At 51.7% G+C, this 1,076,266-nt stretch overlaps 382 protein-coding genes and 1 non-coding gene across 383 annotated transcripts; 177 read left to right on the top strand and 206 right to left on the bottom strand.

Moving 5' to 3' along the window:
• Window positions 1–2,390: 2,390 nt before the first annotated feature.
• Window positions 2,391–4,252, top strand: J4E83_001508 (uncharacterized protein; the record flags this gene model as incomplete). Its single annotated transcript, XM_049328464.1, has 4 exons — window positions 2,391–2,708; window positions 2,767–3,116; window positions 3,170–3,897; window positions 3,945–4,252. 4 exons carry the CDS (start codon window positions 2,391–2,393, stop codon window positions 4,250–4,252), a joined length of 1,704 nt encoding a protein of 567 aa, XP_049192982.1.
• A 537-nt stretch (window positions 4,253–4,789) lies between these two features.
• J4E83_001507 (uncharacterized protein) lies at window positions 4,790–6,976 on the top strand (the record flags this gene model as incomplete). Its single annotated transcript, XM_049328463.1, has 1 exon — window positions 4,790–6,976. The coding sequence occupies one exon, from the start codon at window positions 4,790–4,792 to the stop codon at window positions 6,974–6,976; it is 2,187 nt and encodes a 728-aa protein (XP_049192981.1).
• Window positions 6,977–7,045: 69 nt separating this feature from the next.
• Window positions 7,046–8,105, bottom strand: J4E83_001506 (uncharacterized protein; the record flags this gene model as incomplete). Its single annotated transcript, XM_049328462.1, has 2 exons — window positions 7,046–7,988; window positions 8,044–8,105. 2 exons carry the CDS (start codon window positions 8,103–8,105, stop codon window positions 7,046–7,048), a joined length of 1,005 nt encoding a protein of 334 aa, XP_049192980.1.
• Window positions 8,106–8,683: 578 nt separating this feature from the next.
• On the top strand, window positions 8,684–10,628 carry J4E83_001505 (uncharacterized protein; the record flags this gene model as incomplete). The annotated part of the gene is made up of 3 exons (XM_049328461.1): window positions 8,684–8,815; window positions 8,877–9,625; window positions 9,674–10,628. 3 exons carry the CDS (start codon window positions 8,684–8,686, stop codon window positions 10,626–10,628), a joined length of 1,836 nt encoding a protein of 611 aa, XP_049192979.1.
• Window positions 10,629–11,975: 1,347 nt separating this feature from the next.
• J4E83_001504 (uncharacterized protein) lies at window positions 11,976–13,089 on the top strand (the record flags this gene model as incomplete). The annotated part of the gene is made up of 2 exons (XM_049328460.1): window positions 11,976–12,042; window positions 12,104–13,089. 2 exons carry the CDS (start codon window positions 11,976–11,978, stop codon window positions 13,087–13,089), a joined length of 1,053 nt encoding a protein of 350 aa, XP_049192978.1.
• Window positions 13,090–13,495: 406 nt separating this feature from the next.
• On the bottom strand, window positions 13,496–14,243 carry J4E83_001503 (uncharacterized protein; the record flags this gene model as incomplete). The annotated part of the gene is made up of 2 exons (XM_049328459.1): window positions 13,496–13,665; window positions 13,718–14,243. The coding sequence occupies 2 exons, from the start codon at window positions 14,241–14,243 to the stop codon at window positions 13,496–13,498; spliced, it is 696 nt and encodes a 231-aa protein (XP_049192977.1).
• A 213-nt stretch (window positions 14,244–14,456) lies between these two features.
• Window positions 14,457–15,631, top strand: J4E83_001502 (uncharacterized protein; the record flags this gene model as incomplete). Its single annotated transcript, XM_049328458.1, has 7 exons — window positions 14,457–14,467; window positions 14,613–14,690; window positions 14,767–14,851; window positions 14,905–14,988; window positions 15,053–15,114; window positions 15,287–15,452; window positions 15,503–15,631. The coding sequence occupies 7 exons, from the start codon at window positions 14,457–14,459 to the stop codon at window positions 15,629–15,631; spliced, it is 615 nt and encodes a 204-aa protein (XP_049192976.1).
• Window positions 15,632–16,370: 739 nt separating this feature from the next.
• Window positions 16,371–17,551, top strand: J4E83_001501 (uncharacterized protein; the record flags this gene model as incomplete). The annotated part of the gene is made up of 3 exons (XM_049328457.1): window positions 16,371–16,581; window positions 16,636–17,156; window positions 17,207–17,551. The coding sequence occupies 3 exons, from the start codon at window positions 16,371–16,373 to the stop codon at window positions 17,549–17,551; spliced, it is 1,077 nt and encodes a 358-aa protein (XP_049192975.1).
• Window positions 17,552–18,378: 827 nt separating this feature from the next.
• On the top strand, window positions 18,379–19,213 carry J4E83_001500 (uncharacterized protein; the record flags this gene model as incomplete). Its single annotated transcript, XM_049328456.1, has 4 exons — window positions 18,379–18,508; window positions 18,583–18,634; window positions 18,756–18,939; window positions 19,046–19,213. The coding sequence occupies 4 exons, from the start codon at window positions 18,379–18,381 to the stop codon at window positions 19,211–19,213; spliced, it is 534 nt and encodes a 177-aa protein (XP_049192974.1).
• A 920-nt stretch (window positions 19,214–20,133) lies between these two features.
• Window positions 20,134–21,939, top strand: J4E83_001499 (uncharacterized protein; the record flags this gene model as incomplete). The annotated part of the gene is made up of 1 exon (XM_049328455.1): window positions 20,134–21,939. One exon carries the CDS (start codon window positions 20,134–20,136, stop codon window positions 21,937–21,939), a length of 1,806 nt encoding a protein of 601 aa, XP_049192973.1.
• A 351-nt stretch (window positions 21,940–22,290) lies between these two features.
• On the top strand, window positions 22,291–23,010 carry J4E83_001498 (uncharacterized protein; the record flags this gene model as incomplete). Its single annotated transcript, XM_049328454.1, has 1 exon — window positions 22,291–23,010. One exon carries the CDS (start codon window positions 22,291–22,293, stop codon window positions 23,008–23,010), a length of 720 nt encoding a protein of 239 aa, XP_049192972.1.
• Window positions 23,011–23,511: 501 nt separating this feature from the next.
• CLP1 (Cleavage polyadenylation factor subunit clp1) lies at window positions 23,512–25,062 on the bottom strand (the record flags this gene model as incomplete). Its single annotated transcript, XM_049328453.1, has 2 exons — window positions 23,512–24,074; window positions 24,231–25,062. The coding sequence occupies 2 exons, from the start codon at window positions 25,060–25,062 to the stop codon at window positions 23,512–23,514; spliced, it is 1,395 nt and encodes a 464-aa protein (XP_049192971.1).
• Window positions 25,063–25,626: 564 nt separating this feature from the next.
• J4E83_001496 (uncharacterized protein) lies at window positions 25,627–27,322 on the top strand (the record flags this gene model as incomplete). Its single annotated transcript, XM_049328452.1, has 2 exons — window positions 25,627–25,793; window positions 25,843–27,322. The coding sequence occupies 2 exons, from the start codon at window positions 25,627–25,629 to the stop codon at window positions 27,320–27,322; spliced, it is 1,647 nt and encodes a 548-aa protein (XP_049192970.1).
• Window positions 27,323–27,798: 476 nt separating this feature from the next.
• On the bottom strand, window positions 27,799–31,193 carry J4E83_001495 (uncharacterized protein; the record flags this gene model as incomplete). The annotated part of the gene is made up of 2 exons (XM_049328451.1): window positions 27,799–28,748; window positions 28,799–31,193. 2 exons carry the CDS (start codon window positions 31,191–31,193, stop codon window positions 27,799–27,801), a joined length of 3,345 nt encoding a protein of 1,114 aa, XP_049192969.1.
• A 2,082-nt stretch (window positions 31,194–33,275) lies between these two features.
• J4E83_001494 (uncharacterized protein) lies at window positions 33,276–36,572 on the top strand (the record flags this gene model as incomplete). Its single annotated transcript, XM_049328450.1, has 1 exon — window positions 33,276–36,572. One exon carries the CDS (start codon window positions 33,276–33,278, stop codon window positions 36,570–36,572), a length of 3,297 nt encoding a protein of 1,098 aa, XP_049192968.1.
• A 110-nt stretch (window positions 36,573–36,682) lies between these two features.
• J4E83_001493 (uncharacterized protein) lies at window positions 36,683–38,333 on the bottom strand (the record flags this gene model as incomplete). Its single annotated transcript, XM_049328449.1, has 2 exons — window positions 36,683–37,760; window positions 37,813–38,333. The coding sequence occupies 2 exons, from the start codon at window positions 38,331–38,333 to the stop codon at window positions 36,683–36,685; spliced, it is 1,599 nt and encodes a 532-aa protein (XP_049192967.1).
• A 704-nt stretch (window positions 38,334–39,037) lies between these two features.
• On the top strand, window positions 39,038–39,854 carry J4E83_001492 (uncharacterized protein; the record flags this gene model as incomplete). The annotated part of the gene is made up of 2 exons (XM_049328448.1): window positions 39,038–39,354; window positions 39,410–39,854. The coding sequence occupies 2 exons, from the start codon at window positions 39,038–39,040 to the stop codon at window positions 39,852–39,854; spliced, it is 762 nt and encodes a 253-aa protein (XP_049192966.1).
• A 252-nt stretch (window positions 39,855–40,106) lies between these two features.
• Window positions 40,107–40,976, bottom strand: J4E83_001491 (uncharacterized protein; the record flags this gene model as incomplete). Its single annotated transcript, XM_049328447.1, has 1 exon — window positions 40,107–40,976. One exon carries the CDS (start codon window positions 40,974–40,976, stop codon window positions 40,107–40,109), a length of 870 nt encoding a protein of 289 aa, XP_049192965.1.
• Window positions 40,977–41,670: 694 nt separating this feature from the next.
• J4E83_001490 (uncharacterized protein) lies at window positions 41,671–43,028 on the bottom strand (the record flags this gene model as incomplete). Its single annotated transcript, XM_049328446.1, has 3 exons — window positions 41,671–41,909; window positions 41,961–42,727; window positions 42,775–43,028. 3 exons carry the CDS (start codon window positions 43,026–43,028, stop codon window positions 41,671–41,673), a joined length of 1,260 nt encoding a protein of 419 aa, XP_049192964.1.
• Window positions 43,029–45,510: 2,482 nt separating this feature from the next.
• J4E83_001489 (uncharacterized protein) lies at window positions 45,511–47,023 on the top strand (the record flags this gene model as incomplete). Its single annotated transcript, XM_049328445.1, has 6 exons — window positions 45,511–45,706; window positions 45,756–45,778; window positions 45,844–46,072; window positions 46,125–46,224; window positions 46,281–46,553; window positions 46,609–47,023. 6 exons carry the CDS (start codon window positions 45,511–45,513, stop codon window positions 47,021–47,023), a joined length of 1,236 nt encoding a protein of 411 aa, XP_049192963.1.
• A 390-nt stretch (window positions 47,024–47,413) lies between these two features.
• J4E83_001488 (uncharacterized protein) lies at window positions 47,414–48,288 on the bottom strand (the record flags this gene model as incomplete). Its single annotated transcript, XM_049328444.1, has 2 exons — window positions 47,414–48,184; window positions 48,232–48,288. 2 exons carry the CDS (start codon window positions 48,286–48,288, stop codon window positions 47,414–47,416), a joined length of 828 nt encoding a protein of 275 aa, XP_049192962.1.
• Window positions 48,289–48,839: 551 nt separating this feature from the next.
• J4E83_001487 (uncharacterized protein) lies at window positions 48,840–50,354 on the top strand (the record flags this gene model as incomplete). The annotated part of the gene is made up of 2 exons (XM_049328443.1): window positions 48,840–49,320; window positions 49,372–50,354. 2 exons carry the CDS (start codon window positions 48,840–48,842, stop codon window positions 50,352–50,354), a joined length of 1,464 nt encoding a protein of 487 aa, XP_049192961.1.
• Window positions 50,355–50,935: 581 nt separating this feature from the next.
• On the bottom strand, window positions 50,936–51,539 carry J4E83_001486 (uncharacterized protein; the record flags this gene model as incomplete). The annotated part of the gene is made up of 2 exons (XM_049328442.1): window positions 50,936–51,279; window positions 51,329–51,539. The coding sequence occupies 2 exons, from the start codon at window positions 51,537–51,539 to the stop codon at window positions 50,936–50,938; spliced, it is 555 nt and encodes a 184-aa protein (XP_049192960.1).
• Window positions 51,540–52,075: 536 nt separating this feature from the next.
• On the top strand, window positions 52,076–53,091 carry J4E83_001485 (uncharacterized protein; the record flags this gene model as incomplete). The annotated part of the gene is made up of 3 exons (XM_049328441.1): window positions 52,076–52,110; window positions 52,169–52,845; window positions 53,066–53,091. 3 exons carry the CDS (start codon window positions 52,076–52,078, stop codon window positions 53,089–53,091), a joined length of 738 nt encoding a protein of 245 aa, XP_049192959.1.
• Window positions 53,092–53,763: 672 nt separating this feature from the next.
• On the bottom strand, window positions 53,764–59,782 carry J4E83_001484 (uncharacterized protein; the record flags this gene model as incomplete). Its single annotated transcript, XM_049328440.1, has 6 exons — window positions 53,764–53,820; window positions 53,870–55,630; window positions 55,683–56,245; window positions 56,300–56,372; window positions 56,665–59,129; window positions 59,179–59,782. 6 exons carry the CDS (start codon window positions 59,780–59,782, stop codon window positions 53,764–53,766), a joined length of 5,523 nt encoding a protein of 1,840 aa, XP_049192958.1.
• A 1,449-nt stretch (window positions 59,783–61,231) lies between these two features.
• On the top strand, window positions 61,232–64,628 carry J4E83_001483 (uncharacterized protein; the record flags this gene model as incomplete). The annotated part of the gene is made up of 2 exons (XM_049328439.1): window positions 61,232–61,454; window positions 61,504–64,628. The coding sequence occupies 2 exons, from the start codon at window positions 61,232–61,234 to the stop codon at window positions 64,626–64,628; spliced, it is 3,348 nt and encodes a 1,115-aa protein (XP_049192957.1).
• Window positions 64,629–69,116: 4,488 nt separating this feature from the next.
• J4E83_001482 (uncharacterized protein) lies at window positions 69,117–69,781 on the top strand (the record flags this gene model as incomplete). The annotated part of the gene is made up of 2 exons (XM_049328438.1): window positions 69,117–69,150; window positions 69,231–69,781. The coding sequence occupies 2 exons, from the start codon at window positions 69,117–69,119 to the stop codon at window positions 69,779–69,781; spliced, it is 585 nt and encodes a 194-aa protein (XP_049192956.1).
• Window positions 69,782–70,361: 580 nt separating this feature from the next.
• Window positions 70,362–70,729, bottom strand: J4E83_001481 (uncharacterized protein; the record flags this gene model as incomplete). The annotated part of the gene is made up of 2 exons (XM_049328437.1): window positions 70,362–70,421; window positions 70,496–70,729. 2 exons carry the CDS (start codon window positions 70,727–70,729, stop codon window positions 70,362–70,364), a joined length of 294 nt encoding a protein of 97 aa, XP_049192955.1.
• A 1,785-nt stretch (window positions 70,730–72,514) lies between these two features.
• J4E83_001480 (uncharacterized protein) lies at window positions 72,515–75,786 on the top strand (the record flags this gene model as incomplete). The annotated part of the gene is made up of 4 exons (XM_049328436.1): window positions 72,515–72,562; window positions 72,640–74,866; window positions 74,918–75,257; window positions 75,312–75,786. The coding sequence occupies 4 exons, from the start codon at window positions 72,515–72,517 to the stop codon at window positions 75,784–75,786; spliced, it is 3,090 nt and encodes a 1,029-aa protein (XP_049192954.1).
• A 583-nt stretch (window positions 75,787–76,369) lies between these two features.
• J4E83_001479 (uncharacterized protein) lies at window positions 76,370–77,863 on the bottom strand (the record flags this gene model as incomplete). The annotated part of the gene is made up of 1 exon (XM_049328435.1): window positions 76,370–77,863. One exon carries the CDS (start codon window positions 77,861–77,863, stop codon window positions 76,370–76,372), a length of 1,494 nt encoding a protein of 497 aa, XP_049192953.1.
• A 1,384-nt stretch (window positions 77,864–79,247) lies between these two features.
• On the bottom strand, window positions 79,248–83,918 carry J4E83_001478 (uncharacterized protein; the record flags this gene model as incomplete). The annotated part of the gene is made up of 1 exon (XM_049328434.1): window positions 79,248–83,918. The coding sequence occupies one exon, from the start codon at window positions 83,916–83,918 to the stop codon at window positions 79,248–79,250; it is 4,671 nt and encodes a 1,556-aa protein (XP_049192952.1).
• Window positions 83,919–84,466: 548 nt separating this feature from the next.
• Window positions 84,467–85,557, top strand: J4E83_001477 (uncharacterized protein; the record flags this gene model as incomplete). The annotated part of the gene is made up of 2 exons (XM_049328433.1): window positions 84,467–84,588; window positions 84,645–85,557. The coding sequence occupies 2 exons, from the start codon at window positions 84,467–84,469 to the stop codon at window positions 85,555–85,557; spliced, it is 1,035 nt and encodes a 344-aa protein (XP_049192951.1).
• A 367-nt stretch (window positions 85,558–85,924) lies between these two features.
• On the top strand, window positions 85,925–86,568 carry J4E83_001476 (uncharacterized protein; the record flags this gene model as incomplete). The annotated part of the gene is made up of 2 exons (XM_049328432.1): window positions 85,925–86,198; window positions 86,252–86,568. 2 exons carry the CDS (start codon window positions 85,925–85,927, stop codon window positions 86,566–86,568), a joined length of 591 nt encoding a protein of 196 aa, XP_049192950.1.
• Window positions 86,569–87,358: 790 nt separating this feature from the next.
• On the bottom strand, window positions 87,359–89,054 carry J4E83_001475 (uncharacterized protein; the record flags this gene model as incomplete). Its single annotated transcript, XM_049328431.1, has 3 exons — window positions 87,359–88,710; window positions 88,759–88,945; window positions 89,022–89,054. 3 exons carry the CDS (start codon window positions 89,052–89,054, stop codon window positions 87,359–87,361), a joined length of 1,572 nt encoding a protein of 523 aa, XP_049192949.1.
• A 2,574-nt stretch (window positions 89,055–91,628) lies between these two features.
• Window positions 91,629–94,796, top strand: J4E83_001474 (uncharacterized protein; the record flags this gene model as incomplete). Its single annotated transcript, XM_049328430.1, has 12 exons — window positions 91,629–91,729; window positions 91,783–91,917; window positions 91,998–92,720; window positions 92,770–93,023; window positions 93,075–93,133; window positions 93,188–93,216; window positions 93,268–93,291; window positions 93,435–93,462; window positions 93,519–93,593; window positions 93,912–93,946; window positions 93,996–94,059; window positions 94,374–94,796. The coding sequence occupies 12 exons, from the start codon at window positions 91,629–91,631 to the stop codon at window positions 94,794–94,796; spliced, it is 1,950 nt and encodes a 649-aa protein (XP_049192948.1).
• A 22,516-nt stretch (window positions 94,797–117,312) lies between these two features.
• Window positions 117,313–118,527, bottom strand: J4E83_001473 (uncharacterized protein; the record flags this gene model as incomplete). The annotated part of the gene is made up of 2 exons (XM_049328429.1): window positions 117,313–118,280; window positions 118,338–118,527. 2 exons carry the CDS (start codon window positions 118,525–118,527, stop codon window positions 117,313–117,315), a joined length of 1,158 nt encoding a protein of 385 aa, XP_049192947.1.
• Window positions 118,528–119,100: 573 nt separating this feature from the next.
• Window positions 119,101–120,506, bottom strand: ATG18 (autophagy protein; the record flags this gene model as incomplete). Its single annotated transcript, XM_049328428.1, has 4 exons — window positions 119,101–120,002; window positions 120,047–120,206; window positions 120,255–120,409; window positions 120,461–120,506. The coding sequence occupies 4 exons, from the start codon at window positions 120,504–120,506 to the stop codon at window positions 119,101–119,103; spliced, it is 1,263 nt and encodes a 420-aa protein (XP_049192946.1).
• Window positions 120,507–120,866: 360 nt separating this feature from the next.
• J4E83_001471 (uncharacterized protein) lies at window positions 120,867–124,369 on the top strand (the record flags this gene model as incomplete). The annotated part of the gene is made up of 6 exons (XM_049328427.1): window positions 120,867–120,968; window positions 121,033–121,135; window positions 121,191–121,308; window positions 121,370–121,734; window positions 121,784–121,801; window positions 121,860–124,369. 6 exons carry the CDS (start codon window positions 120,867–120,869, stop codon window positions 124,367–124,369), a joined length of 3,216 nt encoding a protein of 1,071 aa, XP_049192945.1.
• A 41-nt stretch (window positions 124,370–124,410) lies between these two features.
• On the bottom strand, window positions 124,411–126,523 carry J4E83_001470 (uncharacterized protein; the record flags this gene model as incomplete). The annotated part of the gene is made up of 3 exons (XM_049328426.1): window positions 124,411–125,185; window positions 125,249–125,759; window positions 125,827–126,523. 3 exons carry the CDS (start codon window positions 126,521–126,523, stop codon window positions 124,411–124,413), a joined length of 1,983 nt encoding a protein of 660 aa, XP_049192944.1.
• A 1,021-nt stretch (window positions 126,524–127,544) lies between these two features.
• J4E83_001469 (uncharacterized protein) lies at window positions 127,545–129,381 on the bottom strand (the record flags this gene model as incomplete). Its single annotated transcript, XM_049328425.1, has 2 exons — window positions 127,545–128,071; window positions 128,124–129,381. The coding sequence occupies 2 exons, from the start codon at window positions 129,379–129,381 to the stop codon at window positions 127,545–127,547; spliced, it is 1,785 nt and encodes a 594-aa protein (XP_049192943.1).
• A 1,146-nt stretch (window positions 129,382–130,527) lies between these two features.
• On the top strand, window positions 130,528–132,792 carry J4E83_001468 (uncharacterized protein; the record flags this gene model as incomplete). The annotated part of the gene is made up of 1 exon (XM_049328424.1): window positions 130,528–132,792. The coding sequence occupies one exon, from the start codon at window positions 130,528–130,530 to the stop codon at window positions 132,790–132,792; it is 2,265 nt and encodes a 754-aa protein (XP_049192942.1).
• A 4,242-nt stretch (window positions 132,793–137,034) lies between these two features.
• On the top strand, window positions 137,035–137,609 carry J4E83_001467 (uncharacterized protein; the record flags this gene model as incomplete). Its single annotated transcript, XM_049328423.1, has 4 exons — window positions 137,035–137,149; window positions 137,207–137,244; window positions 137,311–137,368; window positions 137,428–137,609. The coding sequence occupies 4 exons, from the start codon at window positions 137,035–137,037 to the stop codon at window positions 137,607–137,609; spliced, it is 393 nt and encodes a 130-aa protein (XP_049192941.1).
• A 544-nt stretch (window positions 137,610–138,153) lies between these two features.
• Window positions 138,154–138,496, bottom strand: J4E83_001466 (uncharacterized protein; the record flags this gene model as incomplete). The annotated part of the gene is made up of 2 exons (XM_049328422.1): window positions 138,154–138,305; window positions 138,367–138,496. 2 exons carry the CDS (start codon window positions 138,494–138,496, stop codon window positions 138,154–138,156), a joined length of 282 nt encoding a protein of 93 aa, XP_049192940.1.
• A 3,100-nt stretch (window positions 138,497–141,596) lies between these two features.
• Window positions 141,597–142,790, top strand: J4E83_001465 (uncharacterized protein; the record flags this gene model as incomplete). The annotated part of the gene is made up of 2 exons (XM_049328421.1): window positions 141,597–142,417; window positions 142,466–142,790. The coding sequence occupies 2 exons, from the start codon at window positions 141,597–141,599 to the stop codon at window positions 142,788–142,790; spliced, it is 1,146 nt and encodes a 381-aa protein (XP_049192939.1).
• A 1,771-nt stretch (window positions 142,791–144,561) lies between these two features.
• On the bottom strand, window positions 144,562–146,289 carry J4E83_001464 (uncharacterized protein; the record flags this gene model as incomplete). Its single annotated transcript, XM_049328420.1, has 3 exons — window positions 144,562–145,771; window positions 145,817–145,937; window positions 146,043–146,289. 3 exons carry the CDS (start codon window positions 146,287–146,289, stop codon window positions 144,562–144,564), a joined length of 1,578 nt encoding a protein of 525 aa, XP_049192938.1.
• A 486-nt stretch (window positions 146,290–146,775) lies between these two features.
• On the bottom strand, window positions 146,776–147,645 carry J4E83_001463 (uncharacterized protein; the record flags this gene model as incomplete). The annotated part of the gene is made up of 2 exons (XM_049328419.1): window positions 146,776–147,584; window positions 147,633–147,645. The coding sequence occupies 2 exons, from the start codon at window positions 147,643–147,645 to the stop codon at window positions 146,776–146,778; spliced, it is 822 nt and encodes a 273-aa protein (XP_049192937.1).
• Window positions 147,646–148,204: 559 nt separating this feature from the next.
• Window positions 148,205–149,590, bottom strand: J4E83_001462 (uncharacterized protein; the record flags this gene model as incomplete). The annotated part of the gene is made up of 3 exons (XM_049328418.1): window positions 148,205–148,418; window positions 148,470–149,405; window positions 149,457–149,590. The coding sequence occupies 3 exons, from the start codon at window positions 149,588–149,590 to the stop codon at window positions 148,205–148,207; spliced, it is 1,284 nt and encodes a 427-aa protein (XP_049192936.1).
• Window positions 149,591–149,882: 292 nt separating this feature from the next.
• RAB6B (Ras- protein Rab-6B) lies at window positions 149,883–150,729 on the top strand (the record flags this gene model as incomplete). Its single annotated transcript, XM_049328417.1, has 5 exons — window positions 149,883–149,923; window positions 149,975–150,000; window positions 150,060–150,148; window positions 150,213–150,615; window positions 150,671–150,729. 5 exons carry the CDS (start codon window positions 149,883–149,885, stop codon window positions 150,727–150,729), a joined length of 618 nt encoding a protein of 205 aa, XP_049192935.1.
• A 422-nt stretch (window positions 150,730–151,151) lies between these two features.
• Window positions 151,152–151,781, bottom strand: J4E83_001460 (uncharacterized protein; the record flags this gene model as incomplete). Its single annotated transcript, XM_049328416.1, has 3 exons — window positions 151,152–151,256; window positions 151,310–151,410; window positions 151,463–151,781. 3 exons carry the CDS (start codon window positions 151,779–151,781, stop codon window positions 151,152–151,154), a joined length of 525 nt encoding a protein of 174 aa, XP_049192934.1.
• Window positions 151,782–152,239: 458 nt separating this feature from the next.
• J4E83_001459 (uncharacterized protein) lies at window positions 152,240–154,364 on the top strand (the record flags this gene model as incomplete). Its single annotated transcript, XM_049328415.1, has 3 exons — window positions 152,240–152,696; window positions 152,746–153,964; window positions 154,013–154,364. 3 exons carry the CDS (start codon window positions 152,240–152,242, stop codon window positions 154,362–154,364), a joined length of 2,028 nt encoding a protein of 675 aa, XP_049192933.1.
• A 432-nt stretch (window positions 154,365–154,796) lies between these two features.
• J4E83_001458 (uncharacterized protein) lies at window positions 154,797–155,800 on the top strand (the record flags this gene model as incomplete). Its single annotated transcript, XM_049328414.1, has 4 exons — window positions 154,797–154,862; window positions 154,930–155,088; window positions 155,156–155,705; window positions 155,766–155,800. 4 exons carry the CDS (start codon window positions 154,797–154,799, stop codon window positions 155,798–155,800), a joined length of 810 nt encoding a protein of 269 aa, XP_049192932.1.
• A 391-nt stretch (window positions 155,801–156,191) lies between these two features.
• Window positions 156,192–157,301, bottom strand: J4E83_001457 (uncharacterized protein; the record flags this gene model as incomplete). Its single annotated transcript, XM_049328413.1, has 3 exons — window positions 156,192–156,414; window positions 156,466–157,089; window positions 157,147–157,301. The coding sequence occupies 3 exons, from the start codon at window positions 157,299–157,301 to the stop codon at window positions 156,192–156,194; spliced, it is 1,002 nt and encodes a 333-aa protein (XP_049192931.1).
• Window positions 157,302–159,105: 1,804 nt separating this feature from the next.
• On the top strand, window positions 159,106–160,296 carry J4E83_001456 (uncharacterized protein; the record flags this gene model as incomplete). The annotated part of the gene is made up of 3 exons (XM_049328412.1): window positions 159,106–159,385; window positions 159,433–159,486; window positions 159,545–160,296. 3 exons carry the CDS (start codon window positions 159,106–159,108, stop codon window positions 160,294–160,296), a joined length of 1,086 nt encoding a protein of 361 aa, XP_049192930.1.
• Window positions 160,297–160,912: 616 nt separating this feature from the next.
• J4E83_001455 (uncharacterized protein) lies at window positions 160,913–162,012 on the top strand (the record flags this gene model as incomplete). The annotated part of the gene is made up of 2 exons (XM_049328411.1): window positions 160,913–161,361; window positions 161,640–162,012. 2 exons carry the CDS (start codon window positions 160,913–160,915, stop codon window positions 162,010–162,012), a joined length of 822 nt encoding a protein of 273 aa, XP_049192929.1.
• Window positions 162,013–162,550: 538 nt separating this feature from the next.
• J4E83_001454 (uncharacterized protein) lies at window positions 162,551–163,652 on the top strand (the record flags this gene model as incomplete). Its single annotated transcript, XM_049328410.1, has 2 exons — window positions 162,551–163,063; window positions 163,119–163,652. The coding sequence occupies 2 exons, from the start codon at window positions 162,551–162,553 to the stop codon at window positions 163,650–163,652; spliced, it is 1,047 nt and encodes a 348-aa protein (XP_049192928.1).
• Window positions 163,653–164,116: 464 nt separating this feature from the next.
• Window positions 164,117–164,930, bottom strand: J4E83_001453 (uncharacterized protein; the record flags this gene model as incomplete). The annotated part of the gene is made up of 3 exons (XM_049328409.1): window positions 164,117–164,269; window positions 164,321–164,656; window positions 164,802–164,930. 3 exons carry the CDS (start codon window positions 164,928–164,930, stop codon window positions 164,117–164,119), a joined length of 618 nt encoding a protein of 205 aa, XP_049192927.1.
• A 217-nt stretch (window positions 164,931–165,147) lies between these two features.
• J4E83_001452 (uncharacterized protein) lies at window positions 165,148–166,727 on the top strand (the record flags this gene model as incomplete). Its single annotated transcript, XM_049328408.1, has 4 exons — window positions 165,148–165,198; window positions 165,251–165,326; window positions 165,373–165,868; window positions 166,169–166,727. 4 exons carry the CDS (start codon window positions 165,148–165,150, stop codon window positions 166,725–166,727), a joined length of 1,182 nt encoding a protein of 393 aa, XP_049192926.1.
• A 1,590-nt stretch (window positions 166,728–168,317) lies between these two features.
• Window positions 168,318–170,163, bottom strand: J4E83_001451 (uncharacterized protein; the record flags this gene model as incomplete). Its single annotated transcript, XM_049328407.1, has 4 exons — window positions 168,318–168,951; window positions 169,000–169,483; window positions 169,533–169,980; window positions 170,041–170,163. The coding sequence occupies 4 exons, from the start codon at window positions 170,161–170,163 to the stop codon at window positions 168,318–168,320; spliced, it is 1,689 nt and encodes a 562-aa protein (XP_049192925.1).
• A 464-nt stretch (window positions 170,164–170,627) lies between these two features.
• CCT1 (T-complex protein 1 subunit alpha) lies at window positions 170,628–172,444 on the top strand (the record flags this gene model as incomplete). Its single annotated transcript, XM_049328406.1, has 3 exons — window positions 170,628–170,670; window positions 170,720–171,993; window positions 172,046–172,444. The coding sequence occupies 3 exons, from the start codon at window positions 170,628–170,630 to the stop codon at window positions 172,442–172,444; spliced, it is 1,716 nt and encodes a 571-aa protein (XP_049192924.1).
• Window positions 172,445–173,648: 1,204 nt separating this feature from the next.
• J4E83_001449 (uncharacterized protein) lies at window positions 173,649–174,795 on the top strand (the record flags this gene model as incomplete). Its single annotated transcript, XM_049328405.1, has 3 exons — window positions 173,649–173,657; window positions 173,852–173,858; window positions 174,197–174,795. The coding sequence occupies 3 exons, from the start codon at window positions 173,649–173,651 to the stop codon at window positions 174,793–174,795; spliced, it is 615 nt and encodes a 204-aa protein (XP_049192923.1).
• Window positions 174,796–175,056: 261 nt separating this feature from the next.
• Window positions 175,057–176,040, bottom strand: J4E83_001448 (uncharacterized protein; the record flags this gene model as incomplete). Its single annotated transcript, XM_049328404.1, has 1 exon — window positions 175,057–176,040. One exon carries the CDS (start codon window positions 176,038–176,040, stop codon window positions 175,057–175,059), a length of 984 nt encoding a protein of 327 aa, XP_049192922.1.
• A 1,026-nt stretch (window positions 176,041–177,066) lies between these two features.
• On the bottom strand, window positions 177,067–178,159 carry J4E83_001447 (uncharacterized protein; the record flags this gene model as incomplete). The annotated part of the gene is made up of 2 exons (XM_049328403.1): window positions 177,067–177,708; window positions 178,151–178,159. The coding sequence occupies 2 exons, from the start codon at window positions 178,157–178,159 to the stop codon at window positions 177,067–177,069; spliced, it is 651 nt and encodes a 216-aa protein (XP_049192921.1).
• Window positions 178,160–178,353: 194 nt separating this feature from the next.
• On the bottom strand, window positions 178,354–180,891 carry J4E83_001446 (uncharacterized protein; the record flags this gene model as incomplete). The annotated part of the gene is made up of 2 exons (XM_049328402.1): window positions 178,354–179,794; window positions 179,846–180,891. The coding sequence occupies 2 exons, from the start codon at window positions 180,889–180,891 to the stop codon at window positions 178,354–178,356; spliced, it is 2,487 nt and encodes an 828-aa protein (XP_049192920.1).
• A 438-nt stretch (window positions 180,892–181,329) lies between these two features.
• J4E83_001445 (uncharacterized protein) lies at window positions 181,330–182,256 on the bottom strand (the record flags this gene model as incomplete). Its single annotated transcript, XM_049328401.1, has 1 exon — window positions 181,330–182,256. One exon carries the CDS (start codon window positions 182,254–182,256, stop codon window positions 181,330–181,332), a length of 927 nt encoding a protein of 308 aa, XP_049192919.1.
• Window positions 182,257–184,309: 2,053 nt separating this feature from the next.
• On the top strand, window positions 184,310–186,425 carry J4E83_001444 (uncharacterized protein; the record flags this gene model as incomplete). Its single annotated transcript, XM_049328400.1, has 2 exons — window positions 184,310–184,838; window positions 184,882–186,425. 2 exons carry the CDS (start codon window positions 184,310–184,312, stop codon window positions 186,423–186,425), a joined length of 2,073 nt encoding a protein of 690 aa, XP_049192918.1.
• A 1,220-nt stretch (window positions 186,426–187,645) lies between these two features.
• On the top strand, window positions 187,646–189,130 carry J4E83_001443 (uncharacterized protein; the record flags this gene model as incomplete). Its single annotated transcript, XM_049328399.1, has 2 exons — window positions 187,646–187,652; window positions 187,827–189,130. 2 exons carry the CDS (start codon window positions 187,646–187,648, stop codon window positions 189,128–189,130), a joined length of 1,311 nt encoding a protein of 436 aa, XP_049192917.1.
• A 641-nt stretch (window positions 189,131–189,771) lies between these two features.
• ADH1 (alcohol dehydrogenase) lies at window positions 189,772–190,967 on the bottom strand (the record flags this gene model as incomplete). Its single annotated transcript, XM_049328398.1, has 3 exons — window positions 189,772–190,559; window positions 190,648–190,744; window positions 190,794–190,967. The coding sequence occupies 3 exons, from the start codon at window positions 190,965–190,967 to the stop codon at window positions 189,772–189,774; spliced, it is 1,059 nt and encodes a 352-aa protein (XP_049192916.1).
• Window positions 190,968–192,838: 1,871 nt separating this feature from the next.
• Window positions 192,839–193,963, bottom strand: J4E83_001441 (uncharacterized protein; the record flags this gene model as incomplete). The annotated part of the gene is made up of 3 exons (XM_049328397.1): window positions 192,839–193,318; window positions 193,490–193,685; window positions 193,872–193,963. The coding sequence occupies 3 exons, from the start codon at window positions 193,961–193,963 to the stop codon at window positions 192,839–192,841; spliced, it is 768 nt and encodes a 255-aa protein (XP_049192915.1).
• A 412-nt stretch (window positions 193,964–194,375) lies between these two features.
• J4E83_001440 (uncharacterized protein) lies at window positions 194,376–195,778 on the top strand (the record flags this gene model as incomplete). The annotated part of the gene is made up of 2 exons (XM_049328396.1): window positions 194,376–194,528; window positions 194,591–195,778. 2 exons carry the CDS (start codon window positions 194,376–194,378, stop codon window positions 195,776–195,778), a joined length of 1,341 nt encoding a protein of 446 aa, XP_049192914.1.
• Window positions 195,779–195,977: 199 nt separating this feature from the next.
• J4E83_001439 (uncharacterized protein) lies at window positions 195,978–197,054 on the bottom strand (the record flags this gene model as incomplete). Its single annotated transcript, XM_049328395.1, has 3 exons — window positions 195,978–196,681; window positions 196,747–196,980; window positions 197,039–197,054. The coding sequence occupies 3 exons, from the start codon at window positions 197,052–197,054 to the stop codon at window positions 195,978–195,980; spliced, it is 954 nt and encodes a 317-aa protein (XP_049192913.1).
• A 785-nt stretch (window positions 197,055–197,839) lies between these two features.
• Window positions 197,840–201,950, top strand: J4E83_001438 (uncharacterized protein; the record flags this gene model as incomplete). Its single annotated transcript, XM_049328394.1, has 4 exons — window positions 197,840–198,030; window positions 198,147–199,934; window positions 201,252–201,399; window positions 201,483–201,950. The coding sequence occupies 4 exons, from the start codon at window positions 197,840–197,842 to the stop codon at window positions 201,948–201,950; spliced, it is 2,595 nt and encodes an 864-aa protein (XP_049192912.1).
• A 1,782-nt stretch (window positions 201,951–203,732) lies between these two features.
• J4E83_001437 (uncharacterized protein) lies at window positions 203,733–205,700 on the top strand (the record flags this gene model as incomplete). Its single annotated transcript, XM_049328393.1, has 3 exons — window positions 203,733–203,736; window positions 203,843–205,555; window positions 205,609–205,700. The coding sequence occupies 3 exons, from the start codon at window positions 203,733–203,735 to the stop codon at window positions 205,698–205,700; spliced, it is 1,809 nt and encodes a 602-aa protein (XP_049192911.1).
• A 1,057-nt stretch (window positions 205,701–206,757) lies between these two features.
• On the top strand, window positions 206,758–210,864 carry J4E83_001436 (uncharacterized protein; the record flags this gene model as incomplete). Its single annotated transcript, XM_049328392.1, has 7 exons — window positions 206,758–208,207; window positions 208,254–209,061; window positions 209,110–210,051; window positions 210,103–210,154; window positions 210,282–210,384; window positions 210,435–210,666; window positions 210,720–210,864. 7 exons carry the CDS (start codon window positions 206,758–206,760, stop codon window positions 210,862–210,864), a joined length of 3,732 nt encoding a protein of 1,243 aa, XP_049192910.1.
• Window positions 210,865–211,480: 616 nt separating this feature from the next.
• On the top strand, window positions 211,481–214,363 carry NIT4 (Nitrogen assimilation transcription factor nit-4; the record flags this gene model as incomplete). Its single annotated transcript, XM_049328391.1, has 3 exons — window positions 211,481–211,633; window positions 211,761–213,160; window positions 213,211–214,363. The coding sequence occupies 3 exons, from the start codon at window positions 211,481–211,483 to the stop codon at window positions 214,361–214,363; spliced, it is 2,706 nt and encodes a 901-aa protein (XP_049192909.1).
• A 1,852-nt stretch (window positions 214,364–216,215) lies between these two features.
• Window positions 216,216–217,709, bottom strand: J4E83_001434 (uncharacterized protein; the record flags this gene model as incomplete). Its single annotated transcript, XM_049328390.1, has 2 exons — window positions 216,216–217,035; window positions 217,093–217,709. 2 exons carry the CDS (start codon window positions 217,707–217,709, stop codon window positions 216,216–216,218), a joined length of 1,437 nt encoding a protein of 478 aa, XP_049192908.1.
• Window positions 217,710–218,349: 640 nt separating this feature from the next.
• On the bottom strand, window positions 218,350–220,276 carry J4E83_001433 (uncharacterized protein; the record flags this gene model as incomplete). Its single annotated transcript, XM_049328389.1, has 5 exons — window positions 218,350–218,509; window positions 218,609–218,873; window positions 218,922–219,846; window positions 219,892–220,183; window positions 220,227–220,276. 5 exons carry the CDS (start codon window positions 220,274–220,276, stop codon window positions 218,350–218,352), a joined length of 1,692 nt encoding a protein of 563 aa, XP_049192907.1.
• A 505-nt stretch (window positions 220,277–220,781) lies between these two features.
• On the top strand, window positions 220,782–221,636 carry J4E83_001432 (uncharacterized protein; the record flags this gene model as incomplete). Its single annotated transcript, XM_049328388.1, has 1 exon — window positions 220,782–221,636. The coding sequence occupies one exon, from the start codon at window positions 220,782–220,784 to the stop codon at window positions 221,634–221,636; it is 855 nt and encodes a 284-aa protein (XP_049192906.1).
• A 169-nt stretch (window positions 221,637–221,805) lies between these two features.
• Window positions 221,806–223,310, bottom strand: J4E83_001431 (uncharacterized protein; the record flags this gene model as incomplete). The annotated part of the gene is made up of 2 exons (XM_049328387.1): window positions 221,806–223,164; window positions 223,212–223,310. The coding sequence occupies 2 exons, from the start codon at window positions 223,308–223,310 to the stop codon at window positions 221,806–221,808; spliced, it is 1,458 nt and encodes a 485-aa protein (XP_049192905.1).
• Window positions 223,311–227,997: 4,687 nt separating this feature from the next.
• DBP7 (ATP-dependent RNA helicase dbp7) lies at window positions 227,998–230,517 on the bottom strand (the record flags this gene model as incomplete). The annotated part of the gene is made up of 1 exon (XM_049328386.1): window positions 227,998–230,517. One exon carries the CDS (start codon window positions 230,515–230,517, stop codon window positions 227,998–228,000), a length of 2,520 nt encoding a protein of 839 aa, XP_049192904.1.
• Window positions 230,518–231,121: 604 nt separating this feature from the next.
• On the top strand, window positions 231,122–232,045 carry J4E83_001429 (uncharacterized protein; the record flags this gene model as incomplete). Its single annotated transcript, XM_049328385.1, has 1 exon — window positions 231,122–232,045. One exon carries the CDS (start codon window positions 231,122–231,124, stop codon window positions 232,043–232,045), a length of 924 nt encoding a protein of 307 aa, XP_049192903.1.
• Window positions 232,046–240,217: 8,172 nt separating this feature from the next.
• On the bottom strand, window positions 240,218–240,785 carry J4E83_001428 (uncharacterized protein; the record flags this gene model as incomplete). Its single annotated transcript, XM_049328384.1, has 2 exons — window positions 240,218–240,364; window positions 240,456–240,785. 2 exons carry the CDS (start codon window positions 240,783–240,785, stop codon window positions 240,218–240,220), a joined length of 477 nt encoding a protein of 158 aa, XP_049192902.1.
• A 609-nt stretch (window positions 240,786–241,394) lies between these two features.
• J4E83_001427 (uncharacterized protein) lies at window positions 241,395–243,000 on the bottom strand (the record flags this gene model as incomplete). The annotated part of the gene is made up of 2 exons (XM_049328383.1): window positions 241,395–241,711; window positions 241,773–243,000. 2 exons carry the CDS (start codon window positions 242,998–243,000, stop codon window positions 241,395–241,397), a joined length of 1,545 nt encoding a protein of 514 aa, XP_049192901.1.
• A 4,870-nt stretch (window positions 243,001–247,870) lies between these two features.
• J4E83_001426 (uncharacterized protein) lies at window positions 247,871–249,376 on the top strand (the record flags this gene model as incomplete). The annotated part of the gene is made up of 3 exons (XM_049328382.1): window positions 247,871–248,275; window positions 248,329–249,216; window positions 249,263–249,376. The coding sequence occupies 3 exons, from the start codon at window positions 247,871–247,873 to the stop codon at window positions 249,374–249,376; spliced, it is 1,407 nt and encodes a 468-aa protein (XP_049192900.1).
• Window positions 249,377–251,796: 2,420 nt separating this feature from the next.
• On the bottom strand, window positions 251,797–257,502 carry J4E83_001425 (uncharacterized protein; the record flags this gene model as incomplete). Its single annotated transcript, XM_049328381.1, has 5 exons — window positions 251,797–254,752; window positions 254,805–256,887; window positions 256,934–257,076; window positions 257,126–257,315; window positions 257,385–257,502. 5 exons carry the CDS (start codon window positions 257,500–257,502, stop codon window positions 251,797–251,799), a joined length of 5,490 nt encoding a protein of 1,829 aa, XP_049192899.1.
• A 359-nt stretch (window positions 257,503–257,861) lies between these two features.
• Window positions 257,862–258,336, top strand: J4E83_001424 (uncharacterized protein; the record flags this gene model as incomplete). Its single annotated transcript, XM_049328380.1, has 3 exons — window positions 257,862–257,976; window positions 258,031–258,262; window positions 258,318–258,336. 3 exons carry the CDS (start codon window positions 257,862–257,864, stop codon window positions 258,334–258,336), a joined length of 366 nt encoding a protein of 121 aa, XP_049192898.1.
• Window positions 258,337–258,414: 78 nt separating this feature from the next.
• On the bottom strand, window positions 258,415–259,451 carry LIA1 (deoxyhypusine hydroxylase; the record flags this gene model as incomplete). The annotated part of the gene is made up of 2 exons (XM_049328379.1): window positions 258,415–258,925; window positions 258,979–259,451. The coding sequence occupies 2 exons, from the start codon at window positions 259,449–259,451 to the stop codon at window positions 258,415–258,417; spliced, it is 984 nt and encodes a 327-aa protein (XP_049192897.1).
• A 534-nt stretch (window positions 259,452–259,985) lies between these two features.
• J4E83_001422 (uncharacterized protein) lies at window positions 259,986–261,253 on the top strand (the record flags this gene model as incomplete). Its single annotated transcript, XM_049328378.1, has 2 exons — window positions 259,986–260,634; window positions 260,685–261,253. The coding sequence occupies 2 exons, from the start codon at window positions 259,986–259,988 to the stop codon at window positions 261,251–261,253; spliced, it is 1,218 nt and encodes a 405-aa protein (XP_049192896.1).
• A 2,839-nt stretch (window positions 261,254–264,092) lies between these two features.
• On the top strand, window positions 264,093–264,749 carry XYL1_2 (NAD(P)H-dependent D-xylose reductase (XR); the record flags this gene model as incomplete). The annotated part of the gene is made up of 3 exons (XM_049328377.1): window positions 264,093–264,232; window positions 264,291–264,398; window positions 264,452–264,749. The coding sequence occupies 3 exons, from the start codon at window positions 264,093–264,095 to the stop codon at window positions 264,747–264,749; spliced, it is 546 nt and encodes a 181-aa protein (XP_049192895.1).
• A 2,387-nt stretch (window positions 264,750–267,136) lies between these two features.
• On the bottom strand, window positions 267,137–268,621 carry J4E83_001420 (uncharacterized protein; the record flags this gene model as incomplete). Its single annotated transcript, XM_049328376.1, has 3 exons — window positions 267,137–268,003; window positions 268,064–268,411; window positions 268,469–268,621. The coding sequence occupies 3 exons, from the start codon at window positions 268,619–268,621 to the stop codon at window positions 267,137–267,139; spliced, it is 1,368 nt and encodes a 455-aa protein (XP_049192894.1).
• A 1,145-nt stretch (window positions 268,622–269,766) lies between these two features.
• Window positions 269,767–270,055, bottom strand: J4E83_001419 (uncharacterized protein; the record flags this gene model as incomplete). The annotated part of the gene is made up of 2 exons (XM_049328375.1): window positions 269,767–269,985; window positions 270,050–270,055. 2 exons carry the CDS (start codon window positions 270,053–270,055, stop codon window positions 269,767–269,769), a joined length of 225 nt encoding a protein of 74 aa, XP_049192893.1.
• Window positions 270,056–272,420: 2,365 nt separating this feature from the next.
• Window positions 272,421–275,013, bottom strand: J4E83_001418 (uncharacterized protein; the record flags this gene model as incomplete). The annotated part of the gene is made up of 2 exons (XM_049328374.1): window positions 272,421–274,748; window positions 274,828–275,013. 2 exons carry the CDS (start codon window positions 275,011–275,013, stop codon window positions 272,421–272,423), a joined length of 2,514 nt encoding a protein of 837 aa, XP_049192892.1.
• Window positions 275,014–276,455: 1,442 nt separating this feature from the next.
• On the bottom strand, window positions 276,456–277,215 carry J4E83_001417 (uncharacterized protein; the record flags this gene model as incomplete). Its single annotated transcript, XM_049328373.1, has 4 exons — window positions 276,456–276,586; window positions 276,637–276,685; window positions 276,740–277,059; window positions 277,125–277,215. The coding sequence occupies 4 exons, from the start codon at window positions 277,213–277,215 to the stop codon at window positions 276,456–276,458; spliced, it is 591 nt and encodes a 196-aa protein (XP_049192891.1).
• Window positions 277,216–290,637: 13,422 nt separating this feature from the next.
• J4E83_001416 (uncharacterized protein) lies at window positions 290,638–292,096 on the top strand (the record flags this gene model as incomplete). Its single annotated transcript, XM_049328372.1, has 4 exons — window positions 290,638–290,704; window positions 290,762–290,970; window positions 291,034–291,196; window positions 291,255–292,096. 4 exons carry the CDS (start codon window positions 290,638–290,640, stop codon window positions 292,094–292,096), a joined length of 1,281 nt encoding a protein of 426 aa, XP_049192890.1.
• A 451-nt stretch (window positions 292,097–292,547) lies between these two features.
• On the bottom strand, window positions 292,548–294,773 carry J4E83_001415 (uncharacterized protein; the record flags this gene model as incomplete). The annotated part of the gene is made up of 2 exons (XM_049328371.1): window positions 292,548–293,690; window positions 293,742–294,773. 2 exons carry the CDS (start codon window positions 294,771–294,773, stop codon window positions 292,548–292,550), a joined length of 2,175 nt encoding a protein of 724 aa, XP_049192889.1.
• A 1,045-nt stretch (window positions 294,774–295,818) lies between these two features.
• Window positions 295,819–297,453, top strand: J4E83_001414 (uncharacterized protein; the record flags this gene model as incomplete). Its single annotated transcript, XM_049328370.1, has 2 exons — window positions 295,819–296,107; window positions 296,165–297,453. The coding sequence occupies 2 exons, from the start codon at window positions 295,819–295,821 to the stop codon at window positions 297,451–297,453; spliced, it is 1,578 nt and encodes a 525-aa protein (XP_049192888.1).
• Window positions 297,454–297,779: 326 nt separating this feature from the next.
• On the bottom strand, window positions 297,780–299,459 carry J4E83_001413 (uncharacterized protein; the record flags this gene model as incomplete). Its single annotated transcript, XM_049328369.1, has 4 exons — window positions 297,780–297,826; window positions 297,875–297,997; window positions 298,056–298,529; window positions 298,580–299,459. The coding sequence occupies 4 exons, from the start codon at window positions 299,457–299,459 to the stop codon at window positions 297,780–297,782; spliced, it is 1,524 nt and encodes a 507-aa protein (XP_049192887.1).
• Window positions 299,460–299,969: 510 nt separating this feature from the next.
• On the bottom strand, window positions 299,970–302,263 carry J4E83_001412 (uncharacterized protein; the record flags this gene model as incomplete). The annotated part of the gene is made up of 3 exons (XM_049328368.1): window positions 299,970–301,625; window positions 301,675–301,941; window positions 301,988–302,263. The coding sequence occupies 3 exons, from the start codon at window positions 302,261–302,263 to the stop codon at window positions 299,970–299,972; spliced, it is 2,199 nt and encodes a 732-aa protein (XP_049192886.1).
• A 1,711-nt stretch (window positions 302,264–303,974) lies between these two features.
• Window positions 303,975–304,688, bottom strand: J4E83_001411 (uncharacterized protein; the record flags this gene model as incomplete). The annotated part of the gene is made up of 5 exons (XM_049328367.1): window positions 303,975–304,025; window positions 304,075–304,158; window positions 304,209–304,296; window positions 304,395–304,442; window positions 304,492–304,688. 5 exons carry the CDS (start codon window positions 304,686–304,688, stop codon window positions 303,975–303,977), a joined length of 468 nt encoding a protein of 155 aa, XP_049192885.1.
• Window positions 304,689–305,077: 389 nt separating this feature from the next.
• Window positions 305,078–306,392, bottom strand: SVF1 (putative cell survival pathways protein; the record flags this gene model as incomplete). Its single annotated transcript, XM_049328366.1, has 4 exons — window positions 305,078–305,544; window positions 305,592–306,016; window positions 306,067–306,282; window positions 306,370–306,392. The coding sequence occupies 4 exons, from the start codon at window positions 306,390–306,392 to the stop codon at window positions 305,078–305,080; spliced, it is 1,131 nt and encodes a 376-aa protein (XP_049192884.1).
• Window positions 306,393–307,352: 960 nt separating this feature from the next.
• On the top strand, window positions 307,353–309,749 carry J4E83_001409 (uncharacterized protein; the record flags this gene model as incomplete). The annotated part of the gene is made up of 3 exons (XM_049328365.1): window positions 307,353–307,598; window positions 307,655–309,092; window positions 309,139–309,749. 3 exons carry the CDS (start codon window positions 307,353–307,355, stop codon window positions 309,747–309,749), a joined length of 2,295 nt encoding a protein of 764 aa, XP_049192883.1.
• Window positions 309,750–312,232: 2,483 nt separating this feature from the next.
• J4E83_001408 (uncharacterized protein) lies at window positions 312,233–313,511 on the top strand (the record flags this gene model as incomplete). Its single annotated transcript, XM_049328364.1, has 3 exons — window positions 312,233–312,401; window positions 312,539–313,318; window positions 313,369–313,511. 3 exons carry the CDS (start codon window positions 312,233–312,235, stop codon window positions 313,509–313,511), a joined length of 1,092 nt encoding a protein of 363 aa, XP_049192882.1.
• An 871-nt stretch (window positions 313,512–314,382) lies between these two features.
• On the bottom strand, window positions 314,383–314,802 carry J4E83_001407 (uncharacterized protein; the record flags this gene model as incomplete). The annotated part of the gene is made up of 3 exons (XM_049328363.1): window positions 314,383–314,463; window positions 314,583–314,660; window positions 314,713–314,802. 3 exons carry the CDS (start codon window positions 314,800–314,802, stop codon window positions 314,383–314,385), a joined length of 249 nt encoding a protein of 82 aa, XP_049192881.1.
• A 433-nt stretch (window positions 314,803–315,235) lies between these two features.
• J4E83_001406 (uncharacterized protein) lies at window positions 315,236–315,733 on the top strand (the record flags this gene model as incomplete). The annotated part of the gene is made up of 2 exons (XM_049328362.1): window positions 315,236–315,325; window positions 315,395–315,733. The coding sequence occupies 2 exons, from the start codon at window positions 315,236–315,238 to the stop codon at window positions 315,731–315,733; spliced, it is 429 nt and encodes a 142-aa protein (XP_049192880.1).
• A 272-nt stretch (window positions 315,734–316,005) lies between these two features.
• On the top strand, window positions 316,006–317,024 carry J4E83_001405 (uncharacterized protein; the record flags this gene model as incomplete). Its single annotated transcript, XM_049328361.1, has 4 exons — window positions 316,006–316,078; window positions 316,156–316,427; window positions 316,518–316,667; window positions 316,878–317,024. 4 exons carry the CDS (start codon window positions 316,006–316,008, stop codon window positions 317,022–317,024), a joined length of 642 nt encoding a protein of 213 aa, XP_049192879.1.
• Window positions 317,025–317,102: 78 nt separating this feature from the next.
• Window positions 317,103–317,565, bottom strand: J4E83_001404 (uncharacterized protein; the record flags this gene model as incomplete). The annotated part of the gene is made up of 2 exons (XM_049328360.1): window positions 317,103–317,223; window positions 317,276–317,565. The coding sequence occupies 2 exons, from the start codon at window positions 317,563–317,565 to the stop codon at window positions 317,103–317,105; spliced, it is 411 nt and encodes a 136-aa protein (XP_049192878.1).
• A 354-nt stretch (window positions 317,566–317,919) lies between these two features.
• On the top strand, window positions 317,920–319,159 carry J4E83_001403 (uncharacterized protein; the record flags this gene model as incomplete). The annotated part of the gene is made up of 3 exons (XM_049328359.1): window positions 317,920–318,066; window positions 318,120–318,239; window positions 318,293–319,159. 3 exons carry the CDS (start codon window positions 317,920–317,922, stop codon window positions 319,157–319,159), a joined length of 1,134 nt encoding a protein of 377 aa, XP_049192877.1.
• Window positions 319,160–320,625: 1,466 nt separating this feature from the next.
• Window positions 320,626–322,686, bottom strand: J4E83_001402 (uncharacterized protein; the record flags this gene model as incomplete). The annotated part of the gene is made up of 1 exon (XM_049328358.1): window positions 320,626–322,686. One exon carries the CDS (start codon window positions 322,684–322,686, stop codon window positions 320,626–320,628), a length of 2,061 nt encoding a protein of 686 aa, XP_049192876.1.
• A 3,418-nt stretch (window positions 322,687–326,104) lies between these two features.
• On the bottom strand, window positions 326,105–327,964 carry J4E83_001401 (uncharacterized protein; the record flags this gene model as incomplete). The annotated part of the gene is made up of 1 exon (XM_049328357.1): window positions 326,105–327,964. One exon carries the CDS (start codon window positions 327,962–327,964, stop codon window positions 326,105–326,107), a length of 1,860 nt encoding a protein of 619 aa, XP_049192875.1.
• A 1,142-nt stretch (window positions 327,965–329,106) lies between these two features.
• On the bottom strand, window positions 329,107–330,234 carry J4E83_001400 (uncharacterized protein; the record flags this gene model as incomplete). Its single annotated transcript, XM_049328356.1, has 3 exons — window positions 329,107–329,322; window positions 329,379–329,638; window positions 329,688–330,234. 3 exons carry the CDS (start codon window positions 330,232–330,234, stop codon window positions 329,107–329,109), a joined length of 1,023 nt encoding a protein of 340 aa, XP_049192874.1.
• A 289-nt stretch (window positions 330,235–330,523) lies between these two features.
• On the top strand, window positions 330,524–333,981 carry J4E83_001399 (uncharacterized protein; the record flags this gene model as incomplete). Its single annotated transcript, XM_049328355.1, has 3 exons — window positions 330,524–330,618; window positions 330,675–333,630; window positions 333,682–333,981. The coding sequence occupies 3 exons, from the start codon at window positions 330,524–330,526 to the stop codon at window positions 333,979–333,981; spliced, it is 3,351 nt and encodes a 1,116-aa protein (XP_049192873.1).
• Window positions 333,982–334,391: 410 nt separating this feature from the next.
• J4E83_001398 (uncharacterized protein) lies at window positions 334,392–335,060 on the bottom strand (the record flags this gene model as incomplete). Its single annotated transcript, XM_049328354.1, has 1 exon — window positions 334,392–335,060. One exon carries the CDS (start codon window positions 335,058–335,060, stop codon window positions 334,392–334,394), a length of 669 nt encoding a protein of 222 aa, XP_049192872.1.
• A 447-nt stretch (window positions 335,061–335,507) lies between these two features.
• J4E83_001397 (uncharacterized protein) lies at window positions 335,508–336,214 on the bottom strand (the record flags this gene model as incomplete). Its single annotated transcript, XM_049328353.1, has 3 exons — window positions 335,508–335,915; window positions 335,976–336,072; window positions 336,126–336,214. The coding sequence occupies 3 exons, from the start codon at window positions 336,212–336,214 to the stop codon at window positions 335,508–335,510; spliced, it is 594 nt and encodes a 197-aa protein (XP_049192871.1).
• Window positions 336,215–336,780: 566 nt separating this feature from the next.
• On the bottom strand, window positions 336,781–337,236 carry TOA2 (Transcription initiation factor IIA small chain (TFIIA 13.5 kDa subunit); the record flags this gene model as incomplete). Its single annotated transcript, XM_049328352.1, has 3 exons — window positions 336,781–336,927; window positions 336,987–337,134; window positions 337,190–337,236. 3 exons carry the CDS (start codon window positions 337,234–337,236, stop codon window positions 336,781–336,783), a joined length of 342 nt encoding a protein of 113 aa, XP_049192870.1.
• A 219-nt stretch (window positions 337,237–337,455) lies between these two features.
• On the top strand, window positions 337,456–338,255 carry VMA16 (H(+)-transporting V0 sector ATPase subunit c''; the record flags this gene model as incomplete). The annotated part of the gene is made up of 5 exons (XM_049328351.1): window positions 337,456–337,513; window positions 337,560–337,594; window positions 337,647–337,738; window positions 337,790–338,101; window positions 338,153–338,255. The coding sequence occupies 5 exons, from the start codon at window positions 337,456–337,458 to the stop codon at window positions 338,253–338,255; spliced, it is 600 nt and encodes a 199-aa protein (XP_049192869.1).
• A 375-nt stretch (window positions 338,256–338,630) lies between these two features.
• J4E83_001394 (uncharacterized protein) lies at window positions 338,631–340,911 on the top strand (the record flags this gene model as incomplete). Its single annotated transcript, XM_049328350.1, has 6 exons — window positions 338,631–338,906; window positions 338,960–339,000; window positions 339,048–339,085; window positions 339,134–339,355; window positions 339,405–340,275; window positions 340,329–340,911. 6 exons carry the CDS (start codon window positions 338,631–338,633, stop codon window positions 340,909–340,911), a joined length of 2,031 nt encoding a protein of 676 aa, XP_049192868.1.
• A 345-nt stretch (window positions 340,912–341,256) lies between these two features.
• J4E83_001393 (uncharacterized protein) lies at window positions 341,257–341,870 on the bottom strand (the record flags this gene model as incomplete). The annotated part of the gene is made up of 2 exons (XM_049328349.1): window positions 341,257–341,744; window positions 341,798–341,870. The coding sequence occupies 2 exons, from the start codon at window positions 341,868–341,870 to the stop codon at window positions 341,257–341,259; spliced, it is 561 nt and encodes a 186-aa protein (XP_049192867.1).
• A 1,867-nt stretch (window positions 341,871–343,737) lies between these two features.
• J4E83_001392 (uncharacterized protein) lies at window positions 343,738–344,976 on the bottom strand (the record flags this gene model as incomplete). The annotated part of the gene is made up of 2 exons (XM_049328348.1): window positions 343,738–344,762; window positions 344,970–344,976. 2 exons carry the CDS (start codon window positions 344,974–344,976, stop codon window positions 343,738–343,740), a joined length of 1,032 nt encoding a protein of 343 aa, XP_049192866.1.
• A 2,615-nt stretch (window positions 344,977–347,591) lies between these two features.
• On the bottom strand, window positions 347,592–350,111 carry SYF1 (pre-mRNA-splicing factor syf1; the record flags this gene model as incomplete). The annotated part of the gene is made up of 1 exon (XM_049328347.1): window positions 347,592–350,111. The coding sequence occupies one exon, from the start codon at window positions 350,109–350,111 to the stop codon at window positions 347,592–347,594; it is 2,520 nt and encodes an 839-aa protein (XP_049192865.1).
• Window positions 350,112–350,489: 378 nt separating this feature from the next.
• VMA8 (H(+)-transporting V1 sector ATPase subunit D) lies at window positions 350,490–351,481 on the top strand (the record flags this gene model as incomplete). The annotated part of the gene is made up of 5 exons (XM_049328346.1): window positions 350,490–350,504; window positions 350,562–350,674; window positions 350,728–350,738; window positions 350,796–351,180; window positions 351,229–351,481. 5 exons carry the CDS (start codon window positions 350,490–350,492, stop codon window positions 351,479–351,481), a joined length of 777 nt encoding a protein of 258 aa, XP_049192864.1.
• A 328-nt stretch (window positions 351,482–351,809) lies between these two features.
• J4E83_001389 (uncharacterized protein) lies at window positions 351,810–352,723 on the bottom strand (the record flags this gene model as incomplete). Its single annotated transcript, XM_049328345.1, has 4 exons — window positions 351,810–352,156; window positions 352,206–352,509; window positions 352,582–352,588; window positions 352,647–352,723. The coding sequence occupies 4 exons, from the start codon at window positions 352,721–352,723 to the stop codon at window positions 351,810–351,812; spliced, it is 735 nt and encodes a 244-aa protein (XP_049192863.1).
• A 545-nt stretch (window positions 352,724–353,268) lies between these two features.
• Window positions 353,269–354,696, top strand: J4E83_001388 (uncharacterized protein; the record flags this gene model as incomplete). The annotated part of the gene is made up of 1 exon (XM_049328344.1): window positions 353,269–354,696. The coding sequence occupies one exon, from the start codon at window positions 353,269–353,271 to the stop codon at window positions 354,694–354,696; it is 1,428 nt and encodes a 475-aa protein (XP_049192862.1).
• A 1,003-nt stretch (window positions 354,697–355,699) lies between these two features.
• J4E83_001387 (uncharacterized protein) lies at window positions 355,700–356,866 on the bottom strand (the record flags this gene model as incomplete). The annotated part of the gene is made up of 1 exon (XM_049328343.1): window positions 355,700–356,866. One exon carries the CDS (start codon window positions 356,864–356,866, stop codon window positions 355,700–355,702), a length of 1,167 nt encoding a protein of 388 aa, XP_049192861.1.
• A 219-nt stretch (window positions 356,867–357,085) lies between these two features.
• Window positions 357,086–359,051, bottom strand: J4E83_001386 (uncharacterized protein; the record flags this gene model as incomplete). Its single annotated transcript, XM_049328342.1, has 2 exons — window positions 357,086–358,719; window positions 359,045–359,051. The coding sequence occupies 2 exons, from the start codon at window positions 359,049–359,051 to the stop codon at window positions 357,086–357,088; spliced, it is 1,641 nt and encodes a 546-aa protein (XP_049192860.1).
• Window positions 359,052–359,277: 226 nt separating this feature from the next.
• Window positions 359,278–360,174, bottom strand: J4E83_001385 (uncharacterized protein; the record flags this gene model as incomplete). Its single annotated transcript, XM_049328341.1, has 3 exons — window positions 359,278–359,672; window positions 359,732–359,947; window positions 360,000–360,174. The coding sequence occupies 3 exons, from the start codon at window positions 360,172–360,174 to the stop codon at window positions 359,278–359,280; spliced, it is 786 nt and encodes a 261-aa protein (XP_049192859.1).
• A 717-nt stretch (window positions 360,175–360,891) lies between these two features.
• Window positions 360,892–361,298, bottom strand: J4E83_001384 (uncharacterized protein; the record flags this gene model as incomplete). The annotated part of the gene is made up of 1 exon (XM_049328340.1): window positions 360,892–361,298. A coding segment is annotated over one exon (407 nt), but the record flags the coding sequence as incomplete, so codon positions are not given.
• A 2,182-nt stretch (window positions 361,299–363,480) lies between these two features.
• J4E83_001383 (uncharacterized protein) lies at window positions 363,481–364,445 on the bottom strand (the record flags this gene model as incomplete). The annotated part of the gene is made up of 3 exons (XM_049328339.1): window positions 363,481–363,912; window positions 363,966–364,210; window positions 364,262–364,445. The coding sequence occupies 3 exons, from the start codon at window positions 364,443–364,445 to the stop codon at window positions 363,481–363,483; spliced, it is 861 nt and encodes a 286-aa protein (XP_049192857.1).
• Window positions 364,446–366,700: 2,255 nt separating this feature from the next.
• J4E83_001382 (uncharacterized protein) lies at window positions 366,701–367,639 on the bottom strand (the record flags this gene model as incomplete). Its single annotated transcript, XM_049328338.1, has 3 exons — window positions 366,701–366,922; window positions 366,970–367,390; window positions 367,446–367,639. 3 exons carry the CDS (start codon window positions 367,637–367,639, stop codon window positions 366,701–366,703), a joined length of 837 nt encoding a protein of 278 aa, XP_049192856.1.
• Window positions 367,640–368,233: 594 nt separating this feature from the next.
• On the top strand, window positions 368,234–373,038 carry J4E83_001381 (uncharacterized protein; the record flags this gene model as incomplete). The annotated part of the gene is made up of 4 exons (XM_049328337.1): window positions 368,234–368,264; window positions 368,373–368,512; window positions 368,566–372,954; window positions 373,009–373,038. The coding sequence occupies 4 exons, from the start codon at window positions 368,234–368,236 to the stop codon at window positions 373,036–373,038; spliced, it is 4,590 nt and encodes a 1,529-aa protein (XP_049192855.1).
• Window positions 373,039–373,340: 302 nt separating this feature from the next.
• On the bottom strand, window positions 373,341–374,069 carry J4E83_001380 (uncharacterized protein; the record flags this gene model as incomplete). Its single annotated transcript, XM_049328336.1, has 1 exon — window positions 373,341–374,069. One exon carries the CDS (start codon window positions 374,067–374,069, stop codon window positions 373,341–373,343), a length of 729 nt encoding a protein of 242 aa, XP_049192854.1.
• Window positions 374,070–374,568: 499 nt separating this feature from the next.
• Window positions 374,569–375,708, bottom strand: J4E83_001379 (uncharacterized protein; the record flags this gene model as incomplete). Its single annotated transcript, XM_049328335.1, has 2 exons — window positions 374,569–375,617; window positions 375,705–375,708. 2 exons carry the CDS (start codon window positions 375,706–375,708, stop codon window positions 374,569–374,571), a joined length of 1,053 nt encoding a protein of 350 aa, XP_049192853.1.
• Window positions 375,709–377,892: 2,184 nt separating this feature from the next.
• J4E83_001378 (uncharacterized protein) lies at window positions 377,893–379,733 on the top strand (the record flags this gene model as incomplete). The annotated part of the gene is made up of 4 exons (XM_049328334.1): window positions 377,893–378,084; window positions 378,140–378,669; window positions 378,725–379,243; window positions 379,307–379,733. The coding sequence occupies 4 exons, from the start codon at window positions 377,893–377,895 to the stop codon at window positions 379,731–379,733; spliced, it is 1,668 nt and encodes a 555-aa protein (XP_049192852.1).
• A 1,383-nt stretch (window positions 379,734–381,116) lies between these two features.
• On the top strand, window positions 381,117–382,516 carry J4E83_001377 (uncharacterized protein; the record flags this gene model as incomplete). The annotated part of the gene is made up of 5 exons (XM_049328333.1): window positions 381,117–381,164; window positions 381,216–381,434; window positions 381,488–381,588; window positions 381,653–381,937; window positions 381,988–382,516. 5 exons carry the CDS (start codon window positions 381,117–381,119, stop codon window positions 382,514–382,516), a joined length of 1,182 nt encoding a protein of 393 aa, XP_049192851.1.
• A 358-nt stretch (window positions 382,517–382,874) lies between these two features.
• Window positions 382,875–384,347, bottom strand: J4E83_001376 (uncharacterized protein; the record flags this gene model as incomplete). Its single annotated transcript, XM_049328332.1, has 1 exon — window positions 382,875–384,347. The coding sequence occupies one exon, from the start codon at window positions 384,345–384,347 to the stop codon at window positions 382,875–382,877; it is 1,473 nt and encodes a 490-aa protein (XP_049192850.1).
• Window positions 384,348–384,931: 584 nt separating this feature from the next.
• J4E83_001375 (uncharacterized protein) lies at window positions 384,932–386,094 on the bottom strand (the record flags this gene model as incomplete). The annotated part of the gene is made up of 2 exons (XM_049328331.1): window positions 384,932–385,465; window positions 385,519–386,094. 2 exons carry the CDS (start codon window positions 386,092–386,094, stop codon window positions 384,932–384,934), a joined length of 1,110 nt encoding a protein of 369 aa, XP_049192849.1.
• A 675-nt stretch (window positions 386,095–386,769) lies between these two features.
• Window positions 386,770–387,456, top strand: J4E83_001374 (uncharacterized protein; the record flags this gene model as incomplete). The annotated part of the gene is made up of 1 exon (XM_049328330.1): window positions 386,770–387,456. One exon carries the CDS (start codon window positions 386,770–386,772, stop codon window positions 387,454–387,456), a length of 687 nt encoding a protein of 228 aa, XP_049192848.1.
• Window positions 387,457–387,515: 59 nt separating this feature from the next.
• J4E83_001373 (uncharacterized protein) lies at window positions 387,516–388,181 on the bottom strand (the record flags this gene model as incomplete). The annotated part of the gene is made up of 1 exon (XM_049328329.1): window positions 387,516–388,181. The coding sequence occupies one exon, from the start codon at window positions 388,179–388,181 to the stop codon at window positions 387,516–387,518; it is 666 nt and encodes a 221-aa protein (XP_049192847.1).
• A 341-nt stretch (window positions 388,182–388,522) lies between these two features.
• On the bottom strand, window positions 388,523–391,400 carry J4E83_001372 (uncharacterized protein; the record flags this gene model as incomplete). The annotated part of the gene is made up of 2 exons (XM_049328328.1): window positions 388,523–390,739; window positions 390,783–391,400. The coding sequence occupies 2 exons, from the start codon at window positions 391,398–391,400 to the stop codon at window positions 388,523–388,525; spliced, it is 2,835 nt and encodes a 944-aa protein (XP_049192846.1).
• A 356-nt stretch (window positions 391,401–391,756) lies between these two features.
• J4E83_001371 (uncharacterized protein) lies at window positions 391,757–393,049 on the bottom strand (the record flags this gene model as incomplete). Its single annotated transcript, XM_049328327.1, has 1 exon — window positions 391,757–393,049. The coding sequence occupies one exon, from the start codon at window positions 393,047–393,049 to the stop codon at window positions 391,757–391,759; it is 1,293 nt and encodes a 430-aa protein (XP_049192845.1).
• A 1,893-nt stretch (window positions 393,050–394,942) lies between these two features.
• J4E83_001370 (uncharacterized protein) lies at window positions 394,943–397,657 on the bottom strand (the record flags this gene model as incomplete). Its single annotated transcript, XM_049328326.1, has 3 exons — window positions 394,943–395,648; window positions 395,696–397,486; window positions 397,536–397,657. 3 exons carry the CDS (start codon window positions 397,655–397,657, stop codon window positions 394,943–394,945), a joined length of 2,619 nt encoding a protein of 872 aa, XP_049192844.1.
• Window positions 397,658–398,331: 674 nt separating this feature from the next.
• On the top strand, window positions 398,332–399,651 carry J4E83_001369 (uncharacterized protein; the record flags this gene model as incomplete). Its single annotated transcript, XM_049328325.1, has 3 exons — window positions 398,332–398,379; window positions 398,433–399,537; window positions 399,587–399,651. 3 exons carry the CDS (start codon window positions 398,332–398,334, stop codon window positions 399,649–399,651), a joined length of 1,218 nt encoding a protein of 405 aa, XP_049192843.1.
• Window positions 399,652–403,661: 4,010 nt separating this feature from the next.
• Window positions 403,662–404,947, bottom strand: J4E83_001368 (uncharacterized protein; the record flags this gene model as incomplete). Its single annotated transcript, XM_049328324.1, has 3 exons — window positions 403,662–403,841; window positions 403,890–404,330; window positions 404,381–404,947. The coding sequence occupies 3 exons, from the start codon at window positions 404,945–404,947 to the stop codon at window positions 403,662–403,664; spliced, it is 1,188 nt and encodes a 395-aa protein (XP_049192842.1).
• A 2,056-nt stretch (window positions 404,948–407,003) lies between these two features.
• Window positions 407,004–410,698, top strand: J4E83_001367 (uncharacterized protein; the record flags this gene model as incomplete). The annotated part of the gene is made up of 2 exons (XM_049328323.1): window positions 407,004–409,170; window positions 409,224–410,698. The coding sequence occupies 2 exons, from the start codon at window positions 407,004–407,006 to the stop codon at window positions 410,696–410,698; spliced, it is 3,642 nt and encodes a 1,213-aa protein (XP_049192841.1).
• Window positions 410,699–410,970: 272 nt separating this feature from the next.
• J4E83_001366 (uncharacterized protein) lies at window positions 410,971–413,953 on the top strand (the record flags this gene model as incomplete). Its single annotated transcript, XM_049328322.1, has 3 exons — window positions 410,971–411,260; window positions 411,315–413,778; window positions 413,834–413,953. The coding sequence occupies 3 exons, from the start codon at window positions 410,971–410,973 to the stop codon at window positions 413,951–413,953; spliced, it is 2,874 nt and encodes a 957-aa protein (XP_049192840.1).
• A 1,182-nt stretch (window positions 413,954–415,135) lies between these two features.
• J4E83_001365 (uncharacterized protein) lies at window positions 415,136–416,388 on the bottom strand (the record flags this gene model as incomplete). The annotated part of the gene is made up of 3 exons (XM_049328321.1): window positions 415,136–415,999; window positions 416,052–416,286; window positions 416,360–416,388. 3 exons carry the CDS (start codon window positions 416,386–416,388, stop codon window positions 415,136–415,138), a joined length of 1,128 nt encoding a protein of 375 aa, XP_049192839.1.
• Window positions 416,389–417,934: 1,546 nt separating this feature from the next.
• On the top strand, window positions 417,935–420,616 carry J4E83_001364 (uncharacterized protein; the record flags this gene model as incomplete). The annotated part of the gene is made up of 1 exon (XM_049328320.1): window positions 417,935–420,616. One exon carries the CDS (start codon window positions 417,935–417,937, stop codon window positions 420,614–420,616), a length of 2,682 nt encoding a protein of 893 aa, XP_049192838.1.
• Window positions 420,617–420,996: 380 nt separating this feature from the next.
• J4E83_001363 (uncharacterized protein) lies at window positions 420,997–422,437 on the bottom strand (the record flags this gene model as incomplete). The annotated part of the gene is made up of 2 exons (XM_049328319.1): window positions 420,997–421,618; window positions 421,668–422,437. 2 exons carry the CDS (start codon window positions 422,435–422,437, stop codon window positions 420,997–420,999), a joined length of 1,392 nt encoding a protein of 463 aa, XP_049192837.1.
• Window positions 422,438–423,096: 659 nt separating this feature from the next.
• Window positions 423,097–423,956, top strand: J4E83_001362 (uncharacterized protein; the record flags this gene model as incomplete). The annotated part of the gene is made up of 3 exons (XM_049328318.1): window positions 423,097–423,154; window positions 423,204–423,521; window positions 423,577–423,956. 3 exons carry the CDS (start codon window positions 423,097–423,099, stop codon window positions 423,954–423,956), a joined length of 756 nt encoding a protein of 251 aa, XP_049192836.1.
• Window positions 423,957–424,105: 149 nt separating this feature from the next.
• On the bottom strand, window positions 424,106–425,143 carry J4E83_001361 (uncharacterized protein; the record flags this gene model as incomplete). The annotated part of the gene is made up of 2 exons (XM_049328317.1): window positions 424,106–424,365; window positions 424,417–425,143. 2 exons carry the CDS (start codon window positions 425,141–425,143, stop codon window positions 424,106–424,108), a joined length of 987 nt encoding a protein of 328 aa, XP_049192835.1.
• Window positions 425,144–425,588: 445 nt separating this feature from the next.
• On the top strand, window positions 425,589–426,261 carry J4E83_001360 (uncharacterized protein; the record flags this gene model as incomplete). Its single annotated transcript, XM_049328316.1, has 2 exons — window positions 425,589–425,999; window positions 426,079–426,261. The coding sequence occupies 2 exons, from the start codon at window positions 425,589–425,591 to the stop codon at window positions 426,259–426,261; spliced, it is 594 nt and encodes a 197-aa protein (XP_049192834.1).
• A 1,657-nt stretch (window positions 426,262–427,918) lies between these two features.
• Window positions 427,919–430,166, top strand: J4E83_001359 (uncharacterized protein; the record flags this gene model as incomplete). Its single annotated transcript, XM_049328315.1, has 5 exons — window positions 427,919–428,672; window positions 428,719–428,805; window positions 428,856–429,767; window positions 429,817–429,937; window positions 429,986–430,166. 5 exons carry the CDS (start codon window positions 427,919–427,921, stop codon window positions 430,164–430,166), a joined length of 2,055 nt encoding a protein of 684 aa, XP_049192833.1.
• A 794-nt stretch (window positions 430,167–430,960) lies between these two features.
• J4E83_001358 (uncharacterized protein) lies at window positions 430,961–432,098 on the bottom strand (the record flags this gene model as incomplete). The annotated part of the gene is made up of 3 exons (XM_049328314.1): window positions 430,961–431,698; window positions 431,889–432,043; window positions 432,095–432,098. The coding sequence occupies 3 exons, from the start codon at window positions 432,096–432,098 to the stop codon at window positions 430,961–430,963; spliced, it is 897 nt and encodes a 298-aa protein (XP_049192832.1).
• Window positions 432,099–436,728: 4,630 nt separating this feature from the next.
• Window positions 436,729–437,226, top strand: J4E83_001357 (uncharacterized protein; the record flags this gene model as incomplete). Its single annotated transcript, XM_049328313.1, has 1 exon — window positions 436,729–437,226. One exon carries the CDS (start codon window positions 436,729–436,731, stop codon window positions 437,224–437,226), a length of 498 nt encoding a protein of 165 aa, XP_049192831.1.
• A 776-nt stretch (window positions 437,227–438,002) lies between these two features.
• J4E83_001356 (uncharacterized protein) lies at window positions 438,003–443,018 on the bottom strand (the record flags this gene model as incomplete). The annotated part of the gene is made up of 5 exons (XM_049328312.1): window positions 438,003–438,769; window positions 438,821–439,316; window positions 439,362–439,997; window positions 440,044–442,589; window positions 442,640–443,018. 5 exons carry the CDS (start codon window positions 443,016–443,018, stop codon window positions 438,003–438,005), a joined length of 4,824 nt encoding a protein of 1,607 aa, XP_049192830.1.
• Window positions 443,019–443,763: 745 nt separating this feature from the next.
• On the bottom strand, window positions 443,764–445,394 carry ANP1 (Mannan polymerase II complex anp1 subunit; the record flags this gene model as incomplete). Its single annotated transcript, XM_049328311.1, has 4 exons — window positions 443,764–444,132; window positions 444,180–444,499; window positions 444,550–445,229; window positions 445,321–445,394. The coding sequence occupies 4 exons, from the start codon at window positions 445,392–445,394 to the stop codon at window positions 443,764–443,766; spliced, it is 1,443 nt and encodes a 480-aa protein (XP_049192829.1).
• A 1,808-nt stretch (window positions 445,395–447,202) lies between these two features.
• J4E83_001354 (uncharacterized protein) lies at window positions 447,203–448,325 on the top strand (the record flags this gene model as incomplete). Its single annotated transcript, XM_049328310.1, has 2 exons — window positions 447,203–447,344; window positions 447,490–448,325. The coding sequence occupies 2 exons, from the start codon at window positions 447,203–447,205 to the stop codon at window positions 448,323–448,325; spliced, it is 978 nt and encodes a 325-aa protein (XP_049192828.1).
• Window positions 448,326–449,597: 1,272 nt separating this feature from the next.
• Window positions 449,598–451,175, top strand: J4E83_001353 (uncharacterized protein; the record flags this gene model as incomplete). Its single annotated transcript, XM_049328309.1, has 3 exons — window positions 449,598–449,606; window positions 449,676–450,200; window positions 450,258–451,175. The coding sequence occupies 3 exons, from the start codon at window positions 449,598–449,600 to the stop codon at window positions 451,173–451,175; spliced, it is 1,452 nt and encodes a 483-aa protein (XP_049192827.1).
• A 598-nt stretch (window positions 451,176–451,773) lies between these two features.
• On the bottom strand, window positions 451,774–456,713 carry DCL1 (Dicer-like protein 1; the record flags this gene model as incomplete). The annotated part of the gene is made up of 5 exons (XM_049328308.1): window positions 451,774–452,549; window positions 452,612–453,060; window positions 453,110–453,334; window positions 453,381–453,595; window positions 453,645–456,713. The coding sequence occupies 5 exons, from the start codon at window positions 456,711–456,713 to the stop codon at window positions 451,774–451,776; spliced, it is 4,734 nt and encodes a 1,577-aa protein (XP_049192826.1).
• A 443-nt stretch (window positions 456,714–457,156) lies between these two features.
• J4E83_001351 (uncharacterized protein) lies at window positions 457,157–458,349 on the top strand (the record flags this gene model as incomplete). Its single annotated transcript, XM_049328307.1, has 3 exons — window positions 457,157–457,371; window positions 457,432–457,717; window positions 457,780–458,349. The coding sequence occupies 3 exons, from the start codon at window positions 457,157–457,159 to the stop codon at window positions 458,347–458,349; spliced, it is 1,071 nt and encodes a 356-aa protein (XP_049192825.1).
• Window positions 458,350–458,409: 60 nt separating this feature from the next.
• J4E83_001350 (uncharacterized protein) lies at window positions 458,410–459,128 on the bottom strand (the record flags this gene model as incomplete). Its single annotated transcript, XM_049328306.1, has 2 exons — window positions 458,410–459,049; window positions 459,100–459,128. 2 exons carry the CDS (start codon window positions 459,126–459,128, stop codon window positions 458,410–458,412), a joined length of 669 nt encoding a protein of 222 aa, XP_049192824.1.
• Window positions 459,129–460,047: 919 nt separating this feature from the next.
• J4E83_001349 (uncharacterized protein) lies at window positions 460,048–460,401 on the top strand (the record flags this gene model as incomplete). Its single annotated transcript, XM_049328305.1, has 1 exon — window positions 460,048–460,401. One exon carries the CDS (start codon window positions 460,048–460,050, stop codon window positions 460,399–460,401), a length of 354 nt encoding a protein of 117 aa, XP_049192823.1.
• A 1,466-nt stretch (window positions 460,402–461,867) lies between these two features.
• J4E83_001348 (uncharacterized protein) lies at window positions 461,868–463,167 on the top strand (the record flags this gene model as incomplete). Its single annotated transcript, XM_049328304.1, has 2 exons — window positions 461,868–461,955; window positions 462,011–463,167. The coding sequence occupies 2 exons, from the start codon at window positions 461,868–461,870 to the stop codon at window positions 463,165–463,167; spliced, it is 1,245 nt and encodes a 414-aa protein (XP_049192822.1).
• A 2,012-nt stretch (window positions 463,168–465,179) lies between these two features.
• Window positions 465,180–468,490, top strand: J4E83_001347 (uncharacterized protein; the record flags this gene model as incomplete). Its single annotated transcript, XM_049328303.1, has 4 exons — window positions 465,180–465,187; window positions 465,256–465,811; window positions 465,857–468,338; window positions 468,390–468,490. 4 exons carry the CDS (start codon window positions 465,180–465,182, stop codon window positions 468,488–468,490), a joined length of 3,147 nt encoding a protein of 1,048 aa, XP_049192821.1.
• A 3,035-nt stretch (window positions 468,491–471,525) lies between these two features.
• Window positions 471,526–472,336, bottom strand: J4E83_001346 (uncharacterized protein; the record flags this gene model as incomplete). The annotated part of the gene is made up of 2 exons (XM_049328302.1): window positions 471,526–471,767; window positions 471,826–472,336. The coding sequence occupies 2 exons, from the start codon at window positions 472,334–472,336 to the stop codon at window positions 471,526–471,528; spliced, it is 753 nt and encodes a 250-aa protein (XP_049192820.1).
• Window positions 472,337–474,670: 2,334 nt separating this feature from the next.
• Window positions 474,671–475,239, bottom strand: J4E83_001345 (uncharacterized protein; the record flags this gene model as incomplete). Its single annotated transcript, XM_049328301.1, has 2 exons — window positions 474,671–474,938; window positions 474,998–475,239. The coding sequence occupies 2 exons, from the start codon at window positions 475,237–475,239 to the stop codon at window positions 474,671–474,673; spliced, it is 510 nt and encodes a 169-aa protein (XP_049192819.1).
• Window positions 475,240–475,506: 267 nt separating this feature from the next.
• J4E83_001344 (uncharacterized protein) lies at window positions 475,507–478,544 on the bottom strand (the record flags this gene model as incomplete). Its single annotated transcript, XM_049328300.1, has 3 exons — window positions 475,507–476,524; window positions 476,570–477,182; window positions 477,260–478,544. The coding sequence occupies 3 exons, from the start codon at window positions 478,542–478,544 to the stop codon at window positions 475,507–475,509; spliced, it is 2,916 nt and encodes a 971-aa protein (XP_049192818.1).
• Window positions 478,545–478,886: 342 nt separating this feature from the next.
• On the top strand, window positions 478,887–479,709 carry KPR4 (Ribose-phosphate pyrophosphokinase; the record flags this gene model as incomplete). Its single annotated transcript, XM_049328299.1, has 2 exons — window positions 478,887–479,106; window positions 479,165–479,709. 2 exons carry the CDS (start codon window positions 478,887–478,889, stop codon window positions 479,707–479,709), a joined length of 765 nt encoding a protein of 254 aa, XP_049192817.1.
• Window positions 479,710–479,799: 90 nt separating this feature from the next.
• On the bottom strand, window positions 479,800–481,878 carry J4E83_001342 (uncharacterized protein; the record flags this gene model as incomplete). Its single annotated transcript, XM_049328298.1, has 2 exons — window positions 479,800–481,679; window positions 481,731–481,878. The coding sequence occupies 2 exons, from the start codon at window positions 481,876–481,878 to the stop codon at window positions 479,800–479,802; spliced, it is 2,028 nt and encodes a 675-aa protein (XP_049192816.1).
• Window positions 481,879–483,567: 1,689 nt separating this feature from the next.
• On the top strand, window positions 483,568–484,325 carry J4E83_001341 (uncharacterized protein; the record flags this gene model as incomplete). Its single annotated transcript, XM_049328297.1, has 3 exons — window positions 483,568–483,670; window positions 483,731–483,765; window positions 483,813–484,325. 3 exons carry the CDS (start codon window positions 483,568–483,570, stop codon window positions 484,323–484,325), a joined length of 651 nt encoding a protein of 216 aa, XP_049192815.1.
• A 456-nt stretch (window positions 484,326–484,781) lies between these two features.
• Window positions 484,782–486,045, top strand: J4E83_001340 (uncharacterized protein; the record flags this gene model as incomplete). Its single annotated transcript, XM_049328296.1, has 2 exons — window positions 484,782–485,235; window positions 485,306–486,045. 2 exons carry the CDS (start codon window positions 484,782–484,784, stop codon window positions 486,043–486,045), a joined length of 1,194 nt encoding a protein of 397 aa, XP_049192814.1.
• A 527-nt stretch (window positions 486,046–486,572) lies between these two features.
• Window positions 486,573–487,264, top strand: J4E83_001339 (uncharacterized protein; the record flags this gene model as incomplete). Its single annotated transcript, XM_049328295.1, has 2 exons — window positions 486,573–486,711; window positions 486,780–487,264. 2 exons carry the CDS (start codon window positions 486,573–486,575, stop codon window positions 487,262–487,264), a joined length of 624 nt encoding a protein of 207 aa, XP_049192813.1.
• Window positions 487,265–487,380: 116 nt separating this feature from the next.
• Window positions 487,381–488,238, bottom strand: J4E83_001338 (uncharacterized protein; the record flags this gene model as incomplete). Its single annotated transcript, XM_049328294.1, has 1 exon — window positions 487,381–488,238. One exon carries the CDS (start codon window positions 488,236–488,238, stop codon window positions 487,381–487,383), a length of 858 nt encoding a protein of 285 aa, XP_049192812.1.
• Window positions 488,239–490,810: 2,572 nt separating this feature from the next.
• Window positions 490,811–492,580, bottom strand: J4E83_001337 (uncharacterized protein; the record flags this gene model as incomplete). Its single annotated transcript, XM_049328293.1, has 4 exons — window positions 490,811–490,944; window positions 491,000–491,135; window positions 491,192–492,122; window positions 492,174–492,580. The coding sequence occupies 4 exons, from the start codon at window positions 492,578–492,580 to the stop codon at window positions 490,811–490,813; spliced, it is 1,608 nt and encodes a 535-aa protein (XP_049192811.1).
• Window positions 492,581–493,296: 716 nt separating this feature from the next.
• On the bottom strand, window positions 493,297–494,625 carry J4E83_001336 (uncharacterized protein; the record flags this gene model as incomplete). Its single annotated transcript, XM_049328292.1, has 2 exons — window positions 493,297–493,422; window positions 493,474–494,625. The coding sequence occupies 2 exons, from the start codon at window positions 494,623–494,625 to the stop codon at window positions 493,297–493,299; spliced, it is 1,278 nt and encodes a 425-aa protein (XP_049192810.1).
• A 1,070-nt stretch (window positions 494,626–495,695) lies between these two features.
• On the top strand, window positions 495,696–497,429 carry J4E83_001335 (uncharacterized protein; the record flags this gene model as incomplete). The annotated part of the gene is made up of 5 exons (XM_049328291.1): window positions 495,696–495,881; window positions 495,930–496,113; window positions 496,162–496,515; window positions 496,571–497,352; window positions 497,400–497,429. The coding sequence occupies 5 exons, from the start codon at window positions 495,696–495,698 to the stop codon at window positions 497,427–497,429; spliced, it is 1,536 nt and encodes a 511-aa protein (XP_049192809.1).
• Window positions 497,430–497,518: 89 nt separating this feature from the next.
• On the bottom strand, window positions 497,519–498,235 carry J4E83_001334 (uncharacterized protein; the record flags this gene model as incomplete). Its single annotated transcript, XM_049328290.1, has 1 exon — window positions 497,519–498,235. The coding sequence occupies one exon, from the start codon at window positions 498,233–498,235 to the stop codon at window positions 497,519–497,521; it is 717 nt and encodes a 238-aa protein (XP_049192808.1).
• Window positions 498,236–498,593: 358 nt separating this feature from the next.
• Window positions 498,594–499,175, top strand: J4E83_001333 (uncharacterized protein; the record flags this gene model as incomplete). The annotated part of the gene is made up of 2 exons (XM_049328289.1): window positions 498,594–498,887; window positions 498,945–499,175. 2 exons carry the CDS (start codon window positions 498,594–498,596, stop codon window positions 499,173–499,175), a joined length of 525 nt encoding a protein of 174 aa, XP_049192807.1.
• Window positions 499,176–499,273: 98 nt separating this feature from the next.
• On the bottom strand, window positions 499,274–500,827 carry J4E83_001332 (uncharacterized protein; the record flags this gene model as incomplete). Its single annotated transcript, XM_049328288.1, has 2 exons — window positions 499,274–500,237; window positions 500,442–500,827. 2 exons carry the CDS (start codon window positions 500,825–500,827, stop codon window positions 499,274–499,276), a joined length of 1,350 nt encoding a protein of 449 aa, XP_049192806.1.
• An 811-nt stretch (window positions 500,828–501,638) lies between these two features.
• On the bottom strand, window positions 501,639–503,360 carry J4E83_001331 (uncharacterized protein; the record flags this gene model as incomplete). Its single annotated transcript, XM_049328287.1, has 1 exon — window positions 501,639–503,360. The coding sequence occupies one exon, from the start codon at window positions 503,358–503,360 to the stop codon at window positions 501,639–501,641; it is 1,722 nt and encodes a 573-aa protein (XP_049192805.1).
• Window positions 503,361–504,024: 664 nt separating this feature from the next.
• J4E83_001330 (uncharacterized protein) lies at window positions 504,025–505,326 on the bottom strand (the record flags this gene model as incomplete). The annotated part of the gene is made up of 1 exon (XM_049328286.1): window positions 504,025–505,326. One exon carries the CDS (start codon window positions 505,324–505,326, stop codon window positions 504,025–504,027), a length of 1,302 nt encoding a protein of 433 aa, XP_049192804.1.
• Window positions 505,327–506,431: 1,105 nt separating this feature from the next.
• Window positions 506,432–508,152, top strand: J4E83_001329 (uncharacterized protein; the record flags this gene model as incomplete). Its single annotated transcript, XM_049328285.1, has 3 exons — window positions 506,432–506,651; window positions 506,710–507,155; window positions 507,217–508,152. The coding sequence occupies 3 exons, from the start codon at window positions 506,432–506,434 to the stop codon at window positions 508,150–508,152; spliced, it is 1,602 nt and encodes a 533-aa protein (XP_049192803.1).
• A 507-nt stretch (window positions 508,153–508,659) lies between these two features.
• On the top strand, window positions 508,660–510,323 carry J4E83_001328 (uncharacterized protein; the record flags this gene model as incomplete). The annotated part of the gene is made up of 2 exons (XM_049328284.1): window positions 508,660–509,666; window positions 509,723–510,323. 2 exons carry the CDS (start codon window positions 508,660–508,662, stop codon window positions 510,321–510,323), a joined length of 1,608 nt encoding a protein of 535 aa, XP_049192802.1.
• A 213-nt stretch (window positions 510,324–510,536) lies between these two features.
• J4E83_001327 (uncharacterized protein) lies at window positions 510,537–511,369 on the bottom strand (the record flags this gene model as incomplete). The annotated part of the gene is made up of 2 exons (XM_049328283.1): window positions 510,537–511,082; window positions 511,166–511,369. 2 exons carry the CDS (start codon window positions 511,367–511,369, stop codon window positions 510,537–510,539), a joined length of 750 nt encoding a protein of 249 aa, XP_049192801.1.
• An 861-nt stretch (window positions 511,370–512,230) lies between these two features.
• On the bottom strand, window positions 512,231–513,211 carry GCH1 (GTP cyclohydrolase 1; the record flags this gene model as incomplete). The annotated part of the gene is made up of 2 exons (XM_049328282.1): window positions 512,231–512,533; window positions 512,591–513,211. The coding sequence occupies 2 exons, from the start codon at window positions 513,209–513,211 to the stop codon at window positions 512,231–512,233; spliced, it is 924 nt and encodes a 307-aa protein (XP_049192800.1).
• A 3,001-nt stretch (window positions 513,212–516,212) lies between these two features.
• J4E83_001325 (uncharacterized protein) lies at window positions 516,213–518,581 on the top strand (the record flags this gene model as incomplete). Its single annotated transcript, XM_049328281.1, has 5 exons — window positions 516,213–516,261; window positions 516,372–516,926; window positions 516,988–517,323; window positions 517,416–517,555; window positions 517,604–518,581. The coding sequence occupies 5 exons, from the start codon at window positions 516,213–516,215 to the stop codon at window positions 518,579–518,581; spliced, it is 2,058 nt and encodes a 685-aa protein (XP_049192799.1).
• A 775-nt stretch (window positions 518,582–519,356) lies between these two features.
• J4E83_001324 (uncharacterized protein) lies at window positions 519,357–520,060 on the bottom strand (the record flags this gene model as incomplete). Its single annotated transcript, XM_049328280.1, has 2 exons — window positions 519,357–519,910; window positions 520,054–520,060. The coding sequence occupies 2 exons, from the start codon at window positions 520,058–520,060 to the stop codon at window positions 519,357–519,359; spliced, it is 561 nt and encodes a 186-aa protein (XP_049192798.1).
• Window positions 520,061–521,114: 1,054 nt separating this feature from the next.
• On the top strand, window positions 521,115–522,336 carry J4E83_001323 (uncharacterized protein; the record flags this gene model as incomplete). The annotated part of the gene is made up of 4 exons (XM_049328279.1): window positions 521,115–521,203; window positions 521,259–521,721; window positions 521,771–521,965; window positions 522,019–522,336. 4 exons carry the CDS (start codon window positions 521,115–521,117, stop codon window positions 522,334–522,336), a joined length of 1,065 nt encoding a protein of 354 aa, XP_049192797.1.
• Window positions 522,337–522,895: 559 nt separating this feature from the next.
• On the bottom strand, window positions 522,896–523,959 carry J4E83_001322 (uncharacterized protein; the record flags this gene model as incomplete). The annotated part of the gene is made up of 2 exons (XM_049328278.1): window positions 522,896–523,922; window positions 523,955–523,959. 2 exons carry the CDS (start codon window positions 523,957–523,959, stop codon window positions 522,896–522,898), a joined length of 1,032 nt encoding a protein of 343 aa, XP_049192796.1.
• Window positions 523,960–525,238: 1,279 nt separating this feature from the next.
• Window positions 525,239–526,027, bottom strand: J4E83_001321 (uncharacterized protein; the record flags this gene model as incomplete). The annotated part of the gene is made up of 1 exon (XM_049328277.1): window positions 525,239–526,027. The coding sequence occupies one exon, from the start codon at window positions 526,025–526,027 to the stop codon at window positions 525,239–525,241; it is 789 nt and encodes a 262-aa protein (XP_049192795.1).
• Window positions 526,028–529,912: 3,885 nt separating this feature from the next.
• On the top strand, window positions 529,913–531,883 carry J4E83_001320 (uncharacterized protein; the record flags this gene model as incomplete). Its single annotated transcript, XM_049328276.1, has 1 exon — window positions 529,913–531,883. The coding sequence occupies one exon, from the start codon at window positions 529,913–529,915 to the stop codon at window positions 531,881–531,883; it is 1,971 nt and encodes a 656-aa protein (XP_049192794.1).
• A 616-nt stretch (window positions 531,884–532,499) lies between these two features.
• On the bottom strand, window positions 532,500–533,780 carry J4E83_001319 (uncharacterized protein; the record flags this gene model as incomplete). The annotated part of the gene is made up of 1 exon (XM_049328275.1): window positions 532,500–533,780. The coding sequence occupies one exon, from the start codon at window positions 533,778–533,780 to the stop codon at window positions 532,500–532,502; it is 1,281 nt and encodes a 426-aa protein (XP_049192793.1).
• Window positions 533,781–534,348: 568 nt separating this feature from the next.
• Window positions 534,349–538,893, bottom strand: J4E83_001318 (uncharacterized protein; the record flags this gene model as incomplete). The annotated part of the gene is made up of 5 exons (XM_049328274.1): window positions 534,349–535,727; window positions 535,775–536,949; window positions 537,003–537,307; window positions 537,387–537,983; window positions 538,063–538,893. 5 exons carry the CDS (start codon window positions 538,891–538,893, stop codon window positions 534,349–534,351), a joined length of 4,287 nt encoding a protein of 1,428 aa, XP_049192792.1.
• A 1,850-nt stretch (window positions 538,894–540,743) lies between these two features.
• On the top strand, window positions 540,744–540,882 carry J4E83_001317. Its single transcript has one exon. It is a non-coding gene; the product is annotated as a tRNA-Gly (tRNA).
• Window positions 540,883–544,373: 3,491 nt separating this feature from the next.
• J4E83_001316 (uncharacterized protein) lies at window positions 544,374–545,788 on the top strand (the record flags this gene model as incomplete). The annotated part of the gene is made up of 7 exons (XM_049328273.1): window positions 544,374–544,497; window positions 544,562–544,624; window positions 544,682–544,853; window positions 544,903–545,094; window positions 545,143–545,208; window positions 545,259–545,388; window positions 545,447–545,788. 7 exons carry the CDS (start codon window positions 544,374–544,376, stop codon window positions 545,786–545,788), a joined length of 1,089 nt encoding a protein of 362 aa, XP_049192791.1.
• Window positions 545,789–546,390: 602 nt separating this feature from the next.
• On the top strand, window positions 546,391–547,702 carry J4E83_001315 (uncharacterized protein; the record flags this gene model as incomplete). The annotated part of the gene is made up of 3 exons (XM_049328272.1): window positions 546,391–546,688; window positions 546,742–546,871; window positions 546,931–547,702. 3 exons carry the CDS (start codon window positions 546,391–546,393, stop codon window positions 547,700–547,702), a joined length of 1,200 nt encoding a protein of 399 aa, XP_049192790.1.
• A 1,015-nt stretch (window positions 547,703–548,717) lies between these two features.
• J4E83_001314 (uncharacterized protein) lies at window positions 548,718–549,156 on the bottom strand (the record flags this gene model as incomplete). Its single annotated transcript, XM_049328271.1, has 2 exons — window positions 548,718–548,930; window positions 548,980–549,156. 2 exons carry the CDS (start codon window positions 549,154–549,156, stop codon window positions 548,718–548,720), a joined length of 390 nt encoding a protein of 129 aa, XP_049192789.1.
• Window positions 549,157–549,505: 349 nt separating this feature from the next.
• On the top strand, window positions 549,506–550,683 carry J4E83_001313 (uncharacterized protein; the record flags this gene model as incomplete). Its single annotated transcript, XM_049328270.1, has 2 exons — window positions 549,506–550,285; window positions 550,345–550,683. The coding sequence occupies 2 exons, from the start codon at window positions 549,506–549,508 to the stop codon at window positions 550,681–550,683; spliced, it is 1,119 nt and encodes a 372-aa protein (XP_049192788.1).
• A 506-nt stretch (window positions 550,684–551,189) lies between these two features.
• Window positions 551,190–552,615, top strand: J4E83_001312 (uncharacterized protein; the record flags this gene model as incomplete). The annotated part of the gene is made up of 3 exons (XM_049328269.1): window positions 551,190–551,198; window positions 551,293–551,357; window positions 551,526–552,615. The coding sequence occupies 3 exons, from the start codon at window positions 551,190–551,192 to the stop codon at window positions 552,613–552,615; spliced, it is 1,164 nt and encodes a 387-aa protein (XP_049192787.1).
• Window positions 552,616–552,889: 274 nt separating this feature from the next.
• On the bottom strand, window positions 552,890–553,494 carry UBC7 (Ubiquitin-conjugating enzyme E2 7; the record flags this gene model as incomplete). The annotated part of the gene is made up of 2 exons (XM_049328268.1): window positions 552,890–553,143; window positions 553,251–553,494. The coding sequence occupies 2 exons, from the start codon at window positions 553,492–553,494 to the stop codon at window positions 552,890–552,892; spliced, it is 498 nt and encodes a 165-aa protein (XP_049192786.1).
• A 470-nt stretch (window positions 553,495–553,964) lies between these two features.
• On the bottom strand, window positions 553,965–556,010 carry J4E83_001310 (uncharacterized protein; the record flags this gene model as incomplete). The annotated part of the gene is made up of 2 exons (XM_049328267.1): window positions 553,965–554,586; window positions 554,635–556,010. The coding sequence occupies 2 exons, from the start codon at window positions 556,008–556,010 to the stop codon at window positions 553,965–553,967; spliced, it is 1,998 nt and encodes a 665-aa protein (XP_049192785.1).
• A 1,122-nt stretch (window positions 556,011–557,132) lies between these two features.
• On the top strand, window positions 557,133–558,155 carry J4E83_001309 (uncharacterized protein; the record flags this gene model as incomplete). The annotated part of the gene is made up of 1 exon (XM_049328266.1): window positions 557,133–558,155. One exon carries the CDS (start codon window positions 557,133–557,135, stop codon window positions 558,153–558,155), a length of 1,023 nt encoding a protein of 340 aa, XP_049192784.1.
• A 467-nt stretch (window positions 558,156–558,622) lies between these two features.
• J4E83_001308 (uncharacterized protein) lies at window positions 558,623–559,522 on the bottom strand (the record flags this gene model as incomplete). The annotated part of the gene is made up of 2 exons (XM_049328265.1): window positions 558,623–558,915; window positions 558,970–559,522. 2 exons carry the CDS (start codon window positions 559,520–559,522, stop codon window positions 558,623–558,625), a joined length of 846 nt encoding a protein of 281 aa, XP_049192783.1.
• A 432-nt stretch (window positions 559,523–559,954) lies between these two features.
• On the bottom strand, window positions 559,955–561,398 carry J4E83_001307 (uncharacterized protein; the record flags this gene model as incomplete). Its single annotated transcript, XM_049328264.1, has 2 exons — window positions 559,955–560,127; window positions 560,552–561,398. 2 exons carry the CDS (start codon window positions 561,396–561,398, stop codon window positions 559,955–559,957), a joined length of 1,020 nt encoding a protein of 339 aa, XP_049192782.1.
• Window positions 561,399–563,240: 1,842 nt separating this feature from the next.
• On the top strand, window positions 563,241–565,438 carry J4E83_001306 (uncharacterized protein; the record flags this gene model as incomplete). The annotated part of the gene is made up of 2 exons (XM_049328263.1): window positions 563,241–563,614; window positions 563,665–565,438. The coding sequence occupies 2 exons, from the start codon at window positions 563,241–563,243 to the stop codon at window positions 565,436–565,438; spliced, it is 2,148 nt and encodes a 715-aa protein (XP_049192781.1).
• Window positions 565,439–568,238: 2,800 nt separating this feature from the next.
• J4E83_001305 (uncharacterized protein) lies at window positions 568,239–568,843 on the top strand (the record flags this gene model as incomplete). The annotated part of the gene is made up of 3 exons (XM_049328262.1): window positions 568,239–568,466; window positions 568,526–568,678; window positions 568,739–568,843. The coding sequence occupies 3 exons, from the start codon at window positions 568,239–568,241 to the stop codon at window positions 568,841–568,843; spliced, it is 486 nt and encodes a 161-aa protein (XP_049192780.1).
• Window positions 568,844–569,344: 501 nt separating this feature from the next.
• J4E83_001304 (uncharacterized protein) lies at window positions 569,345–570,322 on the bottom strand (the record flags this gene model as incomplete). Its single annotated transcript, XM_049328261.1, has 1 exon — window positions 569,345–570,322. The coding sequence occupies one exon, from the start codon at window positions 570,320–570,322 to the stop codon at window positions 569,345–569,347; it is 978 nt and encodes a 325-aa protein (XP_049192779.1).
• A 5,575-nt stretch (window positions 570,323–575,897) lies between these two features.
• Window positions 575,898–579,267, bottom strand: J4E83_001303 (uncharacterized protein; the record flags this gene model as incomplete). The annotated part of the gene is made up of 3 exons (XM_049328260.1): window positions 575,898–576,710; window positions 576,767–579,005; window positions 579,062–579,267. 3 exons carry the CDS (start codon window positions 579,265–579,267, stop codon window positions 575,898–575,900), a joined length of 3,258 nt encoding a protein of 1,085 aa, XP_049192778.1.
• A 4,393-nt stretch (window positions 579,268–583,660) lies between these two features.
• Window positions 583,661–584,998, bottom strand: J4E83_001302 (uncharacterized protein; the record flags this gene model as incomplete). Its single annotated transcript, XM_049328259.1, has 1 exon — window positions 583,661–584,998. One exon carries the CDS (start codon window positions 584,996–584,998, stop codon window positions 583,661–583,663), a length of 1,338 nt encoding a protein of 445 aa, XP_049192777.1.
• A 732-nt stretch (window positions 584,999–585,730) lies between these two features.
• J4E83_001301 (uncharacterized protein) lies at window positions 585,731–590,204 on the bottom strand (the record flags this gene model as incomplete). The annotated part of the gene is made up of 2 exons (XM_049328258.1): window positions 585,731–589,351; window positions 589,410–590,204. 2 exons carry the CDS (start codon window positions 590,202–590,204, stop codon window positions 585,731–585,733), a joined length of 4,416 nt encoding a protein of 1,471 aa, XP_049192776.1.
• A 558-nt stretch (window positions 590,205–590,762) lies between these two features.
• Window positions 590,763–592,716, bottom strand: J4E83_001300 (uncharacterized protein; the record flags this gene model as incomplete). The annotated part of the gene is made up of 2 exons (XM_049328257.1): window positions 590,763–592,472; window positions 592,534–592,716. The coding sequence occupies 2 exons, from the start codon at window positions 592,714–592,716 to the stop codon at window positions 590,763–590,765; spliced, it is 1,893 nt and encodes a 630-aa protein (XP_049192775.1).
• Window positions 592,717–592,878: 162 nt separating this feature from the next.
• Window positions 592,879–593,739, top strand: J4E83_001299 (uncharacterized protein; the record flags this gene model as incomplete). Its single annotated transcript, XM_049328256.1, has 1 exon — window positions 592,879–593,739. One exon carries the CDS (start codon window positions 592,879–592,881, stop codon window positions 593,737–593,739), a length of 861 nt encoding a protein of 286 aa, XP_049192774.1.
• A 1,749-nt stretch (window positions 593,740–595,488) lies between these two features.
• On the bottom strand, window positions 595,489–596,816 carry J4E83_001298 (uncharacterized protein; the record flags this gene model as incomplete). The annotated part of the gene is made up of 2 exons (XM_049328255.1): window positions 595,489–596,181; window positions 596,379–596,816. 2 exons carry the CDS (start codon window positions 596,814–596,816, stop codon window positions 595,489–595,491), a joined length of 1,131 nt encoding a protein of 376 aa, XP_049192773.1.
• Window positions 596,817–597,154: 338 nt separating this feature from the next.
• J4E83_001297 (uncharacterized protein) lies at window positions 597,155–598,677 on the bottom strand (the record flags this gene model as incomplete). The annotated part of the gene is made up of 2 exons (XM_049328254.1): window positions 597,155–597,939; window positions 597,990–598,677. 2 exons carry the CDS (start codon window positions 598,675–598,677, stop codon window positions 597,155–597,157), a joined length of 1,473 nt encoding a protein of 490 aa, XP_049192772.1.
• Window positions 598,678–601,195: 2,518 nt separating this feature from the next.
• J4E83_001296 (uncharacterized protein) lies at window positions 601,196–602,320 on the bottom strand (the record flags this gene model as incomplete). Its single annotated transcript, XM_049328253.1, has 2 exons — window positions 601,196–601,715; window positions 601,773–602,320. 2 exons carry the CDS (start codon window positions 602,318–602,320, stop codon window positions 601,196–601,198), a joined length of 1,068 nt encoding a protein of 355 aa, XP_049192771.1.
• Window positions 602,321–603,296: 976 nt separating this feature from the next.
• On the bottom strand, window positions 603,297–606,747 carry J4E83_001295 (uncharacterized protein; the record flags this gene model as incomplete). The annotated part of the gene is made up of 5 exons (XM_049328252.1): window positions 603,297–605,218; window positions 605,269–605,545; window positions 605,593–606,181; window positions 606,233–606,390; window positions 606,442–606,747. 5 exons carry the CDS (start codon window positions 606,745–606,747, stop codon window positions 603,297–603,299), a joined length of 3,252 nt encoding a protein of 1,083 aa, XP_049192770.1.
• Window positions 606,748–607,945: 1,198 nt separating this feature from the next.
• J4E83_001294 (uncharacterized protein) lies at window positions 607,946–609,177 on the bottom strand (the record flags this gene model as incomplete). The annotated part of the gene is made up of 4 exons (XM_049328251.1): window positions 607,946–608,351; window positions 608,447–608,930; window positions 608,982–609,115; window positions 609,164–609,177. The coding sequence occupies 4 exons, from the start codon at window positions 609,175–609,177 to the stop codon at window positions 607,946–607,948; spliced, it is 1,038 nt and encodes a 345-aa protein (XP_049192769.1).
• A 1,045-nt stretch (window positions 609,178–610,222) lies between these two features.
• On the top strand, window positions 610,223–610,954 carry J4E83_001293 (uncharacterized protein; the record flags this gene model as incomplete). The annotated part of the gene is made up of 2 exons (XM_049328250.1): window positions 610,223–610,672; window positions 610,736–610,954. 2 exons carry the CDS (start codon window positions 610,223–610,225, stop codon window positions 610,952–610,954), a joined length of 669 nt encoding a protein of 222 aa, XP_049192768.1.
• Window positions 610,955–611,297: 343 nt separating this feature from the next.
• On the top strand, window positions 611,298–612,065 carry J4E83_001292 (uncharacterized protein; the record flags this gene model as incomplete). Its single annotated transcript, XM_049328249.1, has 2 exons — window positions 611,298–611,805; window positions 611,866–612,065. The coding sequence occupies 2 exons, from the start codon at window positions 611,298–611,300 to the stop codon at window positions 612,063–612,065; spliced, it is 708 nt and encodes a 235-aa protein (XP_049192767.1).
• An 807-nt stretch (window positions 612,066–612,872) lies between these two features.
• On the top strand, window positions 612,873–613,817 carry J4E83_001291 (uncharacterized protein; the record flags this gene model as incomplete). The annotated part of the gene is made up of 1 exon (XM_049328248.1): window positions 612,873–613,817. One exon carries the CDS (start codon window positions 612,873–612,875, stop codon window positions 613,815–613,817), a length of 945 nt encoding a protein of 314 aa, XP_049192766.1.
• Window positions 613,818–614,451: 634 nt separating this feature from the next.
• J4E83_001290 (uncharacterized protein) lies at window positions 614,452–617,079 on the top strand (the record flags this gene model as incomplete). The annotated part of the gene is made up of 1 exon (XM_049328247.1): window positions 614,452–617,079. One exon carries the CDS (start codon window positions 614,452–614,454, stop codon window positions 617,077–617,079), a length of 2,628 nt encoding a protein of 875 aa, XP_049192765.1.
• A 629-nt stretch (window positions 617,080–617,708) lies between these two features.
• On the top strand, window positions 617,709–618,683 carry J4E83_001289 (uncharacterized protein; the record flags this gene model as incomplete). The annotated part of the gene is made up of 3 exons (XM_049328246.1): window positions 617,709–617,883; window positions 617,942–618,372; window positions 618,435–618,683. 3 exons carry the CDS (start codon window positions 617,709–617,711, stop codon window positions 618,681–618,683), a joined length of 855 nt encoding a protein of 284 aa, XP_049192764.1.
• Window positions 618,684–620,502: 1,819 nt separating this feature from the next.
• J4E83_001288 (uncharacterized protein) lies at window positions 620,503–621,687 on the bottom strand (the record flags this gene model as incomplete). Its single annotated transcript, XM_049328245.1, has 1 exon — window positions 620,503–621,687. One exon carries the CDS (start codon window positions 621,685–621,687, stop codon window positions 620,503–620,505), a length of 1,185 nt encoding a protein of 394 aa, XP_049192763.1.
• An 825-nt stretch (window positions 621,688–622,512) lies between these two features.
• Window positions 622,513–623,715, bottom strand: J4E83_001287 (uncharacterized protein; the record flags this gene model as incomplete). The annotated part of the gene is made up of 1 exon (XM_049328244.1): window positions 622,513–623,715. The coding sequence occupies one exon, from the start codon at window positions 623,713–623,715 to the stop codon at window positions 622,513–622,515; it is 1,203 nt and encodes a 400-aa protein (XP_049192762.1).
• A 941-nt stretch (window positions 623,716–624,656) lies between these two features.
• J4E83_001286 (uncharacterized protein) lies at window positions 624,657–627,574 on the bottom strand (the record flags this gene model as incomplete). The annotated part of the gene is made up of 3 exons (XM_049328243.1): window positions 624,657–624,731; window positions 624,783–625,106; window positions 625,154–627,574. The coding sequence occupies 3 exons, from the start codon at window positions 627,572–627,574 to the stop codon at window positions 624,657–624,659; spliced, it is 2,820 nt and encodes a 939-aa protein (XP_049192761.1).
• A 2,626-nt stretch (window positions 627,575–630,200) lies between these two features.
• J4E83_001285 (uncharacterized protein) lies at window positions 630,201–632,423 on the top strand (the record flags this gene model as incomplete). The annotated part of the gene is made up of 2 exons (XM_049328242.1): window positions 630,201–630,557; window positions 630,678–632,423. 2 exons carry the CDS (start codon window positions 630,201–630,203, stop codon window positions 632,421–632,423), a joined length of 2,103 nt encoding a protein of 700 aa, XP_049192760.1.
• Window positions 632,424–633,364: 941 nt separating this feature from the next.
• Window positions 633,365–636,197, top strand: J4E83_001284 (uncharacterized protein; the record flags this gene model as incomplete). The annotated part of the gene is made up of 3 exons (XM_049328241.1): window positions 633,365–633,910; window positions 633,959–634,666; window positions 634,716–636,197. 3 exons carry the CDS (start codon window positions 633,365–633,367, stop codon window positions 636,195–636,197), a joined length of 2,736 nt encoding a protein of 911 aa, XP_049192759.1.
• Window positions 636,198–637,095: 898 nt separating this feature from the next.
• Window positions 637,096–638,282, top strand: J4E83_001283 (uncharacterized protein; the record flags this gene model as incomplete). Its single annotated transcript, XM_049328240.1, has 2 exons — window positions 637,096–637,409; window positions 637,466–638,282. The coding sequence occupies 2 exons, from the start codon at window positions 637,096–637,098 to the stop codon at window positions 638,280–638,282; spliced, it is 1,131 nt and encodes a 376-aa protein (XP_049192758.1).
• A 3,753-nt stretch (window positions 638,283–642,035) lies between these two features.
• Window positions 642,036–649,597, bottom strand: PRPF8 (Pre-mRNA-processing-splicing factor 8; the record flags this gene model as incomplete). Its single annotated transcript, XM_049328239.1, has 3 exons — window positions 642,036–644,524; window positions 644,881–645,336; window positions 645,388–649,597. The coding sequence occupies 3 exons, from the start codon at window positions 649,595–649,597 to the stop codon at window positions 642,036–642,038; spliced, it is 7,155 nt and encodes a 2,384-aa protein (XP_049192757.1).
• A 704-nt stretch (window positions 649,598–650,301) lies between these two features.
• Window positions 650,302–650,778, top strand: RPL34B (60S ribosomal protein L34B; the record flags this gene model as incomplete). The annotated part of the gene is made up of 3 exons (XM_049328238.1): window positions 650,302–650,325; window positions 650,409–650,522; window positions 650,572–650,778. The coding sequence occupies 3 exons, from the start codon at window positions 650,302–650,304 to the stop codon at window positions 650,776–650,778; spliced, it is 345 nt and encodes a 114-aa protein (XP_049192756.1).
• A 7,515-nt stretch (window positions 650,779–658,293) lies between these two features.
• J4E83_001280 (uncharacterized protein) lies at window positions 658,294–660,813 on the top strand (the record flags this gene model as incomplete). The annotated part of the gene is made up of 4 exons (XM_049328237.1): window positions 658,294–658,512; window positions 658,716–659,551; window positions 659,599–659,876; window positions 659,924–660,813. 4 exons carry the CDS (start codon window positions 658,294–658,296, stop codon window positions 660,811–660,813), a joined length of 2,223 nt encoding a protein of 740 aa, XP_049192755.1.
• Window positions 660,814–663,054: 2,241 nt separating this feature from the next.
• On the bottom strand, window positions 663,055–664,903 carry J4E83_001279 (uncharacterized protein; the record flags this gene model as incomplete). Its single annotated transcript, XM_049328236.1, has 2 exons — window positions 663,055–663,665; window positions 663,715–664,903. 2 exons carry the CDS (start codon window positions 664,901–664,903, stop codon window positions 663,055–663,057), a joined length of 1,800 nt encoding a protein of 599 aa, XP_049192754.1.
• A 366-nt stretch (window positions 664,904–665,269) lies between these two features.
• On the bottom strand, window positions 665,270–666,186 carry J4E83_001278 (uncharacterized protein; the record flags this gene model as incomplete). The annotated part of the gene is made up of 2 exons (XM_049328235.1): window positions 665,270–665,608; window positions 665,869–666,186. 2 exons carry the CDS (start codon window positions 666,184–666,186, stop codon window positions 665,270–665,272), a joined length of 657 nt encoding a protein of 218 aa, XP_049192753.1.
• A 551-nt stretch (window positions 666,187–666,737) lies between these two features.
• J4E83_001277 (uncharacterized protein) lies at window positions 666,738–667,899 on the bottom strand (the record flags this gene model as incomplete). Its single annotated transcript, XM_049328234.1, has 2 exons — window positions 666,738–667,557; window positions 667,619–667,899. 2 exons carry the CDS (start codon window positions 667,897–667,899, stop codon window positions 666,738–666,740), a joined length of 1,101 nt encoding a protein of 366 aa, XP_049192752.1.
• Window positions 667,900–669,224: 1,325 nt separating this feature from the next.
• J4E83_001276 (uncharacterized protein) lies at window positions 669,225–671,213 on the top strand (the record flags this gene model as incomplete). Its single annotated transcript, XM_049328233.1, has 5 exons — window positions 669,225–669,433; window positions 669,483–669,720; window positions 669,767–670,033; window positions 670,081–670,467; window positions 670,557–671,213. 5 exons carry the CDS (start codon window positions 669,225–669,227, stop codon window positions 671,211–671,213), a joined length of 1,758 nt encoding a protein of 585 aa, XP_049192751.1.
• Window positions 671,214–671,532: 319 nt separating this feature from the next.
• Window positions 671,533–674,146, bottom strand: SPB1 (AdoMet-dependent rRNA methyltransferase spb1; the record flags this gene model as incomplete). The annotated part of the gene is made up of 3 exons (XM_049328232.1): window positions 671,533–673,857; window positions 673,906–674,079; window positions 674,129–674,146. 3 exons carry the CDS (start codon window positions 674,144–674,146, stop codon window positions 671,533–671,535), a joined length of 2,517 nt encoding a protein of 838 aa, XP_049192750.1.
• Window positions 674,147–674,331: 185 nt separating this feature from the next.
• J4E83_001274 (uncharacterized protein) lies at window positions 674,332–677,323 on the top strand (the record flags this gene model as incomplete). The annotated part of the gene is made up of 3 exons (XM_049328231.1): window positions 674,332–674,337; window positions 674,386–676,668; window positions 676,721–677,323. 3 exons carry the CDS (start codon window positions 674,332–674,334, stop codon window positions 677,321–677,323), a joined length of 2,892 nt encoding a protein of 963 aa, XP_049192749.1.
• A 274-nt stretch (window positions 677,324–677,597) lies between these two features.
• On the bottom strand, window positions 677,598–677,954 carry J4E83_001273 (uncharacterized protein; the record flags this gene model as incomplete). Its single annotated transcript, XM_049328230.1, has 3 exons — window positions 677,598–677,668; window positions 677,717–677,819; window positions 677,874–677,954. 3 exons carry the CDS (start codon window positions 677,952–677,954, stop codon window positions 677,598–677,600), a joined length of 255 nt encoding a protein of 84 aa, XP_049192748.1.
• A 1,484-nt stretch (window positions 677,955–679,438) lies between these two features.
• J4E83_001272 (uncharacterized protein) lies at window positions 679,439–682,848 on the top strand (the record flags this gene model as incomplete). The annotated part of the gene is made up of 5 exons (XM_049328229.1): window positions 679,439–680,863; window positions 680,911–681,825; window positions 681,875–681,981; window positions 682,045–682,372; window positions 682,426–682,848. The coding sequence occupies 5 exons, from the start codon at window positions 679,439–679,441 to the stop codon at window positions 682,846–682,848; spliced, it is 3,198 nt and encodes a 1,065-aa protein (XP_049192747.1).
• A 915-nt stretch (window positions 682,849–683,763) lies between these two features.
• Window positions 683,764–684,510, bottom strand: J4E83_001271 (uncharacterized protein; the record flags this gene model as incomplete). The annotated part of the gene is made up of 1 exon (XM_049328228.1): window positions 683,764–684,510. One exon carries the CDS (start codon window positions 684,508–684,510, stop codon window positions 683,764–683,766), a length of 747 nt encoding a protein of 248 aa, XP_049192746.1.
• A 285-nt stretch (window positions 684,511–684,795) lies between these two features.
• On the bottom strand, window positions 684,796–686,950 carry J4E83_001270 (uncharacterized protein; the record flags this gene model as incomplete). Its single annotated transcript, XM_049328227.1, has 6 exons — window positions 684,796–685,039; window positions 685,376–685,670; window positions 685,757–686,548; window positions 686,610–686,711; window positions 686,811–686,847; window positions 686,906–686,950. 6 exons carry the CDS (start codon window positions 686,948–686,950, stop codon window positions 684,796–684,798), a joined length of 1,515 nt encoding a protein of 504 aa, XP_049192745.1.
• Window positions 686,951–690,097: 3,147 nt separating this feature from the next.
• On the top strand, window positions 690,098–691,546 carry J4E83_001269 (uncharacterized protein; the record flags this gene model as incomplete). The annotated part of the gene is made up of 1 exon (XM_049328226.1): window positions 690,098–691,546. The coding sequence occupies one exon, from the start codon at window positions 690,098–690,100 to the stop codon at window positions 691,544–691,546; it is 1,449 nt and encodes a 482-aa protein (XP_049192744.1).
• A 370-nt stretch (window positions 691,547–691,916) lies between these two features.
• On the bottom strand, window positions 691,917–693,041 carry J4E83_001268 (uncharacterized protein; the record flags this gene model as incomplete). Its single annotated transcript, XM_049328225.1, has 1 exon — window positions 691,917–693,041. The coding sequence occupies one exon, from the start codon at window positions 693,039–693,041 to the stop codon at window positions 691,917–691,919; it is 1,125 nt and encodes a 374-aa protein (XP_049192743.1).
• Window positions 693,042–693,264: 223 nt separating this feature from the next.
• Window positions 693,265–693,787, bottom strand: J4E83_001267 (uncharacterized protein; the record flags this gene model as incomplete). Its single annotated transcript, XM_049328224.1, has 2 exons — window positions 693,265–693,582; window positions 693,638–693,787. 2 exons carry the CDS (start codon window positions 693,785–693,787, stop codon window positions 693,265–693,267), a joined length of 468 nt encoding a protein of 155 aa, XP_049192742.1.
• Window positions 693,788–697,910: 4,123 nt separating this feature from the next.
• On the top strand, window positions 697,911–699,971 carry J4E83_001266 (uncharacterized protein; the record flags this gene model as incomplete). The annotated part of the gene is made up of 6 exons (XM_049328223.1): window positions 697,911–697,997; window positions 698,049–698,270; window positions 698,324–698,656; window positions 698,703–699,103; window positions 699,155–699,522; window positions 699,571–699,971. 6 exons carry the CDS (start codon window positions 697,911–697,913, stop codon window positions 699,969–699,971), a joined length of 1,812 nt encoding a protein of 603 aa, XP_049192741.1.
• Window positions 699,972–700,046: 75 nt separating this feature from the next.
• Window positions 700,047–700,517, bottom strand: J4E83_001265 (uncharacterized protein; the record flags this gene model as incomplete). The annotated part of the gene is made up of 2 exons (XM_049328222.1): window positions 700,047–700,146; window positions 700,237–700,517. The coding sequence occupies 2 exons, from the start codon at window positions 700,515–700,517 to the stop codon at window positions 700,047–700,049; spliced, it is 381 nt and encodes a 126-aa protein (XP_049192740.1).
• A 1,014-nt stretch (window positions 700,518–701,531) lies between these two features.
• J4E83_001264 (uncharacterized protein) lies at window positions 701,532–703,840 on the bottom strand (the record flags this gene model as incomplete). The annotated part of the gene is made up of 2 exons (XM_049328221.1): window positions 701,532–702,269; window positions 703,046–703,840. The coding sequence occupies 2 exons, from the start codon at window positions 703,838–703,840 to the stop codon at window positions 701,532–701,534; spliced, it is 1,533 nt and encodes a 510-aa protein (XP_049192739.1).
• A 1,956-nt stretch (window positions 703,841–705,796) lies between these two features.
• Window positions 705,797–707,407, bottom strand: J4E83_001263 (uncharacterized protein; the record flags this gene model as incomplete). The annotated part of the gene is made up of 2 exons (XM_049328220.1): window positions 705,797–706,396; window positions 706,451–707,407. 2 exons carry the CDS (start codon window positions 707,405–707,407, stop codon window positions 705,797–705,799), a joined length of 1,557 nt encoding a protein of 518 aa, XP_049192738.1.
• Window positions 707,408–708,830: 1,423 nt separating this feature from the next.
• Window positions 708,831–710,009, top strand: J4E83_001262 (uncharacterized protein; the record flags this gene model as incomplete). Its single annotated transcript, XM_049328219.1, has 5 exons — window positions 708,831–708,918; window positions 708,966–709,025; window positions 709,085–709,531; window positions 709,583–709,824; window positions 709,878–710,009. The coding sequence occupies 5 exons, from the start codon at window positions 708,831–708,833 to the stop codon at window positions 710,007–710,009; spliced, it is 969 nt and encodes a 322-aa protein (XP_049192737.1).
• Window positions 710,010–710,552: 543 nt separating this feature from the next.
• Window positions 710,553–712,124, bottom strand: J4E83_001261 (uncharacterized protein; the record flags this gene model as incomplete). Its single annotated transcript, XM_049328218.1, has 1 exon — window positions 710,553–712,124. One exon carries the CDS (start codon window positions 712,122–712,124, stop codon window positions 710,553–710,555), a length of 1,572 nt encoding a protein of 523 aa, XP_049192736.1.
• Window positions 712,125–713,296: 1,172 nt separating this feature from the next.
• J4E83_001260 (uncharacterized protein) lies at window positions 713,297–715,034 on the top strand (the record flags this gene model as incomplete). The annotated part of the gene is made up of 3 exons (XM_049328217.1): window positions 713,297–713,896; window positions 713,968–714,567; window positions 714,636–715,034. 3 exons carry the CDS (start codon window positions 713,297–713,299, stop codon window positions 715,032–715,034), a joined length of 1,599 nt encoding a protein of 532 aa, XP_049192735.1.
• A 728-nt stretch (window positions 715,035–715,762) lies between these two features.
• On the top strand, window positions 715,763–717,669 carry J4E83_001259 (uncharacterized protein; the record flags this gene model as incomplete). The annotated part of the gene is made up of 3 exons (XM_049328216.1): window positions 715,763–715,861; window positions 716,067–717,576; window positions 717,632–717,669. 3 exons carry the CDS (start codon window positions 715,763–715,765, stop codon window positions 717,667–717,669), a joined length of 1,647 nt encoding a protein of 548 aa, XP_049192734.1.
• A 267-nt stretch (window positions 717,670–717,936) lies between these two features.
• Window positions 717,937–718,410, bottom strand: J4E83_001258 (uncharacterized protein; the record flags this gene model as incomplete). The annotated part of the gene is made up of 1 exon (XM_049328215.1): window positions 717,937–718,410. One exon carries the CDS (start codon window positions 718,408–718,410, stop codon window positions 717,937–717,939), a length of 474 nt encoding a protein of 157 aa, XP_049192733.1.
• A 718-nt stretch (window positions 718,411–719,128) lies between these two features.
• J4E83_001257 (uncharacterized protein) lies at window positions 719,129–720,846 on the bottom strand (the record flags this gene model as incomplete). Its single annotated transcript, XM_049328214.1, has 4 exons — window positions 719,129–720,001; window positions 720,054–720,568; window positions 720,620–720,782; window positions 720,829–720,846. The coding sequence occupies 4 exons, from the start codon at window positions 720,844–720,846 to the stop codon at window positions 719,129–719,131; spliced, it is 1,569 nt and encodes a 522-aa protein (XP_049192732.1).
• Window positions 720,847–721,389: 543 nt separating this feature from the next.
• RBM8A (RNA-binding protein 8A) lies at window positions 721,390–721,941 on the top strand (the record flags this gene model as incomplete). The annotated part of the gene is made up of 2 exons (XM_049328213.1): window positions 721,390–721,641; window positions 721,708–721,941. The coding sequence occupies 2 exons, from the start codon at window positions 721,390–721,392 to the stop codon at window positions 721,939–721,941; spliced, it is 486 nt and encodes a 161-aa protein (XP_049192731.1).
• A 767-nt stretch (window positions 721,942–722,708) lies between these two features.
• Window positions 722,709–723,743, bottom strand: J4E83_001255 (uncharacterized protein; the record flags this gene model as incomplete). Its single annotated transcript, XM_049328212.1, has 1 exon — window positions 722,709–723,743. The coding sequence occupies one exon, from the start codon at window positions 723,741–723,743 to the stop codon at window positions 722,709–722,711; it is 1,035 nt and encodes a 344-aa protein (XP_049192730.1).
• A 1,359-nt stretch (window positions 723,744–725,102) lies between these two features.
• J4E83_001254 (uncharacterized protein) lies at window positions 725,103–728,672 on the top strand (the record flags this gene model as incomplete). Its single annotated transcript, XM_049328211.1, has 1 exon — window positions 725,103–728,672. The coding sequence occupies one exon, from the start codon at window positions 725,103–725,105 to the stop codon at window positions 728,670–728,672; it is 3,570 nt and encodes a 1,189-aa protein (XP_049192729.1).
• A 795-nt stretch (window positions 728,673–729,467) lies between these two features.
• J4E83_001253 (uncharacterized protein) lies at window positions 729,468–733,605 on the bottom strand (the record flags this gene model as incomplete). The annotated part of the gene is made up of 4 exons (XM_049328210.1): window positions 729,468–729,541; window positions 729,595–729,992; window positions 730,046–730,295; window positions 730,344–733,605. 4 exons carry the CDS (start codon window positions 733,603–733,605, stop codon window positions 729,468–729,470), a joined length of 3,984 nt encoding a protein of 1,327 aa, XP_049192728.1.
• A 1,848-nt stretch (window positions 733,606–735,453) lies between these two features.
• J4E83_001252 (uncharacterized protein) lies at window positions 735,454–736,422 on the top strand (the record flags this gene model as incomplete). Its single annotated transcript, XM_049328209.1, has 1 exon — window positions 735,454–736,422. One exon carries the CDS (start codon window positions 735,454–735,456, stop codon window positions 736,420–736,422), a length of 969 nt encoding a protein of 322 aa, XP_049192727.1.
• A 1,816-nt stretch (window positions 736,423–738,238) lies between these two features.
• On the bottom strand, window positions 738,239–740,169 carry J4E83_001251 (uncharacterized protein; the record flags this gene model as incomplete). The annotated part of the gene is made up of 5 exons (XM_049328208.1): window positions 738,239–738,391; window positions 738,443–739,037; window positions 739,084–739,813; window positions 739,861–740,054; window positions 740,105–740,169. 5 exons carry the CDS (start codon window positions 740,167–740,169, stop codon window positions 738,239–738,241), a joined length of 1,737 nt encoding a protein of 578 aa, XP_049192726.1.
• A 508-nt stretch (window positions 740,170–740,677) lies between these two features.
• Window positions 740,678–741,521, top strand: J4E83_001250 (uncharacterized protein; the record flags this gene model as incomplete). The annotated part of the gene is made up of 2 exons (XM_049328207.1): window positions 740,678–741,283; window positions 741,330–741,521. The coding sequence occupies 2 exons, from the start codon at window positions 740,678–740,680 to the stop codon at window positions 741,519–741,521; spliced, it is 798 nt and encodes a 265-aa protein (XP_049192725.1).
• A 1,426-nt stretch (window positions 741,522–742,947) lies between these two features.
• FYU1 (putative UTP--glucose-1-phosphate uridylyltransferase) lies at window positions 742,948–745,073 on the top strand (the record flags this gene model as incomplete). The annotated part of the gene is made up of 3 exons (XM_049328206.1): window positions 742,948–743,052; window positions 743,455–743,550; window positions 743,706–745,073. 3 exons carry the CDS (start codon window positions 742,948–742,950, stop codon window positions 745,071–745,073), a joined length of 1,569 nt encoding a protein of 522 aa, XP_049192724.1.
• A 720-nt stretch (window positions 745,074–745,793) lies between these two features.
• J4E83_001248 (uncharacterized protein) lies at window positions 745,794–747,241 on the top strand (the record flags this gene model as incomplete). The annotated part of the gene is made up of 3 exons (XM_049328205.1): window positions 745,794–745,967; window positions 746,029–746,682; window positions 746,741–747,241. 3 exons carry the CDS (start codon window positions 745,794–745,796, stop codon window positions 747,239–747,241), a joined length of 1,329 nt encoding a protein of 442 aa, XP_049192723.1.
• A 1,973-nt stretch (window positions 747,242–749,214) lies between these two features.
• On the top strand, window positions 749,215–753,852 carry J4E83_001247 (uncharacterized protein; the record flags this gene model as incomplete). Its single annotated transcript, XM_049328204.1, has 3 exons — window positions 749,215–752,098; window positions 752,222–752,362; window positions 752,411–753,852. The coding sequence occupies 3 exons, from the start codon at window positions 749,215–749,217 to the stop codon at window positions 753,850–753,852; spliced, it is 4,467 nt and encodes a 1,488-aa protein (XP_049192722.1).
• A 953-nt stretch (window positions 753,853–754,805) lies between these two features.
• Window positions 754,806–756,073, top strand: J4E83_001246 (uncharacterized protein; the record flags this gene model as incomplete). The annotated part of the gene is made up of 3 exons (XM_049328203.1): window positions 754,806–754,979; window positions 755,134–755,767; window positions 755,790–756,073. 3 exons carry the CDS (start codon window positions 754,806–754,808, stop codon window positions 756,071–756,073), a joined length of 1,092 nt encoding a protein of 363 aa, XP_049192721.1.
• A 1,151-nt stretch (window positions 756,074–757,224) lies between these two features.
• On the top strand, window positions 757,225–759,165 carry J4E83_001245 (uncharacterized protein; the record flags this gene model as incomplete). Its single annotated transcript, XM_049328202.1, has 3 exons — window positions 757,225–757,480; window positions 757,531–758,054; window positions 758,104–759,165. The coding sequence occupies 3 exons, from the start codon at window positions 757,225–757,227 to the stop codon at window positions 759,163–759,165; spliced, it is 1,842 nt and encodes a 613-aa protein (XP_049192720.1).
• Window positions 759,166–759,555: 390 nt separating this feature from the next.
• Window positions 759,556–760,421, bottom strand: J4E83_001244 (uncharacterized protein; the record flags this gene model as incomplete). The annotated part of the gene is made up of 2 exons (XM_049328201.1): window positions 759,556–760,005; window positions 760,080–760,421. The coding sequence occupies 2 exons, from the start codon at window positions 760,419–760,421 to the stop codon at window positions 759,556–759,558; spliced, it is 792 nt and encodes a 263-aa protein (XP_049192719.1).
• Window positions 760,422–761,025: 604 nt separating this feature from the next.
• J4E83_001243 (uncharacterized protein) lies at window positions 761,026–762,404 on the top strand (the record flags this gene model as incomplete). The annotated part of the gene is made up of 3 exons (XM_049328200.1): window positions 761,026–761,553; window positions 761,616–762,124; window positions 762,173–762,404. The coding sequence occupies 3 exons, from the start codon at window positions 761,026–761,028 to the stop codon at window positions 762,402–762,404; spliced, it is 1,269 nt and encodes a 422-aa protein (XP_049192718.1).
• Window positions 762,405–764,723: 2,319 nt separating this feature from the next.
• Window positions 764,724–765,268, bottom strand: VMA3 (H(+)-transporting V0 sector ATPase subunit c; the record flags this gene model as incomplete). The annotated part of the gene is made up of 3 exons (XM_049328199.1): window positions 764,724–764,785; window positions 764,833–765,093; window positions 765,154–765,268. The coding sequence occupies 3 exons, from the start codon at window positions 765,266–765,268 to the stop codon at window positions 764,724–764,726; spliced, it is 438 nt and encodes a 145-aa protein (XP_049192717.1).
• A 764-nt stretch (window positions 765,269–766,032) lies between these two features.
• Window positions 766,033–766,472, top strand: SNU13 (RNA binding protein snu13; the record flags this gene model as incomplete). The annotated part of the gene is made up of 2 exons (XM_049328198.1): window positions 766,033–766,123; window positions 766,183–766,472. The coding sequence occupies 2 exons, from the start codon at window positions 766,033–766,035 to the stop codon at window positions 766,470–766,472; spliced, it is 381 nt and encodes a 126-aa protein (XP_049192716.1).
• A 630-nt stretch (window positions 766,473–767,102) lies between these two features.
• J4E83_001240 (uncharacterized protein) lies at window positions 767,103–768,538 on the bottom strand (the record flags this gene model as incomplete). The annotated part of the gene is made up of 2 exons (XM_049328197.1): window positions 767,103–767,494; window positions 767,557–768,538. 2 exons carry the CDS (start codon window positions 768,536–768,538, stop codon window positions 767,103–767,105), a joined length of 1,374 nt encoding a protein of 457 aa, XP_049192715.1.
• Window positions 768,539–770,288: 1,750 nt separating this feature from the next.
• Window positions 770,289–770,915, bottom strand: J4E83_001239 (uncharacterized protein; the record flags this gene model as incomplete). Its single annotated transcript, XM_049328196.1, has 3 exons — window positions 770,289–770,486; window positions 770,544–770,711; window positions 770,793–770,915. The coding sequence occupies 3 exons, from the start codon at window positions 770,913–770,915 to the stop codon at window positions 770,289–770,291; spliced, it is 489 nt and encodes a 162-aa protein (XP_049192714.1).
• Window positions 770,916–771,324: 409 nt separating this feature from the next.
• J4E83_001238 (uncharacterized protein) lies at window positions 771,325–771,937 on the bottom strand (the record flags this gene model as incomplete). The annotated part of the gene is made up of 3 exons (XM_049328195.1): window positions 771,325–771,513; window positions 771,569–771,790; window positions 771,842–771,937. The coding sequence occupies 3 exons, from the start codon at window positions 771,935–771,937 to the stop codon at window positions 771,325–771,327; spliced, it is 507 nt and encodes a 168-aa protein (XP_049192713.1).
• Window positions 771,938–775,657: 3,720 nt separating this feature from the next.
• J4E83_001237 (uncharacterized protein) lies at window positions 775,658–779,281 on the bottom strand (the record flags this gene model as incomplete). The annotated part of the gene is made up of 1 exon (XM_049328194.1): window positions 775,658–779,281. The coding sequence occupies one exon, from the start codon at window positions 779,279–779,281 to the stop codon at window positions 775,658–775,660; it is 3,624 nt and encodes a 1,207-aa protein (XP_049192712.1).
• Window positions 779,282–779,677: 396 nt separating this feature from the next.
• J4E83_001236 (uncharacterized protein) lies at window positions 779,678–781,388 on the top strand (the record flags this gene model as incomplete). Its single annotated transcript, XM_049328193.1, has 4 exons — window positions 779,678–779,767; window positions 779,887–780,372; window positions 780,424–781,129; window positions 781,180–781,388. 4 exons carry the CDS (start codon window positions 779,678–779,680, stop codon window positions 781,386–781,388), a joined length of 1,491 nt encoding a protein of 496 aa, XP_049192711.1.
• A 1,182-nt stretch (window positions 781,389–782,570) lies between these two features.
• J4E83_001235 (uncharacterized protein) lies at window positions 782,571–783,104 on the top strand (the record flags this gene model as incomplete). The annotated part of the gene is made up of 2 exons (XM_049328192.1): window positions 782,571–782,845; window positions 782,894–783,104. The coding sequence occupies 2 exons, from the start codon at window positions 782,571–782,573 to the stop codon at window positions 783,102–783,104; spliced, it is 486 nt and encodes a 161-aa protein (XP_049192710.1).
• A 478-nt stretch (window positions 783,105–783,582) lies between these two features.
• On the bottom strand, window positions 783,583–785,982 carry RAD15 (DNA-dependent ATPase of the nucleotide excision repair factor 4 complex; the record flags this gene model as incomplete). The annotated part of the gene is made up of 1 exon (XM_049328191.1): window positions 783,583–785,982. One exon carries the CDS (start codon window positions 785,980–785,982, stop codon window positions 783,583–783,585), a length of 2,400 nt encoding a protein of 799 aa, XP_049192709.1.
• Window positions 785,983–786,368: 386 nt separating this feature from the next.
• J4E83_001233 (uncharacterized protein) lies at window positions 786,369–791,225 on the top strand (the record flags this gene model as incomplete). Its single annotated transcript, XM_049328190.1, has 1 exon — window positions 786,369–791,225. One exon carries the CDS (start codon window positions 786,369–786,371, stop codon window positions 791,223–791,225), a length of 4,857 nt encoding a protein of 1,618 aa, XP_049192708.1.
• Window positions 791,226–791,520: 295 nt separating this feature from the next.
• On the top strand, window positions 791,521–793,052 carry J4E83_001232 (uncharacterized protein; the record flags this gene model as incomplete). The annotated part of the gene is made up of 2 exons (XM_049328189.1): window positions 791,521–792,628; window positions 792,697–793,052. 2 exons carry the CDS (start codon window positions 791,521–791,523, stop codon window positions 793,050–793,052), a joined length of 1,464 nt encoding a protein of 487 aa, XP_049192707.1.
• A 350-nt stretch (window positions 793,053–793,402) lies between these two features.
• On the bottom strand, window positions 793,403–793,804 carry J4E83_001231 (uncharacterized protein; the record flags this gene model as incomplete). Its single annotated transcript, XM_049328188.1, has 1 exon — window positions 793,403–793,804. One exon carries the CDS (start codon window positions 793,802–793,804, stop codon window positions 793,403–793,405), a length of 402 nt encoding a protein of 133 aa, XP_049192706.1.
• Window positions 793,805–795,767: 1,963 nt separating this feature from the next.
• On the top strand, window positions 795,768–796,913 carry J4E83_001230 (uncharacterized protein; the record flags this gene model as incomplete). The annotated part of the gene is made up of 1 exon (XM_049328187.1): window positions 795,768–796,913. A coding segment is annotated over one exon (1,146 nt), but the record flags the coding sequence as incomplete, so codon positions are not given.
• A 2,723-nt stretch (window positions 796,914–799,636) lies between these two features.
• Window positions 799,637–800,046, bottom strand: J4E83_001229 (uncharacterized protein; the record flags this gene model as incomplete). Its single annotated transcript, XM_049328186.1, is given in 2 exon segments — window positions 799,637–800,031; window positions 800,043–800,046. The coding sequence occupies 2 exon segments, from the start codon at window positions 800,044–800,046 to the stop codon at window positions 799,637–799,639; spliced, it is 399 nt and encodes a 132-aa protein (XP_049192704.1).
• A 1,068-nt stretch (window positions 800,047–801,114) lies between these two features.
• CEL1_1 (Esterase/lipase/thioesterase) lies at window positions 801,115–802,596 on the bottom strand (the record flags this gene model as incomplete). Its single annotated transcript, XM_049328185.1, has 5 exons — window positions 801,115–801,462; window positions 801,515–801,857; window positions 801,905–802,025; window positions 802,075–802,210; window positions 802,273–802,596. The coding sequence occupies 5 exons, from the start codon at window positions 802,594–802,596 to the stop codon at window positions 801,115–801,117; spliced, it is 1,272 nt and encodes a 423-aa protein (XP_049192703.1).
• A 2,376-nt stretch (window positions 802,597–804,972) lies between these two features.
• On the top strand, window positions 804,973–807,272 carry J4E83_001227 (uncharacterized protein; the record flags this gene model as incomplete). The annotated part of the gene is made up of 3 exons (XM_049328184.1): window positions 804,973–805,482; window positions 805,537–806,483; window positions 806,534–807,272. 3 exons carry the CDS (start codon window positions 804,973–804,975, stop codon window positions 807,270–807,272), a joined length of 2,196 nt encoding a protein of 731 aa, XP_049192702.1.
• A 185-nt stretch (window positions 807,273–807,457) lies between these two features.
• On the bottom strand, window positions 807,458–808,796 carry J4E83_001226 (uncharacterized protein; the record flags this gene model as incomplete). Its single annotated transcript, XM_049328183.1, has 2 exons — window positions 807,458–807,624; window positions 807,791–808,796. The coding sequence occupies 2 exons, from the start codon at window positions 808,794–808,796 to the stop codon at window positions 807,458–807,460; spliced, it is 1,173 nt and encodes a 390-aa protein (XP_049192701.1).
• Window positions 808,797–818,402: 9,606 nt separating this feature from the next.
• J4E83_001225 (uncharacterized protein) lies at window positions 818,403–819,943 on the top strand (the record flags this gene model as incomplete). The annotated part of the gene is made up of 2 exons (XM_049328182.1): window positions 818,403–818,646; window positions 818,697–819,943. The coding sequence occupies 2 exons, from the start codon at window positions 818,403–818,405 to the stop codon at window positions 819,941–819,943; spliced, it is 1,491 nt and encodes a 496-aa protein (XP_049192700.1).
• Window positions 819,944–824,240: 4,297 nt separating this feature from the next.
• Window positions 824,241–825,077, top strand: J4E83_001224 (uncharacterized protein; the record flags this gene model as incomplete). The annotated part of the gene is made up of 1 exon (XM_049328181.1): window positions 824,241–825,077. One exon carries the CDS (start codon window positions 824,241–824,243, stop codon window positions 825,075–825,077), a length of 837 nt encoding a protein of 278 aa, XP_049192699.1.
• A 676-nt stretch (window positions 825,078–825,753) lies between these two features.
• On the bottom strand, window positions 825,754–826,329 carry J4E83_001223 (uncharacterized protein; the record flags this gene model as incomplete). Its single annotated transcript, XM_049328180.1, has 2 exons — window positions 825,754–826,117; window positions 826,178–826,329. The coding sequence occupies 2 exons, from the start codon at window positions 826,327–826,329 to the stop codon at window positions 825,754–825,756; spliced, it is 516 nt and encodes a 171-aa protein (XP_049192698.1).
• Window positions 826,330–826,716: 387 nt separating this feature from the next.
• Window positions 826,717–828,813, bottom strand: J4E83_001222 (uncharacterized protein; the record flags this gene model as incomplete). Its single annotated transcript, XM_049328179.1, has 9 exons — window positions 826,717–827,342; window positions 827,394–827,561; window positions 827,611–827,746; window positions 827,801–827,864; window positions 827,911–828,009; window positions 828,061–828,137; window positions 828,188–828,571; window positions 828,621–828,649; window positions 828,702–828,813. The coding sequence occupies 9 exons, from the start codon at window positions 828,811–828,813 to the stop codon at window positions 826,717–826,719; spliced, it is 1,695 nt and encodes a 564-aa protein (XP_049192697.1).
• A 1,109-nt stretch (window positions 828,814–829,922) lies between these two features.
• J4E83_001221 (uncharacterized protein) lies at window positions 829,923–831,854 on the top strand (the record flags this gene model as incomplete). Its single annotated transcript, XM_049328178.1, has 7 exons — window positions 829,923–830,115; window positions 830,172–830,364; window positions 830,414–830,537; window positions 830,589–830,740; window positions 830,795–830,985; window positions 831,034–831,203; window positions 831,288–831,854. The coding sequence occupies 7 exons, from the start codon at window positions 829,923–829,925 to the stop codon at window positions 831,852–831,854; spliced, it is 1,590 nt and encodes a 529-aa protein (XP_049192696.1).
• Window positions 831,855–832,391: 537 nt separating this feature from the next.
• On the top strand, window positions 832,392–833,204 carry J4E83_001220 (uncharacterized protein; the record flags this gene model as incomplete). The annotated part of the gene is made up of 1 exon (XM_049328177.1): window positions 832,392–833,204. The coding sequence occupies one exon, from the start codon at window positions 832,392–832,394 to the stop codon at window positions 833,202–833,204; it is 813 nt and encodes a 270-aa protein (XP_049192695.1).
• Window positions 833,205–833,314: 110 nt separating this feature from the next.
• Window positions 833,315–834,930, bottom strand: J4E83_001219 (uncharacterized protein; the record flags this gene model as incomplete). The annotated part of the gene is made up of 2 exons (XM_049328176.1): window positions 833,315–833,998; window positions 834,073–834,930. The coding sequence occupies 2 exons, from the start codon at window positions 834,928–834,930 to the stop codon at window positions 833,315–833,317; spliced, it is 1,542 nt and encodes a 513-aa protein (XP_049192694.1).
• Window positions 834,931–835,583: 653 nt separating this feature from the next.
• Window positions 835,584–836,231, top strand: J4E83_001218 (uncharacterized protein; the record flags this gene model as incomplete). Its single annotated transcript, XM_049328175.1, has 1 exon — window positions 835,584–836,231. One exon carries the CDS (start codon window positions 835,584–835,586, stop codon window positions 836,229–836,231), a length of 648 nt encoding a protein of 215 aa, XP_049192693.1.
• Window positions 836,232–836,616: 385 nt separating this feature from the next.
• On the top strand, window positions 836,617–837,987 carry J4E83_001217 (uncharacterized protein; the record flags this gene model as incomplete). Its single annotated transcript, XM_049328174.1, has 1 exon — window positions 836,617–837,987. The coding sequence occupies one exon, from the start codon at window positions 836,617–836,619 to the stop codon at window positions 837,985–837,987; it is 1,371 nt and encodes a 456-aa protein (XP_049192692.1).
• Window positions 837,988–840,568: 2,581 nt separating this feature from the next.
• On the bottom strand, window positions 840,569–841,773 carry J4E83_001216 (uncharacterized protein; the record flags this gene model as incomplete). The annotated part of the gene is made up of 2 exons (XM_049328173.1): window positions 840,569–841,331; window positions 841,382–841,773. The coding sequence occupies 2 exons, from the start codon at window positions 841,771–841,773 to the stop codon at window positions 840,569–840,571; spliced, it is 1,155 nt and encodes a 384-aa protein (XP_049192691.1).
• Window positions 841,774–845,230: 3,457 nt separating this feature from the next.
• J4E83_001215 (uncharacterized protein) lies at window positions 845,231–848,233 on the top strand (the record flags this gene model as incomplete). The annotated part of the gene is made up of 1 exon (XM_049328172.1): window positions 845,231–848,233. One exon carries the CDS (start codon window positions 845,231–845,233, stop codon window positions 848,231–848,233), a length of 3,003 nt encoding a protein of 1,000 aa, XP_049192690.1.
• Window positions 848,234–848,477: 244 nt separating this feature from the next.
• On the bottom strand, window positions 848,478–848,986 carry LCL2 (Long chronological lifespan protein 2; the record flags this gene model as incomplete). Its single annotated transcript, XM_049328171.1, has 2 exons — window positions 848,478–848,671; window positions 848,818–848,986. 2 exons carry the CDS (start codon window positions 848,984–848,986, stop codon window positions 848,478–848,480), a joined length of 363 nt encoding a protein of 120 aa, XP_049192689.1.
• A 516-nt stretch (window positions 848,987–849,502) lies between these two features.
• NOP10 (snoRNP complex protein) lies at window positions 849,503–849,791 on the top strand (the record flags this gene model as incomplete). Its single annotated transcript, XM_049328170.1, has 2 exons — window positions 849,503–849,683; window positions 849,766–849,791. 2 exons carry the CDS (start codon window positions 849,503–849,505, stop codon window positions 849,789–849,791), a joined length of 207 nt encoding a protein of 68 aa, XP_049192688.1.
• A 582-nt stretch (window positions 849,792–850,373) lies between these two features.
• On the bottom strand, window positions 850,374–852,936 carry J4E83_001212 (uncharacterized protein; the record flags this gene model as incomplete). Its single annotated transcript, XM_049328169.1, has 4 exons — window positions 850,374–850,574; window positions 850,640–851,554; window positions 851,606–852,514; window positions 852,781–852,936. 4 exons carry the CDS (start codon window positions 852,934–852,936, stop codon window positions 850,374–850,376), a joined length of 2,181 nt encoding a protein of 726 aa, XP_049192687.1.
• A 4,199-nt stretch (window positions 852,937–857,135) lies between these two features.
• On the top strand, window positions 857,136–858,587 carry J4E83_001211 (uncharacterized protein; the record flags this gene model as incomplete). Its single annotated transcript, XM_049328168.1, has 1 exon — window positions 857,136–858,587. The coding sequence occupies one exon, from the start codon at window positions 857,136–857,138 to the stop codon at window positions 858,585–858,587; it is 1,452 nt and encodes a 483-aa protein (XP_049192686.1).
• A 3,007-nt stretch (window positions 858,588–861,594) lies between these two features.
• J4E83_001210 (uncharacterized protein) lies at window positions 861,595–863,347 on the bottom strand (the record flags this gene model as incomplete). Its single annotated transcript, XM_049328167.1, has 3 exons — window positions 861,595–862,936; window positions 862,983–863,013; window positions 863,158–863,347. The coding sequence occupies 3 exons, from the start codon at window positions 863,345–863,347 to the stop codon at window positions 861,595–861,597; spliced, it is 1,563 nt and encodes a 520-aa protein (XP_049192685.1).
• A 417-nt stretch (window positions 863,348–863,764) lies between these two features.
• On the top strand, window positions 863,765–865,666 carry J4E83_001209 (uncharacterized protein; the record flags this gene model as incomplete). Its single annotated transcript, XM_049328166.1, has 2 exons — window positions 863,765–863,842; window positions 863,897–865,666. The coding sequence occupies 2 exons, from the start codon at window positions 863,765–863,767 to the stop codon at window positions 865,664–865,666; spliced, it is 1,848 nt and encodes a 615-aa protein (XP_049192684.1).
• Window positions 865,667–865,810: 144 nt separating this feature from the next.
• Window positions 865,811–867,346, bottom strand: J4E83_001208 (uncharacterized protein; the record flags this gene model as incomplete). The annotated part of the gene is made up of 1 exon (XM_049328165.1): window positions 865,811–867,346. The coding sequence occupies one exon, from the start codon at window positions 867,344–867,346 to the stop codon at window positions 865,811–865,813; it is 1,536 nt and encodes a 511-aa protein (XP_049192683.1).
• Window positions 867,347–867,752: 406 nt separating this feature from the next.
• J4E83_001207 (uncharacterized protein) lies at window positions 867,753–870,195 on the top strand (the record flags this gene model as incomplete). The annotated part of the gene is made up of 2 exons (XM_049328164.1): window positions 867,753–869,326; window positions 869,376–870,195. 2 exons carry the CDS (start codon window positions 867,753–867,755, stop codon window positions 870,193–870,195), a joined length of 2,394 nt encoding a protein of 797 aa, XP_049192682.1.
• A 1,881-nt stretch (window positions 870,196–872,076) lies between these two features.
• J4E83_001206 (uncharacterized protein) lies at window positions 872,077–873,534 on the top strand (the record flags this gene model as incomplete). The annotated part of the gene is made up of 1 exon (XM_049328163.1): window positions 872,077–873,534. The coding sequence occupies one exon, from the start codon at window positions 872,077–872,079 to the stop codon at window positions 873,532–873,534; it is 1,458 nt and encodes a 485-aa protein (XP_049192681.1).
• Window positions 873,535–873,596: 62 nt separating this feature from the next.
• Window positions 873,597–874,502, bottom strand: J4E83_001205 (uncharacterized protein; the record flags this gene model as incomplete). The annotated part of the gene is made up of 2 exons (XM_049328162.1): window positions 873,597–874,471; window positions 874,499–874,502. 2 exons carry the CDS (start codon window positions 874,500–874,502, stop codon window positions 873,597–873,599), a joined length of 879 nt encoding a protein of 292 aa, XP_049192680.1.
• A 636-nt stretch (window positions 874,503–875,138) lies between these two features.
• On the bottom strand, window positions 875,139–877,679 carry J4E83_001204 (uncharacterized protein; the record flags this gene model as incomplete). Its single annotated transcript, XM_049328161.1, has 1 exon — window positions 875,139–877,679. The coding sequence occupies one exon, from the start codon at window positions 877,677–877,679 to the stop codon at window positions 875,139–875,141; it is 2,541 nt and encodes an 846-aa protein (XP_049192679.1).
• A 1,625-nt stretch (window positions 877,680–879,304) lies between these two features.
• Window positions 879,305–882,117, bottom strand: J4E83_001203 (uncharacterized protein; the record flags this gene model as incomplete). Its single annotated transcript, XM_049328160.1, has 4 exons — window positions 879,305–879,401; window positions 879,454–879,732; window positions 879,783–881,854; window positions 881,905–882,117. 4 exons carry the CDS (start codon window positions 882,115–882,117, stop codon window positions 879,305–879,307), a joined length of 2,661 nt encoding a protein of 886 aa, XP_049192678.1.
• Window positions 882,118–883,317: 1,200 nt separating this feature from the next.
• On the top strand, window positions 883,318–885,610 carry J4E83_001202 (uncharacterized protein; the record flags this gene model as incomplete). Its single annotated transcript, XM_049328159.1, has 9 exons — window positions 883,318–883,437; window positions 883,490–883,500; window positions 883,552–883,596; window positions 883,647–883,689; window positions 883,748–884,025; window positions 884,085–884,327; window positions 884,813–884,836; window positions 884,892–884,920; window positions 885,081–885,610. 9 exons carry the CDS (start codon window positions 883,318–883,320, stop codon window positions 885,608–885,610), a joined length of 1,323 nt encoding a protein of 440 aa, XP_049192677.1.
• A 296-nt stretch (window positions 885,611–885,906) lies between these two features.
• J4E83_001201 (uncharacterized protein) lies at window positions 885,907–887,302 on the bottom strand (the record flags this gene model as incomplete). The annotated part of the gene is made up of 6 exons (XM_049328158.1): window positions 885,907–886,485; window positions 886,534–886,844; window positions 886,892–887,054; window positions 887,104–887,146; window positions 887,195–887,208; window positions 887,267–887,302. The coding sequence occupies 6 exons, from the start codon at window positions 887,300–887,302 to the stop codon at window positions 885,907–885,909; spliced, it is 1,146 nt and encodes a 381-aa protein (XP_049192676.1).
• A 369-nt stretch (window positions 887,303–887,671) lies between these two features.
• On the top strand, window positions 887,672–890,439 carry J4E83_001200 (uncharacterized protein; the record flags this gene model as incomplete). The annotated part of the gene is made up of 3 exons (XM_049328157.1): window positions 887,672–887,689; window positions 887,736–887,848; window positions 887,901–890,439. 3 exons carry the CDS (start codon window positions 887,672–887,674, stop codon window positions 890,437–890,439), a joined length of 2,670 nt encoding a protein of 889 aa, XP_049192675.1.
• A 2,457-nt stretch (window positions 890,440–892,896) lies between these two features.
• Window positions 892,897–893,208, top strand: J4E83_001199 (uncharacterized protein; the record flags this gene model as incomplete). The annotated part of the gene is made up of 1 exon (XM_049328156.1): window positions 892,897–893,208. The coding sequence occupies one exon, from the start codon at window positions 892,897–892,899 to the stop codon at window positions 893,206–893,208; it is 312 nt and encodes a 103-aa protein (XP_049192674.1).
• Window positions 893,209–893,644: 436 nt separating this feature from the next.
• On the bottom strand, window positions 893,645–894,512 carry J4E83_001198 (uncharacterized protein; the record flags this gene model as incomplete). Its single annotated transcript, XM_049328155.1, has 2 exons — window positions 893,645–893,898; window positions 894,131–894,512. 2 exons carry the CDS (start codon window positions 894,510–894,512, stop codon window positions 893,645–893,647), a joined length of 636 nt encoding a protein of 211 aa, XP_049192673.1.
• Window positions 894,513–898,798: 4,286 nt separating this feature from the next.
• On the bottom strand, window positions 898,799–900,036 carry J4E83_001197 (uncharacterized protein; the record flags this gene model as incomplete). The annotated part of the gene is made up of 2 exons (XM_049328154.1): window positions 898,799–899,983; window positions 900,028–900,036. 2 exons carry the CDS (start codon window positions 900,034–900,036, stop codon window positions 898,799–898,801), a joined length of 1,194 nt encoding a protein of 397 aa, XP_049192672.1.
• Window positions 900,037–900,129: 93 nt separating this feature from the next.
• J4E83_001196 (uncharacterized protein) lies at window positions 900,130–901,025 on the bottom strand (the record flags this gene model as incomplete). The annotated part of the gene is made up of 3 exons (XM_049328153.1): window positions 900,130–900,671; window positions 900,767–900,931; window positions 900,983–901,025. 3 exons carry the CDS (start codon window positions 901,023–901,025, stop codon window positions 900,130–900,132), a joined length of 750 nt encoding a protein of 249 aa, XP_049192671.1.
• Window positions 901,026–901,501: 476 nt separating this feature from the next.
• On the bottom strand, window positions 901,502–903,326 carry J4E83_001195 (uncharacterized protein; the record flags this gene model as incomplete). The annotated part of the gene is made up of 6 exons (XM_049328152.1): window positions 901,502–901,629; window positions 901,679–902,378; window positions 902,427–902,709; window positions 902,761–902,880; window positions 902,933–902,972; window positions 903,275–903,326. 6 exons carry the CDS (start codon window positions 903,324–903,326, stop codon window positions 901,502–901,504), a joined length of 1,323 nt encoding a protein of 440 aa, XP_049192670.1.
• Window positions 903,327–903,785: 459 nt separating this feature from the next.
• Window positions 903,786–907,489, top strand: J4E83_001194 (uncharacterized protein; the record flags this gene model as incomplete). Its single annotated transcript, XM_049328151.1, has 7 exons — window positions 903,786–903,794; window positions 903,859–904,478; window positions 904,531–904,639; window positions 904,686–906,800; window positions 906,849–907,148; window positions 907,199–907,328; window positions 907,377–907,489. 7 exons carry the CDS (start codon window positions 903,786–903,788, stop codon window positions 907,487–907,489), a joined length of 3,396 nt encoding a protein of 1,131 aa, XP_049192669.1.
• Window positions 907,490–908,194: 705 nt separating this feature from the next.
• On the top strand, window positions 908,195–909,012 carry J4E83_001193 (uncharacterized protein; the record flags this gene model as incomplete). The annotated part of the gene is made up of 3 exons (XM_049328150.1): window positions 908,195–908,347; window positions 908,462–908,650; window positions 908,719–909,012. The coding sequence occupies 3 exons, from the start codon at window positions 908,195–908,197 to the stop codon at window positions 909,010–909,012; spliced, it is 636 nt and encodes a 211-aa protein (XP_049192668.1).
• Window positions 909,013–909,949: 937 nt separating this feature from the next.
• J4E83_001192 (uncharacterized protein) lies at window positions 909,950–911,278 on the top strand (the record flags this gene model as incomplete). Its single annotated transcript, XM_049328149.1, has 1 exon — window positions 909,950–911,278. One exon carries the CDS (start codon window positions 909,950–909,952, stop codon window positions 911,276–911,278), a length of 1,329 nt encoding a protein of 442 aa, XP_049192667.1.
• A 2,329-nt stretch (window positions 911,279–913,607) lies between these two features.
• On the bottom strand, window positions 913,608–915,371 carry J4E83_001191 (uncharacterized protein; the record flags this gene model as incomplete). Its single annotated transcript, XM_049328148.1, has 1 exon — window positions 913,608–915,371. One exon carries the CDS (start codon window positions 915,369–915,371, stop codon window positions 913,608–913,610), a length of 1,764 nt encoding a protein of 587 aa, XP_049192666.1.
• A 766-nt stretch (window positions 915,372–916,137) lies between these two features.
• Window positions 916,138–917,103, top strand: J4E83_001190 (uncharacterized protein; the record flags this gene model as incomplete). The annotated part of the gene is made up of 1 exon (XM_049328147.1): window positions 916,138–917,103. One exon carries the CDS (start codon window positions 916,138–916,140, stop codon window positions 917,101–917,103), a length of 966 nt encoding a protein of 321 aa, XP_049192665.1.
• Window positions 917,104–917,225: 122 nt separating this feature from the next.
• J4E83_001189 (uncharacterized protein) lies at window positions 917,226–918,670 on the bottom strand (the record flags this gene model as incomplete). Its single annotated transcript, XM_049328146.1, has 5 exons — window positions 917,226–917,693; window positions 917,741–918,336; window positions 918,395–918,421; window positions 918,498–918,550; window positions 918,603–918,670. 5 exons carry the CDS (start codon window positions 918,668–918,670, stop codon window positions 917,226–917,228), a joined length of 1,212 nt encoding a protein of 403 aa, XP_049192664.1.
• A 2,720-nt stretch (window positions 918,671–921,390) lies between these two features.
• J4E83_001188 (uncharacterized protein) lies at window positions 921,391–922,731 on the top strand (the record flags this gene model as incomplete). Its single annotated transcript, XM_049328145.1, has 4 exons — window positions 921,391–921,419; window positions 921,481–921,958; window positions 922,036–922,384; window positions 922,445–922,731. 4 exons carry the CDS (start codon window positions 921,391–921,393, stop codon window positions 922,729–922,731), a joined length of 1,143 nt encoding a protein of 380 aa, XP_049192663.1.
• Window positions 922,732–922,970: 239 nt separating this feature from the next.
• J4E83_001187 (uncharacterized protein) lies at window positions 922,971–924,237 on the bottom strand (the record flags this gene model as incomplete). The annotated part of the gene is made up of 2 exons (XM_049328144.1): window positions 922,971–923,293; window positions 923,355–924,237. The coding sequence occupies 2 exons, from the start codon at window positions 924,235–924,237 to the stop codon at window positions 922,971–922,973; spliced, it is 1,206 nt and encodes a 401-aa protein (XP_049192662.1).
• Window positions 924,238–925,191: 954 nt separating this feature from the next.
• J4E83_001186 (uncharacterized protein) lies at window positions 925,192–925,957 on the bottom strand (the record flags this gene model as incomplete). Its single annotated transcript, XM_049328143.1, has 2 exons — window positions 925,192–925,230; window positions 925,355–925,957. The coding sequence occupies 2 exons, from the start codon at window positions 925,955–925,957 to the stop codon at window positions 925,192–925,194; spliced, it is 642 nt and encodes a 213-aa protein (XP_049192661.1).
• A 345-nt stretch (window positions 925,958–926,302) lies between these two features.
• Window positions 926,303–927,429, bottom strand: J4E83_001185 (uncharacterized protein; the record flags this gene model as incomplete). Its single annotated transcript, XM_049328142.1, has 3 exons — window positions 926,303–926,607; window positions 926,659–927,028; window positions 927,091–927,429. 3 exons carry the CDS (start codon window positions 927,427–927,429, stop codon window positions 926,303–926,305), a joined length of 1,014 nt encoding a protein of 337 aa, XP_049192660.1.
• A 428-nt stretch (window positions 927,430–927,857) lies between these two features.
• On the bottom strand, window positions 927,858–928,886 carry J4E83_001184 (uncharacterized protein; the record flags this gene model as incomplete). Its single annotated transcript, XM_049328141.1, has 1 exon — window positions 927,858–928,886. The coding sequence occupies one exon, from the start codon at window positions 928,884–928,886 to the stop codon at window positions 927,858–927,860; it is 1,029 nt and encodes a 342-aa protein (XP_049192659.1).
• Window positions 928,887–929,593: 707 nt separating this feature from the next.
• J4E83_001183 (uncharacterized protein) lies at window positions 929,594–930,457 on the bottom strand (the record flags this gene model as incomplete). The annotated part of the gene is made up of 1 exon (XM_049328140.1): window positions 929,594–930,457. The coding sequence occupies one exon, from the start codon at window positions 930,455–930,457 to the stop codon at window positions 929,594–929,596; it is 864 nt and encodes a 287-aa protein (XP_049192658.1).
• A 379-nt stretch (window positions 930,458–930,836) lies between these two features.
• J4E83_001182 (uncharacterized protein) lies at window positions 930,837–932,793 on the top strand (the record flags this gene model as incomplete). The annotated part of the gene is made up of 2 exons (XM_049328139.1): window positions 930,837–930,933; window positions 930,983–932,793. 2 exons carry the CDS (start codon window positions 930,837–930,839, stop codon window positions 932,791–932,793), a joined length of 1,908 nt encoding a protein of 635 aa, XP_049192657.1.
• Window positions 932,794–933,078: 285 nt separating this feature from the next.
• Window positions 933,079–933,651, bottom strand: J4E83_001181 (uncharacterized protein; the record flags this gene model as incomplete). Its single annotated transcript, XM_049328138.1, has 1 exon — window positions 933,079–933,651. The coding sequence occupies one exon, from the start codon at window positions 933,649–933,651 to the stop codon at window positions 933,079–933,081; it is 573 nt and encodes a 190-aa protein (XP_049192656.1).
• A 3,099-nt stretch (window positions 933,652–936,750) lies between these two features.
• J4E83_001180 (uncharacterized protein) lies at window positions 936,751–937,914 on the bottom strand (the record flags this gene model as incomplete). Its single annotated transcript, XM_049328137.1, has 4 exons — window positions 936,751–937,135; window positions 937,189–937,316; window positions 937,372–937,624; window positions 937,682–937,914. 4 exons carry the CDS (start codon window positions 937,912–937,914, stop codon window positions 936,751–936,753), a joined length of 999 nt encoding a protein of 332 aa, XP_049192655.1.
• A 4,123-nt stretch (window positions 937,915–942,037) lies between these two features.
• On the top strand, window positions 942,038–943,654 carry J4E83_001179 (uncharacterized protein; the record flags this gene model as incomplete). The annotated part of the gene is made up of 1 exon (XM_049328136.1): window positions 942,038–943,654. The coding sequence occupies one exon, from the start codon at window positions 942,038–942,040 to the stop codon at window positions 943,652–943,654; it is 1,617 nt and encodes a 538-aa protein (XP_049192654.1).
• A 427-nt stretch (window positions 943,655–944,081) lies between these two features.
• J4E83_001178 (uncharacterized protein) lies at window positions 944,082–945,803 on the bottom strand (the record flags this gene model as incomplete). Its single annotated transcript, XM_049328135.1, has 3 exons — window positions 944,082–945,135; window positions 945,185–945,692; window positions 945,743–945,803. 3 exons carry the CDS (start codon window positions 945,801–945,803, stop codon window positions 944,082–944,084), a joined length of 1,623 nt encoding a protein of 540 aa, XP_049192653.1.
• Window positions 945,804–947,087: 1,284 nt separating this feature from the next.
• On the top strand, window positions 947,088–947,873 carry J4E83_001177 (uncharacterized protein; the record flags this gene model as incomplete). The annotated part of the gene is made up of 3 exons (XM_049328134.1): window positions 947,088–947,420; window positions 947,473–947,635; window positions 947,683–947,873. The coding sequence occupies 3 exons, from the start codon at window positions 947,088–947,090 to the stop codon at window positions 947,871–947,873; spliced, it is 687 nt and encodes a 228-aa protein (XP_049192652.1).
• A 1,702-nt stretch (window positions 947,874–949,575) lies between these two features.
• On the bottom strand, window positions 949,576–950,677 carry J4E83_001176 (uncharacterized protein; the record flags this gene model as incomplete). Its single annotated transcript, XM_049328133.1, has 3 exons — window positions 949,576–949,835; window positions 949,888–950,038; window positions 950,369–950,677. 3 exons carry the CDS (start codon window positions 950,675–950,677, stop codon window positions 949,576–949,578), a joined length of 720 nt encoding a protein of 239 aa, XP_049192651.1.
• An 873-nt stretch (window positions 950,678–951,550) lies between these two features.
• Window positions 951,551–953,225, top strand: J4E83_001175 (uncharacterized protein; the record flags this gene model as incomplete). Its single annotated transcript, XM_049328132.1, has 4 exons — window positions 951,551–951,727; window positions 951,778–952,229; window positions 952,282–952,859; window positions 953,017–953,225. The coding sequence occupies 4 exons, from the start codon at window positions 951,551–951,553 to the stop codon at window positions 953,223–953,225; spliced, it is 1,416 nt and encodes a 471-aa protein (XP_049192650.1).
• Window positions 953,226–957,096: 3,871 nt separating this feature from the next.
• J4E83_001174 (uncharacterized protein) lies at window positions 957,097–957,762 on the bottom strand (the record flags this gene model as incomplete). The annotated part of the gene is made up of 1 exon (XM_049328131.1): window positions 957,097–957,762. The coding sequence occupies one exon, from the start codon at window positions 957,760–957,762 to the stop codon at window positions 957,097–957,099; it is 666 nt and encodes a 221-aa protein (XP_049192649.1).
• Window positions 957,763–958,158: 396 nt separating this feature from the next.
• J4E83_001173 (uncharacterized protein) lies at window positions 958,159–959,265 on the top strand (the record flags this gene model as incomplete). Its single annotated transcript, XM_049328130.1, has 2 exons — window positions 958,159–958,562; window positions 958,821–959,265. The coding sequence occupies 2 exons, from the start codon at window positions 958,159–958,161 to the stop codon at window positions 959,263–959,265; spliced, it is 849 nt and encodes a 282-aa protein (XP_049192648.1).
• A 137-nt stretch (window positions 959,266–959,402) lies between these two features.
• J4E83_001172 (uncharacterized protein) lies at window positions 959,403–960,118 on the bottom strand (the record flags this gene model as incomplete). Its single annotated transcript, XM_049328129.1, has 2 exons — window positions 959,403–959,818; window positions 959,872–960,118. The coding sequence occupies 2 exons, from the start codon at window positions 960,116–960,118 to the stop codon at window positions 959,403–959,405; spliced, it is 663 nt and encodes a 220-aa protein (XP_049192647.1).
• Window positions 960,119–960,514: 396 nt separating this feature from the next.
• Window positions 960,515–962,776, bottom strand: J4E83_001171 (uncharacterized protein; the record flags this gene model as incomplete). The annotated part of the gene is made up of 3 exons (XM_049328128.1): window positions 960,515–960,990; window positions 961,054–962,601; window positions 962,722–962,776. 3 exons carry the CDS (start codon window positions 962,774–962,776, stop codon window positions 960,515–960,517), a joined length of 2,079 nt encoding a protein of 692 aa, XP_049192646.1.
• A 2,974-nt stretch (window positions 962,777–965,750) lies between these two features.
• On the top strand, window positions 965,751–966,590 carry J4E83_001170 (uncharacterized protein; the record flags this gene model as incomplete). The annotated part of the gene is made up of 1 exon (XM_049328127.1): window positions 965,751–966,590. One exon carries the CDS (start codon window positions 965,751–965,753, stop codon window positions 966,588–966,590), a length of 840 nt encoding a protein of 279 aa, XP_049192645.1.
• A 4,033-nt stretch (window positions 966,591–970,623) lies between these two features.
• On the bottom strand, window positions 970,624–971,918 carry FAL1 (RNA helicase; the record flags this gene model as incomplete). Its single annotated transcript, XM_049328126.1, has 3 exons — window positions 970,624–970,682; window positions 970,730–971,584; window positions 971,633–971,918. 3 exons carry the CDS (start codon window positions 971,916–971,918, stop codon window positions 970,624–970,626), a joined length of 1,200 nt encoding a protein of 399 aa, XP_049192644.1.
• Window positions 971,919–972,186: 268 nt separating this feature from the next.
• J4E83_001168 (uncharacterized protein) lies at window positions 972,187–973,737 on the top strand (the record flags this gene model as incomplete). The annotated part of the gene is made up of 2 exons (XM_049328125.1): window positions 972,187–972,276; window positions 972,328–973,737. The coding sequence occupies 2 exons, from the start codon at window positions 972,187–972,189 to the stop codon at window positions 973,735–973,737; spliced, it is 1,500 nt and encodes a 499-aa protein (XP_049192643.1).
• A 2,598-nt stretch (window positions 973,738–976,335) lies between these two features.
• J4E83_001167 (uncharacterized protein) lies at window positions 976,336–978,396 on the bottom strand (the record flags this gene model as incomplete). Its single annotated transcript, XM_049328124.1, has 2 exons — window positions 976,336–978,210; window positions 978,310–978,396. The coding sequence occupies 2 exons, from the start codon at window positions 978,394–978,396 to the stop codon at window positions 976,336–976,338; spliced, it is 1,962 nt and encodes a 653-aa protein (XP_049192642.1).
• Window positions 978,397–979,135: 739 nt separating this feature from the next.
• J4E83_001166 (uncharacterized protein) lies at window positions 979,136–980,176 on the top strand (the record flags this gene model as incomplete). Its single annotated transcript, XM_049328123.1, has 1 exon — window positions 979,136–980,176. One exon carries the CDS (start codon window positions 979,136–979,138, stop codon window positions 980,174–980,176), a length of 1,041 nt encoding a protein of 346 aa, XP_049192641.1.
• Window positions 980,177–980,231: 55 nt separating this feature from the next.
• On the bottom strand, window positions 980,232–982,120 carry J4E83_001165 (uncharacterized protein; the record flags this gene model as incomplete). Its single annotated transcript, XM_049328122.1, has 5 exons — window positions 980,232–980,264; window positions 980,317–980,811; window positions 980,859–981,792; window positions 981,842–981,905; window positions 981,955–982,120. The coding sequence occupies 5 exons, from the start codon at window positions 982,118–982,120 to the stop codon at window positions 980,232–980,234; spliced, it is 1,692 nt and encodes a 563-aa protein (XP_049192640.1).
• Window positions 982,121–982,322: 202 nt separating this feature from the next.
• On the top strand, window positions 982,323–983,291 carry PRE6 (Proteasome subunit alpha type-4; the record flags this gene model as incomplete). Its single annotated transcript, XM_049328121.1, has 4 exons — window positions 982,323–982,353; window positions 982,402–982,461; window positions 982,513–982,900; window positions 982,949–983,291. 4 exons carry the CDS (start codon window positions 982,323–982,325, stop codon window positions 983,289–983,291), a joined length of 822 nt encoding a protein of 273 aa, XP_049192639.1.
• Window positions 983,292–983,537: 246 nt separating this feature from the next.
• On the bottom strand, window positions 983,538–983,885 carry J4E83_001163 (uncharacterized protein; the record flags this gene model as incomplete). Its single annotated transcript, XM_049328120.1, has 3 exons — window positions 983,538–983,619; window positions 983,669–983,770; window positions 983,821–983,885. 3 exons carry the CDS (start codon window positions 983,883–983,885, stop codon window positions 983,538–983,540), a joined length of 249 nt encoding a protein of 82 aa, XP_049192638.1.
• Window positions 983,886–984,758: 873 nt separating this feature from the next.
• J4E83_001162 (uncharacterized protein) lies at window positions 984,759–988,482 on the top strand (the record flags this gene model as incomplete). The annotated part of the gene is made up of 4 exons (XM_049328119.1): window positions 984,759–984,800; window positions 984,849–987,162; window positions 987,211–988,360; window positions 988,413–988,482. The coding sequence occupies 4 exons, from the start codon at window positions 984,759–984,761 to the stop codon at window positions 988,480–988,482; spliced, it is 3,576 nt and encodes a 1,191-aa protein (XP_049192637.1).
• A 671-nt stretch (window positions 988,483–989,153) lies between these two features.
• Window positions 989,154–989,905, top strand: J4E83_001161 (uncharacterized protein; the record flags this gene model as incomplete). The annotated part of the gene is made up of 2 exons (XM_049328118.1): window positions 989,154–989,376; window positions 989,433–989,905. 2 exons carry the CDS (start codon window positions 989,154–989,156, stop codon window positions 989,903–989,905), a joined length of 696 nt encoding a protein of 231 aa, XP_049192636.1.
• A 448-nt stretch (window positions 989,906–990,353) lies between these two features.
• J4E83_001160 (uncharacterized protein) lies at window positions 990,354–991,060 on the bottom strand (the record flags this gene model as incomplete). The annotated part of the gene is made up of 2 exons (XM_049328117.1): window positions 990,354–990,928; window positions 990,976–991,060. 2 exons carry the CDS (start codon window positions 991,058–991,060, stop codon window positions 990,354–990,356), a joined length of 660 nt encoding a protein of 219 aa, XP_049192635.1.
• Window positions 991,061–991,558: 498 nt separating this feature from the next.
• J4E83_001159 (uncharacterized protein) lies at window positions 991,559–993,537 on the bottom strand (the record flags this gene model as incomplete). Its single annotated transcript, XM_049328116.1, has 2 exons — window positions 991,559–993,071; window positions 993,119–993,537. The coding sequence occupies 2 exons, from the start codon at window positions 993,535–993,537 to the stop codon at window positions 991,559–991,561; spliced, it is 1,932 nt and encodes a 643-aa protein (XP_049192634.1).
• A 485-nt stretch (window positions 993,538–994,022) lies between these two features.
• Window positions 994,023–998,189, bottom strand: J4E83_001158 (uncharacterized protein; the record flags this gene model as incomplete). Its single annotated transcript, XM_049328115.1, has 3 exons — window positions 994,023–994,595; window positions 994,646–998,062; window positions 998,118–998,189. 3 exons carry the CDS (start codon window positions 998,187–998,189, stop codon window positions 994,023–994,025), a joined length of 4,062 nt encoding a protein of 1,353 aa, XP_049192633.1.
• A 925-nt stretch (window positions 998,190–999,114) lies between these two features.
• Window positions 999,115–999,873, bottom strand: J4E83_001157 (uncharacterized protein; the record flags this gene model as incomplete). The annotated part of the gene is made up of 2 exons (XM_049328114.1): window positions 999,115–999,169; window positions 999,227–999,873. 2 exons carry the CDS (start codon window positions 999,871–999,873, stop codon window positions 999,115–999,117), a joined length of 702 nt encoding a protein of 233 aa, XP_049192632.1.
• Window positions 999,874–1,001,049: 1,176 nt separating this feature from the next.
• Window positions 1,001,050–1,002,213, bottom strand: J4E83_001156 (uncharacterized protein; the record flags this gene model as incomplete). The annotated part of the gene is made up of 1 exon (XM_049328113.1): window positions 1,001,050–1,002,213. One exon carries the CDS (start codon window positions 1,002,211–1,002,213, stop codon window positions 1,001,050–1,001,052), a length of 1,164 nt encoding a protein of 387 aa, XP_049192631.1.
• Window positions 1,002,214–1,002,686: 473 nt separating this feature from the next.
• Window positions 1,002,687–1,003,148, top strand: J4E83_001155 (uncharacterized protein; the record flags this gene model as incomplete). The annotated part of the gene is made up of 1 exon (XM_049328112.1): window positions 1,002,687–1,003,148. The coding sequence occupies one exon, from the start codon at window positions 1,002,687–1,002,689 to the stop codon at window positions 1,003,146–1,003,148; it is 462 nt and encodes a 153-aa protein (XP_049192630.1).
• A 1,685-nt stretch (window positions 1,003,149–1,004,833) lies between these two features.
• Window positions 1,004,834–1,006,033, top strand: J4E83_001154 (uncharacterized protein; the record flags this gene model as incomplete). Its single annotated transcript, XM_049328111.1, has 1 exon — window positions 1,004,834–1,006,033. The coding sequence occupies one exon, from the start codon at window positions 1,004,834–1,004,836 to the stop codon at window positions 1,006,031–1,006,033; it is 1,200 nt and encodes a 399-aa protein (XP_049192629.1).
• A 246-nt stretch (window positions 1,006,034–1,006,279) lies between these two features.
• Window positions 1,006,280–1,006,930, top strand: J4E83_001153 (uncharacterized protein; the record flags this gene model as incomplete). The annotated part of the gene is made up of 1 exon (XM_049328110.1): window positions 1,006,280–1,006,930. The coding sequence occupies one exon, from the start codon at window positions 1,006,280–1,006,282 to the stop codon at window positions 1,006,928–1,006,930; it is 651 nt and encodes a 216-aa protein (XP_049192628.1).
• A 112-nt stretch (window positions 1,006,931–1,007,042) lies between these two features.
• J4E83_001152 (uncharacterized protein) lies at window positions 1,007,043–1,007,388 on the bottom strand (the record flags this gene model as incomplete). Its single annotated transcript, XM_049328109.1, has 2 exons — window positions 1,007,043–1,007,200; window positions 1,007,247–1,007,388. 2 exons carry the CDS (start codon window positions 1,007,386–1,007,388, stop codon window positions 1,007,043–1,007,045), a joined length of 300 nt encoding a protein of 99 aa, XP_049192627.1.
• Window positions 1,007,389–1,007,910: 522 nt separating this feature from the next.
• J4E83_001151 (uncharacterized protein) lies at window positions 1,007,911–1,008,223 on the top strand (the record flags this gene model as incomplete). The annotated part of the gene is made up of 2 exons (XM_049328108.1): window positions 1,007,911–1,008,081; window positions 1,008,146–1,008,223. The coding sequence occupies 2 exons, from the start codon at window positions 1,007,911–1,007,913 to the stop codon at window positions 1,008,221–1,008,223; spliced, it is 249 nt and encodes an 82-aa protein (XP_049192626.1).
• Window positions 1,008,224–1,009,160: 937 nt separating this feature from the next.
• Window positions 1,009,161–1,011,113, bottom strand: J4E83_001150 (uncharacterized protein; the record flags this gene model as incomplete). Its single annotated transcript, XM_049328107.1, has 3 exons — window positions 1,009,161–1,010,647; window positions 1,010,773–1,010,955; window positions 1,011,026–1,011,113. The coding sequence occupies 3 exons, from the start codon at window positions 1,011,111–1,011,113 to the stop codon at window positions 1,009,161–1,009,163; spliced, it is 1,758 nt and encodes a 585-aa protein (XP_049192625.1).
• Window positions 1,011,114–1,013,570: 2,457 nt separating this feature from the next.
• MCM5 (minichromosome maintenance protein 5) lies at window positions 1,013,571–1,015,842 on the bottom strand (the record flags this gene model as incomplete). The annotated part of the gene is made up of 3 exons (XM_049328106.1): window positions 1,013,571–1,015,469; window positions 1,015,517–1,015,643; window positions 1,015,694–1,015,842. 3 exons carry the CDS (start codon window positions 1,015,840–1,015,842, stop codon window positions 1,013,571–1,013,573), a joined length of 2,175 nt encoding a protein of 724 aa, XP_049192624.1.
• Window positions 1,015,843–1,016,316: 474 nt separating this feature from the next.
• Window positions 1,016,317–1,018,614, bottom strand: J4E83_001148 (uncharacterized protein; the record flags this gene model as incomplete). The annotated part of the gene is made up of 1 exon (XM_049328105.1): window positions 1,016,317–1,018,614. The coding sequence occupies one exon, from the start codon at window positions 1,018,612–1,018,614 to the stop codon at window positions 1,016,317–1,016,319; it is 2,298 nt and encodes a 765-aa protein (XP_049192623.1).
• An 847-nt stretch (window positions 1,018,615–1,019,461) lies between these two features.
• J4E83_001147 (uncharacterized protein) lies at window positions 1,019,462–1,020,889 on the bottom strand (the record flags this gene model as incomplete). The annotated part of the gene is made up of 1 exon (XM_049328104.1): window positions 1,019,462–1,020,889. One exon carries the CDS (start codon window positions 1,020,887–1,020,889, stop codon window positions 1,019,462–1,019,464), a length of 1,428 nt encoding a protein of 475 aa, XP_049192622.1.
• A 549-nt stretch (window positions 1,020,890–1,021,438) lies between these two features.
• On the bottom strand, window positions 1,021,439–1,023,499 carry J4E83_001146 (uncharacterized protein; the record flags this gene model as incomplete). The annotated part of the gene is made up of 6 exons (XM_049328103.1): window positions 1,021,439–1,021,702; window positions 1,021,835–1,022,351; window positions 1,022,400–1,022,849; window positions 1,022,903–1,023,065; window positions 1,023,165–1,023,348; window positions 1,023,395–1,023,499. The coding sequence occupies 6 exons, from the start codon at window positions 1,023,497–1,023,499 to the stop codon at window positions 1,021,439–1,021,441; spliced, it is 1,683 nt and encodes a 560-aa protein (XP_049192621.1).
• Window positions 1,023,500–1,024,266: 767 nt separating this feature from the next.
• Window positions 1,024,267–1,025,455, bottom strand: J4E83_001145 (uncharacterized protein; the record flags this gene model as incomplete). Its single annotated transcript, XM_049328102.1, has 2 exons — window positions 1,024,267–1,024,833; window positions 1,024,895–1,025,455. 2 exons carry the CDS (start codon window positions 1,025,453–1,025,455, stop codon window positions 1,024,267–1,024,269), a joined length of 1,128 nt encoding a protein of 375 aa, XP_049192620.1.
• A 217-nt stretch (window positions 1,025,456–1,025,672) lies between these two features.
• Window positions 1,025,673–1,027,301, top strand: J4E83_001144 (uncharacterized protein; the record flags this gene model as incomplete). Its single annotated transcript, XM_049328101.1, has 1 exon — window positions 1,025,673–1,027,301. One exon carries the CDS (start codon window positions 1,025,673–1,025,675, stop codon window positions 1,027,299–1,027,301), a length of 1,629 nt encoding a protein of 542 aa, XP_049192619.1.
• Window positions 1,027,302–1,028,240: 939 nt separating this feature from the next.
• On the top strand, window positions 1,028,241–1,028,765 carry J4E83_001143 (uncharacterized protein; the record flags this gene model as incomplete). Its single annotated transcript, XM_049328100.1, has 1 exon — window positions 1,028,241–1,028,765. One exon carries the CDS (start codon window positions 1,028,241–1,028,243, stop codon window positions 1,028,763–1,028,765), a length of 525 nt encoding a protein of 174 aa, XP_049192618.1.
• Window positions 1,028,766–1,029,887: 1,122 nt separating this feature from the next.
• On the top strand, window positions 1,029,888–1,031,983 carry J4E83_001142 (uncharacterized protein; the record flags this gene model as incomplete). Its single annotated transcript, XM_049328099.1, has 2 exons — window positions 1,029,888–1,030,022; window positions 1,030,079–1,031,983. The coding sequence occupies 2 exons, from the start codon at window positions 1,029,888–1,029,890 to the stop codon at window positions 1,031,981–1,031,983; spliced, it is 2,040 nt and encodes a 679-aa protein (XP_049192617.1).
• Window positions 1,031,984–1,034,899: 2,916 nt separating this feature from the next.
• Window positions 1,034,900–1,036,645, top strand: J4E83_001141 (uncharacterized protein; the record flags this gene model as incomplete). The annotated part of the gene is made up of 4 exons (XM_049328098.1): window positions 1,034,900–1,035,112; window positions 1,035,162–1,035,589; window positions 1,035,639–1,036,506; window positions 1,036,562–1,036,645. The coding sequence occupies 4 exons, from the start codon at window positions 1,034,900–1,034,902 to the stop codon at window positions 1,036,643–1,036,645; spliced, it is 1,593 nt and encodes a 530-aa protein (XP_049192616.1).
• Window positions 1,036,646–1,036,680: 35 nt separating this feature from the next.
• On the bottom strand, window positions 1,036,681–1,039,857 carry J4E83_001140 (uncharacterized protein; the record flags this gene model as incomplete). The annotated part of the gene is made up of 4 exons (XM_049328097.1): window positions 1,036,681–1,038,377; window positions 1,038,437–1,038,658; window positions 1,038,708–1,039,321; window positions 1,039,373–1,039,857. The coding sequence occupies 4 exons, from the start codon at window positions 1,039,855–1,039,857 to the stop codon at window positions 1,036,681–1,036,683; spliced, it is 3,018 nt and encodes a 1,005-aa protein (XP_049192615.1).
• Window positions 1,039,858–1,040,834: 977 nt separating this feature from the next.
• On the bottom strand, window positions 1,040,835–1,041,893 carry J4E83_001139 (uncharacterized protein; the record flags this gene model as incomplete). Its single annotated transcript, XM_049328096.1, has 3 exons — window positions 1,040,835–1,041,325; window positions 1,041,384–1,041,644; window positions 1,041,710–1,041,893. 3 exons carry the CDS (start codon window positions 1,041,891–1,041,893, stop codon window positions 1,040,835–1,040,837), a joined length of 936 nt encoding a protein of 311 aa, XP_049192614.1.
• A 681-nt stretch (window positions 1,041,894–1,042,574) lies between these two features.
• Window positions 1,042,575–1,043,627, top strand: J4E83_001138 (uncharacterized protein; the record flags this gene model as incomplete). Its single annotated transcript, XM_049328095.1, has 1 exon — window positions 1,042,575–1,043,627. One exon carries the CDS (start codon window positions 1,042,575–1,042,577, stop codon window positions 1,043,625–1,043,627), a length of 1,053 nt encoding a protein of 350 aa, XP_049192613.1.
• A 664-nt stretch (window positions 1,043,628–1,044,291) lies between these two features.
• Window positions 1,044,292–1,046,956, top strand: J4E83_001137 (uncharacterized protein; the record flags this gene model as incomplete). The annotated part of the gene is made up of 2 exons (XM_049328094.1): window positions 1,044,292–1,044,316; window positions 1,044,609–1,046,956. The coding sequence occupies 2 exons, from the start codon at window positions 1,044,292–1,044,294 to the stop codon at window positions 1,046,954–1,046,956; spliced, it is 2,373 nt and encodes a 790-aa protein (XP_049192612.1).
• A 135-nt stretch (window positions 1,046,957–1,047,091) lies between these two features.
• J4E83_001136 (uncharacterized protein) lies at window positions 1,047,092–1,048,308 on the bottom strand (the record flags this gene model as incomplete). Its single annotated transcript, XM_049328093.1, has 2 exons — window positions 1,047,092–1,048,054; window positions 1,048,105–1,048,308. 2 exons carry the CDS (start codon window positions 1,048,306–1,048,308, stop codon window positions 1,047,092–1,047,094), a joined length of 1,167 nt encoding a protein of 388 aa, XP_049192611.1.
• An 846-nt stretch (window positions 1,048,309–1,049,154) lies between these two features.
• On the bottom strand, window positions 1,049,155–1,050,525 carry J4E83_001135 (uncharacterized protein; the record flags this gene model as incomplete). The annotated part of the gene is made up of 2 exons (XM_049328092.1): window positions 1,049,155–1,049,557; window positions 1,049,609–1,050,525. 2 exons carry the CDS (start codon window positions 1,050,523–1,050,525, stop codon window positions 1,049,155–1,049,157), a joined length of 1,320 nt encoding a protein of 439 aa, XP_049192610.1.
• A 756-nt stretch (window positions 1,050,526–1,051,281) lies between these two features.
• On the bottom strand, window positions 1,051,282–1,052,976 carry J4E83_001134 (uncharacterized protein; the record flags this gene model as incomplete). The annotated part of the gene is made up of 1 exon (XM_049328091.1): window positions 1,051,282–1,052,976. The coding sequence occupies one exon, from the start codon at window positions 1,052,974–1,052,976 to the stop codon at window positions 1,051,282–1,051,284; it is 1,695 nt and encodes a 564-aa protein (XP_049192609.1).
• A 498-nt stretch (window positions 1,052,977–1,053,474) lies between these two features.
• On the bottom strand, window positions 1,053,475–1,054,531 carry J4E83_001133 (uncharacterized protein; the record flags this gene model as incomplete). The annotated part of the gene is made up of 2 exons (XM_049328090.1): window positions 1,053,475–1,054,376; window positions 1,054,423–1,054,531. 2 exons carry the CDS (start codon window positions 1,054,529–1,054,531, stop codon window positions 1,053,475–1,053,477), a joined length of 1,011 nt encoding a protein of 336 aa, XP_049192608.1.
• A 392-nt stretch (window positions 1,054,532–1,054,923) lies between these two features.
• J4E83_001132 (uncharacterized protein) lies at window positions 1,054,924–1,056,480 on the top strand (the record flags this gene model as incomplete). Its single annotated transcript, XM_049328089.1, has 1 exon — window positions 1,054,924–1,056,480. One exon carries the CDS (start codon window positions 1,054,924–1,054,926, stop codon window positions 1,056,478–1,056,480), a length of 1,557 nt encoding a protein of 518 aa, XP_049192607.1.
• Window positions 1,056,481–1,057,771: 1,291 nt separating this feature from the next.
• On the bottom strand, window positions 1,057,772–1,059,442 carry J4E83_001131 (uncharacterized protein; the record flags this gene model as incomplete). Its single annotated transcript, XM_049328088.1, has 2 exons — window positions 1,057,772–1,059,316; window positions 1,059,365–1,059,442. 2 exons carry the CDS (start codon window positions 1,059,440–1,059,442, stop codon window positions 1,057,772–1,057,774), a joined length of 1,623 nt encoding a protein of 540 aa, XP_049192606.1.
• A 205-nt stretch (window positions 1,059,443–1,059,647) lies between these two features.
• On the top strand, window positions 1,059,648–1,060,697 carry J4E83_001130 (uncharacterized protein; the record flags this gene model as incomplete). Its single annotated transcript, XM_049328087.1, has 1 exon — window positions 1,059,648–1,060,697. One exon carries the CDS (start codon window positions 1,059,648–1,059,650, stop codon window positions 1,060,695–1,060,697), a length of 1,050 nt encoding a protein of 349 aa, XP_049192605.1.
• Window positions 1,060,698–1,060,936: 239 nt separating this feature from the next.
• On the bottom strand, window positions 1,060,937–1,061,500 carry YAH1 (mitochondrial matrix iron-sulfur protein; the record flags this gene model as incomplete). The annotated part of the gene is made up of 3 exons (XM_049328086.1): window positions 1,060,937–1,061,285; window positions 1,061,339–1,061,409; window positions 1,061,465–1,061,500. 3 exons carry the CDS (start codon window positions 1,061,498–1,061,500, stop codon window positions 1,060,937–1,060,939), a joined length of 456 nt encoding a protein of 151 aa, XP_049192604.1.
• A 369-nt stretch (window positions 1,061,501–1,061,869) lies between these two features.
• J4E83_001128 (uncharacterized protein) lies at window positions 1,061,870–1,063,528 on the top strand (the record flags this gene model as incomplete). Its single annotated transcript, XM_049328085.1, has 2 exons — window positions 1,061,870–1,062,280; window positions 1,062,338–1,063,528. 2 exons carry the CDS (start codon window positions 1,061,870–1,061,872, stop codon window positions 1,063,526–1,063,528), a joined length of 1,602 nt encoding a protein of 533 aa, XP_049192603.1.
• Window positions 1,063,529–1,066,475: 2,947 nt separating this feature from the next.
• Window positions 1,066,476–1,067,474, top strand: J4E83_001127 (uncharacterized protein; the record flags this gene model as incomplete). The annotated part of the gene is made up of 1 exon (XM_049328084.1): window positions 1,066,476–1,067,474. One exon carries the CDS (start codon window positions 1,066,476–1,066,478, stop codon window positions 1,067,472–1,067,474), a length of 999 nt encoding a protein of 332 aa, XP_049192602.1.
• A 421-nt stretch (window positions 1,067,475–1,067,895) lies between these two features.
• On the bottom strand, window positions 1,067,896–1,069,031 carry J4E83_001126 (uncharacterized protein; the record flags this gene model as incomplete). The annotated part of the gene is made up of 3 exons (XM_049328083.1): window positions 1,067,896–1,068,125; window positions 1,068,182–1,068,838; window positions 1,068,899–1,069,031. The coding sequence occupies 3 exons, from the start codon at window positions 1,069,029–1,069,031 to the stop codon at window positions 1,067,896–1,067,898; spliced, it is 1,020 nt and encodes a 339-aa protein (XP_049192601.1).
• Window positions 1,069,032–1,076,266: the final 7,235 nt, after the last annotated feature.

Below are 1,076,266 nucleotides of genomic sequence, written 5' to 3'. Positions count from 1 at the left end.
TCTTTGCTCTTCTTCATGCGATTATGGGCCTAGGAGCGCATTGGCTTTGAACAGACTCGAATGGTGGGGTGCGAAGTATGAAGTAGGCAACCCCAATATGTCCCTCAAGCTCGCCATTAATGGTTCACAGAAGTTCTACACTGATCCCATCGAAGTGGGAGATATCGCCTCCTTCGTACATGGAGTATTGCAGACTTCGCCGCTTCGTAGAGACGAACCAGAGTATACGCCGGAAGCGACGCGCGAACCCCAAAGATTGGAGCGCCTGCCGACGGAATTGTTGGACGTAGTGTGCGGCTACCTTCCAGTACAATCTGTCGTAGCACTGCATTGTGCATCCAAAGTGCTGGCTCTGCAGATACCACTCGATTCCGCTTTCTGGCGAGACAGCCTCCGGGACGGAAGTCTACATCCGCATGTCTGGGATCTGGACACCAAGTGGATCGAGCAGCATCTTACCACTCAACATGCAGCACTTCTGGACCCTACTGCTTGCTGGGACTGGAAGTTTGCCGCGAAGCTTCTTGCGAAGAAACGCTTTCGGGTCAGTGGATGTGACGAGCGTCTACTTGACGTGCCTGACGGACTTTGGAACAGGTGTAGGATATGGGCTACTATCGAGGAAGCGTTAGGAGAGCAAGAAAGAGAACGGTCGGAGAACTAGCGGACTAGATTCAAAGGCGTAGTCGTAAGACTGTCTGGAACCCAAGCAATCGCGACATCAAGCGGCTCTTGACCGTCAAACAGTCCCAAGGAAATGACGCCTGCTCGTGGAGAAAGGTTTGCATAGATGTGCACTTTCTGCGACTTCTTCCAACACAGTCACCGATTATCGCAACGAACGCTTAAGAGATTTGGCTGCCTTTGCGTTCAGGACTGCGCTAGCGAGGCGACAAATTTAGGCCAACTTTCGGCAAACTGCCCGTAGAAGTCGCAAGATGCACTGGTCACAAACAAGTACGCGGCCCGTTCACGCAGCGCTCTCGTCAACGATTCGACATCTTTTTGCGGAACTGAATGGATCATATACGCAGTACGAGACCGTTCGTACGACGAAGTAGCAAGCCAATCTTGGTACTCTTCGGTCACGAACTCCTTGTAGGCTGTTTCCACAACTACTGTAACCTCTGGTCCTGGAGTCGCAAGCTCAGTACTGACTGCTGTGCCAGGATTATGAATGATCTTGGCCTAGTCAGCTTGGGTAACTCTCACCCGTCCAGGATGGATAATTAAAGACTTGCCATTCTCTCCTCTACGACGCCGGCAAGGACATGCGCTCTGCGATCAACGGTGTCGAGGTAGCTCTTGACTTCCTCCGAGTACAGATTCACTGTTTCATCAAGGAAGATGCCGTCCACTCTATACCCGCTGTCCTCTCGCCCTCTTCTATCATACGACTCGATATCATCAAGGATGTCTTGAACAGGCCGTTTGCAATAGGTTGTGCGCACGTAGCCCAGGGTGGTGACGTTCGGCAATGCATTTAGCCGCGGTATCTCCCGGAGATAGTCCTCATTCGGCCACCACGGTGCAGCACCCGGTCCGCTGTTTGGATTGACGATTACCAGAAACTGAACGTCCGGCGCCGCGGCGATGCTGAGAGACGTCAGTGAGACTTCGTGTTAGCGGCGAAGGAAGCACTACGCTGTATAGAGAGGACTCCATGCACCCGGATGTGGGTAAATGTAAAGCGGAAGAAGTATCTTTGAACGGAGATCTTGCGACATTGCAACGTGGAAGGGGTAGATGTTTGAAGAGGAAGAGGTGGCATCCCGAATCTTAATGAAGCGCTGACTAACCACAAATAGCAAACCGCAATGCACTACCTCTCTTACAAAACATATGTCTGTTTACTTACTGCGATAACAATGCGGGCCACTCAGTTCCGCTGGTGAACGATTCCTGGACGTGCATCACGATTTCAGACCAAACCCTGGAAAACAACGCACATTGGACGTCGGAATCCGCTCATGGGAGGATCTTCTTTTCGCATGCCGCGTTGGGGGACCTCACAAGCTCCTGACGTCGGCATCCGACTAGCAGGGCCGTCAAACACAAGTACCTTGTACAAAAAGCAGAAAACAAAATAGGTCTAAGCCTACATTAACGTTAGCTTACCTACTTTGCATGTTTCTATGTTAATGTAGGCTGCAGATCGCTTCCGCCGAAACCTTCGGCGGAAGCATGTGCCAAGCGCTCGCCCTCCATTCGCCCTCCGACGAACATTTACTCAGCCAAAGAAATCGGAGCTTTGCTCGAAGAACCGAATCATGTATCCGTCCGTAAATCAGTATATGTGTGGCACTTTTCCCACTCTCCTTTACCGCTGCAAATTGTCCCCTTAACACTCCCGCCAACATCGTCCTTAGTACCGACTTCAAATGCACACGATGAACGAGCACAACTTCCACACCTCGATCGCATTCGACGCAACAGCACAATCGGCTGGTGGCGTCATGAAACCAGAAAACATCGCTGAGGAGAAGGTGCAGCAGCAGAACGACCAAGGCATCGAGGAAGATGTCAAATCTGAACAAGACGAGAAGCCCGATGATATCAAAGAAGAATATCCGAGTGGCATGCTGCTGGTGCCCATATTGATTGCCATACTCTGCGCAGTCTTTCTCACAGCCCTGGATATGACAATTCTTGGAACAGCCATTCCTAAGATCACAGACGAATTTGGAGGCCTCAACATGGTTTCATGGGTGAGCTTTTACACTCTTGCTCGGGCTACTCGAGTGCTTGAATACTGACATCTCTTAGTATGGCTCCGCGTACTTCATGACGTTCGGCGGTTTCCAGTCCATGTCTGGCAAGTTCTATCGCTACTTCCCACTCAAGTGGTCCTTCCTAGGTGCCATCTTCGTCTTTGAAATGGGAAGCTTGATCTGCGCCGTCGCTCCAAATTCTATAACTTTCGTCGTTGGCCGCGCAATCGCTGGTGTCGGCTCCGCCGGCGTAGTAACTGGGGCGTTCACTATGGCGGCGTTCGCGGCAGAGCCTAAACGGCGACCAGCTCTAATGGGGATTGTTGGTGCTGTATATGGCCTTTCTAGCGTCGTCGGTCCGCTTTTGGGAGGAGTCTTCGCAGACACAGTGAGCTGGCGATGGTGGTAGGTTCATGTTTCCTCATGACTGTTCCGCTCACTTGCTAATCATGAAACAGCTTCTACATCAACCTTCCTATCGGCGGCGCCTCTGCAGCACTGATCCTGTTCACTTACAAGACTCCACCACAAGCTATTATCACCCAAGCGACTTGGAAGGAAAAGTTCTTGCAAATGGATCCTCTCGGCATTGCTCTCGTCATGGGCGGCATCGTTACGTACATCTTAGCATTCGAAAATGGCGGCCAAAAGCGACCTTGGGACAGCAGCTACGTCATCGGCCTGTTGGTAGGCTTCGTCGTTATCGCAATTACCTTCATTACATGGGAGATCTTCAATGGCGAGCGTTCGATGCTTCCACCCCGGCTTCTCCGCGAGCGAACACTATGGCAGCCATCTGCCTTCATCTTCTTCTTCTCATCATCATATCTTGTCTTGCTGTACTACCTACCCCTCTATTTTCAGAGCGTCGACAACCGCAGCGCAATTAATTCGGGTGTGCTGAACCTTCCACTGGTCCTCGCGATGGTTTTGGGTAGCATCGTCAGTGGCGGCGTTGTCTCAAAGACAGGCTATGCTGCACCTTTCATGATCGGCGGTGCCTTTCTAGCGACTATCGCTACCGGTCTAATGTATACATTCGACATTGGTACTGGGCTGGGCAAATGGATTGGCTATCAGGCCTTTTACGGTATCGCAGTCGGGTTAGGCTTCCAGATGGCCATCAACACTGGTCAGGCCAATGCAAAGGCAGAGGACATGTCCTCAGCGACGGCAACGATTTTTTGTATGCAAACCAGCTCTTTTTATTTGGAGTTAACTAACACATCGCAGTTTTCCAAACCATCGGCGGTGCGTTCTCGTTGACTGCGGCTCAGTCTGGATTCGTCAATCGCATGATCAACACGCTTGCGAGCACAGCACCGAACGTGAACCCGCTGGCGGTAGTTGGATCTGGTGCGACCCAACTTCGGGACAATTTTGCTGCGGAAGACATAGCAGGCATAGTGGTCGCATACATGGCGGGCATCAAGGTCGCGCTCGCTATTGCGACAGCTTTGGCTGGCGCAGCTGCCGTGGCTACCGCGTTGGTACCTTTCAAGAAGCTGAACATGGAAAAGGTGCAGGCTGGAGCTGCGTAGATCACACGCGCTCTATTTTGGTAGTGCTACACGACAGATTGCCCGCACTTGCGACCAATGCGACGCTATTGCTAGAGTTGTGCTTGAGATACGTAGATTGTACCTAGAGGGAAGTTTCATTTTTGGCGACACTCGAACACCTGGGCATGCATCGGCTTGACACGCTTGAGGCATGTGTGTTGTCTAATCTTGTAATGGCAGAAGGAACCATAGAATTGTAATCCAAACGCGGCCGCTTTCTGGCGGAACCAAAGAGAGTCCGTTGCGCATCGACTCCATGATGTGGTGGCTGGCTGGTGGCCTTGCTGATGCCTGAAGGATGTGTTCGGCGGAGAACCTTCCGCCGAGGTCTCGGTGATTGCACTCACTCTTCCCCTTTCGCCCCTAAGTTACTAACTTCTCCCTATGTCACCATCATCGCATCTGTTTATGATACGATGCCAGCAACAAGTTCACTAGATCCAAGCGTGCCACACGTTTGGTCGCTTTGCTCGAGAGGAGGCACCGTGCCCTCAACTCAGGCTACTGTCACCAGCCATGGAAGGCTCACCGGGATCATCCGTCAATGACGCCGACACCACCAACTTCGAGCCTCACAGCAAGCGGCGCAAACTTCGGAAAGGAACAACAAGCTGCTGGCATTGCAAGAAGCGAAAGGTCAGATGCACATTCGATGCGACGTCTGACACCATATGTGTCGCATGTCGCCGTCGGAAGGTGCCATGCGTTCTCCAAAATGAGCCGGAAGAGGAATTCCTTGGACGCAACGATAGCAGTCAAGAAGTGTCACTGCTGCGTCCTAGTAGAGGCTCAAACAATATCGCCAATCCTCCTGATATTCCATATGAGCAGCTTCTCCAACGCTTGCAAAGGGCAGAAGCATTGCTTGCGCGATCGGAACATCCAGGAGACGACGCCACAATCAGCCATGTGCAACTTCCAACCCCTAGCTCAGCCGCACTGACACCGGAACAACCTCTTCTACAAACGGAAGACGGCGAGAGCATATCATCCGCCCTACGTCGAGCGTATCCACCGCAACAAGATCTGGAGCTCTTGTGCAAGACCGATCGCAACGCAACCTTGTACAGCTACCAATGTCTCACGACATCCATCGACCCCTCACAAAACGAATCATTGGACATTGCCGACGATCTGGCTACAATTCCTGGCAGTTCACGCACACCTCCGGTTCTGATCGCAAGGCATATGCTAATCCTCGCCCTTATGCTACAGTACTTTCGGTGTAACAAGGGCGATTGCATCTCGGGGGATCCAGGCGTCCTTGCTACTCGCTTGGTGGAAACAGTTGTTCGTTTGGTCGTCACCAAAGACCATCTGATAGGCTGTATCGAAGGACTAGAATGTATTGTTTACGAAGCCACCTTCCAATCCAACGCCGGCAACCTTCGGCGAGCTTGGATCGCCTTCAGAAGAGCCATGGTGTTTGCGCAGCTGATGAGACTGGATACGTCTGACCCTCCGCCTGTCAAGTATCTGGAGAGCAAGCACAGGGTGGATCCTAAGTTCCTTTGGTTTCGTATTGTTCATATGGACAGCTATCTTAGCCTGATGCTTGGTCTGCCTCATGGGGGCCAAAAGATGTGCGTGGAGAACTCCAGTCCTGGGGCCAGCGTAAGCTGCGGAATCGACCGAGCACACACTCTCATCGCTTGTGGTATTGTTGACCGCAATCGAGGAGACCCACGCCAGAATATCGAGGCTACCCGTAAGATAGACCGCGACCTCCAGAACGTCGCGGCATCCGTTCCAGACAAGTACTGGCTCGCGCCCAGTTTCACTGGTCTCCAACCAAATGCAAGAGAGACTTTTGAGGAACTAATGCGGCTTCGAAGTCAGATCTACCAGTACAATCTGCTTCATCTTCTCCATCTGCCTTTCCTCATACGCTGCGCCACAGGATCTGACTTCCACATGTACGCCAAGATCACCTGCATTAACGCGGCCAGAGAGATTCTTACAAGATTCGTCGCATTCCACAATTTCCGGCCCATCTCTACCCAATCGTGCCATACAGCCGACTTCTTCGCGCTAATGGCGGGCATGACAATACTGATCGCGCACATAGACAGCAGGCGCTGGAAGGATCAAAGTTTTCTAGTTCACCAGCGACCTGGTGATCGCGCGATGGTTGAGCAACTGGTCGAAAAGCTGGAACTCGTCGAGACACAGACGAACGATCCTCTCACGGGCAAGAGCGCTGAGCAACTTCGCAACTTGCTGCTGATTGAAAGTGATGCCGCGCGTGGATTCAGTCACAGCAGCGAGAGCACAGTGAATCGGCTTGAAGAGGGCTGCGGCGAACAGTTTCAGCTTTCAATTCCGTATTTTGGTATCATCAAGATTGGCGCGAACGGCATCACGAAGCAATGGCCAGGTTCCCAGACTTCTACTGCGGGAATGCTTGATGTGCCCTCTTCTTTGAACCCAGTGGGTGTCGATGACAACATCTCTCCCTTCGGTCAGGATATTAACGGCAATCCGTCATCCAACCTGCTGGTACCAGAGTCTGGCACGCAGCACTCTCAGTCGATGCAGCCGCCACTAGCACTTTCTGATGATACTTTCGACACGTCGCAATATTATCCAGGGTGGGCTGCCGGAACGGACGATTGGGCGCTTCAAGGTGTAGACGCAGCATTTTTTGAGTCACTGATGGGAGGAGTCGGAAATTGGGATGATACACTACTAGGGAATAGTTAGACTCGATCATAGTATTAAGCTGTGCTTCTGGGTATACATCGTCTAGATTCTGGGTTCCCAACAGATGAACTAGTCGTGTTGCGCCTTGTCCAACAACTCCTTCAATATTTTTGCCGTGCTCCTCATACCCTGCAACGCGTTCTCATCCGGCCCTTGCCCTGGTGTCCACGTCGCATGTGCAAAGTCAATCATCTTGACTTCGGCCAGCTTGGGCACAGTCTCCTCATCGTCCTCATCCTCGTCTTCGGGATGCGCGGAACGTAGCTTCTGCTTGGTGTTCGCATACTCGTCTACATCACCCTCATAGACCAATAGTATGCTTGCGCTGTACATCCTGCTCTCTTTGCTTTCGAAGACTTCTTGAATGTCCTTCACCTCACCCAAAAAGTAAGCGAGCACCTCCCTCGCCCGGTCAAGCTCTGCTTCTGACTTGGCGCCGGGAAAGATGTAGTCTGTGAAGCCCGCGCTGACATCATCGGCGCTAAATTTGCGTCCATACATCTTGTTGTACACCCAATAGCCGCCCTCCTTATCCGTCTCAACATACTCCTTGAGATCTTCCGGAACCTCAGGTACCTCAGCTCCCTTGTATGTGCGCATGCCTGCTATCCGGAAACCCAGGCTTCCGCTTGTAGTCTCTTTGCTCACAGCATCTAGCCGCGCTCTCTTTTCCGGCTTCGCAGCCTCGTCCCACAATTGCGCGCCAAGCTTCAGATCCAGAACATTCGGCTTCTTGAAGCTGTGTGTAATGTTCTCTAGTACGATGTGAAGATCGGTCGCGAGCTTCTTGCCATGTAGGCGCTCAATTGTGCCGTCGGCTGTTTGTATGGTGCCGCTTTCGACGGACTCGGTAGCGGCGGTCTGGTCGGCTGAGAGGGAGAGCTGGCCCATGAAGGTGGGGAGATGGCGCGCGAGGTCTGGGTGGTCGGCGAGGGATTCGTAGAAGTCAATTTCAGCGAGGGTGCATGGTTTTACTACTACGCCGCCGGATGGGTCGCTGAGCACGCCGTCGCTGTTGTTGTGTTAGTCTGGTACACGAGGCTGACAGGCAGCCGGTAGCGACTTACTGGCCAGCGGCAGCACTGCCATATGCCACGAGTTTCGACGCGTCGTATTGTTTCGAGGCCATGTTTCTTGGACTGTACGGAGCGTTTGGTCGGGATATCAATGTAATGGCACTCGTGGTTGGTGTTTAGGTGGAAGATACATGGTGGGCTGGCTGGCCCCACGGGCGTTTCAGGGTCCTCCGTCACGAGTCAGCCAATGCTGTCATCATGAAATCCATGATTCGTGTGTTTGATATCATCTAGTCACTCTATTGCCGGGCAGAATCTGAAATTATATGGCAGACATGGTCTCACTCAAATTTCGTAGCAGCATGCCCGGAGAAAGGTCGCATGCGTTGCAATGATTAACTCGACTTCTCACCGTGGTGCTGCATCCATCAAATCGCTGGTGATGCACTCACCGTATAAGGCGTTTGTATGAGCGGAATGTCCAGAATGCGAAGCTGCGACCACCAACACGAGGTAGTCGCGCTCTCTCACCCCCAGGGCCAACGCAATCACCCGCGAAGCATCGTTTGCCGCTGCCTCACTAGCGCGCCGACATCCCATGCCCAATCCTCTCTATATCACCCTCTACAACTTCAAGTCTCTTCCAGTTCGCTTCTGATATCCCCAATCCTCAATACACAGAGTAGCAGACATGGCAACCGCAATGACAACACTTTCTGCGCACGCAGGACCTCCCAACGGAGCCTCTACCAACATCACTGCCACTTCTCAAGTCACCGGCACTGTGCTGGACCACCCAGATGGGGCAGAGATCCGTCGTCAAGTACGTTTCCCAGTCCCCAGTCTCGCGGTAAGTTTTACAGAGGAACTAATTGTTCTTCAAGGTGGAGTTCTATTTTTCCGATGAAAATCTCCCTACCGACAAGCACATGTTACAGTGCTGTGGCGGGCGTGAGAACATCCCCGTCTCCGTCAGTCGCATCTGTGGTTTTCAAAAGATGCGAAAATACAAGCCCAAGTCCCTCGTTTCTGCAGCTCTTCGACTGAGCGCCTTCTTGGAAGTCTCTGCTGACGGAAAGACCATCAAGCGCAAGGTTCCTCTAACCGGGAAGTGCATTCTGGATCCAGATTACTTCGATGCCGACGACGATAACGACATCGCCTATGCCCCAGGATCACGGAAGGCCAAAGCTCAGCAGCCCGCCCAGTACCCAGTACCACTACTCCCTCAGGCCAAGATCAAGCACCCTGAAGGAGTGTCCAAGAACATGCTGAAGGCTACCGGATTTGAAAAGGCGTACATGGAGCCTACTCTCACTCCTGACGAAGCCGCCGAGGAAGAGGAAATGTACGCTCCAGACAAGTCGTTCGTTGAGCGCATCGAGATTGCCATCCAGCGCTTCAAGCAAAAGCGTCGCATGCATGAGATGTACGCACATGTCTTCAACAAGCTCATGCGCTTTGGTGGAGTAGAGTCCGGTCCTCGCCAGTACCAAGGAATCTCCAAGCACGACATGAAGGAGATGGGTGCTGAGGAGATTGCGAGGGCTCTCGCCATCCACAACGTACCCTGGGACCGGTCCGATGAGAAGCGGTGGGTTGTTGACTTTGTAGCTGTCTGCAAAGCTTTCCTGTAAGCCTACCACCCCGAGCTTGCCTGACGCGATGTTGACTATGACAGATCATCTTGGTACCCTGCCCACTACGGCTATGCTTCGCACGCCATCAAGAACGCTTGTCAAGTACCCCGCTCTTTCTTCAGATATCTTCGCTTTCACCGTGTCTGCCCCGAATTCGACGATCAGCTTGCCACTGCGCTCCGAATCTGTGACCAGGCCGAGCGGGAGCTTCCCAAGGTCAACTCCGTAGGTCTTGCCCTACCCGGAGACTTCAACAAGTCCGCTAGCGTTGTCTTCGGTGGCGCCCAGGCCGACATATATACTGGCGATAAGTCATGGGCTGAGGACCTCAAGAAGGAAGGCCTGACTGTTTCCGAGATCGGTATCCGGAAGGAAGAGGCCAGGGTCAAGTTCGGTACTGGCATCGCGGTTCTGGGCTCGGATGCGCAGTACGATATGTTCGAGTCAGGAGATCTGCAGATTCTCAGCAAAGAGAATGTCTATCTTGAGGTCACCGCCATTCAACTCCCTGACGACGACACGAGGTCCGCATATGCAGAGCAGAGCAATCTCTTCAAACATAAGCTTGGCCAGCTTGAACCTCTCGGCAAGCTCGTGTGCAAGACATGGTACACAGACGACTGTGACGAGTGGGACCTGCCCAAGGACAAGACCAAGTATCCCAACGGCAAGCCGCGCAAAGCTGGCGACGGCAAAGAGTACGAGTTCTGGATTGAGGAGGACATCATCAAGGACTGTTTCGTGGGCCTGAAGATGGATGCCAACGTCATGCATCTGTCCGGCGGCATGACCATTCTCGACGACATCAAGGAAACCATGTGCAGCTTCTATACCTGGATCCCGAACGAGCTCTGGATGGAACGGAAGCCCAAGGAAGTGCGCTGGTTGAAGAAGGGCATGGGTCTCGATGATGACGAGGATGAGGCTGAGATTGATGGCTCGAACAAGGAGAGTGCGGATAAGATCGCTTCCGACGACGAGTTTGACGATGAGTGAGCGGGTAGATGAAGGAAGGCAAGCCGGTATATTCTCGCGGGGACGTTGCGATGAAACGGTAGTTCGAGATACTTTGGTCGGGTCTTGTACCCAGCTGCTTAGGGCGATTCAAGGTTTGGCTCGAAAACTAAGATTTCAAAAGGGAAATTCACGATGTTTCTCTAGTTATGCCAAGGTTCTCTGGAAATACGTAATCTATCGTGAAATCGGTGACCAGACACGGTGCATCTCAATAAACTCACGCTAAACCCCTTGAACTTTCTCGATCTCTATTGAGTGGCGTTGATCGCGAAAGGTAGTGGATTCTGCGCTTGCGCAGGCCACAAGGACGCGCCTGTCCCATGTTTGGAGTACCTGCGCCACACCTGCCCGCCTCAGTTTCACACGAACGCACTCGCTGGCCTTTAGCCAGGATAACACCGCAACACCCAACTTAGGCACATAGCCCAAGGCCGAACGATCCGCAGAAAATACCGCGCAACGAAGAAATGCCACGGCCCCCGTTTGCATCGGGATACCACTTGGCCGCGACAACTAAACACCACAAAGACACTTGGACGACGCCTCAACACCACGCCGTGGGGTCTGGTAAGACGCGAAGTCCCGACGTGCGGCTACTTCGGCGAGCGGCCTCATTGCCAACACCTTGGCAGCGACACACGCCATGGCTTTCGTTGGTTTGCCAAGGCCACGCCGGCGGATCATGTGGTAATTCCTGACGCGTGTGCTTGCTCCTGGGCCTTTCGTTCGAGGGTGCAACCGTGAAGAGCGAGGTACGACTACGTGTGTGTACCGAATTAATATCAAAGGGAGAGCTGCCTGGGTCGGAGCAGTAGTGCGCGCGGCACTGCGTTGCATGGTGTGTATACCCGCATTATCCGTCTCCCGTCTCGCATTAAAGACGTAAGTGTCGCGGGTTACCCGGCCCTGCCTAGCCAGCACATGTGAGACGGACTGGGGACGTGGGAGCTGGAGGAAAGGAGACGCGCAGTGCGTGCGGAGTGGAAAGGGCCAGGGACCGCCAAGATCTTGAGTGCTCTTAGCAGGCGGAGAACGCAGGCGGGCGTGGCTTGGGTAAAACGTGCGTTACCGCCGCCTTTTGATATCTGGGTCGCTTCTCCGCTGGCTCTTTTCCCTGGTGTTCGAGCATGCCCTTTTGCGACGAGGTTGCTGTACCACGACGTTGTGGCGTTACCATCACTGCGACCGCGACTGGGACTTGAGCGACGCGCCATCGGCATTTGCGAAAGAGCGACCATTACGACTACTGGGGCTGCCGTGATCGACGAACGACTACGCTCGGGGATTAAAACAGGTGGACCTGCGGAGCGGGATATGTCTGCTAAGATGCACGTCGTGAGCGCCGTCTTAGACGCGCGATCGAGTATGGGGTTGCCAAATCGGGCTCAAGTTGGTATGTTCGTCCCCGTCTGCTACTACTCAGCAACGCAACATCGTCGCTGACCACATTGCAGCCCAAAGTTTCCTGAACCCTTACATCTACGACCCTTCTTACCCCCTGGCTATAACAGGCGCAATTGTCGTCCTGTTACTTTCCACATATTCCATTTACCAGTATGTCCGCCACAAGGCGTACTTCTTCTGGGCAGCCATCATCGCCATTATCATGCTTGATCTGGGCTTCATATGCCGCCTGGTATCTGCCTACGACGAGCACCGAGAGTCGCCCTTCCTCGCCTCATGGCTCATGATCTTACTCGCACCCAGCTTCCTGGCTGCAGCATGCTACACGGCATTCAGTCGCGTAGTATGGTTTTCCTGCCCAACCCACGCGCTCAACTTCAAGACGCTGTGGTGCTTCCCTAGGTGGATTACCGCCAACTTTGTGTGTTTCGACCTCCTCAGTTTCCTCGTCCAACTCGTCGGCGCGAGTCAGATTAGTCGGCAGTACGATGAAGACAAGCAAGGAAACCGGACTATTGCTGCTTCTGAACGGAAAGCGCTGCCTGGTCGCATCATCCTCATCATGGGTCTGGTGATGCAACTGCTCTGTTTCCTCAGCTTCTCCATCATCAGCATGCGGTACTTCTACATCAGCCGGCATTGGGCTGCACATGACCTTGGGGATTTGCACCTTTGGCGGAAACTGGGGTATACCATCAATCTCTCCTCGGTCCTTATCGCCTGCCGGGCATTCTATCGAACCATCGAGATACCACACGATCGCAACTACGGGCTAGCATATCTCCAGAGTCACGAATGGTGCTTCTGGGTCTTCGATGCCGCGCCCATACTTGCTGTGCTAGTCGTGTTCGCTGTGTGGCATCCGGGTCGATATCTGCCGAGAAGCTACACAGGGTGCAGACTGGACAAGGGCAGGGCTGTCAAAGAGAAGGATGAGATCAGTTCGATGAACGGTGGTAGTAGTGGACGGGAGACCGAGCTGAGAGATTTCAAGCCCGAGGACTTCCAGTCTGGAAGGGTCGCGACGAACGTGTAAGATTTTGAAACGCGGATGAAGAGTTGTTTGTTCATGATACCATTGCATTAAGCGGGAGGCGCTTTGAAGCGCCATCGGGATGATACCATACTCAATGACATAATTGCATGCCTACTTTGACTGTGTCTTTCGACTTGTGGCTCTTCGCCATATCTGTGTGGATTGACGTGTGCTTCCTTCTCAGTCCTCTTGCCGCCCAGCGTCTCCTTCGTTTCGGAGCACATCTCGCACAACGACATGCATTGCTATTGCAGGCCGCTTGTTGGCTATTCTCTTAGCCTCATACTGGAGTGGCTGCATGACCGGGAATGCTGCTGGTCGACTCATGAACTCCAAGGAGTCGTAGGTCCTCGAGCTCGTCTCTGGTTTAATATCGGAAAGTTCATCAGATGGTTATGTGCTCCCTTCATATGTCAGGCTGGTAGTGCATCCTGAACTTCTTGTTCGCGCGATCAGCCGCTCGTGTCTGAAATTGTTCGGCGTTGAGCTCAAAGACCAGTGGCTTCATGGGCTCCTTTCCTTCTTCGACAGGAAGCGGCAACTCAAAGCGGATGATGGTGTGTTCCTTGGGTATAGCTGAGAATGTCAGATACTTACCACTTACCTGGGTCTAGCCTACAGGACTTACATTTCACAGCGTTGTTCTTCGTGATGATCTCGAATGTGAACCTTGTATCACGGACGATGATGCCCTCCAAGCCTACGCGGCTCACGCACCGACTTCTTACCACACTCACGAGTGCACCGTGCATATCGGCGGTCGCAAGCAGTTGCCCACTTGCGTTTGGCGTGACAAGCACATTCCTCGCAGCGTCGTTCAGGCCTAGCACCTCCCGCATGTATCCCACCCACAAATTGTGTAATCCGTCGTAGATGGCATACTTCTGTTGCTCCTTGGGTATCTCGTTCAGGCACAGTGCACGCTTCTTCGCAGCGGACAGCGGACGAGGCTGGTTCTTGCTGCGCTTCCTGGCGACCTGTTGGCGCTCGTTGAGAGCGCGGCGGCGGACTGCGCGTGCAGACGGTGTAGGCGAGGTTGCGCGAACGTGGAGGGGACGCTTTATGACGCGCTCGTGGTAGTGTGATTCAGCAGTCGAGGGAGAAAATGCGCGATGCAGCAGCGTCTGCGCAATGTGTGGATTTGCGTCGGCCATTTCAAGTCCAGTATCGCAGTAGCAAAAGTCGCAACTCGTCGGGATGGAAGTTGGTGTTCTTCGACATGACGAGGAAGACGGCGGCACTAGTGCGCACAAAAGCGGGCTAGAGCGGTGGCTCGGCTATCGTTTTGTCCGCGCTGCCTCCCACACAATTTCGACAATTCGACCTCAGCTTCTCGACAACACCGCTAACCCGCAGCAACCGTCAAGATGAAGTACATGTACGTCTATCCCTCGATCACGACTCCCAACCCGCCGCATCGCACGTTTTTCCCTGCCTCCGAACGGTCAATGGACGCCTCTATACCGAACTTCTCCGCCAACAAACATCAAATTCCGGATCCAATGCTGACGTTTGCGCAACAGCCACTCTGAGGAAGAGCTCGAGATCCCCGAGGGCGTCAAGGTCCAAATCAAGAACAGAAATGTTCTCGTTGAGGGTGAGTGCGCATGGTAGAGGACCCCTAGAGAAACAACACTGACATATCCAACAGGCCCTCGCGTAAGCCGCCCACAATAGCCTCTACGATCCTCGAACCGATTCTTACACTCCACAGGGCAAGCTCACAAAGTCTCTCGGTCACTTGGCGGTCAGCTTCACGCACGTACGTTTGGAACATACACATCGCATCGGGGGCATATGCTAAGACTGGAACAGCCCAAGAAGAACCTCATCAAGATCGAGCTCCACCACGGTTCCCGCAAGAGCGTCGCCACCCTCCGCACTGTCCGCACCCTGATTGTACGTCGCGCGCACCCTCGAGTCTATACTGGCAAGGAAGGAAGGACTGGGCTGACTGGAGTAGAACAACTTGATCATCGGTGTCACCAAGGGTTACAAGTACAAGATGCGTTACGTATATGCCCAGTATGTCGCACCCATCGCACATCTCTTCCGAACCCGCCGCAGAGCATGATCCATCCGACACGACTTTCAGCGCTCTCCAAGAGGCTGGTGCCAGAGCGCTGGGCGCGCCAGATTGACTCATGCTCGTGGCGGGCCTTTGCACATCGTTGAACATGACTAACATCATGTCCAGTTTCCCCATCAACGTCAACCTGGACAAGAACAAGGAGACCGACTGCTGGGAGGTTGAGATCAGGAACTTCATCGGCGAGAAGCTCGTACGAAGGGTCGTCATGAGGCCCGGTGTTGAGGTTGAGGCATCAAAGAACCAGAAGGATCAGCTCGAGCTGTCCGGAAACGTAAGGACCGCCGCGCAACATGGATTGAAGCAATGCTAACCATCACACAGTCGCTCGAGGATGTCTCCCAAGGTGCCGCCGATATCCAGCAAATCTGCAAGGTCCGCAACAAGGATATCCGAAAGTTCTTGGACGGTCTTTACGTATCGGAGCGCGGCAACATCGTTGAGGACGCGTAAACGGTTCTGGGGAGTACGGGTTTCTTTACGGGCAATGAGCATCTATGAACTTCTCTGCATCATATGCGGTTGGCGCCTGGGGGTCTAAGATCAAAAACGATGTTCAAACAATACCACCATGACTTGATGGAATCGCGCCGGCACATTCACGATGAAGTGTGAGGTGATGAGAGGTCAATAAGATCAGTACTTGCCAAGAGACATGAACGATCTAAACTCACTTCAACACAACTGCGACTGCTTCTTGGCCTTTGGTGATGTTGCATGGTGTGAGCCCGTGCCTGAGGAGTCCAGCCTAGCACACTATGAATGAGATCACATTACGAGTAAGCATGAATCTGATGATCATTCGGTTCCATCTCTCTATCCATGCACGAAGAGACGCCTCCTGCCTCTTTTGGCGGCTGGACTGTCCGCGGATGTGGGATTTCCACATGACGTATCCATGGCGGCTCGTCGTGCCTGAACCCCGCATCGTTGTTCGTTGTAATATCTACCACCGGGACAATGATGAGGCTATCGCCGCAAAGCCCGACAATGACAGCTCATTGTAACCTCGATTGGAAAGCAGGTGGTGCAGGCACGGCGAAAGTGCCGTTATGGCGAGATATATGAGCAAGGTGTCGCCCATACAGCTGTTGGTTTATTCATACATCAGTTGCTTGCCCCACCACAGCCCTGCGAAACATCAAGCACCCCACTAAACACCAATCCGCAACCGATCCACCGATTTGCGACCATGGCGGACAAGCTCGACATTGAAGGGCTCCTCAAGGAGTCCAAGGCTGAATATAAGCGCTTGGGAAAGAGCGGTCTCAAGGTCTCGGTACCCATATTGGGTGCTATGAGCATTGGAAGCTCCAAATGGCAGCCCTGGGTCATCGAAGAGGAAGAGTCGTTGCCGTTGCTGAAGGCTGCATACGATCGCGGTCTGACGACTTGGGATACAGGTAAGACTGACAGAACAGTCACGTACTTGCAACAGTTACTGACAGCTTATAAAGCCAATGTTTACTCCAATGGTGTCTCTGAGGAACTGGTCGGCAAGGCCATCAAGAAGTACAACCTACCTCGCGATAAGCTAGTAATTCTCACCAAATGCTTTGGCTACGTCGGCGAGGACCCCGGTCTGCGAACCATCCAGTACGGCAAAGAGCTGCCTCAATTGAAAGACTATGTAAACCAAGGTGGTCTCTCACGACAGGCCATCTTCAACGCTGTCAATGCATCGCTCAAGCGTCTTGACATGGACTATATCGATCTTCTGCAGATTCACCGCTTCGATCCAAACACGCCTCTCGAGGAGACCATGGAGGCGCTGCACGATCTGGTCAAGAGTGGGAAAGTTCGATACATCGGCGCTAGCTCCATGTGGGCAGTGCAGTTTGCGCAAATGCAGTTCACTGCCGAAAAGAACGGCTGGACGAAGTTCATCAGCATGCAGAACCACTACAACCTGCTCTACCGCGAGGAAGAGCGCGAGATGAATCGGTTCTGCAATGACACTGGTGTTGGTCTGATCCCGGTAAGCTTCCGTGTTCAAGTACAATGTCAGTCTTTGCTAATAGCTTACAGTGGGCACCTCTTTGCCGTGGCCATCTCGCTCGCCCTCCCTCTGCGTTTGGCTCGACTACTCGTTCAGAAGGCGAACAGAAGGCCGGTAATCAAACCTCTGGTAGCACTGAACGTGACAAGAAGATCATTGCTCGCGTTGAAGAGATCGCGAAGAAGCACGACTGGAAAATGAGTCACGTTGCCCTCGCGTGGATCAACAAGCGTGTCGCAAGTCCGATCATCGGCTTCTCCAGCACAGACAGGATGGATGAAGCGCTTGCAGCGAGGGGCAAGGAGTTGACTGAGGAGGAGGAGAACTACCTCGAGGAGCTGTACGAGCCCGTGAGGATTGTTGGGCATTCATAGGCAAGCCATGCAGCAACATCGATGCTAGCGGTCGAAGCCAACAAGCGATACATCAATCAATATTGCGGTGTCAAATGCGAAGTTATCCTTCATCTATATTGCTTTTTCAAGTGAGTAATTACAGAGTTCAAATGGATACCTAGTTACCTAGGCAGCCCAGATCATCTTGCGAAAGTGGATAGTCCAGTAGAACGCTGACATGCATCTCCGCGTGGACCTTGAGCCCTTGCAGTAATCAAGTGGATCTCTGATTCACTCGGACCGCATTAGGGCCCGGAGCTGAGATGATACGCGTCGATGCGCGCTTTGTCCAGCGCCGAGCGGCCAATGACGTCGGTCACGCGATCTATCTCACCACCGTGCCTGATGCTCCGGAGCACCAACATAACGGCAATAGATGCTTGGGAAGGTCAAAATGCGAACAACGAGGCTCAATTGCTATCTTCTACACTATCTCGAGCTCTTTTGACCAACAATGTGAGATGGACACGCAGGCTTCCACCGTTGGTTTGCTCCTTCCCCGCATTCTGGGTGATGCTCCCCTTCCCCGCATTGGCCCGACCATTCACGTCTCACGCCGATTGGATTGGACCACAATGTGGTGATCGATCAAGTGACCGTCTCCTGTGCCTGCCGGCGAGAGACTGAGCCCCTCATAAGCTGCGCCCTCCCTCGTTTCCTCTCCTTCCTCACAGCCTCCACTGTGCTTTCGTATCTCACATCACATCCACAGCTCCAGGCAACCCCTCTACAGCTTCCCAAGCTCTTTCATCATCTACAACCCCTTCAATCTTCCAGTAGCTTGACTGCAACTGCATCCTACCACAATGGCCGCAGAGACAGAAAACACGCTCCAGAAGGTCGACTCTTTGACCGATCACCAAGATGGCGCCGCTAAGAAGGGCCACCGCAGAGTCAGCTCCATGGCTGCTGATGTCTACCGCATCGAGGATCTAGGTGAGTGCCTCTTATGATGATAGCCCAAATGAGGGGTCGTGCGTGAGCAGCGGGCGGGGCTGACAGAACCTCAGAGAAGGAAGGCAAGAAGATCGAGATCGCACTCGAAACCCAGAAGCTGAACTGGTAAGTGATTCCCTCCATCGCATTGTTGCGAGCCATCCGACCATGATGCAGACCAGCTCGTCGTCGTCCGGATAGCTCCGGCAGCCCCAATATCTTGACCGTGCTAATGCAGTACTTCCAGGAAGCTCAACAAGTCGCCGAGCACCGTCGAAGACCCGTCAGTCTTGAAGATGCCACTCACCGAGCCCAAGCTCAAGTCCATCGCCCTACACTTCCCGCTAGGACTAGAAGTCACCGCACGGAACATGAAGGGTGTGACCATCAAGGACGCACTAGATGCTATCCACAAGCAGTTCAAGAAGCGCGTAAGTATCCCTTGTCATTGGATCTTACCATCGAGCATCGTTGTCGCTGTTCCTATATACCGCGTACTTTGAGGTTGTTATCAAACCATAGCTAACCCTCTTATAGGCAGACGACGAGTTCGAGAAGCCATACCTTATGGGCTTTGAGTGGGACCCAGAAGAGTGCTACACCCGCTTCATCGTCCACCAGTCGGCCGTTCCTACAGTAAAGAACGACTTCGGCTCAAGCAAGAAGAAGAAGAAGAACAAGGCCGAAGGCGAGGAGGGTTCCTAGATGAACGACTCGCCCCCTTCCCTGACGTCGACTTCTACAGACAGCCTCAGTCATACTTCCGTGCTTCGGCGCTGGTATGTGCGGGGTACGGATAACTCGGGTGCTGGTCAATCTTCATATCGATATGGGAAGAGCGAGCGCGTCTGCCGCGATGGCGTGTCTGGTATACTGTAGGCCTGCGTAGGTAGGCAGTTTACTGGCTGCGGGTATCGAGCGGTGGATGCTTCGTGGAACCGTTCGTGGGGTACTTGCTGAAGGGCAGTACCCGCTTATGTATGCTCTCGGGCACTCTTTGAGGTTGCTGGAAAGCACTTCATACAATGAGAAGACCTGGTTACATGTCATGTCCTCGAAGCTGTCTGTGATGTCGTTTGTAAAGGTTTGACGTTGACTTGGGCGGACCCACCCTACTGCGGGCAGCTCTCCACCACGCTGTAAGCGAAGGCACGCGGGCACGTTGCGGCTTCCGCGATCACAATTGACTGTCCTTCCGTACCGTCTATGAACGCGTCTCATGTATGCGACTCATTGGGTGTTTATTTATCGCATCTAGTAGTGTCACATGTGCGACACGATATATGCCTATGATGGCCGCTCAGCTGTCCTCAAATGGTGTAGCAAGTAGCCTTGCATTGGTAGCGCTGCAAGCGCTGGCGTTTCAGCACCCTTAGCATGAACCTTTGTCCTTCGACACCGTATTTTGAACATCAACTAATCAGTTTCGCTACCTCATCTAAACATATTTGTTTCTTTACACACGATTCCAGACGCCTACATACGCAGCCTACGCTCAAACGTTGTACGTGCAACATAGCCTAGCAGGAGGCCTACATACCGCCACAACAAACCAGCTCCCGGCACCCGCCTGTGTTTACTATCTGGAAACCGCGTCCATCAAATCATATATACATACCAATGCGATGTTCACAAACCTCCAGATAAGGCCTGCCAAGACCCGACGCCGCAAGCCTAGCTTGTCTATTCGGGCTGGCGTCTCAAAGCGCAGGGTTTCCACTGTTTCGGCATTGAGTGCGAGCATTGTTCCGTCCGTGAGCTTCATGGAAGGCCTGTTTGGCGACGAATTCCCCGAGGCCTTCGGGAGCGGGGCCCAGAACAGGAAGACCATCACGGACTTGCCATCGGAACTTCTCGAAATTGTCTGCCAACACATCTCAAAGCTCGACATCAAGCGACTGCGGCTCACGAGCAAGCATTTGGCGGCCAGCGTGTATCTGCGTATAGATCGCGTCTATGTCTCGCCTAATCGAGCTAATCTGGACTATCTGCATCAAATCATGGCTCATCCGACGTACAAAAACCGTGTGCTCGAGATTGTCTGGGATGATGCCTTGCTCAATGAGTATTCGACTTTGGATGATTTCCGCCAAGCTGTTCTCGCCGACGAAAGAGAGGTTACCAGGGCGATTGAAAGCCGACTCGAGGAGGCCATGGAGCTCTATGGCGACGAAAACCCTGAGCATCGATCATTATCGGTGGCAGACCTAATCGAGGATGGTCGGCTGACCGAGATCGCAAAGGGCATCCTCTTGCGATATGATGACCACTTCTCAAGAGACGTTCTGGCTAGAAATGCCACAATGATGAGCATTGAAGACAGCTATGCGCTATACCAGGAGTTGTATCGTCAAGAACAAGAACTTGTGGAACAGCAGGTCGATGCAGCTGCATTACATGAAGCACTAGCCAGCTTTCCAAGCGTAAAAAGGATCACGACCACAATCGACGCGTGGCCTGCATGGGATGTATCGCCTCGGTACAACACGCCCTATCAGCGTTCACTGCCTATGGGCTTCCGCAAACCAATTATCTGGCCATGGCTCCGATCTCCTCAAGAGGCAGAGCGTATATACGATCAGTGGTCCTCACGAGCTGCCAAGCTCAAAGAGAACGGAGAAACTTTACCCAGACCTTATGGCGTCGTAGTTTCTGCAATCCTCGCCATGCCAACTCCGCGGATAGAAGAGTTCGTCATTGAATCGGAATATCAAGCCAACTACCACCACTGCTTTATCTCTAAAGCTGCTTCACACAACTACCAAAGCACCAAGCAGATGTTTCAGAGAACACCTCTGAAGCACGTCAAGTTAACAGTCACCCCCTCGAATGATTATCTGTACAACGAAGACAGCTTGACCAATCTCCAGTCGTTATTGGCGGAACTACGGTACCTCGAGCATATCGACCTGAGTCTCAACGATAAAAGATCAGGTCGGAGTTCGCGCCGGTTTCTGCAGTTCAATCCTATTCCAGAGGCGGTAAGACCGCAGTTGAAAACGCTCACCTTGCGGAACGTCAAGCTATCCCCACAGGACTTGCTCGATCTCCTCACGTCATCGGTAAATTTACAGCAGGTCACTTTGTATCATTGTTTCCAGCGCATACCACCACAGTATGGATTCCCTTGGCTCTTCCATAAGCTCAGGAATCATTACCGCGATACGAAGGATGTCAGTAAACCGAGCTTTAGGGTCGCAGCACCCCTGTCCGGTCAGTACTCACAGGTTGTGGATGACGAGGTTGATGCCTTTCTGTATGACGAAGACGAGCCCGAATGTCCTTTTTTGAAGCAGCCTGCGAACAGAGAACCTAACGAGATTAAACCACACATGGGATGGAAGGTCTGGGATAAAGATGAGAGTGTGAGGGAACGGATGGCTGAAGTGATTGAGAGAGAGGAGATGCAAGAGAGGGATGAGGAGATGTAGTAGTGTAAAAATCCCGGGTATTGAGAACTACAAGTAAACTTGGGAAGTTTGTGGTCCCTGTCAGTGTCGAGTATGCGCCTCGGGTGCGCCTCCCAGTATTCACGGCGTCCGTGCCCAATACGCCTACTTCTATAAATCCAGCCCTCGTACATTCGGAAGAGCACACGCACTCACGAACTCCACTCAGCTCACGCTCTACCCTGAACTCACTGCTGGCCTCACTTCGACACGAACACTACCGCATTCTTAACGCCAAATATGGCTTCCTCAAAGACAACGACTAGTTTCACGGATCTTCCAGTCGAACTTCGCCTCCGCATTTACTCCGAAACTATCACCTCCATCTCTACAATGGTTTGGCCTACACACAGACCCGACTCCGAATATCCTCTTTGGCTGCTTGAGCACATGAAAGAAATCTTCGTCGCCCAGCGCATTCCGTCTTCGCACGATCTCTACAGCTACTACGGTCTCCTGCTTTCATGCAAGACTGTCTATGGCGAATTCGAGCATGAGTGGCTCAAGGTCTACGTCCCATGGTTCAAGAAGGAGTTTGACATCCACAACTTTGATCTTCCAACTATCAGCAAGATAGGGGATACGGCACACGTGCGCATCGGCCTTCCAATGCCATCAGGTGGTTGGCTCCAGTCTCCGCTTGTTATTCTCTCCGGTGTTCGCAAGCTTGCCAACAACTTGCCTTCGTTCTGCATCTATCCCATTTCGTCGCTTGCGTCCGATCATACGCCGCTTACCCGGGAGCAGATCAAGCGCTTTGCGATTGGTGCGTCAGGCCAGGAAGATAGCCCTTTCCTGCACTCAATGCTATTAGTTGCAAGTGTTTTGGCAAAGTTAAGGACCCCCATTGACACATTTCAATATCGCCCCATATTAGGGGAAGACTTCCAGGATATTGCGATGAATTGGGCGTGGAAGAAAGTGGTAGCTAGGCGCGAGAAGATCGACGGGTGGAAAGAAGTGGAGTGGCGCGATGACGTTTTTCGACCTGACCGCCCCCTACAGCCGCCTAAGACGCGCAGGTCCTACCATCAGCCATCAAGTTCTGGTTAGAAATGTCATTTTCAAGATATGACCATGTCCCAATAGAACAAGCTGGAGCCGCGCCTGCGCAAGTAGAACAGTCGGTGTCTGATCTTCATCCGGGATTTCTGGCTTTCGAGCCACGTCCACCGTAGGATGGGAGTTGTATCTGTTGTCCAAATCGTCCCTTAGGAATGCATATAGTGAGTTACGTTGCAACTCCGCTAGAGTAGCTAGCATGTTCACTTTCAGGACGGGCGTAGTGTTTGGAAATAGAATTCATGGACAATAAGCTTCCTCACAATCAATGTCTGCTCAAGTAATTCCCTTCTCACCCTCCACTTCATTTGTCAGATATCATCGTGGAGGTCGGAACATCCAAGACAGTTATAAGCAATCGAAGATATCGAGCAAAACCATGTTAAGTCGCCAAAACTATTTGTAGTCTAGGAATGTGCTTTGAGCTACGTGTTTGCAGTATATCAGGCCTGTGCAATGTTTTTACCGCCCCATCATCCTGCCTCCTCGTTCCTAGTTAAGCAGTCCCTCTACAGGTTCCGGCCAACTACCCAAGATCATGGCATTGCCGGGCGTCTGTCCCGGTAGCGGACTAAGCAGCTTGACCTTCTTCTTCGCCTCGTCTACATCCGCGACATAGATATACCCCCTGATACTGCTGTCCCGAATCACGCTCTGCGGATCGTTGGGACTCGCTGTTGTGATAGCTAACAGCTGGTTCTGAAGCGCCTCAGACGGTGTGACTTTCTCGAAGATCTGCCGCTCGACCGTCATGCCGTACTCGTCTACTCCACCGTTTCCTTCTCCTTCGACGACACGGAAGATGTTTAGGTCGGCGGCGTCGGCCATCTGGCTGCTGGGAGCCAGTGTCTCGTCGCCTTTGCCGAAGAAGTACTCTTTGATTTGGGCGTGGCGGAGGGCCTTCATGTATTCTTCGCTTCGATCGACGCAGCCGCCGGACTTGTCAAGGCGGACTACGGATACGGTTTCGGAGGGGTCGCCGCCGGTGCGGGCTGAGAATTTGCGGGAGAGGTCGGAGTAGAGGCGTTCGGAGCCGAGGGTTATGACGACGTTGACTGTAATGGGCTGTCAGTATGATGATCTGATAGTGTGTACGTACATTCGATTGCCAATCCTCTCGGAAAATAGATATTGGACCTTGGGTGCATGAATGTACATGGGCGATGTTGGGAGGGGAAAGGCTGAAGTAGTATGCAAGACATCACACGCACCAGAGAACTCAGAAACAATATGTTCTATGTTGTCGTAGACGCCATTTCTCCCTTGGCTGATGGCGCCTGAGCTATCAATGATGAAGCCAGCCTGCTTGCTGAGCGTGTCCTCCTCCAATCTACTTGTGACAGCAAGTGCCATGCGCGTTACCAACGGCTTGAACACCCTGCCCTCCTCTGGGTCCTTGAGACCGTAGTGGTATACCAGCGGCATCTTCACTGGAATGGGGCTGGGCCCTGAGATGGGACTGCTGCCCCAGCCTTCTTCAATGTCCACAATGGACGAGTATACAGCTGCTGAAAAAGAGCCTGGCACACTGAGCATACCCTGGCGCGGGTCGAGGTTCACGACCATAGGCTGCCGGCTGGTCTTGACCGCGTAGGAGGTCAGAGTCTTGACGAGTGACGTCTTGCCTGAGTTTTCAGGTCCCACGACAAGTATTCTGGGTCCCATTTCGACGCTGCCACTGGCAATACTCCTGTCGCGCAGGTTCTCCAGCGCGAAGTGTAGGTTCGCACAACTCATCATGGGCGTCTCTTCCGCGATGTAGTCCGACTCAACCTCTCCGCCGATGTCGAGCTTGCAGCCATGCCATGTGAAGATAGCGCCCTTTGTGCCCTGAAACGTGTATACGGTAGATGGAGCCAGCTCGGTGCCGAAAAACTCTGCGGTGCCCGATTGCAGCTTCACCGTGAGTGTCCGCGAGAAGGCTACCTCGAAGCGGTATTCGGTGTTGGCAGCGAGGTCTTGGGTTCGTGTGGCTGTCGAGGTGGGGGCATTTTGCGCTTCGGTCGGCTGCGAGGACAGGTTCAGACCTGGTAGAGAGATCATCGTGGATATAGGATGTGGGGAGACGCTGAAGCTGTGCAAGGACTGAATGCGTTGAAGTGTAGATATTCCTATGAGCTGGGTGAGGAGATCAGTCTGCACATTCGAATCTAAGTGCGCAACACAATAGCGCCTGAGAAATCAGGTAATAGTCACGTAGTCGTTCAAGTTGCAGTGACCAGGCGATAGGCGGGAAGAATAGAGACGCGATCAGTTGAGCAACTGGGAAGCGCGACGCAGCGAAGCTTGGGCCCTGCGGACTTAACACGAGCTTATTGGCGGAGCTGGTGGGGTGCCTTCCCCATGAAAGCTCCCTGGTCAATCGGAAGCTCGTCAATCTATACCTCAATTGCAGCCCGTCATCTGTTCATTTCGCTTTTGATGATTCAGGTGCTTTGTCTTTCCTGTTTCACGTCATGTTCAACGTCTTCAGCTGAACGCCCTTGCCTCTCCGCCCCGTCCATCCTTGCATTCCTCGATTACCGATAGCCATTGCGCAATTGAATCTGGCTGTTCTCGCGAAAGCTTCGAGTCCCAAAGGTGTCGCTTGGACCGTCTCGACCTAATATGAAGCAGCTATTGGCTTCGCTGTCCTTAGGGGCTCTTCTTGCCGTCTCATCTGTGTCCGCTGGACTAAACAACGTTAAGGAGCAAGAACCTATGCGCCCTCCCATCGATCCGCTCAAGTATCGAGCAGCCTGTCCAGACTACAAGAACTATGCGATGCGACCACAGTATGCCAATATATACATCGAAAAGAGTTTGTACTAATCCGTCTGACAGTCCGCCGTATAGCACCGGCCCCATGGAACTACCCTTCCAACGACCGTCCAAATACTGCCGAACTTTCGAATCGCCTCTCGTCGAAAAGGTCATCGATGACATGAACGAGAAGATGGTCGACAAAGACCTCGCTCGTCTCTTTGAAAACGCGTTCCCCAACACACTAGACACTACCGTACGCTGGCATGTCGGTGATACTGTGAAGCATAAGACTTCAAAGCGAAGTTGGGATCCAGCAGCTTGGAAGGGAGCACAGAGTTTCATCGTTACGGGAGACATCAACGCTGAATGGCTACGCGACTCTACGAACCAGCTAGCACAATACCAGCTGCTAGCCAAGAAAGACAAGGAGATCCACCAACTCATTCTGGGAGCCATCAACACACAGGCCGAGTACGTCATCGGATCACCATACTGTAATGCCTTTCAACCGCCTCCACCGAGTGGCCTCAACCCAACCTTTCAAGGCGACGGCGACAAAGTACATCCAAACTATGAGGAGTCATTCGTCTTTGAATGCAAGTACGAACTCGACTCTCTCGCCCACTTTCTCTCCTTGTCGAACCAGTTCTACAACCATACCGACTCCACCGAGTTCATCAACGCTCGTTGGCTCCTCGCTCTCGACACACTTCTCGGTGTGCTCAAGGAGCAGTCAAAGCCTACCTTTAACGAGAAGACAGGCGCATACCAGGGCAACGAGTACACATGGCAGCGCCAGACCAACATCGGCACCGAAACGCTCAGCCTAAACGGTCTCGGTAACCCTCTCAACGGCGGCACAGGGCTCGTCCGCTCTGCCTTCCGCCCCAGCGACGATGCAACAATCCTCGGCTTCTTCATCCCCGCCAACGCCATGATGGCCGTCGAGCTCCTCCGCACAGCCGCCATTCTCAAGAAAGCGGGCAAGAAACACATAGCAACTGAAGTGGAGACCTGGGGCGAGACAATCCAAAAGGGCATCTGGGAACACGGTGTTGTGACACACAAGAAATACGGCGAGGTCTTTGCATTCGAAGTCGATGGCTATGGGTCTTCCATCTTGATGGATGACGCTAACCTGCCCTCTTTACTCGCTTTACCTCTGCTCGGCTTTACGGATACAAACAACAAGATCTACAAGAACACGCGCAAGATGATACTGGAGAAGCACGGCAATCCCTATTACCTCACCGGCTCCGACTTTGCGGGCATCGGCGGTCCCCACGTCGGCGTGCGAAACGCTTGGCCCATGGCTGTCCTCGTTCAAGCTATGAGTAGCGATGACGACGATGAGATTATGAAGTGTCTTGCTGCAGTCAAGAAAGTAAGTCCGTTGGGACTCATACACGAGAGTGTGAATGTGCAGTCTGGAAAATCATACACAAGGAGTTGGTTTGCGTGGGCAAATTCAGTCTTTGCGCAGACGGTGTTGGATTTGGCGCAGAGAAAGCCACATTTGCTGTTTGGTAAGGGTGCTGAGGCATATACTGTTGGTTGAAGGTAGAAGTATAGATCGACAGTTGTCAAGACTCACTCGTGTGTATGCATCGAGTGTAGTGAATAGCGAGACGCAAAACGGCCATGTGCAAAGATTTCATTGTAGCCACCTATATCACAAGAGTTCCTTGCCATCTAGTAATCCCCGCCCCCCTCCCTATCTACGTCATAGATCCAATCAAGGTATCCAGCCCATACAAAACGCTTCAAACCTAATGGGTATAGTGTATCCAAAGAAACGAAAGCAACAAGAAAGAAGAGAAAAACTAACTAGGCGATTAGAACAACGTACAAAACAACGGGTAATTAGTATGGGGGTATTTCAGGTCGTGTTCTCGCCAATTAACGTGAAGGGGAAAAAAGCACACGCTGGTTTCAAAAGATCGCGAAGAGATCCAGGCCGTCGCAAATCGTCGAATTACAATGTCGTCATCCAGGTAAGCAAAGCTCCAGCCCTTGTTTGTCTTATGTATACGCTCAGTTGGTGAAGCTCATTTGGCTTCTCAGCTTCTCGGTCGTTCTTCGTCTTGAAACAGCGCGGTGTCCGTCAGGGGACTTTCCTGAAACCATGTTTGTCCAGTCTTCCCAGTCAGATGCCATCTCTGTGAGTACGTTACCCATGACCTGTGCACTGGCCATGAGTCCGTGTTGCTCGCCCTCTAGAATCCGGACTTCGCACTTCCGCATCAACTTGCCAAGCCACCGGACGTTGTCAACTGGTACGCGCGAATCTTTGGATCCGTGGTGGATGACAACTGGCCTGTTGATGTCTTCGTAGCGGAACCCGATGGTCTGCTTGGTTTCAAGACAGACGATCAAATCGGTTGCGGGGTTTGCATTTGCAGTCGCGCGGTCCCAGATGGCAAAAGTAAGACGTTCGTCAAAAGCGCGTTGGCGTTCGAGCTCAGCCATGCTGAGCATCTCTTGCACGCGCTGTGCTTCTTCGTTATTGGCATCTGGGTTCGTGAGGGTCAGGGTGCTTGCGTTCGGCAGCACTTGGTCCATCATCATCATCGAATGCCGGTGGGTGTCCTTCAAGGATGGACGGGTTGTCGACTGCTGCGGTGGCACCGGTGAGGGGGCCATGCTTTTCCGCCTGGTCTTGGGCGACGTCTTAGGTCCAGTGCGCTGGAGGCTAGCACTTGTCGCGCTGAGGAAGGTTGAGTTTGCGACCTTGAGTAGAGATGGAGGTAGAGCGCGAAGGAAGCGCTGCGATCGCGGAAGTTGTTGGGTAGGTGGTGAGTCCTGACTGATGCCGATGGGCGCCATTTGCGATGGCGGTATCCAAGGCGCAAGGAGGTGCACTCTGCCACGGATATGTTGTGGCATTCGTAATGATGTCGCCAAAGCGTAGACAGCTCCTGCGGAGTGGGCTAGCATGGAGAATTTGTTAATCTTCAAAGACTGACAGATCACAAGTACGTCGTCTAGCAATTGTTAGCTCGTTTCTCTTGAGATAATGAGATAGGTTACATACCAGGCCAGCTAAGAGGTGTCCCGTTCGGATCAACTTGGCTACCTCCGATACCAGGGCGATCAGGTGTGATCAAACGCAGCTTCAAAGTGGCTGCCAGCTGATCGTAGAATGCCATGACGTATCTGGTCAGACCCATGCCTACACAAACGAAGACAGCAAAACCTTCGGGGTCACCGACTTCTGAGAAAGAAATGATCCTTCCTGTTTGCGGGTGCCGGATCTTTTGGGACAGCCGGGGTGATTCCAGGTATTGGTGTACATCCAAATCGATAGAATCTAAACTTGCAGGCCGCTCCTCAATGATCGGATGGGGCGGGCTCTGCACTGCAGCTGCTCTGGTCTTCTCTTCTTTCCGGTCGATTCTGTCATTATGCGCTTTCTCGGCCTTCGCTGGCAGATCGGGATGCGACCACCTCTTGCTGGTACTTGTACGTCTGCGCTGTAGCTGCATACTGTGCGACTCTAACGGAGGGGATACAACGTGCATGGAGCGATGTCGAGTAATAGGCTCTTCGCTGGCCGCACGAGAGGGTGGCGCCAGTCTGTTTGTCGAATCTTCGTTCACACTGGAGGAGTGTTTGTGCTTGGAAGACTTGCCTATGATGACGGAACTGGTCGCCGCTCGACGGCCGAGCGCAGATCGCCCGCCGACTGCCAAGAGTGAATTTGATCGCTGGGGTACGGAAGAGTCGCTGCTTGACTTGGTTGCTTTAGACATGATGCTTGCAGGCGCAGGCGATCTCGACTGGCGTGGATCTGCTAAGCTCGGCGTCGGCGCAGACTCGTCCAGACTTTGGAGCGCAAGCGTGTAATCGATCGGAAGTGGGGTAAGCTCATCGCCGTCGTTCAACGTCAGACTTCGGTGCCGCGAGTGGCGCAGGCTGCGTGGTTGCGATGGTACCGAGAGGTTATGGCGGTCACCTTCTGCTTTTTCGGCCGGTCTGTCCATCGGCCTTTCCGCTAGCTTCTCGGCAGCTAAGGCTGTTTCTTGTGATATTCCAAGCACTCGATGCGCCTTGGTCGAATTCTGCACTCTCCTTTCGTCCTCCGACAAGCTTGAAACTGTCGAGATGGGCGAGGACTCCGGACTGGGGATGGATGAAACGCGAGGCACCCTGGGTGTTGTCGCCCCTGCATGTACGTCCACAGGCATTTTTCCGGCTAATTTCTCTCTCCGCATTTTCTGATCTCTTAGTTCTCGGATCCTTTGAGCGACCTCATTCTCTTCCTGTTCTAGCTCGTCCAGGATCTTCTTCTTCCTTTGTGCTTCCGGATCCATCTTCTCTTCCTCTTCGGGGACCGTGTCGGCTTTCTGGGACTTTGGACGGCTCTTGTCCCCGGATCGGCGCTTCTTGCTCTTGCGGGCCGGGCTGCCAGTATGCCTCAGGGATGACCCGCGTTCGGGGATGAGTCCGCTGTCTGATGGACTTTCCAGATGAGGGGCATCGACCAGATTGAGACGCAGTCGTCGTGGGCTGTTGTTTCTGCTGGGATACCGCTGGGCAAATCTCGACGATTCAGGCACTGTCTCGTCGAATCGTGCGTCTTCCTTTGCGGAGGAGGGCTCTTCGCTGATCGTGTCTTCGTAGGGGAAGAGTTGATGCGCGGCTTTCTTAGAGGGGTCGCCGGTCGGTGTGTCGTTCAGATTGTGTACGGTCACGCGCTTCCGTTCCGTCTCTTTTTGTCGTAGTCGCTCGCGCGAGCTCATGTACATCAGGCTCTTGTGGCCCTTGAAGCTCCTCTTGCTTTCCAACGACGACCTCGCACTTTCACCCGATACCTGGCGCGGCACGCCTGCTTCGACGCTGATGTTGCCAAAACTACTCGCTGACCGGTTCGAATGGGTCGATTGTAGGGAGCACGAGCTACCACCGCTGCGTCCGATATAACTACTAAGCGAATGCGCTTTGTTCGGTTTCTTGGGCGCAGTCAAAGGCGACTTGCCGGATGGTGGCTTCGACGTCCGAATGACAGGGGGTTCGCATGCGTCGTCGGGGTAGAGGTCGTTCTGGTCTCTTATCGGGTTGTGGAAGCTGCTGCGGTCCACCGACGCTCCATCATGCCCGGCGATCGAGTTCTTCTCCGAGTGGGTGCGCACGCTGGGCGCGGCGGAGGGCGAGAGGCCGTTGCCGTAGCCGACGAGGAGATTCTCAAAGTGGTTGTGCGCGGGGATGGATATGGCAGACAGCTGGTCGATCAGCGACGAGATGACCTGGGGCGAGGCGGCCGTGGTGCGTATGTAGTTGGGCGTGCGCTTGGCCGGGCGCGCATCCGATGTTTTGACAGACGATGGCAGAGAGTCGCGCCGCCGCGACTTCAAAGTCTGGGTCGCCGGGGCGGTAGTGGCTGCATCGGCGGCGGCGGCGGGAGAGCGAACGGGTTGCTGGTAATCCATCTGCGCCGCGTGCTGCACGAGAGAGGCCCGTAATCCAAATCGGTAGGCCCTCTATGTTAGGTGTCTGGAATGCTGCAGTCTTGATGATCAGTGCATGGTTGGCATGCAGAGTCCGCGAGTCCGGTAATCATGCGCGTCGCGACCTGGCCGTGGTAAAAGATTGGTAGAGAGAACTCCAAAACTGCACAACGTCTACAAAGTCCAGAAAGATACCAGAAGAACAAAACATTCGCCGAAGAGATGGGACGCCTGTGTTTAATTGCATCGGGCGGCGGGTGCCCGAGGCGAATTGAACCTCCTCAGGGATAGTGATGGTCGTCGCTGCCATGGCAGGGGCCACCGCCTAGTCTCAGTTGAGCGACCCCGAGAACTCTAACCCTTACTATAGCACATTTCTTATACCACATGAACCGCCTCTTGGGGTCGTCCCACGTTTACTTCTTGTACCCATTCATCTGCCTTCGTGGACCCTTTGCCTATCATCTATTCTTTGCCGTTGCCATGCGCGGCTGTCTGCGCTTGAACTGCACGCCCGTTCAGCTGCCGGTCCTCATGCACAGTGCACATTACTCGCGCTTGCTCATGCAAAAGGACTGATCAGCATTAGTTCTGGCACCGTTTCGACGCGTCTCAATTATGTTTCTGCTGCTCGTTTCTCCTTTTTCCACTCGCTTTATGCTCGTGCGTAGCCTCATGGCCTCATGTTCATGCTATGAACCATCGCATCCCGCGCCCGTCTTTGATATCCTGTGAGCTGGGACTCTCGGAGAATAACGCACACACCACACAATTTATCTAAGACCCGGGAGCAGCCGGATATCTGCCAGGTTACCCTTCGTCATCTGCGGACCAGGACTTTGAAGCCGAGCACCCTTGCTCATCGTACGTTTAAGAAGATTGCTGTGCCGCCATAGACAATACTCAGGCCGTTTCATGGAAGCGGTGCGCGAGACAACGTAAAGACGCAAATTGAAGACTACATGGACGCAGTATCTATACAAACTGCTGCCACATTTCGCTATCCATCATAGCCCAGCCAGTCTGATACAGTTGCGGCATTCGAGACCTACGCCCTCATCCGTCTGGCATACATTCTTCCACAACCAGAACGCCAGATTGCTTTGCGCCAGCGAGTGAGGCCCGCGCCCTACCCAGCCCGCTGCAGCGGGTCTAGCCCTGCTGGCACTTCTCTGGGCTCAATGGATGCTGCGACGACTTCGCGACTCTGTACCCGCGAGGCTGCCCTCTTCTTTCTGGCCGACTTCCTCTTTTGCGCGATAATAACACAGACGATGCTGATAACTATAGCCGAGACTGATAACATGGCTCCGATGATAACGAAGATGTAGGATCTGTCGCTCGCCATGTCTTCGGTAATGAGCGCACTCGGGGGTAATTAGATTTTGGAGGGATAATAAAGTGCAGCCACGACCCGCAAGAGGCACATGGCTTCTGATAAGTATGCAACTGGTGCATGCCGTTTGGTGCTTACCATTTCGAACGGTACCGGGAGAATTATACGTTGTGTTACCAGATAGCCTCAACTGTTCGTTGTTCTGTTCGATGGTCGACTGCACCAGACTACCGCAAGCGCAATGCAAGTCCATCCGCATCTGTTGTCATGGAGACCAAGCAGGGCACATGACGAATGTTGCGCTCTATGTGACCGTTGCAGACATCCACGCTTCGCTCTCTGATCTATACGTATGTACGTTAGGATTGTTGTGCTCCAGGTCGTTCAGCACTCCTGGGTCGCGATAGGGCGATGACGTACGCCAAGCCTGATCATGCCCAAGCAAGCGTGGCCAGGTGCACGTGGACCCGCCGGGAAGCTACAGCGGCCTTACCCTTTCGGCTTACAACACGGTCCTTCCAGAACTACGCATCTTTCCGTGCATAGTCTTCCTTGCACCGTCAGAGCTTGAAGGGTGTGCAAAAGGAAGCACTTGGTTCGAGCCAGCTCCTGTCTCGTGCCGTCCGCATGCGCCACTGCACGACCGACAAACCACGCCGTGACCGCTTGACAAGTCTTGCCTTATCACACTCGTTGACAGCTTCTATCCCAGTCACTAATCGCGCATAATGGAGAAATCGAAGTCGAGACTAAGTTCCCCAGAACGATCCAGCTCCGTCGCGTCCAGGCCTACAGCATCGCGCACTAGCAGTCAGGAGCAGCTGGATGATATCGAGAAGGCGTCGACTGCAGTCGGTAGCCCGCAGACCTCTCCGCTTGAATTCAAACCCGAAGCCGATCTCGACAAATTACCTGGTCATGGAAAGCCACGAAGAGAGTCGGAGTCCACCAAGTTTGGCGGCGAAGAAGAAAATCCCAACGTCAATGTATCGTTCCACAGACCTTCCACTCCATCTACGGTGCATAAAGTCAAGGGCTCGACCTACCAGAATGTCGGAGAGAGCGGGATTAAGAGAATGCACAAATTCTCGCTCTACGAAACCAGTACACGCTTCTATCTCATTGGTGCCGACATTACCGACAGGCAGTTTCGCGTGCTGAAGATCGATCGGACCGCTGCACCTGGACATTTGAACATCTTTGAAGACGATATAGTGTATAATCGGCGAGAAATGCATCAGTTGCTCGATACGATAGCTGACGGCAACAAGGCTACAGGAGGGATGAAGTTAAAGTGCAGCACATGGGGCCTGTTGGGCTTCATCCGGTTCACGGAGGCGTACTACATGCTATTGATATCCAAAAGATCGCAAGTAGCCATGTTGGGCGGTCACTACATTTATCAGGTCGATGGCACGGACATGGTGCCATTGACGACTGGATCAACATCAAGGTACCAGAAAGACCGCAATCCGGAAGAAGCGAGATTCTTGTCCATCCTCAACAATATGGACCTCACACGATCCTTCTACTTTAGCTATTCTTACAACGTTACGAGGAGCCTGCAACAGAACATCATTCATCAACGGACTGCACTTAGTGAAGGCATGTCCAACCCTGAGCGCGATTTTCAAGATATGTTTGTCTGGAATCATCATCTCCTGAACCCTGCGCGAGACGCACTGAAGAACGTCTACGACTGGTGTCACCCAGTCATACATGGATACGTTGACCAATCTTCGCTGGATGTCTTTGGGCGACGAGTATACCTTACCATCGTTGCCCGACGATCAAGACATTTTGCCGGTGCTCGTTTCCTCAAGCGTGGAACAAACGACCTTGGATATGTCGCCAATGACGTCGAGACAGAGCAAATTGTGTCCGAGCAGACCACGACTTCCTTCCATGCTCCTGGACCACGCCTCTATGCGAATCCCTCTTACACATCCTACGTCCAGCACCGCGGTAGCATACCGTTATACTGGACGCAAGACAATACTGGTGTGACACCAAAGCCAGATATCGATTTGAATCTCGTGGATCCTTTCTACAGCGCAGCAGGACTGCATTTCGATAACTTGTTTGAGCGCTACGGTGCCCCAATCTACGTTCTCAACCTTATCAAGGCGCGTGAACGAACTCCGAGAGAGTCGAAACTGCTTTACGAATACAAGCACGCTATCGACTACCTCAACCAGTCGCTACCAACTGACAAGAGGATCATATATGAGGCTTTCGATATGTCAAGAGCAGCCAAAACCAGAGGACAAGATGTCATTGGCACGTTGGAGAACCTTGCTGAAAAGGTCTTGCGAAAGACAGGGTTCTTCCGGAACGGCGACAATGAGTATGATGCGCCTCAAGTACAGAATGGAGTGGCGCGAACGAATTGCATCGACTGCCTGGACAGAACAAACGCTGCTCAGTTCGTCATCGGGAAACGAGCACTAGGTCGACAATTGCAAGCGCTTGGTGTCATATCCGGTAATACTGTCGAGTACGATTCGGACTGCGTCGAGCTGTTTACGCAGATGTTCCACGGTCACGGTGATACTATTGCCATCCAGTATGGTGGCTCGCATCTCGTCAACACGATGGCTACCTACCGGAAGATCAACCAGTGGCAAAGTAGTTCTCGCGATATGGTTGAGAGCTTCAAGCGCTACTACCACAATTCCTTCCTCGATTCACAGCGTCAAGAGGCATACAATCTGTTTCTGGGTAACTACGTTTACCGCCAAGGCCAGCCGATGCTATGGGATCTATCAACAGACTACTTCCTTCACCACGAAAACCCACAAAACTTCCTCGAGCGCACAAGACGAGACTATATCCAGTGGTACACACATTCGCATCTTCAACAACGCACACTACCACCTTCAGTCATGCCAGCTCTACCAAGTGAGGAATCAGCATTCGACTTCATCAGCTTCCGTGATGATTACTGGCTTGAATACTATCGACCATTGGCTATCTCGTCATATCTCAAAATCTTTGCTTTCCGTCTAGCTAAGCCGCGACCAGGTCTTAGGGATGGAACGTATCCATCTCGTAAGGAGAACATGTCTCCGTTCGTCCCCCGTACGAAGCAACAGGATCACGACGCACAAGGAAGGGATGGAAAGAAGGCTCCTCGGAAAGGTGTGACCATCATTGACCCTTCGAGCGAGACTGAGTCCAAGCCCGATCATACCCCAGGCAACCGGAGGAGGGATTTGCACCTTAGCGCTACCTACGCAGAATCATCAGTCCGACATTCCATCCTTCGAGAATCGCACTTCGAAACCCATCCGCCAGCACCACCGCCGTCGGCATACCAATCGTTGGCCAATTCCATGTCCACGTCAACTGGACTCTCATCTACCCTCAAACCCGGTTTCAAGCCTGCCAACAAAGCGCTTGTTCACCAGTGGACATTGACCCAGTTCTACGAGAACAGCATGAACCCGTCGGTATCCTACAGCGAAGAAGAAGAATACGCTCGCTACATCGAGCACCCACTTAACCTGCCTCTAGTGGTCAGTAGCGAGATGCCCACCGCCGACGACCCCAGCGCGATGGAATTCTACGACTACCTTTCCATGACAGAAGGCAGCATTCCTGCGCCCAAGAACTTCGATGAAGATGGCGTTCAAATCACCCTCTCTGATCTACCTCGTCTGGACACCGAACTCGCAAACCAATCCTTCGCCCGCCCCATGACCTCACAATCTGTCAGCACGCCCTTCTCACACGCGCCTTCTTACTCATATCCGCACACGTACAATCTGCATCCACACGTCTACGCAGATGTTCAGGAGCCGCCTCCACAGCCACAATCTACTGGGAGCAAGTTCCAAACACCTGAAGAAGACATCGAAGAATTTGAAGAGTTTCTGCGCGTCAAGGAGAATCCGTTGGATGTCGAGGAGGAAGATACGGCGAAGAAGAGATACAAGGCTTACCGGCAGTGGTTGAGAGGTAAGAGCTTCTTCAAACAGAGTAAGGTTGATCCCGAGTGGCAGGCCCAGTTACCTGTGAGGTAGATGGGGAGGTTAGTCAGGTTAGCATATGGTTTGGTTTTGATTACTTGAAATGCATTTGAAGCCCATTGGGCCATGTTCTGTCTGGTCTACATGACTTTGCCCGTTTACTCTTACACTATCTCGTCTGTCATACCTGCAAGTACCCCTGCGCCAACGATTCCTCCGTCCTTGGCCTCCTTGAGCGTGACTTGCTTGTTCTTGTTTGATGATGAACCCTCCTCGACAAGGACGTCTATCCATTGCTGGCATGTCTGCAGCCACTTTGGATACTGTGATATAGTTCCTCCAGCGTATGCTATGACCAGTTCCTCGATTTCGCGTTTGCCCTTTGCACTTGTACCGTTGCTTGGAGATTGTTGCTTGTCTAGCGCGACGTCGCCCACACAGTTCAGCAGCCCAACACAAGCGGCAGCGATGAGAGCTGAAGAGCGCTGTTGGACGGCCTCAGCAATATCTCGTATCAGTTCCACCTTATCGACAGTCCAGAAGAAATCATCCGGGTTTGCGTCTGGGTATTTGCTTTCGAGCTCCCCTTGTACGATACGACCGCCCTTTCGCGCAATGACTTCGGAAAGGAAGCGTGTCGGCAGGGCATTCTTGAGCATCAGCGATGACGGTATTTGTACGTCCTCCTCCTTTGACACGACGTCGACAAACACCAAGCGTACAATCTCGCCGAGATACCGCCCAGAAGTCATGTACTCGAACGGTTGGAAGCCCGGTGCGTCGCTATTGGCGTCGAGTGTCATGTCCCATGGTGTCTTGATGTTCAGGTCGACTAGCGGCTTGTCTGTGCCACGGATGGTCCACTCTGTGTTGATGACCACTGTTTCCGTAGCATCGGGGTTTGGAAGTGCGCTTCTTTTGTCGGGATGCAGATTCTCGGGCTTCATTGGTACGGTCGCATTGGTGCCAGTGCCGACGATGAGGCCCATGGCTACGCGGCTGTTGGGCGCTGCTTTGGCTGCGTACGCAAGAGATGCGAAGGTCGCTACTGTGTCGTTAGTAATCGCTGCTACCCTGATCCTGGGCAGTTGTGACTTGGAATGATTGAGCTGATCCGATGAACTATCTGTACTGCAGTATCGCGCGTAGCCAGCCAAAAGCATCTTTCCCAAGTTCAGGTCCGATGTAATGGCGAATCCTTTGCCCATCGGTAGAAGAGTCGCTTCTGAAAGACGCGTTTGTCTATATGAGCTATTAGCGGATGTTACGCTTAGTTTAGGAGGAGCTCACTTACGCCATCGGGAAGCTGAAAGTGATACCGAGCAGGATTTCGTCACCTAGAGGAGACGAGACGTCTTCTGTAGTTTCCTGCTCCTTGAGAGCGTCCTTGACAACCTCAGCGATACAGTCACCAATCCAGGCAAATAGGTCCTCGGCTTGATCCATCTTCAAGTGATCCTCAATCGGCCAATTCTTGTCATGACTCCTCTTGATCTGTGAAAACACGTTCTCCCCGACGGTGCTGCTGCGTGTCCGCTCATCTTCTGGGCCGCCATCTGGCTCTCCGATTAGCTCAACGAAGCCGACTCTCAGATTCGTGCCACCAACATCGATGCTCAAGAATTTGCCCTTCTCTTTGCCCGTGGGGAGCGCCGTGACTGGCGTGACTAGGAAGTGCTCAGTGGAGGATTTGGCGAGGTGAGTATAGGTAGCCGAGAATTGGAGCGCCAGATCAAGCAAAGTGCTCGTATTGATAAAGCCGGTCAAAGCTTGAATCGCAGCCGGCGCAGCGTCCTGGTGATCATCCGACGCCATGTTTCGGGTCGGTACCTGGCTCAGGAACGGGTCTTGGGTGACGATGCAGGGCTGCTGTCACATGTATTATGGAGGCGAATCGGGGATTGGGTGTAGCCTTGCCGGTGGCAGAAGAAGACGATATGTCTAAAGGTGGGGTATTAGATTGTTAGAAAGAGTCATTCCATCATGAGCGAAAGAAGCGAAAGGAAAACGAGAGGCGTAAGATTGCAAGCGTTACGCGCGCAGCAGATCAGTCGTTCATGAGGTAGGATCCGTGTAGCCCCTCCGAAGCTCGGTGTTACATTCGTGTAGAACGCCACACGGCTACAGCATGACGGCTAATTGTTACGCCGTGCTCTGCTGCCTCCTCGGCTCTTTCCACGTGTTGGGAGCGAGGAGGCAGATTGTGGGTAAGGCGTCACGTCATTGAAGAACGCGTCTTGACAACTTCCTCGACGCTCACGAGATATAGAGTTTAGATTGTTTTGTTTTTGCCTGAGCCCTAGATCCGCCACTCACAGCCTTGACACGTTAGTCGACGCGCTATCAGCAGTAACCCGAACGCCTATCAGTCCATCTCTTGCCGCATTCGACTTCGTCCATCCCATTACAAGCGCATCGTGTCCAGCAAGCCAGTCCAGACCACCAACCACCTATCACGAAATTCCCCTATACGAGCCGCTACATAAGAGCCGCAGTCTACCCCGACGCCATCCCGCGCAATGGAAGAAAAGGCGCCCCTCCTGCCCAACTCGCACGTCGATGCAAACGTGCCGCCGCCCGACGAGACCATGGTATCGCGCAAGACGAGGAAGACAAGGCTGCAGATGGCGGCCGTCGTGCTGTTGTTCAGTCTGTTCTTGCTGGCGCGCCAGTTCACCTGTATGGACTTACATGATGAGGCCGATACCAAAGTGCCAGTAGACGTGCACATCATGTCCAAATGCCCGGATGCGCGGGACTGCCTGAAGAAGCTCGTCCTGCCCGCCATGGCCAACGTGTCGGATAAGGTCGACTTCCGGCTGAGCATGATCGGAAGGTACGTCTTACTACCCACGCGGAAGGTGCAGACCACGTAGCTGACAAACACGCAGCCTGACAGCAGACGACGGCGTCGAATGCAAGCACGGCCAAACCGAATGCCTGGGCGACATCGTCATGCTCTGCGCCGCATCCGAGTACCCCGACCCCAAACTCTACCTTGGCTTCACGAATTGCCTCACCACCGATTACGCCGAGATACCCGCTCGATCCCTCATCGAAGACTGTGCGCTGGAACATGGCCTAGACTTTGGCGTGCTGAACGATTGCATGAGCAAGGAGAACGGCGCATATGGCATGGGTCTGCTCAGGGACAGCGCCCAGCATAGCAGCGATGTAGGCGTCACCACGAGCTGTACGGTCAGACTGGACAACAAGGTGCGATGTGTGACGGACGGTGGCGAGTTCAAGGACTGCGAGGGTGGATCTAAGCCTGAGGATCTCATTCGCGATATTGAGAGACTATACGACGAGGCGCAGGGTTGGACATATTCTTGAACATATGATTAGGGCATTTCGGGCATATGGTTCTGGCGTTTGGTTTGAGCGGCTCCTACACGCATCGTAGATTGATAGATATACCCAACACATCTCTTTTTTCCGTCACAACACACTCTGCAATGCGAACATCTTCAAAGTCTTGATTTCATAATTTCAATACGCCTCCCATGCGCGGAAGACCTAACCAGTGCAGATGATAAACTCCAATGCTAAACATGCACAAAATGCCTCCCACTTTCTCACTCTACTCTATTGGAACTCGCCGAACTCGCCGTCATCAAAGCCCAAGTCCTCCGCCGTCTGTTTCGGCGGCGTGAAGTTCGCAGCGTCAAAGTTCTGCCTACTTCTCCTCCGCTCCTCCTTGACGCTCTTCGCGCTGGGCGGCGGAGGCAGGAACCCAGGTCCCCCACCCCCACTTCCCGGCGGCGGCTTTATGCTGAACAGCGCATCTTGCTCGCTCTTGCGGTCGCCCTCGTCGGTCTTCTCACCGCCCTCGTGTGATCTAGACCGCCTCCCCTTCAAGCCACCCAGATTTATCGATATTGTCTCGCCGGCCTTGAGACTGAAATCGCGTTTTGGTTCTTCGGCGACGGGCGTTTGTGCGGATTTGGAGGAGCGCGACGACGACGACGCTGCGGGGTTTTGCTCGAAGCCCAGTACGCGACGGGCGTCTTGCAGCGCAATGCTGAAGTCGAAGGCTTCGCTGCGTTCCTCGAAGCCCATACCCAGTATTGCTTTTCTCCCCTCGCCTACGACGGTGATGGCGAAGAAGCGGCTGCTGTCCAATGCTTGTTCCACTGTCCTCTCACTTGTGTAGGGCGCTGCGGCAAACAGATCCCCCGTCTTGGGGTCCTCTAGCAGGAGAGTTGTTGTAACCTTCTCCTCTGCATCCTCGTTGCTTTGTTGCTCCTCATTGGACGGTATTGAGGTTTCGACGACGCGTAATCGGGCGGTGAAGATCTGGAGCTTATTGTTGTCGGCTGTCCAGGTCGACGCCTGGTAGCCTTTGGTAGAGGTTGCGGGCGGGATTTGGTAGATGTGGACTTTGGGCGCGAGGTAGAGGATGCGTTGGATGGCGGTTGAAGGGAGGGGCTCGCCGGTTAGAGGATCGACGTTCATGATTGATGGACTATTGGGCTCTGCGGGGCCTTTGTGTTGTCTAGTTATGCTGTCTGGTAGGTGCGTAATGCTTTGCGACAGTGGTTGTGCTTTGGGCGTCCCCTGGATCTAGAAAGTTGGGGGAGCTATAATCTTAGCGGGGTAAAGCTTCCTTGAACTCTGCAAATCCCACGACTCTGGATCGCAAATGCCAATAACCTTCGAGGGCGCTCCGATTCAGGGTGGCTGTAATCTCAAACAGCGTTTGAAACGGGCGTGGTCGGAGGGATTGGAGGACATGATTGCCCTCGATTCTTCTCCAGTCGGTGATGCGTTGGCACTGCAGGGTCTCCGCGCTTTGGATGGAGAGACCCCGCCCATTCATATTCGTTGCGGGACATATGCAGCCCAGGTAAGGTGACCGCTTAGCGCTGCGGAACATGCGTTAGATCGCCTTAGTTTCCTCCATCTTTTGGGATGTGACGATACGCGATGCTTGTGCGGCATGTGGCAGGCTTAGGTATATCCGTCGTCACGCGCTCGGTTCCAAAGTAAGGCGACGAATCATCTCAGTAGAAGTCTATTTTATTGTCATGAGATACGCATGGTTGGTCTATTTTTGAGGTCAACAGCAAATCGACTCTGGCCCGCCGTCAAAAAATATCGTGTACGAGCCAAGTATATACAGGAACGAAATCAAAGACAAAAGCCGCGTCTAGATGTAGGTGTAGCAGAAAGGTCCACCCATGGTGCTCATCGCATCAGCAACAGTAATGTTTCCGGGGTAGGCGTGTCCGAGAGTCATAGTGTCGGTGAGCTTGGTCGCAGGAGCGGTGGGTCCACCGAGGGCGATGGTTCCGTAGATGGCGTTAGTCCTTTCCGCGGGGTTTACGTTCTGCCATGACCACCACACACGGTCGATCTGGGCGTGATGGAAGTAGAAGTAAGGGTCACCTGTTCATTGTTAGCCCAGAATACTCGTGAAATAGAGTACGGAAAACATACCAGGGGAGGTGAAGAAGTCAGAACCGGGGTCTCCACCCACGGTGAAGTGACCAGCAGTGTGCACACCCATGAAGTTGTTGGAAAATGCGTTCTCACCACCTTGCATGTCGTACCAGAAGGTCTTCATGTCAGGGCTGTTCAGCAGTTTGACTACCATCTCATCGTTGGTCCATTGGCTGGAGGACCAAGCAGAGATGTCACGCTTCAGGCAGCGGGGGTTGTATCCAAGACCACCATTGGCAGGATTAGCGGTGAAATTGATCGGGTTCGGGGGCGTGCAGAGCGAGTCCGAGAAGGCGGGACCAAGGTTGACAGACCAATCCTTAAATGGACCAGACGTCACGCAACCTCCGCCAGTGCCCTTGGGAATCTTGATGAGAGGCGCATCGTTGGTCGGGATACCGTAGAACGTCTGGTTGCTGCAGCCTGCATCACCATTACCGCCCATCGAGGTATCGGAGCCGTCTAGGACAGGGCTCTTCATTGGGTCGTCAGCCCATCGAGGCCAGTTGTAGTATGGTTGGTAGCCCTTGTAACCACACTCGTCACGGAGAGTTTTCTCGTAGGCATAGGTGAAGTAGCGGTGCCATGGAAGGAAGTTGCCAGTGTTGTGAATGGCAAATGTTTGCTTGATGTGAGTAGCAAGAAAGTCATCGTATCGGTTCCGGCAACCCGGGCACTCAGCCTCGGGTGTCTTAGGGGGTAGCTTAGAGATACACTGAACAGCGTTGATGTAGTCTTTCTTCTCCGATTTAGTAAAAGTCACCCTGGGGATGTTAGCTCACAGTAGATGCATGAAATACAACAGACTTACCATTCCTTGCGAACAATGATGTTCGTGGGGTTGCACTTCTTGAATTGGTCAGGCTTCTGCGTAGCCTGGAAGATCTGCTGATTGATGGCAGCAATACCAGCGTACACATCAGCCTGCAGGATCTTTGGTCCGGGGAGGTTTGGAGAGACATTCTGTCTCTTATCGAATGAGACAGCGGGAGAGGCCTCTTCCAACGATGGAATGGCACTGGCTAGTGCTGCAGGTGCAAGCCAGAAGAGTGCAGCGGTACGCATGATGGCGTTTCGAACCGGTTAAAAATGGATGATCGACTGTCTTGAGGGGCTTGAAGGATGAAGACGATGGAATGACTGAAACGGTCGAAGACGTTGAATAAGGTTCCGGGTGAGCGGCTTCCTGAGCTAGCGACTACTGTATTAATATTAGGAGATGGGGGAGGCGTAGTCAAAATGTGGCGATGCCCTGGCTAAAGTTTAGAGGCCGCATGCGTGTTCAAATACTCGCAGGAGGTACCTTACCACTCGCCCCATCTAGTCTAATAACAGTCCAACATAACTGTGCCGTAGCAGATCGTGCTGTCTACAGACCCATCAACTCGGTTTGTTGATCCCGGGTAGCAATTGAGTCAGTTGGGTGGCCCTTGGGCTTATGCCATACTGAAGTTTTATTCGCCCAGTATCCGGCAAGTGTTTGAAAGGGTTGGACAACCTCCTTTGTGCACGATCTATTACCGAATAGGCATCTGGAAAATGCCGAGGTCGCCTCGAAGGATCCGATGAGGCGTTTTCTAAACTCCGCTACACGTGGGTTCGCATGAGTCTCGCCCCTAAATGTGAGCGGAAAGAAGATGTACGACCGGAATTGACACCTGTAACTGAATGCAAGATGCGTTAGCGGCTCAATTTGATTGGATGCTGGATCGTTGGAGTTCTCGGCTACGGGTTTATGAAGGTAGTCGAAGGATGCTGTAGGCGGCCTGGTGTAAGCGGCTGAACGAGGAGCATCTCGAGCCGTGTGGGCCGGTGAATTCATCAAAGATGGCTGTAGCTTTCCACAGAGGGAAGCGCACCGGCACGCAGGCAAGTCCCGACAAGAGTGCCGACTGGATGTATCGACATCTTGTTGCTTTTCTTGAAGGGTTTTGCTTCTCGATCCGATGAAAGTGTTTTATCGCGGAAGAGAGCGAACACATCGCAGCGCGATCTTAGCAAGATCTTGATGCTTGACCATAGCCAAGTGCCACTTTATTTTACCCGGTCGCATCGTGCGAAGCCCGCTGTCCGGGTGCGGAACTCACGGGAAGAGCCCTAGGGTCATGGCGGATAACTGCTGTTTTTTGCTTGTGGTCCGATGGAGAGCGCCAGATCGACCAGTCAATGGCTGATATAGAAGCTCTGATCATCGCTCGTGCTTAGGCAGAACGCATTAAGGTGGCTAATAAAAGTCTTGCTCGGAGACCCTGTCGATTTTGAGGAGTCTGGAGTTCTGGTGCTCCAGCTCTGAACGGGAGGGGAATAAGGTCCACGGGCCGTGAGAAGACGCTATGGCCGGATAATTCCAGGGCATGCCGCGGAGGCGGCAGCGGCAGCGGCAGCGTGAAGTCTAGCGCCCGGTCAACCACCAATCTGTTTACTCATCCCACATGCTACCACCTACATCGCCTGCGGCAGGTCCGGACTTCGCTTACTTGACCTTGCTCGCGTGCCGCGATGTTCGCACTTTCATTACCAATAGCTTTGGCATGCGAAAAGCAAGCAGTACGCATTAATACGAGAATATCACACACCATTGTCCGACATACTCAAACTGCGTCCCATTCGTGGCCAATGGGCAGAAGACAGCAATCACGGTCAGTCGTACAGGAACGTTGGGCAATATGGAAGGAAGGAGTCTGAGACTTGCCGATGACTAGGATGTGTTCGTTTACACAATGTGCAGCAGTCTCCATCTCCGTGCGTAAAGCGACAATCGTCTTGACTAAAACCCATGACCAGGACGCCTGACAACTATACCGAAGAGGAAAGTCGCTACGAACTTCAATAATCCTTCAGTAAAACATCGCGTTCTCGTTCAGCCTGCGTTACTTCGATGCGCAGTAGGTGTACCTGCATAGCCTCCAACTCAGGCTGTCCTCCGAGCAATATCTGTCAGAGGGCGGGCTTCGAAGTCCGTCTTCCCATAGAAGCATTGATCGTCCCGAGTCTATGTTTTCCTTGTCAACGATCGTGGCTTTAACCATGAATGACTGAGTGGACGGTACGGACCGCCCGCGACGTTGAGTGGTGGACAGGAAGACTGTCGTCAAAACGTTCCGCGCAGAAGGCTTTTGTATGAGAAACCCTTCGCGCATGCTACCACATTTATCTTGAAGCCGAAGACGTAGCAGTTGCGCGGCATATCGAAGGATGAAGGATTAAACTTCGTACTCACAGAGCCGCTGGTCGCTACGAGAGTGGTCAGTTTGCCATGAGAAACGCCATTCCGGCTATTCGCAAGCTGCACAATCCTGCCGAGCCGCCATGTCGACATTGAAGTGGCGGCCCATGCATGTACGACGAGCTGTTACTGGCCTAAACCAGGACTGTTTGAGATGTATGGTCGCTTGTGTGCGGTTCGGGTTTACACAATGTGCATGTGCCTAAGTGCTACTCTGGAGAAGCCCGCAGGAAACGCTCCTGAGCAACACTCTAATAGTCTGGGGACCTACTTCCAAGACTTACGGTCTTGCCATCACTTTCAATCCGCGCAACCACCGACATGGAGTATCACGCTCTTGTTGCGAGACAGACTGAGGGCTGGCCCGTGATGCCAGCTCGATCACCAGAGTACATGGCCGAGAATCAAGCTGGACGCTTGATGGCGGTGGAAGGTTCGTTGTTCGCACTGTCGACGAGCGCTATACTCTTGCGATTCTATGTGCGGCTCTTCATGCTAAAGACATTTGGCTGGGATGGTATGTATGATCCATCTGCATTTGTATCAAACAGAACTGACTGAAACAGATGCTATGATGGCGATTGCATTGGTGAGTCGCCATACTCATGCATGAACTTGCTCGAAAGGAGCTGGTTGCTAATCGTCACTCCATAGGCTCTAAGCTCCACCACCCTGGGCTTATTCCTGAAGGTCATTGACCTGGGACTTGGACTACATGCCGAAGCCTTTCCACCCGAGAACGTGTTCCCCTTCTTCAAAGTCATGTACTTCTACTCAATCTTCATCATCGCTGCATACAGCTTCATCAAGCTTTCAATCGGATTCTTCTTGTTACGGCTGGCGGACCGAACAAAGTGGCGTCCATTTCTCATTGCCATGTTGAGTAAGTTGGAATGAGATATGTCGCAAGAAGCAAACAGCTAACATGCGATCAGTCTTCATCGGTGTCTTCACCATCGGTTCGACATTTGCCATCATCTTCCAGTGCATTCCGGTACAAGCGGGATGGGACTACAACATGCGTCCACCCACGGGGTAAGCTCTCCACTCATCTCGGATACTTCTTATGGACGATACTAACATGACTTCAGAACTGCGAAATGCTACGATGCTGGCATCTTCAAAAACGTCGGCGTCTTCAACTCTTCAGTCAACATCGCCACTGATCTGCTCTTCGCCCTCATCCCCATCCCGATGGTGTGGAAGCTACAAGTTACGATCCAAACGCGCATAGGTCTGGCAGTCATCTTAAGCTTGGGTCTCTTCGCCTCTGCAGTAGCCATATACAAGACGCCAATGCAGTACAACTTCTTCAAGATAACCGACTGGTCCGGCGATGGAGCATGGTACTACATCTGGCAACAGTATGCATCCTCCTCTGACAGCTCACTCTTCCACTTTGACTGACCCATCTTACAGAGTCGAGATGCACGTAGGCATCATCGCCGCCTGCCTCCCAACCATGAAACCCCTCTTCGCAAACTTCTTCGGCCAGATGCGTTCTCTCGCCACTAAAGGTCGCACCACTGGCAACAGTACACCTTTCCGCTCAAACGGGTACATGAGGCATAATGACATGCGTCCTGGTGACTCTTTTGCTATGCGAAACATGTCAGGAGGCGCAAGGGATCCGTACTCCGAGGATACCGTGCTGGGCAAGGATACGTACACTGTCGAGGCTTCACGAGGAAGAGCCTTGAGTAGGCCCAAGAGTCTCGCGGGTGAGAGTGACGATAGTATCTTGGAGCATGAGGTCAATACCGGAGAGAGGCGCAGTGTGCTTCCTAGGGGTATGACTATCGTGAGGACGACTGAGGTCAACATCTCCAGATAGTGTGAGTTTGTGAGTTGTAGGTATGCAGCTGAGGTTGTCGTTGCTACATGGAGTTATGAGAGATACCCTGGTAAAAGCACTGACGGTCGCGCAATGTTTGTATGAGTATGTAATAACGGTTATTTGGTATGTAGCACATCTGCTTGGATAAGCACTTTCATGAGATTCTAGTCTATCGTGTAGTCGTGTCTATGGTCTTTCTATGTCGTCCAACCTTTTCGTATATGATAATCCTGAGGGATCTGATCCATCTTCACATGGATTGGTCCGCGCCGCAGCCACTGCCGTGTGCACATCATCAGGAGGATTCGGTGTCTACTGCGCCGCAGCATAGACGGTCCCGACCCCCAGGCTGTTGGGTGGATCTCCGCGAAATTTCCGAGCTTCCACTTATTTCGCCGTCTGAACGTCGATTCCAGCAGCGCCGCTCTTGTACGCCTCGTAGCCTTCCTTGGCGGCCGCTTGGACAGTGGTCTTTCCCTCTACGATGCTCTTGCACTTGGCCAGGATGTTGGACCAATCCTCGAAGACTGTGAACGGCACATCCTCGCGCGCGCAGTAGCTGATCAGGTCGTGACCCTTCTTGGCGAAGAGCAAGTCGGTCTCGCGGGCTGCAGAGAGATCGGATACACCGTCACCGGCGTAGAACATGGTTGGTCGGAGGTTCTCGGGTAGGCTCGAGTACTTTCGCAGTTCAATAGACTTGTCGTGGCCGAAACCAGACTCAGGGTGCTTGAACAGGATCTGCCATCCACCCTCCTCGTTGATGTTCTTGCCTTCCCGTGGGCCGACGTGGTTGCCCAGGACTTGCATCTTGCTTGCATCTGGTCCAACCAACTTCTCCAAGAGCGCCTTGATGACTGGCTCCATGCCCGAGCTCAGCACTACGACTGGGATGTTGTTCTCTAGGGACCACTCGAAGAAGCCCTTGAAGCCAGGGTCGAGCTTGATGTTGTCGACGAGGTACTGGATACATTGGTCGTAGGGCTTTGTGACGCTGTCCATCATATCGCGGAAGGAGTCGCGGAAGGAGATCTCGTTGTTGAGGCAGGCGATGTTTCCCGCGCGGCGCTTGTCGCGGCCGTAGCCAATGTTGTCGGTCATGAAGTCATTGGAGTCTTGGAGGGTGATTGTGCCGTCGAAGTCAGTGAAGAAGATGAACTGTGCTTGTTAGTTGAGATGTACCAATCGGTTGAAAAGAGTTATACCTTGGGGTCACTCTTCATGGCAGGCAACTGTGCCAGGTCGATCTGTGCTGAACCCATGTTGTAGTACTAAACGAGCGACTATGGTGCTGGTTTACGGTGGATGTGTGAATGTAGGAGTGAGAAGCACCCCGCCAGATATCAACACCATCTAAAAGATTAGGCCAGAGGCGCTAGGAAACCCTTAATCGGAATGCCGGCTGTCTGCAAATAAGGGACGGGTTGCTAGAGCTGAGAGGGCCAGTCACCGTCATGCCGCAACCCCACGCGCCTTGGCACGTCAGCGCTCGCTGCGACGCCGCCCGCCCGCTTCGGGGGTCCGCATTTTGGCGCATTTTCGTCATTCGTCATCCAGCTCAGGCGCTCTCCATGTGAGGGCAGAGACAAGAATGAGGCCACTGCTTCAGCATGCTTCACGCTCGCTTATCGCCAGTACGGTAGCCCCTTCTTCGCGTTCTTTCAGCAATGTCGCTCGCAGCGCATCGTCGGTATGCTGGAGTTATCGGTATCGCACAGCTTCTGGTGCGCAGAGGTGGGACGGAAAGACACAGTTGAGCGCCAACGTATCCGCAAATCGGTCGCGGCGTACCTTTGCAAGCTCTACAAGATGGATGGAAGAAGGGAAACCGCCCAAGTCGTCGGATCCTATCGCAATGCCACCGCCCGCAGACGACGCCAATCCCATCCAGCAACCTCCAACCAGACTATCAGCATCCACACCATCACCAGAAGACCAGGAGCGGTTAGAGCGAAGACTGAACGCTTTATTAGAGGACCAAAAGGCGATCAAAAGAGCAGCCGAGACTTCGGTGGCTGCATTGACGGATACCCCCGCCCCCGAGGTCAAAGAACCACCTCCACAAGAGCCGGAACCACCCAAGAAGGACGAGTCCTTAGACAACATTGCTCGCGTGCCGGATGAACACCTGCCTTCGCACCAAGAGAAGCAGAGATGGAGTCTTTCCAAGCGCTTCTCCGAGGCCATGGATGAGCTGCTGCCGAAGCTTGCTGTCGTCACGCAAAAGGTCAACACATACACTGGCACCGACTACTCTGGGGTAGAGGCACTCAGGAGGGAGATCAAAGAGCAAGGTACACAGTCGAACTGTTTGTCTCACCGACGCGACAGCTAACACCACACAGAGAAACTCGTCAAAGCCCGCCGCTCAGCCATTGATTCCGCCAAACAAGCCCTCGATACCGCCCTCGCCCACCAAGCTACCTCGCAGAAAGAAGTCGTCGCTCTCCTCGAACGCAAGCATTCCTGGTCAAACGGCGATCTCGAACGCTACATGGCTCTCATCCGCTCCGAACACATCAACGATCAAGCCGTCCGCGAAGCCAAAGACGCTGTTGCAAACGCCGAGAACGCCTTAGAGGACGCGCGGGCACAGCTTGAGAAGAGAGAGCGTGCCCAATACCATGAAGAGCAAATATGGAGTGATACTATCCGAAGGAACAGTACATGGGTCACGTTTGGCCTCATGGGTGTCAACATCTTCCTGTTGTTGTTGAGTCTGGCCATCTTGGAGCCCTGGCGGAGGAGGAGGATGGTCAGGGAGATCAAGAATACGTTGGAGGCACACCAAAAGCTTGCTATGGATGCCGCCACACCATCAGTCGGTGCTACAGCAGTCGCACCCGCATCAACCTCTCGAGGTCTTACGGCGATTGAAGAGGAGATCGACCGGGTCGTGGATCATACCGAGGCACCTGCAAAAGCCGTGGCGCCTGTAGTATCTGAGGTCATTGAGGAGTCGCCAACAGCTGGTACAAATATTGGATCGCCGGTCGAAGCGGGCCTCATACCAGAGGTTGTCCCTGAGGCAGCTGTTGACCCATTGCCAGCCACTGTAGCTCCAGAAGTTGAGACCCTTACCTCGGAGGAAGAAGCTCTTACACCCGAGGAACGCATAGCTGTCGCTGAAGAAAGCGCACCGTCTCACGCCGCTCCTCGCTCCAAGCTGGAAAGCTTGCAGCAAAAGGCGAGCTTCATAGCACACGACATTGTGAGCGATCGCGTTATTTCGATGCGACGAATCGACTACACCAGCGCCATTCTTCAAGGTGCTGCGGCGGGAGCTGTTATCACGGCGAGTATAATCGCTATGCTGAGACCGAACTAAGGGTCTGCGTTTTGTACGACTAGACACATGTATCAAAAATGTATATAATTCATCTTGTGAGGTATTGCTACATGCTTAATCGCTTTACAGCCGTATCGTTCCATCCTTCCTGTCGAGATCCTTTCGAATATGGACCCATTTTGCTAGGAACTTGCCAAAGAAATGGAGAACGATGTATGCCTGTGAGCTCCGTTTTTGGGCTACAGGGCTACATACTTAGGTATGATATCGAGAGAAGAGATGGTTCTCTTACTGAGCCAGAGGCTCGCCCATTCAGTTACGTATAGAGCATACGTGGGCTGAGCCGAGATGCCTTCTACCAGAGGGATATGACCGACGATAGTGGGCATACGTTTCGCTCACACTGGAGCTGTTGGAAGCCATGTGTATTACCGCGATGTCGCGTCTTCCCTCCCTGACCGAGTACGCTTTCGTAAGGAGGGACGTAGGTGGGTACGTCCGGTGCGGAGGCATAGTCAAGGTGCGTCGCCGAACGTTCAGGGGCTTGCAATGATGTTACCCGCTGTCCAGTAGGCTCGGCATAGCAAATGAGAGAAGCATGACGAAGACGGGACTTGGGCCTACTCGCTCATGTCCTCACTCTCATCCCCACCATCGATTCTAGCAAGCACTTCGCTCTCACGCTGTCTCTCTTTATCCGCCGCCTTCTCTACACTTTGTAACATCGGCAGCTCCCCTGCTCCATCCCAAGCTCGTGCTCTCTTGATGATATGTTGGGACTGCCGAATAACCTCCTCTTCCGCTTTCTTGATCGTGCCGCTAACTCTTATGACCCTTATTACGACAGGTGTATCGAGGGGTTTGGGGAGGTGGGTAATGTATGTGAGGGCTGCCCAGACCATTTCGTAGTGGTCTCGTGGACATCGTATTATGGCCGTGCTGGTAGAGGGAGAGTAGTAGTTGACTGTGCTGTCCGTCAGTGAAGCGATTGTGAGGCACAGAGTATCACAAACCTTTCAGACCCGAGGATACCATACCCGAACCATAATCGCCAAACAAGTCTTCGACTCCATCTCGTATCATGCGTACAATGACGCCCTGTTTGAGAGCATCAGGCGTTGGCGAGTGGATCTGGATGACATCTGGGAGTTGCGTCTTGCTCTTGGCAGGAGGCTCTGGGTATAGGAAGTTGACCACCAGGTAGCGATTCTTGACGCGAACCATCTTGCGTGAAAGTTATATCCTAGCTGTCTGTGTAACCGTGCTGTATGCGCGCGCCGAGCAGTGTGGGGTGTCGAGGTGCAGTGCAAACGGAATCACCCAAATAAAATATGACAGGCAGATCCTTGACGTGACGCGATCGCGACCACCACAATTGAAAGGAGAGCAATCCTCGCAATTGGTACTCGCGACAATTCTCTCGCACGCGCAAGCAGACGCCGAATCACAAGCAACGCCCCATTCAGTCAATCTCCATCGCAAGCGCGATCCACGCATTAGCGCATCAGGCGTGAACCGGCTTGGCTATGACGCACATGGCTAGAGGCAGCATCCCCAGCTTTAGTGGCTCTCCTTCCGCAGCTGCACCCTCACAGCCAACGGCTACTATCACCACTCAAGATCCACTCCATCACAACGACCTAGTCTCTCGAGGCCTCATCGCCCTCTCGAAAGCCCCTTCCAACCCCAAGTCGCGCAAACGAGCAAGAGCACCCCCAGCTAAGCGCAGAAGCCCTGGTCTTCCTCCGCCAGCCGTCAACATGGCGTCTTCGTCTTCTTCTACGCCGTTGCTCTAGTACGACATACCTACTGCACAATAAATGTTGTGAATAACGTGACTAACAATACCACAGCGCATGCATAGCCCACAACACCACCGTCCTCACCGAACACACCGCCTCGGCCTCATCAAACGCCTCCTCGCTCGTCTCCCTTGTCCTCCCACGCATCGCCCACGACAAATCCGCCCATAAGACTATTGATCAGTCCAAGTTCTTCATCCACTGCCTCGTCAAATCGCCCTCAGACTTCCCCAACAACCAGTCGACAGCTGGCGGCCTTACCTTCCTCGTCATCGCTGAGCGCGACCTCGGCCAGCGCATACCCTTTGGCTTCCTGACAAACCTCGAGAAGAAGTTCTTCGCTGAATTTGACCCTGGCAGCACGAATTTCCACGACTTGCCGCCGTACGGATGCGCGAGTTTCAATGGCGCGTTGAAGAGGATGATGGTCGAGCAGGGTGGCACGCAAGCCGGTCAGCAGGATGCGCTAAGGACTGCTCAGCGCGAGATTGAGGGCGTCAGAGAGATCATGACGGAGAACATTGAGCGCGTGCTCGAGAGGGGCGAGCACATGAGTGTGTTGGTTGACAAGACGGGCAGGTTGGGCGAGAACGCGCGCGACTTTAGGGTCCGGTCGAGGACGCTTAAGAGGCGCATGTGGTGGAAGAACGTCAAGTTGATGGTGCTGCTGACGCTCGTCGTCATCTTTTTGATCTATCTCTTTGTTGGCTTCGGCTGTGGGCTTCCTGGTAAGTTCCTTATGCATGGCAGGAATCCATGCGCGCTTTCGTTACTTCACGCGACTGTGAGCTCGCACGGGTTCCCACCACTTCCCGTGCCCCTGGTGGACATCTCACGAAGGTGCTCGTTATCAGTGTGTACCTGCCTGCCTTGCGTAGACGGTGACACCCTCAAAGCGAACATTTTTGTAGCGCGCGATCTCTCGAACGAAACGCTAACGAATGACAGGTTGGGGACGATGCCTCGGTCACTAGAGTCACGCCGACAAAGGCACGAAACGACAGCTTTCGAATATGCGACAGGACCATCACGAAGAGCATGCGACGAGTTCAGAAGTTTAGATGCGATTACGCAAAGCCTGACGACTTCGCGCGTGAGGAATTTGTTTATTGTATACACCAAGGGCGAGGCGTCTGGCGTCTTCCCTATTACCAGTAGTAATTACTACCATATTTCTGTTCCCATGTCATGTTGTACCCAAATGCCACCGACTCCGTACCATGCAGATCCATTCCCATAATGCCCTTAGTTGGCTTTCCGATGATGCACCCCGATACCGATCCAAGTTCCCAACCTCGATGAGGGACCCACCCAACGCCAGAAGAGATCGAAGTAAAAATGAAATAAAGTTCCCCCTCTTGACCCATAGCAGAAGAATAACACCGAGACATGCTGCAGAAAAAATGAAATAGCTTCCCCCCATACTGATGTTGAAATTTTTACATCATACATGTGCCCTTTACCCATATCCAGAACTCCTGTGTAAATGCTTGAGTATCTATCTACAAGATATGTGGATGATGCTCGTCTATAATATGGTATAAACCCGAAAGGAAAGTAGGATGAAGCAGAACTTTTTGTTGCTTTGTTCGTTTCCGTGAAAACCGTCAAACGCCTGCCATGAAATCGTGCGCTGCATGGTCTGACTAAGGAGCCATGACCATGGCGAGAAGCGCCATACGCGTGTACAGGCCATATCTCATCTAGAAGGATATTAGTGGGAATGTTCCACTGGAGCGCGGTGAGACTTACCTGTCTGAAGTAGGCCGCCCTAGGGTCAAAGTCCACCTCCTCATTAATCTCGTTGTTTCTGGGCAGCGGGTGCATGACAATCATGTTCGCCTTAGCTCCCTTGAGCAGCTTGTTATCAATGACGAACGCATCCTTCACAGCCTCGTAGGTGGCGACATCCGGGAAGCGCTCCTTCTGCACGCGAGTGCAGTACATGACGTCCGATGAAGCGACGATGTCGTCTGTCAGCTCAGTAGTGACCTTGTTCAGCTGACCACGGGCCTTGAGGGCATCGGTGACTCCCGAAGGCATTGGCAGGGACGCAGGCGAAACAAGGTTGATGGTGACATCGTAGTGGGAGAGGAGTTCACAAAGGGAGTGAACTGTGCGGCCGTACTTGAGGTCACCGACGAAGGTGATGTTCAGGCCGTTCACCGTACCAAGTTCCTCTCGGATAGTGAAGATGTCGAGAAGAGCCTGAGTCGGGTGCTCGCGGCTGCCGTTACCAGCGTTGATGATTGGCACATCTGAGAACTTGGTGGCGATGTTGATAGACTCCTCAGATGGGTGACGCAGAACAATGGCATCGCCGTAGCAGCCCAGAGTGCGAATGGTGTCAGCGATAGACTCGCCCTTCTGTGTAGACGACACCAATTCGTTGATGACGACCACCTCGCCACCGAGACGCTTCATGGCCGCATCGAAAGAAGCAGATGTTCTAGTCGATGGTTCGCAGAACAGGGTGCAAAGGACGCGACCCTTGAGGATGTCAAGGCAGCCCTGACGCTGGGTGCCAAGACGCATCTCCTGAGCGATGGTGAAGAGCAGATGAAGGTCTGCGCGTGAGAATTGCTTGACCGAGGTGATGTGCTCCCTCTTGAATGGCGACCTTGCAAGGAGCTGCTGAAGGGATAGCGAGCCGCTGAGCTTGGACAGGGGTCCAGACGACGAGTCGTGCGCTCCAGGAGCTGCAGCGAACTCCTGGAAGTCCACCTTGCTAATCTCCATGTCGTAGTGACGAGCAATAGCCTCGATCAACAACTTCGCGTTCTTGACGTTAGTTACTAGAGGAGTCTGGTAGTCCACAGCCATACGACGGGTTTGGTATCCTCTGCTCATGTAGTTGGCGGGTCGACGGAAGCGGTTGCTTGATGGCAGGTTGATGTACAAGTCGATGAGGTTGTTGGACAAGTGCTGAGTGAGCGAGTACTCCTGCTTCTGCTCGTCGTGTTCACCACTGGACAACACTTCCAAGAACTTGACTGGAATACCGTGCTCTTGGATGTAATCGGCAGTTCCGGCAGTAGCGAAGAGGTTGTAGCCCATCTTGTGCAGACGCTCAATTGAAGGCAACATCTCCAGCTTGTCCTTGAATGAACCAATGGACAGCAGGATGTTCTTCTTCGGCAGCCTGAAGCCGGTGGCGATGAGGCCCTTGATGTAGGCCTCGTACTTGGTGCGACCGAAGCAAGCAACTTCACCAGTAGAAGCCATCTCCACACCGAGGACAGGGTCGGCTCCAGAGAGACGAGAGAAGGAGAACTGAGGAACCTTGACACCAACGTAATCCGCGGGAATGTTGGTGGGAGGGTACTCCGTAACATGCAAGCCTGACATGGCCTTGGTAGCCATCTCGATCAGGTCGACACCCATGACCTTGGAGACGAATGGGAAAGATCGGGACGCGCGGACATTACACTCAATGACCTTGATCTCGTTGTCCTTGGCAATGAACTGGATGTTGTAGGGTCCCGTGATATTCAAAGCCTGACCAATCTTGCGCTAGAAGCTTGTTAGTAGATGTCTATTATACGGTTTGATATTGGAAACTTACAGTAGCATCTTCGATCTGGCGTATGGTCTCTGGGTCCAAGTCTTGCGGTGGCAGTATCAGCGTAGCGTCACCAGAGTGGACACCAGCATTCTCGACGTGCTCAGAGATGAAGTGGCCAATCATGGTTCCGTTGCGGGCGACGGCATCCATCTCAATCTCCTTCGCATTCTCAATGTACTTGGTGATAACGACGGGGTGCTCCTTGGATACATCGGCGGCTTGGTTGAGATAGTTGGCCAGATCGTGCTTGGAGTAGACAGTGTTCATGGCAGCTCCAGAGAGGACGTATGAGGGACGAACCAAGACAGGGTAGGATACACGGTCGCAGAACTCCATCGCCTCGTCGATGCTGGTAAGCTCCTTCCAGGCGGGCTGATCGACGTTGATGCGATCCAACATACGAGAGAACTTGTATCGGTTCTCCGCGTTGTCGATCATCTCTGGAGAGGTACCAAGGATCTTGACGTTCATGCGGTGCAGGGGTAGAGCGATGTTGTTGGAGGTTTGGCCTCCCATAGAGACAATAACGCCGCTAGAGTTCTCCATGGTGTAGATGTCCATGACTGGGTACGAAGTCAATATTCGTCTCACATACACTTCATATAATCAAAACTTACCTGTCTCGACGCTAATGTTCTCGAAATAGAGGCGGTCTGCTTCATCGTAATCAGTCGACACGGTCTCTGGGTTCTATCGACTTGTTAGTATTTGAACCTAGCCTGGCGATGTACGATAATGTTTGGGAAAATAAGGAAATTGTTTGGTGGTGGCCAGGAGGTGTTCAGTGACGGAGAGAGGGAAGTACGAAATCTCTCGTAATAGCCTGGAGGTATTCGCAGATCTAAGTGGTTTGCGATCGAACCACGAGAATATTGCGAAGGCACCAGGCTACCTTGTCGTATGTCCGGTACAGCTGTTTGAGCGGACAAAGATGCGGGGTAACATGGCAAATGAATGCGTAATAGCAAAGGTCAGTACTTACGTAGTTCAACATGACGGTCTTGAAGCCCTGTTCTCTGAGAGTGCGGATAGCGCGAACAGAGCACCAGTCGAACTCGACCGAAGATCCGATACGGTACACACCAGAACCGAGCACCATGACACCCTTGTCGTTGAAGCTAATGTCATGCTCCTTGGCGTTGTACGTCAGGTAGAGGTAGTTGGTCACAGCGGGGAACTCAGCGGCGACTGTATCGATCTGCTTGACGACGGGGAAGATACCAGCATCAACGCGTACGCGACGCACGGCAAGCTCGTTGGAGGCCCAGAACTTCGCTAGTTGGCGATCGGAGAAACCCAACTGCTTAGCCTTCTTCAGCAATGGCATGGTGATGCTGACGGTGTTGTAGCTCGCCATCGACTTCTCAAAGTTACTAAGGGACTTGAGGCGGCTGAGGAACCACTTGTCGATCTGGGTCATCTCCCAGATCTTGTCGACGCTGTATCCGGCCTTCATGGCGTTGGCGATAGCGAACAGACGCTGGTCTGAAGGTGTCTGCAGTTCCTGGTCGATCTCCATCAGAGCCGGAGTCTCGTTGAAACCAAGGTTGCTGGGGTCGATCTCGCGAATGGCCTTCTGAATGGCTTCTTCGAACGTTCGACCAATACTCATGACCTCACCAACACTCTTCATGGAGGAGCCGAGGAGGGTGGATACACGAGTGAACTTCTTCAAGTCCCAACGAGGAATCTTCACAACAACGTAGTCGAGCGATGGCTCGAAGCAAGCACAGGTGGACCGTGTGACTGAGTTGGAGATCTCGTTGAGAGGGATGTTCAAACCAAGCTTGGCAGCGACGAAAGCAAGGGGATATCCGGTCGCTTTGGAAGCAAGAGCGGAAGAACGAGACAGACGAGCGTTCACCTCGATAATGCAGTACTCCTTCGAGAAGGGATTCAGCGCGTACTGGATGTTGCATTCACCGACAACACCGAGATGGCGGATAACGTTCACAGCGGTCGTTCGAAGCATGTTGTAGTCAGTGTCGGACAGGGTTTGAGAAGGCGCAACGACGATGGAATCTCCCGTGTGGATACCAAGGGGATCAAAGTTCTCCATGTTGCAGACTGTGATACAGTTGTCTCTGCAGTCTCGGACGACTTCGTATTCGATCTCCTTCCAGCCCTTCATACTGCGCTCGATGAGGATCTGGGGGCTGGCAGCGAAAGCCTTGTTGCAGAGGTCGAGCAGCTCCGGTTCATTGTTTGCGAAACCACTTCCGAGCCCACCAAGAGCGTAGGCAGCTCGGACAATGACGGGGAAGCCAATATCCTTAACAACACGCATAGCCTCTTCCACGTTGTTGGCAGATGCAGACTTGGCGCACTTCTCGCCAATCGACTCCATGCTGCGAGCAAAGAGCTCTCGGTCCTCTGTGGTGATGATGGTGTCAATGGGAGTACCGAGAACCTTGACGCCAAGGCCTTCAAATTCATCCTTGAGTTGGATACCAACCTGGAGGGCGGTCTGACCACCGAAGGTTACGTAGATACCGTCAGGTCGCTCCTTCTGGATGATCTTGCGGACGAAGTCTGCGTTGACCGGCAGGAAGTAAACTTTATCGGCAAGGCCCTTGGAAGTTTGGATGGTAGCGATGTTGGGGTTGATCAGGATGGTGTAGATTCCCTCTTCCTTCAAAGCTTTGATCGCCTGACTGCCAGAGTAATCGAACTCTCCAGCCTGGCCAATGCTCAAACCTCCACTGCCGAGAACGAGCACCTTCTTGACGTCGACCCTGGGTGTGAGCTTCTTGTTCTCCTCAAAGGTGCCACCGGGGAATTCGACAGGCTTTGACAAGACTTCAGAAGATGTCATGGCCTTCTGGATAGTGCTGATGAAGACATCGAAGAGGTACTCGGTGTCTCGGGGACCGGGGGTGTGCTCGGGGTGGAATTGCACACTGAAGTAGGGCCTGCGCTCGTGTCGGATGCCCTCGTTGCTACCATCGTTGGCGTTGACGAAGAGTTCCTCCCAGCCGTTGGGCAGTGTCTTGGAGTCTACGGCATAGCCGTGGTTTTGCGATGTAATGTGGCACTTGCCAGTAAGCAAGCTGGTGCAGGGGATGTTGGCACCGCGGTTTCCGAACTTCATCTTGACTGTGTCGGCGCCAGCAGCTCGTGCGAGCAATTGGTGACCAAGACAGATACCGAAGATGGGTGTGCGGGCTTCGTCCATGGCAGTCTTGATGTGCTTGACGGTGGACTCCATCATGGCTGGGTCACCGGGACCGTTGGAGATGAAAAGACCATCGTAGTCCTTGCCAGCAAGCTGAGGGAAGTCGTAGTCCCAGGGCACTTGCAGAACTTCGACTCCTCTCCGCACCAAACACCTGAGCTGGTTGTATTTGAGACCGACGTCAACGGTGACGACACGTACGGGGCGGCCGGAGGGATGCTTGAGGGCAGTGGCAGGGTCGGGCTTGTAGAGCTTGGGTTCCTTGATGGAGACTTTGCATGTGTTAGCGCGAATCTCTACGCGAGTTTGCTTACTGTTTACCTTCAGCGACCAAGTTCTTCTGGTTGGGGTCGAGCCATTCGATTTGCTCGAAGCTGCTCCTCCAGTCCACCTCATCGTCAGCGAGGGTTTGGGTGTTCACTGCGCCGTTGGTGAGGGTGGTGGAGGAGGGGGATGGTCCGGTCCTCTGCATGAGGCGTCCCAACATGCTTCCCTCCTCTCGGATGCGCTTGGTCAGCGCTCGCGTGTCGACGCCGGTGATGGCGGGCACGCCCTGCTCCTTGAGCCATGCACCCAGCGAAGAGGTGGCCAAGTGATGCGAGTATTCCTCGCCGGCGTATGTAGCGACTACCAAACCCGCAATGTGGATCTCGTTGGATTCAAAGTGGGCTGGGATGCCCTCGAGAAGGCTGTCCATCTCCTCCCGCGATGGCACACCATAGTTGCCGACTAGAGGGAATGTGATGACCAAGATCTGGCCGCGGTAGGAGGGGTCGGTGATGGACTCAGGGTAGCCCACCATGCCCGTCTGGAAGACAAGCTCTCCGGAAATGCTCTTGTCAGCACCGAAGCTGTTTCCGAAGCAGACATAGCCATCTTGAAGCTCGAGAGCCAAGTCGTGGCTTTGGTCGGGCTGTGGAGCCATAATTGAGGGTATAAGTGACAGCTCTAGGGCTATGGTACCCTTGAGAAGCGAGACTGCCAGGCAATTGTAGAGAAGAGAAGAAGTGAAGCCTCAGAAAAAAAAAGTTCGGAGCCTCACAGCAACGAAAAATCGTGAGTAGCCTAGCTGCCGCTGCATGGCGGGGTTGATTGGTCTGCCCCCACCTTAGCGAATGACGAGTTAGTCGGCCTTTCTGTGGCTCGCCGAGCATTCTGACCAAAACTCTGGTAGTGAAGAAAATATTTTACGTTGATCTCCATCGGAAGTTGATCTCTTCATCGTGCTGCTCAGAAGCGCTGAAATTGATGTCGTACCAAACCTCCGCCTGTGCCATGGATGGCCTTACAACAAAGTAAGCAGACTCCAAGGCTCGAACGGGCGAATGTCACATGCATTTGCATCGAGATCAGCGCGCATGCAAATCTTCAACAAAGATTTCGTGGGTAAGGACGCGCATGGCGGTGTGAAGACGAAGTGCATGTGTCGCCAAAGCTGCCAATCGTGCGTAGCGGGAACTCATTTAACGAGGTGGAGCGGCAAATGATCTGCACAGATCCAACGGCTCGCTCATGCGAGATGCCGTCACCGTCTGTCGTGCCTGTACGCGCAAAGGCATATGTGAGGATGCGTGCTGCTATCGCAGACTCTGGTGTTGGTGTTTCCCAGTCCGACAGCGGCTAGATGACAAATACGATCTAGCAATTATCGAAAAGACATGCAGGGCCACAAGCCTCGCCCTAGACGCGAGCGGCAGGGTAGCTGTCAGGGTATTTATCGATCGAGATTGTCTAGATGCCTTTAGATCGCGGGATTCTTGACCGCATCAGACCGCGTCGTGGGGGCTATGAGCGATGCATCCTGATCAGATGAGATGAGGGCGTGATGGTGGGTGTCTTCATCAGCTCGTCTCTGGTGTGGTGACAGAGGGCGAGGGCAGACTACCTGCATCAGGCATGTGGAGGAGGATCTGAGGTATTATATGTAGGCAGTCTGCACCCCAGAGTGCTAGCATACCCACTTCAGGGCAATCGTCGCGATGACGACTTTTAAAAGTCTCACATGGCATTCTAGACATGCTTTTGGCGGCGCCCCGCGTTGCAGGGCCTGTCGGCATGTGGTCGACGGGCGCGTCTATTGGCTGCAGACGCGTCTGGCAGAGGGACGACGCGCGATAAGGATCGAGCCTTTCCCTTCTGCATCTTCTGTCGACGGCGACGAGGGCGCATGACGGGCTAGAGTTCGCAGGCGGTGAGGTCGGCGTGGCACGAAAGTAGGCAAGAGCCCTTTTCACGATCCTCCTGCTTGTGCTTCATTTCCCGTCGGTGATGAAACCTAGCACACTCCCCACCCAACTCGCACCCCGTCCCTCTCCCCTACCTACGCCGACGCTGACGAGGAATCCCGTTTCCTTTAGAGGCTCGAGGTAGTGACATGTTCGCCTCATTCTTCCGCCAAAAGTCACGCCGGCCCTCTGAGACGACGCCTCTGCTTGCGGCAATCCACCGCTACCGCCGCCGCCAGAATGGACAGGACTCGGAAGACGACGAGGACGAGCAGGATGCCCTAGCGCAGTATGAGGGCGACGAGGACGACGAAGACGAAGACCGCCAGCGGGATGGACCCTTGCTGCCCGTCTTTTCTTCTGAAGTTTTGGGTAGGCGCGCAAATATGCTTGCTTCTGCATCGCACTGACAAGACCCCAGATCGCATACCCATCTACAACACCACGCATGCGATCCGCATAATCCTCGTCCAGCGATGCGAAACCACGCTGTCATGGGACCAGCTACGCTCCCCGCAGGTGTCGCAGTTCCTCGTCAAGCCCATCCAGCAGCAGATTCGCTCCGACCAGTTCTCGCGCGGTCTCCTGTACTGCCTGCTCGCCAACTGCCTACAGTTCAAGAAGGAGGGAGAGGAGAACCCAGGCAATGTGGGCGTCAGTAAGACGCGGGCGCTCATATGCGAGCTGCTGGCTATGCGCCTGCTCAAGGAGTTCTCCACGCGCGAGCTCATCGATGCCCTCTCCTACGACTTCGACCCGCTCCAGGGCATGATGGTGCAGGGACGCGGCAACAACACCCCCGGCGGCGCGAACTGGTCGCGACAGGCCTACCGATCGGCGCGCATTTCCACCCTAGAGATCGCCATTCGCGCTCAGGCCAAGAAGTTCCTCGCCCATCCTCTGGTAGTACGCCAGCTGGAAGCCATCTGGGCCGGCACCATCGTCTTCCACTCCGCAGCCGACAATCTACACAGGAAGCCAGACTCTCCTCAACAGCGCGGGTACAACACCCGCGATGATGCCTCCCCACGAACAGGCCCGTCCCGTCGCATGTCGCCCACCAAGCCCGCGCCTCCACTCCCTCCGCCCGCTGCGCTCCTCCGCCGTACAGTGACCCTCTACGATCCCCACGATGCCTCCCTCTTCAAGCTCTCCCGCCTTCGTGTTCCTCGCTACCGCAACCTGTTCTCGACGCTTTCCTTCGCCATCATGCTAGGTCTTTTCTTGGCGGTGCTGGCTGAGAAGTCAGAGGACATCACAGCCCTCGAGGTTCTCTTCTGGTTCTGGAGCGCTGGATACATGCTTGACGAAGTGGTCGGTTTTTCCGAGCAAGGCTTCGGTCTATACATTATGAGTGTGTGGAATGCCTTTGACTTGGGTATCCTCCTCATGTTCATGGCCTACTACGTCCTACGCCTTTACGGAATTCTCATGCCCGATGTCAGTCGCCATAGCGTTGCCGCCATGGCATACGATGTACTTGGATCTACCGCTGTCCTACTCTTTCCTCGACTCTTCTCGGCACTGGATCATTACCGATACTTTTCGCAGCTGCTCATCGCCTTCAAGATGATGGCCATGGACTTGGTTGCGATTCTCGTGCTCATTGTGATAAGCTGCAGTGGTTTCTTTGTCGCATTTAGCCTGGCCTTCAAGAGAGATCTTGGTGCGTCAGACGCCGCATACGCCATTTTCCAGCTGGTCATGGGTTTCACACCCGCCGCTTGGGATCTCTGGGGTGAGGTCAACTTCCTCGGCAAGACTATGCTTGCTCTGTTCCTCTTCATTTGTCATTTCCTTATCGTCACCATCCTGATCACGGTCTTGACAAACTCTTTCATGGCAGTCGTCAAGAATGCCGATGAAGAGCATCAGTTCTTATTTGCAGTCAACACCATTTCCATGGTCAAGTCGGATGCTCTCTTCTCCTACATCCCGCCTACCAACATCATTGGATGGCTATTGATCCCGCTCAAGTACACAATGTCCTTCAAGAAGTTCCTACGCATGAACCGGCTTGTCATCAAGCTGACCCATCTTCCTATTCTGTTCGTAATCTTCTTTTACGAGCGTGTTCTTCTGTCACATCTATCATACGGCCCAACTGATCTGGTTGAACAACGGGGTCGGGCTGAATCCAAAGCGCCGGTGCCTGCGTTCAGCATCCGAGGCCCTACTGAGCTGTTCAGTCCGCGCCTGCGCGAGCCATCCGTCACTACCTTCCAGAAGGACCAGGCACTCGAGGAGGTGTTCCGGCGACCTTTCCGCGACTCTAGCTTCCAACCGACTCCCCGCTACCCAACACCTAGGAGGAACTCGGGCAACGTCGTATCCGATTGGATGAGGAAAATGGGCGATGATGATGAGAACGAACCACCTCAGGACGACTCGCGATCAGTTTTGGACCGACTTGAAGGGCCCAATAGGCCACATCTTCGGCGAACGAAGACCGCCGGCCAGCCAAGGCGCAGGCACCCACTCGCTACCAGGACGGTGGTTTCTGACCCTGATGACGCTGGGACTCCGTTGACCCCAGCTATAGCAGAGGAAGAAGAACCAGATCTGAGTTTGGCTATGGTCATGGAGGAGGTGCCGCAGCAGACGGATGCTGATGGAGACGACGAGGATGACGACGCAAGTTCTGATCAGCAAGTTACTCCACGGATTGAGGCAAGCCAGAAAGACAGCAAGAGGCCTCAGACAGGATACCAATCTTCTGAAGACGAGTCCTTCCAAACGCCAATGACTGTCTTGCCCAAGTCGCAAAGCCGTACACCCGCCATCGTGGCGTCGCCCTCTGATTCCAGCTTCAAATCGAAAACGCCTTTGTCGCCTAGCAAGAGGCGATTCAAACCGGGACATGCCCGTAACACTTCCACAAGCACGATCCTCTTCAGCCCTGTCAAGGAGACTATGAACGTTTCCCGCGCTCCATCCCCCGAAAAGCGACCAAGGACAGGCGTTCGCAGTGGAACAGCCACTGGTACGGCCACTCCCGGACGTCTCGACGGTTCGAGTGGCACAGGTGCCAAAACTCCAAAGCGTACTAGTGTCCCACCTCTTGCGGCTCCTTCTCGTCCTCGTGCCATTATGCCACCACGCGGGATATCGTCCAACCTGCTGTCTAGAAGCCACGGAGCACGCGAGCCTTCGTTCAACGCTATTGCCCTGGATCTGGCGTCAGACCTTGGAGACAACAACCTCAATCCCAACTTTGGCAACCTCAACGGACTACCTGCATCGTTCACCACGCAGTTCGAGATGGCTGCTAGAATGAAAGCACATGAGATGCAGAAGGGCAGCGACAACGACTCGGAGTCCAACCGCATGAGCAGGATTATGCTTGCGCGAATGACTACACTCGAGGAAGGTTTCCGCGACATGCTTCAGGAAGTCAAGGGACTCAAGCAAGGCGAGAGTCAGATCGGCAGCCGCGGTACGCAATCGCCGCCGAATGAGTTGGCTGCCAAGAAGAAGGGCAAAGCGAAGAAAAAGATGAGTATCCGACGAAGTGACGAAGAGCCAAGAATGGGCTCCAGTCTATAAAGAAGTAATGATGCCGCATGTGGCGCACTGCATATCTCGGTGTTTTGATTATTATCTCGCATGGCTTGCGTTTGGTACTTTGGGTTTGGCATAACTGTTTCGACAAGATACCCCATGGGTATTTTTCATGTCTGATCAGCGGCGTTCTTATCCGGTTCAGCGAGCACTGTTCATGTCTTGCTTTTGTATCATTAGTTCTCATTATGCCTTCGTCAAAGTCTCATCGTAATTTCTAGTTCAAATACAGTGGTATTGTAACACTATGGCTTGTATATCCTGCGGTAGCTTCCCTCACATCAAATGTCACTCGCTCTCTCAGTGCACTCCAATGTCACAAGAACGGCCCCGTTGAGTTTCCTCCTGCTGTCTTTTCAAGGTGTCGCTGGATCTGGGACCGAGGTACGAAGTCAGCGTGAACTCTCCATGCAATTTCGAAAGGAAGCTCACCTTGTATTTCATGAATATGTGCCAGGCAGCCGCGATAGTGGAAATGATGATCATTGTGATGAGAGTGAGCAGCTCGAGAACCTCGCTTCGTGTCCAGGGTGTCGAAGACATGGTCATGTAGGCTTGTGGGAGTTGTGAATGGAGTACGTATAATTATCTGTGATCGTACGGGCCGCTGTTGTAGGAAGCGAGATGTCTGTTTACCCAAACTCAGAGGCCTGCTGTTATATATGTAGTTCTCTCGCATTGTGGCATGAGCTCAATTTAGTGACTATCTACCATATCGTTGACTACCCTGGATAACATATCGATGTGTAACGGTCTTGGAAGGCCGTGCTCTGGCTATACCTATTGCGAGTGTCGGAACGAGATGAGGGACATCGCGCAAATTCTTGCTAGACTACTTCGAGGCGTCGGAAGGAAGTTTGTGCTTGGACGCTGAAAGACATGCGGGTTCTGTGATGATGACAAGCGAGGGAGCGCTAGTGCGGATGCGGATGTCGGAGTGAAAGCTAGGCTGTTTTGAGCTGTCGGAGCCTCGAGCCAAGGAAACGACGTGTAGGTGGCTGAGAATGCTGCGCAATCACCTTCTTTCCATGCGCACTTTGGCAGGCAGCCTGGTCTTGGTCTGCTGTGGACGATTTCGCTCGCTTCCTATAACATGTTTCTATATCCGCACTTCAGGTTGGGTTTCTGCCGTCTATCTGCACCGCTTCTCTTTCGCATACACATTCTCTAGCTAGCCCCGTTAGTCATTCCATCGCACCTGCCTAGGCAATCAGTCTCGTCGATATGTTTCGACCCACAAACAACATCCGTATAGAAGATGGCGAATTAGCTACAAATGGCCAGTACTTTCTTGATTCGAACGGACTACATGCAGTCGATGCATTCGATGAACTCCTCATGACCGAGCTGGCTATGAACTCATACGAGCACTTGCCCGAGAGGCACGATGGCATGTTCTCTTCATCAAGCGCAAGCCTACAACTTCGTCCGGACCAGCCCTCAGCACTTGTACCACACACGCTGGAAAGCGATACCCTCTTCACGCCGACCTTAAGCGAGGATCACTATTCGACTTGGATGCATTATGATAACAGTATTCCAGCATTCAATAGTCGCCCGGAATTTCAAGAGCCTGTCAGTTCAAGCGTACATCAGATCATCGGACTTGAACACACTCTAATGCCATAGTCATCCAGATCACTGTAGATATAGCCGCTGTGGGCAATTTCTACTCGCAAACCGCCACCTTCCCAACTCTCCAAGACTGCCTTTATGACGATCTGAACCGCGATATTCTCCGCGCGAGTACTCCCGTAGACCTACCTGGCTACAACGGGTTCCCATCTGGTACGACATGTTATACCTCCGCATCCAACTTTCACCCCGCTTTCAATAACTGCCAGCCCAATAGCCACGCCTTCATACGTCAAGAGATATGCATGAGCGACTCCAACTTGCGCATGGCACTTGCACCTGACACTGAGCTGCGTATCCCCCCGATACCCTCGAGCCTCTTACCGAAGCAGTCCATATACTCTACGTCGTCGCTTTCAACCACATCGCCGACGGCCCGGCAATTCGCACGTTCCATTCCTGCGCAGCAGTCATTGCACCAGAAGAGCACTCCATTAATTAAACGCAAAAGGCATACCCCTGAACACGTTCCCCAGAACCTCATGATACGTGACCGGGAGCAGCGTGTGTCAAAACGAGCGAGAATACCACAATCTTCTGTCAATATCGTTTCATTTGAAGGTGAAGATGAGTTCCGTGCAACAAGAGAACCTCGTACAGAGTCAGAGAAGAAGAACATACAGGACCTCGCTCTTCTCGGTGGTTCTTGTTCTCGCTGTGAGTATACAAAGAAAAGAGTACGTTTGCTCATATCCCATAGCATCGCAAAAGTGGCGGCTGAACCATGACTAGTGCGACAAACAAACACCGTGCGCGGGGTGTGTCAAGTTCTGGACTCGGAAGTGGAATAGATCGCTTTCTGAGGCAAAGCGGGCCGGATCCGCATCTGTTCAGGAGCTTTCTGGTATGATTACATACACTAGCACGGTACAGTGGCACCACTAACTGTCCTATAGTCGTTGCAAAACAAGCCAAACATGTACTGGCTCACATGTACAACAAGATGAGCGCAGTCTGCAAAATCGCCCCCACCCTGCCAAAACTCCTGTCGATCTTGGACATCCTGACGCTAAACGAGAGGAGATTCCTGCAATCTGTCTTAGAAGATTTGCAACCGAAAGCGATAAAGGATCTTGGATGCTACTCCTACATTATCAGGATGATACTCGCCACAGTAACTGTTCCTGACGGGCTCTCCGCACACAGTCCTTCAAATCAACTCATCAGACAACGGCGTGAGTTTAAGCTCTCGTCATTGTGTTGCCAGGCGGCTCGCGAACCCTATTTCGCAAAACACACGACTCACGTTTCCAGCATAGTCGGTCTTGCTTTCGGCCGAAGTGCCGATATGGACTCGCTAGAAAGCGGACCACGGGATCTTGAGTTGAACAATATCGCTCATTTGTTTAAGAACATCCAGCAGTCTTTCGAGCTCAGTCTTCTCCACAGAGTTCGCCAGGGTGCTGCACAAAACCACCTCAATCTTCACCCATTATGCCCACACTTGTTCAAGCTTGTGGAGCTGATCAAGCATTCTGTGAAGGAGATCTATAGTTACGACACATGCTTGGGTTTTTACGAAGTTTCCGTGATATCTCGGCCCGCCATACCTGATGCTGCCATAGGCGTGGCGGTACCCTTTATTGTATCCAGACTCGAGTCTGCAAGAGGCAGAGTGAAAAGACTGCGAGCCGTAGGCTGGCTCATGTGCTCTCCCATTGGCGATACTGACTCGGTGACTTCATTGATTGAAGCGGGAGGTAGTGCTCTCTCTGTCCGGTCAACGAACGGCCATTGGCTCACCCGTCTGAATCTTGGCACGATGGTAAAGCTGGAGCTGAAGAGGTTAGAAACACAGTTGGAGCTGGAGATGAATAAGCTCGAGAGGGAACACGGAACTTGTCGATGCGAATCATGTATGCCTCTGTAGATGCATGCTGTTCTTCGGTATGCATCGTAGTTGGTACGCTAGGACGATGCTGTCACCTTATACTCGCCTTGACCCTCTTCTGCTTCTGTTCTTTGTTTCGCCCGTCTTCAGATCTCTCTTCGTTGACCCCCGAATACCATTCATTCGTGCTGGGTGTTTATATCGTGACAACGGAAGATAGAAGTTGCCGGCCCAGGATCTATTGTAGCTCGTCCGTGATGATGAGAATGACCAACACGTAGTACCTCCTAGAAGTCTACATTGCCTTGGAGATGTTATTAGCTTAGTTCCTAGTACCAATGTAGACGGCAGCGCACCTGTTCAGATTTTGTTTTCAATGTACAAGGTGGTGGTGTACAACTGTAGTAAGAGTCTGGAGCCCAAAGTCTAGGCTTTATCCCCTGAATATCACTCTGGACCTTTTTCAGGGTCCATCGGTCCAGAATGCAAGAACACGCACATACGTGTTGCGCAAACCACCTCACTCCTTGTAGACGAATTCATAGCCACATCTATATTTGTTCGAACGCCAGGCGTTCTAGAATCTAGAGAGTGGGTCGCGCACCTAAATGAAGCAATCGATCTGACGCCGAAAGCATGTCGTGCGTTGTGACGCGCGCCCTTCCCCACAGGCACCCTACCTAGTATTCTGCGGGCAATCGGCGCAGGGGAAAGCTAGCCAGTTCCACGGTTCGTACGATGGAGCGATCCGTGGACTTCCATAATTAGTTTCCAAGGCTCAGCTGAACCCTTACTCTTAAGCTCGCGTTTGCACCTTCAATTGCTTGACAGTTTGCTACTACCATTTTACTAGAGTCAGAAGCGTTAAACGATTGATCGTCCCCGCATCCGACATCTTGCTCAAAGAAACCGGAACATTTACCCCGCAAATCATCGCAAGCCTCACACGACCCTCCCAAGGTTACAGCACACACGGCACACGGCATACGCACAGCGGAATAAATAATATGGCGCCCATGCACAAGACTCCTAGCGAAGAAGGTACGCACCTCCCTCATCGAGCACTTTCGTGCGCCAAACGTCCAATTGGAGAAGCTCCGACTAACATGCCGTCACCCCAGAAATCGCAAACACCCTCGGCAACCTTGAGCTCTCAGCCTCGCATCCGCAGAAAACCGCGCAGAAGCCCAAATCCAAGCCCGTCGCAGATAGCTGGGAAGCCGAACTCAGCGGGTCGGATACTGAGACTGAGGATGTAGACCTCGGCAAGTCTGCACAGAAGGGCTCACCACACGATTCTCTACAACCCTTATCGACCACAACTTCGCGCGACAACCCGCCGAACCCGCCGCCGCCTACACCTGCCAGCCCCACGCAATTCGAGTACCCGGACAATGTTCCATACAACTTGAACTCCAGTTTGAGCGATAGCGGGAGTAGGAGCTCGAGCAGAGGAGGCCCAGATAAAAGGCCAGAGAAGACAACGTCTGTAGCTGGGAGGATGATTGCGGGTGCGTTGGGTGTTAGAGCGCCGAAGAGGACTGAGGAGGAGAGGGAGTATGACCGTGTCATGAGGGAGAAGGAGAGGAAGAGGAGGACCGAGGAAAAGGAAAGGGAGAAGAAGGAGGCTGAGGAGAGGGAAGCCAGGAAGAAGGCTGTTTGGGATGACTAGAGCCGTTGGACGCTCTTATGCTGAGACCATGCTCTGCATGTAGTTTTAGTATTGATGTACATATAGTCTACGAAGATGTGTAAATTAGATGTAAAAGGTTTACCTGATATTGACGAAACATGGAAATGGTAGCTAGTTATTTTTCACAGCAGATGGGATTATTGAGCACCAATTTTACTCGATGTTGAACCGAACCTCTTCTTCGCTGGAGATTCCATGAGCACCAAGCTTCATCTGCCGCACATTGCTGCTAGGTCCAAGACACGTGCATATAAGTCATGGAAAGTATGTAGTAAATTCAATCCCTCTCGCTTATGGCGCACCATCAGCTAATACGTGAAGACTCAAATCGCGCCGCAAGGCGGTCTTGGTAAATCCGTGACGCCCGAACCCATAGTATCATATGTGAAAGCAAAACCCATGCCTCTTTTCCGCCATCGCCGCCGCTGAAAGCAATCGTGTCCTCGTAGGTCTTCGGCAGGTCGCACTCGTGGGTATACAAGGTGACGGCCTAGCCACTAGGTGTCGAGATTCAGTGCAGCTGTAAGGACTTCTGCACACTGTCGCGGAGGGTCGCCGGTCAGCAGCCACCAATCTGCTCCTGGTGGACTTCAAGGGTGTCGCCATCCTGCATGTCGAGCTGTGTCGCGTTAGCAATTTTCCCAGAAGCGCAGCCTTGCGCTGTATGTAGGCGACTGCAATTCTCTCACGTACCGTGTCTGGGTTGTCCGCGGCTGTTACGCGCTGGCCGTCGAACAGGAATCGCACGCTTGAGATGTTCTTTCCCTGACGGTCACAGAAGGCGTTCATGAGCTTGCCAAGGGCAGTGGTGCGCTTGATCTTGAAGAAGACCTCGTTGTTGTTATCGGTGACCTTGATGTTGAGGTGCTCGCTCTGGCCACCGTCTTCAGGCTTCTGCTGCACGTTGGGCGAACCGTTGTCAGACATTTTGAGGCGTGGGAGGTGCGTGGGCGTCTAAGTGAGGTGTTGGGTCGCAGAGCGGTCGGGTAGGGCTGTTCGGCGAGGTCAGTTGGCTATCCAGCGGAAGCGGTGGAGAATGAGGAAGCGCCGTTTTGTCGTGGGGGAGGCTGCTTTATATAGTGCGGAGATAGCCGTACCTTAATACCGGCGCACTGGTGCTGATTACGTCGGGTGATAGAAGACTCTCGTGAGGCTGGGCAGACGCGTCGGGTGTATGTAGGAGCGGTGGCAACGCGTGAGGAGTTCTGTGCAGGAGGAAAGCGCAACGACGACGAGGTGGGAGCACTGAGAATTAGTGGGGTCTCGCTCTCAAAGCATTGGCCAGCCCTAACCAACCGGCTTCACCTTCATCACCTTTACCTGCACGACATAACTCGTCTCACCTGTTCTCTTACCAAGTCACTATCTTTTCTGCCTCTGGATTTTTGCTTTTACAACCCTTGCATATCGACTCTTGCATCGCTGCGGCCGTTGGCTATTTTCACAATGGTATGCTCATGATGTCACGCTTATGGAACCGGCGGCGAGTACCAAATTGACAAGACCCAAGGGAGAAATGGAAAAGGACTTGAGGACAGATCCTCCGTGTCATCCTAGAGCATGTGCAATTCAAAGTGTGTATCTAGTCAACTTGTATCATACTGAGCTAAGTGGTAGACTGCATACAGAAGAACAATTACAACGAGGAGAAGTGCAGAAAAGAGGTATGCATCCATGTCTCACAGAGGAGCCATTAAACACAGGACGACTTTGAATGTAGCCTGACCAAGACCAGGTTGATGCGCTATACGAGTGCTGCAACGCCTTCTACAAAGAGCAAGGAGAGAATGCAAGCACTGTGAGCTGTCCGAAATATACCCTCCTTAAGTGAGTCTCGAGATCCGTTCAACTCATCCGCAGTTCTAACGACACCTCAGACTCAAGATGGAGCAGCGTGCGAAAGGGATATCATAGCATCTAGCAGACTGTTGTCTTCATGTTCCGTGTAATTATAGCCGTGTAACATAACAAATCAAAACGCCTGGAGCTTCGTTCTGCAATTGACACTGGATCCTCGGCCTCTCCATGCAAAAGTTTCGCGACACTGCTAGTGACGCGACGGAGCACGGTTCTTCTGAAGTCGACAGTACGTAGCATCGCGTCCAGATGGTATCCGCTTTCGACTGGCTCATGCATGTTAGAATGCCAGCTACAGCGAACATCATGGGTATGCGTTTTCGCCAGAGTACATTCATGGGAAAGGAGCTCCCTCGCGAGGCTGGCGCATCGAGATGTACAAGACGAAATGGCCAGACGAAGAAGCACCAGGAGAAATTCGGGTGCCGTTCGAGAACACGCTCGTTAGCTCATGGGATGTATCACTTCCTATATCATCCGCACTGTCATCCCCCACTTGGGAGTCCAGCCAGGTTACCAGAAAGCGCATTGATCTAGGACAGCACGAGCGCGTCATGAGAAACTGAAGATTCCTGACGAGACTCTAAAGGCGCCATCCTGTGAAAACATTGTGCCGAGAGACTCTGGGTAAGGGCAGATTTTGAGTTTTATGTTCACTAGCGCGCCGAAGCTTGGCGACGCGCTAGCGGGCAGGGCCCGTCCGCGCGCGACTTGTGTTTTGTGATGGGCTTGGGGCAGTCAACCACGAGCATCGCAGCTCCCAACACGTCATTGGGGCGCGTCTGATCAAGCACCACTGAGACTGTCTCATCGCCTTCTTCCCGCCATTCCGGATTTATACTCTTCCCACCCGCCATGGCTTCACGATCATTATCGCGTCAGTCGCAGCCGACTGCAGCTCAGGTAAGTCATCAGAGAGATCCTGCTGCCTCCCGAGACACCTCCAACTCCGTGCCAATGGGGGCTGACATTTCATCCAGTCCAACAACAATAATGCGCCCCTTTTCGGAACATCCCGAGCCACGAACGGCGCCAAACCCAACGATCCGCTACAACCGCTGCGCGCAATGGCCGAACGTGTAGGGAAAGAGGTAGAGAAGTTCGCAGAGCGAGTGGACCACTGGCACGTCCATGGCAACGAATCGAAGAAAGCCAAATACCAGACCACGGTCAAGCTGGTCGGCAAGTTCCAAGACGTTGCGGAATCACACGTGAAGGAGTTGAAGCGAACGACCGAAGCAGAGAACAAGGGAAGCCTCAGCAAGACTGTTCGTCGACAAATACAGACTATGGCAGATGCGTCAGACAACCCAGGCCAGAGTCTGTTCGGCCAGTCGTCCCAATCAGTCATTTCGTCCATCGAACCGAACGCCGCCTCCGTCTCCGCGAATGTTCGAGAACTACGAGAATGGCAGGCCGAGCTTGCAACATGGAAACTGTTGAAGCTGGTCATCGAACATTACAACCCTGAGCCTGGCACCGACTCTGCTGCGGAGAAGCAAGCGCAACTGGAAGAGGTTGGGGGAACTGCAAGATACTGCAAGAATAGTGAGATCTGGGATCGTTTTCTGTTGGAGGATGACCAAGCGAAAGAGAAGGCGCTTGTCCTTCGCTGGTTGGAACAGACAGCGCGCGACAGTGACAGCGACGTCAAGGCGATTATCACAGGGCTCGAAGAACACTCCGGAAAGGGCGCGCACACATGGACCAGCGGATGGTTGGAGACGAAGACAAAGATCAAGCAGGCGAAGCGCATGGACGACATAGACCAACCTCTGAAGCCGATCAACTCAAATCTCAAGACCTCAGACAGGACCGCGAACCTCGTTACCCAACTGGACCCGGACGCTCCTTCTAGGCAAAAGCGCGCACTCGAACGGAGCGACGAGTACTACGAGCGCTCTCTCTGGATGGTCGCATATGAAATGATGCGACGGGGACTCCCTTGGAAGACAATCGTCGACTGGTGCTACGAGCGAAACGAGTCGTGGCGCGGTGTTAGCATCGGAGCTGCGTACGAGGGCCATCCTGAAGGTGGCCCGAATGTCGCAGGGCCGACAGTTGGCTATCTGTTCCGTCGTATGTGCTTCTACGCCGCAAGAGGTGCTCGGATACCATACGAAGGCGCTGTATACGGGCTGTTGAGTGGAGACTTGAAGCAAGTACAGACGGTCTGCAGGTCTTGGGACGACCATCTACATGCGCACTACAACGCACTTCTTCTCTCGCGATTCGACTCATATCTCCAGAAGAAGCACCCGAATCGAGTGACAGAGAACATGACTCAGAAGTTCCTGTTCCAAGACGCCGTCGCGAATATCGGAGAGTGGGAGAAATCACCGGAAAAGGTGATGAGCCTTCTGAAGCAGCAGAAGAGCACAGCAGCGCAAGCGGTCTCTCCGATCAAACTTATCCAGAGCGCGCTAATTGGCAGAGACGCTGATGAACTGATGCTGAAGGTCGGTGTGGCTATTGCAGACATGTTCGACAAGGACGAGCGACCTCACAGTCTCATCATACACCCAGACTCACCAGAAGAGGACCGAAGCCCAATACCCGCCGGAGACCATCGCACATACCACGCAGAGCCATATTACCAGGCCCTTGCGAAAGATCCACACGCTTTCCGCATTATTGTCCACATCTTCATTGTCCTTCGCAACGGATTACACACGCTTTTCGAGGATACACACCAGGATAAGAAATTCCTGGCTATGGACAATGTCATCGCAGCTTACATCGAATTTTTGCGCCTCACCAAACGGTTCGATACCATACCATTATACGCCGCGCAACTCATCGACGAACGAGCAGCCTACAGTCTCGCGCGCGTGCTTCCTGATATCAAGAACAGCTCTGAGCAACGGCACTCCGTTGCGCTGATGGAGTCATACCGGATCAATGTCGTCCAAGTCATTTCGCAGAGCTTCACGTTTGCTTCGCGGGATAGTGGATTTACGCACTTTACCAACGATGGCTATGGCGTTATCACTAACCCTATCAAGCGGTTTAACATTTTAGAGAAGATTATACTTCCGACCGAGCAGCTGCTATGGCCGGGCGTGCGCGTCAAGCGGACATTCGACGGTGCTGAGATAAGCCCACAAGACGAGGTTGTTATCGATTCGGTGCAATGGTACAGCTATGTCGCAAAGGATTACGAGAATACGTTTGTACACTTGCAGAGCGCGCTGATAATCTTCCTTCGTAAGTCACGTCTAACATGCACAAACAGAAACTTACTGACATATCATCCAGTTAACGGTCGACTTGCTGCTGCTGAGAAGGTCATCGGCGATCTCAGCGTCGAGACCCTGTCTTTGTCCAGGACAGAAGCCCTGCTCGGCTACCCCTTCGATTTCACAATGCCAGGAGCAGAGGAGCAGGATGAGCAGCGACTGCATGAACACCGTGACAGCCTGTCTACTGCTGACCGAGCCGCCGCTATTCCCATGGCTAAACTGCCCAGCGCAGACCGGCACAGGAGGACGGTGAACGCGCTGCGCCAGAGTAGCACTTCATACTACACACTTCAGCAGATTGTGCGCCTACTAGTGCTCTTCCGCGAATGGCGTGAAGAGGAGCAGACACTCATCCAGTCAGTCAATTCTCTCTTCCCTCTTCTAAGCACACCAACTAACACCCGCTACAGAATCCGTGCCGAACGCAAGAAAGACGGGGCCTCTGCGAAACACAAACCCGATACCCAACGCACGAAAGCGCTCCTAGACTCGATATCAAACGTCTTCGACACCCTCATCCCCGCCATCTCCGATGCCTCCGCCGCCGATCCTGAATACCTCACAAGTAAGACCTGGGAGTTGATGAAGGCCTACATACCAGACATGATTCTCGCATACCTCTCAGTCTTGCAAGCAGCGGCTTGGTTCCTGAACAAGGACCCCGCGATCAAGGCCATGGAGGTAGCTGTTGTAGTAGCGGATAGGAGTAACGAGTGGGTGCAGAGGTGCCTGTTAGAGACAGGCAGGATGAGCGAAGTACTGGAGTGCTTAGCGGCCGTATCGAAATGCATGTTGAAGTTGACCGAGGGCGGTAAGGAGAAGGGCAACAAGAAGAGGGGCGGAAAGGGCGAGACGCTCAGGTTGTGGGATCTGGGCGCCCGATAGATTATGTTTACGTGGAGTTGTAAGATATCGAATGGAACGGGGCATTATGTAGTATGCGTATGCGTTGTTTTTGGAGAGATGTTAGAAAGCAAAGCAAGCAAGCAGGGAACTACCTCAAGTCAGTACACAAAAGGTGTCGGGGACAATGAGGCCTGAGCGATGTATGCACCAATCGAAAACAAGTATTTGTGGTGTAAAATGAAGCTCTTCCTGGAGCTCACTCTCGAATAGTCATATATCTAATGCAGCGATATATACAAAACCCATACCATGAAGAAGCGAACAGGTGACGATGCCAGAAGCCAGCACCCAAGAAAATAACAAGAACGATGCCTGAATCCATCAGGACCCGCCCAAAACGCCATTTGGTGGAGGTCGTCAAAGTTCGTGTCTATCCAAAATGCGAGTATGCAATTTTCGCTTTGCGGAACAAAATCATCGCTGATAACAAAGGGAAAGAAAAACAGGTGAAGAAATCGGCTAGGCGATGCAATGCAATAAGATGCCAACGCTGAAGATGCGCGCGTGGAGAAGTGAAGCGTGTGTGTGGGTGGTGTGGGTGGTTATGACGGTCGAGATGCGCTCAAAAGTCGACACTCCATCTAAACCGAGGATCCCTCTCTGGTGGTCCGAAGTTGCGATCAAATGGAACGTTTACGATGCCCTCTTCCTCTTCGTCCCAATCTCGCGATAGGCTGAAGCCACTGTCGGACATATCCCGTCGCGCTCTTGCTGCCATGTCTTCTTCTGAAGGCGGTAGGCGGATCTTGGCTTCGACGAGTGGTGCAGAGACGAAGCGCGAATTGAGCAGTTCGCGTGGGGACACGAGGTCTTGGAGGCAGTTTAGGGAGGAAATGTCGGACGAGTTGAGAGGTTCGCGATGTTTGGTGTAGTAAGGGATGGAATCGGGGGTCGACGTGGTCGTATATCGGTGGTGGGCGGGAGTGGGCTTTTCGGGAAGCGGGAGTGCGTTTTCGTCGCTGCCATTCCTTCCCGAGTTGCTGGACAGAACAGTGGAGAGTGCGGGTCGGCTCTGACGGACGCGGATCACTTTGATGTCTGGGACGACTGCGGAACGAGGTGCGGAGTTGCCTCGGACGATTGTGTCGCTGGAGTCTCCAGATGAGTGCTGGGTGCTCACTGTCTCGGTCCGCGCCATGGCGAGGTCGACCTTGGTGTCTCTTCTCTGTCTTCGGCGTGAACTGCTCGTGGCAGAAGGCGGCCGAGCTTGTGGGGTCCTGCACCGTGATGGGTTGAAGTACGAACCGTTCGGCGATGCTGAGCGGGCCTCGGGTGTCTCGCCTCGCTCCAGCTTGTTCATCAAGTGCCTTGTGCTGACCTGGCGACCCAAGCTCAACTCGACGCGACTACTGGCGCCACTGCCACTTCGACTCCTGTTTCTTGCTCGTTCTTTACCAGCCATGACACTAGCTTTGGGTGGAGGTTGGAGCATCCATCGGTTGTCGAGGGGGTCGGGAGAGGGGAGACTGACGACAGGAGGGTGCAGATCGTTGACGGGTGGTGCGCGCGCGGTGTAGTAGCTGCCGGATCTTGAAGTGCCTGGTCTCCGTATCTGATAGCCGGCACCTCCTGTTGACGAGCCTGTCATGGTCTGCTCGAGGTTTATCGAGGGCTCGTCGTGGCCCCATAGATCCTCGTCTTCCCTCTGATAGCGCTTGTGGTTCCATGTCTCATCGTCGTCGAGGGTATCGTCGCTGAGGCGCACGTCACCTGCTTGGTCGACATCGATGCTGCTCCCGCCCTTGCTCATAGCCGAGCCCTGTGTTCCGCGAGTTGGCATGCCCCTTGTGCTGCCTGTAGTGCCCGTGTTGGTCCTCCGCGCCCTTCGTGGCGGCGGTCCTGGGCCCATGACGATCTCCTCATGCCAGTATATATTGGTCCCAGTGGGTTCGGGATGGTGGTAGGCGTCGGGCTGCTCGAGTTCCAGCTTCTCCCGCACTTTCCTCGCGGCCTTTGCTGCTTTCCGTCTCTTCCTGCCGTCCGAGTAGCCGGTGCAGGGGGCGCACGAGGCGTAGTGGAAGACGGCACTCTGGACGCCTCTCATGAACCAGGCCATGGTGGCGGTGATATATATTAGCCAACCGGTAGCGTGCGAGAGGGTGAGGGCGGCGGAGATGGGGACGCGCGTTGTGGTGTTGGTCGGCGGAGAAGGTCGCAGGCGCGGGAGCACTCGGTCCTGGATGGAGTATGGAGAGTCATTGCCGCTCTCCGTCGTGGAGGCTTCCAAAGGGTGGTAGAGAAAGGGTCAATCGCGGTGGAGCGCCGACGTTTCGTCGCTGGTTTGGGTGAGCGCGGTCCACGGATCCGGTTTCCGGCCGGGGTGGAGAAGCAGTGACGATGCAGGACAGACACGTCTGGGCAGGTTGGCGGCCGGCTCTGGGATGAGGTCTCTTAGCATGCGCGAATTGCCATGCACGCAAGCGATTGCCCTGCGCCTTTATCGAAGCCGCTGATGACGAAGACTAATCCCCAGCTCGACGAGCCCGGTCAGTGATCGTCGTCCGACACGTCCAGTTCCGCTTTAGCGGAAACCCTCCCGATCGAGCGCGAAACGTTGACTTTGTTTCTAGCGCACCCGGGCAGCACATCAATCTCCATTAATAGCTCTATTACACACGCCATGAAACACTCCCAGTTGTCCTTTCCGCCCTGAGCTACAGAGCACAACGGCATACCGACACCTTTGCACCTTCCCTTAGAGGCCAGACCAGGCCACCAAGCTGCATAACCGCGGCATAACTGCCCCGGCCGTGTAGCTGCAAAGCCCTGCCAACACATGCATAAACTAGCGGGGTTGAGGCTGCTATCCCACTTGGCGAGGCTGCGCGACTGGGGAACCCATTGGCCTTCTTCTGCCACCGTCACCACGTCTGCACCCTGAGACAGGTTGGACCCTTCACCAGAGGTAGCTCGAATTCGTGTCGCATTTCTAAGGTTTGCTGCATCCTTACTATCATAGTTTAATAAGTGAGCAGTTGCTGAGGCAATGTACACTTCTACCTTGAAAACACTCTCGAGCATACAACACTAAGTCTAGCCACCCCTGATGCTCGTCAAAATCACTTGAGGTCAGCATCGAGGAAAGCACGTTTAGCAAAAGAAAAAGCAGATGGTATATTGCTCTAAAGGTGGCTTCGCTAACGCCATGTCATGTTATCATAACGCAGTCCCTCGCGCCCACACTCCAACCTGAAAGCTCGAGGGCCATCAGCCCGAGTTCGACAACAAGAAGTACAGGGAATATGGTCAGAAAAGCGACCGCAACGCAAGCACGTATGGTTACGTACTGTACCCATGCCAGAACCGCCGTAGCAAAACTGTCCAGAAGCAGGGCGAACCTTACAGCCGCGATATTAATTACGCTGAGCAGACTACAGGTTCGTCAACATCGCGCCCCCATCTGACACACATCAGGGCGATTGAGCAGTCTTGACGACTACTCACTCTCTGATTTGCGCCTTCAACCCAGCATTCTCCCTCTTCAGTCTAGCGTTCTCTTTTCGCAGGCGGGTCAGCTCCTCTTCGCTCGTCTTCAACCGACGTTCCACCTCTTCGTTAGCCTTTCCCTTGCGAGCGCTGCTTGTCACCCTCTCCAGCTCTTCGTTGAATTTCACGTACAATGCCTCGTTCTCCGCGTTTGCGTTGCGGTACAACTGATCTAGGTGCTTGCATCGAGCCTCCGATACTTGTAGTGAAGTTGTTACGTCGTTTGAGATTCCCGAAGTACGTGCAGAGAGGGTTTCCAGTGTAGCTCTGAGCTTCTCTAGAGCAGCCACACGCGCTTCAGCCGTCCTTGCAGCTGTCCCATTCGTTATCAACGATGGAGCGGAGCTCTGGGTTGTCAGACGCGGCATGCTTCTAGCATTCAGCTCTTGACCGATGGCACTCAGTTCATTCTGCAAAGCTTGCGAAGCTGTGTCGATATCGTGTTGCTGAGTTTGCAGTCGCTCGCGCAGCTTTTGAGGTGATTGCATCCTCAGCTTCTTGGGAGGGCTCCCAGTCAAAGGAGTGCTGGCTTTGGTCGGAGATCGTGGAGTCGAGGGTGGCAGTTTGACAGCGTTGCCGGATCCCGTTCGTTCATGCAGACCAGCACTCGTAGTTGGTCGTAGATTGGGGATGGCTGAGCTGTTCGGGAGGTTTAGAGGATTGGGAATGCCTGAAACAGTCTCGCTTCGCTTCTTCGTAGGGCTGTTTGACTTGATGGTGACTTCATCATCGACGTCTGGCTTCATCGTGACCGACTTTCCCCTAATGTGTGCTGGACGATCCAAGCCGACTGCAGGAGAGTTCTCCTTTCTGTCTGTCCTTTCCACTCGCAGCGGTGAGCCTAGTCGGGTAGGCGTCGGTATCGACGAAGTGTGTTTGTGTAAAGCCATTGTAGCGGCTGAAGGGGCCAGTGGGGACTCGCTAATCTGACGTGTTTCGTGGCGCAATGCAGGATCGACCTTGCGAGGAGTCTGCGGGGACCACTCGGGTACATCGTCAGCATCCTGCAACGTCTTGAGATCGCTCAAAGAAGAGCGGCGCTTCTTGCGGGGAGGCCCAGTAGTGGGAGGTACCTCTCCAATTGTCCCAAGATTGCCTACGAACGACCGACTATTCGCGTTCGAGTTCGAGTTCGAGTTTGAATTCGCGTTCTCAAACGTAAACGCGCCGAGAACAGTCGGACGGTCGCGAGAGGACGGTCGCTTTGGCGATAGGCGAGCAGCAGCGTCTATCGAGTTGGAGCGACCAAGGTGCCCGGGACCGGCCTTCCCCATGCTGGGCGACTGGAGGTCTGTGCCATGGCTGTTCTTGCTCAATGAGCGCCAGAGTGAGCCTACCTTGGACTCATTCTCTGACTTGCTGTTCTCGCGTGTCAAAGTACCAAAGCCAAAACGTCTCCGCAGTGATGTGTTGGAGTTGAGCGAGCCGGCAGCAGCGTAGCGACTCTTTGAGTCCATAGAGCCATAGTTTGGAGTACTGAACCCAGGTGTCTCGGCTGGAAACAGGGCGTCGATATCTTGCACCAAGCGGTCCATAAGGGAGATGAAGTCGTTTGCGTTACCGGCAGGCACTAACATCTCGGCAAACGCTGCTGTGAGAATGCCTCGATCGCCATCGTTGCTGGTGCCATCGAGCAGTTCGGCTAGCAGATTGATGACAGCGCGGAACGCTCGTTGGTTTGGAGGGGCAAACTGGTCGAAAGTGTATTTGAAGAACTCCTCGAACTCATCAGGTGGCATGCTATCTGATCGCATCTGCAATGAGACCAATGTGGCGTGCGACAGCACAGGACCCATTCGCTCTTTCCAAGCGACACTCAAAAACTTCTCAAACACTGCGAAAAGTACATCCACAGACGATTGACCAGCGAGTTCAAGATTGGCAGGGTTCTCCAAAAGCGTATTGTAGAGTTCGTTGACAACGAGTTCATCGGCGACAGCTCTCGCCCTGACAGAGCGTCCGACTATGTTCCCTTTGCGTGCGTGCAGTGCCAGAGTCAGATTTGCCAAGGTATCTTCGAGCTTTGAGAAGGGATCGCTTGGGCCGTTGAAGGTGGCGCTCTTAGTCGTGCTGGAAGAGGTAGGGCGCGACATCTCCCCGTCTTGGCTGTACGTACGATTCGGCCCGAGTTGAACCGGAGGTGCCATGCGCGGTACCTCTCCCATGGTATGCGCATTGCGTTGGAGTCTACGAGAGCCTCCTCCTTCACGGCCAATACTGCTCACACTGCCACCAAAGAAACTAGACAGCATCTTCACTGGAGAGTGTGGACGGCTCTTACTACCCGTCTGTGGTTCTGCCTCGTACATCTCCAGAGCGAGCGACTTGAGTATCTGTTGGTTTCGCGTCAGATACGCCTCGGCCAGTGTGTGGTTCTTAACGCTGTTCCGCAATTGGAAGTAATTAGCCAGGCGCTTTGTGAGAACGGGCCGGAACTCTTGGTCGGTCAATTTGTCGCGTGCCGTGTATCCATGGGCCCCATTTGACTCCAGCAGAAAGAGTCCGTCACCGAGTATGGTGATGGTAACAGTAAGCTCGACGCCGCTGTCACCGACTTGAATGGGCTTGGTGAACTTAGACCCTTCGACAAGAATCTGTACTCTCGCAGGCTCGCGTCGACCTTCTACCTGCTGGCCAACTGCCTCTTCCGCTATCGATGAGAAAAAACTGAGATCGCCTGGCAAATTTCGAACGTCCCATTTGCCGCCCTCTCGCTCCGCCTCTGGAAATCTGCCTTCCACACGAGCTTTGGTGAGCTCCTCGGTAACCTTGTGGCCTTTACCCTCATAGGAGCCTTGCAGGTAGAACATGCGAATGCCAAGCTTCTGGCGTTCTCGACTTCTCGGTCGTCCGGGCTGGCTGGCGAGCGGTACTGGGGATATCATTTGCAGTATTGATCCTTCTGAGTGTTCACTCAGGAAGACATCACTGAGACTCAAGTATTGATGAAACATGAGTTCCGTAGATCCATCAAACGATTCGGCAAATTTGGGGTTGTCGAGCTCGGCGAGCAAGCCACGCGCATTGATGGAACCATCCTCCGACTTTTGAAGAAGCACCAAGAAGTCCGTGAAGAGTACCATGATACCGGACACTGTAGCAGGTCCAGATAACTCCCCGTGATATGGTGGGGACAGCTCTACGCAGTCAATGGCTGAGATCATTCGTCCTTTAGGGTTGAATCCCGAAGGCCACGAAGTCACCAATTTGCGCAAGCGATCGAACACTCTGATTTGCTGCGCCGTGGGACCTTCTCTTGTGCAGATATCCGAGATCATATCCCTTGCCTTGAGGAAGATCTTGATAGCCGGATGCCTGAGGGGCAGTTGCTTGATGATGTTGTCGATGTACAGGTTGTATCGTGGCAGGCGCTGAACAGGCTCGATGAGCATAGATGTGAGTCGCTGCTCGCCCGTCTCGTAGACTCGCTTGGAGAAACTGGATGCTGTGTCTTTTGTGAAATGCTTCAGCAGCTGTGAGAAGTCGCCGTGGGCCGCCATGTAGTCGGTGTAGCAATCTGCAAATTGTGGAAGCCACTCAACAAAAGCCCTGGCGACGGCGGCCGCTCCAGTGACATCTGGTGCGTCCTTCTGTCCACGCAAGGGCGCGATGTAGACATCGTCTGCTGCTGTCTCAATGTCCTCAATGGCTCCGTTCTCCGACTCTTCCAGAATTACACGTAGAGCGTCTAAGAACTGCGAATTAACCTCTAGAATCTTGTCCAGACTGGGAGGAAACAAGCCTCTCAGTGCATGTTCGGTAGGGCTGGAGCTCGAGCTCGACTTCTGCTTGGCCTTCTCACGGAACTCGACCGCTACTGTGTGTACCAGCTCGTCCAGTTTGTAGACATAGTTCTCTTCCGTGTCCAACAGCTCACACATCTCCCGTCGGAGAGTCTCTTTTTGTTTCCTCGAGAAGGATTGTGATCGGTTGAGGGCGGTCGGTTTGGAGGGTGCGCGGCGGAGTTTGGAGGTCGGGAGGAAGGCGCCGTCTCCGAACAGCCTGACGACGGGTGCGTACTGTCCGTATCGCTTTTCGATGAGGTCTTCTTCGAGGTCTTCGAACTGGCCGGACTCGCGCGATTCCAGCTTCGTGACACTGCCCTGGGGGAGGACTACATCCAGATCTATCCAGGAAAGCGTCTGCTCGCCCAAAGCATGGCGCACATCGATTATGACATCTGCGACGTTCTCGACCTTGATCATCCTGGCAGCGACAATGGCGGCATGCGCCTCGGAGAACAGCCTGGGGGCCATGGGCAGGTTGGCGGAGGAATCATACCGCCTCTCCCAGGCGCTCTTGATCTCCGCGGGCAGCTCGAGAAAGTACTTGTACAGGCTGAAGGCGAGACCGCGACATATCTCGTCGCCCTGCTCCTCGCGCGGCAGACATGTGACGGCATTGTAGTATGTGGCTGTGGGCGAGATAATCAGGCGGGCGAAGTTCTGGAAGCCGGCCGGGGTGAAGACGTGGGCCTGGATGCGCGAATGTGTCGCCTGGGTGGAAGTGGCCGTCGGACCGTAGAAGATGAGCACGGGGGAATTGGAGAGCAGCTCGTCGGTCGTGTAGAAGAGCGACAGGTCCTCAGCGGACAGGGCCGCGGGCTCGTGGTTGATGACGACCATGGTGCCAATTGCGCGGAAACGAGTGACGGCGACGGCGGGCAGCAGTCAGACAGTGAAGAGGCAATTAGGACGGTGGGTGCATGGCTGGGCGCAGCGGCAGAGGGGCAGGCGGTGTTGTTGTCGTCCGAGTCGGTGGTGCTAGGAAGCCATTGGGGTAGAGAAGGGACAGTGGAGGCGCGTCCCGGGACTAAACAACAACAAATCCCATGGATCTTGTTGAAGCCCGAACCAAGAAAGCGGTCATGCGGCTGCGACCAAGCGCGGGTGGGCAGCTGCAGCGCGAATAACCAAGGTGCCACAGGTGCGACACGCCCGAGCATGGGGTTCCCAGCAAGCGGCCGCAGTGACAAGTATTTTTGGCCTGCAAATGATGCCCTTGCAGCGTATCGTCCGATCCGTCTCTCTGCTAGCTGCACATCGCCGCACCCCGCAGTGTCCACAAACAAAAAAGCACCGTCGTCATAGCAGCTGCCGCGATGAGATGAGGTACAACAGACTTTGAGACTGTCAGCAGCCTGAGATTGCCGTCGTGCGTGTTGAGTCAGGACATGGCTACGCAGCAAGATGAAGGCGGTGTGCCCTTCTCCATTGCCCACCAGCAGCAGCACTTCCGCCTGCTCGAGCTGCCCCCCGAGATTGTTGAGCTGATAGACGCGCCCAACCCGCCGCTGTAGGTGCGCTGACTTGTCGTTTCCATGCGGATACCCTTCTCATCATACGCGCTAGGCTCTCCATCAAATCCCAAGTCCAGTCCTCCGCTTCTGGCGCGTCCAACGCGAAGCCTGCATATGCAGTACTTTGTACGCCGAACAAGACCTTCCAGCTGCGCCAGGTCCAAACCTCCAACTCGCTCTACATAGCCCAGCCCGCGCTCGAGGCCCATGGCAACGAGATACCCACCCCTGCCACGCGCGCCATTGCGCTGTGCACCGCGACGCTCGAAGCCCATGCATCCACCGCGTCTGCCACCGCCCTACTGAGAGAGGCACTGCCGGTATACGACATTGTTGCAGGGGACGTCGACGCGACTAGCAATGGCAGGAGCAAGGCGAGCATGTTCAGCGATACGCCCTTGTCGGATGGGGAATGCCAGGTCGGATGGAACGAGCTGATGGCCTTCGAGGCGGATGGAGGATCATACCAGCCTTCGCCGAACGCCCTCTCACAAGTATGGAGGTCGATCAATGCCGCTGCACTGGCCGAGGGTATCAAACTACAAGCGCAGTTCTTGGCCAACGACATCACCAAAGCCGCAGCTGAAGAAGGGCATCCGCCAGGCCTTGTAGAGGCCATACTGGCATACCTATCCACAGCAGACAACGACAAGAATGGACCGTGGTCGTGTCTGGATCGGGAAAAGACGGTCGCATTTACTGGCAGGACATTGCTGGAAGCCAAACGCGGCGCAGACTTCCTCATCGCCGACTTCACCGACACGTGGGAGGACCGCCTGCCCGAAGTATGGCGCAAAGACGCGCAACTCAGTGCCATCGAAGGCATCTACGACTTCCCATCCGATACCACGATAAGGGCGAAGAGCAAGGCCATCACCGCCACGAGCGGAGACAGTTCAGTGGCAGCCATGAAGCCGTCAGCGCGCAAGTGGCACGAGAAGTTTGCCAAAACGAGAAAGAAGTGAGCATGGTCGCGTTGGTGATAGCGCAGTCACGTGATCCGGCGCGTTATCAACGCGTCTTACCGGGATCGGGAAGTGCAACTGCCGGCCGCTTGCTAATGCAATTTTCACAAGCCGCCAGTGGCTAGATGGGTAATCACTCCCCAAGCATGCAAGGCTGTGCCACGCAAAACATAGATACCCCAAACTATATCTTTACATCGTCTTCGAGTGACATTGTTGTTTTTCTCTCCAGCGTATGAAGCGTGTTCAATCTATCGCAGCCATTCTCAGAGCCCCACCTCGACTTGCTCTGACATCGTTTGAAAGGCATTACTCTACAGTCAGCCCCAGACTGCAACAATCTATACGCCCCGCAAACCAACAAAACATGGCGACAATCTCAGGAGATGACGGTCCTACTGCGCCAGCCCCTCCTGTAGTCAATGACCCAAACTCCACCCCCGCGACCAATGAGGAAAAGCCTCTACCCAAACTCTCCGCATCCGAGTTTCGCCAGTATAACAGAATGGCGGAACACATGAACTATTTCCACGATAATTTCAGGGCGACGTGGAAAGTTCTATACGGAGCGTGTGAAGCACAGAAGAGGCCCAAGAACATGTCCATCCGCCAATTTATTAGCATGGGCCAGCAATTCTGCCGTTAGTTTCGACCCACCACATAAAAGTATCACCATCTAACCATGCCCATATAGATCACCTCACAGTGCATCACACAATAGAAGAGCAGCACATCTTCCCCGTCCTGGCCAAGAAGATGCCCGCCTTCAAGAAGGAACTCGAGCTCCTCACCCAGCACAAGCAGATCCACAAGGGTCTCGATAAGCTAGAAAAGTACCTTGAAGAGTGCGAAGGCGGAGAGCGAGAATTGCGTTTGGGAGAGTTGAAGGAGATTTTCGATTCGTTTGGCGAGGTTTTATGGCAGCATCTGGATGATGAGGTCAAGCAGTTGGAAGCAGAGAACATGAGGAAGTATTGGAGCTTGGATGAGATGAGACGGATTCCCATGTAGGCCACTATGTTGGACTGCGATGGGTGGCGAGCGAGCGAAGGCAAAGGCGAAGGCACAGGGCGTTCAGGTAATGACGGCTGGATGAGTACCTGCAATCTTATGACACTTTTCTCACTAGCCTTGCCAACCAGAACTGCGCGATGCATAAAGACCCCGAAGAACCCTTCAAATTTCTGCGTCCTCAGGCCTCCAGACCCCAAGACAAAACACACAATGATGCAAACGACGTTCAACAACCCATAAAACGATCCACATATCCGGGCTAACACACTAGCGCCTCCCCTAGTTCACGCCTCGAAACGGGTGACAGCAGACCAAACGTTCCCTGAGGCAACTTCATGTTCGTTTCGCACTATTGATTTGTTTTGGATTGGGGATTCAGGTACAGGGACCGGGTTGCTGGGAGGGGAGCCGTCACACTAAATTTATTTGTGAGTCTGGGTCAGGGTCCACCGCGTGGAATGCTGCTGTTGATGTAAGGATGAAGCGACGATGTACAGCGATGAGTCTGTCGGTAGGATGGATATGGACGTAATACGAACGATGTGGCGCACGGGAAGTGTTCATGTATCGAAAAGAAGAATGCAATGACTGCTATTGTACATGCTACGTGGGAAAAGCAAAAGGTCATAAAGCTTGTATAAACTTCCAATATATGCGCAAAAGCAGATGGGTATGATGAACACCAGAAAAAGCTTTTGCCGCCCAGCAGTGCATTAGTACCTTTCCCATCCCCACAAACGCCTTCGCTGTAAAAAATATCGCATCAATCCGCTTCAAGTCCTGGCGCTCACTTCGGAAGCTGCAAACCGATCATACTCCTCTTCTTCAAACTGAGGAAGCGTCTCGGGCTGCGGAATTCCCAGTCAATCCTCGGTGTCCAGCCGCCCTCCGCAACGACGTCGGGTATACTAGGCGCACCGCTGTCGCTTCGTTGGTGGTATGCTGGTTCAGGCGCCTCCGGTCCATCTCCTCCTGTCGTACGGCTGAAGACGCTCCTCGTCGGGCTCTTGCTCATGCTGAAAGTCGATTCAACCGGGCTAGGGAGTTGCTGCCACGGCCCTCCAAGTCTTCGGACGATTCTCGCTTCCTCACTCTCCCGCCATCGCTGCTTTTGCTCCGCGGTCGCAAAGGTAGCTAGTGTGCTGGTGGACTTGCTGATGAATGAGGATAGGCGTTGGGAGATGATGGAACTGCGCGCTGATCTATCTGCCGTCTTTGGTACTGCCAGAGAGCTGCGGGCCGAATTCCTGTTCAGGTCCATGTCTGGTGGTGCAAGAGAGCTGCGCGAAGAGTTTCCGAGATCTATCTCTATAATCCTGGGGGCAGGGAGCTCCTCGACCTTCTCGTTCTCTAGCTCTTTTTCTTCGTCTTCACTGAAAGATCTGGTCGACTTGTTGTCATCTTGTACGCTGTCCGAGGAAGTAGGTCGCGAGTCTTGCATTTCCACGTCACCCATTCGTGATCTAGCGTAGCTACCAGGCCCCTTTGCGCCATTGGGGATGTGCCAGCGGAGGTCTACGCGAAGTATGGCGTACATGAGTACTGTCTGAATCTCCACGAGGAAGTTGAAAATGTAGAATGGTGCCTTGCCGAGATAGCCTGGTAGAGGTTGTGATCTCGGGACTGGTGTCTGGAAAGCAACACCACAGCGATACCATGCGCCAATAGAGAGGAGTGTGGTGCTAATCATCAGGACTATGACTTTAGTACGAAGACGGCCCATACCGAAATGATCGAGCGGCGAATAGGGAACGAGAAGCGTGAGCATCGTCATCGGCAAAGGTAGTGTAGCGACGATGGCCAGGAAGGTTGCGCCGTACTGCTGGAAGCCGCGGTCGGTCGCTCGAGTTCCTGCGTTAAGAGTATAAAAGCTCTGAACTGTAGCTGTAATGACAGCGACAAGTGTCAAGCCGATCAACGCGTAAAGGGCTTTGAACATGATGCCAAACGCAGGATGCCAACCCACCGACGGATGCGTCGACCTTACTAGGCGCATCGCGAAAACGAGATTGATGACGAATAGTATAAGAACACCTGCTGCGATGAAGATCTGTGCAGCAATCGCAAGTGGAATGTTGGTTGGATTAGAGACCGATGCGAGTCGCAAGATTGATGTCAATATGCGTTCCATGCAGAAGACTTCGGAACAGTTAGCATCCATTTCATCTAGAATGTGGCTATACATACGGAAGATGAAGAGGTTTGGTAAGAACTTGTGACCTCGTGCTCTGTTCTTTTGGAATATCTTCATGTGTACTGCTGCTCCGACCATGAAGAAGAACATGAACACAGTTTGGGCAGGAATATCGATGCGTTTCACTGGAGGACCACCCAGAGGCCATACCATAGGAGCATATGGTGGCGCTTGTGATGCCTTTTCAACGTCAGCGACTTTATCTCTCTCCAAGTTCCAGGCCCATCAGACAAGCATATGGGTGGGGTGAACTTACCATAGAGGGTGGCATGCCGCCCTGTGATGCCATGGTATCGCTGATTGCGTTTGTTCGACTTTTCGGACCTGATTTACGCCGGCGACAGGCGATGCGTTGGAGATGAGAGTCGAGACTAGTCAATAGTCGGAGTACCAGGACGTCGAAGCGATACGGGGAGCTTCGCGCAGCGAGGCGCAAGCCCACCATATATGTTGCGCCGCACCATTTCAATCATCACTCCACTTGTGTCAACACGCCTGCAGAACACTTGTGCTATGTTTTGTCCATGCGTCCAAACAGTAGTGTGGTGTTTGATGTTAGTGTCTGAATCGCGAAACCGAGACACCGATCGCTATTTCGGGACCGCCGCTAGAACAACGTCAGGAACTAATACCACGTTCTGACCACGGGAGCCCTGTACATCGAATGTCAATGTTCGATGACCAACATCTTCAGTGCCAAAGTCATCGATCTCACACAGACGTCGTTAGCTGGCTTACATGCTCGAATAAAGCGACGCCACACCTCAACTGCAATACAGCTCGACCTGGCCAATGTTGCGATGGGCCAAACGGCTTGCGATTTAGAATATATTTCATTCATCCTGTCCGTCTCTTGCTCAGTTATTCACCGAGACTGCGAACGTATGCCGTGCATCATAGTCCGCATTCATGAACATTGCTACTACTAAGGAACCGAGGCGTTTCAAGAAGCCCCACGAATACCCGGACTGTATGCTATAGCTGACACTGCCTATGGTGGTATATTTCGCATCGTTCCCCGGCTCGCAATTTGAAGCCTGTGCAGGTTCGAAGGCCTGACGTCTGTCATCGAACGCTGTTAGGCATGCAAGAGCTGAGTCTACCGAATACCCAGGTGTTGGACGTCCCGAAACATATCACTCTATTCTCCCCCAGCCCTATTACTGACCTCCAGGGTCCCCTGCCGTCTTATCTGCGTAATATGAATCGTCAACGTCGTCAATAAGGGCTGGCAGTCTTGCCGTCACTCTCCGTCTCGCTTTGACCGTCCATGTGTGTTGGATATCAAAATCGGTTGATCTTGGCGCAAGATGTGGGTACTTGATTGAGTTGGTAGTGACCAGTCTCAGCAGCACAATCGTTGTCGTGAGCTTCTTCGTGAGCTTCCTCGTGTAGTGTCTCATCGCCCAGTTCAGGGGCATGTCTATCATCTGTGCCAGCCTGTAGAACGTCCCGGCATCTCGTCAATGTCAGTTGTCCGAGTCTTACGTGGGTTTGGGCGTTTTCAAGTCCTGACGAAGTGTTCCCACTAAGGATCATTGATGTTTTGCCCACAACTAGAGCATTTGCGGTAGTCAAAGCCCGACCCGCCGATAAAGGTGGTGACCCAGCTCGTAGAACTAGTTCGCGCTTGATACCAGGCTTCTGTCTCTTAGTCGGGTTGGCGATCCTTTGGCGGTTGACACTTTTCTTGGGAACGGGCTTTAGTTCGGAACCAACAAACCCGTCAAAAGCATCTCGAAGGTTTGGACAACATCGCTGCATGTTAGTAGGTAGTTGTGTGGGTCTCTCCAGGGGCTCTGTGCGCATTCGCATTGGTTCGGTCTTGGGACGGCCGACAGAGTCTGGCGGTTGTGTTGTCTTCGGTATCAGCCTACTCTTCGAGATGATGACGCCGCCTGAAGTCTGCGTGAAGGTCAGCAGTGTCAGCGTTGACTATTGTTGACATACGGAGATGTGCAACGTATTCGTAAGATGTATTTGGCTATCTTCGATAGGGTCCACGACCGCAATGGGAGCAGCGACTTCATGAGTAACATCCTAAAGTCAACAGCGTTAGCTACCTACGATGGAATCCGTGGAAGCTCCTTACACCCGGTAGGGGCAGTCCATCCAGTGTAGTAGTCCGCAGCAAAGCGAGCTCATGTACTGGTAGACACCGTTTCCGAGTGCTCGAAAGCCCGTTGCGAAGTCCTTGTCTGCTGCCGCTACCAGAGGCTAGACGGAGGTCTGGTGGTGGTGAACGTGGGATGTCGTATACAGATGGCGCATTCGTGAGACCATCCAAGACAGATCGATGTTCTTCGATATTGGTATCTAGCGGCTTGTCGGTAGTTGCATCTTTCTGACACAAGTTGGTTCCGACGACTTCTGTCTCCGCAGATGATTTTGGGGGCAAAATTGCTGGCTCCCTGCCCGGTTCCTTGACTGACACGTCGCGATGTAATCCGGAGAACGGGGCAGCGGAGTCTACCACGTCCAGATCTTGGATAGGCGGTCTGAAACGTAACGGACGGTCTGGCATGCCTCCCACACATGAAAGAAAGGCGCTCAGCCGTAAACGATTGCCGACGAAATTAGCATCGTGCGCCATGTTGCCTGAGACGGCGGTTCACATGTGGGTTAGTGCGAGCGAAAGGATATGTGATCAAAGTCGCATGTCGTGCATACGAAAGCTGCAGAGTATGCTGTATGCTGCAGCGAAGCCTAAGGTTGCAGTCGCGGAGACAGATGGTGGCTGCCAAGAGAGCCATGACGACGCGGGTCCCGAGGTCCATGCGCCTAACGCGTCGCGAATCTTTCAATGTTGCGAAGACTGGAGGAAGTGGCAGAGGGCAATCGCAAGCTATCATAAGAACCCACCATGTCGATACCGTCCACACCGAGATGGCCTGCAGACGAAACGGGCGTGCCAGAGATAGCCGGCGACGAGTGCTTCGGAGATCTGGTAGACAAACTGTGCCAGTCAGTCGATGCATGTGAATGCGCAATTGTCCAGTAGCCTAACGCGAGAGTAGGTTCTTTGAGCATAAGATCAAGCTGCCACATACCTTCGAAGACTTGCGTCGATCGCAGGAGGGCCGGGCAGTCCAGCCTCTCATCGCATACCTGTCCACCCAAGTCGACCACCCTGCCCTCGTATCCGCTCTACTGTACGTCGAGGCAGCCCAGGTCGCTTTCATCAATACCGGATGATTGCACGTATGAGTGGAGAGCGCTGACCATATTGAAGAGCCCTGAAGGGGCATTTCTCTGCCTTGGAGGAAACCAGCGACGAGCCTGGTGTGAACGAAGCGCGAGGCTACGCATGCGAGTTCGTAGCCTGGCAATTCTTGACGAACCTGAAAGAAGCCGACATCATCGAGTCTCTGCTAGTAGAACTCCCGCCGGCAACGACGCCGACCACCTCCAACCCACCGAACGGCTACCACTCGGGCGAGAACGAACGCGACACCACACATGCCGACGAGCGGTCGCCTTTGCTTCCCGTATCCAACACCGACTACTTCGGCCACGCCGACTCTTCCAGATCACGCTTCGGATCGCTGATGTCACAATGCGAGAATCTCAGTGCATTGGAGCTTGCGACTGTATCTGGTGCGAAGAAGTTCCTGTCTCAGAGACCAGTCCAGAAGATCATAAATGGCTTGTGGAAAGGCGACATCGTATTCTGGGAGACCCTCAGTCTACACTCGGAGAAGAAGCCCAAAAAGTACAACCGGAAGCAGGCCGATCCCTTCTCCCGGCTACGCGTTCCATTGTACTTGAAGATTTTCGAGACACTCTTTTTCGCGGCATTCTTGGGACTGTACTACGCAGTTCTAGTGCAGCGAAACAACGCCCGAGTAACCATTCCCGAGATACTGCTATACGTGTGGATTGCCAGCTTCGCGTACGATGAATTTTCGGATTGGTTAGACGCAGGGCAAAGCTCGTTCTATGCCTCGGACTTTTGGTAGGCATGCGTTTCTCATCGCCGTTTTGATGGAGGCTAACGTCTTTAGGTGGACCTGGGACATCAGTATCGTCGTTGTGGGCTTTGTCTTCTGCATTATGAGGATTGTTGGATTGACTACAGCCAACGCTACCACCATCGATCTTGCCTATGACGTACTCGGACTAGAGGCTCTCTTCCTCGTGCCGCGTATCTTCTCTCTCTTGAGTCTCAATCGATATTTTGGCACCCTGATTCCGTGTCTCAAAGAAATGACCAAGGACTTCATCAAATTCCTGTCACTGGTAGTCATCCTGTACCTGGGTAAGGCGTCCGACGCTTTAGTAGCTGCAGCCAATGCTCACCGATATAAAGGGTTTCTAACTACTTTCGTACTGCTGGCTAGAGATAGTAGGTTCAATGCGAAGCAGATGGCAAGTTGTCTATCGGGGTCACCGACGTGCCAACTGCTGACTCGTGCAACGTAGAGTTGGATCCTGATCAAGGTCTTCTTCGGGTAATGGTGAACATCACGCCACTGTCGCTATACCAGCTAATGCCTTCTCAGTTCTAGCTACCTAGGTTTCGGTGAGTCAAGCCTCAGGCAACGGCCAAGCGAAGGCATACACCGATTCTCGTCCACCAGTACTGACGACAGCTGCCTGCAGATGTCGCCGAAGAGATGTATGCACTCCTCCGATCAACAGTACCAATGGCTTGCTAATGCCTGCATAGCTCGCCGTTCTTCGGACCTCCTGTAATGGTACGAGTCTGACTATTTGGAATGCATCGCATCGCGGTCTGCTGATCACACACTAGCTTGTTTTCGTCACTTTGACAAACATCTTGTTGATTACAAGCCTCATATCGCTTTTGAGCAACTCGTTGAGTAAGGTAATGGGCTTTTCCATTGGTTCCCACTGCTTTGCAACCTCAAATCGCATGCATGTCCATGCATGCCAAGCGCAAAACAACGGTTAACGCCCGACTGGACCGCCTCATCTCCATTGCAGTTTCCCCAGAGTGCATTCGCATTGGGGTTAGCACTTGATTTCTTCCGGTTGGTCTTACGGGGGTGTGATACAGCCCCATTGGGATTGCAACAGGAGATTTCTCGCAGGCACTGACTGCCCTGACCCCATGAACAACCGGCTATAGCTTATCATCTCTGGCTATATTACTTTCCAAAGGATCGATATTGACGGTGAACAGGTTCTTGATCATGCGCGAGATGAATATTTGTTCATGTACGTCGGCATGATCCAAGGCAACTTTCTTCAGGCACTGACGATGCAGCTATTCCGTATACGTGCTCGAAGCATCAAGCTCGAATCGATTGACATACTTCCTGCCTCCACTGGTAAGTATGTTGTTCAGTGCTGTTATTATGGGGGAGGTTAAAAGCGGGCATTAAGCGCCGGGTCGTTCAACGCCCAATCGACACAGCCTCTATGGCCATCGTGGAAGACGAGCTCAGAACCAACCAGTCAAAGCTTCGTGGCCGGCTCGTGAGGGAAGCATCGTCGGCGGATGCTCTGCCGTTGTCACGTCACTGACAAGCCTTGTTCTGGCGCTCAGGCTTTCTCGACTCAAGGCCGCTGTGAATCCCTGCGAACCCACAACGCAGTGGTATCCACAGCCGTGCTCAACTTTGCAAGGCTGACCGGCTTCCAGAACCTCATTCCGCTAGTCATTCGACCGTTGCGGCTCGTCATCCCCTCCGAGCGACTCCGGAGCGTCCGGATCGTCTTGCTCAAGGCCACGCATCTACCTCTTGTATTTGCAATCTGGGCTTACGAGCAGATGACCGATACCCGTAATCTCGATGTGAAAGTGACATCTTTCAGCGGACCGCAGACACCAACCCCACCAAAAAAGGCTCTTCGGTTGCCGGTCAACTCTCCACGCCTATTGATGGCGGAAGCACCAAACTCATTTGCGAGGAAGCCCCAGAAGCCCCAGGCACGAGCAGGGTCTACAGAAACCGATGCTCCATTGAAGGCACTAGTCCTTAAGCTTTCAACGCAAGTTGAAGAACTTACTGCGATGGTGTCGCAGCTCCAGCAGCAGCGCGAAGCGAGCACATCGGTCGCTTGATGGCCGGCGCTTGCAGCCGCGGGAATATAGGTACATTTTGCTAAGGATGAGCACTGCAAATCCGGTTAAAATTCAAGTTGATCTTATCTGTCTATCCCAAGAGCTACTCAAACAAGCGTGTATGGAGTTGAGGTGTTGGTGTCTCACTTTGGCAACGGCATTGGGGTGACACATGAATGAACGATCAACGTCAGATACAGGCGGGACATCCTTTGCCAGACTGGCCAGTTTCATGGGGATGCACATCGAGCAAGGGTACAACCGCCCTCTCCTCTTGCGCCTCAAAGTCCGGTCGGCGCAAGGATGCCTGTGTTCGGCCCGCTAAGGCCTAGCTACCCGGCTGTCTGGTTCACTTGCACATACCCTGGTCTCGAGCTGCATCCATCGCCCCCCTGCCACTCTTTCATAGCCCCATGGAGCTAACAGGCGCCTGCCGCGTAGGCGGCTCGAGCTTTCTGTTCATGCTGCCCTGTCTAGCATAATTTCAGAATCTGCCTAACACTCAAAAGCCCACTGTTTAACGTAGGCTCCGAGAACGCACTGGCGCAGTATACAAATCAATTCCATCTTGGAGTTAGTCGCGCATTGCATCGTACAGATATAACTCGTCCCGGAACGCCCTGCAGTTGGCATCCTCATCCAGCTTCTACCACATCATTTCTATCTTTGCCTGTCTTCATTCCTCGCCAACATACTTGACCTCAAAGACTTGTGGACTACATTCATCCCTTTGAGATCCTTTCATCATGTACTCGTACGCGGACCAGCCCACGCCACCTTTCAACTCGCCTTACCAACAACACACATCGCGGGCAGGCTCCCTACTTGAGTCACCCTATCCTTCCCCAAGACAACAGGAGCCTCGGCCCTACACACATGGTCTTGGTTTATATCCAGTCCACCCTTCGTTGAACACTCTCCCCCCATCGCCCCAACAATCGGAAGGCTGGGTTGGCGCTCAGTATCCCAACGGCACCTCGGCAGAGGCCACTGCAGATCCCTATCTGTCAGGAGCTTTCGATCACCCAGTCCCTCATTCGCCAGTACCGTGGAGTTCCGCCCAGGACTCACCTCCTACATCCCCAGGCGTGTACAGTCAACGCGCGATGTCTGCTACTTACTCGCACGATGGCTCAGACTCTGAGCCTTACTCTGATATCAAGTTAGAGGGCCCGGCATGGAACTCAGCAGCTCGCATCCAGTTTGGCACAGAAGTGCCAGTCACTATGGGTGGTCCGTCCTTATCAGGACATCCACCACTCACAGTAGCTCCCGATCGGCTTAGCACACACATGTACTCCTACGAGAGTGCGTATCCATCACCAGCTATGCCTGGATACGGCTCGGGACCGGTATACAACTACAGCAACCGTAACCCCATACGGGCATCGCCAGTGATCAGGACTGCCAATGCACGAGCTCGGACTGCACGAGCTCCTCGAACTGCCGTCGCAAAACGAGCACGCAACCGCAGGCACACTGATCCCGCCAATGCTGCCTACCACTGCCTGATTTGCACCGACAGGGGTTTTGCCAGGAAATACAACCTCAACCAGCACATGCTTACACATGCGGCCGAGCGAAAGAAGCCGAATGTTTGCCCACACCCTCAGTGCGATAAACACTTTGTGCGGAAGACAGATCTGGCTCGCCACAACCAGAGCGTGCACACGAATGACAGACCTTGGAAGTGTGCAAGGTGCCCTGCAACCTTCCCTCGTAAAGACACGCTTAGCAGGTCAGTAGTAACCTGATTGTGTGTTCATTTCATCTTGCTAACAACTTCTCAGACACGAGGAAGATGGATGCAGTCGCCGCACCGAAGTGAATGCCGATGGCGTAGCTTTCACGCGTTCGAAACTCTGATCGACGGCATAGGTCAGACTCAGCCGCTACATGACTCTTCATCGATCAGCGAGGGCTGTCCTGCACCAGCACTTGATACATGGAGCACGGAGAGACACGTCAGAAGCAGTTCGTTCAGTGGGAGATCCCACTACGGGTCGTAGCAAATTGTATCACTGTCTTGTTTCAAGGTTTTCTTTACATTGCGTGGGTGGAAATTTGCAACAATGGCGTTTTAGTGCACTCCAAAGAATGTGAGAGCTATAGAGAATCCGTAGCTACGTGGTAAGGTTGCCCTTCTTCATCGCATAACGGCCCCTCTTGTTTACTAGGCGAATATGATCACGCTCGTTCACACTACACCATGAAACCTCTGCAATGTAGAAAACTCAAATCATGAACAGCTCGTCTAGCATGGTACCCTAGCAGTCTAGGGAGGCTGGAAGGACGCTACCTAGATCGATCCAAGGAGACTCGCTGCAATAAGCCGGCACTGTCCACAACGTCTTTTTGTACGACCCACCTTAGGCGGGGATACGCCGGGGACCACTACCGCAAGCCACGAAGCGCGACCCTTGTCAGATCAATCTTACATGGATGTGGGCTGTTTGTGAAGTGTTGCAGGTATGGTGCATGTTAAGCGCCCTCGATGTGAGCGAATTCACGCAGGCCGCATCTGACTGGCCAACGATACGCTGGGGAGGTGGCACGGTGAGATAGCTTGCGGACGGACCCACGATGCTACTAATTAGACGCAGCATGCTCTTTCGCGGGCTATATTACCTGTGATTTCAGTCCAAAATTAGTCTGGGGCAACTATAGCAACAAGGTCAGTCAGTGTGCGGATGTTGCTCATGCTAAGCTGGAGCGTTTCCACCACATCACGCATCGCTGCCGACCCACATCGCAAATCAATCCCGGACCTTGTCTCTGCTCCCTGTCCGTGTACTCCAGAGACTAGTCGCGTAGCGTTGTGATGGGCGCTTAATGTTTGGCCGTGTGGCCTTGTCTTATCTGGCTCGAGCCACGTCGGCTCGTTGGTTGCAGCCCTCGAGCACGCTAGTCCCCACACGTCACGGCCGCCAAGCTCTCTCCCACCATGATCCTCCAACGACCTCCCCAATCTGGCCGTGCTCGTTTCGACGCGTCTCTTTTCGCTTACCCTTCAACCCAGACCCGTCGCAATAACGGCGACCTTTGCTGCCTAACCCGGGATTCTGGGTCTGAGCCAGCCAGCAGCTGCACGTTGTTTTGGCCCCTAACATCCTTCCCCTCCTCCGCACTGATACAGGCGATGCGATCAGCGGCTTGCTCGACACGACGAACTGTGCATGACGACATCAAATCAAAGAGGAAAGGATCGTGCGACAGACGTTCTGTCCCAGGCGCCACTCAGGTGACGCTCGTCCTATGCGAGTGACAGCCCTCATATGCGACGGGACGGGACCTTCACACCCCATTATGGCTAGCCATCATCGCTCGGCCTCCACGCTCCATGCCGCGGAATCAAGGAACAAGTCACCTGTGCCGGGCCGGACAGGGCCATCTCGACTGAGACATTCTGCTGCAATGCACATCAGTCGGGTCGCAGTTTGGGCCATTGCAACATCGGCATATCTTTGCAATCACCTCCACATAGACTATACAGTCTGCATGTATTGCTGGGGATTGACGGCATACCTATACGAGCATCGCTTTATCTTCCATTGGTCAACTCATCAACCCAATAACATCATGAGAAAGGCCAAGCCTGTTTCCGCCCGGTCCAACAACGGGTTGGCACTGACGAGTACCAGCCTGTTGTACCACGACTTCGAGTCTCGCCCACCGCAGTGCTCGACCATGCTTAGCCCACACAGCAACGCGGGATGTATCGCTTGAACTCAATAATGAACGACCAATTGTGCCGCGCACCCGCCGTGTTCCTGCAGTGAGCTGACCGGAAGATCCACGTGTAATCTAAGCAGTCAGCAATCTACCATGCGACCAGCCGCACCAACTTTACGGGAAGGAAGGTGCATCGGTTGGCAAGTTTGTACACCATAAAGCGAGACCCAATATGCGTGGTTGACATGGGTCATACGGAGAAGGTCACGGGGACCAAGTTCTCGAAACAATCCTACGAAGGAACGTTTCATGGCCGAGCACTGACCGACCCATGTAGCTTATTGGACGTTCCGTTGTGACAATGCCAGAAGTCCAAGCAGTATATGGGTAAGAGGAACGTGGTTTGACATTGACGCTCATGACACACATTACCTGCTAGGCTGGCTGACAATCACGCCGGTGCAATCTCGCAGCCTAGTGGCAAGAAGAGATTCCGCCTCCGTGAAAGAAACCCCAGCGACGTCAAAATCCATAGTCATCTGTGTCCCTGCTTCTTGCGATGCCACATAGAAGACAGCCGAATGCTGTTCGTGCAATCTGACGTTCCAAACCTTGGTACAGGTTACTGGAAAACCACACACATGGCACTGGATACATACTGGACGCAACACCACGCGGTTGTCATGCACGCACATTTCCTGGCGCCATGTTGTGCGAATCGCGTTCCCCAAAGCGCTAGACGGCGCTTCTAGGTTCCGAGTCGATCGGTAAGGCGTTAAAAAAACCTGGAGTTGCCGCGATGCTTCCGCTGCCCGCGCGAGCCGCAAAACCCCTGCTAGCAATGTCTGGTGCCGCGTCCACAGTCCGCGATAGACGCCGCCTCGCTAGAGGTGTGCATTACAGCTAAAAACGACGTCGAATGGTGGCTGCTTTCAGCCCGCATGTGCGCTTCCTGTGAAGGTATGACATAGTTGGAAAATGAGAAGACGAACTCGGATATCTTTGCTCTCTTCCTCTACTCTTACTTTGCTTTACTGGCCCGTATCGTCATTCGGAAAGTGCGTGAGGTCACAGCTGGTTAGGCGCCCCCCTTCCACTTCGGTCTCAGCAAATTCTGTTCTCGCGTCGAGCAGGGGTATGGCGCTAACGGCTTCAATCGATCCGCCGGCTGCAGTGGAGCAGCTCAGGGCTTATGACAGTCTCCACCCACATACAGCGCCAGCCTGACTCTTGCAGTGGCCCTGAGTGCCGAAGCTACACAATACCCTGCAGAACCAGTGGAGCTATCAACGGGGAATCTGTCCTTACCTTGGAAGCATGGTATTTTGCATAGGTCAGAAAATTTGGACTGCACTCTTTGGTATTAACTTGTCCACTTAATACAGGGCCCACTTTGAACATGGGTAAATCACTCCTAGACCACACGATCTTTTTCGTTAGCTCGACGTACTGTCTTCATGCTCGGGAATTGAAACGGAGAATTATACCACATATTTCCGGTATCCACTAGAAGCTCATCAGGGTTCTTTCAAGTACATGTACCAACCGTACGAATTTCCCAAGACGGTTTACTACGTTCGGGTACGGTATGCTTCTTCCCCGGCCAATGGCATCGAAGAACGCACGGACAGCGTACCAAATCAAGATGCAAGCCGAACCTTGGAACTATATGTGGTACTGTATTGCGACACTAATGTTATGCAAAACCCAGACCGAATACCAGGAGCTAGGTACGCTTGTGATCCTACTGTAACTTTGGTGACTTGGCAGATGGCCATCCACGATCGAAGAGGAAGGCGGCGAGCTACATACTGTTCGTAGTTAGTCCGCACATCTTGGGCGCGTGAAACACAAACTGCTCAACACCGGACAGAATTCCTCAATGTGAGGCTGAACGCTTTTCTGAGGCTTACATGCCACTTACTAGACGCCATAGGAGTATGGAGATATGTGCAGTCTACCTAGGTAAGTAGAACTTGGTCCGCCGCGAAGCGGTGTTCGAAGGGTCCGTATCACTCCAAGCGCTTGGTTCAAGCATACCATCACCCTCACGATGCCGGACTAAATCCTCTAGGCATGTCCGCGAATAATGTTGGCGGCATCTCCGTTCATCTTCACAATCAGCCTCGCCGGGTTCGGGGTCCATCTTCAAACAGTTAGGACGCTTGGCATACCTACGGCCTTTCCCTTGCTTCGGCACTGTGGCAGGATGCCGTCCAATATTGTAGCCCCGTGGTTTGCGACGATTGCAGAAGCAGCCTTGTCGTTGAGCCTTAAATGCCAAACAAAAATGATGAGAGATGCATATCGTCCGCGTCCCCCGGCCCCCTTTCTGCAATCTTACAACGGTGAGGCACAGCCAGATCGGTGCGGCAACTGGAAACTCCCGCAAGCGTTTGCTGTCCACAAACGGCCGATTCTCCGAGATCGTCGACTTAGTGGGCGCGAAGCTGTGCCGCCCGATCATGGCAAACGATGAACGCAAACCGAGCGCAGACAAGAACCCTCCGCGGGGGATAAGCCTGGATCTCCTCATCTCGCTTGCGGGGAAGCACAACCCTGACTTCCTGCCTGAAAATCGTACGAGCATCGAAAACACAAATGACTAGACGGCGATGCACGGTAGAGCTCGGCTGTCCTCGAGATTTGACTGAGCTGTCCCTGAAAAAAGTGGGTGCAACATGAGCTGTCCTTCGCTTAATCTACGCTAGTAGCGCTAGTCTATTACTTCTATATTTGGCCTACAACTATTGTTTCTACTCTACTACACTACTACTACTACACTTACGCAGTAAATATTAGTAGTAAGAACCTACAAAGCCTATAGTAGTTAAGACTTAGTACTATCTATCGCTAACATAAGCGCTAGCGGCGGCAACAGCAACAGCGACAATGTTAAGATTAACCTTAAGCGCGGTAGGCGTACAGCTGTCTTAGAGAAGTAGGTAACTTTAGACAAATCTTAGATAAGTCTATACTTATAGCAATATAGCACTACTACTTAATCTACGTAGTAAGTAAGACCTGCTCTATTAGCCTTCTCTACGTCTTTCTTGTAAGTTGTCTTCTAGAAATACTAGACAAGTCTAAGTTAATACTGTATAGAATAAGGAGTTACATACCTACGCGATTGTTAAGGGTACCCTTTACTATCCCGCTAATCTTAACGTTAGCACAGGAAACCTAGAGAGAAGATGTTATAAGAAGGTAAAGCTGCTAGAGCAAACTTAGTCTAATTATAGCTAATACTTATATAAGTTTATCTTTATTACTCTAGAAGCAGTTGTGTTACATGTTAAGAAGGTCTACAGAGCTGCCGTAAGTTAGTCTAAACTTAGTGTAGTCTACCTATGCTAAGCAGTACTAGTACAAGGCTGCTAGCTATAAGCACCTTAACTAGGTTGTAGGCTAGATTAGAGAACTCTAGCTTTAACATATAGAGAGTAAGTACAATATAGATATATCTTAGACAAAACTAGTCTAACAGAGACAGAATTTTACAAGACTGTAAATAAGCGCACTAATATTATAACAAAGCGCTAGGCCGCAAAGAATGCGCTACAAGCTTAGAATAAATAGCAGAACGCTTCTAAGCCTTAACCCGCTAGGTACTGCTATTTTATAATACTAGAGTTTAACTAAGATCTACTGCTACTTTTCCCTAACAATAATTTCTAAAACAAGCGTCTTAGACAACAAGAGGTATGTATAAGATAACTCTTAGTTTTAACTTAGCTAAATCTCTACATAGACTGTCCGCCTAAGAGAAATAGTAGCTTATATTCCTAATAATACTCTAGACCTGCCTACGTTCCGCAATAGCGTAAGTGCACATTAGATAAATCCTAGTTAGGTCCCTTACTAATAATAATTAGAAGATTATTTGTCTCTAAGCCTAGAAAGACGCTAGTTTGCCTAAGTCGCGTTGCTAGTGTTCCGTCTATACTAATATTAAAGGCTGTAGTAAGTTAAGATTACTCTTAGTTTATACTCGCCTAACCGCTGTAGAATATTCTAACATTAAGATAGCTAATAACCTAGCGTGTATTGTTCTACTAAAATACACTGCAGTATTAGTCGCTACCTACTGTAAGAAGACTACTGCACTATAAGTGTAAACAGAGAGTAAACTAAGATATATCTTAACTAACAGATCTACAGCGCTGTAAAGGCCTAGGCTAAGTATAATCGCGAGGCTTAGGCTTATAGATTATAGGCAGAAGACAACAATGCTTAGTAGGTCTAGACTAAGTAGTATCTGCTAGCACTAAAGATAATAGTTATAGTAGCAGTGTATTAGGTAGCGAGTAATAACTAAGTTGTATCCTATAGTACAACTAGTACGCAAACCTATAGCTACTAGTAGAGAAGGTGTATGCAGTAGAGTGTATAAGTCTGCACAGGTTACATCTAAGTTTGTTCTGCAGTCTAATATAAATATTAGATAACACTAGTAGTCTATGCAAGATTACTAGCGTTAGCCTAGCCTTTAGGTTGTAATACAGTCTTATAAACTCTTACTTCTTCTCTTATAACTACTCGCACCTCTAATAGTTGTAGGCTACTATCTAATAGTAGCAACTAAGTGTTAACTATTATAGCGTTGTTCTTCTCTCTGTTCTCTACATTTAATAAGCTAGCGCACACTAATCTAAAGTCTGCACAACCTACGTTATACGCGAACAGTGCAGAAGAAGTAGACACTACTTAGTTAAATCTTAGTTTAAGCGCTAAGAATAACGTTGTAGCTGTATCTCTAGTCGCTAAAGAAGCAGCACTAATTGTATTGTCTCTAGCTACGCTAACTAGTAATTTGTCTAAGATTACACCTACTACAGCATATAGCTTTATAACCCTGTTCTAAGTTGCTGCAGAGGCGGAACTAAACGTATTATCTCTAGTTACGCTAGTTTAAGATCTATCTTAGACTACACTAGCTACAGCACAAACTGTAGAGATAGCCGACTAGTATATTTAAGAGAACAACCTAACTATGTTTAGCAACAAGGCTATGCAGAATATAGTCGCGCTCTAGGCAGCTACAGAAGAAGATAAGACTAAGGAGAGTCTAGAAGAGAGCTAGAATGCTAGCGGTTAGGTTATTAAAAATAAGAAGATTAAGAAACAGTTGTTAGAAGAAGATGCTAAGACAGAAGAACTGCTTTCTCTTACTAATAGCGTAAGTAGGTTTATACTTAGTTAAAACTATACAGCTAATAGAGTTTATAGCAGCACTACTTAACGTACCTAAAGCATCTCTTGCAGCCTAATCTAATACCCGCGTTACTAACAGTATATTGTAGAGATACTACTTAGTTTAGTTCTATGCTAACACTCTAAAAGAAGGATAGCTTATTCTATATTATCTGCGGCTTACGCCACTGCACGGCTATTACAAATATTAACAAGCCTAATTTAGAGCTGCGCATGTGCCCTGTTAAGGTAGAGACTTAGTTATATCTTACTTTAGTTTTATACTTATATTATAATAGACTACATTTAGCAGCGAAGACGTTGCTGCGTTGTACGTCTAAAAGTTTTATAGTGCAAACGTAAGCTTAGATTTATCTTAGTGTTCTCTTAACATTCTATTAATATAACATAGTACAAGAAAGCTAGATTTAGAGAGATTAAGCAGGGTTTAGAGCTCTTGCTACCCTCTGTTTATAACAAGGTCTTAGGTATAGTATATAAGCAGTTTAATCTAGGTTATATCTAACTATACGCTTAGCATACTACTGTCTCGTAAACAAGCGCTATACTGCTAGTATCTAGAGAATAACTGTACCGCTAGTCTAATACTCTATAGAGTAGAGTTAGAACAAGAAAGACCTAATAAATTAGGTAAAGACTTAGACACATCTTTGTAAGGGCCCTGCTAACGTTACTAGGCGTTACACTAGTAGACTAAGACCGCTAAGATGCGTACAGCGCTAATTAACAAGGCAGAGATAAGTACATCTAGAATATAACTTAGTTACATCTTATTAACTTAATTAGTCGTAGGGCGAAAACAACAACAGAGATCTTAACATTGCGGTTTAAGATAATAGTTATCTAAGAGCAGTAATCGCTCGCGCTTAATGCAACTTCTTTAAAGTAAGATGCAAGACTTATGCGCCTAATTAACAAGGTAGGTTAGAACTAGTCTTAGTGTAATCTTAGCTAACTGTATAGTCTACCTAGATATTACAGAGGTATTAGATTGCTGTATAATTAGATTGTTCTTAGACGCTTCTATTAAGGCGTGTTAGACAGCGTAAGTGTAAGATTTATCTTAGTTACATCTATTATACTAATTAGGTTGCTAGAACAGCGCAGCTAAAGCGCAGGCGTAAGACTAAGAAGACATTCTCTAAGACTGTAACTAAGCGCAAGAGCAAGACGTTAACTACACCTAAGGCTAAGAAGAAGAAGCTGTTAAGCGAGACTATACTAAGTTTAGACTCTAAGGATAGCTCTAGACAAGAGAAGAATAATTCGCCTACCTAGATTAGCTTAGATAATAAGCCTAGTAAAGCCTTAGAAGAGTCTAACAAGAACGTAGGTCTGTTTAATAATAAAATGCTAAACAATAAAGAGCTTAAGAAGCTTACTCGCTAAGAACTTGCACAATAGGCAGGAGTATTAGGTAGTTCTAACCTTACTAAGTTAGATCTAGCGGAAGGCTAGGTATATGCGTACACTTAATAGCAGCAACACAGGCTATCTTAGGTTCTTACTAAGATTTATCTTACATTATGCGTAGTCTATAGCTCTAGTATAAAGGTTATTTATAGAATAATAGCGCTAGGTCCTTGTATAAGTTAATTAGCTTATAGTACGTAGGCTTATAGTAATATAGAGAGTAGTTAGGATGTAACTAAGTCTTAACTACGCAACCTATTGTACTGCAAGTCTCTGTAGTTAGTCTGTGTGTTGTAACTAGCGTAGCTCTACTGTAACACGATTATATCTAATATTCTAACTTAATTATCTTGCCTCTACACCTGTATAGCTACTTAGCTACCTCTTTCTGCTAGTAGTAAATATAACTAAGATTTCTCTTAGTCGCTACCTGCTAACCTAACGCAAACCTCTATCGCCTCTAACAATACACGCGCAGTCCTGTAGTTATAGCAGACCTACTAGACAATACTTAGTTGCAACGCAAACTGCGCAGTAACAGCATAGGTTGTATACCTAGCAGAAATAATAGGTTTAATGTTACTTATTTTTATGTACGCTGGAATTCTGCGCCTGTGTAAGACTACACTTAGATATACCTATCTACACTCTTAGTTTTATTGCGCAGCAACTATACTACTCTTAGATTAAACCTAGTTGTAGACGCTGTTAAGGCTGATGCAGTTAAAGCAGACACAACTAAGAGTAATCTTAACTAAGTTTAGAATAGACCTATTATTAAGAAGGACAGTATTGTAGAAATACATCTAGCACTAAGGTTACTAGACATTGTACGTTAGTCTATACTTAGATACAACTAGACATCTAACATTCTTTTTGTGTAGACCTGCTTTAACGCCTACCTACAGAATGTGTTAAATCTAGAGATAATCTTTATAGTACGTAGCGCGGATAAATCTTAGTCTTATCTCTTATATTAATAATCTAGTAGTATAACAATAGGTTCTTCCTTCTCTAAAGCTCTGTTGCTATCTATAATTAAGCGCTTACTAACAAACTAGAAGATCGCTGTTGCAGGTGTACAAATCAGGTATAATCTAAGTTAACTCTTAGGTTTTGTATGCTTACTACTTAGAAGGCTACCTTTGCAAGTGCTATTTTAAACTAGTTACATTTCTAAAGTTGCTACAGTTCTAATATAGGCCTAGATTAGTCTTAATAAGGTCTTATAGCACTGCGCTAGCAAAAGATGTACTGTCTAGTTAGATATATAGAGGTTAACTCTACTAGAGAGACTAGTTACCTATAGTAAAGTCTAAGTCTCTTTTTAATACTAGCAGCCTATAACTTTAGCAGTAAAAGTAAAGGTAAAGGCAGCACGTAGCCCAAGCTTATAATAATTACTACACCTAGATTTTAACCTAAGCCTTAACTATACACTTACACCTAGCCGCTGTTTAGCACAATCTATTCGCAAGTAATTAATCTTAGATATATTATAGTATCTGCCTAGCTAATTACTATACAGTCTTGCGCTATTAAATAAATCTATAACAAGCAGAAACGCAAGAATAGTAGACGTTACTTAGACTAATTCTAATGTCTCTAGCTCTGCCTCTAACAGCAGAGAAGAGGGTATTCTTAACAGAATAGTTCTTAGTTATAACTCGCTTATGCCTACTACGCCTGTTAGACGCTAGAGAATTGCCTTCTCCTCTAACCTAGACGTCTACAGCGATCTGCAGATTACGCCTAAGACTAGAAGAACGTTTAGAGTCTCTATAAGTGTATATGTATAGATAAGTCTTAGTCTAGTCTTACTAAATGCTTACTAAATATAAGTGCAGTATTAGAACTACCTCGCTCTTTCTACTACTAGCAAGTCTCTGCCTAATTTGCTGTTTGCTTCTACTATATATACGCGCCTAGTAAAGACTTAGTTTAGTCTAGCTAACTAACCTAGGCAGAAGTTAACGGTGTTAAATACTAGTTTATGCCTAAGAAGATAATAGACTGCATAGCTAACTTAAACATTAGTGTTAGTAGCAACCTAGCCTTCTGTGTCGCTAAGGTTATATATATAAGGTTTTAACTAAGATAGAACTTAGCTTACTAGCTATTCTAGACGCGTTTTGCAAATGCTAGAGTAGCAGCCCGCTACGTAAAGAATAAGCACGCTAAGGCTGTAAGTTAGACTAATCTTAGTGTTGTCTTAGATACTAACGTCGCTAGTACCTAGAGGCTAGATATACTTAGGCTAAGCTAACTAAGAGTAAGACTACAGGGCTATACGCTAAAAGGCTGTAGAGTACGTTACTTGTATAAGACTTATCTAAGTATAAACTAGTCTAACAGCGCTAGATTACTACAGAGCTATTATTAAGCGCTTAGTAGGTAATCGCTTAACTAAACTAGATAAGTTCTTACTTAGTAAACTCCTGCTGTATAGAGGCACAACAAGAGATGTACAGGCGCCTGCTACCTCTACCTCCGCTGCCTGCAAACGTACACGCTAACTCTCTGCGCCTATAGCCGCTAACTAAGGTCTACTAGTTATGCCTAACATTAATAAGAAGAATAGTGTATATATACCTAGACAAGTCTTAGTTGTATCTTACTAATACACGAAACAACTATAAACGTAGGCAAGACTAGGACAAAGCTTAGCATTACAGAGACTAGGTGTAGTAGATGCGTAGTCGCCACTAGAGGTAAGGCCTAGTTAAAACTTAGTTACATCTTATTTAACTAACTATACATAGCCTGCTCTAACGTTATCGCGCCTATTACAGACTGCGTTGTAGTTACTCTTCTAGACTCTGCCGCTGTTGTTACCTATCGCTAAGCTTACATCGCACTTTAAAACAAACCTAAGCGCAAGACTAAGAGATAAAGTTATAACTTAGTTATAACTAGTAGTAGTCTGTAGACTTTAGCAATCTAACAAGTAGAATCTAGAGTATATAAGGGGCACTCTAAGCTAGTGTTAGCAGTAGAAGCAGGGTTAGCGTAGAGAACTAACTAAGTTTTAACTAATAGCACGCCTAGCATGCTGTCTTAATACAAAGGCCTTTCTTAACAAGGCTAATATTAGGTTTCTACTTAGTTAGATCTACTTTAAATTAAGATATAAGGTCTAACTTACTCTATTCTTGTCTACTAGAAAAGCTTTGCGGCTATCTAAGTCTACAATAGCTATAACTAGAAGTAGTCTAAGTTGTATCTCTAGGTTATACTCTTGTGTATCTACTAGGCTTGTATTGTAGGTGTTCGCACAATTATCGTTATAGCTAACTTAACTAGAACTACTCTTACCTACCTGCCCTGCACGTATAGTAAGCTCTACTAGTTTATTATTACTCTTGCCTGTTTTGTTAGGCTGTAGAATAAGACTAAGTGTAGTCTCTTTAATTAGCGACGCATCTATATTAACAAGTAGGTTAGATATAGTAGAGTCTTTCTAGTAGATCGCGTGTGTAGTTAGTAGAGCAGGTGTCGCATTAACGTGCTGTATATCTATAGGTTACTTAAGAGTTAACTAAGACTAGACTTAGTTAGCAACATACCTTATTGTCTACGCTATCGCTTAGATTATTATCTAGTTTATCTAGAGCGTATAGGTTCTGTACTAAAAGCTAGTCTTGTCTAAGACAGACTACACTATCCTGCAAGAATATAACAGGCATTAGGGTAAGAGGCAACTTACTCTAGCGAGCTGCCTTTAAAGCCTTCTTGTATTGCGCCTAGTAGCCTGTTAGAATTAGACTTAGACACGTTACTTATAGTAGCGACATACGCAGAACCTCTTAGGCTTTTATTGCTAATAGTTAACCTTTAGTCTGTTTTCTAAGTAGAATTCTCTGTACTAGTTAGCATAGAGCGGGTTAATACTAAGAGACAACTAATATACGCCTGTTGTATGTATTGTATATAAGTCGCCTCTGTAGAGAATAGTTACTAACTTTAGGTAAGATAACGCGACTGTGTATAAACTAAGTGTAGTTACCTAGTGTAGACATATCTTAGAAGCACTAGCATTGTTGCTAATATTTACATTATAGTAACGTTAACTCTTTACATGCTAGTAAAGACTAGTAATGCAATTCTTTCTTAGATTAGACTAAGATTAGTCTTAACCTAGAGAGTATATACCTAGTATAGAAAAGAGTAGAAGTCTAGACAAAGTCTCTCTACTATTAACTAGTAGAAACTCTACAAACGTTAATAAAAACAGGATGTTTCTAAGAGCAACCTACGTACATTATTATATAATAAAGGAATTATAGTTAGCGCTATAAGTGCGTCGTAGTAGTAGTTAAGTATACTAGTTGCGTCTAAGTTAAATTATAAGATAAGAATAGATAATAGCGCGCAACTAACGCAGAGAGAGAGTAGTAAGTTTTAATATTCTACTGCTAAGAATTAATAATACTTGCGAATAGAGCTGCTGCGTTACAGCCTAGCCTTTTTAAGTCGTAACTAAGTTGCGACTTAGCTAAGACTTAGTTGTAACTAAGTTGTAACTTAGTTGTAACTTAGTTGTAACTTAGTTATAACTTAGCTACGCTTTAATTATTAAATTCTATAATTACAGTATAATACAATAAATACTACAAAAGATCTGTAAATTAGGCTAGGTCTAGACCCTAACTCTAAATATTAGCTAAGAGATAGAGTTTCTTCTAAGCGTCTTCTAGCTTCTGTTGCCTTATAGCAGCGTCCTGCTCTTATAGCTGCATCTTCTACTCTTTTAGTTCTATAGCCGCAAGTGTTGTATTCTACTTAGCTAGTTAGTTTTAACTAAGAATATTCTTAGATACTACACAGTGCAAACTTAGTGTAGGCTTACGCTACAATAATATAATAGATAAGGCTCTTACTGCAAGTGTGTTAAAGGGACTACATTTGTTAGTAGGTTTAATCTTAGATAGGTCTAAACTAACCTATCTCTCTCTCTACGCAAGTATGCCTCTAATACCTCTACATTAAAGTCTAGTTATAAACTAAGTAAGCTAGGCTATGTTAGCTAATGTGTGCAGTAATAACTAAGACTAATTATACCTGCGCTTATAGCCTGTCGCTCTAGAGCCTTGCCCTTATCTCTGTTTATAACCTTAGGCCTGCAGACTCTGCGTTCACTGTAAACTTAACTAAGTTAAGTCTTAGAATGCACTGCGACTAGTTAACTGCTGCTCTGCACTATTTAAGGTCTAATAAGTTAATAGAGCCTAAGAACTATAGGACTAGCTTCTAGGCGCTCTTGTGTTCCTCTTATTGTCTAGAACAATACTAAGTCTATTCTAGTTGCTCTTCTCTCGCTTGCGCTTAAGCTTATTCTAGTTATCTATATAGGTTAGCATGTAGATAACACTAAGTTAAGACTAGACACTTGCGTATGTTTGTAATGCCCTTAAGTACCTAGTTATATATTCTAGTTCTACTATATATAGATATAATACTATAGTTGTTATAGGTACTATATGTTGCCCTGTTAGTATAATCCTAGCGTTCTACGCTATGCACCGCGTTAGTTAGATTGTAACTTAGCTAAATCTACATATCTCTACCTCTCTACAGCTTTTAGTAGCAATAGATAGATTCTATATAAGTTAGTTCTTAAATTATTCTGCTCGCTCGCGTTTATATTGCGTACTGTTGCTCTATTCTATATCTGCGGGTTTATTTAAGATTTGGCTAAGCAAAGACTAGGTGTATATAGAGATCTCTTATTTGCAATCTAACTGTAAACCTTGCTGTTAGCGAACTAGTCTTCTACTATTAGCGCGAGACCCTACTTAGTCTACTCTAGACGTACCTATTATAGCCTAGATAAAATTGTTATACGCACAAGCAGTTCTATAGCAAAGAAGCTTACACAAGAGCTTATTAAGACTGTAAGCATTCTAGTTACTCTAGCTAGTTGTCTCTTAGACTTCTCTTATTAGGTGTATACAACAGAATATAATAATATAAGATATATAGTGCTGCTAAGTGTAGCTATCTAGGTACACTAACTAGAGATACTTTCTAAACCCTACGTAAGTGTAAGTAGACTTAGATAAATCCTAGTTTATAACTATACCTAGAAGTTGCTTTGTGTACATATCTATAAGGACAAGTTTAATTCTAGTTTACTTCTTATAAACCTATCTAACTAGAAAGCTGTTTCTGCCTATTTGCTTAAAAGTATTCTTAAAAACTTAGGTATATGCGTAGGTACTCTCTGTGTTAACAAATACGCGATAAAACGTATGTACTGTATAGTACGTTAAACAGCACTAAGATACAACTTAAGATACGTACGCTTGTTAGCTCTGTCTACAAAACCTAAAAAGATTACCTCTTGTATAGATAGATCTTAGCAACGTTTAAAACTTATGTTAATAGAGATTATCTAATAAGTCTTGTTTATAAAAGGAATAAGTTAGAATAAGAAGAAGTAAACAGCGAGGAAATTAGTTCTATTGTAGTAGAAGTGTTTAATGTACTGTAACACGTTAAGCGGCAAATAAACAAGTCTAATCTAAGTGTATACTAACGTAATTATTAAGGTTAAGCTTGTTTAGATATTTAAGTTAGACTCCACTAATATGTTAATTTGTGCGTATTGTGTATAGCAAATCTCTGCAAATAATAGCGCGTATTTAATCGCGGTTAGCTAGAGATAAGTAGATTTTACTAAGTGTCTTCTTCTTATATTTCTTTAGATAACTCTATAGGCGCGGATTCTCTAGAAACGTTACTATACAGGTTTAGCCTAAGTCGTAACCCGCGCGCTATTAATTACTTACTTAGACAAAGCTAATTATCTCTAATATTGCGAATAATCTTAGCTAGATCTAAAGCAATCCGCTTAGGTAGCTTTATTAGGGGCAGTAGAGGGTAATTGTGTTTATTGTAAAAGACTATAGCTATGTAGAGATGCGTCTCTAAATTGTCTAGAACAAACACGTAAAAGTAATTATAGTATAGTCTAATCTCTAGATATAATTCTAGAAATAGTAGAAGTAGTTACTTGCCCGCAAAATGTAGATAACCTACACCTGTTTAGATTAAACTTAGTTGTATCTAGGTGTTACATACGACACTTCTTCCGCCTTAACCTAGTCTAGTCTACTATTGCACACGTTCCTTAATATAAAGTATTCTAACTATTAGTAAAGCAGTTGCGTAGAAAGAGTATTTCTAAGTGTAAACTCTCTAGTAACTTGCGTATACAGTGCTAACTGCGTTTACTTAGGTTGCTAAGGCAGTTTTAACATAGTAAATACTATGTTAGTGTATAGGCTAGCAACTACGTATGTAAGTATACACTTAGTAACCTCTACATAACGCACTAGGCACAGCTAGCAGGAAATGTCTTAGACAAGTCTAAACTTACATAATAATTCTACTTGCAATGCAAGATAGGCGTGCAGATGTTTAGATTATAATCCTCGCTACACATAATTTCTTTACAATAGGCCTTAATCTCGCCTATATAAGTTCTAGCACACTACTTAGTATAGACTTAGAAGAGACTTAATATACGACCTACAAAAAGGTATTATGCTAGACTGTTCTCTTATTGTTAAATTAACGCGCCTGCTGCATTGTGCTTTACACATGTTTATTGTAATAATAGTAAGATAAATCTTAAACCTTAGAACTAAGCTGTTTACAAGCCTTTATGCTTATATAGTTGTATCTATATTTATAGCATTCTATATTACTAAGTAAAGCTACCTTAGTTGTAAGTTTCTTCTTAGTATCTTTTGCCTTGTTTGCATTAGTCTTCTACCTCTGCTAATAACTATACTGCACTTTCTATAATAATGTTAAGCAACAAGAGTTAAGTCTAGGTTAGTTCTCTTACTACTACGCAAGCAAGTGCATCTTTGTTAGTTTTTACCTTAGAAATGTCAATAATATAAGCAACACTAGTTTTGCTTATTTGTAGGTATATTAGAATAGTCGCTGTCCGTAGCACTATAGTCGTAGTAAGAGGTTATATCTAAGTGTTACCTTGCGTCTGCCTAGGTAACTAGACTACAGTCTCCTCTTTATCTTTGTACAGAAGTACCTTGTTGTCTAAATTGTACCTATTCTTGCTGTATTCTAGCCTCTCTTTGCAAGAATGCACTAAACTCTAGATGTGTTAAGACTTAACTAAGTTATATCTAAGAATTGTATACTTATATTCTTATCGCTAGAGTTAGAGTTATTCTAGAAAGCTACAACTAAATTAGGCTTTAGTTAATTAAGAGCTAAGCTCTTAAACTTAGCGTTTAACTCTTGTTCTACGTTAGAGTAGGCACAAGATTAGGCTTAGTTAGATCCTGCAACACTAGTCTTACAAGACTATATTACATCTAGTGTGTTCTTAACGCAGCGTTGCTTAGACAAAGAAGACGTAACTAAGTGTAATCTATTACTTTAATAATTTTAGGCAGTAGACAACGCGCAAGAAGTTAGAGAATACACGCTACTCTGTACAGCTAACCTGCCTTAACTAGGCTAAGATAAGTCTCGTGCTTAGGCTAAAGCAGTAAGAGGCTGCGCAGGTGCTGCCTAGAAATAAGACTAATTAGAGAGAGGCTAGTTAGAGTTTAGTTAAAACTAAGCTTAATCCTAAGACACAGAGACAGATACAGGTAACAGAGGTAGTTCTATAACTTAACTAGTAGTAGTTAAGATAAGGGGGGCAGAGCTATAAACTAACTAATACAGCGCAGGCGTCTAGAATGTACTTAGTCTTAACTCTACAAACCTAGTATTATATTCTTAAGTAGAGGCAAAATTATAGTTTAGCAAATGCTGCTAGTTTCCTAATACTAGTAGTGCAGTCGCAACTAGGTTGCGACTAAGTTGTAACTAAGTCGCAACTAAGTTCTAACCTAGTTGCGACTAAGTTACGACTAAGTTATAACCTAGTTGCAACTTAGTTGCAACTAAACCTTAAGATAACACTAGTACGCCTGTCTGTGTATTAGAAAACACACTAGGCATGCGCACTAGATATGTATACTACTATGTAGACTGCTAAGGCTACTAGTTAAAACTTAGATAACTCTAGTACACGCTTTAAGAGGTGCCTGTCTCTAGCTATACAGATAGTAGCAGCTCTTAGGCTTACACTCTATTAGCTATAAAATATATACTTTACTGCGTGTACATACACATTGCAAGAGGCTTAGATACAGTCTAGACTAAGTTGTTCTACTATAGTATAGAGTTAGGTAGAGTAGGTAGGTTCTAAGATCTGTCTAAGACTAGTCTAGCGGAGCACAGACGCTAGTAGTAGAGCTGTCCTTAAAATTTTTAAGGACAGCTCTGCGAACCTCGCTTAGCTTTTGTCTGAGAACAGCCGACCCAAATGCGAAGGACAGCCGAGCCATAGCGTCACGGCGATGTTGAGCTTTGATGCTCGCAAGCTGCATTGCAGATGACAGCACATCCAGCAGACTGGTAGCGATCTCTCGGCGCTCAGACACGCTGTCACACCCATCGATACGAAAGTCCGGCCAACGACGCCGGCACGCGCTTGTCCACGACTCCCGGCAGGATGCTTCTTGCAGGACAAATCTTACCGAGCTATGCAAAGCGTTCCTTGTGGATAAGAGAAATGCAGCAAAACGAAGCCGAGAGGTACGTAAACCAACACGAAAACCCTGCAGTCCAACAATCCAACTCAGGCAAGAGCAAATATGCGACAGCGGTCACACCCGGATCGACTCCGTCTTTGCAATTTGAGAAATGGCATCCTCCATCCCCCATCCTGCATATGCCCGTTGCCACAACGTGTGATGAACTGTGCCTTCTCGTGGCCATTGATTACGCGCCAGCCGCCCGCCGATCGGCATCACACCAGTGTTATCAGCAACCGCCCTGCGTTTAGCCCTATTTTGGCCGCTGGGATGAGACAAAAAGATGGATATTTGCATAATTCGAGCGGGATGGGTGAACGCATATTGGCCTATCTAGGCAGGAGACATGCGAAACAGGCAAGTGACAAGTTGATTAGACTTGCTAACACTGGTCTCGAATGGCGGTAAATTTACCTGCTCAACGGTTCAGCCGTTCGCGCTTAGACGCCGCGACCTGCGACGGCCCACGGCAGACAGGCCTCAGCAAGAAGGATGCCGGCATCCGAATCTCCCATGTCTGTAGGCTGTCTGCTCCCGTGCTGGATTGTCACTGTGACCGGTTCATGTGGGTAAAGATCAATTGTGCATGGTACTCGCACTTTTCCTACTGATTGGCTCGGAGGGCGAGACAATGTGCCCTTGGCGCCCTTCGGAGTGTATTCAATCAGGGCCGAAAAAAGAGGGGGGATGGGTCGAGAAGACTTCGTAGGATCATGAGGATGTGAAGGTAAGCTTCTGTGCCTCACGGGTGAGGCTGCTTTCTGGAAGCAGGTAAGACGCATCAGCTCTCCGCAGTGGCTGACGCAAAGCGCGACAATCCTCCAGACACCACGCCGCCGATTATCGTTACGAGCTTTACCGCACATGTCTTCAGCCCGTAACATCAGGTCAATCGCTGAGGTCGTTCTTCGCGCTCCCCGAATGCCCGTGCACCGAAAGCGCGCTTTCAGACCCACGCTATTTGACATCAAACGTTGGGTCCCAGTATCACACCATATGACGCTTGATACTGGGGAAAACATGCTAGATACAGAAAAGTAGGTACTGCGACGCTGCCCAAGTCGACCATCAGCCACCATCGACGAGACATCAGCCGATGGTTGAGCCACCGGCAGTATACATTCGGTCGCCACCACAGTCAGGGTGATCCTTTGGTCTCAGCCGTATATGTGCGACCCAACGACGTGGTAAATAGGCCAAGGTGAGCCCATGGTTGATACTCCCACTGTATGTACAAAGCGAGTCAGTAAGCCACCATCCGCGTCGTGAGTCTGTGTCGGCGCAAAACTAAGGTGACTAGCGGACGGCTGGTAGTGCCATGACGTGAAGCTCGTCTCTTATTCCCTGATCAAGCTCTCAGACAGCATCGAAGAGCTCGCCCATGTGTATAGGACTTTGGGAGGAGCTAAGGAGTAGGCAGGTTGTAGCTCGATTCGCTTCTTCTTCCCCAAAAGAAGTAGATCGTGCAGTGAAACCACATAACCACCTACGTATCTCGTTCCTTGTACATGGGGTTTCCTGGCTTTACGCAGGAGCCTACTTCTGGTACGATATGCTTCTGTCATGCAGACAAGAACCTTGGAAGTATCCAGCTGGTCAGGCTACTGCACTGACTGCATAGCAAGACTAGAATGTAACACGCGAGTTCGTGACAAGCGAAAGGTCAGAGTGACCGAGACCAGCCATCACAGCGAGAGCATGCTTCACCGCCTGAATCTCAATCTTTGATGACGGTGAGGTAGCTTTTCGAACGACCAGGGCCTGCACAGTGGCGGCCCGGTACAAGCGAGACGTCTTGCTGCTTCCAATCACAACACCCCCAGGCTCCTTGCTGCTGTACAGTGAAGGACCATTCCGTGATGATACACTATATCTTTCATGCGTACCGTGTTACACCGCAGTCTAGACACGATTATAGCATGCCTTGCAGATACCAATAGATGTTTCGTTGGTCATGGAAACCTTGACTTCAGGTACTGGCAGGCATATCTCACGGCCAAGTGACTCTACCTCATCACATACACCTCCGCTTGGTATTGGGCAGAAGCTGAGTTATTGCCAGGCAGCAGGAGTCAGTGACGATGCTCACCGGAATAACTTGAGGCATTTGCGAAACTTCTGCTGGCGGCTGGGATCCTAAGGCCACAATATTGTCTGGGAGACGCCTGCCCACTCAAACTTTACTTCGACGAAGGGTGCATGACTCCAGGCATCGGTATTGTTAGAAGCGCTGGTCTTGCTCCGCCTGCATTCATCGTTGGTATCTTGAAGTGGGTGGGGACTCTAAGCCCCAGCACTGACGCTCGATGGGTTTCGCTCATCGCATGAACAATCAGAAAGACTTCGATATGGAACTGTCATGATGGGTATTGACGTCTTTCGTTCTAAATATAATACATGTTCATCTACATATCGTACCTGCGCAAGCACCGAGATGCAGTGTTGAGGCGGTGCAGCACTGCCCTGCCTGTGCCGCATGCACGTCAACTACTACGCCGTATCATACTGCCGTGTTAATCGTCATTCGTGAATTGTTCGTCCTCTCTTCTTCACCTATCGCTTCTGCCAGTCGCCAATCTTTTGTTGGGTGTTCAGATGAAGTCTCCATCACCAAAGCCACCGAATGGATTCGGCGGTCGTCCACCTGCTCCGCCGAAGCCACCAGGACCTCCAAAACCGCCCCCGCCTGGGAACATGGGACCTCTCCCTCTGTCCTCTCTAAGTGGATCGCCTGGTCCTAGAGGGTCGTAACGCGCCCCCGGAGGTGCTCTGGGATCATATCCACCCTGTCCGCCTTGACCGCGAAACAGCGGATCATCGAAGGTGGGATGCATCCCGCCGCTGCCAAAACCGCCAGGTCGTGGCAGCCCTCCTGCTAGGTGTGGCCGAAGGGGATCATTAGGTCCGAGACCCTGTGGATATAAATCGTCATGCCCAATGTTGATGGGGTTGTTACCGGGCATGCGACCGGGCTGTCTGTTGATGCCCAACTCGTCGTCAAAGCCGGGTATGGGTTCTGGTAGATGCCGCCCCGAGCCTGGCTGTGCAGCGAGAGGATCGTTGAAAGGGTACGGTCGTGCGGGCTCCGGCTCAGTGGGGGGCTGCCGTGGGTTTGCAGGTCCCCCTCGTTGTGGTTCTCGCCGATCCGCTGTAGGGGTGCGCTCGCGGTCGGTGTTACCTTCCTCGTAGCCTGGCTTGTTAAGCCCAGGTGCCAGCTTCTGTATGACAGATATCTTGAGGAGCGAGCCGAGGTCGTTCAGCCTGCCTGGCGAGATGAACAGTTCTTGCACCTTCTCCGATACGTGCTCCGTTGATGTATCTTCAGATACGCTGAACGGTAATTGTGATTCGGATATGTAGTCCTTGGTTGTGACTTCAAAATGTGTGGTCTTGTCGTCGCCGAGCGCGAGAGCGTATACGACAGCTTTGCCTCCCAGCCTATTGACCTTGACGAGGTACTCCATGGCTGATTGCGCGTGGGCGTATCTGAAAGCGTATGAGGATGACGCATTCCATTCTTTCGGTAACGACTCTGGGTTTTCGGCGTCTGCGTTCGCTTCTATGAGTTCCCGAGTTATGACGTGTAAAGGTGAGAGTGTATGAGATGGGTGCTTACCTATGCGCTCGTCTTCGCCCAGCCCGATCAGGCGGAAGCCAACAGCAAGCATGCCGGCGTGTACTGCTAGTGCGACGGCTTCGGTACCATTCTTAAGCTGTGAAGATTCGCCTTTTGGTAGCGACGTTGCCATGAACAGCGCGAGCGAACCCGAGCTTAGCGGGTTGCCCGTTGTATTCTGGTGCACCATCTTTACGGATCCCGGGTGCGTTGTGGTTGTCGAAGTTTCGCAGAGTGGATGAGGGAATTCGTGAAGATAGTAAGAGCTCGTGTATGCTTTATAGAAGCGTAGTGGTGTGAAGAAGTTCCAAGGTTGATGGAAATAAATGTCCTATGGTTGGAGTTCAGGCAGCGGCCAATGACGCGTGGGCGGGGCACGGAAGCGCGCTAGAGCAATGCACGATATCTGTTCATGCACGATGCAAGCGCCAGATTCGACAAACTCTCTACTGTACTACTTGCATGACATCACAATCGAAATCAAAGTTTCCGCAAAAAGCAAGTAATATTGCCGAGCCATGAGGATGCTCAGTATGCACCTATGCGTAAATCAAGACTGTCGTGCTACTCCAAAGGCATGTGCGCCAACCCGTGGGGAATAATGTGGGACCAAATACGCCAGAGGCAATGCAAGAAGAAGAATAAGAGGCTTGAAGGAAAGTGCATCGGGCCATGTGGTGGGATATCTATTCCGGCAAATCCTGTGAGTTGCTTGCTGCGAGTTCGTTCGGTTCAAGAAGGCTGCAGTCAACGTTAGCAGATATCAAAAGGCAGTAAACGAACGGACAACATACGAGTACTGTTTGTACAGTGTACCCTCGCCTCCCTTTTCCAAGTCCACGTTGAAGACATAGTAGTTGCCTTCACTGGTAACTACCATGATCTGAGGACCGTTGTTGTTCAGCGCTACCACATTCCTAACAGGCCCCGTGGAAGAGCTTGTCGGAGAGCGTGGTATCTTGACCCACGCAAAGTCGCGCGAGGGCTCCCAGATCTCGGCTACAGCGCTGGGTAAATATCCGCCGACGGTAGCGGCGAAGGACTTTCCAACGGTCTGCGATGTGCGTCGAATCAAGCTCCCAAACGTGGGATTGATGGGTTTCCGCTCCGGAGTCGATACATCTGCTGTGCTGGTACCGAATTCATCCGCAGTTTCTTGGCTCGTTCGGCTTCCGCTACGTGCATGGGACGCGCCCATGGGCTTGCTAGGCCCAGAAGATACGCTATTACTCCTGCTGTTGGGCGCTCCTAAGCGGAAGATGTGGACAGTCTCGGTCGCCGACGATACACTAAGCAAAGTCGATGTCGAGTTGAAAGACATGCTGTATATCCTGGCCGGAATGGAGCCTCTCCGGAACTGGTACAGCTTTTGCGCATCGGGTATGGAGAAGACGCGGATGATGGTGCCCTTTTCCGATGCCGTCGCCAATAGGGTACCATCGCTGTTCAGCGCAATGCAAGATAGCGGAGAGTTGTGCGCCTCGATCACGTTGACTGCCTCCATCTTTGTAGCATCGTATATAAGGACTTCTCCGCTTGTGGGTGCGATGTGATCGGCTTTGGGCGGCGCGTGCGAAGGCGGCTGGAAGGTCGCCGGTGCGGCTTTGGTGGGCAGCGGATACACGAGGTAGTTGTTCTCGGACGATGCTGAGAGAGCGCATATCGCTATGCTAGTCAGTATCTGTGCAGTGCTGCTTCTTGCGACGTACCATTAGGATTAGGCGACGTCTTCTCCGTCTTGAGCATCTGCAGGTTGCTTATATCATAGATGTAGAGTTCCGACTCGAGCACGACGACGATACGTTTCCTGTTCATGCGCATGGCGAGGATGGCTGTCCGGAATGTCATCTCACATATGGTCGAGTGCCTCTTGTGCTTGTCAGTGCGTGCCTGGCCAGCGTCGCCTGTCCGACGAACCTTGGTGTTTTGTATGCGCAGCACGCGTGGCGACAGCGTAAGCGCTACCAGCGACGTGGAGAAGAGCATCTCGAGGCTGGAGACATCTCCCTCGCGCGACTCGGACTGCTTGTTGAACGGGTCGGTGGTGTATATGCGGTAGCCATTGGGCGTGCCTACGCGATTAGGTCAGTACATGTTCTGCAGCTGGCAGGCATAGCGCATACCGACGCCTAGATGGCTGTGGTCCTGGTTGAAGGTTACGAAATTCATCGCTGGAGTCTGGCGTTGCCGGCGTGGTTCCGGGTGCTGCGAGGGCTGGGGACTATCCGCGTGATAGCTCGGTGCAGCTGTTGGCCGCCGTTCGCGGGAGTCCAAGCCCTACAAGCGGGTGCGCAAAGGTAATCGCAGGCCCGAGCGATTGCGATGCCGATAGCGATGCGTGTATACGCCGGTGCAAGTGATAGAAAAAGATAGCCTGGGCCTGATCGCAGGTTGCAGCTACCGCCGTCTGACGATGGTTCACGCGCCCATGCAGGGATCCCGACGTCAGCTTAGCCCCGCGTAGTGGCTGGTGCTCCAAAAATCATTCCTCTCCCAAGACCATGGCCACACCATCGTGAAGACCTGAACATGGCCAAAGACGCCAAGATGCGCTCCGAAAAGGCGGTTGCTGCAAAGCGCAAGGGTAACCAGAAATCCCTGCGCGAGAGAAGAGATGTGGATATCATGAACGTGAGGTCCCCAGCCTCTTCCGCCCATAGAATCCTCGTAGCCACTGGACTAATTTCGAAGTCAGACGAATGACAGCAGCATTGTTTCCAAGAGAAGCGTCTCGAAACTCTATCTCAGCAATGAGCCTGACTTTTATGAGCCTTTTGTACCAAAGTTCGTTCGACGCAGTACGTCTCTTCGATGCCACTTGCACGTGAAGAAGCATGGACTGATGCCGTTCAGATCCGCTAATCAATCGCGGGTATTGGCTACGAATGCATGCTATTGAACAAGTAGTCCGCCGGTTTCTGGAAGAAGAGAACGGAAAGCCCAAGATTGTGGTGAACCTAGGATGTGGATAGTGAGTAAGACATCCGTTGTCGCGACTCTAAACACAGTGAGAAGCTACTAAGTCCGGAAAGTGATCCCTTGCCTTTCCAGTTTTGGCACAGGTATCCGGCCCTCACGCAGTCATCTACATTCGTCGACGTTGACTATCCACAATTGATGCAACGCAAGAGAGATACCATGCTTAGCAATGGTCTTCTTCTAGACGCCTTGCTCAGGACCAAACTCCGTCAGTCCGAACAGCCTGTATATCTCCGTAGCGACAGCTACATGGCTCTGGGATGCGATCTGAAAGACCTTGCCACACTCGAACGACTTCTGCGGGCCGAGTTCGATGTCCCCTCGTCTTCAATCCTGTTCGTCGCCGAAGTGTCTGTGACCTACATGCCGCTAAAGGACTCTGATGCTCTCATACAGTGGGCTAGTACTATCGAAGACGGTATGCAGATTCGTCAAACCCTGCTCATAAGCTATGCTAACATCTGTAGCTCGCTTCTGCATACTAGGTATTTATTCCTTCATGTGTATGTACCATTTCGCTTATACTGACTCCATACTGCATAGAACAGTACCTTCCGCAGGGCCCAGCTCATCCCTTTGCCAAGACAATGCTGTCTCACTTCGACAAGCTACAAGCATCAATCAACGCGGTTAAGTTGCATTCATCACTAAACCAGCAAGCCGCTCGTTTCCGTGATGCAGGATGGCCCATGATAACCATGGCCCGCAATCTGTGGGATCTATGGTCTGATGATGGCTTTACCCCTCCTACCCTTAGACGCGGGCTGAATGCAGTGGAGCCGTTTGACGAGTGGGAAGAGTTTGCGCTCTTTGGGGGTCATTACTTCCTACTCGTCGCTTCAAATGCGGAGCAAAGTAGACCGACCGAGTTAGCCTATGGCGAGGCAACAGCCACCACAGGGTGCAGGAAAGCCGCTGATGCGGCAAGTATTACCCTTCACACCTTGAAATTATCGGGTGGTGGTGCCGTGACGCCACGTCGTTTCACAGCAGCTTTCGCTTTCGACAAGGACTCGGTGGCCGTCCACGGAGGACAAGGGACGCAAGCCCGTCTCGCCGATATGGACACACTGACGCGGGAGGATCACAACGGGGATCGTACCATCCAGCCTTGTGGCTTGCTGCCTGCTGCCCGCGTATGCCATACTATCACATCAATGCGCAACGGTGAAGCGTTGTTGGTCGGAGGCCGCGGATCGCCCACCCAGGCTTATGCAGATTGCTGGCTCTTCAATCAGGGAGCTTGGGCCAGAGTGGATGACCTGGTGCCAGCCCGGTACCGCCATTCTGCTGTTGCTGTTGTATTAGGAAGTGGGGAATCACAGATCCATGGCGTCTTTGTCTTTGGTGGCAAAGCCAGTGACGGCACAGTACTCGATGCCGAACATTACTGTGCCTTATGGACTGCCAACGGCGGATGGAACAGCATTCCCGTCGACGGACCGCGCCCGTCTGCACGCTTCGCCGCCGCGATTTCCACGATCGATTTTGCTCAAGATTGGGGGTTGCTGACGGGTGGAGCAGACGAGAGCGGCGTGGTCGTGCAAGACGCGGTGTGGGAGTGGTCCATTTCCGCCACACCAACACCCAGGCTCAACTTTAAGGACCGCGCCAATGACGTTCGCAGCAGCTTGGAGAACTCTGCATGCGCGCGTATAGGTGCCAGTCTAGTTCCCTGGAACGATTCTCTGCTGTTGATTGGAGGTGTTTCAAAGGAGCATATCCACTCTCTATCAGACGACTTCCTGCTCTTAACATGCAAGGACACGACCATCGAGGTGGAGCATCCCAGTATGCAGGCATTGCCGCCAACGACATGGCCTTTGCTAGTGGGTGTAGGGGCCGTTTCAACCTCTCGAGGCGAGATTGTGCTTGCAGGAGGAGGGGCGGTCTGTTTCTCAATGGGAAGTTACTGGAATGAAGACCCGATCGTCATCCTTCCTGACAATGCGCAAGGGGCCAAGTCGTGGCGTCGCGCTGTGCCGAGTCAGATCAGCGGCACAGCAGGCACAGAAGGCACAGCAGGCACAGCACAAGCGAACACGACAGAAACGGGACCCAAAGGTCGGCGACAGAAGGGTGGTGTGGAGAACAGACCTACTCCTACTGCACGTACTACCGAGATCGCAAGGGTGCAGATTCAGTCGTCAGATGACTTTGCGAAGCTGGCGGCTACCTCAGAACCGGCCATCATCGAAGGCCTCGATATCGGCCCGTGCACAGACCTATGGACACTTGACTATCTGAAAGAAAAGCTTGGCCCCAAAAGAGACCTCGTCATCCATGAATGCACATCAGATCGTATGACGTTCAAGGACAAAAACTTCTCATACGTCAAGAAATCAGTGGCAGATTTCCTAGACGGTATCGCAGAAGGGTCTCACGAATATCTTCGTGCTGTATCTTCAAGCCAGCCAAACAAGCTGCCTACCAAACTTGAAGATGACTTTCCGACTATATCCGATGACTTCCGCGTACCAGACGTATGCAATCTAGTCAAGGAAAACTACCACAGCTCGCCCCTTCGCATCTCAGGGCCCGTGACCTTATGGCTACACTACGATGTTCTATCCAACATCCTGTGTCAAGTACGCGGTTCAAAGACGCTATTTCTCTACCCACCTACCGATGTTTCTCTGTTAGGCTTCCCTCCCGGGGGCTCGTCTTCCAATATTGATGTCCTGACGTCCAAAGACCAAAGGCTTCGGCGCACTCATCCGCACATTGCTTCCCTCAAGCCTGGTGATGTCTTATTCATACCACCCATGTGGAGTCATACAGCTACGCCGGAAGATGGCGTGAGCGTGGCAGTCAATGTGTTCTGGAAGGGCTTGGAGAAAGGATACGCGGCTGGGAAAGACGTATATGGTAACAGGGACCTGCAAGCATATGAGAATGGGAGAAGAGATGTAGAGAAGATCGTTAGAGCGTTCAAAGATCTGCCAGTCGACGTCTCCAAGTTTTATTTGGAGAGACTGGCTGGTGAGATTCTGGAGCGGTCGGATAAGCTTGGAGAGAAGAGGAAAGAAATCGTGAAAGAGGACCAACAGTAGATAGTGGATATGCTTTGACTCAAATACGACAATGTCGAAATCTAGTGCTTTTCATTCCACACCTCGTTCCATCGTCCTGCATCCAGCTCCACAGGCCCATCAAATCGGCCAAACCTTGGTGGACCTGTGCCTGGTTCAGGCAGGCAAATCCACTCTCGTATACACCCAGGTACTTCATGCCTACTATGACTGACACACAGTAGGGCTTGATGTTCTTGCAATCCTGGAACCACAACCTCACCTTCCCATTTTACCGGTTTCAAGCCACTGTCGGAGGATACAAGCTCCATACCCTGACCACAACTAAGGAACAGAAGACACTTGTCACGAACGAGGTCATCCATGCCACTGAACGCCTCATCCAGGATAACGATGTCAGGATTTCGGATCGTGGCGCGCAAGAAGAGGAGTACGCGTTGAGCGGAGAACGACACTTCTCCGAACAGAGTGTCAGATGCCCACTCCAGACTCGAACTTCTGTCACCACTGAAGCCAGGTCTAAGTTCAGCTTCAAACCATCTCAAGCAAGCTTCAACTCTCTTCCTCGCTTCGTCATCTAGTCTTGGCTTTGTAATTGGTGTATCCGCCCATGCACTTTCCAACACCGTCCTCACTCTGAGTCTCTTCGGAAACAGAGCATGGACTTCCGGACTCGCATGGCCCATTCGTGACTGGATTTCGAATATGGTGATACCTGGGACACCGGGTTCGGGCAAACGCGAGCGTTGGAAAAGTTTGACTGGCGCCGAGTAGGTTTGTGGGTGGTCTGATGTTACAAGCGAGAGAAGCGTAGTCTTGCCAGAACCATTGGCACCGCTAGATGTAGGCGTATAAAGTTAGTGTATACGTCACACCCCTTTCGCTCATGAGGACACATACAAGATACCCCAACGTTGATTGCGATGAACGTTCCAGTGAAGCCCGGATTGAGATGAGCCGTTGACATCTTGTTGCCAATCTCCCAAGACGGAGTTCTGGCCATAGGCTATGCGAACTCCTTGCATTTCGACGATAGCTTCACCAATCTCGGGAATAGAATCGTCGGTACTGCGGTAGCCATCGCGGCTCAGTGTTGGCGCATTCGTTGGTCTTGCGGAGTTTTCTCGTCCAGACGAAAGTGGTCCCGGTTCGCCTGTTTCTACGCTGGTCGAACTCAACTTGTAGTCCTCAGCGCTTTCAGTTTGCCCATCTGTCTGTAAATGACCTAATACCTCCTCCTTCAGCCCCATCTTTTCAACCTTTCCATCCTCTCCCGCGTACACGAGATGGGTAACCCAATCTGGTATTTCATCCTGCGGTCTCAGACTGAGAACAATACGTGGTGCGTTAGCTTCAGCCAGCCGGTGCAAAACCTTGGAGATATGCCTTGTAACGATGGGATCGAGTCCAACTACCACTCTGTTAGCTTACTCCGCTAAAACATGTCATAGTAGTGCATGTGTAGAGTCAAAACTCACTAAACGGTGCATCCAAACAAAGCATCTCAGGCCTACTCAACAACGCTTTCGCGATTCTTGCCCGTCTACTCTGCCCATTGCTCAGCATGCTGACCGGCTTGTCAATAAACCTCTCCAACTCTAGATCACGCATGACGCGCGTCATATCCTCTTCATCCACACTCTTTGCCTTTAGTTCCTCTTCTCCAGGGTTCATCGTCACGATACCGGTTAGGTATCTTTGAACAGTGAAGTCCGTGTCTTCTCTCAGAGACTCATACCGTGCCGATAGATAGGCGCCACCGAAAGCTTTCCGTTCAACGTCGAAGCCCACATACTCAATGGCTCGCTCTGGGAAGCGGAGGCGTGGTCTTTCCTCGGCGATGGCTGGAGTGAGGAGGTATGGGAAAGACCGCGCTGTTGGAGGGAAACAAAGTAATTGGCCGCGAAGTATTTGTAGGAATGCGGTGCGGATGTCGGAAGATGGGCTCAAAATCGCCCAATGCTGATTTGGTGTCGAGAAAGAGGGTAGAGATAGCGTCAGACCTGGGAACAATGGTGGATTTGAAGGCGCATTATCGCCCTTTGAAGAAGGGTGCTGGCGATAGAATGTGCCATTGGCGATTTTGACAATAGGCGGCGAGGAATAGAGTCTACGTGAAGCGTGAAGACGTGCGCATTGCGTGGCTGCAAAGAACAGCGCTTGCGTTCTGCGCATGTCGAGAGATGGGTGTTGCTGCGCTCATGTTGGTGGGTATTTGGTCTGGATTGGGTGGTGTTTGCCGCAGCGGAAAAGTGTCCGTGTCCGCGACGAAGTAGGGATGACGTCGCGCGCGGTCGCTGTCTGCCGAGGTACGTGATAGCTGAGGGTCCGCATCGTTATTGCGACGGATAGAGAGTTGGCTGGGTCGTTCCCGCGCGAGTAACCTGACATGATCTCTAGTCTGCAGCCTTCGAGGCCAAAGGTTCGCCGCTATCCATCCAAATCCCCTGATGCTTGCTGACAAGACGTAGCCTCTCCAGCAGTCCTCAGCACCCTCATACGCGCACCAACAGCGACGCGTCGGCCACGCACCATCCCAGGCCCCTCAGCCGTCTACGACACAACACTCAGGCTCGCCTTTGACTCCTGCAAGACCGCGATCCCAAATCGAAGCCATGTCACCTTTCGGTCCCCCGCAAACACCAGCCACCTTCTTTACACCCGTGTACGACAGCGCAATACGGCATCCAGTCTTCTTCACCCAGAACCTCAAGAAGCCGCCGTTTCCCATACCACATATCGCTAGTCAGGGTTACAGCCCGGTTGCGAGTGGATACGTAATGGAGCAAAGGAGGGCAGAAGTGACAGGGAAGACGAAGTTATGATCTTGACGATACGAGCATCGACGGCGTTAAGGAGTATAAGTGGACCGTATTGGGTTATGTCAAGTTAACGAGAAACATGCGAATGCCAGAGAAATAGCACGAGCTCTGTCAAGTCAGCCTTCCGGCTGGCCGGGCATATGAGATCGACTGAGACACTCGCTGTTTTGATAGCTTTACCCATATATTGCTTGTCTCGTTCTAGTAATGAATGCTACGCATCGTAGCGGGTATCTACAGTGGCGAAAGCTGCACAAACATCTCTATCTATTCCCGAAGTCTTCCTGTCGAGGCATGCGACCCATGTAAGATCCCTAAGGAGCCATGTGCCTTTAATGAAATACAAGCTTCCTCCCCTTCATGTATCTGCACCTCTACAGGCTGTGCCGACCTACGAGATTGCTGGGCAACAGTGCCGTTGTGATGACGCAGCCCAACGTCACACCTCCAGCTAGGTACAGTACGCTATTGATATCTCTTCCAGCACCATCCCCCGCGTATAGATGCTGCGCAATGAGCGGGCTGACGATACCAAATAACCTGCCCCAGAAACTCGCGATACCGCAAGCTGTTCCTCGGATGGGTGCAGGGAAGGCCTCTGGTGTCCAGCCATATAGGACGGAATTGAACATGGACTGGAAGAAGTATTCCATGACGTTGAAGCCGATGTTCGAAGCCGCAGAGTTAACACTGCTGAACAGGAAGATCGAGATGCCCATCAATGCAGACGAGACTACCATTGTCCATTTGCGACCAACCCGCGATGCGCGGTAGGATAAAGTACCAAGCACAACACCGAGGACTCCAGGAAGGTAGATAAAGATGTAAGAGCGGTAGGTGTAGCGGAGAGAAAGGTCCAGAGCGCCGTTCTTCACAGCTAGAATTTGTGGAAGGTAGGTGCCTACATTGTAGGTTAATGTATGTTCATCAAGCAAGACGGGCGTGAAACTCACCAGCAACGGTAAAACCCCAGTAATCGCATATGTACGTCAACCATACCAAAAGCGTCAACCTTGTCATCTGAAAGCTCGAGAATAGAAGCTTGAAGCGATCGCCTTCCAGTTTGAGTTTCTCGGTCCATGTAGATTTGAGCTGCTTGACACCACCTCCAAGCATAGGTCCGTGTCTTCGGTCTGAATCAAACTCGTGCTCTAGGGATACAAGATCCTCCAGAACGAGGTCGCATTTGGATCCGTTGTACTGAGCCATGGTATGCAGTACCTCGATTGCTTCGGCATCCTTGCCACGGTATATGAGGAACTTCGGCGATTCCTGGAAGGTGAAAATGACTGATCGTAAGACGAAGACGAGTATGGTGATCCCCCCTAGCGTGAATAGGAGATACCGCCATCCCATATTATTCTCTCTTGAACAACACTGTTCCCCTGTAGCAACAGCACCACATGCAGGCAGGGCTCGATCTCCTTCCGAAAAGTTTGGACTGCAGGACCAGTTTGGGATGAACCCATAGGCGAGTACGGAACAGATGACAACACCAATGGGCTGGAAGATCGATAATAGCGGAAGGAGGTAACGCTTGCTCTGTGGAGTGGCTTCCAGGGTAATTGTAGTGTCAATGGGAATGTTGCCTCCGACACCAAACCCAGTAAATGCTGTAAGAACCAAGATGGCGTTGTAAGTGCTAGGGGCGCCGATGCATGTTCCAAATATACATGCAATAAAGACTGTCAGATTGAAAGAGACCTTTCTCCCGATCAAGTCCACGAGGACTCCCCACACAAATGCCCCGGCTGTGAGTCCGATGGAAAAGGCAGTGGACAACTTTCCAGTCTGATCAGCACCAAAGCCAAGTTCCTGTTGGATAGGCGAGAGAACGAGACCGAAGGCTTGTGCCCACATCAAATCGATCATGTAGCCGAACCCGCAAAGCGCCCAAATCGACCACTGGTACCGCCCCATGCCCATGAGATCAATCTCGCGGTTGATGAGCATGCATTTCTTCTCATACAAAGAGATACCCTCATCTCCAATTTCTTCGGCCAAAGATCGTGAACGCTCCGGGTCGTCAGATCTATTGTGGTCAACTGGCTTCTCTTTGTCCTCGCCCAGCAACTTTCCATCTCTTGTAACATCCCCTTCGGTGGGAGTCGTGCTATCGTTTGTGGAATAATTGCGAGAAGAAGATGCGATAACCTCGCCAGCGCTCAAAAGCGCGTCGCTCTCGCCTGCCCCAGAGCTTCGACGCGACATTGTTGAACTGTGTTCTGAATACTCGAAAGATGACAGAATGTTGAGAGATCCTTCTTCGGCGCTTACCCCTCTTGTGTGTGTGCCATGGGCTTCACATAGGCGGCACCACACTCCGCCGCGGGGGGAGGCTAGGATACGTTGGGCAGTAGTTAAGCGACGCCTGATAAGCCATTTGATTGCGCCGGTGTAGCTTCGGTGTCAGAAGTGTCAAAGGAGCAGTATCCATGGCATTGCGTGCAGACGTTGAGTGCCGGGTGCTAACGCTATGGGGTGTAGACAAGGCAGATCTTGCTGTTCAACACACCTCGTCGTTAGGAAAGGTGCAACGGACACGACTGCCGCTCTGTATCAATCCCGCGGAACATTGAATTGTTCAGAGCAGAAACGTTTCACAATTTAGGCCATTCCACATAACCGGAGCATCTTCCGAAAAAGGCCGTTTCCGTCCTGGAGCAACAACAATGGTGAAGGCTTACGGTTCAGGCCGCGCAGTCGTGTGATGCGCGAAGGGATAGCCCTGATAACAAATTGATGTAAGTAATCATGAAGATACTTGCGCCTATATGTCCAATTTTTGCTTCCATGACTTTGTTGTTCTCGCATCCCGTTGTTGTAAGCATACCTAGGTCAGCTCCTATGCGGTTACGTGATTGATGCACGTTGATAGCGTGGCGAGTCGGCAGCATGGGATTTCAAAAACGCATGCTCTTATGTGCTCCAAATTGTGTCAACAACGGCATCGCTCGAATAACGTGCAACCGTAGATAGCCATGCGCGAAGATATGAGTCCCCATGACCCAGGTTGAGTGGGGATGTGCAGGCTGACGCCTCGGCTTCCCCAGTAGGGCGAAGCAACACATGCAGCAGATCGCGATCCGAAATTCGACTCGAATGGACCCAAGTCTGAACGGTGAACGAAAGTGGGTAAAGTTGAAGGGAGGAGATCCAGCTTGGATGCAGACGTTGAGGCAAGCGCAGGTGTCTTCGTCGAGGCCGCCTCCAGCTGGAAGGGTCTCGCCCCACTTTTCCGTGCAGTCGCCAAGGCCGGCGCGGTGGATCTGTGCGCCGAGATACTGGAACTTTTTTTTGCAAGGCATGTCCAAAGACCAGAACTGCATATAACAATTTTTGCCTCATCTATCTGCAATGGCTCCCCGAAGAAAGCGCCAGCGTCTCTCGCTCGATGGAGCAGAAGCCGTCACAGCAACCGCCGACGCCGAGCAACCGTCCAATTCGTCTACAGCGGCGCCCAAAGAAGCTGCGCGCCGACAACTCTTCGTTCGCGGACTTGCGCCCACCGTTACGACCGAAGACCTTACCGAATACTTCTCCGAATCGTACCCAATCAAGAACGCGCTCGTTGTCCTGGACAAGGAGACTAGGGAATCGAAAAGCTACGGTTTCGTAACATTCGCCGACGTCGAAGATGCGCAAAGAGCGAAGGAGGAGCTGAACAATACGGAGATCAAGGGCAAGAAGATCAAGGTCGACTTTGCCGAGGCGAGACAACGTGAAGGCGAAGAGAAGAGGCCAAGGGCTGGTGACAGGGCCAAGGCAGAGCGCGAGCAGCAGATCAAGGATGCGCAGACGCCAAAGTTGATCATTCGCAATCTGCCATGGACCATAAAGACGCCGGACGATCTGCAGAAGTTGTTCCGAAGCTATGGCAAAGTCAACTTTGTCAATTTGCCCAAGAAACCCAATGGTGAATTGAGAGGTTTCGGTTTCGTCTCGCTACGTGGGAAGAAGAACGCGGAGAGGGCGATACAAGAGCTGAACGGCAAGGAGGTCGATGAAAGACCCATCGCTGTGGATTGGGCTGTGGACCGGGAAACATGGCAGAGCCTGCAAAAGACTGAACAGGTGGGAGATGATGCCAAACCAGACGGAGAAGACGAAGATGAAGATATGGAAGACGCCGAGGATTCTGCTGCCAGCTCCGATGACGACGACGACGACGAAGCGGACGACAGCGACGAAGACGAAGACGATAGCAACACCGACTACGAGGACATATCAGAGGATGACGAAGATGGCGGGGTGGAGCTTGAACAAGAGGACAACCGACCGAAGCGTGAGGAATACACTCTCTTCGTGCGCAATGTGCCTTTCACAGTTGACGACGAACGTCTCAAAGAGCACTTCCAGCAATTCGGTGGCGTCCGATTTGCCCGTGTCGTGGTCGACCGCGAGACCGAACGACCGAAAGGCACAGGATTCGTCTCATTCTTTGCAGAAGAGGACATGATCAACTGCCTTAAAGGTGTCCCGCGTGTTAAGCTACAAAAGAAGAACCTCGACAAGAAGGACGGCTCCACCATCACTGTCACACACTCTGTGCTCGAAGACGAAGACGCCGACCCAACAGGCAAATACACCATCGACGGTCGCATCCTACAAATCTCACGCGCAGTTGACAAGAATGAAGCTACGCGTCTGACAGCGGAAGGCGCTGCTTCGCGCTTTAGCCGAGACAAAGACAAGCGTCGCCTCTACCTTCTCTCCGAAGGAACTATTGCCTCCAACTCGCCACTCTACCAGAAGCTCTCGCCCTCTGAAATCAAGATGCGCGAAGAGAGCGCAACAATGCGCCGTAAGCAGATCCAGGAGAACCCATCGCTCCATTTATCTCTCACTCGTCTCTCCATACGCAACATTCCTCGCAGCATCACATCCAAGGACCTGAAGCAGCTTGCTCGTAGCGCCGTCGTTGGTTTTGCTGCCGATGTCAAGGAGGGTAAGCGACAAAAGCTCAATAAAGAGGAAGTCATTCGTGGCGGTCAAGAAATGCTCGTCGCAGAGAAGATGCGTAAGAAGAAGGGCAAGGGTATTGTCAAGCAAGCCAAGGTTGTCTTTGAGACGCCCGCTGGTAGCAAAGTTTCCGAGGACACTGGTGCTGGAAGAAGCAGAGGATATGGATTCATCGAGTACTACACACACCGAAATGCGCTCATGGGTCTTCGATGGCTCAATGGCCACGCCGTGGACTACAAGATCAAGTCTGGCCCCACGCCAAAGAGCAAGAAGGCCGCTCAAGAAGCACTCGCAGACAAGCGGAAACGTCTCATTGTCGAGTTCGCCATCGAAAACGCCAATGTTGTCAACAGGCGCTCAGACCGCGAGGAGAAGGCCAGAGAGCCACCGAAGTCGAAGGCTGATGGCGAGGCTGACAGCGATGATGCCGAGCCGGGTGCGACCAAAGGCAAGAAGCGCAAGCGTGATTCTAGCGCTGCGGGTCAGAAGGCGGGCAAGGGTAAGGACAGCGGCAAGGGAAAGCAGGGTACGGGTGCTGCGGAAGCTGGCGCGGATGCCGGTGCAGTAAAGGGCAAAGACGGAAAGCTGGCGCAGCGGACAAGAATCATCGCGAAAAAGAGACAAGCGCGGAAGGCGAGAAAGGCTGGTAAAGCGTGATCGTACTAAACCTCCTTGTTGGCATTAGCGACGGCGTCGATGTTAATGGAAAAGTAATTGTTCTTCCAAGTTCTCTATGAATGTATTCTACACCGCCCGCCTTCGCGATGTTCCCGAACTCTTCGTGATACTGAACATGACGGGCAGCCAAGGTTTCCACCTTCAACCCGCCATCTATCCCTTAGCAAAGTCTGAACGGTGAGTTCCTCGTCACTTCACAACACGTACCCGCTTTTGCTTGCCGCAGTCTCGTCTCTTCCCGCGGAGCCGCTGCTTCGACAGCTCGATTCGAACTCCCCGGTTTTGTGTTGAATCATGTTGGCATAGCCCATCTAGGCCGTCTCGGTGCAGGTCTTACAGGGAAGATTATCGGTACGACTGAGGTGGGCCCAAGAACAGAAGAGGCGTAACCCGGACTCGAGACGATGCATGTCGTGATAGACGATGATATACCCTGGTGGCGCATAGCACAGTATTTTTGGATGTTATTTTGCTCCGTTCGTACTCATCATCCACGTCAATAGTGGGCTCAAACGATGCATCCAGCAAAACAACCGTGCCGTATTGGACGGAATGAACGGAACGTGTCTGACTGACTGAAGCTTTTTTTTGTCCTCGGCAGAGTGCGCCGAAATTGAAGCATCGGGTTTCACTTCTCGTGTGGACCTTTGAATGTGGTGTCAGTGTCGACACCGAAAAAACGACGGCACGAAGAAACGACGGGGAGCTTGCATGTACTGACTCCACTATAATACCCGGAAGGTGCGCCCAGGCGGGTTCACCCGCCCGCAGTAAAAGCTCCGTAGGTGCACTACGGCTCGTAAACACTGTACACGCACAGGGGCGTGGTGAAGTTGCTTCAATGTCCTCTTCGAGTCAGTAAACTCGAACAAAGTTGATCGCACTGCTCAGTCCGAACGTGCAATCGCGCGGTGAGATACGATCGATCGCGATCGATCCTGTGTATCGAGGACACTCGATCATCGCTTCCAGTCAGCTGTGTCTCGTCTTGTAGTTCATCACGAGTAGTGTGTAGGTATCGTCAAAGGACAAACACGTAACAACGCTTCTTTACACCATAATTGTCTCCACTCCCAGCCTGGCAACTACTTCACTAGTACATTAGGTCATTTTACATATCCAATGCGAGTAGAGAACGCGGTCGCCTCGAGATCGAGCTGTCAGCACAGTCCCCTGAACATGTCTTCCTTGGCTTCAGCTCAGACCGCCTTTGAAGGACCAGTCATTGGAGTTGATCGCTCATCTTGAGTAAGCGCTCATCCCTTTAGGCGTACTCTCAAATTCATTCAAAGCATGGTCTTCTGTCGGGTTACTCAATGTGTGCCATATGGCATGCTGAGTTCTCTTGTCTATACCGTTTCGGGCTCGTGAGAACCAAGAATCGTCTGCTTTTCGGGTCACAGCCAAGTCACCGAAAGGTTGTGCATACTTCATCACTGCATCCTCGAACTCTTCGCGGGTCGCACGGGCTCTTCCCACGCGAAGAACCTTGCCGATGCTATTATCTGTGGTTTGTATACAGCTGTGACACGAGCATGCATCGTCCCGCAATGTAGAAGTAAGAATAACCCGGTGTGATGTTCTATGCCGGTTGGGATACCGGTTCCGCGCAAGACCCGTTGTGCTGTTGGCACACCATAGTTCCTCAAACGGAGGCTTCTTCATCTGTCAAGTCGTCGTTGATTTTCGCACAAATATATTATCTAGTGACAGTTGATACATCGCTCTACTGATGCGGTGTCCATGATACCGCTCGATTGACAAGTGCGAGCCAAAACGGTTCACGCCGTTGTCCGGGTGATGTAGAACGTCCACTCAATGATCGTGCCGGTCACTCGTGTTCAGATGTGCTCATGGCTTGGGGTTCCAAATTTGTAGCAGCCAGTGTGTTTCGACGATGTGGGGGTACAACGGGGAAGCGGCTAGTGATGCTGAAGCGAGCGGGGAAGAAAGCATGCTTACAGCGGATACGGAGAATTTGAGATTGTGCGAACGAGGATTCAACATGGTCTTCGCCGTAGTATGAGTGCACTGGATAGGGAAGTTGACTCCCGCATCCGCGTGCAGTTTCCGTAAACTATATCGTGCAGCAACGAGCCAAATTCAGTTATCTGCATTGGCTGGCGGGCGGTTTCTATGTATGAAGATCCATCCTACCAATGCGAGATCTGCAGGCAGCTGTAGCAGGACTACTTGCTCGATTCGAGTACTGACTATTTGTCGGTGAAGTGCATACAGCGAGGGTGTGCTGAATCGTTCATGGTTCGCTTCCCATATTCCAACCAACTGGTAATTTGACTGAGAGAGTAAGTGGACGTCCGCAAGCGCTGATACCTCAACATGTATCCTGCATAACAAAGCAGGTCCGTATTGGCTTGGGAGACGTTTCCAGTAGTGGAGACGACCGTGCATGGAGCTGCAGTTGACCTTTGCTGGACCTCCGTCAGGACGGTACATGTTTTTGTCTCTCGGACATATGTCGAGCACAATATCGGGGTTGGAAGCATGCGATATCCTTGAGAAAAATGATTGAGATAGACTAGCCTTCGCTTCTAGGTTGGACTAGATTAGGGCAAACTAGCGGGATATGTTGTCAATGCTGATGGCGAATGTTGAGGTAGTCTTTTACCGGGTTCTGAGACCAAGTTCCGGGCTCGTGGAACAGATGCATGAATATGGTCTACTGCATATGCAGTTTACATCTATGCGGCCCAGGATAGTTATACAAACTGACTCGGGCTCACGTAGCTCCAGCACCACACCCATACTTCTTTGTTACGTATGAGAAGTGTGCATACTTCTCCCACACTAATGCAATGTAACAAAGGACTTGTGACGACAAGATTGTATGTGCGCGCCGAGCGAAATACTTGGACAAGGTCTCCAGTGTGGCGAGCAATCTATCGGCTTGAGAGGGCTTGCGCCTTTTGTGTGTGACTTCACCGCTACAAGGTATTGTTCTAGTCCATAAGATTACTCAAAGGAAATGGCGGCTAAGGTTCCGTGGGGAAAAGCGTATGGCGACCGCGGTGGTGACGTGGGTTGGTGGCGTATAAAGGTTCGTGACATTCTCCTTGGAAGTGCAACCCCCCAGATTTCCCCAGATTTTCTCCACGGTCTTCTGGAATTCCGTACACCAAAAGCTTGTTCAAGATCCAGCTGAAATCTGTGTCCACAATCGCCGATCTTGAGTACGAGACAGACACGCACACGTGCTTTGGATGTAAGTTCGCCAGGTTCCACCACGGCCAGCGAGCTAACAATAGCCGTAGTTCCCAAACACAGGATCGGACAGATAGTCATACCATCAGCGCCTTTGAGATGTGCTTCTACGAAAAGATCCAGTTTCCGTGTGGCCATGACGAATATCGGCTCATGCAGCACTGCCATTTCGCACGCAACGATCCCGGCCACCAATGTTTTGGCGCTTGGAACGTTAGAAGAACATGGGATCAACGGGAAACAAACTGCACCAACTGTGTCAGACAGAGCCAGTACGATCCGGCAGTGCATACGTCCCAGTCAGCGTACACCGTCGCCAGCGGAAGATAATTGGTTCTATGGATGCAATGCTAGCAATAGCCACCCCCTGGTTTCGACCAATGGTCTTCTGTCAGCTCGAGAAATCGGGTGCGCCTCTACAAGATAGTGAAGAGTCGGATCGAATATCGAAGGGAGGATTTCATCTTACTTGTTGGGGTTTCGTGATTGTTTGCACGCCTGGGCGGTTGTTCAATTTCTTTTGCGGCGAATCCTAACGCTTGTAATGTCCCGAGTGGAAAGCTTGGGCGCCATCTTCTGTGGCTACGGTCTTCACTGTACACTATTAGTATTGTACCTACATATCACCAAATATATGGTAACAGGCATATGGCCTCGTATGAACGGCGAGTGTCTCCAATGGGCAGTTGAGAAATGGTGTCCGTAACTACTGACGGCTCTCCCGAGAGGCGCATTGATGCCGGTATCGAAACCTGCGAACATCAACTTCACGTATGTGGAGCCTGATCACGACACGCGTGGCGTCACAGATTGGTTGGTCGTGGCGTGTGCAATGAGGAAGTTCGTGACGACCTCGGGAAATGACATGAGGCTCGTGCTACTAACCTAGCGCGGCATGGGCGTGGAGCCCCACCTGGGCACCTGCCCAGCAGACAGGCCAGCATCGTGACTTCCCATCCGACATTCTGCATCATTTACACCGATATCTTGAACTCCACCATGTCAGACTCTACAGAGCAGCCGAAGAAGGAGAAGTTTGCGCCAAAGCAACCCGTCGCACTGAACCCGCCAAAGGATGATGTCATTGAACGCGATTACCTTGCAAAGTGTGATGGTACGGCTTTGCAGCGACTGGCTTGTATTTGAGTGGCCAGGCACTGACCACCAGCAGGCACAAACGAGGGTCTACCCACTCTTGTCGCAATCAAGGTAACGATAGCTGCTTTTCTTCAATGGTGTTCTCGTGCAAGCGCAGAAGAAGTTGACCATCATCAGGGTGACGTGTTCGACGTGAGCGGCAAGGAGACGTACGCACCTGGGAAGGGTTATCACGGTTTGTCGCCTGAGATGCAGCATCAAGTCGTACCATAAACGACTAACCTATCGTCCTAGTGTTTGCGGGGAAAGAGCCCAACCGTGCCCTCGGTCTGTCTTCTCTCAAGCCTGAAGACTGCATATCGGACTACTCCGGACTTTCCGATAAGGAAAAACAGGTTCTTAATGATTGGCATACGTTCTTCAGCAAGCGTTACAACATAGTCGGACGGTTACCTTCTGATGGCGCCAACCTCTAGACGGTCCATGTCTCAAATCGTCGACTAGCACACGCCATACTATCGGCCCGTGTAATGTAGCAGTTCCAAGCAACTAGGTTCTACTGAGTCAACTGAAAGGCGCTTTGAGTGTCACATGCACTGCACTGAAAATGTGGAAAAGCGATTCGATGAGACCACAAAGCTTGGAAGCAAACCGAATCCATCACATTCAGTCTGTGTCCGAGGAAGTGTACTATTTATGGTCGTACGATGATATCAAATCATCCTCAAGTTCTGAGATGGTAGGCACCGTGTCGAGCATGGTGAAGTATGATGGCTGATAGTGTGCCTGCTAAGCTGCCCAGATACCCAACAAAACGACACAGCCAGAGATCGTTCTGCCTATGAACCCACCTGACTTCTACCCGTGTCACAACCCCTATTGAGTTATGACGGTATCATCGCTAAGATGGCGACTTCACCATCAAAGCAATTAGAGAGTGAACGACCTCTGCAGCGGCCAATACGGTGGTTTCACCCGGGTTATCGTAAATGGGAGCCACTTCCACTGCGGCGAGTACATTCAGTCAGCTTCTAGTGCTCGTACTAATAAGTCAACGGGGCTCGGAAAATACGTACCAACATCTGCCCCGACGACGTCTAGTCCTTCGAGACCGTCCAGAATAGACAAAAGCTCTCGTGTGCTCCAGCCACCGACTTCGGCTGTTCCCGTGGCTATTTTTATATGTCAGTCACTGTGTAACGAAATATCTGGGTGTTTTGTTTGACGACTTACCAGGTGCGAATGCCGGATCGAGTACGTCTATGTCGACACTGATGTAGACCTTCGTTCCAGCGACGCGAGATTTGAGCTTGTCGATGATTCCAGCTATACCCAATCGATCGATTACCCGGGCCTTGACCATCTCAAAACCACATCGAAGGTCGTTGCGCACATCACCTTTCGGCCGTACCACAGGAGCTCGGATGCCCGCGTGTATACTAGTATTTCGGATCAAGCCTTCCTCATGAGCGATGTGCAAGAATGTTCCATGGTTGACACCACTGTTGTACTGTATCAGCAATATGCAGGGTACGTTCTGATATTCGGACTCACGCGTAATGGGAGATACCTCCGCCTTTACTATGTCAGTTTCTGATCAGATCGGTGAGCACTTCGGCTTACCTAGTACTTCTGGGTCCCAGGTGTCTACCCAGCCGTCAATGAAGCTCAACAAAACCAGCCGCGAACTTACCGATGTGACTGTCGAAGTGTATTACGCTCACGGGCCCCCAGTGATGATGAGTCGATCGAAGGGCCGATAAGGTTGTGGTATGATCACCACCTAGCGTCACAATCTTTGGTGTCGTGCGCTCGCTCGAGTTGGTCGCTCTTGAGGACACGATCTTGGCGATGGTCGTCAGACATTTAAACCAGTCATTTCGTGCGTTCACCAACCTTGTGCGCCTTATCAAGCTGCTTCAATGCCGCAGTGTTATCCTTCCAGGTACGTTATTTATAGTCTTCCTTGGTCGTTCCTTCAGTATCTTACCAAAAATGTTAAAGGGGCGTCGCCACAGTCAATAACTTTTGCCCAATCCGCGAAGACGTTCTCGCCTGAGCCCCGTCAGTCACTACGTTACGAAGTCGCTTTGTCACAATGATTAGTGTCTCTCGATGCAATGTTGGCTTCATGCCAGAGCGAACGGAGCAGCATCATCAAGACAACAAGAAACTGCAACCAAGATTAGGGTACACAGGACAAATTCTAGCGCACGAATGAACGCCTCGAGAACACAACTTGCCAAGATGACGTGGTGTAACAAGTGCCGCTCGTTGTTGCTTTGTTTTGAACAACGCTCTAAGTCCGTGCTTGCGGGATGAACGCCCATACGCGCACCCTCATCATAATACGACATACCTGTATATATTGACCATGCAGCGTCTGGCGATATCCGACTTGAGCCCTGCCGGATGCCACTCGGGCCGAAGCGCGCTCCAGGTCGTGCCGTAACGCCCTGCCCGTTGTTAACCTTGGCTATTGCGATGCGCCCGACTCCGATGCGGAGTCTTGCGCACACAATGTACATGACCTACAGTGTCAAACGGCGCACCAAGAATTGCGATGTCGAATGGCTCCACATCCTGGCCTTCTGCTGCTAAACAGTGCACATACGGTAAATTGGCGTATGTCATCAGCCCTGCAAACTTTGCTTGGGTGATGTCCATTTCAAGGTTGCCATGAGCAATAATCTGCTGCGACGGATAGCCAGAAATTGGCGGGAAGGTAACATCGCGAGCGCTTGCGAAGAGCTTGAGAGAAGATGCTAGTAGCAACAACGATTTAGGTGCCATCATGAACAAGAGAGATCGAATTACAAGCAAAAGGCGAGCAAAGCTATCTCAATTAACAATATACCCAAGTGACGTGCTTATCTCCATTGCGAGCCGGTGGTGATGCCCGCGACCAGTCGCACTAAGCCCTGAATGGCAGGTACAGCCGATCGTACCCCTCGATCCGCCTGCAACGGCTGTCAGTCTGTTACCACTTCCAGAACACGCCGACGGCGCGTAAGACCTCGCACACCAGACTCTGCTTATCTTCGGAAGTCATTCGAAGACCTCCCGTCTGTCTTCATTCTCGGGCCCGTCTCTAGTAGAATAGGCATGATGTCATACAAGCATTGCCTCCAGCTCATCCTCCGAGGGTCGCCCTCCATCTGTGCGTTCGTGGTTCGGTATCTTTTCCAGGCGCTATTGTTACTGCGCCTTCACTACCAGGTCCTTCTCGACTATTTCTTCCCACAGGGTGACATGCATTCCAATGCATTCTCCCTGAACAGCTTTAGATCTCAGCTGTTCTGCGGTGAACTTTATGGGCGCAACGATGTCATCTGCGCCGAATTCAAACTCGGATTGTTGCAGAGCACCAATGCGCCAATGGTGTGGACACTTCTGCTCTTCGCTGACTTCGTTGGCATTAGCTTTGCTGTGTGCTGAGTCTGACGTCTATGGATGACATGTCGAGACAGCGACTAGCTAATCATAGCGGTAACTTCACACTCATACAACAGTTCCTTCTTCGCCAGACTTGCAACACCGACAACCGTATCAGGCGGTCTATGTCCATCCGCCTCATTGTCCATGAATTCGATCCAAATATCTCCCCAGCCACGATCTACTACATCCTTTCGATCCTGCTCTGGGTTGCCGGTCTCCTTGACGATATAATGTCGAACATGCACCTGATTACATCAAAGTTAGTGGCATGGCCAACACTGCCTTGAAAGTGCTCAATCAAGGTTCAAAGCGTACAATGTCTCGTGGTGTGGCTCCAGCCGCCGCCAAGCACTTGTGAATACTATCATAAGCGCCCTTCGCTTGCTCTTTAATATCGGATGGGATGGTATGGTCTTTTCGAAGGCCCGTTTGACCAGCAAGGGTGATCAATTTGGATGACGGCACTATTGGAGTGATGCAGACTTGGTTATATGTCGGTGGAGGTTCCGGTACGTTTTCCGGGTTGAACGCATGGGGCTTGTTAGATGACATGACTGAAATCAAGACAATCGAAGCAGTGTTCCTTGTTGGTGTTTCCTGTATGTTCTTTGTTTGAGTATCACGATAGTATCTCGGCATGAGGGGCATTTTCGCGTGCACTTGCCGCACCTAGTAGTCAAACATGTGGGCCTCACTGGCGTTGAAGCATGGGCCTTGATGACATCACGGACTTTCGTCACGCGAATCCAATTTCACCACGCAAACAGGACGCGACAAACCTCACACCACTGCACACAGCCCGGCTGGCTGATTAAACATTACCACATCATTGGTTCAAAGTGGATTACTTCATTGACGGATGGAATTCCACCTGCAACCGGGCGAATGAGATGCAGGCCAACACGCGCCTGCCTCCGTTCGAATGCGGGGAAAGCTCCAGCAGCGAGAGCGTTAAAGCCGTCTGCTCGTGACGGTTCGCGCAACCTCAGCTCACACCCCTTTGTTTGACAGACACTGCTCGTATCATGGCGTCTGGCTGGTTCAGCTCATCGTCGAGCGACCCAACGCGTCCTCCGGACGTTCGCGTTCAAGTCGCTGAACAGAAACCTCACGACTTTTACCTGCAGCCCGGCTCAGGCAGCAGCCCAAGACCCGCCACCAACCGCTCAGCGGCCTCAGTACCTGCGGCGTATGTGGATACGACTCACTCCAAGGTCCATGTCCACAATGCTTCACTTTTCGATGTAGGCATCCTGAAAGACACCCTTGTCCCATCACTCACCCTGCATTCTGGCTTGGCCATCATTGCGTACGGAGCTGCGCGATACACAAACCGCGTCGAAGCCAAGGACTGGCTTTGGCCCAGTGGTCAGGTCGTGAACGCCTGGTGGTCTGCCGTTGGACGTCGTCTTGCTCAAGGCTACACCGTCTCGCAAGCATTCAGTCGTCTATCATGGCACGAGCGTGTTATTCTCACGGGTGTTACACTATGGGGAGGGCGTCTCTTTTATCGCATCGTTAACCGTTCCATTCAACGAGGCGAGGACGACCCACGATATGCCGAAGTCAAGAAGGAGGAGGGCTTCTGGAACAGCGCGTTGTTCAAAGTCTTCATACCCGAGGCCTTCTTCCAGATGCTCATCAGTCTGCCGTTTACCGCACCATTCCGACACGAAGGTGCTGTCATGACAGGCTACCACCCCTTTGTTCAGATGTTTGCTGTCGGCTTGTTCTCTTCAGGATTGGCGATGGAGACACTTGCAGACTACCAGCTAGACCAGTTCAAGTCCGAAGGCAACAAGGGCATCATGCGTGAAGGAGTATGGAGCATCGTCCGTAATCCCAAGTATGTATCCCCCCTCCACATTCTATGTCACTCGCTAACGTCGTGTAGTTACCTTGGCGACGCCCTCGTACACATCTCCTTCATCGTTATGCTTTACGGCTCAGACATGCTCGCCCCTATCGAACTCCTAGGCCCCGCCGCGAATTACGCCTTCCTCCGCTTCTTTGGCGGCGACGCCGAGAAAGAGAAACACCAAGAACGCCGATACTCCGAATCTCACCCCGAGAAGTTCCGCGAATTGGAGAAGTTCAGAGCGGATAAGAATGCTTTCTGGCCGAGCGTCGATGAGCTAAGCAACAAATGGTTGTGGACTGTTTTGGGTGTTGGAGGCTTGGGTATCGCAGTCGAGCAAACGCTTCGGGCGCTGCATTAGGTCTTGCCGTCTAAGGTCAATGAGGTTTGCCCACGAGGCTGTCTACGCGGTAGGCGCTTAGCGTTGTCGATTAAGTTTGTACGATATAATTAGCTTAGATAGTCAATTTCTTTACTGGTATTTCAACTTGGCAGTCCCTACGCACGTTAGCATCAGTTGTCTATCACAAACATTGTAATGTTTTTCCAACAAATCTGTCGTTCCGTAACAGATGCGTCGACAAGCCCAGGGTTTGCCAATCACAACGAATGTCCGGTTCACCAAACGACACGAGTACATTGACAAACCTGACCGTAGTCTTGGTTGTACAACTGCCATTTTGTGGCTTCTTGTTATAACACTCGTGTCAATGTCCTACCGTCACCGTTTGAGCTTTGCTACACATCGACCGTAAGCAATGAACGAAAGAGATCTGATAGGCATCATCTTCGTAGCCGTGTTCGTCCCCCTGATCATAGCTATCGCCGCTCTATGTCTTCGTTGCCACTGCCATCTCCAACGTGGTAGAAAGCGTCCAAGGCGAACGCGATCATATACAGTGGATACGGACTGGACTGATTACACATCCCCGCCATTCGAGCCAGCGTATTACAGTCCACGTTTCAAACAACCGTCCAAGACCCAATCTAAGAGATATGCGTCATACAGATACGACTTCGGCCTTCCTCGATACGCTCCAAGAGTACACGCTGCCAACACAAGACACGTACCTTCTAGAAGACGAACAAGAGAACAGCATCTGCTGAATGAGATGTACGATGGTTTGGATATCACACCAGAGATGATCAGACCGCAGGAAAGGGAGATGGTGGAGCAGGCGCGAAGGCCGAGCAGGCTGAGGAGATCTTTCACTTTCTAGTGGAGATGGCGTGGAATTATGTTCGAGGCTTGCGACAAACTGGATCGAACGAATGAAGTACCAAACGCTAGGAGAGGATGTGTTTTCAGAAGCGATGGTAACGGGTTATGGCCTATCAAGGCCGTTCGAACTCTTGATGCGTTGTCAGTAAGCGCTCATTGCAATCAATGTAACCATTGCTTGTCTAATATGTCCGTATTGATAGTAAACAAGTCCGATTCTACCGCACTTGCTTAACGCTCTTCCATTTGGCTCGCAGATTCTCCAGTACCAGGGTGCAAGTACTCGATTCAGTCATGAGCGAAAGAGACAAAGCAGGTATCATCCTCATAGCCGTGTTTATCCCATGCATTGTCATTGGAATTATTATGTGCTACTGCTGTCACCGTGGATCTCGATCATCTCGATCATCTCGACCATCTCGACAACCGCCACGTTCCTATAATCATACTTGGCATGGACAGGGCGGCGGAGGTCACCCTTTACCATTCTATCCACAACCAATGAATACATGGCAGATGTCAATGCCTGCTCACGCCCATCCACCGCCACCGAATTTCCAATCGGGAGTGTCACGAAATTCTCAGCAGCAGCACGATTTGGAAGCTACCCCATCGACTTGGCCTTTTGCGCCTTTCCCGCCTACACCGGTGATGAGGTCACTGAACCCTGCCGCGATTCCCTTACCAGATTCTCCGCCTATAACGAGGTTGACTTGAACCGGTGCCTGTGGCGCGAAAGCATTGCGACTCCTTGGTCTGGATTCAATCGAATAGCGAAGTGACTGAATAGGCGCTTTGCGCCTTTATATGATGGTGGTCAAATATAGGAAATGGTCGCCTCGAAGTGGATAATCTCCTAGATTCTGGGTGTGGTTATAAAGTAGATGACAATCGTAGGTGCGCTGCCCATCTACAACATGAAAGTAAACTTCTTCCTTTCTCTTCTCATGCTCCCACCCTCATCCAGCGGCACACCAGCATACTCTGCACTGCGACCATTGTTCAGCTTTCGATTCTCTCTTATCAGCACCCACCTCAGTATTGCAGCGAGGATGCCGACGAGAAGCATGAATCCAGCACATATACTCATGCCCTTGACGTAGTAAGGGCCGTCGTCATCTGGGAAGATGCTCGTGCCAACCAGCGGGCCCATCTGACCAATGATGTTCAAGAGCGCCATGCCGGTACCTTTCTTGCTGTCGCTCTCTTGGTTATTGAGTGTCCATGTAATGATGATTGTGATGGCGCTGAAGAAGCCTGCGGCGGCAGGATAGAGTGCGATGTAGCGGATCATTGTGTTGTCAGACTGTAGGTATCCGGAAATGGCAATAGTACCGTACCCGATCGTTGCCAGGAGAGAGTGAAGCATGATGAACGTTGAGCGTGATTGTAATCGATCGGAGTAATATGCAGTCGTGAGGACGACGACAAAAGCGAAGAGGTATGGCGGAGCTGAAAGTCCTTGGGCCGTGATGGACTCCCAGCCCATATCTCGGATTACGGTCGGTAGGAAGACAGGCATGGAACTGAAGGCCACGTTACAGCTAAAGAACATGAGCGCTGTCAGGTAAGATTTCGGATCCTTTAGGGTTTGTAGTACTTCGTGGAAGTCCACACGTCCTCTTCTTCTTCCACCTTGGTACTTCTCTTCTTGGTCTTCATCTTCGCTCTCCTTTTCTGACCTCAGTCTCATTACTGCAACCTCGCGCTGTCGGGGACTTAGCCACTTCGCCAGTCCTGGTCCATCTGGTACAAAGTCCCATGCCCAGACGGCAATCAATACGGAAGGAAACCCTTCCAGAAGAAAGAGTAGTCTCCAAGGACTGAGCGGGCCATGTTCACCAACTTTGGTAATAACGTAGGCCAGCGCTCCGGCAAACGATGCTGAAAGGGGGCTTGCGCTGATGAAGAGTCCGGTTCGAAAGGCGAGCTCGGATCGGCGGAAGAAGAAGGATAGGTAGAAGGGTACGCCAGGTCCAAATGCTGCTTCGCTGATGCCAAGTAGGGCTCGCAGCACAAGGAGGAAACCGAAGGATGTCGCTACTGCCTGGAGTGACGCAACTATGCCCCAAGAAAGGATGCATAGAGATATATAGATATGCGGCGGCACAATACGATACCTATCGGAATTAGCGGTGCGGCCTCTGTAACTGGCGACTACCTACAGTAGTGTCATCCATTCGAAAAGAATGTATGTGATATAGAACGCCCACAGTAACCACTCATACTGCGTGGAGCTGAGCTTCAGGTCGTCTGCCAGACCAGCTATGCGCGCATTGCCAATATCTATCAAGTTCATCAGCAAGTGTCGCGGAGCCTACCAGACCTGCTTTGCGCACATCTGACGTACATGTCTCCCCTACGAGTCTTCTAGGTGTAGAAAGTACTCACTCGACCGATCCAAGAAGCTCAACATGTACAACAAGGCCATGAACGCGACTAGTCGCCGATCAAGCTTCTTGAGCACTGTGCGATCCTCATCTGGGGTATACAACTCATAGCTCTGCACAGAGTCCAAAGAGGCGCGCCGTGTACTAGGAAGGAAGCCCTCGTCCTCCTCTCCCAGCTCCTCTTTAGATGCGGGTTCATCTCGTGGAGTAATCGTTCGAAGTTCGAAGGAGTTCGGCTCGTGTATCATGGACAGGCCATCAGAGGAATGTGAGGAGCGTGGAGAGGGCGTAAACTTGGGAGAGCTTTCGTCGGCGCTGTTGGATGCTGGTGCGTGCTGAGTGCGGCGGGAGGAGGATGGCATGCTTAGGTTCGTCTGTCGGGAATGAGCCGCATTGAGGACTAAGAGATTACATCGAGAATAGGAGTAAGTAGTCAAGGCACGAGCTCGTCACCGCTGACAAGTCGCGTAGTTCAAAGTGTCAAAGCTGTCTCGCTCGTGAGATGACGCGTAGAAGCCCGTGCGCTGCATACCCCACAATCCAGGATACCGGGTACTGCTTTGCCGTCATGTCCTTCTGCCTTCACGTGGTCACTTTGCAAACTAGACTCATATTTTGAAGAAGAATTTTCAACTTCTCTTTAGTTACATTTGTTCGCAGCCGTGATATGAACCCCTTGCGCACTACCGACACCCCAGAATCGATCTCAGAGTACATGATGGTCGCAGAACCACTCATCCCAGGTAGCTCAAATCGGTCTCGTTATGGATAACGATGCGTCCGTCCGGCAATTTCTTTACTTTGAAGTATCCCAGCTTTACCGCCTCAAGGGTATCGATCCCCTCAATCTTCATGCCCAGCGCACGCAAAGGCGATCTCATAGACGGGCCCCCATACCGGCGCCACTCGTTCACCTCCTTGGGAATACCTGCCTCAGGAAGGTCATCCCAGTGATACATCACTTTTGCGACTTCGATGCATGCGTCTCTTTTGTCTGCACTCCACCATGCAGGAAGGATCCCCACAGTCTTCTCGCTATTGGCGATGTGCTTAAGTAGTCCTTGGAAGAGGTAGCCGGTGTTGTACTTGACGGTGGCGTCCATATACGAGTCGCGTGGGTCTATCATAGTTCCGAGGCTGCAACGTTTTGTCTCATCCCAAGCGCGGAAGCTCTCGATGAGGAGTTTGTATGTTGTCGGCTCGTCTTTGTTCAGTAGAATCTTGTCAGAAGCGAAAGCTTTCTGCTCGTGAATTGTCATAGGCTCATCTTGTTTGATAAGACCGGGCATAACCCCGTCATATGCTTCCACAAACTTGATACTGAGGTGAGTGTTGTGCGGGTAGATGCGTGCAGGCATATGTTGTTCAGGCCAGTTCTCATCCTTGTCGTTACGAGGTTTGTTGCACCGGTGCTTGTGGACATCTTTCCAATGCGCCTTCTGGCAAGGTAGAGAGCAGTAACGGAGCACCTTGCAGCCGCCGCAGCGCTTGAGAGGATTGGCGGGTTCTTCGATAACATTGCAGTTCGAGCATCGGAAAGGACCTGCTGAAGGTCAGTAAAGTGACATGAGCAGAAAAGAGGGCGACTCACCTTGGATTGCCATGCTGTTACGTCGTGACTGGGTCTTTCTGTCTGAATGGGTCGTGCGAGCAGAGATGGGGAGTGAGGGAGCCTTGGTCGAGGGCGAAGACGGAGGACATCTGGAGGTGAGAGCATGTCTCTACCCGTAGGCTAATACAAATCGAGCAGATAACGTCTCGATGTAGCAAACACGCCTGCCGGTGACACAATCTCTGGCTCTTCACTGATAGAATGCTTAGGTGACCCACTATAACAGTGAGGCTAGGACGGGAAGGCGCGCTCTGACTTTTCGTTGCATGTGGTACAAATCGGCAAGGTCAGGATCAGACAAGCGTTACAAGGAACATACAATTGATACCGTTCGTAGCTTGCGCCGATGGAGATTCGACCTTGACCTGTCCTATGGCAAGTATCTCATGCCTCGCGGGGGATGCAGCGGCCTGTGCCCAACCAACTACCAATGTGTGTGAGTTAGGGAATCACCAAATAACTGCAAGCGAGACAAAATTATAGTGGTCGCGAAAGAAGTGCATTTACCGATAGACACGGGTGTCGGTACTGGCCGGTCGGTCCATATCTGTCTATTTGGGCAATTGCCAGTCCTTGTAGCTCCACTTCTCCGACACGTGGTACTTCTTCTGCTTGGCGTATGGGATCTGTCTTCTGGCTTCGACCTTGCCCTGGAGCATGAAAGTCCTGAAGCGGTCCTTGAGCAGATTGCCCTCTGGCTTGAGAAGACGCAGAGAGTCGCGGAGCTCGTCTGGTAGTACGACTTCGAGCGGAGCCTCTGGTAGACTGTGGTCGATTAGTAGTTGTTCGATGTGTGAAACGTGGATAGGTACTTACGGTGCCTTGCCGAACTGCTTCTTCCTCAGCTCCAATTCTTCGCCATCGTCCTCCTCATCCGCGAGCTCTGCATTCCTCTGTTCAAGAGCTTGTTTCACAGCGGCTCTCGCCTTCTCCTTCTCTTCTACGCTCTTGGCTAACCTCTTGATCTCCTGGACCTGTTGCTCCTTGGCCTTCATCTTCGCTTCGTGGACCGCCTTTCTTTGCGCGTCCTTTCTCCTCTTGATCTTGTTCCGTTGTGACAGCGACTTCCTCTCTGGCCTCTTCTTCTTGGCTTGCTTATCTTCATTGTCACTGAATCCTTCCCACTCGCTCTCCCACACGCTCTCCTCGCCTGAGTCAGATTCTGTCTCAGCAGCAGCTCTCTCCATGAGCTCGGCCTCTTCGCGGGCCTCTTGCAGGCGCTTCTTCTCAACCTCGACGATCTTGTCGGATTCGCGCATGAGCTCGTTTTGCCAGTCTTCCAGCAGGGGGTTGTACGACTTTCCACCGGTAGGTTTGCGGACTGAGGGAATAGCCTTGCCGGTCTTTGCCTGCGAGATGGGAGCGTGCTTCAGGGTTTTCGGCTCGACCTTGGGCTTCTTCTTCTCAAGGTATGAGAAACGAGGATCCTCCTTGACCTCTTGAACTGCCCATGGGTCGTAAGCGGCGTCGCCAGTCTGTACGACGTCCTTCTTGGTCTGCTCGCCTCCGTATGCAATCGCCCTCAGCCTGTCGTATTCTTTGCCTGATACTTTTGCCTTCTTCCTCTTGCCATCGTCGGTGATTTCCGAGAGTCGCTTTCGGGTGGATACGGCGGGAACGGCAGAGCGCTTAGCGAGGATCTCGTCGACCTTGAGAGGCTTGTGTCGTTTCGCGACCTCTTTTTGGATCTCAGCCGATCCAAGGACATCGACGGCGAAAAGCTCGTCTGCGGTCTTCTCAGAGATGACACCACTGTAGAGGCGTTAGTGTATGCATCGACTGTGTGTTGTGATTGGAACATACCCTTGGATGATCTGGTCGCGCACATCTTCTAGGCCGGATTGAATCTCTGTGACATCGACATTCTTGCGCCAAGCCTTCTTGCCTTTGCGGCTCGACTGTTTGTATTGCGCTGGCGCTGCTTCGGTGTCGGCCATGGTGTCTTACGGTTGCTGTGCTCGAAGTCGTTGTGGGGTTGTTCGTTGTCGCAAAAAGTTCGACCCAAAATTCCGACCAGCAAAGCGGCGCACGGGCTGGACCCACCGGGACCCCTGCTGCACTCGGTAGTCGGTGTTGGCCGCCAGGGTGCCAGGCCTCCAGATTCGACCGACACTCCTATTCAGACACGACACCCCACCAAGACATACGGCCGGGATATTGCTTCTGGTCCTCTGCGATAACACATTTCGAGACTTTCGATATTCTCAAAATCTACAACCTCCAGTCACAATGGCGCAGTCGGGCTACTCAAACCCGCTCAAGAAGTTCAAGTGAGCTGTCCTCCGCGGCGGAGACCAACTTCGTATACTAACCGGCTGTAGGCTCGTATTCCTGGGCGAACAAAGTGGTATGCATACTATCGCAGATATAGCGGTTTGCGACACACGTGCTAATCTACCTTCGCAGTGGGAAAGACGTCTCTAATTACCCGCTTCATGTACGACTCGTTCGACAACACCTACCAAGCCACCATCGGCATCGACTTTCTAAGCAAGGTATGCTCGCTGCAAAGCCGCCATGGATATGGCAATCCAGTGCAACATCTAACTTTGGCCGCAGACCATGTACCTCGAAGATCGGACTGTCCGCCTGCAGCTCTGGGATACCGCCGGCCAGGAACGATTCCGCTCCCTGATTCCCTCCTACATCCGCGATTCTAGCGTAGCCGTGGTTGTATACGACATCACAAACAAGAAGACGTTTGAAAACACAAGAAAATGGGTAGACGATGTCAGAGGCGAGCGCGGCAACGATGTCATTATTGTGCTCGTGGGCAACAAGACCGACTTGAACGACAAGCGCGAGGTTACAACGGCGCAGGGTGAAGAAGAAGCCAAGAAGAACAACTTGATGTTCATCGAGACGAGCGCGAAGGTCGGACACAACGTAAAGGCGCTGTTCAAGAGAATTGCGCAGGCGTTACCGGGTATGGAGGGCGAAGGCCAACAAGGGCAGAGTCAGAGTACGTCTCGACGTACACATTGTTGCGGTGAACGCCATGCTAATCCGAGATGCAGTGATCGACGTGAACATCAACCCCAGCCAGCCACCGCAAGAAAACTCGTGCTCATGCTAAACAAGACATAGCCGTTTGGCAATCAACTTCGGTTCATTCGCTTAAGGGCGTACTGTAATTATTTGGGATGATGTTTTGCAAGTCTGAGAAAGTCATTGTCAGCAAGGCGTTCGGGCATGGGCCGCATGCATCTTAACGTCGGAAACGTAATCTGTAGTATACCAGTGCGTACCCATGCGTACCACTGCATGACGTCAATGGAGAGATGCCGAGTGCTGTTTGGATTGTATGCATTGGAAGCCCGCATCTATCCCAACGCCGCCCCAGCCAGATGAATCATGCTCAACCAGAACGCCGGCCGTAGAATTGACCGACTGCGCCGATGCTGATCCATATACAAGAATATTACAGGGGCCGTTATCAGGTGGAGCGGGGTCCAAGAATGCTTGCTGAATTTATCGAAGTACTATCGTCGCAGTGTTTTACTCGAGGTCGCCTGCTGAGCCAGCCTCAGACGGCGTCTTGCTGCCGCCAACGGGGATTGACGTGTCAACTGCGATCATCTCGGCGAGAATGTCGAGGACGGGCTGTCGGGTGTTAGCGGGCCGTCGCCAATTCATGGCGAAGAGCAGCAACGTACCTTGGGAACAGTCTTGTCGTAGATGTTGATCAATTCCCGCGGGTTGGGGTAGACCTTCAATGCGCGGTAGAAGCATAGCGCCGCCTCGACGTTGTCCGCACCTGGCAAACAATTAGCACCACGTCCCACCAAGAGGGCCAAACATAACCATACCCTTCTGCACCATTCCTTCTCCCTGCGCAACCTCTTGCATAAAGTACGCCTCCACCTCCTCGGGGTCCTTGGGGAAGCCCTCCTCGTTTGCCCGCTCTACCGCCTCTCGGATCGCCTTCTTCTGCTCGGCGCCCTGTGCCTCGGCCTCCTCCTTGGCCGCCCGCTCTGTTCGCTTCGACTCCTTCTTGAGCTGCTTGCGGAAGCCGGGGTCATTTCGTCGCTTGTAGTCGAAGTAGGCGGCGTATGCGAGAAGGCCTGTGACGATGGTGCCGGCGCTAATGGCCGCAATGGTCGATGGTTTTAACGACGAGTTGGACATGGTGGTGGTGCGATTCGTGGGAGTGAAAAGCGCAATCAGGCGGGGAAGGAGCAGCTGGAGCCCTTTGAATTGGCGGCAGGTGATGGCGGTGATGTGGTGTGGTGTTTAACTTTTTCTCAGTGTTCAGGGAAGGCACGATTCACCAAAGTGGGCCCGAGCTCGCACTCGAGACCGCGGCTCCACGCATGACGGGGCTCTACGAGTACCTGTCAACATCCACGGACGCGCACTCATGGCGCAGCTGCTCTCGCTACCACTGACCACAACTCCACTCTCGGTTCATTCGACGCAGGAATTGGACAAGTGTTACAGGTAAATAACCTGAGCCTATATTACGTTGGGGTTTGGCTAGCTTTCGTCCCCATACTGATGTAGACTGCAGGGCACCTGTTCCGTTTCATCCTTGTATAAAGTGCTGCGCTCCCACACCACGTTAATCGGGGAATCTTGCAGGCAAGATGTCGGAGAAACAGAAGGGCATCTCCCTCCGCAAGAAGCGAGGGGACAAGAGCAAGAAGAACGCGCCGCCGCCCACCATCAGCGCGCCGCGACAGATTAGTGCGCCCATGCCCGCAGGCGTCGCTGCTGCTGCTGCTGCTTCACTCCCAAGCTCCGGGCGCCCTTCGAACGAATCCAGCCGATCGAGGACCAGACAGGATGGCCCTCCATCACAGCCAAGACCGCAGCGGCCAGACAAGACGGCGGATCTCGTCAAGAGGAGGTACTCCCAGAAGATCACGACGCTTCCTAGCGATTTCGGAAATGGGGAGCCTATGCCGCAGATGCCACAAATGCCTGTTCAGTACAGAGAGAAGAGCCAGACGAGAGAGGGACGGCCGCCCGGAAGCTCCAATGGACGGGTCCTGCAAGTCGACCCGCGCGCATTGCGGGACCCCAACCTGGAAGTAGAGCGATGTAAGGCCAACATATGGTGATGTGACTGTCTGCATGCTGACTCGCACAGATGTATCGACTATCCTCGCAGACGCCTCTGAAGCAGACATCAGCCGCTACCAGGACGAGCTGCGCAAGACGAAGCATCGCACATCGCTCGACCTCCAGCACAACGTATACCAAAACCGCACACAGTTTATCAAGATCAGTAAAGAAGCAGAGAAGCTCAAGGGCGAAATGCGGACGCTTCGTCAGTTGATGTCTGACCTGACAACTACCTTGGAGCAGACAGCATCAGCTACGGGTGCCGCCAATGACACCGCGAGCTCGCGAAGAGCTAACCGAAGTTCGATCGGAGATCTCAATCAATTGCGCGCAGGCCAGCTACAGCAGCTTTACAGGGACGTTGAGGGCTCGCAAAAGTATCTACCACCTATCCCCGGACGATATATCGTGTGGAAGTCAACGAGATGGTTCGAACTGGACTCTGCAACCCTCAAGGCAAGACGAAGAGTGAGACTACTGCTACTGAATGATCATCTCCTTATCGCGTCAGAGAAAAAGGCACGCAACGATGTTCCCGGACAGCGTGATGGCAACAGAGCGAATATGGAGTTTACTGCCCAGAGATGTTTTCCCCTACAGGATACCCAAGTGATTAGGACGCCAGAAGAGCGCATCATCATACGCGCTGGATCTGAATCTTTCACATACGACACCAAGAAGGAAGACAGCGGTGATAAATCCGCTTTCGTGGCTACTTTCCGCAAGACGAAGGATGACCTGCGCAAGAGCCAAGAAGCGGATGTGCAGGAGAAAGACCGAACGCAAGATTCCTACAGCCACCTTCTTTCACGCGACCCTGCTTTCATGAACAGGACAGAGTTGTTGGACAATCTCTCAGACGGCATCAACAACGAGCAAGTCAGTACTTTTGTTGACATTGACGGACAACAGCGCAATATCCGGTGGGTAGAAAGTCAACTAGACGATTTAGACATTGAGATCGCGCTTCAACATTTTCAGGAAGCAGTCCTGAAAGTGGATCGGCTCAAGGCACTTGCAAAGAACATTAGAAGCAATGAGATGGCCAAGACAATCGTCACCTACAAGGTCAATGAGCGCGCTGCGAAGCTTGCGAATGTTCTAGTCAAGCACATGGTAGAGCACAACAACTGGTTCACCTCTGTCAGGCAACACGTGAGTTGGGTAGTCCAACTAGGCTTCGAAGACCGCGCACGAGAAGCCTATCTGGAAGCTCGCGGTAACCTGATCAGAACTCGCACGCGGTATGTCTCCACTCCATCAAAGTCTACATCACCCACTGACTCTTTCAGGCAATGTATATTCGAAGGCAATCTCCCAGACTATATCTTCCAGATCTCCTACATCTATTTCACCATCATCAAGAACACCGTCGATATGTACCAGAAGTGCTTCCCACAACAGCTCATGTCCGCGTGCGTCAAGTGGTCGAAAGAGCACATCGACCAATTCAACATACTATTAAAAAGGCAGCTGAGTAGCGTGGATGAAGGTGGCAATGTATGGAACGAGTGCTTGAGATTAGCACATGAACATGCTGAGATGCTGAGGGAGGTTGGACTGGATTTTACTGAGTTGGTTGGGAATGGAATCAGTGAACAGGACGGCGAAGAAGACCAGCCAGTAGGTTTAGGAGTGTCTTAAGCATTGGGGTGCGTTCAACAATGGAATCACACGCCTCGCAAACAACAAACATTTTCAACATGACCGTTAGCGTTTCGCGTCCATCGTCGCAGCAGCATGTATTTTTCTTTGTCCACCCCCGCCGCTACTACCTTATCCATAGCCGCCTACCACTCTCACCAAGACTCTCTCAGACTTCTCATCACTACTAGTCTCTCTATGCTGGCTTAAAAACGGCGCTAAGTGTGTTAGCGTGTCGCTTGTTGTCGTTGCCTTGTGAGATCTCGCCTTCACCAAGGGAATAGGGTCTATGGCTGACTACAATTGTTAGTTGCCTCTCTCACTCTTACATTCAACAATTTCGCTTGAAATTAGGACAACGACTCTCCAACTCGTACCAAATCTGCCAACAGTTTCGCAGCATCAAGATTCTGTTCGACTACCACCTCCAAGATGCCCACGGAAGCAGAGAATATCAATTATCTATACTTGGTCCTAACCAACGATGGTAGCCCTGTCGTAAGTCTCATCGTCTCCTTCTTCGGTTCGTATCTTCATACAAGTCCCATATACTTACTCCTTCTAGATCGATTGGGATGCCGTCTCCGCCGCGCTCGATCTCAGCAAAGGCGCCGTGACAAAGCGATGGTCGCGTCTCAAGCAGTCCATGGATAGGAACGAAGCGCCCGGAGGTACAACGTACCAGTTTCTTTGGCTTTGCGTTAAGCACCACAAGCGAACTCAGGTGAGCACCAATTCACGTTCAGCCACATAGTTCGAGAAACCAGCAGCCACTAACAAAAATGTATTAGCCCCCAAACTGGAGTGAAATCGCAGCCAAGGCCAATACTACTTCGGGAGCGGCGTCCAAGCGCTACTCTCGTATGAAGAAGGTATTCGAGGACAACGACACCGCCCCCGATGCAGGCACTCCTCGCTCGCCCGTCAAGAACACACCCACCAAGGCCAAGGGTACTCCGAAGTCGGCCGCCAGGAAGCCTCGCAAGGCTACCACTTCTTCCGGCGACGATCAGGACGACGTTCAAACTACCCCGGTCAGTAAGCGCAAGCGTGCCTCGCCGAAGAAGAAGCTCGCCGCTACCGATGAGGAAGCCGAGGTCAAGCCTGAGCCAGACAACGAGGGCGAAGATGAGGACGATGAGCTCCTAGATTCCAAGCCCAAACGCGCGAAGGTCGGCAAGAACAAGATCAAGGTCATCCCCAAGCCTAAGCCCAAGGATATCGTCAAGAAGGAAGAGACCACCGACGACGGCGAGGACTCTTTCGTCGACGCCCAGGAATCGCTTGACCACCAGGAAGATGCTCAGGATGTCCACGACGACAGCTACGCCGTTCAAGATCGTAAGTTTTCCTACCCTCCAAATCCCCAACATCCCCATCAGCATACTGAACATTTGCTAGCTGACTCGCTTGGTTACAGCGATGACTTCATCTGAGCTGCATGCGCCAGCTGATCTGAGCTGTGTCGATGGTTGCGCGCAATGTACTTGCCATGCCACCGAAATCGCTAGCGTACTTATGAGCAGGGACTCGGGAATGGCTCAGTCACAGCGCGTAGAGCTTGAGGAGATAGTAGGTAAAATGGGCTGAGAGTTCTCTTTATCTTCACGAGAAGTCTGGTGGATTTCTGCAGCATGCATTACATGAAATTTGGCGTCGGACGGTATACGGTGCATAACGATGGCGTCAACTGAGTTTCATGGGAAAAGGCTTTCAATCTTTGTATTCGATGCGCAGAGTGTTTGATTCTTGAAAGCGCTGAGCTAATAAAATCCTTCCACGCCCTTCATACAGCCAGTTCGTGATACTTTCTCACGAGCCTGCCAATTACGGTGTCAAGACCAGTTTTCCAGTTGTCTTCCTACTCTCGATGTCCTGGGTCGCACGCACAATCTCGCTCAACGGATACACGTCGTGAATCTTGACATTCAGTCCGTCCTTCTCGATGAAGTTCCACAGCTCCTTTGCCGCCGTCTGCAGCTCCTCGCGAGTAGCGATGTAGTTGAACAGCGTAGGTCGAACGAGCTTGACGTTCTTTGCTCCCAAGCGACTAGACGATGTGTCAGCTACTTTTCACATGAATAGTAAAAGAAAGACTCACGCAAGAGCGAAACCCTCAACTGGTCCCGATGCGTTTCCAAACGAGCACATTGTACCCTTCCTCCTTACGACAGCCAGTGAGCTGTCAAAGGTGGACTTGCCGACAGAGTCGAAGACTGCGTGCACACCCTCGCCTCCAGTGGTCTCTAGCACTTTCTTGACGAAAGCATCTCGGTTGTCCTCGTGGTATTCTAGTAGCACCTCTGCGCCGTTCTGTTTCGCCAAGTTCCTCTTCTCCTCTGTGCTAGCTGTAGCAATGACCCTTGCGCCAACCGCCTTCAGCAACTGGCAGAGCCATAATCCTACGCCGCCAGCTGCGGCGGTGACGAGAATCCAGTCGCCTTCCTTGACTTCGTAAGCATCACGGATTAGAGTAACGGCGGTTAGTGCCTGGAGAAGCGAAGCGGCGGCTGTCTTGGTGGAGATGGAATCAGGGAGGGCAATTGTGTAGTTCGCCGGTGCAGCAGTGTACTCTGCGTACGCCGATTGCCCCATGTAGGCTACGCGCGCACCAGGTTTGAGATCAGAAGGTGCGTTGGGTCCGACGGAAGCGACGGTTCCAGCGCCTTCCCGACCGAGAACATACGGGAACTGCGGCGGCTTATATACACCGGAGCGGAAGTAGCTGGCGACAGTTTAGCATGAAATCTTGGTTTCTAAGCAGGTGGAAAGGTGTGCTCACGTGTCGATGTAGTTGATGCCGATGAACTCGTTCTTGACCAGGACCTCGCCCTCCTTGGGCTCTGGAACCGGTACATCAGTCTTGTACTGCAGAACTTCTGTTCCACCGGTCTTCTCAATGTACACGGCCTTCATGGTCTTTGGGAGTGAAGACATGGTTCTAATGATGGATCGTCTTGGAACGATGTGCGAATTGATGGCTGCGAGTCGTGCTGTCGATCTAGAAAGTAGATTTGTCGAGCGCAGAGTGTATGATGCCAGCGTCATGAATCACAAGAGATGGGCTGGTGGTCGGCTCAATATAAGCAAGCTATCTCAAGAGAGGCATGCCCGTTGATGATAAATACTCTCGGACACGGCGTTAATTCCGAGTGATCTGCGAGGTGACACCCCCGCTCCCCGCACACGTCATTATCGTCTCAGTTCGCGACTTCCATTTCGACGCGGCAGACACAGTCGCCTTCCATTTCTGATGAATTACTGCATCGGCCTCTATGAAGATGTACTTCGTAGGGCGCGCCAGCATTGTGTCAACCCGATAGGGCGTGTTCATTACAAAGCGACGTGTTCATAGATGCTACAAGTTAGCCAGGCGGGCATCGCCCGCCGTTAATCGGCCTGCTGTGCTGCGCGCCATCTCTCAAGCATCTATGGTGTTCTATCTCTTTCCTCACTTTGATCATGTGCATATTTGTGCACCTTGCATCCTCCCCACTAGGTACGCGCAGGTAGAGAATACACCACTTGAATTAGGATAGGCTCCTGGTAGAGCGAAGCAGCCTGATTAGTATCGCGTCTGTAAACTATTACCTAGGTAGACTACGATGTCACTTTTACTGGCAACAGCAATCTCTTGCTCTCTCTCTCTCTCTCTCTCTCTCTCTCTCGCTCTCCCCTTCGGAAGCCAAAACACGCGAGTCTACTTCCCACGTCTATGACTACCTGGGGATGTCTATCTCTCTATTGATTGAGCCGCCTCACTCGTAGTCCACCCTTCAGGTCAAAAGGGCAGAGACCTACGCAAGAACATGTGAGATCAGCAACAGAATCTAGGCATACCGTAAGCTCGCTACTGTCCCGACTTCCATATCAATATACTACCGAAAGGACAGCCTGGAGCATTCTACGCGCCCTTCTCGATGACGACGAATTGTCCCACGGAGGCGCCGACGTAGTCTCAGGCGACTCGGAACTGGCAGACGAAACAGGAGCCGGGAGGTTCTCAGGCTGCTCCGTAGGAGCAGCGGCAATATCTTTACTGGACGTTACCGCATACGTGACCTCAGCCCCCGTATGAAACCCCAATATGCCTGGCATTATCGGCATTCAAGTGCTTTCACTGATATTCAACTAGTATGACCTAGCAGTGGCTGAGCGTGGCAATGCATCGGAGGCTGTTATCAAGATGCCCTCCCATTAGAGCTCAGTGAAGACGTAGAAAGAAGACTGGAATCGCGAATTATGCATATACGGTATGGGGATTTGGACTACTTGCTCTACACGCCCCTTCCTAAAGCAGCATTGCGCTCGCGCGGAATGTTTGAAAAGCGGTGACCGAGCGCGCAGTGCAAACGGCCACACATTCTACTAGTCTCGCACAGTCTCCTCGCCCTTGACACTACATTGAACGATATCCATCGCCGTCCAACATCGCCTTCTTACACCGAATACCCGACGTTCGCTACCCGGTGCTATCATGCTGGTTCCTGAAACGCCTCAGTGTCAGCTCAAGGATGCTCTGGCGGTTCGTGAATGGGCGAGGACCATCTGCCCTGTCGAATTCGAGACACTGCCTGACCCGGAAGATATTGAGACCTATTTTCTGGATATTGCTGAGACATCCACAATCTTATAAGCCATCGCATTCACGAGCTTCGACCCATCTTGCACGGCCGCCGAGCGGCTCTGTCCTGGCACTAGAGAGATCACTGTACTTGCGTTCATTCAAGAGTCTTCGCTGATGGCCTGTCCGATCCGTGGTGAGCAAATTGGCGGCAAGTTCGACTTGCTCAAATGGCTCAAAGATTACGGCCCGACGTTCTTGGACGCGTTCGCTTCGTGTTCACTGGATGACCGTCAATGCCCCACCCCTGTCGAGATCGCGCTTGAGATAGAGGCGACCATCAGATACTACCTTGCGGCGAAAGGGGTGGTAAAGGCTCTAGAATGTGATGATCAGATGTTCAAATGGAACTTCGCACGCGCATGTCATCGCCAGCATCAGAAGCTGTTGAAGGAGGGTAAGTCAGAAGTGAACCTTAATTCGACAGCATCTAATCTATCACAGGTCATACAGAAGCTTTTGAATCGACCGAACGAGTTCGGATGTCCAGAAAGACGCGTACGCGCAGTAAGGAACTTTCCTTCTTCCCGATGGCACAATCATTGACCACAAATAGGCGATCGCCCAGAAGAAGCTTCGCGCTCTGTCGAACAACGTATCACAGGACTTCTTGAGTCCTCGCAGATGTCTCGAGATATCGACGGCGCTCACGAGCGATCCGGCGAGGAAGGAGACGCAAACGACAACAACACGACAAGCCGTACCTTGAACGAGAACCAGCAGCGCAGCGCCCTCAACGATGATACCAACATCGCCAATCTACAACGCGAGATCAAGAAGTTGCGTGTAAGACAAAAGAAGACAATGCGTCTTGAGGACAAATTCGCTACACTAGAGGTACGCTTGACTGCTTCAGAGAACAGAGAGAAGGCCATGAGTGACCGGCTTGATGCCATTACTCAGGAGCGGGATGACATGGAACAGCAGCACCAGACGCTTTGGAATGAATGTTTCTTCTTCAAGGCAGTCCAGGTAGATCGCACCAACACGGCTCTCGAAGCAGTGTTAGTTCTGTTCAACGACCTTACTCTACTCGAAGGTGAGGTTGAAAGGCTGACAACTGAGCACGAAGAGCTTAAGAAAGAGAACAGCGGCCTGGGAGGCAAGTTGCAGACTATGATCGAGTTTGCTATGAAGTCAAAGAAAACCACAGTTCTGCATAGGATCGCGAACGAGTCAGCTATGGCTCACATCAAGAAGCTAGAGGAGAAGGTCGAAGAGCTGGAGACACAGATGAGAAAGCAAGAGACTTTGGTCAAACAAGAAGAATTCGAGAAACGCCGCAGCGCTATGGACTCGGCTCATTGAGCCTGGCGATTGCCATATGTCATAACTTTGTGTTTTGAGGGTTACAGAAAGTTGGCGTAATGCCTGCAGCAGATGCCGTCTTCGTCTGTACAAATCAAGCGTTCTGGCTTATCCAAAGTTTGGAAGGTGCTATCGCAATGTGGAAAGTACGATAAGAAAGGGATATCATCGGAATGGCAAGGAAGAAATGCGCGGAATATAGAGAAAACCGTTGTTGGATCGCACAGTAGGCAATCATCTTGCCCAAGAACTAAAGCTCGGTGGTTCTGAAGACCACACTTACGGATAGGGCTGCAAAACACGCCCATGTTTCCACAACCAGTATATCAAAATCCTGTCACACTCCCCAGATCTGATGCTAGAGTGAGGTGTCCTCTCTCACTGTTCGCGTAGTTGTATGAAGTTGAGTTGTCCGCTGCTTCCCTCTCATCGCTCCTCCCTCAATCGCTTTCATCGGCGCGCGTCGGTGAGGCCACTAACCACTTCCGGTACCTTCAGTCGTCATATCACGGTGAAGATGAGCCCACTTTAGGCGCAATCTTCCACAGCTTCGATTCGCCCTGCGAGAATCTTTGTAACAACACGCCCATTCGTTCAGATTGCACACTCCCACACCATGGCGCCCACCGGAATCACCCTCGAGGACGTACAAGCATGGGCAATCCGAGATTTCCCTGACCAGTTCAAGCACCTACCTGATGCAGGAGCATTTCGTACACAGTTCAACATCATCCGCGGGTACAATCATGACAGAGGCTTCAAAAGCTTTGTCATAGGCAGCACCTACACTAAAACAAGGAAGCAGATAGACCTCATGGCCTGGCTTGCAGGTCCTCACATAGTCATCGGCTGCATTGGAAAGAACCGGAAAGGGGAGCCACAGATTCGTCCTATGACCTTGACAAAAGAGAACGCCTCTTCTTGGACCTTGGAATTTCCGTTCAACTTGATTCCACCGACTCAAAGCCAGACAGAGGTTGCTTGCTGTGATGCTATGCTACGCTACTACTTCCTTGCAAAAGGCTGGAGTGAAGGCGTAATCGACGACTCGAACCTGTTCAACAGGTTCGTAGCCAGGTTTCCCTATGCGTGCCGGGCTATTGCCGACGCGGTCGCGGAGAGGCCCGAACTGGTTACGACCCCATACGCTACGATCTTTCCACCAGAAGCTAGTCGTGCGCCGATAGCATCAGCAAACTACCAGTGTATGTCTAAGATCAGCCATCAATAAGTTCCGATTACTAACAGTTGAGCTCAGCGCCTTGTTCCAAGAGGGCTCCCTACCTTTTCGAGCAGATTGCCAACGATCCACTCCCAAACAGCTCGTATACTGTGCTCAGCAGCCCGTCGCCCAGTCCGCCGCCGATTGAGGGTCCTGTAACGCGCCAGGTACTACGCTCCCCACTTGAGCTGCAGTCCCGATTCGGATATCCACAACCAGACAATCCTGGTGGGGACCAGATGGCGGCACTCGATGAATCGAACAATGCCGGCGAGCGAGACAGCCCCGGGCTACGAAACAAGCTTTTTGATCTCAACATCCAACTCATGATCGCGGAGGGTCGCGCTCGGGATGCCGAGACAGTAGCGCAGAAAGCTCAAGAAGAGTCACAACTCTGGAAGAAAAGGTACGAAGAAGCCGAGTCGTACAGAACCAAATATGAGAAGATTCGGAGCCACTTTGGATTGCAGGAGCAGGATGAACGCAGAGCGTGAAGGTCAAGGGTCAGAAGTGGAACTGAGAGGATGGGAGTCGTGAATGGAGATGTCGCGCATCGTGCCAGCGATAAAGGAGGTGCGGATAACGTTTCGGTCGTAGCAGCGGCGGAGGGCGAATAATTGATGCGGGAGGCAGCGCTGTGCAATAATATCTGAGGGTAAACCTGGGCGATCCGATCGCATGAGCGTAGCGACACAGTCAGCTTTGCTTTGAGGAATACATCGCTTTCGTGCGTAAATTCTTACCGGTGCTCTTTGATGGAGGGAAGATGAGACGTGTCCAGGGTCCATTCACATGGGCTCTTGAGAGACAAGGGCGCCCCGCTTACGTCGCGGACGCGTTCCCACGCGGACGCAGCGTGAACCAAGTTCGCGCACCGCCGCTACGTCATCGCTCACATCGCAATCAAGCACAAGCCCACAAACATCTACCGCGCGCAGAATCCCCACCTCACATGATTGATGCGCATATACATATTTTACTACTCTTCCATCACTAGAGCATATTCCAAACCTATTTGAGGTTCTTTTCGGCATGGGCGCGTTACTTTCCTCCATCCTTGCGCCTATCGCCCTACCGCTGGGCTCATTTTTGGCCATTCCTATGCTATCCTCATGGTCGACAGGCCTAAACCTCATCTTCCTCTCGGTCGCATGGACGACAATCGCCGCATCTTATTCTCCTCTTCAGCTTGAGCTAGTTGCGCCCCTAGTAATTCGGCTATCTCTCTACATCATACCCAGCCTGATCTTCTTGCTATTCGATATTGGGTTACCAAGTCTAGCAATCGAGTTCAAGTCCCAGGGACAATGGGGTATCCCAAACAATCAAAAGGGTGGCGCACGCGCAGTGAGAAGGGTGATTGCGTGGAGCTGTGCAAATGTGCTGCTCAGTGTGGCGTTGCAAGCGGGTATTGAGTTCTTGATCACAGACGTACTGCAGATGAGGAGTCTGCTACTCATCAAAGGCAGTCGATGGGGGCTGAATCACCTGCCAAACCCATGGACGATGGTCAAACATGGCATTATCGGACTCTTATCTCGTAACGTAAGATCCCATGATTGCGTTCCCTAACAAAGACGTACTAATAGACATGTCGTAGGTTTTGCAATACTATATCCACACACATCTGCTGCACTCTCCGACCGGCGGTGCACTCTCCGACTTGCATCAGAGCTGGCACCACAGCATCAGGATCCCCTACTCCTTTGCCGCAAACTACGACCACCCCATCTGCCACCTCCTGCACCGCTTCCTACCTCTATACCTTCCAGCGATTGCTCTGCGGATGCATATCCTCACTTACTTGATCCTAATAGCTATCTTCAGTCTAGAAGAGACCTTCGTGTACTCTGGGTACAATGTCCTACCCTCAACCATCATGCTGCGAGGCATGGCACGACGCGCCGATGCGCACATGATGAGTGAAGGAGAGGGTAATTACGGATGCATGGGTGTTTTGGACTGGTGCCACGGGACAACAATTGGTAAGGATGTCGTTGAGGACCTGAAGGCGGAGATGGAGAAGCACAACGTGGAGGAGAAGGCGGGGAAAGCTATAGATGGCGCGGGGGAAGCGGCGAACGGACTGGCGGGGAAGTTTGGCAGGGCTAGGAAAGGAAGGGGAAAGAAGTAAGTAGGTCAATCGGCGAGCCTAGGGTCATGTAACGAGGTCTGTATACGTGTGGCATTGGCGCAATTGGTTCGGTGGTAGTGTCCTTGGTTAGCGGTCGCTTCTGATACCCTCACGTCTGGTCGCCGGGTGTTCGTGGGCAGTTGGCGCAGTATCGGTCGAAGAATGTAACGTCTGTATCTCTATTCCTTGCATCAGTACTCGATTACCACCCAGTATGTACTGCGCCAATTGAACGCCCAACTATGACATCACGCAAGCGGAGACCAAATGTTCACTTTTGGACCGTCTCAGATTCGCTCGCTTCATATAAAGCCTTATGGTAAATGCCTTGTCGGAATCCTCCATGAAAAAAATTGGCTGCCGTGCCGCTGCGATTCTTGTTTACCGCTAGTACAGCCGCAGTATGCCGAAGTCGTCTTTCATCCCATGCACTGAACGCCGAATGCCCGATCGTTATCCGTCGCTTAGAAGACCATCTGGTGAGGCCTGTCGGAGCTACGGAGGCTGAAGCTGGCACCGAGGTAGTCGGCGAGGTGAGCCTCCTTCTTGATGGTGGCCAGGAGAGCCTTGTCGACGGCCTTCTGGTCCTCGACGCGGTCCTTGGAGGTCTCCTTCTTCTGTGGGTTTTGTCAGTATTGGCGCATTGCACTTCCATTGTGTGTACGTACCTCGGGCTTCTCGCCCTGCTTGAAGAAAGCATCCTCACCCGGCTTGTGGGCGGCCTTATCCTTGGTGAAGTAGCCGTCCTGGCTGCACTTCTCCACAACCTTCTCGTCTACGCCGCTCAGGTCGACGCTGGTAGAGGTAGCGATGACATATCGGGCGTTTACGCGGCGAAGGGGAACACCGTTGACTTTGAAGGGACCGGTAACAAGGAGGACACCCTGGGAAAGGTGCTTGAGGACGACGACGCGCTTGCCGCGGAAGCGACCAGCAAGGAGGATGACGACGGTACCGGGCTGGAGAGACTGGCGGACCTTCGCAGGGCGGACAGACTTGCGGGCCTTGAGTCGCAGTTAGCGGAGCTCCAATTGATGTCTTGATTCTTGTCCTTGCACCAAACACCCGCCGCATGCTGTCGCAGTGAATGCACCCAGCACCCCTGCAGTCCTTCTCTTCCGTGCAAACCATCGTCTATCGCGAACGTACCTTCTTGGGGACAGCAACGTCCTCAGCAGGGTAGTACTTGCTGGCCTTCTGCGAGTGGTGCGGTATCGACCTCTCCCCCTTGGAGAACTTCTGGGTGGTGGGCTTCGTGTCCTCTTGTTTGGCCGCCATTTCGTTTCGCTGTGGTCGTTAGTGCTGGTCGGTGGTGTTGGCGATGGAATCGATTTTCGTGAATTCGAGTGTGTGCCAAGCTGTCCAATCGATACGCGCGACCGGGCCGAGAGTTGTTCCGTTGGTTACGTAACCCGCGTGGAGCTTGCAGCTTGCGGCGATGCTCGCGGTACCGCCGCTGAACACCACTGCCCCAACACCGACACACACCGCAGCCATGTCTATCCAACCGCTCATCACCTTCAAGGCCGGCCAGTGTGAGCTGACTGTAAGCGTCGCGGAAACTGACAACCCAGATCGGACACTAACAATAGCCACAGCGCGGAGAAGGCAACCAGCAGACAGTCAAGCCAGTACCGACACCAGGCTACGTCTACCTGTACCAAGGAGAAGATGGTTTGTTTGCAACCAACTTAGCCCCTTCATCAACTTACATATCCAGAATTCGTGCACTTTTGCTGGCGACCACGCGACCGTTCGCTCGACCAGTCGGACCTCGACCTCATCATGATCCCCGGTGACGGCTCCTTCCAACCCTACACCGGCAAGGACTCCATCGATGACCCCGAGAACATCAAGTCGCCCACCGACGGCCGCATCTTCGTCCTCAAGTTCAGCTCGAGCTCACAACGCTACCTCTTCTGGTTGCAATCAAAGTCGCAGCACTCGCGCGGCGCGAGTTGGTTCAGCGAGCGCGACCTCAAGATCGGGCAGGTCATTGACTTGCTGCTGACGGGCGAGGAGATTGATGTACAGGCTGAACTTGCAGGTATCTCGAGCTCATCCAACAATGACGAGGATGAGACCATGGAAGACGTAGAGCCATCTAGCCGAAACCGCCACGGTAGCACCGGAGGCGCAGGTGCTGGTGCCACAGGCGGTGATATCCGAGATGAAGGCGAAGAGTCCCGAGAGGGGGGCGCCGATGGTGGTCGAGCGTAGGTTCCATCTATTTGTATCGCATTCGGCGTCGTGGCGCAGTCTACCTTTCCGGACAGAATCGAGCTGCTGTGGAAACTACCGACGGCTCTATACAAAACTTTAAAGATATCCTGTCACGGTACGGCGTTTTGGGAGAAGCATAAGACCATCCAAATATGGCGATTGGCACTGGCTGCTCATGTACAACAATAGAAAATAAGCATCATGCTACGTCTTCCACTGGCCACGCCGCGGCGCTCGTTTCGCGTTTTTGCTTTTGCCTATCCTCTTGAACATGCTCGCTAACGCGTCGACAGTGCCGGATCAGGTGATGTCTCTGCCATTGTGCAAGACTTCATGAACTCGCTCAAAGGCGGCAGCGCCGGCGGCAGCTCACAACAACAAAGAGGATCAGAACCCTTCGCCAGCCTCACCGAGTTCCTCTGGCCTACGCATACTCTCTCAACCATTGAGAACGCTTCCGACGAGACCATCGACGCTCTGTGTGCCCAACTACCGACAATCCCTTTCCTCTTAGAAGCCGAAGTCGAAGACATCGATCAAATCGACCCCAACTCCGAGACCGCGCAGATGGCCATACAGACATTGGGTCGGGATGAGAAAATTGACGTTCTGAGCAGGATCCTACGGGCACCTCAGCTGAGGGGAGCATTAGGCAGTCTGAACGAGGCGCTAAGGACCGGTGCTCTGCCGACTGTTAGCCAGGCACTGAACATTGATGTCGAAAACGGAGGCTATATGAGAGGTGGAGGCATGCCACTTGGTGGCGGAGATGCAGTTAAGGCTTTTCTGGAAGGTGTCAAGAAGACAGTAGAAAAGGAAAAGAAGGGCGGCGATGACATGGACACCAGCTAGATAGTCAAGTGGCTGTAGCGACTTGGCTATGCTTTGGCATTGAATGATGACCGACACACGAATAATGCACATATAGACGACAATGACCAATGGCACGAGCACTGCATGGCAAGGGTAGGATAATCGAATTATTCTCGCTCTCATCAGCACTTTTCAAATCTTCTTCTTAGAGTTTCGTTTCCCATCTAGGAGGATCTCCAAAGTGTACAGAGTCAGTCATCGGCTTTAGCCTTTCCACAGATTCATACCCTTATCGACTTCCATTCGTCTCACTTCCAACGGGGAAATGGTTATCAGCCAAACCTTTCCATAATAGCAGCCACCCCACTTAAGTGCTCAATATCCTCAACTTTGTCTGCTGGATGTTGTTCGCGATAATGCTTCATCCACGCATCGCGTTGATCCGCATACTGCGGTTGCGCATAGCATCCCTTGCAAGGTACTCTCAGTCCAGGGAGGTAGCGAGGAAAGTGGTAAGCGCAGAAGTTGGGGTCTACGTCACTGTTGAGATGTTAGCCATGGGACTGTGGAAAGAGAAGGATGAGACGCAGGGGTGACAGGGTACTGACCTATCGTCCACTTCTGGGTCGGCAGGTGTGAAGAACGTAGATGGCGAAGACAGGTTTGTAGCAAAGGGCGCATCGATTAAGGTGCCGGTGGTGGAGAAAGTGGGTGAAGGCTGACTCAGAGTTGGAGAAGTTGGAGACATTGACACCGGGGAAGTAGAATGACTCTGCATATAACCTGCTTCCACACCCACCGTCTCTGGTCCTGTACCCGGCGCCATGAAGCGGAACGCTGGACCATTGCCTCCACCTTGCTGCTGTTGTGCTTGACTGCCTAGCACCGCCGCTCTCAGTGGGGAAGGATGAGCATGTGACTCACGAGCACGCTGTGAAGGCAGATCTTGGACATCGGTTCTCCGCGCTGGTGGACCAGTTGATGAGGGCGCCATAGCAGACACAACGGAACTTGAGCGCGACAGATCCGGTGCATTTCCACGGTTGCTGGGGATGCGGCGACCTGTAGCGATAGCGTGGGGGCACGGCGTTGTGCAGATTGTCTTGTTGTGCCCGCAAGCATAGACTTGGAGGAGTTTGTGACACATTCTGGGCGGCCGGTAAGGTTCTGTTAGAATGATCGGGGGGCTCTTGGTGTATGAGTTGGTGGGTAACTCAGGATCAAAGTTGGATGACGAGAGTAAGTGAATGTCAGAGCGGCGTGGACGTGAGTCGACACAAAATCGGAGGCGGTGATGTGTCGCAAAGAGCTGATGAAAGTGGCGACTCAATCACTCACAAGCGATATGTGAGCGTTGGTTCAGCTTATTCACGCACTAGCATTCGTTTGCCTGTCTGCGCGTTTGTCAATATAAAAACAACATCGTACACTCAGGAAGATACGACTTCGAAGAACGGGGCAGGACAGGTCAGAACTTTGGGTTCTATGCTAAAAGCTACATCAACATTGCAAAATCATGAATGACCAGTGTAACGACAACCGCTTCTCCATGCCGCAAACACCGCGCCCATCAAACTCCATGCCACCGAATGCTCGAATAGAAAATACACTTCATCACTTGGCAATGCGCTAGTAACTCCGTCCGAACAAGATCCACTGCTTGGCGGGAGTCTGACAGTCAGGGTTGATGCACTTGGTCTTGCCAGGCTCAATACCCTCGGGCTGCTCGAAAGGAATGCACAAACTCTTCGCACCCATGGCAGGAGCCTGCTTGTCTTCCGCAACGCCATCGCCCAACGCACTCCGTGCGCTCTTCGCCTTTACCTCATCTTCGCACTTGTCGCCCTCACAGTGGGGAACTAGGACAACGTTCTTGCCGTTCAAGGTAGGGACAAAGTCATCCCAGTTGGTAAGCTGGATGCGGTGGTCCCGGTATGCCTTGTCAGCCTTGTTGAACATGTCTTCCTGGATCTGCTCGAGTAACTTCGGGACTTCTTGTGCAATGCTGTCGACATTGATGGTACCACGTGCGGCGTCCTTGTCATCGATGTCGCGACGAGATGTGGTGACAATACCCTTCTCAGCATCCTTGGGGCCGAATTCGATTCGCAGAGGAATACCCTTCAATTCCCAGTCATTGAACTTCCAGCCGGGAGAGTAGCCTTCACGGTAGTCGGTCTCAACGCGAACACCAGCCTCAGTAAGATCGTCATGGATCTTCTTGACCTTGCTGTAGAGATCCTCCTTAGCCTCGGCAGACATCCTGGTTTCGTTAGCATTGCCATAGTTGAGTCATCAGTGATAAACTTACTTGGCGGTGACTCCCACAGGAATGACGACAACTTGGATCTCAGCCACTCTGGGAGGAATGACAAGACCTCGGTTGTCTCCGTGAGTCAGAATCATGACACCGATCGAACGTGTAGTCAGACCCCATGAGTTCTGCCACACGTGGACGTGTTCCGACTTTCCCGCTTCCTTGGCGGTGGGGTCCTCGACTGTGATGTTGAACATCTTTGAGAAATGTTGACCGAGAGCATGGGATGTTGCAGCCTGAATACCGCGGCCAGTAGCGGGAATGAAACCTTCGACGGTGGTAGTGTAGTCAGCTCCAGGGAACTTCTCGTTGACAGTCTTTGTTCCCTTCACGACGGGAACGGCAAGTAGCTTCTGGTATACATCAGAGTACCAGTCCAGGATCTGGAGAACCTCATCGCTCGCTTCTTTCTGGGTAAGATGTGCGGTGTGGCCTTCTTGCCAGAGGAACTCGCGCGATCGGATGAAGGGCATGGGATCTGGACAAAGATTAGACACTGCCGAAAAAAAGAATAGCTCAGTACTAACGCTTGAACTCCCACCGAACGACGTTGTTCCATTGGTTCAGCTTCAGGGGAAGATCGCGATGCGACTGGATCTTGCGCGCGAAGTAGGGGTACATGGCTGTTTCGGAAGTAGGGCGCACAGCGACGGGCTTCTCCAGGTCAGATTTTCCGCCCTTGGTCACCCACGCGACCTCGGCGGCGAAACCTTCCACATGCTCCTTCTCTCGCTCCAAGTTATCCGCGCTGATGAAAATGGGAAAGTATGCGTTTCGGACTTTGAGCGTCTTGATCTGGCTGTCGAACCAGGACTTGATGTTCTCCCAAATGGCGTACGAGGAGGGCTCGAGGATATAGCACCCGGCTACGTCGTAGTAGGAGATCATTTGTCCCTTCGTAATAACCTGTTGGTACCAGTCTCCCAAGTCGACCTCCTTTGCGACATCGATACCAATCAGCGCTGAACCTTCGATCTGTGGCCTGATTAGTATCGCGCATGGTGTCGAATGTTCAGTGTCGCCGCATAGACCTACCTTCTTCTTCTGTTGCTGAGGCTTCTTCGCAGCTTTCTGGGGGTTACCATCCTTCTTGCTCTTCTTGGTCTCAGAGATGGAAAGATCCTTCATCTTGCCATCGGCAGCTGTGGCTTCAGCCATGTTGGGAAGGTGCTGAATAAAGCTGTCAGCGTCTCGCAAAAGATATCTTGACGAATACTAATCGATGCAAAGGTAGTAAAATCGCGATCGCGTAGATATTCTAGCCAAACCCATTTGTAAATAGGGTGAGTTGGTGGGGCAGGCGGGGTATCAAGACGCGACTTGGGACGACTTACGTGCAATTGAGTTATGGAAAGTTAAAGAGACGATGGGGAACCCAAGTAATGTAAGGCGAGAGCACTCTAGAGTCACGTAAAGCTAAGACAGAGTCGGCTTGTTGCAGTCTCGTGTGAGTCGACAGCCAAATGTGTGGAGGGCCGAGTCATCGGCGCAGGGGTCCAGACTAGCGCGATTGACGGGCGGAGCTACCATTCGCCGTCGCCGACGGGGGCGGGCATTGCTGGAGATTTTCTGGACCGCGTAGAGGCAGCAACAACGAAGCAGAACAGCTATCACCCGACACAATGGCAGGAATCTTCGAGCAGTCACGTAGCGGAGGAACTCTGTGTAAGCCGCCGAAGCTAACAACACCGCCGCAAAAAGCTAACACGTGCAGTCCTCGGCGGCCAGAAAATCAGCGGCCAGGACATTCGCGACCAAAACGTCCTTGCGACCCAAGCGATCTCGAATGTCGTCAAGTCGTCCTTTGGGCCCTCGGGCCTCGACAAGATGATGGTCGACGACATCGGTGACGTTACCGTGACCAACGACGGCGCTACCATCCTCAGTTTGCTGGATATCGAGCACCCCGCAGGCAAAATCCTCGTCGACCTCGCCCAACAACAAGACAAGGAAGTCGGAGATGGCACAACCTCCGTCGTCATAATAGCGGCCGAGCTGCTGCGGAGAGCGAACGAGCTCATGAAGAACAAAATCCACCCCACCACCATCATCACAGGCTACAGGCTGGCGCTGAGGGAGGCGGTCAAGTACATGAACGAGAACATCAGCACCAAGGTCGATGCGCTCGGTCGGGACTCGCTAGTCAACATCGCGAAGACGTCCATGTCCAGCAAGATCATCGGCTCCGACTCCGACTTCTTCGCCAACATGGTGGTAGACGGCATGACTGCTGTCAAGATGACAAACAACAAGGGCGAGGTCAAATACCCTGTAAAGGCTGTCAACATCCTCAAGGCACACGGTCAAAGCGCGACTCAGTCGATACTAGTCAAGGGCTACGCTCTCAACTGCACGGTCGCCTCGCAAGCCATGAAGACGCGCATCACCGACGCCAAGATTGCCTGCTTGGACATCAACTTGCAGAAGGAGCGCATGAAGTTGGGTGTTCACATCACCATCGACGACCCGGAGCAGCTAGAGAAGATCCGAGAGCGCGAAGCTGGCATTGTCACCGAGCGCATTGAGATGATCCTGAAGGCCGGCGCCAACGTCATCATGACTACAAAGGGCATCGACGACCTCTGCCTCAAGCACTTCGTCGAGAAGGGTGCCATGGCTGTGCGAAGGTGTAAGAAGGAGGATCTGCGAAGGATAGCGAAGGCGACCGGTGCAACCCTGGTCAGCACCCTTTCTGATCTGAACGGTGACGAGAAGTTCGAGGCAGCAAACCTTGGCCATGCTGAGGAGGTTTCGCAAGAGCGCATTTCCGACGACGAGTGCATTCTGGTCAAGGGCACCAAGGCTTTCTCATCCGCATCCATCATCCTGCGAGGTGCGAACGACTACGCCCTGGACGAGATGGAGCGATCAGTACACGACTCATTATCAGCCGTGAAGCGAACCCTCGAGAGCGGCCGCATCGTCCCTGGTGGAGGTGCCGTTGAAACTGCGTTGCACATCTACTTGGAAGAGTGGGCAACGTCAGTGGTAAGTCACTCCAATCCTTGCATGTCTACAACGTGACTAACGATAAATCTAGGGCTCTCGGGAACAGTTGGCCATTGCTGCTTTTGCGCAGTCTCTGCTTGCTATTCCTAAGACACTTGCCATCAACGCGGCCAAGGATGCTACCGAGCTCGTCGCCAACCTCCGATCACGGCACGCTCTTTCACAGCGGACAGTGAACCCTTCAGACCCTTCGTCGCAAGACGCAAAGCAGCTGGCCAAGTCGAAGAACTACAAGAACTACGGTCTGGACCTGTCAAACGGTAAAGTGCACGACTGCCTAAAGGCCGGTGTACTGGAACCCAGCATGAGCAAAGTCAAGCAATTGAAGTCAGCAGTGGAGGCGTGTGTTGCGATTATGCGTATCGATACCCTGATCAAGCTGGATCCAGAGGAGCAAGGTGGAGGTGGTGACGATGGCCATGGACATTAGATGTCCTGGCGTCAAGAGGAGATAGACCCGACTGAAAAGATAACGACAGCGTAATGAAGGCTCCAAGCCCACGTGCAAGATACTCCTCTATTATCCCCACTCTGTTCCAAGCCACCCTAAGGACCCCCAACCGAAATCTGCTTGCCGCGGCACTGACTCATTAAAGCTTTTGGGGGCCAAATGTGACCATCGTGTAGGGCTTTCGGACCGACTAGCACCTGTTCTCAAAGCTATGTAGGCAACCAAAGCTTGCAGGCCTCGATTTGCACCAAACACCAAAAGACTCCCAACGATACGATCGTGCACAAGCTCATCACTTGCAGCTGTCATTTGGGACATGAGAAGACTTGTTAATTATTGCGCCTCAAACCCTACCTCGGCAGTTCACGGCCACGATGGGGATCTACATGCGACTCTGCCGCGTCGCACAACACATGGCTTTCCGGTGAGATTATCTGGCGACCAAGACATCCGTTGTGCCTGGTGTTCATATTAAAGAGGTAAAGCGCACGGTGATGATGGCTGCAAGCGGCTTGTTTACAGCCTATCGCGGCGCTACACAAGCGAGGCGGATTGTTTCTTTCTTCTTCAGCTCGCTACCCCATGCTAGTTACGCATCCGTTGTCCCTGCAGCGGTCACCATTGCGTCTAGCGTCAAGACGAACACCTTGTGGAAATACTGAATAGCTGTGCTTGAAATGATGTAGTAACGGAGAGAATGAGCAGGAAAAGCATAGGTATAGTGCAAGAATTGCAGTAGTCCTGCCTGTACAACAAGCACGTCCAACCGAACGCTTTCATGGAACCCAAATGCACAAAATCTCAGCTGATCAGCCTTCAATACGCTCTCCTCGTATGTGTGGCCGCAGCCGGCAAGCCCCAGCGGGTCGCTGCACGCCTTACGGCGCAATATCTTTCTCATTGTACGTAGCTCAACATACCTAGGTATGAGTACTTAGCTTATAGGGCCCTGCTCTTTCCTTAAGGGTGCCTTCTGTTCCTCGTTTTGTAATTTCTCGGGTCTGAAACGTCATGGCATATACCAGGCTTTCTTCGTTGCTGGTCGTTCTCTTTTCCGCAAAGTATGGGAGCACTGCTATGATACGGGCACCAACGCCCGCTGTCACGCCCGCCCCTGCTGCAACAGCTGTAGCACTTGCAGCTAGGGATGTTACTACCCTTGGATATATTTCCACGGGCATGTATGGCTCGAGTACACTTTGTAAGATTGATTGCCTACATTGCTGCTCGACTGTTGCTAAGAAGTCTTAGATGACACCATCACTGCAAACAACGAGGGTCATGTCATCGCAACATCAGGTAGCCTTTACAAGATCTGTGCGCCAGAATCTCTTTGCGAGTTCTTTTCTTGTGAGAGCGATTACGTTGTGTACCCGACTACATCAGTCTTCTGGTACGTTCTGGCTCCTAGTCGCCTGGATATTGTATACTAACATGGCATCGCAGTGGAGGCTCAAATTTAACTTGCAGCTACTGGGAGCTGGCAACAGATATCAATGACCCTTCACCATTGACCAACTATTGGTGCGATGCTAAGACGGAAACGGGAGGAAGGATCTTGGTGACCACCCCAGACCAGGGTAGGCAATCTCTCTCTAACCTTGATGAAGCATTGACTGACAACACACTTCCAAGATTCATCAACCTCCCCTAACACTGGCTCATCCTCGAATACCCCAATCTCTCTGTCCTTCACTCCACTCTCACGTACCGCTTCCGGTCGTCCCTCAGATGCACCACTTGACCTTACACCTTCCTCCGGTAACGAAGATTCCAACGACTCCAACAACTCCAACGAATCCAACAATTCCAACAATTCCAAGAAGTCAACTCCAGTAGGCGCAATCGCCGGTGGAGTAATCGGCGGCGTCGCTCTTCTAGCCGCTGTAGTTCTCGGAGTCTTCTTCCTTCTTCGCCGCAAGAAGAAGCAACAGAACAATACCACCGTCAACAACAACATGCAGCAGCCACCCACCGCACCTCAAGCTCCACCAGCCGGTGTCCAGTACTACCACGAGCAGAAGCCCGTCCCTCAGCAACACATGCAACAGATGCCGTCTCCACCGCCTCAACACCAACAGCACTACGGTCAGTACGATCCGAACGCACAGCAACCCGCGCAACATTTCTATGACCCCAATGCTCAGTCTGCGTATGCTACGCAGCAGGGTGGCTATGCGATGCCGGAGAAAATATCAGGTGCTGTGAATCCTGTGCAGGCGAACCCGCACTATTCGGACGGGCCAGTGAGCCCTGTACCGCAGTACTCCCCAGCTATGTCGCCGCCAGTTCCAGCCACCATTAATGAGTTGCCGAGTGGGAGGATGTGAGTGAGGTAGTGTTGCATTCGGTCGTGGATGATATGGCCATCGTCCTGGAAAGCAGTTCATGTCTTTGTGCTGTCTTGCACAGTCTGATACTGCGTGCCGTACAGTGGATGGAGAGATGGATGTGCATTTGAAGTGCAGTACAGCTCTAGGTACAACTCTAGTGTTGATGAATTATACCCCCCTGTTATATGACCCACCAAGTTTAAGACGTTCTACGAGATGTCCGTTATTTTGCAGGTTCTGCGTTCGTCAGAACCTTCATCAAGGCTTCCCGCAATATCCTTTATGATATCCCCAAGCTAACTTTTGATGGTCCTTGCCGCAATAGTACGCCTCGCCGCATCCAGCACACTTGGATTTGGCACCTGGTGCTCCACAGTGACCACACCATTTCTCCGTCGCTCTATTCATCCACCTCTTTTTCGTCCTCATCGCCACTTCCCATAGCCAATCGTCTACAGGTGTACCACTGATCGCTAGAGTGCGGTCGCTCTTGCTAGGATCTGTACCCTTAGCCAACATGCTGAAACGCAGGGCAAACTCCTCGGGGGTATCCAGAGCGAACAGCTGCTTTCCCTTCGGCCCAGGTCCGCGTCCTATATCGCCGAACTGCATGGACGAGAGATCGAAGAAGGATTGAACCGTGTCGCTATCGAGCGGAGAGAAACCTACGACCGCATGCAGAAGTTGTGGCTGATGCCCACTAACATACATTGCGCCCTCCGGGAGTACGCAGATAGCAGTGGTGAACTTTGGGTCACGGAAGGACTCTTCGACAATGACACGTCTACTGACTGTTGTCGTATAAGACATGCCTGGCTGCTTACCACTAGGCGCATGTCTCACCCTCAACTTTGTGTCCTCGGAGAACAGTGCAAAGAAGATCTGAAGCAGACTGATCGCCTGGTAGCAGCCATCGTGATTGCGTGCTTGATGAAACAACGTCTCTAGCTGCTCATTGGAGAGCGTGCTATCCTTGCGTTTGTTCGCGGGTAGGAATTCTGTGGGCAGGTCTGGGGCATCTGGATCATTGGTCTGCTGCTGGTCCAATACGATCCAAGTAGACGCGTTGTTGTTCCAGCCTTGGTCGATTGGACTGCTGAGTGCGACAGTCTTCGGTTGCGAACCTGGGAAGGCGACTTCTCTCAACTTCGTGTGTCGGAGCCGAGGTTCCGTGGTGTTCCGTTCATAGTTGAGTAAGACAGCAACATCGTATAGATCCAGCACATCCTCGGAGTCCATCATGGTTGCCGGGCGGGCGTTCTGCACTATCCTGCTTGCGTGGAATTGAGATGGCGGGGCGCATCATCCCGCTGAAAGCGTGACGCGCTAAGCAGACATCTTGCTGTTTTCGGCGTAGCGCCGAACGCGTGCTTGCGTGATGTCACTCGTCGCGTGTGTGGGATTTGCGAACAGGAGGAGCTACAGCAATAACCTTCACATCCGGAAAGCTAGGTATCAAGCGCGATGTGCGATTTCGACTATCCATCATCTCCCCCAAGCGATCGTGATTGAGTCGCACTCACTACACGGAAACTTCACAATGTCACGACACAGAAGTACGGGAACGAAGCAAGAGCCCCAGAGATTTGAAAAGTGTTGAGATTCCTTGGAGAGAATCTATTCATTCTGAATCATTCCTATAAATTCTCTGACTGCAATAGTCATGCTCTGTCTAGACCCAGCTCAACGCGCATCGTAATCTAGGCAGTCCTTACCACCGACAGCCATGATAGCCGTCTTCCCTCAGACAAGAAAAAGTCGAACTGGTTTACAGACTACACTGCAATGAATACAAACAAATCAGAAGACCTGGCATCAATGCAGACTCCAGAGTGTTCGATTGTTACCGTGTATACGGTGAAAGCGCGAAAGAACTGAAGAGAGGGAGAAGATGGTTCGAGTGTAATTAGTATCTTTCGAAGCCATGAAATTCAGAGCTACCCTAATCAAGAATGATGAATCGTTCGTAAGGCTCCTCCCATGAGACCTCTGCAATAGTCATATCTTCTTCCAGCCACTGGACCCATCTCAGTTCGCTTCACCAACTTTTAGTATCGCAAGGATGCTTCTTAGTCATCGATCACTTTTCCCATCTCCCAGCTCCCAGCAGTCTGAGAAAACGATTAATGTTTGTATGCAGTCCGTAACAAAATTGGGTAACTTACGATAGCATAGCGCAAAGTCGAGTGCCTACTCAACGCGGAGCTTCTTCTCTACCGAGTGCTCGTCGGTGTCGGTGTCGACGCTGAGCGCTCGTTTCTTGGGCTTCTAAAGGAGGACATCGTCCAACAGTTTCACAAGTTGTTCCTCGGGCTTCTCCCCTGCAGATTGGTCGTCATCGAGAGTCTTGACCACGTCTGCGTCCGCGTCTGAGATTTTAGCAGAGACACTACCGGCGTCTTCCGTGCCGTTTCCAGACAGAGCGCTCTCCTCGACTTCAGGGAACATGTACCTGAGTTTTTCGACCAGGATGTTGAAGCCCTTGCCAGATTGAAAGTCGCAGAACTCTTCCATCTTGTTGCAGTAGACAAAAACGAAGGCGACTATAGCCTTGAGCCCATCACTGAACAGATAGACTTGTCCGCTCTCGGTCATCTTCTTGAAGAATGCATTGCCATGGAAAGCTTGGTCTTTGTCACCGATATCGAAGGCCAACCAGGGCTTAGCTATGCCGCCACAGTGAACCCAAAACTCATCTGTGGTGGGGTTGCTCAGTCCTTCGATGTAGGTGCCGATGCACAGCTGTGACTTTCCGTCTGGCAACGACTGGAATTTGAAGGCATCTGGTCGTGGAATTTTTGCCATGGCATTAGGGATCTGCTCCTGGAGCATGTCAAGAAGCTGCTCCTTCCCGTAACGCTTGCACTTCTTGCCCATCTCGATGCTGTAGCTGCCCTTGTTATCAATATGCTATCAATAGCGTCATCAAGAGACAGGACGTACGTGAGGAGACTTAAACATTGTTATCTTGTTTACTGGGGAGACAACACACTTACTGTGACCCTGGTTTGAGAAGGAAGGATGAAGGAGTGTTGGCTGAGTACACTGATAGCTTGGCTTTGATAGAGCTTGTAGGCATAAGCAGTCCACGGGTTACTCAGGTGGCGCTAGCGTCAATATCACCTTGAGGTGAGAGGGTAGCCGTGCGGCACCTGTTGGGGTAAGTAGGGTGACTTACCAACCTCTGACCGCCACATGCACTACGAGATAGTAAAATGAGGCATATGTAAGGTCTCCACGAGAACTCATGGCTGTTTGGTAGGAACGATCAAGTATCACGAGTGTACTGTAGACGTCCTGTTGTCTATCAATGTATCGTACAATACGAGTATATGTCCTTGTGCTCACATACAACCACCATTAGCGATGTGTTGTGCTCATAGAACCTTGCGACTTATATCACGGTCCCTACTTCATCTCTCTAAGCAGCAGTCTCAACGACCGAGAAGAACATTATGAGCACAAGCAGAAATCTTGTACCCATGAAATGGAACCAACAATCAAATGGTATATCTCCCAAAGCTAAAGTACATGACGAATCATACAACAAGCAACCTAAAGCCGCGCCATGTTCCCTCTCTTCCGCATGCTCTTCGCCTTCCCTTCGACAGCACCCACCTCATCACCATCCAACTCCTTTCTATCGAACACCGCATCCTCCCAAAGCTTCTCACCAACCAGATCCGCCAGCGCAAGAACTCTCGTCTGAACTGTTGCTCCATCGCGCCGATTCTTGCCTTCTCTTCGCGAAGCACTGATCCGCTCAGCGAAGCGCCATAATGGGCCATCGGCGATAATGCCACCGTTCGACCCTCTTTGCGGAGTCCACTCCTCTGCTAGTCTGATAGTGGCGGGCGTCTTGTCTTTGGACTTCGTCACAAGAATCATGCCTTCTTCCTGGAAGCGCGTGTACGCATTCTTCAGTGTTTCCTTATTTACAGCCTCGAAGTAAGAAAGGTCGCCCTGGTGGTAGAGAGTCTTGCCGAGAACTTGTGCGCGGTCTTGGACTTTCTTGAGGTCGAGCCAAGAGGATGGAGATGGCGATGTAGCATTGGGGGATGGCAGGGGAGGTGTGAGCATCATCAGACTGATAGCACCGAGCCATGCAGCTTCGATGAACGGCCAGATGAGGAAACAGTAGAAGTCGTAGTTTTCGCGTCCTTGGGTCCGTTCAGCAGGTGATAATTCGATGAAATCCACGGTCTCTTCGCCGAGCTCGGTCTTTGATCTTGACATGGTGATGACACCGTCTTTTTCTAGTCCCTCGAGTGTTTTGGCGAGGTTAGTGTCTAGACCTTCGGTAGGGAATATGAACTCTCCGCGGAAGAGTTGCGAGAGGAAGTGCACCTGTGCACGTAGATCGCCGTAAGACATGCGTTGATACTCTGGGCCACCACCCTGCTTTACATGCGTGTATAGTGCTGCGCTGACCAGACTTTGTAGGATGAAGAGATGAATGGTCATGTTTCTGTAGAAGGAGAGTTGGAACCTATCCACGGCGTAGAATGTGTCTTCTGGTAATCCGGGGACTAGGCCGACAAGCCCAGGTCCCAGAACTTCCAAAGCGCGGTCGACAACAACGCTAGTGGGGAGGTTGCCAAAGTGTGCTACACGGCCACCTTGGGCCCTGACACGGTCGCTAAGCCATTCGACTCGGCGGATGAGTTCTGATTTGCCTACACCACGACCTCTCAATGTTAGTAAGACGGTACCAACGAGAGCAGTGGGCATCACGACCGAGACGTCGTTGATCTCTGACAAAACTTTGTAACCCAGTGTGCGGAGGAGGCGGAGTCGGTCTTCTTTGGTATCGAGTTGTTGAGGAAGTTTTGAGAAGCGTTCGCGTTGCTGAGTGATGAAGGATTTGAGCGACCACGGCTCGTGGAAACGGACGTCAACGCGGCCGAGTTTAAGGGAGAGGACGCTGGAAGCGGACAGGAAGTCCATGAGATTTTCTTTGGGTTTGGGTTGACCGAGGAGTTCGCTGATGTATGAGCTGCGGTGTGTTAGCGTTATCTTCGGTGTCAAGTCTGATCGAAAGACTTACTCAACCTCAATGACCTTATCGTACTGCGTCGATACCGGGCAAATGATTGCATCCTCAACCCTGCCGCTCGCGATACTGTCGAGCATGTAGCTCAGTATGCCGAACTTGGGCGGCAGAAGCTTGCCGGTACGACTCCTCCCTCCTTCTACGAAGCACTCCAGATTGTATCCACATTGCAGCAGGGTATCGATGTAGGATTGTACCAGTGTAATGTACAGCTGATCGTCCCCGAAGCTCCTTCGTATCCACATAGCGCCGGCATGTTGTAGGAAGGACCCGACGACTGGGAAGTTGAGGTTATCTCCAGCCACGACTGTGGGCAAAGCGAGTCCCAGCCGATAGCAGATGATTTGTAGCGAGACGTAGTCTACGTGCGAGCGGTGACACGGAAGGAAGATGATGGAGTGCTTGTCTTTTGCTGCCTTCTCGGCGACAGCGCGCAGGCGTAGCACTTCCTCGCTCGAGACGTGGACGCCCTGGTGGTATGCTCTTGTCAAGAGTTGTGTAGCGAAATAGTATGCACCTCTTATGAAGCCTTTGCTTTCCATCTTGCAGATCATGGAATCCGTCCAGCCCTCGCTGACTTGCATAAGCGATTCCTCAATCTGCACCCTCCTCTTTGCCTTTTTATCTTTCTCGCCGACACCAACCCCATACATCGCATCCTCGCCCAACAGCCCTTCTTTCGCCTCAACCTCTACCCTCTTGTTCGCCAACTCGCGCACTTTGGCGACGAGCATTGGGTTGCTCAACACCCTCGCCTTCATATCCTCGCTAAAGCCCGGGTAAAACTCTGGCTGCCCAATGTGATCGTCGAAAGACCGCCATCCTGTCCCTGAGAAGTGTAGTGAGACTTCGCGAATGAAGTCGAGCGGCGAAGATCGAAAGCGCGCGAAGCTGTGTATGAGGCCGCGGTCGGGCGATTCGTTGTAGCCGGCTGCGTGCAGGTAGACATTGTCGTCGGCCGTGATGCTGAGATCGGGAGCTTGTTCGGGGCTGGAGGGGCGCGCGGTGGAGGACTTCCGGTCCTCGTCTGAGGAGGCCATGCTGATTGGAATGCGGATGTGGGATATGCAAGGAGCGTCTCCTTAGGGAAAGGGTGCGGCGGAAAGCGCGTATCGCATGGGAAGGACGCGTTTAGGAAACGATCTCGGGAGATGGGGTTTTTCGCGTGTTTTAATTTCGTGTCAGTCCACGTTGGCACTGGTACTACGACATGGTGAAGCAGGCATGAAGCGTCGCGACGATGGACGGTGACATCGCAGGCCCACTTCCCCGGTCGCTATGCCTCGGCTTCTTGTGGGGAAGCCACGCCGGCGCACCATCACCTCCGATTCGCTACCCATGAGCACCACCGACTCTGACAATTGCTTGGTAGATTGCTATTAACGTGCCACTTATACTACAATACATCTATCTGTATACATGCGTCATCATGGGTCGGTCATCGTACTCCAAACCCCACGGCAAGGCCAGACAGCAACTCAGAACACCTCCCATAAACTGACTTTCCCGTCCTTGGCTCCTGCAGCGACCCAGTGTTTAAGCTTCGACTGCTCCTCACGGTCTCTTTGCCGCTTGTTGATAGCTCCATCCCCGCATCCTATCTCATCTTGTGCAAGAATCTCACCGAATGCAGTGGAGTAGACTCCTTCCTTGTGCCACTTTAGCACGGCAACTTCCTTGAGCGTCTTGGTGCTGTATATGCGGATCCGTGAGTCCCAACCACCGGTAACCAGAAGCCTGCCATCCGAGCGGACACGGAGCGACTGTTGACCTGCGTGTTTGGTGTCTCTTATTTTGTACGGGGCTTGTAGGCTGACCACTTTCTGGACTGGCGGAGCAGGCTTGAACTTCGGTAGCGGTGCGGCCGACGAAAGCAGTGAAGATAGACCGCTGGGTGCCGCTGTCTTGGAGCTCAGCTGATCACCAGTTTGCTTTGTGAATAGATCTGAAGACGGTACGGGTGGGTTATTGTCTTCTTTACCCGGAATGGATGGCAACTCCGGTATCTGATGCTTGGCTATTACAGCATCTGCCGAGGATGTGTAATAAAAGTCGCCCTCTGGCGAAGCGTCCATCGACAGAATCGGCTGAGAATGGGGTTGACTAAGGTAAACAAGCTGGGCGGTTCCTACGCTCGTGTCGGGGTGTTCGTCAGCCAGCTTGAATGCTGCAGTGACTCCGCCTTCATACCCTGCGAGCAGGATAAGTCTCTGGGGGGCTCTATTGCGAACAAATTTCACGGCCATAACCATGCCTGTTTCGACGGTCCGTATCTGTGGGATCCTGACCTTGAGTAGCTCACCAGGGAAGCTATACACGTCGATCACCTTGTCGTCTGTTGAAGGGACTGCCACAAAGATGGAGTCATCCTCTGCGATAGAGGCTGGAGGATGCTGATAGCCCATGGAGAAAGAGCAGAAGTTGAGAGTGTTGACGGGAAGCGAATGAAGAAGCCACGGTTTGGGCGTGTGTTCTCGGTTCCCATCTTCAGGTAATTTTGATGAAAGCTTCTCTGTCTCGTCTTCGAGTGCAAGTCGCCAGATTCTTATTCTATTGTCTCGTCCATGTCTGTATTCGCGATCTGATGTTAGTAGAGCTCGTCAGGCAGACGTGGGCTAGTCTTAGGGTGATTGGTGGTTTGCTACAGTGACACGCACGTTATGATCTTTGCATCTCCCCATTGGGCGAAGCCTAGGATGGGGCCATCGTGAGCTGGCCAGACAGCAGTTGGCCGCTTCGTCTGAACATTCCAGAGGACGATCCAGCCATCTGCGTCGCCCGTCAACAAACGACTGTTCTGGCGAACAAATAAAGTCGCGTGGATGTGCGAGGCATGGCCGCGGAGAATGGCAGTGGGCTGTGCTGGTGGGAGCGTGGCGGTTTGGCGCTCCAGGGCCATGGGCAAGCTGAGGTGTTAGTTTCGGGCAGGCCGGCACGAGAGACGATCGTCGAGAAGCGATGGTGGGGCCAGTGATGAGCGGTTGATTGTCGGGTATACAACGCGAACGACAGGTACATGCGCGCTTGAAACGGCTGCCTGCTGGGCGTTCCCTTCTCAGACGATGCTTGGTGCTAAGGAGCTGAGATTTAATCGATTGCTGCAGCAGAAGTACGAAACAGCCATGTTGACTGGTATGGGAGAAGAGGATTCGTTTCCTCTCAGCTTAGGAGTACATGTGGAGGCGTCGGCAGGTGTTCCAGGGTGGCAGGTGCTATGACAGTGCAAAGATTGCCGAGACGGACAGGGATCTATTCTGGGTCTTGAGCTTGTTCGCAAAACTCTACAAGATTAGACGAGTGAAGGTGCAGCCAGTCAGCATGCCATGGAGCGTCGAAGCTGCTCGGGCGCAATGCACCTGCACAAGCCGGTTGGGCATCATCTGGATACCTGCAAGATGTGTCTGTCTCTCCAGCAGCGCTGGGGTAGTGCCAAGATGCTGCCTGCGCCACAATGGTAGCTCTTCGCACGAACTGCCACGAGAAAGCTAGTGCGCTGGGCAATAGGGCTCGCTCCAGCAATGATGCACAGCAATCGAGGGTCCGCGGGACGGGAAGAAGAGTTTCCATGCTACGTCGCCGAATGTCACGACGCATCCAAGCCGGCGCGCGCATCATTACCGGGAGGGCGCGCACATCATGGCGTCGCACCCCGGACTGGCGCACACCAAGGCCCAGACGTCTCCCCGAAGGCGCAAGCTGTCCAGCTCTGCCGTCTTTTATCGCGGGATCGTCGTGATACTCGTCCACACGTCCAGACGCTGACGACCGAAAACCCGGACAGCGTCTTGTTTCAGCGTGCAGCTGTCAACGTTACAGGCGCCTCGGTCCCCAGCCCTCGCGTGCACCTGCCCTTGCGACGCTCCCTGCCAGGACGTCCACCATCTCCTATCGTTCGTCATCGCCTGCATGTACGCCAGCCCGCTCAGGTATAATCCAATATTCCGCCTTTCCTCACGACTCGCTGCTGCTACTTGTTTGCTTCTGTCCCGCCAAAAGCACTCCTCATTCCCATGACTTTCCTCGCCCACCCCTCCACCTAGACTGCGCGCGTTCCTGCATATCATCCGCGACCGAACGCCTGCACACGCCCTCTCGACGGCCAATTCACCAAGACCTCCTATCCCTGCGCCCTCTCGACACTTTTGCATTCGCACCACGACGACGGATCTACGCCTTTGTGTTTCTTTCCACTATTGTTCAATCACTGCCATTGCAGCCGCCTTACTACGAATCTTGCGAATCTTACGTTGCTGCGTCGCGTCCCGTCGCAACCCAGCTGTCAGATCACGGCGGTCCTCGACCCACCCCACATCTTCAACCGCGACTACTCGACGATTGACCACCAAATCGAAGTGGAGGGATCGACAGACTTGGCCCACTGCGCGCCCTGTTACGGGGTCGTGATCGCCCTGCCACGGCGAGCGACGGCGCAACGCCTGTCCCCGAGCGAGCGTCAGCATGGCCAACACCGCGACACCACCCTCCAACAATGACTCGCCCACGAGCAAGCCATTGCCCTCGAGAAAGAGAGCCAGCGATGCCACGCCCGACGACAAGCCTAAGAGGACTCGTACCGGCTGCCTGACATGCAGAGAGCGCCATCTCAAGTGCGATGAGACCAAACCGACCTGCAACAACTGCCTCAAGTCCCAGCGCGAGTGCAATTGGGGCAAGAAGCTCAACTTCCTCGACACCACCTGCGAGAGAAATGCATACCTGATCCCCCAAGGCATCGATTATCAGATCGCTTTCATGGACGAGTCACGGACTATTGCTTCGGAATACGTGGGGGGACGAGAAATGTATCCAGTAGAGGACATGGACGCACATGTTCATATGGGAAGCAACGGCTTTGGCATGGGACCGCCAGCTTCGTCGCGCCAGCACATTCCTCCCATCCAGGGCATCGCACAGGAGTCGTACCAGCAAGCGCAACTCACCTACAACTTCGACCAACAGCGGACCCAGCACCAACACGGGCGTTCAAGTAAGTCAACAGTCCATTCCAGCTCTCCGTGCTGACTCTATAGTATCGAGTTTCTCAAACGGCCCAACACCGTCTCCGTACACGATGGAGCATTCGGCCAGTCCCGGACCCCTCCCCACGCGCGACTACCTGAAGAGCCAAGAGGAGGTATTATACATGCAGGTTTTCGTCGAGGAAATCGGCATTTGGATGGACAGCATGGACGCACACAAGCACTTCTCGCGTCTGCTACCCTTCCATGCGCTCAACGAGCCTATGCTGTTACACGCCTTCCTCGCATGTGGTGCACGACATCTTGCCCTTGTTAATCCCAAGTACAGCGAGGAGAAAGCACTCCACTATTACGATGTAGCCACACGCGACCTTCTGCACTCTCTGCAGGACCCCGACCGCGATACCATTCTATGCGCTACCACTGCGGTAATACTCAACGTATACGAAATCATGGGAGAGCGTGCGCTACAACGGATGAACCACATCGCGGGAGCTCGTGCTCTGATCAAAGAGTGCCGCTGGAACGCTAGGTCAACAGGCATCGGAGCCGCCTGTTTCTGGCTGAACGTCGGCATGGAGATACTGAGTTGTCTGCACTTCAACTGGCAGGTCGCTTGGGACCCCGACGAGTGGGGCATCGAGATGGACTTTACACCAGAGACTGAGTCAGGCAAGGAAGAAGTCTGGACCCATCGTATTCTCTATGTCGTTGCAAGGATATGCAACTTCCGTGCATCGATACCGCGCAACCAGGAAGTCGCCAGGCAGACCTTGCAGGAACGGCACAACGAGTGGCTTCGGCTGAAAGACATGACTGACAGGTGGAATGAGAACATACCACGCACCATGCACCCAATGGCATATCTGTACCCCGGACAAACAATATCCGGTTCAGCGTTCCCCGAAGTCTGGCTAATCAAGAGAGCATCGATAATAGCGCGGCTCTTCTACCATACATCCCTTGTCTTGCTCGCGCAGATCAACCCGCTACAGGGCCCTAGCGAACCCGACATGTGGGCCATGCTCGAGCAAAACTCCAAGTTCATCTGCGGTATCAGTGCACACGTCAAAGACCGCGGGGTTGCCAGCGTAGCGCTACGTTCCCTCGCCATCGCAGCTGAACCGCTCACAGACCGACGCGAGCAGGAAGAGGTCCTCCAGATATTTGATAAGATCAGGCAAGAGACGGGTTGGCGTGTAGGCTTCGTCAATACAGAGCTGAAGCAGAAGTGGGGCTGGGATACGCCGCAAACCCAGGACCAGAAGCCACAGCAACAACCTCCGCCTCCGCCACCACCACAGCAGCAGCAGCAGTTGAATGGCCACATACAGGAAGGCAGTGTTGTGTACCAGCAACAGCCTCAGGTCGTCGTTCAGCAGCAGATGCCGCAAGTCTCGGTTGCACCTGCCCCAGTACAGCGGCGGCCGACGGGCTTTGGTAACCCTCTGCTTGTAGCAGACTTCAGCATGCCACAACATCCTTACCAGACGCACTACGTGCCTGCAAACATTGTTCAGCAGCAGCAACCGCACACATTACTTCAGCCGCCACTTACCGCAATGAACGGGTACGGCGGACAGCATTTCTTCTAAGCATCCTCAGCACTGCCTTCTTCCTTCCAGGATTGTATTACCCGACACCTTGTTCTACCACGTTTCTATACACAAAAGGCAGGCGTTTGGATTTTCCGTATCTCTACACGGCATGGGATACTTCTCTAACGATGTCATGAGTAGCATATATGCGATCACTAATAGCAAGACCACAAGGGTGGTGTTTGGAGGCCAAATGGTATAAACGGGACTTTTGTAAATATATACCCTCTGTTTGAGCAACACTTGGTGCAAACTCGCCGTCAGTATCTGGCCTTGTTTGCGTGTACAATTTACCAGCCATTGAATACTCAATTTCTCTATCCCGTTAGCAGATGGCGAGGAGACAGCTTGAACCCCAGGTTCACTCCCTTTCGCAACTGCCGGCCGTATGCATATCTCACTCGCATATCGCTCGAATCATAATCACTAGTACGAAACCCAATCTTCGCTTCGGCAAAGTTCCGTTTGGTGTGATGAAGTAGCTTCATCTGCTAGTCATTGCTAGGCCGCCCGTACCACCTGTCACTCAGCCCTAACACTAGCTGTCTACGCCACACCTGCTAGTAAGATCAATCTCGTCTTTTCTCTCTACATTCGGTAAAAGGGCACTCATATATCAACAAAGTGTTCTATCTAGGGGGTGCGAGGAGAAGTGGGTGGGCTGCGGCCGTACAGTCAATTGTGCACATCGCATTACCCCTTTTCGAGGATAATGCATCACACCCAGTTTGGTGCAGCCGACATTGCAAGTCGAGCCGCCGGATGATCTCCCTGGATTCCTGGAATCCTTCGTGCGCGAATCCCGTCATCTATCGCGCGAGCAAAGACCATGAGTAGTTCGTCGATCAGGTTCGCGATGACCGACACCATATCTCCACATACCAAACACGAACATGATCTTAGCAACGTCGCGACTCGCCTTACCCACCGCGCCATCTTGCGATTTATTCCATTGGTTGACTTAGCAGCATGGTGGCGCTTTCCCCTGGGTTTAGCGAGTCAGGGATGGAACCTGTGCCGCAATATGCGAGTTATACCCAAGCGCTCCAAGAGGGAACAAAGGAAATACGAACCAGGCATCCAGCCGCCAACCACGCCACAAAAGTGTCAGCTCATGTATTATCTTGGACAATGGCGCTCCTTCAGCATGTCAGCTTTGTCTCGCATTCTCCCCTCTTGGGAGTCGTCTTCTTTCTTTTTCCACTATATCGTTCAAGATGCATCGTGCATTCCGGAATGAGAAAGGCCCGCATTATGCGCCGAGAAGACCTCATTCTCCCGTTGGACTAACTCGAAGGCGCAGTCGTCGCACGGTGCTTCTCATAATTACAGTCTGCTTCCTTGTACTTTACAGATTTCTTCTGCCACAGCATCACGGAATTGCCCTCCGTTCATCAGTCATCAATGACACATCAGCCTCTAGGATACCACCTGCAACGGAAACCCCGCAAGGCGCCGAGACCCCAATATGTCCGGATTCGCCCATTGCAAACGATGTTCTGGTAGTTGTCAGAACAGGTGCAACCGAAGTTCTTGAGAAGTTACCCGTCCACTTCGAAACAACACTTCGCTGCGTGCCAGACTACATTGTCTACTCCGACTTGAGAGAGGAGGTTGAAGGTCACCAAATACACGATGTTTTCGAAGGCATCAGTGACGAACTCAGAACTTCAGTACCAGAGTTTAAGCTCTACGACCACCTTAGGGCTCATGGAAGAGAGGGCTTGAAGAACACGACGCATCTCGGAAGCGGACCAGGAGGATCGCTAGACAATCCGTCGTGGAAACTTGATCGATTCAAGTTTCTACCCATGGTGGATAAGGCGCTCACATACCGTCCGAATGCGAAGTGGTTCGTGTTCATCGAAGCCGACACCTACATGGTTTGGCAGAATGTACTCCAGTACTTGAGCCATTTCGATCCCGATCAGGCATTGTATATGGGAAAGCACATGTACATAGGCGACACTCTGTTCGCACACGGCGGATCCGGTTTCGTTCTCTCCTCCACCGCAATGCGCAAAGTAATAGAACGAAGAAACGCCAATCTTGCCGAGTACGACGAATTCACAACCAAGAGCTGGGCCGGCGACATGGTACTAGCCACAGCCCTACGCGAAGTTAACGTCCCTCTGTTCTGGGCATTCCCCCATTTCCAAGGCGAGCCAGTATCATCACTCGACCACAACGTATCGAAGATAGGCCGGACGCCTTGGTGCTACGCCCCCATCACCTACCATCACATGCACCCAACCGACATCCAATCCCTATGGACCTTCGAGCAAACCCGTCAGCAAAACGGCAAAACCCAACTTCTCCACCGCGACGTCTTCAAAGAGTACATACTCCCCCGCCTCTCCGCCAAACTCGACGACTGGGACAACCTATCCATGGACGTAGAGCCCGACGACTCTGGCCCCTTTGAGAAGTGCAAATTCATCTGCGAATCCAAACCAACATGTCTCCAGTTCTCCTACGCTGCAGGCAAATGCTCTACATCTACTGGAGTCACATTGGGTGAGAGCGCAAAGACACGGTGTGTGGAGTACTCTAGCGCGGCGAGCAAGTGTATTCGCTGGCAAGAGGGCACACAGTTTGCGGGCTCGATTCAGTCGGGGTGGATGATGGATCGTTTGGAGCAGTACATGCTGGAGATGGATAGTACGTGTGGTGGAGCTGAGGAGGAGAAGTGGGTCGCTTGAAAGAGGAGGTTAGCAAGTGCGGAGTTCGAGCGAACGTCGCGCTATGTCGACTAGTTCATGCAGGGCAAAGAGAACAAAGAGGACGCCGTGCTGGTGCGCTTTAGCTTCTGAGCTACGAGGCTACACATGAGGCGGCTTGGGAAGACGTTCGGCTGACGGTACTGGACAAGAGCTACTGTGTTAGTACGCTTCCGATAGCAGATGCGGGGAAGTGGTGTTGGTCTCGAACGAGCAAACACTCTTACATCATCATTCGGGAGCTTGGATCCGGTCCGTGTCACTATTTGACGATCAGGCAGCGCTGAGTTGGCGAAGAAGATCATGGCGCGGTTAGAGAGTGATTGCATGCAAGAGCAGAAGAGCATGAGGGAAAGATAGGTTCTGGGACGAAGAATGGCAGAAAGGCACGACGATGTCTTAGCAATGGAGGGAATCAGAACTTCTGGCCTATGCACTACTTCTGCAACGATCCATGCTGTAATGCTAGAGTGTTGGGAAGACTTTAGGCACAGGTCATGATTTACGATACCTCGAGGTTTTTGACAGGGAGGATACGCATGGGAAGAAATCGGGATATTGTTTAACAGATAACTTTCGATATATACATTACATTTGCATTTGCTTTAGTAGCAGCTAACACCCTACTTCGATGTGTCCAGGACATAGCGTCCAGCAATAGCACCCTTGTTCATCTTGTCATACACCATCTGGAGTTCAGAGAGACCGACAACCTTGTACGGAGCCTTGATCAAGCCGCGGCGGAAGAACTCGATAGCCTCTGAGCTGTCCTTGCGGTTACCGACGTATGAACCTTGGATTCTGATCATCTTGATGACAGTCTCGAAGACGGGTGCCTTCAGGTAGGCGCCAGCGGGGAGACCAATGCAGATGACGGTACCACGAGGGCGGACGTACTCGGCGGCTTGCTGGAAGGGCTTCTCGTTGACGGCAACGAGGATGACAACATGGGGACCAAGACCATCGGGTGTTGCCTTCTGGACGTCGGCGACAAGGTTCTTGCTCGTGGAGAAGTCGACAAAGGCCTCAGCACCAAGTTCTCCAGTGCACATCTTCTTCTTCTCGTCGCCAGTGTCGATGGCAATTGTTCGTACACCCATAGCCTTTGCGTACTGGCAAGCAAGCGAACCGAGACCACCACCAGCACCGACGATGGCGGCGAATTGACCGGGCTTGACACCTGACTCCTTCAGACCCTTGTAGACGGTGATACCGGCACACAGGACTGGAGCAATGGCGGCGAGATCACATTCTTTGGGAATGCGGGCGACGTGAGCAGCCTTGGCAATGCAGTATTGCTGGAAGGTACCGTCGACAGTGTATCCAGATAGAAGAGGCTTGGGGCAGAGGGGCTCGTCCGCTTGCTGGCAGAAGTCGCAGGCCAAGCAGGAACCGTTTAGCCACTTGACGCCTTGTGATGAGTTAGTATTGCTCGAAAAGACATGTGTATTCTTATTCGGAAGTATCTCCGAATATACACAATAGAAGAGGAAACTTACCAGCATAGTCGCCAATCTCTACATCCGTGACGAGGTCACCTCGTGCGACAACGACACCAGCACCCTCGTGACCACCTACGAGAGGCAGCTTGGTGGCCTGGAAACAATTAGAATGTGAAATCGATATAAGAAACAGAAGTACTCACCAAAGGCCAGTCACCGTTTACAGCGTGAAGGTCAGTGTGGCAAACACCACTGTACTTGATGTTGACCAGAACCTCATCAGGGCCAGGCTGCTCGACGGGAATCTTCTTGTACTCGACGGGTCCGCCGGTCTTTTGGATGACCTGCGCCCATTGCTCCTTGGGAATTTCGGGCATGTTGATGATGTTGAGTGAATATGATAGGTTGTCGAATGTGAGATTGTTTGTAGTAGTAGATCGAAGATGTGATTGATGGTGGATGTCTCTGAATGAGAAGGAAGACGTACGCTTTATATACTTGTCGTCAATGCCGAAAGAATGTCAACGCTTTAACCCCACCTGGAAACCAACATGTTACTTCGCCAGGGTCCGGATACATTCGCGCCTTCTTACAGGAAGCTACAGGCAATGCGTCCGTTCATCCACGCCAAGCCAGGTCTCCTGCTCAACACGTCGGAGTTGGACGATCACTGATGGACCTTGTTCATTGGTCAATCATCATAGAGGTACACATGTACAGTGGAGCTCTGGAGGGGTACACGGAGGAGGATTGGATGATGGCTGGATCATGATGCATCGGCTGGGTGGGAGCGACCATAGCGCGAGCGCAAAACATCCGTGGTAAGGCGAAAACTACAGCCGGAAATAGGAAAGCTGGTGTGGTCTGACTCTAGCGCATGTAAATCAGCTCAGGGATTATGGTTCGAGGCAAACCATCGTTGAGTATGGTGTGAGGGGTGACTTGGAGGACGGTCGGCTAGGTGGGGTCAGCGCCAGGCTTCTAGCTTCTTTCGATGGAATATCTCCTGATACTCGTTGCTCAGCACACAACGGCCACGGCCGGTGCCGCAAACGACTGAAGGCAAAATATCGTTCTTGATCAAGTGACAGGTGAACTGAAGGCGTGGATAGCAATGGTAACGTTCTGCCCACGCTCGGCCACAGTTCGGTTCAATCGCGCCTCGTCTCCATCTGGTCCCTCCACCACATTACTCGACAGCTCATGTGAGAGCCAAATCCACGTAAGTGTGCATTTGAGTTGATGAAACCTGCCAGCTGGGTCGGTCGAGCGCAGATTCCAAACGCTATTGCCAGATCTTCTGCGTAAGCTCTCCCAGCCACATGTAGCCGTGCATCTACATCTCCCAATTGAGGACCTCGAGAGAGCTAAGCGACCAATAAGAGAGTTTTAGCTCTGCCTCTAGACAGCTCCACCACACGCGGCTCCTGTCGTACTATGCGGGGGTTCTGGATGCTAGGAGGCGTGGGAATAGCGCGTCCGCAATCGCGGGGTAGCGGACACTGGCTTGCTCGCGTCAATCGAAAGCGGCCGGATGTTACGGAGCAAAGGGACGGTTGACGATGGATATCCTGTGAGTTCAGAAGCATAGGCTCCGAGCGAGATCTGCGTTGGCTGGGAAAGTGAGGGGCTGGAGATCTAGTGGTAAAAAGCACAGGGATGCCCAGGTCCGGAGAGCGGTGTTTCTCGCTGGGCTGGCTGTGCGGATGACGGGAGGGCGAAGGCTCGGGGACGCTCGCAACGTTGGAGCACAAGGCCCGTCTTATACGTCGCATACATGAGTACCTTCATGACCTCCTGCGAACTACACGGCCGGTCGCGACAGGATGACAGGTCGAGTATGATGAACGACCAGCCTAATGCGGCCAGCTACGCTGCCCATCAAGGACTTAACTCGACCCAGACCATGGAACGACCGCCTGCTACAGTACCTAACGACTCATTACCATGGCGGAAGTACCTCATCTGAACGACGAAACTCAACGGCCTAGCCTTCCAAAGGTAGATAACCCCGAATTTGCATCACTGTTGGATATTCCAACTTACAAGGTAGGCTATAACAGGCTGCATGATCAGATCCACGCATAGATCCATGCATGAAGACAAGGGACCAAGTTTCACAGAATTCAATTGTGGTATCATTAATAGGCCAGAGCTCAAAAGCTCTCTCGTCATAAAATCGTTACAACATAAGGCATAGGGGCGGAAAAGCTTCAGTCAAGAACTGATGCCCCATATTCGTACGTGTCTATTGCACCATCACGTCGACAGCCTCACCATTGCCGTTGGCCGGCCGCTCGTCGGCGTCCTGCAAGCCAAGAGGTAGAACGGGAGGGATGTCCTTTTGAGCAGCTCGTGCCTTGGTCTCCGCCCACTGGCGTAGACGCACCAAGCTCCTCATGCGTGACTCTCCATGTGCCCCCATGCTCGTGAGTATCGCCTCGTTGACCTTGCTCGCGACATGCCGACGGAGCGAAGGTTCAAGAAGTTCATTGAGCTCCTTCTGGAGTGTTCCAGGGGTGGCGGGAAGGAAAATGAGCAACGACATAGTAAGCTCGAGATCCTTCAGGAAGTCCGTGTTTGTAGCTGCGCGAGGAGCTAGCTGAGACGACGCGAAGCTAAGAGCGGGTGTGATGTCGGAGGCGGTGGATGATGTGCATGCGCGGATGAGCTCGATGAGCTGCAGACGCAACAGCGCGAAGTGTAGCGATGGATCTGTGTCTAGAATCTGACTCGAAGTTAGCAAAGCCCAATAGAAGGTATGCGACATGAGTGAATGGGTTTATTTGCAATCATATTAAGGACTGAAGGTTTGATTATCATCAAAGAGATTCTGCGTGGTGCATGAAACTGGATATAATCCTGCAAAGGGTGGGCGAAGCGGGAAGAGGATGCGTACCTGAGGGTTTAGATCATTGATCTTAGTAATGGCGGTGTCGATGTCGCCAGCATGGATAGACCGTCGTATTTCTACGCGGGACTGTATGGACTCCTCTTCAAGGGGTAGCTGGATGTTGGCTTCCTTGGCGAACTTCTCAGCAGCCCTCGGGTAGCCTTCGCTGACCAGGTAGTCCATGATGACAAAGTTGATGTCCCTGAAGCGCATACGTTAGCTTGTTGGTCGAATGCCAGACAATGTAGCGCGCAATGCAGCAGCTACTGCGAGATCAGAGATACAAGTTAACATGTTCTCCACACGTTGTTTCGGAGAGATTCCCAACTTATTTTGAAATCATCATGTGGGGCAGTAGCTGAGGCGGCGCGGACAGGTAGCAACTTACGTCTTGGACGGCTTGATGTCATCAATCTTCCTCTGGAAAGGATGTTGTGTTGGCGTTGCCGCCGACACAGAAACGGTAGATGAGCTCTGCATGATTGTTAGAGTGGTGAGTTTTGCGACAGCAGATGCGTTGGAGCTTACCATAGTGAAGCGAGGCGCTCAGCAAGCCTCAGCCGACGTCCATCAGTGAAGGATAGAGCTGCCCGACCGTTGGTCGAGTGTGCTGGCAGTCACGCAAAGCTTGGTGCGTGATGAGAGAAAGTTTGTGAGTGAAGGTTCGTGGAAGAGAAAGACTGAGCTTGCGAGCTTGGCAACGCTAGTGGGGTGGGTCGTTCTTATGTAAGCACGAGCCTAAGTAAAGAGCCGCCCGCTGCAGAAACCCGATCGTGCTGGAACCCTGCATACGCCCTCGACATTATTCAATCTTGCTATGAGAGGTGAGGTTTGGTAGAGCATGAGATAGCAGAAACACGGTCTCATTTGGAAATCCGAAGAAATCACAAATATGGCCTCGGCAGGCCGCAGAACGCACTACGAACCGCCGTGGGGCAACGCGAGCATTATTGGTGTAGCTGGTAGTTCTGGATCTGGAAAAACTTCTCTGGCACTGGCGATAGTGGCATCTTTGAACTTGCCATGGGTTGTCATCCTGTCTATGGTGCGTACCAGCCTCGCACAGTGGGTCACGTGCTCCAATCAGCTAAGGACCACTGCATGTAGGATTCGTTCTACAAGCCTCTGACGCCAGAGCAATCTGCAGCGGCTTTCCGGAACGAATTCGACTTTGATTCGCCCGACGCTATAGATTTCGACATCCTGGTCGAGCGCTTGAAGGACATCAAGAGTGGCAAGGTGGCTGAAGTGCCTATATACTCTTTCCAAAAGCACGCCCGCCTTTCCAAGACGACCACGATCTACTCGCCGCACGTCATAATTCTAGAAGGAATCTTTGCTTTGCATGACCAACGCGTGCTCGACCTCCTGGATCTCAAGATATTTGCGGAAGCCGACGCTGATCTGTGTCTCTCGAGACGTCTCGTACGGGATGTGAAAGAACGCGGACGCGACATCGAAGGATGCATCAAACAATGGTTCGCTTTCGTAAAGCCAAACTTCTACAAATATGTTGCGCCGCAAAGGGAGATTGCTGATCTCATCATTCCAAGAGGTATTGAGAACAAGGTCGCAATCACCATGGTGAGCAATCAGGTTCGACAGACGCTAGAAAGCAAGAGCATACAGCATCAGACGGAGTTGAGACGACTGGGCAAGATCGCGGAAGATAGCCCATTGAGCGATAATGCTATCGTACTGCAACAAACGAACCAAATCAAGGGAATGCACACCCTGTTACTCAACCCGACCACGTCGAGAGAAGACTTTATCTTCTACTTCGATCGCATGGTCGCGCTTTTAGTCGAGAAAGCTGCGGATTTCTTGCCTTTTGAGTCACACAAGATCACTACGCCCCAGGACTACACGTACCAGGGACTCAAGAAGGTTGCGGAAATCAGCGCAGTAGTAGTCTTACGTGGTGGAAGTGCATTCGAAACGGGCCTTCGAAGAACCATTCCAGACTGCAGGACCGGGAGAGTATTGATTCAGACGAACTACAGGACTGGAGAACCGGAGTTGCATTACCGGGCTCTTCCCGAGAACATCGCAGAGCATGGACTGGTCTTGGTTCTAGATCCGCAATTCTCCACAGGTGCAGCGGCATTGATGGCGGTCAGGGTACTGGTTGACCATGGCGTACCGGAGAACAGAGTTGTCTTTGTGACATATACGGCAGGGCGCGTAGGTCTTAACAGGGTGTTGAGCGTGTTCCCAGATATTAGGATTGTGGTCGCAAGGCTGGGTCATGACGAAGAGGCGCGTTGGATCGAAACTAAGTACTTGGGATGCTGAAACAGGTACGCGAATCACATGGAACGCAGGTAACGACGAGATTGTTGAGATTGCGTACCATGTTCAGTATATGATCGCATTTCACACACATGATTGTATATAACCAACATATTCTTGCCCGAACGCCGTGCCTCGTGCCAACGCCGATGAATGCCAGGTTCGCACCGAGCCAATGATGCACCGCTGTATACGTTGGGTATCATAGGAAGTACTCTGTCGTGACTTCCTTGCCTTGCTGTTGCTGCTGCTCTGCTCGGTGGACATCGTTGTCGGGGCTCGCATCGAAAACATTGAAGAAGCGTTCACCGGTATCGCTGACCTCCAGTACACTCGCCATGTTACCGCACCGATAGCAGTAATTCGGTGCACTCCAGACCGTGCTAAGTCTGTCATCGTACAGAACCTGGTAGCCCTCTTGACATAACTGATGTGCGCGTAGAATATGCGACATGGAGTTGACTTCCAGAAACTTCTTGACGACTTGTGCTCCAAACGTATAACCTGCACCTCTTGGGCTGAGGGAGAATTCGTCTCGTTCGGGATCTGGGTCGCTCCAGACTAGGTCCGCCATGGGCCCCTCGTGAGGTATCTCTCGGAAACGGTCGATGATTTTGATTTGGTCGATGGAATGTATTGACGGCGAGAGGCCACCGTGTACGCAAAATATCTGGTCGTTGATGACGACGGATAGGGTGAGGAAGTCGAACATGTCGGTAAAGTAGTGCCATACGTTTGCGTTCCCGTACTTCCGCGAGCATTCGGTGTAGAAGCCATAGGACTGAGTGACTCCGCGCGATTCGTGGTTTCCGCGTATAAGGTGGACTCGGTGCGGATAGCGAAGCTTCAAGCATACGAGGAGCGATATTGTTTCGACAGAGAAGAGACCGCGATCGACGTAGTCACCTAGGATATATTAGCGTCATGAAACGGGGTCGCGTGCAGCATACGGCCAATGGACGGAGACGCACCGAGGAAGAGGTAGTTGGTGTCAGGACACGGCCCGCCAATCTTGAATATCTCCATCATATCGAAGAACTGGCCGTGGATGTCACCCACGACAGTAACGGGCGCTCTGATGTGCACCACATTGCTCTCTTTCATAAGCAGCTCCTTGGTTTTGGCGCATATTGCCTCGACCACCGACTCGGCGAGCAGCTCCTTCTTCGACAGGCGCGATATGCATTCATCGAGGTCTACGGTAGCTGCCACAGTGTCAGCACAGCCACCCAGGGAATGCGCAGGCGTCGGCGACTGACGTACACGGTAGGCCGGGCATGGTGGTGTTTGTGGGGTGGGTGTTGGTGTTGGGGCATCCGCGGCGCAGCTCAGGGTATCGAGTCTATACTGGTCGCTAGCAGGTGTCTGTATCGAACAATCATCCTCGGGGGCGCATCGAGGGGCGGTATCTGGGCGATGGCGCGAGAGCGAGCGACATGGCAATGGGGGGCAATATGTGCCTGTCGGCCTGAAATGCGGCGGCATCCCGCGCTGGCCCTGGCCCAAGCGCAAAACGTGACCACGCTCCAGATTTCATTTCTACGCGACAACCGTTGGCATGCTTCAATGAGAAGGGTGTGCACTCGGCGTCTTCACCCTCAAGTCCTCCCTCCTGTCGCGTCATTAGATTCTGATGTCCCGAGGCCAATCTCTTGCATCCCTCGCAACCCGCCATCTGCATCCTGCTGTGCTCTCAATAGCAACTTCCAAGGGTTTTCCTCACATCAGCCTGGCTTGTTTCACTTCAGGGCTCTTTCCGTCAACTCAATTCCGTCTTTCCCAACGTCATAGTTCCGCCCCAAGTCATTCAGCCTTCACGCGTTATCAGAGCACCCTAAGTTCAAAGTCTCTCCATGAGCTTGGGCTTCTCTTTCGTCGTCCTGGCTCGTGCGCTCGACCAGACCAAATTTTGAGACGCGCACCTCTCAACTCAAGAACACTTGCCTACATCCAGTCCGACCTACATCACCACTTCCGAGAAATTCATCGACTCCATTTCTTTCTATACAGTCCCGAGCATCTTACTCCTGACGTGCATCGCAACAGGTAATTTCCAGAGTTGGCATGTCGTGGAGCGGGCCCGTAGCAGGTTCGGCGCCTTTCCAGCAGCAACCGTATGGCAATGGCCAGCCATACGGCCAACAGCCGCCCTATCAATATGGACAGCAGCCAGGACAACAACCAGGATACGGACAATATCAGTCAGGAGCTGCCTATCCGCCGGCCGGTCCACCTCACCGTGCTCCTCATGTTCAGTAGGTTTCTTTTATCTCACCACGTACTTGCAGTTCGGCCAGACTTTTTGAAAAGAACAACAACATCGAACCTCAAGTTAAGATTCCCCAAAGGTCGTTTTCTGACATATGTGTAGACCTCCAAAGAAGAAGGGAAATCCGATAATTACTCGGTATCCCCCTCCCCCAGGCTATCGTGGGCCGGCGCAACCCCAGGGTCCTTTTGGAACCACTCAGTTTTCCAATCAGTACCAACCGCCGCAGCCTACATTCTCACAACCACCCCCAGTACCTCCAAGTTACCCACAGCAAGGTTATGCTGCTCCCCCTGCGCACCATGGCTATTCCGCTCAGGGTTATAATCAGCCGCCGCCCCAAGCTCCGAATTATCCACAGGCCGCATATCCGCCGGCGCAAGCTAATTATCAATGGCCACAACCAGGTTATCAACCAAATGCAGGTTACTCGCAACCTCCGAATCAACCTCCTGCGCAGCCCTATGCACCACCACAGAGCCACTATCAAGGATATCAGCCTCAGCATGCGGCCACTAACACCAATCAACAGGCTTATGGACAGAATTCAGCGTGGTCACAGCAGCAGGGGCAAGCATCCTATCAGTCAAACCAATACAGCGCAATCAACGGATTACCCAACGATAGTCATTCCACGCCGGATCCTCACGCTACACCAACTCAGGCGACTGTTCATCTCACTACATCTCGTACCCTTCCACCGTCTAATCAGTCCACTAGTGCTTTGAGTGAAGGGAGTTCAGGCGAGAAACCGCAACTGTTCCTTGCCTGGGACGACTGGGATTTCGATTTCGATGGTGCTATATGGCCCAAAAGCAATGAACCTGTCGATCCGGCCCTAAGTCTCGGAGTTATCATCTGGCATCCCGCAAAGCAGGTAACACGTGCATTACCATCAACCTTCGCCGAGGCCGAAGAAGACGCACTGAAACCCACGCCGGAGAAACTGGACAACGGAGATTCAGTGTCGATGTACTTTACAGCCGACAACTCGCATGAGGCTTTCTTGAACGTTAGGCAGACAGACGAATGGGAGACACTTCAGGATGATCCAGTCTTCGTCGTATTCACAGACGAAGACATGAAATCCAATCTCGTCTCGCTAGAGGATTGTATTGCTCAACGAGATCGACCGGACGAATTGTACGAGGAGGTACAGCAGGATGAGGATCTGGAGATGCGCGATGCCACGTGGGACATTATGGATAATCTTGAGCAAGCACTCGCTACAAACAGTGGATCCACCAAACCTGCCACTACGGAGTCTGAGACAGCACCTCCTCAACAGCTAAGCCAAGAAGACATCCTGGCTAAACTGGGCGTGACCGGGACTCCAAAGCCACCATCAGATGAGCAGATTTCACTACCATTATCTGCCTCCGATGCGAAGATCCCATCGGCACTTCCTGGCAAGCCATCATTGCCTTCTGCCTTCACAAAGACTGCAGAGCCTGCTCTTCCACCTCAACGAGCGCAATCGTATGGAGGGCATCGCAACAATACACATGGACCTCCGCTGCCTCGGCCGTACGGCTCCGTGTCGTCTTCGACCACCTCTAGGCCCCCACCCCCACCTCCACCCCCAGAACAACAACGCTATGATCCTTGGAATGCGCCTCAGCGTAGTGGCCATGGTCTCGATGGCTCCAGGGGCAGTCCGGCGCTCTCTGAAGGAAGCAACCACACCATGGCTGGCTCTGATTTCGAGCCCGAAAACCCCAGCAGCGAGATACGACAGGATGTGCCAAGTGCAACCTCACTCGACCGAGGCGATAGCTCTTTCTCTCGGAAGAGGAGCTATGAGGATGCGGACCACGAGCATGAGCGCTTGCGGCAGCAAGAAGACCACAGCAAACGAAAGCGGCGCTCTCAAGTTGATGCTGCGTACAGGTAAGTCCTGCCAATTCCTTTTAACGCTCTCCAATTCTCGTGCAGTATCTTACCAGTCACAGCCGACGTTGAACGTCCCGTCAGTATTTCGGCACACCCACTGCAATGCTTGCTCGGAATTTTTGTCAGAGCCGTCAATTCTTGTGGCTGCCGTGTCATTCGTCAAGAACGCCTCCCGCCAGCCTCTTGACCTTGAACAATGGTCTGTCTAAGATACTGGATCATTCATTTTCTCTAGCATGTTATCATGCCGGATGATGCCCTACATTTTCATTCACTGCTTTGCTACTACACCCTCACGTCTACAGGGGTTGACGACTGTGATCCCATTTTCTGTCTAAAGGATGCTTTGATGAGTTTGTTCAGAAAGGGCGGCTTATGGGTATGGCGTCATTTAGCGCTTGATGTTCATTTCACAGGGCACGTAATGTCCTTTTCTCTTCACTGTCTGTTCCAGACGTTCTGTCATCTTGTCATCTTCACCACCATTTATATTAATCTCATTCGATCTTCCCAGTTGTCGCGTCAAATTCTGTCAATGTCATCCTTCTATCTGTTCACCTACCACCATGTTTGATCCTTATTCTTCAGATCACGTTTCCTTGGTGTTTAGTCCCGTAGTTCGCTCGGAGATTGCGATCCATGTTTTATCCCTATAGCCCAACAAGATCACACAATCGTATGTGCAGTAAGTATATGTTGGTATTCATGGTGTGCGTTGCTAGCTACTTGAAGTAAAATGTCGCCAGCCGCAGGATATGCATACTACGCTGGCACTCAGGCACTCAGCTGCAAGCTATGCTCTACCTTCCAGCGAGGGCTGTGACCTTGAAGATCTTTGATCCATGATGCGTAGCAGAATCTACAGGCTGAGCCACATGTGCTAATATCAGGTGCTAATATCAGGTGCTTATATCAGGTGCTGGGGAGGACAGCTCTTCTGTATGTGATCCAACCTGTGTGCCACACAAAGCGTTTGTTTTCAATGGGACATGAACACGTACATACTGAACTAGAGAATCAAAATGGATTATGCGCAATGATCAGTAGTCTTGGATATCTGATAAGTGACATTTGAATCTGTGCGAGGCAGGTAATTGGTTTGAAGAGCTTCCCACTCGATAAGAATAATCTAGAAACGAAAGATTGGCCTGGAAAGACATCGAATTGCAGAGGCGGCCCCGGGGCGCTCCATCTTGACTAGCGCTACCTAGGTAGTGTTGCAGCGGTGGTTCTCGTATATCGTATTCCAGGCACCTCGGCGGAAGCACAGCCACGCACAGCCACAATGTGCGTCATCAGATCAAGCGACTGCAGGTACCTCTCACTCAAGCGACACCCCGACGCCAGCACAACGACTACGACCTTGTACCTACAGCTGCGCAACCCAACCCAGAACTCTACATCGCGATTCACTGTCATCATGTGCGGCTCCGACTGCTTCTTGATGCTCCTAAGCGTCCTGGTACGTCCACGCCCCCAAAGCTGCAGCAGGCACCAGCCATCTCTCTGCGACCCACCGTCTTCAAGTACTGACACGTCAACTAGTTCCCACCTGTGGGGGTATGGGTAAAGAAAGGCCTTTGCAGTGCCGACTCTCTTATCAACCTCGCGCTCTGCTGTCTCGGTTTCCTGCCAGGCCTCCTACACGCCTGGTACGTGATCCTCCAAAACCCAGATCCGTACGACGCATACCAGCAAGTGCCCGATCGCGAACGCGGCGCAAACAGCAACGGCGGAACCACATACTATGTCATCACCCACGAGCAGCCGGCTGGAGGACAGGCGAATTACGGCACCGTGGGCAGCCAGCCAAGCAACGGCCAGTTCCCCGGACAGCAGAGTGGCGTAACAAACAGCTTTGCGCAACCAAAGGGAAGCAAGGCCGCGAAGGGCGCTTCAGCCCCGAATGCTTCTGCACCGCAAGCCGGCGAAGGTAGCTCGAGTCAGCCTGAAGGGCCACCACCGACCTACGCAGATGTGATCAAGGGCGACAACAAGGTTCAGGGCCCATAAATGGACAGTCTTGGGCGTATATGTCTCAAGAGAAGGGACATGTAGAGCAGTACAATACGTGTTAAGCGGCGCACAGGATTGCTTGGACTGGCAGTAGGGCGTTCATGATACTGGATATCGATATCTCATGTGGGAAAGGAGTACTTGATGTAAACATTACAAAGGATTCGATAACTTTACTCCGCCTTTCTCTTGCAGCCATGGTACACGCGACTAGCTTCTTGATCATGTGCGTTGTGAGACTCCCGCCCATACGTCATCGGCCGGATTGCATACTGTGGCTGCATGAGCGACGGCAGACGTACAGATGCACTGTGTCTTACTATCATACTGAGCGCTATGTCTATGGGCAATCTCGAACTCGATTTTTTGCGCACGAATCAGGTTGTTGCGGCGTGCCGCCACCCACGTCGCTGCGGCATGCCTTCGGCGAGTGCGCACCAATGCTGTGAGGACGGCCCCGGCATTTCTTTTGCTTTGTGCCCGCCGACATCCATGGCCTTTGCGCAACTTGCCTAGTTGGGCAACAGACATGGAAAAAAGCAAGAAATGTCTGATTGTGTTAACGCAGGCGATAGGATATATTTTCCTTCGTACGCGCTGTCCAGTCGAGGGTGGGCGCGCCATGATGGCGCCATCGTTGTGCTATCATCACTCCAGCTGTGCAACTGGGGTAAGGACATATGCAGGCGCAGATCACCAGGTCAGATGCGATGCACATCTAAAAGCTATCATATCGCGTGTATATAAATGCAGGATTAAGCGGACGCTATTTCAGATCTCTGTCATGGCCGCATGCGTCTTGCTGCGAGTGTAAGCTTTGATGCTTGTCGTGCGTATAAAGATCATTCGCGGTATTTCAGTCGCACTCGGATGCAAGCAGACGCAAAGCAAGCGTCTGCAGCTTACGGTGTACAGCAGACGTGGTAAAACCTCCAGGGTGCAGCCTGCGACGCCGGCCAAACAGCCATGGGGGAAAGCAAGGAAACTTCAACAACACCAGCAGATTCCCCAGATCAAGTATCGTGATGCTTTGCTAGTGCGCAAACTGGCATGCAGGGTCGACCAGTTAAGCGTTTCCAAGTCTAGCCGCGTCGTCATGCCCAGACCGCCTCTGCGCCCGATGCTAGCCCAAGCCCCAGCCAAGTGCCTCGAGTGAATCTTGGTTCTCCGTAACAAGGCTTGACTATCATGACGTGAAGCTTCGCACATCTGTCTTCCGAGAGGCAATCACGTAGACTCCGAACGCAGTGATTTGCGTTTGCATGCGCGCGCTACTGTAAACACAGCCTTTTGACAATCCCGTTAGCTCCTATTTGCCCCCGTCAACTGTGGCTGAGGCGTTTCTCATTCGTGCATTCACACAACAGCCACAACTATACTCGTCAGTGTTGGACTCGTCAGTGCGCTGGCCTCCTGTCAACGCTGGTTTAATTACCCTTGGCCCCTTCCTCCCTTCCTCCATTCACTCACCGGTCCTTTGTTCTCAGGGCAACCCTCCAACGACAAATCTCCGACACAAATTGCACGCGTACCTGCGTCTGTTTCTCCCCGGTTGCATCAGGCACATTTCTTCGCGCGCTTGTTGGTCCAGACAATTGTTCGCCCCCATTTCATCCGTTTCGGCCCCCAGCCACCCGTTCCGAATCACAAGCAACTCGTTCCGAGTACTCACTTGGCATATCGAGCTGCAGGTCGCACTTCTTGAGCGCGACTCCCAACTGGACCACATATCCACCACTAAGTGCAAGAAGACGGCACAGCTGCCGCGAGAGTAGATCAATGCGTAAGTGGATCCACATCTCCGAGAATCGAGATCGCGATAGGTCTCGATTATCCCTCGACCCGACTTCTTCTGCCAAACACCAGAACACATCTAATAATGAATCTAGATACCGTACGAAGGCAGGCACATCGCGTCGCGTCGCAACATGGCGGCAACGGCGCAGCGAATTACAACCCATTCGCCCGACAACGGTCGCGAGACGTTAACCTAGACGAAGAGAACGCAGTACACAGGACGCGATCCGAAACCCATGCTACACCCGCCATCGAGGAGCAAAGACGGCTAGAGAGCATGCAAGCAGGCAAAGAGTTCGGTATGCCCGGCCACCACAACACCGAACCATCTGCATCTTCTCCAACATACGGAAGCGCGTCTACGACTATCCCGGAGTCAACGGAGGAGAAGGATCTGATGTCCGAAACGAATGGCGCGCACAAGGCTTCCGGTGACAGCACCATTGCGCCTTCCAACCAAGAGACCAACGTCGGCCCTACCCGTCGTGCCAAATTCAAGGGCATCTTCCGCAAAGACCACGATGCACCAGATGTTGAGGCAGAGGACCCGGAAGACGACGAGCTTTCGCTAGAGGAACGCAAGAGGAAGGCTCACAAGAGGAAGATTCCAGTCGGCAAACAGATCCGTTTCGTTCTTTTCGGTGCCTGGATCAATGTTCTCCTCATCTTTGTGCCCATCGGGTTTGCTGTCAGATACGCACACCTGAAACCCGTCCCGGTTTTCGTCATCAACTTCATCGCCATCATCCCGCTCGCAGCCATGCTCAGTAACGCGACTGAAGAGCTGGCCATCCGTGTTGGCGAGACTCTTGGTGGGCTGTTGAACGCTACCTTTGGCAACGCCGTCGAACTGATCGTGTCCATTCAAGCCCTGCTCAAAGACGAGATCACTATTGTCAAGACTTCACTCATTGGCAGCATGTTGTCGAATTTGCTATTGGTATTGGGCATGTCCTTCTTCCTGGGAGGAATCAACCGCCTGGAACAGTTCTTCAACGTCACGGTTGCACAGACGGCGGCATCGTTGCTCGCTCTCTGTGTTGCATCGCTTATCATTCCGACTGTGTTCCACAACACCATCGCCGAGGACGACAGCACCGCGAACAATGGTGCTGCCGATGCTGTCAGGAACCAGGAATTATCACACGGCACGGCTGTTATCCTCCTCTTGGTCTACGCTTGCTACCTTGCCTTCCAGCTAAAGACTCACGCTACCATGTACAACGAGCCTAGCCAAAAGGTCCCTAAGCGCAAGTCTGGCAAGAAGGAGGAGGGCGATGCTTCGCGCGGCATCGCAGCTATTGGCGCCGGTACCGCTGCAGCTTCTGGAGGCGGTGTCAACATGAAATCACTTTTCAAGAACCCCGACGGCTCAGAAGACGATGAAGAAGAAGAGGAGTTCGAAACACCCTCGCTCTCTGTTCTCGGCGCTCTCGTCACTCTGGCAATTTCCACAACTCTTGTCGCTTTTTGCTCAGAGTTTATGGTCGAAAGTATCGAAGGTCTTACCGATACCGGTAAAATCTCTACTACCTTTGTAGGACTTATCTTGCTTCCCATCGTCGGTAATGCTGCCGAGCACGCCACCGCTGTCACTGTCGCCATCAAGGACAAGATGGATCTGTCTATTGGTGTCGCTGTCGGTTCCAGTATGCAAATTGCTCTTCTCGTCTTCCCGTTCATCGTCATCTTGGGATGGATCCTTGGCAAAGACTGCATGACTCTATACTTCGACAACTTCCAGATCGTCACGCTGTTTGTCTCGGTATTGCTCGTCAACTACCTCATTCAGGACGGCAAGTCACGTAAGTTTACTCCCCCAGCCTGCTCCTGTGCGCATTTTGCTAACAAGTTGCAGATTGGCTCGAAGGCATACTGCTCATGGCCAGCTATATCATCATTGCACTGGCTGCCTGGTTCTACCCCGAAATTTTGGAGAACCAGTGCTAGACGAGGTCTCTCACAGACTCTTTCTTTGTTTTCTTCATGTGCATACTTGTAGGGTTTCTACGGAAAGAGGTGGTGAATAGGGAGTCTTCTTTACTTACATGGGTATACATACTGCACCTACTGCCGTTTCCTTTCGAATTTGTTCCGATACCCAATAACACGACAGGTGTATTGTAGCACCTTAACCCATAACAATATAAAGAATAATGTCTAACACGGGTTCCTATCCATGATGCATATCATGTGGCTGGGCTGCAGGTTACGACGCGTCGCGATCTTTGGGTTGTATATGATTCGAAACGGGCGCCGCTCTCGTCTCGTGTGAGGATTATGATGATGAATATGCGCTAACCTGTTGAACAGTCAGGAAACCTCGAATCGGTCTGCCGTCTACAATGCCTGCGCCACTCACTATTACAACTATTCTGGAGGTGCGAGGAGGTTCTCATCAAGCCGTGCACATTGTATTTGGGCTAAGCGGAACCAGGAAATCTCAGATTGGTCTGGCGTCCACAATGGCTTCTTCGAGCACATACGCAAATCCTTTGAGGGAGCCAGGAGAATCTCGGTGCGTCGTGCGAATCGGATGTATACTAAGCCATCCGAGAGTCAGGAAATCTCGAATGGGTTTGCCGCCTACAATGCCTGCTCCAACCGTAGAATAAACTCTTTTTGAGGTGCCAGGAGGCTCTCAGTGAGTCGCGCAGAGTGGTATGTGACGATTCTGTACTTTCGGATCCTATCGGCTCTCCATGTTCGCCTTCACTTCAACTCCAGTATACCGTACTCACGTGCTGGCCCATATGGCTTTTGCAGGTACTGCGCATAGCTCTCTCACCTCAGCATAGGTCTTCAGCTTCTGCTCCTCGGCTCTCTCACCTGGCGTCCCCACTTCATCTTGTGCCCGCCGGCATCTCTATACAAGCCTCACTTCTTGCGCATCCTCCATCCTTCCTACACCGCAATCCTCCTCTTTCTTCATTCGTCTTCCAAGCCTATCTCAACCTTCAATCAGTCCACAACTACTACACAAGCCCCAACTCAACGTCCAGTCATCATGGCCGAGCCGGATGACATGAACGATATGTCCGACGCCCAACTCCCGGTAGCAGCTAGCGAGAACCTCGATCATGATCAAGACGCACTGATGGCCGAGCCTGATGGTGCGGACGACATGGTCGACGCTCGGGTCCCGTTATCACAAGTCGAGAACATGGAGCACGATCAAGACACACCTGTGCCTTCAATCGAGCAAGTCCGCGATCCTGACTCGCTATTCATTCCTGAAGACGAACCCCCTTCCCAGATCATTGCGCCTCAACAAGAGCCCGTCGCACCCATCGCCACTCCGCCAATCCTTACTCCACCTCGTCCAAAGGTGGCCGGTTCAATCATTCAAAAGATTCGCGCCATGCAGAAAGAACGGCAGCATCAGAAGCTGGTCGCTAGCAGACAAACACCAGCATATCCGACCAACTCCAACCTTGACGATGAGGCGTATCTTGAGGCTGTTAGACCAGGACAGTCTTCATCCGCTGCTGTTCCGGCTATTAACGAGGACGATCTCGCAGACAAGAGAGCCATCAAAGATTTTCAAGCGAAGAAGCGCTATTACGATGAGGTGAAGAGGAAGAAGGGTACTCTATCATTCGTAGAGCAGGTTGCGTGGATGAAGATAAGGGGTGTTGAGGAAGCCAGAAAGAAGAAGCGATCTCGCGATCTTGCCAAAGACAGAGAAGCGGATGACGGCGAAGTTGACCTTTTCCCAGAGTTCAGTTTAACACGAAACATTGAGGAAGAGGTGGAATCTGATCATGACTTCGATTTCGCAGATTCTGGAACTCGCAAGCGCCGCCGACCGATGCCTACCAAAGAAGGACAGCCTATGTCATTGCATGATGCCGAGCTCCAGAGTATGCATGTGGCTCTTGAAGCTGAAGGCGATGCATCACGGAAGAAGCAGAAGGGAGCTGTAGCTTCGGCCGAAGAACAGGCTTCTGTGCCTTCTGGTCGTGGCAAAGGCTCGAAGGGAAAGGGACCCGCGAAGCCAAGATCTGGCCCTAAAAAGCCCGTCAGGACTCGTGGTAATAAGACTTCGAAGAACAAGCAGGACGCCACTCACGCGGTCAAGCAAGCAGCGTCTTTTTTCAACGCCAATGTCTTCGAGCAACAAGCCGGCGCTAACGCAGCTGACCAGCCAGGGTTCAGATCAAGGAACAAAGCTGATGCTTTGAGAGAGCTCATCGCTAGCGTACCGCTTGACGACAGAAAGAAGGCAACGACCGATATGAACGTTCTGTTGGCCGCGACAAAAGACTTTGATGGTACAGGTCATGTCAAGGCAGACGGGAACGGTCACTGGCGAGTGAGAGGTATGAGCACGTCACTCAAGGCCTACCAAGTGCTCGGTACCGCCTTCATGCGTCGCCGGGAGAATGGATCTGATGAACCGAAAGGTGGCTTGATGGCTGATCAGATGGGACTTGGAAAGACTCTCATGATGCTAGGTAATTGTCCTGAACATACCTTGTCAAATCAAACTGACTCCTACAGCGAACATAATCAACGGTCGACCACCGAATAACGATACAGGACCCAAGACAACTCTCCTTATTGCGACTCCTGCACTCTTGACGCAATGGAAAAATGAAATTGAGCTGCACACCGACGCCTCCAAAGTCAACTTGAGAATAATGCGCTACGGCGCTGGTACGCGTCTTGACTCTACCAATGCCGATCAGATTCTAGCAGGACACGACGTCGTTCTTACTACGTACACGGAAATCATGAAGTCGTATCCGAAAAACGAGCCGCCTATCGAATGCCAAACTGCCGAGCAGAAGATAGCTTGGTGGAAGATAGTCTTCGAGCAACAGAGGGGTCCTTTACACCGCATGATATTCTTGCGCATCGTTCTCGATGAGGCTCAGGCTATCAAGAACCACATGTCGCGAACATCGATCGCATGTCGAGCCCTGATGGCGCATCACAAGTGGGCCCTCAGCGGTACACCAATTCTCAACAGCCTGACTGAGCTCTACCCCTACTTCAAGTTCCTTGGTGTCCCGCACACTGGCAGCTTCAAGATTTTTAAGCATAACTACTGCGACAGTAAGAACGAGGATAACACCGAGAGACTGCTGGTGCGCCTTTCGCAGTTCATGATTCGACGCACCCACGCCGACGAGATGTTTGGCGCTCCCATTCTGAAGCTTCCTCAGGCCGACCAGTCAACTTTCTGGTGTAAGTTCAATTCCGTCGAGAGGAGCATCTACGACATTGTTCGTGCACGCTTTGCCAAATGCATCAACATGTGGGCGCAAAACGGTACCCTGGACAAGTCATACAGCAACGCGCTGGTGTAGGTACCCCAATTCAGCCTAAGTAACATCTATTAACAGTTTCATAGCATGCTTCTCCGCCTTCGCCAACTGACCGGTCACATCCTCATGCTGCAGTTCGTCGTCCGTGACCTTCTTGAGCGCGAAGACATCGAGCTTATCAAGAGTGTGGTCGATAAAGAGGCCAAGAACGCGGACCACGGGACTGGAAAGACGATCAGTTCTATTCGCAAGCAGCTTGACAAGGTTGCAGCTGATCAGAAGAAGAAGACTGCCGCTATCGAAGCCAAGAAAGCTGCCACCAAGAAAGCTGCCAAAGCTAGGAAAGACGCTGCCAAGAAAGCTGCGAAAGAGCGAGGAGAGGCTTACGTGTCAGAGGACGAAACTGCCAACGCCAATACCATCGATAAAGACGATGATTTACTGGAAGAAGAGCTCGATGAGCCGATCGATGAAGACCCTGCAGATGATCTCATCCAACGCTTCAGCACAGGTGAGGGATTCGGCAAGGATTTTAACTTCAAGCCCTTCCTCAGCAGCCTCAAGACTGGCGAGAGCTGGGAGAAGACAAAGCAAAAGGCCCAATGCGCCTGGTGTGGCAGGCAACCTCGACAACCGTTGATAACGTCCTGTGGTCATCTCATTTGCAGGGAGCCTTGCTACGAGAATGAGGTACTCCTTCCAATGGCCGAAAACGACCCAGACTTACCACCGATCTTCCCAGCATGCAAGGCGTGTGGTGCTACTCCCGTCCATATTCATCCCTGTGAGGTGGATGAGGATGATACACCTGATGCACCTGCACGAGGCACACGAGCCAACAAGAAGAAGAACAAGGACAAGCAGCGCGCGCGCCTCGGCCAAGAAGACATCGCAGAGGATTGGCTTTCCCTGGCTGGCGAGGACGTTCTACCCTCTGCGAAGACGATTGCTGTCAAGAGCCAGATCATGAACTGGCTCGAGGAGAATAAACACGTCAAGATCATCGTCTATACTCAGTTCCTGGCCATGTAAGTACTTTGCTCCGCGGTTTTCTCCATTCAGACTCTAATAGCCCATAGGATCCGCATTTTGGCAGCCGTATTTCGGAAAGAAGACTGGAAGTTTGCGGAAGTAAGTACCAGCCAGATGGCGACATGACCTTTCGTACGCACATTCAATGTCGAAATCAACCGCGAATACCTCCCGGCACTACCCCAGTCCTCAAGCTGTTGTGGGTAATTACTAACATGTTGAGCAGTACCATGGCAAGATGAGCCTGGGCGCCCGCGATAAGGCCATCAGCTCGTTCGCCGAGAACCCAGAATGCAAGATCATGCTGGCGTCTCTCCGCTGCGGTGGCTGTAAGTACATCAAATGATGCTCTCAAATTACTTTTACTGACTATCCTCAGTGGGCCTGAACCTGACGATGGCCTCCAAAGTCATCATGATCGATCCCTGGTGGAACTCGGCCTCTGAACAACAAGCTTTCTGTCGCGTTTTCCGCATCGGTCAACTAGAGGAGACATTCATGAGCCGTCTCTGCGTCAAGAACACGGTCGACGAGCATCTCATCGGCATGCAAGATCGCAAGGACAAGGAAATTGCCGCGATCATGGAGGACGATGGCAAGACTATGAAGAAGTACGTGTTGATTTTGCTTGGCGATCGATCGACAAATAGCTAACAGCGATCAGGATGGATACACGCACCCTTATGCGACTGTTCGGTAACTTGGAGGAGGACCCCGATGGTAAGCCTTTCATCATGGTCGACAATCCGGATCCACGCGGTGGTTTCCGGGCTGATCGTGATGACGAGGGCTATGCCGACGATCTCTAGTGTGGTATGGGATTTCGATGGGACTTGAGGTATACAGGCGTCTAAAAAGTGCGATTTTGAACTTTCTTGAATCGGGTTGGGGACTACGGGCGTTGGTTTGGGCGTCGTGGAGTTCGATTTCGGGATGGCCTGGCGGTCTACACAGCACTCCTAGGATTTCTCCAGCGCCCAATAACGCGCTGAAGACCTCCCGGGACCATGATGGGAATTTGTTTTTGGGCTAAAAAGCTATCGAATGATGCAAAAGTCCTACTACCTCGTTGCTTTATCGCGCCTCTGCTGCAGTCATGGACGCGTTCGCCCGGCTAAGAAGAGTCTCCAGATAAGGGCCGAAGAGCCAGCCAATCAGGCGGCTGCTGATAGCGAGGTACCTCAGCGACGCAGCTCGGTCGCGTAGGCTCTCATCACCAGCCCAATGCGACGCCGATTCCGACTTGATTGCGCCCGCTTCCCTGTCCTTGGCCAGCCATGTTGAGCCTGCGAGATAGAGCCCCGGACCACGACAGCCTGCCATATCCACTGCAAGCTGATTAATGTCGCGTGAGAAGAGGCCCGTCAAAGCGCGCCCCGCCATTCCCCCACAATTTGCTTCTCCGGTAAACCGACAAGACCTGTAATGGAGAACAACACCACTGCGGAAGCGCACCCGGCCTCTGACACGCCCAACAAGAAGGGACGCCGGAGCAAGAGGGATGCCGGAAGCGAGGACTCTAAGAAGCGCCGCTGCATCTCGTCCGCCTGCGTGCCATGCAGGAAGCGCAAGTCCAAGGTATGTTAGGTAACGGGAATTGGCCCTGATGCCCTTTCTCCGGCGTATACACACATTCTCCGGATGATCACCAGCCCCTTCGGAAACACGCGCCCTGTACGAGAGCAGTCGCTAATCTGCCGCATAGTGCGACGGTACCACGCCCGCCTGCTCTGCATGTGCCGCCGTCTACAACACGCCGTGCATCTACGACCCCAACTCGGACCACCGCCGCAAAGGCGTCTACAAGAAGGACATCGACAACCTCAAGACGCGTAATTCCACCCTCCAGACGCTTATCCAGGCTATCCTGAACTATCCGGAAGAGGAAGTCGCCGACCTCGTACACCAGATACGGACCTGCGAGAGCTTGGACTCGGTTGCGGAGGCTATCATAGCGAAGGAGAACGGCGACGACGACGAGGATGAGCCCATCAGTCCGATCACAACGCCGACCATGGCGCCGGCCAAGGGCACATTCGAGAGCCAGCTGAGCGGGAAGATGGGCGAGCTGCGCCTTGAAGATGGATCGACCAGATACATCGGCGGCACATCGCATCTCATATACCTGGGCCAAGGCAACGACTCTGCGGAATCGCCGGACACATACTCTGAGGATCAGTACCAGGAGGCGCAGGACCCGTTTTGCTCGTGGACGACTGTCACTTCGGACCCGGAGCTAGTGCAGCATCTGATCAGCATGTACTTTTGCTGGCACTACAGCTTCTTTACAACGCTATCCAAGAATCTCTTCCTGCAAGAATTCCAACAGGGCAAACCACAGCTGGGATCCGGGAGGAAATCACAATACTGTTCGCCGCTACTAGTCAATGCTATGCTAGCACTGGGATGTCACTTCACATCGTGGCCGGCAGCCAGGGCCGTCCGCGACGACTCTGCAACGGCAGGCGACCACTTCTTCAAGGAAGCTAAGCGGTTGATCATGGAGGACGATTTGCACGAGATGCCAGCTTTGACGACCGTGCAAGCTTTAGCATTGATGTCCGTACGGGAAGCTGGTTGTGGGCGGGAAGCAAAGGGTTGGGTCTACAGTGGCATGTCGTTTCGCATGGCCTGCGACCTCGGCCTGAACCTCGGTATGCACAGCAAAGACACCATCGACGACAACGAAGAGGACGCGCGGCGGATCACATTCTGGGGCTGCTTCTTGTTCGACAAATGCTGGAGTAATTACATGGGACGATTGCCGCAACTACCCAACACGATCCTGACAGTACCGAAGTTCGAAGTCTTTCCCAGCGAGGATGCAGAAACGTGGAGCGCAGTCACCGACTCCGGTCTCAGTCAAGCACACTCCCAGCCAAGTCGGACGCGTGCAGTCGCTCTTCAGATATCCAAGCTGTGTGAGATCTCCAGCGACCTCATGAACTCATTCTACAACCCGATTGATATGGACAAGGTCAAGGGCAGACAGGCGGAGCTGAAGAAGCTTAGCGAGATACACATGCGTTTGGAGACTTGGAGAAGGGACTTACCAAAGGAGTTGGAGCCGAAGGAGGGCGGTTTGCCACACATGCTGGTCATGCAGTAAGTACACCCTTCGCCTCAGAACAGCACTTGTACTAACCCCATTACAGCATGTTCTTTCAGTTGTTGTATATTCATCTTTTCCGACCGTTCCTCAAGTACAACCCGAACAACTCGCCACTGCCCGCAAGCGTATCGCCGAGGAAACTATGCACACAAGCTGCTGCCATGATCTCGAAGTTGCTCCGGCTATACAAGCGATCGCATGGCTTGCGCCAGATATGCAACATCTGTGTCTACATCACGCACTCGGCATGCACCATACATCTTCTCAACCTGCCAGAAAAGAATGCGAAGCGCGATATAATACATGGTGTCAAGCATCTCGAGGAGATAGCGGAAGGCTGGCTCTGTGCTCGCCGAACGCTCGGCATTCTCAGCGTCCTGGCCAAACGCTGGAAAGTCGATCTGCCCGAAGAAGCTGCCACAGTGTTGTCCCGCACAGATACCAAATACGGCCCCTGGAACGAGATTAGCACACCGAAAGCAGTTCGCCGTGGATCCGTACAGATGAGAGATCAGCATCCGTCGCCTGCGAGCCAGACATCACCCAGCCTCCAGCCATACAGCATGAACATGGCCAACATGGCAACACCCCAGTTCTTTGCCCAAGCCACAGCCAACACTTCCAGTTCCGTAAGCAATGATCCTTCCACGCGCCCCTCCAGCACCCACACCATACCTCCTTCCGACGCAAACGCCCTGGCTTACATGCGCAATCAGCACCAGGTCAGCACACCGCAGAACTCATCAAACTCTCTCAACGCACCAACACCGGCGTCCACACAAGGCCGGCGTTCCGTTGATGGCCAAACCACCGCTGGCAGCTCACCAAGCCAGCTCTTCGGCGGCGTCGACCAATTGCTACGAGAAGGCCAAGACTGGATCTATCGCGACCAGACACAGCTCGCAACCGACTTTGAGAACTGGAATCCCCAAGGCATCGACGATATTGCGAATTGGTTTGCAAACACCACCAGCCCAGCGGGCGCATTCCAGGGTAACACCAATGCGCCTGTTATGAGCAGTGAGATGAGTGGAGGGCCTGTGGGTGGCAATGGGGTCAATGGATATACGAACGGGAACACGAACGGGAACACGAGTGCTGCTTCGGCCCCAAGTTTGAATGGGTTCGGTGTAGCTGGATTTAATGGTATGGGTATGCAAGGGTTTACTTATGATGAGCAGAGTTGGTATCAGTAAGCCAGTAAGGAACATGGCTTTTCTGTGGAGATGGTATTACTATGTCTTTTAGCGAACGCAATGTGTAGATGAATCACTTTTTGTCAAATATAGGATAGAGTAGCAAGATTGATCAGCATTGATATTTCAGGCGCTACAACGGCGTCGGCAACTAGAAATGAACTATTAGACACGTCTGCACCAAATGCCTTACACCCACATCTCTTCACCCCTTATGCGCTTCCCAAGGAACTTCTTGATCTTGCGCCAACACCTCTTCGCCTTCCCCTTTAACGAATGTTTCTCCTTGTTCCTCTTCCGTACGCGTCGAGCAAGCTCGTCATAGTCCTCTTCCCATTCTCGCCAAAGCCTGTCCAGCATCGGATCGCCTTCGGTAAGCCCAGCCTCGGGTCTATTATCGCGACTTGGGGGAGGTCCGACATTCCTCTCGCTCCTTCGCACTTCTTCATTCGTCACGTGCTGAACACTCAAGCGCTCTGCTTCGCGCAATGAGGCATTGTCGCCGTCGTATTCATCGGGTAGGTAATGTCTGCCACGGGGCCGAGGTCGTGGGGAGCCTGGTTCCGGGGGTGTCGGTGGTGAATCTGTGGCATGTCGGCGATTTCGGTATCTGCGCGATTTCACGAGGTCTGGAACATTCTGGGAGACTGGCTTCCTGCGAACCTCTTCTTCTACAGGACTCAAGGCATGGGGTCGGAAATCTTGGAGTGGGTTTGTGGTTTCTGAGTCGAGTGAGACGCGGGGCGGGGGGTTGGGTGGGGATCGTGAGCGGAGTTGAGTGTCGTTTTGAGGAGGCTGAGGGACTATATGTATTGCTGATTAGTGAAGATCATGAATGTAGGGTGATGGTGGCAGTCTTACAATCTCGTAGCTGTTCATGTAGCTCGCCTCTTTCGAGTTGGCGGACAAGGGTTGGATTTGAAGAGCGTGGGCGAGTCGAGTCGTCTTCGTGCAGTGGAGGAACTATTTGTGCCACTGATCAGTAGGATGTAGTCGTATGGCATGTGAGTAGTCTTACCGTTTAGCTCTCTCTGGGGTTGTCGGGGATAAATATTGTGAGAGCGTGGGCGAGACGCTGCCGCTCGGCTGCTTTCTGGCTGTCCATCTCTATTCTGGCCATCAACACCGGCATCATCTTCCGAGGCAGACCCTCCCGTCGAAGTGAAACTCGCCACTGTGCGGAGCCCTCCCGAACGATCCCATTGTATATTCGGCGCTCTTCTCAGTGTAGGCGTTCTCCTTCCTCTGGGTGGATCGAGAACCCATGGTAAGACATCGTTGGGCAGGTTGTCTTCTCCCCTGTATCGGGCATATGGGGCTCCTGGTGATGTGGATCCTCGTCCTGGTGTGGATGACGGGAGGCTGGTGCGTCTGGAGCCGCGAGGGGGAGTTGGACTGACATATCCAGGGTCATTGTAGGCGTGCTGGCCCGGGTTTGGGGTCGCTCTGCGCGCCGCCATGTACTCGGCTCGTCTTTCTCGTGGTCCCACTCGATTGGTATTCGTGGGGTTTTGTGGAGCAGGGCGTGGTCCAACCATAGGAGAAGCTGTGCTGGAGGTTTGCATTGTAATGAATAAGTTGAAATACGATTCGTTGTCGAATGATACCGTTCGATCACGATGATTCACCGCTGGAGGTATCGCTATCTTTGACGATCGGTGGGTTGTAACATGGAACGTAAGAATAGCGAGATAACGAGCGCCACGGTAACGAATACGAAGATGCTAAAGGGTAGCATGGCGTGCGAGTGAATTAGACGTGTGAAAGTGATGACTGGGTTCGAAGTGAAGAGAGCCTTTTCAACCGCTGGACTTGCCCAAGCTTCGTTGCCAAACATCGCAACTACCTATTGTTACACAGCCGTGCCTCCCTCCACGTCTCTGACCGGCTCTTCAGGAAGTGTAAGCAGGGACATCTTGCGACTGGGACTTCCCAAAGAGTTTTGTATCCCCTCCATAGCCGCTGACCCACGCCGTGTTGCACTTTCCACTGGATGCTCGGGCGCTGATGCAGATACTTTGTCGGGTATGTTGTTGGCCTCCGCAGCTTTCGTGTCTATACTTGCGAGCGCTGTGCCGTTCATTTCGTGAGGATTGGGATTACTCGAGGGATGTGGATGTAAATCTGAGGGTGTTTGCGTCGACGATGGGCCGTGAGAGGGAGTTTCGGTACCATTGACTGACAATGATCGGTCGTTCTGGGATTCTGTGTGTTGTTCTTCTGAAGGCGTATTCCGCTCTGTTGGTCCCTCGCTGTCTGTCTTGGGTGTGGCACGCTTCTGCCGCGCTCGTGCTATCAAGTCATCGAATTCGGTCTTGTGTGTCTTCGCATACCCGTCACCATCAAAGTCTTTCTTCATGATCTTGTTCTCTTTGGTGCCCGCTCTTCCACCCAGTGTCTGTTCCCATTCGTCTAACTCTCTCAGTAATTGCCTCTTGCTCTTCCGTACACTTTCGTCGGCGTCGCAATTCGAATTGTAGATATTGAGCCATTCGACATGCCGCCGCCTCATCAGGTCTTTTGAACCCCAGGTAGGTATGCCGATTTCTTGCAGTTTCTTCCGCAACTTAGTCTCCGTGAGCATAGCATAGTTGAGCTGCGATAATCTCGTCGGTGGAGGCGAGGGGTCTTTCTTTCGTATTTGGAAGGCGGGTGGGAATGCGGTCTTAGTCCTACAAGCGAGTGTCGTTAGCCGGCTGACCTAGATGTGCTGTCATTTGTCTGCGTACCTTGACCGGGTGCTACGCCCTTGCGAGTTTTCTGGCCCAGTACATATGTCCAGATGGTTGTAGACCAGCTCTTCCTTCATTGGCTTGCTGCACATAGGACACTTGACCATGCCATCTGGCATGAAATCATCGTCACCGTCGTCTTCGCTGTCCGCGACGACCATTGGCGACCCAGCTCTGCCCCCGTTGCGCTGGCTCCTAGTTCGCGTCTGCCGCGATCGTGTATGCCTGACGTTGTCCTCGTCTTCCATATCTGTGTCTTCCAGCTTCCGCTTCTTCTTGCTAGCCTTCGTGGTCTCCTCTTCCTTGTCTGCGCGCGCCAACTCCATGGCCTTGGGTCTCGCCTCTTGAAAGCGCATCACGACTTCTCTGATCGCGATGTTGGGCGCCAGTTTGTCGCTCGAGCACCCTGTTTTGCAGCTCGGGCACTTGCCGTCCGCCGTGATGCATCTTCGTATGCATATCGAACAGAAGGTGTGGCTACACGGCGTGATGACAGGGTTGTTGTAGAACTCCTTGCAGACTTCGCAGCGCAAGGCAACTTCGAGCGCTTCGAACGCGGGTAGGGATGTCTTTATCCAATCGGTGGAGTCGGGGAGGTCGAAGGAAGAGTCCATGGGTCGTTCGCAGACAGGGAGAATTTGGGATGACAGAGAGTTGACAGTTGGATTTGTTTGGCTGGGGTCCGGCGCGTCGGCTTCGATCGCGTCACGTCGACCACGTGACCGCGCTGGAGATCTTGCTGCTTTGTCATCGCCCGGAATGGGCCGCGATTGGGATATGGCAGAGGTCCCCAAACTAGGTTGCTTGGAAGTTACTTTGCGTATTCTGGCCATATCTGCGAAATACTGTGCAGGTCTCAGTTGAAGGACTTAAGATGAGCAAAAAGGTACAGAGTGGATCATGCAGCCTTGTTCGTGCTTGCTCCAAATTCCGACAGAGCGTCAGATGCGCTAGGTGTACCTTCACTTTCACTCTGCGCACTCCTACATGGACAAAGCCGTCATCAATCTTTATTGACATTTGACCTGTTTGCTGCGCCCTGTTTGGTATGAGGAGTCTTATATTCTACATTGGCCAGCTTTACGTGGTAAAGGCGAGGTATGAACGCCACGCTATGCGAACTCATCTCATCTCATGCTGTAACTCGCCTCATCTGCAATTCTATGCCCAGCCGTCCTGTCTGATAGGTGAAATTGGATTCTTGTCATCCCAGAAGACATTCTTGATCAACCTCAACTTCTTCACCGCATCTTTTCAGACCTTGAAAACGGTGCTTTTGCTCTTGATTCCATCGAATACACAGGTGTTATCAACTGGAACGTATTGTTCGGTGATAGCCTTGATGATCTCCTGCGAAACAATACCACCAGTCAAGGCACCAATGTTGTGGAGTTCAGCACCACCGGCTCGCGCACTGTAGTGTGGTCAGTCTGCTGTTTACTGCTGAAATGCCACGATGAGGCTTTCGTAGGAAAGCTGTCTCATTCCAAGTTCAGGGCCGGTGTGTACTTACAGCTCGCGGGTGTATTCTCCAATTTGTGATTTGATTGTCGCGTACTCGTCCTCCTCGATGTCAGCGTTTGCCTCTTTGACAAGATCGTTCGCAATCTTGAAGGCGATCCCAGTGAGCTTCTCTGAGTCGGTTTCAACATCGCTCTCTCCAGCAACGCGGGGTGCTCCGCCCAGACCATCTTGATCGTGTGTTGCAAGGAACTCGTCCCATGCTAGGAATGCGATGTACAGCGGGATCTGCGAGTCGGGGAATGTGAGGAGCTGAGCTACAGGGCGTTAGTTGAGGTAGTAAATGTTGAGATGGGTTTCCTTACCGATCGACTTCGCACGGTCTCCCCACTTGATCTTCTCGCCTGCTTGCACAACGTGGAACGGCCGTCCGCGCACTAGTTTGATATGTGCAGCATTCTTGCAGAAAGTCTCGATGTCCTTCTCGTCGATCGGCGTGCTACGGCCAGCATTCCGCTCCAGGAACCGCACGCTATCCACCACCTCCGCCAGGTCCTTTCGTGCTTTCGACTTGTATACATTCTGCAGCTGGATATAGTCTGCTGACCGCGCCTTCATATCGGGTACAGAGCCGGGTACCGGGAGAACGTTGAACTTGGTGTAGAACAGGCCGATAGCGTTGGCGATGACCCAGAAGCTTGGTGAGTCCTCGCGGACCAGAAGACATTCCGGCGCCGTGAAGATCTCTTTGACAGAACTGCTAGCTTGTGGTGGGTTCAATGACTTGAGAACTGCCGCCACTGCTTCGTCAAAGTTCTCTTCGCCACCTTCTGGGTTGTTTGTGCGCGCAGCCTGCGCTACTGATGTCCTGAACTCTGTCTTCTCCTTGTACGTCTGTGGTACCTCTCCACCGTGGTCTTTCTTCCAACGCTCGAGGAAGTGCAGCAGCAGTGCTATCCATGGGACATGACCGTGATCTTCTGCCTTCATGTTGTCCAGATCGGCCGTCTTCTCCTCGGCGTATTGGACAAGCTCTGGCCATGGCCGTAAGAGCCGGAGATCTGATGTGGTCTCTGGGCTAGGATGTGTGTCCACGATGGGGAACGCTGGAGGTAGGTGTACGGAGAAGTGTGCATAGAAGCCGACTGAATGGACGTAGAATAGCGGAATGAGCGCAGCGCCTGCGTGGTCGGAGAGCTTGGCGAGAATTTCGGGACGGATAGGCGCGGTCGCAATGATGAGGGTATACGGTCGCAGAGCGTCAGGTTGCGCCAGCCATGACTCTAGAGGCTATTCCGATTAGCGGAGGACGCGACAAGACGTCATTTGACCAACCTCTGTGATGAAGTGACCGTCCACGTCTGGGTTCAGTTCCTTGAGCAGATTGCACGTGTGTTCGGCTCGATAGCCTCCTAGATGCTGGTCCTCCAGGAAGAAGTTGACGCCTAGATCTGCTTCGCTAACAATGGCCGAATCTTGGATCGTGAAGTTGCCGATGCAAGGCAGAACGAGGTTCTTGAGCGTCTCTACACCAACAACTCCCGGTCCAGAGTTTATGAGGAGGATATGCGAGTTCTCGAGTGCGATTTGGCCGGTGGCTCCCCAGAGGCGTAGTTGACGGTCGTACCTGCTCTTGTTAGTAATGACAGATGTGTTCGCTTTAAACATACTTCTTCTCCTTGGCGGTCGGACCCTGCACTGGGGGTGGTAGATCCTCCATTATGGCGATTTTGGGAGGGTTGACGGTGAGGGCGTTCGATGTTGGTACGACAGCTTGGGAAGCTCAAGCTGCCAGGCACCAAACGCGCTGCCAGCCCGCGCGCTAAGGGCACATCCCTGTCGCGGGGTCCTGGTGGGGCTCAAATCGTCATTTTGGCACCAGCTCAATCCTCTCGTCACGGGAAAATCATTCATCCCGCCATCTTATCGCGGCCCACTGTAGTGTCTCATTTTCTCTGACTCTGGAATTACTGGGAAGGTTCCTACTCTAGTTCATGCCGCTGAAGCCCAACCACGTCTGGCCCGTCAATATAAATCAGCAAGTGCGCAGCATCAGTCATCTCAAGTCTCGACTGCCCCTCCGACCACTGTCAAATTCTAGATCTCTTGTACACCGAGCCAGCACCTGGACCACCGGCAAATCTCCTTCTGCAGCACCAATTCACCATCCCCATCCTTCACACCGGACTTTCCATTCCACGGGAGTCCTCGGACACGCAAACAGTATGACCGACACGACTGTTGAAGCCGCAAAGCGCGCTGCTGCGCACCAAGCAGTAGCAGACCACTTCGACCCAGCAGCCACCCACGTGGGAATTGGTTCGGGAACAACCATCGTCTACGTCGTCGAGGCTATCAAGGAGCGCTCCACGAACCCGAACATTCTCTTCGTGCCCACAGGTTTCCAATCGCGCCAACTCGTAGTCAACGCCGGCCTGACCGCCATCTCCTTCGACAGTCTTCCGGATCGGGTAATGCTCGATGTCGCTTTCGACGGAGCTGACGAAGTCGACGCAGAACTCAACTGTATAAAAGGAGGAGGTGCGTGTCTGTTCCAGGAGAAGCTAGTCGCCGAGCGCGCGAAGAAGTTTGTCTGCGTCGCAGACTACCGAAAGAGACAAGAGCGCCTGCTGACCAATTGGCCGACGATACCAATTGAGGTTGCGCCGCTGTCTCAGCTCAAGGTCGCTGCTGCGCTTAAGATGCTTGGTTCAACAGGCCCTAAGCTAAGGACTACGCTACTGGAGAAGTCGGGACCCCTGAAGACAGACCAGGACTTTTACATCATCGATGCGCCATTCCCTGCCTTGCTCACTTCGGCGGATGTTGCAGCTGGTAAGGGCAAGGGCGATGGGACAGATGGCACATGGGAGGTCAACACGATAAGCAAGGCAATCAAGGGCTTGACTGGTGTATTGGAAGTGGGCATCTTCTCCGGTCTAAACGGAATCGATGCACAGGAACTTCGCGAGCAGGATCAATTGACCAAGACCGTACGAGGTGGACAAAAGCCTGTCGCTGTATACTTCGGCATGGAGGACGGAAGCGTCAAGATGCGGACAATCGAAGGGGAGAAATAGGCACGCATTCAGATCTCAGGTCTGCGACAAGTGAACATTTATCATTCGTAGCTAAAAAGCAAACCTCATCCCAAACAGAGCTTATCAGCTCGCGATCGTCGTCGCAGAAAGTAATCGTTTTGTCCTTTTCCCTCTCTAACTCCACATAACACGTCTCAGTACCGTACATCTAAGCGCGGTACATGATGTGCCTCCTCTTGTATCCATCGTATGTAGCAGTCACGTAGACAGTCTCGGTGACAACCTCGACATCCGTGACATACACGCACTTGTATCCCTCAGGGCACGACGGCTGGGTAGGCGCAGGCGCGTTGGCGGACGAAGGGGCTACAGTGATGGTGGATACGGGTGCCTTGGAAAGCGTCGTAGGCTGCTGCGTAGGCTTGGGAGCAGCAGCAACGGGCTGCTCAACAATGGGAGGGCTCTCGTACGATTCATCGACCGTAGGCTTGGGCGCAGCAGGGGTGGCCTTGTCAGCTGCAGGCTTGGGGGAAGCCTTCGCAGGTGCCTCGTACTGCTTGGTGGAGCTGGTCTTGGGTGCAGGCGCATCCACGATACCACCACCATTAACAGCCATGATCTTGCCAACGTCGATGCTCTTCTTCTCGGGAGTAAGGATCTTGCCCTTGTTGGGAGGACCGTTGAAGTTCATGGCCGTGCACTGTGCGTTGATGTCCTTGCACTTCTCCTGCCAGAGCTTGCAGCCTGCGTTACCGGTTGCGGGAGCCTCGTCGTAGCAGACATCGGCCTGGTCCCAGCACTCGGTAGCGGAAGCCCAGCAGCCCTTCTCAGTGCTGTACGAGGAGACCTCCTTGCCGCACCAGTTGGCGTTCTCCATGATGCAGCCTTCGGGCTTCAGGCCCGCGGTTTGGACGGTCGAAGCCTTCTTCATGCCACCGGCTGTGAGCTTGGCGACCTTGGGGCCTGGGATAACGTAGTCCTTAGCATCCTTGTTATAGATGTCGAAGTCGGTGGATGGCTCGTTGTACTTGACGTAGCCGGGAATGGAAACAGTGCTTTCGGGAACGAGGTTTCCGCTGCTCTCAACGAATATCTGGGCACAACCAGTGTAGAACTGTGGGTCTCCGTCCTTTGCGGCGTGGAGGGCAAGGATCTCTGGACGAGCAAGGTAGTCACCACCCTCAAGGCCCTTGGGGAGGTTAACGGACAAGAGACCGTTGTTGTCAATGATCTCATCGGTGCACCAGCGGTCGGTGGATGAGTCGTAGCCGTGGTCAAAGATCTTGAACCAACCGTCACCAGCAGCCGTGTCAGTGCTGGCGTCGGCGACCTTCTTCAGGTACACGGCACAGGGACCTACGTGACCGCGGTCAAGACGCTCCTTGGTGGGGTCGTTGGGCCATGAGCGGATCTCGAACGTAATGAGGGAACCATCCTTGGCGGGCTGGACACGAGAAACACCCTTTGTACCACCGACATTGCAGGCCATGTCGTCACTGTCGAGGCTGGGAACGGGGCTGCTAGCCTTGGCAGCATTGGGGTTCATACGGATGGCGACACCATCACCCTACTTATTGTTAGTAGACTGCATCTGGAAAGATTGGGAAAACAAACCTGAGGCATGCTGTCGATCATGAAGTCTGTGAAGACAGTGTGGGCAAGGGCAGCGGGGGCTGACGCCAGGGCCGCGAGGAGCATAGATTGGGTCTTCATGGTGAAAGTAACTCGGTTGATGATCGTATACGAAGTAGAGTAATTGTTTATCTGGGAAGATAATTGTGATAGAATAACACACGGACGACGTTGTTTGGTCACTGGGACACAATGTACAGGTGAATGAATGAATATGCCGACTAGCGACAATGAAGGAATGGAATAGGCAGCCGAGCGCCCTGGAAGGAGAGACAGAAAGTTGGGTTTTGAGAAGAGGTCCTCGTGTGTGGTCGAAGGTGAAGAAAGAAAGCCTATTCGAGGGCGGCGGCTCGACGCTTTTGATTCACGAGCTTAGCCTAGACCAGTGGTGCACATCCCCCGAATCCTCATTACACCTGACTCCTGCAAACATCGATATCCCTGGGGTCTGCATCCGCTTTGCCGCCGTTACGGGTTTCGTTCCCTGCATCGATCGCACGGCGTTCGAGCCCGCTGTTCTGTTTCCTAGCAGTAACGCTGGGTTCCGAAGATGCTGTCAGCATCAGGCACCACAGGCCAATCAAGGCATCGTTGAGGTTGTGCCGCTGAAACATGAAACACAAACCGACTAATTTAGCGAGACCCTAGTCGGGGTTCTGGTAAGCTCACCCGCTACCCAAGTGGATGGCGCTTTTCTCAGACAACACTAATTCAGGTACGGAGCCTTAATTAAACGAGTTTGCGCCTTGCGGGTCGATCTCGTTATCGGCCATGTGCAGATAAAGGCGCCGTAGAACGTCAGCAGCGGGGTTGATGATACAGTCCACCGATAGCAGGAACGTACACATCCACTCCTTGCCTGCGCGCTACGGATCGTCGAACATGGAAAGCTGTAGAAGTTTGGTTCAGGAGGCTGTTGGAACTTTGGCGGGTCAGGCTGACAGTCATTTCGCAAAGTCACCCACAGTGCAAATCTCGGCCCCTAGTGCCAAGAGTCACGCCGCCTCCTGGGGCCTATGTAGGACGCCAGACTGCGGCGAGGTTTGGCCCTTCAAAGTGTTGACACCACCGCAAAACACAATTTGGTCGTTGGGCGCAAATGACGGGATGGATGTCTCAAGTCGTGGTTGTCCGAGATGAGCGAGTACGGTTGCGATGATACCTAGGTAATGTCGATTCTTTTGTGAGGCGGCTAGCCCCCAAAGTTTACGCGTTGTACTACACTGAGATTTCCTTTGGGATGGCTGTCATCGGTTCCCGAACCTCGCAATATCATGCAGGGGCTGAGATCTAGAGCCGCTGTTGATTTCCGAGAGAAAGCAAAAGAAAACAACACATCAAAAATGTCTGGGTAGCCCCCGCGTGTCACAACCTCAGATGCCTGCGGATCCCTACCTGTTCCTCAGAACGCGTGGACCACATCCAACGGCGATGTAGTATCAGCGCCAGATGATGCCGTTTCCCCCGAAGCGCGCTGAAATATCAGAGACCGACACAAAGCTCATGTAGGGAACCTAGGACTATTGTTGACGCCGCAGGATTAATCGGCAGAGTTCAGAGCGCGCTGTTGACTGGTAACACTTTCGGAGTTGTTCCAATAATGTGTACTGAAAGCAGAACATTCGCCACAACTCAAGCGTAAGATGGTCTCTTGAGGCCTAACGATGCGTGGGACGCTTGCGGGTGTGCGCCCATACTTCCATTGTGCGTATTGTGCGTCGACTTCGGAAGGTCTGCCTCCGCCTCCGCCCTCTCCAGAAAACTCTTCACAATGTTCCTAAAATCGGCCGTGTCGTGAGAGCCATAAGACAGGAATCGTCGCGTCGCCCACTTCACATGCGAAACCTTGATTCCATAGACATCACGGAATGGGAGCTTGCTGAAGCTGATCTCGATCCCTTCAGAGAAAACCACGCCCTCACGCTGCTGATTGATGCGGCACACAATCGAAGGCTCATACTTATGCTCGCCATAATCGATTCCCATCTCGCGGAGGCCTTGTTTCACGGCATCTATTAGCCATCGACTGCCTCTCTTAGTAAGAAAATGCAGCTTCTTCGAGTCGCCTAGTGAGTTCGATGGTAGCTGGCGCTCAGACAGGGGTTGGCCAATGAATTTTGCAATAGGTATTACGCCCATGCAGCGGTCCAGCTGAACAGCATCCACAGGGCAAAAGAGGTTATCCCAAGGCAGTGGCCATGTGCTTGTAGATATCAGGGGTCCTAGAAGGAAGCCTTCTGAGATCGTTGTAGTACATTTTGGGCGAGGGCTCAAGGTAAGAGATGGACGCCACTCCGCAACTGGTGGCAATGAAGCACGACCATCAATCCCGGGTATATCGTAGACATTGTTTCTGACTGCCATCATCAGGTTGCTCTTTTCAACGACATTTGTAGATGTAAAGATATTGGTTGGATCCATATTTAGCTCAAGGGTTGCCTCGATCCTCTTGAACACCCACAGCCAGTGATCGACGAGTCTTATTTCGGCGGCTATCCTCGAGGTACGGTCGCGTGCCACTCCCAGGCGACCAATGGATCCTTCATATGCAACACAATACGCGAGGGCGGCGTTCGTGTGTTGTTGAATATGCAGACAGACGTCCCCTAGCCACCGTGCTGCAGCTATATCACCATCGTCCAGGTTTTGACGGTTCAGGTAAATTCCGTTGAACACGCTTTCAAACAAATACTTTGCTCTGGCGAATTTCCCAGTGTATGAGGCACAAACTCCAAGCAGATGCCTGAGAACACGTCGATCGGGCTGGGTCCCAGACCCAGATGTTTGTCCCCGTTCGACAGCTGCCAGCTGGTCTTCAAGAAGCTTCTCTGCAGTGACAAAGTCACCCCGAGTCCACGCGGCAACTATTTGTTGTGCATTCCACTCGAGGTCCACTGTAACTAATGTTTCTTTCTCATCATACGTCCGAGGTGCACCGGACATTCCCATGTTAGCTGTAAAAGAAGGCTCTGGTAAAGAGGAACCAGTCGGGGAAGTAGGCGCTACGATTGGGATACTGTACGTGGGCGTGACAGGAACCGTAGCTTTTGGGGGTTGAACTGGAACGCGTCTGATCGCATGGCTGTTGGAGCCCATGGGAGTAGTAGGCTGTGACGCTGGGTGTGGCTCCGCGTAGAGCGATGATGCCTCCAACTCAGCAGGTTGGGACGGTTGCAAGGAGGTGGTCGAATGTGCTCGAGAAGTTGCTGAAGGGGTCAGATAGATCTGCTGCCTTTGCGTTATTGGCGGGCTAGACGCCAGAGGCAGCGCTGTGGGAGGACTGTGTGAACCCCGGTACGCAGGTGAGACGATCGCTGGCACATCAACACTATGCGGTCGTTGATCGAAGTCAAATTCAGGAAGAGTGGTCCCGAGATCCGAAGACATAGTTGCTAGACCATCATGCTCTGGCCGCTCCTCCAAAAGCCTCCCTTCGTTGACAGCTGTGACAAGCCAGTCTACGATGACATCCCGGTAGCTTAGAGCCTGCTGTTGTGATACTCCCACATCTTCGAGGTCGCGGAGAATCTGGCTCCATGCCTCCTCGTCATCGTCGTCATCGTCGGCTGTGCCTCCAGACGTGAGTCTCCCGATGGAAGCAATGCTTTCTTCGCGATGACCGCCTTTGTAGTCCTTCTCCAACCTCTCCAAAGCCTCTAGGATAAGAACCTGGCTATCGTGTATCAGGGATGTGTAGAAGGAATTGAGCATCGATACGCTCGCGATAAGGCGCTCTCGTATGTTTCGTGACTTCTCAGGGTCGTACTTGAGCCGGTCCCAAGCGCGTTTGGTTTTCGTGTCGAGCCCATTGTAGTGCAGCACCAGCTTATCTAGCTCTTCGAGGACTTCGATACACGGTTCGTACGCGTCGATGAGCTGCTGCCGCTTGCTCTCGGGTATCTTATCGTACTTGTCTTGAATGTCCTCGAGTAGGTTCGTTAACGTTCGTGCTTGTGATGTAAGATCCTTGTATTCGCCGGAGCAGTCGCGACCTGTGTTGAAGTTAGCACAATGAGAGCGACGGGGTGGCGGGGAAAGCAGACAGTTCTTGTAGACTCTACCAGCTAGCTCACACAGCTTGAGCACATCTCCAATGCTGATTCCGAAACTCATTCTCTTAACAAATAGAAGAAACACGGTCCCGAGTTCGCGCGGCGCAGCACATCACCAGCGGCCATGTCACGTATGGTCATCTAGTGATGCACACGGCTGGAGGCCTAGACGACACCTGGGCATGTGGCTTGCAAGGGATAACTTGATTGGAGTTGGAACGGAACACAGCTCATCTCACTCAGAATTGTTAAATCTACTTTCAGGTCGAGTTCCGGAACATATCCCTTCGCTGCGACCACGATCCTGTTATCCCGCTCTATGATCTATGCTTCGACGATGGCAGCTCGTCGCGTGCGGCGGATTGGGGGCATTGACCTGGGCTGGCTGATGATGTCACATGATGGCGCTCGATGAGCCTCGGTAGTACTAATCAGGCCTAGTCTCAGATGTGCTCCCCCATGGGCACCCAGGCAGGTGCGTTCCCACATAGAGGCTGTAACATTCTCCAGCAGATATCGAGACCTGTACATGGCACAATCTCAACACGACGCAGTCTAGCCTCTTTATGCAAAAGCGCACCCAGATACTTCACAGGCGGACTTGCTTGCGACCTCGACCTCATTTAAGGAATCCAACAGGACATTTCAGAAATGATGGAATGCTTTCATAGAAGGATGCACCACAAGGCTGGCACTTCATTACGATATGAGTATGCTCAACCCAAGTTGAACTCGCTCGCCATACCCGCATGACGCATAAACTTCTCCTTCGCACGAACCGCCTTCCTCATCTTCGCCGCTTCATCCGTATCCGCGCCCTCGGGAAGATCCAGATCCACGACCGCCCTCTTCGACGTGCCCGTATCAGCCTTGCGACTGGCCAGGTCCACCTTCGGATCACCGCGCACTCTAGCAGGTGTCTTGTCGTTTCGTCCAGCACCTGTTCGTTGTCCCGGAATCTTCATTCCAGATGGTCGTTCCCGGAGAGCAAATGCTTTAGCCAAGTGACCCAAGTGCATCGATTTGATATCAAAGTATTGACGTTCATCTGCAACATGGGTTGCGTAGGCGCGGATGTGGCTTTGGAAGGCTCGTCGAGCAGCTTCCAGACGAGCAGGGGATGCTAGAGCCCAGCGCTCAATGGCGAGCTGGAGGTCGGTTGCTTTGTCCATGTAGGCGTTCTTTTCCATTACTCCGCTGGTTACCAATCCTCGGTTGAGGATGTCATCTGCATCTTGACGCACGACATGTACTCCAGCTTCTAGGTCTTTTCTGTCTGATTTAAGAATCTCGACGTAGCCTTCTTCAGTTCCGGGCATTAGGAAGATGCATGCCCGTCCATCGCGACCTGCACGCGCGGTACGACCGATTCGATGCAAATGGTCCTCACGGGCAAAGGCAGGATCAAATTCGATAACCAGGTCGACATTTGGAAGATCGAGACCACGGGATGCGACATCTGTAGCGATGAGAACCGAAGGGTTTTTGTTCTTTGTAAATTGAGCGAGCGTCGAAGTTCTCACGGCTTGTTGTAATGAACCGTGAAGACGGTATGCTGTGACTGTGTGCGTCTTTGCAGAAAGTACGGGTGACTCCGCACCTGTTACTGTGAGCTTGGTGGGGTCTGCCTGTGTTATCGCTTTGGTCTTCTTTGGCTTCTTTTCTGCGTCATCGGCGGCTTCCTCAACCTTGTCGCCTTCCTCCTCTTCTTGTACCTCTTCCTTCTTCTTGGTCTCGGTGATCCCTTCGATTTCGCTGGTGAGCATGTCAAAGTGAAAGTCGACAGAATCGGCACACGAGATGAAGACGATAGCCTTCATCACAGATCCCTTCCGCGCGAAAGCTCGTTTCAGATAGGCTATCAATGATACCAACCTGAGCTTCGGCGCCACCACGGCGTAAGACTGCTTCAATTGAGCTGGAGCAGAGAATGAATGGCCACCTCCTGGTTCGCTTGTTTCTGGTCCCTTTTCTGAAGGATCGGCTCGAATGTGCACTGCGTCTTTCAGACTTATCTGCCCAAGCCTCTCCACGTCCATTTTCATGGTTGCGGAACAGAGTACTGTTGTGCGCTTTTCTGGCAGGCCTGGTATTCTTGACTTCTCGTCTTTCCTCGCGCGCATTCGCAGATTCAATGCTCCTACGATCTTTTGGATCTCCTGCTCAAAACCAAGCTCCATGAGCCGATCACCTTCATCCAGAACGAGCCACCTGACATTGCTGACATCCAGAGCTTCTGTGTTCTCCAGATGGTCGACCAATCGACCAGGTGTCGCGACGAGTATGTTGATGCCCTTGCGTAATCGTGCCTTCTCAGACTTCTTCTTCTCACCACCAATAACTGTTGTAGCAACAAGCCAATGCGCACAGCCTAGAAGCTTCTCTAGCACATGCTCGATTTGCTTGCTCAATTCGCGTGTCGGTGCCAGAATGATCGCGAAAAGACCCGAGTTTCTCTGCACGCTTTCATCGACTTTGCGCTTCCTCATGTTCGCAGAGAGCTCCATGAGTCGCTGTACGATAGGTAGCAGATATGCCAGGGTTTTTCCCGAACCGGTCTCGGCCTGTATGAAGGCGTCGGAATCGTCTTTGATGAGTTGTGTGACCGCAGCCTTCTGAATCGCGGTCGGCGCCTTTAAGTCCATCTTCTTCAACAAATGCGCCGCAATGGTCGTGGACATGCCAAGGGATGTAAAGGTATCCAGCTCGCTGCTGAGTGGCGCGTTCGAGGGTTCTACGGCCGCATCGTCTTCGCGGCGTTCGTTCGCTTCGGGCTTCGTCTTGGATGTGGGATTGTAGGTGAACAGCGAGGAAATGACCTGCTTACCACCCTTTGGCGCATTGTTCTGCTCGCTTGGTCTTTTCGCGGGGTTCGGGTTCGGATTCGATTGGGGCCTGAAGTTGGCATCGTCTGTCTTCTCTGTCGTCCTTGGCCTGAAGTCTCCGCTCACGCGCGCTCGCTTTACTGGTCTGTCGCCGGAATCGGGGAACTCTGGGCTCTTCTCCACGCGTGCCTTCCTCGGGCCTAGTTCTATGCGGTTTACATTTGTCGCATTGTCGACCACCTGTTTCGGTACCTTCTCGCCGTTTAGTCGTGCTGTAGCCTTGGTGTGCCAGTTCTGCGCCGCCTTCTTCGCAGTGAGGCGCTCCTTCCAGTTGCCGCCTTTGAATGAGGGTTTCGATAGTATGCCGCTGTCCGGTATGGAGAAGTTGAGGAGCATGCCATCGTCGGCCATGGTGTCGTATGTCGTCGCGTGTGGTGGCAGATCTGGCGGGGTGCTGGTGCGAAAGAGATGGAAATCTCGAGCCTGGGATCTTTTTAGTGGGGCACTAGGCTCAGACGGGCACTCCCTCCATGATGGGACCTTCAGCGCAGAAACGAGTCGTCTTGACCTTTCTCAACTTGATCACCATGGCTGCCTCCTCGCTGACTCTTCGCGATCTGTCCGCTTTCGAGTTGCGAGAGAGACATCCTCGCTCCTTCCCCATTTTTGCGCGACGCGATAGCTAAGGCAGAACTCTGTCCGCGACACTTCCGCAACTCTCCGCAATGGCTTCCCTCCGACTCGCAGCCGGTGAGTATGCTCCTCAATCCACCCCATTGACCCATATGACTAATCCCGTGCAGTGCCCGTAGTACGAAGATGCTTATTCAGTAGCTTTGCGCGTCCGCTACAAGCTTCTAAGGGCAATGGCATCCGATGCCTGTCCACCAGTCCATCACTGCGCAATACCTCGCCCTCCACACCCGCAACCCAAATCTTCCGCGATGTCGCGCCCCTACGTGACTATCGCCGAACCCTCCGTTCCAACAATCGCACAGTTGGCCTGGTTCCGACAATGGGCGCCCTGCACGAGGGTCATGTCTCGCTCATGCGACATGCAGCCGCCGAGAACACCGACGTCTTCGTTACCATCTACGTGAACCCTACACAGTTTGGACTGAATGAGGATCTTGCTTCGTACCCGAAGACATGGGAGGCAGATATGCGAGTCTTGGAAGAGCTGAACCAGGAGCTGGCGAGCGCAAACCAAGGCCGCGTGACGGCTGTGTTCGCACCAACCACAAAGACCATGTACCCCACACTGCCGCCGGATAGCAGTATACCAGGTGTGGGGAGCTTCGTCGAGATGCGTCCGCTTGGCCAGCTTCTCGAAGGTGCGTCAAGACCCGTCTTCTTCCGCGGCGTAGCGACGGTCTGCATGAAGCTCTTCAACATCTGCGCGCCAGATCGCGTCTACTTTGGGCAGAAAGATGTCCAGCAAACTCGCGTCATCAAGCGCCTGATTCAGGACTTCCATCTGGATACCAGCTTGCGTATCATTCCCACTTCAAGAGAGTCAGACGGCCTTGCGCTCTCCTCTCGCAATGTCTACCTCGGTGCGCGTCGTCGTACTGTTGGTATCGTCCTCAACCAAGCGCTTCGCAAAGCAGAACTACAATACAACAACGGCATGAGGTTACGGAACGACGTCCTCTGGCCTGCTTTCGACCACGGCAACATGACATTGATCGAGCAAGAACAGATGGAGCCTAGCAAACGCGCCAAGTTTGAGGTCGACTACATTAGCCTCGCAGACCCTGATACCATGGAAGAGATTGACCAAATCGATGATTCGAAAGGCGCCATACTCAGTGGTGCAGTGAAGATGCTGCCAGTCGAGGAGCCGCAAGAGGGTGAAGATTTAGGCCAGCTGGATTCTGAAGGTCGACAGGTACCTGTGCGCTTGATCGACAACATCGTTTTGGACCCAATGCGATAAGAACGTCTCATAGACATAGACAATCATGGCAATTAAGGGCTCTATCTAATCCAGGGCATGAGTATCCGCCATGACCGGATACGCACTGCACTACTAGAAGTCGACTGAATGCTAGACTACCTCTGATAGATCCTTGAAACGGTATCATTCTACCATAGTGCGTGTAATGGCATGTCTATTCGCAGTCCTTACACCTCGATTTTATTATAACACCCTCTTACCAGGCCTGTTTCTTTCCGTGTTGCTAAAAGGCAGATACTACTGAACCCCCTGACTGCGCACCTTTGGTACACGCTGAACCTTTGTGAAAAAGACCCCATGCACTGTGAAAAAGACCCCATGCACTCATAACCGACCGCAGGTCATGTCTCAAGTCAAAGTCATTTGGTATTCTGCATACGTTGCTCGACCCTCACGTCTAATTAACTCTATCGCTGGCGTCGCCGGTTCTGGCTTACGATTCACTACTTACATTATACCTGGATCATGGAGGGGGGTAAGAGGAGCTGCAGTTGATTCATTTGAGGTACGATCGGGACACATGGCATCTATGACTCTAAGACATCAAGGGGATCAAATAATGTCTACGTGACTACCTCTGTATCGATAGCCATGCAAGGTTGGCCAAACACCGAAACTGCAAGCTGTTGAGATAACACGCGCATATCTTCCTACTTGGAACAACATGGTAAGTCCTATGGCATTGTCGCGTAGAATACCGTAATCATGATGCAAAATGGGGGGACCAATGGAAATTTACCAGAACCTCATATATTCAGCTTCATCCTCGTCTCCTATGCATTACTGCTAAGCTTACAAGCAGCAACTAATAGGTATATGGGATCACGACGTCAGTGTCGACCAATGTACTAGGCTGAGGAAGAGAAGACAGTGTAGCCGCTAAGTGGCCGCAGAAATCTGTCCAGTATGCAAAAATGGGAAGCAGAACATTTATGTCAAGTAACCAAGATTCAGTAAAAACCAGTCATCTGTTAAAGCTTAACTGTATGCAGACAGCAAAGGTTGAAGCCTGCAGGCCCGCTCACGAAGACGGTGGGCACGCTGTACCTCAGCTGCATCTGGCAATCGTCATATCGCGTTACTGAAGAGAAAAACTTGTTCTTCCAAACGTCCGTTTAAGCTTCCAGCCAGTCATCTGCTGCAAACACTCACTTTACCAAGAACCGGTCCATCTCCGCGACTGCAGTCTGCAAGCCATCGCAATCCCTCCTTTCGCCTCTACCCGTCCGTCCGTCCGTCTACCACCAACACAATCTCATCGTACATATCGTACGCGCAGCATCGTCAAAGCTGTAGATCGCCACGGTCCGCAAATCCACACACAAGCCTGCTCCACCACCACCACCAACATCTCCCTAAGCGCCTGCACTGCTCATCAAGGATCCTTCCTGCATGCTTCCAAGCTCTTTCTAGAAGGTAGTGGGAGCAATGCTTGCTAATTTTGGTGACATGTGGCTTGATGTGGTTGCCGTGTGGCTTACCGATTGGTGGAAAATGGTGTTGTGGCGTCCCTCATGGGTGTTGGGAGATTTGAGTAATGCGACGGAGATTGTCAGAGGAGTGATATATGTGTAAGAGATGCTCTGGTGACACTCATGCGAGTGGGGATAGGTCTTCGATGTTGAGGATGGCGTTCGACATGTGCGGATTGTGGAGATGATGGTGCGGCTGGTGGGCTAGCAAGATCCGTTGAGCATGATGTACGAGATGTGAAGTATGACGGAAACCTTGGAACACGAATCAATTGGCCCAGAAAAGTAGGAAGACTTCAGATTGAAAGGGAAAAAAAGAGGTGGCTCGAAAACACGCCAATACGAGTGGATGCTGTATCCCATCGATGGATGAAGGCAGTGTCCTCCTCGTGCTCACGATCCACGTACCAATTTGGATGGAATCATGTCGCTTCCTGAAGGAACTCATCTTGCGCGCCGAAACAACGCGACGTTTGTGTGTTGACCATGAGAGTGGACTTCCCCACGTCCTTAACACATCCATGCGCTAGACAGTTCACTCCTCACATGTCGAAGGCAGATGCGATTTACGAGTCGCGCAACTTGGATTGAATGGCTGAATGTTCCAAGCACTACAAAAAGATGAATTGGAAAGGAGGATAGACGGAACGCACGTGAGAGAGAGGTCCATGAGGCTGAGTGGTCCGAATACGTCATGAGAGCACACGGCCCAAGCTTCAAGCTCTTCCAAGGTCCCATCGCGACCACGTCCAGTTTCCAACACACCAATCAATGTGAGTGCGTTGTCGACATCTGCCGTGTCTTCCAACTATCGAGCGCCAGATGCAATCCAGGCTGACCCACTTGTGACATAGGAGAACACGGATCTCGTACGCACCATTTCCATCGAGCACGATGCAGTAGCCTTTTCACACATCGGTGTGCCGCCAGACGTAACCTGCGGCATCCTTTATTCACCATTCGGCCCGAGACGCGTCGAAGGCCCTTCATCTAAATCACCCCCTAATTGTTCTGCATACCTGCGGTCACACGAATGTTGGTAGCTCGTGCAGTACTATAGTCACAACCTCACATATACCCCTATACTCCGTATCTCAAGATTCGTATAAGACACGTTGCGTTCTTGAGAAACTGATCCGAGTCTAGTGTTTTGTGCCTCGATAGGGGTATGCAATAAGCGCGTCAGGGTACGGGAAGATGCGTAAGAATATAGTACAGAACTATACCGCAGTGTCGTCAGCCCGGAGTAGATGCAGCAAGGCGTGTGTTTGTCCCTGGATTTCTTTTGCAGCTGCTCGACCGATGTTCAGAAATTTGCATGTCCATGCTCGGCACGTAGCGATACGTTAGATGCCAAGATCCATTTCAACACGATTGCGATCAAGCTTCTCCACATTCCGCTTCGTCGCCGCAGCCTGCTCCCGGAAGATCGCGGCTAAGCTCGTGAAGCTTACCCCTTACAAGCTTCAAACAACGCTTAAGAGTCGGCCCTGCTGTCGCCATGAACTTCGCCAAGCGACAACCTTTTGGGCCTGTTGATCTTCGCAGAAGCCGCGAATGTCTTCAGGTGTGCGACCTTTGTGAAAACGTCATGTTGCTGTGTGGGGCTGCGGACTCAGCGCGCCTGTTGACCTGGACAGTTTTCGTGTACAATCTATACCACGATATCACCTTGGCGGACCTGGGGAATATTGCCGGGAACCCTGCTTGTACTGCATACCCCACATTTGAAGACAAAGGCCAAAAGCGCAAAGGACATCTTAACAGCTCTTTGATATGATAATACCAATTCTGAAGGATAGCCTGGTTTCGGAAAGCTTCTCGAAGGCCTTAATTGCTCCAGGACGCCAGGGCCGACGGTCCACGAACCTGTCCACTTGTTACAGTCTATTCAGGGGTGCCTGACAACACCTTGCAGGTAGCTATGAGTAGTTACGAGTACCTATAGGTATCTGCAGGCTGCCGTCGGTATGTGGAGATCCGTTTTGGTCAAGAGTATAACGGAGGGCATATTCGTCCACGGCTGACCCGTCCTCACGTTCATCATGATAACAGTTTGTTGTTATAGCTTTGCCCTGCCGATTATAGATGCGCGTACGTCTTCCCGAAGGCCTTGGGCTCGATTTGGGGCTGGATCTTGCGTTCGAGACAATCGCATTAAGGCGCTCGGCTTATGCCATGCCGCCCGCTGCTGGCCGGGCGGGTGAGCTCCCGATGCTGCTAGGATGCCGTTCAGCACAGGGTACAATCCCGAACTACTTGTCGATCTTTCAACACTGATTCCCTTTTCACAACTATCTCGGTATGATAACTGGGACGCAGCACGTGAACAAGACCCTTTGGCCTATAGACGGAAAGTTCCATTGAGGAGACGCGCGAAGCGAAGTTTACGATGTCGCGTAAGTATACACGACGCTTGCATCGCGATCCCGCGCATCTACAGCAGCTCCGGTCTAGTCGAGCATGGCCGGTCGGAAGTCCAGATGTGGCTCCCGGTTCCGAGAGCTCCAGGCCAAAGCCATGCAACCATTATCAACCCAATTATTGGCTCTGGAGGTGATGATTGGTTATAAAAATATTTTCGTCAATAAAAGACGACATCTGGTGATTGTTGGCGTCTACTTCGCATTAGCGACAACTGCCAGCCGTCCAGTATTTCGGAAAGAGGAACTTTCTGCAGGTGCTAGGGCCGTGCCGCTGTTCTCCTCGTGCATTTACGAATAGTTAGTAGTCTTGAACTGCATGCACGCAGTCGCTTGACCTGAAACGGCTTTTGCCTTCTGCCAACGCAGCCTTGGTAACTGCTTTTGGAACCAGCTTCGAGCACCCGGTGTGCTAACAGAATGACTGCGTGATCTGGTCTTGTAACTGCGGGCTCCGAGACTGGTTTCGAGCTTTGACTGGCAAAGACATCGAATCGGACTCTGGGGCTGAACTCTATCAAGATACAGCGAACCTAGCCCCGGTGACGCCGAACGCAACGGCATGTGGGTCTCGAACTCTCGACACGGATTATGACTCCTTCAGACAGAGTCCCGACGTGAGGCTGACACGTGAAGATCAATAACCTTGTGAAGGGTTGCGGCGTGCCCTGCTTCTCGCCAAAGTGCGGTTACACCGTTGTGACACTCCTTCTTACGGCATGCTGTCTGTAAGCAGCCTTCCTCGGGACGACCCTCCACATAGCCAAGACCTTCATCGGTCATCAGCAGTAACTTTGACGTCGCTTACCTCAACGTTACGCCATGCTAGGGTCTGAGATCGAATCTGTTCGACCTGGCAAGGCATCTATACCATAGGTCAATATATCCATGTGGCTGACGCCCGCTTCCTGTACCAAGACCAAGTCGACCCGCTATCAGGCTAAAAGCTGACGGCAGCCAAAACGGTCGCCCGTCCACTGTTCACATCCTTGCCATTGCCTTAATGGTCATCCCTGCCCGTTGATTACCGAGATCTAAACAAATGGCAGCGAAGCACACAAGCGTCGAGGAGTACTTGTGGGTACAACCGAGCTGCAACCAGTGAAGGGGTACCCATGTGCCCGAGCTGCTGCAACCCCTACCTACCACGTTCCCCACATCCTGAAGCGTCGATCGTGTCGGTCGCTTCTACTTGTGGCGAGCTGTGGAAGCGCTTCTACGTTGTCATCGCGTGCGTCTCGTACTCCACCGCGTGGTTCGATCTTAGCCACCATCGCGTGTCGTCTTATTCCGGTTGGGGTTGACGGAGCTCAGTAATCTCTCAAAGAGAGAGTAGCACGGATTTGGCGCAGCGCCTGCAAGCCTCACGCCAGCCGCACGCCATCTGACCGACCTAGAGCGTGCATGTCCGAACCACTTCGCCAGCCGACATCGCCCAAGAGCGCACGCCAAGAACATACTAGGATAGTACCAAGGGTCATAGCAGACTCGAGGTCGTCCGTGATATCTGACAACCAAAAACCGGTTCCAGTTGCCCGTTGCCGCAACGGCTCGCGACGATCTGTCAGAGAATGACCCGTTCTCTCAGAGCAGGCCGCAATTCCGGATCGTGGCTGACTCTTTGAACACCGAGGAGCCAGTGATCCATTGCTCGCTCACCGCATTCCGAACTTTGGGTATCCACGTTGATTGTCCAACGTCACCACGCGGCAGACGCAGCCCCCATGGCCCGCAGGGCGCGTACCATGCGCTTTGACATTGTCTCAGTATTCTCCGCATGCGAACTCGTACGGTAGTGCACAGTGCGGCGTGTGGGGTCTTTCTGCCCTTCGTAGACGTTCTCCTTTCTTTTCATCTCTTTAGATGAGCCCATCAATATGTCGCAGCTTCCATGGAAGCCCTAAAATGTGGAGAAGCACGTTGAGCAGGTGGCGCTCGCCCTGGCCACATGGTGCAGACGTGGAGATGGGGTGGCCAAATTGATTCGGTATTACACGCAGCACTACCGTGAAGGACTGCAGTGTCACCGTGATTTGTCTCCTTATGCCCTGGATTTGCTATTCCTTTGTACTGGGTCATGCACAGATGTAGCGGAGAGTAGGGAGGGGCTCCGGCGCTGAGGTCTACCTGTAATGAAGGGGGCTTGCAGCGTGCATGTCATATGACTCTCGTTTTGGAATCGTAGAGTTGAGGGCATTCACAACCTCTTAGTTGAGGTGTTAAGGCGGCCAGGACAATCTTGTTCACACCACCACTTGCACAAATAGTAGCATGCTGATGACGGTGAATTACTTGTTCACAACCCACTACTGTTAATGTGCTCCCCACGCTACAAGATCTTATCATCAGCTGTGACTATCGCATCGGCTCACGAGCCCACGCCGGGCATCTGACTGTACTGTAGCCCGATCATCTTATTCCAGAGTTCGATGCCCTTCTCCGGTCTACATGAGATGGGCATTTGCTTACATGGGCTCAAGCAGCAGGGCCTTTCGGGAGATGCGGGCGGTCACTGACCCGGCGAGTTCCAGGCTCCCTAGACGGTATTGACCAACAACGCGTTCCAACACAGCTCAACAGATCTGGGGTGCATATCATGGCAATACTCCTTGCATATCTTGATGTAGCCTCGGTGTATGCTCTCCGCACCCTGTGCCTTAGTGACACTTGCCTACGAGGGAATTGACGTATTCCTATCCAATCGCGTTGATATCCTGAATAGTCTCATGTCTTACCGGTCCGCAGCAATGTTTCCATACTTTGCAGCTGGCGAACTTTATGTCGTTGTTCTAACCAGGGCTTTCAACGTGCATGCGATAGATCTTTGGTACTGGTAAAGACACGCCCTTGTGCCGGAGATTATTGACGTTCCACCAGGTAGGGTCGTGGACCGGGAAGCCGAACGCTGGTATACTAAGACGAGGAAGGGCCGCATGGCAAAGCTAAGGTTTGGTAGCGGGAGGGCAAGAACGCATTGGGTGCCCAAGTACCGGCATCGCTCGCCAGGTACCACATGTGGTCTCGCACAACTTTCTGCAAATCCTTGACCTGACCAGGGTTACCTATGTTTGGTATACTCAGTTGAAGCGCTGGCAGCCAAACACTCTTGTCCTCGAAAATCGCCACGCAGCCATGGCATCACATTCTACCTTCACTGGCCAACACACTTTGAGTGGCACAGTAGTCAGCACAACAACACGTGCAGCCCACCAACCTCCACGGCCATGATTCAACTCCTCCACTTCCAATTCTAACTAGCGTAGGTGTCATACTCGAAGCAGTATCTAGTCGTGTTCAGGTCCTTGATCCAGTCGAAAGCCCCGCAGAGGAAGCTTGGGGCTCGCGGAACGCAGGGGTGTACTTTTGAAACATCGAACCTGGCTATAGCATCATGAGACAATGTATTCAATAAGTGGTTGGCCCTACAAAGTGACCAGGACAAGCGATCATAGCAGTGATATCACTGACTCGCTGTTGACACGGCACAGGGCTTGCTCTGTACTTGTGTGATCTCCTAGGTGGCTCTATTTGGCCTGTAAGTTGGTAAAGGGTTGTTAAGTCAGGATTGTTTAGTTGCGTGTATACGCGAGGCGTGGCTATTGCGCTAACTTATTGACTACCCACTATTCTCCACTGTGTACTAGAAGCGAAGTAAGGAGACGAAGGCAACTTCCGTACGTGTGCAGGCAAGCTGACGATATCATGTCTCGGAGTAATTGTAACCGACGCTACAGGCAAAAACACGCGAAGGACTCTGCGCTTTTCGAAATATGACGCACAATATTTGAGGAAACATGTGCACCAGGATGGCGTGCATAAAGTTTGGTACCAGAACGCCCTCGCAACGATCGCGCCGCCAGTCCGCACACCAATATCTCAAGGGGCAAACACATTATGGTATAACGCCGAAATCCAGTATACGTGAAATCGTACATCGCACTAATCGTGGGCATCAGCCCTGATGAAGCTAGGCGGCAGCCACATAGCCACTGGCCCGCGCCGGAGGAAAGGAAAGTAACATCGACAAGACGGAAAACATAGTGATGTCAGGGTATAGGGTAATGCTAGTAACGCACAAAAGGTGAGCCAAGTGGCGGCCCAAAATGATTCCAAATGTACAACGAGTCGCAGCCGAGTGAAAGGAATCCTGACCTCCCCTTAGGGAAGTAACAGGGCGTGTATTGTTGTACTTTTGCGCAAGGCGGTGTTATGGTTCCGGGATGACAAGGGTCGGCCAAGCGAGGCTCAAACGCGGCTCAGAGTGCGAGCCCTGTGCCGTCGCCGCTCCAACGATAGAGACTCAACATTTCGCGCCGACGCTGTTGCGCAAGTTGGGCGTGTTCGTCCATGCCGCGGCCGCGCACTTGCTGCAAAGCAGATCGCATGACTTTGCGGAAATTTCGCTGCGAGGTGTTAGCATGATTACTGATCTTGGCAGAGCAGTGGGGCCGCCAAAGGTTGAGGTGAGAATGACGGGCTGGTTGCGCCACTTACCTGATATTCGGTATTGAGGGTGACGATGCATGCTTCATGCGCGCGTACTATCACTTCGCATGCTCGCACGATGTTCGGACTTGCATCTCCTTGCAGCTTGTCGGCTATGAGCAGTAGCAGGAAACTCCCTTGCAAGAGGTAAATGCCGAAGAAAAACGGCATGAAGCTCAGGTCCGGATCGTATTCCAAAATCTCATTCAATGCTTCGGCGGCTGATACCGCATGACCAGTTGCATCGACGAAACTTTGCGAAGATATCCAGAGGTCGTTGTCATCAAGTAGCGAGATAGGATCCCATTTACCATTGAGCAGAATGTGAAGCGTGTGCATGAGATGCGTACCATACGCTTCCACAATCTTAGCATGCATTAATGACTCTTGCGCCCTGGACATAGTAGAGTTGACAGACCGGCCGGATGGTGTGTCGGGGTGTGATGGTTCGCGTTCAGCGTTGGCCTCGTTCACTGCGCGATTTCGTAACTCTTGAAGTGACTGCCCATATACCACCAGCTGTTGACTGATCTCGAGCGCGTGGTGATCCCAGTCTGTCTTCGTCCCAAAACGAGGGTGGTTGCGCGCATGATATAGATCTGTAATCTCCCCAAGGATTGTCATCAAAGGAAGGAAAAATCCGAAAATGGAGTGTCCGGTGCACTCAAAGGCAGGCCCTCGAGATCGTCGATGAAGTGGGGAATCTGAAAACGATTGAGCGGAGTCCTCGAAGAATTCGCCAGATTGCCATACGTTATCGTCAAGTGGCTGCAGCAGGCCCGAACATTCGACGTCTAATAAAGACAACGGTCGGTTGTAGCATAACGCTAGGTGGCTGTTGAGCGATCAGCGTGTGTTGGAGGGCAGATCTGATGGATGCGCAAGAACGTCGGCAGAAGTCGAGCAATGCCATGCTGCGAGTGTCACGGTTGACAAAGATCGGATGGCTTACCGATCAACAGTGAACAGCAGCCACCATATACGTCTGCGCTCTTCTCTTTGCTCTTCTGTGAAGTCCATGGATGTGTGTTGACTGGTTGGGTATCCTGCGCCCATGTGTTCCGCATCGAGGTCTCCAGGTGCATCTTCGTCATTCGGTTCGGGAGGCGGTGTCACAGGCACTTCCTTGCCAAGTTTAAGCTCCCTAGCCAGTGACCAGGCGGCGTTCCACCAGCGGAGTGATGCAGCCTTGTACTCGCTGGCTGAGATCACTATGGCCAAGTGCATGTAGGTTGCTACGTCGTCAAGGCCTCCTGGTGCTCCCGCTGTTTGTAATCGTGTTAGTGAAGAAAACTTCGCAAAACTGAACACGGGTTGGTAACTTACGCAAACCAATGTCGGAATCTTGTGCGGGCATACCAAAACCACCCATGGCGACACCATTGATCGGCCCGATGCCGTTGAAAGCCGTCGGACTGGCATCGGAACCACCTGGATTTTGATGCACGAGAGGCTTCAAGAGACTGATGGTCAGGTTGATGAGTTTCTCTGATAATTGGCTCCGCGCAGATGGCGATGAAGAAAGATATGGAGATTCGCTTGTCAAGCAGCCAATCCAGAGCATACTTGCCAGCAGTGCTGGACTGCACACGCGAGGGTTGTTGTTGCGGAGGAAAGAGCGCTTTCGGAAGACGTAGCCTAGTACGTAAGGGGAGACTGGTTGCATAAACGCAGTTGATGAACTCTGGAAATAGAGCTCTAGTAAGTCGCAAGCTAGTGAAATCGGCATGACATTTGCGAGATGTGGTACTAACGGCTGCAGAACAGGGTATCTCAACTGCTGAGAGGGATTCTGATGTTGTGCGCCAGAGTACATCGTTGTAGAAGGTGAAGGCAGCATCCAACCAGGCGATCCATCAACTGGTGATTGAGGCATGTAACCCATGTTGGATGCCTCTTCGGGCATCCTGAAGGTATTCGTGGGTGCTTGTGTATGTGCGCTTTGTGGGCTCATCATACTGTAGGGGCTGTCAGAGTACTCCATTCCATGGCCGTGCGAAGGTACAACGGGCTGCATTCCAGGTTGCATCATTTGGAGTGGTGACTGATAGGTAAGGCTCCGGTGGTACTCCTCCATCGACGTGTACTCAGGCATGGGGTTGTGCATAGACAGCCCTTGAGTCTGTAATCGGGGCGGCTGCATAGGATGCATAGATTGCATGCTCTCGGTCATTTGATGGTGCATATCAGATTCTGGCATAGTGTCGATTGCACCCATGCTCATCGTCCTGTTCTGATACATCGACGCGGTATCCATCTCGGGTCGTGTTGTCGCAATACTGGCTGATCGACCGGGTAGCTCAGGCAGAGAGCGTTGGCCTTCAGGAAGCTTGGGACTATTGCCGTGAACAGACTCGGTAGCTTTCTCCGACGATTGCGGGGTGCTGGAATCCTCAGACTTCGGCGCACCAGTGCCTCCTGCGGCGGTCGCAGCCTGCTGTTGGGCAAGATCCTTCCGCGATGCCTTTCCGCGTTTCTTGCGCTCACGTATGTACTCGCACGTCAATCCAAATTCTGACACTGTGTTAGCCAAGCTGTCAGAGGGGTAGTACATGGGTGATGGAAAGCGAACGGCAGTTTTAGCCCCGTAGCTAAGAGCCTCTAGCAGACGCTACAAAAGTAACTTTTGGTCGCCTAAGCAGATGGTTCTCATCTCGGTTCATCCGTTGCCGAGCTCTCCATAACATCAAAACGTACCTATGCAATGCGCACACTACTCATACCGTTAGCATATTGATTTAGAAATCCACAGCCTGGGAAAGGACCTACAGATTGTCTACCATCGCACTTCGTTCGCAACTGGTTACACTGATCACAGGCTCGGCTGATCCTGCGTCGCACCGGTCCAGACGTTGAGTTACCTCGTCCCGACCGCTCATGGAGCATCTCTCGCTGGTGCCGAGGCGCTATAGGACCACTGGCGTACGGTAATCGATGAGGCTTGACAAGTCCCTTTCCGTTTGGCAGCACATGCCGGTTCTGATGAAATTGTAGGGCTGCGTATTGTGATGTGTGCGCGAGGTTGTCGAGTGGTGACTGCCCCATGTGCTGGGCAGCGAGATGATGATGTTGATGTTCGACCATGTTCGGCGCGGGGAGGTGGCTGAACGCCGAGGGGTATTGATGGAGATTCGTGGAAAGCATAACTGCGTTCTAGCGTCCGTCTCCACTACAATTCCACCACTCGAGGATAGATCGGGAAGTGTCAGTTACGCGGGAAGTGACGGTGAAGTCGGAGTTCAGATTGTCCAAGGGGTGGCGAAGGGCGAAGAGCTGGCAACAAGGCTGAGAGATGTCAGCACAGGGCTGGAATTCCAAGGTTATGTCGTCGAGGGACGTCAAAAAGATATGCAGGTCAGTTGTCCAAAGGCCGTCTTTTGACCACTGCAGTGCGCCTGGGGTACCATATAGCACTCGGTTGTTAGGTACTGTCTCGGCCTCAGAGCTCAACCTTAGTGGACGCAGTGGGCTATAACACAGAACTGTCCAGTGCCTGAGGTGCAGGGTGAGGATACCGAATCGGCATGGACAGCCAGGTCCTTTCTCCGGGACCAGCTGCATCGCGCGTTAGAGACGTCTCTGGCCACATGCTGCAAACGAGATGGGCAACAGGGCACGCATGTTCGTGGGTGCGTGCGCCTTCGAGTCTAACTCGCCTTCCGTTCCTCCATCTCTAGTTCGAGCAATTCACCCCTGCGCGGCCAGGGTTTTGCTGCACACCAACATTCCACGTTGAGCACAGTCCACGAACGCCGCTGGATCTTCGTTGCCGCGGACTTTTACGGCTACATCCCAGAGGCATCGCCGCAGGTTAGACTCGTAATCAAAAAACCATATTGGTTGATCGGTGCCATCCCGACCCTATATGGCGTCGTGTTAAGAAAGGCGGCGTACCGATGCCGGCTCAACAAGTACCTTGGGGTACCTGCCCGTGCCCAGGACCCACCTGCTACCACACCTTTGCCCGTTTCCCGTTGCTGAGCGATCAGAACAGGGTGCCAGGGCCATGATTGGCGACCGCCGCCCGTGCAGCAGTGCGCTAGCAGGCGAGCCGCTGACAGCACGGGACCTGGCAGTCTCCATCGCCTAGACTCCCTTCTACGCGACCATCGCGGGACAGCCATTTCCCAGTCGCAGCCCCAATACGCGTCCCCTGGCTCGCGATGCATCCTGACATCCAGCGCTACCCGCTGTCCTGCCGGTCATCTGCACCCCAGCGAATAATCCGAAATCTGTTGGGGCCTGCGCTGATCACCTTCCCTCCTTTCATGAACCTGTCGCCATAGGGAGACATGAATTACGCGACATCAGAGAACGCGGAGATGCACTTCAGACGCTTGAAACATTGGACTTTCCATTTCCCAGTTTCCAGCTCTGACGAAAGAATTGATGACTAAATCATCACGCAAAAGGTTCGCTTACGTCGGCGCTGAATACCCAGACAGTCTTCGCATGACAGTCTATCCTCATTCACCTCGGTAATGCATATTATGTATCTCTCCATAAACATGAACGAGCCAGGTTTACCACCTGCAGCACGCAGATATACACCTGCCAAGACAAAGCTGGAATCGACCTGGTGTGCACAATTTTCTCGTCTATAACACGTTGTGTTATGACATTACACGCGGAAATGCCTGGCATGTACAACGGCTCTCCGAAGCGAGTGGCGCCAGCGATGCTAAAAACGTGTGCTATGCGCCGATTGCTCCCACGGTACGGCCTACTCCGCCCTAGTTGTTAGCTAGAGCGGGTGTCTATAGTTTGGTAACGAGGGCGTTCTGCTACAGCGAGACTGCGTTGAACCTGACTAGCTCACCCACAGCTGCCTGTACGATGTCTCGTGGTCAACATCCAGCTGAGAGATCTCCACAATCGTCACTGGGCGACAACGCTTGCTGATTAGGCATCCCCTCTTTGCTATACAACGCTACGGAGCCAGCGGATCGCTCCGCATTCCAAATATGTGCCGCTCTTCATGGTGGCTTAGAAGTGTTTTATTGAAGACTTGGCCTGCATTCATCCTGGACGAAGTAAGCTCTTTCAGTCAAGGTCCAAGTCGAAATCAAGGTTCTCGTTACTAGATCGGATCCGGAACCTAGTGAGTCTGCATGTAGCAACTAGAATAGCTCAGGGGACTTTTACCATGATTATTGTAGTCTCTGTAACGTTTCGAAATACCAGATCAGCCACCGAACATGAGGCAATCCGCATGCACAGCCAAGCAATATAGGGCGACCGTCTTTCACAAAGCTTCTCCTGCCCACTAATAGCCAGGAAATGGTACCATACTTGGGGTTCAACAGAACGAGGGTTTGACAGCTCATCAACTACCGATCGAAATATGCCTGCTCATTTCCATAATTTTAATGAAGGTCAGGTGATCAGCCCCGATAATTTACGGTGTATTGGGCTCATCGCGTCTAACAGGTGGTATGCTGTGGGTCTTATGACAAACCGCTATAAGTGTCGCGTACCCGCTTGGTGTGAGAAAACTGGTCCGGCGCCCAGTCTGTATCTACAAAGACCTGGAGCGACTGTGTTGGATCATTTAAATACTGTTTCCAGCAGCCTTATAACTCCAGCGACGGATCGAAGGGCCAAGGCGCGACAGTGATCAAAAGGCCAAGCTGTTACAGACGGTCATGAAGGCAGTGCATATTAGTGGATTGCAAGTCCCAAACTTCGACTTAGCTCTATTGTCGACTTCATGTTAGACACTGTCTATCAACGTTAGTATTGCCGGCACCGTGTACATGATCGGATCGTTTTTTTCGCTGTCGCTTTGACATCCAGGGCGGAAGAAGGGTCCAGGTGGCTTGGATAGTGGCAACCTAGAAGTGACTCAACAAAGTCCAGATCTTTGTGCTGACAACCTTCTCATCGAAAGTCCGGATCGACATCCGCGGATTATCTGGAGGGGCGTAGGTTGGCAAGTTACAGGGAAGAGTGCAGAGCCCTATCATGTTCCCCACTGTAAGTCTGTGCCCCAAGACCGAGTCACTGGACGATACTCTGTAAGGACTGTCCAGCCTGAGCTCAATACCCTCGTTCCTGTAGGCTACCATACACATGCAGTCTGGAGCAGGAAGGGTAGATACGCAAGGCACGACGGCTCCCCAGCTCCGAATTGGGCTGGCTTTGGTGACATCTAGATATTGCATGCGCAGCTCTTGACGCCGCCGCCGCATGCAACGCGTGGAGTTGATTGATGAGCGCAAGCGAGGGCCGGCCATGCCGCCAAGCTACACACCGTTAGTAGAACCATGTACAACCTATGATCTTCTGCAGTCCATGCTGACGCTCAAAGTTGGAGCCAAACTCGCCACCACTGCTGGCGAGCCCAGAACGGTCAGGACACTCCCAGTGTCAGTTCAACTTTCGATACGGAATGGAACCTCGCGTCACTTGCATGGGCCTTTAGGGTGAACTCTGTCGAGCAGATGTGCTGTTTACCAGAATTAGGATGGGGTGGTGGCTCTTCTCTTACATCTCCCCGGCTGCTTTCTCCTGCGAAGGTCTGACCACAGTAAAATGATGAAAGATGGAAGGTGGAGGTAATTAGTTAAGATGAGTCGTGAAGGCGCAGGTAACGGCATCCCTGGTCCGGAAGGGCAGCATACCTAGGTGCCACAGTCTTACAAGTCGCTCGGGACGCTACGTGGTGGGTGCGGAACCGGCTCTGTAGACTTTGCCTCCAGCGAGAGGATCCGCCGGTACACCTGCCGAAGTCTTGTAGTTCTTATCTCCACACTGCGCGGGTGGCACTCTCATAATTTGGCAATGCTAGCGAATCGGCGACGCCGCACCAATATGCTGTTCTCTTCAAGTAATGAGGGCGCGGCGGCCATCGAATATGATTGCACTGTATTGAACGGCACACGGCGCTGCCTCATCGCTTCCGTACGCATCGGCTACATGTTAGTGAGATGATCAGAAAAGGCCCGAATTTGCACTATCTGCACTCCAGTATTTCGACTTCAGCTATGATCACACCCGATTGCACAAGATAGGAGGTCCACGTGCGATGGAATATTACCAGGCTTGCGTGGATAGCGTCGGCGCGTCGATGCTGGCGACCAACGCGACGAATTGATGTTGTTCGACGCGTCTTTCAAGCATCTCGCGCGTCGAGCATGCTTCATAATGATGTTGTATGTTCAAGTTGAGTTTCTGGAGAGCATGCCATGGTGTTTGTCGATAGCGGACAACCAAGTCCGTTATTCGGCGTGAAGCCATGAGAGGCCTCCACTATAATGGGACGTGCACGGGCTAGCGTTAGCGCTGTCATACGTCATCTCCGATGCGACTGCGGGCAAAGCCTCAACTCAAAATTAACTGCTCCCAAGACGCCACTGAATCGACACGCCGTGCGTCTCCATCTCAATTTATCCAAATAAACTACATACCAGACACACGCCATCATGTCGCTGGAGAAGATCACGACCATCTCTCCCATTACGAACAAGCCAGTTGTCACGCGCAATGGCCTTTCAGATGCAGACCTCCAATCTTTGCCTGAAACAGCCGCCACTGCGTTCGAGTCCTATCGACGCACATCGCTCGCTGAAAGGAAAGAGATCGTCAAGAAAGCTCTGAAATTGCTCAATGACCGCCAGGATGTGCTGGGCAAGGAGATCACTGAGCAGATGGGCCGTCCTATCGCGTACACTGCCAAGGAAGTTACTACAGCGGTGATGCGCGGCGAATATCTACTAAAGATTAGTGACGAGACACTTCAAGATACTCCAGGCGAGGCGGAGAAAGGTTTCAAGCGCTACATCAAGAAAGTCCCGCTTGGGCCCGTCTTGATCTTGTTTCCATGGAACGTGCGTGCAGGCCATAAGCTATTTTTGGTCGGCACATGCTGACTTACCTGCAGTACCCGTATCTGACCCTCATCAATTCGCTAGTACCTGCCCTGCTCGCCGGGAACTCGGTCATCCTGAAGCCATCCCCACAAACGCCTACCAGTGCCGAGCAGATCCAGGAGATTTTCAAGCAAGCCGGATTGCCTGATGGTGTGCTTCAAATCTTCCACAGCGGCTCCATCGTCCAGATTGAGTCGATCGCGCGCTCGCCCAAGATCCAGCTGGTTTGCTTTACTGGATCGGTGGCCAATGGTCTTGCGGTTCAGCAGGCTGCAAATGACCGCGTACCGCTACGAGTGGGTCTTGAGCTTGGAGGCAAAGATCCTGCATATGTACGCTCCGATGTTGACGTCAAATGGGCCGCGGAAGAACTTGTAGACGGCGCTGTCTTCAACTCTGGCCAGAGTTGCTGCAGTGTTGAGAGGGTATATGTCGATGAAAAGATACACGATGAATTCGTATCAGCGCTTCAAGACGTACTCAGCGGATACAAGCTTGGCGATCCATTCGACAAGAGCACACATGTTGGCCCAGTAGTCTCAAAGCGATCAGCAGAGACTATCCAGTCGCACGTTAAGGATGCTCTGGAGAAGGGTGCCAAGGACGCTACCCCAGACAACGCCAGTTTCAAGAACCCACCTGCAGATGGCAACTATGTGGCTCCGACACTCTTGACGAATGTCACGCATGACATGACCGTAATGACAGAGGAAACTTTCGGTCCTGTCATCCCGGTCATGAAGGTGAAGAATGACGCAGAAGCAATCAAATTGATGAACGACAGCCAATTCGGACTGACGGCTAGCATATGGACCAAAGATGTGAACAAGGGTCATGAGCTTGCCGATGACGTCGAGGCTGGCACAGTCTTCGTAAACCGATGCGACTACCCCGCACCAGTAAGTTATTCTAGGACTACACACGACACTTTACTAACCGACTCAGGATCTGGCGTGGGTTGGGTGGAAGGACTCTGGGCGAGGCCAGACGCTGAGCAAGTTCGGCTTCGATCAGTTCGTCAAGCTCAAGAGCTACCACGTCAAGGACTACCCGAAATAGATGACTGGACACGGAGAAGTCAAGCATTGCCAACATATTGAGGGCTTGATCTCCTTGCGAGAGATGATCAATGGTGCTCTAGTACAGACCAGAAAGATCCTACACAATAAAGACTGCTCAACTTCAGTTCACATGCCGTCGGGGATCCTTGAACATGTGTAACAGTGTCGACCCCAATTTCAGTAACACCAGGTTTACTAAAGTACCCCTTGATGCTGCTAGATTGCTGTTAGCACATATCGCATCCGATTGTATGAACACGCCTCTTGGGTTTGTGTCGAATGCCACAGATGTTAGGGTGCCCACTAGCGCCTTCCTAGTGCTATGAAACTTCGTGTAGAAATGAACATCTCCTAGCAAGTGGAAATTGTTGGCCTCAAAGACGTTGTCTACCTCCAGCAAATAGTGGTGTAGAGTTCGCAAAACCGTACAGCACTCACAAGTCTAATACTAATAACCAGCTTGATAATCGCAGTCTCATCTAGTATCTTTTTTCCCAATGCGACGCCTCTCGCCGTAAGGCTTTCTGCTTACAATTCACATATACGTTCTTTGTTCACGTGTTTGAGACGCACGAGCTATCAAGCTCGCCCAGCTCCTTACATTCCGCGGCGCCCACTCCCGCTCTTACATCCCCAACGAAAGCAAAGGAATGTCAGCATCGGAACAATGAGGGCGAATTCGTAAGGGATGGCCCAGCGCCACGACAACGCCTGAGGAAGGCAGACTTGGTGCCATACTCTCAGTCCTTCGCTCACGCTTATCCAGTATTTACCTAGTAACATCTCGAGCATCTTCCTACGCGAACTAGCTATCGCGGTCCTTTCGCTTTCGGCCTATTTCCTGGTCTCTGTCGCGTTACTGTAAACTCTTTTCTCACCCAATTGTTTCAAGCGCCGCCGTTTTTGTAAGACCGCTGCATATACCATATTCCTTTCCAGATCCAACGAGATCTCGTGCATCAAAATCACGCGTCTCCGAAGCCCACCAAACCACGCGTCCTCGAATCCGCGCAATGACATTCAATCGCGTCATTCTAAGACTAAAACGAACACTACTTTGCGATAGACGCGAGCAGAAGCCCAATCTAGACAATATGGACATCGTACGTACCACAGCTAGCAGGTCTTCGTTTCCCACATGCGCTCGCTGTTAACAAACACCAAAGGGAGGACCCACAGATGTCCGCGTGATCGACGTCTCAGACTTCTTACCTGGTCTTACATACCACGAGCGCAAACAAATCCGGGAAGAAGCATCTAGCGGCGCGCTTCGCCTTCAAAGCCTTCAATCGCATCCACCACTGTCGTTTCCTGAAACCTCTCTCAACGGCTCGCATTCGCGTTTGCAGTCTCTCGCGACTGACCCAGTTCAATCTGCTTCCACCGAGGCGGATGCCGTATCCTCGCATTACCCATCTTCCGACGTGTTTCCGGAAGCCGACTCTGTGATAGCACATGCGGCGACTCTCGATGCGAGACCGGGAGCGGAATTCAGCAGTGCTTCTACAAGACCAGAAGACGACTACAGTGCAGATGTAGTACGCGTGAAAGATGTGAACAATGGCGAACGGCGATATAGCAGCGACTCCAGTGGCGCAGAGCCTATTTCGCATGCTCCTCTGTCTTCTCACGAGATGGACCCAAAAGATAGAAAGAAGCGTGTGAGTCCAACACATGCGTTGACTGTGGATAAAGGCTCCGAGGTTCAGGATAGCACGGATGCTGCGAATCTGGAGAAGGAAGAGGGGGACGCAGACGAGGATTTGTCTGCCGCTGGGCGAGGTGGAAAGGACGTAGAGGTGGAGCATATCTATGGCAATCATATCGTGGGGAACAGCTGTATCACCGGGAAGACAAAAATGCTTGTTGCATGCTAAATACGTGGAGAAGACGCAATGAAGACTTCGCAAGATGTCAACGCGCGAGTTGCATGCGTAGGAACATGACAACAAAAAAGCAGGATACCACCAAGGGATGGATCCACAATTAATGGGAGAGGCAGTTTGTCAAAATCGCACATAGATCAAAAGTCATTTTATGGTCAAGAAATTTCTTTCATCGCATGTGGGTCGTTTCACGAGAGCCCGATAGGAGTTTTTGATAATATATTGTTCTAGATTCGGATAGCTTCGATGATGACATGCTGAAGATCGCCGTCCAAGCTATTGAGCTTGTGATGCCGCGAAATGAGAAACGCTAAATACACACTGTCCATGTACCATATGCTGGTGGGTATCGATGATATGCCTTTTCCGTTGAACGCCGAAAGCATGCTGAGACGATTTTGAAAAAAGGAAGTGTCCGATGCGCGTGGCATAGCCGACAATGCTGATGTGCTTGTTGGGATAATGGAGTATTGGTTCCGCCGTATCAAATGTATTTCCTCGCAGGCAATCGGTGGCTGTCCGATCAGGGCTGCTAGTCTGAGTCGCCATCGCCATCCGGTGTGCGAGAATTCCTCTTCTTCTTGGATCCAGCAGGCCTGCCCCTCGCCTTCTTCGGTGTGTTGCCTAAGCTGACATTGCTCTTCCTCTTCCTGCCACGACCACTTGTAGGGAATGGCGTACCGTCTTCGCCAGTCTCGGTTGGCGTCTCATACCCTGCAGCAAGTGCATCGTCTCCTTCGGCGTCAATGAAGGTCTCGCGATCAACATCCAGTAAATCTGCAAAGTCATAACATTGTTTCACCATGCTCTCGCGGCTATCTAGAGCGCGCATGATCGTTTCGAAACGTTCCCAAATTTCCTTACCAGTAACGAGGTTGTTACGATGCGCAGGCTTGATGTAATCCTTTTGCGGAATGGGCGCGTTGCTCTTCATGGAGTAGCATTTTCGAACAAAAGTGCGAGTTTCCCACACCATCTGCAGGATCATACAAGCTGTGGTGATCTGACGAAGTCTGTCGTTGTTGATTGTTGGAGTAGCAGGTTGAGGTGCTGTCGGAATTGGCGCTGGTAGCATTGATGGAAATCCGTTTGCCCCACTAGCTTCCAACATTTGTTGTTGGTACATATCTTGAGGCTGAGCTTGCACTGAATTCGCGTCTTGCTTTGGAAGTTCGTCCGCGATGATAACTCCTATAGCGGGCCCTGTGGTATTTAGGACCATCGCTTCAACTGCATGAAGAAACACAGCAAGCTCTTCCAGGTGAGGGAAGTCGAGCAAAGCCAGATTCTCCAGACAAAAGCGCGCGTACAAGACAGCCTCCGGTATAGTGCCACTCATATCCAGCTTTGAAAGGTCGAAGTCAACTTGTTTGCAAAAATTATTGATGAACTTTTTGAGACTGGCTTTCTTGCCCGTCTTCAATGCCTCAAACAACTTCGCGAGCTTCGGAGTGTGTGTAGCTTCGACCATGCCATGAGGATCAGCGAACATGTTTAGTTGATACTTGAAAGCCATGTGGATGGCCTGCATGTACTCCTTTTCCAGATACGACTCTTGCTTCTCGTGAATGCGTCTATGTTCGTCGGCTGCAACTCGAGCCAGGCTTGACCAAGGCGAGGTCGCAAGAGCGACAAGCGCAGCACCACACTCTTTTGGATGAACAAGTCCTTGGCGACTGATGCTAGCGATGATATCTGTGGCAACGACAGCAGACTCATTTTTGTTCTCCAACGCAGCTTTCACGAAATATTCTAAGAACTTCTGCGCCAGATGCAGCGTTGCATGGTCGTTTCCGGTAGCCGTAAAAGACGTTTCCAAGCGCGCGGAGCCATTAGCAGCTCCTTTGCCGGTTGCAATTTGCGCACCAGTTTCCGAGCGCCGCTCAGCGACAGTGAAGAATTGCCTGAAGAATAACAGTGCGATGCGCTTCAGGATGTCATTTCCTTCGTTAACAAAGACAAGCTTGACCACTTTCTCCACTTCACTGCGCATGAAGTGCTCTGGCGACTGCTGGCATATGCCGCCCATACTCTGCAGGGCTTGCTCGCGAATCTTCGGCTCCCAAATCTGCATGGTGAAAGGCCGGACCGTGTCTAATAGGAATAAAGATGGAGGAGGTGGATTCTTCTGGTTCAACATCGGCTCCAGGTGCTTCTTCAGAGATTCTTTTGCGTCGTGCTTGTTGAGGGACGCGCGGAGCTTGATGTTGAACGATTCGACCTGTTGATCCAGGCTGCAAACTTGACCAAAAGTACCAATCAGAATTAGATAGGACATGATGGTATCAGCCTTCTGGGCTGCCTGCTCTTTGGTTACGTCCAAAAGTGGCCTAAGGTTGCATATGACAGAGCAGATTGTGGCAAAAATCTTGTCAGTATCCATGCCCGGCATCTCGCTGATAGCCCACAAGCAGTGAATGACGTCAAGAAGAGTTTCCCTACTTGTAGGCCATCCCATCGATGCACATTTAGCCAGCTTAGGCACGTTGCGCTGAAGACTTGCTCGAATCTCTTCTGCGAAAGCATGCTGAAGTGGGGGAAGTGTCGGCAACACATGCCGAAAGATGACGACCGTTGGCCGCACAAGGGCCACGTCATCCATGGTGGCGATGGTCTTGATGTATAGCTTCAGATGCCGCAGATGATCGAGCGTAAACAGGGTCGGTTCGATCTTCGCGAAAACACTAAGGGTGTTCATAACACGAGCTTGAGACTTGATATCTGTACCGCTTCCGGGAGCAATGGCTTCGTCTACCAAGTCGACAACTAGCTGTGCGCAAATCTTTCGGTTAGAAGCCGGACCCTTCGCCTCAGGTGACAGACAATGAGCGAAAAACTTCTCGAAAGCTTCCAAATGTACAGCGCTTTGCTCGATAGAGTCCAAGAGTTCTACCATGAAGGCTGCTCGTTGAGCACGGTTGAGCCTGTGCATACTGTCGTCGGTCTTGACATTGTTATTAGCTGCCGTCAACCATATCTCCTCGAGGACGTTGCGACCCAGCTCGGAAATTGCACTCTCATTATCCTGCGAAGGGAGGAGTAGAGGAGCGGCAATCTTGAGCCTATTCTCATTTGAAGTGGAGCGGAGATAGATCTCTTTGAGTAACTTGATGGCCTTCTTCTTGGGGCCGTTTGAGGGATCTGTGGTCATTTCCAGAATTTGTGGCAGCACATGGCGCTCGAGAGATGGTTCTTTGGCCAAGCAATTCGACAGGAGCGAAAGCGTCGCCTCTCGGACCATCGGTGAACTGTCTCTAAGTGATGGGATCATGTTGATGACATGTCCTTCGGAGATGACCCGAGGATCTTTGTCCAGCAGTTGTTGCAATCCTGCTGTTCCTCTCGTCCGAAGCTTCGAAGAGCTCTTGTCCCGGGCGTATGCCTGCATATAGTTGACGATCTGCGAAAGGTACCTGCACACCTGGCTTTGTAAAGTGATGACGCCCGCGGCGAGTTTGCTCTGATCATCTGACACAGATTGGAATTTGCTATCAAGCACCGTCAGCTGGGGAACGAGCCTGAACAAGTTGGAAAACTTACTACTTCTGACCGAGCCACTTGGGGTCTGCAATCATGCTTTCCAGACATTGCTGAACAGTTTGTATTGCTTGCGGCCTGTGATCTGTATCTCCTTCTGGAACTGTTGAAAAGGTCTTAACGACAGCTGCCAGCCACGAGCTGATATGACAGCCAGTCGCTGCCTGCAGATGAGGGTCTTCCTGGGAGGGGCGTAAATCGAGATAATCGACCAGTGATTCGAGAACCATGCGGTACGGGCCATCGAAAGCTAGCAGATCCACATCGTTAACCCTCTCCTTGACGTCTTCGCTCATAGCGTCATTCACAAGACGATCTAGTCTTGACGACAGATCCGACTGCGAAATGTCCAGCCTTTGCTTCATCTTCTTGAGTTGGTCTCTGAAATCAATCACGCCACAACCGATCCTCGCCATTGTTGTGAGTGCCATGTCTTTGTCGACCACAGAGTGTTTATTGGATGAGTCGTCCTTAAGTATGTTGACCATACGAACCAAGAGGCTCTGCAAAAGTATGACAGCAGCCGGCCACTGGGGGGAACCAAGGACGTTACAAAAATCGTCGATGAATAAGTCCAGAAGGTTGCGGAATGGCTTATCGCCTGATTTGGAAGTATTCGAGGCTTTGTCGCACAGTTGGGTTACAATATACATTGCCGTGCTGGTAGCTTCCACCGTCAAGTCTTGAGCTATCACTGCCGGCGTCCGGCCGGCGCCTCTCTTTGGGGCTTTCGACGGTGCTTGGCCAGGCTCGTAATCGCTGGTATCGTCTTCAATCATGCCGCCAGCTGCGTCTCCGCCTTGTGACGCAAGACGAGTGCTCGGATTTGTTGCGACTACTTGGACAAATCGCATGAAAAGTGCAGATATCGTCATAATCGGGACTTCACGAGCCGATAAGAATTGCCTCGCGCTCGCTTTTTTGTCGGGCAGCTTCTCCAGGTTGCCTAGAATACCGTTTAGAATCGACTGTCGTTGGCTTGGGTATCGAGCGAAAATCTGGGCAAGAACATCCATGACTTTCTGGCGGAAATGCTCGAACTTCTTGATACTAAACACCGAATCCTTCTCGTTCTCGCTATTCTGCTCAACGAGCAGTTCCAACGTCAGATACTCCAAAGTATTGAGTGCCCGGTCCGGCAGGTTGTATTTGCCCATCAGCGTAGCAAAGCGGGTAAGGACTGCTCCACACAGTCGCAGCACCATCTGCAGATCTGGCCTATGAGCCGATGCTGCAGTAAAAAGGTCTTGAGCCTCCCCAGACCGCCGAGATTGAACGACAGGCACAATGCAGGCATTCTTAATTAGCTTCGTGAGATCAACAATGGAATCGATAATGTCCTCTCGTCGCATGCGATAGTCGTCACGACCCTCGATCATGGTTTCCAGCAGGAGCTTGGATGACTTGAGCGCGAACTTGGCTGTTGTAATGCTCTCGGTAAGCTCCGGGGTAGTCTCATCCCGTGGAAAGAGCCCATTCTTAGTTGCACACACGACAGCGGGGTGTAGTAGTGATTGTATCTCCATGGCAAGGTCCACAGGAAGCGCATTGAAGCGGCCGAGACTGACAACACCGGACATCTTCTCTGAAAGAGCCTCCATTGAGCGGGGTTTGAGAACGTTGAACTCGCCGTCAGGAGTTGGGATTCTGGTGAAGTGCAGTGAGCCGTCAAGATCATCTTTGTCTTCGCTCAGACTGGCGACTAAGGAGTTGAGAATCTCAATCTTCCCGTCAGCGATCTCCCGTTCGTGGGGTCTCAAGACTGCAACGCCGCTCTCGGCTCTGTTGTCCTCCTTCCTTTGTGACAAGCTTCCAATCTCGATGTTGTCGATGTACTTGTAGTCGGCGCGTGGAACCGCTTTTGGCTTTATCATAACGGCCGGACCAGGAGGCCGCACTGGTGTGCTGCTGGGAGCCGATGAAAGAGCGCTTGACGAGAAGGGTAAATCTATGTTTTGCGTGAAGGCATGGCCGTTGGAGGTGGCCTGGGGCGGTGTGGGCGCTGGGCGCGGCGGTTGTGGAGGTTGGGCTTTTCGGGAAGGTGCTGACTCTGATCGAGGCTGTTCGGGTGCTTTGACATTCGGTGCTGTCCTTGTTAGTGGTTGCACCGGGAAAGTGACAAAGAGGCCTACCCGTATATGCCACATCCGTCTGGTCGTAAAGCCTGCGCGCGAAGGGGCTCAGCTCAGAGATGGCGCTGCGAGTATCTCCGTTGGTGTTCTTGACGGGACTGTCCGGCGGAGGGGTTGGTAGTTGCGGCATGGGCTTGAAGTGACTGTGGGTGTTAGAAGAGACTTCCCGGTACGGCAAGAGCGTAGACCCACTACTCTGGCAGCCTATCGCGAAGTAGGAGGTTGCGAAGCTGGTTCAGGGTATCATGCAGATGCTGCGCGGTGGACTGGCCTTGGATCTCGGCGTTCAAGATTCCGACAGCCTTCTTCGCGGCTTTTTGTTGCTCGGGGTTTAGGGTAGAGGGTGGCGTGGGAGGCTCGGCGGTTGGGAAGGGTATGATTTCTGGTGGTTATTAGCCAGGTGAGAGAAAAGCGCTTGGGCAAAGGGCGCAAGTGAAGCAGAGTGACGCACCGGGCGAGAAGGGGATGATGGAGGTAAAGGGCGAATACGGAAGGGCTTCATCCACTGTGGGCGGAGGCCTTCTGAACGGGAGCGCGCCTCCGTTGGCATGATGCCAGTCGCCATTCATTGCCGCTTGTGGTGTTGAGCACTTGCGGACAGGCGCAGTCGAGGTGTGGTGGTAGACTTGGATTGGACGGATTGGGCATGCAGCTATATCATCGTGCGTGCGCGCATGCTATGCTCCGGTAGCTGGCCAGTCGCTGCTTGGAGAACCGATGGTAGCAAACTTGTTGTAAAAGTGCCATGCGATGCACCGGGAGCATCGAGTGCATGTGGTGGTGCACGACATTCAGACGCGTTCTCACCGCCTGCCATTCCCGTCCTAGCTTGGCTGCAGCCGCGGAAGTCGCGATTCCCTGTAACTTTTTTCCTCAACTCCAACACCAATCACCCGCCCCAAGACGATAAATCGACAAATCACCCACCATGTCGGCTATTGGTAGTCTTGTCTTTTGCACCGACTGCGGAAATCTCCTCGACGGATCTGCCGGCAAGCAAAATGTCATCTTGACCTGCGCGGCATGTGGAGCGCAATGTAAAGGTATGCGCCGTCTATTTGCGCATGCAGAAGTGAACAAGATTTAACCGACCGCAGATACATCGTCCAAGACTGTCGTCACAGTTTCCAAGCCCACCGCTTTCCCGTCGTCGCTGCGCGCAAAGAGATCCGAGGTCCAGACCATATCCGAGGAGGACGTTCAGACGAGCAGCGTCATCAATCATCCATGCGAGAAATGCGGAAGAGAGGAAGTGCGATACTACACACAACAGCTGCGAAGCGCAGATGAAGGAAGTACTGTCTTCTACGAGTGCGACTGCGGTCACAAGTACGTTCAATCGTCCATGTCAAGAGCTGAGCTTGTGCTAATTGCTATCTTACAGATGGAATACCAACAACTGAAGCGGAAATTCTCCCTATGTGGCCATTTTGAATTCTAGATACCCCGAACGCCGTATACATGCAAAACCTTGGGCTGCGCTAAGCTGCGACAGCTTGCGGCACGATCGCGTATTCCATCTCTCCGTTTTTCTCAAACTCTGCCATGTCAAGTGCTACGACCACACTGTCGCGCACCACCTGCTCTGGGTCGTTCAAAAATTTACGCAGAGTATCTTCGACACCCTCCTCATCGCCTAAGCTTCCAAGTGCCTCGGCTGCCTCATGTCGGACCATGCTTGCCTCCTTTGTGTTACTGAGCGCTTCTGTAAGACTGGGGATTGATGCGGGATGCGACAGCTGTCCGAAGACAAAGGCGATTTCGTGGCGGAAGAGAGCAGATGGGTCTGTGAATCCGCGGGCGAGCGCCTGCACGGCCGGAACGGCAGTTGGGAGGTCGGGCGGCGATGAAAGATCGCGCAGGGCGAACATGGCTCGGTAGCGCTGGAACAAGGGCAAGGAAGTGTCGAGCAGTGTCTTTTCAAGTTCGGGGATCGATGCCTTCTCCGTACTCTGTGGTAGCGGTGGCGCAGGGTCGATGGACGTGAAGTCGCTGTGTAGTAGTCAGCAGGAAAGTAGAATACACAGAAATTGAAACAAGCATACCTTTTCTTCAACTTCTCCTGCCCCTTCTGCAGCCCATGGTCCCACTCTATGCGGTCCACAGCAATGTCGCAAGTCTCCCGTACGACATCGATCTCTTTGATGTCGTCCCTCAACGCCCTTAGCAGCTCAAGACTGCCCTTGTCGCTCAGCGCACCAAGTGCCTCAGCAGCCTCGTGCCTGCACATAGAGTCCTCATCTTTATCCTCCAATACGCCCCTCAAGGGCGCGATGGCAGCATCGTGCCCCGACTGACCCAGGCAGTAGGCGAGTTCGTGCTTCAACAGAGCTGACGGCGATGCGAAAGCGGCGGCAATGGCCTCGATGGCGGGGACGGTCTGCGCACTGGGTGGCTGCAGGCCCGCAAGGTGCTTGAGAGAGAAAAGAGCGCGAAAGCGGCGGGCGAGGGGCTCCGACTCCGAGGTGAGGATGTTGCGAAGCGTAGGGACTTGGGTGTCCTGCTCTGTGACTGCCATTTTGCTGCTGTAGAAAAGAAAAGTAATCGCGAACTTAGTTCTTCACGTAAATGTCTTCCGAAAGCGGCTCGACTCTTTTTTGGCGGGGATGCAGAGATCTGGTGGGGTGTCAAAGTTCCATCTGATAAGATCTTCACCGCACCTGCATCTACACCAGTTGACGCTAGTCGAATACGGTTAGATGTAATGTGACAGCGTGGCAGACCAGTTGACCGAGTCCAGGGCTGCATGAGCCATGCAGGAACAAGCCGCTCCGTTCACCTTACTTTCACTAGCTATGACTCCTTTTTGCCCCGTCTTTACTCCCCGTGAGTGAAAGACTCAGCAGGTCAACAGCGCATCAAAGGGACAAAGACTATACCTGGACCTGCCGCATGGGGAATCGAGTAGCCTCACCCTCACCTTCACTTCACCGCGACTTCGCATATCGCCTGCAAACCCCCACCACGCTCCTTACACGTCACACCCACCACGACGTGACGGGGACAACTCTGTTACGCGACCAGACTCGACCGTTTTCACCTCTCACTTAGTATGGCGTTCCTTCGCGGAGTGTCCGACTGCTTCTGGAACTATGTCAGTCCGCGCAAGACACAACAGCGCCGCGAAAAGCCATACGCCTTCAAAGTGCCTGCGCTGCCCACTCGATCCGCTGCTCTGTCAAAACACACCACACCACCGCCTACACGAGACATGAGTCCCGAAGCGCACGTCAAGACCCGGGGACTCAGCCCACTGAGCACTCACTACGATATCGATGCGACGCTGCTACCGCCCTCCCCACCAGCTTCAGCTATGTCGTCCAAGGACCTGGAAGGAGATACCCTGGCCGCGCATTCGCCCGCCGCACTCACAAGAGAGTACGACAACGATGGCTCTTCGGCCGACCTATGGGATGCGAACGAAGAGACCATGGTCGTTGATGACGGCACCTACATGGTCGTACAGAAGAAGGTCAACCACGACCAGGAGCGGTACAGACAAGATCAACAAGCCCGTGAGCTGCGTGACGCTGGTTGGTCTGAGGACGCGGTCTTTCTTTTTCAGAAGCTGGGCATGCGCGGATTTGAGCCACTGATGCCCATTAGCTGGATCAATGATCTCGAGACTGTCCCCGCAGACCTATTCACCGAGAACATCGACAAGGCCTTCATCAAGCCAGCCTGCGGTACTGATTACAGTGGTATGTTACGATCTTGTAGTTGCTAAGAGGATCTTACTAACAGCGTCCAGCGCAGCATGCTCTCGAGAAGCTGTTCGACCTGGGCGGTGTCGCTCGCGACGCCTGGCAGACGCGGACGAAGCGCGCTCCCCACTTCCAGATCGGCAAGGCTGTCAAGGCATACACAAAATGGGCTATGAAGGACGGCAGAGTCGAGCATCTCTGGTCCCAGCTCCCTCTATTCCAAACCGTCACCTTCTCGAGACATGTGCACCCGGCCGTGGCAGAGCGCAAGATGATCGAGAAGCTTGGTCGGCTACACGAACTATGGTACGACGCTCTACAGATCGATGAGGCAGCAGCCCGCGGAGATGCTATTGTGCCTGAAGTCCCGACCCTCTATGGTATCACTGCAACGCACACCGTCATGGCATTTGTGAGCTACGCGCCGCCGACCTTGAAGAACGGACAACCTTCACTACGTTTACTCGCCATGTACGACTTTATGCAGGAAGGCTGCGATGTCTGGCATTCACTTGCTATCGCCATCTTCATCATTCACGCGAGGAACAGAATGATGCAGTTGAGGGAGTGGCTTCCAGAGCCGGAGGTATCAACCGGCGAAGACCCTGATCTTTGAACGACGAACACGAAACCAAAAACACAACACACGAGAATGGATGAAAGAGATGACAAACTACGTAATGAACGAGATGGATATGGTTATGAACGATGGATACGATTTCAGTGCGAGGCCTTTTGCTTCTAGATATACCCGGTTATGAGCGCAATACCCCCAGTTTTCTTTTATTTCCTTTGTCAGACTGGCAGAACGACTGATGTCGGGCTCCACCAGAGAGCTGGAGACGACGAATACCCCAGATTGCGTCACTTTGCACATGCCTCAACGCAAGCAAACTTGCGGTGGTTGATGTGACAGAACGAAGAAGATGAAATTGATCCAAGCCATTACATGGTAATTATTGAAAAAAAAACAGATATATCATACAATTGTATTTCTCTGCCTCATTGTGATACTGACTTCTGCATATATCGCGACCCTGTTGACGCCATAACTCCACATCTCGTGAGCTGGTGCTTCTTTTCCTTCATATGCCCTCATACCCCTTCACCCTCTCCTGGAGCGGCTTTTGTGCCCTTGATCAGACCTCCTTCCTCGGGGTCCACACCCAACCTGCTTCTTGACAGATCCTCAGATCTTCGAGCTTCTTCTCCAAATCCAACATGCAGTCCCTGCAGTGTCCCGAGAAGATGGTTATGGAATTGGTGGGGTTTTGGCACGGTAGTCTGTACCTGCTTCCCGGGTCTGCGCCACACATGGTGAACGGGTTGTCGTAGACTTGTGTCTTGTGCTCGCATGCGGTATGGTGGTAGAAGTTGCGTCTGCACATCGTTGTTAGATTGTGGTTTTGGTGAAGATGTAGGCTTGAAATTGGAGATTTGACTGGGAGATCGGGGACTGAGGAGGTTGTTAGTGGTCTTGCGGATAGAGAAAGGTTGGTTAGTAGCAGAGGTTGGAGAATACACGCTATTCAGTCACAGTGAATTCGAGTTTGCTACGTCCTTGTCGTTGTCGAGGTGAAGTGAGAACTTTTCCAGAGCAACTCTGAGTACCCTGCGGGAAGTCATGGTGAAGCACGATTTTGAGCTTTCCATGATCGCAAGACCTTGTAGGAGCCTACTTGAAGAGTGACAGGTCATGATATCCTCGAAGGAGAGCAAAGAATGAACTACGGGGGGTAGACATTTCGTCACTGTCGGCTCCTTGCAAAGCCCAGCTCACGTGATGTTTCACTCAGTTCAACTCCCTCGTACCAACCTGCACAGCGTGCCCCTTCATACTCGGCGGTTCAACCAAGCTTCCACGCATTCGCCCTTCACCCACCGGGACAAGACACCTTATACAGTACCAAGAGTCTGGGCAAGCAAGCCCGCTATGCGGTGTCTAGACTGTATAATCCGGGGTACAGACGGCTATGTAAACATTTACCGTACGTGATGGCGCACAATATGGCGGGTAAAATGTGATTGGCGCGTTAAGTTCCCCGGATCCCCAGGACTGGCTACTATTCTCCGGGATACGGGGAAATGTCGTGTTGTGATCACCTAGCATCACGCAAGGGGCACTGCGTACATGTGAAGAGGGAATGGCGGCTGCGGCGATGCGGACGTGGTGATGCGTCGTTTACGGATATGACAGCCTCATGTAATGGTATGCAAGAACTCATTTAGACGTTCTTGGTAACAAGGGGCAGTGATTCGGAAAGCCTGCCGTATATATGAAGTCAGGAGATCGATCCATATTCGCAAGATCTCAAGGACCAGGGACGGTGATCTTGCGCAGCCGGGCTGAGGGGTCGGAGAACTCATTACGATCTCGTAACTATGATTGCGGATTCGTGCTGCCGACATGTTCGCTGATTATGCTGGTCCAGAACATGAGCGCAGTGACGGTGAGAAGGAGACAAGCGGTATGCGGCTCAAGCAAGATGCAGGCAAATGTCTCTTGGCAGCGCGCTTGGACGCCCCACGAAAATATCGCAGTCCTTCATCTGTTGCTGTGACATCGCCAACACCTCACGAACTATGCCTGAAGTACTGCATAGCCTGCTAAGCTTCTTGGATATCGAGCAACCACCATACAATGTGTAAGAGATGCGCCTTCTGCCGCCACTTCTAGCCTTGGAAGCGCCACACGTGTCACGCGGCTTCACATAGATTACCAACTCACAACTCCACTATTCGGTGTTCACGCCAAGACGTTCTTTAACCGCAGGAAGATTGTAAAGGCGGAGAGCTTGGCATATGCATGCCATAGAGCTTGGGAGCACACGTGGATGGGTGCTTGCCAGGACAGTCGTAGCGCCGCCATGACCCGAAGCCCACTCCACCACGGAGATATTGACATGTAGGTTAATGACCGCCCGGTCTTGTCCCGTAACCGTTTGTTTCAAGTTACAGACCAATCACACCGGATGCTGCGCCGGCATTTCGCATGCCTTTCTTTCCAGAAGCCAAGCCCGGCATAGTGGTGTTTCTCCTATCGCAGCACTTGATCTACATCCTAGCTGCTAAGAGACGGACGGCCGTAGTGATGGCGAGAATGTTTGTCTTGGTCCCGCCAGCAGAATCGGGGCTACCCCATTGAACCACCAAGCCGCGGTGTATAGTGGAGCAAAGGCATATAAAGCCATCTTGAGTCGCCTCGTAGATCACCACCACGATCAAACATCTCCTTCGCTTCCTACCACAAGCAACTCATATTCAAGATGGTCTCTTTCACCTCCCTCGTCACCGCTGCTATTGCGGCCACTGGCGTTTTCGCTGCTCCCGCCACTGATGTAGCTGCTCGTTCGCCTAGTGACCTTGTTGCCCGCCAGAGCACTCCCAACGCCGAGGGAACTCACAACGGCTGCTGTAAGTCGGATCATGAAGTGATATGTTGAGCATAGCTGATCATGTGTCTAGTCTACTCTTGGTGGACCGATGGTGGCTCCCGCGTCACCTACACCAACGGTGCTGGCGGAAGCTACAGCGTCAACTGGGGAAGCGGTGGCAACTTCGTCGGTGGAAAGGGATGGAACCCTGGATCTGCCCGGTATGTCGACTCAAACAGCTGCATGCTTGATGTGAGACCTTTGCTGACCATGTATCAGTACCATCACCTACTCGGGTACCTACAACCCCAACGGCAACTCCTACCTTGCCATCTACGGCTGGACTCGCAACCCGCTCGTCGAGTACTACGTCGTTGAGAACTTCGGGTGAGCAATTTCGCGTGCGGACTGTATGAGAGACATACACTAACATCACAAAGAACTTACGACCCATCTTCCCAAGCCTCGAACAAGGGTACATTGACCGCCGACGGCTCTTCCTACAAGATCGCTCAGTCGACCCGTACCAACCAGCCATCCATCGATGGAACTAGGACCTTTCAGCAGTACTGGTCTGTTCGCCAGAACAAGCGTTCCAGCGGATCCGTCAACATGAAGACTCACTTTGACGCCTGGGCCAGCAAGGGCATGACCCTTGGTAGCCACTACTACCAGATCGTCGCCACTGAGGGTTACTTCTCCACTGGCTCCGCCTCCATCACCGTCAACTGCCCGTAAGCTTTCTATCACGGAAAGACTCAACTTCCTGAGGCGGTGATGCAGATGATGTGAGGGTGTGAGAGTGTGATGATGTCTAAGATCGTTCACTTCGCTGGCGACTTCTTTACTGTAAATATTATTTTATGCTGGTTTGCTAGCACAAAAATGTCAAACTTTTGCCATTCCACATACCTATTCACGTCGCTGTCATTCACTGGTGCCCACTCTCCACGCGCACGACATACTAAAGCAATGCGCGAGACCGAACTTGCTTCCTCATAAAAGAATTCTCAGTATTAGACTTATAACCATGTGTTTCAAACACTACATACGACACTCATGCCAGCACAAGCTCCTCGGCTCTCATAACACTTTCACGTTATGTCCACGAGCCCAAAACCGCCCCCCACAGCGTCAATGCAACAAGGTCGAAAATCGAATGCACCCCGAAAGTAGACTGTGTCCAGACTTTCTGAAGAAAGACCAAGAACGTCAAAGTAGGGAAGACAACAAAGGCAAGAAACCATCGAACGATCGTTGGCCCGGCGGCTCAAGATGGTCTGGCTATGGCGGTCTAGGCGGAAGAGATAGCTACCGCGACGATGTACCGCAGTAGGTAGCAGATGTGAGAGACCAGATTGCGGGGCAAGGTGAGGTTGATGGGGCTCATGATGACTCGATGGCCCTGGAGGTGCCCAGGTGTCGAAGCGCCCGTCATGTCCACCCATGGACGTGTCTTGCTCAACTCACCTTTACCTGCTCACCAGAGCCTGCGACAGCTAGTAGCTGCAATAGCAGCTCCACTCACATTATCGTAAATATTTATCTCTCCTCACTACTACTCAACCTGATCTTGAGCACCCTTTTAGCTTCAACAGCCTACACTCACACGTATCCAAGCAAACGCGGTAATCAGTCCCCGTACATCATTACTTCTTACTACCGAAATAGCTATTCAGAGCGACTTGAGCTATGGCAGACAACCGCTTTGGCTACACTTTGCAAGAGTTCCACGATACGATCGCCAAAGACAGTGAGTGGCGAACAAATTTCCGCTACCTACCTATAGCCACGAAGGCGAACCTCAAGTTCTACGTAGCAAGCCGAGAAAAGCAAGGCAACCAAGGAACCTGGCTGCTCATTGGCAATCAAAAGAGTACTAGTCAAGCCCGTGTGTATGCAAAAGCATACAGGTCTCCTGCGAGCGGCGTATTCAACCTGGTGTGCCTCAGGCTTGGTGATGGCCCTAATATAGAAGTACACCTTCGGCAAGAAGAGAAGGAGATTGAGCTGCTGCGAGAAACCGAATACCATGAACCCTTCAATTGGCTTGAGAAGATTGGCAGTGGCCCTTGGTTCAAGTCACTACGATTTCTGGTCTTGTATTACTTCCTTGAGCAGAATACCCCGGGTCTTGACCGACTTGTCATGACACATGACGGCCTGAAAGTCTTGAAGAAAGCATGCACAATGATCGCCAATGCGTCAAGGTCGAGGAAGCCGACGCGAGATCTTCTAGCTCTTCCAACGATTGCTAGCGATATCACGAAACCCGAGACTGACAGGTCGAACATGGAGCTTGACCAGGAGATAGAGAAGAAGCTACTTGTCAAGCGAGAGCTCTCGGTATTCCCGCCACTCAAAGCACCTGAGAATGACTCTACGCGGGCGCTTGATAACATGGGACAACAAGGCGACAACGTTGCCACAAGGCCACTTCCGAAAACAAAGACCTATGATCAGGAAACAAATATAAAACACGAAGCTGTACCAGCAATGTCTGAAACTGCATTCAAGCCCAAGAGGAAGAGGCCTGCAAGCGATGACGCCGCGGGAGAAGACGAGAAGGAAGACCCAGTACTGTTGGTAAGTCAGGTTCGGGATAGCAGAATTCATCAAAACTGACCACCACCCCAGTGTGGCCGTTTGAAGCGCGTCATACGACAGGAAATCGAGGGCCTAGAAGAGACAGAATCAGCGCTTCAAGATGCACTGAATGCGCAGGCCATGTCACTCAACGAAGCTCTGCAGTCGAAGTCTAGTCTCGAAAAGGCCTTGCTAGATGTCGAGGCGAGGGTACAAGCCGAGCAGGCAACGAAAGCGGCTACGGAGACAAAGCTGAACAAGGTGGAGAGTGAGTTGAACGATAAGAGGAAGCTTGAAAAACGCGTTGACTCTTTGTACACCTGAGGTACTCGAAGTAAGAGATGGCATGGCCTGCGAAGATGACCACCGATCGCCAACAGAAGGTGTACACTCCGCTAAGGGACCCTATCTCCACCAAGAAGAGTCCATACTCAACTCAGAGAGTGTACTCAAACAAGATACTGTATACTTAAACACCATATGAGTTCTGAATATCGTAGCCAACTGAAACGGATTTCTTTCGTATGAACCAATCTACATTACAAGTGCGCGGTGACATCAGTGTATAGTGGCATCGTACCCGGAGTTGTTGCAAGCGCTTCCTCGATGATCGATAAGGCGAGATCGATTTGCTCCTCCGTGACTGTAATGGGTGGCGCTATCCGGAATACTCCACCAAACGATGCCATCGTGGCTAGCTGGGCCCATAAGCCCATCTCTGCAATCTTTGTTGACACTGCGGCTCCTACTTCCGGGGCACCGACCTTTGTCTTTCTGTCGCCAACAAGCTCCATTCCAGCCATCAGACCGCGACCACGAACGTCCCCAATGCAACCGTAGCGTGACTGCAATTGCCTGAGTCCTGCTTGGAGCTTGACACCGAGCCTCTTGGAACGAGCGCAGAGCTCGTCTCTCATGACGATCTCGAGAACCTTGTCGCCCACAGCAGCTGGAAGGGGATCGTTGATATGGGTAGTGTAGAACAAGAAACCGTTGTCTTTGGCATGCTGGGCGATGGGGTTCGAAGTTAAGACAGCACTGAGCGGTATGCCATTTCCAAGCGTCTTGCTGAGTGTCACGATATCCGGTACTACGCTTTCGTCCTCGGGGTGGTGTGTGAATGCGAACATATCGCCAGCTCTGCCAAGTGCTGTCTGTGCTTCATCAACAATGAGAAGCATGCCTCGAGCGGTACAGTGGTCCTTCAAGGCCTTCAGATATCCAGGGGGAAGCTCCAGCATACCGCCACTCGATAGGATCGGCTCAACGATAGCCGCTGCGAGTGAGCCGCAGGACTGTTTGTCTACAAGATCGAAACCGTAGTCCAACTCAGTCTTCCAATCATGCGTACCATCAGCGTGTCTGAAGATCGATCGATAGGAGTTTGGGGTCGGCAGTGCTAGGTTCTAATGTAGGTTTACAAGGTCAGTGCACGTCTCACATGCAGTTAAGGCAGATACGCTTACCCCAATCATGTTTGGACCGTAACCTGAACGTCCAGCGTGATACTGCGCACCGAGCGATCCGCCTGTCATGCCGTGCCATGAGGCAGCCAGACCAACAATCTCCCATTTGCCAGTGTAAAATTTGGCCAGCCGGATCGCGGCTTCGTTCGCTTCGCCGCCCGTACTGAGAAAGAAAGCTTTGTCGAGCCCAGCCGGCGCAACGCCAGTTAACCGTTTCGCAAGATTGATGACTGGGGGACTGATCATCCCACTGAAAAGATGATCGAGATGTTGCGCATGATCCGCGATCACTTTCACGACCTCAGGATGGCCGTGCCCGATCAGAGTGCTCATCTGCCCGGATGTGAACTAAATGCAACAATTAGCGGTGTATACTTGAGGCTTTGGGAGCTTGAAGCCACTTACGTCCATCATTCGGTGACCCGATGCTGTCTGCACATTGATGCCGTCGGTAGAGGTGATGATCTCAGGATGGAATGCGGTCCCGTATGTGAGCAGATTGTCGTCCGCATCGCGCTGCAATTTCGTAATGTCGGCGTCTGCGTATGGAAGAGGCATGATAGTGTCTATCTCGCTGCAGCTGTACTGGTCGATGGGAAAGATGATGTTTGGCGTTGCTTGTGTTCCCCATGTTGCTGAATAGCTGGGGACTGGTTATATAGACAGTCTTGTATGCAGTCCCAGGCGCCATCCCACGGAACGATACGCACAAAGACGCATTGCTATGTTTTCCGACGGAGACGCTGGAAGCATCAAAGCAGATACACGTGACCGTATCCCGTCGGAAAGAACCTTGGAAGGTGCAGCCATGGAGGTGGCAGGGGATGATAGCGATAAGCATTGAGCTAACTACGGCTGGCGCTTGAGCCACGATGACGACGCGAAACCCGAGAACGCGACCGCGACCGCGCAACTTCGGGAAAATTGCAATGTGCACTTCTACAGCTCAACAGCCGCGCACGCTGCATCAATACACCGAACCCCAAACTCCATGATCTTCATACCACTCACATTCTCAGCCCGAGCTGTAGTTACTCTCGACCCATCCACCATCAATAGACCATGACGCTTTTGTAACGTGCGCAGCCTCATCGCCCAGCAGGAAAGCGACCGATCCGGCTATCTCCCATGTTTCTGGAAGCTCACGGTTCAAGATACATGGAATGTTGTCTTTATTCAGATGGAATTCACCGGCAGCTGAGTTGAAAGGCCTAAGTATCGGAAGTCAGCGAATGTGTTACGATCAATCTGTACAGAACAGAACCTACTTCGTCATCATCTCTGTGTTGAAGCATCCGCTGCCTACAGTTAGCTCAGGTCGTCTTCAGACATCCGAGTCACTTACGGGCACAGCGCGTTGACCCTGATTCGCCTCGACGCCCCTTCAAAAGCTGCAACTTTCGTAAGACCAATGAGCGCGTGCTTGGCGGCAACGTATGCTTCAAGGGTGGAGATGCAAAGTCAGCGTGTGTTTCGTATGCATTTGGAAAACCTCGGTATTTACCTGACGTGCCAGGCGTTCCGTAGTGGCTCGCAATGCTTCCAACATTGACGATTGAGCCACCGTCCTTGATAACCTTCATTTCTTCTTTCAAACAATGGAAAGTACCAACAACGTTCACGTTGAGTAGCCTAGCGAAATATTCTGGGTCGAGATCGGTTATAGGGAAGATCTCGCGTTGCTCCACCGCTAGACGACTCGATCAGAAACACGTCCAGTATCCAGAAGGCTGATTGAGCTCACCAGCGACGTTTGCGGCTCCATCAAGCTTTCCGAATTTAGCTACAGTCTCCTCGATCCAAGACCGAACACTGTCTAAGTTGGCGATATCTACGACGCACGTCCAGTACCGGTCCTTGGCGTCTGGAAGCTCAGCGTCGATCTCTTTGGTGGCTTTTGACAGATTGTCAACCGACGTTGCCTGAGGTTTGGTGTACGAAGTCAGCATAAGTCTCACATGTGTTTAGTATGGGAACATCACTTACACACATAGATACTGTGGCACCTCGTATCAGCAAGTACTTGCTAACAGCAAGGCCCAGTCCACGGCTGGCGCCAGTAACAGCGATAACCCTCCCCAAGAAAGGGAGGGTATTGACAGCATATGGGAGAGTCTTAGCGGTGCCGTTCATATCGATAAGCCAGGATATGAGAGATATCAGATAATATCAGTGCGACAGCGATGTGCCGCTCATATATCTCACGGTTCAACAGCCATATGCAAACCCTCGTTCATGGCTGCGAGCCACGAGTCGCCAGCACAACCACGCCGCATGTTCATATGCCGAGCTCCTGACTAGGTTCCCACATGGGATACTACGACCCGTTTAGAGCCTCAGCACTAGAGATCCTTCAGTGGGGCGCGGAGTTGTGTGCCGCTCGTGGCTGCTCATTTGGGACATCCCCGGAACTAGCGCGATCCATCTGCCATTGCCACCGGGCGCCAGCTCCACAGACAATCAACTGCACGATCATACCTCTAAACCAATGTTCTTCACGATTCATTCCTTTGGTACTCGTCTGTTGCTCTCACATTAAATTCATGCAATTGTCGATAGTAGAACAATGTGCAGTCAGATTTCTTTCATCCATACCCTAGGGCAGATAACGTCGCACACATTATCGACAGAACGAGCGATGCCGGATATGAGATAAGATGGTCTCACCAGGTTCATGGAAGCGAGTTCGCCCTGCAGATACCTACCGGAAACGAACCATGCGAAATGCGGCTACCAGTACCTAGATTTGTTGACAGTCGAAACCAGTCCAGCGGTGCCATGCGACGACGAGGCGCAAGTAAGATTTGTGATTGGCTTGATCAGTTCGGAGGTTATAAGCATGCGCCTCTCGCCTCGACTGTCACCCGGTGTATCTCAACCTGCGCTCGCTTCCTAGATTGGCGAGGATGAGTGCGACGTCAGTCTACATGGCGGTACCACCACCTGGTCAAATCAGACATACAGTCAACCCTCCAAACCTTCATAGAGAACTCGCCGCCGTTGGAGTCTCGACAACGATGATTGCTCTGGTAGCCGTCATCCTACAACTCTTTACACGAGCGTATGTCACCAAATTGGGTATCCGTCTCAACGACTGTGGGTCTCCCCAATGGTCTACGAATCTTGAAAAAAGCGATCGTGCTAACTCTTGGTATTCAGACATAGTAGTGTGTGCAATGGTTTGCAGCCTTGCGCTGCTAGGGTGCAATTTTCCGCGTATGTCCAATCGCCGTCACTCTCCTTTGCAAGGCTAATTGTGACGCAGATATGAAGTCCGGCTTAGGCTACCATATGTGGGAAGTCAAAACAGACGAGTACATGGTTCCTTTCCAAAAGGCAGGTACACTCGTTGCAACCTTCCAGCTGCGACACTGACGAAACACGCAGTGGACACTGGTCGGCACGACCCTCTACGCTACCAGCATCGCATTCTCAAAACTTTCGATACTGCTGTTCTATCTACGCCTGTCGCCACAAGTATGGTTCCGCACACTAGTCTGGATCCTCGTCGCAGTTGTCGTAATCTACGCCACCGTTTACGATCTCGTCAGTATCTTCGGCTGCAGACCGATAGCCACGACATGGGATCTTAGACTTGTACCTGGGGCTACATGTCTCGATCAGTTGACCAAGTACATGGCGCTCTCCGTCCTGAACATCATAATAGATGTCTTGACACTGATACTTCCGATACCTATTGTAGCAAGACTACAGATGCCGCGAAGACAAAAGATCACTGTATGCGCTATTTTCGCGACCGGTGGATTGTAAGTCAACCCAGTCATTAGAAAAAATTGTGCTGACCGCACCCGTAGCGTCTGTGCCGTCGCAATTCGTCGAACGACGCTGTTGAATCCTCTCATGGTCTCTGTCGATTATACCTGGGAAGCGGTCGAACAGTTCCAGTGGTGTTTTGCCGAAGTCAATGCCGGCATAGTTTGCGCATGCGCTCCCGCTCTGAGGCCGTTCTTCGCGCGCTACCTCCCTAGCCTCTTGAGTTCCCGCTTCCGCAGCAACAGCCGGGATGACGCTGGCTGTAAGAGCAACGAACTAGCACCACCGGATTCACATAGCCGACACCACGTCAAGGAGGCATTTGAACTGCGACTGCGAGATAATGTATCTGAGATGACAGCAACGACTAAACACAGTGGTATTGATGATGAGGCACGGCTCTGGCAAGATGCTAAAAATCCAGGCGGGAAAACCGTCACTACCTGTTCTGTTGCACACGCCTATTGATAGAACGTTTGGTTCACAGCCATCTTCATACTTGATAGCGACTGGCTACAAGGCCTGGAATAATGTGTAAACTGTCAAGCAGGCGAAGGTGATCATTCGCTTGGTACCTCCACATTTACTTGATGAGGTTCCCTCTTTCGTCGTCATCAGTCTCCTCTTCACTGTCTGTTTCGTATTCGCTCTCCTCCTCCGTCTCTTCCTCTTCGTCTGTTTCCTCTTCACTGCTGCTCTCCTCTTCTTCCTCGGCCAGCCAGTCGTCGAGCGTCTTCTCTTTCTGCGGTACTTTACTTGCACCACCCATACTAGAATCTCCACCCATACCGTTCAGACTTCGTGGGCTCAACATGCTGTCTGGCGTCATCCTGCTACTACCACCTGCTGCAGCGTCTAATCTTTCCGCCGCTGACATGTTCTTCGCGGTCTCGTATGCCGATACGTATGTCGAAGAAGAGTTTGAGACGACCTCGTCACGTAGAGCTGGATCCGGTTCGTCACCTTCTTTGACCCAACGGGGCAGGTCTTCGTAGCCTCGTAAACCACCTACACCGCCTTCGTCGCCGATGACAAGACTGGCGCTGCCGAGCACGTAGCCCTTTCTTGTTTCACTCGGGCTGGGTATGTGTGGCACTGGTTTCGGCGCAAGAAGCAAGAGCGACGCGAGTTGTGTCGATGTTGGTGTCGCCAGAAGCGCTTTGTAGACGCGAGCGCGGTCGCGGAGATCGTACGAGGTGTCGTACCTCACGAGCAGGAGCACGTAGTTGTATAGAGCTTCAATAATGTGAGCCTTCTCCTCTTCAGGCTCCGCATCCTGTGGGGCGGACTCAAGATGCTCGTCCCTAAAGCCGCCTTGGTCTTCCTGGAAATCATCCATGAGCGACGGACTCGGTTTGGGTTCTTCCACTTTCGGCTCTGGAGGCGGGTTTGCAGTTAAGTGATGCACATAGACCTTCGCTGCCAACAGTACGATTTGGAGCTTTGCTGGCTCGGCCTCATCCGCGAAGCCTTTGACAAGAATGCGTAAAACATCAGCGGCGATATTGTTTTCTGGATCGATTCCTGCAAACTCCCCGACCAGCCATATAATGCTTGCTCGTGCTTGTGGGCTCGTTGCTGCATCCAAGTGTTTCGCTAACCGGACTACAGTCGTGCGGTGAGCGTTCGGATCGCGTTGTATCAGATGTCGGATGACTTCTAGGGATTCGGCAACCAAATGAGTATCGGCAGATCCAATGTGCTTTAGTAAAAGCTTCAGGCATCTTGCTGAAGTCTGTGGGCTTGTTGCAGGGCTCTGTGAACAGCGTCCAATTGCGCGTACCGACTCTTTGACCAATGCTGGATCCAAGCTTCCGGAATGGGAGAAATGGCTTAATTCAGCTAAGATCAGGCTCTGTAGTCTCAGAGGTGCATGAGGGAATATCAGAGTAAGCAGTTCCAGTTTGAGCTGCCAGATGTGTGGTGCATCGGTTGACCGCACCAAGAAATGTGTGTAGTACTTGACGAATGGCTCCGGGTGTGTCAGGCAGACTTGCACGATATTGTACAGTGCAATGTGCTGAATGTCTCCTGCAGATCTCAAGAGAGATATCAGCGGGCCAATGGCCTGAGTCAGGTACTCTGGGGTACCAAGATACAAGTACGTCCTTGCTACCGCTATCACCACAGCCGCGTTCCGAGACTGCAAGAGTGACTGGCAGCCTTTCAGCAGCAGTTCGAGGTCGGGGTCCAGCACAGCAATCTCTTCCATATCCTGTTCTTGTTCCTTTTCCTCTTCTTCTGAATCGCTTTCTGAATCGTAGAAGCCTTTCGTCGACTGCGTAGGCTTGCTGTTTGTCGTGATCCCAGCTGCCTTCTTGACCTTCCTCGTCCGGCGCGGAAAGCACTTTCTTGCATATATCATCATCAACCGCAGTGTAGCCAACTGCCCCCACTCGTCCATGTCAACAAGTTTTCGAACCAATGAGCGGTAGTGTGGGTGTATGAGATCCAGACGCTCCGGACATAGCTCCAAGAAAGATGATACAGCTGCGCCCGTCACGAAGTACTGTTTGTCGCCCAGGAGTGTCGAAAGGTGTTCCAGTAGCTGCGGCTCGGTGTTCGGATCCAGCCTGTAGCACTTCGGTATTGCCAGAGCTGCTGCCCTCCGGACATATGCTGACATGTCTCCGGAACCGCGCTTTATGCCCAAGCTCACAATTTGGCTGATGACAGGCACCCTTATGCTTGACATGACGCGTAAGGCGAGGGCGCGAAGCTGAGGATTCGTGTCCGTGAGCGACTTCTGTATCGTATTGATGGAGAGAAGCGCGGTGTCTGGTTCGTGTTCGGCATGCTGGAGGAGGTAGATGTAGACGAGCTTCTTGACCTGGAGCGAGGGGGATGCGACGTTCTTGATCACGTGGGAAAAGAAGGGCAGCGTTTGCGACGGCGGCTGTCGGTAGGACATCTAGATGCGCTGTAGTCAGTTACTACACGTCCCACAGCGTCCAATGGGCTGGTCTCGAGACCGTGGCGGGGCTTCCTACAGTGACGACTCTGCGCAGTCCTTCGAGTACATCGCGCTCTGATCTGCTGTCAAGGAGCTTCTTGAGCTGGCCCGAGGGCAACTCTTTTGTCGGCGCTCGGCGGACATTGCTGGCATCGCGGGCGGCTTCGAGGGTGAGGTCGCGAGCTGCAGAGAGAGACCAGTGAGCGAAGTTCGAGGGATGCATGACGGCGGCACCAAGCAATTACATGGTCAAAAGGCCTGCAGCCCAGATCGGGGAGCAGGAACGGGCAGCATATCTGTATGAAAAATGTGAAAGGCGCCATACCTGTCTCCAGCAAGCTCGATATGCGACTGATGGACTCCATGACCGCGACGTGCGCCTGGGACAGCGCTTCGGTCCGGAGCGTGCGCGCTTCGTCTCTGCGCACAAACGGGAGGCCGACTATGCAGAGTCAGGCAAGGCAGGGAGCAGGTTCTGGGCCTGGTGATCGTGATTGAAAGTCGCGGCGTGCATGCCCTGGGTGTTCTGATGGATGGCCAACCGACGTAGTGGGGTGGCCCGGGGCGCGGGTATTGCCGCCGATTGGCACCTCCACGCCTGTCACGTCCAGCCCAAGCTGTGCTCCCCGAATGAGTATACCGATGACAGCCTGCACCGACACATGACAGCCGACAAACTTTCCACAACCAGCTTTTCTGTCATGTCGCCAACGCCCGCGCCAACAGTGCTCTTCCCGCTAACCCTCCCGGCCTTGCTTCGCTACCTTCTCACCACGCAGTCAGAGACATGTCCAACACTACTCATCATTTGCTCAAGTCGGGATAGCTTCCTCCAAGATCTTGCAACATCACTGCACAGTCACGGTGAACATGACGCGGATGGTCTGGAGCAGTTGGTCGCGCCAACCCTTCAAAACTTACTCACGACACGGCATGTCAAAGTTACATTCTGCGCGTCTGTGCAGGCCTTGTTAGCCTACTTGACCGCATATGGTCGGGCTGGAACCAGTGTCGCTGCCGATGCCGAGGAAGAGGAAAGAGTCGTCTTGGTGAATCCAATCGCTTTGCATGCCTCAACATCTTCCTTCTCAGCCCAAGGCCTGTCCAGATGCTTCTCGGCGGCGGCAGAAGTCGCGCTCAAGCCAGGTGTAACACTCCATATCGCTGAGTGCGAGGGTAGGCGCGAGCGTCAGGAGGAGCCCGATAGTGACGACACAGACATGGAGAATGATGCCCAAGAGCCCTCCGCGGAAGCACGCATGACAGATCCATGGGAACAGGACATCTCCATCCTGAGCATCTCGGCTCGGAAAATCGGATCGGGAAGCGGCGACCGAGCGTGGGCAGGTCGTACGGTCAAGGCGAAGACGATAGCTGCCAGGTGGTTTCGCTTCTACAATATCGAGGAGCAACAAACATACGCAGACCAAGGATGAAAGACAACACATTGCAGTGACCAATTGTGAAACGTTTCTGCTGTTCAATTCGCCTTTGCGCCATCCAGCCGGACTTGTTGGGTCCATCTAGATGGTCGGCCGTCGCTTCGTTACTTCGTGGGAGCTTAAGCTGCCCTGGATATCCATCGCTTCCAATCGAAAGAAAATGACACCTTCCGCTACATCGCTGTATGAATGACCCCCTCAGACAAACGCATGCGCACGCAAACTACCAGTCCTTCTTGATGTCGAATGACCACTTGAACTGGAGATGGGTGTGGTTGTCATCGTCGACGAATTTGGAGACGGCGGTGTAGTGGCCACGGCCGAGCATACCGGAGGGGGCAGTTTCAGGTTCGACTAGAATAGGCATTAGTGGGTTGTGGGAGATAACATGGGCGTGTACATACACTTCTTCTCGTAGTATGGCTTCTCCTCAGTGCTGGGACCATATGAGCCCTGTCATGGCCGTTAGTGCTTGCTCATATGCTCCTCTATGGCGGATATGCTCACCATCATCTCCTGGAGCTTCTCGCTGACACCCATGCGTGAGACCTTCTGGAGGTACTTGAGACCAGACAAGATATCGTGTTGCACCTTGAACTGTGCCTTCATGCGGAACCGAGCACCTTCCTTGATGGAGAAGGGCTTTTTCTCAAGAGCCTCAACGGCACCGGGTGCGCGCAGGTCGATGACGATATCATCGCGGCCTTCGACTTCGAGAGCGAGAGAGAGGATGATGCATCGGCGGGGATCGTTGGGGTCGGAGATGTCCTTGCCTTGTCCAAGACCAAGGGACGCTTTCCACTTCTGGAGCGACTCGTCGTTCTGGTCTGTCGTCGCGCGTGTTAGCCATGTGTGCAGGCAACTAGCTCCCCGGAGAAGTTGTGGAACCTACCCAGCTGCTGGTACTCGTCAATCGTCTTCTTCTCGCCAACCTTGAAGCCCTCGGTCTGCTCGGCGTGGAGGTCGTCTGCGTGGTCGGCCATGGCTGGTATCGGTGCGTACTGTGGAGGTGAGGGCGGGTGTTTAGGGCAAGGCAACAAAAGAAATGTTGTGGAGAAGTCAAAGGGTCAATTGTAGGAATGAGGGGCGCGGCCTCGTGTTGAGCCTCGCGGTTAGCGGGGCACATTCACCGCTCCAGCACGTCGGAGTGTCTGATTGGCTGCGTTCCTGGTGCTTGCGGGACCCTTCAGATATGCCGCAGCTGTCCAGACTCTTGCTGCAACACGACCATGTCCGCCATGGTCCTGTCCTCAGGCAGAGAAGATTCTTGACGTGTGAACTGTCTCATGGTCGAGCATAGACTAGACCCCTCTTGTTCTTTTTGGAACAGGCTACTAGTATCTGCAGGGTCGCGTCGCGAGCTTCTACCAGACTAACAACTTGTTGGTAAGCTCTTGAGCTTAAGCTTGAGCTTCCTAACGTGGTTAGCGCTATTGGTAGTAGCGTATGCAACCTGTCCTAGAGATATAATGCTAAAGAGATGCAGAGATAGAGGTTACTAGTAACGTTACTAGTACCACTATTTTGCTAAGACTCTTAATAACTTACGCAATATAATAGCTTTTTACTTAGTTTTTTAGCTATTTTAAAGCTTTAATTTAGTATTATTTAATATATTTAAAAAATAAAAATAAAAGCTTTAAATTTAGAAGTTATTAAGAAGAATATAAACTAAAAATTTTACTAGTAGTAATATTACTAGTATTACTAGTAAGAAAAACTTTAATACTATATATTATAGTGTAGTAGAGTAGATTGCGCTTATTATATATTACGTAGAGCTAGCGCTTAATAGCTTATTAAGGCTATACAGCGTATAAAAGTTAAAGACACTTAATCTAATAATAATATATTAAGTATAACTTTCTCTTATAAATAGTAACTAATATATAACTTAAAGGCTTATAAGCTTATACCTTAGAAAGGTTAAGAAAAATATCTAGTATAATAAGTTAGTAGTAACGCGCGCGCGTAGTCTAATAGCCTATTAAGACTATAAAGTAATATATAGTTATACTCTAGTAGCTAAATATCTAAAATAGTTATAAATATATTACTATATAGTGCACAAGCTCTAAGAGCTTATTAAAACTATAATATATATAGAATAGTACTCTAAGAGTATAATAAGTAGAACTATAGTTATAGAAATATTACTATAGAGAAGTAAATATTAAGAATATAGTTATAGAAACTATTATAGAAAAGTAGTAAATATAAAAACTATTATAAAGAAGTAGTAAGAATAGAATAGTATTAGGCGTAGAAACTTATAAGTTCTAGATAGTCTTAATAGAGTATTAGACTTTATAGATAGCTACGTATAGAGCGTATTATAACTATAGCTCTTAGAAAAATACTATATTAAAATAATAAGCTAATAAAATACTAATATAAGATAGAAAGTAAAATTTAGATATTAGTAAAACTATATTTATAGGCGCTAAGCGCAGAGACAGCTTTAATAAAGTATTAAAGTATATTCTAGCCTTATTAAAGCCTTAGCTAGAAAAAACGCTATAAAAAAAAAAGCTAATATATACTATAGAATACTATTATAAGTAACTAGTAACTAATATACTATTAAGTTTTACTACGTCTATAATAATAGCTATTATTTTCTAGTCTTTTATTAACTAAGCCTACTTCTATAGTTACGTAATAGCTTTTTACTAGAATACTAGAACCTTTAAATTCTTTTATACCTTATAAGCTATAACTATAAGTAATATTACTAATACTAATAGGTTTATTAACTCTACTAGAATTTTAGGTATAGAAACTAGCTTTAATATATAAGTAAGAGATAAGAAGAAGATATTCTATAATATTAATATATAGAAGATAATATAGATTATTACTATAGCTATTAACTCTATAGCTAAGAGCTATACTTATATTAATAAACCTAGCTCTTTTATAAGTATATTACTTATCTTTAATAGTAAAGATATAACGTAGTTTCTTAAGAAATTAGAAAAGTAGGTCTTCTTCTACTAATAGACTATTAAGAAGAGATTCTTACGTCTTTTTAACTATTATAACTAGATTAGATATAATATTATTAAATCTAGTATACTAGAGTTTAAGAAGGCTAGAAAAGATAAAAACTAAGCTTTAGTCTAGAACCTTCTTAGAAAGCGTTTTAGAGCCTAGAATAAAGTCTAGTAAAAGAAGATAAAGAACTTATTAAGAGCCTAGCTATAAGTCTACTTTATAATACTAAACCTTTTTTTATAGAGCTACCTAGATAGCTTTAGACCTTACTTTACTTATTACTTAGATATAGATATAGTAACTAGTAACTAGAAAAGCTTCTACTTAGTAAAGAGCTTAAATAAGATTTATCTAGATAAAGTTCTAAATAAGTTTAAGATCTCTATACGTAGCTCTCTTAACTTTAAGTATAATAAGATTAAAAAGTTTCTTAGTAAGATATTTTTCTATAAAGCTAAAATAAAAAAGTTTAATTTCTTTTTTACTAGAAAGACTTATATAATAGAGCTACTATAGAGAGAGTCTAGAGTCTTATTAAGCTTAGCGTAGCTATTTACTTTCTTTTATCTTAACTTAAATAAAGTACTTCTCTAATCTTTTATAACTATAAGTACTTATTCTAGAGGTAAATAAGAAGTCTAGATACTATCTAGATATACTATAACTTAAGAAGAAGTAGATAATCTTATTAAGAAGTTTATAAAGATTAAACTTAATAAAATTAACTTTATAACGTTTCTCTAATAACTAAGAGAATCTAAACTTCTTTTAGACTCTAATATTTTTAAAGAAGTATAATCTATTTTAAGAATAGTTATATTAAGATTAGACTATATCTACTAATCTATCTTTTAGGCTAGTGTAGTATTATAGATAACTTTCTAGACTTTAATAACTAGTTAGAACGCTTTTTTACAAGCTAACTTAACGTATAATAACTAAATATATAATAGTAGGCTTTATAGATCTATAATCTACTATACTTATAGTAAGAAAGAATACTTAGCTACTATATACTTAGATAAGAAAGCGCTAGTTTATAATTATTAGGCGTATATTAGATTTAATAATTACCTCTACTAAAGAACTATAAAAAGGCTATTAGATAAAGTTTACACTAATAGAAATTAGTCTATTATATAGTTAGTAGTAGAAGGTATTAAAAGGTAACTATAGCGTAATAGACACTTTATAATAGACTTACTTACTATAATAAACTTTTATAAGCTTCTAGCTTAAGACTCTATTAGAGTTACTAGTAATATAATTATTATAAGTAACTTTTTTAAAGCCTCTAGTCTAAAGTTACTAGAAGCTTTTACCTAAGCTTTAAAGAAGATAGCTCTTAATAGACTAGCTCTAGAAGAGATTTTTTAGGTTAGTAGTATAGAGTACACTAACTCTAACTAATTAGCTTATAACGCTATTTAGAATTTAGCTTTTAAAAGCCTATTAAGTTATACCTCTATAGTGCGTAATAATAAAAATAGAGATACTAACTAGTATCTCTCTAAGATAGTCTTCTTTAATAATAATATTAATATAACTAATTATTCTAATATAGATAAAGCTTCTAAGAATTTACTTAAGAAGCTTTAACTTCTTAACTTTCTAATAGCTAATCTAAATATAATAGTATTATAAGTTCTTAAGACTTCTATCTTAGTAATACTTAATAATTTATTTACGCTTACACTAGAGATCTAGAAGCACTTTAGTAAGCCTTTCTACTAGGCTAAAGATCTTCTAGCTCTCTTCTATAATAGTAATTCTAATAGCTTCTTAAAGAGATAAATAAATCTATAGCTTAATAACTTTACTATAAGCTACTCTAAGTACTTCTTTATTAAAGTAATAAATAGAATAATTATATAAGCTAAATTACGCGCTATCTACTCTAATAGATAATTAGATAGCCTACTTACGTTTCTCTAGACTAAGGTTTATAAATCTTCTAGTATTTCTACGTATAATAGTAATAATAATAATAATAGCTATATAATATTAGAGTAATATAAGTATAATAGAAAGTATAGCTTTAAATATATACGCTGTAATTACTTAAGAGCGCCTACTACTATTAATAGTACTAGACTCTTAGCTTTTCTTAACTTAGAAGTAGAGCTAAATATAATTTAACTAAAGACTACGTAGATAGTAGGTTTTATTATTACTTCTATACCTATAGAAATAGCTTTCTTTTATATATAAGCTACTAATAGTACTTTTAAGTTCTTCTTAGATATAATCTAGAGAGCGCTAGTAGCTATTAGAAATATTATTATTCTAACTAATCTTTTTATACTTAGGTCTCTTTTAAGTTCTATTATTCTTAGAAACTTTTATCTTATAGACGCGTAGTATACTTTTTAGTATAAAGTAGATAGTAAGATATAGTATACTATTTACTCTAAGAATTAGAGCTTTAACGCTACCTTTATTAAAGCTACTAATAATATACTTAGAACTATTACGTAAGCTTTAATCTAGCTAAAAGACTTAGAGGCCTAAGTTCTAGTTTTAGTACCTCTCTCTATATTAAAGACCTAGAAATAGATAATATATAGTAGCTTTAACTAATATCTAGCACTAGCTAGAATAAAGTTACTAGTAGATCTAATAACCTATTAGATTATATAATTAAGTATATTATATAGCTTTAATAGATTCTAGAGTTAACTAAAGATAGAAGAGTATAGTAAGTAGTAGTAGAGCGCACTAATATACCTCTAAGAAAGACTATATAACTAAGCCTCTACGCTTCTCTTTATAAAGATATTAAATAAAACCTTTTCTATATACTTAATAAGTTTATATATATTAGCTATAGCTCTTAAAGCACTATTAGATGTACTAAGAAGAGAGAACTTATTATTAAAGATAATAAAGAAGTTCTAGTTATTATAGTAGACTTAAATCTTAATAATAAAGTTAATAAGATACTTTAAGACTTAGCCTACCTCTACTAGTCTAAGACTTACTAACTATAGAAAGTAGACTATATATAAAAAGATATTAAAGCTTAAGCTACTATAGAAGTTTATTTTAAAGTTACTACTATATATAAGTCTAAGAATAAGAAGGTTTAACTAGTCTATAACTCTACTATTATACTTTATACTATAGAAGAATGTCTAGATTAGTAGTAACGCGTAAGAGTCTAATAGCCTTCTAATTCTAATTAAAGCTAAAGATAGTTTTAATACTTTATTAAGAACTATATAGCTACCTTTCTAAGAAAGTAATATATTATATCTAAACGCCTAGATAAGATAAAAATAGCCTCTTAGCTATTACTATATAAGAAAGCTATACTTATTAAGGTTTTTTTTTATTATAAAGCTACTCTTAGCTTTAATTTCTCTAAATTTAGCTATATCTACTTAGATGTTATACTACTAGTTTAAATTAATACTATTTTCTATAAAGTATAGAAAGAAGAAAACTTTTTTATTCTAAGAAAACTTAGAGCTAAAGTTAGTAAGATAATTTAAAAGTGTCTAGGTTATAGTACTCTTAAGTATAGTAAGAGCCTATATAGTAATCTTTAGTTCTTAGTTAAAAAGAAAGATTAGAAGTACTATCTAATTAATAATACTTAAAGAATTAATAGAGTTACTATTTATAACGCTAATCTTTTTCTAAACTTAGATAAGTTTTCTAAAGAGTTTATAGGCTATTAAGTTATATTCTTAATTAACTTCTTCTTAGGTTATAACTAAGTAGAGCTCTATAAGTTATTAAGACTACTTATAGCTTTCTTTACGCCTAGCTATAGTCTTATATAGTAATACACTCTACTAATAGATATAACTAACTCTATTACTAAGTTTATATAGATAGTAATAAAGATTTTATAAAACTTAATTCTATATATCTATATACTTTATATAGATAATATTATAGTAAAGAGACTAAAGACTAATTATAATAAAGAACTTCTTAAACTAGAAGTCTAATAATTTATTAGAGAGTATATTATTAATATTAATAAAGTACTAAGAAACTTTAAGATAGCTAGTGCTACTATATCTAGATTTAAGAGTAATTAGTACTATAATAGTATAGAAGTTATAGAGTACGTTATTAATAAGTATAAATACTATCTAGCATAGAAGAAAGTTTAAAAGATTACTAAATAGTCTATTTATACCTCTACTAAGAATATCTATATATTCTTAGGTATTTGCGTATACTACTATATCTAGATTAAAAGCTTTATAAAAAGAGTATTAGCTCTTTTTAATCTACTTTATAAGAATATTATCTTCTTTTAAATAAAGAAGGTAGCTATAGCTATAGATAATCTTAAGCACTATATTATCTACGCTCTAGTACTAATATTAATTAATTATTATAAACTCTTATAACTAATTATTATTACTATTAATAGTAGTAAGAAAGGCTAGAGCGTAGTATTATAGTAGAAGAACTTAAAAGGTTGTTAACACTCTATATAATATAAGTTAGGTATTTAGATAGTTACTAAAAGAAACTAAAACTTTAGTAAGTATAAGTATAAAGCTATACTTCTTACTCTAAAGAAGTTTTACTTTTAAATCTATAGCGTATATTTTATTATTAAAACTAACGTATAAACGCTAGTAGACTAGCTTAACTATAGTGCTACTAATTTACTTAGAGCTCTAATTATAAGATAGCTTATATTACTTAATATATAGAAGTTTAAAGTTTACTATATTAAGAGTAAAAAGAATATAGTTATAGATACTCTCTTTTAAAAACTAGAACTAGAGAGTTAGACTTTACTCTAGAAGTCTAAGAATAATATAGAAGAGTTTATTAACTACTAGCTTAGAGTAATAACTCTATCTTTAGACTCTACGCGTTATTAGAACCTATAGTACGCTTATTATATAATAGGTACTAACTTAGGCGTACTTAATAATCTATACACTAAGTACTTCTATAATATTATAATATAGCTTCTAACCTTATAGAACTCTAGAGACTTATTATACTTAGAAATATATAAGCTATAATAGTAAAGTAAGAAGTTTAAAGTTATTAAGAATATATTATAAGTCTATTTAGCTTTCTATAAGCTATTAAAGCGCGTAGTTAATAACTCTAAAGACTAGGCTACTATTATTACTATAATATATAATAAGTTAGGCTACTAAGAGCGTAAAGGTACCTAGCGTAAAGTATAGTACTAATACTTCTAGCTCTATATATTTAATAATATTAACGCTTTTATATATAGCTACTTATAATACTAATTTTACTTAGTGTAGTAATTTAATAAGAAACTCTACTTTATATAAGAACTTAATAAACTATAAGAGTAGATTATAGTAGATATTATCTATATATTTATAGGCTTAGCTAGAAAGAAGTATTTTATTATAGCTAAAGATTATATATTAAATTACTTAGAAGCTTATACTTTTATAAAGAACTTATCTATAAAAGTAGCTAAGTTTCTAGAGAAGAACGTTTTTATAAGATAGAGTATACTTATTAAGATTTCTATAGATAGAGGCTCTAAGAATAAAAAGTTTATTAAAGATATATATAAGCTATATAGCGTTAACTAGATTATTATAAGTATCTTTTACTTATAGGCCTAAGGCTTTATTAAGCGTAGCTATAAGAAACTTACTAGTACGCTTTATAAGATAAAAAGTAACTAGATATTAAACTTATACCTAGCTTTATAGGCTAACTAAGTTATAATAAAGCGCTTAACTAAGAAAATATCTACCTACTTAATAACTAGCTATAAATATATCTTACTAGTAGAACTTTATATCTTTATATAGTAGACACTCTCTTAGATAAGCGTTAGAGATACTTCTAACTTAATTACTTTTTAGGCTAAGTAGTTTAAATACTATAATAACTAGCTTAGAGAAATAGTTAATAAAATAGTACGTTTTTAAGAAGATAGTAAGAAGTAGTTTAATAACTAGATAAATCTTTATTTAGTTTTAATAAAGTCTAGAGATCTAATCTTGCTTTATAATACTCTCTCTAATATTAATATATCTAAGTCTTAGAAACTCTAACTCTACTAGAAAAGCCTTTTTTATATTACTAGAATTACTAATAAAAGTACCTACTTTATTAAAGAACTTAACAGTACTCTACTTAAGAGTACCTTTACTAGTAACTACTTAAAGAAGTTTATTTAATAAAGATCTATTAATATAGAAGTACTACTTAACCTTAATAATAACTTAGAGCTATATACTAAAAGTAATCTAAAAGTACTATATAACTATATAGCTAATGTAAGTAGCTTCTAAAAGCGCTAGATAATTAAAGTATATATTCTACGTATAAATACTAACTATAATAGATTTATATAGTATAATAAGATTATAAAAGAAGTAAGTAATAAGAAATTTAGCTAAGAGGTAGCTAAAGAATATAGAAAAAGAGAAGTAGTTAGTAAGATAGATAAGTACAAAGTAGTAGATAGTAGTAATAGATTTTATAAGTTTTTTTAGAGTTATTAGAATTTTATAAGAAAAAGTAAGAGAAAAAGAAAAAATAAAAAGCTTTTATAAACACTACTAGTAGGCTTAATAAGCTTTTAGGTCTAAAACTAGAAAATAATCTAAAAGCTTATAACTATAAGCTTCTCTAATTTTAAGATAAGTATAAAATAAAAATATAGTAATAGTAACTATACTAAGTACGCTACTTTTTCTTCTTCTTTCTATTTTTATTATTAGTAGGTAAAGATACTTTACCTATATTACTATACTTTAATAAACTTAAAGAGCGCTTTTTTTATAAAGATAGAAGTTTATAAAAAAAGAAAAACTAAAAACTATACTAAAAAGTAGTACTAAGTTCTTTAGAGTAAGTAAGTAAGAACTAGAGTAAGCTATAAAATAAGCTACTATAGAAGAAGTTAATTAGTTAGAGAAAAGAATAAGTACTATAAGAAGAACTACTAAAAAAACTACTAGAGGTAAAAGTATTAAAGCTAATAAAAACATTAGATAAGTTAAAATTAAGGTCTAAGATATTACTAAAAGTAGTAAGATTATAGCTTAGAAAGCTTACTAAAGTATACCTTAATAACTTAGAAAGACTAGTAGAAGTAGAAGTAAGATTAGTAGATAAAGGCCTAAAAAAGAATCTAGTCTAATAGATAATTTATTTAGAAGAACTACTAAAGCTAGAAAAAAAAGTAGTCTAAAACTAAGCTAGAGAGCTAGAAGAAGCGCTTATAGAAGAATTAGAATTATAAGCTAAGAGAGCTTAACTAGTAGAAGCGTACTTAATAGAATTATTATAGAATAGATCTATATATAACTTATTATAATTACTATTATTCTCTTTTTCTAAAGAAGAAGAGTAATTCTAAATTATATAGAGACTAATAGCTTAAGCTACTAGTTTATCTAAAGCCTTACTAATAGCTAGTAGAATTAAAAAGCTAGATATAAAGACTATAGGCTTAGAAAACTAACCTATACTACTATTAGTTTTAATATCTTAGTAGAAGTTAATACTAAGCATATAAGTAATATTAAGCTCTAGACACTCTACGCTAGAGAATTTATACTAGCTAACCTTCTAAAAAGACTAAAGTTTACTAACTATATAATTAAGGCCTAAAGCTAATTAATAAAAGCTTTACTTCTCTAGTATTACTAGAGTAATACTAGAAGAATTAGTAGTATATTATTAAAGATAGTTTATTATCTAAGTATACGCATTCTAAGCTATATAAAAGCTAGTCTACTAGCTAGTATAATAGTCTACTTTTATAGTAGAAGTTCTTAATAAAGCTATAGCTTTAGCTCTAAAAGTTTAGTAAACTTAGTTAGTAAGATTATTAACTTTATTAGCGCGCGTTCTTCTTTTAAGAGTAAAAGAGGTAGTTATACTTTTAGAGAGTAGAAAGTTAGTATAGTACTTAATCTAGCCTTTATAAAAGTTATTACTCTTAGTTAGCTTACTAAAAAGAGAATTATAACTAGTAGCTTAGAAACTTATAGAAGCTATAATAGAATAGACTAGTTTTAAAAAGAAAATAATAAGTTAGCCTAAGCCTTAATAAGTTATAGAAGAAACTTACTAAAAGAATATTTACGCTTATTTCTAACCTAGTATAAGATATAGTAGCTACCTAAGAGTGTCTTTCTATTATAATCTAGAACTAAAGTATAGATCTAACTTTTTTTAAAATAGTAGTTATAAGCGTAGTTAGTATTATTATAGTTATCTAAGGCTATATAATAATAGGCGTTATTAATAAAGTATAGAAGAAAAGTAGTAAGATAGTTTCTATAAAGCCTAATAGTACTACTAGTATTAATACTATACTCTATAGCCTAATTATAGAAGTTCTATATTTTAGCTAGTATAGTAAGCTTCTAAAGGTTAATTATAAGGCTATTATTATCTAAGATATACTAGTAATCTATATAGTAAAAGAAGTTAAATAAACACTTACTAGAGTTTACGCTACCTATACTAAGAGAAATATAGAAGCTATTACTAGCTACGCTAGTATTACTATTTAGAACTCTTAAATAGATTTTAGTAATTTTATAAATATAGGTAAAGAATTAAAAAGTAGAATTAGTATATAGATAGTTAGTAAAGGTATTAGCTATATTATAGGTAAGATTACTATTAGTACTAGTAGTTATTATAAGAAAAGTAGAAACTAGAAGTATATTAGCTAGATAGTACTTAATAGGTTATAGAGGTACTTACTAAGCTTTATTATTATTATAACTAGAGACTCTCTCTTTAAAGTAGAAGAAGCTGTAGAACTAATATTACTACTATAACTACTACTAGAAAGCTTTTTACTACTACTACTACTACTACTACTCTTATATAGAGTATTAATATTAAGACTAAATATTATAGTAGTTATCTTACTAGATAAAGCTATAGTATAGAGATTAAAGAATATATTTAATAAATAAGTAGTAGAGTAGAATAAGAAAAAGTTAAAAAGAGATAAGAAAATAAAGTAGAAAAGAGTATTAGATAGATAGTTTATATACCTCTATAGAGAAAGTAGAGACTAAAATATAAAAGCGCGTAGCCTACTTAAGAGGTTTTTATAAATATAATATAAATAGTAAAAGAGATTTTTACTTTATTTTATTATACTACTTTTCTAGCCTTAATAAACGCGTAAAGTACTATATTATTAGATATCTTATAAGTAGTAGAATAGAGAGTAAGAAAAGAGTAGTATTAAGTAAAGCTTTAACTATTATATTATTAAGTATATAAAACTAAGTAGTAGTAAATATTACGTATAAAGGCCTTTTTAAAGGCGTTTAGAAAGGTAAAGCTATAGAAGTAAAAGTATAGAATACGCTATTTACCTTAGGCTATAAGAATAGAGCTACTAAGCTATTAAGACTACTAGTAGTATAAGCTATCTAATAGCCTAGAGGCTTATTTAAATAATAGCTTAAATATAATAATAGCTTCTCTAATAGAGATACTAGCTTTTTTAGTATTATAGCTACTTACCTAAAGACTTATTTAAATAATAGCTTAAATATAATAGTAGCTTCTCTAATAGAGATACTAGTCTTTTTAGTATTACTACTACTTATTTAGAGACTTATTTAAATAATAGCTTAAATATAATAGTAGCTTCTCTAATAGAGACGCTAGCCTTTTTAGTGTTATAGCTACTTACGTAAAAACTTATCTAAATAGTAGCTTAAATATAATAGTAGCTTCTTTAGTAGAAAAGTAGCTTTTCTAGTATTATAGTAGCTAGCTAGTAAGTTATATAGATAATAGCTTAAGTTATTAAAGGCTTCTTATACTTAGTAATTCTAGTCTTACTACTATATACTTATTATAGTATATCTTATAATTAACTTAGTATTCTCTAAGTCTTAATAAGCTATTAGCTCTTTTCTAGACTTTAGTTCTTCTTAATAACTTTCTCTTTACTATCTATATAGTATTAGAGCTTTTAATAAAAAAACTAAAGTCTAGCTATATAGTTAAAGCTAAGAAGCTAGAAAGTAGAAGCTTATAGAGAAGAATAATAAAAACACTTAGAGTTATTTTTAGTTATTTACTATTAGGTTAGACTAAGCTAAGATATAGAATACTATAGAGAGTCTTCTACTAGCTTTAATAAGTTAGTAAAGTAACTAAGGCTTCTCTTTTTAGTTTTAAAGTAGCTTACTACGCTAGTAAATTATTAAAGTAAGTAGAAAGTAATTATATATAATAAAGTTTTATATATATTAGTATAGTTACTTAATAGAGCTAAGCTCTTAGATAGAAAAGATATATAGTAGAGTAAATTACGCTTATTACGTATTGCGTAGAGCTAGCGCTTAATAGCTTATTAAAGCTACGCAGCGTATAAAGGTTAAGAATACCTAATTTAATAATAATATATTAAGTATAATCTTCTCTTATAATAGCTAATTTTTATTTAAATAGCTTAATATTTAGAAGTTATATAGTAAATAGCTTTAGCTTTTATAATATAAAAAAAATAAAAGCTTAAAGTTAATATTAAGCTAGTTATTTAAGTAATAAGCTATTACTAAGCAGCTAGTAACAACTAGTAACGTTACTAGTAACCCCTATCCCTAAAGGGATAGTACCAGGTGATGCCCAGGCAAGAACCAATGTGGAACAAAAATCGTCTTTGTAGCTGGTTTGCGATTTGAGCATACCGTCACTTTGGGCGCCTCAATTAGTTGTGAAGATGTATTGCCGCGCGCGACCAATGATCACGAATCCAATGAGCCATCCTAGCCGCCGACATTCTCTCGAAACTGCATCAATCGAGGCTGCATTGACCGAGTGGGAGCATTGCTCGCCGTGTTTGGGGGTGGAAAGGTGATGCCCAGGTGCTGTCCACAGCAACGCGTCACGAGAGAAGAGCGGAAACGCGTGACTTTGAGCGCTTTCCCCATTGAGCCCGTGGAAAGACAGGCGACGCTTCTTCGGGCCTGCTATGCCATGACAATATCGGCACGGCCAATCGGTAAGCACTACCAGCATTGCAAATACACTAGAAAGGGTTGCCGCGAAACTTTTGCGTTCGCGCACACTGTCCGGGGTGGCTGGGCGTCTTCGTTCTGGGAGCGCTAGTGCACAGGGATAGCACCCATCGCTCCTTCCTGTCCGCCTCCGTCGCATCGCACCACCTTTCATCACGTCGATTGCGCGCTTTCACCACGCCCTCGCCCACGTCGCCATCCCGTCTCGATTCGACACTCAGCTGTCTTCACTCGTCGCGCGACTCGGTCCGCCAGTACATTGTTACTGACGATTGCGCGCGTCATACGTGGACGGAACCGTCAAATCTTCACGCAACCACCTTTGCGCTGCGCGCTCCATTCATCGACAACACGCGTTATATCTCTACGCGCACATCAGGCCAAACCTCAAGACCAACCGGCAACACTTCCAAAATGGTCTCCCACCGCAACCTGCCCGAGAGGAAGAATCCTCTTCTCGAGCCCACCGAATCCACAGCCAGTACGTATACGTTGCGCATCGCGTCATTGCGACCAGTCATCTAACCATTGCGCGCAGTTGAGATTCTCATCGAGAGGCGCCGACTAGGACAGACAAACCTCGGCGTAAAGCCCGGCGTCAGCGGTCTCACCAATGCGACCAAGCCGGAGAACATGGGCACGTTTGATTACGCGCATCTGAGGGTTCCGCTGCCAAAGGACTTGACAGGATCCGGCATCTTCACATTGAACAAGACCTCGGCTTTCCCTGAATCTTACTTTCTGATGGTACGCGTTATTGAAAAAGAAGCCGCAAGATTTCGCTCAGGATGCGACTAACACGACAAACAGCGACGCAGCAGCGATGGCTACATTAGTGCGACAGGCATGTTCAAGGCTGCATTCCCTTGGGCTTCGGTCGTAGAGGAGGATATGGAGCGCAAGTACCAAAAGACATTCCCTTCTGCAGGCGCCGAAGAGGTTGCTGGAAGCGTATGGATTGCGCCTGAAGAGGGTGAGTAACTTACCTTCACCTATTCTCGAAAACTCGCGCTAAACAAAGGTCACTTTAGCTCTCGCGTTGTCCGATGAATATTCCATGCGCCATTGGATTGAGGCACTTCTAGACCCCGCGCCGATCGAAAAGGGCAACAAGGACAAATCAAACACGCATATCCAAATGCCCCCAAAGTTTGACGTCGCAAACGCCACACCCGTCACTCTCCCCGCACCCGGTCTTCGCACAACTCGCGCCCGCTCGGCTCGATCTGTATCACCTAGCCGAGGCGCAACCCCCAGCAGCCGAAAGTTTGCGACTCCACGAAAGTCGCGAGCCACAAGAAGCGCGATGAAGCCTGACCTTACCAAGGCCGATGAGGCTGTCACCCCATCAAGCGCTCTGCAAGCAATCATTGCGAACGGTACCACACCTTCTGAGTCAGTCGCATCATCCGTCGATGGCGATGTGAAGGAGAAGGAGGCAGTGTCTGAGCCCAAGACCGAGCCAGACGTCAAGGAGGGCACAGTTCATATTGAAGTCGAGCAGACCGTGGAGACAAATGGCGACACTGAGAAGACCAGCACCAACGTCACCGTCGATGTCCCTCACAGCCATGCTGCGCTTCCCGAGCCAGAAGATCCTACCGCCATGATCGAGGAGGCCAAGCGCATGGTCGCAGAAGCACAACGGCTAGAAGGCGACTCGTCAGCCAATGTCACCAAGTCGACAAAGCGTGGCATTGAGGACGTTTTGGAGGCGGAAGATCTCGCCGCCGAGCGTATGAGCAAACTTGCAAAGGTTGCTTACACCACCGAGCAGAAGTTGACCAAGGAGAAGGTCACACGGAGAGCACTTGTTGGTATGGGTGTCATGGCAATCATAGGGTATATCTCCACTTCACACATTCAAATCTGAGCACAGCTAACGATACTAAGCACCGCCTTCCAATACCTTGCATAGGCTCACCACCATTTTCCTTGAACCATACGGTCTCGCGCATGTTTTGGGTATTTGGAGGCTCGCCCCCCGCGCTTGAGTTCCAACGTGCTTTACTTCATTTCGATTTGTTCGCAGATACCACCACCACCACCCAAATTTTCTCTCATCTTTTTTTTACAGGCGTACAGGGAGGAGGCTTGTACGCTATTGCACGAAAGGACAAACGGTGGCTGGCTCCCTTTTGGAAAGAAAAATGAACTTTTCAGGGACTTGTGCTCAGTGGCGGGAGCGGCAACACATTCGTTCTTGTGTGAATGCAGAGACTGGGTTGTCCGGGTGGTCAACAGTAGAGTATTTTAATCTGATATCCCCCCCTATTTTCACTGTTGCCAATGTAAATATATCCGTGTGTCTATGAAGCTAGTCCTCACTTTGTTCCGCTCGCATTAGCTAGTTCTCCCACTTTCTTGACCGCCTCTTCAAAGTCGTCGAAGGCATGGATGGGCAGTTTGGCTTCTTCCAGTACCTTTTGCCCTTTCTCCTCGTTCGTCCCTCTCAGTCTGACGACCACTGGTTTCTCCACCCCAATCTCCTTGAATGCCATAATGATACCCTCGGCAATCATGTCGCACAACGTCAGCCCTCCAAAGATATTTACAAACACAACCGATACCCGGGGATCGGACAGGATGAGTTTGAAGGACGTTTTGATCGTGCCGGAAGTCGCTTTCCCGCCTGTGTCAAGGAAATTAGCAGCAGAAGTCGAATAAGGTGGCTGTGAAAGCCGCAGAGACAGCGTATCAATAGTATTGAGCGCCAGTCCAGCGCCATTCACCAAAGTTCCGATCAAGTTCCGCGGTCCCTCTTCTGTTGTAGAAGACGGCGGCGTCTGTGTTTCCGCCTGACTAGTCCCCGGCGGAAATTCAGGAGACCCCAGCGGTATGTACACGATACCGGCTTCTTCAGCCTCTCGATCTGTTGCTGAAACACACTCTTGGTCACGGAGAGCGTGGAGATCAGCCTGTCTTTTGCCGGATTTGAAGGCTGCGTCGTCGAAGAACAAGTACGGTTCGTAGATGAGTATCTCGTCGCTTTCGACGGATAAAGCGACTTTGACGTGGGCATCGATTGCTTCTTTCTCTTTGTACAATTTCCAGAGGTTATTGATCAACTCGACGGTTTGGGCTTTGGCCATTGGTGGGACGGCGTCCAGTTGCATGTGTGCGATGGCGGATTGGATGACTTCTTTACTGGGACCAGAACGGTAGTCGAAGGGGAAACGGCGGACGCGTTGGTTCAGTTTGGCAGGGTTTGCGGTGGGTGATGCTATGATTGAGGGACTGCGTGCTGAGCGGTGTGGGGAAATGCCTAGGTAGTGTGTCGAAGGCGAGCCCTCTGGTGGTGTTGTCAGGTCAATTTTGTATGTCGCGAGAAGGTTCATAGACTGGTCCTTGGTAAGGTGGAGAGAGCGTCTTTGCTGGAGTGGGATCGATGGTCTGGTGGGAATGATAGGCCGCCGTGTGAAGCTTGAAGTGTGATACGAACGACGCTGTTGAGCTGCTGATTGCTCCTGGTCGATGTCAGTGTCCATTTCTTAGGTCTCCCGTCACTTTCAACATACAATTTTCCTCACATTGCGACCGGACTTGGCAAGAATGTCTTTCATCACACCGCCAAATTTGGCAGGGTGATCTACAATAGTCACACCGGCATCCTCCAGCGCTTTGTACTTTGAAGCTGCAGTTCCCTCTCCTAGACCAACCCAGGCTCCTGCATGTCCCATAACCTTACCGGGTGGAGCTTCAAAGCCTCCAATGACAGCAGCGATGGGTTTCGGGCTCTTAACACGCTTTCGGTAATCTTTGATCCAGTCCGCTGCCTCCTCTTCTGTTGTACCGCCTAGCTCACCAACGATGATGATAGCCTCTGTATCCTCATCACCCTCGAAAACTTTCAACGCGTCAACGAAGTTGGTCCCAGCCACCACGTCACCCCCTACTGCGATACAAAGACTTTGTCCAACACCAGCTCTTGTCAGAGATCCAACGGTTTCGTATGAGAGAGTCCCAGATTTCGCCACAATGCCGATGTGTCCGGGAGAGAACGTGGGAAGTGGTTGAAATCCAATTCTGCATCTTCCAATCGCGGAGATTATTCCTGGAGCGTTGGCACCTACGAGCCGCGACTTGGACTGCGACTGTAGCATGGAATGTATCCTCATCATATCATGCAACGGAATATGCTCCGCGACTGCAACGATGAGCGGCACCTCGGCTTCGATCGCCTCTTCAATTGCAGCGGTTGCTTGGTGTGCTGCGACATAGATACCCGTTGCATCAGGTCTTAGCTGTTCCATTGCAGCCCTCACAGATGGCAGGACAGGCAGCCCAAGATGCTCGCCTGAACCATTCGGCTTTACGCCGCCGACAACGTTCGTGCCCCATGCTATCGACTCTTTTGCATTTGCAGTAGCTTGCTTGCCGGTGAATCCTTGGAATATAACGCGAGTGTGTGATCCGATCTTGAGATTCTGAACGGTGTCATCGTAGTTGCTGTATCGTGAAGAGGCCGAAAAAGTAGCACAGGGTATCCGTTGGCCAGGTTTTCGCGCCGACCGAACGTTGCGCAACACTCGCGCTTGCTGTGATAGCATACTGGATGGGAAGTGTCGGAGCTGTCAATTGAACGTCATAGACCCCAATACTTCCAGGGAAAGAACCGTCGAAATAACCGCGAACCAAGTCCCAGTCGCGGACTAGAGAAATAAAGTGATGATGAAGAACAACCCTACCGTCTTTGCACAATTCGAGTGTCTGGTTAGGATAGATGATACTTTGATGAGCTCAGAGGTGACAGGAACAACCGACGTGCATTGCGGCTACATGCAAGTAGCCGACTGGACCCCTCATACGTCCGGACCTCGGAGAACGTCGGAATCCATCTCAAGTTGTCGATACGGGCTATAGCCATCTCATATCATGGTGTTTTCTTACGATTCCCAACCGATGGCCGACAGACATCGGCCAGAGCTGACGCGCTTCAGCTAGTTTGTATGATGAGCAGTCCGTAGTACCTCGGCATGATCTAGACAAGGAGAAGTATCATGCCACGAGTCAACCAAAGGGCAAAGCAGTCGTTGAATGACACTGTATTATCTGTCGACATCATTTACTTCTTGTGTTCAAATCCGAATTTCATGTGGGACTATGCGCAGACCTCGGCATGTTTTCGTGTCGCACGCCCAGCCAGAAGGTGCCTTGCATGCTTACCCCAGATCCGCGGAAGTGGGTCGCGTGACGTTGTTGGCGTCGGCTCGCGTGGCATTTTACACATCACCCGCCATGTCAAACAAGACAATTGACCGCCCGCGCGACCCCGTCCACCGCCTCCTACTCGTCCACGCACTCCGCTAGTCCTGGCACGCGACTTACCGTCATCATCGTGATCGAGAATCATGGCCGATGAAAGGGATGACCGCCGAAGCGCAAAGCATGGACGCCTGGGGCCTCGGGGGCCATGGGCGGCTCTTGTGTCTCTTTGATCGACTACTAACACCTAGGCTCCACGAGATCTCTTTTCTGCTTCCTCATTTTGTTTTCTGCTCCACTGTGCGCTAGTTATGAACTGCTAACTACACTACACTTCTTCCAGTGTCCTAGTCCATCGGCCCTACCCAGCCAATCCGACAGTCGGCTGCCATGCTTCCTCGCGTACTCCTCCTTGCAGGCTTCCTCCACCACGCCTATGCCTTCTCGATACCGCGTCTCCCTCCGCTGAGTACTTTCGTTGGCGCCAGTCGAACACAAACACAGCAACAACCACTGCAAGACACGTTCGATGCGTGGATCGAGAAGGAAGAGCGCATAGCTCTGGACAAACTCCTGACAAACGTCGCACCCGGTGGCAGCAATGTTCAAGGGAAGGGCGTAGCGGATGGCACGGTTGTTGCGAGTCCGAGTCAGGATGGACCAGATTATTGGTTTCAGTGTAAGTTGCACCCGACCCATGGTTGCCACTGAGCGTCTACTAACACACTTCGAACAGGGGTTCGTGATGCTGCCATCACTATGAACACCCTCGTAGATGTCTACGCCGACGAACCGTCCTCTTCTCGCGGGTCCGCACTCTCTACCATCCTCGACGCATATACCTCCCTCTCAAGCGATATCCAGCATACCTCAAACCCTTCCGGTACCTTTGACGATCTCTCTGGGCTTGGTGAGCCTAAGTTTCACGTAGACGGAACACCGTTTACTGGCTCATGGGGACGCCCTCAGCGGGATGGCCCGGCCCTGCGCGCGTTGACTCTCATGCACTATCTACGAGAATACAATGCCTCACATCCTCTGCTTTGGAGCTCAGAGTCAGCTGAAGACTTCTTCCGACCATACTATGCCGTGGAGATGCCTCCACGTAGTGTCATCAAGGCCGACCTGGAGTACGTCAGTCACTTCTGGAACCAGTCGAGCTTCGATCTTTGGGAAGAAGTTGAGGGTTTGCACTTCTTCAATCTGATGGTCAGCGCAAGAAGCTTGAGGGAAGGCACCGACCTTGCAAGGACATTCGGAGACATGGGTGCAGCGGCCTGGTACGAGGAGCAAGCTGGGTACATCGAGGCTTTCCTCGGCAAGTTCTGGGATGCACAGAGAGGCCATCTTGTTGAGACACTGTCAAGCCAGCGCAGCGGATTGGACTGTGGGTTGCTCCTTGGCTCGCTCCACGCTCTACCCGCAAGCGATTCCGAAAGTAGTGTTGTATATCCACCATGGTCTGACGAGATGCTCATGTCGCTGCTGGCTTTGACTCGCGACCAACGCGATCGTTTCCCGATCAATAGCAGCCCTTCCAACGACGACCAGGATGACGACATGGAAGAAGATTCTTTTGAAGGCACTGGCCTTGGTCGATACCCCGAGGATGTTTACGACGGATACGGCACCTCAAACCGTGGAGGCAATCCCTGGTTCTTGTGCACTTCGTCAGCCGCCGAGGTCCTCTACCGCACCGCAGCACACATCTCTGTCGCCGGTAACCTGACCATCTCTGACACCGGTCTGCCATTCTTCGAAGCCCTTCTTGCAACTTCTTCTCTCTTCGTCGATGTTGGTACCTACGGTGACTCCGACGCGCTCTTCCACTCTGTCATTGAGCGCTTGCACACCACTGGCGATCAGTTCCTCGAGGTCATCAAGACGCACGTCGATGCTGAGGGAAGCATGAGTGAGCAGTTCGACCGCGTGACGGGCTACATGAGGGGAGCCAACGATCTGACCTGGAGCTATGGAGCATTTTTACAGGCGGTCCGAGCGAGGAAGGTGTCTATGAACCTATGACAGATGCTGCAGTTGAGGTGGCACGTTTACAGAGAAGTACATGACGAGTTATGAATTACGAATACTACACGACACACGAGCAGCGTGGAGTTGGTCCGGCTGTTACTATGATTATCAAGATCTGATACCCTCGTTATACCGCAATATTATCTTTATACATTTGTCATGCTGTAACATTGAAATCGGCGGATGAGAAGAAAATGCAAACTGTAATACGAAGTGGACATGAGCATGAGTATTAGTACGGTTGCATTGTAAACTAAGTTGACAATCACGAACAAACATCCAAGATGATGTGGCTTGCAGAACAAAAATGCGCTTCCATATTAGTCGAGAGGCCAATATTCATGGATGTTGTGTTGTGTTTTCCATCCTGTGCAATGTTAGTATGAAGAAGCCTCAATATGCAGAAGAAACTTACGCATAAACCAGCAACAGAACGGAAAGAACAGCGTATTGACTGCTCCCCAAGCAAGCAGAATACCGAAGTCCAGTCCTATTCTTGAGTGCAAATCGAACAGTATCGAGCGACTTCCCTCCACGACTGCGCAATTGTTGTTAGCAATTGATGGTATCGAGCTGCGGCGTTGAATATGACTTACTTGAATGTAGCGGCCAAGCGTATCCCCATCTGTAGAACCCAGGCGCGATCTCGATATCATAAAACGCAGTGGAAACATTGCTAATGACCCAGAAGATTAAGAACAATCCCATCCATGGCATGCCCACTATCATGGCCACGTTCTCACACGCCAGTCCCAGCGCAATCATACCGCAGAAGTTGAGCATCCAGTACACGACGAACGTGCCGCTTCCATACGCTACCGGATTACCTTCCATCATATTCGTAACCTGCGTTTCGCTAGTGATGGAGTTGGTATGCCAGAAGTTGATTTGGAAAGCCATGGAAACGAAGGAGTAGGCGAGGGAGAGCATGAAGTAGGCGCATATCGTAGCACACCATCGCCAGACGATGAGTTGCTTAAACTTGAGAGGCGGGTGGTTCTCGGGCTTGAGGTATTGCATGTGGATGGGCATGTAGAAGGAGAAGCTGAAGAAGGATATGATGATGAGATCTGCGAATGTTGTTAGCCACAGCCAATGTGGGAGTTGTAAGGCGTCTTACAGATGAGTCCGATAGACACAGCGGGAATGCCAGTGTACGGATAGAAAGGCCGCAGGTTGAACTCAGAGAAGCCAATCGCCGGGTTGATGGCCTGGGGTACGTTCTGAATGTTGGATAGTACTGCCGGATCGCTCGCCCTCTGCATAGCCATCTGTGCCCATTGCTGTCCGACCATACTCTGAGCCTGCGTCATAAATTGGCTGATGATGGGGAACATGAAATCAAACCAGTTCGTGTCATCTCTTGCGTCCTGATAGATCAATTGGCATGCTCCCAGGGGATCGTAACTAGTATTTCCGTTGGCGATAGCAGAGTACAACAGCGCGCTCGCGTTGGGGTTGATGACAATAGCAGCCCAGGCATCCCAGTTATAGACAGCTTGTCGGACTTCTAACGGATCGTTGTTGAAATCTGAACCGGGACGAACACCCCATCCCAGCGTCGGCTGACCGCTGCTCAGCTGTTGTTGTACTAATTGCGTGATGGTCGGTCCAACGAAGGGCGCGTTTCCTGTGTTGTCATAAGGTGCCGCTCCATCCATGTCCACGACATACACCAGCAAATGGCTCAGCCTGTTCTCGACCTTGAAGAACACAGCCCAGTACAGCGATAGCACACAGAGGATGAATGCCATGAGGAAAGCCGTCGTGATGATCCATTTTACGAATGCGCGGTTGCGTACTTGTCGCAGGTCGGGATGCCAGAACCCCACAGGTTGCATCTCAGACTGTTCCTGTTTCCCATTGCCATTTTCCGCTTCCTTGGGCGCCGTCTTCCCGCGATTGGTTTCTGGGTGTCCATTCGTGCCTTCTTCTGCGTTGATCTGGGCTGGAGGGCGAAAAGCGCGTGGTAAGCGGATGCGATTGATTAATTGCGACATGGCGAGTTGGAAAGGACCGACACAGCACTAGCGCTTTCGAGTGAGTTTACCCTCCACAAGTCGTCCTTGGAAAAGCTTGCTATCCTTGGGAAATCCATGGCGGCCAATTGCTTTTATTTGTTGTTGCGATTCTTTTCGCTAGGGGCTTTTGCTCGATGGAAGGGACATCTATGACGTATTAGTGAGTTTTAGATCGAAGCCTTGTGGTGACGTTCGCAGCCGCGAGATCCTAGCTCATCCCTTTAGCTCCGCGGTAGCGGGCGAGTTGTCTAAATTTGCTACTAGTTTTATATTGACTGTCGCAACGCATCGATTATGAATGCCTTTCTCACTTGTGCATGTTTGTCGCATACTATCTCCAGTGGCGTTCGTATGGCCACCCCGCTCCGCATCAGAGCGCACAGCTTGCTCACTATGTTGTATCATTGCCTCATCCCGCCAATCTCCGGTGTGGCTACTAATTCGGCACAGGCGGGTGCTACATCTGTCCTGTTCGGTGCTCTTCATCCATCAGCATCGCTCGAATACCCGGTATAGACCTTTCAGATTCGCGACCTCCATCACTCCACCTTGCAGCAACCCCTTTGTGCCCACGAGCCTAGCCTTGCAAGCAGGGAAGATGGTAAACTCGATCGCTCGCAGGAGTTTCTTCCGCCTTGCTGCAATTTCGGGGTCTTCCTCAAGGACCTTATGCTTGCCTTTACCATCGTCACCGGCTTGTGCTGAGGGCGGCAGAGGCAGACTTTCAGGTACATAGAAAGAAGCAATCTCGCGCAGCAATGTCTGGAAGCATCCTTTCTCTTCATTCCAATTAACGTGCGGTCCAAGACGCAGTAGGAATTGAGGGAGTTTGGCCATAGAGGGCGTGTAGTCTTTCATCAGCAGCGGGATAGAGCAGAGTTCGCCTTCTGGTGTAATCTCCATAGAGAAGTATTCGCTCAGCAGCGCTGCCTTGCTGATTAACTGCTCTTTCACTACTTCAATAACCTCGTCCCAGTCTATCTCGTCTGCCGCATCGCCTGCATTCTTCTTTTCCTGTTCTGCAGCAACCTTGAGTAAGTCATGTAGTGGCAAGGGTGGGTTAAAGCGTATCTTTCCGTAGTTGGCAAAGTCGGTCAGACCGACCTGGTAAAAGTACTCATTGCAGAGCATACCGTAATCAACAAGGAAGAGCTTGACGCCGCCTTGTATAGCCGCTATTCGCTTCTGCTCGTCGACAATCCCCACAAACGTATGCGTCGAAATGATATCGGTAAGCTCATTGTGCATTGCGTCCCGAACCTCTGCACGGAGATCTTTGACGGATGTGAGACGACACGCCATTGGCTCCTTTTCTGCGAATTCATATTCCATCTCTTCTTCGTCGTTTGCAATCTCTTCGACGGACTTTTGCGGCTGCAACATTGACGTAATCTTGCGTGCTGAAGAATCCGTACGGACGAGGTTGGTTTCATCTCGCTTTTTGGTCGCTGTATGGGGCGCTCTTCGGCCGCTACGGTCTGAAGCATCGCCTGTCGCAGGGGTCGAAGGTATGATCTGCTTCATGGGCGTTGCAAAAGGAACTTTGGGATTTGAAAGCAAAGACTGGGTCATGAAAGTCCTGCTCGTATCGACCTTACTCAAGTTTTCGCGGATCGAGTCGCATATGACGGCTATGATCTCATCTTCATTGAGGAAGTGAACCTCGCGTTTTGTAGGATGCACGTTTACATCCACTCGCTGTGGCTCGATTTCGAGACTTAGATAGAAGAATGGATGAGCTCCTTTCGGTAGAAACGTGGCGTAAGTCTGCTCAACACTCTTCTTGATCGCGGGCGACTCTACCGCTCGATGGTTGATGAAGAGTAGCATTACTGTTCTCTTCGCAGTATAATTTGCGTTACTGACCCAACCGTCGCACTTGAAGCCCCAGCGGTCGTCTTTGACGTTTAGGGCTACCAAATCGCTTGCAGCAGAATTGCCATGGATCGTTCGAATCCGGTCCTTGACGGTAGCAGAAGCAGGTACGGTTATGCTATTGTTTTCGCCTGCCTTCTTGCAGGAGAAGGCAACGCCTGCGCAGTGGACAGCATAACGTCCGATGAGCTCGAGAATCTTCGCGTACTCTTCGCTAGCGGAACGGAAAGCTCGCCGCCGAGAAGGAACATTGTAGAAGAGATCCTCAACCTAGCACCTCATTAGTTACTGCCGCGGCGCTGGGAGAGGACGAACGTACTGTAATGATCGTGCCCTGTCGGCCGGCCTTAGGCTTTGGTTCGGCACTCTGGCCAGGCTTCGCACTTGCAAGTTTACCATCCGCAAAATGCGCTTCCCACGCGCAGCTCGACTCTTTTGTTCTCGTTGTAACTTTGAGATGAGCGATGTGACTGATACTCGCCAGCGCCTCGCCACGAAAGCCGTACGTGCCAATGGAAGTCAGGTCCTCGAAAGCCTTGAGTTTGGAAGTAGTAAAACGTTCGCATAAGATTGGCAGGTCTTCTTTCTGAGGGAAGTCAGCATGTGATGACTCTGAGAAGATCGAGACATACATCGATGCCGTGACCATTGTCGGTGATCTGGAGCAACTTGAGGCCGCCGTCTTTGACTAGAACCTCCAATGCAGTCGACCCTGCATCAACAGCATTCTCAATCAGCTCTTTCAGCGCGTGCACTGGCGCGACAATGATTTCGCCGGCTGCAATTTTGTTGACGACATCTTGCGATAGTGCCTTGATTCGGCGCGGCGCGGGAAGTGGTAGACTGTCATCGCCTTTTCTTTTCGTCCCGCGCGGCGACGACGTCGAAACATCCATGTCATCCGCCATGGTCGCACGCTAAGTTGCGCATTCGAATTGTAATCTGTGGCGATGTTGGTGAGTGATGCACGATGGAAACATGAGCAGTACGGGGAAGCGCGATGGATGATGAGCCCCACTTTCACGGTGTCACGTGGCTTGCCTGACACAGGCATCGCCACGCATCGACCTCCAAGCTTCAAGCAGGCAGTATGCATCAACAATACGCTAACAACACGAGCACTTGTAACTTCTTGAGATATACGAATAGAAAGATAGCAGCGTAAGCGAAAGAATTGGTGCTAGTGAGGTGGCATGATACTCGAGCGGCACGGTCGCGTGAACTGCTCTTTCCATGGAGATCTCAAAGTACAACTTCTTCTTGGTGCAATAGCGCGCCAGCATTTCGTTGAAGATATGGCACCTCCTTCATATGCACGCGCTACATCCTCCTCTACATCCAAGGCCAGCCCAAAGGCTTCGAAGACGACCCACATCATCGACGAGTCGATAATACCGTCTCTCAAGAAGACCAGAATCTCGACGACCACGAAAGCACTTGAAAAGGCTCCGTCAACGCCAAAGAAAGCTCTCAAACGACCATCCCTCCTTACACCACAAGCCAGAGACCAGATCACCTATAATCGCGATTTATATGCCATCAAAGCTAAAGACGCTTCAAAGCCATGCCTGTTATCAGATCTTCCATCCGAGCTACGCAGTCTGATATACACCTTCGTTCTCCCCTCAACGCACCACATCTCCGACAACTGGCCCGCAATCCTCAAACGCGGACAGCGCCGTCTACCTCCTCTACTGCATATCTGCCGCGCCGTCAGGATCGAAGCAGCATACGACTACTACACCGGCACGACCTTCAGCTTCGCAGTCCGGAATCTGGATTTCCATCCTATCATGAGATGGATCGATGAATTGCCAAAGCAACACCGCGCTCTTCTTTTGTCTCGGAACCGACATTTGGAAATCAACGTTCTGCCTAGTGTAAAGACGTCTTTCACGTATCCGCCCAAAGGCTGGCTGATCGACGGATATATGCAGGATCATTGGAAAGCATGTCAGCCTTTTGGGAACATCTATACCGTACCGTCGGATGTACATAAATCACATTTCCTGGTCTTCTGTCGGCTGGCGTCTTGGTTCCTTTGGTGTTTCAGATCACCACACAAGCCTGTCAGATGGAGATATACGTTTGAGCAGTCGCCCTATCATAATCCGTTTGGTTTGCCGGGTCTGCAGGAGCAGGCGGTGTTGGAGCGGTTTCTAAAGCATCACACCATGGTGCTGACGATGGAATGTGTGCAAAAGGCCTGGAAGAGGAATAAGAGTGCGGCCGCGGCGATGCGAGGGGAGGTAGTAAGATTGTTAGGGGCTTTGGATCAGTGGTACAAAGAGCGCTGGGGTGAGGGCGGAGATGGAGGCGAGTGGGATGAAGCGATGGAGGCACTTAGAACGGGTATTGAGAAATGGTGAATAGTCAGCATGATTATAGCAGTGGGACATATAGGATGGCATTGGGTATCATCGCTAATAAAGAAGGGAAATGCATGTTCTCTTTAACCTGGAAATCCGTCTCCGTGCCACTCATCATACATACAAGAGGATCTATCCTGCTCGCCGTGTTCGTTATGCATTGACCAGGGCTGAACTGCGCCTGTTGGTTTTGGACGGCGCGCGTCACTTGTGCAGACGCCGTGCAAGATACGTCGTTATAGACGTGCACTCAGCGGTTGTTAAGGAAGTGGGGCTCGAAGCCATATATCGGGTTGCCGAGCTATAACAACTATCAGCATGCGCACCCTGCTTCTGGAAACTAAACCTACTCGTCGAAGAGTGAAGACAATGTCCGTGACCGATACGGTCTTACGCCCACTGGAATCCACGATCGCACAGCAGTCTTTCAGTATCTGATAGACGTTAGTCATTGCATGCAGCTTCTAGTTCCTGAGTGACTGACCCTTGCTAGTCGCTCTCTGAGGGCCAGGCGCACGTCGTCGTAGATGGTTGCGGAAATGCGCTTCACGCCGCCACGCCGAGCCAAACGTCTAAGAATTAGGTTAGTAGGTTGTTGTGGAATCGTGCAAAGTTGAAGACGGTAGCTCGTTGCCCATGTCATTCCTTTTCGTAACCAGGGACCACTTACCGGATGTCACCTTTCGTAACCCCGTAGATGTTGTCTTTTCGGATCTTCCTGCAAACATTTAACTCCTGCATCGCACTACGCACAAACTGTTACTCACGTATGCCTCTTGAGATTGGCTTTCCCCAAACCTTTGCCTTTCCCGAGACCTCCGGAGCCCTTGCCCAGCCCGAGACCAGGTCTTAGGCCTCTGGGAGCAGCTGGTGAAGCTGAGACTGAGGATCCTGATGCCCGCGGCCAGCCTGCCGGTGCGGGGCGCGATGGGCCGCCTGACTGCCCAGGCCTTTCGTTGACCATATTGCGTTAATGTTGTTGTGCTCGAGCAAAGCGGGCAACGAGGCTGTGTTGGTGGTGCGGGTGCACGGGCCGCAACGTCACGCGTTCAGACGCGGTCGCGTTGTCACCTGCCCCAGGTGGGCATGTGAAGACGGGTCGATGAAGGGAGGTGGGGTCCAATAGCGGGGTTAAGCTTTTGCTTCTTACAAGCAACGAAGTTGAGAGCAGAGTACGTCACAGCTTAGCGGTGAATGTGAAGAGGAGTCGTCATTATAGCTCACAATTCACAGTTCAGAGGTCATACGCGAGACAAACGTTATTCATTAGTTTCCAGGTGCTAGCCCTGATGCATTAATACTAGAGTATGTATCTGAGGTCGTAGGTCGTTATATCCAAGTTTGAGACCATATCTACGAGATGAATGTAGCTTCAGTGAACAATGTACCCTCCTCTTCCTTAACCTCGTCGCCGACCTTGACCTTGATGGTCATCTTGGGCGCATATTGGTAGATGTATGGCTTTGTACCAGCTGCGCTGGCGACGATGGTCTTGATGAAGCCCGGCACTTCGGCCATGACATCGACACGGTCGATGTTCTTTCCCAGAGCACCAGCAAGGTCTGCAGTGACTTCCTTGCCGTCTTCAGTCTTTCCCACCCAGTGGTAGCTTGCCGAGGTGGGCTCCGGCCAGCCGGTCTCGTCTTGCTTGGTCTCGGTGTGTTTCACATCGCCTTCGGTGTTGGCGAACAGTAGCTTGCCGTCGGTGGCAATTCCGGCGACACGGACGACGGTCGACGCGTAGGAGGCGGGAGTGGTGAACTCCATGAGGATGGCGGAGTAGGAAGGCGACTGGAAGTTTACAAAGTTCCACCTCGCAGCTAAAACTGTTAGCTGAGAGTATTCACAGATGTATCAGGATGCTTACCGGCGTGGTGGGGCTTCATTCCCTGGAGGGCGTGGCTCAACATGCCGCGGCCCTTGACGTCAACCTCACCCTCCTTGGTGATGATGGATCCCTCGACGCTGCAGCGCGGCCAGAAGTGGTGGTGCATGGAGCCCCACGGCGCCTTGGGGTCGGTGCCGTAGTTGGTTGTGCCGTCCTTTCCACCCATGAAGCCGGGAGCAGTCCTGGTGAACTTGACGTTGACCATGCTGTTGTCGTTCACCGCCGCCTTGATGGTGTATGCGCTGCCATCTTCTGAGAGTTCGATAGAGACGCCGTCGGCATAGAAGGAATGTTGGTCCTCGTCGAATCCGTAGTTGGAGACGGGGTCACTTGCCCAGAGGAAAGGCTTCTCGTTGTTGGGGTAGAAGAGCTTGCAGTTGAACTGCACGGTTACTCGTAGACCACTGCGAGCTGTGAGTACTGTGATCGGCTATATCTGGCGATGCTTACTTACGCAATGTTGTTGTAGATGACCTGCAGGAAGCCCTTGTGTCCGGCATCAGTGAAGAGGTAGAAGGTCTGCGTCTCGACGTTGGTGTAGTCGAGCGTCACCCACTTGAGGTCCTTCTTGGCCAGCTCGGTGTAGGCGGGCTCACCACCCTTCTTGCCCACGGGCTGGATGGCATCGGGGCCGTATTCGGGCTCTTGGGTGCCGGCAACCGCGGCTAGTCTACATTTGTCAGTACGCGTCCTGTACACGCCCTGTACTCTGCGCCACGGTCGCGCAGGCACGTGTGAAGGCGAGGGTAGCACTCACGTTGACTTGGCCCAGCTGAACATGTTGTGGGCAGATGGACGCACTTTCCAAAAACAAACAGCGTGCGTAGGTAAAGGCGGTCACGAGCTCTGATTGGAGGAGGGCAGAAAAAACTCTGGAAAGGTTCTGTTCAACAGGTCTGGATCTGAAATTTTCGGGGAGGCCGTTGACGAGAGCACGGCCGGGAGCAGGTAGGTACGGCGATGGCGACGTCAGGACAGGCAGACGGTCGGGACACTTGCAGGGCGTTGAGGTGCGGTGGGGGTATCACGGGTGCAGCTGTTGGGATCCGAGGGACCTCGGGACGGGACAGAGTCTTTGGCGTGTGTGGTGAAGATGCCAAAGCCGCTGTCGACATGGGAGTTGAGGCGGCGCCGCATGGGTGAGGCTTAGCCGTAGCTTCCCGATGTTGCTACGAATAGGGCAACCCGCGCGCCCTGTGCCTCTGAGGTAGCACCCATCGTCGACCCCTCCCATATCAATTTCTCGTCGCTCTGCACGCCCGACGCCGAGTCTGCTGTTTGGCCCGCTTGTATATACAGAGCATTACTCCCCCCGGCTGCTGCCCCTTCCAGATTCCGAGCATCCGCGGTTTTACGGACGAATTGATTGCACGCAATCGACGGCTAGCGCGGGGCTTCTTCACTCTAGCTTCCGATGACGATTCTGGATGCTTTGTAGTCAGGCACACGACTCGAAACTTGCACAGCATTCCTCCCCGGCCGCCCTTACCACTGCACGCATCGCTATAATCATCTTACCCGGCTGCTCCGCGCGCATATTTGGACCCTAGGCTCTCGGCTGCACGGGCGCTGGGACGCATCTCTGGGCGACGCGCATCACGAACCCACCCAAGTAAGCTAGAGCTGTTCGACCTACTTAGACATCTGCGGATTTCGTCATGGCCTGGACTAGAGGAGCTGACCCTCTCTGACAGAACATTCACCTCACACTCACACCCACACCCCCAAACTTCGCACGCGATGACGTCGACACCGCCTGCGCAATCCGTCCGCTTCAGTGAGGTCAACCAGGAAATTGAGCCCGAAGAGGCCGTAAGAGATGTTGCGGAACTCACGGGCACCGACAAGGCACAGCCCGACGGCCCATTGAGCCCCCAGGCAGAGGAAGACCTACGTAATCTGTCGTCTACTCTCCAGAAATCACGAATGCAGGCAAAGCGTATGGAGAACTTTTCCTTCGAGCCTGTCTCACTGCCGCCTTCACGAGTAAGCAAGCCTCATACACTACCCCACAGTTTGAACACACAGCTAACAGCCACAAGGCACCTTCCCCATCTCCAGCCTCACGGACAGCTTCAGCACACTCAGGACACCGCTCTTCTATTCCATCGTCACCCGCATCCGCCATGCACTCCCCACCTTTAACACCGGCGGGCACATCATCTCGCGAAGAGAGGGCCAACGCAGAGGGTCACAAGAAGCGCCCCAGCGATCCCGCTATGATGACGCCTCAGGTCTCACCCCCGCATGAAGCTCCGCCAACGTCAATGGACTCGTCCGTGCAAAGTCCAAACGAAAGCCAATCTTCCTTACCAGTTCCCGGCTCTCCTAGGACCGCACCGCAATCACCTCGCCCTTCGTCCGATCTGTCCGGCGTAGTCCAGCCGCACCCAAAGCGCGGGCCTGCGTTTACAATGGGCCCTACTGGTGACTCAAATCCGGCTTCCCGGGATGCTAGTCCGGCAGGATCCGGAGGAGAGCGTACGCCAGGAACGTCAACTCCAGCACCTGGCTCCCGGCCATATACACCACAGGGCGACAGAGACGATACCTATGCACGCTCGAAACGCGCGGCGCAATCCAGGAACCTAGATTCGCTCGAAGCCCGGTACATTTATGGCGGACGCGATGGGCGCAACTCGGCAGCATCATCTATATATCAGCTACCCCGCTCCAAAGGAACTGAGTCTGATAAGGAAGAGAGCAAAAGAACGAGTATATTTGGAAAGAAGAAGACCCACTCCGATGCGGAAGACAGCAAATCGCAAAATGGCAAACAACATCATGGATCCATGTCCGAACTGAAGCGCTTCTTCAAGATTGGACACAAAAACAAGGACAAGGATAAAGAGAAGGAAAAGCGCAAAGAATCCCCTGCGCCGTCGGTCAAGAGTGCGAAGATCAAGTCGAACAAGTCAGGGACGATGACTCCACCGATCACGAACGGGGCTATGAGCGTACCATTCGCTGACGACCACGGCCTTCAGAGCAAGTACGGCAAGTTCGGAAAAGTGCTGGGCTCAGGAGCAGGTGGGTCAGTTCGACTCATGAAGCGAAGCAGCGATGGCACCACATTCGCTGTCAAGCAGTTCCGGAACCGTCATTCCTACGAGTCTGAAAAAGACTACAACAAAAAGGTGACTGCCGAATTCTGTATAGGTTCGACGCTGCACCACGGAAACATCATCGAGACTATGGACTTGGTGAACGAGAAAGGCGCCTATTATGTGGTGATGGAATACGCACCTTATGATCTCTTCGCTATAGTCATGACTGGAAAGATGAGTCGCGAAGAGGTTACCTGCTGTACCTTACAGATCTTGAACGGAGTGACGTACCTCCACAGCATGGGTTTGGCACATCGGGATCTGAAGCTTGACAACGTCGTGGTCAACGAGCACGGAATCATGAAGATCATCGATTTCGGGAGTGCTGCTGTGTTCAAGTATCCATTCGAAGACGAGATTGTACTTGCGAGTGGTAAGTCTGTTATGCCTTTCAGTAAAGCTCCTTCTAATCCCTCCAGGTATTGTCGGCTCGGATCCATACCTCGCTCCAGAAGTTTACGATCTTTCCAAGTACGATCCGCAACCGACTGACATCTGGTCTCTTGCCATCATGTTTTGCTGCATGACGCTACGTCGATTTCCATGGAAAGCACCGCGCGTATCCGACAATTCATACAAGCTCTTTGTGTCCCCTCCCAACGACGGACCGAGATCGATCACAGGCCCTTCCAAGTCGGCCACTGACCTCCAGCACAGCGCAGGTGACGATCGCCGCCAATCAGGAGTCATATCCGAACCTGCGTCTCGACACCAAACTTCAGAGCATTCTGCCGACCATCGCGCTTCAACATCGTCGACGAGCCAGCAGCCACCGCAAGTGATCAAAGGGCCATGGCGCCTGCTGCGTTTGCTACCCAGAGAAAGTAGGCATATCATAGGCAGAATGCTCGAAATCGATCCTAAGAAGCGCGCGACTCTCGATGAGATCCTCGAAGACAAGTGGGTCACTGGTAGTGCAGTGTGCACACAAGAAGAGGGCGGAAGGGTGCTCCGATGTGACAACCACGACCATACGCTCGAGCCAGGTGCAGGCGTCGCCTCGGCACCAAACACGCAACAAAAGAAATGAGCGTCGTTCCCGAACCCGATGAGGGTATTCTTATTTTTCCATATTGGCGTTTGGACGATTAGCAGGCGGGTGTTTACAGGCTCTTCCTGTCCGCATGATATGAGGTGTTCCGGCCCGATTAGAAAGGCGGTTCTTCTGCTCTTTGATTCTCACGCGTTTCGTACGCCTTTTTGTAATACCTTGAATGTTGTCATGTCAATACCAAAGATTGACGAGACCAGTATATGGAAGCTACGAGCCAAAAAAGTGTGATGGAGTTTGGCGTATGTAAATATCTGCGAGCCTCACGGACAAATGTACAAAACGCGATCAGCAAACCTTCCCCACGTTTGTTTCTAGTGCTTATATGCGGATACCGATGACGAAGGACGAGCTCCATTCAAGCAGACCATTTACTTCGAACATCGAACTCCGACCGACGCAATGCTGGTATAGTGTTTGTTTCTGGCCGATTTCTACTTTCCCCAGCCTTCGCTTGGCGTACCGTGCGGCGATCCTGACACTTCGAAACAAGCACCACGCAGGTGACAAGCCCAAAACGCGCGCATTCCCCGTTACTCGAAACGAGCACACGGTTCAGTTCGCTCGATGGAGGATTCTCCGCACGTCAATCTGCGATGTCAAACAAGCCTTTATCCTGATCCAACGGCTTTACTCTGTCTGGTGGAGAAGCGACGCGTGTTTACGCAAGACATGCATGCAATGCCTCAGGTGTGATCTTCTTGATGCTGCGAGTGGATGACTGATGTGGAGAGCACACACGTCAGATCGCAGCATTGTTATGCCAAGCCGGGGCCCAGAGGATAATGCATGCACTGTGGTTGGCTGGCAGACGCGAATATGATGCGCGATGTGCGGGAGTTTAGTAGCAGCGATCTAGGCCGATTTCTGAAAGCTGAAATGTGGAGTTGGGGGCTGTTGGTTGGCGAGATGCGTGGGTGTTCTACCTCGAGACCTCATCACGAGGGGAAAGCTTATCGCACTAGGTCGCCATACTTGCCAGGAGTGGATTGGGGAGTTTGTCATTCTGGTGGGTGGGGGAGTCGTCTTTGCAGAGAGAAGAGGCATGCAGCAAGCACGTCTTTGCAGTAAACAACATGCGCATCCCACGCCTGTGTCACGATACTCGATGTCGACAAACGCCCGTTCGGCGTCCAGCAGCAACGCGCAAGCAAGTAAAGTGGGTCTCTGTGTATCGTCAATCGAAAGCAGGGGGTGTCATGTACAGCCGCTGGCCGTGGCAAACGAACGTGAAACGAACTACGGTAATACAAGACGCATGCTTGCGCAGTCTCAGCTTGTCCGCTTTGACGCGCGAAGGAAGCGTTTGAGATTGATGCATGAGTGGCCGAGAACGGGTTGGAGGGGTTGTTCAGGGTAAGCGCAAGCGAGCCCCGGCGCGGGACTCGCATGACGAAGATGGAGTGACGGCTGTCATCATGACAGATTTTGGGTATCAAGCGAACGGCGGGTAGTAGGTAGATCTGCCTTGGGGCGAATGAGAGGCGTAGGAGGCAGAGTTGCATGAATTGGAATAGGCCACGGTACGAGGAATCTGGATGTTCCAAGTTGCCCTTGGAAAAGCCACACCAGCATACCTAGGTAGATTCACTTTATTCTTCGTAGCAACGTCCCATCAGGACGCACGAAGGTGTACACATCCAGGCTTCTGTCAGCCTAGAAAGAACAAGCTTCAGCATAAAGGGCCGGGTCTTGCATGTGTTGCATTTTGCAGATAGCCGCTTGTACAAGGCCAAGCTAGAAAAATAGAAACCACCACACCTCTCATCAAAAACCAACAAAGATGCAGACGCACACCAAAACGGATCCGCAGCCTATCCAATCCCGCTACACCGCTCTGGCCGTTGAATTGGTCCCATGATCCAGGTCCGTTTGTGTGCAGTCTTGTTGGCCCTCAAGCGTCTTATCTCTATTGCGGCCCCCAGCCAATAGCCATCGCATACACTTGTCTTCGCAGCTGAAGCACCGCGGACCAGGGGGGTCAAAAAGGTGAGCTCAGGGTGGGCCTGTGAAGATCGTCGTCGCAGCCGGGCAGCGCCTCGACTCCTGCGCTTCGCTCCCACCCGCACGTACGCAACCAAGAAAGTGCGCGGAACGTACCATGACATGGCTTGTGCGTTTGTGTTGGACCCGCTTCGTGCGAAAGAAAGACCCCGTTAACGCGGGAAATCGTGTGTCTGAAAGGATCTGTGTTATAGGTGTCTTGGCTTGTAAGCCAATACTTTAACGCACGTTTTCCCACTTGTTCGCGATCTGGATTTTTTGGTTGTCTGGCTCTTGCTTCTAGCCTCTCGTAACCTTTCCACAACTACGTACCCAATTCCCGCCGCACTTTGCACCTTACTTCATTTAATTACTCTGTCTTCCCTTTCCTGGCTGGTCCGCCCACGTGTTTGACATACGCTTGTATATGTAATCGAATTTCGGAAAGCATTGAGCCTCGGGTTTACACTATAAGAAGGATGCGTCGCCAACTTCCTCCAAGCCATCTCAAGGTTCCGCCGGGTCCGCATGCGTTTCCAAGACAACAACATTTTCTGGGTCAGGATACAGTTGTTGTGAACCATTACTCGGGTCTTGAAAAGGCGATTCCTGCGATACCGTCTTTACCGGGATTTAGGACCAGTGCTGGTATGTTTGGCCCTATTTGGTTTTCTTGGGGATGGTCGTGTGCTCGGTTGCCGCGACTGGGGTTGTGATGTCAACCATGCAGCGACTTCGACGCGCGAGATCTTTGGGTACGAATACGAGCTAACGCGCAACAACAGCATTCTTGACGTCGCTGAGCGCAAACCTCAGAATTGATCCAGATCTACCATCGCCGCTACCCACACCAACCTCGTTCCGATTGAACAACTTCGTCCAAGAACTTCCCTCCACATCGCTGTCCTACTCAACGCTGCCTGCACAGTACAACCCGTACCCTTCGCCTGCCGAATCCCATACCATGTCGTCGACCGAACCGAACGCGCCGGCCAAGTCGCCTACGGATGAACTGCCGCAACTCTCTACCTACACTGCTGAGACAGAGGAGGACCGAATCGAAGGCTTACGCTTGGTCGCAGATTCCGTGGCACAACAGCGCCAGGTCGCCAGCAAGGTCATGCTGTTCCATCCAGTTTCACTAGCCGCGTACGTTGTAGTTGTGGCTTTTGCTGCGCAGTACATGCTACGCTGGTACGAGGACAAAACGATGTTGGCCACAACCATTGGAGGCATCACAATGACTTTCCTCATCTTCATTCGATGGATGACCGGTGGCTACATCGGTATGGCCGAGGATATCAACATGGATTGGCTGGGCGATGACAGACTCATCGTGGTGAAGTGGGGTGAGGACGTCATCGGATCCTTGGTATTGGGTTGGGCCGATAATGATGCCGCGAAGAAGCGAGGCAGGAGAAGGCGAGGCAAGGCCGTTGTACGCGCTTGGACTGTAAAGTTGAAGTACCGCGGCAAGGGCGTTGGTGGGGGCTTGTTGGAGGAGGCTGTCAAGGTGGCAGGAGAGCGCGGCGCAGATGGCATTGTCTTTGATGCCGACCATGCCAGTAAGTTCACGTCTACTCATATCCTCAGGTCATCACTGACAGAACATCAGACTCTAAGCGTATCCTCCCTGCCATCTTCAACGGTTACCTCAACAAGCAAGACGCAAAGGCCGAGAAGGCTCTACAAAAGGTTGCGGACGCGAAGGGCAACTTCCGCCAGCGTCAGAGCTCGCCCACTTGGGGCAGCAGGTAGACACATACCACATTTTTCTATTTTAGGGCAGCAGATGGGGTGGTGTTTTGCTTTCATTTTGGCGCGGCGACGAGTTTTCTACTGGATGATACCCCATTCCTCTCGTTGATGATACCCCAAACGATCGTTATCGTTGCTAGCATCAAGCTTTCCGTACTTGCTTTTCCATGTTACCGTTTCGGTATCGAGCTCTTGTCGTTATCGTCATCATACAGATCATCAGAGTCATAATAGACGATTACAGAGGAGTTTCATTGGTAGATCACAATGACAGTGTCTAGCAGTTCTAGTTGCATAGCGGCCAACTCCGGTGACATGATGGCTTGCATCGCGCTTGAAGCTCATAGATTAATATTCACTGATACGGCCGCATACCCGGCTGTTCCGCACACCATCCTCAAACTCTGTGGTTGTAAGCCGGGAAGCTCTTATCGCGACATGTTTCCTGATCCATAGACGTGTGGGAAGACAAGCCGCATGTACTGATAACGATGCATTAACCTTTCGATATCAACACCTTGGCGTCAGATTCCGGTTCGCTGGTAGATTTGCCCCGCGTTGCTCGCTACTGCCCCTCCATGTACAAGGGGAGATTAGGCTTTCCAGGCTTTCCGTCAATGTTGCATGATGCATGCCAAGTATGTACATGCGGAACCGTAGGCGATGGCTTAGCAACGCCGATCTGTAGAGAAGTTGGATGCTGTACTGATAGCGTTCCAGACTCTTCACGGGAAGGAAGGAACCACCGCCGCTACTGGTCAAACTCCCCCTCTCGCTCTTTTGTCGGTTTGCATGTGAAGTTGCAAGCTGACACAACGAACCGCCGTGCAAGGCTGCACAAGAGCAGTTTCGGACTCCGAGTCTAATCGGTTCAACGCGCGGCTGCACCGGCCTCTGTGTCACCGTCGACTGAACTCGTTGGGTATTCCTCGCGTAGCTGCAATATGACTTTCTGTGGCACAGTCAGTATATTTAGTGCTCAGGCAAAAAAGCCTCAACTTCAAAGCGACAGTGCGAACCGCGCGCGAGGCGATCTGCTGTTACACCTTGCTGTGCCGCAGAGCTACGTACCGCTAATGCCTCCGGGTTCGCGCCGTTCTCGATGAGCGATACGCAGTAAGACAGTTGCTGCCGATCCAGGTGGGTGTTCTGGGGCTTATGTCAGATGTCGGGCGCTTCAGTAAGGCGCAGTGTTTCGTACTAGCAATGTTGCGATTTCATGAAGAATGTCGATGACTTCGCGAGCGGCCTTTCGGCGGGCGTCGGCTGAGGTTTGCTCGGCGGCTGGCATCGTCGGTGTACTGTGTAGGTCTGAGGTTCCTTGAGAGAAGACAAGTTCGGAGTTGCGGGGTTTGTTGTTTGTTTACAGTCTATGGATTTATGCAGTTCAAGTCGCGTGTAGGAAAGAACTCCACACGCGGCGCGTTCCGCACGTGAGCTCCTTGGCGCATCTTGCCCCTCCAGGTACTCGATCGGAAAGTCGGTCCTCACAGCACATTTCCTTCACACCAAGATGGTGTTCTGACATCACCATCATTATGACGACAGATGGCCCACTGGTACTCAGGCACGTAATGACAGAGCTTTATAATGAGAGCTCGCGTGCTTGCTGGAATTACTCTGTTGCTAACACACAGCTTCATTTGACCATCTGAACAATTCCAAATTTCTCAGCGTCTACAAATTTTAAACTAGTTCTTTCAATCGTAACTAGATCAGACATCATGGCACCAGACCCGCACCAAGGAGGCCGTCTAGAAGACATGGCTGCAGAGGGCACGACCATTCCTGGCGATGCTGGCAAGATGAACGTGGTAAGTATGGACATCGGATCCAGGTGTAATATTCTTCTGTGAAGTACAATATAACTAAACAAGATTCAGGTTTCACCCTCTGACCACCCGGATCAGACTCACACGAATCTCGCACATGTAGCAGATAACGCTTTCGACATACCGCGCAGTGTGAACGACCGCGGACAAACAGGCGAAGTCATAACTGGTACTGGCGACCAGCTACCGTCAAGTATTGAGAAGAAGAACCTGGATGACGCGGGCTTCGACCCAAGGGCAAAGGGCCACGACCAGTACGCGAAGCATGCTCGGCAGGACAATCCCATGGACAGCTTGAAGCATGGAGCTGGTAGTCATGATGTGGAGGCTGCGCCAGGTGAAGAGGAAGAGAGTCAGGATGCGCTCCTGAACAAGAGAGGTGCGAAGTAGGTGATGCAAGACGTCGCACTTCCTGTATATATTCTATGACATTACGACCACAAAACCTAGGAGGCGCAAATTCAACGCTTCGAGAAATTGCATGCTCACGTCCGAGTCGTGATCACTGTGATGTGTTGCATGCTTTGCTACGGACCCTTAAGTACCTAGGGCTGTGGATACCCCGCTAGACCCCACACGTGCCTTCCATTTTCACGACCCCGGCAACTTTCTCACTTGCTGCTTGACCCAGACACTTGAGATCAAGCTTTCCTGTCCGCAAAATGGTGTACTACTTCTCGTCCAACACGGTGTCGCCGTCAGCCTTTATCTACGTCGGCAAAGACAAGGTTGAGAGTATGTGATTTCTGACCTGCCAGCGTACTCTCAGTGGTTCACGCAACTACAACCGCACATACTGATCACCTCAACAGACGAAGAGCTTATCAAATACGGCTGGGACGAAGATGTCTGGTTTCACGCCGACAACCTCTCTTCGGCTCATATCTACGTCCGGTTACCCGAGGGCGAAGATTGGGAAAACATGAGCAAAGAGTTGCTGGTGGACTGCGCGCAACTAACCAAGGCGAACAGTATTGAGGGCAACAAAAAAGACAACGTTACGATTGTGTATACGCCTTGGAGCAACCTGAAGAAAGATGGGAGTATGGCTGTAGGTCAAGTTGGGTTCAAGGATCAGCGAAAGGTAAGCGCATTACCATGCGGCACAAAACGCTTGCGTCACGTCCCTTGGCTCGACCGCAACTTATTGCTCGGTTTGCTGATAGCATACTAGGTGAAGCGCATACATGTGGAGCAGCGAGAAAATCCTATTGTCAACCGTCTTAACAAAACAAAAGTTGAGAAGTACCCCGACCTAAGAGAGGAGCGAGAAGCAAGGCGGGCGGAGTTGAGGAAGCGAGATCAGAGTGCTCTGCAAGCCAAGGTATGTGTATTCCCCAAGTCTCGTTATCCTGCTTTGTTCTGCATGTACTATGTTCGCATGACCCCTTTCTCCATCTACGCATGTTCTCATGATCTATCCTGTCATTTGCAATCTCTCCGACACTCTCTATCTCCTACCACGGGTGTTCTGATCCAGACGCACTCTTTCGGTTCGCACACGCGACTTCGACTCGCGACTAATGATTTATAGCGCAAAGAAGAGGCCCGTATAGCCAAGGAGCGCAAGGAGCTTGCGTGGCGGAGAGATCATGCCTACGACGATGTCATGACAGAGGAGAGTCTGGAGCAAAACTCCAACGAGAACCGCGATGAGAACTTCCTCGATGACTTCATGTGAGGTCTTTACTCGCATTTGTGTATCCCGCAGATGACGTGGGCACCACAGTAGCAATGGTGTCGGCATAGCGGGGTCGCTTCAACTGGGGTCGCGAACAGTCATGGCTGGAAGGCATAGGCCCATGCTCTCGTTCAACATGCGGATATTATGGTTGAAGGTATCGTACGCGGTGGTCTTGACCTCGAGGTCCTCACGCGTCCTGAAAGAGTCAGCTGCATGCCATTGAAGACGGATGAGAGCTGGGTACATACATGGCATTTTTCGGGTTGTGCTTATTGCGACCTCCATGATTCTGTACCCACCATACGAACAGCAGATTCTTCACTATCTTGTGTTCGAGACCGTTCTGCCTAGTCGCATACTGCAGGAACTCGAGCGTGTTCTGTATCCTCTGTGGTTCATAATCGGTCGCGGAGCCTTTACGAAAGGCTAGGCGAATGCGGTCGCGCAATGTATATCGAGCCGGCTTCGAGAACTGGATAGCTCTGAGACTGTGCCGGTATAGGTGCCTATACGCGTGAAGAACTGCTTGCTGTGACATGTTCTGGAGCCCACGCACAGCACTTCAGGCTGTGACCTCGGATGCTGGGTCGGCGGAAGGTAACGCCGACGCGCGCAGCCGCCACCTGCGCTCCCAGTGCCAACCTCGCCAACTCTTCAACACCACAACACGTACCACCCGACACCCCGCCTGTGCCTTTGCATCGACCGGGGCTTGTAGATACGCAATCCGGATTCGTTCTGGACAATTGCACGACATCGTGACTGCTGCGCTTACCGTATTAATCGCTGAACACGCCGTGTCAGGCCACATAGGGTGCTCACTCATCCAGTAGCGACTCATATTGCCCTGGTCCGCTGTGGGATCTATGAACATCATCTGCATACCAGAGCCATGACCAGAGTATATCATCCGCGTGCGCAACAGCCGCCCCAGCGCGGCAGTACGCTTGATCAGTCGCGAGCCGCCGTCAAGAAGAAGAAGCCGTACAAGATCGTGCTAGAAGCGGTAACCCAAGAGAAGAAGAAGCTACATTCCATTGTCCGTCGGCGACGCGATTTCATCGTCATATAACACCACTGACTGTAGAATAGCTGACATACGCGTCGAACGCACCCACTGGTTTCGGTTTCATCCCAGCTGGACACCCCGAATTCACAGAGTGGTGCAAGGAGCAGTGCCGACAGCGCAATCTTGACGTACACATCGTCTCTGTGAGCATTCGGTCCCTCCCAAGCCAACAGGTCACCCACTGACAGCGTCGCAGGCCAAGCCGAAGAACAAAACCCACTCCGATCCCGAGAAGCTATCCCACCACGTCCACCGAGTCGGACACCACTTTCCTCTCACCATCATCGAACTTGCCTGCAACAAGTTCGGATATCTCTACGATGAGAGACGCGGCCTGCGGAAGGACAAAGAAGGTGACAGAACCAACTGGATAGCCCAAGAGTTTGAAGACTACTCTTCGCGGCAAGTACAACGGGGGCATCCCGCCACTGAGAAGGAGACCAAGGGTTACATCCACGGCGCCGTTCGCGAGATGTTTCCCAAGATACCAGAGGCAGATCTACAAGCCATTGTTTCTCATGCGTTTGAGGAGGGAACTAACCGGGTAGGTAATGCTAAGGAGCTTTCGTTGGCTCGTAGGGTGCAACTCGCAGTTGTCGCGCATATCCGCCACACATACACAGACTACGATAAGCTGCTCAAGACTGACGGCTGGTCGGAAGCCCGTGGCCAAGTCGAGAAAGTCTCTCTTGCGAAACTCAAAGAGTGGCGAGATGAAGACGGAAAGCAAAGCAACGAACTTGAGGAAACCTTCCGTGAAGTCATTGTTCTTGACGATGATGATGAAGCTAGCAGCGATGAAGGCTCCATGGCCACGCCTGATGAGCGCGAGCAAAGCATGGAAATTGTTTCCAGTCGTGCTACTGCGCGCGATCTACAGCCGGAACTACATGCTAACTACCCGAGTGGGGATGTCCGCAACATGAGACCTTCATCAAGAAGAACCATTGTCCTTCCGCGCTATGCTCCTCCACCGCCACCTGTATTATCTGGCACCTCACGTTTCCAGTCACCTATGCAGCAGCCTTTCCAATCAGTGCGAACGAGGACAAACGATCCGTAAGTGCATACGACAGCTGACATCGAATTTAATACTCACGACTGTAGGCGAGCGAGACCAGCCGAGGCTGGCCAGAGTGTGAGAAACGCACAGCCGATCGTGCGTGAGATCAACGGCCAACTATACCAAGTGAGTGTTCGACAACCAAGCTCTATGAGCAAGAGAAAACGGTATCCTTGTCCTTGGCTTCTTCTTGAGCTAACACGCATAGCTACAACCCATCAAGGAAGATCGTGGTGCGTCGAGGTTACAGTATAACGATCCTCCTTTGCACGCTGCGCCTCGTCGCGTACAGGAAGGATATGCTCAGCCTCCATCACCTCGTCACAGTGCCTTTGACAGACCACTAGCGCACCCAAGGCGCCCATCAGACCAAGATGTTGTGCTCCCTTCTGTTGAGCCTGAGACAGTCGATTTGACATCACCACAACATATTGCAACTTCTCAGCAGCCTGCCCGAAACCATAACGCGAATCCGAACAGACCATATAACGAGCTGCAATCGCCAAAGCGAAAAGCGCTCCCTTCTTTTGCGGATGACAGACAGTCTCAGGCCGAGCAACACGCCAAGCGTCTAAGGCCCGTATACCGTGAGGAAGCTCGCCCCCGGACTTACGGAGATGATCAAGCAGGATTTCACATGAGCCAGCGCATGGCGCCCAATTATGGGCCAAGGCCACCGCCGCCTAGAGAGCAAGTTATTGATCTGACCACCAGTCCTTACCAGCCACCTTCTAGTGGTGGTAGAGGTTACGATGTCTCTGCACGCCCGCTTGCGCCTGCTGATCCTCGTGGATATGCATATGCTTCTGGACCGTCTCACCGAATGCATGCGCATGAAGTGAGAGGTGCACAGTATGATGTACACCCTGTTGATCCGTCTCGTGCTTACGTGCCTGACAATAGGATGTATGAGAGGCGCGTCCAGCCGAACCAGGACTACATTCCGCTCCGAGAGGATCAGCAGCCACGACGTCTTGAAGATGAGAGTGTGCGATACTTGAGGAGCGGTGTACGCTATGGTGGTTGATTGCTTTGACATGCATTGGTAGCAGGACGGGCGGAGTTATGCGGTTTTCACTACGGACGATACCCTTTTCCTTCTGTTTATTGCGTTCCCGGAGTCACGCATCCTGGAGATTACCGGTTCCAGTCACTCGCATCTCGCGCATCGTATGACCAGGTTGCAAACTCAGTGCATACTATTGTGAGTAGCGAAGCGGATATTGTGCATTGGAGATCATGGTTGGGCGATTGCCACATATCAGCATGACGACAGAGGGCGTTTGTCAACTATGGATGGATACCAACAGCTACTGGTTGAAGGTAGATGTACGATTGAAAAGAACTCATGTATGATAATACGAAGCCACCAAAGACGTGCGCAGAATAAACAAAACTACAAAGATACTATCTCCTAACTCGAGTGAATGCTTGCATTTTTCTACATGCTTATTTGATCCAAGCAACTACTTATGCATCTGCGCATACTTCTCCATAACCCGCTCAACCACTTTCTTAACCTCAGCAGCATCTAACTTTTCTTTCCGGTCCGGTGTATATACGCCGTTTACCTCTTGTTCGATGTCTGTAAGCTGTGTGTACACGAACCCACAGCAATGCCCACCGTCTACAATTCCCGTCATCATTTTCTCAATGCGCTTCAGTAGGTCCTTGGGATCAGTAGCAGTGGTGTAACCCCAGTCCCTCTTCCTATCCTCTTCACCCGCAGCCGATCGCGCAATGTTGACACCGCCAAACTCTGTGCAAATAACAGGTGCACCAGAAGTATGTTTCGACCCGGGATCCGACAAGCTCTCGATAGGTGCGAGGAACGTCGGTCGGTTCGACTGCTTCTTCATGATACCGTCCAGCGTCGAGCAAGTCTTTGTAAGTTCATCCGCATCGGCGTAGTCGTGGAACGTGGTCAGGTCAGTGATGACGTGTTCCCAGCCACAGTTATCGTTGATGGGTCTCGTTGAATCCAGGACTTTGGTCGCATAGTACAAGCTCCTGATGTGGTCTCTCTGCTGCTTGCTAGTATGCAGATCAGTGTATGCCCACGACTCATTGACTGGGGTCCAAGCAACGACACAAGGGTGGTTCCGATCGCGCAAGACGGCTTCGCGCCATTCTTGATCCATACGCTCTACATACGCCTCGGAGAATGCGTATGCGTTTGCCATTTCACCCCAGACTAGCAGTCCGAGTCGGTCGGCCCAGTAGTGGAATAGTGGGTCTTCGACCTTTTGGTGCTTGCGGCATCCGTTGAAGCCCATCTTCTTGGTCAGCTCAATGTCTAGCTTCAGTGCGTCGGAGGATGGGGGTGTCATGAAGGTCTCGGGCCAGTAGCCTTGGTCTAGGAAGAGCGCTTGGAAGTATGGGCGGTTGTTGAGTCGGAAGGTGGAGTTGTCCCAGTGGAGAGAACGCATTCCGGTTGTTGTGTGGACTTGGTCGATGACTTTGTCTTCATTGTCGTAGAGGCGGATAGTCAGATCGTATAGAGTGGGCTCCTCCGGAGACCAGAGGGCTAGGTTGTTGAGCCATGCTGTCGCGTCAGAAAGTGGGGCAGTGGATGTAAGAGGCAGCTGTGAAGTCTGGGAGTCGGAAAGTCGCATGTTGGTGCTCAAGGAAGCAGTGTCTGAGTCTCTTGGAAGAGCAACCTTCTCTGTCTTGCTGACGGGCACACCTGCCAGGCTGGCTTCGAGCTCTACGCTGTATGCATGTCCAGCAGGCCTTCCTATGATTTTGATGCTAGCTTCCAGCTTGCCGCTCTCGATATCATTGCTCTTGAATAGCGTGCCCGCGCTTGCATCTCCAATCGCCACAACAGGCACTGATTCAAGCCACACGCTTTGCCAGATACCGCCACTGGGCGTGTAGAAGATACTCTCTGGCTGAGCCTTCCAGTACTGCTTTCCTCGCGGTTGTGTCAGATCGTGTGCAGAATCAAATACGCGGATGGTGAGTCTTTGGGCCTTCTCCTCCGTGAAGGCATCCGTGATATCGATGTCAAAAGGCACATGCCCACCGCGATGGCCACCAAAGAAGCGCCCATTAAGCCAGATCTTGGCTTCGTAGTCGACGGCTCCGAATCTGAGCACCACACGGTTTCCAGCCGCCTTCTCGTCCATAGTTCTCGGGTCTGCAATGACCCTCTCGTACCACAGTACCTCATGCACGCCCTTCTCCTCGATGCCAGAGGCCGGGCATTGAAACACGTACGGAACCTGGATGTTCCTCTTCTCATGTACAGTATGTTCATTTTTGAATGAGTTTCCCTGCAGCAGCTCTTGAGTCCCAGCGGCTATCTTGGCAGTGATGCTGTGCGCTTCGGTGTTCTCGGCGCTATTGGTGTTGGTGGGGTTCACGGTGATCTTGTCCGGGAGAGAGGTCAAATGCCATCCTTGGGTCAGGCCAACGTCGTTGTCATCAAAAAGGAATGACCATGGGCCGTTGAGGGGCGTCCATGTTAGGTCTTCGCGAAGGAAGTCGGGACGGGGGTAGGAAGGTGGGGCTGCGGGTGGCATGCTGATTTTCTGGATCTTCAGAATATATGGGATGCGATGATGGAAAAAGGAAGATGTTACGAATGAAGACGTGTTATAAAACTTAGCATTCACGTGAACTTGATGCAGCGTGGTGGAGGTGTGGAGAGAACACTGGGTCGAGTGAGCACCAACCCGATTGGGACTAGACTGGTATGGGTACCTAGGTGCATCATCGCTTTGGATCGTTGCCCTTCCTCTTTCCATCTCCTTCAGAACACCGTTCATCAACACAACACCGCGACAAAACAAGTACATTAGCCTAGTCGCGTACCACGTTAATAAAGCCAGTACTACTGGCTGTTCTTCGCTCCATGCTGTGCGCTAGGCTCATTGTTTCCTCCAGTCAGAACTTCCATGCTCGAGCTGGCGCTTTTGTTGAGCGCAGTGCTACGGATCTGTTGTGGATGCTCGATATGCACGACAGATCCATCAGGGCGAGTGTAATGCCCAGACGACACCGTCCAAGGGCTTTGAGGCAATACCACAGTGGTTTCTGGATACTCTATTAACAGCAAGCTCATATCAATCCAAGAGAAATCCGAAAACTTACGATGCATGCCGCCCAAAAAGGCGTTGATGTCAGCAAGTGAACTTCCATCGCTTCCAGTTGCAGAGTCATCTGCACTGGCAGGCTTCCCAGAGGAGATGGCGGTGCTTGGCTTAGAAGTCATTGAAGGCTACAAGATCGTTGTGGGCAGCTTCTTGATTTTGGAAGTATGATTTACATGTAAGTATGAGAAACCACACTTCTGCGTTGACGAACCATTTATACGTACCCTTACCGCGATAATGTACAGCTCAAGGCAGGGCCTCTCAAGGCGTCCCCGTGTGTCAAGAAAGAGATAGCTCACACAGTGACATGACCGTTATGTTAGGGGTCTCAGCAGCTCTTGGGTAGCTGATTTGGTTCTCTCAAGAGCACGATATGAGATATTGGGGGTCTCAGTATCTTCATGCGTGGCGAACGAGGGCCTCAGCGGCTTCGATGCATCTCTTAGCTTATCAGCTAAGGCCGGTGAATGAAGACATTACTCAAGCTTGGCCTTTGAAAAGCGAAAGCACGGAGCATGGCCTGTGAACGATCGAAGACACGGTCCATCGTCGAGGGTCTCAGTACGCCAGCCTTAGCGAACTCCGTGTAACCGTCGGCATTACTGCACACTGAACTTTTTTTGACACAGCCCATGCGCTAGATTGAGGCGACTAATCTAGGGAAAGAGAATGTTGATCTTGGTAAGAAATATGTTATTAACCCACTACAAACAGAAACGCTTCGTGTATGGAAGAAACTAGACAGGTCCGCTACAGTCTACACTGATGCGTCAATAGCTCTTAACGACATCCGAACGCTATGTAGATATCTGGGCTGACTGCTTTCGGTAGATTTTCTTTTGCTTTTGCCTAGATGGGACAGACATGTGGAGGCCGGGCCCAGGAGGCGCTCAAGTCTGCTCACCGTTTGAACATTTATCACAAAAGAGGGCCTCAGCTAACAAGGCCTACCCAAGTCTCCGTGCATGCCTAATTACACACTCAGTAGCAAAGGCGTCTCGGCGACAGTCTAAGCCTCGTCATAAGGCTATGCGCTAGCGTTATGAGAAGACTAAGACCTTGCGATCGCAGTCACCGGAATTGTTCCTGGGCTGTGACTACGCCTCTGCAGGACGTGGGCCAGGCTTGCAGGGAAAGAGGGGGTCTCAATCAGCTTGGAGCATGAACGATCCAATGTAAGATCGTCAAGTCCAACGAAAGATGCGCCGCACCGAGGGGCCTCAGCTGGCCACAACTTGTTCTGTAGACTTGATTGGATGATGCGTCACGTCGCCGATCATGCATGCATGTGCACGTCGACGCCAGATTGAAGGACGCGCACGGACATGAGGCCCCCTCCCCGCCCCCACTGCTTTTCGACATCATTCAAAAGCGGACGGCTTTCCTCACCAAATGTCGCTACTTCTATTCCAACAGGTGTGTGCGATAGTCTCCCAAGACGGCATCAGTTGCCCCGGACGCACTTGCCCTCCTGGGCTGCGTCTGAGGCCACCTACGAGCCTTCGGTGTCACTCACTTTTTTCCGAAGTAAGTTCATATATGTTCGTCTTGTCTAAAAAGACATCTCTAACATGCTTTGTCAGATCCAAACACATTCGAGATAGACGTAGCGCGAGGCTACGGTAGCCTCGCGCTGTTTCGATCCCGACAGCACATCATGATCATCTGAACAACTGTCCTCGACTCCTCCAACAACGCTTTTGGTGGCAACCTCTTCCAGACATTTGGTTTACGAAGAATTTACTCGGAGAAAGCGATCAAGGGCCCGACAATATCGAGCCGTCGGTCTTGATGACTGTGGAATCACTGGGAATTGCCCTCCAAACTTCTGATGTGTCTCGACACGTGCTATCCTACCCAATGGTCTCTAATGAGGCGCAGAAAGATACCAACGCTCCTAATGCTTGTGTGTACACGCCACATGATTCGTTCGATGATATCCATTTACTCCGCAACGATCGGTCCATCCCGGCCCATCGTAGCAGGCGGTTTAACGAAACTTCGGAGCATTCTATGGATCATTCACCCCAATCATCTGGTTCTACCGCTGCAGTTTCAGATCAAACTCATGATCGTGGTAGAGTTGTTGTCCCCACTCAGCAGCTTCAACGCCGGTACATCCAGGAAGGAAGGAAGAAGCATCTCTGCACCGAATGCTCCCAGAGTTACGACCACCGTAAGAACCTGCGCGATCACGTACGAAGCAGGCATACCAATGATCGATATGCATGCCCTGTTCAAGGTTGCAGGGACAGCATAGCACATCAGAAGAACCTCAAAAGGCACATTGCAAAGCACAAGAACTCCATCAACAACAAAACCCCACGATCCAGAGTTACAAAACCACCATGAGTCGACAAATCCGTTGAGAGTGAGGTTATACTGGACCAATATGGCCAAGGCTGGTACGCCCCGGTTAACAGGCTCCGTTAAGGGCATGCAGCGGAAGCCGCTAAAACCGAGCATATTGGGTGCAATGACACTGTTCGTTGAAGAGCAGTGCGTTGTTCGTACTGCAGTATCACTAAGAAGAGAAGCAGTACTTCCAGCAGACCTCGTGAGTCTAGGAAGTTCTATGATCTTTTCCTTTGTTGGCGTTCTTGTTGACCGGAAAGGGAAAGGAGCGAGGTTTTTCTAATGTCATCTGATTACAAGACAAGACAGGACCCATCTAGCTTGTTGGGTGCATGCAACCATATACGTTTTATATTAAAAAAATTCAACGAACTCACGTTTGCTCTGACATAGCCTCCCTTCCGCCGTTTGAATCAGTGCGCCCACACGGCTCCATACTACTCCGTCAACTCACATGGACAAGTCCCACTACCTGTGGAGCTATCTCTCGTTAGCGTAATCTTGGTTTGTCAGGAATGAACATTAACTTACCAACAAAAGACGGTATGACAACGTCTTTACCAGTAACCCTCTTGATATCCTCAAAGACGACGTCCATAGGAAGAAACATTCCTTGTCCAGTACTAGTCACTCCGACGAGTAGTCCAAGCTGCGTGCCTGATCCTTCGTGCAATACTATACTGCCATGGTCACCAAACTCGCAGAAGTCATTCCTCTCGTCATTACTAACCACGCCGAAGCATGCAGCCACATTCTTCGCATCTATACCATAGGCACCCGAGATATCATCGTCTGCATCAGGGTTGATGATGATCATGCAAGTGTTGACGGTGCCAGCCGTCCAGCCACTCGTGCGCCCGTACTTGGCGACATGCACTTCTTCTTTGTGGACATTGAAGGTGGACCATTGCCTGCACTGCTGCGTTGGGACAAGTTTCGTCTTGGTAGAGTAAACATCGGGCAGCCTGTTTCTAACGTCGCGTTTTGTCGTATCGTCCATACGTATCAAGGCCCAGTCAAGTGGGAAGACGAGCGTGGGTTGCGTCGCCTCCTTCTTGTCTTTGGATCGGCCGGTGTCCGGATCAGATGCGTACTTGTTGGCCTCAACAGTTCGACGGCCTGAGCCAGCATAGACGTAGCCAATACTCCGGTCGAAGCTTTCGCATTTCTTGTACTCTTCATCCTTCTTTTTGTGCAGCATCTTGCATTCCACATCTCCATCAGCAGCGTAAGTACGGTAAAGTGTGATATGTTCTTGCAGCATTTTGAGGTAGCCGTGATGGTCGAGCGTCGCTGGCGATGCCATGGTTTGAGGCGTGTTGGCCAGGGTCTTGTTGTCGACACCTAGAGCCTTGTTGGTCGTGTTAGTCGTGTTAGAGACGAATACGTAAGGGTCAGTTTGTATCTTATTAGTTGATAATGAGTTATTACCGTTGTCAAGTCGTGCATCGCGGACGCCGTGCCAGCTCGTTATTCCGCATCGAATGCCGCCGGCCAGGGTCACAGATCCACCCAAAGTACTGCAACCTGTTTCATCACCCGAAATTCCAAGAGAGGATCCTATGTCGACTATTTTGGCGTAGGATGAGTCGTTGACGCTGTCGGTCAAGCTATTTCGCCTCTTCGCTCCCAGCATCGTCTTCCCACACAGTATTTCGATGCCGAATTCGGGAGCTCTCTTGGCAATCTCAGCCATCATCGAAGGGACCACAATATTAAACCATTTTGGATCGCGCGCAGTCGGTGTGGTGATAACAATTGTTGGTGAACACTCCTTGCGATCGTCGATCAATCCTCGACGAAGAATTTCCACCGAAAGCCATTCATGCTTGCTCAGCAGAAACATAACATCTGGAGATATGGCTTTCCATTGCTGGTGTATGTCATACTCATCATGGCGGACGGGGAAAGACATCATGCCGGAGGAATGCCTTGCTCGATAGTCTATGCACTCAATTTGGACATCCTCCGTCCAAGAATCATCGCGAAAGCTAGCTCTGATCTTGATGATAGCATCTTCAATGTCCTGATGAGCGTGCTTCAACATGTCGACCCGTATGAAGAGCGTCAAATGCGCAATATTGTCGTTCTCCTCAGTAGCATCCCGAGGAACTCGGAACGCAAAGTGGAACGCGGTAGTCCCACGTAGCAAGCCATGTGCTATCAGAATATCCTGAACATCATGCAGTATCTGATATGAGCCTGGTATCATCCATCTCGCATCTATGTCGGTGTCCATCGGCAGAGGTGCAAGTATCGGCCAGCCCATACGATATGGAACGTGTCCGGGGTCCATCTCTTTGCGAATCTCTTCGTCGGTACGAGATGTATAGCGCCTGCGTTGGGACATGGTGGGAAGTAGTCGATGAGTTAATCTAGTTCTTGGTAGATGGTTGCGGCCTAGGTATGCAGTAAACTGCTTTTGCCTCGTACGAAGAAGAAGTTCGATAGGCTGGCTGGAGTCTACGTTAATATTTAACTGTGGGATTGCAAGATGTCAACGGCGATGTAGCTGCCTAGGCTTTCTGTGAAGATATACTCTGTGGGACGCTGTTGTTTGATACTCTCCATATAGGGTGCTGGGCGTAGTGGCATCCATGGTACTGCGATGACACAGAGCGAGACGAGCCACCGTGACTCCCGAAATACATAACCACCACATACGCAAAGGCGATCCTCATCAAATGAGAGAGATCACAATCCTCAGGCTCTGGCGTAGTGTCTATCGTAGAAGCTGTGGAAAGCAAAGCATAGGCCTGTGGAAGAGAAATTCGGCCCAAGCCAGTGTGTACCATGGTTACACGACTTGCTATGTCGTATTGACCACTCACATGTTTTGAACTCGAATAAAGCACTGGACGAGGATTCAGCGCGATCCATTACATCATAAACCGACTATGGAACGTATCAACCTCATAGAGACCAGTCACCCTTCACGGATATCTGGTCAGAGACGAACAACGACAAGGCTCCCAGGCTTCCCACATGGTATCGAGACTGCTACCTTCCCTTCCCGCATCGCGTCTTTATTCTCGATATGTCGGTCATCCACTCATCAGTTTCCTGGCCCATATCCGCTAGATAGCGGATAGCTACTTCCAAATCTAGCCTCGTATCGAAGGTCACGGCCGTATCGTAGGTATCCGGCATAGTACCAATCGACCGCACCGGGACCACGCAGGCGTTTTACACCTCTGCGTCTGCCGGGATAATTCCCCGGTCCCATCGGCTGGTAGCCCAAGTCCACATCATACTAAGAGAAAGGAAATTAGCATTGTGTCACTAAATAGTTCTAGCCTCGTGGGGAGACGAGAAACATGTCGATAGTCGCAGGCCTGCAGCATCATTATGTAGTAACAGCTCAGTAATATTTTGGGGGTATCTAGTAGGTAAATGGGAGGATAGATGTTCAATGGCCAAGTCGGATAATAATGGTGGTGCGAGAAGCTCTGTCGCGCAACAGCCAGTGTTATACGCGCGAAATCCACTTGCTCAACTCACTGATGGCTCGTCAGCCTGGTCGTCGGAGTCGTCGGATATCTCGATGAGGTCTTCGGCGTCGCGCCTAGGCCTCTTCTTGCTGGCTTTGCCGCCGGAGCCGACGGCGTCGAGGAACTCGTTGTTGTCGATCTTGGACTGGAGTTTGGGCGCGGATGCAACGTCTGCGAGGAAGAGGCGGTCGTTGTACGCATCGAAGGCTCGCTCGTCCTACAGCATGATTAGCTCGTCACCAGCGAGATGGAGCGCAAGACGGAAGAACGTACGTTCTCGTCGTAGTAGTCGAGCCTCAGCCACTGCTCTTGGTTGGTCGACTTCATGAAGGCCTGAGTCAGCTCTGCGGCAGTGTCACCACCCGTCTTCTTGACTTGGGCGAGGAAGGCCTTTGGTTCAGCGACCTTGGCGCCTTCTTGTGACTCCTTTTCGCGGCGGCGCTGGACAGCTTCTAGCTGGGCGGAGGCGTCGATCTGGTGGAACTGAGTTCGGAGCTGGACGAGGCCGTTGCAGCGGGTGAGGTGGAGCTCGTCTGCGCCGCGTCAGTCTTGAAGCGAGGCTTGTTGTCGCGCGCTACTTACTATCGCGGAAGGTGCCAAGCATGTAGCTGGTGCCCTTGCCGTCGTCGTGCATGATCTGGCCGCCGAATGTCTGGGTGTTGAGGACGTGGCCCTTCTCGTTGGCGTCCTCGAAGTGGGTGACGTACTCCTCAAAGTTGTCGTCGTCCTCGGTCGCAATGGGCGCTGCGGGGGCTCCTCCCTCGCCGGCGGCGCCAGGGCGGTTGGTGCTGCGCGGCATAGTGCGCTCGAAGCCGGACGCGATACCGAAGGCCTTCTGGCCAAAGCCCTTGGTCTTGCGCATGGCCTCGCCCCAGCGCACACCGGCGACGCGGTTGTAGTTGCGGTGGATGTTGACGGGCACGTCGACCTCAATGAAGCCCGACTCTTTCTTGAGGCGCAGCTGCGAGGGCTGGCTCTCGGTGGCCTTGGTGAAGGGCTGGTCGGGCGGGCGATTCAGGTACTGCAGCACGTACAGCTGCTGCTCGGCCATCTCGGGGGTGATGTAGACGTCGTACTCGGCCACGACGGGGTCCTCGTCTTCGATATCCATGGCCGCTGAGTTGTCCATTGTGTTAGCGGGATCTGGTTTGGTGTTGTGGAGAGCGAGGGCTGGACGTACAGGCCATTTTAAGTGGGCGCGTCGGGGCTGCAAGCAAAAAGAGTCGCGGTCACCCAAAGTTCCAAAAGTCCAAAAGTCCAAAAGTTCCAAAAGTCACGGCCGCCCCGCAACGCGAAGTCGCGTGGAGCCGCGGCCCGTGCAGCTCAATGACGGAATGCATCCGATGTCTCCAGCCCGCCAACCACGATAGTTCTATTCTGTACTTTGAGCTATCCACAAGCTGCAACAGGATATCGCCATGGCTTACATTGCACCTATCCACCGGCCAAGCAGCGTCCGGCATGCGCTCAAGCTCAACTTCCTCGCCCAGGACGAGGATTGCCTCGTAGTCGCGTAAGCAGTCCGCGGGTACATGCACCACTATCTATCCAATGCTAATACGATTGCAGCAAATCCAACAGACTCGAATTCTATACCCAGACTTCCGATGGATTGGCCCTCCAACACTCCAAGGCCATCTATGGCAAGGTCACTATGCTTCAGAAGCTCCGCCCAGCCCTATCGCCGACCGACCACCTCTTTGTCGGAACCGATCGATACATGTACTTCACCCTGTCATGGAATCCCGAGAAGAAACAGCTACAAACGGAGAAATCATTCGCGAGCGTGGCCGACAATGCTGCAAGAGAGTCGCAAACGGGCGAGAGATGTCACATCGATCCAACGGGGCGATTCATGACTGTCGAAGTCTACGAGGGCATCGTGACCGTCATACCGCTAGTCCAAAGGGGAAAGAAGAGGAAGCAAGAGGCTGATATCGCCCACTTGGGAGACCCTCAACCAGTCAGACTACCTGAGATGTTCGTCCGCTCGTCTGCCTTTTTGCGCCCACGGTCCTTCGACGACAAGCCCAAGATGGCGCTACTATACGAAGACACACACTCCCAAGTCAAGCTGAAGTTACGGGAACTCACCTACGCCGGCGAAGAGGTGGACCTGCAAGAAGGCGAGACCTGCAAGACCGAACTGGAGCTTGGCTCGAGCCACCTGATACCCGTCGAGGAGCCTTCCCACGGCCTGGTGGTCATCGGCGAAACATCCATCGGATACTACGACGACGAGAGTGGGGAGCTCCAAACCGAGCCACTAGACGAAGCGACAATCTTTGTGGCTTGGGAGCGCATCGACGCACAGCGATTCGTGCTCGCCGATGACTACGGTCGCCTATACATGTTCATGTTGGTCCTGAGCAGCCAGGGCAAGGTTCAATCGTGGAAGCTAGATGTAATCGGGGAGACGTCTCGCGCATCTACGCTGGTATATCTCGATGCTGGTTACGTCTTTGTGGGATCGCATCAGGGCGATTCGCAAGTCATAAAGATTGCAGAAAAGTCGATGGAGGTCGTCCAGACATTCTCCAACATCGCGCCTATACTTGACTTCACAATCATGGATATGGGCAACAGATCTGGTGAAGGGCAAAGCAATGAATACTCTTCTGGCCAGGCGCGCATAGTAACCGGTAGTGGCGCCTATCAAGATGGAAGTCTCCGAAGCGTTAGAAGCGGAGTCGGACTGGAGGATCTTGGTGTATTGGGCGAGATGGAACAGATCTCTGATCTATTCAGTCTCAAATCCACCGCATCTGCCCAGTATGACGACACGTTACTAGTCAGCTTTGTCAACGAGTCGCGCATCTTCCGATTCGATCCACAAGGCGAGGTAGAAGAGGTGGACGAGTTTGCTTCACTCGCTTTGGATGAAACAACACTGGCCGCTGCGAATATCTCGCAAGGGCGCGTAATACAGGTCACCAACGGAAGAGCCCGGATCTGCGACCTGGACGGCGGTATGATAACGTCAGAATGGATGCCAATGGGTGGTCAGGCTATCACCGCTGCTTCAATCAACGATAGTCATGCTCTTGTCTCTTTAGGAGGCGTGACTATCGTTTCTCTGAGTATGGCAGACGGCCTACAGGTTGTCAAAGAGAAGAAGTTCGGTTCAGAAAGCCAAGTCGCCTGTATTGCTCTTCCGTCAGTCTCGAGCTCTGTATGCTTCATCGGCTTCTGGAGTAACTCCCAACTCGCGATATGCTCTCTCGATACTTTGGAAGCGGTCAAGACAGTTCAGATCTCCGAAGACTCCGTTCCCCGCTCATTGCTACTGACTCAAATATTCCCGGAACAACCGCCATCCCTCTTTGCCGCATTAGCAGATGGCAATGTCGTCACATACGCCTATGATCCCTCAACACATGAGCTATCCGGAAGGAAAAGCATCGTTCTAGGTACGCGCGAAGCTAGTTTCCGTGCCCTGCCTCGCGGCAACGGGCTATTCAACGTCTTTGCAACATGCGAACACCCATCCTTGATCTACTCCTCAGAAGGTCGTCTTGTGTACTCCGCTGTTACAGCAGAGAAAGCGACAACAGTGTGTCCTTTCGATTCGGAAGCGTACCCTGGCTCCGTAGCCATCGCAACCTCGGAAGACCTTCGCATCGCTCTCGTAGACACCGAACGGACAACGCATGTACAGACACTAAAGGTCGATGAGACCGTGCGACGGATAGCATACTCACCTAGTCTGAAAGCTTTCGGTCTCGGCACGATCAAGAGGATACTCAAACATGGCGAGGAGATCATGCTAAGTCATTTCAAGCTTGTGGACGAAATCCAGTTCAAGGAGCTCGACACTTATGCGCTCAACGAAGAAGAACTTATCGAATGCGTCATGCGTTGCGAACTTCCAGATGGCTCCGGTGGTGTTGCAGAGCGCTTCGTCATCGGCACTGCATACCTTGACGATCAGAACGCGACTGCAGAACGTGGCCGCATAATCATCCTAGAGGTGACGCCTGAGCGCGTACTCAAGCTCGTCACCGAAATCGCTGTAAAGGGCGGGTGCAGGTGTCTAGCCATCTGTGAAGGTAAAATTGTCGCCGCGCTCATCAAGACCATCGTGGTATACGACGTCGAGTTCCGAACACAAAGCTCTCCTGACCTGGTCAAGCTTGCCTCGTTCAGATGCTCAACTGCACCAATAGATGTTACCGTTAATGGTACCATGATCGCCATCGCTGATCTGATGAAGTCGCTCGCCGTCGTCGAATACACGAAGGGCGAGGCGGGTCTACCGGACAAGCTTGTGGAGGTTGCGCGGCATTATCAGACTACTTGGGCTACAGCTGTGGCCGAGGTGGACACGAACACATATCTTGAAAGCGACGCAGAAGGAAACCTGATGGTCCTGTACCGCGACCCGAATGGCGTCACAGACGACGACAAGAGGCGGTTAAACGTTAGCTCAGAGATGCTACTGGGAGAGATGGTGAACAGGATACGTCGGATTGACGTCCTGACAACCTCGGACGCTACAGTCATTCCCAAAGCGTTCGTCGGCACTGTAAGTCTACTTCATCACGTTTATCTTATGCAAATGCTAATCTATATGTAGGTCGAGGGATCAATCTACCTCTTCGGTCTCATCTCACCCGACTACCAAAACCTCCTCATGACGCTCCAGTCTAATCTCGGCGCTCTCGTTGCCGCGCCAGGAGACATGGACTTTGCCAAGTTCCGCGCGTTCAAGAACACTGTCAGGGAGGAGGAAGAGCCTATGCGTTTTGTTGATGGAGAACTGGTGGAGAGGTTTTTGGATGTAAGCGAGGAAGTACAGAGGAAGGCCATTGAGGGATTGGGTGTGGAGCTCGAGGAAGTCAAGGGATTGATTGAGGGACTGAGGAGGTTACATTAATACAGGGGGGTGTACATAGCTAAGCTAGTAACATGAGTTGAAAGTACTCACCGCACAAACGCAAGAAAGGCAGAAACTAAGCCATGTGAAAAGAAATCAATCGCAGCCTCAGTCCACCTCTTTTTAGTTATTACAAGTACTAGGAAAGAGAGAAAGTACTAAGTCCAGAACGCCTCCAATATCGTGTTGCCATGACGAATTCCGTGTTGAGCCGCTTTACATGCTCCAATTCCATTATCGCGCCTGAACTCCATCGCTGTTTAGATAAACGTACATTTCGTCGTACACGCAGCCATCTCTATTACCGCTTTTGAACCGCCTGAACGCCGGAATGCCTGAACGCCTGTCATTCGTATAACTGACACAATCGTGCCTTGCATGTAAACTCGCTGTAAGAATCACATGACACTTCATCCTTGTTCACGAGGCGGGTTTCGTCGATAGGTTCCACTGGCCTCGCCGCCAGGCTTCTGCTGTTGCTCCTGGTCGTAGTCCTGGTCGTGGTCCTGGTCGTGGTTCTGGTCGTGGTTCTGGTCCTGTTCCCGCGCCCGATGGTTATACTTCTTACGGTTATTTTTCCTGGACCTCCTCCTGAACCCGGTGTTGGGGCCCGCACCGTTTCCATTCTGATGGTGCTCCCGGTGAGCGTTCTGGTAGGGCATCCTGCCGGTCCGTACGCCGTTGACCTCGTGGTGCTGGTTTGTGAACGGCTCGGGCGTGCCTGCGGTGTACTCGATGGAGGAGAACTGTTCGTGGTTCCACATAGGGCCTTGGGGCTGCACGTAGTTCATGGGTGGAGTGGCGTGGAAGTCGAAGGGGTTGTGGACCTGGTTGTAGTAGTGGGTGTAGCCATCGTATAGGGGGTATGGCTGATACCCGTAGAAACCAGGGCTACAGTATGGCAGTCCCTGTGGATGTTGCGGGAGCTGATACTGGGGATGAGCGTTGAAGCCTTGCTGAGGCGGCGTCGCAGGGGAAGAGACGCGCTCGCTCGACGCAGGGCTGGGATGCGCAAGCTGACCGGGAACAAATTCAGCGGCCGTAGGCCTCAGAAGGGCGGGAACTGGGCTGTCCGACATTTTAGGGAGAAAGGTCGGTGTAAAAAGACTGTGGAGTTGGGGCTGCTTGGGGAGTGTTAAGTCGAGGGGGAAAGGGTGCGCCGGAATTTATATAGAGAGAGTGGGCAGCAAGCGAACCAGAAAGTGAAATACTCCTTGGCCCACCGATTGCGCACTGCAGGTGGGAAGTGAAAAGTGAAAAGGTGTGCCTGCTGGCGCGAGGTAATGTACTGTGCCGGCTCAAGCGGCGATGGACCAAGATTGTGCTGCGTTTGTTCGTGAAAGCACTGGACCCTGTTAGCAAGCTAATCGCACCCTTGCTGGGCGGCCTGTTGAGGGATTTTAGCAATGTGTCGGTGACGAAAAAGTGAGGTGGAGGAGCTCATGCGCGGTACCGCGGTATTGGTTGTCGTCACCCAGTAGGAGGGACCCAGATTGTACAGTCGCAGCAATGGATTGGTGTCCTGTCTATTTCAATACACCGTCTTCGTCACTGCTGTCCCCTGCTGTGTTCTTCACGCTGTTGAGTTCGACTGTGTCATCGCCTTGGTCTTCGTCGTCCCTAAAGCCCTCCGTGTTCGCGTCACCATCGCGGTCGAGAAGTGGGGCCTCTCCCGTGGTAGCTACCACACTCTTCTTCTCAGTCTCCTCTCTCATGCCGATGATCACGCTGCCAGCTACCAGCATGGCTGCCCCAAGCCACCATAACCCCGGTAGGTTCTCGCTGAAGATGATGAAGCTAAGGACGGCTGTGACGATGAAATTCGCAGACGTGTTTATGATGCTGACGCGTACGGTCGAGGAAGCAAGGGTAAGGGCACGCGTGAAGAGCCCCCACATGATCGCGTTGAAGAGGAGGTTCATGCCGAAGAAGAGCTGCGCGATGCGTTAGTTGTCTGCGGGTAACAGAAGGTACAGCAGGTAGGGAGGACGCACCCCTCGTATCGCATATTCAACAATCTTGTTTGACGCACTCAGCCCGAATGCCAGGGCTATGGAGCTCGACCAGGAGGCAGTGAGCTCTGTGGTTGTGCTACATCATCGTCAATACGCAGCGTGGGTTAAGGCGACGCGACGTTTGCTTACAGCTTTGCGAAGACGCCATTGAAAGCTGCACACGCGCCACTGGAGATGGCAAGCATCAGCCACGCTGACTTGGTTTGCGGGAGAGACATGATCGCAGCTGAACTGGGGTGCTGCGGGGAATGAAGTCGATGTTCACGGATGCAAGTTGATGATCTGCAAGGTACGACCGGGTGCACTTCCGCGCTTAGTCAATATGGGGTAGTAGTACATGCAGGTCGCATCTTGACGCAATATATGAGGCAGGTGCTCTGTAGTGCGCATGCTACTGGGAGTCATAGTCTACTGCCCAGCTCTTCTATCGGCTGCCAGTCAAGAAGAGTTCACTAGAATTGCACTCCCACTAGAAGTCGTCACCTGAGTGTAGCAGAAAGGGTACCATAGCCCAGATGTGCAAAAGATCATAATTGTTCCAATTTATCAGCGTTAAACTAACGCGAATCACGCATTCAGTCCCAAACTCCTATTCATGCCAGAGGTATCGTGAAAGCCTTCCAAGGCCATTTTAGCCGTAACGCCGAAAGCATATGATGTCACAGGTCTCTAGTGAGACAGCTGCTCCAGTCGGTAGATTGCATCTTGCGCAATCGCGTTTGTCTGAACGCGATTGTCTCCTGCCTGCCTGTTGCAGTGCATCTCTGGACGCCCTTTGGGTCGTCTAGGCCTCGCCAGGACGCTTCGCGTTGCAGCTAACAATCTTGACGCGGTCGGCATGAACTTGATGGGTGTTGTCCAGCTTGAAGTTGATATCCTTGATAATAAAGGTCCATACGTCGTCGCAGAACCGGTAGGTATCGAGATGTCCCTATGGAATTTCATGTCAGCTCACGGTGCTTCCCATTTAGTCGCCCATGCGCGACTGACCTTGAATGTCAAGCGCGATTTGACCTTCTCGGAGAGCACATCGGCGACGGCCTTGTCAAAGTTGAGGAGGATCTTCATGGCGAGCTGGGGCTCTATCCGGCGCTCGGTGATGAGGTTGTCCAGGGTGTCAGTGAGGGAGCCGCCCAGGCTGTCCTCTGTTAGCCAGCGCTCCTTGCTAACTCCCCTTGAGTGGCATGTAGTACCTGCTTCGGCGGTAGAGCTCGTAGTACTTGGTGTTGTCGGTGGCCATGGTGCTGATAGTTGCGACGAGCTGGTGGTTTGGTCTCGGTGACGCCTGAGCGGGAGCAGTGATGGGGGCGCGCCGAGGTGGTTACTAAGCCGTTCGATGCTAGCGCGACGCGGCTTGTTCCGCCTGCATCATCGCCAGCTTCGCGGCGAGTCCATCACGACGAAGCTCCAGCCGCCTCTTTCACCATCCATCTCCGCCTCCACGACCACTAAACCCAACATGTCTCTTACTTATGGAACGGGCGGTGCGACCGCCGCCCTCGGTGTGGTGGGCTTGTGTATGTACCGCGCGCAGGGGCGTAGGCGATAGCTAACGACCTCCAGACATGCTCTTCAACAACGAAGGCGAAGCTTTCAACGTACGCACGCGTTCCTACCAACCCGATACGGACATGGCTGATTATATCCCAGGTCGGAGCTTTCCTCGAGAGCATATCGCCATACACATTTGCTAGTGTCGGAATTGCGCTATGCATTGGTCTCTCTGTCGTAGGCTCGGCATGGTACGTCTGACTGTCAGGCACACACACGCATCGCATCTGACAATCGCAAAGGGGCATCTGGACAACCGGTGTGTCCATCGTCGGTGGAGGTGTTAAGGCGCCACGGATACGAACCAAGAACTTGATCTCCATCATCTTCTGCGAAGTCGTCGCTATTTACGGTGTCATCATGGCCATCATCTTCTCCTCCAAGATGAACCAGCTCTCGGACCCTGAGCTGTTGTACTCTGGCTCCAACTACTTCACCGGATACGCGCTGTTCTGGGCTGGAATAACCGTGGGCATGTGCAACCTGATTTGCGGTGTCTGCGTGGGCATCAACGGAAGTAGCGCAGCCCTGGCCGATGCTGCGGACCCTGCAATGCAAGTAGCTGTATATCCTGGGTCTCTATTTCGATGCTAACTTTGTTATAGGTTCGTCAAGATCCTCACCATCGAGATTTTCGCTGCCATTCTCGGACTGTTCGGTCTCATCATTGGACTGCTCATGCAGAGCAACGCCAAGGACTTCCAGTGAGCGAAAAGCTCTCGCTATTTCGCCAAGGGGCACAATTATACGAACTATACCGAACCTCGATCCCGCCTAGAAGGACGCCACGGAGGAGTGTTTTCGAGTGCCAGCTTGTGGAGCTGGTAAAGAGGTTACTGAAGGTCATTTGTAGAGGTTGTACAATGTACATAGGGAGGGGCGCTTGTATAATGCATGTAATATGAGCGAGTATCGGCGTTAAATACCATTTATCGATTACTGTTTCCAATCTTGTTGGATATCTCTCTTGGGTGAACTGGTGAATCTGATCGACTCGGCGTGTAAGCAATGGCCCGTGCACGATGTCCACAGGGTGGGATGTCCGCTCTACTCCGCTTCCACTCAACATCGACAACATCAAACATGGCCACCACAGGTTCAAAGTTGAAGGCAGCGATCTTGGTAGTATCTGAGACTGCTTCCGAAGACCCATCAACCGATAAATGCATACCAGTCCTCAAGAAGGTCTTCGGAGATCTCGGAAATGACCAATGGGAAGTCAGCGAAACCGAGATAGTACCCGACAATACTCTCGCGATCCAGAAGACAATAAGATCTTGGGCTGACGGTCCGGGGCCAATCAATCTAATCGTCACTAGCGGAGGTACTGGTTTTGCGACTAAGGATGTCACACCTGAGGTGCGCGCTCTCACTCTCCAAATGGCCTAGAGCATGCAGCTAATAGAAACAAGGCAGTTACGCCGCTGATTGATAGACATGCTCCAGGACTTGTGTAGGTGGTTCTCTCGATTCTGTATTCGAAGGCTCACAGAAGAATAGACATGGCATGCTTACAACTTCATACGCCGTCACGCCATGTAAGTTCTTTAAACACTGAGGTAACGGTCAGGCTAACATTTGATCAGTTGCACTCATGGCGAGACCTGTCGCTGGAGTACGAAAGAAGACTTTGATATTGACTTTGCCTGGATCGCCAAAAGGCGCTAAAGAAAATCTAGAGGCAGTTCTGAAGCTGCTACCACATGCGTGCATTCAAGCTGCTGGTGCAGAGTCGAGACCGCTACATGTTGGTGGTGTAGAGAAGCTCGAAAAAGACGCGGGTGTTTCTTCGGGTGGCGCTACTGCAGGTACGTGATGTGGTATGTCCCCCAGAAAAGCTGCAACTGATAAGGGTAGGAACTGGAAGTGGACATCATCACCATCACCATCATGGACATTCGCATGGTCACGGCGGCCACGCAGGACCCAAAGCTCACACGAACCCAGAAGAGCGTCCCCAGTCTAATGATCCTTCCGCGGGACCAACTCGCAGATATCGATCGTCGCCGTACCCTATGTTGGCAGTCGAAGATGCGCTCAAGCTAATCTCGGAGCAAACCCCAGCTGCTGCAGTACAGAAGGTGCCAGTAGACATGAGACTTAGTGGTTCGGTCCTTGCCGAGGACGTCAAAGCCACTGAGTCTGTCCCGGCCTTCCGAGCTAGCATTGTCGACGGATACGCGGTCAAGATTCCAGCGACTGGCAAGTTTGAAAAGGGAACTTACCCAGTTTCGATCATATCCCATGCACAGCCTGGCGAAGTTAAGGAATTGAAAGAAGGCGAGATTGCCAGGATTACGACTGGAGCCCCGCTTCCTCCTGGTGCTGACGCTGTGGTCATGGTTGAGGATACAGTATTGAAGAGTCTGACCGAAGATGGAAAGGAAGAGAAGGAGATTGAGATACTGACTGATGAGATCAAGCCAAACGAAAACGTACGAGAAGTCGGCAGCGATGTCAAAGAAGGCGAGATCATTTTGAAGAAAGGCGAAGGTGTCACAGTCGTGGGTGGCGAGTTTGGCCTCCTTGCGTCTGTGGGTACGACAGAGGTGTCAATCTACAAGAAGCCTGTCGTCGGAGTCCTAAGCACAGGAGATGAAATCATTCCACACAACAGGGAGGGCCCGTTGCGACTCGGAGAAGTACGCGATACCAACCGTCCCACTCTCATCACTGCCGCACGAAGCCATAGGTTCGAAGTCATCGATCTGGGTATCGTCTCAGACAAGTAAGTAAAGTTGGAAAAGAATATCCGATTCATCTGTCGCTGACCAAATCCAGACCCGGCACTCTTGAGCAGAGTCTCCGTGACGCGATGCGCAAGTGCGACGTTATCATCACCTCTGGTGGCGTCTCGATGGGCGAACTCGACTTACTTAAACCTACCATCGAGCGCTCTCTCGGCGGCACGATCCACTTCGGCCGTGTCAACATGAAGCCAGGTAAACCCACCACGTTCGCGACTGTGCCTGTCAAGGACAATGATGGAAACCATGTCACCAAGTCGATTTTCTCGCTTCCTGGCAATCCAGCTTCAGCCGTCGTGTGTTTCCATCTCTTTGTTCTGCCTGCATTGCACCAGCAAGCTGGAATAAAGCCACTCGGACTACCAAGGATCAGAGTTATATTGGATGAGGATGTGAAGATGGACAAGGGTCGTCCGGAATATCATCGTGCACTTGTTGTGACGAAAGAAGATGGGTTGCTATACGCCAGCTCAACAGGTGGGCAGAGGAGTAGCCGCATCGGCAGCTTCAGGGGTGCCAACGCGCTACTCTGTATGCCACAAGGCGAAGGTAGCTTGGAGAAGGGAGAGAAGGTTGAGGCACTGCTCATGGGGAAGTTGGGAGAGATTGAGCGATGATAGACGTGTTTGTGCAATATTATAGGATGAAGATGCACGTGCATTATATCTATTACATCTCAGAATGTGTTCCACATTAACCATCTAAGTGTTGTTCCTTCCCAACCGTCGTCGCTACATGACCGGATATCTAAGCCGAGACAAAGGAAAGAGAAGTCCTGAAGGGTATTCGCAACTGCCGAAACGAACAAAGGAAATTGGGCTAAAACCCAAGGATCGGTACCAGGCGTGAGCTCAACATTACCCTGTCCCATCATCACCATGCCTGCCTGTACCCGCAAAAACACCGACGCTAAAGTGGAAAGACGATACGAAAGACTTTTTTTTTTGAGTTTGTGTGACTCCTCATGCGGGACCGTGGCTGGACTTGGGCTTCAAGTCGTCCATCAGGACGCTGCCTCTGAGGGATCCGGCGCTCGACGCCAGTGCCTTGCGGTAGGCGTTGGTCTGGGAGAACTGCTCCTCGTAGTGCTCCTTCAGCTTGCGCTGCCTCTTCTCCCTCTTGTACATCCAGAATATAGTGGAAGCCAGGCCTGCGATGATCATGGTGAAGACAGCTGTGAGGACACCGCCGACTATTGCCGTTTCCTTCTTTTCTTTTGAGCAGGTCTTAGGAGGTGGGGCAGTGGTTGCGGCGGCCGCTGTGGGTTCATTGGCCGGGCTCGTGGTTTGGAGTTGGAGGGTTGCGCTGAAGGTGGTTGTGATTTGGGGTGCGTCTTCGTTATTGCAGCAGCTCTTCGTGTCGTCGGCGCCGCGGCAGCAGTATGTTCCGGAGTCGCAGGTTTGTAGTTGCCATGCTTTTACTGGCTTGAGACCAAGGAAGTCGTTGGAAACTAAAGTGTGTTAGTTGGGGAACATCAGATGAGTCAGACGTCTGTGAACTTACCACCAGGGCACAAGTCTTGTTGGCATGCTGCATCTTTTCCTTCCTTGTCTGTACAACCTCGCGAGAAGATCATACCGATAGACTCGTTTGTTGTTCCCATACACAACCCATTACTCATGCAGATGTCGGTGGACGCGCAGCATCCGCTGTGATTGGCGCTAGGGTTGCATGGCGTGTATGTTTTGTCGAGTGCTGTACCGTCAACGGCATAACATTGCTGACTCGTAGCAACTGCGATCAAGGTCGCGAAGACCGTAAGGAGGGACCGACTCGACACCATATTAGACAAAAGATAGTATAAAACAAGTAAAGGAGTGACTGGTTGCAAAAGCAAGTGATTGCGATGAACTGAAGATATGTGATGAGCGAACTGGATGTGTGGAGAACCTAAGGATGTTTTAGAGCATTAATGTATCCCATATGCTGTCGACAGGACATGCAGGTCCATATTTAGTCTCTAGCCCTACATTCGCAATGTTATGCGGCGAAGCCCTGTACAACCTTCTTCAGCTGGCAAAGCCGATGGTGACAGGGTAGACCCCGCCGACATTTGAAACAGGACAATCAAACCTGGTCTTCGAAAGACCCATGGACCCGTATACGGAGGCATGGGTGACGCAGCTAACAAGCAGTTCGAGGCAAGTGTAACAGCCTCGACGTTGGAAGCAGTGGTACAAAGACGACAAAGTCTATTTCGTTCAGGCGCGACGGCGCTTCCTCCTTCACTTGCTTCAAGGGATGCGCTCTTTCAGACCCACGTACGCGAACATGGCGCTTGCTGATGCGCGCCTCGCTTTTTGCTTTGTCACTTGACAACGGGTCGTTCAGTAATGCTTTTGCTTGCGTTTAGCCGCATGAGGTAGGTAGTGAAAGAGGACGGGAGGCTCGTAGCAAATGAAGAGTCGAGGCGATGATGCGCCAGGTGTGGTGGAAGGTTTGAGATGCGAGGCGGAGTAGGCCACGGCTAGCATCTGATAGGTCAAGTGCCGCTTAGTCCAGCACCACAGACCCCTTTTCGGCACGTACCTGCATTTCCACCATCGAACTCTCTTTGCCATCGCTGCGACATATCACCGTTGACAACGGCGCCGCGAGCGCCCCGAGCTGTCAATCGCGGGGATGTGGTAGCAAGCATCAATCGTTCCCTCGGTCGGTCAATAGGTCAGATGTTATCAGTTTCGCCGATCCAGAAACAACCCATCACATCGGTGGCGTCTATCTCCATCATTCCAAGGTTCTTTTCCATGGAGATTACTCAGCGCAATGACCTCTTCGACCGTTGCCTGTTTTGACTGTTGGAGGATCGCCCACGATCTCGAGCTCGCCTGTACCCGGTGCGTGCAGATCTGGGCACCCTGGCCTGCGGCACCATCCAGAGTTTTTACCTGTTGGCGGCGCCGGCAGGGCCTCCGCGTGATGACGAACTACGGCTGTAAATTAGAACACACAGTCTTCAGGTGCCTCATCTCTCAAAATTCCACCGCCCAGTGTACTTGCCTACTGCCCAATCTGGCGCTCACGTCATCTTGCGACCAGCCTTCCGGACCCTTTTGAGGTTGGATCGGGCAGGGTGACATGAGCAACAACGTCTACTCAAGCACGGTCGACGGGTCAGGGATGCAATGTGGGGTGTTCGGAGTATTCGGAGGCTGCAATGAAAATCTATGGACGACGATGGACCGACCCGACCACGACCTGTATCACGGTCCACGTCACAATCGCAAGACGCTTCATTCAGCCCTGTAGACGTTCAGCCACCGCAGGCTTACTAGCACGGCTATCGCGCGCGGACATCGGAAGCCTACCAGCGAACACTCGCGGAGTCTCTAAGCAATGGTACATTTCCCATGAACTTTACAGTCTTTCCGGTCCGTCTTCAGGCATCTTCGTAGCCCAAGCCAGCAGCCCCAGCTATCAGACCGCGAAATCACAACCCTGACTTAGCCATCCAGCTCTTTGAGCAAGTCCTCTATCCTCCTTATCTGATTGCGCGGACCTCCATCAACCACCACCCATTCCAATAAACTTTCTTTCGCCATCTTTGCCCAACGTCTGGCATCTCCCATCATTCCATGACCTGCGTACACGTACGCCAGTCTCTCATAGTCCTGGGCGAGCAGAGTATCCAACCCCTCTCGTTGACTAATCTCCATCACTTCTTTCTCCCAAGCAACAATTTGTTGGGCATCGTAGGTTTCTGCCGTCAAGTTCTCCAGCATCTTCCGGAGTTGGGCGAACCTCGCACGGCGCTGGTCACTACCAGCTACATCGTATTGCGAAGCAGTGCAAAGAGAGCAAGTGCACTTGAAGTTCCAGCCTTCCTGATAGAGTGCTTGTCTATCGGCGTGCTTCAAGTCGATTTTGCCATACGAGATACCGATTTCTTCCCCAGCGGCGATGTCCCGTTGAGCCTTGATCTCCATCGACAGTGTCTTCGGAACAAAGCGCGCGTGCGCATTGGGTTGGCACGCGTGGTTAATCCGGGCAACGGAAGGGAAGAGACACATGTAGGCATCGTCTACTTCGCCATCAGCGAGCTGGCATGCGAAAGCATTCGTCTTCATGATGTCTTCAACTTTGCTGCCACCCAGACTCTGATCCAATGCGAGCACCGAGTTCCGATCTGCCTGAGGTAATCGATCAAGTGCGGCACTGAAGAGTGTTTGGCCTTGCGCACGCGTAACTTGCGTAGGAAAATGCGAGCTCGCAATGATACGCGCAGTATCGAGTAATATCGTTTCTCCTTTCTCCAAAGCCTTTGTGGTGATTAGGCCTTTGCCCTTGCCCGGGAAGGCCCGAACTTCGAGACCATCATCCAAGCCCTGGTGTTCCCCGTTCAGAGCTAGGAAGGCCGCAGATATCGCATTTGCAGCTACAGGTCTTGCGATAATGCTCAAAGCATGTCCGCCTCTTGTTTCGGAAGTCGTGTAGGTGCAATATTTCTTCTGCTTCCCTTGAGCACAGGCTGGATCGTGCGACCACGGTAAGTGCTGAAGGGGCGTCTCTTTCGGCAATGGTTCTGAATTGCCGGTGGTGAATGGACAATGTGGTAATTGGAGTGGCAGTTGAGCTTGGACCGCGAATTGATGCGGCGCGTTTGGGCATTGCGGTGACGCATAGGCGTACAACCCAAATGCGCATGTCGCGAACGACAAGATCAGAATCCGCATACAACTCATGATGGTAATGGAATGTCTACGGAACGCATCACGGAAAGCGGTTGAGATGTCTACTTCTCTCCTCGCGTCTGTAACACTTCTGAAACAGGAATCGCTGGGCAGCTGCATCTTGCGCACAACATATTCTGCGATACCTCCAAGCCCAACATTTCGACTTCATCACGACATACTTCTGTCAAATTTCTCGTCATCTCGTGCCTGAACACTTCGTGGGATGGTGGTGAGCAAGTTGAAGCGGACCCATGACTCGACTGCGCCTACCAATCCATTTGAGGACGCGCCAGCAACGCCACCTATCTTGACAGGGCCACGATCAGCACCGTGCCATTCGAAACATCACCACACCACCACATATCGTTCTTTTGATCGTCAGGGCGAACAGCTCAGTGCACGCTATGCGGCTGAAGCCGAGAAGGCCACGATGGGGCCCAGCCTGCTGATTAACTCATCTCCACACCAGCGCATCCTCGTCATACTTTGACGTGGTAGCACACGGCTGTCAGGCTGTTTCATATCGCGGATCGTGCCACAAGTTGCCGGATGCCGTGCCACCAGTTGTCGCACAGTACGAACTCTACGAGATTGATTAAATCACAATAAGAGTACGAAGGCTTTTTGAGGTAGTGACAGGTGACACCCAGACATCGACGAGGATGGGCCTGGTTACTTAAAGGGGCATATTCATGTGTTCGACCTGGTACTGGGATGGACCTTCATCACGGTGAACACGTAGAGGGACTCACTCGCCCTTCTGCCTGAAGGAGAGAAAGTTTAGTGCAAAGTTTGGCAGAAGTCAACCACACGTTGGGCTTCAACTGCCGACCATGCAGGTTCGGAACGGAGTCATCACGACATGATCAGTCAATGGTGCTATCGAACACTGCGTGAGCATGCGTGAGGCCACGAGCAGTAGGTGACACGCAACGTATTTTGGGTAATGAGCAGCGATGGAGGAACCCTACTCTTACTATTCAAGACGAAACAAAGCGTGGTTCTCCCCTACCGAGGTAATTTTTTGCCAAATCACTATCATTACCCTTGTAACACATCATTCCAACTTGGTAACACAGATCTTCACATGGGATCACTACAGAAACATGTTGCTTCTGAAGTGTCGCGTCGAACCGACGAATGCTGCGATTACTGCACCGCGAGACTTTGAAACCTAAATCCCGTAGCCGCGTAACCTCGGTGCGGTTCAATGGAAATGTAAGACAAGGCAACCAAAAATCTGAGAACTTAACGTACCATTCTGCTGTCGTCCGCAACGAACCCCATGATGCGTGCGCGTTCGATGTAAGCACGCCACGCGTCCCAAGGCTCTTTCCCTATCACGAGTCACCACTACCACTTCCCCTTCTCCTTCCTCCCGGGAAAACGATGCTAAAAGCAACGAACAAAACCCGGGCATAAATCGAACCCGTGAACGTAGCAAGTATGTAGACACGAGCAAAAAAAAAGGTAGCCAGCACAACAGTAGGCTTCTACTGTCCAGTTCTGTGAACGGAAGAAGAAGCCCGCGAACCAGGTGGATACAAGATCCAATCAGACAAGCCTGTATCACTGAATGAACACGAAACTCATACTGTTATGTACTCGTGCACAAGATTGACTGCAGTGTCGTATTATTGTTGCTCAAAATGCAATGTGCGGGCATGATCCAGTGTAACTGCCTCAGATCGTGACAAAAGCTTCGGCTGCTCCTTCCCACCGATGCCGCAGTCTTGGTTAAGCGGAGAACAACGTGCGTGGCAAAGCACGTGGATGTGTCCCCACTTCTTTCTTCACGGAGAAGGAGTATCCGGCTCTTGGAAAGTAAGACACAGGGAGTGCGGTATCGGAACTCCGTACATGCGGTACACGTGTATTACAAGAGGAAATCAAATAGGCTCCCTGCGATGAAGTGGCTCGAGAGCTTGTGATCAGTAACTTTTAATGCTGATGACAAAATCAGACGAGTATCGACATGCTTTAAGACCTAGTGTTGCAGTGACTTCGCGTAAGCGATCAAGTTGTATGTGTCTAACTCCAATGGATCCAATTATAGACCCAAATATAGAAACAATGTACACGTCACGGCAGAAGCGAAGGCATTGATTGCGGGGTGAATAGTGTTTGTTTTTGGCTAGATGTTTTATATGACATGATGAAGCTGAGAAGATGTTGCCAATAACATACAGTTTGTTTGACCACTCGACAAAAGAAATCGGCCCAACCACCAGGGGCTCTCTTCAGAGCAAGATGCCACTGACATGGTTCGCGCAGAATCCCTCACAAAGTAAAAGAACGCCGTAGATGCAAGAAAGTGAACTAGTCGAGACAAGTTGTCAAGGTATCGATCGAAGTCGAGTAAAACACAAAGATCAGACTGTCGAAACCTCAAATTGGTGGAGGTCGAAGCAAGGGAGACCGCACTGGGTCAACCCGAATGTACACGCAAAGCAATGAAATATTCCGGAGTAGCATGGTAGCCTGCGAAGATAGCCAGGTGTGTTGTTGTCACCTTTCTCAAATAACGCCAATGTAAATGCAAGTCTTTCATCCTAATCCACCCACCCTTGACCTAATTGTATACCCTGAAGGTGCCCTCATTGAAAAGAACCTTGGTTCGTGAATCATAGGTCGTCGTCGTCCAGATCGATCGCATCGGGGTTTGCGGCTGCCTCTTCGGTGGGCTTGATGTTGCCACCCTGAGGACCGGTACTGGCGGCGACGAAGCCAGCTGGTGCGCGTGCTTGACGCTCGAGAGCGGCCATTGCATCCTCGCCAGCAGCATCGGTAGCGTCGCCGTCTTCGTCGGCGGGTGTACCGTTCTGTTGACCACGAGCGACAGCCTGGGAGGCGATGAAGTTGACGTCGGTATTGTACTGAGCCTGGACACTGCGCTTGATGCGTAGCATTTCCTTGTACGTGTCTTCGTTGCCATGCTGGACTTCGAATGACTCCCACTTCTTCCAGAATTCGGGGCTTGTTCTTGGGTCGCAGAACTGACTGGCATGGCCATAGATTGCTCGGGCTCGGTCGATTTCTCCCAAGCGACGTTCCATCTCGGCAAACTTGAGGCACATCTCCTTGGCTTCACCGTCGGGTAGGGCGGCAATTGCGCGCTCGTAGATTGGTCGCGTGGAGGTGAGACCAAAGTTCGAAGCCGACTTGGTGATGTAGAAATTGAACATCTCCAGCCTGTCTTCGTCTGCCACAGCGCGTGTAGCGCGTTCGTAGATGCGCATGGCATGTCTAGCTAGGCCGCGATCTTCTTCAAGCGCACCATACATCAAGTACAGTACCTTGGCGAACTTTGGCGGGCAGTCCTCCACAGCCTGTTCGAACAAGTCACGCAATCGTTCCATGCCAATCTTACGGTCCACGGCCTTGGTGAGATACAAGTTCCAGATCTCGAACGCGACGGGGTAGCTGAAGAGGTCGAGGCCGCGCTCGTAGACCTTGAAGCAGTCTTCGTAGTACTTATTCTCCTCCAGCAGGTTCGCGTAGTTGACGATGGTTTGCGGTGTTGCGATACGAAGCTCGAATATTCTTTCATACACCTTCTTTGTCTCCTCCAGGGTGCTGACACTCTCGACGAGATCGACGTAGAAGCTCCACAACTTCCAGCTCTTGTGTACACGCTGTTGTGGTGACAGCGACTCATCGAAGTAGTCGACATTCGACCGCTTAGGGGCTTGCGTAGCCTTGGCCATGATGTCCACGGCCTTGTCGAAGTTTTCGTTGCGAAGCTCCATCTCGGCCCATTCGCACCACATCTCAGCCAGCTCGGAGACTGACTTGAAGGGCACCTTGACAGCCTTCTCCATGATGACACGGGCATTCTTGAGGTCGCCGCCCGATTCGTACAGTTTGGCATAGTTGGCCCAGAGCTCGTGAAACTTGCCAAGTGCCTTCTTGGGGTTGATTGCCGCAATGGCGTCGGTGTAGGTCTGGACCACCTCTTTCTTGTTGTCACCCCAAAGAGCGACGCGCTTCTCCCATTCGATGACATTGTGCGGGTTCTGTCGAAGCATGACATCATTCAGCAGGAAGGGCCGTCTTTGCATGAGGGATTCGAAGCGGACCATCCGGATGTCAAGGTCCGCGTCAGCAGCCTCGTCGATCTTGCCCTTCTCCGACCGAACAGCGGCCTCATTGAGCTTGATGCCAATCATAGCCTCCTCAGCCTCCACGTACGTGTCAAAGACGATGGAGAAGTCACGCACAGTCATGACGGTGGTGACAGCCTCCTCGAAGACGTCGCGCGCTTTCTCGTACTCGCCCCTGTGCATCCAGTACCGCGCCAGGCCGACCCAGAGTATGCCTCGCTGATCGGGGAACTTGGAGATGCCGCTCTGGATGATCTTCTCCACGTCGATGCCGCTGTCGTCGCTGGTGTCGATTTCCTTGGCGTGGTCAATCATCAGATCGATCATCTCGGTCCAGAACTGGAAGGGACCCTTTGCCTCCTTGCTCTTGAAGCGTGGGTTGTTGAGGATTTCCATGTACTTCTTGACGGCCTCGGTGTACTTGCGCATATCCTTCAACAACTCGATGAAGTCCTCGGCGTCTTCGGGGTGGATTTGCATGTAGCGACGCCAGATCTTGACGGCCGTCTCGCCTGACGCAGACGTCGCGAACGGTCGGTAGAGGGCCCATATGCGGTTGTGCTGAGTCAGAGGCAGGGCGCGTAGGGCTCGGTCAAACGTGCGGCGGGTAGTGGTAACGAGGGGCTGCTGCATGAGGAAGTTGAGATACATCTCCCAGATGCGCGGCATCTTGTTGAGCAGGACGAGGGCGCGTTCGAAGAGGGCGTTGACCTTGACATAGTGGGGCGCGAACTTGGCCGGGTTCTTCTTTGAGAGGTGCTTGGTGCGCAGCTCGAGGTACAGCTTCCACAGCTTGTACGAGCGCGGAAGCGTCGTGACGGCGCGCTCAAGCACAAAGGCCTGCTCCAGGATGCTCCCACGTGACTTCTTGAAGCTGTAGTAGTCGAGCCAGGGCTTCACGCTGCCGGCATTGCGCTGGATGTCCTGCTCGTACGCGACGTCCTGGTCGGTGATGAGGAAAAGGTCCGCCGAGGGCTCCATCTTCCGCTTGGAGGGCCGCGAGAGGCTCGCGGTGACGGTCCTGAGGAGTTCGCCGGGCATGATTGCGCCAGAGCCAGGGCGTGTGTTGCCCGCGGTGGGCAGGAGGGCGATGGGGTGCGGTGTTGGACGGCTGACGAGGCGTGTCGAAGTGTTAAAGTTCTGAGGAAAGAGCGATGGTCAGCCGTCTCCTGCAGCCAATAAGCAACGTGTATTCCGAGGACCCGCTTCTCAGTGTTGGTAGGCGCGCGCGCACGGGTCTCACATCCATGGACAGCTAGCTCCCCGGCATAGCTGCGTCACGTTCCGCTGGATTCACCTGGCCGCACTGCGCACGCTGACTGGCTCCGAGACACCTCCCAGAATATCTCCGGCCATTGTCAGCCTCTACCCTCGGTTTTAGCCCCATAGCCTTCTCCACCAACTGTTCGAGCCGCAAACATGTCTGGCAGCGGGGTACGCCAGCCCGAGCTATGCAATGCCCGGGACATCTGATGCTAACACGACCCTCAGGCACGAGAGGCCGTCTTCGCGACGCGGCAGTCGCTGGGTCTGATGAAGGGCAAGCTCAAGGGCGCCCAGACCGGCCACGACCTGCTGAAGCGAAAGAGTGAGGCCTTGACCAAGTATGCACTCGCCGTCTCCAGTCCACTCGTGAAGCTTTGCTGACCATGTGCAGGCGCTTTCGAGGTACGACTACGCTATATGCACCCCACCATCTGCCTTTGTAACTGAAACCGTTTCCAGAAATAACGCGCCGTATCGATGAGGCCAAGCGCAAGATGGGTAGAGTCATGCAAGTCGCTGCTTTCTCCCTCGCCGAAGTTACCTACGCTGTCGGCGGCGACATTGGCTACCAGATCCAAGAATCCGCAAAGCAAGCCCGCTTCCGTGTACGAACGAAACAAGAGAACGTCTCCGGTGTCTTCCTCCCGCAGTTCGAAAGCTTCACTGTCGAGCAGAACAACGACTTCGCCCTGACGGGTTTGGGCAAGGGTGGTCAGCAAGTACAAAGATGCAGAGAGACATACGCAAGAGCGGTCGAGACTTTGGTGGAACTGGCTAGTCTACAGACTGCCTTTGTCATTTTGGACGAAGTTATCAAGGTGGTCAACCGCCGTGTAAACGCCATGTGGGTATCCTTTCCTTCCATACAACTGCCGAAGCTAACAGCCAACAGTGAGCATGTCATCATCCCCCGTACCGAAAACACCATTAAATACATCAACTCTGAGCTTGACGAGCTCGACCGAGAGGAGTTCTACCGCCTGAAGAAAGTGTCCAACAAGAAGCAGAAGGATGCTGCCGAGGAGGAAGCCGCAAGGGTGGCGGCGAAGCAGAAGAACGAAGAGACGGAGAGTGAGGCGCGAGAAGATGCTGCCGAGAGCAAGGACATGCTGGGCGACGAGGACAACGAAGATGTCATCTTCTAAGCGCTCTACAGGCGACTAGTAGGGCCCGTCCGTGTAGTGTCGTCTGCGGCCCATTGGGCGCTGGATCCACCTCTCTAGCTCTCGCTCGCCAACGTCTCGCATGTAGACATGCACCTTCCAGAAGGCTGATACGGAGTCCGTGGTCCAGGTTCCGTTTGGCATCCCGCGCGGGGCGTTTTCGACCAAGCTAAATAAGAGATAAGCATTGTGCCATTTAATGTGAACGTTGGCCTTTTGATAATAAGACTCTATTGTGCCGGCCTGTATCTGTGCCGAACAAGGTATCATAAAATGCATAAATCCATAGCAATAATCCATACGCAGTAACCTACTGTTGCCGCTGGTAGGTGACTTTCATAGGCTTGCCCTCTGCGCCGATCGGGGTGTTGGCCGTCGATTCTTTCGCTGTAATCGCAAACTGCTCGTTCTCGAACTCCGCAAAGGCCACAGCCCTGACCGAGACCAAGCGCACTTCCTTGAAGCCTTCGAAACGCTCGAAAATCGTCGTAAGGTCGTCCTCGTCGACATCGCGGGGGATGTTCTGCAGGAAGAGCGTCTTGTTGGGTCGTACGTATTCGTCGGGAACAGCGGCTGCCCCGGTTTTGGCTGCGCGAGGCTTCTCGGCGGCGACTGGGTTGGCTTGCGCTTTCGCATCTTCTTCGGCGCGCTTGAAGTCTATGGCAGTCAGTATGGAGCATCCTCAGAAGTGGTAGGAGATGCGCACCCCTAAGCGTCAGGCGCTTCCGCTTGTGATCGTCGAACAGTTCCGGCGCCTTTCGCTTGACTGTCTCGTCGCTGTGTGTCTTCGCCCTGTGCACCTTCATGACCTTGCCGTACATCTCGAAGCCGTTCATCTCCTCTACCGCCTCCAGCGCAGCCTTCTCGCTGTCAAAGACAATAAATGCCTGTCCCTTCCGCTTCAGACTGCTCTTTGCGATAACATCCAGAATCGGACCGTAGTATTGGAAGACCCGTGTCAAGGCTTGCTTCATGGTATCGATCTTGACGCGCTCCTCGAGGTTGTTGACCTAGTGCTGTCAGCGATCGCGCCACCGAGTGCAATGTGAGTGCGTTGCTGGCGCGCTCGTGGTCCTACTCACGTATATACTATATTTCTCGATTAGCATCAAGGGGACCTACCTTTTGGGCATGATCTTGCACTTACGTTTCGATGGGCACTGGGTATTTGCTGGGGTCTACGAGACCGCCGCCCATTACTACGCCCTCCATCTTGTCCGCCATCTTGAAGCGACTGTTGTGTGGGTAGTGGAGTTGTACGGCGTAGTCTCACTCACCCGACGAAGCTGTCGGGAGCTCGAATTCGAGATCCGCGCCAAGCACGCTAGGCTGCGTCCGCACGTGACGACGAACACCAGGCCCTGACGAGTTCTGCACCTGCAGACAGCTATTCAAGGGTCGACATACAATGTATCTCCAACGTTTTGAACTTCGCGAAAGCTATCATTCCTTGTCACTAAGCAGTCTGACACTATTATCGCTTCTCGTAAGTCGTGAGAGCGTTATGGACGACCGAAGGTGTATGATTGGAGCCGCCCCTCAATTCGCATAGAGCGCATTGTTCTTCTGCTGCGCACAAGTATCAAATCTCCTTACCGATCACTGATGCATTTAGAGAAGGCGCTTACATCCTTCATCATGAGTACTGACGTCAGCATGCGTCTGCGCTGATGAGGCTCGTGCGGAAACTTCTCTCAGAAGCCTTTCCAGAACTGACAAACATCAATTTTGCATCTCATCACGTCGTCGATTTTCAGACTCTGTACGCAATGCCACCACCAGGGATACGATGGCGATCGCATCCATTGTTCATAGTCTTCACTGTGGGAATGGGTGCGTTCGTGGACCTTTTCTTGTACGGGCTCATTGTGCCAGTACTGCCGTTCCTCTTGAAAGACCGCATCGATCTCCCTGAGTCTCAGATCCAAAGCACGATATCAAACCTTCTAGCAGTCTATGCGGCAGCTTCCTGCATATCTTCACCCATCGCAGGCTTCCTCGCTGACAGGTTGTTTTCGTCTCGAAAGCTACCTTTCCTCCTCGGGTTAATCCTATGTCTACTTTCGACCATTCTTCTCGCTCTCGGGCGTAGCGTCGCCGTTCTGGCCATTGCACGATTTCTCCAGGGAGCATCGGGAGGTGTGGTGTGGACCATCGGCCTCGCTATCTTGGTTGAGACCGTAGGCCGCGAGAACTTGGGCAAGACTATGGGAACTATCTTCAGCTTCATATCGGTTTCCACGCTTGTCGCACCTATTGTTGGCGGTTCGTTGTACGCGAAGACTGGATACATGGGTGTTTTTGGCGTGGCTATAGGGTTGATTGGCATAGACTTCATTTTGAGATTGCTCATGGTGGAGAAGAAGGTGGCTGAGAAATACTCTACTCCTGAGACACATGCCTCTGAACCGGACCGGAGCAACGAACAACAAGATACGGAACAAACCCCCCTTCTACCAAATGGTCCTCCCACGCTCGATCGCTACCGTCTCTCCAAACCATCGAATCGCTTCACACGCAATCTTCCCATCCTCATGCTGTTTCGCCATCCAGGTCTGCTAACCTCCGTATGGATTGGATTTGTGCAAGCTCTTCTTCTTGGTTCTTTCGACGCTACTGTACCGTTGGTAGCTTCAGAGCAACTAGGGTTCGACAGCCTGAAAGCTGGATTACTCTTCCTACCCCTGGGTGGTGCGGATTTCTTGCTGGGTCCAGTCTTTGGCTGGTGTGTCGATCACTACGGCACGAAGCCGGTATCAGTTTTTGGGTTCATTTGGCTGATACCAACGCTTGTATTACTCCGACTTCCGACTGAGTCGAGTATCATCGAAAGATTAGACAACGGTCACATCATCGCACTCTGTTCTGCATTGTTAGCGATGAACGGATTCGGTCTGGCGGTTATCAACAGTCCTAGCATTGTCGAATCTGGGACTATCGTGGAGAATTACTACAAGGCTAATACAGACATGTTCGAGCAGGCTCCATTCGCCCAACTCTACGGCATCAACAGTATGGTGTGGAGCGGTGGGCTCACTGTAGGCCCACTGCTGGCTGGGTATCTACGAGACAAGATTGGGTACGGCAACATGAACGCTGTTCTCGCAGGTATCTGCGCCTTCACAGCAGTTTTGGCGGCACTGTTCATCGGTGGCAGAGAGAAGGATCAGGACGCGTCTATCGAGAATGCAGATTAAACGTCACCATCATCATGTAACATAGTGCAAGGTTGGCTATTTTGCATTTCTATGTAGTCTCGTACCCATCAGAGTCAGACCAACTGGCGAAAAGAATGTGCATCCTGCTTATCCGCCCTCCGTGAAAATTTACCCATGTTCAAACCAACGGCGACTGATAGAGAAGGTATGACGACCTAGTCGTCATAGCAGGTACACCTATTAGATGCGCCACTGAAGTTCTTCCCGCAATTTCCACAGGTGTTGGTGTCGACAGGAGTAGACTCGGAGCTGATGATAGACACTGTAACGTGTTAGCGAAAAGCGAACTGGAAACCAGCCCGACGTTTGAGATACATACTTTTGTGTTGTGTTGTGTTGTTTTGTGGCTTGATGAGGCTGAAGAGGTGTTGATATGCGTTTTGATTAAGCTGGACGTGCAGGTTGTACTTGTGGTATCGATGCTGTATGGTTCGGCGTTGTTGTCTAGGATAGAGGAGAAGAGCTATGTTTCTTATATGCTAGAACATTCTCAAAATATCACTATGTTATTTCATGGAAATGCATATGCAGATTTTCACATTACTTTGGAGGGACAGGGCGGAGTTCCATTATCTTTGCTCACACCGCGCTGTGCAACACCGTAGACATAGGACATGTTAGGCATCAATACCTAGACCATGACATGTGAATGAATTGACCCGATTAATTGCATTGCCATCGGCTTTGACAGGTCTCATACGAAGCGCTTTCTTTGAAGAAGCAGGTGAGATTGTGCAGGATCAAAGCTAGAATGTAACGAGTCTAACGTCTACGACGTAAAGCTTACTATGGCAACAACATACACTATGTAGACGCTAATGTCAAGTTTTAGCGAGTTGTCTCCTTAGCGAACGTCCCTAAAGTTAAAGCAGAAATCAATGCATTGAAACCATGACGTTGCTAGAGTCTTTCGCAGTCATCTGCATATGAGAATTCCATTCGCAACAATCATCATTCCCAGCACAATGCTCGTTCCTCTTTGCTACAACATTCCAAAATCTTTGAGTACCTGCTTCTCTAGCTCATCATTATCCGCCTTCGAGCAAGGACGCAGCTCATGCTTTGTACCATCTTCTGCAGTCTTCAAAATCCATCCTTCTAACGCGTCATCACTCATTTCCAGACCCTTTCTAGAAATCCAACGCCTTCGAATCTCCGCACCAACATTTCTTTTCATCTGCATTGACCGCGACTCATCGATGAGACGAACAGCTTCAACCAGCTTCTCGGAAGACTCTTCACTAGATAGCATAACGCGCGTCTTTTCTTTGAACATAAGATAGTAGTCCAAATACTGGTTGCAGCTGCCCAACGAGATGTCTTTGACTGCTGTTTCGAAGGCGGAAGGAAAGAAGCCTGCCATCTCCCAATCAATGATGGCAGCAAGTTCGTACTGTGGGCCGTCTTTGCTCTCTGCTTTCTTTACAAGCAGGTTTCGTGGTTCGAGGTCGTTGTGCGAAAGCACCAAGCTTTCTTCGAGAGCCTGGAGATCATTGGAGGAGAAGTGTATCTCACCCAATTCCGGTATCGCAGATTTGATGACAATGCCGTCGCCATCTAGTGCGTCCTTTGTGGAAGAGGTAGCGAAGCTCTTGGCTTGATGCTGAGCGACAAACAGCGCGATGAACTCGCGAACACTCTTTGCGAAACCAAGGAATGGACTTCCAATACTCATGTCCTTCTTGTCGTCAACTAGGGCTGTGTTTGGAAAAATTCGCTGAAGGAGTGCATGTGAAATGTCGACCTGTTGAAGTTTATCGACTGCGTTTGCAACAGCATCAATTAGAGACGTCTTCTCCGTGAGGCTGAGAGAAGGCCAAACAGACTCTAGAGTCACAGTGTTCGGTATGAATCTGGTGACCACGTAATCTGCTTCGCCGTGGTTTGCCGTCACCACTTTTCCAGACCAGAGTATCTCGGGGACATAAGTCGGGATTTGGAGGGAAGCTGCCTCTTGAATCGCAGAAACAACAGCTAGTGACCCGCTTGAAGTTTCCAATCGAACGATGACAGCCGGATGGTTTGGAAATTCGGCTTTGAACGTGCAGTTGGTGAAGGAGTGGGCAAGAATTTCGGTGGAGTTGGGTTGCGACTCCGTAAAAATTGTCGACATGATGGCCGCATCAGGGCGAAGCATTCGGTCAGCCATATTGAAGAAGGTGCGGCTGCAGGATGAGTTTCAGGGTCAGAGATTGGAAGGTAAGATTGTAGGACAAAGCCAACCTTATACAATCGCCAAGACCCAGCGGCCCACGTTACCTGTAATTGGGTCGAAACTCATTCTTTCACCGATGATATCGCATGCGTGTCGCGTATAGCTGGATTTGTTTGGCTTCCGCTTCCGAAGTGCGGGCCCATCCTCTTTGTTCTACACGTTGGACACACGGAAGTCCATGTCTTCAAGGAAGGCTGATGGGTCAGCAAAACTGCCCCAGTCATCGAAAGCTGCGAATGGAATTGACGTCGGCTTTTCCAGAGCTTCAAGAGGGGCGAGAGGAGCCGAGTACGGTACATGAGTTTCGTTTGCGTCAGTGGCCCTAACCTCAAACGGAGGCTGATTTGCTGTCGGTGCGTTTGACGCCACACACAAGAGCTTCGTATCATAGAAAGATTTGGCCCACTTGGTTTTCGCAGACCACTTCGCAAAAGCGTCGTTGTTTAGGTTCAGACCATCAGGATGAGCCTGCGATACAGCATCGTACCGTCGAGAAGCCTCGCCGAGAAGTTTCGAAAAGTCAACGAATTTTCTGAGCGCCTGAACATCCCAGCCGTTCATCTCTATCAGGCTTGCTCGGACAAGCACAACGAAGATGTACGCAAACTGCGCGAAAACGCCGAATGGAACGACAAGATAGTCTTCGACGGGTAGTTCTAGGTATATCTCTGTGTACCTTCTGGCCGCGTCCATACATTGCCACATTCCATCTAGTCGTTGTCGTAGGTCCGTTTCCTTAACTGTGTGGGTGGCGAGATTCCCGAATGAGCGTTCCCAGATCGCAGTTCGGGTACAGGCTTGCTGCAAACGCGACACTATCGCCGTCGCAGCGTTTCCAGACGCTAGCGCAGCCCTATCGAGGTCGCTCAAGAATGATTTGGCATATAGTTGCACCGGTGCATGCTCGCAGTCGGTAGCCATGGCTTCTTGCATGATGCGCTGACTCTGCGCTAGCTGCACGAGCAAAAGATCGCTTTCGTATTCTCGAGCTTGCGTTAGTACCTCGACGCAAGTTGTATGCCATGGAGTCCAGTTAAGGTTGTCGATCTTCCGGAAGGATGTAAATATCTGTGAGGTTAGATAGAACGTTCCGAGAACTGCACGTCGCTCATCGTTCGTTACGACCTTTGCCGGCTGTGGCACACCGTGCGCTTGTGACGCTGCCATCAAAGCCGCCTTCTCACAAAAGCCTGGTGCACGATCGATATCCAGGTCGTGAGTGAGCGCCATGGTAAGGTGTAGAAGTACTGTGTGGCTTGGTGATGCGAAGAGATGCGGATTATACCAGTTTCCAATCACTAGCATACCCTGTAACAGGTCGAGCGATTTCTCACCATTGATCAATACCCTATCCGAGATCTCTCGTATAAGATCCTTTACCAGAATCTGTTGGACTGCGGTATCGTGGAAGAAAGCGACTGTCTTGATAGCCTGTAACAAGAACGGCTTGTTGTTGGCCAAGCTGGAAACATCAGTACCAGTTGGGAACACCACAAATGGCATATGAGGTGCCATCAGTCTCTGGTAGCGATCGAACAAAATGTCGGTATTTGTTTCATTCGTTTCCATTGATGCGAGGTCGAAATCGTCCATCTCCAGCGTTGCGTCGCGGGCAGAGGCAGTAGTATCGACAGATCCGGTAGCGCTTGGAGTTACAGTCAGTGGTACCTGATACACAACGTTATTCTTCTCATGTAATCTTGTCGCCTGCTGTAACCCAGAAGTATGCATTCCCGATTCTGACGATGCCTCTGTTGCATGTTTGTTGGCCAGAGCTTCGGTGATGTCTGCAAGCTGTGCCTCGAGATGCTGCAATTGAGCGGATCGTCTACTTACAATTTAGCATTATGAAATCAGATACCAGGCACCGCTCAACTTGACTCACGTTACCTTTTTTGCCTTGCTTCTGCGTTTCGTTGGCTCCCGAGTCTGGCAGACCTTATGTAGCCGTGTACATCTAAGAATGTGTTAAGCTTTTGAACTCCTTCAATATGAGCTTGAAATTGAGTCTTATGCGAGATGGTCAGTCATGCTATAGTCACTGACCTTTCGCAGTTGCTGTTCCCTGAACGCCTCACACATTTGCTCTTAGCCCTCGCACAGACTGCACACGAACCATGATGTGTATGAGTCGTATTTTGCGACGTGGATGTTACTTCTCCATATTCTTCGTATGCTGAACTCATCGCGACTAGGACGTAGCAGTAAAATATTGAGAACTCATAAAGTAAGAATGATGATGAGGACGACGAAGTTGATGGCAATAGGTAAATCAACATGACAATATCTCCGTCCGTCTAAACTCCGAAATCTGCAGTATGACAACATCAATCTCGGCTCAATTTTCAACCGTTCAGCAGCTTCTCATGCGCTCCTCCATATCTTTTACCTGCAACGGGAAATGTCTCCTGAGCTTTTCGAAGGTCTTCCATATCCTCATCGGTTAATTCTAACAGCTTGCTGTTCAGGGTAACGCGTTCAATGTTGGTAGACCCTGGAATGGGAATCGCCCCTTGCCGCGCTACCCAAGCGATAGCGACTTGTGCCGGTTTGAGGCCTTTGCTCTGGGCAATCTTCTCCACGGCCTCGGCAAGCTTGTAGTTCTGATCAAACACTTCAGGCTGGAAGCGATCGAACATCTTCGGGCGAAAATCGTTGGGCGAAAGATCATCGAGCGACTTAAAACTGCCCGTGAGCCAGCCCCGACCGACCGGACTGTACGCAATCACAGGTATCTCGACTATATTGGTGTTGTCAGTGTCGGATCTTCAAAGCAAATTCTTCCGCTGAAAGACATACGTTGGGAGCATGCTTCCATGATTCCATTGTGAAGTGGATCGGGTGTAAACAGGCTCAGCTCGATTTCTACGGCTGAGATCGGGTGAACGGCATGAGCTTTGCGAATGGTGTCTGCATTGACTTCGGATAGTCCAATGCCCCCAATCTTACCCTCTTTTACTAGCTCAGCCAAAGCTTTGATGGATGTTTCAACGGGCGTGTCGGGGTCGACGCGTGCTGGCAATTCATTAGTTGTTGCCACGAGATCAACTTGCGGATGTGCTCATACCCATCTCGAAAATATCTATGGCTTTCGCGCCCCCTAGTCCTTCGAGAGCTTGCTCCACGGATGCGCGAATAGCCTCTGGGCTTCCGGTAGGACCTGTTCCATGCTTGAAGGCGCCCTTGATATTTATGACAACCTTTTCAGCATCTTGAGGGTACTTTTCGAAGTAGTAGCGCATCAGATGTACGGAGTTTGACTCCGGCGTGCCATAGTGAAGACCCCCGTTCCATAGGTTTGCACCCTGGTCTAATGCGGCCTTCAGCAGACTAATTTGATGCTCGCGCTCGAATTGAGGAAATGGAGCAGGAAGACTTAAGCCTGAAGATTCTGTTGTCAGTAGGTTGCGTTTGGAATGCTCAGGCAGCGTGGAACGGACCTAACATCCCGAGCCCGACAGGGCCCACTGGCTTGCCGCACACGCGTGTAGCTGCTGCTCTTCTGATACTCATGGCGGGCGATAAATAGTAAAAGAAGCCTTGCAGATTGTCAAGTTATTGATAAGGGACGATCTGATTGAAATAGATGATACGGATGGCAGGCAACAACGACCATGCTCTTATAGCTTTATTCTGAACGGTGCTGCGAGCCACAACACCGTCCGTCCCCGCTTCTCGAGCATGCATAATTCGGCGTCATTTCAATGTTATGAGACAGTAGGAAGCAATTGTTGTTGCGCCGTTCCCGGTCCCCGTTGGGTGTTTGTGTGGCTTGCTGGAGAGGGAACGGAACACAGCGACCGCGCGGTGGCAGCTTGGTGGGCAGTCGGCGATTCGGGCGCTATTTCAACCTCCGCCCCCGTTCGAGCGGCGGCTCAGCACCCACCTGGCACGCAACCTCAACACACAATAAGTACATGTTACGGTCCTCCTCAATCGCAAGCAGGCGATTCCCAAAATTAGACCATTGAGAACTTGTTGTTCTTGTCATATACCATTATCCTCAGCAGCATACTCGCCGGATCGTCATCCGCATCCGGCCTAATCACCAGATTTTCCAACAGCACGAAGCCCATATGCTGGTACAGTGGAAATCCCATCGGACTTGCCTCAAGGCCTACGTCAATGCCAGCAGCCAGAGCCTGATCAACACCCCATTGAGTGAGCGCAGTGCCCGCACCGCGCCGACGATAGTCTGGATGGGTTGCAAGCAGAACGAGGTAGTAATTCTGAGGATACATCTTCTCCCAATATTTCGAGTGGGAATAGTTCAGCGCTTCCTGGAAGGCGATCATACGCTTCCGATCGCCATCGCGCCGTGGAAACTCCTTTCCTATAAGCCAGTTCTCCAGAAAGGTGATGTAGCCTGTCATTGCTCAGTATTGTGTTCATCGAGGTTCGCGCGTGCATGCTCACAGTGTAGCGCGTTAAACACGCCCTTGCTCCACAGGTTTGTCAGAGCCTGTGTGAACATGCTCTTCCCATTTCTCTCCCATAATGCGAAAGCGAATATTGTCGCTACTGCTTCTCCACGATCTTCGCGTTTTTCATCCAATGATGCGACTTCTTCAGCCACGATTAACGTGATTTTGGGATGGTAGAGGTAGTGTTTGAACACTTGCAACCAAAAGAATTGACTGTCATCAGGATATTGGCGCCTGTACCTCCAAATGAACTCGAATCCCGGGTCATCAGGTAGACTGGCAAGAGCGACTGTCGTTACTCGTGGAACGTCGCGAAGTTCAGCAAGCCTGACCCTGAAGGACGGTGTCGACGACATGCTGTTGGAAGCAGGACGGGGCGGACGGCCGCCTGAGCTGGGGCGAACCCCTCATTTTATCGTCAGGCAAAAGCCGCGGTACAGTACGCGGTTGGGTCTATAGGATCCTTTACTTCTCAGGCCTGCCACAAAATGTGTAGGTGTAAGACGGAGCTGCAGCCACCTGATTGCAAGTCCGAGATGATAGGCTGATAAGGTCCACGGAGACTTGAAGAAGGGGTGACCGCGTGCACGGGCCATGCAGCCTGCCGCTCCCCATCGATCGCCTCTGCCGCATTTTCCGCACGACATCAATGTGAAGATGTCGGTATGGGATCGGCTCTCTGTTGAGCTCGTTGATGAGGTAGCGTTTTTCGTCTTCTGATTCGATACTGTAGGCTAACGAAAGGTCCAGATTTTCTCCTACCTTGCAAGGCCCTTGACTGAACCCCGGTATCCATGGGACGAGAGGTCCCTTATCCACGAGTTTGATTACATATGTGGCCTCGGCGGCTATGATTACCCACATGTGCTTCACCGGGAGCTGGAGCTTCGGCTAGTCTGTAAAGGCTTCGACACCGCTATGACCCGTCTATACTTCCAACATAAATATGCGACATTTCACACCTGGGAGAACACAGCCATCTCGAGACTTCAGAAATACATCATAGAAGAAGATGCTAAGTTTGCACCTTGCATAAAGCGCTTACAGATCATGCTGTCTGAATCAAGACTGAGCCCAGATGGATTGTTCGAAAAGAGAGACGCCGACAACAATCCTGGGTTGGCTGGAAAGTTGGCCCTTTTGGTCGCGAACACGTCAGCCTTTGTCCCTCGGATCGAAGAGGCTGTCTCTAGATTACCAACGCTGAAGCGCCTAGTTTTCACGCTCGAAGAAAATTGGCGTAGCGCACCGTTAGAAGTTGATCAAAGAGACGATGAAGAATACGGCCTCAAGCTTGATCTCGACTTCCTGCAGCTTATTCGTAGCAACATCGCGAGCATATTCTCCTCGCCACGCATACATCTCCCTTTGCTGACTTATCTTCGACTTACGCTGCCCTCAGCATACGACATTGCGACCATTGGTGGTTGTATTTACGACGACATGGCCATGCAACTGCGACATTTGTTTTTGGAATACATCGATGGCACAGGGCCATTCGGTGATCGCGCGTACGACCTTGACGAGAGGTCTGTTAACGACGATCACGGAACCCCGCTCTACTCTAACCTGCAAACGCGTTTTCCAAATACGGATTACATGGACGGCATATGCACCTTTGTGTCGCGTTGTCGCAATCTCGAATCTCTTGGCCTGAAGGGCACTCAATACTGCAACCTTGAATCGCTCATGTGGCGCCCGACCGGAGATGGGCTCAAGACCTTATACATACACCGTGCGAGAACCCCTTCTTCAGTCTTACTTGCTCTCCTATCCCCGTCCACCAGTATCCCAGAGTCGTCGTCGAGCTCTAGAATTGTTTCGATGGAGCTTTCAGACGTGGACCTCCACGGAAGTGCGTGGAGCACGATCTTTGATCACTTGGGATATAGTCCGCTACTCGCCTACTTTGATGTGAAGGACATTTTGACAGGGAGGAGCGACCAAGGGAGCTTAGTCAATTTGATAAGAAAGGTTGATGCTCGGGAAGGTTACTTGGGTGAGGATTTGCAGGACCTATACCGGGAGAGTTTGGACAGTTTTTTGAATGGAGAAAGTAATGGCTGAGGTTATAGAGTACATGCGTGCCATTACTTATATCTGACTTGTCCAAATACAATCTGTTCAGAAAGCTAGGGTTTGTCCCGCCTCTTTAGTAACAGTCGCTTTAACGTTCGCGCTGCCCAATAGTTCGTACTTGTAGGGCAAGCTTTGCGCATTTAGCGTACCCTTGGGAGCTGTATTGGCGCTCTGCCCACCAAAGAACACGTCCTCGACGACTGCATATCCATCTTCCGCACTACTCTCCGTGTACACCATCTTCTTGCCACTGTTCTCAAAGACCGAGCTTTGAACCAGTGCTTGCGCACCCATGCGGGTGTTCACGCCCGTAGACTGCTCGTTGTAATAGTTGTTGAAGATGTGCGCAGTGCCAAATCGAAGCAACGGGCCGCGACTGTTGACGCGGTAGAAGTGGTTGTTCGCGTATGTCACGCGGAGATGGCCAGTGTCTTCGGCAGCGTTCTTGTCGGAATGGCCAACCAGGGTGCCTTTGGACTACGCTGCATTAGCCAAGGTGTATTTTCGTGAAGATGAACATGAGGACGTACATGGTTGTGAAAGTAGGTGTTGGAGATGGTTACGAAGTCTGCAGCGTGCGAAAGATCGACCAGGCCATCGTAGGTGTCTTTACCAACAGTCTCGTCACCATAGTAGTCGCAATGATCGACCCATACGTTGGTGGAGAGTTGAATGGTAGTGGCATCGCCATACTCAGCGAGTACCTTGCCGATCTTCATGTTGCGTACGATGACATTCTTCTGGCCCAGAATCGTGAGACCAATTCCAGTCAAGGCTGTAAAGCGTTAGTCAGGGCTCATGCAACTTAGAAGAGCTAATCGCATACAACTTCCAGTCTTCCCGATGATGGTCTTATCAGAGCCGACCTGCACTTTTGCAGCACCACTGATGGCTCCCTGAACTACGATGTTCAAAGGTCCGGAAGAGTTGGCCGCGGCCGAGAGCTGGGGTAAAGTGCTAACAGTTGTAGTAGGACCACCGGCTCCCCCCTTGGTCCCGCCATTTGCCATCGCGAAACCAACATTAGCAGCATCTGTAATGCTAGCCCTCTTCTCCAAGGCTCTTGCTGGTGTGTCCTGATAAGTTGGGGTAGGCGATGCTGTGACCGCGGCTACCGCAATGAGTAAAAAGGAGGTAGAAAGCTTCATGTCTAGTACTTGCTGCGATGTGAGATGATGGTGCTTGGTCGTTCTGGCAGAACCCATGTACACGTCGAAGCTCCATTATGTATAATGCGTCGGCGTTTGGACCGCAATAATTTTCGCTGATCGTCTCCGTGAAGCTCAAGGGGTGGCTTGATCTCCACCGACTTCATATAAATAATGAACCCTCTTAGGTGGGATTCGATGGCGAATGTCGCCGCGAAAACGCCTGAATACATGGAGTAACATGAATCATTCCGCGTGACCAATGTGTAGCTCAATTGGGTAGTTTGGACGTGCATCACGGCTGTGGCCGAGCGTTGGCTGATGCATGCGAAACATATCGGTCCGGAGAAACCCCTGGTTGGAGGAAGTTAGCTCAATCCGGTGACCCCAGATTTGCATCTATCTAGCATCACAATGCCAAGTCTGGGGAAAATTGTTAGCCTAAGGAATGTTGCGGGGAATACAACGCGTTGATAATGTTGATGTTGAAAGAATATGCTTGTGGATGATGCGCATGGTCGTAATCTGATTTTGGTGTGAATTAACATCGCGACATCGACCCCGGCACTAGAACTGAACACGACTGCAACGATTGAGGCATCCTCGATCTTCAAAGCCAGGCACGATTTTCGTAATCGGCGTTAGTACCTCCAACCATGATGTTCCCATTGCCATTGGCAACCGCAAAACCAGCACAACTGTGATCAAGTCTCGTGCAGCCGTCAATGACAGCCAAGACACTCCATGCAAGATCGATGCTATGCCATACAAGTCAGGTTTGTTCTGTTCCATAGTCGATTGTGCGGGGCAAAGGAGCGAAGATGAGCATACCAGTAACTACTCTCACGCTGACCCGTTGTACTTATACCAACGACAACGCCATTGAACCCGTGCCAACACACCGTTCTCGGTTCTCTACTGTCGAACTCACAGAGAGTTTTGCCGAGGATGCGAAGATAATTGAAGCAAGAAATGAGATTGTTGACGTCTGTGTAGGATTCATCTTCCGGGCCGCACACCAGTGTATTGTCTGAGGTGGCGGTTTGAGCTGCAGGGTGTTAGATGATGTCCACCTGAAAATGCGACAGGTACTTGTAAGGATACGTGCTCACCGCTGGAACCTCGTACTATTGGCCACTCAATGAGATCAGCTATAGTAAGATTCAGAGACGCTAGAGACGGGAAACCTGGTCCTGGGATAAGTTCGGAGTGCACGTCTGGGATTGCACCTGAACAGTTTCCGAGCGTCAAGAGGGAGACAATGGGAAGACAGATTCTGAAAAGCATGGTGGACAGAGAGGCGCCTCTAACATGCCAACACCTGGATTGGCCTCGAATATATCCTGTTACGCAATAGCTATGTTTCCGTCAACTTTACGCTATTCATTGCCCTGGCCATAGTGTGATTGCTGCAAAACTTGATTGTCGCTTTCCTGTACACGTCGCATAGGTTAGCTTCGGGTACGACTGACATAGAAGAGTTAAACGTACCAGGCAGAATGTCCAACAACGTTCATCAATGTGCAAATCATGTGCTTGTTGCACAGGATGATAGACCGATTTCGCACGAGGTTACTGCGCGTGGGTGCTATCGATTGATAGCCATGCGATCACAACTCAGCACATGCACCCGGGGAACGCGCGTAACAGCCCGATGAGAAAAAGGACCCACAAACACGGTTACATGTGTATCGTGACAATGCTCGGCTCCTGTGATTGTGAACGACTACGGTAGCTGTCAACGGGTACTCCGTCGTTGCAGTCGCACCAAAATATTTTCCAAATATCCGTTCAATTGAAACGACGCAAGAAAAAGGCAGTGGAATGGCGCTCGGATGGGTGTTGGATACGAATTTGAGTAAAAGACGATGGATTCAGAAACAACCATGCGAGTGGGGATGATGTGATGCGACGTATAGATGGCTGTACAATAGACGTGATATACCAAATCAGCTCGTGCTGACAAGTGTCGTGCCTCAACACAGTGACCAGGTGTATCCAGGGAAGCGATCGCTGCCCGCGGAGTAGAAAGCATTCCTACCAACCAGCAAACGAGCGCCATCGCGCCAAATAACAAAACAATGCAGGTGCAGTGGGAATGCAGTACCAACATGTGTCTACCTATCTCTGCCTAGTCTTTCCTCGTAGTCATCCACCAATTCGTATGCCGGCCTAAACTTCGGCTTCGAGGCGCCTGTCCCATTCGCAGTCTGGGGTACTTGTTGCGTAGACGGCTGGCGTACGAGCTTTGGGTTTGGGTGAGTATCAGTAGTTCCACCTAATGAGGTATATCCGCGGTCGTATAGCGAGCAGTAAGGTATGTTGAGGAAACGTATAAACTGAAGAAGTCAGTCAGCAAATCATACAGTGTGTGTATTGCGCGTACGGTCCATATATCCACATAGTGCCAGTCTATGACAGGATGTATCCGCACAAAGGCTGGCCACCCGGAGTCGGTCGGGTCAAAGAACTTCAGATGTTGGCCATGCGGATCCGTCCGCCGTGTCCCCACCAGGATCGCCTTGACAGATGGCGTGTCTTTCAAGTAGTCGGCGAAGGCAGCCTTCATGGGTTTCGCGTATTCTAGCAAGGCGAGCCAATATATCTTGCTACTATGCGCGACGAACTCCTCGACCTCGGGAAAGGGATGTGCGTCCTGTATGTACACGCATTGTACGGCGGTTTCGATGCTGGACGAGGGATTTGGGGTCTGCGTAAGACCCCGCCTGTGCATGGCGCAGAGGTATAGTATAAGGAGAACTAAACAGTCTTTGCCGCCATTATACGATAAAGACAGCTCTGGTAGACTACGTAGCTGTCAGTCCCTAGCTTCCGCACGCCGCCTACATGGTCAGCACCAACCTGTACTTCTCCAGAGCCTCTCCTATGACCCTCAGCGAGGTTCGCGTCTGCTCCTGCACATTCTTGACGCGATCAGACACATCTGTCGCGTCGAGAAACGTGACTATGCGGTCATTGATGCGCGTGCATAGCTCGTCGAAGGGCAGCGGGGTATCGGAGACAAGGGGATCTGAAAATCCGGAGGCGGTATTCATTGCAGCAAAAGTGCGCTAATCACGACATCAGATGCAGATGTAGGCGATTACGGTAGGGGTAGTGTCGACGATTGGCCGTACGGGGGTGCTGGTTCATGCCATGATGCGTGTGTCGGCCATGCCAGGAGAGGCGAACAGGTGGAGGTAGCCGGTGCCTTATCGATAAGCGGCATGGATCCTCGGCACGTCTCCATGCGGCAAGGCGGCGGCTGCTTCACCTGGCCACTCAGGCAGCGGACAGTAAGCATCGCAGCGGCCATCGGACGGGGCTCCACCACGAGATGCACCATGGGAGAAATTCGGTCTTGAGGCTCGCGTCGAGCTCTACAAGGCGATCTAGGCTGATTGATTACACCGAACGCGCATCTATGATGGTCTGATTCGCCGCTCTTCGGCCCTCGCCCCAGACCCTGACTTGCACTAAAGAATTGCGTGCTTTCGGCACGCGTTGTCATGACCTCTTAAAGGGAATTTTTCCACTGCCGTTGCCGCTGACTATGAGGACTGTCGCCGACGGTCCGAAGTACTACTACTGCTCGTCTCCCCCGTAGACACTTCCTTACTGTTACCGTCAACCCTGAATTCGCAGTCAATATGGGGTCTATCTCGACTGCAGGAGAGGCTGGTACGTCCCCGCAACCATTCGCCCCACCAATGCTCTACCCCATCATGTCGCCATGGGAGAGTAGTGGGAGGCTGCAAATGCACATATACTGACCTGCATGCTGCGTAGTGGCCCGAATTGCCCACCTGGCCTCCGACGTGATCGTATCGGTCGTCCCTTCCTTCACAACCGAGTCCGAGTTCTCGGAGCCTCTGCGGGGACTCCAGAAGCACAACGCGCCCAGCGTTGTTTGCAAGACACAGCCAGAGGTGTGTTCGCATGCTCACTGCAGCCGAATGGCTCGCACTAACATCCTCCCCAGATCCTCACTGTCCGCCAAAATGCCGACCCTCTGCTCTCCGTCTTCCAGCCCATCCGCTCGGGCAAGCTCACCAGCGTCACCACAACCTCGTCCATTCTCGTAAAGTCGATACCGCATCTTTACAAGCTCGCACAATATCCCGTCGTCCTCCACGTATCAGTGGCGCCCTCGGGCTTCCCTGACTTCTCCGACATCACCTCCATCAGACAGTCTGGATTCGCCTTCATCCAATCCGAGACGCTACAAGAGTTGCAAGATCTTGCGCTCACTGCCCATGCTTTGGCCATCAAGTCGGGCAAGGGTGTCATCCACTTCTTCGATTCGGGCGCGACCGCTTTCAAGAAGACTGTCGAGGTAGAGGATGCCGACCTGGTCCGAAGCGTCATCGACCTGGACGCGGTGGCGGCATACCAAAACACCAAGTCGGACGAGACCACACTATACGCCGACGATGGCAGGAACCCGACACTGTCCTTCGCTCGGAGTCAGGCTGTCAATGCCGCTCCAGCAGCAGCGCCTGTCAGCCTTCCCGAGCATCCCAAGTCGCTTCCTGCATCCGAGAGGAACAGCCAACGCGCCGATTCTTCTTCTGGCTCGTCGCAGCGCGATGCTAGCACGAGCGGTGCGTCAGTGTCCTCGGCAACCACAGTTGAGTCATTGATCTCCAAGCCCGTTTCCTCAGAGGATATCTACCGCTTCGCCACACAGATTTGGGGAACCATCCGTGATGCCACTGGACGAAGCTACGATGCCTTTGCTTTCTCTGGCACTGGTAACGAGGAGGCTGCCATTTTCCTCTTTGGTGCCGACACTGCTGTCTGGGCTACCGAGTTGGACAGCGTGGAGGAGACCAAGGCATACGCCAACACAGCCGTCATCACGGCCAGGCTATACCGTCCCTGGTTGGGGGCGTCCCTTGCCCCTTTGCTTCCCCGGTCGCTTAAGAGGATCGCGGTGCTGGAGCAAGTTCGACGAAAGACTACCCGATGGGGCCCTGTACTGCTCGACCTTCTGATGTCGCTCAAGTCGACTGGTGGCGCCTCTCCTACGGTTGTAGGATACCAACTTGGCTACATCAACGAGGACACTGTGTCGCAAGCAATGCGCGGCGTTTACCAGAACTTGATGAGCGAGACGCCTGTACAAAACCTCGTCATCGGCAACCTCGATGGACCGGAGCCCCAGGCTATCAAGGTCGAGCAACCAGGGTTAGAGAACGCCTACATGAAGATCTTGAACCAGGTCTTCGGTGAGAAGCTTCACATTGCTAACCAGCTTGGTTCGCAGCACGCCGGTATCTCCAACGAGATCTCCTCCACCCCAGAGTACGGATTCGGCTCGCTAGTAGCGCGCAAGGAACATCGTCAGCGATTCGTGGACGAGGCTGCGGCTGCTTCCAAGGAGAACGCTTTCACCACACAAGCGCCCAGGGAGTGGCTGTCGAAGTGGGCACTGAACGCCGATGATACCGACAAGGCTAATGACCTTGCCTCTGAAGTCATCGCACGCTTGGGTACTGACGGCTCGCCCGCTGCCAGTCAGCTGTTGTCATCAAAGAAGCTGTTCTACAAGGAATCACCATGGTTGATTGGCTCTGACGCCTGGGCGTACGACCTGGGTAACTCTGGTGTGCACCACGTCCTTGCCTCTGGCGAAAATGTCAACATGCTCATCGTCGACTCAACACCATATTCCGAGCGCGCAGCCGCTGACGCTGCGAGGCGGAAGAAGGATATTGGTCTGTATGCAATGAACTTCGGCAACGCTTACGTGGCATCGGTCGCTGTATACAGCTCCTACACCCAGGTTCTTGAGGCTATGATCGAGGCTGACAAGTTCAACGGTCCCTCCGTCGTGCTTGCTTACCTGCCGTACGAGAAGGAGAACGACACGCCCCTGACTGTCTTGCAAGAGACCAAGAAGGCTGTTGACCTTGGTTACTGGCCATTGTACCGATGGGACCCACGCGCCGAGGAGAAGGGTGAAGAGAACTTCAAACTTGACTCGGAGCGAATCAAGAAGGAGCTAGAAGAGTTCCTGTCCCGTGACAACTACATGTCTCAGGTCATGAAGAGACATCCTGAGTTCTCATCCAACATCTCTGGATCCTACGGAACGGAAGTCAGGCAACTGCAAAAGCGCAAGGCCAAGGATGCTTACAGCAAGCTTCTTGAAGGACTCCAGGGCGACCCTATGACCATTCTCTTCGCTTCCGACAACGGTAACGCTGAGAACCTAGCCAAGCGTCTAGGGAATCGCGGCAAGGCTCGTGGTCTCAAGACTATGGTCATGGCTATGGACGACTTCCCAATCGAAGATCTGCCCAACGAGCAGAACGTCATCCTGATGACTAGTGTAGCTGGACAAGGAGAGTTCCCTCAGAATGGTCGCACGTTCTGGGAGACCGTCAAGGACTCTACGGATCTGGATCTTGCAACAGTCAACTTTGGTGTCTTCGGTCTTGGTGACAGTCACTATTGGCCGCGTAAGGAGGACAAGATCTACTACAACAAGCCCGCAAAGGACCTACATGCTCGTCTGCTCACTCTTGGTGCTAAGCCTCTGGCCGAGTGTGGTCTTGGAGATGACCAAGACCCAGACGCTTACCAGACTGCGTACTCTGAGTGGGAGCCAAAACTCTGGGAGCAGCTTGGTGTTGCCAACGTCGAGAACCTACCTGAGGAACCGGCGCCGCTGACCAACGAGGATATGAAGGCCGCTTCCAACTTCCTCCGAGGAACCATTGAGGAGGGTTTGGCCGACACCAGCACCGGCGCCATCTCTGCAAGCGATCAACAGCTCACCAAGTTCCACGGAACCTACATGCAAGATGACCGTGACCTCCGCGACCAACGCAAGGCCCAGGGTCTCGAGCCAGCATACTCCTTCATGATCCGCTGCCGACTACCTGGTGGTGTCTCGACGCCGAAGCAATGGCTACAGATGGACGAGATCAGCACGAAGCTCGGTAACGAGACCATGAAGCTTACCACTCGCCAAACCTTCCAATTCCACGGCGTCGTGAAGGGTAAACTCAAGCCGGCTATGCAGGCTATCAACAAAGCCTTGATGACCACTATCGCGGCTTGCGGTGATGTCAACCGAAACGTCATGTGCAGCTCTCTCCCAACTCAATCAAAGTACCACGGCCAGGTCCAGAACATTGCACAGAAGATCAGCGATCACCTTCTTCCTTCTACCACCGCCTACCACGAGATTTGGCTGGAGGATGATGAGACAAAGGAGAAGCGCAAGATCGCTGGTGAAGCTGTCCAGGACCACGAGCCACTCTATGGCCCTCTCTACCTCCCGCGAAAGTTCAAGATCACCATTGCCATTCCACCTCACAACGACACCGATGTTTACGCTCACGATATTGGTCTCATTGCCATCAAGGGTGAGGATGATAACCTCGTAGGTTTCAACCTACTTGCTGGTGGCGGTATGGGTGTGACGCACAACAACAAGAAGACCTACCCGCGAACTGGAAGCATGTTCGGCTACGTCGCAGCCGACCAAGTGCACATTGCTTGCGAGAAGATCATGCTCGTCCAACGTGACCACGGTGACCGCAAGAACAGGAAGCACGCCCGTCTCAAGTACACCATTGATGACATGGGTATCGATGTTTTCAAGGGAAAGGTCGAAGAGCTCTGGGGACAGAAGTTCGACGAGCCCAGACCTTTCAAGTTCCAAAGCAACATCGACACCTTTGGCTGGCAGAAGGACGAGACTGGTCTCAACCACTTCACTTTCTTCATTGAAAATGGCCGCATTGAAGACACTGCCGACTTCCCAATGAAGACTGGTCTGATCGAGGTGGCGAAGGTACACAAGGGCGAGTTCAGGTTGACTGGTAACCAGCACTTGATCTTGGCCAACGTCGCCGACGAAGACCTGCCTGCTATGAAGGAGCTGCTCAAGAAGTGGAAGCTTGACAACACCAACTTCTCTGCAATGAGGTTGTCCAGTTCTGCCTGTGTTGCCTTCCCCACTTGCGGTCTTGCTATGGCTGAGTCTGAGCGCTACCTACCTGAGCTGATCTCCAAGCTCGAGGGCACGCTCGAAGAATCTGGGCTACGACAAGACAGCATCGTCATGCGCATGACTGGTTGCCCCAACGGTTGCGCACGTCCATGGCTTGCTGAGATTGCTTTCGTCGGCAAGGCTTATGGCGCGTACAACATGTACCTTGGTGGTGGCTACCACGGTCAAAGGCTGAACAAGCTTTACAGGAGCTCGATCAAGGAAGAAGAGATCCTTGAGATTCTGCAGCCTATAATCAAGCAGTATGCCAAGGAGAGGAACGAGGGTGAGCACTTTGGTGACTTCGTCATCAGGAAGGGCTACATCAACGAGACCACTCATGGAACAAACTTCCACGACAACGTAAGTTCCAGGGAATCAGACCCTTCATGAGATGCATTGCTAACACCCGCATAGACTGCGGAAATGGAGTCAGATGGCGAGTAAGCCTATCATTTCGGTGTGAAGTTGGAGGGTTTATTGGATTTTGTCGCGTCTCGTCGCTCTCATGAAACTTTATGAACATTTTCCGGCGTTATATGGAGAGGTCTCAGCGGTTGGGAAACGTCTTGTCTATACTTTATGCCTTATCGCATGATCAAAAGGAATGAATGATACCATAGCATGTTCAATGCTTCTGTTCGTAGCTTTAGCTTCCGTTGGCTTTCGATCTGATGTTTGATCTTGCGATGATTCCTGACCCACCGCCTGGCACGAAAACAGCTGACTTGAGTGCGAGTCTTCCCTCTTTACGGGCTCAGCCTCTCAATCTTCCACTCTGCCCCCTTCATCTTCTCGGTGTTGTCCTCCCCGCCCACCTTCCTGTAAACAAAGCGATCATGCAGCCGACTTGGCCGTCCCTGCCAAAACTCCACCATATCCGGCACAATTCTCAGCCCACCCCAAAACTCCGGCACGGGGATCTTGTCCTTGCCATCAAACCTCTTCTCCACATCCTCTACTCTCTTCTCTAGCTGCTCCCTGCTCTCAATCACACTACTCTGCTGACTTGCCCACGCCCCAATTCTTGAACCGCGAATCCTCGTATCGTAATAGACCTGTGACTCCTCATTCGTGAGCCGCTCTACTGTTCCCTCGACACGAATTTGACGCTCCAGTTCGCGCCAGTGGAAAGTCAATGCCGCGTGAGGATTGCTCCGTATATCGCTCGCCTTGCGACTTGTATCGAAGTTTGAGTAGATGACAAAGCCGCGCTCGTCCAGCTCTTTCATGTAGAGCGTGCGTGCTGACACTCTTCCACTGGGTAGTTCTGCGGTGGATAAGACGACGGTTTCGGGCTGGTACACGTTGTTCGCTTGCGCTTCCTGGAACCACTTGTGGAATTGGTCGGTTGGCGAGGGGAGGAGGTCCTCGCGGTCTAGCGCGCCTTTGTTGTATTGGGTTGCATGGCCGGGATCGTCGGAGTTGCTTGTTGGTGCGAAGATCTTCTTCGCTGACTCGGTGGCTGAGTGCAGCATGCTTTTTGGTCGGTGTTGAGGATGTTGTGTAACGAAAGGTGATGTGAAGTAGCGTATAGAACTCGTAGTTGGGACGGTTCTCGAATATCTATTGAGGATGCTTGTACACCTGGATGCGAGCATTGGTCACTTCAAGCTGTGGTGGAGGTTGATACGTTGACTCACTTCGTGGCGTGATCTGAGCGATGCAGTGCTCGGAATGAGTCCTCTCACGATCGGAACGAAGTGGGGTGACGTAACTAGATGCTAGCGCGATTATCGACCAGCCACCCATCGCGTGCCACTTGGGCCATGACACGAGCCTCACGCGTTTACTGACAGCTAGCAAAAGAGATGAAACATCGAAGCTCTTGTGCATTGATGTCTTTATTATGAGAACGCGACTTCCTTCCAGATTTGCCGCCCTGAAGAATTTGAAGCTTTCCCAATTCAGAGCGCGCTAAACCCATCGCACCTGCCCGAACATCGACGCGTCCGAAGAGTATCAAACAGCCATTTTCTAATCAGCCATCAATCTCAAGCAGTCCTCCTGTTCATCAAGGTCGTACCTCACACTCGTCTTAACTTTCTTATCTCCTTTGTAGTGTGCCCTCTCCCTCAGCAGCCGTTGTGTCTCGGTGTCGAATCCATACGTTAGTGTGGGAAGCGCGGACTCCTTCCACACTGGTATTCTCAGTCGCGCAGACTCGATTATAACGAGAATCACGTATAGGATTCCTATCGAGAGCATCGCGACCGGAAAAGCCATGTATGCCCAGTCGACACGTACGTGTGTGACCCAGCGTTGTGTGACGCCCTCAAGTCGATCGGGGGAGGTATTGCGCATCTGGTTTGTGAGACTACGAGCCACATTCTCGAATGTTGTGGTCAGGTTCGTCGAGTTCCATAATGCATCCACGAAAGCCGGTGCGTCTCTGTCCGGAAAGGCGATCAAAGAGGGCGGTGGTTTACCACTGGGCTTTGCAGCATATCTCGTGAAGGCGTGGAGATAGTCGATGGTATTTCGAAGAAGCGCGTGAGATATGTTCACCTCTTGCGCCGCCATTGCAGAGAAGCCCCCCGCCTGTTGGGGAGGAATAAGAAGCCGAAGGTCATGTCTCGGGAAATCTATGGTGGGATTGTATAGGTCGTATCCAATACTGTCCAGGTATCTTTCGTCTTCCGAAGTCAGAGGTCCAAGGGACTTGTATATCTTATGTGAGTCAGGGTCTCGAACAGCCCAAGACCCGATAACGTTCTCCTCGACGAGACCGTTCTTACTACTGGCTTGGTAGATGTTCGAACAGAAATACAACGCGCATTCTGTTGCAACAGGATGTGACGACTCCCATGACACATTTGATTTGACCCAGTCATCAGCAGCTCTGATGATTTTGAAGCTCATCATCAGAGTTTGCACGTCCGAATGTTTTAGAGTCTGGCGTGCAGTAGACCCGGTCTTTACTGTCATAAAGGTTCGGGGGACCCCTGATTCAGCGCCGGTAGTGTACTTGTACCAATCATCGTCGTCTACTTTCGATAAACCGTTGAAGTTCTTGATCTCAATCTCTGGTAGAGAGAACACGGAATACGGTCTGAATTCAGTTTTACGAAGTCAGTATATATCTCACATACAATCCGTACGGATATACTTACCCATCGAAGTGAATATTGGTGGGGCTTGGGATACTCGTCCCATTCGATCCTTGCGACCCATTGAACACGAGCGTATCAGAGACATCCTTGCAAGAACTGCACACAGCAGCCGAGACAAATACTGGCCAGGTACAGTTACCAGTAGCGCAAGTAAAGGCGACAGTGTTGGGGGTGTTCGTGGATGCATTATAGAACCCTGCATTGACAGAGCTGACAATACCAAAGTCTGGCCGACTCTTAGTGTATGTGTTTTGTATCATACCAGACGGTACTTTGTTGGAAATTAAGGGTCCGCCTGGATTCTCGATTATGTATCCACCATCAACTCTCAAAGCTCGACCGATGGTAGCACTAGAGAATGACCCGATATCGACAGCGTTGGAGCCTGCCGCTATGTCATCGAGTTTTCCGTAGGTAGAAATGACCGCCTGGAAAAAGGGGTCGAAGGCGACTGTACCTAGAAAAGCGCAGTTATGTCAGCCTCATTCTAATGTATTCTGCAGCGTCTCACATTAACAAGTGCGTAAACTGGCTATCGAAAGTAGTGTAGGTCGACCTGGTATGACATACCTACGGTTACTAGAGCACCCAACGCTGCCCAATGTCTGCAAGTGAATCAGTTTTGCGATACGTGTTAACAATATAAGATATCTTTACCTGAAACGTAACCAAACGAAAAGACGAGACCCGCCCCAGGGTCCTCGGCTTGCTTCGTCGAACCTTTCGAATGCAAGCACAGAATCTGACCTTCGATTAAGCCAGCTCCATTTCTACTGTCCAACGCAGGCACTCATAGCAAATGCCAGAGCAGTCCTTGCTACCGTACCGAGAGCGGCTACCCAGGTGTTGAGCGTGAAGATGAATGTCCAGGCTGTGATCGGCTTGTTGTTTTGGCCAATGAGAATGATGACGATCGCGGCGATTGAGGCGATGCTTGCGATCAATGCGAGAATCTCAAAAATCCATGAGAGCATGGTTTTGCGAAGGCGATGAGACTTTTTGCTTGCTTTCTCAAAACTTACGACATCCGGGCTGGTATTCGAGACTGCAGCTGCTCGCTCAGTGGCAGGGTCGGTACTGAGATAACGTGTAGAGTTGGAGTGTACGAGAGGCTCTTCAGAAGCATCCACATCGTCTGCGAAGCTATAGGTTGCTGCTTGGAATGACATAGGTCGTCGCGAAGAGCCGTACCGTCCTGTCGAAGTGGCAGACGAGCGACTAAACTGGGGGGATATCGATCTTCCGTCGTTCATCTTGGAGTTCGTATGTAGACTAGAAACTCAGTACATAGTGAGTGAGAAAGCTGAATCGCATCCAGACGTTTATGGAGCGGAAGGCTGCTACAAATGGCTGAGTGAGCTGAAACTACAACAGCGTAGAAAGCGCCCCAGGTCTAGTCAGCCACGCCCATGGCGCTCTTGATGAGAGATTCTTGTTGGACCACCAGTGGTGCCAACCTCAGCCGTGTGACCTCACAATATGCACGAACGATAAGGGCAACTTCTGGCCCCCATTATCCACCTCCTTCCAGTGCGTCGTAACGTGCACTCACTAAAAAGCTGACGAGACCAGAACTTGCGCATTATGTGTATCTACAGTAGAAGAAATGGATTCGAAGAGCGCTTGTCAGAAACATGGTTTTGGACAGATAGGCACGTGTGTTGGAAGGGAAATAGTCGGGACGAGATAAGCACGCTTTCCCACGTGGCTTGCACTGCCTCGTCGCTCCCTTCTTCACACTCCCCTCACGGCACTGCACCAATGTATAAATAATGTCAAACACAATCGCAACTGCCGCGACGTGCTTCGGCGACCAAACAAGGGCTTTCTAAGAAAACACAGCGCGGATATATACGTGATCCCACCTGTCTGAAGCCATGAGTGAAGTTTCAGGCGCTATAGATAGCAACACGAGTACAACATTGGGGCCAATTCAAAGAAACTTATATTAATAGTTGCCTGGATAGTGACACAGAAAGCAAGAGAAATTCTATCGGTCAGCGATTGCTTGATCACGGCAGGCCGGGTGTTGATGTGATGGCAGCAGTGGCCTGCGAGTGATGTTTGGGTTGGGGGCCATCCTCGCGGGAAATCGGAAGAGAGGCCAAGGAAAGCCCCCACTCGGGCCCCGCCTCCGGCCGACCCGTCGGCTTCCCGCCTTCCATACACCTACCCAGCGATAACCACGATGCGTGACTCAACTTCCTACCAGTACGATCTGGGTTCTTACCATCGCAAGATTAGCACCTCCAGCCCAGATTCGCAAACATGGTTCGATCGCGGTTTGGTCTGGTGCTACGCCTTTCACCATGAGGAGTCAGCCCGATGCTTTGAACGAGCTATCAGCGAAGACTCAAATTGCGCGATAGCTTATTGGGGTGTAGGTTTTTGATGGTCTCCCAGGGATGTCTTGTAAATCCAGCTGATCGGCGCAGCTCGCGTTCGCCCTCGGACCGAACTACAACAAGCCTTGGGACTTGTTTGACGAGAAAGAACTCAAGGCCACACTAGGAAAGATAAATGAAGCGAACGAAAAGGCCGAACTACACGCATCCAGTGCGTCGGATCTGGAAAGAGCCTTGATCGACGCCGTTCAAGTGCGCGTGCCGAAAGGTCTAGATGAAGCTGCGTTCCAAGCATGTAATGAAGAGTATGCCAAAGCTATGGAGGGTGTTTACGAGCGTTTCTCTGACGACCTTGACGTGGCGTCTCTCTACGCAGACTCCCTTGTCTGTCTCTCGGCATGGAATCTATGGGATCTCAAGACCGGCCAACCGACACCAGGTGCTCGCTCTTTAGAGGCGAAGACCGTGCTCGAAAAGGCTTTACAGCAAGACGGCTCACATCTGCACCCAGGAGTTCTCCACCTTTACATTCATTTGATGGAGATGTCAGCAACGCCTGAAGTAGCTCTGATCTGTGCAGATCAGCTAAGACATCTTACCCCCGACGGAGGACATTTGCTGTAAGTGCATGCAAGAAGCCTCCGTAAAGCACGTACTAACTCTAGAGACCTATAGACATATGCCGTCCCATCTGGATATCCTTGTTGGCGACTATCGACGTGCCATAGACGCTAATGCACATGCCTGCCTTGCAGATGAGAAGTATGTCTCCGAGCATGGAGCAGAAAACTTCTACTCATTTTACATGATGCACAACTATCACTCGCTCATATACGCAGCGATGTTTGCGGGGCAACTGAAGGTTGCGCTAGATGCGGTCGACCGCATGGAAGCTTCACTGCCTGTCTCGCTTCTGCGCATAGAAAGTCCGCCCATGGCAGACTGGCTGGAGAACTTTGCATCAGTTCGTGTACATGTCCTGGTTCGCTTCGGGCAATGGCAAGATCTCATCGCACTCGAGATGCCATCGGATAGGGATCTTCACTGTGTGACAACGGCTATGACGCATTATGGCAAAGGTATTGCGTATGCCGTTACCGGCGACATCGTGAAGGCACAGAAGGAACGCGACGCTCTGGTCGAAGCAGTTGAACGTATTCCAGCATCTCGGATATGTGGGGATTTTCCAAACAGGTACGGTGCATACAGTCAAACTATCCGGAATGGCGGGCTATAAGGGCATACTAATCCATGCAGGTCTAATGTCGTCCTTCAAGTTGGGATAGCAATGCTGGACGGCGAACTTGAGTACCGCAAAGGCAACTACGAGGAAGCTTTCAGACACCTTGAAACAGCCATCCAGCGTGACGACGATCTGGTGTACGCCGAGCCATGGCCCTGGATGCAGCCGACACGACACGCCTATGCCGCTCTGTTGTTGGAGCAGGGCCGAATAGAAGATGCGGCAGCGGTCTATAAAGCAGACCTAGGGTTCGATGATACGCTACCGCGGGCAAGGCAACATCCGAACAACGTATGGGCCTTGCGCGGCTACCATGAGAGTTTGATAACCTTGGGTCGAAAAGACGAGGCGGGAATCATTGGGCAGCAACTCAGGATAGCACTTGCTGTAGCTGATGTTAGTGTCAACGCGAGCTGCTACTGCCGACGCAATCCTGAGTAGTGGGAACTCGTAGAGGGCCGGGCAGTTCGTGATGACCCGAAACGTTACGTTAGGATGCGATCGTCGGTGAACGCATATGGTTCCTGGCCAGTTGGGCTTCATTCCGTGTCCTCCGTGTCCACTTGGCCAACGAAATCCTCCGGCTGATTATCAGGACGATCTTCTATCTGGGTGTAGAGAGGTGCTGCGGTGTGAAAGACACAAGGATGGCTGACCAGCATCGTCTGTGTTGGTGTCTTTTCGAGCGGATAGATGCAGCTCGTTTCCATATCGGACTGATCTGTCCGAATCTGTCAACGATGTCAGTACGACTCGTGGTTCATCGCTCGTATCATTCCTTGGGCGTTCCCCTTTCGATCAGATGTCAACAGCCTTACGTACTGTTTCGGAGTCGCCTCCGTCGCCTTCAAGGGGTTAATGATGACCCGAGTGACAGTTCCGCTACTGAACAAGCCGTCTCTAAGTGCCTTGGTATGCATTGCTGATGAGTCGTGTCCCATCTCCCAATCATCACTCAGTCATGCCTCGGTATCTCGAAGCACAGTTTCACGATCTGCCGCTAACGGTCGCCGACGTCCTTCGCTACCCTGTAGCTTCCACGTGTCTTACCAAGATCGTGCTAGATCGCCTCGCTTAGCACGCCCCGCCGGAAATTTCGTCCCCAACAGAGTCACGTCTAGTATGCACCTGCGCATGTATACATGCGTTGACTATCGTCCCTGAGGAAAACGCGGATCCCTCCTGTTCCTGTGCCACGCGACATTGACGCTTGGCATTTAACCGGCATTCACCAATGTTAGAAATCAAAATCGAGGTCAGCCTGTGGGACTAGAGCGGATCCCTGGGCTTGCACACACGGGAACTTGAAGACGGGAACTTGAGCACCGAAAACTCTGACGTCTGCAGCCAAAGCGGGCACTTGGTTGTCGGAACAGAGTCCGTCGACGTTAATTGTGCGCGGGTAGTCTAGATTGCGGGAGCTTCACGAGCCGCAGTTCTCCATCAACAAATTATGATCGTCTATGATTCAGGCGGATAACGTGGTAGGAGAACTCCCAGAACAGCAGCTGCGAAGCCGCGGGAATAATCGCCACAACATCCCTGATGTCCTATCGCAACGTCTGGGCGTTGATCAGCATGGCGTGCAAGCGGGCCCTGCTCTGACATGCCGGCGGTGTTTGCCATTCCTGATTCAGTAGCACAGGGCAGGCCCACGAGCCGCCCTTCCCCTGGGTACCCATCGAATCGAGACTCGCTTGACTGTGGGCTGACTTAACCTGGCTGATACCCAAGGGCCCGGGTACGAGGTATATGGAGCCAAAACCCGCCGGATTCTTCAGAACCTGGGGGTGAACCAGATTTGCCCGAATTCACGCCTTCACCATGGCTTCAAGGCACGAACTTGCGAACCGAGGACCTGAACTGCAGGCGGTATGTTCAAAGACGCTGAACGAAGTGGAGACCATTAACTGACATCCGCAGGTGTGCTCAACGTTCGTCTCGCTAGCGTTCATTACCACTGTCCTGCGAGTTTACGTACGAGCCCGTATCGTTAAAGCTTTCGGAGCAGACGACTGGTGGATGGTGGCCGCATTGTGTGCTCATGTTATGTTTGCTACTTGCGCAATTGGCGGTATCCACTATGGCACTGGACGCCATATGGACACACTTTCGAGTGAGCAACAGTACAAAGCAATGAGGGTACGTGCGAACCTTTGAACTTGTCTCGATCTCAATTCTAACAGTATGTATAGTACTGGTGGCTTTGCTACATCGCGTACTGCTGGGCAATGATTACGTCAAAGATGTCCATTGGCCTGTTCCTTCTCCGTGTCACTGTTAAGAAACTGCACAAGTAAGCCATGCCTTTTACGTTAGTTCCATAAGGTTCGGTAACTGACTTCATACGCCTCATCCAGGTACATCATTTACGCTGCGATGGGCCTCACGGTGCTGTGTGGCCTCGTCTTCTTCTTCGTCACTCTCTTCCAATGCCACCCGATCAGCTTCTTCTGGGACAAGAACAACCCTGAAGGAACTTGCATCAACGTAGATGTCATTATCGGTCTTACGTTCCTGTACAGCGCAATCTCGGTCATTAGCGACTTCACGTTTGCTATTCTACCCTTCTTCCTGATTTGGGGCTTGAACATGTCCGTCAAGACCAGGGTCCTCTTGATTCCTATTCTCGGGATGGCCTGCGTGTAAGTTCTCTTGTCACCACTTCAGCATACGATTCCTAACAATATTGCAGTGCTAGTGTCGCAGTCTGTGTGCGCATGGGCTACGTTATGGATTTCAAGAACCCCGACTTCCTCTGGGCCACGGTCGATATAGCAATCTGGTCGGACATCGAACAGGGTCTCGCTATCACGGCTGGTTCCCTCGCTACTCTCCGTCCCCTCTGGCGACAAGTTTCCGAGAAATTCGGATTCAGCAACTCTTCCTTCGGCCCGTCACGTCCTTCGAACATGCGAACACCACAATGGGTCAACGACCCGAACAGAGAATCGAAAAAGAAGCCTAGTCTCTTCAGCATGACAATGTCTCTGCTGAAGACTGAAAAAGGTGTGTCTACGAAGTCGGAGATCGACCAGGACTACGGCATGGGCAACCTTCAGCCAGTACGGCTCCGCGATGATCTATCCGCGGAAAACGAGAAGAGCGATAAGGTGTTCAACACTTGGAGAATAAAGGGTGGTGGGAAGGTGTCTGATGAGGAATGCAGAGTTGGAGAAATCACAATGGAGACGCACATCAACCAGAAGAACGAGAGGCGGTAGAAATGGAGGCAACTGGAGTGGACAGTGAACGATATGGACGACTTTGTTATTAGCTAATTTAGATTCATGATACCATCCTCATGGCGGCGCGAGCCAGTCAAAACAATACAAAAAAAGGATATAACACATCAGATTTGTATACGTCACAGCTGCCTTAGGGATGTCGTGATATCTCGCGTGGTATAGAGCTCGTGTACGATGCTCGCCCCTCACCAATACATGCAAGTTGAAGCGAGATTCGTTGGCGGTGTGTGTAACCTTAGAACGTTTTGACTAAAGGGATCTAAGTATCAAAAACTACATAATCCAGGTCAAACTCTAGCGCATGACCAACTCCAAGTTTCACAATCACCATTCACTATACATTACTCGTTTTCGCCCTCAGGAAATTCTCAACCATCTCATCACTTACTTCCGTCGCATTGGCCGGTTGACTGCGGGACTCCCCTTTGCTCCCCACTGCCGAATCTGGACGTTGGTCGGCACGTGGGCTCACGTCGCCGACCTTCTGAACCGGCCCATCCGGTGCAGAGCCGTTAGACGTCGCTGCCGTGCCCACTGCGCCAGCAGCCCCACTGCGTTGCTGGTCTTGGTCATTTATTGATCGTCTGCCCTCTTGCGTCCGCCCCTGCGTTTGCGCTCCACCTATCCTTTCGTTTGATGGTGTGAGGTTGCCGTGGAACGGGCGCTGTCGCTGCTTCGCGGCTTCCTTGTCGACTTTCCAAATGCCGCCTGACGGATCGACAGTGTAAGCTTGCGGGTCATGCTTTACTAATCTATCGAAGATCGGGTCGTTGGGTACTGTTTTGAAGAAGACGTGTTGAAACTCCTCGCCCTTCGCTTCTTCGTCTTTCCGCATCTGCCTTTGGCCATTTTCGACTACATTTTTCGCAGTTGAAACGCCCTTCATGTCGCCTTTGTGCAGGGATGATATAACATCGCCCCATGCTTTGCGACTCTCCCATGGGTCTTGCTCTGAGAGGTCGGGCACAGTCATGGGTTTGTGCTTGATGGTTCTGACGTCGAAGGTCTCCACCTCGGAACCGTTCCGCGCGTCCTTGATGGTAAACGTGCTGTTCCACGCTCCCTCGATTTCGTAGATGGTGTCACCAGGCTTGTCTGCATGGAAAAATCTTGCGTGGAATCCATTTTTGTGCCCTGATCCAAACAAAGACTTGCCCTCGAATTTGATATGGGATATGTATCCGTTGGATGAGATGAGAGAATATTCGCCGTACAACTCCGGATGTGGAACCCCACCTAAGAGACCCTTGACCTTAATGTTCGGCAGTGGAAGGAGGTAATCTTCGTCGTACTTGTCGACATGTACTATGGCGTATCCCTTCTGTTTGATACTGACGTTTCCAGAAAATGTGATTTCTTGCTCCGTAAACCCCTCCGCCCGGATCCCAACTTGATCGTTCCACAAATAGCACGCCGTTACAGGTGGATGGTGGCCGACTTGCTCGGAGATTAGTCGCGTCTCGCCCAGCTCCTCAGTATTCCAGCTTCCGAGGAACAGCTCGCCGAGAAAAGCGTTCAACGGCTTCTTGACGCCATCTTCCTCATTCCGCCCCGCATATTGCTGTCCTCGTAACGAGCCTAGGAAGTTCTTGAGCACAAGCAACGCGCGTTTCTCAGGGTCTTCTTCCGACGCCGGTGCAGCCCAGAGATATGGATGATCCGCCCAGTACTGTGGTATCTCAACTGTCGAGTTCTCGGCTAGTACGAACGGCGGTGCAGTAATGTTTGAAAGATCTCCCGAGATGGTCGCTATAGAAGAAATAAAGTCCTTGAGCCCAGAGCGGTTTGCTGCGATATCATTTGACATAATTGCGAATTTAGGTTTGACTTGGCTAACATCAATGCCGGACAATGAACCTAGTTATGGGGAAGATGGGTGACTTCCCAAAGTAGCGCCAAGTCATGACGTCGGTGGTGCAAGACCCTACGACCTGCGGCTAACAACGTGAGATCTGGCTTGCCCTGAATTTCGGTAGGCTGTGCACCAACGACTCCAACGCCGCATCGCGCAATCTGCCGTAAACGCGTACGCGATCGATGTTGGCCCCGTCGCATAATCAGCCCGACCTAGCGTAGTCCGACTGCATGTGAGCGACGCGACAGCGACGTCGCGTATTCCTCCCTAACGGTCTCATTCCACGACAGATCCAAGCTCATTGGGACGATTAGCAACTAACCACCGACGAGCAGGACAGATTGTCGCCAATTAGGCAACCTACTGCAGACTTCACTCGACGTATTCTGCTTACCACTCATCCGACATACCCGTCTTGGCATCATCACCACATCGAGCCTGCTAACAGGTGTGGAAAGCTGTGAACGAGACGGGTTAGCCTGCAGTTGCTTTGCCTTATGAACGTTGTCAATTTTGCTAAGTACAACAAAACCTGCTCACGGCGTAGGATAACTCAACGCAAAAGCCTCTTTGATCTCATCTTCGCCCCATCCCATCGAAAGACCCAACTGCAACAGAATTCTCGCCTTCTGTGGATTGTAAAATCCACTCGCAATAGTGAAATCGCCACCGTCTGGTACGAGTCCATCAGCACTGCGATGGCTAGCCACCATTGGGATACCCGTCGCGTTGTATAGCTCTTCAGCAGCCAAAGCAGCCTTGCTAGACACACCTCCTGCGCCGACTCCAGCGTAAACGATACCTTGGGCGCCGGAGGCATAGGATGCGTTGAAAAGACTGGGATCCATGTCCTGGTGGGCGTAGAGAATTGGTACGGAGGCTAGGTCGGTGACGTTGGTCACGTCGAAGACTACGCGACCTACCGGCTCAGAGGGTGCGAAGAAGAAGAACGGAACCTGGTTGATGAAGACACCGAGTTGGCCGGCTTCAGTTGAGAAGAATGTGTCGAGCGTGTTGGCGTTGTTCTTTGTGGTGTAGAATGCAGAGCCGATGCGGTCGTTGAGTACGATCTGGCGGTGGTGTTAACTTGCATTTCTAGTTCGGCATGGACTGAGTTACTCACCATCGTTCCTCGGTTTCTTCCAGCTGGAGATCCGGCCAATGTGACCGCTTGGTATAGATTGAGTGGGCCGTCTGCACTCAGCGCGGTCGCTGGTCTCATAGCACCGACAACAATAACAGGTTTCGTGGAGTTTACAGTACTCTCCAAGAAGAACGCAGTCTCCTCGAGTGTATCCGTTCCATGCGTAACCACAACACCCGAGATCTCATCTTTCGCTAACTCAGCATTGATCATATGCGCCAGACTCAGACTGATAGTCTCATTGATGCTACCAGACCCCACGTTCGAGATCTGGTAGCCGGCAATGTTGGAGATGTTGAGCAGTTCTGGAACGGCATCGACGAGCTGTTGGACTCCTAAGCCGATTGAGTAGCCGGTCGTCTGTGTGTTGCTGTTGCCCTGAGACGCGATTGTACCGCCGGTTGCGAAGATGGTGACATTGGGAAGAGAAGCGTTTATTGGTGTTTGGATGTCTTGTCGGACGAACAGTCGGTGGACATTTGAGCGACTGAGATCAATCGGTGAAGCTAGTGTGAGAGTCGTGAGAAGAGGAAGGACTTGGGTAGAGAGCTTCATCTTTGCGTATGAAGGAGGTACGTAGCTGGCTTACAATCGACTTCCTCAGAAACTTGAATTGGCCTTTTATACTCGTCGTGACCTCCAACTCATGCAGCTCCAATGCCAAGCTCACCGTCGGCCAACCTACAACGCCTATCTCCACGGCTTCTTATCAAGCCATTGTCAAGCTACTGTGAAGATACTGTCGTCATGCCGTCTTGGTACTTCTACAAGCAGCTCGATTAGTGAGTTCTGCGAGTCGTAGTCAAGCTTCGCTCTCTTGGCCATGCAAGTCCGCCGAATTTGTCGTGGTATGGTCGGGTCTTATCAGTAAGCCTTGCATGCGATAACCCACCCTCTGGATCCGCTAGAAGATATCTGGTAAGAACGCCAAGTATGTTTTTGCAAAGCTCGATGACTAGGCACCGTTCTTGATAGCCGTTGTCGGCCTCTAGTCGTGACGCTTACGTTTGGTTTGCTCTGAGATTTGTTTGGGCGGTACATGGACATGGAGGTGCGAGAGCTGTATCCTCGGAGGTATTGTGCTGACCCCGCCCACTCACGCCTTTCTTCCCGATTGGGAACCAAAGGACAAGAAGGCGTGACCGAAGCAATTTCTTGACAAAAGATGCAACACCGCGATGTGATTCCTTCAAGAATTTTCCGTACTACTCTTCTATTTCTACAACAACCATGTGCCCACCGTCCGACCTGGCCATCGCCGAAGCCCAAGATGCAGACGATAGAGCATACAAGCACCTTTCCGAGCACAGCCTCGATACATCAATATCGAAAGCCGCATATGCACATGCAGCTGAGCTGCTACATCCGGCGATTTTGAACCACAGCATAAGGGTGTATCTCTACGCCTACGCATTGGCAAAACACGAATCCTCCAAGTACTTCACGGACGTTCATCAACGCGATCTACTCTTCACCGCATGCCTTTTCCACGATATCGGAACCACCCAAAGTTATGATGGCCCGCAGCGCTTCGAGATCGAGGGCGCCGACGCCGCAGTCAAATTGCTAAGTGGGTTTGGGGTCGGTGGGACAGAGGCGCATGATGTCTGGATAGCCATCGCCTGCCATACCAGCCCACAAATCGCCGAGAGAATCGGGGAGCTTTCGAGGCTTGTTCGGGTCGCTGTTGTTACGGATTTCGGGCGGAGAGGCGACGATTATGAAGTGCTCCAGTCACTGACAGAGAAACTGGAGGCGCGGTACGAGCGGGCGGGGATCGAGAAGGTGCTTGGTGATGCGGTGGTGGAGCAGGCAAAGCGGAAGCCAGAGAAGGCGCCGAAGGTTTCGTGGCCGCGTGCGATGTATGAGGCATGGCTCGTGGAACCAGAGTGGGACGGTGTCAACAAGGCGTTTTGAGAGGCTGCATGTGAGCTTCGTATCCTACAGCCTTGTAATCCACCGATGCTGTCACGTCTTCAACCTCCGTCGCTCCTCTCCAGGAAGCCCGGATCCCTTTCGATCTTGCCCTCGAACTTTGTCCACCATGCCTGGAATGCCTTCAACGGCACTGTGTCTCCCGAGCCCCAGCTTGTCAAGAAGTCGTAGCAATTCTTGATGATCCTCTGCGCCAGCACCTTGGTCTCCACGCTTCTTTGTCCTCTCAGCACCAACTCATTGCGTTGTCCCATGTTTGGTGTTGCCGATGCTGCGGCCTCTTGAGCCTTGTTCTGCTCCAGAGCTGCGGCGACTTGTTGCGCTGGTTCAACGCTTATCCCAAGGGCCAGCGGCACGGTGCTGCCATTCGACGCGTCCATCGACACGCCCTCGTCCACCATGGCATCGTCATTGTCGCCTAGGCCACCACCTGCAGGTCCACCAGCTTTCGCGTTCACTTTGAATATCGCGCTAGGCTTCTCGTTCGCGATCGCGCCGAGGAGTTTGAAGTCGGTAGTACCGGGTAGTTGCGCGTAGACGGCGGCGGCGGTGCCATCTGGCAAGGTGACGCCCGGGAGCAGGAAGACGACGATGTGGGAGAAGGACGGCTGCGAAGGGATTTGGAAGGCGAACTGGGTCGGCGATATAACGGAGGAAGGCTCGGTGATGACAGGCCGCCCTGAGATGATAACACCGACTGAAGACATGTTCACGTGTCGCAAGCGCGTGAATCGAAGCTATGCGCAGGAGAGGTACTTGAGATGGCAGTAAGGCTGCAAGCCGCGCGTGAAAAGTTTTGACATGCAACAATCATCGTTGCGCAGCCTTTGCGACATTTCGAGATGCTTCTGCGTCATTCTTGGTCCAAGCTTCACCCCACATTCACTCGTGTGTGAAGGAGCTCAGACCGGCCGCGAGTTGAGATGACGTTTCGTGCTGCATCACAAGAAAAAACGGACGTTCTAAATTTAGTCATTCCATCCGACTTCTGAACATAGCATGCCCGTAACTCCCTCGCAATGAACAACGCAACTGCCCTCTGCTCATCTCACATGCTAAACCCATGCGCAGCGCTGACCCACCGTTGGTCGATTAGCTCGCTAACCCTCATCAGAACGCGATTTCCACCCATCAAAGCTTGGAATGAATGAATTCGCTCCTCTTCACTCATCAGAAAGAAGCGGGCGAGACCAAATGCTGAGACAGTCTTCGCATGATGGGTTGAAGAAGGAGCTATCGACATGTTCAAGGGTTTGCGGAGCCATGCCATGATAACTTGAGCAGCGAATGGGTTGAGGCCGACTCGACGGAGGAATACTTCCCAGCTTGTCTCTTGCGCCACAGGCTTGATATCGCCAATGTCTGCTGAGCCATATGGCAGTCCGTAGTTTGCCATCTCAACAACAGTGGACCGCGCCAGAGCCTGTTCTCCTCCACGAACATATCGAACAAGTACTTCGCCTTCTAATCTGCTGGCGAACGTATCGAAAGCTCTCAGAGCTTCTGTATCTCGCGGGTCATCTGGTCGGCTTGATCCTAGCTCTTCCATCTCGCGGCTTAGGCCTTCACTCACGAGCACTACCAGTCTCTCGTACCGCAACTGGAGCTTCAACATGCGTTCTTTCACTGGCGATCTTTCTGGCTGACCAGGGAGAGCTCTTTGTTTGACCTGCTGTAAAGTAGTGAAGATGAGGCCGGTTGATGGTGACAGTATGATTTCAGCTTCTTTGGCTGCCGAGTGCGGTAAAGTGTAATCTCGATATACCATCTCTGCGCTTGGATAGATGGATTCGATCAGTTTCAGCATTCCCCTTTGTTGTAGGAAGGTTGATGAGATCACGAAAGAACAAGGCGCCAGGTTATTCGGAACAGTAGGGAGTATAGGTAACGGCTTGTTGGTGGTTTGCGCCTGCTGAGCCTGATCCACTGGCTGGTCGGATGAAGACCTCCTTGATCGAACCGGTAAGGTGTGCGTTCTCGGTTGAGCGTGATCCCTAGAATCAGACACTTTTGCAGTACTACTTTCTACGCGATCTACTGGCTTCCCTCGCGTCTGCATGAACTTGTTAAGCGCGGTTGTTGCCGAGAACCCACCAAACATCAGGTCTCCAGTCGCTTGTTTGGCAGCTTGCAGTTTCTGGGAGGCATAGTCCAGCCTCTTCGATCGGGTCTTCGCCGACTGGCCTTCTGTTGGCTCGCATTCTCCGAAGTGGTGGTTCTCTTGCATCTCTGTGGAGGATCGGATCTGGGGACGCGCAGTCGGCTGCGAAGAGGTGCGCCTGCGATGCTTCTCCACGACCTCTTCTTCCATTTCAAGTTTTCGCTTGCGTATCAGAGCCTCCATGTCGTTTCGCTCATCGTATTCCTCTGGATCCAAATCTTCCTCGTCCTCATCTGCGTCAAGGATACGCAGGCCTTCGCGTTTCCACACTTGCGCTGAGCTAGTCGCGACATCGCCCGTTGTCAGTTCAGTGACGATCTTAGTAACTTCCGACTCGCCATGAAGCTTTTCTTCGAGACTGAGAGTAGACACCTTGGTAGTGAGAAAGCCCCACTTCAACTCTCGTTCCGGGATCGAAAGCCCATGCCAGGACTTCGCCAACCTCAGATCCTCTCGCTTGATGCGTAAGAGGAATTGCATCTGCGCTTGCAGTTCCGTATCATCAGGTCGATGGTCGCCACCCTTGCGCCGACTGTACTCTATCCATGGTGCCATGGGCAGCGAGAAGTCCATGTATGGAATATCGACTCTTGCAATCGTGTCAGCGCCGGAAAGTCGTTCGTTCTCGATTTTCTCGTTGGCGCGCTCAGCCTGCTCCTCGATTTCGTGGAAGAATTGGTCAGAGCCAGCCCCACCTTCATCATCCTCACCCCATGGCTTGTAGAGTAAGGATTCGTCCGCGAAAGACACAGACTTGAGCCTTTTCATGGGCGAACTAGAACACATCGATGGCGTAAGAGGACCTTCCACTTTGAGATCCTCAGCTCGGCGCTTCAGTATGGGCGAACTGGTTGGTTCGAAATGAGGACTAAATTGAGGTGGATGAGTAAGATCAAATAGCATCGAATCACTGCTATTCGAGTTTGTGCGAAAAAGAACGTCCGCTGCCAGAATTTGCTCCTGCAGAGCCTGCGCCTCAATAGTAACCGATTCGGCAGTATCTGAATCGAATGGCAGACGATTTGTGGGTGAGGATGGAATGTATGGTGTCAGTGGCGGCGATACTGGGAGTAAAGGCGGTGTCACAGGTCGGATATTGGGCTTCTGAGTCGGTTAGCAGGCGAACATAAACAACACTTCCACATACCTGTTTTCGTATCAGGCTCTCTGCCTCCAGCTTTTGGCCGTCTTCCGGTACATACGCGTCTCGAATAGTGTCCTGGAGATAAACCAACACCTCCCGTGAGATGGCGAGCTTTTCGACTTTGACCTGCGCGTCGCACTGTGCAGGGTAGTCGAAATACCTCGTTGGCCATCCAAAGCCCTCATCGTTTTCTTCTACCGTGATCTCGGAAGGAATCTGTAAATTCTTGAAGTCTGGCACAACTGTACCACCGAAGTTGAGCAAATCAAGCTCATGAGCAGATCGTAGCACAGGTAGCTCTTGACGTAGATCGCGTCTCCAGGTCCGGCTATTAGTAACCGTCAGGTCGCTCGCAAGTTCATCTTGAAGAGCATGCGCTGCCTTGAGGAGCAACGCAGTGTCTTTGTTCACCGTAAGCTTTTCTTTGACAAGCCCGCTGACAGCCGTGTCGATGGTCGCATCGGAGGGCTCATGAAGATGTCGATCAAACTCATCGTCTAGTGGTGACTGAAGATGGCGAATGTGCAGTAACTCTGTCTCATAGTTCACGCAAACGCCTTGCGCTCTCGCCCATTCGAGGACGCTCGGCTCCGATGTGTCCAGGCCGAGGTCCAGTTCCATGCTGGTCGCGTCTGAAGAATGTTCGCTCTCAAGTAATGTGAGTAACAATAGTCGTTAGCTGGCTGTCTTTCGTATGAGAGGCACAAATGGTGAGTGTCGATTGCGAGGGTTGCGCCTTCTTCGGTGTATCTGCCTTGGCGTCCACGTGGACACTCACTTTGCAGTCGCGTAATGTTACAGCAAGGAAGAGCAGGGAAGATCTGATGATGATTTGATTTCTTGATTCATTAACTCATGGCTTATTTATGCCATGATATGCTCTAGGCCGTCCTGTATATTTTCATGTGAATGTGCAAAGAATGTTGAACTATGTACATGCGAGTAGGACTGTATTTCCTTCCACTAGCTACGCGCATCTATTTGGGAACAGGCTTCTGACCGAAGCCGAGAGACTGGTTTCCTCCGTTGAAAGCAACGAGCTGGGCCTTGAACATTGTGTCACCGTAAATCTGCAGACCGGCGCCCTGGTTGCCTTGTACACCGCCGAAGCAGGTCGTGTTGGCCGCATCAACTGTGGCGAAAGTAATCTGGCTACCGGGGATCTTGGCCATGTATGAGTCGCCGATTGCGACACTCATGTCAGGGAGGGCAGTACCGCACGGGTAGATGAAGCCACCGACCTGAGCGTTAAGCTGAGCACCCTGGACTTGCGAGTAGTATGCCTCGGCAACCTGCTGGTCGACGAGCAGGAGCGATGTACCGGTGTCGGCGATGGCGTCGGAGCCTTGAGGGTTCTCGAAGAGCTGGTCGCCGACGGCAAACTTGGTAGAGCCGAACTGCCAGAAGCCAGTGTCAGCCTTGACTGGGATCCATGCCATGTCGCCTTCGAACTTTGTAGCATCGATCTTGCCGAACTCGTAAACACCGGTGCCATCTGGGTCAAGGTCGGCAGTGAAGACGGGCATGTCTAGGTTGGGCATGACGTTGTCGAAGAAGGTCTTTGCGGGGGTCTTCTTGGTTCCGTCGTTGACAGTGTTGAGGTTGGAGAATGCAAGACCGACGAGGCCATCAGTGTTGGTGTCCTGGACGAAAGACTGGGATACTTGGTTGGCTAGCTCGACAGTCTGACCCTCAACCTTGACACCTCCAATGGTGACAGTGTCAGTGCCAACGATACCAGCAGCGCCGGAACCGTCACCGTAGCTGATCTTCCACTGAGCACCGGCAGTGGCCTTGAAGGAAGTAGACTTGGATGCGTCGAAAGCGGAGTGTTGGCCGATCAGTTGTGGGTCGAGCTCAGTACTGAAACACCAGAGATCGGAAGAACCAGAGTCGAAGTCCAAGTTCAGGGTCTGGCCACCAATATCGACGGGCGACAAGAACAGAGCAGCGTTGTCCTCAGGGTTGGCTGCAACACTGCCAGTCTTGTTGCCACCAGTGGCAGCAGCTGCGGTCACGTTCTGGCTCTGCTTTGAGAACGAGATGAAACCCTCCTTGACCATGAAGTCTTCTTTCACCTTGAAGTTGTACTTCCTGAACACCTTCCTCATAGCAGCAGCGCCATTAGGTCCAGTCGGGTGAGCCCTGTTGATTTGCCTGGGAACTTTGAACGAGCGTTTTTGGAGACCCCTCTTGCGGGCAGGGGCGGGAGCGGCAAGCACAACGGCCGCCAAAAGAGTGACGAAGAATAAGAATCGTAGAGAAAACATGTTGAGCTGTTGAGCTAATGCTGACCGGCAGCCGGACTGGAAGAACCTGTCGTTTGGAAAGAAGAGAATGGGGTAAAGAAAGGAAGGTACGAAACGAAACACAACTTCCTCGAAAGAAACAGAACAGAAGGCTCGGCCTGATGGTAGTCCACGGTTCTCAAGGAGGGTGCGAAAAGAGTGCTTTTAAAGAAGGAACGTCTATGCGACCAACGATGTAGAGACAGTGAAACTCGAGAAGGATGAAACCTGAGCCTGCAATCCGAACCGATGCCGACGCATGATGAATGATCTGGGAGCGCTAACTCGACACTCAAGGCCAAGCTGAGATCCACGCGGCAGCAGACAAAACGCTACGCGTGCTGCATTGTCGATGATCCATGGGTAACATCAAGCCTAGCTCCTGTCAGGTTTTCAGGCACAGAAATCTAGAAGCCCGTCTAGTTGGCTACTAATCGTGCGAAACGGGGACTATGGGTCTAGATACGGCGATGTGATTGGCCCAACAGCATCTCGAGCCTCCTCGGAGAGGTATCGATAAGGCAATGGGGGTCGTTACGCGTCCAGCTTGACGCTGTTGAAGAAATGTGGAGAGAGCTAGCATCAGGCAGGGCTCCGACTGCAGGTACGTTTCAGTACCGTGGTACCGACAAACGTCAGAGTCGCACGAGAGGCTCTCGAACGGTAGTGCTAGCTTGCGCCTGGTGATGCTAGAAAGTTGTTTCTGTCAGCCACCTCATTTCAACTGACCATTGTGGCTGCTCTGGTGTTCTGGAGAGGTACGCCTCTTCTCGCCGAGTCGCTTGAAGTTGACGACGCGCGGTCATGCCGTCAACGAGCATGAACGGGTGAGCTGACGAAGCCCGGGGGACGGTGTTTCGCAATGCCAAGACCAGACAAGCTAAATGGGCATCGCCTCATGGATGAAACAAAGGGCCCGCCAACCCGCAACTCGAGAAGCCGGAGGTCTTCCCATGTCTCTCGTACATCCGGGATGTCAGACAAGCAGCCGCGGCGAAGCTTAACTGTCACGTTGCGGGATCGGATTTGCAGTTTCTCCAGGACCAACCAACCTGATGCGCGTCTTCCCAAACATGCTCCATCATTACAAACATGCTTCATCGCGGTTTCGCGCCACTTATCTCGGCAAGCAAACAGACTGGGCATCCGCCGATGCGAGGTTCATGTTTCGAACATCAAGGCTTTGAAGCTGTTGGTGAGGCCGGTGCGGCATTTTCCCTGATTTCGCAAGCCGCGACGTCGCGTTCAAGGGCGAATGGCCGGCGCCAGGCGGCGTGGATGATCGAGCTTCTCCACTTCATTCTTTGGTACAGCGGCGTAGGGGAGATTGCGCAAAGCATGATTGAGCGCTGTGGAGAATAGTCCGCACGCTGCGCAGGTGGCGTTGAGAAAAGCAAGTTCATCGTTCTAGACAAGCGAGAGAGGCTGTCGTCACGAAAGGGAACCGCAAGTGCACGGGCGCGGAAGAAAGACATTTCAAGGGTCTTGACATTGACAGGCGAGGAAGGTTGCATGAAATCAATGCATATATTCGAATATTGAATGAAGGCGCTTTTGTTCTATCATAAGGTGACATTCCTCCTACGTCGTCAACGCGCCGACCGATGCCTTTTCATCATGAGCACGACATCAACGCCCACCCGCACACCAAACTTCACCGCTGCCAGCTCTCAGATTTTTCGCTCTGCGCGAATTGTGCAACGTCCACACCACATCCAAGCGATGGGTGTGCAACTTGGTGTTGCACCTTCAAGTGCGGTGGCGTCCAACCCCTTGGGCATGAACTTCGTTCTCCGAACATCGGCCGCCTGCATAGGGCGATGCGTGGCGTCTGGATGGCGTTGGTATGGCTCAAATGTTGATCATCAAACGTGTTCATCCAAGCAGTTCCACATCTAGACCGATGGCCCTCATGAAGAGGTTCACGTTGGCCGTTCGTGCGCTTGCCATCTCAGCGGGCAAAGCTTTGCTAACAGAGACCGTCTCCATGACGCGGTCCTTGACGCCGAGCACCAACCTCTGTTGCTGCTCAGGACTGGCGCCCACACCCATTGCAGCCAGGAACTGCCAGATGTACATGTCGTCGGTGTCGTTGATAGTTCCTGGGAACAAATAAGGAAGAACAGGCTCGATGACGTCAAACAGACGGTTGTAAAGTGCCGTCCATTGTTGCCAGTCGGTAACCATCTCGGGAGCTGACTGCTTAAGAAGCTCGGCGCGAGAGATGAGGAATGTGAGGAGAGTGAGCCCGATCCTGCTTCGAGCCACAGTATGGAGGTTGGTACGGTCCAGAACAAGACCAAGAAGGCCGATGACAATGTTCAACGGCGCCTCTGAGATGTGCGCGTGGAGAGGCGACATGACAGTGCTAGAGAAAAGGTCAACCTCTTCTCGGATCGCTGCACTCAAAGGCTCCTCGGGTGTAGCAATAGCACGGCCGACTACGGAAAGGGCATCTAGGTGGACAACGATCATAGTGACAACGGTGATGCGCTCCTGTTCGTTGATGTGGCGGAAAAGTCGTGGAAGTACCTTCTTTCCCTTGGCGTGTGAAAGGATGGAGATGAACGGATGCGGTGTGCTAGAGTTTGTTAGCAAGAAAGAGGCTTTAGGAATATTATAACATACGCAGGGTTGATGGGCTCCATGATCTTTGTGTTCAACCACAGTTGCTGGTGGAGCGCTTCGATCTTCGAACGCCATTCCATGTGTGCCTGGATGGCTTCAGGAGGGCTGCTCTCTTGGATCGGCGGTGGCATTGCCCGCTCGTGGTCTTCCATTTGCATGAGTGTCTTGTACACCGCCTCGATGTTGCGAAGAGCCTCCTTCCGGTCAGCGATGGAAGATCGGTGGTTCTTCGGCAGCTTATCGTTCGTCTCTGGCCGCTTCAGGTTGAGCAGCGGTCGAGGGGTCTTGGAGTTGCTGAACGCAATCTTTCCAAGACTACCTTCCACAACAAGCTGCCTAGCCTTTGGTCTTGCTTTGGCCGCCTCAACTGCGCGCTGGATCTGTTGCTCCATGCGCTGCATGTGGTTGTCTCCGCCTCGGCCTTGTCTGCGGTTGCCAAACCTGTTGTTGGTCTGGAACAGGTATGTTTGAGCGAATTGGCTTGCTGGCTGCTGGGGGTTTTGGCGTGGCGCACCCCGGATCTGGGTGAAGACCTGATAGTAGAAGTCCTCTGCAATAGCTGCCTCAGGTCCTCTCTCCTCCAAATTGCCCGTCGCGGTCATCAGTTGCTGCAGCTGGATTCGGGTGATGAAGTTCTTGTCCTGCGGCGTCATCAGGCCGTTGTCCTTTGCTAGGAGAGCAATCTTGTGGTTCCGCTTGGCCCGCTTAGCATCTTCTTCGAGGAAGGCGGCACGCTCGGCCTCAGATAGCTGAAGAAGCTGCTCGGGGTGGGTGATGACCATTCCGGGGAACGACGGACCGCGGTTGTGTCCTGCTGGAACACCACGAGGACCCTGGGGAGCATTCTGAACGATAGGCTGGCCTTGTCCTGACAGACGGTTTGGGTTTTGCAAGATCTGTCGAGGCTGGGTGGGTGTGCCCTGGGCCTGAGCCTGGGGTGTTGCTTGGCGCTGCTGTTGAGCGCCGGGCTCGTTGGATTGGGGCCTTTGTCGCTGTAGGATGGTGGGCTGTTGGGGCGGCTGGGATCGGACGGGTTGGTCGGGGAGCTCAGCGCGGACCTGCTGCTGCTGCTGTCTAGGCGGCATTTGTTGAGCGGGCTGCTGCTGTTGAGGCCTTTGCAGAATCTGGGGCGCGAACTGTCCTGGCATACCGGGGTACTGGGGCTGTCCTTGGGAAAACTGTTGCCCCTGCTGCTGGGCGAATTGTTGTTGTTGCGCAAATCCTGGGAAGCCTGGAGGCGGGGCTTGTTGCACTGGAGGGGTACCTATTGACTGAGCGCGCATCATGGCCTCGACCTCTTCCATGCTCATGGCCTTTCTGGTGGGCGCGGGCTGTTGCGAAGCGGCGGGGGGCTGCGGCGAAGGCTGCCTCTGCGCAGCGGGCTGCTTGGGCTTGAGACCCCAGATATCGGCGCGCGCCTCTAGCTGAGGGATGTATTCGGGGTCCTTGTAGCTCTCATAGCCAGTGCGGTTTGGCTTCGACGCCTGGGGGACGGGTGGTCTCTGCTGGTACTGTTGGGTCTGCTGTTGCTGGTATTGCTGCTGATGGTGCTGTTGCTGCTGCTGTTGCTGCTGCTGTTGCTGCTGCTGGGGGTACTTCTGACGGGCCTGGTACAGCATCTGCTCCTCCTGCAGCGTGTTTGATACCGCAGAGGTCTGGCCGGCGAAGTCGAAGTGTTTTCCGACTGACTGCTGCGTGGCAGGGCCGCCGCCGAAGGTGTCGTCGTTGAGATCATCGGCATCGTCGTCGAGCTGATCGCCTAGGCCGTCGTACGTCTCCTCGAAGTCGATGCTGTGGATAGGGTAAGTGGGAGCTGTGGGCTACGTGAGACGCGACCTACACATCGTCATCGGCTGCCCCTCCACCCAGTGCGGCGAAGGCGTCGTGCTGGCCAAACCCGGGCGCATTGGAGGCGTGGCCGCGGTCTCTCGGGCCGCTGGGGTCAAAGCCGAAGAAAGACATGGTGGGCGGAACCCGGCGGTGGGGGGTGGTGTGGTGGTGTTTATGCGGCGGTCGAAGTGATATTTAACACGCGAAAGTGGTGACGTTGGGCTACTAAGTAAAGGCAGATTGGCAGGGCCGCGGTCGCATGGGCGCACCCACAAATAAATGGCGGCAGATGGGCAGATAATTCGCGACAGGGCGAATGACGCCGCAGGGTACAGTAACGGCGACGGAGTGGGTGGGCGAGGTTGTGCCTGTGGTACTGCGAACCCAGGTTGGCTCCATCGCGGCTTGCTCCCAATTGGCGGCCAGGCCCGGCCTTACCCAAAGAATCCGACTCCCTGCGAAGTGGCTACATTACTACGGCGCCCGTCGACGACTCCTATCCACCTCGTGTCCTCCATCCCTCACGTTGCCTGCCACCTCAACCTCGACTACTGGCTGATGCGCATTCCCCGCGTCTCGCATCCGCTCGTTTTTCTGTAGTCCTATACTCCGGGGAACCAACGCGCCGACAGCGTCCGTCCGGCACCACCCCTAGGGCTACCCGTAGACGTCTCACACCTCGTCCACGCCTCCTCCGTACCCCACACGTCGTCCGCAGCAAAGGCAATTGAGCAGCGAAAGTGGAGGGCTCCGACGTCACCGAAAAGAAGCAGCCCACAGAGCAGCCGCCTCAGGGCCATTCCGCCATGGCCGGCAACCAGCGGTATATCCGCTACCTTGTCTTTGCCGTAGTGGTACGTGCCGGCATCGTGTGACGACTGCGGAAGCAGCGACTGACCATACCCAGGCCCTCGTCCTCCTCTACTTCATCGGCTCCTCGTCGTCTGTGCCTTCCGCAAGCTGGCCAGTCTACCAGGACAACAAGTCGCCCGCGACTCCTCCCCAGGGCAACGCCCCCGTCGCCAACGATGAAGTCCAGCAAGTCACACCTGGCACTACGCCCAACGAGCAAGAGGGCCTTCCTCCCGCGACCGCCCCTGGCGACCGCATGAACGCGACCTTCGTCACCCTCGCCCGCAACTCCGATGTCTGGGAAATCGCCAAGTCCATCCGCCAAGTCGAAGACCGCTTCAACCGCAAGTTCCACTACGACTGGGTTTTCCTCAACGACGACGAGTTCGACGACCAATTCAAGAAGGTTACATCTGCTCTTGTGTCCGGCAAGACCAAGTACGGCAAGATTCCCAAAGAGCACTGGTCCTTCCCCGAATGGATTGACCAGGACAAGGCCGCCAAGGTCCGCGAGACCATGAAGGAGAAGAAGATCATCTACGGCGACTCCGTCAGCTACCGACACATGTGCCGCTACGAGTCTGGCTTCTTCTTCCGCCATCCCTTGATGCTCGACTACGAGTGGTACTGGCGCGTCGAGCCCAGCGTCGAGCTCTACTGCGACATCAATTACGACACCTTCAAGTTCATGGCCGACAACAAGAAGAAGTACAGCTTCACCCTCAGTCTTTACGAATACGTCGAGACCATTCCCACCCTCTGGGATGCCACCAAGAACTTCACCAAGCACTACCCCCAGCACATTGTTAAAGACAACGGCATGAAGTTCCTCAGCGACGACGGCGGTGAGACCTACAACCACTGCCACTTCTGGTCCAACTTCGAGATCGGCAACCTCAACTGGCTCCGCTCCGACGCCTACATCGACTTCTTCACCTCGCTCGACCATGCTGGTGGTTTCTTCTACGAACGATGGGGCGATGCTCCCGTGCACTCCATTGCCGCTGGTCTGCTACTGCAAAAGGACGAGATCCACTTCTTCAACGACATTGCCTATTACCACGTCCCATTCACACATTGCCCAACAGGCGAGCAATACCGCCTCGACCACAAGTGCTCTTGCAACCCCAAGGACAACTTTGATTGGAACGGATACAGCTGTAAGTTGCCACCATTCCTAGCCAATCCCCATATACTAACACAACGCAGGCACATCTCGCTTCTACGAGATGCAAGGCATGGAGAAGCCAGCAGGGTACGAAAAGGAGCAATAAGCGCTCAATCTCCCGTCTGTTCTACTTCGTCATACTTCGATCCGAACAACCTTCAATTTATTCCAAACTTCTTGACACACCGGTTCTGACTTATTGTCAAGCGCACCACTCTCGACTGCAGCCAAGGTTTGGCGTGTTGTGAAAATTGTCTTCTTCGTCATCGCTATACTGATTCTACTGGCCGCGTGCATCATCAGACGGCGGCGGCCTACCGGGCGGTTCAGTCAGGTAAATCAGGGAAAATCTTCGTTGCCCAAGTGGCCCTCGTAGGGATAGTCCAAACCGATATCGGTGTATACGTTTGGATTGGCGTTGGCAGCGGTTGATATTGTTGGCTGGTTGTTTTGGCACGGCATGCCCGACGTAGGCGAGGGAATGGCGGTCATCTATGTATTGTCTTGTTGAATCGATGTATGGGCATAGCTGATGACTGTAGACTAATGACCTCATTCATACCCAGATATCCTGACATCAGTATCGCATTTTCACCCATGAGTCAAATCGTTTTTAGATTCCGAGCGGCGTACATGCCTCCTGGCCCATGCTGCAAGTGTACTTTAGCCTTTCAAGTGGCGTGCATAGGCCCAACAACACATAAAGCTGAACTGCATCGGGCCCTTCCTTTTAGCGACACGGTAGCCATGGTCCCACGTTCATAGATGCGCAGCTCTCGTTGTATCTCGCAGGAGCTCTTTTTTGGATTATGGGTGCTTGAAGGCATTGACCATGGGAAACTTACATCTGCTCTAGGGCTGTCCCTGCACAAAAATCAAAAGATGTGTCTGCCATGAAGTAGAGGTAAAGACTGTATTGCTGTTACGTATAAATCCAAATAACTCCAATACGCCTGCCAGTCATTTTTTTTGGTGACCGTGATGACCGATGTCAATCGACCAGGGCGATGTTTTGATAAATTTTGAACGAGACAAAGGATCAGAATACGAATGAAGGACATGATCGAGTATCTTAGAGAACACAACTGGGGAATGCGATACTTTACAGTATAAACACAACGAAAACAATGCAACATCAGAGAAATCTGAAGGCAGGGGAAGGAGGGCGGTAGGGGACTGCTACTACAGCGGAGGAGGAACACCCTCGACTCCATAGCGTCGTATCCGCGGAATGCTTCACAGTAAAGGAAATATCTGATCGCGCCTGGCAGTCATTGACGAACATTGCCAAACGCTTTCGGCGAAAGAAGATGCAAACCTGCAAAGAAATGCGCTACATCATCTGAGTTCTTGAGCTCTAAGGGTTGCACACACGGAGAAGTGAAATCGACCTAAGCTCTACCCTAGCGCACGCCCGGTGACATATAAAGGTAGAAGGTCTCGAGAAGTTTTTGTAAAAAGGTGGTTGAAGGTGTACAACCTTTCCGACTCAGGAATAGGAATAGTTTCGACTGCCATATCAGATGGCTTCCTTCCATCCTCGTATGGCGTTCGATCGATGTGTGATTGGCATTGACTAAGTGGCATCCAGAGACTCGGGTCCCGCATCATTGTGTCTATTCTGTTTGTGTCTTCGCAAGTTTCTCTTCAGCGTAAGAATCTTGTTGCAGCCTGGTATGTCGCAGATGTATGTTTTGTTGTCATGTACTGTCTGCTTGTGCTCTCTGAGTGACTTTGCGTGTGGATACTTCTTTGTGCATGTCCCGATTCTGCATGCAAACACTCTCTGTACGTGAGCTCGCATGTGCCTCCTAAATAAGAAGTCAGAAAAGAAGTCCGTACACTAGATCCAGTCCGAGTGAAGATCTTGGAGTACTTACATGAGTTGTCGCTCGTTTGTGAAACCTTCCGTACAGTCTGGTTCTCCACAAGTATATCGAGAGGTGCAACGTCTGATAGGCACAGTAGGCGGATGATTGGTTCTTTTAGGAGCATTGTTTGGCAACAGGCTTCGTGACGTGTGCGGTCCGGACGGCAGCGCATTGAGTGTTGTATCCGCGGCTCCTCCTGGCGAGGATGAGTCCGAGATGAAGCTTCTGTCGGGTGAAGCTGAAGTAGAACCTTGAGACTTGAGATCCCCGAGTTGATTAGTAGATGCGGTAGTAGACGAGTATGCCATAGGTGATTGTCGATCGGTCATTAGATTCGAGAGGTCGATGGAATGAAAACCCTGGTTGCTAGACTCCAGTTCTTCGCTTGTAAACCAGCTTTCTGATATTGAACAATGAAACCATCCCTGGCCCTGTGGTAGGTAGAGTCCAGGAAAGTGGTTCAGATGATCATAGTGACTCGATATGGGTGCAGCGCGAGGCGGTTATAGCCTCGCGCTACCGAAGTTCGTATGGTTTTACTGAACGCGATGCGTCGCGCCGACAAGCGCTGTAGGTAGCTGGGTGCAGTGATCGGTACAATGGGGTGGTAGATTTCGATAACATCCCCCTCACAGAAGGGGGGCACTGATGCATTCATATACTGATCGTACCTAGCCTGGCCGGATGTTAGCTCCGCACAGTTGATTGGTGGTGAGAAGGGGATCTCACCGGCCGAAGGACGGAAAATTGGTCAGTGCGCGGCGGCATTCTGCACCACACCTCTCATAAGTTCGGAGACCCCCTCTTCTCAGCCACTCACCCACCGACTTCCAAGCCCCCTTCTGAACTCACTGAGACCCCCCAATAAGAACACGCCCAATATGGGACAAGCGATACCCTTGACAGCTTGCGCATACTGGCTGAAACCATCCCTCATACCTAGGTAAGTCATGGCAGCCGCGCCAGCGCATCATCAATGCATAAAAAGCCTCGAGTATACGGAGACCCTCATGAAGCCTTCCAATCGTATCGTTTGTGGTCAAAAGAAAGGTGCTCTCTGTCAGAAGCCTCACTTATCATTCCAAGGTTATATACGGAGACCCTCAGCCACGGCGAGGATCTACACCAGCATCGGCTGATAGCTGCAAGGTGCATTGCACACCTGAAAAGGTACAGTGTGTATTGATCAGAGATTTCCATACGCCTGAGGCATGATTCGTGGTCTCATTGGTCGGACGGCGCGCTCAGTCCGTGTACCACACAGGCACCATGCATCTTACCCCACTAGATTCCCTCAGACTCGGTGTTGCAAGCCCAAGAGACCCTCCATTACTTTGCCTGGGTATACAGAGACCCTGGCTTTCCATCCACATGCATCTTCACGGGCTCGAAAGAGTCAAGCATGTTTTTCCAAGGAGGACTTCGGTGACTACCGAATGTGTGCTGATCTGAAGTGAAAACCGTAGCACAGCCTTTTTTCAACAGGCGGCAATGAGACCCTCCATAGTTCTTACAAGGACAAACAGGATGCGAATAGGCATAAAGACATGTCCATTCTCTTGATCGCTCGTGTTTGAGGTCTATATATGTTGTTGATTTGCCCTCTTCATGCCGTCTAAGCCAGTCAATTAATCAATTCACCATGCTAAACAACTCGAGCGCCTCCAAAGAATGTACCAAGTCCAGGTCAACACCCCAAGTGGGAGGAACAGATGATAGCTTGCACCAAGCAGCAGACATCACTGCTTTCTTGGAGCGAAGGACCAACCGTACGCTCACTCCTCAACTCCCACCCGCAAAATAGTCCTAGATAGTGACTAACACAGAATACTAGACGACCGCGTTGCAGTGCCAAAAGCTCCTTGGGATGTAACCACTGGACTTTACACACGAGTAGACGGAACCACAGTCTACATCAGCAATCCGCATCACTTCCAACCTAGCATTGGAACACATACGAGCACCGAGTTAGTGACTGGATATGAAGCTATTAGTGCTGGTAACTCTCAGTTACCCGGTACTAAGTAGGCAGCTTTGGAGTGGCGGCCATGGTAGGTTGAGAGCATCGAGGATGTTTACGCTGCGCTATTGGCAAACGAATGCGAGATCTCCGAATGAAGGCAACAAGCACATGAACATAGGAGTCTAATTCATATGTACTCTGTACTATCATGCTCGCTAAAGAACGCTCATACCATCAAAGCCCAAAACCATTCGCCCGCCATGCCATGATTTAACAAACCGTTCAGTCGTTGTAGTTCACAACACCACTCCCATCCTTGTTTGCCTTGCGAATCCCATACTTCTCACTCAACTCGTCTTCCTGCGACCGGCTGTTTGAGTCCAGATATGGCCGCTCGGCACGAACAGTCACTCGGACTGCGTGCCGACGGTGAGGTGCAAACCCGTAAGTTGCGGAGTGATTCTACTCATTGTCAGCTGTGCATCATGTTGAAGAAGAAGCTCAACATACCGTAACCCTGTTATCCCAAAACGCGACATCCCCCTCATTCCACTGAAACCTAGCATGAACCTCAGGACTAGTCGCCACAATCTCCGTCAAGAAGCTGATGATATGGTCCGACTCCGTCTTTGGCACACCAACAATCTTGGTTACAAACCCAGGGTTGAAGAAGATGCTCTTCCAGCCCGTAACGGGGTTCGTCCGAACGAGTGGGTGTTCGGTGGTGACGGGCTCGCGACGGACTGTTCGGCCGAGGTCGCGTGAGCCTTGGGCTTGCAGCTCAGCGGAGTGGAGAGCAGTGAGCGATTCGAGGTACTTTTGCATGTGGGGTGAGAGCATGTCGTAGGCTGCGTATTGGGAGGACCAGAGGGTGTCGCCGCCGCCGCCACGGGGTGGGCCGGTGAGGACTTTGAGGGATGTGTAGGAGGGGGGTTGGAGTTCGTATGTTACCTGGTTCGGGTCAGTAATGTGTCTCTTTTGATGCGGTGTAGAGTTCTTACATCAGAGTGCCAAAGGAACGATGGTGTGAACAGAGCCCTTAGGTCTGGGCTATCTTCGCCGGTATAGATAACGTGGACATCCTCCAAGCCCTCACGCTTCGGCACACCAGTTGTAGCATGCTTGTGCAGTTCGCCAAAGTACTTTCCCAGCTCCCTTTGCTCATCGATGCTGAAGTTTTTCTGGTTTCGGAAGAACACAACCCCACGCGTGGCGATCAGTCGAGCCAGGTCGTTCTTCTGAGCATCTGTGAGGTTTGCAAGATCAACGCCATGTATCTCAGTACCGATCTTTGGATTATAGTCAAAGACGTCTGTGGCGGTTGCGAGGAGGTTCTTGAAGTTAGGATCGCCTAGTTGACCTTTGTCGGCGTAGGGGATTTCAGTGTAGGCTGGCCATGTGATGTTGGGGAAGTGTGGCCGTAGGTCTTCGTATTTGTACGGTTCAGCATGCTTCTTGACAGTGGTACGCCCAGGCACGTAGCTGTGGGCGTTGCTAGACTTTGGTGTTGGGAGATTTGTTGATGTAGCGGTGGACTGGTAGTGGGGTTCGACGAGTCCTGGCGCCATCGTTGTTGTTGGGATAGATAGGATATTCGTATGATTACGAATACTGTGCAGTACACAGCAGTAGGTTATTTCCACTCAAATGAGACGTGCTTCTAGAAGGTAATACAATAAGTATGGCAGTGGAATGTGGCTGCCAGTGGACGCTGGTGGATGATGCCCTGGTGTGTCTTCAACTGACGAAGGAAAGGTATGTTAAGATGAGGTCTCTAGAGATTGGTAGATGAATGATGAACACCCAGAGACAAGAAACATGCTCTTATATGTACTACCTCAGTACAGTATACGTGTGATTCATGTCACCGTGAGTTACTGCCATATCGGGCCAATTGCGCCATCGCACACAATATAACAGCCGATCGAGCTTGACGCTGAGCCGCATGCCACTAGCATCGAGCTGCAGCCGCATACGGCCAGAGCATGCAAGGCACAAGATACTGAGCTGCAAGTCCAACACTGCGAAGTTGATGTATACAGAAGAAGTTGAGTGTGAAAACCGTTATCTTTTGGCATCCCGCCTTCCAATTCACGTTTGCCGTGAATTATAAAGCCAAGAGCTTCTCTCTTACTGTACTTGCAGTAGCAGATCACAGTGGAATGTTGGAGTTGGAGTGAGATCGGCGCTAGTGAGATGATGCAATTTGACGCGATCCTGTGCTTCGAATTCAACATCGTGGTGCTCGGACCACCTTATAACGCCGACGGCCCTTTCCAGGATATTGACCACCCCTCACTCTTGCTGAAAGTCGGTGTATTAAGAAGCAGACTTGCAGATGCTCTCGAATCTTCCATTAAATCGCAGTGGGAGACGTAACAAAGGCCTCGGTCACATGGAAGTTGCGGCTATGCGATGATGCTATCGTATCAAGTGACGTTTCCACCTCTTACTTGTTCCATTGTCCGTTTTTATAGTCCCCATACCAGAGCACAATATCTCAAGCATGTACCTTCACTCGAACCCTGCGATGTATGATGCCAGTGTTCCGTGCGGGCCGCACCTTGTAAAACCCACTGATAGCTGGCACTTCCTGGAAAAACCCCTCCAGGCATCAGCAGCACATGATTGTGATGTGCGTTGGTTGTTGAGATGAGGTTTTACTGAGTTCCATGGTTGCGATACCCTGAAGCCAAGGCTTACGTCCGACGCATGATGAGATCCAGTCAAACATTTGTCGATACACCAGCAAGATGTTGTTCTCAATCGGTCGACTTGGGTCCGATGAATGGGATGGGTACACCGTTCACGTTCATCCATTGAATCGAACTTCCACCAGGTTTTTGTCCAGCTTCCACTCGTGTCCTTGCAGCAGTGTCCGGAGCGTATGTATGCGCCTTTGTGCCCTCACTCATTGTGCCCGCTTGTCCCATTTCTGCCTGCTTCGCTATGCGCGCTCGTTCGATTATTGGGTTCCAGTAAGAGATGAATCGATAACCCCCGTAATTGAAGAGGAGCAGGATGAACGAAGTCTTCAAGGGTTGCTGTAACATTCTCTCGTGCGTCCTCTGGATAAACTGGTGTATGCGTGCAAACACCATCGTGACAGTGATCGTGAGTATTACGAGGTACGCCGAGACAGCTGAAGGATTAAGCGACGCGGGCGAAGAACTGGATGTCGGTGGTCGAAAGATCCATAGATGCAGGACATCGTGGAAAGGAACGGCGCCAGCGCGGGGACTGGAGCCTAGCGCGAAATCGCCGCCGAGCCGCATCAACTTTCTTGACGATCCAACACCTTCAACCATTCACACCACTCTTTCGCAGCCACACCGGGAGGAAGGAAGAGTCGTCGCGTAGCATTCTCGCGCGACATCTCCAAACCTAGAAACACCCAGAATTGTCCCTGCGACCGCGGCATCCCCATATCCTACACCCCGACTATCCAAACGAACGCGCGCCGCGCGCGAGGTCACCTCATACAAGAAAAATAGACGGAACATTTGGAAGCCTAAGTTGACGTTAGGCCATTCACTTTGCATCTTTTCAAGTGGATGCAGTCTGCAGACAATATCCTACACTCCAATATTCCAAAGAAAGCGCGCCACGGGCCAGATCGCAGCCATGGACGATCTCGCGAACCTCGAGTTCTTATCGCTCGTCTCGAAGGTCACCTCAGAAATCCAGAATCACGTCGGTGTTTCGGATAAGACGCTCGCCGAGTTCGTTATCGATCAGCACGCGAACTGCAAAGGCGTCACAGACTTCAAGAACCAGCTGGAGGCCATGGGCGCAGAATTTCCCCAGAGTCTGGTGGAGAGCATTGACCGTCTCATCTTGACGCTTCATCCCAAGTACAAGAACAAGGGAGCAAAGGAATCTGGCGCAAACGGGCAAAACGGCACCGATGCGACAGACCGCAAAACGCGCGTTTTCAAGGGCCTGGCGATCCCGGACAAGGACGTGGAATACGAGGTGGCAGACGACGAGCCCGAGAAGGAAGCAACACAGATCGACGCATTAGACGATACGTTTGCGATGCTGGAGGGACTGGCAGGGAAGGGGCCAAGCAGTAAACCTAAGGAGAGGTCGCGGAAAAGAAGCATGAGCCCGTACGATAGCGACGACGATATGAGCAGGAGTAAGCGACACAGGCAGAGAGACCGGTCGTACTCTCGCTCGCGATCGAGGAGTCGGCAACGAGGCAGACAGCAGAACGACGAGCTGGTCTTCGAGGACGAATTTGGCCGCACGCGGACCGTAAAGCCAAACAACAAGCAACGAAGCCGCAAGAAGTACCGCGACGAAGATCTAGACGAATTCCGACGGCCGCCTACCCCCGAGCTTGACGACGAACCCGTGTTATACAAAGTGTACGATGGTAAGGTCACAGGCGTCAAGGATTTCGGCTGCTTCGTCAATCTACAAGGCGTGAAGGGCAAGGTCGATGGGCTGGTACACGTCACACAAATGATGGAGGGCCGGGTGAACCACCCTTCCGACCTCGTATCGAGATGGCAAGAGGTCAAGGTCAAAGTGATCAAGAATGAGAATAACAGGATTTCGCTGTCGATGAAAGAGGTGGATCAGCGGACCGGTCAAGATCTTGATCCTGGCAAACGCATAGCATCCTTCGGCACAGGCGCAAACTCCCAAGGACTTGGAGGAATACCAGGACTTGACAGTTCCGTGCCAGTCGTGGAGGACGGTTTCAACAGTCGCAAGAACGGAATGCGGAAGCGCATGACCTCACCAGAGCGTTGGGAAATAAAACAACTCATTGCTTCCGGTGTAATACCGAAGTCCGACTACCCCGACATCGACGAGGACTTCAACGCGCACATCAATGGCGAAGGCGGTTTTGAAGAAGAGGAGGATGTTGATATTGAAGTCCGTGAGGAAGAGCCACCCTTCTTGGCCGGCCAGACCAAGCAATCCCTGGAGCTGTCACCGATTCGAGTTGTTAAAGCGCCTGATGGTTCGCTCAATCGCGCTGCAATGGCTGGTGACACATTAGCGAAGGAGCGTCGTGACCTCAAACAGCAGGAAGCCCAGGAGAAGGCCGCCAAGGAAGCAGCGAATGTTGACTTGAGTAGCCAGTGGAACGATCCAATGGCCCAACAACGACAATTCGCCAGCGATCTTCGCAACACCCGCACGAACGAACCCAGCCAAGCGCTACCGGAGTGGAAGAAGATCTCCACGAACAGTAGGGAGACCTCATTTGGCAAACGTACAAACATGAGTATCAAGGAGCAACGAGAGTCGTTGCCCGTCTTCAAGTTCAGGAACCAACTTCTTGAAGCTATCGCCAAGCATCAGATCCTGATTGTGGTCGGTGACACTGGATCCGGAAAGACCACGCAGATGACCCAGTATTTGGCCGAGGCTGGCTATGGTAACGAGCTGGTCATCGGTTGTACTCAGCCTAGGCGTGTAGCAGCCATGAGTGTCGCTAAGCGTGTCGCTGAGGAGGTTGGCTGCGCTCTCGGTAATGAAGTTGGTTACACGATCCGTTTCGAGGATAAGACTTCGCCAGACACCCGTATCAAGTACATGACGGACGGTATCTTGCAGCGTGAGATTCTCTTGGACCCCATGCTGTCAAAGTACAGCTGCATCATGCTTGACGAGGCCCACGAACGTACAATCGCTACTGATGTCTTGTTTGGACTGCTAAAGAAGACACTCAAACGACGCCCGGATATGAAGCTCATAGTAACGAGTGCCACTTTGGATGCCGACAAGTTCTCGGAGTACTTCTACAAGTGTCCCATCTTCTCAATTCCAGGTAAGTTTCGACTCCACGAAGTGTATGTGAGACAGATACTAACTTCTCTGCAGGTCGTACTTTCCCAGTCGAGGTTATGTACAGTAAAGAGCCAGAGTCTGACTACCTCGACGCGGCGCTGGTCACGGTCATGCAGATCCACTTGACGGAGCCAGCGGGCGACATCCTGCTGTTCCTGACAGGTAAAGAGGAGATTGACTCCTCATGCGAGATCATTTCAGAGCGTATGAAAGCTTTGGGTCCAAACGTACCAGAATTGATGATTCTGCCTATTTACGGTGCCTTGCCGTCGGAAGTGGCCTCTCGTATCTTCGAGCCTGCACCCAACGGCACGCGCAAAGTCGTCATTGCTACCAATATCGCTGAGACCAGTCTGACTATAGACGGCATCTACTATGTCGTGGACCCTGGTTTTGTCAAACAGAGTTCCTATGATGGAAAGCTAGGAATGGATCGTCTGCAGATTACCCCGATTTCGCAGGCCCAGGCTCGCCAAAGGAGTGGACGAGCAGGTAGAACAGGACCAGGAAAGTGCTTCCGTCTGTATACCGAGGCCGCATTCCAGAACGAAATGTTGCCGACTACGATTCCGGAGATCCAGCGCCAAAACTTGTCAAACACGATTTTGATGCTCAAGGCTATGGGCATCAACGATCTGTTACACTTCGACTTCATGGATCCACCGCCTACAAATACCATGTTGACAGCCCTGGAGGAGCTGTATCAGTTGGGCGCACTGGATGACGAAGGCCTTCTAACGCGTCTCGGTCGACAGATGGCTGACTTCCCAATGGATCCATCCCTGTCAAAGTCACTTATCAAATCCGTTGAGCTTCAATGCTCAGACGAGATCTTGACCATTGTCGCCATGATTAGCGCTACTCAAAGCGTCTTTCATCGTCCACGCGACAAGCAACAACAAGCCGATCAGAAGAAGCAGAAGTTCAACGATCCTTCAGGAGATCATATCACCCTTCTCAATGTGTACAATGGTTGGAAGCAGGGTGGATTCAGTACGCCGTGGTGTCAAGAGAACTTCGTTATACCCAAGAACATGCAGCGTGTGCGCGACGTGCGAAACCAGTTACTGCAGATTATGGCGCGACATAAACATCAAGTCGTTTCATGCGGTCGCAACACGATCAAGGTTCGGCAAGCGCTGTGCTCGGGCTTCTTCCGCAACTCCGCACGCAAAGATCCTGCCGAGGGCTACAAGACGCTCGTTGAAGGCACACCCGTCTATCTGCATCCTTCTTCCTCACTGTTTGGCAAGCCTGCCGAACACGTCATATACCACTCACTTGTGGAGACGACGAAAGAATACATGCACTTCTGCAGTGCTATTGAGCCGAAGTGGCTCGTTGAAGCAGCGCCGACGTTCTTCAAGGTTGCGCCAACGGATAGGTTGAGTAAGCGAAAGAAGGCTGAGAGGATTCAGCCCTTGCACAACAAGTTTGCAGGTGAAGACGATTGGAGATTGAGCGCGCAGAGGAGGGCTGGCAGAGGTGGTGGCGGAACATGGGGTTGATCTTGACCTCGGGAGTGTCTTAAGATTAGAGAGTGTGTAAGATACCTTTGGACGTTGATTAGCATCTATTGAGTTAAGATTTACTGCCTCTTCTTTGTGTGGCCGTGTTTAGTGTGCAGCTCCCTGCTGTTCTTCGCGTGATGCTTGGATGGAGTGCACAGACCCACACTTACTTCCCCATTCGGACAGCGCGACCGCGTTTTCGCGTGTTTACCGTCCCCGCGAGACTCCTGTACCAACAGCACCCCACATCAGATACCCATACACACACCATGTCGTCCCTACTCGATCTCGCACTGAATTCGGATGCCGCGCCCACTCCCTCCAGCGCGTACGGCAACGATGCACGGACACCGCAGATGCGATCTTCGTCTGCGAGACCCCGCGGACCCCCCTCTGAAAGCGCCGGCGCCAACAGCGATGTAGAAGGAGACCCTGATGACGAGATTATCGGAGCGCGAGTACCAGGCAGGCGCACAAATGCCCCGCGAACAGACATCCCCAAGGTGGTGGACGTGACGGGAGAGACGCTCTCGTTGCGGTTCCAGGAGTTCCTCGAAAAGTGAGCTCCATGACAGCAGTCTTCATGCTGTCGAATATACTAACGAACAGATAGCTACACAGAAGACCCATCTTCCTCGGCTCTTCCCACATCGAGCGCCGTGCCCACCACAGACAAGTACTACATCGCCCAAATACGGGGCATGCGACTGTACGGACTCTCTACCCTCTACGTCGACTACACACACCTGCTCAGGCACGAAGATGGCATTCTTGCCGCGGCCATCGCGAGCGAATACTACCGCTTCCTGCCATACATGGTCCGGTCGCTCCACAACCTTATCGCAAAGTACGAGCCCAAGTACTTCCGCCAGCACAAGCAGCCCGCCTCAACTGCCTCTGCTGCAGGCACATCAAACTCCGGCAATGCTACCAGTCAAAATGAGAGCCTCAACGAGAAGACCTCGAACCAGCAGACAGACAAGCTGTTCACCCTGGCTTTCTACAACCTCCCTCTCGTCTCCCGTATTCGCCAGCTACGCACCACATCAATCGGCAGCTTGCTTTCCATTTCTGGCACGGCAACACGAACATCTGAAGTTCGACCAGAGCTTTCAATGGCCACCTTCGTATGCGAGATCTGCAACACCGTCGTACCGAACATCGAACAGACCTTCAAATACACCGAACCGACACAATGTCCCAACATAACCTGCATGAACAGGGAGGGCTGGCGTCTCGACATCCGCCAGTCGACATTCGTAGATTGGCAGAAAGTGCGCATTCAGGAGAACAGTTCAGAAATACCCACCGGCAGTATGCCCCGAACCATGGACGTCATCCTACGAGGAGAGATGGTGGATCGAGCGAAGGCTGGCGAGAAGTGTATCTTCACCGGTACAGTGATCGTCATCCCAGATGTCAGCCAGTTCCGCGTACCAGGTGTGCGTCCACAAGCCCAAAGAGATACAGCGAACACGACGCGAGGCAACGATGTCGGCGGATCAGGTGTAAGCGGTCTCAAAGCACTCGGTGTTCGCGACCTGACGTACCGCATGTCCTTTTTGGCGTGCATGGTCTCACCGGATCACTCTACTCCAGGACAGACCTCCAACCACCATTTGACAGGTCAGGCAAGCAACATTCTCGCGTCTCTTGGTCAGGGTCAGATTGAGTCAAATGCGACAAGTGGCGAGGAGGCACAGGAGGAGTATCTTGGGACTCTGACTGCTGCAGAGATCCAGGATCTCAAGGACATGGTACACAAGCCCAACATCTTCATGCGATTGGTCGACTCGATAGCGCCCATGGTCTATGGCCACCAAGTCATCAAAAAGGGACTTCTCCTTCAATTGATGGGTGGTGTGTCGAAGGAGACACCTGAGGGAATGGCGCTGCGTGGAGACATCAACATCTGTATTGTTGGTGACCCTTCGACGTCGAAGTCACAGTTCTTGAAGTACATCTGCAGCTTCCTTCCTCGCGCTGTCTACACATCTGGTAAGGCGTCTTCGGCTGCCGGTCTTACAGCTGCAGTAGTCAAGGATGAGGAGACTGGAGAGTTTACGATCGAGGCCGGTGCGCTCATGCTTGCTGACAACGGTATCTGCGCTATTGATGAGTTTGACAAGATGGACATCGCCGATCAAGTCGCTATTCACGAAGCTATGGAACAGCAGACCATTTCTATTGCAAAGGCCGGTATCCAGGCCACGCTCAACGCGAGAACCTCTATTCTTGCAGCAGCCAATCCCGTCGGTGGACGCTACAACCGCAAGACAACGCTACGTGCCAACGTCAACATGTCTGCTCCTATCATGTCACGTTTCGATCTGTTCTTCGTCGTGTTGGACGAGTGCGACGAGGCTGTCGACCGCCATCTTGCCGAGCACATCGTTGGTATCCACCAGCACAGAGACGAAGCTGTGGACCCAGAGTTCAACACTGAGCAGCTGCAGCGCTACATCCGGTTCGCAAGGACATTCAGACCAGAGTTTACTGATGAGGCAAGAGAGACGCTCGTCGAAAAGTACAAGGAGCTACGAGCAGACGATGCGCAAGGTGGTATCGGTCGCAACAGCTACCGCATCACTGTTCGTCAACTCGAGAGTATGATCCGTCTCTCAGAGGCCATCGCCAAGGCCAACTGCGTCAGCGACATTACCCCCGAGTTTGTGAAGGAGGCATACAACCTCCTCCGTCAGTCCATTATCTCAGTCGAGAAGGACGACGTCGAAGTTGAGGACGATGATGATGAAGCGTTGCTCGCCGCGGCCGCCGCTGCAGAACAGGAGGCCGATGCACCGATGGACGACCAGGAAGACGCCTCTCGAGACCGAACAGCGACTCCAGCCGTTGCGCCGCGCGAGAAGACCAAGATCACGCACGACAAGTATGTCGCTATGCGGAACATGTTTGTCAAGCGCGTCAACGAGGACCAAGAAGAGACGCAAGACGGTGTCGAAGAGGAAGAGTTGCTGATCTGGTACCTCGAACAGAAGGAGAACGAAATGGAGACGCAAGAGGACTTGGAAAGGGAGAGGGCACTCGCCAAGAAGGTGCTGAAGAAGGTCGTCAAGGTATGTCGAAACCACATAAAACTTTTGATGGTCTGTGTGCTAATAAAAACCACAGGAACAATACCTCATGTTGATCCGGGGTGAAGGTCTCGCAGACGAGCAGGGCCAGGCTGAGGGCAATGACAAGGTGGTGTATGTGTTGCATCCAAACTGCCCGATTGAAGACATTGCGTAAGCGTTGTTGGGTATTTGATGAGGATGTTGCAGATGACCACGTGCGTACATCAATTGAGCTTCGGCCTTGTTTTAAGCGTTCGCATAGCCATGTAGTTGTCATGAGAGCTGAATTTTGGATACCGCAGTGGCGCATGTTTGATAATGTTATACCCAAATCTGACACTTCAAACATATGATTCATTTTGTTGATTTATTTTGATTGAAGGAAAATGATCGGGAACGCGATCATGTATGATGTGCTGCTCCTCTTGCAGTCTCATGTCCAAGGTGCTGTATGTATTTTGGATAAACCCTCAAGCTATTCGGAGGTGTGAAGACGAAGGAAGAGAAGAGGAGAAACACTCTTTTATACAGCTACTATTTTGGAGACCGCAAAGGTGGACATGGATCAGAATGAACTGGCTTTTGGCGCCGTCTCTAAAGTTGATGAGGGTCAAATGCATGAGAGCAAAACACGCTGGTTTGGGAGGTCCGATCCTCTACCACCCCATGACAATGACGTTCTCTTTTTTTGGTCTTTTTGACGTTTTGCTATTACACGTGTTGGAGAAGTGAGACAGAGCTACCAAGAGGTACGGTTCATACGTTCTCCCCAATATGCGAGGGCTGACTAGGGAAAGGCGGGATTTGGCATCATGATTGAGCCAGGAGTTTTTGAACATTTCACACATCGGCTTGTGAGTGGGTAATTTCTTGTAAAGAGTTTTTGTAAGACAGCACCTCCACACATGGCAGCGTGAACTCGAAATTTTCTCGCCAAAAGCTGTCTTCTCACATATACTGTTAGTTATATATTTTCTGAAAATCGAGGAATCGAAGACGCAAGGTGAGAGAAGAAGCAGTGTGCGGCGAACACGAGATTTTATACTGCACTCGTGTTTGGAGATAACGCTAGGTACGAGTCACGGCTTAGCTGCTTCTTTTTTATCATGCTGTTGGTGTCAATATGTTTTGAACATTACGTTTTTCCAAAGTTTAATAGTGCTGAGGATTTGGGGGTAGTCTGAGCTCATATCGTGATGTTCAAGTATTCGAAGTTTGCGTTTCTACCCTATCTGGTTCAACTATTATGTCCAGCATATCTATGTAAAATAATAACGCTTCAGCGTTCATCTCTAAGATGCTAATGCAGGTGTCACTTCCTAGAAAGCACATGCCCTTCCATCCTCACTCCTCTAGCTCAAGCCTTCTTGTTCTTCAGCGCGTCGACGAACTCCTTTGGTGGTTGTTGCTCGTAACCCTCTGGGTTGTTCTCTGTCCACTTCCACAGGTCGGCGCAAGCATCTTCCAGTGTGAACTCTGTCTTCCAGTCTAGCTCCTTGTTCGCGAGTGTTGGGTTCGCTGTCAGGTCGAGCACGTCACCCTGTCTCCGTGGTGCAACCTCGTATGGCAGGTCGCGTCCGACAACGGTGCTGAAGGCCTTGATCATCTCGAAGACGGTTGAGCCCTTGCCAGTACCCAGGTTCCATGCCTTGACACCGGGTTGTTGTTCGCGCAGGTAGTTGAGCGCCTGGAGATGACCCCGCGCTAGGTCGAGGACGTGGATGTAGTCGCGGATCGCTGTGCCATCCTTGCTCTTGTAGTCGTCACCGAAGACGAGCAATTTGTCGCGCTTGCCGATCGCAACTTGCGCCAACAAGGGAAGTAGGTTGTATGGTACACCCAGAGGGTTCTCGCCCATGATACCGCTGGGATGCGCACCAGCGGGGTTGAAGTACCTCAGTAGCGCAGCGTTCCACTTCTTGATCTCCTTCTCGTCCTTGCCGGCTTTCTTCGCATTGTTGCGCTCAGCCTCGATGGTATCTGTGATGGCACCCTCGATGGTGGACTTTGTGCGGCCGTATACGTTGGTCGGGCCGATGGGGCAGTGTTCGGGGATCGGGATCATGTTGGGGACGCGCGTCGCGTCGCCATAGACGGTCGCGGAGGAAGAGAACACGATGTTTGTGACGTTGTGCTTGACCATGGAGGATAGAAGCGCAATGGAACCACCGACGTTGACGCGATAGTATGTCAGAGGAATCTCGCCAGACTCTCCAACGGCCTAGGAGGCGTTAGCTTGGGGTTGCGAGACAGTAGTTGACAAATGGACGCACCTTCAGCGCAGCAAAGTGGATGACATTGTCGATGTCTGGGTTCTCCTCGAACACCTTGTCGAGCGCCGCCTCATCTGTGACATCGCATTGGTAGAAGGCAGGTCGCTTGCCGCAAATGAGCTCGATGCGGTTGACGACTTCTGGGGACGAGTTGTAGAGGTTGTCGACGATGACGACTTTGTAGTCGGCTTCGAGGAGGGCAAGAGCTGTGAAAGAGCCAATGTAGCCGGTACCACTGAGTCATTGTTAGTACCAATTGCCCATGATGCTGTCTTGAAGCTGCGTGGAGGGGTGGAGGGGTAGCTTACCCGGTGACGAGAACGGATCCTACAACCATTGTGAGAACTTGAGGAATGTGAAGTAGAGAATGTTTCTGGGGGTCTGTCGCTCTTATGCGATTCGGCGACTGCGTTTGATTGCGAGGTTGCAGATATATAAAAACGCGGCAGCACGAGATGCTGGGTTCATGGGCTGTGCCACTAGGAGAGAGAGAAGAGCCGCGTGCGGATAGATTTCCTCATTCGGCAAGGATGGTCTGGCTTGCTCATAGCCATCGCCAGACATGTGTTTCCCATAGACTTCCACGATCTTCTAATGTTTAGCATGTTGATTTCAATTGAACACATGTATGCGCAGCAGACAGATGTTACGAATTGGAGACGTCCCCAGGTTGCACCCAGCTACCGCTTCATCATCTCGTGTTCTGCTCTGCCAAAATGCTGGGAACATGTGTTGCGAGGACGGTAGACACAGTGTCTATCATGTGCGATACAATCATATCGAATTTGGTAGAGTTGTAAGAGCAAGGGCTGTGACAGTGTGGGCCGATTGCGGGTGAGGATTGCCTGTCAGCCCTGTAGATCATGATAGCAACCCACCCACAGTCCATGAGTTGCTGCGAGGACTTGACCAGCCACTCCCCGTCTTTTGGCTACATGCGCCAGTCACAGATTGGCCGTACGACGTATCCTTTGGACTAAACTTGGGTGACGCAGGTACATGCGAGCAGGCGGAATAAGCGTTGTGGCTCTCAGGGTCTTGTGCTCCGCTTCCAGCTGGGCCCGGAAATTTCATGCATCATCCATGTCTTGTGGTAGCGGAGACACTAGCTCCCAGTCGTCTCTGAGGGGTGCTCCATCTCTCCCAGCTTGTTATTCTTGCTCCTGTCTGCTTGTGTCTCGTAAGAGTTAGTTTTTCGCGTCAAAGAATGCCATGTCACACACCGCCGGATGGAGTGCAGGCTCGCTTAACCTACCGGTTGCGGCGGCTTGCGGACAGGCTGAACCCTTGCACCTCAAAGCGCGACCTCGAACTTTCATCAACCTCATTGTCACCCATCAATACACACTAAACAACATCGCGTCGCATCCTGGGAACATGATCGCGAGTCGCAATCTACACATGAACGAGCGCCAGAAGTTTCTCCATCGAGTTTAGTCCCACAGCGCATCTGCCGGCTTCGACGCGTGAAGGCTTGTCCACGTGTTTACGGACCCACTGCAGGAACCCGCCATCAACAATACCGTCACCGAAAGTGTTAAAGAGCAAGAGTTGGAACGCAACGCGCCCGCAATCGCGCAAATAGGACGCGCAGAAGTTGGGTCTCTGGCCGAGGTGTAAGTTGGCGCGATTTTCCTACCCATGTCTTTGCGATGTGCCCAAGTCTCTCCCATGCATTGCGAGGCTGTATGCACGTGTCGTCCTGATTCACCTTCACCTCGTCTTCACCGCGCAAATTTTCGCCAGCTGGCTGCAGCTTGGCAGCAGTTGGGCAACCCATTCTGTTTTCTATTGTCTTGTCATTGTCGCGAAGCTGTCTTTTTTCTTTGTCCACAGCTATTGTTGGACGACTCCAGTCCTCTGGCGTCTTTTCTTTCTTCTACATGACCGCCCCAGCAACCCAATCTTCCAGCGACCAACTGCTCACACAACCTCAGCAATCAATTCAGCCCCCTTCTCCTGTGCTTGGTTTCGATTTTGCTGGCGACACATCACTTCCAGATTTCAACCGCGATCTTGACGAGCTCATCGCTGCCATGTCGCAACGTGCCAATGGAGAGGCGCGTACGCCTGGAGGACGTAACCGTCGCTCAGATCGCCTCAGTCAAAAGGCAAACTCTGTTGTTGCAGATTCAGTTGTCACCAACGCCACAGCTTCCGCCGCAGCGAAACGTACTACAACAACTTTGACCAAGGTCGCCAGTCGCAGATCAAATGCCTATGGCGCGAGCGGTCGTACTGGTGCCCCGGATAAGCTCCCGGCCGCTCCTGCCACAGGATTCGCCCAGGCTATGGAGAATCAGATGGAGAAGTACGCCGACGATGAGGAAGAGGAGGACCATCAAAGCGAACAACAAAACCACGAGGAAGAAGGTGTCGAGGAACTTGGAAGTGAGCGCCAATCGCGCTTCATCAGGCAAAATCGCAACAGTGACAAAATCTCACCCGACAATGTGCGCAACCCCGCATCGAAGTCAAAGGTCACTCCTGGCTACTCCTTCATCGACAGTGATGACTTTGACCACAGCGATGATGATCTTGCGGCGTCTGTCGGCAATACCACCAAGTCGTTCGGTCTTGCCCACGAGGCTGGTATGCTAGTGTCCCAGGATCCATTCATGGGCTCGCCTTTCGGAAAGCCTGCAGCATCGAACCGCAGACCTGACCTTACAACATCTACCAACAACACAAAGTCGAACGGCATCACTCACGAGGCTGCTACTTCGGGCGCACAAGATCCGTTCGTCAGGCCAGCAGTACCAAATCGCAGGCCCGCCAGTCGCACTGTAAATGGAGCCAGGACCCAAGGACCCACCCCCGTCTTATCTCAAAGTTCTGTTCGTAACAGGGTCTCAATTCCGGCTCAGATTCCTACTCCTGCCGAAAATGCTATCAAGGCACCCATCCAAGGACAGTCCCATATCAGGGCAAACACGCAGCGGCCTACTGTTCGCGCTCCGTCAGCTGAAAATGAAGGATCTGTAAGAGATCTAATCGTCGAGGAGCAGACTAGACTTCAACAACAAGGTCCACCATCGCAGTCACAGCGACAGTCAGAGCGACGCCGCCCGCACCAAAAGGACAGGGTCGAGCTCAACGCATGGCTTGGCGATGTTGAACCAGATGAGGTTGACGAGCCGGTATGGGAATGGAAAAAGCTTATGATTTGGGCGTTTGGTGGATTGGCCGGGTTACTGCTGTTGAGCTACCTTATCTCCTCCGCCATGGTGGCCACGCCGTTCCCCGAATCAGCCGTGCGTACGCCTGGATTGGTGAAGGCTGTGGGCGCTCGAGTCAGTCACACATATGAGAAGATTACCGAGTTCATCCTCCCTCCGACCGAGCACAAACTCACCGAGGCTGAATTGGCTCAAGCGTACAAGAACAACGGCGACGACAACCTCTTATGGGGCCGCATGTCCAACATCGACAAGCGACACACGCAGCGCTTGGAGGATGTTCGTGCAGATATGCGCACGACAATTGAGGAGCTCAAGCAGGAGCTTCCTGAAGTCATGATCGTTCGCCGTAATGAGGATGGCACTTCTGAAATCACGGATGACTTCTGGATGGCACTGACTGGCAAGACACGTTCAAGCATGGGCGACAAAGAGTGGGCGCGCTACATTGAACAGACCAAGACCAAGCTCGGCGAGCTCTTCGACACCACGGCCCAGCAGGAACGCAGCCACACTGAGAGTTGGCCACAGGCCGTCTCTCGTGATGAGTTCGTTACCTTCATGGAGCGCCGTTACGAGAACCTGACCGCTCAAGTCGACAAGAAGATCGACGAAGCTATCCGAGCCCAGAGCGCTCAATTCAAGACGATGGTGCAAGCAGAGGCCCGAAAGACCATGATGGACCAAATCCGACTCAACTCTCTTGCGCAAGCCAACCTCGTCGCAAACTACGAACTCCACCTCACCAAACCCAACTACTTCTCTCCTGGTCTAGGCGCCGTCGTCGATCCTGACATGTCTTCCGTCACATACAACCACCGAGCTGGTCGACTCCATGGGCTCATACGCCGCTGGGCCTTCGTCCCTCATCGCAACCCACCCATGGCTGCGCTGACAAAGTGGGAAGAGCCAGGCGACTGCTGGTGCTCTGCCGGCCAAGCGCCCGTTTCAAGCGGCCAGGCCCAACTCACTGTCAAACTCCCACGACCCGTCATCCCCAAGCAAGTCACCATCGAGCACGTCCCCATGAGCATGATGCCAGCGCGCAACATCTCCAACGCGCCCCGTGACATCGAGCTCTGGGTGCAGACAGACGCGCCCATTAACCCCTACTACTCCCACCGCCAGGTTACCTGCCGCGATCCGCCACCACCCAGCTTCGACGGTCCCGCCTGGAAGTGTTTGGGATCCTTCAAATACAACATCCACGCATCCAACCACCTCCAGACATTCGACCTCGCTGGCGAGCCGTCCGAACCCGTTTCGAAAGCCATGGTACGCGTGACTAGCAATTGGGGTGCTAGTCATACGTGCTTGTACCAGGTCAGGCTACACGGGACGGATGCAGAGAAGGACTACGAGTACCCTGTGAGCCTAATGGATTAGGCTCTCGTAATAGCTGGGATGATGTCGTAATGTAGCATGACGGCGTTTATATTGTTTTCTGCAGGATACCTTCGGGTTTTTACGATTGTGTTTGTATACCCAGGATAGTTACAGAGCATTAGGAATTGAAATTTAACTTGACGATAATGAAGTTTGATGATGACAGTGACTTTTCGAGTAAAACTTATGTATGTGTTGATCCTTTGAAGGTGAAGTAAGTGGACTAGGCAGACTTTGGGGTTACGTTGATCGTTTATTAAGTGCGACAAGCTCACTTGTGTGGCATGCTATCTACTTCGAAACACTCAATGTATCCGCCAGGCCTTGGTATGTGTAGCACCAACAATTCTCACTAGAATGTCGTATACTTTCAGGCCCATCTATCGCACAACACCTCCCTTGAGAGTGGGAATGCTACACAGACCGTCCTTGGTCCTCAGCTTAGCTACACCCGTCTTCTTATCCGCGCCCTCGCCGCTCAATTGTGGTACGACGCCAACATCGAAGCCGACCTCTAGACCATCTGTTGTGGTGAAGCCTGGCTGGATCATCTCCCAGACCTTCTTCTTGGGGTTGAGCACTGGCTCAGGCTCGCCTTCCCAGCCCTCGAAGTAGACGCGGTCGCCAGCCTTGCTGTCCTTGGGGGGATCTACCAGCTCAACTGGGCCCTTGTGGCTGTCCTCACCCTCAGCAACGCGTGGTGACGCAGCGAGTACCATCGCACAGCTCTTGACACCGCGCATAGTGACGGGCTTCAGGTTGCACACTGCGACAATCTTGCGGTTCTGCATCTCCGAGAGGGGAATCAGGCCGTTGAGACCCGAGCATACGGTGCGCACGACCTGACCTTCGTACTCTGAGGTGTTGTCTGTGCCGGGAGCGTCGCCGCATGCGATTGTGGATACGTAGAGCGAGTCGGCGTTGGGGTGGGTCTCGGCCTTGAGGATGTGGCCTACGCGAAGGTCGATGAGGGCGGGAGAGAGGGGCTTCTCGACTGGCGCACTGCGTGTTGTTAGATGGTGTATAGACGCAGGATGGAAACATAACTTACGCTTTCTGGGGCTTGGGCTGCTTCTCCTTCTTTTCCTTCTTCTTCTTCTCGGTCGGCGCGCCTTCTGGGACACCACCTGCTGAGCCGCCCGCTGCGTTGCCGACGACTGCAGACGCTACGGCGGAGCCAGCAGCCTCTGCCTTGCCCTTTGCCTTCTCCGCCTTGGTCTTTCCTCCCTGGCCCCCTTGTGCGGCTTGTCCTTGGTCGCCGGTCAGAGTAGTAGCTGTAGCACCAGACGCGGCGGCACTGGCAGCAGCAGCCTCCTTCTCCTTCTTCTTGCGCTCCTTTTCGGCCTTTGCGTCTACTGGCTTGATCTTGAAGATGACGTTGTCCTGGTCAATGTTGACCTTGTCGTCCAGCTTCAGGCCGAAGACAGGCGAGTTCTGGACAAAGTCGACATGGCGGACGATGTGGTGGTATCCCTGCTCTCCAGTCCTCTCCTCAGCGCTCCATTTCGAGACTACTGGTGCAAGCTTCTGGTAGAGGGCGATGTCTGCGACGGAGGGCTTTGCGCCGAGGACGGTGGTTCGGCTCGAGAGGTGCGTGTTCAGTGATGATAGGCGCTCGGAAGCTTTGGCGGCATCCTCAGAGGAGGAGGCAATGTGGGAGGCAGTGATCAGCCATTGACTGAGTTCCGTCTTCTCGGCGTCGGTGTAGGTGACTTCGGGGTAGAGGGCCTGCGAGGCCTTGACAGCGTCCGTCTCGTCGGCGGCGTTGTTGGGCGCGTGCGTCTTGAGGAAGGTGACCAGGGTCTCGTCGATTGTCGTCATGGTGGGCAGTGGTGCGAAGGTTCGCTGGAAAAAGTTGAGGGCAAGTGGCTGTAGTGGGGTAAAGAAATCCGCCGTAAAGCTACTGGGCGCAGTGGCTATGGATCTGCGGGGATGTGTAGGCGGTATCAGAGATGCTCTGGCCTGGCAATATCTCGTCCGTGGTAATTGAGGTCGTCCGATGTGTAATATGCGAGAAAAGGGCGTAGCGGAGGGACAACGGCGAAGATGCATGATTCACGTGAGTCAAATTCAGGTCCTTCGTCACCGCGCGGGGCTCAGAAGCTTCCGCCATGTCGCCGCACAGGCCATCGCGTTTTCCAAGTCGCGTGTCCATCGCATGCATCGCGTCGAGTGCACCTCAAGATGATGCTGTTATGCTGAGGGTTGAGATGCCTCGTGTTACGGACTACTCTCCACGAGTAAATGGTGCTTGATCGTCTCTCCTTCATGACGCGCGCAGTCCTTCAAGGCCTCAACATGCGGAAGGCAGAGCCAACCCCCTCAATGTTCTAAGCAGACGATGCTGTAGCCTATGGTATGCCTGTGGAAGGCAAAGAGAGTTTGGATGACGAGTCGTTTGCTGCCTGCGCCCCACGTCTACCTAGGTATAACATGTCGAGCTCTCCTTCCCCGCAACACCATTTCTACACAGCATCACCATGGCGTCCGAATCGTCACCAGATGTGCCCAAGGGCAGGAAGAGGTTCATTCCTCTGGGTAAGACATTTCCACGTACACTGCATACATGTCAGCTAATGCGCGACAGAAAACAATCCCGATGTCATGTCCGCTCTCGTCCACAAGCTCGGTCTGTCGGAGAAGCTTGCATTCCACGATGTCTTTAGCATAGACGAGCCCGAACTACTTGCTTTCGTACCTCGACCGGCTCACGCCCTCCTCCTCGTCTTCCCTGTCAGCAAGACATACGAGACATTCCGCATGCAGGAAGACAAGGACAAGCCTGAATACCAGGGACACGGTCCAGAGGAGGAGGTCATCTGGTATAAGCAGACTATTGGAAATGCTTGTGGTCTAATCGGATTACTCCACGGCGTCTCCAACGGTTCCGCCCGTGCACACATCAGTCAGTAGCCGCCGTGTTCCGAGACAGCCATCAGACATGCTGACAAAAGCCTTAGGACCCGACTCGAATTTGGCCAAGCTGGTCAACGACGCGATACCCCTCAAGCCTGTGGAACGAGCCGATCTCCTCTACGAATCTGAAGCTCTCGAGAGCGCACACCAAAGCGCTGCATCCGGTGGTGATACTGCTGCGCCTGAGGCCGATTCCGACGTCGATCTACACTACGTTTGCTTTATCAAGTCGGACAAGAACCATCTGTGGGAGCTTGACGGTCGGCGGAAAGGTCCTCTTGACCGCGGTGCGCTGGGTCCAGATGAGGATGTCCTGAGCGAAAAGGCTCTTGACCTGGGCGTACGTAGCTTCCTCAAGCGCGAGGCTGAGGCCGGCGGAGGCGAGCTGCGTTTCAGTCTGATTACACTTGCCGAGTCGTTCTAGGAGGATAACGAGAGGAGGGAGTCCCGGCAATTCGCTGAAATGTCTTGCGATGAATTTTAAGGTACAACGCTGCATGGTCTGTAGCATGATGTATACACTAGTCTATACTACTTCAAGGAGTATGTTACTCTCCTCAAAAGTCGTCCACCTCAAAAGTCGTCCACCTTGACTACTCGTCCCTCCTTGAGCGGCAGATATACCTTCTCCCATAGGTCACTTCTCTCACCAAGATGATATGTCAAGCTAACATCCTGCATGCCGGGAGGTGACGAGGACGAAATAGCAGCCATGGTTTCGAGTTGCGAGATAATGTTCTCTAAACCCAATGCCTTCCCAGTGGCCTGCGTACTGCCCGCTTCCAGGGAGACATGGACGATGTGAATGTGGAAATGGTAGTACGTCGGTTGATCTACACATCGGTTAGCAACTCTTCGCAACAATTTTCCCAGTATAAACTTACAGTGCACGTAAAGCTTCAACTCGTCCCTCTCAAGCTCCGGATAAAGCTTCACAGTCGCTTCAAGCATCTTCTCCCGCATATGCTTCACCCATTCCGTCATATTCTTCTTCAAGTCCCTCACACTCCAGATATCCCTTCGCTCCACGATGCCGAGCAAGTGCAGACTGCCCATCGTCTTACGGTCCCAGTTGAGATCAGGCAAAAGCAAGAAGCCCTCCTCGCCCGACTCACGGTAGATGACATCCTCTTGTTCAGTCCGGCCCTCAATGATGTTGAATACCCAATTCAACGCGCCCTTTTCACGCTGTGCCTGCATGTACGGTCTCACATACTTTTCGTAAATCTCTGGCGTCTCGGTGACGACCCTTAAGCGCTGTTGCTCGTACTTCTTGATGTGTTTATCCGTGCAAGGATAGATTAGGTTCAGTTTGAAGTCTGGAGGCGGGTTATCGTCGCTGGGATTGGAGTTTGCCAGGAACCAGGCGTAGATGTCGTTTGCACCGAGGTTCTTGATGTTACGGAGCGAGGTGGAGAAGCTGTTTAGAATTTCAGAGTTCGTATCGAAGGCAGCGCGTTCAGCGAGCAGGAGAGCGGGTTTAGAGTCTATGGTGCCCAGAAGGGAGATGCGACGGCCAGCTTGGTCGGAATTCAAGAGGCGGGTCAGATGGAATTTGGGGATTAGAGCCTCCGCGTGGGCGGCGACATCTGGGGGTGTTGTGGAAGTCATTGTTGACTGTAGGTTGTGAAGTACAATTCCAGCACTAAGGTCATAGTCAGTAAGAGTGAACACCTAAGAAACATGGCATGCTCTATGTATGAGTCAAGCGTCCTCGTCGCGGACTTTCACGTCTACTCAGGTGTACGCGTTCGTTTTAACAAGATTCGCGATTTTGACAAGTCTGGGGATTCTGAACTTACCAGAACAAGGTAGAATAGTCCTAAAAACACATGCAAAGTATCCCGCGGTTTCGGCACGATGTGGGGGTGGAGATTGATGCGAGGTCACATGTCTGCGCGATCTCGCGTATCACTGCAGCAACCAGGGAAGGCGCCCCGATCGACGCCAAGCAAATCCAATGAGGTCACTCAACCCAACCACCCCATCATAGCACGCAACCATCAAGACGTCAAATACCTAAGAATCACCAGAAATCGATCGCAAATACATCAAAATGGCACCTAAACGCAAAGCACCGGGCCCAGCGGCCAAATCGCAACAGTCGACTCTCGCATTCCACGGAACGACAAATAGGGTCACAAAGTCCGGCGCAAAAGCACAAGGCGCAAAGAAGAACCTCCTCGAAGCGAAGCTGAAAGACGTCAAGCCGGAGACCATCGACATCTCAGATACTGAGCCGACAACGACGGAAGCTGCGATCATCGAGCAAACAGAACAGGAGGTCAAGGCGCAGGAGGTTGAGAGTACACCAGAGGAGGACCAAGCACGGCGCATGTCAGATGCAGCGATCAAGAAGTACTGGGCCGCAAAGGAGAAGCAAAGGCGCGCACCAAGGGCGCACCAGGGGGCTCTAAGCTTGCACGAGAAAATCCTCAGGGAGTTCGACATGAGCGCGCACTATGGCGTAAGTTTACTACCCAGCACCCTGCCTTCAGAGCTCCCCCACGTCTTGGTCCACCGCTAACACGATTTGCGCTATGTAGCCATGCACCGGAATCGCTCGGTTGAAGCGCTGGAAGCGAGCGCAACGGCTCGATCTCGACCCGCCGATCGAAGTACTCGCGGTCTTGTTGAGGGAGCAGGATGCGGGCGATAGGGACAGGATAGCTGTCCAGCGCTCCATCGTCGATGATATACTGAACTCAAAAGCCGAGCTTGATGTATGAGGATAAGTCTTGGCTTGCGGAGCGCGGATTGCGGGATGGACCCTGTCGGAGTGATACCTTTTCATTATATCTGTAACGTACGAGGATTTGGATACTGAGCTTATGCGAGGAGTTGGGCGTCATGTTTGAACGGGATACGACGGTCGTGTGTGTATAGCAAGAGGAGCATCGGAAGGCACGCGAGCAGTCACCACCATGTAGACCGGCTGCAGGTTAGCAACCCAACCCAAAAGATCTTACACGAATCCGCTTCACATGTTATGATAACCGATGTCTAGAGCTTCGCGACAGGATGCGCTCCAGAACGTTTTTCTCACCGTGCGTCAGCATGCATTGGGGCTTACGACTCAAATACTCGGGCAGACATAGTAGGCTCGGATCTAGTAAACGAACACAGACACCTGGTCCTGGTCTGCCTCCCTTGCAAAGCGATAAGAAGCGACAACGTAATGCGGGGTTGTGAGGTCGACTAAACAGTATGGCCTCGTGAATCGTGTTTAGCTAGTACGTCCAAAGCGTGCAGTCTGCAGCTGGTCGTTTGACAGCCATGAGGAGGCTCCAGACTCTAGTCTCATCGACGGCTCCAGAGTGCCAAAAGACGCGGGGTTGATCGGCAATCGCTCGATGAAGCTCCAGACTTCAAGCTCGCGTGTTGGGTGGCAATTGCTGAGCTGCACGCTAGTGGGGCATGATGCTGGATCCGCATGCGAATGGCACACTAACTGTCAGCCCGATTCCACGCTGCCGGCGACGTCCTTGTTAGCGGGACGTGAGTTCTATAGTGGCTAGTTTAGCATGCACACTGCGTGCCCTCATATCTCCGCACGCATCCTTGCCCAGTCTGCCAGACCCACCCACTGGCATCCTTATCGCCCTTGGACAACTGCGCCGTGATGCTGCCGAATCCCAGCGGCTGTCATGGAGCAGGAACAGCTTCTGTGCATGCCCCGTGTGCTGTGTCGTCTACACGGGCCAACGATTGCAGAGCTGTCGGAGCAGGCATTGCATGGTGGCGCGCACCACGAAGCTGGGTTGGGTGAATTAAAACGGCGCCTTGTCGAATGCTGGGAAAGTCAGATAGCGGGGAACCACTAGAGACGCCCATATCCCTCGTCGTGGCTACAACCTCCATCGACGCCCCTCGCCCCTCCATGTTTTCTTCTTTCTTCTCGACTTAATCCAGTTCAATCCATTCCCCGCAATTCTTCACTTCACCTGTCTTCACATCATGTTCACCGTCGCGCTGTAGGTCGTACCTTCCTGCAAAGGGTCGCAACTTCTCGACGGCCCTCGTGCTTACCTCTTTGACCCCGGCTGTTGATCAACTCAACAACTAACGTGCGCCGTCTCCCCAAACTTTCATCGCGGTAGGTCCCACAGCTCGAGGCATAAGACGTCCTTCGGTCCCGTGTACTGATCATTGCGCGACAGATCACTCCTGTCACTCCACTCTGTCGTGATACGCACGCTCCTGCTGTACATTGGTGGTCCTCTGACCCCTCCGCCGCATCTCTTTGATTGGGAAGGGACCATCACCATTAGCCAGCCTATTGCTATTGCAAGGAGCCTGCCCAATTGATTCCTCGCCCACCACAGGCCCTTCACACGTTGCGCGCCTTCGACCACATTCTAATCCCCCAGCCTTGGACTTGTCAACATGGCTGCTGCTGTCGCCAGATATCCTTCTATGCCCGGTCGTTCTTCGACACCTCCACCGCACCTGTCGCTCAACACCTCTTCTCGTGGTACGCCTACCGCCATTCCCAACAAGCACATCCCGGAATGCTCCCCGGGTGGACTCCCTGCAACTCCCCCAGCATCGCCCCCGCGCCAGGACAGTCTTATTGAAACCTCGTCAATCACATACCCGCCAGATGCATACTGTTCACTCTACTCCGATGACCCGCCCGTGTACACTATCACCGCGGATCGCATGGCGGAGGCCCTAGAGCACATTGCAACGCAGCCGCTTCCGAACCCCGACCAAGTCTTCCCGTGGATGCATGGTCTTCACTCCGAGAATCAGATACAGCTTGCTTTCTTCTCTTCCCGTCGCAGAAGTGGTCGGAAAGTTCCTAGATGCATTCGCAGTATTACTGTTGTCAAGACCGGCGGGAGCCTGTCAGCCTCCAAGCTCAAGGGCGCAATTGCACCGGATGAGCTACTGGAATCGGTGTCTTCTGATACGCCCAGGTTCATTGAATGTGACCCCAAGGATGGCTTTTCTGTGCGCAACTTCCAGATCCAGGCCTGCAAACTGGCTATGGTGTCAGACATCATAGTATACGGCGACCACAAAACCAAGCCACAAGACACGATTGCGCTTGCTCAGAAGATTTCCAGGGCGCAGAGGCAGTATGAAGCAAGGAACGGATTTCCGCATTGCCTGTTCAACACCTTCATGCTCTCAGGTACGATCAGTGACTGCTGTAAAGTGTACAAAACTAATAAGTTCAGATCCCTTTGCATCCATGCAGGAGAAGTACCCAAAGCTGGTTGCTATCAATTCTACGGGCGATATGACAGGAGAGATTGCCGATTTCTGTAAGTTGGTATGCCACAGAAGATGACTCACCGCTGACATGAACATACAGTCTATTGGGAACGATACGAGATGAGTGCGATGTCTAAAGCAACTGAGATCAGCAACAACGTTTTCCTGGGACCAACGCCTGACCAGGCACTACATCCGGATTGCGTGGGCGAAGAAGGCTACGATATGCTGATTGAGGCGACCGATCTTGCGCATGTACCCGAATCGCGCTCGCTCCGAGCTCTCCGCATGGGTCTGGAACGAGTTCACCGCAAGTCTACCCTGCACATGGAATTTCCCTCATCCGGAAGCATCATGCCTCCTACATGGGCGCATGGTGAAGTTGACGGCCTGATGGAAATGTGCAAATGGATGTACGAGCTGGCGAACCCACAAGAGGTCCGGCGGTCGAAGCGAAGACGGGAAGAAGAAGACGAAGCTATAGAGATGGACGACATTGCTGCGCCACGCAAATTTTTGATACACTGCACAGATGGCTATACCGAGACGACACTTCTGGCCTTGGCTTACTTCATGTATGCAGAAGGTCTACCTGTTCACGATGCTTGGATTCAAATGCATCGCGACAAAGGCCGCAACTTCTTCGCATACCCTTCAGATGTTGCTCTTCTAACAGCGATTCAACCTCGAATCCTTCAAGACTCTCCTCGCTTCAACCAGAGTGTTCTGAATCTTTCCGAACCACGCTGGCTTTCGAAGCTCGACGGCAGTCTGCCCAGTCGGATCTTGCCTTACATGTACCTCGGCAACCTTGGACACGCTAACAACCCGGAGCTCCTCCGCGCTATGGGCATTAACCGCATCCTGAGTGTTGGAGAACCGCTTTCTTGGCCCGAAGACGTCAAGAAGAAGCTCGACTGGCCCGCCGAGAACTTCCTGATGGTCGATCGAGTTCAGGACAATGGCGTAGATCCTCTCTGGGGCGAGTTTGAGCGTTGTCTGAAATTCATTGGTGAGTGGCTTGACTCCACGCTGAGACTCGCATAACTGACCTTTTGTAGAAGCAGGCAAGAAAGAGGGAGGCGCTACTTTAGTGCATTGCCGTGTCGGCGTATCGCGTTCTGCAACAATTTGTATTGCTGAAGTCATGAACGAGATGGGCCTACCCTTCCCTCGTGCCTAGTAAGTAATGAGCTGTCTTCCATTTGACCCAGACTAACTTAGTTCCAGCTGCTTTGTTCGGGCACGACGACTTAATGTTATAATTCAACCACACCTTCGATTCACTTACGAACTTCTTAAGTGGGAAGAGTACCAGCGTCAACGACGTAATGAGCCTCTTCGCCGCGACCTGGAGTGGGCAACAGTTGCGCGCGAAATCGCGCTGATGAACAAGCCCTACTCCAGATAACGACTTCTACGAACTCTCCGACCTCTCTGCTCGATATGACTCACGACGATACGATACGACTCGTACATGTACGATTACAGGCCATCAAGCCTTTGAGCTGCCTATTCTGTTCAGGATGATCCATCATCCCTTGTGTGCGATATGGGCGTTTGCAATTCCTTCGTCTTGCTCTGCCATGATCTTTCCTTCTACTTCCGATGTTTGCGTTGATTTTATCCTGCGACCCTGCTGTTTTGCACTACGGATCTGAGCCTGGTTTCGCGTTGTCTGGTCTACTTTCGCGAAACTGTGGTCGCAGGATTTTGCTGTACTGGATGTCTGTCATTCTGGGTCTACGGTCTGGATGTCAATGGGTCATGGGATCAAAGGGCTGCGGGCATCTTTCGTCACTGACTTTCTCCAACCATGTATTACTGTCTCGATCAACTGTAGCGCACTTAGCGCTGCTGCATCGATTGTCGATTTGTGGGCTGATGTTCGGACAGATCATGGAGTACTGGGTCTCAAGTCACTTTATGGCGTATACACTTTTAGTCGTAACAACAAGGTCTCTTCTTTCTCTACGTGTCTCACATTCGTTGCATTGCTGTTCCTGTCTTCCTCCCACTTCGACCAAAGCTACCCATCCTCCCACCACTGCATGGCACACGTTTCACAGGCAAGGACGACGAAGCTCCTGTTCGCTCTCCGGGGGTGTCCACGATAGGCACGACTGTGCAATCGATCAGATATACATCACGAGGGAAGGAGATCATGTGTGAAGCGGTCATTGATGTCGATTAAAGTCATATTGTCTACTCCTTGCCCCCAAGATACCTGTAGACTACTGAAAAGTCTTTGCCCTTGCAGTTTTCGGCTTTCTCGCAAGCATCGTAGAGCGCTCTTGCTGGTTCTCCCAGCGCAAGCTTGACACCAGCCTCATCAGCAGCCTTCAGCGCAAGCTTGAGATCTTTGCTGGCGAGGCCTATACCAAACCCTCCCTCGTAGCCTCTGCTTGCAGGAGCGCCCTCAATGACGCCGGGAACGGGGTTGTTGACCTCACTGGGCCAGCACTTGCCAGTTGCTGTGTTGATCATGCCAGCTAGCGCCTTGGGATCAAGGCCCCACTTCACACCCATACTCATCGCTTCTGCGGTCGCAATGTTGTTGAGCGCGAGCAGATAGTTGTTTGCAAGCTTGCCCTTGAGCCCAGCACCTGGTCCGCCAAGGTGGACCACTCTCCGACCCATCAATGACAGGACTTTAGTAGCACCCTCGACTGCCTCAGGCGGCGCACCGATCATGAAGGTGAGTGTACCAGCCTGAGCACCAACGACACCACCAGACATCGGCGCATCAATGAACTTTCCTTGACCAGTGGAGTGAGCAGCTTCCGCCACCTCACCAGAGGTCATGGGATCAATGGTTGAGCAATCGATAAAGAAACGTTCTTTGTTGATGGAGCTGTCTGAAAGGAGAGTAGCTGGTTCCAGCATCTCCTTGAAGACTGCCTTGACATGCTTAGGTTCTGGCAAGGATGTGACGATAGTTTCCTGCAACACTGTCAGTGGACTGCATTCGAAGTACTTGACAAGAAGATGTGTTATGTATAAAGTATCAGAGGATTGGCTATAATTTTTGTGTAATCAGGAGAAGGGCCACGAATGGCCCCCAACTTAGATCATTGATAGAACAATTAATTCATCACGAGAGTGCTGGAAGTAGTGGAAGAGGTATACGTACGGCTTGTTCAGCGACTTCTCGTACGTTCTCAGCCACTCGTACGCCTTGTGGATGTTCCTCGAGGAATTGCTTCGTAGCTGCGGTATTGACATCGTGCACGAAGAGTGTGTCTTCAGCGGGTATCTTTGCTCGTAGGTTCTTCGCCATGGGATACCCTGTATTTGATGTTAGAACATGGTGATCATGTGAGCTGCCAGAGTACTAACCCATGCGTCCCAATCCTATGAAGCCCCATGTAGCCTGCAGGTTGTGGGAGCTCGAGAAGCATCTCCGCGTGCTCTGGCGGGCCGTTGCAGGTGTTGATCTCCGCAGAGGCGAAGCTAGCGCCGAGACTGTCCGCATCTTGTGATATGGTATGAGGAAGGGTATCTGGGTAGTTGGGTTTGGCAATGTGTTGCGGATAGCGGTTGGAAGCGGTCTCCGCACTCATGGATCGCGTTCAGCCGAGGTCGCGGTCCAATGCAGCAGCACCCGTACGTGGGGCTAGCAGCATGCGTGTATGCATCGTGAATACTGCGAACCTGGCCCCAAGGCTGCTGGAGCTGGTCTTCCGTGAGGTGCCCGTGAAGCTTGGGACTAAAGGTGAAGGGGTGGGTGGGAGCTCAGAGAAAATTACAGGCTGGCGGAAAAGTAATTCCGGCCGAAGCGCGCTATGTCCAATTAGTACCGAGCCCGTGTGCACTCGGTGCTGCAGCCAACCTCGACACAACGATATACACTACGCAGGCTCAAGTCTCATGATGTGAGACTTCCTACGACGAGTTCAAAAACCTTCCGACTCAAGTTCATTGCGTAATAAAGTAGGTGTGCCTAACCCCGGCAAAGATCAATGAGACGAGTTTTGTCGCATCTTACCTAGGTCCAGCTGCATACAGCGAATACCGTGTGTTTAGCAAACACCTGGCATTAAGATTTTCATACGGGTATCTAACTAGGCTTTCTTGTTCTGATTTGTGTCGAATTCACTGTAGTAGCACGAGGCTGTCTTTGTACAGAGACTTGGATATTCTGCGAGCTCGCCTTCAGGCTCCTTTCATTCGGCCTCAAATCTAGGCCCTACGTATCTGACGTGCGGCACGAAGTTTAAACCTTTCCACTGGATTCGCACCTCCTTTGGGTAAGTTTCCATCGTCCAGTGACGACCTCTGACCATAAACTGCTCACGATGACCTACGCGACAGCTCGCGATATGACCGCCCCCGTGAGTTGAGTCATCGTGCTGAGGCTCACGCTGCTCGACAATCGCCTTCCAAGCTTCCCACTGACTGTATGCAGGCGGAATTCCCAGATCCATGGAATCCACATTTTCACCTTCTTGAGTCGATTGTTCTATTATCAGCTCCGCTTCACAGCCTAGCAATTCTCGGAGCTGCTCTTCAGCCGCCAAAGTGAAACCGTCACGTGTGCCTCCACCGTGTGAAGCGTAGCGTGGTGGTGTCCGCTCACTCAAACCCGCACCTCTAATCTCCATACGGCTCATCTGTGGCCAAGGGCGGTCTAGTAGGACTGGTAGAATCTCTCGAGCGAACAGCCATTCCATTGGACGAAGTCTGTTTGTCTGCCATGAGTTACTGGCTCTCTGCGGTGCGGACGAAGTTCTGTGACCTTCGCACTGTTCGAAAAAGAGATGGCAAAGGGTATTGCGCACGGAGCCTAGGAACCGTGCCCAGGAACTATACAGTAACTCATGCCATGTATCTGGACGCATCCATGAAATAGGCCCCGTTATCGTGATGCGAAGAGATGTAAGCGCGGAGAAATGATTTGCGAGTGTGTTGAGGGTCTCCGCCGTCACCCGGTCATTCGAGCGCACTTGTAGTCTAGTACGATTCGCGTCGTGATATTCGCTTAGCTCTTGAAGATTTCCTGAAGCTGGCGGCACCAATTCGGCTTCCACACTATCAAGGCCCCGCGAGTCTCGTCCCAAGTTGGAATTTTTCGAGTCGTGTTTGGCTGGTTCGAGTTCTGCCCATAGCTTAAGATCACTCAGCTCCAGCCTGTCGAGACGCGGACCAGATGCGGAAGCGTCTCCGAGGATGGAACTGACAAGCCTATGTGTCATGCGTCCGCTCAGCCGGACGGATTTGGTGGTGCAAAAGAGCTCTGCTGGGGGAGTAGCCTCTCGCCAGGGTCTTGAATGGACGAAGTTAGTCAGGTATTGTATACCCAGACGTGCATAGATATCCCGTACCTGAGCCAGCAAAGATCGATGCTGACTACGTGCACGAAGCTGTGGAAAGTACGCCACATGGGTTCTGATAACATTAAAACTCGCACTGCTGCATCGATGCCACATACCATCTTCCGGTGGGAAACTCTCCCGTTCGATATCAGCGCATGCTTTGTATGCATTGTCCCAACGTTTTCCTTCCCCGTCGTAGTCGTGGAAGCCCTTCCACATCAGATCAAGCTTCTGGTAAGGATTCATCGTGTGATCACCGACTGGGACGATTGCAAGGTTACTCGTGTTCATTCTGGCGAAAGTGTTGTCATAGGAACGTGGGCGCGCGGCCAATGGCCGTTCCTGATGAAGCATGTTGTGGTAGTTATCAAGGACCGTCCAGTATAATTCGCGTACGTACTTTCCATAATGAGGGTTCTCGGTGATTGTCCTGATCAATAATCCTTGCTTCCTAGCAATGTTGGCGTCAATCGGATGCCACTCCCGAGCGATAAATCTGGAGGGTACATCCCGATGACCACCCCAAGGAGAGTAGTCTTTGAAGCGACATCGAGCAGTAGCACTATGTGTGCTTAGATCCAGGTTACGATAGAGCTCTGGCAACTAGAACGTCGATTAAAAATATCCTCGATATGTCGAGTTGTATGGCGCACCATCTTGTTGTGAAGTAGACGACATGTCTCGCTGAGGTGCTTGATGTCTGTATGAGAACACGACTGCACAATGTTATTGAGGAGTTCAGCTGCTAAGTCCGCAAGGTTCGCCATGACGATCGAGCGTAGTTGCAGGAAGCATAGAAGGTTAATCATCAACGAGCATCTGAACATCAGAGGTCCGGCGATTGCGGGGTGCGATGTAAGCTTCAATCTTCTGAAACCTGCAGCTGTGCGGCGAAGCTGAACATTAATGTCACGTGCACATACATGTCAGTTCTGACCACTGATAATCCAGTATCTGATTCGGATTTTCCTTCCATTCTCAAGTGACAACGGCTTACCTTTCTTTCACTCGTTCTCTCAATTTACCTAAGAGCGCGCCTCCTACATACCCGGATCAAACCTCCGGCCAGACTGTTAGCAATTCCTGTCGTACAGAAGGAGGAAGACTGATGAGGTTTCGCTGACGAAAATAAGATCGAACGACAATGAGAATTCTTTTCGCGTCGGTCTACGTCCTTGAGGGTGGACAACATGCAGTAACAGTTCTAGAGTCATGAGGATCAACTATTGCAGCCTTCTATGTGTGTCGAGGAACCTGGCAGAGACATACAGAGCCTGCCCAGGTGTGCTCGAGCACGGAACATGAGCTCGCAGCTACCAGAGCGGGACACGGTGTCCAGAAAGTAGCAGAGAAGAGATTCTCTTCGAATCTGTGCACAGTCGCTGTCGTCATGGAGACAATACTAATCATGCCTCATAGAGAGGAATCTCCGGGTGTCGGCAAGTGGAGGCTATATGCATCTCACGGTATAGACACCCATTTGATTCACCGTCGCATAACTCACAAAAAAGCAGTAGTCATGCGCTGAGCCAAGCCGGACATGTAGTGTTTGGTGTACGGAGGACCGCGGACTCACAGGAGACCGCGGGTCGCGGTGGACCCAAACGTTCGCTTCCCGCTTCCAGCTTCCAGGCCGTCTACCGAGGCAGGAACCAAGCACCGACCTCCTGCGATATGCTTGCCAGACCCCTGGGTACCCACAGCTTCGATCGCATCGTGAATGCGCTTTTGTTTTTTACATGATATATTGATGCGTTAGGAAGACTATCGGTGTTGCGAAGCTTTGCGAGCGCTGTCTTCTGCGAAGGGCGTCGCCGACGTTCCTTCCCAGACCTCGGCCATCCCACAGACCATGAACTCCATCAAAACCATCAGCGCGCGCATCACCACTTCAGGATATGAGTTCACCCATCGCCCAAACATACCCTGCCGTTTACCCGCCTCTGCCTTCCCAAGCCTAAGCGCCACGCCTGGTAAGGCACTTGAGGTTTCCAAACGACCATGATGCAACTCGGTACTCCTCTCCCCACTTATCTTCAAACGGCATACAACCGCCTCACCCATGCGCTTTTCCCATGCCTTCTCTTGGCAAACAAGGCTTTCAAACATCGTTTAGGCTACGTGCAACAATGCGACAGCTTGGCCGCCCTGGTCTTACAGCTCGGGTATCCACATGGCTGTGCGCCATAGGTTGGCCTGTGACTGCCCTGAGATTCCTCAGGCCATTTTCAACGTTTGAGATGTTATGGGCAGGAGGTAAGCTACGTAGGCAAGATTCATGGTGTGGATAGAGGAGGCAAAAGGTTGATTCGGGCGTGTGGAGGATGTGATAGTGGAGGATACAAGCGTATATGAGCTAAAGTACTTGTAGGTGGGTTTTTGCTCAGTTGGTGTCTTTCTATCCTTCATTCTCTTCGCATCGCTCTTTTGACTACGCAAACCGTAGAACGGTCTTTACATAATCTCTACTTTCGATTCTTCAGTCCACCGTTGAACGGTAGTCTAGTTCCTATTTCTATACCCTCGATAAGCTTTTGTAACTCAAGCTATTTGCTATTACACCATGAAGTCAACCATCTTCTCTGTCGCTTTGATCGCTACGGCGAGTGCGCTTCCAGGCCCGGCCTTCAGGACTGTGAACAGACTGCCTAGCATCAAATGTATGTCATACACATATGTCCCCATCTATTCTCTGCTAACCAAACACAAGCCAACCCACTTCGCCGCGCTAGCCAAATCATCCCCGTAATCGTGGGCGGTCCCCAGGATACTTTCATCCCCAACACCATCACCGCAGCAGTCGGCGACATCGTCCAATTCCAGTTCTCCAACGGCAACCACACCGTCACGCAATCAACCGCCGACACAGCATGCACTCCCATGGAAGGCGGCATCCACAGCGGTCACATCCCCTTCGAGGACGGCCAGACAGATGTCGGAACGTTCAACATGCCCATCACGAGCGCGGACCCCATGTTCCTGTACTGTGCTACCGGACCCCATTGCCAGGAGGGTCAGGTCATGATGGTCAACCCTGCCAGTACGCAACAGTTGGCCGACTATGTCAAGTTGAGCCAACAGAGCGAATCGAGCACTGATGGAACCGATGTCGTCGGCGGAACTGCGGGCAAACTTGCTCTGGATGCTGCTGCGTAAGTCTTATATCCTCACAGCCTTTTGGTCATGCTTCCGATCATACAAATACTAACTCTCTTACAGCTTCGTACCTGCACCCCCAGAGGATCCCGCTGCTGCCCCTCCCGCCCCTCCCGCTGAGGCCCCGGCCGAGGAAGCCCCTGCAGAGGAGGCACCCGCTGAAGCACCACCCGCTGAGGCACCTCCCGCTGAAGAAGCGCCCGCAACAACATCTGCCGCAGAAGCCCCAGCAGAGACGACAGCCGCTGCCGAGGCACCCGCCGAGGCACCCCCTGCTGAGATGCCTATGACTACCGCAGAAGCAGCTCCTGCTGAGACTCCCGCTGCTGCTGCTGCTGCTCACATGGCTTGATGAGAGCATACTTCAGGTGAACGAGGGTTGTGGGAAGAGGAAGTTTTCAATGTAGATTTTGCGAGAGACATATGAAGTATTCGAATGTGTACACCCAAGCCACGTAGCAGAGCTTTTCGATCATGATGCCGTTTATCTTCTTCGTTGGTGCAATGAGTTGGTGTGTATGAAGTCTTGTGCTGCATCGTCAAAGATCTAATCTACCTGACTGTCTGGTATCCATGTGGACCATCTCCACGAGTAAGCGATGCGAGCCTCTGGCACTAATGAAACCACGAAGTAGCAAACGGGAAAACGTGCTCTGTATGATGTCATAGAGTTCTCTTCATTACCTCTCACCCCATCTATGCTGCAATGCGATAGTAATGCTAAGCTCACGTGCCAACAACCCCTCTTATCTGGCGCCAAAGTGATACAGAAGATGCTAGCCTTCCTTCTCAGCGACCTTATCCTTCTCCTCTTCACCATCTTCACTACCGTCCGCAGTCTCGCCACTACTGCTACCTCCCTTCTTCCTCTCAGCGACGTCCATTTCTCTGCCATCGATCACCGGCTCAGCCTTCGCCGCTCGCTCATCCTTACTCGGTCGCGGTCTCGCAGGCTTTCCAGCTTCTTCTGGGAACAGCTCAGCGAAGAGGTTGGGTTGGAAGCGGTTGATGCGCTTCCAGGTCTCGTGCCAAAGTTCCTCTCGCTTAGGGTTTTCGTCGGGCGGTGCAAGGTATCCACCATTGCTGAGCACCAAAAGCATGTTTTTGAGGTTCTCGGCAACGGCTTCGTCCATGTCGCCTTGTCCGCTATTGCCCAAGCGATCCATGAGGCCAACTATTGTAATCCACAAGTCTTCGAAAGACAGGCTCTTTTCCCCTTCTTCATTCTCTTCGCCTGAGAGGCCGTCAAGCAGCACTAGGTAGTGCAGGAAGACCTTGCTCAGAAGTGTGGCGGCCCTGATCCTAGTCTCGCTCATGCCCAATGGATCAGATTGGTAGACTTCTGGTTTGAGTAACTGGGTGATGAGGGGTATGAGGACTTCGCTGAAGATCGCGGTCCATTCTCGGTGCTCGGGGGAGGCGAGGTCATTGGAAAGAAGGGTTCGTTGGAGTGAGGAGAAGGCTTGCTGGCGTAGGGAGCGGCAAGGGTTGAGGCATTGATGTGCGAGGGTTTTGAGGATAGGAGACCAGTACGCGGTCCATGCTGAAAAGATGTTAGCGCCTCGATGCTTGGTGAAGAGAGAAGTGTTTCTACCTTCAGTAGTCTCAAGGTGAGACTGCTCGATAAAGTTCGGCACCCTGCTGGAAAGTTGGAAGACAATGCTCATAGCAGTGCTGCCGCGTACGACAACTTCGTTGCTTTCAAGCTTCTTAGGCTTCTGGCCCTTGTTACGTCGTGCAGCCTGATCATACAACTGCTCCTCTCGAGCTCCAACTTGAGCTGCAGTTGCGAACTCATTGAGAAGCGCAATCGCAGCCTCGTAGTTATCAGCAGTGATGCCAGGTTGAGGCGAAGTGGTAAGGTCTTCGACGAGTTGGAACACATCACCAGCAGCATCAGGCACTCCTGAAAGCCTGCTGAGAATGGTCCAGAAATCAGGTGATCCGGCAAGTTCGCTACGCAGAGCATTCGGGCCTTTACAGCAGTCTGTCAGACCCTTCAGGATCGGTTGTGCGCACTCGTGCAACAGAGCATCATTGAAACTGGAGAATGTATGCATAAGGACTGGCGCACGGATGAAGTCATAGTCCTGGATTAATTAGCATTGAATCTCTTGAAGTGCGTCGGGACTTACGTTGCTGGCTTTGAGTAGGCTCAAAAGGTAGTACACCGATCGAGCAATGACAACGTAGTGATGCTTGGGAGCGTCTCGGATGACAGACGCCAAAGCATCCGTTACATCCTTTGCAAGCTCCTTGACCGTCTCTTCATCCCTCAGCGCTAGTACAGTCGCCAGCTCAAGGACGAAAACGAGACTTGGGTCGTACAGCGGACCTTTGCCCTTCTGTCTAGGGCCGGTCGCTCGCGGACTTGCGCCAGGTATCTCAGGCTTCACAACGATGACTCTGGGTGAACCATCTTCAGGTAGATGCTCAAGTAGAGATGACAGAAGTGATCGCAGAGACTCCACTGGCAGCTGGCTGATGTTCGCAAGGATATCTTCGAAGTGACATTCCTTGACAGTATCCACAGTACAAAGTGTGTACTCAATCTCTTGGTCTGATGGCTCCGGGGGCTCGTCATTGGCAAAGCTCGACACATATGATGTCAGGGCCGAGAAGATGCCAGTGTCTGCTGGACGCTCTGCACGGTCGATGACCTGTGCTGGGTTCTGAAGTGGTATGGGTGCTAGAGCGAGCGTCTTCTGGAAAGAAAGGAAGTAGGGCGGTATCAGCGAGTTGACGAACAAGTTCACCATGATGCGTATAAGCTACTATTGTTAGCGCTATACAAAACAACAAATTCAAAGACCTTACGTGTTGCCACCCATCTCTTATTGATGCTTCGTTACCCTTGATGACTTGGAACAAGACTACGGTCGCTAGCTGCGCTCTACCGTCACGACCGAATCGCACAGCAGTCTCGCTGACCATAACGCTCTTCTTGTCGGCTTGCACCTCGGTGTTGAGCGATGTGCTTGGTGGCACATCGGGCGCCAATGTGCTGATGTACGACAAGCACGAGATGATACGGTCGAGAGCCTCAGTAAGGCCGTACTTGGCAGCGATTTGAGCGCATTGGTCAAAGCCCTGCACAACGCGGGAAAAGACAGCATCGTCAGTAGCAGACATGAACACGTAGGATAGGGTTGCTATGATCGGCTTCCATGTGGCAGCGAACATGTCCGCATCGAAGATGTTGGTGTCGCAGATGACGATGTCGGACGTCGACTGGCACTTGACTAGCAGCTCTTTCCACGCGTGGTCGTATGCGTTTCGATCGCTGTGCTCCTCGGGTAAGATAATCTCGCGATTCTTGATGGAATCATAGATTCCTTGCAAGAACTCAGGTTCAAAATCCTTGCCATTGTTAACACCTCGAACGTTCTTGGTGAAATCTTCCAACTGCATTCGTTTCGTCTTCAAGTTGGGGTTGTGTTGATCGGTATTCAGCATAATGACAGCATATGTGAGGATATAGATGGCATCGCCGTTGGCAATTCCCTCAGGCTTGACCATGTTGAAATACGTCTCAGAGAATTCTGTCAGAATTCGCTCGATCAGGGCCGATTCACCAGGGAGACGGAAGGCGTGCAGGAGCTGTCGAAGCGCTTCATCTATCCGCTGTCCTTTGAAGTCGAACAAGTTGATGAACTCGCTCAAGATGGCCTCGTTTCCCTTCTTCGAGATAAACTCGCCCAATACTTTCTTATCGACTCTCGTAGTACCTTTGACGAACTCGGCGATGCATTTAGGATCATCTGGGTCTCGGATGATTCCCTGTTGTGCCAGGTAGGCGATACCAGCCTTGGGCTTTTCGTTGAATTTAGTGGCACCACGGATGATGATCGCCTTGCGCGCCCGCTGCTCGCGGAGTGACTCAACGCTTGGATAGCCTTCAGTCACAGGCTCGTCGTCGAGACGATCTGCCATAGATTGCACGAAGCCAAGCAGTGCGTCCAAACACAGTGGAGGTACATTGACAGTACTCCATGTTGCGGAGTCTGGGAACGCGTTTCTGGAGAGAAGCCCAACAATGTCCATGCAGACATCTCCACGGTCAATCTCGCAGTCGTAGTTGACGAAAAGCTCTGCCATGTAGGAAGGTATCCGGACCAAGCCACCCAAGTTCTCCACCATGGCCTCTCGAGCATCCGGCTTTCGGGCGCCTCCTTCCAGCCCCAGCTTTTGTCGATCCTTGACAGGCACTGGGGTTGAACGACCGCTTGAGTTGCTCTTTTGTTGCGGCGGCTGCTTGATTAGACTGGGCGCACTTGGAACTCCTTCGTATAATGAAGGTTCGATGCCCGGCTCAATGGGTATCTCAACCCGTGGGAAAAGGCATGCGACCAGATACGAGAGGTAGAGCTCTTGTTGCAGCTTGAGCACATTCCTGCATGTCGCCAGCAACGTACCAGCAACTCGCAATGACTCGTTCAAGATGGCCATATTGTCTGATCTGACGAGCTGGAAGATGTGCCTGCACAAGGTGTCCTTGGCCAGATTGGCCAGACTGGGATGGCTCGCTATCGACGGCCCGGCGACTTCAAGAGCAACGTCTACGATGCGCAAGGCCATGACGCGCATGGTGTCGGTATGTTGGCGGTCGTGAGGGTCAAGCAGATCAACCAATACTCTGAACAGCTCTCTTATGGACGGCAATGAGTACGGCTTGATCTCGAGAGGGGCTTGTGGCTGCCCATCCGCCGCGGTTGCTGGTAGATCTAGGGTACTACTCGCAGGGTTGGCGGTACTGTCGTTGTCTTCATGTCCCTTCTCAGGATCAATTGGCTGCTGCAGCGCCTCGACCTTGTGCTGTGCAGAATCTCCCTCGCCGTTTGCGGTTGGGTCCATTCTCAGACCATCTTGCTCGTCCTTTCCTTCCAACTCTTCATCCATGGCGTCCAGCTCCTCTGGCGATTCAATCTCCAGCGTCTTCAGCCTGCGGAATATGACCTGACACATGGAAACCATGGCAATCTCTGCCGAGCGTCGGAGCAGCTCTGACAGTCTCGCCTGGCAGCACATGCTCAAACCCGTCTCCATCATCTCGCATACGCTCTCGTCGCCCAGTACCTCTCCTCCTCGACCTGAGATCATGACTTCCATCAGCCTGAGGATACGAAGGAGAACGATCTCGTCGGCAGCCGAGTCGCTGGCTTCGAATCGGCAGTGTGTAATGGCGGAGGAGAGCTGCTGCATAGCTTCTGGTAGACGTGGAGAGTCATGGCCGATGATGCCATACGACAGGAATTTGGTTATAGCAATGAGAGCGAGCGAGGTGATGGGCGCGGAGGTGGAGGAGGAGCGGATGACTTGTAGGAAGGGGTGGAGCATGGAGGGGGTATCGAAGGTCCGGATGTCTGGTGCAGCGTTAGCATCGCCCATGTATCGTCCCAACTATAGCATTCACCTTTACAGCCCTTCAGGTCATTTCTCAGGCGCGCAAAGGCAGACATGAGGGGGTTGTCCTGCATGCTCTTGCCCTTCTTCCCCCGCAGGCCCCATCTGCTCGGTACAGCCTCCTCTTGCTCTCCCGCGCTGATGATGCCCTGTCCCGTGCGGTCGCGTCGTTGCACAGCCGGAGTCTTGTTCGAAGAGCTCCCCAGTATGGCCGCGACTGAGGAGTGTGCCCAGCGGGCATGCTTTCGCATCGCCGACGTTACGGTAATGCATTCTGTCACCACCAGAGCTACTGGGTTGACTGCGACGGTGATAGGTCGGGGGTCCAGGTCGACGATTGTTTCCTGGAGTGTCGACGCGACATGATCGTCGCCGTCGGTGCTCGACATGGCGCGGGAAGGTTGTGGTGTACGTGTGTATGCGACAAAAGTGTGGTGCGCGGCGTCGTGTCTTTATGGTGGAGGGCTCATGGACAGCTGTATGTCTGGTTCAGTCGACTTGAAAGATGACACGCATCCTCCCAATTGCTGCTGCCTGGTGATGATCTAAATAGTGAGGTATTTGGGACGTGAAAGGATCTTTGCCCTCGACAATCTGTCCTCCGGTCGTAGGCAATCGATTCCAGGCGTCGAGTTGCACCGTCCGAACATTTGGCGGCTTAGCTCTAGCGGAGTTTCGGAGGTGCTGAGGCCAGGGGTCCGACCAGCGTCAGATGCCAGCCATGACGAAACACAGAAGCATGGCGAGTTGCGCTAATCTTTCCCGCTTGCATTTCATAATGTTTCTTGATATTGTTACAAACAAACGTAGTGCTCATCTACTGCTGGACCTACAACGCCCATGATGCAAAAGCTGCTGTCTAATGTATACATTCCTCCCCATCGTCTCCAAACACCCTCCGAGGGGAAATGCCACCATCCAAGGCCGATTCCGCCAAATGCTGCTGCCTTGTAAATCTGTAGGCTACAATCAAAGCATGCAGTATATCGAAAGAAACAAAGTCAGATCTGCGCCCAATCTGCCTAAATCGTTACTGTCGTTGCTGCGGTGGTTCGACCCACTATGGTCCAATATTGCGAACATGGATGCTGACCGAGGTCCTGTACCCTTGAGATTATGCGGGCGCTGTAACGACTACGATTGCTCGCCCTCCTTCTTTTCGACTGGCTTGTCCTCTTTGGTGTCTGCCTGGTTCGACTCCTGTTTCGCTGCTGCTTCTTGTTGTTGCCTGGCCTTCTCGGCTGCCGCCTTCTCCTCGTTCTTTGCTTGCTGAACCATGTCTTGAACCGCCGCCTTCTCCTTCTCCCAGTCGCTTTTCTTCTCGTCAAAGTTCTCCTTGATCTTATTCTCCTTTGCCTTCTTGGCCTCTTCTTCGGCCTCCTTTGCCTTGCGTTCCTTCTCCATCTCTTCCATGTGTCGGATATCGTCAACACTGGGTTCGTAAAGATGCCAAATTGTGTAGTGGGGAAGGCCGACGACGGAGAATTTCATGCGCTTTGCCATCTGCTATGTGTTAGCTCTGTTGTGAGAGGTGTAATGACATAGCTCACCTTGCCGAATCCCTCTGTCTCGGCGTGCTTCTCGAAACTGAACGCAGGGAAGTGGACACCGGAACGGAAGACCTTGGCTTTCGCAAGAATACTGACACCACCAACACCATCGATCTCCATTTCCATGTCCGGGTCGCCATAGGGGTCGCGAAGGTAGGCCAAATGCGGGCGCCAAGTAGCGTACTCTGCGTATCCCTCTACAATGACTGCATCCTCGTCGAGGGTGTCGGCGAGAGCGAGAGCGGTCTCGGATTCTTGCCAGGAGTTCAGATCGTATGGTTGTTCTCCGCCGAGCCAGTCCGGAAGCGGTCGCCAGACGTCTACGTAGGATGTTAGCATGCAGACTTGTACTATGCGTGGTCGTACATACTCGGTACAATGACATCCTTGTTGTGTCGCATCAGATCTTCCAAGATTGTGAAGGGAGCAGTCTCCACATCGACATCTCTCCAGTAGACCCAGCTATGCGTTGGTCGCAGAGCGGCGCTTAGCAGCCAGTTTCGCGCTTGCGCCATTGACTTTCGGCGGCCAGCCTGTGCCGCGAAACCGTGACGACTCTCAACATCTTGGTTGACCTTTTGCCCGAAATCCTTCTCCATGATGGAGATCTCGCCAAATTGCTGCTTGGGATCGGGATTGGCCTGTAGCTCCTCCAACTTCTCCGTCAAGAGTGAAATGGTGTTATCCTTGGAATCTCCGACGAGGAAAGCCAGGTCGATAAGGTTGTGCGGGTAGGTGAGGTTCTTCAGGTGGCCAAAGAACATGGGCAAATGCGGAGCCGCGTCTCGCAACGGAGCGCATAGCAGGATGCGCTCTTCCCTCTCCCATCCCCTTGCCGTGCCCTGCACATTGTTCAGGTCGTAGTATCGCACCGTCTCGAGTTGCGCGTCATCGCTCGTGGTGAGTAAGCTGAGGGGCCCGGAGCCCAGATTCGGTCGCAAGTCGGGGAAGAAGAAGAATAGGGCGGTAAAGAACAGCGAGCCTACGATCAGCAAGCGCTGGATCAGTGTTCTCCGCCGCCGGAGCGCAGGCTGTGACCGCGGCTGGAATCTGAAGGTGCACCGAGTGTTAGGACCATGTTCATTTGGGGTTTGAGCGTAAAGGAGGCACGGCGCAGGGTGCCGGCGGGTGTTGGACGTACTTGTGAGGTTGGATTGAAAAGGTGCCTCCTCCTTGTGAGGGATATGCCCCGTTGGAAAAGGCATGGCGGTGCATCTTCCCTTTCGTAGAGGAATGTAATGGCAACATCCAGAGAGATGGGCGCCAGATGTCGAATGCTCCCTTGGAGAACCCCGGTCACCGAAGACCCGCCAGATCACCAAGTTGCTGATCGAAGCACCACCTTGCACTCCTTGTTGATCTCCACCAGGGGAATTGCCGCTGCTCAGTGTATTCGCGAGGCTGCACACTTCGATAGCCGTCTTCAGATTGGTGTTGTCGTGCGCTTGGGGTGTTGCGCGTCTTTGATAACCTCCGTTGTAGGGCCAAGGATTTGTTCGCTAAGGCCACGGTGACGTCCAGACAGGTTGCTGATAACTCGCGCGCGTCTCAGCGGATGTTGCCGAATCAATCGACTCGACGCGCAGGGCTGACGAGATGCACGGTGGTGGTCGTTCGAGTGCTGCCACTTTGTCAGATCCCCGAGGTGGGAGGCTAAGCCAAGCCACCTAGCATGGCCGTTTCAGACTTGTAGAGCAATGATGTGCAGGAGTGGCTGTCCACGTCCAAGCAGCGAATAGTAACGGTACACGAGCGAGGGTGAGTTTAGACCCTCGTATTCTCGACATTGCGTCGTATGTCTCACAGGGGTCATGCAGTGGTGAAAGGGAAGCAGCACATTGCGACCACCACGACTTGTCACTTGCGCGAAGAATCACGAGCCAATATCAAGGAACAGGTACCAAAACAATTACGAGTTGAATGAATGCATTCGAAGTACGAGTATCTACTATTGCCCACGATCCCGGCTTCCACTGCATCATTCTATGGTTTCTTCCAACAATCTGAGCGTCGTTAGCGATGCTCGAACAGCGATTTCGTAATAGTATCGACGTGTGTTGTGTGCTCAGAAAGCCGTGTTAAATCATCCCCCATCGCCTGGCCTCGGGTCGCGGCAGCCCAAGACGGATTGCCGCGACTTTTGGCTCAAAGACCACAATAACGCGGCGTTGGACGAACCAACAGTGCAACTCCACAACCCGTCATCCCAGCCGAGACTGGTAGGGTGCGGGAGGGTGACCCGGCGACAGATGTCGTTGAATGGATAGACTAGTTTTCCTCCTTGAACGGAACGGGAGAGGGATCGGGGTGCTTACCATGGATAGTAGGCTTGTGGTGGTAAGATCTAGAACGCGTGTCTGGTTACAATGTCAGCGAGATCCTTCAATTTGTGAAGTAATGAGCTGGAAGTGTAAAGTGATATCAGACAAAGGTAAGCGGTATAAATTTTCTTCAAAGAGATTCAGTAGCAGAACTGAAATAATACGATCATCATATAAAGCGAAGTGAGAAGGAATGATGAAGACTTACCACTGATCAGTGTGTACTGGGGAGTGCTGTAGGTTAGCAGTAGACGTGCTGGCGCATCAATTGAATGCCCAAGAACATAGACTTGTGTCGCAGCCATGAAGCTATGACTGCATGCTTGCGAGTCGCGTCGTCGCGCGCTCTGTTACAACGCTGGCCTATGTCTGAGCTGAGTTAGCTAGAGTCGCAAAGTCTGATGCGAAAGCGGAAGCTCAAAGTTGAAATCAGAGGGTGGTGCATGTTCAAAGCTCATCTAAGATCGCAAGAACTATTTCAAGGTATCAATCATGAAATGGGGGAGGATAGAGGGGTGTGCGTGAACGTACCGTGAGCGCGGATGTGAGGTAAGGAAAGAAAGTTGAACCGGACGCGCAAGAAAATTGAACTTGAGGGTCCCGAAATCTTGGCAGATCTGCGCTTAGTCATCCACTTTTCTGAACACCATGAAATCATCTGCAAGTACAGCAGCGCTGCAACACAACACAATCACAGACACGATGAACACGGACAGGAGAAGAAACAATGCGCCCAGTGGTGGTACCAGTGCGCCAGTGTTTGCGCGTACAATCAGAGACCCGCAGTACCTGGAAAAGTTGAGGCCGACAAGGTCAAGAGGCGCGAATGAGCTTCGCAGGATCTGTAAGTGCCCGAATGACCCCATGCGTCTTCCTACGCGCGGATGTGGAGCTCGCCTGGATCGATGTCGGTTTCAGTAGCTGTCAGCGAGCTGCATGTTGTCTGCAATGCGTACCTTATACATGTTCTGCTTCTAACACGTCCACAGTCCTCCAAACATCCATCATACCCTCGGCGTCGGGTTCCGCGTACCTCGAAATACCCTCGTCCTCCCCCGCGATCAAGTCGACTCTCATCCCGCCGACTTCATCTCTCAAGATTACGGCTTCTATACAAGGCCCCAAGCCTCTTCCCCGTAGCGCGCCCTTCAGTCCTTCGCTCCTCCTTACAACCACGGTTAAGTTTGCGCCGTTCGCAACACGACAACGGCGAGGCTACATACGCGATTCGGCAGAGCGCGATCTTGGAGTTCATCTAGAGACTGCGCTACGAGGTGTCATCATCGGAGAGAGATGGCCCAAGAGTGGGGTCGAAGTTGTAGTCACCATACTGGAAGGAGATGAAGATGGCTGGTGGGGAGACTCTGCTAGCGGGGGCAGCGCAGCCGGGAGTGGATGGGGTCTCTTGAACGTGCTAGCAGGCTGCATCACGGTCGCCAGCGCTGCCATAACGGACGCCGGGATAGACTGCGTCGATGTGGTGTGTGGAGGTGTCGCCGCAATCACGCGAAACCCCGAGTCAAGACAAGAGCAGGAGCTGGCTAGGATACTTGATCCCTGTCCAGCAGAACATAAGGAGGTTGTTGCTGCCTGTGTAGTCGGATACCTGGCTTCAAGAGACGAGATCACAGAGATATGGATGAAGGGAGACGTCGGCTCAGATCCAGATGCTTTGATCGAGGGAGCCACGCATGCCGCTGTCGGCAGTCTCGCGGTGGTCAAAGAGGTTCTGCTCGAAGCGCTACAAGCCAAGTTTCGGGGTCAGATCGAGGCGAGCGAGAGCGGTATGAAAAGGAAGGCACAAGACGTGGACATGACAGGATGAGGCAGCGTGCCATAAAGCTTGATACACTGTTTTCAGTTCGCAGCTTTGCACACACCAGGTAGCCAAACTTCAAGCTGGCGCCTCAACCGCCGACGCAAGATCGTTGCCGATAACGTCGACCCTCGCCTGGTGGGTAAGCGTCGGAACGATCTACAAATTGTGGCCTTGTTCGTATGGCGTTCTCAAAATGCATAGCTTCGGCGTTCAAAACCGCCTGAGTAGGATAAGCTCATGCGTGTGGACCTCAAGGCCTAAACTTCGCGGCTAAGAGGGCCCACTTGAATCCACCTGGAGTAGACGTTGAGCCCAAGTGCAGAAACTACCTTAGCCGACGACATGTATAGAATACGATTTTGTCCGCCTGTTTCCGCGGTCGAGCTGGCGCTATCAGTGAAGACGGACGCGATGATACATTGACCTCAACCACAAACAATCTAGCCTAGCAGCGATCTGACAGCAGAGACATGTCCTCAAGTCTCAGGCGCGCCATATCTCCCGCATGTGCAGTAAACATTGCCAAGGTGCATGTCGGAGCTTTGACCGCGATGATTGGTGCGCAATTGCAGGAAGTGGCTGGGGTGCAGCAATCCTTGCCACTTGCTTTGACAATGGCGTCACGATCCTACACCTCCAGCCTCCGACACGGCTCACAGATTGGACATATTCCTGATGGTTTGGGAATAAGCTTGGAACGGCAAAGAACAAGCGTGTCGGTAAAGCCAGGACGAGTTCACGGCCCACCCGGAGTACGCTAGAGTCGACACTTTCAGAGCTTTCCGGGCGGGTCGCATTGGCAATGGCAGCGGCGTGGGTCCAAGGTCATCCCGCTCCTGCTATCGTGGAAGTCATCCTTACCGAGATGGGATGAGGCAGTCAGCACAGCTTCCCAAAGCGCTGTCTTGGGGAGCCACTGCCTGCTTGCGGCTGGCGAGGAACAGACACATATCTGTGTTCGCTGTGGCACCGTCTCTCTTATCCTCTTTCCCCAGCCAATTTTGTCACTTTTGGTTTTTATCATTCCCAGCGGGCGACATATGCACGCCGTTCGTTTTTCTCGCTCGAATCACAGCACAGTAGCCGGCAAGCAATTCCGTCTTAGCTGCTCCTCCGCGGCCAAGATCCACTGCAACTAGTCTTGGTGCATAACATTGCGATACCAACCCAAGCGGCAATCTGAAGGATTATAAGGCGAGACAGTAGTCGCTGCAATCGCCCAAGGATTTCTACGTCTTTCGCTCTACGGTCGTCGTTGTAAAATTATCCTTCGCTACCATGCCTTCTGTACGTTCCATGCCTACAGCATCCAACCCATGTTCCTTGCATCGTGAGCCACGCTAACGTTTCTCTTAGTTCAGTCGCGTAGCCGCGCTGCTCCCCGCGCTCTTCTCATCCATCGCCTATGCCGTCCAGCCAGTCGAGATCCGTGGCCAGGACTTCATCAACACCGCCACCGACAAGCGGGTAATGATCATTGGTGTTGACTATCAACCCGGAGGTCAAGGAGCATACAATCCCACCAACAGCGAAGATCCTCTCACAGACGGCGACAGATGTCTGCGAGATGCAACCCTCATGCAGAAGCTGGGTGTGAACACAATTCGTGTCTACAATCTCGACCCTACGCTTGACCACTCCAAGTGTGCCTCCATCTTCAACGCGGCCGGCATCTACATGATCCTTGACGTCAACTCGCCCTTACCCGGAGAGAGCATCAACCGCGCGGAACCATGGACATCCTACAACAGCGACTACCTTACTCGCGCGTTCGGTATCATTGAGAATTTCAAAGGTTTCCCCAACACCATGGCTTTCTTCTCTGCAAACGAAGTCATGAACGATCTGAGCACTGCCGAGTTCAACCCCCAGTACATCCGTGTACGTTCGATTATCTCAGCCAATGATTCACGATAAGATGAGCTGACAAGAACGCAGGCTGTTCAGCGTGACATGAAGAACTACATCAAGAACCACTCCGACCGCACCATCCCAGTCGGCTATTCTGCTGCAGATGTCCGCGAGATCTTGCATGATACCTGGGCTTACATGCAGTGTATCCACGACGAGGACGAGTCATCCTCCGACTTCTTTGGTCTCAACTCCTACAGCTGGTGCAATGGCGACAACTATCAGACTTCCACATATGATGGCTTGGCTACTATGTTCGCCGACTCTGCTGTTCCCGTCTTTTTCAGCGAATACGGCTGCAACCGTGTCATGCCTCGTGACTTCGACGAAGTTCAGGCCCTTTACGGCGATCAGATGAGGGCGCTCTCTGGAGGTCTCGTATATGAGTACTCCCATGAGGAAGCAAACTACGGCTTAGTCGAGATTGACCAAGACGGCTCTGTCGCACTCATGAAGGACTACGACAACCTCCAGAGCCAATTCAACAAGCTCGATCTTAGCGCCCTTGAGGCGACCAACCCCCAATCCACCGAGCTCAAAGCCCCCGAATGCGACGGCAGCCTCATAACCGCGGAGCAATTTAGCAAAAACTTCACGATTCCAGCTGTCTGCCCTGGATGCCAGGATCTCATCGACAACGGTATCGAGAACCCAACAAATGGCGCGCTGGTGGATATTGGTGACACCAACGTCAAACAGAAGGTCACTGGTAGCAATGGCCAGCAAATCAACGACTTGTCGCTCAATGTTGTGTCCAACGATGGGTCTAACACTCCCGGCGGCGAAAACACGAGCCCTAGTGGCACCGACTCGGGCAACGATAACAACCCCAGTCAGACGGGCGACGCGGCGCAGCCTTCGGAGACTGAAGGAGCAGCTTCGCACATGTCCTTCAACTTCGGACTGGCTATGATGGGCGTGTTCGTATATATGCTCACTTTGTAGTTCTATTGTCCGCGTTTTACAGAGCGACCAAGCTTTTGGTTCAGTCTACTATGCATAATAACTGCGACATTCTGGAGGACGAGGAGGGACGAGTTGGACATGCGTATGAACTAATGAAGTCAAATCGGAAGAGGAACTAATGGCGTTGCTATTCTTGTACATAGTTGGGATCTGTATACCCTTATCGTTTTGAGACGCAACTGTTTCCGGCGTCTACACGCAATATTACTTCCTTGCACACGAGGGTATTTCTTCACACGTTCACTTTGATATGCTTTGTTTGAGTATGAAGGCTGATTTTGTCCTGCTGCATGATTCACGGCTAGTAAAACCCAAACTATGTATGGGTCATTTGAAAGTTTGGTAAGCCCACGTATAGACCAAGCTTGGTCGCTCGATTAGCCCTCGTGACATCAATTATCATGGTCAGGATTGTTGGTTTCATGTGTTTATTAATCAATGGTACTTTTCTGTAGTCTGGAGGCGGTGGCCATACACTATACTGCATAGCCTGCATCGCATCATGATGATGACCATGTATGCTGCGCAAGTCTCCTCATTGCCTCATATCGAAAGGAAAGACACCCTCGAGCCAGGCCTAGATGCTCAAGCCCATAGCCTCTTTCATCAGCTCCTCCTTCGCCTTCACCACCTCCTCATCCTGTTTGCCCTCGCCCTCCCCCTCGTGCACGCAATCACACTTATACTTCTTCCTGAACTCGTAAGGCGGAAGCCCATCTAGCTTCTCCAACGCTCCATGGCTGGCCCTCACACGCGCATACCTGCCGCTCTGGCCCAGGGAATGGAACCACACCTTTCCATGGATCATGACCATAGCGACGACAGCCTTGCCTTTGCCAGGAATGAGCGTCTCCGTCTCCATGGCACCCATGCGCCATTCGCTACAGCCGAAAGTGATACCAAGGAGGCGACTGAGACGTGTGGTAGGGTGGTTGGAAGCGAAGTTCTCGTACGAGTCGAGAGTCATGTTCTCAAAGAAGGGCTTGAGATGCCTGTCGAAGAAATCCTGTACGACGCTGAAGTCGAACTCTGCATCAACGAAGATGGCGGCTGTGTATGCTTCGATCACGTCGGCCAAGCACTTTGGTGGTTCGCTGATGGTGACCCAATAGTCAACGGCACCATCCGCTTCTCGCTCTGCTTCTTCAGCTTCCAAGACGTAGTCGCGGATTTGGGAGCTCAGAATAGCGGTGTTTTGCTTGATGTGGACATGCCAACCGAGCTTTACGCACACAGCGCCTAGGAACTTGTTGGACACCATGGGTGTTTTGTGTTCCGTGAGCCACTGCGGGTCCTTGTCTGGGTACTTGTAGTAGAGGTGCATGATGAACGCCATATCGAGAAGAGAGTCACCTGTAGGGATAGGAACATTAGGTTAGCGTAATCGTATGCACAAAATCTGCATGAAGACTTACCCAAGAACTCGAGTCGCTGATAGTTGGGTATATTCTCATACATGTACGGGTATGAGGGGTGGGCGAAGGCAGATCGAAGGAGACGTGGGTACTTGAAGTGATATGGGTGCACCAGCTCAATGTTGAAAGCGGTATTGAGCATCGCTGCGGTGGCGTCGGCAACTTGGTACTTGGGCTTTTGATAAGCGTCGTAGTAGTCTGACCACCTCGACATCATATGATCTTGACTGTTGGCGAAAAGCTTGACAGCTTTAACAGTTTCGTCCCAGTCTTCGGGGTTCCATCGCCCGCCCCGGTAGTGCTGCTGGAAAGCAGCACCGATGAAGGCCTCACAGACGTCCGCGATGCTCTTGTCGCCAAGATTATGCGTGAGCTTCAGCCAGTCGTCTTCAGTCTTCTTCAAACCCTTACCCCTCATGAGCTTCACCCCTTCAGGATACCATGTGCGCCTATGCAGATTAGATCATGTATAGCAATGAGTAAATATACTGTACATACCTTGAGAAGGCTTCCGTGCGAATGAAGCGGTACAGCTGAATATCGCGTTCAGTTCCATCTGCGGAGACCACCAGCTTCTTTCCCACTGCAGTCTCCATCAGGTTCTTGTTGCAGAGCATTTCCATGCGGCGGACGTGGAACTCAAATTCGTTTTCATCTGGCTGCTGGACAAAGACCGAAAGTGAGGTAGCCATCTTCAGGAAGCAATCCCCTAGGAATTCAAGACTGTACCGCATTAGCAGGTGAAATCTTGAATAATCCCAGTACCTACCGTTCATAGTTTGGACCCATTCCGCTCTTGAAGTTGATCTTTTCTTCGCTGTGCTCCTCGGAGTTGTCGGAGTCTTTAGTAAGAGCTTCCAAAGCAAGCGCAGGGCTGACGTTGAGACCGAGAACTTTGCAGGCGTCCAGAGCAATGAGATAACTCTCAAAGCGATGAATGAGAGCAGGTAATACGTAGCACATGACCACAAATCGTATCGAAAGCTGTGCTGTTAGCAATGTTTTCATACGCACAAGCCGACGGGATTCTTACATTAGAGACGTGAAGAGGCTCTGGACAGATGTAAGTCTTCAAGTCATCGAACTCACCCTTCTCTTTATCCTCGACGCATGCAAGATGGTTCCGGCGGAAAGGAATCTTTTCCACCTCAAGAACGGGCTGCGAGGCGTGCCACTTTGACATGTCTCTACTCTTTGCCCACCGGCTGTCGCTGTAGTCCAGAATAGTGGCCATGAACTTTTGTCCACTGCGAGGTAGACCTTTAGGAGGCGGATCTTGTGGCTTGAGATGGGTTGCGAGGTCGTTGGAGTAGTAGCGCCGACCTCCATTCATTGGATCTACGAAGTAACGATCTAGCAAATCCTCAGACTTGGTCTCGGGCGTCCACTTCCAAGTGGGCTCTTTGCAGACTTTGCGAATTTGCTCCACGTCTAGGATTTGATCGAGAGAGGTAACAGACGAAACAGAAGACACATGGCTCGGAGTTACTGGAACAACCCAATAAGATATCTTCTGGGCGTCTTCCTCGTACACCTTGTTGTAGATATCCTCGTATATGCGTAGAGTAAAGATCGTGAGAGCTTCTATCGTCTCGGGCGATACAGGCAGCGGAGTCGAGACGGATTTGGATACGACATTGGAGGGCCTTCCATCCGTGAGGTAGATAGGAAAATGCGGCATCTGCGGGAATGGAATGCGAGTGAGGAGACCCATAGGCTGATGAGGTCGGTCTAAGCCAGCGTCAAGGTCGATGACGGTCAGGTATAGAAGCGTAGGGACGACTCCGCGATCCACCTTCCAGAAATTTGGCTTGATCAACATAGAGTACATACCCTTCTTCTTTTCGCTAAGCGCTAGCAGTGCATTTCTCCCAGCTGGCAAGCTTTTGCATGTTGTTGGGAGGAGGTTGTCATCCATATAGCCTTTGGTGTGAAGCATGAGGCATGCTTTGTAAGCGGCAGAGCATTTTGCGATAGTTTTCCTGCTTTGAACGTCGCCAGTTACCGAGACCACCGGTGCATGTTCCGGTAACATTACCTCGCAAACAAACCCTCGCCGCTGAGAATCCTGAGCATCATAGTTGACCTCGGGATTGATAACATAGGTTGGCTGGAGCATGGTCTGTCTGTCGGGGCCGGGTAGCGTCGCTACGAAGTGATTGAGGATTGATAAGCTCGAGCGATATGTGAGCTTTGCACCAGACTTTGTAACAAAGCTTGGATACATCTTGTCTTCGAACGACAACATGTCAACCTCGCCTCCGCCGATCTGACGATCTTGGGGAAGAGCTTTGCAGAACTTCCTCATGATACCTTCCTCGAACTTGACGTCGAAAACCCGGCTGCGATGGTCATCGTTGCCCTGCTCAATCATATGGAGATACTTCGAGTTCCTGTGCCGTGCTCGGCCCCGAGACTGTACGTACGCTATCATGGTGCGATAGAGGTCGAACCGCACGACAAGGTTGCATTGAGGGATATCAAGGCCTTCTTCCGCCACAGATGTAGCAAACAGACAGTTGAGTTCGCCGCGACGAAACTTGGCCACCGTAAGGATCTGGTTCCGTAAAGAGATGTTGTGCTCTCCAGCACGATTGTTGACACCGACGAGCACGTTACAGCGGAGGTTCGGTCCACCGATCTGGGAAAAGATGAGTTGAAGCAGCCGAGCTGTTTGCCGTTGCTCAACGAAGACGATACAACGTGCTTCATCGCCGCGTTCGTAGTATAGCTGGAGCCAGTGGTGAAGTTTCAGAACTTTGGAACTCAAATCTGTGTCGCTCAAGGTACACAAACCGAAATCGAACTGTTGTACGAATGTGGCCGCTTCCTGTAAGCGCTTGGACTGGGCGTCCCACTCCTGCGCGGCGTCATCTCGCTTAGCCTTGTTATGCTTCAAGTGCTCGCGATCTTCGAGCTTGCGGCTCTGCTCGTCAGCGAAAGCAAAAGACCAATACATGTCAGACGCCCAGCGTCCGAGCTCGGAACCGTAGCGCTTGGAGGCCAAGAATAGTTTCTTGAATGCCGGTATGTCCCCATACTTTGCTTTTATCTCTTGGTGCAGAGGCGTCTCAAATTGGTCTTGTAGCCGTGCATACACTGCGATCTCCTCGGTAGGCCTGCTGATACTGTTCGAAGCGAGAGCACCCTCCGAAGTAGTGACGATCTTGGAATGAAGTAGTTTCTCGAGGTCATTGGCAACTTCTTTGATATGATCGACCGACAGTCCTTTTGTGTCAATCGGAGAAGCTGTCATGCCAAAGATCCGAGGTCGATGGGAGGGGTCCAGTCCGTGTACGTAGTAGTCCTTCATCAAGCGAGCGTAAGGATGATTGTTCTTGGCATGATGAGCCTCGTCGAAGATGAGGAGGTTGATCTGAGCCATGGTAATGAAGGAGTGCATCATACACTGAACAAGGACCTCGGCTGTACATACAATTACCATGTTCTTCTCGTAATGGCTTTGCCAAGTCGCTTTAGACCAAAGCGATGCGCCCATGGCGCCGCATATGCCCTCCACTTTTTGATCAAGGCCGCAACGCAAGACATTTGCTTGTTGGAAGACCAGGTTGACCGAGTCGACTAGAAAGAAGGCGATCTTGTGGATGCCGCCTGCGGCCCGGCGTTCGAGCTCGTCATTAAGAACATGCTGTAGAAGTAGAGTTGCGATGTGAGTCTTGCCGGAGCCAGTGTCCAAGACCGCTATTACGTTCTCACTCTTGGCCCTCTGAAACAGTTCAGTCTGATAGTCGCGAGGGTTCGTGATGCGGACTGTGCCCTCTTGTCTGGCGAGTATGTCGCGGATCGACAGCTGCTCTTCGTTGGCGGTCTTTGCAGCAGCATCATCAACTTCCTTCTGTGTCAAGTGAGAGCTGATGTTAGCAGCAAAGGCCTTCAGGACGTCATTCTGCGCTCTGCGCCTCTCCGATGTGGTCTTCGGCCCATGCGTACGTGCGGTGTCATCATCGCCATCTGGGTCTTCATCTGAGCCTCGCTGGCTCTCATCTTTGGTAGCGGTCTCTTCAATGTCAGAATCGGAAGACGAGGACGAGTCGTCGAAGGAGTGGTAGTGTTCGTCCTTCTCGTATATTATCCAAGTCATGTTTGTCGTGGCGCAATGCTGTGGGTGCAGTCGAAGCTTATCACAGGTCTGGAGAGGTAAAGCCTATGGTGAGTGTGATTGAAAATCGAGGGCAAGAGCGCGTTACTGGTATTTGCGCAACTGTCGCGCGTCTTGCTTCGGGCAAGAGAGCAAACAAACAGTGTAGGTACCCGACGCCGCATGCTCAGCCGAAGCCGCTCGTGCTGACCCAATCAAACAGCCGCAGCCGTTTGAACATGCCGGAGATATTTCGCAGCAGCATACCAGGCGTTTGTCGCTGTGGTGTTACCGCTTTCACAGACGCGGTGTGTTGGCGGCGATAGCGGGGTACGCGAACTGGGAAGGGGCAATGCTGACTCATCAGCATCTGCTCACGCTCTCACGTGTGTCCCCACTGCCATTTCCTCAACATCACGACAATTTTCCGCTCAAACGCCACTACCATGACGAACGAGCCACAGAGTCTACGAGGTCTATTCTCAAAGGCGGAGAGGGCGCGCGAAGAGCTCTCTTCGTCGTACGAAGCAAACAGTCCGACCTACCAGGAAAACCTTAGCGCGACAATCGCCACGTACGAAGAATGCCTGAAAATATCCGAGCAGGTGTCGCTTTTCAGTCCAAATGAGACCCTGGAAGACATATCATCGTCTGATCTACAGTACGTGTTATGATACAACCGGAAGATACCGTGCACATGGGTCCTCGCTTACCCTTCTAGATACATGGCGATAAACTACCACTTGGCAGAACTCGTACAGAAGATCTTCAATACCGACGTAGCCTTACGGAAGCAGAACCTACTGCGGGCACGGGGACACTATGAGCGATTTCTCAAGCTCTTAGATTCCTATGATGTGCTTGGCAAGGCAGATGCGAAACTCTTCGAAGTCTACGCGGAAGATAAGAACAACTTCTCTACCGCCAACACGCGGGATGCCGCGGCGAGACGGGACGCGAAGATTTCCCGATTCAGGGAAGAGAAGGAATTGAAGCGAAAACTCGAGGTACGTGTCACACTAACTTTGCTTTTAAGGGTCGAACCTAGAGCTAAGGCCCGCAACAACAGTATCTGCGACAAAATCCCAAACTTGCCGAGCAGGATGAGCAAGTGGTACGAGAGTTGCATTTGACCAACTTGGCGTTCATGGTGCATCAGACTTTCGCTTCATTGGAGTCAATGGCTCAAGAACTGCACATCATCTCGCTAGCCCCACCCGCGCCCCCACAGGGACAGGAACAGCAAGCGCCAGACAGCCGACAAGACGGCAGAGATAAAGACGGATACTCTGAACGCCTCGATGGTCAGTATGGCGGCCTGAGATATTCCGGCCCCATCTTGAGCGGCGACGGCAAACCCATGAGGCCCTTTACGCTATTGGACAGCCGCCAAACCCTGAAGAAGAACGTGTTCCGTCCGGATCACAGCCTGCCAACTATGACTATCGACGAGTATCTAGAAGAAGAGAAGCGCCGGGGTGGCATGATCGAGGGTGGAGGCCCGCAGTCTGAGATCCAGGCTGAACCGAACGAGGACGATCTTGTCGCCGCGGACGAAGAGACGATGAAGCAGCGAGCGTGGGATGAGTATGTAGAGGCGAATCCCAAAGGCTCGGGTAACACTTTGAACAGAGGTTGAACGTGGTTTGAGCGGCAGATCAGATACCTAGCAAAACAAATGCACAACCAAAGGAAGACTTTACAACTTCTCGGCTGCTAACTCTGGCCACTTTGCCGTCACCAGCTCGTACAGTTCCTTGTTCAGCACTCCGTATCCCTTGACATTGAGATGCAGCCCGTCCGTAAACCAGCCCGCTGGGAACGTCTTTGCGCCCAATAGGCCGCATCCCGGTGGCACTTCCTGATCGTACTCCCATCCTTCTTCTGCAATGACTGCATCCACCATGTGCTGCCAGTAGTTGAGGCCAACAACTCTGCCCGTCTCTTCGTACTCTTTCGCGATCTGCATAAGCCCATCTGCATACCTCTTCTTACTCATGTAAGTCTTGTACCTTGGTCCTTCCTTTCGTGACTCATTGATCTCCTGTATTTCTCTTGCAGACCTGCTTTCGCCAGTATCTACCACAGACCCATTGATGGGTGGGGGCGTGATCAGAACTATCTTTGTGTTCTCCATAGCCTGCTCCGTGAGGATGGTGTCGAGGAACTCCCGTATGTTTGCTGAAAAGGTGGGCCAGGGAACATACTCCTTCTCTCCGATGAAGCAGGCGTCGTTTGCACCGAGGAAGATGGTGAAGAGGAGGGTTGGTGCTGCCTCTGGGGCTGTTGCGCTGCTGATTATGCGGGAAAAGTCTTCTTTAAGACGGGTTGACGTGTAACTGCGTAGTTGGTGAGTGCGCCGACCGTCAATATTAATTGGGATGTGTACCCTGCTTTGCCTATCGTGCCTGTCAGCATCGGATCTACGGTTTCGATGTTGTTGTTCCCACTACACGCGTTGGCACATCATGCTGTAGTACCTTCATTCACGACCCTTGCCTTCCCTAGGTACTTATTCTCAAGAAACCATCCAATCCCCTGCGTCTTCTCTTTGAAACTCCACTCGGTCATGGATGCGCCAAACAAGACAATCTTAGCCATGTTTGCAGCTCGCCTGATCACTCAGTTTGAAAAGGATAAACGAGAAAGCGTCTACGCGAAATGCGGGGTGAAAGATGGTGGGAGAAACTCATTCGCATTACCTTCGTTGACGATCCGTACCTTGTGCTGATACTGTTGCCTAAGAAACAACCCGAAGCCTTGCGTTTCCTCGCTAAAGCTCCATTGGGTGAGCGAGTCTCCGAAAAGCACAAAGTCTGGCATTTTGTTTGCGACAGATGAAAGCGATGCAGTGATTAGTCGTTCTTTTCGTTTCCAAAACGCTTTCTTGAACATTTCGTTGAATGTTGGGAGGCTCTGCTCCATCCCAAGTGCTGAGAGTGTTGGCGCGCGCAACCCGATGCGGCACAGTCAGGCGGCGCTAATGCACGTAGCACGTGTAGCTAGCACACCTTGAGGGCTGGCTGGCGTTGGGACGCGTCTTGTTCGCGTCAGTTCATCAATCACGGTCCTGCATATGTTCGATGCACAGAGCTATATCACAGAACTCGAAATCATAAAACCACGACCTCTTACGGGAATTATGGATCTTCGCCACTGCCGAAGCGGTCACGATGACATCACATCTTCATGCAACGATTGAACCCACAACACTCGTCATGCTTCACCACCATTCCAACACGACTTTCTGGAGACCACTCAGCTTTACGAATCCACCTAATACACAATTGAACGCGCTGAACCAGTATATCACGCAGCATACGATCATCTACCAAACATGTCGTCTATCAGCCTCCGCCTCCGCGCGCTCCAGCGCCCTGTCGTATCTCAACTCCGCGCCTTCACCACTACACCCAGCTATGCAAAGCTGATGGACACGCCCAATCCTGCCTCCAACCTCCCAGACCCTTCTGAAAATTCCTCGGCCGCACCAAACGCCAAGATGCGTTCAGACACGCAAAACACCGACCAGCAATCGAGTGCGTCGCCTGACGAGCACAAGACCGGCGACGACCATCCGGCGAAGCAGCCAGACCACCAGGCGCAGCCGACTCGAACGACGGGAATCGGGGGCGAGACAAAGGTGCAAGGAGGGAAAGAGGGACTGGGTGAGAGGGGCGATAAGCAGTAGACTGGGAAGAGGAGACAGGATAGGACTTATGGGAAGGACGGAACGGAAAGGTTGATGTTGGACGAAGGGCACCAGGTGAAAGAACGCGATATACGTCTATTCCCGGTTTAGCCAAGCGATATCTGATTTCTCCAATTTGACGTCTCCTCATGTCATAGTTCCAGTACCCGTCGTTCTGGCGTTGTGCGTCACAACACGAGCGAGATGCACCGTCAACAGAAGAACTTGCGTCACGACAGCTCACTCGTTCCACATCTCAGTGACCGAGGCTCATACTCGCCGACCTGTCCGGCCCTAAGACGTAGTTTGTAGTAATACAGCGGCTAGGTCGCGACTACCGCAACAGCTCAATAGGTGGATAAAAACATCCAAAAGAGGTGCCTGATAACCGATAGTACCTACAGTAGGTACTGGTGCTCGCCGAGGTAAAGTCGCATCATACACCCGTACTCGGACAATCGCTTAAGTGATGCCCACATTCCATGCATCACATCAACCCACCAGCATGCAAAAACGCGGCATTATGATCTGATTCCTGATCATTCCACTGGCCCCCATCGTGAAAGCGGACCGTAGTGCAGCAGAAATCGGGAGACCGAGGAACAATGATGCCCAGCACTAGCAGCCGATTGGTTTCAAACACCTCTGCATCCACACATCATCCACAATCACGGCCCGTCGCGCAAAACACCGAGTAGAAATGCAGTGGATGCGTTATTCTAGAACAGAGGCTAACAGTCTCGATGATCTAAACACGGCAGCTCCTAAAAACCGATACTGCCTTGCAGGTCCACAGCTGGTGGCCCTAATCGTCCTGTGGCGTTGCGGACATGCGCGGGACGGTCCTTGTCATTGTTTCGCATTCGCGTTGCAATTACCACAGGAACGTCGGCTTACTCGATCCCATTGCCATCTGAACTTCAAGACGGAAGGAGAAATTTCCGCACAACCATGGAGCCATGATATACAGATTCAAGAGTAGGAAAGACATCTTGCGCAAAAAGTATGCGTGTGTGTGTGTGTGTGGATACGGGTAAAGTGGAAAAGACGGCGGGGCTAAAACTACTACCATCAGTGTAACCATCCCTGCCAGGAGGCCTAGTTTTCATCTCGTGCCGTTTGCAAGTCTGAACGGCGAGGCTGCCAGCAGCCACGGGCTGTGTAGTCGGTCGCCTTACGCAGGTTGCCGGTCGAAAAGCCTAACATCACTCAGCACTCGAGAATTATAAAGACGACGGGAGCGGCTGCATTGTCGCTCATCAACCACATCGCTGGCTTAACATTCGTGCACGACTCGAGTGTTTCTTCAGTATGCGCTTTGTTCCTACTTTTGTTGTTGGCCTTTTGGCCAGCGCTGTTGCTGGCCGCGTTGCACCGCGGGGGATGCTCATTGACAGGCCGATGTAAGTCTACCTACTCGTAGAAATCAGCGTATACTGATGCTCCCATACAGTGTCGCCCATTACATGGTCGGTCAACTCGATCTCGATGAGGTTGTGCAGGACATTGAGGAAGCGAGGGAGCTTGGTCTGAACGGCTTCGCGCTCAACTTCGGTGAGTGATTTTCATCCACAAAACTTCAATCGAAACCCGGGCTAACAATGAACAGATCAGTTCGCGCCTTGGTCCAACCAGACTGTAAAATACATGTTCGATCACGCAGACTATATTGGCGGTTTCAGCCTTTTCTTTTCCATGGATCACCACCCAGGCTTATTGGGGAAACCTACGAACTACGCCCAGTACTTCAACGATCACAAGGGCCGTCCTTCCTATCTTCTAATGACGGACCCTTCCGATGGCAAGACCAAGCCTGTCCTATCGACATTTGGTGGCGAGACCATTTCCAACGACGATTGGAACAAGTTCAAAGGAAAGGTGGGCAACGTCCTCGTCGTCCCTGGCTTCTCCGAGATCTACAACCCTACCACGAACTTCTTCGCTGATCGTGGCGCAATCGACGGTGTGTTCAATTGGAACTCATGGCCTGCGACAAACGAAGGCAAAGTCGCCGTATCCGACGCGACAGACCGTGTATTCAATGACGCCGCCAACAAAGCCAAGAAGCTGTTCATGATGGGCATCTCACCTTATCAATGGAAGCATTTGGACTGGAAGCAGAACTGGTACCGTCGCGGCGAAGACAACCTCGAGAACCGGTTCGGTCAGATCCTCAGTGTCCAACCTGATATGGTGCAGCTTCAGACCTGGAACGATGCCGGCGAGGGCCATTACATGGGACACCTGCACTCGACGCCACTGAACGAAAATACAACGAAGGTCATAACAGGGTACGACCATACTGGATACTGGCAGATTCTGAAACCGTTCATCGCTGCGTGGAAGCAAGGCGATCGTACAACAGCTAACATGTATCCCACGAATGGCAAACCTGTCCAAGGCACTTTCTGGCACCACACTCTTACCGTCGATGGGAAATGCACCAACGACGAGGTGCCGCCATCCGCAGACATAAAAAAGGCAGCTGAAGATGCCGTGTCTGGCGTTCTACTCGTCGCCAAAGGCCAGACGAATCTCATCGCTGTTGTCAACGTTGGCGGAAAGAAGCTGAACCAAACGCAGAAACTCAAGCCAGGATTCAACAAGTTCAAGTTCACCGGCCTGGAGACGTTGGTCCCAGGTAAGGTGCAGTTGGAGGTTTGGGATGGAAGCACCATGGTGGGAGGCGGGTATGGAAGTATTGAGGTGACGAAATCGAAGCCGCTTTGCAACTACCAGTTCCAGGTCGTTGCGGTGCCTTCATAGATATTTCTTGAGTAGAAGGGCAGACTCCGTGTCGACGGCTGGGTGCCGGCGTAGCAGGCAAGTAGATGTTAGGGAACACTTTCAGATAGTCAATGCATAAGTGTTCGATGAAAAGTTTCCGAACTGTACCTGCAGCGTGCTTACTGTGCCTCCCATTGAAACAAATGAGCTCATCTAGCGTTTCTCCATGCTGCATGTGCCTGTGTGCGCTCTTAGCCGGTTAAGCGACGCCGTACAAAACGGTGTTGCAGATGTGTGATTGACGCATGTTTGAGTACATAGTGCTATATTGAAGCACTATGAACGAGACTATCTGAGGCGCAGTACTGTAGTATTGAGTCGAGATCCCATGTCGTCTAGGTCAACAATCCGGAAGAATTAGAGTAATCAATGTGCATAACGCGATTTTCGACTAGGTTTGCAGGTATGTCGTCTCAGTGCACAAGCTCATGTTATGATCGACCAGCGCAAGGGTTTGGCCAAGCTGTTGGGTCTGCGTAGCTCCTCTGACGGCCTGCGGCCACGGGGGCGATCACGTTTGCGAACCCTGATTGCGCGGTATTACTATGTATGAAGCCGATCGGAAGCAGAGCCGAGGGCGCTGGATTCGCTGACCTTGATAGAGAAGGTGCGATGGAAAATGTAATGAGCGGGATGGCGCGGATGAGCTACCACGAGGCCATTGGCGGGAGCACGACGGGATCCTTGCGATAAGAAGGAGTTACGGGGCAAGGCTGCACATCGTGGTATGGGTACGAGGCTACCGTGTTGTCGGTATCGGTAATTGGCGATAGCCTGGATAGAGTCAGAAGCTTCGGCGCATCCCGCGTAGCTCCACGGCACGACTCGTCCAAAGTCTATTCTGTTGTGCTTCCAGTGGAGAGCGATCGACCTCAACTACTCCTGAACAGCGAAGAAACTAATCGGTTAGCGATTGGGTTGGAAAGAGTAAAGTGTGCTGCAGTTGGACATGTGAAAGATTGAGGTAGAGTGCATGCAGGGCTGCCACATTTGGCATAGCTCTTGATCCGAGCCCTGATGCGCCATGCCGGAATATTTCTGATATAGAGGTATGACCGGAGCGGAAGATAAGCTATGACTGACACATGTAACCATTGGGTGATTTTATGTGATGAGTACAGACTCGAGTTGGAAGGGTTTCTCTCTGCCACGCCTGATTGGAGGTGCGGCGAGCGGCTGGCGTGATGGTAAGGCTGCTCGAGTCCACTTGGGCTGCGCAGAACTGGGTAGAGTAATCCGTGAGAAAACAGGGCCGCCCAGGGTGTTCCGAAGTGACGGATATGGGAAGGAGGCCGTGATAGGATGGCAGAGATACGTTGGCGATGTTTGATCGTGTTTGAGTATGCATCACGCGATGCTTCCCAGGAGCGACTAGGATAGCAATCGCGTCTGGTAATTGTGTGGCTGGGCGTTGATTGACGATTGATAGTTACACACGGAAATGGTGAGAGTGGGCCGAAGGCAAATGGGATGGCTTCAGGGGTGGTGGGCACAAGCAAGCATGGTGGCTTCGAGGCCGTTTTCTGGTGGCTTGCAGGGCCATGACGCACGGGCATCTCTCGCATGCCTCTAGCCGCGACTGGGCGCTGCACCTCGGGTTAGCATCATCAACCCCAACAGGCCTTGCGCGCTCTTGGGACGCCGGCAGTGAGACGTGAGATTTGTTTTGGCGCATCTCTGGGGTTGGTCGATAGCGCCGCGCATCACTGAGGCATGCTCCCGCAAAAGCACCTCCGAGCAATTGCGAGCAGGCGGAGCCATTGAACCCTCTGCTGCGGCTCGCTGGTCCCTCATCCTCACCCCACGCACTCGCGCTGTCAAAAAGCTTTGGCTCCCCAGACCGGACCTGCATGCCCAGTGACATGCCTACTGCCTGCTGGACCCTCGTGCATCTATCCGAGACGTTGCCTCCGTACCCGTAAACACTCATATACGTGCACTCCGCCTGCCGTAGCGCATCTGTACCACGGCAAGTGGAGATACAAGACACCATGTCAGGGTAAGCTGCGATACCTGCTGTCTTAGTAGCCTTAGTAATACTTCAGACGAAATCGCTAACATGTCCAGTTCCATGCGCGAGTCGCTGAAGGCTCTGAACACGACCTTCTCGGCCACTACCGTCCCCTACCCTCTGCCCGACGAGCTCTATGCGACGATAGAAGCCTTCCTCGAGCGCTATGACGACATTGACGACCACGACTCCCAGCGCTTTCACGATGATCTCCACGCGCTATACCTCCGCCACGTCGCCAGTAGTCCCGAAAAGCGCGGCGCCTTCTTATCAGCTCTGCGACTGCTTCGGCCCGCGATAACGGGCGAGGCGCGCTTGACCGCCTGGTGGAACTCGGCCCTGAGGCCTGTCATCGACGGTATAGGCTACAAGAAGAGCGAGATTGAAGATGCGAGAGCCTTCATCCAGAGCATACTGGTGTACGACAATGAGGTCGACAAAGATGGCGAGCACGCGCGCTTGTCCGCCCTCTTCACCAAGAAGATACTTGATGCATACTTGGCGCGAACAAACGTGCCTGCCTCGCCTGAAGATGCTGTGAGGCCAGAGAACGAGTTTGTGGCCCATGAGCTTGAAGCTGTCCTGGTCGACTTCGGGCGCAAGATGCCCAAGGTGAGTGCCTTCCCTCAGTATCATGGCCTTAGCTAATACTTCCAGGTCCTCCTCCTCACACTCGACAATCTACTCCTACAGAAGCAGCATCGCATACAGGCCTTGAACCTGCTCAGTGCCTTCGTCCGCCTCCAGCCGCCGCACCTCCACCTCGTCCTCGAGACCCCGCTCATTCAGAACCTTGAAAAATGCCTGCTCATAGACAACTCGTCCACTGTTATCGAGCTCGCTCTCGTCGTCCTCATCATGTTCCTGCCTCACATTTGCGGAGCGCTGACCTCTGATCACCACCTCGAGAAAATGTTCCTGGTCTACTGTCGGATATTATGTTGGGACAAGTTGGGTAACACCGACGAGAAAGGCGGTGATATGGACATGCAAGACGACGATAGTGAAGAGGGGGATGACGAAACCGATGCCGACTCCGAACACGCCTGGGAGCAGGTGCAGCCATCCATGGACTACCCTGATAGCCCGCCGCCGACTCTTATGCACTATTTCACCTTCCTATACGGTCTCTTTCCCCTCAACTTCATGAGCTTTGTGCGCAAGCCAAGGAAGTATCTCAAGTCACTCAACTTTCCTGGCGCGCGCGACTTCGACCTGGACCAAGATCTCATCCACAGCCGGACGGAACCCTACCGTCGCGTTCATCTACTCCACCCGAACATGTTCACGACCACAGTCGAAGACGAGCTGAGCGAGAACAGGTGGCTGAAAAGCGACCCCGCAGACGTCGTCATTGAATGCATGGACCTTTGCGTTGCCGTATCGTCGACTTTGGAGGACCCCGGCCCACCACCCAACGCAGCTTTACCCCCTGTCCCAGAAATACCCTCGCAATTCACTCTGGACGATCAGGACGGCACAACAGTACACGAATCAGATGCAAGCTGGAGGAATACCCAGTCGACTATGAACGTTTCGTCAAGCGATGCTCCAGATGTTCCCGATCTTGAACTCCCACCAAGGAGCAAGTCTATCAAGTCTGCGGTATCTATCAAGTCCATGGCCTCACCGTTGCTGAAAGGTCGCGACATGATGGATTCTCCAACACTGCCGCCCACTAAAGATACAAAGAAGCCGGATATGTCTGGTCAATCCGCACAGCGGTTCGTGGCACATCAACCCGGCCTTGACAGTTTCGCCCAATCAATCTCCGGCAATCAATCTACCCACCATGACTTCCAAAACCACACCATGGCGTCTTTGCAAAGAGAGATCATGCTACTTCGGAATGACCTCAACTTTGAGCGGTATCTCAAATTGCAGCATCTTGCTCACATCGGACAGCTACAGCGGAAGCATATCAAAGAAGCGACTGTGGAGGCGGAGACCCAGAATTTGATCAATACCAACAAGACACTAAAGGCCAAACTCGCCAAGGCAAACGAGCTGTACGCCCAACTCAAAAAGGAAACGCTTACGAGCCGGAGCCAGTCCAAGAAATGGGAAAGCGAGTTGAACAACAAGGTCCGGTCGTACAAAGAGAGTGAAAAGACCTGGCACAGTGACGAGGGCGGTCTGCGATATGAGCTCCAAAGGACGCAATCAGACTATGAGCAACTCAAGAAGATTGTAGAGAGAGCTGAGGCAGAGCGACTAAAAGCCCAACAACGGACCAAAGCGTTGGAATACGAGCTTGAAGACTACGCGGACATCAAGCGGGAGCTTGAGGGTGCGCAAGATAAGATCATAGCATTCGAAGACCAGAGGAAGGAGCTACACACCCTCATTCAGGAGCGGAACGACTTGCGCAATGATCTCGAAATCGCAAACATGCGATTGAACAGCCGTGAGCAGGAACGCGAGCGGTCGATCAAGGCTTACGAGCGCCGGATTATGGAGCTCGAGTCCCGACTACAATCTTCCGACAGAAGCACTGGCAAGCCAGGGCAACTGCCGTCTTCCGTGCAGCAGATGCTCGACTCTGCGCTTGCAGCGAGCAATGCCAAAATGCAGCAACTCAAGAAGACTCATTACCGCCTCCTTGAGCAACACACCGAGCTGCAGATGAAGTACCATGAGCTCGAAGGGGAGCGAGAGGCTGAGATGGGACAGCTCTACCCCCGGGACAAGTCTGGTCATATCGATTTTGGCACTTCACGGGTCAGTCGCAACTCCAGCATCCGACAGGCGACCAACTACAGCTCGAGATATTTGACACCTCTATCTACTGCCGAGGCCACCCCAAGCGAGGAGCAAGAGTATTACGAATATCGATCGCCGGACTCGGTCCACAGCCCAGGATCAGCCGCGTCACCACCTCGTCCTGCTCGGCTTGAATCACTACAACAGGGGAAGCCGCAACGATCTCAAACAGCGCCATCGCCGTATCCTGGGTTTGGTGGCGGATACGGACCAAACTTTTCCGCAGCATATGATGCGTCTCTTCACAATCAGTTCCAGGCTCCAAAGCCTCAATCTAGCGGGCAAAGTAGCTTCTCCGCCGACACCGATGGAAGCTCAAGTAAGGAGAGAAAAGACAAAGTAGACCCAAAATCGGAGGTCCGCATATACGGTCGGGGTAAGTTATCGGTATCACGTCCTGCAACATCAGAGGCTGACTATGAGACAGGCGGCGCTCAGAACATCGGAAAGAAGGTCAAAGAGAAGGAACAGAAGAAGCCTTCGTCTTCCAAAACTGGTGGCTTCCGCGGCCTCAAGGGCATAATGTGATCGGATTGGATCACTTACTTGTTTTGCATGTGGTGGTGCCGATCGAAGGCGCCACCATCTCATCAGACGGAATTTTGCGCGACGCGCCTCTGTCACACTCGGTTATCTTCATCCTTCTATCTCGTCTCGCTTCGGCACGACAACAACGGCCACTTCGTCATCACAGTCGCGACTCAACATATTTTTGTCCACTACTCTTTCTTTTGTTCATTAGTTTCGCATCTATGTATAACGACACTGCATGACACATAGGCCGTTTCAACGCCTACGACTGGTTGCATGGCCGCATAGTCCTCAGATACCTGCCTCCAATGGCATCCTAGCATCGACTTACTTGTCGACTGTTTCATAGTCCCAAGACTAATAGTGTAATACATTGATACCAATCACACCCATTGTTCTCTCCATGCGTACACTCATGCACCAGCATCATACCGTCCCTCCAAAACGCAAGCATGTATCGAAGGCGCCCACAGCAAGAGCGCCCTCGTGCCAAGACACTAACGCGCTCTCATTCGCGGAGAGCAGCCGAGACCTGACAACCACCTGGACCGCACCTGCCATTCAGATCCCCACGACACCACCAACATGCCGAAGATCGAATCGCGACGATCAACATCCACAGCCTCAGACCTAGGGACGCATCAGGCCCGCAACTACTGCAACCGCCATCGCAAACAGTAAAGTTTTGATGGGCCCCGAGTACTTGCTTTTTCCTCGCCTGTCCACACACTTGCAACAGTCAGCCCCCTTGAACCTAGCGCCGTTGGCACTATTCGGAAAATAGCTCACAGGAGATGTCATCCCGCACTAACACGTACGACTAAGACAACGGCCGCCTTGCTGTTCTCCTTCCTTCCTCCCCACGTTCGCGGCGGCCGGGAGCGCGAGCGTACATAAAACGGGTTGAGCGTGTTTGGTACTGTGCTGGGTGCCGTAACGTGGGGATCCTGGTCTGACATGCACTACTCGGTAGATAACCAACTACGACTGATCGCATAAGGCATCCATACGGCAGATACGCAGCACAAGCCAAGACCTATCACGACCCCGTCGGGCTTTTCATAAGCAAATGCTTTCTCGACTCACGCGTCCTTATCGTGCGAAAGGCTGACTCGTGCTGCTGAGTCGGTGTCGGTTGTCGCTACGAATAGTGCCGATGGTTCAACAGTGGATCAACTATTCGCGGAGACGGGTGCTGCCACACTGCAGGCGCCGAGGAGTGGAGAGGGTGTGTGTTCGGAGGTGCGCTAAGTTGTGCCGCGCAAAAGGAAGGGGAGAAATTGAGGAGCGGGTGGGTACCCGAGCTTGAGATCTAAGGGGGATTCGGGTGATTGGCTGGGTTGGGGAACCGGTCGTTGAGGGCGACGATGAGTCTGTGGACGACACATGTAGTCTCCTGGGCTTCGCGCTCGAACCTCGAGTCTTTAGTAAGGACCACTGGGTGTGCATGTTGGTGGGTTGGTAAGTCGATAGCGGTAGCCTACAAGGGCTCTTCACGTGAACCAGGCGTCTTTACACACAACCCCGGTAGCGACAAATGACTCTGCAATGAAATTGTGATCTATAAAAGACGTATGTAGCAGGAAAGCGGATGTATGATATGCAGTCATGTCAACGCAAAGCTGATATGTAAGCTTATATCCAGGGTCAAGGAATGACATTGGCCTTCTAAGATTACATTCTCGTTGGCAAACGTGCTGGTTCTATGTACTACATAGTCTTTGAGCGCATTGTAGTCTGGAACATATGCAACTAGACCCACTTAGCCAGACATTATCTTCTTTATATGTACAACTCTCCCAATGATATACATCTGTATCTCAAACGCATATCAAGTACTTTCCATCCCATGAGCTCCAGCTCATCGGCGCATTCATGTGGTAGCGGTACATGTTCCTTAAGACCAAATGTGCTCCGAGGCATCTTTGCACGTCGATAATCGAGAGGCACTCTTATGGCCTACATATCAAAAGTCTGGTTATGCGGACTGGTCGAGTTCGCATGGATTAGTGAACGGTTCTATAAACTCTTTAGTTAGCTAATGTACATGAGGTTTAATAGAAAGAGAATGCTTTGAATTCACACTAGTTTCCTGCGACCAATCTACTATGCTGCTATTGTGCAATCTAAAGTCTTGCAAAATCTTTTCTCGAATCGCGCATCTAGCTTCTGATCTTTGTCTATGCCCTCCTTCTACGTCTCCTTCAACGGTTCGATTGTTAAATAGCGCACTTACAGCCTGTACACTAAGAATATCTGAGCTTTGAACCTTATGGAGGTCTGGGCGATTGGCTGATTTGGAGATCTGGTCTTTGGGAGGGAGGAAGACTCTGAGGACGACGCATGTTATAAGAAGGCATGACTCGCACTCATAGTGCGACTGCCTTCGTAACACACATCTATCGGTTTCATCTCGAACAGTTCAAAAGATACATAGTAGTAGGAAAGGGCATCCATGCAACAAGGTTAGACTAAGGTTACGATAAGATGCAAGCGTATATCACACATTAAGAAGGACATTAGTTTCTCAAGAACAGGACGTCGTTGACGAACGTGCTAGCTATCTGTACTGTACAACCTGAGAACATCTTAAGTCTACAACACGTATGCAACCAGCATTCTACCACCTAAACCGCCGCAGCTGCTTGTCCTTTGATCGCAATACCATTCCCCTCTTGTTGTAGTATCTGATCCATGTACTCAACCGCCTCGATGTACAACGACCTCTTCACCTCTAGATCTCTTACATCAACACTCTTAGCTTTCTCTCTGTAGAGCATGTCGCGAAATGCGCGGTTGAGTCTTCCTAATTGTTTATTACTTCGGTACGAGATGTAGGGTTGCTTGCGGTAGTCGCTTCTCTTCTCCGGCGCTTGGATTTCATTACAATACTCCACCGGCTTCGTTCTTAGCATGGATCAGTGGACGGTTTCCCAAACTCTCTGTGAAGTAGTGTACTCGAAACCCAATGGAAAGAGCGTAATTTGAAGTCACAACTATCTACCTCGACTGGATGTTGCTGTTGTACAATCCTAGATCTTGCCGAACCTCTTCTCAAATCCAGCGACCAACTTCTCGAACTCCTCCATATCGTATTTCTGCGCTTCTTCCAACGGCTCGAAGCCGGATGTCTGGTCGAACATATCCCTTAATCTATCTCCAAATGTCTGCCCGTGCTGAATTATCTCTTTGGTCTTCTCCACCAACTCTCCCATGAGCTTCGCTTCGTTCCGGATCAACGCGCTCTTGAGCTTCTCTAGACTTCCAGGCTCTCCTGTGAGAACTAATTAGCTTCTTACACCCGAATTTGTATGCGTGGAACTATGACTTACTCTTCTCACAGACGTCCTTGTCTAGGACCTTCGCTAAGGTGTCGCAGACCAACTTAAAGGCCTTTAAGGAAACGTCGCCGCGGGCACCGTCCATGATACCGAACCACTTATCGTCCGCGACAAACAGATATGCGATGATAGTTTCCAATCCAGGGAGGACGATCTTCTTGGAACCTGAATAGAAGTGTGACAGTTCCTTGATCAGCTCGAACTGATCGCGGTCTTCTCTGGCTGCTACTATGTTCACGTCGTATCGGAACTCGACACGACACGGCCGTGTAATGTGTGCATACAGTGGCTTCTTCTTTCCTTCTGAGTTGATGTGGCCGACGAACATCTTGTAGTCGCTTCCGTTGCTGTTGACGACCTGGTCCTGAAATATGAATGCGGATGGAGCTGGAATTTTTGCGAAGCCGTCGGGCGACTTTTCCTTTCCGTAACTCTCCAGTTCTTTCAGGGTCAGCAAAGGCGCAGGCGCTTTCTTCTTCGCGGTCTTGGTCTTGGGAGGCATGTTGTTGATGAGTGTGTAGTGTTGGTATTGTGACGGAGACGATCAAGAGTAAAAAACCGTCGAGCGAGAGGTTGACTGCGTCAAAAGTTAGAGCGCAATTTTTTTAATTTCCGCAAGTGAAGGTGAAGGTGAGCTCGAGCTGTCTGCCGCTCTTGGCCAAGAGCATCCACTTACAGTCTTGTTCCTCTTCACCTCCATTGCTCTCGTTAGCTACTCTTTTCGCTCAGCCTTGTCGGTTCTTTTCTTTTCTTTCCACTCTTCTCGTTGCGCCTGTAGCGTTCGTCGTCTAGCTTTTACTCTGCTGAGCTTCGCTTTCGTGGTGTTGGTCATGTTTTCTCGTTCTCCAAGCTCGGCCTTGAGGGCTTGAACCTCGCGCTCCAGTGTAAGCTGTCATTCTGTTTCTCGGTTTCTAGAATATTCCTACAGCAGCTGGTCAGCGGCGTGGTTACACAAATGACTTCATCTCTAGCTGCAAGTACTCACGGCCTGGACCTTGAGTTTGCTGAAGCCTGCGTGAAGATGTTGGTTGCTTGTCGCAAAGCGAAGGCACATGTACTCACTCAGTGACGAATACTCAGGTGCTGTGTCAGATGTGTTTGTGAGCTGGACACGGGCGAGAATTTTCGATGAGGACTTTCACTTCGTGGATGCAACATTGGGAAGTCGATCAGCTCTTCTGCATGCTGGAGTGTATTGATACCCTTCTTGTATTGCTGCACCCTCTGACTGGATCTCAAGAGTTATTCGTCATGAGACCTCGTCGCGGATGGATTTCGATGTTGTGCGCAATTCCTGCAAGCCAGTCTGAAACTTCTGAGTATGTCCAGTTACATCAGTTCCAGTGTATGTTCCAGTTGACCCTTTGTAAGGAAGACAGAGTTGATGACGCAATCGATCAAAGCCAATCCACGCTTGCGTTGCGGGCCCATGGCGGGATTCATGTCGTGGAGATCTTGCGCGCTGCCCAACAAGTCAAAATGACTGTCGTAATAGGTTCGACAAGATTGAGCGTTCGGGATCAGCGAATGCAGTTGCAGTCTTTCGCTGGGGCAGTAGCGAATTGATGTATCAGTCGCACATGTCCAAACGGGCACACCGCCGCTCTTCCGCGAATGATGCCCAACGAGGTGCATTTGTCGTTTGACATGTGAATGTGCCTTCTCTCAGGCAGATCTTTCCAGTGGCTTCGTACAAAGTCAGTCTGGCAATGACTATGTTTTAGTCCACTAGACTGAATGTAATGTACTCACTGGAACGCCTTCGATGGTATTGCTTCCCGGATATCATCTGCAGAGGCAGGTAAAGCTGGAAGCTGAGTGCGCGCCATGCTAGGGTGATGCTGATTCAAGAGCCACTCCAAGCCTGATGATGTGCGCACTCGAACGATGGACACGAAGACAAGTGGTGACTCTAGCAGGCAGCTAAGCAAACAGATGTAATGATGACAATGTCAAATTTAAGAAGCAGTGGAGAAGTTTTCCACGTCTTGTCGCTTTGGATGCGTAAGCGGTGTGAGCAAGCGCTACGTTCGACAGCGACAAAGTAAAGGTAAAACCAGAGGTGCACATGAGTGTTGAAAAAACTAGGGTGAGAGCGAACAAACATTTATCTTATAATTATACGAGAAGTTGTAAGCGGTGTATAAATGGACAGCAATTCAAGCAATAATATAAGACAGAGCATTTAGACACCGGAGCCGGATAGACTTTGCGCTGGTCTCTTACCTGCTCGCATTATTTCTCCAGCGTCCCGTTTACTCTGACAAATAAAGCCCAAGGTGAAAGTAGATGACGAAAGCAAAAATAAAGCCTATGGTAAAGTTGCAAAAAAAAGAGCAAAATATAACAAACGCACTCATCCGCGACCAGCCAAGGGCAGATTCGAACCTCAAGCCATCGTCAAACAGTAGTATCGTGTTTTACCACTCAACCACGCTCTAGGCCGGAGATGTTATATGAAGTAACAAGGAATTAGATATAATGTATACTATTCTCCGATGATAATTACTGCAAGCGCAACAGTTTGAGCTGTGTGGTAATTTCTGATAAAGCGCTGTCACTGCTCGTGTGCGCGCAACCATAACAAGCGAGGTGATGTAATTGGAAGTGAAAGAGCAGTCCTGAATGAAATTATGTTAATGATGTCAGAATTATACACCTAGGGCTCTCAGGAAAAGAGTCGAAATAAGGAACAAGAAAGGATGAGTACGGTCATTGATCATAAGCTGGGATTATATACAAGTCGCGATGTACCCGTCTTCGCCCTAAATCACGCATCAGTATCCTCAGATAACAACCCGATACAACCTCACTCACCCCCAACACGTGTGTTGACTTACGCCTCATACACAACCTTGCTAACCTTGTACTCCACCACAACACCTGGCTTTCCCTCGCCTGTGACGAAATGGCCGGCAGCGACATACGTCCCATTCTGCAGGTCCTTGTACTTCTCGTTGCCCGTCTCGAACGTGAAGTTGACAAACGAGTCGCCGTAGTCCGTGGTCTTAGCATCCGAGGCACCAGAGAGCACCTTGCCGACACCAGGCGTGAGCTTCACGGTACCCTTGTAATACATTGCCAGAATCGTTCCATCGTGATTCCTATATTACAATGAGAATTCAATATCCTCTCGAACAGGCATGCGCATCTTTGCACTCACTTGACTTGACTCCTGACATCCAAGCGCATGTTTCCGCCATCGGCGTCGTTGTGAATGTAGTCGTAGCCGGTACCGTGCAGCTCTCCATCCAGCTTTGGCTCGAAGCCCGGTTCACTCTTCACTGTACCGGATACCATCGGGACGATGACCAACTGCGCGCCATGCTGGCCTCCGACTTGCATCGGCGCATCGATGTCGACGCGGACGGTGAAAGCGGGCTGGAGAGATGGGAAGCCTGACATTTTTTTGACGTTGCAGAAGGACTTTGGTGATGTTTTTGTAGATTCAATTGCTTGTATTGGATGCGATCCTTGGTATGTACGATGAGTTTGGGGTGCAGCTAAGCTATGTAGTTGAATGCGGAAGCTACCCCTCTGACCCCACTTTGAGGGGAGGAGCTTCCTTCTTTCCGCACCGGTGACGGCATCAAATGAGAGGCGTCCGCTCTGTGCACATGTAGCATTTGTATTCCGGGGTCACATGAACGGAACGATGCGCTATCCCGAAACTTAAAATCCACTGATCCTCCCCTTCTTTTTCTTCTTCTTGTCTAGCTTTCCTCCAAACTTGCCCCGCTCTACTTGACTTTGTGGCATCATGAAGCCACCAGTCTGGAATGGTACCTGGCTTTGACTTTGGCTCTGACTCGGTACCTGACTGCTGCTACCTATACCACCCAGCGTGGGCCCTGGAGAGCTTCTCGGATATGCGTTAAGTTGACTTGCAGTTTTGGCCCTCATGAGCTCGTTCTCGCGTTGTTGGCGCTTTTCCCTACGTTCCTTCTTCTTGCGTTCCTTCTCGCGTTGTTGCTGGCTCTCTTCATCTAGTTCTTCGGCCCGAAGAGTACGCTCCATACTGACCCAATTGTACACATGCGGATCCTTTCCTAATTCCCAATGCGCGAGACTTTGGGACACGGTCGGTGGAATGATAACCGGGTCCTTGGAAGTCTGAAGATACTTGCTAAGCCGACTGAGGGGGTCTGATGAAGCTGGTTCCATGGAAGGTATCTCGGGTGGGGACGATCCATACACAGAGGAAGGAGGCAAAGACGAAGGTGGTATAGATGAGTATGGCGGTGTCGGTAACGGCTGAAAGGCAGAATATCTTGAGGTGAAGTTGAAGGTAGCCTCCTTTGGTCTTGCAGGCAAGATGGGTAAGGCTACGGCACTGTCCTGACTCTGCCCACGCTGTATGCTAACAGTTGGCACTTGGATCCGATCGTCACGTATACACGTGCTTGAGAATAGCAACTCCGTAGCAATTCGCCGAGCCAGAATTTCTTGGCGTTGCCGAACGCGAATTGGCATATCGGGTGGCATAGACGCAACCCACGTCTGGAGTATACTATCGTATGCATCGGAAATGGTGAGGTCGCTGTCGTCGGTCAAACCAAGTACGCGCATAGCTGCGATACGCTGAACATCCACAGTATCTTGACCATTTGGCGAAGAGAACAGCTCTTGGAAATTGGACGAAGCTTCGTCAATGTCTGCAACATGGAACTGTGCGTGCGTAAACTCCATCCTGCAATTGTTAGTTCAGAACGCAAACAAGACCCAGTTCACTTACAGAGTACCCAATGGTAAAGGTGGCAAGTCTGCACCAGTCGCCAGCATTTCGTTCACCTGATCCATGACGGCCACCGCATCGATGGTACCCGAGACCTGCTCCGCCGCGCTCTTTGACTGAGATAGAATCTCGCCCAGAGAAGCATTGTCCCGAGTTTCCGGCACGGCAGCACCGTCCGAGGATCTGCGCAATTCTGGCTGCTGCCTGCCAATCTTGGAACTTGGTAACCCTCTGTCGATCAATCCATTAGGCACTATGAAATCGTCGTCTTTGTTGCGTGGTTTCGAGTTAAGGATAGGGTTTCTAGGGCGTTTGATCGTGCTTCGCGTGAAATCTACAACGGCATGGTCATTCTCGGTGGTATGTCCTGTCGAGGTGCTCCGACTCCAGACAACCAGCTCGCGCATACTTAAGTCGGAGAGCGTCACAAACAGTTGGAGGAAAACGCAGTCTTTCTCTGAGTATTCCCATTGCATGGGCTCGATGTACAAGTTGCTTATGTGCGCGGATCCACCGATGGGAAGGTCTAGCAGGGTCGGATCTGAACTGGTAACGAGGCCGGAAGAATCTGAGGTATTGCTGCGGAAGCTTTGTATTTGGACCAAGTTGTTGACTCGAGAGTGGAGCATAACACATGTTTCTGTCAGGCTGTCAGTGAGATTTTTGTCGAGCGATTGATCTGCAACTTACCATCGTCCGACAGCATCTGTACGCTTATGTGAAGTGTGAAATCCTCCACGCCCCGGTAGTGCCGCCAGGATGTGAGGACCTTAGCTCCAGCTTCACCAGCCCTCAGAAGCAGCTCACTTGGTGCAGTGACCGAAAGGAGGAATAAACGAGTAGAGGTCAAGACGAAAACCCGACTCCTATCACTTGGGTGTTGCTTGACATCCAAGATCCAGTCTGCCGATCGCTCACTGAAAAGCTCTGGGCAGGGAAGGTATGACGTTGTCCTGCCCTTGATGCTGACGATGCTCAAATGGCGCCTGTTGCATACCATCAACGTCGTTGTATCAGCTACCCAGAGCATCCTTGCCCAACCGTCTTCGCAAGCTGTGTTCCCGTCCTCTTCCAGTTCATCAATCTTTCCACGAAGCAGGCATGAAGCCGAGTACGTGCCAAGTATGGGCCGATGCTCGATGTCCCATATACTCCATGTCTGATTCAGGTCGACTAGTGCAAACTGCAACTGGAAGTCTGGATTGAATGTGACGTCGACATGAGCAAAGCCATCAGTATCGTTCTGACTTATGCTGAGTATAGGGTGGAGTTCGATCGAGGAGGCGGGTAAGCGGTAGAACGGTGAGACAGCGGAAGCGCGTGGTCGGCGGTGGTAGTCTGGGTGAAAGAGGACAGTACGGGTAGGCAGTCGCACAGCCAGAAAAGGTCTGCTGTCATCCGAATGCGAAAAGTGAACTTGCTGGATCGGTGCCGCTTCCTCATTCCAGAAGCCACTCTCCGTGTCTTTCAAGGTCCGCCCTTCTACCCATGACTTCGGGTCAGCTGTCCAACCGTGTCTTTCGTTGTCTAGGATTGACAACTGCAGTATGCTGCCAGATTCCCCTGTCGGCAATGCAGCTATTTGCCATGCCTCGTGTCTACCCTTCGGTGTAATCGAACTGAAGGAGAGTAGGTCGCCGACGAGCGGATCGTAGGTCGAAGCCGTGGATGATATGGCAGCAGATACTACAGCTAGATCGGGGAGGACTTCGGCTGCTGCAGAGAGCTGAGGGTGTTCTTCGATGCTGTTGCTGATCTCCTTCTGTACGCTGGTCCTACTCGCTAAGATTTCTGCAGAGAGAGAGAATGCCGGTGTCGCATGGCTGCTCGCAGGAGTCGCGTCCTTCGAAGTTCGTATGCGCTTGAATGGGCGTGCGGAATAAGGCCTGGCAAACGTCCACTCTCTGTTCTCCAAGTCGTAAGTCGCTGCACCGGGATGGCCGTAGTTCAGATCTTTGAGCGATCTATCAGCCATTGGGCTGTCGTAAAGGTTCTCGATCCGTAACGACGCTGGAGTATAAACTCATTCTTTGTACGCAGAAAACGAACGACCGTATGCGAGAGCGAAAATTGTGTCTGTCAAGGTTGAGCATGCGCCGGACGCGATGATGAAAGTAACCTTGGAACCTCGCCAAAAAGTTCCACTAGCGCCAAAAGTCGCGTCGGCACGTGCATGCGCCCCGCTATCGCTCCTGCCGCATTAGCGCGCATGTTTGTTTACGGAGCAACCATCTCATCCGCCCTCACCCCAACGTCGCATCGCACCCCACCACATATTCGGATACGCCACGAGAGACGTCTTAGTCGAACCGCAATTATGACGACCTTCGAGCCCTCCATGAGCACCACGATGCGCGCCTCCTCGCACGATGCGCCGTCCATGGCCGACCAACTACCCAGCATCAACTTCGGATTCGACGATCTGCGCAGTCGCATGAACCAGTTCACTACACGATTTGACGCTTTCATCGAGAATGGCCGCAGACGAGTACTGGAAGAGCGCAACCAGTTCCGCATGAATGTCGCAGAACTCCATGGTACGATGAGACACGATTCACCTGCATCTCGTCTGATCCATACTAACTATTGCGACAGAGGACCAACGCATGAAGAAGCGCGACATCGAGATCCTCGAACTCAAGACAGCCCAGCACAGTCAGACAATCTCCAAGGAGTCCCAAGAAACCTCCGAAATGCAGGAGGCCATCTCCGCCCTCACCCTTCAGCGCGACGAGCGCCTAGCCCACCGCGACAGCCTGCGCGCCCAAATCGCCGAAGTGCAAAAGACCATCTCCGCGCGCCGGGAAGCACAACTCAAACACCGCCGTTACCTCGATGGGCAAAGTCGGTATAACGAACCAGAACTCGACTTCTGGGAGAACTATTTGGGGTTGAGGATTGAGGGGCTGGGCAAAGACGACAGGTTGAAGTTCGTCTATACCAATGTCGATGAGAGGGAGTGGGACCGTGAGGCGTGGTTTGAACTGGATACCAGCGAGCGCGATTACAGGGTGCTGGAGACGCGGCCCAAGGTCGAACGCGAAGAGGTCGAGACGGTGGTGGACAGACTAAATGAAACGCGCGACTTAGCAAGCTTCCTGAAGGGCATGCGAGAGCTGTTCGTCGACGCATGCAAGTAATTGCGGGCAAGCAGCAGTCCTGTCATGATGTCCTTATGTAATTATGCCTTTAGTTTTGATAGATACCCGCAAGCTACTTTTCTTCTCGTCTCATCGACCGCCATTCTTGATCTTGTAGAACTCCGGTGCATACTCCGTCAACCAGTCCATCTCCACTGTACTTAGATCCCTTATGTAAATCTTGTCTCTCGTAGACTGAATTTCAGTGTATATAACCCAATCCGCCTTTCTCGTGAAGAACACAGAAGTCGGATGAGGCCACAGCGTGGTCTTCCCATCAACTGTCGTGAAAGTCCCATCTGCCTTCATCCTAGCAGCATGCGCGAAGAAGCCAGTCGTTAGACAGCGGCGGACGCGCTCGGCGAGTGGTGTGCCGCCCACCCTCAGCACGCCAGATGCTGCGAGAACATTCTCCTTGACGCCGAAACGATCCAAGTAAGCAGCCAGTTGTTTCCGGACGCTGACTGCCTTGACGAGCGACTTGTGGTTCAGACTGTTCGAATGACACCATGCCGTGTTACCCATTCCAGCTTTCACGAAAGCTTCGTAAACATTGTATAGTGTAAGGTGATCGCCTTCTGCTACGGCAAATTTCCGCCTCGCCGCATCAAGTTGCTTCTTTCCGCCGTCATGAGAAACGAAAGCATTGCCTTGCAGAGTCATCATTGCGGCTATTGTGAGCATTTCGCTCAAGCAGCCAAACTCCGGTTCGGCGGCCTTCAATAATGCGCGAGCAAGCATCGGTTCGAGCGGAACCTCCGCCATACGCGTCCCGAGGGGCTTCGTGAGGCGAGCATGAGCGTCCAACGCACCGAGAGAGTAGAGTAGATCTAGAGCGCGCGTTACTAGTGCTGATGGCGGCGGCGAGAGGTAATCGAACCGCACCACGTTTGTAATGCCCAAATTGAGAAGCTGCAGAATCACAGGTGCGAGATTCGAGCGGGCGAGTTCTGGGAACGTGGCTTCCTCCAAGCTTTCGTAAACGCTTTCAGGATACAGTCTGAAGCATTTGCCCGGCCTCGTCCGTCCAGCACGGCCCGCTCTTTGTGTGGCACTAGCTTTCGATACGGGCACGACAGCGAGATTTTCGATGCCTAGACTGGCGTTGTAGGCGCGAAGCTTGACATATCCTGAGTCCACCACAAAGACGATGCCGTCGATAGTCAAAGATGCCTCTGAGATGTTGGTGCTAAAGACGACGCGTCGCGTGTCTTGTGGCGGTTTTGTGAAGATGAGATTTTGGTCTTCTGTTGGCAAGCCAGCGTAGAGGGGCAAGGGCATGAGCCTTTGCTTGGATGAAGACATGTCGGCGATGCGGTCACCTAGCTTGTCGATTGCATCGTCTATTTCTTCACGTCCTGTTAAGAACACGAGAATGTCGCCTTCGCTCTCGTGCTCGTGGATCTTCATGACCGTGTCGATTGCTGCTTCCACGTAGTCGTTCGTTGGTTCCTGTAGGTACTGGATCTCAACCGGATATGTGCGCCCTTCGATACCAATGATGTACCCGAATTCTTCCTTGCTTTTGCCATGAACTTTCTCGCCATCGTCGGGGTTGAAGAAATCAAGAAAACGTTCCGCTTCTAGCGTAGCGCTACTCACAACGACGCGCAGGTCTTCTCGCTTCCTCAGCACCTTCTTCAGTAGGCTCAATAGTATGTCAGAAGACAAACTTCGTTCATGTGCTTCGTCGACCACAATGACTGAATAGCGTGAAAGGAGTGGATCGACGAGCATCTCGCGCAGTAACAGGCCATCTGTGACGAACTTTACCTGCGTAGCGGCGGACGTGACATCTTCAAATCTGATACTGTACCCGACTTGCTGACCAAGTGGCGTACCCAGTTCTTCTGCTACTCTTGCTGCTACGCTAGTACATGCTATCCGTCGGGGTTGGGTGATGGCTATTTGCTTGCCGCCATTGCACCAGCCGGCTTCTAGCAGAAATTTCGGTGTTTGGGTTGTCTTTCCTAAGGCCACATGTCAGTCATGCCCTTTTGTGAGAGATTCTAGAAGCTTACCGCTTCCTGTTTCACCAACGACAATAGTTACAGGGTATGTCTCTATCGTGTAGAGGAGTTGATCTTTGAGCTGCGCGATCGGTAGCAAAGCGGGCGGTTTGTAGAGACTTGGGATCAGGGCAGACTCAACATCTTCATCCTCCGCCATGATCTTGTGTTGGAAGTAGAATTAGATGGAAAAGGTAGAGTTGTGTCGAAGATGCTGAAAGCATCGAGTGGTGTCCGGCCTTCTTGGAGATGGCGCTAGCAGTATGCGCTAGCCATGTCGGGACTTTAGTGCCAGACGATGAGAACCTTGGAAGGAAAGCACGAAGAGGAGCACACTCATACCTTGCGTCGCACTCCGCGTCATCTATCCATCACGTATGACACCAGAGCGCCCCATATGAGTGTTTCGCCCTGAGCTTGTAAAGGAATATCACTATGCGCAAAGAAAGAACGCCCAGCAGTGCCAGCTAGCAAATTTGGTTTCCCATGATGACAATAAGCCTATGCTGCAGTTGTCAATTCACGCCTATTACCTGTCAGTAACTGTCACTACTAATCAGCTTTTGGCGGCTCAAGAGTCGCACTCAATGTAGTATAAGACGCACGCGGACGCTGTGTAGGTATAATAGAAACCATCACAGCCTCAGAGGCTACGCGTTATGCCGCTCATTTCAACTGCGCTTCCCATCAACTAGAATAGCAATACTCTAAAGCCGTAACATAGGTACTACGATATAGATGCGCACATCCTATTCTGAATGTCACAAGGTTCTACTGCTGATGCATACATTCATAAGTGAGCTTAATCATGCAGTGCTTTTGCACAATGCAACTAGAACTTCTGGGATTCCATCTTAACACGCTAATTAGGTAGTAAAATAACAATCTATAGCATAGTGTGAAGGAGTACTAGCCCAGGAAGTGTTCTCTTACTAGTGACGTTTGTAAACTTATGCGGTCAGAGACAAGAATGCCTAGGTAAGGTTAGGCTGAGTGTTTCAGCTACCCTGCTTCGATATCGGCCTGATAGAGAGTTATATCTTAGTGACCCACTTTCCTCAGCTTAGTCTACACTTCACTGTTCCACTACCTACGTGAACTTATGCCACTGGCTAAAGTTCGAGTGGTATACCTTGCGATAATCATCGTCCCCGAAGAGCTGACGAACTCACTTATAGCGTGACCTCTCAATCCCAGGTGCATCATCGAGGTACACCAGGCTCATGTACCAAACTCTCTGCGGCTGCTTACATTTGAACAGATGGCTTCCAATGACAAAGTTACTTTGCAAAACGTTGAAGACTACGCGAAAAAGTACTTTCCAGACGAGTTCGCGAAATTGCCTTCAGTCGAAGACTTGGTGTGGGTACCAGCATCACAGACTCGAACCACGAGACAGTCGCATATGAAAGTCGCCCTGGTAAAGCTTCACATCGGCGGCTATACGGCTAGCCAGGCAACATGGGCCCTCAAAGAGCTTGACGAGTCGCCCGGGGGGGTATACATACTCTCTGGAGCACAACGAAGACTATCGTCAATGTTACCGTACATCGAGAATCTCTGCCATCCATTCAAGGCCGCATATCGGCAAAGTGGATATTCATTTGATATGGCAGGGCCCGATTACGGCTTCGAGTTGAGAACTTTGATCGAGTACTACTTTTTGCTGAAGGGTGCGACAACACCCTTCAAGTATCCGTGGGCTTTAGGTAATTTTGAATGGGCGGTCAGATCGGTCGCGAATGGGGCAGCAATGAATAATATCCCCACCACCAAATTTAGCGCCGATGCAGAGACGCGGATGCGCTCTATTCAAGCTATGCTTCCATCTGCACCGCACGCATCAGCGATGTCACCGGCTGAAACTGGTATCCAAGACCGGGCTATTATTCCCATGGAAGATGTGACACGCACTGTCAAGGATCATGTCTCCGAAGAGATGGAAGGAACTGGTAAGTCATGCTCGATGTAATTGGATTGCTTCATTAGAAGTACTGGCTCACACAGAACAGGTACAACAAAACAAGAAGCACACCATACAGATAGGGTATGCTCAGCAACCTCGACCATTTAGGTGAATGAAGTTGATTATAGAACCAGATGAAAAAGCTCTTGAAAGACCAGAAGGATGCTCGAAGAAAGATTGAACAGGACATGGCGGCCACGTCAGCCCAGAAAGAGGCACACATGGCAAGGATCCAACTGCTCGAAAATGAGCTCTCTGAGGCACAGGCAGCGCGCAAAGCAACCGACGGAGCTATGGCAGCTCTGCATGAGCGACACGAACAGATGCAAAAGCTCCTAGATACCAGTCGAACTGAGAACGAAGAAGTCAGAAGGAAGCTGAAGACACTTGGTAACAGCAGCGTTAAATACGCCCGCTTATGGAAACTGAGGGCGCGAGCAGAACGAGACAGACGGTCAGAGGCGGAGGACAAGCTTAAGGAAGAATGTGCTCGCACAGAAGCCAGGATGCAGAAAGCGCGAGCATTCTACACAAACCAGAAAGAGTTGCTCGAGATACAGGTTGCAGAATGTGCGGAAGAAGAGAAGGAGTCAATTATGGAAGCATTCAAGGCAGAGTATGGAGAGCTTTTCCCAGAATGAGGACAGCGCGAGCATCTGCGAGTATCTTGAAGCGGCCGCAATGATGAGATACGGTAGGATTGCTGGGATACATTGCGGGTCCAGATGTTTGACTGCGCTGAGCTGAAGATTGCGGTCTTCTTTGGAGAACGTTTGGATCTTTTGAGGGACTGAGCCTTGATGCAACCGCCCGGGCGGCATGAGCATAATACTCAGAAACCATGGAGGCGAGACAATGTTACGGGGCGAAAGGATCAAGATGAATCAAGGCCCGGTAGCGAATAGCAGAGAAAAGATCGGCTCAGGCACTACAAGCTACCGCACTGGAAATAGCAAAAACATTGATTTCGATTCCCGTTTTGTATTGATTGAGCAGTCGCGACTGCTGGGTGATGACGTCTGACGCTAACTCACGCTTATCGATAGCCCCTCTAACATTTTCGACAGGGCGCGACTCACAGCCCAAGACATACGCAAATGGCATTTCGCAAGCGCAACATCGCGCTATCTCGCGCACCGGCAGGCGAAGACGCGTCAAATGCGCCATCGTCTCCCTCGATTGCACAACCTGCACCAACACCCCCCGGTGTCCGCCCCTCACCCATTGATGGCCGCCCCACCACGTCGACCGGCACACCCTCGCTTGATGGCATCTTAGCAGGACATGCTGGCCTAGCACTGGGGAACTCGATACTCATAGGCGAAAGTGGAACGACGGACTATGCTGGCGCATTACTGCGATTCTACGCGGCTGAGGGAGTGGTGCAAGGCCATAAAGTGCATGTAGTCGGCATGGGCGAAGTGTGGGGCAGGGAATTGCCGGGCATATCAGAAGACAAGTCGGACAAGAGGAAGGAAGGGAAGGAGCGCGCAGAGAAGATGAAGATCGCGTGGAGATATGAAGGTCTGGGGCAGTTTGAAAGTGCTAGAGGTGCGTTGTGTACATATACTCTCCGAATGCAAGACAATCTATCGAGCAGTTTTGACGAGGTTTTCAATAGGCTCTCCCCATGTGCAGAGGACAGCAGGCCAAGGCGATAGTGCGACAGAAGAACAGATGGTCTTCTGCCATACCTTCGATCTTGCCAAACGTCTCACGCTCCCTGTAGGGACAGCGATCAACTATGTGCCCATACCTCCACCGAGAGGCACTTCGTCACCCTTCCATCCGATACTGCAAAACTTACGGCAGCAGCTAGAGTCGACACCACCACACACGATTCATCGCGTTGTGATACCATCTCTCCTTTCGCCGGCATTATACTCCCCGTCGGCGGCCCACCCAACCGCCGTACTCCAATTCCTCCACGCTCTACGCGCGCTACTCCGACAGTATCAAACGCGCCTGACCGCCATTATTACAATCCCATTGACCCTGTATCCAAGATCCTCGGGGCTTGTCCGCTGGATGGAGATCCTCTCTGACGGTGTCGTTGAGCTGTCTCCATTCCCATACTCGCGTGCGCAAGCGCTTGCACAATCGGCAGGTGCGACGAAGGAAGAAGAACGACCGCAGGGTATGTTCGCCGTTCATAAACTACCGGTGTTTCATGAGAAGGGCGGCGGTGGTGGTGCAGGAGACTTGGGCGAGGACATGGCGTTTACGCTGAGTAGGCGGAAATTTGTGATCGCGAAGTACAGCCTGCCGCCGATGGAAGGCGATACCGAGGCACAGGAGGAGGCTGTGCGAGAGGCGGCTGGTGGTAGCAAGATGCCGAAGAAGCAGGACCTGGAGTTCTAGAAGGCTCCGGTCGGCGGTAGCGTGTAGATGAAGATACCCTGTACAGCACCGAGATGGGCAGTCAAGCCATGCTTCTCGTCGCGCGTGTCAAGTTCCTCATTCCGAGTCGCTGTCTTCTCCCATCATGTCTTCCATCTCAATTTGTTCCCAGCCGCCGGTGCCTGCTCCAGACCCAAAGCCTCGCGTGTAGTTTCGACCGAACGATGCGTTTCGAGGATTGAATGTGACGCCGGCGAATCTTGCGCGGAAGCCGTCGCCCATACACGAAGATGCGGCTAGAAATGCGAGGAAGAAGAGAAATGGGATGAAGAGCAACAGGCTCAGGAGAACCAGGACGTTCATGGCGGGCTTGTGGTGTGGGCGGTGCGGTGAAAGAGAGCTGCACGTGGAAACCTTAAGTTCGAGGCCCCTATGACATAGTGTCGGCGGTTGGCCCCATGGGGACCGAGCCCCTGGCCGCCGTCAACATTTGGGCTACGACTCAACTCAGCCTTCACATTCTCTCGAGTCTCACAATTCTACAAAAGATGGATCGCATGTTCAAACTACCACTTGGCGCGCTCCTGCTGCTTTCATGCGCCCTCAATGCCTCGGCGCACGGCGGCGCCGAACATGCGCAAGTCGAAGTCCCAGCGGACGCCGACTGGGCGACGCGACACATGGCTGGTACGAACTTCCCCAGATCCCCACAACATGAAACAAAGAAGAAGGTCCATTCACTGACAATGTCGCAGAGGAGCATCACATCGCGGGTTACGACGCAACCACCTTCTTCAACATGCACGACTACGACAGTACTGGTCTATGGACTACCGTCGACATCCGCCGAACCTACGGTCTCGAAGACCCCTCCAGCGCCTCCATCTCCGAAACCAAGAAGCAAATGGTCGTCCAGACTATTCTAGACATGTTCGATATCAACAAGGATGGTTCTATCACCTTGGCTGAGTTCCTGCAAAAGGATTCGGAGAACGTCAAGCTCCCGGACTTCGGCATGGGCCCAGGCCACCACGGTGACGACGAGTACGAATACGAGATCCATCATTGGGAGAAGTACCACAGTGGCGACGATGTGAAGGAGGAAGACTTGAACCACCCAGAGGACATTGCGCATTTCAAGATGCATGAGGAGAAGGAGGCGGCACAAGAGGAGTGGGAGAGGCTCGAGCTCAGAGGCGTCGTAGAGAAGAACATTCCCCAGAAATACAGGCGGAATTGAGAGGCCCAGAAAAGGTCTCTTGACAGGCGAACGACGCTAGGGTGGATATAATGAGTCTTGAATACGCGGAGATGATACCTATGCCAATGTACGGCTACCGAATTACAGAGCACTTTTCAGAGCCATTTCTCGAACCACGCAAGTACCTGCTTCTCCGAGTCCTCCAGCGCCCTCCTCTCCTGCGGATCGTCGGGGTTGCCTCTGACCGCGAACCCATGCCTGCCAGGCGTATACGCCTTGTGTTCGATCTCAGGGAACTCCTTTCGCGCCTTCTGTGCCTTCGCATGACATTCTTCCACCTTGCTCTTCGTCTCAAAGCTCACAGCGATATCCTCCACGCCCCACGCAAAGCTCGTCGGGACAACGAGACCCTCGACGTCCTCGGGGACGACCAGGTGGCTTGGATGTAGCGCCACGATCGCATCGACAAGCGGCTTCTTCACACCTTCGATCTCAATCATGTTGCTCTCCAACCCCGTACGAGCAGCATACTTTCCGCCCCAGCAGAACCCAACCATACCGATCTTCCTCTCCCTCGGCGTCGCGCGCCTCAACTCCCGCATAAAGTCAAGACAGATCTTATCCGACTCAGCCTTCCCGTGCCTCCGCTGCCACATCAGGAACGTCGGCAAACTCGCCAAGATACCCGTATACTTCGCAAACGTACTCTGTGCCGCCGCGTCTACTGGAAGCAGCGCATCAGCGACTTTGAGTCCGACGGGGTCGCCCTTGAAGAAGTCTGGAAGTAAGACTAGGTACTCTCCTGAGGCGGCGTAGGCGTCAGCGATGATCTTGTTGTTGGGAAGACCCAGGCCGAAGATATCGGAGTATATGCAGATTGTTGCGCGTGGTGTGGTCCGGTTTCCGACTGTGTAGACGGAGAGGCCGTGGAGTGTTTCGATGGTGCCTTTGGGTGTTCCCGCGTGGATTGAGCCCTTGATGCACTCTGTTGAGCAGGAGGTTCCTGATGTCATGATGATTGTACTGGTACGGAGACTGATGCTCGAGTGGTAATATTGATCGGATACGGTTTGATAGAGAAGAACTTTGTCAAGAAGTGTTGTAAAAAGTATGGACTGCTGTCGTTGATCACAGCTCTACCTCCTACCTTTATACACCCTCTGTCCACGGTACACCTTCATCTAAACGGTCTCACCGTCAGAACAAGCATCGTACCAAGCGCTGATAGCGCGACTATTACCCTTTACGTCTGCATGACTCTGTAGCCACCAACTGGATCATAGTCCATTCTCGCCAATCGTAGATCTCATGAATGGTGGAATAAGTGAGCAGGCTGTTACGCCCGGCCGATAAGGGTCATCACACGCTAAGCCTCTTGCGGCTTTTTGAGCGAGAGCGTCAGCATTGAGAACGCGCGCGGGGAAATTGGTGCGTCTTCTACATGGCGTATGTTGAACAGTACTTTCACACTCTCAGCTGTGTCTCCTGCGCGTTTTCCGTCGACCCAGTTTGCGGTCCCTTCTCACGCGCCTCTTCTCGTACCTCCCGCTTCTAGCGCTTCCAAGGTGAATGTTGTATTGTCACCTACCTGCGATGTTCGATCTTGCATCAATGAAGAAGCTTCTTGATCAAAGGAAGCTGCGATACAGGGAATACATGGTCGGGAGGACTTCAGTATTCTTCGCTGAATCTAACGTCATGCACCACTCTCGCCCTGATGCCTGGCGGTACCGGCATGCAACCACCCCATCGGTCTGTCGAGACACGATTGCTACATTAAGCGTGAGATGTATGAGAATTGCGCTTCCGACCTATTGCATAAGCGAAAGACTGACTGGAGTGGGCATCTGCTGGAATCCTGGGTCGGTACGGCAGAGCCTTGGAAACGTTCACGGGTCTGCAGGGTCCACATCACGTGCTTACCGTCTGCCTAGGAACCGCCATACAATAAAGCCCAGATTTTCCCGCGGATAGTCGGCAAATTCTTCAACGCTCTTCTCTCTCTACAAAGCCTCAGATATACCTCGTCTCACAGTACCTAGGTAGCCAGCATGGTCGACAACGAGGGTTCTGCCTCCATGAACGGACCCAAGAATGCTGACCAGCTAGAGCAAACTATCGGAGGATGGAGAGCTTCCGCTCTGCGCACAATCGACAAAAGAGTTGCTTTCTACGACCCCAAGCCCACAAACCAGAACGCGTCGCCCGACACGTCGTCAGTCTCACGACACGCAGGTCATGGCGGATCTCACCGCGCCCTAAACGTCATCGAATTGCTCGAGCAAATTCTTTCCTACGCCTCCCCAAGGACTCACTATGCAGCATGGAATGTGTCAAGACGTTGGAGAGAGGTCGTTGTTCACATGTTAGATACACAATACCATGCTCCGTACCCCTGCGCAGCTGTCGAACACGGTGACACGATTCCGCCGAACATGAAGCGGCTTTCTCCATCTGAAGACGAAGTCGCACAACTTCAGGAGCATTTCTATACCAACTCTATACTCAATGGTAAACTTCGCCTCGGTTGGACTGAGCCGTTCGTCACGGCGCGATTCACGCAAGCGGATACACTCCCACATTCAATGCTCACTGCTCTTCATACCAGCATTCACCGAGACTTCAAATCGCACGAATTGAGAAGCTTTTATTCTCTGTCAGATGGTCATCGATGGATGGATCTGTCCCAATTTGAAGTGAATCCATACTTCGTCGATTTATTCGGGGATTGCTTCCAACCATTCCAGGGCAACTACACCATTACGGTAAAGCCTCACATACAAGACTATCTCAGAAGCCTAGCATCAAGCACAAGTCCATCCCGGGAGCAGCTTATCCACAGCATGTTTGTTACCCAACCACCGTGCAAGGTTTTGCGAATTTACGCGACAACGAAGTCTGGCGAAGGACTGCAAGTGGTGGGTAGCGTAAACCGAACGGACGGAGTTCGCATTGGAGACCTTCTGCCTCAACTACAACAGCACCTATCTACAGCGACTGAGCTGTGGCGCACACGCTCTCTATCCCTGCGGAAAGAAATTGTGAGAAATGAATCTCGTTGGGATTTGCACCATGCTTGGACCTGTCCCGGCTTTCCGAAGCTCTTTATCTTCCTTGAGGCTGCGGAACAACCTCACCCGTCATTCGCACAATATCTCTGCACTTTCGATCAGCGACACACAGAGATGCACACGAGGGAGTGGCATGAGGACGTTTCGAAGTCGAAGAAATTGTGGAAGGACATATGGTTCTCGAAGACCTAAGCTGAGATCGACGCAGCGATGCCATTTTTGGCGAATGACTAAAAAACTCACGTAATTCGTGAGACTATCCTTGCTGGGAGTGGCAATGAGTCTTTTGGCAAAGCTGCGAGATGTTGGACGAGACCAAAGCTGGCCTACATGCATCGAAGAGGGAACATCTTAGACTCGTTCTCTTTTACCTATACATCGGAAGTGCTCACATTTTCAGCTCTGGAAGCTCATCACACGAGACATGTTCGTTCTCAGATAGTCATCTCGACGGTGTGCAGAGCATGACTCATTTGTATTACCCGGCCCTCTTGGCACTAGCTTACAGACAGCCTCATCGTACTAGGCTATTGATGTATGCAACTCCCTCAGCTCTATCGTCGTCATCCTCGATATAGCTTTGGTCTTTTCGGAAGACAAAATTGGTGGCATTGGTTGCATAGCTCGGCCATTCAGGAGCTTGGGATACTGCAACGCGAGTTAGTATACTATTACCCACACAATAAAAGACATTCAAACTTACCTCCATGGCCATTAGGATTAAGATCGTAGGCGAACGAAGTCCACATGCGCATGACAAGCTTTGACAATGCAACATTTTCGGAGCTGTTGCCCAATGGGGTAAGCTGCTGTTCTGGGTTTCCAAAGACGAAGGGTATCTGTCCTAAAGTCAGTCCTTGCTTCTTTGACAACTCAATGGTGGTGCGGTACTGACCTCAGAGAAGTGATTGACGCCGATCGTTTCCGGTGTGTTGTTGAACTTGGGCGCATCCCATCGATACGAGTAGACCTGATCGACATGGTCACTCATGCTCTGCGCGAGCAATCTCCGAGGAGCATACATTGTCAGATCAGTTGCGATACTTTGGTAACGTTTGTATTGTAACCCAAACTGCGGCCATGTGCGATTTCCCCATCCGTACGGCTCGCCGAGTGTAGGGTCGTTCGGGTACAGCTCAAGAAGTTTCTCCGCGACAGTCTCGTTGACGTTCCAGCGTTTGGAGTGTACGAGTTGATTGATAGCGTCGGGGTCGCTGTTCACCCCGTTCACACCAAAGCCTTCGTCGGTGTTGGTGCCGAGAATAAGCGGAATTTTCGCAAACTTGCCTTCCCGCAACGATTGTTGGCCGTACCGAGGTATCAGGCTACCATCTATGACGTGGAACCATTCGAGACCTTGGTAGCCATATGGTGCGATGGTCTCGTAGGGTACGTCACGAAGACACTGGAGCGTGTCTTCGGCATCTGAGCAGCCGACCGACTCGGTCAGATTGTCGTACATGTGCTGATACCAGTCGGTGCCGTTGAGTGGTGCACCGACAGCATTGCCGCTTTCTAGGATAGCCGCGCGAAACAGGCCCTCGTTGTCGCCGTTGTATGCAGCGATGTGGTCACCAACGGAGTATGCGCCTGCCGATTCACCCCAGATTGTGACTTTTTCGGGGTCACCCCCAAAGGCGGAGATATGCTTGTTGACCCACTGCATCGCAAGTCGCTGGTCGCGAAGTCCTAGATTTTGTGCGCCAGCAGCCTCAACTTCTTCACTGTACAGGAAGCCAAATGCTGCCATGCGGTAATTGATCGAGATGCCAATGACGGGCTTGTTGTTGAGTACTGATTGCTGAACAATGTAGCTCATGTTGTATCTGGCGTTGATGAGTATTTCATCCCGAATGCAGTCACTTCAGAGAGCTTACCTTGGATCACTAGTAGCACCCTGCTGCCATCCGCCTCCGTAGATCCATAGCAATATCGGGAGATGTGTCTCATTTGTCCTTGGTTTGACGATGTTTAGTTGTAGACAGTCCTCTCCCAGTTTTGTCCAATTTGCGGCAACCAGGGTGTTTGTGTCTCCACCATATCCTGTGCAGTCAACACCGTACTGCGTGGCATTGTGGTATGTTGTAGGTGAATCCGGTGCTAATTGAGCGGGAGCGAATCTCACCGGCTTTGGAGCATACTTGACACCTAGGAATAGGTCTTGGTCGAATCCCTGCAGGAAACGTCCTTGGTATATGCCAGCCTGCGAATGAACGATTGGTGATGATGCGAGAACGGGAGTGGCGAAACACACGGCGGCCAACCAGGATTTTCGAAGCTTCATGGCGGGAGGATCTGGGGAATTGCGCCATGCTTGCAACGCATATGCATTCGCTCATATACAACAGCTGCCATCTGAAGCCTCTCCATGAGGCTGTACGGAAGCGTCGTTCCTGAAGATCCACCAATGAGAAATATGAATACATCGCCGTCTACATAGCCGGTAGTCATTTGCCGAACAGAATCATTCTAGGGTTGTTTGCAATCTTGGCATTGTAATGGTTGCTTGGGCGCCCGGGCGAAGCGCATGGGAACAGTCGTGATGAAGGTGTCAGCCTATCGGACTGCATAAGTCAGGTATGCAGTGTCTCATGCGATGACATACAACTGCGAAGCCGGTCAGCACAGTCAAGACAATGATGATGTGTCAAATTAGCCGGCGAGTTGATGCATCTCGGTTGATGCAAATTAGTGGCTAGTCCGGGGTAGACATTCGCTCCACATTACCCCGCAAGCATCACGATATGCCGTGCATAAGGCACCGTGCGCAGGTCATTCAACCGGAAACTTGGTCGAAGTCCGGACAGGTTGGACAGAATATCACAAACCCCAAGACCCGTGTCCGGAATAATTGACTTTCCGCCCTATTCCAAGAGACTGGTTGGACAGCAAAGAGGTCGTTAACGAACACATGGAAAGAAGCCTTAGGATCAATTTAAGCCGACGCCAAAGAAAGCCCTGCGACTCTTCACGTGACTCACATCCGTCACGCAGAGGCCCTCATAAGCCATGCTCTCTCTCAGTAATGTGGCACCACATTTGGTCTTGCAGGAAGACGCCGAAGTAATTCTTAGATCTCCACGGTTTCTCTGGGCTTGCAAGAGACCAATCGAAGTGTCGTAGGAACTAGACGCAAGTCAGCATGGGGACTCGGCACGAAAGTTTGGAACAACGTACCTCGAAGATGACCTTCCTCATCTCCAACCATGCTATAGGCTTCCCAAGACACTGGTACTTGCCATACCCGAAGATCATGTCTGTAGTACGGCGCATAGCGTTCAAGCGCTCAAGCTGGATGTCGTTGTGCTCATCGAGTAGCCAACGTTCCGGTCTGAAGCAGTCGACATCTTCACCAAATATCTCTTTGTTTCGATTAAGGCCCATTACGTTATACCCAATGTTGGTACCGCCAGGAAGGAAATACGCTTTACCGTTGATTGTAACATTGTCGCCTTCGACGGGTACCTTCTTCGGAGCGATATCAGTGACAGGTGGGTGAATTCGAAGCCCTTCACGCATTACGGCTTGTAGGTATGGCAGGCTCTTCATCGTCTCGTCAGACACGATACCGGACGATGTAGCAGCATGACCTGAAGTAACTGCATCATCAATCTCGGCTTGCAGCCTTTTGTACGCCCTATGGCTGGTCATCAGGTAGAGCATCGTTCCACGTATAGCAGTCGCAGTCGTGTCAGACCCTGCTAGAATGGTGAGCATCGACTCAGTCACGATATCGTCGCGTGTCAATCCGTGGCGTATGAACGACGAGAGCATGTCCGAGCGACTATTGGTGGGCTTCTCCAGACGCGAATCGATGAGTTCCCGAGCTACCGTTCTCATCTTTCCATAACCACTCTTGTCCTTGTCTGAGGGCCCGAGCATGCGCGCGATGGGTGGCCAGTGGAGGTAAGGAGTCAGTCCAAGGGCCCCGGTGAAGACCATAATTGCCAACCCGACTCGACCAGCGCTTATATAATCGTCGAGGTCAGCATCGGCTTTGATGTCCCCAAACGCTTTACCGAAGCCGATTTTGCTGATCACGTCGAGAGTAAGATACTGAATCTTACTGGCGAGATCCACCGGCTCGTGCCGCGTAGCAGTCGAAAGATACTTTGATCTGATCAGGTCCAGAAGCTGGTGTATGTGTTCGTCCATGTCAGATTCCAGGGACCAATTCTCTTTGCCTGAGTACCCAGACGCCATCTGTTGGCGCCGCTTCGTGTGCTGAGCCTCGTCGAGTTGGCTAAAAACATGGTCCTTGCCAACCTCCATCCGCACGGCACTGTTGTACCATGCTGTGCGAGTGTATGGCGAGCGCACTGCGTTCATATGGGCCAGCAGATCTGGCGACGATGTTAAAAGGTCGTTGGGACCAATGCGAGCGAGGGGTCCTGTAGTTCGGCGCTGTCAGCAAGGGGCAAGCGGGCCGCACAGGGGCGAGACGGCGCCTCTCCCGCGCAGCGACCTTGGGACTTCCACCTATCTACTCACCATATTCATCGCCAACGGCTTTGTACCAGAGATGCGAATGTCGACTCAGTATCGCGCGCATATGCAGCAGTTCACACCATCCCGAGCTGATCGGACCAGGGAAGGCTCGAAGGCGCCGGTAGCGAACGAAGGTCGCCACAGCATAGGCCACAAGAATGACCGCTACAAGTAGCCATTTCGCCGCGTAGAGCTGCGCAAACAAAGACATGATGAATATGCGATATGCTCACTCAAGAAAACGGACATGAGTCAGGCTACTAATGAACCTTCCTGTCCGAGCGGGGTCGCTCGCTCCTGCACGCATCTCACCACAACCGCATGCTGCGATGCACAGCAACGCTTACGAAGTCTGACTTACTACGGAAATGAGGACCAATGAGCACCTCATACCGATCACGAGCGGTCCACACGACCGGCAGATGCCAACGCGCACTATCGAGTGCCAATGACACGAGCGTTCGGGTGGCACAGCAGCATAGCAACGCGATAGCAGCGACATAAGAGAAGACGCTCGCTAGACGATCGGAGTGATACCTTTCGAACGGACAGCCATGATTCCACGAATTCTATCAGTTGGATTAGCCGTCACTTGCGCTAATGCGCTCCCACGCGCTGCTTTCAAACGCCACATCTCAGAGCTTCGGCCTACCTATGATGTCGTAATTTGTGGTGGAGGAACTGCTGGTCTTACAGTAGCTGATCGACTTACTGAGGCCTTCCCAGAGAGCAAGTTCTCACATCCGTCTACAAAGTACTTTTGACTGACCTCCATCGCAGAAACAGTGCTGGTTGTCGAGTACGGCGAAGTCGCATATGCGCCAGGGGCATTTGATCCGCCAAGTCTCGTTTGGGGCGGGCCAACTAACAAATCGGGATACTTCACATTCAACTCAGTACCTAATCCGGAAATGAATGGCAGACAGGCTTTGCTGCTCGTTGGCCAGACTGTCGGTGGCAGTAGCGCCATCAACGGCCAGTACTTTGATCGCGGATCTAGACATGACTACGACGCTTGGACCCAGATTGGAGGTCCTGAGTTTGCAAACAGTACGACCAAGTGGGATTGGGAGAGCCTGTTTCCCTACTTCAAGAAAGTGAGTATGGTTGCCGCTCGTGTCTGACGTTAAGCTGACTCCATATAGAGCGTGACCTTCACTCCACCTGAGCCAAGCGTGGTGGAACAGTATGGGTTCACTTGGGACATGTCCGCGTATGGCAGCACGACTCCCATCCATTCGAGTTTCCCACCTTTTCTATGGGGCGACATTCACCTCGCGAGGGATGCTTGGAGAGACATGGGTATCCGGGCCCTGGACGAGTGCGCAGGTGGGTTCAAAGAAGGCCTGTGTTGGACACCCATATCTCAGCATCCAGTCACGGCCAGGCGCTCGCACGCTGGTCTGGGCCACTACTCCGACGTTTCTGGTAGACCAAACTACGACTTGCTGGTCAAGCATCAGGTTATAAGGGTTGTCTACACTGACGGCGTCTCACACGGGCCACCAAGGGTAGAGATACGATCTCTTTCTAACGATGAAGTGTTCAATGTAACCGCCAAAGCCGAAATTATCATTTCTGCCGGCGCAATGCACACGCCTACCATCCTACAAAGGAGTGGCATTGGACCTGCAGCTCTCCTCAATGACTTGAACATCACCGCAGTACTGGATCTTCCTGGTGTAGGCTCAAACTTGCAAGATCACTCTTCTCCCGGCATATCCTGGAACTGTAAGTAATTTGGTCGCTCGTAAGGATGACACCCTGATCACTGACTGTGGGATAGATACGAAGCCTGGCAACTTCTCCAACATGCCTTCAGACATGCTTGATCCTGCTTATGCCGCCAGAGCAGTAGCAGAATTCAATATGACGCCAGCACGAGGCACTTACACGTTGGCCATGAGTAATACTGCCCTGTACATCTCACTTCCTAACGTGACCGAGGAGTACATGGAAATTATTGAGGAAATGCGCAAGACGGCTGATAGCGACTCAGCGGCTGCTCATTTGCCAGAGAACTCCGACCCAAGCCTTGTTGCTGGCTACAAACGTCAGCTTCACGTCCTTGCCGACTTTCTCGCAAACCCAGAAGCCCCCAGTGTAGAAGTGCCCTTTGCGACTGGGACGACGATGCGCCCCATCATTCTCCATCCATTGAGTCGCGGTACTGTCCACCTCAATTCAACCGACCTGTTAGCTCAGCCTATACTTGATTACCGCGCTGGCTCCAGTCCCATCGACTTCTCCATCCACATTGCGCATCTCAAATGGCTTCGTAAGGTACTGGATACTCCGACTATGCGCAGGTACGGTGCGGTTGAAGCCACTCCTGGTCCAGCTGTTCAGTCAGATGAAGACCTCAAATCTTACATAAAGAGTTCCATGGTACTCTCGCATCTGCACCCATGCTGCACAGCTGCGATGATGCCGAGGAATCTGGGAGGCGTGGTAGGACCAGATCTAAGGGTGCATGGTGCGGCCGGATTGCGCGTTGTTGATATCAGTATTCTGCCTTTCCTACCAAGTGCACATACGAGCTCAACAGCGTATGCGATTGCAGAGAAGGTCAGTGGGATTGTGAATGTTGCAGGATATACGCTAACGTTGGACAGGCTGCGGACATCATCATAAACAGTCTATAAACCATCCTTGTCAATACCAGTTAGAGACTACAACGTGTTATAGGTAGCAAATACATAGTACAATGCAACTGTTGCATGATGGAGAGTATTCACGATGTCAAGAGACGTCGTTCGACTTGTACATCTGCGGACAGCTTCTGCAGTTCTTGACTTAACTCGTCCGCCGCAGCATTCAATTTCGCATCATCGATGGCTTCCAACGCATCCAGAATGAAGAGTACATTCGATGTGCCGTCGCTCAATGCAGTCCTCGAGCATTGCCTCCAATTCCAACGTCTGCACGTCACACCACCATCGTCGCACCAGACTGCCTCTCCGGGACTTGGGTGCTCAATGACGACTTCGCCGCCAGATTTTGTGTCAAACTTCTCATCGCCTTTTGCGCGTATCAGGAAAGGGCTTCCTTGGTATTTGTCAAGATCCTCGCCTCCAAGAGGGATCTGATGTTTGATGGAAATTCCATTGTAAACATCCGTCAAGCGATTCACACGCGGTAGGCCTGCGTCAACACGACGTAACAGGGCTTCGAGACTGTTCATGGTCTTCTTGGGCTTTGCGCCGAAGGCTTTGTAGGCTTCCTTCCATTGTGCGACATGCGCAGTGTCGTTCACCGGCGTTTTTGCCAGTGCTTCTTTGGCTGATGCTTCTGCCGAAGAGAGGAAAGCTTCACTTGCTGAGTCGGAAGGGCCTGGTGGTATGTTCGTGACCACCATGAGTAGGGCGCGATAATCAGGCCGGAGTTGGAAGATTTCTGGGGCGATGCGCGCGTTGGCAAGATAACTTGAAGGGTTTTGGGTGTTCGCCATTTTGGATGTAGTCGTGAATGAGAGATGTGCCAAAGACCGTGAGAGAGGTTTGAAAACAGATGCGATGATGGGCAAAGCGCGTACAAATGTGTACATGTAGACTCTATGAAGCTATCCCGGTATTTAAGTATTGTCTACGCTGTTTTGCTAAGCGCTCTAATTTTCCATGTTTGGAACCAGACTTCCACATTTGACCACAGGGCGTGGAAGTGGAATTCTCTGTTGACAACTTGACATGGACCAGTCTAGCCGCTTTCCGCTGCAGCTAGCGTGGTGCTAGTGAAGACCTGGCACCCACCATCGTACATCGTCGCGTGCAATCAACGCGTCGCCCACATCGGCGTCATCGCCACCCAGTATGTCGTTCCTGGTCAATCCATTTTCTCGGTCATCTCAGGCTGGTAACGCGTGGTTTTGCGCTGGCGCAGTGACGTCGTACCCAAATGTCGACGATACCGCGCGCGTCGGCGAACAGCGCCCATGCGGCGAAAAGTATGTGGCTGGATGCCGGGTGTTTCACGTGCCTCGCGACGACAGCTCTAAAGCCACGGAGGTAGCGATTGACGACTGGAAGGACCCCGAAGTTGGTGGCGATGCAAAGGACCAAGTGATGGTATTCCAGTACAAAGGAAAATTTGTAGCAGTCAACCACGTACGTCACGACATTGGCACTATGTGCACTGGCCTATGTTGACCAAGACCCGCACAGGAATGCCCGCACTCTTCGTATCCACTCTCTAATGGTACACCCTTCGATATCGAAGACTTTGGCGTCGTGCTCAGTTCAGGCATTCAGTGTCCAAAGCACGACTGGTCGTTCGATCTTCATACTGGTCGATCGGACCGCGGTAGCTATAGGCTTCAAGTTTGGGAAATCCAGCAAAGGCTAGGGAATGAAGATCAAGAGGTATGGGTCAGAAGAAAGCAGAGAATCGGATAACATAACACGATGTGGACCTACACCCAATGTCGCGAACGAACGCTTGACCTTATCAACGGAACAGTTTCGTATTAGCACACTATCGCATGCGCTATTCTCTACAACTTGATCCCCGTTACTTCGAAAGTCTGCACCATGTTCTTCTCGAACTTCGACCAGAACTTTGTGCCACTGATCGTGGTATCGAGATGCTGCACGTAACGATCGCCGCTCCCGATCTGGGTGCTCCACCTCGAGACAGTTGCGCCGGATGAAGGACGCCCCGAAAACCCCGACAGCTCAAAGTTTATATACTGTGCAGCGTCCCAGTTCACGGCAACGATGACCAACATCGACTTGCTAGCATCGTAGGCAGCGACGACGTTGTCTCGACCACCATCGAGGATTTTCATACCCGGGCGCATGTGCCGGGCGAACTGCGCAAGCACGTAGTACTTTTGTGTCGATGTACCCAGCGTTTTCGCATCATTATCCGCATCGATGAGACCCCAGCCTCCCTGATCGAGGACTTGCCAGTACTCCCACGCCGTAGGCTTCAGCTGGCGAAGATCCTGGAAGAGGTACTTGGCGAAGTTCTCGCCAGAAGCCACGCCATCACCGTATTCGCTGTTCCAGAGAGCTTTTCCGGCCTGTGTAGCCAGTGTGCGAACACCAGCGCGGTCGCCGCTGCCGTATTGGTATCCATGGACGTTTATCCGGTTGATCTTGGCGAGTGCGCTACTGCCGATTGTCTTCAACGTGGTGGCAGCTTGATCGTAGTACGACTCATCTGAGGCGGCGATCTTTGTTGAGAGCCCGCGATTTGAGAGTTGTGTGTCGAGATAACCGACGATCTTGGCTTGGGTGGACACGTCCACGTGGCATCCTTCTTGGGTGCCGTCGGCCTTCCACCAGTTGGCACTCGGCTCGTTGAAAGGGTCGACAGTTTCGAATTCGACTCCCCAGTTATCCTTGAAATGCTTTGCGACCGTCGCCATATATACTGCATGCTGCTCCAAGTTCCACGATTGGATGTTCTCGCTTCCGTCCGCAGCTCCCGATGGATTGTGGTTCTTCGTCATCCTGAACAAGTCAATACCTCACACACATTTTTTCCATGAGTTGTACCTACCACCACATCGGTGCGTTTGAGAATAACTCTGTTCTATCCGCTCCACGTGCGATCGCTTTTTGAAGTGCTGCTCGCTGGTTGACATCGACTGTCCTAAGATACAGACGGTGGTTAGTAAATAGCCTCGTGGCACACCGGGGACTTAGGTATCATACCAATTCCAGCTAGAAGAAGCAGGGTCGCTGCTCTTCCAGTCCAACCAGTAGCCTTCCATCTGCCTCGACCTTTTTACATTTGGAGACACAACCATCTTCTCCCCATCGATGGTGTTCCAACTACAGGCGCCGGCATTGTAGCGTACGATGTTGAAGCCAAGACCCGGAAGAGTCTCGCCGTTGAACTTGGTCTGCTTCAGCGTAAAGAAGATATCCGCGAGATCGTCTCTGTTGCCAAATTGCTGGGCCCACCATGCCAACGACGTTCCCCAGCCTTCCCAAGTACCCCACTTCGACTTTGGGTCAATAGTAGTCGTCACATCGGCATCAACCGAGTAACTGCTGGCTAGAACGACGGCCGCTCTGATGAATGTCGATGTACGCATTGTAATGTGGTATTGGGCGGAGCGGTTGATGTTCACTACATACTCTCATCGTCGCTCTCTTATTAAATATAGCAGTCAACTCAATCTCGGCGCCTCATTCAGGTAACGCGCCCGCACACACCATCTTCTCACTAACTTCCACTTGGCTCTTGGATAATGCTGGAAGCGGGGTAGTCTATACACGATGTAGTGGTACTACCTCGGCGCCCGACCGTTTCCTTACGGCGAAGCTTGGACGACGAGCCACTCACTACACCCACATTAAGACTAAAGCCCATCCGCGAATGAGGATGTTCAAAGAATCAAGGTTGCGCCGGCGCTTGGTAGAGTTCCAACGAACCGGATTACAGCCGGAGTTACTCCGTCGACGAACTTTACCGTTGCAGTGGCAGCGGAGGATTTCGGCGTAGAGTTCTTCCGCATTAGCATATGTTATGCCTCACGATGACGGCAGTGGGACATATGCCGAAGCCATGCGACAGTAATAGGATGCATGTAACGATATTGGGTGTTGCATCCGCCATTAAGGTTCGGGTGTGGAGGCGGACGCTAAGGGGCTGGTCCCCACCATGTCACCCTTGCCACCGGATCACGAGTTGCGGAGTGGAGAATCTATCGGGTTGCGGATTAAGTGGCACCCGCAGTAAGTCAGATGATACAGTATTCTCACGGTCATAGTGTTTAAAACGGCAGGTCTGATATGCCTTGGTATAGTAGAGACGTCATGTAGAAGGGCTAAGTGATTATTGGGGATGTAAGTCCGCCTTGGATATTAATATTGCACACATACTACTGTATTATGCTAACATGCTTAGAAGAGCTTTGCGGAGCCCAGCATTGCGCTGCTACCCTCGGTCGTGTTACCGGAAACTGTGCCGTTGGCATCGGCCTGGTTTAACCAAGCAGCCTTCAAAGACCAAACGCCAACACTGGCGGTTACTGTTTCGTTCAAGCCCGCCACCCTCAGCATCATCGTGTCGAGCGGTTGCGTAGGGAAGAAGACTGCGGTCGCACCAAGCTCGCCTTCGTTCAGGAAGACCTCAATAATGCTCCTGTCGATGATACCAGAAATCTTCCATGAGCCCTGTCTATCGTCGTAAAGACCGGTGGCAGTGAATTTGTCGTTGAAGTAAGGGCTCTGGAAAGCCTCAGTCTTTCCGCGGTCCAGCCAAACATCGCCAGATGAGAGGAAGGTTCCACCTGAGATCGACTCGCCGGAAACCGAAGACTGGAAGGTAAAGCTAATAGATCCCGCTAGCGAAGGGCCGCCAGTGAGTCCCGTGACATTGACTTCAAAGTAAAGTGCGCCCGACTCGACGGTGGAGTAGTCTACGAAGGCAGTGCCGTTACTGGTTATTTCAGTGGAAGCGAGCTCCTCTTCCACGATCGACATGATGTTGGAGGGGTATGAGATCAAAGACAGACCCTGGCGGGGCAGATCTTTCAGGTAATGGCCTCGGGGTACGGTCATGACGCTGCGGAAGCCATCGCCTACTTCCTCGCCGGCAGTGGGAACCACGTTGGTGTACTGCCAGTTGCTCGCCCAGTTAAGTGTGATCTGGTCTTCGTCGGCGGGAATACCGTAGAAGAATTGACCGGCGTAGTTGTCCTTGGCGAAGTCCGTGAGGCGTGTTCGGGCGTCATCAGCCTCGAAGTGCGTGCCGTTGAAGTTACCGACGAAGTACTCCGTGATAGATCCGCCGAGAGGAGCTCCTGGGTTGATGGAAATCAACATGACATACTTGGACTCGTCGCTAGTGGAGTTCTGCACACGCATCTCAACCATGTTCGGGCACTCGTACTGCAGACCGGTGATGCCGTAGCTGGAGAAGTTGCTGGTCGGAGTCCAGTCGATCAAGTTAGGGCTTGTGAAGATGCCGATCTTGAAGTCGATGGGGTAAGCCACGACCATAACCCAGCTCTCAGTAGGCTCGTACCAGATGACTTTCGGGTCACGGAATTGAGTGGGGTTGGTTCCACCGGGAACGATAACAGGGTTATTCTCGTACTTGGTGAAGGAGTATCCGTTGTCGTGGGAGTAGGCAATGTGCTGGGTCTGGTTCTCGGGAACATTGATGGTGTAGATCGCGACTACGCCGTTGGTCTGATTCGGGAAGAAGCCGCTGGTGTTGTTGTGATCGATGACGGCAGATCCTGAGAAAACACCCTCGGTTGGACCACCGGGGAAGATGGCGATGGGCTGATTTGTCCATGTGTACAGGTCTTTGCTGGTCGCGTGGCCCCAGTGTTGGTTTCCTGCAATGTTCTCGGTCGGGTTGTACTGATAATACAAATGATACACCCCGTCTGTAAATAACATGCCGTTTGGATCGTTCATGAATCCAGCGGGCGGGCTGAAATGCACTTGAGGTCGAAGCGGCTCATCGTAGTCGCCTGAAATTGGGACCCCAGTTGGTACATTGGGTTGCGAGTACGTCGATGTGCTTGAGGCTGAAGGGGCTGACGAGTTCTGGGCATGTCCAAACGTGAGCAGGCCACCGATGGCTGCGAGTACAGAGAGATGGGAAGGCATGGTGAGATGGTTTCCGGTCCGATGCCGATCAATCAGAGATATACCGCCAGCTTTATGCTTCTCGAAGGACGGGATGCATCCGGGACTAGAGGGCAAATTTTCGCATCGCCTGTGATGACAAAACCAGATGTGGACGTGCCCCGCATGTCTACCTCCATCTTACTCCGCTTATCACCCCATGGGTACCAGCATTTTCGTATCCGTGTACTGTAACCGGTGGGTGCATGATGAGGTTGAGCCGGCATCGAGGGAATTGGGCATATCGGAGCTTCCAAGTACGTACCTTCTCCGCAAAACCACTCAAAGGCTACGCCGCACCTAACTACATTCTGCCCTGGGGTAAACGTGCGTTCTCGCTTGCCCAGGTTTACTTTTAAGCGTTGGGTTAGGATTGATGGGACCGATGTGCAATTGCGTCAACGGACGTGCTAGCGCGGTGCGAAATCTTCCCGAGAAACATTCCATGCTCCGATCTTGTTCTGTCAGCAGCAGTAAATGAGGAGCGTCAGTGCGCCAAGACAGAATGTGCGGGAACAAAGCCACTAGAACCTCAACTTCTTGTTCTAATGCTGGTGTTGTTGGAACTAATGTATTGGTATATGCCGTGGCGACTCGCTCGAACGAAGACCAAGCCCCAGTCTGAGTCAAAAGCGCACTCTGTTCTTCAAAGCGCGAGCCCAAAATCCCAGACTTGTACTTTTCGTGTGCCGAAAGGCCCACCTTGCCTGATGAAAAGACTCAAGACGTTGAATTTATCCAGCCTCTCTTCGTCCACCAACGGCTCACCAGCAGCGTTGGGTACCTCGGCCAACTTCTTCCAGTCATTGTACGCTCCGGCGGCTGTCGCGGCCCAAATTTGCACGGTCATCTTCGGTTGATCTGGTAGGATCGCGAAGACGTTGTCGCCTACGGCGGAGATTTTACCTCGATAGGCAAGATATGGGGGCGTTGACAGACCGGGCGTCTTGATGGCGGTCTTGGAAAACTTGCCTTCTGGAGTCCGGAGATAGTGGTAGAATTGCGCTGTGCCTGTCGAGTTGTCGCGCATGAGGGCATGGAATCGGCCTTTCTGGTCAGCGCACTGGGCTTCTTGATTGATGATCTGGCTGTTTTGTGGGATCGAATACACCTTGATCCCTGGTGTAGATGGCGTTATCGGCTTTGCTACAGTTTGACCATTGGTCTGCTTCCAACTCTTGCCATCATCCTCCGACAAGGCGAAGTAGAAGTCGTGGTTAGTCGAGGGAGTAGGTGTCTCCCTCACCGTCCACGAGACGAAGAGCTTTCCACCCTGGTTGCTGATGCCGTTGATGTATGCATTGTTGTCTTGACCTTGGAGGTATTTGCCGACCGCGCTCCACTGCCCGGATGTTGCAGAGTATCGATGTATGTACGAGTCACCGGCGCCAGACTGACCAATACGGAATTCCATCAGAAGATCGCCGTTGTCGAGGCGTTCAAACCGAGGGTATGTGAGCGGCGTCCATGGTCCGGTTGAGCCAGGCAGACTGTGTAGGACCGCTCCAAAGGCGCTGGCTGTCCACTGTTCGGGAATTGTTTTAGCGATCCCTGTGTTGCTCGCACGATAGTTGAGTGGCACGTCGTGATGATCGAAGCTCAGATGAATCTTGCCGTCGCCGCTAATGCCCATGCTGATAGTGTTGTGTTCGTCGAGCGTGGTTTGCACATAGTCTGTGAACGCAAAGTACTGCCAATCACTCAAAGCAGGGTTGATTTTGCGCCGACCGAGGTTGACATGATGTTTGCCATATCCAGAAGCTGTCTTGTAGAATGCGACGTATTGGTAGTCGCCAAAGGTGGTCAAGGCGTGTTGTTGGAAAGCAAGGCCATTGAGACGGACTGAACCCTCCACATCATTCGTGATGTTCCAGTTCTTGGTTGAAGTGATGGAGATCGCAGAAGAAAGCGTGACGCAGCACGCGAGTAACGAAGAGAAAAGTCTCATGATTCTTGGCTGAGCTCTAAAAGAAAGGCTATGCTCCAATTAAATACATGCCGGCTACTACATAATGAGAGCCGGCAATCAAAGACGCGGATGAAATTCTCTTAGTGTCCATTTCTGAACCGTGTGACCACTTCGTGTTCCCTGAATTCTGGCTGGTTGATGATATCCAGACTTGGTCGCCTGTGGAAGGTAATTCTTGCGGGTTGCATGGACCTGCATCGGCATTTCGGGCTATCGTCCCATGATGCGGGGAAGCTGGGGAGATGGCATGGTGTCACTCGGTGCCGGAACATGATTGAAGCGAAACACTCATCAGAGATATAGCACCGCAAACAGGGAAAAGAATAAACAGATGCCTTGCAGTCTACAATACCTAGGTAGTCTCGCAGTGAGAATTGAGATTACTCCAGCACAAAGTAGACTTCCGGACCAGGAGGCAGGTATTCATCTTTTCCCCAAACGTAGTGACAGTCTTTTTCAATACGATTGATGGGAAGCCTGAATCCAATTAGAGCTTCTGAGCCTTTTGTCGCGGCAGGGATGTTGGCTAAGCAGTCACCTGGTAGTTGTCTGCGCTGCACCGAGGATTGCAGTAACAGTTGGGTGTAACCAGAGTTCCAGAATGTATGCGAGATTCGAGCGAGGTAAAAGATTGTCTTCTTCCCACGCCTGCAGGTGCCACTGACGTGCGGCATGTTCCGCGACGCGTCCGATGGGATGCAAGCACGCAAGCTCGTGTCGGAACCATTCCGAGCAGTCGGCGCCCGTCGCGTGTCACACCTCTCCAGCCACCTTCCAAGCCCTTATCACCAACGCGAAGCCCATGAGAAGCACCATCGTGCACCATCAAGAGCCGCAGAAATGCCGTTCTTATGCGATAACGGCGCACTACACGCCTATCTCCGAGGAAAACGACACCAGAAACGGCAGGAGCAACTGCAGCCAAGGTCGATTCTCCTTGGCAAAGTACTCCAACCAGCGAAAAAGCGTCTTGACTGACGTAGCGCTATCACCCAAAGATGGGGGAGAGCCATACAAAAAGAGTGGTCATGCACAAATTGGTGCTCTGCGCGCATTTGACAGCCTCAGCTGAGACCGGACGAAGATGCGTACAGCTTCAATTGCGCTCTTCGCAGCGTCTGCGCTTGCGCAGACTCAATACGGCGAGAACCATGTCAATGTAAACCTTGACTCGCAGCTTGTGGAGCAGACAGCTTTCCCAGCGCCAGATGTGACCCTTCTGAGTCCCGCGTTCCTGCCAAACGCCTCGTTTGATCCAGGTTGGTCAGAGGGAACTGAAGGCGCGACATCGCGATACAAATTAGGTACGTGAACGATGGAGAATGAACTCAATCATAGCTCTGGAAGCCTAACACTGGACAGAGGAGTTCATCAGCAAGCTTGCAGCGAAGAATCCCTCATGGATGACCTACGACGAGGCCGACTTCCTGAGCGAAGAAGGCAAGACATTCCCGTACGCCTACCTTTCTACCTCCGCATCGAACGCGTCTTCTGGATACGCCACCTCGGGGAAACTGCGAGTATGGATTCAAGGATCAGTTCACGGGAACGAACCCGCTGGCGACGAAGCCACTCTGGCTCTTCTCGGGGCGATGGATGCCGACCCGACGTGGGCCGCCAGCTTCCTTGAGAAGATGGACATTATTGTACTACCGCGTTACAATCCAGACGGAAATGCCTACTTCCAGCGCACCTTGGCTACAAACTTCGACCCAAACCGCGACCACACCAAGCTTGCTCGACAGCAGACCCGCGACATCAAGCAATGGTTCAGCAGCTTTTCACCACACATCGCTATTGACATGCATGTAAGCAAGACATCTTGTACGACCTTCACGTGAGGTGTTTGCTGACTTTGGGAACGAAAAGGAGTATGGCGCCGGAACAAGATACTCTGGCAATTACAGTAATGCAGCCGATGGCATGTATAGCGCAGCCAAGAACCTCAACATCCATCCCTCCATTCGCACGCTCTCCGAAACAGTCTTTGCGCCCGCAATCAACGCGTCTCTCCTCTCCCGAGGTCTGCGCGGAGAGCCATACATGACGGCAGCGCGGACGAATCCGGTTCCACGGCTCGACGAAGCTGGTACTGATGCCAAGATTGGACGCAACGCCATGGGACTGACGCAGTGCGTAACCTTTCTCTTCGAGACTCGTGGAATTGGAATTGCAAGCCAGGAATTTAAACGCCGCACCCTTGCTGGTTTACAGATGATCCTTGGTGTGCTTGAGACTGCCCGGGACGAAGCTGCGGACGTAAAGAAGACAATCGAGGGAGCTATTGCAGAGGTCGTCGAGAGCGAAGAGGAGATCGTCATCACAGACTTCACAACTTACTCGAACCGCACATATACTATGGTTGACCGTCGGACGGGCGAGGTTGTTCAACTTCCTGTTGAATTCGCCAGCACGACACCCGCAACTGCCAACATGACCCGCGCGCGGCCCGAAGGGTACATAATTCCTCGCGCGTGGGCTGACCTTGCCGAACGTCTTATGGTGTCAGGACTGGAGGTCGAAACCATGCCCGAGGTTTTCCATGGAGAGGTCGAAGCATACAACATTACGTCCTCTAGCCTCGGCTCGTCTTACTACGAAGGCGCCATCTTGAATACCGTCACGACGGAGACACTTGTTCAGGATGTTACGCTGCCCGCTGGCAGCTTCTTTGTAAGCAGTGCGCAAAAGAATGCAGGGCTAGCATTTGTCGCGCTAGAGCCTGAAAACATCGATTCGTATGTCTCGTTTGGCATTGTCCCTATGGAGGTCGGCGACGTCTATCCGGTCTTCCGTCAGATGTAAAAGAAAAGTAATCTTGTTCTTATCCAATATCATTAGTAGCCAGACCGACGGTCACAAAGATTTAGTGAGATACGAATCATCCATGCACCTCATTTAAGATAAAAAGTCTGAACACCCTCTAATCTGCGTTGATGTCAGGTGGCCTACATTACATGTTTGTATCTTGATGTAGGCTGCAGGCCTGCTCAGACTTTTACTTGCAGAAGGTGCATGGATCACGGAAAGCGAAATGTCGCTCTGACGTTTAGTCCCAGGGTTCAAGGTGGCCCGTGCTTTGATCACATATGAAACCCCCATCTGATTCCACCCACTCTCTACCTCACCTTCCAGTTCCTCTGAATCAGTCATGGCGTTATCCATATCGAACTATCAGCGCAGTGACTACCCAGAAGCAGAACGCGTCTTTTATCCCACTGAGGCGGTGTGGGACGCAAAGAGACTCACAGATGGCGTCCGATACTTACACTTCGGTTCACAATTTCGCGTTGAACGGTAAGGACACGAGATATGTGGCGAGTAACTGCAGTCACTGATCATGGTCATAGGAAGCATATCCAAGCTATAAGGCAAAACACTAGGTCGCTCGAGGTGCTGCAGATGGATTGCACTGGCCCAGCCTTAGCCAACGCCGATGTCAAGTTTATCGCATCACGCAACACGCAACTCAGAGAAGTCCTTCTGCACAAGGCGTTGAACATCAGCGACAAAGGCATTGTTGGAGTTCTTCAGAATTGTCCTTCGATAACCATAATAAGGGTCTCCGGAACCGAACATGAACCAGGACCTGTAGCTGGAAACTTCGCCGGGTTTCTCAACCAGCCAGACATTGTCAATTCGCGCACGAACCTCAGAGCTATCTATCTTGAAGACCAATCGACAGATGAGTTGGTGATCAAAGGTGTCTCCAAGAAATGGCGCAATCTCATCATCTCCACCGCGACCACTGTGGGAGGCGGTGTGCAGTCGTGCTATTGGCTTGGAGGTAAGCGTCTGAAAGGGGCAGACGAAAGGGCTATTGAACATATGGTATATCCGCTGCCAAACGTAGATGAAGATACAACATCACTGGGCAGGGGCTCATCGGAGCACGGACAGTCGAACGCCAACGCTTCGCGCCAAGCGCCCTCGAGATCCGTCCAAGTCGATGCTGACATGTCTGATATACTAGAAGGAAACGATTCCGACGGCAGTGAAGCGGGGAGTGACGGCGAGGAAGAAGAAGAGGGCAGCAAAGACGAAGAAGACGAAGAAGAAGACGACGAGGACAACGGCAGCGAGTGGGAATCAGACGACAGTGATGATATTGATGACCCTGAGGAGGAGGCATACTTCCGTGACATATACCTCGGTCGTCGTTCTGAACCAGTGTACGAACCGTACGAATCCGCTGACGTCCCACCTTCGAGGATGCTGTACTACGGTTCGAAGGAAGCCTGGGAGACTCAAGGGCCTGCCGACATCAAACGTACTGGTATCCAAAAGATACAGTTTACCGATGACCTTTGCGTCACTGAGTAAGCTTTGCCATATTTTCCGAACTGACACCCGATGTGCTGACAGTATCCTTTAGCATACATATCAACACTATAGCGGCTGCCTCTCCCGAGTTTCGCAAATCCTTGCGCACCATTGGTTGCGGGAACGGGGCCGTTTCCGACGCAGCTGTGGCCAACCTCACGCGCGCTGTCCCATCTCTCAAGGATATCTACTTCAGCGAAACGCGCAGTCTCACCGACAATGCGATAATCTCCATCGTCAGGAACTGCCCCGGTATTGAGCGCATAGCTATATCCGGTGACGACAGGTCGCCGGGCAACGTCAACTGCCGTGGTCTGGTAGATGTGTTGGCGGATACGACAGTTGCCAAGAAACTGCGCCATTTGGAACTATGGGATCAAAGACTTCACGACAAGAGCGTGAAGAAGATTTCGAAAGCGAGGCCGAAAATGGCGATCGTGGATGGTGAGAGTGTTGGGGATAGTATGGCCGCGCAGATGGTTGCCGCGCAGACTGGTGGCGGCTATATGCATGTCTATCTCGGTGGGCACATAGTCGACACCGGTGGTGGCTTTGGGCCTGAAGACTTTGGACTAGACGGTCTTGAGTTCGAAGAGTTTGGATATGGAGGATATGGAGATTTCGACTCTGATGGCATGGATGATTACATGTAAAGTGGCAGATGATCAGTGGTAGACAGCTAGCTGGAGCAACCCGTTGAATCTTTTGATTTAACGCCTGTTATAAGTCAGTAACCTAAAAGCATACATTGCCTTGGTATTTAGTCAAATTCCGTTTTTTTGCACCGATGTAAACTGCAGACCACCTGTTCAATTTCTTCATTGTAAGGAATAGGACTAAGATCTCGAAGTCGTCACAAAGTGAAATCAAACAAGCCACTCCCTCCACCACGTCACCGCCCTATCCTTGGCCTTGACCATAGCCTCCCTTTCTCCCGGAACTTCCTCGTCGCCCTTGGTAAAACAGCCATGGTGAGCATCTGGGAAATGTACCCACTCAACCGCTTGGTTCTTCTTCTCCAAGACTAGTTTCTTGAACGCGTACAATCTCATTTCCTCGGGGAACATACTATCATGTTCCGGTTGCAAGAACATGATCGGTATATCGACACCATCGAAGTCCGCTTCAGTAAGCAAAGACGGATGAGCGCAAATGACACAATCGACCAACCTCTCTGTCGCGAGACGCAGGATGGCCCAGCCGCCCCAGCAGTAGCCCACTGCACCAATCTTCTTGAAGCCGTTGGCGCGAAGTTCTTTGGCGCATGCGAAGAGTTCTGGTTCGCGGACCTCACGACTATTGCGCTTTTTGAAACCTTCGATATCCAGTTTGTCGAATTTGCCTGCTTTGAGCAGACCTACATCAAGTACTTCTCCGCCAAAGAAGTCAGGAATGTAGACTGTGACGTTTGCCTAAAGTGCGTAGCATTTTCGTCAGCACTATATCACGAGGACAGAAGATGAATATCATATTGCTAAGATGAGCGTGAACGAACCTCTTTGGCAAAATGGTCTGCTAGAAGACGGGTGTTTCCGAATCTCCAGCCTAAGGCATCGTGGGCAATAAGGACGGCTGCGTTGGGGTTGGAGCCGGTAACGTAGGTTGGGTTGTTCGCGATTGTCGCCTCGTGGCCGCTTGGTGTACCGTTCCAGTCGAATGATTTGAGGCAGCACGGTTCGAAACCTCTTGGTGATGTCATGGTGTATGCTAGTTGTGTATTGAACGCTGACGGAGAAGAGGGGAAACGTGGGACGAGACTGAAGTTGCTTGACTTGGCGGGCTAGAGTTGATTCGCCCTTCATGTGTACTTTTATATCCTGTCCATGCCTAAGGCGTCCCGTCAATCTGAGAACACATGGGCACGTCAACGTAGGAAAAGGCTGAACACCCTGGAGCCTCCGTTGACGTAAGGCTACCCACTTTGTGTGTTTCTATCTCAATGTAGTCTGCAGACCTGTTCGGCTTTGCCTTGTACGAGGTGTGGGTATGCATTTCCACCGTCAACATCGCTAAGATGATGGACTTATCGCCAGGATGAGGACGGAGTTATCGCTGGCTGGGCGCGAAGCAACCTCGGTGGTATTCCGGAGCGGAAGGTGATCTCGCTGCGATGCCGATGCTGTGATAACGGACGAACATCAAAGGCGCGCGAGAATCGGGTTGATTAGTGAACGAGGTTGTGGGACCTCGCGGCGTTCGGAGTTAAGCATGCAATTCACCGACGATGCATTGAACGGCAGTGACTATTCTCGTTACTGTACGAGTACAGATGCATGTTATATCAAGAATGGAACGCGGGGGTCGTTTGCGTACATCGACGCAGAGAGTCGTACATCATACATATGTAAAAGAGTTAAGGAAACGCCTGTTGAAAGGCCTATGCGTCTAGTGATGCAACACAATAGCCCGCCCACCTTATGAGAGTGATGAACTTCTCATCCAAACGCCGGTCCCATATAACGCCAACGCAGAGAGTCGTGCAAAGATAGCACATGATGCGACGAGTAAGGCCGCCTGGCACCCCAACTAGATGCCGAAGCTTCTAGACCCAGTATCATTTCTACCGCCTGTTGATGAGATTCAGGAATTCCTGGCGGGTCTTGTCTCTTGATCGCATGCATCCGAGCATGCAGCTTGTAGTTGTTGTAGCGCCTGTCTTCTGCACGCCGCGCATGACCATGCACAAGTGACTTGATTCGACTACCACTGCGACACCTTGTGGCTGTAGCATCTCGGAAAGGGCGAGCGCAACTTGTTTGGTGAGGCGCTCTTGGACCTGTAAGCGGCGAGCAAACATTTCAGCGATGCGAGCGAGTTTGGAGAGGCCGATGACGCGACGGTTTGGAATGTAGCCGATATGCATCTACAGAGAGGTCAGTAAACATTCCTTAGGGCAGGTACAACTGGACAAAGGACTTACCTTGCCCATAAAGGGGACCAGATGGTGCTCGCAGAGGGAGAAGATCTCGATATCTCTCACAATGACGAGCTCATCGTGGTCCTCGTGGAAGACAGCACCGTTGACGATGTCGCGCAAGTTCTCTTCATAGCCCTTGGTGAAGAAGAGTAAGGCCTTAGCATAGCGCTCTGGTGTGTCCAACAGTCCCTCACGGTCTGGATCTTCGCCCAGACACTCAAGCATCGTTCGGACAGCACCAGACAGCTTCTTCAGATTGGCTTCCTTCTCCTCCTCGGTCGCCTCCTTCCTCTCCCGCGTACCCTTGCTGGGCCAGCTAAGCCCGTCGAAGTCGATGGTGGGATGCTGTGTGTATGGGCTATGGGCGCGACTAGTCGCAAGTGGTGTTTGGGCAACGGCGCCCTCGTAAGGGTCTTCGGCGTCTACCTGGCCGTTCGCCATGACATGTCGGTTGTCAGTGTGCATGCTCGCGACCGAAGCCTTCGTGGGGAAATAGCTAGTCGGCCCGTCAAAGTTTACTGGCTGGCGCCCTCGGTTGGAAGTCTCTATAGCATGGAAGAGGTGCTCGCGCTCTTTCCTGTCGCGCGCCTCGGTGGTGAGCCTGAGGGGTGATCCGCCGTTCATCATGTGGGAGGGAACCGCGGATTTGGGTTTGGGGGTGTCGGCGTCCATAATCGCGGGGAATTCGTCGGGACTTTTTTAGTGGGGAAGGGACTTTTCAGACTGAGGAAGCAGCAAACTAGAGATGAGAGGATGACACAATGCCCAGGGAAACATGTTTGGCCTGGCGCATGCTTTCCGCAGGAGAATCGTTCGGAGCCCGGTCAGTATGACTACAAGGGAATAACTTATTCCTGCGCCGTCGAATGCGGATTAGCGTTCCAACCTAGCGATGACGCCACACCTCGTCGCGCTCTGACCAGGTGGGCACGTGACAAGCGGGCTGCCGAGCAGCAGGAGAGCTGCGACACTACCACGACCCTTCGCTACCCGACGCTTCATCATCAACACACGCTGCCCCGACCACGCATGGCATCGACCATACCACCAGCGCTCGGCTCGACATTCACGATTTCTAGCGATGATGCGAACGGGTGACAGACCGCCGTGACGGGGCCCGAGGGTTTTCCTTCGGTCCCCGCAGCTTCACCTGAGCAGAACAGCAAACGGCGCTTCCGCTTCAGCGCCGCCCATCTCCCTGCTCGACCCACTGCGCATATCATAGCGTGGCATTACATGATGATGCGATGTGCATCGAGGGAGGATTGGTCATCTACTGGCGATGACAGAGAAGGGCAAAGGGCCACCAAGTTACCACGGCCTTGCTTGGGCGTCGTTCTACCGCCCTGGCGCAGTCGCGTACTAATCACGCATCGTGCACTATTCTTAACATATACTGTGGCTACCCTGCGTTGGGCAAAGGCAGTGTTTCCTCTACTTATCGTTACAACTCCTAGTTCCCAGCCCCGGCCAGGGCTACAATCGCCATACGACTGCCGTTCAATTGCGACATGCTCCGGGCGCTGTCGAGAGTATGTCCAGATTCATATGGCTGCTCGTCTTTGGTGACCGTTCCAGGACGGCAAGTGAGCCTGGTTCACATACTGTGGCTCTTCTGTCTGGCGCCGTGCCATACCTTGCATCCAGGTCTGGTAGCTCTAGGCTATCGGGTGCATCGACCGCGCCCCCAGTAGGGGAACTACACCATCTTTCCTCCCTTGCGGAGCGCGAGCTTTCGCACGCCGATCGTGGTAACGTGAGAAGCCCAACGTCAAGATGATCACGGCGAGCTCAACATAACTACAAAAGGATCGCATCACCTTTCTGGATCGGCCCAACCCCCGATAACGGGATATCTCGACTTATTGGTGTTTGAAAATATCGCCGTGTCCGAGTTTCCATGGCCTGATATTGAGGATTACTTCTCTACAGCTTCGGTCGTCAGGGGTTGTCTTTAGTAGGGTGGCGGGGTCTTGCTTCGCATGCGTTATGTAGATGTCGTGAAGCCATATGGCACACCTGGTGGACTGCAACATGATCTCCAAAATCTGAAGATGCGGAAGGGACAAGCCGAGATGAAATCTGGGAGCAGGCTGGAGTCTTGGGCGCCAGGGAGGGGTTTCCATGCACACTCGATGAGGCTTGGCGTTGTCGATAGCGGCAGGCGGAAGACCGACGAGCGAGAAGGCGCTGCATGCGCAGCGTCTGCGGCCACGACAGCAACATCGAAAGCGCATCAACGGCAGCGCATTGAGGAGTGTGTTACAGTCGCAGCCGATTCTCTTGTTGTTTCTCGCTTTCATTACTACTGCTTCGTAAGGCTGAGAGCAGGGTGCCGGACTTTCTTGTTGTTCGGTTAGGCCGTGGCACTTTGACCCGCGGACCTCTTGATGCTGCAACCTTGCGCCTTCTGATGCCCTTCCTGCCTCTATGGCTGCCCTGCGACGGGCTCAGGATATAGACCAGTGGAGACCAGAGGACTCGTCTAGTAGGGACAGAGAGCGATCTAGGGACCGGTCACGGGAGAGGAACAACGAGGGCAGAACATCGTCACCAGTGCCACGAGCTGCCAGAGATTCTCCCAGACACCGCGCACACGACACCCACACGCATTCATCGGCCAGGCACGCACGGGGACGTTCACGCGAAAGAAGTTTGAGCAGAGAGCGCGCGCGTCGGCGCAGTCGCAGCATCTCTGGGGAGGACCGCCATCGAGCTTCGAAGAGGGAAGCCAGCGCAGACAGGGTTGCCCACTCGCATCGGCATCACCACCACCATCGCGACACAACTCCATCGTCGAAACGCCACCACCCGCGTTCTCCATCTCCACGAGGCTCGTCCAAGCGCGTGAAACGGCAGGGCAGTCGCAGCCCAATACGCTCTGCATCGAGGCGACGGCGTGCACTTTCGCCGGACCGGCCTGCTACGAGGGCGTACTCCCCACGAGCTCAGCGTTCCGACCGCGATCGACCGCCTCGACGAACCACGCCCGACACGTATTTCCCGTCTACCTCGACTCGCCGCCGCTCGCCCTCTGCCGATACACACTACAGACCGGTGGCTCATCGTGCACGGAAAAGATCAGTTTCACTCGACAGGAGATCTAGGCGTGGAACACCGCCTCGGAGACTGTCGCCTAGGAGAACTGATCGAAGACCTATTTCACCCTTCGACAACCGCGGTGAACGGTCCTACAAGCCCTATCATACACGCGACAGGGCAAGGAGTCGCAGTCGAGATTCCAGACGTGCTCGATCTCCCTCTCGTCCGCCCCGGAGGCGATCTCCAGGCCCAGTTCGCAGAAATTCGCCGCCCCATACCCACCGAGCCAGACTATCACCGCGCAGAAGTCGTTCGCCCCGCCCGCCCATTCGACGCCGTCCATCCCGCTCGCCCTCTCTCACATCGAGGCCGCGTCAACGCCTGGATAAAGGAACAGACAGGGTCGCCTCACGTCGAGGCTCGCCCGCGCCGGGATCAGGTTACAACTCTGACACGTCCAAAAGTCGGGAAGACCACGGCAAGATGAGGGGAGCGTATCACTACCAGGGACGTGGTGGCTTCCAGCAATCGCCACCGTACCCTGCCCAAAATCAATATTCCCCCCAAAATCAATCGCCATATCATGGCGGCGGTCGAGGCGGTTGGAACGGTCCACCGTATCCTAATCAAGGGTTAGTATCCATCCCATCGGCCTTCGGTCATCCACATGCTGACATCATCAGGTCTCCCACACATGGCTATACCCCAAATCAATCTCCTTACCATCAGAACCAATCTCCAGGTTACTACCCAAACCAACCGTACCCACAACCTGGCTTCCAGAACAGCCCCCATCGCGGAGGACATGGCGGCTACCGCGGCAACAACTTCAACGGCCCCGACCGCCGAATGTCAGGTCCTGGCGCAAACGCTCCGTTTGGCGGTCCAGGCGGACGAGGGCGTGGCGCGCCTACCCAATTCTCCAACTTGTCATGGACGCCAGCGTCGGGCACTCGAGGCGGCCGCCCAGCCACTGAAGCGCCACGCCCACAGCCCGCTGTCGCGTCGCAAACACCTGCCGACTCTGCATCTGTGGATGCTGATGACAACCCCTTTCGCCCATCCAAAGATCTGCGTGTAGAAGACGAGGGCTCCAAAGAGGACAAGAGGATGGCACCTTCAAAGGCACCGACAGCACCCAAGTCAGGATTTGGTTTTTCGTTGAAGACCAAGAATCCAGTGCCACCAGCGAGCAAAGCAAGGCCTGGAGTGGAAGAGCCTGAGAAGCCTGCGCCTGCTTCCAAAGAGTCTCTTCTTGACCCCAAAGCAAAGGCGGCAGCGGCAGCAGCAGCAGCACGTGAAGCTTCCCCACGTCACTCAGAAGCACGAAGCGATCGAGATCGGGACGCGAGGGACAGAGGTTACGACAGTGGCCGCGACCGAGACAACAGGGAACGAGACCGTCGATATGACAACTACTACGATCGAAAACCTGCCTATCGAGACCCTCGCGATAGAGACACCCGAGATCTACGAGACACGCGTGAGCCCTACTATCGCGGCAAAGAGCGAGATTTCCGAGACCCACGAGACAGAGATATGCGAGATCCGAGAGATGCACGAGACCCGCGCGATATCCGTGACCGCGATCCCAGAGATGTGCGCGATCCGAGAGATCGTAGAGAACCATACCCACCCCGACGACCTGACGATAGACGATTCGACCCACGGCCTGACACACGACCAGCGCGAAAGTCACCACCCCCGCAGATACCCAAGACTAAGATCGTTATGAGGAAGCGCATGAAACCTCGGCCTACGCTGGTCCCTGAACATGCAGCTTCAGAGTCTGTATATTACCGGAAGCCCGGTAACGAATCGGTGGTTGGATCCGGCACCTACGGAAAGGTCTTCAAGGGAGTCCATGTCTATACGAAGGATATGGTAGCTCTCAAGAAGATTCGTATGGAGGGCGAACGCGATGGCGTAAGAACACCCAGTGCTAGGCAGTGACATAACGCTAACAACTACCAGTTCCCGGTTACGGCCATTCGTGAGGTCAAACTTCTGCAATCTCTTAATCACGCCAACATCGTTAATCTCCGAGAAGTCATGGTTGAGAAGAACGACTGCTACATGGTCTTCGAATACCTTTCCCACGATCTTACCGGTCTTTTGAACCACCCGACCTTCAAGCTCGAACAAGCACACAAGAAGGACCTGGCCAAACAGCTCTTTGAAGGCCTGGATTACCTCCACCGCCGCGGCGTTTTACATCGAGACATCAAGGCTGCGAATATCCTCGTGTCCAATACCGGTCAATTGAAACTGGCAGATTTCGGTCTTGCACGTTTCTACGCGAAAAGCAGTAAGCTCGATTACACCAACCGGGTCATCACCATCTGGTACCGATCACCGGAGTTGTTACTGGGAGAAACACAGTATGGGCCAGCAGTCGACATCTGGTCGGCTGCCTGTGTGCTAGTCGAGATCTTTACACGGCACGCTATCTTCCCGGGCGATGGCGGCGAGATCAATCAGCTGGACAAGATTTACAACATACTCGGCACGCCCACTGTGCAGGACTGGCCTGGCATTGTCGACATGCAGTGGTTTGAACTGCTACGGCCAACCGAGCGAAAACAGTCGACTTTTGAGGAGAAGTACAAGGACCGCGTTAGTCCTATGGCCTTTGAGCTTCTCCAGGCAATGTTCCTGTTCGATCCCAATGCGCGACCCACCGCCGCCGACGTGCTCGAGCATCCTTTCTTCACGAGCGAAGCCCCGCCACCGAAACGTGCCGACGCGCTGAAGGAGCTGGAGGGTGACTGGCACGAGTTCGAGAGCAAGGCTCTTCGGAAGGAAAAGGAGAAGCAGGACAAGGAGGCGCGGCGTGTTGCGCGGGAAGAGAAGGATACTGCAAGGAAGGACGAGGGTAAAAGACGCGCCGAGGCAAATGCTGGCGAGGAGAGGGACGCGAAGCGAGCGAAGAGCGGTGATGTTACGGCGTAGAATGCTGGAACTTCCCAACCGAAGCCGCGACGGCGCAGCTAATTAGATGGCATAATATTTTGTATGGATAGAGGTATATTCGTTCTTCGCGCGACTTTTGGAATGCAACCACATGTATATTCCATATTCGAAACACTCTATTCTCATATCACGATACCTGTTGCCTGTCTTGAGATCATGTTACCGTCGACGGGTGTGCAATGTCCATGTATGGTACCTCGCCGCCATGGAGGTACACAAATCTGGTGAAACCTCCAGTCATACTAGCTACCATCAGCGCAGCGTGACTGTCCCCCACAGTCTCCCCCCCTACTATAGCCATCTTCAGCCTTGTCTTGGAAATGATCTTGGCCCGCTTGCGAGTGAAGCGCTGATCCATAAGCCACAAATGCTTAAGCCTTCTCCCATATTGGGGATTCCGTAATGCGGTACGCAATTGCCGATCTTTAAGGCTGATTGAACCGTGGCATCTGTCGTCACCACTTATGCTGATACGACCTATAGATCGGCATAGATCTAGTATATGAACTAGGCCTCTGTCGGTGACAAGTTGCGCGCTACCGAGCGAAATGTCCTTCAATCCAGGGTTGATGGAACAGAGTGTAATCACGTCATCGTCATCCAGAGGTCCTGCGTTGCTGCAATGTATCGATACAATGGTCTGTCGAAATGCAGGTGGTGCCGATGCCAACGCCTCAAGATGTGATCTAGCCACGGCCATAATCGTCAGTACCAAGTACATCATTTGTTTAATCATAATAAAGTATGGAATCGCTTACCTTTGCACGCGAAACCCGGGTCCGAAGTGGACTTTCCAAATACCGGTGCGTAACGCGTCTGCATGCCATCGTTGTACCCACTGGTCCCAACTGCCGTAGAATAGAGTACCCTCTGGGTTGCCGAGACTGGGAAAGATTCCGAAATATAAAAGACCACGCCTAGCTTCGGCCTTTTTCATGGCGTTCGTGGGATCCCAATTATTTGACTCATCATCGGATGAGTCGTGCTCATTGACGCATTGCTCGACTTCGACGCTACTTTCGCGTTGGTAGTATTCTTCCTCCTCCTCCTCCTCCTCTCCGCTTCCTTCACTCCCTTCAACTGTCTCATCTCCCGTAGCACTCTCCTCGGAGCCGACCCCATACACTTCTTCGCTGTGTTCTCGTTCGACAATCGCTGCATACTCTGCGGTCCGAGGTATCTTTCGTCCGGTAGCATCGGGGTACTCTGTGTCTTCGTAGTTCCGTTTTAGTGTATTGTTTTCTGGTGCATGGCCATGATGCTGTGCTGGTTCTTGCGGCGCTTGAGTTTGCTTGGGAACATCGCGAGCTAGTGGGTGTGGATAGCAGACTCCGGTCTTCCACTTGTACACTCCAAATCCAGGAATGTTTAGGGAGCAAGCAATGTAGTAACCGTCGGGAGCGTGAAAAGTGTCCGGGATATCACAAGGGTTTGGCTCGCCATCGCAGCACAAGGCATGGGCGGTTTGTAGTTCACCACAGACGGGATGAAGCGAGAATTGGGCCACAAGTAAGTCTCGCGGACTCGAAAGATGAAGAGGGGGATGAATCAAGTGTTCGTTTTCAGGAGGGTGTGGTGTAGACCTTTGCCAGCGGAGCTGCAGGTGGGGGTTTTGAGTGCTCATGTCGCGTTGTGGGCAGCTGGGGGAAGGATAATAGAACGAGGCACGAGAACGGGATTTTGGATGATTTAAACTCCCTTGGTGTAGAGGTCGCTTGATCCTTCAGTCGCTCCCTGAGTTCGATAAGTGTTTCAAAAGCAAACCTTGGAATGCGTCTGGCCTTCGAGATTTCACGGCTCATGGACTCCTCTCGAACAGCTCTCGGCAAGCTTTGTGCCCCTGGTGGCGAAAAGACCCCCGGTGTGCGCGTCGTGCGCGGGTCATGTCTAGAACAGGACTGTCAATCATCGTAACAGAGACATGATGTATTGGGTGGATGAACATCGCGATAGCTGGTCTCATCAACACTGAAAGCGAGATATCGCTGTGATTCTGTCCTGAACCTCGAGTGTCGCAAGGCCGGGTTGATGAGACGCGAGACATCCTGCATGAAGGTTGCCACGCTAGCAGGAAAGCGACTAGCCTGAGTCTCCCCCCACACCTTCCACAGCGCCAACCTCGTATCGTGATAGTAATATCCGAGACCAGTCAATCATGTCGTCCATCAAGGTCCCGGAAATGCTCGCCGTGGGAGGTCTGGGATGGCGTAGCGTCAATGTCAGCTGCAATGGTCGACGTTCGGCTGAAAGCGGCGTAGTGCGGAAGCTCCTTTCCCGTATTTAGGCTTTCCTAGCGGACCCAAGCCCGGGAAATGCCAGACTATCTATGGAACTAGAAGGTTTTTGCTTCTGTCCACGCGTTATCATGATTCTTCGAGACTGCTAAAAAGATTGTCCCGTCGCACACATACCCACCGCTTGCACCCTGCCCCGGTGTGGCTGATTCACATTAAACTCGTTTCCATTACCTCTTTGGGCGTGCGAGCAGCTCGATTGGGGCAACATAATAACGATGGTATCGTGGCGGCCGGAGACGAGATTGGAATGGTTTTTCTTTGGCACTACGACAGTTCAGGCTTTTACGAATATTACGATACAGACGTTCGTATTTCCCCGCATAACTCACCCGCTAGATGGATTGCCTAACAAGCCCTAGAGTCATTCTGGTCACATACTTGAATTGGGTAAACTCGGTTGCATACCAGGTTCCAATATCTTATGTCATCCCTTTGACCTTGTGTGTCAATTCGCTGGGATGTCTCTTCCAGATCATCTTGACACTTGACGCATACCGGATCAAGAACCACATCCAGGTTTTCGTTCAATGCGCCGCCAACATATGCCTTTCAATCTCGACGGTTCTTCAATATGGCGAGACTAGACATGCAGTATCTAGGATCCTCGTCAATCACGACAGGTACGGCACTCCATTCGCAGATGTTGATTGGCCATTCTGGAAGAAGATATCTCCTGGCTTGATGGTCTGTACCGTGGTCACATGTGTCAGCAGTGCCATTATGTGCTGGTTAGCGAGGGGCTTATACCGTGAGTTCTCTTGGGCTTTATATCAGCATGTCAGCCCTGACAAGAAGATACAAACAAAATACGCCGTATACCAGGTAAGACTTGCGTCATCTTCTTTGCCTGACCATACTCACACAAGCACAGATTTACCTCGTGCTTCTCAAGTTTACACCCTACTTCGTTTTCGCGTTCATAATCTTCTACGATTTCATCGACGTCCATTTCCAGGAGCCCGAGTTCTCATTGACGCTCTCAATCATCCCGGCTACTCTTGTACATGTGGCTATCGCGGTATATTTTGTCCGGCATGAGCGTCGCATTGGAATGGCGTTTGTTTTGGTAGGTCACTCAACCTCGAAAGGACTGGCACGCGCTAACATCGCATCTCACAGCTTCTCCATGCCGCAAATATCGCATACCTGATCAGCAGACTCCTCGTTCTCTACGGGCACTCGTTCCTTGCTGATACTCTATTGAAGGATGAGATGGTTTTCTACCTCTGCGTGGGGGTGGTCTTTTCGACGAGTGCTCTCCTGGCCGGCTGCGTTTGCTTCTACAACTTCAAGAAAGGGCTCCGGCCAATCCTGTTGGGCCAGGTGCAACGAAAACCTCGAGCGCACGAGCTTGAGGACGACTATTATGTACAGCGTCTGAACTACAATGTGGTGCCGTTGGCCGACCGCGACTCACAAAGATTCGCGTTGGATTGATAAGTATGATAATCTATAGTATCTAATACAATGACATTGTTTTGCGTATCTAGCCGCGCGCTAAGCCCTGCTTCCCGGCACAATCCCCTTTCGTGTCCGATGTCCACGTATAATTTTCAGATTTGCTCGCAAATTTTCGCAGGCTTCCACGCTCTTGTCTTCCACCAGCTGATCTACAAGCACCAAATTACGAAGACGTTGGGCCTTATCTTCATTTGCAATCAATATCGCGTCGAGGTTACGCAAAGTCACAGCACCGGATCGTCTCGTGAGTAGATCCCCACATACTTCAATGTATTCAATGGCCGGACAGAACTCGATAAGACTCATGATGGATTGGTCACCAATATTTGGAGCCAAATCGATTTGCACCTGTGTTAAATGCGCCATGTTCGCGGCGAGGTTGGTAATAGACTGGTCGTCTAGCAGGGCACCGTTACCCACGCGGATCGCAAGAATAGATGAACTGAATGTTGCTGGTGACCAAGCTAGCATATTGATGTCGGCACTGTTTAGATTTAGTATGCTAATAATAGATTCAATGACAGATGAAGACAACTTACACTGTGACAGCAAAGCTTGGTTCGAAAATGACCATGCGTATGCCTGTGCGACGCTGTGCCCTCTGCCATCGTCGCTCCCAATCCTGAGGACTGCTAAATCTGAGTGTGATAGAACCCGGAAACTCGAGGGGTGAAATGGGTGTGCGTGGGTAATACGTTTTGACAACATTAGAGCGTTCGATGTCGTTCCCGGAGCGTGCTGAATCTTGTGCATGCATTCTACTTTCGCTTTTGACCTGGTTGACTAGCTCATCTTCAGAGTCCTCCATCATGCGGTCGCTCAGTTGCCTCTCGTCTTGAAGATGAGTTCCATTTGCGATGCGCATGTCATGCTCTTCATCGGCAGATGTCGATGTCGGTTCTCTTGGTAAACTCCTCGCTACACTCAGGCGGCTTTCTTGTTTTATCGTTGTTCCTGTGTTCCGTTCCACAGGGGCCCAATATCTGGGTTCTGTACTGGGGATCTCTTGGTCTGCAATCTGTGCAATTCTTTCGGCTTTGATTGAGGGATGCGCCTCTTCCTCATTTTGATATCTTTCATCGTCGTTCTCCTCCTCTTCCCCGCCGGTCTCTTCTTGGGAACAATCTTCTTCATCCGAATGCTCTTCTCCGGTCCCTTCTTCGAGCCCATCTGCTTCTGATTCTTCCTCTTCTAAGATATCTTCCTCTTCCTCGAGTTCATCTGCTTCAGAGTCTCCCTCCTCTGTAGTGTCCTCATAACTACCCAGACGTCTAGTATCAAGATCATCCAGACCTTCATCGCCCGATTCTTCTGCCTCGGAACAGCTCTCTTCTGGTCCAGTTTCTTCTAACCCAGTCTCTTCTGACCCAGGCTCTTCTGTATCACTGTGCGCAGAATCGACTAAAAGTCTAGTCCTGTCTCGCTCTCGTCGATCTTCATCCAGTATGTCATCTTCCTCCTGCTGCCGGTGCTTTTCATCAATCATCTGTCGAATCCGTTGAAGCATTTCATTTTGAAGTTGTATCGCAAGCTGTTTCAAGTCATCCAGCCTCGCTTGCTCTCTGCGCACCAATGCTACCCAGTCTATGCCTACGACATGCCCTCTGCGCCACTTAGTTGCGATATGTTCCGCGCCTGGTATATTGACACCAGCGTTGGACAGCGCCTCAGCTACAGCAGGAGTAAGCGCAATGCTTTGCCGAATCTCTAGTCCGTGTCTTTTTTCGGTGACGCTTCTCATTCGAGCTTCTTCGATGGGTTGATTGTCTAGCCGCAATTCATTCAGCAACGGCCATTCGCGCTGATTTTCCCGCATGTTCATAAAATCAACGAAATAGCCTTTGATACACCCATTTGTGCTAGGCAAGCCGTGAATTCCAACAAACACGACAGATCGACAGTGTTTTAGAATGGCGATAAGTGCCTTGTCTGTCAAATTTGGTGCATATAAGTTGATATCGAGTAGGAGGTGATTCCGTGCAACAATCGCGCGCACGTCGCCGTCTGAGAGATTGCCTTCCCTGTCGCTCAACCAAAGGCGTTTCAGAAAGCCGGTATGAAGCTTTAGCGAAGTCTTCATAGAGCTAATGAAGCTGTGAGTCATGGCTTTCAGACAATGGACTTCTTCGTCGTCTGAACATACCGTAATATCAGAATGTCGCACGTCAGAAAAACATCATACACTCGGCCTCGCAGCAGTTTCTCTCTCTCTTTTCTCCAATGCCATTTATCTGCACTATCACATGCTACGCGCTGGTTCTCAGGTAGTAGTAGCCAATATTTGCGAGTTGCTTCTAACGACATCGTTCGGTGTTGGTAAGTGCGTGGCTTCGAAGGTGTGACGTGGGGGCAGATCAGACAGTGGGGCCCGGTTGTGCTGCTTGTCGCGCGCGAGGATGGAGTCAACTTGGCATCGATAGCAGTTCACTGACATGTAAACCGTGCCGTATCCTCATAGGGAGTTGGTGTTGAGCGACCGGTGACTGTGGACATGTTGAGGTTCCTCGGCCTGCAGGAACGAACCTTCCCGAAACAGCCGGGCCCGTTGGGCGGGGGGTACCGGTAACTAGTATGGGCCCCGAGGATGCCTGGCCGCAACTGAAACCAAAAAGCGTCTGCACACATCGTGCTCTCGGAACACGAAAGAGACAATGTCATTAGCGTTTAATGTGGAATAAGAGGGATCTGCTCGCTCGTATAGAGTTGATAATAGAGCCTGCTGATAAGTCCAGGCTAAACAACGATGATGTCATACTAGCGCTTCCAGGGCGCCATCACCCAATTTGGTCTCAGTTGTAGGCACGCTTGCGCGCTCTCAATACTGAAGTGAAAGCCACCTGAAACACTGAACATGTCTCTTCATTGAAATCGGCTTTGGTCATACACTATCGTCTCTCTTGATTACAGTCCTCATCATAGCATCCTCCTCCTCATCCAATGCATCTCCTCCATGGGTTTCGGCTGCCTCGTAGTTCACTCCGAAGTCATCCTCGACCAAAGGTTCTTCTTTGATGACGCTCTTAGTCAAGGCGCTTCCGTCAGAGCTGCTGCCTGCGTTGGCGTTCCCAGAGGTGTTTTCCATACTTGATGACGCTTCATTGACGTTCGTGCTACTCGTCCTGTCGGCCTGCTTTGCATCTTCTTCGTGACGGAGATCGGAAACTTCCCGTCTTGCGACCTTTCGAGCTGGCCGTGGTGATGATGGAGAGGCCGGGTCTAGAGTCCGCTTTCTAGAACTCTCTGGTTCTTCAGGGATCTTTTCAGCCTCCACCTCAAGTTCTGACTCTGCCTCATACTCAGCCCAAGCTTGAAGCTCAGCCTTACACCGCCGGATAGCGTCCAACCGAGTCTGTTCTAATCGCACCAAATCCGCCATGTCTGGGCCTCTAACCTTGCCGTTTCTCCAGAAAGATATAACGGGCACGATTTGTGATGCTTTAGCAAACTCCTCGGTAATTGCCGTATCTGATAGTTCCTTGTTGGAAGGTGAGATGCCGGCATCCGTGAGCGATTTCACTACTTCGGCGCTGGGCGTCTGCAACTGATCGATATGTAGGTTCGGTCGCTTTTTGAGTAAGCCTCTAATTTGTGCCCTGTCGATTGGCTGATCCCAAAAAGTGATAGTTGTCAATTTCTTCCATTTGTGCATATTTTCCTGCTTGTTCATGTAGGATGCAAAATGGCCTTTGATCCGCCCATTTCCGCCAGAACTGTCACCGCCAGTTGAAATGGATACGATATCTGGACAATGTCCGAGAATATGAATGATTGATTTGTCCGTTAGATTGATGTTCAATAGCATGATTTCGCGTAACCCATTGTTCCGTGAGACCAAGTCAAGGACATCACCATCTGAGATATTGGCTGCGTAATTGGCGATTTCAAGACTTTGTAGCCATCCCGTATGAAGCTTTAATGACCTCATGATGTCACTGATCAAGATGTGAGCGACAGTCTTCAGTATCTATATATATTAATCGTCCCAACTTACCTAGAGATATGCACCTGTTGGCTTAGAGTAACACGAAGGACTCGGCCTCGTAATTTGTCTTTCTCTTTGTCCCAATCGGATTGGTCTTCGCAACAGAGGTACTCATTCTCGGTACAGGGTGACAAATATTGGTCCCTTGACGTCAGCGACATAGTCGGATTCTGATATCTTCGGCGCGCGCGATCGCAAAAGTGCAGCTGAACAGACAGATAACAACGAGTCGCGTCGATTCCTTTGGTATAGTGAAGTGGACGCTCTCAGCATTGAACGCGTAATGCGATTAATACCTGCCTCAGTGTCCTGTTTCGTGTCTCGAAGCAAATCACACGCGTTTCTTTATCGATTGTCGGGCAGCTTGGGTTCCAACGACTGGGTGAGCGTGATATCTTTGAGAGGTGCGCCAAATTTCGCGGCTCTCGGTAAAGGGCAGAACTGAAACAGCCCAAGCCTCGCTAGTTGTGGGGTCGTCTCAAGGCCGAACTCAAGCCGAACCCTACCGACACGATGTTCAGCGACCGTACCTTCTTCGTCACGCGTGTTGAACACGATCTGGATCAGGATGCGGCTTGTCCGAGTTCAAAGCCTCTGTGGCAGCACGCCCATCATTCATTCTCGCGTACTCCGGGAGCGCGGACCTGTGGGCAGCCCGAATGATCGTGGAGATCAGACTTGGCCCCATCTCCTCAACAACACCTGGGCACCATGCCACCTTACATGTATCAGCGTCCTGTCGTAATGACATCACATGTTCGCGCAACTTTGTTAATTCATATGAACGGCGAATTCTGTCCCATATAATACCATCTATCTAGGTACCGTATGTCTCCAATGCATGTGGCCTTCACAGCGGCATCAGGTATCTCGTTATGTACTAGACGCAAGGCAACGAAACAACGTCGATAGCACGACTGCGAACCCAAACAATAAGTCGAATCCCATCAAGGTGCAACGGTGTAAGAGCGAACCAATTACTGTCTGAGTTGGCCAATACATCTACACCCCACCGGCACTTGTCTACCAACAACATGAGAAGAGCTCTAAATCGATAGCAGGTCAGGCCGCCACTTAGTGCACATCCCAGAAACACATTGCAGCCCTCCCTTCTTGTCCGGCTTTGGACAGTTAAGAAGAGGCATCCATTTCACAGGGGTTGGATCTAAGCGGGTCCCGCCACCACTACACTGCACCTGTATTGATAACAGTAAGCGCGTGCACAACCTCGTATAAGACATGGAAGACTTACAATCCAGCCCGAATTACATTCGCAAGAGTAAACCCATGGTTCTGTGCATTTTTCATAACGCTTGGCACAAACTCCTGATCCGGTTTTGAATTCATAAGCATCGATGGATGTGGTGAGGAGTGAAAGCGCGAAGATGGGGGTGAGGGATAGTTTCATGACGGCGTGTGTATCGGGAAGGTAGGTGAGTGCAAAGAGGGATGGATGGTCTCGGAACCGTAAAGAACGAAGTGTCGCTCTTGACGCACCACATTCGACTTACCTTTGGGCACATTTATCATATCTGCGATACGAGCGCCGTTCGCAGACTTCTTTCAAGTATGGCTCCTTACCAAGAACAAGCCCAAAAGGTGTCTAGTGAGATCTGGATTTAGATGCTCGAACAAAGATGTCAGTCTTCTTTTCGTCAGGGCTTACCCTCTCCGGCTCTTATGAACTCGATCTTCAAAGAAGACATCGTTTCAAGTTTGGGTAGCGGTAACGCAAGGTAGTATACGCCACATCTCTATGTTAAGTTCACTGCGCAAAGACTCCTGGATGTAATCACTTCTTCAATTCATGATGTGGTGATCGGACGCTGTACACAGTAAGACCATCCGTTGCAAAGGACTTATCAAGGCCGCGGCGACTCAGCTAAATGGGATCTGCTAGTACTGGCTCACCTCTCTTGATCGATGACTTGCCTTCGCGACAGGAAATTAGACATGACGGGCCCCGTCATGTCCGTTGCTATTGTGAGAAAGACGTTGCGATGAGCCGAATCATTTTATCCAAGAGTCGTCTGTTCTGAAAGACGCAAGTTGTATTTGATACCACATCATTGTGAGACGCGTTGGCAATGAATTGCGGCCGGACAGAAACGAAAAATGTTGGAATGTAAACTCGTCGTGCGTGTGCTCGGTTCGGGGATGCCTATCAAAGACCATCGGTGTTACCGTTGAAGGGAATGCATGCGGATTACATGAAGCTGGAGGGCCGTGTCGCGCTAGCCAAAACGCAAGACGTATGAGAAAGGACGTGCAGGATCAGTACAGACTACCGGACACCTCCATCGATGCGTTCAGTCGGGGTTTGATCGCTCTTTCCCGAATTCTCGTCTAGCTGTGACGTCGCTGCAAGTGCGGGTACGATGTGCAGAACCGAGACCCGCATTAGGAAAATGCTTGAAGCACGGGTGAAGTTCCTGCTGGTGCTTGAACATCTCCTACCAACGTCTCTGGAATCGATAGGTTTGCTATGTTTCTGTTCCAGACTCGACGCAGGTTTGGCGATGCGAACTCCTCCGCTCCTTCGTTGCTTCTTCATCGACAAGGGCGGGGTCATGTGCTAGCGTCAACCATGCCTCAGAGCCGCCGCACGATCTGGAGCTACGTCTTACAACCACCGGCTCTTCGATCATCGCTCACTGATACACTACACTGGTAATGGCCAGGCGTGCACCGGTGTAGCTTCCCCTCCAATGGCGTTCGCTATCATATTGCTCGGTCATGGCCGACGTTTCCGATTGCCTGATGGCGGTCCGGTCCAGCATGCCAGGCAATTCCATTGGCCCACGGCTCTTCCCTCGCGTTGGAAGACGGACTCCCGTTTAGGACTATCGAAAGCTTTGGCGTCATGTAGCGGCCGAAAGAAGCAAGCGAGGTCAAGCGATGGCGCTGTCGACTCGGCGAGGATGCTATAGCGCGGCCCGCCCCCATATATGATCTGCGATCTGCAGCATCGAGATACCCAGCCCTGGTGATCTACCCGCGCCTGGCATCACATCATCCAGTCGTAAGCTGATCCATCATGCAGTCCAATGCCCCGACAAGCGAGAGCGGCAAGGCCAAAATCCCTTTCATCGACTTGCGCTACGAAGGATCGTCATTGCATATGGCAATGCCGGGTCTGATCTCCTAGGCGGTGCTCGTTCAAGCTGAATGTTACGATGGTTACCTCCACCTCTTGAGTCGCCGACACTTGATGAAGAGGTCCCACTTATCTCATGCATGGTTCCAAGTTGCTGCATGTGCCTTTCCAGTAACAGTGCAGCGTATCGAACGGCAGCTGGGATAGCTCCTCCAGTTTGCCAAATGCTCTGAGAACGTTGCGTCATACGTGGGAACATACCTCCAAGCTGCAAGCCACGACCAGCTCGTTGATGCGAGGAGCTGACTATACCGATGGCAGTATTGATGTGCCGCTTGTGATACGCTACCATGGTACGTGGGGCAGGATGCTGGTTGACGGCACTGACAGCATAAGTACCACTTTCCGCTCACTCTCATAGCATATACATCTCAAACATCTTCACATCTCTCTCAATACCTCACATCATCACAATGACAGACACATTCGATACCACCGCCGATATCTCGCCCGAGAGGCTCACTATCATGAAGCTCAAGGCCAGTGGACTTCGCGATGTCTTTTCTGAGCCTTCCTCCCCCACAGGCAACCGATCTTTCTCATTCGCCAGTCAAGCAAATGGTGGCGGCCACAGCTCATCACTGACACGTCGAACGACTCGTCAGACCAGCTCATCCTCTCGTCGAGCAAGCAGCTTCCTCCAGTCACATCGAAGCAAGATGTCTACAGAGCTCACATCACAAGCTGAGGGCAAATTCTTCGCCTTGATGGACCTCATGTCTACCGCCTCCCGAGAGGCTTCTTCGCTCAAAGAGTCATGGTCTCGTATCATGGCTGAGCGAGACAGTCTCTCCCGTGAGAGGGATGAGCTTCTTATCACCGTCGAGGAGGTGACGGAAGAGATCCAGCGCAAAGAAGCTGAGCACTCACATTATGGTCATGAACACGGTGAGAGGAAGAGGCAGGTGGAGAAGCTCGTTCTTGAGCTTAACGCTGCCCTTACTCAAGTGACCGACCACAAGAAGAAGCTTTCCGATCGCGACCGCGACCTGGAGAACACCCGACATGAGCTACACGAACTTCAAAGCTCAATCACGCTCACTCATGGTGATCACGAGAGGACCAGGGCGGAGCTAGCGGCTGCGTACTCCAGGCTGAAGATCTGTGAAGGCGAACGCGATTCCGCTCGATTCGATTCAGACAAGCACCACAATGAGCTCAGGACACTTCTTCGTGAGCACACTGAGCTCAAGAGCAAGTACAACGAGACTACTTCCAAGTTTGAGTCTACTCGCAAGGAGGTCCTCACTCTTACGGACCGTATCAAGATGTTCGAGCTTGAGCGGGACGAACACCTCCACGAGAAGGATCGTCTGCACGAAGAGTTGAAGCGCGCGAAATCTCGCGTTGACGAGACTACCCGCGAGTACACTGAGCTCACTGAGCGACACGACCGTGTGCAGCGTGAGCTTCACAAGCTCAAGGAGACTGTCCGCATCATTGAGACAGAGCGTGATGACCACGCTCTGACCATTGACAACCTCCGCCGTGAGGTGAAGGCCAAGGCTCAAGGTTGGGAGGAGGCCGACGCCCGTGCTAACGAGTTCTCACTCAAGTACGAGCACATCAAGCGCGAGGTCGTTTCCGTCAAGGAGAAGTTGAGGGACGTTGAGCTCGAGCGCACAGAGCTCCGAGATGCCATCGACCGCTCTCGCGAGGACCACCGCCTTGTTGTCATTGAGCGCGACCAAGTCAAGCAAGACCTCCACGACGAGCACCGCAAGGTGGAAGACGGCCACCGCCGCATCAACATCCTGGAAGACTCCCTCCGCCGCGCAGAGCTGACGATCACTGAGATCAAGTCAGAGATCCACACCCTGACCGAGCGCAACAAGGTGCTCTACCGTGAGGGAGAAGACTCACGCGGCAAGCACGGCCACCTCACTGGCGAGATCAGCAGCCTCCAGGAAAAGCTCGTAATCTTCCAGACCGAGATCACCAACCTGAAGTACGCTCGCGACCGCGCGCACTCCGACCTCAACGCCTGGAAGCACAAGTACGAGGAGATCACCGAGACCATCTCCACCTACGACGACTCCTCCGCTGAGTTCGAGTTCGAGATAACCTCACTACGTACCCTGCTCAACGAGGCCCGCGAACAGAAGGAGCGCGCCATCTCCGCGCGTCACGCGGCCGACCGCGAGCGCGATGAGTACATGGCCAAGTACGAGGAGAAGTGCCGCGAGATGGAGCGTTTCGAAGAGTCAGCTAGCAGCGTCTACCACGCCAGCAGTGGCGGCGCAGCCCGTGGCGGCTCCAAGATCTCCAGGGTAGTCTCCAGCGGTACCACCGTGCACAACCACAGCGCCTCTGGCGGTGGTCACAGCCACGGACACAGTCATGGACATGAGCATGGCGAGGGGAATTCTATCTTCGCGCATTAGTTACGACGTTGATCGATTGGGGTTTCATTGCTGGACGGATTGGCGCATGATGGGTGAGGAGGTGAGGAGAAGGAGGGGCGTCTTTGAGACGAGTAGGCCAAGTAGGCCCGGCACGGCGGAGACGAAATTGAGTTGTTGAGGGGAGGTAAAAATTAAAAGCTGGTATCGGTGGTAGGATAGTACTATAGCCCAAGTGTAATTGTAAAGTTTTCCAAGTCGTTTTCAAAATGTCTCACAGAGGTATTCACTATGCTTTTCGTTGACGTGATGATGAAGTGGGACGTAGTGTACTTATCTGTCGTCGTGTGATGCACAACCTGTTCAAGTCATTAGCAACTACTGTGACATGCAAGACGAGTTTGTTGGTAGTGTGTATTCATGTGTACTAGAAGGCCGCTATAGACGTCTCGCGACGCAAACGCGAACCCTGTAGTCAAGAGGATGAGCAGGCTGAGCACAACCCCGTCGCTCGCTCCATTGACCGTTTGCCCTGCAAGTAATGAAAAGCTTTGTACAGGAGCTATGTGATATCAGAATGAAGATGCTACTTCGCTCGCTCAGCAATGCAAAACCAGAACGGAAGCAGATATGTACCCTCCAGCCAGACACAAGTCGTCTAGCTGAAGATAGCAGCAGCCGCGGAAGGCCTGGGGGGAGTCGCGTTGAGAAGACCATCCTCTTCTTCAACATCTAGGGGAGGGCTATCGTCGCGGACCACAATGTCGGTGTCGATGGTAGTGAGAAGGGTGTTGCCATCCGCGTCCGCCTCCATCTCGATGTCGTGCATGCTCATCTCAACCTCCTCGTGTACCGGCTCGATGTTCTCGTCGTTCTCGCCATCGTCTGGGTACTGAGGCTCGTCGTTCTCGGGGAGCTCTTCGGGGAACTCGTCGTCGTTTGCCTCCTCGGGTGAGTCTTCGGCGTACTCCTCTCTCTCCTGCTGCTGCAGCGCGGCAACAGCCTGCATGTCTTCCTCGTCTTCAACGAGGTCTTGTTGACCGTTCATGTCGATACCGCCATCGCTGTCCTCTTGGTATTGATCACGATCTTGCTCTGAAGACACAAGCGCATCCTGGGCATCTTCAACTTCAACGACTACGCCGTCCTCTTGCTCCTCTGCGGCAGGAGACTCGTCGGCTTCGATGAGATCGTGGAGGTATTGGTCGATCTGCGCGATGTATCGGTCGGGGATTTGGCGCACGGTGTGGCCGCGCATCTTGCGAGGGGCGAGAGGCTTCGTGGACTTGGTCACTTGTTTCGGAGGAGGGGCAACAGCGGCAGCAGTCTTGGGTGGCCGTCCGCGTCTGGAGGTTGGCTTTGGAGCTGGCTCGCTCTTCTTGGCTGGCAGTCGGGTGCGCAATTTGGATCGCATACGTGGATCGAGGCGGCGAGCAACGGGCTCAGGCTTGACCTTGTTGGTGTTGCGAGGAGACGACCTCTTGCCGATGCGAGGGGAGCCAGCGACGCGGTGAAGGTCGACTGCAGCGCGCGCTGGACGGCCACGCTTGGGTGTAGCTGGAGCTTGCTCTGCAACAGCCTCTTTCTTGGGGCGTCCACGACTCTTGACTGGGGCATCTTCTTCCTGTACGGTGACGGCGTCCTTCTTGGGCCTTCCTCTGCCCTTCTTGACTGCTACTACTGCTGTCTCTTCGACGACAGGCTCCGGCGCAACCTTGGCCTGGCGACCGCGTTTCTTGGGCTCCAGCGCGGCCTCAACGGGCTCTTCAGCTTGTGCTTTCGCAGGGCGACCGCGCTTCTTCGGGGGCTCGGCGACGACGTCGGCAGCATCGACAGCATTAGCTTTGGCGGCGCGACCTCGCTTCATTGGCAATGCGACAGGCGCTTCTTCGACCGCGGCGGCGGCCTTGCCGCGAGGAGTACGTGCTTTCGGGGGCATTGCAGGGTCGCGCTGAATCTTGAGCGAATGCGCGATGGTGATTGAGTATCGTGGCGCGTTATAAAAACGCGTTAAGTTGCTTGGAGAAAGTCGCGTTGGTGTCGGTTGGTGGAATTGCGGAGCGCGCGTGGTGGAGTCTCACTCTCTCACTCACTAGCGCCGTCGCAGTGCACGTGTAGGAAGCCACTAAAAATGTTGCACCACTGGAACGTTGTCTCAGTATGGGCTTGGAGACCTGCCTTCACCTCCGAAAGCTCTTGTTGAAGTGATACTTCAGTATTGGCAGTCGTTCCAGCCTGTCACTCCTGGATGCATGCAAAATGAAGTAGCTGGCGATGCGTTGGTAAGAATTACAATATATTACATGTAGCAAACTTGAACCTGCTCTAGGATCAGGCGCTAATTCTAAAGAGGGTCTAAAGTTGTCTAAAGATGGAACTTTTAGAGATGAATAGAAAAGATAAACAAAGCCAAGACTCCAAACGTTAACCAAGGACTCAAATGCAGTCGTGAGCAGAAGGCAATTTGGTTCCTGAGCGCCGAACAGCAAATTCACACAGCCACCCACTCACTCCGCCTTCTTACTCGCCTTGGTCCTCAGCTTCATGAGAACATAGACCAGAGCGTAACTCGAGATGGCGAAGATGACGCAGATCGCCGCGTCCCTCCATCCGTAGTAGTAGTCGTTCAAGTTGACCGTGTACAGGTAGTCGCTACCTCTGGTGTACTGGCACACTCTGCAGTCGGAAGTAGCATCAGGGTTGACGAGGTTCGTGCGACTGCCTGGTCCAGCCATCCACGCTGTCAAGTATTCGGAACATGTCTGGCCAGATGGAGGATCGAACATTGCAAACTCCGACTCGGAGCAGTTGATCTCCCAGTCAAAGTCTGTGAAGACGAGCAACGATCCCATGAGGTAGTTGAAGGGGTTCAGCCAGTACATCCAGTATCTCCAGAACTCTTGGATCTGCGCATACGGCACCAGTACACCACAGAAAGAGACAAGGACTCCGATGATGAGGGGGTTGACCAGCGAGGCAAATACAGCGTTCGGGGCGTACGCAGCAACGAACTGGCCGATTCCCGTGTAGATGAACTGATAGATGAGCATGACGAAGAACACGGCGCCTGCCTTGTTGGAGTCCGACGGAAGACCAGCAGTGTAGTAGAAGCAGACGTAGTAGAGAACGGCGCAGATGATGAGGTACGGAATCTCGGAGACGACGAGGCCGGTGACGAAGGCGATCCAAGAGTACATCTTCGACTTCTTCTCACGTGTTTCGTAGATGTCGCGACGGTCGATGAAGAGGGGCTGTAGTTGCGCAATAACACCTGGTGCGACGAAGATGTAGTTGAACAGAGAGAAGAGGACGAGCTGCTGGTCGGCTACGGTGTTGCCAATCTTCCAGAAACTGAACCCAATCAACAGTGCGGTACCGATGTGAAGGGCGAACTTGTTGTTAACGTAGTCGACGTTGCGGTACATGCTGACGTTGGCCCTATTGGTGACAATCTTGGTTTGTGTCCAGAGACTCGTCGCGAACTCATGACCGTCGTCCGTGGTACCGGGCTCTTTGCCAGCAGCATCGGTGATGATATGATCGAGGTCTTGGTGCATGCGTGCAGCTTCTGGCGAGTCTAGCCATACTTGGTGCCAATCTTTGCCCTGTGTGCCTGTAACCACGTCGATCATGTGTTCTGCTGGGTTGGCACCCGGAGGACATGGAGCATCGTATCGCTCAAAGTATCCCTTAATGGTAGCCGCGTTGTCGCCGATGTCACCGAAGTACACGGTCTTGCCACCCTTTGCGAGAAGCAGAAGGGTGTCGAATTGGGCGAAGAGCAGAGCAGACGGTTGATGAATGGTGACCAAGACAGCCTGGCCAACGTCGGCAAGCTTGCGAAGGAATCGAACAGTGTTGAAAGCGGCTTGGCCGTCCAAACCAGCTAGATAGTGTTAGCGATGTACTCGATAGGTGGTAACATATACTTACAGGTAGGCTCATCGAGGAAGATCAAGATGGAAGGCTTGGAAACAAGCTCGACACCAATAGTGACGCGCTTGCGCTGCTCAACCGATAAGCCAGCTCCAACGCGACCAATCAATGTATGTTCCAGGTCGTGCAGCTCGAGCAGATCGATGATAGTGTCGACGTAAGCCAGCTTCTCCTCGCGTGGGGTGTCGCGGCTTTGACGAAGGAGGGCGGAAAACTCGAGTGCTTCCCGGACGGTCGCGAAAGGCTCGTGGACATCGAGTTGCTCGCAGTAGCCCGCAGAACGTTGGAATGAAACAGGAAGTGGTCGGCCGTCGACAAGGATCTCTCCATGGATAGTACCATCAGTCTTTCGCTGAGCCAATACGTCCAAGAGGGTCGTCTTGCCAGCACCAGATGAGCCCATCAAAGCTCCCAGCATCCCAGGTTTGACGTAGCCGTGAACATTGTCCAGGAGCGTGCGGTCACCAGATGGGGTCTTGACAACGTAAGATAGGTTGCGCCAGGTGAAGACAGAGGTGTTGCGCATGAGGTTGGCACTCAGGTCCTGAGTTTCGGTAGCTTTCTCGTCAGCGCCGTCGGTTCTGGGGCTCTTCTCATTTGCCTGGGCTTCTTCATCGCCGGGTGTAATAGAGCGTGGGACCTTCTTCTTGTTCTCACGGGGGATCAGGAGAGCGCCTCCAGAGCTGGCCGAGTCATCCCATCGGAGTGTGAAGAAGATTGTGAGGCCCACGAAGAGGAACCACCAGGCGAACAGAATACCGACGTTGCGCCAGATGTGGCCCTTGGCGTAAGAAAGACTCTCCAGGTAATCGTCACCACTGACCGAGGTAGCTCCAGGCTTAGCTCCGCCAACACCTGCGCAAGCTTGGTTGACGCCGTTCTGATATTGAGGAAGGAAGTTCGGGATGAGGTTGCTGTTGACACAAGGGATGTCTTGACCGGAGAACTCGTTCGCCATCAGAGATTCGAAGCCATAGCTCAAAGGATCAATCCAGTAGATCCAAACGAACCATGGATGCATCGCGGGCTTCGGGATCTGGTAGCCGATGTAGAGAATGAGAGCTGTGATGGAGAAACCCGAAACCTTGGAAGCGGCGTCGAAGTTGGGGAAGGCGGCGCCGACCATGCGGAAGAAGGCAGTCATGACGAAGGTGACGACGTATACGACAAACCTGTCAAAGCGTGTTAGTACGATTCATGTGTAAGATAAGCTTCTATCGCCTACCATGCAGTAAAGAAAGCAGCAGCTGTAGCCTTCAAAGCCACCATCCAATACAGCACTACCATAAACATAGTGACTTGGAAGAGTAGAATCGGCACATCGGCTGCGATCTGGGCGATACAGAAAGCTGCCGGGTTGTAGAAAGCGAAGTTCTTGTGTTTGGCGAGGATGGGGCGACCGAAGAAGCTGTCCGTGACCTCCGACATGGCCAGCAATGCGTTGAAGAGGAGAGCCAAGAAGAGAGCTCCTCCCTTGACGAACAGACCAGATGAGGTCGCGGGGGCGTTGTAGAAGAGCGAACCGGCGATCTAAAAGCGGAGTCAGCCATCAATTCGAATACATCTTGTGATATTGCATAGTCGCTCGGAGAGGGATGGTGAGACTTACGATTGCCTGGAAGAGTGTAGAACCTTGCTTGATGATGAACGTCGCTTTGTCTCCCCAGAGGATCTGGTATTGCCGAGCCACACAGGCTTTCACCTGGTTATAGAACGAGACTGTCATGGGGGATGATGCTGGAAGATGCTTCGACTTGTCTATCGCCATAGCTTCGACAAAGGACTTGGTGTTCGACTTTGCGGCGTCACTTGTGGGATATGACAGTTCTTGCTCCATGGCAGCCTTGATGGAAGACCGTTGGTAGGCCTGCTCTAGCTCAATGTTGTTGCGTGGGAAGCCTTCAAATCCGGATCTGATCTGTCGCTCAGATGGTACTGTCACACCAGTGAGGAAGTCGGCAACGTTCGCACCCTCGCTGCACACGAATCCCTGCTCTTCCATGAAGGGTCGAGCTTGTTCGCGAGTGCCGTAGAAAACTTGCTTGCCCTCGTCGAGCACGAGGACTTTGTCGAAAAGGTCGTAGATACCGTTGCCTGCCTGGTACAATGTGACGATTGTAGCAATGCCCATCGCGTCTGTCAAGCATCTGAGAGCACGAGTGTACTCTAGAGCAGTACTTGCGTCGAGACCACGTGTGGAATTATCCTGTGTCATGTCAGCGTCCATCATTGCGGACCCGAAGAAGCTTATCATCCTTAGCTTCATGAATAGTTGGTGAACTTACCCAGCAGGCTACGCTGGCGCGATTGGCCAAAGTTTCGATGATAGAGACTCGTTTGCGCTCTCCGCCAGATACACCGCGGACGAAGGCATCGCCGACCTTGGTGTCCTCGGTGTGAGATATTCCCATAGAATCCATTAAGAATGACTTGAACTTCTGGCGATACTCCTCGGGAGTTGCGGAATCCCTCGGAAGAGTACGTGGGATGTTCAGTCTTGTAGCGAAGTCCATGGTCTTGCCTACTGTGAGCGTAGGGAAGAAAAGCTCCTCTTCGGTGTTGATGACAATGTTTCCGCGGTATTTTTGGGCTTCTTTGGCGTCCATCGAGCCAAAGTGCACATCGCCTTCGACTTGTGCGTACCCCTTGCGCTTGTTGGCGAGCATCTTCAGTAAGGTGGTGCATCCGGATCCAGGCCTTCCCAGCACCAGCAGCATCTCGCCCGGCTGTACGCTGCCGAAGCTGTTGTCGAGAATGGTCTTCAGTTCTGGTTTTTGTCGCGACTCCTTGATCTGCTGTGGAATGTTGAACTGGCTGAGCACATTCTCCTGCAAACGTGCGTCCGAAGGCACCACTTTGACAGTGAGCCCGCTCCATGTAACACCAAGTCTTCGTCCATCGGTTGGATCGTTTTGCTGGAGATCCTTCACATCGCTTGCCAGCCTCCACTCATCCACCTTGGTCTTGGCGGAATCGCTGTCTGCACTGTCGTCTTCTCGTTGGATGTTATCGTCTTGTCTTGATTTGCCGGAAAATGTGCGGGATAGTGTTCGCATGATGTCTTCACCAGCGCCGGAAGGTATGTTCATACCGCTGCTCCTCCTACGGCCCTCCATTTTGGCGTTGATCGAACAGTCCGTCCAGGATTCTCGTCTTTCTGAGATATGATGATAGCGACTAAAGATCGGATCCCGGAATTAGAGGTGAAAGCTTCAAGCAGGTACTACTCAAAAGAATATTGGGGTTGTAGTGATATACATGAGCCTATGGGGACTGCTGTGGGTCCTGATCGATTAGAAAAGTCTAGGGAGAGTCGGGCGTCGACATTAGCGACTCCGAGCTTACTACGTCGCAGGCGCAATTGCGTGCATTACTTCCTCCAACGGACGAAGCAGGGGCTCACACGAGGCAGGAAGCCACGGGCACCGACTGCTGCGGAACGACTGCATACGGCCAAAATTCGGTCATCTTGATTGGTTCAAGAAGCTATCCAGGCAGCAAGTGCAGATTCGGCAGTCTAGACTGCCCTGATGCTAGATTCAGGGTCAACTAGAGACAAAGTCCCTGCTTCCTGTACTGGGCGCTGTTGTAGCGGGGCGGAGCTGAAATTGGTCCTGATAGCGCTTCTTAGCGGATGGTTTGAGGATCGATTTGGGCTCGGCCGAACGCCTGAAGCACCGAAGAGCGACCCAAACCCGTGAAAACAGTTCCACCAGGGCCTCAATGTGTCGGAAATGCTCTCCGCGAGGTTTCAACTAGTCGGACAAACAGATTTGTAGCCATCGGAATGTGGAGAGCCACCCCAAAATATCGATGTACTCTTAATGCTCGCGCTGTTCGCACCTTCGAGTGACCGGCTTGTTGTGCGAAATCAGTATCCACACTCAACAGATTGCCGTTTGGCCTGATCACAAATCCTACGCTTTTCCACGCGACAACCTTACCTTCGTACATGTCGTACATAGCACCGTACGTGCCGTACCTTGCTTGTACGAACATGCGGGCGAAAGGTTGTACCGGTCGCCATCAGGGCCGATTACATCGTGCGCTCAAGTACCGGGCGATGCGTCATGAATTTGTCGAAGCACGACACCGCTCGCGCGCAAAAGACCGAATACCGATGACGACAGTCAGCAACGCTTACGTGTAAAGACGTTCTGCTGTTCCATGGATGGCGATGCAGAGCGGAAGTGCGGAATGGGTCTGGAGGCAGAGAGCGGGTTCCGCGGCGTCCGAATTCGAGATGGCGCCAAGGTGCTTGGCATTAATTCACCCACCAGATAGCAGTGCACGTTTCAATGCCTTCGCTTGAGATTCAAATAGACGACTAGTGTAACTCAGAGGGAAGTGTTACAGGGTTAGTATACAGCAAGGATCTTTAGATACCGGTTAGCAACTTTTCGTCCATCAGATGCGCGCGCGGACGTCATCGCATGCGACCCCGATCGTCGGGATCGGACGGCGTGTACCAAGGTGGCTGCCGTCCCGTCCCAGGATACGCCCACGGCATCGCATCCTTGAACGCCAGCAGCTGACACACCTTGTCGTACACCTTGCACCATTATTGGGCACTCGAACAGCTCCAAATAAAGCGCACCTACCTGAACGCCTGAGGGGTCACATATTGTGTACTAAGGTTAGCGAAATCACTTGAAGGTACCGCAGAAATTAAGAGAAGGGATCTTCACCGTCATCTCTGTGAATGCTGCTATACACTGTCGTGGGCCTCCATATCTGAGCAGACAGTGGAGGTCAAGATGCCACTAACCTTGTCAAAGTAAAGTTGCATGCAGCATGCTCTTAAGCGAGCAAATTTGACCAACCCCTCGTTCTACTCCACGAAGAGACTCATCCCATGCCGTCGTTGTCTATGCAGGCAGCATGGTGGGACGTTCGAGGACATATAATGTTTTGTGAGCCGAACTTCCATCAAATCACGTGAACCAATCCTTCACTCTGATCATCAGCATCGGTGGTTTAGTGGTAAAATTAGCCGTTGCCATCCATCTTGGACAGTTTCGGCTAGCCCCGGGTTCGGTAAGCTTAGATCGTCCACTTCATTCGATCCATTGTTCTAACAACACGATAGATTCCCGGCCGATGCAACACTCGCTTTCTTTTTGCTGCCATCCATCGGTGTACGACAGTGATTTTTGCTCTTGTTTCACCTCAATTACTGTGGGCTGTAACCAGCACATTACAGAGAGCGCGTTTAATGCTGCAACCAACGCGATCTAAAAGCTTGTCCGCACTAGACAGCTTTACGCCTCGTTTGTGTTAACCGCGCTTTCTTTCTAGTGGGACGGACGAGGTGGACTGAAAAGCGATATAACTTCCAATAGTCTTACAATAAGGCTATCACCATGGCGTGTAGCAATGCCAGCCCTTTTCTTCGCCTGCCCCGCGAATTGCGCGATCGAGTCTACACATACGCCCTTCACGAGTCAGACGGCCTTATTTTCCACCGCGAAGATGACTACAAGGCATACTTCTGTACCGATTGGCGTCAACCACGGGAAGCCAATCAGCTTCAGTACACCTGCTGGCAGCTTCGCTCGGAGACACTCAGAGTCGAATGGCAGCTAAATGACCTCGTCTTTCTGTACCACCCGGAACGACGCGGCAAGTTTATCGAAAAAACACCCCCTGCACAGCTCCTAGGCTTCCTGGATATGTGCAGCGAAAGTTGGAGACAGCGAATCCGTTGCATCGTTCTGTTGGCTCAAGAACATTTTGGGGACTACGGCAGCCTCTCAGATCTACGCCGCCACGTCCATGATCTAAACCTCGTCGCTCTCACCTGCGAGAGCTACGCTCACATGACCGTGAGATGGCACCTCGATCTTGGACAGAGCTCGCTTAGCGATCTTATCATGTGCGGTCTCGTAGTAGTACTAGGTCTTCGTGGCAATGCCGTCGCCGTAGAGAATATTCTCAAGGAGCTGGGGATGAAACCCGAGTCTGTCAGAATGGGGTCATTCTTGCAGTCTTGGTGTCGCGAATGGAGGCGCTGCTGTGGTTTGAATGCGCACGAGAACGTACTTCCGATGCAAAAATTCCGTATCGTTCCTTTCGGTGAGATCATGGACGCGGAAGACCTTCGCATGAAGATGGGCTGGCGCAAGGCTGAAGATGAACCCACCTACTGGGATGCTCCAGGGGCCGTAGGTGCTCACTTCTTCGAGAAACGTCTTGCTCTTGCGATGGAATGGGCAAGAGATGGGTTCTAGAAGGACGGCAAAGCATTGTTGTCGATTGTTCGCGCTTCATCGCAGTCCTTCGTCATGGCTTCGGCACTCAACGACATTTGTAAGATTTACCTAGCTCGCTATCTACTTTTTCAGAATATAAGATCTTCTCAGCCTTGACTGCAGCTCTTAGATCGGTCTGGAGTTCTGGAGGGTGTTCTGTCGATTGTCTTTCATTCACCGTATCGTCTTTGTGCGCATGACAATGGCTCGTGCGCACTCTTTGTGGGCATTCCAACTCCCACACAACTTGCATTCCAGCTTTTTCTTTACGTGGTTGTATCATCGCCCCATTTCCAAATCACATTTCCAAAGCCACACTATCTCTACACCCTGAACGAATATACTATCGCACAGCCTACATACAGAAAGCTGCAAGCGCTCTCGCCATGTCTCATTACACGCCTCAAACCACCAAGGCCAAACCCCATATAGCTCCGCTCGTCAAGATATACGTCTGGCGGTGTCCGAATGAGAGCTGCAGTCACGCCAACGAGACAATAGCTAGCGAGGAGGGCAGAATTAGAGTAATATCGAGTGGTAACGAGCTCCGAGAGCCTATGTGGTATACTAGGAAGTGCGAGAAGTGTAGCGAAGAAGCTGGTAGGGGATGCTGTCTTCTCGAGGTCAAGCTCCTTCCGCCTGAGGATCAAGTGAAGGGGAAGGGGGAGGGGAAGAGGAAGGGGAAGGTGCCAGTGGACGAGGACATCGAAGGGGAGCGCTGAAGTGATGTGGCATCTACGCGCAAGCTCGATATATCAATTTTGCTATGCCGACGAAGTGCATGCGGCTTGACTTAGTAAGATTTGAGAGATTCATCTGCTGGGGCGCCCATGTCGCCTTTAGGCTGGTTGTTGGACTGAGAATGTCATCGTCTGCAACACACGATAACTTCCTTTGTTTTCTAAGCATGGTCATGATGACTGATATCGCACGTGAGATAGGTCAGATCGCGATGTGAACCTTAATCACTTGTATCGTGGAGAACGTGTCTAAATCTCCGATGTTCGGGTTCACGCGTCGTGCTAAGCCGCATCCGTCTTCGCGCGTTTCCCGGACGCGCAGGCAGGCGCAAACCTGAAGTCCACTGACGTACCGCTTGAGAGCCAGAGCTATCAACACCCATCGACTGTGATTCACCTGTAAGAACTGGAAGCTTGTGGGGTAAAGAAAAGGTTGTATTGGCCCCAACACTCGGTTCTAATACAAGCAGGTAAAGAGGAAGCCATCTCTTGCGGCCCACGTTCACCCTCATCGCGCAGCCGCTGCAGCTCTCAAGTTCCTGCAGCTGATTACACATCATCAAATCCAGCAGTGCGACTTCCAAGGTCATTTCTCCGGAATGGCTCCTCCAGCGTTCGGCGCTGCACCATTGCCGACGTGGGATATGGGGCCAAGATGCGATGCCGAAACATGCCTTATCCTATTTGAGTTGCCATTGGTTGGCAAAATGCGCTGCACGGGGCTATGGACACCACCTGCACTCCCACGACTCTCCATCAGCATATCCGCGCCAGCAAGAGTGAGCGATTATTGTCGTGGCGACCTGGCATGAATCGCTCTAACAATACCTGTTCCTCCGGCAAGGTTGTGGAATACTCAGGCGTTTGTCAGGTACTGCCAACACGGAATGTATCGCGAATCCATCGCACGTCGGCATGTGCAAGCGAACACGGGCAATCATGCACAGAGAACGCGGTTCAGGACACCGCCTTTCGGCACATACTGGGAGGGGCCGCTCCTCAATGCGAGACTAGCCCTGAAGCAAGCAGGATGAGCGTTGAAAGTCGCAAGCGAGGAACCAGTGGAAGGGTTCGTCCGCGTTCGCGCAGCGACTCCAAGATGGCATGCGCCTCAACGGGAGCCGCACCTATTCCCGCCTTTCCCGCCTATAACTCACGCCACTCGAGTCAGTAATCTCCCGCCCGAGCGGGCTATCATCCATGGCTCATGACTATTCGCCGTCTTATGCGTGGCCAAGCGATTCAGGCAGCAAGAGCGAGGAACTCGTGATAGGCTCAATTGAGGCCTTGCTGACGGCCGCCTCTACAAGTTAAGGGTCGCATCGACATGCAAGGAACCATATTCAGGCTCGGTAAAGGAATGTCATCTCATCACGAGTCTTGCCTCTCCTCAGAACCCGACCCCTGTCTTAAGAAATCCTTCCCCCAGTTTTCATCGACTCTTTCCTATCCAAATTGAGAGAATGAAGCACTGTGCAGAGATGCTGTGCTTACTCCTAAACCATGATCTTTTCAAAGAATCTATGCTTCATATAGCACAACCTAACGAGTGAACGTTTTCTAGCGCATCAGTTTGTCCACTTCCTTTTGCAACGACCTACGACGATGTCTGACCCTAATGCGACACTCATTGAGTGCCGCGCCGAGTACGCGGTTGGAAGTGCCATCATCGCCGCGCGATTCTTGACTAGATGGAAGACACTAGGATGGAGAGCATTCTACTGGGACGGTAAGCTCTGGCTGTACGAAGTGCATATGAGACATATACTGACTTTGTACCCCTACCTATTCAGACTTTTTCGCCTTCACCTCGTGGGTCTTTTTCACCTTGATCTATGTCATGGTGGAGTATCTCAGTAAGTTCACTATCGCAAGTCTTTGGGTGCTGAATCAATCCACTAATGCTACTCCAGACGTTATGGGTGCGCCTATAGCCATGTCTCAAGAGCAGCGTGAAGCGCTTTCACCTGCAATGCGAAAGTCGATGCGGGAGGGCGCAAAGGGCATGTTCGCATCTTTCTACTTCTTGATCTTTCTAGTCTGGAGTCTGAAAGGATCTCTCATCATTCTTTTCCTCCGTTTGACGTAAGTCCATTTCAGCTTCCAAATGACTAGTACTTATTCGCCGGCATAGGAGAAGCACTAGGCTCTACTACTATGTACAGGCCGTAGCGGCTATCTCGGTGGCTGCGTGCATCGCCGCCATCATCACGCAGACAACACACTGTTTACCCTTGAAGCGGAACTGGCAGATCCTTCCTGACCCAGGCAAGGAGTGTTCAGCCGGCATTGTCATCAACATCGTGATCGCTGTCGGAAACGTCCTGTGAGCATCAATATGGAATCCAGTGATTGGAAGCTAACGCATCGACAGTGTAGATGCTTTGCTGCTGGTCGTACCTTTGTGGATGTTGAAAGATGCGAAGATCAGCCTCTGGCGGTAAGTTCACGCGCGACCTGGACAGAAGCCAAAGCTAATCGGCATCACAGCAAAATTCGCGTCATCTTTCTCCTCTCTCTCGGTCTTTTCGTTATGGGGATGGCGATTGCTCGCTGCATCCTATCTATCGGCTCTTCTGTGGAAGTCGCTCTCTCCTCAGTCTGGGCACAGCGCGAAGCTGTAAGTTTTGCTGCTTTTGAGTTGCCACATTACGGTGATATCTAACAATATCGAACAGATCGTATCCATCTTTGCAGTCAATGCGCCCGTCATCAACAGCCTCTTCCGTGCGGAAACGTGGAAGACACGTCACTCCTCAGACGGCTACGTATCGAAAGAATCGAACCGATCGCGATCCAACACTGGTACATTGGAGAAGATCAAAAATAAGAAGACCGGCTTTGAGATCTATAAGATGACGGATATCGAGACGACGATGACAGACTTCGAGACAAGCAGCAAAGAGAGCACCACGGAGCTGTTCAAGGAACCCATGCTTTCTCCAGTGCCTTCACATTGGAGATGTTCGGCGCGTGGAGGGAGTCAAGATGGTCGTCCTGGAAGTAAGAGCATGGTTTGAACGATGTCAGGGCGAGATACGTGCCCCTTGGGCTATCGCGACAGCGTGCCGTTTGGCGCTATTCTACGACATACAGCTTTGCTCCGCGGAGAGGTGAGGACGTTATGCACGGCTTCTGCAGAAGCTCCTGATGTCAACAGCGGTTTTATACATTTAATAGAGACGACACACATAGCTTGCAACATTCGCTTCTACCTAGAACTGCTCGTTACAGCTGACGGCGACTTGATGCCCACGACAGTCAAAATCATCCCACTTGAGCCGTTGAGATTATGACCTGCAAGATAAGGCCAACCCCAGCAATAGCAGCCACGACGGTGTCCCGAATTGAGTCATGGGCATGTGTTAACGTACGCTAAGGATCAACTCCCTGAGCAACCCCACATCTGCCAAGCTCTTATTGCCGTCCGCGGTATGCGACATCCCGTGGATGACTGGGGTGTTTTGGGAAGTGGACCTGAAGAGTCGTGAACATGCAATTGTGTAGTAAACAACAGAGAAGCATGAATCATGTCGACGTTCCTTAAGTACTGTCCACTGTCCGGCTTCTTAACGGCTGATCAACCCATTCATAAACTCAAGCACCATCTAGAGTATACATCATGACATCTATCATCAGCACTCTGGATGCAATTCACCCCTCACGATTCTCCACAGATGCCGAGCGCTTCGAAGCCAAAGAAGCAGCGCGCCGTTTACTTACCCGCCTCGAAACACCATTCGAGCAAGGCTGGAGATTGTCTTTCGAGACACCCGTGCTCGTAGCTGGTGTCCAGACTATTCTTGATCTCGGTATCTGGAAGAAATGGATGGAAGCCGACAAGAAGCATCCGGGTGCGCCAGTGCACTTGGATCAATTGCTGGAGTGGGCGAATACGAAGGCTGAGCCAAACTTATTGCGTGAGTGTATCGCATTGCGGAAAAGAAGTGTAATGCTGATTTGTGGGCTATAGGAAGGTTTCTGAGACACATTGCTGCTCTTTATGTATTGGAAGAGACGGATGTGGACACCTGGAAGCCCACGCCCTACTCGCTTTCTCTCGGCGACACGGTATCGCATACCGACCAGATCACAAAGTGCGGGTACGTACAACCCAAGCCCCCATTCTAAACTCAAAGACATCAAGCTAACCCAAGTCCAGTATCGACCACACCATCCCCACTGGATGCAACCTCCCCGGCTTTCTCAAAAAGTACAACTACCGCGAACCCATCGACCTGACCCAACTCGACAACTACCGCGACATGACCAACGGAACAGACTTCTTCGCCACTTGCGCAGCGGATCCGCAGGGCAAGGGAAGTAGTTTCATGGGTTTGATGACCGCGTTGCGAAACCACAAGATGGACTGGACCGACGTATACGACACTAAGCGAATCGTAGATGGCGCAGAAATCGAAACCGGGAAGCCGTTGTTCGTGGACATTGGTGGCGCTCACGGTCTCGATACCTCGCGCCTGCTGGACAAACATCCTGATCTGCCCGCTGATGTCTTGATCCTGCAAGATACCCCAGAAGTCGTAGCGATGCCAATCGAAGACTTGGACAAGAGGATCGCGAAGCAGGCTTACGACTTCTTCACCCCGCAGCCCCAATTGCATGCGCGCGCCTACTTCTTCCACGCCGTACCGCACGACTGGCCTGACGCGGACTGCGTGCGCATGTTCTCACAAGTCGCCGCTGTGTTCAAGCGCGGATACTCCAAGCTCCTGATCTACGAGGTTGTGTTGCCGAAGAAGGGTGCGACAAACTTGATGACGACGCTCGACCTGCAGCTCATGAATTGTACGAGTGGAATGGAGAGAACGGAGGAGCATTGGGAGAGGTTGTTGAAGGAAGCTGGGTTTAGCATTGTGGAGATAAGTCGGCATCCCAGGGCGGTGGAGAGCGTTATCGAAGCGGATTTACTGTAGTTGTGTGCTTGTCGCTCCAGATAAGTTCGAACTTCAAACTTCCATGCCAGTTGAATGCATACCCTAATCGCATGATTTTCCCCATGCAGCACAGCCTCTTCAGTTCTGCTTCGAGGTCTCCACTTCCTGTGGAAGTAGGAAACACAATGGTGTTTAATGTCAATGGCATGTACATGGTTTCGCACGAAACCATGTGGCAGGTTTGTATCAACCCGGCACCAATTTTGGAGACGTCGAATCGACCGTGCTGCTTGTCGTAGGGTAGGCGATTTGTCTCCGAAGTGAGAGCGTAGATGTAGATCATGTTGCGGATTTCGCCTGGGAGGGAAAGGAACGGTGATGCTGAGACGGCGGCTTGGTGTGCGGCTGGAGTGGTGTGAGAGGAAACCGGACCCAGGATCTTGAGGTGAGTTTTTGGTGGTCGTCTTCTAGGCTTAGAGACCTTGGACGGATTTTTGAATGAAGATCGTGTGGTTGTGGAGGGGTTGTGGCCGTCTGGCTCGGAATTTTCGATCGTAACTGGTGACTTCTGAGAGAGCTTTGAGGCATACGAGCCCTCCCGCGTCGGACTGTTGCAGGATGTATGCATGGTACTGAGGAAGTCGATGTGTGGTGTGATGGTGTTGGTGTTGGAAAGAGGATGATGTAGGCTCTAGGGTTACATAAAAATTGTCAAGAGGTGAGTAAGAAGTTGCTTGTAATCTGCAACGAGCATTATTATTTTTCCATTGTTGGAGTTGGACAATAGCATTATGGGTCACTGCTCGCTACCATACCGCGGCGACCAGTTCACCTTCACTTCTGCCACTGTCATTGCCTACAATAGTCAGCACGGGCCCTATTGCAGCACTCGAACGCAATACTCACAATTTGACTGGTCCGAACAAATTTCGTACTTGACTTGCGCCCGCCCTCAAAGACACTCCAGGCATGGCGCCATGCGTACGCAGGCCGCAACTCGCAGTGAGCGCGCGCGTCTTGAGTTACACGTCCATAGTCGGCACCAGCAGCTCCTTCAAAGCGTCACCGCGCTCTTCTGGCCCGCAAACGTACTCTCCTCAAACTCGATCTTGGTGATATGCTGCCCAGGCACAACGATGAGTCCGACGTAGCGACTGTTCCAAGCGACAGATGCAGATGGATTTCCCGACTCTTCCACCGCCTTGCGAATCGTCTCGGCTGATGGCGCACGGTACTCGTGTGCGAGTGCAAGAATGACATTACGGTCCTATGTCAAGTTAATACAGCAAGACTCCCCACACGTCATGACCTCGTACTTTGTCTGTGCATTTCATCTGGCCTCCGAATACTCGCCCATCACTGGCGTGTATGCGCAAGTTCTTCCCGATGAACTGGCTCAGCCAGAAGGTGGCTTGCTCGTTGTCCATTTTGGTGGTCTTGTTCGCTCGAGGGAAGAGCCAGCTGTAGCGGTTGATCCTCCTAGGGGCTAACATTTCGCTTGCCGGGAAAGAGGGACCGCAATGTGGCTGTGTAACACCTGAGGCTGGAGCTGAGGCTGGAGTCGTGGCTGCCCTGTCGGACAAAGCGAAAGTGCCGCCGACGTGGCTTGGCGCGTTTGACGCGTTTGCGCCAAATTTCTGGACTTTGCCCACGCCATGCGACGAGGGCATTCAGCACACACCATACCATGTATTCAATACGGCGGGGCTGCCAATCGGCATTGCTGAGATCAGAAAACATCTGCCTCTACGCCAATGGCTCAAGACGCGCATTCTCGCGCACTGCGGTGAGCTCGAGAGGTCCGCATCACTCCCGAATCGCCTTCGTATATACACTCTACTAATGCGAACATCAGGCGCTCTTCCCAACTTTCTCCCACCGTCTTCTCCCGAACTATCCAAGCTCCTATCGACCTTCAACTCCCAAATCCTCCTCCCCGAACACTTGACCAAAGAGCAACAGAAGCTCGTATACTCGCAAGAGAGCCGCGCAAAACTCGAAGCCGAACCTATAGAGATTACCTTGGGAGAGGTCACCCTGCCTCTTGAACACCTCGACCGCAATAGGCTACCGAATCGTTACAAGCGGCTCAGGGAGATTTGTAACCAAAGCGAAACCAAGGAGGACTGGGAGAATGTTGTCAGATGCTTGGAGGGATTCCAAGAGGCCGGGATCAAGGTCCACTGGCAGTGGCAGGAGCTCGTTATCAGGAAGTTGAACCTTGCAGGCATGCAGCATCTTATTCTGAAGGCGTTGCAAAGAGCAAAGGAAACCGGCGTCAAGCTGAACAATTACGGTGTTTTGCGTGCGGTGTTGAGGACTGTGCACGACAAAGCGGCTCTGGCCGATTGGGCACAGGACGATACAATCAAGGCGCACAAACTGGCGAAGCAAGTGGTGGAGCTCATGGAGGATGAGGAACACTATGTAGGCAAGAGACCGGTGAAACCGCGCGGAAAACCAGACAAGTTTGCCGAAGGCGACTACAGAGGGAGGCCATCTGTGGTTGCGCTGCCGACAGAAATGGCTGCTGTACTCGCCGACAGATACGGTGGAGACAAAGAGGAAGTCAAGACACTTTCTAGCCGCCTGGTCCACGCGTTACAGCAGAGCGGATACACGGTACATCTTCCCCTATTATCTTCCTGCATATGCGGACCAATACTGACAAAACGTTCCAGACATCACTAGATGCTATATCTAGAAACTCCGACGCGAGAGCTACTGATTTCGTAAACGTCACCAAACTTTTGGAACACATCACCGACCACTGCTACGAACTTCTCGAGGTACTTATCATATGGAACGCTCTTAAGACGTCTCGCAAAGTGCTCGGCGCTGAAATGCCCATGTCAGAAGAGGCACAGACGTTCGAGACTAGAACTAAGCTAGTATTGATCGAGGGTGTACGGTCGCTGGACGACATGTCCAAAAACAAGGAGGGCAAGCCGCTGATGCCGGCATATGTGCGCTACATCAAGGATACTGTTGAGAAGACCCAAGGAGAAAGTTACGCATAAGAGGACTGGGCGTCAGAGCCAGCGCTGTAGTTGAGAAGCTGCTGTGTAAGCTATAGCATGTATCATAGCACTGGACGAATAAGGGCCGCATCTTTGCCAGTCTAGAAATGTAAATGTATATCAACTCGAAGACTACCCAGATCACAATCCTCCCCGATGGAGATCGTATGTCGCCAGTAGATCGAGGTCATCGAAGACAGAGATGTCGTAATATATTGTGGAACAAACGTCATGCAGGACGGCAAATAGCGTGCCCATTCATTCCATCCTCATTGTCCCAGCTATCTGACTTCTCCATAGAAGATAGCGCAGAGCCGCACCTATCCGCCGCTCACCGATGCGCCTGCCCAAGTCACATGCATCGTATGGCACCAGCAAACAGCCTCGTCGCTCCTACCTCGCTCTTACCCCGCCCCCGCTTTTGTGCCTTATAGCCTGCGTGCCCCGCCACCTTTTCTTCCCTTAGCCTCAATCACGCCATATCCGCCAAATCAGCATTCACGACCATGGTCCAGGTACGCCCCCAGAGTTTTACATGGGTTTCCTAATGCGGTAGACTATGTCGATATGTAAACTGGATTTGGTCGAGTAGGGCTGACAATGCGCTAGAAGCTTGAGTACTCGGTTGAGGAGCCGCTGAATCGCGAGCCGGAGCTTGAGAAGCTGGTTGAAAGGTACGTCTAGTGTTAGTTATGTGTGAGGGTGAAGGATACTGGGTTGGGAAGAGACGATGGGAGGCGCTAGTAGGGGACCAGCCGTTCACGCACGGGTGACGGCGTCCTGACGGTGGGCTCAGTCGATCATGACCCTTGGATCCAGAATACCCACAGTCCAGTTATAAGATTCATACGCAGCCACAATACTAACGCTGTGAACAGCTTCATCACCAAAGACGGCTACGACCGCAATCACGGCCCCATTCCCCACATCGATGCGAACACACACAAAGTCTCCGTAACAGGACTCGTCAACAATGAACTCTCGCTTTCCATCGCAGACCTCCAAGCACTTCCTCAACACACCGTAATATGCGCACTACAATGCGCCGGAAACCGTCGTCACACCATGCGTACAAAGTTGAAAGAGGTGTCCGGAATTGACTGGTTCGATGGCGCAGTCATGAACTGCAAATGGACGGGGCCTCTTCTCAAAGATGTTCTGGAGAAGGCTGGTGTCAAGGTCGAAGAGAACAAGCTCAGCGAAGCGCATGTGGCGTTCTCCTGCTATCAGACGCCTACCCAAGAAGATGAGTTCTACGGTGCCAGTATCCCACTATCACGTGCCATGGATCGAGAGAGTTCGATTCTACTCGCCCTTCAAATGAACGACAAGCCTCTTCCACCAAACCACGGTGCTCCTGTGCGCGTCGTCACTCCTGGTATCGCTGGAGCGAGAAGCGTCAAGTGGCTTGACTCCATCTCCGTCCAACTGACCGAGAGTAAAAGTCACTACCAGCAGCACGACTATAAAGTCCTTCCTCCAGAGGTCGATTCGAAAGAAAAGGCGGAGGGGTATTGGGGCAAGGTCGATGCTCTGCAAGACATGCCTGTCAACAGCGTCGTTGGAATTCCCAAATCGGGTAGTACCGTGCAGCGAGACACTGATGGGACAATTGAAGTCAAGGGTTATGCACTGCCTAGTGGAGCGGATGGACCCATTGTCAAGGTCGAAGTCAGTGTCGATGGAGGGGCAACATGGACAGAAGCAGAGTTGATCAAAGCCTACGAGGGCGAAGATACCAAGGATGTTGAACTTAAGTGGGCGTGGGCATTATGGAAGGTAAGGGTCAAGGTTGAGAAGGGCAAGGATATTGCGATATACAGTCGGGCGACAGACAAGAGCGGCAATGTGCAGGAGAAGTGTCCGAAGTGGAACTTCCGCGGTGTGGCGTATAATGGATATGGTGAGGCTTCTGGTTTGGAGATTGTCTGAAGTTGACGGTAGAATGGCTGAACGGAAGGTGTGGTAGATTGGACTGGTTGTGTGCTTTTGGTATTCATATGGCTAGATTAGCGTGGCCTCTCTCGCCAGCGATACAAGTTCAACCTTGTAGCATCACGAAACCCTTATCGCTTGTAGTGCCATTCTTCCTGAAAGATCCATGATATCTTTATATGAACATGAGCTCCAGATACCCAGCACCGCAAAGACTCCTATTACGCTATGCATCCATTATTCGTGATTTCCATTCTCCATCTCAAATCCATCACAGCCCCAGACTCTTCCGTACATTCGTCCTTACAATCTTCTCGTACTCGTCGCGCTTCTCCCGCCACATACGCGCCGCATCTACATTTGCTGGGCTCTCGTCGTTTGGCTCCGCCAACATGCTCATGACGCTTATCAGGATCTTCTCGACGCTTTGTATGGGTGACCATCGTTCTGAGGCTTGTTCGTAGTGCATGGGGTCTTCGCCGGGGGCGTGCAGGATGGATATGCAGACTTCGCCGTTGGGGTATACTGTTGGTGGTTTTAGCGCAAGTCCTTATAGCTCATACTTCTCGATCGAGCATGAAAGCGTCTAGGGATGGGGAAAATCGCAAACATGTCCACATCATCAAACATACCATTTGGATGCCACATCTCCGTCATAAACTTCATCTTCGGCGGCGCAAGCGGGTAGTCTTTCGGGAACCGTAGTTCAGCGGGGAAGACGCCGCCTTCAAAGGGTGTGCCTTCGGGTCCTTGGATCAGCGCTTCCCACACGAACATGTCGTCTTCGCTGACTGGGCCGGCGGTAATGCCTTCTGGCGGGTCGTTCGAGAGCATGCGGTATTCTTTGAAGAGGCGCTTTGAAGCTGAGGACGCCATGTTGTGTGTTGATCGGAAGCGGGGGTGTACTCGCGGAGGTGAGGGGGTCGCTCGTGTGCGCGGGGTGGGTTTGGGTTGCGGAAGGTCGGAGTCTTGGTCGCGAAGTAGGAGTGTCTGTTTGGAGCCGAGTTGTGTAGCGCGCTGTGCTTCCAACTATGGGGTTTGAACAAGGTGTGGTGTCTTTCGTGGTTGAGTGAAAGTGTTCCGGACGGTGAATGACGACGGTTCCGACACGTCGGCTTTGGTGACGCGGTTTAGCGCCTGGGCACGTGCCCAATCCCTTGCTATCCACGTGGGCAGGTACACACATGGCAAGCACGAAGAATTACACCTGACGCAGTCATTGTATGCTCCAGGGCTTGTCATCACTCGGAATTCGGACACAGCCACCTGGTGAAGTTTGGGCTCCGGCGTTCACATCGGAAATGGAGGATTTATTACAAACAGCCATGAGGTATCATCGTCTATCTCTAACCAAACACCTCAATCATGAACCTATACTCAAGCTTCCTACCCTCATTCCTCGCCCTCGCACTCAGCATGCTGCACTGATCGGCAATCTGTTGACCGATAACAGGTGGGCCACAGAAGAAAACACCAATCTTGATCTCATCATCTTTGTTGCCATCTTTCTCGTTCAAACGATCTGCCAATACCTTGCTCATATCGTCGTAGTGTGCCTCCATAATACCCCGAATGTCGGGACGTCCGAAATGTGTAGGGTTGACAAGACCAGTGATGGGCGATTGCGGGTGCTCATCTGTGCGATGCTTTTCGAGCAGCCATCGGAATACGTGTTGAGAGATTTGCTTGCGTTTCTGCGTTACGTAGGTGTTGATGCGTATGTCGAGATCTTCGCTGTTTGGTTTCTGACGGAAGACTTCGTTGAGAAGATCGGAAAACCAGAGGAGGTTGTTCTTGTCGCGGACCATCCAATGTAGGTCGACTCGACGATGGTTCGTGTACGGCGAAGGCTCTTTGGGGGTTGCGTCGGGTGAGGCCGGGGAGTCGTTCGCAGACTTGACGCGCTCGAGCTCGTGGTGTTGGAGATCGGTAAGCACACCCGAGAAAGGCGTTATACCAATACCGGCACTATGCCATGTTAGCAAAGTTCCCGAAGAGACAAAAGCGATGACTTACCCAAAGACCATGCTATACTCGAAGTCATAGAACCGCTGAGCTGGTGCACCGAATGGCCCATCAAGACCAATCTTGATGGTCTTTCGTCCGCCTTCTTTGGCCAGATCGCGGAGCGAGTTTGTCCAATCACCGTCTGCTTTGATGTGAACTTGCATGGTGTTGTTGATGCAAGTTGACACAGTGAACGGATGCCACTGGAACCGAGATAGCTGCGGAACTTGCACAAATACATATTGGCCAGCTTTGTAGTCCCAAGGACGAGTCTTGGGCACTTGCGCAGTAATGGCAACAGTCTCGTCATCTAGTAACTCAAGATCCGCAAGGATAGGGCGGAAGCTTAGGATTAAGCGCCACACACGTTCGCAGAGAACCATGAGAGTAGGGAAAGCGAGCCAGTAGCCGAACATGGGCCACTGCAGTAGATGAGCAGTGCCGTGCGCCATCATGAAGCCAATAATGGGAAACATCAGTAGATGAGCTAACTGGAAGACCTCGTAGCTCCACTTTCGTATCTGGGGCATGCTCATCAATGCGAGGAGGTAGAACAGGCCGAGAGATGTGAGACCAGTCCACCCTGGCAATGATCGAAGGTAGTCAGTGTATGAACGTGGTACAGCGTCCTGTCCGATAACATTGGCAACTGCATCCTGCCGATTGGGCTTGCTGCCGAAGACAAAAGAGCCGCTAAGGTGGCCAATGGCATGTAAGGTCGCAAATACCAATGCGACAATGGACATCTTGATGTGAAAGCTCTGCGACAAGTCCCAGTTGATGAACCTGGAGATGAAGTAGAACCGCCGAAGGAACGTCGAGAGCCATCGCGACATGGACAGGATCAGAAAGAAGAATGTCGGGTACAGCACACCGGCGCATGTCTTGGACAAGACAGCTCCCCATCCGAACGCAGGCGTATACTGATCGAAGGTAAGGTACTTGACGAATTGCCAGACACCAAACCCTATCATCAAGGCAAGTACCAGGCCAAGGAACATTATCTCAGGCCCCTTGACTGCCCAGTAAGCGCGCGCACGCCGGTGGAGGGGCACCTGCTTCAGGTAATCGTCCTCATCTTTTGCTTCTTTCCGGTCTTGTTCCAAAGACGGTATCTCCCATGTCTTGACAGTCTTTGCGAAGGTTTCTCGGTCGATGTGGTCGTCTCGTGTTCCAATGACATTCCTGAGAAATTCATGCCGAGCCTCGTCGCCCCGAGATCCATGGTGGAGGTTGTGTGGTTGCGCTTTGGGTGCTATCTCCTTGTGTACTTGATCCAGCTTGCGTTCCAGCTCCCAGTAGTCGACATTGCCATCTTTGTCGTGATCGAGATCGTCAATGAACTTCTTGATTTCGTCATCCGTAAGGGACTGTTGCGGAGCCATCGACGTCCGAGGAGCGCTGGGATAGGGTATGATCTGCTTGGGAGTAGATTGCGGATCAGCTGCCACATGTGGCTCAACGGCAACGATAGCCTTTAAGGCTTCCCTTGGTCAGTCCCCTGATCAGCTAATTTGTTTGTTGATGGTCCAGGCACGTAGGCCAAGGCCTTGCGATGAAGTGTCGCCAATGAGAATAATCCATCAATGTGATACCAAGGCGACAAGACGGAGTTGGCGCCGGCGGACGCAACCTGTAACCCTGGCGGAGCGGAACTTGCTTCCTATCGCACTCTCCGCCTGCTGCACAGCCACTCAGCGGTACCACCAAGACTTCCGCCCAGGTATCTTGGATTTCGATCATGCAAGCTTGCGCGTCAGATAAGGACATGTGGAGGAGGTCTTCAGCCACGAGTTGCATTGGCATCGCCGCATCCGACGTCGAAAACAAGATCTAGAACCAAAGGTCTTTTTCGTGCGCTATGCGGATGATAGCATTGGTCGCATGGCATCTTCCGTGATATGTGCAGTCCGTAGAAACGATTCCTCATCTGACGACCTAGCTGCGATTGCGACATTCATGGAATGCATCGTTGTCCCAGATCCAAAGAGGTCTGTATAAAGAGCGCACAACGGTTGACAAGGCCCAGAAGACTGAAGACGCGTTGAGGGTTGAGTGGCACGGTCCTGGTGTTGCCCAAGAAATCCAGGCTTGGCATGGAACAGTCGGCACGCGCGACCCATGGCTTCGTCATTGTGCTTTTTGCGCAACGCGTACCGCAATCCTTCACCGTTGTGTGATGGCCGAGACATTTTGCAAGCACCTCCAGATCGACCCACTCCCGGAAGCGTTCATATCTTCCCGCTTTTAGTCAGGGTCTCCTCTATCTGGCCTAAACGCTGGGTCACGACGTCATTGAAGCCCTGATGTGCCGTCTTTTTACTAGAGAACGAGTCGCCCTGCGCGCGTGGGCTTGCTAAGGCCCCGTAATCGACGATGCGTGCTCGTCTTTCTTTGCGCCACGAGATGCATCCACCCAAGCGTCCCTGCTCCCACGCGTCCAGCACTCCTCCGTTCCTTGCGACGGAGCTTCCTCCGTCTTCGTGTTTACAGCAACGGTCTTCAATATGACCACCATGACAGATGCCAGCACTCCCAGCCCAACTGCCAAGACTGGCTCTTCGATACAGCTCACCCATCGCAATGATCGCACCTTCCTCATGGCTGTGGTCCAGTCTCTGGTACGACTAATGCGAACGCGCATCAGCAACCGCCAAGCAGACCACGAGGATGGCTCAATCCGACTCAAGCCCAGCAAATCGAACCTCTCCCAGTGTACCCTCAGCGAACGAACCGTATGCGACATACACATATACGATGTCATACCACCCAACAAAGCAGAGAAGAGCTCGAAGAAGCGGATATACTACTTCGCCGGTGGCAGTTGGCAGGAACCGCCCTCTCCACAACACTACAAGATCTGCGCCAAGTTAGCTAAAGAGATGTCCGATACTTCCATATCGATTGTATCGACACCTCTTGCGCCCAACGACCCCGCGCACAAGTCGTTCCCTGTCTGCCAAAAGACATACCGGGCTTTGATGGCCGAAGCGGAAGAGGCTGGGGAGAAGGTTATACTGGCGGGCGACTCCTCGGGAGCGAATATTGCTCTGTGTCTTGTGCTGGAGGCCCTACGGGAGGATAGCGAGAACGAAGGCGTCGAGATCAAGCATCTCCCACACCCCGTCGCCATCATGAACGTATGCCCATCGACCGATTTAACTCGCGAAAACTCCGATATCGATAAAGTGGCACCTCGAGACCCTCTCCTCACACCCAAGATCATCAGAGCGACAGCGAAAGCATGGCACGGAGACTGGGACGCCGCCGATCGCCGCATATCCCCTATTAATGCCGACATTTCACTACTCGCGAAGAAGGGCATTAAGGTGCATGGAATAACTGCTGGATGCGATGTATTAAGCCCGGACGGCGTCATCTTTCGCAAGAAATGCGAGGAACACGGTGTCATTGGCGAGTGGGTGCACTGGGAGAAGCAAATGCACTGCTTCGTTCTGACAATGCCGTATGGACTGGTCGAGGCAAAGGATGCCTGCCAGTGGATCGTAGATGTTCTAAAGAAGGAATGAGTTGGGTGACGATATTTTGTGTCCGAGTAAGAGATACCCTTGCTTTCTGTGCGTGCGCGACCGATTTAGGTATAATAATATTACAGCTTCCTCGCATATCCTCAAACCTGCAGATCACCTCTCGCGCTTTCATACCCAATCCCATGTCAGATAAACTTCCCTCCTCTGGCCGCCCGACTCCGTACTTCCGCTACCATACCAAGAGTCCATCACTCGGCTCGATCGATCTCAGACTCGGCTCCCGCGTTGGACAGGATGTGCTTGAGCAGGCATTTGGTGATTAGGTGCCGTGCGCTCGCCAACATCCTGCAAGACATAGCTGAGCGTGGGTGAGGAAAGTGTTGTGATTTGACCACCTGGCAACGCCTTCATAGCGGTTGAATCAGCAACGGCGCTGTGGAACATCTGGCATGCGATGATGCGCCTCGATGTTTGAGTGGGTAAGTTCCATCATCTTCAGCGCGTCTTCAGGGCCCGAACGCCCGCAAGTCCCGTGTTGTCGCGTGGCCCTCACTCTCCACCAGAGTAAGCTCATCCACCGAGAACCTATACTCGTCTTTCGCTTTCCGCGGCTTCGAACCACTCCCGAACGTTACAACCTCATCAGTCATATCTGGTTTCGATCTTTTCCGCCCCATCTCCACAAATTCGTCGGTGTTCGGACCCAGGAATCCGAGGTCCACGAGCCGGTTTCGCACTTGGGTCTCGGTCTTCTCATCGTAGAAGTAGTGACCGGTCCTTACGAGACCCCGCTGCATGACTAAAGTAGGTGTCAGAATTCGTCTAGCATAATGTTCACATGAGTGTCACTTACTACCCTTGAGCGTTGGTATTGTAGCAGCGATCAACGCAAGTTCGAGTTCCAGCATCGACCATAACGTAGGCGCGACTGTCATGAAAAAGACGTCACCACCCGGTGGTATCATACTGGCCTTGACAGTACGCAGGATGGCGAAGGATGAAGCGAACAGTCCAAGGCCCATCAGAACACCCAGGAAGATCTTTTCGCCACGCGGCCGCTGTAGTTTCCGGATAAAGGTTATCGGTATCAGCGAGAATATGAGGTCGGTCGAGATATGCACAGCGCTCGCGGCAACGATGTTCCCAACGATGGCTTCTTGTGGCAAGCACTCCACTTCCTGCGTCAAAAAGATGCTGGGATCCCAGTATATGCTGAATGGCCGGCATTGCAGAAACTGAAACAGCGTCGAGGTTATAGTCGTGAGGATAAGTAGTACGATTGTAAAAGACAGGAAGATGCGCCAGGGACGTGTCTGCTTGATGCGGAGCAAGAGAAGGGCGACTGAGATTTTGACGAGTCCGATGGAAAAGTTCCAGAGAGCTTGGCAATAGAAGACGAGTCGCATGGCTGCGAGACGCGAGTCTGCCGAGACATATTTTGTCCGCTGGCCGAAGCCATAGGAACATGCTAGGCAGACGATGACATATTTTGCTATCGCAAGGACCTGTGGATATACGAAGTCAGTGCTGCCCTCGTTGGGAGAAGATTCCGCCTTACCGTCGCTGCAACCGCCGTCCAGTCATCCATGTGCAGATTCCAGAAAGGCCGCACTCTCGACCAAAGTCGTGCAGAGAGTAGCAGGACAGCAAAGAGTGTAAGACTCCCACATACACCGAGAAGAAGAGGCGCTTGAGTATCGTTGCGCTCAGGACCGGGCATCAGCTGTCTAGATCGCAGCTCCATATCGCAAGAATAAAATAACGGAATAACAACTCCGCGACAGATTAGAAGAAAGCAACTACCCTCAGACGCAGCGTTCACGCCTCTCCTTCCTATACTACTGCACCGACTGTTTATCAGCATCTAGCCGCCATATCCCGTCATCGCCATCGCATAAACAAGCCTCGTCCCCAATCACACGACCCTTACTTCTCAGGCTTCCAAGCCACACGATCATCGTCTCAATCGCTGGCTTGGTTGGCTCGCATTTTGGCGTTCGCAAATACTGCCCTGTTGGCATAAAGTCGCCGCGTGTCAGATGTGTTTCGCGTAGTCGCTTTCATCCTTGTACCCCACAAACTTATGGTCTCGGATGTGATTCCGAGTTCTGAGGGTTATGCAACTGTTGGTTCGTGTTTGAGGGCGGGGGAGGAGGTCAAATCATGAAGCGTAAGCGAAAATGTTGAAAAGTTACTACTATCTCTACTGGATGCTAAACGTTCGAATATGTTCCCTGTTCGCCTACGTTATCGCGCAACACGCTGGTCTCAGAGCTCGACTCAATGTTCATCTGGTGTACTGGCACGCGCCGATTCATTGGTATGCGCCGGTGAATTGAAACGCGCCGGCGACTTGGGATGTGCGTGTGAATTGATGTTCACGATATGGTGATTGTCCATCCAGGGTATGAAGTTGCCTGGGCCACTGAAGGTACAGTCGCGAAAACCTCCACGACCTTCCTTCTCGTCTCGGGCTTTGTCGTTAGATGACGATGCGGAAACAGCTTTGTTGGACCGAGGACGTGGGGCGCCCGCGTCCCTTCCAGCCGCAGGTGCACTTGCACAATCGGCTTGAGTGGATGACCCGACGTTTCGGGCATCAGCTTTACTCGGGGACGGTGGTTGAGTTGGAGCGTTACTGGTGCTGACCAATGTCGAAGATGGTAGGTTATTGTACCAGCCCTTCAGCTTGGTGGAAAGTGTGAGATATCCGTTGTCTTGATCGGTCGCAAACTTGAGCATTGAACTGTGGTTCCCATGGAGTGGGGAGCTGCTTCCGCCTGGTCGAGCTGCTGAGACAGGATCAACGATGAAACCAAGAGTAGTACTCATAGGAGCCGATTCGTTGTAACAGTGGACCGCGCAGTTCTTCTTTTCGCCATCCATCAACGCCCAGAAATCGTCGTCCAGCATCAACAGCGGCTTTGACTGTAGCTTCAGCATACCGACAATCTCCGTATTCGCCGAGCGGAAGATGTTGATGAAGCTAACGAACAGATTCCCAAGCTTTGCTTGCTTTGACCCTTTGTGTGGCGTTCCGATGAACACGATGCCAGCGTAGGCGTCGAAGATGGACTTATATTCAGGTCGGTTGTGAGCCATGAGGAGAGCCTGTTTACAAAGCAGTCCGCCAAGACTGTGAGTAACGAATATCAATGGCCTTGCCACATCCTGTCTCTCTGCGACAAGCGCCTCCAGGAGCAACTTTGCATTCCCCTCCAGCGAGGTTTGACCGGCCATGGCTCCGAGACTGACCACATTGGCGTCGTAGCCGTATGACATGATTCGTGCGTTAGGGAGGACCTGGGGCAAGAAGTCTCGAGGCCAACACTTTCCGTTCCCATGCGTGAACGTAGTCAGTCGACCTCCGGTCAGACCGTGGAGGAATACAATGCTATGGTCGTCAGCACTTGCCATCGGAGGAGAGGTCGTGACATACTCGCACTTGCAGCTATCCGGACACCTTATAAATTCCCAGCCAAAAGGGCCTGTTGACGAACGACTATTACCCGGTTACATGATGTAGCAGTAAGAGCGCTGGGATCTCTTACTTTGAGTCCATGACTGCTGATGGGCTGCTATTGTGGTCTGAAAGCGTAGTTGGGTTGCTGGTCAGGGATTATATGGCGAAAGCTGGAGGGTTTTAAGGGATGATAGCAAGACGAGCACCGGCGTTGGAAGGGCTTATAAGTCCAGTGTTTCCACTGCTGGTCACTATGCGTCTCTCTCAAGCTGGCATGCTGCATATCGCTTGTGTGGCGTCCTGAATCCCAGACTTCGCCAACATGCAGCTAAGCCGTCCGGCGGGACGAAATGCTAGATGAATCGGTTCAAGGGTAACCTCAATATTATTCCTAGAACAAAATCATGCTGGGATATTGGCAAATGGTCTGCTATCGACGAGGACCCGCCTCGCCGAAATACGTTAGCGCGCCTCTAGCGCGCTTAACCGAGAGCGGGGTTCGACGTTCGACATTCAACACTCGACGTTCGACACTCGACACTCGACGTTCGACACTCGACACTCAACGTTCGATACTCGACGTTCGGTACTCAAACTTTACCTTCGGAGTTCGCTTAACAACATGCACTGCCGCCGCCACCCAGTGACACCTTGTCACTCACTCGTCGAGACTAGAGAAGCCCCTAGGAGCCGCGCAAACAGACCGAATGGTCACGTGAACGGCTGAAAGTCGCTTTTTACATTGGTCGCCATGTACTGGCGAGACCGCCCCAGGATCCACTGAGGGACGATGGAGCCTAGCCTGGTTGCTTAAGCTACCTCCACGACATTCGCGCAACCATCAGCTAGAGTGACTAGGAACGCTGTTGAGCACTACCGCATCATCGATCTGCGCCGTCAGGGTGACTCCTTTATGCGGCCATGTTATTCTCATAAATCCGCCGCTTTCGCTCTCTCTCGGGGTAGATTTGCAACCCAACGAGCTTCGCCTTTTACGAAGTTGGCGACATCGATTCTGAAAGTCATCCATTGTTTCATCACTCTCCATCAACGAGATGGCAAACGTAGTCTCGATGACGGACTCGGGGTTGTCGGATCACCATTCAGTCTCTCATTGCTCCATAAACACCTTCGTCCACATCAACGGAGGGACAAACAACGTGAACTCCAAAGGTATACCGCTGCGCTCTATCAATTTACTGGAACTGTAGCTAACTCAAGTGCAAATAGACAGCAAGAAGGCTTACCTGCAGCGCATTCATAACGCGGTGGAGACCACGAATGATCGCAATGAAGACGCCAGAGACACAGGGGGCTGGTTGTACACCAACACCCCACTGACAGAATTCGCACACCGTTTCTGTGAGTTCCGTGACGACTTCGATTCCGGGAACGAAACCCTGGCATGCCCTGGCTATCCAGGGGTGGGAAAGACCCGCCGAGCTGTGTCCGTCAAGAATCATTTGGCGGGTCTTCGGAATTCCTTTGCTAAGCCTCACGAACTGGCCATCTCAGCTCTCTACCTGGGTCATGGAGATATGAAGGTCCAGTCTTCCCAAGATTTGATTCTCCACCTCTTCGAAGATCTTGAATGGCAATGTCAGGGATCCGGTCTTCGACACGATTCAGTCGCTGTATTGCATCGAATGATACGCGAAAACATGTTTCTATCCGATGAAGTGGTCTTTAAAGCGTTCGATTCGTTGTGCCAGTCACTCCGCGCTTTCTATATCATTGTCGACGGACTAGAAGAATACCCATACATGCACCGGAAGAGGTTGTTAGACTTCATTTCGAGGCTTCAGGCCGAGCGCTCGTCGAAGATCAAGATGTATGTGACATTCAGGCCGATGGACGATTTCGCTACACGATTTCAGAACTGCAAGAGCTCCGCGGTACTGGCGCATGATGACGACATCAAACAGTTCATCGACAACAAGATCAATGCTTCACCAAGGCTTCTTGAATACGAGCGTGCCGATCCGGCACTTCGTGAGACGATCAAGTCCGCTGTTCTCAAGGTTAGCGACAAGATGTAAGTCATGTCTCCGTGTCATTCAAGTGCATCATTGTTGACAAAATTAGGTTTTTCATTGCTTGGGCTCACATGAAACGCCTTGCCGATGAAAGCACACTTGGAGGCCTGGAGCAAACACTTTCCGATCTCCCCAGTATGACGATAGACGACTTTTACCGCGACGAGTTGATCAATTTGCGAACCTCTGGCAGTCATGATAACTGGAAGAGAAGACAGATAGGCCTCAAGATCCTCGGCTTGGTATACTTCTCAAGGCAGCGTTTGAGTTTGAAAGCGCTCCAGTATGCCACCGCGCTGAATATCGACGCCACGAGCCCGCCCCTGGACAGAGACTTTATGAGTCCGACGGATATCAAGGGATATACTCGTCTTCTTGTGTCAGTGCATGAAGAGTCTGGATATGTCTCTTCATCTCATCAGACTGCTCGCACGTACTTCGACCGCGTTCAATGGTGCGATTTCCCGGAGGCAGCGCAGGATATAATTTCTGTATGCGCGAAGCATCTGTCATTTCTCGGCACGGAGGTCTTTCCAACCATCGCTGAATTCGCCGAACACCCCTTTACAAGCTTTGCTCTGGCGGTTCTTGGGGACCAAATTCGACTCGTTGAGGATCAACCCAACGTTACCTTTCACGCGGACCAAGTCACTTTATCGGTGCCGATGGGGCTAGAGCTCCGTAACATGTCATCAATACACCACGAGTTTCAGCAGCCTGCAAGGTCTGGTTCAACTTTGCGGAATCTCGAATCGTGTGTTATGAGCCCTGATCTTCGACAGCTCCTTGTGGCCGCCGCGAATAACCCGCTGGTACGCGAGTTATTCTTCCGCGAATCGAAATATGCGAAAACGCTGAATTACGATACCGCACCTACGAATACAGGTCCGCTAGCGTTTGGTGCACTCCTGGGATCGCAATTTGTAGTCAGTGCCTTGCTTACGTTCGATGCTCACATCGACTACGCAAATAGTAAGGGCGACACTGCGCTGACGATAGCGATGAAACTGGGATGTGCAGAAGTGGTAAATACCCTACTGCAGCACGGTGCAGCCTTTGACTGCAAATCTCCAGCAGGCTGGGAGGTACTACTCCACACCATGACTCAGCCCGCCGGAACCGATCGCAACTACGCATGTATCGCAGAGAAAGCGCTAAACGATGCCGTAGCAGAAGCCAAGAAAAAGCTATTCTCAAAGAAGGCAAAAGGGGTTCTGCTCCTCAAAAGCGCATACGACGGTCACTTCGAACATTTCGCGAGCGCGTTATCGAGATGTGCCAAGATCGGAGTCCATCCCGATTTGTTCATCACTGCTTTCTTGGTAGCAGTGGAACGAAAGCGGCTCACAGGGGATTCATCCCTCGTCAGTGGAGCAGCCCAGGGCGTTTCCGTGTCCGGAAACGAGCACGACAGAATCATCGAACGACTCTTGGAACACGGTGTAGATGTCAACAGGTACGATGGAGCGGGAAATACCGCCTTACATCGGGCCGCACGCTGGAACAGCATACATCTGGTACAGTATCTGCTCGACCATGGAGCGGATCCCGGTATCAAGAACAAAGCTGGCCGTACACCGTGGCACACTATATGCGACAAGCCGACACATCAAGATATCGGCGATTTACTTATTCGTCGCGGAGGAGATCCAGATACACGTGATCACGACGGCGTGTCTGGTCTTTACACTGCTGCTGCTGGTGGACACATCGAATCCATGTTGACCATACTCGCCGCTGGTACAACACCAGGAATTCCGACACCGTATGGTTGGACGCCTCTTGTAAGTAAAAACATTCAATTCGTTTGCTCGCACGACTAATCACTTCGAATAGCACTGGGCAGCAGGAAATGGCCACTACGAAGCAACCAAGCTCCTTCTTGATTGGGACAAACATCCCACCCGGGCAGACCCCAATTGCCTTTCGGACACGACTGAAACAGCCCTCGACCGTGCCATAGCATCAGGACACGAGGAAATCATCAAGCTGCTCAGGTCGCGTGGAGGGAAAACAGGTAGGGAGTTATCAGAGATTCCCAGCGCCTCGGGTGATAGCGAGGCCGACGCATCTAGATTCTCCTCGGTGAGCCAAGTCTTTGACGATAGACTGCTAGAACTTCAGAGGCAGATGGAAGAGCTGATGGAAGAGATGCGTCGTCTCGACCCTTCCTTTTCTGGGGTCGCATCTGGTTCGAAGGAAAGGAGATCATTGTGGAAGAGAACGAAAAAGCTCTTTTCGCTGTCTAGACGCAATCGTCGCTCCGCCGCCTCCTCTTCCCTGGGGACGCAACCAAGCACTCCCGCCGACCGCTCCATCTATCGCAACGAATACAACTCATCATCACTATCTACACAAGCCCCAGGGTTGCTGTGGTCTGAGTCAAGAAGCCCATCTATACCCTCACGAGGACGATCCGGCCCCGCCTCCCCGCGTCCAGTTGGAGATGCACTCACCCCGCTTTCGCGATTCGGACCGAATCGAGAGGATGGATCTAGCCTCCCAGTGCGAGCAGATGATATGGGAAGCCTACAGATAGGAGAAGTCGTGTCTTCCGACGACCGGCAAGACTGGCTTGACCTCGACTCTTCAGCGAAGGATGAAAATCCCCCACAGGTCATGCTTTCCCAAGAGAGACTGGACGATCTCTTTCATGTTTTGGATGGTCTTTCGCAATACGAACGTGAGCTTGCTGCTCGTTGTCTCCAACGTTAGCGCATTGAACATACCCGTTGGTATACATTCTTCATAACTCTGTCTTCGCGGCGGTAGCAGTGGCGCGACGACTGCTTTCTTACGACACATTTCTTGGTTTAACCTTTCTGTTGGAACGTCTTTGCGATGCTTTTCTCCACCCAGTATTCATCGTTGGGTTCACTCAGATAGTTGGAAGGGATAATATCCCGATTTCTACAACATCTGTTTACCCAATTCTACCTTCTCCGAACAGCGATGGATAGGGTAGCGACAAGACACGAAAATGGCATATGACTGTTTTAGTTGTACTACAACAACACCATGACTGGAAGATGTGGGCGATAGTTCAGCTCGCCCATCCCTCCAGCTGCGCGTGCTAGTGAACATCACAGCACAGTTGTATGCAGAATCATTGCATGCTTCTCGTTTTGCCTGATTCAGTGACAACTCAAAGTCTAGGATGGGTTAAGCCCACATCTGTCTGGGCGGGTCTAGATCGTCTGTTGTTCGATCAGCTCGAACGATTGTCTCTCTTCCGCGCTAGCGCCCCACTAGCGTGTGTGCTTATCACTCGGGGCTGACACTAGTGATGCTTAGGTCGCCGAGTCGTGGGGTAAGGCTGAATCCAGCTGAGATCGGCTGTGGTCAACAGGTATATGGATAGACTTCTGGGCCTGTAATCACTCGTCGAACAGCAGATTGTCTGTCTGCCAGAGTTTGCGATGCATCGTATAGCCCTCCAAGGTAGTCTCGACATTATCATATCCTGGTGGCGTCTCAACATTCTATAGCTACCGCACTGTACGTGCGCGGAAAAAGCACACCGAAGTAGGGATTCCGAGCCCCAAGCTATTGGCGGTGCAACGAACTAGCATGGAACAGCTTGTGCCACTTCATGCAAACAGCGTAGTCTCCCAGGCAGGGCTGTTCTCACTTGACTTTCGAACCTGAGGCGCTGCATGTCTTAATCCACGAATGTGCCCGCAGCACCCGAATCGTATCTGCAACAGTTTTCCATTTTTCGTATCAATCAACCATGATCGAGAAGGTCCCCAAATCATATACGCTTCGCAAAACCTTTAGTTGTGACCCTTGCCGTGCTAAAGGATATGTGGTATTACTGAATACCAAGAAAGCTCGATGGCGAAAGCTGACTTGTAAACAGTGTTTGCCCAAAGGCCGTGTATGGCCAGACATATGTATCAGGTGTGCGAAGGGCAAGCGTGGCTGTGGTCCGGGACGTACCGCACCCCGCGCCGGAGGGCGAGAATTCACCGCAGCCGATAGTGAGGAAACAAATTTCGAGGTCTCCAACCAATTGATGGAGCTAATGTTATCTACTTCCAACAACTACGACCCTGCGACGAGCGTCGAGTACCTAAGCAATGACTACCAGCTCGCGGTAAATCAGAATGGTGGCATGTATGAAGAGCAGGGTGATGCCATAGTCTACCACGTCAATCATTATTCGGGAGAATACACTACAGGGAGCGCGGACGGGTCATACCCGTATCAAGTGGAAGACATAGAGCTTAGACCTCTTCCAGAGACGACGTACGAAGAAGCCGATAACACACATACATCTCAAGCGCTGGAACCAAGAGTCATATATGTCAACCCGGAGACACAGCTTAGTCACATAACCAGTCGTGTAACCGAGGTCAATGTCTACGCAATTCCCGGACCGACACACATGGCATATCACAACTACCGGATACACATGATCTGGCGCCTACAGAACAGGGTAGCGCGACTATGGGCAAGTTACCAGACTTTCGCTGGCACCGGAATTGTCAGCGAGTTGTTTAGTTTGACTGTGTCACAATTTTTTGGTCCAGACTGCTGGGACTACGCAGCAAAAGTTGGTCAAGCCCGTAATGTGTGATACAAAAAGATGGCGCGCTGACGTTCCTCTCTTAGTACCCGATGGTCGACGAGGCGTACCTTGCTTGCGGAGCTGCAGATGCACTGATGAACTGGGGGCTACCTCGCGATCAACTGAACGCGTATAGAAGAGAATATGACACGCATCACGCGCGCGCACAAATCCTCATCAACGAAGCGCTCGATGAATTCAGGAGAGCAGGTGAGGAGGAGAGGGATCGCGACGTGCTACCATTGTATTACGCTGCGTTTCTGTTCCACGCCGCCGCAGTAAGTCTTCCACGCATCCTGGTAATAGCAGCATGAGCGATCGATTAAAGCTTCCTTAGGCCTGCGCACAAGAGGAAAATGCCCTCCTCTACCTCAACCTAGCGGAGCACGCATTCAGTCTTCTCGATGCTCATACCACTGAATTCCCTCTCGGTATGCAGCGGTACAAGCAAGATGATTTGCGCAAAGGCAACTGGGGGGTGCGCCTGACCGTGAGTACCTGGTTGACAGCCGTCTGCTGATAGAGACTGAGGATGCTAAGTTTAACGCAGCTCAAGCATAATAAAAATGACAACGGCATGGATGTTGGACCTTATTTCTTTGTCCTTGCCGAGGCGCGAAAGAAGCACGATGAGGAAGAACAACGGATGATGTAGTCGGTCCAGTTTTGGTGGAAGAGGAGAGATTCCCTTCGAGTGCATTCATGATGGGAGACGGTTGGGCTCTGTCTTGTACGCATCCCTGGCTGTGTGGTGTGCTACGCACTGGCCACTTCAACCTGATTTTGCTCGCCTTCTCTTGCGCTAGCTCCCACTTGCATTTCGTGATTGGCAAATCGACGTTCGACGTTCGGTATTCCCTAGCGGCTTGTCGTTCGACGTTCGACGTTCGACGTCCGCTTACTGTGTACTAAGCCTGGATCCAAGACGCGAGAGGCTATATTAATCTGGCCAGAGCGCGAGCAATTGCGCAAATCACGGATCAACGGCAAAGTTTTGTCTTGAATACACGTCGCCAAGTCTACACGCGTCATTTTTGGTGGATTTGTTCGAGAACTGAGGCTGCTACATGTATCCTTGGATTGTATTTGTTGAGAAAGTTCATAACCTTGGAATACTACCGCCTTGGACTATACTGCCAACTCTTCCAAAGCATGATCATGCAAACTTTAGGTTGACGGGTAAGTCATGGTACATCTGATAGTCAAACTCGTTACTCCACTCGACAATGAACACTTTGGTCAGCGCGACAGCTCCCGGTAAGTCGAGCTCCTTATCTTGATCTGCCAATCGCCAGAAGTGCGTCTCGTCCAGGTGGTCCATGCTCCAATCGTCGACCAGCGCACGCATGATGTCTGTTACGACACGTACAAGGTCACCAGAATTTCCCTTTCCGAGAAGAATCGCCGAGGCCGCCATTTCACCCATGCTGTTGCGAACGAAGCTACTCTCCCAACCTTTGCGCTCGAGCAAATGTTGATTCTCTGCCACGGTCCGCTTTAGAAGAGCAGCCAGCTGAGATCTAAATCGGTCCATGGTAGCTTTTGAGTACGCTAAAAGAATATCGCGCATGCCACGATGTATACTCCACGACAAATGGTTCCATGGAAGGCAATCGAGCGCTTGCGCAATAGCCTCTTGTTCTTTTCTGGGGATCAAGAAAACTGTGTCATCGTGGGAAGAGTCTTTGCTCGGCACCTTGAGCGTAAGGTAGCCCTCGTTAACCTGTTTTGTCGAATCCTGATCCCGAGCGAAAATGTAGTCGACTTCGTACACTTTGCCTCCAAGCATATTGTACAAATGCCGAGACCCATGCGCTCCAGGAAAGCCTTTCACAGCGTACTCAAGCACATAGGTGCCCGCCGGCTTGCGACCGCAGAACGCTAGCTGCAGACCAGACGGCGCTACGATAACTCCGGCGAGCATCTGCGTGCAGCGGTTGGTCCGTTGCGTGAAACTTGGAGGGTAGACATCGGTATTTTTCTTGTGCGAGTCATGAGGTGAGAACTGCACGACGGCGTCTTGGCCAATTGGCCAGGTAATGTACCATTGGCCATTGTATGAAGCGTATCCGGCCCGGAATCCAGACGCATCGCTGTACGAGAAGGCGACCCTAGCGTTGGTAAGTGCCATCATGGTTATCAACGTCGTTCTTGAGACCTCGGGATGGATACACAAGCATGTGCTTGGTATCGTGCTAGTTGCATCCTCTCCAAGGATTTCCATTGCGTGCGTCTGTCTCGAGCCTCGCGTGAACGATCCTCTGTTTCAACGACGGTCTTCTCTTGCACGTGTTCTGTAGCTCTCTCTGCTTCTTCTATTGACGGGCTCGGTGATCGGAGCGAATGCAGCTTGTCCGGGTGGAAGATGGTCAAAATGAGTGCCCAGCCCGCCTTCCCTGGGGGCGCAAATAGCGGAAGGCGCGTCAGGTGGATGATCTGTTTCCCGCAGAACCCGTTTTCCAGATTTGCGACTAGAACAGGGCCGTACAATGGCGGCCTTCTCACCTTCCACCACGATAACTTGTCTTGGTGTCCGTACCAGAATCCTAGATATGTCGGGGTGCGATGACTGTGAAAAGGGTCCAGCTTGTCATTGATGGCGCTGGCTTGCGATAAGAGACCACCCAATCCCACCGCTGTGACCACGAACGAAAGCCATGTTGCGACATCTGACGATGTTTCCATTTTGAAGAGCCTGGCAATCAAATTCTCCATTGTGTGTGAGCGTACGCGCAGCAATGTTGGAGAGAGATTTACTTACATGGTGCGGGGACGCGCATATGTATGAGGGTGCAGCTAGCCAAATCGCTCGCACGGGTAACTGGTGATGCAGAGCGCTTGTCTAATGACACTCAGGTAGAAGACAGCCCGGTTTTTCAATCAATTAATAAAAGCGCATATCTAAGCGCCACCATGAGCGTGAACTACATCGTTGCCTGATGCCGTGCCAGACGACCCGTGTTCATGCACAATGTGCTTTCATGTCACGATCAGCCTTGTAACCGCCCAGCGACATATGCCAAACTATTCAAGAAATGAATCGACCTTGAAGCTCTTGTCGCGCGGGATTTTATCATTGAATTTGGGTGTCCTCACATTTTTCGTCGCCGCACAATGGCATGATGGGATGGTAGGGTTGAAGTGGGATGCCCCTCTCGAGGCTTATCTTTGGTAGGGGTACACAAATGACTCTAGCATAATATGAGCTTATATACGCAGTATAGTAGGCAAAGCGAGCCTTGCTATTTCATATTGTTCGCTCGTTCATTGCGACATTCCGAGTTGGAGTTGTGCGATCCAGAGCGGATGTGGATGAACTCCACGGTTGGAGCAAAGTTGGAGGTGATATCGCGCATACCTAGGTAAGGGCCCAGGATGACGTACGTGATCTCACGTGGAGCGCGAGTTAGGTTTAGCGGCACTCGGTCTAAGTTTCCCAATCTCCCGACGAGAGCTGCAACACCAACACAGCTGTTGCTCACGGACGACGCCATGCGATCATCAGGATCCTCCTTGCTCAGACCATTACGCGTTGGATTTCCTTCTTTTGCAATCCCGGGTGAAAACTTTGCGTCGTGGTCAGTCTGAGAGCACGCCGTCTTCGCCGACTGAGCCTCCAACACGCGTTACAATGTGCCGAGATGCACGCGCAAGGCTAATATCAGACGTCCCACCCCAGGCCCCGGCTCAACCCTTCGTTCGAATACACCCCGTATACCACCTGCACTACCAACCGGAGGTCACGGCTCCAATTTAGTACAGCATGGATGTACCGTCGACGTTACCCCGCAGCCACCTGCAGTCGGCTGTAATCATGCATATCACCGCAACACCAGAGCTTTAGAGCCAGACTATCGCCGTTCTAGGAGATGATGGACGGTACAAGATGACTTAAGAATACTACCTGAATTGCTTATGCGGCAGGTAGCATGGTCTTGGAGCATCGCGTCACTGCCAAGCGTGATGGAACGGAAGGATAAATAGTTCGTGTGGGGAAGCGCGATGAGGAATCTGCGCAGTCGATGTTTACCTTGGTTGCTTCCACTAGGAGTCTAGGAGTGTTCCGGTTCAGCTACAATCATGGGCATTCCTTCCGTGAAGCAGGCGTCAGCTCTATTGCTAGGCGTATTCATAACATCTACGAGCGCGCAGTACAACTCCTCGCAACCACAAAAAAGCGGATATCAATATGTTGACCCTCTCATCGGGACGATCAATGGGGGTACGGTTATGATGTTTTGGAGAAACGATGATCATCGGCTTACCAAATATAGGGCACGTATTCCCTGGCGCGACATTGCCATTCGGTATGTGGTTACCTCTCAGATACAAGTCAGCGCCTACTGACAGCTGCGAGGGATGGCCAAAGCGGGGCCCGACGTGATCGGCGAAAACCAAGGAGGATTCTCCTCTAACGACTCAGAACCTATTTACGGTTTCTCGCATATGCACGACTCTGGAACAGGTGGCTCGCCGTCACTTGGCAATTTCCCAATCTTTGCGCAGGCAGGGTGCGAGAACGACGACATCAACGGATGCCACTACTTCGAATCACAACGAGCTGTCGAGCGTATATCTGGGGCGGTTCATGCCAGACCTGGCTACTTCGATATCACACTGAAGGACAACATCAGGACGGAATCGACGGTGACGAATCGCACAGCTCTATATCGTATCACCTTTCCCGAAACGCCGACGGCGCCGAACGCGACGCTGAGTCCGCACATTTTGCTTGATCTAACAGATCTACCGAATACAAGAAGCGAAGCAAACATCACCGTGGATGCCGAGACCGGGCGTATGACTGGTAGCGGAGTGTTTTCGCCATCGTTTGGAATCGGAACGTACAGGTCACATTTCTGCCTTGACTTTGATGGTGCAAAGATCAAAGATGCTGGCGTTTGGCAGAACACGCGTGCGACAAACAGGGCAACCAGTCTGAATGTCGTTCCTGGCGATGTGCGACAATCACCCGTTCTCACACCAGCAGGCGGATGGGTGCAATTTGAGAAGCCCACCCAGGGTAATCAGATCCTTGCCAGAGTTGGAATGAGCTTTGTGAGCGAGGATCAGGCATGCGCGAACGCTGAACGCGAGATACCCTCGTGGGGATTTGATGATGTCGTTGCGGCTGCCGAGGCTGCATGGCGCTCCAAGCTAGACGTCATTACGGTTGAAGACGGCGGTGTTGATCTCGTCTTCCTCAAGGCTTTCTGGAGTGGCGTGTACAGATCCATGATCAGCCCACAAGACTACACGGGCGAAAATCCCCTTTGGGAGTCTGACGAACCGTACTACGACTCCTACTACTGTATCTGGGACAGTTTCAGATCGATCCATCCACTGATCACGATCCTGGATCCACACAGCCAAACGCTCATGATAAGAAGTCTGCTCGATATCTACCGTCATGAAGGATGGCTGCCAGATTGCCGCATGAGCTTCTGCAAAGGATTTACGCAAGGAGGCTCAAACGCGGATATTGTGATTACGGACGCATATCTGAAGAACATCACGACCGGCATTGACTGGACACTTGCATACGAGGCTCTCGTAAAGGATGCGGAAGTCGAACCACCCAACTGGGACGTTGAGGGTAAGAATTCGATGCGTATGCGGGTACCAGTTCTTGACTAACAACTGTCTAGGTCGCGGTGGTCTGGTATCATGGAAGGAGTTAGGCTACATACCTACCGAAAACCTTGATGTCGAAGGTGTGGGCACAGAGACACGCTCAATCTCCCGGACCGTCGAATACGCCTACAACGACTTCGTCATTGCTCTACTAGCCCGCGAACTCGGCAACACAGCCGACTACCTGAAGTACCTGGAACGTTCCGGCAACTGGCAAAACATGTTCAAGGCCGATCAACGAAGCATCATCAACGGCACCGACACCGGCTTTGAAGGCTTCTTGCAACCGAAATTCCTCAACGGCACCTGGGGCTCTCAGGATCCGATCTTCTGCTCACCACTACTTAATTTCACTGGTTGCTATCTGAACCCGGCAGGTGGCGAGACATACGAAGGTCCTGTCTGGCTGTACACTTTCTTCGCTCCGGGAGATATGGCAACTCTCATCCAGACTCTCGGAGGCCGCGAGCGCTTCGTGGAACGCATGAACTGGCTGCACGAATCCGGTGTTCTATACCTCGGAGACGAACAGGCCTTCCTCAACGTGTTCCTATACCACTACGCCGGCCGTCCTGCTCTCTCCGCTGAGCGCGCCCATCAATACATACCCTCATTGTTTAACGACACCGTCGTCGGCATCCCGGGCAATGACGATAGTGGCGCCATGGGCTCTTTCGAAGCCTTCGTGATGATGGGCTTCTTCCCCAATGCCGGCCAGGACGTATACTTCATCATACCGCCATTCTTCGAGTCCATCTCCATCAAGAATGGCCAGACGGGCAACACAGCGACGATTCGGAATATTAACTTTGATGCAGCTTATGAAAACATCTACATCCAATCTGCTACGCTCAACGGTGCGCCTTACACGAAGAACTGGATCCAACACAGCTTCTTCTTAGAGGGCGGTGTCTTGGAGTTGACCTTGGGTCCGCAGGAAAGCAGTTGGGGAACAAAGTCGGAAGACGTACCACCCAGTCTGGGGCCGCTCACAAACAGCACTGTGTCTAGCAAGAGATCTATTGGTGCGGATCGGGGGTGGGCGATGCCGAGGATGGAGTTTGGATCTGTCGGCAGTCAGTGAGTAGTTCAACGAAGCGCGAGACTATCAATGTAAGGAATTAGCTAGTGTGAATGTGTACCCTACCATGAGCCAACGATGGTCACAAATATGACCCAGGGTAGCAACAAGTCATCCTACAATGACTGTGAACTGTTTGCGGTCAGTGCGCGACCTTACTATATAAACGGTAGCTTGCAAAGAGAGTACACTGCATACACAACTCAGCATATCCAGACAATATCTCCTGCAACTGATTCCCTTCGACAACAGTCGTCACCAACCACCGGTACATATCGCTGTCTTCACAAAGCACCATGTCGTCGGACTCCCCAAAAGCAGAGTGCATGCCCACCCAGCCAAAGCCAACAACTCCGAACTCTAATGCCGAAGAGATCGACGCCGTGAGAAACCTGTGCAATACCAATCGAGAACGATTCAATTTCGCGAGCAGTCAACTCGCAAGGGCTCGTCGAATAGGCAAGGCTTCAGAACAATCGCTCCAAATCTTGTCAAAACGGGCAAATGAATATTCTCGACTTTGTGATCAGAGCGAAGAGGAACTTAAGAACCTGATAGAGGCGGCCAGCCGGCAAAATGAATAAGGGCTTGGAGAGGAATCGACGGAGATGATTGCGCTGTTGTGATTGAACGACGGAATTTCACCCACAAGACTGTCGGTTTCAGCCATGGAAGTCGGAGGATGGGGGACGAAGTGTGTTTGAGTATCGAGCATTGAGTGTTTGCCATGCTTGCATGGCGACGAGGTTGATAGAACTAGGTGCAACATCAAATCAAATCTGCACTTGAGAACCGCGATGATAAAAGAGTGACTGCAATGGTATTCATCGTGAAGCTATGACAGCGTGTATGTGTGTCATTCAATCGTGAGTCATACTAATGAGCGACTATGGGTCAATCCAAAGAGAGATGAGACCAACTACCCCACTTCCACCTCTACCTAATCGTATGACAATTTGTTCGATCCACTACCCATCCAAAAGAAAACACGTCCCTACTTCTCCCTAACAGCAACACCACCGTTCAATCCAGCACGGGCCTCGGCATCCTCGCGAGAGATGACCCTGTGAGCACCAGACCAGATACCAAGACTACGCTTGATAGCCTTCCAGATCTCGATGGCGCTGATGTAGATGACGACGCAACCGAATGCGACGCCCCACTCCCAGGTAATAGCACCATGCTTGAACACCTTTTCGTTGATGATAGGGAGATAGACGATGGGGAAGACGACGAGTAATCCGGCGACGACTGCAAAGAATAGGAAGCGGTTGCGCCAGATGGTAGTGAAGACCGAGAGACCAGCCGGGGCTGAGGAAGGAGTGTTGGGGTACATGTTGAAGAGCGAGCGAGCGAAATGCTTGACCTCCCAGGCCGTGACGAGGAGAAGGAGAGTGATGGTGGCGTATGTTGTTGCGCGGGCACGGAACACCACCTCGCATGTATCGTTGTACCCTTCGTTGCAGCCAGAGCCGAGGTTGCCTCCGCCAGGACCGACGTAAGCGACGATGGCGAAGGAGAACAGGCATAGTGCACCCATGAAGAAACCGTAGATAAACTTGTCTGTAATCAACTCGGCTGTAAAGACACCCTTCTTGTTGTCGTGCGGTGGTCGGTACATGCTGTCTTCCTGCGACTCTTCGAGTCCAAGACCAATGGCGAGGAAGGAGGAAGTGATGAGGTTGACCCAGAGAATCTCGATGGGGGACAGCGGGAAGACGGAGTGGTTATCTTGGTCCTTGAAGGCGAGACCGATGAGGAGGAGGATGACTTGCGCGATGTTCGAGATGAGAAGATGCATGAGGAACTATAGCATTGAATGTTAGTAAGTGATCTTGATGGGGAAAAAGCGAAGTGGCATACCTTCTGGATATTGTCAAACAAGCGTCGGCCCTCTTCGACGGCCTTGACGATGGAAGCGAAATTGTCGTCAGTGAGAACCATCTCGGCGGCATCTTTGGCGACGTCGCTTCCAGTGCCCATAGCCATACCGACGTTGGCTTGCTTGAGCGCTGGAGAGTCGTTGACACCGTCACCAGTCATGACACAGAAGCGACCCCTCCTGTGAAGAGCCTGCACCATCTTGACCTTGGTGGTCGGGCTACATCTGGCGATGACCAGAGGTAGCGTCTCCATGGCGTCGACCTCATCGTCAGACATCCTGTCAAAGTCTTTGGCGACCATGACGGCTGAAGCAGGAGTACGATCGTCGATGATGTCCACATCCTTGGCTATAGCTCGGGCAGTACCGGGATGATCACCAGTGAGCATGTGCACCGTAATACCAGCAATCTTGCACTCGCGGACGGCACCTGCTGTCTCCAGGCGAGGTGGGTCATAGATGGCAACAAGGCCGAGATAGTTGAGGTTGGCCTCAACGATATCACGTTCTGAGATGTCAGTGTCGGGCTGTAGCGTCTTGTGAGCAATACACAAGACACGGAGACCTTGGTTGGCCATGCTCTCGGCAGCTTCCAAGATCTCGGCCCTTTCCTGATCCGAAACGTTGAGCGCCGACATCATGAACTCGGTCGCTCCTTTGGTGTAGACGTCCATGAGGCCAGAGTGATTGTCTTTGTAGACGACAGTCATCTTCTTAACCTTGGAGTCGAAGGAGAATTCGGTAGCGAGATGGATGTTGAGTGAGGAAAGTAGACTTTCCTTACCCATGTTGAAACGAGAAGCGAGGACGTGCAATGCGACTTCGGTTGGCTCACCATGCGCCGTCCAGGCTCCGTTCGTTACATCTTGCATAAAGGCAGTGGGTGGTCGTGAGATGGTGTCGATAGTGGACGCGTCAGTGTCGCGATCATCAGCACTGTTGTATTGCTCATGAGCCGCAGCTTTCTTCTCGCTGGGAGAGTCGACGCGGGATTCAGATGGCGGTATGACCTTGGAGTTGTTGCAAAGAGCAATGGTACGGAGGAAGCGAGTGACGACAGCGTCCGGTCTGTAATCGTTCAGACTGAGCTGTCGGTCGTCAAAAGCAACGTTTCCGCTGGTGGGGTTGTGAGGGTCTGTGATGGCATCGACGGTGAATGTACCGGCGCCACGCATGAGGGCCGTCTTTGCGACCATGCGACCTTGGGTGAGAGTTCCAGTCTTGTCAGAGCAGATGTTCGTGACACCGCCGACAGCCTCAATGGCCGACTGGACTCTGGTAATGACGTTTGCTTTGGCCATTGCCTTACCGCCGACAGCGATCGTAATCGTCAAGACTGCGATGAGCGACTCAGGAATGACAGCTACGGCAACACAGATACCATAGATGAGTACCTCTCCACCAACCTGCCATTTGCTTGCGGAAAAGACGATGATGGCGAGGATAATGGCGAGACCGAAGAGGAGAAGTGCGAACTTGCTCAGCGTGATCTGAAGGGGGGTTCCGACAAGACCAAGGATGGTCTTGCCGCCGTTCGTGAAACGCTTCCAGATTCGGACGAAGATGTTGGAAGATTGCGGGCCGGTATCCTTCTTCTGACGGAGCATAGTAGCGATCTTTCCGACTTCGGTGTTCATACCAGTTGCGACTACAATACCATGGCAGCGTCCAGATGTCACCTCACTTCCGGAGAAGGCAAGGTTGGTCTGGTCGCCAGTGGCAAGGTCTTCCTCGTCAAAAGTCTTCCATGGTGTCTTCTCAACAGGAGCGGACTCTCCTGTGAGAAATGCTTCATTGGTGTAAGCGTTGACACCATCGATGAGGCGAATGTCGGCGGGTACGATGCTACCAACGGAGAGCTGGACGATGTCGCCAGGAACCAGGTCCACGGCCTTGACTTTGATGTCCATTGTGCCCTGGCGTGTGACGGTAGCTTCGGGTGCGGTGAGTTTCTTGAGAGATTCGATAGTCTTCTCGGCTCGGTAGTCCTGCCAGAAACCAACAACGATGTTGAGGAGGATAACTGCGGTGATGACGCCGCCTTCGATGTAGTCGTCTATGCCAAAGCTAATGGCCATGACAATGATGAGGACGAAGGTGAGACTGTTCGAGATCTGCCTTAACAGAATTTTCCACATGGAAAGCCCTTCAGCTCCCTTAACCTTGTTAGGGCCATAGAGTTGGAGGCGAGATTGCGCTTCAGAGTGAGGGAGTCCATGGCTGCGATAGTTAGCAGGAGCATGATGAGAGTGGTGAGCATGAGTAGTGAGCCCTACTGGATGTCGACTCCCAGAGTCTGTGCAACTTCCTCGGAGGTGAGGGTGTGCGGAGCGTGGAGTGTTGGCGAAGTGTCGCCATCGATGGGGTTCGGCTGGAGTTGCCTTTGGTTTGGTGCAGTATGCGGATCCTTACTACCACATATAGGGGGTTCATCGACGTTAGGAGAAGTCTCCTCGACGGCAAGTAGCACAGTTTCACCCATTCAAGTATATGTGATAACACGGATAGTGTTGGTGGTAGAGAGCAAAGATACGCCTTTGCGGGGGAGTAGTTATAGGCAGCTTGTCCTACCAGGTTTAGGCGGGGTTAGCACGCTAGACGAACGACGTGGGTCATCCAAGCGTAGAGAGGCTTGGAACCTCTTGTCCACCACGCCACATGAATGGCTGCACATGTCTTTGTCGCAGCAAGTATTGCATTAGCAGGTACAAACATAGTGATCAGCTGATGCTCCGGACAAACATGTACCCACAGCTTGGTTTCAAAGACCAGTAGTCAGCGAACGCAGTGAGGCTGGACTAACTCGAACGCTCATTGACCGAACGATAAGAATCTTGGCTGACGGGCCCAAGCAATCCGGCCTCCGCTCTCCGGTCCTAAGTCTCATCTGTGTGGCTTTGAGCCACTGTGCCGCGATGCCGAGATGTCTCGGCTGTTGGCGTTGAGATCTATCGGAGTACTCTTCGGTATCAAATGTTTGCCCGTTGAAGTTGAGGGAACCAAACCCCGCGTTTTGCGCGATGTGTGTGGAGCCATGTTATGCTTTTGGACAGCAGTAGGATTCGTCTGGGAAATGGATTCCGGGGTCGAGGTGCGATAGTAAGCAGCGCTGTCGCATATGACAGGTTGATGTTTGCCACGTATGCCACTTCAGGCTTGGGCGGCGGTAGGTGTGGCGGCACCGCCAATAACACGTCTCGCAAGCCAATACGCCTTGATAGAGACGCGTAGAGGCACTGCACTAGACCTGCAACGCATCGAGCAGTCGTCGCGCGGCCGAGTGAGCATTGTCGAGAGAGATTGGGCCGAGCAGTCTGGGGAGCGTACGTCCGGCTGGCGACACAGCGAGCGACCGGCGGTTTTCGGAACAAGACGATGGCGCGATAGGGCTCTGCTGGATATCAAAGACATCGCAGGACATGCGATGTCGTTGAAATTGAGTCTCCCTATCGATAGACAAGCTCAGTGCGTGGAGACCTGGACCTGGCGTGGCGGGTATGTGGTGGGGGTGGCAGTTGCGGCCTCTGCGCTCCTGCTCCCACAGCTCCCACAGCTCCCACAATTCTGGCGTCCGACCGTGCCGAGGCACCTTTCCTACAACACAGCGTGTTCGCATCGGCTTGGTACGCTTCCGACTGGTTGGAGGCTTCCGTGCGCATACATTTACTATCACGAAGAAAGAGACGGACACAACGAGTTGGTAGTCTTGGTGGTAGAACAGAGAACGCTTTTGACTGTGCACTACGAAATATCTCAAGATGCGCCAAATACCCCATCCCAATGCCCATTACCCTATATATGCATCATAAAGTCATAAAACACCCTTCCGCAATCCGCCCAGCTCAAATCGCGCGTAACGACTCAGCTTCCGACATGCTCGAACTTGACGAGCGTCTCGGCGCGAGCTGGACATCCGCCTCGGCAAGCGCAGCCTGCATCGAGAAGCCAAAGGTGGCTGCGAGGTACTGTGCATAACGAATGCGGTAAGCCTGCGCAGGATCTTCCTTTGGCTTGAGAAGCTCCTTTTTCTGTGATGATACACCTGCTGGAGAGATTAGATGGGAGGCTTTAGTATGGTTGATCAAATATACCCGATGCGGGATGGAGAACTATTGAAGGCGTCATGGTAGGCGACAAGGTAGGTGAAGATGAAGGTGACGAAGCAGCGGACGAGTTGAATGGAAGAGCAGGCATGATGTCTGAATTCTGATAGATGATAGATGATAGATGATAGATGATAGGTGGATAGTGTGGGTCGTGATGTAGGCGGAGCTGATTGGCTGCGGTAGGTAGTTCGAGGTTTGTATGAGGGTAGTTCTCTGGTGTCGATCCCGTCTTGTTGCGAAGAGTTTAGATTGGAAACTCGAGATTGGTTGTAGAGTTGCTGTGGATGCGTTTGCTGCTTCGAGAGAAAGATGGGCAGCAGATGATGTCTTTATACGTGGCTGAGGGCTAGGATCGAGGCACCATTCAATCACGATCGCAAGGGCTTCGGAAGCTTCACCGCACAATCAGAAACAGAACGAATCGCGCCGTCACGATAAGTTCCACACAAGAGACACCGATGCATGCATCTCGATCAGCCCGAACCAATGCAACGTAATTGGGGGCAGATTGTTTCCTAGTACAGAAGCGTGATACATGCCGGTTAGCCATCCATGAATGCGCCATTTGTTTTCTGTTACCCCTGGACCATCGCGCTCCCGTAGCGCTTCCCCAGGTTTTTTCATTCGTGCTTGCTTCTTTGAGCGGTGTAATGTTTTGTTGAGCGCCAGACTACTTTGAGCTCTATGCATGCAATACCTGTTATAGCACACATCACGATGCTCATAGCAAGTTTCTCGATTGCGTTGTTCGACGGCACACAGGATGGATGTTGCGTGACGCAGATAGTTTGATACAACTGCATTTGAGTGGCACCACCTGACTAACTTAGCCAACATCGCTGCATTAACCCAGCTGCGGAGCACGTCGCCACATGCCTAAAGGCCAGTAATACGGTTTTTAGAGACGAGCAAATGACACAAAGCCAATATTCGCTTCTATTTTGCGCTCAAAGATGACGACGGCCCAGGTAGCCCTTGCTCATAGTGGGACGACCGTGCGTTGGGTTAGACATCAGCAGCTACGCCACGACTGAGCCATTTACCGGCCACATCTAGTCTTTTTCTCTTTGTCGCGCAGGCCCAGCCAGCTCACTTTGCACCTGCATATCGCTGGTACGGTGTCAGACCTTTCCAGAGAACCACGTTGCTGGCGCACGTCTCCTGGGACGTCGTGGTGCTCTTTGACGACCCATGCCGCGTCGTCTGGCGCCATGCAAGGAAACGGGGAGACCTTTTTCTAGACTACCAGGATCTGCAACTAAACGTCCGCTTCTGAGGGCTGAACCGCAAGAAGCCGCAGCCAAGAATCTCCACCGTGGATGCGGAAACTCATTCGAATTCTCTGCCATGCATTTTGCTGCATGCGCAGTCTGACCCACGTCACACCGGCCCACAGCATAAGACGTCGAAAGCAACTCTTGCGATGACCCTCGGTCATCCACGATGCTGCAAACATATGCATAGTTTGGCATGATGGCATTTCAGCAGACCAAGGGGGTCTAGAAGCCTCATTTTACGTACGAGAAAACCGGTGTAGGCCGCCGAAACGTCACGATGTCAAAACGCCGCATTGTTCCAAACGTGTTCTATGCAGGCGCCGCATCACCAGGCCTCGACGATCGATGAGGGGCAGCGCCGTAAGCGGGACCGTATTGCGGGGCCGATGCTTTGAATCGGATGGCTCGGCTGAAAGCCGTCATTTGTCTCCAGTCGTCAGGCACACAGCTGTGACCGCGGCAACTTCACCTTCCTGTTTATTTTGACCCAAGACTTGGCACATGGTCCTGCGTGGACGGAATTTCAGACTTTCCTGCACTGTGTCAGCATCCGGAAAGTGCTTTCCGAGGTTGCATGCACCTCGCTATCAAGCACACAGCCACCCTCCCATGCACGATATTGCCTCAACCCAACGCTAGGCTCATACTGTCAGCACGCGCTTTTGAACATGTCCATGTCGCTGCAGGTGCGCCATTTCCTCAAACAACACCAACACCATTATTCCCGCTGTGGATCTGTCGATCCGGTCCAGTCAACTCTAAAGCAACGTCAATCACCGGGCAGCGCACAGCATGATCAATCACGAAATGCGACACAAGAAAAACGTCAAGTACAGCGATGTTTACTTGCTCACCGCTACCATGTAAGTTTATCTCGCGGTCGATCAATAGGGCGCGCCCTGCAGGGTGCATGAGCCGATGCCACCAGGGTCGGACGCAGTTGTACCTGATACACCCACCCACAACCAACAAAATCGATATGGAATATCGTCTAGTGTGGTTTCACGAATTGCGCGAATATTGCGACAGATACCGTGATGGGTATGTCGCAAAGCTTATTTCGACCGCCCTGCGTACCACGATTTGAATGAACCAATGTTTTGCGAAAGAGATGTGGACTTGGAAATTGATTTTAGATCACCTACTGCAATCTTGAGGCGTTGACCGGAATTTTGACTTTAGATATCGGGCCTACACCCATTCCATATCAAGCTCGCGTATAGTGTGGAACTCATTCGCGAATACCAGCCCTATGCCACGCTCTGATGTGTTCGGTCCGCGCACACACAAAAAACAAAAGAAAGAAAAGCAAACCAAGACGCTCAACGGCATCGTATCTACCGTTAACCACGAGGAGCTACTGGGCTTTGCGCTCGAGCTTGCAGTTTTGTCGCGAATAGTTCTAGGCGTCTTTATTGGGGGCTTGGTAAGCCAAAAAACTATAGTTTGCCTGGGCTGTTCGTCTGAAGTAGTTCACCATGGAGACCACGCTCTACCAAAGCTGCCGTTCATCCATATATCCAAGCTGTTGACCACGGCCACCAAAGTTGCTCTCGGGTTCACGTGGCTCAGGTGGCCACCTGTCCTGGTTCATCATTGGGGGACCACCCTGCATGCCACCGTCGTCGTCTTGCTCGTTACCCCGTCCTCTACCCACATCGCCCATGCCATGAACTCTGGCTCCACCGCGCATCGTGTTGCGAAGACCTGGGGGAGCGGCGTGGGGACTAGGTCCAGGAGCAGCACGAGGTGTTGGAGGTGGACGAGGTGCTGCCATATAACTTGGGGGCCCTGGAGGCGCTGGTGATGCAGCTGCACTGGCATAACTGGGTGGTGCTGGACGAGGTGCCGGACGAGGTGTTGGCTGAGGTGTTGGACGGGGCGCCTGTGGAGGCATCTGAGGAGCACCACGACCAAAGCCGGGAGGAGCATGAGGAGATCCACCGCCATATCCAGGAGGAGGTCCACCACCATACCCAGTCGGACCACCCCGTCCCAACTGCTGAAACTGCTCAGAATCCTGCCAAATGCCATCCTCGGCCAGAAACTCCGCCCTACAGATCGGACACTTCTTTGCATCATCTGGCCGATTCACCAACATCTCTTTCAGACACTCCCTCCCAATAAGATGATTACACCCGGGTATATTCTTAATCTGCACACAGAGATGCGACGCGCTGGGCGGCTCCAGACAAATCGGACACTCTGCATTTGGGGGCGTGATGGGGCCGCCTAGCGGCTGTGTTTGCTCGGCCAGGAAGTCGGCGATGAGTTCGGAGTTTTCTGCTGTGAGACCGTTGGAATGGGGCATGGGTGCTGGTTCAACTTCCATCCTGAAGGAGGGGTCGCGGGGTCCGGTGTTGGGACCGCTGCGACCGTTTGGAGCGCCGTTGGCGCCGTTGCTGCGGAAGGGGTTGGGACCGCTCCAGAAGTTGGAGCTGAAAGCGCCTGGTCCGGTGTCTCGGCCGCCTAGGAGACTTCCTGGGTGTGGGCGTCCTTGGGGTGGCGGACCTTGTCCCATGCCCATTCCTCCGCGAACAGAATTGCTGAATGGACCGCCTGGACCGTAACCTTCTTCGTGTCTGTTGCCGTCGGAGTCTTGGTATGAGTTGTAGGAGTGTGTCTGGCCGCCTGTCATGGGACCACCCATTCCGCCACCGTACATGGGACCTGGGCCACGCATGCCACCCATCATGGGAGGTGAGTTGTTGTAGTCATCATATGGGTTCGGTTGAGGCTGGCTTGGTCGGCCTCCACCGCCACCTGTACGACCACCGCCAGAGCGGAAAGGGTTTGAGCCCCCGAAAATGCCACCTTGGAAAGCTGGCATGATAGGTGTAGTTTGGCGTTGTTTAGAAGTGGTAGTGAGGTGGAGTCTGGCTTTTGGGTTGTGGTGAGGATCCGGTGACCGTGCTAGTTGGTGATTTGTAGTAAGAAGGACTGATAGGTTATTGTAGTCGGATAAGTGCTGAAACGTGACGGCACAGTGTATGTGGTGAAGATATGCTCGCCGGTGACTGGAGCGGTGGAGTCGGTGAATGTAAATGTTGTAGATAACGTTAAAGTATCTTGTTCAGAATTCGTCGGTCAGAGTTGAGGTTGAGGTCACTTTCTCGTCTAGCATATGGCGACGGAGAAAGTGCAAAGGCACCGGAAAGACAGATACTTGATAGCTCAACATCGTAGTCAGCCAGACCGAGACGGTGAAGAGGGCAGTATCTTCTACGCGTGACCTTCTCTTGATCCAGATCTGGTGACTGGAAGATGGCCAGAACGGCGATGAGCTCCGGTGCCGTTGGCGCGAGGTCATAAACACAAGGGCATGCGCATAGTGTGGGAAAAGTGAATTGTATGCAATGTAAATATATTCATCGAAAGGCATGTCGGGAGAGAAAGTACAGTATCCTGGTAGTCTTAGCCGTCATACGCCGTCACCAAGATGGCCTGTCTGCCCATGTCGCCCACACCACCGACGAGATGACATGCCCACCAAGTTTGAACGCATTCCATAAGAGCAGGTCAAAATCCAGAGCCCATCAACCTCAAGAATTCTCAAGCTGCCTTAGCTGTTTCTCAAGTTGGCAAGGCGCCCGCCAGTGAAAGTGGGACTAGCTGCTCTACTCCTGGTCTTGGGCTGCGGCGTTGCACTCGTTCCTCTGGTGCCTACGCCAGGCCTACCCCCCATACTCTTCAGACGAGCGATCTCATCGTCTTTAGTCATTAATGTGCGCTTCGTGATGCTCAGCTCCATTTCCAACCTCTTGATACGTTGCTGTTGATCATCATAGACTCTTTCAATATGCATGCTCTTCCGCTTAGTGGCGTCACCTGAAGCCGCCTTGGAAAGTGTGATGTGCTGGGCCTCGAGTTCTTCAACGCGGGCGGTGGCGGTAGATGCGGTGGACCGGGCATCCTGCAGGCTTTCTCTCATGTAATCCAACGTCTGCTCTGCTGCCGCAGCCTTCTTCACTGCTTGCTCTGTCTTTTCGTTCGCTTCGTCGAGCTGGTTGCGGAGCTTGGCGATCTCTTGAAGTCGTGCATCATCTCCAAGGAGGGCCGTTTCCCGCTGTTCCTTGAGCTTCTCCTTCACCTCACGCATTTCTGTGGTACGCGCCGTGAGACGTTCGGTTAGAGTGGCGTTGTTCCTGGTTAAGGTTTCGACTTTGTCTTCGGCATCTTGTAGTCTTCTCTTTACACGGCGATGTTCGCTTGCCAGATCCTCATGCACTGTCTGTTGCCTGTCCCACATATCCTTATGCTCACCAAAGTCCCTTTGACCTGCTCTACGAGCCTCTCGCTCTTCCCGAAGCCCTTCTTTCGCATGGGCTAGCTGTGTTCGCAGATCAGAATCGTAAGCTGCAGTACCAGGCATGGAATCGCTAATATGCGTGACTTCGTGCTCTTTGTCCACCGCAGAAGCAGGTACTGTCTGCGGTTGGGGAGTGAACCGCATACGCTTTGCAGGGTCGAGGTCTTCGTCATCCAGAGGGCGTTTGCTACGTTCAGGTATAGGGGCATCCGTTGAGTTCTGTTGGGTCTGTTGGGTCTGTTGGGTCTGATACTCTATGACGTCCTTGACGCTACCGATAGAAGACAATGGCCAATCAGCACCTTCCATCCTGTTCTTGATCCAATAGGAGACCAATTCAGCGCACTCAACGTCTCGTGGTGTGCGTTCATCGATGGCTTTTCCAACATCAGGATGAACATGCGCCAGGCTCGCTAGGATAGTGTGCATGTGATCGATGGGATCCAGGCTGGACGTTATGTACCGTTCAATATGGCCGACAGTCCTCGGAATGACTAGATGAAGCACAGGTACCACATCGCAATTAGGTGATTTGGCCCAGTTCTTTTTGCGAATTTGTGCTGCGTCTTGCACACCGTCGAGACAAATGATCAAGTCGGGAACATGTATGATGGGCGATGCATCGCTTGGGATGATGGTGACCAACAAGTTACCTACCACCTCTTTCAGGTTTGCCTTCCGATCTTTACCAGGCATAGTGTAGTTGATGTACGTTGTCTTACAGAACGTCTCAAGGATACGGAAGAGTGTCTCGTTGTCACTCTCTGTGACTAACACAACGTGTTTCTGCGGCTCGCAATGCCGCAACTCATTGAACAGCGCTGACAGGAACCTAAATTTGGTGGAGTTCTCCAAGCCAAATCTAGCTGCGTGCTCTGCTTGCGTTGCCGACGCCTCACCATCTAAAACGTTCGATTCAGCCTCAGCGAAGACCAAGTCCATGTGCGTCTCGATAGCGCGTAGCTGGGATAGGACGTTTTTGACCTCCTCGACTGAGTTGAGACTGTGACGATCCTTCAGGAATGGCTCTAACAGATCCCTCTTTGCGGTGATGTACTGGGCGTACGTATCTCTTTGTCGACCCGAGATATACAAGGGCACGATGAACTCCTGGTCTACCAGCTGCAGATCATCATTGAAGAGGCTCTCGCTATCTTCATCGTCTGCGTCGCTGACCTCCATCTCGTCAGATGTGGGAGATCTTGGTACCGGTACGATAGGCTCTGATGGCTTTATTGCTTCAGCGATAGTAGGCTCTGGACGGTTCCTTGGTGGTGAAGCCATGACCTTATCTAATGCGGGAGCTTCTGGCTGCACGTTGCTGGGAGCATAGGCGATATTCCGGAGCGACGTCGGCGCTTGCGCAAGAGGGGAGCGGTCTGGCACAGCGGAAGGCGATCGAGTGCCTTCTGCCGGCTCTTGCGTCTCACGTAGCCTGCTCACTGGCGTAGGCGTAGCTGCGGGCGCATTTTCCACTACTGAGGGCGTCATCGAAGACCTGGGACGCCTTCTGGGAGTACGGCGAGACTCTGCTATGCGCTTATCGATGGCTTCTTGCATCTGCCGCCTAATGATGTCTCCGGTACCCTCGCCCGCCATGATTGAGAGAGATGAGGTAGGAACAGGCGTACAAGGCCGTGATGGAAGTCGAGATGCTTGCGTTTGCAGCGAGTAGCTGGGTGGGTACGGAACCGGCGAGGTCTCGTGATTCCGCGATCTTGAAGGGCGTTCTGGCGATTCCTGCGATGAGTCGTGACGAGACTCAGGGCTAGCCCGATGCGCCACCTCTTCTTCGATAGTATCTCGTATGCTCTCAGATGTATCTTCTTGCGTGCTCAGATCTGCCTCAAGAGGTACTACTTGCGCGTTCTGTACGCGCTCCGGACTGGATGACGCGTGCAGCAGTTGATCACGCAGAGACAGCTCTTCTTGAAGCTGGCCTGATGGTGAGACGCTATGAGCAGCTTCGGGTTCGAGAAGTTCCACTAGCGTGTCGTTGTGATTTTGGTGATGGGGTGCAGTAGATGCTTGGACTGATGGGTGAGGTGGGTCGAGCGCTGGCGCCGGATTGGATTCGCTTGGCACACTTACCCCAGCAAGTACACGTCCTGGGAGGGCCGGTGTCGCGCAAGCTTGTGGGAGCTGTTCTGAGGACTTGATACAAGATACGGATTGTGAAGGCTGAGAATACCGAAACGGGTATTGCGACTGGAAAGGGAATTGTTCGTTGTCTTCCAATACCGAATGCTCAATTAGACTTGGTTGACTATCGCAAACGCTGATCTGCTGGAAAGCTTGATGTTGCGACGGCTCGTTACCACCGTCGGAGACTTGTGTATCGCTAGCTACGTTGGGCCTTTCGGTGTGATGAGACTGGCTGTTCTCGACTAGTGTAGATGGTTTATCGAGTGAGGTCGGGACTTCGTTCGTATCCACAACCTCAGTCGAAGCATTCCTTGTAATGTCTGTAGCCGCTGGTTCCAAACGAGGGTGTTCGCCCAGTGTATCGGTCTCCTTGCTTGGGGTAGTCTCGCGTGCGCTTTGTACTGACTGAGTCTGCGAAGCGGCGTGATCAGCCTGGGGCGCCCCAAGCTCGTTGGTTCCGACTCTCTGATGCTCGTCCTCTGCAACACCCTGATCGATTTCGCTGTATTGAATCTGCAGAGTCTGGTCCGGTTCTGGGCTCGACTCGTGTTCCACCTGTGAGGAAATATGTATGAATTCGAGTGTGTTCGGAGCACCTTGCGACTCTGCCTCGGGTCTCTGCCGCTGACTCTGTGAGTCTGCTACGGTGGTATCGGGTATCGTCTCGGGTATGGATCGTGCAGGCGAGAACGCGTGTTGTGCTGCTTCTTCAATGAGTTCAAGTAGGCCCTGCAAACACTGGTTAGCAAATGCACTGATGTCTGGGTATGAGAAGCACTGGTCATACTGAATCTTCAGCAAGATCTTCCTCCACATGCGATTCGTTCGTATCGGTGCTCTGCTGGCTGACGTCCTCGGTGCGTTGAGTCGTAGGTACGAAGCTTCCTTCACCGCTGGAACTCTGCGAGTCGGGGACTATGTCTGACAGATGAGGCCGTGGGCGTGCTGTGAACAACTGCGAGCTGTCGAGGTTGGTGTCCTGGGTAGGCTCTGGAGATGGAGCGGGCTGAGACGATGGTGTCTGCGTGAAGCGCACGTATTCGTTCCTCTCGAGACTGTCGCCCCGTCGAGCGATCTGGATGCGAGGCGAAGCACGAGCTGCGGGCACTGCGGCACTGGGCAGTCCCTCCGAGTCGGCTCGATTGTCGAGAGATGTCGAAGGCGTAGAGGATGCGGTGCTGGGCTCCGGGCTGCTGTCAATCACACGGGGATTGCGGATGCGCCTCGATGCCTGGGTCTCCTGTGGTTGCTCAGGGTGTCCGTTGTCGCTTCCTGGATATTGCTGATGGACTTCTGCCAAGATGCGCGCTTTCTCCTGCGCCCAGTGGGCGACGAGTAAGTCGTTGGCGTTCTCTTCCGGTTCCCAAGTCGGCTCCCACGTCTTTCCAGTCTTGGGGTCAATCCCTTGCCATTGGATGTAGTATTTGCGTACACCACGGACTACTCGTTCGTCGAGAATGCTCTCTGCCGCCCACAAAGTGTCGCTCTGGCTGCCGGGTTCGCTTTGGCTTGAATCAACGTATCGTGAGCGTTTGTTTGTGTTGGACCTCGTCGAGTTGCGTTTCCTCTTGGGCCGCGCCATTACGCGCAACGTCCGTTGGAGATGGTGTTTGAGTAGATCGTCTCCATTGTGGGTAGAAGAGGTGAGAGTAATAGTGCGCCGGGCCGTGGGCGGGTGAGTGGTGACTGGTGCGTGGTGAACGGTGATGGTGCGGGACTACCCGCGCATGACGAGCCCACAGTGGACGCGTCTCGACGCGTTCCCGATTGCAGTGCCGCGGCATCACTGACTCAAAGCCGCCATATCGACTCGGGGTTTCTAGACACTTGTGCCACTAACACGAGCTTAGCCATGAGATATCTTTTACATTTTCTTGCGATACGTTCGGAGCATGCAACGAGTCACGCCAATATCTGAGTCACTCGCGTCAAGACATCAAAACGTACGACCAAGTATACAAGGAGTAGATTAGGCAAGCTATAATCAAGCCACTCGGATAAAGGCTCTAAAGTCTTTCGTAAGAATGTACATGCTTCTTCCAAGGAATACCGGCATGTGTTGGATATCCTACAGTTTTGCGCATCGATTCTGAACGCATGTCTGCATGCACCATTTGGTCGCAAGCGTTCACACCTCATCTCAGTATCGCCCGCCTCGTCCGTTACCCCTCCAGCCTCCCCTGTTACCGTTGTTGCCACCGCGCTGCCCACCTCCATAGCCGCGTCCACCTTGGTATCCGCCACGGCTCTGACCATACTGGCCATTGTTGCCGGGACCGAAGTTGTTACCATACTGATTGCCGCCCTGATTTCCAAATTGGTGTCCGCCCCGGTTTCCACCCTGGCCTCCGTGATGGTTGGCAAATTGGTTGCCTTGTTGCGGACCGTTCGGTGGCATGTTCATGTTGGGAGGTGGAGGCTGCCACATGCCATTGAAGTTGGGGGGCGGAGGAGGGGGAACGAAGCCACCACGTCCTTGGAACTGCGGTGGGGGTGGAGGAGGAACACCGAATGGCGGCATTGGCATCGGGAACTGGCCTTGGAACTGGCCTGACATGTGCGGTGGTGGAAACGGTGGCGCGTTGAAAGGCGGCTGATGCAGCATGGGCGGGACCTGGTGCTGATGGTTGTTGGGACTGGACTGGGTGTTCCTGTTCGCACCACTCCACTGTGATCCAGGCTGAGATCCTTCTCTGTCGTATGCCCTTGATGACGGTCGCGCCTCGACGAAACCTCTGCCCTCAGACTCTCGGCGCGAAGGTCCATGTGGTGATACCCTGCGGCGACCCATGGATCCGTCGGGCGACATTCGACGGCGTGCGTCGTCATACTGATAACCCCCAGGGCTACGGCGACTGCGACTGCGACTGCGACTGCGGCTACGATTGTATCCCCTTCTTCGTTCCCTATAGGGTGGGCCCGACTCTGTCGACGAGGAGGTAGAGGGTCGACTATCGTGGCCAACGCGACGCGCGACAGACAAGACCGGTGGGTCCTCCATGTCCTCCATGCGTTCGATGTCCTCTCGCGCGATCTTGATCGTCTCCGGGACGGTGAACTTCTGTATGTCTTGACAGAACTTTGGCGACCAGCCGTAGCCGTTTGCCACTGTAGCTGTCTCGCCAGTCTCCTTGTCCTGCTTAACCAGCTGGCCCATAGGATCCAACGAAAGCCTATATTTGGTTGTTTCCCCGGTCGGATTATCGCCCGTTGGCAGGTACTTTAGGTCGATGTTTTCGAAGAAGTTATCGAGGAGGCTGCGAACGTGCGAACTGACAGGCTTCTTGTCAAACTTCCGTATCTTGATTTGAGATTCGTGGATCGGGCGGTTCGGGTGTTTGATTATGGGCTCGAGCATGTACGATGCGGGGAGATCGTGCCATCTGGCATTTCGGTCGCCGTGGTATTCGGGAAGGACGTAGTTGCGCTTGCGACCCTGTGCTACGGACAAGGCCTCGTCTGCCTTGTGTCGACAAGCTTTCAGACCCTCTGAGCTCAAGAGCTTGTTAACAGCCCAGTAGTTGACAATGGCTTTCAGCTTCACCTCTAGCTGCGATCCCTTCTCGGTGATACACGCCGCTGCGAGTTCGATCAAGTCAGGGACAAAATCTTGACACGCGTTGCCAAGAATACTCTGCTTTGTCGTGTCGCGACGATGGAACTTGTCAGCATGGAGGGCATCGTTGACGATCAACAAGAGATCCATCCGGTTGCGCGCTGCTTTCTTCGCTAGCGCTGGAGTGCTCTGATCTACTACGACAGACTTTGAGACAGCGATGAGATACGCGCCGAGGGTGGTGATCCGAGCCTTGGAGGGAGCTACGTGCTTCACAATCCATTCTGTGCATTTCTACGAGCGGCGAATTAGTCTGCTCCCGGTGACATGTGATCGCGGTCTTATAGTTAGATACCTGGATATTGATGGGCGAGTTCTGCTGAAGAACGGCATCAACGTGGTTGAAGAGCTGAGAGCTAATTTCGACTGCAATGGGCGCTGAACGATCTTCGGCATCGGAATCCTTCATTGCCTGCTTGAACTTCACCTGCGCAATCGTTAGACCTGACTTGCGCTTAGCATCATCATTTGGCGCCATGTTTGGCGACGTGAGGTTGCGACAATGAGTTCGTGGTGGGGAAGGAGGTCGGCATGGGTGTCGCGAGGGTGTTGATGTTTCCAAGCTTGCGAACGCGAACGACGCTAAGCTAGCGCGCCTTCCGCATCGTTCACCCCGCCATCGGCCAAGGCAATCACAGAAATGTCCGCCAACGACGCCATCCAAGATGAGGTCACCTCGCTCAACGCCATCTTCGACGAAGGCACCCTGTCAGCCTTAGATGAAGACCAACGACTATACAGTCTACGTCTGCCGTCGCTGCCATCCATAACTCTGCGTATAGAATTTCCGGCAGACTATCCGGATGCGCCGCCATCCGTGCTAGGCACTCAGAGTGTGGGACAAGATGTTCCCAAGGGTATGGGCAGCCAGGCTGTCGATGTAGTGAGAGAAGTTCTGGCAAGGATCTACCAGCCCGGCGAGGCATGTATCTACGATCTGCTCGAAGAGGCAAGAGAGGCTTTGGAGCAAGCGGAAGAGCAAGGAAACATCCAACTACACGATCAACACGAGGATGAGCACGTTGAAAAAGACGACGTATCGCATATGCCACCCGGCCCGGCAATCAACCTTGGGCCGGAGCCCCCTTGGATCGTAGCACCCGCCCTCACCGAGAAGAAGTCGGTTTTCTTAGCTCGCGCAGCACCTGTATCGTCACCAGCACAGGCTAGACAGTACGTCGCGCATCTCCTAGCGACAGACAGGAAGGCTGCTCGCGCAACTCATAACATGACTGCCTGGCGAATCAAAGGCCCCAACGATACAAGCTACCAAGACTGCGACGATGATGGTGAGACTGCTGCAGGATCGCGCATGCTGCACCTAATGCAGTTGATGGATGTTTGGAACGTCATGGTGGTTGTCACAAGATGGTATGGTGGTATACACTTAGGTCCTGATCGCTTTCGCATCATCAACACTACGGCTAGAGAGGCATTGGTCTTGGGTGGCTTCGCAAAAGAGGGCAAAGAAGGCGATACGAAGAAGAAGGGGAAGAAGTAGAAGGAACATACCATGAACTCATTGTGAGACGTCTATCTAGTCTTCACAACCTCATTTGTTCATCTTCGTCTTTCCGGTGCACTGGCATGCTCCCACAGCTTTCACCTGACCCAGCGCAATGTCAATACATAACGCTTCTAGAATCTACTCACATTAGAATCACCTCCCATTCACTCGGCCGCACAGACCTTGCGTACATAAAAGTCGCGCCTGACTCACGTCCCACACTCACCACATCACTGCGCGTTTCTCTCAGTCACAACCAATTAATCACTGAACCTCATAGAACGAAACCTTCGACACATACTATTCAGAATGAGTTATTCCGGTCGTGGAAATCATAGATCGAGCTCCGGCAATCGTGCGGGTCAGCATTTCAGCACACGAGGACATCGTCTCGGTGGTGGTGGTGGTGGTGGCGGCGGCGGCCATCCGCATCAAACTCGCAGTCAAGCTACAGCGTATGTTCCCCAACGCTCTCGTCAACCTTCTCACATTATGTTTATCGAGGAGGACGATGACGATGACGATGAATTCGATACTGATATCGGACACTCCAGTTCCCACGGGTATCACGATGCTATGCATGGTCTAGCCGACACCATGGCGGAACTGGACAGTATGCTCGGCTCTGGGCCACAAGGTGAAAGCATGCGAAGTGCCTTTGGTCCAGGGTTCCCTTTCAACAATGCGGGCGGTATTCCGGGGGTCGACGCCCTTCATATCGGTATGGGTGCTGCATTCGATAATGCGTTTGAGGGAGCTTTTAGCCATCCTATATTCTCTGGAAACGACGTCGCTCATGTGCCTAGAGCTAATAGACCTGGAAGCAGTTTCGGCGCGAACTTTCCATTTGGCCCTAGCAGCCAAACACCTATCCATGTGGGAGGCTTTGGACTAGGCGAACACCTTCCTTTCCATGCTCACCCCACTCCACCACGTCGAACTGGGTACGTTCCAGTCCCCACACGAGGCGGTTTCCCAGTCGAATTCGAGCCTCATCCCCTCCCAGAAGACTACCAACCCACTGAAAGCAGCGAGCAGCGTATCAACAACTTCATCGCACGCAATACCGAGCCTCTCACTGCCGCCAACACGACTAGCACGACAAACACAGACTGTCCAGTTTGCATGGAGAATGCTGCGGCTCATCCTTGTGTCAAGATACAGGGTATCGCCGGCTGCGAACACATGATCGGCCGAGACTGTCTCAAAGAGTTTCTGAAACAGCGACCGGATGACGAGAAGACATGTCCTCTTTGCCGAGCTGTCTGGCTTGCAGAAAACGGAGTCTGGCAGGACTCGGATCAGTGGAGTGAACGTATTGCTCAGGCGAACCTAGGACATCGTTTCGCGAGGTGGTAGAGATAACACCACATCGCAACAAGGTAGTTTTGAAAGACGAGGAGGCGAAGGCTGATGAGATCTGTGGGTATAGCTATTGTGCGTCATAACCATGAAGCGGGTCTATGGGTCGAGATGAAGTCGGACTGGTTCGTTGATTAGATAATTTGGAATAGCGTTCATTCTAGGAGATGAAAAAGGATTTGAGAGCTGGCAGGTTTGTGATAAGTTGCAAGGATGCAAGCCAGTAATTGTGTTTTATATTGATGTTATTTTGACAAAGCATTGATGATCGGCAAAAGCCGAGCACCGTGAAGTTCACGTGGGCGCTAGGTCTTCTATCCTTCTCATTTCACCCTCATGTGGTCTGCAGACCTGTTCAAATTCCCCTTGTATGAGGCTGTTCTATTCCGGTGGGCAAGATGGGTCGGTAACGAGCAACTGCTTAGTTGCCTTCCGAAGCTCAGCCTGAATCTCTGCGTCGAAGTAATTCCAGTTCGGAGGCACCGTGAAGTGACCCTTAGCCGTGTGGTCGCTTCCTCTCGTACTAGTGATTCTGACATATTGAGGGGGCCGGTCGTCTCGGTTAAGCATGGTGAGTTGCATGGATGTCTGGTCGTTCAGTAGCTTTTCGAGGTACTGCATCTGATCCCTGTAATCGTCTTGCCTGTGACCGCCGCCTGGTACAAAGTGGGTTCGCGAATGACAGATGTATGTATGTTGTAGGGCGCAAGATGCGAGTACATCATATCTGAACTGAAGGTAGGACACTATGCTCGAACTGCAGGTTACACCCATGGAGAACTGGGCATCGTCAAGTAGCGAGTCTGGGGCTGTAGCAGGGGTGATGTCGGTGGTATCAAGCTTGATTACCCATGAGAGATTGTCGCCAGCGGTCCGCGCGAAAGCGAACTCCGGGCGTGAGTCCAACGCCTCTCCATAGGGGTTGACCACCCACTCGCCAGTCTTGGCGATAAATCCTTCTTCGAAGTCGCGCTTTATTGCGGCAACCGCGGGTGAATATTCTGCTTGTGACATGGGTACCATTAGGTACGATCTTCGCTTGAGGATGCTCGTGGTGGGAAACAGGCAATAGGCCTTATTCCAAGAAATGAAGCATGCTCGAGAAGAGGTCATACAGCATTTGAAGAACACGTCGATGGGTGAATGGATACAGTGCCGAAGAGCGATGAAAGATTGGCTACCGTCATTAGGCGACGTCTTCGTGAAGAGAGAAGACTTCCAGTAGTTAGTGACATCTGTTAGAATAACGATACATAGTAACGCAGACTTACCCTTGAAGCACCAAACGTAACGCGATCATGAGCGAAGTCTTTGTCTCGAGCGTATCCATTTTTTTCGAGATAGCTAATGAGAGCATCTGCCTTCTTCCCGGCTTGCGTAAAGAGCTCAAGTTGAGTCTTGACCTGCAGACGGCGGAAGAACTTTCCGGCGAAATCGCTTCCAATTAAAGTCTCGGTCTGGGCCTGTACAGAGCGGAACGTCTGAGTGTTCTTGAAGAATAGCTGCAAGCTTGTGTTGATGTTCCACTGGGTCTTCTTCATGTTTGCGTACAGATCCGACGTCTTTCTGCAGGCTAACTGAACATTTCGTATATCATCAATATCTAGGTAAGATGTGATGAGTGAGTGCGTTATGTAGCGCGACTCTCGATTGATGACAAGATCCATGAGGTCTGGCACTGGATTAGGGGGTGGGCGCGGCAGAGACATGGATTGGACTGTTGGAGGCAAATTTTCTCCGAGTTCTACCACGCGCGCTTGAGCAGGCTCGTTCGAGGGCTGGTTGAGTTGAGCCATCGTGGTCGCGAATAAGTGTGGAATGCGGTTGGGTAGATCGATGCAGCCTTGAGAGAAGAGAACGAATGATATAAGTACTCAAGGCGTAGAAACCGATTAGGTGAAAGCCAGGATAGATAAAAGAAGGCAGTATACCGCGCGGGCCCGTCTTAGTGAAATAGACTCTGAGGTGGATGACGGTGCCCTAAGCTATCGTATCGAGTACGTGTAAGAAGAGTGGGGTTTTCTCTGCAAAAAGGTCCCCAGCCCAATCACTGAAGTCCTCGATTCGCAACTGGCACTTGAAACCTCTTTCTCCCCTTCCATGACCAGTCCACAGCAGCGCCTAATATGATCGCACCTAGAATCGGTCCCGCATAGTTCATGTTGAACCTGTCCACAGGGAGGATAGTGGGTAGTGGCATCCAGATAAAAGCAAAGGCGATGTAGCACAAAGATCCGGCGTTGATGTATGCGCCAGCGCCGCCCAGCTTGAATGGACCCCATGGAATCGGTAAAGGCCTCGCGCTTATCGTCCGACGCCAGAAAAGGAACAAGATGGGCAGAAAGTATGATAGGTACAAGCCCATTGCGGGAAGGGAGATAAGAGCGTTGAACGCGGTACTCGAAGCAATGTTGATAAGAGCCAGGATACAAACGCAGAGGCCGCTGAGACACAATGCATTAACCGGTACCCTCAGCTCAGGGTGGACCCTGGCAAAGGTACGCGAGAACGGTAACCCCTCGTCCTTGGAGAACGCCCAAATGAGACGAGAAACCGAGGCGAATATGTTGAAGAACGATACAAAGATTATGTAGACCAGCATGAACATGAACAAATTTGTGGCTGCTTTAGATCCCGTGGCCTGATAATAGACTTCGATGATTGGTAGAGGTGAAACGGAAGCGCGATTCACGTCTCCAATCGTAAAGAGAACGGTGATCATATAAAGAAGTTGCATGAGACCGTTCATTGCGACCGAGAATATGATAGAGCGCGGCACCCGGGTGTGTGCTTGCTTGACTTCGTCGGACATGTGGATGACGCTATCGAAACCTGAACTCATCAGTACAGCTGCATCGAGCCAGAAATCTATCGAGACTGACCAGCCAGCGGGTACACAGCAGTGATCAGCCCTATATCCCAGGCCACCGTGGGGTTTCTCCAACCACTAATGTCGTGGGTCAAGGTCTGAAACACATATTCCGTGGAACTCTTTTCTGCCATTACAGCCAAGGTAATGATACCAGCAAAGAAAAAGGCGACATGACATATTGCTCCCGCTGTCTCGAGCACGTTGATGATTCTAGGAAGCCAAAGGTTTCCAATGAACGGAACTATTGTCGAAGCGCACATGATGAGTGTTGTGTGCCACCGCTGAACCACGTACTCTGGGTTATTGAAGGTGGCCATGGCAGTGACGATATTCGATATAAGCGCTGCATTCGAAGTGCAGCAACATATCCAAGCGAATATGGTGATCCAGCCTTGCATCAAACCGAAGAAGCGATTCCATATTGGCGCGAAGGCGGCAGACCACCGGTATTGAGCACCAACTGTAGGATCCATAGAAGACATCTCGGCAAGCGATAAGGCTACTAGCATGGTTCCTGCCCATGCGAATATGCTTCCATAGACAATGGACGCTGGGCCGCCATTGCTCAGTGCGAACTGAAAAGTGAGCGCAGATGCTTCCCATGAACATTGCATGAGGAAGGAAAAGTTCACAGAAGACGAGGCATTGATGTATCGCTGCAGACCATTAGCGAGAGCGTAAGTTCGAGCTGTGTTCATACATCTAATGCTCCTCCCCCAGAATCCTGCGTGCCATTAGCTCTCTGCTCCGCAATTGCTTGTTCCGCAATGTTCTTCTCGGCGCTCATTATGTCGCATCTCAGGCCGATCGGGGTTTTTGCTGTCGCCTCTGTCGTCTTCGTCATCGATAATCAGGTGTTTCGTGATCCAGAAAGTTACATTCCAAGAATGGGGCTTATGTTCCTCTTATCAGTACCAGCAGCCTTGCAAGATTAGTAACCCAAACCTCGAGCTGCATACATGACCGATGAAAATACGTTGTACAACGTCAAAGCACGCATGTTTATTCGGCCGTCTTGTGTGGCGGGCCTAGGAGTGGCATCCAGTACTAGCAGCATGCGTGTCATCATGCACCGCGAGCTATCCAGTAGAAGCTGCTGAAATGCTCAACCGGCCAATCTGGAGCAGAATTAGAGTATGCCACCACGCGTTGCCAATGCGTCTGTTCGGAATCTTATTTCGTGATAGGTCTACTACCCCCTTCACGGGTACCGGCCCGGGCCTGCTGGAGTAACACGCAGAACGTCCACTGCGGAGTTGTAGTCTTGTGAACGATGTCAGAAGATGGCGCCCAGCACCCCCTATGAAGATGTAGCGCTTCGTGAAGAGCGAATCTCCTTGCAGGATGGCGGCTGTGGTGAAAACCCGATTGCGGCAGCGTATGACGTCATCACTAGACTTGGTCGGCTCGACGATGGACGATGGAAAAGCGAGGTTCTCAAGAGCTATACGGTATACCATTCTGTGCGATACGAGACATCGCCAGTGCTAGCAAGGGAAAAGACGAAGGTGGTGCAGATGGTGCAAATTACAATGTGATTGAGCCGCCCCTTCTTTGAGCGCCTGAGCTAGCGTTTTAGCGTGAGCGGCTCCCCCGAAGCCTTCAGCCTTCGTAGTCGCAGCCCGCACTCTTCGCCATCACAATATCATCAAACGACGCGCATCCGCCATGCATCAAACCGCCGAGGCATTCCGGCTGATTGCACCACTCCCTCGAATTTGATCGAGCTCGGAAACCCTTCCAGATCCAGGCATTTCATGCAATTGACTCTCCGCACTCGCCAGTTGTGCAGTCTCGCCGCCCTCCTTCTCATATCGATAAATCTCTTTTGATGGCTGCCCTTCAGTCGCGACATAGGGCGTAGGGGCATCACGCGCCTTCTTGCGCCAGCGCAGCGCCTTAGCGATGAAGACACCCAGTCCGATCAAGGCGATGGCGCCCAGTGTAGCCCCAATGCCGATACCAGCTTTTGCACCTGTAGAGAGCTCACTGTCACCAGTGGTTATTGGCGTACCCGACGGAGAAGATGATACCGTGGACGACACGATCGAAGATGCGGTCGAAGAAGAGACTAATGAAGACGTTACGGTGGGTATGGGGTCGCCAAATCGCGCTGCAATGGTGTATCGCGGAAGCGTACTTCCGTCAGTGCAGCATCGATTGGAATCCCCGCAACACCAGGTTAACGAATCAGAAGCACCAGTGCAAGGCGTGACCTTTTCATCTCTGCTTCTTTGTAAAGAATCCTAATCGTTGTCAGTTTTAGTGGCCCACAAAGACGTCACACCAACTGTACCTCGTTCGAGCAGAGCTCCTGGCATCCTCCTTGCTCCCAATTGCTTTGCGTACAAGACTCTCGCCAGATCTTATGTTCAGCCTTATTTTCGCACAGTCCGTTTGGTAGCAGGTTATCCCAACCAGCGCAGCAGATATTGCTTAGTGGATCCGAGGTATCATTGATTTGGGGCGAGTACACGCTGTTTGTGTTTTGTGTGCCGTTGCGCCAGTAGCAGGCTGACATCGCAGGCTGCAAGCAAGCGAGCCGCAATAGGAAAATGAAGCAGAAGTTTATACGCGACATCACGGAATGGTGGACTAAATGAAGAGCTGGACAATCGAGGAGACGCGACTCGGGCTGGTTTTAGTATTCAGCAACACACTCCTTTCCAGCACTCAGCTTATGACCGCTCACGAGGCGCTTGGGGCCAACACAACACCCATTAGTCGCAACTACAATCTGCGCGATGAAGCCCATTGGAAACAGAGCTTGGGAAATAAGCGAGGTACACCATCCCGCTCAGCCTTGTGGTACTCAAAGTTGACACCGGTTGGTTAATGTGGTAGCAGTAATCTCGGTCACACGTAAGCCTTCGCCCCAACGAATTTGTTCGCCTGTTCTTGGCGTGTATGACATTCTAGTGGTAGCTGATGCACAACTTACACTGCACTTGACGCGTTGCGCTGCCTATATGCCTATTTGTGTCTTGCAATCTCAGGTTCCACTTCAGCCATCGACCCGGCTTTCGCATCAACTTCGTTTTATTATCGCGAACATGACTGCTCGGATCACAAACCATATCGCCTGCTCGAAAGTCCCTAAGAAGGAGGATTTATATGTACTCGAGATTGTTAATATATACAATGAAGTTGCTACACGTCGTCCAAATCCGTCCGTCAGCACCGCGAGATGCTCCTAATGGGGAAACAGGGAAGCACCTATGTGCAGATCTTCCTCGCCCCGTTTCCGGTGAGGCTCCATTTGGTCTTATTGACAGTGCACGGGTTCTCCGTCACACTGGTTCCATCAACCTTCAGCGCAATGGCAATGTCCCTGCTGTTCGCAAACTCGGTCCTGGCCGCGAGACGAACCTCACCACCACCACTAACAGTACCAGCCTTGATGTTGACATTATAGCAGTTCTCAAGCAAAATCGCGTTGTTGCCCGTGTTGGCGACATCGATCGTACCGATCTCCGCACCTCCAGACGCAGAGACACAGAAGATGCCGCGGCCGCCACCGCGAGCCTTGACGCGGTTGACGTAGATGTTTGTTCCGTATCCGCCGTTGACCTTTCCGGCTTCGTTGGCGAAACGGAGAGCCGCGTAGCCAGTGCCAGCGCCGCAGTTGTCGCAGTCCACGGTGCCGACCTTCGCGTTGGTGACCTTTTGGAGGAGAAGACCGCATTCTCCGACATTTTTGCCGACGACCGAGCCGATGTCGAGCTTGTCGATGTTCCTGAACATATGAAGTCAGCGTATGTCTTGCATGCAGTTTGTGCAGTCATATTCTTACCATGTCTCAACGCAGTGCGACGTGCCGCCGTTGCAGGTGATGGTGCCCATCTTGACGTTTGTGTTGGCCGCTCGGTCGCGGTCGAAACGGATACCCATTCCTTCCTTGAGGTTGAAGTTGATGGTGCCTAGGGTGAGGTCTTTGGTGCCAGAGAAGCGCATGCCGAAGTACGTCGAGCCGGCCATGGTGAGGTAGGGGATCTTGACACCGGATTGGTTGGTCACTTCGATGTTTCCTCCTCCGCTCTTGGGGGCAGCAGTGATGGTTCCGCAGCCTTCAAACGTTTTTCCGCTCGTGATGGTGATGGTGCTAGCGCCGATGTTACCGGATGCGATAACGGATACACGCTGTCCACTGCTGATGCCATCGAGAGCGCGTTGAATAGCTAGACGGTAGTCGGAACCGGTGTATAGGTTTGTCGAGCCCTTGGTCGCGGTGAAGGAGCTGCCGGAGCCGGTAACTTTTGCGTCGGGAGTGCCGGAACCGCATTGAGCGGACGCAAGGGAGGCAAGCGCCAGCACCGCCGTGAGACCAGAGAAATGAACCATCTTGATCGCTCAGGTGAAGCGAAGAGTGAGGAGAGGATGCGATGAGGTTGACGCCGCTATTAGACCGACGAGATGCGCACTCCTTATACAACCCAGAGGCCATGGCGCTGCTCCACTCCTGCACTCCTCCCTCCCAAATGACACCAAGCCCTCGATATGACTTCCATCGGATCACCCTTACCAATTCGGAGCAAGATGTAAAACAGCGAGGACTATGAGTAAACCACCTGGCCGTGTCAGGCACACGCGTTTCTCATCCATAGCCCTCGCCGCAGTCCTGCCGATCAATTGCAACACCAGTTTTCGAATATACCACCTATCATACCAGGCACTCCAAACACTACCATGCCATCCCAAGGCCATTGGCGCGCGCGCCACTCCCGTTTCGAAGTTTCAGCTATCCTCTTAAAGGACCAAGCTCCACAGATTACTTACACCCTGGGACAGGCGAGGGAAATCTCCACCACTGTACTACCCCGGAAAATGCTCAAATCAAAGTAGCTACATGTGTCTGTCTCATTTGCGTAGACCTTCCGCTCTACTGCACACATGATGTTGTGCGTTGTACGCAACAACCAATTCGGTGCATCTCTGCCCTTGTACCTGTTGGTTACAGTTTAAGTGATCGTCCGGGGTGCGTCTTCCCCCGCAAAACAGCCGTTAGGCGCATCACACGACGGCATCTACTCGGGTTGATTCACTCCGCGGGTGCTTCTCTTGGCTGTTTATTTCTCCGCCGCGATCATCTGTGCATATTGTTCCGCTGCCAAGGTACCAAGGTCAGCCATTTTGTTTCATCGCTTTCATGATGGGGTCAACGAGAGGTTTCGCACTGTGTTCTAGAACGAATCGATTGTAGTGCGAAAAGTAATCATTAACGATCTATCTAGATGCGCAAGAAGAAGATGTCGTAGATACATTACCGAAATGCGCGATTCACATGCCGAAAACAGCCTAGTGTACTGCCAGAGCATCCCTACTCAAACACATCACTCACGTACCTGGTCTCCTTGACCTTCTCCAGCCATTCCAGGGCATCTTCTTCAGTCTTGTCCGGGAAAGTATCCCTATAGATCTTCATACACATCTCCGCGGTGCTCTTGGCCAACTTGCTCGCACTACCACAGATGAAGACCTTCGCGCCACCTTCCCCGAATAGCTCAGCTAGCTCCTTCCGCTCGTCCCACATGCGATCAGGCACGCGTTGCGCTTTCTGGCCCTCGGGAGCGACTTTGGAGAAGCAGCCGCGTACGCTGACTACGCCATCAGCCTCCCATTGCTTCAACTCCTCGGAGTAGATGAAGTCCTTCTCGAAGTGACGGCAGCCGAAGTAGAGGATCGCCGGTCCGACCTTCGCGTTGCGAGCGTTCTTGATGGTTGCACGCTCCTGGATGAAGCCGCGCATTGGAGCGAGACCTGTACCTGCGCAAACCATAATGATGGGTACAGTCGGGTCGGTGGGCAGGTGGAAATTGATGTTCGTTGGACGCGGAAAGCAACGAATCTTCTCGCCTGGCTCTTGACGCGCTAGGTATGTGGATGCGACACCGTGGAAGCGGCGGTTATCTCCACTCCATGCTGCCTCATCGTGAACGTCGTAGGTCAGAGAGGCAATCAAACGCTGGGCGGTAGTTCCTTCGGGTGTTTGGATGAAGTCCACATTTGCGAGGGGCGAGGACGAGACGCTGTATTGCCGGGGAGATAGCGGCTTCAGCGAGTCAAGGTAAACTGCGAAAGATAGCTTGCAACCAGGGTGGTCTTCGAGGATATCCAGAATGCTGTAGCGCTTGGGTATGACCTCCTTCTTGTATATTTCGTCGCTTGCTAACTCCAATAGCTTGGCCCTTTTGTTTTCTGGTGTGGCTTCGGCAAGAGTCTGTAGCTGCTTTTGCGAGATGGGCGTGCTTAGCTCCACACGTGTCATTAACAGATCGAAGATTGAAGTTGGGACTTCGGTTGCGATGAAAGTCTTGCTGGTGCCTGTGATGGCGATATTGTCATCAGGCGATAGGTCGAAGCGCTTCATGACCCGCCTCACGTTGCAGATGCTGTTCATCGGCAGGATGACGATGTAGTCGCCGGAGCGATACGACGTCCCCGGTGGTAGTTCGATCTCCATGTGCTTCTTGGTAAGGCCAACCTCGCCGCCACCTAGGCTTTTGTTGACTTTCACTACACCGTAGCCGATGTCTTTGCCGCCCAGGTATGTAGCGAACTTTGGAGGCGTGATCTCAGCCTGTAGCTGTCCACCAAGTACCTTAGTAGTGGTACCGCTGGACTTGCGCAGATCACTCCACATCTGCTCAGACCACTTTTCCCAGGGACCCATTATGTCTCCCTTTACATTGACAAGACCAGTCTCTGTGAAGCGCTTAGCACCCATCTTTTCGAGCAATTCGTCGGTGAGTTTGGGAATACGATGGTATGTATGGGTCCAGTCGCTATTACCGACCCCAAAGACGGCATACTGAACTCCTTCAAGCAGCTTGGATGTCGCATTGTTCTCCAGCCAAGCAACGAATTTCTTCGCGTTGTCTGCTGGCTTTCCTTCGTATGAGGGCTCGATGATGACAATTGGCTGGTCTTTGGGGATGTGTTCAGTAGCCGAGTCGAGACTGGCGACGTTCGCGTTGAACCCGAATCGTGAGGCGTTGGTCTCCAAGTCCTCAGCATAGGATTTGCATGTGCCGGCGTTCGATCCGTACAGTATGGTAATCGGCTTCGCATCCCTGGTAGGTACATTCGCTTCTTTGGCCTTGCCAGATCTGTTGTCGTTGGCTTCCTTGGTAATGTTTGCACCGCCTCCAGTCCCACCCAGGCTAGCCATTGTGCGTCCAGGACGTCTGCGGACCTTGATCTTGAGATCCTTTGGTTTTTGTGTAATTGTGACCGACACATCTGGTACACGAGGTTAGCGCTGTCATACTCAAGAACATGAAAGCACGTACGGAGCTGGTATCCGGGGTCCGCGAGCTCAACTTGGAACTTCTGTAGGATGAGTGCGACAACCATGATCATCTCCTGCTCAGCAAACGTCCTGCCAATGCAGGCGCGTATACCATCACCAAACGCCTTCCATGAGTTCGGTGGAAGCTTCTCCCAACCACCGTCCAAAAAACGCTCGGGTCGGAACACGTCCGCGTCATCGCCATACACTTTAGGGTCGTGATGCAGTCCCTTTAGATTCATCAAGATCATGTCCTTCGGCTGCACTTCGTATTTCCCCTTAAAATTGTTAGACGCTAACTATAGTAGCCGTGAGGATGACTTACCGCGACTTTCGTAGGCTTCAGCGCATGTATTCCATTGATAGCAATGGGGCCGAGGAAACGCAACGCTTCGTAGATTGCGAACTTGATGTATTCAAGCTTTGGGACATGTTTCAGCTCCAAAGGACCGTCTCCGAGAACTTCGTCAACTTCTTGTTGAGCTCTCAGATACTTGTCAGGGTTTCTGAGTAGGTGGTAGAACAGGAAGCCCAGAGTGCCGCTTGTAGTTTCGTGGCCCGCAACCAGGAAGGTTACCATGTTGTATCGCACGGACTCTTTCGTCATCTTCTCTCCGGTCTCCTTGTCCACTGCCTCAAGCATGGGGTTGAGAAGGTCCTTGGCATCTGGCTGAGGATGAGCGATTCGATCAGCGATAATCTGGTCGCATAGATCATGCATCTTCTTCACGTTATCCTGGCGATGGGCTTCGGCGAAGACTCGGAGTTTGTTCTCGATAGACGTGCGTGTGGCTCGTCTGCCAGACTCCACCAGAACCTCCACCATTTGGTTGATGAAAGGATGCGCACTGTTGCTGTAGAAATTATTGAACCTGTAGCCAAACGCGCACAGGCCGATCATATCAAAGGTCAGCCTTGAAGTAGTTAGTCATAACGCCATTTGGTAAGAGATGGCTGATATTCACCTTGTGAAGTCATCGGCGCATTCTATCTCATGATCTGGTCCGAAACGGTCCCACCGGAGCAGCATCTGCGTCGAAATGTCCATCATGCCATCGAACATCTTGCGGATACCCATTGGCCCAAACACAGGCATCAACAGCCGGTGTGCGACGCCCCAAGCCTAGTGCAATTATTAGCACATCTGCGATCACAGCAGGCATGTCAAGTGTACCTTTTCGCCGGGATAAGCTGTGAACAGGCCATCTCCGGTCAAAGCTCGCACCTCATCCAGAGTAGCATTAATGGGCTTTTCGAACCTGTCACCGTCGCAGCAGTCGTTGATCGTATCATATGAGGACACGACGATGACCTTGCCGTCACGTCCCGGGAACTGGAGTTGATAGATTTCGCCATAGATATCCGCAAGTCGTTGGAAGGAGCCTGGAGCGTCGTTCGGATCGATCTCAGCGAAGTTGCCTACGAATAGGTGCGGGGGAGGCTGAGGAATAGGCAGAGAATCTGATGTATCGGAGGCCATCGTCGTGGTCTACGTGATGCAAGATTAGTAGGGTGGTGACAAGACCGGGTGTTTGGTTTCCAACGAGGAGGAAAGACCGAAGGACTTGGATTCAGCTGCTCATCGCTGGGAAAGAGCTGGACTACATATACACGGGTAGCAACACAGCGCAGGACATGTCAGCCTTGGGACGTCGGCCTCCCATGACAGCCCTCGACCGAGCCTTGCCATTTAATGCTGCCTAGTTGCTGACTCCGCAGGGATACAGAGTCCTATGGTGATGTAGTTACAGCCAATGGGGTCTGATTGGGCGTCACACTGTCCGTAGTCAGCAAGTTTGCGTTCAGCTCGGCTGTGCCAGCCACGCGATAGGCTCCTGAGTTGTGATGCATGGGAGCACGGCAGCATGCCGACGCTGCGCCTCGTGCGAACTGGTGACCGAGAGATATTGCGCGCGACTTAGCCAGATCACAGTACGCAATAGCCTTCGCTTGTCTAGAAACTGTCTACCGAACGGCCCGAGGCGCAGGGCCAACGACCTGTCCACCCCGCGCCACGCCGTAACACGCGCAGCGTTTGTTGTTGAGGGCCCCAATGGCTCATCAGGCGTGTTGAACATTTGGGATCTGATGAACTGGTGTTCTCTGAATTGTCGAGGTTTGCTCATTGGGGTAATAGACGGGAAAACATCGACGCAAACGCTGTTCGTGAGTTAGTGTACACGGCGATCGTCGCGTCTTCGCGTGACGGGGTGCTTCATTGAGCTCAGCGGCATCATTGCGACATCTTCAGCGTTTTCGTAACGATACTGATACTATGAGCTTTAGTGGTTATGCAACATGCACACTGTCTAGACATGTTGCAAGGCGAGACGGCGGTGCAGGACGCGCCAAAGCTCGGCCGGCTCAAGCGGCCGAGCGGGGCGCCACTTGTCGGTGGAGAGTACGAAGGAGCTCGTATTCCAACGTTGAACCCAGTGTTCACGATAAGAACGTTAAATGAGTCGAGGCCCAGGAAGACTCCACGCAGTAAGACCAGACATGAATCTATTCATCAGCCAGACGGCATGCATTGCATTAAGTGAGGTTGACCAGTGTACATATGAACGTCTCCTTCTCCCATGTCTGATACAACAAAACACCAGCCATCTGGTCGTTGTACCATTTATTACGGTTGATATGCACCATAATGATGTATGTCGTGCACAACTCACAAAGACTCAAGCCGCCTGTGTCTTGGCCTCCTTCTCTTTCTTCCAGACAGCGATGGTGGAACTGTCGAGGTGGATCTGGTTGTAGGTGCTGACATAGCTAGGACATTCGCCATCGTGGCGCGTGAACTTGCCAGATGCTTCGCCGATGACATAGTCGATCGAATCGCTAGCCTTGAGATCCAACATACCCCAGTGATTGAGGAAGCCAAGAGCAGAGTTGTACATGCTCTTCAATTTAAACCCCTTGGGAGCTTGGCCTTTCAGAAAACGAATGTAGATAGTGAGACGCTGGGTGTATACGTGAAAAGTGAACTCTACACGAGGTTGTAGAATGGTGGTACTGCGAAGCATCTTCAGCCAATTTTCGTTGGTGTTGGCGAGGAAGGCATCCAGTGCGTCGAGATACCCATAACTCCACCTCATTTGCCAAAGCACTTCATCCCAAGTGTCCTCGTGATCGCAGGCCATGCCGCATCACAATGGATGCTGTGTCCGCATTCGAAGTACGCTACGTTGGGCACATCGTCTTCGAGTACCTGACGGGAGGCGAAGTTGACAGTAAAGGTTGGGCAGTGTGCGCGTAGGCGGGCCAGGAGGGTGATGTTTGTCAGGACGTCCTCCATAGACTCTTCATCCCCACCGTAACCTTCCTCGAGTTCATCGCCAAGCTGACCGTGGTCCCAGGATATTAGCAGAAGCTTTGGAGCGTTCTGGTAATCTGCAACCTTGGGGTAGTATGCGCTGATGAAATGAGCGAGTGTTGGGAGTTCCACGCAGAAGCGAGATTGACGAAGCCACATAGGCCGATACTCCGTCCGAATCTGCTTGCAGACTTGAGTGAGCGCACGGTAACGCAGCGTGCTCAGTAGATGCGGCACGCTAGTGCTGTCACTTGCGACCTTAGAACGCTTGAGCAGAAGCGGTCGTATTAGATCATCGTCGTCATCATATACCCCTTCTTCGGCGAAGTGGTATATGCGATTGCGGATTTCTGCGAATAGTTAGCGAACCGAAGCGCTGTATAGGCAAAAGAAGGACATACCAGCAGGCAGCTCGAGGAATTGGCAGCAATTGAGCATGGGCTCGAACTTGGTCTTATCGCCAACCGTCTTGCCACCCGAATTACTGCTGTTGCCCTTCTTGGCGTCGCTTGTCTGGAAGTTCTGGCCTTTGCCTCTGTATATCGGTCAGCTAAGGTGTAGGGCGATATGTGAAGGTACATACGCGTCGGAAGGCATCTTCACTGTTGAACCTGAAGAGACCTGTAGAGAGGGGAGCGCAGTCTTCAGGTTAGGTGTCAAGCGGGGTTGGGTAAACAGCGAGAACAGGCAGCGAAATGCGCCTTTGTTAGTCGCGGAAAGAGCGCACGAGCGTGACGCGATTTCCCGTGACCGATGACGCACTATGCCTACACCGTCTCGTGGGCGCAGACCTCTCGGAAGACCCCGCTCTTCTTTTTTGAGAAACGAATTCGATTCTAGAGGTGCCCTTTAAACTCTAGGCACTTAGGCGGAATCCTTAGTCCTCCCCTCCGATCTTGCTGCGTCCTACTCGTCTGCCAGTCTTAATTCCAGTAGGCAAAGGCCCTTATCCGCGTAGGCTCGACGAAGAGGTCCTTGCTCCCTAAAGTTATTCACGAAGAGATTTGTACCCCTGGGTGAATCGTACTAACGCTGCATAGACACCAGCATGCGAGAACCACGGCGTGGGGGCAGTGACTGACAGTGTTGCGTGTTTTCACCTCAAGCGGTTCTACATTCAAGGCCATGCCCGGCGTCGTGGTGTGCAGCGACGACGCGTGCAAACAATAGGCGCCAGTGACTGCCTCCTCAGGCGTGGCAGTTTGCTTCCACCCCATACGACAAACAGTCGCATCGCTGTCTCACAACACATCCTTTTCTCTTATAAACTCCCCACGAGTCTCCAAATATCCCACGGCGACTGACAATCCTGTCACTGAAAAGTGAACGCGGCGGTATGGCTTTGATCTCGACCTGCTCTTATTGGTCGGCTTGGCAGGTGAAGGCGACCACATACCGTGGGTGACAATAGAACAGACAATGGGCCATCCATACCAGCCACCCGCATTGTTTCTCCTTCACCAAGTAGTCCTACTCCTTATGGCGAAAAATCTTTTTCAAGCTCTGCTGCAAATTTACCACCGACCTCACTTCCCAATTACTCCAAACACCGACCTCCAGTCCAAAAGATTGCGATCAGCTGCGAGCCGGATCTTTCAGTCTGACAACCACGAAACTGCACGCATCAGCAAGGCATCTCAGGATGTTTGCGCAAGAGTATATCCCTTTTGCGACAGGCACAGCACCGTCTACGGACGAGCGCGGTATTCCACAACCCACCCATCTCGCGCGCAAAGCATCATCCGCCAGCAGTGCGTTCTTGCGAGAGCTTCTTGGCCCGGAGATGGCTCTCTCGATCATGCCTCCTGGCTGCCGCACCATCGCCTTCTCGCAGTGGGGTGGCTTCACTGCAGCGCCCGAGCAAGTCACACCGACCGGAGAGCTCAAGGCCTCAGACCTGTACATGGATCGCGGGATGACATCCACCTTCAACCCTCCGACGTCTGAATGGTGCTATTTGGGTGTGAACCAGCCAAAGCCAGACCCCAGATACAACGTGCAACCCATTCCAGACCTTCGCAAGCGCAAGCGGAACTCATCAACAAGCATCGCGACTGTGAGCGAGCAAGGCGATCAGGGTGCCAGACCCAAGGTAAGGATATACATCACTGTACAAACTGAGTGTGAGACAAACGCTGACTTCGTATCTTCTTAGCCAACGGCTTCGCCCGTCCGTTTTACCAGGCAGACACTGAAGCGAGTGAACACCAACTCCGAGCTTACAAGGTCGTTCGAGCTGGTGTCCATTAAGGAAGAGAAGAAACCGACGTTGGCCGAAAAGTTCGCGTTCGAGGGACTGAACTGTGAGGATCTTCCGTCGGCATTCGACTCCGACGACGAAGAAGAAGACTACGACATCCGACATGCTCGCTGATGGAAGCATGAGAGCCCCTGAGCACGACTGCCTGCTCCACGATCAAGGACCGTCGCATAGGGTGGTCTGGAGGTGGAAAGCATTCATGGAACGAAAGCTTATGAGCGCATCGCATGGGAGTTATTTCCGTTGCAACGCTGGTTACATTGTTCACTGAAGCGACATATGGCTTGGAGGATGCGATGACAGGAGTGCAGGATGAGGCACAATGGATGAAGATGTCCCGCTTGCCGGCTGGTCCGAGCTCTCTTTGGATTCGATGACAGCATCGATCATCAGCTCTAGCATAACTTTTGGCTTGTACATAGACACCCGCCACAACAATCAATTGCATATCACAGCCATGGAACGAAGTCTACTGCAGTGCACCCGTGCATTCTCAAGATGTACGATGCAAGCCTCATGTCGTAATCTACCCAAATGCAGACCCTCGGCGATCGCGTCCGCACGACAGGCACGCTGCCTACACACGACGCGCCCCGCCCTCCTCCAATCCAAACCTCCAAGAACGCGCGATCGCGGCCCAAAGAGCGACGAAGACACGCAGACTGACTTCAATGCTCTCGATGTCCTCCGAAACACCGTCGCTCCCGCCACATCCATCGATGCGTGCACAGGCGATGGCTTCGCGCTCAACAATCAGATGCGCATTAGCGGATGCGGCATTCTCTTGATAGGTGGAGAGGCATATCGATGGAAGCCCTGGCTACGCGAGGGCAGGAAAGAAGGCACCGTCGCTGAAGGAGGCACCGGCGATGATGCAATGACAGGCAAATTGCTGAACGCGAAGGGGCAATGGGAAGTGCAGGAGCAGGCTTGGGGAGTGTTGGAGTTATTATATCCGAAGCCTGGTACGTTTGTAATCGCCTGCAATGAATGCGTGACGAACGTGGACTGACAGCGAGCGACAGATCTACTCATCATTGGCACCGGCCCCAGTACCGTCCCTCTTGCGCCCGCGGTTCGCAAGTACCTCAACGACCAGGGAATCCGATTAGAAGTCCAAGACACAAGGAATGCGGCGGCGCAATTCAACCTACTTGCGACAGAGAGGGGTGTGGGACAGGTTGCGGCAGCGCTCATACCCATCGGTTGGAGAGAAGGACGATGATGCTCGGACTAGCAGAGGGCATACCACTGTCCCGTTGGTTTCTCCAAACGGTCACGCTGTGGTGGCTCCTTGACGCCTTGGAAGACCTAGGAGCTGACTTAGACCTTCCGGCTGTGAACGACTCCAGGTCGATGGTCCACCACTCAAACCATGGAGGGTAGTCTTGTTTCCAGGCAAGCTGTAATAGGGCTAGCGACACGTCACAGTACGAAGACATGAGCGCGTAAGTCAACGATTTTATGAGACATGCCCGCTAAGTTGAGCACGCTCATTGTACTATTTGTATACATACATTCCATTGTTCTTAGATGATCCTGGAACCGACCTGTACATATAAGTCCTTCGTGTCTCACTTTTACCTCTCTCTTTGTCGTACTTTTCATGAATTCCCAAACTCGTTCCTCGCGCTGCTTGCTTGTTCTGACTCCACCAGTTCTATTTGCTAGTCCGGCCGTCGAGCAAACAAACGCTGTCACAATCACAGCCGCGACTCCCTGCCCCAGACCGCTCCTTCCGACTTGCGCTTTCTTAACCCACCACGTGGCCCGGCGATATCGCATAACTAGCAAGCCAATGTCGCTTAAATACGTGACCTGCGCACTATCGACCTTCCTTTCCACTCTCCTCAATCTAATCACTCGAAGCTGTGAACTAATGTCTGACGCTGATATGCACGGAATAAGGTGGGGCTTTGGTAGGCGCGTGGTAATTCCTGATGAGGAAGCAGCCATAGGCGACACTACGCCGCTACTCGGTTCGGAACGCTCTTACCGCAGCGAAGAGGGTGGAGGCGACTTTCCGCCAACCATGGATGGCAATGATGCTTCCGCCGCCACGTCTTCAGCAACACCACGTCCGGTGACTCCCTTTGTCGCCGAACTACCGATTATTCATAGCCCATCGTTACCGGCAGTCATACACAGCTCAGGCCCTAGGCTGTCCGTCCTCCAGTCGTTCAGGCTTAGCAAGTTATACCGCAATCGGTTCCTATCGTCTACAGAAGTGTCCTGCCATATCGACCACTCCACAGCGCAGATGGAGTCGCAAATTCAATATGACGACAAGAGCCTAATAATCGAAATACTGTCACCCGTTCTCGACAACCTGAAGGAACTGAAGGCGTTGACACCCGAGAGTCTACAGGACCACAATCAGACCCTCAACAACGAGACGCACGCTCAGGTTCTTAAGCAGAAGCTGTTACCCATAGGTCAGCTTATCGTGGACTGCCTGGAAACAGTCCCACTGGACCACCGGGGTTGGTTGGAGGGAGCCATATGCCATCACATCGCCGACAATTACTGGCCGCTGCCTGTCAACTTCTTCACCCATCTGAAGATTCAGGAGAAATACCGCAATGCGCTCTTTAGGTTGGCGCAGCGCACACCTGCCGGGGCCATCGAGCCGCATCCCAACAAGGACTCTCAGCAGCCTCAAGCACCAGCTATCGAGCCTGATCCGCCCCAACCATCGCTGGACCCGAGGGATAATCCGGACACGCCACCATTCCCCAAATCGACCGCTGAGCAACCTCAAGCATCAGTTATCGAGCCTGATCCGCCCCACCCGTCGCTGGAACCGAGGCATGATTCGGATACCACTGCACCATTTCCCGGATCGTCCGTTCATCAGCTACAATCATCAGTCGTTCAGGCCGCTCCGGGCTCTGGGGACTTTCTAGATCTAAACTTTTACGAGTTGAGAGCAGAGGCTATTGAAGAGGCCGATGCGAGGGACTTGGACAACGTATAGTACCCAATGGTCAAGTACCACCTTCTGCCTAGTCTTCCAAGGCTGGACCGAAAGATCCGGAAATGTCAAATGCCCATGTCACTCTTCAATCCTCAATGTACGGGCTATTGGGACGCTTCTTTCGAGATCAACAACAACCAAGTTCAATGGAAGGTAGTGATACCTCATGTACGCATCGTATGTGAAACATTTACTGACTTTGTACATTCATCCTTAGGCCAAACCTGATCCTAACACCATCCTTTACAACTACATGCTGCCCCCCGATCATATGACCAAATGTGTCATACCATTATTTGCGGCACGCGGCCTGCTGCCAGATCTTGAGCTCCGCGTGGCCACGAAGATGAGCCACGAGTATCAAGACTCCAGGCAAAACCTGAGTGCAATGCTCGATTATGACATGCGTTGTTGCATCCTCTTTCTGACTCGCAAACGGCCCGATCTCCAACCATTCGAAGTATTGTGGTGCGCTGTAAGTGGGGTTCTGAAGCTGCACAAACCCTCGTTCGACAGATACGCTCAGGCACCTGCAAAGATTCGCCAAAGGGTCAGGCGAGACGGAATAGCAGCGTTTCAGAGAATGATAAAAGCCCCAGATTTCGACCACGTTGATCAATACCTTTGGAACGCGATGAGGGTGCTTGAGATCTATACTAGACCTCTGGTTACAAACGAAAGTGTATTCCTCTGGATCGATTCCTTTCGTCTTGAGAACATCGACGTCATCTACGATTTACGCCTAGATGGCGCGAAAGCTCGAAAGAAATTGTTCGATTACCTCGAAGAGAGGCATCCTGGTCGCGAATCCATATGGCACAGCCTCGTGCAGAACTTCCACAGCCATGATGTAGTCAAATTTCCAGAGTACGCTACTCGACCACGCTCAATCGAAACCATTACTACCTGGGTATATTTCTTCACAGAAGCGCGACAGCGTGTTCTACTGAAGGGAATGGACTTCGACGCATTAGTCCTCGATGAAGCTGTAGCAGCTGTAGCAGCGGAGCAAAAGAAACCGAAAAAGAAGAACAAGCCGAGGAAACGTAAAGGTGCCAAATCGGGGGAGCTGCCTGATGAGAAGGAGCTGCCAGTTGCTCAAGAGAAGTGCACATCTCATGACCTTCCTGTGTCTCTTGAACAACCTCCACAGAGGGACGACACGACACCGCAAGAGGAGTCTGTAACTCAAGAACAACACACATCCCCAGAGCAAGCTATACCCCAGGAAGAGCCCCATACCAAAAAGCAACGCTTATCTCGAGAGCTATCGACTACGTCTACACCTTGTGGACCTACACCCCTTTCAACGCTGGAAGCGAAGGAGGAGAGCGAGCAGAAGCAGTCAACAGAGCAGTTAAAGAAGCAAAGAAAGAAGCAATCGAGATGGGAGAAGAAACATGGCAAGGCAGGAAAATCCGACGCTACTAAGCAGGCAGCCTCAATCACGGTGGAGGAGTCTTCGCCATCCGTTGTCGCGAAGGCCGATGACGGTGGTGACAGTGTTACTGGAAACGCCGACAAGGATAACGACGGTGTTATTGGCAGCAGTGTTATCAACGACGGTGGTGACCTTGGTGGCTACTTGTCTGCGGCTGATTCGGTTCCTAGCGATGAAGCGCCTACCAATCAAGAGATGGTTCCAGAGCATCCAAGCAACAGATACGAAGTTTTGATGGCCAAGCCGTCGAAACCCGCTAGGAAGTCAGCCGGAAAGCTAGCATTCCATACCGATAGTGAAGATGACATGAAGAAGGCCATGGAGGAGAGTCTTCTGAATGACCCGGGTAGCTGGTCAAAGGTGCAAGGGCGTGCGAAACTGCGACCAAAGCAGAAGCAGAAACAGCGCATCGACGATCGCAAGAGTATCCAAGATGCGTACAGAGAGAAAGGCTATGCAACTGCTGTTACCGATGCACAGTTGGACGGGGCAAGAGCTGAAGTGAAATCGAGAGAGGTACGGGCGAACTATCTCAGATCCAAAATAACGAGCTTGTCTGCTCTAATACCAGGTGAGGGCAGCGCCGAATCAATCAAAGAACACAACAACACCGCTCGCGGGCAGCCTACTTCCTGGTCAGCGCTTTTTAAGCCTACGGAGAATGACACAGGGCGCAGTTCCCCTCGAGACGCGACTCCGTCTACGAATGCTGTCGACACGCAACCGCGTACCGCAACTGCCACGGAGAACCGTGAACCCATCCAGGAGAGTGCACAATCCGCGAGCCCTCACACTCTTGCGGAATCAAAACCAACCGTAAGGCAAGATGAATGCAAGGACTTAGAGCTGTCCAAGGTTGTTGCCGGCGCGGTATCGACTCCCACATCAGGCACAGAGAACAGCGAGTCCATCAAGAAGACCGTACGGCCTGCGAGCCGTCACAAGACTATGCAATCACAACCACCAGTTATTCAAGAGAGTCCCAAGGATTTGGAGTCGTCCAAGGTCGTTGCGGGCGCAGGAACGACCTCCACATCAGGCACAGAGAAGAGCGGTTCCAACAAGGAGACAGTACAGCCTGTGGATTCTCAAATAATTGCGCAACAAGGACGTCCGGCAGATAAGGGGGTATCTGGGGAATTTACGCCATCTCGAGATGCTGCGGGTGCGGGATCGACTTCCACATCCGGCACAGAGAACACCGGTCCGATCAAGAAGACGGTACTGCCTGCGGACCCTCGAGACATTGCGCAATCGGAACATCTGGCAGAGAAGGAGAAACCCATGGACCTCGCGCCATGCGAAGATGCTGCTGGTGCAAAACCAACTCCTGCGCCCAGCGCAAAGAACGAAAGCTCCACCACAGAGATCGCACAAACTGTCGACCCTCACCCCTTTGCGCAAACAAGGGGACCGATGGACGAGGAGGCTCCCGAAACTCGCCACAGGCGTAGGGCCAGCTCGCCGCCATCTGTGAGTTCCCACGCTCCTGCGCAATCGCACCCGCCGGTGGACGAAGAGGCACCCGAATATCACCACAGTCATGAGGACGGTTCGCCGCCTCCTGCGAGTCTTCACGCTTCTGCGCCATCGCAACCACCGGTGGATGAAGAGGAGCCCAAGGACTATAACAGCCATGAAGAACACACAGAATCACTTCCGGAAGATGATACCCCAAGCCAGCCCTCAATCGTGGTGGACTCGACCATGTCGCATGTGGAGCAGTGGCTTGCAAGCAAATATGCGGCTGCCTTCGCCGGGCTCACGCAAGCGGAAATAGACGATGCGCACTGGCGACCTCAGCAGTCAGCCGCGACTTAGAGGCAAGGATAATTGAAGGCTTTTTGACACGACTGGGACGGAAGAGAGGGTAATGAAGGGCGGTAATAGGGTGGTGGAGGAACATGATAGCATGGTCGCGCGCCAATTTTTCACCGGTACTTCCGGCACATGGCGCAGGTGTGACAACGTCACATGGAGGGCTTAGAGGTATCGAATAGAAATCTCAACTCAAGCATACAATCTTCTAGACGTGCATCGTATATCGTATCGTCGTAGCGCCGGATCTAGTGTAACGGGCGGGCGATGCAGGGGTTTCAGGGTACGCGAAGTGGGTACCCGCATCTCGTTCCTGAGTGCACAGCCTCCGTCTCGTAGGGCTATCCGCGTATTCGTCTCGGAGTGGATCACTACATGGGTCTCTTGCGCTTTTGGGTGCAGCTTGCGATGGACGCAGTTGTATAAGGAGGAATGATGTCTGTGATGATGGATTTTACAAGCCACACATTCATTGCGTTCGTCTTCTTCCTGTCGCTTTTCAATACATACTTCCAGTTCTTCTACATTCGTTTACGACAACTGCTCGTGCACTGCGGAACGGTGTGCTCCTTCTCTCCCTGCGTCAACCTTCTTAGGCATCTTCAGCCAAACTTTATCCCCAAAGCATCACAATGGCAGGCGACACGTCAACAGACACAGAGGCATACGCTCTCTTCCCCTACGAGCCCAGCAAGGTCGGCGCCATCCTCTTTGCTGTTCTCTTCGGCCTAAGCACAATCTACCACCTTTTCCAAATGATCCGAGGCCGCGCATGGTTCTATACAGCTTTTGTAATCGGATCAATAAGTACGTCTCTCCTTCTCTCGTCCTTTAACAGCCCACCCCGCTAACAATCTTCAACCAGTGATGACAATCGGCTACGCAGCCCGCTACCTCTCTGCGCAATCCCCCTCCGAACTCATGCCCTACATCATGCAATCCCTCTTCATCATCCTCCCGCCCTCGCTCTACGCCGCAACAATCTACATGATCTACGGCCGCCTCGTCGTCTTCGTAAACGCCGAACACGCTTCCGTTATCCGACCTACGTTGGTAACCAAAATCTTCGTCTGCGGCGATGTCGTTGCATTTCTCATGCAATCTGGCGGTGGCGGCATGATGGCACAGGCTGACATGGCGGATATGGGACAGAAGATTATGCTGTTGGGACTGTTTGTGCAGTTGGCGTTTTTCGGCTTCTTTGTCGTGGTCAGTGCCATATTCTATTTCAGGATGAGGAGTGCGCCTGAGAGGTATACGGTGCCGAAGTATGGAAAGTATGCGTGGCCGACTTTGGTAAGTTGCTTTTCCTTCTTCTCATCTCCTTCGTCGACGAACGATGTACTAATTCATGGCAGTACAAACTCCTTGCCATCGCGGCTGTTGTCATCATCGCTCGCTGCATCTTCCGTGTCATCGAGTTTGGACAGGGTCATAGTGGGTATCTGGCTTCGCATGAGGTGTACATGTATGTTTTCGATACGCTGCCTATGTTCTTGGTGCAGGTCTTGTTCCATTTTGTACGCGCGGATGACGTGTTCGGAACGAACCACCGGGCGGTGAAGAAGTTGGATAGTGAGATTATTGGATTGTATGAGAGGGCGTAAAGGAAATGTTGCTGTCTCATTGTAGTTTAGATGATGTTACGGGCGTTGGTATCGCGTTTGGGTTTGGCGTGGCATGATTACGGCGTTTAGTTGTCCTGCGGCTATGACGACCTTGTGTATCTAGAAATCGCATTGAATTTTTGATAGACATCAGTGCGTACATCTTCAATCTGCTGTTGTGGTGTTTAGGGGAAGTCGCCGGGATGGAAAGTTTCGCTCGCCGAGTGGGCCGAGGTTCACACATCGGGTTAGCACCAACCCGTTTCTAGCTTCCTCGTATCTCGTTCTTCGTTTCTCGTTCGCGTTGCTGTTGTCCGCAAAGCCTCTCTACTACTTTTTCCTCGCCTATCATATCAATCCCTTGATGCAATTGGCCAATTCCAATGGCCCTGAAAAGAAAAGCGCACTCGAAATCGCGGACGGGCTGTGCCACGTGCAAACGCCGCCGGATCAAGGTACGAAGCACGTCGTACTACAACCTACGTTCTGACGCGCGATAGTGCGACGAAGCAAAACCGCGATGTTCGCATTGCGTGAGGCATGAGGTTGCCTGTGTATACCCAGAATACATTCCCGTGCGCGCCAAAAGTTCGATTGAACACGCGTCTTCTCGTGCTCAAACACCGGCAACTCCGAACGCATTCCAGCTAGCGTCCCCTCAGAACGACCCTTTCGCAGCGAGCACACCATGTTCGGAAACCCAGATCATCCCCTCATTCTCTCTGAAAGATATGTCCCTATTGCATCACTGGACAATGGCTACCAGTCTTTCCATACTACCCGGCGTGCCGGCAGTCACCCAGCTGTGGCAGGTGGTCTTCCCAGAAATAGCATACAAACATGCATATATGATGCACTGTCTCATCAGTCTCTCCGCTTTACACGTTGCGTATCTCAATCCTGACGACAGACGCGCAAATCTCCACATCGCAGCGCATCATCACACCGTCGCTCTCAGCGGCTTTAGAGCAGATATCGACACGATTGGCCCGCACAACGCTGAAGCACTCTTTGCTACTTCAACGCTAATGTTCTTCTACGCTTTCTGTACCTTTTCCAAACTTTCAGATGCCAACGCGGACAAACAGCAAGATAACGACAGTGCCAACGATAGCCTATCAATACGGACATCGCGTATTTTGGGTGCAGAATGGATACCTCTTGTGCGCGGTATTCAGGCTGTGATAGGCCCTATCTACGAACATCTCAAAGAGGGCCCTTTACGATCAACTCTCCATCTAAAGGACTGGGATGATATGGATCCCGACAAGCAGCCGGGACCGGATGATCAGCACGTGGTGCGCATCAAGCAAACGTGGGCTGACGATGGAAATAAGGCAATATACGACGAGACGCTGTATCTGTTGAGGAAGATGAGTGCATGGGTCCTTCATTTCCGGAAAACCTGGGAATATCAACAGGAGGAATGGGGATATAACGGTAGTTGGTCTGCTGTAAGTTGCTAAATCTTGCTCTCCAGGTCTGCCTGACACTTTTACTAACTCACGGCTTTTGTCGCTATTGAAACAGCCGTTCGTTTGGTTATCTTTAGTACCGAAAGAATACTTCAAGTTGCAGCAACAACGGCAGCCATTAGCTTTACTCATCTTTGCTTACTTTGGCGCACTGTTAGAACAGCTTCACACAGGTTGGTGGACGGCAGGTTGCGGCACGAGCATAGTAGGTGTAGTAGATGACTTTCTAGGATCCTACTGGGCCGAATGGATGGAATGGCCAAAACAAGTGGTCAATCAACAGCAACAGCGGCAAAGCTCCGAGAAGCAAGGCATCGACATCCACTAGATCGAGAGATGCGTTCTCAAGCCACGATACCCAACGCCTCGTAAACCGTTGCGATAAACTTCGACGTTCTCGGATTGCCCATACCACCCTTGCCATTCTCATTCGTCTGCCCCAACCCGGCTGCATCCATCTTGTTCATAACATATCCAAACGTCATCTTTCTATCCGCGTCAGCGATAACCCGGCTTCCGCCCCAACCACCCCAAGTCGCCGCCCGTCCCAGTGGCAGATCGGCCATTATGCTTCCTTCAGCTGGCAGCCCAAATCCCAGTCCAAGGCGGACATTCATCGGGATAACAAGGTCCTTCTCGGCATGTTGCTGCGTCGAGAAAATCTGATCAAGAGTCTTGCCAGAGAGAAAAGAAGGGTTTCCCAAGGAGATGACGGACATGAGACGAACGAGAGCGCGCGCATTACTGTATCCGTTCGCCGCACCAACAACTGAACCCCTCCAGACTGGTTGGTTGGCCCAGTCAGCATCCATGCCGGGGTTTATGCCCATAGATTTGAACATGAGGCTTTTTGTGTCAAGGGCCATGCCCTCCATATTCTCTTGGTGTTGTGGTGGGGGAATAATATCGGCGACTCTGTGCCACTCCTTCTCCGGGACACCAAGTTGGAAGTCCGCCGCAAGTGGACGAGAGAGTTCCTCAGCGATGAACTCTTGCATCGGCTTCCCGGTTACCCGACGGATCAACTCGCCGAGGAGATGGCCCATTGTGAGTCCGTGGTAGCCGCTCGCGGTACCGGGTTCCCACCATGGCGCCTGTTGCTCCAACAACTTCGTACTCTTTTCCACATCGCACACATCCTCGATCGTAACGGTCTCCTCCCACCCACTCAATCCACTCGCATGCGAAAGAAAGTGGCGAACTTCCACACCTTCTTTCCCATTCGCGGCGAATTCAGGCCAGTACTTGCACACCTTCTCGTTCGGATCCAGAAGACCCCGGTCGATGCACACGAGTGCCGCCAGCGCGCAGATAGTCTTGCTAGAAGACCAAATACATGTTATAGTGTCCTTCTCCCATGGCCGTGTTCGGGCTTCATCTGCGTAGCCGCCCCAGAGATCAACGACTTCTTTCCCGTCGAGATTGACGCAGATGGAGGCGCCCAGCTCTTCTCCCGAGTCGAGGTAGGATTGGAAGACGGACTTGACTTTGGCGAAGCGAGGGTCGCATGTTCCTTGGACTTTGGCCATGGTGATGGGAGGGGGTAAAGAGTAGGCTTGGCTGGTATATCGTGATGCGGCTGTATCTTGCTGATGATGGTTGTGAAGACGTAGTATAAGTTTACTCGTAGATCAGATGCTCGAACTGTGAATGATGCATTTCTGTAACCAGACGAGCAGTACTTGTACTTTCTGAAGTTCACAATGGCATCGTCTCCCCAACCTGACGGGGATGAACCCACTCGGTCCGCCGTACAGCGTATAGCCATCGGCTGCGGAACGTTCGTGTTCCGATCTCGGAACGCGGACTAACAAGGACGACGAGATTAGACGTGGTATGAAAGCGCCCAAGTAACTGCGTTGCGCTACATCTAAGCGTAGTCTTAGAGTTGCCGCATCCTGCTGCCGCTGTAGTCGGACCACTCCTCGGCCGACGCCAGCTCTCTCTTAGCGGCATTCCGTGGTTCCTTGTGCGGCGGCTTCGGTGGTACTCCCAGCTCCACTACCCAGAAATGCTCCGCACGTCCACAAGCTGCGGAAGCGGAGTCGAAGTCGTCCCGCAATTGGCATCAATTGGATGCATGGCTGCATATAGATAATCAAATTTTGATTGAGCGCAAGTGAAAAGTGATCATCTAGGTACTGATGGCATGTATGTCATTTTCTGGCACGGGAACACCAGCTTCTTCAGGTTTCACACAAGCATCGTTTGATCACTCTAGACACTGAAAACCACTTTTCAATCTGCATAATACTACTACATCCCAAGTCCGTGAGCACGAGGAGAACCGCAGATCCCCATACGCCTCAACACCATCACACCGTGCCATCTCCACTCATCCTCGTCCCATGTCCCTACTTGAGAAACTTACTAACAAGCCCCTTCCCACCCTTGATCAAATTCTTAACTTCCCTCTTAATATCATCCGTCGAATTCCCGCCCTGATGTCCCGGCTGCATGAATCCCCCACCAGCACCGCCCTCCCCACCACAATGGCCCTGACCGCCACAAGTACCACCAGGGCAACCTTGGATGAAATGCTCAACCTCACCGCAACATCTCCCACACTCGCCCGAGCCCATGAATGGACCTCCTTGACCCCATCCCACGCGCATAATGCGGGCTTTACGACCTTCCCATCCAGTCTTCGCATCGGTGGCGTGGAAGCAGCCCCAGACCTCTGGGCCGCCGGGCCCGTTGACTAGGACGAAGTTGCCGTGACCTGGACCATAAGGCGGAGAGTCATCGCGAGCGGCTTTGAGAAGGGGTTTGTTAGATTTAGCCCAGGAGTGCGGGTCAAGCGGGTGGCCACCGGTGTAGTACAGAATGTTCATTTTGTACTCGTGTGTCCAGCTTCCCGCGCAACTGTACACAAGACCCATCCAGCGGCCGTCTGGTGAGCACAGAAACTGCGGGCCCTCGTTTATGCCGCTGGTGCCTGAGAACTCGAATTGTAGGTCTGGCGTGCTGATGCGAATGGGGTGGCCTGTACATTCTGTCGGCGAGACCATTTCGATGATGAAGATTTCTTGACGCGACTCGTCAGCGTGCGTACCGAGGGGCCAGCCTGAGTAGACGAAGAGCATGGAGCCGCCTAGTGTGACGACTGTACCGTCGATTGCCCATTGCTCTTCGGGCAGACCGCCTAGCCGGCCGAAGAAATTCCATTTACTTGGCTCCAGAGGGTCTTCTTCTGAGGGTGGTCCTGCTAGGACAAACATGCGATGCGACTTGTTGCCGTGCTTTGGGTCGTCGGCCGCGAAGTAGACATACCAGCGGCCGTGGATGGAATGAAGTTCAGGTGCCCACAGGTCGGCGGAGTAGGGCTGGTCTGGAGGAGGACGCCAGATCACGTTCTTCTTGCATTTCTTCTCAAAGTCGAAGAGTGAGTCCGCGGACCAGATCTCGATGTGGCCGCCACAGGTGAAGGTCATGTAGTACGTGCCTTTGTCCCAGAGTACGTACGGATCCGCACAGCTGCTACTAGTGATGGTGAGGATCGAGTCGTGGTATTGCGGTCTTTGTGCAGGCCATGCTGGCTGCAGTTGTTGCGCCATGTTGTCGTGGCTCTTCCCTTTTGCTCCCGTCCCAGACTTCAGCGGCTAATGGGTATCGTTCGGAAGGGCCACACAATACGTGAGAAAAATTGATGCGTTCTCGGATGGAGTAAAGGTACCAGCTACTGTAGCAAATCTAGATCGTTGACTGCACTATCAGCGGTGGCTGTGCCCATGTGACCTCTGCTCCAAGGCGCACGCGCGTAACAGCTGTATGATGACGTCATCGCGTACACTCATTTTCTTGGTCCAGTACTAAATAGCCGGACTGCTTCACCTTAAGCAGGTGCGTATGGGGACGGACCGAAAGGCTGTGGAGGTGTGATGCGGAAAAGTTGGCAATTATTGCCGAGGGGTAAACAGGGTCCAATGTGGCAGTGAAGTGGGGGAAGGTGCAAGCCACAGGTCTGGTTGCCACGTTTTTGCAGGCACCATCGGTATGGAAGGGTGTTCAGCATCCTTGACTGTGTTGTGATTATACTGTTACCTAAAGGTTCTTCCTAGCCCGGCTACATTACTATACAACAGTCCGTCCATGATCATAGTACCTCATAACTCAGCCAAAATAGTCCGATTATCCAAGGTGGCTGGAGCGCATGCCCGAAAGTCATGACCACATTAGAGCCCGGCAGAAGCCCATGTATCCGTCACCGCCGCAATAAACACTAATAATGTTTCCTGTAAAGAGTCCAAATCTTTACATGCTCTGGTGTCCTGCCCTTGAGTCGAAGACTGGGTATCCAGCATTGCCAACGACTTTAGTCAAGAAAGCAGAGATCGGCGCGCATGTCGTAAGGCATTGTGAAAGAAAAGCACCGTAAACGCCGTGCCAGATCCAAGATGACCGGGAACGGCAAGTTCGAGTCCAATAAATAAGTTGCGTTGAAGGTATATAGTGTGATGGCGTTATACGTTGAATGAGTGTGCGTCGGTGTTTCACACTATAGCTCTGTCTTGAGCGTCTGGTCGACAGTAAGTTCGCCAGACTCGATGCGGTCTACGCGCAGTACGAGCTCCTGTGCTACCATTAGTATGTTGAACTTCACGGTTGCTGTTGAAGCGCTTACCTTGAGAGCTCTAGCAGTCTTGAATGCAAGTGGCGGAATCCTGTCGCGACCTCCACCGTTGATGTCGACAGCACGCATACTCTGTCTGCATTCATCGAGCACCTCTACTACGGGAAGTGCGTGCTTTTTCAACGCAGGGTTGGAAAGCTGGTTTACAGCATCATAGGTCTTATTACCAGTGTCGTCGACTGCTTGCGAGATGTCCTGGATGTACTCGTAAATTTGTTGCTCGTCACCGGGCGTAGAATCAGGGTTCGAGCGGATGAGATTGACAAGCGGCTGTATGCTCTGGACGAGGAGTGCGGTCTGATCTTCAAGGTAGTTCTGCCAACGTTAGTAGAGGTCGACTACTGGTATTGGTTGGAATGTACCTTGAAATCGAGCATACCGCTATCGCCTGCGCCATTAGCACCATTCATGGCTCCGCTTTGCCCGTCGTATCCGCTGTAGGGAGAGCTGTAGGTGCTGTACCTGGTAGTATCACTGCTGCCGCCTTTGCTGCTACCACTACGCTGGTGACCGTATGCCGAGGTCGCACCGCTGCTGTTGGTATTGTCGTTGGTGTTGCTCGGCGAGTACGCACTGTAGTTGTTGTGTCCAGCCGGCTTTAGTGGCATCGGCCTATCAGCTTCCTCATCGTCTGCCTCAAGCTCGTCTTCTGGTGTGGGTCGTACTTTGACGTGTTTGACTAGCTCGACAACAGCTGTTGACAAGTGACTAGCTGCAGCGTCCAAAAGACTGACTGGTGACAGTCCGCCAGATGCCGTGTGGTTCTTGGTAGCAGTGATGAGGTTGTTGGCCGTAGCGCTGACACGAGACTTGAGCTTTGCTTGCTGCTTCTCAGGGCTTGCGAAGAGGTCGCCGCTCACACTGCTGGTGGGAGACTGGACTTGTGACAGAGAAGTGCTGTCAATGTCGCCCGTAATGGCTCGTACACACTTGACGACATGGCGCATACTCTCGAGAGTCTGCTCTGAGTTTGCTCTTCTCGCAGTCTGTAGCAGTTCATCTATGCTCAACTGGAACTTGGTGATGTGAACATCCTTGACCAATCCGTCTGGCGTCGTAAAGGCAGCATCGCGGGTGATGTTGGTTTGGTTCAGGGACATGAGCTGTTGTAAGCCCATAGAAGATGCCTTGAGGTTTCGCAATTGTGTCTTTGCCTTGGCATATCTCGATTTCCAGTCTTTGAGCTCCGCCTCGAGTGATGTCACTTGATTCGCCATCTGCTCTTCCTTTTCGGCCGCGGCATCGCTGCGGGCAGAAAGTTCTTTCATCTCCTGCAAGAACATGGCTGCGTCTCTCCGTACTTCTTCGGCGACCTGCTGTTGTTCACCCAACTCCCGTTCAAGCTCCTCACATCGCTGTCGCCATTCACCGTCTCCGTTGTCATGCGCTTGCTGAGATGCTCGAGACTGGAGATCTGCGATCTGTGCACGGAGGCTGCTCTCGACGTCTTCGTTTTCGTTGCGCAATCTATCTATCTCGGAACGAAGTGAAGAGTTGAGATTCTCAGCCTGTTGGACCTTTTGTTCAAGCGTACTCCGAAGTTGGTCCCACTCGGCACGCTCGGAAGCCGAGGCACCGTCGCGTGTCTTGTCGGTATCTTGAAGTCGCTGCAGTTCGTCGTCCTTGTTCCGTATGGTGGTTTCCAACGAGCCAATCTTCTCCTGCAACTCAGCCACTTGGTTTTGCAGATCTGCGGTCATCTTTTCCTGCGCCATGCTCATACTCTTCGCGCTCTTGTTCGTTTGCCGCCTGGCAGCAGCGCCTTCCAGATTAAATGCATCGTCATCATCTGCTCCGCTGTCATCGTCATCTTCGACCAGGGTTCCTTTGTTCGGCACAATCGTGTTTGACTGGAACGTCTTCGGCAGTGGCCGCCCGAACGAGCCGCCCGACCCATTTGAACCGGGCCGCAGCCCGCCTGGTGGACCTGGGGGCCCTCCTTGGGGTCCGCCCATGGGTCCGCCCATTGGAGGTCCCCGATAGCCTGGCCCTGGCGGAGGTCGTCCGCCCATGCTATTCGGTGTGCCACCTCTGCTCGGAGGCCCTCTGTTACTTATGCGACTCGCGATGCTGCCGTTGGGGCTCGAGGATCGTGGGGGGATGTCGCCGCCGGTGAAGCGCGGGAATCTGCGCTCGAGTTCGTAAAAGACGTCGGTCGCGAGTTGACGGAAGCGCTCGAGAGGCAGCGTGGAGAGCTTTTGTCTCGCCTGATTCCGTTTTGGGTGGAAGTTGTTCTTGGGTAGGAGGTATTTGGGGGTGTCGTTGCCAGGCGCACCTGGGCCTCCCCGCTTGCGGTCCTGCTCTCTGCGTATCGACTCATCATATACGTCGGTGCTGAGCTCCTGGAACTGCACAGCAGACAGGCGGGTCAGCTTGTCCTTGGCCCGGCTCGGGCGCGGGTTGCCCTTCTCGTCATTGAGATACGGCCCCAAGTAGGCCTTGAGCACTCTAAAATGTTCCGACATGGTCTCCTCTAGCGCTTGCATTTTCCTAGGGTCTATCATGGGCCGCGTGTTTTCACTGATGCTGGAGGCGTACAGGCCCGTACCGTCGCTCGATCGGCCTACTGAGCTGGGCGGCGAGGGGTTGCCATTGCCGGTGCCAGGGCGCATACCATTGAGCATGCCGCCATCGGGGTTGCTGGGCCCGTATGTGTTGGGAGGGATGGTCGGCGAGTACGGATTGTCGCCGCCAATGTTCCGGTAGCCGTTGATGGGCGACCACTCTTGGCTGTCGGTGGAGAGGGGCGATAGGGCGCCATTGCGGGTGTTCATGGCATTCATCGTGGTTGCGTCGCGTTTCACCCCGCGGGTTGCCGCTGTCACAGGGATCGTATCCGTATCGGGGCGTGTTAGTGGGCTTCAGATGGGAGCGAAGGTTTGCAAAAGCAGAGAGCGTGGCGGGCGGCGAGGGCTGCTGGTGAAACCCTAGGCGTGGTAGGAGTCGACGGGCGTTCGGCAATGTTCCGAAATGCGATGCGGTGAAGGAGCGAATGCAAACAAAGCAGCGCAGCACGTCAGCCAGCCAAGAGAGTGGAATGCACGCCAGCGGTCTAGTCAAAGAGGCCGAGGTGCGGTGCGAAGAGAGCGACAATCAGAACCAGAATATTACTACGAGTATGCAGGAACCCAGCAGCCGGGGCCATTGACACTTATGAGGCTGCCCGCTGCTGTTGTCCAATGTCGGTGATGCTGCCCCTTTCGCGCGGCCTTGGCTGGGGCATTTAGGCGCTAACTAGCAGCCAGGCGGGCGGCATGGCAAGGGCGCTCAACACTGAAGCCGTCGACGCTCCCTGTGGTGTTTATAGCGGGACCTGGTAATAGTGAATGTCGCATTCAGCCTGCCCTGGGAGTCCTGTCCTGCCAGTCTTATGGCAGGCAGCGGTACCATGAACGTCGTGATAGAGGTCCGCGTTTTACGAAGAGATTGCCATGGCCATCCCGGCCGTCGGGTCTGGCCCGGCGATCATGGGCCAACACTGTGGAGACTGAACTAATTTCGTACAGCGAGTACGCAAATTGATGGGGTATAGAACAGTCTATCATATACAGACTACAATGTAGAAATAGAACATATGATGCCACGCGTCTCGCTGGTGGCTGTTCCCAGCCGACGCCTCTCCCGCTCGCTATAGAGCAAGTGCACCCTTGCCAAGCCACAGCACGTGCGCATCTCAGTCACGTGTCAACCGCCGACCCTCGATCTACTCCGAACCGTCCCTAACGAGCTCTCTTGATCTTCGAAGGCGCTTGGTTCCGGCATTCTGGACAGAGCCAATCCCCCAATGGCTCTTCCTTGATGCCCACACACTCCCAGTGGAACCACTGATACCGACAATTGTCGTTATCGCAGGCCACCATATCGCCGAAGCTAACGCGCTGGCATGTGCAGTACTTGGTGTCATCCGATTCATCTTCCTCTGCATCGCCGCCCCCCATGCCTGACATATCTTCGTCTTCGGTGCCCGCTTCACTTGCCACGCTCTCATCGTCCGCCGTCGTCGATGGCGATGCTCGTGACCCGCCCTTGCGGCGTTTCTTGTTGACCCCAGACTTGGCGGTAAGGGCCGCCTTGCGCAGCGGTTGCTGTGGTTTCGCCTTTTTCACCGTGAGTGCATTCTTCTGCGGCCGGGGTCCTACGCTGCCTGCGCGCGATCCAGGTGTGGACGGTTTCGGGGTCCCGGGCCCTATAGACCCTTGCCGGCCCAGGTTTGAAGATGCTGCAGGGAGAGGGCCAATGCTTCCTGTCGGTCGGCGACGCTTGCTGTCGCTTCCTGCCGAGAGTTCACGCTCCTGTCGCGCGTTCGCCTGTATGGCACTCTGCTGGTTTGTGAGTCGTTGCTGATTTAGCAGCGCCTGTGTTTGCATGCTCTGCAGTGATGGATTCATCCTGGAGTTTAGGCCTACGTTCGTCGCATTAGTAAGTCGTGCGATAGCAGCTGCCTGGGCAAGGTTTGGAGCACCACCGCCGTTGCCGGACACAGGAAGCAGCGGTGTGTTGGACCCTGTATTTGACTGCGACGCTGGTGGCACGAGGTTACCTGGAGAGTTCCTCAAAAGTGATGGCATCTCCGGGTCAGTAGGTATTGAACCATCGTTTTGCAGGTCTCGTAATTTGATATCGAGTCGCTTTACGTGACGGTCGAGCTGGTATTGTAAGTAGATGTAACAAAACTCGTTACGAATGACAAACCAGCGCAGCAGCCTTGTCGACAAGCCCTATCTTCTCCTCTTGCAGGATCTGTGCCTTCTCATAGTTTGCCATGATGGTTTTCGAATATCCAGCCTCTTTTGGGTTCTCGACTAGGCTGCCATTGAGTTTGATGAATTTTTGTATGCTGCCGTCGCGTTGCTGTATGCCAGACTTCAGTTCTTGGATTTGGTTGTCCTTGGCCTGCACTTCTTCGTAGAGATGCGTAATCTCTGCTGGAAGGTTTGCAACTGCTACTTGTTAGTTGCGAAGTCGCGCACAATGCTCTGATCAAAGTTACCATCATGTATGAACTGCTCGAGCACTGTTGCCGCATCCTCTGCGATAGCCATGTTGAGATTTCAGGTAGGCTGGATGGCCTGGCGTATCGACGCGTGTGGCGATGTTCGTGACGAGATATGCCGCGCGCAGCCAGGACGCGGGTGATAGCAAGCTCGGAACGGCGGACAGAAAGATCAAGCGCTGTATTCTCCGTTGCACCTGCGAGTTTGATGGAAATCGATGAGCGCTGATGGCTTTACAAGTGAAGGAGCCGTGTCGCAATGAAGGAAATGACGAAGCGCAAAAACCTTTCCGCAGACTCCTACTTTGGTCGCACTCAAATCCCAGTTCTTAACCTCTTCTCGCGTCTCGACCGGATTATATCGTGAGTTTAGCTGTTGCGACAGACTATCGGAGTCGTGTTGTAACGCGTCGGGCATGCAGGAACAGCCGCTGACAAAGAGGCTAGATTACGTGTTCGGCAAGATGCAGCGCTATCACACCCAATCAGACGACGGCAGCGAATACGAGCCCGTCTCATCTACCACGAACGAGCCTGGTTCCGACGACGCTGACAACTCCAGCCGAGGGGACGACTTAACTGAAGACCAGGGCCACCTGCCATATAGCCACGAGTTCACTGGTACGAGTGTGGACCCGAAGCTCGCTACACTTCTCAACGGACCACAGTGGCAGAAGCCAAATCCGTACACACGTCGCACAGCTAGAGTAAACTACAGCCTTAAGAAGGAGCCCTCGCAATCTGCCCAGAAACGGCCTCCACAAAAACCAAAGGTACGCGTGCAGTGTCGTATCCAGAGACCCCCAGCACACTTTCGCTACGGAACATCGTGTTCGCCAGTTTCGAGACCCGTCCAAGCTCCAGTGTTCTCGCAGATATACTAACAAGCGCAGTACCTTGCGGCAGAGGACAATCGAGCTCCGCCCCCCGCACCTGACCCTGATACTTTAGCACGCTGGAACAACAGCCGGGAAGAGGAACTGAGACCCCACTCCTTTATCAATACTTTCGTTAGCACCAAAGACGAGGTAAATCGCTGGATCTACGAAGGTGCGCCAAAGACACGCTCCATTAGCGAGGACTTTCTGGAGGGATCTCACGACTCTTCACACATCTTTCGCGATATGCGGGTCACCGACTATGCGCCGCCCAGCGGTCCCAGCAACATCGTGCAGGAGTACCTCTCTCCCGAAGATCCTTGGGTCGCCAACTACCAGGATTTCAAGGTGCTCACTGATGCCGAGAAAAGAGAAGTAATTGCTCGTGAAGCCGAGGAACATGGCCTTGAAAGACCGAAGGGCTGGAACGTGTCCTTCCACTACAACCCACACGTCGAGTACCATCACTTTGGCAGCTCACATCCAATGAAGCCATGGCGTTTGACGCTGACGAAACAACTTGTTCTTGCGTATGGTCTAGAGTATACTATGGACTTATTCGAACCGAAACCAGCGAGCAAGGATGATCTTGCTATATTCCATGACCGCGAATATCTAGACTATCTCAGCATGATCACACCTCAAAACGCGCAGCCTGAAGATCCACAGTACATAACATATGGCTTCGGTGGTGAATCAAACGACTGTCCGGTGTTCGATGGACTTTGGAACTACGTATCGCTCTACACTGGAGCTACGATGAGCGCCGCATACAACCTTATCAACAATCAATCCAATATCGCCATTAATTGGTCCGGAGGTTTACATCATGCGAAGAAGAATCTCGCTTCTGGGTTTTGCTACGTCAACGACATCGTCATTGCGATACAAACGCTTCTTTCGCGGAATCAACGCGTCCTATACATTGATATTGACGTTCATCACGGCGACGGTGTCGAGCAAGCGTTTGAGTCTACAGATCGTGTCTTCACACTCTCGTACCACAAATACGGCATTGACAAACACGGCTACCCATTCTTCCCAGGTACGGGAAACATTGACGAGACCGGTCCTATAGACCCCAGGAATCCCGGCAAAGCTCACAGTCTGAATATCCCCATCGATGATGGCATCGACGATGATCAGTACAAATGGCTGTTCAAGACAGTCACAGGCGCCGTGATTGACAAGTATAATCCACAAGCTATTGTTCTCCAGTCGGGAGCCGACTCTCTTGGTGGCGACCGGCTCGGTCGCTTCAATCTCAACATCAAAGCGCATGGCTACTGTGTCGAGACGGTAAAAGCCTACGGTCGCCCTCTACTTATCATCGGCGGTGGTGGCTATACACCTCGCAATGTCGCACGAACATGGTGCCACGAAACTTCCGTTTGTGTAGGCGCGACACTCCACAACGAGCTACCCGCCCATGTTCCCTACCTCCAAGCTTTCAAAGGAGCTGAGAACGGCGATGGTGTTCTATACCCTGATCTGCACAACACAAAGCGACACGACAACCTGAACTCGCAGGCCAAGCTGCACAAGCTAGTCGAGCAAGCGCTAGAAAACTTGAGATACTTGGAGGGCGCACCTAGTGTGGTGGTGGATACTAAAGGCATACCCTTGGAAGAGCTCATGCGTGTCAGAGAAGCGATCGATCGGGAGATGGAGGAAGAGGCAGAGGAAAAGGCGCGTCTCTCCGTCGAGAACAGTAGGCGCAAGAAGGAGAAGAATATCGGAGGCCGCGGTGAGCGGAGGTAGGGCTGGATACTTTCGCTGTGCTAGAATGGGATGCAACCTTTTGATCACGGCCTATCTACAAGGCGTTTAGGAAAATATTGGAGTCGAGGGAGGATACGCTTTTCGCGATACCCATCACGAGCACTTGGATAATCTATGCTAGGCAACACTCTGTACGGATATGCCATGTCTGTTCTCGGAAAAGTTCTTGGACGCATGCAAGTCGGATTAAGGCGGACTTGCGGAGATGATTGGTAGCTCCGACTTTTTGACCGATTCCTCGCAGTCCACGGGACGCGGACAGACTTACATTGGTAGCACATCGTGAACCCTGATCCTGTTCCAAATTACCTTGTGACGTGTTGTTTCGACTTTTCTGCTTGATGCATTGGCAGGTCTCCGTGGGCCCCGACATAGTTCTACGGTGATGTGTCGATTGAGTTCCAACTTGGACTAAGTCGCGAACGATGTGCTGCACACGGGTGGCCTGACTGGAATGACTCAGAGAGCACTTTAGGCATATGGGGTTTGTAGTAATCTGACTGCAACGGGCCGCCTGACAGGACTGCTGTTGGTTATCAGATGCTCAGTCCCAGCCGTGAATGACGTTGCGTCGGTTTTAGTCGGGCGTAAGGCATAATGTGCGCTGCTTCATCCGCAGGTTTGCAAGTCAACCAATCGACTTTCCGTCTCTTTCCCAATCTTTCATGGTCGACCAGCCTGATCTGCTCGGGCGTTGATGCGCCATAGTTTGATTCGCCAGAGACTGCATGCCCCACCGGGAATGTTCCGCTTCGTACTGGGTTCGTAAACGGTGGTCGGAGAGTGAAGTTGGGTCAGCACCGACAATCGACCAGGGTCTCGCCGCAAGAGTCAAGCCACACGGAGGTGCGAGTGTCAAGAGTGAGAAGACGTCTGGGTGAGAGAGGAGACTATTCCCAGTGTCATCCACCTCTCGTACAATGTCGGACAATACGCAGCAGAGCCAGAGTCCGCCCAATGGCACACACAGGCCAAGCGGCAGCATCAGCGGCCCCTCACCCGGTGGTGGTGCTGGGCCGACGCCAAACCCCCGGTCGTGCGTAACCTGCCGCAGGCGCAAAGTCAAATGCGACAAAAAGAACCCGTGTTCCAACTGTCTACGCGCCAAAATCGACTGCATCTTCCCCGGACCTGGACGTGCGCCGCGCAAGAGCAGGAAACCACCAGATGCCGAGTTGCTGGAGAGGCTGCGGCGCTTGGAGGGCGTCGTCACCAGCCTGAATGCCCAGGTGGAGGGCCACGAGCAGGAAGCCGCCGACCGTGAGAAGGAGCGACACAGCAGCACGAGCGAAGAGGGATGCCCCAACGGGAACAGCGGCGTAAAGTGGCCTGCCAAACAGCATGGCGCAAAGGTCGCGACAGACAACAGCGTCGAGGGTCTCGAGAGCCGCTTCGGACGGCTGGTGGTTGAGAATGGCCGGAGTCGCTATATCAACAACTCCTTCTGGGCTTCCCTGAACAACGAGGTATGTACGAAGAGCTGACTAAACAGTAACTACGCTGATACATCCCAGGTCGAAGATCTAAAGGCGATCCTCATAGAGGAAGAGGACGACGACGATGACGCACACTCGCCCGAATCGTCCAACATGTCCTCGCACCAGGGCTTCATCTTCAGCTACAATTCCTCCAACGTCGATATGCACGCGCTGCATCCTCCCGAGCCACAAGCGCGCCAGTTCTGGGAAGTCTACAAGGAGAACGTCGAGTCCTTAGTCAAGGTCTTGCACATTCCCACCTTCGAGCCTACCGTCTTCGACGCCTTCGCACATCCCGATAAAGTAAGCAAAGGGCTGGAAACGCTTCTGTTTGCCGTATACTACGGCGCCGTAACAAGCTCCACCACGGAAACCTGTCTGGAAAGATGGGGAGAAGACAGAGCTACACTGCTGAATCGATATCGATTCGGACTGGAACAGGCCTTGGCGAGGGCAAACTTCCTTTACTGCGACGAGGTTATTATACTGCAGTCGTTTGTCATCTTCCTCGTCTTGATGCGGCGCAACGATGACGCGCGCAAGATCTGGACGCTGACTGGTCTGGTTGTACGCATCGCGCAGACGCTCGGAATACACCGAGATGGCAGCCACTTCGGTCTACCACCATTCGAGATCGAGATGCGAAGGCGACTTTGGTGGCAGATTTGTATTCTCGACGCGCGATCCTCCGAAGACCATGGCTGCGATCCCACCATTGTGGAAGCTCAGTTTGACACCAAGATGGTAAGTCTTTTTGGCTCAAGTCCCACACATAGATGCTAATACCTCGCAGCCCCTCAATGTGAACGACACAGATATACACCCCGACATGACCGAGTTCCCCGAAGAGCGACAGGGCTTCACAGACATGACCTTCTGCCTCCTCCGGTTCGAAATCGCTCACATCATGCGCCGCATCGCATACATACCTCCGGGACCCGCTAGGTGCACCGAGTACTTCGCTGGCATGACGATCGAGCAGAAGGAGAAGTGGATAACAGAGTGCCACCAGGCCATGGAAAACAAATACCTCAAGAACTGCGACATGACTATTCCGATTTGTTGGGTTACGGCGACAATTTCCAGGCTCATCATGAGCAAGATGTGGCTGATAGTATACCATCCATATCAGCGAAAAGATGGGGGTGCGACGTTGCCTCAAGAAACCAAGGACAAGCTCTTCATTACCTCGCTTGAGAACGTGGAGTACTCCATGCTGCTCGAGACCGAAGCGCGAACTATGAAATGGGGCTGGCTCTTCCGCACGTATGTGCAATGGCACGCCATCGCCTTTCTGCTTTCTGAGCTATGCGTCCGCACCAAAGGCGAAGCCGTAGAGCGCGCATGGAGGGCCCTAGAAGCCACAGCGGGCCGTTGGTGGTTCCCGCTCAACGACGCTTCGCCACTCCGCAAAGGCCAGCAAGGAACTCTGTGGAAACCGCTCAGAAAATTGCTCACGAAAGCAAGGGCTGCGCGAGAGCGAGAGTTGGCTCTTGAGCGGGCTAGCTTGGCTATTCGAAGCGGGCAGTTTGGTAACAGCCCATTCTCGTTCCAGATGCCATCTGCGCAGAGTCAGATGAACCAGTCAGGAGTGAACACATCACAACAAGACGCCGACATTCTGGACAGCATGCTGCGACCTGCTGCACCGAAGTTGGGAGACATGCCTAGCACTGAACTTGGAAGTTGGCCGAACAGCCCTACGCAAGCCAAATCGCGGAACAGCCCGCTGCAGAATGGAGACGGCATGAGTGGGCAACGACAATTACCGAATGGACCAGCAAACGGCACACGAGGTCACAGCAATAGCAGCCCTGGAAAGGAGTTCGGCGACTTGTTTGAATTCGGCCTTGACAATGTTATCAACGACGTCATGGGTGCCGGCGGAGTCTACGACGGCACAACCGTAGACTTTCCAAACTTTGCTGACCCGTCAACGACTTCGCAACCTCCTCGCTCGAACACCACCACTTCAATACATCCATACGGCACACATGGCGCGCGTCCACCAACAGCGGCGAATGGCTATCCTACGTTTGGCGACGGCATGCTTCCAACCACCAACATGGATTTCAGCATCGACAACACCGGCAACACTGCTTTGAATGGCATGCTCATGGGCGGCAACGGGCAGCAGCAGCAGCAGGTTGACGACGCCGTTATGATGGACAACGGTGACATGGACTGGACGCTCTGGGACGACATGGTTACTCAATATGGTCATGGAGGCAACCCGTCGAATCCGGCTAGTACTGCTTTAGTAAACTGGTTCTGAGGTAGTGTTTCAAACAGTAATGTGTTCCACGAAGCTATGACGGGCGTAGATATCGGCGTTTAATAGGGAAAGAGCTCTACTCCGTCCTACATGAGCAAGCGAACGAACAGGGCGGTTTGTCATACCTTGTACTAGATGTGTATTTCCTAAGCACCTTTCCTTCGCCGTATACAGCGAATAGAAGATCCAGGAACTACTTCCGCATTGCAACTATACCTTGTGCTCGATAAACTCGAAATGTATTTTTAACCATTCCACCAACCAACTACATTTCCTTGATTCTCAGATAGCATGGTGGGATAAAGCTAACTAGTACAACACCCTGATGTCAGCATATACACACCGGTGATGCTGGTCGGTAAACACGTAAGAATGCGACAGGGATAAGGCGCATAGATATACCACGTGGAGGCTCTGATTGCGTAGTGCAGCTCTTGGTATCGATAACCTTATCTTCACCGCTTGCCAGCGGCTTGTTGCCCCACGTCCTCTTTCATGCACGCCACGTTACGTGCGCTATATGTGCTTGTGTAATACAACATCATTTCGTTTATGAAGTTTTCTATTGTTGAAAACATCACAGCGTCTTTGAAAACTCTGCCTGTCGCTTCTTCATCTGGTTTGCAGTGGACACTAGGAGACCTGCGAGTAAGCAGTCGGAAAGAAAGAGATATAGAAGGCTGCGATATTAAGCAAGTGTACCCGAGTGTCTGGTTCTCGGGTTTACATCACTTTTAGGGTCTTGAGAGCGACGGGAAACTGCTTCGAAGGCCAGCGAACTCGGCGGCAGCTTCATCTCACTCTCTGCACTTCGGCCCTCCATATAAGTTTGCTTTCATACTGTCTTTCTACTCGCATATTCATCGCATCTGAGCATTTATACATTCGACGATAAATCATGTCATCTGTAACGCCAACACCCCAAGACTCTGGGCTGCCTGCGCCTGCAACGCCATACGAAACCTCGCCTTTAACATCAAACGCTTCATCTGCGTCAAAGCCAATCATACTCCATCTCGGCGACGATATCCGGTGGAACCATGACTTGTACGCGGAGCTGAACAACAGATTCAACATCATAAGAACGTACTCAATGGGTAGAGAGGAATTCAAAGAAGCGCTCAAAGAGAAGAAGTGGGGTGATTTCGTAGGCATGTACCGACCCTTCTGGAACACAGGCGGCGAAATGGGGAACTGGGATGAAGAACTCATGTAAGTCCACCACCATCCCCTCCCCTCCTAACCCCACGCACTAACCCTCCCCCAAGCGACCTCCTCCCCTCCTCCTGCAAGATCTACGCCTCAGCCGGCGCAGGCTTCGACTGGGTAAACACGCAGTACCTCGCCTCACACGCAGGAACCATATACTGCAACAGCGCATCCGCATGCACCGAGTCCGTCGCCGACGCCGCCATCGTACTAATCCTGTCCTGCTACCGCGCAATCACCTGGTCCTTCCTCGCAGCGCGATCGTGCGACCCAGACCAATTCCGCAACGCGAACCAGAACATCGCGGCCGTGACGCATAATCCCAATGGCAGCACGCTCGGTATTGTGGGGCTGGGTCGCATCGGTATGCGTGTCGCGGAGAAAGCTAGCCGCGCTTTTGACATGAAGATTGCTTATTACGATGTTGTGAGGATGGAAGAGAGGGAGAAGGAAATTGGGGCGAGGTGGTGTGCGAGCCTGGAGGAGTTGCTGTCGACGTCGGATTGCGTGCTACTTGCTACGCCGTTCTCGGGGGATACGCTGCTTTCGACGAAGGAATTCGCGCAGTTTAAGAAGGGGGCGAGGCTTGTGAATATTGCGAGGGGGAAGTTGGTGGATGAGGACGCGCTTAATACGGCGTTGGATGATGGGATTGTTTCGGCGGCGGGGCTGGATGTTCATGCTAATGAGCCCCATGTGAATGAGAGGTTGGTGCAGAGGACTAATGTTATGGTGTTGAGTCATACGGCGGGTGCGAGTGTCGAGAGTCATGTTGGGTTTGAGAGGTTGGGTATGGAGAATTTGTTGGGGTGGTTGGAGAAGGGGGAGGAGGGGTGTTTGAGTGCTGTGAATTTGGCGTGGTTGAAGCGGGAGTGATGGATTGTAGATGTGTCTGCATTTCGTGTTCTTTTTGTCGATCTTTGATGCATATGTACTGATTTCATCTCCTGATCACATCGAATCGTCCTTGACAGTCCTCTTCACACTCTCAGACTGACATATAGCGTTTTTCTTTGCCTGTTCTTCTTCTCTTCTTTCTTCTATATACTCATGCACTCCGTTCTGAAACGCCTATTCTATCATGAAATCGGCAACGGTCTTTGACTCGGGAATGTTCGACCTTGTAGGTCTTATCGATCGATACGGTCCAGTTCAAGCGTCTATCTTGCAGCAACTCGAGATCAGGGACATCATAGCCTTGTCTCGCGTCTGTAAAAAGCTAGAGCACGTGTATGAAACCACCATCAAAACTCAATACGACATCAACAAAGCATTGAAACCGTTTTTCGCTTCACCGGTGAAGTTTCGCAACATCCAAGCAGAAACTGATGCAATCATCAGCAACACCACTGCACTCTACTTTTTCCTTCGCAGACATTGCATAAAGCAAATGATGATCTTTGTTCGAAGAGGTTCTTCAACTATGAAAATGCAAGCATACCTAGAGAAGGATGGATGGGTTGGGCCTGAGATCCCGCCACCACTCGAAGACTGCGATGAAGTACGCCATTTCTAGCTGAAACTGCTTTAAAGAAGACGCGTAGGGCTAACAAATGACAGTTATATCACTACGAGAAGCACGTCCACAACTGCAGGCAGAAAAGGAAATCACATCCGTCATGCGATTGCCCTCATTTGGCCCTCCTCAGCACCTGCGATTCCCCGCTTTGCGCTGCTTTGCTCGAGCCCTCGGTAACCGAAGCCCTCAACATCATCACTTGGTCACACGCATACTCTCTTCTACCATATCCGACCTTCATTCTTCAACGCTCGTTCCTCCTGAAAAATGCAGCGGATGGTTCATCAGATCGTCTCGCACGGCTCCTGAAGAACAAGAAGCGTATTCTCGATCTACCTACCGAGCCTCTAGACATACGCGATGCACAAAACTGTACAGTCTCAGAGCATCAGCCGGTATTGACATCGCTTGTAGATTACGGCCATCGTCGCATCGGCGATAATCACACATGGACGATAGCTTTGAACACTGACAGTATTCGCCAACCAACTAAACCCGCCATCACGACCACTCACGCAAGTTTTCGATTCCTTCCCGTGTTCTGTCCACCTCCCATCGAAGATCATCAGGGGAGACTCCGCTTTAATCCGTCTCACTACAAACTTTCCACTCATGTGGTCACAGCCCCATGTTTGAAGTATGAGTACCTTATCGATCCAACAGATCGTTCACACCCTGCTCAATTCATCGTTCCGAGGCGGTACAAAGATATTAGTTTGATGCAAATCGAAGCTCTCCAGAATGATGAGAAACCGTCAGGTTGGTACGTAGGTGACTTGGACATGAGCAGGTTAGACCATGGTTGGGATGAGTTTGGGTGCGCCGTGCCTGTGGGTTGGAAGTGGTATGATGATGAGGTTCAAGGGTTACTAAAGGCGCGCTGGGATTAGGGGAAACTGAACACCCTGGAGCCTACAGTAAAGCCAAATTCTATGACTTGATTGTTCCGTATTGGTGCAATCTGCATACCTGTGTTGAACCGCAGTATTTTTGAGTGGCTCGCCAATTGTGGGTCTTGTCAGGATTGTGGTAGAGCTCGGTAAGGTCGCGCGCAACCACGGTGTGGTGTTCTATTTTTCGCTGCGTCATGTTCTTGTTTTCGGTGTCCATTTGTATAAATTACCGCAAAAGCCTCTTTCTCCATGCTTCCCATTCCCATCTACGCTCAAAAAAAAGACCACACTCTCATCAACATCGACATCACCTCACTAAACCAACGAGAGCCACCGTAGTCTACTTCAAACCGATCTCGCCAGCGCCCAATCATAAAATGCCGAGACGCTGCCAATATCTCACTAATACCGGACTGCAATGCAGCAATTCCTCGCAGGTAACAACACCCTGTCCTAGATACTACGGACGGGCACCAGGAGCCTGCTCCGAGCATCACGGCCAGCCTTGGAATTTTCGCATCATGGATCTTCCCCTCGAGCTTCGCGAGATGATCATCGGCTATCACCTTCCTGAGAATATCGGGACAAGGTGGCCGATGGCCCACCGAGACGAAGACACGGGACGCGGGAGAATCCTAAACATAATGCTCGCCGCAAAGCAAATCAGCAACGAAGTTCGCACAGTACTTTACAAACAAAAGCCATTCGTGGTAACAATCGACTCAGGCTCGATGAATATTCGACTCTGTAACCAGACCTTCAAATTGGCGCCCTGTGGAAAGATGCTCAACAACCAGAAGCACCCCCAAAATGCGCACTTCAACACCACCTTTTGTGCGATCGCCAAACAGATCAGGAAGTTCGTCGTCTTTATCAACCTCCAATCTGGGTATTTCGCGTTTAATGTAGATCGAGAGCGCTTGCGCAACGGCATTAACTTGTTTCTGGAGATGATTGCAAGAGACCCTAGCAATAAGAACATAGAACACAGAACTCTCGACGTAAGATTCCGTTCGATTTACTATGCACGGTTGGATCTACAGCGAGCCGGTTACTCTGCGGTTCTAGAAACAGCGCGAGAGATCGTGAATACATTCCAGAGTCTTGAGGACGTCTCGATAAACTTGTCTTTCGAAAGCTTTGCCGTCGAGGGATGTGGCTTCGAAGGTGGGAGGTGGGGAAGGAAGCGTGTGTCATACAACACCCGGAAAGAGCGAGGCAGGTGGGTTGTGGATGATGGAGTGGAGGAGTTCTCGGATATACAATACTTCTATCTTTTATAGAGTATCTCATTGCGTATGAATCGTATAAAATGCGGGAGGTGTAGTTAGCTCGTCGTCTTTAGGTCGCCTCTAGGTTACCGCAGTAGTGTGGGATAGCGATGATAAAATACAGTTTTGGAATGGAGGCTGTAACATGCTTCCGAGGAAATTAGGTGCAAAGCCATCGTACGAGTACTAGAGCTGAGCCACAAAAGCTGAGAGAGCAAATGCAAGTATTCGTTTGTTGCTGACTGCGTTGGGAAGGAAGTATCGAAGGTTTAAGATGATGCGGGGCACCCCGTGCAGAAAAGGGCATACCTGGGCATCCCCTATCAACAACAGCGCAACCTTATCTAATCTATATCCAACCTCTCTCATCGCACAAGGCCTTCAAGAATTTGAGTGCTATGACGCGCGAACACCCCACAGAAAGCGGAAAGCGGCCGTTGAAGCTTGCGACCAAATCTATGACGTCAGTTTCGACATCGTCAACTGCATCTGACAAAGGGGATTTGGCGTTCAGTCTCGAGCATAAGAAGAGTAAGGGTGAGTTACAGGTGCTTGAGTAGCTGGTTTTCAATGCTGAGTAGCGGAATAGTCTCAACGTTCAACCCTCTCCTCTCACCATCGCCATTGCTGGAACCCAAGGTGCTGGAGCGCAGGAGCAAAACGCTGGCTCATCGGTAGAAGTCAGTACAGTGAGGGTAATATCGGGTAGAGCAAACGCAGTAACCACAACGGCATGGAAGAAATATTGAAAGTTCAGTATGCATATCGCTGAAAACATTATAATACACTATGCACGTTTTTGCTACCCAATCTCAATCATCGCCCATTCTCCACTATCCATGCAATCAATGATGCGATGATGCAAAAACGCCAAATCCCTAGGAACGCCGTGAGAGGGTATACTCCTACTCAGATACACTCCTCCTTTTGTTGTACATCGTCCCGTCTACTCAAACTGGTTCTCGCGGTCAACCCAGACATCCTCCAACTCAGCGAAGTTGTGGAAGTGCAATGGGCGATGGATGCTGTCGTAGAAGCGTACAGGTGTGTCGAGACGCACATGAACCGGCCTCTTCTCCACGGTACCGAATGTGCTACCCATGAAGCTGTAGTTCCAGACGCCGTTGTCTGGTACGAGGAAGTAACCTCGGATCTTGTCTGAAAGTAGCAACTGGCACTTCTCACCGAAGCTGGTGCTGAAACCAGTTGGGTTGTCAGACATGGTGTCCTTGTTCTGAGCACCCCACTTGTAGCCGTCAGGAGTGAGGGCCCATGCAGCGAGCGAAACGGAACCAGGAGTGAAGGAAACTGTCATTGAGACGGTCTTCTTGTCCCAGCTAGGGTGTTGGTTCATGAGACGAGCATGCTGAGTGACGTCGCTGGCTTGCATGTATGGCGGCTCGTTGCCACTGACAGTGTGGATGATTCCAAGGGGCTCGAGATTGTCCAGGTACTCATGGTTGGGCAGTTCCTTGGGTAGCTGAACATCGCGGGTGTTACCTACTTGAGGAATCATGACGATGGTGCTGATCTCCTTGACTTGGTCGTTGTCCGCTGGCGACTTTCCGTACAGGTAACCGGCAACTTGGACACGGAGATCGGCGATGGTGATGAAGCGCTTCAGTACGTTCTTGGGCATGACGTACGTGAAGTGACCCTCCTCCTTGACATCCTCAGAGTTGATGTAGATGTTGTTCGCACGAGTGCGCAAGTTGGAAGTAGCCACAGCCCTCGTCCGCCACTCGGTCTTGGAGGCGAAGGATGCCTGCTCGTACTGCGATGTAGTCGTGACAACCATCTCTTCACCGTGGATGTTCTGCGTCTTAGTAGTAACAGCAGTCAATTGCTGTTGCTCCTCCTGCTGCTTGTCGATCTCGGCAGCCTGTTGACGTTGCATCGAAGGAGCTGAGATCTCCATACCCAGGATGATGTCACGCACTTCACTGCTGGTGAGCGATGAAGTGTTGACGTTGTTCTTCTTGCCGTAGTCAAGCAGAATGAGATCTCGAAGTTGGACTTCGACCTTGATCCAGTCTTCGTCAGCTAGTGAAGGCCAGATGTGATGCTCTTGGGTAATGACAGTCTTGTCTGGACGCAAGAGCAGCTTCGTCTTGTCCTGGTTGACGTGCAGGGCACGCAGGATAAGGATCAAACGTGAGAAGGCCGTGTATGAGGAGATGGTCTTCAGCCATTCGTCGTACAAGTTGAAGAGCACCATCTGAGGTCCAGTCGCTCGTAGGATCATGTCACCGAGCTTCTCGACCTTCATAGCCGCCTGGAAGGGCAGTTGCAGTTCCGAGGCACGGATGGAGATGTTGGGGAAGTCAAGCAAGTGCACCTCAAGAGGGTCAAGCAGACCCTTACGAGTGACGATGAGCTGCTTCGGTTGCTCCTCCACAGGCAGAGACCGGATAAGAGCCGCTACTTCTTCGGCCGTCTTCCACTTGGCTAGTTGACCAAGACGCTTCTGACCAGCCCAAACACTAGTATGGATAATCTTCAAGAACAGTTGTCCAGTACGAGGGTTGAAGATGAAGATAGCACCGTTGATGGGCTTGGTCGTCAAATTACCCTCGAAGGTCTTGTGGATTGTCACACGGTAGACATTGGTATCGTCGATGAACAGCTGGATCTGGTTGCTGAACAGCTCAGAGTAGTTCTGTGAGTTGAGGAACTCTTGAGAACTCTCAGATGCGTACAGCTGAAGACCCTTCCTGATACGCTCGCGGAGGACGTAGAGCGCAGGGTTAGCCTTCATGACCTTGGCCATGGCTTGCTGAACGAGTTGCTTCAGACCAGGGAAGTATTGTCCGTATGCAGAGTACAGATTGTAAGCCAGGTCGATACCGATCATGAGACCAGTAGCGGACGGGTAGATACTCATACTGTCCTGAGTGTAGTCGAGGTACTTGGCGCGGACGTATCGCTCAATGTCGTGAGAATCGTAGTCACCGTATCGCAATTGCACGTCGATCCAGAACTTGTTGGTCGTAGTAGCGCTCATGGTGTCCTTGGTATCGTAAAGCATAGATGGTGGTGATACGCTCCACTTGTGACTGGCGAAGAGGAGAATATCAGCACAAGAACTGTTCATCTTGTACGACTTTCGCGGATGGATAGTCTCCTTCTGGACCGTCTCGATACCGAGAGCCTCGAGCTCTTGGTCGAAGACCTGGCACAAGTCCATGACGACGGACTCATGGATCTTCTGCCACAAATGGGCACGGAAAATCTGGATGAGCGAAATTTTGAGGGTGGGGATCTTGCCGTGCAAGAAGATACCCGTAAGATCAAGTTGGACCTGGAAACCAACGTAGACGTTGGCTCGGTTGATGGTAGGTGACCACCAAAGTGTGAAGCGACGGTTGGGAATCTGGTTAAGACCGGAACGTTGGGCGTTGGTGAGCTTCTTGAATTTCATAGACTCCTCAAAACCTATAGAAAAGTTAGCATTGTTATGCACAGAATTATGAGGTGTTCGGAGTGGTCGTGACGGAGAAGAGGAAAGAACAAGGGGAGGAGTAGAAGAGTTTTATGCCTATGCATCTCTCCAGGCATCCGCACTCGCACGTGACGGAGGTGAGGCACCAGCGCCAGCACGTGATGAGTTTTTTTTTGGGTCAGGATGTTGCTCCGAACCAAGATCACGAGCCAGGCTTACAGCCGACATGTGATTTTGATAAGACAGAGGGATAGGGCAAAGGGCAGTTGGGGAATACGATGGTGGCAGGAAGTGTAGAAAGATGAGTAAAGAAAGACCGAGACTGTACTCAGTACACGGGAAAACGTACCTGATGCCTTTTCCCAGAAGAGACCCTCCCACGATGGGAAGGCCGTTGCCTTGAACAAGGTGTGCTCCAGAATGGTCTCAACACCACCCAAAGCCTGAATAACATCCGTTCTGTATGCGTTGAGATTCCAAAGCTTACCGTCGTGGCGTTGGCTCGTCCACCAGAAGGGGTTGCTCTTCATGTGCTGGTAAATCTTGAATTCGGTCCGTGCGCGGAAACCCTTGTCGAAACTGAGGGTACTGCGGTCCTTCTGGAACAGGGTGTTAATACGAGGGAGACCACGGTCCCAGCTGTCCTCCAGATCCTCGAGGGTTAGTCGGCGGTTCTGTTGCTGTGCCTCTTGACGCTTTTGGGAGTATTCCATCCAGACACGTTGGGAGTCGACGAACTCAGACTCCCACGGGATAATGTAACGGAAGATGTTTGGAATGAGAGTCTCCTCATCGTGCGACATACCTATTAAGTTAGCATAAGTTACATTCCATGATATAGGGGGTAATTCCATACCGGCACGGTAATGCGTGACACCAGTGTCTGTCTGCTTTGACCATCGCTTGTCGCTTGTTGGGATAAGGATATGGGATCCAGAAATCATACCCAGACCACCCAATTCCTTGGGCGTGTAGAACACAGCAGGAGGGAAACGCGAAGGCATCTTGGAGTTCAAACCTATCTTGACACGCGTCTGGATCTTGGTCTCGCACTTCACAATCGTATCGAGTAGGTTGACGGTGGACACCGCAGCCTCACGGTAGTAGGTGAAGAGCGCAATGAGAGTCGTGTTCCACTTGTTCGCAATCTTGGTGAATGTAGTGGATCCAGAAGACATCAGAATCTGTCGAATGCGGTTGTTGAACTTCTGAATATCTTCTTCGGTCACCTGCAAGAAGGCATCCGCGGTACGCTCCTTGGTGGAGTTGTCGACAAGAGACCACACGCTGTCCTTAACAGGGAATTCGCCAGTCAGGTTTCGGATCTTGGGCAGGATACGGACTTCGAAACCGTTCATGGAGAACAGCAAGTTGGGGTTGTCGCGACTGTAGACACTAGCGAAGGTGTCGTCCCACTCGATCGTTGTGACCGATCGTGGTAGGCGGTTCTTGAGATCCCAGAAGACTGCACGACCAAGGTTGACATCGTGGCGCATCAGTCGCATTCTAGAGTCACGCGGCCAGCACTTCTTGTTCTTGTATCCAATGACGTTCTCAAAGTTAGGATCCGGGTTCTCAGTGAGGAAACGCTGAATCAGATCGCGAGACTCCTCAGCGGTGAACCTGAAGAAGACCCAAATGCGGTCAATGTACCTGGTGTACAATCGGATCGGGTGGCGCACCTCGGTCTCCTTGTCCTTGAATTGCAAGAAGTCGTTGGGGCTCTCTGGTGCACCAGCAATTTCGTTTGCACGCTGTAAACCTAGAAGGAGGATATCCAGCACGAGACCATAGAACTGGAAGACGAAACCAGAGAATTGGAGACCACGAATCATACCGTAGGCGTTGACGTGGTTCATGTCCTTGTAGTTGAGTTGCACGTTGTTCTTCGCTGTGATGTAATCCGCCAAGTTGTGGTCCATGATCAGACGCAACAAACGGTTCAACATGGTAAGATCAATCTTCTCATACACCTTCGACAGCTGAGTCTCGATCATGACGTTGCACTCTCCATCTTGGCTCTCCCAGACCTTGTCAAGGTTGTTGATTCCCTGGGCCCACTTGTAGGTCAGAAGAGGCGGGACTTCAGAGTCAGAAGGCTTGATCCAAGCCGGGAACAGATGCCGCTGGTCAGCCTGGTACCAGAGGTATTGATCGAGATAGGCGTCAGTGATCTTCTCCATGGGCTCAATATCGTACACAGGGTTGATGTTGCTGTAGTTATCGTTCATATCGATACCTACTTCCTTGAAAGCACGCTGTGTGAGTAAGAAACGCTTGATGCGCGCAAGAGTCGTACCCGGAGAATCGTAAGCCTGCTCAATAAGAGCCAACTCTTCACGCTGGCTCTGGTTGAGTCGGCCCTTGACGGAGTACGCTTCCCTGAGACGCTCTAGGGCCAGGATAAGAATCTTCGTGTCGTGCTTGTAAGAGACACTTGGGAAGGGAATTGGCTGGAACTTGCGGGCCTCAAGCCAGTGCACCATGGTAGTATATATGGCGACAGCTTCTTCGGAAGAGACATAAGGACCGTCCTTCATGTAATTGTGCTGACGTTCCTGCTCGGCCTTGAGCCACAAACGTGTCAATCGACCTAAGTTCTTCTTGGCGACGGTCTTGTCAACAGTGGCACCTCGTCGGATACGCTCACGGTTGTAGTGTGCAACCGAGATCCACCAGTCTGCCTTGCTCTTGACGTAGCGCAAGATGATGTTCTCGATGGGGGCTGGCAGGCCAGGTACCTTCCAAGGGATGTTACTCTTCCAGCAACGCCATGCCTCTGACAAATGTTGCAGAACAGTGTTGACTTTGTTTTGCTTGATGCCCTCAGGCATCATGTCCATGAGATCACTCATGACAGCAGCGCGGAGCTCCAAGTCGAAATGCGACTCAACACGTTGCTTGGTGACGGTCTTTGCAACACCCTTGCTGTGTCTGCCCTCAAATTGACGAGAGAGTAGGTTTCCGAGCCAGCGCTCGAGCAGGGGAATGATACCGCGCATGAAGAATAGCCAAACTCTCCAAGCAGGAGCCCAGAAACCACATCCAGGACCCTTTCCGACAGGGCCAGAGTTGAATCGGTAGTAGATCAAATGCTTCAGATCCTTGCAGGAACGGATCTGGTGCATCAGCTTGTACTTGTAACGGTACATACCAGTCAGCTGACCGACGTGGTTGAAAGCGTAAAGGATGCCATCGGCGAGTTGGAAGGCGTCGATATTGCCTAGACGGTACTGGACCTGAGCGTCAACAATGAGCTTCGTTAGCCTCAGAATCTCACGCATGAGATGGAAAGCGTTTCCGAAACGTGACTTCTTGCGCTCCTTGGTAGTGAGGGTCTTGACAGGCTTCAAGTTGAAATTGTAGTCAAGATGCAAGTAAGTCAAGTTTTTGCGATGGATGAGAAGATTGAGCATGTTGTAACCCTGTCGGCAAACCTGCAGACCGGCCTCAACCCAATCAATCTTGGTCTGCTGGAAGAATTTGGTGCTCTTGAGCGTCCGCATCAAATTCTGCTTGTTTTGTGCTTGTGGCGGCTTCTTGTGGAGCTCGTTCAAAACAAACGTCTTCAGCAACTTCTGGTAAGAGACCCGGACCTTGACGGGCTGACCCGCAGGAACGTGCTCAAGGTACCATTGCTTTACAAGAGGAACGTCCTGTGCCCGCACCATACGACCTGATCGCTTGTCGAACGGGTGGGGTGCCCACCAAAGCGCGATGGCTGAAGCAGTGTCTGGGGTGGCAATCTCCTCGTCAGCCATGAACGGCTCCATCTCTTCGGGCATCTGGAAGTCATCCTCGTCGTCCTCATCATCTTCACCGAAGACCAGATCCTCGTGGCTTACGGAGATGTTCTTTGGTGCTACAGCTCTTGACGAGATGGGGTTGATTCCAGGGTCGAAGTAGAAAGCGGGCAAATCCGGGTCCTCAGCACGGACGTAGACGACCTGCGGGTGAGAATACCAAGCCAGCTTGACACTTCGCGGCAGGGAGTTGTAGAGGTATGGGTATGAGACGCGGTACTCGGTTCGGATAGGCGATCGGAAGATGATGCGGTCAATAGCGTTAAACTCGCCAAAATCCTCGTCGTTCGGGTCGATGTCTTTATACAAGGGCTCGAAACGGGGCCCTCCGGGTATCGCGACATTGAGTGCCTTGGCTGTCTGGAAGCTGTCCATGTCAAACATGTGGAAGTAGTTCTTGTCAACAATATCGCTGAGAAGCTGTTTGCTCAGACGATATAGCGTTGCCATCTGAGGCAGGTCGAGGTTCCAGGTCTCGTAGCTGGGCCCGTTGACATGTGGGGTATCGAGAAGCGCGCGGTGTTCGTAGAACCAATCGTACACAGGGCTGTCTTCGTCCTCGTCCAGCTCCAACTGAATAGGCTCCAGGGGCTCAACGTCTTCGATGTTCTCCGAGTACGACAGGGGCGGCTCTTCGTCGTCGAAAGGCGGGAAACGCATGCGCTTGAAGTGTCGGCGATCGCTCTTCTCCTTCCTCATAGCCAGCCACATGGCTGCCCATTGTGCGTGGAAGACGGGCTCGATCACACGAGGAACCTCGTTGACCAGGGTCAGACATCCGTTGGTGTGGTAGAGGACTTTTACGTCTCGTCTACTCTCCCAGGGCATGGGCATGTTCTCCAGGAGCTTCAGAACCGCGTGCGGCATGAACTTGAGCGCACCGAGATAACTTCGCTTGTCCGTGGTGAATTTCTTCTGGGACACATCGCCGATATCCCTAAACACCTTGCGCAAATGCTCTGGGGGTAGATCCGCCTTCTGTGTCTCGACGAATCCTGCCTTGCGCTTCTCGCCGAACCTTTGGCGCTGTTGCCGTAACCAGTCCTTCTTCTTCTGGGCAAACTTCGCAACTTGCGGGTCGACTGGTGGCCGCATACCGGGAGGGCCTACTGTACCAGGCGCACCTGGTGGTCCTGGAGGAGGCGGCGGTGGCGGCGCATATCCGGAGCCCGGAGGACCTGGCGGAGGTGGTGGTGGTGGCGGCGCGTATCCAGCACCTGGAGGGCCTGGTGGAGGCGGCGGCGGGGGTGGGGGAAAAGCCATGTTGACTGATATTAGGGAAAGAAATCTGTTGCCGTTAGAGGGGATGGGAACGCGAGACTGGAGGAACTATGCGCCTCTTGGATCGAGTGTCGAGATTGTAGGAGCTGGGAGGCTCTTACAAGATAAAAGGCTGAAGGGGATTACTGACCTCTATAACGCGATCACAGTGCTATACTATACTCGTGGATTGAGCACAGTTGGTCGCGCGACAAGCTTAGGAGTCGAATCCTGAGCTTTGCGGACGGCGCCGCGGTCGAAGAAGGGGAAGTCGCGTCGGCGCGTGGGTTTCCAGACTGTCTCCAGAAGCTCGAAAGTCGTATTGTTGGCGGGGCACACGAAGCAGAGATACACCCTCTGCGCGTTGTGTGGAGTGGCGATGGAGATGTGCGCATTATAGTCTAGTGAATCTTCTTGCCAGGCCTCCGTGCACGGGCGCGCATCACGTGATGGTGGAGCCCGGCTTCCTTGTCTAGCGTGCTAGCGCAGGTCGGCTAACCGAGCACACGACGATTTTCGCTGCCTCACTAACCAACGACGACAACAGTGGTAAGCAAGCTCGCCGTCCTGCGAATTTCTTCGACGATACTAACAATCCCTTTCCAGACCCAGGTACGATTATCGCCCCTTGCGACACCACCTCCGACATCATTTCGCTCACACGCACACAGACAATCGCCCACTGATTCCCCGGGAAATCTTTCACAATGCCGTCCAACAGACTCACCTACGTACGTCGCACCGCACTCCCGAGCCCTGGACCAGGCGAATGAGAATCTTGGGATCGTTGGAAGCAAAGACTGACATTGGGCAGAGGCGTCGCGCGCCCTACAACACCAGGAGCCAGAAGGTCCGCGTCATCAAGACCCCCGGTGGTGAACTCCGTTACCTGCACATCAAGAAGAGGGGTACTGCCCCCAAGTGCGGTGTAAGTCAGACCCGGAAGGCTACAAAGGCTTGTTGTTGACAGTTTACAGGACTGCGGTACCAAGCTCCAGGGTATCCCAGCCCTCCGCCCCCGCGAGTACGCCCAGATCTCCCGCCCCAAGAAGACCGTCCAGCGCGCCTACGGTGGATCGCGATGCGCCGGCTGCGTCCAGGACCGCATCGTCCGTGCTTTCCTGATCGAGGAGCAGAAGGTCGTCAAGAAGGTCCTCAAGGAGTCCCAGCAAAAGAAGCGTTAAGCGGTTGCATTGAGTGTCAAGGGGTTTAGCATGTCAAAACTGGGTCTTCGGTGTTCATGTGCATTATGGGCAGTCTCCTGGTTCGGTCGGCTTTTACGATATCAAGATGATTTCTACGTCACTCCGCCAGGATGTAGCTGAGTAGGGTCACGAATACATCCACAAGCTACACGCTATGTTTCCCGACAGACTGCGGTGTGACACTATGATGAGGACTTGGTGGCTTGAAAGCTGTTCAGATCTCGAATGCTAGTATGGGTGTCCAAAATCCTTTGACCTGTGCGCGAGGTTCAACAGCGGCGAAGGCAACGCCAACAATTCACACCACCATGTTCAACCCAAGCCTGTCTGAATGTATATGCAACCTGCGTCATGATAGTGATAGCACGCCCCGAACTTACACTTTACCACTGGTCCCCGTGAAATAAACTCTTCGGATGGGATATTACATCAGTACGACTTGGAAATCTGTTACTTTGCAACCTGACCTAAAGATTGAATTTGTGACGGGAAGAACCAGTGTTCCGATTCCCATCTTTTGATCCCACCTTTTCACGATATATGCAGTAATTTCCTGCCAACACGTCCGACGTCAATTATGCAAGCATGAATGAGACCTCAGACTCTGATGGTCCTTCCTCGCGCGGTCTCAAGCTGCTACAGATGCGACATCGAGAATTCTCAGCGCACCAAGGCTGGTCCTGGAATACCCAGCCAAAACGCGAAAAGTCCAAGAAACCGGTTCATAACGCGTAGGTGTAGGGCCCGGATAGTTACGGTGGAGATTGCCAGAACGAGGCTTGCCGCGATTCAGCATGGGTGGTCGCAGGCTATGATTGGAGAGGAGAGCGCAGCTCATCCGACCATTAAAAAAACTAGCCTAACTATTACTAAGACTTCTTTTAGGCTAGCGCTTACTAGTATAAATACTATATAATATATTTATAAGATATTATAGTAGAGATAGAAAAAAGTAAGTAAAGAAAATATATTAGAGTATTATAGTTCTATTATTACTAATTAAATTATATACTAAATATAATATAAACGTATTATACTAAAGTAGTATATTAGTATAAGTATTAGTAAGAATACTTTAAGAGCCTATAGCCTAGTTAAAGTAAGTATAAAAGAGATAAAAATTCTTATTATTATCTTTATTCTCTTAAAAGTTATATACTATAATATATTAGTAAAGTATATTAAATATATTTTAAAAAAGCTTACTATAGCTAATAATATAGTAGTTAGCGTAGAAGTTAGAAAAAGTATAAGTATTAAGTATACCTCTTATAGTAGTAAGATAAAGCTAAGAATTATAAGTATAAAAACATATAGTAAATATATAAGAAATATATTACTTATTCTTAAAGATAACTATTTTAATAGTAGACTAGGTTTATAAAGTACTAGACTTAGACTAGAATATTTTATTAAACTAAGGCATTATCTTATACTTATTTAAGTAGGTAGTTATACTTAAAGTTATAGTTATTTATTAAAATCTAATAAAACTCTAAAATATATTAGAATTATAATTATATTATATTTTGCTAATAAAGAAAAAAGATAAAAAAAGAAAGAGAAAAACTTTAAGAATAAAAAAAAAGAAAAAAGTAAAAAGAGAAAAAGACTTAGAAGAGAAAGAGTATATATTATAAATATATAAATAATATATTTATATACTCTTTTTACTATAGATAAAAGTAGCGCTAAGTCTTTTACTTAGAGAGTAAGTATTACTCTAGATAATAGAGCTATACTAGTTAATATAGTAGGTTATAAGAAAGCTATAAAAACTTATAATAGTCTAAATATATTAGTAATATATAAAAGATATATTTTAAAAACTTATACTATAAAAAGTACTATTCTTTAGAGTGTACTTATAGCGCTACTTAGTATACTAAATTAAGATCTTACTATTAGCGTTCTTCTTAAAGAGTAGATATAGAAGAGATAGAGTAGATAGAGTAAGATAGGCGTAATAGGTAGACTAAAATATATTAGATATATCTTTTAGTTATATTTATATAAAAAAGCTTATATAGTTTACTATAGCGCTAGAGCTTAGAGAGAGTAGATAACTATAATTAGCTATTTTAGTAGAATATATTACTATCTTATTAATAATGTATTATAGAGAGTAGTAGTAATTTAAAGTAGTAGTTAGTAGGTAATAAAGTTAGTAGTAGCTAAAAAAAAGCTATTACGTTATAATTATAATATTATTATATTTTACTTAAACTTACTTAATTTATAACTAATACGCTTAGTATTATATAATTTAGATAGCTATAGAGTATATACGTAGCTTACGCGCAGCTACGTATAAATAGAAATACTAAAACTTATACTTATTACTAAGTTAAGTAGTAAAACGCGCTAATAATACGTTTATATAATATTTCTTATAAATATATTAATCTAATTATAAAAGTATATAATATTATAATAATATATTAAAAAGAAAAGCTAACTATCTATTTAGAAAAGTAAAGTATTTTTTTAATTAGTAGAAAACTTCTAGATAATACTCTATAATATATAAGTAACACGTTTACTAGAGAGATAGATTTACTAACTATTTCTTTTCTTTAATTTATAAGTTTTATATTAGGTTAGAAGCTTCTAGTTTAAAAGTAAGCACTTAACTTTATTTAAATTTACTTATATATATTAGTAATATAGTTACTATACGTTAGAAAAGATATATATATTACTCTTCTTCTACTTACGCTTTAAGTTAGTAGACTTATAGAGTAGAATAGAAATTAAAGTCTTTATAGTTTTTTTCTATATTTTATCTCTTTTTCTTTTATATATTACTTTTATTAGAAGCGTAACTAGTAGAGTTAATATAAAACGTATAGTAAATATATTTATATTATTTTTAGCTTTATCTTATAGTAAGATATTATACTTAGAGCTATCTATTTATAGAAGCTTATAGTCTAAGTCTAAAAAAGCGTATTCTTAGAGTAGTAGAAGTTAGTTTAGCTAGAGTAGTACTTTATACTATACTTTAGCCTATATCTTAGCTAGTAAATATAATAAAATTACACTAGAAATATATTTTAGTAGATCTTTTATAGATACTTTAAAAGTAAAGTTTCTTAGTAAAATAATACTTCTAAAAAAAAATATTACTTCTCTTTTTTACTTTATTAATAATTACTTTATAAGTATAAACGCTACTAGGTAGTTAGAGTAGTATCTTTTAATATAGTTTACTAGCGTACTATAGTTACTAAACTACTACTATAATATTATAAGTATATATTTTATATATAATTTTAGCGTACTTATACTATAAAGTAGCCTATTAAGCTAGTAATAGTAGATATAATAGAAGATCTCTTCTTAGTAAATAAAGTAATACCTACTTCTATTTTATTTACTAAATAGTAGTATCTTTTAAAAAAAAATACTAAGTTAGCTATACTATAAATAGTTATTTTAAATATAATTAGATTATATTAGAAATACGTTATTAGAAGACTTATATACTAATATATAGTCTTAAGTTCTATAGTAGAGTAAAAAAAGAAGATAGAAAAAAAAAGAATAGTAGTAGATAGACGCTTAACCTTAAAGAAAAGTAAAAGGCTAGACTAGTAAGAGAAAATTTATTACGTCTTACTATATTAGGTAAGAATTAATATAAGCTTAGATTATATATATAATATATTTTTATTATATTCTACTAGTATCTTATCTATAAACTCTAGTATATATAGTAACTATACTAGATTATAATTAGAACGCGTTTATAGTATAATTTAGCTAGAGTTATCTTTCTAAAGCTACTACCTATACTCTTTTAGTTTTACTTTATATTTCTTTAGTTATAGCCTTTACTTCTATAGCTTTATCTTCTCTCTTTTAATTTCTAAAAGCGCTCTTCTCTCTATAATAGCTTAGTTACTTTTAAGTATCTACTATCTTAAAGCTTAAAAAGAGTTAGGCCTAAAAGCGTATTAAAAACGTAATAAGAATATAATATAGTAGATCTACTTTAGGCTAGCTTCTAGTACTAAAGAGAAGTAAGCTAAAGAAAAGTAAGCTAGAGAAGAGTAGGCTAGAAAAGAGCGCTTATAGCCTCTACCTTTTAGTTATCTACTTTATATAATAAAACTAGATAAATTAGTTTACTCTAAAATACTATTATTATTATTAATAATAATAAAATTCTAGTACTCTAATTTCTACTCTAAACTTAATAAGACTACGTATAAAACACGTTGTATATAGTAGACTTACTTTCTTTTTTTATAGCCTTAAAGTACTTCTATATATAGCTATAGCGTAATTTATTTTTATAGTAGATACTATAGACTATTTTTACTTTATATTTCTTTATATTCTAGAAGTCTTACTTATAGAAGCTAAAATATATTACTAGTATATTCTTAATATATTTAAATATACTTATATTAGAATAGCCTTAAGTAAAGTCTTATTAATTCTATTATAATATAACTTTATACTAGCTTACTTAGCTATATTAGAAGTGCGCTTTAATAAGTTTTAAATATATTACTTTATGTAGTTATTACACTTTATAAGACTATCTATAATAATAAAGTATATCTTATAAGCTACCTAATCTATAACTATCTTAGATTTATTCTTTACTATATTATAAAAACGTATTATATATATAATTAAAAGAAGTTTTATATCTTATAGAAGCCTAATATAAGTATAATACTTATTTAGTAATTTATAATAAAGAAAAGCCTTTATACGCCTCTAAATAAAGTATTCTATATACTTTATATTAGAAATAGCGTAGTTAATACTATAGAGAAAGTAAGCTTTATATAAGTAAACTATATAGAGATAATACTATTTCTATTTATAGTTAACTTCTAAAAATTCTTAGAGAAAGAGTCTTTAGCCTATAAAATTATATTAGTAATATATTCTTAACGTAATCTAGTAGAATATAACTAATCTTATAACTATTTATTATTTATATTAATAGTAATATCTATAATACTATCTCTATAAAGATAGTAAAAGTAAATTAGCTTTTCTAATATCTCTAAATAGAGCTTAAAGAACTTAGTAAATACCTCTATATATATTTCTATAAAATTAATATCTATAATAATCTTTCTAAAGAAAATTACTATATTATACTTAAAACGTGTTATAAGCGCGTTAATATACTTTTATCTATATTTTATAGTATCTTTATTAAAGATAGTAAAAAGTAACTTAGACTACTTACTATAGATACGCTTATATAATATATCTATCTAGAACGTATTCTATTAAAGTAATAGAGAAGCTTACTTATTAAGAAAGTAGTATATAAATATACTATTATTAGTAGAGTATATTTATTAGATATACGCCTATATTATATTAGAAATATATTTCTAGCGCGTTACTAGCTACTTACTATAGCTAGGTTTTAATACTTAGTTCTAAGCTTATATATAACGCTTTCTATACTAAAGCTATAAAGATATATTATAGCTTTATAAGTTTTAAGTAAGCTTCTAATTTTATTTTTATTTACTAGTATAATATATATCTTCTAAATAGACCTAAAGCTTTTACTCTTAACTTATACCTAGACTTAGAAGAACACTAAAGCCTTAGCTAAATATAATTAGAATATTATTATAATATATTATAAAAGTATAGAGAGTAGACTTACTACGTATAAGGCTTAGAGTTAATATAGAAAGAATAACTATAAGAAGCTTAGCCTTTAGATTTTTACTTAGAATTAAAGAAGAAGAAGAAATATATATATATTCTTTATAATATATTATAATTATATATAGATAAAATACTAGATCTACTAGAATTATAATATAGTACTTAGCTTTATTATATACTTATTTAACTAGCTACTTATCTTTATAAAAGTAGTTATATTCTAAAATATATTATAAATATACGCTAAATATAATATAGTATAAAGTTACTTACTATACTTTAGAGTCTTAGTAGATATTAATACTATAGTATTATATACTTTCTTATTATCTTTCTCTACTAGAAAGCTATTATTAAATAAGTTCTTAAGATATTCTAAGTCTATTTTAGAACTAATAGCGTAGAAAATATACTTCTTAGTATATCTAAGTTTATATATCTAGACTATATACTTAATAAACTAAGATTTATTACTAGTAAGACTCTATAACTTAGTTACTATATATTATAAATATATTTCTATTTATAGTATTTTTTACTTTATATTACTATTAGAAGTATATAAGTCTATAGTTTAGTTACTAGTTATTATAAGATCTACTACTTATAAAGTATCTAAGAGTTATAGCGTAGAGCCTTTAAAGTTAATAAAAGTATATTAAGAATATATTATATATATATTAAATGTACTTAGCTATCTACTTCTAGTAAGTTATTCTATTATTAAGTATAATAGTATCTCTTAGACTTTTAAGTATATTCTTTACTTTAAGTATAATTTTAAAATAATAATAAGCTTTAAGTAGCTTAGTAAGTATAGTATAATACTTAATACTTATATAAATATACTTCTAATATTATATAATTATATTTAAGAAGAGTAAAAAGAATATATACTCTTTATATTTCTAAGCCTTTCTATATTAAAACTAGATTATATTAAGAATATATTAATATTATATTCTTAGACCTTTTATATTAATAGCTTTACTTAAAGTATCTTTTTATATTATATAGATAAGTAGTAGATAGATAATATATATATAGCTACTTAGTATACTTTTAAGCTATATTAGTATACTTATAATATACTTATATAATATTACTATTAAGTCTAGACTACTATTACTACTTATAAAGAGTAAAATAAAGTTCTTCTAAATTATATTAAGAATATAATATAAAGATATTATAAGTAGTATATAAGTTAAATTAGCTTAGAGTTACTTTTTTTACTTAGTATATTATTAGCTATTCTAAAGTCTAAAAAAGCTATATCTAAGTTCTTAAACGTATTCTTAAAGAGTAGTAAAGGTACTTTAAGCTACTTAGCGTTAAATACTAGTAAAGAGAGTACTAGCGCTTTTATAGTTTCTATAAAAATAAAATATAAATATATTATTAATACGTTCTAAAGCTAAATTTTAGTTTTCTTTTATATATAGTACGCTAAGCTATATAGAGAATAATTCTATCTAATTTAACTATTACTTACGCCTTATTCTACTTTTAATAACTCTAACTAGCTAGCGGCTATAGTTACCTATAAAAATCTAATAGTCGGATAAGGTGTAGCCACATTGGAGAGTCAGAACCAATTCTGACAAGCTCGCCCGCGTCTGAGAGCCCACAGTTCGGCGGCTTCCTGCAGGAGCTTGCAGCTTGTGATAGCAGTCAGGCGCGCATGATCGAGTGAGTCTCCCACGGCATTGGAGTCAGAGTCGTGGCCAGGCAGCCGGTCAAGTTTCGCACGCGCTTGCGGCCTCGGACTCCCTCTGCTGGACCCCCACTTCTACCTACCCTCACAACCTAAATTCCCTGCGATATCGGTCGCATATGTCGAACAATATGCTGCATTCCATGTCACCAACGACGCCCGGACTAAATGGACTGCCGCATCCGTTCCAGAGCCCCAACAGCACCCACACCAGAGGATTCAAGCGCTCGGCTAGCAGCGACGATGATGAGAATGGCGACGGCGATACGCGGCCCTCGTCGTCGTCGCGGCGCAATACCGCGGTGAAGCGCGCCTGCAACGAGTGTCGCCAGCAGAAGGTAAGTTCTTTTTTTCTACATGCCGTCCATGCGCCCATGGAGAACCTCAATCCCAAGCCTGGGCGCCCGCGTGCGCGCCACTGGGATCAATGCGTGTGACTGTTTACGATGCTCCGCGCCTGTATACGCCCTGCAACCACCAACGTCAAGCTGGCAGATGTCAATGTTTCATAACCCCGCTAACAGTGCCGTTGCAGCTCAAGTGTAACGTCCAGCAAGATCCCTTCGTCAGCTGTGCGCGATGTCAGAAACAGAACCTGCGATGCGTAATCGAGCCCAACTTCAAGCGTGTCGGCAAGCGTAATAGGAATGCCGAGATGGAGAAGGAGATGGAATACTTGCGAGAGCGACTCGCCATGTACGAAGGCCAGTCCACGCCGAACCAGCCTGTCCTGAATGCTCCGCAGCAGACGTCAGACAACCACACCTTCACTCCCGGCCCAGTCCCCAAGATGGAGGACGACGCCTTCCTACAGACACAACATACACAAGTGGCGGCAACGTCTCTGCTCGACTTGCGCAGCGGATCGCCCATGTTCTTTTCGCTGGGTGCCGGCGAAGTGCGACTGGGCCACAGTGAGGTCAACGAGCTGTTCGCCGAATACTTTCAGCTATACCACCCATTCCTGCCATTCTTAGATCAAGTGCGCTCGCCTGAGGAGTACTACTCGCAGGACCACAAGCTGCTGTTCTGGGCTATTATCGCGGTTGCCGCACGCCGCTATGGGCCACGGCCGGTTCTGCTGAAGGATCTCTCCAAGCCGCTGAGCGATCTCATCTGGGACTCTATTCGAAATCAGCCGAACCACCATGTAGTCAAGGCCTTGTGTCTGCTCTGTACCTGGCCACTTCCAGCAGAGCGGACAGTGACCGACCCGACTTTCATACTGTGTGGCGCTATGATGCAGGTTGCCATGCAGATTGGTCTGCATCAGCCGACGCACCCGGATGACTTCTCCAGAACGAAAATGCAGCTGCGACGCGAGGATATACACGATCGGCTGAGGACGTGGGCCGTCTGCAACATCGTTGCGCAAACGTGAGTTTGTACCATCAAAGTGTAGTGCCAAAGCTAACGTATTGCAGTGTGTCAACAGGAAACGGACAGCCCTCGATAACCCTTTACGATTCGACACTCGACTTCAAAGTGGATGACGAAGAGCACATGCGCATTATACCACCCACACTGTTCGTCCGCCTTCGCCAGGAAATGGCTGCGAGCAGGATCAATAAGCTCCTGTACTCCGCCAACAGCCATCGCTTCGCCGAAGGCGCCGCCACAAGCTACATGAGTCTGGAAGCAGATCGTCTCAAGGAAGAGCGTGTGAAGGAAGAAAACAGCTCCCTTGACGGGGTGGACAGCGGTATATATGACACCCTCATTCATGGGGACTTCTCTGACTTCAAACAGGCCTGGAAGAACTATACCACTACGCCGTCTCCTTACATCTCCATCTGTATTCGTTCTTCAGCCCGGAAGTACGGCTTGAACGGCGGGACGACCTTGTCGCGCTGTACTTCGCCGCGACAGCCTATCTGGAGCGTGTTTTTAAGATACAACACGAAGGCAGGCTGCCTTACGTTCCCTACTACGTCATGCAGATGGCTCTTGCAGCCGGTTTTGCTTTGCTCAAGCTCCTCAACTCGGACTTTGCCAGCAAGCTTCCCGCGAACAAAGGTCGACAATTTGTTCTACAGACTGTGGATGCGCTAAGGAAATCCAAAGTATGGTCGAACGATCTCTTGGATCGATTCGCCGAGGTTCTGGCACAATTGTGGAAAGAAAGTTCCCGCGGCCGCAGCCTACACAGCCTCTCACAGTCGCCATCTCTCAGTAACTCAGGCATGAGCACCATGTTCAATCAGCACAATCAGCAACAGCATCAACAGCAGCAGAACCAGAGGCGACCAAGCACTGGGATGCTAGATGACCCTCTCGGCCTAATCATCCGTAGTCGGATGAGCATGAGTGTGGTCTTTGACTGCGCGTTCCGCTGGCGAGAAGCGCAGGTTAGTGGAGCTGCGGAACAGCTCGAAAACACGGTCATGACAAACCCCACGAATCCCGACTCCTCCAGTAATTCTACACCACCGCCTGGCGCCGTGGAAAACCCGGCTCACACCTTGCCCAATTTCAACCCACACATCAACACGCTGAGTATGCCATTGCAGATGCCCAATGGCATGGCTAGTGCGAACAGCTTCGAAATGTTCGATTCGGTCTCCTGGTTACTAGACACTCAGCCTGATTGGACGACGTCGTACGGCAATGGCAACTTTGGTAACGAGTTTGGAGTGTAGCTTGCTCAGTAGGACGAGACTGACCTTCTCTAATTTGTCTACTTTCACTCAATTTGGCCGGTGGGGAACTGTTTGCTTGCCCAGAGTGCTATTTGCCCTTGTATTAGCGTGGAGTTTGGAGTTGTGGGTAGGGAAAGGTACGCCTAACTGGTGATGACCGCTTGGTATTCGGTATGGAGGAAGAGTAGCTCAGTAATGAAGGGAAACTCATCGGTATGAACACAACTTTATCTTGGGAGGTATCTTTACGAAATCAGATTCTTGAGGCATACATAACGCTGAACTTCGTCGAATCATCATGTTGAATGTGATGTGTACGTCCAAAGTAGAGCTCGCCTCTGAGGCACATCTCGGAAAGGTTATAATTAGTTCGGTCTCGCCTCGATGCAAAGAAAAGGAACCTCAAAGGTACACACGTATTGTGTCCAGGGTTATGGTTGCTCCTGCCGTAGCCTCCTTAAATCACTCCTTCCTCAGCCTCCAGCGGCAAGCACGAATAAGCGCCTGCCCGAGCGATCCCAGAAAAATGCAACGTCTCGTCAGATCACCTCCACAACAAAGACCGAAGCAGTTCTCAACTCTCCCGTATCGCCATGACCTCGACCACCCCCCCGCCGTTCTCCCTCGCTTCTCTATCTAACGACCGTCACGAGCGCGTCCTCGAAGCCCACATCGTCATACATATACTCGTTCTCAGCACCGCGATCCTACTCCTCATGCAGCTCATCTCGCACACGGCTGCCGCCGAAGCAGTCGAAAGCTATGGTATGCCGAAAGAAGCGAAGAAGGAACTCATGCGAATGTTCTTTGAACGAACGGCAGTCTTTAGTTGGGTCTTTATCTATCTGTTTGTGAGTTTGAGGAGTGAGAGTCTGGTACGATAAGGGAGTAGGGATCGGAATTGAGGTCGGGGCGGTAGGACTGACCGTCAGTGTCAGTTGCCAATATTGACGCGTGATAGGTACCGCTGGATGCGCTGCACGCTTCGCTGTGTATTGGATGGTATGCGGATCAGTTCCATCAGGTACGGAGGGAGAGGGACGTGGGTAAGAGGCGGAGAGCTACAAAAGCATGGCTGAAAAGGTTACGGCAGCGCTTTTCCACATGGTGGAATCAGCAGTTGGAACGTCTCAAGAGAAGAGATGGAGAACAAGAAGAAGAACGCTCGCAAAGACCCGCACACGACATCGAACGTCAGCCATCAAGCCAAAACTCTACACTCCACAACCGCACATCATCACACTGGACCAGCGACTCAGACAACCTACCGTCTTCATCTCCACGATCCCCGCGTCAGCACACGTACCACCCCTTCCTCCACCCGGCCTACAAACCCCTAGCTCACAACCTCCTCCTCAGCCTCTGGGATACAATCATGTTCCTAACTCTCGCCTCCCACATCTACGTCTACGTATCCAACATCAAGCCCGGCCTCGCTTTCTGCATCGGAAAATTCCACTACCCTCTATGGCATTTCATCTTCCTTCAAAAGGGACTTTCAGTCCAGGCCCGCTGCAATCGCGTCAACTGGGGTATACACAGTGCAGGTGGCATATCAGCGACGGGCGCGATGTTGCTAGCTCTGTGGCATGTCTGCGCGCTGGTGTGTAGGTTTTGGGGCGGTGTGGGCGAGAAATTAGTACGGAGGATGAAGAGTGGGAGGCTGGGGAAATGGGGGAGCAAGTTGAATGGGAAAGGGCATAGGCATGCTGGCGAAGATATCGGTATGGCGGATTGGCAGTACCCACCGAGAGATGTGGATATACGGTCGAGGAGTTCGCTGAGGAGGAGCATCAGATCAGGAACGCAGTCTGGCACGCAAGCTGGCGCGGAAGGTGGCGAGAGGAGGGAAGGTACGCTTGGCAGGGAGGAGATGGGGATTGGTATGACGCAAAGAAGAAGAACGAGAAAAGAGAAGAGTGATGCGAGTAGTGACAAGAGGAAGGAGAGTAGAGGAAGTAGGTGGAGCTGGCAGACGGAGGGGTTCTTCGAGTGTTTGGCTTGATTGGTGGTGCTGCATCGCGGGAGATATCCAGGGTGAATTTGTATACGGAAAGGAGTTGAATCTTCTCTTTTGCCAATGATTATGAAGACCTGGGTTGCTTGTCAACTAGGTTGCTGATGAACTCAGCTGAAATTGAACTGTAATTTGACGCTGAGAGCTAAATAGTCTATATCAACCGGTATCTCTTCTGCACCCAAAACGCCAGAGCATGCCTTTCGCATCTTTAAACTTCAAAATCAATGTCCACAGCCACACTCCTCACCGTGGACAACACCACCATCCCCTCTCTTCTTATGATCACCTCCATAGCTCGCGAGATGCGTCTGTCCATCCAGTCTCTGCCCCTCCTCAGGTATCTTTCCCATCCAGCTAACCTCCGTACCATTTACATCCAGCACCTTCAACCCCGTGCCCTTCTCCCTAAGCTCCTTAGTAACAGCCTCCACATCCACATCCAGATAATCCCTCAAGAAATCTCCAACCTCAGTATTCTCATGGTTACCCGCCAGCGCCTTGGCAGCCTCGGGGTCCGAAGAGTATATATTGACATCTGCGCCGCTGTGACCGTGGGTCGACCAGCCGGTTTGTGAACGGCGGGAGACCATGTCTGCGTATTGGTATAGGGAGGTAATAGGCTCGGCAACGAGATCAGCGACTTCCTTGTCGGTGTAGTCGTAGATGCCCAGACCGGATGTGATGGAACTCCGCACAAAGTTGACCTTGTCCTCTTCAGATGGACCGGCGAGGAGGTACTTTGTGTATTCGAGGGCGAGACGCTCGGCGGAGTGGGATGCGTTTGCGAGGGGGGAGGGGTACCAGAGGTATTCGGGGTAGGATGCGTGGAGTTCTGGTGAATGTTAGTGAGTGTCACTGCAGTAGGGGTGGGGAGAACGTACGGCGGGCAACAGCTAGACCACCTGTCTCATGGTCTGAGGTCGAGACCATGACTGTCTCTGTCTTTTCGTTCTTGATAAAGTCCAGTACGCTGGTAAAGGTCCTGTCGTATGCAAGGACCTCGTGTACCTGAGCAGCAGGGTCATTATGGTGGCCTGCGTGGTCGATTCTTGATCCTTCAATCATAAGGAAGAAGCCCTTGTCGCTGTCCCTGGTCGCATCGCTCAGCGCCTTCATGGCAACCTCGGCCATCTCGTGCAGGCTAGGGTAGATGTCGTTCTCGTTGCGGCGGTCAATCTCGTAGGGGATATCTGTGTCGGCATAAAGTCCCAAGATGGGCAGATCTAGGCCCGCTCCTGTTTTCAACATGTCAAAGCCCGCGCGGTCGTCGACGTATTTGTATCCTTTCTTCTTCGCCATTTCCACGATATCCTTGTTGTCGGCGCGGCAGCTTGAGTCGACCGTTGAGTTGGGCAGGAAGTGGCATCGGCCGCCTCCAAACATCAAGTCCACGACGCGCCCAAGCGGGTAGTCTCCGACCATCTGTTCTGCGATGCGGTCTTCTTCCGATCGCATGTTGACGTGAGCGGCGAAGCATGCCGGTGTCGCATCCGTGATTCTCGTAGTCACAACGAGACCAGTCATGTATCCTGCCTTCTTGGCCGCTTCCAGCACTGTGCCGCATGGCTCGTGGTCGGGTGTTACGGAGATGGCACCGTTGTAGCTCTTCTGCGCACAAGAGAACGCAGTCGCGCCTGCTGCCGAGTCGGTAATAAGAGAGGAAGAGGACCGTGTTCGCGACTGCCCGATAAGGTGTTGATCGATAACGAGCTGCTCGCTCCAGGGTGCGCCGTTCTGGAACTGCATGAATGATCTCGTGAGCGACAGCGAGGTAGGGCCCATGCCATCAGAAACCATGAAGATCAGGTTCCTCTTCCCGTTCGCATGCGAAGCCTTGGGGTCGGAACCGGCCTTCTGGAAGATGACTGCGAGCACGATGACGGCCGCGGTTGCGATGACAGCCCAGACAAATAGACCTATTTCTCTCCAGAACTTCCATGATCGCGGCCCGTCCTTCTCCGTGTGTGCTGTTGGGCGGCCTGTAAGCAGAGCTTCATCTTCTGCTATGTCGCGCTCTCCGCTGATGTCCGAGGACGCGCGTGCGGAGAGGAGTGGGCGAGCGCCGGACATGTTCGTGGGTGAAATGTGGTAGACGCTCTAGTGGGCGAGGTGGAGGTTGTAAGAGGACCAAAGGAGTGTCGGGGTGTCTCAAGGGGACATGGCGCTGGGTGTCGAGTCAATCTATCCGCCGGTCACTCTGTCGGGAGGCCACGAGATGTCGCGCCGGCTGATCGCCATTGGGGTGGAACACTTGCGGGGACGTGCGCCTCAACGCTAGGAATAGCATCATCTGGAAGTGAGGCATGACCGCTGAACGACACTGACATAGTCCTTGCTGCCGTGAAGGTTTGTTAAATACTCAAGGGTACAGAAGATGGGTTCGTTTACAGATGTCATAAATGGAAACTACGTCGCGCTGCACAGCTAGATGGACCCTTAACCACTCTTCCAACCCCACCCAACTATCCCATCGAACACCAGTTCCACTTCCCCATCCTCTCCAACCTCCTGCTGTACGATACTTCTCATAGCACCGTTCAAATCTTCTAGGATTCCCTCTCGCTCGCCCTGCCACCATGTACTCCTTACGTATTGCAGCGGAAACTGCATAGTCGCTACGAAAACATCTGGCGTCCCAACGCGCACAGCTTTCTTCTCATTAGAGGTCCCTACTCTTCCCAAGCCCACTGCTTCAAACTGCTGTGCCAAGTATGACTCGTCAGCCCAAAGTCCGCAGAACTTTTCTCGCAGTTCCTCACGCGAGGGCGAGTAAGGCTGTGGCGCGTTCGTGAGAGCGATGCTGCGAGTGAGAAGGCTATCCCATGACATGCTTGACCACGTTGCAACTGCTATGTATCCGCCTGGGCGCAACAGTGAGCAAAGATGCGTGAGTATCTGTGCGGGGAGCATGGATATAGCGAAGGAGACGAATATATGTGTGTATGATGCCTTGGGGAGAGCTTGGGTTATGTCTGTCTATTCAAGACATTAGTATCGAACCGGTGCTAAAGCTTTTGTAGACAAAAGCAACTTACATTCCCATCCACAATCTTCGTATCCAGTTCCTTCCATCCCTGCGTCTCTCCTCGTGCCCTCAAATGTTCCAACATCGGAGGACTGATGTCAGTGCCCAGCACTTTCAGCTGTTCCCACTTCTCTTTTGGTACTGTATCGTAGATTTCCTGTGCAACAACTCCTGTTCCACATGCGAAATCGAGTATATTGGCTTCAGCTCCTGTTTCGAGATAGGCAGCTATTCCTGATTGTTGGACGATGGTTTTGACGTAAGGACGAGTCGCCTTCTCGGCATTCTTGTACTTTTGCGCGGATTCAGCGTCGAGGAAACTTGCCATTGTGTATCGAGAGGTGGTAAGGGTCATTTTAGATGATCTAGATATCGGGATGTGAGTTGGATTTGATGCGATTAACATGAGGGCCGGCATCCCTCATATATACGATGGCTGAGCATCGCCCGGCAGCACTACATTGCAAACCCTCTTGCTCGGAGACAATGTCAGTGAGCGTATACGATCGGGCGTACAGAGAAACAGCCTCCACAGTCGATGTCAGCTGTGCTCACGTATGTCTCCGAGAGCGATTTTCATGGTTTCGGAGACTTCATACGACAGGCTAGCGGAGCATTTTAACAACAGAACTCAACGCCCCACGCATGCTGACGAGGCATAGTGAGATACCGGAACTGCATCATGCTTCTATGGAAAGGCCAAAGAATTTAACGTTTAAATGTTTGGTTAAATATGATGGGTATACCTTTTCGATCTTCCATGCAAATGCTGACACCCCAAACTCCGCGCTATGCTAATACTAAAATTCCTCATGATTTTCTTTGACTGGCTGAACTCTCCCACTGAAGACTTTGATAGCCTTGTGCATTACGGGCCATCTAAATTTCCTCGGACGAGGTCTCCAGCCATTGACCAAAGTAGACGCATGTTCTTGCTGAGATCTCACCCTCGTTTCCGCAAAGATCGAAAACAGGGCAATTACCACACGGTGCATCCACAAAACCGTTGTAGACTTTGGTGTCGGTGGCGCGTAGCACGGTCCGGTAGTTTGTACCGGAGATCTTCTCAAGCCGGTCGTCGAGAACCATCATCTCCAAAAGTTGCTCCATATCGTCCTCCCTCACAGTCTTGCCACGCAGGACCTCCTTCGAGTTGAGCCAGTTGGCTACAGAGGCTGCTGTTGGGTATTGCGGGTTGTGTCGGTGGACGAGCTTGGATGTGTTTGGGTCCTTTGCGGGGTTGTAGGGCTTCACGGCTGGCGCCTCTTCTATGTCTCGCACGGCGCCCAGAACCTCGGCCTTCTTCTGAGCGATAGCAGCTGTCCTGTCGCCCGTGCTGTCATAGTCGTTCCAATTGCCGGGCACCTTGATGCAGGTTTCATTCTCCACATGCTGAGCGACGATGCCCGATATTGTTTCAATCAGTGCCATATCGAAGTCACCCTCTGACTGCCATGGGCCACCTGCAATGTCTTCTGATGGCTTCAAGTGCTTCAAGAGGTACATCTTCCGGTTGGGGAACTTGACACTCATGACCGACTGCACCAAGTCCTTCGACTCCAAGCTCTTGAGACATTTTGTGAGGGTCTGTTGTGTGACGTTCGTTTTGGCTCGGAGGGATTTGGACCAGATGCCGTCGGCTTGTACGGAGTCGATGTGGGAGTAGAGGAGGCGTTCGTCGGGTGTGAGTCGTCGCAGTCTGGGAACGGATGTCTGTCAGAAGAGTTCAAGATGCCATGTCCGCGAGAATCTAGACCTACTTGTCGGCTTCTTCCCTTGTCCTCAGTTTCCAGCACATTTCACCCTCGAGGCTCATGAGCTTCAACAAATGGCGGTCGCATAGCTCTTGCAGCAGCACTATTAGCTGAGCCACAGTATCTGCGACCTGCATGTTGGAAAGGTCGCGCTGGAAGAAGATCTGGCCCGCAGGCCGTTGCGCGCATTTGTCGTATAGAGCATCGGCGGGGCTGATGACTTCCGTCGCGGAGGTTTCGGCGGGCTCCTCTTTTGGTGCGGGCGACGGCGCTACTGCTGAAGCCATGGTGTGCGATATTGGACGAAAGTGGTGCTATCGGTCGGGCATGCGAGTATCACGAGAAGTCGCGAGTGCGTTCAAGTCGCGACATGTGAATCACCAAAAGTTTTGAGTGGAGCCCGCGGCGAACCACGCCCAATCACGTTTCTGTGGCGCAAGTACCCGCTCGAGGTCACCCACCATCCCAGGTTTACTTTGGGAATCCCTTGTTCTTAGATGACTGCACCAAAGAGAATCGGACAGTATGCACCTCGTATATATTACGGCAGCTACACCTCCCAGGGGCTATCATAGGCTCGGCGGCATCCTCTCGAGCTTCCAATTTCCCCACGGGACGCAGATGCGGGGAATGTCACACCGAACCTACATCCTCGTCGCGTCGCCCATCCCAGACCTGCTCAGTGCGCCAACGAAAAGCTCCGTATCGAGGTGCAGGTGAATAGGACGCCGTCAGTGTTCCCGTCACGAGTGTTCCACCATCTACTCTGCCGGCATCGACTATGCCATGGACTAACGTGAGACGTTCGAGTGGCTTGATCTGGCTCGAGACTCTATCGCAGCTGAAAGTAGACCGCACGAGTCCAGACCCCGCATGCGTGTGCCGCTAGATCAGCAGCGTAACCCGGTTAACGACTGTCGAAAGAAGCCCGAACAGACTACTGCAGCACGGGAAACGTTAGACGATCGTCCTTCGAGCATTCGACCATCCTGCAACCACAGATTGGTGACGCATCTTCGTACTGTGAAGATTAGCCGGTCGCTGCATACAGAAGTCTGCTGAGTGTCGATATCGCGTACAGTCCGTAGTATTCATAACTAGCTGTCTGCACGATGCACAGGTTCCCTTCACCAGGGCAACAAGTTCACGGGACTCCCGGTTACCGTCATCCGGATACTGCCCCATCAGCCTCCTCGAGACCACAGCATTCAGCCTCTACCGAACACCCCCGACTCCGGGGCTTCCGCTGCTTAACGCCAGAGCACGTGGATTTGGCTTGCGCGTAACATTCTGGCCCGATGAAGACGTTCGAGATACCAGTCGGTATACGAGAACTTGCCCTTATGTAGACAAAGTAGATCATTACTCCGGATTTCTAAAACGTGGCGCTGACATGACAGTGTCCCCGGCTATCTGGAACCTGCCTTCACCACCTGGGCAGGTAAGTCTCCACCTAATTCTGGGGTACCCCGGATTTTCACCCATGATTCGTGAGCCTTTTGTGCATGATAAAGATAACCCAGAGCCCAGTGTGGTTGCACAACTCTAGCTTCTGCGTTTCTTACGCACCCTTCCACAGAGGCAGTCAACATCGAACCAACATCAATCCATCATGGCGGAAGAGAAGCAATACCGCGAAGAAGTCACCACCACCAACGAGAGCCTCACTCATCAGCATACCGCCAGCAGTCACGGCCTTCACCATGATCACGTCGCTCAAGAAGCCCTTGGTGGCCATACTGCCGATCTGGGCAAGTCATACTTCACAAGCGTCAACTTCATCGGCACTGTCGTGGCTACATGTCTAGCGCAAATCTCTGGGTATGTCCTTGCATCAATCACTTAAGGGCAATGTACTAAAAGTTCCCAGTTACCTGGGATGGGTACTTCCAGCAAACACACTGAGTCTCATCAACGCGGCGATCGGACCGTCACCGGACATCATCTGGGTCGGTATTTCCTGGACAGCTGGATTCGCCATCGGTTTCACACTGGTCGGTCGCCTGTCGGATATCTTCGGTCGTAGATGGTTCTTCATCTGCTCGTCAATACTCGGTCTCATTGGAAACATCATTGGTGCAAGTGCACAAAGCATCAATATGCTGATTGTATGTTCGAGCGACTACAGCCTACAGATGGTACTGACTATCCTAGGCTACCAACTCCATTAACGGTCTTGCCGCAGCCGGCCAACTGTCGTTCCACATCATTCTTGGCGAACTCGTTCCAAACTCACTGAGAGGTCCGGTGAACGCTTTCGTGCTATCGACATCAGTGCCGTTCGCCGTATTTGGTCCGCCAGTAGCACGGTCACTCTATCAGACTACCGAGCTGCAATGGAGATGGTGTTACATCCTCGGATGCATTGTCAACGTATTGGCAATCGTTCTATACTTCTTCTTTTACTTCCCACCAACATACGTACGGGAGCCTACTTCAGCCAATACAAACCCGACTAACAAACGCAGGAAATGCTTCACGTTGGCGGCAAATCGAAACTCAAACAACTCAAAACCCTTGACTGGATGGGTATCTTCTTGTTCTCAACTGGTCTCGTCGTCTTCCTCATCGGCATGAACTGGGGCGGCTCCGCATACCCATGGAAGAGCGGCCACGTACTGGGAGCACTATTTGCTGGCTTTGCCACTCTAGTCGCTTTCTGTTTCTGGGAGGCTTACGCCCCAGGACTGGAATATCCTCTCATTCCCCTGCGGCTTTTCAGGAACATCGAGTACGACGCCAATGTTGCTTGTGCTAGTCTGGCAGCCATCGTCTACTACGCAAACTCCATCATCTGGCCTACGATGGTCTCCTCGCTCTTTACCACAGACATTACCAAGATTGGATGGCTCTCGGTAAATCAACGGGCACCCTTTGTATCCCTAAGTGCCTTTAGCTAACAACTATAGTGCGCCGTTGGTGGAGGACTTCTCCTCGGCCAAAGATCCTCGGAGGCGCGGGTGTCCGCTACCTCCCACGCATGAAGATCCAAATGACCGTCGCAGCAGTCATAACCACCGCATTCGTCGCCGCGGTCGCCGCCTCGGACGAAACAACAGAACAACGCACAACCGCCTTACTCCTAATCGGCACCATCGCCGCAGGCTACATCGAGAACCTCACTCTATCCAGCACAGCCTACCTCTGGGACCCCGCTGACATCGGTCTGGTCACTGGTGTCATGGGCGCTATCCGAACAGGTCTCTCTGCCATTGCCACGAGCATGTACTCCTCCATTCTCGCGACCGAGTCTGCAAAGTACATACCACAAAAGGTCATGCCTGCTGCGCTCGCGGCTGGTCTTCCCGAAACGTCTCTTCCGGCGCTGTTCACTAGTATCACAGCCGGTGACTTCAGTGCTGTACCTGGTATCTCGCCTGAGATTATCGCAGCTACGGGACAAGCTGTGAAGAGTGCGTATGCACTTTCGTTCCGCACGGTGTATCTCTGCACACTTCCGTTTGGCGTGCTGCTTATCATTGCGGCGGTGCTGTCGCCGAATGTCGAGCAGTATCTTACGGATGAGGTGGCGAGGAAGATGCATGGTAGGGGTGATGAGAAGGGTGATCAGGCTGTTATGAAGGAGGTCGTTGATGCCTGAGTAGGCAGATCTTCGAGCTTCACAGGTAGCATGGATGTCGAGTCCCCCAGAGAACTGAAATAAATTGAGTCTCTCAGCTGCTAAGGCAGAGCAAGAAGTACTTTTATCCTCGTGATTCAATGAGCACGCTCTTGATGTTTAGCGGCGTTGCACTGATCGCATACAAGGAGATGTCGCATTTGCTGTAGTCATCACGCCATACGTAGCCCCATATCGACAGGACATATCCGTCCTTACCATTTCTTCATTGCTATAATCAAAAAGAAGTCCAAGTCGCGCCCTTTGATGCAGACCTAACACTTCATACATACGCACCACTTCACCTCTTCTTATTCCGCTTAGCCGCCCTCTTCTCACCCCGCACATCCTTCTTCAACCTAGCATCCACCATCTTATACTTACCCTTGGTACCCTTGGGCCTAGTCTTGATACCCTTGTTACCACCCTTAGCCACAATGACGCTGACCTTCTGCTTGGGCTTCTTCTTGGCAGCCCTCGACATCAAGCGTGCAATACTCTGTGCCTTTTCCTTCTCAGTCATACCCTCCTCGTCTGCTAGGAGTGCAGACTTCTTCTTGAGCTTCTCCATGCGCTGGGCGGCCTTGAATTTCTTGCGGGCTTGCGCTTCACGGACCTTCTTGATGGGTCGCGCGTTCAGGGCGCGCAGTTTCTCCTTGATGGCTGAGGCTGCGGCGGCGGTGGTGGGCCGTTGGAGTTTGGAGTGCTTGTTTTCGTCGTCGAGGAACCAGTCTGGTAGGCCGTCGACGTCGCGGAGGGAGTAGCGGTTGAAGGATTCGTCGAGGAGATCGTACTTTGTTTTCTGGCCTGTGGCCATTTGGTGAGCGAGGGTCATGGCTTCGGCGGTGATGATGTCGATGTCTGGCCTGCCGTTCTTCATGGGCATGCTGTCTTGCTCCCATTGATCTTCGTCGCGCTTGACTTCTTCGATCTTGTCGTCATCGTCTGAGGATTCCTCGTCGAATGCTGAGGGTGAGGCAGTCTTGGTAGCCGTTCTTATGCTCAGTTCGTTCTCAGTAGCTGGCGCGGGTGTGGCAGATTCGTCCTTCATTTCGGTGTCGCCTTCAACGTCGATACCACTGTCATCGTCTTCCTCTTCCAGATCCTCAAGCCCATCGATGCCCTTGAAGATGTCCTGGTCGAAGAAACGTGCTGCGCGCTTGGTGAGACCGGTCTTGGGCTGCTCTTCGTTGTCGAGGTCGGTGATTAGGTTCTTAGGGCCTTCCTCCTCGTCATCGCTCCAATCGCTTTCGGACTGTACAAGCTCTTCGTCGTCACTTTGTTCCTTTTCTCCGTCAGAGAAACCATTCCACTCTCCATCGTCGTCCTGTTTCCTCGCACGCTTTGCTCTGTACTTGGCGTCTCGCGCTGATCTCTGCTCAACGTATTCGCCGTACATGTTGTCAAGGTCTCGTTCAAGACGATCCTCTTCGTCGTCAGTCTCCGGTTCCTCCTCTTCTTCCTCTGGCTGTTCGCGTTCAATGACTTGCGCCATCTTGCCCTTGGCGATCCTGTTGAGAGCACCGGCCTTGTCGACTGCCTTGAGGCCGAACATGGAGTCCTCGCCAGTTGGTCCGGCCTGTTCCAGACCGATCTCGAAAGGTGTAGCCATGTTCATCTGTAGACGAGTAATCTCCTTTTGCTTCCGCTCGTTCTCAGCTCGGCGCTGCTTCTTTCTCGACTTTGAGTCCTTCTCCTTCAGTCGCTCCAGCTCCTCTTGGATCTGCATCTCCTCATCCATCGACTCGATCTCGGCGACTTCATCGCCTTCTTGCGCTTCTTTGGCTTTGGCTTCTTCTTGAGCCTTGGTCTTCTTGGTCGCGAAACCGAAAATCTCGCGCACCCTCAGACGCCAGCGCAGAAGTCGCTTGAAGTCAGCCCGACCCAAAACCTTTAGATCGGCACAGCAGTCCCTGATCTCTTTTGTTGTTTCCGGAAGCTTGTCGATGGTCGCGACAGCAATGTCGCCGTTCGGCTTCTGTTCGAAGCTGAGCTTGTTCAAGCCACCCAGCATAGCGATGGGATCGGTAGTTTGGATGAAGTCAGAGACAGGCACCTCTTTGAACTGTGTCCAGTCGCCCTCCTCGTAACCCTCACGCTTCCTCTTCTTGACTTCAGGCTTGAAGACCTTGGCTTCGTTGTTCGGGGTAGGGTCTGAGAGTTCGGCGAAGACACTGCGGGCGTCGAGGAACTTGGGATCGAGGTGCTTCGGGGCTTTGTAACCGCGGCAAACGACGAAGATTTCGGCGGAGACGTTTCGGGAGGACGGTGGCTTGGTTGCTTCGACCTTGGTGAATAGCTGGTTAAACACCCAGAGGAGCGAGTTGTAGTCCTTGGATCTGAAAATCTTGGTGACGAAAGTTCCTCCTTCGACCAAGAACTCTGTAGCCAGCTTCATAGATTGCAGAACGAGCTCTGCTTGGGTGAAAGCATCCTGCACCCAGGCAGTTCCGACGTTGGGCGCACCATCGTGGAGGACAGTGTCGCACTTGAGATGCTTGAGGTGTTGGCGCAGCGTCGCTCTGCACTTGTCCGTGGTAATGTCGCTCTGGAAGGTGATGCATCGCGGGATGGGCTTGATTGGGGCGAGATCGACACCGACGATGAGGGAATGCGCGGGCATAACCTGGGGGTTTCAGCATGTAGGCGCATGGTGTATAGAATGGTAACGTACCTCGGAAGCGACCTGACACCATGATCCGGGCGCGGCGCAAAGATCAATCAAGACTTTGCTCTTCTCGAGGAAGTTGTACTTCTTGTTCAGCTGGATCAACTTGAAGGCGGCACGCGCACGATAGCCCTTCTCCTTGGCGAGCTTGTACCATTTGTCGAGACGACCTTTTCCGTGCTTTTGAGGATTAGTCACTATCGCCAGTATTAATTATGTACTTGCGCACCTTCTTTTGGATCGCCATGGCTGCGGTTCGGCGTCGTGGTACGGCGGGCAAAAGTTCGCGCTACAAAATTTGGGAAGCCCGGCAATATCGCTAGGCGGTGGCAGAATCCACGCTATCAGGGTACGCTAATCCAGGACTAGTGCACGGGATGGGCCCACATGCGTCATTGCTGGTTCAGCAAGACGCGCCTGGTCCACCTCGGGATGAAGGTATGCTGCCAACTTCACGTGTCTTGCCCGTGCTGATGCTTGCTCCAGCGGTCGCATCGCCTCCTCAGCTCCTTCACCCTCCCTGCCGGAATGAACCCACGCAAGAAGTCGAAGCCAAACCCCGAGGCTCCCTCCGACGCATCCACCAAGGCCCCAGCAGTCCCACACGATGCAAGTACGGCCGACACTACTCCCAGCAGTAGTGACATCCTGCCAGATGCACCCTCGGACCAGTCGGCAGCAGCGTCAACATCTTCAGTCGGCGCCACAACACCGACCGCCTCCGGGACACAGACACCGCGAGGCAAGAGGTGGCTTTCAGGCACGGGCAGTTGGCGGTCGAAAGCGCCTGCCATAGTCCAGACCGCGAAGGAAAGCATCGGAGTCAGCGGGGGCGCGACAGGCGAACTACCTGATGATGAAGCGAAGAAGCCAAGAGATGAGTCGCCCAAGAAATTCCTCACCAAGCGCAAGTCGAGCAAGGGCGATGCCATACCCGCCTCCATCACCCAGGTGAACGTATCCTCAGACGGTCTCCTCGACGAAGCTCCAAAGCCAAAGCCAAAGCCACAGCCACAAGACGTCGAAGAGCCGCCAGCGCCCCAGGTATCCGAGCCGCCGTTACCCCCCGAACCACCCAAATCACAAGTGGATGCAGCTGCTAGTGCATGGGGATGGAAATCTTGGTGGTCACGCCCCGACGGGTACGCAGACCCAGCCAAAGTCAAAAGTGAGGCACACTCAAGTGTTGACGAGGCTTCCACTACGCCACTTCCTGGACCGACACCTTCAGAAGAGCCAGATGCGCAAACGAAGGGCCTAGATGTCGGCACTATCCAACCCGACACCGATCAGGTCGCAGATGCAGATGGGAAGGATACGCCGAAAGAAGCGGCACCTCGTCCAGATACAGAGTCAAGGGCTATAGCATCTACAACTGCCAAAGTCCTGGCGAGAGCTGCATCTGGCTCTTGGTTTTGGACGTGGAGTAGTGCACAGAATGCGCAGGCGAATCCACCTCCAGTCGAGCCTTCCACTGAGAACAACGACGCAGCTAAAGTCGACACCGAACCGCAGACTCTCCCCGAAGCACCTGCCGAGATCGAACCCACTGCGCCAGAAGAGACAACAGCATCCACCGTCCCGGATGCGCCTGTTGAAACTCCTCAAAAGAGTACTACAGGAACCTCAAAAACCTCCGCATGGGCGTTTTGGTATAGGGGCAAGCCAGAAGACGAAAAGAAGCCAGGCGAGGCTGGACCGCAGAAGCATGTCGGCGAGGTCGCAGTGTTCGATACCCCCTCACAATCGAATCCAGAAGCAGCGCAGTTCAACGAGCAAGAGCAGCCCAAAACAGACACAGAGACACCCAAAGAACCACAGCAGCCACCCAAAGAGGAACCGGTGACCAAGAAATCGTTTGCATCGTTACGAGGCGGACCGAAGACAAAGCCTCCCGCTAAAGACACGCCAGCAGATACCCCAACGTCAAGTAAGCCCGCTACGCCGACGAAGGCCTCACCAGTGCTCGAGCCTACGAAACCCGAGACGAAGCCCGACGCGAAACCCGAGACAGGAACTGCTGCTAAGCAAGCGCTCAAGCAGGCAGCGAAGGCCAAGCAAGGACCGGCGAACCTCCTGCTACCAGAGTTCAGGACCACCTACCAAATGGTCCAGCAACCAAACTTCTGGAAGCAAATCCGGCGTTACTTCCTCGGAGGCGAGCCTGCGACCCCTCACCTACATATCAACCCGGCACCGCCGAAGATCAAGAAGGCTGTAGCGATTGGCGTACATGGCTTCTTCCCTGCGCCCATCATTCAGAAGGTGCTAGGGCAACCAACGGGTACATCAATTCGATTCGCGAATGCAGCGGCAGCAGCGATCAAAGACTGGACCGAAGCGCGGGGATACAGTCCAGAGATCGAGCAGATAGCATTAGAAGGAGAGGGCTTCATTGCTGAGCGCGTCAACTCCCTGTGGAAACTCTTGCTGAACTGGATTGATCACCTGAAGCAAGCCGACTTCATCTTGGTCGCTTGTCACTCGCAGGGCGTGCCGGTAGCTATGATGCTTGTCGCGAAGCTCATACAGTTTGGATGTGTCAACGCAACGAGAATCGGAGTATGCGCCATGGCCGGTGTCAACATGGGCCCATTCATCGAGTACAAGACGAAGTACTTTGGCCCTACGGCTGCCGAATTGTTTGAGTTCTCCAACCCGAAGAGTCTTGTTAGCCAGATGTATCTCGCAGCTCTGGACGAAGTCCTTCGATTTGGTGTGCGAATACTATACGTTGGTAGTATCGACGACCAGCTGGTCTCTCTCGAAGTAAGCAGACCGTTCTCGAAAAGCAGTTTTTGCGCTCACTAACCCACGTCAGTCGTCAACTTTCTCAACGCTATCGCATCCCTACATATACCGCGCCGTCTTCGTCGATGGCCGCATCCATGCGCCAGACTTCCTAACCCACCTCGTTGGCTTCGCGCTGAAGCTACGCAATCTGGGTCTCCCCGATCACGGCCTCATTCGCGAACTCTCCCCCGCCCTCGCAGGCTCTCTATATGGCGGCGAAGGCCACTCTCGCGTCTACGAAGACCCTGCCATCTATTCCCTAGCCGTCCAACACGCCCTCGAAACAACATCCCTACCTACACCAACAACGACTAAAGAGCGACCGAACACTGCGGGCAGTTTCCAGGGCATCAACATCCCCATTATTGGTGAGAAGCTCGCAAATAGCAGTAAGAAGGAGGACGTTTTCAAGCTCCGGGTGAATCACTACGAGCCATCTGCCACCACAACAAACCCAAACCCTTACTTCTTACCTTGGGCGATGAGAGGGTTGCTAGAAGAAGACTTCGTCAAGAAAGAGCTTGGAGATGAAGTGGAGAAGTTGCTGGGCATGTTTGAGGCATGGAAGCCAACTGGGAAGCAGCTCAAAGATGTCAAGTTTAGACTCGAGGGAGTGCGAAGTAAGCTCTAAGCACCTGATCGAGACGGCAATGCTTAGTGTAACTGTATGAATATGCGGGCGTTATCTGGTTAGGGTAGGCGTTCACCAGGCGCTTCAATTTACGTGGCGGGAAGATACCATGCATGGGGCGTAGAACACATAGCGTATTGCATTCTTGCAATTGGTTTACATAAATGACATCTGATCATAGCTCTCTCCTTTTCTTCTTCAAGATACATGATGAGCAGTCGACGACGAACAGATCCACCAGTTTCGTCTTCAAACAGCTCTGCTAGGCAATTATCTAGTTGTCGTCGTAGAAGATCTCCTTGTACCGATGTGTAGCATCTACAACAGCGTTTGCGGCATTGAAGTCTACTCTTGCGTTAACATGAATCCTACTTCGTAAGGGAGGGCACATACCGATGTTCGTCCCAAAGTCCGTAGCAGCTTGTACCTTGACATGTAGATTCTGGTCTACTTTGCCGATGATCTCTACTGCGTGACCGACGGCGAGGTGTGAATCCTGATTGACACATGTTAGCTTGAATGTCGTGAAACCGGAGATGAAAATGCTTACACGGTTCAGAATAACATCAACATTGCCTCCGGCATCGATGACCGCCGTCTCGCCGCGCAGTTGTACAACTTTACCTAGCATGCGCACGATGCGGTGTTGAAAGTTTGAGAGGTGTGGGGCGAGGATGCGGGGGGTTTGTGGGTGGTCCATTGTGAAGCTAGCTTTTTTTAAGTATCTTCCGCCGGGGAACTTTGTGAGCGCTTGATGTAGCGTTAATGTGGTATGCTTCTTCTGAGTGATTGTGTGTGGCGGGCGGAGATGGTGCTGCGTGTTGTAGTACTGTGTGGTCGGGACGGCAAGGTGGAGATGAAGGATGGTTTGACGCGTCGCGTAAAATGCGCTAGCACGTGATGCAGGTGGCGCTTGAGCTCCTGATTGTTTCTTAGCTGGCCGCAGCGACGCGTCATGATGAGACGAGAGCTAACCACGATATCATCAGTCTGCAGAGTACTGCATCCAAACCCGCACTCCTCTTTTTTGCGATGCCTTCATTGAGTTGGACCAGTGCTCTTATACTCTCTTCCCGCGCCAGCACAAGGCAGGGTGCGCGATCGCTACCTGAGAGCACCTAACTGAATGTCCCTTATGGGACTGCGCGACTATGACACGGTATAGAAATTCGTTAGTATGTTATCTTGTCCGTTATGGGCGATGCGCGAATTACTGTAAAATTTGTGAGCGTCTTACATCTCTAGATACTTTGTTTCGGTCCCCAAAGCTACTCCGAATCGCTCTCCGACCTCAACAATCAGAGAAGGGTGATGTTCTCGAAGGGGCCTCCGAATAGCTCACAAGCTGTTTGTCTGCGCCATTGGCTTGCATGATGATATACTGGCTTGACTTTGCGGAGGCACGATTGCTTGCCTTTGCTATTTCTCGTAGCATGTCGAACTGTATTGCGATGCTCGTCATTTTTGGCGAGGAGAACATGGTATTTTGCACAGGAGAATTGCGTCTTACTGGTCTTACGTCTACAGCTACATCCTTTGGGAGTTGTTAACCAGCTATCCGCGCGACAAGTTTCACAATTTTCGGAAACTTTACCAACCGCAAACGTGACTGGATGCCTAAAGATCGTGGTTTGACCAGAGGACGACAATTCCAATCTACTTGACAGACAAGCGGCTTGTAGCTCTTGGATTGCTGAAAGACGAAGTATAAGTTGAGGCGTGCGTACAGGTATGAGGGAGCACCAGCAGCATCTGAAGGCATCCGAGCCTTCTGTTCATACCGACGCTCTTCCCAGTCCAACCTTTGGTTACTTCGCTTTTGGTCACACCAGTATGCCACTTTCGCAAGAGATCAAAGACAAGATCGATGATGGGTTTCTCACGAAGCCTTGCATCAAATGTGGCCTCGACCATCGTGCGTACAATCATAAAGGCATGGTTCCATTGCATGGTGAGGTATGGAGAAATCTTAAGGGTACCGACGTTGCGGGAGCAGAAGCCCACCTAGCAACATTAAAGGCCGCCCACACTAAGAAACTACTTGCTGCACAGAAAGCCGGGAGCTCAAGTGCTCAAGCCGCCACTCCGCAAACCGTCCCGACTAACATCGAGCCCATGATCGTCCCAACCGGATTTCCCGTTATCGACCCTGATGGTACCGACCCTCATGCAAGTTCAACGACCCCTCAGCTTCTGGTAATTCAAGAACAAGCCAAGAGCGAGCCAGTAGACACTGCACTTCGTCAAGCCAACAGAGCACCTACTGCAGATCAAGTAGCAACGGGTCACCTCCACGAGCCTACAACGGAAAAGCTCTCAATCATGAGCGCAAAGTTCCCCCTGAGAAAGCAATTCGCGAAGCCCACCAGTCACGTTCTCACGAACTACTTCGAGGTGTCATGGAACAACAATACCAAGTTCTTCGTGTACGAGATCACTGATATACCTGCTGGAAACAAGCGCAAGACCAAAGCTGTTGTCAAAACAGCGATCCAGGCCTGGGACTTTCTCCGGAACAACCAAATTCACTTTGCCACGGATCATCTGAAGTTTGTTGTGGCTTGGAGGGACCTTCATACGGGTATTCAGTGCCCTCGCAAGAGTACACCCGCGGACGAGGTTATGTGGACTCCAACCCCAATTGCAGATGGAGACCGTCGCGTTCAACTATACTTTAAATATCACGGCGAGATGAACCTTGATCGTCTACAGGACTACGTCAATCCCAGATCCAAACCCAACGACTCAGCTTTGCCCGACTTCAACTTCAACCCTCTAGTGGCATATCTAAACACAGTCATTGCGAAGAATCTGACTGACGAGGTGTTTCAAACATCCTCTCACAAGTTCTTCTTCAAGGATAGCCACGAGGTTCTCGGTAGATCAAAGTCGCTCTGTGTCATGCGAGGATACGATTACACCATTTCGCCAGCTATGGAAAAGGTTTTGCTCAACGTCAACGCTGCAACGAGTGCTTTCTATCGCCCAATCACGGTCGCAGAATTTCTCAAGGACAACACCTTTCATCAGAACGAGCGTGAGCGACGTATCAAGCGATTGCGAGTCTACATCACCCCGGAACGACTAGCAGTTACTGATCCTGAGGAACAGATCCGCGTTGACAACCTGAACCGGCCCCAGAATCGCATCAAGACTGTCAAAGCTTTTGGTGGAGACATCGGAAATCGTTCAGACGACGCGTTGAAGTTCCGCAAATGGTTCAACAACGGAGGCCAACTACAGCAGGCAAATGAGGATACACATGTCGTTGACCACATGAAGTCAGTCTTTGGTCACGCACATAGATTTGATGAAAACCTCAAAGCGGTCAACGTCGGCTCCGATGATGAACCAGTCTGGTATCCACAGGAGTTTCTCCGTATTCTGCCGTATCAGCTCTACAACAATCTTCTTCCGGATACACTCATCGACTCGATGCTCACGCTCGCCTGTCAAACTCCCGACCACGTTCGTGCTAGGATCGAAGCTGAGGGCCTGAAAGGTCTTGGAATAATACAAAAGGATGGAGCGCAGAAATTTGTGGGTAAATATTGACCTTGCTCTGATCACTGCTGACTTGCTCACAGGACAAATGCGATGCGCTGACCATCGACCCGCGCATGCTTCAAATACCCTCTACTCGAATGGAACAAGTACACGCCGTTTACGCCAAGGAATCCGGCAAGCCGGAATACAAGAAGCCAAACATGGACGGCAAAGCTCAATGGAATCTCGACGGCAACTTCAACTTCTTTAAGACGCCGACATCTGGTAGCTCACTTGAATACTACATGATCAACGGCAGCGACCTCACTGAGGAGAAGATAGCTGAGACATACAAGCAAGCCATGAATGCGAGTATCACACAGTATGGCATCGCAAAGGATGCGATCTGCTGTGGTATTTCCACCTTACCCAGTTACCGCAAGACAACCAAGAAAGAGGAGTCAGACGAGACGGTGTCTGAAACCCACGAAGAGCTCAAGAAACCAGACATAACGTTGGCCAAAACCCACGAAGAACTCAAGAAAGATATCAAGGAGGCTATCGAAAGATGCCAGCAGCAATCTGCCAACGGAAAGCTCGTCATTCTTTTACTTGAACGATACAACATTCCTGTCTACTCAGCCTTCAAGGACGTCGCCGATCGCATAGCTGGGCTTCAATCACTCTGCGTCACTGCCGAAAAGAACTCGAACAAGCAACTTGGCGACAAGGGGCTCAGCCAGTACTTCGCCAACGTCATGATGAAGGTCAACCTGAAGCAGGGAGGGCTAAACCATACCGCATGTGACGAAAATCCTGGCGAAGGAACTATCCGCAATTCGCTTTTCAAGAAAGCGCCTGCCAGGAGCGTAATGATCCTTGGCGCCGATGTTACCCATCCAGGTCCCAACTCGCTCGTTGGCTGCCCCTCCATTGCGGCTTTGGTCGGCTCTGTCGACCTAGATGGAGGCAAGTTCCTGGGTTCTATGCGTCTCCAAGAGAAGAGCAAGAAAGAAGTAAATATTTTGAGGCTATTTCGACCATTCAAACGCTAACATATACCAGATGATTGACGATATAGAGGGCATGGCCGAGGACAGGTTTCGAGCATGGTTGGTAGCTCAGAAATCTTTTCCTGATGTGCTCTACTACAGGGACGGTGTTTCGACAGGGTAGGTTTGACAATATACACGCCAATCGGGAACCGAATGATCAACTTGACTAACATTCTATAGGCAATACGAGCAGGTCGTCAAAGAAGAATTGCAGGCTATCAAGAAAGCATGGAACAAAGTGTTCCGCGGCGAACCAGCCGGCTCTCCTAAAATGACGGCTGTCGTTGCGGTCAAGCGGCACAACACACGATTCTTTCCTATGGCTGGAGAAGCTCATGCGAACGGCAACTGCAAGGCGGGCACGCTTGTTGATAGTGGCATCACATCGCCCTTCTTCTCGGAGTTCTACCTGCAGTCTCACCATGCTTTGCAGGGCACGGCTATACCTACAAAGTACTTTGTTCTCGAGAATGGCCTGAAGTTCTCCGACACGGAAATCCAGCGCCTGGTAAGTTTTACGGGTCTTTCCACAGAGCTTAAGATTACTAACCTGACATCTAGACACACAAGCTCTGCTTCACCTACGTACGCGCCACAATGGGCGTCTCCTATGCTCCACCAGCCTACTATGCAGACAGGCTCTGCGAACGTGGCCGCAACTACTTGCGCGACTGGTTCACACCCAACTATGAGAGCGATCACTTCAAAGCCTACCAGAACCGGAAGGTCACGATTGACGACGATGCTAAGACCGCTTTGAGAAACACAATCTCGCGACTTCCTGTACAACCAATTCCCGCGGGTCGTCGAAGGGCTAGAAAGTCGGTTGAACAGGTCGAGGAGGAACGCAAGTCGCGCAAAGGTGCCGAGGACCTTCTCGAGAGTGAATACCTTATCGCAGCGAAGCAGTACTTCCAAGGTCAACGAAATGATGGGCCTGGCCCGTGGGCCGAGGCTCTCGACAAGACGATGTTCTGGATGTGAGCATTGGGTCACAGGATAACGCAGTAAGTCGGTGGTGGATGTATCAGATTGCCACGTTGTGTTTCCTTCTTTCCTCCCCGTTTGATTGGATTTCCCTTCTTTCCTTTCGTCATCATGTTATCCCCTCAGTACTAGACAAACACTGTGTGGATATGCTGCTCATCGGCTGGTGACGTCCATTGCAACGTCAGGCTGCTACGTTACCTGCCCCCCTCTTCAATACCATCTTGTCGGTACAATCATGTTTGACTAGCGCTACCTTAGCGCCACCCTTAGGCGCATATAAACTTCCTCTCCCGTCCTCAATCCTCTTCTTCTTCTCTCCATTCATGGCGGCGAACGTGTGAGTTCGTCGACTAAAAATTCACGCAGTTGGAAGCAATGTCTGTTTTTGGCCTGAGTGTCCAAAATGGATGGGTTTGCAATGTATGATCGCTGTTTCTTCGTCTGGGGAGTCTAGGTGCATGAAGTTTACCCGACTGTCTCTTTGTAATGTCCGCGAGAGGTCTTCAACACATGTGTCTGGTAATTTGGGTTTACATGAATCAAAAAGGAGAGCGATTTGAGGTTATGAAAGCCGCTTGATCGAGTCTCTCGGGGTATCTGCGAACGTAAAGCATCTTTGGATGACCTCGACCGAAGTCGCACGACGGGAACAACATAGGTGGTTCATATGGCCTCGACGTTTTATAAGTTTGTCGATAACTGGTGAAGATGTTCTGAGTATTGAGTGTGTCGCCATACTCAGCGCCACCACAGCCAGCATCGAAAAGTTTGTTGGCGATGGTATTGGTCCACTGACTGCATACGACTTCGTCCCACATCAAAGACCTTGTAGTATGAGATATAGGGTTGACGGTGACTGTCCAGGACTACCTATGCTTCAAGGATTTGTATTAGGAAAGATGTATCATTTTAGTCCTCTAGCTTCTTCAACAAGGCCTTCATCTTGGCCAAGAGATCCGGAATCCTGAACGGCTTTCCAACAACATCATCCATACCCGCTTCCTTTGCGTCATCCATCTGTCCTCCTCGGATATTTGCGGTTACCGCGATGATTGGCACATGCTTCGTGATCTCTTTCCGTTCTTCCATCTCTCGTATCTTCCTGCAGCAAGTGAGGCCGTCCATCTCCGGCATCTCGCAGTCCATGAGAACGATGGTGAGTGGCATGCCATTAGCAACGCAGAATTTCGTTTTCGCGAGCTGCTTCAATGCCCAGACGCCGTTATCGGCGGTATGCGTGACGCAGCCAGCTTTCGTGAGCTGTTTCACCAGTACCTTTTGGTTGACCAGATTGTCTTCGACGACAAGAACGTGGAGTCGATTGTCTTTCTCTTCGCCTTTCTTGTGATCTATGGGCCGGACGATGTTCGCTTGTACTGGGGATTCAACACCGGTAGCAGTTGTGGGCGCGGTGGAGGTCTGATTTGCGGTTGCAGCACTGATTTTGCGCGAAGATGTCGCGTGTTCGGCATCCAGAGCGTGCTTCACTGTATCCGTTGGGATTGTAGGCTTTTTTGCAATCATACGTTTGCATTTCAAGTAGAATCCGAAAGTACTGCCGACGCCAGCTTGCGACGAGACGCCGATTTGACCGCCATGAAGCTCAGCAAGTTGGCGTGAGATAAAGAGCCCGAGGCCGCTACCGCCGTACTGCATATGCGTCCGTGGAGACTTCACATTGAGAACTCTGTCAGCCTAGATTTTGCAATGGTTCGGGGCTGGTCGCTCCTCACAGCTTGCGCAAACTTCTCAAATAGCAGCGATATCTGCTGAGGCGACAAACCACATCCAGTGTCCTGGACATTGAATCGAAGATAGACGAACGAGCCTGAGCCCCAACCCTCGCCGTTTCCGAATTCGTTCACGATTTGTCTTTGCGGAACAACTAACGGCGGGCGCATAGAATTAGCGCTTCACCTTCAGGATATTCAACCAATGCATCTACGTACATTGGAATCCTTCTGGTACGCCAAAGTCTGGCGAATCCGCATGAGCACAGACATGAACTGTGATTGAGCGAACTGGTGAGTCCATAGTGAACTTGATGGCATTGGTAATAAGGTTGACGATAATTTGAAGGAGTCGACTTGGATCAAGAATGACCCAGTCAATGTCAAGGTCCCGGATACTCTGATGCGGAACGAACTTGAAGTCGATGTTCTTGGCTTGTATTTCAGGACGGAACCTGTTAGGATCATGTCAGCCCAGCTTCCGTATATATTCGACTAGAGGCTACCAACATTGCCATGGACCGCTGTACAACGATGATAGGCTGCGCTGGCATTGGCGTGATGCGGAGAAGATTTGAGTCCAGCTTTGAGACCGTGAGAATATCGTCGACGATCGACTTTTGATGCTGAACACAAAGAGTGATGTTTTCAGCAGCCTCAATACAGTCCTGGGCCATCTTTCGATCGCCAGTGCATGAGAATTTATACTGCGTCAGAGTATCTTTGATATCGTCGGCACATATCAAGATCGCGGAAAGCGGGTCTAAATGTTGGTAAACGCGTCAGTAGACATTTCGAATGCAATCAGTATAGGGGGGATATTGCTACTTCTCATCTCGTGCGACGTGATGTCGATGAATTCGTTTTGTTGACGCTTCGCCTCTTCTGCCTCCCGTAGTCTTCGTTCTTGCAGACCCTGTGCCCACTTCAAATGCGAAATGTCCGTGAGCGAGCCCATGATGCTGATCAGCTCACCATCGGGGCTTAGCTCTGGCTGACTAGCAGAGAGGACCCAATACTCGATTAGTGAACCGTCAATGTCTCGTGGTTGGCATGTCGAATTGGCGAATTGTAGCTCACGACTTGCTGGCTTATGGTGAGTGATCATATCTGGATGTTGAACTTCGTGGTTAGCGTTTGCAACATGTGATTGGCACGACAATATCGCGTACAGTCCCACATGTCTTGCGCGACTTGTCTGCTCTCGCCCACCATCATATCAATAGTCCAAGGCAGTTTAGCTCCTGTAGATGAGACACCTGTCATCTCGTAGTATTTCTCGTTCGCCTCTAATAAAAGTCCATCCGGGTTGAATAGGAACATGCCCATGGGCGATAGCTCTGTCATTCGTCGCATTCGCCCGGTCTGGAGTTGGAGCTGTCGAGACATTTGTTCTTTTTGTAGGGTAGCCATCTCTGCGACTTCTTTGCTTTGCCGCACTTCACCTTCGAAAAGTAGTACTGACGCCAACGATGTGGCGATCTGTCTATTGAGCATGGCCATGAAAGACCTGTACTCATGATCATATGCCCTTCGTGGATTGATGCCTAACAGTAACAGGGCGCACACGTTGTCTGCATTGGTTGGTCGTAGGGGTAGAACCATTGCCTCTCTACAAGGATCCTTGTAGCCGCGCCATTCAATGATGTCTAGCAGTGGTTGTGGAAGCGTGCGGTCTTTGATGCTGAGCATGCTGGGCTCCAGGGTCTGCGTAGCTTCTCGAAAGGCGGGCGTTAAGATGCCGTCATGGTGCTTGAAGCTGAATTTATCGGGTGACACTGCATGCCCTCTCGGCACGCCAATAGATCCTTCGAACACGCATGACTTGACAGACGTTGGCGTTGCATCTGAATGCGAGGAACTATTTTCAATGTCGTCTGCCTCGGTAACAGTATATAAGAGCGCAAAGGGTACGTCGTATTCGTTGTGATTCAGGCCTTCGAGCACTCTTATCCAGAATTCTTCTGAATTGTGGGTGCGCGGTTAGCGTCAGTCTCACATGAAGGATCGTCCATGTTCACTTACTGACAGTACGTGTGGCGTTCATACGCTCCCCGAGGGATCGCAGTAACCACATTCTTCTACTGCTGATCGACTCAACCGTGGTATCAAAAGCATTGAGATAGACTACAGTTCACATCTCAGTCAGCAGTTCCAGTATCTTTGGCTCAAGCCCACTTGGTCTCGCTGATAGGCGGTACGGCAACGTTTTGCAGTATTACTTACATCCCAAGACCCGCTCTGTTCCACCAAAGACTGGAACCTGTCCATGTGTTAGTGGTACATAGTCACGGGGCCAAATCAAGGGCATCAATACTGACAAAAGACCAAGTAAAGAAAGACTCTTCCATGTAACCGTAACGCATGATGGGTAGCGGCTGGTTGTGGTTTAGCTGCGCATGGCCTGTCCGAGCACATTCGCGAATTACAGGACCAACCGCGTGCCACATTTCACCGAAGGGGCCTGAGAAACCGGTTCCCATCAAAGCCGGATGTTTGTCGCCCGTCACGTCGTCTCGATAGGCCTCATTGTAAAGCATGGTCAGGTCCTCGCCCCAGAAGACAGAAGATGGATGAGGGTTGCGCATGACTAAGCAGATGATCTCTCGGAACTGGATCGACCATCTGTTCATAGCTCCCAATGGTGTGTTTGCCCAGTCGATGCCCCTTATAAACTGTAGATGATCCGAGAGAACACCTCTGGGGTTCGGTGCTGTCCAGTCGGGTACGGACGAGTCGGGTGTAGACAAAGTGATCGCTGAGATGCTCGAGGAGCCATTTTTGTCACGGTCCTGCCCGAGGGAGACAATCGGAAATTTAGGTTGTTGCACATCCTCGATGATCTCCCGCGTCGGTATTGCCTCTGCAGAAGCTAAACTCTTCGCTACGTCGGCAGTGAGGTCGCCGTGCCCCTCTTTCTCAAGTCGCGGTGCTGATGCGCTCAGCGGATCCCCTTCAGGAATATCTTCATTCTGGAAAAGCTTGTGTGCGCTAATGATTCGCCAATTGGGAAAAATCGAAACACCAAGCCATAAAAAGTTCTCAAACTCGATGGTGATGGGAAATATATCCCGGGAGTCGTTGAATCGGCTGAGGATTGTCGTCCATATTCGAAACTCATCATGTGTTGCTCCACCATCCAGGGGATCGCTATTGCTTGGCGAAGTGCCAATTACCTTCTCCAAAAGCTGGTGTTGCTCTCGGAGTGCTGCATTGCAAAAGATCGGTCGTATCGGATTTCGACACCCCTTCGAATATTCGTCCATGTTGAGCACGAATGTGGGCCTGTCATCGAGATCCAATAGCTGCGGAAGGGTGCATGTGTTGAGGACGTCAAGAGCAGCATCGTGCCGTTGGGCCTGGTGTAGGGTAGAAGGAGCTGTAGGCAGCGGTAACTGAAAGAACGAGCTACTCATTAGGGTCCAGATAGGAGATCGTGTCGGCCCTGCACGATGATAAAGCAAGGTACATTAGGAATAGGGAGGGCGTGCGTTCGTAGGGTCGATGTGCGACGTGCAACGTGAAAGGTCGCGATGAGTCTGTGCCTGGGCCATAGAAGACGCTTTGAGCGTAGTAGCTACGGTTCCTGTGGACGTGACTACCAAGACTGCGACAATCAGAGTATGATTGGCAGGTACATCATGATGCAGATGGTTGCAGACATTACCATGTCACCGATACATCGCATGCTGCTTAAAAGTATTACTTCCCCGTCGCACCTAGGCGAGCTCTTCCGCGAGCTGATTCATGGCTTCTCCAAGCCGGTAGGCATCATTTAGATGTCTGGGTGGCATTGCGACAGGCTTCTTCAACGTGGAAAAAAAGAGACATCAATCGCATGCGCGCGATAGAAACTCATGGGGCGAGCACGGTGTCGTCCAAAAGATGGGACGCTGAAGTAGATGTCGCGTCCACGGGTGCAGCCCGGGACGGCTGTGAATCACGCTACCAACATGCCTGGTTTAAAATGACGTCACGCGTTTTTAGCGCCATTACAGAATATTCTCCGCATCGCAGAATGACCAGATTGCTATGCTGCACGATCCAACAACAATCCTCTCTGATGTCTTGGCTGATGGTTCTTGTACGCTGGACCTGCGTCTTTGAATGGAGGGCATAAGCTGCTATTATGTTTCTATCCAAGACTTTGATGGAGCTCACGGCCGTTCGACTCCCGAGGTCCCGAGGCCCTTCTCACTGCAGGCATGGCATGATCCTATACAACTGACCATACAGACACCTTCAAATAAACTCTTGTTGCGACATTGTTAGTATACACACCCAAACGAGCCGAGGGAACTCAGTGACAGCCCACGGCTTCAACGACTCCGAGAAGCTCGTCAAATCAGGCGCCATGGAACGCGCAGAATTGAGGGGGAGAGAGAAAAAGACAAGAGAGTCGAGACCAAATGCTTGGAGTTGTGGCGGGGTAGAGGTGATTGTAGGCGGTTCAGTAACTTTCCAGATGTTAACGCAGTAGTAGTGGTGCTCTAGCTACAGATTAGCCCGAACGAGGGGTCTTGGAAAGAACTACAAGTTTGTTCTGGTGTGATACGCTAGCATACGCCTGAAATATACTCCCCGTGGTTGAGGATCGGAAGGAGAGATTGTGCGGGCTGGAAAAGAAGAAGTACGGGGATAACTTCCGCAGGGCGGACCGGGTGTTTGGGCCGCGCTTTGATGTGCGGAGTGTGGGCCCACGGACATTTTGTCAACGTCAAAAAGACCCATCTGGCGGACAGAATTCCTCGTCCTTGAGAAGAATTGCATGTGTCTCCACAGCGCGCAAACTTCATCGCCGATAACTTGGCGAGATGCTGAGCCGAGGTCGAGCGTGGTCAGGTTAAGAGACTGCCCAGGTGGTTGCCCAGGTGTGCTGGCAAGACTCGGCCAATCGCATCTTCACAACCCAGTCCGTCTATTTGGCTGTGGACGCAACTCCTCTTCTCTCCGCGCACTCTTCACCGGCCAATGTTCATGCATTCCTTGCTCAACCACCATCACTATAATGCATCTCTAACACGTGCAGAAGGTTCGTTCGCGTGGATCGAATGCCGAATGCGCCAGAGCCATGCGTCAATCCGAGCCCAAGCGGAAAGTGGGTTCGCGATGTCAGTGGCGCTCAACTGCCGCATTCAATAGTCTTCGAACCGGATCAAGTAAAGCAGCTCTTGATTTACTCAGGGGAGGGATCATGATCACAGCCCGTCCCGTACGCTAATGACTTACGTAGTGCAAGATCTACAAGGCCTATGCAGATCGATATATACCAAGATGCGCTTCCGCGACTGTTCCACCTGGTCGGCGACGCTAGAGCGGTGACAATGTAAAGATTTCGTGGTGGACTGCGATGCAACGTTTGGGCAGGATGACGATCTTGAGCTTCACGACTCGCGTTGGAAGAGTGGTTAAAGAAGGGTCGTATGCTTGCTTATCTTGATCGACCAGGGCCCTGCATTTCCTCATCTTTTGGTCGTGCTTGCTTCTTGTACCAAGGTCCAGCAACTGTCAATATGCGTCTCTCCATCAAGTCGCTAGCTCTTCTGAGCGTTCTCCCTGCGTCGCTCGCAGCACCCGCACCATCTCCAGCTGCGGCACCTGCACCGATTGCAGCACCAGCACCGGCCGTCGACGCAGTCCAGGGTCTGGATGAACGTCAACTGCTCAGTAAACTCACATCTGGTTTGACCTCCCTCGTTGGTGGCCTTCTCGGCCAATGCGACCAAGCAGTCAAGGACGGCGATGCCCCAAAGGTGCTCGACATCCTTCAGCAACTTCAGCCTACTTCGCGGCCAACGAACATCGAAGAGGCAGTCGCAAGGCATTCCCAGATCTGGGCGAGCCCGACCACGCGAACGGACTTTTTCGCCGCTGTTGCGACCCAGATAGCCGGTGGCCTTGTCCTTGACGAAACGCTAAAGGCCGCTTTCACCGGTGGTCTACCCTTCGGCGAGAACAGCATCGACAACAATAACCCAGCCACAGTCGGTATCTACCCCAAGAAGGATGCTGCTGATGCACCATACACACTCTCCGAGTCTGCGCTCCGGAAGGCACTCTTCATCCCACCTAGCTTCACCTACGGCGCGAAGCGCCCAGTGATCTTCGTACCCGGAACTGGTGCTTATGGAGGCACAAACTTTGCCAGCAACCTCAGGAAGTTGTTGAATGGCAAGAGCTATGCTGACCCTGTATGGCTCAACATCCCCGGCGCTATGCTTGCGGACGCGCAAACCAACTCTGAATACGTTGCCTACGCCATCAACTACATCAGTGCCGTCTCACGCACCAACAAGGAAAACATCGCCGTCATATCCTGGTCCCAGGGTGGTCTAGACACACAATGGGTGTTGAAGTACTGGCCATCAACCCGCAAGGTTGTCAAGGACTTCCTTCCCGTGTCTCCAGACTTCAAGGGCACTGTCATCGCGAACGCGATCTGCTTGACACCGAACAGCGACATCGCGCTCCTTCCCTGCGACCCCTCTGTTATCCAGCAAGAGGCTACCTCCGATTTTATTGCGTCGCTCAGACGCGACGGAGGCGACAGCGCATACGTACCCACTACGACCTTCTACTCCGCCCTCTTCGATGAGGTTGTGGAGCCTCAACAAGGCACCATCGCCTCCGCTTTCATCAAAGACGTGCGCAATGTTGGCGTCTCCAACAACGAGGTACAGAAGGTATGCTTTGGGCAGCTAGGTGGCTCTCTTTACGGCCATGCCGGCGTTCTGTTCAACCCTCTAACCTACGCGCTTATCGTTGATGCGCTTACGCACGATGGACCGGGCAATGTGGATCGCATTGATGTTAAGAGCGTTTGCAGTACCTACGCCGCTCAGGGTCTCGACCTTGATGATGTATTGGCTACTGAAGGTCTCATTCCTATCGCCGGTGCACTACTTTTGACCTACCCGCAGAAGATGTACGGTGAGCCTGCGTTGAGGGCGTATGCTAGATAGTCGCGATGCACAAATAGTCACGTCTCAATATTGCAATCAGTAATACATCTTGTAATTTGCTTCATCAACCTTGTTTAGCTATACTTTGCGTGGAAGCGTGCCCAAGCCGACAGCCCTACAGTATGAACTCGCACATAACAGCCTGAAAACCTGGTGCCATCAAATCAAGCACTAAGACAGCGCCTCATAAAGAAAAACCTAAACAGGTTTGTAGACTGCATGGGTATAGAGCGGGCGAATTGGAAAATTCACCACCAACGAAGACTCCAGGGTGTTCAATTTTCTTCTTAATCGAGGTGACAGGAAGAATTAGCGAACGAACATCAGTATCATAATAGCCAATTCAGCTCGCGCGCTGTTCGAGCTTGTCTCACTTCTTCTCCTTCTTCTTCCTCCCTCGCTTGCTGGCCGGTGCAGATTTTGTTGGTGGGTTATAGGACGGTTGAGGAAACGAACTAGTAATGTTCGAATACCCCGGATGATGCGCGAAGGCTGGCATACCCGGTGGAGTCGCATGCACACCCGGATGAGTCGGATAGCCAGGCGCTGGAACGGTTATCGCTTGTTGACCTGGTGGCTTCACTATGTTACCACCGGGCCCTACTACGCCCACTGCAGTGACGTCTTCTTTGGCGACACCATGGTCAAAGAGGAACTGATCCATCGCCGTGAGCGAAGTAGGGTTCTTGGCCTTGATAGCCCTGTTGATCTCCAGAATTTTGGCTACCTTCTCTGCTTTCGGGAGACTTTTGAAAGCCGGCATACTAGCTGCGAGCTGAGCTGTGTCGGTCCAGTCCGGTGTGGCAGTAGTCGCGGGGGTTTGGGGAACGGACTTGGCGATGCCTGAAGGTCTAGTGAGAGTCGGAAGGCCCGACTGAGTAGTGGGACGACGGTGAGAGGTACTTCCGGACTGCACAGGCTGCGACCGAGGCGCAACAGGGAATTTGTGTTGCTTGATCTTGAGCGTGGGCGCCTGGCCTGGCTGGAGGCATTGCGCCTGTACTAAAGATGGATAGCCCGCAGGCTGGTAAGAACCCAATTGTGGGGAGTACTGCTGGATGGACTGAGCCGGTGTATACATCTGCGCCGTAGGAGTCGGTGCCGGCGTTGGAAGCTGGGATGGCACTACACTTCGCTGCTGCCCGACCTGCTGTACGTGGTATGGAGTAAAATACTGCTGAAGAGCCGGACGCGGTGCTTGCGGCAATCCTGGGCCGTTCACAGTGTCATTAAACGACATCATCTCGTGTTGACGACCTTGTAGGGGACCCTGGGAGCCGGGTGACGGGTGTTGTAGTCCAAATCCTTGCTGCTGGTCGGGAAGCTGACCCTGTCTTCTTGCCCAGAATGCCTCGATCTCTTGGTTCCGACGTTGATAGTGCTGCAACTCAGGAATAGTCAAGGTTCCTGAGAGCCCAGGTTCAGTGAAGTCGCCCGGGTTTGCGTAGAGCAAACGAGGGTCGATATCGTGGTTCGTGGGTGGTCTTGCCGTCATCGCGAAGGTTGAAGTTCCTGGTTGATTATCCACAGATGAATGGGAATAGTTTGGCACTGATGTCCGCGTAAGTATCCACAATTAAGCAAAGAGTTCGCTGTAAAAGAGTCTACGGCCTATGTAGCAGTTGAAATTTGGACAGCGTAGAGAAATTGATGGTGTATATATGACATTACCGAGATGAAGGAGCGGAACTGTGAACAGTGTGTGTTGGATGTAGGGCTTAAATGGGGTGAAGAGCGTTGTGCTTGTGACGGTGTGGTAGCAAATCTGGTGAAAGCGCGTACATACCTCTCGCGTTTTCGGGCGCAATCTGCATGAGGCGTACACTCTCGTACTTCTTCCATGCTTCACTAGGCTGCGCATTGCGATGTAGCAGCTCGTAGGGTCCCTTTAGCTGCGCCCGCCGGATGAGAAACCTCGCCAGAGGCTGCAGGTTATCCGTGAGTCCATTAAGCTCGGCTGGGAGGCTTTGATGTCTACGTTCGATCGCGAAGAACACGCGCTCAAAAAAGAGATCGTCGCCGTCGATAGAGGATTTCTGAATCGGATCAGCACCCCGACGGCGGTCAAAGTGAACAAATGAGGGAACTTACAGGCTGGAAGCTAGAGGTCTCGAGCGCTCGCTGGACGTACGGCTCAATGTCGAGATCGTCACGCAACAAGTGCTTGAAGGCGTAGCGCAGGTAGGGTGTGAGGGTCTGCGCAACCCATTGCGGATAAACGGGGAGTATCGGAGCGCTCATTCTGACGTTCCTGTGGCTGGGAAAAATGTCGTTGCGCGGTCGGTGAGGGGAAATGTTGAAAGCGGCGACGAGGATTTAAGAAAGTGAAATCATAGTATGCGAGACAGTTCATCGAATTCACCACGACAAAGCTGCGACAAGGATCGAAGACAGTGAAGGGCAGAGTATATGAGACAATTTCCCTGCTTCACTACGAGAACCAGCGACAAGAATTGATGGTGCGAGATAGCCTACCGAGTTCATCTCGACTTCACCACGACTTCCGTAGACCTCAGTGGACGAACTTTGCTCTATAGCATGTCGGAAGCTCGAGACGGATGACAACAACGATTGTCTTCGCCTACGAGCCGCATCTTGCGCGAGAATAGTTTGACCATGATAATCAAATCCATGCAGATAGATCAGTCGTTGTTCTAGAGGCGTTGCTTGGAACTATCCGAAGTAGTCTTGTAACTGGGTAGAGCGCCGAGGCGGCTCAGCGAAAAGATGAAAATGGGGAAGAGCCTGTACAAGGCTTCGCCTGCGGCAACAAGTGCAGCGCTCCATCTCTAGGAGAAGCTGTCGAGTGTCTGAGTTGTCTAAAGTGATTCGAGATGATGATAGTTAACGGATGTCAAGCGCAGTCGCGTCCACATACGGGTAGGGGCGCGTCACGGACGCGACTAACAAAAGCGGGGCGATGACGCACTCACCATCATCTGCCTGCCGACAAATTCGCACCCCATCAACGCTCATTCATTTTCAGTACGAATCTTTCACGCCAAATATCTGGCTCTTACTCGTCGCATCTCGCAGCTTTTGCATGCTGACGGGTTGTCTCAGACCCCACGGCGAAGCCAAGGCACCAACACGGCGCAGCGCAACTCGGGCGCATAATACGCACATGTACACGTCCTTCTTCTTGGCTACCATCGATCGCATCCAGCGAGTACTTATCCACTGCGTAAGCTTTCAGTGTGGGCAGTTCAACAGTGCCGTATAGGGAAGAACATCGTATGGCTGCATGGCTACTTTTCCTCTCGACAAGAGAGAGCCATATCAGCACAGCTACGCTGAAAGATTCGGCTACCTGTGTCTTGGCCCTTCTTTGTCAGACCGGGTCATTCGTAGGATTATCGTTACTCTGACCTAGCGGCGAGGAGAGACAATGGATGACGGCGTGGGGCGTAGTCGACTTTCACTTTTTTTAGCCAGCCACTGACACGAAGACGCGACACTCCACCGGCCACGCCATGTTTCTTGACCGTTCCATGAGGACAAGCTGAGAAGGAAATCGATATTTGGCCACAGTTCGGGTCCTGCACCAAGGCAAGAAAGACGCTTCATTGGTACCAGCTATGCAGAGAGAGAAGGTTGAGTGAGACCACCAGTGTATAGTTATATACGCGAATATGCACTCTCCGCTGCGGTTTCACTCCAACTTCACTTGACCATTTCGCCCCAATTTTGTCTCTCATAAAGGGACAACTCTGACTCCTTCGACTCTTCTAAGCATCTCCCAAACAACCACCGACTACATCAATTTACTTACTCTCGAAACACCAAGTCAAGATGAAGTTCGCTCTTTTCATCAGCACCTTGCTCTACACTGCCACTGTCCTAGCCGCTCCTGGAGCTGTACGTCTCTCCATACCTTCGGCCTAAAGACTTTATTGACACCATCCTACCAGGTCTCCCTCAACCGCTCCTTCAAGACCATCGCAGTCCGCGACAACGATAACGTCGAGGGTACTGTGCAAGTTGCCTGTATCGAGTGTCCATGTGGAGTAAGTCTCCTCATCGTCGGCCTTTTCCTCTGCAGGGCGGCGCATGGAGTTTTATCAAGATTCACTAACGGCGCCTCCAGGGCTTTACTGGCGCTTGTGAATGCGTCTCGGGGGGATGCTGCTGCGATGATGACGGCCATGTCGAGGTGCCTGAGGGTGGCTGGAAGGCTTAGACAACGGCCGTGGCCAGCGCCCTAGCAATCGTTGTCCAGTCTTTGGTCTAGCTGTCATTTCTTTTCACGATGGCCTCAGGCAGTATACCGTCTTGAGTATGTTGGTGGGTACTGCTGTTTGCATCCACCCATTGTTACGAGACGAGTGGACAACGAAGTTGGAAACATGATTTCAAACATCTTCTTGATTGAGTCTCAGGCATTGTCACTGCCTAGTCATATAGTTTGAGACATATATCCATGATCCTTGAATCCTGTCATTTGACGTGAAGTCGTACATCCATCCCTTATACATCCACATGCTTGCACCCCAGAAGACCTCACTCAGGATACGTCCATTCCAGTCTTGTAGTGACAAAGCACTCCTCAAGAACGAGGCCAAGTGCAGTTCTGCTTGAGACAGCAGCCGTTGACGACACATGTGCAGCCACCGTAGAAACCCTAGACGCATATTCATCAGCCAGGTACAGTATTGTTCGTTCTGCGAAAGATAGCAGAGGAGATAACTTACGTTGCATGGACACTCGACACATGCCGTGAGAGTATCGGCGACTGTGGCACCGCCGCCATCAACGCCGGTGTCGGCCTCGATGAAGGAGCGCTTGAGGGAGATCTTTGGGAAGTGACTGTCAGTAATAGTCTCAAGCAGAATGATGATACATGGGGATTAGAACTTACAGCTCCAGGGGCGGCCATGGTTGTTCCGAAGAGGAGAGTGGCGATGATGGTGGTAGCCTTCATGTCTGCGACTTGGTGCTTGGTTGCTGGATGTAATGGAGATTGCCGTACTGAGTGTGATGGAAAGTCTGAAGCAGTTGATGATTGTGAGCGAAAGCAAGGTGAGGATCTTCAGCAAGGAGAAGGAACGGGGGATTATATGCTGTGTGCGACTGCTTCCCCAGAATGCGGGTAGCTAGCGTAGAAACTTCATACAGCAAGCACGCCCGTGTTGAGCTTGTTGAGCTTGGGCTTTTGCGGTCTTCTAGACCGCGAGTGACTGCCATTCTCACCCGGCAGAAGATTAATGTGCTCACGGCAGGAGGCGACCGGGCGATTGCGGCTTCCAGACTACGTCGGGCACCTGGGCCTGCCACGCATCACTCCTGAAAAGCCCGGCTTGGAGCAGAAGTCCGTCTCCTATTGTACCGAGTCCATGGTCGAAGATTCTCTCGTTTGCCATACAGAACCGCTCGAGGAGCGAATTCGATGATGCTTTAAGGGTTCCTGTGACTTCCAAGCTCTTACTGAGTCCTTTCGATCGTGTCTGCCGTGACAATGTGCTAGTTCAAAACATGTGTCTTGAGCTGACCACGGGATCCTAAAGTCATTCACTTAACTTCGGCTAAGAAGATTGCGAGACTGATACAGCAACGAATTCGGTAATGCAGTCGACTAGCGCGACTGTACGTAGATACCACTCGCGAGACGAACTCATGGTAATTCAAGAAAAACGAAATGGCTTCTACAAATGGAGAGCGGTATTGCTCGACGAGAGCCCGCCTTATTACAACATGTTCAAGAAAGCGAACGAATAAAGGAGGTCCTGGAGCAAGTAATTCGGATTGGATGGCTTGTCAGCTTCGGACGGATTTGTATATAGAGGAAGATAGAGTCAGTCCATTGAATCTTCGAGGAAGGGAGGGTTATGCCGTTATGTTCATGTTCGCTGCGGGGTCAAGTCGAATAGAAAGTAAAGGGAGTGGAGTGGTGGTTGCGACTGACTGCAGGTGCCAGCACGTGCCGCGTGCGCAAAGACAGCCGTCCGGGGTCGTTTCGTGACCACCTGGGCAAACTTCGCGCTCTCATTGCCTACTATCAGATATCTGTGCATGCCCATGTCCAATGGACTCGTTGAGCGGCGCGTCTTCTTCACGCAGCAGCAAGAACATCTGAACGGTCTAGCCTCTGCGCTGCAGGGTCCCACACCTGATAGCTTCACGTCGACGTCATCATGCCGAAACCGCGACGCGCAACGCCCTCTTCAACAGGCTGTCGCGGCCAGCGAGGACGATATACCACCTCCAATATGAGGCTGTGCTCTCTACGACACTAACATTTAGCCTCTGCTAACATTGTATGCCTCTCTGGATCAAGTCGTCGGCTTCCGCGCTGCCCGCATTCCAGCGATCACCCAGTCACATCTCTCGAATTGCGCGCATCGCTTGTGGCAGACACATCGCAAACATGTCGACTGATACAAAGCAGCAGAAGAACGCAAAGTTTGGCCATCTGCCTCTATCGACATCTGGACCACAGGAGACTAGTCTGACTGTACTACACGCACACTCCTTCCAGTAGCCATACGACTGACACGCTGTCCAGGGCAATGCACTTCTACGAACACCCTACTTCAACAAGGGCTCGGCCTTCACCAAAGAAGAGCGCGATGTCTTCAAGCTTCATGGCCTCCTTCCCACCAACGTCCAGACCCTCGACGAGCAAGTCAAGCGCGCATACGCCCAGTACTGCTCCCGACCGAATGACCTCGCCAAGAACACCTTCATGACGAGTCTGAAGGAGCAGAACGAAGTATTATACTACAGGGTATGCGACGGTTGATGGTGTCGGTCATGGCATGGCATGGCTGACGGCTGCAGCTCATCCTTGACCACCTCAAGGAGATGTTTTCGGTCATCTATACCCCCACTGAGGGCGAGGCGATTGCCGACTATTCCAAGATCTTCCGGCGACCTGAAGGTTGCTTCCTCAACATCGACGATGCAGACCGCGTCGAGGACGATATCAAGCAATGGGGAAATCCCGACGATATCGATGTGATAGTCGTGAGCGACGGGCAACAGATACTCGGCATTGGCGATCAGGGTGTAGGAGCCATCCTCATCAGCATAGCGAAGCTCGTCATCTACACTCTGTGCGCAGGTATACATCCTTCGCGAACACTCCCTGTGGTCCTTGACTGCGGCACCGATGTCAGTAGAGAGACCCGAATCAGATGCGCATTGCTAACGAGAGTAGAACAAAGACCTTCTCAACGACGAGCTTTATCTTGGCATGCGAAAAGAGCGAGTATATGGCGAGCGATACGATGACTTCGTCGACAAGTTCGTAAAGGCTGCGAGAAAACACTACCCCAAAGCCTACATCCACTTCGAGGATTTCGGATTGAACAACGCGCGAAGGATTCTGGACAAATACACACCTGAGATCGCATGTTTCAATGACGACGTACAAGGCACCGGCTGCGTAACGCTTGCAGCTATCATGGCAGCTTTCAAAGTAAGCGGAACCAAATGGGAAGAAGCTCGCTTCGTCATGTTTGGCTCGGGGTCGGCAGGCACGGGGATTGCGGACCAGATCCAAGATGCCATCGTCCAGAACACCGGGAAGTCGAAGGAAGAAGCCGGGCGCCAAATTTGGTATGCTTCTTTACACACTCAGTCCAGGAGCCCACGCTGACCCCAGTATAGGTGCGTCGACAAGCCTGGTCTGCTTTTACAAGGCAAGAAGGATCAGCTCACTCCGGCCCAACTTCCGTTTGCGCGAGAGGATAAGGAGTGGGAAGGCAAAGAGCATGGCGATCTTCTATCTGTCATCAAGGAGGTGAAGCCACACGTTCTCATCGGTACCTCGACCAAGCCAGGGTCTTTCTCAGAAAACGTCGTTCGAGAGATGGCGAAACACGTCGAGCGCCCTGTCATATTCCCACTATCGAACCCAACCAAACTCCACGAGGCCAAGCCGCAGGACTTGTTCGACTGGACCGATGGCAAAGCGCTGGTGGCAACCGGTTCGCCATTTCCACCGGTCAAGCACGATGGCAAGGAATACGATATCTGTAGGTCTACAATTTTCGTTCCGTAATGATGTTGCTGACCGCTTCAAGCTGAATGTAACAATTCGGTAACGTTCCCTGGCATCGGCCTCGGCGCTGTCCTCTCCCGAACCCGCCTCATGACTCCCGCTCTCCTCGTCGCAGCCGTACAAGCCCTTGCTTCGGAGGCCCCCGTTCTGAACAACCGCGGAGCCGGTCTCTTACCAGACGTCGAAGACGTGCGCGAAATCAGCGTCCAGATTGCGAAGAGTGTGATCAAGAAGGCCGTGGAGGATGATCTGGCCCAAGAGAAGGATATACCAAGTGACGATGCAGATCTAGAGGAGTGGATCAGAGAGCAGATGTGGGATGCAAAATACCGTCCGTTGAAGTTGGTCGAACACAGCAATGCTACTGCACATGCGAGAGGAGAAGCAGGCACAGCGAGTGGGCAAAGAGAAGCAAAGCACTAATGGTAAAGGGACATACATTGCGTGACTCTTCGTCACCAATCTGATGTATCTTCTCGCCCAGCGGTCCTTTCTTTCTCATTCAATCATGACATCGAAACACGTACTGTATTTGTTCGCACCGTCAAAATTCCACACCCATACCATCATATGCCGACCCTTCTCCATACACTCTGGCCTATACCGGAACATTAGCAAGAGAACTCCTCCGATCAAATCTATCCTCGCTCCTAACAACACAGTACCAACGAAAAGAAGATGGACTTACAAATGCACCGTCTGCCAATTTCCCTTATCTTGCAGCGCCGGCGGCGCCGTGACCTTCAGATCCGCCGGGTACGCAAAGCTCTCCTCGCTAAAGCCATTGTCTTGCACAAGATTCTCTTTCGTGAATTCCTTCACATCTACAATTTCCTTCTCCTTGCTGACAGCCCAATAAACAGAAACGCGCCCCGGATCGCCCTTCTCCACGCCGCCGAAATTACCCCGGCTGTGCCCGTTGCCGCCGAACATGAGTGTTATGGGGGAGCCGGCTGCGGCTGTTGCCATGGGAGCGGGAGCGGTATGGTAGGGTGGTTTACTACCAGGCTCTTGCGGAATCGTAGGAGTTAGGTATTGGGCTGGTGCACGTTGGCGGGGGTGGCAGGCGTGCGTGTCCCCCTTTGAGGCTGCGGCGGGGAGATCCCATAGATCTGTTGACGATTAGCAGAAGGACGCTGGTGGCTAGTAAATAGGGTACGCGGACATTCTATGCCTTCATCTCTCCAATCGCCTGGGTTCTGACTTGCGCGCGGCCAGCCGTGGCATAGGTGTGCGTTATAAGGCATGCTGTAGGAGAGTCAACTATGTCGCTTCCGCTATTAGTATGTGCGATCAAATGCTATGTACGTACAGGGGATCAGGGGATCTAGGTGGCGTTTCGAGTGCTGCGGCTGCCATCTCGGCTTTGATGCCGGTGTTGTTGTGGTTGGTGCAGTGCAACCATGAGTGAGCGGAGGCTGTGGTGAGCAGCGTTATCGCTGTTGCTAGAGTGATCAGCTTCATGCTTCTTAGGTAAACGAAACACTGGGCTGATTTTGCGATATGCAAAGAAGGGAGATATGCGGCTACGTAGATCTTGTACTCGAGTTTTGGCAATGAAGTTTCGCTATAGAGCGACGGTTCTGTGAATTTAAGCACGTGGTGTGTGAGAACAGCATTGATAGGGACGTAGGTGATCGTAGAGATCATAACTGCGGTATTGACAATACACCCGTTGCTATTGTTAATCATGGAATTGGTCAAAGGAAATACATCACAACAGCATTGTACGTGGAGTTGCTGTATGGGCACGATTAACATTGAAGGAAAAGACATTGAGAAGAGCTATGTCAGAGACATGCTAGTCGAGCATTCAATATTTCGCTAGCAGCATATTGAAGCGTCAAAAGCAGGTAATCCAAACGACTGTCATTAATCACATGATCCGCCCGTTGGCGCCAAACATTGAGCAACAGAAACCCCTGTCATACGCTTCATAGCATAATCCTTATCCCTTCTTTCCGCTTCAGGCCTCGGTTCCTTTCAGAACTGCACTGTGTTCACATCTTCATATTCCAACCCTGTGTCCTTCACGCCGCCAGCGGCCATCACAGTCTGTTTCCCCAGCGACAGCAACGTCTTTCCAACAATCCTCTTGATGACAAACCAAGTAATGGAGCTCATCCCCACAGTCCAGTCTTTGTAGAAGCGTAGAACGTGCATGACGTACATATGCACGAAGTTGTCATTGACCTCTTCGCCAGACATAGCTTCGTATGCAGCCTGCGCGATACGCATCATGACACGAGAAGTAATCTGAAAGCACAAAGTCTCAAGTGCAAACGCACCCCACCTCTTGAATAGCCTGGGTCCAGTGTCTCCCAATGCCTCGCCGAATGTGCGCCGGGGTTGGTATGCTGACTCGCGGTACGTGGTGTGTAAGCGTACTCTTCTGGATCTTTCAGAGTCTGTTGCACTTGGGAACCATGTTGATGGCAAGAAGAGTGTTAATCCGGGGAAGGTGATGTTTATTGGGCCCAATGTTGCTGGAGCTTTGTACTGGGCGACAGGCTCGCCGGGGGCACTTGAGAAGGTGGATGAGCGACGGTAAAGACCTTCTTCTGAGTCACACTCGTATGTTGCGGAGTGGAGTGTGGATTTCTCTGGTGTGAGCATCATGTGCACGTAGGGAATTGCGAAGGTGAGTGCGAGGAGGAAGGGTAGGCGAACGGTGATTTCGAAGAGGAACAGGGTGACTATTACGGCTACGAGGATGTGGAGCTGATACCAGTTAGCGATGCGACTCTAGTTATTCTGGTTGAGGGAATTTTTCTTACCGCATACGATTTGAAGAGTTGAGGCAAAGATTGTTGGTTGTCTTCGAACGCGCTCTTGCACTGCGATATTGAGTCCAGAGGTTCGCTCCCATGTCTCGAACCGCGGCTTTCGCTCGCAGTGATCTGGCTCGATGAATCGTCGGCGTCATAGTAGCAACTTTGGTGCAAAGAGGGCAGGTCGCGAGAATGGCTGATACTTCCTAGTCTTTGCGTGCTTGAGTGCACTTGGCTGGGTGTGTAATCATGCGAATGTAACGGCATGTTCCTAGATTCGTCGCAGACGTCGTGCTATACTTTGACAGATTAGAGAAGTTGTTTTAGCTGTGTGTAGCCTGGAGTGGGTGTGCTTGTGATGTTTGCAGTGGAGTAGAAAGCGGACAAAGAATTGCACTCAACGTCGGGATATGAAAGGCCGCACACGACAATGCAGACTGACGACAATGGCTCAAAGAAGTACTCCTCGTGATCTGGAAAGATGCATGCATGGATGGGTTGTTCAATGGTGAGTTTGTTGGATGTGTGCGCGTGGGATGACAATCTGAATGAGCAGTTACGACTGCGAAATTCGGACCAGGGGTTGCAAAAATTGACGACAATGACCAGTTTGGGTATATAAGAGGATGTACAAAAGTGTTCGAGAAACGCTATCATCGCGGTCGCTCGTAAAGTCCGTCGCCGTTCGCCATTACCGTGCTACCGCACACAAGCCCGTCGTTAAACGCTTTCCCGCGCCTCGGTCTCCCATATCAGAAACTTTACATTATGTTCGTAATCCTCATTGTTGTAGTAGTGACCGCCAATAGCGTGATCTAACAGTTCTCTCGCAAAGTAATCGTCTTGTCGTCTTATGAATTTGCAGAACTCCTCGTACTCCCTCCCCAGTACGAATTGAACAAAGCATTCGTTCATGACGAATTTGGTGGCATGCGCAATGTCCTCGATATCTCTCATGGATGGGCTGACGACTTGAGACAAGAAAGATGAGATCGCTGCAGTCGTCGCGGAGCCGCTCAGGGATGCAAGATAGGCGAAGACAGTGGTTATGCCACGCTCTCCGAACGACGATCGTATCCGGTCTTCGCGGTCTTGGCTCGTTCGGATTTCAGCCAGTACAATCAGAGTCCTGCTCCCCAGGCGTTCCACATCGATGTGATATGAGCTCTTTTTCTTGCAATCCGGACCGTTCCGCGCATGTGCGTTCACCCCCGCATCGTGAAAATCGATTTTGAGGGCCGGGGTTGCGTTATTCGCTATCAGATGCCGGTTGAGGTAAGCCACAAAGTGGTTGCGCAGGCTATGCGTGGCCGTGGGGACTTTTTCGGATAGCACGGCAACTGCGAAGTCGTCTGTAGGGTTCGAGATGGTGGGAATGAAGGCTCGAGCTAGGTCCGTGCCCAAGCGATGCGCTAGTCGGTCGTCGCCAAACACATATTTCTGGTAGTCCTTGAGGGAAAACGGAAATGCCGTCTCGTCGCGGCCGACGATGTTGTGCAGCGAGAAGACATCCTGAACCATTGAGACTCGAGGGATGCGAGACCCTAAAAGATGAAATTTCGTGGGTCAAAGAGAGTGCGCGAGCATTTTGAGGTCCGCTGGCCATGTAGTTAGCGGCGACCACCGTCTGGATTTCGACCTGCCAAGAACGGGGCTGTGTAAATGTCACTCTTCTCGAAACCGCCCGTCTTTGACTAAAATGCCGCACAACACGTCATATGCTAGCCTCTCCGATGGACTTGGATTTATGGTAGGTTGAAGCTCCATGCTGATATCCGGATCGTTGCAGATCAATGCTGCCGACTGTGCGACGAGGGGCGAGTGCCGCGTGTCGCTCTTGCCCTTTCACATGTCACCCACTGAGAATTGTCTACAGGGCTTCAAGTGCAGTGTGCGCGGTGGAAGCGAAGGCGACACCTATCAAAAAGCGGTGTCTCCGAGCGCTAGATGACAGTAAGAAGTTTGGAAGCGCCGTCGGAACAGGAACCGCCAGACGGAATAGGTTAACAGGTGCGGAACGATCGTTGCGAAGAAGACGACAGAAGATGGCGGATAGAACGTCCCGTATAGTAGAGCATGTGCCATGTTGTACATATGCCACGGCAAGCTACAACCCAACAAGCAAGTGCGTGAAAGCTTATTCAGAGAGCACGATGCTTGGCGATGCTTCACGCGTATCCGCTCCACCCGTGGAACTCAAGGGCGTTGTCAATGTCACTTGCCGATTGCCAAAAGGCACGACCAGGATTGCTGAACGGAGCTACGCGCCCCGACATTCGCTAGCGGGGTGCTTTCGTTTTCTCATGGCGTGTCTGCGAGCTCCTCGGAACTACTTAGGTACCTAGGTAATGTCAAAGGAAACCATCGCCAACGACTTCACGCAGTTCCACGTAACGCAATGAAAGATTCAGCATGGTTAAATTCCAGGCATCCCCTGAAACTCGGCCGTGATTGGTCTCAAGGTCTATGGGGTCAGACCTTTCAGGAGATATAGCGTTGCCGGAGTTGGGGTAGTCTGTGCGAAAATGGCTCATCGACTGTGCAGCAAAGTCACGCTCACCGTTGAGAATTTCTGAACGGAAGCACGATGGATGACGCCACGAACATGTTCAATCCGTACTCTCAAGAGGTGGTAATGCCGAATGAAGGGCGCTTCGTGCTGGTGACACGTAGGTAAGGTAAAGCAGTATGCTACGCTTCTCCCCACGTGTGGGGCGCGTGGGACGCGAGTATGTAGGCGGGGCGTGTACCACGTCTACGAATTCAGGATCATGTAGACTGGACCCAACCTTGGACCGATCATGTGCGCTCCTCACCGTTCAAACATACACTGAACGCCTGGGCATCTAGACCGCCCCTTATCATGCTGCGAACTGCCAGCTTGTATTGTCCGTGGAGCGAGATGCAGGGGCGCTCGCTTCTGTGGGTAATGGTTGTTGCTTGTCGAGAGACAACGATCGCGCTCGGCTGGATAGGCAGCCACTGCGCAAGAGGGTACTAGGCAATTGAAGAAGTCGCATCGCGACCGCAATGACTGAGAGTGTCAGCAACACACGAGTGGTGTGACTTCCATCCCAAACGCGCGATGTCGGCAGCAATATCGAATGTCAGTGGCACCACCAGCTTCACGAGCTTGAAGGGCGCAATCGCAACCGAGACATGTATTAGATGAAGGCTGCGGATACTGACTGCAGAGGCAACTGGCGCGTAGACGGCGCATTTGACATGATCTCGTGTCGAGCGACTGAGTCAACCCGTTGATGATGGAGCGGAATCACGAATCGCGTTTTGCCAAGCTTCGGAAGTTTCCTTTCGAGCTTCCGACACGCGTCAACTTGTGCTACCAACACTAACGCGCGCGGCGCGGACACATCACGCGTCAGCTCGGCTCGGCCCATCGCATGTCGTGACGATTGAACGGGTATTATCTCTAGTCTCCTATCTACTTCCAACATCCTCATCTTCGCAGTGGCCGACCTACTCGATCGCGATCTTCACCGAAATGGAACCCTTGGTCGTTTGCGCAACGATCAAGTCGTGGTCGTACGAAATGTCCTCCTTCACGGTGTCTACAAGCTTCGCCCTCGGAAGAACATTGAGGCACATGTACGCGCCCATAATGTACAGCTCACAGTACGCCAGTTGTTCACCAATGCAGCTGCGGCTTCCCTTTCCGAATGCAATGAGCTTCTTCTGGAGCGCATAGTTTTGCGATCCATCTTCCAACAGCCAACGCTCGGGAAGGAACTCGTCAGGGTCGGGGAAAAGCTCCCTGTTCCAGTGGTTGATCATGGATGTCATACCGATAGGTGTACCCCTTGGAATCACCCAGTCAGACTTGCCATCAGCGGATACATAGTGCAGGTCCTCCTGGCGCGCGATTCTGGCAGATCGATGAGACACGCCGGGCATCATACGCAAACACTCTTGCAGAACAGCCCAGAAGTAAGGCACCTTTTCCAGTTCAACCCACTTCACAGTCTGTGTGTTGATACCAGCGGTAGCGAGATCAGCCATCAGTCTCTGGTAAATCTCCGGCTTTGCGAGATTCCAGTATGTGAATACAGTAAGAATAGCCTGCGGTTGCTGTTAGCTCTGGCTCGTTGACGACGGCATTCATCGGATACTTACAGCAGTAGTTTCGGTACCAGCAAGCAAGAAGTTGAAACCTTCACCGTTGTAGCGGAACTTCTCCTCCTCTGACATGGTCTTGTTCTTGCCCATGACCTCAGCGAAAACACGTCCATTTTCGGGGTTCTTCAAAGCCTGGCCGATGTACTGAGGAATAGTCACGTTCATGACACGCATGACAGCCTTGATATCTTCACCGAGGTAATCGGCCATGAACGGCAGGACCTGAGCCATCTTTCGGCCCAACGCGTTGTGACGCATCATATACGCACTCTTGAAGAACGACTTGACCCAGGTTGCGAAGTTTGGCTCCCAACCTTCCTGTGCAACAAAACCCATGGGCTCACCGAATGCGTACTGAGAGATGACATCGGCAGTATAGCAGTTGAACGCTTCCTTGACATCGAAAGCGGTCTTGCCGGCATAAGTAAGCATCTTGTCTGCCGTCATTACGGCAAATTCATGCACTTCGCCTTCGAGCTTCAACATCTGTTGGCGCGAAAAGAACTTGCTCAATGGAGCCTTGCGGGCACGGTGGAGGTCATGGTCGACAGTCGAAAATCCGGTCACTGAAACAGGTCCGGCTCCTCCAGTATTCAATTGATGCTGCCACTTGTCGCGTGGACGTCCAGGACCGGCATAGATCTCATCCGTGAAGGCAGGGTCGGAGCAGTGTAGTTCGTCTGGGTTTATGCGTACGATGGGTCCATATTGCTCATGCATGCGGGCGATGACTTTTCCATAGCGTCCTCCGAGCCACCAGTCGTGGTACGCTTCGTACAGGTAGGTGGCAGCTGCGATCTTCGGGCCAGGGAATTTGGCGAGTGGATGGAAGGGCGAAATGTTGTATAATGCAATGGCAATTCTATAGCCGACCCAGAGTAGGACGAGCCAAGCCACCATCGCGAGTGAGAAAACTGACTTGGAGCCCTGGGAAAGGCCCGAATGGTCGTCCATGTTGGGGAGGTTTGGCAGTTTGGCGAGGCACAACTGCACAAAGGGGAGAACGTGATTGCATGGCGATGTTTCAGCGAGGGCAATGGTATATACCGCAGTGGTGTCTCTAGGCGACTGATAGCTCAACAGGGTCGATCCTTTCTCCTTCCAATCGCTGGGTTTTGCAGTGCATCCGCACCTGGCGATAAAACGAGCATCGCATGTGCAGCGCCGAAGATGCCCCGTATCGACTCCACTAGGTTTTCATTCAGCGATCGACCATTGGTGCTCCAAGACCCTGGAGGATCATAGCGCCACGTGGAAAGGAAGTTAACACGCTCAAGTGGAGATGCGCGCTGTCCACAGCGGGAATACTGTCTCTTTTAGTTAAGCTGGTTTGGGACTCAAAATTCTTCACTATCAGACCCATGAGGATAAGAAGGGGTACAACTTCGCCGATGTATGCGCACAGATGGCGCATTTAGGTCTAGGTACCCGAGGACCTGGGACAGGGCTGTAGAAAAGATCGGGGAACCTGCATTCTTCTATTTGTTTTCGAGAATTTGGTCGCCAGGCCTCCTGCCTCAGGCAGAATACGACTCAGGCCAGTCATGAACCCTGACAACACGTGTGGAGCCGAACATGAGGTCTCCTGCTTATCCCCTGCTTATTCATGCAGCCAATGACCCTCGAGTCGGAAAGTTGCGGCGTGCCGCCTGTCATAACGGCAAGCGGATGAGGCGCCCGGCAGTGGCCCTTGGCGCTGTGGGTCAATACCTGGCCTAGACTGTTTCACCGTCGGCGACTCTCCGCCGGCACGTTACCAGTTCTTTTCAAGCCTCAAGTCAGTCTCTTCGTTACGACTCACGCTGCATGATTGCTCGAGATTGATGGCGCTTCATTACGATCGTCACCTCGCGTAGGTCAACATTGCTGCATGCGTATCCGGGGAACGCGAACGCACATCCGGAGGGAATAGTTCAGGTGTTCGGCCAACGTTTGTGGCAATGATCCTTACGATCTCCACTGTTGAACGTTGACAGGCAAGGAACTCTTTTCGGTCCGCCGGGCTAGGCCCGCTAACCCAACGGGTATGCCATCATTACGAAAGCCAAAACAGTTTTGACGAAGACAGGAGACGGGAGACATGGATCAGGTTTTAACAATACACTGTTGCCCCGACTCATCGCCCCGACTTCATCTCTTCGTTCTTTCCCTTTCTCCAGTTCTCACGACAGGACCCACTCTTTTAGTACTCCGTTCATTACTTTGCATCTCTCCGGACTTCGAGTGATAGCTTTGGATCGGGGTCTTGCCTCCGCAGGTCAGGATGGTGGAAACAATCGATATAGCGATGGCCCGGAGCGGTCGCGACTCCATGATAGCGATGTCATGTCTGTGGCTGCTCTTCGCCTCAACTGTTGCCCTTCGATTCTATGGGCGCATGCGTGGACCTGGACTCGCACTGGATGACATCTTCGCCGGTGTTGCGCTGCTCTTGTCGACAAGTACTATCGGCCTGAATGCCTACGGTATGCATCAATCTCGTGGATAGGCAGAACTCATAATAACATCCAAGCAGTCTTCACGATTGGCGTTGGTTACGACCTAGATCCTACCTCTGACAAATTTCCCAAGCGTAAGCCTGCTCTGGTGGCTATTACATCCGGTGGAGATGGTGAACTAACTACCTAATAGTGATGAACAACCTCCCGGTCGTCATGCAGATAACCTTTTCCTTCACTTTGATCTACATCTGGTGTCTTGCGGCTCTCAAGCTATCTCAACTAGCCCTCTACCACCGCGTCTTCCAACTGCAACTGCGCCTTGCAGTCTACATCACTGCCGGCATAGTCATTGCATGGGCTGTCATCTTCAACTTCGTCTTCATCTTCCTCTGCGACCCCATCTCCCAACAATGGACCCTTCAACGAGTTGGACACTGCATGGATCAGATCTTGTTGCTCAAGTGTCTGATACTGACAAACATGGCGACCGATCTCATGATCGTAGTCATCCCAATCCATTGTGTATGGCAGTTGCAGATGCGAAAGACGGAAAAGTTTGCCGTGTTGGCTTGTTTCGGTTTGGGTCTCGCTTGCGTGGTTATCAGTATTGCGCGTTTCGTTCTCATTTTCACCGTCGGTAAGTACTCTCGATCTGACGAGAAAGAGAAACACGACTGATATTTTGCAGATCTCATTAACAACCTCACTGGTACATCGGGTACCACATTCATGCTTTGCACCGTCGAGCTCATGCTTGCTGGTCTCTGTATCAACATTCCCATGTTGCGCCCCTTCTACCTCCAATGGCGCAAGACGTACAAGAGCCAATCAGGAAGCCACAACCTCAGTGCGATCAAGCGGTCGAACACTGGTGGACTGGGGTCGCACCAGCAACCAAGGCCTGGGCACTACACCCAGTGGATGGAGTTGGTAAGTCTGGTCCAATATCTTGCGACACAGAAGACAAGACTAATCAGATGCAGCACGACAAGGATCAAACAAACATCACCGTCACAGGCGACGATGCCAGCTCGGAACGAAAACTCACCGCACCAGAGCCACTGCCTTTCGATGCGATACAAATATCCAAGGATTTCAAGATTACCCGAACCTAAGTATAGAGTCGACTCAGCATCGCCATACCCGTATCAAAGATAGGCAGTTGGGTCTCCGACGCGATCATGTGAAAGACGAAGCGTGGTCCCAAAAGACTCAGCGGCATGCCCTTTAGCGGCATTCACACTCACCCGTCGCGACGTCGGTGATAGCCACTGCGCAGCTGCCCAGAGCCACGTCGAAGAATGTTGCAGGGAAAAGATTTAGGACCTGGCAAATCCACCGCGCAAGGAGATTGGGACCGTCCAGCGGCAACCCACATTGCAGCACATGTACAATATAATGATATGAAGTCTAGAAATGCAAGAGACGAGAACAAAAGTCGTGAACATTTCTTCATAGTTCGCTGATGCAATAAAGCCTACCGTAAACACCCCGCTCATCACGTCGTTCGTCTCTACCCGCGTCCCATGCTGATCGCGGGGTCTCGCCCACGATAACGCACGATGTGTAGATCAGTTCGCGCGGGAGTTCTCACCGACAATCAAGACCCATCAGCAGTTCGCGCATCACGCACGGTTTATAGGTTCGCCACCCACATTTCAAACGGCCCGCTGCGATGATGCGCTGTCTATCACGAAATCTTGAAATACGACCTCCCCACTCCCCTCCGCGAATATACCGATAATCGGTCCTACGAAATCTTTGTCGCTGAGGTCCATTGTGGGTACTTGGGCAAACTCCTTGGGCTCTCCACTGTCGGCGCGGTAAGATAGCTTGTACTCGGTCTCTGAATATTCGAATGTGAGCTTCAGAGACTGGGGTGCGGCGTCTAAGTCGGCGGTCTCTTCGCGATCGATGCTTTTTGCTTTGTTCAAGACGTGGAGACGAACTGTAGAGGAGGAGCCGTTGTTCGAGGTCATGTATGATAACGAGAGGAAGCGATGTTCGTCTTTGTATACCGCCAGTCCTGCACTGGTCGGTGTAGAGCTGGATGCGGCAGGTAGCAGGATGACGCTGCTTTCTCCCTTCAGCAGACGTTGACGTTTACCAACAAATGACGGCGATGCATTAGCGGACTTCAGACCGTCTGGAGAAGCGGTGAGCGTGATCTGCCGTTCGCTGATCTTGTAGCGCGACAGCTCGGGGTCGTGGATGTAGAGAAAGTCAACGCCAGGTGCGGCAGTGAGTCTCCTCGATGGATCCGGTACAACACTCAAGTTCTCGATGTTCGTCTTCGCGCGATCGAAACTGAGCCAGCCATCATGACTCCACGTCCCTCTTGTAAGAAATGTTTCGCGTCCAAGCCCGTATAGGTTGGGAGCGCCCATTCTGATTCCAAGACAAACACCCCACCATTGCCCTTCCTTATCTTCAAATGCCTCACAATGACCTGTGGCTTGCACGTGCTCATTTGTCCCCGCGGCGCTCAATATAGGGTTCTTGGGCGATGCTTCCCACGGGCCTTCGAGACTTTTGCTTCGCGCCATGGTGACGCTGTGCCCCTCATGCGTACCCCCCTCCGCAATCATCAAGTAGTAGAACCCATCTCGGAAGTAGATGTGTGGGCCCTCAGGGTATATACCACCGGTGCCATGCCACAGTTGCTTCTCCTCGCTCAATTTCTTTCCTGTCTTGACGTCAATCTCGAAGAGCGTGATCTTGGTTTCCGGACCTGGAGACTTGGAACCGCAGAGATACGCCTTCCCGATGTTTGGGTCGAAGAATAGACTGGGGTCGATGCCGTAGAAGTCGAAGTAGACGGGGTCGCTCCACTTGCTGGCATAGATGTCTGTGGTGGAGATGATGAAGTTCTGCAGTTCACTCTCCTTGCCCTCCTCCCCGTCATTCACCACGTTCGTGCACACGATGTAGAAAGTGCCATCGTAGAACCGTATAGTTGGTGCGTAGAGACCGCCTGTTGCGTAGAGGTGGTCCTCATTTTCCAGACCGTGGATTAAGGTGGAGGATTTGGAGAAGCTCAGCTGCTCATGTCGGTTGATAGCATTGCCGATCTGGTGCCAGTGAATGAGATCCTGTGATGTATAGATTGGCAGACCAGGGAACAAATGGAACGTTGAGTTGACGAGGAAGTATGTGCCATCGACGAGGACCAGCGAGGGGTCTGGAGCAAAGCCTCCAATGATAGGATTGATTGCCGGAGTGTCTTCCATGTTGGTGGTGGCGCTACTCCAGGATATGCTCTGAGATACGAACCAAGTTATCTACCCAGGAAGAAGGATCATAGACTATTCTTGGTGCGCGCGAAGGCATATAACTTGCTGGTAGTCGTACGGTTGGCACAACGATATTATGCCCGCCGGGTAAATGCGCACGATGGTCGTGTGAATGATCCTTGGCCCTCCTGCGCCATCTCTTGTCGGTAACATGTCACGCTTCCGTCCAAGAGTGCATGTAACAAGCCTTGGGATGCGGAAATTCTTTTACGAAGGTATCTAGTGGTATATATAAGCGTTGGTAGAAGAATATACTTGCCGAGGTACGTTCGATATCTTTAGGGGGGTTTGTGTGCTCGAAGACTCATCAGTGTGTCGTCAACATGATCGACATGTCGCAGTGAAAGGGTCCAGGACCCAGGTGGAAGGAACGACCCCGGCACAAATGAAACTCGAGTGTAAGGTGTGGCAATTCCCGAAGCTGTGGTGTCTAGACGCGCTCTTGGTAGAGCTGGTAGTCGCGCAAGCCACGAAGTGTCTGGGAGTTTGCTGGGCTGTCATCTGATCTGAGATGAGGATCCAATCAGAACACCGTCTACTAACTGCGTTGGGTATAGCGACTGGGAACAGCCCCACATTCCGAGCATTGGCAACAAGACACCGGCAATACAGGGCGGCAATACTCACTGTCTCACGTCCAACCTCATTCAAAAGGCCTGATAAGGTTCATCTTTAGCCGGTACAACCCCATGGGGTTGCTCGCACGACTAGTTGGTTTCCCCGCATTCGACTATGGGCTTAGTGGCATGCCTCTAGACTGGTTCACTTCGGCCTCATTCCACGATGCCTAGAACTATCAAGACCGCAGCGCCTTGGTGGCGCGAGGCATAACAAAACAAAACGAGAAATGAGTGCTTGACTGCGGGACAAGGTAAGGCAAATATGCGCATTCACCCTGCTTGGCTTCATCCCGAACCCAATTTTGGCTATTGAAGCGTGCCCGCGAGGATAGGTGAGATCTGAGGAGCTGGGATGGCATGTATAGAGGATACTGTACGTGGCGCGGTGTCGAGGGTATATATGCAACAGTGACCCATGCAGCTCATGTCTGTTTCTCGCAGCGGCAGCTCCACTGTCTTCCTCCACAAGAGCAACTTCTACCTTTCAAGATGGTATCCTTCCGTCCACCCAAGACCACGCAGAGCGCTGTGCCCCTCAAGCCGCCGAAAGGGCACTTCTTCTTCGCTGGTCGTGCCTATCCAAGAGTCGCATGGTGGAAGCGAGCCAACCTCCGCAGACTCTACATCTACATTGTCGTTCTCATCTTAACGAATACCGCCAATGGCTTCGACGGGTCCATGATGAATGGTCTTCAGTCTCTGACTTACTGGCAAGACTACTTCGGCGAGCCTCGCGGGGCTATGCTCGGCTTCTTCAACTCATCCATGTCCCTCGGCTCACTCATCGGTCTCTTCTTCACCCCCTACCTCATTGATTGGAAGGGTAGGAAGATTGGCGTGGCGATTGGCTGCGTTATCATGTTGATCGCCGTTGCCATCCAGACTGGAGCGCAGAACATCGGCATGTTCATTGCTGCCAGACTCATCTTGGGTTTCGGAGACACCATTGTTCTTGGATCCGCGCCGTTATTGATCGCAGAGATTGCTCATCCACAGGATCGTGCTATCTTGGTTACACTCTCTGGTGCGAGCTACCACTCTGGAGCCTTCATCGCATCCTGGGTAACATACGGAACGCTCCAGCTAAAGGTACATTGACTTCTCACCATTGTGCATTCTACTGTCTCTACTTCACAGAAAGGTCGTCTAACACTTTACAGAGCGACTGGTCATGGCGACTCCCATCTCTTCTACAGTCGATCTGCTCCCTTATCATCCTCGGCTTCATTTTCTTCATGCCCGAGTCTCCACGTTGGCTGTGCAACAAAGACCGTCATGAAGAAGCCCTCGCCATGTTCGCCCGCTGGCACGGCGAAGGAGATGCCGACGACGAGTTTGTTCAACTCGAATACGCCGAAGTGCGCGCTGCCATTGCTCTCGACAGAGAGCACAACCGAACCAGCTGGTCCGACTTCCTGAAGACCAAAGGCAACCGCAAGAGGATCATTATCATCACTGCTATTGGATTCTTCAGTCAATGGAGTGGCAACGGTCTGATCTCGTATTACCTAAAGTATGTCATGGACAACGTTGGTCTCACGGATCCCCAGACGCAACTGGGAATCAATGGCGGCATGAAGACCTTAGCGCTCTGCGAGAACTTCCTCTTTGCCTTCTTGGTTGACAAACTTGGTCGACGTCCGATCTATCTCATCTCCACGATCGGAACGTTCGTCATGTTCAACATCTTCACAATCATTTCTGCCCGGTACGACATCGAGCCTCGGGCCCCTCTCGGCAAAGGCTTCATCGTTAGTATAGTAAGTTTTACCTGCTAGTCTTCTACCCTTGGGCCGACCGAGAACGCTATGCTGACCTTGACATGCAGTTCTTCTACGGTATCTTCTACGACATCAAGTCCGGTATCATGGCTGGATACACTACTGAGATCCTGCCATATGGTCTTCGTGCCAAGGGATTCACATGGCTCAACTTCTGCGTTACAGCAGCTCTCTTCTTCAACCAGTTCGTCAACGGCATTGCGCTCGATGCACTCGCGTGGAAGTACTACATCTGCTACTGCGTCTTCCTCGCTTTTGAGATCGGCGTCATCTACTTCTGCATTGTGGAAACCAGGTACACACCCATGGAAGAAATCGCCAAGTTCTTCGATGGCGACGATGCTGTTGATGTTGGCGAGGCTGCGTTGATGGACGTCAAGGAGCAGGGTATTACGCGTGGAGAGAAGGACGGGTCTGTGTCGCACATCGAGGAGGTTACAAAGTAAGAGGGCTGCGTCGCTGGGCTGGATAGCGTGTATGCGATGTCGGATAATTCGTTAAGCTGAAATGATACGCATCAAACTTGATGAGCAACCTCTGTGCCAAATTCTGGCCTTCAGCGAGCGACTGATCTCACCTAATGCGATGGTTCAGTTGCTGTCGCACGACAAAAGCCGACCATGGTGAATACTGTGCAAAGTTCAAAAGCAAATTGCGCGCACGAAACCATTGTCATGGTGCAGGAAATAGGGTTCCAGTACAGCCGATTGGCCTCTGAGAAGACTTCGGCTGGTGACGAGGCGGGGCCGCATCGCCAACCTCGCGACATCACGATACATCCTTGCAAGGCTTGACCGCGTCATGCTCAGCACACAACGCAGCTTCGAGCGTGCATTACAGCACGTAAGGCAGTCAGTCGCATCTTACATGACGCTACCAGGCCTCCCACCAAGCACCCGAGCCAAAAAAGCTTGCTGTCCGCCACTGCCAACGGCCCAGCAGCTGCCGATCACCGTATCTCCTGCTTGTTCGAGCATCGTACTTGCGCTAGCACAGGCGCACTACTTTATCCACCTTCCCTAAACATGCTTGTCCCTCGCATAGATGATAATGAAATGGCCGGGTAGCTATCACCGGCGTCATAACTCTGTTCCTGCGTGTTGGGGCAGATATATAGACGAGCGCTGCCTGACGTGCGCCATTGCCAGCGACTACGCATCGTCCTACCGGTACCATGCGTTTCTCAATTGCTGTCGCAGCGATCCTAGGCGGCCTCCAGGCTGCTTCTGCGCTCAAGCTTTCGCCCAGGAATGCGGTGGAGAGGGAAGAGCAGGTAAGCACCCTTTCTTCTGTTTATTGCATTGATGTAGCGACGGTGCCTTGCTCTGCATTCAATTGCTTCAAGCCCTTCTGCAATATGCATGAGTGGTATGAAAAGATCGATAGGGCCTTTTCGGCATGGAACATCAACATGCGACGAATTTCTCATACCTCGGAGATGAGCTGGTGGTAAGCAAATGAGGCTGACACGATATCAGGTGCAAGCTGCACGGACGCGTCGCAGCCTGACCAAGCGCGAAGATACCGATCCCACGTTGCTATACCCTGAGTACAACATCTCGGTGCCAGTCGACTTCTTCCACAACGAGACACGGTACGAGCCTCATAGCAACGATTCTTTCAACTTGAGGTACTGGTTTGACGACACGTACTACAAGCCTGGCGGACCGGTCTTTGTTCTTCTTGGCGGAGAAACCGATGGAGAGGGTCGTCTCACCTTCCTCCAGAAGGGAATTGTCCACCAGGTCATCAAGGCTACCAACGGTCTCGGTGTCATTCTTGAGCACCGTTACTATGGCAAATCTTTCCCGGTTCCTGATCTGACAACACCGAACATGCGGTTCTTGTCGACCGAGCAAGCGCTTGCCGAGGTTGATTACTTTGCCCGGAATGTGCAATTCGAGGGCATCGATGCGGATTTGACTGCGCCCAACACCCCATGGGTCGTTTACGGTGGATCGTACGCTGGAGCTCAAGCTGCGTTCTTGCGAGTTGTATACCCAGAGACTTTCTGGGGCGCAATCTCTTCTTCTGGTGTAACTGTTGCGATCTACGACTACTGGCAGTACTTTGAGCCAGCTAGGCTATACGGTCCTCCAGACTGCATGAAGAACACGCAACTTCTGATTGACGTTGTTGATGGCATCCTTATCCGCCAGAACGACACCTCCAAGGTCCAGGCACTCAAGGATGTCTTTGGCATGGGCGGTGTTACCGACAACCGTGATTTCGCAGGCCAGATTACCGGTGTCTACGGTCTACAAAGCACTAACTGGGACCCTGAGGAGAACTCGCCCTCTTGGTTCAACTACTGTCAGAACATCACGGCAGAAGAGCCCGCAGGTGAGAACCTACGCCCAGCTGTTGCAGAACTCGTTTCGGCGGCCGGCTACACCAACGACACCGCTGTGCAGAACATCACTCTCAACGCTATTGCTTGGCTCAACAGCACAGCTCTCTCTGGATGGCGCCGTTCGAATAGAACTCAGGACTCGTACTTCACCCAGCTCAACGTTACTGCGCTCCAGCAATACACTTCTATCGAAGACTACGGCGCTGTGAGCTGGAGCTACCAAGTCTGCACGGAGTGGGGTTACATCCAAACCGGAAACACACCTGCTGACATCATGCCTCTCATCTCACGTACTCTTGATGTAGAGTACCTGACCTTCTTCTGCCGCGCACAATTCGGCATCAACCACCCTCCGGAGATCGAGCGTGTCAACAAGTACGGAGGCTACGACATCGACTACGAGCGTCTTGCCCACCTCGGAGGTAACGCCGACCCGTGGAGACCGGCAACCCCATTGTGGTACCCCGATAGCAGGAACAGCACAACGGAGCGCCCATGGCATCTGATCAGCCACGGTGTGCACCACTGGGAGGAGAACGGTATCTTTGAGAACCAAACCACTCCCGATCTGCCACCACCGCAGGTCGTGTACGCGCAGCAGTTCCTGAAGAATTTTGTTGTTGACTGGCTCGAGGGTAAGTCTTTGAAGATGCATCGAGCTTGTTTGATCTATCCGCTAATGATACGTAGAATTCGAGAACCAGAAGGAACACATGGAGCTGCGCTAAGCCTGAGAGACCCTCGTTGTTCAAGTCGATTGCTTTACACCGTATTGCTATACATGAAGTAACGTCAGCTTCGGTCCATCACTATCAACAAATCATATCAATTCTTTCCCAATATCAGCTGACCCCGTGAACCCATGAGATGCAAGCTGAGCGTTATGCTGAAGCCCATTAAGATAGTGTGATCGAAACTTTGGGCCCATCAACCGCTAACTATGCCTATATAAACATGCTCGACTTCCGCACCTCTCTTCTCCCTCTTCAACAACCCTACGCCACAGTATTCTGAATCCACCCCTGCCCCTCACTCTCCACAACCTCACCCCCCGTACTCTCCCCAACCCTAACCGTAACATTAAACCCCGTAACCGTCGCACCCCCACTAGCCCCATACAACGAGTAAATCCCCGCATTCAACAGAATATCTTTCCCCTGATACGCATCCATAGCCAGCCCCGCGGGTACAGTCGCGGTAATAGTAACGTTTTCCTGCCCCTGGTTGCTCTTCTCAGGACCGAGATATGCGGATTGCGCGAAGGATCCGAGCGTGCCCGGGTAGCCGGGGGCGAGCGAGAAGCCCCATGCGACGGCGACGTCGGCGACGGATTGGATGTAGCCTTCTGAGAGGAGGGTGAGCGTGAAGGTGCTGTTGGGGGCGAGGGTGGATGGCGCGGCGATGCCGATGAGGCGGCCGGAGGCGAGGGAGAGGGATGTGAGAGCTGTTGTGAGGGTGGAGAAACGCATTTTGGTGGTTTATTAGGTTGACGCCGGAGTTTAGTGATGCGTGATGTTGGTTGAGGAGGTATTAAATATTTAGGTTTGGCCGGATGGGTTTGCTGAACGTGGTGATGTGAGATGACTTATATACCTCCTCCCTCTCCGCTACTTATAATAGCAAAGCATCTACCGAAAGCGGACCGATACTACTGAAAGCTCCCACCATCTCATATCGCATCATACCATGCAGCGTCACCTTTCTCCACAAAAGCTCTGGTGTCGGAAGATTGTTGTGCGAATGATCCTGGTCATGGGCTCGTGCAGATCTCCCGGCGCAGCCACGGCGACCACTCGGGCGGTGTGTGAACCGCCGATCCCTTCGACATGGTCGCTATTTTGAGCTGGATACGAGGATGGTCGAGCCGTAGGTTCCGAATTGTTGTACGAAAAGTATGGTGTTTTGGAGAGGGTACGTCATGCCGGTTAGTGGAAGCGGAGTGGACGTGGTGGAGCTCGTACAAGTGGCGGAAATAACGTCATTTCGATTTAGGACAGGATACCCCCTTTCGTCACGATACGGATTTCGTATTGTCGAACTGTTGCATTGGCAACCACACACCTTTACGGTGCTGTCTTCCATCTCTTATAGAGAACTGTAGGAATTTGGAATAGACTGCTTTGCTATTGCTATGGAAACTACGCTGTTTAACAATCATGAAGTAGAAATATATCCAAACCGACTGCTTTAGATCTTGTAATTCTTGCCGTATACCTCTTTTTGGCTCGTTGCCGGCTTCCACTCAAAGTGGTGCTTGCCCTCCATTGGCTTCTTGACGTTCGCGTCTGTATCACCCTTCTTGTCGAACATGTGGCTACCAAAGTAGTCAAGCTCGGCTTCGTAGAATGACGTGGGCAGGTCGGTACCGCTAGCGACCTTGAAGTACTCCAGGGTAGCACTGATGGCAGGTACGACTTGGTCGGTTTCTACAGCCTTGGCGACTATGCGACGAAGTGCGGGGAAGCAATTCTTCACATCTTTGGCCACCCGAGACGAGAAATTGAGGTTCAGGTTTTCTGGGGAGGGGTTGGACTTGAGGACCGGCGCGAGGATCTCATCGGAGATGTAGTCTGCTTGGATAATACATCCTCCGCGCCAGATCTGCCAAACTTGCGAGTAATCGATTTCCCAATGGTTCTCTTGGTCTGCTTTGGCAATCACGTTCATGCCTTGGATGTAGCTGGCGAGACACGACGCATATGTTGCCTTTCTGAGATCTTCGAGGAATGCCTTCTTGTCCGTGATGTCCAGTTGGCTAGGAGGAAAGCCTCCATCAGCGGCTTTGCTGGCTTGCTCGCGATCACCACGGAAGGCGGATGCGAGGCGGAATGCGTGGGAGATGTTGAGAGTAAAGGCTGGGACGTGACGCTCGATGGCTTCTGTGTTGCTCCAGACACCAGTACCTTCTTCACCGGTAACGTCCTGCACCACCTTGTCGAGGACTTCCGAAATGACAAGAGGAGGTAATTGGGTATCTTTCTGGTTTGCTTGGTTGGGCTTATCGCTTGAGTCGCGTTTGTGGGATAGATCTGCGCCAATCGAAACGAGGAAAGTGCCGCGCTATTCGCAAGTCAGTTCAGTAAATCCACAATGTGTTGAGTTGTGAACATACCAGCTCGCCTTCTGAGTTCCACTGAGAAAGAACATCGCCAATCTCCTCATAGTCCATACCCATCTTTCGCATAATGCCCCAGGCCTCACAGATAGCGCTCATCATGCCATGCTCGATACCGTTGTGCATCATCTTCACGTAATGTCCTGCTCCACCCTTGCCGATGACACCCACGCAAGGTTTCTCGTCCTTGTCTTTGGCTGCGACCTTCTCCAGCAACGGCAGGACTTCTTTGAGCGCAGAGATGTCACCACCAGGACACATGGAAGGTCCGGCTCTCGCTGCCTGGTATCCGCCACTGACACCGCAGCCAATGTAACGGATGCCTGTGCCTTTGCATTTCTCCTGTCGCCGCTCGGTGTTCTGGAAGTGTTCGTTTCCGCAGTCTAGGATGATGTCGTCGCGGGAGAGATGTGGCTCCAGACCTTCAAGGACTTTGTCGCCAACGCCGCCATGTGGGAGAGAGAAGACGAGTAAGCGTGGTGTGGAGAGTGATTTGCAGAGAGAATCGTAGTCTGTTACTGCATTAGTCTTGGAGTGCATCAGCGTTCAAGGATTCATCCTACCATTGAACTTCTTAACTTTTCCGTTGTAGCCTTGCTTCTCAGCCTTCTCAATGACAGCATCCATTGCCTGCTCTGAAGGGTCTGAAAGCGAAACATTGACACCGTCCTCAGCGAAAAGCAGGGCCATTCCACCGCCCATGCTTCCGCATCCGATCATGGCGATCTAAATCGTTAGTCCTGTTCGGGACTACATGAATAATTGGACATACATTTGTGAACTTGGACATGATGCTAGTTGAGGTTCTCCTCTTCTTGTCGCGAACGGAAAGATATCAAAAGCGAGCAGCCTAGGATGACAATGTACAAGTATGTGAGGGAGGAGAAGGACGGGAGCGTCGGATCGGCGTAGTGTACGAGATTGTCGAGAAACTGGAGCATGATGAAAGGCGCGGGTCAAGGGCGTGTCATATAACAATTGAGTGACGTCGGCGGGGGTGTAGCTGGACCTAGCTCACTGCTAGAGAAGAATGGCTGGCCGGTGGCCCTTTTATCTGCTTCTTTCCGACTGTGCCGTGAGGGGTGGGGTCGTCAGCCATGATGTATGCAGGAAACAGGCACTGCACGTAAGCGTCGGACTTGGGGCCAGACACAGGGCAGGCGCGTAGAGAGAGAGAGAGCGAACCTGGGTCGCGTAACTTGGGATGGAGCCGCTCTTCCACTAGCGCGAACCGCCTCGACTACGGAAACATTTGGCGACGCCGAGAGCTCAACAACGCCCTCACCACGATATCCGCTCCACACCACCCACCGACCAATTACAGTTCGCAGCCATGGCCGACACCACAGAAACCATGGACATTGACCAGCCCGACGTCGCGACTGACGCCAAGCCGACCACCGACAGCAACGACGCGCGCACCCAGGCAGGCGCGACAGCTGTGCGCTCCATCGAGGGCTGGATCATCATTGTCACCAATGTGCACGAGGAATGTACCGAGGAGGATCTCCAGGACATGTTCGGCGAGTTTGGTACCATCAAGAATCTGCACATGAACTTGGACAGGAGGACGGGTTACGTCAAGGTACGCGCCTGAAATTGGTGGTTATGATGAGGAGGGAAAGAGCGATGGAGGACTGACATCACACAGGGCTACGTGCTCATCGAGTATGCTACTTTGGAAGAAGCGAACGCCGCTGTCAAGGGCGCCAACGGCGAAGAATTCCTCGAGCAGAAGGTTACCGTGGACTTCGCCTTTGTACGACCGCCGCCAGCCAGCAAAGGACGGGCGCGCGACCACGACAGGCGCCAAAGCGGACGCGGGGCCGGAAGAGCCAGGAGCAGGAGTCCTGGACGCGACGGAGACGATATGGACGACGAGTAATTCTTAGGCGGAAGTGGCAGTCACGCCGCTTGGTTGGTAAAAAATGCTCTCGTAAGCACCAGGGAGAACAGAAGGGTATGGTCCAAGAAGTTCAGCATCTGCTGCGCTCGCCATTCAGAGCTGTCTCGCAATACTAGCTCCCCGGCTTACCTCTGCGTGGGGTAGGTCGGGCTTCTACATGATCACTGTAAGTGCGCAACGACCACGACTTCCATTTGCCTGGACTAATCCATCTACAGACTGTTCCGCCTATGTTTGACAAAACGTGACCATACCTTCTCGCCGCTCCGGTAGTAATAGCCACGACGCATCCGGTCTACATGACGTCTTTGAAGCGGGCGTGCCCATGGCTGACCGCGCCTGCGCATCATTCGAGCTCTCCACTTCAACATTCTTCGTGTGCCTGGTCCTCGACTCTAGCTACCAGGAACTTCCTAGTACTATCACATCTCATAAGTTCGCAGATCCTGAGTAGCTCGCCTCATACAGCGAAGCGCCTGCACCACGAGAACCACGAAGCCACTGGTCTACGTGAGACCAGAAAACGTCGTAGCACGCGAAACATAGTATAACTTGACTGCTCGCACTCTCCGAGTCTTCTTTCTCTATCTCCGTTCCTCACTCAGAATTACAACATACTCCTTTCCATCTCCTCCCTCACCCACCCACAGCGAGTGGAGATGTCTACAATTCCAACGATACCTAGGTAAAGCATAAGATCATCTCCGGTCAGATACAGGAGAGCATCCGTGCATATCCATCGATATTTACTCCAACTCCAGCACAACCTTCCCCACACTCTTCCCCCCCTCAATAATCCCATGCGCCTCCCTCACCCCCTCCTCATCCATCCTCAACCTCTGCTTACAATGACACTTCACCGTTCCTTGATCCAGCAACCCCGCCAACTCCTCCAGTATCCGCCCATGACTCTCCACATCAACCCCATAGTACGGTTTTGTCCCCAGCAACGCCCACACAAACGTCAAACTCTTTGCCATGAACTCCGTGCCGTACATGGGCATCTTTTTGTCTTGAACAATAGAGCAGACTTTTCCGAAAGGAGCGCAGATTTTGGCGGCGGGTGCGAGGTAGCCGGATGTGGGTGTGTGCGTAATGAAGATGTATTTGATGGGTACATCCAGCTTCAGCTTCTTAACTTCTTCCGCGAGGTCGTTGTGGTGGTTAATCGTATGCGTAGCACCTCCTACGTCTTTCGAGAAAGCGACTGTCTCTTCTCTAGACGCTGTCGTGACTACAACAGGCAGATTGAGCACCCTCCGCGCAATCTGACTCGCCACACTGCCCACACCTCCCGCGCCGTTGATGATCAAAATACCAGCCTTTTCACCCTTTTGTATCTCCATCCGCTCAATTAGTGCTTCGTAAGCCGTTATCCACGTCAACGGCATAGCAGCAGCTTCTCCCCAATCCAAACTCTTTGGCTTGAGCGCCACGGCTCGCGAATCGACTAACTGGTACTCTGCATTGCTGCCTTGACGGATTGGGGAACCGGCGTAGTAGACTTCATCGCCGGGTTTAAAATTCTGGACGGAAGATCCGACGCTTTCGATCGTGCCGGCGCCGTCGAAACCGAGGATTTGCGGGAGTGCAGGCGTGCGTGAAAAGTAGTCTGGGTAGTCGTCGTAGGTGCCGGCGCGGACTTTGGTGTCGACGGGGTTGACAGAGCAGGCGCGGAGGCGGACGAGGATGTCGTGGCCTTGGGGAGAGGCAGGTTTGGGGACGGAAATGGATTGCAGGTTTGTGATGGGGCCATATTCGGTGACTGCGATGGCGTGCATTTTGTCGTCAGATGTCATCATCTGCTACGGTTTGTAGGAAGTTCTTTGTTACTGTGAGAAAGTACCTAGGTATGGTTCTGGTTGTGTTCATCTTTTATCTTGCTGTTTCTCTAGACTCCACTGTTTAGAGCATCGCACGTAAAGATGCCATCAGAGGTTGATGACGTCACGCACATGCTCCTACTTCGATATGAAGATGTCTGATGTCTCATTGTCAGCTTTGGCCGAGTTATTCCCGACTCTATGAGACGATGCCTTAGTCGCGATGGGCACTTGACGTGTCGTGGCACGGCAGATGTACTGTAGTGTCTAGGAAGAATCTGTGCGCTGGGAGGACCCGATCTCGGGAGATAGTCCAACGGCTGTGACCGAGACTTGTGCTGTGGCTTACGCATCCGAAACCTGTGCAATTGGAACAAGTAGCTAAATAGTTGAGGTTGTCTGGACTCCTCAAGTAGGCGCCTGGGCTGTAATGCAGGCTAGCCAAGCTCTAGTAAAAGGTACAAAGGTACTTTGGCACATGATCGCGAGTCGATGCAGGCCGGGGAGTACCGTCACATACGTGGTGCACGGAAAGAGGGGTTGCCTGCCGTAGACGCAGGCTGGGACGAGAGGAGGTGTAGTGCAGAAAAGCGTTGTGTTCCGTAGGGATGACTGGTGGGATCGGGGACTTGACCCTGCGATGGAGCGAATGAGCTCATGGTGAAGCATTAGCTGCTACGGCCGTCTCCAACCACAGCGCCTTCCCATAGTAATGCCGTAGTGATAATTGTTGCTTTTCTCGATAGATAGTCGCCACCACGGCATCTTCCCGTTTTTCCAAAGACCGCTCCAGGAGAGAGATTCTTAGACCCTTTGGACCCCAAGCCGCTACCTCGCCGTCGCCCGAAGCTTGGAAAGCCACCAATTCGGCGCGCATCGATTATTGCGCAGTGACCTGCTCCTTCCGCACACCACCCTCCCGTCTCCAAATTCGCTGCCCTCGCCCTATCGCACCGCCGTATCTTGTTCGCTGGATCCGAGGCCGCCCTGAAATATCGTGACAGTCGAGTCTCCATCGTGCGCCCGCTTAATCGCATCGTGAACGGTTCCCTTGGCACTGCAATCCCGAGGCTACCTGCGTCACCACCCACCGCCCTGCGCCCACGGCAGCCTGCATACCTCTTGAGCGCTGCGACTGGTGGATAGCGACATCAGCGTCGCATGTAGAAGAACACTGCCGTCTTGCGCTCGCGGGTCATGGCTTCTTCTTAACCGCAGGAAGAGCCACCTTGCACCGGTACACGGGCCAGCAGCGATAGGGACGGCAGACGGGGATAGAGTTTCGAGTGCGCCTTCACTGCGAGGCGCCTGGCCACCATGTCACAACCTCAGTCCGACGTCTATGCCATGCTCGAATCATCCTTCAAGGCCTCGCCGAACCTCCGCCAACCGAAACACCTGCCGCGCCGTAGCGACGATTACCGCACCTACTCGAGGGCTGCAGCGCCCCTTAAGCGCGACTATTCCTATACCACACAGGCGACCGACGACACGGACTCGATAGCCGACAGTGAGCACAATACACCGCTCCAGTCTCCAGGCGCATTGCCGGGAGCTGACAGCGGCCTCCCGCCTACGCCGCCCACAGCTTCCCAGGACGGAAGAACTGCACAGATGCCCGAGCAACCGCTGCATGCCGACAGCGTAAGGAACTCGATTATATCGCAAAAATCGTCCCTCAGTACACCCGTCAATGCGCGCAGTCCTCCCACGCCCGATCCCAGTCCACCGCGAACCAACGCCTCCAACGGCACCAATGGCACGACTGCGACGCTCGAACGGCCGCCAATATACACATATCCCTCTTCGCGCGCAGATTCCTTCCAGACCGCCAGAGAGGACCCTTTCTCCTCGGACCGCGAAGACAGCAGAGCCGCAACACCTGCCAACGACAGGCTGAGCACCGTCGAGGAAGACCGCGGACTGGGCCTGGCGTTCGAGCACGACCAGCATGATGTCACGCCCACGAACAAGCAAGGCCCGTACTTCCCCACTACTGAACCGGTGGACTCAACGGTCGGTGCTGAAGAGGACAAGGGATCCCAGGTGGTCGAGGATATCCCAGATCGGGAGTGGAACACAGACCTCATGCGGAACGTAACGGTTCGCAGAAAACGCAGAACGCCCTCCAGCACGCCTCGCAAGTCATCCGCTCCAGCGCGTATCCCGTCACCCATCGCAAAGGACGTCGAAGAACCCGCGCCCGCCGTCACCATCGTCGAAGCCGCCTCGCCGACCCCAAGCACCCGAGCCCGACGCGCTTCCAGTCTGCGCGAACGCGTCGAAGCCAGCCACAACAGCCCCGTCACGCCTTCCATCGAGAACTTTGCGCATTCAATTGGCTGGCCCTCGGAGGGTAGAGGCATGACGGGCGAGAGGCAGCGCGACAACACCAACAAGCGACTCTCCACAGCATCAGTGGCCTCGACGGTCGTGTCGGCGTACGTTAATATCACTCCACCGCGACGAAACCCAACACTGCGACACTCTGGGCGGAACATGGCATACAGGAGAGACTACAGCTCACCTGCGAATCTCGGCTCTGAGACCCACTCGAATCGCAACTCAATGATCTCGCAGTACGATGACATGCCGCCCCATCGCCTGGTGCACAAGAGGACGAACATCGCCGATAGAAGTGCGAGGTTCAGTACCAACTCTGATGTCGGCTCATCGCGCATCATGTCTCCGTCGTTGTCGTTGCGACAGAGGACTATCGATAGCTCGGCGCATACCTTAGCCCATCAAGAATCGATACGGAACGTACTACAGCCAGCAGCGGACATAGTCAGTCGACACAGCACAGTCGCGCGATCAGGCGGTAGCTACCACAAGCGAGTCAACTCGGCGCCGGAAGCCACCAGACGCACGCTGTCTTCGAAGCCAAGGAACTTTACAGAGCTGCGGCCCTCCGAAAGTCCTGCGCCCATGGAGGATCCCGTCAAACGAATGTCTGTACGAGCACCATCACCTCCTATGCGAGCTCCATCGCCTCCTGTTCGAGCGCCGTCACCGACCCTATCGCCAAAGCCACGTCGGACGTCACCCACATCGCGCAAAAACAGAAGACAGTCACAAGTCGTTGGCGATGTGAAGCTGCCGGCGAATCTCGAGAACACACTGCCCAATCTCCCCGATCAGGGTGTAGATGGGCCAGCCGAACGCGATGTCTTCATGGGTGCGAGCCATCCTGTTGAAGAGACTCGTGTGCCATCTGCGCTGACGGATAGAGTCCGTCTACTACTTGCGGCTCGTGAGACTGCAGAGTCAGCTACTCTTGTTGACTCTAAGCAGAATCCTGCTACGTCTGAGAACTTGGAGAAGTTTTCACCGCTGAAAGACACTTCACCTCATCTGCGTCAGGGCGCAAGGCCAGTTTCATGGGCAAAACGAGCATCCCTCTCTCCCGAGATGGCAGTGCGGCCCATCTTGAAGGACCGTACATCGACGGACGAGGTGAAACGTCGCAGCAACGCATCGCGTCCTGATTCTGGAGACCATGGCCGCGTCAGTTTCGACCAATCCGCTTCTCGGTCTGCTTCGCGGACTGAGGAGCACGCCAATGCTCGGCACCTGTACTCTCAATCGACGCCATTCTCCCAGTTCTCTGATACCGTCGAAGTCACCGAGGCGACTGCTGTGAGCATCTACCCCCACAACAACCACTCACTGCTCGTTGTCCAGCAGTCACGCGGAAACTCTTTGTTGCCAGAACAGCGTCAAATAACTGGTAACACCTATCTCACACCGCAGGACGACCGTGAGGTGCGAAGTACACCCAGTCCGCCATTCGTAGAGGCACCTGAGGCACCTCAACAAGCTCGCGAGGAGGTTGACGAGCCCTACCCCCAGCCCACTCTGACTTTCGAGCCCTCGACACCTCCAACGCAGTTCGACCTGCCTCAGCCTGACGGTGTTGAATCGCCTCTCAAGAACCCCCGAGACCCACCGGAGCCACCCATCATCAAGTTCATCCCTCCCACGCCCATGGAAGAACTCGAGAACCAACTGGTACCCCCGCCACCAGGACCACCGGAGCGCTCTGATTCGCACCCCCAGCGCCGACTGTCTGTCCTCCAGCGAGCGCGGCGCTACTCCGACAACCTCATCACACCACTCTTCGGTCGCGCCTCCAACAACCGAACACGGTACACCAGCGACCCATTCAAGCAGCACATCCACCGTAACCCCTCAGTTCCCAGCGTCAACGAAGAAGACGGCACCCTGCACCCCTTCTGGCGCCCCCGCGGCTTCTGGGACGGATTCGAAGACGGCGACTCAGAAGACGACTCGGACGAAGACAGCGGCCTCCCTTCCGGCGGCGACACAAGCGACATCGAGGACCCAGAGCCAGAACCCTTACCCTCGCGCCCCCGCCGCGCCAGCACCATCAGCAACAAGCTCAAAGGCGGTTTCCGCGGCAGCGGCGGCTTCCTAATCGGCAACTCCATGGGTCTCGAACGTGCTGGCACGAACAAACGTCGGCATCACATCACCCTGCCCCCTCACTTCCGCACTCCCCGCACAGCCCGCCATCTCGCCTCCCCCGACAAAGTCATCATCCAAGCCCCCACCGCACCTCTCGGCCGCCACCGCAGCGGCGGCATATCCAAACGCCGCTCAAGCCACGACCTCCGCCGCACAAATTCCCTACCCGACAACGTCTCCACCGTATCCATCGAGTATGAACAGAGTCGGCGTGGTAGAGGCTCGTGGCGCCAGGGCAAGAGCCTGCCCGGCTTGAAGAAATACCATGTTCAATACATTGGTATTTCCGGTGTTAAAGAAAAATTGAGGGAGCGCAGGACGGAGAAGAGGCGCGAGAAGATCCGCAGGAGTATTGGGAGTAGGTATTACGTTGATCCTGTTGGTACGGGGTCGGTTTGATACCTCTCTTTTTAACATTATTTGATTCGCCAGTAGGGTTGGCTGGCTGGCGTTTTCCCTTTGGTCCTTTTTCAAGTAGTTGGATTCCCCTTATCTCTTCGTCCGAGCACACATATATATTGCATATCCCCTTTTCCTCTTTCTTTCTTTTACGACGTCACGACTTGTTCTGCATTTTTGGCTATATACCTGGATAGGTTTGGGACTAGGGCATGGGGTTTTGCTGTTCCATTTTTCTTCATTCGGCTTGCATTTGAGTTTGGGAAGCGGATGTGAGCGTAAGGGCAATCAGGAAATAGCTCAGTCGCTTCATCTGTATAGCATACTATCTATACACGTAATACATCTTCACATCATATTCACCAACTCAGCATCAATCAACTGCTCAGTCGAGATATCCAGTCGAATAACTCTGCTTTCCATTCAGACATCTGTATTTGACAGCGAACACACTCTGGTATATATCGAAACAACCGCTAACAAACATATGCCAACAATGCTTAGAAAGTCCTAACAAGCCAACACCCCGGATTCCCTACATGCCAATAGTGATATCTCGTGTCACATTTGCTCCAAAACGCCGGGATAGAAAAGAGAAAAGAGAAGCGCCTGTCTTCTTTGTCCAGAAAGGTGTGGAGTAGAAGAGAGAAGGAAGGAAATCGAGAAGCGAGCTTCGCCCTTGGTGGTAGGTAGTAACAAAGGAAAATGTCCATCCGTAGTATGTGAAGGGTGGTGGTGGTGGTTATGCAAGCCAGCTAGTCTTCCAAGTCCAGCAAGCTGGGAGGGGAAGGGAGCTTATATCTTCCTTCGAACGGTAAATTTACGCTCCATGGTCGCAGCGGGTAAGGCTTCAGCAAAGGTATCGCGTGCTGTTGTTCATATTAGCATTGTCACTCTTATGAATGGTGTGGGCATGACTTACTCTCAGCAGAATCAAACATGATGAGAATATCATCATGCTCGCCCGGATACTCAATCTCATCTAAACAAACAAATCGTCTCTTTGTGCCAGACCAACCCGTAAGTCTGCCCTCCGCCTTTTGGATCTTGCCCTCGCCCCTGCGTTCATCGACCGGAAGGGCGAATTTCGCATCAACAAGCTTGAGGCCAAACTGACCGTTCTTGTCGGTCTTTTGGAACGTGTCGGTGAGGCGGAGTTGGAAGTTCATGGCGTCGGCGTGGGAGAAGTCTTCGAAGAAAGCGAGGAGTTGGATGATGTTGTCTTGTTCGACAATTTGCAGGCGGATTCGTGTGGCGGTCCATTGCTTGTAGATGGGGACGACCATGCGTCGGCGGGAGATGGAGAAAGAGTTTGCGAGGCTGGGATAGTGTTAGCTAGATATCCAAAGACACGGTGAGGAGGATAGACATACCCGTCAAATTTCACGTGGAAGCCGGTGACAGCTAGCTGGAAAGTATGCAGATCGTTGAAGGAGTTGAAGGTCAGTCTTCGGATCGTCGAGGCGCTTGTGAGTGTCTTGAGGAGCTTGGCTAGTTCATCGGGGACGGCAGGGTCGGTTCGGCTGCTGTCGACAGCTACAGCCATGTCTTGTTGAGCTTCGCGGAGGAGTGTGAGTTCGGCGGCTCCGTCGACTGGGAGGCGGACTAGAAGTTCACCGGATCCTGGAAGTCGTTAGTATCGCATTATTCATCCGACAAGACTCAACTTACCCAAGTTCATGCGGTCAGAAATGATACCGGCTGTGTGTCGACACATAATCCTCAAACTCTCACTCTTGACAGTGGGTGCTGATTCTAATCCTGCAGCTTCTGGATCCAGGTTCATAACCTTGGCTTCCACCCACTGCAGCTTCTCCAGCACGCGACTACCCTGCGAAGTAAAGCCCTCTGACTGGTCCGCACTCTCGATGTGGAATGCTTTCAGTGCGACTTGAGCGAAGGTAGTCTCGCCTTCTGCGACATTCATGGACGTGAATGTGCCAAAGAGGTCGTTTCGATCCCTGCCACTCTGGAAGACGAGGTGAGCTGCACATGTTCTCAGCTTCTTATCCGCACTCTCTTCACGGAATCGCAGTCTCAACGCCGGAGCTTGGTTGGCTTCGGTGACGTATTCGAAGTTCATGGGCTCCTGCTTTGTTCCGAGCTCGTGGTTGATCAAGCTGACTTGCTTGGTTTGCTGCGGCGTGACCAGAACCATACGGTAGCCTCGATGTAATTTCCGCTTTCCTGTACCTTCACTACTTCGTTCGATCCTTTGGAACACCATCAGCTTGCAGCCTTGAATTCGATCGCCTGGCCATGCTGCTGGGTTTGCAGGATCCCGGTAGCTCGCCTCCTGGAGGTACAATTTGCAAGCAAAGCGCTCGTCTCTCCGTTCTCGTAGGTCTGACTCGACTCGGTTTGTGTGATTGACGATAGACCAGAGACTACGGAAGTCACTCTCGTGCAGCGCAAGAGTCAGGACAAATCCGTGCTTCAATTGAACTGTGAGTTGCGAAACCTGTTGCTTCCAGTTGACGTCTTTCCAGCCAAGTACTGATCCGGAGCCCACCAGAAGGTTGATAAGGCTGTTTTGGCTGCAGATGGCCAACTTGACCTGATACTCCTCCTTAGACCGCATGACGGATACAACAGCATCCATCGGAACGCGATCGGTGGCGGGGTCATCGGTTGAGACAGAGGCTTTTACGAACATGCGGAAGTAGCAAAAGTCGGTCTTCGTGTCGGAGAGGGGTATGTACTGAGATAGACTAAACTGGCTGCCGTTAGGAGCAGGGAGCCCGGAGGTTAGCACGCTCGCTGCGTCTGCGGGGAATGTCGGATACTCCTCCCATATCTTCTGGTCTTGTCCCTGGATAAGAGCTTGCGTTGGAGGCATGCTTTGATGCTTCTTCATCGACCCTACAAGCAATTTCAGGTAGTGGGTAATCGCATTCTGTATATCAAACACCTCCGCACTCGCAGGGTCTCCGGCTTGTCTTGCCATGTCGACTTGCGCATCAGGGGACGCGTTGCCATAACCCTGTAAGCTGGGATGGTTCGGAAGGACTTCAGAAATGATCCACCACACTTTGGCTAGGTCGACATGCGGTTGAGCCAGTCGTTCTTGTATCGGTTCGGCAGACTTGGGTTGACTCCTGATCAGGTTCTCCATCCCAGTACGTCCTTTCAAGAACCACCAAGTAGCAACCCTGAGCCATTGCATCGGCGAGTGACTATTGAGGTTGCCTCCGAGCTGAGCTGTCAGCTGGAAGATGCCTCTCATGTGCGTGATGCGCTCGGCAAAGTCCCGGTATGCGGAATCATTCGCAGATCTCGTATCCGAACGAGCGAGAGGAGCAGCGGGTTTGGCGCTGGTACTGGCACCAGATGCGTTTCGTGACGGCAACTGGCTGGGAGGTCCTGAGATGGCGAGAGGCTGGGGAAGTGAAGAAGGTTGCAGTTGAGGTTGAGCGGACGAGAAGTAAGATGTACTCGGGGGAAGCTGGGGTGGGGTTGGGAGATTTGGGCTGTCGTCAAGGGCCCCGAAGAGAGCGTTCTCTTTGATCGACGGAATCCGTTGTACGTTCGTATTGATAAAAGGATCCGACCGTGCAGCAGGAGAGGCGCGTGTCTGTGAAGGGGAAAATGCGACATATTGCGATCTAGACGCGGATGGTGGTGATTGCGCTCCCGGTCGTCCTGGGGAGGGCCCACGGGCTCTCGATCGTTCAGGGTCCTCAGTGTCCAGTCTCATCCGAGGAGATCCCCTGGAATCCGACTGTGGTGTTTCGAGAGGTGTTCTGGCTGCGGCCGGTGTGGCATATGAGGAAGGAGGTGTGCCCACGAGGGACTGCTGTGAGCTCGTCTCAGAGTCCCGTCTTTGACCCGAGGCTGCCCGTTGCGATGCCTCATGCAGTGTTCTGCCCTCTTCAGATCGCATCTTTTGTTTCACCCTCGCAGCGAACGAACTCGGGCCGTCGTCCTCCTGCTCAGCCAAATGTCTTTCTGGCATCATGGGCACCGAAGGTATCGCATGCACAGGCGAGGGCAGATCGTCGTCACCCAGGGTACTGAAGCCAGTCTGCGTGCGCTTAAGCGGCTTTGGCTGGAAGTCGTCCTCTTCTTGGATAGTGGGTTCGCGGACTGACATATTCCTCGACATGACAGGTGAGAGGTTGTCCGAATCCTGTGAATACACAGAGTCCTCGCTGGTGCTGGGTCGCCTTCCGGGAGGGATTGATATAGGCTCTGGTATTCCGTCAAAGCCAGTTGGCGCCCTGGTGAGGCCCTTTGGTCGATCACCCAAGCCCATAGATCCCATGTAGCGCGGCGGTGTGGGTGGCAGTTGCGTAGCATGGGTGTTGATCTGACCCATCTGCATCTTCTGGCCGAGTGGTGGGGACAGCTCGCCGGGGTTCGTGCGTGTTCTCGTGAGGTTTGTTCTGTACTCAGTCTGCGAGGGGGTCCTGCCTATGCCATTGCTGCGCGCTCCCAGATTTGCATCGTCCTGCGGCGTCTGAGATTGCACCTTCTCCGGTTCCGGGATCGTCGCTGCCTTTTTGTTCTTCGCGACTTCCACAACAGGGTCCTCACACTCATCACCGCCATGGCCTATGACTTCTGGGACTGTGCGCACGAAGCTCACGGTAAAGCCCTTCTTGCGCGTGCCCGTCTTCAGGCCGCCGGGTCCTGGGCTCTTCCCGGCAGCAGCAGCGCTGTTCAGGATCGTCTGTGCGCCGGGCCATCGCTGGGCGCTCGCAACGTCTATGCGGGGTCGGAGGAAGGCTGAGGCGGCGGCAGCGGCGTCCTTTTGCTGCTGGGCGGCGCGGTCGGTCGAGGGCTTGAGGAAGTCGTTGATGTCGTGGTCGTCCGAGGGCGGCTTCGTCTTGGGCTGTGTGGCGGCGGCGAGTTCGTTGGTCTTTTCGAAGATCTTGGTCTTCCAGCGGCTCTTGGAGAAGAGCTTACTCCCGGCATCCTGTGCGTCCACCATGGTGCTGCCCGCAGACCAAGACTGGTGCTATCACTGGTGGTGGGAGGGGTCGTGGGTGGTGGGAATGTACGCTGTGAATGGCGGGTGAGGCGCGTCGGGGTGATCGCGTGCCTGGCGTCGAGGCTGCGTGTGTCGTGTTTGCCGTCCCTGGGGCTCAATTGATTATTGGCGGCGGCGACGGGCTGGCCAAAGTGTTCCGAGAGTCTGTCACTTCTCTAACAGGGTCCGGCCACATGAAACTGCCTGGTGCGAAGAACCAATGCCGCCGTCAGGTATATACAGGTGAAAAGAAAGGCAGATGGGAGGAAAGCCACGAAATGCGGACCAAGCCAGGACCCAACAACGTCGTGGAACCGCCGCTGTAGTTGCGGAGTAGTTTATCAGCTAAATTGCCCAGGGTCGAAGCTAATTGCGCGCCGCCCGCTTATCGTTGCATGCCTGCAGCGGTATCCTAAACTCCTTTTGCGTCTGTTGCCTCGGGCTTTCTCTACACGAGCAAGATTTGCGTAAAGCCGTACAGCGAAATTGCGATTCTGCGTCGCTTGCCGGCTACGGCTATGCTTGGAAACGGCCGTCTGCAGATGTCTCGTGTTCGCAGCGCCAACGTCGACACACCCCACATTCAGCCCACCAGATCCCGTCTGTGCGCATGGCACTCGGTCCTACATTCACCCAGTTACCACATGCGGTCGTATATAATTCCCTTGGCGGCAGCGCCTGTAGTCTGTGTGCGGCTCAAATATTGACCTTGTTGTATCCGGCGCATCGACAATGACTTCTCCATGTGGTTTCCATTGTCATCTCACCACCAGCACTGCCCGGTCTTCTATGCCCAACGTCTTACTCTATGTACGTAGATCCTGGCCCCAGCTTGTCAAGATCGTCATGACGTGCGTGGCATGTGTTTCACTCTCCTCTTCATGTGCGCACCTCGACAAACCCCTGAGGAACATGGCGACAACAACAACAGATTCCAACTGCTCAACGATACCTCGCTTGCAAGGCTATTGAGTGTCACCCAAAGGGGAAGACCACAGGATGGGCTATGCCCGAAACAACACTGGAGTTGATAAGGCGCGACAGGGGTAGCGGTTCCTTAGCGTACCTCAGCCTCGGCTGTGCCACCTGGCCGACGTCTAAATATACTCGGAACGGAGGCCTTGACGTTCCGCTTTCACGAACGAACAACACAACACGGCGACAAGAATTTCGAGGCGGAAGGATTGTGCCTTTGGCAACGCTTCAAGTACTTTTCCATTCAGCGCGTCTCGCGATGCAACACGAACAACCGGTGCTTACTTCAGACGCTAGCGGCCTTGGTCGTCCGCTATTGGCCACATGGCCTTTACCGATATGCAGTGGTGTGCCGACATGGTAGGATTAAGATGAGCGCTCATCTACCAGACTATAAGCCGTTGGTGGCGCAACCCGATGAACCCATAAGCAGTGACCACCAAACATCCCAGCAGGAAACTTGCAAATTCGGTAGACCTGCAGTGAACGGCTCTGCAGTATATATCCGTTGGCTGCTAGGGCATACGATGCACAGAAGAAGGAACTGTCCATCTTCATTTCCATCAGCACATCTCTCCGCTTCCATGCTTCCACCGAGCATCATGAGAGCCGGTGTTGGCCGATGGATGAATAAAGTACACATTAGACTTCCGACGAATACCAAACCGCGGTCTTTCAGAGCCGCAAGTGGGGCAGAGCCATGCGCCAATGACGAAGAAAGCCCCATACTATCGTCATCGCATCCGCGCTCTGGACCATCAGTACAGTACCCCGCGAAACTTCATCTTCCCCTCATCTCCATAGCTTCTGCCGTCTCTTCCATTGCATCCCAAAATGTCGTCTCAAGCCAGCTCCGAGCCTCTCCAAACGTACGAAATTTCCGATTTCAAGTTCCACAATGGCACCACACTGCCGAAACTCAAGTTGGCCTACAAGATCCTCAACCCGCACAACAGCAAGATAGCAGTTGTACACACGTGCTTCAAAGGCCGTCTCGACACCACCTTGACACATGCCAACGCCGCTCTGAAGAATCACAAGATCATCCTGATCGCTCTTCTCGGCAATGGCGAATCTTCCAGCCCTTCAAACACGCCCGACTTCCCCAGTACCCTTGAGTATATGGACTGCATCAATGCTCAGTACCAGCTTCTTACTCAAGAGCTCGGTATCAAAGAGGTAGATGTCATGCTAGGATTTTCGATGGGCGGCCAGATCACCTACCATTGGGTAACAACGCACCCTGATTTCATCAAGCACGCCGTAATCGTATGTTCCTCCGCCAAAACTAGCCGACACAACTTCCAATTCCTCGAGGGACCGAAGGCAGCGCTAGAAAGCGCAAAGAGTTCCGAGAGGGGTATCAGGGCATTCGGAAAGGCTTATTCTGCGTGGCTGACGAGCGCCGAATGGTTCGACGAAGAATGCTACAAGGAGATGGGCTTCCAGCAACTACGAGACTGGGATGATGTGGCTACTATTCAGGGTTACGAAGGTTGGACAGGTGACGATCTTCTGGTAATGCTGGGTATGTGGCAGCGCGGAGACATCACTCGGTGCACCAAGGCGGAGGATCTAGAGTCGGCACTCGAAAGCATCAAAGCAAAGGTTCTGCTCATGCCGTGCGAGTACGATCAGTACTTCCGTCCTTATGTCAGCGAGAAGGAAGCTAAGAGCCTAGAGAATGCGACGGTGGAGATTGTACCAAGTATCTGGGGACATATTGCGGGCGGTGGGGCGAACCCGAAGGATGTAGATTGGATGGATCATCGGATCAAGCTTTTCCTACGAGGCTTGGTATGATGTTACAGATAATTATCGAATTTGGGCGTATATATTTCCCCATGTCTGATGTCAAAACCGTGGAAGGTTATCAGCAAGGAACAACCTACACATGTCAGTAATGTCAAAAGTAATTTCAAGCAAACTTCAAAAGTCGCCCAACAAATATGCATCTCATATTGACCGAAGTTACTACCGTAATTCATTCAGCTCAATTTCGCATGTGTTCATGTTCTGACAACCCCGAACATGGAGCAACCACATTCGCGTTTCAAGATCCCCGCAAATCGTCACATGTGGTTTGTCACTGCCAAGCTCCTACACCCGCTGCCTCACCTCCACCCAGGCACGCTTCAACGTTCTCGAAGCCCGCCCAGCATCTCCGTGCGCAAATCCTCCACAAGTTCTACAAAGCACTTTCCGTGGAATCTGCAACCCACCAAAACCCTTCTTCAGCATCCACAACAATGATAACGTCACCCACTTCCTCATCGGCGTCAGACCACAACACCTCCGATGCCGCACCTGCAGCGACTCGCGGCAACGGTCGCAAGTCACGCGTTTCAGCAGAGCACACGTTGAACCGCGTGCGCGAGAATCAAAGGAGACACCGCGCTCGACAGCGCGATCATGTCGCTTCTCTCGAGCAAAAGCTTGCTGAGACTGAGAAATTGCTTGAGGAGGCGCGAGCGGAAATCGCCGCTTTGAAAGCAGGAGGATGTGCAATGGGCTCACACCAACAACCCCAGCAACAGAATACCAGCAACGAAGATGTCGAAGAAGGGGAAATACATATAAGAGAAGGAAACGCGCTTACATCTCAAGATATACCCAGACCACCCGTTTCCGCCTTAACCGATCAACACAACGATTCGCTGGCACTCACATCCATCCAACCAGATCAGCTCATCGACCCGCAACTAGACAGCTACCCTGATGTCCGCGGGCATGTCCCAGACATGAGCGGCCTTTCCTTCTTGGGTGGATCATCTTTCTACCTGCCTTCGCCATCGTCTACACAGTCGAACGCTTCGCTACTATCCCCAACATCAACCCAGGCCCCATCCCTCGACACCCACCTCACAGTAACCAACACAACCACCCTCACAATAACCGGTCCCCCACCCTGCTGCAACGACCCCCCAACTCCAACCTCACCACCTCCAACAAACACGCTAGAATGCACATCCTGCTCCACCAAGCCGCCACCCTCTCCCAGTGAAAGCACAACGCTCTGCGCGCAAGCCTTCGTCATGATCGGGCAGCAGAACTTCCGCAATCTCGATCCAGATACGATTAGGCTTTGGTTGGCGCAGGGGTTGCGGAGAGCGCAGAGGGAGGGCGAGGGGTGTAGAGTTGAGAATGGTGCGTTGTTGCGATTGTTGGATTTTATTAGTGGGTTGTAGTATATGGAAGACCGGAGGAAGTGTACTTGGGGGGAGTTTAGGATATCTATTGAGTTCGTTTGGGAAGGTGTATAGGGATTGGGCGTATGGGGTCTTACATATTCTCTTTTAACCTATCCGTGAGAAGAGTCGCATTGGGGAAGGTGGAGACTCAACGAAGATATACACCGTGGATTTTGGCAACAGGCAACTACATTTCTTTACCGCAATACCTGTACGCATATTCATTCATCCCACTCGATTCGTCATGCAAGGTAACATGTGAACAGGAGAAATCGTAGACATTTCATTACCTAAACGCTATGCAGAGAAAAAGAGAAAGTTCTCGTATAGTCATACAAAATATGTGTGGAGTGATCGCGAAATCATGCTTCATCGTCAATTTTGGCATGAGCATGCATGAGACCCTGGGTGCCATCAGAGAAATGCTTCTAGCGTCCCATCCTGATGACACCGGCGTGCACCAGCTTCTGAATCTTGGAGCGGATGCTGGGGTTCTTGAGATGCTCTTGCAGCGCCGCGGGGTCGTCCTTGGCCTGCTGAAGGATAGCTTGCATGACGGGGTCTTGGAGGATGCCGACGATCTGAAATGTGTTAGTAGAGCTCTCATATGAAACATGGATGGGTCGACATACCTCTGGATCCCGCTGGATACGCTCCATGGTTTGTTGCTCAGTCTCGCCCTCACGTGCCGAGTACTGAGCTTGCAGAGCCTTGGCTTCTTGTTGCTGAATCTCACGTGCATTCTTGCCGTCCTTGTCGTGCTCCATGGCTTCCGCGCATACGTTGACACACTTGTTGTACTCGCGCATGGTGAAGTAGGCTTGGGCTTTCCGCAGGTAGGCTCGGATAAAGTCTGGATCGCGCTTGATCGCCTCGTCGCAGTCTGCTACAGCCGATGGGAACTCTAGCAGCTTGATGAAGCAGGCGGCGCGGTTGGAGTATCCTCTTGGGTCGTCCGGTGCGCGCTTGATCATCTCGGAGTATGCCTCGACGGCCTCGGGCCAGTTGGACTCCTTGAACTTTGCATTGCCGAGCTCACGCGCCTTCTCAGCCTCTTCGGGGTTGATGTATGACTCCTTCTCTTGTTTGGCCTTGGCCTTTTCCGCTGCACGGAGCTTTGCGAGGACTTCGGGTGTGCGGTGTTCGGTTTGTGCCTTTTGGTAGTATTTGACTGCGTTGGCGAGATCGCCCATCTTCTCGTATGCGGTACCGATACGTGCAAAGGCCCTGCGTGTGTTAGCAAATGACTGGTGTAAGATTGGGAATGACATACTTGGCGATGATCTTGAAGTCGGCCAGGATCTCGCGACCGTACTCGACAGCCTCTTCACAAGCCTGGATGCAGCCCTCGTAGTCACCCTTCTCAAACTTGGCAGCTCCAAGGTTGGTCTTGTATGCAATGTCCTTGTGTGTCTCCCATGCCTTGTTGTAGTTTTCGATAGCCTCGTCGAATTGTCGCTTCTTGTAGAACTCGGTGCCCTTCTTCTTCAGCTCGTCCGCCTCAGCCTTCGCCTTCTTCGCAGCCTTGTCTTCCTCAGACTCCTCTACTGGCTCTGGCTCTGGTTCAGGTTCGGGTGCCTTCTTCGGCTGCTCGGGAGCTGGTCGCGCATCGGGCATCTCGACGTCCTCCTCGGCCTCCTTTGCGCCTGCATCGCCTGCTCCTCCAGCACCTGGGCCTTGACCGAAAGACATGTCGATGCCTAGTAGCACGCTCATGACGGAGAGGAAGCGGGGGTCCTGCATGAACTGGCCAGCCATGTTCGGGTTCTTCTGCAGCTGCTGGAGCTTGCCCATGAACTCTGCATCGCCGAGGAGGGAGGCTGTCTTGGGGTTCGCCGCGAGCTTCTGGATCATGTTGGGGTCGTTGAACATGCCACCGAGGCCGACACCGCTGTCGTTCGCCTCGGCTTCGACTGCGCGCTTGACGGCATCGAGGCCTTGTTTTGCCTGAGCATTGCTGGGGTCGAGCTTCAGTGCCTCCTCGAAGGCCTCTGTGGCTGCCACTATTGGGTGTTAGCGACGTCATATCTGCCAAGAATGCTATACATACCCAAGTCGCCCTCGCCGTGGAGCGCCGTTCCCTTGCGCCCCCAGCCCTTGGCCCAGTCTGGCTTAATCTCGGTAACCTTGTTTGCATCGTCGAGAGCCTTTTGCCAGTCCTTTAGCGAGGCATATGCGCCGGATCGGTTCGAGTAGAGGACGTGATTTTGGGGGTCGAGTTCGATTGCCTGTGAGAACTTCTCGCTGGGATTTGTTAGTAAACCGTCGCTAGGCTGTGTTTGCGGGGACCCTACATGGACTCGGCGAACTTCTTCTCTGCGAAGAGCTTGTTACCCTCGGCTTTTAGTGCGTCGGCCATGGTGAAGGTATATGCGTGTGGTTGATTCTGTAATGTGACTGCGAATCTTTTGGTACTACGCGTGCGAGGGACAGGCTCTGAATTATAGTTTGATGGGTAGCTAGAATGTTCGATTGCGGAGCTCTGGCGGGAACGTCCGTGCGGCAGACATCTGGAGGGCGCTCGTCATATACCCCACCACGAGCCTCACCCAACTCACTTTCAGCCTGGTGAGTACCATCTCAGCCCTCTTTCAGCCCTCCAGCCCTCTGCATGCGCAAGTATTCCAAAGATCAGGTGATGAGATCTAGAGGAATTCGAAAAGAACAATGCATTTTGTCAATCGCAGACTTGACAATTGTCCCACACGTGTTATCGTCTAGCATAGTCACTATGTGATCGCACAGATAATCTATACTGACATCCTGGACAAGTCACACAAGTTTCAGAGGATCAGTTTGCTGCACCAGAATACGCTCTCTTCCTTTAATCAACACCGTTCTTCAGACTTGCCAACCAAACTTCTATCATGAGCCAGGTCGTTCGTCAGGCCCAGTGGGACGCCGAAGTGGCTTCCAGTGGACACTATGATAAGATCATGGTCCAGAATCTCGAGGTTGTCGTCAATGCAGGAAAAGATGTTTGGGGACGCGAGAAGAAGCAGCGGGCCTTGATCAGTGTCACATTGACGCTCGGAAAGCAGTTTACGTCAGCTTCTTCTACGGACTCCGTCGATGACAGCACCGTTCACTACGGTACGCTCAGCAAAGCGATACAAGCGCGCTTCAAAGATGATTCCATGGCCTGGATGTCGACTGTCGGTCTGTCAACTGCCGTCTCCCAATGCGTTCGCGATGTCGCAGGCTCCACAGACGTATATGCGATCGAAACCGACGTCCGCTACCTGAAAGGCAGCATGTTCGGCGAAGGAGCTGGGCACATCACCTCGCGCATCGAAGGGTCTGGCACTAGCTCGAACGTACTGTACCTGCGCAACGTCCGCATCCCGTGCCTGATTGGCGTCAACTCCAATGAGAGACTGCAGAAACAGCCCGTGGTCCTCAATGTCTGGGTTGACAACATGGCTGACTCTCGTGTGGAGGGATACCCTCAGCTAGAAACTTTCTTATTCGAGGTATGCACAGCACAATGTATACGTGCACACCGACTGACCAGCGTAGTTGATATCTGGCTCTACATTCCAAACGATCGAGAGCCTGCTTGCGTGGTTGGTCGACGAGCTCAGACAAAGATTCTTCACAGAAGAGGCGGACCAGAACGCGTGGATCAAGCTGAGAATTAGCAAGCCCCATGCGGTACCCTTTGCAGATGCGCCAGCCGTCGAGATAACACGACCCGTACGGTCGAGCTAGGGTGGGGTGGTGTCACTAGCAAACTGCCGCAGCGAGTCAAAGCGTCGTCATGACTGTGGAAACATCTGCAGGTTTTCTCGGACGCCAGCCACGGGCACAGCTAACGATGTCTGTTCCTGACTTGTGCTAGGGGAGGTACGTTAGCGCAACCGGTACCGATTCAGTCTCCACTTCCATAGCTGTCCCTGTCTTACAGCCTGACGGCGTGAAGTCGGGAACCGCCAAGCGTCTAAGCTTGTTAGAAGCTTTTGCCATATCGGTTCCTGGTATCGCGAGTTCCTCCAGGCTGGGCCATTGGCACACCCCAATGATGTTCTTGTTGTTGGGCACAATGCAATCAATGGGTCTTGTCGGGATTCGAGTAATGATCTAACTATATTCCCGCAAAGTTTCAACAAGGGCATGTGTAGTGGACATGGCGTTCTTGAGGCTGTCGTACTCCTAGCATGGGCATCGTTGTTGTGTGAATACACCGACTTAGTAGCAGAAGATCCCCCACGTGGTCCAAGCGATGCAGACGTGTACCTGCGCCACTGCCACTTTCCACTTCTGCAGCCACTATCTTTCATCCCAAGTCACTTCCGCAATATGCAGATGCAAAAGACCCTTGATCACCCGAAACCCCGCTGCACTCGCCTCCGCGTTGCATCGCGCAGTCGCCACTGTGGAAAAAAATGCAACTTTCCCAGCCGGGGAAGTCTGTTGGGGAGCAAGTCGGAAGAGCGGTCTCCTCGCGACGTCAAGCTGACTGCAGCCCCCTGCTAGCGCGGCGGCCAGATGAGGGGCTTTTCAATTTATCGACATAGCTCTCCGAAAAGTTATTCAACAATTGTGCATCGTGAGGTCGAGCAGATAGGCGGCCGCGCAGCCATTCGATAGTCACTGTTGGCTCGGGCAGACGCGGGATGGTGTGAGGACTTGGAAGTGTAACTGTTATGAAGCCACGATACAGTAACGTGGTCAGATCTGAGTGAGAGCTGAGTGAGAAGCTGGATGAAACAGCTCAAGGGCTGTATTCTGATACCAGAATAGCTGGAGCGAAAATAGCTACTAGCCCAAGTCATTGTACAATGGGTGTAATGGCTGCATTGATGGTGTGAAAGCAAGTATCAAAACTTCGTCGTGGGCAGGCACTATTGGTGGCGTGGCCGTTGCCATGCAGAGATGCTGCGGTCGTAACTGCCCTTCTAGTACTTGAGCGGCAATGACCTGCATGTATAAAAGGCAAATTCACACCGTCTCTTCACCATCCCCATCAAACCCCGAGCCTGTTCTCGTTACCAGGCCATAGCTTGTTCTCGACTTGCCCCACGTTCAACGCCAAGCGCGACCCATTGCCTTTAAGGAGACCAGCTCCCCAACACTTGTTGTTCCCTACACCACTCTCTCCTCACGGAACAACCTCTTTTCTCCTCAAACATACACAATGGCGTCTCGCGCGATTCCTTCTCACTTGAAGCCCTCCGCTGCCGAGGGCGGCGAGGGCGGCTTCTCATCCCAACGCCATCACGGCAAGTCGCAGTCCCACGTGGTAAGTACTCTTTCTCTCTGTTTCTGCAGTTGTCCAGCGTGCGTCTTGCTTTTTCCAGCGCTGCTTGCTTGCATTGGTTTTTGTTGCTGCACAGCGGACGCAGCTATCCTCACCGCTTCCCGTTGTCTCGACATGGGTATGGTGGGGACCGAGGAGAGCTGGCATTGAGCGGCCACGATTGCTGGTCGATCGCAATACGCCGTTCGGCCAGACGTCAAGGCGATTTCCTATGAGCGGACTAGGCGATCCATCTGAGTTGGTGTTCGCTGCCACTCTCGAGTATTGGCCCCGCATTCGCATCGCCTACTCCCCGCGGGAGTGATGTCGTGGTGACAACACGTACCGTCTCAACAGCTCCAACACCTCGAATTCGATTTCAATCAACTAACAACGAATTTGCAGGCTTTCGAGAACACATCCACCAATGTCGCCGCCTCGCAAATGCGCAACGCGCTCAACAAGCTCGCCGACACCGTCACAGACCCCGCTGAGAAGAAGGTCAGTCGCAATCCTTCTCTACCCCTCCATCTTCATCTGCCACCTATACATTTCGATATGCTTGCGTGGTTCAATCCCGCGACTACAAGCTGTGAACGTGTTTGGAGGGGCATTTGGAGAATACGTCATTCTGAGCGTATACTGACCCACTACAGTACTTCGAGACTGAGATGGACAACTTCTTCGCTCTGTTCCGCCGATACCTCAACGACAAGGCCAAGGGCACTGCCATTGACTGGAACCGCATCGCTCCCCCGAAGGCCGAGCAGGTCGTCAGCTACGATGAGTTGGCCAACACCGAGGCTGTCGAATACCTGAACAAGTTGGCGGTTGTCAAGCTCAATGGTGGTCTCGGTACCTCCATGGGTTGCGTTGGCCCCAAGTCCGTCATCGAGGTCCGTGATGGCATGTCCTTCTTGGACCTGTCAGTACGACAGATCGAGTACCTCAACCGCACATACGATGTCAACGTGCCGTTCGTGCTGATGAACTCGTTCAACACCGACACCGACACTGCCAGCATCATCAAGAAGTACGAGGGCCACAACATCGACATCCTCACCTTCAACCAGTCAAGATACCCCCGTATCCTCAAGGACTCGCTCCTGCCCGCTCCCAAGGAGAACAAGTCCGACATCGCCAACTGGTACCCCCCTGGTCACGGTGACGTTTTCGAGTCTCTCTACAACACCGGCATGATTGACAAGCTCATGGACCGTGGTATCGAGTACATCTTCCTTTCCAACGCCGACAACTTGGGTGCCGTTGTCGATCTCCGCATTCTCCAGCACATGGTCGACTCCCAGGCCGAGTACATCATGGAGCTGACAGACAAGACCAAGGCCGACGTCAAGGGTGGAACCATCATTGACTACGAGGGCTCTGTCCGTCTGCTTGAAATCGCCCAGGTTCCCAAAGAGCACGTCAACGAGTTCAAGTCGATCAAGAAGTTCAAGTACTTCAACACCAACAACATCTGGATGAACCTCGCCGCTATCAAGCGCGTTGTTGAGGCCAACGAGCTTGCCATGGAGATCATTCCCAACGGCAAGTCCATCCCTGCCGACAAGAAGGGCGAGGCCGACATCTCCGTTCTCCAGCTCGAGACCGCTGTCGGTGCCGCCATCAAGCACTTCAAGAACGCACACGGTGTCAACGTTCCCCGAAAGCGTTTCTTGCCCGTCAAGACCTGCTCTGACCTGATGCTCGTCAAGTCGGATCTGTACACACTGCAGCACGGCCAGCTGGTGATTGACCCCAACCGATTCGGCCCTGCTCCCTTGATCAAGCTCGGCAGCGACTTCAAGAAGGTTTCCAGCTTCCAGGCCCGCATTCCCTCCATTCCCAAGATTGTCGAGCTTGACCATCTGACCATCACCGGTCCCGTCAACCTTGGCCGTGGTGTCACCCTCAAGGGCACTGTCATCATTGTTGCGACCGAGGGCTCCACCATCGACATTCCCCCGGGTTCCATCCTCGAGAACGTCGTCGTCCAGGGTTCGCTCAGGCTGCTCGAGCACTAGAGTGGTTGTCGACATTTTCTTCACAGTTCTTATAGATTTTTTGAGGATACAGGTCTTCTTTAGCCACTGGTAACAGGGATGACTGCATTGCAACGTACTTGAGCAAAAGACTCAGGCGGTAATGGGGCGTAATAGTCACGCATGTCCATGATTCACGTATCATCATAGACAAAATGCATCTTGAATACAATCCATAATGATCCATTTGTTGTTGCTTGAGTTCACCACACGCTGTGTTTGAAGCTAGTAAGATGTGGTTAGTAGTAAGCTAATCTCCAGTATGGAGAAGATCCATGTCAACCCAAAGAACTGACCCATCTGCAGCTTATTACTTCCAAGAAATGGTGCCTGATTGCGGCCTCACGCCATCTCAGCCTTGCGGCCCTACCGCGGTGATGTCAGAATGTCACCAGCCACGCAGCCAACCCAACCCGCGAACAACAACCCCCACCAATCTCCCGGTTCCTGCGCAGTGCAGAGGCGCAGTCGGCCAGTCACCTGTATCTTACATAGCGATGATGCCTGCTGATAGCGGCGAGCAGCACCTGGTATAAGCAGCCGTGGCTTCCTGACGCCGTTTTGTCGCGTTCCACACGCCTGCATCCTCGCGTCGCACGCAGCGGGGTTGATCGCAACCTGACGAGCATCAGCTTTGAGCATCGAGCCGAAGATTTGCATGCCTGAGCCCATTAATAGCGATTGCTCCCACCTATCGACAGAATGTCACCCGAACCTATGCCACATAACGAGTTCCAGGACGAACGCGCCGCGAACCTAGCGCAAGCGGATGCGGCGCATCGCGAAGCATACGATTTCTGGGGTTACCTTTTCAAGGAAGATAAATGCGGGACCCCGCTGCTGGATCGTCTGTTGAAGGGTATTGCCTACGTCATTGTGAGTTGAGCGTAGCTTTCAGATATTCACCTGGAGACCTCAAGCTAATGCGCCACGGTAGAGCCAGAAGTTCGGATCAAGCGACTCGCCTGATCTTACGCCATCGCAGATCGCAGCCTGGTATCGCAGTGTTGGGGGCGACTACGACGTACTATTCACAGACACACCACCTTCATCCGTCGCGTTCATATATCGGTCACTCGGCGCATTCCACAGCCTGCAACCAGCACCAGACGACGACGGCTACTCAAGTCCTACCATACCTGCGCTGAAGAAGGACGGCTTTGTGACATGGCAGACAATACAGTTGCTGCTAGGGCCAGAAGAGCATGTGCCTTTCCTACAGAAGGCGGTGCAGCTGGATGACATACCCGATCTGGAAACGGGGGGCACCTTCCCTAAAATCCTACCCAAGGAGTGCTTCCCAGAGAAACCGGATGATGCGATGGAGACGTGGTATCAGAGCGTTGCCGCCAGACTTAAGAAGGAGGCGGAAGAGGAGCTAAATGGGGGCAGTGCGGCTGAAGAGCCAAAACCGCGTACTTCGACGGACAGCGAGGGAAATTCTGCCGATGACAAGTCCGGCGCGTACCGCTACTTTGAAGACCCGCTCTACCGGAATGGAAGACCACGGCCGACCTTCATGCGCCATGTCTCGAAGCAATCTCCAAGGCCCGCAGAGGACCATGGAAGGCCGGGGGCTATTATCTCAAGGGTGAGACACATGCTGAATCCTCTGAGTACTAGAATCGCCGGAAAGAGGATTATCCCAGACCGCACCGGGTACGGAAGCGACGGGTACTCAGATGAAGATGCCACACCCATTGCGCCTGTTCCTCAACCAGGTCCCCGATATTCCGCCCACAAGCGTCCACACCCACCGCGACGCGAATCCTCGTTATCAACAACGGACTCCGATTCCGATCCAGATCGCCCATCTCCCCGGCGACAAAATCCTGTACTGCGTACCCATCGATCTCACGAGCCGCCCGTATCGCAGCCGGGCTACTTCCCCGCCTACAATGAGGCGCGCCGTTACTCAAACCAGCACGACCCAGTCCGACTGTATGAAGGAACTTCAACAGCGACATCTCCCCAACACGTATATGTACCAACTCAATCCCCACTCTTCGCAACTCAAGTCGCGCAAGCCCAGCGCGAAGCACAGAAACAACAATACTACCTCTCACGACCCGTCATGCCGCCACGCACAAGCTATAGACCCGTCCCATCCAGCAGCGTGCGATGGGGTCCCCAAACTGTACACCCTGTAAGTCCACCTCGCGACGCTGAACCACCCTACATCCGTGAGCGCGAACGGGAGCGCGATCGTGACAGAGAGAGACACCATCGCGACCGCGATCCTTACGCCATGGGAAGCGGTAGCAGCCGCTCCCACCGCCGCCACTCGGAAGATGTTGAATACCCGCGCGAGCGCACCCGCGATTCAGCCCGCACACGCAGTCACGATAGAGTCAAGGACGAATGGGACGATCGCCATGATCGAAGTCGAGATAGAGACCGAGACCGCGAGCGAGACAGGGACAGAGATAGAGATAGAGACCGCGACAAGAGAAACTCCAGCTACGAAGACAGAGACAGAGACGACAGTCGCGAAAGAGATCGAGATCGAGATCGAGACCGGGTACGAGATCCCCGCGTGCATAGGTATGTGTCTGGGGTGCAGGACGGTGTGTCTGGCCGGAAATATCCTGTCGCTTAAGCTTTTTGTTGTGGGATTTCATTTACTAAGATTTTTGTTGTAGCAGGAGTCAGAGTGTTAGGGGCCAGTTTATGAGGCTGCTTAAAGAATTTTGAGCAGGAACATTTTATCAAGTGGGATGGATTGGTGGGTTCTCGAAGGCTTTGTTCGACCCATCGGCTATGCCGTGTGGGTGGTGATGGTGGGGTCTATGAAGTTGGGTGGATTGGTCTGGATGATCTGTGGCGTAGTGGGCCGGGTACGTTCATTTCAGCTCGCAAAGAGCTTGCACGATGCAACACTGACGATGCACGTGTGGTGACACCGGAACGCTGGTAATACATAGACTTGGTATCGAATTCAATACATTGTGTGACACACGGTTTAAGGACCCGTGGCTGCACCTGCATATGATCTGCAGACTGCACGATTGTTTTTCTGTGCAGGTATTGCAGTAGTCTTCGCTCTGACAAGTTGCGGTAAGAACAGAGACCCGTTCAGCTTCTTCTTTGTGCAAGGTGGAGGGAAAGTATTCGGAGATGATGTGGCGGTGTAACAGTTACTTGTGGTGCACGGCCCAGGTACGCGAGGAGACCTCGGGAGGTGGTGGACGGCATTCACGTGCCAGATGTCCAAATTAAAAAACAACCTAGGAAACTAGCGACGTTGCCTGCTAGGTATAACGTGTTATGGTAGGGATGTTGTATATAAAAGTAGAAACCTGCAGTGACATCATACTCTTCAATTTACATGTGTTGTCTTCGTGTAGCCTACAGAGACCTGCCGAGTTTCTTACCTGTATGGGGTGTAACGGTCGCTCATGATAGTGCGGAGGCACGCGTTTGGCACCAACTAGCTGTGCGGGATGGACCCTGAGCTACTGATTAGCCAAGTCAATGGGAACGCCATGCGAGCCCTGCAGAAGGATAGTGTCACGATAGACGGGAGCGTAGACGGGGTTGCTGCAATCGACGCGCGACTGGCTGACGGCAGTAGATTAATGGAAAAACATCGGAATGGTTCGTGTCGCTGATTACGCGTGGATCGCTATGTCATAAGCGTGGCTGTGCAGGGGAGCTCGGGGATCGCCGTGAGGGATGCTAGTCATCGCTCGACGCAGCTGCTAACCAACACCTCTCGCGAGCTCCTGATTGCGAGTAGGACCGCGTGCGATTCAATTCTTCATCAATTTCTCATGAACCTTGACCTATAGCCCTTCCTTCGGCCTTTCCTTTGTTTTTTTCTCCCGTTCTCACCGGGAACCAGGAATTACTTCGGCGAGTTAGTGCCAGCCATCCGCGTACAGCTGCAGTATCGCTAAAGCATAGCTGCCGCCGTCTACCAAGGAAAGCTAACCAGCCAAACAACAGGTTTCCAGAACCCCAACACCTCCCAGCCGCTCGCTCTCTCTTCTGTACTCACCTTCCTGGGGTTTCTCACCCAAGTCACGCCCCTCCCTCGACCGCGAGCATTCAATTGCACGCCAGCCATCTTGCAACTGCAGCGCAACGTCAGCGGGTCGGACCTCCGCTCCACATCGCCGACATGGCTACCGCATCGCGCGAATCCGAGCTGAAGCAGCAAGGACTGCTCGACGCCGCCAAAGACCCCAATTCCTCCATCACGGCGAACCAGGCGGAGAAATCCCTTGTCGATCAGGCGCAGGCGGGCGGCAGCGCTGCCTTCCAATTCGACCCCGATGCGAGTCCTGAGCAGAAGCGGGCACAGGCACGAGCGCGCGTCCCCGCAAACTTCCACCACGAGCGCAACAAGAACGCGACGGCCCTCGTATCCGATGCCGACGACAACGGCCCGGGTGAATACGACCTCCCCTCGCCTACCAAAGCGGGCGCCATAGAGACCCCCGAGGAAGCCAAAGCCAATGGCCACGCGCCCGAGCAACTCGACGACGATGCGCGGTGGGATCGCGTCGGATGGGCGCCGCGATTCGGCATGCCCGGCTCCGAGAACAAGGAGGAGGAAGAAGCCTCCCTGGCCGACCACCAGACATGGCTGGAGGGCAGGATAGAGGACAAGTTCTTCGGCGACTGGTATCACAACACGGGCATCATCATCTTTGCGTGCTTGAGCTCGTGGGTCGTGGGCATCCTCGGCGGTGGCCTGGGCTGGATCATGATCTTCATGGCCGTCTGCGGCACCTACTACCGCACCTCGATCCGTCGCGTGCGCCGCAATGCGCGCGACGACCTCAACCGTGAGATGGCCAAGAACAAGCTGGAGACGGACACGGAGAGCTTGGAGTGGATCAACAGCTTCCTCGTCAAGTTCTGGCCCATCTACGCGCCTGTTCTGTGTGACACCATTGTCGGCACCGTAGACCAGGTTCTCTCGACGTCGACCCCGGCGTTTTTGGACAGTCTAAAGATGAAGACCTTCGTCCTGGGAACGAAGCCCCCGCGACTGGAGCATGTAAAGACATACCCGAAGACGCAGGACGATATTGTTCTTATGGACTGGAAGTTTAGCTTCACACCCAACGACGTAGCTGATCTTACCGCGAGGCAGATCAAGAACAAGATTAACCCGAAGATCGTCCTAGAGATTCGCATCGGAAAGGGCCTTGTCAGCAAGGGTCTGGATGTTATTGTAGAAGACATGGCCTTTTCCGGTCTGATGCGCCTGAAGTTCAAGCTACAGCTTCCATTCCCTCACATTGAGAAAGTCGAGATGTCTTTCCTCGAGCGCCCAACCATCGACTATGTTTGCAAGCCTTTGGGTGGAGAGACCTTTGGTTTCGACATCAACTTCATCCCCGGATTAGAGACTTTCATCATGGAGCAGATCCACGCCAACCTGGGCCCGATGATGTACGACCCGAACGTGTTCCCTATCGAGATCGCCAAGATGCTTGCGGGTAACCCTGTCGACCAAGCCATCGGTGTTCTGCAAGTCCACTTCCACGGTGCTCAAGGCCTCAAGAACCCCGACAAGTTCTCGGGTACTCCTGATCCCTATGCCACGGTCTCCATCAACAACCGCAACGTGCTTGCACGTACCAAGACGGTGCACGAGAGTGCCAATCCTCGCTGGAATGAGACTGTCAACATCATCGTAACTTCTCTCAAGGATTCGCTTACTATCAATCTCTTCGATTACAACGACATTCGCAAGGACAAGGAGCTCGGTACCGCTACATTTGCGCTAGAACAGCTAGAGGAGGACCCTGACCACGAGAACATGCAACTAGAGGTCATGTCAGGAGGTCGTGCCCGTGGTCTCGTGACAGCGGATGTACGCTTCTTCCCTGTTCTTGAAGGCACTACGCTGGAAGACGGCACCAAGGAGCCTCCACCAGAGTCGCGCACGGGTATCTGCAAGTTCACTGTTGAACAGGCCAAGGATATGGATGGTAGCAAGAGCATGATCGGGCAGCTCAGCCCATACGCCGTCCTCCTCCTGAATGGCCATGAGATCCACAAGTCGCGAGTCATGAAGAGGACGAACCAACCTATCTGGCCAGACGCAACCAAGGAAATGCTCATCACCGACCGCAAGAAGGCTAAGCTGGGTCTAGTCATCAAGGACGACCGTGACCTCGCAGCTGACCCTATTCTTGGTACCTACCAAATCACGATGGACGACATGCTTGAGCTCATGGCCAAGGGTCATGAGTGGTACAACCTCGCAGGTACATCGAGCGGCCGCGTGAAGATGAAGCTTGATTGGAAGCCCGTTGCTCTAAAGGGTGCTGTTTCTTCCAGTGGTTATCTTACTCCCATCGGTGTGATGCGACTGCACTTCCAGAGCGCGCGCGGACTTCGTAACCTCGAAGCCCTGGGCAAGTCGGATCCATACGTCCGTGTGCTACTCTCTGGTATTGAGAAGGGCCGAACCGTCGTTTTCAAGAACAACCTCGACCCTGACTGGGATGAGGTTGTCTATGTCCCTGTCCACACTGTCCGCGAGAAGCTTACACTGGAGGTCATGGACGAGGAGAATCTCGGCAAGGATCGTCCCCTGGGACATATCGAGCTTTCGGCTGGCGACTATATTCAACAAAACGAGAATGGCGAGTACATCGAACATGAACAGAAGCAGCCTACCGCAGGAGCTCTCCGATTGGCTGGTTCTTCTCAGCCCAAGGGCACTCTCAACTACACCTGCTCCTTCTACCCTACATACCCCACGTGGGACCCCGAAGAGGACGAGGAAGAAGAAGAGGAGACTAAATCCAACGGCGCCGCCCGGCCTGTGTCCAACGGATCCAAGCTCAGCCACCAACGTGTTGTATCCAACGCTTCGACCATCGCCAGGTCGGAGACCGCAGGTACTATCTCATCACTCAAGTCGAACGAGAAGGACATGGCCAAGGAGCTTGAGAAGAACGAGCTCCAGCAAGCAGAGTCGATTCCCGAGAAGCCGAAGATCGAGAAGCTGAAGCTTACTGCGGACGACCTGCAGCAGTATGGTAGGTCGCATGCCGACTATGAGGATACAGTGGAGTTTGGCTTGTTCAGTTGGTTCACCCTGGCCTGCAACCTGACCCCGTATTCTTATATCACATCTACGAGTCTTGGCTAACGTGATGTAGAATCTGGTCTGCTTGTGTTCAAGCTCATCGAAGGTGAATTCGCAAGGACTGGTGGCCACGTCGATGTTATTATGGATGACATGGCGTATGCCAGCTATTCTAGCACAAAGATCCGCAGCAACAAGATGACTTTCAACGATGGTGGGTTGTGTCAAATCTTCCAAGATGTACCCAGCTAATGAGATGCAGTTGGCGACACGATGATTCGCGAGCTCGACTTCTCCAAGATCACCCTCCGTATCATCGAGCACATTGACAACGACGGCGACGATCATGGAGATCATGTCATTGCTAAGCTGACAGGAAACACGATTGATACGCTACGAAGGTCTCTTCACACGCCTACTCAGTTCACGCTCAAGGACAAGAACGGACGCGATAACAAGATCACAGTCATGCTTAAGTACATTCCCGTCAAGATGCGTCTCGATCCCAGCGAATCCTTCAACAACCAGGGTACGCTCCGAGTCGATGTACTCGATGCGGCAGATCTTCCAGCTGCGGACCGCAACGGTTTCTCGGATCCTTACTGTAAATTTATGCTCAACGACAAGGAGGTGTACAAGACCAAGACGCAGAAGAAGACGCTCCACCCAGCATGGAACGAGTACTTCGAAGTACCAGTACGAAGTCGAACAGCAGCTGACTTCGTCGTCAACGTTTACGACTGGGACTTCGGTGATAAGGCCGACTTCCTCGGCAAATCATCTATCAACCTGGAAATCCTCGAGCCCTTCCAGCAACAAGAAGTTACGCTTGCCCTCGACGGCAAGTCAGGCGCCATCCGACTTAGAATGTTGTTCAAGCCAGACTACGTCGTTCGATCTCGTCAAGGCTCCAGTACATTCTCCGGCACCTTTGCTGTCCCCGGTAAAGTTATTGGCGCGCCCGTCAAGGGAGTTGGTAAAGGAGCGGCCTTTGTCGGTGGCAACGTAGTCCGCGCAGGTACCTTCCTAGGTCGTGGTTTCAAGCGCAGAAAGTCTCGCGGTGAAGCCCCCGACGAAGAAGATCTCGCACGCCCCTCCACATCCGACCGTCCCTCCGCCGACACACCTATGATATCCATCGAAGGCGAGCCCAACACCCCCACAAAAGAATCCAACAACCATAACCGCCACCGCAGCTGGGGCGCTCAAAGCTTCCACAGCCGCTTCGGCGACAACGCCGGCCCCGGCGGCGCCGAACAAGGCACCGCCAACATCACCGTCCTCTCTGCCGACGGCTTCCCTGCCGGCACCAACCTGCGCGTGCACATCTCGCTCGGCAAAAAGGAAATCCACAAGACCGACCACATCAAAGCACCTCAAGGCTCCGTCCAGTTCGACCCCTCGGAAGAGAGCTTCAAGACGAACTGCACGGCCGACGCCTTCTTCAAACTCGTCGTTAAAGACCACAGCAAATTCGGCCGAGACGAGGAGTTGGGTGAAACCCAATTCACCATCTCAGACCAGGGTAGCGGCGCAGAGCAAAACGTTGGTGTGGGCAAGGGCATGGTGTCAATACGCAGTAGCTTCACGCCTAGCGAGAGCGGAGGTAGTCCATCTGGTAGCGTGAGTCCGCGACCCAAGACCGCGGAACGCAGGGGGTTACTCAGGAGGGATCGCAGTACGACGCCTAATCCTGGGGCTTAGAAAGCAAGTGCGCTGGGCAGATTGGGCCAGCTGAAAGGGAATGGGTCTAGGGTTAGTTTTGCGAGGAGCGAGATGGTTACTAGTAGAGGGAGGAGAGGGGATACGGATGTTGATGGGGGGAGGGATGCGGAGGGGCTGGAGGAGGATAGGATGGGTGTGCTGAGGGAGTGGATTGAGGATGTTGAGAGGGGGAGGCGGAGTTTTGCGCTTTGATGCAAGCTAGGGATAGATTTGGGGTCTGATGAAGGGCAAAAGGCCGCATCGGGTGGGCCAGGGTTATTTTCTTTCTGTTTTTCTTCTCTCTTGACCTAGGTCCTCTGCTCCTACTCTCTTCCTAGAGTCGGTCTTCTCTGAGTGTAGTTTCGATACCAATGTTATTTCTTCGTTCTAAGAGTTATCATGTATAGGTCCCTGAAACGAAAGCTATGTGCATCCCTCCATATCTACGATCGTTCTCACTCAGGACATGGTTTCGTACGAATGTAACGAATCTCGTGAATTGTCCTTCACCTCCTCCCCACCGATGCCAAGAATAGTGAAAGACCAACTCTCCAACTACTCCTTCACCGAAACCGGAGATAAGGCTCGTTGCAGTGGTCGCAGTAAAGGACTGCGTTTGCTCGGACTTAACGTGGCGCCGACGCAAGCAATTGCGTGCTCGTCAAAGTGAGCAAAAACGCGCGGGTGACTGCGGCACTGACGTCGAAACAACAAAGTGAAGGAGGGAGTGAGCAAGATAAATCGATAAACAATGCGGCTACCTGCTGGGTCCTTCACTTGCTAGTGCGTATATAATCTATTGGTACTGTCAGGAGTATACTTCTTTCTTCCTCTCCACACACGACACCTTTGGGACTTGACAGACTGAAACCAAGTATTTCAAACATTCTTCCATTTCGACTTGATACTTGACCCAATCTTCCCTCCACCTTCAACCCTACCTTCTCACTACAATGACGGGCCGAACACCCCCTGCTGTCTTCAACTCCTCCACTGCGCCGATCGACCAAGATTGGGTCGACGCTGAACTCATTCCCTTTCTTCAGCGCGTCTACCCAGAGGAGCGTAAGACCACAATGGAGTGGAACCGCCAGGTCGTCCTCGGAAGGGCACACCTGGATTGGCTTGTAAGTAACCCGAACGCCACATCAGTCGGCCCAAGAGCACACATTGCATTTCCACCAAGCCACACAACGGTGGGAAAATACGTGAAGTGCACCTGGGTCATACAACAGCCACGCCGCCATCACCTTATCGTAGGTACTGACGCATACACCCCAGGATCAATACCAAGACTTCCCGTTCACGATTGAACGTCTCCGCCTCTGCCTCCTCAACTCAGAGCTCTTAACACCGGCGGAAATGTCGCAGTTCATCCCTGTCACTGAGAGAGGCAGCCTGCACTGCCTCCGTATCTTCATTCGCCACGCCATTGTACACGGATCGTACATGCTGTATTCCTTGGGAGACGACCCGAGTCCGGAGTTCCCTCGAGCAGGACATACTAGTACCAGGCCGTCAACCGCATCTCCAGCTGAAGCTGCCCCAGCGCGCTCGACCGCTGTCGCGGTGCTTGAAGCTAGGAATGCGACACTGGAGAGGGAACTGGCCAGCCTTCAGGCTGAGCGTGGTCGTGGAAATGGTCGCGGAAACGGTCGTGGAAGGGGTCGGCCTTCGCAGCCTCGTGGCGACTTCGTTGGACGTTCGGACCGCGGTGGTGGTCGTTTCAACCAAGGACCAAATGCCCCTCCGAACATACAACAGCCGCCATCTCAGTTCCCTTCAATCCCACCTCCAGGAATGTATGGCTACCCAACTTACCAGTATGGGTATGGTAATCCTTACATGGCTGCGCCGGCTATGGGTGGCTATCCTATGCAGCCCTACCAACAGCAGTATCCTGGTGGCTGGACTGGTAGCCAGATGATGTACTCCAGCCACCAAGATTACTCTTCGCAGACGGGAGCAAGCAGCGGTTTCACAATGCCGCAGCAGCAAGTCGGCCTTCCGGGTTATCAAGGACAAACTGCTCAACGTGGTCGCGGATCTTCAGGAAGTCAACAAGGCCAAGGCCAGGCACCGTCTCAAGGTCTTCCAAGTCGTCCTCAGCAACCACCTTCAGGATCAGGTGCAAGCACTCATGTGCCTCGCCCAGACGCGGAAGAGTTCTATCCAGGTTCGGATACCCACCAAATCAGTTCTGCAACGCCCATGTCACTGACTACCAGCAGGATCCAACAATGGCTACAACTGATCCGGGACGGCTGATTGGAAGTGAGACGAGTTTTTCCGGCAAGTGAGATTTCGGTGAGACCGAGAAGAGAAGAGATAAGGGCAAAAGTTTTGGAAAAATGGTGGTCGGCATCTGATAGTAATTCGCCTCAGTGGATGTCACCACTACCAACCTCTCGGAAGTAGATACCCATAGATGTCAAATCAAAAGAAGCTCGTTGGTGCGGTGACCATTCCGCCACGCCTTCCGCCAGTTTTCCGCTGGCAGGTCCGTGCTTCATTGATAGCGTGAGGTTTATCTGAACACCAATTATACCCGCCGCTTCAACACCAACCTCTCCAACTTTACAACGCCCCGTCGCAACCACGCCCCATCAGCCATCATCTCGCGCGTGATCCATTGCAGAAGGAGGTAACCGTGATGAAACGCTTATACTGATAACCCTACGTCCAAGGTCTTGGCTACCATCCGGGCGGAGATCCTAGATCCATTCAGGCGCGTCGCAATCGTGACTAGGGCCAGAAGGGGAGGTGACAAGACCAAGAGATGGATCCTGGCTTGGCGCGTCCTGCGCGCCCGCATGGGAAGCTTCCCTGAGCGTTATCTTTTCCTGCTTAGCCCAGCTTGGCACGTCTTTTTCGAACGTTCCGCCGCGCCCATGGAGCAAGGCTGGTTGCTCGTATTGGCGCCCGGGTTCTTTGCTCATTCCTATCTTATCCTGATCCTGGGGCTACCACGGCCTTGGATGCCTCTAACCAACGCGCTTAACTGCGGCAGTATGCCTGAAGGTCTGGTTTGTATGATCCTCCGACCGGACTAGGCGCCGTTCCATGGTCTTGGATGGCTATTATGTGCATGTTGCTGTGATAACGCGGGAACCGAGCGAACGAAATGCCATGGCGAGAGTGGACACGCTCGATAGTCGCGTGCGACCCTTGTGCAACTCTTGTCCAGAGCTTCGGTCTTGGAGTTTGCTTGGGTGTATATGAAGAGGGGCATGGTACACCTGTCTGGACCGCAGGCACTCAAGTTCATCGCCCGTTGCGTCTACTTGATTCCACCGCCCGCGCATTCAATTTCGCGGTCGTACCTTGTTACCTTTGTTCTACCTGAACTTAGTTCAAGTTCTCTTCAGCACAATGGCGGCCAATACCAACATCAAGGCGTCTCTTGAGATCACCAAGGGCGCCACTGCTATGGACCCTATCCCGCTCGACACCAGCTCCACTGGTTCTTTCGATGAGAACACCAACCTCTTGGGTCCCTTCCCTACTGAGGAGGAGTGGGCGACTCTTCCCAGGGTTGCTGGTCGCATCCCGTGGCAAGCATGGACTGTGGCTGCTGTTGAGTTCGTTGAGCGCTTCAGTTACTACGGTACCAGCGCTGTCTTCGTCAGTAAGTTGATTGATAGCTCGTGTATCTGGGCATACACTGACTGCAACCAGACTTCATCCAAAAGCCATTGCCTCCTGGTTCCACAACTGGTGCTGGTTTCTTGAAGAAAGGCGTCAGTTCCGGTGCTCTGGACATGGGCCAACGTGCCTCCACCGGTCTCACCATGTTTAACCAGTTCTGGTCTTACATCACGCCTCTCGGTGGTGCCTGGCTCGCTGACGAGTACTGGGGACGTTACAAAACTATCCAGTACTCTAACCTTATCGCTCTTATCGGCCACATCATTCTGATCATGTCTGCTATCCCCGCAGTTATCGTCAAGCCTAATGTCGCCATCGGTGTCTTCGCTGTCGGCCTCGTTGTTATGGGTTTCGGAACTGGTGGTTTCAAGAGTAACATCTCTCCACTCATCGCCGAACAGTACAAGGATCAAAAGGCCTACGTCCGTGTCAGGAAGAATGGACAGAAGGAGATTGTCGACCCCGCCACTACCACTGCGCGTATCTACATCTACTTTTACTTCCTGATCAACTGTGGATCTATCTGCGGTTCCATCGCCATGGTTTACTCAGAGGTATGTGCCGAATCAGACTGCATTGTGTGACCTCACTAACGCCATCCAGCATTTCGTCGGTTTCTGGCTCTCTTACACGCTACCCACTATCTGCTACCTCCTCTGCCCCATCATTCTCATCACGATGAAGAAGCACTACAAGCTCTCGCCACCCACTGGATCCGTCATGGGCAAGGCTTTCAAGCTCATCGGTCTCGGTATCAAGCAGTCGCCCCGCAAGAACACATTCAAGGACGATGGTTTCTGGGACAGGATCAAGCCTACTGCTCTTCGTGCCAGCGGCCAGGCTGTCCCTGACTGGATGACCTTTGACGATGCCTGGGTCGACGAAGTCAAGCGCGGTATCCTCGCTTGCAAGGTCTTCTTGTGGTACCCTCTCTACTGGCTCGCGTACAACCAAATGACCAACAACCTTGTCTCCCAAGCCAACACCATGAACCTCGGAAAGACACCCAACGACATCGTCTCGAAGCTGAACCCCATCTTCATTGTCATCCTTATCCCGATCATGGACTTCTTCGTCTACCCTGCTCTCCGCAAGGCTGGTGTCAACCTCTCGCCCATCAAGAAGATCACTGCTGGTTTCGCTCTTTCCTCGTTCGCCATGGTGTCAGCCTGCGTTATTCAATACTACATCTACAAGATGTCACCCTGCGGCAGCAACATCAACGCCCTCAGCAAGGAACGCAAAGACTGCAACGCCGACATCTCCGTCTGGGTCCAAGCCTTCCCCTACGGTCTGATCGGTATGTCCGAGATTCTCGCTTCCATCACCAAGCTCGAGTACGCGTACACCAAGGCCCCCAACAACATGAAGTCCACCATCCAGGCTGTTGCCCTCTCCACCTCCGCTGTCTCCGCCGCTCTCGGCCAGGCCTTTGTCAGTCTGTCTGAGGACCCTCTTCTCGTATGGAACTATGGTTCCGTTGCTGTTGTTGCCATGTTCGGTGGTATTGGTTTCTACCTCACCTTCCGCAAGGCAGATGCTCAGGAAGATGCTATGAACAACATGAAGGAGAGCAAGTACGTGGGCGGCCGTGAGATTGGCGATGCGGAGAATGTTGAGACGCTTAGTGTTAGGGATGAGAAGAACGAGAAGAGTGGGTTGTAGATATCAAAAGTATGGTAATGGTCATATGACAGTAATGATATGAATGATATTCCAATATTCATCTTCCAATCTCCGTGTCTATGTATGTAACCATCTCATTGAAACCCATATAGTCACCTCGGCCTATTTCCACCCAGTGATGAGCCGTCTCGTATCGTCTTTGTGACGAGTCATGCTTCCTTTTACTGACAACTCGTCTTTGGGAGTACTACTAGAGGTTAGCCAGGCTCTATCAGAAACATCCAAACAGTTATAGTATCAAGCAGCCAGGAGGTCCTCGAAGTCATTGTGATCCTCCAAAGCAGCGTAATACTGCAGCCAGGAAGTCACAAAGGCCTTCGAGAACCTCAACCGACACATCATATTCTAGCCAGGAGATATACAACTTACTCAATAGTAAACACCACCTCCACTCGGACCTCCACGACCAAATCCACCCCTATCTCCAATACTGCCAAACGGGTTGCCCTTACCCGGAGGCGATCCAGACGGCTTCCCCTGTGTCATCTTTCCTTTTACTTTCCCTCCAGGCGAGCCCACCTCGCCCTCGTTGGGAGGCGGCGGACCAAAAGCCGGAAACATGATATGAGGATAGTTGTCAGGGTGAACGCCGGCGGCTCTAGCAGCAGCGATTGCGGCCTCGTGCTGCTGCATCGCCTGGAGTGCCGCGGCCGTCGGAGGAAGCATCAGACCGCCGTAGCGTTGGTAGTGGCGATACAGGAGGATGTCGACGAGAGAGCGGTTTGCGCGGATCCAGTCCATAGAGGGGTGGCCGAGGTCGGGGTTTGCGATGCGTAGGACGAGTTCGTGGACGAGGGAGGGGTTGCGGTCGAAGTCGTCCTGTGGGGTGGTGTTAGTATATGAGTTTGCTAGGGGTGTGGGTGTGGATGGAGGGGAAGTGAAGGGGTACTTACGATGGTCTCGCTCAGATAGATAGCGTTGTTCATGTCTGGGTCGTAGTTGTAATTAGGACGAACGGCACCTCGGGCATCGGTGACTGCGTAGGCCCAACGCATGAAGGGGCTTACGGAACTGCCGTTCCAGCGTTGGAGAGGGTTTGGTTCTTCTTCTCGGAGATGGTGAACGGTCGGTGGAGCGCGATGGTTTGGCAGGGTTGACTGCTGAGCTTGAGGAGGAGACAGGGGCTCGATTCCAGTGCGTGAGGGAATCCGGCCGTGACGAGGAGTGTTGTAGGGACTACCAGACGAGGAAGCGCCGCCGCGCCTGGAAGGCTGGTTTCCTGGAGGGCTAGACATGCTTGTGGATGTTGGAATTGAAGTTGATAAGTTAGAGTTGATAAGAATATATAGAAGTCGGTTCGATTTGAAGGAAGCGAGTAAGATATAGTAAAGTGTCGTTGTCGCTGAAGTTGCCTTAATGTCTTTGTTGATAAGGAGAGAAAGGAGGAAGGAAGGCGCGGAGAGAGACGACTTTATATCCCTAGTGGTGGAGCTATTTCCGAGGTGAGAGACGCTTGCTTTCTAGCGTGACTTCGTGTTTGGTGAGAGAAGATGAGGGGAGAGTGTACTTGTGACGTCTTTGACGCAGTTTGCGTTTGCCTTTGGTTATGTAGATGGAGTATCGCGTTTGTCTTGGTAGCGATGTCGCTCAAGGTAAAACGCGTCATTGTATACTCGGTAAGCACCCTCCTTCACTCTTGTTCTTGGATTGTTGGTTCTCGAATCGGAGGAAAGAGCTGCGTAGTGAATATAGTGGCAAGAATGTTGCGCCTGGTAGGCCACAGCTCCTGCTCAGACTCCCCTCCTGTATATAGAAGCCCCTGATCATCTCAGTATACACTCTACCCCAATTGTCGCTCAACCTTCCTCCACGAGCAACTCAACGTCGAAAGTCTCCAATATGTTCTCCTTCATTTCTTGTTTGACTCCCATGATCATCTTCATCTTTTCCCTGGCTGTCGTATCTCTTAGGGATAAGAGTCTGTTCAAGCTAGTCAAGTCATGGTGGCAACCGAAGAAAACACCTCCGATCGTGGACTTACTGACTCGATATGCTCCAGTCCAGGATGCCGTCTTCGCGCAACTCGACATAGCCGACGTCATTTCGCTCAGTAAGACCACAAAGCCTTTCATGGGCTTCGTCAAGCTGGTGGAGCGCACTCAATTCAACATTAACGACCGGTTGAAGCACTTCGTCACTTCTCCCATCGAGTTCCGCGCTCTTCAAGCCCGACATAACGTCCTCATAGGACGAAATTTCGCATACGAATTCATGGCGAGAAAGCCGGTCGTAAAGACTGGCGGTAAAATTGGGCTGTATAGCCTCCTTGTTCAGAAAGGCTCCAATGCTGATGCATTACGCACCTTCCTCGAGAAAGATGGTTATGAACGTCTCGATACTCCCACGCCCAAGGATAAAGAGCTTTCAGTAAGTTCGAATGCGCTCGGCTACTTCGTATGATCCACGCGTGTCTCGCTAACCCCTCCCAGAAGCTTCGAGTGACAATGAGTCGAGTCAGTTCCGATGGAAAGTGTAGCGAAGTCAATATCGTGGAAGGAGAGATTCCGGTTCTCGAAGCGCTACTGCCCTCATCGACCTCTCTGAGCAACCTTATCACCTGGAATCGCGCCTATTCTGTCTTTCCACATGAGACATTCATAGACAAGAGGGGTTATCTTTTACGACACCCCACAAAATTGACCACTTCCGAATGGGTCGACACAGAATCGTTAGGCCTCGACATGTTCCCTCTTAAACGTCAAGACGCCTTAGAGGAGAAAGAAAGGAACACCCTGCTCTCCCAGCGTCGTGTCGGAGATACCAGTAGCTGGGTCATCGCACTCAACACTTCTGGACTAGATTCCGTACCGCCATATCCCAATTACCTAGTCGAGTCTGCTACGTTCAGGCTAACCATGTACGGCGCGATAGACCGCGACTGTTTCAGCCACTACAACGTCGATGTCTCTATCGTCAGCGCGCCCTCACTAAAACACCAGTATATCCTTCCTCGTGGCATCGCCTGTCAGCTCGATATCTTTTTCAGAAATCTTACGATAGTGTCTTTACATCGCCTACCGACAGCTCAGCAACCTCAGCGACTGGGCCAGATATTCACCGGTCGGCATCTGAACCTCGAGTCACCACGAATGGCGCTGATTGAAGGGTTTGTACCGCCCGAAGGATCGAATTGGAAGTATCATGATGATGAAATGGTCCGGTATCTGAAGAAGGAGTACCCCGAGCTAGAGTATGGGCTTCAAGCTACAGGCCTCTGAGTGTCGGAAACGTGCGAATCTGGCCTTGTGAAATGTGCGGCACGGGCCAACTACTGTTACTGGTTGCATGCGGAGTCTGTCTTCTTCTTATGGCTGTTAATACTCAACGAATCTAACGTCCATCGTGTGATGCCCTTGCTCCGCGTGTGATTCTTGTCCAGTCAATGTCTTCTAAAGCGAGTGTCGTTGCATCCGGGCGCGCGACGGTGTGGGTGGGTCGTACTGGGATGAAAGGCGATGGTTATAGCGAGGACATTCCTGCAGCTGCGAGATGGAGACAAGATCGCCAAGGAGCTAGCCCGATCCAGCGTCATAAGGTCATCTACGATGCAAGCAGCACTCGAAGTCTCCTAATTCATCATCACTCAACAAATCGATTGGTAGGCGCATTGCTGTTAATACATCATGGTGTGTTGATGATCTGCGCAAAGCAAGGAGGAGCCCTTCGTGATGTTGGTCAATCACGCTAGTCCGCTCTTGGTTTCCGCCCCAACCGTCTGCGGGTGCACTCTATTGGACTTGGATCGATGCAGGAACAGTGCGACGCGAGAAGATAATAGTATGGCTGGGGTAACTAGAACCTTGTATCTTGCTTCTTAATGATCTAGTCTTTGCTTGATCACGCGGATACTAAAATGCAGATCTCAGTATGAAAAGACACCCATGGACTTCAAGCAAGCACTACGCCGCATACCAGTAACATGAGAGCATGGGAGGGAAACAGAAGTGAGAATCAGACGAACAATCCAATGGCGAGCCGCATATGCTGAGACCAAACTTCCGGCGGTTATGCACAGTGGCTGCGCTCCCGTGAGAGGGTAAGTCGTGGAATTGAGCCCCTTGCAGAGCAACGAATACATCATAACACAGCAAGGATGAAGAACACACATTATTGCGACCACTTCCGTCTTTTCTTCTCGTCATCCGCCTCTTCTCTTCTCGTCAAATCAAACCTAAACACCATCCGCGGGCCCCCATGGCATCCACAAACCGCACCTGCTACAACCGCGACGGCAGCCCAATAACCGATATATCCTACCAACCCTGCCTCAGCGACCCTGACCGCGACTCTTTCTGCTGCGGCACCAACCATCAAGGCGCGGGCCAAACAAACGTCGCCGACGATGTATGTGAAAGCAACGGCCTGTGTCAGAACTACGAAGCTTTCGATGGAACGAACGCAAACGTGAAGTTATGGTGGCGAAATGGGTGTACGGATCCGACGTGGCAAAGTGCGGAGTGCTTGGGGAGTGTTTGTAGTAATAGTACGGTGAGTGAAGTACTCTATGCTGGACCGTGGTTGGTGGTGCTGATGGGCTGTAGTGGCAGGACGAGAACGCGCCGGTGAGGAAGTGTGGGGAGAATAGTTGGTGTTGTGGGAATCCGAGCTGCTGTAGTGATGCAACGAAGCGGTTTACCCTGGCAGCGACCGTGGGCGAGACTGCATTTTCGACGTCGTCATCGACATTGACATCCGCAACATCCGCGCCGACATCAAATGCTTCAGCATCATCGAACGCGAGCACATCAACACCCGTCCCACACTCATCACCAAGCAACAGCGCAGATCCAACCTCCTCAAGATCAGACAACTCGACCACGTCGCAAGCGCTCAGTGTTGGTGCGCGCGCAGGAATCGGCGTCGGTACAGGATCGATAGCTATATTGGTAGTACTTGTTACTCTGTTAGCATGGAAGCTGAAGAGGAAAAGACGCCAGGAGCAGGCTGCTACCGCGGAGCTGCCGCCCAGCGCTATCGACGAGAAAAATCTGGAAGCGCAACACTATCCTTCGGTGGCGCCCAGCGAACTGTATGGCGGGAATGCAGCCGTAGAGATGGGATGTAGGGAGCCAGCAGAGCTAGCAGGAACGCCGGGACGTCCGTATGGTCGCGATGATCCGAAGGTCGTCCTGCAGCCGTGAGGGTGGCATGGAGTTGTAGTCGCATCACTTGATATCTTGCGCACGGCTATCTCACGTCAGTCAGAGTATAAGCAAGATCAAGGCGCAGAATGTCTAAATGAAACCAATGCATTTCGTTTACAAGCGCAGAATGAAATTGATGAGACCCTAAAATACACGCCGTCAAATGGATCGCAAGTGCACCTCGACCGATGCCATTATTTACCACCTCGCTTCCCAACTTCGAAGCCCTCATTGTCCGTCCGTTCGAATAATACATGGAGACGTGAGACATGCCGCGCATGTGGGTATTGCGCGTCATATGCGTAGATTGCTGAACGACTTTGCGTATCGATGCCGTTGCTTGAGTGTTGCAGTTTTGTATTGTCGTATCTGCAATCGAACGTGTGTAATCGTCTAGCAGTGAGCGTCGCTAGCCTTGGAGTTCATGAGCAGGGCAACAATGAGTCCGTAAAGACCTGGCATATGTTAGTGCAAGCGTCTTGTTGAGTTTCAAGCGACGTACCCAAAACTTCGGCGAAAATGAGAATCAAGATCATTCCGACGAACAACCTGGGCTGTTGGGCGGTTCCTCGTACACCAGCGTCACCGACAATACCGATGGCGAAACCAGCGGCCATACCGGACAGACCGACGGCGAGACCGGCACCGAGCTGGATGAAGTTGGCGAAGAGCGAAGACTCTTGCGAGAGACCGTTGGAAATCAGGACGGACACGACGAGACCGTAGATACCAATAATACCCGCCATGACAACGGGAATAATGTCTGAAGTGTGTTAGCTGCGTGCTTGACATTGCGACATCTGGCGAGCGGTTCATCACGTACTCTTGACGATCAGGTCAGGGCGGAGGACACCCATGGCTGACACACCAACACCGGCCTTCGCGGTTCCGTAGGCGGCGCCAAAGCAGGCGAAGACGATAGCTGACGTGCAGCCCATCGCGCCGAAGAAGGGCTAGTTGTTTATTAGCTATGACGATGGACGGGTCGACGCGGTGCTGTCGCGTCGGGAGGCGAAGCGGAGGTTGGTCCGAGGACTTACGGCATAGACGGGGCTGCATCATGTTAGCTATTGTACGTATGAGGTGATAACGGAGAAGCTCCTCCGATGCTCATGCAACAGTCGCATGCCCAGCTTATCTCCAGAGAGGCAAGCTGGAGCTATCTGCATGCCCAACAGGGGAGCTCCGTGTTCACTCACCAAAGTTCGGAGACCATCTTTGCGGTGATGTATGTATTCGACGAGACGTCTAGAAGGGTGTCGAGATCTTTATTGAGATGGACGGGAGTCGTAGATGCGGCGACGGGGGCGGTTGTGATGTCGAGGAGTGGTGACGATGGTTGGCGAAGAGCTGGACGTCGCTCGGTTTTGCCCTATACCTAGTTCGTCACTAGCGCCACACGTGAGGTATGCCAAGTAATAATCCCAGCTACGAACTTTTTGATTTTCTCGATCCAATCTATTACAACCTCCACCACAAATTCACCCCGGGCGAGCAAGCAGTGTAAGTCGCATAGCTATTTCTCTCTCTCCCTCTCAAATTCGACACTCATCGCCCACCGATATCGTTGTCGTTCAAACAAGCTTCTGTCGCACATCTATACCTTCGTCGCATAGCTAACACCTTATAGGAATCCTCCTTCGGACGAGCTTTAGCAGTGAACCCTACCACCCACCACACCTCAACCTCCACCTCCACCAAAATGGCCGAAGACAACAGCGCCGCCTGGCCCCAAGCCGACCAGGCTCTCTCCCAGGAGATCCTCGACCTCGTCCAACAGGCTACCCACTACCGTAAGCTATATTATATCGCTGTGCGAACTGCACACGAGACAAATACTGACTTCGCACAGGCCAACTTAAGAAGGGCGCCAACGAGGCCACCAAGACCCTCAACCGTGGTATCAGCGAGTTGATCATCCTCGCGGCCGACACCTCCCCGCTCGCTATCCTCCTCCACTTGCCGCTTCTCTGCGAAGACAAGAACGTTCCCTACGTCTACGTCCCCTCCAAGATGGCTCTCGGCCGCGCTTGCGGTGTCGCCAGGCCCGTCATCGCTGCTAGCATCACCACCAACGAGGCTTCCGACCTCATGGGCCAGATCCGCACCCTCAAGGACAAGGTCGAGCGCCTCCAGATCTAGGTGGATCTGCAGGACCGCTATACGCGCAAGAGAATGCAAGAGTTGGAAACTGGTTTCGCAATACTGGAAGGTTTACGTAGCGACAAGATGGCAGATGCCTGGGTTGGAATACGCCCATGGTCTCTGTACGTAGACCGAGAATGAAATGCCGAGCGCAAGTCGGCATCGACTCTGCCAAATCTGAATTATTGATATACATACTTCCTTAGTGCTCTGAACTACGCGATTCCCCGGCTGTTAACATGTCCAGGTACAATCTGCCTTGGTGTTGACAGACCGACAACCGACTTTGGGCTGGGTCCAAATGGCACATACCCAGCCATTCGCCGACGACGCCGCTAGCTCCATTTATTCACCAGACGTTGCATAGATCTGGTCTAAGGCGAACATCATCGCAATATTAATCATCACCAATGGAACGTCAGCATGGCACAAACGGTAAACTTATCTGGTATCAAAAGAAGCTTAGTGTTGCTGGCAAACCACTCTCTTAACATTCGTGAAAGCTCTACAGCTACTAAACTGCGAGAAGCTAGCGGGTAATCCTCCGAACGAGGTTTACGGCTAACTAAAGAAGGTTCAACAACTATGTACACCTACTACCACCCCCTTTCAGTCCTTACGAAACCACTAGAAGTGGTTAGGGCCAAGCGGAACACCCAAGGCGTTCAGAAGAACCATGACAAGCGAAATACCCAGCTTTCCAGGCGAGCCAGCATCCAGAAGGTCCAAGAACTCGTTGCGGATGCTGCAGCCCGAGATAGGAACACCGTTGAACCTGTCAGTGAGGTAGTTGAGAACATCACCGGTGCTGGTCGCCGCCTGGGTGAAGTGCTCGCCGAAAGAGTCTCGGACGTATGTGATGGAAACATCCGCCTTGCAGAACTGGTCCACGAGCGCATCAGTGTCGGCGATGGGCGAGATCTCATCCTTCACGGCCTTGTACACAAAAATGGGCATGGATGGGGTGCCGTGGAGACCCATGGTCGCACCAGTCCTGATGGTGTTTTCCGCGATAGGGTCTGTGAAGATTTGTATGTCAGTGTCATCGTCAGAGCTAAGGTTTCTCACAGGGGGTACATACCATCAAAGACCGCCTGTCCTTGCTTGAAGTACGTGAAGATGTCCTGTCCCGCGTACGTGTTCACGTCGGCGTAGAAGCACTGGCGACCAGCTTGGTTGAAAGCATCAGCCTTCTCTGGCTTGAGGCTATCTTGGACGTACTTTCCGAAATCAGGGTACGCGTTGCCCAAGCCCAAGAAGCCGGCAGCACTAAGACCAGCGAAGAGTCCCTTGTTGATGGTGTTGAAAACATTTTCGACGTTAGGAGTTACACCGCCGATAGCCATGCCAACAAAGGGGATCTCTGGAGCGTAGTTTGCTTGAAGCTCGGCAGCCCATTCGGAAGCCAGAGCGCCTCCACTGTATCCCCACATCTGGACCTTCGCAGAAGAATCAACGCCGGTGGTAGCGCCGGACGCGAGCGCCGCACGAATACCATCGAGAGTAGCGTAGCCTGCTTGGAATCCAGCGACAAAGGTTGACTTGGGTCCTTCCCAATCTGGCGAGTTTACGATCCAGCCTTGGTTGAGCGAGGCAGCAATAAGGGCTGCTTCGATGCCTCCGGTTCCGGCATATGTGGTATTGGACTTGGTTTGGAGAGTGTAAGACGGTGCGCAGTTGATCTCACCACCGCTGTCTTCGGCTACCTGGTACGAGAGCAGTTTCTTTGGATTCGCGTTCTTTGGCACCATCACGGTTGTGACTGTAGCCACTGGGTTCCCGAGGGAGTCGGTGGTCCTGTACAGCAGTTGCCATGCACCCTGCAAATTAAGAGGGATGGTTTGGAATAGCGAAAGGGCACTGGGTACTGGTCGGCTTCTCAGGATGGCACCAGGTTTTGCCGACTCGAAACCAGCAGGTGGCGTGTAGAATGGATCATCAGAGGGAGGAATGGGGGCGCTGCCTCCAGCTCCAATGAGTGAACCAAGTAGGCCAGGTCTAGGAGCGGCAGCAGCAAGTCCGACCAGCGCAAAAAGCGCCGTCTTGATGGCAGAAGTCCTCATGTTGGGTAGAATGGAATGCGATGCGTAAGGTAATGTGATGGTAGCGATGCCTTCTATGTGCGCAAGAACACCCCCCTTATATGCATATCTCTTTCTCTTCTCGTTCAGAAAACTAAACAACAACCTCTGCCCTTAGGCACCAAAACCCCTTCATGTCGTCACATGAGCATTTCGAGGACTACACGAGCATGGTTCACTAACGACTGGCCGATTGGCTGCCTCCCATCAACGAGCCAGACTAGAGGCATGCCGATTGGTCGTGAGTGCCAAGTTCTACCATCGGACAGGTACGGCCATTCACACGCAAGTTCGGAGCCTCGGCGCTGGATTTGGCGCCCGCAGCGTCGGGACTCATAGACGAATGCGAAAGCTTATTTATATTGTCAAGTACCTGAACCACTCCACATTCGACTCCCGTTCTCTCTGGAAAGAAGGCCATGAGTGGGTCTGGCCAGTTCAAGCCTTGGAAACATCCATGAGATCCGGGGAGAAATTCGGAAATACCAAGATACTAGCCAGAGCTTATGTCCGCCACCAATCGGTTGACAGCATGGGCAACGACATGTGAAATTGTGACTACGAAAGTCGAAGGATTTGACATGGAATCTGGGGAAGATCCCTACTGACGCGACCCCGAAGTTGACCCGCTTGCAACCAGCACCTCTTTCACCCGTGCTCAGTACCTACAAGCGTACATACGATGGAAAGACCTCCCATGGCAGTTCAACACGCCTTGGTTGTACGAACCATCCACCTCGCAGGGCATATCCAACCAATCACCACAAACTACATGCCCAACGTCTCCGTTACCTTGCGTTCTCCACACGCAATCATCATGGTCCATCCACTTCAACAACTTGAGATCCATCTAAGAATGTGCTATCAGCTACAGCGTATCTCTATGATCTGACATAAGCTTGCGCAAGAGATATTATGACTTACGGCAGGAGCTTGCGGAGGGTTGTCAATCGCGTCTCGTCCGTAATGGTACACGCCTTTGAAATCCGCGACCTTAAAGGGGTCTGGGTAGCCGCAAGGATCCACAGATACTAGGGCTGGGCCTTGGTACATTTGCCAATAGTACTCTGTACCGGATGATCGGAGGAGAAGGATCTGAACCGAGGAGCCGTAGTAGTCCTACCTCGGATTTAGCGGTAAAGTCTATCTTCGTATTCAGAAAACCGACCGAGGGGCGCCAACCGGTACCATTCTCTGACCTCCGTACGCCGGCGTAATTAACGGGTGTAGCGAAAGTTGTGCAAATGGGAATAGCGGCTAGGCCGACAAGTAATGAGGTGAGCGTCCGCATGTTTAACGGCGCAGTAGTGAACGTGCTACTTGCTTCTTGATTTTGAGAGTCGTTCGGGAGAGGAAGGCTGGCTCGAGCAGCAGGACGGGTTTATATACTGTAAGCGAAAGTGAACCGATTGGCTGACACGTAGGCAGTGACACCCTCGAGAGATGAACAACACACACCGAGACCATACAAGCAAACAAATAGGAAAGCGCTTTCTTTCGCCCACTAGCGCACCGTGAAACAAGTAGAATATAAGCATGTGTATCTGGAAGCGATACGCAATTCGATTCACCAAGTGTCTAAGATGGCAACCAGCTGTCCGGCTTCTAAGAGAAAATCAAGTGTTCCGCCCTGTTGCAGACAGAAACATCCCAATCCCAAGATCGTCAACCACATTACTCAAGCGACAAAAGACTCCTTTGTCAAGTCATGCAGCGCACGAAGAACCCCAGCCTAGAAATTGCAGGCGTATCCCCGATGGTACGACCAACCTTGGCCGGTACATGAGATCGCTCCATCGTTCCAACTCGCATCTCGCTCACAGTCGTAGATCATCCAGTCGCCACATACGAACTGACCGACATCACCGTGACCGTTGGTCTTCCAGTTGCAGTCCTTGCGGCCCATCCACTCGGGAACAGGTAGCTCCGTCTACGCTGTGGTCAGTTTCATGTGCACTTCCAAGCTGCAATCGATGAATTCACTTACCGCGGGTGGGTTTGGGGGGTTGTTGATGTCGTTGCGATCGTAGTCGAAATCACCTATCTGCGAGCCGAGCTTGAAGTCTCCTGGTTTGCAGGCATTCATCTTCACACCATAAGGACCTAGATACAACGACCAGTAGAAGTCCGCAATCGAGTAACGCTCAAGGATGATCTGAACCGAATTGGTGAACACATCAGCTTGCTAACATAAGGTCAGTAGAGCACCGCGTCCCAGAACATAATGCATACGTACCAGACCATGTGCGGTACGATTAGCCTGCGCCTCGGGGCTCAAGAACTGGGCAGATGTTGCAGTGGTCGCGCCGAATAGTAGACTGATGGAAAGGCCCATGAGGAGGGTGAGCCACGCGAGCATGTTGAGGGAGATGTTATTGTGCGTTTTGTCAAGGCCTTCAGGATGAGCTTTGTGTCAGGGATAGAGGCTGAGCGAGAGCCATTGTGAGCTACATATATATTCTATGATCTCTTGGCTAAGAAGTGAGCACCTGACGGCTCTAGTGGGCAAAATTAAGGCAGGCAAAAAGGCGGGCGGAAGGGGACGTGCAAACGACCAAGTTAGGCGACACGTCTTCGCGCTTTGACGTACAGGGTGATTAGAGTGAGACCGAGAGCGATAATGAGAGCGTTCTTCATACATTCATTGGTTCTACGTAGAATGGCTCAGTATTCCCATATCTATAGGAGGCAGGAGATGTGTAGTCATGTCTCAAGCTGCGCCTTGTCCACCATCACGGTCGCTCTTCGTCAGATTCTTTATCCAACCTCTAGAACTCGCAGTACCAGGCCACAGCGTAGCGTGGACGTGGGTTACCGCAGGAAACTTGTTGTCCATATCGAGGGTCCTTGGCGCAGTCGATTATGTAGTAGTCGCCGCAACGGAACTGGCCCGCATCCTTGCCAGTGGCGTGGTAGGCACAGTCGCCGCGGTTGCCGTACTCGATTGGGACCTCGAACTAGAGGTGAGTCAGTGCATGTACGGTGCGCGTCTAAGGATAGTAGCCAACTCACCTCGGGGACGAACGGTAAATAGTTCTGAGGGTAAGGAGGGCTGTCCATGTCTGGCTTGTTGGTGTGCCATCCGGGCTCGCCATGATAGACCTTCTCGAAGCGAGTGTCTCCACAAGGGTTCACGGCTACGCCGCTAGGTCCTTGGAAGATGTCCCACACGTAGTACTTGGTGTCTACCTCCTCGACTTGGATCTGGAGGGAGTAGGGATACGGACCCTGGCCCTTGAACTTGGTCAGTACGATGCTTGAGGTTCAACATCATCGCGCACTCACGGCAGTGGGGTGGTCTGCAAACTGCTCAGCGGGTGCGGCAAGAACGAAGCCGAGGCCGAGGAAGAGCCACACGAGGTAGGTGATTAAGGACGACATAGTTGCTATTGATTCGTAGGCAGGCTGTGTCGAGTTGATGTAGTGTGTATGAACGGAGACGCGATATTCTGAATTGGCGTTGGAGCTAGGTATCTCGACAAGCTCGTGGTGAGAAGTGAGTGCATTAAGTAGGCAACCGCGCAAGAGTAGCACGTGTGTAGAGCCAATTGCAGTTAGTCTCAGATGAAGCAAACGGCAGTCGCTAAGATATGGTCAGAGGGCAAATAACGCGTCCGAAGTCGGTCACGAGCCTGTCTCCACGCTTACACTTCTTGAGGAAGAGGACATTCCTTGAGGACAAATACATTACTTGAGGACGAACACATCACTTGAGGACGAATATATTGCTTGAGGACGAGTGCATTCCTTACCATACATGCATATGTTGGGTGAGATGGCCACTTAAATAAGCCTACTTGAACCATACGGTTAACCCTTACATACGCTTGCCATCAGCCCGGGTCCATCTAGCCTGCCTCCTCAGAACTCGCAGTTATATCCGCGGTGATATTCCCGACCATCCGGACATCTGAAGGTTGCTTCGTTGTAGCGCGGATCTTTTGCACAATCGATGATGTAGTAATCCCCGCATCGAAACTGACCAGCATCGACGCCGCTACCAATGTAATGGCAGTCTTCGGAATACTCGATGGGAACGTAAACCTATAAGAGAGTGCGAGTTAGCATGCAATTCTCAGCAAATGGTTTGAAGAATGGTCTACTTACACTGGAAGGGGGAAACGGCGGATGGGCGATGTCGTCGTCCTCGCCCGCGAATTCCCTTCCGAAGTCGACCCGCTCGAAGTTCGGATCATCTTCAGGATCAAGGCAAGGATCCACTGCGATTCCTTGGGGTCCCTGGAAGACTAACCAGTTGTATCGGCGAACAGGGAATTTACTTAGGATGAGCTGGAGGGAGTACGGATACTGAAGTGCGTAGTAAGCTTCATTAGCAAGAGTGCTACAGGATTGTATCAAAAGGGCTGATAAACATACACTCGCAGTATTGCGCCTTGCTATAGATGTGACATTACCAGCAAGCGTGTCGACAGGTATTGCTAAGACAAGGCTTAGGCAGGCAAGTAGCCAGACAAGTGAAGTAAGCCAGTTGAGCATGGCGAATCGGAAGTTGATCTTGGTCTTGTGTTCCGCTGATGAGAGGAAGAGAGGTGGACGAGAAGCTTCAATGTAGATTAAATGCTTGTCGATGACTTGAAGTAATCAGTCTTCAAAGTGGGGTAGAGAAGCGGTGAGCTGTGAAGAGCAGCGGTCGAGCGTTTGCGAGAGACAAAGGAATGTTGCAAACAAGCACAGGGTCTTTCACTAGTAATGGTAAACGTAGTATGAAGGTATTGAGACATTGCACAGTAATAAGTGGAAAAGACTGAGCGGCATATTCATGCATTCCTTCGCACAATGTAGAGTATCTCCGCTCTGCGCCGTGCGCATGTTCCAGCCTCAGCCATCCTCGAGCACAACGTCTCATTGATAGACGCGCCTAAGTATCGCAGAAGAAACCTCGATGATCCCATGATTTGTCTTTCCAGTTGCATTCTTGGGTTGGATCAGAATACTGAGGATCTTGTTTGAAATGTAGAATGTCACGACCCGGGCCGCAGTCAAGCCAGCCTGGATCGCCGCCTGTTGAGGTGTATTGACAGCCGACATATTTGCCTGGGAGGTCAAGGGGGAAAGTCATCTATACCGCGTAAAGTCAGCACCTGCTCAAAGTGAGTCGATAAAAAACGCAGATGATGCAAGTGTTCTGCAGACTCACCTCCGGCGGGAACAAGGGCTGATTGATCGGGTCGCCCTTGTAGTAGTATGGACCCATAGACTTAACAGAGTGGAAGTCTCCCTTGCCCCATCCCAGGTCGCAGAGTGGCACAGCAATACCAGAAGGGCCCTCGCGGAAGATGTAATAGTATTTCGTTCTATATCCTTTCGAAGATTCCTTCCTGAGAAAAATTTGGATGGAGTTCAGTTTTCTGGGGGTACGGATATGCTTGTACTAAGGTCAGTCTTGCTTTGTTGACGAGCACTGAAATGAAGTACTGACGATTGCTCCATCAGATGTTGCCATTGATGTACTGTTCGAGAGTGCGTGCGGGCTAGGTACCTCGAGAGGTGCCGCGATACCTGGCGCGACCAGATACGCGACAAGCCAAACGAGTAAAGGGAGCCACGACAACATGACGAGTGTAAGTTGGGCGGTTGGATGGCAGTAGCTTGATCAGGTTTTGTAAAGCAGAAAGAAAGTGCGGGTCAAAGGTGAGAGCCGAGTAGATAAGCGCCTAAGCTTATATTGGCGAAGGGCTAAGAATCGTGTATCACGGAAGTGTAAGCGGGGCAGGAGCAATCGGTGACCTGTGAAGAGTGAGCGCGCGCATCGAGGTAAGATAGACCTGTGTGGACAGTAAGCTCTTCCTCACCCGAGTTTTCCCACGCTCCCATGAGGTATTGAATTCGGGTAAACGATACACGCGATCGATCGTGAAGGATGCGCTCGTAGTAACAGATGCAAACCAAGACGTTGTGATTAGACAGAGCTTCGTCAAGCAAATACTACTCAGCTGCGATTAGATTCGACTCAGATACCGTACATCTTGTTCAAACCCCATCTTAACCAAACTTCAACACTAGATCGTTTCTTTGAACTCGCAATAGAAGCCACGGATGAACTTCCACACGTCACTACATTTTATCTCTGGATCATCAACCTGCGGATCAAGACCACCACAGTCCTTGAAGTGGCCACTGTCACATTCGATCCATGTCCTTTGAGCACCGTCGCTCTTGTAAAAGCATTTTGTTGAACCGCCGATGGTAACAGGGAATTTATCGTCAAACTGGTTGCGGGCATGACTTATTAGCATGACGCTGCATGCGCTACAATCCAGTATTGCGAGGCTTACCTGCGGTAGTCTGAACAGCTCTTCAGAGAGATTCGATGCCGCTCGAGGATGGGGGTGGGGCGGCCACCATCGGCGGATAGGCTCGAAGCTTTCCAAGGGCTTTGATGACGAAGGCTTGCATGGATCAACGGCCCTGCCTTGGGGACCAAGGTAGAGCATCCATTTCACATCCCCATAGTAAGATTCAAGCAGAAGCTGAAGAGACCGACGTCGAGATTCTGATCTCGGAACATGGTCCGGAATGGAAGAGAACGGTGTCGCGATGCTGGTAGTTGCAGAGATCGTCGAGAGGGTAGAGAAACCGGCAGTGGTGGACACCGACCCCATCAACCCTGTTATCGTGAGCGCGAGCTGAAGCCTCATCGTGGGCGGTAGTGTCCGGTAATCTCACACTGCTTGACGGCAGCAATGATCGAAGGTCGTTGATGTGAATGTCAAGTAGGCTATGATGAGACAGTTTTGTAAGAAGCGTGAAAGAACAAGATTCCTATGTCGAGTCAGGCAGTTTTATAGTTCGAAGAAGAAGCTCCAAGCTCCCGATGCTGCGTGGTAACAGACGTGATTTGGAGTCATAGATCCATAGTCATAGGGCATGACTGGATATCTTGCATGGTCTTAGCGTGAACCGCATCTGTGTGCATCTCTCTGGACCGCATAGTTCACCTTCAAAGCTGTGCAGACCGTGCTCTGCGTTGGCTAATCTTCGTTGACCGAATTGAACATCCTCGTGTCACACAAATTTGGCGCACCTACTGCAGCGTGGCATGGCTCGTTCATTCGTGATAGGTCGTGAAACATACATAGACTAGTCAAAAGACACTCGGCCCAAACCTCTCTCTTTCACCGCCTTGACGACGCCGTCCTTGATCTTCGCAAGAGCTGTTTCCCATGGCTCTTTCGAAAAGTTTTCGTCCTTTTCGGCCTCGTAATTAATGACGTAGTCGATCCATTTCACCATACCAACAGCCTTGCTGATGTCCTTTTCTTCCAGTACGACCTTTCTGAGATACTTGATCAATGCAACAATATCTTCGCCATACGGCCCTTCGTCAGTAAACTCGCCAATCCATTGCTTCATGGCGACCCTCAAGTCCGCCAGCGCCGAGAGTTTGTCAGTCGTGAAGGTCGGCTTTACAGGGCGAGGGACTTTGATCGTGGGTAGGTCTGTAGGCGCTTCGACTACCGGTGGAGGTTTAGACTTGCGTGATACAGAGGCACGGAAAGCGTTCATTTTCTCGGCTTTGTGTTGTGCGAGTACTTCCTTGCGAACGTCTTCGGGTAGCGCAGCGAGGAAGGCTGGGTCGAGGTCATCTTCCTTTGTTGGTTTGGGTACGGTGGGCGCTTCAAAGGCATCATCGCTTGGGCCGGCGGAAGTCTCCCTACTCTCACTTTCTCGTGCGGGGTTCTTGAGAGAGATGAAATTGGCCTGAGTAAGAGTTTTGCCGGTCATACTAATGGACTTTGCTTGAGCAGCGGCAGCAAGCATTGCAGATCTTGGTGGCCGACCTCTACCACGCTTAACAGGTACAATGGCTTTCTTCGCAGGAATACCTATGATTCTGTTCTTGCGTGGCGATTGGGGTAGTATCGTTTGGTCCGCGCCCTTTGGGCGGCGAGAGGGCGAGAAGGGAGTGATGCTGGCGTCATACTGTGCAAGTATCTCGGCACGAACTTCGGCCGGTAAAGTAGCAAGTATATCAGGATCGAGTTGAGACTGGGCTGGGAGTGCTGTCATAGCGAAAGGCAAAGCTTTTGTAGGTGTGCTAGGGTTGCCTCTCCTGTCTTCATTGCGCGCAGGTGTAGGTGAAGACTGGCGCGTTTGGCGCAGAAGTTTTGATCGAATATCCTCTGGTAGCTCGGCCAGTACTTTAGGGTCAACTTGCGAGGGCATGATGAACTGCGTGCCTAACATGTTTAGCGGGCGGCGTGAAGGTGTTGATGCATTGAGTGTCTGAGCGCCAAAAGGGACATGCTCTTCTCCTGACGAGGCTTTGGACTTTCGTGGGGTCTCGGGATCGTCTTGGATGGGGTCTTCCTCAACTGCTTTCGGGGCTCGCGCCACACGAGCTGTTTCCGCGTTGCCGACTTTGAATTGTAGTCGTCGCTGTGAGCCTTCGAGACTACCATCCGTGGCATTCTTCATAGGCTCAAGTTTTGTCATCTGTATGCCGATGCCTCGAAGCTCACCTGGTGTGAAACCAAAACCGCGCAGTATGCCTAATGCCTCTTTCGTAAGAATTTCTTTGGCATTGGTAGCGACACCAAGCGTGAGGCTCTTATTATGCGTGTCGCATTTGCCGTGGCCAAGATGCTTGGGAGGATCCAGAGGAGCGTCTGGAGAACGTCGCATAATCTTCATCGTGAAATGCTTGCCCTTTACCCTCCCCTTCAACAGTCTCTTCTGGAGTTCTCCGCATAAGCTTGCAATGAACTCATCAGCTTGCTCCTGGTTCTCAAAGCGAACGCCCCAGTTCACCTCGGCAGAAATAGACTTGCGGACGACTTGCTCCCCTACTTCTTCACGATCGATACCTCTTGCGTACTCGTAAAGCTTCTCTCCAGTCTTAGGCCCTAGTATCTGGACGAGCCTTTCTTTCGTAAGCTCGCGGATGTCTTTGACGAGTTTGACTCCATGGTCCTCAAGCTTGCCTCCAATTGACCAAGCGACGCCTGGGAGATCTTGTACCTGAAGTTGACCTATGAAGTCTAATATCTCTTCGGGTTTGATCTGGTATTGTCCGGCAGGCTTTGCTTTGCGTAAGGCTACTTTGGCTAGCAAGATGTTGCCACCGATGCCGACAGAAACGTTACAACCAGTCCTGGATCTGACTTCGTCGCGTAGGTTGAGTGCAATTTCTTCGGCTTTCGCCTGCTCGCGATAACTGCTGCCTTCGGAGTATTGTTTGCCATCACTACCACCACCAGCGATGCATAGGTTAGATACATCGATGAGCGCTTCGTCGATGCTAACACTCTGCACTAGACCACCGGTAGCCAAGATGGCATCGTAAAAGGCGCGGCTGGTGGCTTCATACTCGGGAAAGTCATAAGGCAAGATTTTGAGGTCTGGACAAAGCTCTTGAGCCCGCTTCATCCACATGCCGTTTTTGACACCAAACGTTCGCGCAGGATAGTTGCAACTTGCGATTTCGGACCCGCTGCCTTGGCCATGCGCAACAACCGCCGGCTTGTCTTTGTATTCTGGGTGTTTCTTCAAGCTGACAGCTGCGAAGAAACTATCAAAGTCCACGTGGAGAATATAGCGCCGAGCGCCCGGCGCGCGCTTCTGTTTGGCCCTCTGCGACGAGGTCTTCTCGCTCGCTAGTGCCTGCAGTTGGGACTTGAGATCGGCTTTCCATGTCGACAGATGATGTAGCCGTGATTCACGGTAGTATTGTTCGAGGAAATTCGGATCGACGACGGTGGATTTGCGAACCTTTGGATCCCGTAGAAGTATTGCATTGTGCTCCTCGGCAGTCAGCTCCCGGTTCTTAGGCTTTGGAGCGTCTTGTACCGGAGGCAGTTTCTCAGCTTGGTCTTCGGTATCGTCTTTTGACTCTGCGCGCTGGGGCGGAGGAGGGCTCGGGTTCGCATAGAGACAATCGTCGACCTCGTCCGGCACATCGTCTATATGGGCCGGGGCTACCGAAGGGCTGGTCTTGGGTGGTGTGACAAGCTTCGCAGCTTTGCTTGACTCTCCGGATCTGGTCTGGTCAGGCAAGCCCTCCGCTTGGCGAGTGGGTGGCAGATCCTCAATGTCATCGTCCGGTGTAGGAAGCCGCTGCTTCTTGTTCGAAAATCGCGCGCGCATGCTGCTACTCGGTGTCGGTGTACTAGCCGGACCGGCCTGGCTTCCCCTCAGTTGACTTGTGTACCAACTGGCATCTGTCTGGTCCCGGTAACCCCTTGTCTTGACATTCGCGGTGCTAGTCATGCCGCCCTTGTTGAAAGCCAGCACATTCTGCTTCTCGCCTTCATCCACTACTCGATACTCGCTCCATGGCAGCAACTTGCCCGCTTGTATGCTGTCCACGACCCACGCGGGCTTTACGATTCGGTATCTCCGAAACTCGACGACCTTCTTCGGCGTCAGACTGCTGGCAATAATGTGCGTGACCGTAGTCTTCCCGTCCAGATACTGCATGAAGCCGCCGCCGTGTTGGACTATGAAGGTGTGCAGATCGTTGAGCGATGGCTGCGTGTAGCCGTTGACATGCGCCACGACGCCCTTGAAGATTTGAGGTTTGTTGCCAGCCTGACTTCGTATGTCGGCATCGAGATTCTGCAGTTTGATCTTCTTCCGCCTGAAGTAGTCGGTAAAGCCGCCAAAGGCCGAGCCGCGGTACTCCTCTCCATCCTCGCCATCAAACTGGTGGCTGGCGATGCGCTTGCGGACCGACTCGGAGTTCTTCTCTAGGCGCGAGCCCATGGTGACAGTGGTGTGGTGGATCGAGAGCGTTCATCGGGGCCGGGGTCATGATGGGGCGTCGCGGAGGTGCGTCGGCTGCCGCATGTCGAAATCGGTGTTGGTGGTGAAAGGCGCGTGCCGTGGCGCGTTGAAGGACCGCGAATACGTCACGCTAGCGACGCTAAGTGGATCGTTCTGCCGGCGGTGAAAGCACGCTAAAAGAAAGCTGCAGGCCTTGGCGAACTTTTTCTACCTCTCGAAGTCGCTGCTCTTCAGTTTCTCGCTTTTCGTTATCATCCTGCTCTACCAGCTGTTCTCGAGCTGTGCAACTTCCTGAGCAACAAAAACGTGCGCCGACTTCATATTCTCAACAATCCCGTCAGCTCTCTCAGACATAGACTTGCGACCACTTCCAAGATGTCGTCCGCCATTCCCGTAGGCGTCTACGGACGTCGCATTCCAGCTGGAAACTTTCCCATCCTGGCTGCTGACGACCAGTCTTCCACTGTGAGTAGCCTTGATGCCCGGTTCTACCTGCTCCGCGTTACGAAGTTTTATGCGCCGAAAATTCGCAGTAAAACTCTGTCGCATGCGCAATTCCATGGCAAAGTACTGATAATGATTAGTTCCGCATCACCATGGCGGCTATCGACCCAGATGCCGAGCCTCAAATCGACGACGAGCACAAGCACCCTCGCGCGACTCTGAAGCTCATCCGAGTGCCCATGGACTTTGACTCGGACGATGATGATGATGAGGACTACGAGGAGGGTGACATCGAGGCTATCGCTGCTCGTCTGCGTGCCGCTGGTGCGCTCCCTGAAGCTGATTCGGACATGTCCGACTCCGACGATAGCGAGAGCGAGAAGAACGGTGGCCCCAGCGATCCTGCCCGGTCAAAGAAGGCCAAGCAGGCAGCCCTCACCAAGAAGCTGCAAGAAGAGCTTGAGGCCGATGAGATGGACATCGACGGCATGACCAACGGCAAGGGAAAGGCCAAGGGCAAGGCCAAGGTCACCGATGACGACTTGAGCGACGAGGACGACGAGGACGATGAGGATGAGGATGACGAGCCTGAAGAGCTCGTTCTGTGCACTCTCGACCCCGAGAAGGTATGCTTGATCATGACAATTCCAAACAGACTCCATCTAATACCTGCGTAGCACTACCAGCAACCGCTCGACATCACCGTCCGTCAAGGTGAGGAGGTCTACCTTTCCGTCAGCGGCACTCACGACGTTTACGTTACCGGTAACTACCTCGCCTTCCCCGACGAGGATGATGAGGAAGACGACGAGGACGATGGTCTCGACGAGCTCGGCTACGATCTCGGCTCCGAAGACGAGGAGCTCGACGGTATGGGAGAATCAGAGGATGATGAGCTCGATGGCATGAACGACCCCAGGATCACTGAGGTTGACTCCGACGATGAGGAGCCACCCAAGCTTGTTGACGCCAGCAAGAAGAGCAAGAAGCGCGCTGCTGAGGATGACGCTACCCTCGATGACATGATCAGCAAGACCAACGGTGATGCTAAGCTCAGCAAGAAGCAGGCTAAGAAGCTGAAGAAGAACGACGGCCAGGCTGTTGCCGGTGCCGCAGAGCCAGAGAAGAAGGCTGAGAAGGTTGATACCCCCAGCAGCGACAAGAAGAAGGTTCAGTTCGCTAAGAACCTTGAGCAGGGCCCAACTGGCTCCCCCAAGGTTGACGCCAAGCCAGAGGCAAAGAAGGAGGCCGCCAAGGGACCTCGCACCGTCAGTGGTGTTCTCGTCGACGACAAGAAGGAGGGCAAGGGCAAAGCCGCCAAGAAGGGCGACCGCGTCGAGATGCGCTACATTGGCAAGCTGAAGAACGGCAAGGTCTTTGACTGTAAGTTTCCGACGTTTCATATAGTACCACCTTGACTAACGAATACGCAGCCAACAAGAAGGGCAAGCCATTCTCGTTCAAGCTTGGTGTCGGCCAAGTCATCAAGGGTTGGGACGTCGGTGTCGCTGGCATGACCGCCGGCGGCGAGCGTCGTCTTACCATCCCTGCGGCGATGGCTTACGGCAAGAAGGGTGCTCCCCCGGACATTCCTCCTAACTCTGACTTGATCTTCGACATCAAGTGCATCTCGGTCGGTTAAGCGCGACCTTGCAAAAATCCACGCGCAGTAGGGTCCACTTGGTCCCGTCAGGATCGGATCCACTCCCATGCAGGACTCCGCCTGCCTGCGTGCGTTCGCGCCATTCTCATTTCCGTTTCTGTCTCTGTATCAACTGCATAGCGCGTCGTCTGAGATATCCGACTTGCATAATCTGGGGTTGTTTCATTAGATGTGTGCAAGGAGGAAGGATCTCTCAGTCCTCTTCGCCAATGTCTTTTCCATATGGCGGGTCTGTAAGTGATATAGCGAGGCGATGTTGCCAAAGAGCAAAGGTTCGCTGAGGAAGCTACTTTGAAAAGTTACACGGTGTTCCGGTTGAGATGTACGAGCGGTAGTAATACACAATCTTCAAGCAACATCCAGAACGCGCCATATCTGCAAAAGTGCCACATGATCGAGGTGACATGCTGCAACCCTGCTGTTCACATTTCGGTTCCGACGTTCGCAAACTCACGTCAGTCATTACGATAAAATGCAGAACCGAGGCTTCCGAGATTGCGAAGATTCTAGCGCTAGTGGCGGGCCATTCAGAGTGCGAGACGCGTGCACGAGCCCCAAAGACCCCACAGCGCTATAACCCAACTCCTCTTCATCTTCGCCCAACTCCAACGTCGACTCAAGCCCTCTGTTACACAACGATACCGCAACTACCTCAAAGAACAATCTCGCTTACGCACCACCGTCTTAGACACCACTACCTCACTACACCAATACCGAACCAACCGTGGCAATACTGTAGCAATGGCGATGACGAAACGAAGCAGTAGTAGTATGAGTAGTAATAGTAGCATTCATTCGTACTCGTCCGCGAGCAATGTCCGCGCTAGCTGCTACTCCGTAAACGCCGCTACTGCCAGCCTTCACGGCTTCCATTACTCCACTACCCCGTCTGCCGGGGCCGGGTGGTGTTCCTGAGGTCAGCTCGGTATGTCCACGCCTTACGTTCTATGTAGGTGGCACTACTAACATTCACAGGGAATTCCATCACCCCCTTCAAGTCCCCCCCTCGCCGCCAAAAACGCGTCCACCGCCCAAGGTGGCAAGGCGCGCAGAGGGGGGGCAGCATACACCATCACGGGAGAGTGTGAGAGACTCTTCTGCGAGACACTGCGATCTGTATTCCTGGGTGAGGGGAGCCAGCATCGCCAGAACTCGCTAGTGATGGGTATGCCATATGACAACACTACGACTGCAACCACCGCTATCACCAACGACTACGGTATTGATGCTCGTCGCTACTCGGACTCTTCGACTGACTCTGCTGCGCCTGAAATGGTGCGGTTCGAGGAGGAGAAGGGTGCGATAGCCGACTACATTGAGATGTGGGACTACGTTGGTGGCATTAGGTTCCGGGGTTTCGTTGCTCAGAAGGAAGACGAGAGGGCCATGTTCATCTTCTTCGATGAATCCGTCATCAACGGGGACTTGAAGGCTGGGTAAGTCAACATTCGCGTCCTCGGTATCGATATACTAACGCCCCACAGTCTCATGGCCCTCCTCGAACTCTGCGAAGTCGACTACTTCTCCTGCGATCGTCTCGTCCTGTGCATCGACCGCGACGTCGACCAAGCCGCTCTGGCCAACGTAACGAAGGATCTGGGCTGGATCGGCTTCGGCCTCACAACGCTCGACGAGTTCAGCCAGGGCGAAGAGTTGACAAGCAAGAAATGGTTGTTCATGGATATGGAGATATAAACGTGCTGAGAAGATGGAATGTGGTTAGGGTTCTTGGTGTCTGTCGCTACAACACAGCATATGGTCCGAGTTTCTCTTTTCCTGAGGAGTTCTGCATGGTGGACTGGGGCGTTGGTTCTTCTTCCTAAGTAGCACGCATGGAGTACGGTCGCTTGGAATGTGTATGGTTTCCTAGCAGGGTGTTCTGTCCTGACAGGTTCACAGTGTAATGCGATATTTGTAACCAGATTCTACATGCCTACTCTGACGTGCACCTCACCGTAAAGTCGGGCATACCTCTGTCAAGTGGATGATCTCAGGACCGCGGCTTATCATACGCCTTCAATTCAATTCTTCTACCATACTCCAAATCACCCTTTGGTGCGAGCCCAAAATGCGTTATTCAACCCAAGCGCTAGGATGATGAATTGCCGGTCTCACTAACACCGCCCTTCATGTAAGGATATTCACGAGGGATTGGCTTGTCGTCTGCGCCATTCTATGCATCGACAGTTGCCATCTCAGCCATTTCAGCATCAACATCCGCCGTGCCGCCAAACTCATCCACTTCATCAACCTCCATGCGCTCGACTTCGGCTCTACCTTCCAACGCGCGCATAGCTGGGTTATCAGTCCCACTAATGCCATGAGCCTCCTTCTTGCGCTGATGCGCCTCCAGATCCTCCAGCGACCACGACGAGTGTCCTTCTGTTTCCGCTCGGCTGAACGGGACACTCATATCTTTCAGGAAGGCCTTTGCGGCGCCTACAGCCTGGTCGATGGACAGCTTTGTGCTCTTAGCGTCGAGGCCTTGTTGCATCCATTTGGGGAGCTGGGTTTGCTTCTTGTTGAAGCGTTTGTCTGCCAGAACCATGATTCCGTAGTCGTCTTTACCGCGGATGACACGACCCAGACATTGGGCTGCGTGGCGCATGGCATCGAAGGAGAGGAAGTCTGCTTCTTTGATGCGGTATGTCTCTCTGAGGAATTCCAATCGCGCTTTTAGAATTCTGGATTCGGTGTATTGGTATGGTACACCCATGCACAGCACAGAGCGGCCGTAGTGGTGGTCGAAATCGATTCCTTCGCTGACCTTTCCTCGCGCGACGCAGAGTAGGACGGCGCCGCGGCCGTTGTTGCAAGCCGTGCGGAAGGTTTCTAGCGCGAGGGCGGTTTCTTGGGCGTCGGGTGTTTCGACGAGGATGAGTTTGTACTTCCAGACTGTATCGAGAATTTCCATCCCTTGCCATGCTGAGATGATGCTCTCCATGTAGAGATATGAAGGGAAGAATACGACTACGCCGTCTGGCGTCAGTTTGCAGAACTCGATGAGAAGATTACCGAAGTTTCGCTGCACTTGTAAGTCGTTGCGGTGTTCGAATTGCGATGTGACCTGGTTCTGGTCGTTACCGCGATCGACGATCATTGGTAAGAATGTCTTCCGTGTGAGTGTCATGGTGAAGGATTCTTGAACAACGGTATTAAAGTTGAGCATGCGTGGGTACATGTCTAGCGGAGACATGGTTCCGGAAGTGACGATGACAGAGTAGAAGCGCTCGAAGACGGGCTTGATGGCTATGGCCGCGTCTAAGCAGGTGAGATGTAGAACAGGGTTTGGTACTGTTGCCGTTGCTGATTCGAAGGGCTCGATGATTAACAGGAAGCCGGTCTCGTATGTGGCAACTAGCGTGGCGAAGGTAGCGACCTCCTGGAGCGGCTGGTAATCTTCAATATTTGTGAGTTCCAAGGTGCGAACAAGTGATGTCAAACGCTCGGCGCAGAATCTGAGTGGTTTTCGCTCGATGAAGGTCAAGTCTTTGCAATGTTTGAGGAAATCTGGTGGTGTGTCTGCGACGACGTTGAGAACCTTCATGCGCGTCTTGAGATACTCGATGAAGCGCTTGAGGAAGGCAACGAAGTGCTCTGCTCGCCGTATGTTACCGGGCACGGCTTCTGTGAGGAGATCGTCTGGTAATGCTGGATTCGCCATGAAGGCGTCTTCGTTGCGCGCTTCATCGGCAGCTCTGAGACCTTCGACGAGCTTTGCGTATTCATTTTGCAACTTGGTCGCGTCACTAGTCTTCATTTCTGTAATCTTGCGATCGAGGTTGTTGACACCTTTGGTAGCTTTCCGGAGTACATCTTCGGTAAGATCGATGCTGAGAGATTCGATGCATACGTTGTCGATGTTGTGGGCTTCGTCGAAAACGACAATGCAGTCTTTAGATAGTTCTTTGGAGACTCTGTCTGCGATCTTGGGATCTAAGAGGTAGTGGTAGGAGTAGATGATGACGTTGCAATAGGGCATCATTCTCCGGGCTGTAAAGTACGGACACTGTTTCTGCTGCTCACCATACTTCAGTATGCCATCGAAAGTCCATACACCAGCGGGTATGAGGTTGTGAGGTTCCAGAAGATCCAAGTTTTCATGGTACACGCAAAGCTCGACATCCTCGCCGCGCTCCTTCTTCTCCTTGACAAAGCCAGCAGTCAAGCTGCGACATCTCGCGTCTACCACGGTACCGCTCTTCTCTCGCTTGACGGACGGGTGTAGACAGAGGTTTTTCCGACTGGTCAATCCAAGACCCCGGAATTCTTCCTCGTAGCCCAGCTCGGTAGTGCGGTACTTCATCAGCGCCTTGAGTTCAGCCAATGCCTTTTCGATCTCGGACATGGTACGCGAACAGTAGATCAACTTCCGTTTTTCAGGGTAGTGCTGCTGATAAGCGACGATGAGCGAGAGCAGAGAAATGGTTTTACCCGTTCCTGAAGGCATCTCGAGGACACAGTGGCCACCCTGATCCAGGGTGCGCTTGAGATCGCACATGTAGGCATATTGCTCTGGATATACTCGGGGATATGGGAATAGCACGGGGAGGTTATCGATGTAGAACCTCATGTTGATGGTCCACCGCCCGCGCGGATTTTGTTGTAGCGGAGGGGAGTTGGGGGAAACGAAGAGAAGTTGCGAGTGTGCGTTGCCTCCAGACGAAGTTCGGTCGCGGTCAGCGCGACAAGACTAGCACGGATTGGGTCTAGGCAAATCGCAGGGATGTCCCACCATCTTCCGCTACCCACAGTTGGTGCCGTCATCAAGCAGAGCCGCATATTTCGCGTAATCCGCAAGCCTCTGCCATGGTGACTGACGTGCGAGCGTGTGTTTCTTTTGTGTATTTGGATACGTAGCTGCGGCTGGCTTTCACTTGTTTCATCGCCTCAAAGACATCCCGCCTACCTCTCCTCCGCCCTCGACCCGGAGTGACGCAGCCCTCACCCAACCCCGCCATGTCAAAGCGTGCAGCAAAGGCCCAGGCGAGCAGCGCGCGGGCGGCCACGACCTCTTTCGGCGCGTTCGGCGGCGCATCAGCAGCCTTCAGCGCGAGCACGTCGCCCCTGTCCTACGTATCCGAGCCCCCAGACCTCTCCGCCATCTCGGACCCAAACGTCGTCGTCTACTTCCGCAATCTGTCCAAGAAGGACAGCACCACCAAGGCAAAGGCGCTGGAGGACATACAATCGTACATATCGTCACTGCAAGAGCCAGTCGAAGAGGGCCTGCTCGAGGCATGGATCAAGATATACCCGCGAACCTCGATCGACAATGCGAAAGCCGTTCGCCAGAATGCCCACCTCGTTCACGGCCAATTCGCCGTATCCGCCGGCAAGCGCATAGCTCGGCACATGCCTAAGAGCGTGGCAGCCTGGCTATGTGGTCTCTATGACAGCGATCGATCCGTAGTCGACGCGACGCAGACCTCGCTCCGACAGGTCTTCAACACGCCCGAAAAGTTACAGAGCATTCGGAAGGTCTACCAACAACCCATACTAGAGTACTGCCGCGATGCAGTGGACAAGGAGAGCACGGCGACACTGAGCGACGAGCGGATAGTCAGCAAAGACGACGCCGAAGCTAAGTATAGCCGCGTCATTTCGGCGTGCATATCCTTACTGGGTAGCCTGTTGGCCAATTTGCAGCCTGAGGAGCTCTCCAAGTACCACACTGACTACGAGACTCTGATTGGCGACAAGAAGCTGTGGCAATTTGCTTCATACAATGACGCTGGCATACGGCGGGCAGTGCACCGTCTTCTTAGGACATGCATTGCGAAGGAGGATGCTGCTATCCAGGAGAATCTCGATACTCTGAGCAAAGCCTACTTGGCTGAGGGGCTGAACTCCGATCAGACTGGTTCTGTCGGTGATTACGTCGAGTCTCTGACCCTTCTCACTTCCAAACATCCCTCCGTGTGGACCACCGACTACAAGAGCAAGACTGGGGTAGACAGACGCCTACGGCAGTTCCTAAAGAAGGGTTCTCAACTAGGACCTCGTGATACCTGGGCCCGCATACCTGAGCTGTTGAAAATCATACCAGAAGAAGTCCTACCACAATCCAGTACCGACTCCGCGGAGCTGCTGAACGCCCTGCATGGTGGCATTATCCGCAAGGACGAGCCAAAGTACAATCACGAAGCGGGGTTCAAAGCGTACCTGGAAGTGGCTGGTTATCTGGTTCAGCGACTGAGTGATGAGGACAAGACCAAGCTCCTCCAGGAGATGGTGCTACCAATCATAACGCAGTACTTGCGACCGAGGCTAGAGACCTCGCATTGGGCTGTGCCTTCTAATGCTCCAGATCTGCTTTCTAAAGCATTAGGCATTGAAGGAATGGCCGTTGTGCTAGAAGAGCAATGGCCTACTTTCTCACAACAATTGATCGATGCCATCAAAACCCTGGCCCCCGAGCAGTCGAAAGACTACGAGAAGTCTCAAACGAGCGTCATTCATCACGCCACACGCTTCGCAACTATACAAGACCAAGCGCTCACGATCGGGAATTTGGCGAAGCTACAATCTGTTCTTTCCCAAGCTTGCTCATCAATAGTTGCGGAAGCTCTGGAAGTACTCAAGAACAGAAACGGAAAGCCATATGGCGCAGCAGGCACCATCGCGGTTTTGCCGAAACGAAATCCTAGCTTGATCTCGTCTACCCAATCCGAACAAGACCTAGAATCATTCATACAACAGGATCTCCCAGGTCTGGTGCTATCTCCTTCGTCTTCATACCTGATCGACATACTATACACCAAGTCCGATCGCGCCTATTTCAAAGACGCATGGAGCGCGTCGCTTAAGACTGTTCTCAGAGAAACAGACTCTCCGGCGAAGACCAAGGCGCTTGAAGCAATTCTTACCTCTTCCAGGATTCCGCCCTCCTTCGATCTTGCAACCTCGGACCCTGAGTTGCAGAAGTACATTACTGCGAACGTACGCGAAGCTGTAGAAGGTTCTACCGAATGGGACTCGTTCAACCGTATGCTTCAATCGCCAGCGAAAATACTTTCCCCAGAAACAACAGATGAGATCCTCGCTTACATGACGGAAACCCTCTCGATATCGCACCAGGCTCCGTATTCATTGCAGGGCCTACGTCAAATAGTCAAGTCAAACCCGCCGATGCTCCGAGAATTTGTCGCCAGTCCTCAAGGCTCCGGCCTTTTGCAAGGCCTACTTCTCGCCTCGGAGTCTCCAGATGATGAAGTGGCACAGGGCGCCAAAGCCGTCAATGCTTCCATTCAGACAATACTATCATCCGGATCTGATTCGAAGCAATCTATCTACAATCTCATTCAGCAAGGGCTGCGAGACGCGACGCCCACATCGGTCTCGGTGGAGACTCTGGTTGACTTGGCAAAGCAGTCTGTCAAAGCTGGTGGTGACTGGAACGAGGCTGCTAAAGTGTTCCCAAGCATCGACGACTGGAATGCATCTCTGGAGCCATTCCTCAATGCTGTACCGAAGTCATCTCTGGCTATCACAAATCCCCTTGGTGGCGCCGTATATCTTGTGAAGGATGGACAGATGCCCTCCACGATCAGAACCATGTCCCGAGACGCCGATGGCTACTCTCCTGCATACAGAATCACGCAATACGTGGCGAGGCTTTTCAAGAACCCCGACTATTTCACCATGGACAAGCTTCCTTCTGAACTTCGGGCTGCCTATCTCCGCAACATTGCGATCGCTGTACAACTTGCAGATGATAATCTTGGCCTCGCTGGCGCGAACGGTTTCTGGGCGCACTACAACTCAGACGTTGAAGCCGAGGCCATGACCTTCATCACGGATGCTCAAACTCTTGTGACACACGAACTAAAGAGCCTTGCTGCGACGTGGTCGAAGGATGACGTCGACGCTACGCTGTTGTCCTGGGCCAACACACTCTTGGAGAGCATAGACGCCAGCGCGACATCTCCAGCTTACTATCACGCACGAGCGTACGCTGTCATAATCGCTGATGCCATTGAGATCGCTGGTTGGAAGAATTCACAGACTGCTCAACTTCAGGAAACACTCAAAACGACGCGAAGTTCAAAGAACGCCCTCCAGCTTCTTGCGTTGCTGAACGCCTTCAAGGAGCCACTGTCATATGCAAAGGCTTGTGAGCGCATGTGTAATGAGGTCATCGCCGATCTGACAGGTATCGATGCGCTGCAAAAGTCGCAAGAGGCACTTCAGCAGCTTGTTCTATTGAACAGTGTTATGGGTCAGGAGGGGATCTTAGAAAGCATCGCCGGTCCTCGTCTTATGCGGTTTGTTCAGCATGTGGTACCGTGGCTGCAAGAAGACGCACTCTCGCGTCCTGTCAAGGCCGAACTGTGTCGCGCGTTGACAATATTGCTTCCATTGGTCGGCGATATGTACGGCGAGCACTGGGCTGGCATCTTGGGTGCACTTGCCGGAATCTGGGCGACCACGAAAGAGCTGGAGTCAAACGAGTCCGGCATGGATAGCCCGATACCTCTCGTGCACGCATCCCTAAAACTATACGCACAGCTCCGAACTTTGACGCAAGCCGAAGAGCCCAACGACGATCTTCTCGACGCTTGGAAAGAAAATGAGCAACCAGTTGCTGATGGGCTTATCAATATCTTGAAGCATTCGCAGCACTTTCCGGATGAGTTCCATCAACCACTCAAGATGGTTAATGATGTGCTGGCGCGCCAGATTTCCAAGGTGTCGCTCAAGCATCTGGAGTCCACTGAAGAACTTTTCCCTCTTCTTTACGTTGAGTCGCAACCTGTTCAGCAAACTGCCTTCGACATCCTGCATAAGCAAATTCCCGCAGCTCAAGAGCAGATATCTATCGATGCGGCATTGGAGAAGACTACCGCGCGTTTACCCGAGGAGTTGCTATCTCTGATCATCGACGCGCCTACGGTTGCAGCGATTGCTGACGCTAACTTTGAACGCAGTGTGCCGTTGCCGTTGCGCGGTTACCTGTTGAGCTGGTTGCTGGTATTCGATCACCTGGAACATGCATCCTTCAAGGTCAAGAACGACTACGTCGAGCACATCAGAGAAGGTGAATACCTTCCAGGTCTGCTCGATTTCATGTTCGACTTCCTTGGCCACGCGCACAACAAGCCGGTCGACGTCTCCAAACTTGACATCACGATATACGAAGCAGATGTCGAGCCTCCAAAGCGCGATCTGCAGTGGCTACTTACACACTTGTACTTCTTGTGTCTGCGCGACGTTCCATCTTTGACAAAGACCTGGTTCAAGAGCTGCAAGTCGCGCGCCATAGTCGTTGCGCTCGAGCCTTGGACGGAGAAGTACGTGTCACCACCTGTGATTGTGGCCGCCCTCAACGCAGTCAACGCATGGTCAGAGGAACAGGCTGCATCTGAGCCCGATTCAGCATTCGCGGTCAAGGTCGTTAACCGCGCACGCGAAATCACCGCGTCCTACGTTGTCGACGAACAAACTATGGCGATGAGGATCTCTCTGCCTGCCGCATTCCCTCTCGCAAATGCCCATATCGAAGGCCTGAATCGCGTTGCCGTCAACGAACAGAAGTGGCAATCATGGCTGAGGACTTCGCTGGGAGCTATTACGATCTTCAACGGCAGCTTGATCGATGCGCTGACCACATTCAAGAGGAACGTCGATGGAGCGCTCAAGGGCCAGATCGAATGCGCGATCTGCTATAGTATAGTCGGATCCGATCGCAAGTTGCCTGACAAGAAGTGTCACACTTGCAAGAACTTGTTCCATGGCGTTTGTCTGTTCAAGTGGTTCAAGAGTAGTGATGCCTCGAGCTGTCCACTCTGCAGAACTAGCTTCAACTATGCATAGACTAGAGGGATCGATCACGTGTGGTAGACTAAAACATCATTGGCAAGAGGTAGATAATACAAGAAGATCAATTTTCGGAGTCAGTTTCCATCATAGAAGGTGTTGGTGTTCCTGCGCATAGCATGAACCTCGGCTGTACCTGAACTTACCCCACATCTACGCTACAGTATACCGAGCTGAAGCTGACAGTCGCCCAAGCTTACTCATAGTTTGCATCCGTAGACTAACTCATCTTCATGCGTATCTTCATACTGCATCTTAACATTTAACAATCTTTTGCCACCCGACCAACACCATGCCACCCACCGCCCCCCAACCCACGCTAGAGTTCAACTACGACATCTCCTGCCCCTTCGCCTACATAGCCTCGACACGCGTCCAATCCCTTGCTCAACGCACGCACGCAAATCTAATCTACAGACCCGTCCTGCTAGGCGCCATCTACCGCGCCACATCCGCCCCGCAAGGCGCCGGCGGCTCCGCCTCCGATGTCTTCAACTCCGCCAAAAAGGCCGTCACAGCACAGGGTATGCAGCGCACACTACGCAGATACAACATCCGATACAACCCTCCGCCCCAGCACCCCCGCAAAACAGTTAATGCACTACGGTTACTGTACTGTGTGAAAGATCAGGAGAAGAGGAGGCTGCTTACGGATAGGTTTTTCCAGGCCTACTGGGTAGACGGCCAAGATGTGAATTCCAACACAACGCTTTTGCAGATTGCGAGGGAGTGTGGGGTGCAAGGGCTAGGAGAAGAGTGTTTCGCCGATGTGAACGCGAGGAAAGAGTTGGAAAAGAGTACCGAAGAAGCGATCCAGAGAGGTGCGTTTGGTGTTCCAGGCTTCTGGATCCCGGATGCGTTTTGGACGGGGGTTAGTGGCGAGGAGAAGAAAGGGAGATTCTTTTGGGGACAGGATCGTATGCATTTTGTTGAGGCGACGTTAAATGCGCTTTCTTCTTCCGAGAAGGGGAAGCAGTGGAGTAGCGTCCCTGGACTCAAGACTTTGATGCCTCGCTGCGTACCCAAGAATGCTCCTCACGGTCGTGTCAAGCTCGAGTTTTGGTTCGATTTCAGCAGTCCCTGGGCGTTTCTGGGGTACACGCAACTGGAAAGACTGAAGAGTAGTTTTGGTTCGGGACTGGAGGTTGTTATGAAACCATTCCTGCTCGGTATTCTGTTTAGAGAGATCGGTGCGCCGAATCTACCAGGGTCGGCGGTTAGTCCTGCGAAGGCGAAATGGTCGAGGCAGGATCACGCGGACTGGACGGAGTACTGGAACGCTGTCAGTGCGCAAGATGGGGGTCGACAGGTCAAGTTCCATTGGGCCGATACGTTCCCTATTCGGACGCCGACTGTGTTGAGGGTTGCTATTGTGGAGCCAGCGACTACAAATTTATTGTGTAAGTCGCGCTTTCGTTATGTTCTAGTACGCCTTGTACATCTCATGCAGCATGCTAATCAGGCACAGTCGAAGCGTGCTGGTCGCACAACCAAAACGTCTCGGACGATTCTGTCCTCCGCAGTGTTCTTGACGAAGGCGGTTTCAACGGTGCTGACCTCATTGCGCGGGCGAACGATCCCGAGATAAAAGCCAAACTACGAGCTTTGACTGCGGAGGCTAAGAACTTGGGTCTTTGCGGCGTACCTACGTATCGTGTGTTGAGGCAAACAGATGCGGGCGAGTGGAAAGCAGTTGGTGGATTGGTGTGGGGACAGGATGAGATCAATGTTGTAGAGGACATGATCGCTGGGTGGAATCCAGAGAGCTCGAGTGAGGTTGCTGAGGTGGCAAAGGGAGAGAAGGGCGCAAGTGCGAAGTTGTGAACGCGGCATATGGGCTGTCCCGGGGAAGCGAGAGTATCGCAGCCTTGACAGCTTACTGGCCCGATATATGGCTCACGAGACATCAATGCATGGAAGAGATCTGTTTGTGGACAAGTTTGTCACGATCAAATTATCGTGGTGTACCATGGTTCATAAGATAGGTACATACACATGTCGTTAACCAAAAGCAAACCGTTACGCCAAAACCATGCGCCTTTCCTGGGTATCAAAAGTGGAAGTGTATCTATCTTTCCGGGGTATTTGTTCGTTTCTCGTGTCGAGTTGTAGCGAAAGTATAGCAGATCATGCTCGAGTGCGTGCGTCTTGTGGATGTAGAAGGGTTGACAAGCTCATGCTGACAAGTCGATGCCACCGTAAGCACGGCGCTTCCTCCTCTTGCTCGCAAGTTGGGGGCTCCAGATGCCGCTGAAGAGGTCCTCGCATTCGTCTTCGTCCTGCGAATCGAACTCGATGTCACCTTCCTTCTCCAGCACCATGCCGTTGTCTTCCTCTTCTACGCTCTCGTCCCATTCCGCGCCTTTGACGACTCTCTTGGTCTCCAGTATGAATTTGCCGACCTTGTACTTCTGAGTCTCTTCAGCAGCATCGACGTACTTCCATCCTAGCACGGTACCACAGCTGCGACAGCTGATATCGGACACGGTATGCGCACCCGTGACGAGCTGACGAGCGTGGGCTTTGTGCGTCAAGGTGTTCGGTAGGTCGCCCGCCTTCCAGCCTGTCGCTGACATGTCACCACCAGCAAACGCGCTGGATGCCGATGGGGGTCCTACAAGGTATGCGCGGCCATGACGCCCAGTGAACCCTTTGCTTATTATGGCCGACGTGGGGATGAGGTCAGCTAGGCACTTCTGACAGCGGAGATGTGAGTTCGGTTTGGCTGTCAAGAAAGAGGTCGGCAGGGGTGGAGACGAGGACGGAGATGTGGAGGCGGTCGAGGTGCTGATGGCAGAGCTTCGGCGTCGGCGGAAGGAAAGGCTAGGGAATAGGTAGAGAGGGAATGGTTGCGTTGGTGAGCTCGGCATGGTGACTACAGAGGATTGGTCGGAATATTAGTGGTGGTACAGTGATGCGACTATCGCCTGGCGCTATGGGAAGAAATGTTATTCGAGGTCTTCGGACGGCTGATCTATGAGGTCTCGCTTTTTGCTGCTTGGTGGAGATCGTGACGTGAGAATGGTGTAGTTGTGCCGCCTGATGAACGTCCGGCCGGTGTTGGCTCAAGTAGGGTGAAAAGAGTGACTACGCGATTCGCCAGTGAGCGGCAACGAGGCTCTTTATCCTTAAGCTCGGGATAAGCAAGAAGCTCCCGGGGGAGGCTGCCCGCACTTTGAGGCGTGTCGACGCGAAGGAGCAGATGACGCGCCGAAGACGGATGCGGAAATGTCGCGATAAGCGATAACGGGCGCCACAGCCGAGGAGGCGGGGTGGCGAGGCAAAACAGATGTCGCACCTCAGGCTCTCGACATCGACAGGGCAGACAAACTGATGCGTTCAAACTTTTGGGTTCAGTATTTAGCAGACAGTAAAAGTGCTAGCAATAATATATATAGTGACTATGGCGGTGAGTATCACGTTCTTGCGATCATCATCCGGCGAAGGGTGCAGCCAATACTTATGCGACACCAGATCATGCGACCATCAAACCCGGGCGTGTCGTCACGAGGTGCGCTGGCGCTCTCCGATTGTGCCCGGGCAGTACTTCCACTACATTTGGTCTATTGCATCCTTGCAGTATCCTTGCCATGATTTACAAATACTGGTATCTTGTTTGACCGGCACTTGCCTAATCACCAGCAGACGCGCCGTTGGTCTTGCCATGACCGCTGAAATCATCGACGCCTTATGACCATCTATCGTATAGCAACCAGCACACTTTATGCTGCGATTTCATCGCTCCCACACGGTTTCAAGCTTTGGTGTCAGGATGTCGACGACTATCGACGAACGTGAGACTCGGTACAGCTTCCCAGCTTCGTAGGCGCGATTGCCATGATCAACATGTTTCCTGGCCTGCTGGGTTTCGGCACTTTCTGAGCAAGGTTGAAACCACCAGGCTACAAGGACCGAACAATCGCGAACTCAAAATGCAGTGTTTGGCGATGGGGTATTCTACCAGAGTGTTCACATGAGATTTTGTATTTCACAGAGGCTGCTTAGCTACCTCAGCTCGATAACTATGTGGTTTCATCACTCCACTCAAGAGTGGGTATTCTCTGAAAGCTACTTTCATGTTTGGGTCCTTTTACGGTGCCATCAAACCACGAGTTTGCTAGATCGCTGACCGCTTGATCGACAAATGGTACAGAATAGCAATCCAGACCTTATACATCTGCCCCATCCACGCATCTCAATCAACTTCTCGTGTTGAACCAGAGTCAATGAACACGATGGATGTCGCCGCGCGAATAGAATTCGAAGAACATCTCAAACTGTTAGACCATTCAACAACCCGCATCAACCGAGTATTGTTCGAAGTTTTGCAGCACGTTGGACTGCAACTCCTTGATCTTGACTCAGTACACACGGCAGAAGCTCAACCCTTGCTTACATTCGTGGTTAGTCAATTCCTGAAGCCAAATGAATGCAATGCATGTACTGACTTTGTACACCTGTTTCCAGGCTAATCATGTCTCTTTAGACAATCTAGATCAAGGTTTAGCGTCTAATTACTCATCTGAAGTGAGAACGGAGATCGCTTCTCTCTCTGACGGATGGCCGATGTTGCACCGGGAAAGGACCAGAGACTACTATCGAGTCTACACTGCAGATGCAGCACTGTTCGCTCGGACATTGGCGTATCGCGCCGAAGGTCAGCCCTTTTTCAAGCTTATTGAACCTCCCCGTTTCAATTTAGACATCGACACATTCAAGGAGTCCATCGCAAACCCCTACCTCGCGGCCCGAATACTATGGCTAAAGCAACGTCAAGCTAAAGGCAAAGAACAGTATCCAACCGAAGGGCATTATCGTGAGCTTACATTGGAATATGGAAGCTTACGCAAGGGCCTGAGCGATCGGATGCAAAAAGAGTACCTCGATGAACAAGGAGGTCGAAGCTCTACGTGTCTGGAGTGGTACCTTTTCACCGGTATGGTTTCATACTTGACCTGTTGTCGGTACAAGCAAGCAGGGTTCATTGGTGAGTTGGATGCAGTGCTGGATGAGCGAAGCGTTGCTCTCAGCGAAACTTCATCTTATGACGGGAATGACAACGAGGCCACAGAAGACGAGAACGATCAAAATGCTGATGAAGACAACGACAATATGGAGGGCATCGTACCATCCGACTCCCAAGACAACGGCCATGACTCTGACACGAGCAGGGAGGTCTCACCTAGTAAACGACCACCAATCTACCCAGCGGTATCGGACTTCACCACACCTTGTACCGAAGAAGCAATGGCAGCGAGTGATGAGACCGACCGCCGCTGCTATGCCTGTTATTACGATTACAGAGTGTCCTTCTCGCATTCGAACAGAACCGAGCCAGCTGTCCGTACTCCCTGCGGCCACGTTCACGGTATCATCTGTCTCAAGAAACACCTGAAGAAAGGCAGAGCCACTTGTCCCGTATGTCGTGGAAGACTGTTCGGGTTTGATCAGCGCCTTGATTCCCATGAAAGCGGCATGTATGTTCGTCTGGTGCAGGCTATAGATGGCATCGCCAAGCTAGATCCGGCTATCGATCGCTATCTGTTGGAGGGTCAGAAAGAAACACATAACTTCGACTTTGCGGAACTTCTCGGAGACCTCTTCAAGCTTTGTGCGCGTACTATTACTTGTCGGTCTGAACTGCGAAAAGCGATTCCTGTCGAAGTCGCATCGGAAGGGTTGTAAGCTGGCTTGTAGGAAGACGCTGGGTCATAACGAGATGGACATGAGATGGACGCGTCTTCCGAGGATGCATGGTAAGTAAGCAATGGCAATAACCTCCATAGATTATGATAGAACGTCTTCCCACAGTTTGCAGACAACCGCGGCTCGCTTGCGAACCAGAATGCGGGTTTCTATGACCTCATAACTACACACATTATGACCAGAGGTCTAAGTCTCCTCTTCACAGTGACTTCCCTTCATAATGACATCAGAATACCCACCAGAGCGATACACTAACAAATATGTCTCTTGCGATGTGAGACTGTTACTAGTTATAAATCGACGCTAGCTTTAGCTCTCACGAATGAGAGAAATCGTAAGTATAATATACTGCGGACACCGACTTCAGAGCTACTGTATTGTGAAACAAATCTACCAAAATACACATACTCAATAATACCACAGTGATGTAAAGTCTCCTATTCGTTTCACGGAACACCCAGATTAATCCAAACAGTTCCACAACGAATAGCAACTGCTTGTGTAAACATGTCCCTTGGTGAATTTAACCGACATAGGAGAACGTCTCCTCCACCCAACCGGTCATTCCGTCTCCTCCCCTTGCTTGTTGTCGCCAAAGTGCCGAGTAAGCTTCCATCGCCGCCATACGCTGTTCCATCGCCGTGATTTTGGCTTGCACATCTGCAAGCGTATTTTGTTCTATTTGGTTCAGTTCCAACCCCCAACTGATCTTCCCCTGGAGCATTGCCACCTCATGTTGTATACCAGCCTGTGCTTTGATGGCCGTTGCGTGACTGCACCACATGAGCCCTTCCAAGAAGTCGCCGATGAGCAGACCTGATTGCCTCAGTTTTCCCCAAGAATGGAGAATATAGGTGAACTCGGGTGCCGCTGAAAGCAGGAACCCCGCCGGCTGAATACCAACGTCATGTGTCAACTGATAATCTGCACATATAGATTTCACGACTTCGACATGTTCTGCGAGGTCCATGGCATTCTGAAATACCTCATATAGGGGTTCGGCCTCTTGATAAAGTGTTCCATGATATCCGAGTCGAATAGTGATGATTGCATTAGATCCACCGATACAAAGTTGAGGGATATGTTCCAGAAATCGGAGCAATGGGTGCAGGTTATCCCATCGGAAGCTAAGGTGAAACGTGCCACACTTGCCGCAATGAACGTCCCCAATGTTACCCATGAATATACTGGCATCGTCGGCCGTTGAGAGTCGATGGAGTACGGCTGGGGTAAAGATTTGTCTGTGCAAATCGTAAAGCCTGAATGTTCCACCTTTTTTGCCAAAGGTTTTTCCAGCTGGTGCATCAGGGTCCAGTAACGATCTAGCGCCTTGCTCAAGACTGTGGAAAGTATTTTTCAACTGTTCTCCAAACGGCAGGCTTCGGTAAGTCAATTTTGCGGTCGCTTCGTTCAAAGGCTAGAAGTGTGGATTATCTCCTGGCTCCACCGGTAAGGCGCGCTTGTAAAGGCCTGGCTGTATCTCACGTACATCCCGAACACAGTCGCGCCATCGTTTGCAAACCCGCTCTACACGTAGTAGATCGAAGATGCTGAGATGGATGAAAATTGTGCCGAGGAGCTCAGGTGTGGCCGTAACTTGCAGTGTAGCCGGGCGCGTGTGGATGCTTGGGTAGGTCATGATGAGAACAGAGTTGTTGATAGAGGAAAGAAGGAGTCAGCGAGGTTTTGTACAAAGCGGACAAACATGTTACAGTGGTGACTTGATTGTGTGCGACGACATTGAAGACTCGCTCATACTACGCGTCGAGTAAACGTTTGGGCTTGGTCGAATTCAGGATCAAGCGTTTGAGTTACCAGACTCACAGGAAAATGTTTGCAGAGGGACACCAACGATCAGGCGTTCGCGTGGTCACGAATCAACTGTGACCAAGCGAAGTCTGGAGTGTGAATCTCTTTGCTCCAAGGGACCAAACGACAAACTACAAGTCTCTGACATCTTATTGTAGAGCATCTAGGCAGGAAAAATTGATTTTTTTATGCGAACCGCTTGCAACCGTTTGTTGGTGGTCGAGAAGGAGTCAAGAAGTTGGTGAGTTGCCCGGGTCGAAATCCAGCCTAACTGCGCTAACCCAAAGCCCGCTAGTGCTCGGACCGGATGGCAATTACGTCACCACTGCCGTCCATACCTCCTTACTCAACGCCATCGGTAGCCAGACCTCTCACGCGATTACCACGCGCAGCAATCGCACTGATCCTCCTCTAGGTCGTCGCATGGGCACGGAAACCAGCAACGTGTCACACCCTCCACACGGTCTTCAAGCATTTTCGCTAGATGCTTTAGGCACTGCTGGCTAACAGTGGGGAAGAGGCTAGGGCGAAGAGTACGCTGATTTGCCAGCAATGAGAGCTACGGATCGGATCAGATGAGGGAAGAGTCGGGGGAAGAGATACAAGTTGGACACGCACGAACATAACAAGAGAGAACAAGAGAGTATTTGTATTCGGTCATGTGAGAACAGACTTCGTTTACTCTATACGAAGCAGACACTCGTGTTTGCCGTTGTGACGCGGATCTCGATATCTCAGTGGGAACGAACTTGGTTTGGCCATGTGACACCAGACTCTGGTCTACCGAGACGAACGCTCAAAATTGAAAGAAAGAAGATAATGATCCATGATGCGAGAGTTCCTGCTCCTAGATACAAGATCAGTCGCTGCGATCTCTGGGCGTATTCGTTACCTCAAACACGAGCTGCTTGGTCTTCATCCAGGTAACCTTCCTGCAAGCAGGGCAACTCCTCCTGTGCCTCGTCGTACAACTGAGCGATATAGGCCTTGTCCTCCTTCCATGTCTCAGCATATATTCCACTTATGACATAAGACTCGTTGACAGTCAGTACCTTAGCGCGACCGCGTGTAAAGGTCAGGTCACAAAATCGCAGAAGAGCGCGTAGCACTTGCCCCAACTTGAGGCCATCTTGATCACGAATAATGGTATTCCCCAGACCCACGGGGTCGGGACCTTCGACGCAAGACAGAATGAGCCTTGTGCACACGGGCGCCATGAAATGATGTTGAAGAATACCGCGTTGCTTTGCGGTTTCGTAAGCGTCGCTCACAGCCCTGGCAAACAACGCTAGAACGTACACATTATTGCGGCCAGCCATGCGACCCTCAATTTCGTCCAATGCAGGCCCCATTCGGTAATCTGCACTTCCGAAATTCCCAAGAGCGAAGCGAAAGAGCAGTTCTGAACCATAGCCTCGACCGCAGATTTCGTGGTTGTGTAGGAAGCGGAGAGCTGGATGTAAGCCCGAGGCAGCGTATGGAGGGTGAAGACGCCGGCAACTGTCGCACCTGAACGCATGTTGCCGAGGTGTTAGAATGAAGAAAGTTTGAAGGGAAAACGTGTATTTAAATTTCTCGGACGGATGCCATAGACGTTCCCGTTGCAGCTCTCGCGCCACGGCTGCGATTACCTCATCCTCGCCTGCCTCGATTGCGTCATAAAAATCCCATTCCATGCGACGAATCCCCTCTAGGGCCCATTCCACCTCCTGGTAGCTCAGCTTGCGAGGATACGTGGACATGATCTGTGGCAAATCTGGGTAATGTGGGTCTTCGTCATGTGGAATTGGGACGGGAAGCTGCCACAAGCGGCGTTGAATGCTGGGTGTTCCGTCGACGATGGTCTTTAAGACCTTTGAAGTTGCTCGAACATGAATTAGATCGTGAATATCCGGCAAACGGTTCAGGATGTTTTCCGTGAGCTCTGGTATGGCCAACGCAGTTTGCGCAATTGACTGTTGTGACGTTTCTTCGAGTTGTAGGTCCATAGCCACGGTGTTATCATGTGCTGTAAAGGGGACTTCGGGAGGGTTGGATAATGACTTAGAAGTTCTTACTTCGCTCCAAGGATGTTTTAACATACTAATGAGGAACAGAAGTTAGGGGCATTTTCCCTCTGAGCTGACAGCAGCCCATCCTGCCCCGACCAGTATTTCACTGTGAATACACACCGCCAAAGGTGAAAGCGCTAGAGTCAAGTGTGCGCATTCCTGAACGAATGTTTATTGCCTACAGTGTATTTTAACATTGTACAGCGTTGATTGTTCCGTGTCTCTGATCAGAATGAAGCGAATGATATGATCAGACAGATTTATGTACAAGCGGTAACCGATGAGGCTGCGTAGAGCCACCAATATGTGTCCTGATAAACTCAAGCAGGCTGCGCAAAAGTGCTGCCGATAGGCCCGAACTTGATGTTCGAGAAGACGACTTGCGCGTTCGGATTGGCAGACTCAACATCAGCCGGCACACCGCTGTTGATGTCGCACTCGCCGCGAGCGACACCAGGCTGCTCCGGATCCTTGTCGGTAGGGTAGCTGCTGTCAAGCCAAAGCATATTGGCGTAGTGGTCGTCCCAGAGACTCATGACGAGTACCATGCCCAGGTTCATACCCCTACCCATGGACTCCATGCCGCCAAACTCGTTGAAGGGGTAGACTTCCTCCTGGAAGACTTCCTTCTGCGTGTTGCACCATTCTTGGGTGATCGAGTTGCCTGTCTGCGCGATTGTCAGAACGGAGTTCATAAGGCTCGGTGACGTGAGCACATACCATGCCAGGGACTGTAGGCTCCGGGTTGGCGATGACTTTGCCGTTCTGCACATAGAAGCGCTTAATCTCGCTGAGCGATCCTCCAGATCCCAAGAACTGTGTGACGACTGTCACCTTCTTTGATGTGTCTACACCAGACTTGCCCTTGCCATAAAAGTCTCTCGCGCCGACACGGTACGGGTTGAAGTCGCAACCATTCGCATCGCAGGAGCCGGCATAGCGATCGAGCGAATATGTTCCACCACATGTATCGTCTGTGCAGACTGAGTAGCCTTCAGGCTGACAAGAGTGTGGGGTCACAGCCGTGGAGACTGAGTTTGCCTCCCAGATGTCCATCTCAGTGCTGAGTTGCGTCAGAATGGGCCAGGCCGAGCAGACTGAAGTACTCACCAGCATGCACCATTCCTGCCAATACCCGCATTTGGGTCAGATTCGGATGCTTGCCAACCTTCTGCGTTGGCTTTGCCATCGATGTACTTCAGGTCTCGAGCACATTGAGCGTCACAGTAACCTGGGATGTATCAGTTCACGCTCTATAAATAGCGAATCCTGTGACGTGCCAGTCCCGTACTTTGCACCGGGCGCACCGTGGCCCTTCTGGGGCATGGAAACGAAATATAATGCTCCATTGAGACCGCATGGCAACTGCGAGTTGTCGACGTCGAAGGTGAATTCGTTTCCGACAAGGTTGAACATCTAAACAGCGAACAGCAATAATCAGCGTCTGTGTCATACCTAGATCTGGTGCGCTGCCCTACCTCATAGTTGTTTGCATCTTTCATGAGGTACGTGCGAGAGCCTATGTTGGTGGAGTATTGGTTCTCGGTAACGAACTTGAGGGTAAGAGCATTGCCCGAGGTCGTAATGCCGTAGGTACCGCGGTAGTCTGAGCCTTCGATAGCACAGTTCTTGGTACATGCGGCGTTGGTCGCACACGCCGTGGTGTTCCACTCGTTTCCGTCGAAGCAATTGGTGTAGCCTCCCACGGAATGGAGCCAGCGCCAATTAGCATCAATGACAATCTCTCCGTTGACATTGGTACAGCTGTTACCACCGCTGCCTGTGCAGCGCTGCCAGGTCATCTTTGGGTGAGTTTCGGACTGCTCCGTTCCAATGACCCAGGCGGATGCGCGGGAGGCGCAAACACCCAGAAACACCGCAAGGTTCGAAGTCGACAACATGATGAAAGGGAAGACTGTGAGCTGAATGAAGGATGTGGGTTGTCACACCGTTATTGAACTACATGATGCTGCCAACTTATAGGATCGTTTCACAGCTTCGATCCTGGCCATGCTTGTGTGCAAAGTACACAATGCATATTGCCCAGTCTTCAGAAGCCCGACAATGAGCTCATGCAATATGAGGAACTGATCATGCGATAATCTCTGACGGATTGATGAACATCTGGTCCGCCTTGGGAGTTGAGAACTCATTGATGGACGCGATCAGGCTGTCACTTCGTTCCACAGCTAAGTTTCCAAAATGGTATCCCAATCATGTGCATCTCGGCGTAGTGCGCTTCGTATGGATATTTCAATGTTGCCAAGCAATTCCACTTCGGTATATGAGGTCAAGAGCCGTGGCGCTAAAGGTGCAGTGCGGGGTTAGCATGCGAGCAACGAATCGAAGGTAGTGGTTCAATGCATCGCGAATGTACCGATAGCTAAGCATTCTTGGTGCCTCTCCCCGGACAATTTGTATTCTTGGATCTCGCAAGGGCAATTTGTGGATGCACAGATGGCCAGGGTGTATCATGCATGCTGCAACGCGTAGAAGGCGGGGTCGCGAATGGAGAGTAATCAACTCAATCGCTGCGTCTATCCAATTGGCGGGCTTTATGACTACTCGTTGGCATCGAGACCACGGGGTCCTTTGTTATCTGGAACGCTCAAGTATGTGACAAGCTTGAGAGAAGGCTCTCTCGCCGTGTGGGGGTGCAATTCGGAGCCACCAGAGTGCCGCGTCGTCACAGGAGGAAGGGTATAGAGTGCCGAGGGCTTGGGCTCGAGTGTTTCATATGGATTTCAGACGAGGTATTGATCACTGTGTCATGTGTTTCGTCCTTTCAAGTCTGCCATCTTTCATATGCCAGCTACAGTTCAGTATGCTCGCCATGAAGGCTCACTGAATTGAGCAGTCTTCCACGACTTGATCAAGTGTCGGTGTTGCCAGGTATGTCCATCCAAGGTAATCATCGTGACCGAAGGCTACATTCGTGACAGCGTGCGATTATCGTCGACACTGCATGGCTGTAGCGTAGGGCTGAAAGTCGTGCGACCGGTTCCGAACATAGACGCATGCTGCAGTATGCCCATGGTGGAGTACGTTGTTCAGCCCATCTGGCGAGGGCAGTTAAAGCCCGGGCACGTCTAGATGGCCCGCGATTAGAGCCCTAGTGTGTTTGGAGCCGGCCTTCTTCCTGTAAGCATCGCGCTTGATCGTGGAGAGATGATAGGAGGAATACTGCCGAGATGGCTTATCGTGCGGACGGGTGCGGCGCGTCGGAAGAGCGGGAGACCTGGGATGAACGTGAGTAGGTAGCCGAGAGATGTATAGGGACTCGCGGTTGTTCTACCAGCAGGCATGTATTCAAATGAATCGCTGCGCGATGTCGTGGGTGTCGTGTTACTATCCTGTCGCGTCTGTTGGTGCCACGGGTGCGGATCTGCGCCTTGGCACCGCGCGCGTCATCGTTCTCACAATCTTCTTTTAATCTCGCAGAGATACACCAAGAATGACCTATGTTCGCGTACAGCAAACATCCCAGAAACGTGAATTTTTAGTTCCGCATGTAAAACAACACCTGTGGAACGCGCCTAGAGATGCCGACGAGATATGAGTAGAAGACCAGGTACTGGAAGCTGCCCAAGTATCAACCCACCAACTTCTAATCTACATCTACATCCGTGTCAGAGTCCACCCGCAGGACAAGGACCAATTCTAATCATTATCAAGCTGAAGCGCGATCAGGCTCATCGCCTTTCGTGTGGCACACAATCTCCAATGGTTGCAACTTGGTAAACATACCATCACCCTCTGCTCGAGCCTGGCATGTCACCACAATTCTTCAAGTGCATGTTCACACCTCAAAACCATGCCAGGTCTCCATCCTTCTCCGTTCTCCTCATGTTGATCCCGGCCTCGAATCTTGCCCGGCCGTCTCACGTTTCAATAGCAGACATCGTTATTGGCCGCTCAGCCAGCTTGACCTAACCCAAAGCAGCAGGCACACCATGCATCGCGCCCCTAACGACAATATCGCGTAGTTTTGTGGATTTTTCCTCGAAACATCGGAGCCCCGAAGGGCTATAGCGACATGGACTGCATATGCACATGGATCAGCGGGAAGTCTAGGTTCAGCCCATTACTTGGAGACATGTTGGGATATAAGACCGCCTCGACGACCATGTTCATGGAGTCAGGCCGCCCTCATTGATCTTGACAACGTCCGCCACAGAATGAAAACGTTCACGCGATGCCTCGTATGGGCGAGTGTGGTCACACCGTTCGTCGCAGCCCAGACCGCCAACGTTACACTCGTCGCAGCCGCGACTGGAATCGAGGGCGACAATACCAACTTCGTCTACGGCAAATCACCTTTACTGGTCACCAATGATGGAAGTGCTGCCGACGGTGGCTTCCGGATATTCTCTGGCTCCAACTCCTCAAGCTTTGCAGAGAAGTCGCATCAGAAGACTGGTCGCTCGAAGATTGCTGTTGCTGTTCACGACATCGACGGTAGGGATCTGATCGTCAACATCCCAGCTCCAGATTCTTTGATCAGGGTCTTTGATGCTCAGAATGGGGAAACGATCGAAAGTAATAACAAGAAGCAGCTGGGCGACTGGAGTACTGCGTGCGTGTGGCGTAGTGGGAAGAGCGGACAGAGTTACATCTTCCTCTTTGGAAAGAAGATGGTCGTGCAGTTCTTGATTCGGGGCAATGAAAGCCGGGTTGAGATTCTGGAGGTACTGTTGTCTCTTGATCATGGCTAAAGACAGTAGTACTGACAAAGGTCATAGGTTCAAACTTTTCCCGTTGCTATCGAAGGCGAAACTTGCGCCGTATTCGCGAATGGCGGGATCTTCTTTTCGGCCGAAGATCGACCATTGTACTCTTTCCAAGCGTCAGAGTCTGTCCAGGCACCCGAGATCAAGACTGTTACCGAGGACATCGAAGTTGCGGGACTTGCTACTTACCACAGCGCATCCGCCGACTATCTGTTCGTAGCCCACGACGAGGTCATCGATGTGTACGACTCCGACATCAAGCAGAAGGGAAGCATCTCATTGAGCGGTATCTCTGATCTTTCTATCGAGGGCTCGCTAGCCATCCTTCAATCTTCAGTTGCTGGATACCCATCTGGCGCATTCGCCTTCGCTTTTGAGGGAGAAGATGATACTGGGGTAGCTGTAGGTTCTCTGGACGGTGCGCTCAAATCCATGGGCATCAAGGCAAACACACAGTACAGTCCCAACAACAAGGCTTGCAAGCACTGCGAAAGCTCCGTCACCAAGAAGTGCTCCAACAATGGCTTCGTGTCAGGCAAGGACTGTTCCTGCTTTGCCGGCTTTACTGGTCGCGACTGCTCCAAGATCACCTGCGAAAACGATTGTTCTGGACATGGCAAGTGTACCGGCCCAAATGTCTGCAAGTGCAAAGATGGGTGGACTGGCCCAGACTGCTCGTTCGTCGCGGTCACCGCAAAGTTCGAGACTGATGCAAACGGCGGAGACGGCGATGACCCTGCGATTTGGATCCACCCCACTCGACCAGATCAGAGCAAGATCATTACCACAACAAAGTCTGAAGAGGGCGAAGGCTTTGGTGTCTTCGATCTGCAGGGAAGACTTCTTCAGCATTTGACGGCTGAGGAGCCAAACAACGTCGATGTCATCTACAACTTCACTCTCGGTTCCCGGAAGGTCGATCTCGCATTCGCAGCATGCCGCGGTGACAACACCATGTGGTGAGTACCATCGCATGACTTCTTACAACATCTGCTAATGCATCGCCAAGCCTGGTCGAAGTAAACAGCACAGGCTACCTCAGCACTGTTTCTGGTGGTAAGCAAATGCTACCGAGAGACTACGAACCCTACGGCTCCTGCAACTACCGCTCTCCGACCACCGGAAAAGAGTACCTCTTCGTCAACAACAAGGATGCGCAATACCTACAGTACGAACTCAGCGCGACCGCGAACGGCACCCTGCAGACTACCCTCGTCCGCGAATTTCAAGGCGGCTCAGGCGGCCAAGTCGAAGGCTGCGTCGCGGACGAAGGCGCCGGCTACCTCTTCATCGGCGAAGAACCACTCGGTATCTGGCGATACGAAGCCGAACCCACTGGCTCAAACAACGGTGTTCAGATCGCGCAAGTAGGCGACGCCAGCGGCCTCCACGCCGACGTCGAGGGCATCACTCTCGTGCCAGCCAAGTCAGGTCCGGGTGGCTATATCATCGTTTCGTCGCAGGGCATCTCAGCGTACCTTATCTACGAGCGCGCGCCCCCGCACAAGTACGTGGAGACGTTCACTATCATTGATAACAAGGCAAAGGGCATCGACCACGTTAGTAATACGGATGGATGTGCTGCTGTGGGCAACGCGCTGAATAAGGACTTTCCAAATGGGCTTTTCGTCACGCATGACGATGCTAATGAGCTGGCTGGTGGAGGCACGGCAAAGGAGGCGAGCTTTAAGTTGGTTAGTCTGGGGGATATCTTTGGCAAGGAAAGGGTGGCGAAGCTGGGGTATTAGAGGTGGTTCTACAACAGGCTGTGAAGTTAGAGACGACGTTATCATTATCCAGCGATTGATGCAAGATCCGCCGCACCTCATACGAGAACAAAACTAAACAGGTCTGCAGAATATCTCACGATCGGAACATACAACGTAGGTGGCCTGAAGTCAAGGTAGGCTCTAATGCCTGGTACCGTTCTCTCTCAGCTTGACGCTCCGACACCCCAAGACCTATGTTCCTCGTACCGCCGCCTCAGCTCAGCCTGGTCGTCCCTCCGCTGCAGCATCTCCATCCAGTCTGCCCGGCGCGGGCGATCTTCGTGAGTGGCTAACAGGGCGGCTTCTTCAAAGTTCTCGATGGGCATTTCTTCTACGCATGTGTCGTTAGTAAGGGTAACTTGAGGGAGCTGTTTAGCGACAGAATTCGCGTTGCAGCATACACATTACATTGATCAGTATATACTTCCTAGGTCAATGTATTCTCTTGTCTTAAGATAGTTTCACAGAAGGAAGGACAGAGTGAGTGTTTCACTTACCGGGATAAGATCTGTTCCAATGCTGGTGATGCGGCATTGAGTATTTCCAAGGGTCGAAATGCAAGTTTGGCCAGAAATCTGTAGCGGGGCTACGCAGCCTAGTCACGCTGTCGGACTTGTCCCCATACTCCCACGCGGTGTTTTCGCCATATAGCTCTGCAATGATGGTGACATTGTCGTGTCCGCATGTTTTCGCATAACTGCGTAGTTGCGCTAGTTCCGTGTCGCGAATCGCGTGGGCCATATCGTCGTCCATCGTGCATCCGTATCTGACCGATACACCGGCCTGGCCAGTCGGGATGTAATACCGTATCTGCCATTCAGTCATGGTGTCTTTCGCCATAAGATCGACGAGGTCGCGCATCGCAGCGATAGGGACGCAGGGTTGTTCTGGTGAGATCCTGGGCCACAGTGAGAGTAGATGGTCGAGGTGGACCGTCGCACGTCGCTTTCCCAGCTCGTGTTCAAGGTATAGGTTCCAAGAGTGCGGAGTATAGTTCTTGATGGCTTGGTGAAGGGTGTCGAGTAAGGCGACTATGTTCCATGTTTCTCCGTTTGCATCATTGAGACGGAAGTCGTCGCTGCCGTCCCACCGGCGGTTTATCGAGACACGCAGAATGTCGATGTGCAAGTGGAAATGCACTTCCATGAAGTCGGTCAGTGATGCTGCAATGGTGTCTGTCGTCTCTTTGCTCAGGCCGTAGTCTTCACTCAGCTCGGTCCCGTAGTCGTACTGCATGCCGGCCATTACTGGGATGTAAGCGACCTGCTTCTCGACGAGGTAGCTCCGCGCTTCCTTGTATATCTGAGAACATGTCTGTAGTAGAGCAATGTACGGGTCGGGTTTGTTGAGATAGTACGGGTTCAAGGGTACGCGCTGGTATTGCTTGTCGAGTGCAAGGTCGTAGATCTGGTTTCGCAGTTCGCCGGAGAGATCAAAGAATGTCTTGCGACCTGGCACGAGCGCTTTCGCGTCTTTGGTGACGATGTCTAAGCGGCTTGTCATGATGAAGTGACGACTGGTCGCGGCTGATTTTTTTCGCGATTCCCGAGGTCTGCAGTCGTGACCGCGTACTGGCGTGGGGTTCGTGTGGGATCGCGTGTCAATTGCGGGGCAACCCAGGACAAGCGATGTGACGACCATCAAGTTTGAAGACATACTCTTTGGCCTACCATCCTCTCAAAACACTGTACTCTCATTTACATACGGTAATTCATCATCATATGCCATTTGACGAAATTCGCAGGACGAGCATTGAGAAAGTTGGCGCACATGAATCCCGCACGTGACTTAGACATTCATCCACTGGTCTCATAGTGTAGCGCAATATCCACTAACCGGCAGAGACTCTCATAATCCATCGCTGAGACAGCTCATGCGCGTATTGAGTCTCGACCGCTGCGAAAGGTCTGACGTCACCACACCACTCCAGACTGTCGCAAGTCCCCTTCACCTCGCCCTCACCTCGTCCCGCACGTCCCTATACTGCCGGCAGAACCACGGGTACCGGCGTGAGCACAGTCCATGTGAAATCCGGGCCCACAGGTTCATCCGGCCGCTCTTGGCAGGCCAGCAGCCGACTATATAAACAGCGTTTCCTGCCTCCCTCCTACAATCCACACGCCCCCCGGGCTATACTCGACTAACTCACAGCAGCTGGCTAACCCCCAGCATCGCCTTCTCGACTGGCTTTTCCCGGGCACGGCTTGGAAGAGAGACTCTTCGACGCATGGTTGCGAGTCATCGAGCGCCGCGAGGTGGGGCGGCCCTCCACAACATTCACTTGTTGTGTTCCTTATGCTTTTTCATTAATGCTTCTGGCTTGCCAGAACATTGAGGAAGAAGTTGGCGGTGTTTGATTTGTTGTGATGTGATCGAGTAAGGTGAAGTGAAAGAAAGTGAAGTGAAGATGAATGCAATATGAATCGAGAAAAGAGTGAGAACAATCGCTACCGTTTACCATTGTGATAGCGACCATCGCTCTTCATGTTGATACCCGGACCATATATCTTCTAGTCGTACAGTCTGTCATCAGAAGAAGAACGAGGCTCCACCAGAACCTCTAATCGGCTCCAGAGCTCTAGAAGGGCTTCATCGCCAATGTCACCAGACAAAGCCTTTTTGATATCCTCAATCTTCCACCCGTGATATTTACTTTCATAATCGGCAATGTAGATACTCGCGATGGTCTCGAACGAGGCAGGGGGGAGGAGATTCTTGTCGCTTCGAGCGCAATGAGCGAGGGCATCGGCGCGGGATTGTTGGTATGCCAACTCTAACCAGTGTCTCTCCAAGTTGACTCGGGTGACACAACTTGCGTGCTGATCTGACGACAAATGTCTATCATAAAACCTTTCGTCCAGCCTCCAAGGGCAGCGTTCGCACAGTGTCTTAGTGTCGGGTTTGAGCTGTGCCTCTGCATATGTCTGTTCTAGTCCTCTGAACTCCCAAAGAATGAGATCCTCTGCCTCGACACAGATGCCGTCTGGACACAGCCGCTGTATCTGCCGTTTCGCTTCTTCGTAATCCTTGTCGTGTTGATCAATCTCATTCTTTGCTCTTTCCGCCTCCATAATCATCCTGTTCAATTCTCCAGTGGAATATTCAATCTCCTCGTCAAGCTCATGATCCTGATATCGTTGTAGAAGTCTCTTGGTATAGTATATGTTGGTCGGATCATCTGGATCATCTTGGTAAGTTCTGATCTGTTGGAAAGCACCTTCGGCCCAGCCTCGTCCTGACGGCTTGTGCTGCGCCCGGATGAAGTCAGCCCGAAACTGATCGATGTCAAGCTTTTCGGGCCAACCGTTCTTGATCAGAAGCGATGATGTGATGTTTTGGGACGGCGGAAGGACGCGCGGATCAGCGGGGTTTGCGGCCACCCATGGTGTCCATGCTGTGCTCCGATATGCGTCTCTGATCCTCCTCAAGAAGGTTGGCGCATCGGTCCATCTCGTCCAATCACGACTGTGCCTGTTCACCGAGAGAATTCTCGTTGAGTTAATCGCTCCAATGACAGGGGTGTCTTCCCATCTGTGACCAGATTGTAGAACAGAGAGGAGTGTAGAATGTATTAATTATTCTATGTACGAAGGAGTGTGCCCTTGTTTATATAGAGAGAAGGAAGCGCTAGTAAGTACGCTAGTAAGTAAATTACGTAAGAGAATGCTTAACTAATAGCCTTTCTAAATCTAAATAGAAAATAAATTAAATAAAAAAAAGAAAGAAAAAATAATTTACTTAAAATAATATACTATAGAAAGAATAAGCTAAATAAGGTATAAGTACTACTAATATTATAGGAGAAGTTAAACCTATTATAAGGTCTAAAGTATAGTAGATCTTTTAGAACTTAATAGTATTAAGAGCTTTAGTTAATATGTTAGTAGAGTTATCTTTACTATTAATCTACTAAATTATAATATCTTTATTACGTACGTAATTACGTATAAAGTAATACTATATATTAATATACTTACTCTACTAGTAGAACTCTAGATTCTTAGTAAGCTTAATAGTAGACTTATTATTAATATAAATAGAAATAAAGTTAAAAATAATACTAACTCTAAGATTATTAATAAAGTTATAAATCTAAATAGCTTCTTTAATAGCTTTACTAAGAGTAATATACTTAGCTTTATATGTAAAGAGTACTACAATCTTTTATAAGCCTAAAGACTAGAAGATAGAACCTCTAGTAAGTGTAAAAATATAGCTAGTTATAAATTACTAGGTATTTAGATATCTAGCCTAGTTAGCGTCTATATATCTATATAGACTAGGTTCTTACTTTATATACGTAATACTAATCTAAGAAGTACTATTAATATATATATAGGCCTATATAATGCTATCTAAATAAGACTATATAGAATAGCTATTAAATTATTTATATAATAAAGCTGCGTAGATAAGATTAATATACGTTATAGCTAGTAAGTAGTTAAGAAAGCTAAACTTCTATAAATACGCCTTCTAGAAGTAAGGTAAAGAAGTAGCGTTCTTATTATTAGCTAGTTTTATATAGTAGTTATATAGCGTGCTTATAGTAGGTAGATTTATAAGCTTATACTACTCTAGTACGCGTTATATATATTTAGATTAGTAAATAGTAGTTATATTTAATTAGTAATTAATATATATACTAAGATATAAGGCGTCTAGTTCTAACGTAATAGTAAATAACTTAGATAAGTTATCTTTAAAATAATTAATAATACGCTAGTATAGTGTATAGATTTAAATATTATCTATATAGATAGATATAATAAGTAACTTAGTATTATAGATATAGATATAAGAGTTATATAAGAAGATATAAAATTCTATTATAATAAGTTAGAAGGTAAGAGTCTTATACTAGCTGCGTAGAGACTAAATAAGGCTATATAGAGATTTTCTTAGTAGCTATATATAACTAGTAGGTAGAATAACTAGAGAAGAAGGTATATAGTAGACTATCTTATAAAGCGTAGTATTAAGAAAAGTAATAAAAACGTCTATTTAATTACTTATCTATTCTAGTAGTGTGTAAATAGTAAGTAGTATATAAATAGACGTAGAACGTGCTATTAGAGAGAACTTTTTAGTATAGTTAATTTCTTATTATTACTAAAAGCTGTAAGCTACTACTTATACCTTTAGCTTAGTAAGTTTATCTATAAGAGTTAGTTTAGCCTTAAATATAAACTTAGAAGAGATAACTTTTATTCTCTTAGGCACTAGTATAACGTTATAGACATTCTTTAAAAGTAGATTATTAAGCTTCTTATAAGTTACCTTATACTATCTTATAGCCTATAGTAATATTATAGCCTCTTTATAGGTTTTTAGTATATAAATTAATAAAGCTAAGATTATAGCTATTACTAGATTAGTGTAGAGACTATAAAGATTAGCATTAAGATCTTTATTAATAGTAATAGGTATATTATTAAGAGAAACTAGAGTAATATCTTAAAGATTATTATCTAGTAGTTCTTTAGTAAACTTATTACTATTATCTTTATTAATAGGTGCGTATACGTAGCGTATTATACTTTATATTAGAGAAACCTATATATTAGAGTTGTACTAAATTATCTATTCTTTCTTATTACTAATAAGGTTATAAGTAGCTAGGTTCTTATATATAAGAATATTATTAGAGATTTTCTATATATAAGACTAGAAATTATTTATAAAATTCTTAGTTATATAGAAGTAGTATAGATACTTACTATATTTACTAGTATAATCTCTATTAAAATAGTTATATTATATATATTTATATAGCAATAAGTAATCTAACACTCTAGATAGATAGGTAGCTATCTAAGTACTATTATTATTACTAAAATAAGTATAAGTAGAGCTAGACTTAATATAATTTAAATATAGTAAGGTAAGATTACACTATACCTATTTACCTAAACACCTAATACACTTTCTATTACTAATATTTTCTAGTAAAACGTATAGATAGTTAGTATTCTTATATATATTATAAGAGTAGTTACTATTATATATAGTTACTAGTAGATAACCTCTTTATTAATAGCGTAGCTATATTTAGTTTTAGTATATATAGTAGCATTAGTAAGATAAAAGTATAGCGCAAACTTATACCTACACTAGTTTATAGTTAAGGTAGTTATTAGTAGTAATATAAGAGTTATAAATAGAGCCTAGTACTTCTTAAGTATAATACTTCTTTTTCTAGTAAGGTATATAGTAGTTACTAGCCTATATAATTTATTATAAGGTAGCTAGAATATATATAGTTTAGTACTTAATACAATAGTTATATTTAGAGGTTATAGAAAAAAGTGTAAACTTACACTATTTTCTATACTATAAATATAAGGCGCAGAGATGTACTCTAGTATTACGTATTATACTATAATACTAACTATATCTCTTATTATTCTCTAAGTCTAGTTAGAAGTTAGAAATAATAGTATTATAGTTACTATTATAGTGTATAGTATACTTATATAGCAATAGCGTGCGTGCTACTAGTATATCTCTAGATACGCCTACTCTATCTATTAAAATATCTAGTAGTGCCTTATTATAGTTACTATTATAGCGCGTAGTAGGCTTATATAGTAATAGCGTATATACTACTAGTACGTCTTTAGGTGCGTCTACTTTATTTATTAAAATATCTAGTAGTGTCTCTAGTAATAACTAAGTAAAGTAGAAAAAAGTAGTAGACTATAACTTAAAAGCTTATTTCTACTATACTTTATTATTTTAAGCTATAAGAATAACGTCTTAGTCTACCTAAGTCTATATATAATAGTTAACTTTTATTCTAGTTATATAATAACTATAGAGAAGATTAGAGTCTTCTAGATACTTATAATATAGATATTAGTAATATACGTAAAGTCTATAGGCCTAGTCTAGAGGTACTTTCTATATAGTTAGAATAGAGAGAAGAGTATTATTCTAGTTAAGAGCGTCTTCTATAGTAGTTAGAGTAATTAGCGTATAAAGATTATTATAGTTAGAATTAGAGTTAAAGTTGTCTATAATAGTAGGTATAGAAATAGAATCTTATAGTAAACGCTAGTTAATATATTAGCTATAAGGCTGTAGGTCTGCTATACTAGTAGTATTATTAATATAGGTAATAGAGATCTATTTAACTTATCTAGCATTAGAGTTCTAGATATAGTAGATATTATTACTTAACGTATAGAGAAAGTGCGTAATATAAGTATAAGAAGTATAAAGCTTTCTTAAAGCAACTACGTTATATAGCTCTAGTAATATAGTAACGTATATATAAGCTCTCTATACACTAGCTTTAGATAGGTTAAGTTATCTCTAATATAGTGTTTTATATAAAGTCTTAATATACTTAAGAGCTTTAGATAGAAAATTATTCTTCTTATAAACTACTTTAAGTAGTGTATATATCTATAAACTCTCTAGAAGTGTAGTATTCTATAGTATTTCTTTAGTGTAGTTAATAATAGCTATAGTTATAATAGAAGTAGAAGTAAAGTTCTAAATTATAGTAGCTGCTTACTCTTATATAATATAATATAAGCGTTTAACTATATCTACTATATAGTAAGTGTATAGAACGTAGAGTTCTATAGTAATACTATAGTTAGCGTAGTATGCCTTAATTATATTAGTAATAAACTTATTATTATAGCGTAGCTAATAAATAGGTTTACTATACTCTATAATAAGATATATAAGAAGTAAGATAAGTTTAGCGTTAATAGTGTTTTTTAAGCTAAATAGCTCTACCTATATAAAGCGTGTAGTATTATTAATAAAAAAAAGAGTATACTTTTTACTATTTAAACTAAAGACTAAGTAAGGTCTTTAGGTATCTATAGTAACTAGCTTACTAAACTATTAATAGTATTAGTTAGCTAGGTTGCGTAGAATTTTATACAAAGCTTAAGTAGTATAGTATATAGAATAGTTATCTTTAAGCTTAGCTTTAATTTAAGTATTAGTAATAGTTATCTCTATACTTATCTAGGTAAGTTATTATATACTTTCTAAACTAAGATAGCTAAGATAGTAGTACTTAGCCTAAACTAGATTATTAAAATTAACTATAGTAGCAATAATAGGCTAAGAAGGTAGTTACTTAATAAGAAGAATATAGATATTAATATAAAAATTATAAGGCGCATAGATAACTTTAGCCTTAGTATCTTTTCTATACACCTTTATATAATCTTTAGTAGTAATTATAATAAAACTAGGTTCTAAATTAGCTAAGAAGAAAATAGAAAGAAGGTTATACTATACTTAGAGCGCGTAGCGCATGTTATAAAGCTAGAGTATAATAATCTTACTTTAGAAGTTTATAACTATTATTTTAATAGTCTCTATTCTAGTAATATTAAGTTACGTACTTTATTTATACGCGCTTATAGTTTCTATACAGAGCGTAAGTTTAGTAAATAGAGAGTAGTTATTAGTAATATATTAGAAAGCTCTACTATTATAGATCTAGTAGTAAGTAGTTAAAGTTAAGTGTATAGTTACAAGTGCAACTAATAATATATTAGAACTATAAATACTATCTAAACTATTCTTATACAGGCTACTTAAGAGAGCTCTCTATACTTCTAAGTAAATACTTTTATACTTTTAGATAGCGTTAGTAAGTACTAAGTAAGTAGAGTAAGAGTATATATAGTTTAGGTCTATAGTAGAGTTAAAGTTAGCGTTAAAGTTAGTAACTACTATAATAATATAGTCTTAGTTACTACTAGAGTTAGTAGAGGCGCAGAGAGTAAGAGCTATAGTAGATTTAGCCTTAACTTTAGTAGCGCGTTTCTTAGCGTTGTACTTATTCTTAGTATATCTAAGCTTTTTATAAAATATATACTTAGAAGTATCTAGCTTACCTACGTAATAATAGATATTAATAGTATATTTACTATAACTATAGTAATTATAGTTAATATAAAGTAAATCTTATTTACTAGTCTTACTAGACTAGCTAGTCTTAGTCTTGTCTTTAGAAGCAGTGTTCTTAGAATAATTTTTAGAATAATTCTTAGACTTATTATTTTTATTAGCTTACTAATAAGCGCTATTATTATTAGTATAGTTAAGTAGAAGTAACTAAAATTTCTTAAAGTTATTAGCGCTTACCTTCTTACTAAAGTGCGTAAGACGCTAGTATTAGATAAATAAGTTATAAAGATAGAGTAAAGTAGTAAGAATCTTAGTAATAAGCTGTAAGTGCGTAAGAGTACTATTAGCATTCTAGATATTATTATAGATATTCTTAAACTTAGTAAGAAAAGAGTATATAGCTATAATATTATTAAGCTTAATATAGTCTAACTTAATAAGAGAGCGCTTAAACTATATCTTATTATTAGGTTTATTATTATTAATAATAGAGGCTATTACTAATAAAAGTAACTCTAGATTACTAATTTTCTTTTATATCTAGAGTTCTATAGTAGTCTAGAGAAGTATAAATATAAAGTAATATAACTTCTTATACTCTTTATACTTCTAAAGGTAGAGATTATAGTATATTAGTTAAGACTATAGGTCTAGCCTAAATAAGTTGCCTTAAGTAGTAATTTTAAAGTTAGTAGTCTAATAAGTGTAATAAAAAGAGGTAAAATCTAGTATAGTAGGTTTAGTAACTATAGCTAAGTTATTCTTATAGAGATATATATATCTATTAAAACTTATAATAAGACTAAACGCTTTAGCTTACTCTAAGTAGTTCTTAGAGCTAGATAGTTTAGTAAAGTTTTTACTTAAGATAGTAGTAGTGTTAATAAGCGTACTTATAATAATATAGTATATTAAAAGTAAGTAAAAGTATAGAGTATAGAGTAGGTATTTCTTAGACAAGATGTAGTATAGTTAAGTAACTATAACTATAGTTAGTTATGTAATATAAAGCGTAAGTATAGTAATTTAGTAAGCTAGATTGCGCGTAGTTACGTAGAGGCTTATAACCTATAAAATAAAGAGAAGTATAAAATATATTAATTATTCTATATATAAAGAAGTGTGCCTTTATTTATATAAAGAGAAAGAAGCGCTAGTAAGTACGCTAGTAAGTAAATTACGTAAGAGAATGCCTAACTAATATAGATCTATACTATTCGCTCTTGTATAGATCTTAGAATTAGACTAAGCACCTATTAACTTGTAGCTAGTAATTACTCCTCTCCTCTTCTTTATAGACTCTAATTGCATTCTTCCTAGTGTTATATTAGAGTTGCTAACTTCTGTAGAGATCCTAGCTATCCTAGCCGCTATTGGTCAAGTGGACCGTTCCTGGCCGCATGAGGAACGAAGGGTCTTTGTCTGCTTCGTCAGGATTACAGCCGTAGCCCAAGAATTTATCTACCCGGAAATCGGAAAAAGTGCCACCCCATAACCAATGGTCATTGTCGAGCAGTGCGGCGTCTACATATGGGAGGATCTCCATTAAGCGCAGGTCGGCTGCATCGCGCCTGCAGGGACTGGCTGTAGAATTGATTTGGTGTGGGCCACGCTTGATAGAGTCATGCGGAATGAACGAGGCATTTGCTAGCATGGTATAGATTTCGTCCATCAAGGCAGCAACTTCCTGAAGTTGGTCTTCATTGTAAGTCTCGACGACCTGAATATCGACGTCATTGTCGTGAGGTGATAGTGAGCTTGTGGTAGCGGAAGGGCTGTAGATGCGGTAGAAGCCCAGGAAAGCGATGAGAACTACAACGAACACGACTAATGGGTCCTGATATCGTTTTCTCGTGGTAGAACCGCGTAGAGCCTGGCGAGGTGGCTCATCGTGGTCGTGCTTGGTCATTGGTAAAGACATGGGCAATCGCTGTGGGAGGCGGCTTCAGCGCTCCATGACCACGTCTGATGCGATAATGAAAGGGTTCCGCCATCATTTCATGGGAACATTGAGGACAGATGTAGAATTCAGAGGTAGTCGGACGCCTGACGCGGTTTGACACGCTTGCACGTGCACGCATCCACATTTTCGACGATGAGTCGGCAGGAACATGGACGCCCCACCATAGGCAACGACATTCGGAGTTGTATACGACAGCTTCTCTTGATGTATGGACCGAGAGAAAGCTTTAGACATTGAACAGTCAGATCTTCAGTGTTACCATGTCTGACGGGGTCTCGACGAGGAAACTTGGTCAACTGCCGGCTGAAATGCTGGATTTCACGCTCCTCAAGACGTCAGGCTCGCTTGCGCCGCGACTTGGCCGCCTGTCGTTCCCGGGACGCAAGAGTATCCTTACACCCGCCTTTATTGGCAACACATCCAGAGGCGTCATCCCCCATGTATCGCAGGACAACTTCCGACGGAGCGCCGATGTTGGCGGAGTTTACGTCGCGCTCGAGGACTGTGCGTACCCTCCCTCATATGTGCCACCAAGCACCGTTAACAGCATGCAGTCGTTGAGAAGCGCCCGCACAAGACTCCGCCAGTCTTCAAGTATGACGTGCCTGAGCCGTTGCGCAAGTTCATCGCCCTCTCCGAAGACACACTCCTCGTCCTGGGTGCACGTCGCAATCCGCCCATAGCCAGCCCTCACGGAAATACAGACACCGAGATACGCCTCCTGACGTCGGTCGGCTTCACGACTCTTAGCTCCGAGTACTATGCCGCCGCCGCACGCAAGCTGCAACCAGACATCGTCGTGGGATTGGGTGACATACCAGTCGGGCAGGAGGCCATCAGTCTCAAGCGGAAAGACCGGATGAGCGACAGGACCGAGGTGTGGCTGCGTGACATGGTAGCCAAGCAGGGCACCATCGACGAGGGCGAGAAAGCATGGAGCATCTTTGCGCCCATCCTGCCCATCGAGCGCGACCTACAGTCATGGTATCTGGATCACCTGCTAGACGATATGGTGGACAAGATCAGCGGCCTCGCCATCTACGACGCCTATCTACTCGATGAACTACCCGGCCAGCTCCATCACCTCCCACGACTATCCTTCCACCTCCCTGCCAGCCCACAGGAGCTTCTCCGCCATGTGCGCATGGGCGTGGACGTCTTCACCGTGCCCTTCCTCGCCGACGCGACCGACGCGGGTATCGTCCTCGACTTCACCTTCCCAGCGCCTGTCGGAGACGGCAATACAAGCGTGCGCCGCTCTCTGGGCATCGACATGTGGAGCGGTGAGCATGCTTTGTCCGTTACCCCGCTATCCGAAGGCTGCACATGCTACGCGTGCACAAAGCATCATCGCGCCTTCCTCCAGCACCTGCTTGCTGCCAAGGAAATGCTGGGCTGGGTACTCATTCAGCTACACAACCACGCCATTCTCTCGGCCTTCTTCGCCGGCATTCGCGCCTCCATCGAAGCGGGTACCTTCGACGCCGACATGGCCGCTTTCGAGGCCTATTACGAGCCTACGCTTCCCGAAAAGTCTGGTCAAGGACCGCGAGTTAGAGGATACCAGTTCAAGAGCGAGTCGCATGATCCGCATAGGGAGAAGAAGAACCCCAAGGCTTTCAAGAAATACAACGAAGAGACAATCGTGAAGCTGAAGGCAGCTCGTAGCCAACAAACAGAAAAGAGGCCAGCAATGACAGACGTTGTCGACGACGAGGCTCTGCTGGGCTTGGTTCAATTGGACGAGTATGTTGTGGACGCGGATCCGGATACGCATATGAAAGACTTGAAGGTCAAATAGGATTGAAGGGCCCGGGCACTCAAAGGATTATCCAAATACATTGCTTTCCCAATCCACGCGATCCATCGCCTAATACTACGCGTCTCTAGAGTCCACCGCATTTATGACCACATTGGCAAGCTCCCTACCCGTACGCGCATGCACCGCCCGCAGTCTGCCGCCTCTGGTCTGGCCTGGTGTAGCATAGCAAGATTCATCATATATCATCAGATAGAACATGTTCTCTATCAGATCGGACGTCATCAATGGCCCATCGTCAAGTATATCCACATACATCCATGTGGTTATATATTCTTTGCCCGGAACATCTTCGCCCCACAAAGACGAGCTTCGGCGTATGCTTCCTTCCAAATCAGCTTTGACGACACCGACATTTACGAACATTTCAGCCATTGCGAGAACTTCGTACTGCTGTTCAATTTCGCAAGTCCTTGGGAACAGAATGATTTCGGCGAGAGCTGTGAGCTGGTCTTTGGTCGCTGGTCGCTGGACTTGCGAGGCGTTGTCTGAACCGCTTGGATTGGAAGGCGCTTCGGTTTTGACCCTTGTGTTGTTACCGATATCTCTTTTCCGAATCCGTTCCCCGCTACTAGCAACGAGACCTGGCATGAATGGTGATCGCAATGGTATTTCAAGCTCGTCCAGGATCATGTATTGGCTTGTGTCGTCTATCGGATGCGACACTTCGGTGGTGCTGGCCGGCAGAGCGAAGGAGCGACTGGCACAGAGGAGGAGAAAAGGGTAGAACATCATCTCGGCTTCCGCAAGCTTGCTGTGTTGGGTGATGGTCAGTCGTGGACATGTTACTACCCGCCTTCTTATAAGTAGCAGCACGCTGTAAGAGGACCTGTTTACCAGATTGCGTAGGCATCACAGCAAGCATTCAAAGTATCGCTGCTTTACCATGTTCTACAATATGACAACTCCGAAGTGACGCCAAGATTGCACGACATATAAGAAGTAATGGTATCACAGCTGCCCGGACTACTTCACTCTTTCCGGCGGGACCTGACTATCGCAAACATGTTTTCACTGCAAATATGATACTCTTTGCAGCCCGGTCAATTCGTTTTCGTTTGCTATTCGTCACATCCCTTACAGGGCCACAGTATCCTTTCGTTCGTATCCCAGTCTCGAGCTTGGCAACGTGTAGCCACCGGCATTTAACCCTTCACATCATCGGCACCACGTTTCTAGGGGTACATGACGACGAAACAATGGCTAATCATTACAAGGAGCAATCACCAGAGCAGCAATCACTATCGATGCGCACAATCTTCCAATAACGCTAAGACTCGTGTGCTGTCTACATTAACATCCGCCATCATACGAACACAATAAGCGACGCCTCTCCAGTGGATCCGTCACATGACTGCAATCCACTATACGTCTCTCTTGCCTCCCAACTATCCATTCCGGAACGCCCAAACTCAAGTATACGGGTACTCAGAACTCGCAGACATATCCGCGATGGTACTTTGTCCCCCATAAACACGTGATCGTAGGCTCATCGTACTGTGGGTCTTCTCCACACTTCCCGACAGCCTCATCTCCGCACCGAATCTGGCCAGCATCAACGCCATTGCCTTCGTAACGGCAGTCCTTTTTGCCGGGTACTTTGATAGGGAATGAAACCTGTCAAGAACATCCGAGGTTAGCATATGTTAAAGAGGAAAAGAAGGACGGTTCACTTACTTCTTTGCTGGGAAACGGAGGATTATCGATGGCGTTGGGACGAGAGTCTTTGCCTAATTCTGTATAATGGATTAGCTCAAAAGAATTGTTCTTTACGTCGCCCCCACACGGTCCATATGCTATTCCTTGCTTCCCTCGTTGGGCGACGTAGAGGTATTTATCCTCATCCCAGACGCTGTACAGAAGCTGGAGGGAGAATTCAGGATGTGCCTAGTAAACCTCGGTATTAGTAAAGGTTATTCATTCGCAGTCGTATGGACTAGGATGACGAACTTACATTTCTAGTGTTATGTGCAGCTATCGAAGTGCTTCCACTCGCCAAGGTTTCTAGAGGAGCTGCCGAGATACAGGATAGACCGGCAAGTAGCCCGATAAATGAGTTATTGCAAATGAGCATAGTGGAGGGTAGTATTGTCGAAGCAGATGCGCAAGCCGTTTCTTCGCGAGTAAATGAGAAAGAGATGATGGCTTGAGAAGCAAACTAAAGTACCAGACAATCGTGCAGTTGTTAAGTGATAACGGTATATCATGTATGGCAGTATAGAGAGAGAAGGCTTTGAGGGTAGTGAGAACTTCTCTTTTATAGAATCAGGTACGTCAGACTAAAAGATGTCAAGAACATTGTATCACTTCGATTGGGTACACCGCTTTATACCTAGTATTGCTTCATAAAGTGTGCGCGCATTGTGCGAGACTAATGCAAAGGGTTGTCGCTCTGCGATTCATGTGCAAGCATTGGCATTCACATGTCTTCAAGACAAGGTTCTTTGAGCGCAAATAAAATCCTAATTGTATTCGCAGCTAGCATGTTGAAAGACTGGTCATGAAATATATCTTCGTGACAGCAAATGAAGTGAATTAGCTGGACATCGTACGCAGCTTAGTTAATGATGTTTTCACACTTCCAGCAATGGAAATGCGAGCACGATGCGCATTGTGCTGGGTGCTCTTTTGCCACGTTATTACTACCGCATTGGTGGCAGTTCCAGTTGTAGGAAACGGAGTTTACTAGGTATTTGATGAAGGAGGTTACTGACATGCTGGTTGTTGTTTTGGGATTGTTTGCGCGATGGAGGTAAGTGGTGTAAGTCTTAAGCACGATGGGATGATCTGTATTTAGACTTAAAGGTGGGTGGTGTGTTTGCAAACAGCGTTTCTGGTGTTTGATACGATGTGAACAATCGACATAGAGCCTTGTGCGTGCGTTATGTTGGTAACCTTAGCATTATGTTTCTTGGTGTGAGTGAATGCCTAGGTAGTATCATGAAAGCGACTTTTGCAGCACATAGACGGGCATGCGCCTGGCCCCCGGTGTCTTATCGATGCCGATGGAGTCAAGATACAAAGGACAGTATGCGTAAATCTTATTCTTACATGTCACGTTCGGATCCGCAACATCGAAGAAAGGTACCAATGAAATTTAGTTCTCTTCTTTTCGACGTCTTATGGGCTTTGTACAGTAACGATCATGGATCCGATGTATTAGCTGACGAAGTCACGCGTCTTTGTTAGGCTCAGCGACCAGATCCGCCCTCAATTGTAGTAAGAAGGTAATAATGTCGGAGTGGTGAAATGTATTTTGAAGGTAGTACACAACCTTATTTCCCGGGCGACGGTGTCATTGATTGACAGGCCGTTATCAATATCTCGACGAAGGTAGCGATTGATCTCAGCTTCGGTGGCGAATATGATCTCGGCGTTTTGGGGTTTCATAGCTTAGAGATATCCATCGAGACACTATACTGGCGCCTTGGTCTGGAGTCTATTCCTCAGAGTGAACGTAAATGTCTTAGCGGGCTAGGACCTTTTCTCAAGACAGTTGGTTTTGTGCTTATGGGCGGCAATAGCACCATGCATCCGCGGCCTTGTTCCCATCACTCAATAAAAATGACTGAGAAATGCCTCAACGGGAACTGACGCTGATGTGGTAATAAACTCAAGGCGGCGAACTAGTATAGGCTCTGCATTCCAGCGCGTTTCGAACATCGAGAAGAAGGTTGGATAAGACATATAGATTACCCACACTAGTGCAAACTCTATCCGTAAAAAGCACATGTCAACGCAGTCGGGCTGGGAGACCCTGCGGAACCTTTTGTCCGGTACGTCTACAGCTGCCCAATCTAAAATGCCGAACTCGATGCCTCAGTCGTCGCAGTCCTCCTGAAAGTGTGGCAATCGATAGGTCTAAAACACGTATGTATTGCGAGCGTGGTGGCGAAAGAGACGCCGAGGCCGCTTCTTGTATATAGCCCTCCCCCTACCCGCAAGCTTGGCGTGTATAGCTGTACGGGCCCCATTGTGGTCTTTTACAAGGGAGCATTAGAAGCTGCTGTATCTGGATGACGTTGCTGTCAGACTGAAGATCCAAGAGACGGCATATCCTCGGGCCTCCCCCGCTCGGTATACACCACGCAGTAGAGGTCGATAGGATCTGCCGGCTCGTACGAAGTGCCAGCCAATTGCTCTCCCGTAAGTGCTTATCGCAGCATACCCTACGCATATAACTTCACAGTACTCGACGCTTCCGGACTTGCCGTTGCAACTTCAATCCCAAATCATCACCATTTCCATCTGCTTAGAACTGTCTACAATCTCATTCATCATGTCCGTCCTCGCTACCCAAGCCGAAGAACCCACGAAATGGGGCACAGCCACCGAAACAACAGCAGATCGCTACAGCCGCACGAATACGATGCAGCGCGGCTACGGCCATGCCCTAACAGAAATGATGAACATCTCCAAAGGCCAACACGTCCTCGTGGCTGCCTGTGGTCCCGGAAGCGACGTTCTCGACATTGCGCAAATTGTAGGCCCGACTGGGAAAGTCGTAGGGTTTGATCTAGACAAATACAGTATCAAGCGGGCACGCGAGGCCTTGGAGGAACATCCGGAGCTCAAGCCCTACGTAGAGCTCCACGTCGCCGACGTGCACGATCTTTCCATGTTCGCAGGACAGAAGTTTGATGCCATACACTGCAACATGTCATACCACTGGTTTACCGACAAACCTCTCTTCCTCGCTCAAGCTGCCACTTTGGCCAAGCCCGGCACTGCTATTGGTCTCGCGACTCAGGACGGCGCGTTCCATCTGCCTATACAGGACGTCCGCGATGACGTCTTGGCGGAGCTGGGCGAGCCTACAGATAACTTTATATGGCCGTCGACCCTGCCGGAGATGCAGCGCGATCTGAGCGCCGCTGGGTTTGGCGATGTGAAAGTATCGCGCGGTTTTGGTACGCGTGCGCTCGAGAGCGTGGACGCGCTGTGGAATTGGTGCAACGATAGCACAGGGAACAGGTATGGCTACCATTTGCAGGGCGAAAAGGCGGAGCGAATGAAGGAGATGGTCATGGAGAGGTTCCGCGGTTTGGCGTTGGAGGATGGGCGCGCGATTTTGCAGTTCAAGCATCTGTCTACCGTGTCATACTATGGGCGCTGATATGTAAGCATTTGGCTCGGGAGACTCTCGATAGCTTACGAAACTCTGAATCTACACAAAGATGTCGGCGCATGCGTTCTGTGGGTGCTGGTGATTGCGGCTGAGTTGTGACGTAACAGCATAGCAGCCTCGATGAGAGTGGAGATGTTGAGTGTATCGCGATCATTTCGATTGAGCGCGTGTCGGGTGAGATTTCAGAGCGATTTGGCTTTCTCGTCATGCCTTATCCAGATAGATTGGGGGCAATCCAGATGTAAATTCAGGACAGACTGAACATCCGGAAGCTGAGGTGGAATAGAGGGCTCGTGCGCAGCCCCGCCGTCTTCGCGAGGTCGCCTTGGCTGATCTGCAACCCTCCGTCCGTTCTCACGACCCTCCGGCACTATGCGCATTGACCGCATTTTCCCATCCCCTGGCTAGTTGCGGATGCAGTTCCTCGACATTGACGACCGAGCCGGCGTCAGCTCACACAATGTTGCATTCAGCCGTCCGCCTGATGAACTCGCCAGTCCGTTCATGACTAGAGGCCATCGAATCCCTGGAGAAAGAACGTACATCCAATTAGATGAGCAAAACGATTATGTCCAACGCCGAACATGTCATTGATGATTGAGTTGAGTAGATCCTCGACCGTCTAGGCTACATTAGATGCTATACGAGCCACCCTTCATTTCGCCTACGCAACTGTAGCATTCTTCAAAGGCCAATTAATCCCCTTGTCAGCCGCCCCGGTGTTCCCCAGCCCTGCACAGTTATACAGCCCGACCGGGTTATTCTGCACAGCACGCAGATACTGTAGATCGACACATTGCTGCGTTCCACTGCTAGCAGCAAGGGCAATACGTCCATCAGCCATGGCGTTCCAGGTCTGCTGTTCACTCCCAGCAACGCATTCGCGGAGGTAGATGTTGGCCATATCTTTCCAGCCAGACTTCGGCCCTGCATCCATGCAGAGTGTTGTGGATGCGAGCTGGATGGAGGTAGCATTGTTAGGCGACTTGATGTACCATGATTGCGCCGGCGTAGACGTGAGGGTTTGTCTGAGACATGCGTTAGCCAAATGCATTTGTATTACAAGAAAAAGGAGACATTTGTCTTACACCACGAGTGTTGCTCCTGCGGCTCGTGACTTTGGTACAACGACGAATTTGGTATCTTGCGCCGATGTCATGTACACCGTACGGTAGCCTTCCGGTGCTTGTGAAAGACCGGTTGCAGTCAATGCAAGAGCTATGAGAATGGTGATGAGCATGCTTGCGGTTGTCGATAGTCTCAGTGAGATATCGTGATGCTACTCATGTTTGGAGAGGTGGTCGACTGATATAGTACTATGGTTTTGAACGACATCATAGAATTAATGTGCAATTAAGCTTCGCTACCCCGTTACGATCTATGCTTGACAATGAAACAAGCACTTATAGTAAATGCGCGGGGCATTAGTGTACTTCTTCGATGTGGGGCCGGTTTGCTAGGGTGTATAGTAATCATGACTCTATGGATGATAATCTATTGATTACCCGGCATCCATCCTGCGTCGTCGGTAGTTGCAATCGTCGTCGCATCTCAGATGCCCGAAAATTGGCTCATCGTGTTGTGTCCTGCGTCTCGCCGTTCCTTCTGATTGTCCTGATCAAAACTTTTATGCAGAGGAAGTCGTGCCGCGCTTTTCCTCATCTCTCTTCTTGCCTTCCTCTTTCAGTTGGACATCGTCCTTTCTGCTCAACTCCACCTGAGGCATCAGGAACCAAGCAGCGACGAATGCGAGCGCATTAAGCACTGCGCCGACTATGAAAACAATCCGGAAGCCCTGCTGATACGCTGTTGCAAGTGCAGCTCTGACGAGATCGGTACGCTCTTGGCCGACCGACTCCCGAAACATGTCTGGCGAATCCAGCAACAGCCGGATTTCTGGCCTCGAAAGCCCGTACGGAACCAGTGATGATCGAACCGCGTTGTTGATCACGGTACCTGAGATCGCGAGGCCAAGGGTGCCGCCAAGATTGCGTACGAAGTTGCGCGTCGAGGTGACGACAGCCATGTGTTTGCGCTCTACCCCCGCCTGAACAGCGATGAGTGAGGGTTGCAGTGTATTGCCAAGACCAAGACCAGCGAGCAGGCCGTAGCCTATCTGCTTTCCGAGAGATGGGCTATCGAGTGTCGATATGAGGCCCAGACCAATCGCCCATATCGCCCAGCCTACCAGTAGGCACTCTCTGTAACGACCGGTCCAGTGTACAATAAGACCTGACAGGGTACTGAAGAGAGCTTATGTGAGAGTCAGACACGAACCGATGTGGATGGGATATATTGTCTTACTTTGTGTGAGCGTGATGGGGAGTAGTAGTGCTCCGGACTTCACGGCTGAGTAGCCATAGACCAATTGGTAGAATGAAGGAATGTAGTAGACCTGAACAAGAAAGTTCCAGCCGTTCACGAACATGGTCAGCGCGGCACCGTTGACGACTTTGGATGTGAAGATGGTCACTGGTCTGAGTCAGCACGAAGCTTTGCCTGTTGCTCGGAGCAAACCTACTCGGTATCAATGGCACGCTGGTGCCTTTCCACTGCCACGCGACAAAGATAGCTGAGACTGCAATGCCAACTACCAGGGTTGCAATGACATGCGCCGATCCCCAAGCGTACTCTCCCCCAGCCCATGTCAAGGCGAGCTAGGATGGTTAGCGTTGGCCAGGATGGATGACTGATGATGTCGCGCAACATACTACGAGCAATGCAGACCCAGCGAGAGCCAGAAACGCTCCGAAGAAGTCGATTGCTGCTAATTTCCTGATATTGTCAGTGTTTGACATGAGCGAAGGTAGCCAGTACTGACGTTTTCCAACTACCGTCGACCTTTCTGAGTGGCATGAAGAACATGACGGAGCCAGTAGTAAGAACGCATAGGAACAAGTTCAGCCGGAAGATCCACCTCCTGCAGCCGCCTTAGTCTTGTTTTGATTGGATGTCAGTAGGATGTCCATACCAAGAATCGTGGCTTTGGGAAGCGAGTGCACCACCTATCACTGGCCCAATGCCATTCGCCAAAGCTACAACAGAGCCCTAACATGGTGTGAGTGGCATACCACAGGACGCATTGCAACTTCACTTACGAGTATACCCTGATATTTTCCCCTCTCGCGAAGAGGTACAATGTCCGATACGATCATCTGCGCAACCGTCATGAGGCCGCCACCTCCAACGCCCATGAATGCACGGAAGACGATCAGCTGCAGAGCGGACTTTGCCAAGGAAGCAGCTAGCGAGCCGAGAAAGAAGATGCCAATACCGATAACTAGGAGCACCTTGCGGGACCAGATGTCAGAAAGCCGTCCGTAGAGGAGTTGGAATGACGTGGACGTCAGGAAGTATGCGCCTGCAATCCACGCGCTTTCGTTACTGGCGTTAAGATCCTTGCTGACAATGGTCAAGCTAGCTGCAAGTGTTGTTTGATCCATCAAGGCCAACAAGTCGACGCTCGCGCAAGCAAGGAAAATCTGCTGGTATGTAAGTACCGAAAGTGAGAATAGCCGGGTAAGTACCCACCGTAATGATCGTCTTGACTGGTACATAGTCTTTGAAGTATGGAGTTAGCAAAATTCGGAATGTCATCTGCGCATACCGTACTGGTTTGTTCGTTGAATTCTGGAGGCTGTTTTGGCGCCTGAACAGAGGAGGCTTCCGCAAGAGATTTTTCCGGTGTGCTCATGGCAGCCTGGGGCTGATCTTCTGTCGCCATGGTTCAGAGATGTTCGATTTTCCGTATTCACGAAGTCGGTGGTGTCTTGGGATGGCTTGATAAAAGAATAGCACGACTCAACACGGGCCGAGCTGGACAGATATGATTGCGACTTGAAGCGGTGGAGACAACGTTGGTGCAGATGCCAACGCGGTTTGTGACCGCAATCTGACATGTAGTACTCAACCTGGTCCATCCACGCCGATCGGTTGATCTTCCACTCTGTGTATACTTCCGAAGACGTAAGACGCAAGGAGCCGAATACATCCTTGCAAAGTACGCGATGCAAACTAGATGTGTAAGCGTCTACGCTCGTACCCTAGCTTCTTGGGTCCTGTTGGCTGCCAAATGTTCTTACGCCCAGGTACTATGACCGGCAGCTACCAGCAATCTGCAACAAGCAATGGGTGTCGCAGCACGTCCAGTTCGTGGCGCGCTCACCGGGAACGCTGTTGAGTACAATGAGGGCGACTACGCGCGTGTGCTCCACGCAGGGGCGGGCTTCGGTAAAGAATTGCGACGTATGCACGTCAAATGTTCTCTCATACCCTGTCGTCGTGTCAGACCGACACATGGCGAGGTTCGTGACATTCAAAACTCCAGAACACCCGTGGGGTGGCCCATGTCGCGTCAACGCTAGTCCGAAAACACAATAGCACGAGCGCGTCTCGTCCTGACTCGCCGCCATCAATGTGCTCAATGTGCCTCAATGTGCCTCGAAGCCATCAACGACCATCACCATCCCGTCCAATGAGCCCATCAAGGAAACTTCTGTGTTACGCTCTCGCCCGTAAATTATAGTAACACGTCTTGGCCGACGCGGGACGTTCCCATGGCCGCAGCGGGAATCCTACCGTACGAGTCCCGCTTCGGAATTGATCTTCGCCCAGCACTAGCACCCATGAAGTGACACCGATGAGCACCTTCATCGTTGCATGTTGCATGATGCCCACGCAAAAATATCCCGGTGCTGTAGATCATTTGGTTCAATATCGACTTCGACAGGCAGGCTCCGATGTGTCACCGCGAAAGCGCTCACTTAAAGAGCAGTCCGTTCCAGCGCTTGGGCTGCACTCGTATTGTCTCGTACAACTTCTGCTCACTTCAATATGGTCTCACGGAATTATTTGAACGCGTATTCGGGGCCAGATGCTCTGCAGAACTACTTCGACCCCGACCGCACACCAATGATTCCTCTCGTTGAGATTCCGCCAAGCTTGAACCCGTACTACAACGATGGTGTCAGAATACATGCGAAGATGATGTCTATGCATCCCTCGAACAATGTCAAGATCATGCCTGGTAAGTGCGAAGTAATGAGACGGTGGCAGCATCGATCAATGCTAATGCAATGCCAGCGTTGAACATGTTGACCAAAGAGGTCCATCCGGAGAAGTCTAAGACAGTAGTCGAGTACAGTTCGGGATCTACCGTCATATCTCTGGCCCTGGTTTCTCGTATCAACCACGGGATACAAGATGTTCGCGCCTTTTTGAGTAACAAGACTTCGGCTCCAAAACTTAGGCTCATGCAATTCTTCGGACTGGACATGTACGAGCAGGAATTATTTGTTTCTCGAAGCCATCTAACTCACTGGCAGTACGCTCTTCGGTGGTCCCTCACAACCAGAACCACACGACGAACGCGGCGGTATACATCGAGCTAGAATCATGGCCGAAAAGGATGAAGCAATCCTCAACGTCAATCAATACGAAAACGACGCAGTAAGCTACCCCATCGCCTTTAGTCGACGCAGCACAAGCTAACTTCTCAAGAACTGGCAATCGCACGTCAAATGGACCGGACCGCAAATACATCAGCAATTACCCAATATTCGTCTCATGTGCGCGGGTATGGGTACGTCTGGGACGATGACAGGGCTCGGCCAATATTTCAAGTCAGCAAAGCCGTCTGTGGTTCGATTAGGGTGAGTCGACAGATTCTCACCGCTTATGGAGATGTAGCCTGACCAAGTGCCCAGTGTGTGCACCGCCGCAGGCGATCGAGTTCCAGGGCCTAGATCTCTCGCTCTTTTGAGCCCTGTCGAGTTCCCATGGCGCGACTCCGTGGATGCCATTGAAGAGGTGGGCTCTAAGGATGCTTTCAGTCTATCCCTGGCACTCTGCCGCGCAGGTCTGATCTGCGGTCCATCTTCAGGGTTTAATTTGCAAGGTAAGCGGAATTATCTCGCAGTACAAGTATATCCACTGACATTTTCAGGGCTGTTCAACTATATCGAAAAGCGAAAAAATGACGGCACATTATCCGACCTTGCCGGTGCCAGCGGTATCATCGACTGCGCATTCGTGGCCTGCGATGGCCCATATCAGTACATCGATGAATATTTCGACAAGCTTGGAGATTCCGCTTTTCGACCTATACACAACGAGGTAAAAAACACTTTTTCCTTCAGTATCTTCGCGGCTGACCCTCATGCTGTCGCGCTTTGTCAAACATAGCTAACATAACTGCAGAATCTCACCGCAGTCGATCTGTACCGCTACGACGAAGCATGGGAACTCACACCTACACGAGCGCTATCGCAGTTTGCCGAATCCGTCGAGAAAAACAACGGTGCTGTCCTGCTTGATCTGAGGAAGCCAGAGGACTTCGTCACCAGTCACATCCCAGGATCGTACAACCTACCGCTACAAAGCCTGAATGCCTCCACACCGAGCCCGTTCTCGGATGCCGCGGTTCTCGAGAAGCAATGGAAAGAGTTGGAATCAACATTCACAAGCGAGCGCATTAGTGCGCATGACCTTGCTGGCAAAGATGTATATATTGTTTGCTACGGTGGTGATACGGCCCGCGTCGCGACGAGCGTGCTCCGCGCCAAAGCCATCTCCGCAAGTAGCGTCAAAGGTGGCATCACCGCATTACGGGAGGAGCTTCCACATCTTCAGATGACCGAGCGCGGTAGAGGTTTGGTGCAGCAAGATTGGCTGAAGTCCCCGGATGTCGCAGTGAGAGAGTTGCGAGCCGATTCGTTGTCTCCGCAAATCCGGGGTGATGATGGGGTTGCAGTGCAGGTCAGGTAACGATACATTCGAAGGATCTTATATACTTGCATGGTATCAATACTTGGCAAAACGAATTCAGCTATTTTTGACTCTTCCACGATGCTTCACAGCGTGCTAGCTCTTGATGACGCCCACAGCGCACCCGTGGACGGCCCCGGGGTGGTGCTTGTGCAATTTCTCTAGTCCATTTCGATGCTAGCGCCGGCGATTGAAAGTGCAAAACCTGTACTCCGAGCCTCCAACGCCGGCTTGAAGCCTTTAGGCGTCCAGATAGTCCGGCCTGGCCTACTCTCATCCGCCCGAGAACGTCGACTAGTCGTAAAATGACCGTCTCAACGTATAGACACAGTTTACGCACACGACTGCGGCACGACCGCTAGGCCGACTGTAGCGCATCATTGCGGAATTTGAGATCATAAGTCCGGCTGCAGCCAGACTCTCACGAAGGTAGAAAATGTATATTACAGTGGCTTTAAGCCCATGTTAAGCCATGTTGAAGTCACTGAGACACTTCTCTTTTTACCTTACTCTCTTCAAACCCCATCATCACTCACAATGCAGTCCCTCGCCAAGGAGATTGCTCTTGTCACCGGAGCGAACAGCGGCATCGGATTTGAGATCGCTCATCAGCTCCTCAAGCGGGGTCAATATCACGTCCTCCTTGCCTCACGATCGACTACAAAAGGGTCGGCCGCCCTCGAAGACCTGCAAGCACGCAAGCTCTCTGGTAGCATCGAGCTTGTGCATCTTGATCTGCAAAACGATGACCACATCGCGCAAACTGCAACCCTTATCGAGAAGAAATACGGCAAGCTCGACATTCTCTTCAACAATGCTGCAGTCGCGCTGCCCGAAGGCTTGACGGAGCGGCAACGCTTGGCAACGGCTTTCGACGTGAACGCAACAGGCCCATGGCTTCTTACCAACGCCGTAATTCCGTCGCTGAAGAAGAGCGCGAACCCGCGCATTATCAACATCTCGTCAGGGGCTGGTTCAATCGGTCGCCGTCTCTCCACCGAGAGCCCGATGTACAAGATCCAAGCCGTCCCATACCGCGCCAGCAAGGTCGCCTTCAACATGATCAGCTCGTGTATGTATGTGGAGTACGGGCTGGGTATACCGCAGGAGGACTTTGAGAAAGCTGGGGAGGGCGATGCTGATGCTGCGAAAGAGGCAGACAATGTCAAGATGAAGGTCTTCTGCTACGACCCTGGCTTCACGGCTTCTAATCTTGGCCCATATAACAAAGTGGAGTTTGGTGCAAGGAGTGCGGAGGACACTGTGAAGAGTATTATGGAGCTTGTTGATGGAAGGAGAGACGACGAATGTGGCAACTTTATTCATAACACGGGAGGTTACCCATGGTAGGCTGAACGTACTCGGAAGTGTCGATTAATACATACGGATGCGTAGTGCATCGATTATTATCCTACCGATGTGCACTTCGCGTTCCTAACATTCACATACGTAGGTACTGTCTAGCACATCTCCGATACTGCTGCGACACGCGAGACCCCAGTCTCAATCTCCTCGCCACTTGCCTCTACCCTCACGAACCCAAGCTTGTGACCCACGACTGCCTTGGTCTCGTAACCAGACTTCTCAACGCTGGCGACCTTGCTAAGGGTTCCGTTGAATGCACCACCGAATACGGTCCACGTGTCAACTTCGGTGGCACCGTTCCAGCTCATGTAGACCTCTGTGCCGTTGCTCGCCTTGCAGGCGTACACATCAGGTTTGGTGCTCGGCTTACCAACCCACTCGGCCTTGTAAGCGCGGTAGCTCTGCACCTTCTCTGGTTCTCCCCATTTCACAGTCAACACAACATTGCCATCTTGATCAAACTCCTTCAGAGTCGGGACGCTGCCGTATCCCATGATAGAGTGGTTGGAGGAGAGGACTTCCATGTTGCCTTGACTGACTGAGTAGATGACATCGTCTGGGTCAGCGAGTTCTTGTAGCAATGTCGCAGTCATCGTGCGCTCATCGATGGAGAGGAATATTCCGGTAGTTTCGTTGACTTTAGGTACAACGGCGCTGTTGTCGTTGTTGAAGAGAGAGATGGTGGTGGTGTTGGGCGAACGAGACGGATGAATACGCGCGTCATGCTGGTAGCAGAAGGAAAGACCATTCTCAAGGGCGAAGTCGCCACCGGAATGTCCCTGGGGTTTCGTTAGCATGGCGCAACCCACTAGTGCGTACCGTTGGAAGGATGTGAACGGGGATGAGAACTTACGTTCAAAGTCCATGCCACGGTGCCGTTTTGGAAAACCTTGTAGATGGAGCAGTAATGCCTTGAAGAGAGCAAGTAACTTCCATCCTCAAATCTTTCGATGGAGTTGATGTGGAACGGGCCCCAAGGGTAACTGCTGTTCTTGCCTAGCTCACCAAGCGGATACGTTGGCACAGCGCTTTCGAGCGAGATTTGGTCCACGTGGTCAAGATGGCTCCACTGCCAAAGAATCTCACTGTTCGTAACGTTGAGCTCAAGCGCAATGGAATCCACAACCCACCCATCCTTCGGGCCGCCGATGGATGATAAATCCCATGGGGTAACATTCACAGCGGCGATGAACATCGTACCCTCGGGCGTGATAAGGTTCTCGTGCATATCAACCCAGCTGAAAGGTTGGTACTGAGTAGGATCGTACAGCGGATAGATGCTCTCGAGTGGGTATGTTTCGTTCCAGAGAGTGACATTGTAGATGCTCTCGTATTGCTGGTTGAGGATGTAGATTACTCCATACCCGAAACCCCAAGGTTCTGTGAGAGAGATGCCACTGAAGTAGGCCAGTACGGGTTCGCCGAAGAGATCAGAAACTCTGAAGGCGGCGTAGTCGCCGTAGCCAGACTGCCAAACCAACTCGCCATCTTCTTGGAAGATGTTCAGACTGTAGTTATGGGCCCCACCTCCACTCTGAGGGAAAGTGATAACTCCCGGTGCGGTGTCACCAGTCTTGTTGACTGAAAGTACCGGGGGCTCGAAACCAGGGCGAGATTTGAAGGTTTGCCATGGCCAGGATGAGGTTGTGTTGTTCTGAGCATGGACCAGAATGGATGCCAGCGAGGCGAGAACGACGCCAGAGAACCGCATGGTGTGATGGGTAAAGAGCGAATATCACAGAAGCTTAGATGTTGAAGGTACTACAATCCTCGATTTGCTTCTTATAAGGCCTACCGCACGCCCCAAAAACACATCGCGTACCCATCAGCATCAGGGCACTGCACGAATGCTACGGCCGATAGACACTCGCAGAGTTTTCTTATACCTTGTCGCAGTACGAGCATTCTGCCTAAAAAAGAGGTTGACGTCGTACGTGCGGTGTTCGCGATTGGCTCCAGCGGAGTAGGTGGTGGGGAATTTTATCAATCTCATCTTATCAGATGCAGATCAATGCAACATCCGATAGCGGAGATCGTTCGGCGACCTTGGCATCGATGACGGTGGGTGCCGCCATCTCCTGAACAAGTTCATGCGCCGTCGAAGGGGGCCCAGCGGCAGCTGCATACCTCGGGCATGTGATGAAGATGCAGCGAATCCATTATCCTGGCCAGTAGCTCCGGAGTGCATTCAGAAAGGAAGTTGACGACGATATGTGCAATGACGTGGAAGATGAGCGCGCAGGAGCGGAGCTTCGACGATTCAAGCGATGCTAAGCTTCAGGCCTTCTTATCGATAACCCTGAGCGGCGGTCTTCAGTGATTTTACGTTTTAACACCCGCGTCATCCACTTGCTTGGGAACATCATGACAGCGCGTGTACATATCATACGCCATGGCGAAGCACTGCACAACGTTCAGCGCGGCTATCCACACCGAGATCCGCCGTTGACAAAAGCCGGCAACGCATCCACCAAGCGCGTTAATCTCTCAGTCCAGCCAGATTTGATCCTCATCTCGCCCATGACCCGCACCATACAAACTGCGATAAACATGTTTCCATTCTTGGCGGAGGCAGGTTCTTTTCACATCCCCGTTCAGATCTGGCCCGATCTTCGAGAAGCCAACGACACCGTCTGTAACAAGGGCTTGTCGCGCAAAGAGCTAGCGTCAAAGTTTCCGCAATTCGACTTCTCCGAGTGCCATGAAGAATGGGATTATCCAGTGCATAGTATTGAAGGCGCTACTGAGCGTGCCGAGACAGTACGAAGAAGGCTGAAAGAACTTTCTGCGACGTATAGCAACATCGCTGTCATCACGCATCGAGGTATCAAAGCTTTCCTCGTGAAGGGCAAGCGCTTTGGACTGGCTGAGACGCGTTGCTACCGCTTTGCAACGGAAGAAGAAGCTCGGGACGACAACATCAGGAGAGGAATCAATAGTGATACGCTCGAGGAGCAGGACTTTGGACCCACCGTATTGATCTTGGACGAGTCGCAGCGAAAAGACCAGTAATGCTACGAGGGTGTTGTCCACATCGCCTGAGCGTGACTCCTGACAAGGTCTTTGACAGTTCAACGCTATCACCTCCATTGCTGTGAAAGCAGGGAATAAGTCCTTCACCCTAGGGCTTGGTGAATCAACACCGATCGCTGCATCGTGGCGCAGAAAATCCGTGCTTGCGGTTAAGAACCTGATATGGCAGTCGGTGGCACGGTCTACAAGTCTGCACCACGAATAGCCATAAACCTCACCTGACTGTTATGAGAGCCAACTCCACTGACCATCGAGTTCCAAATTGCCTCTACTCGGGAGACCTTCGGCCACCACTGTTCAGCCTCAGTCTGTTCTTCCACCACCCTTCAACAAATCTCAACGCGTCCGCGCCCTTTCTGCAACTATGGACAACCAGTCCCAGACCGTCCAGACATGGTCTCTCAAAACCACTATTGAAGAAGCTCGAACGAAGCCGAATTTCCGCAGCTATGTGCTTTCGAAAAGCAGTGGCAAGACTATCTTGGCTCTGCATCCGATTGCTTTTGATTTCTTGCAGGAAAGTCTCGTGCATCAAGAGCGAGCAGAGTTGGCTAGCAAAATCGACGCCGACATATGCTCTGCAAAGCCGAAGACCAAACAGGCAGCTGTTTCATTCGCCCTGGAGGAGTCAATCAAGCGGTTATGTCGTTTAGGTGTGGTAAAGAAGGTAAAGAAGGATGTTGCTACGAACATTGAGCCTTCTCCGCCTAGCCAGCCAAAATCCGCAGAGACGAGCGATGTGTTGGACGGGAAGAAAACTGGTGCTATCGGTTCACCTATTAGTGTTACTAACAGTAAGCCTTCTGAGCCAGGTCAGGCTATGCCAGTAAGAACAAAGGTGTTGGATGAGAACAAACCCAGTGTCAACGATACATCGACCAGTGTCCCGCGGATAACTGCCGGGCCATCGAAGTATAGCCGGTCCAAATCGGTAGAAAAGAGCACTCTATTAGAGGGCAACAAAGTCTGTCACATCGGTACGCAGACTAGTGTCACGACGATAGCTGCCGAACCGTCAAAGAATAGGCCACCAAACACGGCGCAAATCGAGGGACGCCATGGACTCCGCGCACGAGGTGGGCCGCCAACTACCACTCTAGAGGCCTTTTTATATCGATACGACACATTCACACGACTGGCAAAGAGAGCAGCCGATCCATATCACAAGACACACATGAAAGGCCCCAAGGCCAGTCACTCGCGACGGGTAAGGTTCAGTCCTAACGTCAGATACGAAGAATACGACCAAGATAGTCCAGCAAGTACCTCCGATGTAGCCACCAGTGCCAAACCACCATGCGACACCGACCATGAGGCTGATTCATCGCCCAAGCCTTTAGTTCTGCTCTCATTATACGACGTGCCAGAAGCTCCCAAGTCCATTCCCGAGGAGCAACTCATTCGATGCGTCGACGAGGTCATGGCGCAAGGAGCTTTTGGTATCGATGAGTTGGATGCCCAGGTTCTCTACATCCAACGCGGTATTCCATATGGCGACCGTGCATACCAGTGCGCTTGGGTGAAGGAAGCGCAAGAATCGCTCACCCAAGCTTATGCCGCGGTAGACGATGCTTGCCAGAATGTATACCCTGATAGTCGTTGTTTGAAGCGGGATCCTGTTATGAAGGCTGTCGTAGCTATCGCACGGGCGCAAAGACTTCTTGAGCTTGCGTTGCTGCGCGTGAATGGCCCGGCGTATAGCAAGGCGTATCTGACTGCGTATGGGCGTGGTTGAGACTGTGATGCGCGGTTCAGAGGAGGAGGATGTATATTAAAGGACTGAGACTTCTGTGTAACCCCCGAAATACATTTTTCCCGTTGCTTTTCAAAGCTTTCTGATTCTCGCTATGCGTTTGCTTCGGTTTAGACATAATGTGTTTGCCGCTGACCCGGTTATGCGTACTTCGAGGTCGTGTGCGACTTGAATCTCGGTGCTGCATGACTAATCTCCCGCTCAACATACTGCGCAGTCTCTACGTCGAGTCCTCTTCCAGACGTTTCAACAGCCGGAACGCCTTTGTCTTTATCTGCTGAGGTGAATGATGCCATGATTTCGAGCTCTTTCTTACGCCACACGTACCATGTGCCGAGAAACACAGTCAAGTTCAAAATTATCGTAACAACAAAATATAGCCAAATCCACTGTGAGTAGATCTTGTCGTCTTCGTTGGGCTTGAAGTCAAAGAATGTTGTGCTGAAGAATGTCTGCTGTGTATCAGCTTATCTTTCGTCAAAACTATGCTATAATCGAACTTACGGCAGTAAAGGTTGCTGGTAAGAAAAACACGGTGATGGCGGCGATGATCCTCATAACTCTGCTGTCGCGTGAAGTTGATAGCGCGATGCTTTGTGACGACTGTGCAAGGCTCGTGCTCGTGCTCGCTAAACGAAGACTTATTGCTGAATCGCGCTGCGCAATACTGCTGTAGACCTTGAGATGCGGAGTCAATAATTCGACCACGAGATACCTATCTGAGTATGCTACTTACAGTTTGTACGAGCGCTTGTCCTCGCTTAGAGAGATATTCCGCGCGATCCTCAAGGCCCGCGTTCCAAGATCGCATTTGTGCATGAGAGTCGAGGAGTAATTGCTCAATCTCAGTCGCATCGTCTTCCGGTATCTTTTTCGCGATAGCTTGGCTTTTGTACCGCTTTGCTACCTGGTCAAGAAAGTCGAGCATACGCGAGATGCTTTTACAAGACCACACCACGTAAGCGAGATTGATGTTCGCGGCATTGAGATCTTTAGATAGTGTGCTGAAATCAATACTGGACAACTCGGGATTATCGTGATGGTCAAATCGAATACCTACCCTTCGCTCATGCCAGTAAATCCTGTCTTGCCACAGGTTAAGTGCTTTTACGATCCGTTCAAGATTGAAACGTACGATGATACTTGGGATGAGGAATGCAGATGTACTAGAGGCCCCTTCTTGTATGACGTTCGAGAAGCGGTCGTAGTTGTTGCTTGCAAGACCATGCATAAAGATGTACATGTGTCTGGTGGAGAAGTCGTATGTGAAAGAAGCGCTGATACACACGTGGGACATCGCTCCAGGCACCGATTGTAAGATAAAACCTAAGGTTTTGAGCTAACTACCAAGCTTGAGTTCATCTGCCACTTACTCAGATACCTGCTTCGCATCTCTTTCGGCGAGGTGTGCGCCATGTGTGAGGGCAGTTGAGGGCTGGCGAAGACGTATGTCGCAGCTCTGTAATCAAGGACCCGGGAGTATATTTTTGGTGTTCGCGAAAATGGAGCAATACGCCCAAATGCATGCGACGACAAAGGTACAGGTGTCATGTTGCCATCGTACTCTCCTACGCGCCTCGACCAGCTGTGATAATCAGGGTCAGTGCGATAACCTTCACACAATGCAAAGACCATACCCACAATAGCTTGATGGTCTCGACATTTGCTGGCAGCTCGTTTCTGCTACCATTTGTCTTTGCTCATGTTAACGGGCATCTACCTGGAACACTAGTGTAACTTGCCGAGAAATCTTTCTCGATGTATTGCTCGATCAAATGTTCCGTCACTTCCAATCTCCTCGCATGGCCATCGCTGGTCACTTCAATCAGCTTCAGAGGCGCGTCCTTGTTCTCCACAAAGGCCAGCGGCGAATGTGTGGCCATAGCCATGTGTGATAGTGAGGCCGTTCGCGGTCGGCTTCGTAGCTTTGTAGCGACGCTATATTTAGGATGAGACTGTTCCTAGTAGGTTATCGGCATGCTTGTCGAAGTGGGAGAACATCGCAGATTGTTGTGATGAGATCAAGCTGAACCATCTCAAGATCTCAGCCGCAGTGGGGGCCAAATGAACCACTCGATCGCGATTGGCGGAGAAGAGACAGCTGTCACATCCCTTATGCATCCATGTGAACCAACAAGATTACCCATGGAAACTAGAAGTTCGAGGAACGTCGTCGTGCATATCGAGGACATGCGGGTAGGATGAGAGAGGCGCAGCGGCGGGGGGCGCTCTTGCCTTGCAGCACGCGGGCGTGAGGTATCCATGGATGCAAGTGGCCACTTGCACAAATCGATGTTAGGGCGAAGACGCTGCGTCACGCATTTACACAGCTACTGATTGTACGCATAAATGATAACTTTTGATCCACTCGCCAAATCCTATCCTATACAGCAAATGCGAAAATCGTAGCGACGTTGTTCGTCGCGAAGTAAAAGAGAGGAGCCGATGCGAGCCGAGTGGGAAGTGAAGGCCGCATACTTGGCAGGCGCAAGCGACCTCGATTCAGCCAGCACCGGTCGTCACATCCAAAAAGGAATTGTGCCGCACTTCCACACGAGCACAACTACTCATCTGCCGATAAAACACCATTTTCAGCGCCGTGCAGAGCATCAAGTGCACGTTCCAGCTCCTGCTCAGCAACCATGACGGTTCCAGCACGCGCGGTGCTCAAATAACTCATCTCAACAGGATCCTCCAGTTGCCCTGTGGTTTCGCCGACTAATCTGCCAGCTACACCGCACACAATGCCGGTGCTTTCCATTGGCAGACCTCGTAGATCCAAGGTGATGGGTGTCAAGAACTCATCTCTGGAGCCTAGGAGAGTATCTGGCGCGAAATGTGGTAGTAAGCTGTGGTCGAGCAGCAGCGCGGCAGACTCGGTATCAGTTAGTGTGAGCGATAAGAATTTCGGATATGGCTGCGTGATGAGGCATTTTACGAGACCGAGGTGGAGTGCGTCGTCGGCGGCTGTCGTCATGCTGTTGCGGTTTCGAGCTTGAGACATGCCATTTGTACTGTCGCGTCGACCGGCGCACTGCACGAGCCGGATGCTCGAATCCACCGTGGGAACAATTTGACGACGCTTAAGTGTAGCGAAGGTCCTGGTTTGAAGCTCTGAAATCGTGGTTGGCGGAGGGGTACTGGGCGGCTGAACTTCCAGTGACGCGGCTGAGTGCTTGCGGGCATGTTGGAAAGAGTTGACGTATGAGGAAGTGTCTTTTTCGAACTGGAAACCACGCTCTTCTAGCGCCTGTACGACCTGCGATCGGTGTCGCAGTGGGACCAGGATGTAGTCGGAGAAGTAGGTGGTGATGAAGAATATAGGGCTGGAATTAAGTCAGCCTTGTGCGGAAGCCTTGTGATGGCCTCTACTTACATTCCAGCCAGAGCAAGAGGACTTGTCAACTCCAAGACGCGTTGTCCTGCATCAAGTCCCTCGCCATCGACTTGCATTACGACATAGTCATCTGTGGTGATACTGACAGACGCTCTTGACTCAGGATCCAGCAAGTTGAGGACAGGCAGAAATAGTTCACTCGCAAGCGTCCTCGAACATACAATGGAGCACTCGACTGGTGTAATGGAGATATTCACAAAGGGATGTTCGCAGGGCCAGCCTTTGGGCGGCTGCACGGCGCCAGAGCCATTTCCATAAGACTTGCGCGTCGCATTGGGCAGAACTAATTGAAGAATAGACTGGAGAAAGTTGCGATACAGAGGTAACGGGATGTGAATGAGAGCGAGTTGGGTATCCTTGAAGGTGATCATGTTAGCTGATGTCCATGTGAGAGAAAATTTGAGTGTGGGAGGCGAATTATAAGAGTTGCCCTGCCGTTATGTCGTGCATGAAGGACCCGCCACCAAGGCTCTCTCCGGTGTAAGACACGGACACTTTTGCTACCATGCAATGCAGCAAAATGCATAATGAGGGGAGGCCCACGTACCAGAATACGGATATTTGCACTGAGCAGTGTCAAAGATGAGTCCATTACGTGCCACAAAAATAGATAAGAATAGGCGTTTTCGATGACGATCGCTCGCGTGCCCGTGGGTAGCTGGCTTCGGGATCACTTTCCGATTCGGCAAGTCAAGCTTGACGAGGCTTGCTAAGAGGTCCGTGGAGCCTCCAGAAACCGTAGAAAAAGCAAGCTTATCGTTATTCCGAGACTCTTAGGATCGAGATGATGGCATGCAGCCACAGATGAAAATGCGGGGGATCTGACCAGACTATCGGTTGATGTGTTCTTGTCCAACGGGCCAGTGCGAAGTATTGTTTTTGAAGCCGAAATTCATCCCACAAGCCGGATATGTGTAACTTGGAGAGCAGGATGTGTGGCGCCTGGATACCTCGGGTGTATATGACACAAGGTGCTGTAAGCAATCGTACCGATTCAGTTACGGACCGATGGCATGCGTGAAAGTGACACAATGGCAGGGCACGGTCTGGAAGCTGCTGTATGTGACCTCGAGGCTTGGATTAGGACAAAATGCCGTGAGTCTGGGGTAAAGGATGCGGCGTGGGGATTGATGCAGGTAACCCTTGTCTAATTGGCTGGGAGGCTCACGGATGGTACAGGTGGATGAACCTTATAGTTGGATTTCAGGGCAGAGTGCGCAATGCGCGGGGCCAGATGGGCGCGTGGGGTGGCACACTGGACGGGAATGGACGCCTGGAAGACGGCTGGACGCAGGAATCGGTCCTGCGCGTAGAGCGGATGCTGCTGCTGACGTCGACTGTGAAGGCGTGGGACAGAACCCGGTCAAAAGGCAGTGGAGTGGCAGCTGGCGATGCTGACGGAGTGGACCGGTGGTTTTCAGGAAGCATCAACGCTTTATGTGAGTCGACGTGCAAGAGTGGAGCTGATATCCGGGTGTGGTGACTCGATGAGGCACCCCGAGAATTTTCCACGACGGCGCGCCCATGATGCTGGGAGATTGGCTCTGTGGCCGGCGGCAAAACAATAGTCAGCGGCGAGCAGAGCATGTCATCTTCAACAATGCGGATGGGACGTCAGAAGCAGCCACAATAGTGCATCCCTTTGTTGCTGGTGTCATGCAGCGCTCGACGAGCTGCAAGCAAGCCTTGGGATCGTCCGTGCTCGTATGCGGGCAACGACCAGTCTCCATGCCGCCGCTGCAACCAGACGCGCACCCAATCTATCTTGTGCTCGAGGGTACCTGATCTACGCCAAAAACAATGACTGAGTTGCACGGCAGCGAAGACGATATTTCCGCGCCGCAGACGGGCAGACTCTCGGGAAGGCGTGTGGTAACCGCAACAACCGACTTCCCTCTCGCACCGGATGACGAACGCCATGGCCCTCAGCACGAGCTACAGCAGCACATGGAGGGAAGCCCCACGAAGTCCATGGGTGTTGCGGGACATGATTGCGTGCATGCAGCACTGCCCTCTGTCCCTGAGCGGGAAGCCGAGCATAGCCGCCGCTGTCGACCGGACCCTGCTTGACTATCAATCGCCCGTTGCTCCACGTCGCGATACGCGCTGATACTACCCTACATGCACCGTGTACGTCCCGCAGTCGGCACTACTCACGGGCAGATGAAGATTCGACCATGGACGTCAGAGCAGCCCGTACCTCGATGCGTGCTGTCGTGTAACCAGCGAGGCGCATACCCCGCATCATCTCTCATCTCGCCTGCGCACCCTTCTTCACGACGGTGCGTTCATTGGACCCCCTCGCAATGACGTGCACGCGGGTCAGAGGTCAACCTTAACGACTTCCCGCAGTTCGGGAGAGCAGCATTGTCAAGGTGGGTCGTTCCTTGGACAGCTCGGAGTCGACCGACATGACCACCATGCGATGATGTCGTCTGCAGGACCCCTCTCGGTTCAGCATCCCGGACCCACAAGCACACGCCGCATATGCAGCACGTCTAATAAACAAGCTCGCGCGAGAGACGCTTCAAGTAGCATGCGTGGGGGCTGCTCACCATCTTACTGCGCATTGTCTTCTTACCCCTCGCCAGCTCATTCAACTCCTCCTCCCTAGGTCATAGGCGTCGCTGTTATTCTTCCTATGCTCACGGAAGCCGGGAGACCTCCCGCCATGCATGCATGACATGGAACCTGCCAGTCAGACATCGAGTACGACACGGGCTGCCTTCGAGACATTATGGCCGCCTATCAAGGCTTGGTCTGATAGTGGCTCGCAAACGACATGGCACGGTCTGGCTATGGCGTGCAGTTTGACAGCAATGTGGTCGCACTGCGTCCAGAGATAATGCGATCTCTGTACCATTGTTGCCATTCATCGCGGTTGTTCGGACTTTGAGCTCGACCCGGGTGGCCATGACTGGAGCGCGGCGTCCATGGCCGGCTCGCTTCATATACGAATCGTTACCGATCATGACTGCTACACCAGCAGATGACTACTCAACGAAGCGCAACCGATGAGCCTATCTGATAAGCATCAGCTTCATTCAGTAAGAGAAAGCAAAGCACGTTCCGCCCGAGTGACGAGGTGTTAGAGATTCGTCCAGTGAGGATTCCATGCTGCGTAACCCAGGATCAGATGGAAGAAAGACGTGAGACATCAGCACGGAGAAGGGCGAAGATAATTGCACAAGGGCAGTGCGGTCGCACGACCTGCTAGTCTATCTGTTAGAGCTCCGGCGGTGCAGAAACCTCGCGATCTCAATCGCATGGTGCCACCATTTCCAGCACACCATCTATCTTCGCATGCTTCTCGGATTTACAATGTTCTATTATGGCCACGCAAACGGAGGATATGACAGGTGGAGACACTGCCTCTGGAAAAAGTAGCATAGTGTTGTCGGAGACCTACGCGTTCTAGAAACTATATTCTGTGGTGCCCGTGGGCGCGATGTGTGAGACAGCGAATCGAGAAGTAGGTAGAAAAGACGTAGGCGGTCAGCGGGTTCGTAGTAGGGCGAAGAAGGTAGCCGTTGTCCATGGAGTGTCATGTCAAACGGGACTGCAGTATATCAGTAAGTTTCTTAAATCTCAAGGACTACTCCTCGGTGATGTAAATCTAGCATCTTTTTTTGGTAGCATTCTGGAAGAACATAACTTGCACTGGACCCTGGTTCTGAATCGTGTTGAGGGCCCGTGCGTGGTCGCTTGACTCGCGAGACACGTCGAATGCGCGTTACCACAACAAACAGACACGAGCAGCACAATTCTTATCGCATCTCAGCATCACGACATCGCGACATCCGTAGCTCCTAGTCGCATGTATCAAACATGGTCCGAACACATTCATCGTACACGGCCAGCCCCACGCGCTTCCAATCGCCCCAACGCAGTCCGGCGCGCCGCCCATCCCAAGATGGATCACAATATGAGATGGACCTGGACGCCCTGGGCCTCAACTCGACCTTTGAGTCTACCGAACTAGAAAACAGCCACCAACCGCCAGTCGATCACGTGGATACGAGCGAGATTGAGGGGCCGGAAGACTTTACCATGAACATGACCTACTGGATGACGGCCGATCTACCGCTGGCCCAGATAAAATCGCGAAAGGAGGCCAACACGAAACGACCGGTAATACGAATGGACGCCATACAAGACGGGAGCGAAAGCAGACATGCGACTGAAGTGGGTGAACCGGCAGTTGTGGTGGAGGACACGGAGCGGCGGAGGAGTAATACATCCCGCACAGCCTCTCCCACCAGGCGCCCGAATGGCACCAAGAACGAGCGCCAACACAGCTCGCCAGCTTCCGAAAAGTCCATGGAGAACGACGAGAAGGTTCGGAGCTTTCTCAGCAACCTACCAGACACGGAAATGGAGGGCGCGCTCACAGGAACACCGCTACATGCGCCTAGACACAGCTTTCTCCAAGTCCCCCGCTCGTCACCCCCGAAAGCGCGATCGCTACAGCCCACCGTCGAGGACTATGATACACCGCGCAAGCCCACGGGAGAGACGGTTATACGGCACGCTTCAGCCATTATCGATACGAGTGAGCAGGACGTGGCGCGGAATAAGATCGCAGAGCTACAACACCAGCTGGAGCAGCAAGAGTCTACTTCGAGATCGCGCATTACCGAACTTGAGACGATCCTTTCGTATGCCCGCTCCGAGCTCGAGAGCACACGCAACGACAACTACAAGCACAAGGAGAAGGTGTCAAGTCTGGAGAAGAGCTTGGAGCAGCAACGTGCAGATCACGAAGCAGCTCGCGCAGCTGCGGATGCCGAGGTGAAGGCGCGAGAAGATGCACTGGAGACCAGGATGCATGAGTTTGGAGAGCAGATGCGCCTCCAGAACCTCGCAAAGTTGGAGACTATGCTTGAAGAGTTCGAACGGCAGCGAAGGGTTCTCGAACAAGCCAAGCGTCAACTCACCGAGGAGGTGGAAGACAAAGACCAGAGGCTGGAAGAGATGCAAGCAGAGCTGGTCCAGGTGCGCCAAATACACGAGCGCGAGCTACACGATCTGAAGGAAACGCAACTACACGAGTCTGGACATGAGGACGATGATGCTGCGAAGAAACGTCTCTTGTTGGCCGACCAACTCTCCTCGGTCCAAGCCCGCGCGGATGCTCTACAATCAAGCCTCGAAACGGCCACGTCCGAGGCAAAGACAGCTCGTGAGGAAGCCCGAAGGAGAGACGATATGCGGTCCACTGTTGAAACACAGGCTCGACGCCAGACAGCCCGCATTGCAGAACTCGAGGGACAGTTACAGGCGGCGAAGTTCGAAGTGGAATGCTCGCATGCTGATGTGGCAGCTAAACAACAACTGTTCCATACGAACCTCGATCTCAACTCTCGACTCCGCGCATTGCAATCGGATCTGGAGGCCGCACGAAGGGAGCTCACTGTAACAAACCAAGAAAGTCGTCGCACAGCTGACCTTGAAGAGCGCTTGAGAAATCTCCAGTCGCAACTTGACGCAGCTCGCGCGAATGCAACCACGAATAAACAACAAGACCCGCGTGCAGGCGATCTGAGGGCGCGTATCAATTCTCTTGAGACGCAGCTCCAATCTGCGCTTGCAGACCTAGCTGCTAAGGAAGAAGAACTCCAGCATGTTGTTGCTGCCGACAGAGAACCCGAGTCTCCCCAGTCGCAACTTGAGCTGTCCGGCACTACGAAGATGACAACTGAGGGACAATCACAGGTAACTGAGCTCGAAACGCGTATTCGATCGTTGCAGTCGCAACTGCGATCTACTCAAGCCGACCTTGCTGCGAAGGAGCAACAGATATCAGAGCTTGTGGAGTCGTCAGAACAGGCTGAGCAACGTCTGAACACAGCCCAGGGTCGATTACAGAGCCTAGAAACAGGCAACACGAACCTTCGCCAACAGCTTGCGGAAGCGCATCGCGATAGTGCCAAGGCCAGAGCTGATGCGGAACGCTTTGAGCAAGACCTTGAAGATGCCAATGATCGTTTGCAGGATGCTCGCGCCGAGGCAGATCGCCGCGTAAACGACATTGAGAAGAAGCTCAACAAGATGAAGGAGCTGAAGCTTGAAGCCGAGAGCAAGTTCAAAGAGCTACGCGACCAGCACGAAGACATGGCGGAAGGACACGAGGCCATGATGGAGGATGTCCGGGACAAGGCAGAGGACGCTGTACGCAAAGCCGGTGCTCTGCTCGAGCAAGAGCGTAGCGAGAAGCGGAGTCTTGCCAAAGACTTGAAGCGCGCCAAAGACGAGGTAGAGAAGCTACGCGCTGCCGCTATTGCAAAGCTTGCAGAAGAGGACACAGACGACGATACTACCATCTCATCATCCGCAACCGAGACAAATGCAAAAGATGCCGAGATTGCAAACCTCCGCGACATAATCCGCAAACAAGTCTCGGAAACCAAGACCCTCAAATCCGAACTCTCCACCCTTCGCAAAGACAACAAAACCTTCAAGGCTACACCCACACCATCGTCCCAAGACACGATAGCTGGCCTGGAAGCTCAAATTTCAGCCCTCCGCTCCAAGAACGAAGCCCTTGAGACTCGTCTCGCAAACCAAGCTGCTGAAAACGCTGCCATCAACCAGCAAATGGACGAGAAGCTAGCCGCTCTTCTTAGTAAGCTTATGAAGGAGAAGGCTAAGACAGTAGTGGGCAAGCGTGATGGACAGTGGACGGAGAGTGTGAGGGAGTTGGAGGAAGAAAAGAAGTTGCTGGGTAAAGTCTTGATGAGGCAATGGGGGAGAGAGGAGGTTGGCATCGATGATGAGAGGGAGGCGAAGAATGGGAAACAGGCGTATCGGTACAAGTACGTCAAGAGGTGAACAGTTGGAGTGCTCATTGCATAGCAAAGGCGTTATTGGTATATTTGCGAATCAACGAAATCATGACCTGGCCTAATTGGTCATTCCCAAGATTCTCGCTCATCCTTTTCGTTCGACGTGTATGTCCGTGCCAGCTATGCCCATGTCGAAGTATCCTCTTGACATGAGCCCTCCATGGCCAGCCATGATGTCGCCGTCCTCAACTGCGTACGCTCTCTTATGACATAACCGATGTATCATCCTCTTATAGCAGGCCCTTCCTGGCCAGCTCAACCTTCCTGCCAAACTCGCCAGTGTTCCATCCTCCCTTGCTTCCACAGATGGCGATACCGTCACCGAGCTCGACTTTGTCTTCGACGTTCTCCCATGCGCAGGGGCAGTGGTGCGGGAAATGGACGCAGGAAAGGGTACCGGGGCAGAGGTAGTGGGAGCATTGTGCTGTGAGAAGTCGTTAGCAAAGGACATTTGTACTGCTCTTTCCAGTCATTGTAGAAGGCGCATGCGCGACGGAAGTAGTGTAGAAAGCTACGAGGCTGGGAACATATTTGCGATATAATGCAAGAGAGGGTAAGAGTGCAACATACCAGCCTCGTACTGCGCCTGATACCAACTAGCATCACTCCTCACATTCTGCGGCTCCTGATGCTGCTGCCCTCCACCACCACCGAACATCTGATCGAAGAAGCCGAATTGCGCACTCGAGCCCCAGACAAACGATGCGAGCACCGCAAGAAGAATTTGAAAGCGCGCCATATCCGCAGCAATATATCGTGTATATGCGACAAGCGTAGAGTAACTTGTGTGGAGCGTACACAGTAGGTCAAAGTGGATGATGTGTCTGGTTTCCCCAATCCGCCCAATGCAAACGAGCCAAACAAGCTGCAGCAGAGAGTCCGGGAAAGTGGCAGGGGTGGGTGGTGTCTTGGCATAAACCATGGAAAGCTCGGTGGTCCGCAAAAAACTCCGCGCCCGACGAACTGGAATTTCGAGCTCTGCATTATCGCGACATCCTTACGCGACACACTACCCACCGAACATCACCTATCGCATTCGCTCAGCCATAATACTATCTTCTATTGTAAATCTTAGGGATATACTCAATACCGGAATGTGAGTCTCACTCCTACAGCCGGCGCGAAGCTGCATCTGCACACGGCGCGCGACCAGCAACCACCTCAATCGCAATCACAGGCGCAGCATCCTCCCCTTCAGCACGAAAAATACCTTCCGAGACAACTACAAGAGCGCAAAACTAACACCCAATCTAGCATGCATCTCATGTACATCTCCGACCCGGCGAACCCGACCAAGCGCATCTACACGCTGAAAAAGGTCATCGACGGCGAAGTCAGCAAGAGCGCGCACCCGGCCCGTTTCTCGCCCGACGACAAGTACAGCAGGCACAGGGTTACGATTAAGAAGCGCTATGGACTGCTTTTGACGCAGCAGAGTATGTTGAGCCACCAAGCTATGAAGATACATACACCCAGGATGGGGGTGGAGTTTGGGATACTGGGGCTAACGAGAAGCAGAGAACAAGGTTGCTGAGAAGAACTAAGCGCGCACACAGCGCAGTAACAACGGCATTTTACGAGCGGAAGGCGGCAGTGGGGGAATATGGAGACGATGTAGCTGGAGATGCGACAATGTGCTGGGGAGTGAAAGATGAAAGATGGAGGATGTGAAGGCATGACAAGGGCGTTCAACGGCGTATTGGCGAAAGAAAAGTCTTAAGACGCGCGCCGATTTAGTGCATGGCGGTACGGAGCGCCGAGATTCTTCTTCAGTGGTTTAAAGTCAGGGCTTTCAATGACATGGTTATACTCACTTGATCTTTTGGGGGTGCTGAACTGTGCCCATGTGCTGATGCCGAGATCTGTGAGGTGTAGATATCGCAACGTATCCGCCTGGCTAGGGAGTATGATCGACGAGATGTGTTCCACGCTCAAAGCTAAGATGACGGTAAAGAGGGTTGACAGAATGATATGTATTACAGCCAAGCTATACATGCATCGCGAGATGACAGAGCTGGCTTATAGGTATAAAGATGCAAGGAAAGAAAAGATATCTAGAAAGATGACAAGGGGGGAAAAGAACCAAGGACGCCACACACACGCTATCTACTGCCTCAAGGCACTACCTACAACGTACTACTTCTCCATCTCCTCCTCTCCATCGACAACCTCTCAATCGCCATCCTCCTGACCACCTCCTCGACATCCGCAAACTGCTCGTAGAACTTCAGACTCTCTGGATTCGCTAGCGTCCCACTCGGCTTGATCTTCTTGCCTGAGACGATTTGCTTGACGGGTAACTCGACCTTCTTCAAATTCACTGTGGTCTGTAACATACGTTAGCATCGCGCTCTCAAAAGTTCACAAGAGGAGGAAGAAGAACAAAACTCACCGGAATATCCCAAGTCTGAAACACAAACCGCGGAACATGTCTCCGACTCCTCTCCTCAGCAATCTTCCTCTTGACCCTATCCACCAACCCATCCGTATAGTCGTACCCTTTGTTCATCTTGAGGAACAGCATAACACTCTCATCCGCATCGCCAGGTCTCCGTTGCCCAACACAGATACTATCCGCGATCTCAGGGAAATGCGTCTCAATGACACTGTAGATATCCGCAGAGCCAAAGCGCACACCACTGGGGTTCAGTACGCCGTCTGCGCGGCCGAGAAAGAGGATTTGGCCCGTGATGGGATGCATCTGGATGAAATCGCCGTGTGTCCACACGCCCGGGAAACGGGTAAAGTATGCAGATTGGTAGCGTGTGCCTGCCGCGTCGTCGCCGTAGAAGTAAACAGGTTGATTGGGGAAGGACGCCGTGGCGACGAGTTCGCCTGGCTCGCCATCTGGTACCGCGCACCCGGGTCCAGATTCGATGAGGGAGTCGTAGACTTGGACTTTCATGCCTAGACACGGGCCCTGGCAGCCGCCACTATACACGGGCTCCAACGGGTTTTCGATACCGAAGCGCCCTGCGATGTCGGTGCCGCCAGAGATGTTGCGGAGGTGGACGTGAGCGGGGAAACCGGTGTCGTAGAACCATTCGAACTGTGCTTCGGGAAGGACCATGCCGGTTGTTGCTACGCTTTTGAGAGACTTGAAGGGGAATAGGGTGCGCGGGGTGATGTTGCGCTTTTGCAGCTCGTGGAGGAATTTGGGGGACGTTCCAAAGTCGGTTACGCCTTGTTCTTCGAGGATGGAGAGGAAGGTTTCGGGTGTGGGTTGGAAGGGCGAGCCGTCGTAGAGGATGGAGCGGGTGCCGAAGAGGCAGACTTGGACTGAGACGACGTACATTATCCAGCCGGTCTGCGTCGATTAGTCAGATGGGAGGTGAGATCGGGTTAGGGTAGGACTTACGGTTGTGTACTGTAGAACGACGCTCTCGGGCGTCATCTCCTTGTGCAGTATACTCTCCTTCGCGACGTTGATGAGAACGCCACCAGTGGAGTGCACGATACACTTCGGCACGCCCGTCGTTCCACTCGAGTACACAATCAGGAACGGATCCCTGAATGCCACCCGCTCGAACGTCAATGTGTTGTCCCCTCCGGCCACTTGCAAAAACTCATCCAACCGCACCGTCCTGGCCAGATGTGCGACATCGGCGGGTCTTCCAGGAAACCTAGGCTGCACAACAACACCCTCAAACTCTTCAACACCTCCTATCTCTATCCCCGCAACAATCTGCTCAATCTTGGGTCGAAGGTCGAAGGTCTTGCCGTTGTATACCGTCCAGTCATCCACGAAAACGTACTTGGGTCGAATCTGCAACAATCGTTCGAGAATGCCTTTGGCACCCATATCCGTACTGCTTGAGCTGAAAAGACCGCCAACAGCAACCGTCGCCATGAACGCAATGAAAGTGTCGAAACTCGTTGATGCGATGACAGCGACACGATCCCCCTTTCCGACTCCTCTAGCCCGCAGCGCATTCGCGAGGACACCAACTCGTCGTCGTAGGTCACCCCATGTCAGATGACGGATCTCTTTGTTCCCCTCGCGGATTTCCGTGAGAGCGATCTTGGTTTCTTCCTTGTGGACTGTGGTGCGTACGCCGGGGTAGGTGGGGTCGGCGGTGAAGAGGATGTTTTCGGCAAAGTTGAGATAGGTGCCCTGAAACCAGTGCGGATTTGTTTCCATCGGTAGCGAAGTATCGACGACTGTTGTGTAGTTGCCGGAATAGATAAGATTGCTGGTTTTCCACATGTCTTCCCAAAAGTCTGTGCGTGAGGGGCCGACGCTCCAGTTGTAGAGGTCGCGGAAGGTCTGGAGAGAGCATGTTAGTGGTGTTCAACCATCTTTGACAAGTCCTGCTTCATCGTAGACGATAACGTAGGTATATGGCATGCGATGAGTCTGGTCGAGTTTCATGTTCTTTCGTTCGTGTGCTCCAATTCTGAAGCACAAGTTCTGCCTTCTGATGCCAGCGGCAACGGCCTCTTGACTATACAAAAGAACATGCCTGACGCGCACGATGCTTCAGGCAAACATGCACCCCTCTCTGTATCACCAAGTCCGCAAGCAAAACATACCTGCATCTGCAACCCCCTTTTCGCATTCGCATCCTGAATAAACTTCCACATCGCTGTAGACTTCGGATCTGGATGCTCCCACAGCTTGCGCGGCGTAGACACTGCCGCCACCATCATGACCGGTGCCTGGTACTGGACCTCAGTCTGCATGAGCATAGTTGCCATCTTCTCCTTGTTGAGAGATCGGGTATATTGATCGCGAACGAAGATAAGGAAAAAGGTGAACTCGAAACGAACTCGAAACGAAGAGAAAAAAGCGAGTGTATGTTGGAGCGAGTACCACACTTGTCAATCCAAAGGCATAATCATTGTAATATGAACATCTCGTCCCAACGATGCGAAGTCACATGCAGAGCGCTTGTTGTTGCATATTTCCTTCTTCTGCCCCAACAATCGGCATCTACCACGCGGGGATGCGAGCGCTTTCAGTAAACAAAAGGTACGAGAGTCTCGAACAAGGCACGCCAAGTACGCGGCTAGGAACTTAAATCCATCGATTTCCACGTTTGATCCATGAGATCTGCGAAAACGCACCTTGGCCGTCAGGTACAAAAGGGGATGCTGTGGACGTTCAGGGTTTTCGATGTACAGATTCATCGTCGCACAATTGATATGTAACCGCCCATGGCTTGTCGCTTCCCCTGCTGCTGCCTCGGTGATGTCGCCGATGGGTTGAGGTCATGCGGGGAAGCTTGGATACGGATCGCATACATCCGAAGCGAACGTTTTTCGTTATACACTGTTGCTTTTGTCGCTTATCGGGTCTTATCTGGACGTTTCTGTTGAGAAGTAGATTTCGGTCTCGATCCAGTTACTCCTTTGCTGTTCCTGGAGATGATACTGTAAGGTTGTAGGTAGTGCGCAGTCAGTCCAGTTCGCTTATGAGTTGCGGGTGTCTGCGTCTTCTGTGTTGCTCCCTGCGCGCGAGCTGAAGCCAATAGAGCGGCCAGAAGGCGAGCACTTTGCATTCGGGGTCATGATCGGTTGACCATGCGACCGCGACTAATTGTGCGATGGCACGTGGCAGTTGCCAGTGCGCGCGTCTGAATGATGAATCATAGAGATGGCTGTGAGTGCACCGTTCAGGTGAACACTTAAGTCGTCACCAAGCGCACTGCTTGACTCCAGTGGCGCACGACTGTTAACGGCAAGCCATAAAGGTCCAGTCGCAAGCTGTTGCTGTTCGATTCTCCATCTGTCTGCACTATCGTCAATGTCCAGGATTTCTGCTGTCCTTACCCGGGCGATACATGAACCGGCTAATCTTCGATCCCTGCCGACTGTTGTAATATCGGTATCGCCATGTCTTAGATGTGGTTGCTTGCGCCATACACGAGTCTTGTTCTGATTGGTGCATACCCCGCGATGGTGGTCAAGACACGGTAGCCGGTACAGCTATGCCGCGGTGTCGGTCGAGGATACTATACGTGAAACTCGCTTCCAAGCAAACACTGACTGGTGGTGTGCGAACAATATTACGACCGATAATCAGATGTTCGAGAAGGTTTCTGCTTAGCCGTGAGTGTTGGCCGCGAAATTCTTGGGTTGGCCCGCCGATCCCGACTGACGGCTTCTTCTTAATTGCGTGGTTCGCCGTTGGTGATAAGTAGCTCGCCGTTGATGGACAAGCGTCAATCGCTCAAATTCCACTGATATTTTTCCGACCCGTCTTACCTGGCAATCGACTCATTTTAGCGGTACACCCCCACGTAGTATCTTGCTCCTCAAACATAACGGCGTGACTGTTGCGGCTGTAATACAGATACGCAGGCGTCGCAGATGAACCAGGATCAATGAACAAGTGTCCAGAGTGATTCGGCGCACTGCGAGTCGTCTGTCAGCACAACGTGTGGATGCCTGTGCTCCCTGATCCTTGGGTTTGTCACCTCCGTTGGTAGTACGGCTGGAACACCAACTGATGCTCGATCGCGGATCGCTGCGTCAAAGTAAGACCTTACATCAGACAATACCTGTGCGGCTCCACGGGGCCGAACATTCGTGTATGTGTTGGATTCCTAGGGAAGCGTCTGAACCAGCTAGGGTCGAGGGGCAACTGAGATTGCATCATCACAGACGGAGGCGCATGTCTCTGCTACGATGGGGCCGTGTCTCTCAGTATGTGCTTGCCTGTGGCCTTATTGTGAATCGATCGTGCCCTTAAAGCCACTTCAATGCGATGACGGTAACGGATCGGGTGGAGGGGTGTTTCGGTCTTGTGCATGTATCGCCAGGGTCAATGTCGTTACCACGTTGAGACGATCAGGACGATATTTCCGAGGCCGAGTTTGGTACCACGCGGTACGGTTGAGCGTGGCAACGGGTGCGCAAGCGTCACTGCACACGAAGACACTGCGTGTGAGACACGCTTCTCTCCATGCAGGGCCCAGACGGTATGTATGGGCGTGAACCGGACAATCGTCTGAGCTGCTGCGAACCTGACGAAAAGAAATCAGACGATGAAACGGTCGTTGGTGTTGAAGTATTGGACCCTTTTGGGGCGCCTTGTGACGCAAGCTTAGGGGGCCGGACTGTTAAGGTGCAACAAGGCTACCACAAAGCTACCACAGAACACACTGAAGTCAGCGGTAGTGACTAAGAATGGACTATGGTCCGAGCGATGCTGCAGTGAGAGTCCGGAACTGGTAGTCCGATGCTTCCAGGACGATATATGCTGACAGTAGGCAGCGAGGCTCTCTCGTGAGATGACTGGCCGCGACTGCAACTCCAACGAACCGTTGATCAGCCTTCTGCAAAGCATGTCGGTATTGCGAGCAGCCAACTAGTACGGTCCTAAACTCCGACGATAAGCTGCTAGAGGCGTAGTGTAATCTACACAGATTGCCGAGCAGATGCTAGTGGCTGCATTCGGCGACGTGACTGACTCTGCAGGCAATCAGAAGACCCTCGCAGACAAATGACGGGACACGCCTTGACTCGATGGAAATTTCTGCGGTTTGTGATTGAGAGGGCGGCACGACGAACTGTAGGTATAGGCTGCGCGGGGCCCAGGGAGGCCTGATGGTGGTGTTGGCGGTGTGGGCTACAGAAAGTGCAGCGACGAATGGGGAAGCAGCGACCGTGCACACGGTCTGCAGATAGACTGCAGGTAAACTGGAGCCATGGCAGTTGGACCGAGAATAGAGCCAGGCGATCAGCGTGTTCCTGGAGGGCTAATGCCAAGTGGATTCGGAGCCCGCTGCATGCGCTCAGAGTTAGGCGTGGGCGTGACGAGGCAGATATTCTCGTGCCGTCAGCGCAGTGCGACGACGGGCGTGCTGGGGCTGGGAGCTGGGGGCGGGCAGCGGCAGGCGTCGGAGGCAAGTCCAGCTGGGGGTCGGGGAGGCCTGCATGGGAGAGTTTGCAGAAGAAGGGTCCTCCATCCATCCCGTCAAGGTTTACTGAACCAAGGCAAGCAACGGTTAGAGCGGGCAGTGAAAAAAAGACATGGTGACAGTTATCGATGATCCTTTCGGCAATGGCGTCGCCGGGTCCTGGGCCAACCCCACACGGTGGACACCCCAGTGGACGACGGCGGGCGCTGAGTGGTGCTGCCCCTGAGCGGCACAGGAACACCTGTCAGGTCACCGTCGAGGGCGCTGGAAAGGGAAAAGGCGGCCTCGCGCGAAGATGAAAGGATGGCGATCTTGAACGCGTGCCGTCCTCTGGTGACATTGCCATCGCAACGCCCCACGGGCTTTTGCAACGGCAGCAGTCGGGTGTGCACGCCATGAGTTCGCAGCAGGCGCTCTGATGGCACTCGCTGGCAGTGTCGCTGCTGAGGGTGTGCCGTCTGAAACTGCCTGCGGGCCACTCACAGCAGGTTCCTGAGCGCATCTGCTAGTTCAGTGCAGAGTTGCGCCATGCAGCCCCCAAGCGTCAGTGCAGCGTGCCTGTGCTAGCCCAGCGTGAGATGATGAATGGCGCACCGACACGGTGAACTGACTCTTGGGTTCCCTCGCTCCTCGGTTGTACTTGAAACCTCGACGCCTGCCAGGGGTGGGCAGCCTTGGAAAGTGCTGCAATATATACAGCCCTCGCCAATGTGCGTAATATAGCGTCGGTCTTTCTCAACCCACCCTACTGCACACCACGCCTACATACAGTGCCCCTCAGTGCCTACACCTGACCCTCTGACATCTCACGCTCCAACACACCACCCCGTGCAACAGCCAGTCTCACTCAGCGCCGGCTTGCCTGGTGCTCCCAAGCCACGCACACGTCTCCGACCATTGGCGCGTAGCACCTGCACGCCTTGGTTTCAACTCGTCCCGGCTGCCGCTCAGTCCGATAGCCAGTCCGATATATCACCCACCGGATCAGCCACGCCGGTGCAATTCCATTCTCCCTCCGCAATCATGGTCGACGTTGCTGTGACTTCGCAATTGAAGCAGTGGACTTTCGCCAAGCCTGAAGTTGTCGCCCGCCCACAGCGCTCCAGTACTGACAGTGCCGCCTCGAGCCCCAACCTGTGCGACGATGCTCCCGACACCCTGCGCATAGACTCCGCCGCTGCACCAACATCGAGTCCCTCCACCAAGAAGGAGGGCAGAGTTTTCCAGGAGCGATATCTCTCCAGCGAAGAAGACCTCACTGCCGACGACGGTTCCGCCTCTGAATCAGAATATGACTACGATGACGTGGTTGTCCACGACCTCTCACAGGAGTGCAAGGCAAGGACCATGTCTGTGTCGAGATGGGACAAGGGAAAGAGCTGCGACATGGCCGTGCTAGTCTCGTACGCGAATGCAGGTCGTCCCAAGGTCGTTGAGGTCGACTGCCGCTCACCTGTCGATCGCCCAACGGTGCAGCCGCGCTCGGCCTCAGTCGCGAACCTGCTCCCAATTACCACAGCCAGCAAGCTACGCAAGGCCGACGAGGCACAGCGCCTGTCCATGAAGGTCATGCCCACAAGCCGCCTGGCTTCACCACCTCTATCCCGCTCCACATCACCCGTCGCCGACCCCGAGCCTCGACGACCCTCCACCAGCCACAGCCCCATCACACAGAAGCCTAGCACATACCCCGACTCCGCTTCTTTCACATCGTCGTTCCAGACCGGCTCAAGTCGCAGCTACTCGCCTGCACCGAGCGAGCCACCTCGCCGACCCTCTACCTCCGCTCGTTCCTCCGTATACGTTCCCGCAAAGTCCCGTCTCGACCTGTCACGGATACAAACATCACAGTCATCATACCAATCGCATAGGCAATCACAATTCGCCCCGCTAACTCCCCAGTCGCCCGCTCTATCCTTCCTCAGCTCCGACCCCTACGAGAACCAGAACAAGAGCGCGGCATCGCCCATCATCAAGAAGCCCGCTGCGCACCGACGGTTACGCTCGATCTCTATGAAGCTCTCCCTGGCCAAGATTGCCATCTCGCCAGCGAAGAAGCCATATGACTCTCGCATCAACGGCAGAGCCCCAGGAGGACCCACCACACCACTGACACCAGCGCCCATGACCCCCATGACTGCACCCATCCAAGGCTCAGATAACTTCTCCAGCCCAAACAAGCTCCGCCGCGCATCTACCATCCTCCGACCCAAGTCTCGCGGCAGCGAGTCCAAGCGGGCACCAACACCCGAGAACGCACCTCCGGTCCCGCAACTCAGCACTATGCAGCAAAAGCGTTCCACCACCATGGGCACCTCCATGGGCAGGATGACCGCCCGGGGCGCCAACGAGCGTGAGCCTACACTCGTCATACCAGAATTTCCTGGCAGCGAGACCGATGACGCGACATCCAGCATCAAGAGCCGCGCAATCCGACGACGCAAGTCACTAATGGATTTCATGGATTCCCTATGAACGCATCAAGAACTCAATTTGTTTCGAAACGCTCGCATAAATGCATAGACGAACCACCCAGCATGCGACTTCCTTGCACATGTTACTCTACCAGCCACTACCTTCTTCCCTGCTCGCCGCCTTGGCACTTAAGCAACCTTAGCGCATAATACCCGGTGTACCCATGGCGCACGACATGGCATTTCCTTGTCCTCTACTCTCCGTTCCTGTTTGTCCTCTAGAGGTTACGATACCCTCCCAGCTACTCCGTCGTTGGCATTCGCGAAGTGTTCGCCGCCACACATCCATCTGTCGCTATCATCGCATTCAGCATGCATATTTTCTTGTCATTTTACAATTTGTCGCTCAGCTCGCAGCCTGACTTTGTTTTGTTTCGGAACGAACAGTCATGATATCCCATTTAGTCGTCGTCACTTAGCGAGATGAGAGAAATAGAACCTACTTCGCTTACAACGCTTTGCCTGTCACATCGCTCCACCAGAATCCATGATCATGGCTAACACTTTTGTTTTGTGACGTACATGTTCACGGTACTCCGGAGTATCACGCCATCAACTTGCGACAACGATATCGCCAGCGCGCATGCACAATGACGCCACATCACGCAGCCCAACCACCAGGTTTCCAACCACAAACTTTCCCAGCATAACCAGGCATCAACAAACCTTCGCGAACCCAACACCACGGTCCAACATGACGTTGCCAGACCCTCTCTACAGTGGACCTTGGGTCTCAACTTCCAAAATCCAAGTTTCCTCTTCCTACAACACCTTCGGCTCCGGAAAAAAAGGCATTATTCCCAGGACCGACTGAGTTCCGCCGTCCCCACCAGCACCCTGCTTTGCCGCGGACCGAAGGCGTCCAAAGACCCAGTTTTGCGCTGTGTTTCTTTGGGCTTGGCTTTCGCAGGGTGACTGATGTGGGGACAGGTACCCTTGTTTTGTCCCTGTTAGGGAAGACGAACGAGGCGAACAGAAGGAAACTAACTGGACCACGAAACATGCAGCCTATCGGCTAACACCGACAGTTTGCAGACACCCGACATGTGTAGCGTGCGTGTCGGCTGGAAGTGTGAACTCTGTATGCTTTTTACTCGGGTATGCAAACGATAGTACTCCGAAGTAGCTACTAGAGCCGGGGGAAAAAGACTTGACAAACGCCCTCTCCGCGTATACCTGCAGTGCGACAATGATGGGAATTTGCTTTGCCTTTGCTACAGTACACGTGTAGTCCATGCGTTCCCCTCCGTCGCTCCATCAATCATACCGCCAATGAGATGAGTATCTCGACTCACCCTCAGCATCCATGCTCGGCTATCCTGACTAAGTTGCAATAAACACCGTTCTGTCCCCCGACGCGACGACCGTTTTACTCCACCCACCGCCCATCCCTTCTCCACTCCACCATCACACGGTCACACACCCACGACGCACCCCACCTGCCAGATAGACACGAGATACAGAAGAAAAAAAAGCAGCCTCACTCAGGCGATCTCAATATCCGACCCAACCCTGTCTATAACCCGCCGTCCGAAATTGACGAACAAAAAGGACCCTCAGCCCGTGACTTGACTCGGCGCTGCCGCATTCCCTTGTTCTCGCCGTGAAAACCACCGACCCCGATCAGATACCCGTTCATCTCAAACTTACCAGACAGCAACAGCGTTCCGACGACACCCTTGTGATCGCCTTGTTGCCGCCTTTCTTCCTTTCGAATGTAAGATTTCTCCGTGTGGCACGTGCGTACCTGGGTGTTTGTGGTGGCCGGGATAATGCCTTAATCTCACGACCACGACTACATGACTACGACTACGACCACGACGACAATGGGGTGGGGTGATTACTGTACTGTGTTGACATTTGCCGTCGTCCGTCCCGTCTCATGTCGCGTCGCGTTCCACTGGTTCCGTGTCGTGTTATGATTGTTCCTTCGTCAAGGTGAAACGCGTTAGGGTCCGCGAATGCGCTCATGTCTTCTGGAAAAGGAAAGAGCGTCTTGGCCGCATGGCAAGCGGGGACGAAGGAAGATAAGCTCGTGGAGGATGGATGCAGGAACGTGTGATTGTGATAGCGGAGGGACGGAGTATGGCGTGCATGTGAATGTGGTTGTGGCTGCGTAGGAGTATGAGGGCTGTTTGATCGTCCGCGAGGGATGCGTGTGGAGATGAGACGGGAAGTGGATGGGAAGTTAGGTGATAGGATGACGGACGATGAGGTAAGTGAAGAGCAAGAAAGCTATTGTCGTCATTTTGGTCATCGCAGTTCTATCGAACGAGTCCTTTAATCGACATCTTTGTTGTCTGTTAAAGCGAAGAGCTTAGCGCAGCAATAAGACCCCACTATCACTGCTTTACAGGTCTGGCACTTTCGTCTGGCGTGTCATTTCTCCTATCGCTTTGGTCTGGCTGCGCTTCTTTGCCACCATCCTGTCTTCGCTCAAATGTCACTCCAGTCTGGCTTCTCATTGAAGCGCTATGTATCACGTCCAATCCTCTGGTGCACTTCATCCTTTGACCATGCATAAAACCTTCTTGTGCGTGTACAAAATTTGGAATACATTTGTTAGACCCTCGGCCGACTATGCGGCGGCCCGGGGTGTTGGTGAGCTCGTCACTAACCGCCAAATCATGTGCTCTGTGCTCCGAACGTGTTCATTGATTCTTTGTTCGTGCAGTCGCCAACTTCCATCTCTATGTCGAAGATAAAATTTACGAATACCATAAAGTTGAGGATTGCACCCTTGTGAAGCAGGAAATTGAGGAGGTGTTCTGCAGTCTACATTGGTATTAAACCAGAATTGACAAGATCTTTGAGCGATGGAGATTTCTGATTTGTTTGGTTCGACGGCGGTAAGAGGAGATACAATGCGAGGACGCCGAGGCGCCTGAACAGGAGACTTTGCGCCGAACATGTATGGACACTTAGTAGCGGATGTAGAGTCGGGTTGGCTACGGTGAAAGAGATGTTGGTTGTGTAGCATATGTACATGAGCGGTTTGTGACATCGATCTAGTAGTCCCTGAACTCAGGCCATTGTTGTGTGACGCGCTCTGGCGCATTGATAGTAGGCATCTCCTCTGCTGTCAAAGTGACAACGTTATCCAGCGTGCTTTCAATCTTTATTACCAGGCTACGAGGGGACTGAGGTATATCGTAGCGTATCAGTTGGTTTCTCGGCATCTTTTCCTTCGCGAACCACTTGGATATGGAAGCTGTGGTCGGCTCCTCGTCCAAAATCCACCGATGAATCTTGTCCACAGTCGGTCCATATTCTAGACAGTCTACGAGACCGAATGAAGCACGATCTACAGCGTCAAGTTGTATATGAGACCATCCCAACGCATACAGAGTAAAGCTAAAGGTTGTGGTAGCTTCAGTGACAGTCCCGTCAGGGGACTTGGCATCGTAAATGAGTTCGTAGCGCAGGTTCAACTGGAACGAATCCCAACGAGAATCGCCAGAGACAAAGAACAGCCGATCTTCTTCATCCCATCGGTCAGATGGCCACATCTTGACTAACTGAACTTCCGGTGGTAGCTTGACGCGCACGGGAAATTCTCGCATGAAATCTAACAGCCTTTCTGCGTGTTGGAACCTTACCGATGGATCCAACCAATCCGAGAATCTTGGTATTGCCGGTATGGCAGTAAGGAGGTATCGTTCGACAGATCTTCGCTCGTGAAAGGCGCCAGTAGCATACTCTAGAAGATCATACGGTCCCTCTCTCAGGTACATTTCTGGACCAACTTTGCGCAGTCTTAGCGCCAAGTGCTTTCCCGTTTCGATTGAAAAGCTGTTCAACTGCATAACACAGCCATAGTCTTGAGCCCAAAGGTTGCGCAGACGCGTTTTGATGCCGACATTGGTAAAGGAGAACTCGTGAGCTTCCCTCCCATACATGCGTTGCACGATGTGACCATTGACAAAGTCTTTTGGCGAATGCGCGAGAACACCGGTAAGCGTCCATCTGTCAACCCCTGGAGGCCGCACGCATTGCCAAGCAAAGATACTGAGATCGGCTTTCGAACGAATTATTTCCTCTTGAAGTCGCTGGAAAGCCTTTTCAGCCTCGCCGTACAGTAATGGGAGATTGACGCCAAAGATTCCAAGTAGGCAGTAGGCTATATCTTCAGTCCGCGTGGTCTTTCTCTTTGCCGCCCAAGACATTCTTGTTGCCACTGACACCAGGTCCAATGACCGATTATGCAGTAGGATCTCTACGCCAATGCCAGTGATGGTCGACAAATTATCGACAAGATCCGTTTTGAGACCGATGTAGTTCCATCTGGCATTATAGAATTGAATGTCGCGTGGAGCAATCAGTTCTTGGAGAGTCCAACCACGCGTGAACCTAGTATGCTCAGTACGCAAAGCGTAGATGGAGTAATTGGGCGTACCAGCGGCATTTCGGTAAATCGACACTTATCGCTGCAGCGGAAGCCAAGTCCTCCAGATGGACGTAACAGACTTTTGCATCTTTGTACCATCGATACATGGAATTGATCGCTTCCGTAAGCTCAGCGCTACTGCTTTTGTCAATGCAGCAGGTATCGATCCAACAGTGCGTAATACCAGCTTCTTTCGCGATCTCACACGTCTTGACAATCTTCCTGTAGCCTCTCATGGAGGCATCACGGGTTTCAACGTAGTCCCTATACGACACCTCCTCATTGCCCCACGTGTGCGATAGAATTGCGTATGGGGGGATCGATGCGCCTATGAACTCTTGGAATTTCCGAGTCCTTGTGTTGATAAGACGCATGTTGTATGCCGGAGGCGGAGATCTGGAAAGCGGGGAAAGAGGATGTGCCAGTATCTCAGCCTGACGGGTAGAGGAGCTGAAGATGCATGTCGCTTAACTCAGCCCGGGCATGCATCCTCAGATAGGTAAGACGCATCCTTCTTTGCTGTTAAGCCTATCCATAATATCTACGTGATGATAAGTTTGAGAACGCGATGGGTCTTGTATCGTAGATGACTGTAGTTCGTGGTGTGAGTGAATGGCAAAGTCACACGTTCACAGACGCGTTCGCAGAACCGCTAGCTTGTTCCATCGTTAGCGCCAACGACGTCATGGTAATTCGCGTCTGGCGTGACGACGGCTCCACTTTCACAAGCTTCGAGACGCGCATCTCTCCCCGTCAAACCTCTGCCGAGTGATGCTTGTGGCTTAGCAAACATGGCATCTGCGAGCGATGTTCTTACCCTCATTAGCTCTTTGACACTCCGTCTGAGCATATGGATCTTCCTGCGATGGGTACGTACGAGGAGAGAACGAGTAGCTTGATGCATGCAGCTGACCGTTCTGCAGATACCCACAACAATCGTGCCTGCACTTGCGACCGCCCTCACGCTCGTCTACATCCCCTCCTTCTTCACCAGCTTCCAGGACACGGCGCAATACAAGATCATATCCGATGAACTCGACATCATTGTGAAGGAGACTGTCGGTGGACGCGGCGATGACTCCAGCGAAGAAGTACAGCTCATTGACGGTGCCGATGATGGGCCGCTGAAAGAGCTTGACGTCCAAGAGACTGTCCAATATGAGGAAAGGGAACCCAAGGTGCTGCGTACGCTGCTCACTGGGCTCCCAAGTCCTTCATCAGCTATGTGGAGCTGGATCACCTTTGGCATCAACATGGCTCTGATTGCCATGGCCTTAGACGTTGTCTATCGCGCTCCGTTACTCCACCAATGCCACGATGCGAGCTTTGCACGCGTCGGCTACGTGTCGGAAAACAGCGCAAAGATCCTAGTGCGAGAGCCGTACGCCTTTGACGTGAAGGTCCTCTATCGCTCCATCGATGGAACCGAACGATCGTGGATGCACAAGACCCACCGCGCCAGCCAACCCGAGTATTGGCTCACCAACGAGACCGACTTCACGACCGTCATGAACATCGAACATCTGCGACCCGATCTGCCTTACGAGTACATCATCGAGACTTCGCGGGGAAACATATCAGGCACCTTCACGACCGCGCCGAAACCGGGGCGCATATCGATGCTTAAGGACAACAAATACACTTTCGTGCACTCGAGCTGCATCAAGCCTCGCGTCCCGTACACGCCCTTCCAGCACCCTCTCGAATTCCCCGGCATGAAACACCTAGCGCGCTGGCTACCAGAGCTTAAGCCCTACTTCATGCTGTTTCTCGGCGACTTCATTTACGTCGACGTGCCACATCGTCAGGGTAGCGATGTAGAGACCTACAGACGCGAGTACCGACAGGTCTACTCTTCGCCATCATGGCCGGCAGTGAGCGAGAACCTGCCATGGATCCACGTCATTGACGATCATGAGATTCACAATGACTGGAACAGCAACATGACGGGTGTAGCAGTCCCAGCCTACGACGCCTTCACGCACTACAACGCCGCGCCCAACCCTCCTCCTCATCGCGAAGGTGTCACTTACTTCTCTTTCACACAAGGCCCAGCAGAGTTCTTCCTCCTCGACACGCGACGATACCGTACCCCCGCGAGCAAAGACGCTTCTGACCCCACGAAAACCATGCTCGGTGCCCAGCAGCTCTCCGATCTTCTGGACTGGATACATAAACTACCACCTCCGGGTGTTCACTGGAAGTTCATTGTCACGGGTACACCCTTCACAAAGAACTGGCAATTCGGGTCGGAAGACACATGGGGCGGGCATCTGTATGAGCGCAGACGTATCCTGGAAGCTGCCTGGGACCTCTCTTCCGCGCACGATATCGGCGTCGTAGTCCTTAGCGGTGACCGTCACGAATTCGCCGCTACGTCTTTTCCACCACCGAAGGATGGCAAGTGGCCTACGAGCGCTACGGTACATGAGTTCAGCACCAGCCCGCTGAGCATGTTCTACCTGCCCTTCAGAACATACAAAGAGACAGATGACGAGGACGTATGCCTCAAGTACCTTCCTGACGGTAACAGCAAATTTGGTGCTGTGGAGGTTACCACACCTGAACACGGAGAGCAGAGCTTTGTCAACTACAGGCTGTTCATCGACGGAAACGAGGCTTGGACGCACAGCATCAGCACACCACCAGGGAGGAGTGGTAGCCATAGGGCGAAGGATGCCGTGTGGGGATAGTGGGTGCTTGGAAATGGCAGAGTCGAAGGTGTTTTCGTTAGTTTTAGCCACATGTCTTTTTCCAGAAATGAGGAACAGAGCTCCTGTTTTGAGGAATAGTTTTCGTAATCTGGGTATCTTCCATTGATATCATATGTTCCAATTTCATCCCCACTTCCTCTTCGCTTTCTCCTCGTCTTCCTTGGTCCACTCCCGTGGTAGTACGGCGAAGACAAGATACGAGGTATGCGTCTTGAGCTCCGGCTCAGTCCTATGCACCAGCCTGCCCTCCTTGAACAATGTCCGACTCTCCATGTCCTTCTTCGACTGAGCAAGCCTGTCATGTTTACTCGGCGGCACGCCTTCCATCTTCTTCTTCTTGCCCTTGCCCACCTCCCCGCCCTCACCCACATTCTCCCCGCGTTTCCGCGCCTCAGCCTTTCGCATGACCTCTTCCTGCTTCTCGCGCTGCATGCTGTGGAACACTGCCGCGCGGCCTTCCACGTCCCTGAGTCGTTGTACCGCTTCCTGGACGTTTGCGGGGTGCGCGTTGCCGCCACGCACACCTTCCTCTTGTAGACCGACGCGCTCGCGACGTACATCGAGGCGCTTGGCGTTGATCTCTACCATGTCTATTTCCACCCAGCCGAGGGTGCGGAGGGCGGAGACGGTCTTTGTGACTTGTTCGATGCAGGGCGAGAACGTGCAGATACGGACTGCGTTGCGCGGATTGAGGGGGCTGCGGAAGGGTTTCGAGGAGGAAGTGTTCGGTGGTGGTGCTTCGGTTGCGGGTTCGTCTGGCGTGGATGGGTCTGAAGCGACGGACTTCAATGCGGCGGAGGAGGGAGGGGAGCGCGTGAGGTGATTAAGGGCGTGCCATGGCGCTGGCAGATCGAGGAATACGCAGTCGGCGTCTGGGCCTGTCGAATCTTCGAGATTGAAACCGTCGTTGTATACGTCGCGATGGGTTACTTTGACTAGAGGTTCCAGGCCGTGCTCCTTGATCTCGAGCTGTAGCTGCTCTGCGCGCGGTTGGTGGTACTCAAAGCTGTATACGCCGCCAGTCCGTGTCTTGCGCTTCCTCTTCTTGGATGTGCCCACTGCATTCTCCTCGTCGCCGTTTGTCTCGGGCTCTGTAGCTTGTGTCCCCGGGTAGCCATTGTAGACGGCTCGTACCGATGCATGCGTAAAGCTTCCACTGCCTGCGCCGGCCTCGATTATGTGGTCGCCCGGCCTTGCGCGCAGTCTCTGCAATATGTAACTGTAATCGGGCGTGTATACGACTTGGGTGCGGTGCGGTAACGATATCGTCCACATCTCTGGTGTAGGTGGTATGAGATGCGCAAAACCACTACTCGCTGCAGCAGCCTTCACTATATCCTTCTTCGCCGTATCCGGCTCGGCGACTGGTGTGCCCTCTCCTTCATCTTTGGTGTCTCTCTTGCGCTTCTTGTTTTTTCCGCGCGACCCAGTGTCGACAAGGGACGCAAGAATTTGCGTGCCCCAGGGCTGGCCGACAAGTGTACTATGTGGGAAAGAACCGAATCGCGTGTTCTCAACCTTGCCTTCAGGATAGTCGGAATCGGCCTCGGGTCTCAAGACGGCAGGAATAAGTTGATCGCGGCGCAATTGCAATATACCGAGATTGTCTGCTGTCGCGCAAGTCCCCGGGTCAAGGAACGGGGAAGGTGTCGTCGCCATGGGTGAGAGAAGTCGCGACAGACCAAAGATGTGGAGATGATGCGATCGCGACTCGGAGCTCCAAAGAACAAAAAGATATTCAGCGGGGAGCTTTCGAAGACGCTATTGGAGGGGAACGCCAAGCCCTCACTGACAGGGATTCTTATTGCTCACCCATAGACCACCAACAGAACGTGACGAGAACATCACTTACTGACTCACCGTAAGCGGCTCCCGGACTTACACCTGGCCTGACTACTAGCACCGTTTCCCGTCACTCCTTACAGTCCCATTTCCCGCCACATTGATGGTACTTGCTTTCCGGTCTTTGTCCCGCACCGTCAAATCGCCTTCCCCACTTCTACTTTCGAAAACCAACTGCACTTGGATACACAGGAGTCAAATATCGCCAAGATTAGCAGCCAACATGGCGACACCGGCGCGCACCCAACCTCCGTGGAAGGAACCCAAAGGATCAAGCCCAGCAAAATTGAAAGTCTGGAACTCGTTGACGAGATCAAAGAACGACTTCGTACCTATCGATCCTGAAGGCAAAGAAGTCAAGTGGTACAGTTGCGGTCCCACCGTCTACGACGATGCACACTTGGGTCATGCTCGAAATTACGTCACAAACGACATTCTGCGGAGAATCCTGGCCCAATACTACGGTTACAGGCTGAAGTTCGTTCAGAATATCACAGACGTTGACGACAAGATCATCCTGCGCGGGCGCCAACAATATCTTCTCGCTAAGTTCAAGGCCGATAACCCAACTGTAACGGATGAAGTTGTCAACACTACCATCAAAGCCTTTGACGCATATGTCAAGAAAAACCTACCTCTGCTCAGTGAGGATGTCAACATCGGCAGCTTCAACAGCGACTCTGCAGAGAAGTATGCCAATGTCATTCAGGGCAAGTCCGTCGACGGTGTTGGTCCGCCAGGCGACAAGGAAGCGAAGATCAAGATGCACCTCCGGACGGCCAGCACAGCAGTCACGTCGTTGCTGGCTCCATCGAAGTCGACCCCTGAGGATGTGGAGATTTTCTATGCTGGCGCTGAGGACGTACTGTTACCTTACCTCGACTCACTATATGGTTCAACTATCGATGCCAGCGACCACTCGGTTTTCACGACACTTACCAAGAAGTACGAAGCGCGCTTCAACGAGGATATGCGAGCGCTCAACGTCCTGGATCCGGATGTAGTCACTCGCGTGACTGAGTACGGCGATGACATCGTGGCTTTCGTAGACAAAATTATCAAGAACGGCATGGCATACAGCACATCGGATGGATCTGTTTACTTCGATATTGAGAGCTTCGAGAAGAGAAAGGGGAACCACTACGCACGCCTGGAGCCATGGAACAGAGGTGACACGAATCTGCAAGCAGATGGCGAAGGTGCTCTGTCAACAGTCAAGACCTCGGAAAAGCGCAACGACTCCGACTTCGCGCTCTGGAAGTCATCGAAACCGGGAGAACCAGCATGGAAGAGCCCATGGGGCCCAGGTCGACCAGGATGGCATATCGAGTGCTCCGTTATGGCTTCGGCCGTTCTAGGCGAACAGATGGACATACACAGTGGAGGTATCGATCTCTGCTTCCCACATCACGACAACGAACTAGCACAGTCAGAAGCCTACTGGCAAAAGGAAGGCGGTGCGCAGTGGGTGAACTACTTCCTCCACATGGGTCACCTGTCTATATCCGGTTCCAAGATGTCAAAGAGCTTGAAGAACTTCACCACAATCCGCGAAGCCCTGAGTCGCGGTGATTGGAATGCACGGAGTTTGCGCATCATCTTCCTTCTCGGAGGCTGGCACGACGGTATCGAAATCACACCAGACATGCGAAAGTCGGGTTCATCATGGGAGAGCTATGTCACCAACTTCTTCTACAAAGTTCGGGATCTTGAAGTACACCCAAACATCAGTTCGACCGGTGCTGAAGACGAGAAGGTGAAACAGTCTCTTGAATCTGCGAAGGAGAAAGTACACAGGTAAGACACGAGAAGATGGGTATCGAAACTTTTACTAATGTAGCATCAGTGCGCTAGCCGACTCGTTCGACACACCTACCGCTATGCGTGCGATTTCCAGCCTCATCACCGAATACAACTCAGCCGACAAGGCTGGACTGTCTGATGATGTCTCATTCGACGTCGCTCGCTACATCACCCGCATGGTCCGGATATTCGGCCTTGACGGTTCAGCTGACCCCTGGGACGGTGGCATCGGCTGGGCTGGCATCGATATTCCTTCGGCCGCCAAAGAGCACGTATACGCTGTTTCACGGGAACGGGACCAAGTGAGGCAGCATGCCATAGCCGGCGATCTCAACGAGAACCTAGACTCTATCATCGCCCAGCATAACCCCGCGAAGCAACAAGACATAGAAGCAGTCCCATATGCCGAAGTCCTTTCCACTTTCCAACAGTCTCTACAAGACCTCGCAAAGAAGCAAGCGCCAGCAAAGGACTACCTCGACCTGTGCGACCAGCTCCGCGACACGCACCTTTGGGATCTCGGCATCTACCTTGAAGACCGCGAGAACGCGCCCGCCATGGTCCGACCGGTCGACGCAGAGCTGCAAGCCGCCCGCTCTCAGAAAGAGGAAATTGCTCGTCAGAAAGCGGAGGCTAAGCTCAAGCGCGAACGCGAGGAGGCGGAGAAGAAGGCGAAGCTCGCAGAGCAAGCTAAGATCAACCCTAAGGACATGTTTAGGACTGAGGAGTATAGTGCGTGGGATGAGGATGGTCTGCCGACGAAGGATAAGGACGGTGCTGATGTGGCTAAGGGGAGGGTGAAGAAGCTCAAGAAGGAGTGGGAGAAGCAGAAGAAGTTGTTCGAAGAGCATATGAAGGCGTGAGCTAGTATGTCATAGCTAGTGATGTCAACATTCTATCTGGGAAGGTGTATTACGATTATTGAGATAGCTTTAGGTATGAGTCCTACTGCTTCGGCAGGCTACCATAGCCAGTATGCTAGCGATATAGCTTGCCAGCCTCCGAGTTGCACGGAATTTTCCTCTGGCCTCATTTAGATGTTCGTGATGATGAACCGCGGAACCGAATACGGCAAGAGAGGGGTCCAACAAGACCCTATTAAGCCATGCTTACAGTTACATCTCTGCATCGGACTGTCCTCCGGCAGGCTTCACCAATCGCCCTCAGTCGTGACGAAGAACCTTCCGATCAATACATATTCCCGTGCGCTCCTGTTGCCAGAAAGTTTCTGTCATCGATTTAACTCGTTTACCTCCTTCCTTTGAATTGATTCTATCAATTTTGTGTTATACACTGCTCCTGATCACCTTTCTTCCACACCACCGCGAACAGCCGTAACCACGACATGGCACACAAGCCAAGCAGTTTGCGTTACAAGTTGAATAACCAAGCATCGTTCCGCCTGATACACCGCAATACCGTCCAAGCTTCTGTCAACATCCTCGAGAAGGCAAACGATCGCATCAGAAAATGCAGCATGGAAGGATCAACGTTTGAACTCCCAGAGTACGGCAAGGCTGCCGCACTACAACAACGGTTGGATGAAGGCCAGTGGCCTGTCATCGTTAAAGTCAATTCGGAAGTTGACGTAGAGCTTTTGTTTGCGTTGAAAATAGCTCACGAGTGGCTACCGAAGGTGGTAACACACGTAGACTTATTGAAAAGTCTTACTGCTTTCTTGGAGCCGTTTCCTGTCTTCTTCTCCTGCCGCCTGCGGACTAAAGAGGATGGTCGGGTTGCCAACAGAGAGCTGGTCACTCTGCAAGACAACTGCATGTATAATGTTGACAATTTCTTATCCCAACCAGAAGATATCTCAGCTCATTATGCTGGCCGCAGCCTTCTTATCTTCAACGAGATGCGCACCATTGCGCAATGGATGTGCGTGGATCCTGAGCAACGCCTATACAAGAAACCGTCCGACTCGCTACCGACCAGGAGCTCAACGGTGTCCTCCAAAAGATTTATCAAGAGCTGCAGTGTGTCGGTCCAGGCTGATGCGCAATCTCAAGCTGGTATGCAACATGCTGGTCCTGTTGATTACCTAGGCACGCTTGCTAATGCACGAATTAGAAAGCGATACCATCTTTACGCCATCCACGACGCGTACATCTTCTCCTCACTTCGTGGAGATATGTTCGCACTGTCATATGCCGCGATCTACCTCGTAGCGACATCGCGACGAAGATGACCAACTGGTGAAGGTGGTGGCGAAAGCAGGTCTGATTGAGGTTACCACATGGTCTGGTCGCCCAAGCGAACGGATTCTAGTTTTAATGATATATCCGCAAGATGATTAGAAAAGTAAAACTCCACCATTATTATGATGTAGATTGTGGTGTCGTGTGGCAATATTGATGAGAGCCGTAGGGCGCGCTTTGAAGATCGACGAGCCCAATTAGGTTAGCGTAAAGTATACCAACGCGGTGTTATTGCCGAAATTTTGGGGAAGCAGCCACAAGCTTTCCCCATATCCCCAGGCAAAGCTTCGCAATTGGACATCCTGCGTGCAGCATGCATACAGATCCAACAACCAAGCTCAAGATGGCATCGGATCTCAGTTAGCCTCCGCGGCCGGAGAGTGGGGACGATGAGTTGAAAAGATGGTTGACCGTCGGATAAAACACCGAAGGATGCGCTTCTTTCGAATACCCACACACCAGCCACACCACCTCTTGGAAGCCGTACTCTTCGTCTTCCTCATCACATCAGGCAATTGACAACATCCTTTCCAGTCCGTTGAGATGAGTGCCAACCGCGATGTGGAGAAAGCCACGATATCGGAGTTCGGAGAAGCGCACACCGAACGCCATCACGAACGCCATCATGACGCGTCGTACGCCTCAATAAGGGTTCCATCAAGACCAGCATCCCAGCACGAAGAGGAGGAGATCGAAAGAATACCGACATACCTTACTCATACATCTCGTACCAAGAAGTCGGTGATCGGACTGGCTAAGACAATTACCGCTCGTTCGAATGCATCCGTCATCGACCCTGGGCCACCGCCTGATGGGGGTGCCAAAGCCTGGGTGCAGGCGTTCATGGGCCACTTCGTTATCTTCAACACGTGGGGGATGATTGCGACATTTGGCGTCTTCCAACAGTATTACACGCTCGACCTGGGTCTTGAACCATCAGCCGTATCCTGGATCGGAAGCTTCCAGATGCTGGGTCACTTTTCGCTGGGCATGTTGACCGGGCGTCTTTTCGATGCGGGATACTTCTACTGGTCAGTGATACCCGGCATGCTCGTTTCCTGCCTCGGCATGTTCATGACCAGTCTGTGTACGAAGTACTGGCAGATCTTCCTTGCGCAGGGTGTCATGAATGGAGTTGGAAACGGGATGCAATTCGCGCCTGTTCTGGGACTTGTTAGCACATACTTTGCGAAGAATCGGAGCGTGGCACTCGCGATCATGGCCAGCGGCAGTGCGACGGGTGGACTCGTCTACCCAACGATCGCACGACAGCTAGTTCCCCGAATTGGTTTCCCATGGACTGTCAGGGTGATGGCTTTCATGATGCTAGCTGTGGGAATATGTTACAGCTCCCTGTTGAAACCACGACTACCTCCGAGAAAGTCTGGCCCAGTGCTCGAACTCAGCGCGTTCAGAGAAATGCCGTATAGTGTATTCCTGATGGGAGTTTTTCTCATTGCCCTTGGGCAGTACTTCGCCTTCTACTACATCTCATCGTTCGCGATCGATATCCTTGGTCTACCATACGCAACCTCCATCAACATTCTGCTAGTATTGAACGGTGTCGGTGTCCTTGGTCGTATCGTACCGTCCTATTTCGCCGACAAGTATACCGGGCCGTACAATATCTTAATACCCTTTTGCTTCGTCTCCGCTTTTGTACTTTACTTCTGGCCTCTAGTCAACAGCGAGCCTAGCCTTTACGCTTGGGCGGTGTGCTATGGCTTCTTCGTCTCGGGATTCCAAGGAATCTTCCCGGCTGTAATGACTACGCTGACAAAGGATATGAGTAAAGTAGGTACGAGAAATGGGCAGGGACTTGCCATCGTAGGTCTGGGCACTTTCATCGGGCCACCGATCGCAGGAGCGCTGATACAAAGCAATGGTGGAGGTTATCTTAGCGCGCAGATCTTCGCGGGAACTGCAGTGTTGCTAGGAAGCTGTATACTGGTTGTGGGACGGTGGAGTATCACAGGATTGAACCTGAAGGTACGAGTATAGAATAGCAGACTAAGCGATGTGCATGCTATAACGAAGCGAATTTTACCAGTTTCACCATTTTCCTACAACGCGCGTCTTGTCTTCCGAAGCCTTGGAGCAGCGATACCTCTCGCCATCTTCTTGCCGCCGCCAATCGGTATATACGTCCCATTCAGCCCACACCCAAAGTTCTCACACGTCGAGATAGTATGCACGTACCGAATCTTCCCCTTCTCGACGCGGAAAGTATGGCTATCTGGAGCCGGTGTCTCACTCGCCCTGTCCAGCCCCGGGAAACCCACATAGATATTCACGCTGCCCATTTCGACGTCAACCACATACCGGCGATCCTGCACATAAACCGTACTCGGCAGACCCAAAGAGCAGGTCTCGCCATTCGTCATACTCGTATCGGTATACGCACCTCCTTCAAGCCTGGCGCAAGGTGTGCCAAACGGAATGGTGACATTGACATTGCCAAAGCGGTTGAAGTACGCATCGCCAGCCGCCTTGATAACCTCGCGGGTATCCTGGTCCGCAAGCGGAACAGGCGACCAATCCTGCATCGCATTCCAGTACGCCGTACCAGTAGCATTGAACAACCAATCCCCTTCATCACTAACCAGGGTCTCCATTCTCGTCACAAACTTGCCGTTCCCCTCCACGCGCACGCCGAGAACATACGGGTGGCTTGACTCTGCCACGATGATCTCGGTGAACGCGCTGCAGAGGTACGGGTCTAGGAAGACGCGCGAGTCGGTGCTGTTGAGGGGCGTGTTGATGATGGAGGTTGCGGCGGAGAGATTGGCGGGCTTGAAGTTCTCCGTGTAGGTGAAGTTTTGGAGCATGTAGTTTGTGAGAAGTGTGGAGTTGCCAATGGTTTGGGCGGAGAGGTAGAGCGATGTGAAGGCGGCGAGGAACTCGCGTTCGCAGGCGCTCATTGCGAGGGGGAGGAGCGCTGTTGCGCTGAGAAGGGTTGAGGGACGCATGTTGAGGGATCGCAGCTCTTGCAACTCAGCAACAATGTGGAATTGATTCAGGATAGTGCTGTTGTTCCTCGTATCTTTCTCAGCTTTATGAAAGATTACAATAGCTTTGAGACTGTGTGAACTGCCGTTGGAAATAATCTGGACTACCATGCTCGAGCATGGGTGCGTTGCGGATGGACCTGCATGGACGTTAATATGCGAATAGAGTGTGGGGCTTGTCGGCATCGTGCACGACTTTTCATCCACCACACGTTCATCCCAAGCTAATTCGCAGTCTATTTAGGCCAAGATTATGGTGCGAGCGGATATTAGTGTCGAGTTTATCTTCCATGCCTAAAAGATCAATGCTGGGCTTAGTGATATCACTGTACAGTGAGAGACAAAGTTACGAATATTCTCCACGTTCATAGCACTAAGCAGTGCAGCTATCCGTACTACCCATTCTGACGGAAAACCCGCCTTTCGCAAACATCCTTTAGTCTTGTAAGCCAATGACCTTTTACCGTGATCTCGTCATATGCGCAATCCCATAATCAAGAACAAACAAAGCAAGGCCATCGGGCGGAGAATCACTCCTAAATCTGTAAAGCATGAAATAGAAGACCCCAAGCCCTAAAAGACGTCAAGCCAAAAAGGCTAATAACAAGACCACCCCTCGCCCTCATCACACACGTCCTCGTGGGCCGGATCGACCAGACTCATCGGAGAGGTCATCGGGTGAACATGCGGGGGGTTGGGGTAAACGTAGTTCACACCGGAGAGACCTACAGCGGGAGCAGCGCGTTGTGGATATGGGCTGTGGCTGCGGCTACGCCTGCGGCGGGTAGCACGTGGGAGCTCTGTGGCACGCTCAGGCTCCTTAATGACTGGCTGGTCGATTTCGTCCTTGCAGTGCATGTCCTTGGCGAGGTCGAAAGCGTCTTGAAGGCTGATCTTGTCGCTAAGACCTTTCTCTTGAGCCCATTTCCAGATCTTCTTCATACCAGTGCTGCTCTCGATGATGTTCTTCTCGGGACCGGAGACGTCGCTGCTGTTGATGGGAATGTGGACAGTCTTGTCGCCGGACTCGACGGTGGCCCAATAGGTGACGGTATAGTCAGTAGATACAGGAGCTTCTGGTTCGGGAGCGTTGTTGGAGTCTTTAAGGTTACCAATGGAAGCCCATGCGTCGTCTCCTGAGCTCTGTGGGCCTGGTCCAGTAGACCCCGGATTACCAGGCGCGGAGTTGGGGTTTATCAACCAAGCAAGGTCCTTACACTCGTATTCCCAACTTGACGGAGCCCACAGGGGATCCCTTAGCCCACCTGAACCGCCATATCCGTCACTAATCGCAGAGGGGGCTGCACGAACAGCGCCCGTCTTGTTCTTGGCCTTGTCCTGGTCCTTCTTGGACTCGTCTTCCTCTGTGGAGCTTGCGATGTCCTTCAAAGGTCGGAGTACGTTGAAACGGTCGGCATCTCGCACATCCATCGTTGTTCCAGTAGGTTCATCGTTGTGAAGAGGTGTGAAGGCATGTGAGGGATCAGTGACCATTAAGGGGTTCATTACGCCGTCTTGAATGGACTGGCGATCCATTTCTCCCAAACCACCGTTCTCAAGCGGCGCAAGCCAAGCCCTCAGCATCTGTCGGATATGATCAAGACTGCGGGCGTTGCGGTACATGGAGACAGCAACAACTAGATTTGCGCCGCACATACGAAGGATCTCGAAGACTTCATCGCGCGAGAAGGCGTTGGCAGTAAAGTCCAGAAACTCGTCTACCATAGCGTCGTCCGGTGCGGGGGTGCTGTCAGCAGAAGCAGAGCCGGTAGCGGTCTCGACATCAGAAGTCTTCTCTGGCAAACCCTTGTCCATAGAGAAGAGGTCGGGAATCGAATCGGCGTCGGAGTCGCTGTACTCTTCTCCATCTGTGTTGAGACCATAGTTGAGACCTTCTACTGCTACGCGAGCCTGCTTGTTATCTTCCGCAACAGTCGGAAGAAATTTACGCGGCTCTAAAGTAGTAGTTCCGGCTGTCGCGTCGCCGTTCTTGACCTCGGCACAGTCGTCTTCGATCTCGAACTCGATATCGGAAATGTCGGAGTTATCTAGAAGATTCAGAAGATCGATGGGTGAGATACCTTCCTTGAGGGTAATACAGTTGACGTTGTGATCTTGACCCGTGTGGACACCGCAAAGGGCCTCTAGCGATGACTGGCTGGGTGCGTTCTTCTTTGGGTGAGTGCGTTCTGGAAGCGAAGTAGCGGGCTCGGGCTTTGGGGTTGCAGGGCCGCTCGGGGAAGAAACAGGAGCGAGTTCGCGTTTAACCCAATGTAGAGTAGCCATGTTGTCGGCGTCCAGGATAGTTTCGACATCCTGCTCGCGAATCTGGCGGTGGACGTCCTCGAAAGTCCTGAGCTCAGGAAGCGGTGACCTAGATGCCCTCGTTGCAGCGCGAGCATGGGACAATGTCGTGGACAGCTCAGTCGGCCAGACGAAAGTGTCGAAAAATGTCGAATGGAGGTTTGGTCGGTCTGCAGTTGGGCTATTGCCATCATCATCTCCAGACTTGACCTTAACAGTACTCCACTTCTTCTTCACGGACTGCTCTTCACCCTGATCATCAGCGCGTCTAGCAGAAGGAGAAGCCTTGACTTCCGCCGAGCGAGTAGGAGCAGTGTCGGTATGCGATAGTGAATGTGTCTCAGTCTGATGTCGATAGTTCCCATAGGGCCTTGGAGTCTGATCAATCATACCTCCCGCGACTTGGTCGGGTTGCTGAACCGCGGAGCGCATGTTGTTGTACACGGGGAAAAGATCGACGGCTGAGGGGAACGCCCCGATCATGTTACGGGCACTGTTGATAGACTTCTTCACTGCCATCTCGTGGGCTTTAACCAGCCCTCGGAGTCCGGCGGGGTCGTTGCGGCCGTTTGCGCCGTGTCCAGCGGGATCTTGCTCGTCGTGTTCTTCGCGCTCGTTGCTGGAGGCGTACGCAAGGCCGTGTTCCTTGTCCTTACCAGGTTGGCCGTTCAGGACTTGCTCATACTCAGCGTTGAGTTCTTCGATCCGAGCTTCGAGTTGAGCCAAGGCCTCATCGTCGTTATCGAACGCAAGCTGGGACGCCGCACACATGTTAGCCTCTTCAGCGATTTCCTGGAGTGGTCGAAGACCAGCGGTGTTGACCTTGGGAGACATCCTGTTGGAAGGCGATTGGTACTCGTCAGAGCTTGGCGGGGTGTGAGCAGCGGGACTGAATTGATCGCCGCTATCGCTGTCACTGAAGGAGCCGGGAATCCACATCGAATTGGCTCGACCGAAACGTCCGCGTTGGCGCATCCGGTCCATGTCTAATGGAGTAGCTTTCTGTAGAATGTTCGTAGTCGTGAATAGAAGAGAAGTTGTTTGGAGGTAAGGTACCGCAGTGTTGTCGGGGTGTACGGTGGAGGAAAAGAGCTGGTCGGAGAGGGGCTTTTTTATATGGCCTTAGTGCGTGAGAGCTTGGACGTGGATCTGGGTGAGAGCAGGTGATATCACTCAGAGACGAGAAGTGAAAGATCGGACGTTTCTGGATAATGACGTATTCGGGAAGGCAGACGCGGAGGTGAGGGGCGAGTGAGTGTCGAGCAGGCGGTAGTGACGCAGATAGCCTAGCCGCTGGTATAGATGTGCGACCAGTACACCAGTATCGTCCAACGTAGGCCGAACGATCATCTTCACACCCCCATCACTCAAGCAAAGGTCTCCTCTCTGCATCCCTCGTATTCCACCAGAAAAAGCCTCTCTTACGCGTCCCTCCATCCACCTCTTCAACCTCGAATTCTTTCTGCTCGCCATTCACTCTTCGCCACCACTTCCCCCAACTTTCGCTTCTTCTTACCCATACCTCTTCCGTTCCATCTTCATAGAGCGCGTAGCCACCTCGACTTGCCTTTGCACCAAAGCCAACCCCCTTGATACACTTCGCGAGACTGTACAGCACTAGAACACCGAAGAGCGTAGAGAAGATAGTCACGATGGACGTCAAGAATGTGATTGTAGACACTTGACAGCCCAACCCCGAGGTACGCAGCTCAAAGCGCTCAGATGGTAAAGCGCATATCGAGTCGTAGCGAATGGGTGAAAGGAGAGGAAAAGCTTTTGATAAAGCGTCCGTAGGTAAGGGAAGGCACGTCGAGGACTGTTAGATTCAGTCAGTCATAATCCGCCGTATCCCAGGGGTGAATGCGTGACAAGTCGATGGAGGAGATATGAACATACAATAGCACACCACCCGCAATGGCCTTTACTCCGATGACAGTCACCACAATCATCATAGCCCCAGCACTCGAACAATCGTCCCCAGTCGTCTTTAGGGCTGCTTTGAAGCCGTTGATGGAGCAGTCCCGTCACGTTCTTCGACGCGTCATCGTCGCGCTTGGCAGAGGTGGCTGGGCAGTTGGATGGCATCATGTACGTGTGGAGCAGCCAGGAAGTATACAACACCCAAGTCACGTAAGATTGAGGGCCGCTACGCGAAAAGAATAATGTTGAAAACGCCAAAGAAAGTTGGGATGAGATGAGCGATCAGTTGCGATGAAAGGTCGATAAATGCGGGGCGCGATAAGACGCGCGCTATTCTGCATTCGTCACGCATCATCACCTCGGCTTCCAGACATTCCAAGGTTCTGCGGAAGTCATCAGCTCACGAGGCCAAGCGAGGCATTCAAGACACGAAGTTGCAGGAAGAGCGAGTGATATTCACTGAAGCTAAAGTATGTACAAAGAAGATGCCCCAGATGTATCAAATGTCGAGACCGGGGCGGGAGATTGGTGTGCGCCTCTTATTTAGGGACGCACTGAGAGAACCATGTGTTGTTCACTGCGCACTTGTATCCGCTGACACAAGCTGTCGGACCAGTGTAGCCTTGACCGCCGCATCTGATTCGAAGTTAGTATGTGTTCAATGCATGAAAGTGCTTTGTCCACTTACTGTTCCCAGGCGTTTGCCGTCTTGGTAGGAGTAGCTGAGGGTGCTGCAGATGTCTTGGTCGGCGCAGCCGATGACTTTCCTGGTGTGGACGATGGCTTCACAGGGGCAGCTGACGAACTAGTCGGAGCCTTGGAAGATGAGGGCTTAGCGGTACTGGCGGATGACGGAGCGGACGACGAAGGCTTACCACCTCCACTGCTTGCACCAAGTGCAAGGATCTTAGCAGCAGCATGTTCTGCGAGCACGACGATGTAAGATGTAGGGTTGGTGAAGATGTGACTGCGCCATGTTAGTTCGAGGATGTTGTGTGATATTGAGGGTGAGCTTACCCAGGGAAGAGAGACGCGTCGACGACGTGAATGTTCTTCGTTCCGTACACCTGAGTGTTCAGATCCACGACGGCTGTTCCGCCAGTAAGACCACTATCGGTTCCAATCTTCGCGGTTCCGATCCAGTGGTTGGCGCGACGGGCAGCTGGTGTCTTGGGAAGGCTGGCAACGTACGCCTCAACCGTCATGTTGGGTGATGGTACCTGGAACTCGATCATTGGGTTCTTCTGGATAGCCTTCATCATGCTCTTGATACCGGCAACAACTACACCGGTGTCGGCTTCGTTCTGTAGGTAGGGCGCCTTGCTGACGTAGACGTTGAGAGCACCGTTGATGGAGAGCGCACCACGCGAGGTAGAGCCGTGGCCTAGATACTGGCTGATAGTGAGGTGGTGGGTGTCGTTGGCACCGGGGCCTTCAACACGAGCAGTCCATTGGAGCGATCGGTCAATGCCATCACTTCCCTTGATCACTTCCCAAGCGAGGGGACCAATGTTGGGCGCAGACTGAGCAAGGATACCAGAGCGCTTGGAGAGGTACAGATCCTTGTCGCTCTCGATGGGAGCATCCCACGCCTTGTAGAAGTCGTAGAAGGAGATGTTGGGATGCTTGATAACAAGGTCGGTGTTGACGTGGTCGTTCAAGTTCTGGCCGACAGGGAGGTTGATCCAATCAGACTCGTTGATCATGGTCGAGCCATCGAGGGCGCTGTTCTTGACGATGCTCAGCTGGTCTTTTGGTCCAATGCCGCTGCGGAAGAGAACCTTGGAGGATCCGAAAGCTCCACCGGAGACAATGACACGGCCTCCAGGGTTCAGGTTGACAGTACCGCAGTAGCCAGTGCCGCCAACACCGCTCTCAAGCTCGACGCCAGTAGCAGTATCACCGGTGCGAACGATACGGCGGGCCATGGTGTTAGTCCACAGCTTGAAGTTCTTCCTCTCAAGGGCGGAAACCATGTAAGTGCCAAGAGGACCCTGCCTTTGACCGTTGTCGTACATGAAGGGAGAGTGAGAGTATGTGCGGTTCTTCTGGTTCTGTTGGTCGTTCGCGACGACGCTCTTCCAGCCATCTGCACCAAGCGCACCGGATAGGACATCGAAGCCTTCCTGCTTGTAGCGCTTTCCGTCGACAGAAGGAGTGTCAGTACCCGGGATGCGCTTGAAGACACGGTCGATTGCGCCCTTGACGTCAGCTGACTTCCAGCCGTTCGGGAACTGGTAGTCGAAGTCAATGTCAACAGGCTTCCACCAAAGCGCAGCGTTGACAGCAGCGCCTCCACCGAGAACACAGCCAGCCATTTGGTCAATGTCAGTGCAAGCTACACCAGCAGAGTCAACCCAGATCTGGTTGCAAAGACCGGGAACGTCGAAGCGGGTCAGGTTGTTGCTAGTGACCCAGTCAGGGCCCATCTTTCCGCCGAATCGGGCGAGAGATGGCGGGCCCTTCTCGAGCATGAGAACACTCTTGCCAGACTCAGAAAGCTTGTCTGCTACGGGAATACCTCCAGCACCACCGCCAATGACGATGTAGTCGAAGGAGCCTGAAGGAGCAGGCGATCCCTGGCACTTGACAGGTGCTGTTGGAGTGGGCGTAGCCGATGGCTGACCAGATTTGGTCGGTGTAGGTGCACCAGAAGGCTGGCCACCTACCAACTTGAGGTAGTCGGTGTACTTTGCGTTCCTCGCGTCCGCGGTAGGAGCGCCGAACTGAGACTGTCCCTTGTTGTGGAAAACCCAGGTACCGTCATAGATCTTGTCATGCTGGGCCCAACCGATAACGTTGACCTCAGTAGTGGGAAGCTGAGAGCCCTCAGCACCGCCCTGGTTCCAGACCCAGCAGTGCTCGCATCGGTAGACGATCTCGAAGTGTGTGTCGGTGACGGAGTGGAAGATTTGAGTCAAAGTCGCGTTGCCAGTGTAGTCCTCAGGAGCGACATAGCCACCTGCCCAGACAAACTTGGTCTTGACGGCATCTTCTTCCGGCCATGCAACGAGGAGAAGAGAGTTTGGCATGCCACCAGCATGGCTGACACCGGACCATCCCTGCCTGTTTGCTTCGAGCGAACCTTTCTGGGGAACATTAGCGGCTGCAGCATCGACGCAGACTTGCTATAACTTACAATGTAACCAATGTACTCGTCGTTGGCTCCAGTAGGTTCTCCAGGCAGTACCCAACCCCACTCGAAACCACCTGCAGTCTGGGCGTCACTGACTGTCTGGCGCCAGAACTCAATACCGGTGCCTTCGTGGGTGAACGTTTCCTGCGCAAGAGCGAGAGGGGCGAAAAGAGAGGATAGCAGCGAAGCCGCTCGAACGAAAGAAGAGGTCTTCATCTTGGAGACTTGTTACCAGCACGTCGAAGATGAGATGAATTGACAAGCGCAAGTTGTAGCTGTGGCCTCTATCGCTATGCCAGGGTGCGGACGTGTTATATACACATCAACATTATGCTAGACTACGCCGCCGTGTATGGGGTTGACACCCGTGGCCAAGCCACTACCTGGGGAACTTCCTTCTGGAGGCGGCAGAAGTGCGCATTGAACCAGGTACGGAAGACGCGCGCTGGCTGGGATGGGCCAAGCGAGGGGCGTGATTACCGTGGGCGACATCGTCATTGGCTGTTTCAAAACGTAGGTGATCTGGCCGAGATTCAAGGTTAGTCGTTAATATGTCGAAACTACGGCGGCATGGGTGGATTGATTGATGTAGATTGACAGAAGCCGGGACTGCGACTTAGCATCGCCGTTAGCCATGTGCCCCTTGCCCGTTCGGGCCCAGGCTTCCCCACAATCGTTTAGTGGCTGGTGGGATGGACCGTCACTTTCGCGCTTTCGCCTCGCATCAGCCTCTTCAAGTGCACCATCTGCACCACCAGCTTCGTCGGAAAGATTATCAAGTCAGTGCTCTTGACCTCGTGCAACCGCCACAGCCTTCTCGGTACCGGCTTCTTCCCGCATATTCCGCAAGGCTGCCCCAAAATGAAGGACGGCTTCCAAGCCTTCTCGCTGACCGACAAGACGCGCACGTTTCATTGATTGAAACACTTGACCAGACCAGTAACACACAATCTATTATATTACGCATTCCTCCTCTCGCTTCCCACATTCCAAGAGCCGCGCCACGGTGTCGCGGCATGTCTCGGTCATATCCTCCTCCCTGTAATTAATACTGCGGTTTTTCCACCCAACCGCCGGTTCAAAGAACGCGCAGTCAAGACCGCATTGGTGCTCGTTGCCTATTTGGTATATGCCGAGGGTTCTATGCGCTGAGGAATCCACAAAGCACGTGTCTCGTGCATACACAGTATATTTTCAAAAGTGCGTTACGGCGGGCGAAATAGATTGGGATTAAAGTGTCTCTGGTCACGCGAGTCTACCGCGAGTCGCATGCGTGCCGAACTGGAAGGTCGACCAGATTTGAACAATAATGCCGTGTTCCATTTGGACAGCTTGAGAACGGTGCAGAACAATGGCATATAGGAAGATTCATCGACGCGTTGATGAGGACATTCAGGATCTAACGTAGTAGCCTACATGATGAAGGCTTATGCGGTTACTTGTGCTTTACTGGCCAGCGCTTCGGCACACACAATTTTCACCCAGCTACACGTCAATGGCGTGGCGCAAGGACACACTAAGGGGATTCGAGTGCCGGTGAGCATGTTCACGATTCCCATGTTGCTCCCCTGCTAACAGCACGACACAGACCTACGACGGGTAATGCACCCCGCAATCGCCTTTTGAACTCCAACTCACTTACGTTTCCAGACCAATAACGGACGTTACATCAAACGATGTGATCTGTAATGGCGGGTAAAGCATTACAAAGCGTGGAACCAAGCGCTAGATTGACCCGCATTCAGCATAAACCCCCACAGAACGCCTCTTCCCAAAGACATCATCAATGTACGCTGGTTGCGCAATAAGCAATAACGCCACATGGCTTCGGCTTACTCCTTGTCAGGTCAAAGCTGGAGACAAGCTCACTGCCGAGTGGCACCACACGCTCGATTCCAAGCCCGAGACGGACAAGTCAGATCCAATTGACCCCGGTCATCTGGGACCCATCATGGTCTACCTTGCCAGAGTCGATGATGCCTTGTCTACCAAAGTGACGGGACTCAAGTGGTTTAAGATCTACGAGGATGGTATGGATGCCAATGGCGAGTGGGCCGTTACAAGACTGTATAACAACAAGGGCCTGGTAGACTTTGTACTGCCGTCATGCATTCCCAGTGGACAGTAAGTCATCTCCAAGTTCTTGCCAAATCTATATGGTCGACTGACACGGGTCTTTCCAGGTACCTCCTTCGCGCAGAGCTCATTGCTCTCCATGCCGCCTCAAACTACCCCGGTGCTCAACTCTATATGGAGTGTGCTCAAATCAATGTGACAGGAGGTGGCAGTGCCAGTCCGGCGACTGTCAGCTTTCCAGGTGCATACAAAGCGACTGACCCGGGGATTAAGTTTCAACTGTACTGGCCGATCCCGACCAGCTACACAATTCCCGGTCCGAGACCATTCACTTGCTCTGCCAAGATCAGGTAGGCAAACATGGGGGACATTCACGCGCACATACATAAACTTCTCTTCTTCTTGTTGCGTCAAGTACATACAAGATCCAACCCAAATGCAATCTAGTGAAAGGGTAGTGGAAATATAGATACACTTTCGCTACACTCAAGATCCATCCATAATGCCACAAGAAATGACTTCCCCATCAACACGCAAGATAAACCGTTCCCCAAGACTGTCTTCGTGTATGCATCCCACAAACAATCTGCCCGCATCTATCTCACATGCATAACGCGTGACCGCAGCTTCCAACCGTGGAACCTTGGAACTCCGTACCTGCGTCAGCAGCTCCACTCAACCTGGAGCTTCCCCACCAACACCTCGTGCCTCCACAACCCCAAGCCCTGCAACACCGTTCCCGCAAAGTTACGCCCCACCGTACTCGACAAGACCGAATATACGCCCTGATACTGCTACTTTGGCAAAATCGACGGACCCTGACGTACGCGTATAGCCATATCGAATATGCACGACGAACGTGAGTGCTCCTCTTCCCCGCTACAATGCACACCCAGCGCAATGCGCGCGCATAGCCAGACCATGCGACCAGTTGTGAGCTCCAGTGCGAGGGTGCCGCTTGAGAGCATGTTGAGAGATCACTAGCGACCTCGGCATCGTCTCATTCGGACATGCGAGCTCTGAAGTGTGACTACTCGTCGCATCGCATCGCGTCCCTCCACCCAGCACAACGCGCGCGAACCTCGCTAACACCACTCCCACAGACCCCCACCCCCTCCTCGCCCAAGTCCCCCTAACACTCTCGCCCTTCCTCTCCCTCCCCACATCCGTCCCCCTGCCATACTCCTACGTAACCCTCCCGTCGACGCTGCCTCCCTCGATCCTCTCTCAGCAGCAGCAACAACAAGACCCGTCCAACCCCAACGCCTCTGCGTCGAAACCAGCATACGTCACCTCATCAACGGGCACATCAGCGCATCCAGACCAGATACTCACGTCGTGTGTTGCGCTACAAGAGCACCTTGCTAAGCTGGAAGCGGACGCGAGGAGGACGTTGGCGGAGTGGGAGGAGAGGCGGCGGAAGGAGGATCTCGCGGAGAAGAGGAGGGTTGCGCCTGGGTGGTTGGACAGTGGAGTGCATATCATCAAGCCGGAGGGACCTGGCGATAATAATGAGTCGGCTAAGGAAGAAAAGGTGCCGGAGCAAAACCTGATGGATCTAGATCCGCAGGCGGAGCGCAAGGCACAAGAAGGCGAGGAGCTGGATAGGGTGTTTGGCGGATTACAGGTCTAAGTCTACCATCTCAACATCACTATACCCAAGAACAAGATTTAGCGACCAGCGGTCTTCATAATAGATTAATACCAAGTTATACAACTATAAGCTATGACATGCTGTTTTAGCTCAAGCCTAGATACGCGTCGCCTACAGTGATCCCCACGGCGGCGCGACATTACAGACATATGAGAACCGAAGTTACGGAAACAGAAAGGGGAATCTTGAAGGAAGAATGTGGAGAATTAGTGCGACCATGCTGAATCGCTGCACCATCTCTGTACGTGCAACACCACCAACGCCAAAAGGTGCGTCTAGCGACGGCCGTGAGAGCGGTTGATGCTTCCCTGGAGGCTGTCCACTTCCGTCTCAAGACGCTTGATCTCCGCGTGGCTGGCCTCGAGATCCTTGTTGAGGCGGTCACGCTCAGCAATAAGCTTCTGCTCCCACTGCCTGAAGCGCTGCTCCTCAACCTTGACCTGCTCGGTGAAACGCTTGCGGAGCGCCTCTTCCTCCTCCTTGAACTTGGGGTTGTCCAGCTTCCTTGGGCGCGCCTCGCCGAACTTCCTTGTCTCCATCTGGCCAGCGCGGTAGGCCTCGTAGTGGTTCTCCTCCGTGGTGTGGATGAGGTCGAGCATGTGGGTTCGGATGAGAATAGCGCGGAGCTTCTTGAAGTCGCAGTGCTCCTCGTTCTCGACTTCGGCAACACCCCAGGCGTATTGGCGACCCTTGACGGTGCGGCCGTCGTTGGTCTGGACGTCCTTCTCGGAACCGATGACGGAGAAGGGCATGGCATCGATGAGACCGCGTGCATGCTGCATGGCGGCGGCGTCGTCATCCTCGAGAGGGGGAGTGTAGATCTTGATGCCCTGAGCATCGATCACTTGGCGCACCTACAAGCGGTCAGTATTTGCTGGTGACATGTGGATGGACCAACTTACCCTCGCCTTGAACTTGGCCAGGTCTGTTGGGCTCAGTGTGTCGGCCTTGGCTACAACCGGGATCAAGTTGACGCGTGTGCACAGCTTCTTCATGACCTCAATGTCCAGGGGCTTCAAGGTGTGGCCGGTGGGGCGGATGAAGTACAGGCAGGCGTGAACACGGAGATCGATCTTATCAGAGCGGCGCGGTTGTTGCTCCTGGAGCATGTACGACTCATGCTGGTCGTCGAGGAACTCGATGATGGGTTGCCACGAGTCGCGGTTGTTGACGTAGTCACCGAAACCGGGGGTGTCGATAACGGTAAGACGGACTAGGTGTGTTAGCATAAAGAGCGAATAGCAGGATGGCGCTGCGTACCCTTGAAGAACTTCTCCTCGAGCTCGGCCTTGGTGATCTCAATCTCGACGGTCTTGTCCATCTGCTTGTGGTGTCGTCGCTTGTGGTCGGCGTAGTTCTTGATGGTGGTGGAGAAGAGGGTGTTGATGAAGGTCGTCTTTCCGAGACCAGACTCGCCAGCAACCTGAGCTAGTTAGACTGAAGTCGATTGATCATGGGGATGGTATGCGTACCATGATGGTGAAGGCAGCACCGCGCTTTGCAACAATCTTGTGCCTGTGCTACGTTAGGGCCGAAGCTGCGTGTCCGCTGTGTTGATAGTACCTCTGGTTGGGCAGCTGCAATGCATATTAGTATACGAATTGAAGACATAGGCTGAGCAGATGGTATACGTACATTGGCAATGCCAATGGGGGACGCGGACTCGGCCATTGTGCTGATGTGTGGTTGACCGCTGGTGTGTATGGGGTCTGCGTGGTGTTAGCTATATGGAGCCTGATATCGGGGGAGTGCGGCGTTAGAACATACGTGGAGGTGGCGGGTGAAAAGCAAGTCAGCAGTGAGGTTGCTGGACGAGGTGCGATATGGGGTCTGGTGAGGAGGTGTGGTGTTGGTAGACAATTTGGGTCCCCTTTCTGCCAGTCGCCCATTCGGCAAGCACTGACCCTGAACGGGGAAACCGCGACTAATGCACACTACTCCACTAGCGCGTCTTGCGATGATCCGAGCTTCGAAAAAGTTCAAGATGCGACCATCATGCCCGCCACGACATGACGAGACCGCAGCCACGATACTTTGAAGATGAAGACTGACTTTCAGGTGAGTTGAGTGCTGCCGTGCAAATGTTCGCGTCTGACACCCACAGTTCTCCAACCTGCTGGGCACCGTCTACAGCAGAGGCAATCTTCTCTTCACACCCGATGGCACATGTCTGCTGTCGCCGGTTGGTAACCGCGTTACGGTTTTCGACCTTGTGAGGTAGGCTCACAGTCGCGGCTGCCTCTCTCGATATGCGCTGATCATTAGTCAGCTCCAAATCATACACGCTTCCGTTTGCGCACCGGAAGAACATCGCACGCCTGGCCCTCAACCCCCGCGGAAACCTGCTCCTCTCGGTCGATGAAGACGGTCGCGCAGTCCTCACCAATGTTCCTCGTCGCATCGTACTTTACCACTTCTCTCTCCGCGGCGAAGTCACCTCGATCGCTTTCTCTCCTTCTGGTCGGCATTTCGCAGTAGGCATAGGAAGGCAGATTGAAGTATGGCACACACCATCCACTCCAGACGTTGCGGAGGGTGACCTTGAGTTTGCGCCCTTCGTGCGCCACCGGATATACACAGGACACTACAATTCAGTCCAGAGCATAGAATGGTCTAGCGACTCGAGATTTTTCCTGAGCGCGTCCAAGGACATGACGGCGCGGATATGGAGTGTGGATCAAGCAGAAGGACACGCGCAGACAACACTGGGTGGACACAGGCAGGAAGTCGTCGGCGCATGGTTCTCCAAGGATCAAGAGACCATTTACACAGTCAGCAAGGACGGAGCGCTGTTCGTCTGGAAATACATGCTACGCTACGATGCGCCCGCCGACGCCGACCCGGACGACGACGAGAACCTACAATGGGGTATCCAGGAACGCCACTTCTTCCATCAGAACAATGCGCACGTCACATGCGCCAGCTTCCATCCCGAGTCGAAATTGCTCGTGACAGGCTTTTCACATGGTGCCTTCTTCATCCACGAGCTACCAGAATTTGCGCAAATCTCCAGCCTCAGCATCTCGCAGAACGACATCGATTACATCGCTATCAACAAGACCGGAGAGTGGCTAGCGTTTGGCGCGTCGAAGCTCGGCCAGCTACTTGTGTGGGAGTGGCAGTCGGAATCGTATATTTTGAAGCAGCAGGGACACTTCGACTCGATGAACACAATCGCATACTCGCCGGACGGTCAACGGATAATAACAGCGGCAGACGATGGAAAGATCAAAGTCTGGGAAGTCAACTCCGGTTTCTGTGTCGTCACATTCACAGAACATATGGGCGGTGTGACGGCCTGCGAATTTGCGAAGAAGGGGAACGTCTTGTTCACAGCCAGTCTTGATGGCTCCATCAGGGCTTGGGATCTCCACCGGTATCGCAACTTCCGCACTTTCACAGCGCCATCGAGGCTTTCCTTTTCGTCCCTAGCGGTTGACCCAAGCGGCGAGGTCGTATGCGCGGGCTCTATCGACTCTTTTGACATTCATATTTGGTCCGTGCAGACCGGCCAGTTGCTCGACAGGCTGTCTGGCCACGAGGGCCCTGTGTCATCATTAGCATTCTCCCCCGATGCCGGCACGCTGGTCAGTGGAAGTTGGGATAGGACTGTTCGCGTCTGGAACATCTTTGCTCGCACCCAAACAAGCGAGCCGCTACAACTCATGGCCGACATCCTATCTGTCGCATTTCGCCCCGATTCGAAGCAAATAGCCGTCACAACTCTTGATGGACAACTGACGTTCTGGAACGTGTCCGATGCTGCACAAGAAAATGGCCTTGATGCGCGAAGGGACGTTTCCGGTGGTCGCAAGATGTCAGATCGGCGCACTGCAGCCAATGTAGCAGGCACCAAAGCCTTTACGTCGGTGAAGTACAGCGCAGACGGCACGTGTGTATTGGCAGGCGGCAACTCCAAGTACATCTGTCTATACGATGTTCAGTCCGGTGTGTTGCTCAAGAAGTTCACCGTATCCGTGAACCTTTCTCTCGATGGCACACAAGAGTTCCTCAACAGCAAGCTGCTCACAGATGCCGGGCCACAAGGTCTCATTGACGACCAAGGCGAAGCGTCAGATCTAGAAGATCGGCGAGACACAACACTACCCGGTGCGCAGAAGGGCATTGGCGCACGGAAAACACGACCGGAAGTGCGCGTACCCGCTGTCGCGTTCTCGCCAACAGGCAGAGCGTTCTGCGCTGCTTCAACAGAAGGCTTACTAATCTACTCACTCGACAATACGTTCCAATTCGATCCCTTCGACCTAGACATCACTGTCACACCGGCGACAACTCTCGAGACTCTCGCACAGAAAGACTACCTCAAGGCACTGGTCATGGCTTTCCGTCTGAACGAGCGCAACCTTGTTCGCCGCGTATACGAAGCGACGCCCGTGAGCAACGTCGCTCTAGTAGTCAAAGACCTACCATCAGTATATCTCGGTCGGTTACTACGATTCGTCGCCCTACAAGCCGACGAGTCCCCGCATCTGGAGTTCAATTTGGTATGGATCGAGGCACTGCTCAGCAAGCACGGCCGATGGATGAAGGACAACAAGGGCGGACTTGAGGCCGAGTTGAGAAGCGTCGAGAAAGCTGTTCGCAGAATACAGGCTGAGCTCGCAAGATTGGCCGATGAGAACATCTATCGCATCGAATATCTGCTGGCGCAGCCGCCAGAGGAGAAAGAGAAGTCAGCCCAACTCGACTTTGGGGTCAAAGCGATAGAGAATGGGATATCGGATGAAGAGATGGTTGACAGCGATGAAGGCGAGGATATAGGCGAGTGGATGGGCTTTGAAGAGTGATACCATTGTACGAATACGAATTTTGACGAACTGTTATATCGAAGATGGCGCCTGCGTGTCCCGAGGTTCTGATCACCAGCAACTGCCCCTGCTCGATGTCGCTCTTTCTACACTTTGAACATCCAGACTGGACAACAATGATGGTCAAAGCGTACATCGCGCGGCTTGATCATGGCTAATGTGCTAGGAAGATGCGTGCTGCTTACGACGATCGTACTTCACCAACGCATTGATGGAGGATGTATTGCGAGGAGGAAGAACTTATCACACCGCTTATTGTATACAAAGAACCTTGGCATGATCTCGACTGTTGGGTGAGGGGGAAAGGATATCTACATGAGAGAATTAAGAAGGGGTCAACAGATCGTCACGGGCCGTTTCTGGTATGAGATTGCCGTCCTTGTCAGCCGCCACAACATTGCCATCCTTGCTACGGAAAGACCGAGGCATCACTAAGACAGTCGAACGATAGGCGGAGATACTACTCAACATCACCAGACGCCGTATCTTGTATCGTATGTACGAGCCGGTACGTGCCGGTTCAGGCGGTGTGGCGACTCCAAGAATATTGTTTGAGATAGTTCTTGCATAGTAGAAGCTGCCAGTGTAGCTTTTCCTGTCAATAGTTAGGTACCGCTTCTTGCTCTATCCATACAATGACTACCTCCCATGCCGAGTGGTAGCTTTCCTGATTTCCGACATGGTGCACGAAGACAGAACTTCATGGACTCGAGGGCTGTATTGACGGACCAAACTCCGAAGTATAGTCTAGACTTTTGGTAGAAGAGGTGAGAACGGGCCGAAGTCTACAGCGTGCCGAATCATTCAAAATAGTTACAGTAGTTCACGCGCTACGCAGCATTACAGCCGTAGCGCGCCATGCCAATTCTATGCAGGTGGCAGTAAGATGCACACAATTCAAACCCTTGAATGTAAGCACCCAATTTAACAAATCTTACCAGGAGATACCCGGCCAAATTTGAAGTTCAAACTCTATCTGAGCAGTTTCTTGGAATGGTATGGCGTATCACGCGTGAGACGGGAGACTGTGGCTTGCTCGTGGCATACAAAAGCTACCCACCGACCGCCTCAGAAAATCACTTTACTCAGCAGTCTACATTTACTCTATCACAAACCCTCCAGCATTCTGAAATCGCATACCATGAAGTTGTCAATCGTTGCCGCAATGCTATTCACCTCACTCGCTTCTGCCGAGATAAGGTACTGGTGCCTGAAAGGTGGAGACGCGATCCCAAAAGATGAGTGGAGCTGTTCTACTGCAGACAACCGAGCATGTAAGCTATCTTTCGTACTAGTTTTCTCTTTTATGATCACTTACTAACGAATTACACCCTTCTGTAGGCCAAAACAAAGGCTGTGCAGACACTTGCTTCCCTGGTGCAGATGCAGTTCAGGTATACAGAGTACAGCTGTATGTATCACGTCGCAGAATTCAGAAAGGTAGAAGCTTACTTCGATTACAGGAAGGACCCAGATGCTTGTTTCTGCTATTGCAGAGAGCTGTAAGGGTCGTCCAAGGAAGATTCGGGGTCGGCATGCACACATGATGTCCACCAATGCTGTTCAAGTACCGCCTCGATCCTACCTCGGTCCGGCGCATGCCGAGCTTGGGTACACCTTGGTAGCGATCGCGTTCATAGTAATATATACCAATACACAAGAACCCAGTTATTATTATCACCTGGTACGATCGTACAAAGGCTTACCAACAGATACGCGCTGTGTCCAGAACGACGGGCTGCTAATACGAGGCTGTAGAAACTCTAATCGTCGCATGTGATCTGGCTCCGTCCGGGTACGGCACCTTCCCATGTAAAGATAGGAAAGAGCAGGGAAGGCACACAAGATGGAAAGCGCGGAAGAGTATCGACGTGGTCAGAGCAGTCGCGCACCTTATTGACCCAAACACCACTTTCACTCCACTCACAGTCACAGTCACCACACTCCAGCACACCACCACATCGTTATTGCGCTATCTTCATATCCTCACCTTCACATCGCCAAAGTCCAGATACTATCGCTATGGATACTTCCCCATACCAGGCTCGGCCCATCCCAACTCTCAGGGCGCGGTCGTTTTCCTGCCCCATAGGCTATGGAAAGGCATGTGCGAGGAGATTGCCGGGCGTCTAGGCGGGGTTCGCGCATGATATGTTCCCGGACACACACAAGGAAGCGACGCCCAAAGAGCCTGTACGAAGCGATTCGCCGCAAGGACCTCCATCACCAAAGCTCGCCGACGGACCCACGACGGTTGACACACCCACTACGGTTGACTCACCCACGACGGTTGACTCACCCACGATTGATCCAAACGCGATACACCCGAAGAGGCTAAGGTCGATTCTGACAAAAAGGTTCATGAAGAAACATGACGAGGCGGGACCCAGAGATCTGGCACCTCTGCACATTGGCCGACATCCAATCCCGTGGAGTATGCCCAACGAAGAGGATCTTCGTATGGTCTTTGACCCAGAACTCGTCGAATGGATACAATCGTCGGACTACCTGGATCACGCCCCCAATCGCTGCTTTTGCTCCCTCGTTCTGCATATCCTGAGCGAACGTCTACCAGCCGACGTCACTCGCAACGACCCCATCGACCGCGATGACTTTCGGGGCAGACTTGGCGAGCTCTTCTCCGACGACGGAATGCCTCTCGACCATCTCCTTGATCACTGCGCGAATGGGTACAACATCCAGAAGGTCAGGAAGGTGCACAAGCGACCAATGACGCATAACACTTAGACGGAGTATGTCGGCATGTTGTGCGAGGGTATCATCTTGATGAACGAGGAGCCTTCCTTGCCGCCCCCGAAAGACAGTCCTTCCACGCCCCCAGAGGAGCAACCCTCCACGCCCCCGGACGATGACACGCCCAAGGCAGGGAAGGGAAAGCAACCAAGAGCAGCGTCGGCTTCACCAGAGCCTTTCAGAGGGCGTGCGCTAACATATGAGTCTGACGAGCGGGTAATCTACCGGCCTGCATCAATGGATGATTGGAGGCGGTGTATGCGTTAGCAGTATTGTTGTCGTCTAGTAGGTACACTTCGAGTCGGAAGCCCTTTCACTTTCACTGGGACAGAACTGGAGGTACTCCTGCAATTTCATCTCTTCATTGCTTGCTGCAGATTTCTACCATGATTCGCTGAGCCTACACTCAAGAACCAGTATCACCACCCGTTCATCTAACAGCCTCCACCTTGATGACCCCAGTGATCCCGGCGAGGGTCGTAGCCGTAGCCATACCATCTGTTACCTTGACCATATCCTGGATAGCCTTGCTCCTCATTGCCATGATAGCCCTCAAATTCATCATCCTGGTTCTCGGAGCGACGAGACGGTAGTCGAGGATTTCGTCGAGGAGCCGCGTTACCATATCCGGGTTGTCCAGGATACGCACCAGGATCTTGGAGGCCCGCTCGTCGGAATTGGTGTCTTAGTCGTTCCATAGTGTCAACGTAGGCTCCGTCAGCCGCGTTCGTCCATCCTTGCGCCGCGGTCGCCCATCCCTGCATCTCCCGCTGACGCTCGATTCGTCTCCTTGCGCGGTACGCTTCATCTTCACCGTCTACGGCTATGCCTCTGCTTCGTCCTTCGTATCCCCTACCGTTTGTGCTGTCATTTCGCCCATTCATCCTATCATGTCCCCCATTAACCGGACCTCTACCAGTTCCTCCAAAACCACCCCTCCCCATCTGCTCCATCTGCCCCTGCAGCTGTCTCGCCATCTGCTCATCCCTCCCTGTATCTACCTCCACCGGCAGACTCTCCTGCAGCCTCCGAGCAACTTCTTCATCTCGGCTCGTGTCCATGATGACACGCCGAGGTATGGAGACTTGGCCGTCGTAGTTATCGAAGAAACGTTGCATGAAAGCTGCTTTGTCTTTTTCGTTGCGGACTTGTAGGAAGGCGCGGTGGAAGGTTGCTTGCGCGGCGGGCGTGGGGAAGTCGAAGCGGAGGATGGGCGCGGTGAGGTCGAAGTTTTGGAGGGTGTGGGGGGAGGATGTTATTAGGCCGGGTGGCTGCGGTGCGTTATTTGGTGCACTCATCTTGCGAATATTGTGTTTGTTGTGCTTGTGAGACTCTTGGGGTATGGTTGAGTTTTTTGAGTCTGATATGGAGTGTGATGGGGAAGGTATTGCGAGGAGGATAAGAAAGCAAATTGTATTTGAACGAGCTTGCCGGCTGAAGCGTCACGTCAGCTGGTGCGTTATATGACTACGGTGCCAACGATCTACCTTTCACCTCGTGCGTCGACACACCCACATCTTTCACACCCGCGTGACGGATCGATTTCATGCCCTATCTCTCTTATTGACAATCGGTAGCTTTTGGCCGATTCTTGATTCTTCCCACTAAAATATGTCAGACACGAGTATCGCAGTCTCGGAAAAGGTATTACCTCAATGTGAAACGACTAAACAATGTCAACTATTGTCTTCGCACTTGGAAATAAGTTGTCTAGATCCTCCAGAGCCTTGCCACCCCTATAATCCATCAAGATGCCTATGCGCTCGAAAGTGTCTATTTCTGTCTCCGAACGTCGGAGTATAAGAGAGGTACAATAGTCAGTCGAAGCAAAGAACAGGATACATGTTACCTCGGAATCATCTATTCGGGTATCAGGCACACATGCTTCCGCCGACGAAGCATCGAGATAAAAGTTATACCTGGTGCCGTTGGGGAATGTAACGGAATCATGGAAAGAGATCCGTTTGCGCCGGTCTTCTTGGTTCCACACAACTTGCGCGCAGCGTCCGAGTAGTCGAAGCCTTCCGGACTGAAGCTCTCCATAGTGATCTCCGGATTTAGGTACCACAATACACTCGAGTATCTCAGCAGATGCAGTGTGGTCGTCCAAAGAGCGACGTGATGTGGACCAAGTTACATAGTCTAAGAAGTGGACTGGATCATCCACTGCGGACCAGGACCAGGACGGGGCTCTCCACGCTGGCCTTGGCTTCGGATGGCTGATAAGTGGGGGTATTCCCCACTGTAGCTGATCATGAAGTCCTTTCATCCAGAATCCAGCCACGTATCGGTCTTCCGGCCTAGCGAACGTCTTTGCTAATCCTGCAACAGCCATCAACTTGTCACTGACATGAGTCAAGTCAAGGAGGCTGTATTGCCATATTATGAGCTTCCAAATTCGTACACTTTCCGTAGATGACACCTCTGTGCGCATGTACGTCCTAGCCGCTTTGGCGTCGCTGTTCCATACCGAATCATGCCTACTGGCGCACTCGCATTGTTGTCTTTCTGTACATTCAAAAGCCATTTCCTGATGAGTGTAGTGTAGGATACGGGGCGAAAGTAGGCGCTCTTGTAGAGCCCAGGCGCGCTTCAAGAGTGGGTAATTTCCCGTGTAGAACTCGCCTAAGTGGAAACGCTCTTCGGAAAATATCAGTGTGATTGGGCCTCCTCCTTTGGAAACGAACTGAACTTCGTTCTCGGAGCATCTTCTGAACAAACCCTCATCACCGGACTTTGAAGCTGTTGCTGAAATGGTAACAAATGCGTTTTGATAAACCGTGGACATTCGCGCAGCTTCTCGTGCCCAATCCTCGTGGTCATCCTGCACTATACAGAGCGAATCGATCTAAGTCATCGTTACACAAGGTTAGTAATTCATTCCATATGAATTGAATGCTACTTCCTTACCCAAAAATATCGGATGCCTAATTCTCGAACCACTTGCACCGCCTCTCTGAAGGTCTTCGTCATGTCCTTGAGGCGAATATGCTCATGCCTTTCTGGGAGAGTGGCTTTAGTGGTCGTGAATTGTTTTATGACTCCCCAACAATGGCTGAGCGCAGCGTATCGCACATCTCCATCAGCATTCTCTACCAGCTTAATGATTTCTTCGTTGTCAGGTGATCGAAGGTCAAGCAATCGTGTCGGCAGAGCTTGACCTTTTTCGATGCGACAGGCCGTATGATTCTCGACGCAGTTTTTCAGCCACGTATTAGCAATCTTAAAAGCGTCCTTGGACCCTGTGAACGCGGTCCTTGGACGTACCCTTTGAAGATAGCTCCAAGGTTCAGGGAGAGGTTGACCAAAATGCTTCCAGTCCTGTCTGGCTGGTATGTCGCGTAGTGACTCACATTGTGCTGCGAGTATTTTCAGACGTATGTTGGTTGATGCAAAACTCATCTCCACATAGTAATGGCCCCATTCCTTCAAGTAGCCACCTGATTTCCACGCATCCCGATGATATCTGTGACGTTCCCCAGGACGTGGCCTCGCACTACTGTTGACCCAGCTGGCCTGATCTTCGGAGTCTCCAAGATACAACAGCAGATTGTCCGGTGTCCAGTCGCGTTTGCGGTCTTCATCTAGCCACCCACGACAACCGCGTATGATCGCGTCACAGTAGGTGCAACCATGCGCGGAAGTAACGACATCAGCCCAAGCATATGTCGCGTGGAGAAAGAAACCTGATAGCTTTTCGAAAGAGTGGCAGATGTAACACTCCCCCCAGACTGCCGTGGACGGGGCCGTAGGATGGATCTCTATGACGTCAAGTGGGGCAGGCTTCGACGACGAAGACGCGCCTTCTTCCATCTGTGCAGTGATGCGTGACGTGGCCGCGTTCGAAGAACAGCCTTGAAACAAATAGAGTATTTATCAGATGGATTGCGTCGATCGGAAATTACGATAACAGTGAGAGTGTACATGTAGGCCACAATAGGTACGCGTGGCATGCCTTAGGCACTGTGCCACAGTCATGCAGCTGCGAGGGGGATCACTGTCGTGCATCCGAGGAGAGTCGGAACATCAAGACAACCTACATTGATAATAGGTGTCTATGTGTTGTCTTTATTTTTGGGGGCTCACATGTAGGTGGTATTAACCGTAATGTATTATTTGACACAGTTGCGAAAGCAGCTTCGGTTCATCATGTGGCGACTACGGTCCTAACCGAGCGAGGTCTCTTCGTGCGCTGACCCAACAAATGACAAAACGTGTCCACGTCGCGCCCGAAAAGCCTCAACTCATCCCGCCCATTCTGCATGTGCCATCAGTGACACATGGCCAACACACAGCCCACCCTTTGCTCACCCCCATCCATTTACCGGCGAGTCCGATCATCCCTCTCGCGCGCCCTTACCGCAGCTTTACTATAATACTCCAGCATCGCCAACGTCTCAGCACGATTTCTACGAATATGTTCGCGAAGCTCTTCCGCAGTCATGCGAGCTCGAACCGGTCTGAGCGCTACCGGCTCGTCGCCCCCACCACCACGTAGATGAGGCTTAACATGCTGCCACTCTCGCTCTTCCGCATCAGACACGACTTCCCAGGAAGAATTACGACTGCGATCTACTAACACGAAGGTATGTTCATCTGGCGATGGTTGTTCTTCTTCCTCGACGGCGGCGGGTAGTCTGAAATCATCTGGAATCCAAGGGTCTTGGTGCGACGCGACGATTTCGGCAATGGCTGGCTCTTGCATCGGTGCCATCTCGCTAGGCTCGAAGTCTTGGTACTGCGACCTTCGGTTTCTCAACTGACGAATGTATTCGCGGTGGATGAGATCGTCCTCGTTGATCCGACGTCTTTCAGCTCTTGAGCTGCGATGTGGATCTGGCATGTACACACCGTGTTCGAATGGTAGTGGAGATGTCGGGCGGACGATTTGGCGTCTTCGTACTCGCGGATCTGGCGTATCCAGGAAGTTAAGCGCAGGGCCGATAACATGCTCCAGCCGTTCGCGTGAAGCTCTCGTGTCGTTGTAGGTCGGAAGAGGATTGGCGTGCGCTCTTGGTCGCGGCTGTTCAGTCATGACGAAATAGACCGAGATCAAAAGAGGTACAACGACAGGTAGAGTGAGCAGTAGCAAGTCGAGCCAAGATTGGTCTTCGAAGTAATGGATAGCCATGATCGCAGCAGAAAAAGCAGTATGGAAGAGCGATTATCGTGTGGTTTACATATAGTGACGACAAGTCGTTCGTTCCATGTTTGCTGGGCTGAGCCAGCACTTTCCCATAGCGCGAAGAGCATTCTTCGTTCGTACGCGTTTGCTACTCGTTGTTAGTGCTAGTTCGAACGAGAAGGGTTTGGAGATTCTACCGGGTCGCATGCTGCGGACAGGCAGGACTATGAAGGCGTATGTGGTCGCTTGCTGCCTCCGCGTGTTGGTATTGAATGCAGTGGATGCCCTAATGATATCACTTACTAGACCTCGGCCTGCAAAAACGCTCAAGAGATACGCAGTCTTTGATACTACGCTTGCGCTATGTATAGACCAGTGCGAACATCAACTCAACACAATGGACAATGACCCATTCCAAGCATTGAGTCCACGCAACGATCAACAATCCGATACACCAATCTACTTCTCATCCATGTCCAACCCACTCATCTCCTCACTCAAGCCACTGATGTCCCCCAGGCTCAAATCCTCCGCTTCGCTATCCCCCAGGAAAATGCGTTCAAAGTTCATGTCACCCACATCGCTGACGGGCGCGTACGTGGGGTCCGTCATCCTGCGCTGAGCAGCGGCCTCGAATTCGCGATAGTTCTTCTGGATCTCGTCTTGAGAAAGTTCGTTCGAATGACGGTGTGACCTTGCGTTATCACCATGACCGCGCTGCTGACCACCGAGACCACTGGCATCGATGGCAGAATTGGAAGAAATACTGCCGCTCTCTTCAGATTCGCTGGTGAGACAGATTGGCGAAAGTGATCGGGGGAGCAATGAGTCGCGTTGTTCCATGGGAGGCGTAGGAGGTAAAACAACTGCCTTTCCTTTCTCAATAAGAGACTTCTGTCGGTCTTCGCCCTGTGGCTGCGATAACTTGGTGGCAGATACTGTTGGAGTCGAGGGGCGTGACGGGCCGACTGCTTCCCTTAAACGACGCACAATATCCTCACTATGCCGCAACACATCATAATCACTGCCGTTCACAGGTTGACCGAGTGGGCCGAGTTGTTTGCGCATAGCGGCAACGTCCTGTGCAATGGCAGCGCACTTCTTCTGCAGCTCGATGACCTCGGTAGACGTAGAAGTCGTGAGCATGTGGAAATGGCCGGAAGACTCCACCTTTTGACGCTTGAGACAAGTGTCTGACTCGTGGTCCGCCGGTTTCAAGGTCGATGCTCCGTCCAGGCTTGTGGAGCGGAATGGAGCTTTTCGTTTCCTAGGCGACTCGGCTGGCAGATCAGGATCAGACAGCACGGATGCGTCCGCAATCGATGTGGCTGAGATGTCAGCTTCGTCATCGAGGCTCTTATCAGACTGTCGTCTAAAGTATGCAAATGCTTCATTCCAGCATTCATGTAGAGACGGAATACGTGCTTGACGGGGGCGAGTCTTGGACAGTGGCGTACTAGTGTACGATGGAACCCAGGGCGTCGACGGTTCCTCCTGCTGTGGTCTGTCGTCGTCTGGCGTTGCAACGACTTGGTATATGTCCATCACTTCGCCCTTGACCGCATGACGCAATACACGTTCGTAGCGTACGTGACCTGGAAATTGCGTGACCATCTTGGCTTGAACGATTGTCTCAGACACTGTCTGTGTGTCATCCTAGCCATGCTGTAAGTAATAGTCCAGCAAACAACTGCCATTGCGTTCCAGTGAGAAAGGAAAGCACTGGGCAGGTCTGCAACCGAAATCAAGAAGAAAAAGCGCAAAGTGGATAACGTAACGTGAGGGGTGACTCATGGGTATCGTACCTTCGTTTTGTATCTCTTCACTTCGCACACAACATCCTCGGGAAAGTGTTCGTAGCTTGAAGATCCTGATTCGCTAAAGATGCGTTCAAAGTAGAGAACAAAGGCGTTCCGGTCTTTCGGGCCAAAGGGCATACGCCAGAGCTTGACATTGGGTGGTTGCGAGACGACGGCGGCGTAGATCATGAGCACAGGCATTGTTTCCCAGGCAATATCGACATCGACCGATATGTATAGCCCGTCTGAGAAGCGGAGCAGGTAATCCTGCGTCATGATGTAATTATACACGAAGTTTGGTAGGTCGCCAGACCTGAACGACCATCTGGTATTTGTAGGGACGGCCCGAAAATCATCGTAGAAAGCGTCGATCATGTCGTGGATGAGTTTAGGAAGATCCATTCGAACAAGACGCTTGTGCTTGGCGGGCATGATCTGTTTCAAGCAAGGCCAGAGCTCGTCCTCGGCAATATGATCTGCAACGTTGGTCAGCATAGAAGCATGCACAGTAGGTGATCCAGCGTTGACGTAGGCTCCAGGGTGTTCAGATTGTTCATTGTATGAGTTCCTACGGCAACGCGATGTCTGTAACAGTCTGGAAATTTAAAGTGCAGAACGAGTATCGTACCTCGTAATGCGCCAAGTTCAGCAACAATGTTTCGCCTCATGTGACTCTCGAATTGTGGGACCAGACATTGCTCAAAGACGCGCTCCCATATCGTGAGCTCGACAGCTTGGGCAGTTGATATGCCTTTCCAGCACATGACCACGTCGAGGTAATCGACGTCCGTCGCTGTTGGGCATTAGCAAAGTACCACAACATGCTCGAAGGTATCGGTCCTACCTTCTTGCTCGAACCCTGATCTCCTCCTGCGAGGACAGTGCATATTCTGTGGCGGGCAATTCTTGTGAAAGCCATGACCGTACAAATCGGTATCGAAAGCTAAATTAGCTATGAGGCTTTCCAAGTGCTGGCGTTCCGCATTGTCGGATAAGACGGAGTTGACTACGGGTGATGGATGGGCATGGCCAGTAGCGCCAACACCGGTGCGTAGCGATGGCTGGGAGATTTTTAGTAAAGTCCGCAAGCAGGGTCGAGTGTACTCACGAGATGTTCTACAGACATGCTGTCGTGAGAGATGCTCGTAAAGAATACGTCGTCGCGATGATTGGGCGGTGTCTGGATGTAATGCTAATGTCGTTGTCAGACAGAAGGTCGCAATCCAGGCAAATGTCTTCGTTGGTGATGAGAAGGCACTCGTGAGCGACTGCCGCGGTACTGTGTTGTGACTGAGCAGCGTGAAGATTGCGCTTGCCTCACGACAACGCGGGACACCCGCAAGATTCTCCCTGGGTGCACCATCTAAATGGCGTCCATTGAGGCTCGTGTAGTGAGTCGTTCATTTTTGTTGCCAAGCTTCGAGATTTGAAGGAAAGCATCGACGCCATAGCCTTCCAGGCTGTGGATTTCGAGACTGCCAGCCCAGTATTCTGTAAGATTGTTAGCTGCGCAGCCCCGCCATTGTCATGAAATACCTACCAGCATATAGTCGCGACATGGGAAGTCCAATACCAAGACGCAGGTCTGGTGCGCGGCTGGTCAAGGAAGACAGCGAGCCGTGATACAGCCCCGAATCGCCGTGCTTGGACCTCCTATCTAGACGTTGTTGCACCTGTGCTGCAGATTCACCTCCAGGCACCTGCAGCTCCTGCAATGTTCCCAGTAGTTTTGGTACCCTCGCCAGATTTCGCAGCCTTTTCTCACGCCTAGGACCCTTGCTGAAGCTCCACAGGTATGGCAAGACTTCGTTCGGGATGCCACCACCTTGATCAGAAATTCGGATAATAACGTGCTGCGAGGTTTCGCAGATCAATACCTCAATAGGCGGCAGCTTGGCGTCTTTCGACTTACGCTCCTCGATGACAGCTTGGATAGAGTTGCGTAAGAGCTCGCCGATGATATACTCAAGATGACTCAGGATGTACGGGAACGTCGCGTCAAGGTGACCGTAGACCTTGATCTCAGGAATTTCGACATGTGGGCCCTGAGCGGTCCTGATGAGCTCCTGCATCGTCTTGCCGCAATTCTCGACTATCTCCTTCGCATTGCAACGCAAAAATATCTCGCCGACTGCCTCTTGGTCGTGGGGATGAACTTCGGCCTGTGGGAAATGCCATGGCGAATCGAAAGTCTCGGTCAGTGCTAGATGTTGTTCCGCAATGACGCGTCGCGAGATGCGCTGAATCAATTAGCATGGCCCGACGCTGTGCATGGACGGAGAGCATACCGATCGCAACATGGTGGTCATGAACTTGTCCGTCTCCTCAGCCTTCATCAGGCCCCGAACTTCGAGAACACCAATGGCGAGGCGGGGTATGACAGTGGCATGCTCTGTCAACGTCTCTTCCAGCACCTTGCAGTACTTCTCGTTATCTTCCAGCGATTTTATCTCAGGTACGCGGCGGAAGCGTTCGAAAGCGCGTAGATACGACTCGTATACATGAGCTAGATGAGGGTTCGCGACGACGACGTATGGTAGGGTCTGAATATCACGCAATCGGTGCGCAAGTCTACACGTGTTCAGCACTTATATTTCCGCTTGTCAGATACCAAGATCACACCTCGTGGGAAGCTCCAGACGGCAGTAGTTGGCCGAGTCGATGAGACGAGACTCTGTCAAGGTTCTTCCAAAGAAAGTCAACTGGCGCAGACTTATGGGTCTGGCTTCACGCTGCACCCATCTAGTCACATGTCAGCTGTGGAAGTTGGCAGGAGCATCTCTTATGTGCTCACTCGTCCAAGGCCGAAGACGGTCTCCACGCGGGCGCGACGGCTGCGGCATGTGGATGTCGAATTTGTACTCTAGAGACAGGCGATGCTGAAGGTGCTCTACGTAAGATACCAGAGCGTCGCGCGCACGACGCGAGACTACGTGTTCCTATACTCATAATTGTTGGTGCGAGAGCGCACATGTGGAGGAGAGCTCGCTGAGGGAGCTGTAGCAAAATACGGGGCATGTGACGGCGGGCTCCGCTAACCGGCGTAACTTTTGGGAATTTCACTCACAGCCTCTAATCAACGGTCGCAAAAGCAGAGGGGCGCGCATTTCACGGCACCGCCAGTCATATCACGTACAAAGGCAAACATGCTGGGTGAGCGTTTGTAGCTCGAAATATGCGCGTGGCATGTCGGTTGCCAGTATGTGATGTTGGACGAATGACGTCGTAGGCCGCGGCTTTGCTTTGACGCACTCCACTGTATCGAGCGCCAAGGCTGCATCCGTCGAAAGAGAGCTGCTGTTCTGAGCCTCGAGAGCTGCTCCCCAGCTTTTGTCTTTGTGCGCCCTCGTTGTCCACCTCGCCCTTGCACATGCTTGATGTTGGAGTTTTCCAGACGACAATAATCCGATCGTCATATCTCCACTGCCGCCACCTTTAGCGAGGAACCTATCCTTACCCGCATCCCGCCCGCGCAAGTGCTGCCCACCCGTACCTTCCTTTCTCTAGGCGACAGGCGCGCAGCTTCCCTTTTCACCTTGTAGTGTCGAGCGCACCCCGTCGTGACTGCCCCCGCGACCCGTTTCTGCAGCTCTTTCCTGCCATCTGCCCCCGCTTCCATCCGCACCTGCCGGAAAGACGACGCCGCCATGGATCAGGTAAGCTTGCGCCTTCGCCAGCGTCTCGCCAGACGCGGCCACGCTGACCCACTCACCCACGCAGATCGAAAGCGACATGCTCGTGGACCACGAGTACGACGAGAAGGCCGACGTGGCCATAATCACGCCCGACACAGACGACCAAATGGACGAGGTCGACGCCGAACCCGAGCCCCGCGCCGACGAGTACGATGCCTTCATGAAGAGACACATGCCCAAGAATCCGGAGTACGAGACCGAGGCTGAAGTATACAACACATGGGAGATCAGGGACTGGCGCCAACTCACACGACGTGAACATGGCCCAATATTCGAGTGCGGCGGTCATCCCTGGCGGATACTATTTTTCCCGTACGGTAACAACGTCGACTTTGCGTCCTTCTACCTGGAACAGGCCTATGAAGAAAAGCAAATGCCAGAGGATTGGTATGCCTGTGTCGAGTTCATGCTTGTACTCTGGAACCCCAAGGACCCTACCATATTCACCACACACACCGCACACCACCGCTTTACTGCCGACGAAGGCGACTGGGGCTTCACACGCTTTGCAGAGCTCAGAAAACTCTTCAGCAACTCCTGGGAAGACCGGGGACGGCCAATGGTGGAAGACAATGCGGCCAATGTGACTGCATACATAAGAGTGCTCAAAGACCCCACGGGAGTGTTATGGCACAACTTCATCAAGTGAGTTTCACGGATGCACAGTTTTGCCCACGATGTTTTCTGACTTGTAAAGCTACGACTCCAAGAAAGAGACCGGCATGGTCGGCTTGAAGAACCAGGGCGCAACATGCTACCTGAACTCGCTCTTACAGTCGCTTTTCTTTACCAATGCTTTCCGCCAGGTATGACACCAATTTCAACACGCAGAACAACAGCTGACTCCGCCAGGCTGTTTACCAGATCCCGACTGCCGAGGAAGCCGATCGTTCGAATAGCGCATACGCCCTACAACGCCTCTTCTACCTTCTCCAAACATCAAACAACGCCGTAGGAACCACAGAGCTGACACATTCATTTGGTTGGGACTCGAAGCAGATTTTCGAACAGCAGGACGTACAGGAGTTGTCCCGTGTGCTCATGGACAAGCTCGATGAGAGGATGAAGGGCACTGAAGCCGAGGGTGCCTTGACCAACATGTTTGTTGGTAAGATGAAGACCTACATATCATGTATCAACGTCGATTACGAATCGTCCCGGGTTGAGGATTTCTGGGACATCCAATTGAACGTGAGCGGGAACAAGAACCTGGACGACAGCTTCAAAGACTACGTGCAGGTCGAGACCATGGACGGCGAAAATAAGTATTTTGCAGAGGGTTTTGGGTTGCAAGACGCTAAAAAGGGTGTCATCTTCGAAAGCTTTCCGCCAGTACTACATCTCCAGCTGAAGCGCTTCGAATACGACTTCACGCGCGACGCCATGATGAAGGTGAACGACCGGTACGAATTCCCCGAAGTGTGGGACGCTGCGCCATATCTCTCCGACGGAGCCGATCGATCCGAATCCTGGATATACCACCTCCACGGCGTCTTGGTTCACAGCGGTGATCTCAACGCTGGTCACTATTACGCCTTCCTGAAGCCAACGAAAGACGGCCACTATTACAAATTCGACGACGACCGTGTGACTCGAGCGACACTACGTGAGGCGCTGGAAGAAAACTTTGGTGGTGACTACGCCCAGGCCAACGGGAACACTGGCCAACGCAATCCCTACACCAGAGCCTGGTCCGCAAAACGCTCAATGAGCGCCTACATGTTGGTATACATTAGGGAGACGAGGCTTGATCAAGTTCTTATCGACAGCAAGGCGGTAGAACCACCGAAGCATCTGGCAGAACGACTGGCTGAAGAACGGGCATTGTTTGAGCGCAGGAAGAAGGAACGCGAGGAAGCTCATCTCTACATGGACGTTGCGGTCGCGTCAGATGAACAGTTCAAGGCCCACCAAGGTTTTGACATCGTTCCATGGAAAGCCGACGCAGACACACCTGCTAGCCCAAGGGTCTACCGTGTGCTCCGAAGCACAACTATGGCCGACTTTGCGGTTACGGTCGCCCAAGATCTAGGAACCGAAGCCGATATGTTGCGGCCATGGTCGATGGTTAATAGACAAAACGGCACAATTCGCCCCGATACCGCACTGGAATTCCCGGAGATGACCGTCGAAGAGGCTGCCAGCAAACATGGCACGAAACAGTCGCAGTTCAGGATGTGGATCGAGAAAGCTCAAGAACGCGACGAAAGCGGCGCGCCAGTGTTTGGCGAGAAGCTAGTGGACCTCAAGGGTCAGGCTAACAACCGCCCATTGATGATCTTTTTGAAGCACTTCGACGCAGAAGAGCAGAGTCTATTCGGTGTTGGCACCTTCTACGCCGGATTCCAAGACAAGGTTTCCGATCTAACTCCAGCAATCACAAAGATGCTGGGCTGGCCAGCGGGTACGCAGATCAAGCTTTCTGAGGAGATCAAACAGAATATGATCGAAGCGATGAAGCCAAAAGTCACACTGGCAGCCTCGGAGATACAAGATGGTGACATCATCACGGTCCAGCGCGTACTGGGCGACAAGGAAACCGCACAGATAACCACTGCAGGAGGCTACACTGAGGCAAAGGAATTCTACGACTACCTCTTGAACAGAGTCAGCATCGAGTTCGTGCCTAAGCTGCCTGATACAGATCTACCCACATTCTCCTTGACTCTCAGCAAAAAGATGGCGTACGACCAGTTCTCCAGCAAGGTGGCTGAGTACCTCAAAACCGACTCTAGCTATATCCGCTTCTCGACGGTTAGCACTGCTGGCAAGCCTAAAAACCCTGTCAAGTACAACCCCACGTCAACTCTGAACAACATCCTCTTCCCTGGCCCATACAACTATTCGGCAAGCGCAAATCAGCGAAACGATGCCCTGTTTTACGAGGTCTTGGATATGAGCCTGAAGGAATTAGAGCTGAGGAAACCTGTAAAGGTGGTGTGGCTCCCTGAGGGTCTCAGCAAAGAGGTGAGTTGAACACAGTGATTGTTTTTGCTTCAAACTAACGTCATACAGGAGGAGCACGTTTTGATGGTACCCAAGAATGCCCAAGTTGCGGATCTCGTTGAAGCGCTGCAAAAGAAAGCGGGCATCAGCGACGAGGTGATGCAAAAGGTGCGGGTCTACGAGGCACATGTGAACAAGTTCCACAGGGTCCTCCCGCCAGATCACTCTGTCATGAGCCTCTACGACTACACGTCAATCTTTGCTGCGCCTTACCCCGAAGACGATGCATCGAAGAAGATTTCGGTATTCCACTTTGACAGGGAGCCATCGAAGGCACATGGTATCCCGTTCCAGTTTGCGCTGAAAGAGGTACGTGCAGCCATAAGCCTACCTCCTCTACTTGCACTAACATACATCAGGGCGAGCCTTTTAGCGAAACAAAACAGCGACTCTCAGACTTCACCAAGATCAAGGGCAAGCAATTGGACAAGATCAAGTTTTCTCTTGTCGGCAAGGGTCAATACGCGAAGCCTGAGCCAATCGATGACGGTAAGCCACTTTGGCAATGGTGATATTGCAGCACTGACGAAGTCACAGATGAAGTACTTTGGGACTTGGTAGGTGCGCGTGACGATGTATCACTTGGTCTTGAACACCCCGCCAAGACAAAGACGCTTTGGGGAAAGACTGATTCCATCTTCATTCGTTGAAGCAGCGCAATGACTGTGTAAGATACGAAGAAAAGCACGGTGCGCGACATTACTCGACACGGGTACGATCGGCATGAGATTGTCCGCAAAGTTTTGCCAGCATTTCACAGGGAGTGGCAATGAAGCGTTGGTTGCGCACCCTCCAACATACATGGCGCAATGGAGCTTGAAATATTGCAAGTATTGCATAGGCGGAGTAGCGTGCGTGGGAGGTAGGCGCAGGCGTTGGGCACATGATTATGGCGTATCATTTTGGATCAGTAAGTAAGCAGTGTAGATTAGTCCCAAAGATATCATCATTCTGCTTTCATGTCACCAGTGTAACTTGCACTGTGGTTGTCGACTGAATTTTCCACCCATCCCATGGTACCAGCCACCAGCCACCTATCCGGGAAGGAACGAGGTAACAATATACCACGGCTTCCAATTCCGAACATAAAGATAAAAACTATTAGCAGTCGCAACAGGTTCATATGAACGCGCAACATGATAAGTGTGACTTGACTACGCGTCGAGGATCTGCATTTCGCGCTACCTGTACGCGGTCGCCTTGATCTTCATTGGCTGGTGGCTCGTTCCCCGCGCCTTCCCTCCCTGCATGCGTTGCGTCGGCAAAAACTACCGCCGACATTCGATGTCGACAGCTGTAACTTCCAACACACGAGCACGCATCAACAAACGCAGTCGTCCACGCCAACGAACACGATGCGGTCACTACTCACCCTCTTCAGCGCGTTGCTGGCATATACCACGGCTGTGTACGCAACCGCTCTCACCTACCGATTAGAAGCACACGAGAAAGCATGCTTCTTCGCGACCGTTGAGAACAAGGGGACCAAGCTGGCCTTTTACTTTGCAGTATGTGTTCCACCCGGAAGATCTATGCGCAATTGCTTTTGGGCCGTTCAGAACCACATCGCCATGCAGTAGCAGCAAAATCTATGGCAATCGAGCTGACAGGCATGTGAACAGGTGCAATCTGGAGGCTCTTTCGATGTCGACTACTCGGTTGTCGGCCCCACAGACAAAGTCATCCTCGACGGTACCAAGGAGCGACAGGGCGATTTTGTCTTCACAGCGCTTGACGTGGGCGAATACCGTTTCTGCTTCAACAATGAGATGAGCACGTTCGCCGAGAAGATGGTCGATTTCGAGATCGCCGTACGTACCACCTGGCCATATCTCTCCAGACATCGCCGAACCACAATGCTGACTCCATGTTCTTACAGGTTGAGAACGAAGCCGCCCGCGCCAAAATCCCATCCAAGCAGGGCTCCTCCCCCGAGCAGACCTCTGTCCTCGAAGAATCCATCCTCAAGCTCTCCGCGCAACTCTCCACCATCTCCCGCAACCAAAAGTACTTCCGCACGCGCGAGAACCGCAACTTCAGTACCGTCAAGAGCACTGAGAAGAGGATATTCAACTTCAGTTTGATGGAGTCGGGCTTGATTATGACCATGGCAGGACTGCAGGTCTTCATTGTCCGCTTCTTTTTCCAGGGCGCCAGGAAAGGTATTATATGACAGCTCTCTCATCATGAGAGGAGTTTGGGGCACTGTGGGCTGACGCGTGTTGGCAGGCTACGTATAGACGCTGGTCCACGTTCAAAACTGGGGCTCAACCATGGTTCGGACTGGAAGTCTGAAGATGTCATATTGATTACTGTCACACAGGTCGAGACGAGCGCACTTTGTTTGATTTACCTATTTTGGGCGCTTTGGGGCTGCCGGAGTGTGTAAAACACCGCGGCATCTTTGTGGTATTCTGGCGCACTAGCAAGTTTACGAGAATTTTGGAACGATGTGCAAGAGCCATCCGCTTGTTAACGCCCTTGGATTCAGTACGAAATGTGCTGACAAACGTGCCTGCATTGCTATCCGTCCCTAGGCGAACCCGCGCGCACTTCCCTCTAAGTCGCATTGGAGGCCCGTGCTCCCCCACTCACCTTCCCGCATACTAGCTCAATATCGATATCGTTGGAATCGTAAGTTTTGCAAGACTATTATATGTAGGTCCCTTTGCGACTAATTGTTTCTTCAACCTCCTGGACGCTGCCAGACTCTTGGGATTTCGGCGTTAAGGGACTTGATCACTGGACCCTGAATTCTGTGGTCGACGACTATCGGGCAGCCAGTAGCAGCGCGGCCGTTGCAATTCCCTCTCACTCTCACTTGTCCTTTCGCTTCTATTGTGGCCGGCCGTCCGATTGAGTCACCTGTTCTCGCAATATCTCTCGCTCCGTTCGGTTAGGTGAGCGTGGTAATGCGCACACAGAGGCCACATAGTCTGCCTTTTTCCTCCTTGTCACCTTCTTTCAACTTTAACTCTCACATCCCACCATCTTGACTATCACAACCCTCTATTTTGATCCCATCACCCACAACTTGAGCATTTTCACCCGCTACTTCCATCTTTACATCCCTTTACCTTTGCTCTTTCAACCCACACCAGTTGCTCGTCATGGCAGCAAACGACGACACCGTCAGGCGGGATTCCGTGAATAGCTACACCAGCGGCCCGAAAACCCCACAGGGCGCACTCGGTCGCTATCAGACTCAGTCACCGCACGATCCCGCGATGGCCTTCCCTCTTCAAGCGCAGTTGCCGACTCCCAAGATGAGTCCGCAGATGATGGCCCAGTACATGCGCTCTCAGGCCATATCAACTCAATCACAGCCGCGCCCTACCACTATGCAAGCGCAGCCTCCCACTCGCGAGGAAGCTCAGGCACGTCAGAACCGCCAGTTTGCCCTGTTTGGAATGGCCTACTTCCAGAGGTTGGACCCGCAGGCAAAGCAACAGTTCCAACAGTTACCTTCCCAGAAGCAAAACGAGATCGTTAGGAACGCGATCGAGAAACGCAAACAGCAAGAGATTCACAAGGCACGCGGGCAGCAGATGGCGGCGCAACAGGCAAAGCAACAGGAAGCGCAACAACTGGCAGCACAACAACTGGCAGCGCAGCAACTGGCAGCGCAGCAACTGGCAGCGCAACAGGCGCAACAACAGGCAAAGCAGCAGGCGCTGCGACAGGCACACTTCAACAATTTTGCACAGCAATACGTCAGCTCGTTCAGTCCTGAGAAATTGCAACGATTCAGACAGGGTTCCGGAATACAGCAAATGCAGCATCTTAGCAGCGTCTACCAGCAGATGCAAAACGCGCAGAAGCTACAGCAGCAGAAAATGCAACAAATGCAGCAGCATCAACCAGCCCGGCAGCTACAGCAGGTGTCGCAGCCGCAACAGCTCGCGCAACAGCCTCAACGTATTCTGCGAACTCCAGAAGTACAGCAACATCGACAGCTGCAGTCACCACGTATTCTGCAAGCTCCACAAGCTCGGCAACATCAGCAGTCGCATGTGCAACGTATTCAGCAAGCTCCACAAGCTCAGCAACATCAGGAGCCGCCGGCACAACGTATTCAGCAAGCTCCACCAGCTCAGCAACATCAGGAGCCGCAGACACAACGTATTCAGCAAACACAACCGGCGCCTCAGCTGAAGAGGCCTCGTTCTGACGACGATGAGGCAAGCCCAGCCGCCAAGGTAGCCAAGGTCGCGCAGACAATTACAGAGCAGCAGCCGAAGAACACAGAGGATCCAGAAGATCAGAGACTCAGGTCTAAGCTCACAAGCTGGCTCGCATCCAATGAGGCTATGGAAGAAGCTCAGAAGAGTGAGCAGTCTGCGGAGTTGCACTGGCAGATGCAGCACGCTGGCCCTTACGCTGGCCCTTACGCCGGCTATGAGCCTGCGAAGTCGAACATCCTCGACAACTCGTTCTAAGATTACATCACCACATCCGTTCGAGGCACGCTTGGACAACCTCATGGCAGGCCGACACACCTCACTCTCACACTATTGTCGTTTAACTACAGGACATCCTGATCGGCGTCTGGACACCTCGCGGTCTTTGCATTCGGTGTCTGGCTGCAGGATTACCTCGCAGTCTTTACATTCGGTGTTTGGCTACAGGATATCTCGACCGGCATCGGGACACACTTTTCCTCTTTGCATACGGCGTTTGATTATCTGCTTCACATTACCACACTGGGCGGAAGCGGTTCACGGAAGAACACAGCAAGGCGTTTGGTCAATCGCATTACGATACCATACTGGGCGGACACAGTTCACGGAAGAACAAAGCACGGCGTTTGCTTTTCTCCATTTTCCTTTATCTTTCTCTTTTGCGTTCACTTCTGCGTTCGACGACATTACCATCACACATTTCACGGGCTGCATCATTGCTAGTAGCGTTTGCGGCTTTGCGGCTAAGCGACGCGAACGCAGTTGCATGTTCATCATCATCACCATTATCAACGCGGCCGCTTGATGTAAAGGGCGCTATTATCAACACGGAAACCGGGGACGAGAAAATAGTCTAGAAAATACACGATAAAACATCCATCACATCTTACTCTGCTGTGACTTCCATTCCCGTCTTCTTGAAGCTTCACTAACTTTGTTTAAACTCATCGTTCTTCACCACCCTGCAGATCACAAGATGGCCAATCAACGCGCCCTACCACCCCTTGTCCTCTTACCCATCGTACTCGCCCTCTCTTTGTTCGAGATCGCGTATGCGGCCAGCCTTGCTGCTTACGCTACTCACTACATCGCCGTGCGCATGCTGCTCTATACCCAGGACTATCTACACCCGGGTCAGCTAGACAGTGTAGGTGGTGTGTCGCGGTTTACGAATGTGGATAGGGGTCTGATAGCATTTTGGTTGCCTGTTGTGATAGTATTGATCTTCAGGGTGTTTGCGATATGGGAGAGGCAATTAGAATGAGAGAGCGGGAGGGATAGTAGGAGTAGGCGTTGGGACGGATGAAGCGGGTGAGTGGTGCGGGAAGATGTGGCTTAAATCAGTTGTGATTGGGTCATTGCGACGACCTTCGCGTTCGTAATACCTTCTCCATATTTTGAAACTTGTGATGAGCGGATGAGTCTGTTGGACAGTGGCTTCGTGAGTCTTAGCAAACGGCCGTGTTGATCGTGACTGTATAGTGCGATGTAGCGAACAGCCCTAATTTGCAATGGCAAATAAATCCCGTATGCTCGCCAAACACTCCACGAAGCGTCCGGTTCCATTCTCGGAGTACGCAGTTAGTAGACGTGGCCTACGAGCGCACCATTCTATACCAGCGCATTTAATCTCGATGTATATATTCAAGAAGCCCTCTTGTTTCACACAATCCAGCTGAGTGTGAAGATTCTTATCGTGTACTTTCCTAAAGCCCTAAAGATAACACCATCCAACATGCCGTCAACATTCTTTCTCATCGAGCAATCCGAGCTCCACAATTTTCTTCGTGAACTGGATGCTTTGCATTCTTGGGCAAGGAATATGGCAGGCCTCAGTACATCCATTACGGCGCAAGCCCCGCTGGGAATGCCCGCAGCCCGACTAGGACCGCGCTGTTATGCACACGAACGTCCAAGACGGCCCGACCCATTTGCCGCTTCAGCTTGGTATACACCTTCTGAGGATGAAAACCGTACAGCTCCGCCAGCTCCAAGGCCACAGACATTCCAGCACAATCAGAACCTCAATCAGCCTTTCGGTGGAATGGACCAGGGGTATGGTGGTTTCGAATATGGGGAGCGCGGCCATATGGGATATGAGTTTCGTCCACCCTCACCTGGTTTAGGAAGGCGAGGTGCAAGTTCGACGGGAATGTGTCGGGATCAATCGAGGGGTGAGGCGCGTGCAAGAGCCGCATGGTCAGTGCCGATGCAGAGTGGACCACATCGCACACCGGTGATTACTCGAGCGCCAAACACTCCACACACACCGCAAAGAGGTGCAATATTTGTCAGACGACCTCGCCGGGCGAGGCCGCAAAGAAATGCGGAGAATGCGGAGGTCATGGATGATGGAACTGAGGATGAGGATGAGGAAGAGCATGAGGAAGATGAAGAGTATGTTGAAGAAGAGAACCAAGGGGTTGATCATGAAGGTGAAGCTCGCTAAGATGAGATTATTCCGTAGTGGTATGACAGTCAATCGCGCTTGTGGATTGATTCTGTACTGTCGCGGTGCCTACGTTGTTACCTAGTGCATACATTCCGTCGAAAAAGGTACTTACAGATGCTGCTAGGCTTTGCCCTTCTACACTATGTGAAACGTGCGAAGGTTAGATGCAGTATTTTGCCTATTGGATTTGATAAGTTCGGGCATCCAGCAGTCACCGACGACCGTCATAGCCGGATGCTGAGGTGGTCCCATGTTCCCTTCCACCTGCTTGATATCCTGTTCAATCTTGAGAGGACGTAGTGCCATCATGGAGTCGCATCCTGGCATGTTCACAACGTAGTCGCCGACCTGTATTGTGCTTGGTCCTAATCCGAACAGCCCAGCACTTGTGAAAAAGCACGAGCGGCCCTCCTTTGTGTGGGCGAGGCCCATCCTGTTTGCTTCGGATAACAGGCGTAAAACGGGTTTCCTATTCCTATTTGATTTTTCGTATGAATTCCAACGACGGAGTATGTTTTCCCAACGAGATCGCAGCTGTGCTTTGTAAGGAGAGGGATGCGGATCCGCAACATCGTCTTCGATGGGTATCACCTTCAGAGCACAATACAAGATCATTGCATCCATCGATTTCTGCTCTGGCGTACCGATGGCGTGATGTTGGATGAAGTAGTTACCCCATCGGTACAGGGTCCTCTCTTCTGTCTCATGTTCGGGTCCTGGCGAATCTACGACACTATCGACGACGCCACCAAAGGTTGCCTGTATCGTGAGCAGGCTATTTTCAACGGTAACCAATGACACCCCTACTGGCAGAGTTGAGCATTCGTACTTGAGAGATGACTGGAAAGGCCTGTATCGCATGGGTAACCTCCAATCCGGGACCCATGAAGCAGCGAGTCCACCGAAGGACCCAGCGCAGCTCATGATGGCCATTGGAAATCGGATCACTTCGATCTTGCCCAACCGATCATAAAGCTCATTGACTGAGACTTGGTAGTCGACTACAATTGATGTCGAACTGAGACTTCGTAGTGCATAGATTCTGTCGCGATCATCTGCACATCTGGTAGTAGAGAACCGTGTCAAAAGTGTCGTCATATTTTCGGCTCCAGCTACGATACGATCCGTTTGGGCACCAGTAGTATTTTCATCGCACTGAGACAGCTCGTCAGACTTGGTATCTCGTACTGCAGTGAGATTGCTCAAGCGATGCAAGATTGCCGTAAAATGTGGTGTCACTGCTTCGTAGGAAACGTTCTGTTCCAGATGTTCGACAAAGACACGGAACTGCTGCCACTGCATTGTGCCACTACCCGAAATGATGTAGGCTTCGCGGGCATGCATGATCTCTTGGACTACCCAGCGCCTCGTAAACCATCCGGTCTCAAAGAACTGCATGAAGCGAGCTTCCCCATCGCGCGTGTATTCTATCTTTCGTTCAAAGCTGCGCTGTAGCGCTTGCAAATCGCACCCGGGCTCTCCAGTCCAGATCAGCACACTCGTAGCACATGCGTAGAGTTCTCCCATCACGGTAACCTGCTTTCCTTTCTCCTCGTCGTCCGCTTGATTGATGCATATAGCGTCAATCCACAGGGTTCGGGCAGTGCATTCTGGGGTAATACCGTCCCTCAGGTACCTAAGGATCTGAATAACATTGTGACGGACACGCAAGCGAGAGTTCGCCCCAACGAAGATGTACGCCGAATCTTCATCTGAGCCCCAAGCATACGATAAAGCTTCGTAGCTGACTGGGTCTTGGGTCTTGGAGGGATCGTACGCCCGTTCGACGATGTCGACGCGTATGGGGTCTTCGAAGTGCGCCGCTGGGTACAGCTGTATGAAACGCGTGTTGCCATCGTTTGCGAGTGGTTGGTACTGGTAATCCTGAATAGCCGTCATGTCGCAGGCTCTGCGTCGTTGTCGAGGCAATGCTGTCGCGATTGCTGGAGAGAATCAGGCAGGCCTGAGATTTTCGTCCCCTGGTGGAGGGGCTGTGCAAGACACACATGATTGGCGAACGCCTGCAGCTGAGCTGCTGTCTTTAGGCGGCCACACTTATGCGGCGTGGCATTCGTCCGCGCAAGACTCCAGCGAAATGACGGAGACGGAACGAGCATTGCGTAACATCCGACTTGGTTGGGGTAAGATCGCATGACGAGAAGTCGTGAGGACGTCCGTCACCCCTTCTTTTGACGCGTCTTCCATGCGCGGAGATCGTTGACCGCGGATGTGGAGATGGGCGCCCGGGCCATAGCCACACGCGCTAACCGAATCTGTAGATGACATCACCATACACTTCGGTGCTCGCGCTTTAACGCCTATCCAGCTCGGACGGATCATGTCAGCGATCGGACTTCGGTGCATACTTAGCTCGCCATGTATGGATCTGGAGGCCTGAACAAGGCTCAACCAGTGTTACCAGTCGACATTGTGTGTATTGGCTCATCGAGCTACACTGGTTGCAGCATGCGAGCACCTTCTTGTCTATGCATGGGCGGAGTTAGAAGGTTACGACCGAACACCGACCGTATGCCTCTCAACATTGATGTTTCCTAACGTATCTCAAGAGGTATATAGAAGGAAGTCACTCCCAACTTTTGAAGTGACAATTCAACACGCTTCTGTGTTCCTCACTCTACACCCCTTCGTCCTCACACTTGTCAATATGGCATTGCTATCCAAACTCAAGAACATCGCCGTAGTCGGTGCCAATGGCAACGTCGGTTCATACATTACCTCCGCCCTCCTTGCAAAGAACCATTTTAACGTCACCGCCATCACGCGTACGGAGTCCAAGGCCACTTTCCCATCCGGCGTCAACGTCGCACGCATCGACTACGACAGCCCAGACACCATAAGCAAAGCCTTGACTGGACAAGATGCACTCGTTATCACAATGAGCGTCTTCGGTGGTAATGCGCAGGAGAAGCTCATCCGTGCCGCAGCTCAAGCCGGCGTACCATGGATTCTACCAAACGAGTTCGGCATGTACAACACCGAAGAGATCCAGAACGAAACCATTGGGCCTGGCAAGACGATAGCTCGCAACCTCATCGAGTCGCTCGAAGTGTCTTCTTGGATAGGCGTGACCTCTGGCTTCTGGTATGAGTACTCGCTCAGCGGCGCTTACTTTGGCATCGATATTCCGAAGCGAGAGGTCATGTACTTTGACGATGGGAAGCAGCGGCTGAACACTGCCACATGGCCCCAGACCGGGCTGGCTGTGGCGAACTTGCTATCTTTGCCAGTATCGGCATCTGATGGCAACGGGCCGACACTGGAGCAGTACCGCAACCGGATGACTTTCGTATCGTCGTTCGCCCTCAACCAACGCGAGATGCTCGAGGCGGTACAGAAGGTTACTGGCACCACGGAGAAAGACTGGAAGATTACGTCGGAGCCGTTAAAGCAGCGCTTGGCCACTGCTAGGGAGAAGATGATGATGGGTGATCGCATGTCTTTTGCGACAGCTTTGTACACGAGGTACTTCATCGATGAGGCAGGCTTGTTCGAGAGGGATCATAAGCTGAACAATGATGAATTGGGACTTCCAAAGGAGGACCTCATTGAGGCTACGAAGCGGGCTGTGGATCTGGCGAATACCGACTTCCACAAGAAGATGTACTCATAAGTAGTTATAGATTTCGGAGCGCCACGCTAATACACTTTTGAACCTCGTCCATACCGTTTAAAGATATGTCGTTTGTGAGGCCTCGAGGTTCTCCGTCTATTTTCTTACTACCACGATTCGCATCAGTCGAACACAATAGCAGCCTTGACAACCTCTTGTTTCCTCACCGCGTCCAGGCACTCCTCCCATTGCTCGATTCGATACGTCTTGTTCGCAATGCCGCCCAACTTCAATTTCCCAGCATTCACATACTCCAAGACATGCGGTATGTGGCTCATGCTGCAGAAGCTAGCCAGAATCGTGATCTCATTTTCCCAGATCCGGAAGGGCGACCATGCAATTTTCACACTTTCGTCGTATACGCCGTAGACCACCAGCTTACCGCCTTTACGCACGTACTCGATGGACTTTTCCAGAACTGTCGGTGCGCCTGTGGCTTCCACGACAATATCGAAACCGTAGGGATTGTCGGTCGAGAGCGCGGCCATGTCATCTCCGGGGTTATCATCAGATATGGTGATGTAGGAATCGGCGATGTTGAGTTCGCGCGCGAGATCGAGTTTCGGGCCGCCTTTTGAAGCGATGGTTAACTAGGTCGCGTTAGTAGTTACGCGTAACCTTTGGACGTGCTGCATACATGAGCAGCGCCATTCATCTTGATCAACTGAGCTAACAGCATGCCGGTCGGTCCGCACCCAAAAAGCAGTACTCTGCTTCCGACATCCATCTGCATTCTCTCGATACCATGCGCGGCGCATGCGGCGGGTTCGAGCAAGACGGCCTCTAGATCCGGAAGGTTTCCAATAGGGAAGACCATACGAGCTGGGTATCTGCAGTACTCTGCAAAACCACCCGGAACATTACCGCCATACCCGATGACATTCTCACAGAGTTGGGTCTTTCTGCGCGTGCAGTAGAAACAGTTCAGACATGGCTGTAAGGCATCGGCTGCTACGCGGTCACCAACCGCGACGTTATTGACGTTCTTCCCGATAGCGGCGACGGTGCCTGCTGCTTCGTGGCCTGGGGAGGTGAGTGAGGTGTGTGGAGAAGTGAACGATCGCTCGTACCGGGTATCAAAGGATACTTCAAGAAAGTCAGCTTTGTTCAATACATCGTTTCCTGATGATCTCACCTTTGCCAGAAACTCGCCTTTGCTGCAGATGTGAACATGCCGAGTCAGTGCATGCGTCGCAACCTTTTCGCATCCGAAGCTTACTGGTAATGCAAATCCTTCAAGGTGGTCAGTATGATGTATGCCCCAAAGTCTTTCTCCTCTTCTACTACTTACTGTTCCGCATACACCGCAGGCTGAGATCTTAACCTTTCGTGTGTTAGTGCAGCAAATACCGCGGGGTGATGAATAGTGTGATGTACAAGAACATCATCATCACCGATTGTTGGAACGTCGATGGTCTCGACTGCGAATTTCTCGGGGCCAGAGTATCTTGATTATCTTAGCAATGAGACATCGTATGTCACGCGCCGAGCATGCCTACTGTAATGCTTTCATCTTGGCAGGCACGTCGAAGCGTTGACGCTTGCTCGGTTCCGCATGGCCGTTCATGATGGGGATTTGTAAGAAGATGGGTTCTGGTCAACTGTCTGAAAGAACATCGTAACTTATTGCTGCTTATAACCAAGTTCAATTGCTCGTTGAGATAGTCTCGACGCGAGCGCTGGCTAGACGCGTGTGTGTACACGGTAATGCGGGGTTCGGCAAACCTTCCCCAGAAGTACGCACCACGGACTACTGCATCGGGAAAAGTTAAGAACGACTACACTTTATGCGTGCCCGGGCATCCGACTGTGATCGTGAGAATCGCATCTTTATCTGATTCATGTTGCCATGGTAATTACGAGTTGGCAAAAGTCAACAGTTGAAGGCGACGGTACTACGAACCAAGCCCCATGCCAACTCTCCCACCGTCGTGTCTACTGGCTTGTGGGGCTGGAGCAGTGCGCTCGCAAGAGGCTCATGAATGATTTGGATGCAGTCACAATTAGGAAGCAGGAAAGCTGGTTTTCATCAGAGCGCAGTCTCATTAAATGGAAAAGAACGCGAGCATACCTAGGTACCTTCCACATCTTCATGATGGCGCGCGGACGCTAAGTTCGCTTAGTGACAGTCGTGATCTTTCGCTGCCAGCATGTTTGTTTGTTCATCGAACAGCCGGTGGATTGAACACTCAAGCACCGGAGAGAAAGGGATTAGTACTCATTCAAAGCACATGCAATGGTATCTTGATTGGAGGCGCCAATGGCCGGACTCGACATCCCCACTGCACTGGAAGACCGCTGTGAAAACACACCACAATCGAGAGACCTACCGGCCTTGCGAAGTAATGCTGACTTGGCATGGGGCTTCTGGAATCGATTACCGCACAATACTCCAATCACGGCTTTCTGGGGTCTGAGTGCCGACAGTGAGCAGATATTGGGAATTCTGAACCTCGCCATCAACACCCATAGACCGCGATCGGGGCATACAAAAGTGGACAGTATCCAGGAATTGACTTCGACATCACCTCTGTCGAAGCCGTCACTATCTTAGGTGGGTCCAGTGCTTCGGCATGACAGCTGGTGCTATACCCCTGTTATTGATGGGGAAAGCTGTAGGTATATAGCGCTGACAGACTACACTGCAGGTTCTCCGAACGGTATAGCAGCCGGCTTCTTCCTTGCCCAGCACTAACAGCAACTAAGAGGCAACAAGATGATCTCCAAGATCACGGTCTTCAAAGCGCGTCATCCCGTTACGGATGACGAGTATCCGACTCTGATCTTTTGGGTGAAAGATGCACCCAATCTTTAAGGAGAGGTCGATGGCGCGCGTTTGGCGAACGTCTCGAATGTGGATGCGATCGATGTTGTTGAAGAAGTGGAGGAGACGAAGGTACTGAGAAAAAGCGTGGATGGACGGAGTGTGCTTAGAGAGCATGTTATTCGTGTATGACTGTAAATGTAAGCGGTGTCAGAGCAAAAGACCAACAGCGTAGAGACGCGAAGCGGAGATGAAGCGGAGAAAGGGTCGACGAAGGGTGGGATAGGCTGTAGTCAAAGGCTGTTCGCCTGCACGTGTAGGTGATAGACAGGTACAGAACGGAAAATATCTCGACAGGATACTGTGCACATAAATCAAATGCCAATGAGTGTATGGAAGCTGTTGACAGTGTCGACGCGCGCTGCAGTGATCGCTCGGCTTACCTGCCCCAAAATCTTCCGCTGACTAGGTAATCTGACATCCCGCCTCAGGCTAGACCGAACGACGCGTCGACGCGTCCAGCTTCACCATACACACCCACCACAACGGTCGTGGAATGCGCCGCTCCTTACATGATTTAATGGCTGCTTCTGCCTCAGTACAGTCATCGCAGCTACATTGTCATGCTCCAACGCCACGAGCTTCGATCATCGCTAAACTGTATCAATTCAGGCGCGTCTATCAACACCGTGTACCATTGCACCAGAGAGGAGCTCAGCACCCGCCATCAATCTCTCCGTCACCATGCCGAGGGTAATTGATGGCTCATCTTCGCAATGAACGACAGTTTGAACGGCGCGTCTCAATTGTTGATGTATCACAGTCCAGCTTGTGCAGGTAATGATGGCACGCACCTTCTATCGCATCTACAGCAAACGCCCGCACAATAATACCGCAAAGAACTACTGATCCGTTTCAACCAAATTCTATCGATTAGCATGGCCGCAAAACCAAGCTCCAAGCGATATGGTTCAGCGGACAAAGATAAGACAACCACATCTTATGGAACGAAGGCCAGGAAGGCTTGCAGCTATGACCACTTGGCTTCATGTTATTCACATCACCCAGACTGTTCTCCGACTCACGGCGATGGGCAGCATGAGTGCACACGTGGGAGAAGCGGTGGAAACACCCGTCGTGGGTTTTAGGTTCCGAAGGTCGAGGGTCCAAGGCCAGTGTCATTGCTGAGCAGGTAACGCCTTCACTGTATCTCGGCGGCGATAATACTTTGTACTGTTGAGTGAAACGGAACCACAGTAGAGTCGCTTGCCACTAAACCTTTTTCGTAGTACGCTTAGAACGCAGTGTGGGTCGGGCCCCCAGCTCTACACCTTCGACTGCTCGTGCACCTTACGCAAAGATTATATCCAGGCTGCTCACCCTTCACCTCCCCACCTCCCGCCGGAACTACTTGTTCTTCTGCTCCTCCGCTTTCGCGTACTTGTCCGCCGCTCAGTCTCAACTAGTCACACACTACCGCGCTCTTCCATTTCCGCCGCGATGAAGGCACTCAATTTCTTGTCATGGACGGGATTAGTCGCTTTGGTCGCAAGTGAGCGTCTTAGCCCGCCACGTGGGCCTCTCTTAAACATCTCAGCCCTTCACGGTTCCAGGAGGAACACCATTCCAATCGACTTTGCTGGCTATAACCCTGCGGACCCCGGCTTCGTCGTCCATACCTCGGCAATCAGCGATGAAGAGTATGAAAAGGCGGTATGTCGAGGCCAGAAACTCTTCCTCGCGATGACCAGAGACGGCAATCAAGGCACACGTTACATCGATCCCCTCAACAGCCCTTGGGACGGCAGCCTCGAGGCAGAGGGATTGAAATGGGCTTGGGATATGTGGGAAGACGAGGACTCTTGGTGCGCCTTCGGTCACCAAGGGATGACGACCGCTTTCAAAGGTCTCAGCATCAGCGATAAGTCGCTCGACGACGGAGGAGACAATCAGTGTTTCAGCGCCTTCCACTACAACAGTCCGGCCGTTCTCTTTGATCCAAAAGATTCCTTCTACTTGGATGACCCCGATGGTCGGATGTTGCCAATCGACAAACAATACTATCTTGATCCATCGGGCAAGAGGCAGCGGGTAAGTTGGGTTTGCGCATCAGCCTGCTAAGCCGACTATCATAGCAAATTCCGGGGAATGACTGACACAGAGCCCAGTGCACAGCTTCCACGTACACGTTCGGCGTCAATCCCAAGGCGGGCGTACTCTTCTTCATCTCGCGCAGTAGCCCCTTCGAAACCGCAAAGATGCTCTGGAAATACACCCCAAAGACCTCTGAGCTACCCGAGCTGCGCGCCAGTTCTGACTTCGCATGGGGTCTCTGGAATAAGCTACGTGGAAAGGATAACCTTGGTGACATCCGCAAGATTTTCAGCCTGTACATCAACAACAAAGAGACGCAATCTATCATCGATAAAGCGATCGCTAAACAGGCCATCAAAGAGCTGAAGAAGTGGCCAGGAACGGAGATTGATCCAAAGTCAGAGGAAGGACTAGCGATTATCGGTGAGTGTCTCTCATTAGCATCGCGTTTTACCTTCAGTTACTAACAAGATCGCTCAACAGGTTCCGCGAACGGTCGAGCCGCAGGTTATTTCCTTGCGCAACACAAGAAACAGTTGGGCAAAGACAAGTACATCTCCAAGATCAACGTCTTCCTGACCGATAAGGAAGACCCTCTGAGAAACATTCTCTTTTATGTCGACGATGTGCCTTCGCCGCCGCCGGAGATGGCGGAGCCGGAAGATAAGGACAAGGGCAAGGATAAGGGCACTGGATTGGTGGAGTCGGACCTTGTTGATGGGGATGGTACAAGTCTTGTAAGACGACATGTGCTCTTTGCAGGTCGCTAAGACTAGGTACGTAGAAACCGGCCTTCAATGCTGCGCCTCAAGTAGATGGTTTTGTGTACATGAAGGAAACACTTGGATGGTTAGACAACATCGGTTCGGTTCGAGAGCATGCGATCACTAGCACAAAGCGAGCCCTATTGAAAGCACTCAATGTACGCCTAAATTCCAGAAGCGATGATGCGTACAAGAAAACATTATCGAGATTTTGCCTTCTCCAATTTAACTATCCCTCCGCCTCTCTATAACGACTTTGCAAACACTTTATGACTCCTCACAATGCTCTTCCCGTCTTCAGACCGCGCTACCACTCGATCCTCGTCCTCTTCGATAGCAACAGGCTCATCCAGCGCCATATCTCGCATCTGAATCTCCTGCGGAGGAGGTGGCGGTGGATACGGCGCCGGCTTAACAACGAAGCACATATACGGCAACGCTGGTACCCCCATGAAGGGACTTCCCGGTGCACCCTGGAACACATGTATAGCCGACACGTATCTGTTGTGACCAAACTGGGGTTTATGTTGTCCGAGCAGGTAGCCTGCCGCGATGCCGTTCGGCGAACCTAGAAGTCATACATCAGCACTGTGTAACATTCTGCAAGCAAGAGGCCGTGTGGAACATACCCAACAAAGCCCAGTATTCCGTAGCCATTCCAGCTTCGAATACCTCTCCCGGCCAGGGTCGTACCTCTCGGCCTTCCAAAGCGCGCGCGATGATGGCGCGTGTCTCTTCGTTGGTGATCCGGTGGGAGAAGATGTAGTTGATGTTGGCGAGGTTACCGGCGCTCATCCTTTCCCATAGACCCCAGGCAATGTCTGAACTCGAAGCGAGGGCCGGGAGCTGGTCTTTTGGAGCTTGAGCGACGCCCCATAATTGTTTGGCCGCAGATTGGGCTGACCGGCGGTTGATCATGTGGATGACGCCGTCTTGCGCGTTGATGCCGATGGTGTGGAATGCGCCTGTGATCCTGTAGCTTCTACTGTTTACGACGTACTGCTGTTGGTTTCTGGCTGGTAGCTGACCGTTTGGCAACCGCTGGACGACGGCACTGTCTCTGTGGACGTAGGAGAAACATTTGTTCGGCCCGCCATCCGGAGCGCTCCTCGCGCTGATTCCAAGAGCCTTCAGCGCCGTTTCGAACATTGGCTTCATGGTGAAGTCGCATTCGTCTTTGATATCTCTGTTTTCGCTGTTGTCTAGGTAGCCCCACAGCGCAAGCTCGTTGACAAGTGTCCCAGTCCATGGACTGTTCAGTGGAGTACCGAATTGCTGCGCTTCTTGTGGATTGAGGGTGTCCATTAGCTGGAGCTTCTGGCCGCGGCAACCGGCAGTCACCCATAGGAAGTCGTTTGCTGGCGCGATGGGTGCTCTTTTGAGTAGGCTATGACCGTCTTCAGTGACCAGGCTGGAGAGATCGAGTGACGTCTCGTTGACGGAGGGCGTTAGAGCCTCACCCGCGACGAGGCTCTGAAACGCGGCGAGACATGAAAGTAGGTGGACTTTCATGTTGTAGATCGGTGGTAGGCGCTGCGGTGAGAGAGTACATGAGAGATGTAAGCGGGTCTATGGAGTAAAGGGCGTTAGTTCTAGTAACACGACGCGTACGGACCCGGAATGACGCGAGTGACACTCGGAGTGTTTGCAGTATGAGTGAAAGATCATCAAAGGTAAGCAGCAAGAGTCAGAAGCGTTATGGTGGCGAGTCTGAGAGTGAAACACACAGATATCAGTCGATCCGAGGCAGTAATTGAATGAGCATCTCGTACATACTAAGCTGCCATATATGTGAGCCGGTGTATTGTGGCCCAAGTCTTATGCGTTTGATCGTATTTTCACAGTTTCGCCCGAATCACATGCTCTCTGATGACGTTCTTCTCACCGTTACCTCTTCTAACCACTTCAAACCCATTTCCTTCTGGCGGCAATAAGTTCTCTATTGGTTCCTCTGGTACTGTTGGCGGCGGAGATGGCGCCCAATTGACGCGGAAGAAAAGGTGAGGCAGTGTCGAGTACTCGTAGGGGCGGAATATGTGAATAGACTCAACATATCTATTGCCGCCAATCTTTGCCTTGTGTTGCGCCAGCAGATATCCTACAGCTCTACCATTGGGTGATCCTAGATTCGCATTGGTCGTTAGTGACTTCCCAAACCCGAAGCATAAGATGCTTTGCATCACGAGTGTGGAAGAATAGAGAATTTCAACGTACCCAGAAGAGCCAGATAATGTACGGAGTGGACGTCAACCACAGTTCCTGGCCATAGCTGTACCGTTTCGAGATGCTTGTCCACCAATACCCTATCGATAACTCTCCGCGTTTGGTCGTTGGTGATTAACATGGAGACGACGCCATTGATATTCCCCAGGTTTTCACCACTTACTCGGTTCCAGAATCCCCAGGCTACGTCTGAGCTCGTACGTAGAGCCGGCAACTCATTTGGTGGAATGGGAACATGATCCTTTACCTTCCAGAGTCTGCGGGCTTGATGCTCAGCGGACCCTCTGCGAAGGAAGAAAATTATACCAGCAGCTTGATTGATGACGACGGTGGAATAAGCGTCCGTGACCTAGAAGCACAAAGCCATTAGTTAAGGCCAGTGAAAGGAGTCGGCGCATGAGCTTACCCTGTACCTCACACCATCGACAATATACCACTGTTTGTCCTTGGGTGGCAAGATTCCATTTACTCTTTCCACGACAGCGCTGTCACGATGTTCGTAAGAGAAACAGTAGTTTGGCCCGCCGTGAAGATTGTTTACTTTGGAAAGTCCCAGGGCGTCTAGCATTGGCTGGAGAACGCCGATCTCGCAGTCGTCATCAGGATCACTAGTTCCTTCCTTGTAACCCCAAGTGAGAAGTTCGTTCCTGAGGTCGCCATCCCAGGGAACTGTCAAGGGATTGACAAACCGGGCGGCTTGCGGTGGGTCCTGGGTACACGCAAACATGAGTTTGGCGCCCCGACATTTCGATGCATGCCAAAGTGCTTCAGTAGCAGGAACTGGAGGTCCAAGCCGTACGTCATCATCGTCAGTATCGCTATCGTCGCTGTCGTCGCTATCGTCGTCGTCATCGTCGTCATCGTCGCTATCGTCGGGGTCGCCTGCTACGTGCACAGTGAGGTTCTGAGATTCGAGAGTGACGGAAGTGACGTTGGTAAGATTGCGCAAGGCCTCAGTCGCGCCGAGGGCAACAAGACCCACGATGCAGAAGATCTGCGTGAACTTCATCTTTTCGACTCGCGGTGCTGCAGGTAAATTTGCGTGCGGGGTAACGACAAGAGGAAGGAGAGAAGGTGGAAACTGGAGCCTTCACCGGACAAGCGAGCGGCGCTTGCGACACAAAGTGAAGGTGAGAGAAGGGGCCGAGGGGATGTGAGGCAAGAGCAACACAGAGCTGAGATAAGAAAAATGCTGGGAAAGAGAAAGCACGTTCGACCCAACATGCTGCACTGCTGTATCTCAGCCACTGGTCAACTCATGTGTAAGCCTGTATGCTGTCTCATCGCAATAGCTTTGAGTTGTTAGGTTTTGACGAACGCACTTACCCTCTTGCAATATGCTATAGCCTTCCCATCAAAGCTTCGCCCAAACAACATGTTCCCTAACCAACTCCTTCCCATCCCTACTCCTCCTCACTACCTTACCCTCTCGAACCGCCGCGCTACCCTTCTGCACCGGTTTCTCCGGCGCACCAGGAGTGTCATCTAGATCCGGCATCGGTGTTGTATTCTTGTCAACGTGAAAAATGAGATTAGGCTCATCATCAAACTCATCGCCATCGTTTCTAAATATCGTGATCTTGTAGATGAAATTTGCGCCACCGAGCTGCCTTTTGTGTTGTAGAAGAAAGTAGCCAGCGCCGAGTCCATTGGGCGAACCTAGAGAGTGTCAGAGCGAGCAGTAGGCGGTGCACAGGAAGTATGACGTACCGATAAGTGCAAGAGCAGCTTCAGCCTCAGCTTCATTATCTGACCCAACAACAATCTCCCTCCCAGGCCATCTCTTCAGCTCTGTTTCTCCCACCGCCTCCAAAGCCTTCGGTATGATCGTCTCCGCCGTTTGCGTATTGACAATCTGAAGAGCCATAATCATCTTAATTCTCGGTTCGCCAGGAACCCTGTTCCAGAGCGCCCAAGCCAAGTCAGAGCTCGAGCGGATCTTGGGCAAGTCGGCTTTATCGACTTGTTCCGGTTTTAGATTCCATAGATCTGCGGCTCCCTGCTCGGGTGACATTCGGTTGAGAAAATAGAGGATACCGTCGTTGCGGTTTATGCCTACGGTACTGTAAGCGCCGGTGACCTGTCGGTTTGTTAGAAACTGGCCCAGTGGGCGTTCTGTTGCTGGAGCTCTGGATTACTGACCCTGTACGTCTTGCCATCCGCCTCGTAACGCTGACTAGACAAATAAGGCATCTTCCCATTCTTGTCTAGGATGACCGTAGGCCCATTGCTATGCTGTAATTTGAAGCAATGATTCGGTCCACCCTTCCCTGCTGGTCGCGCATCAACACCGAGAGCATCGAAAGTGTTCTTCATTTTCAAGGTCTCGTCGAAGTCACATGAGTCATCAACCTGTGCATTCTCCTCTTCGTCATCGAGCCAGCCCCATTTTCTCAGTTCGGATTTTAGATCGCCGTCCCAAGGGCTTTGTGTGTAAGGCCATTGCAGCATCGTGTTGCTTTCTTCTTCGTCGAGGGACATGGCTCGGACAAGGGCGGCGCCGCGACAATAAGCCTTGTGCCATATGGGGTCATGATCTGGGGGTGGCGGTGTGTCGACAGCAAGTACGGGATCTACGGCGGCAATCGAGACTTTCGAGCTTGAGTTGATGGTAGTGAAATCTTCATGTAGCTCTCGTCGAGCTACGACCCCTCTCGTAGCCGAAGCAACAAGACAGACAAGATAACCGTAGAATAGCAGCTTCATCCCAATAAAGAGTAGTAGTAACAGTTTGGAATAATAAGAGCAAGGGGTTTGGATGGAGGTAAGGTCTATACAGGTATAAACTCCTGATGTGAATCTGTAATGTCTACCATGACGCAATTCGAGAAGCGGAAATGTTGCAATCAGCCTCTAGGTAGGAGTGAAACATAGTGTCAAAGACCGCCTTGTCGCGGACTTCCAAACGCTCAAGCCCCCCACTTCTTCTTCAACGCTTCCACTTGAGTCGCATTAACGCCCAACACACTTCCGTGCCTCAAGTTCTGAGGCCAGGCGCTCCTGTCACTCGCTGTCCATTGGCCACCCCTTACGTTGGTACTCTCGTAAGGCCTATACCCATCCGCTCCATAAAAGTCCAGCAAGAGATGCGCCTTGCCAGCTACTTGGTTGTCCCAGTAAGGCGCGGGGCCCTCTACGCCGGATGCAATGATTGCATTGGCACCTGCAGGCCTGGACCAGGTGCCGAACAGTCCGCTGGTCGAGATCTCCGTGTAGACTGTTTTCGCGCTCTCGTCCTTCAGAAAGCGCGCGTACGCGTTGTTACCGAGAGACAGGAATTCCTGGTCGATGACGTTGATGGGAGATCGGTTGATGTAGTCTTGAGGCGTGCTAAAGGTCTTGAAGTCCTTGGTGTATGCGTAGCGGATGCGAATCGACGAAGGAGAGCCAGTGTGTTGCGGGTCGGAGGTGGGATAAAACTTGCTCGCCCAATGAACGAAGTACTGGCCTTTGGCTTCGTCAAAGATAGCGCTGGGTGCCCAAACCATTCCTGCAGTCGCGTCTTCAACAGTAACGAGGCGTTCATTGGTCCATGTTACAAGGTCGGCGGACTCCCAGACAAAGATGCCTCGAGATCCCGTGCGTTGGGATGCGTCCCACGTTGTCTTGCCGATGTTCAAGTCGGTGCCAATGATGTACCACTTTTTGCCAGCTTCAGCTGCTCCACCGGTTATAATGGCCGGGTCGCGGACTCCAAGAGTGCCTTTCGTCGGGTTGATGACAGCTTGGCCTTTGTTCAAAGCAGTCATGGAGTTGGCGTTGTTGCCGTTGGAAAGATAGAAGTACACAGAAGGTTTGTCGCCGAGGAAGAAGACACCGAGATAATTCGTCAGAGCCGCATCGGCACGAGATGCAATGGCATGTCTTGAAAAGTCGAGGGTTTGTGACGGCAGAGCAAGAATGCTGGGAAGCAAGCTGCACAAAGTGAGGAGACGCATCGTGAAAGGTGTACAGTAAGCCCGGATATGACGAGCAGATGAGAAGGCGCAAGGCCACTTATAAAGGCTGTGAAATAAAGTTCCATCCGGCGTTGCCACATAGTTTGTCAAGGATACGACGTCACGAGCGTTGCGCAACGGCTGTCCCTCCTAAGATGGCTAGGTACCCAAGCTTCCGTGAACCCTAGGAGCGTCAGACCAGGAAGGTGACCATCTTTGCGGGGTAACGTAGTCACAAAGTCAGTAGCACCTCTTCTGGTAGGTGGGTCTGGGGATAGATTAAGTTGGATATGGGGTGTGGTATTAATCCGGCGCTACCGGTTTCCAAGGCGCTACATGAGCAGCCTCGGTAGTTCGGCCTAATGCAAATGCCACAACAAGATGGTTCCATCGACCAGAATAAGAAGGCAGTCGAATACGCATAGTCCTTTTTCGTGTTCTGGGGCACAGGAAATATTCGCGAGTGTCCGGTAGTCGGCCTCAGGACTCGTCAAGTTTCGAAGCTGGTCCTGCATTGGTCACCCTCACTAGCCATGGCAGACTCACCGCATAGTCACCGACAATACCGTGTTTAACGATCTATACAATGCCAGCGCAGATACACACCACGTTGTGGCTGATTGTGTGGACGAGGAGACATCCGATATATCATAGGTGCGTGTATGCCCTGCTTGCTCTTGTGTAGGCTTGGATGGCCTTCCAATAGCTCAGTCGTCATCGCTATCGTAACCAGCGACAAGCATAGTCGATAGTTTCGAGGGCTGTGCAGCGGCTTTAGCCTGAGGCGCGGGTGTCGAAGCAGGCGCCTTTTTCTTGAGGCCTAACGCAGCGCTAAAATCTTTCTTTTCCTTCGGCTTCTTGGTGAAGGTTGTAGTAACGGGTACCTCGATGGGCGCGTCGAACATGTCTTCGTCAATCGTCTCCTCGCCGATGTCAGGCATGCTCCGATTTGCGAATGCCTGTCGTGCAGCCTCTGCGTCTTCTTCCTCCAGCTTCTTGCGTCGCTCGTCGGCAGCATCAGGTTGTACCTCGGTTCCCTTGCCCTCGCGGTCCGCCTTCTCTAGCCTTGCGTTTCTGGACCTGATCTCGTCTAGAGCGTCTGCGATGGCCATCTCGGTTTTGGCATCGATGACCTTTGTCTCGAGTTCTTTCATCGCGTCGCGCTCTGCCTCCTCCCGTTCTATGCGATCCAGGCGTTCCTCTTCGGTCTCCTCATTGAGCTTGGCCTCTCTCCACGGCTCGAAATTTCTCTTCGCGCCACGCTCGCATTCGTAGTCCATGTTCTTAGGGTCTGTCTTGAAGGTGATCTCGCCGGAACATCGCGTGCATCGAATGTAGAAGCGGAAGATGGCGATGTTGTAGTACTTTTGGTCGGTCGTCTCCTTGCGCGCATTGAACTTGCGGCCTTTGTAGATGAACTCGCCGCAGTGGGTGCATTTCATGGAGAAAGGTGCCATGAGGCGGACTGTCATCAGCTTGGGACCGGCATTCTTGGGGCCGCGCTGGCGCGTGATCTTCGAAGGATCGAAATCCGGTGGGTAGTACTTGGTGAGCACTTTTCGTTCGGACATGGCGGCGGGTTATACGACGTCTGGTGTGGTGCGGCGCTGATCGGGTGCTCCGAGTTGATGCGTTGAAACAGAATGTAGGGTTTATGCTGCGCAAATGAAGGTCTCGCGCGTGATATGGATGAGGTCGTGTGGCGTGTTGGATGTCAAGTGAGTGCTCGAAATCACGTCCAGGTAACGGCAACCCTAGCGCGGAACTTTTGGCTGACTAAGGCGGCCCGCTGCTGCAGGCACCCCGCAAACATGTGCTCTCGCGTCGGGCAGGCGCGACCCTGGCTCTAAACATCGCGCCGCCGCCGACTGCCACCTCGACTGGGGATATCTTTTGGGGCACATTCACTAACCCGCCTGAACAGACTATACCCAATGCGATAGCGAAACTATGGAGAAATATCTACGCGAGTGGCGCCAGGAAGCCCTCAATCGCTGCCAGTACGACACAGCCATCTTTGTTGCAGACAAGCTGCTGGCACTGACGGGTATGCTCTAACACTCGGCAGGTCAACGTACACTGACAAAATCGCATAGATGACGACCAGGATGCATTCTGGCTAGCTCAGGTGCACTTCACCACCGGCAACTACAACAGGACCCAGTCACTCCTCGCACGCGGAAACCTCGTCGAGCGCACGCCCCAATGTCGATACCTCGCTGCGCACTGCTCACTGAAGCTGGGGAAATTGGAAGACGCACTGCAGATACTGGGCGACAAGAACCCAACCCACTTGATCTCGGCGCCAGGGAACACGCGCACCAAGCTGCGGCATGTCGACGTCAACACACGGGCCGGCGCAAGACAGACCAAGAACGGCTCGCGCAACGAGCGCCTACCCACGAGCGAAGAGCGTGATCGCGAAGATGTTAACAACATCAAGTCGGAAGCAGGCATGTGCTACCTCCGGGGTGTGTGCTATGCAAAGCAAAACTCCTTTGACCGGGCCAAGGAATGCTACAAGACGGCGGTGCAGATCGACGTGCAATGCTTCGAGGCCTTCGATGCGCTCATGTCCAACTCGTTGATGGCACCAGAGGAGGAGTGGAAGTTCCTCGAATCGCTCAACTTCGACACCATCAACGTCGCCAACAACCCTTCCTTGTCACAAGAGGCCGCGTCCTTCACCAAGACCCTCTACACAACACGCCTATCCAAGTACACCAGACCAGAAGAGTTCGCGAACGCGACCGAGACGCTCACGACTCACTACAACCTTGGCGAGAACCCAGACATAGTCCTCTCCAAAGCGGATCTCATGTTCACCCTATGCCGCTTCCGCGATACCCTTGCCCTCACGTCAGCCGTCCTAGCGAACGACAAGTACAACTTCAACATCATGCCCATACACATAGCGTCCTTGCACGAGCTTGGCGAAAAGAACACTCTCTTCCTACTTGCCCACGAACTAGCAGACACGAACCCCTCAGAACCATGCGCATGGTTCGCCGTTGGTACCTACTATCTCGCAATCGGTCGCATAGCTGAAGCACGCCGCTACTTCTCCAAGTCCTCCATGATGGACCCACACTTTGGCCCTGCCTGGATAGGGTTCGCGCATACGTTTGCCGCAGAAGGGGAACATGATCAAGCCATCTCCGCCTACTCCACCGCGGCACGCCTCTTCCAGGGCTCACATCTGCCACAGCTCTTCCTCGGCATGCAAAACCTCCAGTTGAACAACCTGAGCCTGTCGCGAGAGTACTTGAAGACATCATACGATCTTTGCGAGAACGATCCTTGCCTTCTTAACGAGATGGGCGTCGTCTACTTCCACGAAGGACAACTACTGGACGCTATACAATTCTTCCGCCGCGCGCTGGCCTTCTCAGAGCAGAATGAAGCAGACCCAGATGCTTGGATACCCACACGGATAAATCTCGCCCATGCGCTTCGCAAGTGTGAACAATACAGCGAAGCACTCGATACATTCGACGAAGTGCTTCGCCATGGCATGAAGGACCCGAGCGTCTTCACCGCAAAAGCACTGGTTCTCCTGAACCTCAATAGAAGTTGGGATGCTATCATCACCTTGCACGAAGCCCTCGCTGTCTCGCCCCAGGACCCCATGGCCACCGACCTCCTCAATCGTGCGCTAGAGATCAACGAGTCAGACAGCGGACTCCTTGAGTCTGGAACAGCGGGAGGACCAGACATGACAGGAGACGCAGATGAAGATGAAGAGATTGAAGCGCTAGAACGGAGAATGAACGGCAAGCTACGCGAAATCGAACAGAATCGGGTTGCTGGCAGGCGAGGTCGGAGGAGGCGGCATGCCCAAGGCGCGGCAGAGGAGGATCTTAGTGCCTTTGGGGAGAGCATGGTCGTCGATTCAGACGACGGCTAGTATTTTCAAGCGATACTTTTGGATACGCGAACAACAGCCCTGGGTTTGAATACCCTTCAGAGGCAGGACGCGTACTATGCGGCTTTGGTCACGTAGTCGGACAGGCGTCAGATGGGCTTTGGATCATGGCATAGCGTGGAGTGAATGGGTTTTGTATACGTCTTTTTGCATAGCAGATACCATATGATATGCGTTTGCTCCTCTTTGGACAACCTTGATCTTCTCGACTCTATGCGCTCTTAGTCCGGAAGTACCAATTGAGTTCTTTACGGTCAGTAAGCCAATTTACGTAGTCAGCGCTTTCTCTCTCGTACCTTTAGTGTATCCCCACTTCTGCATCACTGTCTCAATACTCCTTCTCGTGGTCTTCCTCGCATGTTCCCTGCTCTTTCCACTCTTCAGCAGCGCATCGTATTCAGTATGCCTATGCCGTGCATGCGCAATGACAGCAAACAAGATCTTCCGTGATAACGGTATTGAGCTCGTTCGGCCGACTCTACCAGAGTGTTTCTTGAAGCCGTGCTTAAGTACGGCTTGCTTCTCTGACGCTGGTATCTTTGGAAACTGCGTGTCTATCTCAGCTGCTGCGTTGGCAATTTCAGTCGCATCGCGCTTCGTCGTAGCTGCTCGACGAGACGACAACGTTTCTTTCGACTGCTTGTTGACCTTGTGCAGAACGTGTAAGGGGATACGGATGCCAGTCGTTCTTTTCTGGTTGTCGACGACGATGTATAAAGGACGCCCGGCTTCGTGGGTGAGTTTGCGGCAATGCAGTGTCTTGTAGCGGTCGCCTTTCGGAAGGAAGCCGTATGATTTGGGTACTGGTGACTTCTGTGTAACTGTGATCTCTTGACGCATGGTTATGTTCGGAGCTGTGTCAGCTCCAGAGGCAGTTTAATAGGTTCCTGTTTTGTGTCCATTTGGTAGAGCGAGTTTTAAATTTTGATACAGTACTGATGAGTTTCCTTGCATTCTTTGTGTATGATGAATCGCGCTCGCGAAAGAAATGCAGACAAAGCAAACGTGAAGCGTTGGCGCTGTGACAACGCGTCGCGACGCGTCCTAGATAGCTTACGTCATTGACAGTTTCGAGCGCTAGGCCCAAACAGACGCGCACATGTGACGGCATCTCCGTCAATCGCTCCATCGCTGCATCTCCAGATCCCAGGCCCTGCACCTTCTTCTCCCCCAATGTGGTCGCAGCGTCCGACGTTCTGCAAAATGTTCAGCGCCTCACACGCGACAGAAGTGAACGCCCTGCGGTTCCGGATCAGTCGGCATCCGCCTGCTAAGTTTGGCACTCCGACGCGTTGGTCCCACCAGCGAACACCAATCCGCGACACAGCTGAGGCTTGCCTGACTCCACAGGAGCCATGGCCAGCACGATGACGACGCCTCAGTGGCTCATCGCTATAAAACCTTCAGCCACAGTTGTGGACCCTACTTTTCACAGTCTTGACAGCTACCCTGGCACTCCGCTCGGTTTAAGCCCTTTTGGCCATGTCAATCAGACCCTTGAAGAGATCGGATACGACGCTGAGCGATGATACTGAGCTTGCGAACGTCACGTATAACGACAAGTACGTTATAGTATATGACTTTGGTAATGTCGGTATGTTTTGTCATTGAGGCATAGTGTTAGAGCGAACGGCTGACGAGGACTAGATGACGACGTCGCCATCGCAGAATGCAAGACACTATTGCATGACCTAGAGTCTGCAGGCCTCAATACTGAGGTACGCCCTGGCTATGATCAAACACTGTTAGTGTTTGTCCAAGCGCCGAGAGATCTGCTTGGCAACACAGTCTACAAGTCGCGGTACGTTGAGCTCTTGCGTAACCTCGTCATTTGAAAGGAGGCTAAGCAGACTTTTCTAGAGTCAAAGACTGGCTGTATGGTATCACCAAAGACCATCCTGGCGGGACCGCTAAGACTGTTGTCACCGCAGAGTTCGAAGCCGAAGACCTGCTTTCCATGTATCACCTTGTCAACTGGCGCAAAGAGCTTGGAGGCGCAGGTGTTACACCAGAGTTTCCACCATGGGAAAACGTGACCGCAATCTTCCCGTTACACAACTCAGGTGCAAACCGCGCGTTGTTGGCCCATCTGAGCACTCGGGTGTTCCTGGAACCAGCCGACCTGGACCGTATACGTGATCTATGGGGTGCCAAAGTTGCCTTCTACTTTGCCTTCATCCAGACTTACTTTCGATCCTTGGCATTCCCTTGCGCTGCTGGTGTATTTGCCTGGGCATTCTTGCCGAAATACTCTCTGGTGTTCGCACTCCTAATCGGAGTCTGGTGCACTGTGTTCTTGGAGTATTGGAAGATCAAGCAGACCGATCTTGCAATCCGATGGAAAGTACGAGGAGTGGGCGACCTCAAAGTCAACCGTCCGCAATTTCGCTACGAGCAAGAGATCATTGACTCAGCTGGAAGAGTTCGGCATGTGTTCCCAAGATGGAAGAGGATTGTGCGCCAATTGGTCGTCATACCATTCGTCCTTGTCAGCACTGTGTTACTCGGGATTCTGATCGCATTCGTCTTTACCATCGAGACCTTCATTGGAGAAGCTTATGAAGGGCCTTACAAGTTCTATCTGGTCAGTATATGCCCAGTCCCACCCACTGCGCTGTATTAACGTTTCACCAGGAGTACCTGCCTACGGTGCTTCTTGCAGTTTTCTTACCATACGCGACGAATTTCCTGGAAGACATCGCTACTGCGCTGACAGAATACGAGAACCATCGAACAGCTGATCATTACGAGATGTCGCTCACTCAAAAGATCTTTGTGCTCAACTCAATCACCAACTATCTACCAATCCTTCTTACAGCATTCGTATACGTACCCTTCGGTGGACAGATTATACCACTGCTGGAACGCGTTATCGATGCCACACTAGGCGCGCAGACTAGAGCCAAGATGGTGTTCAAGGCCGACCCTGACCGGCTGCGTAACGAAGTCATCGCGCTCACCGTAACGGGGCAGGTCTCGAGCGCAATCGAAGAGCTTGCACTACCTTGGCTGAAGACTCAGATCAAACAATGGTGGCGTGACCGACAAGCTAGCCGAGCAAAGAATCGCAGCAGTGACTCGTACGAGAGTCCAACTGCAGAAGATCCAGCGGAATCTCGTTTCCTACGTCGCACGAGACGGCAAGCTTTGAGACCATCATACAACGTCCAAGAGGATATTGCAGAGATGGTCATTCAGTTTGGCTACCTTGCGCTCTTCAGCCCAGTGTGGCCTCTCGTGCCGATCGGCTTCTTCATCAACAACTGGATCGAGCTGCGGTCGGACTTCCTGAAGATCTGTGTTGAGCACCAGCGTCCTCACCCAACACGTAGCGACGGTATCGGGCCGTGGGTGGCCAGTCTAGAGTCGTTGACATGGTTGGGGAGCATATCCAGTGCGGCCATCGTACACATGTTTGGATCCCAGCGATTCCTCGGCGAATATCTTGGCTTGAGCACGTGGGCCAGCTTACCGGTGACGATCCTCATCTCCGAGCACATCTTCATGGGCTTCAGAGCTGCTGTGCGGTTTGCCCTGTTCAGAATCGGTTCGGAGCAGACTCGGAAAGAGCGCGCAGAGCGATATGCGAGGCGAAAGAAACATCTGGACGAGCTAGAGGCAACTGCAGAGAAGAAGTCCCATCTTGACTTGACGGAGCGAGAAAGACGTAAAAGCGTTCGAATCAACGCAGCCGATATATTCTGGACGAAACAAGCTGAAGTAGGAGCTAGCGCGGATGCCGGCGTAAGTATCATCAAGGCATTGAAGAGTGCACAGAAGGAGAGCATCGTGACTGGTCGAGAGAACAAGATTGATTGAAACGCTGGGCTATGTAGCCAGAAGTCGTCTCTGCTGTCCCTCCATGTATGTACAAAGTCTTTCCCAATCCACCCAAAAGTATATACAGAAATTGTGCGATGTGCACAGTGTGTGACGCGCTTACTTGTTGATAGCAGCGAGGACAGTGTTGTAAGCTGTCTTGGCGTTGTAGTTGGAGTCGAAGAGAAGGGGGTTGCCGTTGGGCCTCCAGGAGTCGTTGTCGCGGATACCCCAGACGGTGATACCAACGCAGTTCTTCTGGTCCAAGCAAGCCTTCACAACGTTCTGCCAGTCAGAAGTCTGGGCGTTCTGAATGTCGACCTCGGTGAGCGCACACTCGGGGGCGGCAGCGCAGAGCGCGGCCATGGCGGCGGGAGCGTTGGCACCCTGGCCAGAGGTGATGTGACCCTGCGAACCGATACCGTCGATGGGGACACCGGCGGCGATCCACTTCTTGACATTCTTGACCATACCCTGGGTCTTGGAGTAGGACGCTTGGTCGAGGCTAAGCAGTTGTTAGTGTCATGATCTTGATGGAGTCTGAGAGGTTATACTTACTTGTAGTCGTTGATGTAACGCTTCGCAGCAGGGTCAACGGCCTTGGCTGTCTCGAAAGCAATTCGGACGAAGTCCTCGCCGAGGACGTTGTAGAAGACACTGGCGCGGAGGCTACCGTTCTCCTCGAACTGTGGGGAAGTCAGTGTATGTTCCAGTCGGACCGGGATATGAAGATTAACTTACGATCTCGTTGACGACATCCCAAGCGTAGACCTGGCCCTTGTAGCGGTTCATCAGGGTGGTGATGTGGTTCTTCATGACGGTGGTCAAGGTGGCCTTGTCGTTGATCTGGGAGACCCAGGCAGGCAGCTGGGAGTACCACACGGTGGTGTGTCCACGGATGAGCTTGCCATTGTCCTTTGCGAACTTGGCAGTCTGATCGGCGTTACCGAAGTTGAAGTTACCACGGGAAGGCTCGGTGGCATCCCACTTCATGCTATCCGGCAGTTAGTATCGCACACAACACTGCGTTCGGGAGGTTGGAAAGACTTACGAGTTCTCAGGTGTAATGGCACCGAAGTTCGCCTTGATGATCGCGGCGTTCTTGCCTTGGTTGAGACGACCTGGGTCAGCGCAGGTACCGAAGTACTTCCGGCCCTTTGCCTTCATGGCAGCATCGATGCTCTGCGCAGCCTGGCGCTCATCGAGGAGAGCCTCTGGCTCAGCGAAAGGCGCAGCCTGGACCAGCGCGGCGGCGGACAAGATGGTGACGAGAGAAATCTTCATGGTGAGAATGGTATATCGAGACTGCTAACTGAACTTGGACTGTAAAAGAACGTAGGTTGCTGGATACCTTCAACCAAGTCGAGATCCCCAGACTACTTATACCAAACCACAAACTCCCTCGGCCCTATACTGATATTGCGAGCAAGATTAGCGATCTCCGCACCCTCCTGCTCATTACGAACAATATCCATCCACCAAGCCCACCTCGGTCCCTCCTTGCGCATGCCGCCACCAGTACGGGGAAACATGTATGCGTTAGCCCTAGGAAATTTACCCACATGTAGCGGGAAGCCGGACAATTCATCTAACACGCCACAGTGCCTGCGCGTCGTCGATCAGCCTGTACCCAAAGCGCGCCCGGCGCTTCCCCCATGCAGTATAGACAACGAAACGTCGTTGTTTCGCATTAATCTAAATGAAGCTTCCGGCGCCGGTTCTTGTCTTCCTTAGCACCACACGTGTACCCTTCGGGAGTTCGTTTTAAGCAGGCTTGGCGCCTCTAATCGCGGTTAAATGCAATGTGCCACAACAACCGATCCCTGCGCGAAGCTGCGTGGCGTCACGGGGAACGTAACTGCAATATTTGAGGGTCGATGCGTCTGCGGCGTATTGCCGGTGCCAAAATGTCTTGTATTGCTTCTGCATGCCGTTATTCGTGGAGAATACTTTTTGATGGGCGTGGGGCGGGTAGCGATCACGCTTCATTAGGGGGCATTTCAGCCGCTGTGGAGTGGAATATGGGGTGCGTTTCCGGGGAAAGAGGATATTGGGTGTCCTTCTATCCGGGGAAGGCACCGTACATGGGCGTTGTGGTGTGTTGACCTGGGATGATTGTTGTAATCCATCACATGCGATTCCTGTTACCGATCACGGTGAGTGGAATACATCCGCCAATTGTATGAAGCTCATGGAGAGCAACGTCTGTCTTCCTCAAGTCAGTAACGTGTTTGTTTACACAATCGAGGTAAACTGTGTTGGTCGTCTTGTACACTGTAAGACGGAACTTTTCATTTCGTACTACATGTGGAGTGTTCTAGATGGAGACCCACTCTCTCGATCAGGAAACTGTATATTACCGATCGGAGGCCGAAAGAGCATGGACGGCGTACATCTCATCCTACGCCTGTTTTCCTCTCATATTTCCACCTTACTCAAGATCACTGCTGCTTCGCCGAAGTCTAGGTTCTTCATCTGCAGTAAAACCACTTTGCTGGGTCTGTCATAGAGACGCAAAGGCAGACCGACTGTTGTAGGAGCCCAGCGTCCAGAACTCGCAATCCGTATCTCTCCTGCGTAGCCCTCTACATCATGTACACGGTGGTATGTCTGCCTGTCTCTTCCCGGAACGTCACGAAGGCGTAAGGTGTGCGACCAGACCGGCCCCATCATTTTGGCCGGAGATCCGGACTGAGCATGTTTTCGACAATCCCAAGAAAAGCAAATGGCCTTTACACTCACGCGTTTCGATCGTGTAAAGCCACTAACTTGCGCCTCAAACTGGTTGAGGAATTGAAATACTCTTCGTTCATGTCGACCTGGTGGACCTGGTGGACCTCTAACGGGGGTAGAGCGTTCCGGTACTTGTGAATTCATTATCTCAATGAAATCGAATACACGTTCGATAATTTCATACATGTTGCGGACGTCGGTTCTGATTATTTTCAAACTCGAAAGGTTTGGCGCAACAAAGTGGATTTGTAGACTCTCTAGAAGAAGTCCGAAGAGAGGGTGGAAAGTATCACACCATGGTGTCACATCCCGTCTATCGTCACTGAAGACGGCGCGACTTTTCAATTGTACTTTGACCTTAAGTCGAGCGAGGTGCGCAAAAGGATGAGTCTTAACACTTGTTGCCCGCTCCGGTTGAGCGACTATGATTTTGTAACCAAGTCTTTCCCTCGAAAGTCGCTCGAAGTCGTGGAGGTATTTGCGATAATTCACGGTCGCGACATGAGATAGCTCTTCGGCGGCGAGCTTGCACGAGAGAACAAAGCCAGTGTACTCGGTACCATTTGACAGCGGTGGAAGCGCATCGAGCTCGATATAACTGTAGATCTGTTCTCGGATATCCCACGGTAGGTCGAAGAATGGTCTGGGACGTGGAGGGCGGAACGGCAACTGGGTGCTCCACATCTTGGTTGATGATATTGGTAGTCGGTTCCAAGTGGTGAGGTATGCGTTGTGGTCGCAGGTTCATGAATTACTGAGAGGGTGATGCTATCGAAGGGTGGCTTTTGAGCAGCGTTGAAGTGCATGTGCGGTAGCCAGTTGCAACTGAGGCCCCCAAGGCAACACCACACAGTGAAGAGATAAGTTGTCGGATCTCGAGCTCGAGCGCGGCTGCAATTTCTCATGACCTCACGATATCCAGGTTTATGTGGCACTTAGATGATAGTAAGCAATTCTTTCTCGAAAGTCTGTCTTCATCATTCATAAATAATACACCCTCTAGATTACAACCAATATGCTTCCATTCAACCTCGCTATGATTTGACATCTGCTGAGCATTAGCTTAGGCTTCGTCTTCGGCTTCGTTTTACTTACACACGCCTGCCAATGCAAGAAATTCTAGCATCAGATGCTTAACCCCGGCTGCAGGTGCATCCCTTCCTCTTGGCGGGATCGGTGCTTGGCCACCCCACACAGATTGCGCCGCCTGAACACACCTTGCCGCTAACACCGCAGTTGTCCTTTGAACAGGGGCCGGAGTAGCCTTGTGGGAGAGGATCGGGCATAGCGACGGCAACGCTAGCAAGGAGGGTGGCGATGATGATGGAGAAACGCATGTTAAAGATGAGGAAGTAATAAGGTGGTTGTGGTGTTGCAAATGTCGAGGACGTTCCGGGTGGGCCTTTATAGAAGTGAGAACAGCAGGTCTTGGACTTTTAGTTCTCGGTGTATAGCGATTGGGCAAGTGTTATATGTTGTATCGGTATAGATGAAGGGAAGCGTATGGTGATATATATTGATAAAGCCGCGAGATGAAACAATGTTGTGTTCTCGAGACGCGGTGTTTACTCCGCTACTTATACCTCTTTGCTGGTGTCGCAGATCCTGTGTGACGTACCCAGTCCGCTGGCACAGCTGTCAAAACACATTCCTCGAAGATCAGAAACAGGAAACGTGGGTATTCGATCGCTAGTGATAAGGCCGTAGTAGGAATGGCCCAGGAGTGAAAGGAGTTACAGGCGGGGATTGCCCGTCCAAATCCGCTCGGGATGACGCGCAGTGCGTCGCTAAAGCGTGGAGACCTATCACGGGGCAGTGGAAAGCAGCGTTGTGTGTGGCTGCTTGAACTGGGCAGGTCCAGATTTTGGGCAGTGCGGCTCTAATCCGGGACGATCAAGGTCTTGAAGTCAATTGTCTTCGCATGCCGCGCACTTGGCTCCTTGGCTGCCAGCGGGCGGTAAGACGATAAGGCGCAGATCGTAGGCGGTGCTGAATAAAATCGGGTTGAAAATATCCACTGCGGCTTTTTTTCGTAATGGCCTTACGCGTATGTCTCAAGCAAAAGATGGCGATGCTCTTGGTCGTGTGGATAGCGTTGTCGATGGTGTTGAAGTGAGACTACTGCAGATTGCCGAGAGGATCCCAAACCCGCGTAGATTTCCAAGAAAGCCAAGATCATGCCTTGATTGCGATGCAACACTCACAAATTCTGGCAATACGTAGGTGGAGTCATGTAGGCAGATCTTGGGCCATAATAGATAGATGAAAGTTGTTTGGAAATATTGAATCTTCATACTGACTCCTGAGCTCCAGAGAAGCACGGCAGCTCTTGGACAAGCTAATCGCCGGCTCAGCATGTCTGGGTCCTATGGCGGTGCACGCTTGGTGGTAGTAAGAATAGCAAAAGAGAGGCCGAAAACATTTTGGAACTGCGAAATACTCATTGGGCGACGATGAGCGTCGTCACGATGCGCGGTTTTGGAGAGATGAAGTGACGGAAGCGCGGTTGGCTGGCAGGGGCGATGGCTTGACGCGTCGAAACGGGTGGCGCGTGCCTTGTGGCCTTATCGCCGAGGCAGCCACAGCTATCTCCAGGCACCATCATCACTCCGGACCCCGTCTTCCCCACCATCAGCCAAGTGCCATCACAACACCCACATTACTATCTATCACTATGACAAACGACAGCGATAATCCCCGACGCGATCCCAACCGACCCGAAGACAATCCTTTCATCGCATTCCGCCGCTTCGCCGATTCCCAGGTCTCGTCCCTCCTCAACACCGTCTTCACGCTTCCCGCCACCATCGCCAACTACAACAACGCGCACCAAGCACGTGAGCAATGCCTTTTTGGCAAGGCCGACCCAAGACAATGCGACAAGCTCCACGACATTGAAGCCGACTTCGCCGAGCTGCGCCACGAAGGCAGAGAGCTGTTCAGAGTTGGCGATGTGCAGGCTGTCTTGCGCAATAGCGAAGAGCTGATGAGGCTCGACCGCAAGGCTGACGACATAAGAATGGAAATACTTGGCAATGTGAGGAGAGGCGACGAGCAGCAGGTCGCGCGACGCGACGATGCTAGCCTGGTTGAAAAGGTAGCCAACGAGAAGGGTCAGGAGTGGGGATGGTCATGGGATTGGGGCTTTCCTCGGCCATTTGATCACGACGGCCGGAGCTCATCTGCCAACTCGGAAGAAGAAAGGTCAAGGGACTGGATGCAGTTGGAGAGGTTGCTACGGATGCAGGCAGAGGCGAAGAGGCTGGCCGAGGAGTTTAACGACAAGGCCTGGGATGACCGCGAGGCGGAAGTTGCCAGATTCAACAACTACGAGCCTAGCCCTGAAGATGGCAAACCTCGCGTCTGGTCATGGTCCAAATCATGGCAGTGGCCACCACCAGCAGATGCATCGCAGACCGACGACCCCGCATACTCTCCCCGCGCACTCGAGCAGAACCGCGACATGAACAAGGCCGGCGTACCTTGGCAGGCAGCCTACGAGGACCTGCTAGCAGAGCAAGGCGAGGTCTCACATTGTGTGATGAGGTCCGACCGACCGGCTTGGGGACCAAGGAAGATACCAATTACGCAACAACAGTTGGAGGAGACGACACAAGGGAAGCTAGAGCCCGAGTGTCCTGGCGCCATGGAGTCTGACACGTCCGACAAGTACTGGACTCATGACAAGATCCCGATCACACAACGCCAACTGGAGGAGCATATGGACCGCAACGATGCGCCCAGCTGCCCTCACCTTGGGACACACGACGAGCCAAGCTACGAGTACAGCCACGATCACGAAGACCAACATGACGATCCGCCTACGCCGAAACAAGACCGCTTCCCCTACGCCGACACAGTCAGACGTGACACATACAACACTGTTCTAGACGCAGCACACGAGAGAGATGAGGACTCGGAGACCGAGTTGGATGCGTACGAACGTATGGAGGCTGTGTCGCAACCCTCACCCGCAGTCCCCGGACCTATCTCGGTAACGTCCGCGCTCGCTGAGCGGATGAAGGACGACAAGCCTTCGATTCTCTCCACACTTACGACGACCGAGCGGACCGTTGCTTCTGACGGCTCCATTACGACCAAAGTCGTGCTCAAGAAGCGCTTCGCTGATGGTCGAGAAGAGAGCTCGGAGACGGTGCATACCCAGCGCGGCCAAGAGACCGAAACCCAGCAGCGCGATCCTTGGAGGGCATTCCACGACATCCAGCCAAGATCAGCCGAGCCAGAGACCCAAGAGCGGAAGAAGAGGAGTGGGTGGTTTTGGTCTAGCTAGACCTGCCATATGGGTGAAGGACGTTTGCACGTGGTATAAGAGTGTTGATCTATTTATGGTTGCTTGGCGAAATCTTGGGCTGGGCATGACTGTGGAATCTGCGAATGCCGCTCGTTCTTGTTGTTGATTTATGTTGCCATGTTGTTTATTTCTGGGACTTTTGAATACATAGCTGCGCATACCCCTCTCAATCAGATATAGTTCCCACTTCGCCGCTCAGCAGAGCAACTTACATCGAGTTCTTGCCGAGGAAGTGTGGCTGCAGCATCTACGTGACACCTAAATTCACATGCGGCTTTGCGACTCTGCGACTTTGCACATGATGATACCTGATTGCAGCCCACCTTGTATCACTCACAACGGGACAGGATCTGTAAGTAAGAAATGTCATAAATTCGTTAACAAAGCTAAAGTACATGCAACGCCGTCAAGGCGAGATCGGTACCGTCACCGGATCAGACACCATCCTACTATGCTGCGACACCGCAACACTCTTACTCCTTTCCTTCACACTCATCGTCTCCGGGACGATGGTCGGCGCCCTCGAGACTCCATCGTCCCAGCCACTGCCATTCGGCTCCGTCTTCTCGAGACCCCATACGCCATCCGCAATGGCACGTGCCTTGTACTTGATGATCAGCCCCACGGTTACGGGTCCGAAGATGGTGTTGAGCACAATGGCCCACACGGCGGTGATGAAGGCTTCCTTGGACAGGTACGGAGTGTTGTTGAGGCCGATCTGTACGACGAGCAGACCGATCTCACCACGCGCTACCATAGCGGAACCGAGGAGCATCGCGGGCCAGATAGTGGTGGTGAAGCATTTGCGGATCGACATACCCGGCGGTCTGCGGAAGATGGTAACGAAAGGTATGACGAGGCCGACGATGACTTTAGAGACAAGCATGAGCAACGTGTAGACAAAGCCCTTCCAGAACGCTTCTGCAGTCCAAAGATCGATAAAGGGGATGGCGAAGCCAATCGATGCGAAGAAGAGAGGTTGTAAGAGGTACTTAACAGCGTCGAGGAAGTACTTCTCGAACGTATGCATGAATGTAGGACAGATGGACGGTTCGCCCGCATCATCGTACTCGGTGGCTTCGGCAATAGAGCGCGCTTCTGCTTCCTCCGCGTCTTCGCGCGAAGGCGGGTGGAAGGGACCTGTCGGGTGCTTGGAAGGGAGGTAGGTGAGGAACGCGCCGGCCATGAAGGACCCGTAGAGGACGGAGGTACCGCCGAAGCCTGTAATGCTGAGGAAAGCACATAGCACGAAGATCATGATGATGACGTTTACGACGTGGCGTTTGCGTGTCTTGGGGAGGCGCGGCTCAATGAACTTCCGGTATAGAGGTGCGATTGCCCATTTGTTTAGTACGGGAGTGAGGATGGCGAGGAGGCCGGATACTAGTGTTGGGCGTCCGATTAGCCAGCCCAGGTTGGGGGAGTCGTCGCCTCCTAGGGCGCCCAGTTGGCCGATTACACTGAGGGATGTTAGTGATACTCTTTGTTTTGGGTAACATTGTGTCTGACCTCGCCATCACTAGACCAGATACATCATCGAATACAGCCGCGCTGACTAGTACTGTACCAACTCGGGTGTCCGCGAAGCTGATCTCTTTAGAGCTCTTGCCTAGCACAACGAATGTCGTCCCAAGGGATGTGACCGAGAGCGCAGCCCCAACGATGAACGTTTCGATTGCTCCATACCCAAAGCCGACATATAGAAGTAGGTATGTGAGGCCAATAGGAGCGACGACACCGATGGTCGCCGCAATAGCAGAGAGGCCAAAGTTCGCTTTGAGCAGATCCAACCGCACGGCCAGGGCGCCCTCAAAGATGATAAGAACAAGACCAATATACCCCAGGGCGATGAAGGCTTCCTGCCATGCGATCGGTATCATATCACCGCCAATAGGCAGGCCATAGATCAGACCGACTATGATTTGACCTATAAGGCCAGCGCGGAACACCCGGTTCGAAAGCCATTCGCCGAAGGAAAGCCAAAAGAAAAACGAAACGAGGACGAGAATCTGGATGACTACTTAAGGTCAGTGATTGCAAGACCATGTAAGAAAGTAAAGAACTCACTATTCGGCTCATGATACTGCAAAAAGCCTTCTGTCGCCGGAGTCGAAGAGTCACCAGCCATACTGAAAACAATCCTGAATGTGTAAAAAATGCGAAGATCGATTGCCTATTCCAGGCCCTACACGACGTCCACGGCATCTTTAAACAATTCTACGTCCACAGCGAGCTTATCAGCTCCGCGTCAACACATGTTTCGCACCTCGCATCCTGATGTCTTGGAGATACATGTGGCGGCCCAGCCAAGGCGAGCGCGGATGCAGGCCCGACATCTGGGCTGAGGCAAAGACAAGCTCGCACGTGCGAACGAGTAAGTGACGCGTGCCTCGCGCAGCCTTGGTGATGCCTGTTTTCTCAACGGCCTATCTCTTGGTCTGTAAGGGATGCGGCTATACTTGTGATGGGAGGCTGCCTTGGCGTTTCCGCTCCGCGCTTGGCTGGAGGCTGAAACGGGGTCTCCGCTTTAAGGCTAAACGTGAACTGTCGGAGGCGCCTTCTGGGTCTTCGGTAATGAGTCAAGCGAGGTTGCGGCGGACGTGATGGGAGGCGGTCGTGGTGGAAATGTGTGGGCGGAAACCGGGTAGTCGTCATTGCCCGTGCTAGGCATCAGTGCGGCCAACATGCCGCCTTTAGACCGTCACACCAACTTCCCCCAATGATATAGTGTATCTACGCCATGCTGAGATTTGGTCAACGCGCATGTAGTCGCTTCAAATTTCCTTCCCACATTTTCCGGATTTCGCGCTTCCAGAGTACGGAAGCGAATGCCAACGAGCTCTTCGAGGAGGAGCGCCTTCCGTTTTATAGCCATGATCAGTTTTATCCAGCACGACCTGGTGAGATTCTCGATTCTAGCTTTAAGATTATAGGAAAACTCGGTTACGGTGCATACTCCACAGTCTGGCTGTGCCGGGACATTCGGTATTTTTGGCGTTCTTCACCCCCACCCTTCAAAGTCTGATCATCCATGCACAGAGAACGAGACGCTGGCTTCGCCGCTGACTTCGTCGCTGTCAAGATCTGTACCCGAGACACCGAAAAGACTACACAGCTCAATCGAGAGCTAGCTTTTTACGAGCATGTCAGTTCTATACAATCACAGCATCGCGGCCAGGCATACATCCGCGGACTGTATGGCGAATTTGAGCTCGACGGTCCGACTGGCAAACATTTGTGCTTTGCTCAACCACCCATGCACATGACTATTCGACAGCTCCAGTATTACAACCCAGCACACAAGCTTGACATTCCGGTTTTAAAGCTCACACTAGCCAATGTGCTGAAGGCACTATCGTTCTTACACGACGAGGCTAAGGTCGTACATGCAGGTACGGCAAGATGATGCAACATGATTGAATCACCTGACAAGTTAGACATCAATCCTGGGAATATCATGTTGACTGTAAATGATGACGCTATCTTGGAGAACTTCGAGAGAGCTGAAGCAGAGGACCCGTCACCATCCAAAGTGATTGACGACACACGCACCATTTACAGATCCCGTAAGATTCCCCATCCTACAAGTGGTCTTTATGGCCAACCAGTTCTCTGTGACTTTGGAGAAGCGCGGATAGGAGATTCCCACTCCGGCTTGATTCAGCCTCAGCTATACCGTGCACCAGAGATAATTTTCCAGATGGAGTGGGGCTCCAAGGTGGACATTTGGAGTCTCGCCACGTTGGTAAGTATTCAACACTATCATAAAGAAGCCGCAATGGCTTACCCTTGATCAGGTGTGGGACTTGTTTGAAGATGAGCATCTGTTCGACGCCCGTGACACCGAGGGCAACCCATCAGGGACACATCATGTTTCCGAAATGGTTGCATACCTTGGAATGCCTCCGCTTGAATACACGCAAAGCAACCATATCACAAAGAAGGTCTTCGACAAGCAAGGTTAGTCATTGAGATCGTCCCGACATGGAGTCTGCTAAGTTTAATAGGACACTGGACGGGTGGCTCCAGGAGTGTAACTATCCCTAAGATCTCACTCGAGGAAAGAGTCTCTGAGCTTGAAGGGGAGGAAAAAGAATTGTTTCTCGATTTCATACGCTCGATGCTCAGATGGCGGCCCGAAGACAGGAAATCGGCAACTGAACTTTTGAAGCACCCATGGATGGCCGACATGAAGTAGTTGTGACAACGATCAAGCAACCATTGCACTGCGAAATCGTTCTCGTGGGGTCTTTGTATTGGCGTCGCGTGCGTGCAGGTTATCGGAAGGGGGCGAAGGGAGAAACGCGACGATGGTGGGCCCCCGGGGTCTACGCGTCCGGGAAAATGAACTAGTCTACATTCGACGGCACGCGTCTTGGAGCCTCCCTCCCCTGACATCACTGGAACTTATCAGCGCACCCGTGTACATCAACACGGGATCTTGTTCACATCGCACCGACGCGACAATCTATTCCACGCTATGATTACCGCCTTAATACCGCACGCATGTGCATGTAAGCGCCGGTCCTCGGTCTTCGCACGCTGCATTGCTGTGCCGCAATCTCGTCCCTGAGCCACCTAGGCACAGTAAAAAGCCCAACGACCCAGACAAGACCTTTTGAGCTCCTACAATCTGCGGCCAGATCCTTCGCGACTGCGCAGGATCCTCTCAAGATATTTTGAGCTGTGTCGCGACACCTCTTCATCGCCACCTACGCCGCCATGCGTGCATTGCTCCGAAAATGGCAGCGGAAAAAGCCCGAACCGACGACGACAATCAATCAATGCCCAGCATCCAAATTCATCCCGCGACTTGAATTACCGAGGGGTGAGCCCCTCGATCAGAAGCAGTGTGTGCTTTTCGGGAAGCTGTCGGCCGAAGTGCGACTGCTCATCTACGAAGAGGTCCTCGCCGACCCGCAGCGTCTGCTGCACGTTTTACACGTCACCCCAATTGGGGGTCGGCCTGCAAAGCTAGGTCATTGGCGTTGCGAGACCCCACAGAGCGAAAGCTTGGTATGGCAACATGCATGTTTCGGCTTATGGAATGAGGGCGAATTCCAGCACGTTCGTGACGCATACTACACCAACGGTGATCTTCTATCGCTACTTCTTACTTGCCGTCTGATGTAAGTGGCAGCCGCTCAAATCACTTCTCAGCTACTTACTAGAACCCATAGCTACTGTGAGGCGGTGGAGGTCCTGTACAAAGCCAACTACTTTAGTTTCAGAGGCATGACAGGAACATCCAGTTTCCGTACGCTCGTAACCCCGGCCGATTGGAATATGCTCCGTAAGCTACATATATCCACGACTTTCCTGACTCCGAAGTACGGTTTGATGATCACACAAAACAACGGGCTTCGATTGCCTGGAGAGAACTATTATGAATGGGAGAGAGGTTGTCACATACTCGGTTACTTGCTTGAGCTACGCGTCGTCAGGTTCGAGATCACGTTCATGCACAAACATCAACTCCATGACTCCGATCCTCTAGTCATAGATCAAGAGCCCGTGATATTTGTTCTTGGCGCATGCAAGCTGATAAGGGCTCAAGAGTTCCTCGTGGAATTGAATCTGGAACTACCTCACACAACGATACAAAGACTTGGTAGTATCCCATTCACCATATTGCGCCACTCGAAACAATATGACTGGAAGACCTTCTCGTCATGAATCGCCCAAATCCGAGTTTCATGACATGCGATCACACGGGAAATGTCTCTCCTCTTCGCCCAACCGTATCCATCGCATACAGTTCCAAGCTGAGCCACCATCCTCTCGATCAAGTCACCGGAACAATACGGCCTTTGCTGTCGACCTTGCGGGGGTTTTGCGGGTCTCTCATCAGTTTGCAAGCTATAAATCGATCAGCAGTCAGTCGTTGCATGGGAATCGGCTCACGTACCGCTTCCGAAGAGAGCTATTGTATCAGCATTATTGTCTGGTCCACCGGGGGTATTAAGCTCGCCGCCTTTACGCGCAAGCTTTCCCACACCCTCCCAACCGTACGCTGCCCAGTTGAATGGCCTGAGGATGATATTGGGTGTAAGTACGTCTTTGATGCCTTCGACCACACCTTTTTTGGTCCATTCTTGGAAAGCACCGCGAGCATGTGTCATCTCATGCAAAAGAACTTTGTCCAACAAGGAGTAGGCATCTAGGATTGTTGTGATTAGTCTGCGTCCTGGAGTTCTCAGAGCACAACGTACCAATTTGGTTCAGGCCTAAGCCAAAGGTCATGCGGTTCGATGCTGCCCTATCGATCATCTTTCTACCAATCTTTGTTCGCTTTTGGACGTCGTCGGCGGTTTTGTACTCCTTTTGTTTGATCCAGTCCACGAACCATGAGCAGAGCTGAATCTGTGCTGGCCGTCTAACGGTTGTCGTTTTAAACACCCCTGTGTTCGCTATTTCTTGTTCAATCTGCTTCGCCGGAGGGTTGGCTGACACTGCTAAAGCAATGTTATCGAGTATCGAACCTCTGCATTGTTGCTCGTTGAATTTCAGTTTGTATCCGTTTGCTATGCTCGGTCAGTCTATGGCTATAACATTACCAACTATCACGCGTACTGGTATCTTCCCAGAGGTCCTTGTGCCCTTCAAGTTGTACCCAGCGATCGTAGTGACAGAAGATGATCTGGAAGATGATATATCAGCATAAGCCAAGCAAAACATTCCGGGTTCTCTTACCACATCCGAAGCGCTGACAGTTGCGTCGCCCGTCACCTCTGTTGACATGTATGTCCGAATGTTTCTCAACAATTTGATGGTCTTCTCTAGCTTGCCTTGCTGGAGAAGCTGAGCGGGATTTGCTCCTTCCCTTGCGAATAGGAATCCAACCAGGTCCTGCGCATCAGAGCTCAGGGGAGGTTGCGTCAGAGTCTCGTATGCTGCGGATACCATCTCGAAAGCCGAAGTCATCGCGTTACGGACGTCCACCGTAACACCTTTGGCATCACAGGACTGGTCGATTTTGTATGCTTGAACAAAAGACGACATGATAGCGTGGAACGCTAAAAAGAACGAGAGGTGTAATCGGATGTTGAACATCATCAAGTTTGTTGGGCAATCAGATTGGTTGTTTAGAACGTGGAATAGGAATATATTATCTGCGACGAAGCCTTTGTACAAGCTGCTTAAATACGCACATTGTTCTGGCAATACCCTTGACATGCCATGGAGCGATGCAGCAGCGAGACCCGCGCCGCTGCCATCTCGCCCCAAATCGCATGTCGTTCTATTCTCAATTATTTGACACGATGAAGCAGCCTCACGGCCGCCCCTCATGTTGTGTGCTTCGCACGTCGGGTAGTAAGCACCCACGCTGCTATTCGTGGGGGCGCTTCACGTGGCACAGTTCGCTTCCTTCCCAGTCGTGATGAACAACAACAGTTTTTGATGCATCATACAGGAGAACCAGCCCCCAGCCCCAAGAACTCGTCAAACTCGCGACACGTTGAATACATTCCTCGGCCCCAGCCGCTCAACTTCTGCACTCCGCCACATATCGAGCATTAGCGAGGCTTCCCAACTTTCGCGTGCCTGGTCAATGGTGTTTCATGTCGACTTCCCCAACTCGAAATGTGTCCATAGTCGCCGCCTGGTTCTCGGCCACCTTTTAATTCGAGACCCTTCTTCTTCGGGTGCGAGTACCAATAGCTTTGCCTCAAGGGGAATGTTCGCAGACGGGGTCTGTCTTTGCTGTGCCTCTCCGGACATCGCGATGCCGCTTGGGGCGATGAGAAATCGACATGGTGTCTCGACCGGAATATTTGGTTGCTAGATATGGCGCTGAAACCGTGAGATCTCCATACATAAGCTCCACCATTTGCAAGAAATGACCAGTAATCAAACTATTTCTCCACAGTCGCAATGTCTTTCCTCAACTTGCTCGCGCTATCCCTCACTTTCCGAATCGCTTCAGCTCGAGTCTTGGGAACATTTACTGGACTACCGTATCCAACGTTAAAGCCTCCTTCGCGTAGAGAAGACAGCTCTGCTCTTCCAACGTTCACATTGGGCCCCGAGGATGCGTACTTTCCAAGCACGGTATGTATCGATTCGCTTTCCTTTTGAACGATGCTAAACTCTACACACAGGCCGCTGGCCCGGAGCCATCGGGATCCGAAGTCCAGGTGTATCCTACCGGGGTCTACGACACTTTCCCAGCTGACGGGATCACTGTCGCGTTCGGTCCGGAGATACACGAACAGATGAAGACTGTTCGCGCCGAAAGCTGCAACAATAAACCAGCTGAAGAATGTCGCGACGCAATCAACGGTGTGATACAGAAGACTGGGGTATCTACTCACGTCAAACGCTTCATTCCCGTTGCACCTTGGGTTCTCTGGCTTCTGGCAGGATGGGTGTTGTCCACAATAGCCTACGAGTACAACCAAGACCTGGGCAAAGCGATAAAGCTCCCCCCAGAGGATCTCCGGCAGATTCAATCGATGGCCGGTGCTCAAGAAATTGCCATCGTGACGGCCGCCGATGCCAGCGCTATCGCAGCTACTTTAACAATTCGACCCCCCGCGACGACTACGCCGACGTAAGCAACCAATATCTGATCATGGTCTGCAAAATACTGATAGTTTCTCTAGGAGTCTTATCAGCATCGAAACGCTCACTACAGCCAGTGACGGACACGAAGCCGGAGATATTGTGTATCATATTCCCGAAGGAACGGCCGGACGCATCCAGGACTTCTTGGGGATGACCGGCCTCCAAGAGACCCAGCAGATCTGTCAGGGCCAGGACCTGAAGCGCGCTGATACTACTGAGGAGTGCATCGAACGTATTTTACGCCATGCTATGGACCTTGCGGATACCGGCCCAGACAACCTAATGGCTTTGGCTCAGGCGAATATTCCGATTGAACCAGCTGTTGGTCAAGCCATTGGGTTTCCGATTCCTGATATCTCCATCGGCGAATCCGTAGTTATCGTTCGGCTATATCGCCAGGTCTTCACTGCAACCGCGCCAGCCCCTCAGCCTGACCTGAATTGGGACCCCTCCGTCCTCGCTAGAAGTGCGCTAAGTCTCGCCATCGCTGCACATGCGGCTATGCTCGTTGGTCAGACTCTCCTCGACATATTCGTCAGCAAGAGTGATATAATCACTGATCTAAAGGAGGAGGACCTAACATGTGCTAAAGATCTCATATGCACACTCGATGACTGTAAGGGCCAAGACGAGGTCACTGAACGTCTGAATTGGATGGTCAGTTCAAGTACCCCTTCGACGCCCATATGTCGCACGGTATGTAACATAACCCACGTGGTCGCTTCGCTGACAGTAGTGCACGCAGCCCAAGAATTTCGGATGCAGATGCGAAGTTGTCGAATATCCCTACGTGTACGAGGTGCCGAAAGGATACATGGATGCGCAATACGCATGGCTCGAAGAGCTCATCAAGCGAGCCGAAGAGCCTGTGCTTGAAGCTGAATGCAAGAGCAATCTGCAAAGGTTTGATGAAGGGACGTTAGGTCCCCCGAATCCGGGTTCTTCACAGACCTTTGACCCCAGATCCAGCTTTGAAGGGTAAGCCGACTCACAAAGTCCAGCCCAGTACAAACTGCTAATTGTTACCCAGCTGGATTGACACTGCATGTGACAAGTTTGATAACCGGCTCGACAAAGAATGGCACTGGTCATACGACGACATAACTGGATTTGTCTTCAGCCTCCGATGGAGCCAGATACCGGACGGGGTTTCCGACTGCCCATTTGACTGCAGGGCCGCATTCGCGCCCTTCCTAGAATCTTCTGACTGTAAGTCTGGAAAGCCGAACTGAGCGTCGACTTGCGCTGACATGATGGGCAGGTGTGAAAGACGAAGGCTTCTCGAGTTCTGGTAAAATCGTGACCGAGTGCGGAAGAGCTTCGTTGTATACACGCACTACAGCATGCACCCCTGAGCATCCGGAGTGTTGCGACACCTTCGGATCTGACTGCGGAGTGATCGACGAGTGAAGCCTGCGAGCTTGCAGGGTGAGTGCCTGCTAGGGTATTCTTTGGGAATGTAAAAGCCGGTATCAGGGTCGGGTCTTTATATGTAATTCGGAATGGGTCTTCATGCCGGTGCGCTTTCTGGAACGGAATGGAGCTGGTCTTTGCAAACCTCTTTGTTGGCCAGTGACGTCATCTTACGCGCTAGAACACGGTCATGACGCCACAGGCGTTTACGCGTTCACGCGAGATATCCATCCCCAGCTTTGACACAATCATTGCACCAATTTATTCTCTCATCGCACCCTTTCGTCAGCGTGCGACAACAACGCGTCGAAAGTTATCGGACGCCGCGGACTTCAGTCCATCGGCAGCAAGATCGGCCTTCGAGATGGACGATGACGGTCTTGTGCACTGCATACATCAATGTACCAATTCCATTACAACGGGCTGAGATCGATTGGTGGCATGGTTGCTTGCACCCCTCAACGTTCCATGGGTAGAGCTGTGGATCGCGAGCGCCGCGCAATCTTGCCCTCGCTCTTCGGCAAAGGTCCAGATTTCTCCTGGCTGCACTCAGAGTAAGTTATCGTAAGTGTGGCTAATATGCTGGGAATACTTCCATTTAGAATACTGCAAACATAACCCTTCGAACGCATATTGCAAAGCTATGGCGGCTCGAGGTCCACCAGAATCGCTGCAGCCCCATGCGCGGCATCATCTCACATCGCTACCCTATCGGCTACTGGAGAAGTTACGCAGGTGCACGCCACGAACGATACCTAAGGCATCAGTATACACACTTAACTGGCTTCGCAGCCAAAGGACACGACCGCGCAACAGCCATGTATCCGCACGGGATCGCCACGATGAAGACATCTCTCGAAAGAATCAATTGAAAGACTGTTCCAACCTGATCTTGATGCTACCGAGGGAACTACGCGATCAGATCTATGAGTACGCTTGGCAAGGAACGCATATCTACTATCAGGACGACTTTTGCCTCGCTGGCGCTGTCAACGCGCGGTATCTAGACTGCGATGAACTTTGTGAACAGATCCAGACCCTTCCAGCATGGGTGATCATTCATCCTCAGATTCAAGAAGAGGCGCTTCACTTCTTCTATCAAGCGGCAGAGTTCAGTGTTGGTGACGGCAATGAATACACGACCCCGTTTCACGGATCGACATTGCACATGTCCAGCATCTTGTCGATCGAGAAGGCGCGCAATATTACTGTGTTCGGCATTACCGGGTTTTATGAACCGAATAGAGATACAGCGTCTACCGACTCTTTCGCAGGCTCCTTGGATAACGTAGGAGACTCTCCGGGCTCATTTATAGACTTTGTGGGTCTATTCGAAGACTCTGTGAACATCACGCTGAACGATACTCAACGAAAACTCATTCGCCATGTCACAGATAATGACGCGGTTCACCTTCTACGTCTTTCAACACGACTTCAGCTACGCTCTGGTGCAATGACTCTCATCGAGGAAGAAGCTCACCTCCAGGCGTTACAAGACTTGCAGGAAGCGTCGTATGGTATCAGCCATGTACAGATGCATTTCCAATTGGCATGGCAACCTTCCCAATCCAGCTTAATTGGAGAATTCCGAGTCGCGAACTATCATTTCGTAGTCAGCTGCTGGATCTTGGCAAAATCCATACTTGTCCCGCCTTCAACATATTTTACGCCTGCCTGCTCCGAAGACAAGGAGTCTGAACCGAACGCTGTGGGGCGGGAATCAGCATTTAGAGATACCATGGATTTGCCGCATTGGAAAGACAACAATGCCAACCTTGAGCAGCAATCGCAGGGGATCATGACGACGGCTATGGCATATCGCCGTAGCGGTGTCGGGCTAGAAGATGGTGCTCTATCGGCGCTCGCTCCTGTCTCCTCCAATTAGGCATCGCTGCTAGAAAACGAGAGCCTTAAGGACCCGGGAAAGCAGCACCGCTTGGGTCACAGCACTATGACAATATCTTTATCGACCTCGATACATCGCGAGTGGAGGCTGATTTCTCTACTGGCTCGCTGTCGGCTTTTCCTTGTACTTACACTCTGGTTGTCTATATTTAACAGCACAGTTACACCCTGCGCTAGACACATCACAAGCTTCAGGCGCCCCGTTCCTCCCACCAAGCCACTGTAACGAACTTGTTTCTGTCACTTTCGACTCGAGCGTCGCACTCACACTACATTTGAATTGCCTATATGCCTTTACACGAACGCGCTATATCAGAGAAATCGAGAGAATCCTACCCTATTTAAAAAACGTCTTGTCCACATATCGGCTCGCCTGCCAGCTTCTGACATCGCTATCAATCATGCTCGAGCATTTCGTACCCAGGCACGTCCCGCCTCTCCTTCTCGCCAGCATCTGGACAGTCGGCGGGCTGATGTCTTTTACTCATGGGCCCAAACAAGCTATCCTGACATACGGTCTCTCCAAAAGCATCGCAACCTCGAAGGCAGCGTGGCCTCTGATCAAGATCGAAGGTTCGCGCGTTACCACTATTGGTATGGCCATCTGGAGAATTTATCTCGGGGGCCATTTGGAAGCCATGGACACACTACTTGCTTGCATTGGATGGATGGCAATCATTGACAGTGTGGTATGTGCGAAGGAAGGGTCTCCAGGGTCTGCTAGAATGCGTGCGACGTATCAGGGTGTGGTTGCGCTTTGGGGCTTGCTGGGTATGACTTCGGGAAAGTACTTCTAGGTTGAGCTTCGGAATTAGGTGATGCGCGTGCGATGTATGGCGTTGTCCATCAAAAGACGCGCTGCTGGCTCATCTCTAGTATACGACGGGTCTTCTTAAGCATCCTGATAGATCTCTTCAACCAAACCTTGCCGTCTAACTCTTTTCCAAAGTACAAACAAAGTACCTCGTCCCTGAGTTCGCGATCTGACGCCAATACCCAGCCGTAATGAGTATCAATCTCCTGATACCGCCTTTCCATGTCTGCTACTATCTCCCGCACTCGCTCAACTGACTCGCGTTCTTCTGCTGTACACGGCGTAGCTTCCACAAAGCGGTGGCATAGCGAATCGACTTCCTCGAAACAGCCAAGTATCTTTGCCTTCAGCTCACTGATCTTGTGGACTAGATCTTCAAATTCCGAAGAAACCTCTTTGCGCGGTTTGTCAGTTTGATATTCCGAGTTCATGATTATGCCTAGGGGTAGATGCGTATGACCAGCTCTGTAGTAAATAATGAGGTTTCAGATGTTGAGTCGCGCCATCGAGGCATACGCAGTGTTCTTAAATAAGCATGTGACAGTAGAAGAGTGCGACTAGGAATGCTTCACATGCATTTCAGCGCTATATCAACATTTCAATTGCTCGCCTCGCCTCGTCTGCTGACACCATGGAATATCAAAAGACTAGTTACATGTACACTCTTCGATTCTTGAATATCAGCTGCTGAATGATTCCAGTCAAATCAATCACCAGACATTCAACTTGAGTCTTCGTCTTCACAGCCAACAGCCTTCCGCATTCTTTGAAACATCTGTTCCAGACCACTCATGACCACCATAGCGCTCTCTTTCCTTTTCCAAGCCTTTAGCAGCTGAATTTGATAGTGACGCTTCACTTTTTCGTCCTCGTCGCACTTCAAGCCGTATAGTAGTGTCTCTATATCTTGCTGTAAGATCCAGCCGGAAACGGACTCTTGGAACCGCTTGATTTCGGTGTGGATCGCATCGAACGTTTTGTGTATTTCCTTGTGCTTCTTCTTGCGAAGCTTCTCGTTACTTCCACTCGTTTTCCCTTTGCGGATCTCGCAGATAGTCCAGAATGGGCCCGTGTCGGTGCGCGCCAGCTCTCTCATATAATGACCAAAGCTCTCGTCCGTGAAGCTTTCTTCCAGAGCCAAAGTAACAGCAGTAATATTTGTTTTCCGAACTATTCTCCTGTTAGTAGTATATCGACATTGTACTTTGACGGCGAACTTGCAGCTAGGATATAGTTCGCCTCCTGGGGTCAGCGTTAATTCAGAGACCTCCTTCAACTTCTTCTCAATCTGCTCGAGCTCAGTGGTCAATTCCTCTTTGTAGTTTTCGTGTTCATTGAGGACCTTCTTGACTTGCGCGAGCGTGAGAGAAGCGTCATAGGTGTTCATCTGTGCCACGTTGATGAAGAGCTCCGAGTATTTGATAGTATGTGAAGGAGTTGTAAATATCCTCCAGAAGTTTTCTATTGGGCTATGACTGTAATGTTGTCCTGTGCGCAAACAGTCATACCCAAGCTGTGACCATGAGGACGTGACGAGCCGGCATTGAGTCAAGGCGCGTCACGGCCAACGTCAACATGACCCGACAAAGAAGAGAAGCATGGACACCGTCCCTTACAGAAGTCTCGCTTACACCGCCTTCAACAAAAAGCAAACACGTCGCTGTTGTTGTTGTGAAGTCTTATCTACTGTTGAGGCGCCGTCGTCCCGAGACGATGCATGCTTCTACAAAACCACGGCTTGCGCGTCCACCCGAAATAGGGCAGCAAACTCATCACCGCCGTCATGTCAACGTCACACCCAACACCTCGGGCAACACTTCTCTCTACCACCTTTTGGGAAATCCTTCCCTCACACTACGACAAGATCATAAACCGCTGGTCAAAAATCGCACACCTACATCACGAAGCAAAGTCTGACATCCTCGCTACCGACCGCGCGGGTGCCATGGCCTCTATTAAAGCCGAACTGGAGATGCTGGAGCAGGATGTGGAGCAATATCGAAGCCTCGTGAACAGCATCGATATCACGGATATCGCAGGCACTTATGTTGTGGGTGGGAAGTTACCGCATCGCGCATTGGAAATCGCCAAGGAAGACAAGCAGGATTTAGAAGAGAGTTTGGAGATGATCGAGGAAAAGGTGAAAGAGGTCAGGGCAGATGTGAGGTATGGGTTCGAAGAGGAAGAGTTCGACTGGTCGATGTGTCCCTAGAGGCCGCATTCCACTCCAGGTGTCGAGGTTTGAGCTGCAAACCAAGTTCGAGACAATGTGAAACTGACAGTATGGAATGTCAGTGGGCTAGCCGTGGAATAATAAACAGAGTACGAATAAACGTGATTGTCATCCTACAATGATATCCCTCGACTCACATATTCGGATGTGTGATTATCCACCCATGATGTCTAAACCAGCTTCTTCCTTCACGCCCTAGTGTACAAAAGCAGGTCAGCAAGAAAAGATATGCGAAACATGTTCAAAACCACAGTGGCAAAAGTCAGCACAATGAGCGACGCCCATAACCCTCAAGACCGCCAACTGAGAGACCTGACATCCATATTAATGGACCTCGAGGATCGAGCCGACCGCGTATTGACAAGTCTTTACTTGCTCAAGCAGTTAGACGAAGAATTTGCAGCCATCGAGTCAGTCACAAAGCAGCAAGACTGTGTTGATCTTATCCGCTCACACACCGAGAAAATGGAGGCAAACCTGGAGGTCATGGAGCGGAAAAGCGAGTTGCTAGACGATGAACGGATCTGTGACTGGATCAACAACAGCAGAGGTGACACAGAAAAGGAGAACAGGAACGAGTTTCTCAATCGATTAATCAAGAAGATGGACGGTTTGCAGAAACAGATGGCGGAAGGGAGGAGGAGTTATGTCGGATAGGGGCATAGCGAAAGATTCGCAGGTGCGAAAATGCCGTGTTGTCATCAAGGATATAGCAGCTCTGCCAGATGCCATGTGCAAACTTGTTGCTTCTGCACTTCCTTGCTGGGAGCCGTCAATGGGTGCCGCTGAGTGCGCTACTCGAAGGAGCATTCCCACTGGACAGGCTCTGGCAGTGGTGCTGTGTTGGGAATGTTGCCGCTCTCTCGAAACTCAGCAATCTTCCTTTCTCCGTCTTCCTCTTTGACTACCGCGAATGCTGCGTTTGTGAAGTACAAGTCGCGTTTGACGCGGGTCTGGAAACCACCAGCCCACCCGATCATGTACACGAAGCCACCTTTATCGCCATTTATGTTGGGCACACCAAGGGTGTTGATGGGGCCATGCTTGAAAGGCGCGAAGGCCATACCCAGTGTCGCGTTGAAGATTGTATAGAGTCGCCGCGAGCCATCGAAGTCGTAATGCGTGTCGTTGAAGGTGAACTTGATGTCTTTCGAGAATGATTTCGCATGGCCGTTGGGCCAGTTCGTGTTCGCGGGGTATGGATAGAATCCTGTTCTTCTATCAGTATGATGAAGCCTTAAGCATATTATACTTAGTACGTACCATTGACAGCGCATTCTAACCAACTGCTAAGCTGAACGCTCGCATTTGCTTTTGGAGAGTCGGCCAACGAGCAAGGATCGATTGCTCCAGTCAAGAATTTGGGCGTGTTCGAGTCTAGTACCTCTTGCGGCGAGATATCGAATGCTGCGATAGATGCGATCAGACCGCATGCGGTGGCTTCAATTACGTCAGTTGTGAGCAGAACCGTGATTACAGGCCTCTTACCAAGGAACGGGAGGTAGCGCATGATGTTAGTTGTTATGACCAGAAAGATACAAGACCGAGGAGTGTTGATCAATGATCAGATCTGTTGTGCGCCATACTTATAAGTAGACGGTGACCTCGTTGCCTGCAGTCAAGGCTGACGAGGCTGACGGGCTGAAAGCGCAATGGGTGCAACGTTAACACAAGACAGGCAAGTGACCGGGGCGATGGCCGGCTCAGAGCTGAGTGGCTCCTCACCTGTTTGCAACATAGCGACCAATCAAACGAGAGAGCCTGGTATCATGGACTTGATGAGGAGGATGGAGGTCGAAGGTATTAATTGGTGCTGTCAGCTACGAAGCTATCGGAAGCTGCCTTCCGTGTCGATGCGTCCCGCGTCATTTTCGCGCCATCGCGGCCAGAGCTCCAGGCCGTCATCCTACGCAGCGCGTCCAAAGAAAGAGCTCTTCCCAAATAGCCCACCCACTCCTCTTGGCTTCTTGCCCATCTCAATAGTAGCCCTCTTATTGACGACCGCGAAACCACCTGTCTTTATGGCTTTCGCATTTGGATCAGTCTTGAATGCGCCGCTTGGGGGCGCAGCGCCTATGGGCGTGGGCGGCGTGTTGGACATCTCAACAGCCTCTCTCTCCGCCCCGGACATCTCGGCGATCTGAGACGTTTGCGGCATCTGCGCAGGCATCCACTCTACTCTGATCGACTCATCGCGACTAAGCTTCTGGTCGTCAAACCACAGCTCGAAGCGGATGTCTGCGGGTCCGATCAAGACGCGTACCGAGTACTCGATGCGCAGATAGTGCTTCTGCAACGACCAGAAGTGCTTGTTCTTCTCTTGGAACTTTTTCTCATCCGCTGCAGAGAGATCTGAATTTATCTCGCAAAGGATGCGCGTGTCTGCGAGCTGTCAGAAAGCTGTTCACGGGTACGAGTGGAGCGGTCCAGCTTTTGTACACATACATTGGTTCATTTGATCTGGCAAGATGGCCGCATCCAAGTCACTTTCGATGACAGTCGTCGGAAATGCCCTTCTCGGATCGCCCGGGTCGACCTTCTTGATGAAGTTGTGCTCGATCGGTTTGTCCACGCTTACTGGCGCGCCCTTCTTGACGAACCACGCTATCGACTGTGTGATGTATAGCTTGTTGTTCAGTGGGTCTCGAACAAGCTCCTTTCCTTGATGCTCAGGGTTCTTCTTGTCATACGCAATCTTGCACACAGTGCCATACGACGCTCGACAACAACGCCATCCGAGGACCGATCGTGATGTCAAGATCTTTCGCATACGATCGCTGACGAGACCCTTGCACACAGCGAGTTGAGGGTCAGGCGCTATGCTCACGGAGATTGACTCGGCGTTCGGGAAAGAGGTGCGCGCATAGTACTTTCGCAGCTGCGATTGCACATATGCGCTATTGCCTAATCCACCACTGAGAACAAGATGTGCTACATGCTCTCTCGGAAACTTCTGAAAGAGCGATTGCAGCTGCGTGTCGATGAGCTTGAACAACTTCGCAATTTGCTTATCGAAGAGGCGCTGCAGATCTTGCCGTTCAAAAGTCATCTCGCCGTTACGAATTCGAACTTCCGGATCAGAGTTGCTGTACGTTTGCGGAACACGTGGAATTCCTATACTGAACAACGGTGTGTCGTCTGGGGCGCCATACTCACACTTCACGGCTTGGAAGTCTCGACTTTTCATCATCTCCCATCCGGCATCCGCGGGGTCGACCGGTAGAGGATTTGTACTGTGTGCGAGCGTCAACCGATGCATCACCAGCCTCTCGAACTCATAATCGATCGCAGCGGATCCGATGGTCTCTCCAAACACAACGTCCATCTGCTGAAGATCGATAGCCTGGTTGACCGTGCCAGTGACTTTCAGCACGCTAAGATCGGTTGTCCCACCTCCGGCGTCACAGACTAGCAAGACATCGTTCTCGCGGAAAATGCCTGGTGCTTCAGTGGACACATGTACCGCAGCGGCTTCGGCTTCCGTAAGACCTATCGCCACTTCGTGGTGCGGATGCGTCCCATAGCCCGCCTCTTTCACCAGCCGTTTGAAGTTCTCCACTGTTGGCATTGGAGCCCATGTGGTCGGCACGCTGAAGATGAACTCAATTCTAGCCTCTTCCCAGCCAATGCCAGAAAGTTCTCCGCCAAGCTTGAACGACAGGTACTCGTACATCTTTCGCAGATAGTCGCCATACCACTTCTCAACCTCCTGTAGATTTTCGGGTGCGCCTTCTGGATCTTCTATCTGCTTTCGGTGGAGCTTCTCTGGATCGAGGCATGTCTTGAACCACTCCTTGTACTCCTTGTCATCGGCCGCGGTCTCTGCAGCGGTCTCCGAAAGAAAGCCCCATGATGACGGATCTTTGGAGCCAATTGGGTATACGACCACCGTTGGGACTTTGTTCTCGTTCGCCTGGAATCGTCCAGGCCACTTCTGCACCCAGCGGACAGTTTCGCTGCCTATGGAGAGGTTTACATATGCCACGCCGGTACCTGGAGAGATGTATCAGCCGCGGACTGGTGTGATAAGGAGCACGTGATCCGACGCAGCACACTAATCCGAATTGGGAATCGCCTCCCCACGTGCCATTCCTCAGCCTCACCAGAACTTACACGTCATCCCAAGGTCTACACCAACGATCATATGCGGTCGCTCGTTTCGCTCCATCTTGTCTCGTTGTCGGTGACGCGGTCTTTGTTGTTGCCTTCCCGCCTGATCACGTATCTATAAGATGCGGAGACGATGCAGGTGCCTTGAGGCGGCCCCTATGTCTCAGCCTTGCGGCACAGCATCTTTTCGACCGATCACAACACGCGCCATTTCGGCCCCCAAGTATTTTGAGCCTAAAAATACGCATTTTATGCATGCCGAGTGCGTCTTGGGGGCCGCAACGAGGCACTTCAGGGAGACTGCATAAGACCGAATGGTTGGCTAAACTATCTACCTTTCGGCCTCAGTCCGTTTCGCTTGCATTATTTGGGAGGAACTGTGATAGGACTAACATTATTGCCAGCGCCAAACGAGGTGACACCCCTCTTTAGTGGCTGCAACATAGGCCGTGGTACAGCACAGCCGGTAATCGCTAAAACTCTCTACGATTCCCACATGACAGGCTAACTTCGCCCAAGTTGCTCAATCACCCGAGATCTGACTGGGACCTCTTCTACCTATCTCTTCATCATTCTCGTACTAGAATCTCCGTTTTCTCTGCGAAAGCTTAACTGACAAGAGGCGGGCGGTCTTACATACGGAGCACAACAACTCATCTTCGGAATGACGGATCAAAATCAGCATACGCCCAGCTCCAGCTGGATTCATGTAAACATCACCACCCCTCCTGAGGCTCCTGCCGCGACAGCGTATCCTCTCCCGTTACAATTGGACGGGGCGCCAGTCGCGACAATACAGGTCCTTCTTCCTCCTGGGAAAGGTTTTGTCTGGTCCTCAGTCGTGGGTCTGCCACCAGGCCAGTCACCGATCCCGCAAACTTTAGGGGCCGGTGCAACCGCAACGGTCGACGGAATTCTTATTTCGCTCGACCCAAAGGGATCAGACATTGTTTTCCAAAGGTCTCCATCAGTCCCCGCTCAGACCGCAACATCTACACTATCTCCAAGCCCGGACGTACCTGCTCCGACAAGTTTGCCAGTGACGCCTGCTCCAACAAACCCTCCGGCAACTGGCACCAGGCCAACGAACTCTGCTTCCTCACCACCAGGTGTCGCTGTTTTACCTCAAAGTAAAGACCCAGGGCTTTCCACAGGTGCCATCGCCGGTATCGCAATCGGCTGCCTTTTTGCCGGTGCATTGCTCGCTGGAATCATCCTGTGGTTCTGCTGGCGCAAAAAAAGACAGCCAAAGAATCATTATCCTCAACCAGATACGTATGCGTTGGCTTCGCAGGAGAAAGGGTTCTCCGCCAACACTATACCGTTAGCCGGAAAACGATCATCTGTAGCTGCTTTGGGTGGTGGACTTCCTCAGCCTTTGGAAGACAAAGCCATCTCTGGCGATGTCTCGAAAATAAGCAATGCCATCAAGAATCACGTCCAGAGTTACTACCACACCAGCCGTGTCAACCCTGGTCTCATCGATTATGAGGACCTACACGCACTAGGACCAGGTCTACCAGTCTCGGTAGGAACACTCACTACATTGATTGGAAATGCTGCAACCCGAGAGATTGCGCTAAGGTTCATTATCGCCTGGGTCATCGTCTCGAAACTTCAACCCTCCAAAGATCCCTCAAAGAGCCTCTTGCCGTCCGAAGTCGCGCAATGTTACCAAGCTGTCGCAACTGGAGATCGTGGCTATCAAGGTATGCGGGACGAGTTCCTTCGTCTCCTAGTATAGAAGTACTGACTTTTGTACAGCTCAAACATCATTGATGGCGCGCTGGCGGGTCATGACTGCAGAGTTGATGCAGGCTAGCTACATTCGCAATCCCTTCGGTCCTTCCGACAGTCGACATGCAAGTATACAGGCAACGCTTGCAACATTAGACAACGTTCTGCAGCCATACGCGGACTCTCGCATGAACAATGGAGAGCGCAAGCGGAATCTTGAGGAAGTGCTGAAGCGGGCTGCGCTTTTCGCTTTCACGCTGTTTTCCCAGCCTAGCGCATGGGAATTCGAATGGCAGGAGGAACAAGGTGTCACCTCAGGGGACTTGTGCATTTTCCCCGCTCTTGTGCAAGTAGCGGATGAGGCTGGTAATCCAGTCAGTCCGCCGCGGCCTTTCAGCGAGGCTGTGGTGAGACGGTTGGATGCATGAGTCGGTGGCTCATGCAAGGAGACCCTCGCGTGCGACTGTGCTCACAGGTAGAACCTGTGCCACCTTCAAGAAGTTTCATCTTGCGGAGGCCTTTAGGTCTCACGCTGTCACAGTGATGGCCATAATGCTATCGAATGAATTTAAGCTTAGGATGGTGCTTACATCTTCATTTCGTTGTCGAACAGGAGAAGGCCATTCGCCACGACGCTTGCACCTGCGATCAAGAGGGTCACTCACCACGCTCGAGATGCGAAGGCTTACGCGAAACGGCCAATCGGCTAGACCAGGTCCTAGCCTGATCTCGGTTGCGCTTCCCTCTTCAGAACCCGCATCTTATGGGGGCCAATATGGAATGTGTTTTGGCCCCCATTGGGGCGTAGTCCATGCAATCAGCATCCTTGCGGCGTAGCCCAATAGCGAGGTTTGGATCGAAGACCAGTACCTTATAAGTAATTTATACCAAATCCGGCGAGACGTCCCATGCACATTGGCATGATTATGCTGTGCGGCGTGAGACGACAACGCTCATGACTCTGCGGTGCGGTGCCCGCGGCTGAGTTGTTGTTCTGCGCCCCCAACCAACACTTTACCGCTACATCGGTGCCGTGATCGACTGATAGCTATCCCATGTGTAGCTGTTAGCAAATACTTCCATCGGACAGGCCGACACACGAAACTGGAACACCAGCACATCCGCACCGGCTGTGTCTATTTCGAGCGAGTACTGCGTCATTATCTGCGGGGTTTGTCCTGGTGTACCTGGCGCATGTCGCCTGCTACCATTGCTAAACCCATGCGCGCTACCAGCTACTTCCAGACTCTGTACAGCAATAGTACAATCAGCTTGAAGTAATACGAAGGACGCTCATGCCAACGTTGACTTCGATGTTGCCCACTGCTGGCTTATTCCTACCGGAAACACTGCATCGGGCTGACCTCCCCACGCCAGCGTCTACGGAGACCGAAGGAACGAGGCTGAAGTACTTCCAACGCAAGATCGGGCGGCCGAAGCAGGAGCCCAGGAACTCTGAAGACCGGCGGCCATCAATTGCTATTCCGAGGGAAACGCCCGATGACATCTCATGCGACTTTCCAGCGATACCGACTACTTACTACTTTGCGGACTATGTCCTCACCACCGAGAAGGCTTCTGCGGATACCATCGCTTTCGTGAGCATCATTCAACAAGTGCGACAAGATATCGATGAGGCGACGCGCCTTTTCATCTCATCTGCGGTTTCGAATTTCCTGGATGCTTATCCAAATAAGCGGAGATGGATCGAGACTTCTTTGCTCGAGGTGCGGCGTGCTCTTAACGAAATTGGCATGGATATGGACAAAGCCTGGGGCCACGATGGAGATAACGGCACGGCTGCATCGAAGCTCAAGCTTGAGTGGGGTCTAAGAAACCAGAAAAAACTTCTGAAGAAGAAGCAGCTATTAGATCAGTGCCACGCTCAGTTGACTGGTGCTATCTACGTCATGCAAACGGCAGAACTCTGTGGGAAGCCTGGTGCTATCGCAGAAACACCCATTTTCGAGGCTCCGGTACGACCTTGGGTACCTCATGATGAGAAAGACGCGCTACGTGGACCTTATTCGAGGCAGAAGTACCGAACAAATCAGGCGAACGCCTCCGCATCAAATATTACACTGGCGTCTGAAGCTGAAAAAGACGACATCGAAAGTGAGTATCATCCACGATAGACAAAACTTCAGTCCAACTAACAACCTTTAGCCGGTAGTGTCAATTCGGTGCCCGTAGAACTGGCCGGTAGTACGCCGGCTGACTTGGAAATCGAGGAGAGGCAAAACTCACAGAGCTTCCTGAGCCCTCAGGTATCCCGCGAATTCAGTACTGAAAGCTCGACACTGTCCAGACGACCACGAGCACGCTCAGACTACTCCCGACAATCCGTCCTTCGGGAGCCAAGACCTCGCGCCTCCATCGATGTCGTTCCTTCCTCCTCGAATAATGGCGATGCAACAACAATCGAGCGCACTGACTCCACTCTGTCCACACAAGCTACGGTCAGCGTCCCCATGGTAGCGAGACGGTATCGAGCAACGTCGATAGACATCCAAAGGCATAGTGAAAAGCACAGGTCTTTGCCATCGGAGCTTCCTCATCTCAAGAGTCAGCCGTCACTTATCGATGATTTGGCTGACTATGTGATGCCTAGTGCGGCGAGTGAGAGGCTGCCGAGTAGGGAATGGCCAAACAGTCCAATAGGTTCTATTCCATCGATCTCGGTGACGTCGACCCCAACAACCGGTCATATGTTACCTGTAGTCCCCGAAACTACACCGACGACGAATGCGATGACAGACGGAGTTTCAAACGCGACCAAGACTACTGCAGCTCAGCCATCGCCCCGCCAGCTTCCTACAACTAGCGAAGGCCTGGCGCAACCACCACAACATGAAAAGGGGGATTTGGATGCGTCGTCGGTGTCTAAGGACGACTCGAGCCTGCGACGAAATAGCTTTGTCTCTGCCGAGCGTACACCGTCGCCTATGTCTCATTATGCAACATCTATACACACTTTGCGATCGCCCAGTGCTCTTGTAAACGTCACCACTTTCACCGACGACGAGCCAGTTCGTCGCCCAAGTAGCCAGCGGCCGTCGCAGCGCATGTCGAAAAGGTTGTCGCAGACGTCAAGTAGCAGATCCTTTAGCGCTACACCGTCACCCACAATTACCACGGTCGCTGAAACTGCAACAACACCTGGTACGAAAGAGGCGACTACCCTTCCGATAAATGCACCGTCTTATCCACCACCACCACCGCCCCAGATCATCGCCCCGGAAACTTCGCAACCCATAGTTGCCAGCCCAACAGAGACGCCAGAGGAGCGAGACGATGACGACGTCGTGCTCTCCGTCCTTCAGCAACGCCTTGCCAGCGCAACAGAGACGCCAGCGGAGCTAGACGATGACGACGTCGTACTCTCCGTCCTTCAGCAACGACTTCGTAGCCACAAAGTCGTCAAGACGATGGCTGAAGACTTAGTGCGACAGGCTTCCACAACGGAAGCGGCGCAACCGATAACGGATACGCAACAAGCCATACTTTCACCACCCGTTTTGCATGAGCAACCAATTCCCACACCGAAACAAGATTTGCGCGTGGAGGTACCACCCACCACCTCATCGGTCCCAGTTCAGGTAGAGATACCTCCTCCAGTTCCGTCTGTTCCAGTGCAGGCAGAAAACCTTCCAGCGCCTTCCGACGGGAGTCAGGACGGAGATGCTCCGAAGAAGCCCATGTCAGCACAGGCTAAGCGAAGAGCTGCGCACGCACGGAGGATGCAACTAGCTTTTGGTGACGATGCGACGGCTTGAAATGGTGGTTTGTGGGATGGAGGTCGGTTAGCTGTGTCATAACATAATGATAATATGTGAACCAAATTCACCTCGTTCCCAAACCGCTTCTTGGCATCAGTACACCAAGCATTCTGAGGTCTGAAGGCGCATCTCATGTTAGCATCATGTTTTCATGTTCACCAGTTGACATCACAAATCACACAGCAAGCAGAGAAACGAGGGTTAGACAGTAAGACATGGCAGTGAATCACATCTACCATCCCCTTTTCCCGGACCCTCTCAGCGTCCTCATCTCAGCCAGTCAGACACATCTACCCACAGGAAAACTCGCCGTAGGACCTCTGACCGGCCTTTCCATCATAACCCCAATCATCTTAATGCAACCAAGATGCTACGGACAGGTACCAGGAGGTAGACCTGTCTATGCGGCGTAGGGAGCAGCGGTGACGGTAACGGCACGAGCGGTAACGGTGACGGTATCGATGCGATGGGTTACCTTAGGCTCGATAAACATGGTGGTTTCCATGGTGCCGAAGGTAACGCCTGCGAAGAGGGCCATGGTGGCGCCGAGGATAGTGGAGAATTGCATTGTGGTGGTCGGGTTGGGTTGCTGGGAAGGGAGTGTTAGGTGGAGTGATGGGGTGGTAGAAAAGGGGGGGTAGTACGTTTTGTTGGTAGTGACTGGGGATGTGTTAGTTGGTTTTGCTTGAAGTGATGAAGAGGATGTAAGAAGAGCAGAGATCGTACTTTGAGTTTTTTTTATCGAAGTCGAAGATGGTAGATTGCGGTCGAAGTGTTTGCGGATGAGAGACTCTAAGAGGGGATATTCCGTGTTTTGTACTCTGACCCTGCATTTCCTCATGCATCGAGACTGATCTCAAGTGTGTTCGTGTGTGGTTTGGTATTTGGGTTGCCATCCACTCCATCCACTGGTACTACGATGGGACGCAATGTAGCCCCTCAAAATTTCCGCAACACTCAACCATCCCATACGAAAATGTACCCCTCAAATGAGAGAGATCGTAGGCATCGGAGACTCTTCAAAATGCAGCATTGTTTGGTTCCGGCCTCGGAGAAGCGGAGAGGGTGATGAGGCAGGCAGGGTCCAACCCCAGTGAAGCACCTGAAGCTGGTACTCCCCGTTCCATGGCACTATGATGCGACTGAGGGGAAGCCGATGACGGAGATGAGATAGACATTACAAATGAACAAGAGTGCCATACGTGTGGATGGTAGGTCGTAATATTCTATCGAGCATGATCGCGTACTCGCATGGTACACATTCAAGTATTGTCTCCGACCTGATATACCAACTCAAAAATGATCGATCATAGTTTTCGCCGGTCTCAATTTTCTCCGCTACATTGCACTCTCAACAATTTTGCATGGGTAATTTGGAAGAATCATGTTCGTGCAATCGGACCCTGAGCCACACTTCACCTTCTAATTTGCCCCCAGGGTCTATACCACTCTGCATATTTCGCTCCAATGCGTTCGGTGGCAGGTGATATTGCTTACGTTATCGGTAAACATACGCGACATAATGTCACCGTGCCAACAAGCCGACCGCGTCCCCACTGTACTTTGAGCAAAAGTATTGAGACACTGCAGCTGGAAAGCCTAGCTCGCGTGGTATCGCATCAACGGTGGGGAATCAACATATTGCATGAAGAGGGACAGCGCTGCTACCTCAATCGTATTGATTGTTACCTCAGAGGGTGCACTATCGCATCAGCCAGGCGATTGAGTCTGCCACTAGAACAAGAGAAGACATATTGATGATAATAATACGCACGAGGATGTGCTGCGAATCACACTATAGCGGAAACAAACCACAGGAGCCGTGGGGTAGCTCAAGAACAGAGTGAGGCCATCTTCATTTACTTCCGCTAGGATAGCGGAATCTTGTATTGAGATTGCGGGCCCAGCTGGCAAGGGCGTTGAACTCACCATATTTCATTCCTCATAGAATTGCGGATATGTTGTGACGTGGCAGAAGAACGTTTGTTGGATCTAATCGAGTATGTGATCGGAACTGTGTGTCACAGATACATCGCAAACTGCCAATCATTATATCACGATAGCGATAGTCGGAACCAGATCTGATCTCGGAGGTACCGCCACCAAAATATATCGGCTGGTCATCGGTCTCATAGATTGTGAGTGCGTTATGGGTATTGATTACAATTTCGTTCTAGTCAGAGTCGCCAAGTTAGCCAGGTGACAGAAGCCTTGCGACGGAGATGGCTTACTGTTCGGCTAAAGAGCCCCTTCCTCCACTTCCAATTCGCCGCCGAAGCGGGTCGTGTCCCTTGAGTGAGAGTCTCTGTGACCTCAGTACGGTGAGCGTGGATCTCTGCTGTGCCCCGTGTTCGATCGCATGCAATGCGTATAAATTCTGCTCGAGATTCTACGCGAGGAGGTCCGCAACGTTCATGGGCATTTCGTCGATCTGGGTAGAGTAATACACTACGAGGATTAGCGGATGTCTGAAGAAGAAGCTGAACAGTACTTACACTCAATGTCACGGAGGATGCGAACGTCATCTTGAGTGACAAAGTTGATGGCTACACCCTTGCGTCCGAATCGTCCACTTCGACCAATCCTGTGGATGTAGTTCTCACGGTTCGATGGCAGATCGTAGTTGATGACGAGCGACACTTGTTGCACGTCAATGCCACGCGCCCACACATCGGTCGAGATGAGCACGCGAGAGTTGGCCTGACGGAAGTCAGCCATAATGCTGTCTCGCTCCTTCTGGGGCATCTCTCCGTGCATGGAGGACACAGTAAAGTTGGCATCGCGCATCTTGTCCGTCAGCCAGTCAACCTTGCGGCGCGTGTTGCAGAAGATGACTGCTTGTGTGATGGTGAGTGTGTCGTAGAGATCGCACAGGGTGTCGAATTTCCACTCCTCCTTCTCGATAGCGATGAAGTATTGCTTGAGGCCCTCTAGCGTCAATTCGTCACGCTTAACCAGAATGCGCACGGGGTCCGTCATGAATTTAGTCGTCATCTCGAGCACATCGTATGGGAGGGTGGCCGAAACGACAACAACTTGGGTGGCAGGTGGGAGGTAGCGGTAGACATCGTAGATTTGCTCGCGGAAACCTCGGTTGAGGAGCTCATCGGCTTCATCGAGAACGAGCATCTTGATGTTGCGTGTGCGGAGATTGCGGCGGCGAATCATGTCGGCTACACGTCCTGGGGTTCCAGAGACAACGTGCTGACCATAGTCGAGCTTGCGGATATCCTCGCCGACGTTTGTTCCTCCGACGCAAGGATGGCACTGCACGTTCATGTAATCGCCGAGACCCATGATAACCTGCTGGATCTGGGTCGCAAGTTCGCGAGTGGGTGAGAGTACGAGTGCTATGTCTGATCAGCAAAGTCCTATCTCTGCAATCTAATATGACGTACCCTGTGTCTCGCGCACAGCCGTGTCGATGACCTGGAGGATGGAGATGGAGAAAGTCGCGGTCTTTCCTGTTCCGGACTGCGCCTGAGCGATGGTGTCGCGACCCTTGCAGATTTGAACGATGGCGCGCGACTGCACAGCTGAGGGCGACTCGTATCCGTAGGCGTAGATACCGCGTAGCAAGTTCTCCTTCAGGTGCATGGCCTCGAAGGTAGGCGCGACCGTGACCTCCTTGGAGGTGGAGAACTCGATCTTGTCGTCGGCATTTCGGTCGATTCCGTCGGCCATCTTGAATGTGAAGCCGGGGTTGGTATGGGTGATTGGTAGTTTTCGAGTCGGTCGCGACGTGCAAGAAAGTTTGGAGCAGTTGCGCCTCAGCTTTGCGGAGGGCCGGAGCCTCGGCGCGCTAGCCCCGTTGACTAGCGCGTTCTGCGATTTATGTCGCCGCGACAGGCTCCACCACCAGCTCGACATCGTCACCGCCGCAAAGGTCTGCACATCTACTACCGAACCGCTGCTATACCAAGACTCATAGTTACTCTAGGCGACCGCAAGCATGCTTTTGGAAGATCAGCGCCAACTCCACGAGGACCTCGAGCGCCTCGAGGACGCCGCTGCCGAGCGACTCCTAGAAGACCCCCCGCATGTAGGCATTACCCTCGCGTCCGTCGCGAACTGCATGCTAACATCTCATCAGATTCGCGATCGCCTCGCACGTGACCACGACATTGCGCGATTCTTGGAGCAGATCGAGAGCCAGTCGAGCCGCCTACTGAAGATCTACCAGGATGAGGACAGAAAGAAGGAGGACGAGGTGCGCGGTCTCACCCACGGCGACCCCATGGAGTCCTTCATGAAGGAGATCGCATCTATCAAGGACTTCCACAGCCGATACCCGAACGAGCCTGTCGAGAACCTGGAGAAGGCCTACAAGAAACGCTCACCCGAAGACCACACGGCATCCATCGCAGCCATCGACTCCATGTTCACCGGCGAGGAGGGCTTTGGTCGCTTCTTCGACCTGACGACTCTGCACGAGCAGTACCTCAACCTTCCCGTTCAGCAGAACGCGCGCCGTCTGACCTATCTGGAGTACCTCGACAAGTTCGACATCTTCACCCCTCCGCAATGCAACATTCGGCGCGAGCAGAAGAAATCAGAGGCCTACTTTCATTACCTAAAAGCTCTACAAGACTACCTCGAGAGCTTCATGCGACGGACGAAGCCGCTAGAGAACCTGGATAAGCTCTTCACCAGCTTCGACAAGGAGTTCGAGGAGGCATGGGAGAAAGACGCAGTTCCAGGCTGGGAGAAAAAGTCCACGGCGTCTGCACCGGTCAACGGTGAGGCGCAGGGCGAGGGCATCTGGTGCTCAGCCTGCAAGAAAGGCTTCTCGAAAGAGACTGTTTACGAAGCACATTTGTCCGGCAAGAAACACAAGAAGGCGCTACAAGAGAGCCAGAACGGCGCGCAGGACGCTGAAAAGCAGTCGAACGGTGCCTCCTCAGATTTGCAACGCTTCAAGGAGCGCGCAGTCGCCGAGCGCGAGTTCAGGATACGGAAGCTCGCTGCAGCCATGCAGACGGAGCGCGGCGACACCAAGGTCAACGTCGAGCGGAAGCAGGGTATGACCGAGCGCGAGCGCCAACAAGAGCTAGAGCAGCTATACGCAGAGCAGCCCGAGAACGGCGGAGAAAAGGAGGACAACGAATCCGACAGCGAAGACAAGATCTACAACCCGCTCAAGCTACCACTCGCCTGGGACGGCAAGCCCATCCCCTTCTGGCTTTACAAACTCCACGGTCTCGGCGTCGAATTCCCCTGCGAGATTTGCGGAAACTTCGTATACATGGGCAGGCGCGCATTCGACAAGCACTTCAACGAGCCTCGCCACATCCACGGTCTCAAGTGTCTCGGCATCACCAACACCACCCTCTTCCGGGAGATTACAAGCATACAGGAGGCTGAGGAGTTGTGGCGCAAGATCCAGAAGGACCAGAAGAAACAGAAACTGCTTGCGGAGAACGTGGTCGAGATGGAGGACAACGAAGGCAACGTCATGCCGGAGAAGGTCTACCGCGACTTGGCTGCCGCGGGCATGTTGTGAGCGGGCATGTTGCCTTGGCATTCACGCCGCTTTTGCCCTGGCCTTTCTCAAATGAGAGGAGGGTTTTGGGTTACTACCTCGCCAAACGAATACTTCGATTCCGGCATCTTTGAACAAACAATACACGCCCGTCAATGGCGAATTTGGGGAAACTCGGGACCTAGTCCAGTAAGTCAAAGAGCGTTGCTTTTGTTCTATCGGTGCCACTACACCATTTTCTCGTTCTTCATCCTAGCATTGTTCTTTATTTTGGAGTCTGCTTTTCACCTCAAGAAGAGCTAATAAGCCAGAAAACTACGCATGGCTGGCGTTATGGAGTTGCGTCCACAGGAATGCCTCTCCGTAAGGACAAGAGTGCATATGAGAGACATGTAAAATAAGAGCTATCCAGAAGCATGGTTCTGTTGGTGACTATGTAGTCTGAATAAGAAACCACGTCGATACTGTGTCACCCCGCTTATTCTTGTTGCTTGTACCACCCCCTGCGAGCTCATCCTGCGTTGCACTGAAATTGAGCTTCCCCTGGCTTCAGCGCCACGACGCTCCTCGTCCGGAGCTGGAGATGCGTCGACATATAACTGCAATGACATAGCCAAAGTCAGAGATGGTCTACCCACTGGCGATTAAGAGAGTTGACAATTCTTCATTGCTGGAAATCGCTATCCCCGGGCCTAAATATTGTGCCGCCGTTGGAGCACGTCCCGGATCTTTGATGAGTGTATGAACAATCCCGGGGTTGGCAGCATGATTGTTTGATGGACCTCATGCCCAAGTAAGATTTGGTTCTTCTGCTCCTCGTGTCTATACACCGCGTCACCTGCTGTAAGGTGTGCTATCGGGACCCATCCGCGACCCCACGACACGTCTAGTGGCTCTTGCGGCTGATGCAATGGTACTTGCATCGAGTCGGCCTGATCGCCTGTCCAGTCTATATCCACATGTCGTTTCCAACTTTTTTTGTGTTATGTCTTCGTGTCTTTCGAAGTCCAAATCTTCTCAGACGGGCTGAACGTGCGTGTGCGGGCGACAACACTCAGCTATAAACACGCTACTACCGTAGCCGGCAGGAATCAGGACAGAAAGTGCGTGCCGGACATCCTGGATAGAGGGGCGATCGTTGCTAGCGTGTGCTAACATTGGCATGAATAGTTGCGGAAACCTGGTAGTATTGATAGGACGACTTGCATCGTGGGAAAATTCCTCTTTCCAGGAGATTTGGTTCAACGGCTCCATCCAGTCTTGTATACGATCTAGATTTGCCTGAAAGGACCATCCTCTCTGCAACCAAGGGCGTGAAGTTTCTCGAGCAACTGGGATCATACAATAGCCCATCTCGAGAAAGATACACCCCAAAGAGAAGATATCCTCCGAACGTCCGCAGCGCTCTCTATTTGCTCGTTCCGGCGCTTGGTACTTGGTAGTGATCATTTCTCCACCGCTGGTGGTACTACTGTCATGCTCCGACATGTCTGCAGACCAGCCGAAGTCAGCTAGCCAGAGTCCCTGGGGTGACAGGAGTACCTGGGAGGGCTTGAGATCCTTGTGTCGGATACTCTGTTCGTGGAGATAGGCAACAGCATTGGCTATGCATCCTAAGCTACGGCTGATACGAATTTTGCACCAGTACACAACTTGTGCGACTTCATCTCGCAAGTTGAGACCTGGTCTCAAAACCTCTGATGGTATGAGGGCAAGAAGTGGTTTCACCGCTGCACGAATCTTCTCCGATTGCTGAAATGACTGAGACGGTCCAACTTTGTTCGTTTCAATATGATCCAAGGAGTATTGTCTCAAGACGTTAAAGTCATGAAGTAGCGCTGCGAGATCCGTTCGAGCAACCGGCCAAATCAACATGCCAATCTCGAACCCCCTTCTTTGCTCATGCAGATAAGATCCAACCAACTCCACAACATGACGATGGCGATGCTTCGAGATTCGGCCAAGTATTTTGATTTCGTTGAGCTGCTGAGAAGAGATGCGGCGCGTGTAGGTGCGTTTCAAGGCTAGAGGCACGCCATCAATGTGTGTCTCATAAACGACGCCGACACCGCCTCCACCCAGTCTTTGGCCTATAGTGAACGGAAGTACATCTTCGCGTGTTAGATTCAGCTGTGATTGACCGTTGAACCTGCTGTGCCAGGCAGCGATAGCTGATTCCGAGTCTTTCTTCACAACGACGAAATCGTCCTCCGCATCCGGCTCGTCATGGTCGGTCGATAGAACTCTGGGGATGTCGGTCCGCGAAAGGAAACTGTCGATATGAGCCATTGACAGAAGTGGCGTCGACGGTGATTGGCGAAGTGATGTATGATAAGAGGGAGCATGGTGTAGATGGACACGTCGTGATGCGCGTCTGCAGGGTGGGGCAGGGGTACTTCCTTTCTGGTTCAGGCTGAGTCCAATAGAAGGGAAGTGGCGTTCCAGCCTTGGGGGCAAGTACCAACGCAAGAAAAATGACCGGCGCGCGCATAACAAGTACACGGACTGTAGTATCTTCACATGATGTGATCAACATTAGAGGCGAACATGGCACTTTGCAACGCGCGCATACGATACCCAAACTGCGTGAAGCTCCCATACATACATCTACAATACAACCTACTGTTCCAAAAACTCCCACAACCCCTCGCCATTGACGAAATCGCCCCAAATAACATTGACAAGCCAATAATCTTGCCTCAGCTTTCCAAGCAGTGTACTGCTGGCGCTCCTCGGCGGGTAAATCCTCTGCCACTCCCTGAAGATACTAAACGCTTCATCAAGCCAACTCCTGAAACTGACAGCCTCGATGATAGTAGGCGTAACAATCTCTTTGCCAGCAAACGTACCCCAGGTAACAGGGTTCACACCATCTTCTTGACTAGCTTCAAACTCTCCGGCGGCGTTACCGGCGAAGTAGGTGACTTGGTCGTGAGCATCAAGCTTGGGTTTGAGGGTGGCAAATTCGGAGGCGGGGATGAAGAACTCGACAAAAGGTTTTTGGAAGACGTAGCCATTCTTGGGGCCCCAGCCGAATACGGAATCGGTGGATTTGACGCCGTTGACAGCAGGTTGCGAGGCGACTGTCCACCAGCCCTTTGCGTTGAGCGCAAGCAGCTGCTTGCTGATGGTCAGGGTCTCGGGAGACAGACTTTGTTCGCTCCATGGTATGGCCTCAAGATCTCCTTCGATGTGGCGGCGGAAGAGTTTCGAGATGTCGTCTTTCTCGACGGGATGGCCCCAGAGTTTGAGAGCTTGCGGTGTTGAGACGTGGAGGGTTGGACCGTAGCCATCAATCTCACCGAAGGCAGGCGAACGTGCATCACCCCAACGACCGTTGGGAAAGTCGTCCCATGTCGCTTCACGACCCAATGAGCCTTCGCCCTCTGAGATTGCCAGTGTGTTCGCCCGGGTGTTGATTGGACCCCTTGGTACACCAGCTTCCTCCTCCGTAGCTTCGTACGAGTGATTGCTTGACTTCGCCGCGGACGGGTGTGATATTATCACTCTGTTGTGGGGACCGGAATTGACAGCAGACGATCGTCGTCTGCGCGGCATTATGCCGTTCGGTGGTGGCTCAAGGTTGATGGCGGGCGTGGTCTCGACAATGACATCGTCGACGTCTTCGATAGTCGATGGGATGAGGTGCGTGTCTTCCACGATATGCGACACCGCCTTTTCCAAGTTCAGTGTGTAGAAATGGAAACCTCTCCTGCAAGTATCCGGCCGCGCCTTGATGTGTTCCACCATTTCGTCCATAATCTTGACGCCAACTTGCTTCACCATTTCATCGTCGCTCTTCACCGCGTCCAGTCGCTTCAGCATATCCGACGGTAGCTTCGCATGCGATAGTTTCGTCGTCCTGAGCAAGATCTTGTAGGATTGTATTGGCATCAGCCCCGGTATGATCGGTATCGTCTTGAACACTCCGCTCTCATGCTCCCTCAGCATCTTCTCGAACTTGTCGTATGCCTCAACATCGTAGAAGAGCTGGGTCATGATGAAATCTGCACCAGCCTTGGTCTTTTCAATCAGGTATGGCAGGTCGTGCAGCGGATCTTGATCCTTGGGATGGCTCTGATCCGAGTGGCCCTCTGGATACGCAGCGACACCAATGCAGAAATAGTCTCCGTACTCTTTCCGGATGTATTTGACCAAGTCAATCGCCCACGTGAAGTCCTTGTTCGAGTCTTGTTCCGGCGGTGTTCCCTCATCCCTGTACTCGTCGCTCCGTGGCGCGTCACCCCTCAGCGCCAGGATATTCCGTATACCCAGCACCTTTGCCTGTTCGAGCGCGTCGTCGATGAGCTGGCGGTTCATATTGGTGCACGTAAGATGTAGACATGTCGTGAGGCCTAATTGGCGCTGGCATATCTCTGCGAGTTCGAGCGACTTGGTGGCTGTTGACCCGCCGGCACCCCAGGTAACGGTCACGAAGAGTGGTCGGAGAGCCTGCGACATGCGCTCTAAACGTGTTTGGAGGTTCGCAAATCCCTAGAGAGCCGTTAACGATCAATTCTTCTTTCGCGATGTTCTTTCCCCATCCATACTGCGGCCCTCCACATTCGTCGCGTGCGAGCGGGGCAAACTCACCATGGCTGTCTTGGGCGGGAAGAACTCGAGCGAGAAGTAGTTGGCGCCATCGGGCAGCGCATTGATCTTATCCGTAATCCGCTCCATCGTGAAGGCGCGACCGAGGATAGAGGGAAAGGTGGTGTGGCGGACGACGTTGTGTCATGGCTGCAAGTGATGGAAACAAAAAGTTGACCCGCCGCTCATCTGGAAGGCGCGAGTGGGGCACGCGATCGACGGTCAGGATCATTATCCTTTATCGGCGCATGCGTGCCACACTGAGCATTCAGAAGCTCTGACGCGATTATTTGACAAGAAATTCATTGTCAGTGAACGCTACATGATGTTGAACGTAGGATTGGTCAGGGTGACTGTTACATGGTCGGACAGGTCATCCAGCTTTCTCATAGAAAGTGTCATTCAAACGCCGTATTTTGCCATTTCCTATACTTGAGTCTAGTTGCTGGTTCGTCTTGTGCGCGCGGTATGATCACATATGACAGAAGCGCAGCGTCAGTCTAAAAATCTCCAACGAACGAGATGTATGGTATCCACATGCTCTCGCTCTGTTAAGTGCAACCGTCGGAGCGGGGTGCCGGATGTCAATGGATCACTTGATGCAGGTGCCGCGCATTGCATCGCATAAGTAAGCATAGCATTCGTTACTTCTGACGAGAGCGAAAGTTCCAGTAGGGGAACAGATTGACTTGCTGTAGATATATCTGATCTGATCTTTCCATCACTTCCATCTCAGAAAGGTACCACCATAATAATCCCATCCAACCCCAGCATAATCATCCTCTTAGCACACACAACCACAGCGCTCTTACAACAACCCCCAGCCAACATGACACGCCCCCTCCCCCAACGAATAGACGTCCACTCGCACTTCCTTCCACCCTTCTACCGCACCGCCCTCGCCGAAAACGGGCACTCCCATCCCGACGGCATGCCCGCGATCCCTTCCTGGTCTCCATCCCAACACCTTGAAATGATGGAAACAGCCAACGTCTCCAAATCCATCCTCTCCATCTCCAGCCCAGGGACCAATATCAACCTGCGCAATCCGGGATTAGCAATCGATCTAACACGGCAATGCAACGCCTATGCCTCATCTCTCAAGCAGCAACATCCCGAGAAGTTTGGTGTTTGGGCTGCCCTGCCATTACCGGATGTTGAAGCGAGTTTGACGGAGATGGGGAAGTGCATCGAGGAAGGCGTTGAGGGCTTTGGCTTACTGACGAATTACCATGGGGTTTACGTGGGAGATGGAGCGATGGACGCGGTGTTTGACAAGTTGAACGAGATTGGTGCGACGGTTTTCATTCATCCGACTAAACCTTGCGTTAGGAGTTCTGGTGAACCGGTTCAGACGACAGACGCGCTTCCGTTCGGCGAGCAATACCCCGTGCCTATATTTGAGTTCTTTTTCGATACTGCCAGGGCGGTTATCAATCTCTTTAGCACGGGGACGGTCGATCGGTGTCCGAACATCAAGTTCATCATTCCGCATTCTGGCGGTGCGTTACCGCCGCTTATGACGCGGTTCATCCAGTTCTCCAGCGTGGTGCCGGGAGGGAGGGTTTTGAATGCTTCGACAGTGCGGAAGCAGCTCGACACGCAGTTTTACTTTGATCTCGCGGGGTTTGTATTTGATGGAGAGAGTGGGGGGCAGGGGCAGTTGAAGGCGTTTGTTGAGGGGTTCGAGATCTCGTATGAGAGGCTGTTGTATGGGAGTGATTTTCCTTTTACGCAGACGCAGTTTGTGAAGGCGTTTGCAGAGAGGATGAAGGACGGGTTGGAGAGTTTGTTTGTAGAGAAGGAGAGAGATGCGATCTATCAGGGTAATGCGGTTAAGCTGCTGCAAAAAGAGAAGAGCAAGATGTGAAAAGGTGGTAAAGATGTGTGTATGGATGGTCTACAGGATGTCCCGCGATTTCTTTCTATATGTACTTGTACGGGTTCATGATGCCGTTCTGTCGTGGTCAGCACTTGATGGAAACAAATCAACCTGGAGTAGTCACTTACAGGGTCGTATAGATCCTTGATCTGCTTCATTAACTTGATCATGGTTTCACTCTTACTGTATCCAATATATGGCTTCTTCGTTACTCCCAAGCCGTGCTCAGCACTGATGCTGCCATTACGCTTTTGTACCCACTCGTAAACGAAAGGCTCGAGCTTCTTCTCTACAGCCTTGTCAAACTTCCTGACTGGAATGTTGAGGTGCAGATTGGCATCACCCATGTGACCGTATCCAACGACGTCAACTACGGGGTGCGAGGAGTTGTTGCCAAGCAGGCCAGCCTCTGTCAAGCGATCGCGTGTCTCGTTGACCAGATCATAGAGCTCAGCGATGGGTATCGACAAATCGTACTTGTAGACACCTCCGTCATGACCAAGACACTCGGTGATGCCTTCACGCCATGACCAGAGCTCCTGAATCTGAGTTTGGTTTTCGGCGAGAACACCATCGGAGACGACTTCGGTCTCCATCACATGTTCAAGGAATGCTTGCAATTTCTAGACAAGTTAGTGGCCGGTCACGTTCGTGCCATGGGCTTGCTTACCTCGCCGTCATGTTCGGCGTTAGACCCGCTGGTCTCAATCAGGCAGTAAAAAGGATGTTCGCCCTCCAGAGGCATCTTCTTACCGGTGACCCTGTTGACCAGCTTTTGTGTGCGACCATCCATCAGCTCAAAGGCTGACAGGATCTCAGATAGGTGCCCTTTCGCCTCGATGTACGCCTTCTGCACCTGTTCGTAACTTTCCAGCCCAAAGTATGCAACGTTGACGGCGGGTGACCTTCTTGGGCAGATAATCGAGACCTTGGTGATGATGCCGATAGTGCCTTCTCCGCCGATGAACAGTTGCTTCAGGTCGTAACCAGTGTTGTTCTTCCGGAGCGTCGAGAGATCATCTACGATGGTACCATCCGGAAGGACTGCCTCAATGCCTAGGACGTTTCCGTGGAAGCTACCGTACCGCAAGAGACGGAGACCACCGGCATTTGTCGCGACATTGCCACCAATGTAGGCAGAGCCCTTGGCACCAAGATCTAATGGAAAGATGTGGTTCTTTTCGGCGAGGAAGTTGTCGGCGTTCTCTAAGATCACGCCAGCATCAGCGACGAGGATACCAGATACTTCATCGAAGGACCTAATTTCGTTCATCCTCTGCATGTTGATCACGATCTCGTCAAACACAGGCACGGAGCCACCAACAAGTCCAGTGTTACCGCCCTGGGGTACTACGGCGAGCATGTTGTCATTGCAGTATTTGAGGATCTTGCTGACTTCTTCCGTGGAGCTGGGCTTCAAGACTAGTTTGGTGTGGCCACGGAACTTGCGCATCCAGTCGCTGTTGAAAGCTTCAATGTCATCCGATGCATCTTTCGACACACCATCTATGATGGCCGAATCGGAACCCAGAAGGTCTCGAAAATATTTTACATGCTCCTCGCTGACTTTGGCGAATTTGGAGTCTCTTTGAAGATGCGGGTATCTGCGTAGCGTTAGCAAACCCCTCCAAAAATCCAAACCTCAACACATACGACTCGGAGGTGAACTTGATGGATTTCGACGACGCGGTCGGACCCTTCACTCCGCCATTTTCGTCTGGCTGGTGAGGCTCCGAAGTCGCTGACGTACTACCCGTCCATCGCACTTGACTTGCTGGCCGCAAATATTGATAGCGCGATGCGGCGCGAGAAGAGAGTGCAGTTCGTCGCAGTGACGAGACCAAGCGCGCTGAAGATGCCATCCCAATTGACCGGAGAAGAAATGCGACGGGCGGCGGAAATAATCAAGTCGCCTTCACGAATATCTACCATGATGACCTAATTCGACAGGGTAAGCACGGGCCAGATTGCTTGGCGTAGTTTAGGCGGGAGCAGCGACGCGGACAGCTCTGGAGCTCCGCGAGCAACTTGACGACAGTCGTACCTCTTCGCCCAACCGCTTTTTCTTAGCTATCGTCGCCGTATACAAGCAAACAACGAGGAGCCTGCACAATACCATACATCCACTTTCACAATGGCGTCCGGCTACGATCGAGCTCTGTCCGGTACAAACAACCAACACTTGGAGATGCGGGCCTAGCTAACTCCGCCAGTCTTCAGTCCTGACGGTCACGTCTTCCAGGTCGAATATGCGCTCGAAGCAGTAAAGCGAGGTGCGTAGTCCATGAAGGAGAAAGCGGACGTCAGATGCTCATTCGCCCCAGGAACATGCGCCGTTGGTGTCAAGGGCTCGGACATAGTAGTACTCGGTTGCGAGAAGCGATCCGCGATGAAGCTGCAAGATACCCGCATCACACCTTCCAAGATCTGCCTCGTCGACACCCACGTTGCCCTCGCCTTCGCTGGACTGAACGCCGACGCCCGTATCCTTGTCGACAAGGCCCGCCTTGAAGCACAATCACATCGCCTCACAGTCGAAGACCCGGTATCGATAGAGTACATCACCAAATACGTTGCAGGTGTGCAGCAGAGGTACACTCAGAGTGGTGGTGTCCGACCATTCGGCATCAGCACACTGATAGTCGGCTTCGACCCTAATGACAAGACCCCGCGCTTGTACCAGACCGAGCCTTCTGGTATCTACTCAGCATGGTAGGTTGCATACACAAAGTCTGACTTCTCTGTGCTAATATCACCCAGGAAAGCAAATGCGATCGGTCGGTCGAGCAAGACAGTCCGCGAGTTCCTCGAACGTAACCACAAGGAAGGGATGGACCGGGAAGAGACAATCAAGTTGACGGTCAAGTCACTATTGGAGGTGGTGCAGACTGGCGCGAAGAACATCGAGATTGCCATCATGGCACCCGGAAAGCCCATCGAGATGTTGCCCGTTGAGGACATTGAGAAGTACGTGGAGAACATCAACACAGAGAAGCAGGAAGAGGCGGCGAACAGGAGGCCTGGACGGCAGCCCGGTACAGGCCAGGCCGCTATTCTCACCCGCCAGACCCCAGCTGAGGGCTCGGGATCCGGTGGCGCATAGAGGCATGGTTAACGACTGATGGCGAAAAGGCATGAACAGCAGTGGCGTCGGGTGATAGACTTTATGATTCTGTATAACGCAGATACGAGCAGCTAGTGCTCATAAATGGCAATCTAGCACACCATGAAGTGTCTCTCCACGTCCAACCCCTCGCTCGTCGCGTGATGTTCTTGGGTGAGGGCCCCCACCCTACGGGTTTGTAGCTTGTGCTACGCATAGTACTGTATGTCGCGGTGTCCCACTGGTTCAGCCCAACTTGTCCGGTGCTTCCTTGACATCGAATATGGTGCGCATCTCTTCGGCTCGTACACGTTCGTCCTTGAGCATCCTGCAGGACTGTTAGCAATATTCCATCACTAACCAGGGATGCGACGTGCCTGGCATCCTTTCGCACATCCTCGCCCTCGACTTGCAGCGAGGCCTTGGGAGTTTTGGCCTCTAGAACGAAATGGTTGTCGCAGTGCGGGCAGTACTCGTCGCTACCACTCATCAGCCAGCGCCACATGAAAAATATACATTCCATCCTTACGCGTCTTCGAATTCGCGCGCATCCTTGCGGAAGGCCTTCTTGCACTTTTTGCATATGAAGACCATGTCAAACGTCTGCATCAGCGGGTGGTCGCTCTGCTCCTGGTGACATTCGGCACAATCGAACCATTTTTTGCCTATCCCTTCTCAGCATTCATCGCATACATCTCAGCACGGGCGACGTACAGCAAGGCGAGCGGATGGAGACCTGGGCGTTGAGGATGTGTCTGCTACATGGGCATCAGCCAGCCGCGGAGGTCATGGCGGGGGAGTCTCAGAGGCGACAAGAAACGCGTGCTTACCACATGGCTGGTGTCGGTGAAGGGAGACTACGGCGCTATGGGAGTACAGACTGACGGCTGCAGGCTGGCTAGTTTGGCGTTTTGGATGCTCGTCTATAATTCGCCGGTGCCTGATCGCCTTGCCGTTGGTGGTGTGCAGGGTTCCGTGCTGCTGCGCTGTGGGGAATGACAGTAGACAGACACGACAACACCGCTCCAAGCCGCCCGCGCCCAACGCAGCCCTGGAGAACCTCTGCATCGCCTGCAAACCGGAACGTCACCTGACCGTACACGCTCACGGGGAGCAGTCGCGATAGCCGTTGCGTTCCGACAGTTGCGAAACACCTGCACCCCCGCGCTGTCGCCGGTCTTCCCTGTCGCCGAACATTCTTAGCAGGCAGTATACGCGTCTCCACTAGGGAGCCCTACAGTCACTCGGGCCTCTACCACATCGCACCGCCACCGTATCCACTACCACAAACACTACTGCACAGGCTATTTCTGGATCCTGCCTCCGTAGCGCTGGCTGCATGACGGCCCGCGAGCGACAGCCTCCCCTTCCACCCTCACAAGAAGCGCCAAATGGGAAGAAGACCTCACTGGTCGATGCGCAGCTATAGGATACCTCCCGGTGCCGGCTGACGACAAAACAACCATCATGGACAACCAGCAGGAGGAGAACATGGACGACTCGTCCATAGTGAGTAGCTCCTTCCCAGCACGAAGATGTTGCTGACGCCCAGCACAGAAGCCAGTGTCTTCCCTCCGCGCCCAGTTCGAGAACCTCCTTAGTACAAACAAACCCGCCGCGCCTGCCACTCCGCGACAACGCTCTCCCGGTCCCAATGATCGCCTTGCTATGCCCGAGGACAACAGGAGGACGGATGGGCGCATATCCTTGGACATGCCCAGAGACTATGCTGAGAGACCCTCGCCCAGTGTGGCCGACTACAGTGGGAGTGGGACAGTGACTCCGCGCTCGAACACCCTCGGAAGGTCGCTCTGGGGCAATACAAAGCAGAGACCGACGTCGATGATGGCCTTTTCTCCGCCCAGATCACCAACAAGGTCCCCACCAAAGGTTACGGTCCAGTCACCAAGATCACCGCCCAAGTCCTCCGCTTCTCCCATACTCTCGCCGCAGCCCGAGCGACCTGCCCAGCACGCCGCGCTGGATTCGCCCTCAGCAGTGTCTGCCGGAAAGAGGTTCTTCAAAATGCCCAGTCGCAATGGCACCCCCGCTACGGACGCGAAATCTACATTCCCAGCCCACACAGGCAACGGCCCCGCCAATGACCCGCGAAAGGGTGATCGACCGGTGTCCTCTGCGCCTCCGGTACCGCCGCCTGTGAACCGAGCGGGTAAACCAAAGATTCCACCAAAGTCGATTTCTGTGGATTTACCAGCTCGTGCGAATCTGGCGCCCGAAGCCACATCAGACGCTGCAGACATTTCTCCCTTCAGTACACCACCTAGCAGTAGTGGGGAGAGCGTCAAGGGCGAATCTTCTCCACCAGTCATCCCGGGCTTCTCGAAACCAAAGATGACTGGAGGCAACAATGGTTACTTCGCACCTGCTCCCGCATCTCACGCTGTCGCCGAAAATCACCCATTTGCGGACCCCCGGCCAGCAGGAAAGCAGGCCCTGAAGAAGACGATGCCGCCACCATCACCGACTGACATGCTGGAAGACCGCCCATCGTTACCTACGCGACGAGAGAAGGACAATTTCGATCTGCGGAAGAGTGTACAACTACAAAGAGCACCTCCTCCTGATTTGCCAGTCCGACGGTCTTTCGATCAAACCCGTCCTGGGCAAATGGTGCAAGAAGCGAACAACAAGTTCATGCCGCCTCCTCGGCGGACCAACACAACTGGTGCCATATCCGCTAGTCCCGGAAAAGCGTTAGAACCTCCGAAACCACCGCCTCCACGGAACTCGGGGGAAATGAGAAGACCGTCACAGCCGATTACTGCGCAGGCATCGCAGCTATCACAGCCGTATACCTATGACTCGGATGAAGAAGATACGGGCGCAGACAAGCAACCGACGACTGCTTTAACGGACTACCCAGACTCCTCACAAGCGAATCGGAGACCACCAGTGTTCCCAGACGGCATAGCCGGTATCCCCACCGGCTACGAGACCAAGCTCTTTGCAATTTGTGGCGATTACATATGTACAACCGGATACGTGACGAACGTATGGAACGTTCTGAACGGGCGACTACTCATGAGCTTAGCTCATGGCGATACAGTCAAAGCCACAGCGATTGCATTCAGGCCAGCGAAAGATGTGGAAGACGAAGGCAAGCGATTATGGCTAGGAACGAACACAGGCGAAATGCATGAGATTGACATCCCCACGCAAAGTGTAGTGCACACTAAGAGTAACGCACACGCTAGGAGTGTCATCGTTAAGATCTTCCGCTATGCTGCAGAAATGTGGTCTCTTGATGAGGACGGCGTACTACACATTTGGCCAGCTGACGAGTTTGGATGCCCGTCCCTACAGCAGACCCCACTTACCTACCGTATCCCCCGTGGAAGCACCTTTTCTATCATCTCAGGCTCGCAATTATGGGTAGCCACGACGAAAGACATCCGCGTCTACGCCCGCACGTCGGACAACAACCATTTCCAGCAATTAACCCAGGGTTCGTTATCTCAGCTCAATGTCGGAGACGTAACCTCTGGTGCTATCATCAGCAGTCAGCCCGACCGCATGTACTTTGGACACGCAGACGGGAAAGTTACAATATACTCCAAGAAGAGCTTCGAATGTCTTGGAATCGTGAATGTCAGTGTGTACAAGATCAGTTCCCTGGTCGGTGTTGGTGACGTCCTTTGGGCTGGCTACAGTACTGGAATGATATACGTATACGACACCAAGTCGACACCCTGGAAGGTGCTGAAGGATTGGAAGGCACACGACAAGCCGATAGCGGGCATCTTGGCGGATCGTACGAGCATCTGGAAACTCGATAGGTTCCAGGTTGCGTCCCTTGGCACAGACACAATGCTGCGCGTTTGGGATGGCATGATGAAGGACGATTGGCTCGGTAAGTCGTACTGCATGTATCATGTGGTGCCATGCTGACATTCTGCAGAAAATCTGATGCAACAACGCGATGGGGAGTACTGCGAATTCAGAGAACTCTCGGCGCGAGTCATGACATGGAACGCCGGCGCAGTCAAACCCGCAAATCTTCGTAATACAGAGCAAGATCGCAACTTCTTCCGGGAAGTACTCGAACCCGAGAATCCGCCTGATATCCTTGTGTTTGGCTTCCAGGAACTGGTTGATCTGGAAGACAAGAAGATCACAGCCAAGAGCATCTTCAAAAGAAAGAAGCACAAAGAGACCTCAGAGAGCGAGCACATGTCACATCAATATCGAGCGTGGCGAGACCATCTTGTTCGCGTCCTGGACGAGTACAGTCCAAAACAGAACTACGTACTCCTGCATACGGCCAACCTTGTCGGTCTATTCACCTGTGTGTTTGTAAAGGCTTCAGAACGGGCCAACATTCGCGACGTATGCGCAGCCGAAATCAAGCTTGGCTTCAGCGGTCGTGTAGGCAACAAGGGTGCACTCGTTGTCCGCTTCTTCATCGACGATTCATCGCTGTGCTTTATCAACTGCCACCTTGCAGCTGGTCAGACGCAAACAGTACATCGCAACAACGACGCAGCCGCAATCATGGAGAACGCACCACTACCAAAGAACCGCTCCCCAACTTCATGCGCAAACTACTTTGTTGGAGGTGGTGATGGTTCCATGATTCTGGATCACGAGATCTGTATCTTGAACGGCGATCTGAATTACCGCATCGACGCGATGCCTCGCAACACTGTTGTCGCTGCTGTGCAGCAAGGCAACTTGGCGAAGCTTCTCGAACGTGATCAGCTGCTTCTGTCCCGCAAGCGCAATCCTGGCTTTCGTTTGCGGGCGTTCACTGAGATGCCGATCAACTTTGCTCCGACTTACAAGTATGACGTGGGGACCGACAATTACGATACTTCTGAAAAGCAGCGGTCACCTGCATGGTGTGATCGGCTGTTGTACCGCGGCTTGGGTAGGATCAAGCAGTTGGAATACCGGCGACACGACACCATCAAAGTCTCGGATCACCGTCCTGTCAGCGGAAGATTCAAGCTGCGTGTCAAAACGATTAATTCGAAGAGGCAGGATGCGACAAGAGACAAAGCTGAAGTTGAGTTCGAGGCTGTGCGCAGGCGGATAGCAGGAGACATCAAGTGAGTGAAGATGATTAATCGACCAGAATGCTTGTACTGACGACGTTGGCAGACTCGACTACCTAATTAATGTCTTCGGTTTGTCCAGCAAAGAAGCTCAAAAGCTACTGAAAGGAGCCTGAGCTACTTGCGATGAACATTTGTGGAACGCTAGGCACGGAACCACTCCGTGCGTTAGCGCAAATGCCAGCTACAACCGGCTTTTGGGGATGCGGTAGCTGAAAACCCATCATCAGTAGATCAAACATTGCGAAACACGATGGCTACCGCCAGATGCACGGCTACCAACGATGTCAGGGTCATGGGCTACGGCTCGTAGCAAACCGCGATGCAAGATCGATCGCGATGAAGTGCGGGAAAGTGGGACACTAGGGGAGGAATTGACGAATGGGATTGTGTAGCAAAAGCATAGCATTGGAAGGCGAAATCTGGGCTCCATATCTGAGCGTTTTCGCTGACGGAAAGGCGCGTGGGCGTATTCTTTTTGACGATCGATGCCCACAATGGGGATAAGGAATCTAGAGCACGCGTTGTCGCGTAGCGGAATTGTGGTCATGGTGACGTCAGATCAACGCGCCTCCCCAAATAAAGCATCGATGATGACGGCAAGCAAACATCAAAACCACCCACGTAACACCACCACATCCCCTCCAATTCTCTATTCATGTCCGCAGCTTCAATTGCATTCCGTCGGCTACCACTTCTAACGACTTCAAGAGCTGTACCTCGTGCCCGACTAGTTGCTTCACACCTCACGCGACAGTATCCCGCTTTCTCTCAGTCCGCCTTCAGAATGGATAAAGAACAGGTTAAGAAGGACCAGAGCCGCGGTCAGGAGACGACCGGCAAGTCTGAGTGGAAGCAGCGTCCCCCTTACCGCGTCCACGAGAAGAATGAGGACTTTGACGTCAAGTACGAAGCCAACTGCCATTGCGGAAAGGTCCAGTACCAGCTCAGCCGAAGGGAGCCTCTAGACAGCAAGCTGTGCCATTGCACCACCTGCCAGACACAACACGGTATGCCTCCTCTCCGTGATCACGTTGGAATGATTGTACTAACGCCCACCCCTCAGCCGCACCCTTCCAATGGGCCGCCATCTTCCACAAAGACGACATCAACTTCACCAACGGCCACCACGACCTAGAATGGTACGACCCAACAGACAAATCCATCGAGCACAAGCTGCCCTGCAAAGTGCGCTGCTCCTACTGCCACTCGCCCATCATGGACGAGGGCCGCAACATGATCCTGCTCTTCCCCTCGCTTGTGCACCTCAAGACCGACGAGGACAAGGCGTACTTCAAGCCCCGCTGCCACATGTTCTACGGCCAGCGCGTTATGGATATCCCGGATGGTCTGCCTAAGTGGAGTGGGCTGAGTGGTGATTCCGATCTTATTGAGGATAGCCCGCCGGATATGGTTAGGGAGCATGAAAGGAAGCGTGAGGAGGAGAGGCAGAAGAAGTTGCAGGAGGGTGAGCCCGATGAGGTTACTAAGGAGGGGACGCAGGGGAGGAAGGAGGGCGGTGGGTCGAACTCCAAGTAAATTCACACTTGGCTTGCGGCTCGGAGAGCTATGATCACGCTGAAGCATTTCGGGCTTGGAAATGCCTTGCCAGACACAATTCTGGTGCTTTGACGGCTTGTTCATAACGATTGATGTATGACGACATGATGTCGTCGGGTGGGTGGGTGGGTGGTGGCCGTGACAAGAGTCACGAGCCTAGAAAAGATCTAGATACGGTACATGAATCAATCTGATACCCAGGAACAACCTCACTGTTGTTTGAATGTGAAGCTTTATTATTACCGTCATACTACAGTATGACTTCGAGATCCTATGAGAACCCTGAAAGTCTTAGGCAATATCATCCTTACCGATTGAACATCCAAGGAGATCGCCTATAATCCACCATCCCCTCGCATTTTCCGGGGTGAATCCTCGTCTTTATCCTATATGCCCCTCTCTATCCCATCATATGTCGCCCTAGCATCTACTTCGGCATACAATTGACATCAGCATCCTTCGGCTTCCACGGCAAGTCGTTCTTCAAGAACGAATCCATATCATCAACCTCCCTCTTACAGTCATAATTCAGCGCCTTCACCGAACTATGCGGCCCCTCAAACAAGACGTTCATATTGTATCCATTCGACAAAAGGACCTCCGCATAGTCCGTCGTCATACAGTCCCGGAAATGCTCAGTCTTATCGCCCTTGATCCGGTTCATGTAGCAGTTCTTCGGATCGAATGTGCCGCGCTCGAATGCTGCGGCGATGGTGTTGCTCAAGACCTTGCGGACATCGGCGCGGCCGCCCCAGTCGGCCATCAGTACGGTGAGGCTGATTGTCGCCTTGACGCGGCGCCTCTGGTACGGGGGACGCGAGGTGGACTCTACAACCGAGACGGAGAATGAAGCGGGCCTGTCCAGGCAATAGTTTTCGGAACAGAGCTCTTCGAGGGCCTTGTTGACGTCGTGGTAGAGGGTCTTGCTGTCGCCGACGTTGATGCCGTTGTGGCCTAGGTTGAGGGTGATGGAGTCGTCTTTACCGAGTGCTACACCGGTGGCTGTAGTCATTAGCAAGAGCTTTTTGTCGCGTTGGGTGGCTACTCACTTTCTCCCATCCCGACCGCTGGTGCAGCACTAGCAGTGAGCACGCCGCATGCTGCCAGGAAGACAGCAGGGACGAAGATCCTCATGGTGACTCCTCGGGTGGTGTTGCGTGAGGGCAATTGCTGAATGGAAGATGCGCCGTGAATTTGAAGGTAGCGGCGATTGAGATTTAGCAGAGAAGACGAAGAAACTTCGAGCCAGCAAGGTGAGGATATTTTAGTGGAGCTATGATGAACAGTGTCCGAGGAAAGTGAAGGTGAAAATCTCTGACGAGGGAAGGAGCAATGCTTTAGCTTGGAATGAATGGCAAACTGGAAGCTGTGGCCTTCATTCGGCCATCGAAAAAGGCGGGAGCAAACACGACTAGAATGAGAATGTCAGGAATGACTCAACTTCCTCATTTGATTGTACATATGAAGCATCCCAAAAGAACATTTAGTAAATGAAAGAATTCAGAAGTGGAAGTGGCACTTGAGAGCCTTAACTTTAGTCCTTCTTTATTCTGGATGTAATAGAGTGCACTGCACTGGTACCACTTCTATACTATCACAGCATACCTGATGCGCAAAGTCCAAGAGCAAGATCTATTTGCTCTTACCAGTAGGAATCTGGAACGCAACGACCGCCTCGCCATGCGCAAAAGCGCGGTCAATGCGGAAGAAGCCCTTGCGGTCAAACTGCACGATATCATCAACCCTGAGCTCGGCAACATTGCAGTCAGCCATAGCCTTGGTCCTCGTCTCAGTCTCCTTGTTGAGGAAGTCGTCGAGGTTGTCATCAGGCTCCAGCTTATCCTTTGTGATGAGGTAGTCGTAGTCGACCAGCTCAACAGGGATGAGATCTTGATCGTTGCTCAACCAAGTGACCTTCTTGGACGTCTTCTTGACATCACCCTGGAGGTGTAGTTCGAGCTCGAGGCCGGTGACGGTCTTGAGACCGTGCTTGGCCATCTCGAGAGGGTTGATGGAGTGGCTGATCTTGCGCACAATGGCGTTACCCCAGTTCATCAATGTGATCTCCTCGTCTTGAGCGAAAGACTGCGCGTCGGCTTGCTCCATGATGACGGAGGAGCTGAAGACGATCTTCTTGTTACCGAGATCGTACTTGGCGTGTTTCGGCTTGTCCTCGGAGATGACGCCCTCGCGCGCGCCAATTATGGTGACAGGAACGCGACCAGAATCGTCAATCGCAGTGTAACGGGCAGCAGTAGGCTCAATGTGCTTCTTGTTGGTAGCCCAGAAGGCGAACCAGTCCTGGTTGACAATGTTCTTGGAGGGACCTTGCTTGAGGATGAACTCGCGGAGAGCCGGGATGACGGCACCATGGCGACGGACACCGCGGACAGTTGGCATGCGCGGGTCGTCCCAGCCCGCAACTATACCAGCATCAACGATCTTTGTGAGCTTGCGCTTGGACAGCACCGTGCGGACAAAGTTTAGACGCGCGAAACCCCAGTTGTGCACCTTGCGCAGTTTGAGGTTCTTGATGAACCATTGGTACTGTGCGTCGCGGTCGTTGTACTCGGTCGTGCGTAGCGCGTGGGTGACGCCCTCAAGCGAGTCGACGATGGGGCAACAGAAGTCGTAGGTAGGGTAGATCTTCCACTTCTCGCCGGTGCGGTGATGCGCCTGGGGGTTGCAGCGGTAGATGACAGGGTCGCGCATGGCCTTGTTCGGGTCGTCGACCGACATCTTTGCGCGGATGCACCACTTCAGGCCCTCCTCGTTGCCTTTCTTCATCTCCTCGAAGTGCGCGAGGTTGTCCTCGACGCTGGCATCACGGCGAGCGCTAGCGATACCGTTCATGCGCTCGTCGCGCATCTTCTCCTGTACTGTATCGTCTGCGTATGCCAGTCCATCCTTGATCGCCTGCACACAGCTCTCGTACAGTTGGTCGAACCAATCACTGGTGTAAGAGACCTGGTCTGGCTTGATGCCGAGAAGCGCGCAGTCCTCGACGATAGCATCTTGGAACTCTTGCTTCTCCTTTGTGGGGTTTGTGTCGTCGAAACGTAGGATGAGTTTGCCCTTGTACTTCTCGTGCGCGAAATAGTCGTTGAGCAGCGCTGCCTTTGCGTGACCGATGTGGAGGTAACCTCTGCGATACAGTTAGAAGTGGTTCGCATGGTTGAGAGAGTAACTTACGAAGGCTCAGGCGGAAACCTAGTAACAATCCCCGACCCATCGCCCACATCCTGCAACCCAATATCATAATTCGCATCATCATTCTTACCCCCCTCCTTCTTTCCCTTCGCCTTCCCATCCTCCTTTTTCCCCTGTCCCCCACTAACAACAACCACACTCTGAGGATACGCCTCCTCGATATACCTAAACCAGCGACACAGATTCTTCATCAGATCCTGCTTGATGAACGCGTGTGCAACGCGGTTCTCGCGGATCGTCTTCCATACTGTCGTGTCGGCGTCGGAGAGAGTGTAGCCGACAATGTGGGAGCGTAGGGTGAGGTGGGCGTCGAGTTCGAGGAGGTGGGGCTCGATTTGCTTGAGGTTGAGGGGTTTGAGCGCCTCGGAGCGTTGTTGCCATTCGGCGATTTGCGCGTCCATGTTGGCGGTGGGTATGGTGCGCGTGTGGTGTTGTCGTCGGACAGTCTTTGGGGTTGGGAAAAAGACGTGGTGGGGTGGACTGATGACGCGGGGCAGTGTCTTATCGCCGCGCTTGGCAGGTACGAGTCACTACGAAGTACAGGGCTGTCTTTTCTGTGCATCGACAGTTTAGTAGCGAGTGTTATATAGATCAAGATGACTCACTAACAAGCATGGACTGCGCCTTTGACTCAGAACATAATCTTGGTACGAGCTGGTCGTTGAGATGACTCCATCTTTTCTATCACATTCATCACACCTCACAATTGGAAAGCTCAAACATTGTCCTGTTACCAAATACGCCATAATAGTATTCTCACACCCAATATCCTACAGAAACGCCGAGTTATGCAAAAGCGCCGTAACGGCCGTCGCGGTCATACTATAACCAAACGCTATCATTACAAGTCATAATACGTACTTTGAAGAGAAAAGTCGCAACCAAATCAAGCACATTCCCACTGAGCGAAAACACACCACCTCGCGCTTCGGTCGGCAAGTACCAAGCCTCGCCATGTGCCCTTCTCTCCAATCTTGATGATCGTCTCCCAAGCCGTACCGTCGGCGTCGTTGGTACTGCTCATATGTTCCGTCTTTCTCGTCAGGCGGATGATCTTGCCCGAAGGTGTTTGTACGGCTAGCTTAGCGGGCTTGTTACTCCTACTGTCTGCTGATCCGGAAGAACTTTGGGATGGGTTCGTGTAGTTGGAACCAGTGGCTGAGATGCTCTGCATGCTCATAGCAGAAGCAGGACGGGCAAAGGGATTTGGCGACGCTCGGCCGTGCATCGCAGGACTGGGTTCGGGCGACTTTGTGAGGGATGATGGATGCTGGCGCACGCAAAAGACGAAAGTGTTGTTTAGAGCCAAATTGGCGCACTGTGGTTGAGCGACGTATAGATCGTTTCGTTGGGCATGGGGCGTAGGGTGCAGTGTCAGGAATGAGTACGGAGGATTGGTGCCGGTATGGGTCATTGGAAGGCCGATTGCCAGGTTGTGAGGGTTCATCTTGTTTGAGTGCTGGACCACGTTAGTATGCATATATTGACAGTGTCTTAGAACAAACTCACCATGAGTCCCCGAGGTCCTGCATAGATTTTCAGGACACCCTGACCTCCATCACCCGGTAGAAGAGCCTTGACGGTGTATCTCTTCTGGCCGCCGTACCATTCAGCTTGCGCCAGTGCCGGCTTTTTGACAATTTCACCGCTTTCGAAAAAGTCGCCGTCCATGTCTTGTGAGTAAGATCTTGCCTCGACTTCCGCAACGCATTCTACGTCTTCCGGCACGTCAATATACACGTGACCCATCTCGAGATTGTCCAAATTGAGAAGGCTAGTGTCAAAGTTGACCATATTGAGACCGTGCCGGAAATAAGCCGGTGTTGCGCAAGGCAGAGCCATCAGCACCTCGTGAGGCTGTGGAGGGCAAATGTGTTGCTGTTCGGGCAGCAGCGGAACGTGAGAGTAGCAAATCTCCATGGGACGAGCAAGGAAGTACCACGTCTCCGCCACGGATGATCCCGCCGTTGAGTAGTGAACTCGCTTTGGATTTGTAGGCCCAGCAAGCGAGCAGTCCATGATACGCCACTCGCCCTCAACGATGACAGCGTTCCAGAAGTGATTCGGTCGGGCAACGCTTTCCAGATCCAGAGGTTCTCCAGGCGTCTTCAAATAGCCACGAACAACTTCAGCATGCATCCCAACAGAAGCGCACATCTCTGCCACAACCATCGCGATCTCTTGAGAGCATCCACGCTTGCCCTGAATCACATGCTTCGGGTCCATCTCGCCTTCGAAGTCGTCCTCCCACGCGATACGCTCGCTGACCCATGTAAAGATGGCCCGTAATCGTTGCATATCGCTCCGGTAAGGTCGGCAAACGTATGCCTGAGCCAAGGTTGCTGGGTTAGTTCCAAGAGGAACGCTGTTGATGAAACGCGTGCTTTTGTCAACGTGGCCAAGACTGCAAGCTGCGAAATCGGTAGGCTCGGTGATGGGAAGGCCGTCGAGACCCTCGTCGCCTTCCGCTGACTCGTACAAGATCTCAATCGGGTTCAAGACGGGGATATCCATCATTTGGCATCTTTCGGCTCGCTCCGCACGCTCGTTCTTGCTGAGAGAGTTGGATCGGTTGACGTCACGGCGGACTTGTACCCAGTCCACCGTCCCCAGGCCCGTATCTCTCGAGGGGTTTGCCGTGTGGGTCGCTTTACCTCCTTCGATACCTGTTGACTCATTGCTGTCCATCCGGCTTGCGGCGCGACTGGTTGCACGACCCGCTGCTCGGCTAGCAGCCCGGGATCCTGGTCTGCTTATCGTGTCGATGGTGCTACGAGCATTTGCCGCTTGAGTCTTCGCCGTGTCTATCATCTTGCGGAAGAAGCCGCTGCGCTTCGTCTTCAAAGGCTGCCTCAGTCCACCAAGCGGGTCCGGGTCGTCTGTTGCTGGTGTGCTAACCTCAGCTTGCTGGTTATCACTGGAACCAGGTCGTGGCTGCGAAGCGTGGCTGGAGTGATACGTGACACCAGTAAAGGGCGTCTCTGGTCGTCCATCGTCGAAGCCGTATCCCTTTCCAGCTGTGTCCTTCGTGTTCATTACGCTCTTCGGTCGGTCTTTGCCGAACTTTTTGCGGTAGTAGCTTCCGGCGCTTGTAGCACTCATGTTCGTCGCAGAGTGTCCAGACATCAAGCTGCGATCGGTGCTGCTGCTGGTATGGGTCGTAGTCGTAGAGTTCGTTTTGCTCGTAAATGTTCGTCCAAGGGCATTACGTCCCATGTTGTAAGCAGATTTGCGGTGGTTAAGCAGTTTCGAGCCCTTCCGTTGAATTTCTGGGTCAGTGTCTGCCCTCGAGGATCCAGGCCTCTGATGGGAGCTTTTCAAAGGTACAGTTGGTCCTTCATCCTCGCCAATGAAAAGTTCACCGTTCCTGGCTTGTTCCTGCTGTTTCATTCGCCTCAGACGACTCTCCATGCGCTTCATGTAGTTGTTGACGTCTGGCAGGCCTTCCTCTTCATCCTCATCACCCTGGTCCATCGCGGACTGTGCCCTGACCTTCTTCGCTGACTCTTGGTACACTTGATCGAATGCCTCTGGAGACCACGGGTTCGCTGGAGTTGGAGAGTCTTCTGGCGATTCGTTACTGTTCGACGTTGTCATATCCTGTAGAGACGTCATGACATCGTCCATTGCTGCCGTAAGCGGAGAAGGTGTGAAGTGGCCTGCACGTGTTCTTGGGTCAGGCGAGGGCGGTTCGGGTGTGATGAAACCGTTGTGGGAAGGAGGCGCGGGAGATGGAGCTCTGCTGGGGTCGTAAGCAACACGATGCGGCGGTGGAGGTGGAGGTGGCGGCGAGCCAACGTCTGCTTCGAATTCGTCATCGTAAGGCGCAGGCGATGGACCGCGGCTGTGATCGTCGTAATCAAGTTGGTGTTGGTAGGGAGATGGCGATGGGCCTCGGTCGTATGCGCGGTATTGGATCGAGGGGGCTGGTGAGGCAGCGCGCGAACGCTCGCCAAACGATGGGGCTGGCGAAGGTCCACGATCGTATGCTCTGTACTGGAACGAAGGCGCAGGAGAAACAGCTCTCGAGTGCTGCTGGTAGTGAACTGGGGGTGCTGGTGAGGCTGCGCGGTATAGATCCTGACTTTGTCGTGGAGGAATTGGCGATGCTGCCCGGTAATAGTCTTGATGTTGTCTCGGAGGTGCTGGCGAAGCTGTTCGGTATAGGTCTTGTATTTGTTGTGGGGGAGCTGGAGACGCGGCTCTCGCGTAGTTGCGATGTTGTATGGGAGGTGCGGGTGACACTCCACGAGGCTGGTACTGGTATTGGGCTGGAGGTGCGGAAGCCTGTGGCGGAATATACGAGCCGCGTCGGATGGGGGGTGCTGGCGAGACGGCGCGCGGTTGGTAGCGGTATTCGGCGGGTGGTGCGGGAGAGGGTGCGCGTGCGTGCGAGCCGTGTCGTGAGGGTGGTGCTGGCGATACAGCTCGTGCTACAGGCGTCCTTTTGGAGGCGGGTCGCGGTGACACTGCGCGCAGGTTCGACTGTTTTCTTGTCGACGTGGCAGGGGACGGGCTGTCTCGGCTCTCGATGGACGACCTCTTCATCGACGAGTAGGGAGACTTGGTCTTGACACTGCCGTTCGGTGAGTTGATGCCGCCGGCCTTGAGCCTCTCTCGCGCCGCTGCAGCTGGATTCGGGGCGCCTGCAGCCGCATAGGCCGTGAAGGGCTTCCTGAACATGCTCTTCTGCTTCTGTGGCGCGGGCTTCGGCTGTTCCTGGGCACTGTTCTGTCTTGACATGCTGCCACCGCTGCCGTTGCGCGCCCATGGCTGGTAGTCTTCGCTGAGCAGCTCGACAAAGTTGGATGGGAACAGGCCGACCATGCGCCTGTCGCGCTTCAACCGGCCCATCCACCAAGCTCCATCGCCGGCATTGAGGACTTCAATCAGGTCGCCTTCTATGAATCCGAGGTCGCGTTTAGTCTAGTGTAGTCGTTAGATGAACTGCGACAGTAACTCGGCTTCCGTCTAAACATACCTCGCCTCCCCATGAATAGACAGCTTTGCACCAGCAGGGAAAGCGCACTGGAAGCGCCTGGCCGACTGCCATGTTGGGTATTATTCGGTTGTTGTATTACACAGTACTTGGTGTTGACCGGCAACTTGTTCGGGGCATGCACGGCGGGTAGATGACATGCGTCGATTAGAATAGTGAGAGGCGGCGTCGATTAGGAGTGGGACGCGCAAAATGCTCCAGCGAAAGACAGATGTCGATGGTAGCAATGGGAGAGAGCAGTTCTCTGTGGTCACGCCCCGATTGATAGCGGGGATGTGGTATGGTAAAGCTAAGCAGGGCCTATCGCAACCTGACGTCCCGTCTTGGTTGGGTAAACACGATTCAGCGACCGCTCCCCGGGCAACCGCGACCCGCACTGGCCAGGCGGCGGCCCACTTCGCCTACCACGTCACACAATCGTCAACTCTACACCGCGACATTCGCTTCATCTTGCGCACTCGCCCTGCATAACTGCCTTGGTTTCGCATCCAGTTGCGCATAATTGGTGATGCTGCATCTTCGTTATGCATTGGGCCGCTATAGAACTACTGCGCTGGCGCTCTCGAACAGATGTTCCCACCATCGGGCACACTCTACCCAGCTGTCTTGTTGTTGTACGCTAATGTGAACAGACCTCTAGCCCTCCTACTAACAGCGGTCTAACGGCAGTAGGCGCGCGCGACTTGTCGCCTTGCCTGCGCTCGGGTCACCAGCTGAGTATACAAGGCTGGCTGATCACGATCCACAATCTGTCGACCAAACGCCAAGCCTCACACCCCATCGCCATCATCACAGAAATCTAGGAACATCGAACTGAGGTAAACGCATTGTAATTTTGTCAAAAGCTACTGAGATCGAGCGCTATGGATGCGGGCAAAGGTAGAAAGTAAGCACCACTAGGGCGTGCAATGTGTAAAAAAAGACCGATTCCTCCTCAACTTGACTGCCTGATGGAACACCAGTGAGCGAAACGAGTCGCTTACTGTCCGTTCCACAGCTTGGGGCCGGGCATGGGGTAAGACTTGGGGTTGCTCCTGCGATGATGTTAGTATGTCTGGCACGAGTATTCGGTACGGTTGGGATAGACTTACCACTTGTTGAAGGCAATACCGGCGTCGTTGGCCTTGTAGAGACCGGGGATCTTGACAGTGGGGGAGAGTTTGCCGGTACCGGAAGACTCAATCTTCAGCTGGAAGCACTCCATGTAGAACTGAGCCTTGCCAACGTGGCCCTCGTGGATGGCGATGTGCTCAACGCGGACAAGGTACTCGCCAGCAGGAATGCTCTTCTGGATGGTCCACTCAAGGCGGTCCTTTTGCCAGCTGTCCCAGGCAGTGTCGACACCGGGCTGGCTGGGGTTGATGAGGCCGCTCTCCATGACCTTGGTCCAGTCACCGCTGCCATCGTAGCTGGCGACGCTGCCAGGGGCCTTGGAGATGTAGACGAAGCCCGGGCCAGGGTGCTCGATCTTCTCGTTGAAAGCGAGCTTGAAGCCAATCTTGTCACCGGCCTTGACGGTGTAGGTGGGAACACCTCCAGCCTTGGCTCCCTTGTTGCACCTCAGGTCGGGGGAGTTGACGATGTCGGCGGTGAACGAGGGCATGTAGGAGTTGGTGTTCTTGCGGGTGTAAGCATAGTCACCACCAATCGCCTGGTTGTTGACCATAAGGCGGTTGAAGATGTAGTGCGCGTCGACCGTCAAGGGCGCAAGAAGAGAGAGGATAATTGAGGCCTTCATGTTGATGGTAAAGAATGAATATGTTCAAAAGAAGTGAATGTAAAAAGTTGGAAGCGAATGTACTGGTTGGTATCGAATGCTGGATGATTGCGATGATTTTTACAACACGGTAACCACTGCGATACTTATACAGACCAGTCTCTCAGCGTGGTTCACCGCATCGTTCCGCTCCATTGGAGGGATATCCATTTTTCGGTCCCTAAATTTCATCAACACCCATTCTCTTCATCTAATCTACACGGCGCCACCCCACCCCCAAGGCGTCATAAGCCATCATAAGCCCATAGTACCCAGTCGCATAGAACGATTCTTTTGTCCTAGTCTCACTTTAAATGAAAACAGGAGTCCCAACCACACGTTGAAACTCATTTAAGCGGTGGAAGAGCCGTGCCAAGCCTCGACAACACCAACACAACGACAGCGGAAACCGCTGTCGCCAAGATCTGGGGTGATCATGCGTTTCACGTTTTGAATCTCTGGCACCTTGGCGAATATGCACCAAAAGAAACCGCCGATATTGGAATTCTCCTATTCGTTCCGCGGATGCCACCCGGGCTGTGTAGGGATCCACTACCCGCGATGCGAATCCGATTTCACGATAGCAATGGTCCGTCGGCTGCCGATATTGGTCAGCGTAGCGTTCGGGCCACGGTCTCGACTTCCGAACTGTTCTGAACGAGATTGGTGGTGAGGCGGAAGCTTAGCTTCACACACTCGCACACACCACATGTCAGCGGGAACGGAACGTCCAAGCCGCCGTGAATTTCCTCCTCTCGCAAGGATGCCTGGTAGACAGGTGACAGGTTCCTTGTCAATTGCAATACCGCTACATGCCAAGGCTGCGTTGTCGTACAGGATCGGCCGCACAACTTCTGGAAACAGATCAATATAGTCGTGCGGTGGCGTTGGACAATTAGAGTAGGTGGCACGCCCTGTTTCTCCTCGCTGACCCACGAGTCGATGCATGATTGCAGACCGCTCCATCCGGAATTCAGAGAGCAACAGATTCCCACGCAGGTACGATCTCACTACTTCCTTCACTGACGAGTCTTGTCGCTGCACATGAATATTCTCACGACCATAGATACTATCATTCTATAAACCCATCAATCTTCCGAGCATCACACCTTTCCAGACGATCGAGTCCTCACGATCGAGTCTATTCATATGGTACTATCAGCCTACGATAACGTCTCCCACCTGGTACCCTCTCCCTCGTAACTTGTCGATGCTGTCGAGGATGTCATTCAGCATCTTCTCCCCAGCGTTGATCTTCACAGACAACTTTTCAAGCATAATTCCGAGCTCAGGGCCGTAGCACTGCCTCACATCTCCCTCCGTCGCGCTCAACAGGAACCGATCGACCTCTCGATCGAATGCCGGATCGTTACGCATAAACTCTACAAACTCGAAGACCCGGTCTCGAATCTTGGGTGGAAATGCTCCGATACATAATTTAGTCCTGCACATCGGACACGATGCATCCATCTCTTCATGGTTGGCAGCGAGCGTGTTGATCCAAGCCTGAAGGCATTGCTCGCCTATATAATGACCACAGATCGTCTTCACGGCTGGCTCCACATCATCTCGGTCAATCTGATCGGAGAAGCTGCGTCCGCATATCTCACACTCTTCGAAACCAGCCGCTACTGCTTCGTCCGTGGCGCGTTCCGTGAAGCCTTGGACGTACTTCATATCTCCCATATCCATACCGCTTTCGATAGTATGAGCCGAAGTTTCACCCAGAGATTTCCACTCGAGGATAGTCAGATGGCCGATATGCAAGAACAAGGCCGACCATTCCTCGGATGAGGGTAGACATATGAGCTCATGTTCACATGGGGCCAACATCCACTTCTTGTCTTGTGGTACAATCAGACGCTGCTCAGCTGGATCGTCCTGCCAAGTCCCCTGGCGTATGTAGCGTGGATAACCTCGGGCAGGGAATGTATCCAGGTTCCTCTCGGCCTTTTTCATCAGCCACAGTATGCGCGCGATCACCAATGTACGTCCGGTGCATTCTATATCGTGATCCGGACGGGCTGGAATATATGCAGTAGTATCGTAATCCGGTAGGGCAAATAGCTCCTTCCCCTCTTTGGCGTACCTGAGCTTACGCTCGAGGCTGTGAAGTTGTCGTAATGACTTTAGATATTTTTCGATGAGAGTTTTGTTCCACTTCTCTTGTAGGGAAAGAATTGAACGGGGCTCTGTTAGATCCATTAGGATTGTCGTCTTCAATTTATGAATGTGGACGTCGCAAATCTGGATCGCGTTGGTAAACTGGTCGAGTATCTTGACGACATCTTCATATACAGACTTCAGCTGTGGCTGTGTCATTCCCTCGATGTTTGTTCGTTCGAGAAGGCGCTCGACTCCTGTATGTATCTTATTACACTCATCAAATAGATTGCTTTTTAGAACCCGCATAGATGCCTCACTTTCGTCTGCTGCTTTGAGGGACATTGCTGATTGTCCGTTCGTATGTACGGTTGAGGGTGGGTTTGGTGATCTGTGAGGAAGTCACTCCGAGGCACTGTTATTATACAGCAGATCTATCCCCAAGTAAATAGGCAGCAGTAGCAAACGATGGGGACTGAATCACTGTACCGTCTGTTCAATGACAATGTCAGCATTTTCCCAGTCGTCAGTCCTTCGAGGCGTAATTATACATTCACCTTACAGCAAACCACCCATATTTCAGCTGAACTTCACTCTCTTCGTCGCATGCTCCTTTGCAACCAACACCTCTTCCTCGAGGGTTTCACTTCAAACCAATCATCCCAGCTACATTGAGACTCACCAACGACGAAATGGCACACCAAAACGAATTAAAAGAAATTGAGCTCCAAGTCCCTGACCCCTTCAAGGCCTGCGAAGCCCTCCTCATGCAGATCGACGCCTTCCCCGAGGAATTCCTCAACGGCAGGTTGACTCCCGAAAACTTTCCTTCAGTTTGTCAGCGTAGCGCCAAGCTACTCGAAGATATGAAGGCTGCTCTGAGTGAAGCCAGGACCAAGGTCTCGGTGGAGAACAGGCATATGTGGGTAGAGCATTGGACTTGGATGCAGCTGTATGAGGAGGGCGTGGCGACTATGGAGCAAATCAACAACAAGCTAGATGGTCCCGACAGGCGGGAGATGATATTGACGCAATTGATAGTTGTACGTGAGTCTGCAAACAGAACGACAGACCTTCTAAAGCGCATGATGGCGGCGATGGATCAGAGGGAGAGGGAGGCTGCTTTGGCGCCGGGTTCTCGAGACGGCAATTGATGTATGCCATTGCTTTATCAACTGAGCTCGTACTGGTAGTTGGCTAGATAGCGTAAACTAGAGTCTTCATAAACCCAAAGCTTGGCTCGTGACGATTATTGAACGTTCATATCGCGTTGAATGTACGCGCAAACATGCCCTATAAACCTTTCGGATCATGTTGTTGGTGGGTGTGATTCAATGACGAAGTCTTCACTTCGTTTATTCACCGATCATGAACATTGATATCTAGCAAAAGCGATCTCCCTCAGCCATAAGCATAAAGCCTCTTAGCTTACCTCTGTGAGGCAATATTTACCAGGCTCGATACGACCAAAATTCCCAAAGCCCACGGAAAAGCCTTGGTACTGCCGGACACCTTGCTCGTTCTCAAGACTACATCTCAGCACATCAGGAGCCTGAACACCGGCATCAACCATGGACCCTAGGATAGTCATGATGATGCGACAGATGCAGCTGGAAACGCAGATGAGAGCGCAGTTGGAAGAGGCTCAAATGCAGGGCATGCCGCTAAGACAACGCCTGCAAATGGCGGAACAGCTGCGCATGAGAGCGATGATGATGATGGGAGCTCAGCGCGAGCAAATGATGGAGGCGCAACAAGAGCAGATGATGATGGCCGCATATCGACAACAGATGATGGCAGAGCAGATGCGCATGGCTGGCGGTGGTGCAGGAGGGCCGATGCCACCGGGCGGCATGCCTTTCCCGCGGGGCCCGATGTTTTTCCCAGGAGGTATGGGCGGGCCGGGATCCGATCCTCGAAATCATCCGCGAACTGAATCTCCGGACAATACTTCGGATTCCGACGGGCCTCGCGACGCTGGACCCCATGGAGGGTCGCCAAGACACGCTGGTGTTCGAAACGGACGTCCTGGAGTTGTGTATGGAGACTGGGAGGTCGAGGAAGTAGAGGATGAGAAGTAGAGAGGGTTGCGGGCATCGGCAATGCTGTTCGCAAAGGTCTGCGCGTCGCAGTCTGACGTACTTCGCAGGGGCAGATTGGTGTAACTTATTGACCCGAGGCTTGAAGGTATATGTGATCCTGATAATACCTAGGTAGCTCATACACTCTTGATAAAGTTTTAACGTTGTAATTGTATACGGCCATACCTGCGCAATCGGCCTACATGTACACGATGAATGGAAATTCAGAACTGGCGACGGAGCTTGAAAATAATGCACGAGTCTTTGGTCTTCCGCAGTGCTTCAAGGCGGAGTCCATGGTTGCGGTCTCATTAAGCTCTGGGGGTGGGCTTTGCCGCGCCGCGAAGGATCAGAGGCTGTGATGATTACTGATACTAAGGTGCCGCTGTGCCGTGGTAAAGTCGAGGAGTCAGAAGAAAAGCACGAGAGCAGTGCCTGCGACCAGGTCGCAATAGCTCATGTTTCTACCCACTGTTCTTATTCCCATGTGGAAAGTAAATCGCGAAAGATCATTGTAACTGTTGTCGAACGACAGGTGGTACTGGAGGAGAGGATGGATTGCGCAAGGGGTTTGTAATCGTAAGTGGGGCCGCCGCCTTCTCCGCTTCCCAAAGAAGCAACAACCACCGCAAGCGGGCAGAATTGCCGGTCTGGTACATCATCCTACAAGCTTACCTATCACCTATGTAGCCGACGCGATTATATAGCATTGAGGGCGATGCCATACATAACATCTCTGATACATTCTGACATCTAAAATGCATTCCGCGAACGGCCACACCAAAGGTCACCAGGCACCAATCGGACCTCGGCTATTCTCCGTCAAGCAACCACCATCACTGGACGAGTTCAAGAAACTTACAACGGAGTCTGTTCCCTGCCACTACCCACTAGCAAGCAAGGTCGAAGCGAATGTGCCGATATACGATCTACCCGACTATGCTTCGCTCTCTCCAGAACAACGTTCAGCATTACAGGATGAGTTTTACCACATCCTGCTTTCCGGACCAGGCGTGTTCGTCACCAAAGGTCTCTGCAAAGACGTCTCTCTTCTTCAAAAAGTAAACAACGTATACGCAAACATCATTGCAGAAGAGAAGAAAGTGGCGGGCAAACGCGGCGACCACTTTGCTGGAGCCGGCGCGAACGATCGCATCTGGAACTCCGTTTCGAAACACTGCGAGAGAGACCCGGAGTCATTTGTGCAGTACTACTCCAACCCGTGGTTACCGCTCATATCTGGAGCATGGCTCGGGCCGCACCACCGTCTCACAGCACAAGTCAACATTGTGAAGCCAGGCGCGAAGGCCCAGATTTCGCACAGAGACTACCACATTGGCTTCCAGGACAACGACTCTTGCGCAAAGTTTCCGAAGGCGATGCAAGTCGCGTCACAGTTTCTCACGCTGCAAGGAGCTGTCGCACACTCAGATATGCCAGTGGAGAGCGGGCCGACACGATTGCTGCCGTTCAGCCAGAAGTTTGAAGAAGGATACATGGCATACCGCTTGCCTGAGTTCCAAGGCTACTTCCTTGAGAAGTATGTATCTGTGCCGCTGGAGATGGGGGACGGTCTCTTCTTCAATCCAGCGCTGTTCCATGCCGCAGGTCAGAATGACTCCGCCGATGTCATGCGTTCTGCCAATCTGCTACAGATCTCATCAGCCTTTGGTAAGCCGATGGAATCTATCGATACGCACGCACTTGTTGAGAAGACCTGGGATGGATTATTGACCATGTATAAACAGCATGGCCTAAGCGATGAGCTCGAAGCACTGGTCAGCGTTGTTGCTGAAGGATACCCTTTCCCGACCAATCTTGATAGAAGGGTACCTGAGACGGCTGGCATGGCACCCGAGAGCGAGCAAGATGTTCTGATAAAGTCGCTCAAGGCCGGCTCTACGAAGCAAACAGTGTTGGACACATTGACGAGGATGCGAGAAGAGTCGAAGGCTTGATGCTGTATTGTGTGTTCTCGGTGGATGGTTCACATGGATGCACGACATCACGTTCCAGCAACAAGGTCTAAAATATGAACTCTATCAAACGCTGCACACTATTCCCTTGTGACACTGTACTTTCCATTTCGCAGAGCCGGGCGTTGACCAGCGTTAACGATTACAGCAAACACCGGGAAGCTGCTTTAGTTTGTCGACACGTCTCGCTCCTCCAACGGCGGCCACTATCCCCAAGACGTAGAAATCATGACCTTCCCCATAGCGACCCTCCTTCATCCCGTAGTATCACAAGCCCTGGCCGACGTTGAACAAAAGGCGAAGGACGGTATCCTGGAGACTCTACCTGGACACCGAACTATGGCCTTACGACCCGAAGAGAACACTAGCGGCCCTCTCGTAGCTACTCCAACGTTTCCAAAACCGGCAGATGAAGTCAGCTCTCCACTACCCCTACTGTCTTCATCCACCAGCCCACCTCAAGATCCACAAACACCCACTCACGTAGCCCTTACACCAGACGCCGAATTCCTCATCATCGAAGCCGAACTCGCAAACTGTCAAATGACACGCGAAGCGCTACAAAGACGCGAATCCGCACTCAAAGAACGTAAAGCAGAGATCGTACGAGAAACGAAGATGAGACTTGATAAGGAAGTGCGAGACCTGGCAACGCAAGGCCTCGAAGAAGAGCTCGATCAAGGACTGTTCATGCGCGATGTGCAGCGGAGAGTGAAAACAAAGTTGAAGGGAGGAGTAAGAGAAGACGAAGCTTCACCGGAGAAAGTGGACCAAGCAGAGCAAGTGAAAGAGAAGAAAGCCATACCTATTAGTGCGCCAGAGCGGAGGAGACTTGCGCGTCTTGCACTGTTGAAGCAAGACCCTAGGCTAGGGCGATGATATTGATATGACTGCTACATTAACTCTCCCGCGACCACGTGCTCATAATGCTAGTCATGTCACCCTGATATGCTGGTTCCCACATACACACACATCTCTCCTAGTACGGCATTTAATCAATAGTGAAGTACTCCGCGATCTCTGGGAAAAGCCTGCCCATCCTCTCCGCTGTGATACTGTCCACCTTGAGAATCGGATCGAGTTTGTACGTGAGCCACAGTATCTTCATGTTGAGACAGGTCATGGCGCGGGCTTGTACCGAGACTTCGCCTGTTGTCTCTTAGTAAGAATGAGAGATATAGCGGAAGTGCCTCACGTCGGTGATCTGCAGCAGTGTTCTCGATGATCTTGTTTAGATCCATAATCTCGTCTTGCAACTTTGTGAGTTGTTGACTGTAGTGATAGTCTGCATCGCGTTGTGCAGTGGTGGGTGCGACTGGATGCCCTGAAGAGGACATCGTGTGCAGATGGGTGTTGTGATTTGGTCAAATTCGGGAAAAGAATCGAGTGTATTGCGCTGATGTAGCAGCGGGTTATCGTATCGCATCAAAGACTCATATACCACTTCGAAGTCATGCGCTAACACCGACACGAGGGCGGCAGAGGCTAGACACAATGTGAAGTCTGGTGATTGATAACACAAACCTTTTACTCTGCTGGAGTGATCGACATGCTTGTGGGTGATGTTAAGATGTTTGAGCGTACTTCAAGTACATCTTCGCTGGCAGAGTAGCGTTCGCTCCATACTGGAATGCTCGCAAATTGATCAGTGTGCCATTCAGCTATGCAAACACATTCACCCTTCCATATCGCCATGTACGCATATATCCTCTTGCCACAGTTGTCATCGACAATTACTATCGCTCTACCACACTTCTTGCGGGAGAAGCCTTGACATATACCCAGCGCCTAAGCATCACTCACTCGGCACCCTACCTCATTTTCAATCACATCAAACCATCACAGTCAAGTCGCCAATAATGTCACACAACACCCCCGACAACCTCCTCAAGCTCGCCGCCGACCTGAACAAACTCGGTGGAGAACTCTGTGCCATCGGCGGCAAGCTAGCAACGGCCGCCACAACTCTTGAGCAAGAAGCCGCGAATGTTGCTCTTGCCAATGCGCAACGATGGGGCGTCGATGTACAGGTGTGCATTCACTGAAAACGGGGTTTCAGGGTCAAAGTACAGTTGATACTGACAACATGCGCAGGTCGCTGTGAGAGCTGGGCCGCATGGCCAGTGGGTTGGCCAAGGGAACGAGATTGTCGTTAATGGAGTGAAGAAGTAGTGGTATTGCTGAGCGAGAGATGCGGAGGGAGCTACGGCATGCGCATATGGAAGGCGTGGGGCTAAACATTAGTCAGGCGCGATGGCGCGCACCGAGCTGTGACGTGCGGAAGGAGAAGCGGAGAGCGGCGACAACACTCTTTGTAGATCAGTGTAACATTATTCTCATTTCAAGATCCTCTGGCTCCTTTGCAACCATCGTCATGTTGCATAGAAGCGAACGCAGATTGTGGGTAAGACTTCACCCCGCATGTCGGGTCCCGTTATCCCTCTTGACAACTTGGGGTTTAGCGCTGCAGAGTTTTATCAGATCATCAGATAAGATGCGACACCGGACGCCCGAACAGCCATTCACAGCTCAGTATCAGCTCCGAACCATCTCCAGCCTATATCGCTCATGTAAACTTAATGTTGTACGCGCAGACATATTCGACGCGGCTGGCTGCTTTGAACCAGAAGTGGCGGTCTGTCTTCGGAGGACGGAAGCTTAGGTTCGGCGGTGGTGTGATTTCGCCCATGCCCGGAAATTGACGAGCCAAGCTGCGGAGCTGGGCACGGGCGGACGTGGATTCGGTATAATCCAGAAAGACTCATTCACGGAGAGCAGAGATCTGAGGGTCATCACATGCAAGAAAATGTGTGAATTGAAAGGATATCATTTGAACCATAGTTGGGTTCGTTGAAACGTGTAGTCATTAGTCTAATTCCGGGCTGCTGTAGCCATGCGATATGATACAAAATGCAAGAAAGTGAAGAGTGTGTAACCGTCCACTCGTCGTTATTCATAGCGACCGTCAAAACCCTCAAGTTGTGTTCTCGTTACGGATGAACGACCATGCGAAACAGGATACAGACACTCTCGCATATCAACGCCGCGGATTGCTGGCGGAGCCGCTAAAGGTGGGGGTATCTGGCAAAGCAAAGACAGGAGGGCGCTATCAGTGGTCGATATTGTAGTGAGAGACTGCGTCCATCATGGCGTGATCCTCGGCCTTGGTCATGGGCGAGAAAGAAGCTCGGCGCCGTTCCTCGGCCTCTTCGATCAGCGGCGCATGTGGGCCGTCAGACGGGCGGGTCCTGAGAGGACGCTGGGCGTGTTGGAGGGTAGTGAGGATGCTGCTGGCGTCCAGCTCCATCGCGCTATACATTCCGGGTTCCATAGTGAATGTGTCCCTGCGAGTGTCCTGGCGTCCGAAAGCCTGCGGAACAGGCTTTAGTTGGCGCCAGTCCATGGCATTCGGATCCGTCGAAACTCGACCATCAAGCAGCTTGAAGGCATCGCTACAACCGACTGTTCGCCCAGTACCCACAGGCGACGAAATGCCGGCGCTCATGTCTATGCTGGTCGATGCCTTGGGTTCCATGATCTCGAGCGAGCTGCTCTTGCTTGAGTTGCGCCGTGAGCTCGAAGGGGTTTCCTCGCTCCGGAGCTGAGCGACTCGCTGACACCAGGCTCTCTGCTGGGGGTTTGACTGACAGTCGGCACAAGAGCCAGGCCCGGTCATGGCCATGTTGGGCTTCGCTTCTTCAGCTGAAGAACCACTCTTCATGCGCGTGAGTGAGATGCCCTCGTCGGCGCTGTCAACACGAGCAGGGGGATCGCATATGCAAATGTCCTTTTGTCCCTCACAGAAGCCACAGTCTGTAATCTTGTTGTCCTCCGTCGATGGTGCGAATGTAGATGCGCTCTTGAACTTGTTGGTGAAGTCGACTTCGAACTCGACGTGGGGATGCTTCTCTTGGTCGAATTCTCCTTGGCCGCCGCGAAGTATCCCAGTCATGGACATGCCGTCCATACGAGCCGAGGCCTCGTCCGGGAGTTGCATATCATTGGTGAGGTCGGCGAGACAGGCGCAATGTTCAGGCGTGCAGCGATCGCATCCTGATTGCGTGCTCTCGAACGGTGCGTCGTGGCGTGCGCTACGGATTCGAACGCGGTCCTGCATGGGATGTATGGGAGCAAAGTCGTCCTCGTAATTTGGCGTGCAAACGTCTTCGCCTGCTTTCGCCTTCTGGTACATATTCCTCCACATAGTCGTTTGGGCGTCACTTGTGCGTAGACGCTCTGTCAGTATCTGGATTTCTAGTGCTTGAGCCCGTGCTCGGTCTTCCAGAAGCTGTTTTTCCCGTAGCCATGTGTTGCGGGCATCGTTGAATTCTGTACTGGTCTGGTTGACCTGTTCGAGTAGCATTTGGACATTCTTCTGCTTGCGTTCACGGAAGTTGCGCTGCGAGATGCGGTTCTGAGCCTTGCGCTTGGTCTCAGGCTCCGCGGTGGCAGGCTTGCGGCCGGGCTTGGGTCGGGGCGGGATGGAATGTATCATGCTCGTAGGCCCCCCGCCCGACTGCGAGGGGCCATTGGCGTGCGTGTTTACGGACAACGTGGCGGCGACGTGAGGGCGTGGAGGGGACCTTGGTACGAGTTCTGGGTCGGTGTCAGTTGTTGAAGTGGGCAAGGGTCGATCACGCGGTTGGACAAGTCTGGCAGCCAACAGCCGCGGCGAACTGCTGGTACGCGGGACACGCGGAAAAAGCAATCACGTTACTCACGTCGGATGGAGCTGCGGCGGTCTTGTTCAAGATCGGCAGCGGTACAGAAGGTGCTTCCCGAGGACTCAGCAGGCGATGGCGCAGGACTGCAATCTGAGCCAGGTGTGGCGGCATTGTTCGACGAGGCCATGTTGCGCGGCGGAGCGTAGGGTGCGTTCGGGTCCTGGTTATCAGATGGAGATCCTGAGTTATCAGATCAGCGGGCGTCTTATCCCGAGCAAAGCCGAGTCCGGAGCGGAACGGATCAACTTACCGGCGGCGCTAGGGTGGACATAGTTGAACTTGCCGGGGAACGGGAACGACGTGTGGTACTCGTCTTCTGTAAAAGACTCGCCCTCCATGATGGGCAATGGATTCGGAAATGTTAGAAATGTTAGCGAACAAAAATGAAAGAGATGGGCAGTCAGTCTTTATAAGGCATCTGTCTCGCTTAGCATTCGTTACTTCCCTTTTACCAGTCACCCAGAGTTACCTAGGTAGTCGCTACTATCATGAATTGACGGTCGCACGTGGTTTCCTCCCGAATTAATGCCTCACAAATATCATTGAACTAGGGTAGTCAGTGCAGTCAACCACGGCATGGTCGAGCCCCCACTCCAAGCATTTGAGCATATTTGCCAGGCCTCCCTTTTGCAATCTAGAATTACTGGCAATTGTTTCGGGCTTCATGTCACCCTAGGGAAAACTGAACACCTGGAGCCTACATCGCCGTCAGGTCAGCTACCTTGCATGTATTCATCTTGATGTAGTCTCCAGACATGTTCAAGTTCAGTCTGGGCTATTCAAAAGGTATCATTACAACTTACTCACATCATATGACCACATGGCTATGATCTTAGGCAGCAACACAATTGAATGACGAAAAACCTCATTGGAGACACATCCAGGGAATGCGTCACAGCAGCGAATGCAAAAGATAACCTCTTGTAAATCCGCAAGCATTCTGGCATGGTGGGCCGCACCGAAAGCACGCAACACGATCGGCAAAGTCATGCTCTGAGAAACTGGAGACGAGTTACTGGCTACAGCTTTCACAGATCCACTTAGAACTCTACGCCCTAGCGAGAACCATCAAAAAACCCTGCTGACCCGTGGCTTTGGAGAGAAAGATCGAGTCACAGGAAATTCAGGGTGCATCAGCCATGCACCCAAGGCTCCAATCAGCAACTTCGTCTTCCAAGTCGGTGATGCCGACACAATTAGTACTTGGAGGACGGCGGGAGCGCCGTCTTCGCGACTCAGTAGATCCTGAGACGATGGCGGATGCGAACAGGGCTGAGCAGTCTGAGATCCACATATCCCTAGGTCCTTTATCGAAAATGCCGTCACGATCACGGTTTTACGAAGGAAAGATGTGAGCTAGCATGAATTATGAGATGAGGCTATTCCTAGCAGACACGTCCAGGCTGATCCTTGGGTCCACGTCCTCCACCCCCAGAGAGATCATCATAGCGCCCCTGCGAAGTGTGTCATACATTGGTACGGCGCGGGCTGACGCGCGCCCCCATATAATCAACCATAGCTAAATGAGTCTTACCCCTACGTCAACTGCAGAAGCAGCAATCTCTCCGTCGCTGGTTTCCAATACTGTTGGCGTTCTGACGTCATATCGTGGCTGATATAGAATGGGCGTGCGGTGCCCATCAGAGGCCTGTCCGTCACTGCCGCAAGTACTCGCCTGACACTGTGCGCGCCTATCTCTAGGTACATGTACGGGGAACTGGCAGAATGTAGGTATTTCTCGATTAACACGTTAAAATATCATCTTCTCGTTTGGAAATCTTCAAGATCATATTCACCAAGTCGCAGTGACCAGTCCATACCATCACTGCCTTCAAATGACACCACCCAGGGCACCCACTTCCTCTAGTCTCCAAGCTGGATGTTTGACTAGCCATTCTCAAAGCAAATTCTCCTCGTCACGCGACAAATGTTAATACAGGCCCGTGGGTCCGCTTCTCAGGCACCACACAATTCAGTCCGAGCTTTCAGAGCCGCACTAGCCACGCCCACAGTACCGAAGACATCGTCCTACGAGAACATCTCTTTCCCCAGTAGCATACCCGCAAGGCATCAATACTCACTTTGCAATGATTAAAGATGCGGCGCTAGATTTGATCCTAGTTGGTGGAGGACTGATAACCCTAGTAGCATTCACCTCGAAATCTTAGATCCCGCTAGCGCCCGCTGCAGCCCTACGGGACCCTGGTTCTTGAGTGACCGGACCGGGGTATGAAAGCATCGATCGTATCATCATCCTATGAGCCAGAGCATTGTCATTGGCCACTGTGGAGGACGGGTCCCGTGACGAGGAGAAGAGGTCTCGGTGTATCTGGGTGGGGCGATGCGCTGGGCTGCCTAGGCAGAATGTGCGCGAGTTTCGATCAGTGACCGACGGCGGGCTGTGCAATGGCGCGGAGCTGATCTCCGCCGGCTGTTCAGGCCGAGAGAGAGAACAGGCAGGATTTGGAAAAGTACGGACGGCAATCGCGGTATCTGCGGCCTTTCGCTGTACAGGATGGCCGTTGCACACCGGCATAAGAGCGTGTACAACACTGACAACATCGATCAGAGCAGGGAGCGAGAAAGAACATTTCTTATGGGGAGTAAACCCAACATTACATTGCTAAAAAGACGCCGCGATACAGCTCTCCATCGTGAACATTCCAGTGTATCTCATGACGAAACAGCATCGGCGTGGCTGCCTGCCCAAAATCCACGATCAAAACCCCCGCAGCGCATATGCAAACACCATCAACGCTAGACGCCGTTATGCCCATTCAATTCCAGCGCATGGCTCATGCGCTTGCTCTGAACACTACACTACCACCATGTCTCCATCTGATCGTCTCGCGGGCGTTCATAACATGAAGTGCGCGAGCGAGTGCTTGCTCCGAGTAACCCTTTCCATCGACCATCTCACGCTTGAGCGTCGACAGATTGACTTGCCAGCCGATAGGCATACGTCTTCGGAGTTCCTCTTCGACTTTGTTGACCTCGTCCATGAGCTCCTTTGAGCTCTGGCCCTCGCCCTGATTCACCGCGTCCATCGTAGACGCGAGGAAGAGACGAATTGCCTCATCGACGTGCGACTCGTCAGCGATAGGCGACAGCGATAACTTGGCCAGCGACTCGGTGATACGAATAATGGCTTCTAGTTGACGGACAGTGATCGGGATACTGGATCTTTGGTTTGCGTTGATCTCCGAAGCGTGCACTTGCCGCCTGATGCTGACGAAGTGACTGGACAGCTTCTCCGCAGCCTCAGGCGAAAGACGCGGAGCGCACTTTTGCCGACAGTATGTGATATAGCGCTTCATCTTCTCGATTGGAATCTCCGCCTGTACGGTCTCCTCGACTCCTCGACCTCCCATTGCGATACCCATAACGTGCTTTGCTATGCGCTCGTCACGGCCGCGGTCATGTTCATCGCGTACAATGAAGATCATGTCGAAACGCGACAAGATGGTAGTCTGGAAGTCGATGTTCTCGCCGGGTGTCTTCATGTCATCGTAACGACCGAAGATGGGGTTGGCGGCCGCTAGTACAGATGTTCGCGAGTTGAGAATTGTGGTAATACCTGCCTTGGCGATGGAAATGGTTTGTTGCTCCATGGCTTCGTGGATGGCTACTCGGTCTTCGTCGCGCATCTTGTCGAACTCGTCAATACATACTACGCCACCATCGGCCAGTACCATGGCACCACCTTCGAGGTAGAACTCTCGTGTGTTGTGGTCGCGCTGTACGGAGGCCGTCAAACCGGCTGCTGAAGATCCCTTTCCGGAGGTGTAAATGGCGATCGGTGACACTTTCTCGACGAACTTCAAGAGTTGAGATTTGGCGGTACCGGGGTCACCCAAGAGGAGCACATTGATGTCTCCACGTAGCTTCATCCCGTCCGGCAGGATCTTCTTTGCGCCACCCATCAGTAAGCAAGCGATAGCCTTCTTGATGTCCTGGTTCCCGTAGATAGAGGGTGCGATGCAACGCGCGAAGACTTCGTAGATGTCGGGCCTCCTGCTCATCTCCAAGAATTCTTGTTCCTCCTCCTCGGTGAAGACGGCATTTCCTTTGCTACCGTGATCCACCTCAGCGTGTATGCCGACAGCGCGTATGTATGGGTTGCGAATGGCTACCGCGGCATTGCCTGCACGCCTCGAGCCCTTCTGCTGGTAGATAGAGAAGACACCCATCACTGAACACCGTGTACCCGGAACAACGCGATTCGCCAAATAGCGGTCTGCGGAAATCATGATGTGTCGTGGTAGTTCACCGACCGGAACCTGATCAGGCGCTTCCTGCAGCTTGAGCACCTGCTGGTCGATGAACTGGCAGCGCTCGTGCATGACATAGTAAGGGTCCAGCGGGCATTGCTCTCCCTGCTCGCCCTCTCCCTTCTTCCTGCCACATGTCCTCGGAAGAGAAACACCGGAGAAGCCACCCGATACGGGAAGGATCTCTTCGTGCTGGCAATTCCTGCATCGTATGGCGAGCGCGGTGGATTTGGACGAGAGCGTAGATGCGCCGATAATGATACCGGGTATGCGGACGAGTTGCGAGACGTTGGTCGCGGTCAGGTCGCGGATGGAGAGTTCTGAAGCGTTCGAGTGGAGGAGCAGCTGGTGTTCTGGGAGCTGGATGTTCTTTTGTGAGGGGTAGACGATGCGCTGTGTGCACGTCTTCAATGCCGACTCGAACTGGGAGCCATCAGCATGCGCATGCGATTTCAGAGTGTGCAACGTACGAGGGGTATAATCTCTGCTGGGTTCTGTCTGAGATCATGCGCAAGCTCTGGGCTGTAGCTGATCAGATGCGCGACGTCAATGTCGCAGTAGTATTGCTTCAAGAGAACGTTCTCGCGGATTTGATCTCTGCAAATAGTTAGACCGCTGCATATGGCACGTGCGACTGCCTGTCATACCTGTAGACGAAGATGTTGTCGAGGGTAAAGTCCATAATAAAGTCGACAAGCGCTTGGTGCACGCGCGAGGGCGCAGCTGCATTCCCGGGCCCATCGCCGGCTTGGCTCCCGAAGAGGCTGATTGAGAAAGGAGTCTGTCTGTCCGCCATTATGTGTATCGTGCGTCTCGTCAGTCGTAATGGTGGTTGTAGAGGGGCAAACACACGCTGTCGCTAGGGGGACAAGGACCAGACGCGCTTTCCTCGCGATTTCGCGCTAGGCCCGCGCGCTTTCCATTTTACACCTGTCTTTGGCCTAGCGCACCCCTCGAGGACCTTACAAACCTTCTTCATCTTTCAGCGCGTGTTGGCTGCAACCGCCAGCAGATTACGACATCACTTGTGATTCTCGGAACCAAGCCCAAGTATCAGCCTAGAAACTACGTGTATCGCGCTTTTTACGCACATCTACTGCTGTCCGCACTCCTCGTCGACCGCAAGGACTTTGTCGCGTCTTCATCCACCATCGAAAATTGTGTATCATTTAACTTCTTAAGACTGAAGCACAGGTTCCTAAGAAGAAAAGTTGATTCGTCTATGCTATCGTTGCTAGCTGGGAGATTCTACCACGTACGAGCACGAAGCTTACCACGTGAACTCAAAGTCCACCATCTGGTCCGCCTTCGTATCCAACCTCATCTTACCACCAGGTACTGCCTGAATCGCCCCAGCGCGAGCCGTGACAACATGTTCAGCTACTGTGCTGTTTCCCGACCCAGCATCATACTTGACTACCACATTCCCACCAACCCGACTCATCATCTTCATCTTGCAAATCCTGCCATCGGCCCACTCCAAATCGAACACGAACCCACCTCTAGCCACGAGCCCAGACACACTTCCCGAACTCCATTGCTCGGGTAACACGGGTAGAAGCCATACCTCCCGTACGCCCTCTTCGTCAACAACATGCGACTGAAGTAGCGCTTCCGCCACACCACTCACGAAGCCCAGATTGCCATCGATCTGGAACACGCCCTCATTAACATCCATCAGGTTATTGTACACACTGGTATTGAAGAACTGATAAACATTCTCAGCTAGCGCTGTCTGGTTCTGCAACCGCGCATACCAGTTGATCGTCCATGCACGCGACCAGCCCGTCCCAGCGCCGTTGTGAGAGAGACGATCTGCGAGTGTAGCCGCGGCGGCGTTGAAGAGCTTGGCGTCGTAGCCTGGCGCACCTGGTGGGAAGATCTGCGTGCCTGGATAGAGTGCGTACAAGTGGCTCACGTGGCGATGGCCTGGTTCTGCTTGCTCGTAGTCCTGCATCCACTCCTGCAGCGTGCCCGGATAGCGCGTTGAGTAGCGATATGGTGGAAGTTTCGCTTGGGTGTCTCGGACTCGTTGCAGGAACGATGAGTCGACGGTGCCGTTATTGAGAGTGGACACCGCCCGGAGGTAGTTTGTGAAGAGCTCGTTGAGGATTTCGATATCGCAAGTTGGCGCAATGTCGAAATAGTACGTCTTTCCATCTGCGGCGATATAACTGTTCTCTGGGGACACAGAAGGGTTCGTGACGAGATATTCCGTCCCATTGATGCTGTATGGCTGTAGCGTATCCAAATAAAACTCAATAGCACCGGAGACGATATCCAGCCTGGAGGCTAAGAAATCCTTGTCACCTGTATACCAGTAATGCTCGAGTATATGGGTAACAAGCCATCCAGACGACAATGTCCAATAGGTAGCCGGAAGATAGCGATCCACAGGCGCAGTATCGCCCCAAAGATCGGTGTTGTGGTGGCTCATCCACCCGGATCCGGACACATTATACATCCTACGAGCGGTATGCATGCCATCTTTGCGCATAAGATCCAGATGATCAAACAAAGGTGTGTGCAAGCTCGACAGACTAGTGACTTCCGCCGGCCAATAGTTCATCTGGAGGTTGATGTTGACGGTATACTTGGAGCCCCATTGCGGCATGAACTCTTTGTTCCAGATACCTTGGAGATTGGACGGCAAATTGCCAATGCGCGACGATGCGATCAACATGTAGCGGCCATAGTTGTATCCTAGAGCGGTTAGCCCTGGGTCGACAGCTCCCTCGCGTGTTGCGTTGATGCGCGCGTCTGTTGGAAGGCTACTAGCGTTTGCGTCGGATCCGGCGAATTCCAGGATGCTGGCATTGTACAATGGTGCATAATCTTCGATGTGGCGCTGTCGAAGTTCAGCATATGTGTATCGACGAGCCCGCTGGATAGTGCTGTCCACAGCCATGCGCGTGTCGTTGGCTCTGTAAGAAGTGGAGGCCGCAAAGTAAGCCGTTGCTTCCGTAGCATTGTCGACGACGATGAATTCGCCAAGCGTCTTCATGCTGCCATCGGTATTGACAGCCAAAGCGGATGTGAAGATGATGGGATCATCACCGCCAGTTCCTCCAGTCATGTACGTAACTTCGTTCGCGTTCCAGTCCTGATCTGACGCCTCGTTCAAGCCGTCCTGTGGTCTGTGTACGCGTATCTGGAATGAGAGTTTCTCAGGTCCCGTGACTTGTAAATGATGTACAAGTACGTCGTCTGGGGTTGACACGAACATCTCGCGCTCGTATAGTGTATCATTAACACTGAACTTGACGCCCGTAAGTGCGGTTTCCAGATCAAGCCATCGTTCGTAAGTCGTATTGTCGTAGTCGCTAGTACCATCAAAGTAGACTTCCATTTCTCCCAGCGGTTGGTAATTCCTAACGCTTTGGGGCGTGCCCATCATACCCAAATTCGCCAGCTTTTCCGCATCGCCTGCATGATCTCGTGCGAGCAAGTCTCTTACATCCGAAAGTGTCTGGGACGCGTTTTGGTTCACACGATCTCGAGGGCCACCAGACCAGATGGTCTCTTCGTTGAGCTGTATGCGCTCTTGTACGGGTATTCCGAACACCATGGCACCGAGGCGCCCATTTCCTATTGGAAGTGCATCTGTCCAGGCATCAGAATCGGCGGGCGCTGTGTACCAAAGGCGTGCATCGCTTGCTGCTACCAAGGGAGCGAGCCCTGAAGCGACTGTCAAGGTCGCTAGAGTTAGCATCTGGACTAGTTCCTGATTCTGTGAGTCTTGAGCTCCTGTTGATGGTCTGTGAGAGCTGAGGATACCAGGAAAACACTACGACTATGTACCTGGGATCATCGCTTCAGCCCTGCGTGGTTGTAGCTTCTCATTGATGGACGATAATATGCCTGTCCACTGCGGAATTCGTTCTGGGTATAGCGCGCGATCCCCGCATTTCACGCTCAGTTCACACTTTTTGCTTTGCAGATCTTGTACCCATTGCCTGATGTCTTGCATGGTATCGCATGCCGAGTAGCTTCGCCTACACTTTCTGGCCCGGAGAAGATCCGGAGAACACCCTGTCGCATTTAGCCTCGGAACATAAAACATGCATCATGATGTAGTCTCGATGCACCAAAGACATGTAGCAATACGAGGTGTACATTACCCCGCACGTGTGTCCGACGTCCAGGTATGGAGCACGCTTCCCAGTTGCTTGGGAAGCGCGAGTTGGTCGCGAGTGACGTAACGCGTATCTGAAGCTACATCAGGCGGCTAAAACTGTGTCGCATTTTGTAGCCTACACGTCCTTAAGACTCAACATGTAAGTACCTCTTGAGGCGGTGTATACTTCCACCTCGCGAAGGAAAGACGGAAGATTGCGACACGAGTTGTAACCACACCTCGCGACAACACGACAAAACCATGACGCGTCGGATTCGCGTAAACCATCGCGTTGTCCTTACAACTGATAGTGCGACGCGCCGTAGCCAGCATCGCTCGTCTTAACGAGTCGGACGACCGCGGTGTCATGCGAATCAACAACTGCTTCAAACCGTCCTTTGAAGTTCCCCTGATTTTTCCCAGTCCATGAGTCGAACACGGTGTATTCAGCCTCCGCATCCAACTCAGGCACCTCCGCGAAGTCGATGGCCTTGGTCTGGGTCGCATTCAGTGTGTTCAATGCAAACACATGTACACCTTTGGAAGACCGCCCACTCCAATACTCAGCGGGATGCGATTGGTTCCAAGTCCAGTCGGCGTTGATACCCCACTTGTATGGTTTGGCTGCAGCACCAAAGACTGGATCTTGATTGAAGTCGATGAGCTCCTTGTTGCTCAGAATCTCCAAGATTTCCGGCTCGATGCCGTGAAGAGGGGTCCCGATGATTAGAGGCGACTTCAGAGCAGCCCAGAGGGCGAAGTGAGATCGACTCTCTTGTAGGGTGAGGTTTCCATTGCCAACTTCAAGCATGTCCCAGTCGCCATGACCCCAGAAGTCGGTATCGTTGTTAAAGAAGGATGCATGGTTGAGGATTGGCATGATGCCCCAAGAATACTGATGTTTGTCGTACCACTCTGGGTAGATGTCTCCCCACATGCGCCAGCTATGGCCAGTCGCGTTACCCCACTGCTCGATGTGGGCATGGCCCCAGGCACATTGCGAGTATTCAATCGTACGATTTGTTGCGAGGAGGGCATCACTCATGGTCTTGTAACGCGTGAAGCTCTTCGAGGTCGTCCAATCGTAGCCCGCGGGCGCTGGGATCGGCCGAGCTTCACCATCTCCGCCAGCGCTCTGATCTTCAGCGGGAGGACCACCTAGCCAATTCTCTGGCCACCATCGGTACTCGTCGTCCCATTCATCAGCAACGGCGCAGTTGTCGTACTTCAAGTCTATTAAGGGTGAGCAATGGAGAGGAGTGTACAGAGTATGCAGCTTACAGTCGATGCCCCAATCGGCGAAGGTTTTTGCATCTATTTGCTCGTGTCCCAGTGAGCCAGCGTATCCACCGCATGTTGTGTCGCCAGCATCACCGTAGATGCCGACTTTCAACCCGAGCTTATGGACCTCGTCTGCTGTATGTTTGATGCCACCCGGAAACTTGGCATAGTCAGGACGGATCCTTCCTGTGACGTTGTCGCGTTGGTTAGATTTGTCGGACCAACAATCATCTATGTTCACATAATTGTAGCCGAGGTCTTTCAAACCAAGGGAGATGAGAAGTTCAGCGACTTCCAGGATGACGGTCTCGTTGATTGCGCATTCGTACTCGTTCCATGTACTCCAGCCCATAGCTGGTAGGCGGCCTGTGTGTCCATCTTGCGACACCAGCGAAAAGCCTGAGCCGGCCAGTGCCAATCCGATTAGCAATGAACGCAGCGACATGGTGAATATAGATGAAGGGTGTGTTGAAGAAGATTACCAGACGACAAAAGACATCCTTACAAGATATGCTTCTTGTCCAAGAAGCATTGAGAGGGAGGACTGCCGTTCTCGAAGCGGAGGGAGGCTCCGCGACCGCTTCCGGAAAGCACTTTAGGGACATAACGATTGGGGGATTGAAGAACAGCGAAGAGATCAATATAATTTTTCCGAAATGCGGACATTCGTTGGGGCAGACCGACTCATCAGCGCAACAGCAGCGTGAGGTAGGCGTTGCGGGGGCCAGCAACCGCCCGGGTATAGCCTGTGGTATCGGCACACAGATTGACGGGGTAATCACCGTGACCAGTGATCTCAGATCTTAATAGGGTGCAGAGAACATTGTTTCATCGTAGAACAAAAGCTCGAATAGCAATTACATGTAGGAAAAAAGCTAGGAGGAGACCCTTGATGTGGTCCTCCGATCGGTCGGATGGCTGTCGCGCGATGACGTCATGACTAGCGCTTCTTGCGCTTTCCGCAACTGGACGCCACCATCGTCCATATCATTAATCAATGCCTATGGCCGTGATGATGATGGCCGTGGTCATGAGAGTGATCGTGACCATGGTCCTTTTCCTCTTCATCCTGCGCCCGCGGCCACTCGGCCCAGTAGCCGTCGTCCCACATTTCCTGCAGAGTCTCTTCCTTCTCGTCATCGTCCAATGAATCGTTATGCATGACCTTCTCCCACTTCTTCATCTCCTTTTTCGTCAAAAGGCAAGCGTCAAGCATCTTTGTCAACCCGTCGACGTCAAGCTTCTCTCCGATGAATACCTAAAGATCGGTGTAGAGAGTCAGTATTTGTCTCACGTGCAGTTCGTATAGCGATACTCCTTACCATTTCTTGTCTACGGTCGCCCCACTCTGAATATTGGCATGCGAAGTCAGTGGATGTCTCATAAGTACTTCGTGAATGGGATACTTACCACCCTCGAAGTCGTTCCTGATAGCCTTCAGCGTGTCTTCGTCAGCGCCCCAGTCTTCTTCGGACACGCAGCAGAACCACGGCATCTCAGAGCCGAGTGTCAGCATTGCGCCTGCAGTACTCCACGAGCCCATCTGATTAGGACGCGTGGCGAGCCAGAAGAGACCCTTGCTTCGGTGTAGGCCGCCGAAGTAAGGGCAAGCCTTCTTGTTGGCCAGAATCTCCTTGTCATCCATCTGGGGAATTTCTTCATCGTCCTCGCTGACCTTGTCGGAATCATCTTCGGACGCGCTGGCTTTTCCAGATTCGGATGAACCATCGATGGCGTTGTCGTTGCCATCATCACCGTCCTCCTCTTCTTCTTCCTCGTCCTCTTCGGTATCGGCGACGTCTTCTGCCTCGTCTTGCAGCAAGATGAACTTGCCCTGGATAAGCCGGTACAGCTTCATTGGGTCAAATGGTCTGCGAGCGCGATATACGAAAGAGCCGATGCCATATCTAAATCCAGGTCAGCATGAGCGAAGCTTCCGGTGCCGAGTGACTTACTCGAGCGTCTCCGGCTTGGGTGCGACACGCTTTCTGCCCGAGACGTCCATGACGGTCATTTCATGCAACGACTGGAGCCATCCAACGCTTGCGACAGCCTCGCCGAAGTTGAACACGCCCGTATTGAGCATCTCGCGAACGTCTACCTTGGAGTACCTGGCTTCAATGATCTTTGCCTTCGGGTTTAGTGACTTGATGTATGCTCGGACGCGCCCCAGAGTTGCCTTGTCCGCTCTATCGATCTTGTTGATGATGATAACATTGGCAAACTCGATCTGGTCCGCGAAGAGATCGGATATGGTTCGCTGGTCTTCATCTGGAACTTCATCGCGCCCGAAGCGGTCTTGCAGGAACTCGGCCGTGTCGAACTCGGAAAAGAACCGGAACGCATCCACCACTGTGACCATAGTATCGACGGTCGCAATGCTCTTCAGCCCACCGATCTTCGCGCTGTGAATAATTGTAAGCTACTGTATTGTACCACCGCCTTGGGTTCGACTTACACTTTAGCAAAGACCTCCTTCTCCTCAGGTTCCAATCCCTCGGCGTCGATCATTGCCTCAGTAAGTTCGGTCGTGAAGGTCTCCGCCACTTGTTGTGGCTCACTGATACCGGAGCTCTCGATGATTACATGGTCAAATGCGTTCTCGGACCACGCCAGGCGTGCTAGTTCAACAAGTAAGTCGCTTCGCAATGTGCAGCAGATGCAACCTAATTCGGAAGTCAGCGTACGTCTTGAATGGACTTGGTAGGCCATTGTCTCACCATTCTCCATCTGCACGACCTTTTCCTTTAGACGTATCTCTCCGTTACTGTTCTTGGTGTTGCCACGGCTAACGAGGTTTGCGTCGACGTTGACCGATGCCATATCATTGACAATGACGGCGATGCGCAATCCATGGTCCGGTGACTGTAGGATATGCCGAAGCAAGGTTGTCTTTCCACTACCCTGCTATTGTCAGTCTCAATCTTCACATCCCTCAACTGTTACTTACCAGAAATCCGGAAAGAACGGTCACTGGGAGCGGCTTGCGCTCGGTGGTCTTGTTCTTCGCCTTCATCTCCGCACCGCCGGTCTTTCTACGCTTCGCAGCTGGCATAGGGAATTGCTTTAGTCGTCTTTACGTCGGTAACTGTTTTGAAACTCTCTGGAACTTGTTTTGGTGGTTTTTGTATCTGTCTCGTTGACGTTGTGCGCGTCGGCCACTGAGCACCAAGATGGCTCGGTCGCATCAGCACGAAAGTGACGCATCTCATTCGTCGAAAACGCGAGAGACACCAACGCAGAGACTACCAACCTGATAGTAGTAAGCCGTGTTCATCTAGGTGTTAATATGGCAGGTCGAGCAAGGTTCTGCACGGGATTGAGCTCGGGAGTTGGCTGCCTCGCGAACTAAACCCTGAAGAAGCATCTCCGCGTATTGTCCTACAAGACTCCAAATTCATAGAAAGATTCGTAGAAAGATTCCGAAGATGCGTTCAGACGAACGTTGAAACACTGCTTAGTGTTATCATCTCGAATCGGGCGGCGAAGATGGACAATTTCCGGACGAACTCGAGCGAAACTAGATTCCCAACTTGAGCTGGGCCTCAAATTGAACTATGCTGCTAATGGAAGATTAGCAGTCCAGGATTTTGTGAATCATCAAGTGGTTAAGGCCGCTACATTGTTGGGAATACTAGGCTATTGATGTAGACGTTCACGTCGAGGCGTTGAGAGGGCCCCTGGAACTTGCGACAGTAGCGCGAATGATGTCATTTAGCCGGCATGTCGCGACGCGTCGCGTCCACGGGTCCTTTGCCTCCCTACAATCCCACACTCTTGCTCACAATCGCAAGACTGAATGTCGTTTTCGCGTTACAAATATCACTCCTCTTTCTGCTGGAAACTTGCGCCATATGCCGTCGTCGCGTTTAACCTCTCCATAATGTATTCTCCCGCTCGGATTGGCTTGTAGGGACTCTCCTCGCCCTCTTTCAGGCACGTCGGCAACGTCTCAATCACCGTGTCATAGTTGACTGAAAAGAAGAAGGGCACGCTGTATCTTGCCTCCGCGGTCCGGTTTACAACGCGATGCACCGTGCTCTTATACAATCCATTCGTCCAGCGCATGAGGAAGTCGGCAACATTCACGATGAGGGTACCGGGGATGTGTGGAGCGATATACCATTCGCCAGAAGGTTTCAGAATCTCAAGGCCGGGCACGGTCGATGCGAGCAGCAATGTGAAGCACTCGTAATCTGAGTGCGCACCTAGGCCGATCTGCGCTTCTTGAGTTGGCGTAAGGTTGTTAATGAAAGGGGTTTTGGGGGGCGGGTAGTACAGAAGTCGTGCAATGCCCCCAGGGTGCGTCGTCATGGAGTCGAAGTAATCTTCGGGGAGATCGAGTGAGAGCGCAAAGAGGCGAAACAAGTGACGGGCGAGATCAAGGACCTAGTAACGGTGAGCATGTCTGCCTACTACGTGATAAGCACCTCTGGCGAATTTGACTCACAGCACCATAGTATTTACGGACGTTTTCATAAAAGCCCGGCAGGTCTTGTTCATCAGGCCACATGTTGCTCTTCTCTGTTGACCCGTCAAGATTCTTGTATTTGCCATCGCCACCAGAAAAGTCTAGGCGCTCTTCGTATGCGAAGTTGAAGACTTCCTTCTCCTCCTTATCACCAGCGATGGATGTATACTCGCTCGGCTCCCAACCTAAGCCAAATTTGTTGTTCTTCAGATGCAAAGTCTCTTTCTTGCTCAGCGGCAGTTCATGCATGAAGCGATCAGCCTGATGCAAGATGCCGTCACAGGCTGATCCTGGTATGCGATGATTGCTAATGTAGAAGAACCCAGAGGTGGTACAGGCTCGACGAATTTGCGCAGCAACCGCTCGGCGATCCTCAAGAGAAGCAGAGAATGAAGGGGTCAGATCGATAATGGGTATCTCGAAATTCTCGTCGGCAATACGGTCTTTCGCCGAGAGTCGCGACTGCAGATAAGCGGCGGCGCCATTTCGGGCTTCCTCGTATGTCGTCTGGTCCGGCACATGCGCTGTGGTAGTCGCCATGGCTGCGCTCAACGATCCTGTTCCTTCTCGAACCTCGAAGCGATATCGGGAGGGAGGGTCAAGATGAACGTAAGGCGCGTAGGGCGCGAGGTGATAAGGCGTTGAGTAGTGGGGGCAGCTACGGCGATGCATCGGATCTAAGACTTGAGATGCATGCCCATCTGATACTGTACCCCTCATTCCGCAACACAAATCCTCCCGCCTCAAACACCCAGTCATGTCTCGATCTCAAAACATCACTGTCTTCACCAACGGTCGCTTCTTAAACAGCGCCACAGCGCAATCCGAAGCACAATTCCATACTACGTTAGCCGTTCAAGATGGCAAGATCAGCTTCATCGGAGGCCCCGAGGACTCCGAAGTCCAAGAACTCTGCAATGCTGGTGCAAGAGTGAGCGATCTTGGCGGTAAACATGTACTTCCTGGATTCATCGATTCTCACATGCATTTCCTCATGCTTGGACAATCATTGCACAAAGTGGACCTGGACCACGCGAAGGATCTAGAGGAGATTCGCGCCCGCATCTTGAAGTACGCAAAAGCGAATCCAGATAAACCGCGCATAATGTGCAAAGGCTGGATGCACTCGATGACCAATGGGGAGGCCAAGGCGAGCATGTTAGACGACCTAGATCCCAGACCGATCTACATAGACTCCAAAGATATTCATTCATGCTGGTGCAATAGCGCGGCGTTGAAAGAGATGGGGGTTCAAGAAATGGAGACTCCAGCTGGTGGAACGATTGAAAGAGATTCGGATGGCAACGCGTCGGGGCTTCTTAGCGAAGCTTGCGTATTACTTATCGTTTGGCCGTGGCTTGCAAAGGTCACACCACTTGATGAGAAGATGGCGGCCTTGAGGACTGCAATCAAAGCGTATCACGCCGTTGGCTGTACAGGATGCATCGACATGGCGATGGATGAGAGTGCATGGGAAGCTATACTTTCCCTGCGATCTACCGAAGGACTACCAATGCGGGTGGCTGCGCACTGGTGCATTATGCCTGGGGATGGCGAAGAACATCGCCTGCGACAAGTTGAGCGAGCTATCCAGCTGAGCCAGGAGTTCAACAAGAACACTAGCCCTGATCTGAGGGTCGTTGGCATCAAAGTCATCTGTGACGGAGTGATCGATGCGTGTACTGCAGCGCTAGCAGAACCCTATACCTCAAACGGCCATTTTGAGGGCCCGATCTGGACACCGGAGATGCTCGATCCTGTCGTCAAGAAGGCGATTGAAGGCCGACTCCAATGCGCATTGCACGCAATAGGTGATCAGGCTGTTCACAATGCAGTCAATGTGCTGGAAAAATATGGAAAGCAAGACCAGAGGCACCGTATCGAGCATCTCGAACTTACCGCACCGGAAGACGCTAAGCGACTTGGTCAACTCGGCATAACAGCAAGCATTCAACCAGTTCACTCAGACCCTGCCATCCTCCGTGCGTGGCCGAAACTTCTTGGCCCAGAACGCGTGAAGCGAGCCTTTGCGTACTCTGACTTCTCGGATCACGGTGCGACACTTGCCATTGGCTCAGACACACCTACCGCACCCTACGCGCCGTTGCCGAATTTGTACGTCGCTACCACTCGCAAGTCGGCGAGACAGCCGGATGCTGGAGACGCGCCTGTCAATGAAAACTTCCGCCTTGAGTTGACACAAGCAGTGGCAGCTGTTACCCAGGGCGCAGCATATTCCTCTTTTGCAGACGACCGTGTAGGTAGTTTGGAGGTCGGCAAGATGGCAGACTTTTGCGTGGTCGAGATGAAGTGGAAGGGGGAAGAGTTGCTCAAAGCCAAGGTCTTGGAAACATGGTTTGAGGGAAAGCAGGTGTACATAGCTTGAGCATTGCTCTAATGAGGTAGAAAGCTTTCTGTAGATGTAGCTTCGAGAAATGAAGAAGCAAAACGGCCGATGGTGCCTGCTGTGTCAACCGCATCGGGACGTCATCGTGACCCACCTGCACGTGGTATTAGGCGATTGCATCGCATACACCAAACAACACTACCAACTGCACTCTACCCAACATCGACGAGACAACGAAAGACTTGGTCAAGGATCAGCACGTCAGTAAATTCCATCGCTTGATGAGCAGCCACACCTGGAGACCCTCTGGTAAGCCTCGGTAATGACCAAGAAGGCTTCAAAAGAAAAAGCCTCGCGGAAGCCTTATCCATGCACCGCATGTGGCGATAAGGATCACACAAATGCGCATATAACGGCATTGCGCACCGAGATACGAAGAACTTCTGGCATTGTCAAAATCAGTGTTCACGCATCATCCATGTATCAGCGGTGCGTCTGAAACCAGAGGTGTAGCCCCGCAACCTCGCATGTTTCATACCTCGACTCGACCTGCCCGAACCTCATCGCGAACTTAAGTGCGGGATCCCACTCCGCGTTTCTATAGCCAAACTTCAGTCGCAAAAGGCGGTTTAATCTCCGTCACCTGCAGAAATTTCGTTGCACGGCATTCCAGCCCGTCTTAGCAGCTGTTATGGTGGCTTAGACGTCTAGGAACTATGCCTGGATGACAGCCCATGGGGAGGCATGGTCCTCAGGTGTTTCGCAACCCGATGGACGTCATTCAACGTGCTCTTCGGATATATTGATCGATCGTCGCGCCCTATTCTGCGCTGCCCAGTTCGAACATCACGTACTATACATACATCAACTTTACCGGAGTACATCAGCTCTTCGTTGCTACTTACGTTTTGATTCGCATCGTACACCAAGAGCTCTACTTCAATTCGCCTCTCTTACCTTACCACATCAATCAACAACATGTTGACCAACCGTCGCTCGACCATGATGGTCCCTCCCAACCGCATGCCCAGCTGGCATCCCCATTCAAAAGGCACCATGCCTCAGCAGCCATCATCAACGCCTCTTGCGATCGATACCGAAGCACCTCAAAGCCGCACACCCGCCGTCTTGACATCAACGACGTCCGACCTGCCCGGTCATCGCGTCATTCGCGTCCTCGGTGCCGTCCACGGAACTACAAGCGCGACGCGCAAAGACCCGAAATCCTTCATTAAGAACATCGCAAGCAGTTTCAACAGCAGTTGGGGAGAGGCAAAGAGCGTGACGAGTATCGTTTACCAAGCGCGCGATCAAGCCATCGACAGGCTTGTGAAAGAGGCCATAAGCAAGGGTGCGAATGCCATTGTTGGATTAGACATTCGGGAAAGCGAAATCATGGGCTGTGTGGTGGTGAGCGTCAGTGGCACGGCGGCTTGGGTTGAGAAGGAGAACCAGGGCAATGTCAAGAGGGATAGCGCGCAAGAGGCTGATCCCTTTCGATGACAGTATACAGAGGAAGAAAGGCATCGGTGTGCAATAAGGCTAAACGGATGTTATGTTGAACGGGTAACGGGACGATGCAGCACTGGCTTGCGACATCAAGATTTCGACTTTCTAGAGAGCGCGATATTGGGATCAGGTATTTACTGTGTGCTTAGAAACTCAGAATGCTTACCACAACTCTTCATTTCCTGCGCCTTTTTCTTTTGTTACTAATCAGACTAATCGAGCAAATAGTGCTGTTGCTCGAGCAAGTGTCAGTGCACTACCCCACAGAGCAGAATCTTTCACAGCGGAGAACGCTCACCCGAAAGACAGAAGCGCTGGCATACCCACCGCGGACTACTCCATCACTCCACATTGGAAGTTCCCGCGCTTTACTGTCGTGGGCATCTTTAGTGTTCAGACAAGAACAGGATCCCTGGGCGCCAAACCGTCTCATCTCGTACCGCTCGGAGGCTGGGACACACTAGTGCCAAAGTAGCAATTTAGCCGCGCATGAGGCCGACACGACATTTGACGGCGAAAGCACCGAGCTGCGATTGAGCGGAGACCCCAGCCTGACCCAGGTTCTTTCCCTAGCCTCGGCAAGTGGAGACGCCTTATGGCACCAATTCAGCTCCACAAGCAGCTCGACAGCAGTTGAAGACGATGCAATTGCTCTTGCGGACGCCGCGACCGAACATCTGCAATGCCATGCACGCACCGTGGATAGAAGTATTGGACATGCGCCGCCATTTCCATCAGCCAAGATGTCGGACATCACATAACGTCACTCGAGAGGGGTCGCTGCATCCGCCGGCATGGATGCATGGATCGTCAGGAACTAACCCTCGACTTCATCCAATTCTTCCGCTCGTCTACGCCTGAGTCCTCCAATGACGGGTGGCGCTACACAAGCTCTCTCGCCTACACGCCATCGATCCGGGAAATATCATGACGATTGTACCGACCCATGCATGCACATTGCTCTTGATTCTTCCCGTGGCCAAGGTCTGGCGTGGCTGGAGACCCGCGATGTTGGGGAACGGTTAGTGAGCCGGGATATGGGTGAAGGTATAAGGTCAGCCAGAGTGGACGATTTTTTTTGGGAGATCAGCAATTCATCGTCTTTTGATCGCAAAGATGGTGTTTCTCAAAGGGATTGCAGCTGCGGCCTGCGCCACTTCTGCGCTTGCTGCCGACATTATTGTCCAGAACTCTGGAGGCAATCAAACCGGGGCGTTTGGTCACTCTTACGGCTATGGCTTCCTTCACGAGGTAAATCATCGTCATCATCATCTATGCTAGAATTTCATGTACTGACATCTTCTCAGGATATCAACAACTCCGGTGATGGTGGCATCTACGCTGAGTTGATTCAGAACCGTGCTTTCCAGTACAGCCAGAACTACAGCGTTTCCACGGACCACTACTTCAGCGTCAATGGCGCTCAGCTTAGCATTCAAATGCTAGACGAGCCGCTGTCTGAGCAGTTGCCGGCATCCATGCGCGTCTCAGCTGGAAACGGAAGCTATGCCACCGGAAAGATTGGCTTCAAGAACGAGGGCTACTGGGGTATGGACGTCCGCCCGCAGACCTACACCGGCTCTTTCTGGGTCAAGGGCGCGTACAGCGGTGTGTTCACTGCATCGCTGGAATCAAACTTGACCAGCGATGTATTTGCATCAGTTGAAGTGCCGTCCAAGTCCGTTGCAGACGACTGGACCGAGCACACCTTCAAAATCGTTCCCGAAATGGCTGCGCCCAACTCCAACAACACCTTCTCTATCACTTTCGACGCTGCCGCAGCCAGCGCACTGGACTTCAACCTCATCTCCCTTTTCCCACCGACCTACAAGGGCCGCAAGAATGGTCTCCGTGTCGACATTGCTGAGGCTCTCGCCGACATGAACCCCAAGCTCCTCCGATTCCCAGGCGGTAACATGCTTGAGGGTCTCAGGAACGATTCTTACTGGGACTGGAAAGACTCTCTTGGTCCTCTGCGATACCGTCCTGGATTCCAGGGTGTATGGGGATACCAGCAGACTCACGGTCTTGGTCTCATGGAGTACCTTGAGTGGTCTGAGGACATGGGTCTCGAGATCGTTCTGGGTGTCTGGGCCGGTCTTGACTTGGACGGTGGTGTTACGCCCCAGGGAGACCTCGCGCCCTTCGTCAAGGATGCTCTTGACGAGATTGAGTTCGTTTGCGGTCCTGCCAACTCTACTTGGGGTGCACGCCGCGCTGAGCTCGGACACCCTGAGCCTTTTGAGCTGAACTACGTCGAGGTCGGTAACGAGGACTGGCTCGCTGGCTTCCCCGGTGGCTGGGAGTCTTACCGCGCATACCGTTTCCCCATGTTCTACAACGCCATCAGCAAGGCCTACCCTCACATCCAGGTCATTGCTTCAGCCGCATCTAGCGACCCTGCTGGAGACCCTCCGATCCACGGACCAAACGAGGACAACGGCCAGATTCTGCCTCTTGACGCGCTTGGTGACTACCACCCGTACCGCGAGCCTGATGAGCTCGTTTACGAGTTCAACCGATTCGACAACGACGCCGGCCACATTGTCGGTGAGGTCGCCGCCACCCACGTCAACGGCGGTATTCGCTGGGAGGGTGACTTGTACCCCTACCCATGGTGGCAGGGTGCCGTCGGTGAAGCGGTCTCTCTGATCGGATACGAGCGCAACTCCGACCGCATTCCCGGTACCTTCTACGCCCCCGTCTTGAAGAACAACAACCGTTTCCAGTGGCCCATTACTCTGATTCAGTTCGATGCCGACCCGAAGCGCACCACCAAGGCCGTTACCTGGTACTGCTGGAGTCTCTTTGCCCACCACCCCATCTCGCACACCCTCCCCACTCACTCCAACACCTCCTATGGACCCCTCTACTGGGGTGCTGGTTACGATGAGAACCGCAACGGCGCCATGGTCTGGAAGGGTGCTGTCTACAACACCACCGACCACGCTGACGTGCCTGTAAGCGTCCAGTTCCAGGGCGTTGCTCCGGGTACTATGGCCAACCTCACTTACCTTACCAACTCCGTTGGCGACCCATACATGTACAACGACCCCTTCACTGGCATCAACATCGTTAAGACCAACAACATGATGCTCACCGCCGGAAGCGATGGTGTGTTCCGCTTCAACCTGCCCGAACTTAGTGTTGCCGTGTTGGACACCGAGATCACCGGTGGAAACAGCACTGGCCACTATCGAAGACGGTTGTAGGAAACTACTTTCGAACTCGTAGTCACGTAGATAGTGTATGAATCAAGTAATATATATCACAACATCATTTCGACAACTTGAACATGAGGTGAAATTTCATGAGCACAAGACTTGTGGATTGATGTCTTGTCCACGGGTTTTTTTAACGCTTCATCTTATGCTACTGAGGTGGTTGTTCATTGGCTGGTAGAATATGTCCTATCTGTCAGGTCGAACACGGCACTGAGAAGGTGGTATCCAGTGCGAAAGCACAGCGACCTGCTCTCTTCCTTTCCGATGAGCTCAACACAACTCCGCAAAGTGCTGAGTACCCTTGCGCAGTCAGGGGGCGGAACCGGGGCGAGGAGCTGTACACAAGTTGACAGTGCAGCTGCGAAGAAGTCCAACATGTATGGTTGTGCAACTAATGCCAGATCTGTACCTTGCCCCGGGAGCGACAAGAAAAGTTGGTGGTACCCCATCGTCGCAAGGCTGCACTCAAGAAATGACAAATATGAGACCGGGTATAGACTCTGAGCATGATAGGCTATCGCGTACTGTCCGTGAAGGACTGATAGCGCACGACGAAAGAAAAGATCGAGCGCTAATCGTAGATTTTCGTTACCAGGCAATTCTGACGTTTGGCACATCAGCTGGCGTATCTCAAGGTCATATTGCGCCGCTTCGTCGTAGGTGATCTGGTCGTGCGCCGAGTTGATCCGGGAAAGAACTTGACGTATGAGTGAAAGCGAACGGGGCAGAATGGAGTCGAAGCAGTCTTCCAAGTTCGCTGGTGCGCAATGTTTCGTCTCGTTTGGAAAATCGTCCTGCGGGAGTACTGATTGCTGACCGGTGATCAACGACAGTTGTATGTCCATGTACACCACTACCACCCATAACTTCCGCCGAGCTTGTCTCTCGTGAGCAATTGCTGGCTCATCAAATCCAGCCATCCATTCCTTATGTAATACCATCATCATGGACAAGCGAACGACGAGGCCCATTACGTTCCAGCTGGTATCTAGAGCCCAGCAGGTTGCATAAGCCACCGACTTTGCAAGCACCATGAGACACAGCGTACTGATGTTTACGGTTGTTGGACGATACATGTATGCCGTCTGAGCTAAGCAAGCTTCGCTGGCGTAAAAGTATTCTGATGAAGCTGAGTCATTGCGGGTGGTGGCATAGGCGCCAAGGCCGAGTACTACGAAGTATTGGGCGAGCCAGCTGGAATCCTCTGTTGTCTGCGTATGGTGAAAACTCTCCATTTTTGACATGAATGTGAACCGGTCAAGGACCGGTAGACAAGGGTTATATACTCTGAAGTATGCATCGGCGTACAGCACTGCAGAAGCAGTGGAGTTTTGCAAAAGATCTTGTCTTTTATCAAGCGAAGCATAAGCTTGAGACTGCGGACTTCCGAAGGGGAAGTTGCCGGCTAGAGCGAAGTCACTCGAGCAATTTCCCGCAATGTGTTCTCGCATAGCCATAGTAAACGGGGGCGCCTCAAGACCGGGCAGTGTTTCTAGCTGTGGATGATCAGAGGTCAGGGAATTGAGCGAAACAGGCATGGAAACGGCTCACCCTATCTAGGAGAGCTCTGAAATGGCTAGAGCTTCGTCTTCTTAGAAACCAGGTAGCTACGACAAACTCGGGGTCCTCAAGCGCAAAGACAGAAGACGGTACAACTGTCTTCTCGGCTATCTTGACTCTGTGCGTATAGAGACATGTTGTCTCATACCCGGAGCGTGCGCATCTGCTACAAGGAGATCTTCTGTCGCACTTGATCTTGAGCTGGTGACATCTCGTGCAGGAAAAGCAAGCTCGAGCGCGTCTCTTTACGCGCGAATGAGGTGAAGAAGATGCAGATCTGCTATTGAAAGCTTCCTCCGAGCGATCAATAGCCCCAAGTGGTGGCGTTTCTGGAGCCTGTGCTTCGTAGATGCAATTGGCCTTCGCCTTGTTGCAGCGCGAGCACGCGGGTCGGAGTTTGTCGCATTGACGCTTGGCTGAACGGCAGCGGGTGCATGTCTGCACATCCCGAGCATGTGTCATGGTGGTTTATGGGAGCACCTTATACAAGGGAAAACCGGAAAACCCAGGAGCCTACGTCGCTGTTAGGCTACCAACTTCGCAAGCTTTTATCTTGATGTAGGCTCTTGGGTGTTCGGTTTTTTCCTTGAATGGGGTGGGAGGGTGGGAGAGGCGGTCGGGAGTAAGAGGGCAGATGCGGCCGCAACATCCCGAGGTCTTTATTAATCCTGTCTGAGTCAAAGGCGCGACCTATGAATCCTGCGCGTTGGGGCATGAGAGCGGAGGGAGAGGATGCGGGCGGCGGAGGTAATCGGTGCTATCTAGTGTCAACCGCACGCTAATCCCATAGAAACCTAGCGCGTCAGACATCTCGCGCTATCCCTCGCTGTGCCCCCTGATCTCCACGCGACTGACATCCGCCAACACGAACGCGTACCGCAACACAGAATGCGAATTCGCGGCCCTGCTGTCGTAAAGACAAGGGTCAAACTTTCGCCGACATGAGATCGATGAACACGTACACACATAAGACCATGAAGATACCTAGGTACTCAAGCTCGGCCACCTCGTTCGACATCCGCCTTCGTCTTCTTCGGCGTGAGGATTCCTGACATGGCTTCGAACACTGAAACCTAAGACCTTCGTTGGATTCAAACTGGTTCCCGATTTGACCCGACCCTTCTCTCCACCTTGCCTCCCGCTATGCCTTGGCCTCCAACTATACGCAATGTAGATGAGGCCGCCTAACCGATAGGCGACTGTCGGTTATATGGAAAAAGGTGTAGAAGAGCAGAAGATGTTGAAGAAGTATAAGATAGCGATGTACTCGCCAGTCAATCTTTTTGCATACCTATTAGTATCTGTCTACGTCTCTTCATTAACATCGATATCGTTATCGCCAACATGTCAATCACCGAGTCGAGCTCAAAAATGCGCGAGTCCATTGACATCGAGACTTCTGGATTACCACCGAAACATGCTGTCACCCAAGCTTACCAAGAGCTACTCACGGATCAGGCCTCTCAGCCAGACAAGATCTTCGTCACGGGTCACGAACTCCGGCATCTGGATCCAAACTTCGTATCACTAGATGAAGATACACAAGAACACCCTCGCGTAAGTGTGAGTAACTTTACTCCAGTCTCAGAGCTCACATGTGTTTTAGTCCTGGCCAACCGCCAAGAAAGTGCGCGCCACCGCAATCGTGGGAGGATGCTGTTTCATCTCGCCCTTCGCAAGCACCATTTTCGCACCGTCCATCCACCTAGTCATGAACGACCTGGGTATCACAGACAGTACCGTAGGCGCCTTGCAGGTTTCCATCTTCCTCTTCGCATTGGCGATCGGTCCACTCTTTCTTGCCCCACTCAGCGAACGATACGGCAGAGCAGCGATTATACACTTTGGCAATCTAGTCTTCGTTGCCTTCTCTCTTGGAGGTGGCTTCTCTCAAACTGCTGTTCAGTTCTCAGTTTGCCGGTTCTTTGCTGGACTCGGCGGGTCTGCTGCCATCGCGGTAGTCGGTGGTTTCGTATCTGACGTGTGGAATCTTGCTGCCCGTCCGAAGGCATCTGGACTCGTAATGCTTGGACCGTAAGTTTGCGATTGTACAATTTTTGGAGTCCTTGCTTACAAGTACCAGCGTCCTAGGGCCCGTCTTGGGCCCCGTATGTGGAGGCTGGATGTCAGAGCGGGTCTCGTGGCGATGGACTCTTTGGATACCCGCCATTGCCAGCGCCCTGCTTTCGATCGCCGGAATTCTCCTCCTCAATGAGTCCTACGCACCCAGGGTTCTACAAAACAAGCTACGAAGAGAACGGAAAACGAAGCCTAGCGCTGAGCTGTATACCGTACTGGATCTTCAGCCCCGTTTTAACGGCCCTACTGCGCTCGTCAACGCGTTCGTCCGACCCCTGGTATATCTAGCTCTCGATCCAGCGCTGTTGTTAGCCTCGCTCTTCTACTCAGTGGTGTTTGGTGTCGTATATCTGATCATCGTTACTTACGCTGATGTCTTTGGTCGCGGATATGGACACAGCGTTGGCATTGTGGGCACCGACTTCCTGGCAGCCGGCATTGGTATGCTCCTCGGTACATTCGCTACTATTCGCGCTATGGAAGCCATCTTTAAGCGAGACACAACATCCGGCCAAATGAAGTACAAGCCTGAGTCGAGACTCGTCAGCTGTCTTGTTGGTGGAACGTTGCTGGTTGGTGGGCTGTTCATGTACGGGTTCACGGCCACCAGGACGCACTATATGGTGCCACTGGTAGCCATCATGCTTATGATGGCCGGAGGCATGAACATCCAACTTGCGCTGCAGCTGTACGCTATCGACGCCTTCAAGTTCCCCGCTTCTGCAGTCGCGGCCATATCCTTCCTTCGCTGCATGTTCGCCGGCGCGTTTCCGTTGTTCGGAGAGAAGTTATTCGATACACTTGGCCTTGACTGGGGCGTGGGATTGCTGGGCTTTTTGGTGTTGGGTTTGGGGTTACCACTGGTATTACTGGTATGTGCAGATGCTTTCGCTTGTTATGTGACATTTTACTGACATGACCATGCAGCTTTACATCTATGGTGCAAAACTTCGGAAGAACGGCGCTGATCGCATGGAGCGTTTCGAGGGCTCCAAAGCAACCATACAGTAGCCCTTCTTAGAAGGAGCTGCCTGATATTTGTGCCCTCATGTATATCCCACCATCATCGTCTCTGGCGGCCCTAGGTAGCTGTCTTTGACCCCGCCCCTAGTATCTAGAACAAGCTTCTCCAAGTAAACCTCCGGACTATTGACACTCCATCGAAGCGTGTGTTTTCCTTCCGCTACTTCACCAAGACTGACCTTCCTCGTCCAAACCTGATTCATCACTTCACTGGTCCACTCCGGTGGCACATCGCCCGCGTCCTCCGGGTCACCCAACACACGCGTGAAGTTTTGAGGGGTGTCATCAAGGGAAAGCGAAAATTCCATGAGAAGATTAGGATCGGTATCTAGGCAGGCAGTAATGTATATCGTGGCGTTTAGGGCAGTGGTATGGTTGAAGAGATAAATATCATATTCGACAAATGCCTTGGTAGCGTCTTCAAGAGAAGCCCGAGCAGCATGGAACGGCCGTATTGCGATCGAGCCAGATTCGGTGCGCGAACCCAGGTAGGGAGTATGAGTAAATGATACCGTGTTGTTTGCAGTGCCGTTATGGAGCGACGAGCGCTGGTAGTGCGGGCTCTCAATGGAAATGTAACCGGCAGTTTCTGGGAAGCCTAGGAAATCGCCGGGTACTTTGAAATTGTTCACTGGAACATGTATGATGTCGTAGTATGGGTAAAATGATGGCGTTGATGTTACACCAACCTCTACAGTGTCGTTGTATCCTTCTGGCACCCGCGTCCAGTCGATGGTGATGTTGAGGCGTTGCTCGTCGACGGTCTGGTTGAGTTCACCAGAGCTTGGTGTTATCGATAGCCAATCCACCGGGATATCACCGAGCTGCCAGTCGAGCGGAACGCGGTAGTCACCTCGCATGAAGAGATCAATAGTCCGCTGACGAGGACCATAGGGACTCATCTCCGGTACCTTGGCTGGAGACTTGGTGAAAGGCATCGATGGATCGATTGACTCAGCCCATCGGCCCTGGTCGAGAGGACTATTGGAGCCCTCCGCATAGATACCAAGATTACCGACGGAGAACTGCATGTTTTGACGCAGCTGAACGAAAGAAAGATTCGAGACTATATCTCGGGATGGATTCATCCAGTTCTTGGGCTTTGTGGTGTCGAATGTTTCGAGTTTGGCCTGAGACATGATGTTCAGCCATTTCCCATTCAGGACAGCGTCGAAACCTTCAACTAGATCGTAGTCATATTCGAAGTCGGCCAAAATCTGATGAGCGAGGGCGTTTGCCGAGTTCCTTCGCTCCATAGCATGTCGGTAGTTCATTCCAGTGCGAACGTTTACTGCGTAGTATGTGGCGCCCGATACTAGGGGATAGAACAGTAGCTCGTAGAATGCGGCTTTGTGATCGTCCGGCATCTGGTCGTATAGTGTTTTCGTTCCGCGCGCAAGCGTGTTCCATCTTGTCAGGACCGTTTCCGCTTCATGATAGTTTAATACTGAATACGTGTCTGGTTGAACCATCTCAAAGCGGCGCATTCCAATGAGATAGTTGAACTCCATCAGTAGAGCCGCAATATCGTCTGCACGTTCCATGCCGAACTCCCTCTCGGCGTAGAGGCGCAGATACTCCGGTATCATGTCGAAGTCGAACTTCGAGATGTCCCAAGCCAAGTCCATAGCGAATCCAAAAGGTAACTCCAAAGGCTTGACATCACCAACATTGATGACCCAAACCTGGTTCGCATCGCGCCAGTAAGCTTGCAAAAGCTCTTTTAACACTTTCGACTGCGTCTATTAGGAAGAGATGAATCATGCAAGCTGCGCATACTGACCAGGCTGTTGGTATTTGACCACTTGTACGATCGCGGTCTACCAAAATACTCAAAGTGGAAGTAAACGCCAGCGCCGCCTTCCCTGGCAGTCTCGTTACCAGTGGGTAAGCGCAAAATCTGGCCATGGTTGTCATCGGGCATGATGATAGTGACATCATCGGGAGGGTTAAGTCCGGCTGCGTAATAGGTCGCCACTTCCTTATATATCGTCCATGCTTCTACACTTTGTCAGCGTGGCCTAAACCTTGTCTTAATTATTACTCTTACGGTTCACTTTCTGATCACCTAGAACTTCTTTGAAGATCTGACGCTCGACTTCAAACACTTCTCGAAGTATCTCCAAGGCATCGTCACCGACTATCGCGCTATCACTTGGGCCACGCATACCCAGCGTCACATAACTTTCGTTGTTTCCCATTCTGCGAATGCCCTCTTCCATAAAGCGCGTGACGTTGTCCTTGTTCAACCTCCAATCCCAGGGCCCGGTCTCAGTTGCGTTCCACTCATTGGTGGCTCTTTGCATCGGCTCGTGATGGCTGGTAGAGATTACGATACCGTAGTCGTTTGCGAGCTGCTGATTTCCTGGATCATCTGTAAAGAAAATATGACCTGGTGCTGGTGTTGTCGATCCCCACATGGCAGGCCACAGGTAGTTGGCTTTCAACCGGAGTAGTAAATCGAACACGTGGGCGTAGAACTCGGTGTCGAGAGGATAGTGGGAGGAGTTGTGTCGTGCAGCCCACCATGTTACTAATGCTGGTGCTTCGTCGTTGATGAAGAGCCCCCTATATTTGACTGATGGCGGGCCATGAACAGTGACCTTTGGTAGTGCGAAGATAGCGGCGTGTTTCTTCGTCGGGACATCCGCCCACCAATGGTATCTGTCGCAACCCATCAGTTCACGGTCAGAAATGCACGATAGAAGCACTTACGGAGACTGCCCACTTTGTTCGGCAAGCGTGTGAACACCAAAAATAGTACCGCGCTTATCGCTGCCCACAATGACCAGCGCCCGTTCCACTCCGGCTATTGGATCAGCGATCACAGCCGTTTTGAATACCTCCCACTTCCCCTCAAGATCTGATATGTCAAGACCTTTCTCGGAGGACAGATGACGGATGAGTCTCGAACCCACCGAGCCGACGATGATGCCCGTTGATGAAGTCGAAAACGTAGAGTTAGTAGTGGCGTTCTTGAGCGCGGGTCGGGTTCCAGCGATCTGCTCGAAGTCGTTCACCAGGCTATTTAGCGCAATGTGAATACCCACGAAATCATCTGCGTCAGCTATGACGGTAGCGCCAGCAACATCCAAGGCTTGATCTCCAGGCTCGAAGCCCACGAACTTCTCCTCGAGCAAAGCATGCGCCGTGTATTTCGAACAGGCACAGAAGGCCGCAAAGATCTTCACAACCCGCATCGCTGAAAGACGGGAAAGGTGTGTATGCTCCCACCTGAGCTACGAGGGATCAGTCTGGACATTATATCGACAACGTCGGTGTAATGAAGACTGCGCGGGGAACTTCCCCGTTATAGTAATCCTTTCTGCGGAGGATCTCCAGCCGCATCAGAATTTCCAGCATCCTCATGCGAGCGATACGAAGTTCCCCAGCTCTTGGCTATACAGCGGAGGGGCTTGCTCCTCCTTCGACTGCATGCTGGGGCAACCGATGTGATCATCTGGGGTCGCTAAACCCAGGGCGGGGTACAATATGTCTGTCGAATCTTTGAGCTCGGGTCAAAGCCATCCGCGACCGAACAATCAGGATAGCGTAGATCGCGTACGCTGCATCGTAAGATGGCTGCATCTTCAATGGGAGCAGCAAATGCGTGGGCGCGACCGCGTGTCTAGCGCGTCTTCTCCGCACTGCGCTGGATATTGGTGCTAGTCGAACTCGGGTACTATCATGGTCATGAATGAGCGGTTTGTGTATGAAAAAGAGTTTGTGATCACAGTAAAGCCTGGCGGTAATCTTCCGTGGTAGTTGGGAGCTGTCAAGTACATAGGATGGAATCGCGTGCGCGCTGATGACGTCACGTGCTCTAGCGCCGGTAACGCGCCGAGCTTTCCTAGGTTCCAAGCTGGGGGTCGCGGAACCCGAACGCGTCCTTCCACTGCCTAACACATTTTATCAGCATCCGCATCACGAAAATGTTTTTGCGATGTCTTTGCGCTATGCTTGCACTGTCTTGAGTCATCTGTATTTATTCTGAGTTTGTTTTGCAAGACCTGGGATTCGTCGCATTACGCCGATGAACCATCTCAATGACCAGCCGGAACCACGACCAGGCCGCCATCTGAGTTAACGGCGCACTCTATTCTCCGTTGATATTGGAGAGCTATACTTCGTGTGTGTCGCAAGCTCTACAGCAGCAGCTAACAAAACACTATATCAACTACCATGTGCTGTTACCCGATCTGGGCCTCGAGAAGCAGCTCGGCCCGCTGCACTTCAAGTCGAAGAAGTCCATCACCGTATCGGCATCCGTCGGGATGTCATGCGTTACACTCCCTGCCTCGTAGGCTTCAAACTTGTCGCCGTACCGAAACCTCGTCCATCCTTCGAAAGGAACGTCCTCCGTAATCTCCGTCGGTTTCTGGCTCACATCAAACACGCTCGTCCACTGTTTGATCTGCTCTCGGAAGTTTTGTGGATACAGTACGGTGTCTGCTGTGCCATGGAGAGTTTGGAACTTCGGTCGAAAGCCGCGATACGTGGGATATGCGTTGCGCACAAGAGCTGCCCATTGCGGTCCGTTCTTGACGATTTGGCCTCTAGCACATGCGTCACTCCAGACATCGAAGCCGTCGCCAGCAAAGCAGCCGAAGGGTACACCGGCCCATGCGCTTCCTGCTGCGAATACATCTGGATAACTACCAATCAGGACTGCGGAGATACGGAGTCAGCGTGTGTCTCACATGCATCTTATGCCGTCCGGTCTTACCGTTGGTCATCATCGCGCCTGAACTCGTTCCGGTAACGAAAACGCGGTCTTTGTCTGCATGGTACTTTTCCAAAGTCCAGCGCACCATGGATACAATGCCTAGCGCGTCGCCTCCTCCGTTATGGGTGAGCGACTCTTGGCTACTCACATCCCAGCATTGATCCGTGTTCAGCGTCGAAGTATTGGGATAGATCGAGATGAACCCATATTCGTCGCTAAGCGAAGCCCATGGCCGATAATCGAAGACCTGCTGGGCCGTGCCTAATGATGAGTGTACGAAGTCAGTAAACGTCTCACAGACAGTTCGTACACGGGGATAATCCCACCATGGCACCAATGGGGTGATACCAAGATCGGGGGATTTGGCGGCAGGTTGGCCGGCACGTAGATGAACATTGAGACATTGCGCGGGTTAGGGCCGAAGTCGGTGATCTCCGTGAGCTTTGAGGTGAGCTGCGCGGATGCCACAGCTGCGAAGAGCACAGGCAACATGGAGTTGAGGGCGAACATGGTGTCGACTGAGATGAAGGTTGATCGACCTAGTTCCGGAGTCCCTGCACCACGGAGGCTTCTTATAGCTATCCTCGACCGGAGTTCCACAGAAGCAAGTAGTACGGCGATCTATTCTGTACCCCGTTTCCAGCACCGGGTACATGGCGTTGCAGATCGCACTGCCGCGTACATCTGAGCATGCTCTACGTACCAACCATTCGTCTAGCCCTATCACGACACGGAGGAGAACTTATATTAACCAGCTTCTATCCTGCGATATTTCTCCGCAGCTGTTCCCCGTTAGCGTCAATTCCAAGCCTTGGATATGTCCACACCATGCATACGCCGGAATGCCCAGATCACATGCTATCGGCTGGACGCTCTAGTTTGTGCGAGAGCGCGGACGTGCCAAGCATGCAGTGGACTATATTTCGTCGCGCAATTATTCTTTCTTCCACCATGGTCACTGTGAAACGCTCCTGCGACCGCAATCGGGATTTCACAGCGCGCGATTCAACTCTCTTTATAGAACGGACGACTCCACTGGCACGATCGATATGTCCCCTTTCACAACGTCACAATGCATCGCGATATGGCCTCAATACGTAAATACCTCGAGTATGTCTGTTCTGGTCAGAAGGGAGTCATACTCTGGATCAACCGGAGGCCTTGCTACCATTTTTATTCATCGCGACAACGATGTTACCCTTGACACAAGATGAAGTCTTCCGGCAAATCAAACAAAAGGCCAAGCGCAAGCAACACGAAAAGACGGCGTTCACCTCTGGCGTTGTCACTAAGCTCCTGAAAGACTTGTACAATCCCGACCTACAGCGTAGCCTATTCTTCTACTCTCAGGACGAAAGCGGTATTCCCAGACGTAAAGTAGCTACACACGCAGCCGGTCGAAAACACTACTGCACGGTCGCTCTGCAAACCGCGTTCAACGCAGAACATTGGCATGACCAGACTAAGCCAGCAGCCTTCCGAGGTAACTGGCCTCCCAGCACAATTGAGGGTCTTATTGGAGACGTTGATGAGACCGAGTCCTGCATCGAGCCATGCCCCAATTGCGAAGCACCAGAAGATGTCGCACATTGTATGTGTGGATACAATGCATGGGTCAAGTATCTGCATGGCTTCTGGCTCTCTCACTTACTGCTACAGGACGTCGGTTCGCGCGGTCACGGTGTTTTTGCGCGCAAGGTGATTCACGACTCTACCATTGTAGGAGAGTATGCAGGCCAGATCATACCTTTCAAAGACGATGGAACTCCAGCTCATGGACAAGATGCTTATCGCGTCGGGATCTCGATCGGTAAACCAAACTTTGACCAAACTCAGACACACGCCACAGCTTCTATAGACGCTCTTCATACCGGAGGTGTGACTCGCTTCATCAACCACTCTTGCAATCCGAATACGGAATTTGTAGAGATGGTGTGTTCTATGGAGCGTCGAGCCGTTTATGTAGTCACAAAGCGAAAAGTCCCTATCGGCGAAGAGCTGACATTAGACTACGGTCCGAAATGGTTCAAGGATGACCAGTACTGTCTATGTGATACGGCTGACTGTAGGAACCCACGCAAGATATCCGAGAATGCCGATGCATCCGAGGTAAAGGTCAGCGGAGATGAGACCGCGGACGAAGGTGGGGACGAGGATGATCCGGGGGATACCTCGACAGCGTCCGATGATAGCGCAAGTTCCAGCGAAGCATCTGATATATGTGCTCATAGCCCTGCTTTTTGAGTAGCTAACACAGATTCCTTAACTTATACGGAAAGAACGAGATGTCCGCGTTCAATCTACCAAAGAGCCGTCCTTCCGTTGATCAAAAGTGGGTCAACGATCTTCTTTTACTGGAAAGCCTCACCAATAACTCACTACCCAAATTCAAGCTTAGTCGCGCGTCCATACGAAGGCTACGTCAAGAGTGCGCGGAACTCAAGATCGGCTCAATTAGGCCGTCGCGCGGGCAGACAGCTATTCGGCCCTTCTCCACGTGGGCCGTCATTCGGAGGTAACGGAACAATGACAACCCGAAAACTGGGGAGCCTGAACGCGGTCGGAGGTGCCGACATGAGATGATAAAATGACAACGGGCGTTCTCCGGTCGCGCAACTCGACCCCGAAGTCTCTCCATTCGCGAGATCATGTGCGCACGAGCTCTTCCGACAAAACCGCCCTTGTATTGCGCCGTTTGGGACTACCTAGTAACGGTTGCCCTTAGCGCAATGCGTGGGGTACAATAACTTCCTATGGCAAGCTTTGTTCCTCATCTCACACGATCACAATCACAGCTGGATCAGATTGCGCTGCAGAATGGCTAACCGGCAGCAGCCCTCTCTTTTGCGACTGCTCTTTTGGGTGACGGTCTTCGAGTCGGCACCATTTGTTTTGTCAACATCAAGTCATGGCAGATCTCAAGAACCGTTATGGTCCTTCGTAGATCCGTTGGTGGGCACGGTAGGCCCAAAACCTGGTTCCGCCATCGCAGGCGGTAATTCCTTTCCCGGCGCAAGTTTACCATGGGCGATGGCAAAGCCAGGCATCGACACGAGCTACATTGGGCTTCCAAATGGCAGTGCAGTGGACGCCAATGCTGGATACACGCCTTTGGGGAATGTAACAGCAGTGAGCATGACGCACGTCAGCGGATCTGGCGGAGCTCCAACTTGTCAGTCCTCTGCTTGCGCCTACGGGACGCCTACGAGTATTAACAAGATCTAGATGGATTGATCTCGCAGATGCCGCTGTATGACAATCTCGAGTCTATTAACCTTGCCGACAACATGACCTATGCCCAGAACCGCAGTCTGGAATTGGAGTCAGCAACAGTGGGCCTCTTCACTACGACTCTACAGAACGGCATCAAGATCGAGATCACTTCTGGCAACCATACCGGATTCATGCGATACACGTTCCCTCAACCAGAAGTCCCTTCAAACAACCTTTCCACTGTCAGCGTTGATTCCACGATGGCAGGCGCCTTGTCAGCCAACGAGCACGATGCACATGTCCTAGTCGACCTCACACACGTGTTGCCAGCCTATTCTTCGATGGCCTACTCTCAAAAGTTCCTGCACGGGCAGCTACATGTCGGATCTTCCTCGAACGGATTGCCATCATACCATGGATCAGCGACCTACACGGGTGGCTGGCCGCAGCCTGAAAGTCATACGATCCATTTCTGCGGAAACTTTAGTGTGCCTGCAGGATCTGTGCTCACCCCAACATCCGACTATGTTCAGGGAGAACTTCCCAGTACTCCCGGCGCTGGTACGTTTAGCTGGCAGTACAACCCTTATTCGCCACCAAGCTTCAAGTCTCGTCCTGTGCCGCGCGCGTATGCTGACGTCCGGTCCTATGCTGGGAGCGGAATGGGCCTTGGCGCTCTTTTCAGCTGGTCGCCTAAGGAGCAGCGAGTCAACGGCACCCTTACTCTGGAGGCCAAATTGGGCATTTCGTATATTAGTGCTGCACAAGCATGCTCTCACGTGGAAAAGGAGCTTCCTGATGCGAAATCTTTTGAAGATGTCGTTGACGAAGGAAGGCAAGTATGGGAAGAGAAAATCTTGAGCAAGATTCAGATCGGAGACGATGGCCATTCGACAAGCAACAATAAAACTTTGAAGAGGATGCTTTACTCTGGGCTGTATCAAACAGGTCTGATGCCAACCGACAAGACCGGCGAATGCCCTAATTGGGAGTCAAACGAGGCTAAGCCATATTACGACGACCACTATACGCTGTGGGACACTTATCGTACCCTTCTACCCTTGTACCACCTGGTCTTCACGAAGCCGTACTCGCGCATTCTCTCTGGTCTCATTTCTATCTTCACCGAAGAGGGTTACCTACCAGCCGGCCGCGCAGCAAACTGGAATGGTCGTGTTCAGGGCGGCACGCACGCAGACATGGTCTTAGCGGACGGTTTCGTCAAGAGCGTCCAAGCACTTGCCGGCGAAACTGGTCGAGGCGAGCTCGACAGTGGGATCGACTGGCAAGAGGCCTACAAAGCAGTAATGAAAGATGCGAACGTGTTGCCCGAGCGCAATGTTGATCCGGTCGCCTTCGACGGCGCCACCAAGGAAGGTAGAGGAGCCCTGGACGATTATCTCTCCCTTCGCTTCATCACGCGCAATCACACCCGCAGTGTTTCTCGTGGCGTCGAGTACCCGCAGAACGACTTCGCGATCTACAGCATGGCAGCTGGGCTTAAGAAGTCCCAGGAAGACGTCGATGAGATGCGCGAACGAGCAAGCTGGTGGCAGAACCAATGGAATCCCATGGCAAACACAGCCCTGAACGGAACGGGTACGTTCACTGGCTTCCCAGGCCCTAGAAACGCGGATGGGACGTGGAACACCACGGCGTATGACCCGCTCAGCTGTGGAACATGCGGTTGGGACGCAGACATCTACGAAGCCAAGGTTTGGGAGACTGCATTCAGTGTCGCACCACACGACATGGCCAAAGTCATAGATCTGATGGGCGGCGACGAGGCTTTCGTCCGTCGGCTAGACGCCTCTTTCATTTCAGGCTTTGGCACATCAGTCGGCGCAAACAACGATGCCGGCTCTGCTCTCTTCAACCCAGGAAATGAACCGTCCTTCGCAACGCCATTCCTCTACAACTACGTACCTGGCATGAACTGGATGACGGTCAATCGGACTCGAGCTATCGTCGACGACTTCTATAGCGACGACCGTAACGGATACCCGGGAAACATCGACGGTGGCGCTCTACCCAGTTGGTTGGTGTTCAATCTCATGGGCATGTATCCGGTGTCTGCCCAGCCGCTTTACCTTCTTTCTGCTCCCCGGTTCTCTTGGCTCAAGGTCTCGCTCTTTAGTGGAACGGCAGTCGAGACGTCGTTGACTATCCGGGCCCAGAACCTGTCAAGCACAAGCTATTACCCGCAAAAGGTTATCTGGAACGGGCAGGAGCTCGATCGAGCTTGGTTGAAGCACAGCGAGATTGCGGAGGGAGGCGAGTTGGTGTTCTATATGGGTGAAGAGCCTAAGAAGTGGGACGTTGGTGAGCGACCGTGGTCACTGTCGACATCGTCGCTGTAGGCATTGTCACATGAGTCGCAATCTAGAAGAAAACCTTTTAGGGTAGAAATATACATTGTATTGAAAGCCATCTAGTTTCGAAAGTTCAACAGCGCGAGTGCAACAAGAGGCGACACGATTTCAGATCCCTTCACCTTACCAGCCGGCCTGCCCTCCATTGACTAAGAGTGTATCTACGACTTTGCCGTGCAACAAGGCTTCGACAGTGACTAGCCCAGACGGGACATCTTTCAGGATAACCTGCCCCCGGCAAAGTGTACATACCCTCTTTTCCTCTATCGCCTTGCTCACTACCACATCCATCCCATTAATTTTCGGCGCCAGCGTTCCATGCTGTGTTAATGGCGCGGCAATGTGAACGGTTAAGTCTTCACACGACCTAAACCTGGTGCACAGGGCAATTGTCGCGTTGAGTGCTGTGCCGCTCAGAACTGTTAGGCTTGGAACGACGAATGCCTGGCTATCGATCCGAAAAGTCTGTTCCGGTACTTCGGGTGCCTGGACGGAGAAAGACGTGGCATTTTGAATGGCGGGTCCAGAAAGCGAGAACGGGAAGTACGTCGTTGTCCCGTATGCATCACCACTGCGACCAGAAACTGAGCTTCCCGTCTCGGCTTCTGGTTCAAGTTCTGACTCGTCGTCGCTCACGCGAAGAGTCAGTGATCGCGGGGATGAGCTGCCTGCCGGTGTGAGGAATCTGATCTTGCCCGAAAGGATCAACTTTCCGTCCTCGCTGAAGTCGTAGGTGACATTCACAGGCTTGACCGGCATGACAGTAATTGGCTCGGAGAGCTGAACACCAATAGGTACGGTGTTGATGGCTCGGCCCATGAGATCGGCACACGTAGCAAGAAACCCGGCTCCTTGCGCGAAGAGAGTGCGCATCGTCGAGTTTTTATCGCTCTCGTAAAGTCGTTTATCGGAGTTCATCGTGTCGTTGTAAGAGTTCACCAATGGTCCTCCCTTGGTCCCTGTACCGTTCAAGTATTCGCCGAGGACGTTTGGATCGAAGACGCCGCGTGTAGCGTCGAAGTTACTACCGCCATTCGTGTTATTGGGCGTGACGAAGCTCTCGTCTACAGCCTCCGGGAAGCCGCCCTATACCGATGAGTGAGTACTGTTCAATCGAATAGCAGCTAGAGACCTACGTGGTGTACGCTGCCCATAGTGTGACCGCAAGCCGTGAGCCCAATAGCATCCACCTTGTCGAACCCCGCGCGCTCGAAGAAAAGTAACGTCTCTTCTAGATCCGTCTCTGGTGCTGGGACGCCCGTCGTCTTTCCTGCTTCAATCGCATCAACGCGGCCAGGTCGAAACGGCATCTGCGCGCCTCCGCATAGATTATTCGACATGACCGTGCCGAGTGCAACAAGATCGGCCACTACCGCTCCGTCAGTACCACTTCCATCACCAAACACTCATCAAGAGCGATGCACTCACTAGAAACCCCCTCGCCAACAAACGGACACCAAAACGAAAAGCTATCGTTAAACGCACTGCCCTTATTCTCTTCCCTCGCCGTTTCGAACCCAATACTAGCATCGATACCTCCCGTACCAGCACTCACATTGGCGGTGATAAAGTCGTGAAACATGACGCGCATCCATTGGGCAGCTGTGGTGCGACCACTATTGCGCCCTGTAGAACCGGTCTGCGAAACATAATTCGTGCAAGGGGTGATTGCTGAAGAGAAATTGGAAGCGTAGGCGCCCCAGTTGTCGACGAGGATATGTTCGAGGAAGGAGAGTGCGGGTGTGGGGTAGTAAAACGCGGCGCGTGTTATTGGGAGAGTGCAGAGGATTGAGAGGAAAGAGGTGGTGGAGGCGAAGAGTAGCATTTTCGCTTCCAGGTAGGCACTGAATCTATGACTAGGATGCTAGTAGTATTCCAGAGTATGCTGACGGTATCTCATCTTATATATCGTCTTCGTTCCATACTGTGTCCGCTGACAATGGAATATTTCCTCTTCGAGATGCTGTGTAACACGACAGCTATCAAGTGATCCAGATCTTCAGAATGCTGCCTCATGCGCAACTATCACTAAAGATCTAACCGGTGGCAGTATGTGATTGGCTGCGTAGACAACACCGATCCAGCGTGCATGGTTGGGCGTGATTCGATAAGCCACGGTAAGCTGATATTCTTCTACCACCACCTGCCTTTCAGGAAGTTCAGAGTCGAGGTTTTCCCGTCGAACCTCATACTCTGCCTGCAGCCCACATGCTACCCAACTTGAGCCATCGTGTGGCGATAAGAGCTACGGCACCCACACCCATTACGCCTGCCGCGCAGAACCACACACCCTTGAAGTTCTCTACCGCACCATTCCCCTCGCCCTTGAGTACGCCCATGGCAGGGTTACCGAGCAGCCCGCCGAAAGCAGCAACAAGATACGCCAATCCGAGACGTACGCCAATTGAGGCCTTGTTGGGAGAGAGATTCGTAATTGTGGGCCCGGGAATAATTATTACGCCGCCAGAAAGGAAGCCGTACACGATGCTGATAGCGATGAGACCGTTCAATTCCTGAGCGAGGGGTAGCATACAGAGGGTGATGATGCAGGCGACAGTGAGAGGAAGTAGGGTGTTGACACCGCCGTACCTAGAGTTGTGAGTACTGGGCTATCGCAAAGATTGAGTGATGAGAACGTACCTGTCGGCGATGAAGTTTGGAACAAAACGCCCAAAGATATTGGCGGCGTTCATGATCGACAACAAGTTGAATGCCATGTCCTTCGACACACCGAGCTTGATAGCGTACTCTTGGATGAAGAAGAACGGCACGAACGAGGACGCGACGAACAGCGTGAACGCGACGACGAAGATTGTGTATGGCAGATCCTTGAAGTGGTGAAAGCCAAAGCTGGAGCCCTTGGATCCGTACTGAAGCTGCAAGCGCATCACCACAAAAGCGACGGCGTTGGTGACCAATATGATGAGCGCAAAGATGCGAACAGCCCACGCGAATCCGACGCTGAGAAAGAGCGAGCGCAAAGAGAGAGTGTAAGCGATACCAGCAACACTAGCACCAGTCGATGCAAGACCAGTGGCCAGCATGCGTTTCTTCTCGAAGAACATGGCTAGTACAGCGACGGGCACTATCGCCATCAAACCGCTGCCAATGCCCATGCATACTCCTTGAGCGAAAAAGATAGCCCAATAGCTCTTGAAGAAAGAAGTCAGGATCAAACCCAGTACCTCGAGGCCCGTGCCAACAGCGATGATACTTTTGAGGTACCCCCGATCAAGTAGCGCACCGCCAGGCAAACAACCGATAGTAGTGAAGAAAAGCTGAATCGATCCGATCCAGGCAATACGCGACGCATCCTGCTCCGGCATCAAGGTATCGACGTAGTATGTTTGGAAGACGCCGAATGCATTCGGTAAACCCCAACTGTTCGCGAACAGAATGAATCCACCAAGAACCTGCATCCACGCCACTTTGCCATGATCAACAGGGTAATCCTCATTAGCTTGCGCACTCGCTGTGATCTCGTGCGAAAGCAGCTGTTGTGTTCTTTCACGCTGCGTCTCGTGGTATGAGAGCAGACTCTCTCTTTCGGGATCCATGGTTTTTGTATGGGAATCTGTAGGGTATTTCGATAGTGATGATAGTGTCTAATAATTGGGCGCTGGTGTGTAAGCTGGCCGTGCCATGTAGCAGCTGGATTTTCTCAGGGTCGATGCTTGATGGGGCGCTAGCGGGTAGCATGCCGCGGAGGATCGTCACTTTTAGTCATGAAACTGCAGGTACAGGTCCGAGCGGTGAAGGTAATCGCGCAAGCGAGGCACGATCGCGTTTGCTGCGACCTCTTTCGCATCCCTTCCATATTTAATAGGCGGATTTAGTCATCGTGTATCTCGTGTGTGTTGCGGGAGTCGTAAGTAGCTCGTTGTTAATAGGTTATTGCGGTACTATAGGATAGGATAGGACTAGATTTCAAAATTTTCGCACACACTGTGTGAGTTAAAGGAGAGTATAGAAGCTTCGTCTTCGCAACTCTTCTCCCTCTCTTATACACAACATGGTGCGCCTCACTACCCAGTCCGTCGCCCTCCTCATTCGCGTTTGCTGCGAAGCCGGGAGCAAACAACACGAATCAGGAATAATGGAGACATCAAAGGACGTTTATGCAGTATGCATAAGTAGTCCGATTGAGGACGCCCTGAGATGGTGATTTAGGTTACATTCGACACTTGTAGCCACTCTGGCCACATCACAAACACCCTCGCCTTGTTCTCTTCACTTCCTTCGTCGTCACGAGGGTAACTCCCTATTCGATGCCAGACCACCTATAAAGATCCGACACTCTGAACAAAGCCTATCTACCTGAGCTCTTCCTGAGCAGGACCCTGTGTACCAGCTATCCGCGCAGACTGCGAGAGAGTGCACACACATATCACCACGGTCAAGAGGCAGAGCGCACCTCCGTAGGCCAGGCCAAACCCGGTAAGACGGCGAGAGAAGATGTCACGCCAGGTGACGACCTTGCCCGGCCTATATGACGAGTCGACCAACCATCTAGCATCTTCTAATCCAGCCCTGAAGCGCTCCATGTCGGCTTTTGTAAGACTGATCATGATCTCATACGGCTCCCCCTCTTGTCCTTCTTTGTCTTCTTCTCTGGGCAAGACCACGATGCCACCTTCGCTGACCCACGCCGCTCGCCGAATAGCAGTTGCATTTGGCTTGCTCGTGCCCGGGATGCACCACTCTCTGTCAGCTCCCATCCTTTGCCAGCTAGTGATGTATAGGTCTGGACCTTTCGGAAACTTCAAAAGCGATTGCTGCGCTTCGGCAGGGTTAGTAAGGACGCTGTTGATCTGGGTGACTGCCCATGTCGCGTTGATGGCGTGCAGAGCATCTGTGATCTTAGCTGCGATGTCCTCAAGAGAGGCCGCAGCGCCATCAAAATCCAAGGTGGGGGTAGCAGACAGTACCAGGTTGCCGAGATAATCTTGGGATGAGAAGGGCAGTGGAAGGAACTTTCTGAGGTCCACAACAACGGCAAGGGTCGACTGCGTGTTACCCGAAGCGGTGATCGATTTCGAGCGAGCACGTATGACATTTGCCCAGACGATGGCTGACAATACGGTGAAGTTTGATACACGCTTCCCAATCTTTATGGATAGCTCGTTGCGGAGCTCTTCGATAGCTTGCGATGAGAAGCGAAACATTTCAGCGACGACTTTGTTGGATCCTTCATCCGGCCCTTTGCGAAGCTCAAAGCGCTTAGCGAATGGCTTCTCGGGTGCGTTGGTAGACTGGCCTGCCGCATCGGCTTCCTGGACCAGCGTTGCGAGCGCTCGACGCGCTGATGACGGGTCTGGTATGACGTTCCATTCTTTGACAATATCCTTCAAGGGTTGGAGCTGATCCTTGTAGCTTGGTACGCGATAGTATCTGGCAGGCGGCCGAACTGGCGGTAGTTTGTTCTTCTCAGCATTGAGTGCTCGTACTGCATCAGACCAAACCTTTTGGATCCTTCCGTTGCCCGTGCCATCGACAACGGCATGATACCACCAGGCGCTCAGTATCAAACCTCCGGGGATGAATGTAGCCTGGGCCGCGAAGGTTGGCAATGGTCCTTTCGAAAAGCTTGTCATCCTTTCGGCATACGCATCTTCGCCCAGTCCAGCGTGGTGTTTCAGCTCGTTTGGGCAGAAGATGGTAGCGGGCAACTCGTCTGGAAGAAAGGCGTCTTTTGCAAGTGAATCGTAGTCATGCTGAGCATCATCGTAACTGACTGTGAATATACGGCGTGCTTCGGCTTCGAGATCGATAGGGTCGGGGTATTGCACACGGAGAAGGTCGGTAGAGGGGTCTAAGTCCACAGTGCCAGCAAGATATGGAAACTTTTTCAGAACTTCTTTGAAGCCATTGTGCAGCGCCTCTTTTGCTTCATGGGCGCGACTGATGTCCGGAAAGGGAAATATGATGTAGTAGCGGCCATACACGCGGATGTGGGGCTGCTGATCGAGGTGAGATAACTCTAGCTCTTTTGGAGTGCCGGTTGGCATTGCGGGGGTAGTGGTCTGGAAAAGTTGACGAAAGTAGGCTTTCTTCGTGTTGGGCTGGACTCGGAGGCGAAGGCTTTTAGGGTCCGTTGTAGTGGAATGTCGGTGGTCGAGGCGCAGGTAGCTGTGCGAGAATCTCCAAGGGCACTCCATGAGAACCTGCCGGCGAGTATAAATGCTTCGCGGTGCTGTGAAGTCGCACTCTGTAGAGGTGAAACAGGTGAATGCATTGCCTTGTGCGTTGTATTGGCTCTTCGATGTGACGGTACTGGTGAAGGCATCTTGTGCGTTGGTAGTTGCAGACGGATGCTCTGACTGATATGCAGTACATAACAAACAAAAAGCATGGAACCCAAATCTCCGAGCTTTGACATCATTCCGACCATGCACTGGCGATCCTATTGCACGGTGTGCTTGCCGACACTAGAGCTATTGGGCACGGTGCGCGAACCGTTGTCCGAGTCGCGTGGCATGATATTCAGCGGTTGGCACAGATTAGCTTCATGCCGCATGTCGCTCGAGCCCGATCATAGCGGACTGATCAACCTGCCCGCCCAACACACCAGCCTTCTGCAGTATGCCAACGGTCTTGTTCACAACCTCCTTGTCAACGCCCTTCACATCTTTGGCGAAGCGAACAGTCTTCAACCACTCTCGCGCGTCCTCTTCCGAGTAATCGAGCTTGGTGCTAATGTACTGGACGGCCTCTTCTTGGTTCTCCTCGAAGTGTTTGACTCCCTTGTTGATCTTGTCCATGACGTCCTCGAGTTCCCCAGTAAGCACTGGCTTGCTGGCGTTGGGTGCCGAACTCCAGTTCTTCGGGTTCAATAGATGGTTTGCGGCGACGATCTTCCACGAGGACCAGGGTGTGTAGATCTCGCCGATGCGCTTGATCTCGCCGTTGTCGTAGTAGCGCTTCGACGTGAAGTGCTCCCACATAAAGAAGTCGGCCGTGCTGTCGTTGACCCCATCGCGGAGGTTCGCAAACGTGTTCAGCACCTCGACGGGGAATGGTGGGCTGTTGGGCGAAGTGTCGAGCCACCCTTGCTGGTCGGCAAGCACGAAGCTCATCACGTAGCTGCCACTTCCTATCCTGGACACGCCGACTTTCTTGCCTTTGAGGTCTTGTATTCCGTTGAGCTCATCCCTCTTGGCGCCTGTGGATATGGCCCAGCAGAGCGGAGTCTCGACGTATGTCCCCACCACGCTGAAGCCAGCGTCCTGCTTAGCCGCCTGTGCTTTTCCCAGTGCCGCTATCCAGCCTTCGGTAAGGCCAACTCCGATATCAATTTCGTCGGCTTGCAGCGCCGTGACCATGTGTCCTGTGCCACTTGGGAACGGGAGGAGCTTCGCGTCCAGGCCGTAGTGCTTCTTCGCGAACTCGAGCGGTGTGGAGAAGTGTTCTGTTTCCGTCAGCAGGTGATGCGACAGTATTGATGACGCGCCTACCTGGCACGAAGCCGATGCGCAGTGGTGCCATGGCTGCAATCTTGGTTGAGAAGCTTCGGACTGGTCGTGGGGCTGGTGAAACGCGTGCAAGTCGCAGTGTGCGTAGCATTGCTGGAGAGGAATGGGAGAAGAGGAGACGACTACTTGAATGAGGGGTGTATCGGTCAAGGAGTGTGAGTTAATAGAGTTTCGGTAGGGCCGAATCATCAGTTGACACACCGGTGGTATGCGCAAGCTCATGTCACATGAAGCTGCCCGAGCCCTGGAGGTCGATGATGCGCGTCAGCCTAGTTCAGATCGGAAGGCCATTCCGAAGAGCTCCGATCCTCGCTTTCCAACCCCACCTGGGCATGTCTCGGCGTCGTTCCATCTCATCAACTCCTTCCCATGATCTCCTTGCTGTTTTCAAGATACCCTGTTCCTAGAGTTTCTGTTGCGTCCTCGCGTACTTCGCTATCATTTCGTCACTCCCGTCCTATTACCCTTCTAAAATTTGCTACGATGTCTTCCAATAGCAATAGAACATCAATAAGAGCTAGGACGATAGCCATTGTAGGCGCTGGACCATCGGGTGTGGCGGCAGCAAAATACCTCCGAGCTGAGAAGACTTTTGATAAGATCGTGCTGTTTGAACAACGGAGTCGATCAGGTGGGATCTGGATATATACAGGCGATCAGCGGGACGAGAACCTCTTCGTTATACCTCAGACCAACCCCAATAAAGACGTTCAAAAACCAGAGTGGCAATCCAAAGATGCTGTAGTGAACGGGAACATTGATACGAATGGCATCAACGCAACTCCGAAAATTCCCTCCTTTTTGTCGCCAATGTACGAAAAGCTCGAAACGAATATACCTAGAGGACTAATGGGCTTCCAAGACCTGGACTGGCCCGCGGAAAGTCAACTCTTTCCTACTCATGAGACAGTACTAAAATATATCGACGATTACTCCGCGGATGTGCAAGACCTTGTTCGATACTGTACACAAGTCATCAATGTCAGCCCAATAGATCCCAAGGTCGCCAGTAGCCCGTGGAAAGTCACTACACGGAACTTGCTTACGAACGAAGATACTTCCGAAGCCTATGATGCAGTTATTGTAGCGAATGGCCACTTCATAGTTCCCTACATACCACCCATGGCCGGTATCAAAGAGTGGGCTGCACAGCACCCCGGGCGCATCAGCCACTCAAAGTACTACCGCAAACCAGAAGACTTCACCGGAAAGAAAACAATCGTCGTAGGCAATTCAGCATCTGGCGCAGATGTCAGCGCTCAGATCGCTGAGTTCTGTCAAAAGCCTTTATTGTGGTCGACCAGGTCGCAATCCATGTTCAGCGCAACCCACGGAACAGCAGGTGAAGATCAAAAGAGACGAGAAGTTCCGCCCATCAAACAGTTTCTCCCTAACAGCAGAGGCGTGATGTTCGAAGACGGAACAGAAGAACACGATATCGATGCCATAGTCTTTGCTACTGGGTACTTCTACAGCCTGCCCTTCCTGCAGGATGTAGAACCTAAACTCATTACCACTGGCGAGAGAGTAAACCATACATACCAACACCTCTTCTACGCACCGCGACCGACCCTGAGTTTCCTCGCCCTCAACCAACGCGTTATCCCCTTCCCAATAGCAGAAGCGCAATCTGCCGCTCTCGCGCGCGTATACTCCGGTCGTCTTTCGCTCCCCTCATGTCAAGAAATGCGTGACTGGGAGAAGAGCATCGAGGAGGAAATGGGCGCTGGACGAAACTTCCATCTCCTGCCTTTCCCCAAGGATGCCAACTACATCAACGCAATGAGCCAGTGGGCATTGAGCGCTGAGAGCAAAGAGGGATTGGAAAATGGAGGCAAAGGAAAGACTCCGCCGATCTGGGGTGAGTGGGAGTACTGGTGTCGCGAAAATTTCCCAAAGATACGGCAGGCATTTGGAAAGATGGGGGAGAAGAGGAGGGAGATTAGAGATGTGAAGGAGCTAGGCTTTGACTTTGAAGAGTACCAGAAAGAGCAAGCACGACAGAAAGATATGGACAAGAAAGGCGAGGAGCTAATATAACAAACAATACAGTAGCTATCGGCAATTTCAACGTCTCGTATCATTCAAAAAGCCTATACAGGCTCTACCACACATCCATAACCCATGCGTTACGTCTCATTTTCTCCCCGCTTCCAAGGTAACCAACCCACTCACACGGAAGCTCTTCTCGGCATCGAGGTCGCAGAAGATGCCACCCTCCGCCAAACAATCCCGCTCCTCTTCATTCCTCCAAACTTTTGCTCCCAAGGGCTCACGCTCATCCCCACTTTCTCCCCCTCAGCCCCTCTTAAAACATGCCTAAAACTACCCCCAACATCCGTCTCCCCCATGGTACACAAAACAACTCGAAATTTCTCCCCACCACCTATAAACCACGCAAAAACCTCCCGCATAATCTCCTTGATAAACCGCGTTTGGAGCAGCTCAGTCTCTGGCGACTGGGTCGCTGACTCTGGAACATCTGTATTGATAACGAGAGTATCCAAGTGGGGCAATGTGGCTACGCAGATGAGAAAATGGCGGACCAAGACGAGGACATGGCGCGTGTTGATGGCGGAGATGTTGGTGTCGGTTAGGTAGAAGTTGGCTTCTAGTTGTTTCAGGTCAGAGTAAGGGTTGGGGACGTAAAACCAGATGTCTAGGGCTGCGTAAGCGTCTAGTAGATCTACGAGGTCTTTGCGGTTCATTGATACGCCCTGTAGTTCGTGAACTTCGTGGGCTCCGCGCTTCGGGATTATGTGACCGAATGGGTATTCAGCTAGCAGATCCGAGAGATCGTCTTGATGCGTTGATGGATCTGGGACTTCGAAATTCTCTTGTGTCTGCTTGCTTGGGACAGACATGTTTGGTGAATTTGGGTGGGTTGGCACTGATGTTTTGGGTGTGGAGGTGCGGGTTAGTCAGGAAGTTTAAAAAAAGAAGGAGTCAGCGTTAAGTAGGCTCAGGGGCGCGTGTGAATGGGCATGTTGTAGTGAGAAGTTAACGATCAGCATATCTAAACAGTGCCATGGTGATGTCTCGTCAACAATGAAATGACCTCTAAGGGCCTACATTACCCAGCGTTTTCTCTCAGAACATGTCCACGGGCAGCTCAAAGTATCCGCCACGAGACGCGCCTCACTCCTTGAGTGTCGTACCAAACATAAGCAAGGCAATTGCTACTCAGGCAGAAGGTCAGAGAAGGAAGTAGGTGGAAGTAGTGACATAACATGTGTACCTCAACACAAAGACCCCTCCAGATATGATATCAAACCCGAACGCCGCGGCTATGCATCAAAAAGCGCAAACTGATATCCTCTTAGCTGTGACACTACCTCCGTCCCTTGCCTTGCCCACCTCCACCACCTCCACCCATACCTGGCATACCGCCCATACCACCCATCATCTTCATCAAGGCGCCCATGTCAGGCATACCTCCCCCTCCCATGCCACCGAGCGCGGATAGATCGGGCATGCCGCCGCCGCCACCGCCTCCTCCGCCCATCATCTTCATCATAGCGCCGATGTCGGGCATGCCGCCACCTGCACCGCCTGCGCCACCACCCATACTTTGCATTCGCTTCTGCATAGCCGCGAGTTGTTGTTGCTTGTTGCCTCCACCCATCGCGCCCTGTGCTTTCTGCATGTTTGCCATTCCACCCTTCATCTTCTTTGCCATACCGGCCATCATGCGGTGTTGAGTAAGCAGTTCCTCGACTTCGCGGACCGAGGTACCAGAGCCGCGGGCGATACGTGTCATACGCGTGGGTTGATCGACGAACATCTTTCCGTCCGACTCCAGCTCTTTCTCGGTCATACTATCACAAATGTAGATCATGCGCTTCAGCTTTGTGCCGCCTTCTTCGTCGTCCATGCCGCCCATCATGCTGCTAAGTCCGGGAATCATGCCTGCCATCTTCGACAAGGGCCCCATCTTCATGATGTTGGAGAGCTGATCCCGCAGGTCCTTGATTGTGAAGATACCCTGGGTGATGTGCTTCATTGTGTCCTTCTGGTCGAGCTTGAGAGATTGTACGTGTTCGACGAGCCCTTGGACGTCTCCCATGCCGAGTAGCTTTGAGACGAAAGCCTGTGGCGCGAAACGCTCGAGGTCCAGCATGTGTTCTCCGTTACCGAGGAAGACGATAGGTGTATGTGTTGCTGCGACGGCGGAAATAGCACCACCTCCTGCTGCCGCACCGTCCGTCTTGGTGATGACAATGGCTCCGAAATCTGCGGCCTCCTTGAAAGCGCGTGCTTGCGACTCCGCAGCCTGTCCGATTGTTCCGTCCAGGACCATGATGGTCTGGTCGGGTGTCACGGCGTTCTGAATCTGCACCATCTCGTCGAAGAGGTCCTTCTCTTGCCTGTGTCGTCCCGAGGTGTCCACGATGATGATCTCGAAGCGCTCCTTCTTGAACTTCTCCACACCCTCGCCTGCCACCACTACAGGGTCGGTCTGTGTATGGCTACCGTAGTATGGGATCTTAGCTTTGGTCGCGTTCTGCTTCAATTGGTCGAAGGCACCGGCACGGAAAGTGTCGGCGCACACCAGGCAGGCCTTGAAGCCTCTTGCCTGGTACCATCTCGCCAGCTTTGTACACGTCGTCGTTTTACCCGCACCCTGGAGACCGACAAACATGATGACGTTGGATTTGCCCTTCTTGGGCTTGAAGGGCTCGGCATGGGGGTCAACCATCTTGACGAGTTCATCGAAGACGGCTTTCTGGATGAGGCGCTTCTTGTTGACGCCCGGCGCGAGGTGCTTGAAGTCGACGGCCTTCTTTATCGATTGGCGCAGGTTCATGACGAGTTTGACGTTGACATCGGCTTCGACGAGGGCGTTGGAGATCTCCTTGACCATGGCTTCGAAGGCCTGCGCATGTTAGCCACCTATCATCAGTCGCCTGCTCGGGGCGCGCACCTTCTCGTCGAGGTTGGGCGACCTCGTGAGGTCGGTGACGGCGGCATTGATGCGCCGCCCGAGATCTTGAAGCACCATAGCGGCGGTTGGTAGGGAGAGATGATGGTAGGGGTACAGTTGTGGGTGTTCGTTGGTGTGCCTCTCGTGGTGTTCTGTGGGGAATCCACTATGGCGGGGCGCGCTTGCCGTCGGCCATTTGGGCTACGAACGCCGATCGCCTGGAACTTTTTTCTGCGACGCGATTTACCTGCAGCATTCACACAACCCGACTTTCACAGCCACAATGGTCAACACATCGCTGAAACGGAGACGGACCGAGGAGCAGCTGCGCGGCAAGGTGCCCAAGAAGGAGAAGAGAAAGGTCAAGAAGCAGAAGAACTACCACAGTTCGAGCGAAGAAGAAGGCGGCGCGCGTGATGCTCCATTGCGCGGAAGCAGCCAGGAGCCCGAGGAGCCATTCCAGCCGTCTGGTGTCAATGCGACGTTGCCCGGAAAGCAAGAGCTCTCGAAGCAGCAGCTGAGGAAACAAGCGAAGTTCGAGGCCAAGAAGGCGGCACAGCAAGCGGCAGCGGCAGAGGAGTCTTCAGCCAGCGACGACGAAGAGGAAGTCGAAGCGGCGCCCGCGCAGAAACCTGAGCCCAAGTTCAAGGCCAGCATACCTGCACAGGCCCCGGCAAAGTCGGCACTCAAGAAGACTGCGCCCGTCGACCACGAAGCGCCATTACCCAGCGACGCAGAAGACGATGTGGACGAAATGGACGACTCTGAGCCTGAGGCGGATGAGTTCTCCATTGCCGACTCCGAATCAGATGCCTCCGAGACCTCAACAACGGCCGCGCGCAAAGTACGGAAACGAAACGACCCCGAAGCCTTCGCCAACTCCATCTCCAAGATTCTTGGTTCGAAGCTGACGACATCGAAACGCTCCGAGCCCATTCTGTCCCGCAGCAAAGACGCTGCCACCGCCAACCGCGAGCTCGCCGACTCGAAACTCAGCGAGAAGGCGCGACGACAAATTGTTGCTGAGCGGAAGGCGGCGCAGGAAAAGGGCCGCGTGAAGGACGTTCTGGGCCTCAACGACCCCAATGTCAGCACAGCCGCCACATCAGCGAAGGAGAAGGAGCTCAGGCGGACTGCACAGAAGGGTGTCATCAAGCTCTTCAACGCCGTACGAGCGGCGCAGGTCAAGGGTGAACAGGCCGAGAGGGAGAGCAAGGCAGGCATGGTCGTAGGCATGGACAAGAGGGAGGAGAAGGTCAAGGAGATGAGCAAGCAGGGTTTCCTCGACATGATCACAGGAGGACAGAAGAAGGAGGGTAGCGTGGAGGCCTGATGGCGACTTATATGCACAACTCGGCGTTTGGGACAAAAGGGACATAGTTTGGATATGTTCATGATACCATATACTATACATAAGTTCAGAGTCGTACTCAACGCCAGTTCATCTGCAAGCGGAGTGTTCGTATAATACATGTCGTCTCAAATGCTGTATGCGATATGACCCATAATGCCTTCCAACAGATGTCGTGCAATATCTCCCCCAATATGTCACGACTCTTCTCCCAAGTCTTTTCATTTGCTGTCGAAATCGCTAGCCTGCAGATTCCTCGTCATGCTCGGCAGTCGCACGACCAGTCCATCGAGCTCCTTGCTCATCTTGACCTGACACCCCAGGCGACTCGTCTCGGTAAGTCCAAATGCCAGATCCAGCATGTCGTTTTCGTCATCATCCGGCTCCTCCATCTTATCGTAGTAGGCTTCGTCTTCGACTATGACGTGACATGTTGAGCATGCGCAAGATCCACCGCACGCGCCTTCCATTTCTATGTCGTTGGCTTGTGCGATGTCGAGGAGGTTGTCGCCGTCGGCTACTTCGAATGTGGAGGCATGGCCATCCTTGTCTACAAATGTGACTTTGCGTCTAGAAGGCGTCAGTGGTTGAAGTCGGTACAGTTTGGACATGTTTTGACGTACTCTTCACCCGGTCGGGGTGGATCCAGGTGACCGTGGCGGGATACGGGCGATGAGGAGAATTGGCGGCGACTCTGAAGCCATGAGGGGCTTGTTGCTTTGAGAATAGTCGATGTTGATAGTGTAGACACTGCCGTTGTCTGTATCTGAATCGATCTTCGACATGTCGCTGCCGTCCAATTGCTGGCGAACCTCCTCGGACTCGACGATGCGCCTCTTGCGCCCGCTATCCTCCCCTCCAAGGCGTTGACACAAGCTCTTCTAGCAGCCATGACGCCGAATTGATGCCCGATAGCCGGCCGAGATTGGAGTCTAATAGGAGAAGGAGACACGGAAGCGAAGGGGTTGCAGTGTTTGCCGTGTCACAACGAGTGAATGCGCCGATAATTCCGAATGCTGTGAGACGTCAGAAATGTTGACGCACAGGCCATGCACGATCCCGGTCGATCTACCCAGCGCATCCACCACCGCGGGTAAGAAAACGATAAACATCGCCAGCCTCACGTAATCTTTACCGCAAAAACGACAGATAGAATGGCGACCTCTCGCGATGCCCCGAACCCCCTACGACCCTACTACATCCCGCCATCTATTGGCCCCCCGCCCGACGTCCCGCAGAACCAGACGTCCGCGTCATTACCGCCCGCTTTCAAGCCCAGCAACAGTAGCAAATCGAGTCTGGGCAGTCAGGCACGCGACATTCTTTCCGACCTAGACTATGACTCGTACTTCCCAGAGGCCTCGCCTACCGTAGCCGGGCATGCAAAGAAACTGCTCGACCATGCTCTGTGGAATTACACGAGCGTCCTGCTCGCCCAACCATTCGAGGTCGCGAAGACGATCTTGCAGATACACGAGGCAAAGGGACAGTTGGCAGGCTTGACAGGTGAGGAGTTTGGTCACAAGAGCAGACCACAGAGCTTTGCCAGTGGGAAGTTTGAGGATGTATGTATTGGGCACTGGAGGGGCTTTTGACATGTGAATGTGGGCTAATCGAAGCAGTATCCGCCCTCTGATGAGGAGTCTGACGAGGACTCACCGGGCTACTTCACATCCACTGCCCCACGCATGAACCCCACGTCGCCGTCGCCATACTCGCCGTCTGTTTCACGATCGGGAGTCTCAGAATCGAGGTCTCCACGACGACGCCAGCGACGCCTCGATAGCCGATCCCGGTCACGAACACCCACACGGCCCCCACCATCTGCCGTACGGAAACTAGATCTCAAGCGTCCAGACTCACTCCTCGAAGTGATAGGACAGTTGTGGCAGAAGGAGTCTGCGTGGGGTGTGTGGAAGGGCACCAACTGCACTTTCATCTACAATTTCCTGCTCAAGACGACTGAGGGCTGGTTCAGGAGTCTGATCTCAGCTCTGCTGAACATACCAGACCCAGGTCTCGTGGGCTCAGCAGGAAGTGGAATTGGGGGGCTGGATATTCTAGACAGCCCAAGCCCACTGACGTCCCTCGGTGTTGCTGTCGCTGCTACAGCCATCGCAGCCACTCTCCTCGCACCCCTCGACATGGTGCGCACACGCCTCATCATCACCCCCATCTCATCCTCTCCACGATCTATATACCCATGTCTTTCCCTTCTGCCCTCTTTCTCCGTCGCCCCCAGCCTCCTCCCAGCTACCATAATGCACGCCTGCGTCCCCACTCTCATTTCCTCCTCGACACCGCTCTTCCTCCGTTCAACGCTCAGCATCGACCCTATCCTTACACCGACCACCTACTCCTTCAGCACTTTTCTCTCCTCCATATCCGAGCTCTTCATCCGCCTTCCTCTCGAGACCGTCCTTCGCCGCGGCCAGGTCGCCGCACTCCAGGATCACGAAACCCAGCGTCTGGCGTCTGAGTACCAGGCCCCACCCAGCCGTGCTAAGAGCCCAGCCTATGGTCTGGACAAACCAAGCTCCTCTGACCAGAGCTTCAAGACTATCGTGGAGCCGGGTCAGTACAGGGGTGTGCTGGGTACTATGTGGTTCATCGCCCGTGAAGAAGGCATCAGTGTTTCTACACCGAATGCTGCTAAGGCGGCGAGTGCAAAGGCGATGGGTTTCTCTAGGCCGCCGCGTACAAGGAAGGGTCAGGGTATGCATGGGTTGTGGCGTGGATGGAGAGTGGGTGTTTGGGGGCTGGTGGGGATTTGGGGTGCTGCTGCTCTTGGAGGTGGCGGTGGTGAGTTCTAGACTGTGATATTGCAAGTTAAGCACTAGGCACTTGAGCGATGATATTGTTTGGTAGATTGTGTTGTTTTGTCATGATGTTCGTATGCGCATGTTGGGCGATGCTATATACACCACTCTTAGCTGATGTTGAACGAATATCTTCCGTTCACCAAACTTGTCGTTTGAATCATTTTCAAATTTTTGCAGCATATGATCTAGATCCTCCCACCATGCTATGGCTGTGTAGCCCAACCAGATAGAGTGGTATGTTGCAGGTGGGTTTTCTTTTTCTAAAAACTAACAACGGTATCTGGAAGTGGAAAGTCCGACAGCGCACAGCGTGCCAATTCACAAAAGCGGGTCGACTGCACCACGTAAATGTCACAAATGCAACACAAAGCTGTTAAATATCCTCTCACAGAGACATGCTATCATTGCGTAGCAGTAAAGCCCAGCACGTAGAGGAGTGCCCAGAACCCCGATGGTATTGCTTGTCTTAACAGGTCTAGCCTAAAGGAGTCTAGCGGCTCCCTTACATGGAAGTGACGTGCCACCTCACTTCTTATCAGCCACCACCACGTGTTGATTGTGAGCGTCAGCTTCGGTTGGCTCTTCAACTTTGGTACACCTCAGACATCGAAGCTAGAGAAAAACTCGACACGTAGAGCCCCGTCATTCATACACACATCAAAGCTATCGCAATCATAGCGTATACCAAAGTACCATCTCAATGACCTCCCTGGAGGACCAGACCGTAGTCTGAGTCAAAGGCGCACTCGATTCATCATTCATACATACACGCCTGGGAAAATTCACCAACATGGCAAATCCCTCTTCGCTTTCAATCCACCCAGCCGACAATGATCAACTCTCAACTATGGTCTCACAGGTTAACTTGAGCGGCAATACAGTCAGAGTCGCACATAGCGCCGCTGTCACAGAGATGAGATTTTTGGAAAGAAATCTACCGATTCGCCCCATGAGTATTCAGTCAGCAAGTCGCTTGCTCTCACTGCCCTCATAAATACGCCTGTTGACATGCCATCACATGCATATCTCGCCCGAGCTTGGTATCGAGTTCATTGCGGCATTCTTCAGCCGTAGGCAGCTGCAGAAAAATATGTTGGACGAACTTAGTCCTGCCTTCGATCTCGACAACTACGTCAACGAGCATGCAGAACCCTGTCGCCACGAGCCAAGATGTTTGTCTGTGTGGTACCATCCACGCCTCGATCTCACATCTTACGGCGTGTGACAGTATTTGCACAAGTACTGCGCACGGATCGAGGATCTCGCTGTTGCTATAACTCAGTCGCTGGGCTTTTCCCTCTATATCTGAACGAACTCAATGTGAGACTAGCTCCTCACGACCATGCAGATGACTACGACGAAGAGTTTCTTTACGGCGACATGAAGTCAAGGCCGAATCGCCTTTTTCTTGATTATGTAGTGGAAGGCAAAGTGAACTCCAAAAACATGAAGTTCAGCCTTCCTGGTCTACAGAAAGAGGATGATGGAAGAGATAAGACAACGCGCCCCGAAAATATCATCATACCAGGCACAGAAATCTTGTACGGCATGCATATTACGGAGGATAGGGCGGGTGCCCAGACTGAGAGAACATCCCTGAGTGACGTGCGGTTCCGCCCAACGACAGAGGGATCAGGGGGCGCAGTGGCCACGCGCTGAACGGCATGGATTCCAGGAGTTCCATCAATGAGAATATCGGATACAACGAAAGCGAGGCGCTCGCGTTCGGCTCACTACCCGAGCGTGCTGGTCGAACCCGAGGAAAAGAGACCCAGCCAAACGGAGTGTTTCCTTGTGAAATGACATGAACTGGGTTACATGTCACAACTAGCTGTTCCTTGAACAGCCCCACTCCGTTCCCTTCTCTTGCTAGATGAAACCCATTGCAGTGAAATTTTCTGCCTTATCGCGTATCTAACGTATCGAACACTCATGCACCGCAGATTGTGTACCACACCTGGGCAACACAAGGAAACGCTATCCGGACGTTGCAATCAAATTTCCGGTTTGTCACGCCACAAGAGACTTCAAGAGTTCTCACAGAATCTCACATACCTTGGCACCTGTCAGCGGGTCAATCGCGGTCACTCTCTGAACGATCTGATATCGTTTGCGCGCAACTCCCGACGTCCATAATCCGCTCCACTAGCGGGTCCGACATGCTGGCAACGACGGCGGTCGCGCAAACTTTCCACACGGCATGCTAGGCATCGGCATCGGGTGGAGCTGGTGTTGACAGACAGCGGCCCGTACGTTACGAAGTATAACCACCGGCACTCAACTCCTGGTCCGTGCACGCAACCACCGAATCACAGCCATGGAAGTCCTCTTTCTAACACTCTTCTGGACGAAATGGGCGTCAAGTGTTTCTAAACGAAACGGCGCTACGCCTGTCAAGCATTCCACACAGGAGACCAGTGTTTCGCCACATCGCGGACTGCAATGAAGTGTCAGTAAACGACCTTGGCAGGACCCGTAGAAATCACATCCGCATTGACTTTACTTTCCGAACCAGTAGCTTCCGTGCCTCCTTTCAATGAGTCGCATGTTTTCACAAGCGCTGCTACGCTTAGAACGGCCTAAGGATCACGGTCATGTCCACTTCCCAAGCGATCCAGAACACCCACAATCACGGAAGGAAGACTGTAGTTGTCGATGAAACCAACATCCTATCTCCTGGAATTGCTACAACGGGAAATTGTCGTCCGTTGGGAACCAGGTCACCGGTGTCTAGGCGCCTGGCTTGCATGAAGATGTTTGGTACAATGCGTGGAGGACTTTTGATATAAGAATCAGGACGACTGTCCAACATCTACAGCTCACCAGCAAGCAATACATTCGTTTCAATCGCTTTCTACACTCGCTTTTCAGCACTTTACATTCGTTCCTTCACTTCTTTTTACCAGTTACTACACAAGTTTCATTACTGCTAGCCAGAATGAAGTTCTCCGCCTCCGCCATCGTTCTCAGCGCCGTCGCCCAAGTGGCCACCGCCCACTACTTCTTTGACACCAACCTCATCGGTGGTGTTGCCCAGCCGCAATTCAAATACGTCCGCCCTTCCACTCGCAAGGTCGCGTACAACCCCATCAAGTTCTCCTCCAACCCGGCCGCCGACATCCGTGATGGCTCCACCGCCGACGGTCCCGACATCGTCTGCAACCAGGGTGCCGCTAAGACTGGCGGCAAGGTCCAGGTCCTGACCGTCAAGGCCGGCGACGACGTTACCGCCAAGCTCGGTGTTGGTGCCAAGTTCCAGCACCCGGGCCCTGCCCTGGTCTACATGTCCGCTGCTCCCGGCAGCGTCCAGTCTTACGACGGATCTGGTGACTGGTTCAAGATCTTCGATGAGGGTGACTGCGGCAGCGGTGACTTCACCAGCAACTCCTGGTGCACCTACAACAAGGACACTGTCACTGCCACCATCCCCAAGGACACCCCCGACGGCGAGTACCTCGTCCGCTTCGAGCACATTGGTGTTCACCGCTCCCACGTCAACCAGCCCGAGCACTACGTCTCCTGCATGCAGGTCAAGGTTACCGGCGGTGGTAGCGGCAAGCCTGGCCCCATGGTCAAGTTCCCCGGTGCTTACAAGGCGACCGACCCCTACGCCAACTTCAGCATCTACAACGGCCGCAAGGCCTTCCCCATGCCCGGCCCTGCTGTCTGGAAGGGCGGTGCTGCCGCTGGTGGCTCTTCCTCTGCTCCCGCCAAGGAGGAGGTCTCCCCTGCCCCTGCCGCCCCCGCTGCCCCTGCTAAGTCCACCATGGCCACTGTCGTCGCTCCCGCCCCTGCTGCCCCTACCAAGGAGGCTGCCCCCGCTGCTGGCTGCGCCTCCATGTACGGACAGTGCGGTGGCAAGGGCTTCACCGGTGCTAAGTGCTGCGCCAAGGGTAGCTGCAAGGCTGCCAACGACTGGTACTCCCAGTGTGTCTAAGAAGCTAGCTCGTGTGCTAGGATTTACTCGGAGATTTGTGTATACTTCCCATTCTTTGTGTCTATAAGCGAGGCGTTGCATTAGTGAGCCTCTGTTTTTTAATGGGCACGGGTTCTCTAGTAGAACACCCCTTTAACTTTCTGTTTGCCTGGTGGATGTGGTTCAATCCTGTATTATAGCAATATCACATCATTAGTCCTATTCCTGAATCCTCTTCGCATGTGACTGTTCCTTATTAGCATGACTCAAAGTACAGAAGACTGATATCTTAAAAGTGCGTAAATCCCTGCCATTCATGTTGTCTTTGACAAAAGAAAGAATCGTCTTTACAGTAGGCTGAGCGAAACTTTGAATGATCAACCCATCCACCAACGTCACTATTCAGATCTCTATTGATCGATAACCAATTCATCCACAAATATCATGCGCCGGGGACTTGCCCGTAGTGTATTGTCTCATTCCACTCAACGAGGCTCTTGGGAAGAGCATGCGCATCCTCGATGTGGTCCACTATTTCCTCGTACACATCGGGTGGCAGTCGCCGGCCAAAAGCCAGATTGAGATTCCGTCGATATTCTCGCCGCAAATCTCGCGATACGAGTGGTAACATGGTGTCGATAAGAGATGCGAGTTGAGCAAGGGTATTTGTGCCTATCACAATATGTCAGCTTATTGCATAAGACCATGTCATACATAGGACGTCTTACTTTCTGATTCAGCGCAGCCGAAATAATCCAGATAAAGGAATGCCTGGGCAAAGTCCAGTGGAAGTTCTGGGTACAAATTGTCGCGCTCTTGACCGATCTGATCGAAGAGGAACGCTTCTATCTCGTCAAGAGGCAGTAAATTTGCGAACAGGTTCAATCGCCTTGTTCCCAGGACGTCCATGCGCAGCTTGAGAGCAAGCGAAAACGCTCTGACACGGCCACGCGGAATTTCCGACATTCGCTGCAGCTCGAGAAATATGCGTGATGCAAAACGCGTTATGGGGATCTCCATATCTGCCCTCAGCGTATAACCTATGTACCATATCTTGTTGGGATAGTCAGAATCCACTGAGGATACAGTGTCCGAATCGCTGACTTCAGATGTAGGGGCCCAGTCGTCTCCGAAATGGGTATCGATGATGTCCGAAGCAGAGCCCAGGTTATGATTGGGATGGCGAAAGAGTCGGTTCATGGCATCGACCCAGAACTGCGTCGCTATCTCATCTTCGGTCTCCACGGTGGAAACGAGATCATGAAACAGGCTGACCCTTACACCGACACTGGCGAACAGGAGTTGAGACTCTAGGTAAAGAGCCCAGCTTTCGACTTGGAGTGCGGTCCAATGAGATACCGGTACATCTTCCTCCAATGGGTTCTCTAACCACCATGATAAGCACACATGCCACCATGTTCAAAGATGCATACCATCCAACATACCTGGGTTCGTTAGAGGTGAATCAGCCTCCCAATATCGCTCTCTGGCAACGTTCCGGACTTTGCCGGAAGCTCCACCTTCGGTCTCGAGCTCTCTAGAGAATTGCTCCAGCTTAAGCACCAGCCTGTGTATCATGTTCCGTAACCTGACAATGGGAGGAAGTTCTTTCCATGCTTGATCTTTGCGGAGGGACTTCCACTCCACAAGGAGGTGCGACTTGTCGCTCGTGTCTCCAAGCTCTTCACACACCCACACGAGATCTTTTAGTGTGCGTTTCTTTCGCACTCTTGGCGCCTGGCTTTTAGAATCGCGTCCTTTGCCTTTACCGTTATGTTTACTAGACCACTCGGTAGCTTGGGCTGAAACAGACCCAGTGGGAGTAGTGCTAGACGATTCGGCGATTTGAGCTGGAGCAGACGCTGTAGTAGTAATACCACCCACGCCGACGAGACGTGCCCGATTGGTTTGCTCGAGTGCCGATAGTGCAGCGGAGAAAGCATAGAGTCTCCCGGTACCCGATGGTGCGTTCCCAGATGAGCTGGCTTGCATCGTAATCGCGAAGCGGTTAAGATATTATGAGTGTATAAGGTGTGTTGAGCTGCGCGTGCGAATCTCAAACGAAAGCTCAAATTTGAGAGAAGATAGAGATCAAAGATCGTAGAGAGTAATCGCAAACATCGTGGACAAGGCCGTCTTAAGACCGACATGTCGGATACGATTACTGTGCCGCAGTGCTGAATGTATGCTAGGCTACAATAGGCAATCCCTTGTTGCCCAACCCCGGTCCCCGCGGATGTCGACATGCGATTAGGTGGCTACCAATTGAGCTTCATACCACGGCAGACTTCATCTGATGGTGTTTTGATTGTGAAGTGATAACGTGAGAAACCATTACTTAGGGAGGCGCGCCGGAGGATACCTAGGTAGCCTTGCTAGGTGCATACAGTCTATCTAACTAAGGGCGCGCTAAGACATAGCATGCGCTAATGCAAATAAGTAATTTTTAAAATATAGTATACTAGCGTTATACTACTTAAGAAAATTAGTATACTTAGTAATAAAATTTTTAATTTAAATAATTCTTAGATTTATTCTAAATTAATTTAGACTAAATTATACCTATATTATAATATAGAGCCTTTTTTACCTATATTTAATACTAAGCTTAAATTTTTTAACTTTAATATATTAGACTTAGATATCTATAAAAGATTTAACCTATATTTATCTAGCTCTAGTAAGAGTAATAATAGTAGTATTAAAGACTAAGTTAAGATATATAGTTAAATTAATTCTAGAATAATTCTAGACTTATTTAAACTAGAGTATAGTTTAACTTACTTCTAGAAATAGTAGCGCACCTCTTTTAAAGGCTAAAGTTATTAAGTATACTATATATCTACTCTAATACTTTAGTATAGACTCTAAAGGCTATACTTATATTATTTAAGTTTTAAAAGTAAATAAGTAATATTCTTTAGTTAAGAGAGTATTATAAAATACTAAAAGTGTAAGTAGCCTACGTAGACTATTTCTAGATTAATTTAAAACTAATCTAGTATAAGTAGTTTTAATACTATAAAGCTAGTAAGATAAAGAAAAAAAAGACTTTTAGCTTCTTCTTAAATTTAACTACCTTAAGATAGGTTTTTAAGTACTCTAGTATTAAGATATATAAATATATTTAGAATTAATTATAGAATTTTACCTACTTATAAGTAGATAAAAGCTTATATAAAATACTTAGATAGATAAAAATATCTATAAACTAAATTAAGTAAAATAAAAAGAGAAGAAAGGCTAAAAGCTACTTTAATAGGCTTTAGTGTTAGTTTAGAGATAGTATTTATACTAATAGAGAGAGTTTCTATAGTCTAGAGTTATTCTAGGTAGAATTAATAGTATATATAGTTAAACTATTTCTAGAATAATTTCTAACTAATTCTAGTAAGTAATAGAGCCTACCTCTTAGTTTATTACCTATAGTAATTACGCTCTAAGTAATATAGAGTACTATATCTAAAGAGTACTACTAAGAATTAATATTACCTACCTATAAGCTTTTCTAGATAGTAGAGTAGAGAGCTTTTATAAGAACTATAATATAGTTAAGCTCTAAATTTTACGTCTAAAAGACTATAGTAAGTTTTTAAAGAATATTTTTAGATTAATTCTAAACTATTTTAAGTACTAACTATACCTAGAGTTAAGATAAACTTATTCTATAAGACTATAATATAGTAATTAATATTATTATCTCTCTATATTTTAAGTAGATTCTATACTTTGTAGTAGTTTTAACTAGTATATACTAGTATATACTTTTTCTACCTTAGTAGCTAGATATAGAATTAGTTAAGAATATAGTTTATATATTCTAATTAATATTAATACTAAATACTATAAAATATAAGCTATTTTATAGATATTAATTCTAAATTATTTCTAAACTATTCTAGCTACCTTTTTATAGTCTAACTAGTTTACTTTCTACTTAAAGTAGCGTAGAGTTTTATTAATTAAAAAACTTTATACTACTTAGATAAATAAAGACTACCTTATAAGAATAGCTACTACTTAAAGATTAATTATATTTTCTCTAGGCGCTAGCCTAGAGAGAGTTTTTTTTAAAAGAAGAGTAAACTATTCTAACTCTACTACTATAAGCGCTATCTAAAATATTTTCTAAATATTTCTAAATTAATCTACGTAGGTATATATCTACTAAATCTTACTAGCTAGTAGAGGCTATATTATTATCTAAGTATAGAATAAGTAAGCTAAACTACTTATAAAATAAGAAACCTTCTAGATAGATATATCTTTTAAGCGCTACTATAATAGTTAGAAAGAAATTCTTTTTACTACTATGCTAAAAAGCTATAAAAAGAGTATATAAATTACTTTTAAATTAATCTATAACTAATCTACGTAGTTATTATATTTAGGCGCCTTACTACTAACGCTAAGTTCTCTAAGATATACTAAAAGATATTTACTACCTTCTTCTAAACTATTAAGAAGCGTTTAGGTTAGCTAGTATAATAGTAGTATCTCTACGCACGTAGTTTCTATAGTATTACTATTAATATAAATACTAAGTAGATAGCTAGTAAGTTAAATTAATTTATAATTAATCTACGCTTATTTTAGCTTAGAATTTAGAAGGTACCTTACTAGCCTTAACTAGCTTAATAGAGACTAGAAGTACTACCTTAGCTACTATATAAGATTTTATATTATTTACTTTCTTTATACTATTAATAAGGCTTATTTTAGTATACTATATATTAAAAATTCTTTATAGAGTAGAATAAAGGCGCTACTTACTATAGTAAGCTAGGCTAAGTATTTTAAGTTATATAATCTACTTATTAGTAAGTAGTCTAAATTAATTCTAAAACGTTTCTAAACTATTCTAAGAAAATACTCTAATACCTATAGCTAAAGAATAGGTAAAAAATAAGAAAAACTTTATTATTACTATAGAATTAAATATACACTATAGTAGTATATCTAGAGCTACCTAGAATATACTAGAATTTTATATAAATACTACAGAATAAGTATATATAAAAAGCTATTACACTAGCCTAAAATATAAGCTTCTAGTTAGTATTAGACTATATATTAAATTAGTTCTAAATTATTTTATAACTAATTTTATATAGCGCTATATAGATAGACTTATAAAATATATAGAAATATAAAATCTATAAAAAGTATAGTATTAGGTATAAATTAAAGTAAAATTTAAGCCTAAGTAGCTACTTTTATAATAATATAAGGTAAGAAAAGAGTAAGTATTTAGTTATCTATATATAGATTAATTCTAAACTATTTAGAGCGTAAGAAATAAGAGAAAGAAAATAAAGAGAAAGATAATATTCTTAAATTACTTAAATTACCTAGGCTATTAAGATAGTAACCTTACTAGCGTCTAAGCTTCTAGCTAGCAGCGCAGCGCTCGCGTATATAGATATTCTAGTTATTATCTTTAGCCTTATTCTCTTTTAGAGCTAATTTATTACTAGCTCTATAAGTATAACTATTTCTAGATTAATTTAGAACTAATCTACGTAGAGAATACTCTAACCTAGATATAGACTTAGAAGAAAAGAAGTAAGAGCTTAAAAAAGAGTATAAAAGAGTAAAACTTTAATAAGAAAAAAGGTTACTTTAAATCTAAACTAAGAAGACTAAGTTAGAGCTCTAAGAAAAGAAGCTATAGATTTACCTCTAGTATAAATTAATCTAGAACTAGTTAAGAGAAAACTAGACTAGTCTTAGAATAGTTAGTATAATTAAAGAGTTTTTAGCGCTAGATAAAATCTACTAAAATCTATCTTACTTTCTAATTCTATCTTTTCTATATTAAACATAGTAAGTAGAGTTCTTTCTAATAAAGTTTATCTCTATCTAACTAATTCTAAATTAATTACTAACTATTCTAGCCTATATATACTTAATATACTACTTTTACTACACTTCTACGTAGCTCTATAGAGTTTAACCTTAAGAACTTAGAGAGAAGATATATTATCTTCTATAGAGAACTCTTCTATTACGTAAAGTATAATAAAAGCTTCTTAAGTCTCTATAGTGTAAGTCTAATAGTTATTTAGAGCTCTTTATAGATTAATTCTAAACTAATTCTAGTAGCGCTATAAAAGAAGATTAAACCTTATTAAATATATTTATAAAATCTACCTCTAGTACTTTATTACGCTAAATTCTGCTAGTGTAATACTTCTATAAACGTACTACGCTACCTATTACTTCTTTTAAGAAGTAATAAAGCGCTATAATAACTCTAGAGTAGTAGAAGAAAATACTATTACTAAGAAGTAGATTTAAAATAAACTTTAGAATTATTCTCTAATTAATCTAGAGCTAATTTAACCTACTACTTAACTAGCTATCTTCTCTACTAAACTCTTATTAGAGGTACTACGCTTTATATCTTTAAATAAGCAAAAAAAATAAAAAAAAAGTAAAATTAATTTCTAATTAGTTTACTACCTACTACTTAAAAATAATAAGTCTTTGCTATATAAATTCTACTAAAGTAGAAGATTTAAATATAAGCCTCTTTTTGCTATTTAAACTTTAATTAATATATATTTTACTTACTAAAATATAGCTTGTCGCCTTTATTAATAGTGTTATAATATCTCTACTTTTTAAAACTTATAGAGAATATAATTAAAGTTATAGTTTTATTAAATTTATTTTATATATCTATTTATTCTTAAATTATTTCTTAATTATTCTATAAATAATTCTACTATAGTTTTAATTCTTATTACTATTAGACTTAAAAGAAGTAGCTAGGCTCTTAGGCTTAAAGGTCTCTCTAGAAAGGTTATAGAAGAACTACTAAGAAGTATATATAGTAAACTTATTATAGAAGAAAGTATAGTCTAAATTTTATTAAAATTAATTAAGAAACGTTTAAGAAATAATTTAAATAAAGCTTACTCTCTAGGTTTTTAGTGTTAAGGTCTTCTATATTACACTCTTAGCAAGAGAGGTTAAATTTATTATCTAGGTTAGAGAAATAGTTCTAGATATAATTTATTATAAGGTTATAATTAAGCTATATTAGTTAGAAATAATCTAGAAACGTTTAAGAAATAATTTACTTAAGTTTAATCTTTATTAAGCTAAATAGTATTCTAAGAAGAGCTATTATTCTCTTTCTTTTCTTTCTTTTAGCTAGAGATAGTGCTCTTATCTTCTTATTTCTACTCTTCTTCTTTTTTTTTATCTTCTTCTTCTTCTTCTTCTTCTTTATCTAAATTATTTAAGAATTAATCTAAATTCTCTTTAGTAATAGAGAGAGAGAAGTTAGTAATTATATTATAGTTAGCTATAATCTAAGTATAGAAAACTAAGTAGAATTAATTTAGAAATAATTAAAAAATAATTTAAACTTACCTAATTTAAGCTAAATTAGCTAGTTAGAGAGTATACTAACTTATCTAGCTATAGCTATAATTAATTTATAGATAGTAAGTAGGTAGTTTCTAAGAAAGGCGTAGCTAGTAAACTTTCTCTAAAAGAATAGTTAGAATTATTTAGAAAATAATTAAGAAATAATTTATACTTTATAAAGGCTACTACTAATATTAATTATATAGTGTTAAAGTTAGAGAGTAGTTATAATTATCTAATTACAGGCACGTAATCGCTTAGCTCTTAGGTATATAGCTAGAGATTTTATTCTAACTTTCTTTAGTAGTAGTATAATTATAATATACTTAATTATCTCTAATTATTAATTATCTCTAGCTCTAATAGTTATAAGCCTAGCTACTTAATTATAGAACTAATTTCTACTACGTATTAAAGCTTACTAGAAGATAGATTAATTAATCTTATTTCTACTCTACTCTCTCTAAATATTCTGTAATTAGAACTTCTTCTATATAATTACTTAATTACCTACTTCTTTATTATTCTCTATATCTCTATATTAATTCTACGCTCTAACTCTATAGATATAAGTAATTATAATATAGCTATTATAGCTATAGGTGTACTTCTTAAGAAGTAATCTAACTAGAATACCTAGTTTATGCTTCTTAAGCAATACTATAATAAGAAGAGTATCTAGAAAGAGATTAATTCTAATCTTCTAGATATTAAATATATAAATACTTAAGAGCCTAAGTTCTCTAACCTTCTAGTTCTAGAGCCTATAGCTTTAGCTTCTCTCTTTATAGAGCTAACTAAGAATTAAAAGAATAAGTATAATAAAGCTATCTATAAGTATAATACTCTCTTATAAGATTATAATTATAAGACTAAGAATAGTACTATACTTATAGCTATCTAGAACTATAAGTCTAAGTAGTAGTTAAGAAAGAGTAAGAAGATTAATAATGTTAAGAACTAGATTATATGCACTATTACGCCTAAGCACCTATTACTTACAACTATAAGTAATAATAAAAGAATAGTCTAGTCTCTTATAAAAACTTTTAAGACTATACTTACTTTTACTAATTAAACTACTTAATATATAGTTTGCGTAAAGTATTATACTTATTTTAAGAAGATCTAGAAAGAAACTACTAAGAAGTAGTTTAATAACTAGTTAATACTCTACTAGAAGGTAAAGATCTTTAAGCTCTTAGAAGTTAAAGAACCTCTTATAATTACTAACTTTCTTACTATTATAGTAGAGTAATTAGAAGTATCTCTATTAGAATAGGTGCTTAATATAGTTAATTATATTATGTATATATATCTAGTTGCTGTTCCTGTCTAAACGCTGTTTAGACCTAGCTTTCTCTAGCGCACTAACTCTTAAGCCTAATAGCTATTTAGCCTATTATTATATTACTAGTTTTACTACTACATCT

The sequence above is a fragment of the Alternaria metachromatica genome (assembly GCF_023757995.1).
Source record: "Alternaria metachromatica strain BMP 0045 chromosome Unknown scaffold_2, whole genome shotgun sequence".
Taxonomy (NCBI): Eukaryota; Fungi; Ascomycota; class Dothideomycetes; order Pleosporales; family Pleosporaceae; genus Alternaria; species Alternaria metachromatica.
Note: the sequence above shows the minus strand (reverse complement) of the source record. Positions and strands in the feature narration are given on the sequence as shown.